Here is a 1,153,433-nt window from a genome sequence, read left to right on the forward strand (position 1 = left end):
GTAATTGTTTTTATCCCCACTATATATATATATATATAACCCTACTCACTATCTTTATACTTATTTATTCATATATATATATATATATATATATATATATATATATATATATATATAAAACTTATTGTATTTATTGTGAATACTTTATCAGTATGGACATTCCTTTACCCATTCACCGTTCATTTGCTGCATCTATATGTATCCATATGGGATATGCACAGATATATATGCCGGCACTCTGGTCTCATTCAGTCACTATAATGGTCCCACTGCTCAAAATCCATAAGTTCCAATCACACACCCAGTATTATTCCATGTGATTCCCCCCAGTGACAGCTACCACGTCGCTAGCTGCATTGTAAGATGCCGGCGCGGTCCGCACTGTTTACATCAGCGGCCCGCCCCGGCACCTCATTGGCTATGCGCGGCCGTGAGTTTTCTGCACATAGCAACGTGTCTGTGGCAACCAGACGCTGTGACAGAGCCGGAAGCTGACGCTTGCTCTCGCTCCCTGACAGGCGAGCACTTCCGTCCCTGCGTCTCACCTGTAATCGCTTGCAAGGTGTCCATGAATCAAATTTCATGAACACCTGATTACTATTGCTCTGATGACTAATTGGGAACTGTGGATCATAAAATTGTAATGTTTTGATCAATATGGAATACTTTTACTTTTGTGATGTCATTAAGCCACGCCCCCTTACCTGTACTTTGGCGGCTTTTTTGTGTATTTATATGTCTGCATGATTTTCTGTAAGCATCCTGATCTGTGGAAGGGAGGGCACCTCCCGAAATTCGTCATCGCCAGTTTTTTATTTTTATTCATTTAATAAAAGTGGTTCCACTGTGAACCTTATACATTATATCTCCTTGTCCATCTTCTTCATTTGAGGGAGCTGCAGCGCCAGCACCAAAGGGTCCTTTTTCTTCAGTCCTCTCTCTCCATTGCATTCAGGCCAACAGCTTGGCTGGATCCTGCAACCCTAAGAGGCAAGCAGCGGCTACATCTTTACAAGTACCCCATTGTCAATGGGGCGACAGGCTTGTTTATTTCATATCGAAAGTGAGCGGCCACCCATATGGTCTCTGGACCAATCCCTTGACCTAACTCTCTCTATACCAAGGGTAATGCACTAGGCGCCGGTATAGGTCTCTCTTTTTTCTCCAAACAGATTGTGTTTTTCAAAGGGCTGGGAAGAGAAGGGGCAGACTTCCCAGCCGGCATTCCCAAGAGGGACAATACTCCCATGCCCCTCCACATACCTACAGATTCTCTACACCAACCAATCCCTTCCAATCCACCCCTTCTTTCCCTCAAGAGGAAGACCTTGGAGGGCTCCTGGACATCTTAGATACACAAGATCCAGACCCAATTCAGGTGAGTCTCCCTCTTCAATTTTCTTCTCATGTTCCACTGGGAGGAAGGATAGCTAATTGTTTTCCCTACTTGGGCTTCAAGTACCTCGGACACATGGATTCAAAATACTGTACTAGGTTTCCAAATCGAATTTGCACAAAATCCAATACAACACAAATCTCCTCATCCAATAAAGTTTACCTCTACAGACCAAAATCTCACAGAACTGGAAAAATCATGGGACACGGAGCTATGTTCCAAAGGCGCTATTATCCAGGTTCCTCCACAATCTTCAGGATATGTGAGCAATCTTTTTCTAGTGAAAAAGAAAGAAGGAGAATTTCTGCCAGTCATAAATCTGAAATATAATTTTGTGATTTACCATCATTTCAAGGAGGACATTCATTGGAGGGCATCCATCTCCTAAGAGATCTTTTGTTGGAAAATGATTGGCTGGCCAAAATAGATTTAAAAGAAGCCTACCTCAAGTTGCCTATGCATCTCAATTCTCAACCACTCCTCCAATTTGCTTGAAAGGACCTCAAATGGCAATTCACATGCCTACCATTCGGCCTCTCTTCGGCCCCATGGTGCTTTACCAAGCTACTCAAGCCAGTAATAGCAATCCTGAGATCTCGGGGTGTTCGTCTTATCATATATCTGGACAACATCCTTATTCTAGCTCAGTCCCTACCTTTGATCTATCTTCACATTCAGTGGACTATTTCCCTACTATCCAACCTGGGATTCTTCATCAACGAAGAAAAATCTATAGTATCCCCTTCAAAGGAAATAGAATTCCTGGGATTTGTGATAGATACTCGTTTAATAATCCTCAATCTTCCTACCAGGAGATAAAAAAGGATATGCAGGGAGATTCACATGGTTTTGAAGAAACGCTTGATATCCCTTTGGACTATTGCTCGGATAGTGGATCTTCTGTCAGCCTCCATTCAGGCAATTTTTCCAGCCCCACTCCATTATAGAGCCTTACAACGTCTCAAGGCTCAACATCTGAGGGAAGGTCTCAGTTATGCGGACAAAATATCATTAATCAAAGACACCAAAGAGAAACTACAATGGTGGTTGACCCATATTCAATCCTGGAATGGAAAGATGTTATTCAATTTGGTTCCAGATCTTATCATAGAATTCAATGCCAGTCGCATCGGTTGGGGAGCAAGATGTGGTTCCTCCTCCATAGGAGGCAAATGGTCCCTGGAGGAAACTTCTGGCAGGATTTGTCACCCTCAAGAGCTTTGTTGCATTCTTTTGAGAATGGACAATATTTCAGCAGATCAATATATAAATCGCTTAGGTGGTACCAAGTCGGAATGTCTATCCAATATTGCTAAAGAATTCTGGCATTTTTGTCTAGACAAAGATGTCATCTTGAAGGCGAAATATCTTCCCGGTCTATCCAATACAATTGCGGATTGGATAGATCACGGATTGGAATTTGGTAATTTCCAACAATATGACTTGTATAGCTTGGATCATCAACTAGATACATTCTCTCGGACATTTGGGCTCCAGGCCCCAGATCTGGTTTCAGATCTGCCTGGAAAATGTGGTCTGATTGCTGCTTGCAACAGGATCTCCTTTTACCACTCTCCTATTCACGCTATGCCTATTGGCAGACACCCTTTAATTTGTAAATTGTTGAAAGGCATAAAATTTAGACGCCCCCCTTTGCCCAAATATCAATCTACTTGGGATGTAAATTTAATCCTTAGTCTTTTTGAATCCTGGGGAGATAACGAATCACTTTTCCTAAAATTTTTATCATTCAAACTCATTGGCTCTCATTTACTATTGCAAACCGACATGTTTTGTCGGGTTGTGAGCCAGATTCTGTCGCATTGCGCCAGAAATTCTGTCTGCTCCAGATTTTGCGCCAGAATAAAAAAAAAAAAAACAGACTAACTCTCCATTTGTTAAGAAAACCCGAAAAAGGGGTGTGACCGCTGGGAAAAGGAGGCATAGTCTCCGAAAAGAGGCGTGTTCCCGATATTTTCACAAAAAAACTATATATTTACTAAGGTTTCCACATAAAATGTGGTGGATTTCAGCTGAGGAAAACCAGACAGATCCGAGCATGTGTAAAGAAAAGCAAAATGTAGGGAAAGTGGAATATGTAGGGAAACCTTAGTAAATACCGTGAAAAAAAAAAATTACCGTGGAAAAAAAATTGTAGGGAATTAAAACCCACAAAGAAAACTACACTCCCCTCTTAGTAAATGAGGGCCATTGCCTTACTTTGTCTTATTTCCATCAAAAGAATATCTGATGTAAGAGCTCCTGATATATCAAGGACACAATATTCTCCTACAGGATTTATTTTTTATGTTCATTGACAAACAAAAACTAACATTCAATCTGTATTCTGTCCAGCTTTTCCCCTTCAAGAGAGTCTATATGTAATTTGTTGCCTTAAGGTTTATAAACATAGGACAGCTTCCTTAAGAAATTCATCTGTGACTCAATTATTACTATCTTACTGTAAACCCCATTGATCCATTTTTTCCTCTACATTAGCCAGATGGGTTAAACAGACTATGTCTCTTGCAGGCATAGATATATTTTTGGTGCCCATTCAACTAGAGGGTCTATATCCACAAAATTGAGTCAAGCAAGAGGTTCTCTTTCAGATATTATGAAAGCTGCAAATTGGTCATCGGAATCTTCACTTAAAACTTTTTTTCCAATTTAAAGTTTTATTGAAATTTTTATACAATACAAGAATATAACATCAGGTATGAATAGCGGAATTGGTCACAACTAATCTGTCATTACACTGTACCAGACAGATGAGTCGGTTTCGTTTCAGTCCAGAAATAGGGCTCGGCAACAGTTCAAGGAGCAACGAAATATCCGACTATCTGATAAACATATCTGTTGTGCAAAACTTGCGTAAGAACAATAAAATCAAAAAGGGTAAAGAGCATCCATCAGTGACCACATGAGTCAGGGAAAAAAGGAAGAGAGAAACAGCAGCAAAGGAAACTATATCAGAAGGGAGAAGAGGAGAGAAGTAAAAGATAAGGACCAAGACAGGAGTAGCGAGCGGGGAGGGGGGGAGGGAGGAGAGGGTGGAGGGGTAGGGGCGAGACACCCAGGGAGAGAGGGAAGAAGTTAGGGAGAGAGAGCAGTTACCTCATAGATCTGATGGTCTCCAGCATCTCTAGGCATTTAAAACTTTTTATTTTCGTCCTCATGTCTCTATGATACTTGTCTAAACCTGTATTTTTATGTACTGTATATTATTGTCATAAATTTAGAATTACATACAGTGATCCCTCAACATACGATGGTAATTTGTTCCAAATGAACGATCATTAGTTGAAACCCTCGTATGTTGAGGGAACCGTACAATTTAAAGTACTATAGGAGGCTATTACTCACCTGTCCCCGCCGCTCACCGCTGCCCTGGATGTCGCCCTCCATCGCTGTCGCCGCGTCCCCAGACGTCTCTGCTGCGTCTCTTCATCTCCGTCATCATGTCGCTGCGCACGCCGCTCCTATTGGATGACGAGACGGCGTGAGGGATGACGTGATGACGACGATGGAGAGCGCCGGCGATGCATAGGATCCCGAAGAGGAAGGTCCGGAGCGCCGGTACAGGTTAGTGACACCCACCGGACCACACGGGGCACCTTAAACGGCTATCCGGCAGAAGCTGGAGCAGTCTGTGCTGCCGGATAGCTGTTTATGCGATGCCCTCAACATAAAAAGCATCATATGTTGATGCTGCCTTCAACATGCGATGGGCTCTGAGAGGCCATCGTATGTTGAAATGATCGTATGTCGGGGCCATCGTAGGTCGAGGGGTCACTGTATATCATTTGTTATTATCTTTGAACTTGCATAATGTGAGCCTCCTCATCTTGTAATACAATTGGGGAGCTTCCTATCCTAGGGGATGGAATGCATAGATTTTATTAAAGACAGGAGGTGAGCATTATGCAATATATTCTTTACTACTTTCAAATAGCAGCACATAAAGAGTTAACAACAGGTAATCAGAAAAAATGTCTACAATATGTAAAACAGGTATCTGCAGCAGCCAATCAGCATACAGCTTAGGTAATATAAGAGCTGCATAGGTGATAAATGTCCTCTTCTTTGATGCAAGTAAATTAAATGTAACAGTCTCTAATAAAGTGTAATATTTCATGAAGAAAACAGGCTTTATCCGACCAGGAATATGAAGAATAATGGAACTATAGGTCATTATCTAGAGATCGTGAACTGAAGAATTCTCCAGGAGCTTGAAGTAAAACTTGATGAAATCCGAAACATTACCTGGAAGGTTTCATAAAGTGGAGGCAAAGAAAAATATATAACAATGTAGGGTAGGGATCACAGGGAGGGATAATGCTTGCCTCCTGGCTTTAAACAAATCTATATTTTCCATCACCTAGGATAGGAAAATACCCAATTATTGACCATTTTAGTCAAAGGGTATCATATCTTAAGGCATTTGTTGAAGATCTTGGCAACTGCACTGAGCATATTAAAAATCACATGGTTAAATATCCTACTGTTTGTAACAATTTCCTTCCCCATTCTTATTCCGTCCCAGAGACATGTCAAAAGTTTTCATCGGTCAGTCAGTGTCTCAGTGCTAGATAGCACACTTTATTCTTTGGATCTCAGCTATTTTTGTCTGCCCCATAGATTGGTTTAGCGATTTGTCATCTGGTCTACCATAACCTTGTCACACCACACCTACGTTTGTAAATTGGTCTTGTGACCAGTTTCAATGGTGACGCTTTTTCTGCTACCCAAGATTAAAGTACGTTCACTCTGGTTTAAATCTCCATTGTGACATGTTTTCTGCAGCTTATCCAGACCTTTCTCTCTGCTCAGCTGAGGATAATGATCACCTTTACTCCTCATGCTTGCATGTTTTTTGTTTACTTTTTACATCCAAACCTCATTCTGGACCTCATTCTGAATATGGGATTAGGTAATCTAGTAACTAGTATTTATAATAAATATTGTTTTAACTTCGTATGCATACTGTATGTATGATATATGTCTTGTAGTGCACTTTATTGGTATTATATATTATTTATACATTTTCTGATGTAATGTGTTTGGACTTCCCATTTGTTTGGCGCCATTTTTACCACAATTGAACTATATATATCCCTTGCAATACTGTCTGTATGTTCTATGCCTATCTGATAAATTGTGACACATCTTGAATTAATTGGATTCCACCTTATATTGAAATAAAGATTATCTGTTTATTGATACAGTACATCTGATAGTCCATACAATTTGTCTGGAAGTTGCAGCACCTTTTTACAGGGTCTTTTTTTACTATCTACTCAGTGTGCACTTCAGGATTCACTTTCTCCCTTTTCCTGCAACCCTGAGACAGACAGCACGTCCCTTATGTGAGTACCCCTCAGGATGCCGGTTGAAATACACAATTGTCTTGCACGCAAAGCTGATAATTCATAAGACATACTGACTGGTCCCTAGTGTGTCTGACTTATTTAGGATAATTTCTGAGACACTGTTCTCTGGTCTTTTTCTCTTTGGTTTTAAAAAAAAAATCTGTCCTCTCCTGGCCATGTCCTTTTTTACACAAGTGTAAAACTTGTTTTAAAAGAGAGCATTGATGTATGTAACAGTAGAATGGCAGCACAACATCGACAATAGTTTATCAGCACACTGTGTTTTTTAAAGCATTTGGGAGCAGCAGTCGTGAGCAACAATGAATACAGTACTGTATGCACCTGTATGCATCACTGCTAAGTTTCTACAGAGCCAGGGAGTCCCTTCTTCTGTATACAGAAGTAGCAGTAGCAGCAGCAGCAAACATGACTGGTGGCATGCTACACTATTTTGTGTCAGACCACAAAATGTACATACAGGATCAGAGTATATGACTTAACTCCCTGCTAATGTACAGTAGATACTGAGGGGCAATTAATTTCCCCTTAAAGGAAAACTGTCATTAATTCATCAATTTAACTTGCACTAACCTGTTGGTATAGGCATGTGCGGGTGACACTGATAATAACTACCTACTTCTAATCTAGGGTCCCATTGGCCCATTATCTTCCAAGCAGCAGCAGTGATGTCAGCATGCTCCTGAAGCTCTTTCTGCACACCAAGCCTGCCACCTAAACAAGGAAGATAATGGGCCAACGGGACTACAGAAGTAAGTATTCTTATCATCAGTCTCACTTCCACTATACACCTGTACCAACAGGTTAGTGCGGGTGAAACAGATGACAGTTTCCCTTTAAAAACACAGCCCATTTAGGCCTTGATGACACAGCCATGTTTTATATTTGCATTTTGTTTTTCTTCTCTCCTTCTAAGAGCCATCACTCTTTTTTATTTTTCCACCCACAGAGCCATATGAGGGCTTGTATTTTGTAGGACCAATTTTAGTTCACAATTATATATTTCATTTTACTGTACAGAACAGAATTTTTTTTTTTTAATTGGGAAAATTTTACAACTTTTGGGGTGTTTTCTTTTTACGCAGTGCACTCTATGGTAAACTTGACATGTGGTTTTTTTCTGTGGGTCAGTTATTCTGCTTGTTCTATAGTATTATAGAACAAGCATATCAGAAAGCAGAATTAAAAATAGGCAAGATTTATTACACACAAACAAACATAAAACATCAAAAAACATAGGCCACATCATGGTAAGTCCGCCATCTTTGTTTTTGTGTCAATTTTTGCACAGTATTTCAAAAATCTTCTTCTCTGGAACAGATACAGCTACAGATATATTATTTGCTGTATGTGGTTACACTATTTTTCCGAGTCAGATTTGATAATTACAAGTCTATTGATCACATGGTGTGGCCGCCATATTGGATTGCACAGTTTGTTAGAATAACTTATAATTTGGCAGACATGTTCATGGTTACATCCTGTACCAAGGTTGTTAAAGGGGTACTCCAGTAAAAACTATTTTTGTTGCCAACTGGTGCCAGAAAGTTAAACAGATTTGTAATTTACTTCTATTTAAAAATCTTAATACTTCGTGTATTTATCAGCTACTGTATACTACAGAGGAAGTTCTTTTCTTTTGAATTTCTTTCCTGTCTGACCACAGTGCTCTCAGAAATTCTCCATAGCAGGATAAGTTTGCTATGAGGATTCGCTTCTGCTCTGGGCAGTTCCTGACATGGACAGAGGTGTCAGCAAAGAGCACTGTGGTCAGATAGATAAGAAATTCAAAAAGAAAATTACTTCCTCTGGAGCATACAGCAGCTGATAAGTACTGGAAGGATTAAGATTTTTAAATAGAAGTAATTAACAAACCTGTTTAACTTTCTGGCACATGTTGAATTAATTTTTTTTTACACCAGAGTACCTCTTTAAAGCTGGTTCATTTGCATATTTAATTCGGCAACTACACGCCAATAACATTTAAATAGCATATCTATTAATATATTACTTTTTTATGTATGTAATATGTAGACTATTAATCTAAAAGTAATTTTTCTTTGCACAATGGTACAGTGCTCACTTTCGGTACCCCAATTGATCAGAGGATTTGGTGACCAAATTGCATTGTGCAATATTCTGCAAACATAGTTTCCTCTTAAGTTACAGGTCATAATAATATTAAAATGAAATGTCCGTAATCACATTCTCCTCCATCAGGGGTCACAGCAATTGTGTGCTATGACCCGGCTGTGCAGCTTGGCCACCTGTATTGCTTCTTGCAGCTGTACTTTATATTGATTTAGGAACATCAAATTCCCAGCAGCAACCATTGAAACATTATCACATACCTTATCTCACATGGGAAAGCCGTAAAAAAAAAAAAAAAATAACTACATGGCTACAAAAGTTGTGGCTTTTTGACTGATGAGATAAAACTCATTGGGGGAGATTTACTAATCTAGTCTATTCTGGGTATGCTTATAGACCAGCGTATGTGGTAGTCTCCTGTCTATTGTGCTCCTAATTTATCAAAGGTCTCACAGCCCTTGATAAATTCTGTGCTCAGACTTCAGGGTCTACAGCTTAAACTGCATTTAGACCTGCTCCAACATGGTCTGACATTTCAGCGTATTTTAGGCTGATGCGACTTGTCGCACAAAAGTCGCACTTGATAAATTCAGCACCAATGCATTTTCCAATGAATTTCCGTCTAAAATAGACTTGCATGCATCATGTCCTAAAAATACTCTACAGCAAAAGTCACAGAAAAGTCGCACATATTTAGACTGCGACTTTCTGTGCGACAAATTTAGACAGGAAAAACGAGTCTAAGTCATTTGATAAATCTCCCCCATTGTGTCCTTAAGGTCCTTACTAGGCCATTTCTAATTATGAATGTTTGGGATACACCGCAATACTAATTACAAGACAATATGAATGGTTCTCATTGTCAGCTGGATGAGTTTTGGTAATTTTTTTTTATAAAACTGTGATTGATTTAATTGATGCCTCAGACATATTTTTTAACCCCTTAAGGACCATGGACGTACACGTACGTCTAAGCTCCCTGGTTGTTAAGGACCAAGGACGTACGCGTATGTCTGTGGGAATTTTGGTCCCCGCCACACGCCAGGCGGGGACCGGACCAGAGTGACTGCTGATATCGATAAACAGTCACCCCGCGCAAATGCCCAGGCGATTTGCGCAGATTCTGGATCATAAGGGTCTATGGTGACCCGGTGACCCGGAAAATAAGGGGGATCGGGGTTGTCCAAGACACCCACTATCCCCCTGAAGGGATAGGTGTGAGGAGGCAGGGGTGCCACCCCTCCTATCCCTGCTATTGGTCGCCTATAAGCGACAACCAATAGCAGATCGAGGGCGGGAGGGTTAATTTTCGGTTTCCCCGTTCTGCCCACACACAATAGGCGGGGCAGAGCAGGGAAACCGAAGGGGCCGGCGCTAAAGTCCACTTACCACGGCGGAGGCGACGATCAGCGATGGGGATTAGTGACAGAAGAGGACGGCGATGCGGCTCCCTGGCTGATGAGTTGCCTAGCAACATCTGGAGGGCTACAGTTTGAGACCAGTATACAGTGGTCTCTAAACGGTAGCCCTCCAGATGTTGCAAAACTACAACTTCCAGCATGCCCAGACAGCTATGTGCTGTGTGGGCATGCTGGGGTTTGCAGTTTTGCAACAGCTGGAGGGCTACAGTTTGGAGATCACTGTGCAGTGATCTCTAAACTGTGGCCCTCTAGATCTTGCAAAACTACAACTCCTAGCATGCACACACAGCAGTTTGCTGTCTGGGCATGCTGGGATTTGTAGTTTTGCAACATCTGGAGGGCCACAGTTTGGAGATCACTGTGCAGTGGTCTCTAAACTGTAGCCCTACAAATGTAGCAAAACTGCAAATCCCAGCATGCCCAAACAGAAAACAGCTGTCTCTGCATGCTGGGAGTTGTAGTTGCGTACCTCCAGCTGTTGCATAACTAGATCTCCCAGCATGCCCTTCGGTGATCAGTACATGCTGGGAGTTGTACTTTTGCAACAGCTGGAGGCACACTGGTTGGAAAATACTGAGTTAGGGAACATAACCTAACTGAAGGTTTTCCAACCAGTGTGCCTCCAGCTGTTGCAAAAGTACATCTCCCAGCATGCATGGTCTGTCAGTACATGTTGGGAGTTGTAGTTTTGCAACAGCTGGAGGTTTGCCACCCCCATGTGAATGTACAGGATACATTCACACGGGCAAGTTTACAGTGAGTTTTCTGCTTCAAGTTTGAGCTGCGGCAAATTTTTCGCCGCAGCGCAAACTCCTAGCGGTAAGCTCACTGTAACCCGCCAGTGCAAATGTACCCTAAAAACACTACACTACAATACCACATAATAAAGGGTAAAACACTACATATACACCCCCTTACACTGCCCCCCCCCCCCCCCCAATAAAAATGAAAAACATATTGTACGGCAGTGTTTCCAAAACGGGGTCTCCAGCTTTTGCAAAACAACTCCCAGCACTTCCGGACAGCCACTGACTGTCCAGGCATGCTGGGAGTTTAGCAACAGCTGGAGGCACCCTGTTTGGGAATCACTGGCGTAGAATACCCTCATGTCCACCCCTATGCAATCCCTAATTTAGTACTCAAATGCGCATGGCGCTCTCTCACTTCGGAGCCCTGTCGTATTTTAAGGAAACAGTTTAGGGACACATATGGGGTATTTCCGTACTTGGGAGCAATTGCACTACAAATTTTGGTGGGCTTTTTCTCCTTTTACCCCTTATGAAAAGGAAAAGTTGGGAGCTACACCAGCCTGTTAGTGTAAAAAAAATAAATAAATACACTAACATGCTGGTGTTGCCCATACTTTTTATTTTCACAAGCGGTAAAAGGAAAAAAAGACCCCCAAAATTTGGAACTCAATTTCTCCTGAGTATGGAAATACCCCATATGTGGGCGTAAAATGCTCTTCAGGTGCACAACAAGGCTCAGGAGTGAGAGCGCACTATGTACATTTGAGGCCTAAATTGGTGATTTGCACAGGGGTTGCTGATTTTACAGCGGTTCTGACATAAACTCAAAAGATAAATACCCACATGTGACCCACATTTTGGAAACTACACCCCTCACAGAACGTAACAAGAGGTATAGTGAGCCTTAACACCCCACATGGGTTTGATAGATTTTCGGTTGGATGGAAAAATGAAAAAAAAAAATTCACTAAAATGCTGGTGTTACCCTAAATTTTTCATTTTCACAAGGTAAAATAGGAAAAAAAGCCCCCCCAAAATTTGTAAACCCATTTCTTCTGAGTAAAAACATACCCCATATGTGGATGTAAAGTGCTCTGCAGGTGCAGTACAATGCTCAGAAGAGAAGGAGCGCCCATTGGGCTTTTGAAGAGAAAATTTGTTCGGAATTGAAAGTCACGTGTGTTTACAAAGCCCCCATAGTGCCAGAACAATGGACCCCCCCCCCACATGTGACCCCATTTTGGGTGCAGTACAATGCTCAGAAGAGAAGGAGCGCCCATCGGGCTTTTGAAGAGAAAATCTGTCTGGAATTGAAAGCCTAGTGTGTTTACAAAGCCCCCATACTGCCAGAACAATGGACCCCCCCACATGTGACCCCATTTTAAAAACTACACCCCTCACGGAATGTAATAAGGGGTACAGTGAGCATTTCCACAGGTGTCTAAGCAAATGGAACAGTAGCAAATGGAACAGTCTGTGAAAATGAAAATTGTAATTTTTTTTATTTGTTCAGCCCACTGTTTAAAAAATCTGTCAAATGCCAGTGGGGTGAAAATACTCACTGCACCCCTTATTAAATTCTGTGAGGGGTGAAGTTTCCAAAATGGGGTCACATGTGGGGGGTCCACTGTTCTGGAACCACAGGGGCTTTGTAAACGCACATGGCCCCTGACTTCCATTCCCCTGACTGGCCATTTCCAAAAGCTCAATGGTGCTCCTCCTCTTCTGAGCATTGTAGTTTTCCAGTAGAGATGTTGCGAATTGTTCGCCGGCGAACAGTTTCTGGCGAATTTAGCATGCTCGCGTTCGCATCGCCAGGCGAACATATGTGAAGTTCGATCCGCCCCCTATACTTTAACATTGCAGTAAACTTTGACCCTGTGAGTCAGAGTCAGCAGACACATTACAGCCAATCAGCAGCAGTCCCTCCCTTCCAGACTCTCCTACCTCTTGCACGGACGCCATTATAGCATCATTCAGCATGCTGCAGGCTTAGGAAGTGGAGGGTCAGAGAAGCTGCTCCTGCTGTATAGGGAAAGCGATAGCTAGGTTGCTGCTAGGTGGTGTATTGAGGGTCCAGTTTACTTCTAAAGCACTAGTGTAACATCTGCTTTAAGGACAGCACCCAAAAAAGCCCTTTTAGGGCTGAAAGATATCAGTCCTGGTTGGGAGGGAACCACTGGTTAAAAGGGGTACTCCAGAATCAAACTTAATTTCCTTCAAGCAACTAACTACTACAGTATTCAAAGGGCTGAAAGATATCATTCCGTGTGTCTTGCAACAGCTGGAGGCACCCTGGTTGGGAGGGAATCGCTGGTTAAAAGGGGTACTCCAGAATCAAACTTAAGTTCCTTCAAGCAACTAACTACTACAGTATTCAAAGGGCTGAAATATATCAGTCCGTGTGTTTTGCAACAGCTGGAGGCACCCTGGTTGGGGACCACTGCATAAAAGGGGAACTCCGCTGGCAAGCTTTTTTTCTTTAAAGCAACTAACTACTACAGTATTCAAAGGGCTGAAATATATCAGTCCGTGTGTTTTACAACAGCCGGAGGCACCCTGATTGGGGACCACTGCTTAAAAGGGGAACTCCGCTGGCAAGCTTTTTTGCTCATTGTCACACTAGTGCAAATCACATTAGGTGTGACAGTTGTGTTAAATAAAATCAGTCGTCACTGTCAGTTCACGTAACAGTTGCTATTTTTTTTGCCTGCAGGGCAAATTGTGTCACCCTAGTGCAAATCACATTAGGTGTGATAGTTGTGCAAATAAAAAAAAAATGCCTTTTTTGACTGTTAAATAAAATCAGTCGTCACTGTCAGTTCACGTCACAGTTGACATTTTTTTTTGCCTGCAGGGCAAATTGTGTCAACCTAGTGCAAATCACATTAGGTTTGACAGTTGTGCAAATAAAAAAATAATACCTTTTTTGGCTGTTAAATAAAATCAGTCGTCACTGTCAGTTCACATCACAGTTGACAGTTTTTTTTGTCTGCAGGGCAAATTGTGTCACCCTAGTGCAAATCACATTAGGTGTGACAGTTGTGCAAATTAAAAAAAAATACCTTTTTGGCTGTTAAATAAAATCAGTCGTCACTGTCAGGTCACGTCACAGTTGCCAGTTTTTTTTGCCTGCAGGGCAAATTGTGTCACCCTAGTGCAAATCACATTAAGTGTGACAGTTGTGCAAATAAAAAAAAATAAAAAATAAAACCTTTTTTGGCTGTTAAATAAAATCAGTCGTCACTGTCAGTTCACGTCACAGTTGACATTTTTTTTTGCCTGCAGGGCAAATTGTGTCAACCTAGTGCAAATCACATTAGGTTTGACAGTTGTGCAAATAAAAAAATAATACCTTTTTTGGCTGTTAAATAAAATCAGTCGTCACTGTCAGTTCACATCACAGTTGACAGTTTTTTTTGTCTGCAGGGCAAATTGTGTCACCCTAGTGCAAATCACATTAGGTGTGACAGTTGTGCAAATTAAAAAAAAAATACCTTTTTGGCTGTTAAATAAAATCAGTCGTCACTGTCAGTTCACGTCACAGTTGCCAGTTTTTTTGCCTGCAGGGCAAATTATGTCACCCTAGTGCAAATCACATTAGGTGTAATAGTTGTGCAAATAAAAAAAAAAAAAAACCTTTTTATGGCTGTTAAATAAAATCAGTCGTCACTGTCAGTTCATGTCACAGTTGTCATTTTTTTTTTGCCTGCAGGGCAAACTGTGTCACCCTAGTGCAAATCCCCTTAGGTGTGACAGTTGTGCAAATTAAAAAAAAAAATTCCTTTTTTGGCTGTTAAATAAAACCAGTCGTCACTGTCAGTTCACGTCACAGTTGCCAATTTTTTTTTGCCTGCAGGTCAAATTGTGTCACCCTAGTGCAAATCACATTTGGTGTGACACTTGTGCAAATTGAACTAAAAAAAGACAGGCAGAGGAAGGCCACCCCGCAGGGGCCGTAGTGGTGCTGGGATTCCCTTTGGCCCTAGAATGGCCAGTGTTCAGAGGCCACGTACCCTGAACCCCCAAAGTTCTGAGGACTTAGTTGACTGGCTATCACAAGACACCCAATCTACTACAGCTTCCGCTCTGAACCCACCGTCCTTCTCCTCCTCTAGCTTAGCTTCGGGCACCTCTCATGCTACCACTTGCCCGCCTGCCGCCACAACCAACACTAGCACCGCAGCAGCTTTACTTGATCCGTCAGAGGAGTTATTTACACATCAGTTTGAAGACATGAGTGATGCACAACCATTATTGCCAGAGGATGTAGTTAACAGGCATATGTCTCAGTCAGGCAGCATTACACACATGGACGTACGGTGAGATGATGATGTTGTACCCGCTGCTGCTTCCTTTCTTGAGTTGTCAGATAGCGGTGAAGGTGTTGGTGATGACGATGTGTCCGTGGATGCCACGTGGGTGCCCGCTAGAAGAGAAGAAGAGGAGGAAAGTTCAGATGGGGAGACAGAGAGGAGGAGAAGACGAGATGGAAGCAGGGGGAGGTCGTCGCAAGGAGCTAGTGGCACAGTCAGACAGCCCGGGGTCAGCCAGACAGGACACCAATCAACGCATGCTGTTGCCACCACCAGAATGCCGTCATCGCAGAACTCAGCAGTGTGGAAATTTTTTGTGTGTGTCTGCCTCTGACAACAGTGAGGCCTTTTGCAACCTGTGCCAGAAGAAACTGAGTTGTGGGAAGTCCAACACCCACCTAGGCACAACTGCTTTGGAAAGGTACATGATGTCCCATCACAAACGCCTATGGGATCAACACCTCAGTACAAGCAGCACACAAACTCAAAGCCGCCATTCTCCTCCTGGTCCAGCATCTTCAGCCAGGTCAACCACTGCTGCCCTCCTTGCCCCCTCTCAACCATCCGCCTCTCTGTGTTTTGTCTTGAGCAGTTCCTGCTCATCTGCCCACAGTCAGGTGTCTGTCAAGGAGATGTTTGAGCGCAAGAAGACAATGTCTCAAAGTCACCCCCTAGCCCAGCGTCTGACAGCTGGCTTGTCAGAACTGCTTGCCCACCAGCTTTTAACATACAAGCTGGTGAAGTCTGAGGCCTTTAAAAAATTTGTAGCCATTGGGACACCGCAGTGGAAGGTACCCGGCCGAAATTTTTTTGCACAAAAGGCAATCCCCAACCTTTACTCCATTGTGCAAAAGGAAATTATGGCATGTCTGGCAAACAGTGTAGGGGCAAGGTTCCATCTGACCACTGATAACTGGTCTGCAAAGCATGGTCAGGGCAGATATATCACCTACACTACACATTGGGTAAACCTGGTGATGGCTGCCAAGCATGAAATGCGTGGCCTTGCAGAGGAGTTGGTGACACCGCCATGACTTGCAGGTAGGCCTGCTGCCACCTCCTCTACTCCTCCTACTCCATCCTCTTCCATAACATCCTCGGCCGAGTCCTCTTCCACTGCTGCATCTTGCTCCACATCACCGGCACCCCCACAGTTCCCCAGGTGCTATTCCACATCCCGGATTCAGCAGTGTCACCCCATCTTGGGGTTTACTTGCCTAAAACGGAAAGTCATACCGCACCAGAGCTCCTGTCGGCCCTGAATGCACAGGTGGACCAGTGGCTCACTCCGTACCAACTGGAGATCAGCAAGGTGGTTTGTGACAACAGAACGCATTTGTTGGTGGCATCGAGGTTGGGCAAGTTGACACATATGCCGTGCATGGCACATGTGTGTAATCTGATTGTACAATGCTTTGTGCTCAAGTACCCAGGCTTACAGGATGTCTTGAAGCAGTCCAGGAAGGTGTGTGGCCATTTCAGGTGTTCCTACACGGCCATGGCGCACTTGCCAGATATCCAGCGGCGAAACAACATGCCAGTGAGGCGCTTGATTTGCGACAGCCCGACACGTTGGAATGCAACACTCCTAATGTTCAACCGCCTGCTCCAACAAGAAAAAGCCATCAACAAATATTTGTATGACCGGGGTGCTAGGACATCATCTGCGGAGCTGGGAATTTTTTTGCCATGTTACTGGAGGCTCATGCGCAATGCCTGTAGGCTCATGTTTCCTTTTGAGGAGGTGAAAAACCTGGTCAGTCGCACCGAAGGCACCATCAGCGACATCATACCATTTGTTTTCTTCCTGGAGCGTGCCCTGCGAAGAGTGCTGGATCAGGCAGTAGATGAGCATGAAGAGGAAGAGTTGTGGACACCATCACCACCAGATGATGATCACCACTGCGGCAATGCTGGAAGAGGAGTGTGAGGAACAGGAGTCAGAGGAGGAATGTGGCTTTGAAGAGGAGGAGGAAGACCAACCACAGCAGGCATCCCAGGGTGCTCCTTGTCACCTATCTGGTTCCCGTGGTGTTGTACGTGGCTGGGGGGAAGAAGATTATACCTTCCCTGACATCACTGAGGACGAGGAATGGGACATGAGTAGCTCGGCATCCGTCCTTGTGCAAATGGGATCTTTCATGCTGTCATGCCTGTTGAGGGACCCTCGTATAAAAAGGATGAAGGAGAATGACCTGTACTGGGTGTCCAAGCTACTAGACCCCCGGTATAAACATAAAGTGCCTGACATGCTTCCGCATTACAGCAAGGCGGAAGGAATTCAGCAGGTCCAAAATAAATTAAGAAGTATGCTGTACACAGCGTATAAGGGTCATGTCACAGCACAACAGGGATCTAACAGGGGAAGAGGTGAAAGTAATCCTCCTCCGACGAACACGCTGGCAAGGACAGGAAGCTGTACAGAGATGCTGTTGATGGAGGACATGCAGAGCTTTTTAAGTCCTACGCATCGCCACTGCCCTTCGGGGTCCACCATCAGAGAATGACTAGACCGACAAGTAGCAGACTACCTGGCCTTAACCGCAGATGTCGACACTCTGAGGAGCGATGAACCCCTTGACTACTGGGTGTGCCGGCTTGACCTGTGGCCTGAGCTATCCCAATTTGCACTCAAACTTTTGGTCTGTCCCGCTTCAAGTGCCCTGTCAGAAAGGACCTTCAGTGCAGCAGGAGGTATTGTCATTGAGAAGAGGAGTCGCCTTGGTCAAAAAAGTCTGGATTACCTCACCTTTCTTAAGATAAATGAGGGATGGATGCCGAAGGGACTGTCAATGGGCGATACATTTGACTGAACAAGGCCTGATCAGATGAGCTGCCTTGGGCTAAAAATGGTCCACACGCTGCTGTATTTGAACTCTGAATGCCGGATGACTTGCGGGACTTATCCGCCACCAACTAGGGTTCAAGCCGAAATGTTTTAGGGCACTTTCTGCCTGGCAAAACAAACAGAAATTTTTCTGCCCGCTGCTACAGCAGCGGCTGCGACAGTACCAAGTTTTCCAGCCAGGTGTACATGCCTATTTTTTCGGGACTCTGCTGCCTCACTTGTTATGGAGCTGCAACTTTTATGGCCTCTGCTACAGCTGTGGCTAAGACAATACCCAATTTTTCATCCATGTGTACATGCTGAATTTTTCTGGCCTCTGCTGCTGCACTTGTTATGGTGCTCCAATTTTTTATGGCCGCTGCTACAGCTGCGACAATACCAAATTTTCCAGCCAGGTGTACATGCCTAATTTTTCTGGCCTCTGCTGCTGCACTTGTTATGGTGCTGCAATTTTTATGGCCGCTGCTACAGCTGCGGCTGCAACAATACCAAATTTTCATCCATGTGTACATGCCTAATTTTTCTGGCCTCTGCTGCTGCACTTGTTATGGTGCTGCAATTTTTCTGGCCGCTGCTACAGAAGCGGCTGCAACAATACCAAATTTTTCAGGCATGTGTACATGTCTAATTTTTCTGGTACTCTCTGCTGACATCTCTGTCCATTTTAGCCGTGGATATTAGATGTATGCTATGGGTAGCATGGTGGCTCAGAGGTTAGCACTGCTGCCTTGCAGCGCTGGGGCCTTGGGTTCAAATCCCACTATGTGACATGCCCCCCAAAATCCATTTCAGCTAAATTTGCTTTCCAAAAGCCAAATGTCACTCCTTCACTTCTGAGCATTGTAGTGCGCCCGCAGAGCATTTTTTGTCCTAACATGGGGTGTTTCCATACTCAGAAGAGATGGGGTTACAAATTTTGGGGGGCATTTTCTCCCATTACCCTTTGTATAAATGGTAAATTTGGGGGAAAAAATGCACTTTAGTGAAAACATTTTTTTTTTCATTTTCACATCCAACTTTAACGAAAAGTCGTCAAACACCTGTGGGGTATTTAGGCTCACTGGACCCCATGTTACGTGCCTTGAGGTGTGTAGTTTCCAAAATTGTATGCCATGTGGGGGTTTTCTGCTGTTCTGGCACCATAGGGGCTTCCTAAATGTGACATGCCCCCCAAAAGCCATTTCAGAAAAACTCACTCTCTAAAATTCCATTGTTGCTCCTTCCCTTCTGAGCCCTCTACTGCGCCCGTTGAACACTTGACATACACATATGAGGTATTTCCTTACTCGAGAGAAATTGGGTTACAAATTTTTAGAGGATTTTTCTCCTTTTACCCCTTGTAAAAAACTGGGTCTCCAAGAACATGCCAGTGTAAAGAATGAAGATTTTTAATTTTCTCCTTCACTTTGCTTCTATTCCTGTGAAACACCTAAAAGGGTTAACATACTTACTGAATGTCATTTGTAATACTTTGAGGGGTGCAGTTTTTATAATGGGGTCTGTTATGGGGAATTTCTAATATGAAGGCCCTTCAAATCCACTTCAAAACTGAACTGATCCCTGAAAAATTCTGATTTTGAAAATTTTGGGAGAAATTGGAAAATTGCTGCTGAACTTTGAAGCCCTCTGATGTCTTCCAAAAGTATAAACATGGCAACTTTATGATGCCAACATAAAGTAGACATATTGTATATGTGAATCAATATATAATTTATTTGGAATTTCTATTTTCCTTATAAGCAGAGAGCTTTAAAGTTAGAAAAATGCTAAATTTTCATTTTATTCATCAAATTTTGGAAGAAATGATGCAAGTATCAACAAAATGTTACCACTACCATAAAGTAGAATATGTCACGAAAAAACAATCTCGGAATCAGAATTAAAGGTAGAAGCATCTAAGAGTTATTAATGCTTAAAGTGACAGTGGTCAGATGTGCATAAAACGCTCTGGTCCTACAGTGAAAATTGGCCTGGTCCTTAAGGGGTTAAATTGTTGGCAACAACTTTGGTTAATGGCTCTTATGCTACAAAATGCTCTTTTCCTTCTAGACAGATTTTGCCTTCAAAAATTGATACACACAAATGTTTTCTATGATAATCAAACACATATGTGTGTGTGCGCAAAATCATAAAATATTGCAGAAACTTGTAATACTTTTTCATTGGACTAAAAGTATTTTGTAGGGACAAGCTTTCGTGAGTCTCCCTTTGAAGTCAAAAGTATTTTTAAGAAATACTTTTGACTTGACAAAGTCCTGAAATCTTGTAAAAATGAGGGTGTGTGTTATAGGCCGGTGCGTGGTATACCCCGATAAGGCACACATGAATAAACATAGATTTAATATTCATGCTAAATTTATGTAGCATAGAGTGTCCCGCCATATTGCTTTGATGCACGATGGGGTGTCTGAAGGTTTGTCCATAACAGGGATCGAAATAATCCCAAAAGAAACCCCCAACAGATTCCAAATATTAATAAATAGGGAATCTTTTTGGATATTTAATCTCAACACATTTTCCCCAGCAGGTCTGAATGATGTCATTGAAAAAACAGATTTTTAGAACATCGCTATATATGCTCACATTTTGTAGTTTTTTTGAGTATCTTATGTGTAATTTTCATATATACAGTGGTCCCTCAACATACGATGATAATTCGTTCCAAACGACCCATCGTTTGTCGAATCCATCGTATGTTGAGGGATCCGTGCAATGTAAAGTATAGGCAGCTGTACTCACCTGTCCCCGCCGCTCCGGACCAGGTCCTCACCGCTCCCGATGCTGTTTCCAGGGGCTCCCGATGCTGTCCCGCTGCTCCGGTGTCTTCTTTGCGATCCTCCGGTGTCTTGCGCATCTTCTGCAGGGTCCGGGTCTCGCTTTCCGGTGACGTTATTACGCTGCTGCGCCGGCGCGGCGTGTGTAGTGACGTAGTAACGACGCCGGAAAGCAAGGCCGGGACCCTGGAGAAGATGCGTAAGACACCGGAGGATCGCAAAGTGGACCCGGAGCAGCGGGGATAGGTAAGTGAACCTGCCAGGGATGCTTAAACTGCTATCCGACAGCAGCTTAAGCATTTTGCGCTGTCGGATAGCAGTTAATGCGATGGCCCCGACATATAAAAGCATCGTATGTCGATGCTGACATCGACATGCGATGGCCTCTGAGAGGCCATCGTATGTCGATTTTATCATATGTCGGGGCCATCGTAGGTCGGGGGGTTACTGTATATATATATATATATATATATCAGCAATAAATACAACAGCACTCACGGGTTCCAGTGAAAAAACACAACGGTGTTTATTTAAACCATGTTCGGATGCAACGTTTCAGTGGTATCCACCACCTCTTTCAAGCATGGTATACAATTGTGCAAAACAAACCTATATATGGTATCATATTAAGCTAATCACAATCTCCAATCAACATGATTAAACATAATCCATACAGTAAAAAACATAATCAATACAAAATTCATAGTGTACAAAAAGTGCAAGTGATAAAAAGTGCCATCAGAAACAGCAACGGTCGCCGTACATACACTAGACCATCGCTGTTATTAAAAATATTAAAGTGCAAATAATTAAGACGCAGCTGCAACTACGTCTTACAGTGATTAAAAACAATATTTTAATATTTTTAGCACTTTAATATTTTTAATAACAGCGATGGTCTAGTGTATGTACGGCGACCATTGCTGTTTCTGATGGCACTTTTTATCTTTTGCACTTTTTGTACACTATGAATTTTGTATTGATTATGTTTTTTACTGTATGGATTATGTTTAATCATGTTGATTGGAGATTGTGATTAGCTTAATATGATACCATATATAGGTTTGTCTTGCACAATTGTATACCATGCTTGAAAAAGGTGGTGGATACCACTGAAACGTTGCATCCGAACATGGTTTAAGTAAACACCGTTGTGTTTTTTCACTCAAACCCGTGAGTGCTTTTGGATTTATTGCTGGAATCTATGGATGCGGTCTGCGACTGGGACCGCGGTTTTTCCTATTGCACCCGGACTACTACTTAGAGACTCACAGTGGTTGTGCTGTCCTCCGCCATTTGTGAATATATATATATATATATATATATATATATATATGGAACATTACCTGAAAAGGTGATGTAATGAGCTGCTTTGCATATTCCACTACCCAGAATACCCGCGGAGTGCTTAATGGCCTTCTGAAGCTCCGTTACACCAGGAGTGGTGGCCTCGCCCTGAGGTAAATACTCACCCCCTTTAGCTGCTCTCAGGCCTCTTACCCCAGCCAAGCCAGATCACCCTGCTCTGTACTGACGAGTGGCAAAAACCACAAAACTGCTGTCTGCAGATGGGTAGAAACTTCCCTTTTGGGGAGTAGTCTGGCTTGGCATAAAATTCCGATAAGCTTTTTATATTCCTTAACAGGAGCTAAGCTGATACCAGGGAACATTACCTTAAAGGTGATGTAATGAGCTGCTTTGCATATTCCTACATATATATATATATATATATATATATATATATATATATATATATATAAATGTAGGAATATGCAAAGCAGCTCATTACATCACCTTTTTAGGTGTTTTTGATCTGATATATAATTGTGTTGCCTTAAGTGAACTTGATAGTGATGTGAAGGTGTCGCCTTAAGTGAAGCTGATACTGATGTGAAGGTGCACTGGTTTAATGTCTAACCACACCTGACGAAAAAGCTGGCGTGGCTTTGAAACACGTTGCATGGATCATTTGTGTGCAATAAATTTACCTTATACATATTTCTTGTGGCAGCGTGATTCATCTCCCTTTCTTGGATCTCCTTTTACCGATATTATGGCCAGTTTGTAAGGCTCCGTCGTATCAATGACACTATAGTATTGTTTGACCAACAGGCTGCAGAACTCATAACACAACTAGAAGAGAGAAATACCAACAAGCGAGGTCACTAAGAGGCAGATTTGAAAACCCCAGTGGTAATTGGTCAGAGAGAAGTACACCCAAGGTTATCTTCAGATGTGGGTCATGTTGGTGTTGCCAGATCATGTGCCCGGGATAAAATGTTTAATTAGGTCAGTACTCCAACCCGTCATTCAATATATTACATGCCGCATGAAGTCTTTGGTGTATGCCATCAGATGTTTGTGCGGCATGTTCTATATATGAAAAAACGATAAGGGCATCAAATGTGCGATTCTCTGAACATGTTAGATCAAGAGACAGGAAAGGGCTCACCACGCTTGATAAGACATATTCACGAGAAACATGGGGGTCATATTTCAGATATGCAGTTTATGTGTCTTATCTGGGTAGATTGTATTCCTGGGGGAGGAGATCGCAATTAGGTACAACTTTAATTCTTAAGACTGAGGCTCTAGGACTAGGTAGTCTGAATGAGCGCAATAATGTTAATGTATTTTTATAATTTGCTAAGATGTGATTTGTAGTTGTAGAATGCTATGATCAGGCTTTTCTACTTCTCAAATAGTTTTTAATCTTTTGGATTGCTCTTATGATGTGTTGGTATTTGTGCACTTACCTTGTAGGGTTTGACATCTAACTATTCCATTGTGAATGTTTATCCCCCCCTGAACACGCCCCCAATTGAAAGTCTGACACAGGAGAGTGTAGTGTTACTCCTACCGAGTGCAGCAAAAAATAAAGTTTGATATATTTAACCCCTTCATGACCCAGCTAGTTTTGGCCTTCATGACCCAGTCTGTTTTTTCAAATCTGATATGTGTCTCTTTAAGTGGTAATGACTTTGACCTGCTTTTACCTAGCAAAGTGATGCAGAGATTGTTTTTGCAAGACATATTGTACTTTATATTAGCGGTAAATTTTTGTTAATGCAAGAAGCGATTTTTCGAAAAACTCTAAAATATTGTGAAAAAATTTGAAAATTTTACTTTTCTCTTTGTTTGAAACTCTCTACTTGTAAGAGAAATAGTCATGCCAAATAAATTTAGTTATTAATTCACATCCACAACATGTCTACTTTATGTTGGCATCATTTGTTAAACATTCTTTTACTTTTTTTGACATTAGAAGGCTTATATTATTATGAGCATTTTTTCAAATTTTCTACAAAAGTTTAAAGGGGTAATCCACTGCCCCAGCATCCAGAACATTTTGTTCCGAATGCTGGGTGCGGGCTGCAGGGGTAGCTACCATCTTACCGGGCGCTGCAGAATTCTGCGAGTAGTGGCCAGTATCTGTACATGTATGTCATGGGTCGGGAAGGGATTAAGGGTGGCACCAGGGCTGATGACTTAAGACCAGTAGAAGCAGCGGAACACTGTGAACCTTATGTTGTCCATTATGTTCCACTCCCTCGCTGTAACAGCCTTATCTCCTGTGGTATGGAATAAAGTTTTAAGCACGATTGTAATATCAGTGAGTGCAGTGATTGATTCCTTCTATATACTTAGTTACACCTAAAAGTACATTGTGTGAACATAGCCTAAAATGACTTGTAAAACCTATGTGATGTGTTTTAGATTTTAGATACTTTTAAGACAGCTTTGCTGCTGACCCAATAAAGGACTCTCTTAGTGGAACTTGGTTGTGGCTTCATTGAAAAGTGGTTTTGTTAAATGTGACACTGTATTGAAAAAATTTGCCAAATTTGGTTGTACATTTCTGGCATAATAGTAAGCTACTAAAAAAGGTGTACACTTTGATTAAACAGTTTTAAAATGCTCATGTTTCATTGTTAGACATCTGGTGCATCTACGCCATCTAATGTCTAATTAGACAGTTTTATTTATCTGCCCCAGTATCTTAGATATTGCAATCTCAATTAAATCCCAGAATAGTGACAGTTTCCCTAAAGTTGACCAGCTTTCAACCCCTAGCTACGTTGCCTATATGAAATATGCTTCAAGATAGTCAGCATTTAAAAAACCTGCCTCTTCAACTCACTTTTTAAAATACTGACAAAAGCATGTTAGAAAAGCAATATAAATCATTTAATATGCATTTATATATTACATTGTTTGATTCTCAAAATATTTTGTAGTTTTTAATAGAAATATCAATCACTGCTAGACAATCTGTATACTAGTACAATGAGGTTCTGCACACTTTCAGCACTAGTTGTCATAGGATATTTTATCCTTCATCTTGAGTTCTTGAAGACACTGATTGTCATATATATATATATATATATATATATATATATATATATATATATATATATATTGTCATTGTGCTTTTGCTTAATGCCCCTCTTGATGTAACAGCAGCTCATATACAAAAACCTGGACAGTTAAGGTAAGCATGCTGGAGTTCACAGGCTGACTACACGACCATGCACAAAATATAGGTTGAAAACAGTAACATCAACATGCTTTTGTATGTAATGTTTTCCCAGGAAGCCAGGATGTTGTATTATAATCTTTTATAGTCATTTAATTTGAAAAAGTTTCTTCTTGTTTGAAAAAGAGCCAAGTGCAAAAATATAGTGGGTCACATTGTGCCCCATTTTGCTGTTTCCAATTAATTTTACAGCATGCATTCTGGTCTTTTCCAAGAAATGACACTCTGTTGGAAATTCTGGATCAGTACTTGAAGGTTCAAAAGTTTATTGTTTCAGTGTTTTCCTTAACCACTGAAAGAGCTCTTCCCTGTAGAGGAGTTGCCATCGTACATTTGCATCTACAGTTTCGAGGGCTCGAGACAGAGGAGCCACTGCTGATCCAACTTTATGAAGTTGTATAAAATGTTTTAGCTGGAAAATAGAGCAAAAGGAATAAATGGATAAATAAGTAAGTAATAGTTTACAGAACATGTCTACATGCTACATTATCTTATCATTTAAGGTAACTGTACTTACAAGCAACACTTATCGATAGAAATAATAAATATATCTCAAAAAGCAGTGCATGACACAGACATTCTCTCTTTGCTGTTAATTAAATTTTTAGATCATGGGTCCCCTAGTGAGCGTGGTGTGCCGACACGCCCCCTCCATGTATCTCTATGGGAGAGCCTTTCGGCTATCTTTATCTTCAGCTCTCCCAAAGAGATATATATGGAAGGTGTGTTTCAGCTGCTGCTTCCTGTGAGGGTCGTGATGCACCATTCCCGGAGAGAGCTGGGGCCCTGTACAGGAGATTTCAGGGTGTCCAAGCAGTCGAATGCCCTGCGATCTAAAACATATCCTCTATCCTTTGCATAGAGGATACGTTTTTCAGCATGAAACTTCTTTACGGAAGATCAACGCATACAATTTTTCAATCTAAAAGGGGACCCAAAAAGTTGAAAAAGAATAAAGAAAAGACTAGTAATTCTCCTCCATTGTATCTGCTATTGTTTTTGCTTCAAAAGAATGTATTTAAAACTGCTAAAATGGCTGTTTGGAATTCAGCTGTTAAATAGTCACTGTCATTTCAAGCAGCTTTTGTCCTTTTGATAGTTGATGGGATTTCTAGCACATTTGTAAATTAATTCAATTTGCAAACATGTCTCCTTATTCCAGAAAAGTAGCCCTATAATCGTGATCATTAGGGTCTTATCTCAGGTCTTAGCTTAACTTGCATACTGCTGTTCAATGCCTGTTGTTAGGGGAATTCCATCTCTATCTGCAAAAAGACCAAGACAGAACACAGAATGTGTGGATGAGGCCTAAATATTGCACACTCTCTACTCAGCATTACACATTGAAAATGTAAACTTACATTTTCACAACAATTAATGTACAATAAAAAAAAACTGACACACTTGAATTTGGGATAAAAAAAAATGTTCAAAAGTGACACAAAACTCTCTATGCACTACTTTTCATTAAAAAAAAAGTGTACATCAGAAACCAAAGATTGGAATGCTTCACTTCCAATAAAACAGATTTTAGACTTAAAGAAAAGATTCAGAACACTCTCTGCAGTGCTATTTTTAACAACAATTATTGTGTTTGTCTGGTCCTATGTGATGTTCTGTGATCACTGTCCCTCATAGAGATCTTCATCTAAAACTTGCTATTTCTAAAATTGCTGCTGAAGCTATGTAAATAGGCTTTTATAGAGGCTCTTATAACCTCCCTATGCTTCCTAATTGGCTGGAGGAGCGATTAGAAAGACGTTATGTGCTATGATCATGTAATAGTTCATCCTCCTTTCTGTTCAATGCTATCTTGCCAGGTTTGGCTGAAACAAACCATCTAATATTTATTGGATCTCAGTTCCATTGAAGTGAATGGAGCCAAGTTGTAATACCACACACAACCTGAAAACAGGTGTGCTGATCAGCATTTTGTGGTTGGACCCTTCAAAGAAGAAGGGATGATAAAAATTTGAAAGCAAATTTAAATAAATCAAACATTTAAAGTACTGTCTATAACAGCTGCAATGAAAATGTTGACTACTTTTTGCCTTTTTACATAATGGAGCTCAAAGTAGTAAAAAAAGAACTCTATGAACACTTACTGTATTCTCTATAGAATTATTAAAAAAACTTTATACATTCTTAATAGTAAACACATTTATGACATATTACATATATGTGTTATGAATGAGCAACTCATAAAATTTTAACTTGAGAAACTGTATGGTAAATATGCTCAGATAATATTTGGTTCATACATGTATAGACATCTGTTTTGAAATGTAATAATTTTTATCATATAGTTCTGAACCATAGATAAAAAGTACACTACATCTAGATAAAAAAAATGACTAACATCTTGAAAGCTGAACATTTATATTAATTTACAGCTATATGTCAGTTTGACAGACAATATTTTAAAGCAATGCTTGTGGAACTGAATTAAATTTAGAAATTTTTTGCTGCTTTAGTAAAAGACAATTTAAAAGGTTGTCTCATTTTTGCTGACATCAGGCTCATTATTAATTGTGGTTTCATTTTCATGGCAACTATTGAAAGAAAATAAAGTGTATAGGCAGTGAGAAGGAACTGTTTTAATAAGATTTTTTTTTTTATTCAGCACAAGATTTTAAAAGTTTGCAATCAATGTCCAATGAGATACTTTACATTTACATAGCTTTTTAAACAGGCAGGTGTTTATACCATAGAGAAATTACTCTTAACCCCTTATGGCCCATTTTTTTGCCTTGTGTAAATGGAAAGAAGAAAAGAAACAGGCGCTCACCTCGTGAGGACCTTCAGATAATATGAAATAAATGTATTGTTAGTTGTACTTCTTACCAAAGGTTGTCATGCTCAGAGTACAACACCTAATTGAGGGTTTTGGTTAGTACCAGAGGGTCAGCAGCCACAAGGTCATCCCGGTCAGTAGGGATGAGCGAATCAAATCTGACGAATCCAAATTTGTTACGAATTTCAGAAAAAAATTGCTATGCAATGAATTTGAATATCTTCACGATTCAATTAAACAAATAGCTTAATTAATCCCCATTTAGTGCAGTCTAGGCTCCAGGGCTAGAGATGTGTGAACTTTTGAAAAATTAGATTCGCCCAATTCATTGAACTTTCCGGAAAAAAAATTTTGGACCATATTTATTTGCGGTGAATCACTTAAGAAGGCTATTTCTGGCCTACCGAGAGCCTCAATAGGGGTGTAGAGCACTTTGCCTTGTCTTAACATGCATAAAGAGTGTGCTGTGTTAGTGAAATAATAATGTTATTCAGTATGACATGCCACAGGGTATAAATGTGCACCCTGGTTCGCTAAGTAGTAAGTACCAGACAGTAAGGGCCTACATTTACTCCCTCCCTTACTGTCCTCTAGAGAAATTATATACAGTGGGGCAAAAAGTATTTAGTCAGCCACCAATTGTGCAAGTTCTCCACTTAAAAAGATGAGAGAGGTCTGTCATTCTCATCATATGTATGTACCTCAGCTATGAGAGACATAATGAGAAAAAAATCCATAAAATCATATTTTCTAATTTTTAAAGGATTTATTTGCAAATTATGGTTAAAAAAATAAGTATTTGGTCACCTACGAAGAAGCAAGATTTCTGTCTCTCACAGACCTATAACTTCTTCTGTAAGAGTCTCCTCTGTCCTCCACTCATTACCTTTATTAATGGCACCTGTTTGAACTTGTTATCAGTATAAAAGACACCTGTCCACAACCTCAAACAGTCACACTTCAAACTCCACTATGGCCAAGACCAAAGACACCAGAAACAAAATTGTAGACCTGCACCAAGGTAGGGAGACTGAATCTGCAGTAGGCAAGCAGCTTGGTGTGATGAAATCAACTGTGGGAGTAAATATTAGAAAATGGAAGACATACAAGACCATTGATAATCTCCCTCGATCTGGGGCTCCATGCAAGATTTCACTCCGTGGTGTCAAAATGATCTCAGGAACAATGAGCAAAAATCTCAGAACCACACAGGGGACCTAGTGAATGACCTGCAGAGAGCTAGACCAAAGTAACAAGGGCTACCATCAGTAACACACTACGCCACCAGGGACTCAAATCATGCAGTGCCAGACATGCCCCCCTTCTTAAGCCAGTACATATCCAGGCCCATCTGAAGTTTGCTAGAGAGCATTTGGATGATCCAGAAGAGGATTCAGAGAATGTCTTATGGTCAGATGAAACCAAAGTAGAACTTTTTGGCAAAAACTCAAATCGTGGTGTTTGGAGGCGAAAGAGAACCATACCTACTGTGAAGCATGAGAGTGGAAACATCATGCTTTGGGGCTGTTTTTCTGCTAAGGAACCAGGATAACTGATCCATGTAAAGGAAAGAATGAATGGGGCCATGTATCGTGAGATTTTGAGTGAAAACGTCCTTCCATCAGCAAGGGCATTGAAGATGAAACGTGGCTGGGTCTTTCAGCATGAAAATGATCCCTAACACACCACCCGGGCAACGAAGGAGTGGCTTTGTAAGAAGCTTTTTAAAGGTCCTGGAGTGGCCTAGCCAGTCTCCAGATCTCAACTCCATAGATAACCTTTGGAGGGAGTTGAAAGTTTGTGTTTTCCACCATCATTTGCAAATAAATTATTTACAAATCAGACAATGTGACTTTATGGATTTTTTTTCTCATTATGTCTCTAAAAGTTGAGGTATACCTATGATTACATGCCTCTAATATATGGGAGAACTTGCACAACTTGCACAATTAGTAGCTGACTAAATACTTTTTTGCCCCACTGTAACATTACAAACCTATTAAAATAATGACATACCTCTAATACCATAGTACTGGGTATACTAGTTAGTTAAGCCATTCAAGCAGGTTACCGTCCACCCTATAAACACTGTTTTAATGTTTCAGATAGGGGGGTTGAAGGGGAAATACTTCAATATTCTGTTTAGTCATATAAATTTCATGAGACCTTCAAATTGGAGTTACAAATTGCATTAAATGTTTCTTTTAAGAGTTTTTTACTGGTTCACAGGGAAATTGTGACACACAATGCACTTTAGGGCACAGTTCTGTGGGTGTATTAGTTTAGTTAAGTGTCCTAGAGTTACTGTATGTTTTCATTTCAATAGGTTTCTCATAATGACAATTATTTTTTTTAAGTAGAAATTAACAAAATCGTGGTTAATGTATTCCTACTGATGCTTTTAATAGGTTCTGTAAGTGTTATGTAAGGTTAAGCATCATGCACATAGTCATATTGCAGCACCAGTAGCAGTTTTTTTTGATAAATGTAACAATTATTGTATATAAGTTACTTCATTAGTTGTCAGAGATAAAAAAAAAATAAAAAAATAAAAAAACTTTGTTACACAGCACTTGGGAATATAAAAGAGTTGAAGAATTATAAACTGAAGGTTACATCTAAATATGTTCTCATAGGTTATAAACCAAAACAATAAAAGTTACAATATAATTGAGAGCATGTGGCGGTAAAGTTAAATTAAATATTATTAATTGAGTTGTCTACGAATGATAAATTCATCAGTTTTTTTGCCATTTGGACATAAAAGTCATCAGAACAATGGATAAAAACATATTGTAAAATTGATAACAAACAATCTGTTATGACTCATAAGGGTGCGTACACAGTGAGTAATTCAAGAGGAATTTACTCGAGTAATTCCTCTTGAATTCTCCACTCCAAATTAATGCTTATCTCCTCTGCCCATTGACTTAAATTTTTTTCTTGCTGTCCTGCACACACTGCGGAAATTCCGCTTGCGGAATTCAGATTCTGAATTCCTTTCCGCTTGAAGAAAGAACATGTTTATTCTTCAAGCAAAATCCGCGAGCATAATCCAATAGTAGTCAATGGTAAAAAAAATTTCCACCCAGCGGAATTCAGAAAAGTAGAATTAAATAGCCTTTTCCTTCATTCCTCTTCATTTCTGCATGGAAATTCCGCCCGAATTCTGCTTGAATTCCACTTGATGGATAAAATAACAAAAGACAACAATTTCCTGACCAAAATTATTCCTCGTGAATTCCTCAGTGTGAACATATCTTAACCTGTTGGGGACGGAGGGCATACGTGTACGCCCTTCGCCCACTCCCTTCCTACGTCATAGCGGGTTGGGCCTGGCCTCTTACAACGGCTGGGACCCATGGCTAATAGTGCGCGGCACTGATCGCGGTGCTTCGCAAAGTTTAAATTGCGGCATCCCGAACAGCTAAAAAGCGATCAAAAAGTCCGATCAATACAAAATGGTACTGCTAAAAACTTCAGATCACGGCGCAAAAAATGAGCCCTCATATGACCCCGTATGTGGAAAAATAAAAAAGTTATAGGTGTCAGAAGATGACAATTTTAAACGTGTACATTTTCCTGCATGTAGTTATGATTTTTTTTCCAGAAGTACGACAAAATCAAACCTATATAAGTAGGGTATAATTTTAATCGTATGGACCTACAGAATAAAGAGAAGGTGTAATGTTTACCTAAAAATGCACTACATAGAAACGGAAGCCCCCAAAAGTAAAAAAAATTGTGTTTTTTCTTCAATTTTGTCGCCACATATGGATTTTTAGGTGGAAAATTTAAAGGGTTATGATTTTTTAAATGTAAGGAGGAAAAAACGAAAGTACAAAAACGGAAAAACCCTCCATCCCCAAGGGGTTAATTCTACAGATGGAATGTTTAAAAAAAAAAAGTTTCTTTGTGTTATTGTTATCACTTTCTGATGGAACAGGTGCAAAATTATTATGAACGGAGCAGTTATTACAATTTTCTTGAACTCAATCCCCTGCTTTATATTCAATGGATTTAGTTAGAAGTTTATTTGTATTTTTACACTATACAAAATTTGTTGTACCTCATTTAGTTCTTCTTCTGTATTGAGAAATTCTGTAACTCCGCTAATAAGTTTTGAATTCATAAATAATGCTTCTCCGTACCTAAGACAAAGAATATTTTATAATACATCAATTGTGAAAAGGAAATATTCACAGACATACAAAAGGGGTTATTGGTCTCCTTTGAACATATTTTGAACATTAGTAGACAGGCAGATTTCCTATAGCAAAAACCATGTTTGCCAGTTGCCTCATAATATCCAATTTCAGATTGAAATGCTGAAATATGGGCCAATATTTCAGCCTTTGTAGTATTGTATGCTCATCTTTTTCCTAACTTTACTTTTTTTTTTTTACAACTGATCTAAACACAACAGAAAACATGATGTATAAAATATAAATTAACACTTTTTTTTCTAATTTTATTCTCAGTCACAAGTTTTTTTCTGGTTTATATGAAATCCAACGAAAACAATATGTAGAGTATAGAAGTGTATAGACTACATATGTCATTGTTCAAGTAGAAGCAAATAATTGTGGGATAATGCAATTTATAAATTAATCGTTCACCATAATTTTTGGCCACCATTATCCAGTTTATCTTCAATTAAAGTGTCTGTCACTTTACAAAAAAAAATAATAATAATAACAATTACATTTCCCAGAAGCATGTCTTAAGTTTTGATCTATCAGGTTCTGAGTGCTCAGACCCCACTGATCGTTAGATATGCTGGGGAAAAGCTGTTCATTCCTTAGCTTGTTATAATGTTTCAAAGTGCAGGGCTCATTTAGAACAAAAATATTTAATAATACTCTAGAAAGACATTTCATACCTTGCATTTAGAATTTTCCATTTATCCCTGAAAAATTTCCAGGCTAAGTCTCTTCCATGTGGATTTCGTGCTACATGAATTATAACATCTATGGCATCTTGATCTAGTACTACTTCAGAATTCAGGGAAAGGTTCAGAAGCCTTTAAGATAAATACGGAAAATGGTGTTAATTTTTCCTTAAGAAAAACACTTATTTTAAAAAATAAAAAAAGAATAACTAAAGTATTTTAGCCAAAGCCACTAGTGTATTAACAAAGAAGCTACATCTTTTGCATTTTCATCCGTAAAGATTCATTCCTGGCTTTGATTGAAAGAATACTGGATAAAACCTTGAAAAGTGGTTTCAGACAAAGTGAACATAAAGTTAAGCATTACCCCATCTGACCTGCAGATTTACTTGGGCAGGTGACCATGACACATCTGGTGCACCTTGACATCAGCTGTAACAATTGATCCAGATCATATGCCCTGTCCAATGTGTTTTAATAAGCTCACATACAAAAGTATAACATAGACTGCAGCTGCCTAAATTACCATGTGATAAGGATAGTTAGTGCATTATAGGGGATTGTCCCAGTATACCACAGGTTTCTTTCTTTTCTTTCCCTGTGGGTATTGGTTGTGTACTTATCCCAGTTATAGGCATTGGTAAATGCTTGTGTCTGCTTAAAGGAGTTATCCAGGAAAAAAAAAAAAATTATTTATCAACTGGCTCCAGAAAGCAAAACAGATTTGTAAATTAGAAAAAATAGGTGTATGTGCAGCTCACAATTATTGATACACACCGAGGTCAAACTAGGGCATGCAACCATACCTTAATTGCTCAAAAAGGAAAACCAAAGATAAAAAATTGCCTGGACTTCTAAGTGAGTGAGTATGATTATAGGTAATTATATGAATAATTCTCTAGATCCTGCTTATATAATAATAATGTAAACAATTTATTAAAATAATATATAAATAAACTATGATTAGTTACTTCTCACAGGGCCCATGTGAGAAGAACATATACAATAAAAGCAACCATTCAATGACAGTTATGCATGAAATTAAAATAGCATAGATTATTACAATATCACTGGCATAAATTTAATTTCTGATGTGCAGCTGGTATTCGTCCGCTAATAAGCAGACACCGACTGCACAAGACAAGCAAACTATAGCTGAAAGTGCTTAAGTGATTGTTTCCCTCTTTGAGTGCTCAGAATAAAATGTATCCTTTTTGTAATATTTAAACAGTCTGCAACAGTTTCAAAGTTATGTTACCGATCCTTGTAGTGGCAACCTGTGTAGGAGGCGTTGTTACCTCAGTGTCTAGATGGTGTCAGTACACTGGGTCCTCTGTGCAACGGTCCCAGATGGTAACGGTGTAATCCAGCAAGATCCAAGTAGGTGCGGTGGCGGTCACTTCTGGCTGATGGCGCTGGCAGGCGCCGATAGTCGCAGAATGCCGGGAGGACGATGGCGCTGGCAAGCGCTGGAGATGGTAAGTCCTCACCGCTGGCTGGAGGGGGACGGGGACCTGCGCTGGATACGAGGGGCTCACCTTGTGTTGCCGGCGTGTGACGTCAGCTGCTGCTGGAGCCGGGTTCACTGCACCAGAGATATTTTGCAATGTCTGGACCGGACAGATACTGGACGGGATACAATGATGGTTTTAGCAGTTCATGAGAGGTAAACCAGCCGTAGTTGATGGGCACAATTCATAAATAGAGTATATGCCAGTGGTCATGCATAAAAGACTAGACGCGTTTCAGGGTTGTATAATATAACCCTTTCCTCAGTAGTCATATGGTTGCCATAAACTATTCCCTTTTTATAGGAGCACAAATCCCGCCCGTTAACACATTCCTGGATAATAGTAAAAACAATGAATGGAATCAACGGATAGGTTCCCTAGAGAGCAATATTAAATGAAACAGAGGTAAGTATAGGGAGTGATGTGTGATTGCTGTTGAAAGATGTGAAGGTGCGTTTTTGCAGAAAAAATGATTTTATGAATGATATTAGGAGGATTAAGAATGAACTCAAATAAAGCAAGAAGTTGACATTCAATGAATAATAAAAAAGACAGATATAAATATTAAATTAAAATTATTAGAAAATTAATGCAATAATAGGGCAAAATAATAATAGTGATTTTAATCTAATATTTATATCTGTCGTTTTTATAATTCATTGAATGTCAACTTCTTGCTTTATTTGATTTCATTCTTAATCCTCCTAATATCATTCATAAAATATTTTTTTCTGCAAAAATGCACCTTCATATCTTTCAACAGCATTCACACATCACTCTCTATACTTACCTCTGTTTCATTTAATATTGCTCTCTAGGGAACCTATCCGTTGATAGGTTCCCTTCATAGTTTTTACTATTATCCAGGAATGTGTGAACGGGCGGGATTTGTGCTCCCATAAAAAGGGAATAGTTTATGGCAACCATATGACTACTGAGGAAAGGGTTATATTATACAACCCTAAAACGCGTCTAGTCTTTTATGCATGACCACTGGCATATACGCTATTTATGAATTGTGCCCATCAACTACGGCTGGTTTACCTATCATGAACTGCTAAAACAATCAGTGCATCCAGTCCGGTATCTGTCCGGTCCAGACATTGCAAAATATCTCTGGTGCAGTGAATTTACCTAATATTTATCCATTGAAATGTTGAAAAATATTTAAAATCCACTGACCTGTTTAGTAGGTTTCTATTATCACTGCAGGTAAGTGCTTCCAGTAAAATCTTCTTTTCAGAAACTGCTGTGGTAGAATGGAACTTCATCCAAATAAACTCCCAAACATCTTCATCCATTAAAGAAACTCCTGTGCAATACACAATGTCCCGGACATTTGGTGGAATTCTAAAGAATAAAATGTACATAGAAATGCTAGATTTATACATTTGTAGATGATTTTCTGCATATCGTTAAATAAAATGTTTTAGTCCAAACTGGTCTGAGTATATTATTGATACATACTGTTCAGCAATAGTCCAACAGTAAAACATCTACTAAAATCATTGTATGTTACATTATTGGGTATTCCAACCTATCAAATATTCACATATAGTACACAGTACAATTAAACTTTCTTGGATAAAAAAAATATATTTGTCATTTTTATTTTATGCACCATAAAGAGTCCTGGACATAAAAAAGATTTACAATAGTAGCACAAAGTTTAATGCCCTAGCATTAAATTGACCAAATCAGAGTGACTTGTTGGTGACCTTACTAGTGCCCAGCACCCAGCACTCATGCCCAAAATTAAGGTTTTATGCTGCATCTATTTAAATAAGATTGTACCTATATCCTTATAATGTATTAATTTGTCGTTATTAATAACTAAATTATTTTTGTATACTTTTTCACTTATTGAAAAACGTACCTAAATCTTTGAAAGGAGTATCATAACATTACAGATTTATAATGTAAGCATTGATGTTATTTAACCTGTTAAGGACCCAGGGCGTACGGGAGTCCGCTCCCGATCTATAACGCGGGGCCATAGTGGGTTGTAGCTAATAGCCACGCGCTGTTAACCCTTTAGACGCTGCATTCAAAGTTGAACGCTGCGTCTAAAATGAAAGTGAAACCATGACGGTTAGCTCAGGGAGCTGTTCGGGATAGCCGCGGTGAAATCGCGGCATCCCAAACAGCTTACAGGACAGCTGGAGGGTCCCTACCTGCCTCCTCACTGTCCGATCGCCGAATGACTGCTCAGTGCCTGAGATACAGGCATGAGCAGTCAAGCGGCAGAATCGTCGATCACTGGTTTCCTATGAGAAACCAGTGATCAATGGGAAAGATCAGTGTGTGCAGTGTTATAGGTCCCTATGGGAGCTATAACACTGCAAAAAAAGTGAAAAAAGTGAATAAAGATCATTTAACCCCTCCCTATTAAAAGTTTGAATCAAACCCCTTTTCCCATAAAAAAAAACTGTGTAAATGAAAATAAGCATATGTTGTATTGCCGCATGCGGAAATGTCCGAATTATAAAAATATATCTTTAATTAAACGATACGGTCAATGGCGTGCGCGCAAAAAATTCCAAAGTCCAAAATAATGCATTTTTGGTCACTTTTCATATCATGAAAAAATTTATCAAAAGCGATCAATAAGTCTTATCAATGCAAAAATGCTAGAAACCGCTAAAAACCTCAGATCACATTAATTTTAAACGTATAAATTTTCCTGCTTGTAGTTTTGATTTTTTCCAGAAGTACGACAAAATCAAATCTACATAAGTAGGGTATAATTTTAACCATATGGACCTACAGAATAAAAAGAAGGTGTCATTTTTACCGAAAAATGTACTGTGCAGAAACGGAAGCCCCCAAAAGTTACAAAATGGCGTTTTTTTTCAATTTTGTCTCACATTGATTTTTTTCCGTTTCACCGTAGATTTTTGGGTAAAATGACTTACGTCATTACAAAGTAGAATTGGTGGCACAAAGCCATCATATGGATTTTTAGGTGAAAGATTGAAAGAGTTATGATTTTTTAAAGGTAAGGAGGAAAAAGCGAAAATGCAAAAACGGAAAACCCCCAGGTCCTTAAGGGGTTAAAAATATCTCCTGTGCTTATTTTGTAACAAATGAACTATGCAGAACTGTGCAGAAAAGTTATTTTTTTAAATGGCATTCATTTTAAAATCACCTAAATGGCTGAATGAGGAGCCATTCTCCTCGCTTCCTGCTGTATATAACAATGTAATGACGAGGTGACGAAGCTTCACACTATGGGGGACATGTATCAATAATGGTGTAGCAATGTGTGATTTTATGTATGTTTTTTGCATCAAATGGAGCATATTTGCGCCAAAATTATCAATTGTCATACACAAGTTTGTAATTTTGGCACAAATGTAGCCCTACAAAAGGCGCAGACCCTAGAATTCCAGGCAGTATATCTGACTTTGGGACGTTCTATTGTTTTAGCTATTTTCTCTGTCACTTTATTCATGGTGTAGATTTGCGCCTAAATGAAGGTATTTGCACCAAAACTTGCGCCAAATTGAAAAGTCGCAATGAATGAATTCCAGACCAAAGAATGATTGTAACTGAAATCACGACTAACAAAGTGAAATCAGTGATTTTGTTCTAAACCATTTGGCGCAATTGTTTGTCGCAAAAAATGACATAAAGGAAAAATTGCGACAAATCACAGACAAAAAAACTATACCACCCTATGTCTCCACAGAGACCCAGCATAATGTGATTCATAATGTGATTCTATGGTTTATATTCTATAAACACAGTGGGTCCCAGTTGTTGGGGGCAACAAGGACCCACAGCTAATGCAGGCACCGCCGATCAGGCCAATGCCAGAATTAACCCTTTAGACTAAAATGTGGGGTTAACGGTTCTGGTAGTTAAGTGGAGCTGATCAGGATATCCGTGGCGACATTGCAGGTCTCGATCAGCTGAGTGGAAAGCGGGAAGGTCCTTACCTGCCTCCTTGCCGTCCGATTTGTCTTTTGCTGCTGCAGTGTGCCGATGCTATGGCATAGCTTTGATCAGTATATGTAATCAGAAGAGTGCATGGTATAGCCCCCTATGGGGGCTTTAAAAAAAAAGTGAATAAAAGTGAATTAACCCCTTCCCTATTAAAAGTTTAAATCACCCCCCTTTTCCCATTTTTTTTATAAAAAAATAAAAATAATAATATGTGGTAACGCAGCATGCATGAATGTCCGAACTATTAAAACATAAGGTTAGCTAAACCACATGGTTGATGGCATACACATAAAAAAAATTGTGCATTTTTGGTCACTTCATATACCATAAAAAATTTATAAATAGTGATCAAAAAGTCCCATTAAAACAAAAATGGTACTAATAAAAACAGTCTACAGACCATGGTGCAAAAAATTAGCCCTCATATAGCCCTGTATGTGGAAAAATAAAAAGTTACAGGGGTCAGAAGACGACAAGTCTAAACATACAAATTTTGGTGCATGTAGTTATAATTTTTTTAAATTTAAATTTTCTAAAACCTACATAAATTGGGTACATAAATATTGCACTGTGTAGAAACAGAAGCCCCCAAAAGTTACAAAATGGCATTTTCTTTTTCAATTTCATCCCACAAATTTTTTGGTTTTGCGGTAGATTTTGTTATTAAACAATTGATGCCATTACAAAGTACAACTGATGGTGCAAAAAAACAAGTCCTTATATAGGTCTGTAGGTGCAAAATTGAAAGCACTATGATTTTTAGAAGGGGGGGGGGGAGGAAAAAACAAAAGTGCAAAAACAAAAACTAGCCTGGTCCTTAAGGTCAAAATGGGCTTCGTCCTTAAGTGGTTAAAAGGGCACTACAATGTCCACAATAGTTACCACTTGAGCACACTCAAGATATAATGGAACATACCTCGGTCAGATGAGAGAGACACGAGTACAAACTGCCTCCCTACATTTAAGGGCATGCCACCTTAGTCACGCGCATGACTAAGGAGCCGTGTCCATTAAACGTAGCGTGGCAGGATTGCACTTGTGTCTCTCTCCATCTGACCGAGGTATGTTCCATTATATCTTGCATGTTGAATTGTCTACACCAGAAGTGTCATGAATCAAGTTTATTGAATAAATAAGAAAAGAAAGGAGTTATCTCTATTCCATTGGTATTAGAAGATTATTCATTATATCCCACCTGTCTGCAGAATGATACTCCTTGATATTGTGAATGAAGTTAAGCGGGCACTGTCAGATTCAAAAACTTTTTATATGTTGTTACTGATGAAAATTAAAACCTTTTGTAATATGGTTGATTAACCCCTTAAGGACTCAGCATTTTTCAGTTTTTGCATTTTCGTTTTTTCCTCCTTACCTTTTAAAAATCATAACCCTATCCATTTTCCCCCTAAAAATCCATATTGTGGCTTATATTTTGTGTCACCAATTCTACTTTGCAATGACATTAGTCATTTTACTAAAAAATCCATGGCAAAACTGAAAAAAAAAATCATTGTGCGACAAAATTGAAGAAAAAACTCAATTTTGTAACTTTTGGGGGCTTCCATTTCTACGCAGTGCATTTTTGGGTAAAAATGACACCTTATCTTTATTCTGTAGGTCCATACAGTTAAAATGATTCCCTACTTAGATAGGTTTGATTTTGTCCTACTTCCGGAAAAATGGCGGAAAATTTGTATGTTTAAAAATGTCCTCTTCTGACCCCTATAACTTTTTTTTATTTTTCTCCGTACAGGGTGGTTTTAGGGCTATTTTTTGTGCTGTGATCTGAAGTTTTTATTGGTAACATTTTTGTTTTGATCAGACTTTTTGATCGCTTTTTATACATTTTTTAATAGTATAAAAAGTGACCAAAATACGCTATTTCGGACTTTGGAATTTTTTTTTTTACGTGTACGCCATTAACCATATGGTTTAATTAATCATATATTTTTATAGTTCGGACATTTATGCATGCAGCGATACCACATATGTTTATTTTTATTTACACAGTTTTATATGGGAAAAGGGGGGTGATTCTAACTTTTATTAGGGAAGGGGTTAAATCACATATATTAACACTTTTTTTCAAATTTTTTTGCAGTGTTATAGCCCTGATCACTGGCATGTATTAACATGCCATTGATCAGTGTTATCAGCGCTTGACTGCTCCTGCCTGGATCTCAGGCACGGAACAGTCATTTGCTGATCGGACACCGAGGAGGCAGATAGGGATACTCCCCGTGTCCTGTAAGCTGTTCGGGATGCAGCGACTTTATCACGGCGGTCCCGAACAGCCCAACTGAGCTGCCAGGATACTTTCAATTTCACTTCAGACACAGCTTTCATTGCCGCGTCTGAAGGGTTTATACAGGGCATCACCACGATTGGTGATGTCATGTATTAGCTGCAGGTCCTGGCCTTTGATGGGCGCTGGGACCGACCCAATATGATGCGGGGTCACCGTGTGACCCCGCGTCATATGGCGGGAGCAGGCTCAGGAAGTAAATATACATCCTGCATCGTTAAGGAGTTAAAAATGTTTGAATATTTCCAGAAAATGTTACCACTAGGTGTCCCCATACCTACTGGGACACTAACCAGTACTGCAGCAGCATCAGGCATGTCCACGAGTCATGGACAAGAGATGACCTCCCATCACCAAAAGGGAGGGACACACCTCTTCCCCTGAGAGGATTTCTAATGCTGTGCTAATAGAAATAGGTATTTTTATAATAAATATTGATGATAAAGGCATAAACATTAGATGCACATCAGGATTATGTACTGAGTAACATATTATTGTTACTTTTTTTTTTTTTGGGGGGGGGGTCTGACAGGTATGCTTTAGAGGGGTATTCCAGTTTTTTTTATTTATTATTTGACTATGCTACAGGGGCTGTAACGTTGGTGTAGTTCATAATATAGTGTCTGTACCTGTGTGTGACATTGGTCTCACAATTCTTCTGTGATTATTGCCCCAATATTTATTTTTAACAGCATACAAAATTACTCATGTCTCGGGATTTCCTAGTCAGGTGATCGGAAGGAGCCTGTCCTGCTTAAATGTTGCAACAGCTGTAAGCCCCCTGATTAGAAAACACTGTGTTTCAATGGGTGGGTGGGTCATGTGTGGGAGGAAGAAAAGTGATCTCAAGCTTTCAAGCCTTGAACTGTGGGAGTTAAGTTTAGAGAACAAAATCCAACAGGAAATACCCAGTTCTGGCAGGTAAGTACAAAAATCACCTTATGGTGGATGACCCCTTTAAGGAAGGACTTTGATTTAGATTCAGCAAATTATTACCCCTACTTCTCATAGCCAATTTGTTATACATTGTTTTGTATTAAACAATCATAAAACAATAATGCTGCCATTGGTAGATTAATTTCAGACTTGTTTGTTCAAACTATAGCTTGTGAGTGTATACCAGGTGCTGCTAAACAGTGATCCCTGATTTTTATTAACACATAAAAATATAAATAGCTTGATACAAGAGCACTTCATAGATACATTGGGCATTAGTGAGAGTTAATGAACTGTAAGGGCTATTAAGTTGTCAATTAGAAAATCATAGTCACAGCCCATTCACAGAAATAATTATATGTATATTAGTGACTGCAAAGTTTAATGCAAATTTTAAATAAACAACAATGTGAAAAGGGTAATGCATATATTACAAATATACTGTAGAATTGATCTATTGTTAATGTTAAACACAAGTGGCGCTTCACACAGTAGCAAAAAGAGGAGTCATTTTATTAAAGTATCATACAGTAGGGTTTTTATTATGACCAATACATACTCTGTTTACTCATCAATCTGCTATCAGTAACAAATAATGGATTCATCTTAACCTGTTGCCATCTAAGGACGAGCCGGCTCGTCCTGAGACAACAACCGTTGAATTGATCTGTATGCGAAATCTTACGATTCCTCCTAAAAGTCCCCTAAGGGGACTAAAAGTGTAAAAAAAAAGTTGAATAAAAAGTTTTAAAAAACACCCACTACCCCCTTTTCCAAAATTCCATATAAAAAATATGTAACCATAATAAACATAAACATATGGGGTATTGCCACATGTGTAAATTTCCAAACTATAAAAATATATCATACATTAAACCGGTCAATGGCATACGTGCCAAAAAATTCTAAAGTCCAAAATAGCGTATTTTTGGTCACTTTTTAATATCATCAAAAAAAGGAATAAAAAGCGATCAAAAAGTCTGATCAATACAAAAATGGTACCACTAAAAATTTCAGACCATGGCACAAAAAAAGCCTTTATACCGCCCCTTATGCAGAAAAATAAAAGTTAAAGGGCTCAGAAGATGACAATTTAAAACATATTAATTTTCGTGCATGTAGTTATGATTTTTTTCCAGAAGTAAGACAAAATCAAACCTATTTAAGTAGGGTATCCTTTTAATTGTATGGATCTACAGAATAAAGAGAAGGTGTAATTTTTACCGAAAAATATACTGCGCAGAAATGAAAGCTCCCAAAATTTACAAAATTGTGTTTTTTCTTCAATTTTGTCACGCAATGATTTTTTTTTCCCCGTAGATTTTTGGGTAAAAAAGACTGATGTCATTGCAAAGTAGAATTGGTGGTGCAAAAAATAAACCATCATATGGATTTTTAGATGCAAAATTGAAAGAGTTATGATTTTTAAAATGTAAGGAGGAAAAAATGAAAGTGCAAAAATGGAAAAACGCTCGGTCCTTAAGGGGTTAAAACAAATTTAATCAAACTATAAATATGATCAATTGTATGTCTTTAATCCAGGCTTTGGGGGTGGGTCCAGCGGCGGGCCTCCTGCGATCAGGCATCTTATCTTGTTGCTCATGTTTTCCTTTAATATCCTGCCATTAATGATCTTTAAACTAAATATATTTGTATTCATTATTGGGCACAAATGATGAATGTAAAAAGCTAAACAAAAATGGTGCTGAACTGTAATGAACTGCATCCTCAAGCTCTAGAGATGATTATCCCTTCCCTAGTATTATCAGCATTAATGCTATGTTTTATTAAGCATTAGCCTCTCAACTAGCTTGCTTGCATTTCATCCCAGTGTTGCATTTTAAGGTAATTATCTGTCTTTATTTTTAAATGTTTGTTGACAGAATTATTTTGTGTAATTGCAGGATGGAGAAGAGAATGATTGTATGTATAACAACTCGCAATCAGGCTATGGATTTCTACACAATACTGCATGAAAGACAGTTAAGTCAATTAAAAGAAAATAGCACTGTAAACTGGTGTACAATATAGGGATTTCAATTAAAGGGGTTAACTAAGGAGGAAAATAATCTTTGCAAACTACAATTTATTTTCCTGCTTTGTACTCTAATATCTCCACATTTTTACGTGGCAATTTATATTCCTAACATTTGTCTCTCTCCCCTCTTTCCTCTTTCTTCCCTCTGTCTTGACTAGCGCAACCAAATGGGCTTTTTGCCTACAAGGAGATTTCCTTTAAAAAAAAACTTAGCTTCCTATATGGAAACTACAATAAAGAACCATATTTGAAGGGGTTCTGCAGATACGGAAAAAAATTAACTTTATATGTTGCTGGGGGACGCTCACCAATTTTGGTTCACTGAGGCTCCCTTTTGACATTTTCTAGTTCCCTACAGCTCTGGCTTATTCATACTGAAGACAAACTCTTTTCAGCAGTGATGGCCTGCTTACTCAATCGCTGACTGGACTGCAGCCATATCTTGCCTCACTCAGTGATTGGCTGAACAGTTTGTCACTGCAGAGAAGAGAGTGTCTCGAAAATAGGGATAGCTGGAACTACAGGGGACTGGATGACATTCCAATGGGTATCCAAGGGGACCGATGTAGGAGACTATGTGTGCTCCCAGCAAAATATAGGGGGAAGCTGAGCAGAAGGAAGTGAAGAAGTTGCCTACAGCAACCAATCAAATGGTTAAAAATGCATTTTTTAAATGTACACTGCTCAAAAAACTAAAGGGAAAACTAAGATAGATATATAACTAGATATAAGATGTAATAATCCAAGAACTGTGTAATGCATCCAAGGCAAAATCTTTAGTACTATGGTGAACTATATAAATGTAGGTATATAATATTGCTTTTATTTGACTACCATTAACAGTAAACAGGAATAATGTCACCCCTCCACATCATGACTTGAGCCCATTAAATAGAAACCAGCAGAAATGTCAGAACAGGGAGGGTCAGGGAATTGGTGAGGTAAGTTGTTGTCTGTTAGTGAAAAAAAAATCACAGGGCTCAAAAAGCATCTTTAATTCTACCTTTCTGTTTACAAATGTGTCATGCAGCGAAAATTAGGACATTGTAATTTTAACTCTGAATTTTTTTTGTGTCACTTACCCTTGTAAAAAGCATTTTAAAATTTCACATCTCAATTGCTTTACATTTTTCTTCATTTTAATAGCTGCTCCATCTACATTTCCAGTATTAGGCAGGCTGAACAGCTGTCTGAGCAACCCTGCAGCAAACCTGTCATCACTCATCTTTCCCGTCCATCTCTTTTCATCTACCATGGCTTATGTAAGCTTCTGTACAATATATCAGATGTGTGGAGACACCGTTTATTTATTAAGCATGCTGTCTGGGCTCTGAAATATTTAGATTTTTTTTTATCTAAGTAATATTGTGTAATATATAACTGTCATTTCATTGATTCATGTTCTCGTAATTGTTTGACTTTAGGGATCATAGACATCAATATACAATTATCAGCTATAACATGAATAACATTGATTATCTTGTAAGAATGGCACCTGTCAGGCAATGGGATATATTAGGTATCAAGTGAACATTTAGTTCTTGACGGTGATGTGAGAAGCAGGAAAAATGTGCAAGCTTTAGGATCTGAGCCATTTTGACAAGTTCCAAATTGTGATGGCTAGACAACTAGATTAGATCATTTGAAAAGCTACTGTACTTGTCTTATGGGGATTTCCCAGTGTGCAGTGGTTAGCAATTTCCAAAAGTGTTCTTAGGAAGGACAAATAGTAAACCAGTGACAGGGTCATGGGTGCACAAGACTCAATGATGCACAAATAGTAACTCATCTAATACCATTGGAGAACTACTAAAGGAAATTTTTTTTAGAACAGAGTAAGAACACACATTATATTAGAGCTTTCTGTGTATGGGGCTACATAGCTGCAGGGGTCAAAGTGTTCTTGTTGACCCCTGAATCCATGTCCACGAAGCCCATACTGGTTTGAGCTGTTTGACATTTTAATTCTTTCTGCTTCCTAGACCACCAAAAATTGAAGGAGTTGTCAAAGAATTGAAAAAGTATCTTCTTGCCTATCTTTGTCTGTCTTGAAGTAAATAAAGCTGAGCTAAAATACCAGACACAGCCCATTGATGGACATATGCATAAGAAAAAAAGGCATTCACAACATCAATACACTGCTCACCTTGTAGCATTGTGATCAGCCACAAGAACTTAAAGCGCAACTAGATAACAGGCTGGTGAGGCACCTTCCGCAAAAGAGGTGACGTCTCAATGGCAGGTGCATTATCAGCATAAGATGTGGGAAAAACAATAATAATAATAATAATAATTATTATTATTATTACTAATAACAAAATATATGAAAGCATGTGCCGTTGTGTCTGAGGAAGGGGCTCATGCCTGAAATGCATCATTTTGTGCAATAAAAGTTTGTTTACTATTTTCCAAACTCAAGGTTTCAGAATAGACGTGGAAGTTTTTGTGGAAAAAATGAATCTTTGATATGATCCTGGACAACTATTCAGCCCTACTCACTGCCCTAGATCATGTATTATTAACTATACCTGTTAGCCATTCTAATAGGTAAAAATGTAAACATCTATGCTTTCATTAGCCTAGATAGCTATGAAAGTTTGAAACCTTTCTTTACAGTAGACCATTAAAGTTGTGTCACCATTACCTCTAACCACCAGGGATTTTTACCATTATAACTCCAACAACTTTAAAGGAAAACATGTCTGAGGCTTGGACCAAACACTTAGGACGGTAAACAGATGTACATCAATAAAAATAAAAAAAAGAATTAAAAAAGGGAAGGTTTCGGTACTTGTCAACACATACATTTAAACATTTAGTTTATTTACACAAGTAAGTGTTAAGAAAAGCTCCATGATTTTGCTGGATTTTGATAAGGAATATATGTTTTATTACAGCATTGGCTTCCTGTCTGCTGGACTCTTCCCACTATGGTTACTTTTTTATATGAACACTAAATAAGTATACATACTTTGTTTGCTTGATTATTTGACTATTTTATGACTAACTATTTTAACTTTATGAAGTGCCCTCAGGAGCTGAGCACGCTTCATATTCGGTAAGTCTCAGTTGCTATCAGCAGCCAGGACCCACGGCTAATGCCAGACATTGCCAAAGTTGAATTCAGTATCTTAAATAAAAAAATAATGTTGACAAAATCTCAGGGGTCCTGATTAGCTGGGAGGGAGGGTAGATGGTCCCTACCTGCCTCCGGCTTGTCCAATTGACGCTTAAATCCTGCTAGCAGCCTCAACAGTCGTCTGGAGTCGTCTGGAGCACCAATAACATTGTTTAAAGCTGTGCAATGGCACAACATTATTCATTGTATGTAATTGAAAGTTTGCAGGTAATGTGGACTAAAGAATTGTGAATAAAATGTAAATAAACGAGTAAAATAAAACAAAACCTATATAACTTGTGTATCATTTTAATCATATGAACCTACATAATAAAGATAATGGGCTTAATTTACTAAGGCTTTTCCATGTACATTTTGTCTGTTTTTTTTTTTTTTTTTTTTGTTTGTTTTGTGTTGTGTGCCAGAATTTCCTGAAAAAAATCCAAAAAACCAAAAGGGGAATGTTTCCAAAAAATCCTACATTTTCCTAAAAAAAACTAAAAATTTATTAATGTGCCCACATAAAATGTGGTGGATTTGAGCTCTGCAAAACCTGATGGCTCAGAGTATGTGTAAACAAGCAAAAATTGCCAAATACAAGATACAATAGTATTTGCCATAAAAAAAATACCTGTCGGGGAAATAAAAAACCACAAAAAAAACTATACTCCACTATTTGTAAATGAGGGCCAATCTGTCATTTTTACTGAAAAGTGTGCTGCGTGGAAATGGAAGCCCCCAAAAGTTGCACAATGGCTTTTATTTTTTTGCCCCACAAATAATTTCTTTTTTGTTTACCTGTAGATTTTGCGGTAAAATTAGTGATGTCATTACCAAGTACAATTGATGGCACAAAAAACAATAATCTTATTGGTCTGTAGGTGTAAAATTGAAGACATTTTGGCTATTAGAAGAGCTGCTGCTCTGTTCTGATGGCCTCTATTCAGAGATATTCTTCCCAGCAGAATTAAAATAATATTCTGGTCTGTAACCTGTGCAAAGGTTACTATGCAGACAGGAAGGGAGGGAGGTACACTGTTTTTATCAAACATTATTAATGTTGTAACTCTGTGTTATGCAATCATTGCTATTAATTTGAGGTGTTTTTTCTCTTTGCAAAGATCACCAAGCATGTAGGTGAAGGGAGGTAAGTAAGCTGTCCATATCACCTATTTTTAATGTTGTGATCCTCTATTATCTAATGAAAACTTTGCAATTGATGTGTTACTTTTCTGTCTGTGATAATGAGATGACTCCTGAGAAATTATTTCTACAGAAAAGAGTGTTAGTCTATTGTGAGGCCCAGTGTCAGTGTGAAAACTGCTTGATGTAACTTAATGTAAGTTTTTGAAAATGTTAGTAGCATTTAAACATACTACTATTAAAAACGATGATGAAGATTAAAACTTTACTTAAAAGGAATGTATCATCAAAAACGTTATTTATTTAATTTTTTGATTAAGGTTTTAAGTTGAAAAAAAATTAAGAATTATTTTGTGATGTTTTTTCTATTTTAATTTTTTTTTTACATTTTAATATCTATACTTTAAAATCCAGAAGACATTCTGTTTGTGATGACAGGTGAAACTTGACAGCAGTAGATGAAGAATATGATAGGAGCTCAGCCTTCCCTACCTTGTAGAATGCCTTTTGCACAGGTCAAAGTGGTCACAGAACATGCTTCTAAACCTGTTCCATGCATAAAAAAGAATCTGAAGATTTTTGTTGTGTCTTTATCATGGGGATTGATGTAAAACATTTCACTAAATGCTGTTAACAGCTTAAGCAAGATGACTGACCCCATAGTAATGTACTAACACAAAAAAATAAATAAATAAAAGAATCAACCATGAACTTAAAGGGGTATTCCAGGCAAAACCTTTTATATATATATATATATATATATATATATATATATATATATATATATATATATATATATATCAACTGTCTCCGGAAAGTTAAACAGATTTGTAAATTACTTCTATTAAACAATCTTAATCCTTCCAATAGTCATTAGCTTCTGAAGTTTTCTGTCTAACTGCTCAATGATGATGTCACATCCCGGGAGCTGTGCATGATGGGAAAATATCCCCATAGGAACTGCACAGCTCCCAGGATGTGAGTCATCAGAGAGCAGTTAGACAGAAAACAACAACTCAACTTCAGAGGCCAATAGCTATTGGAAGGATTATGATTTTTTAATAGAAGTAATTTAAAATCTGTTTAACTTTCCGGAGCCAGTTGATATATAAAAAAAAGTTTTGGCCTGGAATACCCCTTTAAAAGAACAGTAAAAAAAGAATATGTTTCAGTATCTGGCTTTATTTGATAAAAAAATAATAATTTTGTGAATCTGTTAACTTTAAATAGTAGTTATTATTTTTTCACACTTAACTGTAAAAAGGGACATTAACAGGGTAAATATGTGATTCACTTTTATCCTTTTCGAAAAAATTATAAAATTGTTACAATGAGGTTATATTTTAAATTATTCAAAATTATTTGATAAGAAAAAGACATTAAAAGTTACAAGTTGAAAGTAGGTTCTTCACACATAGATGTATCTAAAATGTAAATTAATCTTAATGGTTGAAACTGTAACAGAAATTTACTAATAAAATACTTTAACATCTTTCATTTCTAATTGTCCCTGAAATACATACAATTGAAGGATATCTGTTAGTATGATTATGTTTAGAACAGTTAACATCAATACCTAGGGGCAGCCCTGCAGAAAAGGATTTTTTCTAGCTAAACCAGTGACAATTAACGCAGTAGACTTATTCAGTGTTTTAATAACAGTGTGCTATTAGTGTGAGATCAACACAATGCATTTGGAAAGTCTTCAGAACCTTTCTTTGTTGCTCTTTTTCTGCTCTTACCTTGTGATCAAAAAAAATTTAAGTTTACCCCATAATTTTGCACTCAATAACTACATAGAAGGAGTTTGGAAAAACCAGGAGCTGGTGGTCCCACTTAACTAAGTAATCAGGGACGAATGACCTTGGTAAGGGCTTCATGGTCACTCTGGTTGAGCACCAAAATCTTCTGTGCAGATGGGATAAAAGTCCAGAAAGTCAACAATTAATGCAGCACTCCACCAATCTGGGATTTCTGGTAGAGCTTCCAGAAATAAGCCTTCCCCCAGTAAGAGACACTTAAAGATAAATCTTAATACTTTTACATATGGATTGTGATGCTGGGACTCCAAGGGACTTGTAATGTATGCGGTCACCAGTATTAGTTTCATGGCAGCAGAAATAGGACTCCAGGAACTTTCCCAATCCCCACACCAGTGATAAGAGGAGGGGGGGGGGGGTGCACTAGTAATGAAGGTTTTTGTCCCCAGGGGCAAACCCCGTGTAATGTGCTGCATGGTAAATGTGGTGCCCATGGTGTTTAGAGTCCAATGATGTAGCCAGACACAGGTTTAACAAAACAGTTGCATAAATCCAATCTAAACTTGTATTTTACAGAACTTTTTCCTCCAATAAATTGTGATGAGCGGCATTGCTCATATTCGAATTTACGATATTTCGCGAATATATATACGAATATTCGTCCTATATACGTAAATTTTGCGTATTCCTTATATTCACATATGCGAGTATTCACATATGCAAATATTCACATATTTGCATATTCGAGGAAGAAAACAGTGAGGGGTTGGACAACTTTACTATTGGTTGCTAGGGATGTTGTTGATGTCACGATGCCGGCTGGCAGGAGGTGGATCCTCTGTGCCAGAGAGGGATTGGCGTGGACCGTGCTAGTGGACCGGTTCTAAGTCACTACTGGTGTTCACCAGAGCCCGCCGCAAAGCGGGATGGTCTTGCTGCGGCGGTAGTAACCAGGTCGTATCCACTAGCAACGGCTCAACCTCTCTGACTGCTGAAGATAGGCGCGGTACAAGGGAGTAGACAAAAGCAAGGTCGGACGTAGCAGAAGGTCGGGGCAGGCAGCAAGGATCATAGTCAGGGGCAACGGCAGGAGGTCTGGAACACAGGCTAGGAACACACAAGGAAACGCTTTCACTGGCACGATGGCAACAAGATCCGGCGAGGGAGTGCAGGGGAAGTGAGGTATACATAGGGAGTGCACAGGTGAACACACTAATTAGAACCACTGCGCCAATCAGCGGCGCAGTGGCCCTTTAAATCGCAGAGACCCGGCGCGCGCGCGCCCTAGGGAGCGGGGCCGCGCGCGCCGGGACAGGACCGACGGAGAGCGAGTCAGGTACGGGAGCCGGGGTGCGCATCGCGAGCGGGCGCCACCCGCATCGCAAATCGCATCCCGGCTGGAGGCGGTATCGCAGCGCACCCGGTCAGTGGATCTGACCGGGGCGCTGCAGTAGCGAGAGTGTAGCGAGCGCTCCGGGGAGGAGCGGGGACCCGGAGCGCTCGGCGTAACAGTACCCCCCCCCTTGGGTCTCCCCCTCTTCTTGGAGCCTGAGAACCTGAGGACCAGACTTTTGTCTAGGATATTGTCCTCAGGTTCCCAGGATCTCTCTTCAGGACCACAGCCCTCCCAATCGACCAAAAAAAAGGTTTTCCCTCTGACCTTCTTGGAGGCCAGTATCTCCTTTACGGAGAAGATGTCCGAAGAGACGGAAACAGGAGTGGGAGAAACAAGTTTGGGAGAGAAACGGTTGATGATGAGTGGTTTAAGAAGAGAAACGTGAAAGGCATTAGGAATACGAAGAGAAGGAGGAAGAAGAAGTTTGTAAGAGACAGGATTAATCTGGCACAAAATTTTGAAAGGACCAAGATAGCGTGGTCCCAATTTGTAGCTGGGAACACGGAAGCGGACATATTTAGCGGAGAGCCATACCTTGTCTCCGGGAGAAAAAATGGGGGGAGCTCTTCTTTTCTTATCAGCAAACTTCTTCATGCGTGATGAAGCCTGTAAGAGAGAATTTTGGGTCTCTTTCCATATGGTGGAAAGATCACGAGTTATTTCATCCACAGCGGGCAAACCAGAGGGCAAGGGAGTAGGGAGGGGGGGAAGAGGGTGACGGCCGTACACCACGAAAAATGGGGATTTGGAAGAAGATTCAGAGACTCTGAAGTTGTACGAGAATTCGGCCCATGGTAGAAGATCTGCCCAGTCATCCTGGCGGGAGGAAACAAAATGCCGTAAATAATCACCCAGGACCTGGTTAATTCTTTCTACTTGCCCATTGGATTGAGGATAATAAGCAGAAGAAAAGTTTAATTTAATCTTGAGTTGTTTACAGAGAGCCCTCCAGAATTTTGACACGAATTGGACGCCTCTATCCGAGACGATCTGCGTGGGCAACCCGTGAAGACAAAAAATGTGTACAAAAAATTGTTTAGCCAACTGAGGCGCTGAAGGAAGACCAGGAAGAGGAATAAAATGTGCCATCTTGGAAAATCGATCAACGACCACCCAAACAACAGTGTTGCCACGGGATGGGGGTAAGTCTGTAATAAAGTCCATACCAATCAGAGACCAAGGCTGTTCGGGGACAGGCAGAGGATGAAGAAGACCAGCAGGCTTCTGGCGAGGAGTCTTATCCCGGGCACAGACAGTGCAGGCCCGCACAAAATCAACAACATCCGTCTCCAAAGTCGGCCACCAATAGAAACGAGAGATGAGTTGCACGGATTTCTTGATGCCCGCATGGCCTGCGAGATGGGAGGAGTGACCCCATTTGAGGATTCCGAGGCGTTGGCGTGGAGAGACGAAGGTCTTCCCTGGAGGAGTTTGCCTGATGGAGGCTGGAGAAGTGGAGATCAGGCAGTCAGGAGGAATGATGTGTTGCGGAGAGAGCTCTAGTTCTGAGGCATCCGAGGAACGAGAGAGAGCATCGGCCCTAATGTTCTTATCGGCAGGGCGAAAGTGAATTTCAAAATTAAACCGGGCAAAGAACAGAGACCACCTGGCCTGGCGAGGATTCAGCCGTTGGGCAGACTGGAGATAGGAGAGATTCTTGTGATCGGTGTAAATAATAACTGGAAATTTTGATCCCTCCAGCAGATGCCTCCATTCCTCAAGTGCTAATTTAATGGCCAGTAGCTCTCGATCCCCGATGGAGTAGTTCCTCTCCGCCGGAGAGAAGGTCCTAGAAAAAAAACCACAAGTAACAGCATGCCCGGAAGAATTTTTTTTGTAGAAGAACCGCTCCAGCTCCTACTGAGGAGGCATCAACCTCCAATAGAAAGGGTTTAGATGGGTCAGGTCTGGAGAGCACGGGAGCAGAAGAAAAGGCAGACTTGAGCCGTTTAAAGGCGTCTTCCGCTTGAGGAGGCCATGACTTAGGATTGGCATTCTTCTTGGTTAAAGCCACGATAGGAGCCACAATGGTGGAAAAATGTGGAATAAATTGTCTGTAATAATTGGCGAACCCCAAAAAACGTTGGATAGCACGGAGTCCGGAGGGGCGTGGCCAATTTACGACGGCAGAGAGTTTGTCTGGATCCATTTGTAGTCCCTGGCCAGAGACCAAGTATCCTAGGAAAGGAAGAGATTGACATTCAAACAGACATTTCTCCATTTTGGCATAAAGTTGATTGTCACGAAGTCTCTGAAGAACCATGCGGACATGCTGGCGGTGTTCTTCTAGGTTGGCAGAAAAAATCAGAATATCGTCCAGATACACAACAACACAGGAATATAAGAGATCACGAAAAATTTCATTAACAAAGTCTTGGAAGACGGCAGGGGCGTTGCACAGGCCAAAGGGCATGACCAGATACTCAAAGTGTCCATCTCTAGTGTTAAATGCCGTTTTCCATTCATCCCCCTCCCTGATGCGGATGAGATTATAAGCACCTATTAAGTCCAGTTTGGTAAAGATGTGGGCACCTTGGAGGCGATCGAAGAGTTCAGAGATAAGAGGTAGGGGGTAGCGGTTCTTTACCGTGATTTTATTAAGACCACGGTAGTCAATGCAAGGACGTAGGGAGCCATCTTTTTTGGACACAAAGAAAAATCCAGCTCCGGCAGGAGAGGAGGATTTGCGGATAAAGCCCTTTTTTAAATTTTCCTGGATGTACTCAGACATAGCAAGAGTCTCTGGGGCGGACAGAGGATAAATTCTGCCCCGGGGTGGAGTAGTGCCCGGGAGGAGGTCAATAGGACAGTCATAAGGCCTGTGAGGAGGTAGAGTCTCAGCTTGTTTTTTGCAAAATACGTCAGCAAAGTCCATATAGGCCTTAGGGAGACCGGTTACAGGGGGAACCACAGGGTCACGGCAGGGAGTACTGGGAACCGGTTTAAGGCAGTCCTTGAAACAAGAGGTACCCCAGCTCTTGATCTCCCCTGTGGACCAATCCAGGGTTGGGGAATGGTGTTGAAGCCATGGTAGTCCAAGGAGAATTTCGGAAGTGCAATTGGGGAAGACCAAAAACTCAATTTTTTCGTGATGAGGTCCGATGCACATTAGGAGGGGCTCCGTGCGGTAACGTATGGTACAGTCCAATCTTTCATTGTTAACACAATTGATGTAGAGGGGTCTGGCGAGACTGGTCACCGGGATGTTGAACCTGTTGATGAGAGAGGCCAAAATAAAATTTCCTGCAGATCCGGAATCCAAGAGAAGGAGAAGGTAGAGGCAGATATCCGCACAGGCACAGTAAGACGTGGAGAAGCAGAGTTGACATCAAGGACTGTCTCACCTTTGTGCGGAGTCAGCGTACATCTTTCCAGGCGGGGAGGACGGATAGGACAATCCTTCAGGAAGTGTTCGGTACCAGCACAGTACAGGCAGAGATTCTCCATGCGGCGTCGTGTCCTCTCTTGAGGTGTCAGGCGAGACCGGTCAACTTGCATAGCCTCCACGGCGGGAGGCACAGGAACGGATTGCAGAGGACCAGAGGAGAGAGGAGCCGGGGAGAAAAAACGCCTCGTGCGAACAAAGTCCATATCCTGGCGGAGCTCCTGACGCCTTTCGGAAAAACGCATGTCAATGCGAGTGGCTAGATGAATGAGTTCATGTAGGTTAGCAGGGATTTCTCGTGCGGCCAGAACATCTTTAATGTTGCTGGATAGGCCTTTTTTAAAAGTCGCGCAGAGGGCCTCATTATTCCAGGATAGTTCTGAAGCAAGAGTACGGAATTGTACGGCGTACTCGCCAACGGAAGAATTACCCTGGACCAGGTTCAGCAGGGCAGTCTCAGCAGAAGAGGCTCGGGCAGGTTCCTCAAAGACACTTCGAATTTCCGAGAAGAAGGAGTGTACAGAGGCAGTGACGGGGTCATTGCGGTCCCAGAGCGGTCGGCCCATGACAGAGCTTTTCCAGACAGAAGGCTGACTACGAAAGCCACCTTAGACCTTTCAGTAGGAAACTGGTCCGACATCATCTCCAAGTGCAGGGAACATTGTGAAAGAAAGCCACGGCAGAACTTAGAGTCCCCATCAAATTTATCCGGCAAGGATAGTCGTAGGCCTGAAGCGGCCACTCGCTGCGGAGGAGGTGCAGGAGCTGGCGGAGGAGATGATTGCTGAAGCTGTGGTAGTAGCTGCTGTAGCATCACGGTCAGTTGAGACAGCTGGTGGCCTTGTTGCGCTATCTGTTGTGACTGCTGGGCGACCACCGTGGTGAGGTCGGCGACAACTGGCAGAGGAACTTCAGCGGGATCCATGGCCGGATCTACTGTCACGATGCCGGCTGGCAGGAGGTGGATCCTCTGTGCCAGAGAGGGATTGGCGTGGACCGTGCTAGTGGACCGGTTCTAAGTCACTACTGGTGTTCACCAGAGCCCGCCGCAAAGCGGGATGGTCTTGCTGCGGCGGTAGTAACCAGGTCGTATCCACTAGCAACGGCTCAACCTCTCTGACTGCTGAAGATAGGCACGGTACAAGGGAGTAGACAAAAGCAAGGTCGGACGTAGCAGAAGGTCGGGGCAGGCAGCAAGGATCGTAGCCAGGGGCAACGGCAGGAGGTCTGGAACACAGGCTAGGAACACACAAGGAAACGCTTTCACTGGCACGATGGCAACAAGATCCGGCGAGGGAGTGCAGGGGAAGTGAGGTATACATAGGGAGTGCACAGGTGAACACACTAATTAGAACCACTGCGCCAATCAGCGGCGCAGTGGCCCTTTAAATCGCAGAGACCCGGCGCGCGCGCGCCCTAGGGAGCGGGGCCGCGCGCGCCGGGACAGGACAGACGGAGAGCGAGTCAGGTACGGGAGCCGGGGTGCGCATCGCGAGCGGGCGCCACCCGCATCGCGAATCGCATCCCGGCTGGAGGCGGTATCGCAGCGCACCCGGTCAGTGGATCTGACCGGGGCGCTGCAGTAGCGAGAGTGTAGCGAGCGCTCCGGGGAGGAGCGGGGACCCGGAGCGCTCGGCGTAACAGTTGATAACCTCTGACAAGTGTATTTGCATCATGTTAGTTGGCCCACAAGTGAAAAGAAGGAATATGTGAATATTCACATATGCGGAAAAGTGAATATTCATAATTTCGTGTATAGCGAATATATTCGCAATATTCACGAATCTGCAAATTTGCGATATTCACGATAAAAAATGTAATGCAAATATTCGCGCCCAACACTACCTATGAACTCTTCTTGTGCTCTAGACTAGCATATGGCTGGAAATAACTAGTCTAAACCACAGTCTGCCCTGAAGTCAAGAAGGACTCTAGGCTAGGTGGCTACACCCACACACTACCGAATTAAACATGGGAATATGAAGCTGTGTTTTGTATGGGGTCTTTCTCACATGCACCAACAATAATTTAACACTAAATCTCAGCAATGTATTATCTCAGCAGAGTATTCACAATGCTCTTTTGTACAGAATTTTTGGCATATTTTACATAAAAAAATAACAATGCTTAAAAGCTGCTTCAGGAATTCTGAGATTAATAAATAGGCTGGTTTTACATGTATCATTTATGTTTAGTCAGTAATTTTATGCCTAAACCAGCTACAAATGATGACATCTTTGCACACTATGCCATTAAAGGGGAACTCCAGTACTTAACAACCTATCCCCTATGCACATGAAAGAGGATAAGTGACTGATAGCAGTGGGGTCCAACCATTGGAAACCCACGTGATTTCCTGCCCACACCCGGCTCTCCCCATGCACATGGGCATGGCTCAGTGCATGGAGCTGTGTTGTCCACTGCATGAAGTGGTGGCCGACACATACCCTCCATGCATCTTTATGGGAGAGCCGGAGATACATCACTCATGTATCTCTGGCTCTCCCATAGAGATGAATGCAAGGAGCTTGTCGACCACCAATTTTTGCAGTGGTCGACATAGCTCTGTGCATAGGGAGACCCGGGCGTCAGGCAGGAGGTTTTGTGGATAAGGGATAAGTTGTTAAGTACTAGAGATCCCCTTTAAGAGGAGGGTCAGTATAAAAATACTACAGCATTACATAAGTTAAGATAGTGATACATTAAGAATATTGTACATTCATTAATCTAGCACAGTATTTCTTAACCAGTGTGCCTTCAGCTCTTGCAAAAGTACAACACCGAGCATGCTGTCTGGGCATACTGAGAGTTGTAGTTTTGCTACAGCTGATGGCACCCTGGTTATAAATCACTAGACTAGTGAAAACTGCTTCTCATTATTACGTTACTTGGCATGTTTTCTGCTCAACACTTTAGAAGCCTAAAATACCAAGCCTTCCTGGGATGAATTAGTGAAGCCATATATGACACCTTTTAGTCAAACATAAATCATTGTAATATAGCAATAAAATTGGTCAGTATAAAGTAATGCTTCACAAGAGAAAACATACTGTTGCAAAATTCAAGAAATAATCATTCAGTTTGAGTCACTAGGTCTCTTTCATCTTTTGCTGCTTCACAATTACAATTTTACAGTGATTAAAAGTAACTTAAAGTTACTGTATTACCTATCAACTAAGAACATTTAGGCATACCTACTATACTATTTATATAGACACTATAACTGAAAGATTAAGTGAATTGTCATGAAAACACATAAACAATGTTTTTATTTTTATGTCAAATACGTACTCCTAGATTTGTCTCATATATAATGTTTGTATGTGTGAAAATTCATTAGGGGTACTCCAGTGTTTTTTTTTTTTTTTTTTTTTTTTTTATCAACTGGTGCCAGAAAGTTAAACAGATTTGTAAATTACTTATATTTCAAAATCATAATCCTTCCAGTACTTATCAGCTACTGCATAATACAGAGAAGGTTATTTTCAAATTTATTTTCTGTCTGTCCATGGTGCTCTCTGCTGACACCTCTGTTCATGTCAGGAACTGTCCAGAACAAGGGAGATTTGCTATGAGGAATTGTTCCTGCACTGGACAGTTACTGACATGGACAGAGGTGTCAGCAGAGAGCACTGTGGTCAGACAGAAAATAATTCAAAAAGAAAAGAACTTCCTCTGTAGTAAACAGCAGCTGATAAGTACTGGAAGGATAAATATTTTTTAATAGAAGTAATTTACAAATCTGTTTAACTTTTTGGCACCAGTTGATTAAAAAAAATGTTTTCCACCAGAGTACCCCTTTAAAATGAAAATGCTAGAATACTCAAAGCTATGGTGAAAAAAAGAGTTTTGGTAACAATGATAAAAAACAAACAAAAAAAAAAACAACATGCCCTAAAATGCTTTTTAAAAGGTTGAACAATCCAGGAAATATTTAAGTGTATACGTAAGTACATGAACACATGCAGAATATTTTCAATAAAGCAGAAATATAGCAGGAAAAACTGAAAATTAGTCTGCAAATAAAACTATAAAATCCTCATAATCTGTAAGAAGTTAAGTTGAAATGGGTCAACAAATGGGACAATCTCCGAGAATACCTCATTGGATTCCAATTACATGGTTCAAGAATTGTTCATAGCCTCTAGACTCAATGTCCTTCAGGGAAACAGAAACACTGAGCTTCATTCTTCCTACTGCATGATTTTGTCATGGAAAAAATCACAGCTTTGATGAATAGCTGTGATATAGTGAAAGAGGATTACCTTTAAAGGAAATTTCACATGAAGTAGTTCTTGATGGAAAAAAAGTCTTCTAATTGCCAAATGCTATAATTACAACGTCAGTTATAGGAATAGGCGGTAAGCTGCACACCAAGAGACAAATTATCAATAGAAACAAATAAAATAGAATGTACAGATGTTCTTGCTGTCAACAGCAAAATTCTAAAAATAGAAACATGAATGTTTCAGAACACAAGCATGCTGTAGATGAGAAAAAAAACATAATATTTAACCCTTTAAATGGATACTCCGTGGAAAACATTTTTTTAAATCAACTGCTGCCAGAAAGTCTAACAGATTTATAAATTACTTCTATTGAAAAATCTTAATCCTTGCAGTATTTGTCAGCGGCTGTATGCGCCACAGGAAGTTCTTTTCTTTTTGAATTTCCTTTCTGACTACAGTGCTCTCTGCTGACACCTCTGTCCATATCAGGAACTGTCCAGAGCCGGAGCAAATCCCCATAGTAAAACTCTCCTGCTCTAGACAGTTCCTGACATGGACAGAGGTGTCAGCAGAGAGCACTGTGGTCAGATAGAAAAGAAATTAAGAAAGAAAGCTTTTTTTTTCACACTGTGCTCGTTACAGTAAAAATGACATGTTTTCTTTACTCTGTGGGTCAATACGAATAAAATAATACCCATGCTAAGATACTTTTCTAACATACTACTGCTTTTAAAATGCAACATTTTTACAAAATAAGTATGTTTAAATTTGCCCTATTTTCATCACCTATAACTTTCTCATATTTCTTTATACGGGGAGTTATGAAGGCTCATTTATTGTGCCTTGATCTGTAGTTTTTATTGGAAACACTTTTGTGTATGTGTGTATGAAGTTTGCAACCCATGGCACTGTCAGGAACCGGACTGGAAGCGGGTAGTGGATCCTCTGTATTAGTTAGGCGATGGCGTGGGCCGTACCAGAGGACCGGTTCTAAGAAGTTACTGGTTTTCACCAGAGCCCGCCGCAAGGCGGGAAGGACTTGCTGCGGCGGTAACTCCCAGGTCGTATCCCCCGATATCGACTCAACCTTACTAACAGCTGAGATAGGCGTAGTACACAAGGACAAGGCGAGGGCAAGGTCGGACGTAGCAAGAGGTCAAGGCAGGCGGCAAAGGTTTGTAGTCAGGGGCAACGGCAAGGGTCTGGATACACAGGCTTGGGAACACACAGAACACTTTCTCAGGGCACTAGGGCAACAAGATCTGGCAAGGACAGGAAGGGGAAGCGGGTTTTTATAGAGTAGGGAGTGATTAGAACTGATTGGGCCAGGCACCAATTAATAGTGCACTGGCCCTATTAATCTGAGAGACCCGGCGCGCGCGCGCCCTAGAGAGCGGGGCCGCGCGCCGGGACTGAGCAGGAGGACGGGGCAGGTGAGTGACATGGGATGTGACCCGCAGGCAGGCACGTCCCACCGCGGGAATCGCATCCCCGCCGAGAGACACAGAGCAGCGCTCCCGGTCAGCGAGTCTGACCGGGGCGCTGCAAGCAAGAGCAGAACGCTGTGAGTGCTCCGGGGGAGGAGCGGGATGCGGAGCGCTCAGCATTACAGTACCCCCTTTAGGTCTCCCCCTCTTTTTGGAACCCCAGAATTTACGAATGAGTTCCTTGTCAAGGATGTTGGCCTTGGGTTCCCAAGATCTCTCTTCGGGGCCACAATTCTCCCAATCAATAAGATAACATTTTTTACATCGGACAACCTTGGAGGCGAGAATCTCTTTCACAGAGAAGACATCCGAGGATCCAGTGACAGGAGCAGGAACGGTGACCTCGGGGGAAAAGCGGTTAAGTATGAGAGGTTTGAGAAGGGAGACATGAAAAGAGTTAGGAATGCGGAGAGAAGGAGGAAGATGGAGCTTGTAGGAGACAGAATTGATTAGATTTTTTATTTTAAATGGCCCGAGGTACCGATGACCAAGCTTGTAGCTAGGGACACGGAAAAGGATGTATTTGGCAGAGAGCCAGACTTTGTCACCGGAGGAAAAGTTCGGAGGAATTCTTCTCTTTTTGTCAGCATGTCTCTTCATGCGAGATGAGGCCAGTAGGAGTGACTTTTGGGTCTCTTTCCAGATGGAGGAGAAATCTTGAGTCAATTCGTCCATGGCAGGGACTCCCGAAGAAGTGGGAATGGGGAGGGGGGGAAGAGGATGACGGCCGTACACCACAAAAAATGGAGATTTGGAGGAAGATTCAGAATTTTTGAAGTTGTATGAGAATTCAGCACAGGGCAAAGATCAACCCAATCGTCTTAAAGAGAGGAGACAAAATGTCGAAGGTAGTCACCAAGAATCTGGTTTACTCTTTCCAATTGTCCATTGGATTGCGGATGATAGGAGGAAGAGAAATTTTATTTTATTTTTAATTGACTACAAAGTGCTCTCCAAAATTTAGAAACAAATTGAACGCCTCTATCAAACACAATATGCGTGGGAAGTCTGTGGAGACGAAAAATGTGGAGAAAAAATTGTTTAGCCAATTGAGGGGCAGAGGGAAGACCTGGAAGTGGGACAAAATAAGCCATTTTGGAAAAACGATCCACGACCACCCAAATGACAGTTTTGCCATGAGATACAGGAAGGTCAGTGATAAAGTCCATACCTATATGAGACCATGGTTGTTCAGGCACATGCAGAGGAAGGAGAAGACCAGCCGGCTTCTGGCGTGGAGTTTTGTCACGTGCGCACACAGTACAGACCCATACAAAATCTGTCACATCTTTCTCCAGAGAGGACCACCAATAATGTCTGGCAATTAACTGTATGGACTTTTTGATTCCAGCATGACCAGCCAAGTGGGAGGAATTACCCCATTTGAGAGTTTGGAGGCGAAGATGTGGAGGAACATACGTTTTTCCAGGAGGAATTGGCACTAGAGAAGCAGGAGCAGAGGAGATCAAACATTCTGGAGATATGATGTGTTGAGGAAAGGCTTCAGATTCAGAGACATCGGTGGAATGTGATAGAGCATCTGCCCTGATATTCTTGTCCGCAGGGCGAAAATGAATCTGTAAATTGAAACGGGCAAAAAACAATGACCATCTAGCCTGGCGAGGATTTAAGTGCTGGGCGGATTGGAGATAGGACAAGTTTTTGTGGTCCGTGTAGATGATGATGGGATGAAGGGACCCTTCCAGAAGATGTCTCCACTCTTCAAGTGCCAACTTGATGGCCAATAATTCACGGTCACCTATGGAATAGTTTTTTTCAGGAGGGGAAAAAGATTTGGAGAAAAATCCGCAAGTGACATTTTTTCCTTTAGCGTTTTTTTGTAGAAGAACAGCTCCGGCTCCAACTGAGGAGGCGCCAATCTCAAGGAAGAAAGGTTTGAGAGGATCAGGCCTGGACAAGACTGGTGCAGAGGAACATGCGGCTTTAAGATGATTAAAGGCTTCCTCTGCCTGTGGTGGCCAGGATTTCGGATTAGCATTCTTCTTGGTTAATGCTACAATAGGAGCAACGATGGTGGAAAAGTGGGGAATGAATTGTTGGTAATAATTAGCAAATCCGAGAAATCGTTGGATAGCTCGTAGACGTGTGGGGCGTGGCCAATCCACTACCGCAGATAGCTTGTCAGGGTCCATTTGAAGGCCTTGGCCAGACACTATGTAACCCAGGAAGGGTAGGCTGCTGCGTTCAAAGAGACATTTCTCAATATTGGCATAAAGATGATTTTTGCGTAGGCGCTGAAGCACTTGACGGACATGGAGGAGATGTTCCTCTAGGTTGGGGGGGGGGAAATGAGGATGTCATCTAGATAGAGTATCTCATTGACAAAGTCCTGAAACACTGCAGGGGCGTTGCAAAGTTCAAAGGGCATGACGAGGTACTCGAAGTGACCATCTCTAGTATTGAAGGCGGTTTTCCATTCATCACCTTGTCGAATACGGATGAGGTTATATGCGCCCCTTAGATCCAGTTTGGTGAAAATTTTTGCCCCACGCAGTCGGTCAAAGAGTTTGGAGATCAGAGGCAAAGGATAGCGATTCTTTACTGTGATTTTATTAAGACGGCAGTAGTCTATACAAGGGTGTAGAGATCCGTCTTTTTTGGAAACAAAGAAGAATCCAGCTACGGCTGGAGAGGAAGATTTTCGGATAAAACCTCTTTTTAGGTTTTCCTGAATGTATTCAGACATGGCTTGCGTTTCTGGAGTGGAGAGTGGGTAAATCCTTCCACGGGGCAGAGTAGTACCAGGGAGCAAGTCGATAGGACAGACAAAGGGTCTATGTGGTGGTAAGAACTCTGCTTGCTTTTTACAAAAAACGTCTGAATAGTCCTGATAGGCCTTAGGAAGACCAGGCAATGGAGGAGCGATGGAGACTTGATTAACAGGAACTGACTTGAGACATCGCTTGTGGCAGTAAGGTCCCCAACTCTTAATGTCCCCAGTGGCCAAGTCGAGGATAGGTGCGTGCCGCTGGAGCCAGGGCAAGCCAAGAAGAATTTCTGAAGTACAATTGGGCAATACGAAAAATTCTATATTTTCAAGATGGTGAACTCCAATGTTCATGAGCAGGGGTTCAGTGCGATAATGCACGGTGCAGACCAGTCTCTCTCCATTCACCGAGGCAATGAAGAGAGGTTTGACAAGACGGGTAACAGGAATATTGTACCTGTTGATGAGTAAGGCTTCGATGAAATTTCCTGCTGAACCAGAGTCCAGAAAAGCCTCAGCAGAGAAGGAGGACTTAGTGGGCAAGGAAATCCGTATTGGAATAGTAAGACGTGGAGAGGAAGAATTCACACCTAGTAACACCTCTCCCACGTTCACTAGGTGCGCGCGTTTCCCTGACGCGGAGGACGAAGAGAACAGTCCTTTAAGAAATGCTCAGAGCTCGCAGAGTATAAACACAAGTTCTCGTTCCTACGGCGACTCCTCTCTTGTTGGGTCAGGCGAGACCGATCCACTTGCATGGCCTCCTCGGCAGAAGGCACAGCAACAGGTTGCAATGGATGCTGAAAGAGAGGAGCCAGGCGCGGATTACACCTGGTGCGAACAAGATCTTGTTCCTGGCGAAGCTTCTGGCGTCTTTCAATGTAGCAAAACGCTGTGAGCGCTCCAGGGGAGGAGCGGGACCCGGAGCACTCGGCGTTACAGGCACTGTAGCTAATCTCCCTGGGCGTGGACGGAAGAGAAAAATTAATGAAATGTGTCAACGCAGGATACTCTGGATGGTGGATAAGCAGCCCCAAACAAGTTCCAAAGATATTCAAGCTTTCCTGCAGACTCAGGGAGCATCAGTGCCAGCACGAACTATCCATTGACATTTAAATGAAACGTTATGGCAGGAGACCCAGGAGGACCCCACTGCTGACACAGACACATTAAAAAGCAAGACTGCATTTTGCCAATATAACCTTGAGTAAGCCAAAATCCTTCTGGGAAAACGTCTTGTGGACAGAAGAGACCAAGGTAGAGCTTTTTGGTAAAGCACATCATTCTACCGTTTACTGAAAATGGCATGAGGCCTACAAAGAAAAGAACACAGTACCTACAGTGAAATATGGCAGAGGTTCAATGATGTTTTGGGGTTATTTTACTGCCTCTGACACTGAGTGTCTTGAATGTATGCCAGACATCATGAAATCTGAGGATTGCCAATGGATTTTGGGTCACACTGTACAGCCCAGTGTCAGAAAGCTGGGTTTGCGTCCGAGATCTTGGGTCTTCACGCAGGACAATGACCCCAAGCACATGTCATAAAGCACCCAAAAATGGATGGCTACAAAGCACTGGAGAGTTCTGAAATGGCCAGCAATGATTCCAGACCTAAATCCCATTGAACACGTGTGGAGAAATCATAAAATTGCTGTTGGGAAAAGGCATCCTTCCAATAAGAGAGACCTTGAGCAGTTTGCAAAGGAAGAGTGGTCCAACATTCAGGCTGAGAGGAGTAAGAAGCTTATTGATGGTTATAGGAAGCAACTGATTTCGGTATTGTTTTTACAAAGGGTGTGCAACCAAATATTAAGTTAAGGGTGCCAATAATTTTGTCCAGCCCATTTTTGGAGTTTGGTGTGACATTATTTCCAATTTGCTTTTTTTCCTCCTTTTTTGGTTTAGTTTCAATACACACAAATGGAATAAACTTGTGTATAGCAAAACATGTGTTACTGTAATCCTTTTCTGTGAGAAATTCTTCATTTTTTTGAAAAATTTCAGGGGTGCCAACATTTGCGGTCTTGACTGTATATCTCTACGCAACTGATGCCACAACTGATTACAAGTTGTCATTAGTTGTATGACATCCGGCGTCCATTATTTCTTGATGGGGGACAGGGAAACACAGCAAGCTGCATTCCCTTGTCCGGTGCCCTCCAGCGTGTCCAGCCATCCAGCGTCAAAATTGAGATGCTAGATAACTGTGAACTGTCCCATTCAAATGAATGGAATTAGTTCTAGCATCAGTTTCCCTGCATGCCGGAGGGAAACTGTGCTGGACAACTGATATGATGTGAACCCAGCCTAAAAGTTTAATAAGTTGAGCCTATGTTCACACCATTTTCTGAGCCTCATTTTAAGCTCTTTTCCATTCACATACATATTTTTTTAGCTGTTTATGCTTTTGGTCGACATTTTTAGACATTTATGGATTTGTGGACTGTTTTTTGTGACAACTGTTTCCTAGAATAGGCTAGTGAAGCAGCATTCACAGTGCACTAGGGCTTCAGAAGCCAATTTTAGGCATACCTGTATAGATAAGTTAGGATTCTGTTTACTTAATAATTCCTCCTGGAGTAAGCCAATCCACCAAAGATGTGGGTCCTGGGGTTCACTCTGCTTCAAGGCAAATTGATGCTCTTGGCATCATGCAGTTGATTGACACATAGAGCTTTCCTGCCTGCCACAGACCTGGGTAGTTCAGTCAACTCTGTGATATAAGCAGAAAGAGGTGGTGCGGAACTGTGCCCTGCCTCTCTGACTGTTCAGGCAACTCCAGGAGGAATTACAAAGAATTATTTGTGATTATACAGCAGTCTGATTTATAGATAAACATATGCCTAGAATAGTCTTCTAAAGACCTAGTGCACTGTGTGAGCAGATTCACAAGCCTTTTCTTTGTGACCATTGCACTTTAATTTTTAGCTTAAGTAAGGGGCATGATTGAGACTGGTTAGAAAATCACAGTTTACCCCTAGTCATATCCGATTCACAGTGGTGGAGCAGGCCTGAAAAAGAGTGTCAGAGGAATTTAGCTTGATAGGCTGCTCAGTCATATGCTGTATCTCTTTAGTTGAACAGTGTGTCCATGAAAAGCTCATACAAATCTTACATATTTTGATTAATTAGCATATTTTAATTCCAGCAAAGTTACAAAAAATGATATACATTTGTAAAATAGAAGATATAATTACTTATCTCCTGGGCAAATTATGTTCTAATTTCATAAAATGTAATTGACTGCATTTTATACCATTCTTTAATTAAGTGGAAAATTGGAATTCTACTTAGAACTGCAACTTTTTAAAACAAAAAATCTAATCATTCTCTTACTAGTTGAAAGCTATGTCAGTTCTAAAAATTATGAATAAAAGGTAAAGATAATTTTAAGTGAAAAATTCAGTAATAAATGGAAATTGAAGTGTGAGTATTCTAGCATTGTATCAATTACTGAAGTTCAGAACTCTTGAGTACAAAGTCCTTGCAAACATGTACTTGTTTCATTCCAACAACCGTCATGCTTTAAATAGTCCTTTAAAGGATATCATATATACATAGAATTTAGGATATTTATATATATATATATATATATATATATGGTCAAGTTACATGTACCATGAGTGGAGTGTACCACATGGGTGAATAATTAGGCCTGGGATGTGCCTGGCTGGCCGTGAGGGGTATCCTAAAGAAGAGGGATACCCTGAGAGGGACTAAAGAAAAAAGGGGAAGGGAGAGTGGGGACGTCTTGCACGCTGCCGACAGCACCTGTGTTGATCAGGTGGGTATATAAAGACCAGACTCCTCCTACAAATCAGGTTAACGAAATAAAGTTAACCTTTACTTGTGGTCAAGTTACATGTACTGTGAGTGGAGTGTACCACTTGGGTGAATAATTAGGCCTAGGGAGTGCCTGGCCAGTCGTGAAGGGAATCCTGAAGAAGGTGATGCATGAATTAATAGTTAAGCATAACATACCTCATATGAACCCAAGATAACAGAAAAAATGCTCCAGTTAACAGAGCGATAACAGTGCCCTAACTTACTTAACATATAAGTGATAACTGACAAAAGAGAAACCCCTATCTAAAAGCTGACTCAGCCGTTAGGGAGCCGAAGCCAAGATGGAATTCTGGATGTACCACTTGGCACTACTAATTCCAGAATGGTACTCCCAGGGTGCACATGGAGAAAGAAGGTAACCCAGGTGACCGAGATAGGAAATGTTGGAGAAGTGCTACATATAGATAGAAGGTACAATAATTTGGTTAGATTGAGATGTGGCCAAAACACAGATGTCAGTAGGTAAGAAGAGATAAATAGATGTTGAAAATTAGCAAAGTGTCCCGTGCTACACTTATAAGTGAAAACCTATGAAACCATGCCATACATAAAGTGACAACGGAAAGACCCACATAGACAATACATAAAAGGACATAACATACTTAACCTGAGGTTTCCTGTGTCAGTAAGACTTGCAGGCGTATCACAGAAGGTTTCAAAGACCGAAAAGGGCAAATTTCCCACCAACAGGTACATGCGTGACAAGACATTAGCATACATAACAAGAGACTCAGAAGCTATATCCTCACCAAAGAACTTAACACTAAGACGTGTACAACTAAGACCACAATCACACGCATAGTAACAAATGTAAGAGGAAGATGGAGATGACAACAACCTGAGGCTCGTGGACTGTCAGTGCAATCTGCCTTGGACAGAATCGTATGTAACACAGAACGGAAACAATATGAGACTCATGGATTGTCAAGAAATCTGCTTCTAACAGGGGCATATATGTCGTAAAAAAATTCAAATGATGACAAGAGGCTTGTGAATTGATAATACAATCTGCCCCAAACAAGAATGTTTGTAACATACAAAGGAAAAACCACTTTATGAGGCTCGAGGATTGTCGGACAGCCTCTCTCTCATGGGAGCATGGGACTTACGACAGGCATGTAAAGTGACAACTGAAAGCTTACCTCCAACCGCAAGGTCAAACTGTCTGTAACAAGGTGTGTGTAATGACCAGAAAGGAACCTATAAAGGCGAGGCTTAACGGATTGATGACAGCAATCAACCTCCAACCACACCGAAAGTATAGTGCTAAGCGGTAAACCAACCTGGTCATATAATAATATCTGCTTGGGTATCCTAGGAATGTTGCCAAATGCTGCTATGCTAAAGAGAATGTAGACATGGTGCCAATACAACAGAGATATCCACGTAGAAACAATGCTATAGAAACATATGGAAATGACATGCGGGACTTAACACATGCCCAGAACTGTACTAATGTAATTAAAGCGTAGTAACAATGTCTACAACATCTAAGACAAAGTGTCAATGCTCTGTTAACTAATGTGTAGTGACGATACTAAGTAATATGTGAAGAAGAAAATATAGTAACCAATAGTAAAACTTATAGTAACAAAGCTATAGGGACAGAAGTGTGGTAACAGGTATAGAACAGAAAGATTTACGCAACAATAACAATCTACACATACCAGACCTGCATCCAAGAAAAACATAATGTGACCACTATAAAGACAGTCTAACCTGGTGAACCCAACTATAATGACAGCTTGTCATACCTGACCTGCCTACAAGGACAATGTAAGCAACACTATGCTAACAGCCTAATTAATATCTGACCTAAGCACATGAAAATATCAGTGTAATTTTATGACCACAGCCTAATATACTTGACTAGCGTACATAACGTAAGCCTAATGTGACTTGCTGAAAACAAAAGAACATGAAAATAAAACGTACACTGCACGGAACTGTATGCGAATTACCCTGTAGGGAACCATATGTCTGTCACACCGTAGGGAGCCGTAAGTATGTCACACTGTAGGGAGCCGTACGTATGTCACACTGTAAGGGGCCTTTAAATATGTCACATTGTAGGGAGCCATACGTATGTCACACTGTAAAGAACCATTAACGTTAAAACATTGTATATCACTTTAAGTAACGTAAGCACTGTATAACATCTCTAGTAACATCAAGGCACAGTATATGAGCTTATAGTTAGGATTCGGCTAGCTGGATGTGGATCCTCTGTCTCAGCGAGGGATTGGCGTGGACCGTGTCGGTGGACCGGTTCTAGGGTTGCTACTGGTTTTCACCAGAGCCCACAGCAAAGCGGGATGGTCTTGCTGCGGCGGTAGCAACCAGGTCGTATCCACCGGCAACGGCTCAACCTCGCTGACTGCTGAGAAGGTGTGGGACAGAAGGACTAGGCAGAGGCAAGGTCAGATGTAGCAGAAGGTCGGGGCAGGAGGCAAGGTTCGTAGTCAATGAGGATAGCAGGAGACCTGGAACACAGGCTTTGGACAACACTAAACGCTTTCTCTGGCACAAGGCAACAAGATCCGGCAAGGAAGTGCAGGGGAAGTGAGGTAATATACCCAGGGAGCAGGTGGAAGCTAATTAGACTGATTGAGCCAGGCACCAATCACTGGTGCACTGGCCCTTTAAATCTTAGAGAGCTGGCGCGCGCCCTAGAGAGCGGAGCCGCACGTGCCAGAACATGACAGCCGGGGACGGGTAAGTGGCTTGGGATGCGATTCGCGAGCGGGCAAGTCCCGCTATGCGAATCGCATCCCCATCGCGAATGTCAGTGCAGCGCTCCCGGTCAGTAGGTCTGACCGGGGCGCTGCAGAGAGGAGAACGCCGAGAGCGCTCCGGGGAGGAGCAGGGACCCGGAGCGCTCGGCGTAACACTTATAGTAATGTAATAACATTAATGTTCAGCATAACAGCTAAATTAACCACTAATACACTAATACACAGTATATACACAGTATATATAAGCAGTAACAAAACACAAATTATCAGCAATAGTGACACAGACCCATATGTCAGCTAAAATAACATTAAATGCCCAGTATATCCGTTAGAGTAAAATAAGCCCTGAGTAACATTAATGTACCATATATCAGTTAATTAACACTAATGCATAGCATATAGTTACTAATCATGTAATGCAATAGGAACACTAATGCACCTTATGACAGCTATTGAACGTAAAAACACAGTATCGGCTATATTAACACAAAGCTCAGTATTTCAACTATACCAAAAAGAACACAGTACATCAGCTATAGAACTATAGAATTCACCCGATATACCGGATATAATAACATTAAGCACGGTATAATGATTAACGCATGCCATCGGAACTAATGTAGCATAAATGTCATGTATGCACAATGTGACAGCTCTAGAAAGGTATAAGTAATGTTATGGGTAACGTGCATGCTATAGGAACATTTGCGTAGTGTGAATGTTATGGGTTAAAATGGCTCATGTTCAATGAGAAACATAAGAGTAACAAGACAGCGCTGAACCTGAAAAAAGTGATCATAAGCCATGAAGACAATACTGTAAGGAACATATGCGATCCCATTGAAGGGAGATGGGACAATGCTAGGGAAACATATGTATGTACACCGAGTAGGAACCTGAATAGTACACTGTTTGGAGCCTAAGCATGGAACACTATGTGGAAGGTAAGCGTGGTATACTGTGTGGATCATAAGCATGGAACACTCTGTGGAAGTTCAGCATGGTATACTGTGTGGAACATAAGCATGGAACACTATGTGGAAGGTAAGTGTGGTATACTGTGTGGATCATAAGCATGGAACACTATGTGGAAGGTAAGCGTGGTATACTGTGTGGATCATAAGCATGGAACACTGTGAAAGGTAAGCGTGGTATGCTGTGAGGACATATGCATGGAATACTATGTGGAAGGTCAGCATGGTATACTGTGTGGAACATAAGCATGGAACACTATGTGGAAGGTAAGCGTGGTATACTGTGTGGATCATAAGCATGGAACACTATATGGAAGTCAAGCGTGGTATACTGTGTGGATCATAAGCATGGAACACTATGCAGAAGGTAAGCATGGTATACTGTGTGGGAACATATGGTAGTGCATGGCTTTGCTCGTTATCTGCTATTGCAACTGGAAACGCAAGTGTGGTGCAACTGTGTAGAATGTAGCTGTGAAACAGTAAACTAAGTGATATCAGTACCCTGGATGAAATGAATACGTGTTATCCTGTATGAACCGTATGCGTGATAAATGCAGGGAAACATAGACGTGTATGGCAAGGTAACACAGAATGTGGTAAGGAAACATAAGTGTGACATATTGTGAAACAAAAGTGTTGAATACCATGTGGTAACATCAGCAAGGATTATAATAACATCCTATGACACCTGACCTCCAACATGAACAAATGTAAAAGCAACGCCATGATAACAGCCTAACATACTCTACCTGAGTACCTGAGAACCATGAGTTTAATGCTACAACACCAGCCTGTATACATTAACGAAAGCCTAACGTAACAGAGCTAATAACAAGACAAATGTGAGGATAAAGCTATGAAACATCCACTGACGTAGCAGACGGGCGCACAGTATATGCTATGGTGACATGACCTGTACGTGTATGTAATAATAAAGTATGGTTCATTCTGGGTCCCAGTCCGGGATGCCAGAATGAAGGTGCAGGAAGCGTAAAGTAATAATAATACCTTCTTTATTACATAAAAGTGACAACGCGTTTTACAAGGGGTCCCTTGCTTCATCAGGTCAAGACCTCTCTGCGACATATGCAATTAAACACTCCCGCCAAGACCACAGCTGTCAGGAATAGCTCTGCTATGCCTGTTTAGTCTGGACTGGTTTTCCCTTAAGTTTTCCCTCAGTCAAGATGGTCGATTGTGTCTCAGCTGGGTGCCATCTTACTTCCTGTCTGATATATAAACCCCTCAGGCCTATTGCTCAGTGCTTCAGTATTGTGTCTGTGTTCCTGCCTGTACAGTCCTCTAGCCTTGAACTTGCTCTCTGGTCTGTTCCTCCACTTGCGGTTTACCCTGCTAACCTTGTGTACCTGCTGACGGATTCACACTGAAGGCATCAAAACTATGAATTAGCACATGTGGAATTATAGACATAACAAAAAACATGTGAAACAACTGAAAATATGTCATATTCTAGGTGGAAAGTTTCCCCAAGTGCAGTCACAAAAACCATCAAGAGCTACAAAGAAACTGGCTCACATGCGGACCGCCCCTGGAAAGGAAAACCAAGAGTCACCTCTGCTGTGGAGGATAAGTTCATCCGAGTCACCAGCCTCAGAAATAGCAGGTTAACAGCAGCTCAGATTAGAGACCAGGTCAATGCCACACAGAGTTCAAGCAGCAGACACATCTCTAGAACAACTGTTAAGAGGAGACTGTGTGAATCAGGCCTTCATGGTAGAATATCTGCTAGAAAACCACTGCTAAGGACAGGCAACAAGCAGAATAGACTTGTTTTGGCTAAAGAACACAAGGAATGGACATTAAACCAGTGGAAATCTGTGCTTTGGTCTGATGAGTCCAAATTTGAGATTGTTGGTTCCAACCACTGTGTCTTTGTGTGATGCAGAAAAGGTGAACGGATGGACTCTACATGCCTGGTTCCCACCGTGAAGCATGGAGGAGGAGGTGTGATGTTGTGGGGGTGCTTTGCTGGTGACACTGTTGGGCATTTATTCAAAATTGAAGGCATACTGCACCAGCATGGCTACCACAGCATCTTGCAGCGGCATGCTATGCCATCCGGTTTGCGTTTAGTTGGACCATCATTTATTTTTCAACAGGACAATGACCCCAAACACACCTCCAGGCTGTGTAAGGGCTATTTGACCAAGGAGAGTGATGGGGTGCTGCGCCAGAGGACCTGGCCTCCACTGTCACCAGACCAGAACACAATGAAGGCAAAAGGGCCAACAAGTGCTAAGCATCTCTGAGAACTCCTTCAAGACTGTTGGAAGCCTGTGCTAGCATTTCTCATGTGGTGTTGCTATCAGTATGTGAAGAGTGGGAGAAGAGGGTTGCATTGACAATCCAACACAATGGGCAGCACATTGAACACATTTTTTAAGTGGTCAGAAACTTGTAAATAACTCATGAAATAATAAAGTTACGTTAAAACCAAGCACATCATTGTTTTTCTTGTGAAATTCCCAATAAGTTTAATGTGTCACATGACCCTCTTCCTATTGAAAAAACCAAAGTTGGATTAAAAATGGCCGGCTTCAAAATGACCGCCATGGTCACCACCCATCTTGAAAAGTTTCCCCCATCACATATACTAATGTGCCACAAACAGGAAGGTAATATCACCAACCATTCCAATTTTATTAATGTGTATCCATATAAATGGCCCACCCTGTAGTTTAGTGGCTCTTCTCTGAACTCTCTCTAGAGTATCTATATTCTTTTGGAGATACGGCCTCCAGTACTGTGCACAATATTCCAAATGAGGCCTCACCAGTGTTCTGTACAGCAGCATGAGCACTTCTCTCTTTCTACTGCTTATACCTCTCCCTATACATCCAAGCATTCTGCTAGCATTTCCTGCTGCTCTATCACATTGTCTTCCTACCTTTAAGTCTTCTTAAATAATTACTCCTAAATCCCTTTCCTCAGATACTGAGGTCTGGACTGTGTCAAATATTCTATATTCTGCCCATGGGTTTTTATGCCCCAGGTGCATTAACTTGCACTTATCCACATTAGATTTCAGTTGCCAAAGTTCTGACCATTCTTCCAGTTTGCCTAAATCCTTTTCCATTTGGCGTACCCCTCCAGGAACATCAACCCTGTTACATATCTTTGTGTCATCAGCAAAAAGACATACCTTACCATCGAGATCTTTTGCAATATCACTAATAAAGATATTAAACAAAATTGGTCCCAGTATAGATCCCTGAGGTACCCCACTACTGAAAAGACCTTGCTCTGAATATACTCCATTGACTACAACCCTCTGTTGTCTGTCACTCAGCCACAGTGAGGCCACACCCCCTCCCTTTGAGAGGAATTCAGACTAGTGAGCTAAATTATAAGTGTAATAAAAAAATAAATAAAGGTGCTAGACACATAAAAATTAGATGTACATGGTCAGGATTAGGTACTGAGTGATATATTTAAAAACATGTTTTTTTGTTGGATCTGAGGGTACGCTTTAAGACACATGCATCAAATTATTCATTAGTCTTCCTCCCTAATGAAGGTCCTTTTCCTTCTTTTTCTTCTGTAAAAACTAAACAGATGTTTTCATTAAGGCAGTCGGCGAGCCCTTTATTCTCTTCTACATACCTTCCTTTGTTTTTAATTTAGTTATTCCTTGTTTTAATATCCTTTCTTCAATTATATATCTGAAGAATGTCTCATCCCCTTTTTTCACAGACTGAGCTAGTTTTTCTCCTGCCTGCGCTTTAGAAGTTCTTATAACTTGCTTGGCCTCTTTCTGCCTAGTCTTGTAGATGTCCCTATCTTCATTGCTCTGGGTTGTTTTATTATTACTAAATGCTAGCTTTTTGTTTTTTATGATTTTGGCCACTTCTGCTGAGTACCACAATGGTCTCTTCCATTTTCTGCTTTTACTGACAAGTCTAATGCAATTTTCTGTTGCCTTCAATATTGCGTCTTTTATGTAGTCCCATTTTTCCTGGACCATGTAATCTGTTCCAGTCTGATGGGGACTCATTTATGACTAATCTCATTTTTGAAAAGTCTGTTTTTCTAAAATCAAAATTAGTTTTTGTGTGGTGTGACTCCTTCACTGTTCTTATATTAAACCACACTGACTGGTGATCACTAGATCCCAAGCTTTTGCCTACAATAACATCATATACCAAATCCCCATTTGTGAATACCAAATCCAAAATAGCCTCCCCATGGGTTGGCTCCTCAACCACTTGTTGTAGAGATAATCCCTGTAGGGAATTTAGAATATCTGTACTCCTGGCAGAACTAGCTATACTTGTTTTCCAGTTTATATCCGGAAGATGGAATTCTCCCATAATGATAACTTCTCCTTTCATTGTAATTTTAGCAATTTCTTCATCTAGTAGGTCATCTAATTCTTTAACTTGGCCAGGTGGTCTATATATCACACCTACACCAGTTACTGTCTGATTACCAAACTGCAACGTAAACCTAACTGACTCTATTTGCCTGACCAACTTGCATTATGTTAGATTTTATGCTATCTTTCACATATAGGGCCACTCCTCCTCCTTTCTTGCCTTCTCTGTCTCTTCTGAATAAAGAGTACCATGGTATGGATATGTCCCAGTCATTACTATAATTAAACCATGTCTCGTGGATCAGTTCTAGCATCAGTTTCCCTCCAGTGGACACACTATGCCAGACGCCTGATATATGTGAAAATTGGTTGCGGTGGTTGTGGGTAAAAATGTTGTACTGACACAGCCAACTATATTAAAAAAGATACTCTTTTGGTGTGCCTCTAACATATTTTATTATGGTTTAATGTGGCATATACAGTAGTGCACTTGCAAAATGTACATACAAAAAATGAACATACCTGTTGACCAATAATATTTTAACAAAAGCTAACTCGCTTCAAACAATCCACAAAAGCTACAATATTAAACTGTTTCTTAATATGGTTAAAATAAATATTTATTCGAAAACTCTGATTGAACGGGTTCCCCACAAGTGGCATTGCCTTTATTATAAGCTTCCTATGTAACTAGATAAATAAATGCTTTAAAATTATGTTAATTCTAGAAAAGCAAAGTTCTAACAAGCCTATAGATTTAGTGCAGCAAATTGATTAGGGCACATTGATTTGGCTGCTTTGTGGTCACACATGTAATTTGTCACTAGTAAAGGTCATAACACCTATTTTACACACAATGCCTCAAGGGTTATCTAATAAATTACACCACATCTAAAATTCCCTAATGACAATGATAGATTACTGAAACACTAAATGTAGAACAGCACAGACAGATGGACTTTAGCGTTTGTATTTTAGAACAGCCAATTTTAGATACATGGAAATTAAACAGACATACTTTGAAAAATAATAATAATAAATAAATAAATAAAGCAAAATTATTCTATACATACTGGAAAACAAAAAGAGATTATATACATACTAAAAACATTAATATGAAAATAAAACTAAGTAAATGAACCAAATGCATGCCAACTGTTTTGTTTAATGTAATGCAATAAAATCTCACTGAAACACATGCTGCTGCTTTTAAATGTGACTTAGCAATATAATATAAATGTAAAGCATTATGTCCTACCACACAAATAAATATGTAAAATACAGCATTATAATGTAGAGTTTAAATATAACGCATTAATACAGTGGTAAGATTACATTACATAAGAATAAACTGCAAAAACAGTGTATGCAATGAGGCTAATACATGTATTGGCCAATAGTTTTATTAATAAAATAGCAATGTTTCAAAGTTCCAAAATAAGACCAGATGTCAACATACAGTAACCTGCTAGTTTTACTATATTTTACTAAATGTCATGTAAACCTATACTATATATAGTTCAAAAAGATTCTCAAATATTTAACCCCTTAATGAAAATGGACGTATGTTTACGTCCATTGCCGAATCCAGCTATGTGAAGCGCGCTAAGGAGCTGAGCGTGCTTCCTACATGGTAGGTCCCGATTGCTATCAGCAACCGGCACCCGCGGCAAGTACCGGGCATTGCAGATCGGGCTGATGTCCGGTATTAAGCCTTTAGATGCTGCAATCAAAGTTGATTGTGGCATATAAAGCAGGAGTATGAGTGGTAACGGGGAAAAAGGAATCCGATCCTGGCGCTCACCCGTGCGGCAGCTGAGGAAATGATGTCAGGAGCCGTGATGAGGTAAAAGATGCACTTTATTTTGGATAAAGCTGGGACTACGCGTTGCGAGGGGACAGGCTCCCCTCTTCCTCAGGTCCAATCATAAGGGCTAGGGGGTAGGGCTTGTGTTTTAAAGGGAAAAAAGCCCGCAAATTTGGGTGCTCATAATCACAGAATACACAATAATGCAAAAAATAGCAGACAAATACATAATATATAAGGATCGTGAGCGATACAAACATGTGGGGCACGGAATGTTACAAAGGCCCCATGTGAAAACAAAAGATAGGATATGTTCTATATATAGTATAGTTTCATGCACCAAGTATTGGGCAGTGATACTATACGACATGGTGCACAGGAAGTCCCAGTGGTATGGGGCCATGGACAGACGGTGCACTTAGTCGCTGTTCAGGCATGGCAGGGACAAACCTCTGGATGGGAGACATAGGAACCGACAATCCAAGCCCTTCCATTGAATCCAGATGATTTGAGGTGGGTACATGGTTTAGGCAGAAAATAGGCTGGAAGACCTAAGGGAGGTGGTAATGTCCATAGCTTGATATTAGCAGATGAGCTCAGTTGCCTCATTCAGACCCCTAGGGTGAAGTGTCTGGAGGGAGTAAATCCAGAACATCTCTTATTTGTTCAGTATTGCAGACCTGTTGTCCGCACCAATGAGGATCTACTCAATTGGTGTGATGGTAATTGGGTTAGGGATGTCCTTATGATGAATACTGGTATGTCTGGATAAGCTGTGGAGGAGAAAACCTTTTCTTATATTCGTCCTGTGCTGGTTCAAGCGTATGTGAAGTGGTTGTGTGGTCCGACCAATGTATTGTTTGCCACATATACAGTTTATCAGGTAGACCACGTAAGATGATTGGCAGGTCATGCAGGATTTGAGATGGAACGTGGCACCCATTGCTGTGCTCATAATGGTTGATTGCTTATGGAAGGGCTTGGATTGTCGGTTCCTATGTCTCCCATCCAGAGGTTTGTCCCTGCCATGCCTGAACAGCGACTAAGTGCACCGTCTGTCCATGGCCCCATACCACTGGGACTTCCTGTGCACCATGTCGTATAGTATCACTGCCCAATACTTGGTGCATGAAACTATATAAAATATAGAACATATCCTATCTTTTGTTTTCACATGGGGCCTTTGTAACATTCCGTGCCCCACATGTTTGTATCGCTCACGATCCTTATATATTATGTATTTGTCTGCTATTTTTTGCATTATTGTGTATTCTGTGATTATGAGCACCCAAATTTGCGGGCTTTTTTCCCTTTAAAACACAAGCCCTACCCCCTAGCCCTTATGATTGGACCTGAGGAAGAGGGGAGCCTGTCCCCTTGCAACGCGTAGTCCCTGCTTTATCCAAAATAAAGTGCATCTTTTACCTCATCACGGCTTCTGACATCATTTCCTCAGCTGCCGCATGGGTGAGCGCCAGGATCGGATTCCTTTTTCCCCGATACCACTCATACTCTCAGACTGTCCGGCCGGACGGGTGGATCCGGGCAGCACACCGTGGATTTCCACTTACCCACACCAGTTGGGCCCCTTCAAGCTGCAACAGGTGTTATGCTCTCAGCATAACACCACCAGGTGAGAGCATTCCTTACGCTTCCTCACCTGTCACTTGTAATAAGGATAACGGCACATAGATAGGCGCATTGTCCCTTTTTGTCTTTCATACTTCTCTATATAAAGCAGGAGAAAACACATGCCGGGTTTGCTCAGCGGGCTGTTGGGGACCGCCACTGTGAAATCGTGGTATCCCAAACAGATTAGAGAATGGCGGAAGGGCCCTTACCTGCCTCCTTGCCACACCTTCTCATTCAAAGAGTTTTCTTTATTTTCATGACTATGAAAATTGTAGATTCACACTAAAGGCATCAAAACTATGAATTAACACATGTGGAATTATAGACATAACCAAAAAGTGTGAAACAACTGAAAAAATGTCATATACTAGGTGGAAAGTGTCCCCAAGTGCAGTCACAAAAAGCATCAAGAGCTACAAAGAAACTGGCTCACATGCGGACCGCCCCAGGAAAGGACGACCAAGAGTCACCTCTGCTGCGGAGGAAAAGTTCATCCGAGTCACCAGCCTCAGAAATCACAGGTTAACAGCAGCTCAGATTAGAGACCAGGTCAATGCCTCACAGAGTTCTAGCAGCAGACACATCTCTGGAACAACTGTTAAGAGGAGACTGTGTGAATCAAGCCTTCATGGTAGAATATCTGCTAGCAAACCACTGCTAAGGACAAGCAACAAGCAGAAGAGACTTGTTTGGGCGAAAGAACACAAGGAATGGACATTAGACCAGTGGAAATCTGTGCTTTGGTTTTATGAGTTGTTACATACTGCACTACGGCGGTTAGCACCGGCTGTGAACGCAGTAGCCCGTGTCCCCGGTCACTGGCGGGGCCGGGATTCGCATTACGGGACGTGCCCACATGCGAATCCTGGCCCGTCACTTACCCACGTCCACTCCTCCTGCTGCTGCTTCATCTCAGCCTCGGCACGTGCATCCCCATCCCTTAGGGCGCATGCCGGTGGTTTGAAATTTAAAGGGCCAGTGCGCCCATAATTAGTAAGTGCACCTGAACACTACATCATAAATTCCTGCACCTCCCACACATCTGGATCTTCAGTGCTCTTGCCTAAGAGAAAGCGTTCCCATTGCCTGTTTTGCCTACCCGTGTTACCAGACTTCCTTGCTACGTTTTTTGACTATGAACCTTTGCTGCCTGCCTTGACCTTCTGCTACGTTGACTACGCCTCTGTCCCATCCTGTACCTCGCCTTGCCAGTACCTGTGTGCTCGAGCCGTATCGGGGGTAGCGACCTGGGTGCCTCTGGTGAAGACCAGCGGCACCTTAGACTCCGCTCCTCGATTCGGTCCGAGTCATCAGCCACACGGATACGTGACATCCGCATCCAGGTATGTGACAGCAAGATCTGGCCATGGATCCAACTGGGGTTCCTCTGCCTGACAACTCGAATCTTGCATCTATCGTGGTGCTCCAGTCTCAGCAGTTGGCCGAGCAGGCACAGTAGCTTAACCAGCTATCCACCATGATGCAGCAGTTGTCCGCTCAGCAGCAACAGAGGCCACAGCCTCCTCCTCCTGCTCAGTACAGCCTCCTGCTGCTGCAGCCTCCTCCAGGACCAGACTCTGCTTTTCTCTTCCTGAAAAATATGAGGGGGATCCCTAGTCCTGTCGAGGCTTCGTGACACAGTGCTCCATGCATATTGAGCTCATGGTGGACCAGTTCTCCACGGAACGTGCAAAGATGGCCTTCGTCATCAGTCTCCTGTCTGGAAAGGCCTTGGCCTGGGCAACTCCGCTATGGGATCGCAGTCATGTAATCACTTCAAATCTCCAGGCATTCCTGACGGAATGTCACACTGTCTTCGAGGAACCTGCCTGTGCTTCCTCTGCCGAGTTGGCTCTGCTAAGTCTCTCCCAGGGCAACTCCACTGTTGGCGAGTATGCCATCTGGTTCCGAACATTGGCTTCGGGGTTGTTCTGGAATAGCGAAGCCCTCTGTGCTACTTTTAAGAGAGGTCTATCAAGTCAAATTAAAGATGTCCTCGCTGCCCGGGAATTGCCAGCCTCCCTGAATGAAATGATACAATTGGCATCCCAGATCGATATCTGGTTCTCCGAGCGATGTGAGGAACTGAGACAAGAAAGGAAATCTTCACAACCTCGGCGCTTCCCTCATCTGGCGCCTGTCTTCCACCAACCTCCGCAACCTGCTTCGTTGTCTCCCGCTGTGGAGGCTATGAAAGTGCATTGGTCTCGTCTGACCCTGCAGGAAAGGACACGCAGACGACTGGAAACCTTTGTCTATACTGCGCCAGTGCAGACATCTTCCTTAAAGATTGTCCTCTACGCCCTCAGCCGCAGGGAAACACTCGCACCTATGCCCCGTAGGAGAGGTCTCCCTGGGTGTGACTTCTTTCTCTCCACAGTTAAATGTGACGGTCCAGCTTCTTCTTCCTTCCAAAGAGACCCTCTCAGTTCTGACCTTCTTGGACTCTGGCTCTGCGGGAAACTTTATTGATGTTTCCTTAGTGCATAAGTATCGTCTGCCGGTCTTCCGCCTCCAGAAGCCCCTGTACATCTCTACGGTCAATGGAGAAAAACTGGACTCTACCGTGCTTTACCCCACTGAACCCCTGTTGATGCAGGTCGGATTCCTGCATAAAGAGAATTTGCCTTTCTACGTTCTTCCACACTGTACTTCACCTCTTTTGCTTTATCTACCTTGGTTGCAGAATCCTCGTCTAGTCCTCAACATGGATTACCTCCTTTGCTCCAGGACTTTGCTCCAACACTTATTCACTGTTCAAAAACATATCACACTAGGGGCGCGTGTTCCCCCTTTTTTTCTCTTTTGTCATTGCAAATTTAAGATTTTGAAATTGAGGATTTTTTAATTGACATTTTAACTCCCAAGTTTTAGTGTCCCGGGCCACGGTGTGTGGGTACAAAGGACCAAATCGAACAAGGAGTTACATGTCACATGGCAGCACAATGACAGAGCCTGGAAGGGGTATCAGTATGGGGAGACCATATAGTGGCTGAAGGACTACCTGGAGTTTGTGGCAGCATGAAGAGACCAAATAGTGTCTGAATGGCACAGCCTGGAGTTGGCTGAAGCATGAGGAGACCATATAGTGGCTTTATGGGACACAGCCTGGAGTTGGCAGAAGGAGGAGACAATAGGGCTTCAAAATCTCTAAGAATAAAATATGACTTTTGAAATTTCTATTGAAGATGTTAATTTTGTAAGTAATGTCCTAGGCCCAGCAGCATCATTAAACCATGTAGTTGCTGAATGACACAGACTAGAGCTGGTAGCAGCATTAGTAGGCCCCAGGGCTTCACAATCCCTAAGAATAAAAGATGAATTTTGAAATTGAAATTGAAGATTTATGGTAGTTAGCGCTACAATAATATTTTTTAGGCCCAGGCCTGGCAGCATTAGTTAACCATATATTGGATGAATGACACAGCCAGGAGTTGGCAGAAGCATGAGAAGACCATTGAAATTTAAGATTTTGAAATAGAAATGTAAGATTTTGAAATAGAAATGTAGGATTTTGAAATAGAAATTTTAACTCCCAAGTTATGGTGTCATGGGCCCCAGCGTGTGGGTACAAAGGACCAAATGTAACAAGGAGTCACATGTCACATGGCAGCACAATGACAGAGCCTGGAGGTGGCTGAAGTATGAGGAGAGACCATATAGTGGCTGAGTGGCACGGCCTGGAGTTTGTGGCAGAATGAAGAGACCATATAGTGGCTGAAAGACACAGCGTGGAGGTGCTTGCAGCATGAATAGACCAGATAGTGGCTGAATGGCACAGCCTGGAGTTGGCAGAAGCATGAGGAGACCACTGAAATTTGAGATTTTGAAATAGAAATGTAAGATTTAGAAATTGCAATTTTAGCTAACACTCCCAAGTAAACTTAAAAAAGTTTCTGAGTACAACACCAACCAGTGAGTACTTTTGCCTGGACTTTTACAGTATGTAGGCCCTTTACAGATTAACAGGTACAAAATAATACACTACTTAGATGTACGTATGTCGTATTGCACTTATGAGGGAAGACAAATGTGCTACAGTACGCCTAAAAACTCTGTATTTTTGTAAAACAGCGGCCAGTGATTACTTTTTTCTGTCCTTTCACTATGTAGGCCCTTGACAGATTAACGGGTACAAAATAGTACTACTTAGAGCTATGTATGAGGTATGCACTTATGAGGGCATTAAAATGTGCTACAGTACCCTTAAAAAAACTTATTTTTGTAAAACACCAGCAGTACACAACAGTGCTGCAGAAAAAAAAAAGCTGTGTATTAAACACAAAATTGCACTCTGTCAAAGACAATTAGAAATATACTGCTGGGTATTATACCATCTACAGACTAGTATAACCAGCAGATGCTTTTTGAGGAACTAAGACACTGAATTGCACTGAAAAATTATTCCTGCCTCCTCTGCTAAGGTTTATGAAGTTGATGCAGCTTATTTAAATGTATGAGGCAACACACAGCTATCTGCCCCTCTTTGTTATACTATACCGAAGAAAGTGACTGGGATGTCTGCAGCTGCAGTAAAAATCCTTTTTAGTGAAAAAAACCAATGCTCTCTGTCCACGAGAACGCTGATGTGACTAGGAGGATGTTAAACGCTGCTGGACTGCGCTTTTCTCTGCTGTAACACACACACAGGCTCTGTGTCCTGTGATACTTCTGCAGTGTATTGAAATGAAGTGAAGAGCCATATTTATGGCTGCCGATTATATAGGGCTGTGACATCATAGGGGTGACTCTGATTCAGCAAATTGTGCTTTTTTGTGAGATCAGACGGGCTAGCTTTTATTGATCACGAGCATCAATAAGCCTTGACCAGTTTTGGTGAGTGCTGAAAATGCTTATTAAAAACACCCCAATGTTTTGGAGCTCTTCAGGAACTAGTGTTCACTTGCTCCCTAATATATCTCATACTTTGATAATTTTTACAAGTTAATCCGTTATTCACTTCACCTGTTTTATTGTTATGGCTGATAGGTGTAAACACACTCTTGGATATATGTCATTTTTACAGCTCATGTACCTCAGTTTTGCAGCTCTGACACTTTTCTGACAGGCTTGCACTGTGGCTTAGAACAGCTTTAACCAATTGGAAAATAAAAGCTGTGCAAATATTGATTAGTGTAAAATGAAATAAATGGCTTTTTAAATTTAGAAAGCAAAACTGTATGCTCCGTCTCACACATGCTACTGTTTGCATTACTCATAAATCTACAATCATGTTTAATATAATTTGTATTAAAGCCCATTACTGGTATCATTCTACATGAGAAAAAATTGGATCAATATTTTATTGAATTCTTAAAGAATATGGATACATTACAGTGTGAATAACATGACAAATCAATATGTAGTTTATGTGTTCCAATCCCTCCTATGTTTCCTATGAACCAGAAAAGTATTGAATTTTCAACAACTTTTACACATTTTAGTATTGAAAATTGGATACCGGCTATGTGCAGAAAATCTGCCACAGATTAAGTAAAGAGGATTTATTTAAATCTCATCTACACAAAGCAGAAATTTTCCTCATAGATATTCACCTGCAACTGCAAGGGTAAGGCTGGGTTCACATATATCAAGTGTCCGGCATAGTTGCCCTTGGTTTGAATGGGACAGTTCACAATCATCCAGCGTCTCAGTTGGACACGCCAAAGGGCACAAGACAGGAAAACGCAGCCACTGTCTGCTGTCCAGAAACAATGGACACCGGATGCCATACAACTGATGACAACTTGTCATCAATTGTGGCATCAGTTGCGTAGAGATGTAAACTGAGTTCACTTTTGCCAGATGCAGACATATGTTAAGGCTGGGTTCACATATGTTCGGTGTCCTGCACAGTTTACCTCCGGCATGCACCAGAGGAAAACTGATGCTAGAACTGATCCCATTCATTTCATCCCATTCATTCACACAACCATCCAGCATCTAAATTTTGACGCCGGATGGTTGGACACACCGGAGGGCACCGGACATGGGGTCCGTTGCCCAGAAACAATGGATGCCAGATGCCACACAACTGATAACAAGTTGTCATCATTATGCCGGATGCCGGACCTATGTGAACCCAGCCTAAAAAACACACGGTCAGGTTACATTGCAGTTACATTGCAGTTGGTACGGTTTGGTTCACATATATCAAGTGTCCGGCATAGTTTCCCTCCGGCGTGCACTGGAGGAAAAAAATGATGCTAGAACTGATCCCATTCATTTGAATGGGACAGCTCACAATCATCCAGCATCTCAATTTTGACGCCAGATGGTTGGACACGCCAGGCAGCACCGGAAAGGGGAACGCAGCTTGCTTTCCAGAAACAATGGACGTTGGATGCTACATAACTGATGACAACTGATGCACGTTGTCATCAGTTGCGGCATCGAGTACCATTGAGATTTAGGCTGAGTTCACCTATGACGGATGCTGGAAATATGTGAACCCAGCCTAACATCACACCAGTTTCCAATAGTAAGTAAAGGAAGAATGGGGAAAGTAAAATCTGCACCAAAGTCACAAATTTCCTTAACACATTTGCCACAAAATGTGCATGAATTTTCATGCAGATTTGCTGCAGATTTTTTCCCAAATCAGTCTACTGTCTCTTAAAATTAAATATATTATAAACTTGTACATCACAATGCAATAGTCAACCACTTGTATAAAAATAAAAATTTTGCAAAAATGTCACCATTTTTCCTTTTTTGTTTATCCTACTGTCACAAGGCTCAGTGTGTCATCTCTATTGGGATTTAGACAGTGGAAAATCTTTGTTAAAGGGCCAAGATCTTATTTTGTTTATTTTTTATATATAAAATTGGACAGTGACATGTATATTTATATTGTACATAGTATGTATATTTATATGTCCTGTGATTTTATTGGCTAGTGTTTTTTGTGATGTCATTTTGGTGCCGTTTGAATACAAAAGGATGATAATTATTGCAGTTTGTATACGCCATAGTACAGCTAAGAAAAGAACATTTCACGGCCAGAAGGCATCATGTATGTGTCTTTATATATTTCAATAAATAATATTTTTAGCATATATACATTGCTAATATAATAATTGATTTTACATGGTTTGCACCTGATGAACCCGGGCCTTTCTGCATTGCACTTCTTGGATACAGTTTCTGGGGATCGAGAATCTCCTACCAGCACTCAGAGGCCGCATGTCCACTGCTTTCCCAGTTTTACTCCACTGAGAGTGTGATGAATTATCTCTTATCCCCACAACATGAACAGGTGTGTGGTTACTTGCAAGGGATCGCACATACGCTTTACTATATACGTTGACTAGGAACACACCTCACTATGAGGAGCTCTGCTATGTTTTCTTATGCAGATTTGCATATTGGTGGTGCAGTGGCCCCATCGGATGATGGGTTTACAGAGCAGACCTTAGTTAGGCCTCATTGGCTGTGGGGACTCAGCTATTGCAGGCACCTATGGCAGGCTGTACCAATAGAGCACTGATCTCATAGATCAATGTAATGCACAAGCATTACATTTATCTGTATTAAATATCAAACAATTGCTTAGAATGGACTCTTGGGGTGGGGGCTAAAAAACATTTATATTTGTTATTGCTTCATGCAGAATTGTACAAACAATTAAATGATCCCATTTTTGATGTCACACAGCCAACTGCATGAATGCTAAAAAAAAAAAAAAAAAATTTACTCCAAAATTTCTGATTTTTGGTTTCAGCATATTCCAGAAAAAAATGTAATAAGAAGTTATGCCAATAAATATTAGAGCTCACAATACAAAAATGAGCCATCAAATAGCTCATCAGGTAGAACAATAAAAAGGTTTTATTTTTTTTTATTTTTTTTTTTTGTGCTGTTGGACAGGTGGTATAAAATAACATTAAGGGTACGTTCACATGTACAGGATCTACTGCATATTTTTTGCTGAATAAGTTAATGGGAAGCAATAAAAACTTCTACACAAAATGTGTAGCAAAAATATGCAGCAGATCATGTGAACTTACCCTTTAGAGTTTTTTTATTTTTTATTTCATTGTTATCCCCTATCTATAGCTGAACCTTGTACTGCCAAAACATACTCTCAAATAAACGGAGTAAGCCACCAACTTTCTTAACATTGTCTAAAACAACTTCTGATCACCACTTGGCATCCGGAGAAGACATTTTTTTTATGTGTATTTATTTTAATTTATCTAGGTTTAATTGTCTGTCTGTGCTGTATGATGTTTCTTCTTTTTCATCTTCTCTAGACCAACGAGAGGATAGAGCACTCCCTTATTTAAACTTTATGGGATTACATATTAACTGCATACATTAACAAAAAAAATAATAAACATAAAATATATATGTATATATATATATATATATATATATATATATATATATATATATATATATGTTTGTGTGTGTGCATGCAAATATATATATATATATATATATATATATATATATATATATATATATATATAGTCCATGTAAAGCAGCACATCCAGTTTGGGTGAGGTGGGTGCAGGCACAATTGAACCTTGGTGCTCTGGTTCCTCTTGATAGTTAAAGTATGACGGCAGCACACCAAAGTAGTGAATCAATAAAGTGTTATTTTATTCCAGGGATATAGAGACAACGTTTCAGCGGTCTCTCACCGCCATTTTCAAGTGAATACAAGTGATACACAGGGGTTTAAATACCCTCAATCAGTGACATCATCAGACATTGACATAATTGGTGACATCATATATGTAAACAAAATACAAATAATATATAGTGATAAATCTATTCATAATCAATGTACATCATGTGTGTTCCTGTGAATATTATATTCAAACCGTATGATCAGCAGAGCCGATCGCATGTGTATTATAAATGGTGTAAAATAATAGTGTACATAGTGTCAGTGCACAGGTGCAAAATATAAGAACAATAAAACACATGGTATCAGCAAAACATCTAACCTCGTGGTGAAGTACGCCATTCTCCGCACCTCCGTAAGCCCGGCTAACACTGCCGGCGTTAGCTTCCGGGTATGGGGAGATCATAGCCAATCACAGTGTGGCGTCATCGTTGCTTAGTGACCAATGTATCAACATAGAATCTGCATATCGCGCCGCACAGCAATGCGAGCCGTGACTTAATGCGCATGTCAATTGATGTTATGGAGTCACAGGGCGCCATATTGGACCAGGGCTGCCCTCAATCAAGTCACATAGGATAACCATTAATTAATGAATGATAATAATGTTCAAATATTGTAGACAATATATATAGGACATCTCAGGTATAACCCCACATTTATTCCAATGTCTCACACATATCAATATACAGTCATGGAGTCCACATGCGATCGGCTCTGCTGATCATACGGTTTGAATATAATATTCACAGGAACACACATGATGTACATTGATTATGAATAGATTTATCACTTTATATTATTTGTATTTTGTTTACATATATGATGTTACCAATTATGTCAATGTTTGATGATGTCACTGATTGAGGGTATTTAAACCCCTGTGTATCACTTGTATTCACTTGAAAATGGTGGTGAGAGACCGCTGAAACGTTGTCTCTATATCCCTGGAATAAAATAACACTTTATTGATTCACTACTTTGGTGTGCTGCCGTCATACTTTAACTATATATATATATATATATATATATATATATATATATATATTAGTTTGTACACAGTAATATTTATATTACATACCGGTAGTATTATTTTAATAAAACTAGATTCGCATGTGATGTAATAGAAAGCATTTTTGTTTTGCATATTTTCCGTACTATTTGTAATACAGTATACCAAAAAAGACTAAATGAAATCTAAAGTATAACTATTGTACAAAAACTCAGAATGTTCCAGTGTTTTTAGTTTTTTTTTTCTTTCTTTTTTCTTATTTTGTATCTACAGTTGCAGCTAATAATACACTGTGACTTGTTTCAGTTTATTTCTAGTAAGTCCTAGGACAGGCAATCATTTAAACTGTATAGTATATAAATACAAAGTAGCAGAAAAGAGCAGCTGTAGAATGAACAATTCTGGATCACACGTCTTTTTATAAGTGGCACTTAAAGTTTTATAAGCACCATTAAGCCTAAAAGTTGCTTTCTATAAAAGTGTGTCCCTCTTACATTATGTAGTATTTTGTGTACTTGTATACTTCAAATATTTGTTATGATGCATGCACTTATCAGATATTCTATTACTCAGCAAGATACTTACTTTTCTGGTGGTACTGTTTGGTAGTAACCTTTCATATCTATTCGTAGGTTTCAATGTCTTTATTCAGTGTAAAATATTGGGAATTTTTTTTACTAGCAAATTTTTGGCTGTAATTTGCAAAAATGTGTCCGCAAAAAAAATACTAAAATGTGTGTGTAACATAAAATGCGGCACAAAATTTTACACTGTGTGAACATTGCCTTAAAGTGCATGCAACTTTTTTATCCTTTATCAAAGCATTTAAAATAAATTTGCAACTTTACAATTAAAAATCTCCCACTGATCCCTGCACAAAGGGGAGATTTATCAAAACCAGTGCAAAGGTAAAGTTGTCCATAGTAACCAATCAGAGAGATTCTGTCATTTTACAGAGGCCTTGTTAAAAATGAAAGAAGCGATCTGATTGGTTGCTATGGGCAACTGGGCGACTTTTCCTCTGCACATATTTTGAAAAATCTCCCCAAAAGTTCTTGTGTGATTCTGCAGTTACATCCCTTCCACTTGTCCCATACTTCATACTTATATGCATGCTAAGTCAGCAAGAAGTGACAAGTACTGTTACAGAATTTCTTGACAGACAAAATCTGTCCAGAGATTTTGAGTGTGGCCAGCGCTAACTGATACAGGACAGTGTGGACATTGCCATCCCCATAGACGGCAATATCTGCAGAGCGGATTCTGCCTGAAGAATAAACAAGTTAATTGTACTGGCAGTGGAAATTCATTGGTGAAACGTCCGCCAATGAAGTTCCATAGTGTGTACATTGCCGCGGAATCCCATTGCCAAAAATGGGATTCTGCTGAACTGAAATGTCAAACCAAAATTCCTAAGTGTTATTCTGGACAGAAATTCCATAGTGTGAACCTGACCTTAGATTAGACTACACAGAATGTGTGATAGTAAACTTTACTGTGTGAACCACCAAAAAGGTGTATGTGTGCACAGATTAAGGTAAAAATATATTAAAGGAAATCTGTCATCAGAATCACCCGCACTAAACCTGTTACACAGGTTTAAACGCTCCTGATTAAAACGCTCCTTACCTGGTTAAAAATGGTTCAGCGGTTCTTAAGATATCTTTATTTTTAGTTTTCTGTTATTCCCTGGCTTGGGACTCAGTGGGAGGTGTTATCATCTGGGACTCGGCCACATGTCATTCTAGCTGGGCGGAGCTGCCGCCCGGCTTATGAATATTCATGACCTTATCCTCATAGTCTAACTCCTTTTTCTAGGTCTGGTGGGGAGGGCCGCGAGGATAAGTTCATGAATATTCATGAGCCGGGCGGCAGCTCCGCCCAGCTAGAATGACGTGTGGCCAAGTCCCAGATGATAACACCTCCCACTGAGTCCCAAGCCAGGGAAGAACAGAAAACTAAAAAATAAAGATATCTGAAGAACCGCTGAACCATTTTTAACCAGGTAAGAAGCATTTTAATCACGATCACCCGCACTACAAGCCTGTGTAACAGGTTTAGTGCGGGTGATTCTGATGACAGATTTCCTTTAATGTGTAATCTGTAGTCCACAACTCAAGTAACTCTTGTTCTATTACCCCTTGCTCAGGGACAACAAAGGGAAGCATGTACATCATGGACAGCTAAAGTTGCATCGTTCATTTCAGATATTAAGGGAGTTTCTGGAGAACCGCAAATGCATTAGAAAAGCTGAAGGAAGTGTCAATGCAGAAGCATGTACATCTAAGCTAGTGTGAAAACTCTAAACATGTATTTTCCTTTAAAGGGGTTCTTCGGTGGAAAACTTTTTTTATTTATTTATTTTTTTTCATCAACTGGTACCAGAATGTTAAACAGATTTGTAAATTACTTCTATTAAAAAATCTTAATCCTTCTAGTACTTATTGGTGGCTTATGAAGGAAATGCTTTTCTTTTTGGATTTCTCTTCTGTCACAACCACAGTGTTCTATGCTGACCTCTGCTGTCCATTTTAGGAACTGTCCAGAGCATGAGAAAATCCCCATAGCAAACATATGCTGCTCTGGACAGTTCCTAAAATGGACAGCAGAGGTCAGCAGAGAGCACTGTGGTCATGACAGAAGAAAAATCTAACAAGTAAAGCATTTCCTCTGTAGTATACAGCCTCTAAAAAGTACTGGAAGGATTAAGATTTTTTTAATAGAAGTAATTTACAAATCTGTTTAACTTTCTGGCACCAGTTGATTTAAAAATAATTTTTTTCCACCGGAGTACCCCCTTAAGTAACAGTAAGTAACTAAGAAGTAATTAAATGACAACAGACGAATACCCAAATCTTTGTATATGAAAATTTACAATATTTGGGTGCACAATGATTTTACCCAGATTTATTACACATGATAAAATCTTAAAGGTGCTTTATTTTGGTTTCCATTTTTAAAGGTAAATATTTACTCACCGGTTTCTGTTACTGGAAATCCAGTCGGAGATCATTGTTGCTGCTTCTTGATGGCACTGCTTGTTGCCAAAACTGCAAGCCAACATTATGACTTCCCTTCTGAGCTCCCTAGTAGAAAAAAAAGGGGGAGGGAGTGACATTATTATCTAGATTATATGAAGATGCATAATATATAAACCCTAGTAAATGGTCTCACTAAACTATTATGATCACTGTTTTGATGTATAGACTTGTGGAAAACAATGCAGCAGGTATTGAACTTGCAAATTGCTCTTTTTCCAACAAAACAATTTTAATACCTTCTGTCATTGTTAAAAACATATGTCTGTGTTTTGGTGTGTTTTACATCCCAGGCTTCATTCTTAGTGAATGCTTAGCATTAAACAGCTACAATTTTCATTAATATATGTATCTCCTGCTATTACTTTGCAACGTATGAATCATATAATTTTCATTTATGGCTTGATAAAGCCATAAATCTGATTTTAATTATGTTATTTTATTGTTTAAATGATCTGTTTGCTAGACAACTAAAAAAAAAATTGGAAGATGTTAGTTTAGAGTCACTGTTGTTTCAACAAACTTTACTTAAATCATAAAGTACAAGGGAACCTTTATAGCATATATTGATGTTCTGCCCATAGAAGTATAATCCCTTCCAGTCAATAGTGAGAGAGACACCTAAGTGGTAAGACAAATAGAAAGGATTTCCATTCAGCCCGTGGCCTCCCTATAGGTCTGCCATTTTAGCACATGTGTTAGGCCATGTTGACACGGTGGAATTTTAGAGTGAAATTTATTTGCAGCATAGTCCTATTGGTTTCATTGAGATTCTGCTGTATCGTGCACATGGAAGAATTCTCATTGCAGAAACATCCACCACCGAAACTTCAATTTCGGCATCCTCAAAAACAATGAACATATTCAATGTGTCTGTGGATTCCCCTGAAAAAGGCATTGCCATCTAAGAAGACAGTGCATTACTTAGTGCATCTAGTGCCAGACATACAAATAAGCAGAATGTCTTCACATGTTTTCTGGGTGGACATTCTGCACGTTTTCCACCATGTAAACATAGCTTTAGGGTGCATGCACACCACGTTTTTGCTATACAGTTCCCGTATCAGGTTTCTGATGAAACATGGATTCCTCAAAACCTGACTAAACTGTATCAAAACGTGTGTACAAATTTCAACCTATATACGGTTAAAAAACCTCATACGGTTTGAAAAATAATGTCTGGTTGCATCCAATAAAAAAAAAAAAGTATACATTTTTAACTTTTCATTCCATTTTGAATAAAGTTTCCCTTGTTTGATTGAAATTCCAATAAAAAAAACTGTGCAAAGTCAAAAACCGGATGATGAAAAACGGATGGAACCGTACACACATACGGTTCTGTGCGGTGTCCATTGACTCCCATGTTAAAAAAAAAAAAATGATATATGGTTAAATATGGTTTTTCACCCAGACCACAAAACGTGGTAGACTACAGTTTTGGGTATGGGTACAACCGTATACACAACCGTATAAGATGCAAAACAGACTAAACCGGATGATGCGTTTGACATACGGTTTACAATCTTAAGTCAATGCATACAGTTTTCTATACAGTTCCATACGGCTTTTGACTTGAAACCGTATACGGAAACTGTATAGCAAAAACATGGTGTGAATGCACCCTTAGACTGAAAGGCATATTCGGGTGCATCCATATCTAGAATTTGTGAATTAGGCAGAATTTTGGAGAATTTTGTACCTTATTGGCTTCAATGAGCAGCCCAACATCAGAAAGTGTCTTTGGTTGACTCATTTCCGACTGTATTCAGTTTATAAACAGTACCAAAAAGTGCAGCAGACCACCGTATTCAGTAAAGTTAAAGAAACAGATATGGTCGGACTCCTAGCGGCTCATTGAAGTCAATGGGGTACTGCATGGATCTAACAGTAATACAGTTGGAGGCTTTTTTTTTTTATTCTCCCACGTTATATGGCTGCTGGATCAACAAATCCTAGATGTGAATGCATTGTGTATAATACCAGCTTGGTAATGACCATTAGTGGTACAGAAAAAAGTTTTAAAAAAATTGTGTAATGTGAAAAAAAAAAAAAAAACACATTGGGGGATATTCATCAAAACATGTGTAGAGTAAAAGTGGTGCAGTTGCCCATAACAACTAATCAGATCGCTTCTTTCATTTTTAACAAGGCCTCTGAAAAAAGAAAGAAGCGATCTGATTGGTTGCTATGGGCAACTGGTACCCTTTTCCTCTGCACAGGTTTTGATAAATTTCCCCCAATGTGAATAGCTACATTTTTGATGACCGTATGTATACATTTAAAATTATTTCTAAGTTTCATGTTTAAGGTAGAAATAAATAAATACAAAATAGTGTCAGGATTGCTGTTTGTTGTTCATTCAGCAAAATATAAAACAATACATATTCAAAAATCTGTATGTATCCCAAAATGCCAATGAAAACCATAGCCTGCCTCACACAAAAAACAAGCCCTCACAGCTCCATTGATGGAAAACTAAAGTTAAGTGTATAATAACTCAAAAACAAATGCATTTTTTAATTACTTGTTTTTGTTATTAAAAAAAACTATAAAACTATCTAACTTAAAAAAAACTATATACTGTAAATTTGGAGTCACAATAACGACTCACTCAATAAATTTTACATAATTCATACATTAAGTTTACAAAATAATGTCATTAAAAATACAAATTGTTTCAAAAAGCACAAGCCCTCATACAGCTACGTAAAAAATAAATAAAAATAAGAATGGTTATTGGACACACATACAGGCATAAAAAAAAAAGACCAAAAAAAATCACTGTGTTCTCAAGACAAAAAAAAAAAAAAAGCTGCATCCTGACGGGGTTAATTGTTTCTATTATTATTTACGACATATGTTTAAAGCAACAATGTCTTCAACTGATCAGCTGTCAAAATGGTATGTTAGCCTGCAACTGCAGATGTAACAGGCAATAAATTCTGACATTGCAAGGCAAACGATTTCACATATACCACCGACTTTCCCTTGCAGGCATGTTTAGGACTTTTTGTCATTGTACAGACCTGATATTAATTTAGCGAGCAATAGGGGAGCAATCAGAAAACAAGGGAAATGTGCTACTTCAATTTATTTTAGTGCAACACATTTCTAAGTGAATTTTCCCTACCAGCTCTGAAAATCAAAAGCAGGAAAATGTGTGACAAAAGAACGGTGGATAGAAGACTAAAACTGAAATATAGAAAACATGTACCCCCAAATTAAAATGTTCATAGTAAATATAAGTCTTTAAGTTGTCTTTTAATGACTTGGTTGTTCAGTGTGCAGTCCATTTGTTTCTTTTATCTGTTTATGGAAATGCTACTACAGTGAAATTTCCCTAAGTGGACACCTCCCAATAGGGGACACCTTCCAATAGTGGACAGTTTTTAATTCCCTGGCAGAGTCCCATAAAACTTAATGTATTTGTACCCTCCGAATAGGGGACATTCCCACTTTTGGATGCGGACACATCAAATAGGGGACAATAGGGGACAAAACACTCCCAATAGGGGCAAACACTCCCAATAGGGGACAATCAGGGTTATGTGCCGGCCCTACCTTGTACACAGGGTCGTTAGGGGGTACAGCCAATACCCCAGTAAGGGGCCCAGACTCCCAGTGGGCCCAGGCCCCCACTGCAGCCCCCTGCAGCAGCCCCAGCACAGACATTCACCCCCTCCTTCCCTGATCCCCCCCATGCCACTTTATTCCCCCTGTGTCAAATCATTCCCCCTTTGTTACCCCCTGTGCTACATAATTTCCTCTTGATTCCCCTCTGTGCTATTTCATTACCCGTTATCCCCCTTTGCCACTTCATAAAGTGGGTGGTGAGGAATTTACACAGAGGGTAATAATAATGGGGGAATGAAATGGTATAGGGGGGATAAAGGGAAATTATGTTGCAGAGGGGGTAAGGGGGGATAATTTGGCACAAGGCATAAGGTGGCACAGGATATAAAGGGTGGATGAAATGATTGGGGAGATAAGGGGTGATTTAATGTCACTGGGAGATTGTACTGTAATATTGCTTTTTATCATGTTTTATAGGTAATTACACTCAGGAGTGAGTACAGTACAGTATTCATACATTAAGAAAGATTTAAGAGCCTTTTTTCCCAATAGGGGACATGTCTCAATAGTGGACCCTTGAGCGTCTGCTATTGGGAGATTCTACTGTATATGTAAAAGCCAATATGGCCACCAGTACAGGTTACCCAGTGTTAGACCTCACGCACAGAAAACTAAATCCTTATGGATTCATGATCTAAAGGTGTAGGCATTTCTTATGGTAAATCTATATACTGTAGTGCCGTCATATGTAAATATTCACCAATACAGATCAGAAATCAGAGACTAAGTATGATTTACTGTGCAATTCAGCCTGAGAAGACAACTTTTATTATGGTGTCTGTAATGACAAACACAATTGTTTTCCCCCTGCTTTCTCACAAACATTTACGGTATTTAGGCACAGCTTGTTTGGCAGTCTTACCAAGGAGAAACACTACTCCTGTAGTCTAACATTGTAAGCCTCTCACTTGCCAGCCAGTCTGCACCCTGCTTTATACTGACAAGAGGCCTGAAACTCAAAACAGCCCTCTATAAATGGGTAATTTTTGGTTGGAATTTTGGCTTGGCATATAATTTTTATTCATGTCTGTGGCTCTTTAAGGGTCAAACATTTATTTGAATGGAAGCTACTTCCAGTAAGTGGCACATTTTTTTTTTCTGATAATGACCTACTTTTTTCCCATGGAACATTATATGGCTTGTAAGATTCCATACAAAATATTTTGGTCCCCTAGAAATATTTTCATCAAAGAAGTATAAAAAAAAAAACTTTTGACATATCCTATAGACATTGGTTTGAATGGTCAGGGTCTAATTATTCAATCGATTAGTAGAACTAACGGAAAATGAAGCACCTGGCTGAGCGCTTCTTTTTTTGCTCTCTGTCTATGGTCTATTTATACTCGCATTATGAAACCATCTTGGTTAAAGGAGTACTCCGCTGAAAAAAATTTTTTTTTAATTAACTGGTGGCAGAAAGTTAAACAGATTTGTAACTACTTCTATCTGAAAATCTTAATCCTTCCAGAACTTAACAGCTGCTGTATACTACAGAGGAAGTTGAGTTGTTTTATTCTGTCTGACCACAGTGCTCTCTGCTTAAACCTCTGTCCATTTTAGGAACTGTCCAGAGTAGGAGCAAATCCACATAGCAAACCAATCCTGCTCTGGAAAGTTACTGACATGGACAGAGGTGTCAGCAGAGAGCACTGTGAACAGACAGAAGAGAAATTCAAAAAGAAAAGAACATCCTCTGTATTCAGGGCTGGATCATCATTGGTGCTCATGGAGTGCCTGCTCTGGGCCCGGGCCCGCAGGGGCCCCCCAGGGCCACCATCAGGGCAGTACAGACAGTACTGCCATCAGGGGCCCGGACCAGGTGCACTGTGTACTGGGGGCCCAGCTTCTGCCGACTCTTCCACTCTCCTCCCACACTGCATGTTAGTAAAAAGAATAAGCACCTTGCAAAGCAGTAGGGCTTGTTCTTTTTACGGAGCTGAAATCAAGGGGGACTATCCCCTCCTCCTGCCTGGTCTGTGCAGGGCTCCCAGGCTCAGCAGTACCCCACACATGTGCAAGAAGATGTACGGGCCTCTCTCCTGGGCCCCTCCCCTGCTGCTCAGTATGTTCCCCAGCCTCCTGCTGTACACAGCTCGGTAGTCGGGGAATAGGAGGAGGGGGAGGCAGCAGGCTGCACAGTGCTACAGCTGAGAGCAGAAGTCAGGCTGGGGGCTACACAAAATGTGGACCCCCTGGAGCTGTTCAATCCTGCCTAAAAAGTAAGTGTGTTTTTGTGTACGTGTGGATATGTCCTGTGCCTGATTGAGTTTATGTCCTGTGTCTGATTGTGTATATGTCCTGTGCCTGAATGTGTATATGTCCTGTGCCTGATTGTATATATGTCCTGTGCCTGAATGTGTATATGTCCTGTGCCTGATTGTATATATGTCCTGTGCCTGAATGTGTATATGTCCTGTGCCTGAATGTGTATACGTCCTATGCATGATTGCGCATATATCATGTGCCTGAATGTGTATATCTCCTGTGCCTGAATGTGTATGTGTCCTGTGCCTGAATGTGTATATGTCCTGTGCCTGATTGTGTATATGTCCTGTGCCTGAATGTGTATATGTCCTGTGCCTGAATGTGTATATGTCCTGTGCCCGATTGTGTATATATCTGTTAATATTATGAATGTATATGTGCAATGTGCAGGTATTTTGTATCTGTGCAATGTGTGTGTATCCACAGTGTGGGGCACTATTTGGATATTTGGGGGCTCTCTTCAGGAGACTGGGAAAGCTGGGTGACAGGTAGTGCAAAGTACAGGGCTCACACTACTTCCTGAGCTTTATGCACTCTTTTTGTCAGACACTATGGCTGTATGGGGCCCTGAAATTCCTGATGGCAGCCCTGGGGGCCCCCGTCACATTTGGGACATCCCTGTGTCCCAAAAAATCTTTTTCAGGACACAAGAATGCCCCGGTCCGGGAGGTAGCGCATGCTGGGACATCACTGACGTCCCATGCGTGCGCCCATAGAAGAGCGGGGCGGAGCATCGAGGAGGACACGCGCATGGTAAGTCACCGCTCACCAGCAGCACGTCATTTTCAGTGTTTTGACGACCGCTCCTCTCCAGTCCCGGGACCTACCGCAATGGCCCATAGGCCGTACCAGTAGATCGTGACCCCGGACTGGAGGACCGGTGGTCGGAATACTGAAGTGGGACAGTAAACAGGCATACAGCCTTCAGCCATACACTGTATATGGCTGAAGGCTGTATGTTTGTGGGGGAACTGTACTGCACCTAACGTGGGGAACAGTACTGCACCTTATGTGGGGAAATATACTGCACCTAATGTGGGGAACTATACTGCACCTAATGTGGGGGAACTGTACTGCACCTAATGTGGGGGAATTGTACTGCACCTAATGTGGGGGAACTGTACTGCACCTAATGTGGGGGAACTGTACTGCACCTAATGTGGGGGACTATACTGCACCTAATGTGGGGGGAACTGTACTGCACCTAATGTGGGGGGAACTGTACTGCACCTAATGTGGGGGGAACTGTACTGCACCTAATGTGGGGGAAACTGTACTGCACCTAATGAGGGGAACTGTACTGCACCTAGGGGGGGGAACTGTACTGCACCAAATGGGGGGAATTGTACTGCACCTAATAGGGGGAACTGTCATGCCCCTAAGGCGGGGGAACTGTACTGCACCTAATGGAGGGAACTGTACTGCACCTTAGGGGGGGGAACTGTACTGCACCCCTAATGGGGGGGGACTGCACTGCACCCCTAATGGACTGTACTGCACCCCTGATGTGGGCGAACTGTACTGTACTGCACCCCTGATGTGGGGGAACTGTACTGCACCCCTGATGTGGGGGAACTATACTGCACCCCTGATATGGGGGAACTGTACTGCACCCCTAATGAGCGGGGACTTACACTGCACCTAATGTGGGGAACTATACTGCACCTAATGTGGGGAACTGCAACCTAATGTGGGGGAACTATACTGCACCTAATGTGGGGGAACTGTCGGGGGGGGCGGGGGGGCCGCATCATAATGAAGTGCTCCGTCTTCCAGGCAGCCTTAATCTGGCCCTGTCTGTATTATACAGCAGCTGATAAGTACTGGAAGGTTCAAGATTTTTAAATAGAAGCAATTTACAAATCTGTTTAACTTTCTGGCACCAGTTGATTTAAAAGAAAATGTTTTCAAGCAGAGTAACCCTTTAAGTGGTTTAGAGCTAGGAGAAAATATGCTTAGCACACACTTCTGTTGGATCTATCTAGCTGTTGGCCTGGGTCTGAACGGACTGAACGGACTGATCAAAACCTCTGATATGTCTCTACAACGTAATAATTGATTATTTATAAAATTAAAGTGCTTGTTTATTTTTTTTATTTTTACACCTTAATCATAGAACAAAACAGGAATTTTAATACACTTGCGTAATACATTAAATACAAACTATTTAATCATTATTAAATCCTGTTTTCATAAAAGAAAATAAATGCTGATTCCAATCAAAATGTGTTCATGTGAGCTGAGGACAAGTTAGCACCAATGAGCTTTGAATGTATTGACATGTGACAGGAGAAATGAACAGTTCATTCAACCAAAGCACTGCGTTAAACAAATAAGTATTTTTAAAGCACCAATGTTATGAAAGTGACATACGGTGTATGTGCAAGCATTCTGGTACCCAGCGATAAGCATAAGTTCAAATCTCAACATCACTTTGAGGTCGTAACTCAAGAGATAAGCAGAACATTGTTTGCTTTAAAAATGTCATGCAGGGAAATATAAATCTCAAAGATGCTGGGCCTTAGAGAAATGAAATATCAAACAGGAAAGACAGGAGAAAAGGTGCATCATGCTGCTACAGTCACACCGGGCAACACTAATGGAGCTTTCTTCTTTTGAAGCTGCATTGTATGGTTTTGTGTAAAAGATAAACTCCCTTAGAATTCAGAAGAGTAACTACAACAGAAAACATGTAAGGAGTAGAAAAACAATACAATGACTAATATATAAAAGGTATTTTCTGACCTTGTATATTTGTATGATACAGAATCAGAAAAAGATTACACTGTATTTAAAATTTACCACTGCAAATTTTGTCACAAAGAATAACATATGTCACAGAAAATGTACGGTATTCCGTGTAGGACATAAAGTACCATACTCAACACTGTATTGTAAATATTCCTCCTTAGCTAGTCTTATAATGTCAATAAAAAGTTGATGTCATACTCTGCCTGGTAAAATGTCTGAATTATTGATCCATTGTGTCCATTAACAGGCCAGCCAAGTCGGAAATACATTGTTGCCACTTGCTTTAGTACGTATTCCTGAAAGAGACATACACACCACATTAGTTATATAGAACTTTTTCTATGCAAAATCCTGTATATTCAAAATCTCACATAAATATAAAAACAACAGGGAAAATTATTAAAGAATGACATTTTGCGTGTCAGTCTTAAGGTACATTCACATGTACCATGTTTGTTGTGGATATCCCACCGCAGATTTAATGCTGTGAATTTGATGCTGCAGATTTTGTGCTGTGGATGTTATGATGTAGATCAATGTATGATAAATTACTGAACACAGCACAATATCTGCAGTTTGAAATCTGTAGCATGACATCCGCAGCAAACTATGTATGCGTAATGGAACCCTTAAAGGGCTAGTCCACCCCTAGACATGTTATCCCCTTTCCAAACGATAGCGGATAACATGTCTGATCGCAGGGGCTCGGGCCGCAGGGACCCCCTGTGATCTCCAGGCCGAAGCTGCGGCACTACGTTCATGGAAGCCTGGGGCTTCTGTGATTGTGATGTCATGCCACGCCCCCTCCATTCATGTCTATGTGTTTGATATGTTTGAGCTGGCATAGATTTTGGCTATAATTTATGGCTATTTGTAATGTAAATTATGGTAAATGTGCTGGGCCTTAGAAAGCCCCACTACCTTCCTTTCTAGGCCTTCTTTTAAAAATGTAGCAAGCATGTTAACTCCAGTGAGCTATGCCAAAAATTGCAATCTTAATCATAATAAATTCCCCCATTGTGTAGCAATAAGTTACTGTTTATTAGGAGCTACTCTAAGATTTAACCCCTTAACGACGCAGGACGTATATTTACGTCCTGCGCCGGCTCCCGCGATATGAAGCATCATATCGCGTCGGTCCCGGTGCTCATCAACGGCTGGAACCCGCGGCTAATACCACACATCGCCGATCGCGGCGATGTGCGGTATTAACCCTTTAGAAGCGGCGGTCAAAGCTGACCGCCGCTTCTAAAGTGAAAGTGAAAGTGACCCGGCTGCTCAGTCGGGCTGTTCGGGACTGCCGCGGTGAAATTGCGGCATCCCGAACAGCTGACCAGACACCAGGAGGGCCCTTACCTGCCTCCTCGGTGTCCGATCGGCGAATGACTGCTCCGTGCCTGAGATCCAGGCAGGAGCAGTCAAGCGCCGATAACACTGATCACAGGCGTGTTAATACACGCCTGTGATCAGGATGAGAAATCATTGTGTGTAGTTTTATAGGTCCCTATGGGACCTATAACACTGCAAAAAAAAAGTAAAATAAAAAAAGTGTTAATAAAGGTAATTTAACCCCTTCCCCAATAAAAGTTTGAATCACCCCCCTTTTCCCATAAAAAAAATAAAACAGTGTAAAAAAAAATAAAATAAACATATGTGGTATCGCCGTGTGCGTAAATGTCTGAACTATTAAAATATATAATTAATTAAACCGCACGGTCAATGGCGTACGCGCAAAAGAATTCCAAAGTCCAAAAAAGCGTATTTTGGTCACTTTTTATACCATTAAAAAATGAATAAAAAGTGATCAAAAATTCCGATCAAAACAAAAATCATACCGATAAAAACTTCAGATCACGGCGCAAAAAATGAGTTCTCATACCGTCCTGTACGTGCAAAAATAAAAAAGTTATAGGGGTCAGAAGATGACATTTTTAAACATATAAATTTTCCTGCATGTAGTTATGATTTTTTCCAGAAGTGCGACAAAATCAAACCTGTATAAGTAGGGTATCATTTTAACCGTATGGACCTACAGAATAATGATAATGTGTAATTTTTACCGAAATATGCACTGCGTAGAAACGGAAGCCCCTAAAAATTACAAAATGGCGTTTTTTTCGATTTTGTCGCACAATGATTTTTTTTTCCGTTTCGCCGTGCATTTTTGGGTAAAATGACTAATGTCACTGCAAAGTAGAATTGGCGACGCAAAAAATAAGCCTTAATATGGATTTTTAGGTGGAAAATTTAAAGGGTTATGATTTTTAAAAGGTAAGGAGGAAAAAACGAAAGTGCAAAAACGGAAAAACCCTGAGTCCTTAAGGGGTTAAGAAATGTTTACTATATGTATACAACTTAAGGCTATCCTGACAGTCAATAGCCTTTAGTCAGATATTACTGCCAGTTTCCTTTATTGCAAAATTATTCTAGTTTACAAATATCATTTGGTCCTTGTCATGCCTTCAGCAGTTTGTTGCTTAATATTAATGTATGGGTTATTATGCTTTGTATTTATGGTGTACAATTCTCTATTGACGTAACAATACCATCTAGTGGCTGTTTGCATACACTGTAGATCTTCAGACTAGATAGTTGACTCATTTCAGCTTCTTTAGCCTGGAGCCTATGATCTCTGATGACATCATCAGCTCAGCCCACAGCAGCTATTTCCTAATTTTCTTAGAAGCCTCAATAACATTATGAAATAGATTTCTAACTTTAATAAGAGGGACTAACTCTAGCATTCTTTAAGGCACTGAAAATGTCAATATCATAAAAGTTATTTTCATTTCTTTCCTCAAAAAACAAATACGCCTGGAGGCTTTAGAGTTATGTTTACATTTTACAGGTGAAAACTTTTGTTGATGATTATGTTTCAGATATACTAATAAAACTAATAAACCCGTTTATTGAGCACATTCTCTCCATTTCCTTTACTCTTACTATTTATATTTTTCCTGAAATACATTTATATATTATTCTCTATAAAATATTCTTTAAATTAAATCATGCATGTCTTGGTAAACCAAGGTTTTAGGTTTATAGTAGAAAATAGTTTATCTTTTACACTGAATATACTGTAGTCCTCAGTTCGGTCCAGCAATTTATCTAGAGGATAAAGAGCTCGGCTTGCTGCATGCCAGGGAAGAAAATCCTTTTCTTCAGAAAGGTATCTTATAATCTCCAAAGGGATGTTTTGTGTCAGATATCCAGCCCTGAAAAATTAAAGACAGAGATGTTAAATATAGTATACCATAAGGTTGGCTTGAAGCTATTTTGCACATGATAATAGATTAGTCACAGACTTAAGTGTGAAGTAAAGTATTGAAGCCATTTAGAAATCTCATTTATAAACTTTTCTAGTGATTAATGAGCTATTTGCTGTTCTTTTATACATTCATCATTAAAACAAGAGATGTGTGTCATTCAGCTCCCCCCAGTCTTACTTTCATGTTATCATTCACCTATTCTTTTTATTGACACATTTTTATGTCTGTACATTTACAATGGCTTTTGATCTACATCAAAAAGAACATCAAATAAAATAGTTACCCTGAATATATACAGGCAAATATGTCAAAATGTAAAAGTAATTTTTTTTTATTAATTAATTTATTTATTTTGCCCATTGCCTTAAGTGGTAATAGAGCAAGATATTTAGCATTGGGAGCATATGAAATAAAGCCTACATTTAAGAACTATACAAGCAAACAATTTCATAATACGGCAAAAAAGATATATTTCTAAAAAAACAAAATTAGTTTTTAAACTTATTTACATAATTTCTAAAACCCTACTGTTTTGCCTGTCGCTGTAATAAATAATAAAAGGTACCTAGGGCTTTAAATATTGGTCCCATTAATTATTTTCTCTTAGCTGTTTTAGTAGATGTTGTAAATGTTTAAAAAAGGAGTCAAGTCAGGGGCAAACAAAAGATTTTCAATCAACAGGGTTAATGCCGATGAAGAACATTTGGATAATGTGTTTAGGGGTTAATGATAATAGTCTTGTAAACTAATCTTGTTCTTACAGTAATTTAGCAGTTAATGGTCATCGTACATAGGTTTGACCACACCTTACCTTTCTTTGAATTTACACTTAATAGGTAGAAATGTTGGATTGCCTTAAAATTCATCAAGCAGTTATGTCTTAGGCTGCATTCACACTACGGTTGCAGTGTACGGCTGCCGGATCTGGCTGGGGAGGGGAAAACCATGCGGACCCGCACTGAACTCAACTGACTTTAATGAGGTGACCGGAGTTAAACAGTGACTCCGGTTAGCTCATTTCTGCCCCATATCCGGACCTAAAACTGTCATTTACTTAGGCAGATACAGTATAGACCAAAAGTTTGGACACACCTTCTCACCTTTCTTTATTTTAATGACTGTGAAAATTGTAGATTCACATTAAAGGCATTAGAACTATGAATTAACACTTGTGGAATTATAGACATAACAAAAAAGTGTGAAACAACTGAAAATATGTCATATTCTAGGTTCTTCAAAGTAGCCACCTTTTGCTTTGATTACTGCTTTGCACACTCTTGGCATTCTCTTGATGAGCTTCAAGAGGTAGTCACCTGAAATGGGTTTCACTTCACAGGTGTGCTGGTGTGGAGGAGGAGGTGTGATGGTGTTGATTTATTCAAAATTGAAGGCATACTGAACCAGCATGGCTACCACAGCATCTTGCAGTGGCATGCTATTCCATCTGGTTTGCATTTAGTTGGACCATCATTTATTTTTCAACAGGACAATGACCCCAAACACACCTCCAGGCTGTGTAAGGGCTATTTGACCAAGAAGGAGAGGGATGGGGTGCTGTGCCAAATGACCTGGCCTCCACAGTCACCAGACCTGAACCCAATCGAGATGGTTTGGGGTAAGCTGGACCGCAGAGTGAAGGCAAAAAGGGCCAACAAGTGCTAAGCATCTCTGGGAACTCCTTCAAGACTGTTGGAAGACCATTTCAGGGGACTACCTCTTGAAGTTCATGAAGAGAATGCCATCAAGAGAATGCCAAGAGTGTGCAAAGCAGTAATCAAAGCTAAAGGTGGCTAGAACCTACAATATGACATATTTTGACACTTTTTTGTTATGTATATAATTCCACATGTGTTAATTCATAGTTTTGATGACTTCTGTGTGAATCTACAATTTTCATAGTCATGAAAATAAAGAAAACTCTGAATGAGAAGGTGTGTCCAAACTTTTGGTCTGTACTGTATGTAAATAATTACTGGTCTACTGGGTCTTGCTTCAAGAGGCAAGGAAAGTGCACCCCTCACTGCTTTATAAAAAAGCTCTCACAGGCTACTTTTGGGTAGTGTACCACTTGATGAGGTACAAGATATTTTTCCCATTTGGCAGACTGTGGACTGAGAGAAGCACAATGGTACTTTTGCCAAATTGCTTCCATCTAGACTGTTTCGTGACAAAGCTGTTAGGAGGTGCTGGGAGCAGTAACCCCATTAGAGAGTATTGAGATAATCTACTGACAGAGGCAAACAGTTGCCATAGTTTTATTTTCTACTATGCAGACATAGGTGGCTGCCTGGAATTTTCTCTACATTTTACAGAAGAAATTTAAAGTCATGGCGCCCATTAACTTGTCAGCTCTATCTAATTCTCTGAGCTCAAGTGTCACAAAGGTGATGCTGAGCTGCAACATGCATGCCTTTTTCTTTTCCCACCCTTCTTGCCTTGACTCATTGATGAACAGCAGCAGAGGAAAGAAATGCAGAGATGGCGCAATATAGTGCAGTTAATTCTTATTAAAAGGGGCAGGCAGCTGTCCAAAAACAGAATATTGCTCACCTATTGGTGTTGTGCAGGCAGGCACAACACTGGCGATCGCATGTAGTAAGTAGCTGGAAGCGATGTTCAGTATCGGGAAGTAGACGGCCGTGGGTCCCGCTATGCAAGCGGTGTGGATACAGGAGAAAACAGCTGGTTCTTTGAGCCCCTGGCAAGGTTGCCGCAGACCTCCAGCAGAAAAATCAGATTTTGGCTTGGAGGCGCACACCCATGCATAGTGCAAAAAAGCAGGCTTTATTAATTCATAAAACATGCAGTGTGAACAGGTCCTGTTCACACTGCATGTTTTATGGATTAATAAAGCCTGCTTTTTTGCACTATACTTGGGTGTGCGCGTCCTAGCCAATATCGGATTTTTCTGCCAGAGCTCTGCGGGAATCCTGCCAGGGGCTCACAGAACCAGCTGTTTTCTCATTGATGTACAGGGCTCAGTGCTGAAAGCCAATTTCTGTACATCAATGATACAGGGTAGGAAGAGGTAGGAAGGAGATATGCACGCTGAGTCTTGGCAACACCTCTTTGACACAAGCTCTGAGCATGATATAGAGCTGACACATTCCCTTGATGTATGAACTGTGCACATGTACTTTTATCTGTAGAAGGTTATGTGTATAAAATGTTATGCTTGGGTTACAGTTTTAGCCCAAACTACTTAGGTTTCTAAAGTTTTATTATAAAAGAACATTTTGATGCAAAATTGCATGAAAGTCTAATTTATTTTTTCAAAATGTGCAAATATATTGTATAAATAGATCATGGGAGATATCTCAGTACTGTGCCCTGCTATATTAATACATAGTTATCAGGCCACCTTTAAATGGGCACTGTCAGATACAAAAACTTTTGAAATATTGCAAAGCATGCAAAACCAATTGGTTTTGCAATTGCTTTCATTAGGAAATTTTATACTGAAAAAGCCAGTCAAACAACTTACCCCCCCGCCTGCTTGGACACATACTAGTCCTGCTGTGTCCATGCGTCATCACCTAAGTCATGGACACACTTCCTTGATTGACAGCTGTGAGTGCAAGGCTCAAAGCTAGAGGAAAATCCTCCCACTGTCAGCTTGAGTTCCGTTACTGTCAGTGAGGACATGCTGGGAGTTGTAGTTTTACTATTGCTAGGGGAGATGTGAGCAGACAGCATACTGAGGGAGGGGGCGGAGACATGCACAGTGAGACCACGGCCCCTTCCTTTGAAAGGAATTCAGACTAGTTAGCTAAATTAAAAGTGTAATGAAAAAAATAATGGTGTTAGACACATAAACATTAGATGTACATGATAAGGATTAGGTACTGAGTTATATATAAAAAAAAACATTTTGTTGGATCTGACGGGTACGCTTTAAGCCATCTGTTTTGAGAATTAAATAACCCTATTTTTGATAATCTTTTTGAGTCTTGTAGTCCTCCCATTACATTAGTGTCCCATCTTTGAACCTGCTTTAGATCTTCTTTGTCTTTTTAGTGCACGGATCCCCAAATCTGTTAACACCTTGCCACAAATGGATGTACATTCACGACCATTTGCAGCAGGTGAGCACGCATCATATCCGGTGGGTCCCGAATGCTATAGGCAACTGCTATAACCGATCAGGCTGATGTCCGGCATTAAATATTTAGACGTGGTGATCAAACTTGATTGCCGCGTCTAAAATGAAAGTAAACATTGCCGGTTAGTTCAGTAGTGGTGTTCGGGACTGCCGCAGTGAAATTGCAGGACGCAAGGAGGATCCCTACATGCCTCCTCGTTGTCCGATCGCCGAATGACTGCTCCATGCCTGAGATCCAGGCTGGAGCAGTCAAGCGGCAAAAACACTGATCAATGCTATGCTATGGCATATAGTGTATTGCATCTTATAGCCCCCTATGGGGGCTTTAACATAGCTATAAAAAAAAAGTGTAACAAAAAGTTAATAAATGTGATTTAACCCCTTCCCTAATAAAAATTTAAATCACTTTCCCATTTGAAAAGAAACCCAGTGTAAATAAAAATAAACCTATGTGGTATTGCCGCGTGTGTAAATGTTCAAACTATAAAAATGCATAGTTAATTAAACTGCACGGTCGATGGCGTACACGTAAAAAAAAAATTCCACATTAAAAAGTCCAATCAATACAAAAATTATAGTTCCGATAAAAAGTTCAGATCACGGCGCAAAAGAATTAGCCCTCATACCGCCCCTTATAAGGAAAGATAAAAAAGTTATAGGGGTCAGAATAGGACATTTTTCAACTTATTAATTTTGATGTATGTAGGTATAATTTTTTCTTTGTAGTAAAATAAAATCAAACCTATATAAATTGGGCATCCTTGCGACCGTATGGCCTACTTAATAAATATAAGGTGCAATTTTTTATGAAAACTGCACTGCGTAGAAACAGAAGCCGCTATAAATTACAAAATTGCTTTTTTTTTTTTTTTTTTTTATTCTGCCCCACAAATAATTTTTTTCTGATTTTGCCGTAGATTTTGTGGTGAAATTATTAATGGTATTACAAAGTAAAATTGTTGGCGCAAAGAACAACATATGGATTTTTAAGTGGAAAATTTAAAGTGTTATGATTTTGAAAAGATGAGGAGGAAAAAACTATAGTACAAAAATGAAAAATCGTCAAAGAGGGAAGGGGATAACAATGGTTCAGATTTACCGATTTGCCCAAAGGCAGGAACGGGATGGTTTTCTTTTCACAACTAATCACAGCTCAGCTTTTATTTTACCAGAGCTTGTTAAAATATGAAACATGAGCTGGTTGCTCTAAGAAAAAGCATTTGCTAAAACTTAACATTTATTAGATCCATTAAAAGATAAACAAATCAAGGTGCACAACACAAACCCCCTTGGGGTAAAAATAATCCATAGATGATCACGTACTAACTATGGCACACTAGCTGTGCACGCCACTTGGGCATCTCCCAGAGCCTCAGGAAGATAGGTCCTTCTTATAAGAGAAGTCAAAAGATAAGTAATCTATCAAGTCTCCACAAAAATGAAAATGTACACTTCAACAAGTGCAGGCAAGATAATACAATCAGGTATGCAATTATTGGCCACATACACATAGGGCCTGTGTATAATCAACTTGTAAAATGAATCAATCTAAATCTCAAGGCGTTTCCATCACTAATCATTATGGTTTCATCAGGAGACACAATTGGGAACAAACTAATATGATAACAAAATAATAAGGTAAAGATATTGCGGACAGGACAAAATATATGTATGGTGCCTGCTCAAAAACCAGACAGTTTCTGTCCACAGACATAAAGGTCAAATTCCATTTGCTGTCAGAAAAGTGATTTGTAAAGTGTTAGATCAACGTTCTTGGCATGTACATTGTTGCCCTTTTTATTCAGTTCAGTATTAGCCTTGGCAGCAACTGCCTGACACTGGTTGCTATAGTTAAATTTACTGTCAACTAAAATCCCCAAGTCCTTTTCCATGTCAGTTTAAATCAGTGTTGTTTCCAATTAGTAAGTAATGTACAGTAAGTAATCCTGGCATGTGTTTTCCTTTCCAATGTGCATAACTTTACATTGATCATCTGCCACATCCCGGCCCAAGCTTTCAACTTACCCAGTAACAGTATACTGTACCATGTACAAAAAAGATACTTTAATGTGCATCCCTCTACAACAGTGGTCTCACACAGAGGTAAGCGGACTTACAGTAAATTGGTTCGTAACGAATCTTGCAGCTCGGCTGTTGATTACTTTAGTCTACATAGATTAGTTCAGCTTTCCAAGTGCTCTGGTGGACTGGAAAAGGTGGATACAGTCCTAGGAGACCTAAAACTGTCACCCCAAACTTTTCCAGACCACTGGAGCACTTGGAAAGCTGAACTTTTTATGTAAAATAAAGTAATCAACAGCCGAGCTGCAAGGTTCGTTACAAAGCAATTTACTGTAAGGGCACTCAACTCTAGTCTTAAACTATGGCCCTCTAAATGTTTCAAAACTTCAACTCCCAGCATGCCCAGACAGCCAAAGGCTATCCGTGCATGCTGGGAGTTGAAGTTTTGCAACAACTGGAGGGCCACAGTTTGAGATCATTACTCTACAAGGTGAAAGAGGCATATATAATATCCTCATAGAAGACAGTATAGCTTTTGTTTTTTTGTTTCATTTTTTATCCCCATAATGACCAAGGACGTAAATGTACATCCTGGTGCAGTGGTACTTCGCACACCAGGACGTACATTTACGTCCTGTACATGACCATGAGCATCGGAGTGATGCTCGGGTCATGCACGGCAGGTCCCGGCTGCTGGGAGTTGAAGTTTTGCAACATCTGGAGGGCCACAGTTTGAGACCACTACTCTACAAGGTAAAAGAGGCATATATAATATTCCCATAGAAGACAGTATAGCTTTTGTTTTTTTGTTTTATTTTTTATCCCCTTAAGGACCAAGGACGTAAATGTGCATCCTGGTGCAGCGATACTTCGTACACCAGGACGTACATTTACGTCCTGTACATTTTTGTTGTTGTTAAAGGGGTACTCAGGTCAAAAACGTTTTTTTTTAAATGCACTAGTGCCAGAAAGTTAAACAGATTTGTAAATTACTTCTATTAAAAAAATCTTAATCCTTTTGGTACTTTTTAGCAGCTGTATGCTACAGAGAAAATTCCTTACAATTTTTATTTATTTTTTGTGTTGTCCACAGTGGTACTTCTCGCACCAGGACGTACATTTATGTCCTGTACATGACCGCGAGCATCGGAGAGATGCTCGGGTCATGCCCGCGGTCTCGGCTGCTCATAGCAGCCAGGGACCTGCCGGTAATGGCCGACATCCGCGTTTGCGCGGATGTCCGCCATTAACTCCTCGGATGCCCTGATCAATACAGATCATGGCATCTGCAGCAGTGCGGCTACATTTTAGGATGATCTGATCGCCCGCAGCACTTGGAGATCAGATCAGCTAATATGGTGAACGCAGGTCCCATCACCTGCTTCTGCCGCCATCCCGGCTTCTTCTGCACTGATCTGCCTTCCAGCAGACCAGAGCAGAAGATCGCTGATAATACTGATCAGTGCTATGCCTCATGCAAAAGTTTAAAAAAGTTTTAAAAAAAGTTAAAACAATTGAAAAAGCCCCTCCCACACTAAAAATGTTAATTGTCCCTTTTTCCAATTTTACCCCCCAAAAAAGTGTAAAAAAATGATTAATAATTTATTATTAATTATTTTACATATAATTTACATATTTGATATCACCGCATGTGTAAATGTCCGAACTATTAAAATATAATGTTAATGATCCCATATAGTGAATGGTGTAAATGTAAAAAAAATTACTGCTTTTGTCACATTTTATTTAAAAAAATAATAAAAAATGTAAAGTTTTATATAAACAAATGTGGAATCAATAAAAAGTACAGATCACGGCACAAAAAATGAGCCCTCATTTTTTTAGACTTGTATGTTTCCACTCTATTTACTATATGGACACGTAGGAGGGGAATTAAATAGGCCGGATTTTGAAAACAAGACTCTTTTTGATTCAAGATCTTGTTGAGCTGTAGGTTTATTTTGGAGCATTGCGTCACACCTTCTTGCTCAGACACAATTTGTGACACAAGGTACCAAATTATGGTGCACAACCTGACAAAAGCAGGGCATGTTAAGAATAGTAAATCAAGGTGAATATGCTAACTATGGGTTCATAGGAATTTTTAAAGAATACTATGGGATAGAAATATTTAGGGGAAGGGTGTCTGATCACAGAGGGTCTGACCTCTGAGACCCCATTTGATCTCCCTCTTGGCACCCCGGCTCTCCTCCTGAATGGGGTGTGTTTACTACCGCACAAAGCTGTGGCCAACACGCCCACTCCATGCACCTCTATGGCAATCTCTATAGAGCTGCATGGGGATGGGGTATGACACAGCTCTTTTTGTACAGAGACCTGGGGCGCCATGCGGGAGGTCACGGTAGGTCCCATCGGTCGAACCCCCCGCGATTTGGCACTTATTCTCTAGGTTAGGGGATACATTTTTCTATTCCGGAGTACTGCTTTAAGGTTGACTAATAATATGACTTATTGAAATAGTTGTTTTTATGTGTCAGCCTTATTAATAAATACTAAAAGACAAAATCCAACTTGGTTGATATTGGGATAGATTTTAAGTAACAGTAGGTGGATGTTTTAAAAGTAGAAAAAAACATAACAAGTATGTAACAGTAGTATCTAGAAGCTAGAAACTGGAGCATTTTGAGGCCTATAATCTTCAGTCTTTGTAACATTTAAAAGACCATCTTTACTGTGCTTTTATCAGATTTTATTTCTGTCAAATGTTCAGAGGTTTTCAATAAAAAAATATCTGTAACACTGAATAAAACATCATGTAAGACACAGCAGGGGATTTTTATTTTTTATCACAGATAATGTGAATAACAGGGAGGGAACTGATTTATGAGACAAATACAGTATTTAAAAACTGTTTACATTAACAATCAAAACGCAATTCTTAAACAGCTAAAGCTGCTCCAAAAATATGAGCTTTACCAGAAACATGCAAACATTATGTAACGTGTAATTGCTAAGATCGGCAAAACTTGCAATATCTATCTATCTATCTATATATATATATATATATATATATATATATATATATGCACAGTGGGGGGAAATAAGGATTTGGTCAGCCACCAATTTAGCAAGTTCTCCCATTTAAAAAGATGAGAGAGGCCTTTAATTTTCATCATAGAGTCAGGTCCATAAATATTGGGACATCGATACAATTCTAACATTTTTGGCTCTATACACCACCACAATGGATTTGAAATGAAACTAACAAGATGTTATTTAACTGCAGATTGTCAGCTTTAATGTGACGGCATTTGCATCCAAATCAGGAATTACAACAGTTTGCATATGTGCATCCCACTTGTTAAGGGACCAAAAGTAATGGGACAGAATAATAATCATAAATCAAACTTTCAATTTTTAATACTTGGTTGCAAATCCTTTGCAGTCAATTACAGCCTGAAGTCTGGAACACATAGACATCACCAGACATTGCTGGGTTTCATCCCTGGTGATGCTCTGCCAGGCCTCTACTGCAACTGTCTTCAGTTCCTGCTTGTTCTCAGGGAATTTTCCCTTCAGTTTTGTCTTCAGGAAGTGAAATGCATGCTCAATCGGATTCAGGTCAGGTGATTGAATTGGCCATTGCACTTATTTCCCTTAAAAACTCTTTGGTTGCTTTTGCAGTATGCTTTCGGTCATTGTTCATCTGCACTGTGAAGCGCCGTCCAATGAGTTCTGAAGCATTTTGCTGAATATGAGTAGATAATATTGCCCAAAACACTTCAGAATTCATCCTGCTGCTTTTGCCAGCAGTCACATCATCAATAAATACAAGAGAAGCAGTTCTATTGGCAGCCGTACATGCTCACGCCATGACACTACCACCACCATGCTTCACTGGTGAGGTGGTATGTTTAGGATCATGAGCAGCTCCTTTCCTTCTCCATACTCTTCTCTTCCCATCACTCTGGTACAAGTTGATCTTGGTCTCATCTGTGAAGGCTTTTTTAGATGTCCTTTAGCAAACTCTAATCTGGCCTTCCTGTTTTTGAGGCTCACCAATGGTTTACATCTTGTGGTGAACCCTCTGTATTCCCTCTAGTGAAGTCTTCTCTTGATTATTGACTTTGACACACATGCGCCTACCTGCTGGAGGGTGTTCTTGATCTGGCCAAGTGTTGTGAAGGGGGTTTTCTTCACCAGGGAAAGAATTCTTCGGTCATCCTCCACAGTTGTTTTCTTTGGTCTTCTGGGTCTTTTGGTGTTGCTGAGCTCACCGGTGTGTTCCTTCTTTTTAAGAATATTCCAAACTGTTGTTTTGGCCATGCCTAATGTTTTGGCGATAGGTTTGTTTAGCTTTTTCAGCCTAATATTGACTTGCTTCACTGATAGGGACTGCTCTTTGGATCTGATCTTGAGAATTGACAGCAACATATTCCAAATGCAAATAACACACTTGAAATGAACTCTGGACCTTTTATCTGCTCATTTTAATTGGGATAATGAGGGCATAACACACCCCTGGCCATGGAACTGTTGAGAAGCCAATTGTATCATTACTTTTCGTCCCTTAGCAAGTGGGGGGCACATATGCAAACTATTGTAATTCCTACACTGTTCACCTGATTTTGATGTAAATACCCTCAAATTAAAGCTGACAGTCTGGAGTTAAAGCATATCTTGTTCGTGTCATTTCAAATCAATTGTGGTGGTGTATTGAGCCAAAAATTTTAGAAGTGTGTTGATGTCACAATATTTATGGACCTGACCTCACCTATGAGAGACATAATGAGAAAAATAATTCATAAAATCACATTGTCTGATTTGTAAAGAATTTATTTGCAAATGGAAAATGAGTACTTGGCCACCTACAAACAAGCAAGATTTCTGGCTCTCACAGACCTGTAACTTCCTCTGTCCTCCACTCCTTACCTGTATTAATGGCTCCTGTTTGAACTTGTTATCAGTATAAAAGACACCTGTCCACAACCTCAAACAGTCACACTCCAAGCTCCACTATGGCCAAGACCAAAGAGCTGTCGAAGGACACCAGAAACAAAATTGTAGACCTGCACCAGGCTGGGAAAACTGAAACTGCAATAGGCAAGCAGCTTGGTATGAAGAAATCAACTTTGAGAGCAATTATTAGAAAATGGAAGATTTTACAAGACCACTGATAATCTCCCTCGATCTGGAGCTCCACGCAAGATCTCACCCTGGGGTGTCAAAATGATCACGAGAACAGTGAACAAAAAATCCCAGAACAACACGGGGGACCTAGTAAATGACCTGCAGAGAGCTGGAACCAGAGTAACCTTCGCCAGGGACTCAAATCATACAGTGCCAGACGTGTCCCCCTTCTTAAGCCAGTACATGTCCGGGCCCATCTGAAGTTTGCTAGAGAGCATTTGGATGATCCAGAATAGGATAGGATTGGGAGAATGTCATATGGTCAGATGAAACCAAAGTAGAACTTTTTGGTTAAAACTGAACTTGTCGTGTTTTGAGGAGAAAGAATACCTCCAAAGAGTTGCATCCAAAAAACACAGTACCTACTGTGAAGCATGGGGGTGGAAACATCATGCTTTGGGTCTGTTTTTCTGCAAAGGGACCAGGACTACTGTTCCGTGTAAAGGAAAGAATGAATGGGGCCATGTATCATGAGATTTTGAGTGAAAACCTCCTTCAATTAACAAGGGTATTGTAGAAGAAACGTGGCTGGGTTTTTCAGCATGACAATGATATCAAACACACCACCCAGGCAACAAAGGAGTCGCTTCATAAAAAGCATTTCAAGGTCCTGGAGTGACCTAGCCAGTCTCCAGATGTCAACCCCATAGAAAACCTTTGGAGGGAGTTGAAAGTCTGTGTTGCCCAGTGACAGCCCCAAAACATCACTGCTCTAGAGGAGACCAGCAACAGTGTGTGAAACCTTGTGAAGACTTACAGAAAATGTTTGACCTCTGTCATTGCCAACAAAGCGTATATAACAAAGTATTGAGATTAACTTTTGTTATTGACCAAATACTTATTTGTGTGTATTTTATGGATTTTATTCTCATTATGTCTCTCATAGTTGAGGTATACCTATGATGAAAATTAAAGGCCTCTCTTATCCTTTTAAGTTTTTTCCCCCACTGTATATATGTATATGTATAGAGTCATCAAGATGAACTCAACAACCTACATGTTTGGGACTGTGAAGGAATAATCTCCTATTAGTGCCTTATACTGTACACTCACTGGCCACTTTATTAGGTTGCCTTTGCTTGTACCAAATTGGACCCCTTTTGCTTTCAAAACTGCCTTAAAGGTTTATTCTGGCCATAGACATCTTATCCCCTATCGAAAGGATAGGGCATACGATCTCTGATTGCGGGGGTACCACTGCTGGCCATAGACATGAATAGAGGGAGCATGGCATGATGTCACGAGGGGGCATGGTGTGACGTCACCTCTCCAGTCTCAGAAATTAAAGTGTTTTTGAGAATGGACCCCTGGAAACAGACATCTTATCCCCTATGCTTTGAATAAGGGGATAAGATGTCTATGGCTGGAATACTCCTTTCTTAATAATATACTTTCTACAAGGTGGTGGAAGCATTCCTCAGAGATTTTGGTCCATACGGACATGATGGCATTATGCATTGACTGCAGATTTGTGGGATGTAAATCCATGATTGGATTGAGAATGGTGAATGTGGATGCCATTGGAGAACAGTGAACTCATTGACATGTTCAAGAAACCAGTTTGATATGATGTGAGCTGTGTGATATGGTGCATTTTCCTGCTGAAAGTATCCATCAGAACATGGTTACACTGTGGTCATAAAAGGATGGACATGGTCAGCAACAAAATTCACACATGTTCAGTTGGTACTAAGGGGCCCAAAGTATGCCAAGAAAATAGCTCCCACACAATTACACCGCAACTAGTCTGAATTATTGATACATGGAGGGATTGATCCCTGCATTCATGTTTTTTTACACCAAATTCTGATTCTGCCATCTGCATATCGCAGCATAAGTCGAGACTTATCAGACCAGGCAACATTCTTCCAGTCTTCCATTGTTCAACAGTTTCCTATTCTTAGTTTACAGGAATGGAACCTGTCATGGTGTTCTGATGCTGTGTTGTGTATTCAGAGATGATATTCTGCCTCCCTTTATTGTAATTAGTGGTTGTTTGAGGTAGCGTTGCCTTTCTGTCATCCTGAACCAGGCTGCCCATTCCCCTCTGACCTCTGAAATTAACAAGTAATTTTCATCCACATAACTACTGCTAACTGTATATTTTCTCTTTTTCAGACCATTCTATGCAAACCCTAGATATATGAAAATGCCAATAGATCAGCGTTTTTTTTTTTAAATACTCAGACCAGCCCTTCTAGCACCAATAACCACGCTATGTTCAAAGTCAATAAAAAAAACTTTGTTCTCCATCATAATGCTTGGTTTAGACTTCAGCAAGTTGTCTTGACCATGTCTACAGGCCTAAATGCATTGAGTTGTTGCCATTCGATTGGCTCATTAGCTATTTGTGTTAACAAGCAATTACACAGGTGTACCTAATAAAGTGGCCGGTGAGTGTTTGTACAAAACAGTAGATTGAGGATTGAAGTGCATTGTTATTAGTAAGAATTTAAAAAGATGAATATGAGTTCTCTTTTATTTTCCCAACTGGTGAAAAATTGTTGACATGTCAGAAAATGACATGTTTTAAACTTTCTTGTATATTTCTTAAGTTGTCTATATGCAACATATTTTGATCTAAAAATAATAAAGAGGTGCTTAATAATAAAAATGAGCCTGATGTGCTTATCATTATGTATCTTGTTTAAAGAATAATCAGAATGTGTAATATTATCGGAACACTAACATGAAAAAAGAAGTAGACATAAATAAGACACATCATGGTGAAATGTGGGAAGCCTTATAGACACAAAAAGAATTGAATTCATAAAACATGCAGTATGACTGGAAGCAAACAAAATAAGCATCCTATGAGATATAGGAAATGAAATAATGATCTCAGAGAAGGTGTTATATATCATATTAAGAAACTCTACATCAGGGAACTAAACGCTTTGTCCAAAACAACATCAAAACAGGAAAGAATTAAAGTTTGGTTGGCCAGTTCCATAATTCACTAAAATAAAATTCACTGAAAAAAATATTCCCCTTAGAAAGTTATTTTGAACAGACAAATACTATGATATTAAAAGCTCTGAATGGACATAGCAGCCATTTGGCCAAATAATCTTTTTAAAGATCATTTTTGTATAAATGATGAAAAGTTATAATAATTAGGTCTGTGAAAATACATAACACACTAAGTCAAAGTAAGTGTGCAAAAAAAAAAAAATTCTTATGATACTGGAGAAGCCAAAAAATACAACATTACAAAAAAAGGTACATAAACCACCTAAGGTGTACAAACAACAGATAAACATCCCATTTAAAAAGGCGTCATCAAAACTGCTGACATCCCTATACAAAAGTAGGAAAGGGGAGTGTAATACTACCTGGTGACTCGATTGTGTGACTTGCTCAAAACCATTGTTTAATGTCTTTGCTGCAAACACAATAGGTGCCAAGGTGATAGGCTTTTCTCTTTATCACTGTATTCTTGATGGATCAAGAAATAGTAAAACTGATGTCTCTTTTTAAGTACGTTGGAAATAGAGAGTTCTTTTTAACGCGTTCATGTACACCCTGAAGCCTTAAGTGACTATAAAGCTTGCATAGCATTGAACATTGAATACAATCTAATGATTGCTTATATTTTCCTATGGGATAAGTGTAAAATAAAACATGAAAAAAAAAGGTTTTATAATGATATAAAAGCCCTACCCCTAATAGAAAAATTACATCACACTATTTTCCCATTTTAGAAAAAAAGAAAAAAAACACATACATTTGGTATTGCTGCATGCAAAATTGTCTGAACTATTAAAATATGTTTATGATCCTGAACCGTCAACAGCATAAACATAAATAAATACCAAATGGCCAAATTAGTGATTTTTGGTCACACCAAATATTAGAAAAATCAATAATTTGAAGTGATCAAAAAATCCCTTGCAAACAAAAGTGCTCCTGAGAGAAACTTCAGATCAAAGCCTCATATATGGAAAAACAAAAAAGTTGTAGGGGTCAGAATAGGGTAATTCTAAATATACTGATTTTGTTTAAAAAAAAAAAAAAAAAAAAAAAGCTTGACTTTTTTTTTTACAATAATAGAAAAATTATTTAAATTGGGTATTGTTGTAATTGTACTGACCCACAGAATAATAAAGAGAATATGTCGTTTTTACTAAAAAGTGCACTGTCAAAAAAAAGTTGCAGTTTATTTTCTGGTTAAATGAAAGGTGTCATTACAAAGTACAATTGGACACAGAAAAACTAGTCTTCCTATAGGGCTGTAGATGGAAAAAATTAAGATTTATAGCTCTTCAAAAGCAAGGAGGAAAAACAAAAATGCAAAAACTGAAAATTGGATGTCTCAAGGCCAAAATAGGCTGTGTCCTCTGAGGGTTAAGCAATGTGTACACTGACAGCAACTTTAATATAACACATTATTTTCCCAAAAGTATTGATGACTTATATACTCAATATCAAAACCATAAGTTTGTAAAAACAAGATATAGATCATAGAACATGTAAACATAGCCCATAGAAGAAAGCACAGTCAGGTCCATAATTATTGGGACATTGACACAGTTCTAACATTTTTGGCTCTATACACCCTCACAATGGATGTGAAATGAAAGAAACAAGAGGTGCTTTAACTGCAGACTGTCAGCTTTCATTTGAGGGTATTTACATCACAATCAGGTGAACGGTGTAGGAATTACAACAGTTTGCATATGCGCATCCCACTTGTTAAGGGACCAAAAGTAATGGGACAGGATAATAATCATAAATCAAACTTTCACTTTTCAGTACTTTGTTGCAAATTCTTTGCAGTCAATTACAGCCTGAAGTCTGGAACCTATAGACATCACCAGATGCTGGGTTTCATCCCTGGTGACGCTCTGCCAGGCCTCTACTGCAACTGTGTTCAGTTCCTGCTTGTTCTAAGGGAATTTTCCCTTCAGTTTTGTCTTCAGCAAGTGAAATGCATGCTCAATCAGATTCAGGTCAGGGGATTGACTTGTCCATTGCATTACATTCCACTTATTTCCCTTAATAAACTCTTTGGTTGCTTTTGCAGTGTGCTTTGGGTCATTGTCCATCTGCACTGTGAAGCGTCCTCCAATGAGTTCTGAAGCATTTTGCTGAATATGAGCAGCATATATGCCTGAAACACTTCAGAATTCATCCTGCTGCTTTTGCCAGCAGTAACATCATCAATAAATACAAGAGAAGCAGTTCCATTGGCAGCATTACATGCCCACGCCATGACACTACCACCACCATGCTTTACTGATGAGGTGGTATGCTTAGGATCATGAGCAGTTCCTTTCCTTCTCCATACTCTTCTCTTCCCATCACTCTGGTACAAATTTGATCTTGGTCTCATCTGTCAATAGAATGTTGTTCCAGAACTGTGAAGGCTTTTTTAGATGTCGTTTGGCAAACTCTAATCTGGCCTTCCTGTTTTTGAGGCTCACCAATGGTTTCCATCTTGTGGTGAACCCTCTGTATTCCCTCTAGTGAAGTCTATTCTTGATTTTTGACTTTGACAAACATACGCCTACCTCCTGGAGAGTGTTCTTGATCTGGCCAACTGTTGTGAAGGGGGTTTTCTACACCGGGGAAAGAATTCTTCGGTCATCCTCCACAGTTGTTTTCTTTGGTCTTCTGGGTCTTTTGGTGTTGCTGAGCTCACCAGTGCTTTCCTTCTTTTTAAGAATGTTCCAAACAGTTGTTGTTCCAAACAGAATGTTCCAAACAGTTGTTTTGGCCAGGACAATGTTTTACTATAGGTTTGTTTATTTTTTTCAGCCTAATGATGACTTTCTTCACTGATAGTGACAGCTCTTTGGATCTCTTCTTGAGAGTTGACAGCAACATATTCCAAATGCAAATAGCACACTTGAAATTAACTCTGGACCTTTTATCTGCTCATTGTAATTGGGGTAATGAGGGAATATCACACACCTGACCATGGAACAGCTGAGAAGCCAATGGTCCCATTACTTTTCGTCCCTTAGCAAGTGGGAGGCACATATGCAAACTGTTGTAATTCCTACACCGTTCACTTGATTTTGATGTACATACTCTAAAATTAAAGCTGACAGTCTGGAGTTAAAGCAAATCTTGTTTGTTTCTTTTCAAATACATTTTGGTGGTGTATTGAGCCAAAAATGTTAGAATTGTGTTGTTGACCTGTTAACAAGTAAGGTACTCCTATGTTTATAAGAAAACATGACATGGAGTGTACTTTGATTTTACAGTTTACATATTAAACATGAGCATGCTATGTAGGGTCATACATTATCCTTTAATTGCATGGGATTAGTATTGAGTAGCCATAGATTCAAATTGACATGTCAATTATCAAGGTAATAAAGGGAATTTTACTGAACCGTTAAATGGTTGTAACAATGGCTTAATACTGTCTTACACCGAAGCAAGAGATACAAAACTCAGCATATATAACTGATCCATTAAAAATGATAGCGTAAAAGTAAAATAATAATAATTATGTGTAGTTGACAAAAAAGCTTCATTAACCTACTTTAAGCAGTTGATCACAGACTCAAGCCATAATAAAACCATACTAAACAATTGACATAGGTAGGTATGTGTAAAATAACAATCATTTTGAGGTATCTATTTATTTATATTAAATGTTGCATAGCCAATAAATAAGTGTCTAACCTGCATATTTTTAATCCCTCTATATATGCAACAATCAAGAACTACTTTTTCATGTCATAGTTTCTTTGTGTATAGTTGAACTACTTCTTACATTTTATAGCATACAATACATAGAAACAGAAAAAAGCTGAGTGTAACAGTTGCAACCATTCCTCGCTTTGGAAGCTGAAAATATTGCCCTTTTATCTAACGGGCAATATATTATTATGACGTTTCATGAATTAACTTTTGACTTATAACTAAAAAAAAATACCAGATGAGCAGGTATCATAAAATGCAGCTGTCCCATGATATACAGTTGTTAAACGGGCCACACAGTATATAAGAGGGTAACATGTATTTGCCAGGCATACTTTTCTTACTAAACAGCATGTACAAAAAACTCCTTTAGGGAAGGGGGAACATGTACATGTATTGAAATAGTATAACGTATAGTACTTGCCATATAAAAAATACAGGATGGATAAATAACTGGATAAGCCCCCTAGTACAGTAATAGTATAAGCCAATGTAGACTCTTAACAATAGAATATATACCAAAAGAAAGGACGGAACTACTCAAAGAATATAATAAATGACAATGGGGGATATTTCTCAAAGTATTTAGACTGGTTTTTCCTGTCTAAATTTGTTGCACAGAAAGTCGCAGTCTAAGTATGTGTGACTTTTGCTTTAGAGGATTTTTAGAACATGATGCATTCTAGTCTATTTTAGACAGAAAAATGCATTGGTGCTGAATTTATCAAAAGTGACTTTTCAGCAACAAGTCGCATCGGCAGAAAGTGCGCCAAAATGTCAGACCATGCTGGAGCATAGATCCCGAAGTCTGTGCGCAGAATTTATGAGGAGCCGTGCACCTTTTGATAAATTAGGTGCAAAATAGACCAGCCTGACCCTCAGTAGTTTGGTCTATATTGATGCGGGACATAGACAGATTTGATAAATCTCCACCAATGTCTTTGTAAGATTATAAAATACATATAAAATTCATTAAAAAGGAGGAAAATGGACTTCAGAAAAAGGCAGCCTACCCAGGACTATGATGCACTGTGCAACAAAGAATGATGAAAAGTGCAAAAACAATAATGGGCCTGATGGCTAAAATGCATAAAGATAAATTAAGTACCGTATATACTCGAGTATAAGCCGACCCGAGTATAAGCCGAGACCCCTAATTTCAATCCAAAATCCCAGGAAAAGTTATTGACTCGAGTATAAGCCTAGGGTGGGAAATACATCATCCCCCCTGTCATCATCCAGACCCCCGTCATCATCCAGACCTGTCATTAACATCCTCATCATCATCCCCTTGTCATCATCCCACACATCCCCCCTTCATCATCCCCTTGTCATCATCCCACACATCCCCCCTTCATCATCCCCTTGTCATCATCCCACACATCCCCCTTCATCATCCCCTTGTCATCATCCCACACATCCCCCCTTTATCATCCCCTTGTCATCATCCCACACATCCCGCCTTCATCATCCCCTTGTAATCATCCCACACACACCCCTTCATCATCCCACACACCCCCCTTCATCATCCCACACACCCCCCTTCATCATCCTCTTCTCATCATTCGCCCTCAGTGGTCTTCAACCTGCGGGCCTCCAGAGGTTTCAAAACTACAACTCCCAGCAAGCCCGGGCAGCCATCGGCTGTCCGGGCTTGCTGGGAGTTGTAGTTTTGAAACCTCCGGAGGTCCGCAGGTTGAAGACCACTGCGGCCTTCGACATCATCCAGCTCCCTCTCACCCCCCTTTAGTTCTGAGTACTCACCTCCGCTCGGCGCTGGTCCGGTCCTGCAGGGCTGTCCGGAGAGGAGGTGGTCCGGTGGGATAGTGGTTCCGGGCTGTTATCTTCACCGGGGGCGCCTCTTCTCCGCGCTTCCGGCCCGGAATAGAGGCGTTGCCTTGACAATGACGCAGAAGTACGTTGGCAATGAACGCACCTCTGCGTCGTTGTCAAGGCAACGTGACTATTCTGAGGCCGGGCCCGAAGCGCTTAGAAGAGGCCTCCCCGGTGAAGATAGCAGCCCGGAACCACTATCCCACCGGACCACCTCCTCTCCGGACAGCCCTGCAGGACCGGACCAGCGCCGAGCGGAGGTGAGTACTGTACAGAACTAAAGGGGGTGAGAGGGGGCTGGATGATGTCGAAGGCCGCAGTGGTCTTCAACCTGCGGACCTCCGGAGGTTTCAAAACTACAACTCCCTTGCTGGGAGTTGTAGTTTTGAAACCTCTGGAGGTCCGCAGGTTGAAGACCACTGCGGGTGGGGGAGTTCACTCGAGTATAAGCCGAGGGGCGTGTTTTCAGCACGAAAAATCATGCTGAAAAACTCGGCTTATACTCGAGTATATACGGTAATATGCAGAGTCACTGGTAAGTGTACTGGGCAGTATAAGACGGCATAAAGTGCATGTACAGTAGCCAAATCTATGTATAATGAGCCATATGCAGAGTTACTAATGGTTAACTAGCCAGTATACAGTACAATATTAAAGTACAGAGTGCAGAAAATTCCATATACAGACAATGCATACAACACAGGGTAAATACATAGAGCTGTAACAGCAATACAGACCACAATTGGCAGTAATGAGGAGTAGGGAGTCGTGGGATGCCGCCACCCCACCCCAACGACCTCCGTTTCTTAGTAGACTTTCCTTTAAAATACTTTTTATTTTCTAATGTTCAGGGGTATCAGAGAGATTTGTACCAGGGTCCACTATGCCCTAAGCTGAGTGTTTGATTGTAATAACTAGAGACTGACAGCTTACTTGCTCCCTACCTCTAGTGACAGCTCTGTCTTCTCTGTACCCCATCGGTCCCTAAAGCTATTTTGATGCGCAATGAGCCAGAGATGTTCTGAATCCCTCGCTGAATCGGAGTGCATATGCCGTAATACACATTTATTGCACAAATGTATGGGCAGATGAGCCCTATGTGTCAATCACATGCTAAAGATAGTGTGACGTCAGCGGAGAGAGGTGTGGCTGCCCTTGGAAAAGCCACAGTAGCATGAAACGTGAAACTTTGGGTGTGGGGGTTATGAGTTAAGGTTTTTTTAATGACTCTCCTTGTTCTATTATACTAATAGGGTGAGTGTGGACTGCAGCAACACCACTTGTAGTGGAAACAGTATGAGCACATGTAGAATCCATGTTTGAATAGAAGATTGATCGCTTATGTTACATATCAATGAGACCAGGGTGTTGAGGTTTTTAAACAGTAGTATTTCAAAATATGGGGGAGATTTATCAAAACCTGTCCAGAGGAAAAGTTGCCCAGTTGCCCATAGCAACCAATCAGATTGCTTCTTTAATTTTGCAGAGGCCTTGTTAAAAATGAAATAAGCGAGCTGATTGGTTGCTTGGGTAAACTAGGCAACTTTTTCTCTTGACGGGTTTTGATAAGTCTCCCCCCATATGTTTTCATTTAGCAATTTAGTGGAATGGAAATCTTGTGGCATATGCACTTAAACGTGACCATGTGAATTTGATATGTTGCTGAGATGTGTCAAAAATTTTGATAGTAGGTTTCTGAGTTTTCAGACCCTGACCAATTGTTAAAACGACCGTGGAGGAGAGCACAATTAAAGGGGTACTCCACTGGAAAACATTTTCTTTTAAATCAGCTGGTGCCAGAAAGTTAAACAGATTTGTAAATTATTTCTATAAAAAAATCTTAAAGGGGTATTCCAGGCCCAAACTTTTTTTTATATATCAACTGGCTCCGGAAAGTTAAACAGATTTGTAAATTACTTCTATAAAAAAATCTTAATCCTTCCAATAGTTATTAGCTTCTGAAGTTGAGTGTTTTTTTTCTGTCTAACTGCTCTCTGATGACTCACGTCCCGGGAGCTGTGCAGCTCCTATGGGGATATTCTCCCATCATGCACAGCTCCCGGGACGTGACATTATCATTGAGCAGTTAGACAGAAAACTTCAGAAGCTAATAACTATTGGAAGGATTAAGACTTTTTAAGTAGCTTTTAAATAATTTACAAATCTGTTTTACTTTCCGGAGCCAGATGATATATATAAAAAAAAGGTTTTGCCTGGAATACCCCTTTAATCCTTCCTGTACTTATCAGCTGCTGTATAATACAGAGGAAGTTCTTTTCTTTTTGGATTTCCTTTCTGTCTGACCACAGTGCTCTCTGCTGACACCTCTGTCCATGTCAGGAACTGTCCAGAGCAGTATAGGTTTGCTATGGGGATTTGCTCCTACTCTGGACAGTTCCTAAAATGGACAGAGGTGTCAGCAGAGAGCACTGTGGCCAGGCAGAAAAGAAATTCAAAAAGAAAACAACTTCCTCTGTAGTATACTACAGCAGCTGATAAGTACTGGAAGGATTAAGATTTTTTAATAGAAGTAATTTTCAAATCTGTTAAACATTCTGGCACCAGTTGATTTTAAAAAATAGTTTTCTAGTGGAGTACCCCTTTAAGCATGTCATTCCCCATTTCCATGACTTTTTTGCATGAGACAAGCCCTGTTACAAACCTATAGCACTTATCTGGTGCACCAAGGCTAAAAGGCAGTGGGCTTGGGAGTGAAGAGTTTAACTGCGCAGTTCTCTCGGCTCATTCTAAGAATCAGTGGGGACCTGAACACTCAGACCCCGACTGATCAAAATGTTTGACATGTCAAAAGTTTTTTCTAAAGATACATTAAGGTAGCTATACCCTGTGGGGACAATATCTGGAATCCAAGAGTTTATGAAGTTGACTGAGGAGAAGGCAAATAATTAAATTTCCTTGTAAAGCAGCAGACACAGAACAAACATACAGAGAAGGTAGAAAGTAGTACCAGTCCTCTGCAATTCCTTACCAAGAGCTTTCATGCAAAAATGAACTCAAAAGTGCACTTCTTCAAAAAGAACCTTTTGTAAGCTGGCATTTTACTTGATTCTATAACTAACTCCTTGTATAAAATCACCTTCATGAAAATTTGTAAAAATAGACATTATGATATACAATATATTTTACATAAACTTTGACATAATGAACTGTAGAAATAGTTCCTTTCTTAACTAGCTGCAAGGAATATACATTTGAATTTTACAGTATGTACTGTGTTTGCGTTCAGTAGTTCAAATGTAAATGTAATCCATGGGCATGACCTGCTTACAATTTTTACAAGCTAATACAGCCACTGTTACAGAGGAATATATCCTTAATATTTGCTCTAAATCATATCCCGATCAAAAAGTATCACAGAGATCATTGAAAATATAGGAAATGTAAAGATCATAAACTTAAATCCGACCACATAAAGACACCTAAAGACTAGCATTTATTGTAGAACATAACTAATAGTTCTCATATTCTGAGCTTTGCCAATTTTGCTAGCTACATAGTCTAGATCAGCTTGTAGCTAAATAATAGACTGCAAAGTGTATATTGCAAAAGTCACAAAACAAGGTATTAAACCAGATGAATAAATCTGGCCTTTAAATATGCAATGTAAGTAATACAATCATCATTCATTGCACACAATGATACCTAGCAAAGGAAAAAAATGTTTGAAGAAATAGTGGGATTCTATGGTAACATATCTTTCTTGCATGCCGGCATGTTCACTTAATTATTAATATGAGCACACAGAAGCAATATATTCTTATAATATATTCCCAAAGAGATGAGTACGTAAAAGACACAGTACTCCTTATGTATAAAAGAATGTTATAAATACAATCTCTTCTGAGATGCTTTCTTTGGAAATACTTGACCTCTTACCATTCTATTTTCTAACCGCATGAGCTGCTAATGAGACAGACAGAGACAGAATTAAGCCTCAATATATTCTTCAGCATTTTGACCTTGCTTTGTTCTTTAAAACAAGCCACTGAACTCAGGGATGTATCCTAGTACATTCATTTTCCCTTTGGACAAAGCACCAAATAGTGGTATAATTGTTGAGGGAAAATTATCACTAAGATGCACATTATCTTCACTATATATTCCGAAAATGTGTAATAAACTCAAACATTAGCATGACAGGAGATTTACAAGCTGAATGTCCATATTCTCAAAACTAAACAATAAATGTTAAAATACAAAAGTGACATCCAGGATAGCTTCCTAGGGACTGAGTGCGTTCACATGGGCAGATTTGATTTTAAACTCACAGGGGTCTTGGTTTTAATTTTAAACTAATTTTTCAGATTAAAAAATAAAGGGTAGATTTGTAAATAACTGTGGTATTTGCAACCAATCACAGCTTAATCTTTATTCCTCAAATTGCTTTGGTAGAATGACAGCTGAGCTCGGATTAGTTGATATGAGCAAATACGTTTTTGTCTCAACTGCACCATAGTTGTATGTAGAAAGAGAGCATGCAGGAACTTCTTACTGCCCATGAATTGGACAAGATCAATCTTTTGACAGGATCCCTTTAAAGGGGTACTCCGCTCCTACACATGTTATCCCCTATCCAAAGGATATGAGATAACCTGTCTGATCGCAGGGGGTCCGGCAGTTGGGACCCCCCACAATCTCCAGGCCAGCACTGTGGCGTTCATGAACACGAAAGCCTGGGCATCACGTCATGCCCCCTCCATACATATCTATAGCAGGGGGTGTGATGGCTGTATACTAGCCGTCACACCCCCTCCAATAGACATGAAGGGCTTCCCTGTTCATGAATGCCACAGTGCCGGCCCAGAGATCTGGGATAACATGTCTAGGAGCAGAGTATCCCTTTAATACCAGAAACCAAAATTCAGAAATTAAGAGTAGCTGGTAACACAAAAACTATTTTGACTACAGATGCTCTCTTGTTTGTTATGTTGGAAAATGATAGAAAAAAAGCAGAAATAGGATATAAGTTATAGGTGTTGGAACATCTTGAAATAATTGTACTATATAGGGGGGATTACTAAGATTGGGGTTAGATTCACTGGATTCATTAAGGGGATAAATCAGGCAATCCAGTAGCTGCTCAACTGCCACATATCAAAATCTGCACCAGGTCCATGCTGACATCAGCTATGATTTGCTCTAGTTTATTTGGCATGCATCATAGTGAAATCATGTGGCCATGTCCCCTATATGCAGTGTATTTGGCATACATCATAGTGAATTTGTCTGAATCATATTGCCATGCCTCCCATAAAAAGTGTGAAGCTTAAAGGAGTACTCCGCTGTTCAACATTTGGAAAAAACTGTTCCAAATGCTGGAGCCAGTGCCGGGAGCTAATGACATAATAGCCCCTCATGATGTCACACCCCGCCCCCTCAATGCAAGTCTATCATAGACTTGCATTGAGGGGGTGTGATGTCATGAGGGGGTGGGGCCATGAAGTCACAAACTCCCGACACCAGCTCCAGCATCCGGAACAGTTTGTTCCAAATGCTAAGCAGTGGAGTACCCCTTTAAAGGAGAACTACGGGATTGAAAAATGTATCCCCTATTCTAAGGATAGGGGATACGTTTCAGATAGCGGGGGGTCCGACCGCTGGGGCCCCCCGCGATCTCCCGTACGGGGCCCCGGCTCTCTGGTTAGAGAGGGCGTGTTGACCACCGAACGAAGCAGCGGCCGACACGCCCCCTCCATACACTGCTATGAGAGAGCCGGAAATTGCCGAAGGCATCGCTTCGGCTCTCCCATAGCAGTAAATGGAGGGCGCGTGTCAGCGTGTGGTGGTCGACACGCGCTCTCTATGCAGAGAGCTGGGGCCCCGTACGGGAGATCGTGGGAGGCCCCCGTGGTCGGACTCCCCGCGATCTGAAACTTATCCCTTATCCTTAGGATAGGGGATAAAATTTTCAATCCCGTAGTTCTCCTTTAAGGAAAATGATTTTGTGAGATGTCTCCCGGGTGCTACTGCTAGAAGAGATAGAAGACGTATTCTTAATATTGTTAAGCAGGCAAAGCAGGTAGGGGATGTGGATGTTCTGGCTTGCAATGAAGTTTCAGAGGTGAAGAAATCTTTTAACACACTTGGTAATGACCAAAATGAAAGAGACTGGAGGCACTCAAGTTTGCTGCGGGTTATTTATTCCAAGTCAGGTATACAGGTAATTCTCAGTCTCAGTTTTTTGTAGTAAAAGTTTGGTCAAGTTCACACTATATTCACAATGGATGCGTTTCCAATCGTCCGTGAAGTGAGCGTCTTCTTGGAATTGTGATAGTTCTTTAAACATTCACAATCCCCTAGTTGCTCTATTGCATTGTACATAGGATTGCAATGAATTTACAGTCCAGAACACTTTCACTTTTTTTTCTGCTAGTCCCACAATTTTAAATTCCATGGCTTTAGTGCCTATTACCTGGAGCTCGTCCTTAGAATTACAGACTGAGAAAAAAGTATTTGCATCCTCTCGACCTGACATAATAGTGTTAGGATCCGGGAGTTGTAGCATGGTGTCCTGCGGCAGCAAGCTCGCAGGTGATCCCGCATTAGCTTCCATTGTGTCCATCTTCCCATCTATGGTGTGCTCAAACATATACAGAAGTAAATCCAAACGGAAGACAAAGATCAAAGTTGGCACTGCCACTGGGTGCTCTCTGGAGATACCACTCAATTGCTATGCATATTTGCTACTCACGGATCCTCCGCTTTGTTGGTGCTCTTCCAGGATAAGTACAGAAATTCACCAGAATGAAAGAGACTGGAGGCACTCAAGTTTGCTGCGGGTGACATATTCCAAGTCAGGTATACAGGTAATGCTCAGTCTCAGTTTTTTACAGTAAAAGTTTGGTCAAGTTCACACTATATTCACAATAGATGCGTTTCCATTCGTCCGTGAAGTGAGCGTCTTCTTGGAATTGTGATATCTCTTTAAACATTCCCAATCCCCTAGCTGCTCTACTGCATTGTACATAGGATTGCAATGAATTTACAGCCCCGATTCCCTGAAGGGATAGGAGTGAGGTGGCAGGGCTGCCACCCCTCCTATCCCTGCTATTGTTCGGTCAGAAGCGACCGACCAATAGCAGATTGGGGGCACGGAGGGTTAAAGTTCGGTTCCCCCGACTCTGCCCACCCACGATAGTCCGGACAGAGCGGGGGAACAGGCCTGCAAGCAGCGGCAGTGGAGGTCCCTTACCAGTGGTGACGATCGGCAGCGGGTGGCGATCCTCTCTCTGGTGTGGCGGCAGCGATGACGGGCGGTTCCCTGTTTGGGCATGCTGGGATTTGTAGTTTTTCAAGATTTAGAGGGGTACAGTGTGGAGATCACTGTGCAGTGGTCTCTAAACTATGGTCCTCTAGATCTTGCAAAACTACAACTCCCAGCATGCCAACACAGCAGTTTGCTGTCTGGGCATGCAGCGATTTATAGTGTTGCAACATCTGGAGGGCCACAGTTTGGAGATCATTGTGCAGTGGTCTCTAAACCGTGGTCCTCTAAATCTTGCAAAACTACAACTCCCAGCATGCATGAACAGCAAATGGCTGTCTCAGCATGCTGGGAGTTGTAGTTGCTTGCCTCCAGCTGTTGCATAACTACAACTTCCAGCATGCCCTTCGGTGATAAGTACTTGCTGGGAGTTGTAGTTTTGCAACAGCTGGAGGCACACTGGTTGGTAAATACTTAATTTGGAAACAGAACCTATATCAAGATTTTTCAACCAGTGTGCCTTCAGCTGTTGCAAAACTACAACTCCCAGCATGCATGCTGGGAGTTGGAGTTTTGCAACAGCTGTACAGGATACATTCACACGGGCGGGGGTTTACAGTCAATTTCCTGCTTCAAGTTTGAGCTGCGGCAAATATTCTGCCACAGCTCAAACTCCTAGCGGGAAACTCACTGCAAACACCCGCCAGGGCGTATGTACCCTAAAAACACTACACTAACACAAAATAAAGGGCAAAACACTACATATACACACCCTTAGACTGTCCCCCCTCCCCCCAATAAAAATGAAAAACATCTCATACGGCAGTGTTTCCAAAACGGAGCCTCCAGCTATCACTGAGGTAGAATGTTCTTGGTAGCGGAGGCAATTGTAACGTTTGCATCCAAGTCCACCCCTATGCAAATCCCTCAATGCCCATGGCGCGCTCTCACTTCAGAGCCCTGTAATATTTCAAGGAAACAGTTTAGGGCCACATATGGGGTATTTCCTTACTCAGGAGCAATTGTGTTACAAATATTTGGGGGATTTTCCTCCTTTTACCCCGTATGAAAAGGAAAAGTTGGGGTCTACACCAGCCTGTTAGTGTAAAAAAAAAAATTTTACACTAACATGCTGGTGCAGCCCCATACGTTTCAAAAGAACCCCCAAAAAAGACCCCAAAATGAGTACCGCAATTTCTCCTGAGTATGGAAATACCCCATATGTGGATATAAAATGCTCTGTGGGCGCACAATCGGACTCAAGAGTCAGAGCGCACTATGTACATTTGAGGCCTAAATTGGTGATTTACAGCGGTTCTGACATAAACACAAAAAAATAAATACCCACATGTGACCCCCATTTTGGAAACTATACCCCTCATGGAATGTAACAAGGGGTATAGTGAGGTAACACCTGACAGGTGTTTGATGAATTTCCGTTAAAGTTGGATGTGAAAACGAAAAAAATATGAAATATTTTCACTAAAATGCCGGTGGTACCGTAAATTTTTCATTTTCACAAGGGAGAATAGGAAAAAAGCCCCCCAAAATTTCTTCTGAGTATGGAAATACCCCATATGTGGACATACAGTGCTCTGTGGGTGCACTACAATGCTCAGAAGAGAAGGAGCTCCATTGGGCTTTCAGAGAGAGAATGTGTCTGGAATTGCAGGCCATGTGTGATTACAAAGCCCCCATGGTGCCAGAACAGTGGATACCCCCACATGTGACCCCATTTTGGAAACTACACCCCTCACACATTGTAATAAGGGGTGCAGTAGCATTTACACCCCACAGGTGTCTGACAGATTTTTGGAACAGTAGTCCGTAAAAATGAAAATTTTTATTTTTCATTTGCACAGCCCACTGTTCCAAAGATCTGTCAAATTACAGTGGGGTGTAAATGCCCACTGCCCCCCTCCTTACATTCCGTGGGGAATGTTGTTTCCAAAATGGGTTTCACATGTGGTGGTGGTCCACTGTTCTGGCACCGTGGGGGCTTTGCAAATGCACATGGCCCCCGATCCGATTCCAAACAAATTCTCTCTCCAAAAGCTCAATGGTGCTCCTTCTCTTCTGAGCATTCTAGTTTGCCTATACAGCACTTTACATCCAAATATGGGGTATTTCCATGCTCAGAAGAAATGGTGTTACAAATGTTGGGGGGCATTTTCTTCTATTACCCCATTCACATATGAGGTATTTCCTTACTCGAGAGTAATTGGGTTACAAATTGTGTGTGTGTGTGTGGGGGGGGGGGGGCTTTTTTCTCTTTTACCCCTTTTAAAAATTTTAAAACTGAGTCTACAAGAACATGCGAGTGTAAAAAATTTAGATTTTGAATTCTCTCCTTCACTTTGCTGCTATTCCTGTAAAACACCTAAAGGATTAACAAACTTTCTGAATGTCATTTGAATACCTTGAGGGGTGCAGTTTTTATGATGGGGTCATTTATGCGTTATTTCTAATATGAAAGCTCCTCAAATCCACTTCAAACTGAACTTGTCCCTGAAAAAATTATTATTTTGAAATTTTCGTGAAAAATTTGATAATTGCTGCTGAACGTTGAAGCCCTCTGATGTTTCCCAAAAGTAAAAGCATGTCAACTTTATGATGCCAACATAAAGTAGGTATATTGTATATGTGAATCAATATATAATTTATTTGGGATGTCCATTTTCCTGAAAAGCAGAGAGTTTCAAAGTAAAAAAAAAACTATGCAAAATGTTCAAATTTTTAATAAAATTTTTGAATTTTTAACCAAGAAATGATGCAAGTATCGCCAAAAATTTACCACTAACATAAAGTAGAATATGTCATGAAAAAACTCTCTCGGAATCAAAATGAAAAGTAAACACTGATCAGATTTGCAACAAATGCTCTTGTCCTGAAGGTGAAAATCATCTTGGTCCTTAAAGGGGTACTCCCACCCTAGACATCTTATCCCCTATCCAAATGCAATGTTGCATGCGGCACCCACCTGTTTATTGTCCGGAAGTGCTGGAGGGTCTCGGTCGCAACCACGGGAACGGAAATCCGTGACATCAAGACTCCGCCCCTGTGTGACGTCACGCCCTGTCCCCTCAATGCAATTCCCCGTGGTCAGACATCTTATGCCCTATCCTTTGGATAGGGGATAAGATGTCTAGGGTGGGAGTACCCCTTTAAGGGGGGTTACATTTAAAAAAAATATATTTAATCTTTTCAATTGTGAGGCCCTGTTGGCACATTAAATTAAACTTTTAAAATTTTCATCTATTTAAAATCTTCAATTTAATATTTTAAAAATATCTTTAATCTTTTCGATTGTGGGGCGCTATTGTCTCGTCGGGCTACAAGAGGATGAGAAGCAGGGGCTGGAACAGGTGGTAACTTGCCTTGCAGCGGACCGCCAGCTCAATGCTCACCAGAATGGATCCTCAAAAAAGGATTTTAAAAAATCTAAATAAATATTAATTACGGTAAATTTAATAAAAAATACATTAAAAAAAATCTCTTTAATCTCTTCAATTGTGATGCCATATTGTCTCCCGACCCTGCTGCCACATCCAGGCTCTCTGCGGCAGTGATTCTAATAACGATGCCTGTAATCTGCATGTCATACTGAATAACAGTATTATTTCTCTAACCCAGCACACTCCCTATGCGTGTTACTACAAGGCAAAGTGTTCTACACACCTATTGAGGCTCTCTGTAGCCCAGTAATGGCCATTTTTATTAGCGATTCACTGCAAATAAATTTGGATCAACCAATTTTTTCCGGGAGATTCTGCAAATTGCCCGAATCGAATTTTCCAAAAAATTTGCTCATTTCAAATTATGGTCACATCATGTCACATTGTTGTTTGCAAGATACAGTTGTATCCAAAATGTATAATTTACTGTCTGAGAGCAGCAAAGAGTAAAATGCCTAAAAGCCAGGCATCTATGTGCCATGCTGTCGCCTTTAAGTGGTGGGGCGATGCCATGTGAATTTAGGATGCAGCGACATCTCTCCATTTGAAATAAGAGTCACGTTAATAGAATCAGTTAATGAAGTAGTGTGGCATTAACTGCTACAACACTGCACAATACAATGAGCTTTAAGCTTTTCTTTAAAAATCATTACTGAGCATACCCTAGGGGTAATTGTTGGCTCAGAAACTCGAGAAACACTGTTCTAGGTAACAAAAGTGCCTTTACTTAAAATGAAACTACTTCTTCTATAATGAATCCCACAGTGCATCCCTGACAAACAATTCATTTCTACTTATAGTAGCTCAGTTAGCTTGTGAATATGAGAACAATCATAAACCCTTAATAAGCAAAACAGAAGTACTCTAAACAAAATAAAGACAAATATAGCAAAAGGTTGCCAAGATAAATCAAAACATGATCCCCCAAAAATATTCTACAACCAGAGAAAATGATGCAGAAGTGTGGCTCAAAATGTATTATATGTCAAGAAAAACCATATATAACAAATAAAATCAGATGTAAATAGCTAAATTACCATAATACACTCAGATATAATGCACCCAAAATATGGTAAAGGTCCTTAATAAACAATGGAAGACAGAACAATACTGCTGCAATGCTTATAGTGGTCCACACACAATATGGAGAGATAGATCACACAAAAGAACCATGGCAAAGACTACCTTCCTAACGCAATGTCTGACCATTACCACATGCAGATAACTGTGTACCACATTTCTGTTTCATTAATTTATTGATACATTTGCATAATACTTTAAAATGCAAACATGATGCACAAAGAGGTAGGGTGACTGTCCCCACAAAATGTTCTACAGAGGATCATGCTGTACAGGAAAGAGAAATATCGGCACAAGATTTGTTTGACTCACTTATAGAAGACATATCAAATAAATAAAAGTAAGGAAGGATGTGAGAGGTCCCAAAAATACACTATGGGGAGATTTCTCAGAATCTGTGCATTGAAAAATGGAATAAGAAATTTGATTGGTTGCTATGGGCAACTGGGCAACTTATTCTGAGGCCTTTTCTCAAAAATTAAAGCAGCAATATGATTGGTTACTACGAGCAACTGGTCAACTTCTCTTCTGCACAGATTTTGAAAATTTTCCCCCATATGTTCTTAGTATCAATGAAATAATTCTCAGGATTTCCTATATCATTACAAAAACACGATGCCCAAAAGTAGTTATATTCCTAGGTGTATTCAAAGGCACAAAAATGTCTTCAGAGAATGTTAGCCATAAAAATCAAGCAATTTACTCAATATTCAATGGGGAAGATTTTCAAAAACTGGTTAATTCTGAGAAAGTGTAAACTTATAGGGCTGGTTCACATCATGTTTTCTCCCATACGGGAGTGCATACGGCAGAGGGGAGCTGAAACCTCGCATTCCCGTATGCTTTTGTATGCGCTCCCACATGTAATTCATTTCAATGAGCCGGACGGAGTGAAACATTCGGTCTGGTCAGCTAATTTTTGTGCCGTATGATCTTTTACAACCGGATTTAAAACTGTGGTTGACCACAGTTATAGGTCCGGGGGAAAAGCGCATACAGTGCAAAAATGAGCCAACCGGACCGAACGTTTCACTCCGGCCAGCTCATTGAAATGAATTACATACAGGAGCGCATAGAAATGCATTCGGGAGCGCAAGGTTTTAGCTCCCCCCTGCCGTATGCGCTCCCGTATGGGAGAAAACGTGATGTGAGCCCAGCCTTACACAGGTAAGCCTGAGATTGTGGCAGTTTTTTTTTTTATCAGTGGCTTAGACTACTTGGAAATGTACCATCTCCAAGTGGATTCTGCTGAAAGTATTGACCGCAGAAATTATGCAGTGTCCACGGAGCAGCATAATCCCATTACTTTCAATGGGATTCTACTGCAACTAAATTTCTGAGTGGAATTTTTGTGGGCTTCCACTTGAAAATTTGTTCATGTGAACATGGCCTGTGTCTGCTCTACCTATACGTAAAGGCCAATCACTTTTAATTAAGCCATGACCCTCTAAAAAAAAAAAAAATATATATATATATATATATATATATATATATATATATATATATATATATATACATACCGCAAATGATGTAAACATTAGGGGCAAATGATTTAAAAATGTGGAACAATTGCTACCCAACACTTTTTTTTGAAATCTGTCTTAATTTATTCTTATCTTTAAGAAATTTTGCTTTTTTTTTTGCCAAAGTGTCGTTATCTAAGAGGGATGCCCAGGTGCTTATAGGTGTAGAAATCTATGGGGGTATGTGTAGCTCACTCAGGTAAGCTATCCTGAGGTTAACTGGATTTATCTAAATCCCAGAAAGACCTTGTAACATGGAAAATACATACGTATATAATAGATATGATATGACCAGTCCTCAAAGGATAGTAAAGAGAAGAGGCGAGTTGGAGAGAAATAGAAGAAAAAGAAAAAAGGAAGGAAAAAAGAGAAAAAATATAGAAAAAAAAAATAAGCTTACTCAATATAGTAAATGTTGACAGTAGAATTATAGAAAACCTGAATGAAGGTTAGGAATAATGTGAACAATGTTTAAAAGTATTGCACCAGATCTTAGCATATAAAAATATATGACTACAACAACTACCTAAAAGATAAGTATATAAAGATGGCCTGAAAATTTCCGTATATATAGAAAAAAATTGTGAATGTTCGTATATAAGAAAGTTAAATAATATGATATCATGGTAAATTGCAGTGTGATGAGTTCAGGGAGCGGTAGTTTACAATAAACATGGTATATTTGAAAGTATTCGATAGTACCTGTTAGCCGGGATATAGTTCACTTACTGACAATAAAGGGCCGGTATTTTCGAGAGTGGCAGTCTCAGAGTGAGGGCAGGTATCGGCGTTGGGACGGAGTGGCGACCGGCCTCCGTACAGGTAAGCAGTCTCAGTGAGGGAGGCCAGACGCCACTCCGTGACAGTGCCAATACCTGGCCTCACTCTGAGACTACCACTCTCGATAATACCGGCCGCATATTGTCAGTAAGTGAACTATATCCCGGCTTACAGCTACTATCGAACACTATTGAATATACCAAGTATATTGTAAACTACAGCTCCCTGAACTTATCACACTGCAATTTACCGTGATATAATATCATTGAACTTACCTATATATGGACATTCATAATTTTTTTCTATATATATGGACATTTTCAGGCCATCCTTATATACTTATGTTTTAGGTGGTTGTTGTATTCATATGTTTTTATATGCTAAGATCTGGTGCAAGGGCCCTGCCCAGATGTGAGGTGTGATATTTATTAATACTATTAAACATTGTTCATATTATTCCTAACCTTGATTCAGGTTTTCTATAATTCTACTGTCTACATTTACTATATTGAGTAAGCTTATTATTTTTTCTATCTTTTTCTCTTTTTCCATTCCTTTTTCTTTTTCTTCTATTTCTCTCCATCTCGCCTCTGCTCTTTACTATCCTTTGAGGACTGGTCATATAATATCTCTAATATATACGTATTTTCCATGCTTATAGGTGTATGTTGTCAACTTTGAAGTTAATTTTGACCTCATATGCGTACAGCCCTTGTTATTATGATGTATGCACAGTCCAAAGTTGTGTACTTTGGACAAATTCACTTGTGTAATTGAATTGTCCCTAATATCTGTTTTAAATATATGTGTTAGTTTAAAATTGTCAGCAGCAAAAAGCTGGGCAGGTCCACTGGCCACTCTAAAAAAATTGTTAGAAGTCACCACTATCTGGAATATGCCCTTTTGTATGCTTTGCTGTACAGAGATAATCCCACTAAAATGAAATGTTACTGATTAATAAAGATACATTACTTTGAAAATATTTAATGACGCTAGCTACTGCATGTAAAACACAGAGGTGTTGCTTGGGTACAAGGGTTCAGAAGAGCAAACTTCAGAGAGAAAGTTTAATTTTCTTACATATTCAGAAGTGCCATACCATTTTCTTAACATTACAGTTGTCTAATTAATTGAAAAATAGATACAGAACAGCCCCATAATCATTAGTAAGAAGCGTAATTACTGTTCCCAAATGTCAGCAACACAAATAAAAATAATTAAGACTCAATTATCTCGGATAAAGATTATTTTTACTAGGACATTTATTTTATTAAATATTCTGGTGTGTCCTGTTATTTAGAGTCAAAGTCAATTAAATTGATCAAAGTAGCAGATGTCTTAAAAAATGAAATATGGTCAACAGAACTATATGCAGAAATAATTTGTAATTTATCATTTAAACATTAGTATGATCAAGCTTTTCTGTTTCTCTGAACATTGCATTACAGCAATGCCCACTTTTATATTTTCTTTAGTTTGGATAATATACAAGAGGTTCCCACACTAATTAAAGTGCCGGTTATAGGGATGTGCAAAAAAGCGCTGCCACGGGTAAGGTGCAGAGGTAAGTACAACATTTTGAAAAAAAAAGTGCACATTTATTCTAAACATGTAATGCATTTCAGGGACGGTTTGCCCTTTCATCAGACATGCAGGATACAGACAGAAACATCCAGGATCTTTATTACTATGAGAACAGTGTAGTTTTCTTTGTGGGTTATGACTCCCAACAGGTATTTGTCCATGGTTTTTACTAATGTTTTCCCTAATTTTTTATTTTTTTTTCTTCTTAACAACTGCTCTAGACTGTCTGTTTTTTTAATGCTCAAATCAACCACATTTTCTGTGGAAATATTAGTAAATATGTTGAGATTTTTCAAAACTGTTGGGAACACGCCCCTTTCCCCCAGCTTTTTCGGGTTTTCATTGTAAAATGGTGAGTTTTGGGTTTTTTTTGTCCAAAACTCTGGCGCAACACAATTCGGGCACAAAACCCGAGAAAAAACGAGTTGGGATAACGTTAGCAAATAACCCCCAATGACTTGTCTATTTTTATTCATCTAAGGACAAGTCAGCACTTCTTACTAAGTGAGACATGTGATTTGTTATAGTGAATTTATTTAGTTATTTTTTTTATCTTATACTGAAGTAGAGAAGCTTAGTTTTTTACTCATCTCTCTCAACAGTTGGATCTAGATTTTTTTTAGCACATTCGTACTCTCTTTCACGTTATCTTGCATAATTTACAACTAATGATTCAACCCCTTTATTTTTAATATGGATTTTATATCTTATTTCTAATTATCTTAATTCCATGTATGCAACTTATGAAATTTCAGTTTCTTTAACCCTACCTCAATAAGACTTGTAGAAAATGGTTGTAGTTTTGGTATAAAAGAATTATAGAATTATTCCAGAGAGAGAGGGACAGGGAGCAATGTGTGTTGCACAGAAAAGCATTTTTACAGCAGCAATTCACCTCCCAGTCACATCAGCGTTCTATTGCAGAAATAGATGGAAAGAGAGCAGTGTGTTGAACAGAAAAGGTTTCTTACAGCAGCGATTCACCTCAAGCCTAAATCCAGCCTAGAAGCAATGATAGGGAAGGGAGTGAGATTGAGAGAGAAAGTGCAATACACAGTGACTGTGTGCTGCAGCACATGTGTGTACAACAACTGAAAAGCTAATAGTAGCCAGCCAGTTAGAGAGAGCAGAGCACTAAAAGTGTTTTGTCCTCTAATAAGTATAACCTGAACGTACATCTAAGTGGTGTACTATTTTGTTCCTGTTAAAGTCTTAAAGGCCTAGATTCTGTAAAATGCCAGGAAAAAGTACAAGACTGCTGGTGTTGTAGACAAATACTGTTTTAAGCGTACTGGAGCACATTGTCCTCCGCTCATAAGTGCATACCGCATACGTACTCCTAAGAGGTGTACCATTTTGTTCCTGTTAAAGTCTTAAGGGCCTAGATACTGTGAAAGGTCAGTCAAAAGTACACACCTGCTGGTGTTGTAGACAAATAATGTTTTAAGCGTACTGGAGTGCATTGTCCTCCCTTCATAAGTGCATACCACATACATACATCTAAGTGGTTTACCATTTTGTTCCTGTTAAAGTCTGCAGCCACCACCAGGCTGTCTCATTCTGCAACTATATAATCTTCTCATGCTTCCGCCACCTCCAGGCTGTGCTAAGATGCATGGGGGGAGAGAAAAAGAGATGCAGGGGGCACTCCCTCTAATAGTATATTCACTGATGTGCACCCTCCTTCACACCAATCAGTTATATAACGACCTTAGGAGGGCCGCGATGGAACTTGTGCAGTCCTTACGACGTGGATAATGACCTTTAGTATGAGCTGCAGCTCTCCCGCCGACATTGGACTTCTATGCAGGGAAAGAATGGAAAAAAAGCCGGGCTAATGGAGGCGCTGCTCAGATGTCGAATTGACGGAGAGACTCAGGCGGTACAGGATAACGATTTTTATTAATGATATAAGGACATAACGATATAACAATTTTTATTAATGATATAAGGACATAAGTCCTTATATCATTAATAAAAATCATTATCCTGTACCGTCTGAGTCTCTAAGTCAATTCGACATCTGAGCAGTGCCTCCATTAGCCCGGCTTTTTTCCCATTGTTTCCCTGCACCTCCAGGCTGTGTCATTCAGCCACTATATGGTCTCCTCATGCTGCCGCCAACTCCAGGCTGTTTCATTCAGCCACTATATGGTCTCCTCATGCTGCCGCCAACTCCAGGCTGTGTCATTCAGCCACTATATGGACTGCTCTTGGTGCCGCCAACTCCAGGCTGTGCCATTCAGCCACTATATGGTCTCCTCATGCTGCCGCCAACTACAGGCTGTGTCATTCAGCCACTATATGGTCTCCTCATGCTACCACCACCTCCAGGCTGTGCCACTGTACTGCTATGTGGTCTCCTCATGCTGCTGGCACATTAAATAAAACTTTTCAGGTTCATCTATTTGAAATCTTCAATTAGAATGTTAAAAAAATTTTAGTTTTCAATTATGAGGCCCTGTGGTCTCGGCAGGCTGTTGCCACCTCCAGGCTGGGTCATTCAGCCACTATATGGTCTCCTAATGCTGCCGTCACCTCCACGCTGTGTAATTCAGCCACTATATGGTGTCCTCATCCTGCCGCCACCTCCAAGCTGTGTCCTTCAGGAACTATATGGTCTCCTCATACTGATGCCACCTCCAGGCTCTGTAATTGTGCTGCTTTGCGACAGTGATTCTAAAAGCGACACCTCTAATCTGCATGTCATACTGAATACCAGTATTATGTCACTACTCAAGCACACACTCTATGCATGTGACAGCAAGGCAAAGTGTGCTACACCCCTATTGAAGCTCTCTGTATGCAAGAAATAGGCATTTTTAATACAGATTAGCCACAAATAAATTCAGGCCGAATCAAATTTTTTCGGAAAATGGCCAAATCGAATTCTTCATAAATTTGCTCATCTCTATTTAAAATTAACATGTTATGAAATGCAGAATGTAGCATATTAATATCTAAACCCCTTGTCTGACAAAAGGCAACATTGAACACTTATTTAAAATATTTATGCATTTAGATTAATGTTTTCAAAGTTAACAAAGTACTCATATTATAACAAAGTATTAGCTCATAAATCTAAACGCCCAAACAAAACATAAAAAGATAGTCTGAAAACAATTTATTTTTTTTGATGATCAAAATAATCTGTCTTCAGTAGCTTCATGCTTTGTGGAAACAAAGCAGTAAGTGAGGCATGAAGGTGTTTGCCTTGAAAAATGTAATATGGCATCCTGGTCATTTTTAAATCAGTTCATTAGCTAAAGAAAAAAGTGGTGGATCATTAATCTTCTGCATAAACCTGTGAAGAAATTGATCAAGTCTTTGCAGCTACGGAAATATCCTGAAGCGGCTATTGATCAGCAATGGAGTGAGTACTTCAGATTGTGGAAGGATGACATAGGAAAGAAACAAAAGAAGTGTTATGCATGGAAACCCAGGAGAAAAGTCATGCCTCTTCAAGTGTGAAACCCATCCACATAAATTGAAAGGAAAAGTGGAGCATTCTCCACTGAAGCTTTCAAACAATAGTTGACAAGATTGCTCATTACGTTGAACATCTGCAAGAAAACATACCTCGCCAGATTGAAAGCATCATCGATCAGAGCAGCGCGATTACTGACAGAAATGACCTATGAGAAAAATGGAGCCATTTAGGATTATAATGCTGGGAGGGAGACATAGATCAAAGCAAAGCCCTGTTAAAGGAACTTAACAAGAACTTACAGTACCTCACAGTTCTTTGTTAGTTGGTCAATAAGTAATCTCCAGTTCTTGACATCATAGTTAACTCTAAAATAACCAATCTGATCAATGTTCCCAAGGATCCAATTGCTTTCATCCAACATGGGAATCCGGTGGTATTCTAAAAATAAAATAAAAAAGTAAATTATTTGATGTACTGTATGCTGTTTTCTAAACAACTGGCAAAAAGGTGTTATGAGATTAGTAAACGCTACTTTCTGCTCATTATGGCTTACTAATTGTCTGGGACAACGGTCCAGATTTACCAAACTGTCTGAGAACAGAAACTGTCTGGTTTTCCCATAGCAACCAATCACAGCTCAGCTTTAGTATCTAAATGAGCTCTGGTAAATGAAAGCTGAACTGTGATTGGTTCATTGCCTGCAACCTCGCTCCTATCCTGCAGGATGATCGGGGGTGTCACTGACAACTCCGATCATCCCTATTTTCCGGGTGATCGGGTCACCAGAGACCCGATCAGCCCAGAATAGCAGAAAATCGCATTGACATGTGACACCCCCGATGTGCCGGGATGCCTGCTGAATGACTCCAGCAGGAATCCCGGTCCGGTCCCCAACCGGCTAGCGGCGGGGACCGGAATTCCCACGGGCGTATGCATATGCCCCACGTCCTGAACAGGTTAAACAGATTTGTAAATCACTTCTATTTAAAAATCTTAACCCTTCTCGTACTTATCAGCTGCTGCATACTACAGATATACTACAGAGCAATTTGTGAAGTTCTTTCAAGTCTGACAACATTGCTCTCTGCTGACACCTTTGTCCATGTCAAGAACTGTCCAGAGCAGGAGAAGTTTTCTATGGGGATATTATTCTAATCTGGACAGTTCCTGACACGGACAGAGGTGTCAGCAGAGAGCACTGTGGTCAGACAGAAAAGAAATTCGCAAATGTCTCTGTTTTACACAGCAGCTAATAAGTACTGTAAGGATTAAGATTTTTTAATAGAAGTAATTTACAAATCTTTTTAACTTTTGAGGCACCAATTGATTTGAAAACTTTAGTTTTCTTCTTGTTTCCACCGGAGTTCCCCTTTAACCCCTTAAAGATGCAGGACGTAAATGTACATTCTGGTGAGGTGGTACTTAACGCACCAGGATGTACTTTTATGTCCTATACATAACTGAGAGCATCGGAGCGATCCCCGGATCATGTGCGGCAGGTTCCGGCTGCTGATAGTCTGCCATTAACCCCTCAGATGCCGTGATCAATACAGATCACAGCATCTGCAGCATTGTGGAGACTAAAATGGATGATCAGATCGCCCGCAGCGCTGCCGTGGCGATCCGATCATCCAGAAGGGCAGACAGAGGTCCCCTCACCTGCCTCCGCTGCCTTCGCCGGGTCTTCTGCTCTGGTCTGCAATCGAGAAGACCAGAGCAGAAGATGACCAATAACACTGATCAGTGCTATGCTCTATGCATAGCACTGAACAGTATTAGCAATCTAATGATCACTATAAATAGTCCCCTAAGGGACTATTAAAGTGTTAAAAATAAATGTAAAAAAAAAGTTAAAAATAAGTTATTAAGTTATAAAATGTGAAAAAAAAACCTCCCCCAATAAAAACGTAAATGGTCCCATTTTCCCTATTTCACCCCCCAAAAGTGTAAAAAAAAAAATATATATATATATATATATACATATTTGGTATGTTCGCCGCGTGCAAAAATATCCAAACTATTAAATATATTGTTAATGATACCGTACAGTGAACGGCGTGAATGTAAAAAAAAAATAGTCCAAATTTGCTTCTTTTTTATAACATTTTATTACCAAAAAATTGATAAAAGGTATTGAAAGTTTTATATAAGCAAATATGGTATCAATAAAAAGTACAGATCACGGTGCAAAAAATGAGCCCTCATACTACCGCTTATACGGAAAAATTTTAAAGTTATAGGTCTTCAAAATAGAGGGATTTTAAATGTACTAATTTGGTTAAAAAAGTTTGCGATTTTTTTTTAAGTGCAACAGTAATAGAAAAATAGAACATTTTTACCGTAAATTGTACAGTGTGAAAACGAGACCTTCGTAAATTTGCAAAATTGCGGTTTTCTTTTTAATTTCCCCACACAAATAGTATTTTTTTGGTTGCGCCATACATTTTATGGTAAAGTGAGTTATGGCATTACAACCGACAACTGGTTGCACAAAAAACAAGCCCTCATACTAGTCTCTGGATGGTCCTTAAGGCCCAAATGATTCCTTAAAGGGGTACTCCGGTGCTTAGACATCTTATCCCCTATCCAAAGGATAGGGGATAAGATGCCTGATAGCGGGAGTCCCGCTGCTGGGGACCCCCGTGATCTTGCACGCGGCACCCCGTTTGTAATCAGTCCACGGAGCGTGTTGGCTCCGGGTTGAATTACCGGCGACCACAGAGCCGACGGCGTGTGACGTCACACCTCCGTCCCCGTGTGACATCATGCTCCGCCCCTCAATGCAAGCCTACGGGAGGGGGCATGATAGCTGTCACGCCCTCTCCCGTAGACTTGCATTGAGTGGCTGAGCGTGAGGTCACATGGGGGCGGAGGCGTGATGTCACACGCCACTGGCCCTGTGATCGCCAGTAATCAGGGGGGATAAGATGTCTAAGCACCAGAGAACACCTTTAAGGGGTTAATAAGAACTCCAGAAAGAAATGCAACTTCCTCTGTAGTATACAGCAGCTGATAAGTGCTGGAAGGATTAAGGTTTTTAAATAGAAGTCGTTTACAAATCTGTTTAACTTTCTGGCACCAGTTAATTTGAAAAAAAAAATGTTTTCCACTGGAGTACCCCTTTAAGTTGTTCATTCTTTTTTCTTCAAACTTCATTTATTAAGTTCCAATAATAACAAGAAACAACCAACTGCATAGCACTGAACAGTATTAGCAATCTAATGATCACTATAAATAGTCCCCTAAGGGACTATTAAAGTGTAAAAATAAATGTAAAAAAAATGTTAAAAATAAGTTATTAAGTTATAAAATGTGAAAAAAACCCTCCCCCAATAAAAACGTAAATGGTCCCATTTTCCCTATTTCACCCCCCAAAAGTGTAAAAAAAAATATATATATATATATATATATATATACATATTTGGTATGTTCGCCGCGTGCAAAAATATCCAAACTATTAGATATATTGTTAATGATACCGTACAGTGAACGGCGTGAATGTAAAAAAAAAATAGTCCAAATTTGCTTCTTTTTTATAACATTTTATTACCAAAAAATTGATAAAAGGTATTGAAAGTTTTATATAAGCAAATATGGTATCAATAAAAAGTACAGATCACGGTGCAAAAAATGAGCCCTCATACTACCGCTTATACGGAAAAATTTTAAAGTTATAGGTCTTCAAAATAGAGGGATTTTAAATGTACTAATTTGGTTAAAAAAGTTTGCGATTTTTTTTTAAGTGCAACAGTAATAGAAAAATAGAAAATTTTTACCGTAAATTGTACAGTGTGAAAACGAGACCTTCGTAAATTTGCAAAATTGCGGTTTTCTTTTTAATTTCCCCACACAAATAGTATTTTTTTGGTTGCGCCATACATTTTATGGTAAAGTGAGTTATGGCATTACAACCGACAACTGGTTGCACAAAAAACAAGCCCTCATACTAGTCTCTGGATGGTCCTTAAGGCCCAAATGATTCCTTAAAGGGGTACTCCGGTGCTTAGACATCTTATCCCCTATCCAAAGGATAGGGGATAAGATGCCTGATAGCGGGAGTCCCGCTGCTGGGGACCCCCGTGATCTTGCACGCGGCACCCCGTTTGTAATCAGTCCCCGGAGCGTGTTGGCTGTTGGTTGAATTACCGGCGACCACAGGGCCGACGGCGTGTGACGTCACACCTCCGTCCCCGTGTGACATCATGCTCCGCCCCTCAATGCAAGCCTACGGGAGGGGGCATGATAGCTGTCACGCCCTCTCCCGTAGACTTGCATTGAGTGGCTGAGCGTGAGGTCACATGGGGGCGGAGGCGTGATGTCACACGCCACTGGCCCTGTGATCGCCAGTAATCAGGGGGGATAAGATGTCTAAGCACCAGAGAACACCTTTAAGGGGTTAATAAGAACTCCAGAAAGAAATGCAACTTCCTCTGTAGTATACAGCAGCTGATAAGTGCTGGAAGGATTAAGGTTTTTAAATAGAAGTCGTTTACAAATCTGTTTAACTTTCTGGCACCAGTTAATTTGAAAAAAAAAATGTTTTCCACTGGAGTACCCCTTTAAGTTGTTCATTCTTTTTTCTTCAAACTTCATTTATTAAGTTCCAATAATAACAAGAAACAACCAACTGAGCAGTGTAATTAACACAGCATGACATAGATAAACATGCCCAGATAACCATGGGGCAAGGGAATAAGGTGGGGTGGTAGAGGTACAAACGGGAAGACAGACAAGGGTAAGGGGGAGGGGAGGGGAGAGGGGAAAGTGGATGCACATCCCAAAAATTTGGTACATTTGGTGTGCTTAGACAAGGAAACAAAGCTACCTGATAAATAAAGGAATAAAAAAACATAAAGAAACTGAATAAGAATGAAACGATTCAAACGCTCAGGAGTAGGTTACATGGATGAGTGCGTCAGCCACTTGTTCCAATGCTTGTGGAAGTCCAGGTCTCTACCCCGTCTGCGGGCTAAGAGTTTCTCCATGGCACAAGAGTAGTTGACTTTGGTATATACTTGGAAAAAGCCCGGAGTTCCTTGAGATTTCCAGGAAGAGGCAATGAGGGTTCGTGCCGCTGTGAGTATGTGGAAAGTAATCGCTTTACAGTCGTCAGGGAAGTCCATGAGATGAATAGACAATAAAGCCAAGTCCGGACCTCAGGGGATGTCAATGTTAAGCACATCATGCAACAAGTGAAGCACCCTAGTCCAGCACTGCAGGACCCTCAGATGTGAAGAAAGGTCCCCACTTGTGCGCCACACCTCTAGCAGGTAGGATGCGTTTGTGGAAAGATTTTAGATAGACGTTCTGGGGTGTAGTACCACCTATACATAAGTTTGCGAGTTGATTCTACATGGTTTGTACATTTAGAAAGTTTAAATGGGAGGGAATAGAGCGACAACCATTGATTCTCCGAAATCACCATTCCCAAATCTCTTTCCCACATGGTTTGTAAGGAGTGGGAGTCTGACAAGTGAAGAGTCTGTAAGTGGTGATATGCTTTGGAGACACCCCCCCCCCACACTCCCCACTTTGTTAGTGAAGTACAGAGAGTAGAGTACGTCACCCGAGTCTGACGGCCAGGAGTGAGAGGAGATGAAGTGCCTGTTTTGTAAGAATTTATAGAAGTCCTTGTGTGGTATGATGTGTGAAGAGACAATTGAGGAGGGAAGACTGGGAACTGATGTCCCCCAGGTGTTCGATGCTCCCAGCCAGCCAGTTAGAGAAGTCAATATGAGGAAGAAGAATCGAGAGGATGGAAAGGGGAGTGGAAGCATAAAAGCAGAGTGAGAGGAGATTAGAGGATAAAGCAAAGTGCTAGATGTCCAAACTAGCTGCTATAGTAGGACTGATAGAGGAGGGTGGGGATCGGAGGATGGCACATTTCCAGAGTAAATGGCAAAAAGAGGGAACTCCTGCGGTGGCAGCTTCCATGGGCAGCCAACGAGCATCTGTATCATTCGGCCACCATTGCTTAAGACTAACTAGGTGAGAGGCCCTATAGTAATTGAGGAGATCTGGACAACCCAAACCGCCCAGTTTAGTTGGTAGGAACATAATTCTGGCCGCAACTCTTGCTTTCCCACCCTGCCAAATAAATCGCATAAGTAACGACTGTAGTCGTTTGGTAGCTGCCACCGGGAACTTAGGCAAGTCGCGGAAGAGGTACAAAATACTAGGTAGGAAGAACATTTTGGTCACGGCAATGCGCCCAAACCACGAGAGTTGGACGTGAGAGTAGCAAGCAATATCTTGAGAGAGAGAGAAGAGGTCAAAGAGGATAGGTCAGAAGAGATATGTTTAGATATAGAAGAGGTAAGAAAAATGCCAAGGTAAGTAATTCCCTCACAGGCCCATTGGAGAGGACATGAGGCTTTCAGTGCCAAGATATCAGCCTGAGGGAGAAAATTGGGAAGGACAGTTGATTTGGAGGTGTTAAGTTTATAAAAACTAGCAGCACTGAAATGAGAGCTGATGTCCAGAACAAGGAGCGTACAGGAGACGATAGGGCAATCAGTACGTGTTCTGCAAAGAGCCCAATTTTGTGCTCCTCGCTGCCCACCCCAATCCCAGTACTACGGGCGTCGCTCTGGAGATGCTCAGCGAAGGGCTCCATGACCAGAGTAAAGAGGATAGGAGACAAGGGACACCCCTGTCGTGTTCCGTTTGAGATCATGAAAGGGTAGGAGAGGACACCAGAGGTAAACACCCTGGCTGAGTGTGCAAAGTATAGTGCCATTAAGCTCGTTACAATAAAGGGGGGGAAGCCAAATTTCATAAGAACTGCCCTAAGTTATTCCCAGTGTACCCAGTCGAACGCCTTCTCCACGTCCAGAGAAAGGAGAAGAGAAGGCATCCAACCATGGTGAGGATCAGCAATGATGTTGAGGAAGCGTCTTGTGCCGTCTGAGGACTGACGGCCCTTGAATAACCCAACCTGGTCGGTATGGATAAGCTTCGGCAAAACATTAGATATGCAGTTCGCCCACAATTTAGAGTACAATTTGAGGTCACAATTTAGGAGGTAAATGGGTCTGAAATTGGGGGTAGGGGGGTAGGAGGTTTTCCTGGTTTAGGGAGGGTTACAATCGTCGCTTCCAGCATCTCCAGTGGGATGCGTCCTTTCTGTGCTATTTCATTAAAAAGAGCAGTAAGGTGAGGAACCAGGACCTCCGCATGAATTTTATAGAATTCGTTCACCAATCCATCAGGACCCGGTGATTTAGCTCCTTTCAGTGCCCTGATCACCTCCAACACCTCTGAGGGAGAAAAGGGTAAGGATAAGGAGGAGATAGCTTCCAAGGATAAAAAGGGCAGATTAACAGAAGAAAGGACGGAGAAAATAGAGAGGGAACTGGGAGAAGAGGGTCAGAAGCAGACGAGAGGTTATATAACGGAATTCCAGGGTGTCACACCATTAAAGGTGCGGGCAGAAACAGGATATTTTTGCAGCGCTGTCCACAAGCCAAGGTAAGGGTAAAATTTATTTATTTAATAAATAATGAATACATGTAACGCGTTTCAAGGACGCTCCGTCCTTTTCATCAGACATGCTTTATGTGGATACAATCGAAGAATATATACTTGTCTGGTCATAGGAACCGGAAATGACCTCACTTAATTTACATAAGGGTAAGGTCATATCACATAAGGGTAGGGTCATATAGTAGCGTAAGTTACATATAATTATTTTAAAACAACACAACATTTCAATAAAAACAACATTTAAAAAAATATAACAATATTCACAATTCATTATTGGGTTGTTTTTTCTTATGTAACTTACGTTATATAATAATTATAAATAATTTAAATGTTGTTTTTATTGAAATGTTATGTTGTTTTAAAATAATTATATGTAACTTACGCTACTATATGACCCTACCCCTATGTGATATGACCTTACCCTTATGTAAATTAAGTGAGGTAATTTCCGGTTCCTATGACCAGACAAATATATATTCTCCGATTGTATCCACATAAAGCATGTCTGATGAAAAGCACCCCTGTGAAAGGGATTTCACTTTCTTTTCACACCCCCACAACATCTACACAAGAATTGATTTTGCCCTTGTCAGTCGCCCACTTCTCCACTCAATCTCGAAATCCCACATACACACGATCACGTGGTCAGACCTCGCCCCTATATCCATTACTATAAAGGAGAATTCTCCTACGCGTAGATCAACCCCATGGGGAGCTAGTCCTTATGTCCTCCAGCTTCCCACGTATCAACCTAGCTTGAAATCCAGTATAGCCTCCTATTTTTCCCTCAACAAAGGCTCAGTGGCCTCTGATGCTGTCTTGTGGTATGCATTTAAAGCCACCATCAGGGGGTTCTCATTAGCTATCAGATAAAGGGCGGCCAAAAGACTTTTGCTGCAAATGGATCTTGCCGACCTACACAGACAAAACAAACACTCCAGTACACCTCAACTGCAGGCTCGCATTTCGGCACTCCACTCTTCAGACCTACACAAGTTTGATATAGCGCTCAGACGTATGCAACTCCAATCCTACTTGTCTGCCAATAAACCTGGGAAGGTCCTAGCCAAACAGCTTAAAGTTTGGGCAGCTAGAAGCAGGATTTAATTCATGTCCTTACCTGATGGTACAAAAGTCTTCTACCCCCAGTCCATAGCCAATGCCTTTGCATCTTACTACTCTTCCTTATATAACCTCTCGTGTGAGGGAGAGAGAAAGCAAAGCGCTCCAATGTGCAGAAAAAACAATGAAATGGAGAGCCCCCCACAAAGTGAAGACTCACCAGATGGTGTTGTGCAAAACGTAGAGGCACAACACTCGTAGATGCATTCTCCTTGTGGAGAAGTAGTGATCGTGGACTGCAGCTTAACCTACCCAGGCTGTGCAGCGAGGGAACAAACGGAATTCCAGGGTGTCACACCACTAAAGGTGCGGGCAGAAACAGGATATTTTTGCAGCGCTGGCCACGAGCCAAGGTAAGGGTAACATTTATTTATTTAATAACTAATGAATACATGTAACGCGTTTCAAGGACGCTCCGTCCTTTTCATCAGACATGCTTTATGTGGATACAATCGAAGAATATATACTTGTCTGGTCACAGGAACCAGAAATGACCTCACTTAATTCACATAAGGGTAAGGTCATATCACATAGGGGTAGGGTCATATAGTCGTGTAAGTTACATATAATTATTTTAAAACAACATATTATTTCAATAAAAACAACATTTCAATTATTTATAATTATAATATAACGTAAGTTACATAAGAAAAAACAACCCAATAATGAATTGTGAATATTGTTATATTTTTTTAAATGTTGTTTTTATTGAAATGTTATGTTGTTTTAAAATAATTATATGTAACTTACGCTACTATATGACCCTACCCCTATGTGATATGACCTTACCCTTATGTAAATTAAGTGAGGTCATTTCCGATTCCTATGACCAGACAAGTATATATTCTTCGATTGTATCCACATAAAGCATGTCTGATGAAAAGGACGGAGCGTCCTTGAAACGCGTTACATGTATTCATTAGTTATTAAATAAATAAATTTTCCCCTTACCTTGGCTCGTGGACAGCGCTGCAAAAATATCCTGTTTCTGCCCGCACCTTTAGTGGTGTGACACCCTGGAATTCCGTTTGTTCCCTCGCTGCACAGCCTTGGTAGGTTAAGCTGCAGTCCACGATCACTACTTCTCCACAAGGAGAATGCATCTACGAGTGTTGTGCCTCTACGTTTTGCACAACACCATCTGGTGAGTCTTCACTTTGTGGGGGGCTCTCCATTTCATTGTTTTTTCTGCACATTGGAGCGCTTTGCTTTCTCTCTCCCTCACACGAGAGGTTATATAAGGAAGAGTAGTAAGATGCAAAGGCATTGGCTATGGACTGGGGGTCGAAGACTTTTGTACCATCAGGTAAGGACATAAATTAAATCCTGCTTCTAGCTGCCCGAACTTTAAGCTGTTTGGCTAGGACCTTCCCAGGTTTATTGGCAGACCAGTAGGATTGGAGCTGCATACGTCTGAGCGCTATATCAAACTTGTGTAGGTCTGAAGAGTGGAGTGCCGAAATGCGAGCCTGCAGTTGAGGTGTACTGGAGTGTTTGTTTTGTCTGTGTAGGTCGGCAAGATCCATTTGCAGCAAAAGTCTTTTGGCCGCCCTTTATCTGATGACTAATGAGAACCCCCTGATGGTGGCTTTAAATGCACACCACAAGACAGCATTAGAGGCCACTGAGCCTTTGTTGAGGGAAAAAAAGGAGGCTATGCTGGATTTCAAGCTAGGTTGATACGTGGGAAGCTGGAGGACATAAGGACTAGCTCCCCATGGGGTTGATCTACGCGTAGGAGAATTCTCCTCTATAGTAATGGATATAGGGGCGAGGTCTGACCACGTGATCATGTGTATGTGGGATTTCGAAATTGAGTGGAGAAGTGGGCGACTGACAAGGGCAAAATCAATTCTTGTGTAGATGTTGTGGGGGTGTGAAAAGAAAGTGAAATCCCTTACACAGGGGTGCTGTATCCTCCAGACATGAATTAGGTCATGTTCAGAAATAGTCTGAAAATAGGGGTAGGTTTGGCAAATCTTGAGGAGGATGTAGAATCAACGGAAGGCCAGAGAGTGGCATTATAATCGCCAACCACTATGAGACGAGCAGCAGGGGAGAATCCCGCCCCCAGAGACAGAACGTGTTTGATGAATGGGTGTTGTTTTGTGTTGGGAGCATAAAGTGCCACAATAGAATATTTGACTGAGTTAAGGAGACAATGCACAATTAAATATCTGCCACCGCCATCCGCCTCAACCACCGCATCCGAGACAGCAACAGTGTCCCTGAACGCAATAGCAACTCCTCTCTTCTTCTGGTGCGCATGAGAGAAAAAGAGATGGAGGACATTTTTGTGTCTGAGTCGGACCGAGTCCGTTTCCAATAAGTCAGTTTCCTGCAAGCACAATATGTCTGCCTGCAGGCATCTGGCTTCAGCCCAGACCATGGAAAGCTTGAATGGAGAATTTATTCTTTTAACATTAAGAGAAACTAGTTGCTTCACCATAGCGGGAACAGAGGGGGACAGCTCGGCAGAAATAGAGCTACAACATTACTGTAATAAAATAGCAGTATATACACCAGCACTACTAAATTAGTGAGAGTGGGGGATGTGCAGGAATACAAATAAAGAACAAACAAATAACACATACAAGTCAACCAGATATTAACCAAAAAAAAGAGTGCAGAGAGAATGATGGTCCTGAGAGGAATCCATCTATGGGAAGATACGGAGAAAACCAGATCCATACCTAATATGTGCCAGACCGGCATAACATCAACTAATCCCATACAGATACATTGAGCTAAATTAGATTTGCGCTTTGAATACTGTACCACAGTGCATTCCTCCTGGATCCCAGGTGGAGGGTGGGTGGGGACCTCTGGAAACGAAGTTGTGGTGGTGGAAGTGGATGAGGAAAGGTGCCAGGTGGAGCATAACTCCAGCAAATCTTCAGGTGAAGCTGCAACATGTTTGGAGCCATTATAGGTAGCGATAATTTTAGTAGGAAAGCCCCACTTGTAGGGGATTCCGTTGGAACGTAAGATGCTGGTACCTTTGGCGAATTCCCGTCTTCTAGCCATAATAGCTGCAGAGAGGTCAGCAAAGATGGAGAGGGATGAGAAGCGGGTTGGAAGAGTGGGTGAGCGCCTGGCCGCCATCATAATCTGTTCCTTAATGTGGAAAAAATGCACCCTCATAATAACATCCCTCGGAGAAGCTTGTGGGACTGCTTTCGCCTTGGCAGACGGTGGACCCGGTCCAAGAGGAGGTCATTGGACTATGCAGATGGTAAAAGCCGAGCAAAGTAATCCAGAACAAAACTAGCTAAGTCCTCCGTTTTGACATCTTCAGGGATACCTTGGATGCGGAGGTTGTTCCTCCGGGAACGATCCTCCATGTCAGCCATTTTAGATCTCAAGGCCGCAAGCTCATCTTCCAGGAGGTTAACTTTGTCCACAACAGAGTTATGGGCTGAGGTAAGTTCCCCCATTTTGTTCTCCACGTGAGAGGTTCGGGAGCCAAGGGAGTGAATATCCTGTTGTAAGCTGGAAACCGATGGCCAAATTTATTTCTGTATGGTGGATGTAAGGTCTGCTGCTACTGCAAGAAGCGCAGCTTTGGTGAGCGGGTGGGACGACCCACTGCAGGGCCCTCTTCCCGCCAATGAGGTATGCTGGAGTGGCAGAGAGCAGTCATCTCCTTGTGATGCTGGGGTAGAGTGGAGCGGGGAACCAACCAAAGCTGGGCTGGCAGAACCCTGGGGAGGGGATCTGGGATGAGGACCGAAGGTCAGAGAGGTAGGTGACGCACCTGCAGACCGGGAGAATCCCACACAGCCGGCTGGAAGGCCTTCGGCGCCATCTTGGGAATCAGCCACCGGGAAGAATTGTGTGAGCTTAAGCGGTTTGGGTGAGATGAGCCGGTGTGTGCCGCTATAGACCCGGTGACGAGTGGAGCTCACAGACTATGCGACCTCCGCCATGCGCGTCCAGGCCACGCCCCAAGTTGTTCATTTTTAATTCAACAAGTTCTAATTCAATATTCTAGTTATGGGGTATTGAGTGCAGATTGATGTGGGAAAATTGTTATTATTTTAACAAAATGTGAAAAATTCTGGAAGTGTTCAAAATACATTTCAGATTGCAATGAAAGTTTCTGTAAAACTATTATACTGTACTAATTTTGTGTACTGTAAATAGTTTACTCTTTCTCTTTATAGTGGAATCCTATGCAACAAATTTTAGCTACCAATGTTTCTTTAACAGATCTGTTCTCTTCATTGGGGTTCTTATAGTGGTGAACACATGTATTTCTACAAGTTTGAGAGTGGTCAAAACAACTGCAACAAAATTTGCCACATGGGAATTTACTCTAATATGGATTTCCTTATTATTATTATGCAAGTATTAAGTATATTATTATGCAAGTATTAAGGGACATATAATTCTAAGGTACAGGTAATATTTTGTAATACAAGCAGCAACAACGAAGTAGCAGCTAAGTAATAAAGTGGTAATAAAGTTCTGACAGGCTGATACAAACTAATGTATGCATGTCAGGTGCATTAGCATCAATCGATCAAAAGTTCTAAAATACAAGCATTATAACAGCTTTTCACAGATTAAAAACAATTGTTCTATGCTACTTTTTTAATACATAGTTGCAGCCTTTTGTCACAGTCTATGTTTTTCAGAGCATGACATAAACAGCCTCCCACATAATTATGCTATGGAAACTTTTTTCCTTACAAAGAAGCTGCCAGAGAAACTTATCTAAAAATAATAAATCAAGGTAAGCTTTAAAAAAAAAAAAAAATAAGAATAATAATAAAAAATAATAAAATAATAAATAATAATGATAAGTTTATGTAAAAAAGGAAAAGTAATTTTGTATTGTAATGTATTGTCTTTTAACTTGTAGATCAGATGAACTAGCTCATATCAAGAGAGACTAAGGAATGACATAAGTTGTAGTTTTGAACCAGCTGGAGCGCCACATGTTAGAGACCAGTGTGCTGTGCTTAGTACAGCATGGTTTCCAGCTGTTGTTAAACTACAACTCTCATCATGCCTGGGCAGCCTCCAGATAACTTTGGATAAAGAAACAAAGATGATTTTCTTTCTTTTAACTTAAAGGAGTAGTGCAGTGAAAAATAACTTATCCCCTATCCTTTGGATAAGTCATATACCATTGGAACCCCCTGCGATCTACAGAACGGGGCCCAGCAGTCTGCCGGAATTGGTCATTCCAACCAATGACAAATGTATGAAGCCGCAGCCAACACGCCCCCTCCATGTATCTCTATGGGATTAATTGAGGGTGGAGTCGGCTGCCACTCCAGCAGACTGCTGGGGCCCCGTTCAGGAGATTGCCCATGATCTTATCCACTTTAGATAGGGGATACGTTATCTTTCACTACACTACTCCTTTACACCCTAGCTAACCTACCAGGACAAATAATACTTTATACTAAGGCTCTTCCTGGGGTCACTCAACTTCACTCTGGATGCCAGTCCTCCTGGAACAGACCACATGTCTTTCTCTAACTAGTCAACCGTTCATCTGCTACCGTCCCTGATGTGAGCTCTCTCCCACTGGAGTTGCTTAGGTATGGTCATGGACAAAATAATTGTATGTAGGGAATTATATTTAATGAATTTATGTTCTCAAAACAACAATTTTAAGCAATATTTTTAAATCCAGGTCACAAGGACCTGGTTATTTTCATGTTTTCTGTTGCATATAGTGATTTTAAGTACATAAATGTCAGTGACATTGATTTCTATTGAAATCTAATGTTTTCTCTTTTTCTTACTGATGTTTATTGAACTACCCTTCCTAACACAAATTGGTTTTCAATTTATCAAAAGTCAAACAGATAAGTATATAAATATACAAATCTTTAATTGAGGATGAATGATTTAGTCTAGTCTGTTTGAAAGACATCAAACATTAGATCATACTCACACATAAAATATGTTTGTATTGTAGAAAAATAGCATTACTTTTGCATAGTCAAGTGGTTACCAGATTCCTTACATATTTAATTCCTCAGATTTACAGGGACACACCCTTTTTAGAGTCATTGGGAGAAATTTATCAAAACTTGTGCAGAGGAAAAGTTGTTGAGTTGCCCATAGCAACCAATTAGATTGCTTCTTTCATTTTTTAAAAAGCCTCTGAAAAAGGAAAGAAGCAAACTGATTGGTTGCTATGGGCAACATAGAAACATAGGTTTTTACAGTGTCCATTTTAGGACATTGTCAGTCGTCAGCCATAACTCCCTGCCCCATCAGGCGAAACAGCGTCCCACCTCCTCCCTCAGTCCAATCCCCGTCAGACATCAGCTGCAACTCCCTCCTCCGTCATCCTAAACTCCCTTATCTGAAACTCTGTCATCCCTAAGACGTAAAACCTTCCTGCTGTATAGCAGAGCCGAGTCAGTGTCCGCTCTCTGCTCTACGGGTTCTTCTGTACATGCTATTCAGTGTTGGCTCTGCTATACAGACTCTGTAGAACATGTAGCGTCTGTAGTACACGTGCAAGTTTCACAGTTTCGACTCTGCTATACATGCTGTGCAGCGTCAGCTCTGCTATGCGGCAGGAAGTTGCATCTGAGGGACAATTGTCTGAGGCATGACAGCATTTTGGATGAGGGAGTCAACTGAAAACTGACAATGTCCTAAAACGGATGCCGTAGGTTATGATAAATCTCCCCCATTAAGTCACTTAGGTTACAAACTAACTTAAACATTGCACATTAGATTTAGTACCAGAAAATGTGGCCAGTTACAAATTATTTTTCTCCAATCCACTGATTCTGAGAGGGGTCACTTTGGGGTAACCTTACGTAATACCTAGGACTAGGGATGAGCGAATTTCATCTGACAAACATATTTCAGGAAAAATTTGCTTTGCAACGAATGCGAATATTGCCGTGATTCGAAACATATAACTCCATTTAGTGCAGTCCAGGCTCCAGGGAATCTAAGATGGCGGCTCCACATGTCAGGACATGGGGCAAGGAATGCTGGGAAGGCAGGAACAAGGGTAGGCAGGATGACCCTTAATCACTTGCAGCATGCATCCTATCTGCAGCCAGCCACCCCTGTGATGTCACAGCCCTATATATTCGGCAGCCATCTTGCGGCCACTCACATCAGCATTCTATTGCAGAAAGAGAGGGACAGAGAGCAGTGTGTGTTGCACAGAAAAGCATTTTTACAGCAGCGATTCACCTCAAGCCCAAATCCAGCCTAGAAACACTGATAAGGAAGGGAGAGAGATGGAGAGAGAGAGTGCAATTTTGGGTGTAGTATACAGCGGCTGTGTGCTGCAGCACTGGTGTGTACAGCAACTTAAAAGCTAATAGTAGCCAGCCAGTAAGGGTGAGCAGAGACCTAAAAGCCACAATCACCTGCTATTAGTGCCTAATACTGGTTGAGTAGCGGAGTGTATTGTCCTCTATTAAGTGTAACCTGTGCGTACATAGGTGGTGGACCATTTTGTTACTGTTAATGTCTTAAGGGTTTAGATACTGTGAAAGGCCAGACAAAAGTACACACCTGCTGCTGTTCTAGACAAACACTGTTTTAAGCGTACTGGAGTGCATTGTACTCCCCTCATAAGTGCATACCACATATGTACATCTAAGTGGTGTAACATTCTGTTCCTGTTAAAGCCTTGAGGTCCTAGTTACTGAGAAAGGCCAGGCAAAAGTACACACTTGCTGGTGTTGTAGACAAATACTGTTTTAGGCATACTGGAGCGCATTGCACTCCCCTCATGAGTGCATACCCCGTACGTACATCTAAGTGGTGTACCATTTTGTTCCTGTTAAAGCCTTGAGGTCCTAGTTACTGAGAAAGGCTAGGCAAAAGTACACACTTGCTGGTGTTGATACTCTTTTAGGCATATTGGGGCGCATTGTACTCCCATCATAAGTGCATACCACATACGTACATCTAAGTGGTGTACCATATTGTTCCAGTTAAAGTTCTAATGGCCTAGTTACTATGAAAGTCCCGCCAAAAGTACACACACAGTGGTGTTGTAGACAAATACTGTTTTAAGCGTAGTGGAGCGTAGTGTCCTCCCCTCATATACGCACTAAGTATGTCAGGCAGAGAAGTGCAAGGATGTGCACAGAGGAGTTGCAGAGGCCTAAATTAATCAGCCGCAGGCAGAGGTCACAGCAGACTAGGGGCAAGTGGCAGCAGGAGTCGCAGCGAGAGGCCTGAGCTCCCAGTATCAGGTAGAGGTCATGTCTCGACCAGCAACCCATCTGCCGTCATCGATTGGTTAACACGGTCCTCCATTTCATCACAAGTGACATCAGACACCCCCAGTCAACCGTTGGTGGGTCCCTTAGACACAACCTTAAGTTGGCATGGCTTGGGAGCAGTCCCTGTCTTCCCATTGCCTTGGCCCTGTGCTGTTCCCTCCCCCACAGTAGTATCTTATGCTGTGGGTTCAGCTCCACTATTTAGTGTAAAGTCAGCAACTACTGCCCAGCCAAGAAGCGGAGGAGGCATCCGCCGTTTCCTACACTAGGCGGGCAAGTAGTGATGAGGAGAGTGGCGTGGGAGGTGGCTATTGCGAGCGTTCAGGCTCCTGAAGCAGACACTGTTGAGGAACCTGAGGAGGACATCAGTGACGTGCATAAACAACTCAATGATGATGAAGCCAATCACACTTGGGAGCCGGGTGTAGAAGGTGCTTCATCATCAATAGAAGAGGGTTGCAGGTTGCCCGCTAGGCAGTAGCTGAGCCAGCAATGTGATAACATGGTTGGCAGTAAGCATGGTGGCAGAAGTGGAAAGTCTGGAGCCAAACGTGCCCGGGGTAGACCAGCTGCTTCATGGCAGGTAACCTTCCCGGGAGGTAGTGGAACAGGGGATCCTGGAGTCATCGGCAGTAGCAGTCAATCAGTGCCGACTGCTGGTGGGAAAATCAGCTACTCAGCAGTGTGGCAGCTTTTCATCAAGCATCCGGAGGAGGTTAACATGGCCACATGCAAGATGTGTCGGCAGAAGGTGAAACGGGGCCAAGGTCCCAATGTTGGCACCACGGCCCTGCATCAACACATGCAGCATCACCATAAAGCAGCCCTGGAGAAACAAGCAATCCATCAGTGAAGCCATGTCCAAGAGACAGTATGCACCCACTCAGCTGAAGCTGAATGTGCTCCTGTCCAAGTTGCTGGTGCTGCAGCCCCTCCTTTGTGGTGGACTCTGCACCTTTCAGAGAACTGATGGCTTGTGCCAAGCCGAGTTGGAGAGTCCCAAGCCGTCATTTCTGTGCGGAAATTTTGTGGAACAGAAGGTGGGCCAGTCCTTGAGACTGTCAGTGTGTACCAAAGTGCACAGCAGCGCCGACGTGTGGAGCTGTAACTACGGTCCGGGACAATACATGCCCTTTATGGGCCCCTGGGTTAATGTGGTTCCTGCACAGCCACAACAGCAACTTGGACAGGTCCCGCCGCTTCCGCCTCCACGCTCTTTGGCTGTTGGTCCTGTGACAGTGTGCGATTCCACCTCCTCATCCTCCACCATGTCCTCAGCCTCCACTGAACGGACAAGTCTCAGTGCCCCTCCAGAATACCATGTGTGCAGGGCACAGTGGTGTCACGCTGTTCTTCCCATGGTTTGCCTTGGCGAATGGAGTCACACAGGGGAGGAACTGCAGGAAGCCTAAGCCATGCACCCTGCGGATAGGGGGACTCCCCTGTGTAACTTCAATGTCAACCAATGGCAACTCATACGTGACACATTACTAGTAAGTCGCCAGGATTATGGGTTGAACAACGTCATTCCCCTGCTTAATTTCCTACAAGTGGAAACGATGGCTGTTCAGGGCACTGGAGATGTGGTGCCTATATTTCATGGCCACATGAGCCCTGTGGGGGCCTAACTGGAGGAGGAGGAGGGGGAGGGGCACAGTGGAGCACAGTTTAGGTTTCACGAAATGGGCGTTTTTTCTAGTCATCTGACAGGAGAGGAGGAGCAGGAGCAGCCAAATGCATTACATTTTGCCATTTTGCGTAAACATAACATTTTATGTGCTTATTATTTAAAGAACAAAGAGTATGTGAGTTTTTGTGATTTCATTTTTTTATTTTATGTCATGACCAAAGTAAACTACAGGATATGCTCACATTACTACATATAATCTGATGTATTTTGTATTGATTGAATTCTCACAGCTCCTAACCTTATTGCAAAGTATTTTATGTGATAAACAACATCAGGAAAATGATTGCTAGGATCAAAAGATCAAGGGGTAATACCATAATAAAAATAATAAAAAATCGGATGTTACTTTCCTAGCGATGGTATTCTGCAGAATATTTATTATATATTTTGAAGACTTGTGTTTCTTAAAAAATATGATTTATTTGAAACATTTTTAACAGATGTATGCATGTTACCCTATATAGGTATTTTAAAATAATTGGAACAACTTTTACTAGACTTTAACAACAAATTTATTTATCTTGTAACATAAAATTCCACTTCCACGTGTTTTTGACAAATAAATCTGAATAAAGCCAGTCTTCATCAAGTATAGTAGTGTGAATGTACAGTAAGATTCACTGAACCCAAATGTAATGAATTGGCCATTAAATCATTTAGCCTTGAAAAAGTTGTTCTGTTTTCAAAGTGTTCTTATTCCTTGGAGAAGTATGGAATAGGACTCTCGACTTACTTAATCCAGAAATATAAACACAGAAAGTGGGATGACTTTAGCAAGACTAAATAAATCAACTAGATTAGTTTCTGGTTCGGCAAATCTTACTGCAGATTTTATTTGCGAATATCCCATATTCACAAATTTGAAAATATTCGCGAATATAGCACTATATATTCGCAATTACGAATATTCATTTCTTTTTTTTCGTTTTTTTTTTCACAGTACACATCACAGTGATCATCCCTCTCTGCTTCTAGCTTGTGTGGTGCAAAGAAGGCTCTAATACTACTGTGTGAGACTGGCGTACGAATTTTCGCATATGTGAAAATTGGCATATGCTAATTTTCGCATATGCGAATTTTCACTTATGCGAATTTCCGCATATGCTCATTTTCGCATGTGCGAATTTTCGTTTATGCTAATTTTTTGCATATGCGAAAATAAAACGCAAATATTACGAATATGAGAATTTAGCGAATATATTATGAATATTCGTCCATATATTCGCAAAATATCGCAAATTCGAATATGGCCTATGCCGCTCAACACTAATCCAAAGCAAGTCTGCTAATGTAACTCTAAGGATGAGTAAAATAAGACTCAATTGTCATATGATAAGTACTGCTTTTGCTTGTCAGGAAGCTCACTTAGGAATAAGTATTTTATTTTGAAACCGTACATACTCTTTATACAGTACCAAATGACCAAATGCAGTTATCAGTTATTATGCCTGATCAATTATTTAAAGAAAAACTATTGTGCACAAAATTATAACCCCCATCCATAGGATAGGGAATAAGTTTTAGATCACCAGAGGTCCAAGCGTTCGGAATCCCTCCCCCCAAGCACATCCACCACCACATGAAGCAATGGCAGACACGTCCCCTCCATACATGGGAGAGCTGGAGATAGCTGAGTAGGACCACCCCCCCACCCCCACAATCTAAGATGTATGCACTATCCTTTGGATAGAAGATTCATTTTTTACACAATAGTTCTCATTTAAGCCTATTTCATTAAAACTGACTGTACTGCATATAATAAAAAGACATAAAAAATGATTTTGCAAATAATTACAATGTACTTTGTACAGGCACAAAAAGGGCACATTTATGACTTCTTCTAAACAAAGAAACACTTTGTTGAACATAGCAAACAATCAGATCTCAGGTTTAATTTTAACAGAGCAGTTTAAGAAATAAAAGTGGTGCTCTGATGTTTGTTATTGGTGTTTGTCATAGGCAAAAAAGTTTTTCTTTTAGAAAGATTTGATAAATGAGGGCCGCTGAATTTGTGCACCTAAACCGCAAATGAGTTTCAATGTATTAATGGCAATAAAACTGGAAGAGCTACTAGAGCTACTAGATAGCAGCATGCAATGTCTTTACAAAGCATTAATGTTGCTCTTTTTGGAATTTGCTGTTTATTTCTGGGTACTCATTCACAGAAAATATTCTCTAGAGATAAGAAATAACACTGCAAAGAAAAGAAATAAAACAAATTATAAGCAAACCTTCTGATATTCATTTGGAGGTTTGGTGCACTTGGGTTGTCTCCTAGTCCCCTGGTGCATTTTCAAAAATGTCAAGATTAACAACTTACAATTTTATATCTTAAGGTACATGCCCTTACCTGATTTGTTAGACACCCATAAAATTGTCTGGGGGGAGATATGGCTACTATTTCCTATGGCAATGGTTAATGGAATCTGCCAAAGGTAACTACAAAATAAAGAGACATATGCAAGAAATCATCAGCTTATTCATGCGGAAAGTGAAAGATGAAAAGTATATATGTTCTAGGGACTCTTATGACAATAAATAGTAGTTGCTACCATTGACATGTTCTACATATCTAATAGCATTGCTCAACATGCCAGTTACTGGTCAATGGTGTCAAATAGTTTCCTATACTGTTTTATGTGAAAAGTAAGTTAACTATGAGAATGATATGTTTTTTAAGGTGTGAAATATATGCCAGGGAGTGAAGTTATATAAAGCTAGAAAGTGCCAGATAGATTTGTAATTACTTCTATATCAAATCTTCAGCCTTCCAGTACTTATCAGCTTCTGTATACTACAGAGAAAGTTCTTTTATTTTTTAATTTCTTTCCAGTCTGACCCCAGTGCTCTCTGTTGACACCTCTGTCCACATCAGGAACTGTCCAGAGTAGGAGCAAATCCTCGTATCAAACCTATCCTGTTCTGGACAGTTCCCGACAGAGGTGTCAGCAGAGAGCACTGTGGTCACACAGAAAAGAAATTCAAAAATAATTTGGAGCATACAGCAGCTGATAAGTACTAAAAGGATTAAGATTTTTAAATGGAAGTCCTTTACAAATCTGTATAACTTTCTGGCACCATTAGATTTAAAAAAAAAAATTTTTTCCACTGGAGTACCCCTTTAAATGCTATATTGGATGATACTGTGTGTCTTGACATATAATTTACATAAAACACATTTTCTAAATTAACCATAACTAGCAGTACAGGTCATGCTTTATAACTGTCTGTGTTGTGTACATTTATGCATTTTGGCATTGGTATAAATTTGGACATACCTTTTTTTTATTTTGCTTAAAAAACAGTAAGACAAAAAAGTATATTAATCAACCTGTTTCAGTGACAGTGATTTCCGTCATTTAGACTTTTTTTTTAATGAATTTTATTAATTAAAATTAATCATATTAAACTTGCTAAAGAGGTGAATTGGGTGATATTAACTTTCCCCTGAAGTTCTTGACCTTTAAGCTGATCTAAAGTTATCACCTCTGGGGGTCATTACTTAGGAATTAAAGTTTGCCAGTTGATATCATTTGTCACTTTTCATAACTAACGTAACTGTCAATTAATGATGGCTATGACAAATCTGCAATACATTAGTGAATCATAACTCAATGGCAAGTATGTGACAGAATGATCTTTCTAACCTCCCCTACTTGATATTCCAAGTTGTACAGCCCATGGATTTTGAACAGGTATGAAAAAAAGCTTTATAAGGTATATTTATACATTAACATTGTGAATTATGAAAATCTTACAATCCTAAGAATGTAATGGAGAAGTATAAATGAAAAAGTAAACAATTCAAACTTGTACATAAACATCTATTATTTTAGTGGTTTATATGTGCTATTTAAAAATAGATATTTTACATCAAAATTCAAATCTTTTGATTTGCACTTTGCTTTTTCACTTTGGTCAAATTGCTAAAGGGATTGTCACAACCATCTCATTCGATCTGCTTCTGGTCCCATGCTGCTTGTCTCTTTTACCTGCTTCTTAGATAAGAGCTCGGAGCAGGACCTGCCCATTCAATCAATCACTGGACATCTCAATGTTCCGTCTGAGTAGGCAGGTCATGCTCCAAATTCCTGCCTTGGAAGCAGGCAGAAAAGACGAGTGGCAGGGAACTAAAAGTGGATGAAACACGGACTGCAGTGGGACCTGCAGAGGACTAAAGGTAAATCTATTTTTTTGTCTAGTTATAAGAGTAGAGTCTCGGAAATTTAGACCCCTAATTTCTTAGCCAAAGTGGAGAATGGCTTCAAAGCTTCTTTTTTTCTTTAAAAATAACCTGCTATGGTATGTCCTACCGTTACTGAGCTTTATAGGGTTTTACTATTTGGTTGACTACCTGCACTTTTCATTGAATACTTTTCACGCTTTATAATTGTACCTCCTGACTATGAATCATGCCTTCTTAGCCCCTCTTCCCTGAGATTAGCATTCACACCCCATTCTGCAATAAAGTTTCCACCCATCTGACAATTCATTAAAAGCAAATGGTAGGTATTTAAATTAAACCCATGTGTCTCAGGAACAGGGGGAGCATTGTAGTATTTTTTTTTCTTATTGACCACAGGCCCTTTTTAAATGGTACTCTTGGCAGCTGGTGAAGTCTAAAATTTCAGAGCCTCCTTTGATCCCTTGACTTGCTTGCAGACTATCCAGATTTGTAGAGTAAGTTGCCAGAAGTCCCATAGACTCATCTCCAGATTGGGATAGTCTACTAGTGGGATCAGAAGTGGTCCCAATATTTTTGGACACAACCTGCCACCGTGAGAACCAAAGTAGGTACCTTTTGAGGAACACTCAATAAATTTTATTGAGAACCCTATAATAATTTATTTTCTATTGGTGACTAGTGTTAAGCGTGAATATTTGAAATGCATATTTTTACCGCGAAGATCGGCACTTAATATTTAGAAAATAGTGATATATATTCGTAATGACAAATCTTCGTATTTTTTTCTTCACAGTACACATCACAACAATGTTGTGTACTGTGTAAATAAAAAAAATAAAAAAGTGATCATCTCTCCCTGCTTCCAGCTTGTGGTCCAAAGAAGGCTCCAATATTATCTACTGTGTGAGTCGGTGTGGAGCACAAATATTTCGTATATGTGAATATGCAAATATTCACGAATATCGGCACTTCCAGAGGACACTGATCCCTCCCTTCTTTTAGGTGAAAGAAATAATCGTGCATGCGCACTATGCAAATTTTATTAGGAATTTTCGCATGGAAAAAAAAGGGAATGAATATAGCGAATATGCAAATTTCGTGAACATTGGATGATTATTCATCCATATATTTGCGAAATATTGCGAATTCGAATATGGCCCCTGTTTTTCATCACTATTGGTGAAACCCTGGGGAAAATTGCTACCTGGTCTTCCCATAGAATACAGCCCTCAGATCAGCTAAGATTATTTTATTAAAGACTTTTGTAAGACAACTCCTTGACAATCTGTATACATACTATGATATTTCAGATAATGGTTTCCAGCTTTTACAGAGTGCAGTACAGAGGCTTTGCCTAGTTATACAGTAATAACTCCTCTCTGCATATCACTTTTAGGATCATATGCTAGAAATAGCAATAGTGTGTTAATATATCTCTCTCTGCAGCTACTTCCTTTTACTCCCCCTACCTTCTCCATATACTTATATGGGTAACAGCAATAATCTAATCTCTTATTGAGCTGATTGTGGGAAACAATTAGGCAATGATTCTTCCTCAGATCAAATTATTTATAACATTAAATAATAATATAAAAATCAAGATGTGATGCATATTGTAAATATTTGTAGATAATTAATATATATAAAAACATCACAAACATACCTATTATTCTTTTGCTCAAGGTCTCGGTTATTAACATCTATATTATATAAGAAGTGCTCCTGAGTAACTGTTATACCATCATCCACGGTCTCATTTCTTATTATACTTATGACGGGATACCCCATTTGTAGTGTCCACTGATCCATCACTTCTTGAATGTTGACAGATTTACCTTCATTTTTCAATACCTAAAGATAAGTTCAGTTAGTTTCTTGAGTAAAAGCAATATCTGCATTTACAGCCTCTAATTCTTATGCACCTGATGCAGACTGCAGATGATATATATATACATATATATATATATATATATATATATATATATATATATATATATATATAGTAAATTTGAGTAGCCGTATTAGTCCAGTGATGCAGATGCAAATCATAAAATGTTGCAGTATCTTGTAATACCTTTTTTATTGGACTAACGGCATTTTGTAGAGGCAAGCTTTCGGGATTCCTCCCTTTATCAAGTGCAAACAAATCTAAGCTCACAAGCAGAAGACAAAGGTTACATCTCACAAATATGCAGGGGTTAAGACAATAGATGTGGAGAATTCACACTAAGATGGGCCATAAATTGTCCTGTTATGGGAAGATAGACTGAATAGATAAGGATGAGAAATAGGGGGAGGGAGGGGGGAGCAGGGTAGAGACTGGAGCAGGACATAGTGAGATGCAAAAGAGAACACAGTGCAGGTTATAAGAGAATCCAGTATATAGCACAGGTTATAAGAAATTTTGATAATGAGATAAGAAGCTCAAATCCACATTAAGTCCCCTGTTTTTCGAGTCAAAAAATAGTATCATTTTGGCTTCAAATGTCTTTCTCTCTTGAGTGTTTTTGAAGTTCCCTCTCAGTATCTTGATTGTAAGGTCATGTATGGAGTGGCCTGTTTGGGTAAAATGGTGTCCAACTGGGGTGCAGTAGTCATTTTCTTTATGGCGGTTGATGGAATGTCTGTGTAGATTCATCCTTTCGTTGAATTTCTGGCCGGTTTCACCAATGTAGCATCCCATGTCACACTTGGTGCATTGTATCATGTAGACCACATTTGGGGATGTGCAGGAGTATAGTCCCCTAATGTTATATGTCTTGTTGTTGTGGGCGGCTTCCACCTTTGTCAATCCATCTATCAAACTCAAAATGGACTTCTCTACAGAAAGTGTGAACTTCCTGGACACTACTGTCACAATAAACAGGAACACACTACACACATCTGTATACAGAAAACCCACAGACCGATCCAGCTATCTACATAAATCCAGTTTCCATCCATCACACACTAAGAAAGGCATCATATACAGCCAAGCCACCAGGTACCATCGCATCTGCTCCAACCCTGATGACAGAGACATGCACCTACGAACACTGTCTGAGAAATTCAAACAAAAGGATACAAACCTAGGACAATCAATAGGAAAATACACTCCGCCCTTCAACCACCACAGGAATACCTGCTACAATACAGAGAGATACAACCATCACCACGCGTACCACTGGTAGCCACATACAATCCGGCCCTTGAAGAAATACGAAAAATTATCAAGGACCTACAGACGATATTGGCGGAAGATGAGATGCTAAAAGAAATCTTCCCTGAAACTCCCATCTTGGCCTTCAGACAACTACACAATTTAAAACAAAAGCTGGTCAGCAGAAAATTGCCTACAGAAAGAACAGACACAGACAATGGGACCAAACCCTGCAACAAACCACGCTGCTAACTCTGCCAACATATCCGCACCAAGGTGGAAGCCACCCACAACAACAAGACATATAACATTAGGGGACTATACTCCTGCACATCCCCAAATGTGGTCTACATGATACAATGCACCAAATGTGACATGGGATGCTACATTGCAGAAACCGGCCGGAAACTCAACGAAAGGATGAATCTACACAGACATTCCATCAACCGCCATAAAGAAAATGACTACTGCACCCCAGTTGGACACCATTTTACCCAAACAGGCCACTCCATACATGACCTTACAATCAAGATACTGAGAGGGAACTTCAAAAACACTCAAGAGAGAAAGACATTTGAAGCCAAAATGATACTCTTTTTTGACTCGAAAAAAAGGGGACTTAATGTGGATTTGAGCTTCTTATCTCATTATCAAAATTTCTTATAACCTGTGCTATGTACTGGATTCTCTTATAACCTGCACTGTGTTCTCTTTTGCATCTCACTATGTCCTGCTACAGTCTCTCCCCTGCTCCCCCCTCCTTCCCCCTTTTTCTCATCCTTATCTATTCAGTCTATGTTCCCATAACAGGACAATTTATGGCCCAACTTAGTGTGAATTCTCCACATCTATTGTCTTAACCCCTGCATATTTTTGAGATGTAACCTGTGTCTTCAGCTTGTAAGCTCAGATTTGCTTTGGACTTGATAACGGTAGGAATCCCGAAAGCTTGTCTCTACAAAATGCTATTAGTCCAATAAAAAAGGTATTAAAAGATACTGCAACATTTTATTATTTGCATATATATATATATATATATATATATATATATATATATATATATACATACATTTATGCTATATAATCTATATATACACCCAACAGTCATAACATTTAAACTACCGATATGTGAAAAGAATAGCATTGATTATCTTGTGACAATGGCTCCTGGGGTTGCATATATTAGGCTGCAAGTAAGAATGAAAGCTGATGTAGTGGAAAATGAACATAAGGTCTGAATGACTGAATAGTCATGGCTAGTCAGAGTATCTAAAAATGGCAGGTTATTTGGGGCATTCCAAGTATTCCCTAAAGGCAGTGTCTGCTTCCTGTAGGATAGTGAGCCTTGCTACACTGCAAACATTGGGGGAGATTTATCAAAACCTGTCCAGAGGAAAAGCTGCTGAGTTGCCCAAAGCAACCAATCAGATCACTTCTTTCATTTTCAGAGTTCTTTTCAGAAATGAAATAATCTGATAGGTTACTATGGGCAACTCGGCAACTCTGTCTCTAGACAGGTTTTCATAAATCTCCCCCAGTCTTAAGGAATGGTTTAAAGGGGTTTTACCACAAAGATTAATAGGTCTAAACAGGCATTTCTGAAAATGTCCTATTTAAGGGATAAATACTTACTAGTCACCCCACGTGCCTGCATTGTTTTGACCTGTTGTCCTTGGTATTAACTGTCTTTGGTCATTCATAGAGATGGTCAGGCAGCTCAGTCTTAGGCACAACAGCTGACGTAAAGGATGCTCACTTAAATGAGCTGACCAGATTCAGATACCGGTCATCAAATTTTTGCCCCATATACGGTTTTGTGGCCCGACCTAAAAATATAGTATACCATGGTTTTAGGTCCGGTCACAAAACCAGATACGGGGCAAAAATGAGCCGACCGGAGTCACTATCTGTTTGGCTCATTATAGTGAATGGGTTTTGCTGCCGGTCCACCTAGGATACAGGAGCCCACGGTTTTTAAGTTTCCCAGCTGGACCTGGCAGCCATAGTGCCTAAACATAATGTGAATGCAGCCACATATTGCTTGTTAGCCTCTATTGTGTATGCAAGCAAGAAGGATTGTGGGAAAGTGTGTGCTCTGTTCTCTGACAACAGTTCAGAGAGGAAACCAGGAAGTGATCATATCAATGGGCGGAAGAACAGTACAGCAATGTAGATAATTTGACCTAAAATCAGCACATGTGCTCTCCTTTACATATCTGTATAAGAAACACATCAAATTTTGACAACTTGAGTTTGTGAGAAACCCCCTTCAAGTAACATGACTGGTGTTGATTGTCTTCCAAACATTGCAGATGGAGAGAGAGCTGTTAAACAGTGAGTTGGACCATTCCCTAGACTACTTAGTACATTCTTGACTAAGCAGTAAAGTGGGTGCTCCGACTCAGTTCTCGCTTCATGCATACTACTTATACAGTGTGTACTGATAGCTGTCAATCACGGAACAGGGCCACTCACTTGACTATTAGAACCAGAATGAGCAGAGATTTACATGAATAAATGACAAGCAATCCTGGAACTTTTCCTGCACAACTCTATATCAATCTACTGAGCTCTTCCTAAACCATTGACATAATGCCTGCAGATTGGCCTGTATTTTCTAAGTGACAAAATCCCTATTCCAGGATCTTCTGTAATGTCTCAGTGTCAGATATATTATGATTGATCAGTGTGTGTAAATGTGTATGTGTGTGTGTGTGTGTGTGTATTTGGAAGTGTGGGTGTGTAATTCACCTTTGAGAGAGTGTTCCAAAGATCTTTTCTTGCAGCATTGCCATATTTGTGGATTGTTAAAAAATCCTATAAATGGAAAAATGTATTGAGAATAATATATTATAACTGAAGATTCATCACAAACATGAAAACATTTGAGCGTGAAAATTAAAGAACTTCAACAGCTGCACATACTTTACCTGACTGGTCATGGATACAGTCTTTAATTCATTTTTATTTTATTGCATAGTGAAAACATAAGACAGACTTCCAAGACTTGCTGGTAGTTGCATACCACATAATGGGTTGCAGACTCCTAATACAGGGTACAACTTCTCATTTCAATAAATACATTTGATCAAAATATTGTATATTTTTCTTACATAATTAGAATATAATGTAATGTAATTATTAAAATACAACTTCATTAGGAGTTGAGCATTTCCTGTCATTTGAGACCACATTTTTTCTTGTTGTTCAAATCTTATACTTGGAGGTGTATAAACTTCAAATCTAATGCGCCATAATCACTATTATAGGCAGCATTTAGGTGCACCTGTGAGGCTGGCAACATATCAGCCTACTTGGGTGGGGCTTATAGCCTGCCTCCCTCCTCCCACTGTATGTGTGCTTAGCCACACTGGAGTGAACTGGGAACAGGCTGTGAGTCGGACCTAATACCGCTGTAATTGCCCACTGGCCCCTGGTATTGCCCATACGGCACAGGTAGGTTTAGTGTTAGGTTAGGTAGGTTTAGTGTTAGGTTCCGTGCCACTTGAGAAACTTTGGCATTGGTATGTGGGCTTAGATATGTTCTTTATATAAGGATATACTGGCTAATGTCTCAATTTTAACATCAGTTTGAAGGTTAGCCATATGTTACTGTTTACATCTACAACAGTAGTGCACCAAAACTTATGTGTTACAGTATTTATGCATTATTAGAATATACTATTCTCGTTTGTGTATTTCAATGTTACTGTTGGATTCTGTTTTGGATTTTGACATATGGTGGTTTATAAAATCAATTTCTCTATGCTCTGTTGGAGCATGTTTAGCCAATAAAGTTAGGTTTTATATCTACCATAACCTAGAGTCAAGTACTAAATCAGGCACAGACTTTTAGCCCCACAGTCATTTACTGACAATAACTGATGTGAAATGATTTCCATGCCATCCATCAATGCTTAACAGGGAATTGTACAACCATTTTCCCCTTTGATAAGCTTTACAATTGTTAAGCTGTATTGCTTTTAGGCCATGACCCTACAAGAAAAAGCAGACATTAGAGGGGTACTCCAGTGGAAAACATTTTTTTTTTTAAATCAACTGGTGCCAGAAAGTTAAACAGATTTGTAAATTACTTCTATTTAAAAATCTTAATCCTTCCAGTACTTATCAGCTGCTGTATACTCCCCAGGAAGTTATTTTCTTTTTGAATTTCCTTTCTGTCTGACCACAGTCCTCTCTGCTGACACCTCTGTCCATTTCAGGAACTGTCCAGAGCAAGAGAAAATCCCCATAGCAAACCTATCCTGCTCTGGACAGTTCCTGACAAAGACAGAGGTGTCAGCAGAGAGCATTGTGGTCAGACTGAAAATAAAGTAAAAAAGAAAACAACTTCCGGTTGAGCATACAGCAGCTGATAAGTACTGGAAGGATGAACATTTTTAAATAGAAGTCATTTACAAAACTGTTTAACTTTCTGGCACCGGTTGATTTAAAAAAAATGCTTTTTATTTTTCCACTGGAGTACCCTTTAAAGTATGTTTAGTTTACTGTTGTAACTTAGCATAAACACACAATTTGCTTTGTTACTTGTTCAGAAAACAGCCCAATCGGGACTTGAAGACACAGCCATGTTTAACTTTTGCATTTTCGTTTTAGTTCCTTAGCTCTGTTAACCCCTTAAGGACCCAGCCCATTTTCACCTTCAGGACCCGAGCATTTTTTGCACATCTGACCGCTGTCACTTAAAGCATTAATAACTCTGGGATGCTTTTACTTTTCATTCTGATTCAGAGATTATTTTTTTCTGGCATATTCTTCTTTATGTCAGTGGTAAATTTTAGTCGAAACTTGCATAATTTCTTTGTGAAAAATTCCAAAATTTGTTGAAAAATTAGAAAATTTAGCATTTTTTTTACTTTGAAACTCTTTGCTTATAAGGAAAATAGACATAACAAATACATTATATATATTGATTCACATATACAATATGTCTAATTTATATTTTCATAGTTCAGCAGCAATTTTCCAATTTTTCACACAATTTTCAAAGTCGGAATTTTTAATGGACCCTTTCAGTTTTGAAATGGATTTGAGGGGTCTTAACATTAGAAATTCCCCATAAACGAACCCATTATAAAAACTGCACCCCTTAAAGTATTCAAAATGACATTTAGAAAGTGTGTTAACCCTTTAGGTGTTTCACAGGAATAGCAGCAAAGTGAAGGAGAAAATTCAAAATCTTCATTTTTTACACTGGCATGTTCTTGTAGACCCAGTTTTTGAAATGTTACAAGGGGTAAAAGGAGATAAATCACCCTAAAATTTGTAACCCAATTTCTCTCGAGTAAGGAAATACCTCATATGTTTATGTCAAGTGTTCGGCGGGCACAGTAGATGGCTCAGAAAGGGAAGGAGCGACAATGGGATTTTGGAGAGTGAGTGTTTCTGAAATGGTTTTTGAGGGGCATGTCACATTTAAGAAGCCCCTATGGTGCCAGAACAGCAAAAAAAAAAAAACGGCATACTATTTTGGAAACTACCCCCCTCAAGGAACATGGCAAGGGGTGCAGTGTGCCTTAACACTCCACATGTTTTTGATGACTTTTTGGATGTGTTAATTAATTTTTTGTTTCACTAAACTGCTGGTTTTCCCCCAAAGTTTACATTTTTCAAGAGGTAGTAGGAGAAATTTGTAACCCCATCTCTTCTGAGTATGGAAATACCCCATGTGTGGACGTCAAGTGCACTGCAGGCACACTACAATGCTCAGAAGAGAAGTCCCATTTGGCTTTTTGAAAGCAAATTTAGTTGAAATGTTTTTTGGGGGGGCTTGTCACATTTAGGAAGCCCCTATGGTGCCAGAACAGCAAAAAATAAATAAAAATAAAAAAACACATGAAATACTATTTAGAAAACTACACCCCTCAAGGAACATAACAAGGGACACAGTGAGCCTTAACACCCCACAGGTGTTTGACAAATTTCTGCTAAATTTGGATGTGAAAATGAAAAATTAGATTTTTTTCACTAAAATGCTAGTGTTACCCCAAATTTTTCATTTTCACAAGGCGTAATAGCAGAAAAAGCCTCCCAAAATGTGTAACCCCATTTCTTCTGAGTATGGAAATACCCCATATGTGGATATAAAGTGCTCTGTGGATTAACTACAATGCTCAGAAGAGAAGGAGCACCATTAAGCTTTTGTAGAGAAAAGAATAGAAGTCGAGGGCCATATGCGTTTACAAAGCCCCCCGTGGTGCCAGAACAGTGGACCCCCCACATGTGACCCCATTTTGCAAACTATACCCCTCACAGAATTTTAAAAGGGGTGCAGTGAGCATTTATACCCCACCGGCATATGACAGATCTTTGGAACAGTGGGCTGTGCAAATGAAACATTTTATTTATCATTTTCATGGACCACTGTTCCAAAAATTCTGTCAGACACCTGTGGGGTGTAAATGCTCACTGCACCCCTTATTTAATTCTGTGAGGGGTGTAGTTTCCAAAATGGGGTCACATGTGGGGAGGTCCATTGTTCTGGCACTATGGTGGCTTTGTTAACACACATGGCCTTCAATTTCAAACACATTCTCTCTCCAAAAGCCCAATGGCGCTCCATCTCTTCTGAGCATTGTAGTTCGCCCGCAGAGCACTTTACATCCACATATGGGGTATGTTCTTACTCAAAAGAAATGGGGCTACAAATTTGGGGGGTTCCTATTATCCCTTGTGAAAATGAAAAATGTAGGGTAACACCAGCATTTTAGTGAAAACATTTTTTTTTTCATTTTCACATTCAACTTTAACGAAAATTCTTCAAACACCCGTGGGGTTTTACGGCTCACTATACCCCTTGTTACATTCCATGAGGGGTGTAGTTTCCAAAATGGGGTCACATGTGGGTATTTATTATTTTGCGTTTATGTCATAACCACTGTAAAATCAGCCACCCCTGTGTAAATCACCAATTTAGACCTTAAATTGTACATAGTGCGCTCTCACTTCTGAACCATGTACTCATGAGAAATTGCATTACAAATTTTGGGGGTCTTTTTTTTCCTTTAACCGCTTGTGAAAATTAAAAGTATGGGGCAACACCAGCATGTTAGTGTAAAAAATAAAAAGTTTTTTACACTAACATGCTGGTGTGGACCCCAACTTTACCTTTTCATAAGGGGTAAAAGGAGAAAAAGACCCCCAAAATTTGTAATTCTGCCAAGTACAGAAACACCCCATGGTATTTGGTATTCTGTGCATGCTGGGAGTTGTAGTTATGCAACAGCTGGATGGACACTTTTTCATAGAAAAAATGTGCCTTCAGCTGTTGCATAATTACAACTCCCAGCATGCACAGACTACCAAAGGGCATGCTGGGAGTTGTAGTTGGAACTCCAGCTGTTGCAAAACTACAACTCCCAACATGCTCTTTGGCAACAGCAGGAGGTGAACATGCCTCACCTCCTGCTGTATCCTGCCGCTGGGACCGTCGCCGCTGCTGCCACTGCTCCTGCCGCCAGGACCGCCGCCACTCCTGAGGGGACCCCTGCCGAAACAAGAAGAGGTAAGAGACAGCCGCCAGCCCCGATCACCTCCCCTATCACCGCCCAGCAAGGCAGTGATTGGTCGGTCATTTCGACCAATCAGTCATGTGATCGTGAGGTGGTACCCGTGCAATCTCACTCCTGCTGGGTAAGGGTGAATGGGGCTGTCCCGGACAGCCCCATTCACCCTTTTTTTCTGGGTCACCAGAGACCCGATTGACCCCAAATCGCCTATAATCGCCTGTCTGAATTGATCGGCAAATTGCAGTGATTGCCGTCATGGGGGGGGGGGGGGGGTCTTCTATCCACAGAGTCATAAGGTTTGTTTTTTTGTGTGACCAATTGTTCTTTGTAATGACACCTTTCATTTTACCATAAAATGTACTGAAAAACAAAAAAGAAAAAACTTTTTTTGGGGGTTTGAAATAAAGGCAATTTTGCAGCTTTGGGGGGTTAGGTATTTACACAGTGTAGTTTATGGTAGAACTGACATGTTCTCTTTATTCTGTGGGTCAATACAATTTAAACTTTATCCATCTTATATACATGTTTGTCTGTTACTGTACTACTTTAAGTAAACGTACAACTTTTTGCAAGAAATGAGAATGCTTAAAATTGTCCTGTTCTGACCCCTATAGCTTCCTAACCTTTCCACATACGGGGCTGTATGAGGGCTCATTTTTTTTTGCCCCATGATCTGCAGTTTTATTTGGTACCACATCTGTATTTTTGAGACTTTTTGATCACTTTTTTTTTATTTCAATTGTTTCAGGGTGGACTGTTATCAAATTTTTGGAACATAGGCATTTGTTTATGCCGTTTTTTTTTATTCATATAAAAAAAAAATCTTGACTCCACCATATTTTATATGTAAAACAACACCAATCAATAGAGATTTTATTTTAATATATGTACATAATTGTATATAATGTGTGCCTTTCAGTTTTACAGAGATGGTGTTACTCATCTCTGCCTGCAGAAGCAATATATATATATATATTTTTTTTGTGAATAAAGGGGAGGTACATAACCAGCCTGCTAGGGGCCACATTGTACTGTATCTTCTGTATACATATATATGTCACTAACTCATCAAACTTATTCACAATGGCCATGAATTAAAAAAGCTTGAACAACTCTAAATACAAAGCATATACCAAAATATGAATTGCATGTGAAGAGAAAAGCCCCACTTGCATATTGTACTATATTACATGATGTATCCTATAAATAAAGGACAAATGAGAGAACACAGTGCATTGATTTCTCCTGCAGCAATTGTAATAACATTGACACTGGTGAATTATCTATCTGAGGCTGATTTACAGGAGCTGGTGTCTCCAGAGACTGAAAAAACAATTCAGTCTCTTCAGCAGTCATTTTGTACCTCAGCAAAGGGCAAACTACCTTGCCAACAAGGATAGCTATGTATTGTAGCTATCGTAAAGTTGTTGTATGTGGGCTACCAAACCTCTGTTCTATTATCACACAATTCCCAAAGCCAATTTAGGTCTCTTTGGCACATAGAACACAGATTACTTTTAATTAGGATGACTTTTCACAGCAGGTGACAGCAGCATCAGTCACACATGTCTTCAAAATACATAGCACATTCCCAGACTGCCCAGACTGATCACTGTATTTATCTATTTTCTTTTAACCTAATTTATTTTTATATGCAGTATTTACATATTCAACCCTCCATCCTTCCATCATGTCTATTACTCTCAATGGTGATTTTATATACATATAGCTATACCCAATCTAATTCAGGGGTATATGCCAGGGGTAATTTTACAGTTGTAACTGCCCCTTGAACATCTTTCAACTCTATTACAATAAGGACTCATATTAGTTAAATCTTAAGTCTTGCAGACTACAGAAACTTCAGGTTTGCAGCCTATAAGGCTTGATATAGGCAGTATGATGCAGTAATGGGGCACTGTGCCGTTACAGCACTGGCACAGACCAGAAAGCTGTGTCCAGCCTGCACCATTTATATATAAGGGCACCGAGGCAGCATTTTTAATATATAAGGGCACTAAGTGGGTACTTGTAATATATAAGGGCAAGATATAATATTACATTTTATCTATGTGGCAAGGAGGAGGTCACTTTTACTATATGATGGCACGGAAAGGGCACTTTTACAATGTGTGAGCAGTGGCATCAGCACTTTTACATACTCCATATTGACGTAAAATGCTGGGACATACCTCTTCATCATTAAATTCACATGCTACAATCAGTCGTATTGTCACTGGTGTATAACATCTAGCTTTTACTAATGCAGTCTGCCTTGACAAACAAAATTTTTGAAAGAATGGGCCGTCCTTAAGTGTAACAAGTCAGTTAATAACATTTCTTCCATCCTAGATCTTCCACCATCAACTAGTGGTATTACAAAAAAATAGAAGTATTTGGGAAGAACTGTATCTCAGTCACAAAGTGGCAGACCACCTATAGTTACAGAATAGGGTCACCAAATTCTAAGGGGGGGGGGGGGGGTCTTAAAAGCCATCAAAGCACTGCCAACTAAATATATGTTTCAAACTTCATTTGGCATTATATTGTACATTGGAAGCTTCCTGGCATGAATTACCATGGTCGAGCAGCTGCATGCAAGCCTTACATCACTAAGTACAATGCCAAGCGTTGGAGTGGTGTAAAACATGGAGCCACTTGACTCTGGAACAGGGATGAGATATAGAGTAAAGACATTTTGCAGCATCACTTTCTCTGTGCAATAAGTATTTACTCTTCTAACAAGCCCAACCACATATTCACTTTATTTGAAAATGTTACAGGAGACTCATATTACAGGAGACCCACTTTTACAAAAGTAAAAAATCCTGAAATTCCAAGCCAATAACTTCTCCAAATGACATCTTAATTACTATAATAAGTTAGGTTCTGAAGGACTCACTAACATTATAGGAAAATATATAATCCATCTTTCTTTATTGCACATTCAGTGAAATAAAGCCATATTTATAAAGTATAAAAGGAGCAATGTGACTTTTTCTCTTGAAAAAATTACTGTGTATAACTGAAGTTTATTTATTAACCTCTTAAGGACCAAGCCCAATTTGACCATAAGGACCAGGCCAATTTTATTTAAGCGTTTTCGTTTTTTCCTCCTCGCCTTCTAAAATCCATAACTCTTTTATATTTCCATCTACCGACCCATATAAGGGCTTGTTTTTTGTGTGACCAATTGTACTTTGTAATGAAACCTCTCATTTTACCCAAAAATGTATGGCAAACTCAAAGAAAAAAATTTTTAGGGAGGAAATTTCAATGAAAACCACAATTTTGCACATTTTGGAGGGTTTCATTTTCACACTGTACACTGTGCGGTATAAATGACATGTGTTCTTTATTTTGTGGGTCAATACAATTAAAATGATATCCATGGCTAGATACTTTTTCTATTTTTGTACCACATAAAAAAAATCTCAAACTTTTTGTACAAAATGAGTAATATAAAATCGACCTATTTTGACCACCTATAACTTTAAAATGCTTCTGTATATGGGGTGGTATGAGGGCTCCTCTTTTGTTGATTGTTGATTGCTAATACTGTTCAGTGCTATGCATAGGGCATAGTAATGATCAGTATTATCGTCTATCTTCTGCTCTGGTCTGCTCGATCTCAGACCAGAGCAGAAGACCCAAGGAGATGGCTGGAGGCAGGTGAGGGGACCTCCAACCGCCATTACAGATGATCGGATCTCCGCGGCAGCGCTGCGGGCAATCCGATCATCTATTTTAACATGCACATTGCCACAGATGCCGTGATCTGTATTAATGTTAATGGCAGACATTCACACAATCATGGATGTCGGCCATTAATGGCGGGTCCCCGGCTGCTGATAGCAGCCGGGACCTGCAGTGTATGATGCGAACACCGCTCCAATACAGGTGTTCGCAGATGGTCCAATAGTTATTAGTGGAGATACAAATCTCATCTTGAACCCCTCCTCAAAATAATTTATATTCTATGTTGGGGTAAGGAACATTAATAGAAAACCTAAGGAATTGAGATAAGATCACCCTTAAAATTCAATAAATCCTTCCATCACTGATTTCTCTTTTTACTTCATCCCTTACAGATCCCATCATCAGATCCCATATCCCAATATCAAACAACTTTCTACTGGCCTTAAAAATAGCAAAGATTTATAGTGTGCCTCTCCCACTATTGGACTACTCTAGTTCTTTCCCATTCACCAATTAGGGAATTTACATGGAAACATTACTTGGTGAGACTAGATATATAGAAGGCATGAAAATGCAACTCCGAACAGTCTTTGAAATACATTACATCCTTGAATAAGTAAGCAATACAGTAGTTAAGGAACAAAGAAGACCATTGTTATAGGCTTTTTTTATTTCCTTAGCCTCCAGAGAAAATAAAGAAAAAGAAAAGGAAAGCAGATCATTGCCAAATCAGATCTAAGATAAGATAAGATGTCCCGCCACTGGGGCCCCCACAATCTCCTGCAGCACCTGACATTCTAAAAAATGCCGGGTTCTGGCGGCAGTGGTCATGATATCACAGCCACACCTCCTCATGACACCACACCACGTCCCCTCCATTCATGTCTGTGGGAAGTGGCATGACATCTGACATGCCCCCTCTCATAGACATGAATGAAGGGGGTGTGGCGTGACATCACAAGAGGGCATGACCGTGTAGTTCAGAATACTGGGGCACCGGAGTACCCCTTTAAAGGGATACTCTGCTGTAAAACTTTTTTTTTAAATAACTCCAGGCTATCGGCATATAAAACAAAAACTTACTCTTTTCTGCCACCGCTACCTCGGTGCCCCTGTATTGCTGCTCCTGTACTCTAGAGCGGTCTTTTTCCTGGTTGTTGGTGGTCGATACCCCTCACTGAGTCTCAAATTATTGCAAGCCGCAACAATGTCCTGCCACACTCGGCAATAAACTGGGCTACAGTGTGATGTTACAGGTTTGGGCACCAGCAAGAAGACCAATGCCAAGGCTCAACACATCCTACTGCTGCTGTCTTAACTGGATATAATTTTCTTATTCATATGTGTAAGCCTTATGGATGTGCAGTATTTTTGCACATAAGTGAGCAAGTTGTTGTTAACCATAAATTGACATACACAAGGTTTATGTAATACACAAGGTTTCCCTAAATGTTTTACTTTTCCCCCCAAAAATTTTTCACCTGCTCTGATCTGTTGGGTAAATATGTTGTTTTTTTGTGAAAATGCAGGGACACGCCCCTTTTCAGTGACCACATTCCCTTTTCCAGACTGCCACGCCCCTTTTTCGTGTTTTCTCAATAAAATGGAGAGTAAGTCAGGGTTCTGGCGCAAATTCTGGTGCAGACAGAATTTTTGGTGCAATGCGACAGAATCTGGTACACAACCCGACAAAACATTTCGGGTTTGCAATAGTAAATCAGGGCCAATGTAATGACACTTAGCCATTTTAATTTTATTAAAAAAGTATGATAAAAAAGAAGCATAGCATGTTTATATATTCAATGACATGTTTATAGTCTCCATTAAACAAATCACATTAACCAGGCTAGTTATGCACATTGGGGGAGATTTATCAAAAACTGTGCAGAAAAAGAGTTGCCAATCAGATAGCTTCTTTCATTTTTAAAGAGACCTGTGAAAAATGAAAGAAGCCATCAGATGGGTTGCCATGTGCAACTGCACCACTCTTCCTCTTAACAGGTTTTGATAAATCTCCCCCATTGTATCTTCTAATGTGCTTTGTGCAAATAACATTAAAACGTCATACAAATAAACTGTAGAATAAACATACAATAATAAAGTCAATCAGGGTAAATATAACTAATCCTCTTTGTCTTATTTAGCTCGACTCAGGTCTCAAATGACTATATCTGAAATCACATCCATAATTAGATAACCACAAAACATCCCATGTGCGTGGCTTCTGTGTCATTGTTTTACTTCAAATTTGTTCCAATTAATAAAACCAATGAGTAAATAAACGTATAGGATTCATTTGTTCTGTGAAAGTGATGTATACAGCAAAAGGTTTTCAACAAATAGTTTAACTGCAAGATGGCACTACATCCTATGGAGAATAAAATAAATTACTAAAATTGTTAATTAGCTTTGGCTTCTACGTGTTGATGTTGACTGTAAATGCATAACTGTGTTATAAATATCGTTGAGAAGTATTTATAATCTCAGTGGAAGAAAGGATTCTAATTTCAGTAAGAAATCAAACAACATTAGGATGTGAATCACGCTAGGATTTGAGAGTGAAGAATAATAAATATGCATAAGATGGCAGGAATAGCGTGGCATACAGGAAGGAGACAGGGAAGCTAAGGCTGGGTTAACATATGTGCAGCATCCGGCATAGGGGAACTCAGCCTATATCTCTACGCAACTGATGCTACAACTGCTACAGTTTTAATCAGTTATATTGCATCTGGCAACCATTGTTTGGGGATGCAGCAAGCTTTGTTCCTCTGTCCGGTGCCCTCCAGCGTATCCAACCATCCGGCATCAAAATTTTGATGCTCGATGATTGTGAACTGTCCCATTGAAATGAATGGGATGAGTTCTAGCATCAGTTTCCCTGCCGTGCACGCCGGAGGGAAACTGTGCTGGACAACGGATGTATGTGAACCCAGCCTAGGCAAACTTGCTCCCTCCTCGATTGTGCACTAAAGAGAATTACCATTGTAGTAACTGGGCCATACCTTCACAACACGGGAACCAATTTTAATAAGTAATACCTCATTTTACTCCTGTTCACCCACACTATAACCAAATGTATTGGGTTTAGCGCCAGTGAACAGCCTGCCAGTTTATTTTTAAAGTGTATCTGTCATCCCTTTCATGCTGCCTGAATCACAAGTCATCAGGGTAGTCCCCCACCCTGTCTCCCTACCCTGTTAGCCATAAATGATAGATCTTTACATATCCAAACAGGGAGATATCTATCAATCAAGGCTGGTTGGTGGGAGGAAGCAATCAGGGACCACCCCAATGAATCGTGGTTCAGGCAGCATGAAAGTGATAGGCAGGTTCCCTTTTATATTACATCGTTTTTTACTGTAGTTCTCTTAAAAGTTTATTCTCATCGCACAAAATTATGGTGCGTTGCTATGATATAGCTTTATATTATGATTGGCAGAAGTCTGACTACAGGTATCCCCTTCAAAAATTTGCTAAAAAAATTGAAGGGGATAGAATGATAAAAAAAAGTGCTGTAGCTCCCCCAGCCACAAGATTCTTGAGGGACCCAATTAACATTTTTACTAATCACATATCCTAGCTCCATGCCATCATTTTGTGTGAAGGGAATAACAATTTAATGAAGAACGGTAATGGGAGGTAACATGAAATCAGTTATTTTTATTTAGTTGGGATATTAAACATTATTAAGAAAAATAGCTCTACTCCTGTTTTGGTGAGCTTAAAATATTTTCAGGTTTATTGAACAAAAAATGTCTGCATCTAAAACATTCAGGTAGATCTATATATCAGCCAGTACTATGCCAGCCATGAGCCCTGTTCTCTCACAGCTGTGTCTGGCTATAGCAGTTGTCGGGCAGGGGAGGCATGGACCTTACAGCACATAAGCTTGATGAAAGCGATAGCTACTATAGAGACTATGTATTACATGTCTGTCAAACAGTCCCATAGACAGCAAAAAGTAGGAGTCAGAATACGGTGATTTTAAGCCTACTTATTTTGTTAAAATATATTTGATTTGTTTTAAGTAGTACAATAATACAAAAACTTTGTCTAAATGGGTATTGTTATCATATTGACCCCACAAATAAAAATAACATATTAGTTTTACAATAAAGTAAACTGCATAAGAATACAACCCCCCAAAAGTAACTAAATAGTTTTTTTTCTCAAATATTTTATTTATTTTTCCACTCATTTTTATTTAAAAATAAAAGATGACATTAGAAAGAAAAATCATCCCAAAAAATAACCCCTCATATGGCTATATAGATGGATAAATAAAAGAGTTCTATTTCTTAGAAGGCAAGAAGGAAAAAATAGAATAAAGGGATACTCCATTGCCCCAGCGTTCAGAACATTTTGTTTCGAACGCCCCCTCATGACGCCACACCACACCCCCTCAATGCAAATCTATGTGAGGGGGCATAGCAGCTCCCACGTCCCCTCCCATAGACTTGCATTGAGGGGGCATGGTGTGACATCATGAAGGGTGTGGCTGTGATGCCACTACCCCCGCAGACCGCACCCAGCATTCGGAATAAAATGGAGTTTTACTTAGCAGGTCAATTACAAACTATCACAGGTTTCCCGTACTCATGTAGTGAATCTAGTCTCCATTCATTAATGGGTTCATTAAGTTTAAAAGCATAAACTCTAAACATGTTTGTACATGTACATAAGTTCTTTTTCCTGTTTTAAAAAATGTAAAAAAAATCCTGACTCGGAAAGAAACATGTAATATCCATTTCTACTCACATGTAAAGATATAAATATATTTTTTAATGGGTTATCAAGGAAAAAACTTATATATATATATATATATGCATCAACTGGCTCCAAAAAGTTAAACAAATTTGTAAATTACTTCTATTTAAAAATCTTAATCCTTTCAGTACTTATGAGCTGCCTAATTTGAGTTGTTTTTTTTCTATCTAAGTGCTCTCTGATGACACCTGTCTTGGGAACTGCCCAGAGTAGAAGGAAATCCCCATAGCAAACCTGTTCTACTCTGTGCAGTTCCCAAGACAAGCAGAGATGTCAGCAGAGAGCACTGTTGCCAGACAGAAAAGAACAACTCAACTTCAGCAGTTGATAATTATTGGAAGGATTAAGCTTTTTAAATAGAAATAATTAACAAATATGTTTAACTTCCTGGAGCCAGATGATATAAAATAAAATAAAAAGTTTTTTTTTCCCCATGAATACCCCTTTAATAGTAACACTCTTAGAGCATGATGCTGCCATTATGGATCATATTCACTTTCACCATAGAGCATGACAAAACAAATCATATTTCCATACTTTATTTCAAGCATACATTGTTGTGCCTAATGGCGTCCTCACTAGTTTGAAACCTTTTCCAAGGGACATATAGGATTTCTATATCCAGTCAGACCATACGACATGTAATAAAGAATTACTTGCAGTGCCCCTGGAAGAAGTTGTCATAATGAAACACATGTTGGGTACATTCGTTGGTCTGTACTGTAAAGAATCAATCAAACTACCCAGTGCACAGCAGTATTCATCATGCTGACTGCTATCATCTGAACTTAGACAAAAACCTGGAACAGCTCCCACTGTTAAATGTGAAGAATACATTTGTGAAAACTCTGTTTTTGGAATTCCATGGGAAGAAGCTCACTGTCATTAATAAAAATAACCCACTGTTCTCACAGAATACAGAAGCTGTTGTTCCAGGTGCAAAGCTTTAAAACATATATAATTAATTCCCACTACTCTAGTAGTGTATTACATTTTGAGCATCCTTGTTGCCATAAAAAATGAGAAGGTTACCTTCTAGATGACCCACATGCTGTGAGGAGAATGCCTGATGTCTCTTATCTATTTGTCTGTCTGTCTATCTATCTATCATTATTTTTATTTTTATTTGTTCTATAGTTATAGACATACACGCACACACACACACACACACACACACACACACACACACACACACACATATATATATATATATATATATATATATCATTCATTAAAATAAAATGGACTATACATCTTTACTGTATATATTTTTCTGTTATCCACTGTGATTGTAATAATAATCAACACAGGACTACATCAGATACTTGAAATCTTCCCTTAGGGTACATTCCCACACGGCGTATTTGCTGCGTATTTGCTGCTGCGTATTTTATTTTCTCTGTTGAAGTCAATGGGTAGGAAAATACGCAGCACCAAATACGCAGCAAATATGCAGCAAAATCGGCCGTGTGGGAACGTACCCTTAAAGTATACAAAGATGTAATGCAGTAGAATCTCCCAATGGGGGACACCTCCCAATAGCAGACAGTTTTTTATTCCCCAGCAGAGTCCCATAAGACTTAATGTACTAGGGGACACTCCCAATAGCGGACGCAGACACACCCAATAGGGGACAATAGGGGATAAAATACTCCCATTAGGGGACAAAACGCTCCCAATAGGGGACAATAGAGGACAAAACAATCCCAATAGGGGACAAAACACTTCCAATGGGGGACAACCAGGTTTATGTACCTGCCCTACTGTGTACACAGGGCCACTGTTAGAGGGTTACAGACAATACCCCAGTAAGGGGCCCAGGTTCCCAGGGGGCCCTCTGCACCCCCTGCAGCTGCCCCAGCACAGAAGCAGAAGACTGCTGTTTAACTAGTGGTTTCCTGCTTCTGGACATCCGCCAGCCACATCCCCCGATTCCCCGTCCCACTTTATCCCCCCCCCCCCTTTATTACCCTTTGTGCCACATAATTTCCTCTTGATCCCCCCATGACATTTCACTCCCCTTTTATTACCCTCTGTGCAAATTCATCACCTCCTCTTTACCACCCCATGTGCCATTTCATTTGTCATGTAAAATGCATTTTAGACTTTTAATATTTTTGGGGAGCTGGAGTTTTGCTCAATTTTCTTTATGGATCTGTACACACCAAGAATGCGGCTGGAATTTCCCCGAGGGGTTCTCTGATCTTCAGCAGTGTTGAGCACGAATAATCGCATTTCAAAATTTTTTAGCGACTCTCGCAAATTTGCGAATTCGCGTATAATTCGCATTTTAAAATTATGAATATTCAAATTTTTTCCGCATATGCGCATATTTGCATATACGCATATTCACATACAGTGACCCCCCGACCTACGATGGTGACAACATATGATAATTTCAACATGCGATGGCCTCTCAGAGGCCATCACATGTTGAAGGCAGCATCAAAATACAATGCTTTTGTATGTCGGGGCCATCGCATAAACGGCTATACGTTAAAGCGCAGACTGCTTCATCTGCTGCCGGATAGCCGTTTACAGTGCCCCGTGTGCTCTAGTGATGGTCTCCTACCTGTCCTCGGGGCTCCATCGCCGGCGCTCTCCATCATCGTCATCACGTCGCGCGCACGCCGTCCCGTCATCCAATAGGAGCGGCATGCGTGCGTAGTGACTTGATGACGGTGACGGAGAGCGGAGAGCGAGGATCCCGGGGAAGCAGAGAAGTTCCGGAGCGTCAGGGACATCACGGGGATGCGGCGGCAGCGATGGAGGGCGACATCCAGAGCAGCAGTGACGGGTCCGGAGCGGCGGGGACAGGTGAGTACAGCTTCCTATACTTTACATTGCACAGATCCATCAACATACGATGGTTTCAACAAACGATGGTTCATTTGGAACGGATTACCATCGTATGTTGAGGGACCACTGTATTCGCCAATGCGCATATTCGTATATTCCTTCTTTTAACTTGTGGGCCAATTAGAATGATGCAAATACACTTGTCAGAGGTTATCAACAACATCCCTAGCAACCAATAGTAAAATTGCCCACCCCCTCACAGTTTTCTTCCTCGAATACACGAATATGCGAATATAACGAATACACGAAATTCACGAATATAGGACGAATATTCGTCTATATATTAGCAAAATATCGCAAATTCGAATATGGCCAATGTCGCTCATCACTAATCTTCAGTGATTATATGGCGGTGAGCTGGTCTTTCTTTATACATTACTAGCTGAATACCCGGCGTTGCCCGGTTTTTCCTTCCTCATCCTTGTTGCAGAGGAAAATCAACAAAGGAGGAAGCTTTTGACTTCATATCCCGTTCTCATATATTGTTGTCATATCCCAACCTCATATCCCATCCTCATATCCCGACCTCCTATCCCGACCTCCTATCCCGTCCTCCTATCCCGTCCTCCTATCCTGACCTCCTATCCCGACCTCCTATCCCAACCTCCTATCCTGTCCTCCTAACCTGTCCTCCTATCCCGACCTCATATCCCATCCTCCTATCCCGTGCTCCTTTCTTGTCCTCATATCCTGACCTCCTATCCCGTCCTCCTATCCCATCCTCCTATCCCATCCTCCTATCCTGTCCTCCTTTCTCGACCTCCTATCCTGACCTCCTATCCCGTCCTCCTATCCAGTGTTCCTATCCCGTCCTCCTATCCCGACCTCCTATCCCGACCTCCTATCCCATCCTCCTATCCCGTGCTCCTTTCTCGTCCTCATATCCCGACCTCCTATCCTGTCCTCCTATCCCAACCTCCTATCCCATCCTCCTATCCCGTCCTCCTATCCCGTCCTCCTATCCCGTCCTCCTTTCTCGTCCTCATATCCCGACCTCCTATCCCAACCTCCTATCCTGTCCTCCTATCCCATCCTCATATCCCAACCTCCTATCCCGACCTCCTATCCCGTCCTCCTATCCCATCCTCCTTTCTCGTCCTCATATCCCGAGCTCATATCCCGTCCTCCTATCCCGTCCTCCTTTCCCTTCCTCCTATCCCTTCCTCCTATCCCTTCCTCCTATCCCTTCCTCCTATCCCGTCCTCCTATCCCGTCCTCCTATCCCGTCCTCCTATCCCGTCCTCCTATCCTGACCTCCTATCCCATCCTCTTATCCTGTCCTCCTTTCTCATCCTCCTATCCCGACCTCCTATCCCGACCTCCTATCCTGTCCTCCTATCCTGTCCTCCTATCTCAACCTCCTATCTCGTCCTCCTATCCCTTCCTCCTATCCCTTCCTCATATCCCGTCCTCCTATCTCGACCTCCTATCTCGACCTCCCATCCCGTCCTCATATCCCGACCTGTAATATGTTTACCAGGTATTGAAATATCTCCAGCCGTACGGAATTTATGTGGGAACATACATTTCCCATTGATTTGCATGGGATTTTAAACAAAAACCCTGACCCTCACAAATGGGGGTAGTTAAGGGTTAAATTAACTATCCTATATTTTAAGTGGACATATAAGTAACATGTAACCAAGTATTATCAAAATATCTCCAGCCGTTTGGAAGTTATGCAGTAACATATATTTCTCATAGACTTGTTTGTTGTTGACATATAAGTAACATGTGTGCCAAGTTTCATGTTAATATCTTTAGCCGTTTGGAAGTTTTTGTGGAACATACATACATACACACATACATACACACACACACACACACACATTGAGTTTTATATATATAGATTAATTTTGCATACACTGTCCTAGTACATCAATCTGTCTGGAATGATTTGCCCAAAGCAACTAATCACAGCTTTCATTATATATGAGATTTTAATAAGATAAAACCGTTTTGGAATGGAATTGTTCTGACACATTATAGCTAGTGTTAACAGTGATATACCTAACTAAGGTCCAAGTTACATTTTGAGGGAGGTGGGGGGGAGGGGGGGGGTTAAAGATGAATGCAAGAATAAAAGTTTGAGCCTGACATGTGCACCTTTTCTTTTTACCTAGGGGAAAACACATGTTAAAGACAATGGGGGAGATTCTCAAAAACTACTGTGATTTCTGTTCCAGCAATATTATTCACACCATTTTTTCCATCTTCACATTTGCAAAGGTCTTTTGTGCTGCTTTGAAAATATGAAATATGCGAAAATTCATTTTCGCACCACTTTTGTTTTTTCATTTTGAGCCCCAATTTGTTTTTGTTGCATCCATATTGGATTTTTTTGCGCCAAAATTGCTGTTTTTTGCGCCAAATTTTACATCACAGAAAATTCTGGGGGAAACATCTCACTAAATATTCCATGGTTACTAGTGCCCTGACAAGCGATAACTGTATAAATAAAACATTTCTGAGCTTAAATGGTGCAGTGTCCAAGAAACATTTTTTTTTTATATATCTATCTATCTATCTATCTATCTATCTATCTATATATATATATATATATATATATATATACATATATTTTATATAACAATAATAATTAGGCTGCTTTCACACTATAGAAATTCATCCGTTACAAACGTCCGTTAGAAAAGCCCTGGCAAACGGGCGTTAAAGAATCCCATTAAAGTCTATGGGATTTTTTGATCATCCCTTATGACCCCTTATAGTCCGTCATGAATAACGGCGACGGAAGAAATAACAGCACCAGCACTAATTTTTCTTCCGTCACAAGAAACGGGTACATTAACGGCCGTCATTTTTAACATTGAAGTCTATGACTGACGGATGAGCCTTTATGTCATCCGTTTGTACACAGTTTATTATATCCATTATTACTTCTGTGCATGCTCAAAAGAGGTGACATCAGCAGACTCCTGCAGTGCTGAGGGAGGACTACTACTCCCATCATGGAACAGACTTGTTTCCATGATGGGAGTAGTAATTCCCTGGCTGCGGGAGTCTGTAGACAGCTGGGGAAACTAGATTAGCGTTTGTACTACAACCCCCATTATGGAACAGAGTCTGTTCCATGATGGGGGTTGTAGTACAGGGGCTGAGGGATTGATCGCACCAGGTTTCACTTCTGAGACCCGATGCGATCAAAAGTTATTAAGCAGGGGAGCGGGCGGCATGGTCCGCAACCCTGCGATGTATCAGTGTGTTTTAACTTTCTTTTTTAATCCCCCGCGGGAAGCCCTGAATGGACGATCAGGGCTCTCAGCGAGAGATTGAAAAATGAACTTTGAGAGTATCAGGGGCCAAAGAGCACTGTGGGGGGAAAGATATATAGCGCGGCAGGGGGGGGGGCAGACATATAGCCTATATATCTAGCCCCCCAGCAGCGCATTAGGTATGACCCCCACCTGCCCATTAAATATATACCCGCTGGCGCATTAAATATATCCCCCCGGCGGCGCATTAAATATATACCCCCACAGCGCATGTATATGTGCCCTCGCAGCTCTTCTATATACATATGCCCCTACCGCCGTATGAATGAAAAGTATTTCTGTTAGCAGCGCATATTGCCGGCTCCTAGCACTATGTGCTGCTAATAGAAATACCTTTCATTCATATGGCAGCAGGGGTTTATGTATGTAGAAGCACTGGGGGGGGGGGGGGCAGATAACGCTATATGTCTGCCCCCCACAGCTCTTCTATATACATATACCCCTACCACCGTATGAATGAAAAGTATTTCTATTAGCAGCGCATAGAGCCGGCTCCCAGCACTATGTGCTGCTAATAGAAATACCTTTCATTCATATGGCAGCAGGTGTATATGTATATAAAAGCACTGGAGGGACAAATAACGCTATATGTCTGCTTCTACATACATATACCCCTGCTGCCATATGAATGAAAGGTATTTCTTTTAGCAGCGCATAGTGCCGGGAGCCGGCTCTATGCGCTGCTAATAAAAATACTTTTCATTCATACAGCGGCAGGGGTATATGTATATAGAAGAGCTGTGGGGGGCAGACAAATAGCGTTATCTGCCCCCCACAGCGCTTCTATATACATTTGCCACTACAGCACTGTGTATGAAAAGTATTTCTATCAGCAGCATCGGGCGGCCGATGCTGCTGCTAGAATGCTTTTCACATATAGCGTTGCAGTGGCATAAGTATATAGAATCATAGACATGCGCTGCGGGGGTATATATTTAATGCGCAGGCAGGGGTCCTATCTAATGCGCTGCTGAGGGGCTAGATATATAGGCTATATATCTGCCCCCTCTGCAGCGCTATAAATCTTGTCCCCCACAGAGCTTTCAATCCCTCTGCCCCTGTACTACAACCCCCATCATGGAAAAGAGTCTGTTCCATGATGGGGGTAGTAGTATAAGCACTAATGTAGCCTCCCCAGCTTTCTGCAGACTCCTGAGCCAGGGAATTTCTACTCCCATCATGGAAATAAGTCTGTTCCATGATGGGAGTAGTAGTAGTCCCGGCTGTGGGAGTCTGTAGGCAGAGGTGTTTGGCCATACATGAGGCATAACGGGTCTTAGCACCCTTTATTTCATCCGTTATTAAATGTCTGTTTTTACACAGAAAACGGACATTTAATAACGGAAGAATGCTCATAGTGGGAACGCAGCCTTAGTTCCTTTTTAATAATGACTTAAATAATGCCTTTTCCCAAAAAAACTAAAAAAAAAAAATACCGTATTTATCGGGGTACACCACGCACCGGCCTATAACACGCACCCTCATTTTACCAAGGATATTTGGGTAAAAAAAGTTTTTTACCCAAATATCCATGGTAAAATGAGGGTGCGTGTGTGCGCGTGTATACCCCGATATACCCCCAGGAAAGGCAGGGGGAGATAGGCCGTCGCTGCCCGCTTCTCTCCCCCTGCCTTTCCTGGGGTCTAGAGCGCTGCTGTCGGCCCTTTTCACCCCCTGGTCATCGGCGCCGCTGCCCGTTCTGTCCCCCTGACTATCGGTGCCGGCGCCGATAGCCAGGGGGAAAGAAGCGGCGCCGACAGCCAGGGGGAGAGAAGGGGCAGCGGCACCCATTGCCGGCGCCGCTGCCCCGTTGCTTCCCCCCATCCCCGGTGGCATAATTACCTGAGTCGGTCCTCGCTGCTGCAGGCCTCCGTCGTGCGTCCCCAGCGTCGTTGCTATGCACGGCGCGGCGCACTGACGTCATGCGCCGCGCCGTTCAGCGCATAGCAATGACGCCGGGGGCGCACGACGGAGGCCTGCAGCAGCGCGGACCCGACTCAGGTAATTATGCCACCGGGGATGGGGGGAGGCAACGGGGAAGCGACTCCGGCAATGGGTGCCGCTGCCCCTTCTCTCCCCCTGGCTGTCGGCGCCGCTTCTCTCCCCCTGGCTATCGGCGCCGGCACCGATAGTCAGGGGGACAGAATGGGCAGCGGCGCCGATAACTAGGGGGTGAGAAGGGCCGACAGCAGTGCTCTAGACCCCAGGAAAGGCAGGGGGAGAGAAGCGGGCAGCGACGGCCTCTCTCCCCCTGCCTTTCCTGGGGGTGTATCGGCGTATAACACGCACACAGACTTTAGGCTAAAAATTTTAGCCTAAAAAGTGCGTGTTATACGCCGATAAATACGGTATATATATATATATATATATATATATATATATATATATATATATATATATATATATAAAACTACAACCATATCTCTGATCTCTACACTATTAAAAAGCTGGTGTGAAATTTTTTATGTAAACTGGACTCTCACTCCTTTGAAAATATAATGTAAAGCAGACAATATACGTGGACACGCCCACTTTTATAAAACTGACGTGAACAGTGTAAACCTCGGCACAAAGCTCTTTGAAAATGTGGTCAATACTTTTCACGACAAAATTTTGGTGCAAAATTGTTTTTTTGGGGGGCAAAATTCTTTGAGAATCTCCCCTAGTGGGGCAGATTTGTCCTTCTATTTGAGACAAAAACTGTTTACCTATAGCAACCAATCACGGCTCAGCTTTGTTTTTACCAGAGCAATTTGAAAGATGAGCTGTGGTTTGTTGCTATGGAGAAATAAGACAGTTCAGATAAATCCTCTACATTATATAGCCAAAAGGTACTTGAATAAATAGAAGATAAAAAGTGAACACACCCCGAAAAACAAATGCATAAAAATAAGCAAAATGACTATTTAAACCATAACAAATCTATATATATATATATATATATATATATATATTCAAAAGGTCATTAGCACTCCTGCTGGCTTTCTGGGTAAGAAGTATGCAAAGTAAATCATTACACCACCTTCACAGGTAGAGTGCCCTAAGATCAGCTCTGGCTCCAGTTACAAAGTCTCAGAAGCTGATTGGGATTTATGCCAAGCCAGAATTCTCCCCAGAAGGGAAGAGGACCCATCTGCAGACAGCTGTTTCGGGGTGCTTGCCCCTCGTCTGTACAGAGCAGGCTGTTCTGGCTTAGCTGAAGATGAGAGACCTGTGACTAGTTTAAGGGGTCAAGTATTTTCCTCAGGGAGGGGAACACTGCTTCCGCTGTAAAACCTCATCCTGTGTAATGAGTTACTTTGCATACTTCATGTGTGTGTGTGTGTGTATATATATATATATATATATATATATATATATATACATATATCAACGTGTGTGTATGTGTGTATGTTCCAGCATCGCGCCCGCTAAACCGCTAAAGATATGAATCTTGGCACACATGCTACTTATATGTAAACAACAAACATAGAATAGGTAATTTAACCCTTACTCACCCCCATTTGCCAGGGTCCATAAATACAAGTCTATGGAATTTATATACATAACTTCCAAACAGCTGGAAATATTTTGATAATACTTGGTCACATGTTACTTATATGTCAAATGAAAATATATAATAGTTAACCTCTTAAGGACGCAGCCCTTTTTCACCTTAAGGACTGAGCCCTTTTTCGCAATTCTTACCACCGTCGCTTTACGCATGAATAACTCTAAAACGGTTTTACCGAATATTCTGAGATTGTTTTTTCATAACATATTCTACTTTATTTTGGTGGCAAATTTTCGTTGTTACTTGCATCCCTTTTTGGTGAAAAATCCCAAAATGTCATGAAATGTTTGTAAATTTAGCATTTTTCTAACTTTGGAAGCTCTCTGCATGTAAGGAAAATGGATATTCCAAATAAATTTTATTTTTATTCACAAATACAATATGTCTACTCTATGGGGGACATGTATCATTGCATTTAGACCATTTTTCACGTCTACAAATTTTGCGCAATTGCGCTTTTTTTGCATAGAGCTGTGTTTTTTTTGGTGGACAGTTTTCTAAAGTTGTCACCAGTTTGGTCTACAGTACACCACCTAATCCAGTGGACTGGTATTTATCAATTGCGCAAAAAAAAGTAGATGTTTTTTTTTTGCGCAATTGCGCTTTTTTGCAAGAAAAGTAGTCTAAACCTAAGAGTGCTAGCAAGGACTCGTAGAAAATGGCAGACGGTGGAAGATGCAGGTGGGGGTTGCAGGAGCTGTCTCTCAGCACTGCAGTACTACAACTACTCCCATCATGGGACAGAATCTGTCCCATAATGGGAGTAGTTGTAGTACCGGAGCGCTGAGAGACGCACATCCCCTGTCTGCGGGACTCTATTGTGACTGTTAGGACTACTACTCCAAACATGGACAGACTCTGTCCATGATGGGAGTTATAGTCCAGGGGCTGAGGTGCAGATCGCAGCAGGTCATTCTCCAGAGACCCGCTGCGATCTGCATTTATTAACTTAAAAATCCGGCGGTACATGCGGCTCCACTGCGCTGCCGCCGCCTCCTGTATGCAGATGTCACGATTCATAATCCCCGCCTCCGGGAGAGGGGAGCTCTGATTGGTGGAAAGCTATTCACCACTATTAGCCAATCAGAGCTCCTGTCTTCTGGCAGGGATTATGAATTGTGACAGGTCTATACAGGGGAGCGAGTGGAGCCGCTTCTACAGTATATAATTGTTATGTGTACTGTACCCCCCCCCCAGACTAATACTGACCCCTTCTATAGTGAGCGCTGGGACCGCTGTGTGATTGACAGGTCCCCAGCGCAAGTGTCCGGCCCCACTGACCTTTATATGTTATAAATCTTTATGATACACACTGCCCGTCCTCCTCTTCATTCTTCTGATACCGGAGACGCGCGGCTTCTGCTTTCACTATAGTCAGAGCGCCCCCTACCGTTGTCTGACCCCAGCCCTGTGCAGTGTGGAGGCAGGGAGGGGGCGCTCTGTCTATAGACTATGAAACAGAAGCCGCTCGTCTCCGGCATCAGAAGAATGAAGAGGAGTACGGGCAGTGTGTATCATAAAGATTTATAACATATAAAGGTCAGTGGGGCCGGACACTTGCGCTGGGGACCTGTCAATCACACAGCGGTCCCAGCGCTCACTATAGAAGGGGTCACTATTAGTCTGGGGGGGGGGTACAGTACACATAACAATTATATACTGTAGAAGCGGCTCCACTCGCTCCCCTGTATAGACCTGTCACAATTCATAATCCCCACCAGAAGACAGGAGCTCTGATTGGTGTATAGTGGTGAATAGCTTTCCACCAATCAGAGCTCCCCTCTCCCGGCGGCGGGGATTATGAATCGTGACATCTGTATACAGGAGGAGGGGGGGGAGGGGAGTGCAGTGTTGCCGCTGGCTTTTTAAGTTAATAAATGCAGATCGCAGCGGGTCTCTGGAGAATGACCTGCTGCGATCTGTCCTTCAGCCCGAGGACTACAACTCCTATCATGGACAGAGTCTGTCCATGATGGGAGTAGTAGTCCTAACAGTCACAATACAGTTTCGCAGCTGGGGGATGTGTAAGAGCCATCCCTCAGCACTGCGGTACTACAACTACTCCAGTCATGGGACACAAAATTTCCCATGATGGGAGTAGTAGTCCAAGGGAAGACTGACGGATCTCAGGGGTCTCACTCTTGAGACCCCTTGCAACTTCTCCGCCCCTGCCCCCTAGTGATGACATCATTAGGGGGCAGAGCTTCACAGTCCAGGCCTGAAGCCAGGGTGGTAAGTATGGCTCTGTTCTCATTATGCGTTTTGCATAATGGGAACAGAGCCTTTTTGGCAGTGTGTTCCCAAACAGGGAGACTCCAGCTGTTGTTTACCTACAGCCCCCATGATGGGAGTTGTAGTTTAGCAACAATTGGAGACTCCCTCTTTAGGAACACACTGCATTATGTGCGCTCTCCCCAGGGGAGAGCGCCAAAAATGTACTGACCCATTTTTCGTGTTTCTTGTAATTTCAGATAAGTGAATGCAGAGGACTACCTGAGATTCGGTGGAGTGTGACGATGACTAGCATTTTTTTAATGTCAAGAAAAGGGTTAACGAGGGCTGTGGGGGAGTGTTTTTTTAAATACATTTTTTATTTCATGTGTCGTGTTTTTTATAATTGAAATTTCAGGTTTAGTAGTGGAAGCTGTCTTGTAGACGGAATCTATTACTAAGCTGGGCTTAGCGTTAGCCCCGAAAACAGCTAGCGCTAACCCCCAATTATTACCCCGTACTCACCGCCACAGGGGTGCCGGGAAGAGCCGGTACCAACAGGCCCGGAGCATCAAAAATAGCGCTCCTTGGCCTAGGCGGTAACAGGCTGGGGAGGGCCAGTAACAATGGTCCTCGCCCATCCTGGTAATGTCAGGCTGTTGCTGATTGGTTGGTGTCTGATTGACACTGAAAATATGGGGAAGCCTATGTGCTGTTTTTTTTTTGTAATAAAAAAAAGTGTGTGGTTCCCCATATTTTCAGTGTCAGTCAGATACCAACCAATCAGCAACAGCCTGACGTTACCAGGATGGGCGAGGACCATTGTTACTGGCTCTCCCCAACCTAAATAACCCCAGCCAGGAGCGCTATTTTTGACACTCCAGGCCTGTTGGTACTGGCTCTTCCCGGCAACCCTGTGGCGGTGGGTAACGGGGTAATAATTGGGGGTTAGCGCTAGCTGTTTTTTTGGCTAACGCTAAGCCCGGCATTGAAAAAAAAATGTATTTAAAAAAAATAAATAAAATCCCCACACAACCCTCATTAAACCTTTTATTGACATTAAAAAAAAGCTGGTCATCATCGCAATACACTGAATCTGACGTAGTCCTCCCCATTCACGTATCTTAAATAAGAAAAAAAAAAGGTTAGGACATCATTTGCCATCTCACCTGGGGAGTGAGCCCATACTGCAGTGTGTAACAGGGAGCCTCCAATTGTTCTTGTCTGCCTACTGTATCCTGTATATACAGTCATCTATAGATGGCTGTATATACAGGAGAACGCACAAAGATTTAACTCAGAGCTGCAGTGTGGGTTAACTCTTTCCTTGCTGGGCTCCTGTATAGTATACATGGATACACCATGCCCCCTGTATACTATACAGCGGGCAGAGGTCAGTAGTGATGCTCTGCACCCTGTATATGTATATGCTATACATCACTCCTCACCTCCTTACACTCCGTAGGGCGGGCGCTCTGCATCCGACCCCTGGAGTAGTACCTGCAGTGAAAAAAATGCACACAGGGTACAAAAATGTTTGTTTCCGCACACCAGCAAAAATGCAAGAAAAAACACAAGGGGGAGATTAATCAAAACCTATGTAGAGGAAGAGTGATGCAGTTGCCCATAGCAACCTATCAGATTGCTCCTTTCATTTTTGGAAAGAAGCAATCTGATTGGTTGCCATGGGCAACTGCACTACTCTTCCTCTGTACAGTTTTTGATAAATCTCCCCCAAGAAAAATTACCAAAATGCAGGAAAAGCTGGGACCGTTTTTCAGGCGTTTTTGCTTGTGGACAATAAAAAACCTCAGTGGAATCCTGAAAAACAATAGAAAAAAATCCCAGCGTCCAGGATACACCACTATTCCTGTGAGGTGTAGAACAGGTCTACAAATAGAACTTTGTGGAGATTTAGACCATTGCACAAAATTTATCATGGGGCTTGCACAAGTTTGATAAATTTGGAGAAATTGCTCCAAATTTAGACCAACCAAAATGATCTACAAAAAACGTCTACCAACAACAACATTGATACATCTCCCCCTATGTTGGTATCATAAAATGGACATATTTTAACTTTTTGAAAAAATTTGCGGGCTTCAAAGTAGAGCAGCAATTTCAAAAATGTAATGAAAATTGCAAAATCTGAAGGGACAGATGTTACAGAACTACAACTCCCAGCATGCCTGAGCAGTCTAGGCATGCTGAGAGTTGTAGTTTGGCAACATTTGGAGGGCTACCGTTTGGGCCCCACTGTAACAGTGGTCTCCAAACTGTGAACCTCCAGATGTTGCAAAACTACAACTCCCAGCATGCCCAGACAGCCTTTGGCTGTCTGGGCATGCTGGGAGTTGCAGTTCTTCCTTCCTAGTGGTTTCCTCAGTAAAGATCGCTTTGCTTTCACTTTCACTTTCATATGCATACGCCCGGCATCCTGAAGAGGTTAAATTAACCCCTAACCTGTCCCCATATGTGAAGAATGGGGTTTTTGTTTCAAGTCCCATGAAAGTATATAGGACTTCTGGTACCTTACTCCACAAGCTTTGCTCTGCTTCTCCTGGTGAATGCGTCAGTCCGGCTGGTAAGCCACACCCTCCCTGCATGCTAAGTCCCATCCCACAAAGACACACCCACCTTTTAAGCCACACCCCTTTTATTTTCAGCTTACAATATCTTTACCAAAATGCAGCCCCACCTAAGAACGGGATATGAGGATTAGCTATGGGGACGGGATATGAGGTCGGGATATGAGGATTAGCTATGGGGACGGGATATGAGGACAGGATATGAGGTCGGGATATGAGGATGGGATATGGGGTCGGGATATGGGGACAGGATATGGGGTCGGGATATGGAGTCGGGCTATAGGTACGGGATATAGGGACGGGATATGAGGTCGGGATATGAGGGCGGGATATGAGGACGGGATATGAGGATGGGATATGAGGATGGGATATGAGGAAGGGATATGGGGACAGGATATGGGGAAGGGATATAGGATCAGGATATAGGGATGGGATATGAGGATGGGCTATAAGGATGGGATATGAAGACGGCATATGAGGACAGGATATGGGGACGGGATATGGGGTCGAGATATGAGAACAAAATATGAGGACAGGATATGAGCTAGGAATATGAGGAGGGGATTTGGGGTCGGGATATGAGGAGGGGATATGTGGTCAGGATTTAGGGACGGGATATGAGGACAAAAGCTTCCTCCTTTGTTGCTTTCCCTCCCCTACAAGCATAAGGTAGGAAAAACCAGGCGGCGCCGGGTACTCAGCTAATATATATATATATATATATATATATATATATATATATATATATATATATATATACACACACACACACACACACACACATAAAAAGCCTAGAAGAACATGATGGAAGGTGACAAGTAAAGGTATAAGATCTAGAAAGAAAAATATATTCATGCATTTTATGTGATATGTAGAGTTAGTCTAATGATCTGGCTCTGGAAGAAAACAATATTACACATTTATAAAGTACTATTTATTATTGATTTGTTTTACTGCTGGCCAGAAATAAATAAATAAACATACACAATATATATATATTTTTTTTTTTTTTTACACTGTAAAAAGACCTTAACATAAACATGAAATGTCACGGTGTTGCTGGTAATCATAAACCCATAACTTTGACAGATTATCATAGCTATTACACACAGCTTTATGACTTAACTGCACTACACTGAGAAAGGACTGATTGATCTTATGGGAATGTTAATGGTCCCTAATTTTATTTTGCCTGCTCAGCTAATAGTTCATGCAATTTCTATCTTATACATTTCCTGTACAATTATCAGTCAAAACACTTATGTTTAAACAATATTTATAAGCTGTTCATGCAATTGCCTTAAAGAAGAAACTTTTGAAAGATGCTAAACATTACTGAAACAGGTCTACTGCTTGTGGAATTGTTACAGCTATTTATATTAAAAAAAAAGGTTTTCACCAGCAAGCTTAGTACTATAAAATAACAGAATTGATGATAAAGTAAACAGTATTAACACAGAAATAATTTACTTAAATGGTCCAAAAGTAAATAAGTACAAATTTATCTCTAAACTCAACATACCCAGAAACAAATTATATTAAAGGTTTGTTTCTGCCAGAGCTGTAGCTAGCTCCTTTTGAAAAAATTGCCCCCCCCCCCCCCCCCCCCATCTGACCCCTATAACATATACAGGGTTGTATGAGGTTAATCTTTTGTGATGTGATCCATAGTTTTTTTGGAACCATTTTTGTTTAGATGTAACTTTTTGATCGCTTTAAATATTGATTTTTCTCATATGAAGTGACCAAAAATGAGCAATTCTGGACTATTTTCTACATTTATGCCGTTCACCATACGGTTTAATTAACATCATATGGCACTGTGCAGGGATAGAGGCACAATCACTCCTGCACTCCTCTCAGTGAGGACTCCTCCCTAAAGTGGTAAAGGGGGTGGTGATTAGTACCAGGGCATTTTTGCGTGCGCCCTAGGGGGGTTGGTTGGCGGGCGAGTTTGAAGGGGGCGGGATTCTAAAAAATTAGATAGCACAACTGGCAGCAGTAGAACTGAGACACGGGCCCTTGTGCACTTCTCAAGTGCCCAACATGTCAGTCTGCCCCTGTACAAAACATACATACACACATGCATACACATATCATACATACACCTGCCACTGCCCCTCCACATCATACATTACATACATACAAACATCATACATATACACACATCATATGTTGTGTCAGCGGATTGCAATGCAGGGTAGCTGTTATAACCCTAGGGGCAGATGTTATTAACCCCTTCTTGTCATGACACCAGGGCGTGGTTTAGCCTTAACCACACAAAGGTAATACCGCTGGTCCTGGGCTAGGCACGGGGTCAATGAAGACACCGACGCCAAGTTAGGGACAACGGTAGCTTTAGCACCTCACCATAAATCACTGTGCACTAATACATTTGTCGTAAATAGTAATTGTAAGCACATATGTATGAAAAACTAAAGACAGCTAAATAGCAGGGGGAATAGGTACAGGGGAGACACAGTGGCTAAAAAGCACCTACCAGCCCCATTGTACTATGCTATCCCCTGGATTGAAGTTGGAAATAACAAAAGCTTGTCACTACCAATAGATGGCATACTATTTTGGAAACTAGACCCCTTGAGGAAAGTAACAAGGAATAAAGTGAGCTTTAATACCCCACAGGTGTGTCACGACTTTTGCATATGTAAAAAAATTTTTTAAAAATTTCACTAAAATGTGTGTTCCCCCCAAATTTCACATTTATGCAAGGGTTAATAGCAGAAAATACCCCCCAAAATTTGTAACCCCATCTCTTCTGAGTATGGCGGTACCCCATAAGTTGACCTGAAGTGCACTACGGGCGAACTACAATGCTCAGAAGAAAAGGAGTTATATTTGGCTTTTTGAGAGCAAATTTTGCTCGGGGGCATGTCGCATTTAGGAAGCCCCTATGGTGCCAGGACAGCAAAAAATACCCACATGGCATACCATTTTGGAAACTAGACCCCTTGAGGGACGTAACAAGGAATAAAGTGAGCCTTAATACCCCACAGGGGTTTCACGAGTTTTGCATACGTAAAAAAAAAAAAAAATGTTCACTAAAATGTGTGTTTCCCCCCCAAATTTCAAATTTTTGCAAGGGTTAATAGCAAAAAAAATACCCCCCAAAATGTGTAACCCCATCTCTTCTGGGTATGGAGGTACCCCATAAGTTGACCTGAAGCGCACTACGGGCAAACTACAATGCTCAGAAGAGAAGGAGTCATATTTGGCTTTTTGAGAGCAAATTTTGCTCGGGGGTCATGTCGCATTTAGGAAGCCCCTATGGTGCCAGAAAAGCAAAATAATCCCCACATGGCATACCATTTTGGAAACTAGACCCCTTGAGGAACGTAACCAGGGGTACAGTGAGCATTTACCCCCCACTGGTGTCTGTCAGATCTTTGGAACAGTGGGCTGTACAACATTTTTTATTTGCACAGCCCACTGTTCCAAAGATCTGTCAGACACCAGTTTCCCGCTGCGAGTTTGAGCTGCCGCGCAAAATTAGCTGCATTGCAAACTTGCAGCCTGATACTCACTGTAAGCCCCCTGCCCATGTGAATGTACCCTGTACATTCACAGGGGGGGAACCTCCAGCTGTTGTAAAACTACAACTCCCAGCATGCACAGTCTATCAGTGCATGCTGGTAGTTATAGTTTTGCAACAGCTGGAGGCACACGGGTTGGGAAACACTGAGTTAGGAAACAGACAATGTTTCCCAACAAGTGTGCCTCCAGTTGTTGCAAAACCACAACTCCCAAACATTCTCAGGCATGCTGGGAGTAGTAGTTCGGCAACATCTTTAGAGCCAGATGTTGCCGAACTACAACTCCCAGCATGCTTAGAGTTGTAGTTTTGCAACATCTGGAGGACTACAGTTTGCAGACCACTAATACAGTGGTTCCCAATCTGTGCCCTTCCAGATGTTGCAAAACTACAACTCCCAGTATGCCAAAACTGTCCAGGCATGCTGGGAGTTGTATTTCTGCAACATCTGAAGGGCCAGATGTTACAGAACTGCAACTCCCAGCATGCCTGGACAGTAAGGGCATGCTGAGGATGTGTAGTTTTGCAACATCTGGAAGGGCACAGTGGTCTCCAAACTGTGGACCTCCAGATGTTGCAAAACTACAACTCCCAGCATGCCCAGACGCCTCTATGTGCCTCTAGCTTTTGAAAAACTACAACCCCAAGCATGACTGGGCAGTCAAAGGATGTCTGGGCATGCTGGGAGTTGTAGTTCTGCAAAAGCTGTAGGCACACAGCTGAAGGCAACACTGCTACAATAAAGTTATCCAAACACTGCCCCTTCAACTATTCCAAAACTACAAGTCCCAGCATTTTAGGACTGCCAAAGGATGATACACATGAATGATATAGGAACATAAAATGTATGCATAAAAAAACACTGTACTTTTAACACTTAACCTTTGCACTCATTTAGGAAAATGTAAGTTAAACACTCACCATATTGCCTTTGGTAGAGTATAGGCAATCTCCAGTAATCATTGTGTGTGTCTGTGTGTACAGTATAAATCCAAAGAGGAAAAGGTTACAGAGCAGGGCTGCCAGGCTCCCAAGAGCAGTGAGTCAGCAGAATAAGGGAGGGGGAAGAGTCATCACAGTGCAGGCAAGAGAGGGACACATCCCCTCCCTTTGACAAGATGGAAAAGACATTGAGCAGCTGTAATATGCAATTTTTTTGTGGAATATCGGTGATAAAGACATTATATGTGCATGATCAGGATGAGGGTCATAGGTCATTAAATCATTTTGTGTTTTCCTTGGAATTAACCACTCTACACTATCACTCTAACTATAGTGCACCCAAAAAACTCCTTTAGATTTCTACTTTACCATACGTGATCTTTCACATCGGAACAATCTACAGTTTAATTCTGTAAAGTGATAGGTATTACTAAATTATGGACTGTTTTTGTCAATAATATGCTTTGTTTTTTAAACCCTTTTTTAAACGACAATGGAGGTAAATGCACGTCCTGGTGCCTTTGTACTTAACGTACCAGGACGTACATTTATGTAGTACGGAAGCAGTGCCTGAATCATGCATGGCAGTTCCTGGCTGCTATCAGCAGCCAGAGATCCACCGGTAATGGTGGACATTAGCGATCATGCTGATGTCCGCCATTAACCCTTACGATCTTCAGATCGCTCAGATCATTGGCTGTGTCCTTAAAAGGGTATTCTAGGAAAATACTTTATATATAAACTTTTTTATTTATATCAACTGGCTCCAGGACATTAAACAGATTTGTAAATTAAAATGCAAATGTTAAAAATAAGGTGCAGCTCACAACAGAAGGACCGAGGCAGTTAAAGCTAAAGCCGGACCCCACCGGCAACAATAATGAAAAATAATGGAAACCTTTAGCTTATGCCTCTAGGACCTCACCAATGGTGCATAATGGTGTGGGCAAAGATAGATATAACAGCGTTTGCTCAGAAATAGTTTTTTAATTCAGAATATAAAATATATATAAATAAGTAAAACAGTAACAAAATATCACATTACACTGGCACTATCTGATGAAAATCTCACTGGGCCCTAGTGAGATATCCAAAATATAAAAAAGATATGTGAATAAATGAATATTCTAATAAGTCCATAAGTCTGCAGATAAAAAACAAAAATAAAATAAATCCGCAAAAGGTGTGGATAGATTTTTGGGTTTATGGCAAAATAATTGTAACATAAAGTCCATAAAAAAAAAAAAGAAAAAAAAAAAAAAAAAGTTAATGAATGGATGATACAGACTATCTCTCACCACTGCTTCTGGCTTGAGGAATTGTGATAGATGAGTCGCAGCCTTGTGTTCCTCATGTGCCCCAATAGATGGAGGGGGGCACAAGTTGGTATGTCTCCCTTAGCAGCCCCGTTGGCAGGGGGGCGCAAATAGATGTTGCGTACCGTGAGCTCCGATAGCGGAGGAGCATGCAGCAATTTCAGCGCTGGGGACCTCGTTCGCTGGCTGACTTAGCACAGATGGCACTAGTCTGGCACTCCGGCAGGAGTGTCAGTCGGCTCGGATGCGACAACGGGTCTGGCGATGGTGGTACGCCGGGAGCAATGGAAGATCCGGGATTGGCATCCCACGTGGAAGCAGGAGATGAGGCTATGCAATGCAGTAGATGGTAAAGTTGCAGCCAGGCAGGGCGGAGTAGGACAGATTTAACTCCTCTGTTGCCAAGATGTTTGCAGATGGACACTGGTGGTAACTGTGTGAACAGTGCCAGATTTCTAAACGCGTTTCGGGGTACTGGGAAACAAGGACCTCCGACCCCTTCCTCAGTAGAAATGTGTATATGTCAAAGCTGACCGCCACTTCTAAAGTGAAACTGAAAGTGACCCGGCTGCTCAGTCGGGCTGTTCGGGACCGCCGCGGTGAAATCGCGGCGTCCCGAACAGCTGACCGGACACCGGGAGGGCCCTTACCTGCCTCCCCGGTGTCCGATCTGCGAATGACTGCTCCGTGCCTGAGATCCAGGCAGGAGCAGTCAAGCGCCGATAACACTGATCACAGGCGTGTTAATACACGCCTGTGATCTGTGTAGAAGATCAGTGTGTGCAGTGTTATAGGTCCCTATGGGACCTATAACACTGCAAAAAAAATGTAAAAAAAAAAGTGTTAATAAAGGTAATTTAACCCCTTCCCTAATAAAAGTTTGAATCACCCCCCTTTTCCCATAAAAAAAATAAAACAGTGTAAAAAAAATAAAAAATAAACATATGTGGTATCGCCGCGTGCGTAAATGTCCGAACTATAAAAATATATCATTAATTAAGCCGTACGGTCAATGACGTACGCGCAAAAAAATTCCAAAGTCCAAAAAAGCGTATTTTGGTCACTTTTTATACCATTAAAAAATGAATAAAAAGTGATCAAAAAGTCCGATCAAAACATACCGATAAAAACTTCAGATCACGGCGCAAAAAAATGAGTCCTCATACCGCCCCGTACGTGGAAAAATAAAAAAGTTATAGGGGTCAGAAGATGACATTTTTAAACGTATAAATTTTCCTGCATGTAGTTATGATTTTTTCCAGAAGTGCGACAAAATCAAACCTATATAAGTAGGGTATCATTTTAACCATATGGACCTACAGAATAATGATAAGGTGTAATTTGTACCGAAATATGCACTGCGTAGAAACGGAAGCCCCCAAATTTACAAAATGGTGTGTTTTTTTCGATTCTGTCGCACAATTATTTTTTTTTTCCGTTTCGTCGTGCATTTTTGGGTAAAATGACTAATGTCACTGCAAATAAGAATTGACAACGCAAAAAAAAAAAGCCATAATATGGATTTTTAGGTGGAAAATTGAAAGGGTTATGATTTTTAAAAGGTAAGGAGGAAAAGACGAAAGTGCAAAAACGGAAAAACCCTGAGTCCTTAAGGGGTTAAAGAGAAGACTGGTGAGTTGCCGATCATTTCTATTCCTTCATTGCATCTAAAGATTTGTAAATTACTTCTATTAAAATGTTTTAATCCTTCCAGTACTTATCAGCTGCTGTATGCTTCAAAGGAAGTTATTTTATTTTTGAATTTCTTTTCTGTCTGACACATTGCTCTCTGCTGGCACCTCTGTCTATATCATGAACTGGACAGAGCATTATAGGTTTGCTATGGGGATTTGATCCTGTTCTGGAATATTTAAGATTTTTATATAGAAGTAATTTACAAATCTGTTTGTTTCTGGCACCAGTTGATTTAAAAAAAAAAATGTTTTCCACCAGGTACGCTTTAAGGAACAACTTTGCTTAATTCCATAGGACAATACAAAGTTCACACCTATAACATTGAGATATCTTACTTTCTCATACCTGGACAGTGATATCTGCAAATGTTACACAGCATGCCCCCAGCATATAGGTCATTAAATCATTTTGTGTTTTCCGGGGGAGTAACCACTCTACACTATCCTCTATTTTAAGGGGTTATGGGCACTGTCACATATATTCAGAAATCAGGCTCAGTGACTGGCCACAACTGTCCAAAAAGTACATCGGTCCAGTAATTTAATATTTCTGGAGGCAAGATGGAGGAACACGGCAAGACATGTTTTCCCATCTGGAGTGTCCAGAAACCTGGCATCCAGCACAAAGAGCTAGATAAACCTGAACAGTCCTATGTGATCAGTATTAGAGATGAGTGAAGTTACAATAATTCGATTTGTCATGAACCTTGCGGCTTGGCAGTTGCTGACTTTAGCCTGCATAAATTAGTTCAGCTTTCAGGTCCTCCTAGGACTGTGTCCACCGTTCCAGCCCACACAACCGCCGAGCCACGAGGTTCGTGACAACTCAACAGCAATGAATTGGGAATCTCGAAGGAAAGCATAATTTCTGAGCACTTCTATTTAGCAAATAGATCTCTCCATTGGATATGCAGCAGTGATTTCTTATACTGTGGCGAGTCTTCATTTCAATAATACTGCAAACCAACACAAACAATAATATCACACCTGACTGTTCTACATGTAGTTAAAAGTCCTAAAAATACACTGCATTGTCAAATATGACTGCATCATCTTCTGTAGCTTATTATGTGCTTCCATCTCTTCTCATTATATACTTTCTCCTGATTGCTTCCGATTTGCCTGCCTGCCTAACTAAGTAATAAAATACACAAATCATGCACCTTAGTTTGTTTTGTTTTTTCATTGCTGTTTGGAAAATCTTCAAATTAAGCATGTAAGCCATGTAAAAATATTGAAATAACTCAACAGTCATTTGACACATTATAGTCAATCCACAAAAATGTAAAATACTTTATCTGTTACATATGTGATTTGCAAAGAACATTTGAAGTCATTGATCCATAGATGTTAGGGATGTTAATGTAGTACAATTATTTTCTTAGCATTTTTTTATGCTAAGATATCTTTAATCTACAAAATGCAGTCATAGGTCCTAAGAATTAATATGATTGCATAAGTACATGAACTGGCATTGTAAAACATTCCTTGCGATATACTGGTAACGTGTTCATGAATTATACAGTTGCTATGTGTACAAAGCTTTTTGTGTAGGCCGCAGGCAGGTTCAGGCTGCTGCCTACACTGGGAACACATTATGAGCTCTGCTTCCACATAGGCATGCTATGACTTCCCTCGTCATTGGTGCTTGTACCAAAGAGGAGAAAGGAGGTGACCCAGCTGATACCTTTTTTTTTATTATATTAGAACAATAGGAAAAACTGCATGTCTACTGAAGGAGCTACATGACTAATGAGGGACTACCTGTCTAATAGGGACAACTGCCTATCCATTACACAAAATTGAACATTAGCATACGAGCAGCGAGGAAGATATCTCAAGAATTCCTGAATGTATTGGAACCAGGTAAAAAGTGTTTTGAAGGGAATCACCCACACTAAATAACTGTATATTTAGGTCAGTACAGGTGATCCTACTGTCAGTTTCTCTTTAAGGTATACAGTCCATACATTTTGTTCACAAAATAGCACAAACATGTTTCACTCAGAAAATGTATAACTTTATATACCCAAGCCCAGCCACCCCTAGATGATGCCTTGCCTCCTTTTGGCCTCCCAACTGAAATGACCGGGATCTCCAGGAAGTCACAAGCTTCAACTGCATCTGTGTCTGATAGAGGCAGATGCTCTTGAATGATACAGCTGATACAGCAGTATAAGCTACTTTCAGTCACACAGGCTACACTACAGCTGCAAAATAGAAGTTTCTGGTGCGATAATATGACGTCATCATGTCTGCCCAGGAATTCTGTTTTGTGGCTGCTAGTCTGTAGGCTTAAAGACCGATAAGCTCCATTCCTCCTAAAAACAAAGTATAGGTATTATTTTAAGATAGTCAATTAAGGGGCCATATTACCTACTTAAATAATAAATACAGTGAACCATTGCGGACATTAAAGAGAGCAATATGGGGGACATTAATACTAAGGGGGCATTGTTATAATGGACAATATGGGGGAACATAAATTCTAAGGCGGGCATTATTGCAGTGGATTATGTGGGGGATATTAATACTAAGGCAGCATTATAACAGGTATAGTGTGTGACAGTATTATATTCAGAGCATATCTACTAAACTAGTACATGGATTACAGGATAAAACTTAGACCCCTTTCACGCTGCCGGTATGCTCCTGCAAATTCAGCTGTCAAAATCTTTTTTTTCTTTTGCAGTTTGCCGCCATAATTTTGCCAGAGCATACCAGCAAATAATGGGTCCCGATGGACCTCATTGTATTCAATAGCCACCTTTATTTTCAGAGAGTAAAGCCAAAGAAAAAGACGGTGCAAGCATTATTTTTTCTTCGACTTTTGTCAATCCCAAAATAACAAGCTTTACACTGCTGGAGACATCCGGCAGTGTGAACGTAGCCTTACCAGAAAAGGCTAAAGGAACTTTACATGTATTGCTCTAGCTAAAATATCTATATTCTTCTAGAGATACAGTCTCCAGTATTGTGCACAATACGCCAAGTGAGGCCTCACAATTCTGTGTTCTGACCTCTGTACAGCGGCATGAGCACTTCCCTCTTTCTACTGCTAATACCTCTCCCTATACACCCATGATTTCTTCCTTCTACTGCTATCACCTCTATACACCCAAGCATTCTGCTAGCACTTCCTGCTCCTCTATGACATTGTCTTCCTACCTTTAAGTCTTCTAAAATAATGACCCCTAAATCCATTTGTTTAATTAATAAATGCTTGCTGTTTGTTTTTTATGACTTTGACCACGTCTGTAGAGTACAATAGTGGTCTCTTCCTTGTTTTACTTTTACTGACAAACCTAACACAAATTATCTGTTGCCTTCAATAATGCAATTTTTAAGGAGTCCCATTTCTCCTGGACTTCATTTAAACTGTTCCAGTCCGATAGGGACTCATTTACCACTAATCTCATTTTAGAAAAGTCAGTTTTTCTAAAATCTAAAACTTTTATTTTTGTGTGGAGGAACACATTTACTGTTTGAATATTAACAGGGTACTCAAACATTTTTTTTTTTTTTTTTTTTTAATCAACTGGTGCCAAAAAGTTAAACAGATTTGTAAATTGCTTTTATTCAAAAATCATAATTCTTCCAGTACTTATCAGCTGCTGTATGCTCCACAGGAAGTTGTATAAGTCTTTTCTGTCTGACCACAGTGCTTTCTGCTGACACGTCTGTCCATGTCAGCAAGAGAGGTGGCAGCAGAGAGCACTGCACCATCTTTTGTCTCTTGGGGTGCCAGTACTATGAGGAGGAGAACAAACCAACCACCCTGGATCAATACCAACAATCAGTAAACATTCATGTTGGTACTGAAAAAAACACATGGAACTAGATGACACCATGGGTTATTGAGATTTGACTGAAACCTGCACATAGTTCCATTTTAAACAGTATTTCAATCCATCATTTATGTATTGAAAAGGTTTTGTTACAAGTAACTGAATAACATTCCCAAAGATGACATGTGAAACTACTCAACAGTTACAATTTCCAGGTACAGGTTGATGTCATTGCTGGCGAAAAAACTCACATTAGGAAATGAAGTCAAGTTTCATTCAACTAGGTCATTTAACATTGAATTATTTGGCTCATATAGTAATGTGAAAAGCATGTCACTGTTCATTATATATTTATTTTCCTCTTATGATAGAAAGATTTTACCATAGACCATAAAAGGACAACAAGTAGACCTGCCAACAATCCAGGTGTCCCCAGGCACATGGCCTTGTTAAGATTTAGGGTAGGGTAACATCACATGTAATGGACCAGCAGCATATTTTATGCTGTAGACCCATCTGCGACCCCCTCACTATAGTGTGCCTCCAGCTGCTCCCCCCCTCGTATCCTGCTCACAGCAGCAATCCATCGCTATGAGCAGCCACACAGGGACGAGCAGTTTGCCGCGCACATGCATAGTGTACTCAGACATGGCGGCCGCTCTGCGATGTCTGAATACACTGAGAGTGCATCGTGGGTGAGACTCGCAGGTCCCCGTGTGGCTGCTCGTAGCAGTGGATTGCTGGACACAGTTTCTTATAACTTAACTCCAACAGTTGCCTTTTCCTCTTAAAGGGGTACTCCACCCCTAGACATCTTATGCCCTATCCAAAGGATAGGGGATAAGTTGTCTGATCGTGGGTGGTCTGGCCGCTGAGACCCCTACGATCCCTGGCACCCTGAACATTTATGTGCTGTCTGTGCTAGGGTTTGGGTGGCCGTGGTTATCTCGCCCCTTCTATTAATGTCTATGGGAGATATATGGAGGGGGTTTGATTGCTGTGGTTGCCAGGGGTGGACTGACTGGCTGGTCCAATCGGATGTGGTCTGAGGGCCTGGCCAGGTAAAGGACCCGCCTCTGCTGCCGCTACTAAGGATCCAGGACACTTGTCCTGGATCCCCAGACAGACAGCGCTGCCTTCTCCTGTATGTGCGGTACACGCACACACAGCAGAAGGCGTCCCCTCTGTGTGAGCTGCATCTGCGGCCTACACAGAGAAGACGTGACCTCCACGACCACGCAGCACGCAGTGCAGGTCCCAGTGATGTCACTCATTGGCACCTGCACTGTGGAGGAAGGAAGACGCGGGCCCCTACTGCGCTCGTGAGGAGAAGATCACTGCATGGGATATCAGGTGAGCATAGTTTTTTCAACCTGGGAAGGGGGGAGGGGGAAAACTCTGCTGCCTACACCTACTGTGGGGGATTCTGCTTCCTACACCTACTGTGGGGGGGACCCTGCTGCCTACACATAATGTGGGGGGGCCCTGCTGCCTACTCCAACTGTGGTGGGACCCTGCTGCCTACACCTACTGTAGGGGGGCCCTGCTGCCTACACCTACTGTGGGGGAGAACCTGATGCCTAAACCTACTGTGGGGGGGGACCCTGATGCCTAAACCTACAGTGTGGGGACCCTGCTGCCTACACCTACTGTGGGGGACCCTGCTGCCTACACCTACTGTGGAGGGACCCTGCTGCCCACACCTATTGTGGGGGACCCTGCTGCCTACACCTACTGTAGGGGGACCCTGCTGCCTAATCCTACTGTGGGGGAACTCTGCTGCCTATACCTACTGTGAGGGAACTCAGCTGCCTACACCTACTGTAGAATAACCTGCTGCCTTCACCTACTGTGAGGGAACTCTGCTGCCTACACCCACTGTGGGGGAACGCTGCTGCCTACACCTACTGTGGGGGAACTCTGTTGCCTACACCCACTCTGGGGGAACTTTTCTGCCTACACCCACTATAGGGGAACTCTGCTGCCTACACCTACTATGGGGGAACTCGGCTGCCTACATTTAATGTGAGGGAACTCTGCTACCCACACCTAATGTAAGGGACTATCTACTATGCTCCTGCCTAGCTAATATGGGGACAAACAAGCAAACTAATAGGAGGGCTACCTACTACCTCTGTATCCACCATCGGGTGGAGGGGGTGCTGGCTAACTAATTGGCTAACTACTCCTGTAAGGGGCCCGGAGCTTCAGAGGGACCTGGCCGGCCCTGCCTTTTTTTTTTCCGCTTGTCAGTGAGTGACTGTGTCTGTCTGTCACTCACTGACTGCTGAGGGCCCACCACAGTACACTACTCGCTGACTGATTGACTAACTACATCAGAAGCGTCACTGCCACACATACCTCCGGGGCCGGCGGCCACGGGCTCTTTAAATCTGCAGTTGTGGGCGGGAGGTCAAATCCCTCCCGCCCTATTGCCCCCCCCCCCACTCGCTGGTAAAATAGCTACTCCTGCCCAACTTCCTCCTGCCACAGGCGCCACTCTGAGCTGTATACACGCACGTATACAGTTCTGAGAAGGCCATGACCTCTTCCCTGACATCAATCATCGATGCCTGCCCTGTGGAGAAGATAGGAAGCGACCCGGCTGTTGAAGATCGCTGCGCGGGGCATGGTGTGTATCTTTTTTTTGTTATTTTTTGTACGCTGGGGTGGGGGTGTATGTATAGGAACCACACACATTATGTTGAAAAGCTACAACTCCCAGCATGCCTCTAGCTGTTATAAAACTTCAACTCCCAGCATGCCTTCACAGCCTTTGGGCATGCTGGGAGTTGTAGTTTTGCAACAGCTGGAGGCACACTGATTGGGAAACATTGTTCTAGCCAATTCAGTATTTCAAAAACAAAGAGCAATGTTTCCCAACCAGAGTGTCTCCAGCAGTATCAAAACTACACTCCCAGCATGCCCGAACAGCGTTTGGCTGTCCGGGCATGCTGGGAGTTGTAGTTTTGCAACAGCTGGAGACACCCTGGTTGAGAAACACTGTATTGCCCATGCTACTTTCTGAGAGTTTTATTCCACCACCTGCTGCCTACCTATCTGAGTGTATTCCCACCTACGTATCTACCTAACCGTCCTACTGTCTTCCTACCTAGTTACCTACCTACCGGGCAACTTAGTACACTAACTGGCTACCTACCTACCTGGCAACCTAGCTACCTACCTACATGTCTTCATACCCACCTGGCAATCTATCTATCTACCTGGAAACAAATGCAATGTCACTTGAGAAAGCCAGCATGAGGCTGGAGAAACGTAGTCTCTCTCATATCATGGAATAAATTCACTCTTTTTGGATTCTAATCGTGCCTGTGCTGCCTGCTTTTGTTTTCTGTGGATTGAAGAACCAGTGGGCCGATGTTCAGAACATGCGTGCACCCCAACTTCCTTTTTTAAATTTTTTGGATGTGCTGTTTCTATTGCATTTTTATCTACCTACCTGGCTATACCTACCTTTTTTCATACCTAACTACCTACTTGCTATCTTTCTACCAAACTACCTGCCAACCTAGCAACCTACCTATTTGGCTACCTGGTTATTTCTCTACCTAACTACCTGGCAACCTAACTGCTTGCATCGAAGCCCTGTGGTTTCAAGCTACGTCCCTGGGGAACAATATGCGGGGGGTAATATAGAAAGGGGAGCAATATCAGGGGGTAGCACAGAAAGGTGGAGCATTATGAGCAGCAAAATATACAATGGGGACAAAATGAAAGGGGATAATATACAATGGGGGCAATATGAGGGGATAATATACAATTGGGTGCAATATGAGGGGGATAATATGCAATGTGGGCAAAATGAGGGGCATAATGTACAATGAAGGGCAATGTGAGGGGCATAAAATACTATGGGAGCAATATGAGGGACATAATATACAATGGGGGGCAATGTAAGAAGTGTAAAATACTATGGGGCAATGTTTGGGCCTGCTAGGGTAATGTTTCTGCCATAATACCCTATTGCGGCAAAGTTTGGGCCTATTAATCTATAGGGACAATGTTGGGGCCTAATACTATACAGCTCCACAGAGGTATCTAATACTATATGGGGCTGTGTAATACATATAGGGGGTTTGTTTAGAGTTGAGGATTTTGCTGTAGAGAGGAACCTAAAATGTTTGTCTGCCATATTCGGTGAAAACAAATTGTGATCGTGAGAAATCTTCATGATGACCCAGGACAGATGGAGAAGAAAGAGAAAAGTGAGTGACTCCGATCAGACAAGACGCTGTGAGTATATAACTATAATCACTTATACAGTCTGCAGCACCTGTGTACAGCTGGTATCTATTTCTGTATGGTCACTGTATGGGGATATTGGTATTTGTGTAATGGTTTTTATTCAATAACAATATAGGAGTATTAGTCAGTGGTAATGGTAGTGGTCATGGTGTGGCGGAATTATATGTCCCTTGTATTGGGGTGCTATTAGTGATAATGGCCTGCGTATAGTGTTTTTTATTTCGTCACAGTATTCACTGCAAAATTAATACGGAGTAGCGATTCATCCTACACCTGGGATAAGATCAGATAAAAAAACTGCTAAAAAGAGAAGTTCATTGGATTTTAAAAACAAACGCAAGAGGTCCTTTGGGCTTAAATGATAAAGTTGATATGGCAGCGTGTCTTTAATGCTAGATACCTCCTCCTCTTGGTGTATTTTAATCACATGATAAGGTGTGAACCCATGGGGATTGGCTATTCTTTTCACTTACCTGTATAAATGTACCTGCAATCCATATTGTCCCTCTTCTGTTACGCATATGTGAGTATGAACCAATAAAGACAAGATTGAAGATTAAAGGGGTACTCCGGTGAAAACCTTTTTTCTTTTAAATCAACTGGTGCCAGAAAGTTAAACAGATTTGTAAATTACTTCTATTAAAAAATCTTACTCCTTCCTATACTTATTAGCTGCTGAATACTACAGAGGAAATTATTTTCTTTTTGGAATTTTCTCTGATGACATCACAAGCGCAGTGCTCTTTGCTGACGTCATTATAATAATAATAATAACTCTTTATTTATAGTTGTCCTTAGTGGGATTTGAACCCAATGCCCCAGCACTGCAAGGCAGCAGTGCTAATCACTGAGCCACCATGCTGGCCTTAGCATACATCTGCTATGCACGGTTGCTAAAATGGACAGAGATGTCAGCAGAGAGCACTGTGCTTGTGATGTCATCAGTGTTCCAAAAAGAAAGGAATTTCCTCTGTAGCATTCAGCAGCTAATAAGTACTGGAAGGATTAAGATTTTTTAATAGAAGTAATTTACAAATATGTTTAACTTTCTGACACCAGTTGATTTAAAAGAAAAAAGGTTTTCACCGGAGTACCCCTTTAACACTGGTGAGTCGCCGACTATCTTTTTCTCCATGTGAAATGTAATCACTTATATGTTATACAAATCCTGTGTACAGCTGATATCTACCGCTATATGGTCCTGTATATAATCGCTTATATAGTATACGGATCCTGTATAGCATACTGGTCTTTGTATAGTGGTTTTATTTAGTACAGTATGAGAGTAGTAACCAGTTATTGTGTGGTGGTATATATTTACTCTGTGTATACTTGTATTATTGGTCATGGAAAATTATTTCACCTACCTTAATGTGTTTCTTATATATAAAATGTTGTTTATTTTGTGTGTAGGGCTAGTGGAGGGATTTGAGCAGAATAGGGGCAGAAGTGTAACCAGCAGCAGAGCATCGCAGGGGCTCTTGCTTTTTTTTTGGTCTGGGGGCCCTGAGTGTTGTCAGTCCGCCCCTGGTGGTTGCTCATAATCTGACATGGAGTGGAGTTCGCTCTGTGCTTGCGGATTACTGGGGTGCCAAGCTGGGTGAACCCCTCCCCCCACAATCAGACATATTATCCCCTATCCTTTGAATAGGGGATAAGATGTCTAGGGCCAGAGTACCCCTTTAAGGCATTTCTGCATATAACCATGTACACTAAATGTTGTGATTGTCTGCTAGTGTACATGGAACTGTCTCAGAAACAGTGTGGCTCTGTACAATTCAGGGAATAATTCATTCCTGTTTTGTTGAAGTTGTGCATAAATCTTGACAAAAAAATGCAAAAATAAATAAATAAATAAATAAACAGTGAGCCTCAGTAGAGTGGGAACAAGGATAATTTTTTTTTATAATTTCATTACAAGCTACCAAATATTTGCTGTTATTTATTGTTATATTTATCAACAACCTTCAGAAAGTAAATACATTTTTTGCATGTGCCTGCCATATGTCTTAAATCTAATCAGTTGTTTGGAATCTATATATATGTTTGACTCCACTGAATGAAGCACAGTTTCTTACTGACAGATTTTACAGGTTAATAAAACATACAAATCTCTAGTAATACAGAAAGGATGAAAATAATACACCACTGGGAGATATGTATTTGACATACATCAAGACAAATGTCTGATCACAGATTCCCTTTAGCTGTACGTATTTGCCAACTTGGCCAGCTAATTACAAATAATAAAATGCTCTGACTCTTAATGTGCACAAGGGAGTTTGAGCGGTGTCACTTGAAGACAACTGGAATTTAGAGAGTCCCTCTAGTCAGTAGTATTTGCTGGTGTCAGAGAAGCATCTCTAGTCTCATGTATTTAAATCAATAACAGATGTCAATTCAAAATGAGAGAACAGAAGGAGAGATCAGGTACAGGGGAATTTATTAACTACGATCTGACTATGGTAAATACCATCAAGATGTCACCTTTATCTTAAGTTAGCTTTTTATTTCCATTTTAAAGATTTGGTGCTCTTCTGTTCAACAGAATTTACAAGGGCTATTTACAGCACCAAAATAGCACTCGTAATCTCAGCAAGATCTGGCATAAAATGCATTTGCTATATAGAGAGACCAAAAATAAATGTCGACAAAAATAAAACTCCAGAAATATCAAAGAATATGGTGACTATATGGCATTTCGAAGAGCTGTTCAGCTTAAAAAACTGTTTTTTATAGAGTTAGTAGAGAGTCCTTATTTCAGAATTTTCACTTTTTGGCTAGAGCAGAGAGTACTTAGGCTGGGGTTACATATGGCGTGCACTGGGGTGAAACTGATGATAGAACTGATCCCATTCATTTGAAAGGGACAGTTCACAATCATCCAGCATTTCAATTTTGTTGGACCACACCGGAATGCAGCTTGCTGCCATACAACTGATGACAACTGATGCACTTTTTTCATCAGTTGTGGCATCAGTTGCGTCGAGTTGAGTTCACCTTTGCCGGATGCCAAACATATGTGAATCCAGCCTTAAAAAGAACAATTCCCTCTGGAGGACCTGTCTTGTCCTACATTACACAGACAACTTATCAATTTGAATAGGAATGTGTCATTTTTTTTAAATTTTTTTTTATAATTTCCCTCACTAATAGTAATGTTTTATCTCAATAAAAAAAAAAAAAAACAAGCTCCCACTTGGCCCTGTGGATACAAAAATAAAAGCATTATGGGGGAGATTTATCAAAACCTGAGGAAAAATTGTCCAGTCGCCCATAGCATGATTTTTTCCAGAAGTAAGACAAAATCAAACCTATATAAGTAGGGTATCATTTTAATCATATGGACCTACATAATAAAGAAAAGGTGTTATTTTTTTTACCAAAAAAATGTACTGCATAGAAACGGAAGCCCCCAAAATTTACAAAATGGCATTTTTTTCTTCAATTTTGTCACACAATGATTTATTTTTCATTTTACCGTGGATTTTTTTGTAAAATGACTAATGTCACTGCAAAGTAGAATTGGTGGCACAAAAAATAAGCCCTCATATGGAATTTTAGGTGCCAAACTGAAAAGGTTGTGATTTTTAAAAGGTAAGGAGGAAAAAAAAGTGCAGTCGTCCTGCCTCGGTCGGTGATAGGCTGAAGCTCCGTGTGACGTGCCAGGCTAACAGGAAGTAAGAAGAATACAGCCCGGGGACCGAACACCTGTACCGGAGTGTACCGGAGCTCCGGGGGCTCGTTGGCAGGTAAGAGAAAAGGACGGGATAAAAGGAAAACAGTGCGCGCCAGAGTACTCCTTTAAGGGGTTAAGCGGATGGAAAAAAATAACAACTTTTTTATATTCTGTGTGCACAGACAACTACTTTCCCATAGACTTACATAGAATAGAGAAATTTAGCAAAAACAGACACACATTTTCATCAATTTTACGAATGCTTTTTTCCAAAATAAGCATAAAAATACCCTATGTGCACATATTCTTAGTTGCACATAGGAAAAGTCCTCATGAAAGGTTTTTAAGATACAGGTGGTAATATTTTGGAAGGAACTTATAGTCCGTATTTGTTTATGACAAACCTGTTTGGTAAGCTTGCGCACCAATGCTTTGCCACTGTTGACTGGTTTAACCCAGTTTAGATAACGTCTAAAGAAAGTTAGGCCTCAACCCTCTACCAGGGAACACATGGAGATAACTTCTGGACTCCAGAAAACAATAAAGCCATTTTGGGGAATTTCCTGAGTCCTATCTTAAGGGATACCAAGCATCTACAAGAGAATTTTTCCCTCCATAAAAGGAATGGTATTTATGAAATTGAAGATAAGGTGTACAAAGACCACTTTGCATTCCTTGTAACTGCACACAATTTAGGCCAAGGTCATGGCAGTGTGGCTATCCTCTTTTTTCTAATGACTGGCATCCTACAGTTGGACACTGCTACTCAAACTTTGTGAGTACTTAAATGTCTTTGTATTCCACCAACTGGAACCAACGAATGTAGATGCCTTTAGTTGAATATTTCAGGACTGTTTCCCTTCCATAAATACAAAATTAGAGCAGTAAATATGTTTCCTAAAATCTCCCATGTGTCTCAGTACACTACTGCTAAGAAGGGGTATTCCCTCACATGTGCTAATGTGCTGTTGTGTAAGAGACTGTACTTAAAGGGGTACTCCACCCCTAGACATCTTATCCCTTATCCAAAGGATAGGGGATAAGATGTCAGATCGCTGCGGTCCCGCTGCTGGGGAGCCGCGTTATCGCCGATGCGGCACTGCGCTATCATTGCTGCACAGAGCGAGTTCGCTCTGTGCGTAATGACGGGCGATACAGGGGACGGAGCAGCGTGACGTCATGGCTCCGCACCTCGTGACATCATGGCCGGTCCCCTTAATGCAAGTCTATGGCAGGGGGCGTGACGACCGCCGTGGGGGGCGGGCCGTGATGTCACGAGATGCAGAGCCATGACGTAACGATGCTCCGGCCCCTGTATTGCCCGTCATTATGTGCAGAGCGAACTCGCTCTGCGCAGTAATGATAGCGTGGTGCTGCAGTGGCGATCCCGGGGCTCCACAGCAGCGGGACCACTGTGATCTGACATCTTATCCCCTATCCTTTGGATAGGGGATTAGATGTCTAGGGGAGGAGTTCCCCTTTAAGTTTTCATCAGTAAAGAGCTGTTCTGTTATTCTGTTAACATGTGCCTTATTGCACAATTAATATCACATACACTACTACCAAGTAAAAGTGTCCCACAGAACTCCAGTTCAAGGTGAAAAAAGGAATTAAGTTTATTTCCTCATATGTGGCAAGCAACGTTTCGACTGCACAGTCTTTATCAAGCATGCTTGATAAAGACTGTGCAGACAGTCGAAACGTTGCTTGCCACATATGAGAAAATAAACTTAATTGCTTTTTCACCTTGAACTGGAGTTCTGTGGGACGCTTTTACTTGGTATTGACTACTGCTGCCAGTGACCTGGGCTGTGATTGGGCCACATCACCTCGAAGCTGCTGGTTGTGCTGTTCTGCTTCTGCTTACATACACTACTACCACTATTAGTTCACCGCATTTGCCACTGTGTGCCGAGTAAGAAAAGTGAGTTGAAGCCAGAGAGTTAACTCCTTGCTACTGTTGCTAAGCAACTGGTGACCATCAGCACTAAACTCCCATCTGTCCACTGGTCCCAGAGTAACCATGCACATTCAGGGTAAGGTACCAGTTTGTTCTTTTTTTTTTTTTTTTATAATATTTTAATTATGTTTTTAATAATGACAACACAAACAACAGACAAACTGTGCTAGTATGTCACACAGGATGAAAAAGAAGAAAAAAAATCAATGAACAGTTTTAAGCCTCCAAAACAGTCAGCACAATATATTTCAGCAGAGAACAGCATACTCGGAGCTGTCTAGCTTCAAATAGGTAAATTGTAAATGTCTAAACTTAACAGATAAAGATAACTTACCATTTTGAAGTGGTTAGTGGATATACAGACAGTTACGGGATAGGGCAGCTGTAAAGCACTGTACCTAGAAAAGGCTGAGAGCAGAAAGCTCTCTATGGGCTGTTTTTCGGAAGGCTAGAAGAATCATGTTTACAAGTACATGTGTAATCACATAAGATGGTGTGTGTAATGTCAAGGTTATGAGGTCACTGGAAGTTCCAGAACCTCCTACAAGGCAACCAGACCCTGAGAAACCATGCTCTGGTGTGCAACTCCCAGTGATAGATTTCTTCGAAACGATATACAGTGATCCCTCAACTTACAATGGCTTCAACATACAATATTTTCAACATACAATGGTCTATTCTGGACCATTGTAACATGAAACAAGACTCAACATACAATGCTACAGAAAGTCCAGATCTGAAAAACCTGTCAATGGATGGAATAACCAATCAATCAGAATGGGCAATTCACTGGTAAAACCCCTGTATTACTAAAGTGCATGCACTGACTGGCTGTCTGGTAGCACCCCCTACAGTACAGGGAGGTACTACATGTTCTGTACTACTCTTTACCTGTGCCAGGGATAGCTGCTCCAGATGGAGGCGGCTCGATTTTATTTATTTTTTGTACATTGCCCTGAAGAAGCTCCAGTCCTCTACATAAACAGTGATTTACAGCTCCCAGCAGATCTTTCTTACTTTTATATATAAGGACTCGCTTTATCTGTATTAGTTATCTACTTATTTTTCTTTAATTCACACTTTTTCCTATTTTTGGATGACATTTTGGTGACTTCAGAACCAATTACCAGGTTTCCAAAGAGTTATGGTTTCAACAAACAATGGTTTCACCTAAGTTCCTTAATGCTGACAGAGAGGAGGGCTATGTTTGGTGAGCAGGGAACAGAGGAGTGACAACACTCAGAGGGGTCTTCCTGCTTCTGACTGTGGTTAGGCCTAAACTGGCATTTTTCTATTCAGCCTCTATTGACCATTTAGTCTATTGACATTATAGTGTTTGTCAGAGTTTTGTCAACTTTAACCCCTTAAGGACTCAGCATTTTTCAGTTTTTGCATTTTCGTTTTTTCCTCCTTACCTTTTAAAAATCATAACCCTTTAAATTTTCCACCTAAAAATCCATATTATGGCTTATTTTTTGTGCCACCAATTCTACTTTGCTGGGACATTTGTCATTTTACCCAGAAATCCACGGTGAAACGGAAAAAAAAAAATCATTGTGCAACAAAATTGAAAAAAAAACAACAACACAATTTTGTAACTTTTGGGGTCTTCCGTTTCTACACAGTGCATTTTTCGGTAAAAATTACACCTTATCTTAATTCTTTGAAATTTTTCCGCGTACTGTGCGGTTTGAGGGCTCATATTTTGCTCCGTGATCTGAAGTTTTTATCGGTACCATTTTTGTTTTGATCAGACTTTTTAATGGCTTTTTATTCATTTTTTTATGGTATAAAAAGTGACCAAAAATATCCTATTTTGGACTTTGGATTTTTTTACGTGTACGCCATTGACCATGCTGTTTGATTAACGATTACACTGTTTTTTGTTTTTTGTTTTTTTTATGGGAAAAGGGGTATATATAAAAGGGGTCAGTACTTTCCTCAGGGAGAGGACACCTCTTCAGGTGTAACGGAGATTCAGGTTAGGCCATTTAGCACTCCGCAGGCATTCTGGGTAGGGGAATATGCAAAGCAGCTCATTACACAACCTTTTCAGGTAGTGTTCCCTGGTATCAGCTAAGCTCCTGTTAAGGAATTCCTTAACAGGAGCTTAGCTGATACCAGGGAACACTACCTGAAAAGGTTGTGTAATGAGCTGCTTTGCATATTCCCCTACCCAGAATGCCTGCGGAGTGCTAAATGGCCTAACCTGAATCTCTGTTACACCTGAAGAGGTGTCCTCTCCCTGAGGAAAGTACTGACCCCTTTTAAAGCCTCAGGCCTCTCACCACAGCCAAGCCAGATCACCCTGCTCTGTACTGACGAGGGGCAAAAACCCCGAAACAGCTGTCTGCAGATGGGTCGAAACTTCCCTTTTGGGGAGTAGTCTGGCTTGGCATATATCCCGTTCAGCTTTTTATATTCCTTAACAGGAGCTTAGCTGATACCAGGGAACACTACCTGAAAAGGTTGTGTAATGAGCTGCTTTGCATATTCCCCTATATATATATATATATATATATAGATAGATAAGTTGGCCAGCACATACTGATACCAAAGTATTGCATGGACCCAGCATACAGGTGCACACTGCTAGGCTAAATATATACAATCAGGAGAATACAGCAGCACACTGCTAGCACAAAGATACAGATAAAACATGAAATGCTATATTGCTACAATGAAAAAAAAATTGAGGTGCTATTTGGCCAAATGATGAGCGAAGCACCTAAATTTTTCATTTTTCATTGAAGCAATATAGCATTTCATGTTTTATCTGTATCTTTGTGCTAGCAGTGTTCTGCTGTATCCAGCAACTTACCGAAAAGTCCTAAGTTAGCATAGTGAAGCCGCCGGGATGAAGCGGGAAGCTCAGAGGCTACAGACCGGTAGGTTTCGTGCAGATGCACTTCTTCCGGCCTCTGGAAACCTACAGGTTTGTAGCCTCTGAGCTTCCCGCACCATCCCGGCTATCCATGGCGGCTTCATTATGCTGACTTAGGACTTTGCCGTGAGTTGCTGGATTTCATTTTCTTTCTTATCTGCATTTATGGCAAAATGATGGCTCCTATAAAAATTTTGAATTGATCCCACGCAACACACACACAATATATATATATATATTACAATTGCTTGTTCTGGATGGTTGAATAATAAATTAGTATTTTATTCCATAAGAACATGTTTCGAACCCGACATCGTTAGAAATTTGTTGTTCTTATGGAATAAAATACTATTTTATTATTTAACCCTTAACCCTTAGAGACAGCCCATTTTCAACTTAACCCCTTAAGATCAGGGGTTTTTCCATTTTTGCACTTTTGTTTTTTCCTCCTTACCTTTAAAAAATCATAACCCTTTCAATTTTGCACATAAAAATCCATATTATGGCTTATTAAAATGATACCCTACTTATATCGGTCTGATTTTGTCGTACTTCTGAAAAAAATCATAACTACATGCAGGAAAATGTATACGTTTAAAATTGTCATCTTCTGACCCCTATTACTTTTTTATTTTACCGTGTATGGGTAGGTATGAGCACTCATTTTTTGCGCCGTAATCTGAAGTTTTTGGCGGTACCCTTTATGTATTGATCGGACTTGTTGATCACTTTTTATTCATTTTTTCATGATATAAAAAGTGACCAGAAATACACTATTTGGGACTTTGGAATTGTTTTGCGCGTACGCCATTGACCGTGTGGTTTAATTAATGCTATATTTTTATAATTCGGACATTTCCGCACACGACGATACCACATATGTTTATTTTTATTTTTATTTACACATTTTTTTTTTCAAATGGGAAAAGGGGGGTGATTTAAACTTAAGTTAAATGATCTTTATTCACTTTTTTTTTGCAGTGTTATAGCTCCCATAGGGACCTATAACACTGCACACACTGATCTTTTACATTGATCACTGGTTTCTCATAGGAAACCAGTGATCGATGATTCTGCCGATTGACTGCTCATGCCTGGATCTCAGGCACTGAGCAGTCATTCGGCGATCGGACACCAGGAGGCAAGGTAGGAGACCCTCCTCATGTCTAATCGCGGCATCCCGAACAGCTCCCTGAGCTAACCCGCATAATTTCACTTTCACTAAAGGGTTAATAGCGCGCGGCACCGCGATCACTGCCGCGCGCTATTAGCCACGGGTCCCGGCTCGACCCGCTATGACGCGGGGCCACGTCGTGGCCCCGCGTTATAGATAGGGAAAGGACTCAGGACGTACCAGTACGTCCTTGGTTCTTAAGGGGTTAAGGACCATTTTTTGCAATTCTGATCACTGTCACTTTATGCATTAATAAATCTGAGATGCTTTTACCTTTTATTCTGATTCTGAGATTGTTTTTTGGGACATATTCTACTTAAAATTTTTGTCCTTTCTTGGTAAAAAAAAAATCCCAAACTTTCATAAACATTTTGAAAATATAGCATTTTTCTAACTTTGAAACTTTCTGCTTGTAAGGAAAATGGATATTCCAAATAAATAATATATTGATTCACAAATACACTATGTCTACTTGGCATCATAATGTTAAAATGTTTTAAATTTTTGAAGACATTAGAGGGCTTCAAAACATAGCAGCAATTTTCAAAATTTTCAGGAAAAATTCTAAATCTGAATTTTTCAGGGACCAGTTACCGTATTTATAGGGGTATACCACGCACCGGCCTATAACACGCACCCTTATTTTACCAAGGATATTTGGGTAAAAAAGTTTTTACCCAAATATCATTGGTAAAATGAGGGTGCATGTGTGTGCATGTGTATACCCTGATACACTGTTTTTGACCCCGCAGAAGCCCCAAGGAAAGGCAGGGGGAGAGAGGCCGTTGCTGCCCGCTTCTTTCCCCTGCCTTTCCTGGGGTCTGGAGCCCTGCTGCCGCCGCTTCTCTCCCCCTTGCTATCCACGCCACTGCCCCATTGCCTCCCCCATCCCCGGTTTTATAATTACCTGTTGCCGGGGTCGGTACTGCGCTTCTTCTGGCTCCGGTGTGGCGTCTCTTGTGTCGTTGCTATGCGCTGAGAGGCGCAATTACGAGTGATGTCTTCAACGCGACGTCACTCGTCATTGCGCAGCGCATAGCAACGACGCAGGAGACGCCACACCGGAGCGAGAAGCAGCGTGGACCCGACCCCGGCAACAGGTAATTATAAAACCGGGGATGGGGGAGGCAATGGGGCAGCGGCGCCAGCAATGGGGCAGCGTTGCCAATAGCCAGGGGGGAGAAGCAGCAGCAGCAAGGCTCCAGACCCCAGGAAAGGCAGGGGGAGAGAAGCGGGCAGCGACGGCATCTCTCCCCCTGCCTTTCCTGGGGGCTTCTGCGGGGTCAGAAAAACCGGGAATGGGGGAGGCAAAGGGGCACCGGTGCCAGCAGTCTCTGGACCCCAGGATAGGCAGGGGCAGAGAATCGGGCAGTGACGGCAGGTCTCTGGACCTGCAAAAGCTGCAGCAGTTCATTGATTTAAAGCGCCCGCTTTAAATCATTGAAGTGCAGTGGCTTATCGGCGTATAACACAGAGATAGACTTTAGGCTAAAAAATTTTGCCTAAGAAATGTGTGTTATACGCCTATAAATACGGTAATTTTGAAGTGGATTTAAGGGGCCTTTCTATGAGAAATACCCCATAAATTACCCCATTATAGAAACAGCACCCCTCAAAGTATTCAAAATGACATTCAGAAAGTGTGTTATTACTTTAGGTGTTTCACAGGAATAGCAGCAAAGTGAAGGAGAAAATTCTAAATCTATATTTTTTACACCCGCATATTCTTGTAGAGCCATTTTTGGAATTTTTACAAGAGGTAAAAGGAGAGAAATCCTCCCAAAATTTGTAACCCCAAGTACCTCATATGTGGATGTGAAGTGTTCTGCAGGGGCTGTAGAAGGCTCAGAAGGGAACGACAATGGGATTTTGGAGAGTGAATTTTGCTGAAATGGTTTTTGGGGGCATATCCCATTTAGGAAGCCCCTATGGTGCCAGAACAGCAAAAAAAAAAAAAAAAAACATGGCATACTATTTTGAAAACTTCACCCCTCATGGAACGTAACAAGGGGTACAGTGAGCCTTAACACCCCAGAGATGTTATACGACTTTTCCTTAAAGATTTATAAATGCATTTTTTTTTCACTAAAATGCTGTATTTCCCCAAATGTTCAATTTTTCAAGGGGTAATAGGAAAAAATGCCCCCAAAATGTGTAACCCCATGTATGGACATCAAGTGCTCTGCTGGCACACTACAATGCTCAGAAGAGAAGGATTCACATTTGGCTTTTGTAAAGCAAATTTTGCTGAAATGGATTTGGGAGGCATGTCGCATTTAGAAAGCCCCTATGGTGCCATAACAGCAAAGAAAAAAAAAGAAGAAAAAACACATGATATACTATTTTGGAAACTACACCCCTCAAGGTACATAATAAGGGTTACAGTGAGCCTTAACACCCGACAGGTGTTTGACGACTTTTCCTAGATTCTCCCCAAATTTAACTTTTTTACAAGGGGTAATAGGAGAAAATGCCCAACAAAATTTGTAACACCATTTCTTCTTCTGGAAATACCCCATGTGCAGATGTAAAGTGCACTACGGCTGAACTACAATGCTCAGAAGAGGAGGAGTGCCATTGAGCTTTTGGAGAGAGAATTTGTTTGGAATGGAAGTCAGGGGCCATGTGTGTTTACAAAGCCCCCGTGGTGCCAGAACAGTGGAACCCCCCCCCCACACACACACACATATGACCCCATTTTGGAAACTACACCCCTCACAGAATGTAATAAGGGGTGAAGTGAGCATTTACACCCCGCTGGCATTCGACAGATCTTTGGAACAGTGGGCTGTGCAAATGAAACAAATCTGCCAGACACCCATGGGGCGTAAATGTTCACTATACCCCTTATTACATTACATGAGGGGTATAGTTTCCAAAATATGGTCACATGTGGGGGGAGTTCCATTGTTTTGGTACCATGGGGGCTTTGTAAACACACGTGGCCTTCAATTCCGGACAAAGTTTCTCTCCAAAAGTTAAATGGCGCTCCTTCTCTTCTGAGCATTGTAGTGCGCCCGCAGAGAACTTTACATCCACATATGGGGTACAAATTTTGGGGACTTTTTTTTCCTATTTTCCTTGTTAAAATGAAAATTTAGGGTAACACCAGCATTTTTGTGAAAAAAAATATATATTTTAAAATTTTCCCATCCAAATTTTATGAAAATTCATCAAACACCAGTGGGGTGTTAGGGCTCCCTATACCCCTTGTTACGTTCTGTGAGGGGTGTAATTTCCATAATGTGGTCACATGTGGGTATTGATTTTTTTTGCTTTTATGTCAGAAACACTGTAAAATCAGCCACCCCTGTGCAAATCACCAATTTAGGCCTCAAATGTACATTGTGCGCTCTCACTCTTGAGCCTTGCTGTGCGTCCGCAGAGCATTTTACGTCCACATATGGGGTTTTTCCGTACTCAGTAGAAATTGTGTTACAAATTTTGGGGGTCTTTATTCCTTTTACCTCTTGTGAAAATGAAAAGTATGGGGCAACCATGTTAGTGTAAAATGTATTTTTTTTTATTACACTAAAAAAAGTAGACCACAAAAGTAGACCACAACTTTACCTTTTCATAAGGGGTAAAAGGAGAAAAAGCCCCCAAAAATGTATACCGCGGTTGCTTCCAAGTGTGGAAATACCCCATATGTGGCTCTAAACTGTTTCCTTGAAATACGACAGGGCTCCGAAGTGAAAGAGCGGCAGGCGCATTTGAGGCCTAAATTAGGGATTTACATAGGGGTGGAGTATTACAATTGCCTCCGCTACCAAAAAATTTCTAGCTGTCTGGGCATGGTGCCTCCAGTTATTGCAAAACTACAACTCCCAGAATGTACTGATCGCCAAAGGGCATGCTGAGAGATGTAGTTATGCAACAACTGGAGGCACGCATCTACAACTCCCACCATGCCCAGACAGCCGTTTGCTGTTCATGCATGCTGGCAGCTGTAGTTTTGAAAGATTTAGAGGGCCAAGGTTTAGAGACCACCCCACAGTGATCTCCAAACTGTACCCCTGTAACTCAGTATTTTCCAACCAGTGTGCCTCCAGCTGTTGCAAAACTACAACTCCCAGAATGTACTGATCGCCAAAGGGCATGCTGGGAGATGTGGTCATGCAACAACTGGAGGCACGCATCTACAACTCCCACCATGTCCAGACAGTCGTTTGCTGTTCGTTCATGCTGGGAGCTGTAGTTTTGAAAGATTTATTGGGACATGGTTTAGAGACCACCGCACAGTGATCTCCAAACTGTACCCCTCTAAATCTTGCAGAACTACAAATCCCACCATGCCCAAACAGCAAACGGCTGTCTGGGCATGCTGGGAGTTGTAGTTTTGCAACATATGGAGGACTACAGCTTAGACACTACTGTAAACTATGGCCCTCCAGATGTTGCTAGGCAACAAGTCACCTGGCAGTAGCAGGATCGCCGCCGCACACAGTGGATCGCTGCCCGCCGGGGCACAGAGGAGGATCACCGCCGGTAAGGGACCTTCGGCACCAGTCCCAGCACAGTTCCCCCACTCTGCCCGTGGGTGGGCAGAGGGGGGAACCGAACTTTAACCCCTCTGCCCCCGATCTGCTATTGGTCGGTCGCTTCTGACTGACCAATAGGATTGATAGGAGGGGTAGCACCTCTAGCATCTCACTCCTATGCCTTCAGAGGGATCGGGGGGTCTTGGACAGCCCCGATCCCCCTTATTTTCCGGGTCACCAGGTCACCGGAGACCCGTATCACCCAGAATCACCACAGATCACTGGTCTTGAATCTCAGGACCCCCCCCCCAGGCGTTGGCACGGGATGCCTACTGAATGAATTCCCACGAGTGTACCTGTATGCTCTGGGTCCTTAAGGACTCGGGATGCAGGGCGTACCTGTACGCCATGCGTCTCCAAGTGGTTAAGGACAAGCACCATTATTCTGTCATATTCTTCTATCAGTGTTGGTTACCCCGTAAAATCCTATATAGTGACCGGCCAGCAGCTGCAGACTAAAGGTGGATAGAAAAACAACTGTCCCCTCTCGCAATAATTGAGTCTACATATATATGGAGGTGTTGTACCCTTAGTACAACACCATTTGGCAAGCATAAGTTATCAGTATGACACACCTTGCACCATCTGTGCCACGCTAGGAATGCCTCCAGTTTTTCAGAATTGTTCTTACATGTAGTGGTCATGATTTGTCTGCAGCATTCAAGGCATTAATCTATTTATGTTCCTCTGCTTCTGGTAGTTAAAGAAGGAACCCGGCAGTAATGTTGACAGGTGATCTCCCGCAATTCCTGCACAGGAGACACCCTTAATGCCTGTTGTAAAAAGGCGTATCGTTGGTCATTGGGCCGCACTGCAAGAGGTTAATTGCTTTACACATGTAAGTATCAGAAATGTGCACCTTATTTAACCAATAGGATAATCAGTTCTAGCAAGTTAAAAATGTATAATAAAATTTCAACTTTAACAGTTCTTATATATGTCACTGCCTAAAAAAATGTAATTTTTATTTTTATATTATGCACTTGTATTCCTAATCCGCTTACAAGAAATGGCTTGGCACACAATAGGCCTTTTCTCTTGTTGTTTTCCTTATTGAAATAAGCTTGTGTATAAAATTGGATTTCCATATTGCTTAAAACTGGCTTTATGATCAAACAAGAAGCAAACAACTGCAGTCAGCACTTAGATGTGGTACTTCAACCAAAGACAGAGATACAATTAAACTGACTGGTTTCTATAAATAGGAAAGAGAGCTGCTCCGCAGAATATTATTTAAATCCCAAATTTAAAAAAAGGATAAAAACATGACAACAATATACTAGGTGGCTAGACACACTTTTATGTCTGTTTTCAAGTATCTGTAAGTCCAAGTTATTAACCCCTTAAGGACACAACCCTTTAAATAATGATAAAAATTATGATAAAAAATGAAAAAGGCAGGGGACGCTCCCTTGTAGTGTATATCGACTTGGTGTTAGCCCCCCACCACACCTAAGTGATATACTCGCCAGCACCGCATCTAATATCAGCACCCTAACTCTTTTCTATCTATAAGGAGTGCACTGTTTATTTGGACCTGAGGAAGGCACCTGTGTGCTGAAACGCGTCATCCGCTTTGTCAAAAATAAAATATTTATTGTCCCTTGAGCAGCACCTTTAAGACAGCCTCTTTTTTCTGCTACACATTTTTCATTTTTGCCTCTTCATTTTCCTCGCCTTCTAAGAGACATAACTAAATTTTACTTTGTGGAGAAGAGAAAAAAGTGGTCCTGCACTAGCAGGACTAGGGCATTATCTTCTCTGGTAGCGGAGGGACGTAACACGATGGCCCAATATGCAGTTGGTTCCGGCGGTGTAATGCCTTCTCAGTAGCAATGTAAAGACAGAACACAGGACAGCACTCACCCTCCAAGCATCTCAAAGGTGACAAGCAGATGCGACAGTGGAGGCAGGGGACAGGACCGAAACAGACTGTTTCACGCTATGTAGCCCTTCCTCAAGCCGGTATGCGACTTCCGTTCGTGCCGTGGTATTATAAGAAGGTGCCACGTCAAGAGACGTCATCGCAGTACGTCAATGCAATGTAAACATGTTATCTACTAACAAAACATGTGATACAGTGTCATGGCATGAAAACAAAATTCTAAACAACAAACAAATAATAAACTTACTGACGAAAATACTAAATATTAATGCCAAAAATAGCGATGTCAAAGTAACAGATAGATACTGCCACTGAACTACAGCAGAGAAGTTATAAAAAAGGTACCAGTTCAATACGGTCATTCAGACCTAAAGCTCCAATGGCATCAAGCTTAATAATCCAATGAGCTTCTCTACGTAATAGGAAGGCATGACAATCGCCACCTTGTGGGAACGCCTTGCCGGCAAACTTTAGAATGCTCGGGTCACTTCAGTGAACTTCTTTTATGTGGGCAACCAATTTAGGGGCACCTACTCCTGTCCTAATGGAACGTACATGTTCCCGAAAGAGGACATGGAGGGGCAGAATGGTCTTGCCCACGTAAAAGCATTGCTCATAACTCTCTGCTTCACTTCAACACCTCTCGCCATATCCAAGCCAAGCATAACATTCCCTATTTCCAGTTCTTTTGACTTAGAAAGGTGAATAGTGATGACGCAGCCTTTTTGGTGCAAGCTACTGACTTTAAGAGACGTCTCCTAGTATGAACAACACCATAGCCAGCACAGTCCGCAAGAACTGGTACATCTTGGAGTCTGACGCCGACTTGAAAAAGGTTGCTTTGAATTCTCCCCTTGTAACCTGCAGGAAGAATCGCATCATAGGAGATAAGCTGACAAAGTCAGGCAATTTGAACCAAGGTGTACCGTCAAGCGGCTGCGATTGGCTCACTGACATGAAACCGAATGGTAACTTTTCTTATGGTACATGTTCTTTTTGTCCCCAAAACCAATCCACTAGACAGTTAAAACTGGGTGGCTACAGTCACTGTGTGAACGACTTGATAACTTGCTGCACATCCTACCTTGTGTACGTGATCACATGCCCTTGTGGCTTCTTTTACATGGGAATGACCATTCAGCCTCTCCATGTCCACTTTAGGGAACATGTACGTTCCATTAGGACAGGAGTAGGTGCTCCTAAATTGGTTGACCACGTGAAGGAAGTCCACGCAAGTGACCTGAACATTCTAAAGTTCGCCGGCTTGGAGAGAGTCAAGGAGCTTCCACAAGGTGGCGATCGTCATGCCTTCTTAATATGCAGAGAAACTCATTAGATTATAAAGCTTGATTCCGTTGGAGCTTTAGGTTCTGAATGACCGCATTGAGCTTGTACTTTTTTTTTATAATTTATCTGCTGTAGTTGCAGTATCTATCTGTTACATTGACATCACTATTTTTTTTATTACTAATTAGTATATTTTATGTTTATTATTTGTTCAAGCAAAAACAAATGTCCAGCACTGGGTGTTCAGATACAAATTATTTGCGCTTTATTTAGGATCACAGGATAAAACAGGCACAATGAAACCTCTGACGTGTTTCACACAGTAATGCGCTTAGACATAGAGTGGTTTCTTAGTATACACAACATGTTAAAATACCCATAAAAATTAGCCATGTAACAAAGTTAAAACCAACAGCTGGAAAACATGGTCCGGCTTTGAGTCTGGTATATTGAATGCTTCACAAATATAATAATTTCTCATAATTATACATACGTATTAAACATGTAAAAACAAAATTATGTATAAACATGTTGTGCAGAAAAGACATAGTTTCCCCCAAAAAAATTGTATACAGTAATGAGGTCCAATCTCTGGTTCAAGCCCTGTGGGTGGATCGTTTTGAGGGCAAACATCCAAAACGTTTCCCTATTCAACAGATGTCTTCTCATATCTCCACCCTGGGGTTTTCTATTGATTTTCTCTATACCTTTAACACTCAGTGAATTAGTATTACCTTCATGGACCTCACAAAATGACATGTAAAGGCTGAGACCCCTATTTTGAGACCCTTCATGTCTGAGATGTGTCTCGTAATGCGGGCCTTAAGTTGATTGCTTGTAGATCCGACATACTGCAGCCGGCATTGTGTGCAAGATGCCAAGTAAACTTCATACTCTGTATTACAGTTTATGTTGTTTCTTATAGGGTACGATGTAAATTGATCCAATTTTTCCATAAACATACAAGAAACACATCTTAAATGTCCACATCCTATATTACAAATATATTTAAACCAGTGTTAATTTTCCTGTCTGGTGCCTCTCTTGCTCCTGTACATATGGGGCGAGAGTACCGATCCTAAAGTCGGTCCTTTCTTAGGAACTATGTGCAACACTCACGTTTCAGTAGACGGGAACACCGATGGTATTGGATCCGCTGGACCTGTGTGGCAGATGACACGGACCGTACCAGGGACGCGGAGTCTAAGTTGCTGCTGGTTTTCACCAGAGCCTGCCACAAAGTGGGATGGACTTGCTGCAGCAGGTGGCACCCAGGTCGCTACCCCTGGCACGGCTCGACCACACAGGCGGCTGAGGAAATTCGAGGCACAGGTAGGAAACGGATACTCGTGGTCAGGATAGCAGAAGGTCAGGGCAGACGGCACAGTAGCAAAGTCAGGAACATAGCAGGTGATCAGTAGGCAGGCGGCATAGGAGCAAGGTCAGGTTACAGAACAAAGGCTACGGTACACGGCAAGGCAATACTCAGAGACGCTTTCTCTAAGGCACTAGGGCAACAAAGAACAAGCAGGAAAGTGTGGGAGGTGGAGGAACTTATAAGTGAGCCACAGGTGTTCACTTAATTATTGGGTGTACTGGCCCTTTAAATCTCCAAGCTCCGGCACACATGCCCTTGGGTATGGGGACACGCAAGCCGTAGCAGAGAGGCAGAGGAGGAGGCAGGAGAAGCACTAGGTAAGTGACGGGCTGGGATTCGCATGTGGGCACGTCTCGCAATGCGGATCCCAGCCCCACCGGCATCAGGAGGTGACGGTGTCATGCGCTCACGGCCAGTATGTGCGGCCGGAGCACTGAGCGTAACACTATGTTCACACCTGGTGCGATAACTTCCCTCAATGCCGCATCCACCTCTAATACTGGTAAATACTTAGAAATTATGTGCTTTATGGCTGCAAATTGTGCACTATATGCTGTAATAAATGCCAGTTTTCTGTTGATATTATTTGACTTATTTTTTAGACTCTACTGTCCTCTTATTAGTGTATTCCTGTGTCTCTCACTACCTTTTTGTATGGCACTGTCTAAATTATTTTTGGTATACCCCCTCTTCTCCAGGCTCTTGTTAAGTTGTTCCGCTTGCTGTAAAAAAGTATAATTTTGTGTACAGTTCCTTTTTAACCTGCATAATTCCCCATATGTATATTTTGGGTGATATGTTTAGAGTGAAATGATGATGCTAATAAAATAGAATTAGTGACTGTTTCTTTACGATTGGGACTAAAGATTATTTTATTTTTACTAAGGGATAGTTTAACATTAAAAAATATATATTTTTTTCAGTATCAAAGTGTGAAGTGAATTTAAGATTTAGGTCATTGTTGTTGATGTATTGTACAAATGTGTCGTACTGTTGCCTTGTACCCTTCCACATTAAGAGCAGGTCGTCTATGAAACGATCCATCCATTGATTGCAGTAAAAAAAAAAAGATTATTTGAAGAGAAGATAAATCATATTTCCCAAAATATAATGAAAATATTAGCTAACAAGGGCGAGTACTTAGCCCCCATCCCCTGGTCTGAAGGAAAAATCTCTCATCAAACATGAAAAAGTTATGGTTTAACAAAAACTCTACCATTAACATGAGATGCCAGGGGAGTGAGAACTGTAGTTATTTAAACAGAAAAATAAAGCATCCATCCCTTTTTTCCAGGGAATGGAAGGATACAAGGCAACTACATCACAAGAGACCCACGCATATTTATTGTGCCATTATTCTCCAACATAGCGATGGTATGGCTGGTATCCCTAATACCGTGTTTCTCCGGAAATAAGACCGGGTCTTATATAAATTTTTGTCACAAAAAACACACTAGGGCTTATTTTCAGGGTAGGGCTTATTTATTTACGGTATGTACATTGAAAAACATATCGTACATTGCCCCCCAACGTCCCCCCCCCCGCCGGTTTATCAGCCCAGCACTGCACCCCACATCAGGGGACTAATCGTACCGTATGTCACCCGCGAGCGCTGCTTCTCTCCTCCTCCAAATAATTATCTGCCGTTGCGCTGTACTCTGTATTCCTGTGCCTGGGCTGCAAATATTAAAAAACAAACTTTAACTTACCTTTGTCCTCCATTCCCCTGTTTCTAAGGAACCGGCGTCACTGTTCTCTGCTGTTCTTGATGCTTCCTGGGGATGGGAACGTCACAGAGCCTTCAGCCTATCACTGGCCGCAGCGATGTCCCGCCTCTGCCGATGATAGGCTGAGCCCACTGTCATGTAAGAAGGCTCAGCCTATCATCGGCAGAGGCGGGACATCGCTGCGGCCGGTGATAGGCTGGAGGCGCTGAGACGTCCCAACACCAGGAAGCAGCAAGAGCAGCGGAGAACAGTTCCTTAGCAACAGGGGAATGGAGGACGAAGGTAAGTTAAAATGTGTTTATTAATATTTGCAGCCCGGGCATTGCCTAGGTCTTATTTTCGGGGTAGGACTTATATTGCAGCCCACCCCGATAATCCAGATAGGGCTTATTTTCGGGGTAGGGTGTATTTTTTGTAAGGGGTTGTAGGTAAAAGTCTACCCATTCACCCAATCTCTATCACCCTATCCCCGCCATGATAGGTCTTAATGGTGGGGGGAAGGGTTCCTTGTGGATTTTTGCTAGTGAATGGAAGACCGGCATTAGTGGATTTTCCACTAACAAGTATTTTTCCAATTTTTCATCTAACACTCCCATTGTTACTCCTTCCCTCAGTATCTTTTTTTTACTTTTACTTTCACCCATTCTGTGGGATTCTCTTTCAGATGTTTGTACACCTTTTCATCCTGGAGCATGTTATGATTCAACTTAGAATATAGATCAAAGTCAAGGACAACAATGTTGCTGCCTTTATCAGCGTTCCGCACCACTATGTAAGAATTTTCACTTAATAGTTTTTCAGCTTTGTTCACATTACCTGACACGTTGTCCCGGAAATTGCTCTCATGTAACCTAATTAGATCACGTTCCACCACCTCCTGGTATCTATCCAGGGCCTCCGTGCGGGAGGCCACATGATAGAGACCAGGGTTGGTGGTATGAAACCGTCGTCCTGTGACATTATTATCTGTCCCTGCAGACTTCTTTTCCAAACCCCTCAACATTAGCAGGTTATTTTGACCAATAAAGTTGGTGCATGACAGTATATCAATATCACTCCTGTCACTATCTACACAAACATCTCTTACGTTCTCTTCTGAAAAAAGGTGTTTACGTAATGTTAGATCTCTTGCAAATTTATTGACATCCAAAATCGTTTTAAACAATTGAAACATACACGTAGGGAGACAAAACTTAAAGGGGTATTCCAGGAAAAAACTTTTTTTTTTTTTTTAGATCAACTGGCTCCAGAAAGTTAAACAGATTTGTAAATTACTTCTATTAAAAAATCATAATCCCTCCAATAATTATCAGCTGCTGAAGTTGAGTTGTTCTTTTCTGTCTAAGTGCTCTCTGATTACACGTGTCTCGGGAGCTGTCCAGCGTAGAAGCAAATTCCCATAGCAAACCTATTCTGCTCTGTGCAGTTCCTATGGGAATTTGTTTCTACTCTGGACAGCTCCCAAGACACGTGTCATCAGAGAGCACTTAGACAGAAAAGAACAATTCCACTTCAGCAGCTGATAATTATTGGAAGGATTAAGATTTTTTAATAGAAGTAATTTACAAATCTGTGTGAGATTACAAATGTGAGATTACAAAGTAATTCTCTTCAAGTTAAAGGGGTTATCCACCATAAGGTGATTTGAGTATGTACCTGCCAGACGGTAATGGACATTCTTAGGAAGGATCCGTACTTGTCTTTGGGTTAAATGGCTATGTTGTGAGATTACCATAAAGCTTTGGCAATCTTTTTGTGAACTGGATATTCACTTTTCTCTCTCCCACACATCAGCCACCCCACACATTGAACCACAAATGAGCTGAATTTCATGCAAAAGACCAGGGCTTTCTAACCAGGGTACCTACAGCTGTTGCAAATCCCCTGTGATTGAAGCAGAACAGACTCCCTGTCATCACTTGACTAGTGAGGACGTGTCTTGACTGCACTGCACCCTGGGAAGACCTGAGACAGGAGTCATTTCGTATGCTGTTAAAAATGAACATCCAGAGCAAATATCACCTAAGAATGCGAGACCAACCATCAGAGACAAGTACAGACACTATATTATTAACTACACTAACTTTACAGCTCCTGTAGCATAGTCAAATAAAAAAAAATAAAAAATAAAATACTGGAATTCCCCTTTAAAGTCTTGTATTATATTAAATTATAAAAATGGCAAATGTTTGTGAAGGTCATCTTGGATTAGGATAGACGTAGAAGGTCATAAAAAAATGAATATCAAAATAAAGTTTACATACAAAATATACCATACATTTCATTTCACCATCTGACAGATAGCATTGCAATAGCTTCTTTCATGTATCTTGACTATTCAACAAGTGATCTATGTTTTGTTTTGATTGAGTTACAAGGTAGAAAATGGAAGTTAGTTGGTTCCTCCACACAATGACCATTGTATTACAGAAATAAAAAGTTAGGAGGAGATCTACCTAGACTTTGTGCACTTTCATACACAGACATATTATTAACGTTAGCCGATTTCAGCCAAACAGTGTAAACTTCTTTTGCAAAACATTTTCCTTCTATGAACTCTACATACTTATTTTTTCCTAAGGACATATTTTAGACTTAGGCAAAAGAAGAGTCAAGACTCTAAAAAGTCAATAAAGATATAATGTAACTTAACTGCTCAGAAAAATGTGCTATAGGTCATCTCCTTTATGAAATCCCAAGAGAGGTTGTTAAATCTTTTCCTTCTATAATCCCAAAGTAAGAGACATGCAAAGACTAGGAAAGGGGAGATGCCTTTGTAAAAGTAATAATATAAAAGTAGTAATATAAAAGTTGAATTTTGTATTGTACTTCCCCTATAAAAGAAGTTAAATTAGTACTTTTCTGTCTAGGAAATGTAACTGTTGGCTAGTGAGTAAATTTTAATGAGCAAATTGTAATATTCTCCTTATTATGGTGAATAGATGTCACGATGCCGGCTGGCAGGTAGTGGACTGTCACGATGCCGGCTGGCAGGTAGTGGATCCTCTGTGTCAGAGAGGGATTGGAGAGGACCGCGCTAGTGGACCGGTTCTAAGTCACTACTGGTTTTCACCAGAGCCCGCCGCAAAGCGGGATGGTCTTGCTGCGGCGGTAGTGACCAGGTCGTATCCACTAGCAACGGCTCACCTCTCTGACTGCTGATGACAGGCGCGGTACAAGGGAGTAGGCAGAAGCAAGGTCGGACGTAGCAGAAGGTCGGGGGCAGGCGGCAAGGATCGTAGTCAGGGGCAACGGCAGGAGGTCAGGAACACGGACTAGGAACAGACAAGGGAACGCTTTCACTAGGCACAAGTGCAACAAGATCCGGCAAGGAAGTGCAGGGGAAGTGAGGAGATATAGGGAAGTGCACAGGTGGAAGCAAATTAAGCTAATTGGGAAGATTGGGCCAGGCACCATCATTGGTGCACTGGCCCTTTAAATCGCAGAGACCCGGCGCGCGCGCGCCCTAGGGAGCGGGGCCGCGCGCGCCGGGACAGGACCGAGGGAGAGCGAGTCAGGTACGGGGACCGGGGTGCGCATCGCGAGCGGGCGCTACCCGCATCGCGAATCGCATCCCGGCTGAAGGCGGGACCGCAGCGCACCCGGTCAGTGGATCTGACCGGGGCGCTGCAACAACGAAGATGAGGCGAGCGCTCCGGGGAGGAACGGGGACCCGGAGCGCTCGGCGTAACAATAGATAGGATAGATAGAACAATAGATAGATAGATAGATATAGATAGATATGGATAGAATGATAGATTATAAGTAGATAGATAGAACAATTAGGCATGCATATTGTTCATTAGTCTCTACTGTGTATGCAAGCAAGGGGAGATTGTGGGAAAGTTACATTGTTAAGCTACTTTCACACTATGAGTATTCATCCGTTATTAAACATCCATTTTCTGTTTATAAACGGATGGATACTAACGGATGAAATAACGGGTGCTAACAGCTAAATAACATCCGTCAAAATGACGGGATTATTCATCCATTAAGACACGTTATAAAATCCGTCATGTACGGCCGTTTTAACACCTCTACCTACAGACTCTCACAGCCGGTACTACTACTACTCCCATTATGGAACAGATTTGTTTCCATGATGGAAGTAGTAGTTCCCCAGCTGCGGGAGTCTGCCAGTGGCTGGGGAGGCTACATTAGTGTTTGTACTACTACCCCTATCATGGAACAGACTCTGTTCCATGATGGGGTTGTAGTACAGGGGCTGAGGGATTGATCACACTTGGTCTCACTTCTGAGACCCAATGCAATTAGAAGTTATTAAACAGGGGAGAGGGCAGCATGCTGCGCTACCCTGCAATGTACAATGTATTTACTTTCATTTTTAAATTCCCCACCGGGAGCCGTGAATGGCTGGCATGGATATATGAATGAGGCAGTGCACAGGGGGACAGGTCAGGTACCAGCGGCGGCGGGGAGTGGAACGCTATAACAGCGCATATGGGGGGGACAGATCCCTCCATTCTCCGATGTTCCTCTGTCAGATACGGAGATGACTCCTCCACACATCTGACTTGTTTATCCAGCACATCCCACAGATGCTCAATTGGATTAAGATCTGGGGAGTTTGAATGCCAAGTGAACATGTTAAACTCTATGTCATGATTCTCGGTAAACATTGTTTTATGTGTTGAGGTGGTACAAGTACTCTACAGACTTGAAGAATTTGTTAACTGGTATAATGGTGTGCATAAGTTCATATTTAATTGGGTGCCTTGGACACAATATAAGTCCCATAAGTCCCATTAAGAACCACACATGGCTCTTATTGATCTTGTTAGAATCGGGTCTGACTACTCTATTCCCTTATCCCCTCTCCTGGGTTTCAATTTCCTGGTTTTGTTCGTTATAATCCCTCTTGTATATGCCCCTTTTTAAATTATGATCCTGCTTTAAACAATTATCATAGATTGTAATACTGAACTAATTCGCCTGTTTCAGATGTGACATTGCTTTGTATTAACTTTGATGATTTTTGTTAATAAAAATTTAACACTCATATAAATGCCTCCGCTGGCCTCTTCTGGCGTGCCTTTGCATACCTCATCTTTGTATAATCTCCTCTCTTAATAATAATAAGAATACACACAGTCAGCCATCCACATGCTGTGGCCTAGATATGTTACCATGACCTGTAGCATCTCCAGACGTATGTCCCATAAAACACACGTGGGACATCATTTGCCACCAATTGTAGAGGGAGCTGCCAGCTGCAGATCTTAATGATTTGCTTGCCCGAGTGCATTCAGTGTGGCAGAACACGCCTTTAGAAAACCATTAATAATAACCTCATTAATAGCATGCCAAGGCATTTTTTTAATTCATTTTTTTAATTTACATATCAATAACATGTATATCGATACTATGATATCTAGAATTCCATGAATTTTCCTTTTTGGTGTTGCAATTACAAGTGCTGGGATAATAGATGCACTACGGTATAACATATCTTAGCTGGAGGGGCCCTTACAATTTAAAGGGGTTGTGCGCTGCCCTGCAGTTCGGAGCTCCGCTCACAGCGTCCGGAAGTTCATTACTCCGAATGCTGTGTGCGGGCTTCCGTGTTTGCAGCCGCCGGCCCCTTCGTGACATCTCGCCCGCCCCCTCGTGACGTCTCGCCCGCCCCCTCAACGAAAGTCTATGGGAAGGGGGCGCGACCGCTGTCACGCCCCCTTCCCATAACCTTTGGTAGAGGGGACGGACGTGACGTCACGAGGGGGCGGGCGAGACGTCACGAAGGGAAGCCCGCGCACAGCGTTCGGAGTAATGAACTTCCGGACACTGTTAGCGGAGCTCCGAACTGCAGGGTAGCGCACAACCCCTTTAAATATATATAAGCTTGATATTTAAAATATTAACTCCTTAAGGACTCAGGGTGTACCTGTACGTCCTGAGTCCACTCCCGTTCTATAACGCGGGGCCACAGCATCTAAAGTGAAAGTAAACATTGCCAGTTAGCTCAGAGGACTGTTCGGGATTGCCACAACAAAATTGTGGCATCCTGAACAGCTCTAGTACAGCAGGAGGGTCCCTTACCTTGCCTACTGTTTTTCGATCGCCGAATGACTGCTTAGGCATGAGCAGTCAAGTGGCAGAATCATTGATCAATGGTTTCCTATGAGAACCCATTGATCAATGTAAAAGATCAGTGTGTGCAGTGTTATAGCCCCCTATGGGAGCTATAACATTGCAAAAAAATAAAAAAAAGTGAAAAAAAGTTAATAAAGATCATTTAACCCCTTCCCCAATAAAAGTTTGAATCACCCCCTTTTCCCATTTAAAAAAAACCAGTGTAAATAAAAAGAAAAATATGTGGAAATGTCAGAATTATAGAAATATATAATTAATTAAACCACACGGTCAATGGCGTACGTGCAAAAAAAATTCCAAAGTCCAAAATAGAGTATTTTTGGTCACTTTTTACATCATGAAAAAATGAATAAAAAGCGATCAATAAGTCCGATCAACACAATAATGAAACCGCTAAAAACTTCAGATCACGGCGCAAAAAATTAGCCCTCACACCGCCCCTAAACGGAAAAATAAAAAAGTTATAGGGGTCAGAAGATGACAGTTTTAAACGTATACATTTTCCTGCATGTAGTTATGATTTTTTTCAGAAGTACGACAAAATCAAACCTACATAAGTAGAGTATCATTTTAATTGTATGGACCTACAGAATAAAGAGAAGGAGTCAATTTTACCAAAAAATTTACTATTTAGAAATGGAAGCCCCCAAAAAATACAAAATTACGTTTTTTCTTCAATTTTGTCGCACAATGATTTTTTTTCCGTTTCGCTGTAGATTTTTGGGTAAAATGACTGATGTCATTACAAAGTAGAATTGGTGGTGTAAAAAATAAACCTTCATATGGATTTTTAGGTGCAAAATTGAAAGGGTTATGATTTTTAAAAGGTAAGGAGGAAAAAACTAAAGTGCAAAAACGGAAAAACACTATGTCCTTAAGGGGTTAAAGACACTGATGTTTTTTTTTTTTTTTGTTTTGTTTTTTTTTACTGTCCCAGGCTTACAGCATGATTGACATTTACAATAATGTATTGAGAGAAGCAACCACAGGTAAGTGAATTGTATAATATTGGGGGATTGAATGACTGGTCTTAGGGTCTTTTCACATCATGTTTGGCTTTAATTTATTTATTGATTTATTTATTTATTTACCCAACAGATCTGTAGATTTCCAATGAGTGTTTTGCCATCATTAAAAGTGTCAGCTTGTGTCATTTGACAAATTTCTATGAGGATCTGTTCTTTATTTTTAAGAACAGACAAAATAAGACTTTATTATTCGGTCCTGTTGAAGAAAACAGGATCCTGAAGTATATAACAACAGGAGGCTGTAGGATAAGTTTCCTATTGCACCATCCTGTTTGACATCTGTTCTTTCTTAATAAAATTGCAGTTGAATTTAACACACTCTTAATACACTCCCTATTGTTTCCTGCTGAAAAAGTAACTTTTTAAAAGAGAAAAACAAAATACAGATGTTTTAAAACATATTCTTAATACTTAACCATTTAATGACGCAGCAATTTTTCCTCCTGTTTTTTTGGAATCCTTAACTCTTCCAAATTTTTCATAAATTTTCCATCTATATGGCTTTTTGTTTGCAGGACTTATTGTACTTTGTAATAACATCAGTCATTTTACCCCAAAAAATATTTTTTAGGGCAAAATTCAAAAAAACAAACAAAACGCAATTATGCAAATTTTCGGGGGTTGCGTTTCTACATAGTGCACTTTTTGGTAAAAATTACGCATTTTATATATTCTGTATGTTTATATGATTACAATGATACCCAATTTATATAGGTTTTGTTTTAATTTGCTAGTGGAAATTTTTTTTTTACTTTTAGTAAAAAAAAAAAAAATAAGTAGGCTTAAAATTGTCCCCTTCTGACCCTCTACAACTTTTTAATTTTTCTGTACACGGAGCTGTATGAGGGCTAATTTTTGTGCTGTAATCTTTAGTTTTTAACGGTAATATTTTTGTTTTTAATGGACTTTTTTATCACTTTTTATGATTTTTTTTCTGCTATATAAAGTGACCAAAAATGCGCAATTCTGGACTTAGGTAATTTTTTTACATTTAGGCCGTTTACCGTGCAGATTAATTAACATTATATTTTAATACCGTATATACTCGAGTATAAGCCGACCCGAATATAAGCCGAGGCCCCCTAATTTCACCCCAAAAACACAGGAAAATTTATTGAATAGACTATAAGCCTAGGGTGGGAAATACATCATCCCCCCTGTCGTCATCCAGACCCCCGTCATTAACACCCTCATCATCATCACCCTGTCATCATCCCCCCTTCATCATCACCACCTGTCATCATCTCCCCTTCATCATTACCCTGTCATCATCCCCCCTTGATCATCACCGACTGTCATCATCTCCCTGTCATCATCCCACACCCCCTTCATCATTACCGCCTGTCATCAGCCCACCCCCCCCTTCATCATCACCGTTTGTCAATGTCTGATTTTCAGTGGTCTTCAACCTGCGGACCTCCAGATGTTCCAAAACTACAACTCCCAGCATGCCCGGACAGCCATCGGCTGTCTGGGCATGCTGGGAGTTGTAGTTTTGAAACATCTGGAGGTCCGCAGGTTGAAGACCACTGCGGCCTTCGACATCATCCAGAACCCCCCCCCCTCACCCCCTTTAGTTTTGTGCTCACCTCCTCTCGGCGGGACGTTAGGGTGAGCTGGTCTGGGCCATCTGTGCTGCAGAGACCGTCCGGTGGGGAGGGGTAGTTGTTCCGAGCTGTCCATCTTCACCGGGGGGCCTCTTCTCTGCGTTTCAGGCCCGGAATAGAGACGTTACTTTGACAACGACGCACAGGGACGTTGCTCATGAACGTCCCTGTGTGTCGTCGTCAAGGCAACGTCACTATTCTGGGGCCGGGCCTGGAGCGGAGAAGAGGCCCCCCGGTGAAGACGGACAGCCCGGAACGACTATCCCTCCCCACCGGACGGTCCCTACAGCACAGATGGCCCGGACCAGCTCACCCTAACGTCCCGCCGAGCGGAGGTGAGTACAAAACTAAAGGAGGGGGGGGGGTCTGGATGATGACGAAGGCCGCAGTTGTCTTCAACCTGCGGACCTCCAGATGTTTCAAAACTACAACTCCCAGCATGCTGGGAGTTGTAGTTTTGGAATATCTGGAGGTCCGCAGGTTGAAGACCACTGAGGGCGGAGAGTTCACTCGAGTATAAGCCGAGGGGGGTGTTTTCAGCACGAAAAATTATGCTGAAAAACTCTGCTTATACTCGAGTATATACGGGAAATCAGAAATTTTCGCACACAACAATACCACATATGTTTATTCCTTTTAACATTATTTTATTTATAAAATGGGTAATGGGGGAGATTCAAACTTTTATTGGAGGTTATACATATTTATTACTTTTTTTTTTAGGGGACTATTACATGGAATCTCTTGATTCCTAACACTGATCAATGATGGACTATTAGACAGCTTGGACCAGTGTTTTCTGCGCTCTGTTGCTCTAGCCTGCAAAAGCAGGATAGAGCAACACAAAGAAGATCCAACAGCACAGAGGAAGGTAGGAACCGTCAGTTAAGGTGATCGGGACTGCATGATTGCCTCGCAGTGGTCCCGATCACCCCTGGCTGTTGATTCCGACTGGAGATCTTGCGGTATGGAGCGGCATGATGTCACAATCCTGCTACATAGCTGTCTCCCCCTTCCCAGGATATACCCATAACAGGGTTAAAGGGGTACTCCAGCAGGGACATTTTTTTTTTCAAAATGTCTCTAGAACAGGTCAAAAGTTTTTTTTTTTCTAAAGTGGCAAGTACCCTTTAAAAGGAAGCCTACAAAAGACTAACATTCAAACGTGCTGACACAATACTTTATTATCACAAAAGTACGAAACACAGAGAAGCTCACTCATTAAAATCTCCCACCTATAAAATATACCTAAAATATACACCAACTTCAAAAAACAACAGGTGGGATGCATACATTGGAGTGTCCACAATACATCAACCACAGGCACTATTATATAACAAGTAATAGCCTTCAAAATGCTATGCCACATTTACTAACCAGTCATATTACCTATCTGGGACAAAACAGGTAATATGACAGGAAGGTAAATGTGGCATAGGATTTCACATGTTATTAATAGTTATATAATAACGTCTGTAGTTGATGTATAAATTGTGGGCACTGCATTCGTTCTACCTGTTGCTTTTTGGAGTTTGTACTTGTTTTAAATGGGTACTCCACCCCTAGACATCTTATCCCCTATCCAAACGAAGAAGATAGGGGATAAGATGTCTGATGGTCGACATCCCGCCGCTGGGAACCCCCACGATCTCTCCTGCAGCACCACCTGTCATCTGCTGCATGACGGGCAATACAGGGGCCGAAGTATCATGACATCATGGCCCGCCCGCTCAATGCAAGCCTATGGGAGGGGGCATGGTGGTTGTCACACCCACTCCAATAGACTAGTATCAAGGGGGCGGATCGTGATGGCACGAGGGGGCAGGGCCGTGACATCATGATATTCCGGTCCCTGTATGGCCCATCATCAGGCATGGAGAAAAGTTTGCTTTGTGCAGCAGATGACAGGGGGTTCTGCAGGAGAGATCGCAGGGGTCCCCAGCGGCGGGACCCCAACGATCAGACGTCTTATCTCCTATCCTTTGGATAAGGGATAAGATGTCTAGGGGATGAGTACCCCTTTTAGGGTGAGTGTGGACTTCTCTGTATTTTGTAGTTTTGTGATTCATAAAGTTTTGTGTCTGCACAGTTGAGTGTTAGTCTTTTGTGGGTTTATATGGTTTTTTGGAATGAAGGTTATTGTATTGTATGCTGGATTGTAGATTTTAACCCTTTAAAGGTGTCCTAAATCTGTGTGCTAAGACACTTTTGAGACACTTCTTAGTTTTGACTTTCAGAAAGGGCTTGGTAGAGTGTGGTGGGTTTTGGCATGTTAGGCTCCTTTCACACTTTGAATTTCTCAGTTTACAAACTTCCGTCACATGTTCCGTCACTACAGCTACAAAACCCGGCAGTTACAAAACCCCTGACGGCCGTGACTAAATTGCATTGCAGCCTATGGGGTTTTGTAACTGCCCGTTTGCACCCGTATATGCCCGTTATTCATTGCATGCAGTAATTTTTCCGCCACGATGTCCCGTCACTGTATAACACTCGTAATGAATTACGGGCATATACGGGTGCAAACGGGCAGTTACAAAACCCCATAGGCTGCAATGCAATTTAGTCACGGCCGTCAGGGTTTTTGTAACTGCCGGGTTTTGCAGCTGTAGTGACGGAACATGTGACGGAAGTTTGTAAACGGAGAAATTCATAGTGTGAAAGGAGCCTTAGCCTCACTTGTATGATATATTTATCAATGTCTACAAAGGGGAAAAATGTGTTCTAAAACTCAGGATATGCAAGGCCTTATTCATATGATCTTACTAGGGATCCATATTACACAGATCAGGGATATGACACTCACACAGGAGGAGATTTATGAAAACTTGTCCAGAGTTACCCAATTGCCCATAGCAACCAATCAGCTACTTTCTTTCATTTTTTACAAGGCCTCTGCAAAATGAACGAAGTGATCTGATTGGTTGCTATGGGCAACTGGGCAACTTTTCCTTTGCACAGGTTTTGATAAATCTCCCTCATAGTCTCCTGTTACAGCAGGATGATGTTCATGCAATGACTTTAATATTAACCCCTTAACTGCCCGACAACATTAATGGTGAAAAGCTCAAATCAGTCTATAGAAGCAAGAAGACTAATCAATTATTATCGAGCTATGCTAATGATAATGGCTCATCCCATTATCTGCATTGGTGAAGCCTCCATGGACCACTAACTAACACTAACACAATAGCTGAAGGTTTGTAATTAAAGTAACACTGCTAAATAATGTATTACAGGAAATAACATGCATGTTCATTATATCTGTGCCTTACATTAAACAGTTGGAATAATACAATTAGTAAAAAATATTTTTGTTGAAATTCTTGTGAAATATTATTTTGCTAAAAAAAAGAGAAACAATAGATGTAAAGTATTGCATATTTCTTTTAATACAAATGTAAATAGTTTTTATTTATCCTCTGGTTCTCAGTATGATTTATTTCAGATGGCTACTAGAAATAGCATTGCTAGTATAATTGTAATATGATGTACAATTCTCTAATGGCTTAGGCTGCATCCTAACAACAGAATACTAAGGCTAGCAAAGAAAAAAGTTTATTTTCTTTATTATGCTTTTATAATATATTGCGTCAACTGTAACAATATCAGATCTAGTAGTAAGGCAGGGTATTCATTTATAGTGAGCACTCTTAACAATGTATCTGTCCTGTCCAGAACTGATCAGTATAAGCAGTGCAAGAGATGGGAAAGAAGCTGAATGCTTATCAACCTAAGGCAGGTTAACCTCATTTATCTTCCTATTAAGGAGCCTCAAGACTTGGGCAGTAAACTGGATCCAGAGTATTTAACCCCCTAGACTACCAATGATGTTACAATTTACCACCAAACTGTCCAATATATCAGAAACATAATGCTTTATAAGAACATGATTAAAAACATAGTTCTGGGATTGGCAGGTCTTTGGATTGGACAGATTTGGAGTGTTACTCCTTTAGTCACAGCTGTTTTTAACCATTACTCCCTTCACAACTTTATTCTGTCAAAATGGTCAAAACCATAAGGCTATGTTCAAACTTCGGAATATCTGAATGGAAAGTCTCTGTGTGGACAGTCCAGAGACTGCAGGCGCACAGCATTGCATTCTATACATTCTGTGCAGAGTCCACAGACAGAATGAACAGGTTCATTCTTTCAGCAGACACAGAATTTGGAATTTCTGGCACAGCACAGCAGAATCCTGTTGAATTTAATGGGACTCTGCTGAAGCAGAATCTCCATGCAGAATTCCAATGCCGAATTCCACCAGAAATTCTGAGGTGGGAACATAACCTAACTGTAGCGACCAATATCAGCAGCAACTGCCAAGGCACAAAAAAATCATGTGATACATAAAAAGGGGCAAGGATGCACAGTAAAAGACCATAGTTCTACTACTTTACAAATCTCTAGTTAGATTGCTAATGAGAAGGTTCATAGGGGTACTCCGCTGCTAGACATCTTACTCCCTATCCCAAAAATTAGATTGCATTATTAATCTACAGATTAGGTTACCCTGATCACACATTTTTTGGCAGTTCTTGATATGCCCTTCCATTTCCGAAATATGATGGTTTATAATTGTCTGCCAATTAAAGGATCAGTAACATGGGCAGGAACTTAATTTTAATAATGGAAGTGGGATTATATAGTCAGGGGGTGTGTATTAGACATACACACCCCTCAATGTGCTTGTTTTTAATATCTAGTTTTAAATTTTTATATACAATACATGCATCTCTATTAGAGACATCTGCCTTTCATGATTGGAGCCTCCCTATAATTAAATTGTACACATTACTTTAGAACGTAGCCTAAAAACAAGTGTATAAAGTTCTGCAGATAAGTTTTAATGTGTATCCACACCAGAATGGGGAAACTAAGGGATCTCATACTGTTCCACAGTCATAATGTTCCTCTTATGTAAATGTTTGCTATTAAATTGATCTACAGATGGCTTGTGCAATGTGGTAGGCCTGGAAATGTTTATTTATTGGCGGAAATCAATAGGCTAGAGACTGGAGCATCCTGTCTGTTGTAATAGAGAACTTGGACATGAGCCTGGAGGGGTCTTGTGCTTGGTGATAATGTTGGTGAGATGGCACTTTAGGAAATACTAGTGGAAATCTACATATAAACACACATTGCTGGATACCCTTCATGTTTTGTTTGTGATCATTGTGACTGTGACTGGAAGGGATTGATGTGCCTAGATAACTCAGTCCTGGAACATCAATGAACCAATTGGAGGTAATAGTTGAAGTAGGGCTAGAATAGAGTCAGGGGGTGTAGAGTGTCCTTCCTTCTGAGTTAACTGTTACAGCCTGCAATCTGTGCTCTGTCCAATAATTACAGTCTGCAATTTTTTTTTTTTTTTTTTTTGCAGGAACTTCACCCTATGTTAGATCAGTACACAATTCTGTACTTTACAGTAGCAAACAAAAATATGGAGTTTGTGAATTTTATATTATGCATATACAATAGTGTAAATCATAGTCCTATGTAATAGTACCAGACATAGTGCTCAGTGTGTAATAGTGTCAGTGCCATATATCAGCCATAGTGCTCTATAAATATTGGCAGCCATAAAAAATATGCGGTATTTCCTAACTGTTCCCCACTCTTATACTGCTCTACTCTTTAGCTAAATAAGGTTACATGTGAACAGTCAATTATTGTCACACATTTATAACCTTCTGAATCTATGGATATATCTGTCAATCCCTTCAGCTATTTTGTGTAGTATGTATGCCAGTTATGAGGGTGACATTATATAGATAATGTTATCCCTGACAGGCAATTTTCCTCTACAGATTTGCATTTATTGATGACCTACATTTGGAAAGAGGTGACAATACTTAAAACATGTATGATTTTCTTTATGCTTTTATTATTTGTGAGGCTTTGATGAAATGTGAACTGTCTGTTTAATTATGTAGTAAATTGCAGATGGTACAATGACTGTATGAGAGCAAATAAAGGGAATTCTAACAGACGATTGTACATTTTCTTATACTTTTCTGATTATAGACAAGCAGACTGCTTATAATTATTTAACACTACAGTTATTAAGATTATAGGATTGTAAATATAATTCAATGTAGTTAATTTTTCCTTTAGCATAAATATTTACTACCACACTGATTTGTAATACCACATTTATTAGAAATTCATGGAAAATTATCTGTAAAAGTATCAGAATATGAGTCACAGCAGTTCCACTGCGACTGTTGTGTGAATTCTTTGAATCAGGAGTGAAACTGTACTGCTTAAGGCAAAGTGCTTATGATTGCTATAATGAACACCAGTTATCCCCATTGTGACCATATATTTGCCTGTTATATTTCAGGAACATAAAGGGTAGTGAACAGAGTCCAAGTAAGTGACTGATGGCTACAATGAATATACCATTTTAGCCTCCTCCACAATCAGTGGTGATAATATTTATTACAGGCTCCTTTTCTACTGTGACAGTAAAGAAAAGAGTCCCGAAGAACAACAAATCTTAACCAATCTGCTTTATACAGCAACTATTTTGCTATTGCCCAACTGTTTTCTTATTTTAGTGTGACAAATTATATAAGAAACTTTGGAGAGGTTCTACAGTGCATCTCTTCTGGGATCCCTTTATAACCTAAAAGATTATTTCACCCTTTCAGTTCTTTTTGTAGTGCTAGGAACTACATTTTCTTCTCATGGAACCAATATTGTTCACTGGATTCTCATAAACTTTATAACTCACATGAATATTTTGGCAGATTTAAAGGAGAACTCCAGCCAAAATGAACTTATCCCCTATCCATAGGGAATAAGTAGCTGATCCGACCGCTGGAACCCCCCTCGATCTCCAGAACAGGACCCAGCTCTCAGTGATGAGCACGTGCTGCTGATGGCACAGGCATGATTCATTTCGGCAATGTGGCATCTCCAGCAATCCCATAGAAATGAATGGATTACATGCAGACTACCAGTAGATGACACATGCTTGTCACTTACAACCAGGGTCCTGTTACAGAGATTGCAAAGGGGGCCCAGTGGTCAGACCCCTCGTGATCAGCTACTTATCCCCTATTCTGTTCGTTTTGGCTGGAGTTCTCCTTTAAGAAAACTTAAAAAAACAAAACTGTTTTGTTGCCCACAGCAATCAATCATAGCACAGCTCTATTTTCAAGAAGCAAATGCAAAATGAAAGCTATACAGAGACACATAATATTTTTTTCAACTCATTTTCAACTTATTTTTTCTATATCCATTATTATATCAACATCACATCCAGTTTTTTGTGTTTTTTCTTCTTTGCTGTTGTTTTTTTTAATTTACAGTACATTGTCAGACTGCTAGAGAGAGCTAAGCTAAGCGTGTTTTATACCTGGTGAGTCCTGGTTGCTATCGACAGCCGAGACCCACTGCTAATGGCAAACATTGCCAAACAGGCTGATATCTGGCATTAACCCTTTAGATGCCACAATCAAAGTAATGGGAAAATAACGTTGCTGGTGGCTCATTGGAGCTGCTCTTGACCACTACGACAAAAGTGTGGGGTTCTTATCAGTTGAGAATGTGTTCTACACACTTAAGTTCCATGACATGAAGTTGTGCTAGTTTGTTTTTATTACATACTTAACCCTTAGACAACACAGGACATACATAAACACCCTGGTCACAGTCAAGGTGTATGAAGCGCACTCACAACCTGAGCATGCTTCATACCTGGTAAGTCCTGGCTGCTATCATCAGACAGGACATACTTCTAATGTTGGGCATTGGCAAACCCTTCAGAAATGAATCAGCAGCCAGGACATACCTCTAATATTTCATTCAGAAGTTAACCAAATCATCTAAAGTTATTAAAATCGTGCCATCGGTTATTTGGGCAGCTAATCAGGACCTCCATGGAGTGTTGTGGGCCCCCAATCAGCTTAAATGATGGCTAGGGGGTCCCTACCTGCCTCTGTGCTGTCCCTATGGTGCTCTGCTATTCCAACTTTGTTATGCAGGCTAGAAAAGCAGAGTGGCAATAACACTGATCATTGAAGTGGTATAGCACAGCATTGAACAGTGTACACAATCGAAACATTACATGTAATAGTCCCCTAGGGGAAATAAAAAATTGTGACTATAGTGAGATAGTGGGGGGGAAAAAATCATATTATAATGTTAATCAAATTTGGTATTGCCACATGCGTAAATGTCTACAGTATATTTGTAAAATATAATGTAAAAGCTGCAACATGCATGATATAACCATAAAAAATATCAAAATCCAGAATTTCTGATTTTTAGTTACCTCATAAACCAGAAAAAAAGGAATAAGATAGGCCTTCATTTGACATTCATTAAAGACTTAAAAAAAAAGGAGAAAAAAAAGAATATGCAAAAAAATTTAAACGTGCTGTGTTCCCTAAGGGTTAAACTAAATATTGTGCTGCCATCTTTCTATTTCTTTTTTATTTGATTTAATATGCACTTAGTTGTATTTTTCTATGTGTTTTATTGCAATTTTCATTAAGAAACTGCTGTAGGAAAATCTCCCACTATTCTGTTTAAAAATAGCATACCAGCATAACTATCATTATGTCATAAGAGCATGTATATAGTATACAAATATAAACAACATATGATGCAAATGGCTATTTATCAAATACCTTTAGCCTAATACCTAACAGAACACTATCTCAAATTCACAAGCAGCTGGACTTATAAGTATACACAACCAAATAGCTGTTAAAAAAGGACACATTTTCTCTATTTTTGGATCTTTTTGTCATTCTTTTTGCTAGCAGATACAGTATGAACTGTATACAGGAAAAGAATGAAAAAAAAAAAAAAGTAGTGAGCCCAGTTTTCAATTGTAGTTTTAACCTTTTTTGGCATGGAAGACAAGTATGCTCATTGGGATTTAGTGTAACATTACAATAGAATTGGGCTCTCATGCTGTGTGTCTATAAAAGCTTTAATTAGGCTTAGCTTATCTGAGATTCTTATTGCTACTGCCCCCTTTGGGAAACATCTAATAAGCAGATTTATATATCAATCTGCAGTGTGTTTTAGGAGATTACAAGGAGCAGTTCAAAACAGCCGTAGCAAATCATATTTCAATTATATTTCCAGACCTTTCATTCTAAGCATGTCATCCTGTATATTCATTGTGTTCTTTTGTTCATTTTTGGTGTTTCCACAAGTTTAAGTGTTAAAATAGGGGTGCTAAATTTGACCCGATCCCAAATGTAGTTTATTTAAAATTCCAAACGAAAATCTTACCAAGAACAGATAAGATTGATTGCTCTTTTTTATGTTAGCATAATTGTATTTCAGGTGAACATCAATTTACTTTAAGGGACATTTCTAAGTAGCATACCACATTATAAATAATTCATCATCCACGACAGCCTGTAAAATGATTTCCCCAAAACAGATTTTGCGGAAATAAATGACTTTCATTGTTTTTGTTTATTTTTAATGTTCTTTCTGTTCGCTTTAAATTGGTTAATGTAGATTTGGTTGCTACAAAAACTGTCACATAACGATCAGAAAACCAAATTTCATCTTTGCTGTTAAAGAAATCTTGAAGAACAAGAGAACATTCTTCTGCTTCTTTACATTCATTAAACATGGCAGAAAATGATGGTCATTTGCATTTATTTTATTTTCGAGTGAGATGTAAAAAGTGAACAAAGAATTAAGTATTTTTTTTTTTACCAAATTATAGTTTTTAGAGCAACTTATTTTTCACTGAAAAAGTTTTCCCTGGAACTGTATTAGTGTAATATAACCTATTCAGAGTAAGCTTTGGATCACATGGATGTCAGAATGTTATTAAAGGGGTACTCTGGTGGAAAACTTTTTTTTTTATCAACTGGTGCCAGAAAGCTAAACAGATTTGTAAATTACTTCTATTAAAAAATATGAATCCTTCCAGTACTTATTAGTGGCTGTATACTACAGAGGAAATTCTCTTCTTTTAGAATTTATTTTCTGTCATGTCCACAGTGCTCTCTGCTGACACCTCTGTCCATGTCAGGAACTGTCCAGAGCAGCATATGTTTGCTATGGGGTTTTTCTCCTGTTCTGGACAGTTCCTGATGTGGATAGGGGTGTCAGCAGAGAACACTGTGGTCATGTCAGAAAAGAAATCCAAAAAGAAAAGAATTTCCTTTGTAGTATACAACCGTTGATAAATACTAAAAGGATTAAGATTTTTTAATTGAAGTAATTTACAAATCTATTTAACTTTCTGGCATCAGTTTGAAAAAAAAAGGTTTTTCACCAGAGGACCCCTTTAAACATGAAAAGTTTACACAGTGATCATTATGACATAGATACATTGCATTATTGCTTTCTTAGAGCTTGGTGTCTTGCTTTGCCAAGTTGCTTTATTATTTTACACCATATAACATGGTAAAAATATATGGCATTATGTTGGCATATGTTGGCATTCTGCCTTAAATTAGGTTTTTAGACATTCTTTTAACCCCTTAAGGACTCAGCATTTTTCAGTTTTTGCATTTTCTTTTTTCCTCTTTACCTTTTGAAAATCATAACCCTTTCAATTTTCCCTCTAAACATCCATATAATGGCTTATTTTTTTGCACCACCAATTCTGCTTTACAGTGACATTATTCATTTTACCTAAAAATCCACAGCCAAATGGAAAAAAAAAATAATTGTGCTACAAAATGTAAGAAAAAAACGTCTTTTTGTAACTTTTGGGGGTTTCCGTTTCTACACAGTGAATTTTTTGGTAAATATGAAACCTTATCTTTATTCTGTAGGTCCATACGATTATAATGATATCCTACTTATATAGGTTTGATTTTGTTGTACCTCTGGAAAAAATCATAACTACATGCAGGAAAATTTCTATGTTTAAAAATGTCCTCTTCTGACCTCTATAACTTTTTTATTTTTCTGCGTACGGGGAGGTTTGAGGGCTCATTTTTTGTGCCGTGATCTGAAGTTTTTATCGGTACCATTTTTGTTTTAATCAGACTTTTTGATCACTTTTTATAAATTTTTTAATGGTATAAAAAGATACCAAAAATACACTATTTTGGAATTTTGTTAAGTGTACGCCATTGACCGTGCGGTTTAATTAATGATATCTTTTTATAGTTTGGACATTTACGCACGCGGTGATGTCACATATGTTTACTTTTATTTACACTGGTTTTTTTTATGCGAAATGGGGGGTGATTCAAACTTTTATTAGGGAAGGGGTTAAATCACATTTATATATACTTTTCTTTCACTTTTTTTGCAGTGTTTTAGCCCCCATATATCCCAGCTGCGATCGATGATGTCCTGTATTAGCCGCGGGTCCCGGCTGTTGATGGCCGCCGGGACCGACCCAATATGACGAGGGGCACCGCGGGAGCCGGAGAAAGACGTAAATATACGTCCTGCATCATTAAGGAGTTAAACATGTACTGGGGAGATGTTTTCGCCAAAATGCTTTGATCCATTATCATAATATTTTAGATACTTTTTGCCTTTTTCATGACAGTTTTTAAACTTTAAGAAAAGGGGATTTGGCTAAGAAAAATTGTACAATGCACCAGAATATATATATATATATATATATATATATATATATATATATATATATATATATATATATATATATATATATATATATATATATAAATTCCAATGGCCCAACACTCCAGTAAAAAAGGTGCATTTATTCACACATACCGTACATACTCGAGTATAAGCCGACCCGAGTATAAGCCGAGGCCCCTAATTTCAACCCAAAATCCCAGGAAAAGTTATTGACTCGAGTATAATTCTAGGGTGGGAAATACATCATCCCCCCCTGTCATCATCCAGACCCCCGTCATTAACATCCTCATCATCATCACCGCCTGTCATCATCCAGACCCTCATCATCATCACCTGTCATCATCCCCTTGTCATCATCCCACACCCCCCCTTCATCATCCCCTTGTCATCATCCCCACCCCCCTTCATCATCCCCTTGTAATCATCCCACACCCCCCCTTCATCATCCCCTTGTCATCATCCCACACACCCCCTTCATCATCCCCTTGTCATCATCCCCACCCCCCTTCATCATCCCCTTGTAATCATCCCACACACCCCCCTTCATCATCCCCTTGTAATCATCCCACACCCCCCCTCTTCATCATCCCCTTGTCATCATCCCCACCCCCCTTCATCATCCCCACCCCCCTTCATCATCCTCTTGTCATCATCCTCCCTCAGTGGTTTTCAACCTGCGGACCTCCAGAGGTTTCAAAACTACAACTCCCAGCAAGCCCGGGCAGCCATCGGCTGTCCGGACTTGCTGGGAGTTGTAGTTTTGAAACCTCCGGAGGTCCGCAGGTTGAAGACCACTGCGGCCTTCGACATCAACCAGCCCCCTCTCACCCCCTTTAGTTCTGTACAGTACTCACCTCCGCTCGGCGCTGGTCCGGTGCTGCAGGACTGTCCGTTGAGGAGGTCGTCCGGTGGGATAGTGGTTCCGGGCTGCTATCTTCACTGGGGGCGCCTCTTCTCCGCGCTGCGGGCCCAGAATAGAGGTGTTGCCTGGACGATGACGCAGAAGTATGTTGGTAATGAACGTACCTCTGCGTTGTCGTCAAGGCAACGTGACTATTCTGGGGCCGGGCCCGAAGCGCTTAGAAGAGGCCTCCCCGGTGAAGATAGCAGCCCGGAACCACTATCCCACCGGACGACCTCCTCTCCGGACAGTCCTGCAGCACCGGACCAGCGCCGAGCGGAGGCGAGTACTGTACAGAACTAAAGGGGGTGAGAGGGGGCAGGATGATGTCGAAGGCCACAGTGGTCTTCAACCTGCGGACCTCCGGAGGTTTCAAAACTACAACTCCCAGCAAGCCCGGACAGCCGATGGCTGCCCGGGCTTGCTGGGAGTTGTAGTTTTGAAACCTCTGGAGGTCCGCAGGTTGAAGACCACTGCGGGTGGAGAGTTCACTCAAGTATAAGCCGAGGGGGGTGTTTTCAGCACGAAAAATCGTGCTGAAAAACTCGGCTTATACTCGAGTATATACGGTTTCTCAATACAGCGCAACATTTCAGCTCATATGGAGCCATTATCAAGCCTAGTGATACATACAGCTTCAGGGGTATTTATACCCAAACCAAGTGATAACAATAATCAAAGTGTCACAAGTGCATCAAATTATAATCAATCAACAATTACATAGAAGTTCATAAAAATTCATATAAAAAATATTGTGCAATCTTTGCATTATATACCATAAAGTGCATTGTGAGTACCCACATGTGAAAAAGTGAATCAGCTTGAAAAAAATCATTCCATAGGCAATATACAGACATTTATGATCTTAATACATTCTAATTAATAACAGAACTTCATCTGTGTACAAATTACAATATTAGATAAAGGAGGTGGTAACGCAATCCTACCCTCTCCGTTGACCCATCATGGCGTCAGTAGCGTGGGGTGTATTCCACTGCGCATGTACATGTAAACAATAGTCACATGGCTGATGATGTGAGCGACATCCCGCGATACTCGGTCAGCTGGATGTCGCTCACTTCATGGTTTGGGTATAAATACCCCTGAAGCTGTATGTATCACTAGGCTTGATAATGGCTCCATAGGAGCTAAAACATTGCGCTGTATTGAGATATGTGTGAATAAATGCACCGTTTTTTACTGGAGTGCTGCGCCATTGGAATTTTTTATCTATAAGGGACCCTGATCAGGTTTGGACGCTGGCACCCATCTTGCATTGGAACAGAGCTGTGCTGCAATTATTTCTTAATATATATATATATATATATATATATATATATATATATATATTTGATATTATTATTATTATGGATGTTGCCCTCACTGCAGCTGAATTCTAAATGTGTAAGGTGGACCAGTGTGACCATCAATTCATGATAAAAAGATTACTAGAAAGCAATAGCACTGAAAGTGACTTAAAGGGGTATTCCAGGAAAAAAACTTTTTTATACATATCAACTGGCTCCAGAAAGTTAAACAGATTTGTAAGTTACTTCTATTAAAAAACATTAATCCTTTCAGTACTTATGAGCTGCTGAAGTTGAGTTGTTCATTTCTAAGTGCTCTCTAATACACGGGTCTCGGGAACTGTCCAGAGTAGAAGCAAATCCCCATAGCAAACCTGTTCTACTCTGTGCAGTTCCCGAGACAAGCAGAGATGTCAGCAGAGAGCACTGTTGCCAGACAGAAAAGAACTTCTCAACTTCAGCTGCTGATAATTATTGGAAGGATTAAGATTTTTTCATAGAAGTAATTTACAAATCTATAGAAAAATATAAATGGAAGTGCAGCTCACAAAAAAGTAGTCGAGGTATGAATGGATAGTACTTACACCGCAAAGTACAAGGTGATTAGGTAAAATAAATATATAAGGGTCCCATTCACCTCTAGACTAATACCAGAAAAACTGATAAATTTGTGCAGCATATATTTACCGGCTTATGGCAATAGACGTGCCGAGCTTTGGAGCTGTGGTTCCTGGTGTTCCTATAGAGGCTCATATGCGCTGGCATGCACACCGGCGGCTGGTCCGCTAGTCGCAGACCTAGCAATGCCGCCGGACACGGAGGTAGATGATCAAACTCCGATGGTGAAGACAGACCTCATGGAGGAATTCTCGATGGTGAAGACAGACCTCGTGGAGGTCTGTCTTCACCATCGGAGTTTGATCATCTACCTCCGTGTCCGGTGCGCACGCCAGCGCACATCAGCCTCTATAGGAAGACCAGGAACCACAGCTCCAAAGCTCGGCACGTCTATTGCCATAAGCCGGTAAATATATGCTGGACAAATTTATATAAAAGCGGACTTGGATACATACTTAACTTGCCTAACTGCATCACCTTTATGCTGGATCACTGGATCTAAGACTTATCTGCGGTATCACAATATTTTACATATTTTTTTAAAACCATATATATTTTATTATTGCAATTGTTTCTCTCCACACAAGGGCCCTGTGTAAGGAATGATTGCTTATATTTTACTATGATTGTCATGATCAAGATATTATATTAGTGGTATTTTATATTGATATCTATGAATAAAAACAATTTATTTTCATCATAAATCTGAAGCACAGTTCTAATCTTATTTTATTTTATTTTATTACCGTCATGTATCAGTTTTTCTGGTATAAGTCTAAAGGTGAATGGGACCCTTATATATTTATTTTAATTTACAAATCTGTTTAACTTTCTGAAGCCAGTTGATGTAAATAAAAAAATGTTTTTCCTGGAATACCCCTTTAAAATGCTGTATGGAAATTGAAACACCCGACCTGCATCATTTTGATGTCTACAAAAACAACACCTAAACCAAAAAAAAAAAAAAAACAACGAAAGATAGTACAGTAGAAAGAAGAATAATTGTTATTTAACACATACATGTGCTAGCAGTATTGCACCACTGAGTAATACGTGCCCACTCTTAATAAGTGTGTGGTGATGCAATATATAATGGAGGGATCGTTGTCCAGATAGTAATACCGAATGTGGTCACAGATCTAACATTTGTGATAATATCGCCGAAATAAGTGTTGCAGTTAAGCTGCAGTGCTAAAACCTTCTTCAATATTGACGATCTTGCTGCTCTAAGAGATCCCTGATGAAGGAAAGTGTAATCTCTTCCGAAATGCATTGGAGTTTTTTTTGGCTCTACACATCACCAGTAGTGACGTAATTTACTGTTACGCAAACTTAGTAAAACTTAAGTGGGAGGCACTGGTTAAGACGCTGCAGGCCGGGGTAGTTCTCCCTGCAGCTTTCAGCAAGATCATCAGCGATACTATTATCTCACCAATGGGAACCCTAGAGCTGCAAGACTGTCTGTCCATATCAATGAAGGTGTTAGCCCTGCAGCTTAACTGCGCTACTTCTATTGGCAATATTATCGCAAATGTTGGTTCTGTGACCACAGATTATATCATTTTTTTATTAAATGTATTTTTTATTTTTACAAAAAAATATTGGTTTTAACCCCTTAAAGGGGTACTCCGGTGAAAACCTTTTTTTCTTTTAAATCAACCGGTGGCAGAAAGTTAAACATATTTGTAAATTACTTGTAAAAAATCTTAATCCTTTCTGTACTTATTAGCTGCTAAATACTACAGAGGAAATTCTTTTCTTTTTGGAATGCTCTCTGATGACATCACAAGCACGGTTCTCTCTGCTGACGTTATTATAATAATAATAACGCTTTATTTATTGTTGTCCTTAGTGGGATTTGAACCCAAGTCCCCAGCACTGCAAGGCAGCAGTGCTAACCACTGAGCCACCCTGCTGACCTTAGCATTCATCTGCTATGCATCTGAAAAAAGATTTTCACCGGAGTACCCCTTTAACGACCAAGGACATATATTTACGTCCTTGGCCAGCTCCCGCGATCGGGTCATATCGGTTCGGTCCCGGCATGTATCTGAAGCTGGGACCCAGGGCTAATACATATTAATACACAAAAGCATAGAAAAAGATAAATAATAAACATATTTGGTATCGGCGCATGCGTAAATGTTTGAACTATAAATAGATAATGTTAATGATCTCCTACGGCAAACAGCATAAATGTTAAAAAAAATCTGTTTTTTGTAGCATCAAACTGCAATATTTTTTTTTAATAAAAAGCGATCAAAAAGTCACATATGCTCAAATGTGGTACTAAAACAAACTACAGATCATGGCGCAAAAAATTTGCCCTCACAGATCCCTGAATACGGAAAAATAAGAGAGTTAGAGGTGGTCAAAATAGGGCAATTTTAAACGTACTGATTTTTATGAAAAAAGTTTGAGATTTTTTAAAAGCAGTACAATAATAGAAATGTATGTAACCATGGATATAGTTTTAATCACATTGACCCAGAGAATAAAGAAAACATGTAATTTTTACCGTAAAGTGTACAGTGTGAAAACGAGACGCCCCAAATTTGCACAATTATGATTTTTGTTTAAATTCCCTTTCACAAAAAATATTTTTTGGCTTTACCATTCATTTTATGGTAAAATTAGTGATGTCCTTACAAAGTGCAACTGGTCACGCAAAAAACAAGCCCTTATGGGTCTGTGAATGGAAATATAAAAGAGTTATGGATTTTAACAGGCGAGGAGGAAAAAACAAAAACGCAAAAGTAAAATTGGCTGTGTCCTTATGGTCAAAATGGGCTGAGTCCTTAAGGGGTCAAATATGTGTGAGATTACTTAGATCATGAGAAGCAATAAAGGCACCCAAGCTCCAAGACTAAACATCAGAGCTTTATAAAAATAAATATGCAATTATATTCCTTCAGATTTCCAATAACTGAACTTAAGTCAGTAATAAACTGTAATAATCTCAGAGGGGGGGGATATACAAAACACTAAAACATTTTCAACATTTTGTTGTTAAGGTTTGTTTAAAAATTTTCTGTTTAATGGAAAGTGTCTTTCCATTAAAAATAGATAGCCTTTTCTTGTTGTCTCCCTTTTATCCCTACAATACTTTTGGTAACAAAATACCTCCCTCCATTTTTTTTTACATAGTAATAATAGCACAAATTTTAAAGCTCCCCATAGTTGTCCTCTGTCTTGTTCATAGCCTCATACATTCTTATGAATTCCATTCTTTAAAGTCGTGGCTTATACAAGTACTGTACTTTTAATATAGCATTGAAACCATAAAAATAAATCAGTACAATTAGATACAGTGAGCTACATTGATAAGAAATATTTAACTTACTTGCAGTCCTTTCTGAAATACTTTATGGCCCATAAAATTAGCCAGCATTCGAATTAAAGCTGCTCCCTGTGGATAAAATAGATCAGTTAGTATTTCAGACCCAGTGATGATAATTCAAGTCCATTGTCTAATAAAAATGCAAACAGAACTGGCTGAATTCCAAATAATATATTCAATAGATCACCTTCAATGTTGCACCATGTGGCCATATTTGTGTACAGCACTGCTGTGTGTGGCATACATGTTGTTGGGTTAGTGTTACTTTTTCATCGTATTGCTTATATATATATATATATATATATATATATATATATATATATAATTTAAGTCTAGCTTTATAAAGATATATCTGCTTCTTAAGACTAGTGGAAGTAATGCTCTTACTGAATAAGGTTACCCAAATGACAGGAAACTAAATCAAATACAAAATATTTTTACAGGAGATATTTACATTTTACACATTGAAGGAATGGAGCAACTTTGTTTTTTTTTTTGTTTTTTTTTTGGGGGGGGGGGGAAAGGGTTTCACTATCAATGTCTACCTAAAGACACGTATGAGGATTTTGCACTGATCTGCCAGGAAGGAGACAGGTAAGGACCCTTCGCCTGTCCTCTGACATGAGCATCCCGATAACCTCCACTGAGCTAAATGCACTTGGTTTTCAGCATTTTTGATGCTGCAATCAACTTTGATTGTGACGTCTAAAGAGTTAATGCCAGGCTTCAGTCTGATCAGTGATGTACAGAATTAGCCACATGCTTTAAAGGGGTACTCCGCCCCTAGACATCTAATCCCCTATACAAGGATAAGGGATAAGATGTCTGATTGCGTGGGTCCCACCGCTGGGGACCCCCACAATCTCTCCTGCAGCATGTAGTCATCTGCAGCATGGTACGGAAGTTTGCTCCGTGCTTGATGACTCACAATACAGGGGATTGGCAGTTTGTGATGTCACGGCCTCGTCTCCTCATGACATCATGCCCCACCCCTTAATGCAAGGGAGGAGTTAATGCATGTGATTGAAATAAAGAAAAGAGAATTTAATAAAATAGTTAAAAAAAATGATGGAAGTAGCAAAAAAAAAAAAAAAAAAAAAAAGTGGAGGAAAAATTTGTAATAGATAAAACAGATGAAAATAGAGAAAAAATGGGGGAAAAAAATGAAGAAAAGTTAGAAATCTACCTAAAGGAGAAAAGTAGGAAAACAGCTAACTTTAAAGAGCAACAAAGATTTATGGAAACAGGGAAACCTAACAAAAGATTATTGGCATTAATCAACAATCAACAAGGGAATACAAGGATCCATGCTAGGAAAAATAAGAAAGGGGAAATAAAAAGTAATATCAAGGATATTATTCAGAAATTTTAACGTTATTTTGAATTATTATACAGATCAGAATCCGAATTCAATCAGGAAGAATTGGAAGAGTATTTAGACAGAATTGAACTGCCCACAGTTCCGAAGGAGAAACAAGAGACACTCAACAGTCCATTAACGGTCAGTGAGCTATATGAGGCCCTAAAAAAGATTTGAGAAGATTTGGGGAGATTATTATACCAGCATTGGTGAGAGTTATAAATAGCTCTTTGAGAACTGGGGTATTGCCAAGCTCAATGAGTGGGGCCAATATAATGTTATTGTTAAAAGGGGGCAGAAAAGAGGAGGAAATAGACTCGTATACACTAATATCATTTTTGAATACTGATATTAAAATAATAGCAAAGGCCTTGGCTAATAGAATACAGAAAATAATATCAAGGATTGGTAAATAAGGATCAGTGTGGGTTTATACCCGGAAGAACAACAAAACACAATATCCATGGAGTACTCACGAACATTCAGTTGAGCGAGGGGGGGGGGGAATCCCTCTCCATCCTGTCTTTGGACCCTGTGAAAGCATTTGACAGGGTGGAGTGTTCTTTTCTCAGGGGTGTATTAGGAAAATATTGACTGGGAAGAGATTTGATTAAAACAATTAAGATGATGTACTCAGAAGCTAGGGGGAAGATAGTTCTGGATGACAGGAGTTCGAAAGGATACTGGAGAGGTATTAGACAGGGTTGTCCCCTCTCCCCCCCCCCCCCCCCCCGCTTTTTGCAATGGTCATAGAACCATTGGCGGGTAAGATAAGGCAAGATGCTTTAATAAAGAGATTTGGAGCAGGGGGGAGATTACAATGTATGCAGAAGATATCTTATTATTCTTGGAGGACCATAATAAATTTTTGTCAAGAGTGATGGAAATTATAAATAATTATGGTAGATTTTCTGGACTGGCAATTAATTGGCCAAAATCTATAATCATGCCTCTGGGAGAAGATAGTATAGTGCAGACATTTGGATTAAGGGTAATAAATAAGGGAGACAATTTTAAATATTTAGGACTACATTAATCAAGCAAATAGGGAATTATCATCAGATAAATACATTAAAATTAATTAAGGAAATGGAAAAGAAAGTGAAAATATGGAATGATTTAAACTTATCAAAAGCAAAAAAGATAATATTAATTAAGTCAGTGCTGATGGAGAAGATTTTCTATGTGTTCAGATCAGCACCGATTTGGTGTGAGACAAAACTGTTTAAAAATTGTTCTCAATTTTCAACTCGTTGATATGGGGTAGGAAAAGAACAAGAATTAAATTGGAATTTTTAAGTCAAACGAAGGAGAATTGGGGACTCGATCTTCCGGACATATATAGGTATTTTCTGGTGGGACAAATTTATTTTTTGATAGAATTAAAAAAAAAAAATGTTTTTTGAATTCCTATTATCTAATAATGGTGGGATGCCTATGGACATTTTTCAATTATTGGAATCAGGGAAGCTAGAGGAGGGGAAATGGAGGAACGTTCCGATGGTTAAAAGTTTGATTAAAACATGGAAGTTTCTTAGGAAAGAATTGGAGATAAAAGGGATTATGGATGAGGCATTATTGTTGGATAACTTAAACATTTAAGAAAGTAGTGTATTGGGAAATGTAAGCTCATTTAGAGTTAAGGGAGGTTTGAGGATAAAGGATGTTTGGGAGATGGGCAAGTTTAAGAGCTGGACAGTATAAAAAGAAGAATTTAAATTAAAGGAGGGTGGTTGGTTGGAATATACTAGTATTAAGGGAGCTTTTCTCAAATTCATAAGCAGAGGAGGAGCTATATATTCAACATATTCTGAGATAGTGGTTAAAATAATGAGAGGGAAAATTAAAAAAAAAGACATACTTCATATGTGTATAAAACTTTGGCCATGTGAACTAAAAATAAATGAGATCAGAAAAGCTTCCAACAATGACAGGTAGAAATTGAGCCAATAAGGGAAATAAAGTGGGATAATGTACATAAAAATATGAATATGGTTTCCCCAAATTTTAACTATAGGATCACGCAATTCAATATTGTGTATAGACTTTACTATACGCCTTATTTTTTGGAAAGGATAGATATAAGAAGAAAAAGCAATTGTAATAGATGCAACATAGAGAAGGCAGATCAGTTACATATTTTTTGGAATTGTTCAGAGATTGTTAGTTATTGGAGAGAAGTATATGGTAAAATTAAGGAAATAACGGGTGTATGCATGAAATTTTGCCCTGAGGTGGCAATTTTGGGACATGATTCAAATTTAATAGCCAGCAAAAAAAATAAAAAAATAAAAGAAGTTGCTTAACCCCTTAAGGACTCAGCCCATTTTGGCCCTTAAGGACTCAGACAATTTAATTTTTACGTTTTCATTTTTTCCTCCTCGCCTTCTAAAAATCATAACTCTTTTATGTTTTCATCCACAGACTAGTATGAGGGCTTGTTTTTTGCGCGACCAGTTTTCCTTTGTAATGACATAACTCATTATATCATAAAATGTATGGCGCAACCATAAAACACTATTTTTGTGGGGAAATTAAAACGAAAACCGCAATTTTGCTAATTTTGGAAGGTTTCGTTTTCACGCCGTACAATTTATGGTAAAAATGACATGTGTTCTTTATTCTGAAGGTCAATACGATTAAAATGATACCCATTATTACATACTTTTATATTATTGTTGCGCTTAAAAAAAATCACAAACTTTTTAACCAAATTAGTACGTTTATAATCCCTTTATTTTGATGACCTATAACTTTTTTATTTTTTCGTATAAGTGGCGGTATGGGGGCTCATTTTTTGCTCCATGATCTGTACTTTTTTTTATACCAAATTTGCATATAAAAAACTTTTAATACATTTTTTATAATTTTTTTTTAAATAAAATGTATTAAAAAAGTAGGAATTTTGGACTTTTTTTTTTTTCCGTTCACGCCGTTAACCGTACGGGATCATTAACATTTTATTTTAATAGTTAGGACATTTACGCACGCGGCGATACCAAATATGTCTATAAAAAAAAATGTTTACGCTTTTTGGGGGTAAAATAGGAAAAAACGGACGTTTTACTTTTTTATTGGGGGAGGGGATTTTTCACTTTTTTTTTACTTTTACTTTTACATTTTTTTACATTTTTTTTTACACTTAAATAGTCCCCATAGGGGACTATTCATAGCAATACCATGATTGCTAATACTGATCTGTTCTATGTATAGGACATAGAACAGATAAGTATTATCGTCGATCTTCTGCTCTGGTCTGCTCGATCACAGACCAGAGCAGGAGACGCCGGGAGCCGCACGGAGGAAGGAGAGGGGACCTCCGTGCGGCGTTATGAATGATCGGATCCCCGCAGCAGCGCTGCGGGCGATCCGATCGTTCATTTAAATCGCGCACTGCCGCAGATGCTGGGATCTGTATTGATCCCGGCACCTGAGGGGTTAATGGCGGACGCCCGCGAGATCGCGGGCGTCGGCCATTGCCGGCGGGTCCCTGGCTGCGATCAGCAGCCGGGATCAGCCGCGCATGACACGGGCATCGCTGCGATGCCCGCGGTTATGCTTAGGACGTAAATGTACGTCCTGGTGCGTTAAGTACCACCGCACCAGGACGTACATTTACATCCTGCATCCTTAAGGGGTTAAAGGGGTTATCCACCATAAGGTGATTTTAGTACGTACCTGGCAGGCAGTAATGGACATGCTTAGGAAGGATCTGCGCTTGTCTTGGGGCTAAATGGCTATGTCATGAGATTACCATAACAATGTGGTTAGCTTTTTGTGAACTTGTATTACCAGCTTGACATATGTTTTTTTGACTACAAATCCCACAATGCCGTTTTCCTCCCTTTCACACATCAGCCACCCCACCCATTGAAACAAAAGACCTGTGGTTTTCAATCAGGGTGCCTACAGCTGTTGCATAAGTTGCAGATTGATCCCTCCACCCATTGAAGCAGAGAGGCTCCCTAGTCCCGCTGTCATCAGCTGACTAGTGAGTCAGGTCTTGGCCGCATTGCAAGCTGGGAAAAATCTGAGACAACAGTCATTTTGTATGCTGGTAAAAATAAATAGTGGGGTGAAAATCACAGAAGAATTGTGAGAAAACCGTCACACATAGGTACAGACACTATATTATGAACTACACTAACTTTACAGCCCCTGTAGCATAGTCAAATAAAAAATAAATCCTGGAATACCCCTTTAAGAATGCAGTTTTATGCTAGTTTGATGATTGTCAAGAAATGGATATCCCCTAGAAGTCCTAACTGCATTGAATGGTACAATTCTATGAGGAGGGTAGAAGGTTATTTTGGGGAGGGTGAAGAGAGGGACAGATAAAGAGGACCCCCTTTTTTATGTGAGGGGGCAAGGGGTGTAAGGAACTGCAAAATAAAGGGGTATTTATTAATATTACAAAGTAGGGACAAGAGAAGTGAGGAGGCACTCATGGTTTCAAGAAGCAGCAGGTTTTTAAACTATGAGAATCAGGCAGCGGGAGGGGAAATAAGGACACTGGGGGTAAGGGGGTAGAATAAGGATAAGCACACTGGGGCCAATTAAATATTATAAATATGCATGGGGCATACATTTGGGGGTTAAAGTAGTAGTTTAATAACCCAGCCGGGAGCCCTGAATGGCTCCTTGGAGCCGGCCATGCAAAGCTCCCGGCGGGGGATTTCAAAATGAAAGTATATACATCGCAGGGGAGCGTAGCATGCCGTCAGCTCCCCTGCTTTATAACTGCTGATCGCATCGATTCTCAGAAGTGAGACCTGGTGCGATCAATCCCTTATCCCTTGTGCTACTACTCCCAACATGGAACAGACTCTGTTCCATGATGAGGGTAGTAGTACAATCGCTAATGTAGCCTTCCCAGCCACCGGCAGACTGTCACAGCTGGGACAACTACTACTCCCATCATGGAAATGAGTCTGTTCCATGATGGGAGTAGTAGTAGTCCCTCAGCACTGCAGGAGTCTGCCGATGTCACCTCTTCTGAGCATGCTCAGAAGTAATAACGGATATTATAATTTGCCATTGACTTCAATGTTAAAATTTTAACAGCCGTCATTGCAACGTTATTTTTGAAGAAAGATAAATTTGTGCAGGTGATGTTTTTTTTTCCATCACAAATAACGTTCGTTATTCATGACGGGCTATAATGGGTGATAACGGATATTCAAAAAATCCCATAGACATGAACGAGATTTTGTAACGGCCGTTTAAGGGTTTTCTAGCGGAAGTTTATAGCGGATTTTTTAACGGAGAAAAAGTATAGTGTGAAAGCAGCCATAGAAGCAATTAAAATAGATTACTGCACTTTGCAGTCACATGGGTTAATAGAGTTTATAAGGGGACCAATCCCCCAATGAAACCCTTTGAATGTTCTGTAAAATCTTAGGGAAGGAAACCTCCTTAAAAATACAAGATGCCATGAAGGGAAGGTGGGAGAGGGATATTGGGATGATATCAGTAGGATGTTGGACCCAGCATTTAGGAAATGTAATGGATTACTCCCCGAATATGATGCACTGTATGGTACAATGCAAAATAATTTCTCAGATTATATTATTTACCAAGAGATTGAATCCCTTAAAGACAGAGGGTTTTTCAGTTTTAGCATTTTCGTTTTTTCTTTATCACCTTCTAAAAATATTAACACTTTCAATTTTGCACCTAAAAATCCATATGATGGCTTATTTTTTGCGCCAACAATTCTACTTTGTAATGACATCAGTCATTTTACCCCAAAATTTACAGCGAAATGGAAAAAAAATCATTGTGCGACAAAATGGAAGAAAAAATGCCATTTTGTAAATTTTGGGGGCTTGCGTTTCTACGGAGTACATTCTTCGGTAAAATTGACACACTATCTTTATTCTGTAGGTCCATATGGTTAAAATGATACCCTACTTATATAGGTTTGATTTTGTATTACTTCTGAAAAAAAATCATAACTACATGCAGGAAAGTATACGTTTTAAATTGTCCTATTCTTTTTTATTTCTCCATGTATGAGGTGGTATGAGGACTCATTTTGATCTGAAGTTTTTATCCGTACCATTTTTGTTTTGATCAGACTTTTTGATCGCTTTTTATGAATTTTTTTCATGGTATAAAAAGTGACCAAAAATACGCTATTTTGGACTTTGGAATTTTTTGGCGTGTACGCCACTGACGATGCGGTTTAATTAACGATATACGCACGTGGCGATACCACATATGTTTATTTTTATTTACACAGTTTTGTTTTTTTTTTATTGGGAAAAGGGGGTTGATTCAAACTTTTATTAGGGAAGGGGTTAAATGATCTTTATTAACTTTTTTTTTCACTTTTTTTTGCAATGTCATAGCCCCCTTAGAAGTCCTAGAAGCCGATGGAGCTGATGTCCGGCATTAGCCACGGGTCCTGGTTGCTTATAGCAACCAGGACCCACCGGGTATGATGCGTGCTCACCTGCTGGGCGCACGTCATACATCAGGAGAAGCTTATGGACGTTCATAAACGTCCATATGCCTTAAGGGGTTAACACATATAGGGGAACATTTATCACTGTTGCTTTGGTAAGCAAGTTCTGAAGCCATTGTTGTTGTTTTTTTTTTTCTTTAGTTTTGCTTATATGCTACATATTTATCATACTATCACAGGGAGTTGATTAATTTGGAGCTCATAAGGAAAACACAAAAGTCGCAGTTGAGACTTTTGTGAGACTTTTTTGGGACTTTTTAGATTTGCTCACGATTGGGAGTTTTGTACTTCAGGTCAGACCTGGAGTAGACTTCAGACTATTTTTTGCCTACCTGCGACATACACACTTCAGAAATACCTGACCACTGCAAAGGGAAAGCTGAAAATTGCTTAGGTAAGGCTGTTTGCCACTTTTTGCTTACCCACACAATTCACACAAAAAAATGCTTAGTTGCATGTGTGACTTTTTGTGCATCTGGAATAAGCAAAAAGAAAAAAAAGGCTCTTAATACCTTAATAAATGTCTCCCATAGAGTATAGAGGGAATTTACAGTGTCCAGCAATTGCTATGTTGTCACATGTACTGGCACTGTTGACAATTACTGGTACTAGAAACAGGGAGGGGCCCCATGACTGTTTCTTCTAATCCTTAAAGAAAATCCACAGTCATGTTACTGTAGTTTAGCTATTTTGTTATCAGTATACACTATACATGAACATACTTCATATACTTCACTTGTCAAGGAGGACAGCAGAAAACCTGTTCAAGGACAGACACTTATACAAGTATAAGAACATGTTCATTTATAAAGTCAATGTATATACACATGCATGTATCACATGTCAGTGTATATTCATTGATCAGCTATGACATTAAAACCAGCTGGTCTGCTGCATGTCACCAAAACAGCTCTGACGCATCACGGCATAGATTTCACAAGACCTCTGTGAATGCCCTTGGCTTCATTTCTGACCTGCTTTCTCCTTTTAGAACACATAAGGAATCTCTTATGTTTTTTGTTGACAACAACCAAAGTTGGCTACTAGAGATGAGCGAACTTCTCGGCTCGGCAGTTGATGACTTATCCTGCATACATTAGTTCAGCTTTCAGGTGCTCCGGAGGGCTGGAAAAGGTGGATACAGTCCTAGGAAAGAGTCTCCTAGGACTGTATCCACCTTTTCCAGCCCACGGGAGCACCTGAAAGCTGAACTTATTAATGCAGGATAAGCTATCAACTGCCGAGCCGAGAAGTTTGTGACAAATCAAATTTACTGTAAATTCGCTCATCTCTATTGGCTACCTGAGTTTTCTTCTTTTTTTTTTCAAAACTGTTTTAAAAAAATCATAGATATCCCAAAAATTTTTTAATACTGACAACTTAAAGGAAAACGGTCATCCTGTTCACCCACTCTAAACACAATACACTGGTTTATAGTGTGGGTGACCAGGAGACTGATGCAGGGTCTCTGACTAAGATATATATCTGCAGCCCTGGAGCGGTGTTCCTCTGAAGGTCTGCTGTGAAATTGCTCAAAGGAGGCGGGCCATGAGAAATCTCAATAGGTGCAAGCACTCAAGTGACCAGTGCCTGTGAATATTCAAATTTACCCCACGGGCCCACCTCCAGTGCGCAATTCACTGAAGAAAGAAGCAGACCTTCAGAGGGACACCGCTCCGTGCTGCAGGTACGTATCTTAGTCAGAGACCCTGCATCGATCTCCTGTTCACTCACACTATAACCCAGTGTATTGGGTTTAGTGTGGGTGAATAGGATGACTGTCTTCCTTTAATTGTAATGATAATTATTAATAAATGTTAACATCGAATTGTGATATGGAAATGTTAGCAGCTTACTGTGACTTGCGAAAGGATGGTGCTTACAATCACAATAACCTACTTAACCCCTCCCCCTCAGCTTTAAAAAATTGAAAGACACACAGACAGTTCTTCTGTAACACCCCCCTCCCCTCAAATATTGCAGTCTACTGTAAATCCATTCTTCTCTATGTATACTTATACACAGCTATGTTAGTGTTTCCCACTCAGGTTTCCTCCAGCTAATACAAAACTACAACTCCTTGCATGCCCAGACAGTCAAAGGCTGTCCGGACATGCTAGGAGTTGTAGTTTTAAATAGCTGGAGGAACTCTGGATGGGAAACACTGACAAAGGCTCTGTACCCTGGCGGGAAAACACTCATAATTTTCCATTATTTTTTTGCTTTTTGTTTGTTATTTACTGTCTTCTTTACATATGTCAACTTGGCTTTTTTAAGTCTGTTTTCTGGAAGATTTGCAGCACATTGTTTAACATGTACAGTACCACACCTTATCATATTATATTATAATAATGAGAACAATTACAGCAAAATTACAAGTTTCTTGTACAGTACTGTATACGCTCTGTCAGCTTCTATTATTTAATGAGTCTTCATTCTGTCAAATTATAGTACGTGGTAGACAGTGTTCATATTCTCATCTTTCTCAATTGACTGCAAAGTCATTGCAGCGCAGCCTCTTTAACTAACATTAATCCCTACAGACAATTCTGTTTGGTATAACTAACTTTAGTGTTAACAAAATTCTTTCATTGCAAACACTTTAGCAGGCTGAGCTCTGAACCATACTTAACCCCTTAAGGACATAGTGTTTTTCTGTTTTTGCACTTTCGTTTTTTCCTCCTTACCTTTTAAGAATCATAACCCTTTTAATTTTACACCTTAAAATCCATATGATGGCTTATTTTTTTGCACCACCAATTCTACTTTATAATGACATTAGTCATTTTATCCAAAAATCTACGGTGAAAGGGAAAAAATAATAATTGTGTGACAAAATGGAAGAAAAGACGCCATTTTGTAACATTTGAGGGCTTCCGTTTCTACGCAGTACATTTTTTTCGGTAAAAATTACACCTTATCTTTATTCTGTAGGTCCATATGATTAAGATGATACCCTACTTATATAGGTTTGATTTTGTATTACTTTTGAAAAAATTACAGGCAGGAAAATTTATACGTTTATAATTGTCCTCTTCTGACCCCTATAACTTTTTTAGTTTTCCACATATAGGGCGGTATGAAGGCTAATGTTTTGCGTCATGTTCTAGAGTTTTTATCGATACCATCCTTGTTTTTTGATCGCTTTTTATTCACTTTTTTATTGTATAAAAAGTGACCAAAATATGCTATTTTGGACTTTGAAATTTGTTTGCGCATACGCCATTGACCGCGCGGTTTAATTAATGATATAGTTCAGACATTTAAGCATGCGGCAATACCACATGTTTATTTTTATTTACACAGTTTTTTATGGGAAAAGGGGGGTATTCAAACTTTTATTAGGGAAAGGGTTAAATCATTTTTATTAACTTTTTTTTCACTTTTTTTTTGCAATGTTATAGCCCTCATAGGGGACTATAGCCCCCATAGGGGACTATAGCATGCAGTACATTGATTCAATACACTGATCAATGCCATTTCATTGTAATGCATTGATCAGTGTTATCTGCAGTTCATTGCTCAAGCCTGATTTTAAGGCTTGGAGCAATCAATCGCAGATCGGATGCACAGGAGGCAGGTAAGACACCCTTCTGATGTGTCCTAACTAATCGGGACATCGCAATGTTACCGCGATTGTCCAGATCAGCCAACTGAGCTGCCGGGAAGTTTTCACTTTCACTTTAGATGCAATGATCAACTTTGAGAGTTAATGCTGGACTTTGAGAGTTAATGCTGGACATCTGCCTTAACGGTGATGTCTGGCATTAGCCATGGGTCCTGACTGCTGATAGCAGCCGTGACCCTGCGGGTATGATGCAAGCTCAGCTCCTGAGCTCACTTCATAACCCTCCCGTGCCGCAGCACTGTTTATAAAAGGCGTTTTGTGGCAAGGGGTTAAAGGGGTACTCCGGTAGAAAAAAAATCTTTTTTAAACCAACTGGTGCCAGAAAGTTAAACAGATTTGTAACTTATGCGTAGAAAAATATTGCCCGGACCTTCCAAGGTAGTGTAATCAATTGGATATAGAATATTGATAACTGGGTTGTACTCCAATGATAATTCAAGATATTTTTTTATTTAAAATGTATTCTAATACAGTGCATTACTCCTCACAGGGCCTGTGTGAGAAGAACACATATAATAAATATACAAATTCAGACAATCTTAAAATATACATATAATGAACAAATAATTAAAATATAGCACTGGCATATGAAATAGCTCTATATAGACATATTGATCTTATATCCTTGCAGTATTGGAATGATGCGATATATTTCTTAAGTGTCCTTTTATATATAACAGTTATATATCAAGTTAAATACTGTGTTACCGGTCCTGTGATGGAATGGATGATTTGGCTCTGACAGCTCTCGCTGAGGCAATTAGAATTGTTCCTGTGCCTAGATATAGGAACTGCAGTCGGCGGTCTCAGATGGTGCTGTGGCTTTAGCTCGCAGGGTCCAGATGTATCGCGGTGGTGGTCATCACAGGCTGGTGGCACTGGTAGGCACCGATGGTATATTTGCCGGGAGACCGAGCGCTGGCATGCGCTTGTGATGTCGGTTTCCTCACCGCTGGACTTAGAAGAAGCCGGAGACCGCACGCTGAGTAGATGGAACTCGCCTCGTGTAGATGGCGTGTGACGTCAGCTGAGCCGGAGTTGGACAGGTAAAATCAGGACCGGACACTAGTCTGAATCGACTAATACGTAGAGAGTCCAAAGTAAGTGATCAGCTTACTCCGTGGGTGATGGACACAGTTCATAAAGAGCATATGTGCCAGTGAGAAAGACTAGACGCGTTTCAGGGTTCTCAAATACGACCTTTTCCTCAGTAGTCATGTGCTCTTTATGAACTGTGTCCATCACCCACGGAGTAAGCTGATCACTTACTGTGGACTCTCTACGTATTAGTCGATTCAGACTAGTGTCCGGTCCTGATTTTACCTATCCAACTCCGGCTCAGCTGACGTTACATGTCATCTACACGAGGCGAGTTCCATCTACTCAGCGTGCGGTCTCCGGCTTCTTCTAAGTCCAGCGGTGAGGAAACCGACATCACAAGCGCATGCCAGCGCTCGGTCTCCCGGCAAATATACCTGCCAGCGCCACCAGCCTGTGACGACCACCAACGCGATACATCTGGACCCTGCGAGCTAAAGCCACAGCACCATCTGAGACCGCCGACTGCAGTTCCTATATCTAGGCACAGGAACAACTCCAATTGTCTCAGCAAGAGCTGTCAGAGCCAAATCATCCATTCCATCACAGGACCGGTAACACAGTATTTAACTTGATATATAACTGTTATATATAAAAGGACACTTAAGAAATATATCGCATCATTCCAATACTGCGAGGATATAAGATCAATATGTCTATATAGAGCTATTTCATATGCCAGTGCTATATTTTAATTATTTGTTCATTATATGTATGTTTTAAGATGGTCTGAATTTGTACATTTATTATATGTGTTCTTCTCACACGGGCCCTGTGAGGAGTAATGCACTGTATTAGAATACATTTTAAATAAAAAATTATTTTGAATTATCATTGGAGTACGACCCAGTTATCCATATTCTATATCCAATTGATTACACTACCTTGGAAGGTCCGGGCAATATTTGTCTATGCATATTTTCTAGTATTTGCAACTGTGGTATAGTTGCATGCCCTGTTGACCTCGGTTAGTGATATTTATTAATAGTGAGCTGCATTTACACTTTTTTCTTTTCTTTAGATTTGTAAATTACTTCTATGTAAGAATCTTTATCCTTCCAGTATATACCAGCTACTGTATGCTCCAGAGGAAGTTGTGTAATTCTTTTTTTATTTTTTTCTGACCACAGTGCTCTCTGCTGACACCTCTGTTCAGGTCAGGAACTGTACAGAGCAGGATAACTTTGCTATGGGGACTTGCTCCTACTCTGGACAGTTCCTGACATGGGCAGAGGTGTCAGAGAGAGCACTGTGGTCAGAATGGAAAGAGCTACACAACTTTCTCTGCAGCATACAGCAGTTGATAAGTATTGGAAGGATTAAGATTTTTTAATAGAAGTAATTTACAAATCTGTTTAACTTTGTGGCACCAGTTGATTTGGAAACATTTGTTCCCCACCTGTTTTACACAAGAGTACCCATTTAACCATAACAAGTGATCAAACTACAGCAATACCTCTCTAAAGTGGGTATTTTAGAGCACAATTCTGTTTATTTCCAAGGACATTGTTTAGGGAAGAGAATCATTTTCATTATTTATATCTTGTGTTAGTATACCTGAATTTAAGTATTACTATAGTTTGTGTCTGTATATGTATACAATATGTTCCTTTTAGATCTACGGTTCATTCTTAATCAAGTCCAATTTTATCATATTGTATTAAAAAACTAACTATGCCGTAAAGAGGTAATATGACTTTGAAGGCTTGCAAAAGTGATCACAATATTTTTAGCATTTTAACTGCATTAAGAGCAGCAATTATGAACCAAATTAATCAATTATTCTAAGGATCAATATCACTTTCTGGAGAGAGCATCCTTATGTGTCTGTCTAAGCAATTAGCGTTTTGCCAAGATTGTTTTCTTTACCCAGAAGGGTGACCACAAAGGAGAGAGTATGCCAATATATTGTCACAGTAACTCAAAATAGTTTTTGTGGTATCCAAACTAGCACACTATAAGATGAGTCTATTAAGGATGTAAAATTACATAACTGGGTGGTTTCTGTACACACAATTTTTTTTGTAATTATCTGCACCATCAATATTATACTGAAATTTAGAATAAAACATTATGATTTGGTGCAACAGAATTGATGTGGCTGGTGAAAGATTTACAGAAATAAGATACACAGCACAATTGTTTTCAGGAATAAAAGGAGTTACAATTGTTTAGTCTTGAGAAGAGACGTTTAAGGGGGGATATGATAAACGTATATAAGTATATTAATGGCCCATACAAAAAATATGGAGAAAAACTGTTCCAGGTTAAACCCCCCCAAAGGACGAGGGGGCACTCCCTCTGTCTGGAGAAGAAAAAGTTTAGTCTCAAGGGGCGACACGCCTTCTTTACCATGAGAACTGTGAACTTATGGAACAGTCTACCTCAGGAACTGGTCACAGCAAAAAAAATTAACAGCTTTAAAACAGGATTAGATACATTCCTGGAACAAAATAACATTAATGCTTATGAAAAAATATAAAATCCCATCCCTTCCCCAATATCGCGCCACACCCCTACCCTTCAATTCCCTAGTTGAACTTGATGGACATATGTCTCTTTTCGACCGTACTATGTAACTATGTAACTATGTAATATTCTACATTGACATATTACATCTGCACCTAATTTGCAACATATTATGTAGATATTCTTGCTAGAAGACATGGTTCCAGACATGTCATGACCTTTGTTGGAACACGCCACAACCTTTTCTTATCTATTTATCTATCTATCTATGCAGCACTACTTCACCACAAAAAATGTCCGTTGATGCAAGCATCCCAGATCCAATCAAGATTTACCTTTATCAATGTACAGATAGTGCAGCATAGAATCCAAAGTGTGATTTATTCAATGTCACTGTAGCAATGTTTCCTTTCTTCATTAGAATCATTTTCAAGCTTTGAGCAGGTGAAATAAGTATTTTTCTCACTAAATACATTTCCAAAAGTGCTATTACGATAAAAGGAAATTTTCACAAAATATTGGTAACAACCCAAGTATCCCTTACGTACAAAACCAAAGAAAGAAGCCAAAACAAATAAGCTCAGAAATGAAATTATGTGTAATATTGTAAAATGACACAGGGAAAAAGTATTGAACTCATAAAGAAAGAGAGGTTCAAAAAGGCATGGAAAGTTAAGACAACAATTGAAATCTATCAGTAATTATAAAGCAATTCAGCCCTTTGTCACTACATATTAATATCAGCTGGATCAGTCCCAATCAGCTGGTTCACTCCCAACAGTCCCAACTAATTGCTAAAGTGTCACATAATAACATACTTTCCCTGGTGAGTCTCAGGGCAATATCAATGAATTACCAACCCCTTAGGGGTTTCTCCCTGTGAGGAAAGCCCTCAACTAAAGCCCCCCCCCCCTAAAATGATTTATTAATTATTGTTATTCTTATTATTGTTATTATTTTTAGAAACAAACACAGTTAAAAATCTCAGTGCTGTCTCAGAGCATTGAAAACATTAAGTGGTCTCTCACACCACTTGGTGGAGCTATGACCCACCTATTAGTGCAAACTATAGCACCAACAGTATTTTATTGCACACTGGCTTTCTTATTATGTAACTATTGTCCAAGGCACCACTGTCTAAAACCATGAACAGCCTTCCAGACGTTTCACTATTAACATGGCTTTGACATGGGCTATGAGGCTTATTTTAGTTGAGGGATTTACCTGCAGGGGGAAACCCCCAAAGGGTTGTTAATTCAAAGACACATTTCATGATGATTAAAAGAAAAGAACTGTCTCAAGACCTAACACAAGACCTAACACAAGACCTCCCCAACCCATTTCATAAGATTTTTGTGCTCTCACTGCTGTTCTTGGCCCTCCTTTATGGTGCATAGCTATTTCTCTGGCTCTACATTTAACCCCTTAAGGATCAAGGACGTATGAGTACATCCTTGGTCCCGCTCCCGTGATATAACGCGGGGTCCCACTGGGACCCCGCATCATATCCTGGCGGGCCCAGCGTCATAGTGAAGCCGGGACCCGCCGCTAATAGCGCACGGCACTGATCGCGGTGTCGCACACTATTAACCCTTTAGCCGCGCGCTCAAAGCTGAGCCACGCGGCTAAAAGTGAAAGTAAAAACTGCCGGTTAGCTCAGTGGGCTGTTCGGGATAGCCGCGGCGAAATTACGGCATCCCGAACAGCTTACAGGACAGCCGGAGGGTCCCTACCTGCCTCCTCGCTGTCCGATCGCCGAATGACTGCTCAGCGTCCGAGATCCAGGCATGAGCAGTCAAGAGGCAGAATCATCGATCACTGGTTTCCTATGAGAAACCAGTGATCAATGTGAAAGATCAGTGTGTGCAGTGTTATAGGTCCCTATGGGAGCTATAACACTGCAAAAAAAAAAGTGAAAAAAGTGAATAAAGATCATTTAACTATTAAAAGTTTGAATCACCCCCCATTTACCATTAAAAAAAAACACAGTGTAAATAAAAATAAAAATAAACATATATGGTATCACTGCGTGCGGAAATGTCCGAATTATAAAAATATGTTGTTAATGAAATCACACGGTCAATGGCGTACGCGCAAAAAAATTCCCAAGTCCAAAATAGTGCATTTATGGTCACTTTATATATCATGAAAAAATGAATAAAGTCCTATCAATGCAAAAATGGTACCGTTAAAAACTTCAGATCATGGCGCAAAAATGAGCCCTCATACCGCCCCATACGCAGAAAAATAAAAAAGTTATAGGGGTCAGAAGATGACAATTTTAAACGTATTAATTTTCCTGCATGAAGTTATGATTTTTTCAATAAGGACGACAAAATCAAACCTATATAAGTAGCATATCATTTTAATCGTACGGACGTACAGAAAAAAGATAAGGTGTAATTTTTACCGAAAAATGTACTACGTAGAAACGGACGCCTCCAAAATTTACAAAACAGCGTTTTTTTTTTTCAATTTTGTCGCACAATGATTTTTTTTTCTGTTTCACTGTAGATTTTTGGGCAAAGTGACTGACATCATTACAAAGTAGAATTAGTGGTGCAGAAAATAAGCAATCATATGGATTTTTAGGTGCAAAATTGAAAGAGTTATGATTTTTTAAAGGCAAGAAGCAAAAAACTAATGTGCAAAAATGGAAAAACCCCCGGTCCTTAAGGGGTTAAGAGAGTATGAACAGAACTGTGCAGCCTTCAAATAAATGAAGCACAAAACACTAATTTTTTAATCTTCATGTGAAACTTGAATTTACACCCTGTGCAACATATCCTAAAAAGATTTTGCACAGATCATCTATGTATGAAAAAAAAGATCAAATTGTATAGATTTTCCAATTTTTATCCAGTTTCCCCTATCATTATTATTTGTATATGGGAAAAAAATATATATGTATTTTTTTTTTGGTTATCTTTTTTCTCTTTCCATTTTACTATCTACATTTCAAAATAAGCCTGAAATCTTGCAGTTTTCATTCTAGCCACTTAGCCAAATAAGTTGACACTATCTGTTCTAAAGAGAACAGTAAACTTTTTAGCATTCTCATTACTATAATTAGAGAGGAGCGAATCGAAGTTGACGAACCCAAATTCATTACGAATTTCATGAAAAATTTGATTCGCAACAAATACGAATATCGCCGCGATTCTATCGCACAAATTGCTTCATTAAACTCCATTTTACAGCGTTCCAGGCTATTGGGGACCTAAGACGGCGGATCCACATGTGAGTACATGGGGCAGGGGATTATGGGAGGGCGGGAAACAGCGGCGGGAATGAAGGTAGGCGGGCTGACCCTGAATCACATGTGAGATGCAGCTTATTAGTGTTCACTGACCCCTGTGATGTCACAGCCCCTATATAATCGGCGGCCATCTTGCCTCTCTTCATTTCATCTATGCACTCAGATGGAGAGGACAGGACTGCGTGTGTGTGAATAGCTCATACCACAGCGTTACACTGCAACTGCTAGTGACATCAGCATTAGGGAAAGGCAGGAGTGCAGAGTGCTTTGCTGTTACTCTGAGAAGGATCATTGATAGCTAAACCTCCTATTCACGTTATTGAGCATTGCAGCAGAGAGGGACAGATAGCTGTCAGCTGCCTCATACAGATCTCCAAGCTGCCCAAACCTTCTGAAGCATCTTATCTCCTCATTGTTCAGCCCAATTGAGTTTATTTTTATTTGCTCCACAAATCTTCTGCTGCACAGAATTGTGTGACAGAGTGCAATTCAGGGTTTCACCGGCTGTTTTGTTTTTTTCAAACAGTTTTTTTCTGCGTATAGTTACGCATATATAACTGCCCTCATCAGTGCATACCGCATAGGTACATGCAAATATTGTACCATTTAGTACCTGTTAAGCTGTCAAGGTGCTCCATACCGTCAAAGTCCAAACAATAGTATCCACCGGCTGGTGTATTACAAAAATACAGAGTTTTTTCTGCTAATAGGCCCTCATCAGTGCATACCGCATACGTACATCCAAGTATTTGTACCATTTAGTACCTGTTAAGCTGTCAAGGTGCTCCATACCGTCAAAGTCCAAACAATAGTATCCACCCGCTGGTGTTTTACAAAAATACAGATTTTTTTTTCTGCTAATAGTTAGGCATATTACTGCCCTCATCAGTGCATACCGCATAGGTATATCCAAGTATTGTACCACATAGTAGCTGTCAAGGCGCTCCAAACCGTCAAAGTCCAAACAATAGTATCCACCGGCTGGTGTTTTACAAAAATACAGAGTTTTTTCTGCTAATAGTTAGGCATATTACTGCCCTCATCAGTGCATACCGCATAGGTACATCCAAGTATTGTACCATTTAGTACCTGTTAATCTGTCAAGGTTCTCCAAACCGTCAAAGTTCAAACAATATTATCCACCGGCTGGTGTTTTACAAAAATACAGTTTTTTCTGCTAATAGTTAGGCATATTACTGCCTTCATCAGTGCATACTGCATAGGTACATCCAAGTATTGTACCATTTAGTAGCTGTCAAGGTGCTCCAAACCGTCAAAGTCCAAACAATAGTATCCACCGGCTGGTGTTTTGCAAAAATACAGAGTTTTATCTGCTAATAGTTAGGCATATTACTGCCCTCATCAGTGCATACCGCATATGTACATCCAAGTATTGTACCATCTAATACCTGTTAATCTGTCAAGGGCCTACATACTGTTCAAGGACAGCCGTAAGTAATCACCTGCTGCTGTTCTAGACAAATACTGTTTAAAGAGTAGTGTAGCGTATTGTAATACCCTCATAAATGCACTAAGTATGTCAGGCAGAGAAGTGCCAGGACGTGCACAGAGGAGTGGCAGAGGCCTAAATACTTCAGGCAGAGTTGGCAGCAGACTTGGGGCGAGTGGCAGCAGGGGTCACAGTGAGAGGCCTGAGCTCCCGTTATCAGCCAGGGGTCGTGTCTCCACCAGCAACCCATCAGCCGTCGTCGATTGGTTAACACGCTCATCCACATCATCACAAGTGACATCTGACACCCCCAGTCAACAGTCGGTGGGTTCCTCAGACACAACCCTCAGTTGGCATGGCCCGGGAGCAGTCCGTGTCCTCCCATTGCCTTTGTCCTATGCTGTTCCCTCTCCTAAAGAAGTATCTTATGCTGTGGGTTCAGCTCCACTATTTACTGAGGACGATCCAATAGAGCACAGTCAGCAGCTACTGGACAGCCAAGAAGGGGAGGAAACATGCGCCGCTTGCTCCACTAGGCGGCCAAGTAGTGATGCGGAGAGTGACGTGGGAGGCGGTGTTGCAAGTGTTCAGGGTCCTGAAGCAGACACTGTTGGAGAACCTGAGGAGAACATCAGTGACGTGCACACAACTGTTGATGATGATGAAGCCGATCGCAATTGGGAGCTGGGTGCACAAGGGGCTTCATCATCATCAGGAGAAGAGAGTTGCAGGTTGCCCTTGAGGCAGCAAGGCGATAGCACGGTTGGCAGTCAGCGTGGTGGCAGTAGTGAAGCCAAACGTGCCCGGGGGAGACCACCTGCTTCGCGGCATCCTACCTTTCCGGGAGGTAGTGGAACAGGGGTTCCTGGAGACGGTGCCAGTAGCAGTCAATTAGTGTGGACTGCGGGTGGGAAAATCAGCTACCCACCGGTGTGGAAGTTTTTCATAAGGCATCCGGAGGAGGTTCACGTAGCCACATGCAACATCTGTCGGCAGAAGAAGAAGCATGGCCAGGGTCCCAATGTCGGCACCACGGCCCTGCGTCAACACATGCTTCGCCACAATAAAGCGGCCTGGGAGAACCGTGGCTCCGATGTAGTGGTCCAGCCTGCTGCATCACCCAGTGGCCATCCGCTTCCTCCTTCATCCAGCCAAGGCTCCACCACCTCAGCCGAAGGGAGCTGTGTGTCAAACCCTCCTTCTGTCGCTCCTGCTTCTCCCGCTTTTAGTCAGCCATTCCACCAACAATCCATCGGCGAAGCCATGTCCAAGAGACAACAGTATGCACCCACTCATCCAACGGCGCAGAAGTTGAATGTGCTCCTGTCCAAGTTGCTGGTGTTGCAGTCCCTCCCTTTTCAAGTGGTGGACTCTGCACCTTTCAGAGAATTTATGGCTTGTGCCGAGCCGAGGTGGAGAGTCCCAAGCCGTCATTTCTTTGCGAAGAAGGCAGTACCAGCCCTGCATAAGTTTGTACAAGAGAAGGTTGACCAGTCCTTGATCCTGTCGGTGTGTTCAAAAGTGCACGGCAGGGCCGATGTGTGGAGCTGTAACTACGGGCAGGGACAATACTCTTGGGTAAATGTGGTTCATGCACAGCCACAACAGCAACTTGGACAGGTCACACCGCTTCCTCCTCCACGCTCTCGCTCACAGGCAGTTGGTCCTGTTACAGTGTGCGACGCCGCCTCCTCCTCCACCATGTCCTCGGCCTCAACTGCACGTCCAAATCTCGGTGGCCCTTAATCGTACCATGTGTGTAGGGCACGGCGGCGTCAAGCAGTTCTTCACATGGTTTGCCTTGGCGAACTGAGTCACACAGGGGAGGAACTGCTAAAATTCATTTGTAAAGAAATCCGAGTATGGCTTACTCCACGAAATCTGGAAATGGCAATCATGGTGACCGACAACGGGAAGAACATCGTGTCCGCGCTGCGACAAGGAATTGTGAAACATGTGCATGGCACACGTGTTGAATCTGGTTGTCAAGCACTTCCTCAAGTCTTCACCCCATTTGCAAAACATCCTGGAAATGGCAAGGAATCTGTGCATGCACTTCAGCCACTCGTACACCGCCAAGCACACCTTCCTTGAGCTGCAGCGTCAGAACGGTATCCCACAACATAGTCTTATTTGTGACATTGCCACACGTTGAAATTCCACCCTCCATATGTTGAACAGACTATACGAACAAAGAAAAGCCATCACCGATTTCTTGATGATCGAAGCAGATAGGAGTACTCCCCTGTGTAACTTCAATGTGAACCAGTGGCAGCTCATACGTGACACCTGACGTTTGCTGAGGCCCTTTGAGGAAGCCACATTATTTGTGAGTCACCTGGATTACGCCATGAACGACGTAATTCCACTCCTACATTTCCCACAACAAATGATTGAAACCATGGCTGGTCACGGAAATGGAGACGTTGCGCCTACATCTCCAGGCTACATGGGCCCTGTGGGGGATGAACGGGAGGAGGAGGATGATGAGAGGCAGAGCGGAGCACAGTTTAGGTTGGATGAGATGGCCGGTGTTTCTAGTCTTCGGACAGGAGAGGAAGAGCAGGAGCAGCCAGAGGAGCTGGAGGGTCATGAGGTAGTTGAGACAGAGGACCCAGACACACCGTGACAGTATGCAGTGGAGATGGAGGCAGGTAGTCCCTCCGAGTCACTGGCGCAAATGGCACGATGCATGCTCAGTTACTTGCGTAGTGACCCCCGAATTGTCAAAATTTGTCAGGATGACTTCTGGATCTCCACCTTACTAGACCCTCGCTACCATCCAAAAATGGGGGCCTTTTTTACACCCACTGAGAGGGAAGACAAACTGACATACTACTGAGAGTTTCTACGTAGTCAGTTGGCTGATGCCTATCGGCCACATGGTCCATCCACTCGCAGGTCTGACTTGGGGGGCCTTCTGCGCTCACCTTCCACTGCAATGGCTGCTGGGGAGGGGAGGGGTGGCAGGAGTAGTACCAGCTCAATCAGCAGCAGCCTGAGTCTACAGTCGCTGATGAGTAGCTTTCTTCACTCGCATAGTGAAGCAACTCATAAGCAGCAGGTAGACATGGAGAAGGACCTGAACCAGCAGGTGGTGGCTTACCTTGACATGGCCATACCAACAACCATTGAAGATCCGCTGGACTTCTGGGCAGCCAAACTTGATTTATGGCCACAACTAGCAGAGTTTGCCCTGGAAAAGCTGTCCTACACGGCCAGTAGTGTGCCATCAGAGCGGGTGTTTAGTGCGGCCGGGGCCATAGTCACCCCAAGGTGAACTTGTCTGTCCACTAAAAATGTGGAGAGACTGACGTTTGTCAAGATGAATCAGGGATGGATCAGCCAGGATTTCCAGCCACCAATGCCAGATGGCTCGGAGTAGATTGACCATGCTCCTACAACAAAAATTTCTCAATTATGGTTGGTTATGAAACCCTCTGGGGCAGACCTGGGCATTGTATGGCCTGCTTGCCATATATGGCCCTTTGATTGGCTCTGACCGGCCCGCGCTGACTGGGGGACATCTATGCTGCCTAATTTGTGGGACATCTATGCTGCCTAATCTGGGGGACAACTATGCTCCTAATCTGGGGGACATCTATGCTGCCTAATCTGAGGGACATCTATGCTGCCTAATCTGGGGGACAACTATGCTCCTAATCTGGGGGACAACTATGCTCCTAATCTGGGGGACATCTATGATGCCTAATCTGGGGGACAAGTATGCTCGTAATCTGGGGGACAACTATGCTCCTAATCTGGGGGACATCTATGCTGCCTAATCTGGGGGACAACTATGCTCCTAATATGGGGGAACTGATGCTTCTGGCCTTGGGCCTATAATTTTTTGAAGTTTAGCAGTAGCTAAATACATGCTTAATGCAAATATCAACATTGATCTTTAAATGTAAAGGGTTATGAAACCCTCTTGGGTACTGCGAATTACTGCTCCAGAATAATTCTGTGCCTTTCAGGAACTACTTGCCTCCCTGGCGCCTCAGGCCTTGGGCCTATAATTTTTTGAAGTTTAGCAGTAGCTAAATACATGCTTAATGCAAATGTCAACATTGATCTTTAAATGCAAGGGGTTATGAAACCCTCTTGGGTACTGCGAATGACTGCTCTAGAATCATTCTGTGTCTTTCATGAACTACTTGCCTCCCTGGTGCCTCAGGCCTTGGGCCTATAATTTTTTGAAGTTTAGCAGTAGCTAAATACATGCTTAATGCAAATTTCAACAATGATCGTAAAATTCTCGGCGCTCTGCCAGGGCCTTCTCCTCTTCTCCCACCAGGGCCGATCCGAGGACCTCACTAAACCATCCATTTGTTAGTAGAGACATGCGGTATGTACAAGGGGCAGGGACTTAATGAACCCTAGCTTATGACCCACACTTAGTTGTAATTCTTCTTTCCTGGCAAAAATGATCCCTTTCGCCAACGGGAGCCAGGTGCAGAAGGGACTTAATCATTATCAGAAGAAGAGAGTTGCAGGTTGCCCTTGAGTCAGCAAGGCAGTAGCACGGTTGGCAGTCAGCGTGGTGTGGCAGTAGTGGAAATTCAGGAGACAAACGTGCCTGGGGGAGACCACCTGCCTTGAGGCAGCTTACCTTTCTGAGAGGAAGTGGGTTACCCGCACCTGTCAGTGAAAGATAGAGACATGCTAATCCGATCAGTGGAGCGCTAGTGCGGCCCAGACATCTGAGGCCATAACACACCTGTTATTGCTCGATCTCGCAATTGATTGTGCAATTTAAGGGGTTATTAAAGCCTCTTGGGTACTGCTGAGGTCTATTCCTGACTGTTCCTGGTGCAATGTATGGGGTAATTAAACACTCTTGGGTAGTGTTATTTTTAAATTTACTGATAATTTTATCAGAAATAAAATTTTATGTAGCAGAATGCTAACCGTTACACAACGGAACGCTTGTTGCGTGTGATTTTTTAATGAAAAAAAATATATATAAAAATATGGAGAAGGATTAACTCTGCTTAATCATTTTTGGCGAAAAAATTCCTTTGGTGATCTGATCTTTTGGAGACAGATGCGCTTACACATACATGTCATAATAATTTTTTTTTTCAAACATTGCGTGGTTTATTATTTTTGAGAAGAAAGTCTTTGGGTGGTCCACCGTCCTGCATTATAGAGTCTTCTGAACTGTTGGATATGCGCTTGTTTTTACACAAAGGTATACATATACAAATAAAAAAATTATACAATTTTGTTGATTTTGGGGGGGGATTGTGAAGCCCGGTGTGTACTGGTGCATCAGTCAACTCCGGGCTGTGTCCTTGAGCCAATATATGGGTGACTGATGCCGCTGTTGGGCCTGGGTCTGGGAATTTAAAATTTTCTCATAGGTAGCACCTGCTATCCAAAATCTTTTTCAAAAATTTCTAAAATTGTGGTGTTTTTTGGGGGGATTGTGAAGCCCTGGTGTGTACTCGTGCATCAAGCAACTTCAGGCTGTGTCATTCAGGCAATATATGGGTTACTGATGCTGCTGTTGGGCCTGGGTCTGGGAATTTCAAATTTTCTCATAGGTAGCACCCGCTATCCAAAATCTTTTTCAAAAATTGCTAAAATTGTGGTGTTTTTTGGGGGGGATTGTGAAGCCCTGGTGTGTACTCGTGCATCAAGCAACTCCAGGCTGTGTCATTCAGGCAATATATCGGTTACTGACGCCGCTGTTGGGCCTGGGTCTGGGAATTTCAAATTTTCTCATAGGTAGCACCCGCTATCCAAAATCTTCGGTTTAAATTTCTTAATTCATCTTTTAAACTTAAGGATTGCCTACTCATGCTGCTGGCAACTCCGGGCTGTGCCATTCATCCACTATATGGTGCCCTCATGCTGCCAACACCTCCACGCTGTGTCATTCAGCCACTATATGGTCTCCTCATGCTGCCAACAGCTCCACACTGTGTCATTCAGCCACTATATGGTATCCTCATGCTACCAACACATCCACGCTGTGTCATTCAGCCACTATATGGTGTCCTCATGCTGCCAACACCTCCACACTGTGCCATTCAGCCACTATATGGTCTCCTCATGCTGACAACCTGTCCATGCTGTGTCATTTAGCCACTATATGGTGTCCTCATGCTTCAGCTTCATCCAAGCTGTGTCATTCAGCCACTATATGGTGTCCTCATGCTGCCAACACCTCCACGATGTGTCATTCAGCCACTAAATGGTGTCCTCATGCTGCCAACACCTCCACGCTGTGCCATTCAGCCACTATATGGTGTCCTCATGCTGCCAACACCTCCACGCTGTGCCATTCAGCCACTATATTGTCTCCTCATGCTGACAACCTGTCCATGCTGTGTCATTCAGCCACTAAATGGTGTCCTCATGCTGCCAACACCTCCACGCTGTGCCATTCAGCCACTATATGGTGTCCTCATGCTGCCAACACCTTCACACTGTGTCATTCAGTCACTATATGGTCTCCTGACACTGATGCCACCACCAGGCTCTGTAATTGTGCTGCTGTGAGGCAGTGATTCTAAAAGCGAGGCCGGTAATCTGCATGTTATTCTGAATAACAGTATTATTTCACTAACCCAGCACACTCCATATGCGTTTTAGAACACAGCAAAGTGTTCTATACCCCTCTAGAGGCTGTATGTAGGCTAGAAATAGCCTTTTTTAATATAGATTTGCCGTGAAAAATTCGAAACGAAACAAACTTTTTCGGAAAATTCGGCGAATCGGCCAAATCGAATTTTTGAAAAGTTCGCTCATCTCTAACTATAATCATAGGCAGAATTAGGGTTAAAAAGGACACCAATAGATACAAAAAATGGGATCAGGCCATTCACAATAGATGATGGTCACAGCTCCCCTCCCATGCCTGCACATTCACTTCTGTTCAGGTCACAAAGCATGTCAAGAAAATTCTCCCATGGAAATTAAAATGCATTTTTCATGTAGTATTTTTATCTTTTTTCTCATTTTTTCCATTTTACTATCTACATTTCAAAATAAGCCTGAAATCTTGCAGTTTTCATTCTAGCCACTTAGCCACTTAAGTTGACACTTTCTGTTCCAAAGAGAACAGTAAACTTTTACAGCATGTCTCATGGGTATATGAAATAATAGGTTGCATAAGACCCTATTAAGTGTATCTGTTATGTAAGATAGACTTGTTAAGATGCACACACAGTGCATCTTAACAAGTTAACAAGTCTAATCCAGCCATACCTGTGTTTACTTTGCTGCATTCTGTATCTCCATAAAAATAGCTTCTATATTCTGTACATTTGGAGAGGCAGGGCCATGAGTCTATAGAACAAAGCTTGTTTGGATGCCAGCACTTGTAAATGAAAAAACAGTAAAATGAAAAATGGTATATTGAAAGTCCATAAAAAATCTGTATCACGGACAGCAGACACAGCACACAGACATAAAGTAGTCTTCATGGCAATAACAGCTGCAGCGTTTCAGGTCAAAAGACCTTTAGTCATAGCCATGAGTCTGCTATGCTGCAGGGCCACACCGTCTCTGTCTGCTTAGGCCATGCTGGTGATGTACACACAGTATTTGCCCGTGGCAGCCCTGTGATCTTCTCCTGCACACCTTGTAAATCAAGAGCATGACCTAAGTGGAGAGAAGTGGTGCAGCCTGGGAGCATAGCAGACCCTGGGCCCTGCCTCTCAAACTATACAGATGACTTCTGGCCTGGATACTATATTTTAATGGATATAATGAATGCTACAATGTTAGTAAACGTATGGTTGGATTAGATTTGTTAACCCTAATGTGCAGTGTCAATCCTACATGAAAAATGCATTTTAATTTCCATGGGAGAATTTTCTTGGCATGCTTTGTGACCTGAACCGAAGTCAATGTGCAGGCGTGGGAGGGGAGCTGTGACCATCATCTATTGTGAATGTCCCGATCCCATTCTTTGTATCTATTGTTGTCCTTTTTAACCCTAATTCTGCCTATGATTATAGTAATGAGAATGCTGAAAGCATATCCCTAAATCAGTGGTCTTAGAGGGGTTATCCAGGAATTAAAAAAGAGAGATAATTTCTTTCAAAGACTGCTCCCTGTCTGTCTCCGGGCTTGGTGTGGCTCTGCAGCTCAGTTCCATTCAAGTGAATGGAGCCAAGTTGTCATACCACACCCAAAGTGGAGACAGACAGGGAGCTGTTTTTGAAAGAAAATAGGTCTGTTTTTCGATTCCTGGACAACTCCTTTAAACTGTGGTCCTTCAGATGTTGCAAAACTTCAACTCCCTGCACGGGAGTTAGTTTAGCAACATCTGGAGGGCCGCAGTTTGAGACCACTGCTCTAAAGGCTGTTAAAATAAAGCACAGGCAAGATGGCAGCCACCATAATATTGTGCAAAATAAAAAATAAAAATACAAACAAAAAATAGAAATAGATTAGACAGTGATCAGTCTCTGATCAGTGGCAAACTCTAGGCAATATGCTTGCTTTAAGTATATTATATACACCTTATTTGAGTAGACAAAAAAAAAAGGATAGCAGCATTCTAAAAGCCAACATGTTTTGCTTTGGACACAGAGGTGAATGATGATGCTTGGACATTAAAGGGTTAATGTGGGTATCGACTTCTTCCTTATCTCTGCTTGCCAAATAACCACCTCTCCTGGAGCACTGGCTGTTTTCTCTCTCAGGCTCTGTAGACATCTCTAAATGCATTTCAGAAGCATTAGCAAAGATGTATTTCATCAGCTGAACTCTGAGCAGGTTTGTCACTGCCATGTAGCGCTGTTACTGACCATTTTAATCTGTACGGAGGGATATTGCAAGCTGTTTTTAGACAGCAACAGAAGGAGATATTTAAAATTAATGATGATGCAGAGTGAGGCTGATGTGGTTTCTGGCCAGTTGGCGAGAACACCAACCTCACTGTAACAGTCACCTTGACACCTCTTGAACCTAATCTATTTGTTATGTTGTGTATAAAAGGGTAGGGGACTCATTTGTATAAATGCCAGTTGTAATATAAGCACTTGTCACAAATTGTGTTATAAATACTATCTATTTCAAAGCGCTGACATGTACTGGATTAAATGCACTTAACCCAAGTTACTCTGTTTCCTAAATCCACTGCGCTGTGCTAACGTTTTCCTGCATACGTTTTCCGACGCCTGTAAATAATGGCCTGTAAAGACATCCTTGCACCAACCACACTTGATCTATATTTTTTATGCACTTCTTTTTCTTTGCACTGAGAGAGTTCCAAATTCTTTGTTCAGCTGCTAATCTTTTTATCTTTCGTATTTTGCCTCGTGCATACTAAGGTCCTTCTGATAAATGTGTACATCAGTCCCAAATCAATCCATCTGTTATATCTCTCCCTAATTCATTATGCTATATTACGCAAATAGCCTGACCATCTGCAAGATGTAGGTCACCATGATAATTTGCAGAGCTCTACTGAGTGGCTTTATAAGGCATTTTGAAATTTATTAGACTTATTTGCATGATCTTTAATTTATGTATGACCTTCTTATAGTTTTCTCCCCAGCAATCATGTAGGTAAAAGCCTTAAATATATATGTTATGTTGCTTTTAGTAGTAGTAAATTAATAAAAATCATAGATTTTCAGACCAGAACATATTGATTTTATATAAGTATTTTATGCCAAATGTCAAATACTATATTGTCTGCCTTCCCATAAGGGTTTCACATGTCCAACTATCGGTATACGGTAGTAGGCATCAGGCATGGTTGCGCTGGTTCAAAAAGCATTGCATGCAACTACACAAGAGGACATTTATGTTGGGTTGTCCATAGGTTTAACAATGTGTCCAATGGTGCCCTGGATGAGATGCTAAATAGAACAGATTAGAGGGTTAATCCGCTACCCAGCATCCAGAACATTGAGTTCCTAACGCTGTGTGCGGGCTTTCGTGTTCACGCTCCCGCCCCCTCATGATGTCACGCCCCGTCCTGTGACGTCACATCCCATCCCCTCAATGCAAGTCCATGGGAGGGGGTGTAAAGGCCATAGCACCCCATTCCCATAGACTTTAATTGAGGGGGCAGGCCGTAACGTCACGAGGGGGCGGGCGTGCACACGGAAGCCCGCACACAGTGTTAGGAACTCAATGTTCTAGATTCTGGGAAGTGGAGTAACCCTTTAAGCTGAAATGACATGCTATGGGTTTTAGTAGAATGGTAACTAGATTAAAAACAACCACTGGGGGACTCTGTCTCCTAAACTTTGTCATCAGACAGCAATTATAGATGGGTTTGCTGACAGGGGGTAGGGTTTTTCCCCATTCTCTGCTCACTCACCCTCCTCACTGAACTCAGCTGTGGTAGCTGAACCATGTGGGAGGGAGACAGAGACTTTGGTAGCATTTGCAGAGGAGGGCAGTGATTTCCAGGCACACTGACCTCAATACAAAGTACTATATCAATAAATGGTTTATATGCAGACTTAAATGTTTCTCTACTTACACAAAAATAATAGATTTATTGTGGATTTGCATGCTATACTGTGGACATGGTACTCTCCAGTGCCGGCCAAGTGCTTTTTTTAAACCAACTGGTTCCAGAAAGTTAAACATATTTGTAAATTACTTCTATTAAAAAAACTTGATCCTTCCAGTACTTCTTAGCGGCAGTATACTAAAGAGGAAATTATTTTCTTTTTGGATTTTTCTTTTCTGTCTGTCCACAGTGCTCTCTGCTGACGCCTCATTTCTTTTTCACACATAAAAGAAAATGATAAGACGTGTCTGATAGGATACATTATGTGGGTAAGGCACTTTCCCTGTAATTGGCTGTCTTTATTATGTATACTATATTTCAGAAAAAGCAATCTGCCAGATATCACTTACTTTGGGAAGACACTCAGACATGCTAGACTAGACTATATACAAGTACTAGTGATGAGTGGCATCGCTATATGAATATTTGCATATGTGAATTTGCGCATATGCGAATATTCACATACACGAATATGTGCATATGCGGGAAAAAACGAATATTCACAATTTCGAATATATAGGGCTATATTCGCAATATTTGCAAATTCGCGAATATGCAATATTCTCCATTAAAATTTGAATTGTGAATATTCGTAAGCAACACTATACAGTATATGTAAGGACTAAATTGTAATGCATACATCATAATGATCTTGTTAATAAATAAAGCCTCCCATTGTGTTTTTAACAAAGCATCTAACTATATCTCAAAAATATAATTACAATTTATTCGGTAGTTGTGTACAGTACTACATTGGGTTTCATTTAATTGGTCTATTGATCTATGGTTCATCCCTTACAGTTTCCCTATTTGTTATTATTTACTGTAGTTAATACAAAATGTGATATTTAGTGTTCATCAGTAATTTTCAAGTTTCAGAAGAAGAAAAAATATATAGGTAATAATAATTAAATATTTAAAATTGTGTTTCTCCTTTAGTTGCCCTTTACGTAGCTGTAAGGTTACCACTCTTACCAAGACCTGTGCTTATTAAGATTTATAATTGGGAACTGCTGCAGCTTGAACTTATTGATTGAAAGTAACATTTCCAATACGGATAGCTGATATGAGAAGAGATATATCTGCTACTGTAGGAAAGTGACTCATTATTTGCTGGTTAGCCTGCTGAGAGTAAAAGGTTTCCAACTTCTTGCCATCATATATAATGATTAATATACTGGATGAAATTGAAATCTTAATGCAAAAAAATATGTAGAGCAATCATAGACCAAAAATTGGTTTACAGTTTTTTTCATCAACACGCAGTACCATGAATAAATACAATGTACAGCTTTTCAAAATATGTCAGAATCACCTTGGTCCCATGACAGATATGATGGGCTCATTATCATCCACTTGATCTATCCATCATGATCTGTTATGGCCAGCTAATATATATATATATATATATATATATATATATATATATATATATATACACATTATTTAGTCAATCACTGGTAACAGGAGTCGTCCCGAAAGATTGGAAATTAGCAAATGTCGTGCCCATTCACAAGAAAGGTAGTAGGGAGAAATCAACCAACTATAGGCCAGTAAGTCTGACACCAATAGTGGGGAAATTTATGGAAACCCTACTAAAGGGTAAGATTGTGGAACATCTAAAATCCCATGAATTGCAAGATGACAAACAACATGGGTTTTCCTCAGGGAGATCATGTCAACTGGGTGACTAAAATAATAGATGGCAGAGGGGCAGTAGACATTGCATATCTAGATTTTAGTAATGCTTTTGACACTGTCCCACATAGAAGACTTATCAATAAACTACAGTCATTGAACTTGGACTCCCATATTGTCGAGTGGATTAGGCAGTGGCTGAGTGACAGACAACAGAGGGTTGTAGTCAATGGAGAATATTCAGAGCAAGGTCTTGTTACCAGTGGGGTACATCAAGGATATCATTAGTGATATCGCAAAAGGTCTCGATGGTAAGGTATGTCTTTTTGCTGATGACACAAAGATATGTAACAGGGTTAATGTCCTGGAGGGATATGCCAAATGGAAAAGGATTTAGGCAAACTAGAAGAATAGTCAGAACTCTGGCAACTGAAATTTAATGTGGATAAGTGCAAGATAATGCACCTGGGGCATAAAAACCCTCGGGCAGAATAGAATATTTAACACAGTCCTGACCTCAGTATCTGAGGAAAGGGATTTAGGAGTAATTATTTCAGAAGACTAAAAGGTAGGAAGACAATGTAATAGAGCAACAAGAAACACTAGCAGAATGCTTGGATGTATAGGGAGAGGTATAAGCAGTAGAAAGAGAGAAGTGCTTATGCCGCTGTACAGAACACTGATGAGGCCTCACTTGGAGTATTGTGCACAGTACTGGAGGCCGTATCTATAGAAGGATATAGATACTCTAGAGAGAGTTCAGAGAAGAGCTACTAAACTAGTAAATGGATTGCAGGATAAAACTTACCAGGAAAGGTTAATGGACCTTAACATGTATAGCTTGGAAGAAAGAAGAGACAGAGAGGATATGATAGAAACTTTTAAATACATGAAGAGAATCAACACGGTAAAGGAGAAGAGCATATTTAAAAGAAGAAAAACTACCACAAGAGGACATAGATTTAAATTAGAGGGGCAAAGGTTTAAAAGTGATATCAGGAAGTATTACTTTACTGAGAGAGTAGTGGATGCATGGAATAGCCTTCCTGCAGAAGTGGTCGCTGCAAATACAGTGAAGGAGTTTAAGCATGCATGGGATAGGCATGAGGCTATCCTTCATATAAGATAGGGCCAGGGACTATTGATAGGATTCAGATTATTGGGCAGACTGGATGGGCCAAATGGTTCTTATCTGTTGACACATTCTATGCTTATATATATATATATATATATATATATATATCTGTCAGGTATAAAAATAACTTTTGTTGGTCAGATTGCTTTTACTTTAATGTTAATGTATCAATATATTTACATTTTAGGCTTCTGAGGCTTCAAGGTTTCCAAAGGTTAATGCTACACACTATGCAGAAGATCAAGTTACACCAGTAGACCAACCAGTGAGGGGAAGGTGCTCTTAAAACCTTTAATACATTAGTTAAAATGTATTTAAAAATGTGTATTTGTCTTGTCGCATTAATGGATCAAATTAGGCTATCGCAAATGCTCAAGACTTTGCCTATAGCCAAAATAAAAAAAAAGCACAAAGGTATATACTGTTAAAAAATACTACCAATTGTGTTAGTACAACAAATATTCATATATGTTCAAGCATAATACCCAGAAATCTAGCACATGTGTACATATTTAAGTAAACAGTCATGGCCGTCATGAAGTATTTCTCACAGAAAAGGATTGCAGTATCTCATGCTTTGCTATACACATGTTTATTCCCTTTGTGTGTGTTGGAATTAAACCAAAAAATGAGGGAAAAAAGCAAATTGGACATAATGTGACACCAAACTCCAAAAATGGGCTGGACAAAATTATTGGCACCCTTTCAAAATTGTGGAAAAACAAGATTGTTTAAAGCATGTGATGCTCCTTTAAACTCACTTGGGGCAAGAAAAAGGTGTGGGCAATATAAAAATCACACCTGAAAGCAGATAAAAAGGATGGACATTCACTTAGTCTTTGCATTGTGTGTCTGTATGTGCCACACTAAGCATGGACAACAGAAAGAGGAGAAGAGAACTGGCTGAGGACTTGAGAAGCAAAATCCAGAGATGTCAATTTGCCTTTGTCCACAGTGCGCAACATTATCAAGACGTTTGCAACCCATGGCTCTGTAGCTAATCTCCCTGGGTGTGGACGGAAGAGAAAAATTGATGAAAGGTGTCAACGCAGGATAATCCAGATGGTGGATAAGCAGCCCCAAACAAGTTCAAAGGATATTCAAGCTGTCCCGCAGGCTCAGGGAGCATCAGTCACAGCGCAAACTATCTGTCAACATTTAAATGAAATGAAATACCATGGCAGGAGACCTAGGAGGACCCCACTGCTGACACAGAGACATAAAAAAGCAAGACTACATTTTGCCAAAATTAACTTTAGTAGGCCAAAATCCTTCTGGGAAAACGTCTTGTGGACAGATGAGACAAAATAGAGCTTTGTGGGAAGCATATCATTCTACTGTTTACCGAAAAGGGAATGAGGCCTACAAAAAAGAACACAGTACCTACAGTGAAATATAGTGGAGGTTCAATGATGTTTTGGGGTTGTTTTGCTACCTCTGGCACTGGGTGCCTTGACTACGTGCAAGGCATCATGAAATCTGAGGCTTTCCAACGGATTTTGGGTCGCACTGTACAGCCCAGTGTCAGAAAGTTGGGTTTGCGTCCGAGATCTTGGGTCTTCCAGCAGAACAATGACCCTAAACATATGTCAAAAAGCACCCAGAAATGGATGGCAACAAAGCTCTGGAGAGTTCTGAAGTGGCCAGCAATGAGTCCAGATCTAGATCCCATTGAACACCTGTGGAGAGATCTTAAAATTGCTGTTAGGAAAAGGCGCCCTTCCAATAAGAGAGACCTGGAGCAGTTTGCAAAGGAAGAGTGGTCCAACATTCCGGCTGAGATGTGTAAGAAGCTTATTGATGGTTATAGGAAGGAACTGATTTCAGTTATTTTTTCAAAAGGGTGTGCAACCAAATATTAAGTTAAGGGTGCCAAAAATTTTGTGAGTTTGGTGTGATATTATGTCCAATTTTCTTTTTTTCCTCCCTTTTTTGGCTTAGTTCCAAAACACACAAAGGGAATAAACAAGTGTATAGCAAAACATGTGTTACTGCAATCATTTTCTGTGAGAAATACTTCATTTTCTAGAAAAATTTTAGGGGTGCCAACATTTACGGCCATGACTGTACATGTGACATAACATCTCCCAACGCGTTTCAATCAATAATTATCGTGATGTCATCAGGGGAATGACAAAATAGGGGAATGAAAATCACTCTTATAATGGTAGCCTAGGCCCCACAGCCTGATAAGTCCTGTATACACAGCAGTGGGCCCAAAGTATAGCACACCATACAGCGTATTATCATGCAATTATAGCCACAACAAATATGTAGGATCATGTGTACATCCAGAGTGAGTTAGGGTACCTGCAAAGAAAACCAAACACTATATCACCATTTGCTATGCAGTTGCATGGCCATAATAAAAGAGGATCTGTGGCTCCACATATTTTACCCCCCTCTGTAGGATGCCTGAATGAGAAGCATATTGCTACTAAGTACCCTTACAGCTTATTTTCACACTGTATGAAAAACACGCTCCCGTCCCGGGCTACTCACATACATGCCGCTCCATATATGAGAATGCCGTCAGTGCGGGTCTGTGTGGCAGACCGGTGGGCACAGTATTGCCAGACCCGCTCGACTGTGCAGAAGCTATAAAAATAATTTGAAGAATGTTTTTTCCATTTTCCATGCGTTTGTATGCAGTACAGACAACTTCACTATTCAACTTATGTTTGATACAATTTATTGAAAGTAGAATGCATGGCTATATATATGCAGGGGGTGCAGAGGTGGCAGTCGCACCCAGGTCCTGGTGTGTCAGGAGACCCTAAAGTACCACTGGCAAATAGCAAGTCTCCAGTATTATGAATGGCACATTTGCTTTATTGTGGCTTTCTGAAAAAGCATATACTGAAAAGTTCATTTGGAATTTTAAGAATTAAGAATCACTTTTAGTGACAGTAAGATATTTTATGTGGACTAAATATATAACTGGATTCTTAGTTTTTTTGAGTCCATACTAAAGAGGACCTATAAGCTCTGCTATTGCTTTTTGGAGGTTTTGTTTTTATTGCATTCACCATGCAACATACATTGAAACATATGTATTGCAAAGGTTTGAAGAGCTAGTTGTAGCTGACTTAATGATTCAATTCAATTCCATTTTTGATAAGGAAATGAAATTCTGCCATTATTTTTCAATGCTTACCATGCAAAATCAACGTAACCCATCAGCACCCCTTAATGTCCCCAAGATGATAAAAGGAACATCATCCTTCTGTAACACTATTTACTATCAATTGTGGCATCTAATGCTTGAACAGCAGGGATTAGAGTGGACTGTATCATACAATTGATCTCACTGTGAACTCCTCCTTGTAGTGCTTCCTATCTCTTCCTTCTTGCTGTGGGCAGTTGTGATAGACTTTTGAATTTTATAGTAGGACAGAGTTTCTGTCCTGTTTTGTTACTACTTGAATTGCAATATTACTACCGTTGTGGGTATTTAATCTAGTACTGTACTACATGGCCCTCTCTACACCAATGTTTTCATGGACCATGTATTCCCATGCTATGGGTATATGTCATTAACTTTCTATGCTTAAATTGAAGATTGTACCTTATTTGCTGTTTGGTATGACATACTTTTTTGTGTTATTTTGTATAAACAACTAAAAATACATATTTGCTTGAGGTTTAAGAAAAAAGTAGGATGACAGGGGAGATTAATTTTAAAAGGTGGAGATAAAGCAAATATATTACACATAAATACCAACATTCAGATGGGATACATGTTTATAAAAACTGTTCAACCCTTCCTGACTTTTTACAGTTTTATGGTGGGAACTGACTTAGTCATTTTATGACCACTGAGGAAAATTGCAGGTCTGTTGCACCTGATAGACCATAGAGCAGAGTACATGTCACCAAATTAAACTTTTAATATATTGTTCCTTATGTAATTATAAGACACTGTGCTATTTACTTGCTGTTAATGTTCTCAACTTTTATACGTTTTTAATGTCATTGAAAAAGTGGCCACCAGGTGGCTCTGTTCTGTTTCCTGCACAAGTCAAACAGTTAGTTTGGTCTGCTCCCAGCCTGGCAGGAGACCAAACTCAGGAAGTGCGTGCAGGGCATGATGAGGCCCAGCTCTCACAGGCTTCAGTGACATTGCGCCTGCTGGAAACACCCACTTTCTTGTGCCAGGGGCTCACACAAGTTGAGCAAGGGGAAAGGTATGATACACAGCTTTTTAAAACTCGGAAAATATTTTTAAGGGCAGAAGAGGTGTGAGGATCAGTTAGGGAATATTATCTGAGTTAGTTTAGAAAATATGAGTTGATGACAGGTAGTCGAATTTATACCCAAAATACAAGTTATGAGCTGATCAGTGAGACTTACAATGTGTGCCTTGCTTATCAGCAAATACATGTGAAGGGACTGTTTAGGGCTCAAAAAAAAAAAAAAAATGGATTTTGGCAAATGTAATCATTAATTTCTTTTTCTTTTTTTCTTTTCTTTTCTTTTCTTTTCTACGTCCTGGTGAGGTGGTACTTAACGCACCAAGACGTACATTTACGTCCTAAGCATAACCGCGGGCATCGGAGCGATGCCCGTGTCATGCGCGGCTGATCCCGGCTGCTGATCGCAGCCAGGGACCCGCCGGCAATGGCCGACGCCCGCGATCTCGCGGGCGTCCGCCATTAACCCCTCAGGTGCCGGGATCAATACAGATCCCGGCATCTGCGGCAGTTCGCGATTTAAATGAACGATCGGATCGCCCGCATCGCTGCTGCAGGGATCCGATCATTCATAACGCCACACGGAGGTCCCCTCTCCTTCCTCCGTGCGGCTCCCTGCGTCTCCTGCTCTGGTCTGTGATCGAGCAGACCAGAGCAGAAGATGACCGATAATACTGATCTGTTCTATGTCCTATACATAGAACAGATCAGTATTAGCAATCATGGTATTGCTATGAATAGTCCCCTATGGGGACTATTCAAGTGTAAAAAAAAATGTAAAAAAATGTAAAAGTAAAAGTGAAAAATCCCCTCCCCCAATAAAAAAGTAAAACGTCCGTTTTTTCCTATTTTACCCCCAAAAAGCGTAAAAAACATTTTTTATAGACATATTTGATATCGCCGCGTGCGTAAATGTCCGAACTATTAAAATAAAATGTTAATGATCCCGTACGGTGAACGGCGTGAACGAAAGAAAATAAAAAAAGTCCAAAATTCCTACTTTTTAAATACATTTTATTTAAAAAAAATTATAAAAAATATATTAAAAGTTTTTTATATGCAAATGTGGTATCAAAAAAAAGTACAGATCATGGCGCAAAAAATTAGCCCCCATACCGCCACTTATACGGAAAAATAAAAAAGTTAGAGGTCATCAAAATAAAGGGATTATAAACGTACTAATTTGGTTAAAAAGTTAGATTTTTTTTTAAGCGCAACAATAATATAAAAGTATATAATAATGGGTATCATTTTAATCGTATTGACCCTCAGAATAAAGAACACATGTCATTTTTACCATAAATTGTACGGCGTGAAAACAAAACCTTCCAAAATTAGCAAAATTGCGTTCTTCGTTTTAATTTCCCCACAAAAATAGTGTTTTTTGGTTGCGCCATACATTTTATGATATAATGAGTGATGTCATTACAAAGGACAACTGGTCGCGCAAAAAACAAGCCCTCATACTAGTCTGTGGATGAAAATATAAAAGAGTTATGATTTTTAGAAGGCGAGGAGGAAAAAATTTAAACGTAAAAATTTAATTGTCTGAGTCCTTAAGGCCAAAATGGGCTGAGTCCTTAAGGGGTTAAGCTAGAAAAATTGACTGAAAGGTGACCTTTTTTGAGGAGTAAAAGGAATGTAAGCCTCAAAATAGACTCCTTAAAAATATTTAAGAATTGTCCAAAATACCACTTAGATACCACAAAAAGACTGATTAAAGTGTAAGATAAGGGAATATATTTTTTAAGAGTCCCTCCTGAACAAAAGATGTTATAGATGCTTAAAATTTAAAAATAACAGTAATATATATATGTGTGTGTGTGTGTATATATATGTTATCAGTGCTTTCAACAGGTGTAAATCTGACAAAACAAATTTTAATATTTCAGTCAGAGCCTAATTTTTATTATTGGCTGGCTGTTTACTTGTTTATGCCTTCTATGACCAGCCATACACTGTGTCAATGATGTTTGCCTTTTACCATCGCTACCACTTGAATGAAAGGGAAACGAGAAAGATAAATACCTCTTATTTTTAGCATAAAGTGGTTTTCTAACATGAATAATTAGAAAAAGGCTGCTAGGGGTGTCGAGGTGGGCTGCTGAAGAGGCTTTAAAATGTGCGTGACTGCTGCTGTATACTGCTGAGTGTCGACACAAGAAGTATAAACCAGACAAAAAGTTGTTATAAAACTCTTTCTCAGCAGGAAGATCAGGAGCTGTCCCAAAGAGTTCTGAGAGTTCTTTTTATTACACAGAAGTACATTGGTTTTTACAATTGACAAAAAGGGGAGGTTAGTTATCACGTCAAAATCATCATGTTATATTTTGATTGGTTATTTGAGTATTGCGTATGTATATATTAGCATATTTAAGCATTTATTTCTCTCTTGGCCATAGTTCACTTATGTTGCCTTCTCACTCTTCTACAAGAAAATTCCTGATTTCTCTGTACTTCCACACAGTCTATATCTCTTCAAATATTTTGTCTTCCAACTTTCATCCTCTTCTTATCTTACTTCTTCATCTTAGTTACAGGCAAATAGCAAGCTGATATGTCTTGTAAGGAAAATAATGTTTTTCTACAGAATGTTAGCATATATATCTATTTTTAATATATATGTATTGATCAGTAATCAAATTCATAATGGTCATCCTTATCAATTCCCCCCTAAAAACATTATTTGACATCATATTTCCCTATAATGTATTCCGCCTAAAAAAAAAAAAAAAGAAGGTATGGGATGCTTCACTGGTTTGAGACAAGTGGCTCCTTATGAACCACCCCCTTTGTACCCAGACTGATTCTTCACCTGGGACTCTTTTATTAGCCCTACTCTACTGGAGCTACTAATGAGCGCCAAAACTACTACATGTCAGTGAATGCAATCTACATTTTAACCCAATCGGACAACAATGGTTTAAAAAGCAGCACTTTTAAACTAACAAAAACAGTACCGTATGTTCTACAGGGCCTGCCAAGTAGTTAAAGCAAAATTATGCAAAACAGAAAGGCGGCCACCCTGTGAATGACGCTTTGATAAGCCGACCGAAGAGAAGGGTGAAGCAGGGGAATTCACTGTTGACAGGCCCCTCGGAGGAGAGAGGACACCTTGTGGTCGCGGCAGCCCCAGCGTTAGAGGCGGTCGCAGCGGCCGTGGATGTGGTATTGGCAGGGGAAATGGCTTTGACTCCCGTGGCAAAGGTGAATTTGACAGACACAATGGCAGAGACCGAGCTGGCCCGATACATGAGGACAAGAGGGGAGGACAGCGAATCCCACTTCTGACACCAAATGTTAAGGTTGGCTGCGGTTTAGGCCTTAATATGTGCATGAGTGCCGCTGTATACTGCTGAGTGTCCACAATAAAACTCATTCTCAGCAGAACTCTCAGAACTCTTTTGGAAAGCTTCTGAGCTTCCTGATGAGAAAGAGTTTTATACCAAATTTTTGTCTGGTGTATATTTCTTGTGTCGACACTCAGCAGTATACAGCGGCAGTCACACACATTCTAAGGCCTAAACCACAGCCAACCTTGACAGGGGTACAACATAATCTAGAGTCTAGAATCGCACTCTGGTGCTCCCAGCTGCCTCTGTTTACCAACCCTCAAAACAACATCTCCCTGCTCTACTAATGCAATTCTTAATACATTATGGCAACAGATTCCTAGTGGTTCATTTGAAAATGTCAGCCCTAGAGATCCTAAGTGGAATACCCTTGGTAAGCTGCAGGCAATAGGTATGCCAGGAAGGCAAAGACATATTGAACAGTAATTTGGTTTGCAGCTTTTGATGGTTGAAAGACAAATGTAATATAGACAAAGGGGGAGATTTATCAAAGGATTTAGACTGGTTTTTCCTGTCTAAATTTGTCTCACAGAAAGTCGCAGTCTAAATATTTTGCTGTAGAGGATTTTTAGAACATGATGCATGCAAGTCTATTTTAGACGGAAATGCATTGGAAAATTTGTGCGACAAGTCGCATCTGCCCAAAATACACTGAAATGTCAGACCATGTTGGAGCAGGTCTAAATGCAGTTTAAGCTGTAGACCCTGAAGTCTAAGCACAGAATTTATCAAAGGCAGTGAGACGTTTGATAAATTAGGAGCACAATAGACAGGAGACTACCACATACGCTGGTCTATAAGCATACCCAGAATAGACTAGATTAGTAAATGTCCCCCAAAGAGCCTGTGAGAAAAGGGATATATAGGGACAGGGCCTTAAAAGAGGGGTAGGAACCGGATCGGTAGGATCCAAAGAGGGGGGGGGGGGGAGTTAGCAGAGAATCTAGAATGTCCACTTGAAAGACCCTTAGGGTGTACAGGTTCTGCGATGCCCACCAAGAAAAGTCCATAATGTTTAAGCTAGGAGAAAACCCCTGATGCAAGGAAGTTTAAGTATGAGGGTTGCCATGAGGAAAGAAAGCAGGTAACAGAGGGTACCAATGAGTCCTGCAGAATGTGCATTTTATATTGTAGCTCTAAACCATGATATTTCATCAGTATATTCACTTGTTAATGGTACCTTTCATTTGTGCAAGAGGGCAGAAACTTCATAACCTCATTCTTTGCCGCTAATGCCAGAGGTATGCAAAATTGCTTGAAGTCTTATAGGATTGCATTGCAACTAAATTGCATATACTAGCAGAAAACTGATTTATTGGTTTTTGCACTGGTATCCAACCACCTGGATCAAATGAGAGGTCCCCTTTATACTACCACTGTATTATTTTCAGGGGATAAAAATGTTTTAAAATATTTAATTTCCAAAGGCAATTCAAAGATTAATAATTAATGTATATTTTACAAAATTTATTTGTAAGAGATATTTTAATGTAGCTGAAATATTTGACTTTTGTAGTTTAAATAATTCTGTAATGCAAAGTTATGAAAGGATTTATTTTAGAACAAGTACATTAAAAGTAAATGGTAGTCTGCATTCTACTAATGGGTCTGGTTTTGTAAAAGGTACCAGGAGGAAGTTTTTCTAATTCATTATTACCATCTCTATAAAAATACAAGTCTTATAATTAAAGTATATTAGGGAGTAATATTATATTAGTGAGTAACAGTGTATTACAGTATATTAGAATATTATATACAGAAGTCCCTATAAGTTAAGCTTTTGATCTGAGCTGCACAGCAAACTACTTTTACATTTATTTTATTAGTATTGATCAAGGTGTAAAACTTTTTTCAGGCATCCCTTGTCTGTAAGTCAAAAATCAACCTGCAATCATCTTTAGCCGCCATCCTTGATTGCTGAAGCAAAATATTCTTCCGTGTTGATGACTTAACAATAGACTTACATGCTGAGCATAATTCATTACAGTCATTTGAATTTCACATACAATTCTGGCTTTAAATTGTCATCTATGATACCTGATTACACCTAAGTCAGATGTGATGTAATATCTATCAGTGTGTTAACAAGTCAGCTCAGTTAGCTTTGGTGCTTACAGTACATATATATGATATTAACATAACTTCCTCTATACCTAGAGTAGCATGGAGAGTTGTAAATAGTGTAATAACTCTAATTAGAAACATCACAGTGCTATAAAGTCTTTCCTCATTTCAGACATTAAAGGGGTACTCTGCTGCTTCATCATTGGTAACATTTTGTTCCAAACGCTGGGTGTGGGCAGCAAGGGGTCGTGACGTCACAGCCTTGCCCCTCATGCCACGCCCCCTAAATGCAAGTCTATGGTTGGGGCATGGCAGCCGCCACGCCCCCTCTCATAGACTTGCATTGAGGGGGTGTAGCGCGATGTCACAGGGGGCATGGCTGTGACTTCACGACCCCTTGCTGCCCGCACCCAGTGTTCTAAACGAACGCAGGGTGCTGCACAGAGATTGCGGGGGGTCCCAGCTGCGGGATCCCCACGATCAAACATAAGATGTCTAGAGGCGGATTACTCCTTTAATGCATACCAATAGGATATGTTATTAATTTGCTTTTAGCGGGAGTCCTACCACTCTCACCACTACAGATTACTGGGGTAAAGTGATAAGGTAAGCTCCTGTTGTCAGTTTTAGCTCCTGTTAGCTTTGTTACTATATTTTCCAGGTTGCAAGGTTAGTTATTAAATTTTGATCATGCAGCCTCCCAAAAGGGCTAAGCAGAACCAATAATAGGAAACATGTCATTCAGGTTTTTTTTTAGTATTGCTGTCCTTCTTACACAATGAAAAACATAGCAAAAACACAATATAATGGGGCAGCCCCACAGTATGCAGCAGCACTCACCACCAGACAGCTTCTTTTTTCAACTTTATTCAGCTGCTCTTTTGTGTAAGGCAACGGTGGCACAGTGTATGTGTGTGTCAAGCACACCACACACAACCACCCTTTTCCCACACACAGGGCACCTCTGTTAGGTGAATAAAGCTGTTGTGAGAGGCTGTGTGTATCAGTGGGGTAAGTATCCCATGGCATCCGGCTCTGCTATTTGGATCTCCCAAGTGATGTGATCAGACTTTCTTTATCGTTTCCCAGAAGTCAGGTCTGGCAGACTAGGATAGTAGATAAGGATAGTGTGGATACGGAAGATGCGTAAACTGCTCAAATGGGAGGGGGCACAGAATGTCATAACACACTTAAAAGTGGGCACAGTGTATTATAACTTAATAAGGGGACACTATTATTGAAGGAAACATTATATATTATAGTTCATTGAGGGGAACACAGTATATTTTAAGTAACTGAGGGGGAACAGTCTGTGGCAGTATCATAATCAAAGGGTACAGTGTGCGGAAGTATATGGAAGTTTTATATTCAGAGGATGCAGTAGGTGACAGGCATCTTTCTTAGTATAGATGAAAGGATTTACTATAAAGAAAAAAAATATTAAGATACTATCTCACATGTAATAGAACACTGTGTGAGAAGGTCATGCACAACCCCAAAACAGTAACAACACACACATTTTTTTTTTTATGTAAAATGTTAAGTAGTCTATTTTTTCTTCAAATCATCTGATGCCAGAAAGTTAAACAAATATGTTAATAAATTCTATTTAAAAATCTCAATCCTTCCAGTACTTATCAGCTGCTGTATACTACAGAATAAGTTGTGTGGTTCTTTCTAGTCTGACCACATTGCTCTCTGCTGACACCTCTGTCCATGTCAGGGACTATCCAGAGTACAACAAATCCCCATAGCAAGCCTCTCCTGCTCTGGACAGCTCCTGACATGGACAGGAGTGACAGTAGAAAACACGGTGGTCAGACTGGAAAGAGCTGCACAACTTCCTCTGGAACTTCCTCTGAAAAATACAGTAGCTGATAAGAACTGAAAGGCTTAAGATTTTAATTTCCATATTTGTATAACTTTCTGGTGCCAGCTGATTTAAAAAGTGTTTTTTTTTTTTTTTTGGGGGGGGGGTACCCCTTTAAATCACTTGCTATAGTAATAATATCTCAATGTAAGAAGGTATGTGCTCCAAGAAAGCATAAGAATATGCAAATAACCTTCTACAAAGTGCAAGTAAAATACAAATAGCAAACATGACCAACCCCAAGAAAAAAGGTTACAAGGTGGAGTGTAAAACAGCACATAAGCAAAGTAAACATATTTACAGTCCACCTTTGCACATATCCTGGCACTTGTTTTACAGTTACAAGTAATATTATATTTATGTAAAAACAAAAAGTCTGTGTGTTATGGTTTTGGGATTGAGTAAGGAGCCAAAGATGTGTGGGCAGCTAGTACTGAAGTAAAGCCATGTTGATGCACCATTCCCCCCCCCCCCCCCCATAATCAACAGCAAAAATTGTATTTTATGAAGTACAACCTTTTTTTCTTTACAGTCGGGGGAACATGGCCATAAAGGTATTTACAGTGTGCCATAAGCAACAATGTTTTCACATATTTCTGTGAATCTCTGTAGGCTTTTTATTCAATTTTAAATAAGCATGCTATAATAAAAACTCTTTGCTTAGGTATCTGGCTGTTATCAAACACTGGACCACTTAGCCTTCATTTTGAAGCCCTATATTTTAGCTACTGTGACTGTATCAAAATACAGATTTTACAGTTTTACAGTTTGTAATTTAAATTGTCAAAATATGTGAGAACTAAATAAGAAATGAGTAAAATTACAGTTTTGAGAAAATAGAAAAGTTTAACTTTCAAGAAAAAAAAATATTTTGGAACATAAAGTAAAAACTATGTGAAAAGTTTATAATCATGTTCCTAAAAGTCATAATTAAATTTAGAATTTTTATGTATGCGTTGCTTTGTGTGTTGCTATATGTAAGTGTTGACTTAATTTCTTGAAAAATTGAAAGACCACACTGAGGCAGGGAATAATGTACATTCAGGTGTATTTAGAGTTTTTTTTTTTTCAATGCATCTGTAATATCTTATGTACACAAAACAGATTTCTACCCCTAAAGGTAAGTACTCTCATAAGGCGAGAAACATAAACAAGAAAGTGTGTTTGAGTGTGAAAGAGTGTATCTATGTAGACACTCTCCAGTCAACATTTCAGGTAAATGAATGACTGGGGACCTAACACAGTGGGGAGGGGGACCTTCATTTTAAAGACAATTGTAAACATACAGTATGAGAACACAACACATATAGAAAAGAGTCAAACCCTATTAGAACAATTTTTCTAACACATTTCTGTTGTTGTTTTTATAGGTATCTCTTACCTTCTTATATGCAATCCAATCAAAAACTCGATCAATATCAGTAGCTTTAAGAACTTCTTGTGAAACTGGATGTGAACTGGCCAATCCATCAAGTAACATCACTTCATGCAACACATCCGTCAAAAATCTTTGTTTTTCCTGAAAACAAAAAAATGGTTTTCATTAGTTAATGTAAGTATTTCTATAGCTTTCTTTACGCTTTTTGATCTCTCACACAACACTGTTTTATGGTAATAGTCCACATAACTGCTATCATCAGGTGTCAACTTGTGTGTGACCTATTAAAGTAAACATACAGTTTTCAATACAATTTTGCTACAAAATATAGATTAGTTAGTATAGCAACAGATATAAAGGTAGTGGTTAGAAAATAGTTCATAAAATTATACACTACAAGCGCTACCAAGGGTGGACACGATCAGGGTAAGCTGCCGATTAAAATTGTCACGATGCCGGCTGGCAGGTAGTGGATCCTCTGTGCCAGAGAGGGATTGGCGTGGACCGTGCTAGTGGATCGGTTCTAAGTCACTACTGGTTTTCACCAGAGCCCGCCGCAAAGCGGGATGGTCTTGCTGCGGCGGTAGTGACCAGGTCGTATCCACTAGCAACGGCTCAACCTCTCTGGCTGCTGAAGATAGGCGCGGTACAAGGGAGTAGACAGAAGCAAGGTCGGACGTAGCAGAAGGTCGGGGCAGGCAGCAAGGATCGTAGTCAGGGGCAACGGCAGGAGGTCTGGAACACAGGCTAGGAACATACAAGGAAACGCTTTCACTGGCACGATGGCAACAAGATCCGGCAATGGAGTGCAGGGGAAGTGAGGTGATATAGGGAAGTGCACAGGTGAACATACTAATTGGAACCACTGCGCCAATCAGCGGCGCAGTGGCCCTTTAAATCGCAAAGACCCGGCGCGCGCGCGCCCTAGGGAGCGGGGCCGCGCGCTCCGGGACAGGACCGACGGAGAGCGAGTCAGGTACGGGAGCCGGGGTGCGCATCGCGAGCGGGCGCTACCCGCATCGCGAATCGCATCCCGGCTGGAGGCGGTATCGCAGCGCCCCGGGTCAGTGGATCTGACCGGAGCGCTGCAGTGAGGAGAGTGTAGCGAGCGCTCCGGGGAGGAGCGGGGACCCGGAGCGCTCGGCGTAACAAAAATAATATGGTTCCCTATATACCATATACAAAGGGTTAAAAGTATGAATAAATATGCAATAATCAGCTCTAATAATTAAGGTGCAATAGTCTGCAGTGATTATTAAAGTGCAATAGTTTGCAGTTGCCTGTCTATGATAAATATAGAAGAATTGGTGAACTGTAAATGCTGGATGGTTGATAAGGTGCACTATGCTGTAAATACAAAGGGTATGGTTAAATAGGTGCTGAAAAAGAGTATAAAATTGTATATATATGGATATATATCTATGCACCTTACTTCTCCAGATGTTGCATTTTTCTCCCGAAGGTATGACTTGTTTAGTGGGGGTAAAATGCACTGTGCTAAGAAAGAAGAAATGTTCTATAAGCTGGGCATATAAGTGGCAGATAAGTTTTATACTTTTCTTGGGGGCAATACTCTCCGTCCATAGCAAGAAAAATACCTGTGAATCCTTTATGTATTGTTCCGGTAGGCTTACTGTTGTGTCTGGCATCCACGGTGTCAGCAGCAGATATGCGCCTGTGTGGCTTATGGGACATGGACGGGAGACAGCCCCGACCGCTGACATCTCTACCATTCCGTAATCCTCCACTGTCCAGGTAGTTTGTGGTCTCTGCTAGTGACGTCACTACAGGTAGCAGAAGAGGACAAAAATCCAACGAGTTTCGGAAGTAATACGACTTCCTTCATCTGAGATGCTGTATTCTGTCTCTTCTTGCTTTTATATAGGTTCGGATCTGGATGTTTGCAAAATCTACCTGTGGTGCTCTAGCTGATTCTCCAACTAGTAAAGGTACAGTAACTTTATCTGAATAATTGTAAATCCATAGTGAATTATCCTGATGTATCAATGTTTAATAAAAACCAAATATTTCCATGTCCATATTTAAACCATGTGGAACATGTGTGTTTATTTAAAAAATCCATCGGCTTTCTGCTCACGACATTTGTGCTATGTAATCCCCCCTCCCCCTCTCCAATGAGGTAAGATTTTTTCCAGTCCAGAAAATATGGATCCTTCACTGGTGAATTATGTTTTTCTTTATAATGCTTAGATAGGGGTTGTCCCTCAAAACTCCTATTAATATTATATACATGCTCTCTTATTCTTTTGGAGAGTGTTCTTTTCGTACGGCTGATGTATGTTTTATTGCATGGGCAGCGCAAACCATAGATTATTCCCTGAGGGGAAACCCATGCAGCTTGGCTCCATATCTACTCCAGAAAAGGTTCTGGTATCTCAACGGCCTTTGTTTCTATTGTGGAGAGGATGCTCATGTCATCAGTACCTGTGCCAAGCGTCTGCGTCCAAGGGGTCAGTGTACGCGTCCAAGTGGTCATTGTGGCGGCCACTTGGGCGCACAGGTATTTTCCAATTCCCAAAAATGTAAACCTGCCAATTTGTCTCTGGGGGGGGGGGGGATTGATATGCCTGTTGCATCAACTGATGTATCTTCAGGGAGTTCTAAGAAGCCAGCTAAAATTGCTCATGTTGAACCTGTGTCTGAGGATTGTGATGAGGATAGTATTAAGCTAGATGATACCAATGAATGGTGTGATATTGAGGATGAGGACGCGATAGAGGAGATCGATGGTCTGTCTTTTTCTTAACCCTCTAAGATTTGTAAGGGTCCCGTGGTCCCTAATAAAAGAGGGGGGGGGGGGGTACTGTGATGACTGAATCTGCCAGAACCCGTAGGGTTAATGATTTCTGGCCCTGTTGTTTGTTTTGCTTGCTGGGATGACGGCCTCTGTGCTCCTGGGTGTAGTTAAGCTTGCTAAGCTAATTAGAGTTCTCTTGGTTGCAGCTCAGGCATATATAAGGAGGCCCTCTTCAGTCATTCTCTGCTTGTGATAGTTCTTAGTAACGTACCCAGCTATCTCTGGGCTCATTCTGTTTATTCTGGTTTGGTAACTTTTGGCTTGACTTTTGACTTCCCTATGATACTCTGTTACTGTACTTTGTGTTCTTCAGGTTTAGACTCGGCCCTCTGACTACGTATTTTTGTGTGTTTATTTTTGTTTTCTGTTAGTCATATACCTCCAGCCTTTCCTGACCTTTTGTCAGTTTTGTAGTTTATTGTTTTGACTTTTTGACTGTCCCTCACTTATTTAGGAAGGGACTGTCACCGTGGTTACGGACCTGTCGTTTAGGGCAGGTATGTAAGTAGGCAGGGACAGGGGAGTGGGCGAGAATAGTGTGCACTCCTTCCCTGTCCAGACGTGATGCATAAAATTGATGACAGAGTTCCTTTAAAGAGGTAGTCTCAACTTCCCCACTTATCATTGCAGGTGGGCGCCATGTTTCTTTCCTCTCGCAGACATTTGTGGGTAATTGAAGTTTTAGGCAATTGACTCTCTAGTGACATTTCATGGCTTGCCTGAAGATGCCTGCTACCAATGCTGAACTACAGCTTATGTAGAGCCGCATCTGACACACGAGACCCGAAGCCAAATAACTGTGGTTGTCACAATCTATTCTTCCCCAGTAGCTAAAATAAACAGTATTTATGCACTGTTTATGAACTGTGATCTGCATATTTGCATATATAAATAACAATGCTGGAGGGAGCTCACACGGCAGCTCTGTAGCTATCCTGCTTTGACAGCTCAAGGCTTGCTACTGTGCATGCTCTGGAGCAGTCCCATTGAAATCTATGGTGCTGCAGAGAGATGGCCAGAGCTGGGAATTACTGTGCATGCTCTAGAATAGTCCTATTGATATCTATGGTGCTGCACAGAGTTGGCCAGAGCTCAAATCACTGGGTATGCTCTAACAGGGATGCTCATTTAAAAAGAAGAGAGAGAGAGAGCAGTGTACAAGCTTGGATTGTGGTGGTGGCTGCAACCCCATGATAAACAAACCAGGGGAGGAACATGTGGGAAAAAAATACTGCCACGTCACAAACTATTACATTCCAATGTATTTTATTTGGATACATGTGTCACGATGCCGGCTGGCAGGAGGTGGATCCTCTGTGCCAGAGAGGGATAGCGAGGACCGTGCTAGTGGACCGGTTCTAAGACACTACAGGTTTTCACCAGAGCCCGCCGCAAAGCGGGATGGTCTTGCTGCGGCGGTAGTGACCAGGTCGTATCCACTAGCAACGGCTCACCTCTCTGGCTGCTGAAGATAGGCGAGGTACAAGGGAGTAGGCAGAAGCAAAGTCGGACGTAGCAGAAGGTCGGGGGCAGGCGGCAAGGTTCGTAGTCAGGGGAGATAGCAAAGTTCTGGTACACAGGGTATAAACACACAAAAACGCTTTCACTAGGCTCTAGGGCAACAAGATCCGGCAAGGAAGTGCAAGGGAGTAGACTAGATATAGCCAGGAAACAGATGGGAACCAATTAAGCTAATTGGGCCAGGCACCAATCATTGGTGCACTGGCCCTTTAAGTCTCAGGGAGCTGGCGCGCGCGCGCCCTAGAGAGCGGAGCCGCGCGCGCCAGCACATGACCGCAGGAGACGGGAACGGGTAAGTGACCTGGGATGCGATTCGCGAGCGGGCGCGTCCCGCTGTGCGAATCGCATCCCCAACGGCCATGACAGGGCAGCGCTCCCGGTCAGCGCTGACCGGGGAGCTGCAGGGAGAAAGGCGCCGTGAGCGCTCCGGGGAGGAGCGGGGACCCGGAGCGCTAGGCGTAACAGTACCCCCCCCCTTAGGTCTCCCCTTCTCTTTATCGGGTAACTGCCTCCCCTGGGATGAGGACACCGGGAAAGGAAGGAGGGATTCCTCAACGGCAGGCAGAACCGCAGGAGTAGGAATGGGGAGAGAGGGCAGAGGGCGAGACCTGGCACGGGGCAGTGTGACACCAGGACGAGGGCCATGAGGGGACACAGAAGCTTGCCTGGGAGGGGGGGAGGGGCATTTCCTGTGGCAGGCAGAGTCCTTAAAGACCTTAGGGGGACCGGATACAGGAGGAACCACAGAGTTACGGCAAGGGTTACTGGGAACCGGTTTTAGACAGTTCTTGGCACAAGAGGACCCCCAACTCTTGATCTCCCCAGTGGACCAATCCAGGGTTGGGGAATGAAGTTGAAGCCAGGGAAGTCCAAGGAGAATTTCCGAGGTGCAATTGGGGAGGACCAAAAGTTCAATCCTCTCGTGATGAGATCCGATGCTCATAAGAAGGGGCTCCGTGCGGAAACGTATGGTACAGTCCAACCTGGCTCCGTTGACCGCGGAGATGCGGAGTGGCTTGACAAGACGGGTCACCGGAATATGGAATTTATTCACAAAGGACTCCCGAATAAAATTCCCAGAAGCTCCAGAGTCCAGACAGGCCACGGCTGAGAGGGGAGAGCTGGCTGAAGTGGAAATCCGAACAGGCACCGTGAGACGTGGAGAAGCCGACTTGGCATCAAGAGACGCCACACCCACGAGAGCTGAGTGTGAGCGTGCGTTTCCCAGACGTGGAGGACGGATTGGGCAATCCACCAGAAAATGTTCAGTACTGGCACAGTACAAACAAAGATTCTCTTCCTTACGGCGATTCCTCTCTTCCAGGGTCAGGCGAGACCGATCCACTTGCATGGCCTCCTCGGCGGGAGGCCTAGGCGCAGATTGCAGTGGAGACTGTGGGAGAGGTGGCCAGAGATCTAAGTCTTTTTCCTGGCGGAGCTCTTGATGCCTCTCAGAAAAACGCATGTCAATGCGAGTGGCTAGATGAATGAGTTCATGCAGGCTAGCAGGAGTCTCTCGTGCGGCCAGAACATCTTTAATGTTGCTGGATAGGCCTTTTTTAAAGGTCGCGCAGAGAGCCTCATTATTCCAGGAAAGTTCAGAAGCAAGAGTACGGAATTGTATGGCGTACTCGCCAACGGAGGAATTACCCTGGACCAGGTTCAGCAGGGCAGTCTCAGCAGAAGAGGCTCGGGCAGGTTCCTCAAAGACACTTCGAATTTCCGAGAAGAAGGAGTGTACAGAGGCAGTGACGGGGTCATCACGGTCCCAGAGCGGTGTGGCCCATGACAGGGCTTTTCCAGACAGAAGGCTGACTACGAAAGCCACCTTAGACCTTTCAGTAGGAAACTGATCCGACATCATCTCCAGATGCAGGGAACATTGGGAAAGAAAGCCACGGCAAAACTTAGAGTCCCCATTAAATTTGTCCGGCAAAGACAGGCGGAGGCTAGGAGTGGCCACTCGCTGCGGAAGAGGTGCAGGAGCTGGCGGAGGAGATGGTTGCTGCTGCTGTAGCTGAGACTGAATCTGCTGTAGCTGAGACTGGAGTTGCTGAGTCATGGTGGTCAAGTACGACAGCTGGTGATCTTGTTGGGCAATCTGTCGGGCTTGCTGGGCGACCAGTGTGGGGAGGTCGGCGACAACAGGCAGAGGAACTTCAGCGGGATCCATGGCCGGATCTACTGTCACGATGCCGGCTGGCAGGAGGTGGATCCTCTGTGCCAGAGAGGGATAGCGAGGACCGTGCTAGTGGACCGGTTCTAAGACACTACAGGTTTTCACCAGAGCCCGCCGCAAAGCGGGATGGTCTTGCTGCGGCGGTAGTGACCAGGTCGTATCCACTAGCAACGGCTCACCTCTCTGGCTGCTGAAGATAGGCGAGGTACAAGGGAGTAGGCAGAAGCAAAGTCGGACGTAGCAGAAGGTCGGGGGCAGGCGGCAAGGTTCGTAGTCAGGGGAGATAGCAAAGTTCTGGTACACAGGGTATAAACACACAAAAACGCTTTCACTAGGCTCTAGGGCAACAAGATCCGGCAAGGAAGTGCAAGGGAGTAGACTAGATATAGCCAGGAAACAGATGGGAACCAATTAAGCTAATTGGGCCAGGCACCAATCATTGGTGCACTGGCCCTTTAAGTCTCAGGGAGCTGGCGCGCGCGCGCCCTAGAGAGCGGAGCCGCGCGCGCCAGCACATGACCGCAGGAGACGGGAACGGGTAAGTGACCTGGGATGCGATTCGCGAGCGGGCGCGTCCCGCTGTGCGAATCGCATCCCCAACGGCCATGACAGGGCAGCGCTCCCGGTCAGCGCTGACCGGGGAGCTGCAGGGAGAAAGGCGCCGTGAGCGCTCCGGGGAGGAGCGGGGACCCGGAGCGCTAGGCGTAACAACATGACTTCACAAAAATAGAACTGGCAACCAATACTGGGGGTACTTTGGTGGAGCTGATATTTTGTTTTGTGTTGTCATTACATGTGTGTTCTGTCCAGACCTACTTACACATTGTATAGTCTTCAGACCTGCTTACACATTGTATAATCAGTTACTTTGTCACAATTGAAATATTTTAGCATAATTAGACATTTTATTTAGTACAATTCCAGTTTGGCTATATTTGTTGTTTTTTATTTGTTAACAATGATATAAGAATGGCTGTAAAGCTTTGCACTTTTTCTATAAATTACCTTTTCTCAGAAAATAAAAATAGTTAAAACCTTTCAAACAAATGTATATAAACTATTTGGCTTTTCAGTCTTTCAAGCTTATGTTGGATGCTATTAAGTACATAACAATTTAACACGGCAAGGGTAGATTGCTGTATGAGAAAGGCCTTGCTCACAATGATAAAGCCAGTGCTAATAAATAATGCAAAATGTTAGTTTCTCCAATTATATATTGAAGAATGAGCTTCAGCCCAGTTCAGGAAGAGAAGTCTCTCCATTTATGATTCATATTCTTCAATGTCAAAGGATTTCTGTTTAACTCAGTTGTTCTTGATTCTCATTGAAACTTACGGTAGCTTTTTATCACTATTTAAAGTGGTGCTGTAGAGATATTTCTAAACTGTTTTCATTGTTGAGGATACTTGAATCATTAAGTATACAGATGCTATTGCCGTAAACCTAAGCATGAGTGTGAAAGGAGATAAATGTGTACTCTTGTGTGTTTAACCTATACTTGTGTATGTAACATCCCCATTTGGTAGAAGGCACAATAGGCATGGCATTATTTTATGCCATTCACGGTAAACGTGTTTTTGCACCACAAGTACAAGGTCGATCTAGTACAATTTGCTTCCGGTACTAACTTGATACATTCAAATTCTTATATAGGAAAATGTCTGAATGTCCTAGACTTGTTTAATGATTAGGCAGCTTGCAGTGAAAAGATCTGTGATATGAAATAGTAACATTATGTAACACATAGCTTGTCATGGATAAGTAGATAGATAACTTTTTGTAAATATTGCTATATCTGGCAAAAAATTGCTCATGATATCATTGACAAACAATTTTACCAGCAATCCGGCACCATCCCTGAGGGGAATATATGGAAACACAGGATGTCACAAACTAAATCTTTTGCATTCACCTTCTCATCTGCTGGGGAATAGTTTTAGACCTGTGGACTATCCAGCATATCTGCCATTAGGTATGGATTCACCATGTGAAAAAAATAAATAAAATAAATAACCTTCATGTAGCGTTTTTGGATCTTGCACCTGCAGGCCAGTTGGCTAATATACTAGATGCAAGATGAATGAGGACGAGCCCTGATACAGTTTAGGGGTTTATGTCACTGACTTTACTAGTCTATGGTTGAAGAGGTTACAATTAATCTGATCCTGTCAGTGTGTCATCATCTTCTGACCACTGAAACAAACTGCAATGGGGCATATAATAATCACTTTACACTTAGCTATACACGTGAGGCCGATTTGAGGTAATATATAGACAATATGTAGTCTGTATTATATGTAGTCTGTATAATATGTGGTCTGTATTACAGCCTAAGGTTCTATCTGTATATGTTTCTAACCCCACTTAAACTGACAGTACACAGCTCTGTTATAACAAGTGCTGTGCTGCACATATACACACAATTCTACTATACCAACACACATAAACACTTTGATTTTAATAAATACAAAGTGCAGATTGCATCCACACATTACACAGATCGGTTTCGAGCAGGAGGAGGGAGAGAACTGTGAACCAATGACTTGGTGCACAACTATCTTAGTGATTGGGCAAAGAGCTTTATCAACCTTTTGCCCGATCACTAGGGAAGCAGTCAGGGCAATCTGACCCTGTTGGTTTGCCCTGACTGTGGACAATAAGAAAAATAATTTTTTTTTCATCAAAAAGATTTCTAGAATATTTTGTATATTGGGCGGTGGTGGTCCTGACAGCTGAAATTCTTGCGATTAACTGCTGTCCTCATGCACGGGGCTGCATCATCCAACACACATAGTCGTGATTGACACGCCTTCTCCATGTATTTTTATGGGAGAGCCAGAGATACACGAGCGCTGTATTTCCAACTCTCTTATAGAGATACATGGAGGGGGGGGGGGGGGGGGGAGTCGACCGTGCATGAGGAGAGCAGAGGCGCCTGACAGGAGATCTCGGGAAGTCCCAGCGAAATCCTGCAAATAGGGGATAAGAACTTTAGTGCCAGAGTACCCCTTTAAACCTGGAATTGTTTTTGCTATATCAGAATGGTGGTTATTTAATAAGGAGGACAACCAACAATGATAGCAAAAAATGATAAGCACATACAATTGCACAGTTAAGTTCAGCATATTCTGATAAAAAGCCAAAGATTTATTTACTAAAACATGTTATTTTATCAAGTATAATGGGTGCTGATGCAATAAGAACTTCTAGCATCTGCTGTTGATCAAATACTTTAATATGGATGTGTAAAACTTGCTAAAATAAACTAAGAAATAAAGCTCTATATTAAAGTTAAACTAAATTACATGAGTATACTTCTCTAGGTGACATTCTACAGGAGATCAGAAGTTATCCATTTAAATCTTACTCATAGGAAGAACAATTACATTATAATTCAAGATTTGTTCTCTTGAAAGATGAGCAAGAGTAATATTTAAACTACAGTAAATTAGATAGGTTCACCTGAAATGTGCGCAGATGATGCTTCAGCTAATAATGAATTGTTATGTTTTTTTACTAAAATCTAATTATAAATCATTATTATACATTAAATGGAGAATGTCACAGAAAATGTCACAAATAAATTCTCGCTAAAAGAGAGTGCTGTGACACAAGTTCAGAAGTTCATTTACTCAAGGTTGTTCCACATAATTTATGCTCATACTTTTCCACTGGATTTATTCTCTGAATTATTTCTGTGCAAGATCTAACAGAGTTTGCATAGATTATTAAGTTGTGAAGTATTCCAATGAATCTTGTTTTAAAACATATATTAAAAGTACAGTACATTTTATAGATTCCCCAAAAACTACACAAACTATAGTACACACTCACAATCACACACACACACACACCTTCACCTTCAAACAAAACAATGGTCCTAAGCACACAGCCAAGACAGCACAAGAGGGGCTAAGGCACTAAATGTCCTTGAGTGGTCCAGCCTGAGCTTCGACTTGAAACTGAATGTGTGGTGTCCCAGTACAGGACCTTGTCCTGTCCCTGTCTTAAGTCCCCTCAGTTAGAGTCCCTCCATTCCACAGGGCTCTTCTGCAGGGTTTGCCCTTTTACTCAACTTGCATAATGTATTAAAAATATAATGTATATTGGTCAATATGTATACAGTTATGTACGAAGTTTTATAGTAAAATGTATAGGTCCTTCCGGGGTCATGTGATACTGTCATGTGATGTACCCAGAGTTCTCTGGGTTCAGGAGCTCCAGGCTTGACAACCAATGGGATTAGTCCAGCCCCCTACTATATAAGGGCTGCAGTCAGTAAATGATCTCTCTTGTTCCTGCTCTCTTGTTCCTGCTCTTGTTCCTGCACTCTCTTCTCTCTTGGTTCCTGCTCTTATCTCCTGGATACAAAGCAAGCACAATCAGCATATCTCAATTCATCTCACCTAGGCCAAAGCCTAAAGAACCAGCAGCCACTAAAACCTTGAGTTACCAAGCTCTATCTACAAATTTCTAGTGACTACTATTCAACTCAAATCCTATATTTAGTAGCACAGTGGCCTGCTTAAAGCTCAAGACTATTAGTCCCAGCAAAGCCTGTGAGGAACCTGCATCCCGGTTACCTCTGGAGAAACTGTATATTTGTAAAGTCTGTTTGCTAAAGAAGTTAAGTAAAAGTTCCAGTTATCTAATAAATCCTGCTGTGGACATTCCATTTATTCCCTGCCGTTTTTGGGACGGTTGGTGGCAGGGCCTTCTATACAAAACAAACCTCACCCTGGCATCACAACAAACCAAGGGTTAATACTACCAGACCCTGTAACATCATTGCAACACCCCAGACACCACGTGGCATCATCCCCAAGAAGACTGTAGGCTGTAAAAGCTGCCAAAGGGGCTTCAACAAGGTACTGAGTAAAGGGTCTGAATACTTATGTTAATGTGATCAGCAAAGATTTCTAGTATTAACTTCACATTCTTATTTTGGTCATTAAGTGCAGATTGATGGGGTAACTTGCATTTTGTTTATTTTTTTATTTTAGCACATGGCTGCAACATAGCAAAATGTAAAAAAAAACATATAAAGGATCTTAAAATGTTCTGTATGTACTGTAACAAAAAGTAGTTACAGTAAATTCACAAGGTTTTAGACTCTAACTTTTTCACATTGGGTCATGTTGCAGAATTTTGGTGAAATAAAAATGAATAAAAAAAAATGCAAGTTACCCCATCAATCTGCAATCATTACCCCATAATTACTATGACCCCTTAAGGACCCAGACAATTTTTACCTTAACCCCTTGGGGACTGAGCCCATTTTGACCCTAAGGACCAGAGAATTTTTTGTAATTCTGACCCCTCTCACTTTAAGCATTAATAACTCTGAGATGCTTTTACTTATGAATTTGATTCCGAGATTGTTTTTTTGTGACATATTCTACTTTATGTTAGTGGTAAATTTTCATCGATACTTGCATTATTTCTTGGTGAAAAATTTGAAAACTTCATGAAAAATTTGAAAATATAGAATTTTTCTAACTTTGAAGCTCTCTGTTTTTTAAGGAAAATAGACATCCCAAATGAACTATATATTGATTCACATAAACAATATGTCTACTTTATGTTTGCATCATAAAGTTGACATGTTTTTACTTTTTGAAGATATCAGAGGGCTTCAAAGTATATTTTTTTAAGTAAATTTCAAAATCAGAATTTTTCAGGGACCAGTTTAGTTTTGAAGTAAATTTGAGGGTCTTTATGTTAGAAATACCCAATAATGGACCCCATTATGAAAACTGCACCCCTCAACGTACTCAAAATTACATTCAGAAAGTTTGTTAACCCTTTAGGTGTTTCACAGGAATAGCAGCAAAGTGGAGGCGAAAATTCAAAATCTTCATTTTTTACACTAGCATGTTCTTGTAGAACCATATTTTTTACTTTTACAAGGGCTAAAATGAGAAAATGCCCCTCAAAATATGTAACCCAATTTCTCTTTGGTAAGGAAATACCTCATATGTGGATGTAAACTGCTTTGTGGGAGCACTAGATGGCTCAGAAGAGAAGGAGTGACAATGGGATTTTGGAGGCCGAATTTTGCTGAAATGGTTTTCGGGGGGCATGTTGCATTTAGGAAGCCCCTATGGTGCCAGAACGTCGAAAAACACCCCACATGGTATACTATTTGGGAAACTACACCCCTAAAGGAATGTAACAAGTGGTAGAGTGAGCCTTAACATCCCACTGACAGATCTTTGGAACAGTGGGCTGTGCAAATGAAAAATTACATTCTTCATTTTCAAGGAAAACTGTTTCCAAAATCTGTCAGTCACCTGTGGGGTGTAAATGCTCACTATTCCCCTTGTTGCATTCCGTGAGGGGTGTAGTTTCCAAAATGGGGTCACATGTGGTATTTATTTTCTTACGGTTATGTCAGAAGTTCAGAACCACTGTAACCAGCAGCCACCCCTGTGCAAATCACAAGTTTAGGCCTCAAATGAACATGGCGCTCTCACTCCTGAGCCTTGTTGTGCGACCACAGAGCATTTTACGCCCACATATGGGGTATTTCCGTAATTGTGTTACAAATTTTGGGAGGCTTTATTTCCTTTTTCCTTTAAAATGTAATGTTTTACACTAACATGCTGTGTAGACCCTAACTTTACCTTTTCATAAGGGGTAACAAGAGAGAGAAAAAAAAATTAGCAGCGCCATTTCTCCCGAGTACGGAAATACCCCATATGTGGCCCTAAACTGTTGCCTTGAAATACGACAGGGCTCTGAAGTGAGAGAATGCCATGCGCATTTGAGGTGTAAATTAGGGATTTTTATAGGGGTGTACCTGGATGCAAGTGTTACACTTTGCCTCCTTCACCAAAAATACTGTACGTCAGTTTTCCCCAAACAGGTTGCCTCCAGCTGTTGCAAAAACCCCAACATGCCTGGACAGTCAATGGCTGTAAGGCAATACTGGGAGTTGTTACATTGCAACAGCTGGAGGCTCCGTTTTGGAAAAACTGACGTACAAGACGATTTTTGCATTTTTATAGGGGGGAGGGCGGCAACAGTGTAAGGGTGTAGTATATATGTAGTGTTTTACTCTTTATTTAGGGTTAGTGTAGTGTAGTGTTTTTAGGGCTCATTCACACGGACGGAGATTTACAGTGAGTTTCCTGCTGCAGTGGAAAATTTGCCACATCTCAAACTTGAAGCGGGAAACTTGCTGTAATCCCCAGCCAATGTGAATGTACCCTGTGTGTTCAGTAGGCAGGCGGCAGAGGAGCAAGGTCAAGTCACAAGAGCAAGAGATCTGATACACAGCAAGGCAATACAGAGGAACGCATTCTCAAAGGCACAAGGCAACAAAGATCCAGCAGGAAACTGAGGAGGGAGAGCCCACCGCAAAGTGGGATGGACTTGCTGCGGCAGGCGGCACCCAGGTCGCTTCCCATAGCACGGCTCGACCACACAGGCGGCTGAGGAGATGCGAGGCACTGGAGGGATAAGGCAACTCGTGGTCTGGAATGCAGAAGGTCAGGGCAGGCGGCACAGTAGCGTAGTCAAAGCAAAGCAGGAGTTCAGTAGGCAGGCGGCAGAGGAGCAAGGTCAAGTCATAAGAGCAAGAGATCTGATACACGGCAAGGCAATACAGAGGAACGCTTTCTCAAAGGCATAAGGCAACAAAGATCCGGCAGGAAACTGAGGAGGGTGGAGGAATTTATAAATGAGCCACAGGTGGATTACACTAATGAGCGTACTGGCCCTTTAAATCTTAAAGCTCCGGTGCACGTGTCCTAGGGGATGAGGACACGCGTGCCGGAGCAGAGAGGAAGAGGCAGAGGCAGGAGAAACACCCGGTGAGTGACGGACTGGTGCTCGCATGCGGGCGCATCCCGTGATGCGAGTCCCAGCCCTGTCGGTGGGGGGGGGGGGGAGGGGGTAAAAGTGTGGGGGTATATGTATATGTAGTTTTTTACTCTTTATTTTGTGTAGGTGTAGTGTAGTGCAGTGTTTATGTGGTACATTAAATTAGCTGCATCTTAAACTTGCAGCAAGAATCTCACTGTAAACCCTCGCCCGCATGAATTTACCCTCTATGTTTACATGGTGGGGGGGGCAAACCTTCCGCTGTTGCAAAACTAGAACTCCCAGCATGCTTGCCTGTCCGTGCATGCTGGGGGTTGTAGTTATGCAACAGCTGGAGGCACACTGATTGCAAAACATTCAGGGTTTGTTACTTAACTCAGTGTTTCGCAACCAGTTTGCCTCCAGCTGTTGCAAAACTGCAACTCCCCGCATGTACGGTCTATCAGTGCATGCAGGGAGTTGTAGTTTGCAACAGCTGGAGGCACAGTGGTTGCGAAACACTGAGTTAGGTAACAAACTCTGTCTTTTGCAACCAGTGTGCCTCCACCTGTTGCAAAGTTACAACTCTCAGCATGCACTTACAGCCAAAAGGCATGCTGGGACTTGTAGTCATGCAACATCTGGGGGCACTCTACTGCAACTCCCAGCATGCCCTTTGGTAGTTTGTTGAAGTTATGCAATTGCTGGAGGCACACTTTTTCATAGAAAAAATGTGCCTCCAGCTGTTTCATAACTACAACCCCCAGCATACACAAACTACCAAAGGGCATGCTCGGAGTTGTAGTTGTGTCTTCTTCTTTTGCATAACAACAACTCCCAGCATTCCCTTTTGTGCATGCTGGGAGTTGTTGCTAAGCAAAGCAGGAGGCCAGCCTTACCTCCTGTTGCTGCACACGCCAGATCCTGCCTGCCGCCGCTGTCTCTGCTCCAGGGCCCAGATCCCGATGCCGGGGATTGGAGTTCCCACTTCAGATACATACGCCTGGCACCCGCTCTTGCCCTCTGGAGTAGGGGCGGAGCGGGGGCCATTAGGGACACCTCCACAGCAGGCACCAGTGTCACCTCACTCTTGCTGCTAAAGGGTGATAGGTGCCATGTCGGACCCTTTTTTCCAGGTCACCGGGGACCCCATTGACCCAGAATCGACGAAAATCGACGATCTAAATTGATCGTCGATTTGCGTCCATCGCAGACATGGGAGTCTGCTAATGACATCCTCGAGAAAGCCACGCTTCAGTGGCGAAACATGTAGGATGTAGCAGTACATATTTTAAGTCGCACCACTGTCCTTAGGCACCATATGAGCAGGGTGGAGTATAAACTCGCTCACTGGCAAATGCCATTAGTTAGTGCCATTTAGCACTAATATCCTAAACCCCATGAGGATTGGTTAATAAAGTGTTTAATGCTGGATTCACCAAGATGATTAGTCCAGTATATACACAGTCATAGGTTTTGGATAAGTCAATTAGTGTTTGGACAGTGGATGTGCTTTTAACTCACGTGCACATAATTTTATATGATCTAAATAAAAGTTATGTTTTATGGTGGAGGGATATATGAGGGATTAGTGCCCTTTGGGCACCCTGTTGTAGTGATCGCAGACATGGGGGTCTCAGGACCCCCCCCCCCCCCCCCCCCCGGGGGTTTGCATGGGGTGCCTGTTGAATGATTTCAGCAGGCATCCCGGTACAGGTATGCCTTGGGTCCATAAGTCCCAGGACGTCAGGGTGTACCTGTACCCTGTGTCCTTAAGGGGCCAAGGGTCTGGCATATCAATTTATTATATGCCATAATAACATTAGATGTCGCATCCTTCTAAAGAGTCACTGACCTATCCCCTTTGGATAGGGGATAAAATGTTTTTGCCCGGACTACCCCTTTTTGACAGATCTGAAATGATGCAGGTTGCATCCATGTCACTTGATTTTTGCAGTTTTTTTGCATTGATTGGTTTGTTGTAATTCAACAAACAATAGTGTTGCATGAATTGTTTTGTGCTGATTTCAGAAGAATAAGGATACAACAGATTTTAAAATCTATAGTATGCTGTTCTCATCGGAATTATTTTCTCTATAGAATGTGAACAGAGTTTGCTAAAATCCCATTCACATGCATTGTGCATTGTAGTGCTGAAACAAATTGATGCAGGTTTCTCTATTGAAGTGAGATGAAAAACGTGCTACAATACTGATGCCAAACCAGATGTATAACATCTACATTGATATCAGGTATTCTGATCTGTAAAGATTTCCTAAGCTATAAAACTCTGGAGGCCTAGAATATTTGAAGAAAACTACAACTTCCTTGAAGCCTTTTTTTTTTTTTTTTTTTTTTCATGCACTGTGTGCACATGCCAAACACATGTATTTCACACATGGAATACATATTGCACACACCCCACTTGTACTCTGTAACCTTGTCAAGTCACATATAGGACACATATGCCCAACTTAAAACACTCATACATTGGATACATTCTACACATATGCCACTAACTTATAGGACAAATTTTGACACATGCCATTCACCTGCTATCAAATTATATACCCATCATTCAGACTTAACAGACTTTTTCCTAGTGTTAGTTTCTGTCAGTCTGGGCCAAATGGAGAACATATTGAAAGAGAATGATATCATATAAACCCTTGGATATAGCTGTAGCAACAGGATTGCTGTGTCAAAAGAGTGAAGAAGAAATAGCTTTTGTGAACATTGAAAAGTTGGAAAAATTATCAAAAATCAGCAGACCCTGACTATGTCAATACTGTGCTATATTTAAAAACATAGTAAATTGATACACTACCTGACTGTGCCCCTCTGCGGGAAGACTTTTTTCTCAATGCCGCAGTATTGCTATCCCTGCTCCTGAGCTGATCATACTAGTAGCCAGGATAGAACACTGCTGATGCCAGTGATTGGCTGAGCCAGAAGGTCCTTCACTAAGCGCTCATCTCAGTAGCAGGAAAAACACTGGGGACTGGACAGAGCTGAATTGGAGCTAAGGGAGGTCGAGGCTAGGTAAGTATAGTTTTCTTAAATTTTTTATTCCCAGTCCTAGCAGGTATAGCTTTCTTTCAAATTTCCCCAGCCCCAGCAGGATATGAATTTTTGCAAAACAACAGATAAAACCTTTAATGATAAGGCCCATTTTGGCCCTCAAACATCATATTCTTTTACATTCCGTTATCTCACCTTCTAAGAGCCATAACGGTTTGATTTCTCTGTTGACGTAGGAGCACGAGAGCTTTTTTTCTTTCTTTTTTCTTTTTATTTTTTGCAAGGATACGTTTTTATGGTGCCATATTTGGGTAAACTGCAATTCCACAATTTTGAGGGATTTCATTTTTTTTGTTTTTGTTTTTTGGGTTTCACTTTTGTAACTTTTACTGTGCAGTATAAATGTAACTTTATTCTGTTGGATCATGTAAATACAGTGATACTAAATTGATTTATTTTGCTCAACAGACACTCTAAACAATGTACCGTATATACTCGAGTATAAGCCGAGTTTTTCAGCACGATTTTTTGTGTTAACTAAAAAAAAAGAAATACCAGTGGGGCCTAAAAAAAAAGAAATACCAGTGGGGCCGTCCATCTTCGGCCATCTATGCTGCAGGGACTGTCCGGTGGGGAGGGTTAGTCGTTCTGGGCTGTCCATCTTCACCGGGAGGCCCTCTTCTCCACTCTGGGCCGGCCCCGAACTAGTGACGTTGCATTGACGCCACCGCGCAGGGACGTTCACGTGAAAGGACGTCACGGACATCTGCTGCGCATGGACGTCACTGTGCATTGTCATCATCGCAATGTCACTAGTCCGTGGCCAGCCCGGAGCAGAGAAGAGGTCCTCCAGGTGAAGATGGACAGCCCGGAACGACTAACCCTTCCTACCGGAAGGTCCCTGCAGCATAGATGGCCGAAGATGGACGGCCCAGTGAGTAGAAAAAAAAGGGGGGTCTGGATGATGACGAAGGGATTGACAGGCAGTGATGATGAAGGGGGATGATGACGAGGGGGATGATGACGAGGGGGATCATCACACTCATCATCATCACCCTGTCATTATCACCCTGTCATTATCACCCTGTCATTATGACAGGGTGATAATGACAGGGGGATGATTACAGGGTGATGATGATGATGATGAGGGTGATAATGACAGGGTGATGATGATGAGGGTGATAATGGAGGGGGGTGATGATGACTGGGGTCTGGATGATGACAGGGGGGATGATGACATGGGGGGATGATGTATTTCCCACCCTAGGCTTATAGTCGAGTCAATAACTTTTCCTAGATTTTTGGGGTGAAATTAAGGGCCTCGGCTTATATTCGGAACGGCTAATATTCGAGTATATATGGTAAGTGTTTATGTGCCCATATTCTGATAGCTGTAACTTTTTTTCTGTTGATGTAGCTGCATGAGGGCTTATTTTTATTGCGGGATAAGTAGGTGTTTTCCTGGTTTTTATGATGTTCACACTCCTGGTTAAATAACATGGTGTAAATATAAATCATATTTACCAAGTACAGTATATGCATTTATGTTTTTCTTATTTATTTATTTTTATGGATTTCTGATTTGGAAATCATCTTCTTTCTTTCTTTCTGTTTTCTTTTCTCATTATTTTTGATATTCTATTAGACTTTTTTTATATTTTATTTAGTCCTACTAGGAAATTGGATTTAAGAAAAAAAATATTCTAATATACTTTCTTTTACATTTGTTTAGTTCTACTACATACAGTGTACATATACACTGCAACACTTCTCTATAACAGTATATTATGCCTGGCAAAGCCCAACAGAAATATTAAGATGGTAAAACTGGGGACCTTTATTAGATTCCTGGCTGCCATATCTAACCATAAGTACCATGTTACAGCTTCTCAAAGAGGACTGATGGGGTGACATAGAATAATGTGCATGGTATGTAAGAGGTTAATTGGCTAGCATTAGAGTCATCCTTATTCCACCTGTAAGAACTGGGTGAAGGTTATATAATATGGCCAGCACTGGCATGGGATGGCACCGACACAGTCAAACCAGAGTGAGCAGTCAACCAGCTATGAGATAAATCTATATTCAGAGGTTTTAAAGCGTTAAAAACTAACCAATAAAAGGGAATCATTTTTAAAAAACAGCAGTTCTGATGGAAAGATGAGGTGGTAAGCCTGTTATAACCTGTGTATAGAATACAGAAGCTAAACCAGCAATCCGCATGTCGATCAGTAAAATCATATTGCTCAATAAGCGCCATAATAAGAGAAGTTAAGGGCACTTTGTCTGTGAGTCTTATGGCAATGTTAACTTTGATCAAAATAAATGTGTATTATCTCTTCCCGATTATGTTATTCATGATGTTTCCTCTGGAGAGGAAGAGAAACGTGCAAACAGCTGGTGTTTGTCATTTTAGACTAATGATGCTGAAGACCTGGAAACGTTCTTGTGCCATTAAGGCAAAGAGATCTCCCGTACAAAACTCATCGCGTTTTAATTTTCTCCTGTCATTGTTGAGGTCTTTGCCAGAAAAGGCTGACATTTCTCAGACAGGTAAAACCAATTCATTTTTTAATGAACATGAAAAAGGAACATTTGACTTTTTTATGTGTGATGATGCAGGATATAATGAAACACTTCACTTTATAAGTGAGCAGTTCAGCAACGCATAAAAGTAGAATAATTTGCTGTATTGAAAAGAAAGGGCGACAGATAAGAGATACAGAAAAATATACTGTATAAATATATAATAGCATAAGGAGGCAAGAAAGGCAATGCATCTGTATTTATTTTTTCCTATCATCGAGAACAATTTGCTGTTTTCCATCATAAAAACCTGAAAGTTATAAGGTGTCCTAAAATTGTACTGAATAAGATAAATAATTTATAAACCTGTTTTGTATTGATTTACAAATATCAACTTTCTATTTACTATTTTTACAAAGAAAAGAAAATGAAGTCCGTCCCCTGATGCTGAGGGACTTAGAGCAGTTGAATCACAGACAGCAGCTCACAATACCATTCCTCCCAGGGAGCTTAAATTTAGGGGGGATTTTTAATAAATGAAAACTGAGATGCAGTTACCCAGCACAGTCACTACACTATGAATGGCGCTGAGGCTCCCAACTCTGACGACAGAGTAAAGAATCTAAGGCCATACCGCACAATTAAGGACTCTCTTTGTGTCAGGTGTAGAAGTAGGGTTGCCACCTTTCTGGCAAAAAAATACCGGCCATGCTAATTTGCATAATTAATTGCATATGCATGAAATCACTGGAAGTGATGTAAGAGATATAATACATATGCAGGGCAATTTCACACCTAAATCACGCTTAAATAAGGCAATATGGTACCATTTTTGTGTTTCTTTGTCCTGCCTGTAAAAGAACACATACGGAGGGAGCAGGTAGGCTGCAGGCTGTATATAGTGTATACTAGTCTTTTCCTCTGTTGCAAAGCTACAAATACCAGCATGTTGGGACAGCCTTTCACTAAAAAATTACCTCCACACATCCCCGTATATGGAAAAATTTAAGTTATAGGGGTCAGAAAAGAACTATCTTAACCTGTTAAGGACCCAGGGCGTACCTCTAACAATGGGCGGGTACCCGTGCTGCCGCGTGCTATTAACCCTTTAGATGCGGCGTTCAAAGTTGAATGCCGCATCTAAAATGAAAGTGAAACCATGCCGGTTAGCTCAGGGAACTGTTCGGGATAGCCGCGGTGAAATTGCGGCATCCCGAACAGCTTACAGGACAGCTGGAGGGTCCCTACCTGCCTCCTCGCTGTCCGATCGCCGAATGACTGCTCAGTGCCTGAGATCCAGGCATGAGCAGTCAAGCAGCAGAATCATCGATCACTGGTATCTTATGAGAAACCAATGATCAATGTGAAAGATCAGTGTGTGCAGTGTTATAGGTCCCTATGGGAGCTATAACACTGCAAAAAAAAAAATAAGTGAAAAAAAAGTGAATAAAGATCATTTAACCCCTTCCCTAATAAAAGTTTGAATCACCCCCCTTTTCCCATTAAAAAAAAACTGTGTAAATAAATATAAAAATAAACATATGTGGTATCGCCGCGTGCGATTAATTAAACCGCACGGTCAATGGCAAAATAGTGCATTTTTGGTCACTTTTTATATCAATAAGTCCTATCAATGCAAAAATGGTACCGCTAAAAACTTCAGATCACGGCGCAAAAAATGATCCCTCATACCGCCCCATACGCGGAAAAATAAAAAAGTTATAGGGGTCAGAATTTTAAACGTATACATTTTCCTACATGTATACATTTTCCTGCATGTAGTTTAGATTTTTTCCAGAAGTACGACAAAATCAAACCTACATAAGTAGGGTATCATTTTAACCGTTTGGACCTACAGAATAAAAAGAAGGTGTCATTTTAACCGAAAAATGTACTGTGCAGAAACGGAAGCCCCCAAAAGTTACAAAATGGCATTTATTTTTTTACATTTTGTCTCACATTGATTTTTTTTTCCCATTTCACTGTAGATTTTGGGATAAAATGACTGATGTCATTACAAAGTAGAATTGGTGGCGCAAAAAATAAGCCATCATATGGATTTTTAGGTGAAAGATTGAAAGAGTTATGATTTTTTAAATGTAAGGAGGAAAAAATGAAAATGCAAAAACCGAAAAACCCCGGGTCCTTAAGGGGTTAAGCATACTGATTTTTGTACAAATTTTTTTTTTTCAAGTAGTAAAATTAAATAACACCTATATAAATTGGGCATCACTGTAATTGTATGGACCTACAGAATAAAGATAAGGTGTCATTTTACTGGAAAGTGCAATGTGTAGAAACAGAAGCCCTCAAAATTAGCAAAATGGCTTTTTGTCCCACAAAATTTTTTTTTTTGTTGAACTGTAGATTTTGTGGAGAGATGATTGACGTAATTACAAAGTAAAATTGTTGGTGCAAAAAAACAAGCCCTCATAAAGGTCTGTAGGGGGAAAATTGAAGGAGGAAGAATGAAAGTGCAAAAAAAATACAGATTTCCTTATGGGGTTGATTTATTTATTTATTTATATAGCGCCTACAGATACCGCAGCACTTAATACATATACATATCCCCCTCCTGTGTAGGGTTAAAGGTGGTGGGCAACTTTAATGTCTTTGTCCCTTTTCCCTATCCACTCCTGGGGTGCCCAACAGGGTACTTCATCTATTTCTCACATGTGTGGTGAATATATCAGTGTTTCCCAATCAGGGTGCCTCCAGCTGTTGACTCTCTGGGCTTGCTGGGAGTTGTAGTTTTGCAACTATTGAAAGCACCTTGATTGTAAAAGACACATATATACAAATACACCTCCCTTTCTTCACATGCAGGGCTATGATAAGGTATTAACTGACAGGAGATGGATGTATTCAGTGCCGTCTGCAGTGTTACCCCCAGGTGACCTCCAGGCAGTGTACACAGGAGAGCAGACGTCTGCATAGAAAGTATTTTTTCTTAAAGGGCCATGATTTAAAGAAGGAGCAGCAGAGTTCTATCCATGTCCATAGAGACAGAGAAAGTTAAACTCCTTCTGATCTTGCCTGTCAGTCTGCGCTGAAGTAAAGAAAACTCTCTCTCACTCTGCAGCTGCTCTGCTCCTCTTTGGCAGGGAGCGGTGCAGGACACAACAGCAGCATAAGGGGTAAACTGGTGGCCTCTTTGTTAGACTGGGCACATGGGGCCTGGAGCAGGAGCTTCAGGAGTGCCTATATTAATCTGGCCCATCCCTGTCCTGAGAAATACCAGCCATTGCATGTCCGGTATTTTGAATACAAAGTCAGCGGCAGGATGTTGAAAATACCGGCAGTACCGGTGAAATATTGGCTGGGTGGCAACCCTATGTAAAAGGATTAAGGACATCCAAAATGTTGCCAGGAAGGTAATTGGGATGACCTATCAGGTTGTCCTGCTCCCACAGTAGGGCTTCTCAAGACCAAAATAAGATTATATAAGCCAAATTGGCATAATCTGAAACTCATGGTGGCACTGCTGAAACTGTTCAGTGTGCTTGTACCATCATACCATGGAGGAGCAGAAAAATGAAAGATAGAATCCAAAGCAAAGGGTCCCTGGTGCATGGCCAAAGGAAAGCTTGTTATGCCAGTTTATGGACATCAATGGGAAGAAAGGTAGAAGTCCCCCCTCCCTCTTCCTTTAGTGTTCATGGACTAGTCATTTTGTTACAGTCATTGTATTTTTTGTACTGTATTTTTTGATACAGGCTAGACTGCTGTAAGAAGTCGAAGGAATCCCTTGATTTGTATGCTTTAAAGGGGTATTCCAGGCCAAAACCTTTTTTTTTATATATATCAACTGGCTCCGGAAAGTTAAACAGATTTGTAAATTACTTCTATTAAAAAATCTTAATCCTTCCAATAGTTATTAGCTTCTGAAGTCGAGTTGTTGTTTTCTGTCTAACTGCTCTCTGATGACTCACGTCCCGGGAGCTGTGCAGTTCCTATGGGGATATTCTCCCATCATGTACAGCTCCCGGGACGTGACATCATCATTGAGCAGTTAGACAGAAAACTTCAGAAGCTAATAACTATTGGAAGGATTAAGATTTTTTAATAGAAGTAATTTACAAATCTGTTTAATTTTCCAGAGCCAGCTGATATATATATATATATATATATATATATATATATATATATATATAAGGTTTTGCCTGGAATACCCCTTTAACCTTTGAGAAGGTGGAAATTTGGACTTTGTTGTAAAAGGAATCCAGCAGAAAGAAGGCATAAACGATAAAAGTCATGTCAGGAACCAGCCAGAATAAGGACCAGGAGTGGCATTACTAATACCAAGCATTGTATCCAAAGGTTTAGAGAGAACGTAATGGTCCACATTTATCAATCTGCCTGAAATCAACACTGTCTGATGTTGCCCTTAACAACCAATCATAGCTTAGGTTTTATATCTTAACAAGAAAGCCAGTTGTGATTGGTTGCTATGGGCAAAACCAGACAGGTATGGTTTTAGGCCTTGGGAAGCAGGGGAATATGAAAGATAGAAGAAGCATCTGGCTGCATTCCAACTAGACACAATCACAGGAAGGAGACGAAGACAGGACACCAGAACATGACACTGTAAATGGGTTAGGTGAGGAAAACAATTTTTTTTACTAATTTTTGTGTCTTACCATGTTCCAGCCAGGATAGAGGTAGTCTGTTCCCACAAACTCAAAATAATGAGCCAGGCCTTCCTTTAGCCACACATCTTCCCACCAAACGGGAGTTACTAGATCTCCAAACCACTGTAAGACAAACATAATCATTGTGAGTAGAGTAATGACTCATCTGCAATTACCAATTTTCCTAATTTCTTCAATAACAATAGGTTACTCTGTTGTTAGGCATACAAGTTCATCACAGGTAAATGGTGTGATCGTTCACCATCCATACAATCTTAGTTAGATGTACCTGGATTGCATGCGGCGAGCATGTATATATATGAATGAACATGTATTTACAGTAAATTACTCACTACCATAACGAACAGGTCTTCTGGCAGATTTCTAATTTATTTGCATGATTTCTTTCCGGTCACATAAGATTTTTATTTTCAATCATATTTGAGATTACATGGGGTACGATGGTTTACATCCCAAAAAGGTAAGATGGCAAATACCTCAGGTCCAGCCTGCTGCGCTACGTTGCGGCGAACAACCCATTAATCATGCTCACAGGTGTGGAGCTCGACCTGGGTTAAATATGCTGGTAAATCACATGTGATTAACCCTTTCTGCACTGGTTCCATTTAAAAATTACAGAAATAACACCAACTATTTTATATAACCCCAGCTATTTATAAAAATGCCTTATAACTGCATACTTCATTCATTCCTTTAGGTTCAATCGTTTCTAACTCCATTATCCAATATGCCTCACGCCTCAATAATGCTTTTTTGTTTTCTTCTTTATTTTTAATTTTTTCTACTTCTTCAACTACTTGCCATCTGAGATCTGTTACTGTGTGTCCAAATTGTTTAAAATGACGTGCTAAACTGGTTTCTCCGTAATGCGTTTCTTTCATTCTTTCTTGCTTGCTCCAAGTTTGAATACCTTCTTCTTATCATAGATTTATGCTCACCGAGTCTTACTTTGATTTGTTTGGAAGTTTGGCCCACATAGGCTATGCCGGGAGGGCACTTTAGGAGGTAAATCACATTGGAACTTAGGCACGAATAGAAACCCTTGTTTTTTATTTTAGTACCTTTTGTGGTATGGTAAATACAATCGCTTCTTATGATACTATGGCATTGGGAACATGATAGACACAGACATGTCCCGTTCTTTTTTGTTTAATTTTTTTTAGGTCTTACATCGCTTCTTATCAATTTATCTCCAATTGTTTTACCTTTTTTAAAAGCAAACAGTGGTGGATCTTTAAATAGTTTACCATATTTAGTATCTGCTCTTAAAGGGGTACTACGCTGGGCCAGTGTTTTTTGTGCCCCAAGTGTGTTTCTATATTGTAGCTTACCTTATCCTTCTGTTGTGACCTGGGCTGTACACACTGCTGTGTAGCTTCCCAATTGTGTTATGCTCGTTTGTGCTTTCAGTAGTCTTTGCGGTCGTGGTGTCTTTGTAAAATCTGCCCCTTTGCTTGTTTTCTGCCCTCTGTTTCTCTTTCTCCGTCCCCTATACACCCTTCCTCATTTGTGTAACCTTGCCCCCTTTGCATATTTTAATATCCTTAGCAACGCCTCCCTTTTTTCCCTCTGGCTCTGGCATTCAACAGGTTAATTGCAGTCTAACCTGCTAGCACTGAAGTCTGTGAGGCGTTGGCCAATCAGGGATCGTTAAGGTTGTGTCATACTCCTGCTATTGTGTGCGCACCTACTGGCAGTAATGTACTGCCATGAAGCCGAGGAACATGGTGTGCACATGCGTAAATTAAACCAATCGCATCTGCAGTATCGTGGCGAGAACACTCAGGCCAACCTAAATACACAGGAAGAAAAGACACTGAGATGCAGACGCGCGCCTGCGTCACAGCAACTACCTGATTGGATGAGAAGGTAGTGACGGGCAAAAGAAAGGAGGAGATAAGCGTAATAACAAATGAATATTCAAGAAGGGGCAGAGCAAAATTAATCACATGGTGGGATGGCACAATGCATGTCACAAACCAGGAAAAACACGTCACGAGCGCAACATGGAGGACAAGCCAAAAAAAAAATAAGTGGTCGACAGTAAAGAGGTCTAAACAGAACTACCCTACATCCGGCCAAAAATAAAGGTAGGATTCCCACTAAACCAAAAACATGCAATTCTTCATAATTTGCCATAAAGGCATTAGCCAGACTGGGGGCTACTGACGAGCCCATAGAAACTCCTCCTATATGGAGAAAAAAGTTTTCAAATACTCCTTGCCAAAGGTTTTTGCACACATTGCATGCCCTCACTTTGGGGAATGTTTGTGTACAAGCTTTGCACATCTAATGTGCAAAGAAAAGTAACATTTTCAAACTTACATTCTTCTAATTTATCCAAAAAATGATTAATATCAAGTAAACATCAACCTAATTTTTTGATTTCTGGTTGTAGATAACTATTCACAAGAATCGAGAGAGGCTGATCCTGAATCGAGGGACGCCGATCCTGATCCGAACGGTCGTCCCGATGGTCTCTCTCGATTTTTGTAGATTTTCGGTTAAGGTGTAAAATACCGGTACTCTGGGATTATCATTTATTAATGTTTTTGCAAATTTTTCAGAAATAATACCTTCCGTAACACTTTCCCTAATGAAATGATCAATTTCACATTTAAATGTTCATGTTGGATCTCCTTTAAGCTTCACATATGTTTTAGAATCTGATAATTGCAACAAAGCTTCTTCCAAATAATACTCCCGATTCATCACTACAATGCCATTGCGATTGCAGATCGATTGCAGATCGAATCCCTGATCCCATATCTATTCTATGTCATTTAACACAAATTGAGTAAATGCTTCTAATGAAGCTGTTTTTACTTCTGGATCAATGATTAAGTTTTCTTCAGTACCCTTTGCTCTACAATCCAACAAACCACTGTCAGATAAAGACATTTTCATACTAATATTTCTACAGAACCTATAGAAATCAATTTTAGTATTGAAATTAGAATTCTCATATATCAGTACAAATCCCAGTCCCCTATTCAAGACTCTGAGTTCCACATCCGATAATTCACTGTGGGAAATATTTTCTACTATGTTTTTGTTTTTGCTGGTCTTCCTCTTTCTTCCTTCCTATCTCATCTTCTTTTTCCAACTGTGATTGAGAATTTTCCGTGGATTCTGGTGTTGTTGTCTTTTTTGGTTTTCCTAAAAAATGCTGGCCTACATTTTCCACTCTCTTCGTTCACCGATTATCTCGGTCGTCCACTCTCTCATCTAATGAAGAATCTGTGCCACTTTTATCCATATAAACATTATTTAGCAGTGCTAACCACTGAACCACCATGCTGCCCTTAGCATACATCTGCTATGCACCTGCTGCTATGCATGGTTGCTAAAATGGACAGAGATGTCAGCAGAGAGCACTGTGTTCGTGATGTCATCAGTGTTCCAAAAAGAAAGGAATTTCCTCTGTAGCATTCAGCAGCTAATAAGTACTGGAAGGATTAAGATTTTTTAATAGAAGTAATTTACAAATATGTTTAACTTTCTGCCACCAGTTGATTTAAAAGAAAAAAAGTTTTCACTGGAGTACCCCTTTAACTAGATTGTCTAGTTGTTTAACATAGTCCACCAAATAATTTTCGTTTCAACGAAAAAACGAAAATTATTTTCGTTTTTCTCCAAATAGGAGGAGTTTCTATGGGCTCGTCAGTAGCCCCTGGTCTGGCCAGTGCCTTTATGGAAAATAATGAAGAATTGCATGTTTTTGGTAAGTGTGGCCTGGAGATGTCTTCATGCTATGGGAAGGGGATGAAAAATCTTTATTAACATTTGTGGAATTTTTTTTTATCAATGTCATGAGACTATCCAATTCACTTATAATGCATATAATGCAGAAGTCATACATTTTCTAGATGTTGAAATTCATTAAAAAAGTATAGGTATTACTACCACTCTATACAATAAACCGATGGATGGAAATAGTATGCTAGGACTCCTAAAAGCCAATTCATAAGGGAACGCAGAGAAACTTTGAAAAATACCCTTTGTAGATGGCGCTGAGGCTCCAACCCTTGGTCATCTGCAGATGTTGTGTCTCCTTTTGGTGCACTGCTGCTCCTTTCTTCTGCCTGCTATTGAGACAAGAGGTCAGTGCAGAACCTGCCTGCTCAGGCACCTGGTAGGTTTTAGCTGCAGTCCTGTTTGTGGCTGTTTTCTCCTCTGTCTCTCCAGCAATCAACACTGTGCTGATTGCTGGAGAGACAGAGGAGAAAACAGCCACAAACAGGACTGCAGCTAAAACCTACCAGGTGGCTGAGCAGGCAGGTTCTGCACTGACCTCTTGTCTCAATAGCAGGCAGAAGAAAGAAGCAGCAGTGCACCAAAAGGAGACACAACATCTGCAGATGACCGAGGGTTGGAGCCGTAGTGCCATCTACAAAGGGTATTTTTCAAAGTTTCTCTGCAGTCTTTTCAGGACAGTGCCACTGTTTCCTGTTACCCAGAAGGCCTGGCAGCAACTCCACACCTTTAGTACCCAATTATCACTGGGTTATATGCCTGTTACTTCTTCTCTAAGGTGAGCGGCCATCTTTATGGTTCCTGTAAAAGTTCTGGACCACTCTTAGCTCCTGTTACCAAGGGTAATACACCAGGCGCCCATACCGGTCTCGCCATTTTTTCTCCCTAACAGATTCATAAGGGAAGGACTCTCTAAAAGCCAATTCATAAGAGCAAGAAGAATATCTAGCAACGATGAAGAGTACAATAAAAATAAAAGAAAGTTAATAGAAAAATTCGTAGACAAAGGCTATAGAAAAGAAGTTAAAAAAATAGCAGAAGAAATTGGAAAAACACAGAGAGAAAAATATGAAAAACAGATAGAATAATGTATACAGGAAGATACGACAAACAGTCCAAAATAATACAACATGCTATTGAAAAATATTGGAAAGTCTTTAGAGCAGTTGCTAAATATGGTAAACTATTTAAAGATCCACCAATGTTTTCTTTAAAAAAAAGGTAAAACTATTGGAGATAGATTGGTAAGAAGTAATGTAAAACCTAAAAAAAAATTCAAAACAAGATTTTCTAGTAAAAAAAAAGAATGTTACATATGCGTGTCTATCATGTTCCCAATGCTATAGCATCATAAGAAGTGATTGCATTTACCATCCAACAAAAGGTACTAAAATAAAAAAACAAGGGTTTCTATTCCTGCCTTAGTTCCAATGTCATTTACCTACTAAAGTGCCCTCGCGGCATAGCCTATGTGGGCGAAACTTCCACACAAAGTAAGACTCGGTGAGCATAAATCTATGATAAGAAGGTATTCACACTGCGAGCAAGAAGGAATAAAACGCATTACGGAGAAACCAGTGTAGCACATCAGTAACACAGTAACAGATCTCAGATGGCAAGTAGTTGAAGAAGTGTAAAAAATAAAAGAAGAGAACAAAAAAGCATTATTGAGGCGTGAGGCATATTGGACAATGGAGTTATAAACAATCAAACCTAAAGGAATGAATGAAGTGTCCAGTTATAAGGCATTTTTATAAGAAGCTGTGGTTATATAAAATAGTTGGTGTTACGCCGAACGCTCCGGGTCCCTGCTCCTCCCCGCTCCGGGTCCCTGCTCCTCGCGACGTTCTCCCTTCTGCAGCGCCCCTGTCAGACCCGCTGACCGGGAGCGCTGCACTGACATTCGCGATGGGGATGCGATTCGCATAGCGGGACGCGCCCGCTCGCGAATCGCATCCCAAGCCACTTACCCGTCCCGGTCCCCGGCTGTCATGTTCTGGCGCGCACGGCTCCGCTCTCTAGGGCGCGCGCGCCAGCGCTCTAAGATTTAAAGGGCCAGTGCACCAGTGATTGGTGCCTGACCCAATCAGTCTAATTAGCTTCTACCTGCTCCCTGTGTATATTACCTCACTTCCCCTGCACTTCCTTGCCAGATCTTGTTGCCTTGTGCCAGAGAAAGCGTTTAGTGTTGTCCAAAGCCTGTGTTCCAGATCTCCTGCTATCCTCTTTGACTACGAACCTTACCGCCTGCCCTGACCTTCTGCTACGTCTGATCTTGCCTCTGCCTAGTCCTTCTGTCCCACGCCTTCTCAGCAGTCAGCGAGGTTGAGCCGTTGCCGGTGGATACGACCTGGTTGCTACCACCGCAGCAAGACCATCCCGCTTTGCGGCGGGCTCTGGTGAAAACCAGTAGCAACCCTAGAACCGGTCCACCGACATGGTCCACGCCAATCCCTCGCTGACACAGAGGATCAACATCCAGCTAGCCGAATCCTAACAGTAGATCCGGCCATGGATCCCGCTGAGGTGCCGCTGCCAAGTCTCGCTGACCTATCCACGGTGGTCGCCCAGCAATCGCAGCAAATTGCCCAACAAGAACAGCAGCTGTCGCAGTTGACCGCCACGTTACAGCAACTTCTGCCACTGCTACAGCAGCAACCATCTCCTCCGCCAGCTCCTGCACCTCCTCCACAGCGAGTGGCCGCTCCTAGCCTCCACTTGTCCCTGCCGGACAAATTTGATGGGGACTCTAGACTCTGCCGTGGCTTCTTGTCTCAATGTTCCCTACATATGGAGATGTTGTCGGACCAATTTCCTACAGAACGATCTAAGGTGGCGTTCGTAGTGAGTCTTCTGTCTGGAAAGGCCTTGTCTTGGGCCACACCGCTCTGGGACCGCAATGATCCTGCCACAGCCACAGTCCAGTCCTTCTTCGCTGAAGTCCGTAGTGTCTTTGAGGAACCAGCCCGAGCTTCTTCTGCCGAGACTGCCCTGCTGAACCTGGTCCAGGGTAATTCTTCAGTAGGCGAGTACGCCATCCAATTTCGTACTCTCGCCTCCAAATTATCTTGGAATAACGAGGCTCTCTGCGCGACCTTTAAAAAAGGCCTATCCAGTAACATCAAGGATGTGCTGGCCGCACGAGAGATTCCTGCCAACCTGCAAGAACTTATCCATTTGGCCACCCGCATTGACATGCGTTTTTCTGAAAGACACCAGGAGCTCCACCAGGAAAAAGACCTTGATCTCTGGGCCCCTCTCTCACAGTATCCTTTGCAATCTACCCCTGTGCCTCCTGCCGAGGAGGCTATGCAAGTGGATCGGTCTCACCTGACCTATGAAGAGAGGACTCGCCGTAGGGATAAAAATTTATGTCTGTACTGCGCCAGTACCGAACATTTCTTGGTGGATTGCCCTATTCGTCCTCCACGTCTGGGAAATGCACGCACGCATCCAGCTCACGTGGGTGTGGCGTCTCTTGGTACAAAGTCTGCTTCTCCACGTCTCACTGTGCCCGTGCGGATTTCTCCTTCTGCCAACTCCTCCTTCTCAGCCGTGGCCTGCTTGGACTCTGGTGCTTCTGGAAATTTTATTCTGGCCTCTTTGGTGAATAGGTTCTGCATCCCCGTGACCCGTCTCGTCAAGCCGCTCTATATTTCTTCGGTCAACGGAGTGAAGTTGGACTGCACTGTGCGCTACCGCACAGAGCCCTTGCTTATGAGCATTGGACTGCATCACGAGAAAATTTAATTTTTCGTCCTTCCCAACTGCACCTCTGAAGTCCTCCTCGGTCTGCCATGGTTCCAGCATCATTCTCCCACCCTTGACTGGACCACCGGGGAGATCAAGAATTGGGGTCCTGCTTGCCGCAAGAAATGCCTCACGTCTGCTCCCAGTCCTGTCTGTCGGGCCTCAGTGTCTCCTCCTGTGCCTGGTCTCCCCAAGGCCTATCAGGACTGTGCAGTGCCTCCTCATAGCCCCCGTCCTGGTGACACTCTGCCCCGTGACAAGCTTCACCCTCTGCCCCCCCTCCCCATTCCCACTTCTTCCGGATTACCGGCCGCTGATGTAGCTACCCAGGACTGTTTTTTGTTCCGGAAGGAAACTCAAGAGATGCCCCCTATGTTCTCTTCTCAGTTAAAGGGACAAGGAGACAAAGAGAGGGGGAGACCTAAGGGGGGGGTACTGTTACGCCGAGTGCTCCGGGTCCCTGCTCCTCCCCGGAGCGCTCGCGGTGTTCTCCCTTCTGCAGCGCCCCGGTCAGACCCGCTGACCGGGAGCACTGCACTGACATTCGCGATTGGGATGCGATTCGCATAGTGGGACGTGCCCGCTCGCGAATCGCATCCCAAGCCACTTATCCGTCCCGGTCCCCGGCTGTCATGTTCTGGCGCGCGCGGCTCTGCTCTCTAGGGCGCGCGCGCCAGCGCTCTAAGATTTAAATGGCCAGTGCACCAGTGATTGGTGCCTGGCCCAATCAGTCTAATTAGCTTCCACCTGCTCCCTGTGTATATTACCTCACTTCCCCTGCACTTCCTTGCCGGATCTTGTTGCCTTGTGCCAGAGAAAGCGTTTAGTGTTGTCCAAAGCCTGTGTTCCAGATCTCCTGCTATCCTCTTTGACTACGAACTTTGCCGCCTGCCCCGACCTTCTGCTACGTCTGACCTTGCCTCTGCCTAGTCCTTCTGTCCCACGCCTTCTCAGCAGTCAGCGAGATTGAGCCGTTGCCTGTGGATACGACCTGGTTGCTACCGCCGCAGCAAGACCATCCCGCTTTGCGGCGGGCTCTGGTGAAAACCAGTAGCAACCCTAAGACCGGTCCACCGACACGGTCCACGCCAATCCCTCGCTGACACAGAGGATCCACATCCAGCTAGCCGAATCCTAACAGTTGGTGTTGTTTATGTAATGTTTAAATGGAACCAGCGCAGAAAGGGTTAAACACATGTGATTTACCAGCATATTTAACCCAGGTCGAGCTCCACACCTGTGCGCATGATTAATGAGTTGTTCGCCGCAACGTAGCGCAGCAGGCTGGAGCTTAGGTATTTGCCATCTTACCTGTTTGGGATGTAAACCATCATATCCCATGTAATCTCGAATATGATTGAAAAGAAAAATCTTATGTGACCAGAAAGAAATCATGCAAATAAATAAGAAATCTGTAAGAAGACCTGATCGTTATGGTTGTGAGTAATTTACTGTGAATACATACTCATTCATATATATGCTCGCCGCATGCAATCCAGGTACATCTAACTAAGCCAATTTTCCTAATTTATTTAACAATTGATCTTACAAAATTCAATAAGCTGAGTAATGCACAGTACTCTTTTTAAGATATTTAATGACACAGGGTTAAAGGTAGCTATTTCCTTTCTGTAACTATAACTATATAACTATAACTTGAGACATAGGTTTTGTTACAGTCGAGAACATGTCAACCCATCTTCAAATTAGTTAAACATTCAATAAAATTATATTTGAATGTCAGTGAAACAGTATGGCAGAATAGAAGGTTAATAGACATAATCTATGAATCACAAAATTGGGCAACTGTTGTACAATCCTTTTCAGTGACCTCCTGCACGATTCAATGAATGACATTACAGAAGCATAGTCCCATTAAAATTTTATTTTAGCTTTGGTTTAACTATAAGAAGACATGGTCATTAACTTTTCTCTACCCTTTTTAAAGATTGTTTAAAGTATTCACACCTTTAAAAGCCTCAGAACTTCCAAGAAGAAATGTGCTAATGTATAAAATGATCAGTGCTTTAAAGGGGTACTCTGGTGAAAAACTTTTTTTTTTTTAATCAACTGGTGCCAGAAAGTTAAACAGATTTGTAAATTAATTCTATTAAAAATGCTTAATCCTTCCTGTACTTATTAGCTGCTGAATACTACAGCGGAAATTATTTTCTTTTTGAAACAAAGAGCTCTCTGCTGACATCATGAGCACAGTGCTCTCTGCCGACATCTCTGTCCATTTTAGGAACCGTCCACAACAGCATATGTTTGCTATGGGGATTTCCTTTTACTCTGGCAGTTCCTAAAATGGACAGAGATGACAGCAGAGAGCACTGTGCTCATGATGTTAGCAGACAGCTCTGTGTTTCAAACGGAAAATAATTTCCACTGTAGTATTCAGCAGCTAATAAGTACAGGAAGGATTAAGATTTTTTAATAGAAGTAATTTACAAATCTGTTTAACTTTCTGGCACCAGTTGATTTAAAAAAAAAAAATTTCACCGGAGTACCCCTTTAAGAACAGATACTAGTATTTATTTTACAGGCATTTCGTCAAAATGATATTGACAAAATAATTTATATGTAAAAAAAATTATATATATATATATATATATATATAGAGAGAGAGAGAGAGAGAGAGAGATAGAGAGAGAGAGAGAGAGAGTGAGAGAGAGTGAGAGAGAGAGAGAGAGAGAGAGAGAAAGAGAGAGATAGAGAGAGAGAGTGAGAGAGAGAGAGAGAAAGAGAGAGAGAGAGAGAGAGAGAGAGAGAGAGAGAGAGAGAGAGAGAGAGAGAGAGAGAGAGAGCTATTCCATGAACCATGTGGTAAAAAGAGGTTTTCTATGCAGATTTTCTGATGCTCTGGACAGTTGCTGACACGGACAGAGGTGTCAGCAGAGAGCACTATGGTCAGACTGGAAGGAACTACACAACTTCCTCCAGAACAGCTGATTAGTACTGGAAGGCTTAAGATGTTTAAAGTTATTTCCAAATCCTATAGGTTTCTGGCACCAGTTAATTTAAAAATATGTTTTTCCTCTGGAGTACCCCTTTAAGCTTAAACACATATAAGGCAGGTAAGCAGACATTAGGCACACCCTTATTGCAACAGGTAAAAAACGCAATGTAGGCATAAGTCACCACTCTTGATGGCCATTTCTTCAATTCTTTGTATTGTCAAAACAAGGTTCCTTTATCAATTCCAATCCTTTAAGAGCAAACATACTATTGCATACAAGCTAAAGTCATGCATCCTTTACTCTATATAGCCTTGACAAAATGTTTCAGAAGTGGAACCCCTTAAGTGTGCATGTCCTTAAAGTATTGGGATTTTTAAAGAAGCCATTTCGAAATAAAAAGGATTGAAAAAACCTCCATCAAGAGTTGTGAGTTATGTCCATAAGGCCTATCATTTGTTTACATGTCCAATATGTGTTTAATCTGATTGAATTGATTGAATTTGATTAGGCTCTGAATTGTAGCATGTGTATTTTGAATAGTTGCACATTTCGGGAGCAAAGATAAAAGTGTATTTGATGTGATAGTTAAACTGTCCCGGTGTCAGGATATGAACTTACATTTTGCAGCCTACTCCGATTCCATGATCTGTTGCGAAATCTTGAGACGGGTTTGTTGTAAGTCTCATGGACAGACAAAAGCGACTCCAGATTGCAATAACTTTGTACGGCTGGGTTCACATCTATCAGTTGTCCGGCACAATTTCCCTCCGAAGCACACCGGAAGGAAAATTATGCTAGAACTGATCCCATTAATTTGAATGGGACCGTTCACAATCATCCAGCGCCTCAATTTTGACACCAGATGGTTGGATAAGAGGTATGTTCTAAATCTCAGATTACTCAAGGTCATGAAAGGGGTTATTCCAAGATTAAAAATTATCTGCTATGCATAGATAGCAGCATTTAGCTCTTGACAATGTTCAGAAGTCCCATAGAGAGTGAATGGAACATTTGTTCTTGCAAAGAGTGCTATCAAACAGCTAGTTGTCACTTTCCTGTGGATAGGATATACATTTTCATATCGGAACATCCTATGATGAAACCATAATTGGTAAAAATGAAAGTTGGTAACCTATAAATCAATACTGTTTTAACTAATTGTCCATAACACAGTGGTCCATTGAGTTTGGGCCATAGAGGAGGAACCCACTTTATAGTGTCTATACTTTCTAATAGTATAAACCTTTAAAAATAATAATTCTGGTAATTGGTTATTTGTCTCAGAAATGTGTTTCTCTAGGCTTTTTACCTCATTTCCATTTTGCATTAATGATGACTTAAATGGGCTTTTCAATAGGAGAGGTAAGTGATTCAGCAGTCCTCTAGTAGTTTAAAAAAGAAAGATTGCTTGTACTAAAAAGCTTTTCAGAGTATTATAAAACAAAAAGCAATTTCAACAATTCTTTGAACTCTTATCAGGCAGTCACATGCACATTTCCTTAACCTGTTATAAAGACGCTAATGCAGTTTTAATGACAGGTCCACTTTAAATTGTCTTAAATAGAAATGATTATATAATATGAACCCAGGAGAATAAATACACATTGCCATATTTTGTTAATGACCACACTGTAGCATTTTCACTCAAGAAATATCAACTCACAATAAGCTGAGGATGTTTTATTGGCCATTTAATGGAAAATAAACCCTGCTTATAAACCAGTCTATTTTTTCCTTTAACTATCCTGCTATTAAACTGGTTTGAAAATATTACTCTGTATGATGTTTCAGAGCTAAAGTATGTTCTAAAAGACTATATTGCATGGCTTATATCATTTATCGGATTAAAGGAGCCAATGTGTATTTAGTAAATAAGAAATATAGAATAAGAATTCTATTAAAGAAAATAAATACAACCTTGGGTTGGTTGGCTGCAAATATATGTAAACCACTGTCAGAGGTTTTTAACTATACTTTAATAGTTATTTTATTTTGTATGTAAAAGTGGAATAATCACATGCAATAGTTCCTTTCAAAGAGATCTGTCTACTCTGAAAAAAAGATGGAAGACATGCTGATTACACAGCGGGGTCTCCTTCTTTTCAGGTTTTGAAGTCTATGATTATGGTTGTTACCTACTAAGAAAAGAGAGCTTCCTGTCCCTCCAGCAACCTTCTTAATACTATTAGAGTTTAAATAGATACCGCTAAGTATGCTATGTGAAATGTACAAGACAAAAATGACTATATTAGCACAAAATTAAAAAGTTTAAAGAACTCTTGCATATTTTCTGAAGGGGAACATCCTGTGCCTACACAAGAATGATGCCTATCAATATTTAATAGAGGTTAGAGAGAAAGTAATAGTGTTACATAAATCTGCTCTTGAGTCTTTTAGGGTGCGTTAATGTCAAGCTGTTTTCAGCCAAAACAAAGTTTGACATGTATATGAAACTTGGCCAGAACACTCTGGGCTTGTAATAAATCATATTACTTCTCGGTTGTATCTCAAGCACAAAACTATAAATGAGGAAAAAAAAGAAGCATTGATTAATGTCTAAAGAGATTGGCACATGATAATTCAATCCCATTCTCATCTTAACATAGACAATTTATGTCTCCAAGGAGCTATTAATTTGTTAAAGCATTCGGTTAACATTTATACTTTTAATTTCATGTGTAATTATAATGTGTAATGGTTTACTCAGTTTTATTCTCAGAAGTATATTTAAATCTATCTATCTTTCTATCTGTGTTATCTATCTATTATCTATCTATCATTGTATAATTTTATATATCTTTATCTATTATTTATCTTTTTGTATTTTCATTCCCTCACTGGACTGTCTGTATCAATATACTGTACATATCATAATATGTGTTCATGTTTTAGTCAAGAAGCTGGTCAATTTTTATTAAAATAATCAGGGGAAGACATATCAAAACCTGTGTAGAGGAACAGTAAATCAGTTAACTATAGTAACCAATCAGATTCGTTCTTTCATATTTTATCCCTTAAGGACACCTTCTATTTTTGCATTTTGCTTTTTACCTCATCCCCTTCTAAAATTAATAAATCTTTTATTCTCCCAACTACAGAACCAAATTGTTACATGAGTGCTGTTATGATTCGGCTAGCTGGATGTGAATCCTCTGTGTCAGCGAGGGATTGGCGTGGACCGTGTCGGTGGACCGGCCTCTAGGTTGCTACTGGTTTTCACCAGAGCCCGCCGCAAAGCGGGATGGTCTTGCTGCGGCGGTAGTAACTAGGTCGTATCCACCGGCAACGGCTCAACCTCGCTGACCGCTGAGAAGACGTGGGACAGAAGGACTAGGCAGAGGCAAGGTCAGACGTAGCAGAAGGTCGGGGCAGGCGGCAAGGTTCGTAGTCAATAGCAATAGAAGAAGATCTGGAACACAGGCTTTGGACAACACTAAACGCTTTCTCTGGCACAAGGCAACAAGATCCGGCCAGGAAGTGCAGGGGAAGTGAGGTTAAATAGACAGGGAGCAGGTGAAAGCTAATTAGCCTGATTGGGCCAGGCACCAATCATTGGTGCACTGGCCCTTTAAATTTTAGAGAGCTGGCGCGCGCGCCCTATGGAGCGGAGCCGCGCGCGCCAGAACGTGACAGCCAGGGACCGGGACAGGTGAGTGACTTGGGATGCGATTCGCGAGCGGGCGCGTCCCGCTATGCGAATCGCATCCCCGCCGGCAATGTCAATGCAGCGCTCCCGGTCAGTGGATCTGACCGGGGCGCTGCAGAGAGAGGAACGCCGCGAGCGCTCCGGGGAGGAGCAGGGACCCAGAGCGCTCGGCGTAACAAGTGCCTCGTCCAGCTCCAGCAGTGTCTCTGTCTTCTGTTAGACACACCCAGCAACTTATCCTGTCATCCTGATAATGGCTCTGCACATTGCATCAGGAGGTGGATGTGATGGGCCAATCACATTTCCAGAGAATAAATTGTTTTAGTCAGCTGCTGCACTGGTGCCTTGCCAGTGATAGTGAGTCTTGTCCCTTTCATCTTCCTGTGCCCTATTCCTTATGTATTTCTGACCTTTTGAAACCTGACCTTTTGCCTGCTCGTGGCCATTCTTCTGTCTTGCTACTTTTGCGCTACACCGTTTTATATGTTTGAACAACTGCTTTGCCTTCCTGACATTGCCTCTGCCTTTTGTATTTGTACTGTGCTTCAATCTAGGTTTAAGCCATAGCCTGTCCTGACTCTGCCTTTGTCTTGTGTATCTGTACCTTGTTGCCCGTTTGTTACTTGAAATTGACTGTCTGACTTTTCTCACTACTGTGATGCCCCAGCACATAGTTCAGCATAGGGATTGTCATCAAGTTGGGGGCTGTATTTTAGGGTAGGTCATCCAAGTAGGTAGGTACAGGGGATTTAGGCAAGGGTCAGTCTGCACTCCTCCCTACCATGGACATGATACAAATGATGGCTTGTTTTTTGTGTAAATAATTTTACTTTGTAATGCCACTTTTAATTTTACCATAGAGTATACTGTTAAACAGAAAACATATTGGCCCTGATTTACTATTGTAAACCCAACATGTTTTGTCGGGTTGTGCACCAGATTCTGTCTCATTGTGCCAGAATTCTGTCTCATATTTACAAAGGTTTCCACAGAAAATTTGGTGGATTTCAGCTGAGGAAAACTTGACAGATCAGGACATGTGTAAAAAAAAGCAAAATGTAGTGAAAAGTGCAAAATGTAGGGAAACCTTAGTAAATACTGTGGAAAAAACTATTGTAGATAATTAAAACCCACAGAGAAAACTACACTCCAGTATTAGTAAATCAGGGCCATTATTTGTAATGTTGAATTGAAAAAAATTATAAATGCTAAATAAATGCTAATTTTCCAATTTGGAGAGGAGTTCCTTTTTGGCTGTTCCCTGTGTGGTACAGTTGACATTAGCTGTATACCTGGTTGGTACAATTACAACAATACCCAATTTGTATAGTTTTTCTTATGTTATACCACTTTTTAAAAATTCAAAGCTCCCAAAAAAAATTTAAATGACATTTTATGAACCCTATTTTTATTTTATTTTACTATTGACGTGTAGTTTGTATGCCACCAATTAAGTTGAATGGAGTTGCACAAAGATCTTGAAAATTTTAAAAAATCTGCACAAAACAAATGTGGCTAAAACCCACTAAACTTAAAAGGGTTTTCCACTATTTTATTATATATATATATATATATATATATATATATATATATATATATATACATATATATATATATATATATGTATCAACTGGCTCCAGAAAGTTAAACAGATTAGTAAATGACTTCTATTAAAAAATCTTAATCCGTCCAATAATTATCAGCTGCTGACATTGAGTTTTCCTTTTCTGTCTGGCAACAGTGCTCTCTGCTGACATCTCTGCTTGTCTTGGGAACTGCACAGAGTAGAAGAGGTTTTCTATGGAGATTTGCTTCTACTCTGGACAGTTCCCAAGGCAGGTGTCATCAGAGAGTACTTAGACAGAAAAGAACAACTCAACTTCAGCAGCTCATAAGTACTGAAAGGATTCAGATATTTTAATACAAGTCATTTACAAATCTGTTTAACTTTCTGGAGCCAGTTAATATATAAAAAATATTTTTTTTCCTGAATAACCCCTTTAAACTATTCTCCTTTTATATTAAAGCCACAACTTTTTAGCAGATAATAGTCCCTGTTTTAATAAGCTATTGTTTGACAATGATATGCCTTTAATTTCTTTTGACATTTGTAAAGCTTTCAATGAATATATTTTTAATGGTAGTAAATGTCATTTTTAAAGTAAGTTGTATGAGAATGTATTTTTTATTTATTGCCAGCTAGGAATAAAATAAGTCAAGCTGAGCCTTGATCTTTGGTAGCTGTGGGCCTTATGTCCAAACAATTTAACCTCTTAGTTTAATATACTTTATTAATATCTTATTCTAAATTACCTTCAACCTTCATTCTCATCACTTTGAGATTAGCTTGAGGCTAAAATCTAAAATCAGTTTTAAGCTGTTAAACACACTTTAAAGTGTTAACAGGAAAGAAATTAAAGGGTTTTAAAAAAATATGCACGAGCCCACACTCATAGTAAGTAGACTGCAACCTGCTATTACAGTACTTTTTCATGTTGATGTGTCCCTCCTAGTAATACCTGATGAATGTGATGTCTGTGTGCCCAAGATTCCATTCCATTTGCTAACAGATACTATTGATGAGAAGTGTATGATTACAACACCGTCAATCTCCTCATCTGACATTATAAATAGCCTATGTGATTTTTTCCCCTATAAAATGCCTTCTGTATGCTTTCTTTCTGATCTACTGCTTGTGATCTGCTTACCCTCAAATATGCATGCCCCTCAACTGATCTGCTTCATTGCTTCTCTATATACCACTCAGAGAATGAGGTGAGAGAGCAGAAAGAGTTGCCAAAACCAGGAGCAGTATCTCTCCATTATGCATAGCAGATCAACACTCACCATGTGATTGTGATTTATGTTTTGATTATGGTTTGGTTTTTGGCTAATGGTAGATTTTAGTGGTTTTCTTAGTTTTCATGTGGCTTAAAGGGGTTATCCACCATAAGTTGATTTTAGTACGTACCTGGCAGACAGTAATGGATATGATTAGGAAGGATATGCGCTTGTCTTGGGGCCAAATGGCTATGTTGTGAGATTTCCATAATACTTTGGCTAACTTTTTATGAACTGGTATTTCCTGTTTGACTTTTCTTTTTTGTCTACAAATCCCACAATTCCATTTTCCTCCCTTCCACACATCAGCCACCCCAACCATTGAAACATAAATGAGCTGCATCCATTCAAAAGATATGTGGTTTTCAATCAGGGTGCCTACAGCTGTTGCATTAGTTGCAGATTAATCTCTCTCCCACAAAGCAATCCCTCCACCCATTGAAGCAGACAGGCTCCTTGTCATCAGCTGACTCGTGAGTCTGGTCTTGGCCGCATTGCAACCTGGAAAAAATCTGAGACAACAGTCATTTTGTATGCTGTTAAAAATAAATATTGGAATGAAAATCACAGAAGAATTGTGAGAAAACTGTCACACAGGTACAGACACTATATTATGAACTACAGTGTTCTCCACAACACTGATGTGAACCTAGCCTAAGGCTCTACCTCACCCCAGGCCTAGAAGTTACATCCCTTTATAAAATAATATTCAGGCAAAAGTACTTATTATTATATTTTGATATAAGATCCTCTTTGAGGAACCATTTTCATCTTTGCTCCTTCTGATGATATTTCCTTTGCCATTTAGTGTTTTCTGGATGTTTGGTCAACATTTGTTTTCCTGCCCGTTTGTGGTTTGCATGAATTTGTTTTTGAGTACTACTATCCATATAATTTACAATTATCTCAAGTTCAATCATCTAGCAACTTCCTACGCATGCCTGATAGTGATGTCGCAACATAAACTTTTCGTTTTGCGAACGGCGAACGCGAACTTCCGCAAATGTTCGCGAACCGGTCGAACCGCCATTGACTTCAATGGGCAGGCGAATTTTAAAACCCACAGGGACTCTTTCTGGCCACAATAGTGATTTAAAAGTTGTTTCAAGGGGACTAATACCTGGAACACCTGTGGCGTGCTGGAGGGGGACCCATGGCAAAACTCCCATGGAAAATTACATAGTTGATGCAGAGTCTGGTTTTAATCCATAAAGGGCATCAATCACCTAACATTCCTAAATTCTTTGGAATAATGTGCTTTAGCCCCCTTTAGGCAGCACATAGAGCCCCCCTTTAGGCATCACATAGTTAGATCCCCCCTTTAGGCAGCACATAGATTTCCCCATATTAGGCAGCACATAGTAAGATCCCCCCTTTAGCCATCACATAGTTAGATCCCCCCTATAGGCAGTACATAGATTCCCCCATGTTAGGCAGCACATAGTTAGAGCTCCCCTTTAGGCAGCACATAGTGGGATTTGAACCCAAGGCCCCAGCGCTGCAGGGCAGCAGTGCTAACCTCTGAGCCACCATGCTACCCTTAGCATACATCTAATATGCAGCGGCCAGAAAAATTGCAGCAGCAGAAAAAGTGCAGCACCAGAGGCCAGAAAAATTAGGCATGTACAAATGGCTGAAAAATAAGAACAAGTGCATATCCAAGAGTCCAGAAGACTCTATAATGCAGGACGGAGAAACACACAAAGAAATTATTTTCTAAATAAAATTTTTCATCAAATAAAGAAACAGAGTTCTTCCCTGTCTGTATTTTACTTTTGAAAATTTAAGTTTAAAAATCACACGCAACAAGCGTTCCTTTGTGTAATGGTTAGTACTCTTGAAAATTCAAGTTTAAAGAATCATAAAGTCCAGAAGACTCTATAATGCAGGACGGTGAAAAACACAAAGAAATCCTTTTCAAAATAAAAGGGTCCTTCAACAGGCACGACAGCATGAAAGACCCCATTTGCTCAAGGTTGGATGCCGAGCTACTCATGTTCCGTTCCTTGTTCTCAGTGATGTCAGGGAAGGTATCATCTTCTCTCCAGCCACGTACAACACCACAGGAACCAGATAGGTGACAATGAGCACCCTGGGATGCCTGTTGTGGTTGGTCTTCCTCTTCCTCTTCAAAGCCACATTCTTCCTCTGACTCCTCTTCCTCACAATCCTCTTCCAGCGTTGCCGCAGGTCCAGCAAGCGATGCTGATAAGGCTGTTTCTGGTGGTGATGGTGACCACAACTCTTCCTCTTCACGCTCATCTACTGCCTGATCCAGCTCTTCGCAGGGCACGCTCCAGGAGGAAAACAAATGGTATGATGTCGCTGAATGTGCCTGGTGCGACTGACTAGGTTTGTCACCTCCTCAAAAGGACGCATGAGCCTACAGGCATTGCGCATGAGCGTCCAGTAACGTGGCAAAAAAATTCCCAGCTCCGTAGATTATGTCCTAGCACCCCGGTCATACAAATATTCGTTAACGGCTTTTTTTTGTTGGAGCAGGCGGTTAAACATTAGGAGTGTTGAATTCCAACTTGTTGGGCTGTCGCAAATCAAGCGTCTCACTGGTATGATGGACAGAGATGTCAGCAGAGAGTACCAGAAAAATTGGGCATGTACACATGGCTACAAAATTTGGTATTGTTGCAGCCACTGCTGTAGCAGCGGCCAGAAAAATTGCAGTAGCAGAAAAAGTGCAGCACCAGAGGCCAGAAAAATTAGGCATGTACACATAGCTGAAAAATTTGGTATTGTTGCAGCCATTGCTGTAGCAGCAGCCAGAAAAATTTCTGTTTGTTTCCCAGCCAGAAAGTGCCCTAAAACACTGCGGCTTGAACCATAGTTGGTGGCGGATAAGTCATGCAAGTCATCCTTGGTCGCCACCTTACCCAGACGGAACGTGATTTGTCGGATTCTTCAAAAAAGAGTTGCCGCCGATGCCTCTTGGAATCCTCCAAAGAGGAAATACACGTCTCATCCCTGATTGGTCGCTGCCCGGACCTGCCCAGCAGCGATTGGTCGAATTCTTCAAAAAAAGATTTGCCGCCGATGCCTCTAGGAATCCCCCAAAGAGGAATTATATGTCTTTAACCTGATTGGTCGGCGCCCAGACCTGCCCAGCAGCGATTGGCTGAAAGATTTGAAAGACATCCTGCCGCCACCAGCGGCAAAGACTTGCAACCTGAACTCATACGTCCCCTCTCTGATTGGCTCACTCGACATCCCGAACAGCCAATCAGAGTTAAGCCTACCATCCCCATGCCCATGTTTGGATGACATCCCCTCACCGACTTTTTCCTATGACAGCGTAACTGTACACAGCCATGTACAGCACGTTTCTGATTGGTCGCCCCCATACCATACAGCAGCGAGCGACCAATCAGCTTCAAGGGGCCGTCTTCATTCAAAATCCACCGTGGCAACCCTGCACAGCATCACCAGGTTTACTCAATGTGCAGTGTAGGTGATATACCTGCCATGACCATGCTTTGCAGACCAGGTATCAGTGGTCAGATGGACCCTTGCCCCAACACTGTGCGCCAGACATGCCATTATTTCCTGTTACACAATCGAGTACCGGTTGGGGATTGCCTTTTGTGCAAATAAATTTTGGCTGGGTACCTTCCACTCCGGTGTCCCAGTAGCTAAAAAAAAATGTTTGCTATTTTTTTAAATGTTATTCTATTTTTTTTTTATTAAAAAAAAAAATTATTAATTTTTTAAAAGCTGGCGGGCTATAAGTTCAGAAAAGCCAGCTGTAAGACGCCGGGCTAGGGTTAACCTTGTGACATTGGCATCTTACGCTCAAACATGTCCTTGACAGACGTAGAGTAGACGCTGTAGGCCTGACACACAAGCTTGCAGACAATTAACTGCTATTCAATCTACTACAGTCAAAATTGTATATTTTTTTTGTTACATTTACACAACTGTCACACCACATATGATTTGCACTAGTGTGACAATGAGCCCAGCAGGCCCAAAAACTCCCAAGTGTGAAGTGAACTGACTGATTTTATTTCACAGCAAAAAAAAGGATTTTTTTTTTTCAACTTTACACTACGGTCACACCACATATGATTTGCACTAGTGTGACAATGAGCCCAGCAGGCCCAAAAACTCTCCCAAGTGTGAAGTGAACTGACTGATTTTATTTCACTGCCAAAAAAAGGCTTTTTTTTTCAAATTTACACTACGGTCACACCACATATGATTTGCACTAGTGTGACAATGAGCCTTTATTTCACAGCAAAAGAAAAAAGGATTTTTTTTTTAAATTTACACTACGGTCATGCCACATATGATTTGCACTAGTGTGACAATGAACCCAGCAGGCTCAAAAACTCCCAAGTGTTAAGTGAACTGACTGATTTTATTTCAAAGCCAAAAAAAAGGATTTTTTTTTCAAATTTACACTACGGTCACACCACATATGATTTGCACTAGTGTGACAATGAGCCTTTATTTCACAGCAAAAGAAAAAAGGATTTTTTTTTTAAATTTACACTACGGTCATGCCACATATGATTTGCACTAGTGTGACAATGAACCCAGCAGGCTCAAAAACTCCCAAGTGTGAAGAGAACTGACTGATTTCATTTCACAGCCAAAAAAGAGTTTTTTTTTTTTCAAATTTACACTATGGTCGGTCACCCCAAAGATGATTTGCATTAGTGTGACAATGAGCCCTAAGGGCCAAAAGACTCCCAAGTGTGAAGTGAAGTGACTGATTTTATTTCACAGCCAAAAAAGTTTTTTTCTTTTTTCTCACAAGTGTCATACCAAATGTGATTTGCACTAGGGTGACACAATTTGCCCTGCAGGCAAAAAAAAAACTGGCAACTGTGACGTGAACTGACATTGACTGGTTTTATTTAACAGCCGAAAAAGGTATTTTTTTTTTTTAATTTGCACAACTGTGACACCAAATATGATTTGCACTAGTGTGACAATGAGCAAAAAAGCTTGCCAGCGGAGTTCCCCTTTTAAGCAGTGGTCCCCAACCAGGGTGCCTCCAGCTGTTGCAAAACACACGGACTGATATATTTCAGCACTTTGAATACTGTAGTAGTTAGTTGCTTTAAAGAAAAAAGCTTGCCAGCGGAGTTCCCCTTTGAAGCAGTGGTCCCCAACCAGGGTGCCTCCAGCTGTTGCAAAACACACGGACTGATATATTTCAGCCCTTTGAATACTGTAGTAGTTAGTTGCTTTAAAGAAAAAAAGCTTGCCAGCCGAGTTCCCCTTTTAAGCAGTGGTCCCCTACCAGGGTGCCTCCAGCTGTTGCAAAACACACGGACTGATATATTTTAGCCCTTTAAATACTGTAGTAGTTAGTTGCTTTAAATAAAAAAAGCTTGCCAGCGGAGAATAAACCACCTAGCAGCAACCTAGCTATCCCTTTCCCTATACAGCAGGAGCAGCTTCTCTGACCCTCCACATCCTAAGCCTGCAGCATGCTGAATGAGGGTAAAATGGCGTCCGTGCAAGAGGTAGGAGGGTCTGGAAGGGAGGGACTGCTGCTGATTGGCTGTAATGTGTCTGCTGACTCTGACTCACAGTGTCAAAGTTTACTGCAATGTTAAAGTATAAGGGCGGATCAAACTGCACATATGTTCGCCCGGCGAGGCGAACACGGACATGCTAAATTCGCCCGGTACTGTTCGCCGGCGAACAATTCGCTACATCTCTAATGCCTGATACTGCCACTTTCTGTGAATGTCTGCTGCCATTTTCAGCAGGAACTACTAATCCCATTCTACTACAATCACCTTGGTTAGTAGTCCTGAATTGATACATGGTTATCTGCATTTCCTTGTGCAACTACTAGTGGGTATTTTCTATCTTGTTCTCTTATTAAAGGGGTCCTCCACTGGCCAGCGTTCATAACATTTAGTTCCAAATGCTGTGTACGCGTTCTGGAGGGGACGGCCAAGCCCCTCAATGCAAGTCTATGGGAGGGGGCATGGCGGTCGTCACGCACCCTCCCATAGACTTGTATTGAGGGGGCATGACATCGCAAGGAGGCATGGCCGACACAGTGCACACAGCGTTCGGAACTAACGTACCCCTTTAAGGTGTGGGGAAAGTGAATACTGAGAACCATTATTCGGACCCCAGGAAGGGGACTGCTATAGGTGAACACTAGTCCTACAGCCTAGTCACCCACAAGAATTGTTATACTATGTTAGTGTAGAGCTAATTAAACTATTTAAAGCTTTGTTTATATGGGTTTATGGGGAACAGAAAAAGTAACATGTTTTCTCACCCTGAGCACTCTACTTATGCCTGCCTGGTCTCCTCAGTATTACTTCCAAGATGGGGGGTAAAGCACAGCATTGCAATCATTGCATGCAGTTGAAAATTCACCTGTATATGATGACTAATGGTCACATGATTACCACAATATTACCACAATATATCCTACTCTATAAAATGACATGCACCTAGCTTCAGAGCAACCATGTAGGAGTTACAGGACATTTGGATGTGCCAAGAATTACAGATGGTGGAATACTGTAAAGATGCCTTTGCAGGTTAACTGATGGTAGCAACTGAAATACATAATTTATTATCATGATAGTATCACATAACTACAAGTTTTGCAGCAAATTGGGTCTTACAAAGTTGTTTTTTTAAAGCTCTTTTTAAGATTTCATTATAAGAAATGATGTCTTCAAACTTATTATAAATAAGTTTATAATTATAAACATTATAAATTCATAATCATTTAATAATTCTTACCTGGTGACAGATTTCATGCACAATGACCATGGTGACATCCAATAAGTATGAAATTGATGAAATGCTTTGGTCGAGAAGAATTCTTTGCTCTACAAATACACTTAATCCCCAATTTTCCATTGCAGCATAAGGATGTTTTGGCACAGCTAATAAATCTACAAAAGATAAAAATAAACATGGTTACGCAGGGCCGTCTTCATCATATTGATTTATATGGGCACAGAGCACTAATTCCTAATGACAATGTTTTAAACAGAATTTTTTTTTGTTTTTCTAGCTGTTTCAGAACAAAATAAGTACATTATTAATTTACAGAATTTACTTGTTTAAAATACTATATAGTATCAGTATTATAAAGCAAATATGTCTGAAATACATGCTGTGCAAAACAATAGAACTGACATCTACAGGCACTGGCCTACTGAGACTAATGATACATTGCATTTGAAGGTAGCATTTCTGGATTTCTGTCTTTAGATAGTATATGACGATTACAATAAAATCATTATAAATTGTTTAAATGGTCAATGTTGTTTCAAACAACTTCCCTCGATTTAATAGCGTTTGTGATTTCTAACATATTTGTAAAATCCCTTTATTATGGTTACTAGATGTCCCTTACCTGCAATTTGCTATCCACTGCCTGTTATTAGAGGAAATATGTCTCTGGTAACAGATAGATTATGACATAACATAGGAAGTGGGGGAGGGGAGATAGTGAAGATAATGGGAAAGAGCTTGGGCTGTATTCTTAAAAGATGTGCCTGCTAAAAATAATACAAACTGTGCCTAAAAGGTATATCAAAGCTTCCCTCTTAGCTCAGGGAAGCTGTAACTTGTGTATATATCAGTGTAACTACTGCTGTATGTTAGAGTGCTGTAGTGTATCTCCCCCTCCCCTTTCCTTTGACTTTACCTATTGTTTTTTTTTTCTGCTCACAAAGCACATGACATCTAGTACTATACTCTGCCAAACAACCCTAGCACAGAGCAAGTTTGTTCAGTCGAGTCCACTTTTATCACCACTATGTTGTGGTTTCATGGAAGTATGTGTGGTAATTGGCAAAAAAACAGTAAGAGAAATTAAGTCCAGGTGTGAACACTGCTGGCAAACAACCAACTTTGGTCCAACCTGCTGAGATGGAAAGAAAGAGAAATAGCTGTACGCAATGGTGAAGACTCTTATGGGCTTAATAACAGCAGTATTAGCATTACAATGACTATTTGACCACTCTAAAAGGTGAATGTGACAAATCTATGCAGTTTAAAAAAAAATCTTTTGAAACAACATTTACATATTAAATATATAGAAACAAAGGGGGTGGGACACTTTGCTCAAATACGGTCTCTTATACACTCATAAATGGTAGCATATATGGTGGTTAGTAGTGTGTGCACAGTTGGACACACTACTAACCACCATAAATGCTCCCATTTATGAGCTTATAAGAGACTAGATTTGAGGAAAGTGTCCCCCCCCCCTTGTTTCTATACATTTTCTCTGCAGGTCACACAGGATACGCGACTTTACCTACCTTTTCAACTTACTCTTGTTGTTTGAGCGAACTCTCTCCCATATTTTTCTCTGACATATTAAATATACATTATGCTACAATTAATTAATTGTAACTTTATATATTGAGGCATTCCATATTCTTGAAGCATTTACAATGCACATACAACACAGCAATGCTCATCAGATAACACATGGGTTAACTAATTACTGTATACACTCGAGTATAAGCTGAGTTTTTCAGCACGATTTTTCGCACTGGAAATGCCCCCCTTGGTTTATTCTCGAGTAAACAAAAAAAAAATACTGTCTATCTTCACTACATTGACCGTCCACATTCCGTGGGAAGGGTGAACCTGTCCGGGCCCTCCATCATCACTGGGAGGCCCTCTTCTCCGGGCTGGCTCCGGACTAGTGAAGCTGAATTGAGCCACATGGATGTCCATGCACAGCAGGCGTCTGAGACATCAGGGGTGCCTTGCGCATGGACGTCCCAGTGTGTTGTTATCAATGCAGCATCACTAGGCTCACCCTCCCCACTGGAATGTGGAAGGTCCCTGCAACTACTAGACAACAGGACTGAGAGAACTGGGGAGGTGAGTAGACAATGAGGGGGGGCCTGTATGATGACAGAGGGGGCAGTCTGGATGATGAAGGGGGATATTGACTGGGGGTGAAATTAGGGGCCTTGGCTTATATTCGGATTGGCTTATACACGAGTATATATGTTATATGAAAGTCACATGACAATTAAATTGTACAAATATATAAATGGACAGTACAGAGATCTTTTTAGTGATCTTTTCATACCTAGGCCGGTAAACATGACAAGGGGGGCAACGTCTATGTCTAGAGGAAAGAAGGTTTCACCATCATCACAGACTTTCTTTACTGTAAATGCAATGAGACTATGGAATTCTCTGTCGCATGATTTTGTGATGTCTGACTCAATAAACAAGTTCAAGGTGGGCCTGGATGTTTTTCTAGAGAGTAATAATATTACAGGTTATGGACATATTTATGGGGATAGAACGTTGATCCCGGGGATTTATTCTGAATTCCATATTGGGATCGGGAAGGAATTTTTCCTCTGTCATGGGGCAATTGGCATCCACCTCAATGGAGGGGGTTGCCTTCCTCTTGATCAACACATAAGGGTTTTAGGTTGAACTCGATGGGTTATTGTCTTTTTTCAACTTTACAAACTATGTTACTATTTTTTTTTTTTTTTTTTTTATAATATACTGGTACCCGGCGTTTTCCTTTCTAATCCTTGTTGGGGAGGAAAATGAACAAAGGAGGAAGCTTTTGACTTCATATAATGTCCTTATATATTGTTGTCATATCTCAACCTGATATCCCGTCCTCATATCCCGACCTCATATCCCGTCATCATATCTCGACTTGACACATTCACCAGGAGATGCAGAGCGGAGCTTGTGGAGTAAGGTACTGGAAGTCCCATATACAGTACTTGCATGGGATTTGAAACAAAAAAACATTTTTTATATAAGTGTGTAGGTGAGGGTTTAATTTAACTAGCATGTCTTTTTATTTGACATGTAAGTAATATGTGTACCAGGTATTATTGAAATATCTCCAGCCGTACTGAAGTTATGTGGGAACATACATTTCCCATTAATTTGCATGGGACCCTCACAAATGGGGTAGTTAAGGGTTAAATTAGCTATTCTATATTTTAAGTGGACATATAAGTAACATGTGACCAAGTATTATCAAAATATCTCCAGCCGTTTGTGTTACGCCGAGCGCTCCGGGTCCCCGCTCCTCCCCGGAGCGCTCGCTACACTCTCCTCACTGCAGCGCTCCGGTCAGATCCACTGACCCGGGGCGCTGCGATACCGCCTCCAGCCGGGATGCGATTCGCGATGCGGGTAGCGCCCGCTCGCGATGCGCACCCCGGCTCCCGTACCTGACTCGCTCTCCGTCAGTCCTGTCCCGGCGCGCGCGGCCCCGCTCCCTAGGGCGCGCGCGCGCCGGGTCTTTGCGATTTAAAGGGCCACTGCGCCGCTGATTGGCGCAGTGGTTCCAATTAGTGTTATCACCTGTGCACTTCCCTATATCACCTCACTTCCCCTGCACTCCCTTGCCGGATCTTGTTGCCATCGTGCCAGTGAAAGCGTTTCCTTGTGTGTTCCTAGCCTGTGTTCCAGACCTCCTGCCGTTGCCCCTGACTACGATCCTTGCTGCCTGCCCCGACCTTCTGCTACGTCCGACCTTGCTTCTGTCTACTCCCTTGTACCGCGCCTATCTTCAGCAGCCAGAGAGGTTGAGCCGTTGCTAGTGGATACGACCTGGTCACTACCGCCGCAGCAAGACCATCCCGCTTTGCGGCGGGCTCTGGTGAAAACCAGTAGTGACTTAGAACCGATCCACTAGCACGGTCCACGCCAATCCCACTCTGGCACAGAGGATCCACTACCTGCCAGCCGGCATCGTGACAGTAGATCCGGCCATGGATCCCGCTGAAGTTCCTCTGCCAGTTGTCGCTGACCTCACCACGGTGGTCGCCCAGCAGTCACAACAGATAGCGCAACAAGGCCAACAGCTGTCTCAACTGACCGTTATGCTACAGCAGTTACTACCACAGCTTCAGCAATCATCTCCTCCGCCAGCTCCTGCACCTCCTCCGCAGCGAGTGGCCGCTTCTGGACTACGACTATCCTTGCCGGATAAATTTGATGGGGACTCTAAGTTTTGCCGTGGCTTTCTTTCCCAATGTTCATTGCACTTGGAGATGATGTCGGACCAGTTTCCCACTGAAAGGTCTAAGGTGGCTTTCGTAGTCAGCCTTCTGTCTGGAAAAGCCCTGTCTTGGGCCACACCGCTCTGGGACCGCAATGACCCCGTCACTGCCTCTGTACACTCCTTCTTCTCGGAAATTCGAAGTGTCTTTGAGGAACCTGCCCGAGCCTCTTCTGCTGAGACTGCCCTGTTGAACCTGGTCCAGGGTAATTCTTCCGTTGGCGAGTATGCCGTACAATTCCGTACTCTTGCTTCAGAATTATCCTGGAATAATGAGGCCCTCTGCGCGACCTTTAAAAAAGGCCTATCCAGCAACATTAAAGATGTTCTGGCCGCACGAGAAATCCCTGCTAATCTACATGAACTCATTCACCTAGCCACTCGCATTGACATGCGTTTTTCCGAAAGGCGTCAGGAGCTCCGCCAGGATATGGACTCTGTTCGCACGAGGCGTTTCTTCTCCCCGGCTCCTCTCTCCTCTGGTCCCCTGCAATCTGTTCCTGTGCCTCCCGCCATGGAGGCTATGCAGGTCGACCGGTCTCGCCTGACACCTCAAGAGAGGACACGACGCCGCATGGAGAATCTCTGCCTGTACTGTGCTAGTACCGAACACTTCCTGAAGGATTGTCCTATCCGTCCTCCCCGCCTGGAAAGACGTACGCTGACTCCGCACAAAGGTGAGACAGTCCTTGATGTCTACTCTGCTTCTCCACGTCTTACTGTGCCTGTGCGGATATCTGCCTCTGCCTTCTCCTTCTCTACTGTGGCCTTCTTGGACTCCGGATCTGCAGGAAATTTTATTTTGGCCTCTCTCGTCAACAGGTTCAACATCCCGGTGACCAGTCTCGCCAGACCCCTCTACATCAATTGTGTAAACAATGAAAGATTGGACTGTACCATACGTTTCCGCACGGAGCCCCTTCTAATGTGCATCGGATCTCATCACGAGAGGATTGAACTTTTGGTCCTCCCCTATTGCACTTCTGAAATTCTCCTTGGACTTCCCTGGCTTCAACTTCATTCCCCAACCCTGGATTGGTCCACTGGGGAGATCAAGAGTTGGGGGCCCTCTCGTTCCAAGGACTGCCTAAAACCGGTTTCCAGTAACCCTTGCCGTGACTCTGTGGTTCCTCCTGTAACCGGTCTCCCTAAGGCCTATATGGACTTTGCGGATGTTTTTTGCAAAAAACAAGCTGAGACTCTACCTCCTCACAGGCCTTATGATTGTCCTATCGACCTCCTCCCAGGCACTACTCCACCCCGGGGCAGAATCTATCCTCTGTCCGTCCCAGAGACTCTTGCCATGTCTGAATACGTCCAGGAAAATTTAAAAAAGGGCTTTATCCGTAAATCCTCCTCTCCTGCCGGAGCCGGATTTTTCTTTGTGTCCAAAAAAGATGGCTCTCTACGTCCTTGCATTGACTACCGCGGTCTTAATAAAATCACGGTTAAGAACCGCTACCCCCTACCCCTCATCTCTGAACTCTTTGATCGCCTCCAAGGTGCCCACATTTTTACCAAACTGGACTTAAGAGGCGCTTATAATCTCATCCGCATCAGAGAGGGGGATGAATGGAAAACGGCATTTAACACCAGAGATGGACACTTTGAGTATCTGGTCATGCCCTTTGGCCTGTGCAACGCCCCTGCCGTCTTCCAAGACTTTGTTAATGAAATTTTTCGTGATATCCTATACTCCTGTGTTGTTGTATATCTGGACGATATCCTGATTTTTTCTGCCAATCTAGAAGAACACCGCCAGCATGTCCGTATGGTTCTTCAGAGACTTCGTGACAATCAACTCTATGCCAAAATAGAGAAATGTCTGTTTGAATGCCAATCTCTTCCTTTCCTAGGATACTTGGTCTCTGGCCAGGGACTACAAATGGATCCAGACAAACTCTCTGCTGTCCTAGATTGGCCATGCCCCTCCGGACTCCGTGCCATCCAACGTTTTTTGGGGTTCGCCAATTATTACAGGCAATTTATTCCACATTTTTCTACCGTTGTGGCTCCTATCGTGGCTTTAACCAAAAAAAATGCCGATCCCAAGTCTTGGCCTCCTCAAGCGGAAGACGCCTTTAAACGGCTCAAGTCTGCCTTTTCTTCGGCTCCCGTGCTCTCCAGACCTGACCCATCTAAACCCTTCCTATTGGAGGTTGATGCCTCCTCAGTGGGAGCTGGAGCTGTCCTTCTACAAAAAAATTCTTCCGGGCATGCTGTTACTTGTGGTTTTTTTTCTAGGACCTTCTCTCCAGCGGAGAGGAACTACTCCATCGGGGATCGAGAGCTTCTAGCCATTAAATTAGCACTTGAGGAATGGAGGCATCTGCTGGAGGGATCAAGATTTCCAGTTATTATTTACACCGATCACAAGAACCTCTCCTACCTCCAGTCCGCCCAACGGCTGAATCCTCGCCAGGCCAGGTGGTCTCTGTTCTTTGCCCGATTTAATTTTGAAATTCACTTTCGGCCTGCCGACAAGAACATTAGGGCCGATGCTCTCTCTCGTTCCTCGGATGCCTCGGAAGTAGAGCTCTCTCCGCAACACATCATTCCTCCTGACTGCCTGATTTCCACTTCTCCAGCCTCCATCAGGCAAACTCCTCCAGGAAAGACCTTTGTTTCTCCACGCCAACGCCTCGGAATCCTCAAATGGGGTCACTCCTCCCATCTCGCAGGTCATGCGGGCATCAAGAAATCTGTGCAACTCATCTCTCGCTTCTATTGGTGGCCAACCCTAGAGACAGATGTGGTGGACTTTGTGCGAGCCTGCACTATCTGTGCCCGGGATAAGACTCCTCGCCAGAAGCCCGCTGGTTTTCTTCATCCTCTGCCTGTCCCCGAACAGCCTTGGTCTCTGATTGGTATGGATTTTATTACTGACTTACCCCCATCCCGTGGCAACACTGTTGTTTGGGTGGTCGTTGATCGATTCTCCAAAATGGCACATTTCATCCCTCTTCCTGGTCTTCCTTCAGCGCCTCAGTTGGCTAAACAATTTTTTGTACACATTTTTCGTCTTCACGGGTTGCCTACGCAGATCGTCTCGGATAGAGGCGTCCAATTCGTGTCTAAATTCTGGAGGGCTCTCTGTAAACAACTCAAGATTAAATTAAATTTTTCTTCTGCATATCATCCTCAATCCAATGGACAAGTAGAAAGAATTAACCAGGTCTTGGGTGATTATTTACGACATTTTGTTTCCTCCCGCCAGGATGACTGGGCAGATCTTCTACCTTGGGCCGAATTCTCGTATAATTTCAGAGTCTCTGAATCTTCCTCCAAATCCCCATTTTTCGTGGTGTACGGCCGTCACCCTCTTCCCCCCCTCCCTACCCCCTTGCCCTCTGGTCTGCCCGCTGTGGATGAAATTTCTCGTGATCTCTCCATCATATGGAGAGAGACCCAAAATTCTCTCTTACAGGCTTCATCACGCATGAAGAAATTCGCGGATAAGAAAAGAAGAGCCCCTCCCATTTTTTCCCCTGGAGACAAGGTATGGCTCTCCGCTAAATATGTCCGCTTCCGTGTCCCTAGCTATAAGTTGGGACCACGCTACCTTGGTCCTTTCAAAATTTTATGCCAGATTAATCCTGTCTCTTACAAACTTCTTCTTCCTCCTTCTCTTCGTATTCCTAATGCCTTTCACGTTTCTCTCCTTAAACCACTTGTCATTAACCGTTTCTCTCCCAAATCTGTTCCTCCCACTCCTGTTTCCGGCTCCTCGGACATCTTCTCCGTCAAAGAGATTTTAGCATCCAAAAAGGTCAGAGGGAAAACCTTTTTTTTGGTGGATTGGGAGGGTTGTGGTCCAGAAGAGAGATCCTGGGAACCTGAGGACAACATCCTAGACAAAAGTCTGCTCCTCAGGTTCTCAGGCTCTAAGAAGAGGGGGAGACCCAAGGGGGGGGGTACTGTTACGCCGAGCGCTCCGGGTCCCCGCTCCTCCCCGGAGCGCTCGCTACACTCTCCTCACTGCAGCGCTCCGGTCAGATCCACTGACCCGGGGCGCTGCGATACCGCCTCCAGCCGGGATGCGATTCGCGATGCGGGTAGCGCCCGCTCGCGATGCGCACCCCGGCTCCCGTACCTGACTCGCTCTCCGTCAGTCCTGTCCCGGCGCGCGCGGCCCCGCTCCCTAGGGCGCGCGCGCGCCGGGTCTTTGCGATTTAAAGGGCCACTGCGCCGCTGATTGGCGCAGTGGTTCCAATTAGTGTTATCACCTGTGCACTTCCCTATATCACCTCACTTCCCCTGCACTCCCTTGCCGGATCTTGTTGCCATCGTGCCAGTGAAAGCGTTTCCTTGTGTGTTCCTAGCCTGTGTTCCAGACCTCCTGCCGTTGCCCCTGACTACGATCCTTGCTGCCTGCCCCGACCTTCTGCTACGTCCGACCTTGCTTCTGTCTACTCCCTTGTACCGCGCCTATCTTCAGCAGCCAGAGAGGTTGAGCCGTTGCTTGTGGATACGACCTGGTCACTACCGCCGCAGCAAGACCATCCCGCTTTGCGGCGGGCTCTGGTGAAAACCAGTAGTGACTTAGAACCGATCCACTAGCACGGTCCACGCCAATCCCTCTCTGGCACAGAGGATCCACTACCTGCCAGCCGGCATCGTGACAGTTTGGAAGTTATGCAGTAACATATATTTTCCATAGACTTGTATTGGACTTTAAACAAAAACCCTTACCCTGGCAAATGGGGGTGAGTAAGGGTTAAATCACATATCCTATGTTTTTTGTTGACATATAAGTAACATGTGTGCAAAGTTTCATGTTAATATCTTTAGCCATTTGGACATGATGCTGGAAAATACACACATACACACACACATTGAGTTTTATATATATACTAGCTGAGTACCTGGCATTGCCCGGTTTTTCCTTCCTAATCCTTTTTGGGGAGGAAAATAAACAAAGGAGGAAGCTTTTGACTTCATATGCAGTCCTCATATATTGTTGTCATATCCCAACCCCACATCCCGACCTCCTATCCTGTCCTCCTCTCGATCTCCTGTCCCGACCTCCTGTCCCGACCTCCTATACCGTCCTCCTATGCCGACCTCCTATCCTGACCTCCTATCCCGACCTCCTATCCCGACCTCCTATCCTGACCTCCTATCTCGACCTCCTATCCCGTCCTCCTATCCCGTCCTCCTATCTCAACCTCCTATCCCGTCCTCCTATCCCGACCTCCTATCCCGACCTCCTATCTCAACCTCCTATCCATACCTCCTATCCAGTCCTCCTATCTCGACCTCCTATCCCCTCCTCCAATCTCGAGCTCCTATCCCGACCTCCTATCCTGACCTCCTATCCCGACCTCCTATCCCGACCTCCTATCTCAACCTCCTATCTACACCTCCTATCCCGTCCTCCTATCCCGACCTCCTATCCTGACCTCCTATCCCATCCTCCTTTCCCGTCCCCCTTTCCCGTCCTCATATCTCGACCTCCTATCCCATCCTCCTATCTTGACCTCCTATCCCGACCGCCTATCCCGTCCTCCTATCCTGACCTCCTTTCCTGTCCTCATATCTTGACCTCCTATCTTGACCTCCTATCCCGTCCTCCTATCCCAACCTCCTATCCCGACCTCCTATCTCGACCTCCTATCCCGACCTCCCATCCCAACCTCATATCCTGACCCGGAATATGTGTACCAGGTATTGAAATAACTCCAGCCGTACGGAAATTATATGGGAACATACATTTCCCATTGATTTGCATGGGAATTTAAACAAAAAACCCAGACCCTCACAAATGGGGGTAGTTAAGGGTTAAATTAACTATCCTATATTTTAAGTGGACATATAAGTAACATGTGAACAAGTATTATTGAAATCTCCAGCCGTTTGGAAGTTATGCGGTAACATATATTTCCCATTGACTTGCATGGGACTTTAAACATAAGCCCCGCCCCTGGCAAATGGGGGTGAGTGAGGGTTAAATAACCTATCCTATGTTTGTTGTTGACATATAAGTAACATGTGTGCCATACACACATACATACACACATACATACACACACGTTGAGTTTTATATATATAGATATAGATATTACTAGTGTCGTGCGCTCAAGCTGATAGGACTGTGGGATGCATATCCTGTACTGGGACATCACACTAGTCTATGTTGAGTATTATATTCAATGTTGATTTTCGCCCTGGAGTCCTAAAATCAAAGAGCTCTAACGGTAAGAACTTAATATTGCTGGCTCATTATAAACACATATGTAAGTACTACTACTATATACCAGTGTTTTCCAAACAGGGTATCTCCAGCTGATGCAAAAGTACAACCCCTGACATGCTGGGAGTTGTAGTTTTGCAGCAGCTGGAGACGTGTCGTTTGGAAAACACTGCTGTATACACTTCAATGAAAAGTATCATAGACTATTTATACAATGCTGCCATACACATACTGAGTAAAAAATCTGTCATAACAAAAAGGAAATAATGGAAAAACAAAGAGGACAACGCCTCAAGTAAAATCCGTGGTATTTTGGTGTCCCTGAGAGACCTATTTGCCATGGACTCTGACCTGGTGTGAACCGGTAAATCAATGATCCAAATGGGCATAAAACATTGCTGCAATGAGGCTACCTCTATGGACCTAGTGACGGATATCTGAAAATTTGTCTTTTATTGACAATTATGAAACATAAAAAACAATAAAACATAACAGATATAAAGGAATATAAATACTAATTGCCAACTATGATAGACCAGCTTTCCGAAAAATAGGATTGCAAACAAAACACAATTTAAGAAGAATTTTTAAAGTTAATTATCCAGAGAAAATATCTGTTACGATCTGCTATACTGACATTGATAATTATAGGAATCAATCTGACTACAAACATAAATATAGAAATGAGTCTGATTATAAATATAGAAATGAATCTGATTATAAATATAGAAATCAATCTGATTACAAACAAACAGTCGGATGCAAAAGTTTAGGCAACCCTGACAATTTCCATGATTTTCATTTAAAAATAATTGGGTGTTTGAATCAGCATTTAAAGAATACGTGTCATCAAACCACATTTTCTAAACTAACTCAGATTATATTCCCTAACCTCCTAACAGCCCTTCTGCCCTTAAAAAAAAATCTCTGCATCTTTCCTTTCCCTTTGCTCACATTCTGTGAGCTCCTGGCAGGAGAAAGTGGGCATTCCCCAGCAGGCTCCACATGACTGAAGCCTGCGAGAGCTGTGCCTCGCCATGCCCTGACACTTTTTCTGAGTTTGGTCTCCTGCCAGGCCGGCAGGAGACCAAACTTTTGACTTGCCTCAGGGAACAGAACAGAGCCACCTAGTGGTCATTTTTTCTATCAAGTTAAAAACATATAAAGGTTGAGAATTTTACCAGCAAGTAAATACTAAAGGGTCTTATAATTACATAAAGAATAATATATTAAATGTTTAGTTTGATAAAAGGTACTCTTTAATATCAAATATCTGAAAGACACAGTAATATTTCAGTAGTGAAATTAGGTTTATTGGATGAGCGGAAAATGTGCAATATGCATCATAACAAAAATAGATAGGTGCATACATTTTAGGCATCACAGAAATATCAGCACAGAAATATCACACCAATATTAGTTGATCCCCCTTTAGCAAAAATATCGACCAATAGACACTTCCTATAGCCTGTAATGAGGGTCTGGATTCTGGATGAAGGGATTTTGGACTATTTTCAATGATATGCAGGTCTGGGGAATGGGATGGCCACTCCAGAACATTGGACTTGTGCCTCTCCATAAATGCCAGAATAGATTTTGAGCAGTGTTTTGGGTCATTGTTTTATTGAAATATCCAAACCCCAATAAATTCAACTTTGTTTTGATTCATCTATATTAATCTTAAGTATATGTTGATATTGAGTGGAATCCATTCAACCCTCAACTTTTACAAGACTCCCAGTACAGGCACTGGCTACACAGCCCAACAGCATGATGGAACCTCCACCAAATTTTACTGCAGGTAGGAAGTGTTTGTTGTGGAAAGAACATGTTCTTTTGAAGCCATGAATAACGCCCCTTGTTATGACCAAATAACTCCAACTTTGTTTCATTAGTCCACAGCACCTTCTTCCAAAATGAAGCTGGCTTGTCCAAATGTGCGTGTGCACACCTGCTGATCCAAACACCCAATTATTTCTAAATGAAAATCAAGGAAATTGTCGGGGGTGCCAAAACTTTTGCATACGACTGTAAATAAAGAAATCAATCAGATTTTAAACATAAATATAGAAATCAGATTACAAACAAAAATGATCTTTGTGCATTTAAGCTATACAGTGCAAAATACAGACTATACTTCCTTATTCTACTAAGAAGATGATGAAAATTTCAGTTTATCAGCATTTAGTCACCAAGATTAATTAAGAAACAACATAATGCTTATAAAAATGTAGACTTGAAGTTCCGGAATAGAATTTTCATTTTCTGGCTAGTTGTTATTACATTATTTCCTATCCTGATTGTTTTTTGCCCACTTAATGTACTTCTCTTGAGACCTTTAAAATTCACAAGGCATACAACAGCTGCTGTTTATATCAAAAGCTCCATGAAATCAATCCATTGTTTATGCCTTTTAATGTTAGGTAATACATTTCTGCTGTAATAAGGAACAATAAAAATGCACCAATAGCCTCCTTTGTGTCACTAATATGTCTTCTTGATGTGCAGCTCAAAATTCCACTTGAGATGATGAAGTGTTAGGCTTTGGTTGCATTTGAGCAAATACATATAATTTCTGTGACATTTATTAATGCTGTAGAATATCATATTGCATGTGTTGAATTAAGAATGTTATATACCATGTATAAGGAATGGATTACATGAATGATACGGATAACGCTGTGTGTTTTATCCCCTAGGCCGTATGTAAAGTGATTTATAGCGTTTTAATAGTTATCCTTATAAATGCATAATTCTTGATCCTGCACCAAGTAAAACTGGAAGATGCAAAATAGTATATCAAACTATATGCTACTTTCCTACTAGTTTACTTTAAAGAGCTTATACAGGATTAGAAAAAAAACATGGCTGCTCTCCTCCATGAAGAGTTCCATACATATCTGTACATTTTGTCTTGCTTCAGGTCCACTGAAGTGAATTGTGCTGTAATACCACACACGACCTATAGACAGGTATCAGGGATTGTTTTCTGGATGAAAGCAGCTAATCCTCTAATTCTGTACAACCGCTATTCTGTTTGTTTATAATAAAAAAAAGTTATTTTATGGTTATTATTCTGTATTTATATTGTTTTACTTAAATTTTTTTGCATCAGTTTAGATGATTGCGTAGGTGGTAAACGGTAAGTCAAAGTTTGATGTCGTTCAGAGGCGTGTTCAGTTCAAATTCCCATAATGGTGATTTCTTGAAATAAATAGTATAATTTTTAATCATCTTACTTTTCTTAAAGAGTCTTAAATACCATAATCCTTGTGCCCAGTGATCATCCCTGAAAATCCTATTATATGTCTGTCGTGGAAGTAGACGTCTCTGAATGCAGCAGACTTGAAGGGTTCCCACAATAAAAATGTGTAGCTAATGTATTGTTTTGTAAAACAATATCTTTGACTTAACTCTTTCTCTCACCAGAATAAATAGAGGAGACATGTTTGGAGCCCAAGGGAGTTTAATACTAGAGACTATCCTCTTAGGCTGGGTTCACATATCTCAGGCATCCGGCATAGTTTCCCTCCAATGTGCAACGGAGGGAAACTGATGATAGAACTGATCCCATTCATTTGAATGGGACAGTTCAAAATCATCCAGTGTCTCAATTCTGACGCCGGATGGTTGGACACACCAGAGGGTACCGGACAGAGGAACGCAGCTTTCTGCCTTACCCTGTCCGCCATGTAGAAACAATGGACACTGTATGCCATACAACTGATGGCAACTTGTCATCAGTTGTGGCATCAGTTGCGTAGAGATCTAGACTGAGTTTACCTATGCCAGATGCCAGACATCTGTGAACCCAGCTTTACACATAACTCCAAACTATTTTAGATCTACCAGGAATATTCTAGATTTTGGTTTTTTTTCGCGTTGATCCAGGAACCCAGCAACATGTCCCAGTGATATGAAAGTATTGTATATAATCGTCTCAGATACAATACAGGGGAGCACAAACTAACTAGAAAGTTTTCGGCGTTCTACATGGCTTTTACTTATAGCCAGAATACATCCAAACAGTCTCTGCTTAAGACAAGAAAAGACAGGGGAACACAACTTCATGCACAGGTAAGTATAACTAAAAACGAATTATAGAATGAAACAAGAGAACGAGACAAACAGTAAACTAAATGTTCCATTAAAAATACATATATAAATGTGAGCTGTATAACAAGCCTATAAACATACTGTATATAAAATACACATTTCAATATTATGTCATGGGGCTTGTTATATGAAACTTTTTACAGTTTTTTTTTTCACTTTTATTGAAGAAGAATAAAATATGATGATTTTATTATTAAAAGCCAAGTGCTGAATATCTACTAAAAATTCTTTTAGGGGCAAATTCCATATCCCGTACCTCCCAGCAGGACAATCATGGATTTCCAAAGTTGTCCCACTGTTCTAGAAAGTCTATGCATGTCCTCTGATATCCAGGCTTGATGCTGTGCTATCACAGCAGTCAGTAAGTAGTAAATATGTGGTATCCTGTGGGATTACTTAAGAATGCAGGTGTGGAACTGATGTTGAGTGACCTGCTCGACATGCACGACTACAGAACAAGATACATTCCTCTTGTTGCATCGCATGAGCAAACTGGGAGAGAATGATGGCAACTGTTAGGCTAGGTTTACACAGAGATTTTTTTAGGCATATTCCATTTGTAAAAATGCATTGGCAAAATCGTGGCCAAATTGTGTCCTCTCTATTAACATTAATTAGCTCTATGTAAGTCCATGGAAAAATTGGTTCCATAGACTTATTGGTTCCATAGACATACTCAACCTCATTTAAGAGTGTTGGGTTTTTACTAGTGTGGAATATTGTTTTAGACTTGCAGGATTCCTCTCTATTTATTATGAGGATCACAGATTTACAAGTCAGGAAAATTTTCTGATCAGCTTTTTCTAGGTGGAAATTTCCAGCTATTTATTCACAGGATTTTCGGGGAATGCAATAGTAAATAGGTTAGGTTGTGAAACCATGCTCCTTTTTCTTTGGCCACACACCCTTTGCAACAGACAGCATTCCCGCTTTTTCTGCTTTTCACAATGTAATGTCGGGTTTGTCGGATTTTCCTTGTGCACACTGGCCCTCATTTGCTAAGCTAAAACCTAGTTTTTATCGGGTTTTTCTAAGTTATTCTGGTGCATAGTGTCTGAGACATGTCTGAGATTGTCTGAGACATGTCTCAGACAGCGTGCAATAGTGTGTACTAACCCAAATTGCATTGTGAAAATCCGGAAAAGGGGCTTGGTCTGTTGCAAAAGGGGTGTGGTCATACAAAAAGGGGTGTGGTTTCACAACCCAACCTATTTACTATTGAAGTCACAGAAAATCCTGTAAATAAATGGCTGGAAATTTCCAACTAGAAATAGCTGGTCAGAAACTTTTCCTGACTTGTAAATCTGTGAATCCCCATAGTAAATAGAGAGGAATCCTGCAAGTCTGAAACAATATTTCACACTAGTAAAAACCCAATACTCTTAGTAAATGAGGGCAGGGCCGCCATCACGGGGTACAGCCAGTACTCCAGTAAGGGGCCCGGGCTCCCGAGAGGCCCGGGCCCCCGCTGCACCCCCTGCAGCCACCGCAGCACAAAAGCAGGGAACTGCTGTTTACACAGCAGTCTCCTGCTTCCATGGCTGGTCCAAGACGCATTAAACTATAAGCACGTTTTACAGACGTACCTATAGTTCAATGCGGCACTCGGGCTCGCCTGATTGACAGAGCGAAGAGCCATTACCTTCTCACCCTGTGAATCACTCTTTTGGGCCGCCCACAATATGCAGGCGCCGACACAAGAGAGGTTTGCTATGTGGATTTGCTCCTGCTCTGTACAGTTCCTGACACAGACAGAGGTGTCAGCAGAGAGCACTGTGATCAGACAGAAAAGAACAACGCTCTGTAGTATAGAACAGCTGATAAATACTGGAAGGATAAAGATTTTTTAATACAAATAATTTACAAATCTGTTTACATTTCTGGCACTAGTTGACATGAAAAAATTATTTCCATCAGAGTACCCCCTTAAGCCACATGCTACCATGCTACCATGCTACCAGGTACCACTTGACTACCAATGGTTGCTATTTTGCAGATATAGCAAGCCAGAGGAATTGACAATTCATCATCTCCCTACTGCAACCTTTCAAGATACAAAATGCACAAGTGAGTACAGAGCCTTCTCTGTATATAGAGTTGTCATTTTTCCTTATCTGAGCCTCCAGCAGTATTCATTATGTAGAGCTCCAATAAACTTGACCAACATATAATGATCACTACGGAAATTTTTTGGGTGACAAATGTGAAAACTAGAATACATCAAGGTGTTTTTTTTTTTTGTTAATTTAAACAAAATGGGTATGTCTAATAAAATGGGCCTTAATTATTGTTATCTTTTGTAGATTCAATTATTTTAAAGGGGTATTCCAGGATTATTTTTTATTTGACTATGCTACAGGGGCTGTAAAGTTAGTGTAGTTCATAATGTAGTGTCTTTACCTGTGAGTGACGGTTTTCTCACAATTCTTCTGTAAATTTCACCCCAATATTCAATGGGTGCTTAGTGGGAGAGAGATCAATCTGCAACTAATGCAACAGCTATAGGCACGCTGATCGAAAACCACATGTATTTTGAATGGATGCAGCTCATTTATGTTTCAATGGGTGAGGTGGCTGATGTATGGGAGGGAGGAAAATAGAATTATGGGATCTGTAGGCAAAAGTAGAAAACTCAAACAGGAAATACCAGTTCACAAAAAGCTAGCCACAGTATTATGGTAATCTCACAACAGCCCCAAGACAAGCGCAGATTCTTACTAAGCATGTCCATTACTGTTTGGCAGGTACTTGCTAAAATCCCCTTATGGTGGATAACCCCATTAACCCCTTAAGGACTCAGGGTTTTTCCGTTTTTGCACTTTCGTTTTTTCCTCCTTACCTTTTAAAAATCATAACCCTTTCAATTTTCCACCTAAAAATCCATATTATGGCTTATTTTTTGCGTCGCCAATTCTACCTTGCAGTGACGTTAGTCATTTTACCCAAAAATGCACGGCGAAACGGAAAAAAAATCATTGTGCGACAAAATCGAAGAAAAAACGCCATTTTGTAACTTTTGGGGGCTTCCGTTTCTACGCAGTGCATATTTCGGTAAAAATTACACCTTATCATTATTCTGTATGTCCATATGGTTAAAATGATACCCTACTTATATAGGTTTGATTTTGTCGCACTTCTGGAAAAAATCATAACTACATGCAGGAAAATTTATACGTTTAAAAATGTCATCTTCTGACCCCTATAACTTTTTATTTTTTCACGTACAGGGCGGTATGAGGGCTCATTTTTTGCGCCGTGATCTGAAATTTTTATCGGTATGATTTTTGTTTTGATCGGACTTTTTTTTATCACTTTTTATTTATTTTTTAATGGTATAAAAAGTGACCAAAAATGCGCATTTTTTTACTTTGGAATTTTTTTGCACGTACGCCATTGAACGTACGGTTTAATTAATGATATATTTTTATAGTTCGGACATTTACGCACGTGGCAATACCACATATGTTTATTTCTATTTTTTTTACACTGTTTTATTTTTTTTTATGGGAAAAGGGGGGTGATTCAACAGTGCAAAAAAAATTTGAAAAAAAAGTGTTAATAAAGGTCATTTAACCCCTTCCCTAAGAAAAGATAACACTGCACACACTGATCTTTTACACAGATCACAGGCGTGTATCAACACGCCTGTGATCAGTGTTATCGGCGCTTGACTGCTCCTGCCTGGATCTCAGGCACGGAGCAGTCATTCGCAGATCGGACACCGAGGAGGCAGGTAAGGGCCCTCCCGGGGTCCTGTCAGCTGTTCGGGATGCCACGATTTCACCGCGGCGGTCCCGAACAGCTCGACTGAGCAGCCGGGTCACTTTCACTTTCGCTTTAGAAGCGGCGGTCAGCTTTGACCGGCGCTTCTAAAGGGTTAATTCCGCGCATCGCCGCGATCGCGATGTGTGGTATTAGCCGCGGGTCCCGGCCGTTGATGAGCGCCGAGACCGACGCGATATGATGCGGGATCGCGGCAGGATCCCGCTTCATATCGCGGGAGCCGGCGCAGGACGTAAATATACGTCCTTCGTCGTTAAGGAGTTAAAGGGGTATTCCAGGCAAAAACTTTTTTTTATATATATCAACTGGCTCCGGAAAGTTAAACAGATTTGTAAATTACTTCTATTAAAAAATCTTAATCCTTCCAATAGTTATTAGCTTCTGATGTTGAGTTGTTGTTTTCTGTCTAACTGCTCTCTGATGACTCACGTCCCGGGAGCTGTCCAGCTCCTATGGGGATATTTTCCCATCATGCAAGGGATATTCTCCCATAATGCACAGCTCCCGGGACGTGACATCATCATTGAGCAGTTAGACAGAAAACTTCAGAAGCTAATAACTATTGGAAGGATTAAGATTTTTTTTTATAGAAGTAATTTACAAATCTGTTTAACTTTCTGGAGCCAGTTGATATATAAAAAAAAGTTTTTGCCTGCAATACCCCTTTAAGTATGAAGGCTTGATGAATAAAATGTAGGTATGTCACTAGTTATACATACCTTATGGACAAATAATACCAGCTGACTTATGCATCTGGCAGGTGTAATACCAACATAATAAAAACGACTTCATGATACCTAACTTTCCTCTTTTGAATGATCCATCAAATTCTAATATGTATCCACATTTATATTAATCCCATCAAATTCATTCAAAATTAAATTCCAAAATGTGTCATATTAGCACGCAACAGTGTGGAATTGTAAAATACTCCTTAACAGTCAGGCAGTAATCTTTTTAAATGAGATCACTAAGTCTCTTCATATAGATGGGATAAAAAATTTAGCATAAATTAGAGTAAGTATGTATAATCAGTATTCCTCTATAACACAGCATTTTAATTTTCTGAAAGAATTTTGGAAATGCTCTAAACTTTTAAGTATTCACCTTTGCAATAAATGCTTAATAAATGCATCACAGCATCTCCAAGTTTGAAAGGATTTATTACACTATATGCTTTTATTGTCCTTAGCGCTGTACTCAGAGAGCGGGCATTGAGTTCTGACACATGTTTTACTGGGTATTTATTAAAGACAAGAACATCAAATGTATTGTTCTTAATAGTAAGAATTGTAATTCATGTGTGTACAAATTTAATATTTAATGTATTACATGCCTTAGGTCTTAAAAAGATAATCGCAAAGATAAAACTAAAACAGCTATACTGATGGTTAACAAAAAGGAAACAGATAAACAGGATACCAAAGATATATTTTATATACTGTATGTGCAACTTTCTATATACAGTATACAGGGCCGATTTTAGGCTTAGCGTGGCCCTAGGCAAAATCAAAAGTGCAGTATAGTTACCCACATAAGGTGCAGTATAGTTACCCACATTAGGTGCAGTATAGTTCCACACATTAGGTGCAGTATAGTTCCCAAAATTAGGTCCCCAAAAGTCGTAATAATGCACTAACCATATTTGCACATTTTTGGTCACTTCAAATACCATAAAAATATCTAAAAAGCAATTGAAAAGTCCCATTAAAACAAAAATGGTACCGATAAAAACTACAAATCAAAGCACAAAAAATAACCCTCATACATCCCCATATACAGAAAAATAAAAGTGCTATAGGGATCAGAATAGCACAATTTATATTTTTATATAGTTCCTCCACATTAGGTTGGCAGTATAGTTCCCCCACATTAGGTTGGCAGTACAGTTCCCCCACATTAGGTTGGCAGTATAGTTCCACCACATTAGGTGTGCAGTACAGTTCCCCCACATTAGGTGCAGTTCAGTTCCCCCACATTAGGTTGGCAGTACAGTTCCCCCACATTAGGTTAGCAGTATAGTTCCCCCACATTAGGTTGGCAGTACAGTTTCCCCCACATTAGGTGTGCAGTACAGTTCCCCCCACATTAGGTGTGCAGTACAGTTCCCCCCACATTAGGTGTGCAGTACAGTTCCCCCCACATTAGGTGTGCAGTACAGTTCCCTCCACATTAGGTGTGCAGTACAGTTCCCCCCACATTAGGTGTGCAGTACAGTTTCCCCAACATTAGGTGTGCAGTACAGTTCCCTCCACATTAGGTGTGCAGTACAGTTCCCCCCACATTAGATGTGCAGTACAGTTCCCCCCACATTAGGTGCACTATAGTTCCCCCACATTAGGTGCAGTATACTGTAGTTCCCCTACATTAGGTGCAGTACAGTTCCCTCCACATTAGGTGCAGTACAGTTCCCCACATTAGGTGCAGTATAGTTCCCTCACATTAAGTGCAGTATTGTTACCCACATAAGGTGCAGTATAGTTCCCAAAATTAGGTGCAGTATAGTTCCCCACATTAGGTGCAGTACAGTTCCCTCACATTAGGTGCAGTATAGTTCCCCATATTAGGTGCAGTATAGTTCCCCCACATTAGGTGCAATATAGTTCCCCCACATTAGGTGCAGTATAGTTCTCTCACATTAGGTGCAGTATAGTTCCCTCACTTTAGCTGCAGTATAGTTCCCCATATTAGGTGCAGTATAGTTCCCCCACATTAGGTGCAGTACAGTTCACCACATTAGGTGCAGTATAGTTCCCTCACATTAGGTGCAGTACAGTTCCCCCACATTAGGTGCAGTATAGTTCCCTCACTTTAGCTGCAGTATAGTTCCCCATATTAGGTGCAGTATAGTTCCCCCACATTAGATGCAGTACAGTTCCCCACATTAGGTGCAGTATAGTTCCCTCACATTAGGTGCAGTATAGTTCTCTCACATTAGGTGCAGTATAGTTCCCTCACTTTAGCTGCAGTATAGTTCCCCACATTAGGTGCAGTATAGCTCCCCACATTAGGTGCAGTACAGTTCCCTCACATTAGGTGCAGAACAGCTCTCCCACATTAGGTGCAGTATAGTTCCCCCACATTAGGTGCAGTATAGTTCATACATCCCCATATACAGAAAAATAAAAGAGTTATAGGGATCAGAATAGTACAATTTTATATTTTTATATAGTTCCTCCACATTAGGTTGGCAGTATAGTTCCACCACATTAGGTTGGCAGTACAGTTCCCCCACATTAGGTTGGCAGTATAGTTCCCCCACATTAGGTGTGCAGTACAGTTCCCCCACATTAGGTGCAGTACAGTTCCCCCACATTAGGTTGGCAGTACAGTTCCCCCACATTAGGTTAGCAGTGTAGTTCCCCCACATTAGGTTGGCAATACAGTTCCCCCACATTAGGTTGGCAGTACAGTTTCCCCCACATAAGGTGTTCAGTACAGTTCCCCCCAGATTAGGTGTGCAGTACAGTTCCCCCCACATTAGTGTGCAGTACAATTCCCCCCACATTAGGTGTGCAGTACAGTTCCCTCCACATTAGGTGTGCAGTACAGTTCCCCCCACATTAGATGTGCAGTACAGTTCCCCCCACATTAGGTGCAGTATAGTTCCCTCACATTAGGTGTGCAGTACAGTTCCCCCACATTAGGTGCAGTATACTGTAGTTCCCCTACATTAGGTGCAGTACAGTTCCCTCCACATTAGGTGCAGTACAGTTCCCCACATTACGTGCAGTATAGTTCCCTCACATTAAGTGCAGTATAGTTACCCACATAAGGTGCAGTATAGTTACCCACATTAGGTGCAGTATAGTTCCACACATTAGGTGCAGTATAGTTCCCAAAATTAGGTGCAGTATAGTTCCCCACATTAGGTGCAGTATAGTTACCCACATTAGGTGCAGTATAGTTCCACACATTAGGTGCAGTATAGTTCCCAAAATTAGGTACAGTATAGTTCCCCACATTAGGTGCAGTACAGTTCCCTCACATTAGGTGCAGTATAGTTCCCCAAATTAGGTGCAGTATAGTTCCCCCATATTAGGTGCAATATAGTTCCCCCACATTAGGTGCAGTATAGTTCTCTCACATTAGGTGCAGTATAGTTCCCTCACTTTAGCTGCAGCATAGTTCCCCATATTAGGTGCAGTATAGTTCCCCCACATTAGGTGCAGTATAGTTCCCCCACATTATGCGCAGTACAGTTCCCTCACATTAGGTGCAGTATAGTTCCCCATATTAGGTGCAGTATAGTTCCCCCATATTAGGTGCAATATAGTTCCCCCACATTAGGTGCAGTATAGTTCTCTCACATTAGGTGCAGTATAGTTCCCTCACTTTAGCTGCAGCATAGTTCCCCATATTAGGTGCAGTACAGTTCCCCCACATTAGGTGCAGTATAGTTCCCCACATTACATGCAGTATAGTTCCCTCACATTAGGTGCAGTATAGTTCCCCACATTAGGTGCAGTATAGTTCCCCACATTAGGTGCAGTATAGTTCCCCACATTAGTTGCAGTATAGTTCCCCACATTAGGTGCAGTATAGCTCCCCACATTAGGTGCAGTACAGTTCCCTCACATTAGGTGCAGAACAGCTCCCCCACATTAGGTGCAGTATAGTTCCCCCACATTAGGTGCAGTATAGTTCATACATCCCCATATACAGAAAAATAAAAGAGTTATAGGGATCAGAATAGTACAATTTTATATTTTTATATAGTTCCTCCACATTAGGTTGGCAGTATAGTTCCCCCACATTAGGTTGGCAGTACAGTTCCCCCACATTAGGTTGGCAGTATAGTTCCCCCACATTAGGTGTGCAGTACAGTTCCCCCACATTAGGTGCAGTACAGTTCCCTCACATTAGGTTGGCAGTACAGTTCCCCCACATTAGGTTAGCAGTGTAGTTCCCCCACTTTAGGTTGGCAATACAGTTTCCCCACATTAGGTTGGCAGTACAGTTTCCCTCACATAAGGTGTTCAGTACAGTCCCCCCCACATTAGGTGTGCAGTACAGTTCCCCCCACATTAGTGTGCAGTACAGTTCCCCCCACATTAGGTGTGCAGTACAGTTCCCTCCACATTAGGTGTGCAGTACAGTTCCCCCCACATTAGATGTGCAGTACAGTTCCCCCCACATTAGGTGTGCAGTACAGTTCCCCCCACATTAGTGTGCAGTACAGTTCCCCCCACATTAGGTGTGCAGCACAGTTCCCTCCACATTAGGTGTGCAGTACAGTTCCCCCCACATTAGATGTGCAGTACAGTTCCCCCCACATTAGATGCAGTATAGTTCCCTCACATTAGGTGTGCAGTACAGTTCCCCCACATTAGGTGCAGTATACTGTAGTTCCCCTACATTAGGTGCAGTACAGTTCCCTCCACATTAGGTGCAGTACAGTTCCCCACATTAGGTGCAGTATAGTTTCCTCACATTAAGTGCAGTATAGTTACCCACATAAGGTGCAGTATAGTTACCCACATTAGGTGCAGTATAGTTCCACACATTAGGTGCAGTACAGTTCCCCCACATTAGGTGCAGTATAGTTCCCCATAGTAGGTGCAGTATAGTTCCCCCACATTAGGTGCAATATAGTTCCCCCACATTAGGTGCAGTATAGTTCTCTCACATTAGGTGCAGTATAGTTCCCTCACTTTTGCTGCAGCATAGTTCCCCATATTAGGTGCAGTATAGTTCCCCCACATTAGGTGCAGTATAGTTCCCCCACATTAGGCGCAGTACAGTTCCCCACATTAGGTGCAGTATAGTTCCCCCACATTAGGTGCAGTACAGTTCCCCCACATTAGGTGCAGTATAGTTCCCCACACTACGTGCAGTATAGTTCCCTCACATTAGGTGCAGTATAGTTCCCCACATTAGGTGCAGTATAGTTCCCCACATTAGGTGCAGTATAGTTCCCCACATTAGGTGCAGTATAGCTCCCCACATTAGGTGCAGTACAGTTCCCTCACATTAGGTGCAGAACAGCTCCCCCACATTAGGTGCCATATAGTTCCCCCACATTAGGTGCAGTATAGTTCCCCACATTAGGTGCAGTACTTTTCCCCCACATTAGGTGCAGTATAGCTCCCCCACGTTAGGTGCACTATAGTTCCCTCACATTAGGTGCAGTATAGTTCCCTCACATTAGGTGCAGTATAGCTCCCCACATTAGGTGCAGTACAGTTCCCTCACATTAGGTGCAGAACAGCTCCCCCACATTAGGTGCCATATAGTTCCCCCACATTAGGTGCAGTATAGTTCCCCACATTAGGTGCAGTACTTTTCCCCCACATTAGGTGCAGTATAGCTCCCCCACGTTAGGTGCACTATAGTTCCCTCACATTAGGTGCAGTATAGTTCCCTCACATTAGGTACAGTATAGTTCCCCACATTAGGTGCAGTACAGTTCCCCCACATTAGGTGCAGTATAGTTCCCCACATTAGGTGCAGTATAGGCCATAGCAGTAGGTCCCGGGAATGGAGCAGCGGTGGTCGGAGCACCGAAGAGGACGTGCCGCTGGTGACTTTTCATTTTGGTTGGAGTGCGTCCTCCTCACAGCTCCACTCCTCTCCTTCGTTGCTATGGGTGCACGCACGGGACATCAGTGACGTCACTGCGTGCGTTAGCTCCCGGTGGCCCTGCATTTTTAAAGTTAACGCGGGGGCGTTAACTTTAAAAATTTACTTTGTTTACTGTACATGAATGTTTATTTATTTCATTGTATGTGACTATATCTGCGTCTTAATGTTAGCTGTTTTTTTCTGTTCTTACAGAAAGCTAAATTTAAAAAATGACTGTACTCTAGTTACCTTGTGAGCAGTGCCTTGTGTGAGCAAAGATAACAAGCTTCCAAAGCTAAGCTGTACAAAGTATAGATAAACCACATACAGATAATTCCTTTACTTTAGATTTTTAACATTGACTATGGACTTACTTTGTTGGCCACATCTATGCATGGAGTATGTTTAACCCCTTAAGGACTCAGCCCATTTTGTCTTTAAAGGGATACTCCGGTGGAAATATTTTTTCCTAAAGTTAAACAGATTTGTAAATGACTTCTATTAAAATCTTTACCCTTCCAACACTTTTTAGCAGCTGTATGCTATAGAGGAAATTCTTTTCTTTTTGAATTTCCTTTTTTTATACTTTATCTTTAGCAATCACTTGATTTTTTGCACCACTGTATAATGCAGATAACCTTTGCAATTCCTTTTTTTCCTGATGTCCCAACACCCTACAGCCCATGCTTTGAACAGATGACATGAAGATCAAACCCTATGAATTGTTTGTGCGCAGGTGGCTGCTCCTCTCCCCAGTGATTTAGATTATGATAAACTTATGTCTGTCTATATGATTTCCTTGAAAACTGAGTGCAGTGCAAAAATTACTCAGGGTGACACAATTTTGACCAGTTATTTCAAGATCTGTCTAATGATTTTGATTCTGAATTCTGAACCACAGACCTGTAGACCTTTGAAGAAAGAGAAACTGGCTAAACAAAAGAAGGAAAAAAAGACTTGACTGGGCAAAAAAATTAGAAAACTGGTCAATAGACTTGTAAGTAAAAAAAAAATATTGGTTATTTGATTTACAAACAATTATAAAATATTGTATCTGCATGTTTTTAGTTAGTTATGAAGATTATGCTTGATGTCCAGGACGTTTTGAGTGATAAGAGTATCAGCAGCAAGATTATCCTTGCAAGTTACAAGGTAGGGCCTCTATTGATTGGGCTTATTTTGATTGCACATTCCATATATGTTTGAATGTACTGTATTAAGATTAGTGTTGAGCGTGAATATTCACAATTTGAATATTTGTAGCGAATTTCGCATATTCGCGAATATGGCGAATATAGCACTATATATTAGCAATTATGAACATTTGTTATCTTTTTTTCTCACAGAACACATCACAGTGATCTCATCCCTCCCTCCTTCCAGCTTGTTGTCTAAAGAAGGCTCCTATACTATTTACTGTATTAGACTGGAGAGCGAATTTTTGCAAACATGAGAATATGGGAATGTTGTCACAAAAAATATTAGGAGATAGATAGATAGATGGATAGATGGGTAGATAGATAAATATAGATAGATAGGTAGATAGCTATCCACATGCGCACACGCGCATGCACATATGCACATGCGAAAATAACTGAATATCTCGAATATGTGAATTTAGCTAATATAGGACGAATATTCGTGCATATATTTGCAAAATATTGCTAATTCCAATATGGCATATGCCGCTCATCACTAATTAAGATCTGAAGAGTCATTGCTCAGTTCAGCATAGGGTAGAGCTTATAGACAAAGAGGAAGGTAAAAGGAGAAATTTAAGTTGCTACAGTTGAGCACATGCAAGCAAAAGCTAATTTAATTAAAGTACTTATCCTTATAGGGCATCACCGGGAACGTCACTCAGTCTCTAAAATGACCAGCTCTGTTCAGTGCAGTCATATTACTGACAGCTCTGCTGACCTACCAGGAAGTGATAGGGCCAGGCCAAACAGCTGCAGCGCTGATACACCTTTGGAGGATGGAATATTTAAACAAGCAGCTGCACTGCTGCTGTACCCATGATAAAGGGTTAATTTACTTTACCAGCATATTGTTTTGACCTCCTGTGACCTGACCATTCTCCTGTCTGCTGATTCTGTATAATGCCACTATCTAGGTTTGACCCATTGCTTGTCCTGACTCTGCCTCTGGTTTATAAACCATTGCTTCTCCTGACTCTGCTTCTGGTGCGTTACTGACCTGATTTGTTTGACTAATTTGACTACTCTGTCGTCCCTGCATGTGGTTTAGTGTTGGACCGAGTTCAAGTTTGGGGATGTTGTGTAGAATGTTAAGATCCAAGTTGCGTAGTTTCCTACCTGGATATGAAAGCTATTGATTTCTATCAAAGTTTATGGATGCAGATTTTTCAATAGTGATTGGCTACGTGGACATTAACCCCTTAAGGACCAAGCCCATTTTGGCCTTAAGGACCAGACCAATTTTATTTTTGCATTTCCGTTTTTTCCTCCTCGCCTTCTAAAAAGCATAACTCTCTTATATTTCCATCCGCAGACCCATATGAGGGCTTGTTTTTTTTGCGTCACCAATTGTACTTTGTAATGACATCACTTATTTTACCATAAAATGTATGGCGCAACCAAACAAATATTATTTATGTAGGAAAATTGAAAGAAAACTGCAATTTAGCAAATTTTGGAAGGTTTTGTTTTCACGCTGTACATGTTCCGGTAAAAATGACATGTTTACTTTATTCTGTGGGTCAATACGATTAAAATGATACCCATGAATATATGCTTTTCTATAATTGTACCGCTTAAAAAAAAATCTCAAACCATTTTAACAAAATTAGTATGTTTGAAATTGCCCTATTTTGACCACCTATAACTTTGTCATTTTTCAGTATATGGGGCGATATGAGGGCTAATTTTTTGCGCCATGGTCTGTAGTTTTTATTAGTACCACTTTTGCTTAGGTTTTACTTTTTATTCATTTTTTATAAAAAATGTTTTTAATAATATGTGACAAAAAAGCAGCAATTTTGGACTTTTTAAATTTTTTTACGTTTACGTCGTTCACCGTACGGGATAATTAACAATATATTTTAATAGTTCATACTTTTATGCACACGGTGATACCAAATATGTGTATTAATTTTTTTTACACTTTTTTGGGGGTAAAATGGGGAAAAACTGATGCTTTACTTTTTATTGGGGGAGAGGATTTTTCACATTTTTTTACTTTTTTATTTTACATTTTTTTACTTTTTTTCTACACTTTTTATATCCCCATAGGGGACTATTCATTGCAATCAGTTTATTGCTAATACTGTGCAGTGCTATGTATAGGACACAGCACTGCTCAGTATTTTCGGTGATCTTCTGCTCTGGTCTGCTCGATCTCAGACCAGAGCAGCAGACCCCGGGAGATGGCCGGAGCAAGGTGAGGGGACTTCCAGCCGCCATGCTGGATCGGATCCCCGCGGCAGCGCTGCGGGCGATCCGATCGTCCATTCAAACTACCGCAATGCCGCAGATGCCGTGATCTGTATTGATCAAGGCATCGGAGGGGTTAATGGCGGACATCCACACAATCGCGGATGTCCGCCATTACTGGCGGGTCCCTGGCTGCTGATATCAGCTGGGACCTGCCAGGCATGACGCGAGCACCGCTTCGGTGCTCACGATCATGTCGGCACGTAAATGTACATCATGGTGCGCTAAGTACCATGTCACCATGACTTACATTTACGTCCATTGTCGTTAAGGGGTTAAAGTACAGTATGTGTGTGGAGCAATACATTTGATGTGGATAGAAAGCTGCTCAACTCATTTTTAAACTTTATTTGGACAAAAAAAAGTTCTTAATTCGGTCCATACATCTAACAGTGACAAGCAAGCTTTACATGAAATCAATTGAAACAAAAGTAAAACTGGGTTAATAGCTCAAAAATAATCAGAATGAAAACATGAATAATAGTATGATAAAAGAAGGATGCTATTAAAAATTATAAATGTTCCAACAAAAACCAAGCCATATGTTGATGAAAAACAGAAATAAAAATATTAAAATTGATTGGTCTTTAAGGATTAAAGCAATCCTGCAGGCTTTTCCTATACTAGAGTTCATTTTCTTCATTATTAATGCAGAAATTTCCCATCTTTTTCTCACTGGTGATTTAGCAATCTATACTTTATAATGAGTTAGTCTTTGCTGTTATAGAAAACAGCTTTCTATGTACTGACTATCTGTTAAGCATGTGATGGAATACTATAAACTGTTGTCATGTAGAGAAGGTAGAACATAAGTGACACAATGCAGAGAGTGTGTTACTGACAAACTGTGAATTTCTTATTTAATATTTATAATTTAATATTTTTATGGGACAATTTTTCATGCTATATTTTATTGCCTTCTATGCCTAATTCACACGGTATTCTCATATAACAATTATACTTTTTATCAATTCTGAATTTGTTGCACAGGTATTTATATATGTATAATTATATATATATATATATATATATATATATATATATATATATATATATATATGGTGAGCTTGTGGAGATGTAGGGTAGGTAAGGTGTAGCTGTGCAGTGATGGAAGGGTGTTTTTTAACCCTTAACTGTCTTGACGCCAGGGTGCGGGTTCTTCCTCTATATATATATCCTACCGCCACCTGTCTCAAGAACGATAGGGAGGAATAAAGGATTGTCCACAACCGGAGTTTTGGTAAACTGGAAAATAACTTAGTAACAGTCTATACAGAGGAACGGACTTTAGGTTGCTCACAGTTCGTTGGGACCATGTAGGGAAATAAGCTCTGAGGCTTGCTTTATGCTGTTCCACTGAATTTAGGGTTTGGTTTTAGGTTGAACTCACGGTTTTGTATTTGGCAGAAGTTAGCAGGCTTCAGGCCTAGATTTGTCTTGAAGGTATGCACGGATCTTCTCTCTCTCTCTCTCTCTCTCTCTCTCTGCTAGTCTGGAACCCAAGAGAGATGTTACTGCTTTGTAGTACAGGAACCAAGAGAGTGATCATTGGATACATCACTCTTATATGGCAAGGGGGCAGGCTCAAAGCTTATTGGTTCCCACCAACTGTCAGTCCTTTCACAAAGAATTGTGGTACATCATGTGACCCGCTCATGTGACCTGGAAGGTCCTTAAATGGGCACTGTCATGAAGTACAAAAATTTATATGTTGTAGTACTTAAGTACTACAACATATCTCTAATATACTTTAATTAAAAAAAGTGATTTTAAACAAGTTTAAAATCACTTTTAAATTCAGCCACTAGGGGTCGCCCTCCTAGTGGCCGAATGCATTCAGCAGTGATGTCACCACTGAATTTCAACTCATTTCAGCCTGGCAATGAGTCGAAATTCAGGCACTGCTGTGCTGTTCCCGCCTGTCAATTAAACAGGCAAGAGCTCGCACGCTGATAGCTGGGGCTGCGCGCATTGGCCAGCAACACTGGCCTTGCGCGCGGCCCCGCCCGCCCGCCCCCGTTACCCTGTCCGGAGGCAGCGTGAGCACTCATTGCTGCGCTGATCCTCCGGATGGGTAAGTCTGATCTGAGGTCTTACATTAGCCGGCAGTAATATCGTGCGCGGCAAGCCGGCGTTGCTCCTCTACTACTCCTCCCTGGATAGCAAATGCACAGGTAAACAGGGAGGAGGAGACCCCGGAGCTGCCTGCCGTGCTATTGGCAGATCATCTATGCGCGCTCCCGACAGGAGCGCTGCATAGACGATCTGAGGGCGGAAGCGAGCGCCCAGCAAGGCATCAGTGACGTCGTGCCTGCTGGGAAGCTCTGCTTCCTGCCCTGCTTTATATAGCAGATTTAGAAGCACAAAATCTGCTCTATTAAAGAGATTTAAAATGTTTTTAAAGCCAGGTAGGGGGTTAGGGCTAGATTACTAATAGGTAGGGACATATTAGATTATATATTACTTGGTGGTAGCTACACTTTAAGCTTATATATATATATATATATATATATATATATATATATGCACATTATATACAAATTATACACATCAAACAACATAAAATTAAAGAAGGAAGATGTGACAAGGGGTTATCCCACTAGGAGGATCCTACTGATACACAGGAACTCTGACTTTGGGGACTTAGCACACAAGGTATATATATATATATATATATATATATATATATATATATATATATATATATATATATATATATATATCTCCATATCCTTTTCATCTGTTACAATTAATTTTATCCATTCAATATTTTTATAATTTATCATTTTATTTACTGTTGTTCTCTCTCTCTCTCTCTCTCTCTCTCTCTCTCTCTCTCTCTCTCTCTCTCTCTGTCTATATATATATATATATATATATATATATATATATATATATACATTTTCATTATTTATTACCCCTATGGAGTTCTTCAGTTGCCGCAGTGAAAAACGGGACACTCTGATATCCCAATTATTGTGAATCATTGTTTTTGCTGTCCCGCCTGTTACAAACATAAATACTGATGCCTCGGACATTACAATTATTAATTACCTTTTTCATAAATTGGAAGTCACCAGCAAATCTGAAATATGGAATCCGTTTCTGCTGAAATGATGTTACGAGTATCACAAAAAAGGCAACAACTTGTTGATTCTTAAAAATTTGCGCCATTTGTGATAATTTATTTATATATCGTGACACTACAGAATATAATCGGCTTGACAGAGTTTTCACTAACAAACGTAACAAACTAGAATCCAAACTCATAAATAAAAAAAAGCTGTCAAATTTAACCATGCTAAACAAGATTATGCCACAAATCAAATCAGAAAGTGGCCCAAATACCATATTGCTGAAACCAGTGCCACTTCAGCCCAATCTCACCCGAAAACACATATTAACACCTCTGTCTCATATCCCCACACTTGGATTATGCGTCCCCCAGCGCGATCCGAGAAACAGAAATACAATACAATAATTTACCATCATCCAATAAGGAACGCTGTAGTTTGAATACCACCATTGAAACTAATGCTGGTTTCTAACACTCGGTCCAGGATGAGAACCATTGTTAATTCCAATTGGAAAAAGAAGAATGGAAACCAACCCAGAAGATCTTTTGATTTAACCAATCAGTCATTGTCTGTGGATCGTTCCATCACCGAGTGTGTGGATACTGAGCTCCCTGTGACAGCCATTTTAGCAGAAAGCCATGAAAAAGATAAATAGATAAATGGAAGAAATTATGTGGAAAATGAAAAAAATAAAAGAAATAGAAAAAACAAAACCAATATGGCTGCCACGGAGAATGATGTGGACGATCTCAATATATATATATATATATATATATATATATATATATATATATATATATATATATCTGTTTTGTGCTCCCGGCCTGTACTTGCCAACACCACTGCAATTGCCAAAATAATACATCCCAAACATCAAACAATAACAAAATACTTTCCACCCAAAGACAAAACCAACATAGTAGTTCCTCAAATAATACAGTTTCCGACACCCTCATCCCCAATATAGCGCATTCCGTTATCATCAAAAAATGCAAAAAGGAAAATAGACCACGAGGATGTGTAACGGAGCTGGATGTGGATCCTCTAACCTGTGTGGCTGATGATCGGACCGTATCGGGGAGCGGAGTCTAAGATGCCACTGGTCTCCACCAGAGCCTGCCGCAAAGCAGGATAGGCTTGCTGTGGCAGGCGACACCAGGTCATTACCCCCGACACGGCTCCACCACACAGGTAGCTAGGCAAGGCGAGATACCGAAGGATAAGGCAGTAGCGTAGTCAAATGTAGCAGAAGGTCAAGGCAGGCGGCAAAGATGCGGAGTCTAATAACGTAGCGGAAGGTCTGGAAGGCTATAAGGGTCCCTTAATTTCAGGCTAGGGGCACTGAAGATCTGGCAGGGAAGAGTAGGAGGTGCAGGGACTTATAATGACTTATAATGTGATGTCAGGTGCAAACACTAATTGTGGGCGCACTGGCCCTTTAAATTTCAGAGCTCCGGCATGCAAGCCCTTGGAGAGGGGGGCGCACTCGCGGGAGCTGAGACACAGAGGCAGTAGAATGAAATCTCCCTATTGGTCAAGGGGTTTTCTTTTTGTCATTCATCCCCTCCTGATGCTTTTCAATTATTTTAAGACCTTAATGAATTCACTCGTAAATTAACCCTTGCACATTTTTTTTACTAATTCTGAAAATAAAAAGGGCAACAATTTATGGACAGTGACGGATCCTCCGACATCGCTTCAGCCTCAGTAACCACCTCTACATCCTCTCAGGTGGTTGAACAAGCTTCCATGAAACATGTGGAGGTACATAAGAAATCCTCTTTTTATCCATTGGAACACAGGGGGAAATTTGTGGAGACTTTCCATTCTATGGTCTGTAACGAGTTCCGACAACTTGGAGATTTACCTAAAACATCGGATAATCTCACAATAACCGAGAGAAAGTGTCTTAAATCCCTAAAAAAATAATAAGGACTAATTATCAGACCTGCGGACAAAGGAGGTGGGACAGTTCTCCTCAACAGGTCCAACTATATTTGCGAAGCTATGGCATTTTATCAGATATCGAATACTATGAAATTTTAACACAGGATCCCTCGGTGGAGTATTTTACTTTGATTAATATGCTGCTGACTCTTTCATTTTAAATAAAAAACAATATGATTAAAAAATGTATACATTTTCAACTCCCTACTTTTTATTACTTGTCGAAAGTTCACAAAGATGAAACGAACCCCCCGGGAAAACCTATCATTTCTGGAGTAGGAGCAATTAGTTGTCATCTCTCTCACTTTGTGGACTTATATTTACAACAATATATTATCAAATTACCAAACTTTTTAAAAGATTCCACACAATTAATAAAACTTACAAATTTTGGTGGGTTTCCTTTTCACACTGTACACTTTACAGTAAAAATGGTTTAATTCATTCTGTGGGTCAATACGATTGAAATGATATCCATGGCTCCATACGTTTCTATTGTAAAAAAAAAATCTCAAACCTTTTGTACAAAATCAGTATGTTTAAAATTGCCCTATTTTGACCACCTATAACTTTTTCATTTTTCCAGAAATGGGCGGTATGAGGGCCCACTTTTTGTGCCGTGTTCTGTAATTTTTATCAATACCACATTTTCATATATGAAACTTTTAAATCACTTTTTGATTTTTTTTTTTGGGAATAAAATGTGACAAAAAAGCTGCAAATTTTTTATTTTTTTTGTTTACGCCATCCACTGTACGGGATCTTTAACATTATATTGTGATAGTTCGAACATTTACGCAGGCAGCGATACCAAATATGTTTATAAGCTTTCTTTTACGCTTTTTGGGGTAATATGGGAGAAAGGGACAATTTCCATTTTTCCAAATTTTTTTTTTTTTACTTTTTATTTTTACATTTTTAAACTTTTTTTTTTACACTTTTTAAGTCCCCATAGGAGACTATCTATAGCAATTGCTTGATTGCTAATACTGTTCAGTGCTATGCATAGGGCATAGCACTGATCAGTATTATAGGCGATCTTCTGCTCTGGTCTGCTCAACCTAAGATCAGAGCAGAAAACCCCGAAAGAGGGCCGGAGGTAGGTGAGGCGACCTCTGGCTGTCATTTCAGATGATCAGATCCCCGCAGCAGCGCCTGATGCGAGCACCGCTCCGACGCCCGTGGTCATGTACATGATGTAAATGTACGTCCTGGTGTGTGAAGTACCTCCGCACCAGGATGTATATTTATGTCCGTGGTTGTTAAGGGATTAAAGGATAGAGGAATTAGCAGAAATATCTTGCTGTTCCTATATGTGTTTCTTACGTACTTAGGAACCGTGGAGGAGGAGACCAATTCAATTCAGCACTCAAGCTATGACTCCTATACAATTAACAAAACATGTGAAGTCAACTGCATATATCCTAAGGAACAGCCTTTGTTTAGTTGTTCACCCCTTTTGTTTTACTCTCTGCATTATTTAATGGTTTTTCATGGCTTTAATTGACATTTTATGCTTTCTGTCATGATGATATAACAACACTACTGTAACTTAAAGGGGTATTCCAGGCCAAAACTTTTTTTTATATATCGACTGGCTCCGAAAAGTTAAACAGATTTGTAAATTACTTCTATTAAAAAATCTTAATCCTTCCAATAGTTATTAGCTTCTGAAGTTGAGTTGTTGTTTTCTGTCTAACTGCTCTCTGATGACTCACGTCTCGGGAGCTGTGCAGTTCCTATGGGGATATTCTCCCATCATGCACAGCTCTCAGGATGTGACATCATCATTGAGCAGTTAGACATAAAACTTCAGAAGCTAATAACTATTGGAAGGATTAAGATTTTTTAATAGAAGTAATTTACAAATCTAGTAGAATGAAAATAGAAATATGTCCGCACTCACCATGCCATTTCAAGTAGTTCGCTTTATTGGATTCTTCAAATTTCCATTAAAAAGCAAATAGCAAAAACACCCAAGTGCAGGGAGGAGGAGCTGCTCCAGGCAAGGAGACTAGGAGCGGCTGTCAGGAACAACAGCACCGTTTCGCATTATTCACGCATCTTCCGGTTCCATAGTGCGGACATATTTCTATCTTCATTCTACTGCATATGAAAGACTGTCTCTTAAATTGTACAGCACCATATACCAGCCACACACCCGAACACATTGATTGCTCCACCTGCATAGTGGTTCTCTAGTAGTGCCCACCCATTTTTCTACCTCTTCTTATAATTTACAAATCTGTTTAACTTTCCGGAGCCAGTTGATATATATATTAAAAAAAAGGTTTTGCCTGGAATAATTAATTAATTAAATTTAAAGGGGTATTCCAGGATTTTTTTTTATTTGACTATGCTACAGGGGCTGTAAAGTTAGTGTCTAATAATATAGTGTCTGTACTTGTGTGTGACGGTTTTCTCACAATTCTTCTGTGATTTTCACCCCAATATTTATTTTTAATAGCATACAAAATGACTGTTGCCTCGGATTTTTCCCAGATTGCTATGTGGCCAAGACCTGACTCACTAGTCAGCTGATGACAGGGAGCCTGTCTGCTTCAATGGGTGGAGGGATCACTTGGTGGGAGAGAGATCCATCTACAACTAATGCAACAGCTGTAGGTACCCTGATTGAAAACCACAGGTCTTTTGATGGATGCAGCTCATTTATGTTTGAATGGGTGGGGTGACTGATGTGTGGGAGGGATTAAAATGGCATTGTGGGATTTGTAGTCAAAAAAGAAAAGTCAAACAGGAAATACAAGTTCACAAAAAGCTAGCCACAGTGTTATGGTAATCTCACAACATCGCCATTTAGCCCAAAGACAAGCGCAGATCCTTCCTAAGCATGTCCATTACTGCCTGCCAGGTACGTACTAAAATCACCTTATGGTGGATAACCCATTTAATTTCAACGATAGCCATTGTACGATTCTCTCAAATTCCTGAAATACCATTCAATGTACCTTGTTTAAAATGGCATTTAAAAAAAATGGCATACAATTCCCTATTTTTCTGCTTTCAATACAACAACTAATGCCTAGAATATGTTATTCACCTCACCCATTTGGATGTTATGGCTGATCAGTATATATGGCATAAAATCAGCTTTTCATCAACTTGCTATATGACAGTGAGTAATGGGCAGTGTTTTACATAATGAAAACATAAATAATATATGGAGTGACATTTCGAAACAGAGAGAGATTACAGTCAGGTTTTAAATTTTAATACAAATGGAAACATCTGCCTTCACTTCTTAAGTAGCATTTTTGTAATGCATATGTAATACATTTACAAATGTATTAAAAGCAAATTAAAAAACTGCACATAAAAAGTAAGTTTTTAACAAATGTATGTGCATTTACCATTTTTGACCAGTGATAATGATTAACATTGATCTATCAACACATTTGCATTTTAAATACAATTATATCTGAGGATCTGAGCAACTGTTACGCCGAGCGCTCCGGGTCCCCGCTCCTCCCCGGAGCGCTCGCTTCACTCTCCCCGCGGCAGCGCTCCGGTCACGTCCTCTGACCCGGGGCGCTGCGATTCCGCTGCCAGCCGGGATGCGATTTGCGATGCGGGTAGCGCCCGCTCGCGATGCGCACCCCGGCTCCCCTACCTGACTCGCTCTCCGTCTGTTCTGTCCCGGCGCGCGCGGCCCCGCTCCCTAGGGCGCGCGCGCGCCGGGTCTCTGCGATTTAAAGGGCCACTGCGCCGCTGATTGGCGCAGTGGTTCCAATTAGTGTGTTCACCTGTGCACTTCCCTATATCACCTCACTTCCCCTGCACTCCCTTGCCGGATCTTGTTGCCTTAGTGCCAGTGAAAGCGTTCCTTGTGTGTTCTTTGCCTGTGTTTCCAGACCTTCTGCCGTTGCCCCTGACTACGATCCTTGCTGCCTGCCCCGACCTTCTGCTACGTCCGACCTTGCTTTTGCCTACTCCCTTGTACCGCGCCTATCTTCAGCAGCCAGAGAGGTGAGCCGTTGCTAGTGGATACGACCTGGTCACTACCGCCGCAGCAAGACCATCCCGCTTTGCGGCGGGCTCTGGTGAAAACCAGTAGTGGCTTAGAACCGGTCCACTAGCACGGTCCACGCCAATCCCTCTCTGGCACAGAGGATCCACTACCTGCCAGCCGGCATCGTGACAGTAGATCCGGCCATGGATCCCGCTGAAGTTCCTCTGCCAGTTGTCGCTGACCTCACCACGGTGGTCGCCCAGCAGTCACAACAGATAGCGCAACAAGGCCAACAGCTGTCTCAACTGACCATTATGCTACAACAGTTACTACCACAGCTTCAGCAGTCATCTCCTCCGCCAGCTCCTGCACCTCCTCCGCAGCGAGTGGCCGCTCCTGGGATACGCTTATCCTTGCCGGATAAATTTGATGGGGACTCTAAGTTTTGCCGTGGCTTTCTTTCCCAATGTTCCCTGCATCTGGAGATGATGTCGGACCTGTTTCCCACTGAAAGGTCTAAGGTGGCTTTCGTAGTCAGCCTTCTGTCCGGAAAAGCCCTGTCATGGGCCACACCGCTCTGGGACCGCAATGACCCCGTCACTGCCTCTGTACACTCCTTCTTCTCGGAAATCCGAAGTGTCTTTGAGGAACCTGCCCGAGCCTCTTCTGCTGAGACTGCCCTGTTGAACCTGGTCCAGGGTAATTCTTCCGTTGGCGAGTATGCCGTACAATTCCGTACTCTTGCTTCAGAATTGTCCTGGAATAATGAGGCCCTCTGCGCGACCTTCAAAAAAGGCCTATCCAGCAACATTAAAGATGTTCTGGCCGCACGAGAAATTCCTGCTAATCTACATGAACTTATTCACCTAGCCACTCGCATTGACATGCGTTTTTCCGAAAGGCGTCAGGAACTCCGCCAAGATATGGACTCTGTTCGCACGAGGCGTTTCTTCTCCTCGGCTCCTCTCTCCTCTGGTCCCCTGCAATCTGTTCCTGTGCCTCCCGCCGTGGAGGCTATGCAGGTCGACCGGTCTCGCCTGACACCTCAAGAGAGGACACGACGCCGTATGGAGAACCTCTGCCTGTACTGTGCTAGTACCGAACACTTCCTGAGAGATTGTCCTATCCGTCCTCCCCGCCTGGAAAGACGTACGCTGACTCCGCACAAAGGTGAGACAGTCCTTGATGTCTACTCTGCTTCTCCACGTCTTACTGTGCCTGTGCGGATGTCTGCCTCTGCCTTCTCCTTCTCTACAGTGGCCTTCTTGGACTCTGGATCTGCAGGAAATTTTATTTTGGCCTCTCTCGTCAACAGGTTCAACATCCCGGTGACCAGTCTCGCCAGACCCCTCTACATCAATTGTATAAATAATGAAAGATTGGACTGTACCATACGTTTCCGCACGGAGCCCCTTCTTATGAGCATCGGATCTCATCATGAGAGGATTGAACTTTTGGTCCTCCCCAATTGCACCTCGGAAATTCTCCTTGGACTTCCCTGGCTTCAACTTCATTCCCCTACCCTGGATTGGTCCACAGGGGAGATCAAGAGTTGGGGGTCCTCTTGTTCCAAGAACTGTCTAAAACCGGTTCCCAGTAACCCTTGCCGTAACTCTGTGGTTCCTCCAGTAACCGGTCTCCCTAAGGCCTATATGGACTTCGCGGATGTTTTCTGCAAAAAACAAGCTGAGACTCTACCTCCTCACAGGCCTTATGATTGCCCTATCGATCTCCTCCCGGGCACTACTCCACCCCGGGGCAGAATTTATCCTCTCTCTGCCCCAGAGACTCTTGCCATGTCCGAATACGTCCAGGAGAATCTAAAAAAGGGCTTTATCCGTAAATCCTCCTGTCCTGCCGGAGCCGGATTTTTCTTTGTGTCCAAAAAAGATGGCTCCCTACGTCCTTGCATTGACTACCGCGGTCTTAATAAAATCACGGTTAAGAACCGCTACCCCTTACCCCTCATCTCTGAACTCTTTGATCGCCTCCAAGGTGCCCACATCTTCACTAAATTGGACTTAAGAGGCGCCTATAACCTCATCCGCATCAGAGAGGGGGACGAGTGGACAACGGCATTTAACACCAGAGATGGACACTTTGAGTATCTGGTCATGCCCTTTGGACTGTGCAACGCCCCTGCCGTCTTCCAAGACTTTGTCAATGAAATTTTTCGTGATCTGTTATACTCCTGTGTTGTTGTATATCTGGACGATATCCTAATTTTTTCTGCCAATCTAGAAGAACACCGCCAGCATGTCCGTATGGTTCTTCAGAGACTTCGTGACAACCAACTCTATGCCAAAATTGAGAAATGTCTGTTTGAATGCCAATCTCTTCCTTTTCTAGGATATTTGGTCTCTGGCCAGGGACTACAGATGGATCCAGACAAACTCTCTGCCGTCTTAGATTGGCCACGCCCCTCCGGACTCCGTGCTATCCAACGCTTTTTGGGGTTCGCCAATTATTACAGGCAATTTATTCCACATTTTTCTACCATTGTGGCTCCTATCGTGGCTTTAACCAAAAAAAATGCTGATCCCAAGTCCTGGCCTCCTCAAGCAGAAGACGCCTTTAAACGACTCAAGTCTGCCTTTTCTTCGGCTCCCGTCCTCTCCAGACCTGACCCTTCCAAACCCTTCCTATTGGAGGTTGATGCCTCCTCAGTGGGAGCTGGAGCTGTTCTTCTACAAAAAAATTCTTCCGGGCATGCTGTCACTTGTGGTTTTTTCTCTAGGACCTTCTCTCCAGCGGAGAGGAACTACTCCATCGGGGATCGAGAGCTTCTAGCCATTAAATTAGCACTTGAGGAATGGAGGCATCTGCTGGAGGGATCAAGTTCTCTTGTTATTATCTACACCGACCACAAGAACCTCTCCTACCTCCAGTCTGCCCAACGGCTGAATCCTCGCCAGGCCCGGTGGTCTCTGTTCTTTGCCCGATTTAATTTTGAGATTCACTTTCGTCCTGCCGATAAGAACATTAGGGCCGATGCTCTCTCTCGTTCCTCGGATGCCTCAGAAGTTGAACTCTCTCCGCAACACATCATTCCACCTGACTGCCTGATCTCCACTTCTCCTGCCTCCATCAGGCAGACTCCTCCAGGAAAGACCTTTGTTTCTCCTCGCCAACGCCTCGGAATCCTCAAATGGGGTCACTCCTCCCATCTCGCAGGTCATGCGGGTATCAAGAAATCTGTGCAACTCATCTCCCGCTTCTATTGGTGGCCGACTCTGGAGACGGATGTTGTGGACTTTGTGCGAGCCTGCACTATCTGTGCCCGGGATAAGACTCCTCGCCAGAAGCCCGCTGGTTTTCTTCATCCTCTGCCTGTCCCCGAACAGCCTTGGTCTCTGATTGGTATGGATTTTATTACTGATTTACCCCCTTCCCGTGGCAACACTGTTATTTGGGTGGTCGTTGATCGATTCTCCAAAATGGCACATTTCATCCCTCTTCCTGGTCTTCCTTCTGCGCCTCAGTTGGCTAAACAATTTTTTGTACACATTTTTCGTCTTCACGGGTTGCCTACGCAGATTGTCTCGGATAGAGGCGTCCAATTCGTGTCTAAATTCTGGAGGGCTCTCTGTAAACAACTCAAGATTAAATTAAATTTTTCTTCTGCATATCATCCCCAGTCCAATGGACAAGTAGAAAGGATTAACCAGATCTTGGGTGATTATTTGCGACATTTTGTTTCCTCCCGCCAGGATGACTGGGCAGATCTCCTCCCATGGGCCGAATTCTCGTATAACTTCAGGGTCTCTGAGTCTTCCTCCAAATCCCCATTTTTCGTGGTGTACGGCCGTCACCCTCTTCCCCCCTCCCTACTCCCTTGCCCTCTGGTCTGCCCGCTGTGGATGAAATTTCTCGTGACCTTTCCATCATATGGAGAGAGACCCAAAAATCTCTCTTACAGGCTTCATCACGCATGAAGAAGTTCGCGGATAAGAAAAGAAGAGCTCCCCCCGTTTTTTCCCCTGGAGACAAGGTATGGCTCTCCGCTAAATATGTCCGCTTCCGTGTCCCTAGCTACAAGTTGGGACCACGCTATCTTGGTCCTTTCAAAATTTTGTGTCAAATTAATCCTGTCTCTTATAAACTTCTTCTTCCTCCCTCTCTTCGTATCCCTAATGCCTTTCACGTCTCTCTTCTCAAACCACTCATCCTCAACCGTTTTTCTCCCAAATCTGTTCCTCCCACTCCTGTTTCCGGCTCCTCGGACATCTTCTCGGTCAAAGAAATTTTAGCTGCCAAAAAGGTCAGAGGGAAAAATTTTTTTTTAGTGGACTGGGAGGGTTGTGGTCCTGAAGAGAGATCCTGGGAACCTGAGGACAACATCCTAGACAAAAGTCTGCTCCTCAGGTTCTCAGGCTCTAAGAAGAGGGGGAGACCCAAGGGGGGGGTACTGTTACGCCGAGCGCTCCGGGTCCCCGCTCCTCCCCGGAGCGCTCGCTTCACTCTCCCCGCGGCAGCGCTCCGGTCACGTCCTCTGACCCGGGGCGCTGCGATTCCGCTGCCAGCCGGGATGCGATTCGCGATGCGGGTAGCGCCCGCTCGCGATGCGCACCCCGGCTCCCCTACCTGACTCGCTCTCCGTCTGTTCTGTCCCGGCGCGCGCGGCCCCGCTCCCTAGGGCGCGCGCGCGCCGGGTCTCTGCGATTTAAAGGGCCACTGCGCCGCTGATTGGCGCAGTGGTTCCAATTAGTGTGTTCACCTGTGCACTTCCCTATATCACCTCACTTCCCCTGCACTCCCTTGCCGGATCTTGGTGCCTTAGTGCCAGTGAAAGCGTTCCTTGTGTGTTCTTTGCCTGTGTTTCCAGACCTTCTGCCGTTGCCCCTGACTACGATCCTTGCTGCCTGCCCCGACCTTCTGCTACGTCCGACCTTGCTTTTGCCTACTCCCTTGTACCGCGCCTATCTTCAGCAGCCAGAGAGGTGAGCCGTTGCTAGTGGATACGACCTGGTCACTACCGCCGCAGCAAGACCATCCCGCTTTGCGGCGGGCTCTGGTGAAAACCAGTAGTGGCTTAGAACCGGTCCACTAGCACGGTCCACGCCAATCCCTCTCTGGCACAGAGGATCCACTACCTGCCAGCCGGCATCGTGACAGCAACTTTCACAATGGCAGAATTGTAATGGATAGATGACAGAATCAGAGCAACTCCAAAACAGAATGGGGGTCATATCCAAAAAATATATTTTTTAAATTGTGTTTTGTGCCAAAATTTTGGCGCAAAATGGTTTACATCAGATATTCAAAGTGTTTTACTTGAGAATTCTCCAAAGGTTTACACTAGTCACACCAGTTTTGCCAAAGTGGGCGTGGCTATCTAAATTTCATGTTTTACATGATTTTTCCAAAGGGGTGAGAGTCCATTTTACATAAAAAAAATTCACACCAGCTTTTTGCAAGTGTAGAAATCACAGAAATGATTGTAGTTTTTTGTTTGATTTTTCTTCAGTTTATTAGGAAAAGGTGTTATTTAATAAATTATTAAAAATAAATAATTATTATTTTAAAATGTATATATATTTTATAGTCACAGCACCTGAACTCACATTTAAGCCCTAGAAATGTTTTATTTATACAGTTATCACTTGTCTGTGCAGTTGTAATCATAGAATATTACATCAGATGCTTCCGCCGGAATCTTCTGAGATATAAAATTTGGTGCCAAAATCTGCAATTTTGGCACCAAACTCAGCAATTTTTATGCCCAAAAATCCAATATGGCAACAGCAAAAATGAAAATGTAGTGCAAAATTTGCCAATTTTGGCGTGAAAAGAAAACAAAAGTGACACAAAAATGATCTCTCGCACATTTTCATATTTTCAAAGCAGCACAAGAGACCTTTGAAAATGTGAGGAGGAAAAAAAAATGCAATGAATATCGAAATATAGAAAAAGATAAATACAGCTCACTACGTCTCAATAAAAAAGTATCCGGCGGGCTGTGATCCAGGTGAACGGGCAGTCACTTAGCAGTATGCAGTGAGGGCGTAAGCTGAGAAACAAATGGGAAAATTCCACAAGATAGTCCTGCACTCAGGAGTATAAAAATATCAAACTTCTTTATTGGTAATCCCTAGAGATAAAATCACATAGGCAGTGCAGGTAAATCCAACCGACACGTTTTGTATAACTTTTATCAATAAAGGTTATGACTAAGGCTGTGTACTGATAGCCGAAACGCGTCACTTTCCTGTACCTACATGTTTTGATATGAATAAAGTCCTCTTAATTTAACCGACTATACAACGCTGGACAATCCTGTTCTTTCTAACCTTTATCAAGGCATAACGAAAATGAACCTTAGGTAATGAATAATTACACTTGTCTGTAGTAGCATTGCCTTCCTAATCAAAAATCCAAAGGAAACCACCTGTAGAAAGCAGCCTCCCAGGCACAAGATCGTAGTTGTTAAAGGGGTACTCCACTGGAAGAATTTTTTTTTTTAATCAACTGTTTCCAGAAAGATAAACAGATTTGTAAATTACTTCTATTAAAAAATCTAAATCCTTCCAGTACTTATCAGCTGCTGTTATGATTCACAGGAAGTTCTTTTCTTTTTGAATTTCCTTTCTGCCTGACCACAGTGCTATCTGCTGACACCTCTGTCCATTTTAGGAACTGTCCAGAGTAAGAGCAACTCCCCATAGAAAACGTATTCTGCTCTGGACAGTTCCTAAAAGGGACAGAGGTGTCAGCAGAGAGCACTGTGGTAGGGCAGAAATGAAATTAAAAAAGAAAAGAACTTCATGTGGATCATATCAGCAGCTAATAAGTACTGGAAGGATTAAGATCTTTTAATAGAAGTAATCTACAAATCTGTTTAATTTTCTGGCACCAGTTGATTAAAAAAAAAGTTTTCCAGTGGAGTATCCCTTTAATTCCTTGTATGCTGTCATTATCCATAGGAGTCAAGTGAAAAAAACTTTGTCTGAATACAAGAAGGAAACAAAAACGTGTGCATGAATAGGGGCATACAAAAATAAGAAAAAAAAATAAGAAAAAATTGAAAAAATGCATTACAATGAATGTCAAGTATATAGTTACACATAAAAATGAATACTATTTAGAGAGTGGTAATTGTCAAAATCCGAAAATATGTCTCTCACTATTGAGCTCCCCACCAATAATGGTGGTATTGTTACTGAATATAAAAACTCATGCAAAAGTGGATCCTTATGGCCAAGTTCACATTATACCATCATTAATTATGATTGTGTAACAAAAAAAGGGGGAGGGGGTTTACTAACCTAAATAAACATGAATGAATTATATGTATATACCACAGTGTAAAACAGTTAATAAAAATACATAATATCAGAATGGCAATTCATGCCCCTGGCCATCCTAGTATCCATTTTAAGGATCCAGAGAACCTCCTGGGCATGAAGTTTTTTAATCCAGTTACCCCCTCGAATGGGTCTTGAAACATGTTCTATGGCAATATCATTAATATCATTGAGTGAAGCAACAGATCCTTCATGATGTTCTCTAAAATGTTTTGACGCACCCGAAGATGCCTTTATATTTGTAGTAATGCGGGAATCAGCAATATGTTCAGATATTCTTTTCTTTAAAGGTCTACATGTAGAACCTATATATTGTTTGGCGAATATTGTGCATGTAATACAATATACCACGTGCGTGGTTGTACAGGAGAAAAAATATTGAATGATTGTTTCGTAACTGTAGATGTAACTATAGAAGTTTAATGCATGTATTTGCATATTGTGCATTTGGTACGTCCACAGGGAACATTGCCATGGTGACGTAACCAGTTTTTATTTTTCCTCTGATTACTGTTGTCTGCAGAGGTGAAACCACTGGGTGACAAGATATTTCCTATTGTATTGTTGCACTTGGCAACAAATCTGCAACTATCCTGCAAGATAGACTCCAGGACACTATCTTCACATATAATCGGTAAATATCTATTCACTATGTATTTAACCCCTTAAGTATCAAAGGTTTTTTCCATTTTTTGCGCTTTCATTTTTTCCTCATCACCTTATAAAAATCATAACGCTTTCAATTTTGCACCTACAGACTCATATGAGGGCTTTTTTTTATTGTGCCACCAATTGTACTTTGTAATGACATCAATCATGTCACCACAAAATTTACTGCAAAGCCAGAAAAAAAAAATATTTGTGGGGCAAAATTGGAAAAAAAAGCCATTTTGTAACTTTTGAGGGCTTCAGATTCTACGCAGTGCACTTTTCAGTAAAAGAGTTGAGTTTTTCCAGCAAGATGGTGCACCACCACATTATGGGTGTCAGGTCCGAGCATTCATAGATGAACAGTTTCCTGGAAAGTGGATTGGTCGTCGTGGGCCAATTGAATGGCCCCCAAGGTCTCCGGATCTTACCCCCTTAGACTTTTATCTTTGGGGTCATCTGAAGGCAATTGTCTATGCTGTGAAGATACAAGATGTGTAGCACCTGAAACTACGGATACTGGAAGCCTGTGCTAGCATTTCTCCTGCGGTGTTGCTATCAGTGTGTGAAGAGTGGGAGAAGAGGGTTGCATTGACAATCCAACACAATGGGCAGCACATTGAAAACATTTTATAAGTGGTCAGAAACTTGTAAATAACTCATGAAAGAATAAAGTTACATTAAAACCAAGCACATCATTGTTTTTCTTGTGAAATTCCCTATTAGTTTGATGTGTCACATGACCCTCTTCCCATTGAAAAAACAAAAGTTGGATTCAAAATGGCCAACTTCAAAATGGCCACCATGGTCACCACCCATCTTGAAAAGTTTCCCCCCTCACATATACTAATGTGCCACAAACAGGAAGTTAATATCACCAACCATTCCCATTTTATTAAGGTGTATCCATATAAATGGCCCATGCTGTATATTGATTCACATAAACAATATGTCTACTTTATATTTGCATCATAAAGATGACATGTTTTTACTTTTGGAAGACATCACAGGGCTTAAAAGTTCAGCAGCAATTTTTCAAAAAATTTTAAAAATTAAAATTTTTCAGGGACCAGTTCAGTTTTGAAGTGGATTTGAGGGGTCTTCATATTAGAAATACCCCATAAATGACCCCAATATAAAAACTGCACCTCCAAAGTATTCAAAATGACATTCAGAAAGTTGTTTTACACTCTCAATTTTTTTCAAGGGGTAAAAGGAGAAAAAGCTCCCCCAAAAATTCTCTCGAGCAAGGAAATACCTCATAGGTGGATGTCAAGTGCTCTGTGGGTGACTACAAGGCTCAGAAGGGAAGGAGCGACATTGGGATTTTGGAGAGTAAGTTTTTCTGAAATGGTTTTTGGGGGGGCATGTCACATTTAGGAAGCCCCCATGGTGCCAGAACAGCAGAAAAAAAACCAACATGCCATACTACTTTGGAAACTACACCCCTCAAGGGACATACACAGGAGTTTGACGACTTTGCGTTAAAGTCAGATGTGTAAATGAATTTTCATTTATTTTCAAAAAAATTCAATTTTTCCCCAAAATTTTACATTTTTTCAAGGGGTTATAGGAGAAAATGCCCAAAATTACCCAAAATTTGGAATCCCATCTCTTCTGAGTATGGAAATACCCCATGTGTGGACGTCAAGTGCACTGCTGGTGCACTACAATGCTCACATTTGGCTTTTGGAAAGCACATTTTGCTGAAATGGTTTTTGGAGGGCATGTCGCATTTAGGAAGCCCCTATGGTGCCAGAACAGCAAAAAATAACCCACATGGCATACTATTCTGGAAACTACACCCTTCAAGGAACGTAACAAGGGGTACAATGAGCCTTAAAGGGATACTCCGGTGAAAACCTTTTTTCTTTTAAATCAACTGGTGGCAGAAAGTTAAACATATTTGTAAATTACTTCTATTAAAAAATCTTAATCCTTTCAGTACTTATGCTGAATGCGATGACATAACAAGCACATTGCTCTCTGCTGACATCTCTGTCCATTTTAGCAACCATGCATAGCAGATGCATAGCAGATGCATAGCAGATGTATGCTAAGGGCAGCATGGTGGCTCAGTGGTTAGCACTGCTGCCTTGCAGTGCTGGGGACTTGGGTTCATATCCCACTAAGGATAACAATAACAAAAGTGTTATTATCATTATATTAACATCAGCAGAGAGAACTGTGCTCGTGATGTCATCAGAGAGCATTCCAAAAAGAAAAGAATTTCCTCTATAGTATTCAGCAGCTAATAAGTACAGGAAGGTTTAAGATTTTTTAATAGAAGTAATTTACAAATATGTTTAACTTTCTGCCACCAGTTGATTTAAAAGAAAAAAGGTTTTCACCGGAGTACCCCTTTAAGATCCCACAGGTGTTTGACAAATTTCCACTAAAGTTGGACAGGAAAATTAAAAATTTGATTTTTTTCACTAAAATGCTGATGTTACCCCAAATTTTTCATTTTCACAAGGTGTAATTGGAGAAAAAGCCTCCCAAAATGTGTAACCCCATTTCTTTTGAATATGGAAATTTTCTGTGGGCGAACTACAATGCTCAGAAGAGAAGGAGTGACATTGGGCATTTGGTGAGAGAATTTGGTTGGAATAGAAGTCAGGGGCCATGTGCGTTTACAAAGCCCCCCGTGGTGCCAGAACAGTGGACCCCCCACATGTGACACCATTTTGGAAACTACACCCCTCACAGAATTTAATAAGGGGTGTAGTGAACATTTACACCCCACTAGCGTTTGAGAAATCTTTGGAACAGGGGCTGTGCAAATGAAAAATACAATTTTTTATCTTCACGGACCACTGTTCCAAAAATCTGTCAGACACCTATGGGGTGTAAATTATTACTGTACCCCTTATTACATTTCATGAGGGGTGTAGTTTCCAAAATGGGTTCACATGTGTTCTGGCACTATGGGGGCTTTGTAAACACACATGGCCTTCAATTTCAGACACATTCTCTCTCCAAAATTCCAATGGCATTCCTTCTCTTCTGAGCATAGCACTTTACATCCACATATTGGGTATTTATATACCAAATTTTGGGGTTACAAATTTTGGGGGGCTATTTTCCTTTTCTCCCTTGTGAAAATGAACACCAGCATTTTAGTGGAAAAAATTCTTAGTGAACTTTTTTTTTTTTTTACATTTTCACATCCAACTTTAATGAAAATTTGTCAAACACCTGTGGGGTGTTAAGGCTCACTATACCCCTTGTTACCTTCCGTGAGGGGTGTAGTTTCCAAAATGTGGTCACATCTGGGTATTTATTGTTTTGCGTTTATGTCAGAACTGCTGTAAAAACATAGTGCGCTCTCTCTCCTGAGTCTTGTTGTGCGTCCGCAGAACATTTTACCCACACATATTTCCGTATTCAGGAGAAATTATGGGGGTCTTTTTTTGCCTTTTACTGCTTGTGAAAATTAAAAGTATGGGGCAACACCAGCATGTTAGTGTAAAAAAAGATTTTTTTTTACACTAACACGCTGGTGTAGACCCCAACTTTTCCTTTTCATGAGGGGTTAAAGGAGAAAAAGCCCCGAAAATTACAGTACAGAAATTCCCCATATGTGGCCCTAAACTGTTTCCTTGAAATACGACAGGGCTCCGAAGTGAGAGAGCACCATGCACATTTGAGGCGTATATTGGGGATTTGAATCAGCCACAAAAACACCCCACGGCAGTGTTTCCCAAACAGGGTGTCTCCAGCTGTTGCAAAACTCCCAGCATGCCTGGACAGTCAGTGGTTGTCTGGCAATACTGGGAGTTGTTGTTTTTCAACAGCTGGAGGCTCTGTTTTGGAAACACTGCCGTACAAGACATTTTTTTTTTATTGGGGGGGGGGGACTGTGTAGGGGTATGTGTATGTGTAGTGTTTTAATTTTTATTTTGTGTAGGTGTAGTGTAGTGTAGTGTTTTTAGGATACATTCACACGGTTGGGTTTACAGTGAGTTTAAGCTGGGAGATTGAGCTGTGGTGGAAAATTTGCCGCACATCAAACTTGCAGCAGAAAACTTGCTGTAAACCCACCCGTGTGAATGTACCTGTACATTCACATTGGGGGGGGGGGGGCAAACCGCCATCTGTTGCAAAACTACAACTCTCAGCATGCACTGACAGACCATACATGCTGGGAGTTGAAGTTATGCAACAGCTGGAGGCACATTGGTTGTGAAACATTGAGCGTTTGTTACTTAACTCAGTGTTTTGCTGAGTTAAGTAACAGTGTGCCTCCAGCTGTTGTAAAACTACAACTCCCAGCATGTACAGTCTCTCAGTGCATGCTGGGAGTTGTATTTTTGCAATAGCTGGAGGTACAGTGGTTGTGAAACACTGAGTTAGGTAACAAACTTGGTTTCACAACTAATGTGTCTCCAGCTGTTGCAAAACTGCAACAATCAGCATTCATTGACAGTCGAAGGGCATGCTGAGAGTTGTAGTTTTGCAACAGCTGGAGGCACACTGCTACAACTCCCAGAATGCCCTTTGGTAGTCTGTGCATGCTGGGAGTTGTAGTTATGCAACAGTGAATGCACACTTTTTCATAGAAAAAATGTGCCTCCGGCTGTTGCAAAACTACAACCCCCAGCATGCACAGACTACCAAAGGGCATGCTGGGAGTTGGAGTTGGAATGCCAGCTGTTGCAAAACTACAACTCCCAGCATGTCCTTTGGATTTGCACACGGCTAGTTGTTGCTAAGCAACAGTAAGAGGTGAATAGGACTTACCTCCTGCTGTATCCTGCCGTCACTGTATCCTGCCGCAGGGACCAATCCTGCTGCTCCTATCACCACCACCGATCCTGAGGGGACCCCCGCTGGACCAGGACAAGGTAGGAGACCCCTGCCGGCGCCGATCTCGGCTCTGATCACCGCCCCGATCACTGCCCAGCAGGTCTGTGATTGGTCGGTCATTCCAACTGATCAGTCACGTGTTCATGAGGCGGCACCTGTGCCAACTCACTCCTGCTGGGTATGGGTGAATGGGGCTGTTACGGACAGCCCCATTCACCCTTTTTTTCCGGGTCACCAGAGACCTGACTGACCCGGAATAGCGGAAAATTGAAGGTCTGAATTGCCGCGCGATTTGCTGCGGCCGCCGACATGGGGGGGTCTCAGGACTCCCCTGGGCGATATGCCGGGATGGCTGCTGATAGATATCAGCAGTCACCCCCTTCCAATTTTCGCGTCCAGTGTTCCACGAAAGCTGTGCCGTAAATGTACGGCGCTGTGCGCTAAGTACTTCTTAGCAGCGCCGTACATTTCCGCCGCTCGTCCTTAAGGGGTTAAATGACCATACAACAATGGGAGCCTGCCCTGCACCCTACCTCTTGTAAGGAGTTTATTAGTGCTGCAAGTATGGTATATCACTCCATAGAGGAGTATAGACTCTTTAAAAAAAAGTCCCTGCTACTCTACATAGTTTCTATAATGCTTTACACTTGGGTATCATATCATCTACATGTACATCCTGAGGAGGAGGCATAGATTGGATTAGGGACTCTTGTCCGTGATACTCTACATAGTTTAAGTGATGTGCCATAGGGCGTTATATAAACTACAAGCAGAGCAGGAGTTATGCTACATGCCTCCAATAAAGACTCTCTGAGCCAGGCATAGAGCCCCCCAACTCATAGAATGAGTCAGTGTGTGAGCTGTGATGCTTACAGCATCTCCACATCTGTGGGATGTACACATTTAAAAAATTGTAAAGTGCTGCAGAATATTAAGGTGCTATATATATATATATATATATATATATATATATATATATATATATTATTATTATTATTATTATCATGGGCTACAGCCCATGGAATATGAACTTAGCAGCAGTCATACAATTTAGTGTCTACCTTACTGGTATAGATTTGCCTGGATTTGGATATCTAATCCCTACCTATTAAACTTGTAAGCCGTATTCTGTGGATTTGCCATATTTGTTTAAAGTCAGAAAAGCCATGAAGCTTATGTTATAATATAGGTTTGTCCTGACAAAAGTCCACAAGAAAATGGTTATCATGCTAATCTGTAGTAAAATACATTGGCTACAAAAAAAGTATAGCTAACCCCTTAAGGACCAAGCCTATTTTAACCTTAAGGACCAGGCCAATTTTTGCGTTTTCATTTTTTCCTCCTCGACTTCTAAGATCCATAACTCCTTTATATTTCCATCTACAGACCCATATAAGTGCTTGTTTTTTTTTGTGTGTGACCAATTGTACTTTTTAATGAAACCTCTCATTTTACCATAAAATGTACGGCGAACCGAAAAAAAAAAATTTTTAGGGAGGAAATTTAAATGAAAACCACAACTTTGCGCATTTTGGAGGGTTTTGTTTTCACACTATACAATTTACGGTAAAGATGACATGTGTTCTTTTTTCTGTGGATCAATATGATTAAAGTGATACCCATGGCTAGATACTTTTATGTTTTTGTACCGCTTAAAAAAAATCTAAAACTTTTTGCACAAAATCAGCAATCTAAAATCGCCCTATTTTGACCACCTATAACTTTTTCATTTTTGCATATATAGGGTGGTATGAGGGCTAATTTTTTGGGCCGTCATCTGTACTTTTTATTAATACCACATTTGCATATATAAAACTTTTAGATCATTTTTTATAATTTCTTTTTTTTTAATAAAATGTGACAAAAAAGCTGCATTTTTTGACTTTTTTATTTTTTACATTTACTCCATTCACCGTACTGGATAATTAACATTATATTTTGATATTACAGGCATTTACGCACGGGGCAATACCAAATATGTTTATTTAAAAAAATACGCTTTTTGGGGGTAAAATGGGAAGCACGGTCAATTTTCATTTTTATTGGGGGAGGGGATTTTTTACTTTTTTTTTACTTTTTATTTTTACATTTTTCAAGTTTTATTATACACTTTTTATGTCCCCATTGGGGATTATCTATAGCAATCCTTTGATTGCTAATACTGTTCAGTGCTATGTATAGGACATAGCACTGATCAGTATTGTCGGTGATCTTCTGCTCTGGTCTGCTCGATCCTTTCTTAAGAAGTTAAGAAAGGATAACAATGCATTATTGGAAAACACCTATTGGTGTCAAGATGCTTATTTGACCTACAAATTGCTATAGTCAAACAATCAACAAGTAAAATCCGGTATTTATACTGAAAAAAACATGAGATTAACATCATAAATATTTAACTTTGCTATAATGAAAATGTGCTCTTAATTATGGTCAGGTTAATGGACATTTTCCTCTAAATTTAGCCAAATGGGTTAATTATGTTTTGATTCAATGTCGTTCCAAAGACTGTGGGTTTAGTGTTGAATTATTTATTGAACTCCAGTATTAGTCACAGAAACCAATGAATATAATATTATATAAGCCACTTCTTCAAATGATGTATCAGATTAAAGAAAGAAAAACAGATCTTCAGTTTGTTCCATAATATATCAATGAGAAAAAATGGAAAAATAGAACTGAGAAGAACAAAATAAAAAAATACTTACATGCCATATTTTCATACATATACAGTTAAATTATATTGGCTCTCATTTAATAAGCTAATACTGACTAGTTTTAGTTGGGCTATTCCAAGTTATTTTGGTGCATAGTGTCTGTGACATGTCACCACCAGTGTGCGACAGTGTGTGCCAGGAAAATACGATAAACCCAACATTACATTGTGAAAAGCCGAAAAAGGGGCGTGGTCGGATGGAAAAAGTGTGTGGTTAAACAGAAAAGGGGTATGGTTTTGGAAATTTCCAACAAAATAAATTGCTGGAAATTTCTAGCAAGATAAAAGCAGGTCAGAAAACTTTTCCAACCTGTAAATCTGTGAATCTTAAAGGGGTACTCCAATGGAAAACCTTTTCTTTTTTTTTAAATCAACTGGTGCCAGAAAGTTACATTTTTCTGTCCAGAGCAGCATATGTTTGCTATGGGGACTTTCTCCTGCTCTGGACAGTTCCTAAAATGGACAGCAGAGGTCAGCAGAGAGCACTGTGGTCATGAAATCAGAGAAATCTAAAAAGTAAAGCATTTCCTCTGTAGTATATAGCCCCAAAAAAGTACTGGAAGGATTAAGATTTTTTGATAGAAGTAATTTGCAAATCTGTTTAACTTTCTGGCACCAGTTGATTAAAAAAAAAAAAAAAAACGTTTTCCACGGGAGTACCCCTTTAAATCTGTAGATAGAGTGGAATCGTGCAAGTTGGAAACAATTTCACACTAGTAGAAACCCAACACACATAGTAAATGAGGGCTATTATGTTTTATCTTGGCTCGTAAAATCAAGTATCAAGTAAAAAGAAAAATGCTCTACCACAGATACCAACCTACCTCGTTCATCATACCTCTAGTTCTGATATGGTTACACACATTTCAGACAATGTGCCTACTTACTTCTGGTCACATTAGAAGTGCTAAGGACCCACATCGTCATTAGTTACTGGTTCGTAGGTAGGTGTTCTACCTACGTACGCCTACCATTTTACGTCATTGCTGATTGCCAGCCAAAAGTTTCTTTGTTATTTCATGTCTGTTCATTGTGCTCCCTGTGTGGAGCTTCTGCTCTGTGAATTGTCCTGCCTGTGCAGGATTTGTATTTCTAATACTGGTTCTTGTGTTTACATCATTTACTAAAAATGAATAAAAATATACTTTGGAAAAAAAATGCTCATAAATTTCAAATTTCAAGTTTGGTTTTGCCGGTTTGCGCGATTCTATTGCGCAAATTAAACTCCATTTACTATGTTCCAGGCTCCAGGGCACGGAGTACATGGGGCAAGGAATGCTGGGAAGGCGGGAAGGCAAGGCGGGAAGGGAAGTAATCTGTAGGAGAAAAAAGAGAGGAGATCGGTACCGGCGCCTAGTGCATTACCCTTGCTAACAAAAGCAGTGGAGTTCAAGGAAAGGCCAAAAGAACCATATAGATGGCCGCTCACCATGAGTAAGAAAAATGAAAGCCTATCACCAATGATAATGGGGTACTGAGTGTTGGTGGAGTCGCTGCTTGCCTGCTTGGTTGCAGGGAACAGTAGCACTGCTGTCCTGTTGCAAGTGAGTAAAAGTATAAGTGAAAAGAACCCTTTAGAGATGGGGCTGCGGCTTCCTCGGAAATGAAGAGGATGGACTGGATGTATTTTAAAAGGTTCACAGTGGAACCACTTTTATTAGATCAAAGAAAATAAAAAAATCGGGGATGACGCATTTCGGGAGGTGACCTCCCTTCCTCAGATCAGCAAGGGAAGTAGGCGGGATTACCTGAATCACATGCAGGATGAAGCCTATCAGCAGCCAGTCACCCCTGTGATGTCACAGCCCTATATTTTCAGCACCCATTTTGCGGCTCGCCATAGAATTCATTACACTGCATAGAGATAGGACGGATATCGCTGTGTGTGTGTTACACAGAAAAGCTCATTTCAGCAGCGTTTTACATCCTAGTCACATCAGCCTTCTGGTGGACAGAGAGCAGTATTTTTTTTTCACTGAAAATGATTTTCACTGCAGCCAATAACCTCCCAGTCATTTTCTTCATCATTGTATTACAGAGAGGGGCAGATACCTGTGTGTTGCCTCATACATTTCAACATGCTGCCTCAACTTCATAAACCTTAGCAGAGGAGGCAGGAAGAATTTTTCAGAGCAATTCTGTATCTTTGTTCCACAACAAATCATCTGTTGGTTATAATAGTCTGTAGAAGGTATAGTACCCAGCAGTCAAGGGCCTAGATACTGTGAAAGTTGAGGCAAAAGTAATCACCGTCTGGTGTTTTACTAAAATACTTTTTTTTAAGCGTACTGTACCGTATTTTTCTGCCCTCATAAGTGCATAACTGCATACCACACACATACATCTAAGTAGTGTAATATTTTGTACCTGTTAATCTGTCAAGGGCCTAGATACTGTGAGAGTCCAAGCAAAAGTACTTACTGGCTTGTGTTTGTACTCAGATACTCTTTTAAGTGTACTGTAGCGCATTTTTCTGTCCTCTTAAGTGAATGCCACATACATACATCTAAGTAGTGTACTATTTTGTACCTGTTAATTGCCAAGGGCCTACATACTGGGAAAGGACAGCCAAAAGTAATCATCGGCTGGTGTTTTACTAAAATATATTTTTTTAAGCATACTGTAGCGCATTTTTCTGCCCTCATAAGTGCATAACTGCATACCACATATGTATATCTAAGTAGTGTACTATTTTGTACCTGTTAATCTGTCAAGGGCCTAGATACTGTGAAAGTCAAGGCAAAAGTACTCACCGGCTTGTGTTTTTACTCAGATACTTTTACTCAGATAAGTGTACTGCAGTGCATTTTTTCTGCCCTCATAAATGCATACCAGGTCTAAGTAGTGTACTATTTTGTACCTGTTAATCTGTCAAGGGCCCATATACTGTGAAATAACAGCCAAAAGTAATCACCGGCTGGTGTTTTACTCAAATACGTTTATAAGTAAAATATGTTTTTTTAACCGTACTGTAACACATGTTTCTGCCCTCATAAGTGCAGAACTGCATACCACATAAGTACATCTAAGTAGTGTATTATTTGGTACCTGTTAATCTGTAAAGGGCCTAGATACTGTGAAAGACCAGGCAAAAGTAATCACCGGCTGGTGTTTTACTAAAATACGTTTTTTTAAGCGTACTGTACCACATTTTTCTGCCCTCATAAGTGCATACCACATACCTACATCTAAGTGGTGTACTATTTTGTGCCTGTTAATCTGTCAAGGGCCTACATACTGTGAAAGGACAGCCAAAAGTAACCCCCGGCTGGTGTTTTACTCAAATAATTTTTGAAGCGTACAGTAGCGCATTTTTCTGCCCTCATAAGTGCATACCACATGCCTAAATCTAAGTAGTGTACTATTTTGTACCTATTAATCTGTCAAAGGCCTACATACTGTGAAATAACAGCCAAAATTAATCACCGGCTGGTGTTTTACTCCAATACGTTTATAAGTAAAATATGTTTTTTTAAGCGTGCTGTAACACATTTTTCTGCCCTCATAAGTTCAGAACTGCATACCACATAAGTACATCTAAGTAGTGTATTATTTGGTACCTGTTAATCTGTCAAGGGCCTAGATACTGTGAAAGACCAGGCAAAAGCAATCACCGGCTGGTGTTTTACTAAAATATGTTTTTTTAAGCATACTGTACCGCATTTTTCTGCCCTCATAAGTGCATACCACAAACCTACATCTAAGTGGTGTACTATTTTGTGCCTGTTAATCTGTCAAGGGCCTACATACTGTGAAAGGACAGCCAAAAGTAATCCCCAGCTGGTGTTTTACTCAAATAATTTTTGAAGCGTACAGTAGCGCATTTTTTCTGCCCTCATAAGTGCATACCACATGCCTACACATCTTGACCAGCAACCCATCTGGCAGTGGTTAACACAGTCATCCACTTCATCCCAAGTGACATCTGATACCCCCAGTCAACAGTCGGTGGGTTCCTCAGACACAACCCTCAGTTGGCATGGCCCGGGAGCAGTCCCTGTCCTCCAATTGCCTCTGTCCTATGCTGTTCCCTCCCCTAAAGAAGAATCTTATACTGTGGGTTCAGCCACTATTCAGTGAGGACGATCTAATAGAGGACAGTCAGCAGCTAAGAAGTGGAGGAGGCATCCGCCGCTTCCTCCGCTAGGCGGGCAAGTAGTGATGAGGAGAGTGACATGGGAGGCGGTGTTGCCATGGTTTAGGGTCCTGAAGCAGACACTGTTGAGGAACCTGAGGAGGACATCACTGACGTGTAGATACTTGTTGATGATGCTGAAGCCGATCGCAATTGGGAACCGGGTGCAGAAGGGGCTTCATCATCAGGAGAAGTGAGTTGCGGGTTGCCCATGAGGCAGCAGCTGAACCAGCAAGGTGGAGGTGGTAACATGGTTGGCAGTTAGCCACTTGCTTCGTGGCAACCTACCTTCCGGGGAGGTGGTGGAACAGGAGTTCCTGTAGATGGCGGCAGTAGCAGTCAATTAGTGCGGACTGTTGGTGGGAAAATCAGCTACTCAGCGGTGTTGCGGTTTTTTATCAGGCATCCGGAGAAGATTCACATAGCCACATGCAAGATATGTTGGCAGAAGGTAAAGTGTGGCCTGGGTCCCAATGTTGGCACCACGGCCCTGCGTCAACATATGCTTCACCACCATAAATTGGCCTAGGAGAACTTTGGCTCTGTTGTAGTGGTCCAGCCTGCTGCATCACCCAGTGGCACGCCGCTCCCCGTTTCAGCCAGCCTAGGCTCCACCACCTCAGTCGAAGGGAGCTGTGTGTCATACCCTCCTTCTGTCGCTCCAGATGCTCCTACACCTCCTACTTTTAGTCAGCCATTCCGCAAACAATCCATCCGCAAAGCCATGTCCAAGAGACAACAGTATGCGCCCACTCATCCAATGGCACAGAAGCTGAATGTGCTCCTGTCCAAGTTGCTGGTGCTGCAGTCCCTCCCTTTTCAAGTGGTGGAGTCTGTACCTTTCAGAGAACTGAGGGGTTGCCGAGGTGGAGAGTGCCAAGCAATAATTTCTTTGCAAAGAAGGCGGTACCAGTCCTGCACAATTTTGTGGAAGAGAAGGTGGGCCAATCCTTGAGCCTGTCAGTGTGTACCAAAGTGCACGGCAGCGCTGACGTTTGGAACTGTAACTATGGTCAGGGACAATACATGTCCTTTACGGCTCACTGGGTGAATGTGGTTTCTGCACAGCCACAACACCAACCTTGGACAGGTCACGCCGCTTCCTCCTCCACACTCTCAGGCCATTGGTCCTGTGACAGTGTGCAACTCCGCCTCCTCATCCTCCACCGAGACAAGTCTCAGTGAAGCTTCAGCATACCATGTGGGCAGGGCACGACAGTGTCACGCTGTTCTTTCATGGTTTGCCTTGGTGAACGGTGTCACACAAGGGAGGAACTGCTAAAAGTAATTCGTAAAGAAATCGGAGCATGGCTTACTCCACGAAAACTGGAAATGGGAACTATGGTGACTGACAACGGGAAGAACATCTTGCATGCACTGCGACTGGGAAGGCGGAGCCATGTGCCCTGCATGGCACACAAATTCAATCTGGTTGTGAAGTGTTCCCCTCATTTGCAAGACATCCTAACAGTGGGAAGGAAACTTTGCATGCACTTCAGCCACTCGTAAACCGTAAGGCACACCTTCCTTAAGCTGCGGCGTCAAAACGGTATCCCCCAACATAGTGTGATTTGTGACATTGCCACGCGTTGGAATTCCACCCTCCATATGTTGAACCGACTGTACAATCAGAGAAAAGCCATCACCGATTTCTTGATGATCCAAGTGCATAGGGGTACTCCCCTATGTAGCTTAAATGTGAATCAGTGGCAGCTCATATGTGACACCTGCCATTTGCTCAGGCCCTTTGAGGAAGCCACATTATTAGTAAGTCGCCAGGATTACAGGATGAACAATGTCATTCCACTGCTTCATTTCTTACAACAAGTGCTGGAAACTATGGCTGGTAGGGGCACTGGAGACGTGGTGCCTACATCTCATGGCCACATGAGCCCTGTAGGGGCTGAACTGGAGGAGGAGGAGGGGAGGGGCACAGTGGAGCACATTTTAGGTTTCACCAAATGAGCGGTTTTTCTAGTAATTTTACAGGAGAGGAGGAGCAGCCAGAGGAGCTAGAGGGTTATGAGGAAGGCGAGACAGAGGACCCAGACACACCATGGCAGTATGCAGTGGAGATCGAGGCAGGGAGTCTCTCCGAGTCGCTTGCACAAATGGCACGATGCATGCTCACCTGCTTCCGAAGTGACAGCAGAATTGTCACCATTCAGCAGCGGGATGACTTCCGGATCTCAACCTTATTGGACCCTCGCTACCGCCACAAAATACGGGCTTCTTTACACTCACTGAGAGGGAGAACAAAGTGACCTACTACAGAGGCATCTTATGTAGTCAGTTGGCCGATGCCTATCGGTGCCATTGTCCATCCTCTCGCAGGTCTGAATCAGGGGTCCTGTGCTCACCTTCCACTGCCATGGCTGCTGGGGAGGGGTGGGGTGGCAGGAGCAGTACCAGCTCCATCAGCAGCAGCCTGAATTTACAGTCACTGATGAGTAGCTTTCTTCACCCACATAGTGAAGCAACTCATCAGCAGCAGGTAGACCTACAGCAGGACCTGAACCAGCAGGGACTGACCTTTGCGAAGATGAATCAGGCATTAATCAGCCACGATTTTCCAACCAACAATCCCTGATGCATGAGAGTAGATTGACCATGATGCCGCACCAACACTTCACAAATATGGATAGTGCCAAACAGTTTTAAGGTGCTGCTCCACAGTTACAAACATTCCTCCACATCAGACCTTTTTTCACCCATCTTCATCACTGGGTACTGGCATTGCCACCCACCGCACTACACTGGGTCCCTTTCAGGACTCCTGATGCTGCCCCCCCCTCCAGGCTCTCTCTTTAGGCCACTATATGGTCTCTTCATGCAGCCACAAACTCCAGGCTGTGCAATTCAGCCACTATATGGTCTCCACATGCTTCATTCAGCTCCAGGCTGTGTCATTCAGCCACTATATGGTCTCCTCATATTGATGCCACCTCCATGCTCTGTCATTATGGCGCTCTGCAGCAGTGATTCTAAAAGTGATGCCTGTAATCTGCACGTCATACTGAATAACAGTATTATTTCACTATCCCAGTATACTCCATATGCGTGTTAGAACAAAGCAAAGTGTTATACACCCCTATTGAGGCTCTCTGTAGTCCAGAAATAGATGTTTTTAATATAGATTTGCCGCAAATAATTTCGGATCAAGCCAAATTTTTTCGAAAAATTTGGCGAAACGGACGAATAAAATGTTTCAAAAGTTTGCTCATCTCTAGTTATAGCAACATATATAGCTATGGGTAAACGGATGCCACCTGGGGGTAGCTAACAGGTTGAATAAAAACAAACTGCACTAGCTCATTTTTTTATGCCTGCCAATGTTTACATACACACAGAGATATAGGAAAATGGTGGTTCAAAACTTATCCCTCTTGGGAGTAGCAATAAGTTTTGTGTCTGCACCTACAGACCCATATGAGGCTTATATTTTGCAACACCGATTGTACTATGTATTGACATCAATCATTTCACCACAGAATTTTTGGCAAAACCAGAAAAAGAATATTTGTGGGGCGGCAAAATTGGAAAAGAAATGCTATTTTGTAACTTTTTTGGGCTTCCGATTATAAGCAATGCACTCTTCGGTAAAAATGACACCACATCTTTATTCTGTAGGTCCATATGGATGCTATTTTATTTTACTACTTAAAAAAAATAACTATATGCACCAAAATTAGCATGTGTAAAATTGTCATCTTCTGAGCCCTGTAACTTTTTTTTCCATAAACAGGGATGTATGAGGGCTCATTTTTTTGCCGTTATCTGGTTTTGATCGGTACCATTTTTGTTTTGATGGTACTTTTTAATGCTTTTTATACCTTATTTAAGGTATACAAAGTGACCAAAAATACGCAATTTTATACTTTGGAATTTTTTTACATGTACGCCATTGAACGTGCGGTTTAATTAACATCATATTTGCATAGTTCGGACATTTACACACGCGACGGTACCACATATGTTTATTTTTACTTTTGTTTACATTTTTTCATTTTTTTTGCAATGGGAAAAGTAAAACTTTTATTACTGAAGGGGTTAAATCACATTTATTAAATCACACTTTTTTTGTCCACATAGGGGACTATTACATGCAATTCTTTTATTGCATACACTGAACAATGCTATGCCACAGCATAGCATTGATCAGTGTTATTGGTGCTCTGCTGCACCAGCCTGGATCTCAGGCATGGAGCAACAGAACACCGATCGGACAGCATGGAGCAAGGGAAGGAGCCTCCCGCTGTCCTCTCAGCTCTTCACGATGCCACTATTTCACCACGGCAGTCCCAAACAGCCCACTGAGCTAGCCGGCAACTGTTTTCTCCCGTTTTAGATGCCGCAATCAACTTTGATCTACAGGTTTGGTTTGCTTATCTCTAATTTACACCATGTCGTCAGTGCCATATATTTTCTTTTTCCTTTTAAATAATTTTTAATGTTGCAAAAGTACAAAACTTTTTACAGTATAAAAACCTTAAAGACAAATTTCTTCTTTTATAAACCCCACCCTACATCTTTCTAAAGATTTCTTTATTATTCTTTATAGTTTTTTCATTTTTTTCATAAGATATTGTTCATATATTTTGACTTTATAAATCATATTTTGCCTTTCTTTTAAATATGAAACCCTCTCTAAGAGACAAACTTTATTAACAGTTTTACATAAAAAAAGATTTCATAATGAATACAGTATTCTGACCTTGAAGTTTATCATGTTCTAATATAGCATTTAACCCGTTAGCGCATATTGACGTTTATGAACGTCCATATGCACGTCCCCATATATAATGTGGACTCACGAGGTGAGCGCGCATCATACCCGGTGGGTCCCGGTTGCTATCAGCAACCGGGACCCACGCTAATGCCGGACATCGCCAATCGGGCTGATGTCCGGCATTAACTCTTTGGACTCGGTGATCAAAGTTGATTGCCGCATCTAAAAGTGAAAGTAAAAGCATCCCAGCTGCTCAGTCGGGCTGATCGGGACCATCGCGATAAAATCACAATGTCCCAATCAGCTAGGAGGCAGCAGGAGGTCCCCTCAACTGTCTCTTGCATGTCCGATCGTCGATTGATTGCTCCAAGCCTGAAATCCAGGCTTGAGCAATCAACCGCCGATAACACTGATCCCTGCCTTTGAATGCAATGGCAGTAATCAGTGTATTGACTTAATGTACTGCATGTTGTGGGAGCTATAACATTGCAAAAAGTTTTTTTTTAAAGTTAATAAAGATCATTTAACCCTTTCCCTAATAAAAGTTTGAATCATCCCCCTTTTCCCATAAATAAAACTGTGTAAATAAAAATAAACATATGTGGCATTGCCGCGTGTGTAAATGTCCGAACTATAAAAATATATAGTTAATTAAACTGCAGGGTAAATGGCGTATGCGCAAAAAAATTCCAAATAATAAATAAATAAAAATGAATAAAAAGCGATCAAAAATCAAAACAAAACAAAAATGGTACCGCTAAAAACCTCAGATCACGACGCAAAAAATGAGCCCTCCCACCGTCCCGTACGTGGAAAAATAAAAAAGTTATAGGGGGTCAGAAGAGGACAATTTTAAACATATAAATTTTCCTGCATGAAGTTATGATTTTTTACAAAAGTACGACAAAATCAATCCTATATAAGTAGGGTATTGTTTTAACTGTATGGATAAAGATAAGGTGTAATTTTAACCGAAAATTTTCCTGCATAGAAACGGAAGCCCCCATAAGTAACAAAATGGCGTTTTTTCTTCCATTTTGTCGCACGATGATTTTTTTCCCGTTTCACTGTTGATTTTTGGGTAAAATGACTGATGTCATTACAAAATAGAATTGGTGGCGCAAAAAATAAGCCATCATATGGATTTTTACGTGAAAAATTGAAAGGGTTATGATTTTTAAAAGGTGAGGAAGAAAAACGAAAGTGCAAAAACAGAAAAATGCTCCCTCCTTAAGGGGTTAAATATGCACTGTCATTTGAACAAACTTTGCATAGATCAATATAAAGTGAATAAAAAAAATATATATCTTATTTGAAAAAAAAAATACTTATTTTTTCCTGTTATCAAGCTTCTTCCCTCTCCCCCTTTTTCTGTGAGACTGTATTGCACTCTGAAAATCAGCTCAGCTTTGTCCTGTGTCTGCAAGACAAGCCAATGTAAATCGATTGAGGGTGGAGAAGAGAGCCCACCAGTTCTGGGAGATTTGCAAATTAGAGATGGAGCCTGCAGAGCAGTAATCTGCTGAAAAATACTACAAGTTATATAATGGCAAGAAATAGTGGTGCTTCTCGTGCACACACACACACATGAATGCTTATTCTGAAAAGTCCCCCGAAATGACAGGTACACTTTAGGTTAGAATAAGACAGCTGATATGCTAACCTATCCTTGATTAAAGTATATTTATTTCACCAGTATTCTTGTATTGCTGAGCAGGCCTAAACTACATGACTAAAATCTGCTTCTTTCATGTCACACATGTCCTGAGGTAGACTGTTCCATAAATTCACAGTTCTTATGGCAAAGAAGGCTTGTCGACCCTGGAGACAAACCTTTTTATCTCCAGAAGGAGGCAAGGCCCCCTTGTCCTTTGAGGATGCCAAGGATGAATTGCAGAAGTCTTAAAAAGAATAGACTTGATGCATTTGTCAAAAATGTTTTGAAATGCATATATTTATACTTCAGTATAGCATAGAAAAATCTGACTAAAAGATGTCAAACACTAAAGCAGCAAACAATGTAAAAAACTTTTCCATACTATACTGTGACAGGGACCTGAAATAAATAGTCCTCCTTCCCTAAAAACGCACTAGCTCATCTACCTTACCACACGCACCACCACCAGCTACAGAAGTGCCAACCGCTATCTTCCACCTATAGCTGTGTGGTGTTCCGGTACCGCATCCTATCCAGTACCTGTGTGTATAGGTCCACATAGCCAGAGTCCCTAGGACGTGCGGGTCCTTATTGTCTAGTCCACACCTAGTCACCTCTCATCTAGGTACTAGTTATCTAGTAATTATTTAGGATTTATATATAAAGGATTGTATAAATGTATATTAATAGTTAATTACCTGTACGGAGCGTAGCAGGACCTGCGGGTCACATGATCAGGTAAACTCTATGTTTTTTGCTTGAGGACCTTTGGAGGTCCCTATGACGTATTGCACCCATCGTTCTTTGTGACGGTGAGTGACAGATATTCGGACCAATCAGAACAACCCCGCCCCTGCCCATATAAGGGAGCGGCGGCCGTTGTTAGCTCTCTTTCCTCGTGGGCTGTTAACAGGGAAGGATCTGCGCTGCTGTCATCAGGGAATTTAGGCCCTAGCCTTGCGGCGACGGCTAATCTCTTCTAAACTGTGAGTGTATCAATCCCTAAGCACTCTGCAAGATCACTCTGCGGACCTTATCTATCCCCTAAATCCGGACGGATCTTCAAAATTACCCTAAATTCAGATACTTATAATACAATTCAAGGTCTGCAACAACGGTCAGTCACTGAACTATATAGAGACTGTTTGAATGAGACTGTTATTGTGCATTGGATGTACCGCAAACTTTAAGTAAAGTTATCCAAGTTCAAGTTCAACTACTTTGTGGATCTTCAGTCATTTTATGCATGCACCTATCGTTACTGGGAAGGGCGGCGATAGGCCGGAGAATTACCTCAGCATACTAGCCCACAGCCTGGCGTCACGAACTATAGGTTTAAACTTAACCCCTCATCTACCGAAACAACACCCCAACTACGATACACCCCCCAAGGGCTACCCCAGCTGATATAGAGAAATGTGATCCTGAATGTAGAACCTCTGCTTCCGCATTCAGGCAGTTTCTAGGAAAGCATTAATGACATCACAGGGCTTTCCCTATCAGAGTTGGTTGGAGGCATACAGAAGGGAAGGGATCCTACAAAGTGGCCTACGAAGCCACATGAAATACAATTAAAAAAAAGTGCTGACATCAGAAGTAGTTTTTGAAGCTTTTTTTTTGCGGATGGATTCCTATAAACTTTTTGCAACCATGTGAACATACCTTAACCTTATGTTCATAAAATAAGATTTGTCGAGTAAAACAATAAATACGTAACTACATTTTCTTTGGTAAGCCATGTAATATATGATCTTTTGTGAAACAATGCCGAAAAGAAAGTTTGAACTCTCCTAGTGCTAATACTACAAATATCTTAGAAGCCTTTCTTTTTCAGTTATTGGGTACTGTACACATTAGAGTTTATAAACTTCTCAATGGTTAAAAGTCTAAAGAGCTAAATGTATTATATCTGTATACTTTAGTAAAAGAAAAAAGAAAAAAAGGTCAAGAACATCTAAAAGAAAAGTGTCTGGAAAGTAAAAAAATAAATAAAAAAAAAGCAGTAGAAAGTTAACATCCCACCACACTGGGAATTTTCCAACAGGCGTGTTAGTTATGGATCTTGAAGCATCTGTGTAAACATGCACAAAACAGAACCATTTGCAAAGCCACTGTGGGGTTTTTGTATCTGTATGCAAAAAGTAAGACACAGCGGCAAGGAACTGCATGAGATTGTTGCTTATTCATTAAATGCAGCTGTGTAGCTACGTATGTTAAGGAAATGAAATTAAGTCAAAATAATCAAAGGTGGTTTGTCACAAATCTACTGTTATGTAGGTCATATAGAAATGTCATTTGAGCGTTGACAAATAAATTAGTTTTTTTTTTTTTTTCATAGGGAACATCACACTTCAGATTTCATTTACCTGAATTTTTTGGTCAGCTGAAGTGAACGGGATTTCTTATTTGTAAACAGCAGGACAATGATTATTCTGCTATTCAACTGATCTAGTGTTGGAATAAGAGCAGAATAAGCAATCTCAGGAGACAGATGCAACTCTGCATGACTGAGGCAAGCCACATAGTAAAGTCTAATATAAGTCGCAAACATTTGTTAAATTGCATTTTTTCCCTTCCTACATTTGTAGATTACCTAGGGACCTCACAAAACTTTCCAGACAGTCTTTACAGATAATTCTTTATGTGGTTTTAAACAGTTAAGGGAAATAGAACAGATTCTAACTCAAAATGGTGTGCTTATTGTCCATTTATAAGTAAATGTGGATTTTATAAGGTTAGAAACATACAGTAATAAGGTATTATTAGTAATTATGTGTAATAGGAAGAAACCAATTTATAATATGAAATGTAAAAATTGCTGAGCAGAGATTCGGCTGCTGTAATACGAATCTATCAGGTCTCATAAGCTTGTCTAATTGAGGGCAGCATACGGTGGGAGGCAGGAAACTCTGGGATAGATATCTTTCTTTAATTCTGTATTTTCTCATAAAAAATCTCTTTAGGTCCGTTTTAGATGAATGTTACATGCCTGCATTTCAGTATCCATATTACAGCCAAATCCATTGATATAATCACCTAAAGTGACAGCATCATAGGTCCCTATGATGCTGTCAGTTCAGGTCACTAGATCCACAGTGGGGCTAGGAATTGAAACATAAACATAACGTCTGTGAGTCCTGCTTTCCTCATCCATACAAAGTGATTGACAGTTTTTCATGTATTATTATATATGCAGGGAGAACTGTCAATCACTGAGGCTGCATTTATATAGCTTTTTACATGAAAATACTGAAACTGAAATAACAGAATATATGTCCCTGAATGAAATATATCCATCTCTTTCCTATGCTGCTTAGATAGGGTGATCTGAAAATGGGGTCTGATAGATGTGCTTTAGAGGCTTTTTTTTTGGGACTAATAAATTCATAATTTACCCTAGACCCCCACTGATTAGAACAATGTAAGGGTCATGGTGCTTGAGTGATCCCCTTAAAGGAGATATGTCATATTAAAAAAACTTTCACCCTATCCGCAGCATAGGGAATACGTTTTAGATCGCTGGGGGGGGGGGGGGGGGGGGTCTGACCGCTAGGGGCCCCCGCAATCTCCTGTATGGAGCCCCGACTCTACCGGAGCAGTGCATCACGACCCTCACCCAAAGTGGGGGCCTCCATATATCTCTATGGGAGAGCCCAAAGATAGCAAAATGGCTATCCCATATAGATATGAAAAGGGTGTGTCGGGCCCCGCTATGGGTGGAGGTTATGACACGCTGCTCCCAGGGAGAGCCGAGGCTCTATTAGTTATTTGTATGAAAATTTTCCTTTCAAGAGGTACTCCGGTGAAAAGTCTTTTTATTTTTTTTAAATCAGAAAGTTAAACAAATTTGTAAATTACTTCTATTAAAAAATCTTAATCCTTCCAATATTAGCTGCTGAATACTACAGAGGAAATTATTTTCTTTTTGGAACACAGAGCTCTCTGCTGACATCAGGAGCACAGATCTCTTATGTCTGATACTTGTCTTTGTTTGTACCCCATAATTGTAAGCACTGCGGAATCTGTAGACGCTATATAAATAAATGATTATTATTATTATTATTATCTCTCTGCTGACATCTCTGTCCATTTCAAGAACTTTCCAGAGGAGGAGAAAATCCCCATAGCAAACATATGCTGCTCTGGTCAGTTCCTAAAATGGACAGAGATGTCAGCAGAGAGCACTGTGCTCGTGATGTCAACAGAGAGCACTGTGTTCCAAAAAGAAAGAATTTCCTCTGTAGTACTCAGCAGCTGATAGGTACTGGAAGGATTAAGATTTTTTTGATAGAAGTAATTTACAAATCTGTTTAACTTTCTGCCACCAGTTGATTTAAAAGAATAAAAAAAAAATGAAAAAGGAGACTCCCACACTTCTTATTACCTCGAGTATGTCCCTTCAACCATCCACTATTTAGATTTATTACTTGGTAGGGACTTATGGATTAAAAAATTGAACAAGCCTTAAACTATGATTAAACTGAAAAGAAACCTTCATACAATTATGAAAAACTAAATGTATCAGGCCTAGATTTTGTATAAAATGCTAAAACGCTGTAAACATTTTTCATTTTATTTCATTTGCTGATTTGCCTTTCTTAGGTGATCTGCTGTTAAACCAAATAAAATCACTGACATTTTAAATTCCGTCAAATGATCTATTCATTGTGACTATTACTAATTAATAAGTAGCATTTTACATTTCAGTTGTTAACTAATCTTTGTTGATTTTATAGAAAATTGCAGAACATTGTTCTCTTATTTTATCCAATTGCCTACTATCTGGGCTGCCGGTGTAATTTTATTGTGTAGTCCTTATCCCACAGGAATAAGTTATTTTAGAAAGGTAATAGTAAATAAACAATTTGTGTTTTATCTTCTTGGCAAGACTATAATAATTTCATGATCTTACAGTAAAACATTGATTTAAAACAATATTAAATGAAAGTGTGACAATGTTTCAGAAGCTGCCCTCATCTGTAAATAAAAAAGAGAGATGGGTGAGCAATTGCTTCTGACACCTTTCTAGCCTTCCTGAATCTGTTGGCACAGTTTTATCAAGAAACAATGTCAATATACTGTGGAAAATAAGCACAGTTGACAAACATGACAACTGATAGTAAAATACCCCCCCAAAAAAAATGTTACTGAAAAAAGTATATAATTTTAACCTGTCAATTTAATGTGAATATATTCAATAAGATGGCTAGAGAACTCAAGGTCTTTAAAGCTTCACTTTATTAGTGTATCATAATGAACAGGGCTGGATCAATTTTGGTGGAAACTTCTGGACAAAATGGTGTCTAACAATAGCCCCTCTAGCTTTAATAACAGACGTGTTACAACCTATCACAATGCAAAATAAAATTTGTATGGTAAATATTAGTGCAGAAAAGGGGTTGAGTCAGCCTAGCTCTACGTCTCATGAGGGACATTTATCAAAGCCAGTGTAGGTGCATTCATTTTATACACAATTTTGATGGAAGACACATGTGTAGTTGGAGTGTACATGCACCAAATGTATTACAGGGTGAATGACATGTGATAAATATGGGGCTAGTACACATTTTTGTGAAATTTCATTTCAAAGCACCCCTTTGTATGGCCTTCTTCTCTGTGACTTTTGCGCAACTTTTTGAAACTGCTGTCTACAGTTTTGTAAGCCAGTTCTGGGCTAGTTTATACTTGTGGTGGAATTGAGGGCTATGCGACAAATCTGTGACTTTCTATGAAAAGTCGTATATCATGAAACTTGTTACTACTGCAAAGTGAAAATGCAAAAGCGTGTAACAAAATCATTTTAGTCAAAATCACTTTAGAAAAAAGTTGCACAGTTTTTGAGCAAGTGCGACAAATGTACACAGAAAAGCATAGTACAAGCCTTGATAAATGTCCCCCCATGTGTCCCAGAATCTAGTCAGGATTTCCAATATGTATCTTTTAGACACAGTTTACTCTTTGGAAAGAAAAGAGATAGAAATTCCACAGGCAAAATGCAGGTAGATCTGTTCTTAGGGGGAAGATTTATCCAAACCGGTGCAGAGGAAAAGTCGACCAGTTTCCATTGCAATCAATCAGATGGCCTGTGAAAAATTAAAGAACTGATCTGACTGGTTGCTATGGGCAACTGGTGAAATTTTCCTCTGTACAGGTTTTGATAAATCTCCCCCTATGATCTCATTACAGTGATGTTTGTATTATTTCCTTTCCAGAGCATACAGCTAACATAGAACACTGCTTACATATTGCAGTGAGCTGTTCCACAGTGTTTTACTAAAGTGTTGAGCCAAGGATAAACTCTTAGGGGGGCATATATCATCTCTATGCCTGTCATAACTGAATAAAAGTAAAAAAGCAAAAAGTGTTGTGACATGTTCAATACATCTACACCACGTTCCAGTGTAATTTCAAATGTAGGTGGTATGTTTGCATTTAAAAAATATTATAAATCTATAAATTATTTTGACCTGCAGTGCTTAGTTATCTGGATGACTTTTTAATTCATTTGTGGCTGAGGATCAAGGGAAGTTGCCCCAATTGTCCCCTCTTTAATCTGCCCTGATAAAGGTGGCCTTTGGTTGATCCAGGGATTTATTCTGATTGATATATTTAAAACCAGTAAGTATGTTTTTTCCCCTGGTATGGGGCAATTGGCATCAACCATGTAAGAGTTTTTTTTTTTTTGTCTTCCTCTGGATCAACACAGTATGGAGAGAATAGGGAAATACAGTAGGTTGAACTTGATGGACTTTGTTAAATGGTTGGAGAAAATGTTTGATTAGACTTCCTGATCTAAATTGCAAGATTGTCTAACTCTTGGTCCAACAAAATAAAGACATACACAATATTTCTGAAGAAGATATTTTATTATGATAATTACAACATAATATTGGTTGCTCCTATTATATACAACTTTAAATAGAAATCTCTTCTTTTTATGTGGAGAGAAAAATGCTGTTCTTTGCCATTACATATTCTCACTATCATCTTCCTCTGAACAACTGCAATCAATAACCATGTACATAAATAGTCTTGGTGAGATAAAAAGGTAATAAACACCTTAACAACATAATAGAACAGATAGCCTTTTTTTTCTTGGAGTTAATAAAGAAGTAGAATCTGATTTACAAGAAAATGAGGCGGACATGCACACTAAAGCACAGAAGTATTTTACTAATAATATTAAATACACAATTTTGAGTTTAATACTTTTACAGATACAAATCCATAAAAAAGTACACAAGTAATCTTATGAAAATAGAATAGTTAAACAGAAAACTATGCAAGTTGAACATTATAAAGAGATGTTTTCATGCAGGTTGTGATTTATTCCTACAGTACAACACAGAAAATTTAAGAGCAAACAGCCAATGAAAGACAAAAGCTACATAAAGATTAAGCTCTAAAGTTATTATTAAATAATATAATAAAAGCAGAGAGCAATCATAAAAGTTTAATTAATAGTTTGATGCATAAAGCGTAATGAGATTTCTCCTAAACAAATCAAGCGTTTCTTTTCAGCAATCTGATTTATGCCACAATACTAGGCTTTTCATTTAAACAAAATGGTTCTACTGACTGACAGCAATCAGAGGTCTTGAAAATCATAGGGGAAAGAAACAACACATACATGATATAAAAACTCTTATGGACACAGAAAAAAGTCAGTAAATAAAAAAAAGAACAAATCGAATGTAAAGCTTCAAGTTATACAAGTATTATATGTGCCTGTAGTAAGCCCAAGGCAAAAGGACACTGTACATATGAATATGTATAAGAGCATTGTGTATTCATATGTAAATGACGCGCACTGAAACATTCATTGCTGTGATCTGGAAGTAAGAGGTGAAAATGCCAGTCCCAAACATCAATATATGTTCATTATAGAGTTCAGGGATGCAGAGGATATAATAAAAAAGTAATATTGTAAGGCTTTCAAGTGACACTCTGTACAACTACTTTTCAAAAAAATTTAATTCTGCCATTATTGGGCTAAAAAAGTAAAGTGAAAAAAAATATATGCTTTAGAAAAAGAAATTATGAAATGCACTCCTAATTCATTTTTAATATTGAGCTCTGAATTTACTGGTCCCTGCCTGCTCCCGAAAATGGAAAGACAAAAAAAAAAAAAAAATTATTTTAATGTTGATTTTAAACAGGGATCAATTTATGTGGGTGGGCAGGAACCAAAAATGTAGCCGACAATAATAAAAATTTAGAAAGGGGACATTTAAATGTAAAAATAATATATTTTTTATAATAAATTTTTAACATTTTTTTTTATTAGTAATGTATTTTAACTCCTTAAGGACACATGACGTACCACTACGTCATATGTCCCGGTCCTGCGATATAACGCGGGGTTACACGGTAACCCCACATCATATCGCGGCGGGCCCGGCGTTATAGTAAAGCCGAGACCCGCCGCTAATAGCGCGCGGCACTGATCGCGGTGCCGCACGCTCAAAGCTGAGCTGCACGGCTAAAAACGAAAGTGAAAGTGCCCGGCTAGCTCAGGGAGCTGTTCGGAATCACTGCGGTATAATCGCGGCATCCCGAACAGCTGTACTATAGGAAGAAGTTCTCTTACCTTCCTTCCTGCTGTCCGATCGCTGATTGAATGCTTCAAGCCTGAGATCCAGGCAATCAATCACCGATTTCACTGATTGTTGCCATGCAACGGCAAGGCAGCAGTCTGTGAATGAAATCAGCCATTGCAAGCTGATAGGTCTCTAAAGTTAACCCTTTCAGGTATTCCCTTCTAAATTAAAAGTTTGAATCACCCGGCATTTCCTAGTAACAAAATAAAACAGTGTAAATAAAAATACACATATGTGGTATCACCGCGTGCGGAAATGTCCGAATTATAAAAATATACCACTTTTTAAACCGTTCAATGGCGCACGCACCAAAAAATTCCAAAGTCCAAAATATTGCATTTTTTTATCACTTTTTATACCACAAAAAAAGTGAATAAAAAGTGATCAAAAAGTCTGATCAGAACAAAAATGATACCGCTAAAAACGTCAGATCACGGCACAAAAAATGAGCCCTCAAAGCACCCTAAACACAGAAAAATAAAAAAGTTATAGGGGTCAGAAGATGACAATTTTAAACGTATAAATTTTCCTGCATGTATTCATGATTTTTTTCTGAAGTGACACAAAATCAAACCTATAAATTAGGGTATTATTTTAACCATATGGACCTACAGAATAAAGATAAGGTGTCATTTTTGCCGAAAAATGTACTGTGTAAAAACAGAAGCCCCCAAAACTTACAAAATAGTGTTTTTTCATAAATTTTGTCGCACATTGATTTTTGTTCCCGTTTCACCGTAGATTTTTGGATAAAATGACTAGTATCATTACAAAGTAGAATTAGTGGTGAAAAAAATAAGTCATCATATAGAATTTTAGGTGAAAATTTTAAAGAGTTATGATTTTTAAAGTTAAGGAGGAAAAATTGAAAATGAAAAAACGGAAAAAGCCCGGGTCCTTAAGGGGTTAATATTGTGTTTACCCCTTAAGGAGTGAGGGGTTTTCGGTTTTTGCACTTTCGTTTTTTCCTCCTCACCTTTCAAAAATCATAACCCTTTCAATTTTGCACCTAAAAATCCCTATGATGGCTTATTTTTTGTGCCACCAATTCTACTTTGCAGTGACATCAGTCATTTTACCCAAAAATCTACAGCGAAACGGAAAAATAGATCATTGTGCGACGAAACTGAAGAAAAAACGCCATTTTGTAATTTTTGGGAGCTTCCGTTTCTATGCAGTACATTTTTCAGTAAAAATTACACCTGATCTTTATTCTGTAGGTCCATACGATTAAAATGATACTCTACTTATATCGATTTGATTTTGTCGTACTTCTGGAAAAAATCATAACTACATGCACGGAAATTTATACGTTTAAAATTGTCATCTTCTGACCCCTATAACTTTTTTTATTTTTCTGCGTATGGGGCGTTATGAGGGCTCATTTTTTGCGCCGTGATCTGACGTTTTTAGCGGTACAATTTTTATATTGATCGGACTTTTTGATCGCTTTTTATTCATTTTTTCATGATATAAAAAATACGTTATTTTGGACTTAGGAATTTTTTTGCACGTACGCCATTGACCGTGCGGTTTAATTAATGATATATTTTTATAGCTCGGACATTTATGCACGCGGCAATACCTCATATGTTTATTTTTATTTGCACTTTTTTTTATGGGAAAAGGGGGTGATTTGAAATTTTATTAGGGAAGGGGTTAAATTAGGGAAGGGGTTAAATGACCTTTGTTAACTTTTTTTCCACTTTTTTTTGCAGTGCTATAGCTCCCATAGGGAGCTATAGCACTGCACAGACTGATCTCCTATGCTGATCCCTGCAAAGCCATAGCTCTGCACGGATCAGCGAGATAGGGGCTCGATTGCTCAAGCCTGTAGTTCAGGCTTGGAGCAATCAAACTCCGATCGGACACCGCGGACACAGGTAAGGAGACTTCCGTCTGCGTCCAAGCTGATCGGAACATCGCGATGTCCCGATCAGCCAAACTGAGCTGCCGTGAAGCCTTTACTTTTGTTTTCAGACGCGGCGGTCAACTTTGATCGCCGCGTCTGAAGGGTTAACAGCGCGTTGCACAACGATCGGTGCTGAGCGCTGTCAACCCAGGGTCCCGGCTTTGATTAGCAGCCGGGACCGACCCGGTGTTATGCGGGGTCACGGCGTGACCCCGTTTTTAACACCGGGAGCGGGCTTAGGACGTACTGGTACGTCCTAAGTCCTTAAGGGGTTAATAAAGTGTGTATGTATGTTTTACTGTTTTCTCTATTTTTTTTACACTTTTTAGGTAGTACTACTACTCCCAGCATGGAACAGACTGTTCCATGATGGGAGCTGTAGTACCTGTACCAATAGAGAGATCGCCCCGGGTATCACTCCTGACACCCAATACGATTATCCTATCTTTTGCAGAGATGGAGCAGCTTTCTCCTGTGCTCGCATCTCTGTGCTATACTCCGGCCACCAAGTGATGTAAATAGAATTCCCATCACTTATTCAAATTTCCCACGGAGAGCTTTGATTGGCCAGATGGTTGGAGCCAGTCACAGCTCTCTGCGGGAAATATGAATAATAGGTATATACGGTATATACTCCTACTACAGTGGGTCCATAGAAGAGCGGCCGGTCAACCCCATCTATACATTATACAGGTGACACCCGCTGCGATCTGTCTATGAATGCAGGTACTACAGCTCCCTGCATGGAGCAGAGTGTGCTCCATGTTGGGAGCAGTAGTACCTGCAGTTAAGGACAGATCACAGCAGGTGTCACTCCTGACACCCGATGCAATCTTCCTATATATTGCAGAGATGCGAGTGCAGGAGAAAGCCGCTCGCATCTATACCTTATACAAGATGATCGCAGGGGTGTCGCTAATAAAGAAATTCATTATTTCAAATCAAGTCAAAGTTTGGATTTGGTCCGAATCGAATTTTTCATGAAATTCGTCCAATTCGATTTGCTCATCTCTAATTCCAACTGCATATAAATAATAATGAGAGGAAAAAACTTACTCAAAATAAGTATGAAAACTGGGTTACATCATAAATTAGTTTGCTACAAAAACATGTACCCTTTAAAATACAACCTTTAGTAGATATAATTAAAATCATGAACCCACAATGGTGTAATAAGAATTAATTAACAGCACAGCATAAATGTACTCGTATGGGAAGCTCAAGATATTTGAGGGGTTACAAATAGTCAATATTTACAAATATGTGTCTAACTAGATCAATGACAATATAGGGTAAACTAAAGGTAAAATATTATCCTAGAAAGTGCAGAAATAAATTATCAGACAAATATGACACCCACTAGGAATAATAATAATCAGAAAGATGGACTCACGTTTAAGTAGTAGCTGTATTCCAATCCGGCTGGTACAGGATGCTTATATGAGGTAGACAACAGATGTACCACTAAGTAAACAGCATATACAAAAACCATGGGGTTGACAATAAAGCCCTACCCTAACTATATACTTCTGTGTGGGGACTAACTCTACCTAACAGTGGAGGAGGTGCCCCCAGAGGTGTCACATGCAAAGTGTATACAGTGGTCCCTCAACATACGATGGTAATTCGTTCCAAACGAGCCATCGTTTGTCGAATCCATCGTATGTTGAAGGATTCATGCAATGTAAAGTATAGGAAGCTGTACTCACCTGTCCCCATCGCTCGCGATGGTGTCCCCGCCGCTCCCGATGGTGACCCCGGGCCTCCGTTGGGCTCTCCGCTGTCTTCTCCGGTCCTCCGCTGTCTTCTCCGGTCCTCTGCTGTCTTCCGCAAGGCCTTACTGGGCCTGCGTAGCGACCTCATTACGCCGCTGCGTACGCCATTCCCATTGGATAACGAGCACAGCAGCGTATTGACGGCATCGGAGAGGGTCAAGAAGACACCGGAAGACCAGCGCTGGACCCGGAGGGCACCCAGGAGCATCATGGAGGGGTAAGTAATACTTACCGCACCACACGGGGAACATTAAGCTGCTATCCGGCAGCAGCTTAAGCATTTTGTGCTGCCGGATAGCACTTAATGCGATGGCCCTGACAAAAAAAAGCATTGTATGTCGATGCTGACATCAACATGCGATGGCCTCTGAGAGGCACTCATATGTCGATTTGATCATATGTCGGGGCCATCGTAGGTAGGGGGGTCACTGTACATGCACCTCTCTGTGTGACACCTCGAACCAGTGATTGTATATACTGTAATACTGGATTCCGATACCACACACAGTATTTTTCTGTAAAACCTCCTGAGAAACCCTCTGGGCTATCTAAATACTGGGGGGAAATGCATTAGAGTTTATGTTCTTTGTATATTGAAATTATGGTTTTGTACACATTCTTGATATTAGTTATTTTTGTGTATATTTATCAACAATTGTATGTACCTTGTATCTAAATAATTTATCAAACAATTGTTTGTACCTTGTATCTAAATAAGTGTGTATATCTGATTATAATGGTAGGGTATGATGATGCATCATCATAGGGGTCATATTGTCTGTTTTGGTGTGTCTAGAGACATTTAGAGACATGGAATGGACAGCCATTGGTTGAAGTGGGGGCGCCTCTCCACTGTCAGGTAGGGTTTTATTGTCAACCCCATGGTTTTTGTATATGCTGTTTACTTAGTGGTACATCTGTCATCTACCTCATATTGGCATCCTGTACCAGCCAGATTGGAACACAGCTACTACTTAAACCTGAGTCCATCTTTCCTATTATTATTATTCCTAGTGGGTGTTGTATCTGTCTGATAATATATTTATGCCCTTTCTAGGATAATAGTTTATCTTTGGTTTACCTATATTGTAATTGATCTAGCCAGGAACATATTTGTAAATACTGACTATTTGTAATTGTAACCCCTCGAATATCTTGAGCTTCCCATACCGACTACATTTGTGCAGTGATGTTAATCAATTCTTAATGCACCATTGTGGGGTGATGATTTTAAATTTATCTAATAAAGGTTGTATTTTAAAGTGTACATGTTATTTGTAGTAAACTAATAATGAGAGGAAACAATACATGATATTTTAAGTCAGTCTGCGGTCAGAACCCTCACATCGCAGCTGTGTATTACATATAGAGTAGAAAGCAATTTAAAGTCCTACTTAAAGTGAACCTGTCAGGTACTATGGGGCCTCACATACCAACCCCCAGACCTGCAGGTCAGCAAGACCGTGTTACAATGCTGTTCATTTTAACCCTCTCCCTCGCCATTCATTATGGGCCTCAATAGCAAGGCATTTATTTTTTCTCTTGCTTACTACGATTTCAAAAACACCAAATTCCATTTTTTTATTACATTCTACTGCATTGGCATAAAGAAACATAAAGAAAAAAAAAACTTGGAGTTGCACATTCCAAGACCCCCCATAACTTTTTTTTTATTTTTCACCCGATGGCACTAAGAGCTTGTTTTTTTTTTTTTTTTTTTTTTTTTGGGGAGGGGGGGGGGGGACCTTTTGTTTTTGTAGGTACCATATTGGAATAGATTTGACTTTACTTTTTTTTTTTTTTACTTTTCTGGGGAGGCGTACCACATTTACCATGCAGAATAAGTAGCCATACCAAATATATGCTTGTTTTTTAATTACATTTTTTTTCTTTATGTAACTGTTTATGCTGACTGACACTGATGCTGCTGATGGGTTGAATGGCGTACACTGGTTCTTTCACGCCATCATCTGACCGCAGCATGTGTGGGGTCAGAATGGAGCTTTCTCTGATACTATTACTGCTAAAGCCTGGCTGTCATGCTGACAGCAAAGCCTTGGGATCCCGAATGGGAACCATATGGCACATGGGTAATGGAGGTAGTTATTCATCATATGATGAATAGAGCTTGAATAGAGATGTGTTCAGGATTGCTTATACATACATGTTGCTAGTCAAGTAAAAAATAACTTTCGAGCAAAGTGCTAATAAAATAAAAAATATGTAAGATATCTGAATATGTCCAACATTTTCAAATGTGGTGCAGCTAATGTGAACAATTCTTTGAATACCCGCCTCCTCATTGTGTTTAAATTTATAAAGCTTCCATTGAGATCAATAATACATTTGTATGCAGTAAGCCCCCACTTGTGGTAGCTGCAAGCAGAATAAAATGTTATCATTGCAATATTAATTACAGTTTGAGATTTATAGCTCTGAATAAGTAAACAAAGAGCCTCAACCCCTAAAATATTAACAGCAAAAATATTCTTACTTAAAATTGTTTTTAAGTAAGGAAATAGTATTCCCTACTTCAATGCGGTGCCAACGTAGCACGTTGCTTTAGGCAATTCCCTGCAAATCTTTGTTTACATACAGGCTGCATGATGACGTAACATACTGGCACAAAACCGCTGCAGTCAATCAGTGTGAAATCACGTACTGTACTACTGGCATCAGTGCTCCGAACATTTGCTTGTCCTTCTTCCAAACACTCAGATGTACAGTAGTTAGAGGAATACTGTATTTTAGTAAGTTCATTAACCCCTTAAGGACTCAGCCTATTTGGACCTTAAAGGGGTATTCCGCCCCTAGACATCTTATCCCCTATCCAAAGGATAGGGGATAAGATGTCTGATCGCAGCGGTCCCACTGCTGGGGATCCCCGGGATCCCCGCTGCAGCACTGCGCTATCATTACAGCACAGAGCGAGTTCGCTCTGTGCATAATGACGGGCGATACAAGGGAGGGAGCAGCGTGACATCATGGCTCCGCCCCTCGTGACATCACGGCCCGTCCCCTTAATGCAAGTCTATGGCAGGGGGCGTGACGACCGCCACGCCCCCTCCCATAGACTTGTATCGAAAGGGGATGGACGTGATGTCACGAGGGGTGGAGCCGTGACATAACGATGCTCCGGCCCCTGTATTGCGCGTCAATACGTGCAGAGCGAACTCGCTCTGTGCTGTAATGATAGCGGGGTGCTGCAGCAGGGATCCAGGGGCTTCCCAGCAGCGGCACCGTGGTGATCTGACATCTTATCCCCTATCCTTTAGATAGGGGATAAGATGTCTAGGGGCGGAGTACCCCTTTAAGGACTCAGACAATTTTATTTTTACACTTTCATTTTTTCCTCCTCCCCTTCAAAAAATCATAACTCTTTTATATTTTCATCCACAGACTAGTATGAGGGCTTGTTTTTTGCATGACCAGTTGTCCGTTGTAAGGCCATCACTCACTTTACCATAAACTGTATGGTGCAACCAAAAAAATACTATTTGTGTGGGGAAATTAAAAAGAAAACCGCAATTTTGCAAATTTTGGAAGGTTTTGTTTTCACGCCGTACAATTTATGGTAAAAAAGACATGTGTATTTTATTCTCTGGGTCAATAAGATTAAAATGATACCTATGATTATACACTTTTCTCTTACTGTTACGCTTAAAAAAAATCACAAACTTTTTAACCAAATTAGTACGTTTAAAATCCCCCTATTTTGAAGACCTATAACTTTTTCATTTTTCCGTATAAGTGGTGGTATGAGGGCTCAATTTTTGCGCCATGATCTGTACTTTTTAGTAATACCATATTTGCTTATACAAAACTTTTATTAAATTTTTTATAAATTTTTTTTTGGAATAAAATGTTATAAAAAAGCAGCTATTTTGGACTTTTTTTTTACGTTCACGCCGTTCACCATACGGGATCATTTACATTTTATTTTAATAGTACGGATATTTACGCACACGGCAATACTAAATATGTATATAAAATAATTTTTGACACTTTTTGGGGGTAAAATAGGGAAAATGGGACAATTTACGTTTTTATTGGGGGAGGGGGTTTTTCACATTTTTTTTACATTATTTTTTTACTTTTATTTTTACACTCTTATAGTCCCCATAGGGGACTATTTATAGCAACCATTCGATTGCTAATCCTGTTCAGTGCTATGTATAGGACACCGCACTGATCAGGGTTATCGGTCATCTTCTGCTCTGGTCTGCGGGAAGACAGATCAGAGCAGAAGACTCCCGGAAGACAGTGAAGGCAGCTGAGGGGACCTCCGTCTGCCGCGCATGATGATCGGATCGCCGCGGAAGCGCTGTGGGCGATCCGATCATCCTGTTAAGTTATCGCGATGCTGCAGATGCCGTGATATGTATTGATCATGGCATCTGAGGGGTTAATGGCGGACATCCGCAGGATCCACAGAAGGGACCTGCCGCGCATGATGCCAGCATCGCTTCGATGCTCGCGGTTATGCTCAGGACGTAAATGTACGTCCTGGTGCGTTAAGTACCACATCACCAGGACGCACATTTACGTCCTGCGTTGTTAAGGGGTTAAATACATTTTTATGTCATATCAACTTTGACAGTGATGCATGGGCTGCTTGGCATTAAAACTGTTACATTTTCAAATGAGAAAACAAAATACTGCCATAATATATACTATACACTCTACACATACAAAAGTGGGTATCCTGCTCCCCTATAAATCTACGTCCCATTCTCAGAAGATGTAGGAAGAAGGACAGACAAGTACAAGTTGTTAAAGGGGTACTCCGGTAGAAGACAATTTTTTTCAAATCAACTGCTGCAAGGGTGCAAGAAATGTAAACAGATTTGTAAATTACTTCTATGAAAAAAAATCTTAATCCTTTCGGTATTAGTCGAGTTGTTCTTTTCAGGCTGACCACAGTGCTCTCTGCTGATACCTCTGTCCATGTCAGGAACTGTCCAGAGCAGGAGAGGTTTGCTATGGGGATTTTCTCCTAATCTGGACAGTTCCTGACAAAGACAGAGGTGTCAGCAGAGAGCACTGCGGTGCTCTGGAGCATACAGCAGCTGATAACTACTGAAAAGATTAAGTACTGGAGCTTTCTGAAGTCAGTTAATATGAAAAAAAGAAATGTTTTCCACCGGAGTACCCCTTTAAGCACTGGCCTGAAATATAACATTAGACTTTTGAGTAATATCTCTGTGTGTTTCCAAGTCTCAGTCTGTAGCTAACTTCCCCTCCTCCCTCCCCTCTCCATAATTTTTCAAGGACAGCATGTAGCCTGATCATCTCAGTGGGCTGATCCTTTTTACAACAGATTTTTTGTAGTGTTTATTTTTTGAGTGAACAATGGGTTTTATTTGTTTTTCTCTAATAAAATTAATTTAACCCCTTAAGGACCAGGCCAATTTAATTTTTTCGTTTTCGTTTTTCCTCCTCGCCTTCTAAAATCCATAACTCTTTTATATTTCCATCTACAAACCCATATAAGGGCTTGTTTTTTGCGTGACCAATTGTACTTTGTAATGAAACTCTAATTTTACCATAAAATGTATGGCAAACCACAAATAATATTTTTTAGGGAGGAAATTTAAATGAAAACCACAATTCTGCACATTTTGGAGGGTTTCATTTTCACACTGTACAATTTACAGTAAAAATGACATGTGTTCTTTATTCTGTGAGTCAATAAGATTACAATGATATCCATGGCTAGATACTTTTATATTTTTGTATCGCTTAACAAAAAATCTAAAACTCAGTAATCAGTAATCTATTTTGACCACCTATAACTTTTTAATTTTGCATGCGGCAATACCAAATATGTCTATAAAAAAAAAAATTGGGGGGGTGGATTTTTAACTTTTTTTTTTTTACTTTATTTATTTTTTTTTCATTTTTTTTTTTTTTACACTTTTTATGTCCCCATAGGGGACTAACTATAGCAATCATTTGATTGCTAATACTGTTCAGTGCTATGCATAGGACATTGCACTGATCAGTATTATCGGCTATCTTCTGCTCTGGTCTACTTGATCTCAGACCAGAGAAGGAGACGCCTGGAGACGAATGGAGGCAGGTGAGGAGACCTCCGTCCGCCATCACAGATGATCGTATTACCGCGGCAGTGATCCGATCATCTATTTTAACATGCGCTTTGTCGCAGATGCCATGATCTGTACTGATCACGGCATCTGAGGGGTTAATGGCGGACATCCGCGCGATCGATTTGGGGGCTAATTTTGGGGGCTTCCGTTTCTACGTAGTACATTTTTCGGTAAAAATGACACCTTATCTTTATTCTATAGGTCCATACGATTAAAATTATACCATACTTATATAGGTTTGATTTTGTCGTACTTCTGGAAAAAATCATAACTACATGCAGGAAAATTAATACTAGAGATGAGCGAACTTACAGTAAATTCGATTTGTCACGAACTTCTCAGCTCGGCAGTTGATGACTTATCCTGCGTAAATTAGTTCAGCCTTCAGGTGCTCTGGTGGGCTGGAAAAGGTGGATATATTCCTAAGAAAGAGTCTCCTAGGACTGTATCCACCTTTTCCAGCCCACTGGAGCACCGGAAAGCTGAACTAATTTATGCAGGAAAAGCCATCAACTGCCGAGCTGAGAAGTTCGTGACAAATCAAATTTACTGTAAGTTCGCCCATCTCTAATTAGTATGTTTAAAATTGTCATCTTCTGACCCCTATAACTTTTAAAATTTTCCATGTATGGGGCGGTATGAGGGCTCATTTTTTGCACCGTGATCTGAAGTTTTTAGCGGTACCATTTTTGCATTGATAGGACTTATTGATCGCTTTTTATTCATTCTTTCATGATATATAAAGTGACCAAAAATGAACTATTTTGGACTTTGGAATTTGTTTGCGCGTACGCCATTGACCGCGTGGTTTAATTAACGATATATTTTTATAATTCAGACATTTCCACATGCGGCAATACCATATATACATATATACACCTTTCACACTATGGCTGAGCACCGTTAAAAGGGAGGGGGGGGGATCAATGCATGCCTGGTATTTTTCTTCTGTTAAGTCCCCTAAGATAATAGACACCACAAGGACCCATGCAAAGCCAATGGGATCCATTGGGACCCATTGGTGCCTGTTGTAAACCAGACAGAGCATAACGGTAGTGTGAATATAGCATTATACACATGTTTTTGGTCTATTTGTGAAATCCAGGTTTGGACAACACTATTTCAGACTACTGGCAGAATCAAACATTTATAAAGTTTGCGCTTCTCTAATCCTGTCTGGTGATCATGTCAGAAATCCACCAAAGACCTGTACTGAATTGATTCATAGTAGTGCCATTTCTGTGAGGTTTTAACTCCTTAAAGGGGTACTTGGGTGAAAACCTTTTTTCTTTTAAATCAACTGGTGGCAGAAAGTTAAACATATTTGTAAATTACTTCTATTAAAAAATCTTAATCCTTCCTATACTTATTAGCTGCTGAATACTACAGAGGAAATTATTTTCTTTTTGGAATGCTCTCTGACGACATCACGAGCACAGTTCTCTCTGCTGACGTTATTATAATAATAATAATAATAATAATAACGCTTTATTTCTTGTTGTCCTTAGTGGGATTTGAACCCAAGTCCCCAGCACTGCAAGGCAGCAGTGCTAACCACTGAGCCACCATGCGGCCCTTAGCATACATCTGCTTTGCATGGTTGCTAAAATGGACAGAGATGTCAGCAGAGAGCACTATGCTCGTGATGTCATCAGTGTTCCAAAAAGAAAGGAATTTCCTCTGTAGCATTCAGCAGCTAATAAGTACTGGAAGGATTAAGATTTTTTAATAGAAGTAATATACAAATATGTTTAACTTTCTGCCACCAGTTGATTTAAAAGAATATAGGTTTTCACCGGAGTACTCCTTTAACGATGAAGGACAACGGCCGGGACCCGCGGCTAATACAGGACATCACCGTTTGCGGTGATGCCCTGTATTAACCCTTCAGATGTGGCAATCAAAGCTGACCGCCATATCTGAAGCAAAAGTCAGGCTGTTCGGGACTGCCGCAGTGAAATAGTGGTGTCCCGAACAGCTTACAGGACACCGGGAGGGACCTTACCTGCCTCATCGGTGTCCGATAGGCGAATGGCTGCTCCGTGCCTGAGATCCAGGCAGGAGCAGTCAAGCGCCGATAACACTGATCACAGGCGTGTTAATACACGCCAGTGATCAGCATGAGAGATCAGTGTGTGCAGTGTTGTAGGTCCCTATGGGAGCTATAACATTGCAAAAAAAAGTAAAAAATAATTGTTAATAAAGATCATTTAACCCCTTCCCTAATAAAAGTTTGAATCACCCCCCCTTTTCCCATAAAAAAAAGAAACTGTGTAAATAAAAATAAACATATGTGGTATCGCCACGTGCGTAAACATCCGAACTATAAAAATATATTGTTAATTAAACCGCATGGTGAATGGTGTACACGTAAAAAAAATTCCAAAGTCCAAAAAAGGGTATTTTTGGTCAATTTTTATACCATTAAAAAATGAATAAAAAGTTATCAAAAAGTCAGAGCAAAACAAAAAGGGTACCGATAAAAACTTCAGATCACAGCGCAAAAAAATCAGCCCTCATACCGCCCTGTACAATGAAAAATAAAAAAGTTATAGGGGTCAGAAGAGGACATTTTTAAACGCATAAATTTTCCTGCATGCAGTTATGATTTTTTCCAGAAGTACGACAAAATTAAACCTGTATAAATAGGGTACCATTTTAACCGAATGGACCTACAGAATAATGATAATGTGTCATTTTTACCAAAATATGCACTACGTAGAAACGAAAGCCCTAAAAGTTACAAAATGGTGTTTTTTCTTCGATTTTGTTGCACAATGATTTTTTTCTGTTTCGCCATGGATTTTTGGGTAAAATGACTAATGTCACTGCAAAGTAGAATTGGTGACACAAAAAATAAGCCATAATATGGATTTTCAGGTGAGAAATTGAAAGGATTATGATTTTTAAAAGGTAAGGAGGAAAAAACGAAAATGCAAAAACTGAAAAACCCTGCGTCCTTAAAGGGGTACTCCGCCCCTAGACATCTTATCCCCTATCCAAAGGATAGGGGATAAGATGTCAGATTGCCGGGGTCCCGCTGCTGGGGACCCCGGGGATCGCTTCTGCAGCACCCCGCTATCATTACTGCTCAGAGCGAGATCGCTCTGCACGTAATGACGGGCAATACAGGGGCTGAAGCATCATTATGTCACGGCTCCACCCCTCATGATATCACGGCCCGCCCCTGTCAATACAAGTCTATGGGAGGGGGCGTGGCGGTAGTCATGCCCCCCTGCCATAGACTTGCATTAAGGGGACGGCTGTGATGTCATGAGGGGCGGAGCCATGATGTCACGCTGCTCCGGCCCCTGTATCGCCTGTCATTACGCACAGAGCGAACTCGCTCTGTGCAGTAATGATGGCGGGGTGCCGCAGCGGCGATCCCCAGGGTCCCCAGCAGCGGGACCGCGGCGATCTAACATCTTATCCCCTATCCTTTGGATAGGGGATAAGATGCCAGGGGCGGAGTACCCCTTTAAGGGGTTAAGACCCAAACGAGTATGTTTCCATTCAGAGGTAGAAAGATGACCAAGGACAACTTCTGCATGAAATGTACTTCCCCCCCCCCCCTTGTTTGTATGGATTTTCTCAGGGGCAGATGTGAATGAAGTCAATAGTTACATAGTTACATGGGGGGGGGGATGTATCAAAACCTGTGCAGAGTAAAAGTTGACCAGTTGCCCATAGCAACCAATCAGATTGTTGCTTTCATTTTTCCGGAGGCTCTTTAAAAAAATGAAAGAAGCAATCTGATTGGTTGCTATGGGCAACGGGGTGACTTTTCCTCTGCACTGGATATGATAAATCTCCCCCATAGTTTGTAAGTTTGAAAAAAAGACAAGGGTCTGTCAAGGTCAACTTAAAACCCTACTGTGAAAAAAAAATTATTCTGATGCCAATTGCCAAAATTCCTTCCAAATATGGAACTCAGAATAAGTCATTGGATCAACGTTTGATGCCATGGAATATGTGGCTACTTATTAATGAATTAAAATTAATAGTACGTGAATGCTTAAAATGCATTATTTTTTTTTCCATAAATATCAATTATATTTGGGAATTTCTTTTATTATATGCGCCCGTAGCATTATGTAATCCACTCATGAAACTAATAGTCACCATTAAACCAATACAATAGAAAGCATTCAACTCTGGTACAGAATAGAGACTAGTGTACGAACAAATTAATTTAAGTTAATTACACTTAAATTAAAACAGCTATCAAAGTGGAATAAAGGATCTTAAAGATACAAAAAGCAATGCAGTGGAAAATTATCTAAACAAAAATCCCTGTAATTGCAAAATGAAAACATAATATTTTGCTTCCATTTACACAGGATTGGTATTTGCTCCTTAAATTGCCCACTGGAGGACATACTGCTCAATAACAGAAATATCCCTGCTTCATTAACAGTTTCCAAATTATTTGTATTAAAACAATTAACTGAAAGTTTATGGTCTCATTTATGCATCAAACAGCTTGGACACACAAATATCTTTGTAGAAATAATTACCTTTAATTATCTATTACACCCACTCCTAGCCATGTATTTTGCACTGTAACTGGCCCTTGACTGCTCACATTATACTTGTAAATACAATGCTTTCTACACTAAAGCCAAGAGATTTTTTTTTTAAAGGCAAGAGATTTTTTTTTTGTCTGCCCCAGTGCACAATTAAAAATATCACAGAGAATAATGAAGAACTTATCAATGCCCAACCAGCACAATTAATAAACAGGGAGTTTAATTTCATGCACTAAGATACACAGGCTATCTGGTGAACAGCCCTGGTAGGCCTGCATTATAAAGTGTGAATATAAATATATATGAGAATAGTTGCCGATATTAATGGCAGGAGAATTCTTGCAATGAGTCAAAAAGTTAATTTGATTTGCAAATGTTATATAAAAATTCCATGCTGAGAAATGGGAAAAAAGATTGAAGTTGTTGTAAGGCTCATATCTCTATAACAGTGAAATACATCAAGGTATCTTAGTATTGACACCGAGAAAATAAATAAAATACAGTCTAAACAAAAGCAGTCATGAAATTGAAGTTGGACATACAATAATTGTAACAGAACATGCAGTAGCCTACATTCTTCTAATTATGGACTTTTTTTTTATCATTTCTATTAACATAGTACAATCTCTAAAGTACAAGCCCAGAAATGTGTTCATTACCTGAACTATCAGGTTTCATGCTGCCAATGGGGCAAACATGAGGATGAAAGGGAAAATAATTTGAGAAGAGTGAGCAAGAGGAGACATGACATCCAAGAGCTTAATATTAGTGATGAGAAGGGGCCATATTTGAATTCACGATATTTTGCGAATATTTGGAGGAGTATTCGTCCTATGTTTGTGAAATTCACATATTCGCTATGTTCGTTCACTTTTTTCATGGGAAAATCATAATGAAATTTGTATAGTGCACATGCGCAATTATATATTTCAACTAAAACTATACCCTACACTAGAACCTATCTGCTAAACTAATATACCCTATCAAAAGCTAAAAGAAGGGAGGGACCTGTGTCCTCCGGAAGTGCCGATATTTCCAAATAGTTGCATACTTGCATATAAGAAATATTCTCGCTCCACATTGACTCACATAGTTAATAATATTGGAGCCTTCTTTGGACCACAAGCTGGAAGCAGGGAGGGATGATCACTTTTTTTTGTGAAGGGAAAAAAAACGAATATTCTTCATATTCTTCATTTCGTATATATGTATACGAATATACATATTTGGAAAATCAGCCAGATATTTACAAACCAAGGAAGCTTTCCAATAACAGGGTGAGAGAGGACCATTGTTTTTGGCCTTCCCCAGCCTACATAATGTCAGGTTCTTACCACCCAAGCTTGCCTGTTGGTATTGGCTTTTCCCAATGCCCTGTGGCTGTGAGTACCAGGATAATAATGGGAGGTTAGCAATAGCTTTTTTGGGGGCTATTGCTAAGCCCTGGCTTATTAACAGATGCTGTCTGTCAGATGGCTTCTACCAAAAAAGCCTGCATAGTAAGGTTTAAAAAAAAAAAAATAATAATATTTTTCCAAAGACATGCTACCCTACACAAAGCCTTGTTAGCCATTTTATTATAAAGAATAAAAAAAATGCTGGTCCTCGATGTTGTTCACCAAATCCAATGTAATCCACCACATACACATATGAAAAAGAACTACACAAAAAATGGTTAGCGCATTAAGGAGCCTCTCCCATTTTTTACCATGCCTATTTAATAAATCTCATGTGCAATAGGGAGCATTTGTCCCCACATCATTAGAGGCATAATTTACATTATTGCCAGTATATAGTGTCTATAAACAGCAAGGAGAAAATAAAGTTTCTGCATACTGTAAGGGGTGGGGTTTTAAAAAAATATTGCATATTATTCCACTATTATAAATATCTTAATATTTGATCTGGTACATCACTCTTCTCTTACAATCCTCTACTTAACATGTCAATTATTCCTAACAAATATTCCCAGTATACTGAATATAAAATGCTTATTCCATTTACAATTAAGGAAATTATATTACATTTTCAATGTGCTCATAGCAAAGTCACCAACCTCTCAGCTGTGCAGTGTTCTTTTTATTTTTCCAAAGCCATGGGTTGCCTTAACATCATATTTGCCTGTTGTTCCAGAACAGAACACAAACTGAAATGTACTAATATAGTAAAAAAAATAAAGTGTCAGACTCCCCAATGTTTTTCTTTCACTAAAGATAAAAAGATCCAAGAATCATCAAGTTATATTTATTCTACATATGAAAAAATACTTCTTTAGTTATCAGGAATGAACTAGACATTTTTTACACTAGATTTAAGTCAAAGTAAACAAGATGTTTATAGGATTTTATTCTTGCTGTATAAGGAAAGAAAAACTGTTTGTAACAGTATGTGAACAGTAAAATATGTCCAATTAGAAAATGTAAAAGAACTTTTCCAATGGCACGCGCATTCTGAGAAGCTAAATCTTATAAATTGATAATCTGTAATATTGTCCCGATAAAGGGCTGGAATACCATTTACATGGAATGTGCAAGTGGTGCAGGAGAGGTGTCACCCACCACTGCTCTATAAGATGGGAGGTGAGAGGGATGCAAGGTGCTCCTGCATCTTTCACAACACACCCCAAGCATTATAGAGATCCTTGTCCCCCATCCAACACTCTAGAGATCGGATCATCCATCCATCTCTATACACTTAATACTCCTCCATTTAGCACTGTAGATACCCTTTTTCCAGCAGCACTGTAGCTATTCTCCTCCTTAACCCAGCACTGTAGAGGTCCCCCACCCCTCTTTAGCACTGCAGATAACCTCTCCCTCACAGTAGAGATCTCCCCTCTCTCACCTAACACTATTTAGATTCTCCTTCACCCAGCACTGTAGAGACCCCTTTCCCAGAGAACTGTAGAGATCCCACCTATCCCACCCAGCACTGTAGAGATCCCAGCAATGTAGAGATCCACCTCTATCAACCAGAACTGTAGAGATCCCACCTTTCCCACCCAGAACTATAGAGACCCCCCACTCTTTCATGTAGCACTATAGAGAACCTTTCAGGAACCGGACTGGTATGCGGGTAGTGGATCGGCTGACTCAGTGAGGCGATGACGTGGGCCGTACCAGGGGACTGGTTTTAACCAGAGCCCGCCGCAAGGAGGGATGGACTTGCTGCGGCGGTAACTCCAAGGTCGTATCCCCTGATAGCGACTCAACCTCACTGACAGCTGAGACAGGCGTGGTACACAAGGATAAGGCAAAGGCTAAGTCGGACGTAGCAAAAGGTCAAGGCAGGCGGCAATGGTTCGTAGTCAGGGGCAACGGCAAAGAGTCTGGATACACAGGCTAGGGATACACACAAAACGCTTTCTCAGGGCACTGGGACAACAAGATCCCCCAAGGACAGGAAGGGGAAGTGGGTTTATACGTGAAGGGAGTGATTGGAACTGATTGGACCAGGCACCAATTAATGGTGCACTGGCCCTTTAAATCTGAGAGACCCGGCGCGCGTGCGCCCTAGAGAGCGGGGCCACGCGTGCCGGGACTGAGCAGGAAGACGGGGCAGGTGAATGGAACGGGATGCGACCCGCTGGGAACGCATCCACGCCGGGGGACACAGAGCAGCGCAGCGAGTCTGACCGGGGCGCTGCAAGCAAGATCAGAATGGTGCGAGCGCTCGGGGGGAGGAGCGGGACCCGGAGCGCTCGACGTTACAGAACCCTTACCCATCACTGAAGGCACCCCTTTTCCACAACACTATAAAGTTCCCCTCCCTCAACCAGCACCACAGAGATCCCACCTCTCCTATCGTGCACTATAGACATCTGCCCTTTTCCACACAGCACTATATAGATCCCACATCACCCACCCAGCATTGTGGAGACCCATTTCCCAATGCACTGTAGAGATCCCACCACTCCCACCCCAGCACTATGGAGATCACACAACTTCCTCCCAGCACTATAGAGAACACCCAACCAACACTGTAGAGACACCTTTCTCACAACACTCTAGAGACCCCCTTCTCCTCATTCCGCACTGTTGAGAACCACCTCTCCCACCCAACACAATAGATATCCAACTTCCCTACCTAGTACTATAGAGATTTTGCTCTTCTTTTACCCAACACTATGGAGATCCTCCTCCCCTTACGGCACTGTAGAGAACCCCTTCCCCACTCACACGCACACACACACCACACACAAATCCCACCTGTCACTCCTTGTGTAAGCATCTTGTAAAAATGCTGTGTGTACAGCTGTGTTGTGTTCACCTCAAGCCCAAATACTGTGTTCACCTCAAGCCCAAATCCAGCCGAGAAGCACTGATAGGGAAGGGAATGAGAATGAGAGAGAAAGTGTCATTCTGGGTGTAGTACACAGCGACTGTGTGCTGCAGCACTGGTGTGTAAAACAACTGAAAAGCTAATAGTAGCCAGCCAGTTAGGGTGAGCAGAGCACTAAAAGCGTATTGTCCTCCATTAAGTGTATCCTGTGCGTACATCTAAGTAGTATACCATTTTTTTCCTGGTATAGTCTTAAGGGCCTGGATACTGTGAAAGGCCAGGCAAAAGTACACACTTACTGGTGTTGTAGACAAATCCTCTTTTAAGTGTACTGGAGCGCATTGTCCTCCCCTCATAAGTGCATATCACATACGTACATCTAGGTGGTGTACCATTTTGTTCCTGTTAAAGTCTCAATGGCCTAGACAATGTGAAAGGACAGCCAAAAGTATACACCTGGCAGTGTTGTAGACACATGCTGTTTTAAGCGTACTGGAGTGCATTGTCCTTCCCTCATAAGTGCATACCACATACATACACCTAAGTGTTGTACCAATTTGTTCCTGTTAAAGTCTTAAGGGCCTAGATACTGTGAAAGGCCAGGCAAAAGTAAACACCTGCTGGTGTTGTAGACAAATACTGTTTTAAGCGTAGTGGAGTGTATTGTAGAGGACAGTCAGCAGCTACTGCCCAGCCAAGAAGTGGAGGAGACATGCACCGCTTCCTCCGCTAGGCAGGCAAGTAGTGATGAGGAGAGTGGCGTGGGAGGTGGTGTTGCGAGCCTTCAGGCTCCTGAAGCAGACACTGGTGAGGAACCTGAGGAGGACATCAGTGACATGCAGACACAATCGGTGATAATGAAGCCGATCACACTTGGGAGCCGTGTGCAGAAGTGGCTTCATCATCATCAAATCAGGAGGGTTGCAGGTTGCCCGTGAGGCAGCAGCTGAGCCAACAAGGTGGTAGCATGGTTGGCAGTCGGCATGGTGGCAGAAATGGAAAGTCTGGAGCCAAACGTGCCCAGGGTAGACCACCTGATTTGTGGTAGCCTACTTTCCCAGGAGGTAGTGTAACAGGGTTTCCTGGAGTCGGCGGCAGTAGCAGTCAATCAGTGCAGACTGTTGGTGGGAAAATCAGCTACTCGGCAGTGGGGCAGTTTTTCATCAAGCATCCAGAGGATGTTAACCTGGCCACATTCAAGATGTGTCGGCAGAAGGTGAAGCGTGCCCAGGGTCACAATGTTGGCACCATGGCCCTGCGTCAACATATGCAGCGTCACCATAAAGCGGCCTGGGAGAACCGTGGCTCAGATGTGGTGGTCCAGCCTGCTGCATCACCCAGTGTGTCATACCCATCTTATGTCGCTCCAGATGCTCCTGCTCCTCCTACTTCGAGTAAGTCCTTCAGCCTGCAATCCATCGACGAAGCCATGTCCAAGAGTCACTCCAACAGTGCGGAAGCAGAATATACTCTTGTCCAAGTTGCTGGTGCTGCAGTCCTACCCTTTTCATTTGATGGACTCTGCACCTTTCAGAAAACTGATGGCTTGTGCCGAGCCAAGGTGGAGAGCTGTCATTTCCCAAGCTGTCATTTCTTTGCAAAGAAGGCAGTACCAGCCCTGCACAATTTTGTGGAACAGAAGGTGAGCCAGTCCTTGAGCCTGTCGGTGTGTACCAAAGTGCACAACAGCGCCAACAAGGAAGCCTGAGACATGCGCCCTGCATGCCACATGTGTTCAATCTGGTTGTCAAGCGGTTCCTGAAGTGTTCCCCCTATCTGCAAGACATCCTAACAATGGGAAGGAAACTTTGCATACACTTCAGCCACTCGTACACGGCAAAGCACACCCTTATTGAGCTGCAGCATCAGAACGGTATCCCCCAACATAGTCTGATTTGCGGGGTTTCCACATGGTTGAATTCCACCCTCCATATGTTGGACCTATACAAACAGAGAAAAGCCATTACCAATCAGGGACAATACATGTCCTTTATGGGTAGATGTCCACTGGGTAGATGTGGTTCCTGCACAGCCACAACAGCAACTTGGTCAGGTCATGCTGCTTCCGCCTCCAAGCTCTCAGGCCATTGGTCCTGTGACAGTGTGCAACTCCGCCTCCTCATCCTCCACTGTTTCCTCAGCCTCCACTGCACGGACAAGCCTCAGTGCCCCTCCAGCATACCATGTGTGCAGGGCACGGTTGTGTCATGCTGTTCTTCACATGGTTTGTCTTTGCAAACTGGGTCACACAGGGGAGGAACTGATAAAAGTCATTCATCAAGAAATCGGAGCATGGCTTACTCCATGAAACCTGGAAATGGGAACTATGTGACCGACAATGGGAAGAAGATCTTGTCTGTGCTGCGACAAGGAAGCCTTAGCCATGCGTCCTGCATGGCATATGTGTTCAATCTGGTTGCCAAGCAGTTCCTGAAGTGTTCCCTCCATCTGCAAGACAATGGGAAGGAAATTTTGCATGTACTTCAGCCACTCGTACACCGCAAAGAACACCCTCCTTGAGCTGGAGCGTCAGAATGGTATCCCCCAACAGTCTGATTTGCAACATTTCCACACATTGGAATTACACCCTCCATATGTTGGACCTATATGAGCAGAGAAAAGCCATCACCGATTTCTTGATGATCCAAGCGGAGAGGGGGACTCCCCTGTTTAACTTCAATGTCAACCAGTGGCAGCTCATATGTGACACCTACCATTTGCTCAGGCCCTGAGAGTTGTAGTTTTGCAACAGCTGAAGGCACACTGAGTTAAGTAGCAAACCAGTATGTCTCCAGCTGTTGCATAACTACAATCCCCAGCATCCCCAGCCAATGTAGTATGCCTCCGGCTGTTGCATAACTACAAGACCCAGCATGCCCTTCCGCTGTCCGTACATGCTGGGGGTTGTAGCTTTTGCAACAGCTGAAGGCACACTGGTTGCAAAACACTGAGTTTGTTACCAAACTCGGTGTTTCACAACCTGTGTCTCAAGCTGTTGCAAAACTACAACTCCCAGCATGCACTTATAGACCGTACATGCTGGGAGTTGTAGTTTTGCAACAGCTGGATGTTTCCCCCCCCCCCCCAATGTGAACGTACAGGGTACACTCACATGGGCAGAGGATTACAGTAAGTATCCAGCTGCAAGTTTGAGCTGCGGCAAATTTTCTGCCGCTGCTCAAACTGCCAGCGAGAAACTACTGTGAACCCCCTGCCCGTGCGACTGTACCCTAAAAACACTACGCTACACTAACAAAAAATAAAATAAAAAGTAAAAAACACTACATATACACATTCCCCTACACAGCCCCCCTCCCCAATAAAAATGAAAAAATGTCTGGTACGCCACTGTTTCCAAAACGGAGCCTCCAGCGGTTGCAAAACTACAGCTCCCAGCATGCACTGATAGATCGTACATGCTGGGAGTTGTAGTTTTGCAACAGCTGGATGTTCCCCCCTCTCCCCCCCCCCCCCCCAATGTGAACGTTGCTGGGGGTTGTAGCTTTTGCAACAGCTGAAGGCACACTGGTTGCAAAACACTGAGTTTGTTACCAAACTCGGTGTTTCACAACCTGTGTCTCCAGCTGTTGCAAAACTACAACTCCCAGCATGCACTTATAGACCGTACATGCTGGGAGTTGTAGTTTTGCAACAGCTGGATGTTCCCCCCCCCCCCCCCCCCAATGTGAACGTACAGGGTACACTCACATGGGCGGAGGATTACAGTAAGTATCTGGCTGCAAGTTTGAGCTGCGGCAAATTTTCTGCTACAGCTCAAGCTGCCAGCGAGAAACTACTGTGAACCCCCGCCCGTGCGACTGTACCCTAAAAACACTACACTACACTAACAAAAAATAAAATAAAAAGTAAAAAACACTACATATACACATACCCCTACACAGCCCCCCTCCCCTCCCCAATAAAAATGAAAAACGTCTGGTACGCCACTGTTTCCAGAACGGAGCCTCCAGCTGTTGCAAAACAACTACTCCCAGTATTGCCAGATAGCCACTGACTGTCTGGGCATGCTGGGAGTTTTACAACAGCTGGAGGCACCCTGTTTGGGAATCACTGGCGTAGAATACCCCTATGTCCACCCCTATGCAAGTCCCTAATTTAGGCCTCAAATGCGCATGGCGCTCTCACTTTGGAGCCCTGTCGTATTTCAAGGCAACAGTTTAGGGCCACATATGGGGTAAATCGGGAGAAATTGGGCTTCAAATTTTGGGGGGTATTTTCTGCTATTACCCTTTTTAAAAATGTAAAATTTTTGGGAAAACAAGCATTTTAGGTAAAAATTTTTTTTTTTTTTTACATATACAAAAGTCATGAAACACCTGTGGGGTATAAATGTTCACTTAACCCCTTGTTACATTCCCGGAGGGGTCAACTTTCCAAAATGGTATGCCATGTGTTTTTTTTTTTGCTGTCCTGGCACCATAGGGGCTTCCTAAATGCGGCATGCCACCAGAGCAAAATTTCCTTCAAAAAGCCAAATGTGACTCCTTCTCTTCTGAGACCTGTAGTTCGCCAGCAGAGCACTTTTTACCCCCATATGGGGTGTTTTCTGAATCGGGAGAAATTGCGCTTCAAATTTTGGGGGGTATTTTCTGCTATTACCCTTTTTAAAAATGTAAAAATTTTGGGAAAACAAGCATTTTAGGTAAAAAAAATTTTTTTTTTTACATATACAAAAGTCATGAAACACCTGTGGGGTATAAATGTTCACTTAACCCCTTGTTACATTCCCGGAGGGGTCAACTTTCCAAAATGGTATGCCATGTGTTTTTTTTTGCTGTTCTGGCACCATAGGGGCTTCCTAAATGCGGCATGCCCCCAGAGCAAAATTTGCTTTCAAAAAGCCAAATGTGACTCCTTCTCTTCTGAGACCTGTAGTGCGCCAGCAGAGCAATTTTCACCCCCATATGGGGTGTTTTCTGAATCGGGAGAAATTGGGTTTCAAATTTTGGGGGGTATTTTCTGCTATTACCCTTTTTAAAAATGTAACATTTTTGGGAAACCAAGCATTTTAGGTAAAAATTTTTTTATTTTTTTTACATATGCAAAAATCGTGAAACACCTGTGGGGTATTAAGATTCACTTTACCCCTTGTTACGTTCCCTGAGGGGTCTAGTTTCCAAAATGGTATGCCATGTGTTTTTTTTTTTGCTTCCTGGCACCATAGGGGCTTCCTAAAGGTGACATGCCCCCCAAAAACCATTTGTCGCTCCTTCCCTTCTGAGCCCTCTACTGCGCCCGCCGAACAATTAACATAGACATATGAGGTATGTGCTTACTCGAGAGAAATTGGGTTTCAAATACAAGTAAACATTTTCTCCTTTTTACCCCTTGCAAAAATTCAAAAATTGGGTCTACAAGAACATGCGAGTGTAAAAAATGAAGATTTTGAATTTTCTCCTTCACTTTACTGCTATTCCTGTGAAACACCTAAAGGGTTAATACACTTACTGAATGTCATTTTGAATACTTTGGGGGTGTAGTTTTTATAAAGGGGTCTTTTATGGGGTATTTCTAATATGAAGACCCTTTAAATCCACTTCAAAACTGAACTGGTCCATGAAAAATAGCGAGTTTGAAAATTTTGTGAAAAATTTCAAAATTGCTGCTGAACTTTGAAGCCCTCTGGTGTCTTCCAAAAGTAAAAACTAATACATTTTATGATGCAAACATAAAGTAGACATATTGTATATGTGAACTCAAAAAAATTATTTTGAATATCCATTTTCTTTACAAGCAGAGAGCTTCAAAGTTAGAAAAATGCAAAATTTTCATTTTTTTCATCAAATTTGGGGATTTTTCACCAAGAAAGGATGCAAGTTACCATAAAATTTTACCACTAAGTTAAAGTAGAATATGTCACGAAAAAACAATCTCGGAATCAGAATGATAACTAAAAGCATTCCAGAGTTATTAATGTTTAAAGTGACAGTGGTCAGAATTGCAAAAAACGCTCCGGTCCTTAAGGTGAAAAAGGGCTCGGTCCTTAAGGGGTTAAAATCCCTATATTTTGATGACCTATCATTTTTTTTTATTTTTCTGAATAAGCGGCGGTATGAGGGCTCATTTTTTGTGCCATGATCTGCACCTTTTATTGATACCACATTTGCATATATAAAACTTTGAATACATTTTTTTGAGAAGATGATGTGGCAAAAAAACTGCAAAAAAATGTTCTTACATTTATACCGTTCACTGTAGGGGATAATTAATATTATATTTTGATAGTTCAGACATTGACGCACACGGAGATACCAAATATGTTTAATAATTTTTTTTACGTTTTTTGGGGGTAAAATGGGAAAAATTTACGTTTTACCTTGTCATTGGGGGGAGGGGATTTTTTTTTCTTTTTATATTTTTTTAAACTTTTTTTTTACACTATGTGTGTCCCCATAGGATACTATTTATTGCAATCATTTGATTGCTAATACTGTTCAGTGTTATGCATAGGGCCTAGCACTGATCAGTATTATCGGTCATCTTCTGCTAAGGTCTGCTTGATCTCAGAAAAGAGCAGAAGACTTCAGGATATGGACGGAGGCAGGTGAGGGGACCTCCGACCGCCATTACAGATGATTGGATCCCCGCGGCAGTGCTGCGGGTGATCCGATCATCCATTTTTCTGACCGCACTGCCGCAGATGCCGTGATTTGTATTGGTCACAGCATCTGAGGGGTTAATGGTGGACATCGGCCCGATTGCTGAAGTCCGCCATTACCGGCGGGTCCCCAGCTGTTGATAGCAGCCGGGACCTGCCGCACATGATGCAAGCACCAATGTACGTCATGTTGCGTAAAGTAGCACTACACCATTACGTACATTTATGTCCGATGTCATTAATCGGTTAAATAAGCCCTTAAAGGGTTACTCCACCCATTTTCCTTTGTATAGAGGAGAAGATGTCTATACCTAATGCTTAATGAGAAATTAAAAACAGGTCCCCAGACATCCATACGTCAGCAGGATGAGGTTATCTAACAGGCAGAGTCAATGATAAATGTCTATTTTACTAGTAGATCACCTGACTCAAGCCTGTACAAGATGACACCCATTGTGACATTGAGACATTACATGCCCAATGGGAGAAATTAATAGAAAGTAGAAAAAGGTAAAGCAAAGAATTGAACTACAGTGAAAAAATATGTTTAATAGATGCATACAATTGATAAATGAATAATTATGTTGTATTTAAAAAGAAGGTATCACTGTGATAACATTTTCTTCCAAACTTCAAATCTGCATTTAGAATAAGACCTAGAATCAATAATCCTTCTCCAAACTTGACTAACTACAACCTGCAATTTTATTATATCTGAGAGATCTATCTAGTGTGTGGGGGAGAGGTAAGTTTTTTATGCCTAAAAGTAAGATTGTCTTTGATGCCTACAGCATCCCATCACAACGCAGAATTTAATATATATTCTGAGGTTGGTAAATTAAAGCTGAACTGAGATTAGTTGCTATGGGTGACAAAGGCATTCCAACTTTCGGACAGTTTCATAAAGTCACTTCAGTGTTGTTAGTCCCCCATCATCACTACTATCATGAACATTTTAGGTTGTGAAAATACCAACTGTATGGTCGTGCAGTTGTTATGCTATGGTTTACACCAGAATACCTTTTAAAAAATATAATGAGATATAAAAGTGATATATAAAGTGATAAAAAGGGCCTCTAAAAGTAATGTCAGTTAAAGGAGTACTCCACCCCTAGACTTCTTTCCTCTATCCAAAGGATAGGGGATAAGATGTCTGATCACGGAGGTCCCGCCACTGGGAACCCCAGCAATCTCTCCTGCAGCACCCCCTGTCATCTTGTGCATGGAGTGAACTTCGCTCCATGCCTGATGATGGGCGATCCAGGGGCTGGAGGACTGTGACATCATGTCCCCCCCCCCTCAATGCAAGTCTATGGGAGAGGGCATGATGGCTGCCATGCCCCCTCCCATAGACTTCCATTGAGGGGGAGAGCTGTGACATCATGAGGGGGCGGGGCTGTAGTATCATGATCCTCCAGCCCCTGTATTGCCGTCATCAGGCTTGGAGTGAAGTTTGCTCTAAACACAAGATGAAAGGTGGGACCCCAGCAATCAGATATCTTATTCCCTAATCCTTATTCTCTAAACCTTTAAGGCTAAGAAACTTATTTTAATATTTTTCATGGGAAAAGATCTTATTATCTAACATGCAGGTGTGCACCTGGATAATATATTTGTTTGGTAAGTCAGTGGTTTGCATTTTTTTTTTTTATCCAGTGTTATGCATACTAAATAAGACTGCTACCTTCAAATTGTAAATGAGAACAAGGAAAACATTTTAGTCAATTGCTCTGAGAACCATTAGGGATTCTTCATTAGTAGGTTTTGTTGATGTCTGTTCACCACACTAATGAGAAATGTTGATATAAAGAAGAATACATCAAACGTGACAATACAATGGTTTAATCAAGCCAGTTCCCTACATTAATCTTTTATCTTAGATTTTTTATTCATTATTATTGCATTCATTAACTCATTTTCTGCCAAACAAGAAACACAATGTAATCAGCAATACATTCAGTTTTCATCTAGCTAGGAAAGGGGTCATTTAACAAGGTAGAATGACTTTGCAGGTCTTTTGGGAAATTATTTAACATCATTTTTAAATGCATTTTAAAGTCTAGATTAGTCAAAAAAGGAACCAAAGTAAAAGTTTAAGTTTACAAAGTGTAGTGTTTATCATGTAGAATAGAAGTAAGCTGTGGTATAGCTATAAGAGGTGTAACACGGTAACACTCAGTGCAACCAGAGTTACTATGCCCCTGGGTCTGACACATTCACTGGGCTGTGTGTACTGTTGCCTGCTCAGTGAACTGAACAGCAAAGCATACAGTATATCCCTTGCCGCCCAGTTACTACAGAAGCAGGGACTACTGACTGTGCCTGAAGCCAATTAAAAAACAATTGGATTTGGACTAACTTGATTTTTTGGTCATATTTGGAACAAATTTGAATCCTCTCTAGTTTTAACTGTAAAATTAACCCAATGGAGTCAAAGAAACTAGGTTAGAGTGGAAAGATAATTTTGGCTGTAAATCCTCCTTTCCAATAGGATAATTTTTTGGTTCTATCACCATAAGGTTTGGGCACTTTTGTGGACTTGAGAGCTGGAGTTGACTTCATTAGCTCCTCCCTCCTCAGGGAACTCTGAATTCCTCTGTTGCCCCTCTGGAAACCCCTATAACTCATCTTTGTCATTCAACCATCAATTACTTGCTTTGAAAATGCTATAAGTTATAGTTAAATAATACACCAAAAGCAGAAGTAAAAAAAGATTTCCCCATTGTAAGAATTCATTAGAAAATCCTTAATTAGAAATAGTCCTTTAAGCTCATCTGACACTACTGTATGTATCAGGGTAAACAGAGCACTGACAAAAAATTCACTATTTGCACAAGATATGCAGTATAAATCTACATTCACATGATTGCGTTTAGTCATTTATAATCATCTAAAGCTAATTTACATTAGCACTATGGCTTTGGTTCTTCAAGGATACATGACAACATGTTTCCAGGTAGACCTTAACAAATCCTGACATTTGTAAGTGACTTATAACGGGGTCAATCATGTTTTAACATGTTTCTCATTTCTGTCATTGTGTCAACTGCAGATATGTCAGGCATAAATGTTTCATGTAAAGCATATTATCTCGACATTCTTTTTTATAGAATGTCATTCAATTCTATTTATAAAGGCAATTGTATGATTCTAAGACATGTAGGCGATCAGTAATTTAATGAACTGTAACTTGATGACTACAAAAGGTCATACATTTAGTAAGGTTAAAAAAAATAATAATAATAGTGCCTTTTGATATAAACCTTTTGCATTATTCACTGCTTTACAGATACTGGATACATTTCCATGATAGAATTAGGTGCACCCTTGGTGTTGATATAGTATGCAAAGTAAGCCTTTTCATTGCAGGTTACCTGTCTTGTACATTCTGATACAAAAGCTAAAAATAATTGAAGTAGGCTGATTTACTTATGTACAGAAAAATCTGAAAGACTTACTCAAAAGAGAAAGAAAAATGGCAGGATTAACCGAACAGCTTTGTTATCATGAAAATGTTGTGGATAAGTAATCATCTTTGCTTAAATTTCTTCATAGTATTAAGTCATTGAAAAAGAGCAAACTTCCCGAGAGACATTGCATTGTTAAATGATCATTTTAATGTTCCACAATATTTTACTGCTAAAATTAATATTCTAATCTATGCATTTCATTATTTTAATGTATGTTTTTTTATATACTGTAAAAGCCTAGTAACAAAGGAACAATTCAGGCAATATCTAAGATAATGGTAATTCAGTGATGAAAAAAAAAATATATATACATACATACACAGTGGGGATCAAAAGTTTGGGCACCCCAGGTAAAATGTGTATTAATGTGTATAAAGAAGCCAAGGAAAGTTGGAAAAATCTCCAAAAGGCATCAAATTACATATTAGAGGTTCTTATAATATGTCAACAAAAGTTAGATTTTATTTCCATCATTCACTTTCAAAATAACAGAAAACCAAAAAATGGCATCTGCAAAAGTTTGGGCACCCTGCAGAATTTATAGCATGCACTGCCCCCTTTGCAAAGCTGAGACCTGCCAGTGTCATGGATTGTTCTCAATCATCATCTGGGAAGACCAGATGATGTCAATTTCAAAGGTTTATATATCAGTATATTGAGCTATAGACATATGTACCTTATATTATCCTCATGCATTCCCAGGCTAAAAATATATTATGTGCGCAACCCTGCCATATACTAACCATAATATTATTTATTTGACCTATATAGCTATTATAGACAAGTTGTTAAGTTAATATATTGCAAATAATTTCTGTTTCATGTGTGCTTAGTCAGAGGCGTAGCTAGTTCCCCTTGCTCCCTTGGCGAGGTGCTGTATCGGCGCTTTCACCCCTTTCAGTCTCAGACACCTAAACCCCCTTCATCCTCAGTCACCTCACTCACCCCCCAATCCTCACACACCTCACCCCCCCCCCATCCTAAAACACCTCACAACCCTTTATCCTCAGACACCTCTCCCCCTTTATCTTCAGACACCTCATCCCCTTTATGCTTATCCTCAGACACTTCACCCCCCTTTATCCTAAGACACCTCTCCCCCTTTATCCTCAGACACCTCACCCCCCCCCAGTCTCTTCACAGCAAACACACACACCCATTCCTGAATCCACGGTCTCTTGCTCACATCTTCAGTCCCGTCCCGTCTATTCAGCACCCCCATCTTCAGTCAGTACACTCTCCCTCCAGTGCCACAGTAAGGATAACCTGTCAGGCGAAGGAGGCAGCTTTTCTTCTGTGCACTGCCTGGGAATTCTGGGGCAGATATGCCTGCCTGCACATCCGGTTCCAGTACCCCCTGCTTGTCTGGCCTGGACCAGATTTTTAAAGGGCCCATGCACGGGATAATAGTAGTTGTGCTGACAGTGTAGCGCAATCTGTGTGGCTCCCCGCTGCACTCCTTATAGGGATTCCCTGACACTTGCCATCATCCTAAGCAGGCTGTATATTCATCTAGCAGTGGGGCAGTCTGGCATGTTTGTGGGTTCACCAAACGGTAGGTATGCAACTGTGCTTAGTACAGACAGTGTGTGTGTAGGGGGATTTACTATTCTCCCTGCGTCAAATGTTGTCCCATTTATGAGGTAGTGGTGCCGAAATTGTGACTCTTCTACAAGGTTTACATGTTCTTGTTTTAGTTTTTTAGTTTTTCATGAAAAAGGGCATGGCACAAAGTTGATAAACCTGATTTATTTTCTACTGTGTATGACACATTTTTGGCAGAAATGTTGGTTCAAATTAAACCTCAAGGAAGGTGGTGTAAAGAAATACTCTAAAAAAAAGATATGTCAAAAAGTAAGTGTAGCATCATATAATGCAAACAAAGATTAACACTCATAAGTCGTACAACCACAGATAACAGTAAATACTGCCCAGTGTATGGGCCTCTTGTGCACAGGCTCTACAGAGGCACAAAGAGTTTCTGTGGACCATGTGGAGCTCAGGAGTAGTTTAAAGGCTGAAACCAGGCCCATCAGCCTGTAATGAGATTTGCAGAAATGTTGCATGGTAAGCTTTTGCAAGAGTAGATGCAGCAATCATGCATGCCTGATTAAAAAAATGCATAAAGATTACATACACACAACAATACGATTTAAAGAGTACCTGTCACCAAAACATAAGGGGTTAAACATAAATATGTTTAACCCCTTAAGGACTCAGGGTTTTTCAGTTTCTGCGCTTTCGTTTTTTCCTCCTTACCTTTTAAAAATCATAACCCTTTCAATTTTCCACCTAAAAATTCATATTATGGCTTTTTTTTTGGGTACACACAAAAAAATTCCAAAGTCCAAAAAAGCATATTTTTGGTCACTTTTTACACCATTAAAAAATGAATAAAATGTGATTAAAAAGTCCGATCAAAACAAAAATGGTACCAATAAAAACTTCAGATCACGGCGCCAAAAATTAGTCCTCATAATGCCCTGTATATGGAAAAAAAAAAAAGTTATAGGGGTCAGAAGATGACATTTTTAAACGTATAAATTTTCCTGCATGTAGTTATGATTTTTTCCAGAAGTACGACAAAATCAAACCTATATAAGTAGGGTATCATTTTAACGTATGGACCTACAAAATAATGATAAGGTGTCATTTTTACCGAAAAAATGTACTACGTAGAAACGGAAGCCCCCAAAACTTACAAAATGAAGTTTTTTCTTGGATTTTGTTGCACAGTGATTTTTTTTTCCATTTTGCTGTTAATTTTTGGGTAAAATGTCTAATGTCACTGCAAAGTAAAATTGGTGATGCAAAAAAATAAGCTGTAATATGGATTTTTAGGTGGAAAATTGAAAGGGTTATGAATTTTAAAAGGTAAGGAGGAAAAAAACGAAAGTGCAAAAACTGAAAAACCTGCGACCTTAAGGGGTTAAATGTCAAAGGTTATTTGCAGTATGACAAGTTTTTTTTTACATTTTCTAACAAAAATATTTTCTAGTTTTCAAATGTCATAACAGACAAAAATACGGCTTCCTCTAGTCTTTTTCCATGCATTAAGACATTAGAAACAGGCATATAATATCAAGTCATAACGCAAATGCATTTATATTTCCCTACAAACAGTAATGACAGTGACAAGGACATGAGAAATGATGTTTTCCTGTCAATCTTGAGAGCTTCAGCTGAGAGAAGGCTGCCTGCTGAGATAGATTATTTAGGAATTCTGCTTTTGTCATTCCATTAATGATCAATTCCAATCAGATATGAATGTTCTTATCATATGATACAATACTATAGTTGTAAGGTGTAGTAATAGTTTTAGCTTCAGTCTTTCATACTAAAGCGTGAGGAGCATTGGGAACCAATAATCATTCTGTGAGCCAAATATATTCATCGAGCAGTTGTCTCTCCCTTCCTTCTTATGCAAGGAGAAAGTGATAACCAGTCTACCACTCAAGAGATTGCATCTATTGAGCTTTTGTAATAAGTTTCACCTTTTTACTGATTTTCTTTTTTATATTACTTCTCTTTTTTTCCACCTGGGGCTTTAAGTATTGGTGAACACTTGACCTGTGTGTTTTTCGCATACTTCTACATACAGGGGCTAATAAGTATAGGAACATACCTCAAAGTTCCCAAATTCCTTCCCTGCCTTCTATACCTTAGGATATTCAGGACTTAAAAAATTTGCCTATATGTAACCATATCAACCAGCCTAACTCTGAGGCTTCTGTACATAGAAACAGGGTTCCCAGCTTCAGGGCTGCATCTTTTTTGGTTTTTAACATAAAATAGATTTCACTTCCATGCTGAGATCTAATAGCAATGCGCTGATTTAGTACAATTTGCCACTAAACATAAAAGTGCATTTACTTACGCATAGAGCTCTTATGTCGATATATATATATATATATATATATATATATATATATATATATATAATCTGTTGATATATATATATATATATATATATATATACATATATATATATATATATATATATATATATATACCCTGTATATATGGCAATGTAGCTCAGAGCTCAGTAGACAGGCAAGCCGAATTAAACAGCAATTAGAGAAAGTGATATAGCTGAAAGCAGGGCTTTTCTTGCTCTTTATTTGTAAAAACACAAATACAGCCAAATTTATAAAAGCATAAACATAAAAATAAAACAAATATTGCTTGTCTAAGCACTAGCTAAATATGTTAATTTGCCCTGCCTTTGCCGGCTTCTACCTCACACGATAGCCAATGGTTTATAGATGTTAGAAGACCTCTGTAGTATGGCGTCCACATCAGAGGGTCTGTTCCGTCACAACTTCCCCCAGTGCACATTTGGCAACCTTTTTACTAGCCCTCCAATGAGGCTTAAACCGAAAGGCAAGGACAGGCCACACTACCAAACTGTCTGTCATTACAAAAAATCCAGTACAGTTTATATATATATATATATATATATATATATATATGTATCTACGATTAAGCACCTGAGGGTGCGAAACGCGTCAGATTGTGTCCTGCCTAAGCGTGTGAATAAAGCCATTGACAAGTTTTACCTGCATTTTCTCGAGTGCCGGACGTTTTCTTTTCTGTGAGAGTTCTACTAAGCCGGGAGCGGTACCGGTGTCCGCAGCACGAGATAGCGCAGCAAACGCGAGAGTGGTGAGCAGCCTGACCCTATCTGCATATATATATATATATATATATATATATATATATATAAACATACTCATTGGCAACTTAGGTACACCTGTGTACATTGGTATTAGGTATACTTGTATAATTGGTCCTTAACACAAATAGCTAATTAGCCAATTAAGTGACTTTGAGTATTGCATGGCTGTGTTCCAGAGAGTGCTGATCTACTGGGATTTTCACACACAAATAGCTTTAAAGTTTACAGTGTATGGTCCGAAAAAAAAGAAAAAGTCCAGTGAGGGACAGTTGTATGGACAAAAATGACTTGATGATGTCTGAGGTCAAAGGAGAATGGACAGACTGGTTTGAAATTATAGAAAGACACCAGTAATTCAGAGAAACACTTGTTATAACCAAGGTATGCAAAATACAATTTCTGAACGCATAACACATCCAACTTTGAAGCAGATGGACTACAGCAGCTGAAGATCACACAGGGTGCCATTCCTGTCCCCTAAGCACAGAAAACTGAGGCTACAATTCACACACGCTCACCAAAATTGGACAATGAAAGACTGAAAGAATGTTGCCTTGCCTGATGAGTCCTGATTACAGCTGCAACATTCAGATGGTAGGGTCAGAATTTTGCATAAATCATGCTTTAAATAACCTATCAACCTTAAAGATCGCTCAAAAATGGACCATATATAAAAATAGGTCACCTTTATTATGAAAATGATACAAAAAATTGGTTAAAAGCAAGAGGCATGGGCACAGAAAAAGGTGGGGACTAGGGAAAGGGGGGGAGTGCAGAATCAAAAAGGATAATGGCTATGTAGCACTAATAAGAAGTCATGGCCAGCTATACCAAAGAAAAACAATAATATAGTAGTCCCACATAGATGTATAGGGTGGGTCATTTATATAGATACACCTTAATAAAATGGGATTGGTTGGTGATATTAACTTCCTGTTTATGGCACATTAGTATATTTGAGGGAGGAAACTTTTCAAGATGGGTGGTGACCATGGCGGCCATTTTGAAATCGGCCATTTTGAATCCAACTTTAGTTTTTTCAATAGGAAGAGGGTCATGTGACACATCAAACTTATTGGGAATTTCACAAGAAAAACAATGATGTTCTTGGTTTTAACGTAACTTTATTCTTTCATGGGTTATTTACAAGTTTCTGACCACTTATAAAATGTGTTCAATGTGCTGCCCATTGTGTTGGATTGTCAATGCAACCCTCTTCTCCCACTCTTCACACACTGATAGCAACACCGCAGGAGAAATGCTAGCACAGGCTTCCAGTATCCCTAGTTTCAGGTGCTGCAGAATGGGCAAAACAAAAATTGAAACAGGACCCTCAGTTTACGCAGAAGATTTTGTTCAGTGATGAGGCAAACTTTTATGTGAATGGTGAAGTTAACAAACAAAACCACCACTATTGGTCTAACACTAACCCACATTGGATGGATCCTTCCAAGACTGTTGGAACACAAAAATTGATGGTATGGTGTGGTATATGGGGTACAAAGATAGTGGGCCATTCTTCATCAATGGAAACCTCAAGGCCATTGGATATGCGGAATTGCTACATGATCATGTGTTTCCTTCTTTATGCACTGAAGCTGGCACGTTCCCTGAGTTTTTCCAGCAAGATGGTGCACCACCACATTATGGGTGTCAGGTCCAAGCATTCCTAGATGAACAGTTTCCCGGAAAGTGGATTGGTCGTCGTGGGCCAGTTGAATGGCCCCCAAGATCTCCCGATCTAACCCCCTTAGGCTTTTATCTTTGGGATCATATGAAGGCAATTGTCTATGCTGTGAAGATACGAGATGTGCAGCACCTGAAACTATGGATACTGGAAGCCAGTGCTAGCATTTCTCCTGCGGTGTTGCTATCAGTGTGTGAAGAGTGGGAGAAGAGGGTTGCATTGACAATCCAACACAATGGGCAGCACATTGAACACATTTTATAAGTGGTCAGAAACTTGTAAATAACTCATGAAAGAATAAAGTTACGTTAAAACCAAGCACACCATTGTTTTTCTTGGGAAATTCCCAATAAGTTTGATGAGTCACATGACCCTCTTCCTATTGAAAAAACAAAAGTTGGATTCAAAATGGCCAACTTCAAAATGGCCGCCATGGTCACCACCCATCTTGAAAAGTTTCCTCCCTCACATATACTAATATGCCACAAACAGGAAGTAAATATCACCAACCATTCCCATTTTATTAAGGTGTATCCATATAAATGGCCCACCCTGTATATGGCAGGACTAGGTAGAAATACAGAACAGATATACAGAGACCCCCCCAGTTCCCCAGTCACCCACCACACCTCACCACCTCACACCACCCCAGGGCAAAAGGTTCCGGAGGTGTGGTGGGTGACTGGGGCACCTCAGGACCTTATCCTTTGGTTTACATTGGTTGTATCCCTTCTTTATGTTGGGGGTAACATGCTTTGTATCAATGGTGGTGGTGTAACGGTGTGGAAGACATTTGAGCATTGTTTAAATGATAAAGCCTACCTGAGTATTGTTGATGAATTTGGGCCAGTATTTGGAGAATGTAAACAATGACTGAACCATAGACATACTAGAATATGGTAGTAATATAGTACATAACTGGAAATAAATAAAAAAATGTGATTCCCTTACCTAATTTTGGTAATGAATATGGAACCTTGAAGTAATCCTCATAGAATTCCAATAGCCTTTTTGTTATATTAAGAGCATAGTCTCCAGATCCCCTTCTTATTGCATCCGGTCGGGCATATAATCTCACCTACAATGAGAAAAACAAACATACTACCAGCTTAAAATACTTGTCAATTCATGTATTAAGCATAGCATATGGGAAAAACAAGCATGTTCAGATACTTATATGAATAGAAAATAACACTGCTGGTTTTTGAACCAAAAAGGATTCATCCATACACTATATTGTAATAAAATGTTTTTTTTTCCTTAGCTCCAAAAAAGATTTATGCCATTTTGAAGTCAAGAAAATATTTCAAAGGAATTATTCACATGTGTTTGCAAAAGATATGATGCTACACTGTATTAGGAAAATGGATGTCAATTTTATATGCAGGTAGGGTGTTCTGGAACATTCAAAAAGGAAAATTTATTATTGAGGGTTTTTCTTCTCCTAATGCATAAAAATAATACTTGTCAGAATATAAAACTGCCGCACAGCTCTTCTGATATTTCCTCTGTACATATTATTTATATAGAGCTAAACTGCTGCATGAAATAAACCTTGCTTAAGTTATTTTCCCAACCGACAATTAATACTGCAGATCTATTGCTGCTGTGCTCTGCTAAATATCCTTGTACTTTTTTGCATACTTTTAAACACTCTAATTTTAACTTAAATACTACCATAAAATGCTGAAAAAGTATTGTTATTTAAATTATTATCAATTATTCATACAGAACTCATAAATAATGCTGTCACTGGGGAGAATAATTACAATGAGCTGTTCTATTCACAAGCCAACACGCTAGCTTTATTCTGCAAAATACACATTTACATAAAAGTAGGTTCTTTAATGAATAGTAGCAATAAACAACAGAGCAATATTGTACAGTGTGATGACTTTTTCAACCCCAGAATCTTATTATAATATGATTACCATGACAGTTTTTTTTTTATACCAAATCATTTTTTACACCATATCTTTGTACCCAGCATCCATTAGCTTGGGAAAACAAGCTATACCCTTTATTAGGGAAGGAGTACCCAGATACATGAAGACAAATTGTATTGACATTACAATGGTTGTCCCCTTTGAATTTTTTTTTTTTAAGAAGGTAACTTCTTAAAAAATCACAAGGGCATATATACCATAGAAGCAGACTGTGCTGCTACTATGTGGTCTTGGGAAAACAACTCAGACCAAAACCTGCATGAAAATCTATTCTCTGCGGGTCCTAGAAATAAGGGTGTGTGTGTTAGCTAAACAATGATGCTCAATAGATAGGGACCAAAGGGTGAGGCCACTAGGATGCCACAGCCAATGACTGCATGAGTTTGCCGATGAAGTGTGCACTCAATGACTGTTGCATCTGCTGATGTTGACTCATACTTAAAGCACCAAGACCTCTTGTCCAAAGCAGTTGTGCATGATAGTAATAAAGACAGCCATAAGGAGACACCATTTTAATACTTGGTACGGGGCTTTTTTTTTACTCACACACGTCACAGGTAGATCACATGGTATCCTGCTGCTCAGACCACAAGTAATCAGTTGTAATTTATAAAGGAATCTGGAGGCAAATGCTCTATTTCGCTCCAACCTATGGAAAATGAGCATTACATTTCACTGCTGGCTCTTTGCTAGTGGTCATGGCACTGGTGGACTGTTACAACAAGTTGCTAAAAAAAATCTATACTCCTGCTTTTCACTACAGGGATACTATTCCTGTCTTCTATGCTCATATATTTCTGGGTCCCTTCTCTTCTTCTGGCCATCTATGTCAGGTTTCATTATGTGTCAACACTTCTGAATAATGGTAGGCTTCTTAAGCTTTAGCATTGTTCCTTACTATGCTTTTGCCTTGTCCTTTGGTATTGTCTGCTTTATACCTGTTGTGTTATTTACGATTCTGATAATTTGAAGGCTTATTTCATAGAAATGTGTCTTTTCTGAAATAAACCTTCATGCTTTTTTGTAACATTGCCACATGGGACTTTTATTGTCTGCAGTTCTTGGGTCAGAAATGTGGCTGGGCTTTATCAGCTGAGCTGGATTTACCTATTTGTTTGTTCATAATCAATAGAGCTATTCAAGTTTTAAAAGTGGTATTCCAGGATCATAAAGGATTTGTATTTTCTCTTCTCCCTATTTCTGAAACATGAAGTCAGAGCAGGATCAGCTTAACTAGTCAGTCATTGGTTGCTCTGGTGTCCTCAGCCAGTCATAGGCTAAGCAGGCAGGTCCTCCTCCTGCATTTTACCTTTTATTTTGACAATCCATTTCTCAATAGTAGAAAGGAATATAAATTCTATGTCTATCTGCCTCACAATTTATAAAGGATGCTATTACAGATCAATTTCTAACAATAGTTGTATGTTGCAGTATTAGTTTCCCACAAAAACATGACCTTTCATATCTCTTATCAGTAAAAAAAGAAATATTAGGAATGGTGCACTAGTCCACTGCTGTCCATTCTTTACACACACAACATAATATGTATTTTGATGTTCACATAAAATACTATATAAAAATTTTTTAAGATTTTTCACCTGTTTCTAATCCAATATAATGTAATGTATAAAACCTAAACAACAGTTAAAAATGTTATGCTTAAACTGATGTATAGCTGTTTGAATATAGCTGTTTGAATGGACATTCACAAGAACTGTAACTACCATCTTTAAATCAGTACTCCAGTTTGGTCAACTCCTTATTTTCTTATATCCATTCAGAATGAAATAAGAAGAAATAACACCACCTGGAAAATCGACACCCACTGATGGCCTTTTGTTTGGAGAGGACTTTATAAAGGATATTTCAAAGTATGTAGGTCTTTTCTCGTTCTTAGACAAGGACAAAACCTCAATAAAAAAAAGTTTTTCCTTGTCGGGTTTTTGACAAGGCCGCGCGAGGAAGAGCCCACTTTCCCGGTCAAAAGAATAATTACAGATTACCTCAACGAGGCCCATCACAACCATCTGACACTTACTCTACCTTCCATATCCCATCCACACATCCTACCAGTTTTTTACCCTGCAGGGGTAGAATGTGGAGGCCGAGAGGACTTTGTGGATTTAACGGATCCGGACCATCTACAGATAAGTCGCCCACTTGCACCTTCTTCTCACATACCATTAGGAGAGAGAATTCAATATTTTTTCCAAAATTAGAAAATGCTGACCTCAGATCTTTGGATACTGAATACTGTTCTGAGTTTCCAAATAGATTTCATTACAACACCAACACAACATCATCTCCCTCCTCCAATTCAATTTTCTTTATCAGATCAAAACCTAGTAAACAAAAATTTAAGGAATTGCGTTACAAAAATGCAATAATTTCTATCCCATCTCACGACCAATGCTTTCTAAGCAATTTATTTCTTGTGAAGAAAAAACATGGCAGATACCGTCCAGTAATCAATCGGATACTTCTCAACGATTTTGTCATCTACCGACACTTCAAGATGGAGGACATCCATCTTTTAAAAGATTTACTCTTATAAGAGGATTGGCTGGTGAAAACAGACTTAAAAGATGCCTATCTTTCAATTCCTATTCCCCTTATCTTCAGTTTCGCTGGCAAAATCAACTTTGGCAGTTCACATGACTTCCATTCAGACTTTTTCAGCTCCGTGGTGTTTCTCAAAGCTTCTGAAACCAGTGGAAGCGGCTTTAAGCACCAGAGGTGTTCGGTTAATCATTTACTTGTATGACATCTTAATCATGTCGTCTTCCCTTCATCTTATTCCTCTCCACACTCAATGGACTCTATCACTTCTTCAAGATCTGGGATTTTTAATCAATCAGCAGAAATCTGTCCTATCTCCTTCCAAAGAACTGGAATTTTTAGGTTTCATGGTAAACACACACTCAGCTGTTTTAAGTTTTCCTTAATACGCAAGGAGATTTGTTCAATTCTCAAGAAATAATTGATTTCTCTACCATCCATAGCTCAAATTGTTGGCCTTCTCTCAGCTTCCATACAAGCCATCTTTCTTGCTCCCCTCCACTACAGGGCCCTTCAGAGACTAAAAATCAAACATTTAAGAGAAGGTTTAACCTATTCCGTTGAAATTTGGATTTCAGAGGCCAAGGAGGAACTTCTATAGTGGCTGTATCACATTCAATCCTGGAACGGAAAAACTATTTTCCATCCAAAACCCGACTTCCCAATAGAATCTGATGCAAGTCTTATCAGATGGGGAGCTCGTTGCAGTCACCTTTTCATAGGAGGAAAATGGTCTTTAGAATCCAGTCTACACATAAAGTGCCTGGAACTGTTAGCAGGATTTTTTGCTCTGAAGAGTTTCATGAAACACCATTCTCACTGCTGTGTCCTTCTTTGGATGGACAATATTTCAGCAGTTCAAAACATCAAGCATCTAGGAGGTGCAAAATCAAAAATCCATTGTTCTGAAGGCGGAATACCTTCTGGGTTCATAACACAAGGTCGCGGATTGGAATTCCCATTTTCTCACAGATTACAGCAATTGGAAATTGGATCCTGTTATATTTCAGCAGACAGATTTTCTATGGGGTCCTCTATGTCTAGACTTATTCACTTCTCGACTGAACAGACACATCCATTGTTTCTTCAGTTGGCGTCCAGATCCAGAACTCTTGTTCTCATTACCCCATGGTGGCCAATGCAAGCGTGGTTCCCTCAACTTCTAGGGATGTTAATTGACATTCCGAGGGTCCCTTTGGATAGGGGATAAGATGCCAGGGGTGGAGTACCCCTTTAAATGAAGAATTCATCATGTAATATAGGACTTACTTTTGTCACCAAAGAAAGAGGGATAACCAATAGCAACACCACCATATGTTATCTATAGCCTACTCTGATTGTCTGTTAGACTATGATCTAGCATGCTAGGCTGTGACATGCAAGTTTTTTCTCTGTTATATATCTGTTAATCTGTTAACCATTTGTGTGCTGCTTTCTAGTAAAATAAAGCGTACAATGTAATAATGTGAAGTCTCCTGTCTTTAATAAAATCCATATTTTCCACCATTAAGACTAGGAAAATGAAAAAGTGGTTGGTAACAGCTATAATTCCTACAAAGGAGTTATGGCCATTTCTTTTTTTACAGCGTGTGCACGAACAATTCCTTTTCCATAGACTTTAGTGCACATTTTTACATTAAACACAGGTCCGTTTTTGTAATAATTTTAAGGCCGTTTTTTTTTTTTTTTTATATTTACAATGTGTGAACCCAGCCTCAAGGGGAAATATTTGCTACACCTGACAATTTTTTTTACCCTGTTTGTATAGTATAAAAAACAGTTATCATATGTTTGGCTTTAGTGGACAGTTTTCACTTACACTATTTTAATTTGTTGCCAGTGTTTTCAATATTAATGGCTAATAAAATCACTGCTTTTCCCTATATAAAGAAATGTTGTGCTATCATATTAGGATTTTTGCCATTATCACAAGTCTTCTGCAAATTTTCATGTCATAGAAAATATTCTAGTTCCTCATGAGTAACAGTAATGCCAAGATTTTACAGCGATTCACCAGTAACCCGTATCTCTTTAAACCATTGGCCATATATAGTGGATGCAGCTACTCAAAACCATGTCAGACTAAGCATATATATATATTGCAGGAAAATTCAACTCAATGATCAGATTTTGCAATATTTAGTATTATTTCTGTTTAATCATTCCTATCATACTCGGTGGAAAATTAGTTTTAAGCTTTTACTACTGCCTTTTATTGCACTGCTCTACAGTATGTACTTTATGATTAATAAATTATGTGCAGTAGTATAAAGTACTTACATACATACCTGCTTATTTCCGGGCACCATATTTTGCGAATATGGCAAATAAGTAGAAATTGCACAATTGTTGTTGATAAAAACTGTCAGCAAAATAAGGCAATTTATTAAAGCGTACCCGTCAGATCCACCCAAAATTTTTTTTTTAAATATATCACTCAGTACCTAATCCTGACCATGTACATCAAAGTTTTATGTGTCTAGCACTTTTATTTATTTTTTATTGGTTTTGCATGCTTTACAACATATAAAAAGTTTTTGTATCTGACAGTGCCCATTTAACTCCTTAAAGACGTTGGGCGTACCTGTACGCCCTATGCCCGTCCCGGTGTTTAAAACTGGGTCACGCCATGACCCCGCATCCCACCGGGTCGGTCCCAGCTGCTAAGCATAGTCGGGACCCTGGGCTAACAGCACGCGGCATTGATAGTTGTGCCGCGCACTGTTAACCCTTCAGACGCGGCGATCAAAGTTGACCACTGCCACTGCGTCTGAAAGCGAAAGTAAGCGCTTCCCCGGGAGCTCAGTCAGGCTAATCGGGACATCGCAATAAAATCGCGATGTTCCGATCAGCTGGGACACAGGTGGAGGTCTCCTTACCTGTCTCTGCAGCGTCCGATCGTCGATGGATTGCCCCAAGCCTGAGCTACAGGCTTGAGCAATCAAGCCCTTATCTGACTGATCCGTGCCTTTGCATGGATCAGAATAGGAGATCAGTGTGTGCAGTGCTAAAGCTCTCAGCTATAGCACTGCAAAAAAAAAGTGGAAAAAAAAAGAGTTAACAAAGGTCATTTAACCCCTTTCCTAATAAAAGTATGAATCACCCCCTTTTCCCATAAAAAAAACTGTGTAAATAAAAATAAACATATGTGGTATCGCCGCATGCGAAAATGTCCGAACTATAAAAATATATCGTTAATTAAATTGCACGGTCAATGGCGTGCGCGCAAAAAAATATCCCAAAGTCCAAAATAGTGTATTTTTGGTCACTTTTTATATCATGAAAAAATAAATAAAAAGCGATCAAAAAGTCCAATCAATACAAAAAGGGTACCGATAAAAACATCAGAACACGGCGCAAAAAATGCGTCCTCATACCAGCCAGTACGCTGAAAAATAAAAAAGTTATAGGGGTTAGAAGATGAGAATTATTTACATATAAATTTTCCTGCATGTAGTTATGATTTTTTTCCAAAGTACAACAATATCCAACCTATATAAGTAGGGTATCATTTTAACCGTATGGACCTACAGAATAAAAATAAGGTTATTTTTACCTAAAAATGCACTGTGTAGAAACAGAAGCCCCCAAATTTACAACATTAATTTTTTTCTTCAATTTTGTCGCACAATTAATTTTTTTCCCGATTTGCCGTGGATTTTTGGGTAAAATGACTAATATCACTGCAAAGTAGAATTGGTGGCGCAAAAAATAAGCCATAATATGGAATTTTATGTGAAAAATTGAAAGCGTTATGATTTTTAGAAGGTGATGAGGAAAAAATGAAAATGCAAAAACGGAAAAACCCTGCGTCCTTAAGGGGTTAAATATACCATCCATCAATACATAACTAAAGGGCATAGTTGATTCGTTTAGGACTTATACTATAAAATAGGATGTATTAAATAGAAAAAGGCTTGAGTATATGTAAATGGAATAAGTGAAACTCTTCTCATTTACCTTTCCAACCTCTTGCCAAATTATATTAAAGGGGTTGAGAGAAAAAAAAGGCAGACTAAATATTCTAGTGCCCAATTTTATCTCCTTTTCGCCAGTGGCTACTATAAGGACCTATATCTTTATAAAGTCTATAATAATAATAATCATCAAAAAGATGCCCATACATATAAGATAGATGTGAGGTTAAGTCCTATAGTTTAATGTGGATTTAGGTAACCTGGTAGAAGTCAATTTTTCCTAATCTAGGGGGTACAAATTCTTTCCTTGCTCGAAATCTGCATAAATCATTGGATCAATTCATCCAGGCCCCTTTTGACGTTTTAGTGAGTTTACCAAGGGACCACTTCCAATGCCAGAGAGTTGCTTAGCCTCAATGTTCTTACAATAAGTATGTTGCTATAGAAACCTTCTTTCCCACAGATTTAAAGGCTCCCCTTGAAAAAGATAAAGTTGTTGGTATGAATAGATCATGGAAGATGTCACTGTATTGACATTTGATAAGTTTTCAGTACTGTGCAAAAGTTTAAGGGAGGTATGTAAAAATTCAGCAAAGTAAGAAAGCGTTCAACATAGATTTGTTAATAGTTTATTTTTTTATCAATTAACAAAATGCAAATTGAATGAATAGAAGAGGAATCTAAATCAAATCGGTGTTTGGTGTAACCACTTTTTGTCTCCAAAACAGCATCAATTCTTCTAGGTACACTTGCACACTGTTTTTAATGAACTCAGCTAGGAGGTTGTTCCAAACAATCCCCTGATGGTATAGCATGATGGATAAGTGCCTGTCTGTATTGTTCAACACTGAGTACCCACCATAGATGACACTATTAATAATGACCAAATCCCCAAGACCATTTTCAGAGATTTAGCCCCAAACTTTTTATGCCGCACTACAGCCCTTTGGCAAACAAACTGTATTCTGTTACAGTTGTTCAGAGCTTATGGCACAGTTGGGCATCTTCCAATATGTAAGCATAATGTATCCTTTTATTAACACCTTTTGATGGGTTCTAAGCTAGATGTGTAAATTCTGTACAATATCCAAGTGCAATATTTTTGGTACTAAAGATGACTAGATGATCAGGTAAAGCAAAGTGATCCAATGATTTCCAATGCATCATGGGAAACAAAGTGTATACCACTGTGTTAGTATATGTAAGAGTACTGGGTACTTTTTCAGATAATTAATTCATTATTAAGATTCTACCGACACATATTCCATTGCAGGTTTGTAATGTTTGCCTGAAATACACTAAATATATGAAGCCCAACTTTATCAGACAAATCTGTATCAAATGACAAAAAGTAAAGAGCGGCAGGGGCCATATTCGAATTTGCAATATTTTGCGAATTTATGGACGAATATGCATGTTTGTGAAATTTGCATATTCGCTATGTTCGTTCTCTTCTTTTTCCATGCGTAAATTCGTAATGAAATTTGCATAGTGCACATGTGTGATTATATCTTTCACCTAAGAGTAGGAAAGGATCAGTGTCCTCTCACTGGAAGTGCCGATATTTGTGAATATGTGCATATTTGCAAATATTTGCATATTCGCCTATTTGCATATTCACATATATTTGCAAAAAAATAATATTTGTCATTATGAATATATATCACTATATTCTAAATATAAGCAAAATCTTGAAGTGCCAATTTTTGTGGTAAAAATTAGCATTTGAAATATTCGCGCTCAACACTAATGACGAACTCAGGACTGCTCCATCTGTACTACAGGCAGCAAATATGAACAGTATAAATATCTGATGGAATTGTGATACACTTGACAGGTTTATTTGCTGTTTAGCATGCAGGTTTACTTACAGTAAGGTTTCCCTGTAAGGCAACTTTTTTTTACAAGTAACTGTAGAAGTAAATTATATTGCAGCTTAGCAACACTGAAGTGATTGGGCTGTGATTCCATGCAAAACCTGTTGAAAAATGTGGTGCTATTTTGGAAAGAAAGCAGCTATGTTTTTTTCTAATTCTGCGTAACCCCTTTAATAAGCTATTATCACAGTACCTTTGTTATTCAACATTAAATGACATAACTATCACCCTGAAAATTATAATGCATTCAATCACATGGCACCAAATTAACTATATTTCCCACGTTCAACTAATAAGACTCATATCTGTTAATTCACTTAGAAGTCATTAATGAAAAATGTCTCTTTCACACCTACTATTCCTCTTCCTAAAGTTAAAGTGATTAAAGAAATGTAATGTTGTATGGAAAAAGAGAGAACATCAACGAGAACATCTTAATTTCAGTCTCTGTAGAGGCTACTGACAGGAACACATGTTTAAAGTTTCCTCTGCATGGAACCAATGATCTGGAACACCTATGTTACCACAGAAACAAGGAATATAGCAAATGATCATGTCACGTTACAGCAGTAAGTGGACTTTCGTGGTTTAATTTGATATTCTTTTGGTCTTTTAACATATAGGTGTCATAATCATTTAAACTGTGCACATTATGGGTATATGTAATTCTTTTGCAATATACATGGACATCACGCCTGCCATCAGGGACTATGACAGGATTTTAGGTGTTGAGCTTGCACTGAAGATAGGCCTGTAATAACCAGCAACAAGTGTTAATGATTGAAATCAGTAAATAATCAACAGTGATTCAAAAGGACAAAAGACATCTAAGTGATCACAGGGGGCCAATCAGTTAATATGGCAAGCAGAGGCCTTCTTAAGGCCATACTAGCTCTGCGGATAAAGTCTGTCCATAGCATGCACTCTCTAAGTCATACTATGCTCTTTCCTCCTCACACTGGCATCAAAAGGTTTACCTTATACACTCTACATTTCAGCAACATATCTTTAATTCTGTCGCGAAATGTGTTCAACTCAAGACCACTTCAGCCCTCTGACAATGTGGGTAGCATATAGGGCGTATATATTTATTGGCCTTTCCCCCACCCAGCTTATTTTTTCCTGCCAGGAACAGACTTTGTGATGGAGCTCCAAAACAGAGCTCCGACAGAGATATGAACAGTTTCTGGAAGATTCACACTGGGTCGCGGGTGCTAAACTCAAAGCCCCTTTTTGAGCCCTTGCTTATGTGAAACAACCAATTTTTGTCCTCTTTACTATCTGCGACTCACAACATTCATGACTCATGTATCTGCATCTTTAAAAATATGCATATTTTGCTCTCCCTAAACTGAGATTTTTGGATAAGTTAAGGTAACTTGGCATGTCTCTGGCTGTGGCCGCTGTCTTAATCAGCTGTTTTCTACAAACCTTAAAAGATTTTCATTTATGTAAAGGCTTTCTTCTTGTTAATTGCAAAGCTATTTTGGTTATGTTGATCTTTTTTTTCTATTAGGTTCTAATGTAAAAAGATAATTTACTTTGAAAATACCTTTCTTTATTGGTTTTGCATCGATTTCAGTTATCTTAGGTAATTGAGGCTTAGCAGCATTCCATTGTTTAGTTCTAACTTTGTCATTTGAATCTAATACACTTCTTTTTGGTAACAAGATTACCACAGAATTTACTTTTGAGTCTGAAAAAACTACAAAATATTTTAAAAAGTATAACAGAAATTTTACATTTTACATTTTTTATGTAGAATAGTGGCGCATGATTTTTGAGGGGTTTTTTACACACACATGGAAGACAAAGCCAACAAAACATTTCCAGTCTGTTTGGGGTCGACAAAGATGGTCAGGTGTCGAAAACAGCATAAGCTTGCCTGGACTATTAGAGTTTCATTGAAAAATTAGTGTATTAGTCCCCTAAATCAGTGCTTAAAATATACAGGCCCTACAAGAGTAAATGTTGTTACTTTTTTTTTTCTCACTGAGAGATTCTGTATCAATGCGCCCTCAGTGTGCTCTAAGTTAAAACCTTAGGTTACTGAACATTGGCTAATACTGTAGCTTTTGTAAACAGTGTGCACACTTTTCCATTGACTTTCATTATTCACATTATTAGATAAAAACATACATACTTTATTCTATTTTACAGACATATTTTGCTCTTCACTTTATGATGTGTGAACAAAGCATGAGATATCATTTTCTTATTATAATAAAAAACTATACTAATGTGGTACAGTATGTTATATATTTCAACATAAAGCTGACAGGCCACCCATCCAGTCTTGTTGGAGACATAGTCGAGTATTCGCACATACACAAAATACCATTAGGTCTTAATTAGGCTTTTGGCTGTAATGGAAACCCATCAGTGCCCAGTAATAATGTCGACCAGGCACCAATTACAGATTCCCAGAAATCACTTATATGCTGCAATCAGAATTGGACCATGGCATCTAAGGGTTTATACTACCAGCATCAGAGGCTTCTCTGCTTGTGATCGTTAGAGCAGGAGCCCAACCGTCATGTAACAACCAAGCTCCTGCAATATTTGGCATGAGAAACTAGTGCCAGGCTATCTCTTCCCTGCCAACCAAAGACATATTATAGTGATTAAGGAGTACCGCAATACTGTGTGTTGAGCGGCATAGGCCATATTCGAATTTGCGATATTTCACGAATATATGGACGAATATTCATCATATATTTGCTAAATTTGCATGTTCGCGTTTTATTTTCGCATATGCTAAAATTAGGAAAAGCGAAAATTCGCATATGCGAAAATTAGCATATGCTAATTTTCGCATATGCGAAAATTCGTACCCCATTCTCACACAGTAGTATTAGAGCCTTCTTTACATCACACAAGCTGGAAGCAGAGAGGGATGATCACTGTGATGTGTACTGTGAAAAAAAAATGAATATTCGTAATTGCGAATATATAGTGCTATATTCGCAAATTTGCGAATATGCGAATATGCGATATTCGCGAATAAAATTTGCATTGGGAATATTCGAGAGCAACACTACTCCATACATAGTTTTGCCAGTACCACACTGACTCTGGAACATAATTCCACTTCTCCCATGAGAATTGTAACGCTTGCATGTAACTTGATGTTGAAAATAGTCTATTTAAATAACTTACCTATTCTGATCTTTAAGAAAAAAAAATGTGGCATTGTTTATTGAAACATTTGCCCTAGAGGTGTTTCCCCGAGAATAAAGAAGTAAAAGGAGGGGCTGCATGGGCCTTGTATTTAAATCAATTTAGATATCCCTGCTATATATGGTAACCCAATCACTTCAGTCACCAAAATATGTAGAGAACACAATGTTTTAATTGTGATCTATTTGTAAATAAACCTCTATCTACACAGAATAAATACATACTGGTGCTTTTTTGATATTTTTCTTTTTTCACTAGCTCCTTAGGGAACTTGCAATGTTCTTATGCTTCAGGACATGTTTTTTTTTTTCTGACAGATACGATTAGCGTCTGATGTAAGACGTACTTTCATGCATATTATGATGTAGACAGATTTCATGTCTCTAATATTAAATACCACATATAATTAGAGCTGTAACTTTTCACCTAATAGATTTTGCCAATGAACCACAATTACTAATTAACAGCAGGTATTGTTAATTACTAACTTCCCTATGGAAGATGGTCTTCTCATGAGACAGAGGTCACATGACAGGCTTCCTTCTAATAGGTACTACAATTGGACCAATGTTAATTAGTGATGAGCGGTAGGGGCCATATTAGAATTTGTGATATTTTGCGTATATATGGACAAATATTCTTCCATAAATCTGCATATTCGCTATGTTTGTTCCCTTTTTCTTTCCATGCAGAAAATCGTGACAAAATTTGCATAGTGTGCATGCGCGATTATATCTTTCACCTAAAAGAAGGGAGTGATATACACTGCTCAAAAAAAAAAAAAAAAAAAGGAACACTAAGGTAACTGTTACGCCGAGCGCTCCGGGTCCCCGCTCCTCCCCGGAGCGCTCGCTACACTCCTCTCACTGCAGCGCTCCGGTCGGTTCCACGGACCCGGGGCGCTGCGATACCGCCTCTGGCCGGGATGCGATTCGCGATGCGGGTAGCGCCCGCTCGCGATGCGCACCCCGGCTCCCGTACCTGACTCGCTCTCCGTCAGTTCTGTCCCGGCGCGCGCGGCCCCGCTCCCTAGGGCGCGCGCGCGCCGGGTCTTTGCGATTTAAAGGGCCACTGCGCCGCTGATTGGCGCAGTGGTTCCAATTAGTGTTTACACCTGTGCACTTCCCTATATCACCTCACTTCCCCTTCACTCCCTCGCCGGATCTTGTTGCCTTAGTGCCAGTGAAAGCGTTCCTTGTGTGTTCCTTGCCTGTGATTCCAGACCTTCTGCCGTTGCCCCTGACTACGATCCTTGCTGCCTGCCCCGACCTTCTGCTACGTCCGACCTTGCTTTTGCCTACTCCCTTGTACCGCGCCTATCTTCAGCAGCCAGAGAGGTGAGCCGTTGCTAGTGGATACGACCTGGTCACTACCGCCGCAGCAAGACCATCCCGCTTTGCGGCGGGCTCTGGTGAAAACCAGTAGTGGCTTAGAACCGGTCCACTAGCACGGTCCACGCCAATCCCTCTCTGGCACAGAGGATCCACTACCTGCCAGCCGGCATCGTGACAGTAGATCCGGCCATGGATCCCGCTGAAGTTCCTCTGCCAGTTGTCGCTGACCTCACCACGGTGGTCGCCCAGCAGTCACAACAGATAGCGCAACAAGGCCAACAGCTGTCTCAACTGACCGTTATGCTTCAACAGTTACTACCACAGCTTCAGCAGTCATCTCCTCCGCCAGCTCCTGCACCTCCTCCGCAGCGAGTGGCCGCTCCTGGGATACGCTTATCCTTGCCGGATAAATTTGATGGGGACTCTAAGTTTTGCCGTGGCTTTCTTTCCCAATGTTCCCTGCATCTGGAGATGATGTCGGACCTGTTTCCCACTGAAAGGTCTAAGGTGGCTTTCGTAGTCAGCCTTCTGTCCGGAAAAGCCCTGTCATGGGCCACACCGCTCTGGGACCGCAATGACCCCGTCACTGCCTCTGTACACTCCTTCTTCTCGGAAATCCGAAGTGTCTTTGAGGAACCTGCCCGAGCCTCTTCTGCTGAGACTGCCCTGTTGAACCTGGTCCAGGGTAATTCTTCCGTTGGCGAGTATGCCGTACAATTCCGTACTCTTGCTTCAGAATTGTCCTGGAATAATGAGGCCCTCTGCGCGACCTTCAAAAAAGGCCTATCCAGCAACATTAAAGATGTTCTGGCCGCACGAGAAATTCCTGCTAATCTACATGAACTTATTCACCTAGCCACTCGCATTGACATGCGTTTTTCCGAAAGGCGTCAGGAACTCCGCCAAGATATGGACTCTGTTCGCACGAAGCGTTTCTTCTCCTCGGCTCCTCTCTCCTCTGGTCCCCTGCAATCTGTTCCTGTGCCTCCCGCCGTGGAGGCTATGCAGGTCGACCGGTCTCGCCTGACACCTCAAGAGAGGACACGACGCCGTATGGAGAACCTCTGCCTGTACTGTGCTAGTACCGAACACTTCCTGAGAGATTGTCCTATCCGTCCTCCCCGCCTGGAAAGACGTACGCTGACTCCGCACAAAGGTGAGACAGTCCTTGATGTCTACTCTGCTTCTCCACGTCTTACTGTGCCTGTGCGGATGTCTGCCTCTGCCTTCTCCTTCTCTACAGTGGCCTTCTTGGACTCTGGATCTGCAGGAAATTTTATTTTGGCCTCCCTCGTCAACAGGTTCAACATCCCGGTGACCAGTCTCGCCAGACCCCTCTACATCAATTGTGTAAATAATGAAAGATTGGACTGTACCATACGTTTCCGCACGGAGCCCCTTCTTATGAGCATCGGATCTCATCATGAGAGGATTGAACTTTTGGTCCTCCCCAATTGCACCTCGGAAATTCTCCTTGGACTTCCCTGGCTTCAACTTCATTCCCCTACCCTGGATTGGTCCACTGGGGAGATCAAGAATTGGGGGTCCTCTTGTTCCAAGAACTGTCTAAAACCGGTTCCCAGTAACCCTTGCCGTAACTCTGTGGTTCCTCCAGTAACCGGTCTCCCTAAGGCCTATATGGACTTCGCGGATGTTTTCTGCAAAAAACAAGCTGAGACTCTACCTCCTCACAGGCCTTATGATTGCCCTATCGACCTCCTCCCGGGCACTACTCCACCCCGGGGCAGAATTTATCCTCTCTCTGCCCCAGAGACTCTTGCCATGTCCGAATAAGTCCAGGAGAATCTAAAAAAGGGCTTTATCCGTAAATCCTCCTCTCCTGCCGGAGCCGGATTTTTCTTTGTGTCCAAAAAAGATGGCTCCCTACGTCCTTGCATTGACTACCGCGGTCTTAATAAAATCACGGTTAAGAACCGCTACCCCTTACCCCTCATCTCTGAACTCTTTGATCGCCTCCAAGGTGCCCACATCTTCACTAAATTGGACTTAAGAGGCGCCTATAACCTCATCCGCATCAGAGAGGGGGACGAGTGGAAAACGGCATTTAACACCAGAGATGGACACTTTGAGTATCTGGTCATGCCCTTTGGACTATGCAACGCCCCTGCCGTCTTCCAAGACTTTGTCAATGAAATTTTTCGTGATCTGTTATACTCCTGTGTTGTTGTATATCTGGACGATATCCTAATTTTTTCTGCCAATCTAGAAGAACACCGCCAGCATGTCCGTATGGTTCTTCAGAGACTTCGTGACAACCAACTCTATGCCAAAATTGAGAAATGTCTGTTTGAATGCCAATCTCTTCCTTTTCTAGGATATTTGGTCTCTGGCCAGGGACTACAGATGGATCCAGACAAACTCTCTGCCGTCTTAGATTGGCCACGCCCCTCCGGACTCCGTGCTATCCAACGCTTTTTGGGGTTCGCCAATTATTACAGGCAATTTATTCCACATTTTTCTACCATTGTGGCTCCTATCGTGGCTTTAACCAAAAAAAATGCTGATCCCAAGTCCTGGCCTCCTCAAGCAGAAGACGCCTTTAAACGACTCAAGTCTGCCTTTTCTTCGGCTCCCGTCCTCTCCAGACCTGACCCTTCCAAACCCTTCCTATTGGAGGTTGATGCCTCCTCAGTGGGAGCTGGAGCTGTTCTTCTACAAAAAAACTCTTCCGGGCATGCTGTCACTTGTGGTTTTTTCTCTAGGACCTTCTCTCCAGCGGAGAGGAACTACTCCATCGGGGATCGAGAGCTTCTAGCCATTAAATTAGCACTTGAGGAATGGAGGCATCTGCTGGAGGGATCAAGTTCTCCTGTTATTATCTACACCGACCACAAGAACCTCTCCTACCTCCAGTCTGCCCAACGGCTGAATCCTCGCCAGGCCCGGTGGTCTCTGTTCTTTGCCCGATTTAATTTTGAGATTCACTTTCGTCCTGCCGATAAGAACATTAGGGCCGATGCTCTCTCTCGTTCCTCGGATGCCTCAGAAGTTGAACTCTCTCCGCAACACATCATTCCACCTGACTGCCTGATCTCCACTTCTCCTGCCTCCATCAGGCAGACTCCTCCAGGAAAGACCTTTGTTTCTCCTCGCCAACGCCTCGGAATCCTCAAATGGGGTCACTCCTCCCATCTCGCAGGTCATGCGGGTATCAAGAAATCTGTGCAACTCATCTCCCGCTTCTATTGGTGGCCGACTCTGGAGACGGATGTTGTGGACTTTGTGCGAGCCTGCACTATCTGTGCCCGGGATAAGACTCCTCGCCAGAAGCCCGCTGGTTTTCTTCATCCTCTGCCTGTCCCCGAACAGCCTTGGTCTCTGATTGGTATGGATTTTATTACTGATTTACCCCCTTCCCGTGGCAACACTGTTATTTGGGTGGTCGTTGATCGATTCTCCAAAATGGCACATTTCATCCCTCTTCCTGGTCTTCCTTCTGCGCCTCAGTTGGCTAAACAATTTTTTGTACACATTTTTCGTCTTCACGGGTTGCCTACGCAGATTGTCTCGGATAGAGGCGTCCAATTCGTGTCTAAATTCTGGAGGGCTCTCTGTAAACAACTCAAGATTAAATTAAATTTTTCTTCTGCATATCATTCCCAGTCCAATGGACAAGTAGAAAGGATTAACCAGATCTTGGGTGATTATTTGCGACATTTTGTTTCCTCCCGCCAGGATGACTGGGCAGATCTCCTCCCATGGGCCGAATTCTCGTATAACTTCAGGGTCTCTGAGTCTTCCTCCAAATCCCCATTTTTCGTGGTGTACGGCCGTCACCCTCTTCCCCCCCTCCCTACTCCCTTGCCCTCTGGTCTGCCCGCTGTGGATGAAATTTCTCGTGACCTTTCCATCATATGGAGAGAGACCCAAAATTCTCTCTTACAGGCTTCTTCACGCATGAAGAAGTTCGCGGATAAGAAAAGAAGAGCTCCCCCCGTTTTTTCCCCTGGAGACAAGGTATGGCTCTCCGCTAAATATGTCCGCTTCCGTGTCCCTAGCTACAAGTTGGGACCACGCTATCTTGGTCCTTTCAAAATTTTGTGTCAAATTAATCCTGTCTCTTATAAACTTCTTCTTCCTCTCTCTCTTCGTATCCCTAATGCCTTTCACGTCTCTCTTCTCAAACCACTCATCCTCAACCGTTTTTCTCCCAAATCTGTTCCTCCCACTCCTGTCTCCGGCTCCTCGGACATCTTCTCCGTCAAAGAAATTTTAGCATCTAAAAAGGTCAGAGGGAAAACCTTCTTTTTAGTGGATTGGGAGGGTTGTGGTCCAGAAGAGAGGTCCTGGGAACCTGAGGACAATATCCTGGACAAAAGTCTGGTCCTCAGGTTCTCAGGCTCCAAGAAGAGGGGGAGACCCAAGGGGGGGGGTACTGTTACGCCGAGCGCTCCGGGTCCCCGCTCCTCCCCGGAGCGCTCGCTACACTCCTCTCACTGCAGCGCTCCGGTCGGTTCCACGGACCCGGGGCGCTGCGATACCGCCTCTGGCCGGGATGCGATTCGCGATGCGGGTAGCGCCCGCTCGCGATGCGCACCCCGGCTCCCGTACCTGACTCGCTCTCCGTCAGTTCTGTCCCGGCGCGCGCGGCCCCGCTCCCTAGGGCGCGCGCGCGCCGGGTCTTTGCGATTTAAAGGGCCACTGCGCCGCTGATTGGCGCAGTGGTTCCAATTAGTGTTTACACCTGTGCACTTCCCTATATCACCTCACTTCCCCTTCACTCCCTCGCCGGATCTTGTTGCCTTAGTGCCAGTGAAAGCGTTCCTTGTGTGTTCCTTGCCTGTGATTCCAGACCTTCTGCCGTTGCCCCTGACTACGATCCTTGCTGCCTGCCCCGACCTTCTGCTACGTCCGACCTTGCTTTTGCCTACTCCCTTGTACCGCGCCTATCTTCAGCAGCCAGAGAGGTGAGCCGTTGCTAGTGGATACGACCTGGTCACTACCGCCGCAGCAAGACCATCCCGCTTTGCGGCGGGCTCTGGTGAAAACCAGTAGTGGCTTAGAACCGGTCCACTAGCACGGTCCACGCCAATCCCTCTCTGGCACAGAGGATCCACTACCTGCCAGCCGGCATCGTGACAGTAACACATCCTAGGTCTGAATGAATGAACTAATCATATGAAATACTTCCGTCTTTACATAGTTGAATGTGCTGACAACAAAATCACACAAAAATGATCAATGGAAATCAAATGTATCAACCCATGGAGGTCTGGATATGGAGTCACACTCAAAATCAAAGTGGAAAACCACACTACAGGCTGATCCAACTATGATGTAATGTCTTTAAAACAAGTCAAAATGAGGCTCAGTGGTGTGTGTGGCCTCCACTTGCCAGTATGACCTCCCTACAATGCTTGGGCATGCTTCTGATGGTCTCCTGAGGGATGTCTTCCCAGACCTGGACTAAAGCATCCGACAACTCCTGGATGGTCTGTGGGGCATGGTGGATGGAGTTGTGTGGCATTGGTGGATAGAGCGAGACATGATGTCCCAGATATGCTCAATCGGATTAAGGTCTGGGGAACTGACGGGCCAATCCATAGCATCAATGCCTTCCTCTTGGAGGGACTGCTGACACACTCCAGCCACATGAGGTCTAGCACTGTCTTGCATTAGGAGGAACCCAGGGCCAACCACACCAGCATATGGTCTCACAAGGGGTCTGAGGATCTCATATTGGTACCTAATGGCAGTCAGGCTACCTCTGGCAATCACATGGAGGGCTGTGCAGCCCCCAAGGGAAATGCCACCCCACACCATTACTGACCCACCGCCAAACTGGTCATGCTGGAGGATGTTGCAGGCAGCAGAACATTCTCCACAGTGTCTCTAGACTCTGTCACGTTTGTAACATGTGCTCAGTGTGAACCTGCTTTCATCTGTAAAGAGCACAGGGCGCCAGTGGGAAATTTGCCAACCTTTGTGTTCTCTGGCAAATGCCAAACGTCCTGAAAGTCCTGGGCTTCACCGTTTGAGTGGACAGATGCACATTTGTGGCCTGATGGAGATCCCTTTGCAGGGCTCTGGTAGTGCTTCTCCTGCTCCTCCTTGCACAAAGGTGGAGGTAGTGGTCCTGCTGCTGGGTTGTTGCCCTCCCACAGCCTCTTCCACATCTTCTTACTGGCCTTTCTCCTGGTAGCGCCTTCATGCTCTGGACACTACGCTGACAAACACAGCAAACCTTCTTGCCACAGCTCGCATTGATATGCCATGCTGGATGAGCTGTACTACCTGAGCCACTTGTGTAGATTGTAGACACCATCTCATGCTATCACTAGAGCGAATGCACTGCCAGCATTCAGATGTGAACAAAACATCAGCCAGGAAGCATAGGAACTGAGAAGTGGTCTGTGGTCACCACCTTCAGAACCACTCATTTATTGGGAGTGTCTTGCAAATTGTCTATAATTTCCACCTGTTGTCTGTTCCACTTCTTGCACAACATCATGTGAAATTGATTGTCAATCAGTGTTTTTTCCTGAATGGACAGTGTGAATTCACAGAAGTGTGATTTACTTAGAGTTACATTGTGTTGTTTAAGTGTTCCCTTATTTATTTATTTTTTTTGAGCAGTGTATAATCACTCTGGAAGTATATCTGTAACATACTTACCTGCTATGCTCAAGAAATTATCTTGTCTCTTTCTCATCTGCAACGCCGATGGCATCCCTTGGTAGCTATGGCTCCCAGGTTCACTGTGAGTAAGGCGGGTTAGCCTATTGGGAGGCTAGGACACTGGGCCAGACTTCAGTGTCTGCGTTCCAAGCTTTCTAAGATGCGCTGGTTTAAACAGGTGTCTGCTGGCCACAGTCTCCTGTGATTGGTTTTACCAAGTGTCTCAATTTTCCCTGTTGTTTTACTTACCTTCCCAACTACCAGGTTGGTCCTCTTGCCTTCTGGTTTTCGTTTTGACCTCCCTCCTGACTATCTGACTCCTGACTTGGCTTCCAACCCTTCTCTGATATTTGATTCTGTAACTGATTTTATCTCTTGACTTTAGACTTTGGCTCTGACTTTCACCACACTACTGACTCTGATCCCACCACAGATATTCCTCTTCGTTAGTGTAGTTCCAAAACAGAATACTTTTTGTTCACCTCCCCTTTTATATTATGTTTTTGCTGGTAATCCTCCTGATAAACATATCTGTGTGGCCTACTACCTGTTTTTTTTTTTATCTGCCATGCAGGTTTATTTCAGCATAAAAAGGCATTCCATTTTACAAAAAATATAACTATTTTTTGATCATTAAATAAGCCTATTGGCTTGGTATGCAACTGTATTTCTACTACTACAAATAATGGATTTTGTATTCTATGTCATCATAATATAGATCATTTAGAATAATTGTATATGGTCTTAAATCCTTTACTTTGTGCCATAATTAAGAGTCTACAAATACTAATGTATGTGCTTAACATATTTATATCATCATTTTCAAATTGTGACTCGTGTGTAAAAAACCTATGGATGCAATAAAAACTGCACACTGTCAGTTCTGAAATGGTGTGGATAGTTTAGTATATTCTTTAGTATATACTGTGGATAGGGGATACTATTTAGATTGTAGGGGTCCAACCACTGGAACTGAATCTCTCAAAGATAGCCAAAAGGCTCTTCCATAGAGATATATGGAGGAGTCCTGTTAGCCACCACTTTTCTGGATAGAGCCAGGGCCTTATACAGGAGATCACGGGGGGTCCCAGTGGATAGGAGATACATTTTTGTAAATGATATATCTCCTCTAACTTAACAGTTGTATGTTCACTGGCTAAATATCGGTTTCCTGCACTTTTGATTTCTGTTTGTGGTGAAAGTTATAAATATTTTTACTTAAACACAGCTTTTACTTTTTTGTTCTGCAATTTTTTATGTATGCATATTAATAAACTAGCTCTGTAGTAATTGGGTTAGTTAAAATTGCTGGTCTTAGGCTGTCAAAATCAGCTTTATACTGTAATTAGAGGATATAACATGCTACAGTTTACCCTAGAAAATACACATCATACACATTGAGGGAGATTTATCAAGGGATTTAAGCAGCTTTTTAGCTTACAACATTTTCACAAAAAGTCGCACTTGAGCCTAAGCAATTTTTTTGTGCGACTTTTGTGGGTAAACAAAAAATATAAATCTGCCCTACCTAAGCAATTTTCTGTTTCTACTTTGCAGTGGTCCAGGATTTATCATTGCGAAAGTTGCACGTAAGCAAATAAAAGTCGCAAACCCCCTTCAAAAAGTCGCAAGTGTAAGCAAGTTCAGATCTGGCTTATAAACTTGCCTATGACAACATTTTCAAAAATGTTGCACAAAAAGTCCCACGTGAGACTTTTTGTGCGACTGTTTGCACAGCTCCGCATCCCGGCACCCACTAACATCTATTACCTGCCTGCAAGGTGTTGGGACTACAACTCTCAGCATGTCCTCACTGTAAGGGCATGCTGGGAGTTGTAGTCCTGCAATAGCTAGTGGGTGGTAGATGTGGGCAGGGGGTCGGGAGCAAAGCTGTGCAAAAAGTCTCACAAAAAATCGCAGGTGAGACTTTTTGTGCAACTTTTTTTACTTGCATTTTTCCAGGGACGGTGGGATGAGTGGGTAGGAGATGCACAGGAGGGTGAGAAGCTTGTCACCCACCCGCACATCTCCCACCCACGCAACACTACTACAACTCCCAGCATGTCCTTACTATAAGAACATGCTGGGAATTGTAGTTGTGCGGCACGGGGGTAGTGTGTTAGATGTGCGGGCAGATGACAAGCTTGTCACCCGCTTGCAGATCTCCCACCCAGCCCTGCTGCATGACTACAACTCCCATTATGTCCTTACTAGAAGGGCATGCTGGGAGTTGTAGTCATGCGGTGTGGTGCGGGGGCAGGAAATGTGCAGGTGGGTTACAATAAATGTTCTAACCTATTTTCCTTGTTTTTTTTTTCCTTTTCATTTCAGATCCGTGTATCCTGTGGACTACAACGATGACCAGTGTTTTTTTGTTTTGTTTTGTTTAATGCTAATAAAATGGTTAAGAAGGGCTTGTGAGGGAGTTTTTTTTGGAATAAAAGATGTTTTTGTTCTTATAGACAGAATGCATTACTAAGCCAGGACTTAGGGTTAGCACCAAAAACTGCTAGCGCTAACCCCCAATTATTACCCTGTTACCCAACACCACAAGAGCTGCTACCAACAGGCCAAGAGCATCAAATATGGTGCTTCTGGGCTTAAGCGGTAACAGGCTGGCATTATGTAGGCTGGGAGGGCCAGTAACAATGGTCCTAAGCCACCCTGGTAACTCAGGCTGTTGCTGCTTGGTTAGTATTTGGCTGAGATTGAAAATATGGGGAACCCTATGTGTCTTATTTTCCATAAATAATTAAATAATAAAAGAAAAACGCATAGGGTTCCCTGTATTTTTATTCTCAGCCAGATAGCAACCAAACAGCAACAGCCTAACTCTACCAGGGTTTGGCGGAGGACCATTGTTACTGGCCTTCCCCAGCCTAAATAACACCAGCCTGTTACAGCCTAGGCCCAGGAGTGCCATTTTTGATGCTCTGGGCATGTTGGTACCGGCTCTTCCCGGCACCCCTGTGGCTGTGGGTATCGGGGTAATCGGGGGTTATCGCTACCTGTTTTTGGGGCTAACACTAAGCCCCGGCTTAGTAATGGCTTTCGCTAATAAGCCTGTAAAGTAAATAAAAATAAAAAACACATTTAAAAACTTTTACTACAAAAAACACTCCCCCAAAAAATGCCTGTCATTGTAGTCCACCAAATCTGAAGTAGCCCACAGGATAGACGGATCTGAAATGAAAAGAAGAAAAAAAATGGGTGTGCACATTTACCAAAGCAAACATTGATAAATGTCCAACATTGTGCACCATACAAATTGCCAGGCCTTTAGTAAGGATCTGTTTTTCTGAAGTTTCTAGAACATGGTAAATGTGCTAGGATATAGAAGTTTTTATCCCTAATTCTTTGCACTTTCATATTATTTTGTCTTGGGCATAACTTATTTTCTTTCCTTTATCTTTGACTACTTTTAATTTATTGTCCGGTGTGTAAGGAACGCCAAGGACGTAATATTTATTTACTGATCCTTTGAGACATTCTCAGCCTGGTAGCTTTATCTTATTTTTTTACATGTAACAGTATAACTTATGACAACTCTAAAGGGGTACAAGCCATCTTATTAATCTTCTAGTTATCTACCTTGTTGACTACATATCTGACATATTATTTTCTCTTTATTTAATTCCCTTTCATGTTTCATATTCATGTTCTTAGTTGTATTAGCTTTTCAATTAACAACATAATTCAATAGCCCGTTGCAAATATGAGGTACTTTGATACTAATCATATTTTCACTTGGCAAAAACAAACAATGCAACAAAGAAATACAAGAACATAAGAAAAACACAAAAGAAATATAACAAAACGGATTATTTAACCACTGAATCGGATTCTACAACCTCTGATGAGGGAACACGGGACACCACAACCAACATACCTCAACTTGGATCTCAAGTCCCTTTAGGAGTAAAACCAGATGGGGCGGTAGGAGGAAAAAATCTAACACAAGCATACAAGAGGAAGAAAACAGTAACATGGAGACAATGACAGATGAATCGCTTATAGCCAACCTGACCGATGTAGAATGGAGTGAACCTTGCATTTCTGTCCTGAATAAAGGATTAAATTTTGGACTACATGAAGATTTTCGGTACCATCTGTTTGAGGAGGACTTTCTACGAGGACTGCGTAAAATTAATTTAAAAAAGTTTTTCACATCAGCTACAAAACCAAATAAAAATGAATCATCATGAAGAGAAGGCGAAACGCAGTGTATGATTGGCCCCTTAGGATTTAGGCCCACTAAGGATTGCACTGATGAAGATTATGAGAACATTAATATGTTGATTTCTTTAACAGGGGAGGAGCAAATCATGCCAGATATGAATGAAGACAGGGAGGAATTTGGAGGGGGTAACCCCTCCAGGTTCAACCCCCAGATAGTTCCTGGTAGTAGTCTCAATCTATTCCAAAAAGCTGTATGTAGAGATGTTAAAGCAATTTTTTATCCCAAAGCTAAATCCAATGTCACAACAGAGATGAAAAAAGCCCTTGACTGGTCTCCAAGGCAGATAAGGGCGGTGCAATTGTCATATGGAACCGATCAGACTACGAAAATGAAGCTCTCGCCCAGTTGAATGATATTAGGGTGTATGAAAAGCTTTCATATGATCCAATGACTAAAGTCATGGACAAATTGAGAGTATTTTTGCGTAGATCGACTGAGAAAGGTATTCTAACAACGAAGTTAGCAGAAAAATTACTCCCAACAGATCCAATTAAACCCCATTGGTACATCCTTCCCAAGCTCCACAAGGGGAGAAACCCACCACCAGGACGCCCCATTGTAGCGGGCATAGGGGCACCAACAGAATATCTATCTAGTTATATCGAGTGGTTGGTTTCTCCCCTTCTGAAGTTTATCCCCACATATCTTCGGGATACCGGAGATTTAATTTCAGCACTTAATCAATTCGAGTGGCACAATGATTATAAACTTGCCTCCATTGATGTGGAAAGTTTGTTCACTCGAATTCCTTGGTCTGCTGGAACCCAAGCTATGGGTGAATTTCTATCGAGTACAAACAAATCTAAAGAATTTATAGAATTTGTTACAGAAGCGGTCCACTTAATTCTATCAAATAATGTATTTCAGTATAACGATCAATGGTATAGACAGATTAGCGGAACTGCTATGGGGACACTCATCTCTTGCAGTTTCGCTAATATATTTCTTGCCATATTTGAAAGAAATTACATATTTTCTCCAGACAATTCCTATATTGCACACATCAAAGCAATCTGGAGATTTGTTGACGACGTGTTTGTAATATGGAGCGGTGATGAAAATGAATTCCATTGTTTTGTGACTATCTCAATCAGGCCAATATAGTAAATATGGCTTTTACATTTCAGTTTGGCAACAAAACATTGGAATTCTTAGATGTCCAATTGAATGTTATCGACAATAATATTGTCACATCTGGATATAGGAAATCTATATGTAGGAACTCCCTATTACATTATAAATCATCACATCCTCCACAGACCAGAGATAGCATACCTTATAGTCAAATAATCAGATTAAAACGTATCAATAATGACTATAATGTTTATCAAGACCAGGTAGAGGATTTATGTAAAAGATTAAGAAGAAGGGGGTACCCTCAACACATTCTTGAAGAAGCCAAACAGAGAGCTGAGCTGGTCTCCCGTGTTGACTTGCTCAAACCAAAAGTTAAAATGAAAAACAAAAGACAAAATCACGACCGATTCATTTTTGCGTTTAATAATACCCCCATGAATTCAGCTGTTAGACGAGCTATACACCAAAATTGGTATATACTCCAACATGATAATGAATTAAAAGATTCCAGAAAAAGCAAACCTATAATTACCTACAAAAGGAATAAAACAATTCACGATTATTTAAAGATGAGAAGTAATAAAAAAAGTCAGGTAAAGAAAAACTGGTTATCTGCATCTATTCCAGTAGGCAATTATTCATGCGGCAATTGCCCATTTTGTCCTTTAAATAGTAAAGTAAAAGAAATAAAATTGGGAGGTGAAACAATTAATATTAAACAATTCCTTACGTGCCGATCAAATTTTGTGGTATATACTATATTTTGCGAGTGCGGCCTATTTAATATAGGCAAAACTATTCGCCCCCTATACCACCGCATTCGTGAACATGTTAAATCTATAACTAGTGGTATAGGAGCCACGAGATTAATTGACCATGTAAGGACTGTTCACACTGGTAATCCGAAAACATTGCGTTTTGCAGCCCTTGAACGAGTTAATCAGTCCAGAAGGGGAGGTAATAGACACCGACAGCTTCTCATTAGGGAAGCAAGGTGGATAGCTAAATTAAATGCTACGGGCCCGATTGGGTTAAATGACAGATCTGAAGTTGTTCTGTAACCGTTTAAAAAAAAGCATGTTTTTTACATTTATATTTATTGCTATCATACCTATCCCACTTATATTGGATTCACATGCATGTTTTAGAGTTGTTTTTAATTTACCTTATGCTTTGTTACCTTGTCTTGTCTTTGTTTGGTTTGTGTACACTCTTTGCCATGGTAATGAGCTTCAGGTGTTATATAACACCTACTACACGGAAGCACACTAGTGGCCTGACGAAGCGCGATCTCGCGCGAACACGGTCCGTTTGCCCAACCCCCCACGCCAATCCTCTCTCCTGCACTGTGTTTGTTACCTGCTCCAATATTGAATAAAGCCTGAAGATTTTGCATACTTCTACTGGGTGAGTGCTCCGATTCATTCTTCTCCATACGCAGATATGAGGTACATATTACCATTCCATTTTCATAAAAATGTGTCATACTTTGTAGTAGATATAGTCTAACACATTATATTTGTAAGTCTGTTGGTCACTTCATAGTTTGCTCATAGTAATAATTTAACATTGCAATATTTTGAGAGATGTAGCATTATATTGTATACACAACGCTACCTTTTAATATATATTTGTTTATCTTGCTTCCAACGAACATATTAACCTTTATATATATGTTTGCCCCTCATGACAACCTACATGTTCGTGCCAATTTTCATTCTTGCACTTTCGTATTTTTCTCCTCACCCTATAATAGCCCTAAAGAGTACCTGTAACCAAATAAAACTTTTAATATAGTGTTCCTTGTGTAATTAGCAGACACTTTGCCATTCACTTGCTTTTACAATTCTCAAAATAAATATGTTTAAAATGTAATTAAAAAAAACATTCTGTTACCTGCCACAATTAATACAGTGAGTCTAGTCTCCTTCCGGCCTGGCAGGAGACCAAACTCAGGAAGTGCTTCTGGCTGCACTGAGCTTCATTGAAAGCTGCACAGAGTCTCACTGAAACATGCATAGAGCCTCACTGAAAGCTTCACTGAGCTTGAGGTCTTCTATTCATCACAGCACTGCAGAAAAGCAATGGCAGAAGTCATCCCCCAGCAGACTTCAGTGATCTGCTGGGAAATGCCCACTTTCTCCTGCTAGCAGATTGTACTATGTGAGCAAGAATAAAGGTATGACACAGAGCTTTTTAAAGCTTTGACATTTTTTTGAGGGTGGGAGGGGTGTTAGGAGTAGTTAGGGAACATAGTCTTAGTTAGTTTAGAAAAGTTTATTTGGTGACAGTTACTTTTTAACTGTTTTATTTTTCCATCTATAGACCAATATGAGGGCTTATTGTTTGCGGGACCTTTGTACTTTGTACTGACACCTATTATTTCCATAACATGCTCCGAAACAAAAATATATATATATATATATATATGTATTGGTAAGGTGAAATTGAAATAAAAAGAAAGATAATTTAGCAATTTTGGTGTTTTTCTATTTTTATTTTTTTAATGCCATTTACATTGTGGTCAAGCTATGTTATTTTGATACTTTAGGTTGACTTGATTACAGCAATAACCCCAATTTTTATAGTTTCAATTATGTTTTACAAAACTTTTTAGAATTTTTTTTAAATTTTTCTGACCCTTGTAACTTTTTTATTTTTTCATATACCAGACTGTATGATGGCTCATTTTTTATGCCGTAATCTGTTGTTTGTATCATACCATTGTGGTATTGATCTGACTCTTTAATCACTTTTTACTTAATTTTTTCTGGGATGTTATAAAAAAATTTGAGACAGCTCCCTTAGCCTCCCCAACATGCCCTACCTAGCCTCCCACCCATTTGTTATTATAGGGTTTGAACCACAGCCTGCTTCTTACAGCCCGTTACCTGTTAAGCCATCTCTCTTTTACTCAGAGTGAGTGGCCTTATGCAAAGTTATTAGGCCCTGGCTCTAGCCCTTCCCTCTGGTTGCACATATGTATGGCATGTAGTATATGGAGTATGGCCTCCGGCCCATGTGACTTCTATGTTACCCCCACTAGGTTGAAAGCCAGACTGGCTCTGGCTTTGCTCTTGGCCCTTATGGCAACCCTCTTTAGTCCCTGTGTTTTCATGCCTTTGTGTCAGCTTCTTTGCCTTTCTTCTGTTCTCATCCCTTTCTCACCTTTACTCTCCCTTTTTAGGTCTATGCATCCAAGAGTTTCTTTCCCCCACACGGTAGACTGCTGGATGACCCCTGGGCAACTGGGTAAGTGGTTCATTTTCCCCTATGGACACCATGGCAGTTGACATAAAAGTAGCCTCCCTTAAATGGGTACTCCGCCCCTAGCATCTTATCCCCTATCCAAAGGATAGGGGATAAGATGTCAGATTGCGGGGGTCCCGCCACTGGGGACCCCTGGGATCTCGGCTGCAGCACCCCGCTATCATTACTGCACAGAGCAAACTCGCTCTATGTGCAATACAGGGGCCGGAGCATCATGATATCACGGCTCCACCCCTTGTGACCTCACGGCTCTGCCCCCTGTATGTAATGATAGCGGGGTTCTGCAGCAGAGATCCCGGGGGTACCCAGCGGCGGGACTCCCTTGATCTGACATCTTATCCCCTATCCTTTTGATAGGGGATAAGATGCTAGGGGTGGAGTACCCCTTTAACATAAAGGGTTTCAACACTCCTGAGAAAAGAGCACAAACCCTCTATTACTTCCACAAGCAGAACGTGCCCATTCTTGCCCTGCAAGAAGCACATTTTAAAGAGAGCCACCTCCCTACTCTAAATTCGAGGTACTATTCCATGGTTCCATAGCACCAACGCCGAAGCCAGGAAAAAAGGTGTATATATCACTTTTCACAAATCACTGCCTGTACGATAGCTGGCCAACACTTCACCATAGCATTCATCTATTTGCCCAACCAATCACAAACTCAGTTTTTGCTCCACGCCCTAGAAGCCTTTACTGCCTTTGCGACGGGTACCATAATATTGTTCGGCGACATGAATGTACCGCTCTTCCCCTCCTGTGACACAGGCCATTCTGCAATATCCCATGCCAAATTGAGAGCCCCACGCCAAAAACTGCACAAAATGCAGTTGAGTGACGTGTGGCATGCACTGCATCCCCAAGAGAGGGATTACAGTTTTACTCCCATCCCAGGCAATCATACAGTATATTCTTTCCTCATCTCCTGCCAACTATCTCCTCTGCCTCTATTGGGATTGTAATGCTGTCTGACCATGCTCCAGTTTTCTGCTCATTTACCCTCCCCTCCTTCGCCAAGCCCCATTCTTCATGGAAGCTGAATGATTCACTACTTTTGGATGCTCTGTGCCGCCAGGAACTCAGGAATTCCATTATCCAATTCAGGAGTAATCATGCCTCTGACCCAACACCCCTCACTAGGAAGTGGGATGCCCTAAAATGTGTGCTTAGAGGTGTTTTGAAGAAGCATGGGCCTAGGTTGAAAAAAGAAGTTTCTGCCAAATTCTTGTCACTGACGCAGACAATCCAGGTATTGGAGACCCAACACAAAAGGACACAGCAGGAACAGGTGTATAGAGAATTGATCAGGGTCCCCCCACGAGATGTTAGACCTGATGAATGCTAAACACTGCTACTACAAGCAGATCACAGGAAAGGTTTATTATAAGTGGAGCAACAAGTCTGGCCGCTTACTCGCCTCCGCTCTTAAAGACAAAAGATCCTCCATATTTATACCTGCTATCCGGACAGACTCTGGCTCCACCTCCTACCTTAGTCTATTTGAAGTGATATACACTTATGGATAAGGTGCAGATAATGGGCTAAATCTGCCATATTCCAATTGCAACAGCTGGATGCCCGCGATTCCGGGACCACTGCTGAACGCGCGCTGTTAGAACCTTATTCATACGTGCAATCAGCACCACTTGTTACCTGCATCCTCTCACAGCCCCGGTCGGCAGAGTTACTCCTGGACATCATCCTCCCCAAGGCCGGACGCCTCCCGTGCCAGCCCAGGACACTCGGACCCCCGGAGATTCAGCCATTCACCCAGCATACCACCCAGGCGGGCATTGATATCCAGAGTGCCGGACTCAGCCGTGCCAGCCCGGACCTGAGGACTCCAAAGGAGGGTGAGTGGTGCTGTGCACCGAGACTTGACATCTTCATCGCTGACAGTGTTTGCCACATTGTCTGCATTACCTGTCCATGAATTTCCTATTGTAGCTATTGTCGCTACACTCACTACCATATATACCGTTACTCCGGACACACCCAAACTAATTGTGACTTTTCATTCTGGACATTTCTTGTGGATTTTTCATTGAAATATCCCTATGAATTACATGGACTGAGAACGTTTTCTCCTGATATATGCAGCAGATATTTAATTAATGAATTTTCTTTGGTGCTACTTACCCATCATATTTATTTCATTTTAATCCTACTATATTCAGTATTTTTTATTATATCTATTTTTTACCCAGTATATGCCATTCGCCTTTAGCAAGGGCCCTGCTAGGCGATTGGTCATATATATCCTTTTTATATAATAAAGACCATTTCTTGGATCCCATCTCTACTAGTCTTTTCCTTTTTCTCTCCCCTGTGCTTTTGAGGACTGGTTCACATAAATATTTTATATTTATAATTTCTACATAATTTACAAATCTGTTTAACTTTCCGTGGCCAGTTGATATATATATATATATATAAAAAGATTTTGTCTGGAATACCCCTTTAATGTGTTCAAAATGAATGCGCTCCCACGACAGTTTTATCTTTTCTCTGGTATTCCAGTGTACTTATCCTGCTCTTTCTTTTGGGAGATCTCTGCGTTACAGACTGGCTTCATCTGGGCCCAAAGTCATCCTCGCTTGGCCAGACAGATTTTAATTAGGCAGAAGCGGGAGGGTGGGTTGGCGCTGCCGGACTTTACCTCCTACTATCTGGCCACAATTCTCACAAGGGTACTAGACTGATTCCACAACAGGTCCATGAAACAATGGGTGACATTTGAATGTAGAGCTTCGAGAACTTATGTAAAGTCCCCAGATATACCTCCAGTTGCAGCCTCCTTACTCACGGCATACAAAACCTACCTGAACCGCTTGCCCCTCTTCTCCTTCTCTGGCCCACTTACTCCACTCTTCAGCAGTCCAGCCTTTCCCTTTCAACATTCCTCAACTTTCTTATCCTTCCACCAGGAAGATGTGCCCACCATGTAGCCCCCTCCCATAGACTTGCATTGAGGGGACGGGTGTGATGTCACACGGGGGCGGGGTCCTGACGTCACGGACTTCCGTTCCCGAAGTCGCGACTCAGACCCTCCATCAGTTCCAGTGAGAACACAGGTGGGTGCCGCATGCAATAATGCGGGGGTCCCCAGCGGCGGGACCCCCGCGATCAGACATCTTATCCCCTATCCTTTGGATGGGGGATAAGATGTCTAGGGTGGGAGCACCCCTTTAAGGACTGAGCCCTTTTTTGCAATTCTGACCACCGTCACTTTACGCATTAATAACGCTTTTACCGAATATTCTGATTCTGAGATAGTTTTTTTGTGACATATTCTACTTTATTTTGGTGGTAAATTTTTGTCGTTACTTGCATCTTTTTTTGGTGAAAAATCCCCAAATTTCATGAAAATTTTGAAAATTTTGCATTTTTCAAACTTTGAAGATATCTGCTTGTAAGGAAAATGGATATTCCAAATAAATGTTATTTTTATTCACAAATACAATATGTCTACGTTATGTTGGCATCATAAAATGGACATATTTTTACTTTTTGAAAAAATTAGATGGCTTCAAAGTAGAGCAGCAATTTTCAAAAATGTAATGAAAATTGCAAAACCTGAAGGGACAGATATTACAGAACTACAACTCCCAGCATGCCTGGGCAGTCTAGGCATGCTCAGAGTTGTAGTTTGGCAACATCTGGAGGGCTACCGTTTGGGCACCACTGTAACAGTGGTCTCCAAACTGTGACCCTCCAGATGTTGCAAAACTACAACTCCCAGCATGCCCAGACATCCTTTGACGGTCTGGGCATGCTGGGAGTTGTAGTTTGGCATCCACTAGAAGGGCAGCAGTAAAGATCACTTTACTGCCCCCTTCCCCCCCCCACCGTCGTTTCTCTACCTGTGCCGTGATGTCTGCAGTCTCCAGCTATGATAGGAGGTCCCCACGCATCCTCTCCTCCAGGTACCGGCCTCCATCTTCTCCCCCCGTTCTGCGCGACCTTCCGGGGGGGGGGGGGGGCAGAACGGGGGTTGCCATGGCAACCCACTGTCCTGCGCTGCCATTGGTCAGAATTCAGTTCTGACTAATGGCCGGGGATAGGAGGAGATCGCTCCTATCCCTCAGGATGATCAGGGCTGTTACTGACAGCTCCGATCATCCATATTTTCCGGGTGATCGGGTCACCAGAGATCCGATCAGCCCAGAATAGCAGAAAATTGCATGTCTGAATTGACATGCAATTTTCTGCAATTGCCGACATGGGGGGCGGGGGGGGGGGGGGGTCTAAGGATGTGCCGGGATGCCTGCTGAATGAATTCCAGCAGGCATCCCGATCCGGAACTGGCTAGCGGCGGGGACCGGAATTCCCAAAGGCTTATGCATACACCCTACGTCCTTAAGGACTCGGGATTCAGGGCGTATGCATACTCCCCACGTCCTAAAGAGGTTAAAGGGGTATTCCGGGAAAATACATCTTATCCCCTATCCAGCGGCGGGCCCCATGCAATCTCTGTGCAGCACCCATATTCTATGCAGGGTTGCTTCTCAAGTCCCGCAAACTTTTGTGCTTTAGGGACTGGAGACGTGATGTCACAAAAGTTTCCGAGACTGATGAAGCAGCCCAGCATAGAATGTAGGTGCTGCACGGAGATCGCGGTGGTCCTAGAGGCGGGCCGCCCCCCCGTGATCAGACATCTTATCCCCTAGGGGATAAGATGTATTTTGCCGGAATACCCCTTTAATGTGTGTCTTTTAAACTTTTATTAAACTTTTTTTTTTTTTCTTACACCTTATTAGTCAGATCATTGCAGTTCTATTAAACTCTATTGATCTATCAATGACAGAGACAAAGTCCCTACGGAAGCATAGGTAAGCCCTCTGACAGCTGCAATCTAAAGGGTTAATAATGGCGTCCTCTAATTCTCAAATTAGCTAGGGGCCACCGGGTGTGGAGCGGGCTCAAGGCAAGAGCGCTGCCCTATTTGTCGGGGGCTATCAGGGCCAGCCCTGCTTGCCTGAAGCATTGTGTGATGTCCCAGTATGGGATATAGTCCCGCACAGTACTTAGGCCCTGTCAGGTTGAGTCCCTCTGTGTCCTAGGGGCCCTCCTGCAGTGTCTCCCCCATAATAATATATGTAATGTATAGTGTATTGTGTGTTATGTGTTAAGGACCTTTAAGGACCTTTGAGTTAGTCACATGATAATGCGTTCACATGATGTGTTATATTACCCAGAGAGCACCAGTTAACCGAGTGACCTGCAGCTTGACCCATGGGCTTCTGGCTCAGTCCCCCTTTATTAGAGGGACAGCCATTATCATCTCTCTATTCTACCTCACCTCCTGCTGAGGAAGAGTAAAGACCAGATGTCTCAGAGCTAGTGTTCAGCATATCTGGAGGCCTCAAGCCACCTACAACCACATTCCAGTAAGTCAAGTCTATGTCTGCTGTCACTATCTACAACCCAGTCAAGTCTAAAGTCAAGTCCAAAGTCAGGTCTATTATAATCTGCATGGCTAAACTAAAGTCTATCAAAGTCACCACAAGTCCCAGCAAGCTGTGTTACTGTCCACCTCTCTGGGATTCTGGCCTAGCTGTAAAAACTATTTCCATCTGTCTACCTCAGTAAAGCTACCATTAACCCTTACCTGATCTTGGACAATTATTGCCCTGCATAACATTGGGATAGCGGTACTACCGTTCGGGTGGTTGCTGGGAAAACCATGTCATCACAAACATTTAGGGGTAACACCTTGCCCATGGTCTACAACATCTGCCCCATCCACGACACCAATGCACCTCAAGACACCCTGTGGCAGTTTGCCCCGGGCGTTGGGCGATAGGATATATATATATTTAATTAATTAATTGTGGTCCTCTTCTTTGAACATATTATAATATGCATGTTTAATATGCATGCATAATATAAGTATGATCAATAGCTGAAGCTGTTGGACATGCCTTTAATTGGTAGCAATGATAAAGTATGGAATGGAAAAGTAGAAAAGAAATACTCTTAGATACTGTTTTATGTATGTTTTTTTTTATTGTTCTCAAGAATGCTATGTCCTACTATTAGAATAAACAAGGGAAAATTCAGGCAAGGTTTTACAGTGAACTGGATTTAGAAAAAGACTCTATTTAAAGTAAACTGGGGGTCAGAGGTATATCAAGGACTGATAATTAAGCATTCTGCCAGATACTCCTGCTGATTTTATAATGATGCAGTAAAGTAAGAAAAGACATCTTGTGTATGGGTGTAAAATAATAGTCAGTCAATTAAATAGAAGATAACAGGTCGTTACTCATCTGTAATACCTGCCAACTAAGTAGTATGTTATTTTAATCTAATTTTTATGAACACATTTTTTGTGTTGTTTCTGTACATTCGAGCAGCAAAGTGAAATACTTTGATCAATCTTTGTACTTAGTTCTAGGTTCGAACAAAATTATATGAAGATATGAGTCAGACTGATACATTATATGGCTAATGAACAGACAGTCACATAAGTAAAATTCATTAGTTAAAATTAAAACGATTCACATCCATTAAAATCCATTTTAAAAGCGTTATACTTTTCATCAAGCTATAAACACACTCATAAACACGTCATGTTTTTAAGAATGGTGTATAATGAATTTAGAGCAACAAAGTGATACCTATATAATGTCTAGGACTTTAAAATGGCACCAGATGTTTAGGCTGTGAGAAGAAAAATATGATAGTAAGAACTCTTTATATTTTAAATCGAGATGAAGTCAGCGAACCCGGTCTTGTTCAGAACTTTAAGGTAAATTCAGCTTGCAGAACTGTTGAACTTTACCAGGCTTGGTTTCGATGACCCTGGCAGGCATTGGTGCTATTATTAGCAGAAGGGATTTTTGGCACCTGAATGAATGGAGAATGTGCTAGAAATACATCAGATGATGTCAGGGTAGCCCAGCAAACCTTGCAGCTTGCAACAAGATCACATGATCCCAAGTTATCAAATCATTGCTTGCATTATGTTCAATATCTCCCAACATAAATGTGGGTTTAACCCCTTAACGCCTTAAGGACCAGGCCATTTTACACCTTAGGACCAGAGTGTTTTTTGCACATCTGACCACCGTCACTTTAAGCATTAATAACTCTAAGATGCTTTTACCGAATATTCTGATTCTGAGATTGTTTTTTCGTGACATATTCTACTTTATTTTGGTGGTAAATTTTCGGCGTTACTTGCATGCTTTTTTGTGAAAAATTCCAAAGTTTCATGGAAATTTTGAAAATTCAGCATTTTTCTAACTTTGAAGCTCTCTGCTTGTAAGTAAAATTGATATTCCAAATAAATGTTATTTTTATTCACAAATACAATATGTCCACTTTATGTTGGCATCATAAAATGGGCATATTTTTACTTTTTGAAAAAATTAGAGGGCTTCAAAGTAGAGCAGCAATTATCAAAAATGTCATGAAAATTGCAAAATCTGAAGGGACAGATGTTACAGAACTACAACTCCCAGCATGCCTGGGCAGTCTAGGCATGCTGAGAGTTGTAGTTTGGCAACATCTGGAGGGCTACAGTTTGGGCACCACTGTAACAGTGGTCCCCAAACTGTGACCCTCCAGATGTTGCAAATCTACAACTCCCAGCATGCCCAGACAGCCTTTGGCTGTCTGGGCATGCTGGGAGTTGCAGTTTGGCCTTCCTAGTGGTTGCCACAGTAAAAATCACTTTACTTTCAGTTTCATTTCTCCCCCCACCGTCAATTCCCTACCTGAGACGGGACCTCCGGTGAATATCTGCGATGATTGCCAGGCCCCACGAGTCTTCTCCTCCTGGTACCGGCCTCCATGTTCTCCCCCCGTTCTGCCTGACATCCAGGGGTGGGCAGAACTGGGGGGTTTCCATGGCAACCCACCATCCTGCTCTGCAATTGGTCAGAATCAGTTCTGACCAATGGCAGGGATGAGAGGAGATTGCAGCATTGCGACCTTACTCCTACACTGCAGGATGCTGGGGCCTGTCACTGACAGGGACAGCCCCGATCATCCTGAGGGCTAGGAGTGAGGTTGCAGTGCTGCGATCTCCTCCTATCCCCTGCCATTGGTCAGAACTTATTCTGACCAATGGCAGGGCAGGACAGTGGGTTCCCACCCCTGGATGTCGAGGGGATCGTGGGAAGAAGATGGAGGCCGGTACCTGAAGGAGAAGATGCCTGGGGACCCTGGATTGTTGCTGGAGACTGCTGGATCCTGGCTCAGGTAGGGAAACCACGTTGGGGGGGGGATGAAAGTTAAAGTAAAGTGATCTTTACAGTGGCAACCACTAGGAAGGCCAAACTGCAACTCCCAGCATGCCCAGACAGCCAAAGGCGGTCTGGGCATGCTGGAAGTTGTAGTTTTGCAGCATCTTACAGTGGTGCCGAAATGGTAGCCCTCCAGATGTTGCCAAACTACAACTCTCAGCATGCCTAGACTGCCCAGGCATGCTGGGAGTTGTAGTTCTGTAACATCTGTCCCTTCAGATTTTGCAATTTTCATGAAATTTTTTAAAATTGCTGCTCTACTTTGAAGCCCTCTAATTTTTCAAAAAGCAAAAATATGTCCATTGTATGATGCCAACATAAAGTGGACATATTGTATTTGTGAATAAAAATAAAATGTTTTTGCAATATCCATTTTCCTTACAAGTAGAGAGCTTCAAAGTTAGAAAAATGCTAAATTTTCTAAATTTTCATGACATTTTTGGGATTTTTCACCAAAAAAGGATGCAAGTAATGCCGAAAATTTTGCACCAAAATAAAGTAGAATAAGTCACGAAAAAACCATCTCAGAATCTGAATATTCGGTAAAAGCATTTTCGAGTTATTAATTCGTAAAGCGACGGTGGTCAGAATTGCGAAAAAGGGCTCAGTTCTTAAGGTGAAAAAGGGCTGCGTCCTTAAGGGGTTAAATTACCTTTATTAACTTTTTTTTTACTTTTTTTTTTTTGCAGTGTTAGAGCTCCCATAGGGGGCAATAAAACTGCACACACTGATCTTTTACACTGATCCCTGCAAAGCCATAGCTTTGCATTGATCAGTGTTATAGGCGGTTGATTGCTCGAGCCTGTATCCCAGGCTTGGAGCAATCAATCGCCGATCGGACACGATGGAGACAGGTGAGGGGACCTCCGCTCGCATGCTAGCTGATCGGGACATTGAGATTTTATCGCGATAGTCCCGATCAGCCCAACTGAGCTGCCGAGAAGCTTTCACTTTCATTTTAAATGCGGCGATCAACTTAATAGCATGAGGCACAACGATTGGTGCTGCAAGTTATTAGCCCAGGGTCCCAGCTATCATTAGCCCCCGGGGACCGACCCAGTATGATGCGGGGTCACGGCGTGACCCCGCATTATTTACTGGGACCGAGCCCAGGGCGTACAGGTACGTCCTTCCCTTCTTAAGAGGTTAAGAGGCTGATAAGACTGTATGCACTGCATTGTGGCTGTCATCATGGAGAGAAATCAGATATTGCACAGAGGAACTACTGATCACAAAATAAGCTGTTACAAATTCAATATAAGCAAATTGAGCAGTGGGCTGATCTCAGACAGTGACCTCCTGTCACCTCCCTGAATTACTGTGTCCTTTTGGTGCACTAAAAATACCAAAATGAGCCCATAAAAGCTGACAGTACAATACAAAACAAGTTGGGTATAGTACTGAGCAGTGGGCTGACTTCAGACAGAGGTCTCCTGTTGCTGCCCTGCATTACTGTAACAAGTTGGTATAGTATTTCTAGTAACACTGTTCACCATCAAGGTGAAAGTTTGGTCAACTCTCATTTTGAACATAAACAGGGTACTTTCAAACCAAAACCAAAGAAATATTTAACAAACCACTATCCATCACTCCTGTGTTTCACATCTTGCCCAATGACCACTAAAATTTACAATGCCCCCCCCCAATTGCCCAATGTCCACTAAAATTTACAATGCCACCCCCCCCCCCCCCTACTTTCTCTACTGGCTATATGGCTATATTTATATACAAAATATTTACTACTTTATTCTACACTACTATATCTTTTTTCTTCATACCACAGATTCCTAAATGATCTCTGACAATAAGGACACATTCCCCCAGGCAGCAACTTCGTTACACATCCATACAACGTAAACAGGGCACTGATCCTGGTAGTAAACTTCTTGAAAGCACATCAACACATTCCACTCTACAAAACAATGCTCCATCAAACTCCTGGGGATTATTTTAACAATTTAATCTTAACGATTATAATCAAAAATGATTTACTCCTCAGTGACCAGTTCCATTTACAGGTAAAAGCCACCATTATGGCAACAAATGCTTATACCTTTATGGTATCTTTTGAGAAAACACTGTCTGCACACATACATACTAGAGAAAACATTATGCACAATATGAATTAAATATACATAGACATCACAAAGGGAAAAAATGGAAGAACCAAATAAACATAATGTAGCAACAATTACTGGTTTAAGGGTAGTAGGTCTGAAAACCAGGAAGAGTTGCTAGGAAACGTGTAGTGGGACACTGCAGCAGGAACTGCATGCCCCTGTTCTGTCATAAGTTTCACAGAAAACTCTGTTTTAAATAGACAATATTTATTAATAAATGTATGGCTGGTGGCTGAGGGTCTTAATACAAGGACAATTAACCTCTTAAGGACCGGGGGTTTTTCCGTTTTTGCATTTTCGTTTTTTGCTCCTTGCCTTTAAAAAATCATAACTCTTTCAAATTTGCACCTAAAAATTCATATGATGGCTTATTTTTTGCGCCACCAATTCTACTTTGTAATGACATCAGTCATTTTGCCCAAAAATCTATGCGACAAAATTGAAAAAAAAAACGCTGTTTTGTAACTTTTGGGGGCTTCCGTTTCTACGTAGTAAATTTTTCGGTAAAAATTACACCTGATATGTATTCTGTAGATCCATAAAATTAAAATGATACCCTACTTATATAGGTTTGATTTTGTCGCACTTCTGGAAAAAATCATAACTACATGCAGGAAAATTAATATGTTTAAAATTGTCATCTTCTGACCCCTATAACTTTTTTATTTTTCCGTGTTTGGGGTGGTATTAGGGCTCATTTTTTGCGCCGTGATCTGAAGTTTGTATCGTTACCATTTTTGCATTGATAGGACTTATTGATCATTCATTTTTAAATGATATAAAAAGTGACCAAAAATGCACTATTTTGGACTTTGGAATTTTTTTGCGCGCACGCCATCGACCGAGCGGTTTAATTAATGATATATTTTTATAATTCGGACATTTATACCATATATGATTATTTTTATTTTTATTTACACTGTGTTTTTTTTTTTATTGGAAAAGGGGGGTGATTCAAACTTTTAATAGGGGAGGAGTTAAATGATCTTTATTCACTTTTTTTTTTCACTTTTTTTTTGCAGTGTTATAGGTCCCATAGGGACCTATAACACTGCACACACTGATCTTCTATGTTGATCACTGGTTTCTCATAAGAAACCAGTGATCAACGATTCTGCCGCATGACTGCTCATGCCTGGATCTCAGGCACTGAGCAGTCATTCGGCGATCGGACAGCGAGGAGGCAGGAAGGGGCCCTCCCGCTGTCCTGTCAGCTGTTCGGGATGCTGCGATTAGCCGCGGCTATCCCAAACAGCCCGACTGAGCTAGCCGGGAACTTTCACTTTTAGCCGCGCGGCTCAGCTCTGAGCGCGCGGCGCCGCGAACGGCGCTGCGCGCTATTAGAGGAGGGTCCCGGCTTCACTATGACGCCGGGCCCGCCGTGATATGACGCGGGGTTACTGTGTAACCCCGCGTTATATCAGAAGAGCAGGACCAAGGACGTACCGGTACGTCCTTGGTCCTTAAGGGGTTAAAAGAAGGGGAGGGTGTAAAGAAAGTGACAGTAGAGGAGTGTTGTCACCATGAAGAGGATAGGCACTGTGACTAGAATAATGCTGTCCAAAGACCAGGAAGAAGATAAGTGCCAGCCATTTTGTTGATTCTTACAGTGATGTAGCTAGTGCATTACAGTCATGGCCGTAAATGTTGACACCCCTGAAATTTTTCAAGAAAATCAAGTATTTCTCACAGAAAAGGATTGCAGTAACACATGTTTTGCTATACACATGTTTATTCCCTTTGTGTGTATTGAAACTAAACCAAAAAAGGGAGGAAAAAAAGCCAATTGGACTTTATGTCACACTTAATGCAACAATGGGCTGGACCAAATTATTGGCACCCTTTCAAAATTTTATCGAGCATGTGATGCTCCTTTAAACCCACCTGGGAAAGTAAGAGGTGTGGGCAATATAAAATCACACCTGAAAGCAGATAAAAAGGAGTAAAGTTCACTTAGTCTTTGCATTGTGTGTATGTGTGTGCCACACTAAGTATGGACAGCAGAAAGAGGAGAAGAGAACTGTTTGAGGACTTGAGAGCCAAAATTGTGTAATAATATCAACAATCTCAAGGTTACAAGTCAATCTCCAGAGATCAAGATTTCCCTTTGTCCACAGTGCACAACATTATCAAGAAGTTTGCAACTTATGGCACTGTAGCTAATCTCCCTGGGTGTTGACAGAAGAGAAAAATTGATGAAAGGTGTTAATGCAGAATAGTCCAGATGGTGAATAAGCAGCCCCAAACAAGTTCCAAAGATATTAAAACTGTCCTGCAGGCTCAGGGAGCATCAGTGTCAGCGTGAACTATCCATCGACATTTATGCTATGGCAAGAGACCCAGGAGGACCCCATTGCTGACACAGAGACATAATAAAAAGCAGGACTACATTTTGCCCAAATGAACTTGAGTAAGCCAAAATCCTTCTGGGACAACGTCTTGTGGACAGATGAGATCAAGATAGAGCTTTTTGGTGAAGCACATCATTTTACTGTTTACCAAAAATAGAATGAAGCCTACAAAGAAAAGAACACAGAGCCTACAGTGAAATATGGTGGAGGTTCAATCATGTTTTGGTGTTGATTTGCTGCCTCCGGCACTGGGTGCCTTGAATGTATGCAAGGCATTATGAAATCTGAGGATTACCAATGGATTTTGGGTCGCACTGTACAGCCCAGTGTCAGAAAGCTGGGTTTGTGTTGGAGATCTCGGGTCTTCCAGCAGGACAATGACCACAAACATACATCAAAAAGCACCCAAAAATGGATGGCAAAAAGCGCTGGAGAGTTCAGAAGTGGCCAGCAATGAGTCCAGATGTAAATCCCATTGAACACCTGTGGAGAGATCTTAAAATTGCTGTTGGGAAAAGGTGCCCTTCCAACAAGAGAGACCTGGAGCAGTGTTCAAAAGAAGACTCTGGCAACTGAAATTTAATGTGGATAAGTGTAAGATAATACACCTGGGGCGTAAAAACCCTATATAGTCCTGACCTCAGTATCTGAGGAGAGGGATTTAAGAGTAATCATTTCAGAAGACTGTAGGAAGACAATGTAATAGAGCAGCAGGAAACACTAGTGTTACGCCGAGCGCTCCGGGTCCCCGCTCCTCCCCGGAGCGCTCGCTACACTCTCCCCGCTGCAGCGCTCCGGTCAGATCCACTGACCCGGGGCGCTGCGATTCCGCTTCCAGCCGGGATGCGATTCGCGATGCGGGTAGCGCCCGCTCGCGATGCGCACCCCGGCTCCCGTACCTGACTCGCTCTCCCTCGGTCCTGTCCCGGCGCGCGCGGCCCCGCTCCCTAGGGCGCGCGCGCGCCGGGTCTTTGCGATTTAAAGGGCCACTGCGCCGCTGATTGGCGCAGTGATTCCAATTAGTGTCTTCACCTGTGCACTTCCCTATATCACCTCACTTCCCCTGCACTTCCTTGCCGGATCTTGTTGCCATCGTGCCAGTGAAAGCGTTCCTTGTGTGTTCCTAGCCTGTGTTCCAGACCTCCTGCCGTTGCCCCTGACTACGATCCTTGCTGCCTGCCCCGACCTTCTGCTACGTCCGACCTTGCTTCTGCCTACTCCCTTGTACCGCGCCTATCTTCAGCAGCCAGAGAGGTGAGCCGTTGCTAGTGGATACGACCTGGTCACTACCGCCGCAGCAAGACCATCCCGCTTTGCGGCGGGCTCTGGTGAAAACCAGTAGTGTCTTAGAACCGGTCCACTAGCACGGTCCTCGCCATCCCTCTCTGGCACAGAGGATCCACCTCCTGCCAGCCGGCATCGTGACAGTAGATCCGGCCATGGATCCCGCTGAAGTTCCTCTGCCAGTTGTCGCTGACCTTACCACGGTGGTCGCCCAGCAGTCACAACAGATAGCGCAACAAGGCCAACAGCTGTCTCAACTGACCGTTATGCTACAGCAGTTACTACCACAGCTTCAGCAGTCATCTCCTCCGCCAGCTCCTGCACCTCCTCCGCAGCGAGTGGCCGCTCCTGGTCTACGCCTATCCTTGCCGGATAAATTTGATGGGGACTCTAAGTTTTGCCGTGGCTTTCTTTCCCAATGTTCCCTGCATCTGGAGATGATGTCGGACCTGTTTCCCACTGAAAGGTCTAAGGTGGCTTTCGTAGTCAGCCTTCTGTCTGGAAAAGCCCTGTCATGGGCCACACCGCTCTGGGACCGCAATGACCCCGTCACTGCCTCTGTACACTCCTTCTTCTCGGAAATCCGAAGTGTCTTTGAGGAACCTGCCCGAGCCTCTTCTGCTGAGACTGCCCTGTTGAACCTGGTCCAGGGTAATTCTTCCGTTGGCGAGTATGCCGTACAATTCCGTACTCTTGCTTCAGAATTATCCTGGAATAATGAGGCCCTCTGCGCAACCTTTAAAAAAGGCCTATCCAGCAACATTAAAGATGTTCTGGCCGCACGAGAAATTCCTGCTAATCTACATGAACTTATTCACCTAGCCACTCGCATTGACATGCGTTTTTCCGAAAGGCGTCAGGAGCTCCGCCAAGATATGGACTCTGTTCGCACGAGACGTTTCTTCTCCTCGGCTCCTCTCTCCTCTGGTCCCCTGCAATCTGTTCCTGTGCCTCCCGCCGTGGAGGCTATGCAGGTCGACCGGTCTCGCCTGACACCTCAAGAGAGGACACGACGCCGCATGGAGAACCTCTGCCTGTACTGTGCTAGTACCGAACACTTCCTGAGGGATTGTCCTATCCGTCCTCCCCGCCTGGAAAGACGTACGCTGACTCCGCACAAAGGTGAGACAGTCCTTGATGTCTACTCTGCTTCTCCACGTCTTACTGTGCCTGTGCGGATGTCTGCCTCTGCCTTCTCCTTCTCTACTGTGGCCTTCTTGGACTCTGGATCTGCAAGAAATTTTATTTTGGCCTCTCTCGTCAACAGGTTCAACATCCCAGTGACCAGTCTCGCCAGACCCCTTTACATCAATTGTGTAAACAATGAAAGATTGGACTGTACCATACGTTTCCGCACGGAGCCCCTTCTTATGAGCATCGGATCTCATCATGAGAGGATTGAACTTTTGGTCCTCCCCAATTGCACCTCGGAAATTCTCCTTGGACTTCCCTGGCTTCAACTTCATTCCCCAACCCTGGATTGGTCCACTGGGGAGATCAAGAGTTGGGGGCCCTCTTGTTCCAAGGACTGTCTAAAACCGGTTCCCAGTAACCCTTGCCGTGACTCTGTGGTTCCTCCAGTAACCGGTCTCCCTAAGGCCTATATGGACTTCGCGGATGTTTTCTGCAAAAAACAAGCTGAGACTCTACCTCCTCACAGGCCTTATGATTGTCCTATCGACCTCCTCCCGGGCACTACTCCACCCCGGGGCAGAATTTATCCTCTCTCTGCCCCAGAGACTCTTGCCATGTCTGAATACGTCCAGGAAAATTTAAAAAAGGGCTTTATCCGTAAATCCTCCTCTCCTGCCGGAGCCGGATTTTTCTTTGTGTCCAAAAAAGATGGCTCCCTACGTCCTTGCATTGACTACCGCGGTCTTAATAAAATCACGGTTAAGAACCGCTACCCCCTACCCCTCATCTCTGAACTCTTTGATCGCCTCCAAGGTGCCCACATCTTTACTAAATTGGACTTAAGAGGCGCCTATAACCTCATCCGCATCAGAGAGGGGGATGAGTGGAAAACGGCATTTAATACCAGAGATGGACACTTTGAGTATCTGGTCATGCCCTTTGGCCTGTGCAACGCCCCTGCTGTCTTCCAAGACTTTGTTAATGAAATTTTTCGTGATCTGTTATACTCCTGTGTTGTTGTATATCTGGACGATATCCTAATTTTTTCCGCCAATCTAGAAGAACACCGCCAGCATGTCCGTATGGTTCTTCAGAGACTTCGTGACAATCAACTCTATGCCAAAATTGAGAAATGTCTGTTTGAATGCCAATCTCTTCCTTTTCTAGGATATTTGGTCTCTGGCCAGGGACTACAAATGGATCCAGACAAACTCTCTGCCGTCTTAGATTGGCCACGCCCCTCCGGACTCCGTGCTATCCAACGCTTTTTGGGGTTCGCCAATTATTACAGGCAATTTATTCCACATTTTTCTACCGTTGTGGCTCCTATCGTGGCTTTAACCAAAAAAAATGCCGATCCCAAGTCTTGGCCTCCTCAAGCGGAAGACGCCTTTAAACGACTCAAGTCTGCCTTTTCTTCAGCTCCCGTGCTCTCCAGACCTGACCCTTCCAAACCCTTCCTATTGGAGGTTGATGCCTCCTCAGTGGGAGCTGGAGCTGTTCTTCTACAAAAAAATTCTTCCGGGCATGCTGTCACTTGTGGTTTTTTTTCTAGGACCTTCTCTCCGGCGGAGAGGAACTACTCCATCGGGGATCGAGAGCTTCTAGCCATTAAATTAGCACTTGAGGAATGGAGGCATCTGCTGGAGGGATCAAGATTTCCAGTTATTATTTACACCGACCACAAGAACCTCTCCTACCTCCAGTCTGCCCAACGGCTGAATCCTCGCCAGGCCCGGTGGTCTCTGTTCTTTGCCCGATTTAATTTTGAGATTCACTTTCGTCCTGCCGATAAGAACATTAGGGCCGATGCTCTCTCTCGTTCCTCGGATGCCTCAGAAGTTGAACTTTCTCCGCAACACATCATTCCACCTGACTGCCTGATCTCCACTTCCCCTGCCTCCATCAGGCAAACTCCTCCAGGAAAGACCTTTGTTTCTCCACGCCAACGCCTCGGAATCCTCAAATGGGGTCACTCCTCCCATCTCGCAGGTCATGTGGGCATCAAGAAATCTGTGCAACTCATCTCCCGCTTCTATTGGTGGCCGACTCTGGAGACGGATGTTGTGGACTTTGTGTGAGCCTGCACTATCTGTGCCCGGGATAAGACTCCTCGCCAGAAGCCCGCTGGTTTTCTTCATCCCCTGCCTGTCCCCGAACAGCCTTGGTCTCTGATTGGTATGGATTTTATTACTGATTTACCCCCTTCCCGTGGCAACACTGTTATTTGGGTGGTCGTTGATCGATTCTCCAAAATGGCACATTTCATCCCTCTTCCTGGTCTTCCTTCAGCGCCTCAGTTGGCTAAACAATTTTTTGTACACATTTTTCGTCTTCACGGGTTGCCTACGCAGATCGTCTCGGATAGAGGCGTCCAATTCGTGTCTAAATTCTGGAGGGCTCTCTGTAAACAACTCAAGATTAAATTAAATTTTTCTTCTGCATATCATCCCCAGTCCAATGGACAAGTAGAAAGAATTAACCAGGTCTTGGGTGATTATTTGCGACATTTTGTTTCCTCCCGCCAGGATGACTGGGCAGATCTCCTTCCATGGGCCGAATTCTCGTATAACTTCAGAGTCTCTGAATCTTCCTCCAAATCCCCATTTTTCGTGGTGTACGGCCGTCACCCTCTTCCCCCCCTCCCTACCCCCTTGCCCTCTGGTCTGCCCGCTGTGGATGAAATTTCTCGTGACCTTTCCATCATATGGAGAGAGACCCAAAATTCTCTCTTACAGGCTTCATCACGCATGAAGAAGTTCGCGGATAAGAAAAGAAGAGCTCCTCCCGTTTTTTCCCCTGGAGACAAGGTATGGCTCTCCGCTAAATATGTCCGCTTCCGTGTCCCTAGCTACAAGTTGGGACCACGCTATCTTGGTCCTTTCAAAATTTTGTGTCAAATTAATCCTGTCTCTTACAAACTTCTTCTTCCTCCTTCTCTTCGTATCCCTAATGCCTTTCACGTCTCTCTTCTTAAACCACTCATCCTCAACCGTTTTTCTCCCAAATCTGTTCCTCCCACTCCTGTTTCCGGCTCCTAGGACATCTTCTCTGTCAAAGAAATCTTAGCTTCTAAAAAGGTCAGAGGGAAAACTTTTTTTTTAGTGGACTGGGAAGGTTGTGGTCCTGAAGAGAGATCCTGGGAACCTGAGGACAACATCCTAGACAAAAGTCTGCTCCTCAGGTTCTCAGGCTCTAAGAAGAGGGGGAGACCCAAGGGGGGGGTACTGTTACGCCGAGCGCTCCGGGTCCCCGCTCCTCCCCGGAGCGCTCGCTACACTCTCCCCGCTGCAGCGCTCCGGTCAGATCCACTGACCCGGGGCGCTGCGATTCCGCTTCCAGCCGGGATGCGATTCGCGATGCGGGTAGCGCCCGCTCGCGATGCGCACCCCGGCTCCCGTACCTGACTCGCTCTCCCTCGGTCCTGTCCCGGCGCGCGCGGCCCCGCTCCCTAGGGCGCGCGCGCGCCGGGTCTTTGCGATTTAAAGGGCCACTGCGCCGCTGATTGGCGCAGTGATTCCAATTAGTGTCTTCACCTGTGCACTTCCCTATATCACCTCACTTCCCCTGCACTTCCTTGCCGGATCTTGTTGCCATCGTGCCAGTGAAAGCGTTCCTTGTGTGTTCCTAGCCTGTGTTCCAGACCTCCTGCCGTTGCCCCTGACTACGATCCTTGCTGCCTGCCCCGACCTTCTGCTACGTCCGACCTTGCTTCTGCCTACTCCCTTGTACCGCGCCTATCTTCAGCAGCCAGAGAGGTGAGCCGTTGCTAGTGGATACGACCTGGTCACTACCGCCGCAGCAAGACCATCCCGCTTTGCGGCGGGCTCTGGTGAAAACCAGTAGTGTCTTAGAACCGGTCCACTAGCACGGTCCTCGCCATCCCTCTCTGGCACAGAGGATCCACCTCCTGCCAGCCGGCATCGTGACAACTAGCAGAATGCTTGGATTTATAGGGAGAGGTATAAGCAGTAGAAAGAGAGAAGTGCTCATGCTGCTGTATAGAACAATGGTGAGACCTCACTTGGAGTATTGTGGGCAGTACTGGAGGCCATATCTCCAGAAGGATATAGATACTCTAGAGAGAGTTCAGAGAAGAGCTACTAAACGAGTACATGGATTCCAGGATAAAACTTACCAGGGAAGGTTAAAGGACCTTAACATGTATAGCTTGGAAGAAAGAAGAGACAGAGGGGACATGATAGAGACTTTTAAGTACATAAAGGAAATCAACATGGTAAAGGAGGAGAGCATATTTAAAAGAAGAAAAACTACCACAAAAGGACATAGTTTAAAATTAGAGGGGCAGATTACTGGGCAGACTAGATGGGCCAAATGGTTCTTATCTGCCGACACATTCTATGTTTCTATGTAAGAGTGGTCCAACTCTTATGGTTATAGGAAGCAACTGATGTCAGTTATTTTTTCCAAAGGGTATGCAACCAAATATTAAGTTAAGGGTGCCAATAATTTTGTCCAGTCCATTTTTGGAGTTTGGTGTGACATTGTGTTCAATTTGCCTTTTTCCCTCCCTTTTTTGGTTTAGTTCCAATACACACAAAGGGAATAAGCATGTGTATAGCAAAACATGTGTTACTGCAAACCTTTACTGGTAGAAATACTTAATTTTCTTGAAAAATTTCAGGGGTGCCAACATTTACGGCCTTGACTGTATTACTCTAGAGCACAGAGGAAGATGCCCTTGTTGTTAATGTATGAGATGACTGGAGTCTGGAGTCCGGTATATAGGGTCTGGACAGGTCCAATATCAGAGTGGCATAGACTGTATAAGTGACAGACAGTCCCCTCCCAGAATAAGGCCTTCTGTGGGAGCTGCTGTAGCAGAGCATAAAAGTCAGTCTACCTTCTTTGTCAGACTGACACAGAGGTCCCTGGTAAGAACAGAATGGACATTACAACAAAAGTAACTGTGGTTCCACTGAAGAGTATGGAAGGTGAAGAAGTTCCCTTCTTCAAAACAGCTCAAAGAAAGAGTGCCAACAGTTATGGCTGTAAATGAAATGGCTGCAGCCAGTATTGGTAAAGATTCTAAGTACAGGACAATGGGGCGCCTGGTGCTAAGATGGTCCCAGTAAGCCACTCTTGATTCAGGAGAGAGGGGTCATAGTGCTTAGAGGAAAGGCCTAGATTCTACAGATAGGGGGCAGTGCTTACTGGTGCTTATTGGTGTCCCAGGCCAGTATGTTCAAGGCCATGAGTACGGTACTATTAGTATGTTAAAGGTAAGAACATAATCTCTGTTTGAGGGAGATCCCTCTTGGGACTCAACAGTTAAGACGGCTGACATTCTATACAGGGTGTACTTATGTGGCTGATGGGCATGCTGAAATCTTTTAAACTGCTAGGATAATGTTCAAGTGAGATATAGCTTACTGCAGCTACACATTTGTATAAACTGTAAATGAGAATTGCTGCAGTTTCTGTCTGTCTGCCTTTATGTTGCTGCATAATTCTAAAAGAATGTGCCCTGATCCTTGTCCAACTTCTTATATGCTTTTGTTAAAGGACCTTTCAAACAAGTAGATATTGTCCAAAGTAGAGATCCTACTTTAAGGATGAGAGGAGGAAGAAAATACAATAGCTCAGTCTGCTAGCATGACTATTATATAGAATAATTGGTCTTGTAGTACAGTGTCTTACTGGCAATTAATAATGCCAATTAGAATGGGATTTTATTTTATCACAACTTATTATACTAAAAAAGTACATATTGCCGATCACAGAAGATTTTGTAAAATGTTTTAAAAACAACAGCTGGTATTTTTAGACTGTGGAAAATATTTTATAAAATCTTTCTTATGTTCAGTATAGTTTGATGAGATATCCACCTACAGCACCATCCGTATACACACTTTTTGCTGGCATGTTCATTTCTAGCTTATAACACATAATAGACCATGTCAAGCTGTCAGTCTTTTATTTGAAATCTATCTTTAAGCAAAACATCTGTGGAAATGAGGCTTAGCAACCTGATTTGTAAGAAAGCATCTAAAAATCTTTAAAATGTCCAGATGCTTCAATAAATTATATAGGTTAAAGCTTCTGGAGATCTTTTTTTAATCTTTTATCCAATAAGTCTTCATTGGAAATCAATTTAAGGCCAAGTTTATACACTATAATTAGAGATGAGCAAATTTGTTAAAAATTCAATTTGGCCGATTCGACGAATTTTCACCAAAAATTTGGTTTGGTCCGAATTTATTAGTGGTGAATCACTATTAAAAACAGCTATTTCTGGCCTACAGAGAGCCTCAGTAGGGGTGTAGAACACTTTTGCTTGCTGTAACAAGCATAGTGTGTGTGTGCTGGGTATGACATGCAGATCAGAGGCTTTGCTATTAGAATCCCTGTTGCAGAGCAGCACAATAACAGAGCCTGGAGGGGGCATCAGTATGATGAGACAATATAGTGTCTGAATGACGCAGCGTGGAGACGGCGGCAGCATGAGGAGAACATATAATAGCTGAATGACACATCCTGGAGTTGGCAGCAGCATGAGGAGACCACATATTGGCTGATTGACACAGCCTGGAGTTGGAAGCAGCATTAGGAGAACATATAGTGGCTGAATGTCACAGCCTGGAGGTGGCAGAAACATGAGGAGACCATATAGTGGCTGAATAATACAGCGTGGAGGTGGAAGCAGCATGGAGACCATATAGAAGCTAAATGACACAGCGTGGAGGTGATAACAGCATGAGGAGACAATATAGTGGCTGAATGACACAGCCTGGAGGTGGCGGAAGCATGAGGAGACCACACAGTGGCTAATTGACACAGCCTGGAGTTGGAGGCAGCATACAGTGGCTGAATGACACAGCCTGGAGATGGCAGTAGCATGAAGAGAACATATGGTGGCAGTATGAGACAGCTTGGAGCTGGCATCAGCATGATGAGAACATATGGTGGCAGAATGAGACAGCCTGGAGGTGGCAGCAGCATCAGGAGTTCTGTAAGTTACCTGGTGACAGAGTAGTGCGGTGGTTGGCAATACCAGTACCTGTTGATGAAGGTGGGTGAAAGAGGGAGAACTTTTAGAGGTCTTTGCATCACATCAATACTTGGTGGTGTAGGTGTTTTTTTTTGCACACCTTTCCTTTTGTTAGATTAAAAAAAAAATTTTTGGGTACATAGATTTTATCCTATGAAAAGTTAAGTTTTAGCTAATGCATATCCTCAATACATACTTGTGGTCTGATGCGGAGGAATGTCTGTAACTGGGGAGCAGCACCTTAATTATGTTTGGCACTATCCATATTTGCAAAGTGTTGATGTGGCACCATGGTCAATCTACCCAGATGCATTAGGCATTGGTGGGTGGAAATCCTGGCTGATCCATGCCTGATTCATCTTCACAAATGTCAGTCTCTCCACATTTTTCCTTGGGTCTACTATGGCCCCCGCCGCACTAAACAACTTCTCTGGTGGCACACTACTGGCCGGGCAGGATAGCTTTTCCAGTGCAAACTCTGCTAGTTGTGGCCACAAATGACGTTTGGCTGCCCAGAAGTTCAGCGGATCTTCAAGGTGTGTTGTCTTGGTCATATCAATGTATGCCACCACCTGCTGGTTCAGATCCTGCTCCAGGTCTACCTGCAGCTGATGATCATCAGCAACTGTAGACTCAGGCTGCTGCTGATGGAGCTGGTACTGCTCCTGCCACCCCACCCCTCCCCAGCAGCCATGGGAGTGGAAGGTGAGCGCAGAGGGCCCCCCGAGTCAGACCAGCGAGAGGATGGACGATGGTGCAGATAGGCATTGGCCAACTGACTACATAGGATGTCTTTGTAGTAGGTCAGTTTGTGCTATCTCTCAGTGGGTGTAAAAAAGGCCCCCATTTTGTGCCGGTAGCAAGGGTCCAAAAAGTGGAGAGCCAGAAGTCATCCTGCTGCCGAATGGTGACAATTTAGTGGTTACTACGCAAGCAAGTGAGCATGCATTGTGCCAGGGACTCCCTGCCTCCATCTCCCCTGCATACTGCCACGATGTGTCTGGGTGCTCTGTCTGGCCTTCCTCATAACCCTCTAGCTTCTCTAGCTGCTCCTGCTCCAACTCTCCTGTAAGATGACTAGAAAAACCTCCCATCTCACGAACCCTAAACTGTTCTCCACTGTGCCCCTCCACTCGTCCTCCTCCGCCAGTTCAGCCCCCACAGGGCTCATGTGGCCGTGACATGTAGGCGCCACGTCTCCAGTGCCCTGACCAGCCATTGTTTCCAACACGTGTTGTAGTAGATGAAGCTAAGGAATGACGTTGTTCATCCCATAATTCTGGCGACTGACTAATAGTGTGGCTTCCTCAAAGGGCCTGAGCAAACGGCAGGTTTCACGTATGAGCTGTCACTGGTTGACATTAAAGTGAAACAGGGAAGTCCCCCTATCCGCTAGGATTATCAAGAAATCGGTGATGGCTTTTCTGTTTGTATAGTCGGTCCAACATATGGAGAGTGGAATTCCAACGTGTGGAAATGTTGCAAATCAGACTATTAGGGGGATGCCGTTCTGACGCTGCAGCTTAAGGAGGGTGTGCTTTGAGATGTATGAGTGGCTGAAGTGTAGGCAAAGTTTCCTTCCCATTGTTAGGATGTCTTGCAGATGGGGGGAACACTTCAGGAACCGCTTGTCAACCAGATTGAACACGTGTGCCATGCAGGGTGCATGTCTCAGGCTCCCTTGTCGCAGCGCAGACAAGATGTTCTTCCCGTTGTCACCACACCATGGTTCCAATTTCCAGTTTTCGTGGAGTAAGCCTTGATTCGATTTATTGATGAATTACTTTTAGCACTTCCTCCACTGTGTGACTCGCCAAGGCAAACCATGTTAAGAACAGCGTGACACTGCCGTGCCCTGCACACATGATATGCCGAAGAGGCACTGAGACTTGTCTGTGCAGTGGAGGCTGAGGACACAGTGGAGGATAAGGAGGCGGAGTCACACACTATTGCAAGAACAATGCCTTGGTTGGCTGAAAAAGGAAGTGGCATACCACTGGGTGATGCAGCAGGCTGGACCACCACATCGGAGCCATGGTTCTCCAATGCTGCTTTATGGTGATGCTGCATATGTTGACACAGGGCCACGCTTCACCTTCTGCCGACGCATCTTGCATATGGCCAGGTTAACATCCTCTGGATGCTTGATAAAAAAAACTGCCACACTACCGAGTAGCTGATTTTCCCCCCTACAGACTGCTACTGCTGCCCACTCCAGGAACCCCTGTTCCACTACCTCCCGGGAAGGTAGGCCGCCACGAAGCAAGTGGTCTACCCTAGGCATGTTTGGCTCCAGAATTTCCACTTCTGCCACCATGCTGACTGCCAACCATGCTATCAACTTGCTGGCTCAGCTGCTGTCTCACGGGCAACCTGCAACTCCCTTCTCCTGATTATGATGAAGCCCCTTCTGCACACGGCTCCCAAGTGTGATCGGCTTCATCATCATCATCGAGTTGTGTCTGCACGTCACTGATGTCCTCCTCAGGTTCCTCAACAATGTCTGCTTCAGGAACCTGAACGCTCACAACACCACCTCCCACCCTACGCTCACTTCTTGCCCGCTTAGCGGAGGAAGCGGCGTATGTCTCATCCACTTCTTGGCTGGGCAGTAGCTGCTCACTGTCCCCTAGTAGATCGTCCTAACTAAATAGTGGAGCTGAACCCTCAGCATACGATACTTCTGTGGGGGAGGGAACAGCATAGGACAGAGGCAATGGGAGGACAAGGACTGAGATGTCTCATCGTGTAGGTCCCGCTGCTGGTGACCACCGCAATCTCTCCTTCAGTCTCCCGAATCATCACTTCACAAAGCTAAGTTTGCTCCATGCATGATGACTCACGATACAGGGTCCGGAGTATCGTGAAGTCACACTCCGTCACCTTAATGCAAGCCTATGGGAGTGGGCGTGGTGGCCATCATGCTCCCTCCCATAGACTTCCATTGAGGGGGCGGAGTATGACATCACAAGGGGCCAGAGCCGTGACGTTAAGATACTCCGGCCCCTGTATCGTGAATCATGCATGACTCGGGAGGCTGCAGGAGAGATTGTGGGGGTCCCCAGCAGCGGGACCCCCACAATCAGACATCTTTTCCCATATCCTTTGGATAGGGGACAATATGTCTAGGGCGGAGTACCCCTTTAAGACTTAGTAGTATTGGTGGTGCAAAAAATAAGCCATCATGTGGATTTTTAGGTGTAAAATTGAAAGAATTATGATGAAAGGTAAGGAGGAAAAAACAAATGTGCAAAAACGGAAAACCCCCGGGTCCTTAAGGGGTTAAGCACCATAAGTGTTACTGTCTGCTTTTACCATATACTGGCCCATTATGGATAAGAGAATTTAATAGCAGAAAATATAGGAAGAGAAAATAAAATTAAGGAAAATTATGTAATTAAAGTTATGCTGTATTGGTCGGGAAACATTCCAAACAACCCCTCACATGCAGGGCGCTTAGACAATGATCCTTTTTTAGCCCAACTGTGGGTTAGTTAGAGAAATTAAATATAGGAGATGTTTACAATTCATTGGTAAGTTTAATCCTTAGCTTTAAAATCATAGTTTTAATATCAGTCTAAAACTGGGTAAACAGTCAACTGGGCGGTCCCTGACAGGTGTTTCCGACCCCATTGAACTTGATTGACAGGTATCTTACTATGTGGAAAGGAAAGATGAGTCCAAGACATTATTGTTCTGTAGTCAATTGTTATGTTCTAAAGCCAGGCCTATGAAGTTTAACGCAGAACTCATATCTACTTCTAAAGGGTCATCATATGAGGGTATTATCAGTCTTATTTTTTTATTTTATTAACAGTATAGTGGTATGGTGGTCATCTTGGTGTGACGGTATTATTTGGTAACAATATGGTAATATTATTCACTCACTAATTTTGCTCTAGAGCCCAAAGGACTAGTTATGCCACTGAATTTAGTGCCTCATACCAACTATGCCTTCAAGCATGTATACAGATATCTACAGAAATTAAAGAGTGTTTTTCTACACTGTATTGTTATTTGCAGTAATGAGGTATGCATGGGGTCATTTATTTCTGAGTACATTTCTATAAAAGGATGCCAAGATTTAAGAGTCTAAAGTATTATTTGCTGAATGTTATAGTTCAGGTTTTTCTTGTAATAACCTATGTCTCATATAGTCTATGGGTTCTCTCTGAATAATTAGGTGTTCAAAGCTGAAAAAACATGTGTTACCCACATGCCATCGGCACATATTGATCCTAGCATATCAAGTGATTTACTTTGCAAACCTGTTTCAGCATTTCTTTCGAGAATTTCACATTTTTGCAGTGTAGATACTGGATGATAAATTATATTCCTTCAACTACCATACTGATTTACAATGCTGCTTATATAAATCAACCTTTCTCTTTTTGCTTGATGTTTTTACATTTATGTTATTTAGTTATGATGATACTCATATTATGGTTTGTAAAATGTAATTTGCAAACGTCATTTACAAAAAAAAACTTTACTACTTTATGCCCAAACCTTAGGCATGTGTATTTTAGTTAAGGGTAAGTGATAGACAGAGCTGCATACCAAACAGCATCCCAGAATGTCGAATTCAATTACTTGTCTTTTTTATTGCTGTTTTCACTCATACTTAGCTTTGAAGTTATGAGAACTTTACAAACTTTTTTTTGGTTGACATTGTGTCAACCAAAGAATTTTAAGATTTCTAGCAGTTTCAAACCTACAACTCTAAGCACGCTGCGGCACCATGTGGCAGTTAGGACATGTTTAGAATTTACTTATCTCAACAAGTTTGCAGAATTACCCCCAAAAATGCAATATATCTCCAATTATGGTGTTCTCCTCATGGAGAAACCTTACCCATTTGACCCATGACCTCTTACCAGCCAAGTCAGCACACCCTGCTCTGTACTGATGAGTGGTAATAAACCCAAAACAGTTGTATGCAGATACTCTTTCTGGAGAGATTTCTGGCAAAGCATAATTCCCAGTCAGTTTCTAAAACTCCGGAATTTGACTGAAGCACTGACTTAAGGGAAAGCTACCTGAAAAGGTGGCAGGTTTGAGCTGCTTTGCATATCCGTTCTTCCCAGAATTCCTAGTAGAGTGCTAATGGCCTATAAATCTTCACACATCATTGTGGTGTTCTCCTCCAGGAGAAATATTACTTCTTTGAAACCACTTCTATAAACTATCCCACTACATTAGCCATGAGGAGAACAAGAGATACAGTCAGATGATTTACTGAATTTTGTTGTGTTTGGAATTAGATCAATATTGGCTATTTGATTTAAATTTTGGAGGCTGTTTCAGATTTAGTATTATCTCAATTACTCCAAAAATACATGTATGACATGTTGAGATCTCCTAGTGCAACATCCAAAAATTTTGAGCTCTTTAGTGCCAAGGCAACATTAGTAATTTTAAAGTGACTGCAGCATATATAGCTACTGCTAAATGAATGGTAACATGTGGTAACAAACACTCACCACACTTCTTAAGATTTAAAAATAGTTCAAAATATAATCCTTTTTGTGATTTATCCAGTTATTTATTCACTCATAAGTATCACAGATGGTAATGTGACAGCTTACTCCTGACTCAACAAATACTTTTTGTCACCTCTGCTTTAAAAGGAGTACTGCAGCCTTAAGACATCTCAGGGGATAAGATGTCTGACCCCCGCAATCTCTCAGGCAGCACCCACCTGTGTCTGTTGCACAAAGCGATGATGGCTCCGTATATGAAGGGCCACTTCGTGTCTGAAGGGTGCTACATAAGAGATTGCGGAGGTCACGCAATCCAAAGGGGCTAAGATGTCTTAGGGCCAGAGTACCCCTTTAATTACCATCTGCCTCCTCTGATAAATCCCTGATCCAAATCCCAGGTACTGTCTAACACATAATCACTCTTAGAGATAGTGAACCCCAGTTCCCTCAGAACTTTGCTAAAATTTTGGTCCTCCTGAGTTAGAACTTCAGGGGGTTCAGTTTGGGTGAACCTGCTAAAATAACATCAGCAACATGGCAGAATATGAAGGTAAAAGGATCACATGACCTCAGGGAAACACATTATGCCTTTCATGCAGCTTTCTTAGACAATAAGCAGGCAGTATAAGGGTGATGTCAAACCATAATAAAAGCCTATGCACATAGCTTCAGTGGGCATTTTAGAGATAGCAGATGAAGATCTCTGTGAGGGACACTAAGCAGTAAACAACCCAGATAGAAGTAGGACTACACATATATAATAATTGTAGTAACACAGCACTGCGGAGAACATTCTGCATCTATTCTGTCAGTGCAAAATCTGTTTTAATGGCAAGTGAAAGTGGTTGTTCAACCAAAACTTGCTGTTTTAAAATCTGAACAGGGTGGTTAATAATAATAAAAAAAGAAAAAAGAAAACACTCTCTCCTACCTTTACTCATTTCCGCACCGCAACCTATAAAGCAGAACTCTGCTGCCCTCTGTCTGGCACGTCCAGTTTTGATGACATCATAGGTCTGCTCATCCAGTGGTGTTCCATCTCAGCCACTGATTGAATGAGTTGACATATGACACATGCCAGAACCTGGAAGTGCCACACAGCAGGCAACAGAGCTCTATTACCAGCGGCAACACTGGAATGTGGAAGAAACACTTTCAATGAGATTCTGCTGTACTATGCACATGGCGGATTTTCTGCATCAGATGTTTCCCAATTTTGGCCTCTGCAAAAAGAATTTACATTCTTTCGGCAGAATCCACTCAGAAATGCATTACCGTCTATGAAGACTGCCTGTTCTCTGCAGAATGTCCAGCAGATATAGTGTACAGCCTAATCTGCATCAGGACCGAAATATAACAGTGCTATATAAATGCTTGATGCAAAAAAAATCGATTTTTGGTGGCACTAGCAATTAGATGCAAAATAATGGCCCACATTTACTATATAGAATGTATCAAAGTTCTGGCACATCTTTTGCCAAAAAACTGACTTGCATATTGTGCACTGCATTTATTGTTTTAGATGCTTTCTGCCACAATTAACAAATGAGGGGATGGCTTCAGCAAAAAGAGTGTGGCATTGAGCAAACAGCCTAAAGATATGCCAGATTATCAAGCAGCTTCTGTGATAAATCTGGTTCATCTGGTTAATCTGAGAAACATTCAATTGAAGCTAAATTCTGATGTTGATCTAAAAGACTTGCATGGGAATTTCAACAAATCCGAATCCTGATGGCTTTAGCAACAGGAAAATTCTCAGAATATCTTGTAAAGCTGTAATCTATCACGTAGTACAAATCAAACACGGAACTAGATTTATCCTTAAGTGAAAGGCAAATTTACTGTAAGTGAATGCCAAGTCATCCACACAAAACTTACGCAAAATGGAATATTATGATATCATGTGTAATAGTAAATCATGACTAAAGGGTTAAAAAATCTGTAACATGAAAATGAAGGTCCTTTTGTAATATGGTTGGTTAAATTTTTGAATATTGAATTCAATTTGAACTAAGAACACGGCTCTTGAAAATCCCATCACTAGGGGTCCCTCATACCTACTGCGACACTAATCAGTCCTGCAGCAGCATCAGCTTGTCCATGAGTCATGGACAAGAGATGACTCATGGACAAGGCTGCATGAGCAGATGCACCAATCACCTCCCAACATCACAAGGGAGGGACATGCCCCCTTTCACCACACACCAATTACCTCCAACCATAAGGGAGGGACACGTCCCCTTCCGAGAGGTTTTTTAACACTGTGAGCTAATAAAAAAGAGGTATTTTTTTAATAATAAATATAGGCGATAGAGGCCAAAAAAATTAGATGTACATAGACAGGATTAGGTACTGAGTAACATAGTTATTTATTTAATTAATTATTTAAAATGCAATAAAGCAAAAATAAGAGAAACATTGTGGAAAAGTAAATTAGCTATGTTGGGTATGAAACAAAGTTATATTGTTATCAGCTAAAAGATGTAAGAATATATTTTAAGGCAAAACCAAGTGGTCTTTGAAAGCTAAAGGTTAACACGGATTTCACCTTCTAACATTGTATAATGTTAAAGCACACATCCAAGGCAACCCCGGAATGTCTTCAGAAAAGGACTATCAAAGTCTTTAATGGTCTATACAGACTTGAATGGTCTATTAAGCTCAGACCTTGATCCTGCAGAAAACCTATGAATTGAGCAAAATAGTTCAAAGAACATACGATATTTTGTTAATTTTAGGCTATTGACCTTTTTTTTTATATAGATGAGATTGTTTGTGCGTGCAAGAGCTAGAAAAATCTTCACAAAGCAGTAGACGAGTATGCAAACACATTGAAGCATACAAGTAGATACATACTTAGATACAAGTAGAATGTGAAAGATAGCTACAGCTACAGTATGAGCAAGACGATCAGAGTGCCTCCAGCTGTTGCAAAACTACAACTTCCAGAATGTCCAGAATTTTTTCTGGGATGTGATGTGACCGAAAATCAGCAATTTTGGACTTTGGTACTTTTTTTTTTTTTACGTTTATGCTGTTCACCTTACAGGATCATTAAAATAATATTTTGATAGATCAGACATTTCCGCACCCACCGATACCAAGTATGTTTATTTATTTTTATTTTTTACTGAGCTCAGGAATCTTGCTCGGAAAATCTGGTTCAGCAGCCGCCTATTGTTTTTAATGGGATTCTGATGTACCATTCACTCAACAAAATTTCCACAGCGGATGTTCCGCCACGTAAACTCCAGATTAAAGGCCCCATCGGCAAAAGGAACATGTTCATTGTTTCAGTGTAATCCACGCAGAAATGCATTGCCATATATGAAAACAGCGCATTTCCCAGTGGTCCAAGCGCTGACTAGAGATGGAATCTCCACCCGGTATGTCTCCACTGTGTGCATAGTGCAGCACAATCATATGGAAAATGGTGGGAGGCTGCTGAACTGGAATCTCTTATGTGAAAATGCTGTAGTATGCATAGGCCCATCCAGGCAAAAGATAATGTAATGCAGATTTTTTCTTGATGAAGGAAGGCATTTCTCCTTCCAAAATGTGTTGAAATTGTTTGGCCAGCTCAGGCCCCCGAAGTGGTGTCACTCATGCATACGAACTGGACACACTGGTTGAAGACGCCACCAGCCGGGGCAGTTCCTCCCAGTGGAAGAAATGTAGTAGAGGGAAAACCTTGACCCACGGAAAGAGCATTATTCTATTTCTGGAACAGACAATACAGACATGGGGAAACAGGTATTTTTGAGTTATATGTTAACCCTAACCTTGCTAGCTGAGCACCGTTATTCTCATGATTGGATTATCTATCTTGGGGGCTGTTTTTTTCTTTACCTGAGGATTTATACCTAGTGTTACAACATTACTACCATTAAGGATTTATGATTTACTTTGCACGGCTTATTTTATCACACCATTAAGGTATAGGAAGACCATAAGGAGGACTCTAAGTCCCAGCAAGCGCTTAGGTACACTATTGTTTTTCAAAAGATTGATTTACAGAGGAACAGTAATAACACCAACAATAGACGCACCCTACTTTATGGTCATTATCTTTATGCTCTTGTGTAGGCAGATAATCCATGCCATTTGTAGGGATGAATACAGTCCATTAGTTGACAGCTGACTTGAAGGACAGTGCTTAGTCCATGTTTGTCTTTAGTCTGTCAGTATTGACTGTAAACATATTCTTTAAAATATACATGCATTGGAATAAATTATCTTTTTATTTCACGTTAGGATTAGAATAGACATGGACCTCCTGCTTCTATCTTACTGTATAAGTCTATGGCAACCTTGTGCTATTTATGAAGGGTTGACTAGAAAATTGCTATAAAGGACTTAAAAGCAAAGTCATCTTTCTGCACTACTTATATAAAAAAGGATGACAGCCATGAATTATAGATAGCATGAGTATACAGTGTTGTGCATTCAAATATTTATAGGCATGTTTACCAATGTACAGTACAAGATGTTAAGGTCATTTTCCGCTTTATGAGAATGACTCAAATTTAACACAATGATTTAGATGTGACACTTTCATTTCCTGATGTAAATGTAAAAGATAACTAAGGTCACCATCAATATCATTCATTTCACTGATACAACAACAGCAGACATCTGCTGCGTGCCTGTGTAATAGGCCTTATGTATGCAGGCATATGTTCCGTGGTGTATAGAACATATTTTAAGAATATAGGGGGTTATTTATCAATAATGGTCTTGGTAGATCATTTATTGTTGTTTGTCTAGATGTGTTTTATTTGGCGGTGCTGCTCCAAATTTATCATATTGTCACAGTGACCATGATAAATTTCACGCAGATCTGCACCCAGATCATTTTCTACCGCCCACCACTTTCAGATCATGTCTACCCTGCTTCTGAGGAGCTTGTTTATCTGTGTGTTTGGATTTATTTGTTTTCGTTTAAATTTTAAGGCAAATTAATGTCTAAAAGAAGGTCTGCAAAGAGAGTCTCACATTTGAATAGTGATTTACCTTGCCGCAGGCCAGGAAAAAAAAAAATAGTATTTGAGAGACGGAGGTTTTAGTTGAACGGATATATATATTTTTTTTATCATCACTTTGTCGGATATTTTTTTGCAACTTGGGCACATGAAATAGTTAGATTTTGGCCATTGCTAACGATCTTATTGTTTCTTACATCTTTATAACCATTCCTTTTTTGTGCCTTAAAAAATATATATCTGATTGTTTCAAATGGACAACTGCTTTACTTTTCATTTGCACTTTTTTTAATTTTTCACTTTTTATGTCTTTAAACGTTTTTATTCTCTACCTTATTCTCTCTCTCTCTCACTCTCTCTCTCTCTCTCTCTCTCTCTCTCTCTCTCTCTCTCTCTCTCTCTCTCTCTCTCTTTCACTCTGGCCGATGATTTTTTATTTTTTGCAAACAGACAGTAGTAATCTTTTTAAGACCTGGTTGGGAGGTGGTCTAGATTTGCGGGTTTTTTTGCGCCAGTTTTTTTCTGCCACACAGTCCGTCAGAAAACAATAACCCATTATTTTTAATGAAGCAAGGAAAAATATCAATAGGTCTGTTGAAGATTTTCCTCTATTCCATTAGTCCATTGGTCACTATGTTTATTATTGCATGGTATACACATAACTTAACTATTAGTACTTGCCTGGACATACTTAGCATTTTTTTAGGAAATGGATTCCTATTTTCAAGGGGTACTCCAGGGAACAAATCTTTTTAGACATTTATCCCCTGTCCTGTGGATAGGGGATGAGGGTCTGAATGCTGGGTATAGTACCTCTGGGGGTACTTTCTCCTGTACGAGGTTACTTACACTTACTTGGTGCAATCTGGCCCGAACCTTCCTGCATGAACGCAAGTGACAGCCTGCTTAGCCAATCACTGGCCACAAAAATGTCCCATCTTAGCTGGTTCAGCGGGCCATCATTTGCATCCATCCAAGAAGGTAGGCCAGAGTGCACTGAGGACACACAAGTAGCTGGGGCCCCATGTGGTCAGACCCCACACAATCAGACATGTATCCACTATCCTGTGGACAGGAGTTTGATACATTCTCCACTATCCTGTGGGGAAGTGTTTGATAAATGCAGTTTCCTGGACTATTCCTTTAATGATGTAATGTTGTCATATAGGATTGTGGTGCATAGATGTTAATAAAAATAATGAAAATGGCCTGGATGATGGTACCTGAACTTAACCCCTTAAGGACCTGGGGTTTTTCCGTTTTTGCATTTTCGTTTTTACCTCCTTACCTTTAAAAAATCATAACTCTTTCAATTTTGCACATAAAAATCCATATGAGGGCTTATTTTTTGCGGCACCATTTCTACTTTGTAATGACGTCAGTCATTTTACCCAAAAATCTACGGCAACACGGGAAAAAAAAATCATTGTGAGACAAAATTGAAAAAAACGCCATTTTGTCATTTTGGGGTCTTCCGTTCCTACACAGTATATTTTTCAGTATAAATGACACCTTCTCTTTATTCTGTAGGTCCATACGATTAAAATGATACCCTACTTATGTAGGTTTGATTTTGTCGTACTTCTGGAAAAAATCATAACTACATGCAGGAAAATTTATACGTTTAAAATTGTCATCTTCTGACCCCTATAACTTTTTTATTTTTCCGCGCATGGGGCTGTATGAGGGCTCATTTTTTGCGCTGTGATCTTTCAGCGGTACCAAGTTTGCATTGATAGGACTTATTGATCGCTTTTTATTCATTTTTTCATGATAAAAAAAGTGACCAAAAATGCACGGTTCCAGGGGTCCAACTCACAGCCAATTTAGTTTCTCCAGTGGTATTATCTCATTTCATATGTTAAGGAGGTAAGCTATCCCATTTACCTCTGCAGTATCCTATGATAATAATTTGCAATGTATTGAACTTGTCTCTACGTAATGCATATTATTCATAGTCTATTTACAGTACATAGTTTTCACCTCTAAGCTCACCTCAACAACTATGGAGCAATTCTCTTTAACAGTGAAACCCAAATAGTTTGATGTGTGGGAGTGATAGTTTTAAATTTTCATGTTCTCATGTTCAAGTGCAAAAATCTAAATATAGATTTTTTTATTTATAGAAAAAACACCTATTTTTTTAGTAAGATAGAAAAAAATACTACTACATGCTGCAAAAATAAGTACATTTAAATTGTCTTATACAGTTATTCCTAATCTTATGAAATAAGGTATTCTACAACTTAAAGGGATTATCCAGGAAAACAAAAAAGAGCTAATTTCTTTTTTTTTTAAACTGTCTGTTTCCAAGTTGGGTGGGGTTTTACAACTTGGCTCCATTCAGTTGAATGGAACTGATCTGCAATAGCACACCCAAACTGGAGGCAGACAGGGAGCATTTTTTGACAGAAGTTACTAAAGGTTTTTCGATCTCTGGATAACCACTTTAACCCCTTAAGGGCTCAGGTGTTTTTTTTTTTTTCCATTTTTGTTTTCCACCTCACCTTCTAAAAATGATGACACTTTCAATTTTCCACCTACAGACCTACTGTATATGAGGAGTTATTTTTTGCACAACCAATTTTATTTTGTAATGACATTATCCATTTCACCAAAAAATCTATGGCAAAACCCCCCAAAAATATATATTTGTCGGAAAAAAATTGGGGAAAAAAATGCCATTTTGTAAATTTTGGGGACTTCCAATTCTAGGCAGTGCATTTTTTTGGTAAAAATGACGCCTTATGTCTAAGACCACAGCATCTCTTAGGGCAACAGAAAGAGGGAGCTCCCTCTGTCACTGATATGCGCTCTGCAAAGTGAAAGCAGAGCGCTGATGGTTACCATGGCAACCGGAGGACTGTCAGTGGACTCTGCTGTCATGTCAAGGTAGGGACTGATCTATCCTATTCCTGTCAGTACTGACAGACATAGGCATAATTCAATGGAGTACAGATGTGTACTCCATTGAATTATGTGTATAATAATAAAAAAAAAATAAGTGAGAAGAAAAGTGTGAAAAAAGTGGAAACAATAAAAAAAGTGAAAAAATATGAACAAAAAATATAAAAAACTATAAAATATATTATATATGTGTATAATGCACCCTCAAAAATAGTTCCCCCAAAATCATCAACATGTCCCGCAAAAAAAATCCTCACACAATTGCGTCAGTGAAAAAAAAAGTAAGTTACAGTTCACAGAATGCGGCAACTTATAAACATGATTTTTTTTTTATAAAAAATTGTTTTTATGCCAAAAATGAACTAAAATATAAAAAAGTATATAAATTTGATATCGCCATAATCGTATCAGCCTGCAGTGTAACGTTAACATGTCATTTATACCACATGACGAACGACCTTAAAAATTAAAATAAAAAACAACCACAGAATCAATTTTTTTTTTATGTGTACCACCTCATAAAATTTTTAAAATCAGAATGTCAAAGGAACCCCAGAATGGTACCAATGAAAGCGTCAACTTGTCTCTCAAAAATATTTTTACACCCCAAGGCCTCTGTAGTTTTACATGATGCCAACAAAGTATCCTAAACTAAAAAGATGCCCCAGAATCCACACAGATCGCCTTCATGTCTGATGCTTGTGGGAGAGACACATAGCGCATAAAGGCCACATATGGGATATTTCTAAGTACCTCAGAATTCAGGGAATAAATCTTGAGTTTTATTTCTTTGTCAACATCTACTGTGTTACAGGAAAAAATGCATTAAAATTAAAAATCTTTTTTTTTAATTCTTCCTCCACTTTGCTTTTATTTCTGCGAAAACACCTAAAGGGTTAATAAATGTATTTAATGTTATTCTGACTACTTTAATGGGTGCAGTTTATAAAATGGGGTGACTTATGGGGGTATCTAACATACAGGCCCCTCAATTCCAATTCAGAGCCTAAACTGGTCCCTAAAAAATCTGATTTTGCAATTTTCTAGAAAATCTGGAAAATTGCTATTAAACTTATAAACCCTCTAACATTCTAAAAAAGTAAAATTATGTTTATGAAATGATGGGGACATGAAGTAGATATATTGTAGATGTGAATTAATCATTAATTTGGTGCGGCATGACTATTTATCATACGAGCAGAAAATATCAAATCTAGAAAAATGCTAATTTTTCATTTTTTTCAAAACATTTGGTTTTCTTTTACAAATATATCGATCAAAATTTTACAATAATGTTAAATAATGCACCGGACTCCAGTCGCGTCGGAGGGCCGCGTCACTAGCAAAGAACACGGCGCAGGCGCACTGGACATCGCACCGCTGAGAAGAATGTCCTAAGTAATCATTACATCACTACGTGGATAGCCCACAGTGGCTAAATTGTTTATTTCATATATTGCTATATACAGTGTGTGGACATTTTTATTTACTCATTTGTATGTATCTTTCTTACTCTGCGCCAGATACTCTTGTGTTGGATTTCTATTGCAATACTTCACTTTTTTGCATTTATATGTTTTTTATGTAAAATATTTCAATAAAGATTTATATGCTTATACTTAAGGTGGTGTTATAACTCCAATCTCTCCGTATACAATGGTTCAATTAATGTAAAATTTTGATAGTTATGACATTTACACAAGCGGCGATACCACATAAGTTTATGTTTTAAATGGGAAAGGGGGGGGGGAGTGAGTCAAACTTTTATTAGGGAAGGGGTAAAATTAAATTTATTAACTTTTTTTTTTTTTTTTACACAATTTTTTGTCTCCATAGGGGACTACTACATGCAATCTGTTGATTCCATACAATGAATAATGCTTTGCCATAGCATAGAATTGATCAGTGTTATTGGTGCTTGATTGCTGCAGCCTGCCATTGCTGACTCCTAAAGAGGTTAAACTTATAAAAAAAACTGATGTTTTGTTTCCTGCTACTTGACAAATTCAAGTCTTTATCACAACAAGAGGTGAGCGAATCAATTTGGTATGAATTAGATTTAATTCATATCTCACGAAAGTTGCATTTTTTAGAATTTCAACTTTTCATAAGTAGTTTCATATGACTTTCTCTCACAGGAAGAAGTCTCTCACAGTCTTTGATAGGAGTCCCTGCTTTTGTACACTGGACTAGATACCACCACAAAGTTTTCTGTACAGGAGATTTGCCAAATTCACCCAAAACGTATCTTGGGAGATTTGCTCTTCTCTAATAACGACACACTTTCAAAACCCTCGACTTTTCAGAGCTAGTGGTCTCAGTTTACTTTAACCCCTTAAGGACTCAGGGTTTTTCCGTTTTTGCCCTTTCGTTTTTTCCTCCTTCCCTTTTAAAAATCATAACCCTTTCAATTTTGCACCTAAAATTCCATATTATGGCTTATGTTTTGCGCCACCAATTCTACTTTGCTGTAACGTAAGTCAATTTACTAAAAAATCCACGGCGAAATGGTAAAAAAATTCATTGTGCGACAAAATTATATAAAGGATGCCATTTTGTACATTTTGGGGGTTCCATTTCTACGCAGTGTGTTTTTCAGCAAAAATGACACCTTTTGTTTATTTTGTAGGTCCATACGATTAAAATGATACCCTACTTATATAGGTTTGATTTTGTCTTACTTCTGGAAAAAAATCATAACTACATGCCCAAAAATGAATACACTTAAAATTGTCATATTTTTTATGAGGGTGATTTTTTTGCACTGAGATCTGAAGTTTTTATCGATACAATTTTCGTATTGATCGGACTTTTGATCGCTTTTTATTAATTTTTTCATGATATAAAAAGTGACCAAAATATGCTATTTTTGAATTTTTTGCGCATACATTATTGACTGTGTGGTTTAATTAACAATATATTTTTATAGTTAGGACATTTCAGCACGCGGGGATACTACATATGTTTATTTTTACTTACACAGGGTTTTTTTTATGCAAAAAGGGGGGTTGATTCTTACTTTTATTAGGGAAGGGATTAAATGATCTTTATTAACTTTTTTTCCACACTTGTTTTTACAATGTTATAGCCCCCTCTAGGGGCTATAACACTGCACACACTGATCTTCTACTCAGATCACTGCCATGCATTAACATGGCAATGATCAGTGTTATCGGCGGTCGATTGCTCATGCCTGGATTTCTTGCCGACGCGCCGGAGGAAGGTAACGGACCCTCCGCTCGCGTTCTAGCAGATCGGGACATTGTAATTTCACCGCAATGGTCCTGATCAGCCCGACTGAGCTGCCAGGAGTGAATTTTTGTTATTTTAGACACGGTGATCAACTTTGAACGCTGCTTCTAAAGGGTTAATAGTGCGCGGCCCTGGCTTTCATTAGCCGCCGGAACCGACCTGCTATGATGTGGCGGCGTAATCCCGCGTTATAGACCGGGACCAGCCACAGGGAGTACAGGTACGCCCTGCGTTCTTAAGAGGTTAAAGTAAGAGAAAAGGTAAGAAATGATGCATTAAGAGATGGAGAAGGAGTTAACTCCCAGTTATTCTTACACTCCCTGATATTATGCTGCGCTCAGCACAGCCTTGAAATATGAGGGAAATAGACCGAAAGGTGAAACAAGTTATCCATATGCTGAAGTCTGACTTGATATTTTCATGGTAGAAAGCCAGACACTTTGGCAAATCAGGTTAATTTGCTGGAAACGTCAAACTAGATGAATAGATTCTTATATCTCTAGGAATTGAGAGAGTTTTTAGTTTTAGCAAATATATTGTATATCCTTGTTATATTCCAATTAAATATAATGTGTTGTTAATAGAAATTAAAATCCTTCCTTATCACGTGCAAAAAAAATATCAATATTTTGAGGCTATGTATAGCATATTTTAGCATGCATATTTGCATCTTGGGTGTTAAGCCGCGAAGTGTCATGATTTTAATTGTTACAGAACTACAAAGGTAAATAAGAGATAGGTCATTTTCTTTAATTATGGCAAAAATTATGTGATGAAGTAATTTTCCTCTCCTAAATGTATCTAAACTTTTGATCCTTATTACAATCTTAACTATTTATGGAGGTTTATAACTTGATTGCAGATGGATTCTAGGGTAACTACAGCCATTTGCAAGCTACAGTCTCTGCTCAGCAATATTCCAATGCCTTAGAGCACAGCCTTGAAATATGAGAGAGGCTGTTAAGTGAGAATGGTTATTATTTGTCATTCCTCTGTTGGGAATCTAACATTTTTTGGCAAATCAGGGTCATTTACTGCAAACCTAAAACTAGGGGAATTCATTTATTCTTCCACAGAAATTGCTACAGTTTTCAATGACAACATTTTTTTGTCAAATCATTCAGAAGTTTTGTATAGCCTTGTAGTATTCTAGTAAAAGGAGATATCCAGCCAATAATGTTAAGAATAAAAACTTAAATAAGATATATATATGCTCAAAATGACTACACAAGGCATTCCAGCTAATTTGTTTTAAATATGGACCCCCATAGTCTCCATAAACAGCCTTTGAAAATCCAGCAGAGAGCTGCAAAAGACTATACAACCCATCAGCCCTGCGCATATTTTCTGTATGAGCTGCTGGGAGCAGCTGCCTTAAGGGAGCTGAGCAGGTCACATTGTTAGAGACATAGGGGGACATTTATCAAAGCATTTAGAAGTTTTTTTTTTTTTTGCTTAAAATTGTCGCAAAAATTTGCACGTGCGGCTACTCTCTTTTTTCTGCGACTTTTTGCAAATTCAGTGTCCTAAGCAAAAAATAAAAATCTTGCCTACTAAAGCAAAAAGTGATTTTTGACTTGCAGTGGTCTGAGATTTATCAAGTACGAAAGTTGCAAAAAAGTCGTATTGCATGAAAAAACCTACTAAATTTACTCCAGCTCAGACATGGAGCAGAAAAAGCTACTACCAAAGCAAAAAAAGAAAAAGTGCTTAAGTGAATGAAATTTATCAATAGGCTGAAAGCAGTTGATAAATAAGTCGCACATAAGCAAAAAAAATAGTAAGAAAAAAATAACTAAAAAAAGGAATACATAAGCAAACATTGATAAATGTCCCCCATAGTGAATATAGATGAGGGATTTGTGTGTGCCTCTGCCAATCAGGGACAATCATACACTACGCACTGAAGCACACCTCTCTGAGCTGAGGAAAAGGAAAGTGTGATGTTAAAAAGTGAAGTGTCAGGTACCAGGCACACTGGTGCCCCACATTCATCATGTGTGATAAGAACTACTGGACTTCCTGCCTGGAGGAAAAGCTGAGTGAATGTGCTAACTTGTACATTACAAAGTTATATCACTTTAACTTAAAGAGCTATAAAAATGTAATTTTACCTGGCTAGACTTCTCCTTTAACTCCTTGGGGACGAAGGGTGTATGCATACGCCCTCGCGTCCCGTCACTTAAGGACGGAGGGCGTATCCATACGCCCTAGGCATTTCCGTTCACTGCCGCTCGCCGGGCGGTGATCGGACCGGGATGCCTGCTGATATCTATCAGCAGGCATCCCGTGGCAATGCCTAGGGGGGTCCTGAGACCCCCCATATCGGCGATCGCAGCAAATCGCAGGTCAATTCAGACCTGGGATTTGCCGCGATCCAGGCAAATCGAGTCACTGGTGACCCGATCTCCCGGAAAATAAGACTGATCGGAGCTGTCAGAGACAGCTCCGACCAGCGTAAAGGATAGCCACCCCTCCTATCCCCTGCCATTGGTCGGTCAGGCTGACCACCAATGGCAGGAGGGGGGCAGGGGGTTAGAGTTAATTTCCCCCCACTCTGCTCACCGAACAAAGTCGTTACAGAGCTGGGGGAACACGGGCGGCGCGGGGGGAACACGGGCGGCGAGCGGGGTGACATGGCCCGGCTTACCCGGACCTGCGGCGGCGGAGGCGGCGGCATCCCGGAGCAGCGGCGGCAGGAGGAAGAGCGGCAGCCGGAAAGTGCGGCTGTAGAAGGCTGCAGTGAAGATCGCGATAAGTGTTCTTCACTGTGGCCTTCTAAAACCTGCAAAACTACAACTCCCAGCATGCCCTCACAGCCAAAGGCTGTCTGGGCATGCTGGGAGTTGTAGTTTTGCAACATCTGGAGGGTCACAGTTTGGAGACCACTGTGTAGTGGTCTCTAAACTGTGGTCCTCCAGATGTTGCAAAACTACAACTCCCAGCATGCACTGACTGTCTGGGCATGCTGGGAGTTGTAGTTTTGCAACATCTGAAGTGGCACAGTTTGGAGACCACTATATGGTGGTCTCCAAGCTGTAGCCCTCCAGATGTTGCAAAACTACAACTCCCAGCATGCCCAGACAGTCAGGGATGCTGGGCGTGTAGTTCTGCAATATCTGGCCCTTCAGATGTTGCAGAACTACAACTACCAGCATGCCTGGACAGTCTGGGCATGCTTGGAGTTGTAGTTTTGCAACATCTGGAGGGCTACAGTTTGGAGGCCACTGTTCTTCCCCAGTTGTTGCATAACTACAACTCCTAGCATGCCCAGACTGTCCAGGCATGCTGGAAGTTGTAGTTCTGCAACATCTGAAGGGCCAGATATTGCAGAACTACACGCCCAGCATCCCTGACTGTACGGGCATGCTGGGAATTGTAGTATTGCAACAGCTGTAGGCACACTGGTTGGGAAACACTGAGCTAGAGTCTGTTTCCTAACTCAGTGATTCCAACCCGTGTGCCTCCAGCTGTTGCAAAACTACAACTCCCAGAGTGCACTGACAGACCTTAACATGCTGGAAGTTGTAGTCTTGCAACAGCTGGAGGCACATGGGTTGGAATCGCTGAGCTAGAGTCTGTTTTCTATCTCAGTGGTTCCCCACCAGTGTGCCTACAGCTGTTGTAAAACTACAACTCCCAGCATGTACGGTCTGTCAGTGCATTCTGGGAGTTGTCATTTTGCCACAGCTGAAGGTTTGGGGCGCTCCCCCCCCCCCCCATGTGAATGTACAGGGTACATTCACACGGGCGGGTTTACAGTGGGTTTCCTTCAAGGAAACTTACTGTGAACCCCTGCCTGTGTGAATGTACCCTAAAAACACTACACTACACTAACAAATAATAAAAAGTAAAACACTACACATACACCCCCTTACACTTCGCCCCCCCCCCCCCCCCCCAATAAAAATGAAAAACGTCTCATACGGCAGTGTTTCCTAAATGGCGCCTCCAGCTGTGGCAAAACCACAACTCCCAGTGTTGCCGGACAGCCATAGACTGTCCTGGCAGGCTGGGAGCCTTGCAACAGCTGGAGGAACCCTGTGGGAGACACTGCTGTAGGGTTTTGGTGGAGACAAGCCCCATCCTTGTAACCGGGTCCACCCCTACTTCAAATTCCTTATTCAGGCCTCAAATGCGCATGGCGCTCTCTCACTTCAGAGCCCTGTCGTATTTCAAGGCAACAGTTTAGGGCCACATATGGGGTATCTCCGTACTCGGGAGAAATTCCCTTACAAATTTTGGGGGGATTTTTCTCCCATTACCCTTTGTAGAAATGGTAAATCTGGGGGGAAAACCTGCACTTTAGTGTAAAAATTTTTTTTTCATTTACACATCCGAATTTAACGAAAAGTCATCAAACACCTGTGGGGTGTTAAGGCTCACCGGACCCCTTGTTACGTGCCTTGAGGGGTGTAGTTTCCAAAATAGTATGCCATCTGTTTTTTTTTTTGCTGTTCTGGCGCCATAAGTGCTTCCTAAATGCGACATGCCCCAAAAACCATTTCAGCAAAACTCACTCTCCAAAATCCCATTGTCGCTCCTTCCCTTCTGAGCCCTCTACTGCACCCGCCGAACCCTTGACATACACATATGAGATATTTCTTTACTCAAGAGAAATTGGGTTACAAATTTTGGGGGGCTTTTTCTCCTTTTACCCCTTGTAAAATTTCAAAAAATGGGTCTACAAGAACATGCGAGTGTAAAAAAATTAAGATTTTGAATTTTCTCCTTCACTTTGCTGCTATTCCTGTGAAACACCTAAAGGGTTAACAAACTTACTGAATGTCATTTTGAATACTTTGAGGGGTGCAGTTTTTATAATGGGGTAATTTATGGGGTATTTCTAATATGAAGGCCCTTCAAATCCACTTCAAAACTGAACTGGCCCCTAAAAAATTCCGATTTTGAAAATTTTGTGAAAAATTGGAAAATTGCTTCTGAACTTTTAAGCTCTCTGATGTTTTCCAAAAGTAAAAACACGTCAACTTTATAATGCAAACATAAAGTAGACATATTGTATATGTGAATCAATATATAATTTATTTAGAATGTTTATTTTCCTTACAAGCAGAGAGCTTCAAAGTTAGAAAAATGCAAAATTTTCAATTTCTTCATCAAATTTTGGAATTTTTCACCAAGAAATGATGCAAGTATCGACAAAAATTTACCACTAACATAAAGTAGAATATGTCACGAAAAAACAATCTTGGAATCAGAATGAAAAGTAAAAGCATCCCAGAGTTATTAATGCTTAAAGTGACAGTGGTCAGAATTGCAAAAAATGCTCTCGTCCTTAGGGTTATAATGGACTCCGTCCCCAAGGAGTTAAATAGGATGCTATCGATTGAAATTCTTCTTTGAAGCATAAATAATAAAATAAGGTAGAAAAATGACATTTTTAGGGCTCACCATAGAATTTTCTGCATTCATGTTCACAGGAGCCCAAGTGTCATCATAATTCTACTGAGTAACTGAATTACAAACATAAATACCTGAAAGAGCTACATAACCTAAAAATCACATTTGCCTTAGTTTTACTTTAATTTTCTTGGCTTAGTCATACTGCTTATCTGAACTGCTGATTCCCTTTAACAAGCATTACTATTTAGCTATTAGATTTACCATTCAGTTTTATAAGGAGCACTTGATATTACAGTTTTGATGCCTGTCTCAACTTCAACACTTCATTGCAGTCGACTACTATATAAATGTCTTACTCCTTCAATGTCAGCATTGAACCTTTCATGCAAATGTACATTTTTCAGCTCATATTCAATAACTCTCAACACAGTGAACGCTGAACAATACAACAGTGATGTATCCGGTACACACGCAGAAGGTGAGTCATATATTATACGTATAAAATGAACTTTACAGCTATAACAAAGCAAGATACATAGACGAATCACATACAACGTAATGTTATCTATCAGTACTTGTCAACAATAAAATAGGTCTGGTAATAAGCACTTTTATATGTTATATGGATTCCATAGACAATAGATACATCAGGCTTAAATAGTAGCTGCTCACCAAGGCAATTCAGCGTTATGCAGACGACTTTATATATAGTCAGTTCTTTTTTTGCCTATTTCATTGATGCCTTATAAAATATACATCTGGTTAATCCCATATGCATTTGCTATTTAACATTTATGTAAACATTTAAAGAAAAATGCATTAAATATACATTTAGAGCTTTAATACAAATACACCTGAAATGCAACATGCTCTGACTTACTTAAGTCAGGGTATAAATAAAAGTAGAATAAAAAAAAAGTACAAATGTGAATGGAGACTTCCATTTTATCTCAAATTGTAAAATCAATCCTAACAGTAAAGATAAACTAGAAAAACTACACATGCAAATATAAAGCACCGGCTTTAGGACACAGTGCTGTTAACCATCATTTAAGGAGAACTTTTAAGGTGGGACTTAAAACTTTAGATAGTAATGGTTTTATACAGGATTAACAAAAAAAAAAAAAAAAATAACAGCTTATTTCTTCCAAAAACAGCACCACATCTGTCCTCAGGTTGTGTTTGGTATTGCAACTTAGTTGCATTGAGGTGAATGGGGCAAAATTGAGATGCTGGATGATTGTGAGCTGTCCCATTCAAATGAATGGGATGAGTTATAGCATCAGTTTCCCTCCAGTGCATGCAGGAGGAAAACTATGCCGGACACCTGATATATGTGAACCCAGCCTAACTGAGTTTTGCATTTGTAAATAGTCTTTACCAACTATTTCCTACCATTTAGTTGCTGATCAGGGAATATTTATGTTAGAGATGACAGCAGGGAGAAAGGAGTTTAAGCCCCTTCTTCCCTCCCTGTTTACTCTAAACACTGAGAGAAGGGAGGGGAGAGCCAATAGAGATGACACAGCCAGAAGCAGTGTTATGTCAGATCTATAAAAAAAGTAGCAACATCACTAACTATATAAAGGAGTTATACCAGGGCTCAAGTCCTGCAGGAACTCATTGGAACGGAGTTCCTGCACTTTTTCCACAGCAGTTCCCATTAGCAGGAGTCCTGCAGGACCAGCCCTTAAAGGGGTACTCCACCCCTAGACATCTTAAAGGGGGACTCCTCCTCTAGATAAGATGTCTGATCACAGGGTCCCGCCACTGGGGACCCCCACGATCTCGGCTGCAGCACCCCAGACATCCGGTGCACGGAGTGAACTTCGCTCCATGCTGAATGACTGGTGAAGGGGGGCAGAGGCTCGTGACGGCCGTCATGCCCCCTCCTATAGACTTGCATTGAGGGTCTGTGGCCGTGACATCACAAGCCTCCAGCACTGCACCCTACACTCTAACTGAATGCTGTGTGCAGCAGGGAGAACGCAGGGGTCCCCAGCGACAGGACCCCTGCGATCAGACATCTTATCACCTATTCTTTGGATAGGGGAAAAGATGTCCAGGGGTGGAGTACCCCTTTAAAGGGTTACTCCGCTCCCCAGCGTCCAGAACATTGAGTTCCAAACGATGTGTGTGGGCTTCCGTGTTCACACCTGCCCCCTCGTGATGTCACGGCCTGCCCCCTCAATGAAAATCTAAGGAAATGGGACATTACAACCATCATGCCCCCTCCCGTAAGCTTGCATTGAGGGGGAGGGACGTGATGTCACATGATGGGGTGTGATGTCATGAGGGGGGGCGGGCATGAACACAGAAGCCCTCATACAGCGTTCAGAACTCAATGTTCCGGACGCTGGGGAGCGGGGTAACCCTTTAAGTGGAAATCTGGGGTGCGTTCCTACACTTTTTTTTACTAGGACTTGACCCCTGAGTTACACAGATTCTACAACAAAATGTTAGGAACATTTTAATAAATACTGTTTAATTGTAGGGTGCTAGAGTTAAAAATTAAATAAGCAATTAAACATCAGTGTAAGGGTATGTTCACACTGCGTAATGTGAACAGAATCTCTGCTCACAGAATTCCGTGAGCAGAGATTCCATCTGGCAGCCCTGCAGGACCGCACACAACTGCGGCATCACCATTAACAGCTATGCAGTGCTTGCGGCCTTCCGCACAAAGAAGAAACACGTTCTTCCTTTGCGTGGATCAATTTCAGCAAGGCAATTGTTTGCTGCTAAAATTCTGCAGTGTAAACAGGTCTGCGGAAGACCATTCACACTAATGTTAGGAGTTCACACCGCTGAATTCTGATGCGCAATTCAGCCCATGGAATTCTGCACTAATTACTCAGTGTGAACATTTATTATTGTAAAACAACTTGTCTACATAAATAATTACATAGATTAATAAAGTATTTCATTTATTTTTGTCAATACATTTCTCAGTCTCATTGATTAGACAACATGATACTTAAAAAGACTACCAGACTTCAGAGGCTACAGAAAGTACCCTCGAAGAAAAAGTGGGCATAGGATGGTTTTACATTAGAAAAGTGCAGTATGCTTGAGGTATACATCAGCATACCAGCAGAAATGAATGCCCATAAATGTTATGGAAAACTCCCAGCAGGACTGTTCACTTAAATTTACTGAATGTAGTCTATTAATTGGTTAGTTTCCCAAATGTATTTTTGTTACCAAACTCAAAAATAGTATACTGTACTTTTGAGCAATGCCAAATATGATGCAATATACATTGTAATGTCTTCCTTCAGGAATAAATATGTATAATTATGTATATCATGGACAAACATCATATATATTATAAATATGGATATAGCCTTGAATAAAAGTTTTTTTGAGTTAGTGGCTCTTAGTTTTATTTCACTAATGAGCAACCGATGTTCAGTCAAGATGATATGCACATTAGCTGGTAAGCTAGAGGACTAGTAAAACGTGCCAGGATTTCAGCAGTTAACCCCTTCATGACCCAGCTAGTTTTAGCCTTCATGACCCAGTCCGTTTTTTCAAATCTGACATATGTCTCTTTAAGTGGTAATAACTTTGAACTGCTTTTACCAGGCAAAGTGATTTAGAGATAATTTTTTCGAGACATATTGTACTTTATATTAGTGGTAAATTTTTGTTGATACATGAAGCGATATGTGTTGATACATGAAGCGATTTTTGTGAAAAACGAAAATATTGTGAAAAATGTAAAATTTAATTTCTCATTTGAAACTCTCTACTTGTAAGAGAAATAGTCATGCCAAAAAATTTTTGTTATTAATTCACATCCACAACATGTCTACTTTATGCTGGCATCATTTGTTAAAGGAGTACTCCGAAGCTAAACCTTTAGGGGGCAAAATAAGTATTAAACAAAGTTATATAACATTGCAATATACTTATGCTTATACTTTTCCATATGGTCCTTTTACCATCGTTCTCCGCACTTTTTCCTCCGACCGGAAGCTGATGACACTCGACCGCATCTTCTCCTCGATCCAGCGCCATCTTCGCCCGGTGACTCATCGCTCCCATGAGTCTTTGCGGGCTCTGCCGGCCTCCCTGGTCAAAGTCGGCTACTCCCCCTTTTCTGAGTAAATATGTGCAAACGCCCCTGGCCAATCACAGTCTTCCGTCCGTGCCTGCACACTCACCACAGAGCCGGGACCGACGTGACTTTAGCAGGCCAATTATATCCCTTTAGTAACGCTGCCGTAACTAACAGGGATATTCTTGAAGCCATTTTGTAAATGCAGACCAGTTAGAGCAGTGTTTCCCAGCCAATGCACCTCCAGCTGTTGCCAAACTACAACACCCAGCATGCCCAGACAGCCTTCAGCTGTCTGATCATGCTTGGAGTAGTAGTCTTGCAACAGCTGGAGGCACCGCTGCAACTCCCAGCATGACCTGACAGCACATAGCTTTCTGGGCATGCTGGGAGTTGTAGTGTTACAATAATTGGACAGGGGTGAACCACAAAGGAAGGAGCTGTGGGCGTCACTTTATTATAATTTCCTAGGGGGGAGGGCAGCAGCTTACAGGAAGCAGGGTGCAGGGAGTTATGGGAAATGTAAACTTTTTTTTTTAAAGTACCAGCGCTTCGGAGTACTCCTTTAAACATTCTTTTACATTTTTACGATATTAGAAGGCTTATATTATTAAAGGGGTACTCCGGTGAAAACCTTTTTTCTTTTAAATCAACTGGTGGCAGAAAGATAAACATATTTGTAAATTACTTTGATTAAAAAATCTTAATCCTTCCAGGACTTATTAGCAGATGAATGCTACAGAGGAAATGCCTTTCTTTTTGGAACACTGATGACATCATGAGCACAGTGCTCTCTGCTGACATCTCTGTCCATTTTAGCAACTATGCATAGTAGATGCATAGTAGATGTATGCTAAGGCAGCATGGTGGCTCAGTTGTTAGCCCTGCTGCCTTCCAGTGCTGGGGACTTGGGTTCAAATCCCACTAAGGACAGCAATAAATAAAGTGTTATTATTATTATAATGACATCAGCAGAGAGAACTGTGCTCGTGATGTCATCAGAGAGCATTCCAAAAAGAAAAGAATTTCCTCTGTAGTATTCAGCAGCTAATAAGTACAGGAAGGATTAAGGTTTTTTAATAGAAGTAGTTTACAAATATGTTTAAGTTTCTGCCACCAGTTGATTTAAAAGAAAAAAGGTTTTCACCGGAGTACCCCTTTAAGAGCATTTTTTCAAAATTTCTACAAAAGTTTAAAATCAATTTTTGGGGGGACCAATAACATTTTGAATATATATGTGTGTGTGTGTGTGTGTGTGTATATATATATATATATATATATATATATATATATATATATATATATATGTATATATACATATATATATATATATATATATATATATATATATACATATATGTGTGTGTATATATTCATTTTATAAAAAATTTTTATTCAATTTTTTTTACTTCTCTACAACAGCTCCCCATAGTGTCTAGTGCCCAAAACATGCAGTACTAAGTTTTGGACACTAGGGGGAGCTGTTGTCCAACTTAAAAAAAAGAAAATGAAAGTGAAAGTACAGCATGCCGTCGGGCACAGCGCTGGCTGCTCCGGACAGGTAAGGGACACTGGGGGAAGGGGGAAAGGGGACACTGGGGTCTCCTAGCAGAGCAGTGTGTGTCCTGATCCCCATGATCAGGACACACACACCACGCTGCTTAGGATTTTTATGTGCGAAACGGTGCCATCAGCTAGTCAGATTTGACTAGCTGATAGGAGCAATCGTTGTGAGGGGGGGTGGACAAAACCCCCTAGGTCCCGAGTCAGTGATAGCCACCATCTTACCAGGCGCAGCACTGCACTTTTAGTGGCCGCCAATATAATACATGACGTACATGTACGTCATGGGTCGGGAAAACCTTTCCATGACATACATGTATGTGATAGGTCGGTAAGGGGTTATGATTGAATCATGGATGTAATCAGAATCAAAAAAATAAAAATAACAGTTTGGCTTTGACTTTATTTGCACTTAAACGAAACAGAAATGAAAAACAAATATGATAAGTGCATGCTAAAACCAAAGAACATTTAAATATAAAAGCACAGATGCTCAGATAAAGCATACAGAATATTTATGTGAATAAATTGTGATGTCCCAGTACAGGTACACAGTCCTGTACCACCTGTAGGCCCTGTCAGGTTTAGTCCCTCAGTGACCTGGGAGCTCCCCTGAGGAGTCTCCCTTTTTTTTTCCTGTTGGTTTAATAAATGTGGTGTATATTAATTTAATGCTTAGACAAGATCCCTATGTCTAGATAGTATAAAGGACCTGTGGGAGGTCTCAAGGCATTCAATCATGCAGTTACATGATCTGTTGTCACATGTACTCCCAGAGAGCACCAGTTTAACCTCTGACCCACAGCTTGTCCAATGGGCTTTAGTCTAGCCCCCCACTATATAAAGGGGCAGCTATTGCAATTAGCTCTCTTAGCACTTACCACTAGCTACCTTAATGAGCTCAGCTACCAGAGATCTCAGGACAAGTGTTCAGAATCTGGAAGGCCACACAGCTCAAGTCTATCCAGTAAGTCTACAAGTCTATGTCTGCTGTCACTAAAACTAGTCAAGTCCTGCACATAGTCAAGTCCTGCGCATAGTCAAGTCAAATGTAATTACAAGTCAAAGTCAAATTTATTACAAGTATTGGTCCAGCAAGCTGCAAGGTCCTCTGGGTCCTGGCCACCTCTCTGGAAAATCTTGCCTAAGCTGTGAAGACAATAACTCCTGTCTTCTACTCAGTAAAGCCTTCATTTGACCCAAGCTGGTTGTGGACTCTTTATTCACTACTAGCCCGTGAGATAGCGGAGAATCCGGGCGTGTGGTGTTCCGGAACCCGAAAACCACACTGGCGTCATGAACACATAGTGGTTAATACCCCCGGGGTTAATAACATCAGATCCCACCACTCTCACCGCAACACCCGTGGTCCCGCCATTCACAACAGTGGCTCACCACAAAATGGTGCACTGAGAGATATGTAACTTGTTTCAGTCTCTATACAACATCAACATATCCTTTAGCAAATATGCATATGTTACTCAACATCTCTAGGTTTCTTCTTCTGATTTCCCTATCTTATTTTAAAGCCAATTTCATGCAATGATAATTAAAGCTGCTCACTTTGGATTTTTTCTTCCAAGAGTCTCATAGTGATAAGCTGATCACATGGGGTCCTCTTGTTAGGACCCCCAGCAATCACGTGAAGTGTGTGCGGCAATCTAGCAGCAAGTTTTAAACTACTCTTTCACAGGGACAATGACACATTACACAGTCTCAGTGACCATTGAAACTCTTTCACGGGGATAATGACACATTACACAGCGACCATTGAAATCATCTTGCATTGTGTCGATTGAAATCCAGCACTATAATACTGCAAATGATAAAACCCCTTCCTGTATCAGCAAATCATGCAATGTCTGAGTTTCAGACCAGTGTCTATGTAGTAGAATTTGTTTTGTCATAAAGTAGTTACAGAAGTGTCATGCCTCATTAGAGTGGTATGCATGCAACTGTAAAAACAACTGTATGGGGGCAAAGAATCATGTGAACTGTAGACCCTACCATCTGCAATCCCATCCACACCAACCCTGGCAGAATGCAAACAACTGTGCAAGCCTGCACTGTTATAACTACATCTGAGCATTTGCAGCATCATCTTAAGAGCATTTGGACACATTAAGGTACTTTTCTATATATTGTACTGTATATGGTCAGAAAAGCTATGTATGAACCAAGCTGACTGTCCTGACAGTAATCATATTTCTTTCTTTCTTTCTTTCTTTCTTTCTTTCTGCTCCCATACAGCATTTATGACCCCTTAGTGACATTTTCTAAGCAATAATTCTAGTGTATGGCGGGGCAGGAAACTGATGACTCTTTGTTGTGCCATAGTATTCAATGTAGATATAGAACATAGATGTAGTTGAAAGCAACAGAAGGGTGTGTGTGCAGTATTTACCCTTTAACCCCCTGTGCTGCTGCCCCCTTTACCTACTGCTAACTTTGTCTCAGTAAATTGCCTTGAGATTTGAGGTGTTTGACAGAGTAAATGATGACCTAATGACATCTCAGTAAGGCTGGGTTCACACATGTCCAATGTAAACTCAGCCTAAAACTCAACTCAACTGATACTACAACTGATGACAACGTGCATTACTTGTCATCAGTTGATTAGCATTCGGCGTCCATTATTTCTGAATGCCAGATGGGGGGGGGGGGGGCTGGTAGGTATGGGACACAGCAAGATGTGTTTCCCTGCCGGTGAAGGTCTGGCTGGCATGTTCAACCATCCAGTGTCCAACTAAGTCAACCGACGGTTGGAAACTGTCCCATTCAAATGAAAGGAATCAGGTTTTGCATTGATTTCCCTCTGATGCTTTTGAGCAAACAACTGGGGGAAAGGATGACTGATGTCATACATATATGAATGAGCCATAAATTAGCAAAAGAGGTATTTTTTTCCTATTAAAGTTGTATAATGTTTATTAGATTTCCTTCTACTATTGATTTGTGAAAAGTTTGTTTAAAGTGTAGTTACTATTTGAAAAGAATAAAGCATATTAATTCATACAATATTACATGGGTTTGCATGAACAGAATAAACAACAACTAACTTTGTCTAGTGATATGTAAAGGCAGCTACAAATGGACCAAGGGAATCAAACTAACCTGAGGCAATATTTCACTAAAGAATACATGACTGAGTCTGAATAATGAAAGTAGAATTAAAAAATAAAAGAGGCAGAGGTGCAATTAATCCTGTAAGGTTTCTATGAGCATCATGTAGAACACAAGGGTGTCAAGGAAAGCACTTTATTATTTTCTTATAAATGACTAACATCCCTTTCTTGTTCTTTCAAATATAAACTGATAACAATAGTGATTTTTTTGAATTGATAGAAAGCAATAAAAAGCCCTAATAATCCACAATGACAGCTACAGTATTGGAAATAATTGCCGAGTGGAAATTCCCTTCTTGTTCTCTGATAATTGATCAATGGGGATGCAGTTGATAATGTTCCTGTTAACATTTCTCACGAGTAGCTTTTATGTAAAAACCTCTCTTCCATATATGTTTTTCATTGTTATTATTTGTCATGCTGTGGTTCACATTCATTTAAAATGACACTATTATTTTTTTGCAAGTTCAATTTCATTAACAGTCCAACTGGGAGATTTTGAATAAAAAGCAAGAATGTATAAGTCTTATTCAGATGACTCTCTGAGTTCCATCAAATATTACAAATAAAATGTAATTTTCCATTATGTCTGAAGAACACTGACTTTGTAAGAAACTTCTCAATCTTGGTATGAATAGTGAAAGCTTGGAAATAAAGGAGCTCTGTGGTTGAGAGAATTTACAAATCATACAGTAACATGTACTGACAAGTTGTGGAGAAAAAAGGTCAGTTCACGAAAAAAGTTACATTTTTGGGTTAACCATTTCAGAGGTATTCCTGTGTACTAATCCTAGAGTGATACGATCACTTCTGTATAAGGTACAGAGCTGCAGACACCAGCAGTTAGGGCATTAAGAGATGGAAAGACCTGCAAGATTGACATACAGGACTCCATGTTGGAAGAGGGTCAGGGCAAGTTGAAGGCAGGGCGGAGGCGTGCTGTTGTGACTCTTACTCTTTGGCTGGATTAGAAAACAACGCTGATACAACTTTACAAACTATGGCCCCACTAAATAAAGGTTCCATCTTTCCCATCTTTTATTGCCCTAACTGCTGGTGTCTGCATCTCCGTACCTTGTACAGAGGAGACAGTTGCACCTTAACTCCATTTAAAAGTGATACAAAATAAATCAATATATAGTAAGCAAATATTTTCAGTAGTTTCCCACAATTTTTCACCACTTAGTGACCCACAATGTGATATTTATCGCTGGTTGCCTAGGGTTATTTCCTGTAGTTCAGCTCTAGCTATCTGGCGGAGCATACTCAATTGCAGTACTAGGAGTTATACGAGGATGAGCTGTTTACCTATGAAACAGTATGAGAACAAGGAACTAATGTAATAGGCTTAGCAGTGAGGGAGCAAAATATATCCTGCACTAGAGTATGGCGGCGTGCTGTATAGCAGTCAGGGAAATACAGGTAGAGGAGAACAGCCTGGTGTGGACGTCAGCAATGCCTGATGGGAATTGGCTGCTACCCACAAGAGCTGCTGCTTAAGCCTTGTCTACTCCGGCTGTTCTGAGAAGGAGCATATAGGAAGCAAAACTGTGACAAAAAAGTAAGTATACTTGGGCATCAGTATATCAACATATGCTCATGGGATGGATTACAGTTTATTGAATGTGCACATAGTTTAGTAGGCATAACCAGGGGGCCATGTTTACAGAATTTGCATATTAGTAGTAAATCATGTGAATACAAGGGTGATAAAATGTAATGGGCCACCAACTGGGAATCTTTTACTGTGTATATGTGGAACACCTATTTTGTGGCAAAATAAATTAGAGAAATGACATTACATTTTATGGTGCACCAGTTCAATTTATAAGAAATCGATCAGTTTTTTCTGAATTACATTCAGCAATATCTAAAAAAAAAAAAAAATAATGTAATATGTTGTTCTGTGTTTTCTCAGGTTCCTACTGTCTAAAATTTTCAGAAAAAAAAAAATATATCAAAGTTCATTCAGATGTATTTCCTACTTATTGGCAAAAAGGGTGTTTTCTATCAATCTTAAAAGAAAGTCCTGAGAATGAAATCTTAGAAAAACAGAGGATAATGTGCTTGCTGGTGAAATTGACAGTGTAAAATCATGAAAATCTAGCAGCTGGCTCACTCTAAATTATACTTATTTTCCCTACAGCAGTGCTGCAGGGGAAATGATTCCACTAGACGCTACCCTGCACTGTAAGCGATAACATGAAGCAACTCAGTTTTAGGCACCAGGGGTCTTCCATACAGTATATTTACTGTACATTGAGGTCATATTTAATTAAAGAAAAGATGCCTAAGGAAATTTTAACCTAGAGATATACATTGCTCAAAAAATAAAGGGAACTCTTAAATCGCACAATGTAACTCCAAATCAATCACACTTCTGTGAAATCACACTGTCCACTGACGTTTGGCATTTGCAAGAGAACACCAAGACTGGCAAATACGCCACTGGTGCCTTGTGCTCTTCATAGATGAAAGCAGGTTCACACTGAGCACATGACAGACTTGACAGAGCCTGGAGATGCCGTGGAGAATGTTCTGCTGCCTGCAACATCCTCCAGCATGACCGGTTTGGTGGTGGGTCAGTAATGGTGTGTGGTGGCATTACTTTGGGGGGCCGCACAGCCCTCTACGTGCTTGCCAGTGGTAGCCTGACTGCCATTAGGTAGCGAGATGAGATTCTTAGACTCCTTGTGCTTGTGAGACCATATACTGGTGCGGTTGGCCCTGGGTTCCTCCTAATGCAAGACAATGCTAGACCTCATGTGGCTGGAGTGTGTCAGCAGTTCCGGCAAGAGGAAGACATTGATGCTATGGACTGGCCTGCCCATTCCCCAGACCTGAATCCGATCAAGCACATCTGGGACGACATCATGTCTTGCTCCATCCACCCACACCACGTTGCACCACAGTCGAGGAGTTGGCGGATGCTTTAGTCCAGGTCTGGGAGGACATTCCTCAGGAGACCATCCGCCACCTCATCAGGTGCATGCCCAGGCATTATAGGAAGGTCATACAGGCACGTGGAGGCCACACACATACTGCTGAGCCTCATGTAGACTTGTTTTCATGACATTACATCAAAGTTGGATCAGCCTGTAGTGGGGTTTTCCACATTGATTTTGAGTGTGACTCCATATCCAGACATTCACGGGTTGATAAATTTGATTTCCATTGATAATTTTTGTGTGATTTTGTTGTCAGCACATACAACTATATAAAGATGAAAGTATTTCATAAGATTATTTCATTCATTCAGATCTAGGATGTGTTATCTTAGTGTTCCATTTATTTTTTTTGAGCAGTGTATATATATGAATAAATAGCATAGATAGATAGGTAGATAGATAGATACACTTTTAAAAATCCAATAAAAAATTATAAAAAAAGATTAATAAATAAATAAATAGGTAAGATTGGAAAAAAGCACATGGGGGCTTGGGGGAATAATAATAATAATGAAATAACATATTTTGAACAGCAATCAAATAATGGATAGTAGTTTAATATAGCAGGTCTTTTGCATACTCTAAGAACTTTTTAGAACCCACATAGTAAAGAAAGGTAGCAGATAACTTGTTATTCCTACTCCAGTGTTCAACATTCTTGTAACTGAGGGGCCCTTACTGTCTGGGCCCTGTGGTTGCCCCAGCTATTGTTACTCTTAGAGGAGTGCTGTGGTGTATTAAAGCCAAAGGATAGGGAAAAAGTTTTAGATTACAGGGGGTGCGACTGCTGGGACCCCCTAGATCTCCTGCATGGCAACTGGGCTCTCCCCAAGGATGAAGCGTGTCGACCTGCCGAACAAAGCGGTGGCCAAAACGCCCACTCATGTATCTCTATAGGAGAGGCTGAGCGTTTGGGTGTCTACAGGTCTCCCATGGAGATACTTGGAGGGGACATGTCGGTCACCTCTTTGTGCAAAGGGTGCCATCGGTTGGACCGCGCTCGATCTAAAACTTATTCCCTATCATATGGATAGTGGATACGTTTTAATGTACCAGAGTACTCCTTTAAGACAGACATAGATAGATAAGCATACTTCTAAATCAAATTACACAATTTGATTCAATACCCAAAAAATGTCACCACCCTGATCTCTGAGTCTATTATAATCTGAGCTACATTAAAATAATGTATTAATGTATGTACAATTATTGTGTAGTATTCCTATCAGTAGGAGTAAAGAAAAAACTGAACAAGTAGTAACATATGTATGTATTTGTTGTAAGGTAATTAAATAATTCTAATAATGTTTGATATTTAGATTGTAAAAATGTATGTTTCCAACATGACTCTGTCACCATAGATAGATCACTCTTATCAGATCTGTATAACCATACAGAGTATACAGTATTTTATATCCATATATACTCTACTTCCATAGACATCAAATATTCAGCTACATAATTCAAAGCATTTCTGGCTTATGTGTAGTCTTTTTATTACAACTAAAAATCACCTCGTGACTCTATCATCTTGCATTAAAATCCAATTAAATATATCGTAATTATTATTAAACCATCTAAAAAACAGGCTTCTAAAGATTATTACCGTACCCTTTTGCTAGTTATTCATACAAACAGGTTTTATTTTTCCCAATCCCTCCGTATCAAGAACATTTATTTTATTCTTTACCTAAATTGCTATCTGCCCACAAAATTTTAGAACAGCACTTTACGAGCAATGACATACTAAAGCTCATTATAGAGCTTCTTCTCTGCTTTGAATTAAGCCATCTGTAGCTTAGGAAAACAAAGGATATAAAACACTTTTGGGTATGTGTTAAGGCCATACAGAAATGCATTCTTTTCAGTGGCAGGAATAATAACGCAGCTAAAAGAGGTTTTATTGTAGTTGTTTAGTTGATCTATTGCCATTTTGACATTTGTTCCAAATTTGCTATGACAAACCTTTTGCCTTGCTTACAAAAAGGTGTGATGCTTTCATTCAGCTTACCTTTATATATAGTCCATAACAACAAGAGGTGCAGCACTCCACATAGGTCCCAACTGTATGGAATAAGCTAAGTAGTGATGCAAATTCCTATATATATATATATATATATATATATATATATATATATATATATATACTGCCTATACAAATCAAGGTCAGATCTCATGAGACATTCATAGGATAAATGTATAGTTTCATAAAAGTGGTGTACTGCTTGCCTTTAAAAGCATATACTGATATCAAAGGATGCTATAATAATACCCAGAATAGGCCACACCCTCAAAAAAAGTTGAACAAAAGGTAAAGAAGAAAAACATGTTTAAAGTACCTAACCCTGACCATGTACATCTAATTTTTATGTCTAGCACATTTATTTATTTTTTATTACACTTTTAATTTAGCTCACTAGTCTGAATTCCTCTCAAAGGGAGGGGGAGTGGTCTTACTGTGTAGGTCTCCGCCCCCTCCCTCAGTATGATGCCTGCTGCTCACATCTCCCCTAGCATTAGCAAAACTACAACTCCCAGCTTGCCTCACTGACAGTAGGGGGACACAAGATGACAGTGGGAGGATTTTTCCTCCAGCTGTGAGCCCTGCACTCACAGCTATCAGTCAATTTTTATGAAATACTGAAAATTTTCTAATGGAAGCAATTGCAAAACCTATTGGTTTTGCATGCTTTACAACATATCAAAAGTTTTGGTATCTGACAGTGCCCATTTAAGAAACAAAAATCTAAATATTGACCCCAATTTATCAATCTGCCTAAAACCCAAAAAGTCTGGGGGAAAACCCAGACAGTTTGGGTTTCAGCAGATTGATACATCTGGGCCATTGTTTGTTGATGTATATTTGTATGCATCATGGGTTGGCTGGTGAAGTATAGAGTGAGCTAAGGATCCATACGTGATGAATGTTGGCTGATATCTGCCTCTGACCAACAACAGATGATTCGTCCAATGCTGGCAATTTATCTCAATAGATCCCATGACCAATATCAATCATGTCATCTAATCAGATTTTTTGACAGGCTGCGCTGTGGTTCCATTCAGCACCTCTGTAATGCAATTGCATGGTGACAATCATTTGTCATGGCAGCCAGAGGCCTTCTGACAGTCTCTGTGCCTACCATGAAAGATCTGCCACAAGCAGACTACACTAGCTTATACAAGTACTAGCTTATATAAGTATCCTACAGGAACTATTAAAAAAAAAAAAAAGTAAAACAATGTTTTTAAAATTATAAAAAAAAAACTCATAAAAATTCAGATCACACTATTTTTTTTATTTTTTTTATGGGGAAAAAGTCTTAACTCCCTCGTTGTCATGGGTTTTAGAAGGTGAGGAGGAGAGAAAATTTGCTAGGTAGAAAAGGGGATAAAAACTTGCTACTTCCCTTACAATGACACTGACGGATTTACATTAAAAAAATTGCCTTCATGAAGCCACCATCATGTGGAGCTTTTTGCATATGGATTTACAAAGCTCCCATTGGATTCATGAGTGCTGTATAAAGCTGCATGTAGTGGATTCCCACTGGTGGCAGCTGCATCTGTGTCCTTAGGATGTAGATACAATTGAATGAGAATACACTGGTGGTAATGTAATGATGTCCTTATGTCAACTGCAACATTCACCAGGAGCCAGGCCTAACCTATAGAGGCCAGAACATTATGTGAAGATTGGGCAATCTCATTTTCAGGGGGCATGATATGGAAATGTTGGTTTAAGTGTGTTTCAGTCGGTAACACTGTGGAGTAATGTGTGGTCATGAAGTGGTGGTGTTAGCAGTATAGGGATATGATCCGTCTCTATGTAGTAGTAAAATGTGGTCATAGTTTGGCTGAATTATTGTTTTATGTACCCACCAACATATCTTAGTGCAGGCCACTTCAGGACACCATCAGAAAGTAGGTGAATTCTGTGCCTTGATGGGTCAGAGTGTGTTGGCATCACAAAGGAGGAATACAAGTTTTAATTTTATGGTTATGTCTAGTGTCATTCTCTATCTAGTCCTTAGTGTTGTGTCAAGTATTGGAATTCTTGGAAATTGCTATTCCCAAAAAGTTAGAATTTTTATTACACCTGGAAAAAGCCGTTGTGTCTTGATACCTCTTTGTGCATTTTAACACCGGCTGGCATATGCCAACAAAAATTTATACTTTATGTATCTTAATGTTAAAAGAATACAAAATTCATAGTTTTTTTTAAATTTTTTTTAAACAAGCTGTTACCATGGGTTACCACATGTCATGATAACCTTGAAATTAATGTAGCTCTAAACCCCTTTAAAACTACTTAAAGGGGTACTCCGGTAAAAACCTTTTTTCTTTTAAATCAACTGGAGGCAGAAAGATAAACATATTTGTAAATTACTTTTAATAAAAAATATTAATCCTTCCCGTACTTATTAGCTGCTGAATACTTCAGAGGAAATTATTTTCTTTTTGGAATGCTCTCTGATGACATCACGAGCACGGTTCTCTCTGATGACGTTCTTATAATAATAATAATAACACTTTATTTATTGTTGTCCTTAGTGGGATTTGAACCTAAATCCCCAGCACTGCAAGCCAGCAGTGCTAACCACTGAGCCACCATGCTGCCCTTAGCATACATCTGCTATGCATGGTTGCTAAAATGGATAAAGATGTCAGCAGAGAGCACTGTGCTCGTGATGTCATCAGTGTTCCAAAAAGAAAGGAATTTCCTCTGTAGCATTCAGCAGCTAATAAGTACTGGAAGGATTAAGATTTTTTAATAGAAGTAATTTACAAATATGTTTAACTTTCTGCCACCAGTTGATTTAAAAGAAAAAAGGTTTTCATCAGAGTACCCCTTTAAATACATTCCTTAGAGACCCAAGCAGTGTTATTCATAATTTTAAAGCTCATAGCAAGTGTTATACACATGTTTTGAGGTTTATTGCATTGCTGGTTCATAGAAAAACTGTTCCAAAACTGTTCGCTCAGCTCTAGTCTTAGAAATGTCAAATTTATATTTTCAAAATTAGCACCAAAATATTTTCACTACATATGTTTTCTAAGTTGACAAAATATCAATAATGTCTGAAATGTGATATGTTAAAGGGGTATTCCAGATTTTTTTTTTATTTGACTACGCTACAGGGGCTATAAAGTTAGTGTAGTCCATAATATAGCGTCTGTACCTGTGTGTGACGGTTTTCTCACAATTCTTCTGTGATTTACCCCAATATTTATTTTTAACAGCATACAAAATTACTCAGGTCTCAGGTTATTCCCAGGATGCAAAGTGGCCGAGACGTGGCATCACTAGTCAGCTGATGACAGGGAGCCTGTCTGCTTCAATGGGTGGAACAATTGCTTGGTGGGAAAGAGATCAATCTGCTACTAATTGTATTTTTAACAGCTGTGGGCACCATGATTGGAAAACACATGTCTTTTGAATGGATGCAGCTCATTTATGTTTCAATGGGTGGTGTGGCTGATGTGTGGGAGGGAGGAAAATGGAATTATGGGTTTTTGTAGGCAAAGAAGGAAACTCAAACAGGAAATACCATGTTTTGTATGGGCTGGGAAGAAGTGCACACTAATCTCGCCCTCTCCCCTATCCCTGCCTACTTACAAACCTGCCCTAAATGAAAGGCCCATAACCACAAAGACAGTCCATGTCTGTTTACATCAGGGGCATAATTGTCAAAATAATAAACTACAAGGACACTGACTAGGTCCGGGTACAGTGCGATAACAGACAGACTAACAAAATACGATTGCGACACACAATAGCCAGGAGAAGTCCCATGTCGCTAATACCAGAGATAAGTCGAGATGAAAGCCAAAAGTCAAAGGTCCCGGGTTATACAGGAGAAACAGGAAATACACGCTAGCTACTGGAGCAAAAATACTCTTTCACAGGCGCTGACTGAGAGCCAACTGCTGGGCTAACAGGTGCTCTCATCAAGCGGTCAGCTGACCAGCTAGACAGCTAGGTGTACCCCAGCAACAAAATAAACAAATAACCTGTCAGAACCTTTTAACCCTATAGGTTCTGGCATACCAGTTCACGAAAACATAGCCAGTGTTATGGTAATCTCACAACATAGCCATTACCTTATGGTGGCTAACCCCTTTAAGCTTCTTCAATGAAGCTTCATTAGTGTTAAAAACAATTCAAAATATTTGTTCATTATTAGTGTTGGGCGCGAATATTCACATTTCTAATTTTTATCGGGAATATAGCAATTTTGCGAATTCACGAATATTGTGAATATATTTGGTATATATTCGAAATTGCGAATATTCACTTTTTTATGCATGTGCGCATTTGCGCATATTCGCATATGTGAATATTTGCATTTTCCTTCTTTTCACTTGTGAGACGATTAGAATGATGCAAATACACTTGTCAGAGGTTATCAACAACATCCCTAGCATCCAATAGTACTGGGTGGGCCATTTATATGGATACACTTTAATAAAATGGGAATATTAGTATTTGTGGCACATTAGTATATGTGAGGGGGGAAACTTTTCATGATGGTTGGTGACCATGGTGGCCATTTTGAAGTTGGCCATTTTGAATCCAACTTTTGTTTTTTCAATAGGAAGAGGGTCATGTGACACATTAAACCTTATTGGGAATTTCACAAGAAAAACAATGATGTGCTTGGATTTAACGTAACTTTATTCTTTCATGAGTTATTTACAAGTTTATGACCACTTATAAAATGTGTTCAATGTGCTGCCCATTGTTTTGGATTGTCAATGCAACCCTCTTCTCCCACTCTTCACACACTGATAGTAACACCGTAGGAGAAATGCTAGCACAGGCTTCCAGTATCTGTAGTTTCAGATGCTGCACATCTCGTAACTTCACAGCATAGACAATTGCCTTCAGATGAACCCAAAGATTATGTCTAAGGGGGTCAGATCGGGAAACCTTGGGGGCCATTCAACTGGACCACGATGACCAATCCACTTTCCAGGAAACTGTTCATCTAGAACCTGACACCCATAATGTGGTGGTGCACCATCTTGCTGGAAAAACTCAGGGAAACACATCATCATGTAGCAATTTTGCAAATCCAGTGGCCTTGAGGTTTCCATTGATGAAGAATGGCCCCACTATCTTTGTACCCCATATACCCCACCATACCATCAATTTTTCTGTTCCAACAGTCTTGAAGGGATCTATCCAATGTGGGTTAGTGTCAGACCAATAGCGGTGGTTTGTTAACTTCACCATTCACATAAAAGTTGGCCTCATCACTGAACAAAATCCTCAGCGTAAACTGAGGATCCTGTTCCAATTTTTGTCTTGCCCATTCTGCAGCACCTGAGACTATGGATACCGGAAGCCTGTGCTAGCATTTCTCCTGCGGTGTTGCTATCAGTGGGTGAAGAGTGGGAGAAGAGGGTTGCATTGACAATACAACACAATGCTCAGCACATTGAACACATTTTATAAGTGGTCAGAAACTTGTAAATAACTCATAAAAGAATAAAGTAATGTTAAAACCAAGCACATCATTGTTTTTCTTGTGAAATTCCCAATAAGTTTTATGTGTCACATGACCCTCTTCCTATTGAAAAAACAAAAGTTGGATTCAAAATGGCCTACTTCAAAATGGCCGCCATGGTCACCACCCATCTTGAAAAGTTTCCCCCTTTGCATATACTAATGTGCCACAAACAGGAAGTTAATATCACCAACCATTCCCATTTTATTAAAGTGTATCCATATAAAGGCCTACCATGTATAATTGCTCACCCTCTCACTGTTTTCTTCCTTGAATATGCGAAATTTGCGAATATAGCCTCACGAAGCGAAGATCACTCCATGTCTGATGACTCCCGATACAGGGGCCAGAGTATCGTGATGTCATAGCTCTCCCCCTCGTGGTGTCATGCCCCGCCCCATCAATGCAAGCCTATGGGAGGCAGTGTGACACTTGCCATGCCCCCTCCAATAGACTTGCATTGAGGGGGTGGGGTGTGGTGTCACGAGGGGGCAGAGCCATGACGTCTTGATACTCATGCCTCTGTATCATGAATAATCAGACACGGAGTGATCTTTACTCCCTGAGGCTGATGAAAAGTGGGTGCAGCAGTGAGATCGCGGGGGTCCCCAGTGGCATGATCACGGCAATCACACATCTTATCCTTTGGATAGCGGCTAAGATGTCTAGTGCCGGAGTACCCCTTTAATATAAAAATTTGCTTTTTTTAATTAACCTTTTAAAGGGGTTGTGCGCTGCCCTGCAGTTCGGAGCTCTACTCACAGCGTCCGGAAGTTCAGTACTCCGAACGCTGTGTGCGGGCTTCCATGTTCACTGCCGGCGGGCGGGACGTCACGCCCAGCCCCTTCGTGACGTCTCGCCCGCCCCCTCAACGAAAGTCTATGGGAAGGGGGCGTGACATAGACTTTGGTAGAGGAGGGCGGGCGTGATGTCACGAGGGGGCGGGCGTGACGTCACGCCCGCCGGCCACGAACACGGAAGCCCGCACACAGCATTCGGAGTAATGAACTTCCGGACGCTGTGAGCGGGGCTCCGAACTGCAGGTTAGCACACAACCCCTTTAAGGATGCCGGGCGTATGCATATGCCCTGCATCCCGAGGCCTTAAGGACATGGGGTGTATGCATATGCCCGTGGGAATTCTGGTCCCCGCCGCTAGCCGATTGGGTACCGGACCGGAATGCCTGCTGAAATCATTCAGCAGGCATCTCGGCACATCGCCGAGGGGGGTCCTGAGACCCCCTCATGTCGGCGATCGCAGAAAATCACATGTCAATTCAGACATGCGATTTTCTGCTATTCCGGGCTGATCGGGTCTTTGGTGACCCAATCACCCGGAAAATAGGGATGATCAGAGCTGTAAGGGACAGCCCTAATCATCCTGAGGGATAGGAGCGAGGTCGCAGTACTGTGATCTCCTCCTATCCCCTGCCATTGGTCAGAACTGATTCTGACCAATGGCAGGGAAGGACAGTGGGTTGCCATGGATCGTGGGAAGAAGATGTAGGCCGATACCTGGAGGAGAAGCTGCCTGGGGACCCCGGATCGTCGCTTGAGACTGCTGGATCCTTGCTCAGGTAGGGAAACTACGGTGGGGGGGGAATGAAAGTGAAAGTAAAGTGATCTTTACTGTGGCAACCACTAGGAAGGCCAAACTGCAACTCCCAGCATGCCCAGACAGCCAAAGGCTAGGCATGCTGGGAGTTGTAGTTTTGCAACATCTGGGGGGTCACAGTTTGGAGACCACTGTTACAGTGGTGCCCAAACATTAGCTTTCCAGATGTTTCCAAACTACAACTCTCAGCATGCCTAGACTGCCCAGGCATGCTGGGAGTTGTAGTTCTGTAACATCTGTCCCTTCAGATTTAGCAATTTTCATGACATTTTTGAAAATTGCTGCTCTACTTTGAAGCCCTCAAATTTTTTCAAAAAGCAGAAATATGTACATTTTATGATGCCAACATAAAGGAGACATATTGTATTTGTGAATGAAAAATACAATTTATTTGGAATATTCATTTTCCTTACAAGTAGAGAGCTTCAAAGTTAGAAAAATGCTAAATTTTCAACATTTTCATGAAATTTGGGAATTTTTCACCAAAAAAGGATGCAAGTAACACCGAAAATTTAGCACCAAAATACTCAGAATCAGAATGTTCGGTAAAAGCGTTTTTGAGTTATTAATTCGCAAAGCGACGGTGGTCAGAATTGCGAAAAAGGGCTCAGTCCTTAAGTGTTAAAAGAATTCAACATAAATGTAAAAAGTCTGCAAAATGCACATCAAGATTCAAATAGAAATGTCTATAACAAGTTAAAGATGATTAGCTGCTCAATGATTTCGGATCTGACAATTTACACTGCTGTTTAAAATACATTCCTTTGGTCATTACCCAATGAAGAAAACCTACATAAAATAAGGATAGTAAAGAGAAATATACAGTAAAATGTTTTGTATCACAATACAATGTACAGACATTGTCCTATTTTGTATTCTAATTACAATGTAAACCCCAACATAAATAGGATATTCTGCTGTTATATAAATTATTGATAACTTTTATTTCTGAACTGAACTACCATTAAGGGCAAAAATTCACAGCAGGCATTAAACAGTTCTATTGCTGAGAACACTTTTAGGTGAAGAAAATAGCATTATGGCACTGAGTCACAGTATACGCATGCAAACTATGTTAGCAAATGTTTTTTTTTTTCAACTTTCAAGTGATAATAGGCAAACAGATTGTATGCCTGATAACATTTCTATAAATTAACCTCTTCAGGACACAGGGCGTATGGATACGCCCTGCATTCCGAGTCCTTAACCCCTTAAGGACCAAGGACATACCGGTACGTCCTTGGTCCTGCTCTTCTGATATAACGCGTGGTTACACAGTAACCCCGCGTCATATCATGGCGGGCCTGGCGTCATAGTGAAGCCGGGACCCGCCTCTAATAGCACACAGCGCCGATCGCGGCGCCGCGCGCTATTAACCCTTTAGCCGCGCGCTCAGAGCTGAGCCGCGCGGCTAAAAGTGAAAGTGAAAGTTCCCGGCTAGCTCAGTCGGGCTGTTCGGGATAGCCGCGGCTAATCGCGGCATCCCGAACAGCTGACAGGACAGCGGGAGGGCCCCTTCCTGCCTCCTCTCTGTCCGATCGCCGAATGACTGCTCAGTGCCTGAGATCCAGGCATGAGCAGTCATGCGGCAGGATCGTTGATCACTGGTTTCTTATGAGAAACCAGTGATCAGCATAGAAGATCAGTGTGTGCAGTGTTATAGATCCCTATGGGACCTATAACACTGCAAAAAAAAAGTGAAAAAAAAAGTGAATAAAGATCATTTAACTCCTCCCCTATTAAAAGTTTGAATCACCCCCCTTTTCCAATAAAAAAAAAACACAGTGTAAATAAAAATAAAAATAAACATATATGGTATCACCGCGTGCAGAAATGTCCGAATTATAAAAATATAACATTAATTAAACCGCTCGGTCAATGGCGTGCGCGCAAAAAAATTCCAAATTCCAAAATAGTGCATTTTTGGTCACTTTTTATATCATTTAAAAATGAATAAAAAGCGATCAATAAGTCCTATCAATGCAAAAATGGTACCGTTAAAAACTTCAGATCACGGTGCAAAAAATTAGCCCTCATACCGCCCCATACACTGAAAAATAAAAAAGTTATAGGGGTCAGAAGATGACAATTTTAAACATATAAATTTTCCTGCATGTAGTTATGATTTTTTCCAGAAGTCCGACAAAATCAAACCTATATAAGTAGGGTATCATTTTAATTGTATGGACCTACAGAATAAATATCAGGTGTCATTTTTACCGAAAAATTTACTACATAGAAACAGAAGCCCCCAAAAGTTACAAAACAGCGTTTTTTTTTCAATTTTGTCGCACAATGATTTTTTTTCCCGTTTCACCGTAGATTTTTGGGCAAAATGACTGATGTCATTTCAAAATCGAATTGGTGGCTCAAAAAATAAGCCATCATATGGATTTTTAGGTGCAAAATTGAAAGAGTTATGATTTTTTAAAGGCAAGGAGCAAAAAACGAAAATGCAAAAAAGGAAAAAACCCCGGTCCTTAAGGGGTTAAGGACCGAGGGCGTATCCATATGCCCTTGGGAAATCCAGTCCCCACCGCTAGCCGGTTGGGGCCCGGAGCCGGATGCCTGCTGAAATCATTCAGCAGGCACCCCAGCACATCGCCCATAAGACCCCCCCATGTCGGCGATCGCATGTCAATTCAGACATGTCAATTCAGACATGTGATTTTCTCCAATTCCGTGCTGATCGGGTCTCTGGTGACCCGATCACCCGGAAAATAGGGCTGATCGGAGCTCCGATCAGCCTAAGGGATTGGAGTGAGGTCGCAGAGCAGCGATCTCCTCCTATCCCCTGCCATTAGTCAGAACGCCGTTCTGCCCGCCCCTGGATGTCGAGGGGATCTGGGAAGAAGATGGAGGCCTTACCTGGGATCTTCGCTGGAGCCTGCTGGATCCTTGCTCAGGTAGGGAATCGACGGTGGTGGGGGGGGGGGATTGAAAGTGAAAGTAAAATGATCTTTACTGTGGCAACCAATAGGAAGGCCAAACTGTAACTCCCAGCATGCCCAGACAGCCAAAGGCTAGGCATGCTGGGAGTTGTAGTTTTGCAACATCTTGAGGGTCACAGTTTGGAGACCACTGTTACAGTGGTGCCGAAATGGTAGCCCTCCAGATGTTGCCAAACTACAACTCTCAGCATGCCTCGACTGCCCAGGCATGCTGGAGTTGTAGTTCTGTAACATCTGTCCCTTCAGATTTAGCAATTTTCATGAAATTTTGGAAAATTGCTGCTCTACTTTGAAGCCCTCTAATTTTTCAAAAAGCAAAAATATGTCCATTTTATGATGCCAACATAAAGTGAACATATTGTATTTGTGAAGAAAAATTTAATTTATTGTGAATATCCATTTTCCTTACAAGTAGAGAGCTTCAAAGTTAGAAAAATGCAAAATTTTCAAAATTTTCATGAAATTTTGGGATTTTTCACCAAAAAAGGATGCAATTCATGCCGAAAATTTACCACCAAAATAATGTAGAATATGTTCCGAAAAAACAATCTCATAATCAGATTATTCGGTAAAGCGTTTTTGCGTTATTAATTCGTAAAGTGACGGTGGTCAGAATTGCGAAAAAGGGCTCAGTTCTTAAGGTGAAAAAGGACTGCGTCCTTAAGGGGTTAAAGGTATATCAAATAAATCCAATAACAATACAATATCTTATAAATCAATTCATGTAATAAATAATTAATGTTCTCAGAACCACTTTTGTCCTTAAGGATCTAAACAATATCTTTATATTAATATGATACAAAAACATTTAATAAAGTTTGGGGTACACATTTAGTTATACATAACAAAAACAAATATTCATGTAAGTTTCCACTCAGTTTTTCCTTCACTCCTTAAGGATGACGGGTTTTCTAAGTTTTGCTAAGATCGCGGGGGTCCAAGCAGCGCCCCCCAGCCCCCCCCCCCCCCCCCCCGATCAGACATTTATCCTTCGGATAGGGGATAAGATATTTTTGCCCAGAATTTCCCTTTAACTTTGTAATGACATCAATCATTTCACCATAAAATATATGGAGTGGGGCAAAATTTAAAATTTCGGTGCTACCGATTCTGTGCAGTGCAATTTTTGGTAAAAATTATTATCTTTATTCTGAAGGTAATGTATATAAGTTTTACTCAATTTTACTACTTTAAAAAAATTATAACTTTTTTTATTTTTCTGTATACAGAAAAATGTGCCATGTTCTGAAGTTTTTATTGGTACCATTTTTTTGATGGGACTTTTTTAACACTTTTTATACATTTTTTTAGGGTATACAAACTGACCAATGTGTACGCCATTGACCGTGCAGTTTAATTAACATGATATTTTTATAGTTCGGACATTTACATATGTTTATGTTTATTTTTGTTTACATATTGTTTTTCCCAATGGGAAAAGGAGGGTGATTCAAACTTTTATTAGGGAAGGGGTTAAATCACATTTATTAACTTTTTATCTTTACTTTTTTTTTAAAACAATTTTATAGTCCCTATAGGGCACTATTACATGCAATCTTCTGATTGTATACACTGTTCTGTGCTATGCCATAGCATAGCATTGATCTGCATTATTGATGCTCGGCTGCTAAGACTGCCTGGAGAAACCTAGCAACGAAAGCAAGCAGGCAGATAAGGGCCCTCCCACCGTCCTCTAAGCTGACACTGCTCCGCTGAGCTGTCGGGATACATTTTTTCCTATTTTAGACACCACAAACAACTTTGATTGCGACGTCTAAGGAGTTAATGCCAGACAAAACCGCTATCGGTGATGTCCAGTATTAACCACTGATACTGGCTGCTGATAGCTGTCGGGACCACCCCGCTATGACATGGGGTCAGCCCGTGACCCCGCGTCATATTAGGAGAGCGGGATGAGGGCGTGCAGGTATGCCCTTCGCTTGAAAGGTGTTAAAGTGTACCTGTCATTTTCAAAAACTTTTTACATAACATAGATAATAACATTATATGTATATTTGTAGTATACATTTATTAAAAAATGTTTTATATTTTTGGATAAAAAAAATCCTGGCTTGTCCCTGCAGCTATTGCCTTGTGTGTCTCTGTGCAGAGACAAAATACAGAAAGTGAGGGAGAACAAGCAGGGCTCTGTGCACTGAAGCTCTGTGACATGCCTCTGGCTCACACAGCAGGTTGATTGTCCCACCCACACTTCCTGTATTTTGTCTCCACACAGAGACACACAGGCAATAGGTGAAGGCACAGCATTTTTTCACCCAAAATTATAAAAAAAAAAAAAATGTAAACAATGTATATTACAGATATACACGTTGTTATCTACATTATATAAAAAGTTTTTGCAAACGACAGGTACACTTTAAGTTTCAAAGAGAAAGCTTTAAACCCTTAAGACCAGGGATTTTTCCGTTTTTGCACTTTAGTTTTTTTCCTCCTTACCTTTAAAAAATCCTGACACTAAATTTTGCACCTAAAAATCCATATGATGGCTTATTTTTTGCGCCACCAATTCTACTTTGTAATAACATCAGTCATTTTACCCAGAAAATTTACGGTGAAACGGAAAAAAAATAATTGTGATCCAAGATTGAAAATAAAAAAGCCATTTTGTAACTTTGGGGGGCTTCTGTTTCTACACCGTAAAATTTTCGGTAAAAATGACACCTTCTCTTTATTCTGTACTGTCACGATGCCGGCTGGCAGGAGGTGGATCCTCTGTGCCAGAGAGGGATTGGCGTGGACCGTGCTAGTGGACCGGTTCTAAGTCACTACTGGTTTTCACCAGAGCCCGCCGCAAAGCGGGATGGACTTGCTGCGGCGGTAGTGACCAGGTCGTATCCACTAGCAACGGCTCAACCTCTCTGGCTGCTGAAGATAGGCGCGGTACAAGGGAGTAGACAGAAGCAAGGTCGGACGTAGCAGAAGGTCGGGGGCAGGCGGCAAGGTTCGTAGTCAGGGTGATAGCAGAAGTACTGGTACACAGGCTTTGGACACACAAAACGCTTTCACTGGCACAAGGCAACAAGATCCGGCAAGGGAGTGCATGGGAGGAGGTTAGATATAGTCAGGGACCAGGTGGAAGCCAATTAAGCTGATTGGGCCAGGCACCAATCATTGGTGCACTGGCCCTTTAAGTCTCAGGGAGCTGGCGCGCGCGCGCCCTAGAGAGCGGAGCCGCGCGCGCCAGCACATGACAGCAGGGGACGGGAACGGGTAAGTGACCTGGGATGCGACTCGCGAGCGGGCGCGTCCCGCTGTGCGAATCGCATCCCCAACGGCCATGACAGTGCAGCGCTCCCGGTCAGCGGGACTGACCGGGGAGCTGCAGGGAGAAAGACGCCGTGAGCGCTCCGGGGAGGAGCGGGGACCCGGAGCGCTAGGCGTAACATGTACGTCCATTTGATTATAATGATACTCTTCTTTTATTGGTTTGATTTTGTCGTACTTCTGAAAAAAATAATAACTACATGCAGGAAAATGTATACGTTTAAAATTGTCATCTTCTGACACCTATAACTTTTTATTTTTCCGCATTTGGGGTGGTATGAGGGATCATTTTTTGCGCCGATTTTTATATTTTTATATTTTATATGAATTTTTCATTATATAAAAAGTGACCAAAAATACGCTATTTTGGACTTTGGAATTTTTTTGAGGGTACGCCATTGACCGTGCAGTTTAACCCCTTAAGGACTCAGGGTTTTTCCGTTTTTGCACTTTCGTTTTTTCCTTCTTACCTTTTAAAAATCATAACCCTTTCAATTTTCCACCTAAAAATCCATATTATGGATTATTTTTTGCATCGCAATTCTACTTTGCAGTGACATTAGTCATTTTACCCAAAAATGCACGGCGAAACGGAAAAAAAAATCATTGTGTGACAAAATTGAAAAAAAAAACGCCATTTTGTAACTTTTGGGGGCTTCCTTTTCTACGCAGTGCATATTTCGGTAAAAATGACACCTTATCATTATTCTGTAGGTCCATACAGTTAAAATGATACCCTACTTATATAGGTTTGATTTTGTCGCACTTCTGAAAAAAATCATAACTACATGCAGGAAAATTTATACGTTTAAAAATGTCATCTTCTGACCCCTATAACTTTTTTATTTTTCCATGTACAGGGCGGTATGAGGGCTCATTTTTTGCGCCGTGATCTGAAGTTTTTATCGGTATGATATTTGTTTTGATCGGACTTTTTGATCACTTTTTATTCATTTTTTAATGGCATAAAAAGTGACCAAAATACGCTTTTTTGGACTTTGGAATTTTTTTGCGCGTACGCCATTGACCGTGCGGTTTAATTAATTATATATTTATAGTTTGGACATTTACGCACGCGGCGATACCACATATGTTTTTTTTTTTTTTTTTTTTTTTACACTGTTTTATTTTTTTTATGGGAAAAGGGGGGTGATTCAAACTTTTATTAGGGAAGGGGTTAAATGACTTTTATTAACACTTTTTTTTTTTTACTTTTTTTTTGCAGTGTTATAGGTCCCATAGTATTAACACGCCTGTGATCAGTGTTATCGGCGCTTGACTGCTCCTGCCTGGATCTCAGGCACGGAGCAGTCATTCGCCGATCGGACACCGAGGAGGCAAGTAAGGGCCCTCCCGGAGTCCGGTCAGCTGTTCGGGACGCCGCGATTTCACCGCGGCGGTCCCGAACAGCCCGACTGAGCAGCCGGGTCACTTTCACTTTCACTTCAGAAGCTGCGGTCAGCTTTGACCGCCGCTTTTAAAGGGTTAATACCGCACATCGCCGCGATCGGCGATGTGTGGTATTAGCCGCGGGTCCCGGCCGTTGATGAGCGCCGGGACCGACGCGATATGATGCGGGATCGCATCGCGGGAGCCGGCGCAGGACGTAAATATACGTCCTGCGTTGTTAAGGGGTTAATTAACTATATATTTTTTATAATTCGGACATTTCCGCACATGCCGATACCACATATGTTTATTTTTATTTACACTGTTTTTTACTAAATGAGAAAAGGGGGGTGATTCAAACTTTTATTAGGGAAGGGGTTAAATTATCTTTATTCACTTTTTTTTTGCAGTGTTATAGCTCCCACAGGGGGCTATAACACTGCACACTGATCTTTTACATTGTTCAATGATTTCTCATATGAAACCATTAATCAATGATTCTGCCGCTTGACTGCTCATGCCTGGATCTCAGGCACTGAGCAGTCATTTGGTGATCGGACACCAGGAGGCAAGGTAAGGGAACCTCCTGATGTGTCTCAGCTGTTCGGGATGCCGCAGCGGCGATCCCGAACAGCCCCCTGAGCTAGCCAGCAATGTTTTAGTTTCACTTTAGATGCAGCATTCAACTTTGAATGCCGCGTCTAAAGCGTTAATAGCGCGCGGCACCGTGATCAGTGCCGCACGCTATCAGCCACGGGTCCCAGCCGTTGTTAGAGGCCGGGCCCTACCCACTATAATGCGGGGACAGGCCACGGCCCCGCGTTGTAGAACGGGAGAGGACTCAGGACGTACCGGTACGTCCTTGGTCTTTGAGAGGTTAAAGGGGTACTCTGGTGGAAAAACTTTTTTCAAACCAACTGGTTTCAAAAAGTTAAAAAGATTTGTAATTTATTTCTATATAAAAATCTTAATCCTTACAGTACTTATCAGCTGCTGTACATTACAGAGGAAGGTTAGTTGTTCTTTTCTGTTTGACCAAAGTGCTCTCTGCTGCCACATCTGTCCAAGTCAGGAACTTTCCAGAGCAGGAGAAGTTTGCTATGGGGATTTGCTTCTACTTTGGGCAGTTCTGGACACAGACAGAGGTGTTAGCAGAGATCACTGTGGTCAGACAGAAAATAACTACACAACTTCCTCTGTAGTATGCAGCAGCTGATAACTATAGCAAGGATTAAAGGGGTACTCCATTGGCCAACAAATATTTTTTATGTATTTACTGGTGTCAGAAAGTTAAACAGATTTGTAAATTATATAGAGGAGTTGGAGAGGCTCTTGACCGACTACCCACCAAATAAACCCGGGCTACCTAATTAGACACCTATACCCAAGGTGTCAAATTGTAGTTTGTCTGTAGAAATATATATATTAGGGCTCATGGTTTGAGACAACAGGAAAGGTAGTATTTCAAGTACCGTATATACTCGAGTATAAGCCGACCCGAGTATAAGCCGAGACCCCTAATTTCAGCCCAAAATCCCAGGAAAAGTTATTGACTCGAGTATAAGCCTAGGGTGGGAAATACCTCATCCCCCCCTGTCATCATCCAGACCCGTCATTAACATCCTCATCATCCCCTTGTCATCATCCCACACATCCCCCCTTCATCATCCCCTTGTCATCATCCCACACATCCCCTTATCATCCCACACATCCCCCCTTCATCATCCCCTTGTCATCATCCCACACATCCCCTTATCATCCCACACATCCCCCCTTCATCATCCCCTTGTCATCATTCCACACATCCCCCCTTCATCATCCCCTTGTCATCATCCCACACATCCCCTTATCCCACACATCCCCCCTTCATCATCCCCTTGTCATCATCCCACACATCCCCCCTTCATCATCCCCTTGTCATCATCCCACACATCCCCCCTTCATCATCCCCTTGTCATCATCCCACACATCCCCTTATCATCCCACACATCCCCCCTTCATCATCCCCTTGTAATCATCCCACACCCCCCCCTTCATCATCCCCACACCCCCCCCCCCTTCATCATCCTCTTCTCATCATTCGCCCTCAGTGGTCTTCAACCTGCGGACCTCCAGAGGTTTCAAAACTACAACTCCCAGCAAGCCCGGGCAGCCATCGGCTGTCCGGGCTTGCTGGGAGTTGTAGTTTTGAAACCTCCGGAGGTCCGCAGGTTGAAGACCACTGCGGCCTTCAACCTGCGGACCTCCAGAGGTTTCAAAACTACAACTCCCAGCAAGCCCGGGCAGCCATCGGCTGTCCGGGCTTGCTGGGAGTTGTAGTTTTGAAACCTCCGGAGGTCCGCAGGTTGAAGACCACTGCGGCCTTCAACATCATCCAGCCCCCTCTCACCCCCTTTAGTTCTGAGTACTCACCTCCGCTCGGCGCTGGTCCGGTCCTGCAGGACTGTCCGGTAAGGAGGTGGTCCGGTGAGGAGGTGGTCCGGTGGGATAGTGGTTCCGGGCTGCTATCTTCACCGGGGGCGCCTCTTCTCCGCGCTTCCGGCCCGGAATAGAGCCGTTGCCTTAACAACGACGTATCTGCGTCGTTGTCAAGGCAACGTGACTATTCTGAGGCCGGGCCCGAAGCGCTTAGAAGAGGCCTCCCCGGTGAAGATAGCAGCCCGGACCACCTCCTCACCGGACCACCTCCTCACCGGACAGCCCTGCAGGACCGGACCAGCGCCGAGCGGAGGTGAGTACTCAGAACTAAAGGGGGTGAGAGGGGGCTGGATGATGTTGAAGGCCGCAGTGGTCTTCAACCTGCGGACCTCCGGAGGTTTCAAAACTACAACTCCCAGCAAGCCCGGACAGCCGATGGCTGCCCGGGCTTGCTGGGAGTTGTAGTTTTGAAACCTCTGGAGGTCCGCAGGTTGAAGACCACTGCGGGTGGGGGAGTTCACTCGAGTATAAGCCGAGGGGGGTGTTTTCAGCACGAAAAATCGTGCTGAAAAACTCGGCCTATACTCGAGTATATACGGTAATATTTCAATTTATTAATTATATATAATGTGACAATAGAATATAAGATAAAATGTAAATAGCAGCAACTGCGCCTCACAGGGTCCTTGTGTAGGCGCAGCACCAACTATTAAAAACTATAACATGTGTATAGTACAGTATATAAAATATAAAATAAAAAAACTTATGTAAAATTGTTATAAAAAAAATAGAGACCACCATAAACATATATAGGGAGAGGGATCTGGGTGGGAAAGTCTTAGTCCATCCACAATAGTCAATTATCTCCTCTCTTAAAAAAGTCCTGCTAATATAAACAGATTAAGGTATTTTAGTAACCAATAGCAACCATAAGGTTAGTAATGTTAGTAACCCATAGCAACCATTCAGATGAGTCCGGCTATCGTGGTAGTTTGCAATTCAACACTTTAGTAGAAGATATACTTGCTATTTGCAGACAATATTCAAAGTAAAAAGCTAGTGTGCAGTCACTATTAATATGCATGCATATTTTTACGATACTTTGTATCTCACTGCTCCCGGACACTGATGCGCTGAACTTCACAGGGATGCTGAAATCTCCTCCTGTTGCGCTGTAAAATCCCGCAGTGTGTTAGCACTGAGTAGCTCTCTTGGCATGAGACAGCATCACCGGAGACTCGGCCGTCTCCCACAGTGGTGATGCTGGTAGATGGTGGGTTACGGGTGGTGTTGTCGCAGCGGTTCTGCGGGTAAGAACGTACATATGCCGGTGGCGTCCTCGTAGCAGCAAGGCGCGGATGTCTCCTTCACCGGGTGTCAGGTGATTGACAGTTTCTTTTCCGGTATCAGACTGCTATTTAATGAGCAGGGCAAGTGCACTGGTGGTCTCAATAGGTATTGAGGGGACGCTGGACGCGTTTCAGGACTGTCTCAGTCCTTTCTTCAGCAGCTAATATTCTTAAAATTCCACCTTCTCTTTATTCTGTAAGTCCTTACGGTTAAAATGATCCACTACTTATATAGGTTTCATTTTGTCTTACTTCTGGAAAAAATCATTACTACATGCAGGAAAATGTATATTGTTATGCCGAGCGCTCCGGGTCCCTGCTCCTCCCCGGAGCGCTCGCGGCTTTCTCCTCTCTGCAGCGCCCCGGTCAGACCCGCTGACCGGGAGCGCTGCACTGACATTCACAATGGGGATGCGATTCGCATAGCGGGACGCGCCCGCTCGCGAATCGCATCCCAAGCCACTTACCCGTCCCGGTCCCCAACTGTCATGTTCTGGCGCGCGCGGCTCCGCTCTCTAGGGCGCGCGCGCCAGCTCTCTAAGATTTAAAGGGCCAGTGCACCAGTGATTGGTGTCTGGCCCAATCAGTCTGATTAGCTTCCACCTGCTCCCTGTCCATATAACCTCACTTCCCCTGCACTTCCTTGCCGGATCTTGTTGCCTTGTGCCAGAGAAAGCGTTTAGTGTTGTCCATAGCCTGTGTTCCAGATCTCCTGCTATCGTCATTGACTACGAACCTTGCCGCCTGCCCCGACCTTCTGCTACGTCTGACCTTGCCTCTGCCTAGTCCTTCTGTCCCACGCCTTCTCAGCAGTCAGCGAGGTTGAGCTGTTGCCGGTGGATACGACCTGGTTGTTACCGCCGCAGCAAGATCATCCCGCTTTGCGGCGGGCTCTGGTGAAAACCAGTAGCAACCCTAGAGCCGGTCCACTGACACGGTCCACGCCTATCCCTCGCTGACACAGAGGATCCACATCCAGCTAGCCGAATCATAACTGTAGATCCGTCCATGGATTCCGCTGAGGTCCCGCTGCCAAGTCTCGCTGGCGTTCCCACGGTGGTCGCCCAGCAATCGCAGCAAATTGCCCAACAAGGACAGCAGCTGTCGCAGTTGACCACCATGTTACAGCAACTTCTGCCACTGCTACAGCAGCAACCATCTCCGGCACCTCCTCCACAGCGAGTGGCCGCTCCTAGCCTCCGCTTGTCCCTGCCGGACAAATTTGATGGGGACTCTAGACTCTGCCGTGGCTTCCTGTCTCAATGTTCCCTACATATGGAGATGTTTTCGGACCAATTTCCTACAGAACGGTCTAAGGTGGCGTTCGTAGTGAGTCTTCTGTCTGGAAAGGCCTTGTCTTGGGCCACACCGCTCTGGGACCGCAATGATCCTGCCACAGCCACAGTCCAGTCCTCCTTCGCTGAAGTCCGTAGTGTCTTCGAGGAACCAGCCCGAGCTTCTTCTGCCGAGACTGCCCTGCTGAACCTGGTCCAGGGTAATTCTTCAGTAGGCGAGTACGCCATCCAATTTCGTACTCTCGCCTCCGAATTATCTTGGAATAACGAGGCCCTCTGCGCGACCTTTAAAAAAGGCCTATCCAGTAACATCAAGGATGTGCTGGCCGCACGAGAGATTCGTGCCAACCTGCAAGAACTTATCCATTATGCCACCCGCATTGACATGCATTTTTATGAAAGACACCAGGTGAATAGGTTCTGCATCCCGGTGACCCGTCTCGTCAAGCCGCTCTACATTTCTTCGGTCAACGGAGTGAAGTTGGACTGCACTGTGCGTTACCGCACAGAGCCCTTGCTTATGAGAATTGGACTGCATCACGAGAAAATTGAATTTTTCATCCTGCCCAACTACACCTCTGAAGCCCTCCTCGGTCTGCCATGGCTCCAGCATCATTCTCCCACCCTTGACTGGACCACCGGGGAGATCAAGAATTGGGGTCCTGCTTGCCGCAAGAAATGCCTCACGTCTGCTCCCAGTCCCGTCTGTCGGGCTTCAGTGTCTCCTCCTGTGCCTGGTCTCCCCAAGGCCTATCAGGACTGTGCCGTGCTTCCTCATAGCCCCCGTCCTGGTGACACTCTGCCCTTTGACATGCTTCACCCTCTGCCCCCCATTCCCATTCCTTCTGAATTACCTGCCGCTGGTGTAGCTACCCAGGACTTCTTTTTCCAGAAGGAGACTCAAGAGGCGTCCCCCATGTTCTCGTCTCTTTTGAAGGGACAAGGATACAAAAAGAGGGGGAGACCTAAGGGGGGGGGTCCCTGCTCCTCCCCGGAGCGCTTGTGGCGTTCTCCTCTCTGCAGCGCCCCGGTCAGACCCGCTGACCGGGAGCGCTGCACTGACATTCGCGACGGGGATGCGATAGCGGGACGCGCCCGCTCGCAAATCGCATCCCAAGCCACTTACCCGTCCCGGTCCCCGGCTGTCATGTTCTGGCGTGCGCGGCTCCGCTCTCTTATTGTTGTGCTTAAAAAAAATCACAAACTTTTTAACCAAATTAGTGCGTTTATAATCCCTTTATTTTGATGACCTATAACTTTTTCATTTTTCTGTATAAGCGGCGGTATGAGGGCTCATTTTTTGTGCCATGATCTGTACTTTTTTTATACCACATTTGCAGATTAAAAACTTTAATACATTTTTTATAATTTTTTTAAATAAAATGTATTAAAAAAGTAGCAATTTTGGATTTTTTTTTTACGTTCACGCCGTTCACCATACGGGATCATTAACACTTTATTTTAATAGTTCGGACATTTACGCACGTGGCAATACCAAATATGTCTATAAAATTTATTTTTCACGCTTTTTGGGGGTAAAATAGGAAAAAACTGACATTTTACTTTTTTATATTGGGGGAGGGGATTTTTCACTTTTTTTTTACTTTTAATTTTACATTTTTTTTTTACACTTGAATAGTCCCCATAGGGATATACCATGATTGTTATCGGTTATCTTCTGCTCTAGTCTGCTCGATCTCAGACCAGAGCAGAAGACGCCGGGAGCTGGACAGAGGCAGGTGAGGGGACCTACGTGTGGCGTTCTGAATGATCGGATCCCCGCAGCAGCTCTGCATGCGATCAGATCATTCATTGAAATCGCGTACTGCTGCAGATGACGGGATCTGTATTGATCCCGGCATCTGAGGGGTTAATGGCGGACGCCCACGAGATCGCGGGCGTTGGCCATTGCCGGCGGGTCCCTGGCTGCGATCAGCTGCCGAGATCAGCTGCGCATGACACGGGCATTGCTCCGATGCCCGCGGTTATGTACAGGACGTAAATGTACGTCCTGGTGCTTTAAGTACCACCGCACTAGGACGTACATTTACGTCCTGCGTCCTTAAGGGGTTAAATATCTCCAATCTACATCTCTTTTTTTTTGTTTGTTTTGTTTGTGTACATTATCTACTTTGATATAGAGACTCTATAAAAACTCTGTATCATTTTATGTTGTCCTTTATATCATACTTGACAAACCAAAATATATTCCATGAAAAGACCAACTGTGGAACAGAAGGTTAGCACCTAACAAACATATTTTGTTTTGTTTATTATTTATTAGAAAAAACAATCTTGCAATTAAAATGATAATTTTTATAATTGTATTGTCAAGTAAAAGCAGAGAATGTAAAGGTCACATTTTATTCCCTTCGATACAGATTTATAATAGCTAGTATTGCCATTAAGTGCATCATATGCTTGTAAACCGGATAATGATTATGAATACATTCTATTAAGTTATAATTGTTTAACATTTGAGTTAACTCAGTGTTGGTTAAGGGGCTGTCTGGTTTGGAAACCCAGTTTAAATATTCAATAAGTTAAGTCAGATTAATAGAGCACAATCTACCTGTGGAAAGCAGCTACAAAAACAGATCTCTCCATATAGGGTCTTTTTATTTGTGGGAATTGAATAGTGGTGACACTAAATAAAGCTAATTGTCATGACTCTGGGAATACCTTTCAGTGCTTTTTGTTAATATGTAAATTATGGTTAAAGTGCCCAGGGCAAGAGTCCAGAGTTACAAGACATTCTCCTCTTATGATCCACCTATGTGCGGGCTCTGGTATGTCCTTTATACAAGGATATACTGGCGAATGTCTCAATTTTAGCATCAGTGTTGAGGGATAGCCAATGTCATTGTATACATCTACCACAGTAGTGCACCCATATTCCTGTATTATATTATTCTAATTGTTATACATCCACACCGTCTTTCTGGTGTAGGATTCTATTGTGGCACTTGTAGTCTGCTGCAGGCATCCTCCATTGTATGCATTTTTATGTGGGGATCGCCCCTAGCAACGGACTACAAGGGCAGGATCTGCTCCCCCAGCATAAATGCACAACCACATTTGGGGTTGAGCACCTCCAGCCATTTGAGACCACGTTTTTTGTTGTTTGTTTAAATGTTATACTTGGAGGTGTGTAAACTCCATAGTTAATGTGCCTTGAATATCTTCAAGGCAGCATTAGGGTAGCACCTGTGAGGCCATGCACCTATATTAGCCAACTTAGGTGGGGCTTATAGTCTGCCTCCCTCCTCCCATTGCATGTGTGCTCAGTCACGCTGGAGGGAACCTGGGAGGAGGCTGTGAGTCAACCGAATGCTGCCGTAATTGCCCACTGGCCCCTGTTTTGCTTATCACGCATAGGTAGGATTAGCGTTAGGTCCCGCGCCATTTTGAGAAACCTTGGCATTGGTGTGCAGGCTCTGGTATGTCCTACATACGAGGCTATACTGGCGAATGTCTCAATTTTAACATCAGTGTTGAGGGATAGCCAATGTCATTGCATACATCTACCACAGTAGTGCACCCATATTCCTGTATTGTATTGGCCTATGCAAACAGGCACAGAGGTGTAGAATAAGAGAAGATGGGCTAACTAACTACATGCTCCCGATGTGCTGGGGAACACCTCCCAAGGTACTTGAACCCTTACGTAAAAATATTCAATAATCGTATTTCCAGGTATGATCTAAACATGTTTAAATTAAATATTGAAAAAACGAGGCAAACAGTGAGCCCAGAAACAGCAGGTCTGTGAGTGTAACCATTATTATCCTCAATAGTTCAAATATATCTGAATAACCACTAAGTTGACATGGTCTCAACAGTAGCATCCAAAAGGCTTTTACATAGTATCTCATCGAATGTCCTTTATATGGTATCTGATGTGGTTATTTTTACAAATTAGTCACAGTGGCAGAAAGTTCTTGTCAACGTCTAGACTGTATTTGATGCCGTTTAAGGGTCTATTTACACATACAGTATTCTGCTCAGATTTGATGCGCAGGGTTTGAAGCTGTGTTCAGTCATAGAGTTTACATTAAAATCTGCTGCAGAAAATCCTGTGCATCAAATCTGCGCATCATATCTGCACAGAATACTGTACGTGTGAATAGACCCTAAAAGACATTAGAAGAGGTAATGCTCATCGTACTGACTTATGTTAAGGAGTTTGGTAAATTTGTAGGCTGGTTGACTCTTTCTAGTTTAAAATACAATTTACACCCTTGGGTACAATGAAGAATTTGAAAATGAATACTATGCTACCGTAGATACATTTTAACTAAGTCTCAAAAGGTAACCAAGATTTACAAATGTGGTTTCAATACTATAAAGTCACACAGTTTAAATATCATTTTAATAGGCAATGCTTTTACATAAATCATTAAAAGAAGCCTAAGTGGTATAAAGCCGTTATACATATGAGTAAAATATCATTTGAAAAGTTGCCAGTGTTATAACTACTTTATAAAGACAGTTGTACATTTGCTCAGAAAAATAAGTGCAAGAGTTAAGAAGCCTTAGGGATATCCTAGCTGCTCTATGAACAAGTACTTTTAGCTTTACATATGCATAATCAAGATAATTAAAGTAAATCTAAGTTATACATTTACAAAATGTTTTACCAAAAATATTTGATATCAGTATTAACTATACTATTCTTCATCTTCAAATATCATTACTTTTACCATCACACATAGAGATTAGTAATTGGTGCAACAAATGACTACAGTGATTGAAGATGGCATTGTTTATTTTAAAAGTAATATATAACTCATATTTTATTTCTAAATAAAACCTGATACTCATACACAGGCAAAATGTCAACACTGTAGCGTTAATACAAATAACATTTCATTTTCTCCTGTCTTTTAATTTGTTTAGGGCAGTTGCGAAGTTTAGATTTAGAATTTCTGATTGGTTAGCCTCTCTTTAAATATCCCTGATTTGTGCAGTTTGGTGCCTATTATAGGGAATGCTCTTTGCATTTAACCTCTTAAGGACTTAGGGCGTACCTGTACGCCCTAAGCCCGGTCCCGGTGTGAAAAACGGGGTCACGCTGGGCTAACAGCGCGCGGCATCGATCATTGTGCAACGCGCGTTTAACCCTTCAGACGCGGCGATCAAAGTTGACCGCCGCGTCTGAAAACGAAAGTAAACGGTTCCCGGCAGCTCAGTCCGGGCTGATCGGGACATTGCGATAAAATTGCGATGTTCCGATCAGCTGGGACGCAAGTGGAGGTCTCCTTACCTCTCTCCGCAGCGTCCGATCGGGGATTGATTGCTCCAAGCTAGTGTTGAGCGGCATAGGCCATATTCAAATTCGCAAATATTCGCGAATATATGGACGAATATTCATCATATATTCGCGAATATTCGCGTTTTATTTTCGCATATGCAAATATTCGCGTTTGCGAAAATTAACATATGCGAACATTTGCATATACAAAAACCTGTACAAGCAAAAATTTGCATATGCGAAAATTCGCACACCAGTCTCACACAGTAGTATTAGAGCCTTCTTTACACCACACAAGCTGGAAGCAGAGAGGGGTGATCACTGTGATGTGTACTGTGGGAAAAAAAAAAAACGAATATTCGTAATTACGAATATATAGTGCTATATTCGCGAATATTCGTGAATTCGCGAATATGCGATATTCGCGATTAAAATTCGTATTGCGAATATTCGCGAGCAACACTACTCCAAGCCTGAGCTGCAGGCTTGAGCAATCGAGTCCCTATCTGACTGATCCCTGCAGCATAGGAAATCAGTGTGTGCAGTGCTATAGCTCCCTATGGGAGCTATAACACTGCAAAAAAAAGTGAAAAAAAAAAGTTAACAAAGGTCATTTAACCCTTTCCCTATTAAAAGTTTGAATCATCCCCCTTTTCCCATAAAAAAAATAAACTGTGTAAATAAAAATAAAAATAAACATATGTGGTATCACCACGTGCGAAAATGTCCGAACTATAAAAATATATTGTTAATTAAATTGCACGGTCAATGACGTGCGCGCAAAAAAATTCAAAAGTCCAAAATAGTGTATTTTTGGTCACTTTTTATAAAATGAAAAAATGAATAAAAAGTGATCAAAAAGTCCGATCAATACAAAAATGTTACCGATAAAAACTTCAGAACACAGCGCAAAAAATGTAACCTCATACCGGCCCGTACGCAGAAAAATTAAAAAGTTATAGGGGTTAGAAGATGATCATTTTTAACATATAAATTTTCCTGCAGGTAGTTATGATTTTTTCCAAAGTACGACAATATCCAACCTATATAAGTAGGGTATCATTTTAACTGTATGGACCTAGAGAATAAAGATAAAGTGTTATTTTTACCGAAAAATGCACTGCTTAGAAACAGAAACCCCCAAAATTTACAAAATGAATCTTTTTCTTAAATTTTGTTGCACAATGATTTTTTTTTCCGTTTCGCCGTGGATTTTTGGGTAAAATGACTAATGTCACTGCAACGTACAATTGGTGGCTCAAAGAATAAGCCATCATATGGATTGTTAGGTGCATCTTTAGAAGGTGATGAGGAAAAATTTTTAATGCAAAAACGGAAAAACGCTGAGTCCTTAAGGGGTTAAATAAAGTATTCAATAGTATCCTTTCTTTTAGCCTGGTGTTATTCCCAGTAAGTCCAATTGATTTTTGATTAATTCTTGTGCCACCCTTGGGGTATCTTAGTACCTAAAAGCCACTGTTAGGACCCAGAAAAGGTGCCTGTTGTAGATAAAATCCAGTACTTCTTTTTCATGACCAGTTGTAGGTTGTAGGATGTGGCAAAACCAATCCCGAAGGTGACGGCCAATGGCCACAGGATTTTTCCAGTAGTACTGCAGTTTAACAAACAAACTTTTTGGCCATTGACCATCTTATATATGTGTGTGGTGCCATTCACATACGACAGATGGAGCATTAGTACCCGGTCATATTATTTTTTTCTAATATGCTATTTTCTAATTGTTCATTTTAAATGTTAATTTTCTGTGCATGATTACAGTGCAACCATTACGCTGCTCTATATACATTACATAATGCATCAAATTAAAGGGGTTGGCCACCTTCATCCCGATTTTTTAGAAATCATTGCCCTGATTATTCTGTGTGACTTATACATACAGACAGCTTTCTCTGTGGTCTCATTCTCTTAAGTGATGCAGCTCCATCCCCTGTTGGTTTACTGTCCTTGTATGCTCACTATCCATACATGGCTGCCTATGGAGGAACATGTGATGATGCAAGTCACTGTGCATCCTCACCTGTGCTCTGTTGTTGCATGCAGTGTAATGCTATGGATGAGGTAGAGTAACATATAAGTCATACATTATATTCAAGACAATGATTTCAAAAAATGGGTGAACAAAAGTGGATAAAGGTGGCAAACCCCTTTAAATATGCATACAGCAGCCACATGAACATAGGAAACTGATGTCGAGATGATTCATTGATTTCTATTGGACAGTGTTTCTGCATGTTCTTTGACCTGTACATACAATAGGTCACTAGGCAGGAAGTGAAAGCAGGTAAGCTGTGATCATCACCTTTTGTCATACACGCAAAAGGTCTCATATATAAATGTATTATATATACACACAATTTTGGGTTTCAATCAATTTTTCAGAGTAATATATAGGAAATATTTTTTTAACCACTACTTTATCTATGGAGCTTTGTAAAGGCTTGTTTTTGCATCACAGTTATTATCCGTACGATATTAACATAAGTGTGACTCATTTTTATTAAATTTTTTTCTGATATGTGATGTGACCAAAAATGGGCAATTTTAGAATTTCTTTAATTCCTCTTATTCATCCCTGCTGGATCAACAACATTGTATATTAATAGTTTAGACAAATCAGCATTAAAAATACCAAATTTTCCAAGTTTACATAATTTTTTTTATTTAAAAAAGGAGAAAATGATTATTATATATGGGAGTATTTTTCATATAAATTATAATTTTTTTAAACTTTTTTCTTTAAAACTTTTTAGTCAATTTAGGGAATATTTATTTGCAAACATTTGATTGCTTAACCCCTTAACGACGCAGGACGTATATTTACGTCCTGCGCCGGCTCCCGCGATATGAAGCAGGATCGCGCCGCGATCCCGCATCATATCGCGTGGGTCCCGGCGTTAATCAACGGCCGGGACCCGCGGCTAATACCACACATCGCCGATCGCGGCGATGTGCGGTATTAACCCTTTAGAAGCGGCGGTCAAAGCTGACCGCCGCTTCTAAAGTGAAAGTGAAAGTGACCCGGCTGCTCAGTCGGGCTGTTCGGGACCGCCGCGGTGAAATCGCGGCGTCCCGAACAGCTGATCGGACACCGGGAGGGCTCTTACCTGCCTCCCCGGTGTCCGATCGACGAATGACTGCTCCGTGCCTGAGATCCAGGCAGGAGCAGTCAAGCGCCGATAATGCTGATCACAGGCGTGTTAATGCACGCCAGTGATCAGCATTAGAGATCAGTGTGTGCAGTGTTATAGGTCCCTATGGGACCTATAACACTGCAAAAAAAATGTAAAAAAAAAGTGTTAATAAAGGTCATTTAACCCCTTCCCTAATAAAAGTTTGAATCACCCCCCTTTTCCCATAAAAAAAATAAAACAGTGTAAAAAAAATAAAAAATAAACATATGTGGTATCGCCGCGTGCGTAAATGTCCGAACTATAAAAATATATCATTAATTAAGCCGTACGGTCAATGGCGTACGCGCAAAAAAATTCCAAAGTCCAAAAAAGCGTATTTTGGTCACTTTTTATATCATTAAAAAATGAATAAAAAGTGATCAAAAAGTCCGATCAAAACAAAAATCATACCGATAAAAACTTCAGATCACGGCGCAAAAAATGAGTCCTCATACCACCCCATACATGGAAAAATAAAAAAGTTATAGGGGTCAGAAGATGACATTTTTAAACGTATAAATTTTCCTGCATGTAGTTATGATTTTTTCCAGAAGTCCGACAAAATCAAACCTATATAAGTAGGGTATCATTTTAACCGTATGGACCTACAGAATAATGGTAAGGTGTAATTTTTACCGAAATATGCACTGCGTAGAAACGAAAGCCCCCAAAAGTTACAAAATGGCGTTTTTTTTTCGATTTTGTCGCACAATGATTTTTTTTTCCGTTTCGCCGTGCATTTTTGGGTGAAATGACTAATGTCACTGCAAAGTAGAATTGGCGACGCAAAAAATAAGCCATAATATGGATTTTTAGGTGGAAAATTGAAAGGGTTATGATTTTTAAAAGGTAAGGAGGAAAAAACGAAAGTGCAAAAACGGAAAAACCCTGAGTCCTTAAGGGGTTAAAGGGGTACTCCAAAGGATAGGGGATAAGATGTCAGATCGTGAGGGTCCCGCCGCTGGGGACCCCCGGGATCTCGGCTGCAGCACCCACCTGTTGCGGCTTCCGGAAATGCTACTACTCCGTCCTCGTGTGACTTCACGTCCCGCCCCTCAATGCAAGTCTATGGGAGGGGGCATGACAGCCGTCACGCCCTATCCCATAGACTTGCATTGAGGGGGCGGTGGGTGACGTCACACGGGGGCGGAGTCGTGAAGTCACGATCTCACTTCACCGTAGTCGTGAGGCGTTAGGATGAGAGCCTCCAGCGCTGCTGGAAGCCGCAAAAGGTGGATGCTGCAGCCGAGATAACGGGGGTCCCCAGTGGTGGGATCTCCACGATCTGACATCTTATTCCCCATCCTTTTAATAGGGAATAAGATGTCTAGGGGCGGATTACCCCTTTAAATAGATCAATCCAATATATATATATATTGCATTGTGTATTGCACTGGTCTATAATGCTAGCCTGTGACCAGCTGTAGTAACAGATTTGTCATTGCAGCTGCTGACACCTAGAGAAGGTTTTATGCTGCTATGGCAACCATTTGACACCCCCTAATTGTATAGTGGGGGTGCCAATCAGACCCCTGAACCACCAGTGATGCTGAGTATGACTATATAGTTGCTGCAGTTACTAATGGTCAGAGCATCTGTTCAGTTAAATGGCTGACATCAGACAAATCTCTAATGTCAGGCATTAAAGGAGTTGTTCAGGACTAGTTAAACATTTGTTTTTGCAAAAAAAACAGTGCCCCTCCTGTCCTCAGGTTGAGTGTTGTGTAGTGAAGCTCGGCTCCATTAAAATGAATAGAACTGAGATGCAGTACTACACACAAACTGAGGACAGGAGTGGTGCTGTGTTTTGCAGGAAAGAAGCAGCATTTTTCTAAATCTGGACAGCCCCTTTAAGGGTGGCTGTCAGCTGCAGATAATTATTTCTAAACCAATGACATACATGTGCATCCAACCTACTGTATCATATAACTGTGCAATATAGGTCAGAAATGGGTTAAAAGTAATGTAATCATACTAGCTAGAGGTTCAGGCAATATAAAAAAGTTCTTAACTATATGGAATCCATGAGACTCCTTACCTTACTGTATTGATATTAAATGTTCTCTGCTGTACTCAGAGGTTATAAGTAGAGATGAGCGAACTTACAGTAAATTTGATTTGTCACAAACTTATCAGCTCGGCGGTTGCTGACTTTTCCTACATAAATTAGTTCAGCTTTCCGGTGCTCCGGTGGGCTGGAAAAGGTGGATACAGTCCTAAGAAATAGTCTCCTAGGACTGTATCCACCTTTTCCAGCCCACGGGAGCACCTGAAAGCTTTACTAATTTATGCAGGAAAAGGCAGCAACCGCCGAGCCGAGAAGTTCGTGACGAATCGAATTTACTGTAAGTTCGCTCATCTCTAGTTATAAGTCAACCTTATTCCGCTGTAACATTACCTCCCTATGAATTACGCTATCCTTATCAACACTCTGATTAATCTTATTGATTTGGCACACTTATTATTAAGACTGTCCATTATAAGATACTCGAGTAGACAAACACTTATGTTTAAAAACTCACTCAGGCATACTGTTCTATTCTTCTCCCTTCACAGGGATGATTTCTTATTTATGTTTTATTTGCTTTATAACCTCAACAGGTAATGAGATACATGTTCATTGAGATGATTAGATACTTTTATCCTAATGACAGCTGTGTCTGTCCTTATTTTCATGGTTGACAGCTGTGTCTTTCTCCTGTTTAGTGTTTGTCATCTGCACTTCTCCTTTCTTTGAATATAATAAAAAAAAAACATTGAAAGTAAAAGTAATGTGATCAGACAGTACTTCTCTATTTGCTCTGTATATGGTTGTGAATTCCAAATGGGATGACCACATCTCAAGAAGATATTAGTTCAAAGAAAAAGTAATATGGAACCGCTCTCCAGTATTTCAAATGACTTTGCACAGACTTTATTCAGTGAGCTACATTGAGCAACATTTAGGGTTATAGTAACGCTATAGTAAACCTTTCATCAAGATGATTTTTCCAGTTCCTGGAATAAAGTTAAAATAACCAAAAAATAAAGCAAACTAAAGTTATACCGGTCTATTCCGTATTGCCATATTCTGTGCTGCTTCATACGCATTAGCAGTGTTTAAATGCCAGCCCACGATGATCATGACTGCCACCTGCCCCGTCTACTTCCAAGAAATGCAGAGGACAAAAGTATGCACCATGAGGTGAACAGGTAAGATCTTTTCAGCTCCTTGGACAATGTCTCTAAACATGGGAGAGTAGCATTTTTAAACTTAGAACAGTTCCAAGTCCTAAGCAGCTTTTTAAATCTGTTGTCCCACCATTTTTAAGTAAACACATAAATGGCAGATCTTAACCCCTTAAGGACATAAGGTCCTTTTACCAAAAAAATCCACAGCGAAATGGGAAAAAAAAAATCACTGTGCAACAAAATTTTAGAGGGTTAAATGATCTTTATTAACTTTTTTTCACACTTTTTTTTTGCAATGTTATAGCCCCCTCTAGGGGCTATAACACTGCACACACTGATCTTCTACACAGATCACTGCCATGCACATGGCAATGATCAGTGTTATCGGCAGTCGATTGTTCAAGCCTGGATTTCGATCGGACATGCCAGGGGCAGGTAAAGGACCCTCCGCTCATGTTCTAGCTAATCAGGAAATTGCAATTTCAGGTTTGGTTCAATCAGTCACCAATCGGACGCGCCATGGGAAGGTAACGGACCCTCCGCTCATGTTGTAGCTGATCGGGACATCGCAATTACTTTAGACGTGGCGATCAACTTTGAATGCCAGGACTAAAGGGTTATTAGCATGCGGCACAATGATCGGCGCTGCACGCTATTAACCCAGGGTCCTGGCTTTCCTTTGCCACCCGGACCAATCCACTATGACATGGCATGACCCCGCGTGGACTGGGTCCGAGCACAGGGCGTACAGGTACACCCTGCATCCTTAAGAGGCTAAATACTCTGGCATGAAATCACAATTCAAGTGCAAGTGGTAGCAGATAAAGGTAACCATTAAATAGTAATAGAATGATCTTCATTGGATTTCTGAATATACAAAAAACAAGATGCATCATAATAGCACTTGAAAAAGGTGATAAAGTTCAATGAAAAAGACAGCATGTAGAGTAATTTATATTGGAAAGTAGTAAAAAAAAATACCTTGAATTGTTGCACACTGTCCATTATCAATATAACCATGCAAATCAAAGTAAAGCATTTGACTGCTGTCTGCTGTTCCCATTTTTATTCCTCTGTAATGACACATCTCTACTATATGCCTTCCCTTACTGCTCAGTGGTGGCTGAACTGGCACGACCTTAATAAACTTTCAGAATGAGTCACATTCTTAGTCTTTCTCTGCATTACAACACTCCTAACCACCTGCTGTGCAGCAAAGTACAGATTGGCTGTATTCATTTGAAAGTCTAAAAAGAACTTCAACCCCTTCGCCCTTATGACCAACAGGGTGTTGTAGATTTGACCACCAATGCCTATGATACTTTGGCACATTTGAGTGACATACCATAAAATAACATATTAATCACCCTGTATTTTGTAGGCTAGCAAGCTCAGAATGAACAAACCCACAGACCCCATATTGGGGAGTATAAAAATATACAAAATGGAGAAAAAGATAAAAATGTAAAAAAATTACAAAAAGAAAATTAAGACATGTAACTATACCCTGAAATTACACATTGGCTTTATCAATCTGCCTGAAACCAAAACTGTCTGCCCATAACAACCAATCACAGCTCAGCTTTCATATCTATGAGCTGTGATAGCTTGTTTTTGGGGAAAACTAGACAGTCTGGGTTTCTGGCAGATTAATAATTTTAGGCCACTGTGAGGAATTTTGCATCAATTCTCAAATCTAAAAGTAAATGGTCAGTATAGTTAACATACTGGCATAAATAGGTGGGGTGTATATAAAAGCACTCTCATGTCAGAGAAAGCATGTAGGAGGAGATAGAGACAAAAAATATATATATGCACAGACCCCCAATGTAACCCTCAAAGTAATAAGAGAATAAGACAGCAGTAAAGTACAGGCAAAACACTCCAAACATAGGTAGAAAGCATAGAGAAGCACTATACAGACCAGCTTACAGACCCCTGACATGTGTTTCGCTGACCACTTTATTCAAGGGATGCCATATCCATATTTATGCCAGTACGCTCCCTATACTGGCCATCTCTTACTTTTACCATCCTTTTTTGAATACCTTCTTTGCCACAATTCATGTATCATCCATTTTAATATATTTGTGTTTTAAATATGTTAAATAAAATAATATTTTAAGGATCAAAAAATGTTGGTGTAATATTCTCGGGGCTATATATAAATGTGCTACACCTATGGAATATTTTCCTTACTTGGATAGTATCATAAAAGGTTATCTACTATATATTCTAGAAACATATGAGTATGTCTAACAAATTGTTAAGTGCAAAAAAATACATATGAAAATGTTTCAGAAGTCGTCGTGCTGATTGCTCCATATGCCAAAGAGCAGGAAACAAAGGAATAGACATTTCTTCAACCTATATAAATGGAATCTGTCACTCTGTCAACATGTTACCTAAGGCTATTGAAACACGCATATAAAATATATAAGATTGCCCTAAAGTCACTACACAATTAAATTTAATAAATACAAATATGCTCTGTAATTAAGTGAGCCTCTGCACATTTTAATCTGTTAATCCTTTAAAAATAGAAAGATTTGTCTGGTTTTTATTTAATGTTAGTTTTATGGAGAGGAAATAGTTGGCTGTGTTGTTTTATTATAGCAATATTTCAGTACAAGCATTATAAAAGATAGTTTCATCTGTGCTGACACCTTAAATATTTTTTACCGAATACTTAGTTAACATTGTTAAACTGTTCCAAGCACTGTAAAAGCTACATTTTATTAAAACTCTATAGATGGAATTTCGATATAATTTTAGACAATTTTAAGGATATTTATGGGATAATGTATAGCTGACTATAAATAATTTATCTACATCACATACCTATATGTGATATTACAAAACAGCCTATTAGTTATACATTGGCATACCTTTTTGCAGGTATGCTGACATATACTGTAGAGTAATAAAAGAGAAAGACGTAATAGGTGTGCTCAATCTGATGGATCGTCCGAGAATCCAGTGTGTGCAGACCCCTAAAAGCTACACCAGGTTTATACAAGCAGAGAACTGCATGCACAGAAAGAAAAATTTGCAGGAAAACATACTGTTCTCAAGGACTCATTTGGTGGTGTGGGTGAAGTAGATAATATAAGTTTGTATATGTGAGTAGTAGACTACAAGGATATAGTCTGAAACATGCCCAAAAGTAAATAAATAGCAGAAATTTACAGTTTTAAAATATCTAGTTTAATGAGTAAATAGTTCATAAAACATCAAAGTGGATGCCGGAAATCCACTTCGATACATGCAACATAAAATAGTTAGAATAATACAATAAAATAAATAAACTAGCAGATCACGCCAATGTTCTAGCTTCAAGCAGGGGAGTCTGCTGTTAAACAGACAAGCCCTGTTAGAGAGCGGTGTCTTGGCCAAGTATCCTACACGCCAAGACACCGCTCGCTAAGAGGGCTTCTCTGTTTAACAGCAGACTCCCCTGCTTTAAGCTAGAGCACCTGGCGCGATCTGCTGAGATCCGAAGCTTGAAGATGTCCCGTGCCTGGAACCAAGGGTGGATGAGTGAATCTTGGTTTCATTTCTGCCGACCTCCGAGTCACGCTACTGTGTCTCACCCACCACCAACGTCACAGCAATTGTATAACATTTACATGTTTATGGATTTATCAAATACATGGATTAGACATTCAGGGTATTAGCGCTTATCCAACGCGCAGAACATTAGCACAGCAGGAGTGGGCCAATTCTTAAGGTGCTCCAGTGCTTCATTTACTCCACACAAACTACTACCTTTTTCTATTTCGCCTTTTGGTAGCTGTGACTATTTATTAACACAAATTGGAAGCTATCTGTGGACAGTGTTTACTAGTTTATGTGTTTTATTGTATTATTCTTTTTCATGTTTCATGTATCGAAGTGGATTGCCGGCATCCACTTTGATGTTTTATTAACTATTTACTCATGAAACTAGCTATTTTAAAACTGTAAATTTCTGCTATTTATTTATTTTTGGAAATTTTTCAGGCTATATCTTTTTAGTCTACTACTCACATATAAACACTTATATTATCTACTTCACCCACATCACCAAATGAATCCTTGAGAACCAGTACATTTTCCTTCAAATTTACTGTAGAGTACCTGTACTGCATAATATTGGTGAAATACGTTGCATCTTGGTCCATTAAAATCTCTCTTTGCTGACACCAGTGGATCTCCTGTGAATCACCCTTTGAATCCTGTCAGTTTTATGTGAAGTCTTTCCGGTGTTTTTATCAATATGTTATACATAGGTTCATCAGAAGATTACTATTAAAGAAAGCCAAGTAAAGCAAATGATGAAATGTCTTCAGAGAAAAATGTTTTGCATAAAGGGTTATTAGGATGGAAGCTAACAGGCACAGACAGTTTGACCTCACCTAAAAGCCACATTGGAACTTGGCAAGTGTCCTTCTTGGGCACTTCATAACCTAGGTGTTACTATACAGTACCTAAGAACTCCCTACCTCTTTCCATCAACAATAACAAAATATTATGTAATGTTACACAACCCAAATACAGAACCAGTTACCATAAAAAAACATTCTTTTACAGAACATATTACCTCTTGACAATCAGAACAATACTAAACAGGACCCGTACACTCATCACAGAGGAACCAATATTTTTTTCAAAGATATTAGAATAACTGTTTGTGTTTACAAGTGACTGAAAGCTTGAGACATACACACCTATGTTCTCATTTAAAAGGATTTCCTCATAAGAGCATATTCCAAAACGTAAATGCATAATCACAACAGAAACTGGAGGAGTCAGAAGTGTAAGGCTATTTACATTGCTAGCGCTCCGAGACCAGATGGTAACTTCATTGAAAGGGCAAGGTCTGATGGATGTTTATTAGGCCACAGCATAGAAGACAGCATGAAGTTGGTACAGGATAAGTGTTTCGACATAATATGTTTGTCATTTGTTCTCCAATGTAAGATTACTGAGGACATTCCTAATTTTTTTTTTAAATTACATATAAAAAGAATAGATTAACTACAGAGCCCTAAAAAGAAAAGGGATTTGACTTCCATTTATGCCATGTATTTTAAATACAGGTATACTAGAGGTACCATAACTTATTCACATATTTTTTTGTGCTAGATCCTCTAATCACAAGTTTTATTCCCCTCTGTAAGAAAAAGGTATACTAGCTCATACTGTCTTTTCTGCACAGGAGATTAAGAAGATTACATAGATTGGTAGGACTGATATTGTAGCAATCTAAAAACTGCCAATGAAAGTCATTAAACTCAGTGTGAGCTACATTTCCTTTGAAGTGATCTACAATACTCTATGTTTTTCATTTTCTTTATCAAGTTCAAAAAAGGCAACAGGTGCAACAATGCTACAACAAAGTGCTCTTATTATTTCTATGAAAAATAAATCCTTTCTCATTTTAGTATGTTAACACACTTGTACTGAATAAAATAATAATATTCTACTGAACCAAGAATAACAAAAAAAAAAAATTGAACTAAAACAGCACAAGAGATGTTTATCAACAGTGAAATAAGCTATATGACTACATAGTTAAAAAAACAGTGTTATCAGTGATGGCAATTGGGTCCAGAAGAGTTCAGCTTGACTATGTAAAATAGGGGCATTCTAAAATATATTTATTTACCCAAGTCAGGTCAATTTTGGGAAATGTTGTATTCTTGAATTTTGTATAAGGTATGAATTCTTGAGAGCAAATTCACATATGGACCAGGGCTGCTATATAATCTCAGTCCAGCATTATTAATTATTAAAACATATTCCGTAGACAGTCAATGAAAAAACTTATATGACTGATAAGTCGGCTGAAAATAAAGCCAATTTTAAAGGGATAGTGAGAACATTCTTCTAACAAGTACTGGGGAAGCTGTATACAATTATATAATAGAATAATATTACTGTGGGCTGATGAAAGGTAAATTCATTCTATTTAAAAATAATGTAAAATCAAAACCCTTCAAGCTAATAAAATTGAACAATAAGAGTATTGGCTCACTGTCCCCAAAACGCTAGTTTGTGGCATGGAATAGAATCAAACCAGCCAAAGAAAGAACTAATCTGATCTCTGTGAAGCTGAGCAGTTTCACTGAAACTATAGTTTCTTAAGAAATGTTCTTGACACTTTAAAGCAAGTTATTTCAGTTCGAAATCAAATGGCTTCACTATATAAAATGTTGGTGGTTTCTTAGATTGAAACCTCCTCTCTATTCAATGGATGAAAGCCTAGAGTTTCTTTTCTGCAGGTTACACACTGCTATCCTGCTATCATTTCAAGTGACACCTTTGCTCAATTCTTATTTTTTTATTTAACAAAAGTAATGATAAAGTTTGTGTTTCTGTTATGTTTCACATTGCTTTAGCCTACACTCTAGGTGAAGTGGTATAATTTGGTAAAACTAAGTTCATACTTCTAGTCAGAAACTTGTAGTACATTTGAATGCATAGCAAGGTAGAAAATGTAGACTTCTCTTTATTCCCTCAGTGGTAGTCCTGCTACACAATGCTTGGAAAGAGGCATTCCGGAAATCTTTCTTGTCTTGCAAACAGAGTATAAGACAAATAGATAAAGAGATTGGTGTATTGAGAGAGTCCTTAATCAGCATTCTCCTGACTGATGTAGATGAGATTTTCCCTTTTGGTGATATGGAAACTTGTACAAGTTTTATCCTCACAGCGTGGACAGGAACAGGAAATGGAATGGGGACTTAATTGTAGATACATTTGTTCCTGTGTATAAGACATTTAGCCAAGGTGTAGGTATAAATCACAGGGTAGGGTGTAGCTCACTGTGCTATTCAGATAACTGTGGTTACTGCTGTAATCCTATATCCAAGGAATAAAAAGTAAACTAAAACTGTAGGTGTAGGTATGCCTAGGAGATACAGATGAGTTCCTGGCTAAGACCAGGCCTTAACTACCTAATTGGTTTTAACAAACTGGTTATAACAGGCCCCCCTTCTCCTGGAATAGAGAGGCTGGACTAGATACTTCTCCTGCAATCAAGGGGTGGGACTATCATGTGCCAAATCATCATTCTTCTGTGGACAGAAATGCAAGAATAAAAACGACTCATAAATAGGGTTCTTACCCATGGTGTACTTACCCATACTGTTTTGGACGCACGCTACAATATGTGTTAGAATGTTATTTCTGAGTGATATATTTACAGAGCACTGTGCACTAGGTACATTGTACAATTCTTTGTGGTACAAACGTATTCTCAATGCAAGTAGGGATAGTTGTTTAGTTGAGACTTTAAGGAACACATATATTTAAGATATTTGTCAGCATACAGTTCTTCTCAGGAGTGGTAGGATCATTCAGATTTTACCATGAACATTTCCAATTATTGAGTAGAACAGTATAATCTAACACTGGCCTAAGAGATTGCAACTGCACATTTTTTGTTTAAAATAAGCCAAACTAACAAATGGTGTAAATGGTCTAAATAGCCTGAACAACTATGATGAATCTGGCACATTTTAGACTATCTAATATAAGTTTACAGTGTTTTACAATTAAACACTTTGTACTCACTTGTGTCATATCTGTGATTTGTGTATTTGCTACAAAGTAAAAATACTGGGTGACCATCCTCTGTGGTCACTCTAAAATGTTTGCCAATGGTTATAAACATATAATAGTTATAAAAATAATCTCTAGTCATTCTCATCAGATTAAATTGCAAAATAAAGAATTTCGTAAAAATGTTGTGGCTGATTTAGAAAGGTTGCTAAAAAGCATTTTTCTGAAAAATGAATGTGTTCATATAGTTCGATAGTATACTACAACCCTAATGTGCAGTTTTTAGCAAATCAGATTGGGTTAAATTAAGGACATTTTAAAAGAATAAATAGGTGTGAAAAGGTATCGATTTGGGGCAACCACATATAACTGAATAGAATCTTATAAAGATAATAATTGGAAGAAAGAAAATCGTAATGACACACTGCAGGAACTGAGACAAATAATGAGTTCTTTACAAGAAACTTCCAACTTGGTAAAAAGTAGAAATGTTGCATACTGATGTTATTGTACCTTTCATATTGTATCTATATTTCTCCACAATAATATGCTGTAAAGTCTTGGCCCTTCTTTGTTTACTTACCCCTTAGGCTACAATCAGTGAAGATAATAAAGTAACATAATGTAAACCTAAACCAAGCAATTAAGCTATTTAATTGCAATTAATGCATCATTAAAAGGGAATCAATTAAGTTTTTTATGTTACATATTTTAATATTGTCTGAGAAAACAAATGTTATCTATATATATATATATATATATATATATATATATATATTATACATTTTTAACATGCATGCATGTTTATACAGGCCTAAGGTGTGAGGTAGGGTCACTATACGCTGTCTTTATCCTACCTCTCTCACTTCAGTGATATAAATATTTATACATTTATATGTTTATTGATTCGTTTGTTGTTGTTTTTTTTCTGTTTGAGTTGCAGTAACCTAGCATGGTCACAATGTGCAGAGATTTCTGCTTCAATCTCTTTTTCTTCTGTATGTGGGTGCTCAGACAAACAGGTGATCAACGATGGTGCCTGGTGTTGGCCCCACGATATTTATGGCCTATCCTGACGATAGTCTAAGAGTACTTAATACAGAAACTGTCATTTTGTAATGTTGCTTGTGATTTTTGTTGCTTTTTTGTGGCACAAATAGAGAAATATAGCAGTTTATGTAATGCTTTATTTTTGTAACATATATGTAATGATTGATGTAATGTTTAACCCCAATACCTGGCATGCCTTTGGGGCTTATTGGCTAATTTCAATTAACTCTTTGTTACTGGTTGAATGGGAAAATGCTATATTGTCATTTATTTTTTGCATTTTAAATGTATCCTGTTAACCATATGGTAAAAATAACATCATAGCTTTATTCTGTAGGTAAATATAATTACAGTGATACTAAATGTATTAAGGTTTATTTGTCATAATAGAAACCTTAAATAAAATGATCACATCCCAAGACCCATAACTTTTTTTTTTTTTGCAAACACTGGGTGCTTGAAATGTTGCACATGAGCCTAAGCACTTTTCTTTATGACTTTTTGCAGAAAACCTGCAAACATCAATTTCAGTTTTCACTTTTCAGTGGTAACAGACTTATCAAGTGTGAATTTCGAGCAAAAAGACGGAACCCCCTCCAAAAAAATGCTAATCTACACTAGCCCAGACCTGGCTTACAATATTTCCTCTTGAAAGCACTTTCAAAAAGCCCCACATTTTTGTCACAACTGCAACCTTTTGTGCAAAAAAATACAGAGGAGAGAAGGAATGATGCAAAGTTGTATTCTGAAGTGATTTATAGTTTTTTGCTTATGTGCGCCAAATTCATCAACCTCCCCTGCAACAGTATGGAAAAAATGTCACACGTAAGCAAAATCAAAGCCAAAATAAATGGATTAAAAAACAATATCAAAAGACAACAATTATAAATCCCCCCTAGTTTTTACTGGTACCATTTTGGAATATATATGGCTGTTTTCTTTTCCGTTTTTTCTTTTTTTTTTTTTTTGGTAAAAAAAATGTTGCAATCATTATTATTTTTTATTTTACAATGTTAATTTTGTGGGATTATTGATAAAATAATTGTATTGTTCGGGTGTTTAGGGATGTGGCAATACCAAGAATGTTTTTTTTTTGTTCTGTTATGTTTTATGTATAGAAGGGATATAAATTCAAGATTTTTCTAAGTGATTTCAGAGTATTTTTGTTGTTACCTCATGGTTTCGACTATTTCATTGACCATTACCAGGGTAAACATCTTTTTCGATATCTTGTTTGAGCATTTAATTTGCCTTTTACTCATGGTTTGTGGGTTATTTTGTGTTAAAGCTCACTGTTGCATCTCTTTCAATCTTGGATTTTTGCTTTGGGTTCTGTCTATTTTTCTTTTTTTTTGCTTCGGTGTGTTGTCTAACCTAGAAAGAGTAAGGTTCATGTCTACTGGGCATTGAGTGTCAGAAGATGTAAACCAGCCATTTTCTTTAGTGGAAGGAAAGCCTAGCTATGGCTCTAGTCGACTACAAAATAGAAGTTCTTGTATTTCTTTAAACTTCTATACTTCTAAAGACTACAAAATAGAAGTTCTTGTACTTCTTTAAACTTCTATACTTCTAATAATTTTAAAACAACTCAGAACAACCCCCACTTTCTTAAGTTACTAACCCTATCTATGGCACAGCACTCAGAGGATTATAATATTCTTAGCAAAGCCATTTTTTTTTAAATTTCCTTTATATTGTAGCCTACAGTTATCAGCCATAACCCATAATTGAAACAGCTTGATTGGCAGCACATTTTTCAACATCCTTTTTCAAATACCGCTTGAATATAAAAAGCTACTTGCATGTGTTTACTTGATAGCTAAGAGTTCTCAAGCTGGGAGACAATCAAGAGGACATCCAAGAGATTTATTTTGATTTACTATGTGCAGTCTATTCCCACAGAGTAAATTTAGACAATGTTAATAGTCATTTTATGATTTTACATAACAAAACTTTTAAAAGAAAGGTTTAATGTTAAAGTTTTTATTGCTACAGGTCAGAGGCACAAGGAGGCAAAAGCAAATTATTCTTTTACGACATTCATCCATGAACACAATTATCATAAAAACTAAAGCCAGTAAATCTGCATAGAATTTTGGCAGCAAAATACTGAAAGGATGTCCAGAAATCCAGAACTATACCAAAAATAATATTTTTTATTACACAACTTTAATAAACAAATAAATAATAATTAAATAAATAAAACATTGCAACACAAATATGTATCTCTATATTGTCCCCAGCAAAATAGACCTTTCTCTGGCCAGAGTCAGCCACTTTAACCTTGCAAAGAGGTGAGGATTTTCCAACAAGAAATCCCCAGGTCAATCAATATTCTCAAAGTCATCTCCATTATGAAAGGATGGCTTGAAATACTAATTTGAAGTACCAAGACAGAAGATGGATCTTGTAGTCCAACAAGAAGCTAGGTTGATACCAATAGATAATATGTAGCCAAAAATCTTTGCACGGACCAGGAAATTAAACAACATCATTGTAAGACTCTGTAAGGATCTTGAAACACGAAGGAGGGTCAGTGTGTGGTTTTGTTTTGGTACTAGAGAAGACCATGTGTGGGCCGCATGTAGGAGAACTGCATGAGGTGCTTGAGTTGACTTTTTGATACAGCAAGTGCCAGTGGGCTAGAGACCAAAGTAGGCTTATCTATTGTAGAAGTGTTAGTGGGGTTAAACACAAGTAACCCACACTTTCATCTTATGTAATAATGTATATATGTGTTTTTTTGTGATACCATGCTATATTTGTGCTAAAGCATGTGACCATGTACACCACAAAGTCTTTGCACCTGCATTTGTAAAGGGTTAATCAACTATGTTTTTAGTGGTGCCATCATGCCGTGTAATTTTCACCAGAATAGATATTCCCTGGATCCTATCTAGAGCCCTATTCTAAAGTAGTGTTGGACATTGTGGCGCTAACATGCTATACCACAATATAGGTGTTACGCCGAGCGCTCCGGGTCCCCGCTCCTCCCCGGAGCGCTCGCTTCACTCCCTCCGCTGCAGCGCTTCGGTCACGTCCTCTGACCCGGGGCGCTGCGATCCTGCTGCCAGCCGGGATGCGATTCGCGATGCGGGTAGCGCCCGCTCGCGATGCGCACCCCGGCTCCCCTACCTGACTCGCTCCCCGTCTGTTCTGTCCCGGCGCGCGCGGCCCCGCTCCCTAGGGCGCGCGCGCGCCGGGTCTCTGCGATTTAAAGGGCCACTGCGCCGCTGATTGGCGCAGTGGTTCCAATTAGGGTTTTCACCTGTGCACTTCCCTATATTACCTCACTTCCCTTGCACTCCCTTGCCGGATCTTGTTGCCTTAGTGCCAGTGAAAGCGTTCCTTGTGTGTTCCTTGCCTGTGTTTCCAGACCTTCTGCCGTTGCCCCTGACTACGATCCTTGCTGCCTGCCCCGACCTTCTGCTACGTCCGACCTTGCTTCTGCCTACTCCCTTGTACCGCGCCTATCTTCAGCAGCCAGAGAGGTGAGCCGTTGCTAGTGGATACGACCTGGTCACTACCGCCGCAGCAAGACCATCCCGCTTTGCGGCGGGCTCTGGTGAAAACCAGTAGTGGCTTAGAACCGGTCCACTAGCACGGTCCACGCCAATCCCTCTCTGGCACAGAGGGTCCACTACCTGCCAGCCGGCATCGTGACAATAGGTAGGAGGAGTACAGATATATCTTAAAGAATATGTGTTTGGGGAAGCATATTAATTGCAGAAGTTACTATTGCTAGAAAGCATCTCTGAAAGCACATAGATTTAAACATATTTCCGCACTCTAGACTTAATACATCAAAAAAGTGGTAGAAGGGTAAAGAAGCGCTAGGTATAACAAGTTAAGCTTAACATATATTATAGGATAATGCCTATTTTTAGGAGTTTAACCATCTTGAGTCCACAAAGGGCTTCGTCATATAAACATCAGCTTTATGATGGTATTATTTAAAAATGTTTCAGCAACTTCAATTTGGGTTTGATGTTCCACACTGGTTTTTCAACTGAGACATGCGTCATAAAGGCAAAGCTGAGCTATACCATTAATACTGTGTACTGTACCTCTAAAATTTTTGATCATATTACCAAGTGAGCTGCCTCTCATAACTTGATATTTTTTCTTTTAAACATTAAAGTTTAAAGTTTTCCTGAAGTAGAACAAAGTCAAAGTAAAATACCAAGTTAAACATGTTCTGCTCAGACTGCACACACAAAAAAGTAGATACAAAGGCTTTTTACTCTTTAATATCCAAAGATATAGGGGTATAGGATTGCGTAAGTTTTTTTTAACAACAGTGATAATGCTAAAATAAGAACTAGAATTGGTAGGTAAAATAAATAGAACATGCAGTGAAACATGGTTCAATTTTATCTAGTCAAATGATATAAACAGCTGCACTTTTTTCTTTGTTATTTAGGAACACATACAGTACATTCATACCAGCAATTGTCACCAAATCCATTGACAATGTCCTTAAAGGGGTACTCCGGTAATATACAATTATTTTCAAATCAACTGGTACAGATTTGTAAATGACTTATATTAAAAAATCTTAATAGTACTTATCAGCTGCTGAATGCTTCACAGAGAGTTGTATAGTTATTTTCTGTCTGACCACAGTGCTCTCTGCTGACACCTCTTTCCATGTCAGGAACTGTCAGAGCAGGAGAGGTTTGCTATGGGGATTTTCTCCTGCCCATGACAGTTCCTGGCATGTACAGAGGTGTCAGCAGAGAGCACTGTGGTAAGACAGAAAATAAATAAAAAATAAAAAATGTTTTCCTGTGGAGCATACATATAGAAGTAATTTACAAATCTGTTTAACTTTCTTGCACCAGTTGATTTTTTTTAAATGTTTTCCACTGGAGTACCCCTTTAAGAGAAGAAACAAAATTGTATTTTAAATATTATGGCTGTTTTCTGTCTAGGAACAATAAGAATATGTAACTTTAGAGTTTAAATACACAGATAAAACTGAACATTTCCCAAGATCAATAAAAAGAAACACCAAATCTGTTAGGAGAAATATCTGGAATGTACAGATATTAGACGGGAGGTGTAAAACCTGCTTCAAAGAGTTGCAACATTTTTGCATTCCCACCATAAAATGTAGTTGGAATTACTTTTTGGAATTACTTCTCCAAATGTAGAAAGCCAAGGAAAGGTTTTATTTATTTTCTATGAAATTAAGTATATAGGACCTTATCAGTATCATATCAATGATTAATTCATCTTTACTACAATGTAACTGTATGGTTTGGTGTAGGAAGTTTGTCCAATCTGTGAAATACAGTTATGCCTTGGTATGGGAAGGAGAAAAAAATGGCTTTTTATCCAATTTGACAACCCCTGTCTATTCCCTTATTAGAAAATGAATATCAGTTACAGGATTCCCCATTGGATCCATTCTCTTCCAGCTAGTGCAAACTTTTATATGGAGATAGTAAAATTATGTTTTATTTAGTCTCCATTTATCGTTATGATGGTAAGCATATATAACATAATGGCTAGCTTTATAAAAGACCTTTTCGGAGAGACATTTTGGAGAATACATTTATTCCTGTGTTTGTATTTCCTGTGTTAATATCTCTTAGGGTATGTTCACACTGAGGAATTGGGGCGGAAATCAAGCAGAAATTTTCTGCCTCAAAATATTGTTACTTTTCCACAAGAACTCACAGAGATTTCACGCGGAATTTCGCGCAGAATTGGCAAATTTTTTCATGGAAATTCCTCTCCAATTCCTCAGTGTGAACATACCCTTAGAATCACTAAACAAGCTGCACTTTAACTATAAAAAGAAACATTTGGTCCTATGTTAATTCACATTCTATGATTATCACCTTATGGTACCGGTACGCCCTTGGTCTTTGGTACTTAAGGACCGAGGGTGTACCTGTATGCCCTGGTCCAGTTAGTGGTGTTTAAAGCATGCTCCCGAGCTGAGTACGCTTAAAACCCGGTGGGTCCAACTGCTATCAGCAGCCAGGACCCACAGTTAATGCCGGGCATCATCGTTCAGGCCTATGGCCAGCATTAACCCTTTAGACGCAGCGATCAAAGTCGATTGCAAAGCTAAAATGCAGGGTTAATGATTCTGGCAGCTCAGCGGAGCTGATCGGGACCATCAGCTTAGTGGATGGCGGAAGGGCCCTTACCTGCCTCCTCTCCATCTGATCAGTCCCCTGCTGCTCCAGGAAGCCTCAGCAGGTTGGAGGGGCAAAGCACCGATAACACTGATCAATGGTTAGCCAAAGCTCAGCATTTACAGTAAAATCTCCCTTAGTGGACACCTCTCAATAGAGGACACCTCCCAAAAGTGGGCAGTTTTTAATTCCCCAACATAGTCCCATAAGACTTAAAGGGGTAATAGTGGAAAATGTTTTATTTTTAAATCAACTGGTGCCAGAAAGTTAAACATATTTGTAAATTACTTCTAAATCCTTCCAGTACTTATTAGCTGCTGAATACTAGAGAGGAAATTATTTTCTTTTTGAAACACAGAGCTCTCTGCTGACATCTCTGTCAATTTTAAGAACTGTGCAGAGTAGGAGAAAATCCCCAAAGCAAACATATGCTGCTCTGGACAGTTCCTAAAATGGACAGAGATTTCAGCAGAGAGCATTGTGCTTGTTATGTCAGCAGAGAGCACTGTGTTTCAAAAAGAAAATAATTTCCTCTGTAGTATTCAGCAGCTAATAAGTAACTGGAAGGATTAAGATTTTTTAATAGAAGTCAATACAAATTTGTTTAACTTTCTGGCACCAGTTGATATATATATATATATATATATATATATATATATATATATATATATATATATAAAAGTTTTCCACCGGAGTACCCCTTTAATGTATTTGCACCCTCCGAATAGGGGACACACCCAAAAGGACACAAAACACTCCCAATAGTGCACAAAACACTCCCAATAGAGGAAAACCAGGTTTATGTGCCGGCCCTACCTTGTACACAGGGCCACCATGAAGGGGTAAAGCCAATACCCCAGTAAGGGACCCAGGCCCCCGATGTACCCCACCTGCAGAAGCCCCAGTACAGAAGCAGAAGACCAATGTTTCAACAGTGATCTCCTGCTTCTGTACGTCCGCCAGCCACATAATTCAGCCCTCTTCTTTCCTGATCCGCCCATGCCACGTTATTTCCCCTGTGCCAAATCATCCCCGCCTTTATTACCCCCTGTGCCACATAATTTCCTCTTGATCCCCCCATGCTATTTCATTTTCCCTTTATTACTCTCTGTGCAAATTCATCACCCCCTCTTTACCACCCCTTGTTCCATTTCTCCCCCCCCCCCCTTGTGCCATTTAATTCCCCCTTTATCCCCTATGCCACTTCATAAAGAGGGGGTGATGGATTTACACAGAGGGTAATAAGGGGAAAGTATGTGGCATAGAGGGTAAGGAAAGGATAATTTGGCACAAGGCATGGGGGAATAAGGTGGCACAGGGTATAAAGGGGGTTGAAATAATACAGGGGGAATAAGGGGAGATTAAAGGGGATATTCCTCTTTATCATGTTTTACAGGTAATTACTCTGAATACAGTTCAGTATTTGGTCATTCATAAAGAAATTTGAGCCTTTTTTCCCTATAGGGGACATCTCTCAATAGCGGACAATTTTTTATTCCCCGTGAGTGTCCACTATTGGCAGATTCTACTGTAACAGTGTATGCAATCAAAAGAAAACAATCAATTGCAAATAACAGGTTGATCATCAATGAGTCATGAGTAGATTAGGAGTCAAGTGGAGCTTTCAATTCCATCATCGCTCTCAGGATGCAGATAGAATTGAAAGCTGCAGTGCATCAGAACCATACTCCACTGTGTTGACACTCCCTCATTTATCCTATTACTATACTTCCAACCTGTGCACATCTTAATGCACAGCATGTGTTCTATATATGTCCATCTCCACGTTATAAAGCTAGTGCTCTGTCTATTTGATTTGGTGCTGGTTTGCTTTTGAACTTTTAAAAAAAGTTAATGAGGTGGGTGTTTTCTATCATTTTTTTCTAACCTCCATGTGTGTGTTTTTTATTATTTCTTATTTGTGGCTTAGTAGTGTAAGTCATCTAAAAGACTTCAGAGATTTTAATTACAAAATCTTTATTTAAATAAACATCTTAATAACCCCTTTATTAAGTTAAAAAAATATTTTTTTTCTTTCTTAATTTGCCATAGTCCAGTCTCCTTTCTGTACAAAAATATTTAAAAAAAATATATTCATAAAAGTAAAAAAAGTAAAAACTAACTTATTTCTCCTCTCAATTCTCCATTGTTGTCTATGCTTACTGATACAGGGTTTCCTGGGAAGAAGCAGAAGGTGCACCTGCTTCTTCCTGGGAAACATTGCAACATTTGGAATTTGGCAGCAAGTTATTGCTTTAGTTTGATTTCCAGGGTTAGGTGCCTGGCCCTCGCATTCTACTCACAGTAAGCTAGGGGTGCATAAACAATCCCAAGCTTAATGTCCCTGTTGTAGTTCCCTTGACACCCTATGCTAGCATAGGGCACCATGAAAACTATGAGCAGAAATACGGATATCTCTGAAAAACAATTGCCCCTACTCCTTACATAGTGCACCATGCTAATAGTGAAATGCATTTGAGATGTAGTGCAACTTTAAAGTTAGCATAGGCTACATCCTTAAAGTAACCTAAAGTTGGTTTATTATTTATTTATTTTACTCTTGGCTATACTTTTTTTTTTACAGAATCATGCTTTGTATTTTGTATTTTTTAAATATCTGAATGCAAAAAATAAAAATAAAACAACAATAACATTTTTCTTAATGTGTGCTCATTATGACAAGACTGTCTGAACTAAAAGTGATGCAGTGTCTTTATTTTAGAAGGTAATTACTGTAGATCACAACCAGAGAATTTAAGGTGAGAAAGCCTACCATTAATGACATTGAAGCAATTTAAATGTATATCAAGGGATGTTTCACTTTTAGAGAATATAATTAGTAATGATAATTACTGCACCATGGTTTAAGGAAGTGAAAGGTCATGTTAAAGTACCCTAATTAAACTATCAAGTAAATGTATCAAGAAAGTAGATTGTCACTGTGAAGTGCTGGGCATGGAACAGTTTGAAAAATATATTGATATAGTAGGTAATAAGTAAAGAAATAATGGATAATGTATGTATATATAGCATGGTTGGCCTCTATTATTGTTGGCAGGCTTTATTGCATAATTTTTATTACTTCTAATTGTGAAAATAAATGAAATGTAAAATAAATAAATAAATAAATAGATAAAATCAATGGGGGACATTTACTAAACTAGTCTATTCTGGGTATGCCTATAGACCAGCATATGTGATAGTCTCCTCTCTATTGTGCTCCTAATTTATCAAAGGTCTCACAGCCCTTGATAAATTCTGTGCTCTGACTTCAGGGTCTACAGCTTAAACTGCATTTAGACCTACTCCGACATGGTCTGACATTTCAGCGTATTTTGGGCAGATGCGACTTGTCGCACAAAAGTCGCACTTGATAAATTCAGCATCAATGCATTTTCCAATGCATTTCCGTCTAAAATAGACTTGCATGCATCATGTTCTAAAAATCCTCTACAGCAAAAGTCGCTGAAAAGTCGCACATATTTAGACTGCGACTTTCTGTGAGACAAATTTAGACAGGAAATACCAATCTAAATCCTTTGATAAATCTCCCCCAATATGTTTCTAAACTTAGAGTTTTCGGTCAGTGAAGATAATTATTAATTATTATTAACATCCATAAGCGGCTTCCGAGGTATGACGCGTGCTCATCAGGTGAGCGCGCATCATACCCGGTGGGTCCCGATTGCTATAAGCAACCGGGACCACAAGGCTAATGCCGGACATCGCCGATCGGGCTCATGTTGGGCATTAACTCTTTAGAAACGTCAATCAAAGTTAATCGCCACATATAAAGTGAAAGTAAAAGCTTCATGGAAACTCATTTGGGCTGATCGGGACCATCATGATAAAATCGCAATGTCCTGATCAGCTAGGATACAACAGGAGGGTGCCTTACCTGCCTCCGGCGTGTCCGATCGGCGATTGATTGCTTCAAGCCGGAAATCAAGGCTTGAGCAATCAACCGCCGATAACACTGCAATGGCAGGGATCAGTGTATTGAATCAATGTACTGCATGTTATTGTCCCCTACAGGGGACTATAACATTGCAAAAAAAAAAGTGAAAAAAAAGTTAGTAAAGATTATTTAACGCAAAAAGTGCAAAATTCCTACTGTATCTCAAACATAAAATATACGCCCATGGAGATAAAGGTGGCAAAATGATGTCGGCGCTGTTGAAAAAACAGAGGGAACGATCGTTCATTCACACCATTAAAACGTCAGACAGAGCTCTTCAGGTGTCTACACCAGACATAGCTAAAGCTTTTACAGATTATTACTCCTCCCTATACAACCTGCCCAATACCTCTGCATCTCCATCAGACAGAGTTGATCTGATATCATCCTTCCTTGAGAAACTTGAGCTTCCTTCTGTGTCGCCTGAGGAAGCTGCGAGACTAACTGAACCAGTGACACAGCAGGAGGTTAAAAACATAATCTCTTCCTTCCGTGCGGGTAAAAGTCCCGGCCCAGATGGTTTTACTATTGCCTACTATAGAAAATTCTTGGATATATTGTCCCCTTTTTTAACAAAAACATATAATTCTTTGCTGAGCGGTTGTCATTTTCCCATGCAATCGCTAGAAGCACACATCACAGTTATACCGAAAGAAGGCAAGGACCCTACATCTTGCGCTAGTTATAGGCCAATTTCACTCCTAAACCTCGACATCAAAATTTGGGCAAAACTCCTGGCTATAAGAATGGGTGAATTGCTACCGAAATGAATCAACCCAGATCAAACGGGTTTTGTGAAGGGGAGGGAGGGGAAACACAACGTGTTAAGGGTGCTCCACGCTATCCAGTGTGCTCATGAAAGCGGCAAACTGCTGCTGCTTCTGGGCACAGACGCTGAAAAAGCCTTCGATAGAGTGGCATGGGATTTCATGGAGAGTACCCTATATAAATTTAACTTCCCACCCAAATTAGTATCTGCAATACTTTTCCTTTACGATGAGCCATATGCAAAAATAAAGATTAACGGCCCACTGTCGCCACCCTTTATGATACGCAATGGAACCCGACAGGGCTGCCCCCTCTCGCCCACACTATTTGTCTTGACGGTCGAGACGTTTTTGCAAAGTGTCCGCCAGGACCCTGGGATATTTGGCTTAAAGGTTGGTAAATATACCCACCTTGCTTCAGCATTTGCTGATGACATATTGCTCCTTCTTACGAGACCAAGTCAATCCCTGCCTGGAGTCCTCAGGGCCCTGGCGACATATAGCGAGGTATCTAACTTTAAGGTGAATTACACCAAATCCGAAATCCTAAATATTACAGTCCCCACTAAATTGACCACGTATTTGAAGACATTAGCCCCCTTTTTATGGCCCCAAACTTCTATGAAGTATTTGGGAATACAGTTACCTAAATCTTTCTCCCTACTGTATGAGTGTAACAACGTACCCCTCTTACATAAACTTACTGATACACTTAAATCATATGACTTGCCCTTTATCTCATGGATGGGACGTAAAAATATCCTCCACACTTACGTATTTCCCGTTTACTTATACACATTGACCCTCCTTCCAATCCATTTACCTAAACATTTCTTTCAAAAATTGAAACGCCTGTTTTCCAACTTTTTGTGGAGAAATAATAGACCCAGACTAGCTTATTCCCTTCTGGCCCGTAAGAAACATATGGGGGGACTAGGACTACCGGACCCTGAATCGCAGTATAAAGCTATGCATTTAAAGCGCTGGGTGGAATTGGTTACGGGCACTGGATTGTTACAGGGCCCCCGATATCGAAACTGAGCAGTTGGGAATAAACAAACTGAGCCTTTTATGAGTAACGCTTAAAAAAGATGTGGCCACCTTAGCAAACCCCCTGTTAAGGGGTACTCCACTAGTGAAACAAGAATTTCATACCAAAACACAATCAGCACACCTAATCACTCCCATAGCACCAGCGGCACTTATTCCACAGGTGATGGACATTTCGTCATACTCAGGGAACCCTGTGTGGCCTTTGCTAACTACGGTGGCACTGGAGGACTTCTTACCTAACAATACACCCCTTACCCTGGAGTTACTCCAGTCTCTGGTGCATTCACACCCTTCAGCTGCAATGCATAGTTGTTTTACAAGACAGACATGCATTGCCTTTCTAAAAGAGTTTAAGATTGCCCGATCCACCACATGGCTAGATGACATCTATTCTACCAACAAAAATACTAAGATGAAACTTGCTGTTTTTCACAAGTCCCTATTAACAGATACTAGCGTTGGTGACCCTCTGTACTTGCACTCTTGGGAAACAGAATTAAAAATACAACTCACAGATGAACAGAGGAGGTTTGTCCTTCGCAATTCTCATGGATTCTCTCAGTGTGTCCAACTACAAGAGAACCATTTTAAATTACTCTCTCGATGGTACAAAACACCCGAAGTGCTGTGCAGACTTGGTCTCCTGAACTCTAACTCCTGTTGGAGATGTGGGGGAGGCTTGGGCGATCTAACACACATTTGGTGGAGTTGCCCAATGATCCAACCTTATTGGAAGGCGGTAGAGGATACAATTAATACGGTGTGTAAAAGTTCGATCACACTCTCAATGGCTGTTATAGCCCTTGCCCTACCCATACCTTCCTTTAAACCCTCAAACAAATCCCTGCCTACCCACATGATAGCAGCAGCTAAGGCTCTTATTCCCCAATTATGGCAACAAACCGTACCTCCCACAAAAACACAATGGATGGAGAAGTTAAATCAAATATGCAGAATGGAGGAACTATCCAGCTGGTCATCCCTCACCCATGACAAGTTTGAAATGTTATGGGGACCCTGGCTCTCATATAAGCACCTTTGCATGACACAGTCCCTCTCTACGCCATTGCCCTCTTATTAAACAGATTCAAAGTATCCGGACCTCACAAATAGACCACCGCAGTGTACAACCTCTAGGAGTGCTACGCCACACAGGACTTCCTGGTATATACCTTCCCCCCCTCCCACTACCCCCCCCCCCTTCAAACACTGATATACTTATCTAGCTTTCATCCTCCTAGAGATCATATTTTAGCTGATGAACCCTTAGCTGTCCTAGCTAGCTCACCACTCTATTTCACTCAAGGGTAACAAATTCTTTACCAGCTCGATTCACGTGACTTGTTTTGGTTTGTTGATATTTGTGTTTTAATAATAGGATCTTTCCAGGATTACATATCTGTGCATGTCTCTTTTCTATGTAAAAGGCTATTTATACGGTGCACATGTACCATTCCGATTGCTTATTGCTCTATTCGGCAAAGAGAATACATTGTGTAGATCCTATTAATTGTTATCATTGTATTTTGATTACTGTTATGTAAAATAAAAACAGACTTGTTAAAAAAAAAAGTCAGATCAAAATGGTACCGATAAAAACTTCACAGAGCAAAAAATGAGCTCTTATAGCGCCTCATACATGGAAAAATAAAAAAGTTATAGGGGTCAGAAGATGACAATTTTAAACGTATACATTTTTCTGCATGTAGTTATGATTTTTTTTCCAGAAGTACGACAAAATCAAACCTATATAAGTAGGGTATCATTTTAATCGTATGGACCTACAGAATAAAGATAAGGTGTCATTTTTACCGAAAAATTTACTGCATTTTTTTCTTCCATCTTGTCACACAATGATTTTCTTTTCTTTTTCACCGTAGATTTTTGGGTAAAATGACTGATGTGATTAAAAAATAGAAATGGTGGCACAAAAAATAAGCCATCATATGGATTTTTAGGTGCAAAATTGAAAGGGTTATGATTTTTAGAAGGTAAGGAGGAAAAAACTTAAGTGCAAAAATGAAAAATCGCCAAAGAGGGCAGGGGTTAAAGGCTACAGCAACTGCTCAATAAACCTCATCACCCTGGAACATAAACATTGGAGCCATGGAATCGAAGGATGCTTAAGGTTAGGAACATTTGCAGAGTTTTAAACAAAACCAGTCAGTTCTCTTTTAACAAATACTTATATTCCCAATAAAACAACAATTCTTAAACACCTTCTCTTAGATATATGCATTTACACATTCTTATTTTTTTTTTTTTACTGTTATTCCATTTTAGTTATTTGACAACTGGGTCTTAGATTAGGATCACACTGTGTTTTGAGTTTACATTTAATGTACACATTTTTATACTCATAGGATAGACATGTTTACACTGCACAATATAGGCAAATGGAATGCTTCCAGTAGTCTAGGTTTTACTGCTTTTTTTTTTTTGTATTCATTATTTTATTTTGCATAGAATAGTGAAACAGCGTGCACTATTGTGTCTAACAAAAAAAGAAGAATATGTTACTTTACATTAAAATTGGAAATAGGAGCTGGATTCTTTTCTATGGCATACAGCAGAACCCATTTTCATCATCCATTTTACATGAACATTTGTATCATTTTCAAAAGTATAAAAACATATAGATTAAGAGTAAAAATGGTATGAGCCCTGCCTTACTTTTGAATTGTTAAGGGAAGTTAGCACTATACATTCTAATGCCATCAGGTAATATTAAAGGCCTGGGTAGTGTTATCTTTACATTGGATGGCATTGTTATGTAGGCAGTGTCTGCCTATGCTATGAGCATTTCACCACAAAGTTAAAAAAAAAAAAAAAAAAAAAAAAACATATATTTTTCCTCATAAAAGTGTCAAGTGTGAAAAAAAAAATATATATTACTTCTTTAAAGGGGTACTACCGTGCTGACAACTGATCCCCTATCTAAAGGATAGGGGATAAGTTGCCTGATCGCGTGGGGTCCCACGATCTCGCACACAGCACCCCGCTCTCGTCAGGGCCTGGAGCGAACATCCGCTCCGGGCCTGATGACAGGTGATCGTGACGTCACAGATCCACCCCCGTGGGACATCACGCTCCGCCCCTCAATGCAAGTCTATGGCAGGGGGCGAGACAGCTGTCTCGCCCCCTGCCATAGACTTACATTGAGGGGCGGAGCGTGATGTCACATGGGGCGGAGCCGTGGTATCACGATACTCCGGCCCCGTGATCAGCAGTCATCAGACCGGGAGCGATGTTCGCTCCGGGGCCTGATGAGAGCGGGGTGTTGTGTGCGAGATCTACCCTTTAGATAGGGGATAAGTTGTCAGCACAGTAGTACCCCTTTAAGTGTTTCTGCAGGGAAGCTTCTACTGAAAAAATGTAAATCCTTGTTTGTATTAGCCCCAAATCTGCCAGGCAGATTCTGAGCTAGTATTGGGTTGATATCTTCAGTGTTGTTTTTGCCCTTGTAAACATGTGCTTAGGGCACTGTATGAGATTATTTTTATCCATGAAATTACTCCACTATGCGGAACTTGCAGAGCTATTATTTTGTACACTGCTATAGACCATGACCCCTCTGTGCATGGCATTTGCCCCTTCTGGTCTAAATCTACCTGGAAGAGAGTAAAGTCACTGTATGCACTTCATGCTGTGTTGCTTTAGTAAACTGGATAGTATTTATTTTTATTTTTACAATATGTTGTATTTTTTTTTTGTTCCTCTTTATATTTATGACCAATGTATAGTATTTCAACCTTTACGTGTCTTATCAATGCCATGTAATTGCATTCATTTTCTAAAGGGAAAATTCAATTCAACAGGAATCGTGTTTTATTTCACAGTTGTTCATGTTCACACATAAACCACATATTGCTTCCTGAGATAATTTATGCATGATTAAGTATACAGCATCTTAACATTACCAGAGCATATATATAGAAATGTGCATATCAAATGAAATATGCTGTGCACAAAATCATTTATAGCACCGAATAATAATTAATGTAGATCTACAATTAAATGCTACAAAATTCAAGCAGACATGTCCCTCGTGGGGAAACTTTATGAATTTTTTTTTAAGGAACTTACTTCCTGCTGGATTTTTTAATGGTACTCAACAGGCTGCCATAGATCAAACACCAATGCATTAAATTCAGTGCGAAAACTAACAGGAGGAGCAAGAGGGAGTATAAAAAGAACAGAGATTGCACATTTTTATGAAACTGTAATGTCTGTAACAAAACAATAGCTCAGTAGCTGCTAACAATAACTTATTCTTGATAACTACTTGAAACCCTTATATTGGGTGTATACCTATGGCTTCCAAGTCTTTCATTGATGCACAAATTGAATAAAGACAATCATTAGATAAACATTACCACATACTACTGACTGGGTGACTCCTATAAACACCACTGGATATGGTAACTATTTAATCATAGGGATTCTGTTCAACAGACATAATAAATAACTATCTAAGGATAAAAATCTCTTACATCTATTGGAGTCCTCTGTTTAACCCCTCGGGGACTAAGCCCATGTTGACCTTAAGGTCCAGGCCAATTTTCTTTTTTTTCTATTTTTTTTTTCACTATCGTTTTTTTCCCTCCTCCCCTTCAAAAAATCATAACGCTTTCAATTTTGCACCTACAGACCCATATAAGGGCTTGTTTATTGCATCACCAATTGTACTTTGTAATAAAATCACTTATTTTATACCAAAATCTGTGGCGAAACAAAAAATAACTTATTTGTGGGGGGCAATGAAAAAATTTCATTTTGTAACTTTTAGGGGCTTCTGTTTCTACGCAGTGTTTTTTCGGTTACAAAGACACCTTATCTTTATTCTGTAGGTCCATACGGTTAAAAGGATATCCAATTTCTGTAGGTTTAATTTTTTGTTTTGATGGGACTTTTTGATCACTTTTTATAAAAAATTTTATGGTATATGAATTAACCAAATATACCAAATTTTGGACTTTGGTATTTTTTTTACGTATATTTTTAAGTTATTTTTATTTTTAATTTCATTATTGGATTTAAAAAGAAAAGGGAAAGGGGGGGGCACTTTTACTTTCGGTTTATACACCGTGATCGGCAGTGCCCGGCATTAATCCTGGGTCCTGGCTGCTAAAAGAAGTCGGGATCCAAGGGGTTTAAAGCGTGCTCAGCTCGTGAGCGCACTTCAAACCGTGGTAACGGACCAGGGCATACCTGTACACCCTTGGTCACCAACAAGTTAATTGTAGCACCATGTAAACTATGTATCGAGCTGAATTTTCACAGCATTTCTATTCCACATACCTTTTCCTACTTTGCTTTTATATCGCTTATGGTTGATTTATTAGAAATAATTAGTTATGTTACTGTATAGTATACAGTCCTATGCATAAAATAAATAGAAATAAAAAAACAATCAGGTAGCTTTGTTTTTATAGAAATATATCTATTGCAATGACTCGCTCTTGCAAATAGGTGCAGTTGCAGTATAGAGGCAAGGAAGCAGTATTTTCCAAATCAAAGTTCAGTGTTTTATTCACACTTGTCACACAGCAAAGAGTCGTTAAATGCAGAACAAAGGAAAATGTAACAAAAGTCCACCTGTATTCCTTAGGTGTTTGTTCACACCTCAGATCATGCAATACGGCATCAAGCAAGTCTTTTCCAGGCCTCCAGGCAGGCTGCTCACCAGCTTCCAACCTTGGAGCAAACGTAGGGAAGAACTCCACTCTCAGCTTTCTCTGGCAGTGTGAGCTGCAACTAGCAACTGCAACTGCATGTCATACTGAATAACAGTATTATTTCACTAATGCAGCACACTCCCTATGCGTGTTACGGCAAGACAAAGTGTTCTACACCTCTATTGAGGCTCTCTGTAGCCCAGAAACAGCCGTTTTTAATAGTGATTCGCCACAAATATATTCGGATCGAACCAATTTTTTTCGGAAAATTGGGCAATTCGCTCGAATCGTATTTTTGAAAAATTCGCCCATCTTTAAGGAATACATTTCAGATAAAACTTTGAAAACTCTGTATATCAATTTACAAGGGGTTACTATAGTGTTACTATAATTTTAATACATTTTTCGCATTTCACTCAGAGACGTCAAGAGTTTAGATTACACTGGATCTCATTCCTGAGACCCACTGCAATCATTTGAGTTATAACCTGGTAAAGCACGCAGTAGTGCATCCTTCTCTCTGACCAGCAGTTGGAGCCAACTGATGCTCTTCATAGACTATGATCAAGTTCATCAGTCACATCAGGCAGCTGGCTGGGGGTGGCTGTAACGAACAATCCCAGTGGGTCTAAGGACTGGGACCCAGTGCAATCTAAATTTATGACATGATGTCTAAATAACAGCTAGAAGTTTATAAAAATGACAGTAACATTTTAACATTGTAAAAGAGTCATAATCATCTACAGTATTGGTAAAATAGCTCTTGCTATAGTCCTTAGCATTTCCTATAACACTATACATCTGCTATACACTAGATTCAATAAAGAGATCATTCCTCCATGCCGTCTGCTCTGCATGTAGTTTAGTACTCTTGTCTGGGAAGCCAGGATAAATTTCTCTGTACCTGCGGAAGCGGGAAAGGGCTTGTAATTCAATATCACTGCATCTTTCATCATGGAGGGTCAGTGATAAATCATGAGCAATTTGCTATAAACATTTTGGTGTTTTTATATTAGATAGAATTTTTTATGTTTCCTGCCAGAAGGATTTGTATACTTCTAAAATGTTGTGTGTATGTAAAAACTGCGACTTTTATGCATCTGAGATGAATGGGTACATCATTTGTTTTTGCAAAAGAAGAAAATATTTGAAACACAATGGCCCTGATTTACTATTGCGAAACCGACCAGCTTTTGAGGGGTTGTGCGCCAAAATGTGGCACACATTGTTATGTCTGCACGAAAAATAAAAAAAGTGTACCTTCAAATCCAAAAAAGGGGCATGGCCTGCCAGAAAGGGAATATGGTCAGCAGGGGAAAAGGGCATGTTCTCACAACTCAACATATTTACTTTTGAATTGACACAAAAATCCTGCATACTTTAATAGTGTATAGAGTAGAATCATGCAAGTCTGAAACAACATTCCACATTAATAAAAACCCAACGGTCTTAGTAAATTAGGGCCATTGTGCGATTGGTTGGTTACTTCCCAGGGGTATACAATGCATTTACATAGTTATTTTAAACATGCAATTGTAAATGATGAAAAAAATGTAAAGCTGCTTGTAAAAAATTATAATAATGTCATAATGTAGCTATGATTTCACACATATGTCTTATTTAGTAAAGAGTAGAAACCCAAAACAAATCACCAGATATTCTTTTTGAAGGGAGTCTCTGCTCCTCTACAGTGAGGAGTAACATACTATGTATCGCTGTTTACTGTTCTTACAAGATGGACCCCTGCGATCAGACATCTTATCCCCTATCCTTCTCCTGAGTACGAAAATACTCCATATGTGGTCCTAAAATGCTCTGCGGATGCAGAAAAAGGCTCAGGAGAGAGAGAGCACTATGTATAGGGTGGGCCATTTATATGGATACACCTTAATACAATGGGAATGGTTGGTGATATTAACTTCCTGTTTGTGGCACATTAGTACATGTGAGGGGGGAAACTTTTCAAGATGGGTGGTGACCATGGTGGCCATTTTGAAGTCGGCCATTTTGAATCAAACTTTTGTTTTTTCAATTGGAAGATGGTCATGTGACACATCAAACGTATTGGGAATTTCACAAGAAAAACAATGATGTGCTTAGTTTTAAGGTAACATCATTTCTTCTGAGTAAGAGCATACCCCCATATGTGGATGTAAAGTGCTCTGCTGGCGAACTACAATGCTCAGAAGAGAAGGAGCGCCATTGGGCTTTTGGAGAGAAGATTTGTCTGGAATTGAAGGCCACATGTGTTTACAAAGCCCCCATAGTGCCAGAACATGTGACCCCATTTTGAAAACTACACCCCTCATGTAATGTAATAAGGGGTTCAGTGAGAATTTACGCCCCACAGGTGTCTGACAGATTTTTGGAACAGTGGTCTTTGAAAATGGAAAATATAATTTTATATTTGCGCAGCCTACTGTTCCAAAGATCTGTCAAATGCCACATAGTCGGATGTGTCCCCGACTATTCCAACCAAATTCTCTCTCCAAAAGTTCAATGGCACTCCTTCTCTTCTGAGCATTGTAGTCCGCCAGCAGAGCACTTGATGTCCACACATGGGGTAATTCCATACTCAGAAGAAACACCTGTGGGGTGTTAAGGATCACTGTACCCCTTGTTACATTCCTTGAGGGGTGCAGTTTCCAAAATAGTCTGCCATGTGGAGTTTTTTATTTTATTTTTTTGCTGTTCTGGCACCATAGGGGCTATGTGACATGCCCCCCAAAAACCATTTCCGCAAAATTTGCTTTCCAAAAGCCAAACGTGACTCCTTCTCTTCTGAGCATTGAAGTGTGCCCGCAGTTCACTTGACATCCACACATGGGGTATTTTGGGGGACATTTTCTCCTATTACCCCTTGTAAAAATGTAAAATTTGGGGGGAAAAATGCATTTTAGTGTAAAAAAATGAAAAATTTATTTACACATCAAACTTTAACGAAAAGTCGTCAAAAACCTGTGGGTTTTTATTTATTTTTTGCTGTTCTGGCACCATAGGGGCTTCCTAAATATGACATGCCCCCCAAAAACCTTTAAAAAAAACTTACTCTCCAAAATCCCATTGTCGCTCCTTCCCTTCTGAGCCCTCTAGTGCACCCACAGAGCACTTGACATACACAGATGAGATATTTCCTTACACGAGAGAAATTGTGTTACAAATTTTAGGGTGATTTTGCTCCTTTTACCCCTTGTAAAAATTCAAATACTGGGTCTACAAGAACATGTGAGTGTAAAAAAATGAAGACTTTGAATTTTCTCCTTCACTTTGCATCTATTCCTGTGAAACACCTAAAGGGTTAACACACTTACTGAATGTCATTTTGTATACTTTGAGGGGTGCAGTTTTTAAAATGGGGTCATTTATGGGGTATTTCTAATATGAAGGCCCCTCAAATCCATTTCAAAACTGAACTGGTCCCTGAAAAATTCAGATTTTGACATTTTTGTGAAGAATTGGAAAATTGCTGCTGAACTTTGAAGCCCTCTGATGTCTTCCAAAAGTAAAAACATGTCAACTTTACGACGCAAACATAAAGAAGACATATTGTATATGTGAATCAATATATCATTTATTTGGATGTCCATTTTCCATATAAGCAGAAAGTTTCAAAGTAAAAAAAAAATGCAAAATTTTCTAATTCTTTATAAAATTTTGGAAATTTTCACCAAGAAATGATGCTGACAGATATTTACCACTAACATAAAGTAGAATATGTCATGAAAAAACTATCTCGAAATCAGAATGAAAAGTAAAAGCATCCCAGAGTTATTAATATTAATGCTTAAAGTGACAGTGGTCAGATTTGCAAAAAAAGGCTGCGTCCCAAAAGGGGTACTCCAATGAAAAACTTTTTTTGGTTTTAAATCAATTGGTGCCATAAAGTTAAACAGATTTGTACATGATGTCTATTAAAAAATCTTAATCCTTCTTGTACTTATTAGCTGCTGAATACTAGAAAGGTAATTATTTTCCTTTTGGAACACAGAGCTCTCTGCTGACATCATGACCACAGTGCTCCCTGCGGACATCTCTGTCCATTTTAGGAACTGTCCAGAGCAGCATATGTTTGCTATGGGGATTTTCTTCTACTCTGGACAGTTCTTAAAATGGACAGATATGTCAGCAGAGAGCACTGTGTTCATGATGTCAGCAGAGAGCACTGTGTTCCAAAAAGAAGTAATTTCCTCTGTAGCATTCAGCAGCTACTAAGTACTAGATGGATTAAGATTTTTTAATAGAAGTAATTTGCAAATCAGTTTAACTTTCTGGCACCAGTTTATTTAAAAAAAAAAAAAAAAACGTTTTCCACCGGAATACACCTTTAAGGTGAAAATGAGCTGCATCCTTAAGGGGTTAAATATTTTTGGAAATATATTTAAAATGTTTTACTTGTCACAAAATATGAAAAATTAAATAATAACTTGTCATATTTCCCACTGTTGACCAGCAGAGGAAGCTAACATGAGAAATCCGTTGAAAGCAAAGAACTTATAAAAAGAGTGCTGAAAAACTGGCCTTGCCCGTTTACACATTCCTCTTGTGTCTGTATGCTAAAAGAGAGGGGGGAGTGCATGCACTCTTTCTACCGTTACTACCTTCCGTCACAAAATACCGGCCGTTATTAACAACGGCTATATCGGGTTAAAAAGGATAATGTAAAAATCCCATAGACTATAATGGGATTTTCTAACGTCCATATAGGATTTTGTAACTGCCGTTTAACAGCTGATTTTAAGACGTAGCTTCGAACGGATCTTTAAAATGGAGTAATTTTGTGGTGTGGAAGAAGCCTAAGCAGAGCCATTTTGTTGGTGATTGAAGAGTGGTAAAGTACAGATGTCCAAAAGTCTCTTGCACACTGGCTGTCACTGCCAGAAGTCTCTTACCCAATTTTTTTTAATTGTTATATATAAATAAATAAATAAAAAATAATGAGCAGCACATCCAGGGAAAATCAGTAGATAGTTGGTGGTGCAAGCAACTTGTAAGCGGAAAGGCGGTAGTAGATCCGCTGAGCCTGTGTGATTGATGGCTTGGGCCGTGTCAGGAAGCGGCGTCTAAGGTGCTGCTGGTTTTCACCAGAGCCCGCCATAAAGCGGGATGGACTTTCTGCAACAGGCGGCACTGAGGTTGCTACCCCTGACACGAGTCGTCCACACAGGCTGCTGAGGAGAAAATGTGGTACAGAATGGGTTTGCCAATTCCTAGTCAAAATAGCAGAGGGTCAGGGCAGGTAGCAGGGTTGCGAGAACAGGGATGTAGCAAGAGGTCAGTAGGCAGGCAGCACAGGAGCAAGGTCAGGTCACGGAGCAAGTAGGTAAGGAACACAGTAAGGCAAGACACAATAAACGCTTTCACTAGGGCACTGGGCACACAAAGATCCAGTAAGAGGTAGAGGGAGGTGCAAGAGGTAGAGGGAGGTAGAGAACGGACAGGTGCAAACACTAATTAAGAGCCCACTGGCCCTTTAAATGTCTGAGCTCCGGTGGTGTGATAGCACGGAGGAGACAGAAGAAGGCAAGTGATGGTCTGAGATTCGCATGCGGGTGTGTCCGGCGACGCAAATCCCAGGCCCACCAGAGGACAGAGGGATAGAGCGCTCACAGCCAGTGTGACCGGCTGGAGCACTCGCCGTAACAGTACTCGCCCCTTAGTCGTGGTCCAAAATATTCTCTTCTGGGTCCCAGGACCTTTTCTCAGGACCGAAGCGCTTCCAGTGTACTAAAAAATAATGTCTCCCTCTAGTGGTCTTCATCACCAGAATCTCCTTCACTTCAAAGATATCTCAAGAACCAGAGACAGGAGAGGGAACAATGTTCTTTTGTGAAAAACGTTTTAAAACGACTGGCTTGAGGAGGGAGACAGGAAAAGAATTTGGAATATGAAGAGAGGATGGCAGACGAAGCTTATAAGAAACTGGGTAAATTTTTTGCAAAACCTTGAATGGTCCCAGGAAGCAAGGAACTAATTTGTAGCTGGGAATCCTGAAACAGATGTATTTAGAAGAGAGCCAGACCTTATCACCAGGAGCGAAAATTGGAGGAGACCTTCTCTTCTTTTCTGCTTGAGATTTCATACAATAGGAAGCGTGAAGCAAAGAACGACGGGTCTCCTGCCAGATGATTTTAATGTCCCGTACTTGTTCATCTATGACAGGTACTCCAGGAGAAGCTGGAAGAGAAAGAGGAGGACAAAGATGATGACCATAGACAACAAAGAATGGTGAAGTCCTTGGTGACTCAGAATCCTTGTGATGATAAGAAAATTCTGCCCAAGGTAAAAGGTTGACCCAATTGTCATGCCGAGTTGAGACATAATGACGGAGATAATCTCTCAGGATTTGATTAATTCTCTCCACCTGGCGGTTGGTTTGAGGGTGGTAAGCAGAAGAAAAGTCCAGCTTGATTTTGGGACGCGAGCAGAGAGCTCACCAGAACTTGGAAACAAATTGCACTCCTTGATCAGAGACAATGTGAGATGGGAGGCCATGAAGGCAAAAGATATGCTGAAGAAAGTGTTTCACCAGCTGGGGAGCAGATGGAAGACCAGGCAAAGGAATGAAATGAGCCATTTTGGAAAATCGATCAACTACCACCCAGAGGACCATGGGGTTTCCGGGATAGGCAAAGGCTGTAGAAGACCTGCTGGTTTCTGCTTAGGAGTCTTGTCGCGAGCACAAATAGCACAAGAATTGCTAAGGAGGAACAATATGCCTAGGAGTAGAGTCCAGACCAACCACCTTGGAGGATCTAGAAAGGGCATTGGCTCTGAACTTCTTGTTCGCAGGATAGAAATTAATGAAGAGATTGAACCTTGAAAAGAAAAGGGACCATCTAGCCTGCCGGGGATTCAGGCGTTGAGCAGTTTGAAGGTATATGAGATTTTTATGATCCGTATAGATGTTAACAGGATGAGGAGAACCCTCCAAAAGATGTCGCTATTCCTCTAATGCCAACTTAATAGCCAGAAGTTCCCGATTTCCAATGGAATAATTCCTCTCAGCAGGCGAAAAGGTCTTGGAGAAGAAGCCACAGGTTACAGTCTTGCCCTTGGAGGATTTTTGAGTCAGGATGGCGCCAGCTCCTACAGAGGATGTGTCTACCTCCAGATAGAAGGGTTTCTTAGGATCAGGTCTAGAGAGAACTGGTGCTGAGTATTGTTGAGCGGCATTGGCCATATTCGAATTCGCGATATTTCGTGAATATATGGACGAATATTCGTGATATATTTGCTAAATTTGCATATTCGTAATATTCGCGTTTTATTTTCTCATATGCGAAAATTAGCATATACAAAAATTTGCATAAGCAAAAATTCGCGCGCCAGGCTCACACAGTAGTATTAGAACCTTCTTACACCACTAAAGCTGGAAGCAGAGAGGGGTGATCACTGTGATGTGATCTGTGAAAAAAAAAAAAATATTCGTAATTATGAATATATAGTTCTATATGCGCGAATATTTGCGAATTCGCGAATATGCGATATTCGCAAATAAAATTTGCATTGCGAATATTCGCAAGCAACACTAGTGCTGAGGCGAAGGCAGAGTTTAGTCGAGAGAAGGATTCATCAGCCTCAGGAGTCCAATTCTTAGGATTACAGTTTTTTTGTGAGAGCCACAATTGGGGCGACCCCAGAAGAAAAATGAGGAATGAACTGACGATAGTAACTAGAAAACCCTCAGAAACACTGAATGGGCCATAGGCCAGTAAGTCTTGGCCAGTCCAAAACTGCAGACAACTTGCCAGGATCCATCTGAAGACCTTGACCAGACACAATGAAACCAAGAAAAGGAAGACTTTGATCTCTCAAATAGGCACTTCTCAAGTTTGGCATACAGATGATTATTCCTGAGGCACTGGAGAACCTGCTGGAGATTAGAACGATGATCCTCCAAGTTGGATGAGAAGATCAGTATATCATCAAGATATATCACAACACATGTATAAAGTAAACCACGGAAAATGTCATTAACAAATTCTTGAAAGACAGCTGGGGCGTTACAGAGGCCAAATGGCATTACGAGATGTTTAAAGTGTCCATCACGGTTGTTATAGGCTGTCTTCCATTCGTCTCCTTCACAAATCCGAATGAGATTGTATGCTCCTCAAAGATCCAGTTTGGAGAAAATCTTGGCTCCCCGAAGACAATCAAAAAGTTCAGAAATTAAATGCAGAGGATAGTGATGTTGGATCATAATTTTGTTAAGTCTCCAGTAGTCAATACAAGGATGAAGAGAACCATCCTTCTTCCCGACAAAGAAGAAAACAGTTCCGGCTGGGGAGGAGAATTTACGGATGAAACCCTTTTGGAGGTTCTCTTGGATATCTTTAGCCATGGCTTGCTTCTCTGGAACGGACACAGGATAAATTCTTCCCTGAGGAGCCGAAGTCCCTGGCTGTAAGTCAACAGGACAGCCATAGGGATGATGTGGTGGAAGAATTTCAGCCTGTTTTTCACTGAATACATCAGAGTAGTCGTGATAAGGAAGAGGCAATTATGGCATAGAAGAAGGTGTATTGACAGACAGGCTGGGAAGGCTCAAGACAGTGTTTTTAACAAAAGAGTACACAGGAGGTGACCTCACCAGACCTCCAGTCGAGGAGTAGAGTTTGACGTTGAAAACAAGGAAGACAGAGAAGAAGCTCCGAAGTACAATGTGGAAGCACGTGGAACTCAATTTTTTCCTTATGTAACACGCCCACTTGCATAATGAGAGGTTCAGTGTGGAAAAGCACAGTACAGTTCAGGTTTTCTCCATTGACAGAGGAAACGTATATATGCTTAGCAAGCCGAGTCACTGGACGCCGATGTTTATGGACCATGGAGGCATCAATGAAATCTCCAGCAGAATCAGAGTCCAAAAAGGCAGAAGCGGAGAAAGATGTCTTAGCTGGAGTATAAACTTGAACCTGAATGGTCAAATTAGGAGAGGTAGTATTCACACCTAGGGATGCCTCTCCCACATGTCATAGGTGCAAGTGTTTCCCGGACGCTGAGAACATAAAGAACAGTCTTTGAGAAAATGCTCCGGACTGGCACAATATAGACACAAATTCTCATTGCGTTGACGGGGTCTTTCCTGCAGCGTTAGGCAAGACCGATCCACCTGCATTGACTCTTTGGCAGGAGACATAGTAGAGGGTAGAAGTGGATGCTGGAACACGGGTGCCAGATGAGCAAATCGCCGAGTACGGACAGGTTCTCTTTCCAGACTAAGTTCTTTCCGCCTCATGGAAAAACGTACATCAATTTGAGTGGCCAAATGGATAAGCTCACTCAGGGTAGATGGAGGATCTCATGCTGCAAGAGCATCCTTGATTCTACTAGACAGTGCTTTTTTGAAAGTAGCACACAAGGCCTCTTCGTTCCAAGCCAGTTCAGAAGCAAGAGTGCAAAATTGAACCCCGTAGTCGCCTACTGAGAAGTTCCCTTGACTGAGATTCAAAAGTGCCGTCTTGGCCGAGGAGGCCTGTGCAGGTTCTTCAAAGACATTGCAAAATTCAGAGAGAGAAACCTGCAGGTTAGAAGACACCGGATCATTATGATCCCAGAGAGGAGTAGCCCAGGCCAGGGCTTTACCGGACAATAGACTGACCACAAATGCCAATTTAACTCGCTCTGTAGGAAACTGATCAGCCATGAGCTTCAAATACACAGAGCATTGAGTTACAAAGCCTTTACACAACTTTGGCTCTCCTTCATACTTTGAAGGCAAGGGTAAACAAAGCTTGGATCCGGAAGGAGCTGCAGGCACAGGAGGAGACACAGGAGCAGGTTGTGGCTGCTGTTACTGTTGCTGGGTGGCTAGAAGCTGTTGCATCATGGCAGATAGTTGATTGAGTTGTTGCGCCTGCCAGGCTAACTGCTGCGACTGTTGAGCCACGACGGTGGAGAGATCTGTTACATCAGGCAGAGGTACCCAAGTGGGATCCATGGCCAGATCTTACTGTAAGCGGCAAGGAGGTAGTAGATCCACTGAGCCTATGTGAATAATGGCTTGGGTCGTGTCAGGGAGCAGAGTATAAGGTACCGCTGGTTTTCACCAGAACCTGCCACAAAGTGGGATGGCAGTAACAGTGGAATAAAAGCGGAGGTGGCGCCGGGTGCGGTGTAGGTCTTTAGCCGGTAGATGGAGGTACCCAGGTGGGGGGTATATCGTATCCCTTGCCAGTGATGGTAGCTTGGTATGAAGGCCTGCAGCGTGTGGACGGAGCCCAGGAGGTGGATACGTATGGAAATGCAGAAGAGTACGAAAAAAAGCTGTGGTGGTGCTCCCGAGGAAATAACCCGAAGTCATGGGTATAAAATAAATAATTTATTTTTTACAGCATAAAGAAAATAATAATAATAATAATAATAGTGCAAGACGAGTTTCACAGCTCCCTTTATCAATTGCAGTGGCTGTATGACTGATAAAGGGAGCTGTGACTCCTGAAATGCGTCTTGCCCTATTATTATTATTATTATTATTATTATTATTTTCTTTATGCTGTAAAAAATAAATGATTTATTTTATACCCACAACTTCGGGTTATTTCCTTGGGAGCACCACCGCAGCTTTTTTTCATACTCTTCTGCAAAGTGGGATGGACTTGCGGCAGGTGGCACCCAGGTCGCTACCCCTGACTTGACTCGTCCACACAGGCTGCTGAGGAGAAAACGTGGTACAGGAGGGATTTGGCAACTCATAGTCAGGATAGCAGAAGGTCAGAGCAGGCAGCATAGTAGCGAGAACAGAGATGTAGCAAGAGGATAGTAAGCAGGCGGCACAGGAGCAAGGTCAGGTAACCGAGTAGGTAGATCAGGAACATGGTAAGGCAAGACACAATAAATGCTTTCACAAGGGCACTAGGAACACAAAGATCCGACAAGAGGTAGAGGGAGGTGCACATACTTATAGAGAAGGGACAGGTGCAAGCACTAATTAAGGGTGCGCCGGTGGTGTGAGAACACAGAGGAGAGAGAAGGAGGAGGTGAGTGATGGCAGAAGATTCGCATGCGGGCCGTGACGCAAATCCTGGGCCCACCGGAGGACAGAGCGCTCACGGCCAATGTGACTGGCTGGAGCGCTCTTTGTAACACAGCTAAGCAAAGCCCAGGTCAGAAGCCAATGTTGATCCACTGCTGCACTCAAGTAAAGTGAAAAAATGAGTAGCTTTTATTCCATCCAACAAAAAAAAATCAACATTTTAGCTGCCCATAAGCAGCTAAAACATTGCATGAGTGCTGCAGCATACTCTTTTGTGTGTGTGTGTGTATGTGTATATATATATATATATATATATATATATATATATATATATATATATATAAATAAAATGTTTTGTGTTTTTTTTCTTCTCATTTCAGATCAGTGTGTGCAGAGGACTACTTTGAATTCAGTGGACTACATAGACCCACCTTTCTTTTTTTGTTCAATATTAATAAAATAGTTGATGAGGGCTTATAGGGAAGTGTTGTTTGGAATAAACGTTTTAAAAATGTGTTGTCTTTTTAAAATTTTTGTATTTACTTTACAGGCTTAGTATTGGAAGCTATCTTACAGACTGAGTCCATTACTAAGCCAGGGCTGAGCTTATGCCCCAAAAAGAGCTAGTGCTAACCCCCAATTATTACCCCAGTACCCACCACAGGGGTGCGGGGAAGAGCCGGTACCAACAGGCCCGGAGCATCAAAAATGGCGCTCTTGGGCCTAGGCGGTAACAGGCTGGCATTATAACAATGGTCCTCGCCCACCCTGGTAACATCAGGCTGTTACTGCTTGGTTGGTATCTGGCTTAGAATAACAATATCGGTAACTCCACAAGTTTTTTGCATTAATAATTAAAAATATATTAATAAAAAAAACATTTTTTTTTATTCTCAGCCAGATACCAACCCAGCAGCAGCCTGACTTTACCAGGGTGGGCAAGAACCATTGTTACTGGCCCTCCCCAGCTTAAATAATGCCAGCCTGTTACCACTTCGGCCCAGGAGCGCCCTATTTGACGATCCGGGCCTGTTGGTATCGCCTCTTCCCAACACCCTTGTGGCTGTGGGGACCAGGGTAATAATTGGAGGTTAGCGTTAGTTGTTTTTGAGGCTAACGCTAAGCCCTGGCTTAGTAATAGATTCTGTCTATAAGACGGCAGCATTTAGCTGCCTGTGCATGCTGGGACTTGTAGTTTTGCAACATCCTGGTTGGGAAACAGTGTTTCCCAACCAGGATGTTGCAAAACTACAACTCCCAGCATGCTCAGACAGCCTTTTGCTGTCCAGGCATGCTGGGAGTTGTAGTTTTGTAGCTTCTGCAACAACCCTGGTTTGGAAGCACTGATTCCACCAATAGGCAATGGCAGGCCCTAATAAAAACTTTAAAGATGAATAAAATGTGAAATACATCACACATACATTAAATACACAAATTAACTTAACTAATATTACTTCACAATTTTTACTAATATATATACAAAAAAAAAAAAGTGACACATCCCTTTAAACAGGACGGGAAAAAGGAACCTGCCTATTTTTTTGTGTCCTCTTGCATCCTGTATCATTAGTAAATTTGCTTTCTTAAAACAGTACATTTTAACTGGATGCAAAAAAGAATTGTGGACCTAACCTTACATAGTATTAGTATTTAGCCAAAGGACAACTAGTATTTTTTTTCATTAAGCTTTTTTCCATGCTAATGTAAGTACTGAGGTCTAGTGTTATATTGTAATCACTTAGCTTTATCCCAGAGGGTTAATGTTGTGTGTGAAATCCCTAGAGACCATTTTATCCAGCATAAAAGGTTATAAATTCTATAATTTTCCATGGCTAAGTGCAAGTCACTGGACCATCATTCTGCTTGCCTACCTGCAAAGTGACAAGATAAATGTAGGATAAATTAACTGAGGCTATATACTGAAGTTATGGCAATAACATGCAGATCCCAGTATGGATTTTATGAATGATACACGTTATAATGATCCCTTGGCATCAGAGATTAAACATATGTCAAGAATGAAGCATTGCCATGGATGGCAATAGAATCACATATAATTATTTATTGATTTGGGATAGAAAAACAAAAAAAAAAATATGTGGTTATTATGAAGCAATTCCTTTTTTATTGAGTTTCAATTTTATTAAAGTTTAATCAAAACTTCAAACTTCAATTTGTCAAAGGAATCAAAAAATGAACACAGACTATTCTTTAATCCTATCACACTGTAGAAAAACATGTATAAAATAAAAATATCCATCATGTGACATCGCAACAGATTCCCATAGCACAACCCATCACATTATATATTGACTAAAATTATTTAAAATAGTTATATTTATTTGACGTATCATTTTACTTCTGCTTTGGAAACTCACATGGCCCAATAATTCAAAACCTACTACTGCCAGCTTCCAAACGACTGTCGTCGAAGCTTGTCATACATGTCAAAGATGGCTGCACCCTTCCGTTTCCCATTTTATATTTTTAGGGGTAGCTGGGCAAAATAGCTGTCTGTGCTAAATGGCTCATGGTGCTGATTATGCAGTGTAGAGTTCCAATATAGAATTTCTTAATCACATCATAAAATATTTTGCTCGTATTTTAGTAGTTTTGTACTTGAACATATTTTCAAATATTCACTTATTTATTCTCCGGAGATCGGGCAAAGCAGGTGCTAAAATAATAAAAACTATACTGTCATTTCTTTAAGTTTGTTATTGGAAAGAAACTATTGTGTCATACTGCGGAGCATTGAAGCTACATTACCTTCTTAAGAAGATTTTAAAACCACAGTAAATTTGTTATATAAGCTCGCTATACTGTGAGGCTCCTTATTAAGCTTTCCAGCTTTGAAGAATAAAAAAACATAAAATATGTATATCCACACATGTACATTTCCAATTATTGTTATGATTTTATAAAATTGTTCTATAAAGCAATGTAGCGTAAATTATTCTCATTACCACTGTAGCACATGAAAGTATGCTCCATGTGCACAGATGACTTCTGAATAGTATGTGTTTACTGTATACAGATAAACAGTATATGGCTTATGAACAGAGAACCTCCATTATAATGAACTTGCCTTTTTAGCTCTTAAAATATGGAGCTTTTTTGATATAAGTCATAGAGAACATCAATCAGGTTTATAATGCACTTGCTGACATTACAGAGTTTAGATCTCATTTCAAAAGAATTGTTTCAGAACAGGCAGCTCTATAGCAAAACATGAAGCTGTGAAACACTTAATTGTAGCCTGATGTAGTATGTTTAAATTTAGACAGAGGATAGTTGGTAATCTTCACTTCAATATTTTATCAGATATATATTTTACATTTTAGTGTCAAACTGGACCAAGCTATGTCAGTTTACACTTATTTTCCTATTATCTCTTTGTATATGATTTAACATTGCATTTGGAAAGGCTTCAGACTCTCTGGGTTCACATGAGCGGATTCTCCATCTGGAATTGTGGCCAGAAGTCCTGAAGGGGCCTAGTGCCTACAACAGTCGGCGCTAGGACCGCACGGACGGCATTGCTGTCCCTATAGATTGCAGTGCATTTCTGAGCAGAACTACTAAAGAATGTTCATTCTTTCAACAGATTGACTCAGAAATGAATCGTCTATGGGGACAGCAATGCAGGCTGTGTGATCCTAGTGTTGATTGCTGGCAGCACTAGCTATCCTCGGAATCTCCAACCAAAATTCTGGCCAGGGATTCTTTCCATGTGAACCCAACCTTTCATTGCTTTTCACAATTTGTTGTGGCCTTGTGCTAAAATTGGCATTTTTGCCCATCAATATGTACTCAGTACTCCACAATTAAAATGTGAAAAGGGAATTTTAGATTTTCCTTCAAATGTATTAAAAAGAAAAAAGCTAAAATCTTGCAAGGACATAAGTATTAATACCCTTTACTCAGCTGAAGCACTCATGACAATGACTACAGCCTCCAGTCTTCATCGCTATGATGCCACAAGGTTTAAAACTAGATTTGGGGATTTTCTGCCAAACTTCACTGGAGATTCTCTAAAGCTTTATCAGAATGGATAAGGGCCATCAAGGGACAACTAAGCACAAGTCTATCGAGAAATACTTGACTGAGTCTGGCTGGGACTGGAGTCTGGCTGGGACACTTAAGAACATTTACAGAGTTGTCTCTGATCCACTTATTTTCCAATTTAAGAATTATGGAGGCCCCTGTGCTCTTGGAAAATTTTAGTGCAGTGGAAAATATTTTTGTACCCTTCTCCAGTTCCGTACCCTTAGGGTAACGTCACATGTTCCATGTTTTGCTGTGTATTTGCTGCTGCATATTTTCCTACCCAGTAAAGTCAATGGTCAGCAAAATATGCAGCTGATTTTGCTACTCATTGACCCTGATTTACTATTGTGAACCCGACATGTCTTAAAGGGTTGTGCGCCAGATTCTGGCACATTGCGCCAGAAATTCTGTCTTCACGGGAATTTGAAGCAGAATTGAAAAAAAAATAAAAAACCACCAACTCTCCATTTTACTGAGAAAACCTAAAAAAGGGCGTGGCCGTCTGGGAAAAGGTGGTGTGTCATTTTTGCAAAAACCCAACATATTTACTAAAGTTTCCATGGAAAATGTGGTGGATTTGAACTAAGGAAAACCCCACGGATCAGAGCATGTGAAAAAAAAAGCATAATGTAGGGAAAAGTGCAAAATGCAGGGAAACATTAGTAAATACCATGGGAAAAAAATTGTAGGGAATTAAAACCCGCAAACTATACTCCACTCTTGGTAAATCAGGACTATTGACCTCAATGCATAGGAAAGTACGAAGCAGCAAATACGCAGCAAAATATGGCACATGTAACTCTCCCATTAATATACATTTTCTCCATAGGTAGTTTGTTACCAATGTGGATCATGAGGGTTTGTTGATGATCCCTTTTATTTCCTAGGTAATAAATAAATAATTAGTTCTATGGAAATTAATACCGTATTTTTTGCCGTATAAGACAAACTTTTTCTTCCCCAAAATTGGGGGGAAAAGTTGGTGCGTCTTATATGGCAAATACACATTAAAACCTGTCCTATCGCGGCAGTCCCTGCGGCCATCAATGTCCGGGACCAGCGGCTAATACAGGACATCACCGAACGCGGTGATGCCCTGTATTAACCCTTCAGACGCGGCGATCAAAGCTGAGTGTTCATGTATCCAATGAACTGTGAAAAAGCAATATAAAACAGTAAGTAACCGTCTCTCAAGACACCTCATATTGTTCAAATATTTAACAAAATGTATTCAGAATTAATAAATTCAATGGCCTTTGTTATTTCAGAAATTAGACAACTACATGTCAAATAAATCAATGCATACATATTTATACACACATATTTATTTATTAACAGTAGTGAATAACATAAGATAAGTGGTACTATAAGGTATGTTAGAGGGTTCTTGCAATATACTGTACAAAAAAAGAAGAGACCTTACCAATATGGAGTACTACAAACTGTCAAATGTTTCTATTAAGGCGTTTATAGGTATGTTAAAATATCTGCAGTTAAAGAAGGTTCACAAAGTGCATTATGCATGTAAAGTCTAATGTTAATAAAAATACAAAAATGTAAGAAATTTTAAATGAATGATTGAAAATAAAATCAAAGAAATGTATATTTTAAAAATGTGTATTTATGTGAATAAAGAAGCCAAGGAAAGATGGAAACATCTCCAAAAGGCATCTAATTACAGATTAGACATTTTTATAATATGTCAACAAAAGTTTGATTTTATTTCCATCATTTACACTTTCAAAATAACAGAAAACAAAAAAATGACATCTGCAAAAGTTTGGGCACCCTGCAGAATTTATAGCATGCACTGCCCCCTTTGCAAAGCTGAGACCTGCCAGTGTCATGGATTGTTCTCAATCATCATCTGGGAAGACCAGGTGATGTCAATCTCAAAGGTTTTAAATGCCCAGACTAATCTGACCCTGCCCCAACAATCAGCACCATGGGTTCTTCTAAGCAGTTGTCTAGAAATCTGAAACTGAAAATAGTTGATGCTCACAAAGCTGGAGAAGGCTATAAGAAGATAGCAAAAGGTTTTCAGATGTCAATATCCTCTGTTCGGAATGTAATTAAGAAATGGCAATCATTAGGAGCAGTAGAAGTTAAAGCAAGATCTGGAAGACCAAGAAAAATTTCAGACAGAACAGCTCGCAGGATTGTGAGAAAAACAATTCAAAACCCACGTTTGACTGCACAATCCCTCCAGAAAGATCTGGCAGACACTGGAGTTGTGGTACACTATTCCACTATAAAAAGATACTTGTACAAATATGGTCTTCATGGAAGAGTCATCAGAAGAAAACCTCTTCTACGTCCTCACCACAAAAATCAGCGTTTGAATTTTGCAAATGAAAATATAGACAAGCCTGATGCATTTTGGAAACAAGTTCTGTGGACCGAAGAGGTTAAAATTGAACTTTTTGGCCGGAATGAGCAAAGGTACGTTTGGAGAAGAAGGGGAACAGAATTTAATGAAAATAACCCCTGTCCAACTGTTAAGCATGGGGGTGGATCAATCATGCTTTGGGGTTGTATTACAGCCAGTGGTACGGGGAACATCTCACGAGTAGAAGGAAAAATGGATTCAATAAAATTTCAGCAAATTTTGGATGCTAGCTTAATGCCATCTGTGAAAAAGCTGAAGTTAAAGGGGTTCTCCGGTGCTTACACATGTTATCCCTTATCCAAAGGATAGGGGATAAGATGCCTGATCGCGGGAGTCCCGCTGCTGGGGACGTCCGTGATCATGCACGCGGCAACCCGTTTGTAATCAGTCCCTGGAGCGTGTTCGCTCCGGGTCTGAATACGGGCGACCACCGTAGGCCCCCTCCCGTAGGTTTGCATTGAGGGGCGGCGCGTGATGTCACACGGGGGCGGAGGCGTGATGTCACACGCCAACGGCCCGGTGGTTGCCCGTAATCAGACCCCGAGCGAACACGCTCCGGGGACTGATTACAAACGGGGTGCCGGGTGCATTATCACGGGCGTCCCCAGCGGCGGGGGATAAGATGTGTAAGCATCGGATAGCCCCTTTAAAGAGAGGATTGCTTCTAAAAATGGATAATGATCCTAAACACACCTCGAAATCCACGGGGGATTACATCAAGAGGCGTAAACTGAAGGTTTTGCTATGGCCTTCACAATCTCCTGACCTCAACATAATTGAAAATCTATGGATAGACCTTAAAAGAGCAGTGCGTGACAGACAGCCCAGAAATCTCAAAGAACTGGAAGACTTTTGTAAGGAAGAATGGGCAAAGATGCCTCAAACAAGAATCGAAAGACTCTTGGCTGGCTACAAAAAGCATTTACAAACTGTGATACTTGCCAAAGGGGGCAGTACAAGATATTAACTCTGTAGGGTGCCCAAACTTTTGCAGACACCATTTTTTTTTGTTTTCTGTTATTTTGAAAGTGTAAATGATGGAAATAAAATCTAACTTTTGTTGACATATTATAAGAATGTCTAATCTGTAATTTGATGCATTTTGAAGATTTTTCCATCTTTCTTTGGCTTCTTTATGCACATTAATACAAATGTTGACCTGGGGTGCCCGAACTTTTGATCCCCACTGTACCATCTGTTCTAAAAGCAGTCTCTGGCTATATTTTGGGTCCGGGAAATAAAAACAAATCCATAGAAAACCTGATTAAAAAATTATTGTGATTCAATCCAAGTAGATGCAACAGTTATCCAGTTTAGATTTACTGAATAGAATAAGGAAATAGTCATTTACTTTTTCAACAAACTTTTCAGGATCAGCTGCCATGGATATGTGCATAAGGAGTAATATTATTTCTGACAGTTATATCATTTGGACAAGGGATTGTAAACCAGTTTTTCCCTCTGCATGCTCTATGTCTTATTATCAGAGAATTAAGATTAACCTTTATGATGTCTTGCCCATAGCAACCAATCAGATTGCTTCTTTCATTTTTGAAAGGCTTCTAAGAAGTGAAAGAAGCAATCTGATTGATTGCTATGGGCAACTGGTTAACTTCTCCTCTGCATAGGCTTTGATAAATACCCCCTATATCTCTATAGCATAAACACAAAGGCATCAGCAACATGCAAAACATTATAGAGCAGTACTGGGCATTCAAAGCAGTAAATCAATCACTCGATAAGTTAGAAGACTCTTTACAAATTGCTGCAGAATGATCTGGAGACAACCACATCTTCAATGATGTGATCCGTCTTAAAACAAATGGTTTGCAGTTTTTCGTAAAGAATGATAAGCTTGCGAAGGAAGAGTTACTCTTGATGTATGTAAAGTTTGTTGAAAAGTTAATGACAATGTCAGACAACCAGCTTATAAAAAAAAATACTGTCTTTATTACATAACAAGTAATGCCTATAAGTTCACATTAAATAACAAGTAAAGAAGTACTTACTACAACACCGCTCCGAGTGATAGCTTCGCGGTAGGTGAAGTTGCATACTGCCCATGCAAGATAATATGTTGACATTAATGGAGTCTGTGAGAAATGGTCTGTAACCCATCCACCTTCTTCAAAAACTGAGGTTTCCACTGGCATATTAGACAGTGACATGTAAGATGTTTGATGTCTGATACTTATTTTAAATGTTGCCTTGTAAATAGGCTCATCAAAGCATGGAAAGGCTTTCCTGGCATGAATGGGAGAGAACTGAGTAACTCCAAGTGACCTAGGAGAAAGAAAATGGGAGTTTATTTTTTCCTTAATTGTAATATAATATGAAAAAAGAGTTTAATTAATATAAATGGATTTTTTGTGTGTTTTTTTTTACTCTAAAAATGAATGAATACATGAACAGCCTTTATATGACCATGTTATATGCGATTTTTTTTTAATAGCTAAATATTTAATCTATATAACTTATAGGATGAGATTTATCTTTTTTGGACGAGGACCTGGATTTAAAATCTTTTTTTGTATAACACATCATCTATATAAAATCCAACTTTAGAATTGGACAATTTTTCATGGAGAATCATACAGAATTTCACTAGCATTTTTTATAAATTAAATGGTCAACATATTAAACAACAAAACTACAGTGTAGGTTCTGATTATAGACCAGAATCTTAATTTGCAATAAAGGGGATGTATGATATCTTAGATAAGAGAGTCTTTGTTTTCACAGAGAACACATTTTGGGATCCCTTATCCTCCATGTATTTGAATAGGGCTTAGACAAAACATCAAACACAAAAAACTAGGGGGAAAAAAAACAAACACAAAAGCTACTGTTTTCTAACTTTAGGGCAGTGTTTCTCATTTCTCAAAATTAAGATTTTTTTATAGAAGTTATTTACAAATCTGTTTAACTTTCTGGGACCAATTGATTTAAAAGAAAATGTTTTCCTGTGGAGCACCCCTTTAAGGAATGGTTTTAGCTGGTGAAGCTTACACTGGGGCTCTTTGTCTCGTATTGCTGTTTTATGCTGTGCTGCTGGATTTGGACTGTGGGAATTCACTAGAATTGATCTATTAGTGTTTTCATCTGTACCTGTATTAGTCAGACATATTATCAGGGTTGTCTAAAGCAGTGTATCTCAAGCACGGTCCTCAAGTACCCCCAACAGGTCATGTTTTCAGGATTTCCTTAGTCTTTCACAGGTGATATAACTGTTGTGATGCCTTTTTCACTGACCATAATTATATCACCTGTAAACGACTAAGGAAATCCAGAAAACATGTCCTGTTGTGGGTACTTGAGGACCGTGCTTGAGAAACACTGCTCTAGACAACCATGATAATATGTCTGACTAATACAGGTACAGATGAAAACACTAATATAATTCCAAGTGATCAATTCTAGTGAATTCCCACAGTCCAAATCCTGCAGCACGGCATAAAACAGAAATATGAGACAAATAGCCCCAGTGTAAGCGTCACCAGCTAAAACCATTCCTTAAAGGGGTGCTCCACTGGAAAACATTTTCTTTTAAATCAACTGGTGCCAGAAAGTTAAACAGATTTGTAAATAACTTCTATAAAAAATCTTAATTCTTCCAGTACTTATCAGCTGCTCTTATGATCCACAAGAAGTTCTTTTCTTTTTGAATTTCCTTTCTGCCTAACCACAGTGCTCTCTGCTGACACCTCTGTCCATTTTAGGAACTGTCCAGAGAAAACCTATCCTGCTCTGGACGGTTCATTAAATGGACACATGTATCAGTAGAGACCACTGTGGTCAGGCAGAAAGGAAATTAAAAAAGAAAAGAACTTCCTGTGGATCATAACAGCAGCTAATAAGTACTAAGTACTAGAAGGATTAAGATTTTTTAATAGACATAATTTACAAATCAGTTTAACTTTGTGGCACCAGTTGATTTAAAAGAAAGAGTTTTTCAATGAGATACCCCTTTAAGGAATTCTTTTATGAAAAAGGCAACACTTGTTTCTGCCTTTTTTTTATACAAGACATCTAGTGATTGTCACTTCTGTGAAGTCACATTGTGACTTATCACTTCTCTTTTAGCATCATAAAGGATCTTGCAAAATGAGTTTATGTTCACACACAGCTTTTAGTGCATACAAAGTTCTTTTAGCCTCATTTTGTAGCTAAAAAAAAATAGGGTATGGTCACACACAGCGCATCTGCAGCATATTTTACACTGCAGATGCACTGCTGGCAGTCACAGAGTGACTGCCGAGTGAGCTCCCTGCTTCGGCCAAGTAGCTTTGTGTGTCACCTTGTGACTGCTGGTGGAAAATCCCGCCCTACGAGTGGACACACAGAGCTATAAGGACCAGGGAGCTTGCTCTGCTGTCGCTCTGTGACAGCACATCCACAGCATCAACTTTTCTGTGGTGTCATTCTGTGTGACCCTACCTTAAAAGTAAAAACTATGCTGAACAGAAAAACAAATGTAAATAAGGCCCTGCCCTTTCCCTTTTTTACTTTATTTTTCTTTTCTTTCTCTGCTTCCTATTTCTTTCTATTAAAGGGATATGTTGTACACTAACTATTATAATGGCAATCTTAATTTAAATTTTCCTTGTTTTGTTATGGTAAATAACAAAACAAGGAGATGTTTTAAATAAAATAAAAATAAAAATGTAAATAAAATAATGCTCAAATGGTGTGTGAACAACATAGCCTTTTTTGCTTTAGTGAAATGGATCTATCAGAATTCTTTTATAATTTAAGAAAAATACAAAAACAGAACACATGAGCCAGTTAAATTCAAAGCTAAAAATGATGTTCTACATCAGAGATAAGGAAACATATAGCACAGCAATAAATAAATATCAAGGTCATAAATCTGTATTCATTATTACTCATAGTATGTCACTCTAATTAATCTAAAGCCATGTTCAGCTATCCCAGAAATGTCATGCCATATGTTCACAGAAAGAGTCCTACATTACTTTTATCCTTGATATAACACAATTAAGTATACTGACAGGAAACACTAGTCTACAACATATTGCAGAAATCTGTGTACTATGTAAACTTTACATTTTTTCACGTGTAAAGTACATTTTAACAAAAATATTCTCATGATTTAGTTCAGCAATAAATGGATCAAGAAAATGGCTTAAAGGGGTAGTCCGGAGAAAAACAATGTATCCCCTGTTTGATTGGGACATGTCCGACTGCTGGGTCCACCAAATATAAGAAAAGGCTTTCTTAAATGTTTTAATCTCACAACCTTCTTTAGTCTACTTCTGCAAAATTTACCAGACATTGTGCAAACTTTTAAAAAATGATACTCAACTCCACAAAATGCTGCTTAAATTGCCCACTGGCCCCTGGTTTTGCTTATCATGCACAGGTCGGTTAGTGTTAGGTCCTGTGCCACTTGAGAAACCTTGGCATTGGTGTGCGGGGTCAGGTATGTCCTTCATACAAGGATAGTCTGGCTAATGTCTCAATGTTAACATCAGTTTTGAGGGCTAGCCAATGTCATTGTTTACATCTACCACAGTAGTGCACCTAAATTCTTGTATTGTATTGTGCCAAATGATTATCTGCTTTTATTACACCCTGTGCTACATTATTTCCACTTGTTCCCACTGTACCATTTAATTCCCCTCTTTATTACCCTCTGTACAAATTCCCCTCCCCCTCTTTTCCACCCCCTGTGCCATTTAATCCCCCTTCTATCCCCCCCTGTACCATTTCTTTCCCCCTTTATCCCACCTGTGCCATTTCATCCCCCTTTATCCCCCTTTCACTTTATTCCCCCTGTGACCTGTGCCAAATCATCCCCCTTAACCCTGTGCCACATCACTTTGGGTTTGACGTACTCCTGATGTCCTCTGTACTGCACTTTCTGAGAGCAGCAGAGTTGGCTGTGGGCACTGATGAATGATCTAAGGAGCATTGCTCGTCACTGCTGATGGCCACCACTGCAGTACAAAGGATGTCAGGAGAATGTCAAACCCCCTGAGAGCCCCTGCACCTGAGCCTGCTGGCCAGGTAATAAGAACAACAGGGGAGGAGGGAGGGGGAATAGTAATGTGGCACAAGGGGTGAGGGGGGGGATGATTTGGCACAGGGTGGTAAAAGGGGGAATGAAATGGCACAGGGGGATGACATGGCACGGGGGATAATGGAGGGAATTAAATTATACAGGTGGTGTTAAAGAGGGGGTGATGCATTTGCACTGAGGGTAAAAAAGGGGGATTAAAATGTTACAGATGGTAATAAGGAGTGATTAAATGGTACTGGGAGATTCTACTGTAACATAGCTTTTATCATGTTTTAAAGGTAATTACACTGTGGAATGAGTATTGTACAGTATTCAGTCATTTAGAAAGATCCTTGAGCCTTTTTTCCAAATAAGAGACATCTCTCAATAGCGGACATTTTTTTCCCCTGTGAGTGTCCGCTATTGGGAAATTCTACAGTATAATAAAACAGCAATTATACATGTATAACAAATTAAACTGTTTCTGAGCACACATAATGGATGCGGGCCTGCTGTGTTTTTCTCCTCCTGCCCATCTTTACCGATGCGTGCGTTCCCACCTCCTAGGGCGCGTGCGTGCTGGCTCTTCTAAATTTAAAGGGCCAGTGCACCAATAATTGGTGCTTGTCTCAAACCAACCCTATTTAGTTCCGTCACTTGGTACTGTTCCCTGGCCGATCTTTTTGCCCTTGTTGCCGAAGAGAAAGCATATTCTTGTGTCTTGCCTCATCGTGTATCTGACCCCTTGCTACGTGTCCTCACCTAGCTCCTTTGCCACCTGCCTTCTGACCTCTTGCTACATGACCTGACCTTGCTTCACTGCCACCAGCCCTGACATCCTGCCTGTCCTGACTTTGTCTGTGCCTCAGCCTGTCTGTACCTCATTACACGTCTGCTGCCTGTGGCGACAAGTCATATCAGGGTTAGCGACCTGGGTGCCGCCTGTCGCAGAAAGTCCATCCCGCTTTATGGCAGCCTCTGGTTAAAAACCAGCGGCACCTTAGACTCTGCTCCCTTGTACGGCCCATGCCATCTTACTTACACATTAGTCGATCCACCTACCACAGCCATTACATGTCCCCAGCATTTTTGAAAAATCCAAACATATTTACTAATGTTCCCACATAAAATATGGTAGATTTGAGGTCTAGAAAACCCAACAGCTCAGTGTAGCTGTAAATCAAAGAAAATCGTAGAGAAAAGTGCAAAAAAAGGGGAAAAAAGGGAGAAGACCCATGTAGGACAATTTATCCCCTAAGGATAAGAGATAAGGATCTGTTCATGAAAGTCTGACCACTGGAACCCCCCCTTCCCCCAATCTCCTGTATGGCACTTCAACTCCTGCACAGTGCTCATGTATCTAAGGCTCTCACATAGATATGAATGGAAGGTGCCTGCTGACCTCCGCTCTGTGCACAAGTATGAGCTGGAATACCAAACAGAAGATCATGGGGGATTCCAGCAGTTGAACCTCCCTAATCAGATATATATCCCTCATCCTTTGATAAAGGGATACATTTCCTACATGGGACTTTTCCTTTAAAGCGTACTTGTCAGATAACCCCCCCAAAAAAATAAACTGTTATGTGTTGCTCAGTATCTCATCCTGATCATATACATATCATTGTTATGTGTCTATGACCAAAATTTCTCATAGAAAGAGAGGTGTGTTAATCATTTATCAATAGCCATTATTGTGATGTTTTCTCCTACCCCTGTCCACACTTAGTTGTAGGAGGATCTACCTAGATAGGTAGGGCTCCTAGTGTAGGTCATCACCTGTCACCCCTACCCCATCCCCTTATATGTGGCACTTTATTGTAATACTGTAAGTTCATTTACCCTGCACTTTGTTTTGGTATAAGTAAAATTGTATTGATTTTTATCATAAACCTAATTGGTATGTTCTTTATAGCTACTTTATTATGACTTACCTTAATGTAACATCATTTGGCTGTGCAGGCATGCTGGGAGTTGTAGTTTTGCAACAGCTGGAGGCATTTCATTGTAGTCCCCCTGTATTAGATACACACACACACACACACACACATACAGTGGGGATCAAAAGTTTGGGCACCCCAGGTCAAAATTTGTATTAATGTGCATAAAGAAGCCAAGGATAGATGGAAAAAACTCTAAAAGGCATCAAATTATAGATTAGACATTCTTATAATATGTCAACAAAAGTTAGATTTTATTTCTATCATTTACACTTTCAAAATAACAGAAAACAAAAAAAATGGCGTCTACAAAAGTTTGGGCACCCTGCAGAGTTAATATCTTGTACTGCCCCCTTTGGCAAGTATCAGAGCTTGTAAATGCTTTTTGTAGCCAGCCAAGAGTCTTTAATTTCTTGTTTGAAGTATCTTTGCCCATTCTTCCTTACAAAAGTCTTCCAGTTCTTTGAGATTTCTGGGCTGTCTGTCACGCACTGCTCTTTTAAGGTCTATCCATAGATTTTCAATTATGTTGAGGTTAGGAGATTGTGAAGGCCATAGCAAAACCTTCAGTTTACGCCTCTTGATGTAATCCCCCGTGTATTTCGAGGTGTGTTTAGGATCATTATCCATTTTTAGAAGCAATCCTCTCTTTAACTTCAGCTTTTTCACAGATGGCATTAAGTTAGCATCCAAAATTTGCTGACATTTTATTGAATCCATTTTTCCTTCTACTCGTGAGATGTTCCCTTTGCCACTGTCTGCAATACAACCCCAAAGCATGATTGATCCACGCCCATACTTAACAGTCTGACAGGGGTTCTTTTCATTAAATTCTGTTCCCCTTCTCCAAACGTACCTTTGCTCATTCCGGCCAAAAAGTTCAATTTTAACCTCATCGGTCCACAGAACTTGTTTCCAAAATGCATCAGGCTTGTCTTTATGTTCATTTGCAAAGTTCAAACGCTGATTTTGTGGTGAGGACGTAGAAGAGGTTTTCTTCTGATGACCCTTCCATGAAGACCATATTTGTACAAGTATCTCTTTATAGTGGAATACTGTACCACAACTCCAGTGTCTGCCAGATCTTTCTGGAGGGATTGTGCAGTCAAACGTGGGTTTTGAATTCTTTTTCTCACAATCCTGCAAGCTGTTCTGTCTGATATTTTTCTTGGTCTTCCAGATCTTGCTTTAACTTCCACTGCTCCTGATGACTGCCATTTCTTAATTACATTCCGAACAGAGGATATTGACATCTGAAAACATTTTGCTATCTTCTTATAGCCTTCTCCAGCTTTGTGAGCGTCAACTATTTTCAGTTTCAGATTTCTAGACAACTGCTTAGAAGAACCCATGGTGCTGATTGTTGGGGCAAGGTCAGATGAGTCTGGGCATTTAAAACCTTTGAGATTGACATCACCTGGTCTTCACAGATGATGATTGAGAACAATCCATGACACTGGCAGGTCTCAGCTTTGCAAAGGGGGCAGTGCATGCAATAAATTCTGCAGGGTGTCCAAACTTTTGCATACGCCATTTTTTTGTTTTCTCTTATTTTGAAAGTGTAAATAATGGAAATAAAATCTAACTTTTGTTGACATATTATAATATAAGTAGGTTAGTGGATAGGTCCCGCATCACTTGAGAAACCTTGGCGTGGTGTGCGGGCTCAGGTATGTCCTTCATATAAGGATATACTGGCTAATGTCTCAATTTTACATCAGTTTTGAGGATTAGCTAATATCATTGCATATATTTACCACAGGAGTGAAACCACATTCTGGCCCATAGGTGCGGGTCCCCTACTCCAATGTATGTGTGCACAATTGCACTTGGGGTTGAGCACCTGTTATCACCTCAAGACTACGTTTATTTGTTTAAAGTTAGTCATGTTGTACGCATCCACATACACGTTTATCAAGTGTCAGGATGCGATTGTGGTACTTGTGACCATCTGCAGGCATCCTCCATTGTATGCAATTTTTGCTGGGGATCACCCATAGCAACGGTTGACAAGTGCAGGACCTCCACCCCAGCGAAGGAGCACAATTGCACTTGGGGTTGAGTTTCCTGTTATAGCCATGTCCATGCAAACATAAGCCGGCAAGTGTCTTTTAAGGCTTATACCAATGCACCCTTTTATCTTATCGGGTAGCGTTGGGGTTTCATCTGTGAGGCCTGCTATAAATGAACCAGCAAGGGTGGGGCTTGTAACCTGTCCCCCCCCTCCCATTGTATGTGTGCTTAGTTCACACTGGAGGGGACTGGGGAGCAGTCTGCAAGTTGGACCTAAGGCTGCTGTAATCTGTTTCCTGGTTTTATGTATCTGGCCAGGTAGGTTAGTGGATAGGTCCCGCATCACTTGAGAAACCTTGGCATGGTGTGCGGGCTCAGGTATGTCCTTCATATAAGGATATACTGGCTAATGTCTAAATTTTACATCAGTTTTGATATATTTACCACAGGAGTGAAACCACATTCTGGTCAATAGGTGCGGGTCCTCTACTCCAATGTATGTGTGCACAATTGCACTTGGGGTTGAGCACCTGTTATCACCTCGATACTACGTTTACATATTACAAGAATGTCTAATCTGTAATTGGATGCCTTTTGGAGATTTTTCCATCTTTCCTTGGCTTCTTTATGCACATAAATACAAATTTTTACCTGGGGTTCCCAAACTTTTGATCCCCACTGTATATACATGCAGGGACACTTACTTTTTAAACCAAAAATCCTCCATTTAGTCCCCATCTTCAGTCACCAGCTTCTGTCATCATCTGCTCACAGGTAGCAGTGTACTCCCGCCCCTCCCTCCTTCTCCTCACATGAGGAGACTGTGAAGTAAGCACAGACAGTGAGGGAGCCGATGATGTCTACCCAAAATTTTATCATGGGCATATAGAAAGCCACATCTTGATGACCTGTAAGAAGCCATATGTGGGGACAAAAATGTAACTGTATCCCATCAGAAGCATCGTTTTGTGGCATTAATATCAACAACTAAAATATACCTCTTGTGATATTTTTTTTTTTACTCCAAAGTAGAATTTCTGTTAAATAGATTTCTGTTTATAAAAAAATAATATGTTTTATACTACTATCATCTTATCACATACAGTATTTACCAGTGCACTGCATATCCACATTTACGTGATGTGACTTTTTATTTGTGTGACTTATGTTGTATAGAGGTACGATGTGTTATTAAAAAAAGATTAACTCCATGAAAAATCCACAAATTGACCTACAGGTAAAGTTTTCACAGTAGGATTAGAATGAAGAACTTCTGCATACAGTAAAGTGCTGCAAGCAATTGACTTACCATACATATTAATCACAAGAAAGGAAGCTTTAATATCCCCTGGTAACTTCAAATCTACAAATAAACAGTAAACTTTTCCTTTCTGTGAAGTGAATTGTTATTGCTATACAAGCATTTCACAAAGACTTTTTAACTATAAAAAATTGGTTCTGCCAATGTACAAAATATCATAAATAAGAGCAAAAATGTCAAATCTTTAAAGAAAATCTGCCAGCTGCAGTTCGCGGAGAAATGTTTTTATTTTCTGGTGACAAACATTAAAGAGGTGTTCCCAATCCCCTGACACGCTGTTGGCTGGAAAGCCTCCTTGCTCCCTCTTTCATCCCTTTCTCAGCTTGAAGCCAAGCCTTGTTTCCAAATCTCATCTCTCCACTATGCATGCAAACTATTGAAGGTGTGAGACTTAGAAACAGGACTCGGCTTCCAACTGTCATTTTTATTTATTATTTGACTTATGTTATGGAAGCACAGACAGATATGTGAATGGAACCATGTTTCCCTTTGTGCTAACAGTGTCAGCAGTTTGGAATAGGAATCACTGTTGATAGATTCCCTTTGAACTAGACCTGCCCAACCTTATTTGTCTCAAATACTACATTCAGGTAAACCAGGTGCTGCTCTAGGAACAAGATGAATGATTAATACAACTAATTCACATATAGTAACAATTTGCTAAAATTATTAAGTAGAATTTAAAATAAAAAACATAAAAGGGACAGTGAATACTAATTTGATATTTTCAGCCGGGAACCAAGTGACTTTCTTATGGCTTTTATATTGGCATTCTACTGCTAGCGATATGGTTGTGGCCTTGCTGATAAGTTTTAGTAATGAGGAGACTATCTGGGGCCATTGGCGCACACTGGTAACTATAGCAATCAGTAGCGGGGAAGCCATTTGTGTACAATAACCCTGTACTTTGACATCACTTTGTGCATCAGGGATTGACAAATTATACAGAATAAAGCAAAGCAATATGAGTTTTTCATGTTCTGAATTTGCTGCTGAAGGTGGACAAGTCTATTTTTATTATAAGAATTTTCAGAGCAGTCATGGGCATAAATGATATTTATCTGAAAAATTGACAGGCAGTACCAGGGAGACTAAAAATCTACTATCTAGGTTCTAAAAAGAAAAAGCAAAATAGTACCAACATTACATTTAAATATATGTGTAGTCGCTTGAAGCAGTAAGGGAAAAGTTAGAGGAACGGGACACATTATAAACATAGAAGCTGTCATGGAATAGGGAAAATAGGTACAGTTCTAAACTCCTAAATGTACTATAGAAACATAGAATGTGTCGGCAGATAAGAACCCTTTGTGTCATCTAGGATTCCCAATATCCTAAATACTAATGTGAACTTATATGAAGGATAGCTTTATGGCTATCCCATGCATGCTTAAACTCCTTCACTGTATTTGCAGCTACCACTTCTGCAGGAAGGATATTCCATGCATCCAATACTCTCTCAGTAAGGTAATAGTTCCTGATATTACTGCATAAACCTTTTCCCCTATAATACAAAACTATGTCTTTTGTGGTAGTTTTACTTCTTTTGAATTCTCCTCTTTTACTGTGTTGATTCCCTTTATGTCCATAAAATTTTCTACCATATCCCCTCTGTCTTGTCTATTCTAAGCTATGTTAAGGTCATGTTAAGGTCATTTAACCCACCCTGGCGTCCTGGGAATTAAGGACCCAGGGCGTACCTGAATGGGATGCCTGCTGAAATCATTCCTGAGACCCGTAAATCAATTCAGACCGGCGATCTGCAGCAATTCTGGGTCAATCGGGTCTCCAGTGACCTGGTGACTCGGAAAAAAGGAGGTGGCACAGGAGCCACCTCATGATTGCATGATTGCTCGGCAGGACCAGATCATCATTGGCGCCCACAGGGGGCCCCCGTCACATTCAGGACATCCCTGTGTCCCGAAAAATCTTTTCAGGACACAAGGGTGTCCCGGCGGTTACCTCTTTGCGGTGGCCCTCGCGTCACTTTAAAAACGCAGGGGCCGCTGGGAAGTAGCGCACGCAGGGATGTCACTGACATCCCTGTGTGCGCCCATATGAGAAAAGCAAAGCAGAGCGGAGCACCGAGGAGGATGTACGTGCATGGTAAGTGACCAGCAACACGTCATCTTCAGTGTTCCAACCTCTACTCCTTCGGTCCAGGGATCTACTGCTATGGCCCATAGGCCCATAGTGATGGTCGGAATACTGAAGTGGGACATAACCAGGCATACAGCCTCCAGCCATACACTGTATATGGCTGAATGCTGTATGTCTGTGGGGGAACTGTACTGTACCTAATGTGGGGAGATATACTGCACCTAATGTGGGAAACTATACTGCACCTAATGTGGGGGAACTTCACTGCACCTAATGTGGGGGAACTATACTGCACCTAATGTGGGGGAACTATACTGAACCTAATGTGGGGGATCTATACTGCACCTAATGTGGGGTAACTATACTGCACCTAATGTGGGGGAACTATACTGCACCTAGTGTGGGAGAACTGTACTGCACCTAATGTGGGGAGCTACACTGCACCTAATGTGGGGCAACTATACTGCACTTGCTGTGGGGGACTATACTGCACCTAATGTGGGGGAATTATACTGCACCTAATGTGGAGGAACTATACTGCACCTAATGTGGGGAGCTATACTGCACCTAATGTGGGGCAACTATACAGCACCTAATGTGGGAGAACTATACTGCACCTAATGTGGGGGAACTGTACTGCACCTAATGTGGGGAGCTATACTGCACCCAATGTGGGGCAACTATACTGCACCTACTTTGGGGGACTATACTGCACCTAATGTGGGGAATTATACTGCACCTAATGTGGAGGAACTATACTGCACCTAATGTGGGGAGCTATACTGCACCTAATGTGAGGCAACTATACAGCACCTAATGTGGGGAGCTATGCTGCGCCTAATGTGGGGCAACTATACGGCACCTAATGTGGGGCAACTATACTGCCCCTAATGTGGGCAACTATACTGCCCCTAATGTGGGAGAACTATACTGCACCTAATGTGGGGGAACTGTACTGCACCTAATGTGGAGAGCTATACTACTACACCTAATGTGGGGGAACTGTACTGCACCTAATATGGGGAGCTATACTGCACCTAATGGGGGGAGCTATACTGCACCTAATGTGGGGAACTTTACTGCACCTACTGTGGTGGACTATACTGCACCTAATGTAGGGGAATTATACTGCACCTAATGTGAAGGAACTACACTGCACCTAATGTGGGGCAACTATACTGCACCTAATGTGGGGGAACTATACTGCACCTAATGTGGGGGAACTATACTGCACCTAATGTGGGGGAACTATACTGCACCTAATGTGGGGGAACTATACTGCACCCAATGTGGGGGAACTATACTGCACCTAATGTGGGGGAACTATACTGCACCTAATGTGGGGGTAACTGTACTGCACCTAATGTGGAGGAACTGTACTGCACCTAATGTGGGGGAACTATACTGCACCTAATGTGGGGGAACTATACTGCACCTAATGTGGGGGAACTGTACTGCACCTAATGTGGGGAGCTATACTGCACCTAATGTGGGGCAACTATACTGCACCTACTGTGGGGGACTATACTGCACCTAATGTGGGGGAATTATACTGCACCTAATGTGGAGGAACTATACTGCACCTAATGTGGGGAACTATACTGCACCTAATGTGAGGCAACTATACAGCACCTAATGTGGGGAGCTATGCTGCGCCTAATGTGGGGCAACTATACGGCACCTAATGTGGGGCAACTATACTGCCCCTAATGTGGGCAACTATACTGCCCCTAATGTGGGAGAACTATACTGCACTTAATGTGGGGGAACTGTACTGCACCTAATGTGGGGAGCTATACTACTACACCTAATGTGGGGGAACTGTACTGCACCTAATATGGGGAGCTATACTGCACCTAATGGGGGGAATTATACTGCACCTAATGTGGAGGAACTATACTGCACCTAATGTGGGGAACTATACTGCACCTAATGTGGGGCAACTATACTGCACCTAATGTGGGGCAACTATACTGCACCCAATGTGGGGGAACTATACTGCACTTAATGTGGGGGAACTATACTGCACCCAATGTGGAGGAACTATAGTGCACCTAATGTGGGGGGAACTGTACTTCACCTAATGTGGGGGGAACTACACTGCAACTAATGTGGAGGAACCGTAATGCACCTAATGTGGGGAACTATACTGCACCTAATGTGGGGAACTATACTGCACCTAATGTGGGGCAACTATACTGCACCTAATGTGGGGCAACTATACTGCACCCAATGTGGGAGAACTATACTGCACCTAATGTGGGGGAACTATACTGCACCCAATGTGGGGGAACTATAGTGCACCTAATGTGGGGGGAACTGTACTTCACCTAATGTGGGGGGAACTATACTGCAACTAATGTGGAGGAACCGTACTGCACCTAATGTGGGGAACTATACTGCACCTAATGTGGGGGAACTATACTGCACCTAATGTGGGGGAACTATACTGCACCTAATGTGGGGGAACTATACTGCACCTAATGTGGGGGAACTATACTGCACCTAATGTGGGGGAACTATCCTGCACCTAATGTGGGGGAACTATACTGCACCTAATGTGGGGGTAACTGTACTGCACCTAATGTGGAGGAACTGTACTGCACTTTATGTGGGGAACTATACTGCACCTAATGTGGGGGAACTATACTGCACCTAATGTGGGGGAACTATACTGCACCTAATGTGGAGGAACTATACTGCACCTAATGTGGGGGAACTATACTGCACCTAATGGGGGGGGGGACTGCACTGCACCTAATGAGAGGGGACGTATACTGCCAACCTAATGTGCGGGGACTTATACTGCCAACCTAATGTGGGGGAACTATACAGCCAACCTAATGTGGGGGAACTATACTGCACCTAATGTGGGGGAACTGTCGGGGGGGGCATCATAATGAAGTGCTCCGTCTTCCAGGCAGCCTTAATCTGGCCCTGTTGATCGGTCTGGACGACGGATCAATCACCTAGCCTTCTGTACGGTGATCGGGCAGTGATCGGGGTAGTCGGTGGTGCCTTACTTGTCCACTGGGGTAGGCGGGGGTCCCTGGCATCGTCGGAGGAGGTCCCTGACCGCTGCGGTAACAGTGTCTTCAGTGGCAGCAGATGGATACAGCAGGAGGTGAGGCCTGTTCGCCTCATGCTGTTGCTTAGCAACAACTCTCAGCATTCACAGCCAAAGGGCATGCTGGGAGTTGTAGTTTTGCAAAAGCTGGTGGCAAATTTTTTCTATGAAAAAGTGTGCCTTCAGCTGTTGCATAACTACAAGTCCCAGCATGCATGGACAGCCAAAAGGCATGCTAGGAGTTGTAGTAGTGTGCCTCTAGTTGTTGCATAATTACATCTCCCAGCATGCCCTTCGACTGTCAATGCATGCTGAGAGTTGTAATTTTGCAACAGCTGAAGGCACACTGGTTGCAAAACTCTGAGAGTTTGTTACCTAACTCAGTGTTTCGCAACCAGTGTGCCTCCAGCTGTTGCAAACTACAACTCCCAGCATGCACAGACAGCCAAAGAGTATGCTGGGAGTTCTAGTTTTGCAGCAGCTGGAGGTTTACCCCCCTCACCCCCCCCCATGTGAATGTAGAGGTACATTCATACTAGCATGGGTTTACAGTGAGGCTCCGTCTCTAAGTTTCAGCTGCGGCAAATTTTCGCTTCACCTCAAACTCCTAGCGGGAAACTCGCTGTAAACCCCTGTCCTTGTGAATGTACCCTAAAAACAGCACACTACACTGCACAAAATAAAGAGCAAAACACTACATATACACCCCCTTACATAGTTACACCCCCCCCACCCCCAATAAAAAGGAGAAACGTCTCGTACGGCACTGTTTATAAAATTGAGCCTCTAGCTGTTGCAAAACTGTCCAGGCATGCTGGGAGTTTTGCAACAGCTGGAGGCACCCTGTTTGGGAAACACTGTCATAGACTATTTTTGGTATCGGAGGCAAGTGTAATGCTTGCATCCAAGTCTGTCCCTATGCAAATCTCAAATTTTGGCCTCAAATGCGGATGGAGCTCCCTCACTTCGGAGCCCTGTTGTATTTCAAGGCAACAGTTTTAGTGCCACATATTGGGTATTTCTGTAATCGGGAGAAATTGCCTAACAAATTTTTTGGGGCTTTTTCTCCTATTACTTATGAAACAGAAGAGTTGGGGTCTACACCAGCGTGTTGGTGTAAAATTATTTTTTATTTTTTACACTAATGTGCTGGTGTTGTCCCATACTTTTAATTTTTACAAGAGGTAAAAGGAAAAAAAGACCGCCAAAATTGTAACACAATTTCTCCGGAGTACAGAAATACCACATATGTGGATGTAAAATGCTCTGTAGGTGCACAACAAGGCTCAGGAGTGAGAGCGCACCATGTACATTTGAGGGGATTTGCACAGGGATGGCTTATCGTTACAGCAGTTCCACTGTTCTGGTAGCACGGGGCTTTGTAAACGCACATGGCCCTCGACTTCCATTTCAACCAAATTCTCTCTCAAAAAGCCCAATGGCGCGCCTTCTCTTCTGAGCCCTGTAGTGCGCCCGCAAAGAGCACTTTACATCCACACATGTCTTTTACTCAAAAGAAATGGTATTACAAATTTTTGGGGGCTTTTTCTCCTATTACCCCTTGTGAAAAAAAAAATGGGGTAACCAGCGTTTTAATGAAAAAAATTACATTTTTCATTTTCATGTCCAACTTTAGTCAAACACCTGTGGGGTGTAAAGGCTCACTATGCCCCTTGTAAAATTTCTTGAGGGGTGTTGTTTCCCAAATAGTTGTGCCAAGTGTTTTTTTTGCTGTTCTGGCACTATAGGGGCTTTCGAAATGCGACATGCCCCCCAAAAACCATTTCAGCAAAATTTGCTTTCCAAAAGCCAGATGTGGCTCCTTCTCCTCTGAGCATTGTACACAGAGGGTGTTTTTCCACACATGGGGTTTTTCCATGAGATTACAAAATGAGATTACAAATTTTGGGGGGCATTTTCTCCTATTACCTCTTGTAAAAATTGTACATTTTGGGAAAAAAGATGCATTTTAGTAATTTAAAAAAAATGTCATTTACACATCCAACTTTAACCCCTTAAGGACTCAGCCCATTTTGGCCTTAAGGACTCAGACAATAAATTTTTACTTTTTCATTTTTTCCTCCTCGCCTTCTAAAAATCATAACTCTTTTATATTTTCAACCACAGACTAGAATGAGGGCTTGTTTTTTGCGCGACCAGTTGTCCTTTGTAATGACATAACTCATTATATCATAAAATGTATGGCGCAACCAAAAAACACAATTTTTGTGGGGAAATTAAAACAAAAAACGCAATTTTGCTAATTTTGGAAGGTTTCGTTTTCACGCCGTACAATTTATGGTAAAAATGACGTGTGTTCTTTATTCTGAGGGTCAATACGATTAAAATGATACCCATTATTACTTACTTTTATATTATTGTTGCGCTTAAAAAAAATCACAAACTTTTTAACCAAATTAGTACGTTTATAATCCCTTTATTTTGATGACCCCTAACTTTTTTATTTTTCCGTATAAGCGGCGGTATGGGGGCTCATTTTTTGCGCCATGATCTGTACTTGTTTTTGATACCACATTTGCATATAAAAAAACTTTTAATACATTTTTTATAATTTTTTTTTTTATAAAATGTATTAAAAAAAGTAGGAATTTTCGACTTTTTTTTTTTTTTCGTTCACGCCGTTAACCGTACGGGATCATTAACATTTTATTTTAATAGTTGGGACATTTACGCACGCGGCGATACCAAATATGTTTATAAAAAAAATTACGCTTTTTGGGGGTAAAATAGGAAAAAACGGACGTTTTACTTTATTGGGGGAGGGGATTTTTCACTTTTTTTTTTTACTTTTACTTTTACATTTTTTTTTACACTTGAATAGTCCCCATAGGGGACTATTCATAGCAATACCATGATTGCTAATACTGATCTGTTCTATTTATAGGACATAGAACAGATCAGTGTTATCGGCGATATTCTGCTCTGGTGTGCTCGATCACAGACCAGAGCAGGAGACGCCGGGAGCCACACGGAGGAAGGAGAGGGGACCTCCGTGCGGCGTTATGAATGATCGGATCCCCGCAGCAGCGCTGCGGGCGATCCGATCATTCATTCAAATCGCGCACTGTCGCAGATGCCGGGATCTGTATTGATCCCGGCACCTGAGGGGTTAATGGCGGACGCCCGCGAGATCGCATATATAATTTATTTGGTATGTCTATTTTCCTTACAAGCAGAGAGCTTCAAAGTTAGAAAAATGCTAAATTGTTCTAGAAATTATGCAAGTATCGACAAAAATTTACTACTATGTTAAAGTAGAATATATCACGAAAAACAAATCTCAGAATCAAATCATAAGTAAAAGCATCCCAGAGTTATTAATGCTTAACCCCGGACTCAGGGTTTTTCAGTTTTTGCACTTTCGTTTTTTCCCCCTTACCTTTTAAAAATCATAACCCTTTCAATTTTCCACATAAAAATCCATATTATGGCTTATTTATTACGTCGCCAATTCTACTTTGCAGTGACATTAGTCATTTTACCCCAAAATGCACGGCAAAACGGAAAAAAAATCATTGTGCGACAAAATCGAAGAATAAATGTCATTTTGTAACTTTTGGGGGCTTTAGTTTCTACGCAGTGCATATTTCGGTAAACATTACACCTTATCATTATTCTGTAGGTCCATACAGTTAAAATGATACCCTACTTATATAGGTTTGATTTTGTCGCACTTCTGGAAAAAATCATAACTACATGCAGGAAAATTTATACGTTTAAAAATGTCATCTTCTGACCCCTATAACTTTTTTATTTTTCCACGTATAGGGCTGTATGAGGACTCATTTTTTGCGCCGTGATCTGAAGTTTTTATCGGTATGATTTTTGTTTTGATCGGACTTTTTGATCACTTTTTATTAATTTTTTAATGGTATAAAAAGTGACCAAAAATGCGCTTTTTTTTACTTTGGAATTTTTTTGCGAGTACGCCATTGACCGTATGGTTTAATTAATGATATATTTTTATAGTTCGGACATTTACGCACGCGGTGATACCACATATGTTTATTTATTTATTTTTTTACACTGTTGTATTTTTTTTATGGTAAAAGGGGGGTGATTCAAACTTTTATTAGGGAAGGGGTTAAATGACCTTTATTAACACTTTTTTTAAACATTTTTTTTGCAGTGTTATAGGTCCCATAGGGACCTATAACACTGCACACACTGATCTTTTACACAGATCACAGGCGTGTATTAACACGCCTGTGATCAGTGTTATCAGCGCTTGACTGCTCCTGCCTGGATCTCAGGCACGGAGCAGTCATTCGCCGATCGGACACCGAGGAGGCAGGTAAGGGCCCTCCCGGTGTCCTGCCAGCTGTTCGGGATGCCGCGATTTCACCGCGGCGGTCCCGAACAGCCCGACTGAGCAGCCGGGTCACTTTCACTTTCGCTTTAGAAGCGGCGGTCAGTTTTGACCGCCGCTTCTAAAGGGTTAATACCGCACCTCGCCGCGATCGGCGATGTGTGGTATTAGCCGCGGGTCCCGGCCGTTGATGAGCGCCGGGACCGACGCTTCATATCGCGGGAGCCGGCGCAGGACGTAAATATACGTCCTGCGTCATTAAGGGGTTAAAGTGACAGTGGTCAAATGTGCAAAAAATGCTCTGGTCCTTAAGGTCATAATGGCTTAAGGGTTAACCTTTCTTGGTAAGTTGCCATGTGATAGAGGACTGTTTAATGGTTATTCCCATCTGACAAAGGGATATACTATTACTGTATGACCAGTTGAGGTCTGACCAATGGGTATCCTACTCATTCTGAAAGCAAAGAGACCAGAACACTAGTGCAGAGTTGTGTCCTGGCCGCCTTACTGTAAAGTAAACTGCAGCCAGCCTTACTCACTAGAAAGGGTATACTAGCACAGCAATAATTTCATCACAGATGAAGTGTGCAGCAATGCAATTCACTCCCTGGCTTGATGCTATCTCTGAGCAGCTGTAGGAGACAGGCTCCATTATAAGTTTATTGCAACTAGTTCCACTGGACAAAGTTTGCAGCAATCCTGGGAGGGAAGGTTGGGGGGCACAGCTGTACCCTTTTCCCCGCTCGCTATATTAAACACTCAAACCCAAGACATGTTAACTGTTTTGTTAAAGGAGAGCAGTCATCTGAATAAAAGATCATGTGGACTTTCCCCCACCATCTACTCAACACCGTAACTTGAATACTCAATTGAGAACTCATGTAGTAGTCATGAAGAAAAAGAAAACATCATGAAACTGTCATGTCTGTTCTGATCTGTATTCACACACAGCTATTAGATTGCTTGTGTGTGGACAGTTTTATGTTCCCTGGCCAGGGAATAGTTTCTGCCTCTGTCTTTTTCAGCCAATAGCTCCTAGGGTGTGTCTATTTATAGTCAACTCAGCCTAGCCTCAGGGCTGGTGATACTTCATTACATCCTGATTTGCTAACATGCTGGACATGCTGCTGGGAGTTCTTGGTTAAACACTCTTTATTTGAGCTTTTAATCTACTATCTCTGTATTAGCATGCACTTTGTATTTTCTGATTTTAGCCATGGGTAGGTGACATGCGTATAGTGGATTTTAATCTGTGTTGGTTTAGTCGGTTTTAGGATTTGTATGTTCTTTTTGCTATGTGTCTGTTCACACTGTGTTTTCTCTTGTGTCTGTTTATATGAAGTTCTGTGTTTTATATTTCTGTTTTCCTACTGGGTCAGCTTCTGACCACACTTTGGAGTGTGCCGCTGCCCAGTAGCCTTTTTGGATTTATTAATGGCTACTTCATTGGTGGAGTGGAGTGTCCAGTTTGTGTGTCCAGTGTGTGCCTAGCGTCCTATGTTAGATCCCTGTTTTTGCTCCATGGAGACCCCTTGTCTACTGGAGGTGTTCGGAGGGATTGCTATTCCTGTCTTGTGTTCAGTGTGAATTTTGTTCTCTTATTATATCCTGTGTATTTAGGCATCCCTGTTATCTGTCCATGGAGACTCAGAGGGTATTGTTATTCCTGCATCTACTGGAGGTGTTCTGAAGTGATAGTGATTATTCCTGTCTTGTGTTCAGTGTGAACAGTGTTCTAAAAATATATCCTGTGTATCTAGGCATCCCTGTTACCTGTCCATGGGGACTCCGTGTCTACTGGAGGTTTTATGTGGGATTGCAATAATTTCTGTTTAGCGTTAGATCCCATTTACCTGTCCGTGGGGTGTTATTCTTGTGTCTACCAGAGGTTTTTCTAGTGGATTAAGCTTATTCCTGTTTTGTTCTGGAGTATGTTTAGACTTATCCGTTTTCCTGTCTGGTGTTTTGAACTCTATATGTTATTAGTTCTTTATTCAGATCTTTGGCGTTCTGTTCTTGACCGCTTATCTATAGTGTCCTCTATTCATTACCACTGAGTCCTCTGTTCATGTCCGCTGATATAGTGTCCTCTGTTCTACTCTCTTATCTGTGTCGTCTGAACTTAATCTGTTATGGAGTTCTATGTTCCTGTTATGTTTCTGGTTTGTGACCGACTATTTATTAGTATCATTTTTTATTAGGCCCCTGCACTTCAGGGAGGGACCGGCGCCCTGTTGTTGGCAGGGAGAGTAGTTTTAGGGTCAGCTTAGGGCTCACTCTCTCTGTCCCTTGGTCGGACCCTGACAGAAACGATTTGAACATTTAGATACACAGTAGGGAAAAAGGAAAATCAAAATTATATCTTATGCCTCTATGTCATAGAGAGTTTGCTATAGGCTTGAAAGCTGAGTCCTGCAGGGTCAAACAACCTGTTAGTCCCCCTTCACATATATCTGGCAGTGTTTCCAAATGGCACATGTTGACAAAGCACCAGAGGGAAACTGATAATAAAATAGATCCCATTTATTTGAATAGGACAGTTCAAATACATCCGGCATCTCAATTTGTATGCTAGATTGTCGGACACACTGCACGGGTGCTGGAAAGGGAAAGCATCTTGAAAGACATTTTCATGTCTGGCCTGCACAATTAATAAATACCAGATGCTGGCACTTTTGTCTTCAGTTGTGGCATCAGTTGTGGTCAGTTCACTTAGCCGGACACCGGATATATGTGAATCCAGCCTTAGAAAACAAGACCTTACAATGCCTATTGCTTCCCTGTTAATAACAATTACTTGATGTGCGATATATATGTTAAAAAAATGTTTGTCTAGCCTAGAGTATTCAGAGCTACAATATTCCAAAATTCATAGAGACTCTCAGACAATACCCAAGTCATTTTTGGGATGGATCGCTTTAAATCAATTTGTACATTGTCTACATCTGGGTTATAAGTCGTAGAAAACATGAAATTTCTTTTAATGCAGAATATCTAGCATTAGAAATTTACTATTTGATAAAAACTTGATCACTAAACTTTATTATAAAATGAATAAAACAAGTTTAGCATTAATATTTGAAAGTACAATTTGCAACAAACACTGCACAGCCAGGTAAGCACACACAAGTAGTTTATTACATTCCCAAAGGAATAGAATGACTTCTGGAAAATATATTTAGGTTCTGCAATTGGAATGAGAATTCTCTGTCTATCACTTCGTGCCATGATAAGCTTCAGTTTAATTTGATTAGCATCAAATCCAAACCAAACTGCATTTTGACCTTAAGCTACTCTATTAGTACAAAAATCCATATTTAGCTTCCAACTAGTTGAAGATTCATTGCTTATTCCTGAATCAGCATGTTAGCTCAGAAATAAAAAATCACTTCAGTACATAAAAAGTCAGGATATGCCACAGTTCAACTTCCTGGTTTTATGTATCTTTCTCAAAAGCACAGCTTTGGTATTAAGCAGAATAAAAAATGGTTTATATGCTTTATAGATAATTTCTGAAATAGTACAATAAATAAAGGCTATAAGAACTACTAAAATATTCATGAACTGAATGAAATATTTAGAATATATGTACCAGGAAAATGTCCTTAACTATATTAAACACCATGGTATAAAAAAAAAAGAACAGTTGTATGTAGAACGTCATTTTTCTATAACAAAAGTTACTAAAAAATGGAATACAAATGCCATATTCTAAAAAAAAAAAAAGTTCATAAACAAAAACATAGACAAGAATTAGAAATGCTTACTAAATATTGACATATTCCTGCCAAATATTATACACTGACATTCATTATAATAAAGGATGTAGTAATTTGCAAAACTATTAGATAATAATCCAGCTGGTGCAGAGTATCTTAAATCACATGGTATATGACTACGGAACAAGGAATTGCTGGAACATGATCCTATACTGTAAATTAGGTCACTGTATTCCTAGAGGCAATGGTAGAGCCCCAATGTCAAATCTTTATAAGGGCCCCAGACTCTTGTAAGTAAGCACTTATTGTATATGCTTATGCCTGTGCCACCCCATGGTACCTCAGACAATGCATTTCCCCCTAAATATATCTAAAACATAGCATGCTATATAACATGCCACCTCTTTTTGTCTGGAAATTTCTACGCAAACCAACAAATAAAAAATCTAGAGACACTTACAAATATTAGAGTGAAGCATTCTTTAAGCCCCATTCCATTCACCATGAATATAGTAACATAATATGGTTGAAAAAAGACACATGTCCATAAAATACAACATAGTGTAGAGGCTAGGGAGGGCAGAAGCTGTAGATGCAGGAGAAGGGTATAGGTAACTTTAGTACAAGGATTCTATACTTTAAAGGGGTAAGATGTCTGATCGCAAGGAGTCCAGCCGCTGGGACCCCGTGATCTCCAAGATATCCTTTGGATAGGGGATAAGATGAATATCGGTGGAGTACCCCTTTAACAGAAGGGGTAACATGAGACCTCATTAACCTATGTGTCAGAGGCTCTGGTTGGTGCTCCTGTCATCGATTCCGTTCAACCCTAAAAAACAGAGCTGGAACGGACACATATTACAACAGATCTCATTCACTTTCATGACTGTTAGCATTTATTTTTATTTTTTTTTGGCCGCTCAGATCCCTATGTTTAAATGGATTCTGCAGAGGAGCTCCCGAAACAGAGTTCTAATACAGATTTCTAAAAATTATTTTGAGCATTTATTTTTTTAAACCCTTAACTGTTTCTGCTATGACTAGCTCCTAAGGGGGCTTCACAGATTCACAGTTCTTTTGGGAAAGAAGTCTTGTTGTCAATGGACATGAAACCCATCATCAACCCAATATATTAAATTAAATAAAAAAATGAAGTATTTAAGGTATCTAGGTAGTTAAGCAACTGCCTCAGAAACATTTCCTTTAAAGGGGTACTCCAGTAAATTAACTGGTGCCAGAAAGTTAAACAGATTTGTAAATTACTTTTATTAAAAAATCTTTACCCTTCCAGTACTTTTTAGCAGCTGTATGCTACAGAGGAAATTATTTTCTTTTTGAATTTCTTTTTTGTCTTGTCCACAGTGCTCTCCATTGACACCTCTGTCTGTGTCAGGAACTGTCCAGAGCAGCATAGGTTTGCAATGGGGATTTTCTCCTGTTCTTGATAGTTCCTGATACAGGCATCAGGTGTCAGCAGAGAGCACTTTGGACAAAACAAAAAAATAAATAAAAAAATAAAAGAATTTCCTCTGTAGCACACAGCTGCTAAAAAATACTGTAAGGGTAAAGATTTTTTTAATAGAAGTCATTTACAAATCTCTTTAAAGGGGTATTCTAGGCAAAACCTTTATATATATATATATATATATATATATATATATATATATATATATATATATATATATATATATCTCAACTGGCTCCGGAAAGTTAAACAGATTTGTAAATTAAAGAAAAAAAGGGTGTATGTGCAGCTCACAATAATAGTACACACCGAGGTCAAGCTAGGGCATGCAACTATACCCTAATTGCACAAAAAAGGAAAGCCAATAGTGAGAAGTTGCCCGGACCTTCTAAGTGAGTAAATAATGGTATCGATATTGAATGAGAAAATTCAAGTAAATGATTGTCTGGATCGTGCTTCAATGATAATAATATAAACAATTTATTAAAATAGGATAAATAGACTGTAGTTAGTTACTTCTCACAGGGCCCATGTGAGAAGAACATATACAATAAAAACAACCTTTAGGTAATAATGTACATAAAATTGTGAAATGACAAAAATACCAAAAATTAAGACAATATTAATGGCATAATGATAATATCACTGGCATATAGTGAATTTCTAATGTGCAGCTGGTGTTTTACCGCTGGTATCTAGGCACCAACTGCACAATAAGTGAAATGTAGCTGAGGGTGCCTGTATAATCGTTTCCCTCTTTTCCTTCTTTAGAATATAATGTATCCTTATAATAGTTCAACAATTTACAACAGTTTCAAATGTGTGTTACCGATCCTTTTGGTGGCAACCTGGATAAGAGGCGCTGTTTCCACAGTGTGTAGATGGTAACGGTACACTGGGTCCTCTGTGCAACGTTCCAGATGGTAATGGTAGAGTCCAGCAAGGTCCTGGTGGAAGCGGTGGCGATTGGCGCTGGCAGGCGCCGATGATCGCAGATCGCCGGGAGGACGTTGGCGCTGGCAGGCGCTAGAGATGGTAAGTCCTCACCGCTGGCTAGATGGAAGCGAGGACCATACACTGGATACGAGGAGCTCACCTCGTGTTGCCGGCGTGTGACGTCAGCTGCTGCTGGAGCCGGGTTCGTTGCACTGGAGGTAGTTGGCAATATTGGACCGGACTGATGTCGGACTGGATGTCCTGATGGTCTTAGCAGTTTGAAGGCGATAAACCAGCGTTGGTGGATAGGCACAATTAATAAAAATATATATGCCAGTGATCATGCCCAAGTGGACTAGACGCGTTTCAGGGTTATTTAATGTAACCCTTTCCTCAGTAGTCATGCTATGATTACTGAGGAAAGGGTTACATTAAATAACCCTGAAACGCGTCTAGTCCACTTGGGCATGATCACTGGCATATATATTTTTATTAATTGTGCCTATCCACCAAGGCTGGTTTATCGCCTTCAAACTGCTAAGACCATCAGGACATCCAGTCCGACATCAGTCCGGTCCAATATTGCCAACTACCTCCAGTGCAACGAACCCGGCTCCAGCAGCAGCTGACGTCACACGCCGGCAACACGAGGTGAGCTCCTCGTATCCAGTGTATGGTCCTCGCTTCCATCTAGCCAGCGGTGAGGACTTACCATCTCTAGCGCCTGCCAGCGCCAACGTCCTCCCGGCGATCTGCGATCATCGGCGCCTGCCAGCGCCAATCGCCACCGCTTCCACCAGGACCTTGCTGGACTCTACCATTACCATCTGGAACGTTGCACAGAGGACCCAGTGTACCGGTACCATCTACACACTGTGGAAACAGCGCCTCTTACCCAGGTTGCCACCAAAAGGATCGGTAACACACATTTGAAACTGTTGTAAATTGTTGAACTATTATAAGGATACATTATATTCTAAAGAAGGAAAAGAGGGAAACGATTATACAGGAACCCTCAGCTACATTTCACTTATTGTGCAGTTGGTGCCTAGATACCAGCGGTAAAACACCAGCTGCACATTAGAAATTCACTATATGCCAGTGATATTATCATTATGCCATTAATATTGTCTTAATTTTTGGTATTTTTGTCATTTCACAATTTTATGTACATTATTACCTAAAGGTTGTTTTTATTGTATATGTTCTTCTCACATGGGCCCTGTGAGAAGTAACTAACTACAGTCTATTTATCCTATTTTAATAAATTGTTTATATTATTATCATTGAAGCACGATCCAGACAATCATTTACTTGAATTTTCTCATTCAATATCCATACCATTATTTACTCACTTAGAAGGTCCGGGCAACTTCTCACTATTAGATTTGTAAATTACTTCTATTAAAAAATCTTAATCCTTCCAATAGTTATTAGCTTCTGAAGTTTTCTGTCTAACTGATCAATGATGATGTCACGTCCCGGGAGCTGTGCATGCTGGGAGAATATCCCCATAGGAACTGCACAGCTCCCGGGACGTGAGTTATCAGAGAGCAGTTAGACAGAAAACAACAACTCAACTTCAGAAGCTAATAACTGTTGGAAGGATTAAGATTTTTTAATAGAAGTAATTTACAAATCTATTTAACTTTCCGGAGCCAGTTGATATATAAAAAAAAGTTTTGGCCTGGAATACCCCTTTATATTTCTGGATCCAGTTGATTTTAAAAAAAATGTTTTCCACCGGAGTACCCCTTCAAGGCATTTTGTACATCAGTGTTCCAACACCTTATTATTCAATGCCGCAATAATCTTACAGAAGAAAAATAAGTCAAATGGAAGCTATGAGCAACCAGAAACATTTTACTACACCCAGTAATTCAGTGATTAAAAATGAATAGTTAATGTCAGCTGGAGCCATATATAACAAACTTGTTAATTGAGTTTCTTAAATTTGACACCCAGGTTCAAGCTATTAAGCTTGGTATTGCTCTAGTCTTGCTAAGATTAATTGAAACAAGAACAGGGGGACTGGGCGCCATGTGGCAACATAAATAGTGTTTTACTTTTGGTTGAATAAGTAATGCACTTGTAAGGAAAAATAATGAAACATGCTTATAGCAAAAGGCCTCGCGGTCACAAAATGTCAATAAATGGCTTGCAGAGTCAGGAAATGCACAGGTCAATTCCGAAAAAAAAACTGTCAATATGTATAGTTGCTACTTGTAATTTCTTTTGATAGAATATTCAATCTTTTTTTTAGTCTAAATCTTTTGAATGAAGTTAATAGTAAATAAAAGTTAATAACATATGTACCAAAATAATATAAGAAAAATAATAATTATATCTAAAACATGTGCACAAATATTTGTAAGGTTGCTTGAAAAGTGCACAATGTTCAGTATAGAGTAAGGCTGGGTTCACACTACGTTTTCTCCCATACGGGAGCGCATACGGCAGGAGGGAGCTAAAACCTCGCGCTCCCGTATGTGACCGTATGCGCTCCCGTATGTCATTCACTTCAATGAGCCGACCGGAGTGAAACGTTCGGTCCGGTCGGCTCATTTTTGCGCCGTATGCGCTTTTACAACCGGACCTAAAACCGTGGTCAACCACGGTTTTAGGTCCGGTTGTAAAAGCGCATACGGCGCAAAAATGAGCCGACCGGACCGAACGTTTCACTCCGGTCGGCTCATTGAAGTGAATGACATACGGGAGCGCATACGGTCACATACGGGAGCGCGAGGTTTTAGCTCCCTCCTGCCGTATGCGCTCCCGTATGGGACAAAACGTAGTGTGGACCCAGCCTTACAAAGGTTTATGAGAGCATGTCGAATCGCTAAGCAAGGGTCCAAAAACTTAGGAGAAATTTGGGCATGCCCACCTTCCTTCTCTAAAAAATGTACCTGTAATGGAATAGAGTAGGTTTTGACAATGGCACAATGTTGATAATCCTGTTACTTAAACCTGACAACCCAGAATATTGTTGGTTTTCCCCCATATGTTTAAACACAATGTTGACTTAAAAAGAATTACTTTTATTTGGAAAAACTTTCAAAATGTTGTCCAGACAGACATGTCAAAACATTCGATTGCATTGATCTCAATTCCTGAAACCTGTTGAGACCTCAAGTTATAGCCAAGTAAGGTGCATGGCAGCGTGCACCTTATTTCCTAGCTGTCATTTTTACCCTACTAATCTCTCTTTATTTTCATTTTACTCTTTTTTAGCCCAAAAACTAGAAAAAAATAATTATGAAATGCACTCCTCATTCATTTTTAATATAGAGTGCAAGGGGGCAAGCTACCAACAGAAGCAACTTACCTTTGTGGGTCGTACCAACAGAGGATAAACTACACTCAGGGGAACAAGTAACCTACCAATGGGGGGATCTTGTGATCTTGGAATAACCCCATACACTATATTGGTATATATTTTATATACATAAAGTACAGTGCCTAACAAGTAGAATTAAACACGTTATTTAAAAAAAAAAAAAAAAAAAAAGATGTTCTACATTTAAACTACAACTTTGTGTTTGCTTTATATTTTCAATGCACAACAATAGGGTTTATGGGGAACATGAAGTGAACTATCAGACAATTGCTTTGTTCTCATCTCTATAGCATTTTAGGTTCTGTAAACAGAAATTCTGTATCAAGCTGAACTAATCATTGTGCTTCAGTTCTATGCATTCTTGCCGGGTACCAACAGCAAATTACTCTGTATAATTCAAGACCATTAGTAAAATATTACTACTCTTTTTCTTTTTTATGTTTACTTAAAATTATTAAAAACGCTTCTGTGTAGCAAATAAAAACCAAATCATACTGTTTCACACTTGAGGCATAGAAAAATAATTGAAAAATGTTCTGCCTTACTGGTTTGTTTAAAGAAAATCTACTTTTTTTGTATGACAGCTCATAAATACAGAGGAAAGATTCTGAAATATACATAATAGGTTCTGCTCTCATCTCCAGTATAAGTGTTATAGATAAGTGGAACTTGAAAAGGAATTAAATAATATCATACAGCAACATGTCTAGCATTAAGGGAAAAGGAAGTGTTCTATCAGGAAACAAAGTACATTGAAATTCTAATACAGAAAAAACTAAAAAAAAATGTTTGTTGTCAATGTACTGTACGTAAGTAAGAATGAAACCATGCAATACTCTGTATAAGTCTCATGGTTTTTTTCATACACTTTTCAATATAGAAAATAGTAGATGTTGCTAAGAAATATATGGTTATATACAACACAGCTGTATTCTCAGCTCATAGTTGCAATATAAACATAAGCAAATGTTTAGAAAAGCGATTAATGCCATTATTTAATTAGTAACATTGCTCCATAACATTAGCCTTTCTATAATAACTATTTCCTCCAATTAACAGGTGAATTCCTTTAGGTGACATAAAAAAATACAAAGAATAATATAAAAACAATAAATAACCCCCTCCATCCATGCATAAGCCCTTTCCCCCGACACAGTGACTAATTAAAAAAATAGTAAAAACATTAAATATAGTATTTTTTTAAATGACAATATTGCTTAAAACATGTTTGCTATTTGGTGAAAATATTCGGTGTATTACCTTATTTGTCTTGGAAAAAGACACAAAAACTTGAAATGGTTCCCCTAGGTATGCCATAGAAAATCTCCATATAAATTCAATATTACTAATCTATTTGTATATTATGTGGTATCAGTATATCGATGGTTAATGCTTGGTAATGTGTTTTGTTTTACAGTTCTGCTGGTGAGCATATAGAAGTTCAATGGATGAGCAGAGAAATGCCCGAATGGCTCATTCTCCTAAGTCACCATATGGACTAGGGTTTTACAATATCACGGAAGCCGGTTTGTCCTGCAACATGTACACAATTTATCCTACACAAATGTAAAGTGTACGCAAATCCATCCTAATAGTTGGTCATTTGGTTAAAGAAAAACTATCAGCCTGTTCACACACACTAAACCCATATAACTGGGTTATTGTTTGGATGAACAGGATTCCAAGGAGGGGTCACTTACTTAAATATGTCCAGTAGGTCCTGATATATGTTCCCCAGAAGATCCTCTGCTGAATTCAGGGAATCAACAGCAGGAGGCGGAGCTTCACCAGCCAAATTTACATATTCAGCGGCTGTGACTTAACATAGTGAAGTGGAGTCACAGACAATGGATATGTAAACTAAGCCGACAAAGCCCCACCCCCTGCTCGCAATCAGAGAATCTTCTGGGAGACATATCTCAGGAACTACTGGAAATATGAAAGTAAGTGACCCCTTATTGGACTCCTATTCATCAACACTATAAAATAGACTACATGTTTTGTTGGGTTGTGTGCCAGATTCTGTCGCATTGCGCCAGATTTTGCGCCAGAAAAGGAAAAAACCCAGACTAACATCTCCATTAAGAAAAACCAAAAAAGGGGCGTGTTTGTCAGGAAAAGGGGGCGTGGTCTCCGAAAAGTGGTGTGTTCCTGACATTTTCACAAAAACCCAGCATATTTACTAAGGTTTCCACAGAAAATGTGGTGGATTTGAGCTGAGCAAAACCAGACAGATCAGAACAAATCAAAAGAAAAAAAGCAAAGTGTAGGGAAAGTGGAAAATGTAGGGAAACCTAAGTAAATACCATGGAAAATAAATTGTAGGGAAGAAACCTACACTCCACTCTTAGTAAATCAGGGCCATTGAGGGGAATTTATCAGCCAATTTAGATCGCTTTTTTTGCAGGAAAAGTCGCAGGCTGGTTCCTTTTTATTTAGACGATTTATTTTTATGACCACAAAGTGATCTGACTTAGATCACTTTCTGCAGTGGTCACTGGTCACTAATTTATCATGCGAAAAGTCGCAACAAAGTTGCAAGGACCAGATATAGAAGAAATCACAGGGCATTTCAACCCTGCCCTATATCACTCTTTGCGACAACTGTATAAAGGCCTATGCAAATTTTAATCCAGTTGTCGCACTGCCCGCCACTGGTCTGTGAAATCTAGCCAGAGCAGTTCTGCGGGCATTCATTCATGCGCCATTTGATAAATTTGGCTCTAAAGTGTTTCTCAATGAAGTGATTGTCTTAGGATGACAAATATTGGGAGGGATCCACTGCTTAGCACCTTTCTTACTAAAAGCACACTCAGAGCATGCATACATTACATAATTGGTCATCCATGCCATGTCATGCTGCATTTCTCTAAATAAGGTTTTCCTCACTGATAACCCCTAATAACAGAGGTGAAGGAAACCATATGCATACATTTCAAAAATGTCTTGTCTTAGTAAAACAATGCTTTAAAATGAGGACCAGTTGCCACATCTACATTTCTGTTGCTACCATGAAGAACTGTAATATAAAAGTATGTAATGTGCATATGCTATTATATGGGCAGTTGGATTACAATTCTTTTGCTCTCTTTTCATTATATCCGGACAAGGTTTTAATAAGACCTGAGATCCATTACAGGAAATTAAAAACCGTGTGTATCTTTCACATCTTGATCAATGATTTGACTGCACTGTTATAACTGACTATATGCACACTGGTTTCTTCATTTTTGTTTTTTAATAACAGATTATAACAATAATTAACTTTTTAGTTATTTAATTATCAAAGGTGCTTAAAAACTGTTGCACTCGATGTTTAGCTGTTTCCCTTGCACTACAAAGCCAAGCCAATACTGCTGTATGCCGCTTCAACCAACCCGTGTCTTTGTAGCTGTTGAAAAACTACAACTTTCATCATGTCTGGCAAGCCACAGGTTGGGGAACAGTTCTGTACACGATATAGCATGGTTACCCAGCAGCTGAAAAACTACATTTTTCCTCAATCTTATGACTGTCTGTGCATGTGACAGCTGTGCTATTGATGCCATCGGTCTGCCATATGATCAGCACACAGTCACGTGACAGGCCAATGATGTCATCAGCACTGATGTTGCTTGCGACATGTGATCCGCTCAATGCATGATTGATGCACAATCATGTGTCTGGAAGATGACACCATCGGCACCTATTAAATGGTACATGTACATGGGTATCATTAGCCCAACTTGTGATGGTGCACAGATCACACGTTGGACCAATGACGTCATCACTGTCGATGTTGCATAGCCATTATGCCTGAAGAGTCATCATAATTATGGAAGCTGTGGTTTTACAACCACGAGGGAACAGTACTGTATAGTGTACATCACTGTTTCCCAACCAGTGGCTCCAGCTGTTTCAAAACAGTGATTTCCATTATGCGTGAGGGTTTTTTCTTGTCTCAATGTTTTTTGTATAACAGCAGAAGACCCAGACTACTTAGGTTAAAGATTTACTTTTTTTCTTTTTGAAAGGGTAACTGAGGGAATACTGAGGGATGTGAGGCATTTTAATAAAGTTTTTTTTATTTTTTTTTATAAATCTGGTGTGTGTGTGTGTCTGTTTTCATACTTTTTCTTGTCTTAGTAATTAAATCCATCTAAATGATGGGATGTGTTAGCTTGTAAAATTATTAACACTATATCCGCCATTAATACCCCAGTACCCACCAGCTCAGGGTACCGTTAGGTCTGGGACATGGCTGTAGCAGGATGCTGGCAATGGCCAAAATAAAAGGCCCTTGCCCTCCTGAGTATGCCAGGCTGCTGCTGTTTGGTTTTTTACCTGGCTGGTTATGGAAAATGTGAAGACCCAATATATTTTTCATAAATAGATAAATATGGGCCCTCCCTATTTTCTATAACCAGCCGGGTACAAGACTTAACAGTAGCAGCCTGGCATTGCCTGCCTAATAATACTAGCCTGACCTTTTTATCATTTTTTATTTTCCTGGCCTGCCGGTACCAATTCTTCCCATTACCCCTTGTGCCGGAGGCTACTGGGATAATAATGTGGGGGTAGCATTAGTCATCTTATGAGATAACACTAAGCCCTGGCTTAGTAATAAAGAAGTTTTCTGACGGGAATCCCTGTGGCAGTCAGCAGTTGTAATTTTTGAAGCCTGTGAGTCGTATGAGTAGTATGAGTAAATTTAAAGGGGAATTGACATCCACACAAACCTTAATATACCGATGGTAAGTGCAATGATGTATTCCTTACACGATCATTTCAGCTATTCCTAAGGTATAGCACAATTCAGGATAGTGTGGTTGACATAAGCAGCACCAGCAACGTTATAGTAAACTCAGAACACAACAATTTAGCTCCAAGACAAGCACAAATCCTTCCTAAGCATGTCCATTACTATCTGGCAGGTAAGTACTAAAATCATCTTAAAGTGGATAAGACCTTTAAATATTCCTAAAAATATTTACATTTATTTTCATTAAATGCAGTTTTATATCCTTTATGCTTCCTGATTATTTGTCTAAGCATATTTAAAATGACAGGAAATAAAAATAAAATAAAAAAGAAAACTTAAATGAAATGTATCTTTAAACACCAAATCATATGTTAAAATTAGAATTCAGAATTGTATAACTCACACAGGCCATATTTAGGTCTTACAATTTGTTAAGCAAGAGATACAATTTTCCGTGCTCAAGGATTATTAAAGCCAAAATGTTAACAAAAACTGACATTGAAATTCAAGCTCCGAAATGAAAATTCTTTGAATGTACATATGCTAAAAATCACTGCAATAAATCTGAAAGGACCTAGAATGCTTGTTACTCGTGTCACTCAATATTAACTCAATAAGAAGTATATTGGGTGAGGAAAGCGCTACATAAATTAAATACAACCTCTGGCTGAATTTCAAACATGATTTGGCTTCAAATCTTTTGTAGTCATGGCAACATGGACACATTTTTAAATGAGCAGTGCTGATTGAGTTTGATATTGATGTTTTTATAAAGTGTACTAATTAAGGACAGATATGTTAAAGGCTTACTACTTTATTATTATGTGCATCTGTTTTAGAACATATTTTAATACTAAATGCAGCCTAAACACTGGGTTTTCTGTTCTAGAAATGTGTTATAAATAAGGTTTCAAAAATCATTAATAGGTCTGTTGTAAGAAATGGCTTCTAGAACGCAGTTGCAGCAGTGATTAGCTGATTTCCGCCGTTCTGGGGGCTGAAGTCTCAATTGATCAGCTGGAGTGGAATTCTACAAATGAGTAACTTGGTAACACCTGGCAGCACAAAGTTCTCTACAAGAGTTACTCCTTGTAGGGGCCCTGAACTATGGCTAATAAAGAACAGAAGGAGACCCTCTCTCTAATATTACTAGTGTTGCACATAGGTAGAGGTTGTCAAATTACCATACAATATTTATGTATATTTAACAGCTTGTAATTTTTCTGCTTATATTTCTGTTTCAGTAAACCTCATTTACCTGGAGAATAGATGTTTTAATCACTTATTTTCAATTCTACTCATTTCATAAGAAGACAAAAGCCATAATTCAACACATATAAACATATAAGAGTGACATCTGGTTTAAATGCTCAACTCAAGAACCTCTTGGACCCCTTAAAGGAGTACTCCAGTATATAGAAATGTATCCTGTATAATAAGGATGGGGGATACGTTTTAAGATCACGGGGGGTCCAACTGCTGCTACCCTCCATGATCTCCCGTACGGGGCCCCGACTCTCCAGCCAAATAGCACATGTTGATCACTGCATGAAGCAGCGTCCGACAAGCCCCCTCAATCCAGCACTATGGCAGAGCCATACTCTTCCATAGAGTTGTATTGAGGGGGCGTTTTAGCCCCCGCTTCATGTGGTGGTCGACATGCCCCCTTCCTGTGGTCTGCCAGAGCCCCCATACGGAAGATCATAGGGGTTCCCAGCGGACGGACCTCCCCTCCCTTGTGATCTGAAACTTATTCCCTATACTGTAAGGACACAGTGGGCTTGGGCTTTATGGACAAAGCCAGTTTTCACTTTTGCTTTTTTTTCCCCCCTCCTCACCTTGACGTAACGCTTATTTTTCCATCTATAGAGCCATATAAGGGTTCTTTTTTTTGTATGACCAATTTTACTCGATATTAACAACATTTACTTCATTTTGTCTTTTTTTAAAACAATGTATGGCGAACAATGTATAAACTGAAAATGTTTTTTTTTTTTTGGACGGGGGTTGGGGGACAGTGCATGTGGCATGTTATCTGTTTTTCTGTTTTTACACATTCCAAACTGGCATTTTATCTTTTTTTCTGTGGGTCAATATGATATACTTTATTTTTTTTTTAAAAGGGAGAAGAAGGACATTGTTTATTTTATTAGGAAAGGGATATTTTTTATATTAAGTTTTTTAAAATATTTTTTCAAAATTATTTTAGTTTTATGAACAAACCTTCAGATGCTTTTAATGTTCAATGCTACCCATAGCATAGCATTGAAGGGTGACATCAGCACTGTGTGTCCGGCCTGCCTGGGGCAGACTGTACCAGAAGAGGGCCAATAAGCCGCATGGTGGGAAACAAGACCTCAGGCCATCATCTTACCTCATTAAACCCCTGTGATTGTGCTGCTGGGGTAAGATGAGAGCCCCAAACACACTGACAGCAGTATTAACCCCTTAAGGACCAAGCCCATTTTAACCTTAAGGACCAGGCAAATTTTATTTTTGCGTTTTTTCCTTCTCGCCTTCTAATATCCATAACTCTTTTACATTTCCATTTACAGACCCATATAAGGCTTGTTTTTTGCGTGATCAATTTTAATTTGTAATGAAACCTCTTATTTTAGCATAAAATGTACGGCAAACCCCCCCAAAAAAATTTTTAGGGAGGAAATTTAAATGAAAACCACAATTTTGCACATTTTGGAGGGTTTCGTTTCCACACTGTACACTTTACGGTACAAATGACATGTGTTCTTTATTCTGGGGGTCAATACGATTAAAATGATACCTATGGCTAGATACTTTTATATTTTTGTACCGCTTTAAAAAAATCTAAACCTTTTTGTACAAAATCAAGTCATCTAAAATCGCCCTATTTTGACCACCTATAACTTTTTAATTTATCCATATATAGGGCGGTATGAGGGCTCATTTTTTGCTCTGTCATCTTTACTTTTTATCGATATTACATTTGCATATATATAAAACTTTTAGATCATTTTTTATTAATTTTTTGGGGAATAAAATATGACTAAAAAGCCGCATTTTTGGACTTTTTTTTTTTTACGTTAATGCCGTTTACCGTATACGGGATCATTAATATTATATTTTGATAGTTTGGACATTTACACATGTGGCAATACCAAATATGTTTATTAAAAAAAATTACGCTTTTGGGGGGTAAAATGGGAGAAACTGACAATTTTCATTTTTTTACTTTTAATTTTTACATTTTTCAACTTTTTTTTTACCCTTTTAATGTCCCCATAGAGGACTATCTATAGCAATAATTTGATTTCTTATACTGCTCAGTGCTATGCATGGTCTGGTCTGCTCTGGTCTGCTCGATCTCAGACCAGAGCAGATGATGCCGGGAGACGGATGAAGGCAGGTGAGGGACCTCCGTCCACCATTACAGATGTTCGGATCCCCGCGGCAGAGCTTCGGGCTATCCAATAATCTATATTAACATGCGCACTGCCGCAGATGTCGTGATCTGTACTGATCGCGGCATCTGAGGGGTTAATGGCGGACATCCACGGGATCGCGGATGTCGGCCATTATCGGGGGGTCCCCGGCTGCTGCTAGCAGCTGGAACCTGCCATGTATGATGCGAGCATCGCTCCGATGCTTGCGGTCATACACAGGACCGAAATGTACATCCCGGTGCACTAAGTACCGCCGCACCAGGACATAAATTTATCTTCGTGGTCGTTAAGGGGTTAAATGTGGTCATTTGCATTGTTCATAGCCCTCTCACATTGATGTAATGTATATTTACAGCCAATTTTTAGGTTTACACTTTATTTTTTTTATTTTACTTTTCATCTTATGATTCATAACTCTGAGTCATAACGTTTCCATTGACAAAGCCATTCAAGTGTATGTTTTTTGCAAGACAAGCTTTGATTTTTATGAAAACCCTTCATTTTACTATAGAATATACTGCAAAACCAAACCTTAATAATCATGGAGTGAAAATGAAAAATACGTCCCTTCAATTCATTCATTTTTACACAGTTCCCTATTCAGTAAAATTTGTCTGCTAACATTAATCTGTCAGCATGATACCCTGTTTATAAAGTTTTTTTGTTTATATGTTACTCGTTTTCATTTCTAGAAAACCTACAACATATATGTAGAGCACAGCACTATGCATTTATATCACAGCATGTTTACTGTCTACGAAGCAAACACAGAGCGCACATTTTTATTTTACACCAATAGAGTTGTATGACAGCTTGTTTTTTGTGGGATGAGTTAACGTTTTAACTGTACCATTTTTAGCTATATGTGACATGTTGATTTTGTTTTGCTTTTATAGAGGCAGGATTGACAGTATAGAGTAATTTTGCTGAGCATTTCATTTCATTTATTTGTGGGTTAAATAATGTTAACATTTTATAGTCTATGTCACTATAGGTGCAGTGATACCAGATCTGTACTACAGTATGCCTGGCATACAAGTTACCATACAAATATTTAAACCCTTTACCTTATGTCACCACTAGTGACGTTTATCATCATCTATTAACCACTCCCTTTGATCCATTTTACATACATTATATCTACTTATAGATGTATATATTTCTGTTCCTTATACTTACTTTTGTTCACTGCATCTTTATCTTATTTTATCATATATCCACTTTTTTCCCTTTTTTCTCTTTTTTAATTTTTTGTTTTTTAAATCATTTTATCCCTTTTCACCTATTCTACTATTATTTACATTTTCTCATTTTTTTTTTACTCTTTTTATTTTTCCTCCATTCCATTTGTCTCTATGTTCCATTTCTGCTCTTGAAGTTTAGTAATGCCCAAGTCCTGGACTTCTGACCTGGTTTTAGTTATGAACTACGAAGTGTATAAAAACCCTAACATCTTTTTCTCATTAAAACTACTGAGGAAGGACTGAGAATGTCTGAAACGCATCTGGTCTATAGCAAAGCACTAGCTGTGCTGCCAGTCACTGAATTATAGCACCACCATACTACTGAAGCCACTGAACAGCATCATCATAGTGCGGATATCACCATGAGGACGCACCGACTAACAGACACAGAAACTTGGATACAGCATCCACTCGCTGCCTGGACTGGTCTGCAGTTTAGAAACCCCCCTGTCCGCAGCTAGAGCCAGCACCCCACAAACATTGTGATTGCAGTGAACGAAGGATGTGAGGTACATAGTACCACTAACTTTCTTTTCTCCCCCGTCTGTAGCAGTGCCTGGGATCACCATTCAGACATGGCCATAGAGCCTTGAACTTCATTATAACTTTTGAGGAAGCGCTTAGCACTGTTACTTTGCTTTCTTTCCAGGATCACTTGCCCAGGGCCGCATAGCGCTAAGACTGTTTATTGTCACAAGATGGGACTGTACAGACCTAGTTCCATTATCATTTTCTAAATTGGGTACTACAAAAGTACTCTGGTCTCCAATATTGTATGCATCTTGACATCTTGGGTTTTTGGCTTTTCAGCGACTTATAGTGAATTAGTGATACCACACACATTGAGGCTTTATTGTTTATTTTAATACTGTATTTTATATGCTATTTGTATCCTGTGCACACTAACGGGAGGTTTAAGTGCTAGGGCCCAGCGTTCTCCCCTCGTAGGGCATATGTTAAATAAATCATACCTATTATACTTATAAGAGCATTGTATATCTGTTTCCTTCTATTCACATGCGAGCTCCTTTGCTTTTTCATGCTCTTGTTTCTTTTTCTCTTTCTCTATTTTCTTGCTCCTGATTTATTTTTTCCTTCTTTTTTTTTTCTTTCTCTACATATCGAGCTATTTATTGCCAACATATGTTCTCTATATTTAGTATATATGTAGGAATCAATGTTTTCTCCTTAAAACATACCACACTTTGATCCTCATCTGAAATTACTATATAATCATCAAATCACACACAGACCACTTAAACACTATAACACACTGAACGACCTAGAGAACCAGTCATTCCTCCATTATTTACTTATATTATTATTAGCCGGGTGTATTGGAGATCACACCCTGACTGAAGTTCTTGATCATAGCAAACAGATAGAGCATGTCTTATAACTTTTATATTTTTGTTACCTTCAATTACCATGACTACCATCGGCACCCCATGGTTGGTTTTTGGGATTCCTAGGGGAAACAGAGAAAGCCTCTTACTTCTATCACCCTGCTAAAAGGTTAATTATCAGGGTCGGAGTGCAGCTCTGCCCCTGACTATTTTGGCAGAAGCCCAGCAACTTGTTGCAGGTGGCTCCTGCCACAAATGATACCAGCATAGGCGATGGTATCAGTTCAACAGAATGATGAACATATATGTACCAAGCAAGGCCTTTTATTTTAAAGGGGAACTCTGGTAGAAAGAAAATGTTTTCAAATCAACTGGTGCTGGGAAGTTAAACAGATTTGTAAATTACTTCTATTTAAAAATCTTAACCTTTCCAGTACTTAAGAGTACCCCTTTAAGGACCGGGGGGGGGGGGGGGGTTGCATTTTCATTTTTTGCTCCTTGCCTTTAAAAAATCATAACTCTTTCAATTTTGTACCTAAAAATCCATATGGTGGCTTATTTTTTGCACCACCAATTCTTCTTTGTAATGACATCAGTCATTTTGCCAAAAAATCTACAGCGAAATGGAAAAAAAATCATTGTGAAACAAAATTGAAAAAAAAAATGCCATTTTGTAAATTTTGGGGGCTTCCGTTTCTACACAGTACATTTTTCGGTAAAAATGACACCTTCTCTTTATTCTGTAGGTCCATACGATTAAAATGATACCCTACTTATATAGGTTTGATTTTGTCGTACTTCTGGAAAAAATCATAACTACATTTTGGAAAATTAATAAGTTTAAAATTGTCATCTTCTGACCCCTATAACTTTTTTATTTTTCCACATATGGGGCAGTATGAGGGCTCATTTTTTGGCGCCGGGATCTGAAGTTTTTAACGGTACCATTTTTACATTGATAGGACTTATTCATGATATAAAAAGTGACCAAAAATGCACTATTTTGGACTTTGGAATTTTTTTGCGCGTACGCCATTGACCGAGCGGTTTAATTAACAATATATTTTTATAATTCGGACATTTCCGCATGCGGCAATACCACATATGTTTATTTTTATTTACACTGTGTTTTTTTTTATGGGAAAAGGGGGGTGATTCAAACTTTTCATAGGTGAGGTGTTAAATGATCTTTATTCACTTTTTTTCACTTTTTTTTTTTGCAGTGTTATAGCTCCCATAGGGGGCTATAACACTGCACACACTGATCTTTTACATTGATCACTGGTTTCTCATAGGAAACCAGTGATCGATGATTCTGCCGCTTGACTGCTCATGCCTGGATCTCAGGCACTGAGCAGTCATTCGGCGATCGGACAGCATGGAGGCAGGTAGGGACCCTCCGGCTGTTTTGTAAGCTGTTCAGGAATGCCATGATTTTGCCGCGGCTATCCCGAACAGCTCCCTGAGCTAACCGGCATGCTTTCACTTTCACTTTAGATGCGGTGTTCAACTTTGAACGTAGTGTCTAAAGGGTTAATAGCGTGCGGCACCGCGAACAATGCCGCACACTATTAGCCTCGGGTCCCGGCCGTGGCCCCGCGTTATAGATCGGGAGCGGACTCATGACGTAACGTTACGTCATGGGTCCTTAACAGGTTAATCACAATAGGACTCTTGTGGTTGATCCTGCCAGCATAGATTTGCCATGATGTGCATTGTGCTTTACTACTAGGCATTGCATGACGTACTTGCATGCCATCATGCACCAAGGGGTTAATTAGCTCTATGATAATTTTGTAAACTTCCTGTTGCTTCATATAACTGCTATTAAATGACCAATCCTAGAGGCAGAATATACAACAAGATAGCATTTGAAATGGAAAAAGCATTTAATACTCCTGAATAAAGTAAATTTGGAATATTCCTAAAGGCTAATCTAACTGTTTACCTTGGATGTTATGCTCAGAGGAGTTGCTTAATGTTTTTTTCTTTTTACCATCAAACACTAAATAATAAACAACATTCCAAACTGACAGGGAGATTGAGAAAATGAAGCTTTGCATCATTCAGGGCAAATATATACAAAGCATACAATTACATAGTAAATAGGTCAGACACCATGAGCTAAATGAAGTAAATGGAGAAATGGTGACCACATATGATAAATACTTGAGAACGTATGCATAAAACATACAGCATATATATTTAATCAATATACACAGCTATGTACCCAATGCTTAAGAAAAGAATCATGCTTTATTTATATGAACATAATTCAATTTGTAATAAACATACACCCATTTTGTAGGTAGTTTATTTTATATTCTTGACGCACTCACTGTATTTTCAAGAAAGTTTATCCAGAGCTTAAGGTGTACCTGTAATTTCAGGTAACTTTTCAGAATAAACTATATCTAAATATAATATAACCTAAATATTTCATGAGATTTCTGTCCTGCAGGATTCCTCTAATTATCAGCTGTCCCTCATTTAGTGGGTGGTTTCTAGCCCCTATGATGGTTCCCATGCACTGCATACATACACAAGAGGGGATCCTGCTCTTCTATGTCTCTATACACACTCTAGCAACAGCACAATGGAGGACTTTCAGCCCCTATTTGTTTCTGGTTCCCCTCAAATACTTCCTTTCTATGTCTCTTATTGACCCGCCCCTCTCCATAGACTTATATGGGTAGCACATAACTTTATTCTTCAATGAGCTGCAAGTCTATGGTATAATAGAACACTGAATTGATCTGTTTTTAAGCGTGAAAAAGTTTTAGAATACTGGTTAAGAAAGAAGTCTAATAAGAGGAGAAGCATTTTTCTTTGATGAGATAAATTATAAAGTTTCTTAAATTGGCTCCCCTACCTTATCACTTACTATTGTAGGGCCGCTGGCAGCTTTAAAGGGGTTATCCAGGAAAAAACTTTTTTTTATATATCAACTGGCTTTTTATATATCAACTGGCTCCAGAAAGTTAGACAGATTTGTAAATTACTTCCATTAAAAAAATCTTAATACTTTAAGTACTTATGAGCTGCTGAAGCTGAGTTGTTTTTTTCTGTCTAAGTGCTCTCTGATAACACCTGTCTCTGGAACTGTTCAGAGTAGAAGCAAATCCCCATAGCAAACCTCTTCTACTCTGTATAGTTCCCAAGAAAAGCAGAGATGTCCGCAGAGAGCACTGTTCCAGACAGAAAAGATCAACTCAACTTTAGCAGCTGATAATTATTGGAAGGATTAATATTTTTATTAGACGTAATTTACAAATCTGTTTAACTTTCTGGAGCCAGTTGATATCTAAAAAAAAGTTTTTTCCTGGAATACCCCTTTAAGCCTACTGCCTAGAATTTCAGTACTTTGGACTAGGGCTACCTACTTACCCACTGCTCATCCCCTCAACCCAGTTACCTAACCACACAGATGGCATTATTTGTGTTAGGGGCCCTATGTGTGGCAAAGGTGCTAAACAAGTAAGAACCCTAAAATGTTTATGCTATAAATTTTAATGTCTGGAAAATTAGTTGTTGTCATATGCACTTATTGTTGTGATATAAACATAATATATCATGATAAATTGGATGGGCACTGTCACTTGGACAAACGTGTCCTAGGGACATGCCAAAAGTTTTGATCAGTAGGGGGTTAAGTGTTCAGTGTGTTGAGGGTTCAGGAGAACCAGTCAGAAGTCTGTGCTTAGCACATTTTCTCTCAGCTTTGGATCATGTGATCAAGACACACTAATAATGGAAGTCTATGTCTTGATCCCATGACACAAAACAGGGAAAGGAGGCCATGTGGTCTTCTCCCATCTCTTTCTCTTTATTGGTGGAGGTCTGAATACTCAAACCCCAACCAATCAAACTTTTGACATGTCTCTAGGACATGTCAATCAATGTTTTATTTGAAAGGTACACTTACTAAACTAAATTCAAGATAAGGTAACTGTGGACACATTTGTTTAATCAGTAAGGTCAAATACATTAATTGTATTCTTATTAACCAATCAGAAGTTAACCCAAAGAGCAATAGTACATATTTTTACATTCTGTAGAACAATAGTGGCACATATTGGAGTAAGGATATATTTTAGTATTGAAATGTTGTTTTAAAAAAAAATGCTAGAATTTTCCAAGATAAAAATTCTAATGAATTGTCCTATTTACACTAATGTACATTCAGAATTAGTATGAATCAAAATATAACACATTTATATAGATTGGTGTTTTAAAGTTTAAGAGGAAATGCTTAATATTATTTTATCTTTTCATTTTCCATAGTATAATCCTAATGTGCTTTATAACTGGTATTATTTATTGAATTTTGCAATTTTGCACATCATTAAACTAACTTGATCCCTTAAACATTACTTTAAAGCTCTATAAACATTAAAAAAAAACAAAAGTATTACTAAATCAAAATGTTCTCCTTAGTTTCATGGCCACTTGGTACTTTCATGGTCATGAAATGAGTGTCATTTGTGATCATGTATCACACTACTTTATAATACTGTTATGCCTTTACCAGAAGGACTAAACATGGTATGCTAGAAGTATATTATTTCACTTTTTTATAAGAAAAGAAAAAAATTATTTCCCAAAGGAAGTCCAACCCCATTAATTTTGAAGAAACATGCATTTTAGATATGCTTTGCTATATTGTGTCCAACAAAATTAATGTATTGTAAGCCCCTTTAGGATCATATGATGTTTTATGGTGTATATAAAGAATTACTCACATTTGGTCAAAACAGTGTGATATTTTCAAATACGAGGACAGAAAACAGATATGAGTTATTTCCTAGAGAGAAAAATCTAAAATAATAACCTAATTATTTAAAGATAGAAATAACAAACTCCTGTCATTTTTTCCATGGGTGAAAGTATCAGTTGGTGGGGATAGGCTGTATTTATGTGCTAACCATACTACATGGCGGTCAACAGGCGCTTTTAAAATAATTTATCATATTCTATAATATGGTCACGAGAATACATTTCAGGGGCCTGTGAAATAGATGTATACATCTAAAAAATATAGATAGATCCCAGAGCATAGATTGTAGATCTTGATAATTCTAAAGACTGTTCCCCTGATTTTTTTAATTCTTTTATATAAATAAATAAATAAATAAATAAATAAATAATAAAATAATAATAATATCAACTATAATATATGTATATATATATATATATATATATATATATATATATATATATATATATGTTATTTTCCTCTTCTCCCCTGGCCAACTACTTGTCACATGAGAGAGAAAAAAAAAATTAAACCAACTCTCTCAAATGTGCTTTCCTGTACCCTCTTTTTTCAGTCCAAAAGGGATTTAAAAAACAAAAAAAACACCTCTAATCAGGTTTTCTAAATTTATCCAAAACGTTGCTGTTTATGGAGTTGTTCATCTAAACCTGACAAAGTATTTTAGACAAAGATTGCTAATAGGAATGGAATCATTGCGTAACAATATTTGAGCAGTTAAAACTTTGAGAAATGTATTTTCACCACCTCCACATAAAATTAGTAGAGCAGTAGTAATCTGAGAAAATCTCATGGTCACTCCCTGTATTTGTCCTAACAACCAAGATTGTTGGTTCTTGATTTTTACCTTCCCATGCTAACCATTTACCTGGCTTCCCAACTTACATAAAACATTTTGATCTGGAAAAATCAATTTTATGTTGAAATGTATCTAATGATAGCAGTTGTGTTTTATACTCACTCACTCATGAATTTTTTATGGCCTATAAGCCTCATCACGACTAGAATATTGTTCTAAATATACCAATACAAAACGGAGGGGCAACAAGGTCATTAACCCCTTAAGGACTTAGCCCCTTAAGGAATAAAGTGAGCCTTAATACCCCACAGGTGTTTCACGACTTTTGCATACGTAAAAAAAATAAATAAAAAAATTTCACAAAAATGTGTTTCCCCCCAAATTTCACATTTTTACAAGGGTTAATAGCAGAAAATACCCCCCAAAATTTGTAACCCCATCTCTTCTGAGTATGGAGGTACCCCATAAGTTGGCCTGAAGTGCACTACAGGCGAACTACAATGCTCAGAAGAGAAGGAGTCATATTTGGCTTTTTGAGTCCAAATTTTCCTCGGGGGGCATGTCACATTTAGGAAGCCCCTATGGTGCCAGGACAGCAAAAAAAAAAAAAAAAAAACACATGGCATACCATTTTGGAAACAAGACCCCTCGGTGAACGTAACAAGGTGTTAAGAGAACCTTTATACCCCACAGGTGTTTCAAGACTTTTGCATATGTAAAAAAAAAATATTTTTTTTTGCCTAAAATGTGTGTTTTCCCAAAAATGTAACATTTTTAAAAAGGGTAAAAGCAGAAAATACCCCCCCAAATTTGTAACACAATTTCTCCCGAGTACGGCGATACCACATATGTGACCCTAAACTGTTGCCTTGAAATACGACAGGGCTCCAAAGTGAGAGCGCCATGCGCATTTGAGGCCTAAATTAGGGATTGCATAGGGGTGGACATAGGGGTATTCTACGCCCGTGATTCCCAAACAGGGTGCCTCCAGCTGTTGTAAAACTCCCAGCATGCTTGGACAGTCAACGGCTGGAGGCTCCATTTTGGAAACCAGACGTTTGTCATTTTTATTGGGGAGGGGAGGGGGGCTGTGTAGGGGTATGTGTATATGTAGTGTTTTTTACTTTTTATTTTATTTTGTGTTAGTGTAGTGCAGTGTTTTTAGGGTACAGTCGCACGGGCGGGGGTTCACAGTAGTTTCTCGCTGGCAGTTTGAGCTGCGGCAGAAAATTTGCCTCAGCTTAAATTTGCAGCCGGATACTTACTGTAAACCTCTATCCATGTGAGTGTACCCTGTACATTCACATTGAGGGGGGGGACATCCAGCTGTTGCAAAACTACAACTCCCAGCATGCGCTGACAGACTGTACATGCTGAGAGTTTTAGTTTTGCAACAGCTGTAGGCACACTGGTTATGTATCACTGAGTTTGTGACCTTACTCAGTGTTTCACAACTAGTGTGCCTCCAGCTGTTGCAAAACTACGGTGCATGCTGGGAGTTGTAGTTTGCAACAGCTGGAGGCACACCGGTCGTGAAACACTGAGTTAGGTAAAAAAAATCTCTGAGTTTCACAACCAGTGTGCCTTCAGCTGTTGCAAAACTACAACTCTCAGCAGTCACCGACAGCCAATGGGCATGCTGGGAGTTGTAGTTATGCAACCAGCAGATGCACTACTACAACTCCCAGCATGCACTTTAGCTGTTTGTGCAACTGGGAGTTGTAGTTATACAACAGCTGAAGGTACACTTTTCCATAGAAAAAATGTTCCTCCAGCTGTTGCAAAACTATAAGTCCCAGCATGCCCATAAGGGAATGCTGGGAGTTGTGGTGGTCTGCCTCCTGCTGTTGCATAACTACAGCTCCCAGCATGCCCTTTTTGCATGCTGGGAGCTGTTGCTAAGCAACAGCAGGAGGCTGTCACTCACCTCCTGCTGCTGCTCCGCTGCAGGTCAGTCCCTCGCCGTAGCCGTCGCTCCTGGGGCCCCGATCCCAACAGGATTTTGGGGATCAGGGTCCCCAGCACCCGGGGTCTTCTTCCCGCACCCGTTCAGTCCTCCGGAAGAGGGGCGGAGCGGGTTGCGGGAGTGACACCCGCAGCAGATGCCCTGATTGGTCGGCCGACGAATCAGGGCGATCTTGAGGTGGCACCAGTGCCACCTCACCCCTGCAGGCTCTGGCTGTTCGGGGCCGTCAGAGACATCGATCAGCCAGTAATTCCGGGTCACCGGGTCACTGGAGACCCGATTGACCCGGAACCGCCGCAGATTGCTGGACTGAATTGTCCAGCGATCTGCAGCCATCGCCGACATGGGGGGGGCATAATGACCCCCCTGGGCGATATGCCGGGATGCCTGCTGAACGATTTCAGCAGGCATCCGGCTCCGGTCCCCAACCGGCTAGCGGCGGGGACCGGAATTCCCACGGGCGTAAGGACTCAGAATGCAGGGCGTATCCATATGCCCTGCGTCCTGAAGAGGTTAAAAATACAGGTAGGTGTGTTCTTTTTTAACTTCTCTGTAAACTTAATATAGTCTCATACAAGCTATTGACAATAGCATGAATTTGTGACACTCTGTCACTGTGTATATGCTTTTGAGTGTTCTAATAAAATGTCATGATATTGTGTTGACTTGGCTTCATGAGAAATTGGAGTCCTCAGCTAAACTAAAGGAAAGGTAAGGATTGACAAAGATTTATCAAAACCTGTGCAGAGGAAAAATGTAGTTGCCCATTACTACCAATCGGATTGCTTCTTTAATTTTTTAGAGGTCTCTTTAAAAATAAAAGAAGCAAGTTGATTGGTTTCTATGGGCAACTGGGCAATTTTTCCTCTCCACAGGTTTTGATAAATCTCCCCTATATTCTTTGTTTTGCATTTGTTTTGTTTTTTAAAGGTAAAAGGGTTATGACAGTTCAAGAATGTTATTTATTCTATAGTTATGTGGAAGGAGTTTTTCATAATATAATGGCTAAATAAACCCATTACTCTTCAACTTTTATAACTTTTATCAAGGTATAAATAGATTGCTGTCAGATTGTTGAAAGCTCTTTGAAAGACCAACTAACATAAGTGAACTCAGCATCCCTTTGCATTCTTATACTGAATATTTCAAATTGTAACTTCCATTAAAAGAAAAATATCAGAAACTGAATTTTCTCAAGCACAAAATAACAAGCAAGTATTGTTAGAAATTGCTATAATCATGAAAATGTGGACCTTCTTTCTTTATTTTGAAATAGCTGTTATCAATTTTCATTCTGTACAAAATTATGACATGAAATGTGTTCCTACTCTTTGAATAAAACATTGAACTAGCCATAAAACAAGAACCAAAATATAAATATATCCACATATGAAATCTTGTTCCATGAAATATGCTCTTATTTCAGAATGTTTTATCTAAATGCCATGACTAAATGTATAGGTCATTTGGGTATAAGATTCAAACAGCACCTGAAACATCTGAGAAGGAACACCATTCACAAATAAAGCTGTGTTAAAACCTCATATGGGTATGTGTCTCCCTATTGATCTGGCTATGATGTGTGGTTCTTTAATGGAGTCGGGGTCAATTTTGAGGCTCCAACAATGTGTTAGGTTGATTATGGCAGTAGCTTCATTGCTATTTAACACTGTGTCAGTAAGAGTGCTACTTTCTGGACCTGATACAAGACAAAAACACAATGCACAACAATGAAAACTTTTCAAAGGGAAACTGTCAAAGGTGTCAGCCGCACAATCAGTTGGTACAGGCTTGCAGTGTGGGTGACACTAATTAAAATGATACTTACTCCCACCATATCCTGTCACGTCTGGGCAGGGAATAAGTGCACACTATTCTCACCCACTCCCCAATCCCTGCCTACTCACGTACCAGCCCAAGGTGACAGATCTGTTACCACGGTGACAGTCCCTCTCTAGACAAGTGAGGAGAGTCAACTGTCAAAATAATAAAATACAATAATACAGACACAGGTCAAGGTACAGTAGGGAGCAGACAGACTAACAGAAGCAAAACTAACACACACACACACACAATAAGTCAAAAGTCCACTATCCGGGTCAAAAACCAGGAGTGGTCAAAGTACAAAAATACTAATACAAGAAGAAGAGTCAGAGAGCAGGGACAAAGGGTCAAAATGTCAGATATAACAGAAACAGTATAAAGCTAGCTAGGAGTACAAACTGAGTGCTTTAGCAGTCAAAGACTGGGAGTAGACTGCCAACTTATATGGAGCCAGAAAAGGTGTTCCAATCAAGGTCAGCTGATTCATTTGCAGGCTTGGGGCATGACCGGAGCTTCAGGAGCATTGTGAAATCATGGCTGCTACTGCTTTTTCACCCCTTCAGTGCTGAGAGCAAAGGGAGGTGTGTTCGGCCTCAGCCAATCAGGGAGGATCTGCGAGCTTCTGGGCAGCGCGGATGCAGGATTCATCAAGGAGTAAGAATCTTCAGAGCACCAGCAAAGTGAGCAAGCAGCAGCAGCTGTGACATCATTGTGCTTCTGAAGCTCCAAGCCGGCAACCACTTAAGAAGCATAATGCCTGAACAGAGCAACATATCTGGCAGGGGGTGAGTATCATTTAAATCAGTGTCACTAGCACTAGAACACTGTACCAACAGCTTGTGCAAATGTTATTTCTTGATGGAAATTCCCAGTCATTTATCCACAGGATTTTCTGGGAATTCAATAGTAAATAAGTCGGGTTGTGAAACCACACCCCTTTTCCAGGGGAAACATGCCCCTTTTTTGATAGGCCACACCCCCTTTTCAGGTTTACCGGGTTTGTAGGTTTATTTTGGCACATTGCACTACAAATTCTGGCACAGACATAATTTGTGGCACAGTGTATCACATTTCTCGCACAACATGACAAAACAGGTCGGGTTTACAATAGTAAACCAAACCAGCAACTAAATGATGCCCCAAGAGGAGGGGAAGGTGCAATTACACTAAACAATGAATGTGCCCATAAGGCACCAGAATCCTCCTATTCCTTACTTTTGTAAAACGTAACTTTTAATATTCATTAATTATAACTTAACCAAGGGAGGAATATTAAACCCACAACTAATTCCACTGTATCACTATCCTTCCCAGTATCCACTATCCTTCCCAGTATTGTACACCACTGTTCTATTCAGAACTAGTTAGGGAGAGGATATTCAGTACTGGCGTTACGAGGGCTCATTTTTTGCACCGTGATCTGAAGTTTTTAGCGGTAACATTTTTGTATTGATCGGACTTGTTGATCGCTTTTTATTCATTTTTTTCATGATATAAAAAGTGACCAAAAATACACTATTTTGGACTTTGGAATTTTTTTGCGCGTACGCCATTGATTGTGCGGTTTAATTAATGATATATTTTTATAATTAGGACATTTCCGCACACAGCGATACCCCATATGTTTATTTTTATTTACACAGTTTTTTTTAAATGGGAAAAGCGGGGTGATTCGAACTTTTATTAAGGGAGGGGTTAAATGATCTTTATTCACTTTTTTTTGCAATGTTATAGCTCCCATAGGGGGCTATAACACTGCACACACTGATCTTTTACATTGATCACTGGTTTCTTATAGGAAACCAGTGATCAATGATTCTGCCGCTTGACTGCTCATGCCTTGATCTCTGCACTGAGCAGTCATTCGGCGATCGGACACCAGGAGGTAAGGTAGGAGACCCTCCTCGTGTCCCAGAGCTGTTTGGGATGCCGCGATTTCGCCGCAGAAGTCCTGAACAGCCCCCTGAGCTAACCAGCAGTGATTATCTTTCACTCTAGAGGGTTAATAGTGTGCGGCACCGCGATCATTGCCGCGCTATTAGCCATGGGTCCCGGCCGTTGTTAGAGGCCGGGCCCGATCCGATATGACGCGGGCCACGTCGTGGCCCCGCGTTATAGAAAGGGTAAGGACTCAGGACGTACCAATACGTCCTTGGTCCTTAAGAGGTTAAAGGGGTACTCCGCTGCCCTGCTTCCAGAGCTCCGCTCCCCAGTGTCCGGAAGTTTATTGTTCCGAACGCTGCGTGCGGTCTTCAATGTTCAGGGCCTCCCCTCATGACGTCACGCCCACCCCCTGGTGACATCACACCCACCCCCTCAACAAAAGTCTATGGGAAGGGGGCGTGACAGCCGTCATGCCCCCTTCCCATAGATTTTTGTTGAGGAGGCGGGCGTGACGTCATGAGGGGTGGCCCTTAACACGGAAGCACACACGCAGCTTTCGGAAGAATAAACTTCCAGACACTGGTGAGTGGAGCTCAGGAAGCAGGGCAGCGGAGTACCCCTTTAAATGCCTGTGGTCTTTTCCCCCCCTACATATGTCTATTAAAAGATCTCTTTTGTATTTATTTCAGATCTGCTTATAGCTACACACGATATATGAAGAAAATCTAAAATACAGCTGTGTATAAATGTCACATATGTACTGTTTGTCTTTATCCCTTCATTCATTGGGCAGCTTATGGATGGAGTCAGGGCCACGTGTGAGCACTCCATAATACAGCAGGTTGACTGTCACTACTCTACACTGCTTTTAATTTAAATACTTTGTAACAATCCCCTCATAATGCTACAACTGCATGTGTGGGGTGTTGTCACTGAAAGAGAAAATAGGGATTAACTGAAATAATGTGAAGAATATACAATATTATATATATATATATATATATATATATATATATATATATATTCTGTATACTGTACACATTTCAAGTTATTCTTCAGGTTTTGTCCTCTAATACTCGTAGTACCCTTGCTAGTGAATTGACTGAGCTAAAGATGATCACGTTATTAAATAATTATGGATGAATCACTATATTCATTAACAACAAACTGAGAAAATTAGCTTTCATGACTGGAGGCTAAACTCATTCAGTATATTCTCAATCACATCTATTAACCATTGTATGTTCACTAAACTGTATAGGCAGGTTACACATGGCATCTTGCATGTGGTTATTAAGTAACAGTACGCAGATCGCAATAATGTCACTATTCATTAATTTTACAGTCAACATCTTAAGCGGACATGCATGTTCTCTTATTAAAACAAAATAATTGTACTTTGTGAAGTCCTGCCCAGCCATAAGTATTTAAAGGGGTATTCCTGCCTTAGATATCTTATCCCAAGATGTGATGTCAAACCACGCCCCCCCAGACATGTCTATGGGAGGGGGTGTGATGGCCACCACTCCCCCTCCCATAGACATGTCTGGAGGGAGCATGGCGTGACATCATGTCTCGGGAGCAGCACCTGGCACTGAATTCCAGGGGCTGCACGGAGATCCCAGCAGATACGGGATAAGATGTCTAAGGCCGGAATACCCCTTTAACCCCTTGCCGGAAATGGACATTCATTAATGTCCATCTGCAGCTCCTGAGGTATGAAGTGTGCATAGCAGGTGAGCGCGCATCATACCCGGTGGGTCCCGGTTGCTATAAGCAATTGGGCTGATGTCCGGCATTAACTCTTTAGACGCAGCGATCAAAGTTGATTGCCGCATCTAAAGTGAAAGCTTCCCGGCAGCTCAGTCCGGCTGATCGGGACCATCCCGGTGAAACCGTGATGTCCTGATCAGCTAGGACGCAGCAGAAGGGTGCCTTACATGCCTCCTTTGTGTCCGATTGGTAATTGATTGCTCAAAGGCTGAAATCCAGGCTTGAGCAATCGACCACCGATAACACTGATTAATGCATTGCAATGCAATGGCATTGATCAGTGTATTGAATTAATGCACTGCCCATTATAGTCCCCTATAGGGGTTATAACATTGCAAAAAAGTAAATAAAGATAATTTGACCCCTCCCCTAATAAAAGTTTGAATCACCCCCCTTTTCCCATAAAAAAAAAACTGTGTAAATAAAAATAAACATATGTGGTATCGCCGCGTATGTAAATTTCCAAACTATAAAATATAAAATTGTATAAATTAAACCACACGGTCAATGGCGTACACGCAAAAAATTTCCAAAGTCCAATATAGCATATTTTTGGTCACTTTTTATATAATGAAAAAATGAATAAAAAGCAATCAAAATGTCCGCTCAATAAAAAAATGGGTACCAATAAAAACTTCAGATCGCGACGCAAAAATGAGCCCTCATACTGCCCATACATGGAAAAATAAAAACATTATAGGTTTCAGAAAATGAAAATTTTATATACATAACATATACATTTTCATGCATGTAGTTATGATTATTTCCAGAAGTACAACAAAATGAAGCCTATATAAGTAGGGAATCATTTTAATCCTATGGTCCTACAGAATAAGGATAAGGTATAATTTTTACTAAAAATGTACTGTGTAGAAACGGAAGCCCCCAAAATTTACAAAATGGCGTTTTTTCTTCAATTTTGTTGCACAATGATTATTTTTTTTTGTTTCGCTGTAGATTTTTGGGTAAAATGACTAATGTCATTACAAAGTAGAATTGGTGGCACAAAAAAATAAGCCATCATATGGATTTTTAGGTGCAAAATTTAAAGGGTTATGATTTTTAAAAGGTAAGGAGGAAAAAATGAAAGTGCAAAAACGGTAAAACCCCCGGTCCTTAAGGGGTTAAGGTTGATGGCGCTATCTTTTATTCTCAAACATCAAAACAAAAGACAAAAGTGTCAAATATATTATATTTCTCAATGAGTAACTAGCATTAAACAACAAACAGTACACTTTTAGGTCTTCAGAGTTCCTTTGTCAAGTAGACTGTTTACATATTAGAACAAATTGGGTTGTCTTGAAATATATTGAGCCAAAGATTGATAGGTCATCCCCTGTCAGGGTCAAATGTTAATTTAAAGCCAATACTTCTTGACTTCCGTACAATCCTTTTTGCAAGATGTACATGGAGATTTGCACTCATTATTTGAAGCTGGTTTATAATTTCCCATACATTTTCACATGAAAAATTACAGTATCTTCATAGAAAACTATGATAATCCATTTTATACATACAATTAACTTTGTTTTCTTTATTGCTTTTCTGTGCCATTCGTCTCTATTTACCTTAATAGGAATTATAGACAGAAAGCATACATACCGAAAAACCTTTCACACATATTAACACGTTGCCTACATAGATTTTCCTAGAGCTGTTCTTCCTGCAAAAATGTTATACATGTACTATATGGGGGGTATTTATCAAAGGATTTATGTGTTTTTTTCCCCTTAACTTTGGCGCAACACTTTGGCGCAGTGTCTTTTTGCGCCAATGTTTTGCGCATCTTCTCCACTGTCATTTTTACAACTTTCTCAAAATCCCATGGTCCTGTGTGTGATTTTGCATTAGTCAGTAATTAATCATTTGAGCCAATCGATTTTTTGCGCCTTTAGGCAATTTTGCGCCTTTAGGGTTTTTTTCGGTGCAATTTTTGGTTGGTTAACCCCTTAAGGACCGTTTTTTTTCGTTTTTTGCATTTTCGTTTTTTTGCTCCTTGCCTTCAAAAAATCGTAACTCTTTCAATTTTGCACCTAAAAATCCATATGAGGGCTTATTTTTTGCGCCACCAATTCTACTTTGTAATGACTTCAGTCATTTTGCCCAAAAATCTACAGTGAAATGGAAAAAAAATCATTGTGCGACAAAATTGAAAAGAAAAACGTTGTTTTGTAACTTTTGGGGGCTTCCGTTTCTACGTAGTACATTTTTCAGTAAAAATGACACCTTATCTTTATTCTGTAGGTCCATACGATTAAAATGATACCCTACTTATATAGGTTTGATTTTGTCGGACTTCTGGAAAAAATCATAACTACATGCAGGAAAATTAATACGTCTAAAAGTGTCATCTTCTGACTCCTATAACTTTTTTATTTTTCCATGTATGGGGCAGTATGAGGGCTCATTTTTTGCGCCGTGATCTTAAGTTTTTAACGGTACCATTTTTGCATTGAGAGGACTTATTGATATAAAAAGTGACCAAAAATGCACTATTTTGGACTTTGGAATTTTTTTTCGCACACGCCATTGACCGAGCGGTTTAATTAATTATATATTTTTATAATTCGGACATTTCCGCATGCGGTGATACCATATATGTTTACTTTTATTTACACTGTGTTTTTTTTTTATTGGAAAAGGGGGGGGTGATTCAAACTTTTAATAGGGGAGGAGTTAAATGATCTTTATTCACTTTTTTTTTTCACTTTTTTTTTGCAGTGTTATAGGTCCCATAGGGACCTATAACACTGCACACACTGATCTTCATCATTGATCACTGGTTTCTCATAAGAAACCAGTGATCAACGATTCTGCCGCATGACTGCTCAGACCTGGATCTCAGGCACTGAGCAGTCATTCGGCGATCGGACAGCGAGGAGGCAGGTAGGGGCCCTCCCGCTGTCCTGTCAGCTGTTCGGGATGCCGCGATTAGCCACGGCTATCCCGAACAGCCCGACTGAGCTAGCCGGCAACTTTCACTTTTAGCCGCGCGGCTCAGCTCTGAGCGCGTGGCTAAAGGGTTAATAGCGTGCGGCGCTGCGATCGGCGCTGCGCGCTATTAGAGGCGGGTCCCGGCTTCACTATGACGCTGGGCTCGCCGTGATATGACGCGGGGTTACTGTCTAACCCCGCATTATATCAGGAGAGCAGGACCAAGGACGTACCTGTATGTCCTTGGTCCTTAAAGGATTAAAATCCTAAATATTAGCTTGATCCATCACCTGAGACACACTGTTTAAAGGGAATGTGGTGGCCCAGTACAGGAGTTGTTACCCTGTACCCTTGCTGCCTGCAAGTGTCCCCTGGGCCCCTCCTGCATCTGTTCTATTCTAATTGTATATTATCCCCTATGTTATGTATATAAGAATGTTGTATCTTTAAGAAAGGTTAACATGTGATCACCAGTTGTCATGTGATTGTTACCAAGGAGGTATCAGTGACCAGGTGACTAAATGGTGATCATTAAAGCCCTGGGTGGAGCCTCTGCTCTCTCTCTCTCTCTCTTGCTTCTTGCTGAGGTCCAATCAAGTTGTGCCTAAGTGTGTGTCCAGAGTCATAGGAGGCCTCAAGTCCAGTCTGCAGACATAAGCTACAAACCTGCAAGTAAGCCACAGCCACAGTCTTGTCAGTCATCAGTCACAAGTCAAGTCAGTCACAGTCATCATGTGTCAAGTCAACGTGGCCTGCATTAAATTGACCCCATCTATTACAAGTCCCAGCAAGCCCTTAACTTAAGGTCTTTGAGTCACTGGTCACCTCCGTGGGTCTGGCTGAACTGTATAGACTTTTCCATCTGTCTAACCTCAGTAAAGCTACCATTTTTCGTAACTTGGCGTTGGAGTCATTATTTCCCCCGTGCCTAGCCCAGTATCCAGCAGTATACCTTCAGGTGGTATTGAGGATAAACCACACCCTGGTGTCACAAATACAAGGGGTTAATGCCATCTGCCCCTAGGGTAATTCCATCTGCCCTACATCTCACATCCCATACCACAGGAACCTGTCATCAGTTTCATGCTGTCCATACCACAAGTCTTTGGAGTGGTCCCTGGTGGCTTCTCCCCACCCCACCAGCCTCGATTGATAGATCTCTCCTTGTTTGGGTATAGAAAGAGATCTATCAATCAAGGCCAGCGGGGCAGGCAACATGAAAGTGAAGAAAAGTTTTCTTTAAGTACATTTATTTCAATGTTCTGAAATATGTTTCAAATATATGGTACTAAATCTTGATATGTTTGCTTCTTATCCAAAATGAGCCTAAAATGAGCAGAGATTATTGCACATAAATGATAAGTAACACTGGAAGTTTTAACACAAAGCTAAATACCTCTATAACATGCTGCTTGCCGATAGCAGGCGAAGAGAAGCGGCGGCAGCAGGGCTCTAGACCCCAGGAAAAGCAGGGGGAGAGAAGCAGGCAGCGATGGCCTCTCTTCCCCTGCCTTTCCTGGGGGCTTCTGTGGGGTCAGAAACAGTGTATCGGGTATACACATGCACACACATGCAGCCTCATTTTACCAAGGATATTTGGATAAAAAAAAATTTTTGCCCAAATATCCTTGGTAAAATGAGGGTGCGTGTTATAAGCCAATGCGTGGTATACCCCCATAAATACGGTATATTAACCCCTTAAGGACACTTTTAATTTTCTTTTTTTCCTCCTCGGTTTCTCAGAGCCATAACCCTTTTATTTTGCCATCCACAGACACATACGAGGGCTTTTCTTTTTTTTACTACCAATTTTACTATGTAATGACACATAAAATGTATTCTGCAACTTTTGTGGGATTTTCTTTTATGGAGTCCACTTTATGATAAAGTGACACATATACTTTATTCTGTGGGTTGATAGGATTAAAATAATACAAAGGTTTAAATGCTTTTCAATTACTGCACTGCTTTTTACAAAAAAATCTAACTTTTTATTTTAAACAGACATGTTTAAAATTACCGTATTCTAAACCCATATAACTTTATTATTTTTCTGTATATGTGGTTGCATTAGGGCTCAGTTTTTGTTCGGTGACCTGTAGCTTTTATCGGTAGCACTTTTGCATATACTTTTGCATTATCTAAATATGTTTATTTTTTACACTTTGTAAAATGGGAAAACGGGGCAATTTATTTATTTTTTACATTTTTTTACATTTCCCAAGTCCCATTTGGCACTGATCAGTGTAATCTGCGATCTACCTGTATAGTCTGTGGGGCAGACTACACAAAAAGGTACAAAAGGTGGGGAGACCTGCGGTTACATTGTGCTACAGGTGGTCCTATGAGTAAATGTAATCATTGCCTCATATGCCCTAATTAGTATTGATCTGGGCATTTAAAGGGTTAAAGGGGTACTGCGGTGGAACACATGTTTTTTTAAATCAACTGCTGCCAAAACATTAAACAGATTTGTAAATTACTTAAATTTAAACATTTTAATTCTTCCAGTACATGGCCGCTGCTATATACTACAGAGGAAGTTGTGTTGTTCTTTTCTGTATGATCACAGTGCTCTCTTCTGACACCTCTGTCAATGACAAAAACTGTCCAGAGTAGGACGAAATGCCTATAGAAAACCATTCATGCTCTGGACAGTTCCTGACACAGACAGAGATGTCAGCAGAGAGCACTGTGGTCAAATTGAAACGAACTATACAACTATCTCTGTAGCATACAGTATCTGATAAGTACTGGAAGGATTAAGATTTTTAAATAGAAGTCATTTACACATCTGTTTAACTTTCTGCCACCAGTTGATTAGAAAAAATGTTTTCCACCGGAGTACCCCTTTTATGGCAGGCATTGATGTGATTGCTGATGTCTGCCATTAGTGGTGAGGTGTATGAAGCAAGCATAGCTACTGCACTCACTTCATGGTCAGAATGCCCATTAGGGTGTAAATATACTGTATGTCCAAGTTCGTTAAGTATCAGGCTACAAGGAAGTGCATCTATGTCCAATACAATTTAAAGGATAAATAACAATCTGTGTACAACAATGTAAATATTGTTTTGCTGTTTCAAGTATCAATAAGCAACAAGCTAATAAGCTACCTGCTAGCTATACTCTATTTTTTAATTGTTTCCAATAATGTTCCTCTATTTAATAGCCTTTGTGATTTTTAATCCATTTGTAAATCATCTCATGTACCAAAAATCACTCCTTACTCCAAAAAAAAAGTTTGAAAATCTTGGCCACTTAGTGTTTCACTGTCCTGCAAACTATGATCTACTGCCTGTTGTTAGTGAAATTCCATCTCTAGTAGCAGAGGGACCAGGTGAAACGGTGGGGGCGGGCACAGCTTGTGCAGGGTGCAGGAGAAAGCCTGGATTGTGTGTTTGCTAGAATAAAGGTAGTAAAATAAAGGTTTTCATAAATATCACTGACCATCTAAGTTCTAGACAACTGTCCTTTGTGCAAATATTTGTGTTACAACACAAAGTTACCTCCTAAATGTATTTTCCATATCCCCCCCCCCTTAACCTTGTTATTCTGATCATCCACAGAAGTAGTTTCTGCCTGAACCAGAGCTGCTTTTGTGATGCATCCCCTTCTTTGCTATAATCCTCTTGCTGTGATCCTTTCTGCTCACATAGTACTTTGCATACGTAATGTACTGTTCATCACCCAACAATATAGTGCCAACCTGTTTTTTTCAGTGTACTCATTTCTCCAGTACTATGTCACTTGCAAAATTAAAGGGGAACTCCTGTTCTAATTGCGGGGGTGTAAAGCTGTCTGACCGCTGGGACCCCAGTGATTTCCTGCCTGGGACACGTTTCTCCCAATGCACAGATTACTGTTGACCATGGCCAGGGCTTCCATCAGAAATTTCAGGGCCCCTTACACAGCTCAAGGACAGGGCCCCCCGTAAGTGTCGTGCCCCCATAGGTAGTTATAGTCCCCCTTGCTGCCCTCACAGGTAGTTATAGGCCCCCTTTGTGCCACCATAGGTAGTTATAGGCCCCCTGCGCCCCCATTTGTAATTGTAGGCCTGATGTGCCCCACAGACATACTGCCTCCAGCCACACACAGAATATGGATGGAGGCAGTATGTCTGTGCCCCCACCACTGCTCCTCTGGTCCAGGGCCTATGGGTCAGAGCAGTTACCCCCGGACCGAGGAGCAGTGATTGAAGCATTGAAGGCAGCCTACTGCAGTTACCTTCCCGGCCAGCCAGTTATTCACGTGTCTTCCTGGCTGCTCCTCTGCTCCGGCTCTTCTTAACTTCTTGCCACTCAATGACTGACAAGAAGAAAAAAAAAGTATCAGGCCCGGCCCCTTACTGGGGTACTGGCTGTACCCCCCTGATGGCGGCCCTAACCACGGCAGAAAATGGTGGCTGACACACTACTCCATGTATCTCTATGGGAGAGCCGGAGATATATGAATGCTGTATCTTAGGCAATCCCATAAAGATACATGGAGGGGCATGTCCTGTGGAAAGGGGATAAAATGTTTTGTACCAGAGTTCCCCTTTAAGTAAAGGTTTTAAGTCCTGCTCTATGATATGCTTCTGGCTCACACATCAGGATGATTGAAAATCCAAGAGGCTGCAAAGAACTCTGCTTGTCCAGCCCTCACTTCCTGTATTTGGTCCTCTCAAAGAGACACACAGGCAATAGCTGCATGGACAAAAATAAAGACATTTTTAACTAATGCATATTACACATATAATGGTATTATCTACATTATATAAAATGTTTTTTTGCTAACGAAAGGTACACTTTAAGTATAAAATATCTGAGTCTTCAGGTGAACAGCATTTTCTTTGACCTATAGGAAGAAAGGGCTTAAAACATTTGACAGTCTTCCCATACCTGGTAGACTAGCCTCCAAGAAAAAGATCAGGATGGAAGGTTAAGACAAGCTGTCCCATCTTTGCAGCTTACTTGTAAATCCAGTTAGGTTTTAACTGAAGCAGCATATTAAGAAAATAATAGAATATTGTAATTAAAATGTCTGTAATTATCTGCTCTGGAGAATGTCTTTTTGCTAGAATTATCCCCTGATGATAAGCTTATTGCATTGTGCTGCAGGGATCCACAGTGATCAGCTGTAATCTATGGAGGGATCCAGAGTAAGTGTTCACCTCCCATGGATTACCACTGCAGGGGAAATCAGATCAATATGCTGAGTATTTTTTGTATGAATGTTCAAGTCCTCCAGAGTCACTGTCTCTCTTTGCAACTGAAATTGCAATGTTCAATGGCTATAGTTAACATTTTCTATAGAACAACTGCAAAAGTGGAAACATACATTTCGAAGCTATAAATATATGTAATGTGTACATTGTAGGATTTTAAAAGATAAGTATCATGAAGAAAAATGTATCCCCTGTCTGAAGGATAGGGGATACCTTTTAGATCGCGGGGGTCCGGGCGCTGGTGCCCCCCGTAATCTCCTGTTTAGAGCCCCGGTTCTCCAGCACAAGAGCGTGTCATGACCCCCTCCCGAAGCAAGAGCCGCCACACCCCCTCCATAAAGCTCTATGGGAAAGCCATTGGGCAATCTTCGGCTCTCCTATAGAGCTATATGGAGGGGGTGTAACAGCCTTCGCTTTGGGTAGGGGTCATGACGCGCTCCTGTGCTGGAGAACCCAGGGCTCTAAACAGGAGATTGCGAGGGGCCTCCAGCGCTCGGACCCCCCCCCCCCCCCCCGAGATCTAAAACTTATCCCCTATCCTTTGGATATGGGATACATTTTTCTTCATGATACTTATCCTATAAACAAACCTCTATGAGGGAGATTTATCAAAACCTGCCCAGAGGAAAAGTTGCCCAGTTGCCCATAGCAACCAATCAGATTGCTTCTTTCATTTTTAACAAGGCCTCTGCAAAATGAAAGAAGCGATATGATTGGTTGCTATGGGCACAGGTTTTGATAAATCTCCCCCTTTGTTACTAATATTATAAGGTGCGATCAGTGATTACATCATCTGGTGTAAAGAATATAGCCTGGAAAGGTCGAAAGAAAAGTTATCTTCTTTGCCAATAACACAGAATGTGTATTGATCAGACATGCTGAACTTTTATTCCATGGGATTACTGAATATCATTCAGCCTGTGGATCACTTTAGTAATGGTAGTCATGTCATTGACCCGTGTGAGTATTATATCCAATGCATACTTGTTATTTCATTGAGCCAGCTAGAGACTAAGTGATTTTTAGAACTTTCTTTGTTCCTGAAATGAGATGTTGAGGTCTTTATATCATCCATTACAATTATATATTTCAGCCTTAATTCACAGCAGACACAGCTTTTCTTGGCTTCTACGTCTCCATGTGGATGAACATGCTCTATTTTATGTGACCGTCATTTGCGATAATGAGTTGTTCTCTGAACTTTAAACATTCTCATTTTCTCACTTTATCAGGTTATAATGAAACAGAGAAACTCAACAATGACAAAACAAATAGAACAAAAAGTGTACATCCTAAACTGTATAAAGCAAGAAAACATTATTAAAGAGCATTTTTTACTTTAAAAAAAGGGTTATTTTACATCCAATGGGAATCCGTCAGTAAAACATAGTTTTATTAACACAGACTATGTGTAGGACAGCATGATCTGGCTCATGTCAATACAGTGGAATTAGTCTGCCATTACCTCTCATTACGGAAAAGCATATGTTGGGTAATCATTTTTTCATATAATTATATCGAAAAGCATTGTCTACTGGTTAAATATATATGTATTGGTTTTAAAGAGCTGGGGTACTTAAAAAAACAACAAAAAAGGCATCTCTCTCTACTTGCCCCCATCCGCAGCAGCTGCTGTTTTGATGGTGCCTGGTCCCTGCTGCTCTCTGCTGCCTCCTACTTCCTCTAACATGTTAACCCTGCAGGAATGCTAGACACAAGAGTGGCCCATTCTAAATAGTGATTGGCTAAAAAGGTCAATACATCAAAGGAAGCAGGAAGTCATGGATTGTACATAGGGTTTTCCAGACAAGTCCTATAGAAAAAAAAACTATGGGGAAAACGACAATAAAATATCATACTTAGAGCATACAGCACTGATCCAGAGAAACCCTCAAAAAGTCCATAAACCCCCAAAAAAAATTAATGGGAAAGAAATATTAAGACTGTTGTTTCTTATGCTAGCCTTAGAGGTGTTGTACCATAAATAACTTATAGCACTACTGCACAGTATAGGTGGTCCCTTGCTCTGGTCTTTTCATGAGGTCCCAGTGGTCAGACCACTAGCAATAGGTTATAAATGTTTATGGCACAACCCCTTTAATGCAGAGATATTCCGAAATAAGACATGTCAAGGCATTTTAATAAAACTTGCCTAATTTTCTGCAAAAATTTATGCAAATTTTCAGGTGGTAAACCACAGGACTGCAGAAAGCCACATCTCCTCCCACTAAGCCCTACCTACTTTAATCTTCACTTTTGAAAGTTAGGAGAAAAATGCACATTTGTGACTTGAGTTACTTTCTGTGATATTTGTACACCAGAAAGCTAGCCTAGTAAAACATTTTGATTGGTCAGGGTCTGAGCGTTAAACCTCCAACCAATCACTAGAACGAACAGGGAGATTAGTGCTTCTCTACCTGGTCTCTATGCACGTGATCAAAATGATGTTATATAGAATTAAACTGGGAGACTGTCTCGGTCGTGTAGAACAGAGCTGGGAAAGAACGTGCCTAGTGCACACTACTCACAGCTCATTCAGTGTTCTCCACCATCCTATTTTTTTTTTCTAGCCTGTTTCCCCCCCCCCCCCCCCGCTACGGCACTAGCCCGTTCCCTCCCTCCCCCCGCCCCGCATACCCCGTTCCCTCATCACACTTGCAGTTACTGCAGAGTCCGGCAGCGGGCGTGCAGGGACAGCAGCGGCAACGAGGCGGCGGCGATGTGCGAGAGGAGTGGCCTCCCAGCCAGTGGCCGGGGAGCCAATGCGCTCGCTCCCGCCTGTCTGATTGACAGGCAGGGAGCGAGTGCAGCCTAACAGAAAAAGGACTGATTGCCACTCCAAAATCAGTCCTTTTTCAGTGGCCGTTTTTTAAATGTAAATTAAACCTTTTTAATGAAAAAAATAAAAAAAAAATAAAAGTATATTAGAGATATGTTGTAGTACATAAGTACTACAACATATCAAAAAATAAAGTTGGTGACAGTGCCCATTTAATCCACTGGTTATACTGTGTTTTATATCTCACTATAAACTCAGACATCTGGAAGCAATCGTAGATATAAATAAAAATAGTTCATTTGCAATTTTGCTACTTACGCTACTACAACTGATACTTTCCTTGTAAGTAATAGAGTTGCCCATTGTTTTAGTAATAACTTTTTTTTAGTACTTTGATTTAGCAATGATCCACTATAAGAAACGTTCTACAGCATCAAGGTTTTGAAATTGTTTTGTTCTTTTTGTGCTTACAAAAACCACACTTTCCAAATGCCCATTATAAAGGGGTGTTTCTGGCTCCCCCACAAAAGATCTAATGTAAAAAGTTACTTACAAACAGCTGGACATTCTGATTTATTCTGGAAAGAGGATTCCGGTGAAAAAAATAGTATATATATATATATATATATATATATATATATATATATACACATATATACTGCCTCCAGAAAGGTAAACATATGTGTAAACTACTTCTATTTAACAATCTTAATCCTTCCACTACTTATCAGCTGCTGAAGTTGAGTTGTTCTTTTCAGTCTGACAACAGTGCTGACACCTCTGTCTGCCTCAGGGACTGTCCATAATAGGAGCAAATCCCCATAGCAAATCTCTACTGCTTTGGACAGTTCCTGAGACAGACAGAGGTGTCAGCAGAGAACACTTTTGTCAGACAGAAAAGAACAACTCAACTTCAGTAGCTGATAAGTACTGGGGGGATTAAGAATTTTTTATAGAAGTAATTTACAAATTTGTTTAAATTTCTGGGGCCAGTTGATATGAAAAAACTTTTTTTCACCAGAATGCCCCTTTAAGGCACAAAATACAAGCCCTTAAGTAGATTTGCAAGTTGTTAAAATTCTTTTGAGCAATTTAGTTATATCAAGTGTTGGCTGTCTTATACAGCACCAACAGGTATTTACCTACAGTCCATAAGTAAAATGTGTTACCTACATATTGTTACATTACTTTCACCTATACCACACATAGAATGCTGTGTACAGTACTGGGCACCGGTGTACAGGAAAGATATAGTGGAGCTGGAGAGGGTTCAAAGACGGACTGTACAGAGATCTATCCCATGATCTATTTATACGCAGGACTGTATCTATAACAAGGGAGCATCCTCTACGTCTAGAGGAAAGAAGGTTTCTACACCACCACAGACGGGGGTTCTTTACTGTAAGAGCAGTGAGAATGTGGAATTCTCTCCTGGAGGAGGTGGTCATGTTCAACTCGGTAAAATAATTTAAAAGGGGTCTGGATGCATTTCTGGACAGTAATAACATCGCTGGTTATGGCTACGAGATTTATAGGGACAGAACGTTGATCCAGGGATTTATTCTGATGCCATATTTGGAGTCGGGAAGGAATTTTTACCTCTAGTACGAGGGTTTTTTCCTTCCTCTGGATCAATTCAGTAGGGACTGATTAGGTATATAGGTTGAACTTAATGGACTCTGGTCTTTTTTCAACCTTATGAACTATGTTACTATGTTTCTATTATTCTTAACTAGTAGTTTATCTCTAATTAGGCAGACAGGCTGCTCTAGTCCCTTGGAAAGCTAAGTATTATCCTCTCTGGATGTCATTGTCCCCAGACCCTATTGATAGCTTTCCCAGAAATAGTTTCAGCTTTCCCAGAAATAATGGTTCACACAACAAGACAACTGCCAAAGCCTTAATTGAAATCAGGGACATGTTTGTATTAGGGAAATGTTCTTTAAAATGTTGTTTTTATCTACAGCATCCACATTGATCACCTTACATATTCTCATAGGTGCACAAGCTACTTACAAGGAAGTATCAAAGAGGGTGCATTGCTAAGAAGCACCTGATGCTCCCCGCAGACGGATTTTTACACACACGCGCATGTTTTTAATAATTTAATAAGGAATGGCTTTACTCGCAAAACTAGGGCAAGGTGGTGCGAATTGTGCTTACGTTTGTCAGATGCAATTTACAGTGGCTGTCATTTTTACACACTGTGGCACGCTCTGTGTGACACTTTGCTGGAGGCTTTTCAATTATATGCAAATTATACAAATTAGGAGTAGTTTATGCAGATTTGGAGAGTCTACCCCAGTGCAGTAATTAAAAGGAAGGCATAGCAAATAAAATGCATGCTAATGAGATTCTGCAGGACAAACTTTTCCTGTTCTTTACAGTACTGTCTGTTGGGAGCTGGAAGGAAAAGGAAGAAGTGACAGTTCTCTTTTATCCCCAAACACTTGACAAATCAAATGTTGGTGAAAGAAGCCAATAAACATGTATTTTATTATTAGCGAAACCATGATAAACAAGTTAATTAACTGCATGTGGATGTGTCCCCTCGCTGCTTTCCACGTGATCTATCACACTTGCAGATCAATATGGAGATCTTAATTGCTACAACAAGGGAGGAAAAGTAAAGTATAGCTACTTCAAGGCTGCCAACAGCTTCCCACAGGGTGTGCTGGATCAACTCCTTCTTTTACATATTAACATAACTGAGTTGAAAAGGAAACCCCAGAGTTTAGGTGTGTGTCAATAGAATGAGGCAGTGCTTAAAACAGTTTTCTAACACTGGGTGTGTGTTCTTCAGAATGTCATACCTGCTCTACCCTATAGGTAAGAAGAACACATAGCAGTGCTGTTGCACATTGGAATAATAATATAAACAGTAACCTTGTTGCTGCCTTTTAAACTTTTTTTTTCATTGAATGTCATGTGATCCACTCACAACTGTCTCCCATGTGTAAAGTAAAAGTGTCTACTGCACATAATGGAGTCAAGGACTCCACATACACACAGTACTGCTTAATACAGTGTTTCCCGATGAGGGTGCCTCCAGCTGTGGCCGAACTACAACTCCCAGCATTCCCGGACAGCCCCTCCAGCTGTGGCCAAACTACAACTCCCAGCATTCCCAGAAAGCCCCTCTAGCTGTGGCCAAACTACAACTCCCAGCATTCCTGGACAGCCCCTCCAGCTGTGGCCAAACTACAACTCCCAGCATTCCTGGACAGCCCCTCCAGCTGTGGCCAAACTACAACTCCCAGCATTCCCAGACAGCCCCTCCAGCTGTGGCCAAACTACAACTCCCAGCATTCCTGGACAGCCCCTCCAGCTGTGGCCAAACTACAACTCCCAGCATTCCCAGACAGCCCCTCCAGCTGTGGACAAACTACAACTCCCAGCATCCCCGGCCAGCCCCTCTAGCTGTGGTCAAACTACAACTCCCAGCATTCCCGGCCAGCCCCTCTAGCTGTGGTCAAACTACAATTCCCAGCTATCCCGGACAGCCCCTCTAGCTGTGGCCTAACTACAATTCCCAGCATTCCTGGACAGCCCCTCTAGCTGTGGCCAAACTACAACTCCCAGCATTCCCAGACAGCCCCTCCAGCTGTGGCCAAACTACAACTCCCAGCATTCCCGGCCAGCCCCTCTAGCTGTGGTCAAACTACAACTCCCAGCATTCCCGGCCAGCCCCTCTAGCTGTGGTCAAACTACAATTCCCAGCTATCCCAGACAGCCCCTCTAGCTGTGGCCTAACTACAATTCCCAGCATTCCTGGACAGCCCCTCTAGCTGTGGCCAAACTACAACTCCCAGCATGCCCAGACAGCCTTCGGCTGTCCGGGCATGCTGGGAGTTATAGTTTGGCCACAGCTGGAGGCACCGTGGTTGGGAAACACTGGCTTAATACATGCACACATATGATGGGAAGATGAATTACAATGGAAATGTCATGTTTTACATTTTGACACATGAAAAGGCTTCAGGTATTGTTGCTGATATTGTTGGAGCAGTAAGGATCCTGCAGTTTCTATAGCTGCATATCCTTGTTATTTGCAGACATAGGCACATGGATTGGATATGGGGGGTGGAGAGAGTGGGAACAGATTAATACAAAACAAATGGGAGAGTGAGGGTGAAGCACAGACGGAAACCTTTCAGTCACTGTAGTAAAGGAGTGATATTATTAAGACATGGAGATGGTGGGGGGATCTGCTCACTACCGCTGGGTGGGTGTTTTTATTTCATGTCATTATACAGTAACCTTAAAGGGATACTCCGGTGGCAAACATTGTTATTATTATTATTTTTTTTTAAATCAACTGGTGTAGGAAAGTTAAACAGATTTGTAAATGATTTCTACTAAAAAAAAATCTTTACCCTTCCAGTACTTTTTAGCAGCTGTATGTTACAGAGGAAATGCTTTTCTTTTTGAATTTTTTTGTCTTGTCCACAGTGCTCTCTGCTGACACCTCTGTCCATATCAGGAACTGTCCAGAGCAGCATAGGTTTGCTATTAGGATTTTCTCCTTCTCTGGACAGTTCCTGATAGGGGCATCAGGTGTCAGCAGAGAGAACTGTGGACAAGGCAAAAAAAGAAATTCAAAAAGAAAAGAATTTCCTCTGTAGCATACAGCTGGACGGGTAAAGATTTTTTTTTTTTAATAGAAGTCATTTACAAATCTGCTTAAAAAATTATTGGTATCTTCCACTGGAGTGCCCCTTTAAGCTTAGCTAAGGGAGCACACAATGGGAGACCTCTGACAATCAGTTCTATAGAGCTTTCTATATGACATGCTGCACATTAGTGTACATTAGTAGTGTGGATATAGTTACCTTCTTTCTCCATGAATCACATAAGAACTCCTGAAGAAGCCAAGTAATTCGTTTTCTATAATAGCATTATAAATGATCTTCAGGTTATAACTTTTCTGTGCCTCCAGGCTTCTGTTTAGAACAACCACTAAAACCTGGTTGGGTGGATAAGCAAAGAAGTTGGAAACTTTGACATCCCCTGCCACCCTGTCCTCTGCTACTTGGACTCTCTCCACGTTTATCCTGTGAGCATGGACCACAATGTATCTGCTGGAGTTTAGACATTCAATCTCCACATTGAGTTCTCCAGAAAAAGTAAAGTTCTCCATGAATGCAGTGATGATCAGGTTATAGTGCAGTGGTCTCAGGTGTGTGGGTAATCTCAGGTAAGTCCAAGGTTTCCAGTCTTCTTCCTGGTCCTTTTCCTGCAGATGATTGGTCCCATCCCCAGCATCCTTACCTACCTCCAGATTTTGGTTAAACCTGGCTGCCTCCTGGCTGCTGTTAAGTGTCCTGGTGGATCCATCTGGGCATTCCTCAAACCGAACACTGAGGAACACTGCAATGGTAGTCACCACAATGAGAGCTAGAATAGACAGAGCAAAGCCCAGGACTAGCTTCCTGTGAACAGTGATTTGTCTCTCAGTGGTCCTTGGTCTGACAGTCACCGTGTCTGCCCACTGGTCCTGCAGACCCCTGCCGTTCCTCATTCCGGGGTCTTGCATCACCATGGAGCTGTGAAGTAAACTGTTCTTCTGTCCTTTATTGACCAAATCCATAGCAGTTCATCCTGATGCTCCAGAGAAATGGAGGTAGCAGACGATCACTCTGCATTGTAGATGTCCCACGCCAGGACTTGGAGCATCACCGACCACTTCATATTCTAGAAGGAAAAGGATTTAGCATTTAACCCTAATGGCTGCATTGTCTTTACTGGAATCCTTCGGGGTCTACTTGATGGGACTGAGCAGGAGCTGCAGGAACTTGGGAAGGAATGGCTCAGGTTCTGGACAAGCCACTTTGTTTATAGTGGGAAATTCAAGGCAACTCTGTGCTTATGAGGGGGAGGAGAAGTGACAGGACTGCATGACATTTCCCAGAACTCCAATCGTAGGCAAGGAAAGCACACACACTTCTGATTGGGCTGCTGTCCCCTTCTCAGGAGCAGAACACACATCCAAGCTAGAAATCCATCCCGGAGAAGTTGCTGTGCTTCCAGCAGGCTCATGTCCTAGAGCATTCCCATCTGGCCAGCACAGCTTTCCTGAGCACTCCCTACACCGTGGATGCGGATTCCTCTTGCAGCATCTGCTCTCCTCTGTGTCAGCCAATGCCAGGGACAGTGGACCAGGACTGCTCAGTCACCATGATCCAGGCACAATGCTAGCAGGCAGCAGAAGGCAAGGCAAGTGGAACAGTGTGTGGACTTGGATTTCCTAGTGATGGGAGGTTAGGAGAATGATACACGAAACACCCAGCTCGCTGGAGTGAGTGTATGCAATGAGCAGGGAAGATGCCCCCACCATCTGCATGTCTCATTAATACCCCTCCTATACTCCACTGGCTGCAGGGTTCTCCTCTGTACCTCTCCTTCATCCTCATCCCCCTCTTCTATTTATTTGTCTTAATCAGACTGTTTCCTATTCTTTCCCTCCCCCATATCCAGTTCACCAGCATATGTCTGGCAAGAACACAATATGCAGCTAGGGAGAAGGTAGGTTCTTTGCTGATACAACCTTCCTGATGTGTCAGATCATAAGACATTGTATTTCTCTTGTGCTCTTTTATCTGCCTTTTAGATGTGATGTCTGTAAAAATATTATTTTATGTATGTAATCAGGCATCAAGTATGTGTGGGGTTTCAGGATGAACTGCATTCATTCACTAGACCAGTGTTTCCCAACTAGGGTGCCTCCAGTTGTTGCAAAACTACAACTCCCAGCATGCCCGGACAGCCTTCGGCTGTCCGGGCATGCTGGGAGTTGTAGTTTTGCAACAGCTGGAGGCATCCTGGTTGGGAAACACTGCACTAGATGTAGTTACTTCACACAGTTTCCTAGCTGTTGCCATTGTGTGTATAGGATGTGACATTATGGTTTAGACTGTGACACCACAAAAAAAAAATATAATAATAATAGAATTTGAACATATCTGATTTTTGTTTACATCCATAATAAAGCAGACAAAGTACCAGCTTCAATTCAGATGAGCAACAGTAGTGATATGTGCAATGTCTTTCTTATTTTCTGAAATTCAAACTGTTTCTGGGAAAGCTGGGTGCCAACCAATGTAACCACCATTTCTGTGCAAACAGGCTTTTTACCCAACTTTCACATCACTCAGAAATGGCATATTGTTCAGTGTCACTACACCCTCTTCTGTATCGCATAACTAAACAGATTAGTATTGGTGGCCATATTGGTTATTATCAAGATTCCCCACTTCCCAGAATACATGCAATGATGAAATGGATTGGGCATAAAATAAATAAATAATATTTATAAAGGAAAAAAAAATAATAACTTATCAGCAGAAAATCTCTCCTTCTCTGGTTCATCTATCTATACATATATATATATATATATATATATATATACATATATATATATATATGTGTATATATATATATATATACATATATACATATTATATATATGTATATATATATATATATGCATATATAATATGTATATGTACATAATATGTATATATATATATATATATATATATATATATATACATATGTTGTATATATATATATATATATATATATATATATATATATATATAAGTGTTATATTAGCTATAGCCTAAATCTTTAATGATCACTTATGCTTGTTTTTACTATTTTTATTTAGTGGCGCCATTCTCCGCAAATAGTGTTTGCATAGAAGATCTTGCAGCCACAGGTCAGGTCCCAAGCGGTCAGAAGCACCCAGTGTAGAAGGCAGAAATATTTAATCTATGTATACAAATCTCTCAATAAGAGCTGTGCTTAGAATAGAAGAAGCAGCTGCTACCTCTATTGGGGGACAAATGAAATCAGTAAAAATATATATTTATATCTCTAATTATATCACATCCAAAGGCCTGATCCTAAGTCAATGCTACGAGCCAGGTCCTGTTATACAGGTCCACATTATCGGATACAAATATTGATTCTATACATTGGGAAAGATTTCGCAAATCCTGTGTAGAGAAAAAGTTGACCAGCATCCCATAGCAACCAATCAGATCGCTTCTTTCATTTTTGAGAGGCCCTTTTAGAAAATAAAAAAAGAAATCTGATTGGTTGGTATGGGCAACTGGTCACTTTTTCCCTTGCACAGGTTTTGATAAATCTCACCAGTTGTGTGATTAAAAAGAAGCAAAAAAAAAAGCAAAAAAAAAGCAAAAATAAACAAACAAACAAAAAAAAACAGCTTATAATTGAAAAATTGGGCCAAAATGACTCATTTCCACATTCAGAAGCTATTGGGGAGATTTATTAAAATCTGTGCAGTGAAAAGTTGACCAGATCACTTCTTTTATTTTATTTTTCAGTTTTTTAGGCTTTTTTATTTTTATTTAATAAAGAAGAATCTGATTGGTTGTTATGGGTAACTGGTCACTTTTTCCTCTGCACAGGTTCCCACACAGTATTTTGCACCATTTTTTGGACCATTACATAAAAGGTGCTAGATTTATCATAGTGGTTCATACTGTTTATGTGGCATACATGGGTTCTCTGCCATCCATTTGCTCTCTGACATTTCCTCTTTGAGAGGGCGGAGTATCATCCTTCTTTTCATGCTCTATATCAGTAAATTAGAACACATTAGATTAGAGAGAGAGAGAGAGAGAGAGAGAGAGAGAGAGAGAGTGAGAGAGAGAGAGAGAGAGTCAGTCTGAAACCTGCCAGGAGGAATCTGGTGTGACTCTATAATTTACATAGGAGTCATCCAAACAGGAGAGACTAGTATCCTGTCTACCCATCAGAGCCCATAATTTACTGTTTTTCAGACTAGGAATCATGTGACTCAGCTACAATAATAAAATGTGTGGATGCAGTTGAGCAGGAATGAAACTAATTATACTGCAGGAATACTGGGGGTGATTTAGCATCATATGGGCAAAAAACACCCAAAATTTTTAAGAAAAAAGATAAATTAGATTCCACAGCTGTCATCATGGGCTCATTGCTGCTTAAATTTTCCCTACACTCTAGCACCCAACATAGAGATCACACACAATGTCTGCATTGCCACCAAGTGTAGCCTACAGTCACGTGGCTCAGTGCCCCCACACCTGACCCAGGGAATGTTAAGTGAGTGACAATGTATTCAGTACTATATGAAATACTGTTCGGTGCACACGAGCAGGGAGTCTAACCTTTGTTACTGTGAGTACACACTGTAATGCACTATGCAATAGTGGAGCACACCATAGATAAAGAGTAGTGTGCCACCAATCATGTTGGTGGCCATTCAGGGCTTAAGCCCTGCAGGAACACATAGGATTGGCATTCCTAAACTTTTTCTAGAGCAGGAACGTTGTTCCTTTATGAGTTGGAGTGGAGGTCACATGTTTCCCATACTTTAACGCAGTAGTGGCTGCTGGGAGCACATGTGCCATGTGCAGGCACATCTGCTAGAAGACATTGGGCAGTAACATCAGCCAATGGTGACGTCCCACTCCCTGCAAGCCAAAGAGGAGCAGAACAGCCGCCACTGTGGTAACTAACTTTGGTCAAGAGCATTCTGCTATATGGGGGCTATACAGGAGTGGCTGATAATCCATATGTGGGGGGGGGGGGTATTATTACAAAGTGCAGAGCCTAATATGTTTCTCTGGTAGGTTCTGTGGAGACGAGTTGTGACCGTCATGACGGTCTGGGCTGGATGGAGAAGAAATAGGAAAGTGAACGACTCCAATTGGAGATTGTATTAGAAATCTTGGATGAGGTCTTACCCTTTTTTCCCAAAGACTTTACTCCTGTGGCCATTACATTTTTACATGCTTAGCCAGCACAAGAAGAAAATAGCTAAAATGGTTTAGTCAATAAGGCACAAACCACTTGTAATATTGAGGGGCTAAACAAATTTGTATATTTCTCATTTTAATACAGATTAAGTGACAGGGTGCTTAAAAGAGCAGCAAATACCTATAGGGCTCCAACATATGTTATTACTTACTTTTTGTTGAATTTATTCATTTTTACTTTGAGAAAACCAGAAGACAAACCCTGTAAAAGTAGTAGTGGCAGCGCAATGTGTTGTCACATAGAACTTCCAGGCACAGATGGTTCTACAGCACAGCTGAAAAGATTGTTTTACTAGCTGAGGAAGAATCATAACTCATACATTTACTAGTGCTTGTGACTGAAGAATACAAAATGTTGCACATTTACACAATACGGCAAACTATATATTTTTTATAGATGTGGGGGGAGGGGGTAAATGGGCAAACATTGATTCTGAAACATAAATTAGAAAGTGAGAGTAAAACTGAGGCACTAAAGGAAATCTTGCAGCCGGTGTAGTATGGGAGGTATATTGCAGATGGGGGCATCTGCTCCACATATTCAACTTTAAGGAGCTGGCTATTTTGTATGTCATACTTACTTTACTTGGCTATCTAAGGAATACTAGTAAGGACACAATTACTCTTGCTCTGTTGACTTACTCCTTAAACCTGTGTTTTTCAAAGAGTGTGTCTCCAGCTGTTGCAAAATGACAACTCCCAGCATGCTGGGAGTTGTCATTTTGCAATAGCTGGAGGCACACTCTTAGAAAAATGCTGCCTTAAAGGGTTACTCCGATTATTATTTTTTTTTTAAATCAACTGGTTTCAGAAAGGTAAACAGATTTGTAAATTACTTCTATTAAAGTATCTTAATATTTCCCGTACTTATCAGCTGCTGTATACTACAGAGGAAGTTATTTTCTTTTTTAATTTATTTCCTGTCTGTCGACAGTGCTCTCTGCTGACACCTCTGTCCATGCCAGGAACTGTCCAGATCAGGAGAGGTTTGCTATGGGATTTGCTCCTACTCTGGACAGTTCCTGACATGGACAGAGGTGCCAGCAGAGAGCACTGTGGTCAGACTGAAAAGAAATTCAAAAATAATAGAACTTCCTCTGGAGCATACAGCAGTTGATTAGTACTGGAAGGATTAAGATGTTTAAATATAAGTAATTTACAAATCTGTTTAACTTTCTGGCACCAGTTGATTTAAAAAAAAAAAAAAAATTCCACTGGCGTACCCTTTTAAACCATAGTGGCTGAGCAGTCCTGGACACAGAGGAGAGCAGATACTGGTAGAGGAATCCACAACATGGTCACGTGAAGCTGTACCTCTTTTCTAAATCAAGCCATTTCCCATCCTTCCTATCACCTTTATCTAACTGATACCTTCAGGTATGGCAAAAACTGGATATGCAACTAAGTATGGGTATGTTCACACAGCTGATTTTTGTGGAATGTCCGCATGGAATATTCTGCACGCACATTCCCATTATTTCCAGAGTCCCATTGATGTCAAAGGGATTCCGCTGCACTGTGCAAACAGTGGCATTTCCATGGCAGATATTTCTGCCACGGAAATCTCGATTCTGGTGACTGCAGAAAGAATAGACTTGTCTGCCCTTTCTTCAGGTTATGCTTGGAAATGCGTTTCCGTCTATGAGATGGCACATTTTCAAGCGGTCCTAGTGCCCATTGAATCATTTTCAGCTGAGTGAACCCGGCCTAACTCTACTTGGCTAGCTAGAAAATATTATTAAAGGGGTACTCTGCTGCTAGACATCTTATTTCCTATCCAAAGGATAGGGGATAAGATATCTGATTGCGGGGGTCCTGCTGCTGGGGTCCCCTGCGATCTCCCACAGCACCTGGCATTCTAAACAAACAATGGGTTCCTGAGGCAGTGGTTGTGACGTCACGACCACGCTCCCTTGGGATATCACACCACGCCCCCTCCATTCATGTCTGAGCGACATGAATGGAGGGAGCGTGGTGTGATGTCATGATGGGGCGTAGCCATGACATCACAAACATGGCCTCTAGTTCCAAGCGTTCTAAACAAAATGTTCAACATTGGAGTACCCCTTAAAGTACACAATTACTCTTGCCTTGTTCATTTACTCCTTAAACCAGTGTTTTACAAAGCATGCCATTGCTGTAGCTCTTTGTGTCTGTTTGTAGCTGTGGATTTCCCGCTGTGCATCTGGTACAGGCAGGCACTGTGTCTATAGCAGGAAATCAACCAACTATGAGCATACACTCAGAGCTACCCAGCTGCAGCAGGGAGCTCGCTCTTGCTACTGCCATCTGCACATTCGGAGCATGAAAATATGCTGCATTTGCGCTAAGTGTGACCGTACCTTTAATGTGTATTGGTGTCACCTAAAAATTCTTTGTTTATCCACTGTACATCTTGATGTGTAATAGACGATGTGCGGCTGATGAATGATGGCTATAAAGGGCCACATGATCAGTCATACAGCCCTTACGATGGTCCAGGTTTTTTAAAGGCTTTGTTTTTGAGGGCTGAACTGCAAGATTGGCTGTCATCTACATCAACATTTACCCCAGGGCCAAAACCTGGGGAACTAAAACCTTAATCCGAATGACCCACCCCTAAAGCATAACTTTTATTTACATCAACTAATAAAATGTTTAAAATTACATTTTGAAATGTAAATGTAATATATATACTCCTGTATATACTCCTGTATGTTTGTCTATAGCATAGGTATCATATTATGGAAATATTCCCATTAAAGTGCTTTTATATATATTGTGTAAATAAAGTATCAGCACTCACCAAGAATATTCAGGAACAAGTAGCTTTATTGTATATCCTTCAAATCAAAGAGGATGCATTTTTGCAGAAGAAGGCTACCGCTGAAAGGCTCCGTGTTTTATTTGAAGGACATGCAAATAAGCTCATTGTTCCTAATAATACTTGGTGAGTGCTTGGGCTTTATTTACACTGTGTCTGGGCCTGATCCACTACAAGCACCACCCCCAATGGAAGTGCCGAAACAACTTATATACTAAGTGTTTATTGCTGGTGCTTCAATTACTGGGACAGAAAGTAGTTGCTCTTGTCAACCATTTTAGCACATATGTAACAAATTTTTGTGTTACCTGGTCAACCAGAAAGACCTTCCACATACCTTCCTTACAGGCATATGCTTGATTGAATCCATGTTTGTACAGCATTGTTTTCCAAACCATGGGGACATGTTCAAAAACCACTATAATGTCTGTCCCTTTTGCTGGTTTAAATAAATAAATATATAAACATATATCTAAATCTATATTATTTATATATATATATATATATATATATATATATATATATATATATATGCAAGTTCATTTTTTGCACCACTTTTGTTTTTTTCACGCCATTTTTGTTTTCTTGTAAATTTGTATATTTGTAATATACAGTGACCCCTCGACTTATGATGGCCTCGACATATGATCATTTCAACATATGATGGCCTCTCAGAGCCCATCGTATGTTGAAGGCAGCCTCGACATATGATGCTGCTGTGTGTCAGGGCCATCGTACAAACAGCTATCTGACAGCGCTGACAACTTCAGCAACTGACAGATAGTTGTTTAATGTGCCCCGTTCTGCCTCCTGTTACTCACATGCTGTCCTGCTAACTCATATAGGCTTCCACTGTGAGCTCCGTGTAAGCCCCACCCCCCAGTGCAGCCATAGCCAATAGCCTGCAGCATCCAATGAGCTGCTGGCTGCCCTCCCCTTCCTTTCCTATAGAGCTGTAGTCGGCAGGATCGTAATGAAGGACATTCTGTCCCCCCTGAAGGTATTTAAAGAACTGTACAGTACTGTATGCAATGTCACACATCACATACAATACATAGACACACTATACACACCATACATCAATGTTTCCCTATCAGTGTGCCTCCAGCTGTTGCAAAACTATAACTCCCAGCATGCCCAGACAGTCAATGGCTGTACATGCATGCTGGGAGTTGTAGTTGTGCAACAGCTGGAGGCACCCTGGTTTGTTAAACACTCCCCATACACTCCACATACAATGGTCATCCCAGAACCAATTAGCAGTTTCCCATAGAGATATGTATTCAACATACAATGGTTCCAAGGCCCCAGAACCAATTACCATTTTTACATAGACATATGTACTCGACATATGATGGTTTCAACATATGATGGTTGTCCTGGAACCAATTAATATCATATGTTGAGGGACCACTGTACATTGGTTAAAAAATGGGTATAATTTTGTCCCTGCAGCTATTGCCCATGTGTTTTTTGATACAAGACCAAATACAGGAAGTGTGGGTGGACAAGCAGGGCTCTGTGCAGTAAGGACAAGCAGGGCTCTGTGTAGTGAGGACAAGCAGGGCTCTGTGCAGTGAGGACAAGCAAGGCTCTGTGCAGTGAGGACAAGCAGGGCTCTGTGCAGTGAGGACAAGCAAGGGCTCTGTGCAGTGAGGACAAGCAGGGCTCTGTGGAGGGAGGACAAGCGGGTCTCTGTGCAGTAAGGACAAGCAAGGCTCTGTGCAGTGAGGACAAGCAGGGCTCTGTGCAGTTAGGACAAACGGGCCTCTGTGCTGTGAAGCTCTGTGACACTCCCCTGGCTTACACAGCAGGATGATTGACAAGCCAGGAGCCTACACAGAGTCCTGCTTGTTCGGCCTTCACTTCCTGTATTTGGTCTCCTCACAGAGAAACACATTCTATCGCTGCAGGAACAGCCTTTTTCACCCAAATGTATACACATTTTTTAATTAATGTATATTACAAACATACATATAATGGCATTATCTACATTATATAAAAGGTTTTTGTTAATGACAGGTACACTTTAAATAAATACATAAATAAATAAACAAAAAAAACAAAAAAACATTTGTGATTTCTACACTAGCAAAGAGCTGGTGTAAATTTTTTTATGTAAAATGGACTCTGACCCCTTTGAAAAGTAAGACAGTAGTGAATGAGACACATAATCTAAACAGCGTTTGTTCAATTGTCTGAAATACACATTAAACGTTTTTAACCGTTGTATGACAGCTACATGTAACAGGTTGAAGAATTAAGAGATGTAATGGCAAGGGTCAGTAATATCTTTTTTGTTACCACATACATCACTGTTATAAGGCTTACATCTATAATTCATGTAAAAGCTTGGGGGAAAATTAAGAGAGACTGCCTGATATTACATCTGCCATCTAAAGGTTGCAGACTTGCATCTGCTCATCATTGGCGTACACAGAGCACCGCAAAAGAAACAAGTCATTCCGGGAGAAGTCGGCTTACACACAATTGGAAATTATTCCTAGTTCAGGCTAAACTCAAACAATGAATTTGTTGAAAGTGAATCTGTCAGTATAGGTTAGGGGGTCTGAAAAGAATGAATAGGTATATTTTTACAAAGTGTCTGATAAGTCATAGGAGGATTATTATAGCAATTCAGATAGCAGCAATGTGTCACTCTGGCTTATTTTCCCCAAGTGAGCTACAAATTCAGCCTGATTTGATGTGTATATATTTATGCACTTAGCATTGCCGCTCGTGGGTAATGCCAAAAAGCAGATTGTTGGGATATTATCCAAAAATCAATAATGTCAGTTTATATTTGTTATTATATTTTGCAGGTGAAAAGCGAGTTCACGGGAATAGTTACACAATCTGGAGTGCTTTTGGGAATATGGTGTAAGTTCACACGTACGGGTTTGTCCTACTGTTTTGCCTCATCTCCCCCCATGCGAGATAACTTGGCAAGTGTGAGACTGTGAACTAATGTGTCTATAACATCATTTGTTTTGTATTTTAGAAAATAGGAGCCAAATCAAATGTTTTTCATTCTAATGTTATGAGTAAAATCATGGATTAAAAAATATAAAATAAAAAATTATTCAAAGTACATTGGGACCCATGGTACTTGTCATTGGTAATAACAATGAATATGTTATAGATAAGCCTATTAGAATTACTTTTCTAATACATTTCTTGATAAAATGTTATAACTTTATGTGCTGAATTAAGCCCTAAAAGTTTGGCCACCATGGGTCCTCCTTCTGATCTTGTCTGCAGTCCTCCTTGCAGATTGTCTCCTGTAGAAGCCTGGTAAAGACATAAGTCAGGAAATGCAGGTGGAAGGGCTCAGCCAATCACAGCCCATCTCACACTGAACTGTTCTCGGATGTATGTAGCAGAGAGAGGGAGTTTTCCCCAGCAGGGCTTTGGATGATGTCACATCTGCTAGGGGATGCCCCTTTCCAGTCTGTAGAGCTGACTAAGAGTGAGCATAAGATACAGAACAATATCAGGATAGAAAACTAAAAAATGATAAAAAATAAAGGCAGGGGTAGTTTATCATAATGGGGAAGGATTAAAAAATGTACACTGACCACCCGACCTACGATGGCCCCGACATACGATCATTTCAACATACGATGGCCTCTCAGAGGCTTTTTTATGTCGGGGCCATCGCATTAACCGATATCGGGCAGCGCAGACTGCTTCAGCTGCCGCCAGATAGCCGTTTAAGGTGCCCCATGTGGTCCGGTGGGTGTCACTCACCTGAACCGGCTCACCGGACCATCCTCTTTGGATCCCCTGCATCGCCACCGGCGCTCTCCATCGTTGTCATCACGTCTTCTCGCACGCCGTCACGTCATCCAATAGGAGCGGCGTGATGACGGCGATGAAGAGACGCAGCAGAGACGGTCTGGGGATGCGGCTACATCGATGGAGGGCGACATCCAGGGCAGCGGTGAGCGGCAGGCAGCGGTGAGTGGTGGGGACAGGTGAGTATTACCTCCTATACCAGTGGTCTTCAACCTGCGGACCTCCAGATGTTGCAAAACTACAACTCCCAGCATGCCCGGACAGCCATTGGTTGTCCAGGCATGCTGGGAGTTGTAGTTTTGCAACATCTGGAGGTCCGCGGGTTGGAGACCACTGTCCTATACTTTACATTGCACGGATCCCTCAACATACGATGGTTTCAATTAACGATCGTTCATTTGGAACGAATTACCATCGTATGTGTATGTACCACTGTATTAAGCTCATGACAGGTACTCTTAAATATCCACGTACATTACTATATTAGGGTCTATTTACATGTACAGAATATAGTGTCTATTTGACTATTTGATGCGCAGGATTTAACCCCTTAACGACCATAGATTTGTATACATGTCCAATGGCCATTGACGGGGTATGACGCGGGCTCCCGACTCGAGCCCGCGTCATACCGGCCAGCCCCCAGCTGATTCTTGTAGCTGGGGGCTGGTATTAATAGCTGACATGCGGCTATCGCCTCGGCCGGCTATTAACTCTTTAGATTGCCGCTGTCAAAGCTGACAGAGGCGTCTAAAGGTGCCTGTATCCCATCCCTGGTGGTCCAGTGGTGTGGATGCCCCCCCCCCCCACTCCACTGCTGAGGTAGCCAGAGGGCTTACTTCTCCTGCTGCGGCGGCTCCAGCGCTCAGAATGATAGCACAGAGCACACTGATCAATGTGGTTTTATACAACCACATTGATCTGTATGAGGAATCAAATGATTCCTCCTAAAAGTTCCCTAAGGGGACTAAAAGAGTAAAAAAAAAAAAGTAAAAAAAAGTTTAAAAACACACACATTAACCCCTTCATTAAAAGTTTTAATCACCCCCCTTTTCCCAAATACCATATAAATAATATATAAACATAATAAAAATAAACATATGTTGTATTGCGCGTGCATAAATGTCCAAACTATAAAAATATATTGTTAATTAAACTGCATGGTCAATGGCGTACACACAAAGAAATTCCAAAGTCTAAAATAGCATATTTTCTGTCACTTTTTATGCCATAAAAAAAGGTATAAAAAGCGATCAAAAAGTCTGATCAAAACAAAAATGCTACTGATTAAAACTTCAGATTGCGACACAAAAAATGAGCCTCATACCACCCTGTACATGGAAAAATAAAAAAGTTAAAGGGGTCAGAAGATGACAATTTTAAATGTATTAATTTTTGTGCATGTAGTTATGATTTTTTCCAAAAGTCCGACAAAATCAAACCTATATAAGTAGGGTATCATTTTATTCATATAGACCTAAAGAATAAAGATAAAGTGTCATTTCTACCAAAAAATTTACTGTGTAAAAATGGAAGACCCCAAAATTTCCAAAATGGTGTTTTTTCTTCAATTTTGTCGCACAATGATTTTTATTCCTGTTTTCTCATAGATTTTTGGGTAAAATGACTGATGTCATTACAAAGTAGAATTGGTGACGCAAAAAATAAGCCATCATATGGATTTTTAGGTGCAAAATTAAAAGGGTTATGATTTTTAAAAGGTAAGGAGGAAAAAATGAAAGTGCAAAAACAGAAAAATGCTTGGTCCCTAAGGGGTTAAAGCTGAAGATTTTATGAATTACATATGTTAAATAAATTAAGTGACTGAACACAGCTTCAAATCCTTTGCATTAAATATGAGCAGGACACTGTAAATGTGAATAGACCCATTAATTGGAATTCCATTAATTATGTTTGTTACATTACTTGACATGAGTAATAAGGGCACTGATATATTACCTTTACCTTGGAAGGATTATTTAGTTTGTTGATGTGGATTTCATTAGGTCATCTGTCAAGGAGTCATCTTTAGGAGACAGCACCTTCAAGAGGTTGCAAGCCATTGACATATTTTCTCCCTGCATCATATTCACAAGTCATACACTGTAATTCTATACAATAATCATACTACAATCAATTAAGCTACAGAACCCTATAATAGAGCTCTATAGGTCACTGATAAGTTCAAGGAGATATACTGTTGTCAGTTTAGTTGGTTAGCATATACAGTATATAAAATAGAGAATTACAGAGTACCTTAAAGCAGTTCTCTGCCCCCAGACATCTTATTCCCTATCTAAAGGATAGGGGATAAGATGTCTGATCGCAGGGGTCCTGCCACTGGGGACCCCGCGATCTCTTCAGCAGCATCCCCATTCATTAGTATCATGACATCACGGCTCTGCCCCCTCTTGACGCCACGCCCCACCCCCTCAATTCAACTCTATGGGAGGGGGCGTGGCTACTTTCATGCCCCCTCCCATGGACTTGTATTGAGGGGGGCGGGGGAGGGGGTGACGTCATGAGGGGCGGAGCTGGGATGTCATGATACTCCAGCCCCTGTATCGCCTGTCATCAGCCACGAAGCGATCTTCGCTCTGTGCAGCTCATAAATGGGGATGCTGCAGGAGAGATTGCAGGGGTCCCCAGCGATCAGACATCTTATCCCCTATCATTTAGATGGGGCATAACAGGGCAGCCATGACTTACCTTTCAGGGCCAAATTAGACCTTCTGGAGCATAGGCTGACAGGATAAGGATGCATGTGCATAGTTGAGGCCAAGCCCACTCACTCTTCCATCTTGGTCTCTCTGCTGTTAGAAAGTTGTGTACAGCAGTTTACAGGGAAGAACGAGCCTTAGTGGTCCAATCTTTTTTTCTGGGGTAAGGTTCATTTTGGAAAATGAAATGGAGGGAAGTTTGAATTGAGAGTGATTAATTGAAAAAAAAATGTGTGTATATATCTACATATTTTGTATTTAGTTGGGGTGTAAAAGTCCTGTTTCCTAATTTATATGAAACTTTCTGCTATTTTTCATAGCACAGTCATTACCAAACAGGCCCTAAAGTCTTGTTATTCGAATATATCTAAATAAATAAATGAATGCAAGATGCAGCGGTCAATAAATGCTAATAACTCTCACAAAGAATTATACAGCTGCGGACAAGATGCAAAGTTTCTTCCTTAAAAAGCATATAAGATAGATTGGTTTGTTTTCATTTTCTTATTTATGTACATTACAGAGCTTTATGCATCCTCTATGATATTAATGGATTGCAAAATGTTTCTATGCACAGACTGTTTCCGATATACATTGTAATTAAGGAAGCAGATCATTTGGATAAAGATCAATACCATGCAATTTATTCAGGACCTTGGGAAACAAGGGGTCATTAATTTTTATTCTTTCCTGTAAAAAGAATAATTCCGACTAGAGTAAAACAGAATGATTTCATCACAGGAGCCACTAATGTTTAACTTTGCATACTGTCATTTTTCAGCAAAGCATTGTTCTGCATTTCCACGTGATACATCATGCAAAAGAGATATCTGCATTATAGAAAATATGTTTGAAACACATTATTGTGCTGCATGAAAGCTCTGTGAATGCTAAGCGCATTGTGTATACTTTGCAGGGATATTCTTTAATTGTATTTGTTTGCAATAAAACAAGAATTTGTATTCTGTGTATGTGTGTGTGTGTGTGTTTTTTGTTAACTTTATAAACATCCTCTCTAGCACCACCTTGTGGGATACAGAATAATACAAGCCACTTGTACTGCTATAAATACAAATCAGAGTCTTAGGGTGTAGTCACATATACAGTATCCTGCGTAGATTTAATGTGCAGAATTTTTGGATGCAGAATGACTAAACACAGCTTCAAATCCTGTGGATCAAATCCTGAGCAGCAAATATGTTCAGGATACTGTGCGTGTAAATACACCCTTAAAGTTCATTGCAGTTGTGTTGCAGTTTCCAATACTGCAATGAAATTCTTCCATTATTTTCTATTGGAAGCTGATGTGATGCAGTTACAAACCGCTTAAGGGAAAACCACACAATTAGGATGCATTGTGGTGACATTGTGCTGCGGTTGCTCTGCGGTTGGAAGTATATGGTATTTGCTTCTGAAATCCTATTGTTATTGTTAACCTGCATTTTAATTGCCAGTGTTGCTAATTAGAAATCAGGATGTAATTAAACCCTTAGGCAAGCTTATTTTGTAAAGCAATTGTTAAAATACCTAGAATATATGGACTTTGAATTTGGTGTCTAACATACTCACTTAAGTTGAGCAAGCTGAGCTCCCCAAAGTTTAGGGGGTTTGCAACTCATCGGATTTTAGAATATTGGCAGGTTTGGCTCACAAGAACCTGGCATTGTTGAGGCTGAGCTGTGCTCGCAGTTGACAGCCGCAAGTAAAGCTCAGTCCAGCAAGGAAGAGGTTAACTAGCACTTCTGAGTGCTAGTTAACTTCTTAGGGGTGTATACATTATACAGGCATCTATATGTATACAGTCAAGAGAGTGATACTTACCATCTTGTCTCTGGTCCGGGCATCTTCTTGTGCAGCTGCACCTCTTTGTGACTTCATCGATAGAGACAAGGCGGGACAAGAAGAGGCTTGGACCAGCAACAAGATGGTAAGTATCACTCCCTTCCCTGTATGTATTATACAGCCATATAGATGGCTATTTAATGTATACCCCCCTCAAAGGAGTTAACGAGCACTGTCAGTAGCACTAATTAAAGGGGTATTCTGTATTTTTTATTTCATTTGACTATGTAGTTCATAATATAGTGTCTGTACCTGTGTTTCATGGTGGTCTCACAATTCTGTGATTTTTGCCCAAAGATTTATTGTTAACAGCATACAAAATGAAGGTCATCTCAGGTTTTCCCAAGTTGCAGTGCAGCTTGAGACATTACATCACTAGTCAGGTGATCAGAGAGAGCCTTTCTTTGCGTCAATGGATGGAGCGACTGTTGGTTGGGGGGAAGATCATTCTGTTTTTGCAACAGCTGGAGGCACACTGGTTAGTAAACAGTAGTCTATAGCATTGAAGAAATCACAGGTGTGTTTCAATGAGGGGTGTGACTGATGTGTGGGAAGGAGAAAACCTCACATTTAAAAACAAGGAAAGGTGGGATTTTGTAGTTTAGGGGAACAAACTCCAACAGCCAGTTCACAAAAAGATAGCCACAGTGTGATGGTAATTTCCCAGCATAGCCATCTAGCCCCAATAAAAGCATGGATTCTTCCTAAGCATGTCCATTACTGTCTGGTAGGTATATACTAAAATCACATTATGATGGAAAACCCCTTTAACTCCTTCCTTGCTGGGTTGGCTCATAGCATTCACCCCAGGAAGGTGTTACATCACTGTGCAGCAACTTAATCATAAATATGCAGTGTGAGTTGTTTTTATCAATTTTACAGAAATAAAACACCCATTAAATTTGGAGAGTGTTAGATATTTTTGGTTAACAATATGTACATGGTAAGAAACCAGTGTCACATGTGGCTTGTAAAGGTCAGCTATGTTGCTTTCCATAGGAGCCCTAAGTTATGAATATATACTGTATACCAGAGATAGACAGACAGCAGAGACTCCCTGGATAAGAACAGACTTGGGCCCTTTGATCTCACATAACTTAGCATAGACTTTCCCCCTTTGGTGTCTCTAACATTTTACCAGTAATCGAGAGCTATGAAATGAATTAACTCAGTCTCCACAAGCAAAGTTATAGACAGCAGGAATACTGTATGGTATGTCTGCCCCTGATATATGCTGCAATAATGGGCTGTTTCCTCAAAGACCTAACATGAACAGTGCTGCTAGACAAATATAGTACACATAAAATATTTATACTCAGTATATGAATGCACATATATGTACAGTATACTATACTATAGTGTTGCTGTAGAAGTACTAGACCTTGTCTGTACAGTAACCATACAGTGCATGCCCCAATGTTTTATATTAGACTGTGCTGTCCTAGTAAAAGTAAGAGAAATGACTACAGTTATGTTTCTTAGACACTGATGAGATTTTACGATTAAAAACACAAACACTGCCTTACTCTCAACATGTTTCACCACTAAATGTGTTTAATGGGGAGTTTTTTTTTAAATATATATATATATCTATATCTCTATATAACTATATATATATATATATATATATATATATATATATATATATATATATACAGCAGCAAATAGGCAGAAGCAACTCCATAAAGTGCAAAAAGTGGATTTTATTCACACAACGTGAGGCGACGTTTCAGTTTGCTCACCAAACCATTGTCGCCTCATGTTGTGTGAATAAAATCCACTTTTTGCACTTTATGGAGTTGCTGCTGCCTATTTGCTGCTATTCTATGGACCCCTGAACCTGGGCTCTATGCTGACGGCACCCGTGCACTTTACATTGGGGATGTGCTGCTCTCCTTCTGCTTTGGTATTTATATATATATATATATATATATATATATATATATATATATATGTTTTGTACAAATTTGTAAACAGTTCTTACCAATTTTACTTGCTGATGATGATCTGAATAAATTTTTTAATCCATAACCAAATATTACATGCAGTTGTGGCCCTTATTTAAATGGTCACTCGCATAAAAAAATTTTTTTTGCTATTGCACTCCTTATGGTAAATAAAAAAATATTTGTAATTTTCTTTGTTTTAAAAAAAATTTAAGTTTTCTATGTTTTGTTTGTGCTTAAAAAATCTCAAGAGCACATTTTCCCCCATCTCATACACAGACTTTTGACCGAATCCCAAACACAGGAAGTGCAGCCTGGAGTGCTGAGGGGGGGGGGGGGTGTCCAGCCTCATCCAATCATAGCTCTTCTCACACTTAAAGGGGTTCATAAAATCGACAGAGATGTCAGCAAAGAGCACTGTGCTCGTGATGTCGGCAGACAGTTCTGTGTTTCAAAAAGAAAATAATTTCCGCTGTAGTATTCAGCAGCTAATAAGTACAGGAAGGATTAAGATTTTTTAATAGAAGTAATTTACAAATCTGCTTAAATTTCTGGCACCAGTTGATTTAAAAAAAGTTTTTCACTGGAGTACCCCTTTAACTGCCATATGCTGTTGGTTGGACATACTCCCCTCAGCACTCCAGGCTGAACTTCCTGTGCTTGGGCTTCAGTCCAAAGTCTGTGCATGAGATGGGGGAAAATGTGCTCTTGAGCTTTTTTACACACAAATAAAACATAGAAAATGTAATTTTTTTTAAACAAAGTCTATTAGAAATATGTTTTATTTGCCATAAGCAAAAATTATTTTTTATGAGAGTGACCATTTAAGGGACCATCTCGTACATAGTCCCTTTTCAGATGAAAAAAGGGAGTCCTGCCTGGTGAACCCCATACAGAGAGCTTGCCCATGTGGACAATGAAACTACTGTAGCTACTGACAAAGGAGAAAACCATTTGTAAATACAGATTTTATCTTAGATTTTGTGAATTGTCAAAGCAAGGGCAAAGTATATAGAAGTATGGGCACATGCTCAAAACTTTATATGTGCAAAACTAAACTAGTAGTTTTGTGAACAGTAGATCTTACGTCATTCAAATATAAAATGTATAAAGTAAGGAGCTCAGTGATTATCAGTCTTCTCCTACGGTCTTGTCCTATGTGCAAGTCTTTGTTCCCTTTCTTCTTCAGATTCTTCAGCTTGTCTTCTGCAGATGTTTAACTATTTTTTCATGGAATCTCTTTTTTCCTTTGTGTGTTGCACTTGTTTTGCACAGGGGACTTTTAGGCTCGGTTCACTATATGAAATTTTGGAGTAGAATTTCAAAGTGCAATTTCACTTGAAAATTCCAGTGCAGCAGAATCCCATTACTGGCAATGAGATTCTGCTTCCCAGCGCACATTACAGGATGTCAGCGGTAAATATTTATCTGCTGAAATCACCGGCAAAATAATAAGCTTGCTCATTCTTTCGATGGATTCCACCCCGTAGACATTGGCATCTATTGAAACGGCAATGACCACATGGTCCTAGCGCCGACTCATTCAGTTAGCACTGGCTGCAGTTGGAATCTCTGTGCAGAGTGTAAACCTAGCCTTACTCAATATCCTCTCTTGTGGGGACTTCTCCATAAAGGAAATGGCAGCCACTTGTTACAGTTCACACTAATGTCTTAGATGTTGGACAATATCTGTTTGAAGGTTTTTTATTTTTTATGTTTAAAAAAATAAGGACAATAAATGATAACACAGCAACATAGTTGAAAAAAGACACTTAAATCTGGTTGCATTTCATGAAGTGATTGCCAATTGACCTATATTAGGTAGGACAAAATCTTTCTCAACATCAAAATGGACCAATTTCCAGCAATCTAGTATACAATACTAGATATATAATGGGTCATAAGCTGAATCTATCAGGAGATACATGCTGTCCAAACCACAGCGTGAATTCCCAGCAGACGCCCTCCTTACAAACTGCTGTGTTCTATTCTAAAATGCTGTGGAGTATCAAAGAAAACTGTTTAAAAATGAGATGAGAACAGGGAGAAAAGGCAAAAGGCCAGCGCCCCGTGCCACTTGGCTTGATTGACAGGTATTTTCCTATTTAAAGGGGTATTCCAGGAAAATACTTTTTTTTTATATGTCAACTGGCTCCAGAAAGTTAAACAGATTTGTAAATTACTTCTATTAAAAAATCTTACTCCTTCCAATAATTATCAGCTGCTGAAGTTGAGTTCTTTTCTGTCTGACAACAGTGCTCTCTGCTGACATCTCTGCTTGTCTCAGGAACTGCACAGAGTAGAAGAGGTTTGCTATGGGGATTTGCTTCTACTCGGCACAGATCCCAAGACACGTGTCATCAGAGAGACAGAAAAGAGCAACTCAAATTCAGCAGATCATAAGTACTGAAAGGATTAAGATTTTTTAATAGAAGTAATTTACAAATCTGTTTAACTCTCTGGAGCCAGTTGATTTATAAAAAAAAGTTTTTTTCCAGGATAACCCCTTTAAGTTTACCAAGAGATCTGTCAATCAAGCTGAACCAAGCAGGCAGATGCTGACAGGAAGCTACCCCTGGTTCTCTTCACCCCAATAAAGAAACCAGTTGGGATTTCATGCTTACTATGATTCGAGTAGCATGAATCTCCATGCAATGCAAATAAAAACGGCACAACCAAAATCCAGGGTAAAAAAGAAGAAATTCGGGGTGCCCGCATATCTGGAACCTGGGTCCTTCCGGTTCCTTAATCCAGATAAGTAAATACGATGCAGCACTCCACAAGTAGCAAAGAAGGTGATTTTATTCCATCATGTGCATAGACAACGTTTCACCAGTCTCACACTGGCTTTTTCATGAATCTCCATGCAGCTATTATTTAACGATAGGCATTTGGACTCAGGATTCCTTGGAGAAGCATGCCGAACAAATGTCATGAAACAATAAACATTTCCTTCTCAACCAAACATTATCTTTCATTTAGAGAATTGTATACACATTTTTAAAGATTATTTATCAAATTTTGAACACATAGGATGTCTACATTTTATAACACACACATTTGGGCAGATAACATTGACATGGGAGTAAAAAAATTAACTATTCAATAAAAAAAGTACAGCAACAAAACTGCCACAGAATAACCCAAAGAAACAATGAATGACTGTGCATGTTAGCTGTATACAGTATTTATTAGTAATTTTAGCAACACCGATATCCTACTAATGTTGTATAAAAATAAATTGTATTAAAACCAACACACAAGGACACTATAACATATCAATATTTAGCATTTTTCTGTTAATTCTCGACAATATTTTATCCATTTTACATGAATAATTGCCCTGCAGGCTCAATTATGTTTTTCATCTGTTCTTTGTGTCTAGTAGTAAAATACAGTTTCCACCAAAAAACCTGTCTAAAGTAAAAAAAATAAATAAAAAATGCTCCTACAGCCCCAGGGTTTGAATGAAAAATATCAATACTCCATTGTGATTTAAAGCATTTGTGATGTATAGATGTTAGTTGAGCTGTGAAAAGCAAACACTGCATCGGTGTAAAATACATACAGTACAATACTTAGAAAAGTCATCTCAGCATGGTCATGACCAATGTTTTTACCACAAGTAACAACATGCACAAAAAGCTTTGAAAACTCAATAATTCTCATACTGTTGTGCAAACAATATGGGAATTTGTTAACTCAAGATATTCTGAAATAAAATGCCCAAATGCACCAAGTGATTCAGTCTCTTATTTATTGTGTGTACACCTAAACAAAGTATTGTTATTTAGATACTCTGAGATAGACAGTCAGGCCCCCTCTAAAAACAGTGCTGACTATGGTCAGAGGCACAACATCCAAGAAGCAAGATAAGCATCTTGCCTCAGGGGTGTCAATTTTTAGGAGAGTCAACAGGAAGAGGTGGCTCTTACTGACAGAAAAGCACAACCCATAATTATGTAAAGTTGGTGTTCTCCTGCCAAATGATTAATATCAACCTCCTATCTACCCTAAACTAACATGGATATGTGGGATATGCCCCATTAACACCTTGTCTATTCTAGACCACAAAGCATATACCTTATTAACCCCTTCATTGCCCTAGAGCACTGTGGATGTGCTGCCTCACCACCTTACTTGCCCTAGAGCACCAAGGATGTGATCATAATTTTTTTTCCATGCCATAGACCATAAAGAATATCAGAAAACCCCTTAAGGACCAAGCCCATTTTCACCTTAAAGGAGAACTCCAGAATATAAAAATTGTCCCCCATACTGCCGGCAGTAAAGAAATTAAGATGTACATACCTTCCACCGCTCCTCCGGGGCCTCCGGTAACCGGCTCCGGTCTCTACCGTGATCCTCCTCCTGGTTGCTGGTGGTCGGCGAGTCATACTGCACTCAGCCAATCACCGCTGCAGTGAAGTCCCCGCTTGACTGGCAATAGGCTGAGCGGCAGTGTGACGTTTTCGGCCCTGGCAGCAGGTGCCAGTGTAGTGAAGAATTTTGTGTCCTGAAGCGTTCTCACACCGCCGCTGAGCCTATCGCCGGCCGAGTCGGGACTTCACTGCGGCCGGTGATTGGCTGAGCGCAGTATAACTCGCCAACCTCCAGCAACCAGGAAGAGGATCGCGGCGGAGACCGGAGCCGGTTAACTGAGGCCCCGGGGAGCGAAGGAAGGTATGTACATCTTCATATTTTTTACTGCTGGCAGTATGGGGGACAATTTTTATATTCTGGAGTTCTCCTTTAAGGACCAGAGCATTTTTTTTGCACATTTGTCCACTGTCACTTTAATCCTTAATAACTCTGGGATGCTTTTACTTATGAATTTGATTCCGAGATTGTTTTTTTGTGACATATTCTATTTTAACATAGTGGTAAATTTTCGTCAATACTTTAGTGAAAAATTTGAACATTTTGCATTTTTTTTTAACTTTGAAGCTCTCTACTTGTCAGGAAAATAAACATACCAAATAAATTATATATTCATTCACATATACAATATGTCTAATTTATGTTGGCATCTTAAGTTGACATTTTTTTAATTTTGGAAGACATCAGAGGGCTTAAAATTGAGCAGCAATTTTCTAATCTTTCACAAAATTTTCTAAATCGGAGTTCAGTTCCAGTTCAGTTTTGAAGTGGATTTGAAGGGCCTTCATATTAGAAATAACTCCATTATAAAAACTGCACCCTTCAAAGTATTCAAAATGACATTCAGAAAGTGTGTTTACCCTTTAGGTGTTTCACAGGAATAGCAGCAAAGTGAAGAAGAAAATTCAAAATCTTCATTTTTTACACTTGCATGTTCTTGTAGACCAAGTTTTTGAATTTTTACAAGGGGTAAAAGGAGAGAAATCCCCTCAAAGCTCTCAAGGAATGTAACAAGGGGTACAGTGAGCTTTAATACCCCATGGTGCCAGAACAGCAAAAAAACGAAAACAAAAAAAACACATGGCATACTATTTTGGAAACTACACCCCTCAAGGAACATAACAAGGGGTACAGTGAGCCTTAACATCCCACAGGTGTTTGATGATTTTTCATTAAAGTCGGATGTGTAAATTATTATTTTTTTTCACAAAAATGCACTTTTTCCCCCATATTTAAAATTTTAACGAGGGGTAATAGGAGAAAATGACCCCCCAAAATTTGTAACCCCATCTATTCTGAGTATGGAAATACCCCATGTGTGGATGTCAAGTGCACTGCTGGTGCACTACAATGCTCAGAAGAGTAGGAGTCACATTTGGCTTTTGGAAAGCAAATTTTGCTGAAAAGGTTTTTGGTGGGCATGTCACATTAAGGAATCCCCTATGGTGATTTTTGTGCCGTGATCTAAAGTTTTTAACAGTACCATTTTTGCATTGATAGGACTTATTGATCGCTTTTTATTCATTTTAAAATGATATAAAAAGTGACCAAAAATGCACTATTTTGGACTTTGGAATTTTTTTGCGCGCACGCCATTGACCGAGCGGTTTAATTAATTATATATTTTTATAATTCGGACATTTACGCATGCGGTGATACCATATATGTTTATTTTTATTTACACTGTGTTTTTTTTTATTGGAAAAGGGGGTGATTCAAACTTTTAATAGGGGAGTAGTTAAATGATCTTTATTCACTTTTTTTCACTTTTTTTTGCAGTGTTATAGGTCCCATAGGGAGCTATAACACTGCACACACTGATCTTCATCATTGATCACTGGTTTCTCATAAGAAACCAGTGATCAACGATTCTGCCGCATGACTGCTCATGCCTGGATCTCATGCCTGGACTGCTATGACGCCAGGCCCACCGTGATATGACGCGGGGTTACTGTGTAACCCCGCGTTATATCAGGAGAGCAGGACCAAGGACGTACCGGTACGTCCTTGGTCCTTAAGGGGTTGAAAGGGTTGTGCGCTGCCCTGCAGTTCGGAGCTCCGCTCATAGTGTCCGGAAGTTCATTACTCCGAACGCTGTGTGTGGGCTTCTGGGTTCGCGGCCGGCAGGCGTGACGTCAACGAAAGTCTATGGGAAGGGGGCACGACCGCTGTCACGCCCCCCTCACATAGACTTTGGTAGAGGGGGCGGGCGTGACATCACGAGGGGGCGGGCGAGACGTCACGAAGGGGCCGGGCGTAACGTCATGCCCGCCGGCCGCGAACACGGAAGCCCGCACACAGCGTTCGGAATAATGAACTTCCAGACGCTGTGAGCGGAGCTCCAAACTGCAGGGCAGCGCACAACCCCTTTAACACCTCACAAGTGTTTGATAAATGTTCATTAAAGTGGGATGTGAAAAGGAAAAAAATATTTTTACACTAAAATGCTGGGGTTCCCCAAATTTTTCATTTTTACAAGTGATAATAGGCGAAAATGTCACCTTAAATTTGTAAATACATTTCTTCGGAGTAAGGACATATCTCATATTTGACGTAAACTGCTCTGCGGATGAACACCAGGCCTCAGAAGAGCAGGAGCGCCATTCAGCTTTTGGAGAATTTTGTAAGGGGCCTTGAGCATTTACATAGCTACCATGGAGCCAGAACAGCGGGACTACCCCTCAAGTGCCATCATTTTGGAAACTACACCCCTCAAGCAACATAACAAGGGGTACAGTGAGTATTTACATCTTACAGGTGTTTGAAACATTGGGCCGTAAAGTTACAAAATATTTTTTTCACAAAAAAAGCTGGTGTTACTCCAAATTTTTCATTTGCACAATGGGTAATAGGAGAAAATTCCCCCCAAATTTTGTAACCCCATTGCTTCTGAGTATGGAAATACCCCATATGTGGACATAGCATGCTGTGCGGCATAATACAGGGATCAAGTGTCATAGAGCTATGTTTGCATTTGAGGCATATCAGTAGCTGCATTCAGCGGAAAATAAAAGAAAGGAACACCCACATGTGACCCCATTCCACACAGTAAACCCCCTGGGGAAGGTGTATAGGGGGAACTGGACATTTGGAACGGATGGGTGCTCCCTAAATTTATTTTTCAAGAATGGATTAAGTGTACTATGCCAATTATGTTCCCAGAATGATGACCCAGAGCATAGCCAAAAGTAAAAAATATGCCCACCCCAAACCCTATGCTCTGAATCAGCATTCTGGAAATGTGATGTGTGTGGCCATCCCTAACCTGTTGCCTCAAATGCGCACACCGCTCAGGTGAAAAGAGAGTGCTGCGCATTTGAGGCAACATAAAAAAAGAACCCGATGCTAATGACTCAGTGACCCATGACCCATTTTTGGAAAAAATACCCCCAGAGGTCTTATCAGGTTTTTTATTTTATTAAATAGCAATTTACCATGCCCATTTTAAGGGAATATACTAGCGGAAGATGAGTCTCCCCTTAAAACTGATAAGAGACTCATCTACAGAGAGCTCCTTGAGGGGCACATAGGCCTCCCAAAATTTGGCGGGGACGTGCCGCATTATCAGCGTAATGCAGGCATTTCTGTATGGTCTGAAGCCGCCTCCGAGCCATGACCATACTGTAGAGTGGGGTCTGATAGAGGACATCCCGATTCCAGTACTGCCTGACACTGGGTTTTGATGGGGTGTGTGCAGTGGGGGGGGGGGGGAGTGTGTATGTATGCGTGCTTGGTGCAAACGTTATATAACGGTGTGTGATTAAATATCACACACCGTTATAACAAAAAAAAACACTGCGGCCCCCAAAAATTAAATGAAAAGGTAGCCAAATGCAAGGCACACACTGCAAAATGTGCAGCGGACCCTTGAGGACCTATTAGGGGGTCGGGGATGTCAGCAGAGAGCACTATGCTTGTGATTAGAGATGAGCGAACTTTTCAAAAATTCGATTCGGCCGATTTGCCAAATTTTCCCAAAAAGTTTGTTTCAATCCGAATTTTTTTCCCGGTGAATCTATATTAAAAAAGGCTATTTCTAGCCTACATACAGCCTCTATAGGGGTATAGAACACTTTGCTGTGTTCTAAAATGCATATGGAGTGTGCTGGGGTAGTGAAATAATACTGTTATTCAGAATAACATGCAGATTACCGGCATCGCATTTAGAATCACTGCCGCACAGCAGCACAGTGACAGAGCCTGGTGGTGGCATCAGTGTCAGGAGACCATATAGTGACTGAATAACATAGTGTGGAGGTGTTGGCAGCATGAGGAGACCATTTAGTGGCTGAATGGCACAGCGTGAAGGTGTTGGCAGCATGAGGACACCATATAGTGGCTGAATGACACAGCTTGGATGAAGCTGAAGCATGAGGACACCATATAGTGGCTGAATGACACAGCATGGAGGTGTTGGCAGCATGAGAATACCATATAGTGGCTGAATGGCACAGTGTGGAGGTGTTGGCAGCATGAGGACACCATACAGTGGCTGAATGATACAGCATGGACATGTGGTCAGCATGAGGAGACCATATAGTGGCTGAATGACACAGCTTGGATGAAGCTGAAGCATGAGGACACCATATAGTGGCTGAATGACACAGCGTGGAGGTGTTGGCAGCATGAGGAGACCATATAGTGGCTGAATGGCACAGCGTGGAGGTGTTGGCAGCATGAGGAGACCATATAGTGGCTGAATGACACAGCTTGGTTGAGGCTGAAGCATGAGGACACCATATAGTGTCTAAATGACACAGAATGGAGGTGTTGGCAGCATGAGGACACCATATAGTGGCTGAATGACACAGTGTGGAGGTGTTGGCAGCATGGGGACACCATATACTGGCTGAATGGCACAGTGTGGAGGTGTTAGCAGCATGAGGACACCATATAGTGACTGAATGACACAACGTGGATGAAGCTGAAGCATGAGGACACCATATAGGGGCTGAATGACACAGCATGGAGGTGTTGGCAGCATGAAAATACCATATAGTGGCTGAATGGCACAGTGTGGAGGTGTTGGCAGCATGAGGACACCATATAGTGGCTGAATGACACAGCTTGGATGAGGCTGAAGCATGAAGACACCACATAGTGGCTGAATAACACAGAATGGAGGTGTTGGCAGCATGAGGACACCATATAGTGGCTGAAAGGCACAGTGTGGAGGTGTTGGCTGCATGAGGACACCATATAGTGGCTGAATGACATAGCATGGACATGTTGTCAGCATGAGGAGACCATATAGTGGCTGAATGACACAGCATGGAGGTGTTGGCAGCATGAGGAGACCATATAGTGGCTGAATGGCACAGCCCGGAGTTGCCAGCAGCATGAGTAGGCACTAGGCCTTCACAATCCCTAAGATTAAAAGATGAATTAAGAAATTTAAACTGAAGATTTTGGATAGCGGGTGCTACCTATGAGAAAATTTGAAATTACCAGACCCAGGCCCAACAGCGGCATCAGTAACCCATATATTGCCTGAATGACACAGCCTGGAGTTGGCTGATTCACGAGTACACAGCAGGGCTTCACAATTCCCCCTCAAAAACACCACAATTTTAGAAATTTTGGAAAAAGATTTTGGATAGCGGGTGCTACCTATGAGAAAATTTGAAATTACCAGACCCAGGCCCCACAGCGGCATCAGTAACCCATATATTGCCTGAATGACAAAGCCTGGAGTTGGCTGATGCACGAGTACACACCAGGGCTTCACAATCCCCCCCCATAAAACACCACAATTTTTGAAATTTTTGAAAAAGATTTTGGATAGCGGGTGCTACCTATGAGAAAATGTGAAATTACCCGACCCCGGCCCCACAACAGCATCAATAACCCATATATTGCCTGAATGACACAGCATGGAGTCGGCTGATGCACGAGTACACACCAGGGCTTCACAATCCCTCCCAAAAAAACACAATTTTGGATAGCGGGTGCTACCTGTAACGTACCAGCAGGACTGGTAGTGGATCCTCTGGACCAGAGAGGCGATGACGCGGGTTGTACTAGAGGACCGGTTCTAAGTGGTTACAGGTTTTCACCAGAGCCCGCCGCAAAGCGGGAGGGACTTGCTGCGGCGGTAACCACCAGGTCGTATCCTCCAGTAGCAACTCAACCTCACTGATAGCTGATATGGCGTGGTACACAGGGAGCAGGCAGGAGCGTAGTCGAATGTAGCAGAGGTCAGGGCAGGCGGCAAGGGTTCAAAGGCGAGTAGACGGTAGCAAGGGTACGGCAACAGGCAGGGCAGTATACACAGTATGGAACACTTTCTCAAAGGCACTAGGGCACAAAGATCCGGCAAGGGTAGGAAGGGGCAGGAGACTTTTATTAGGGAAGGAGGCAGGGATAATTAGCCAGTACATCAATCAATGGTGCGCTGGCACTTTAAATTCACAGAAGGTGGCACGCCGGGAACGAGGAGCCAGGTAAGTCAGACAGGGACGTGGAGCATGAGCGGGGACCAGCAGCCACGGCAGCCGCATCTCCGACACAAGGGATCCCGTGCTCCCGGTCAGTGTGACTGAAGGGGGAGCGGGGAAGCGAGCGCTGGCTGTGACAGTAACCCCCCCCCCCCTTTGGTCTCCCCCTCTTTTTGGTACCCAGAAAACTACGGATGAGGTTGCGGTCCAGGATATTCTCTTCAGGCTCCCAGGATCTCTCCTCAGGACCGCAACCCTCCCAGTCAACCAGAAAAAATCTTTTCCCCCGCGAGACCTTGGTAGCTAGGATTTCTTTAACCGAAAAAATATTTGAAGTATTTCGAGGAAAGCCACACCTTGTCACCAGGATTGAATTCCGGAGGAGCTCTACGACTTTTATCGGCCTGGAATTTCATACGGGTCGAGGCCTTGAGGAGGGTTGAGTAGGTCTCTCGCCAAATGGAAGAGAATTCTTGAAGAAGGTCCTCTACAGCTGGTACAGAAGAGGGAGCGGAGGTCCGAGGTAGTGGTGGCAGAGGTTGATGACCATAAACCACAAAAAATGGAGACTTATGGTGGGGGAAGATTGTTTGAAATTATAAGAGAACTCTGCCCAAGGGAGTAAGTCTGACCAATCATCTTGGCAGGAGGACACAAAATGGCATAGATAATCTCCCAGAATCTGGACCACCCGTTCTACTTGGCCATTAGACTGAGGTTGATAGGAGGAAGAAAAGTACAGCTTGACCCCGAGCTGTCCACAAAGAGCCCTCCAAAATCTGGAAACGAACTGCACCCCACGGTCAGAGACGATGTGTCTGGGAAGACCGTGGAGGCGGAAGATGTGTAGGAAAAACTGTTTGGCCAACTGAGGCGCGGACGGGAGACCAGGCAGAGCCACAAAGTTAGCCATCTTAGAGAATCGGTCCACCATGACCCCAAATAACCATCATACCATCAGAGGTAGGGAGATAAGTTATGAAGTCCATGGCAATGTGCGACCAAGGGGTCTCCGGAACTGGAAGGGGCAGAAGAAGACCCGTCGGTTTTAGACGAGGAGTCTTGTCACGGGCACAGATCACACAGGACTGGACGAAATCAGTGACGTCTTTCTCCAGCGAGGACCACCAATATCTTTGGGAGATTAACTGAAGAGACTTCTTAATCCCAGGATGACTGGCAAAGAGGGAAGGGTGACCCCACTTGAGAACCTGTAACCGCTGACGAGGAGGAACATAGGTTTTACCTGGGGGAAGAAGTCGCAAGTCCACAGGTGCAACTGAGATGAGACGTTCAGGTGGAATAATGTGTTGAGGAGTAGGTACGTCACCCACCACATCTGAAGAGCGAGAAAGGGCATCTGCTCTGACGTTCTTGGCAGCAGGATGGAAATGAATTTGGAAATTGAAGAAGATGGACCAACGGGCTTGGCGGGGATTGAGTCTCTGAGCTGACTGGAGGAAGGCTAGGTTCTTATGGTCAGAGAAAATGGTCACAGGGTGAGGAGCACCCTCGTGAAGATGTCTCCACTCCTCCAAAGCCAATTTAATTGCCAACAGTTCTCTGTCCCCAATAGTGTAATTCTTCTCGGCGGGAGAAAAGTTTTTAGAAAAGAAGCCACAAGTTATGGTCTTGCCTCTGGAAGACTTCTGAGTAAGCACGGCTCCTTCTCCCACTGCATCCACTTCAAGATAGAATGGCTTGGAAGGATCAGGCTGGGAAAGAACAGATGCGGAAGCAAAGGAGGCTTTCAGGGACTGGAAGGCTTCTTCAGCTTGAGGAAGCCAGGTTTTGGGATTAGCACCCTTCTTAGTCAAAGCCACAAGGGAGGCCACCAGGGTGGAGTAATGAGGAATAAATTGTCTGTAATAGTTGGCAAAACCCAGGAACCTCTGCATGGCTTGGAGACCAGAGGGGCGTGGCCAGTCCAGGACCGCAGAGAGCTTGGCAAGATCCATTTGGAGTCCTTGGGCTGAGATGATATACCCCAGGAAGGGCAAAGAGGAACGCATCGAACAGGCATTTCTCAATCTTGGCATAGAGACGGTTCTTTCTGAGAACTTGTCGGACATGAACTCGATGTTGATCCAAATTAGAGGAAAAAATTAGAATATCATTAAGGTATACTACTACACAAGTGTAAAGAAGGTCCCGGAAGATGTCATTAACAAATTCTTGGATGACTGCAGGTGCATTACAAAGTCCAAAAGGCATCACTAAGTATTCAAAGTGACTGTCTCTGGTGTTAAACGCGGATACGGATCAAATTATAGGCCCCTGGAAGATCCAATTTGGTGAAGATCTTTGCCCCTCGGAGACGATCAAATAACTCAGAGATTAGGGGCAGAGGGTAACGGTTCTTGATGGTGATTTTATTGAGTCCTCTGTAGTCAATACAGGGGCGAAGGGAACCGCCCTTCTTGGTCACGAAGAAGAAGAAGCCAGCCCCAGCAGGAGAAGAAGACTTCCTTATGAATCCTCTCTGGAGGTTTTCACGAATATATTCGGACATGGCAAGCGTCTTTGGAGGTGAGAGAGGATAAATTCTTCCCAGAGCTGGAGTGGAACCAGGCATTAGGTCAATAGGACAATCATAGGATCTGTGAGGAGGAAGGACCTCGGCTTGTTTTTTGCAACAGACATCTGCAAAACTGTGGTATGGTTTTGGCAGATCGGGAGGCGGAGAAATTTGCGGAAGTTGCTTGACTGGAGCAGGCTTGAGACACCGGTCTGAACAGGAGGTACCCCAATGCAGGATCTCACCGGAGGACCAGTTCAGGACTGGACTATGACGTTGTAGCCACGGCAGGCCCAGGAGGAGTTCGGAGGAGCAGAAGGGAAGGACAAGGAACTCTAAAGTCTCTGTATGAAAAATTCCAATGTCCATCTGCAGTGGCAGGGTACGGAACTGCACAGTGGCAGAGAGTCTCTCACCGTTAACCATAGAAATGATGAGGGGCTTGGTTAGACGGACAACCAGAATGCGGTACTTGTCGACCAAGGAGGCGTGAATAAAGTTGCCAGCTGAACCGGAATCCAATAAGGCTGCGGCGGTGAAGAAGGACTTGGAAGGTAGGAACAACTGCATGGATATGATGAGACATGGAGAGGAGGAATCCACACCTAGCAACGCCTCTACCGCGTTTACTAGGTGCGAGCGTTTCCCGAACGCGGTGGACGGAGAGGACAATCACGTAGGAAGTGCTCAGTACTGGCGCAGTACAGAAACAGGTTCTCGTCTCTGCAACAGCTTTGTTCTTGCGGAGTCAGGCGTGACTGGTCCACCTGCATGGCTTTCACAGCGGGAGGCCCAGAAAGGGGTTGAGGTGGACGCTGAGAAACGGGAGCCAGACGAGGGTAGCGTCTAGATTGAGCCTTTCCCTTTTCTAGAAGGAGTTCCTCTTGTCTCTCGGCGAAACGCTTGTCGATTCTGGTGGCCAGCAAGATGAGGTCACTAAGGGAGAAAGGAAGTTCTCGTGCAGCCAGAACGTCCTTTACTTTACTGTTTAGTCCCTTCTTGAATGTGGCATAGAGAGCTTCATTATTCCAGTTCAGCTCAGAGGCTAGGGTGCGAAAATGAACAGCATAGTCACCCACGGTAGAGGCTCCTTGGTTCAAGTTCAGTAAGGCAGTCTCTGCAGAGGTAACCCGGGCAGGTTCCTCGAAAACATTCCGGAATCCTTGGCAGAAGTTTTGGACGGAGGAGGTGGCAGGATCAGAGCGGTCCCACAGCGGTGTAGCTCAGGCCAGGGCCTTCCCGGAGAGTAAACTGAGAATAAAGGCTACCTTGGCTCGCTCAGAAGGAAATTGGTCAGACAGTAGCTCGAGGTAAAGAGAGCACTGCGGCAGGAACCCTCGGCACTGCTTAGGATCATACTTGTCAGGCAGGGACAGACAGATTCTGGAACCGGAGGCAACTGCAGGAGGAGGAGATGCAGCAGATGCAGGCAGAGGAGCTGGCTGTTGCTGAGACGGCAGGAACTGCTGCAACATGGCGGTTAACTGGGCCAGCTGCTGAACTTGCTGGGCCACAATGGTGGTGAGGTTCGCTAGGCTTGGCAAAGGAACTTCAGCGGGATCCATGGCCGGATCTTACTGTAACGTACCGGTAGGACTGGTAGTGGATCCTCTGGACCAGAGAGGCGATGACTCGGGTTGTACTAGAGGACCGGTTCTAAGTGGTTACGGGTTTTCACCAGAGCCCGCCGCACAGCAGGATGGTAACCACCAGGTCGTATCCTCCAGTAGCAACTCGACCTCACTGGTAGCTGATATGGCGTGGTACACAGGGAGCAGGCAGGAGCGTAGTCGAACGTAGCAGAGGTCTGGGCAGGCGGCAAGGGTTCAGAGGCGAGTAGACGGTAGCAAGGGTACGGCAACAGGCAGGGCAGTATACACAGTATGGAACGCTTTCTCAAAGGCACTAGGGCACAAAGATCCGGCAAGGGTTGGAAGGGGCAGGAGACTTTTATTAGGGAAGGAGGCAGGGATAATTAGCCAGCACACCAATCAATGGTGCGCTGGCTCTTTAAATTTACAGAAGGTGGCACGTGCGCACCCTAGAGAGCGGGGCCGCGTGCGCCGGAAGGCAGAGCCAGTCTGCGCCGGGAACGAGGAGCCAGGTAAGTCAGACCGGGACGCGGCGCGTGAGCGGGGTCCAGCCGCCACAGCAGCCGCGTCCCCGACACAAGGGATCCCGTGCTCCCGGTCAGTGTGACTGTGCGGGAGGCACCGGGATCCCGGGAAGGGGGAGCGCCCCAATCCGGAGGCGGGGACCGGAGCGCTGGCTGTGACACTACCTATGAGAAAATTTGAAATTTCCAGACCCAGGCCCAGCAGCGCCATAATTTTTTTCTTTGAAAACTAAAACAAACTTTTAGTGTCGCGGACCCCATCGTGTGGGTACGAAGGACCAAATCCAACAAGCCCCCACAGCAACACCAGTAAAGCATATATTTCCTGAATGACACAGCCTGGAGTTGGCTGATTCATGAGTACACAGCAGGGCTTCACAATTCCCCCCCCCCCCCCAAAAAAAAAAAAAAACACCACAATTTTAGAAATTTTTGAAAAAGATTTTTGATAGCAGGTGCTACCTATGAGAAAATTTGAAATTACCAGACCCAGGCCCCACAGCCTTTGAAAACTAAAACAAACTTTTAGTGTCGCGGACCCCATCGTGTGGGTACGAAGGACCAAATCCAACAAGCCCCCACAGCAACACCAGTAACCCATATATTGCCTGAATGACACAGCCTAGAGTTGACTGATGCACGAGTTCACACCAGGGCTTCACAATCCCCCCCAAAAAACACAACAATTTTAGAAATTTTTGAAAAAGATTTTGGATAGCGGGTGCTACCCATGAGAAAATTTGAAATTAACAGACCCAGGCCCCACAGCGGCATCAGTAACCCATATATTGCCTGAATGACACAGCCTGGAGTTGGCTGTTGCACGAGTTCACACCAGGGCTTCACAATCCCCCCCAAAAAACACCACAATTTTAGAAATTTTTGAAAAAGATTTTGGATAGCGGGTGCTACCCATGAGAAAATTTGAAATTAACAGACCCAGGCCCCACATCGACTTCAGTAACCCATATATTGCCTGAATGACACAGCCTGGAGTTGGCTGATGCACGAGTTCACACCAGGGCTTCACAATCCCCCCCAAAAAACACGAAAATTTTTGAAATTTTTGAAAAAGATTTTGGATAGCGGGTGCTACCCATGAGAAAATTTGAAATTAACAGACCCAGGCCCCACAGCGGCATCAGTAACCTATATATTGCCTGAATGACACAGCCTGGAGTTGGCTGATGCACGAGTTCACACCAGGGCTTCACAATCCCCCCCAAAAAACACCACAATTTTAGAAATTTTTTAAAAAGATTTTGGATAGCAGGTGGTACCCATGAGAAAATTTGAAATTACCAGACCCAGGCCCCACAGCGGCATCAGTAACCCATATATTGCCTGAATGACACAGCCTAGAGTTGACTGATGCACGAGTTCACACCAGGGCTTCACAATACCCCCAAAAAAACACAACAATTTTAGAAATTTTTGAAAAAGATTTTGGATAGCGGGTGCTACCTATGAGAAAATTTGAAATTAACAGACCCAAGCCCCACAGCGACATCAGTAACCCATATATTGCCTGAATGACACAGCCTGGAGTTGGCTGATGCACGAGTTCACACCAGGGCTTCACAATCCCCCCAAAAAAACACCACAATTTTTGAAATTTTTGAAAATGATTTTGGATAGCGGGTGCTACCCATGAGAAAATTTGAAATTAACAGACCCAGGCCCCACATCGGCATCAGTAACCCATATATTGCCTGAATGACACAGCCTGGAGTTGGCTGATGCACGAGTTCACACCAGGGCTTCACAATCCCCCCAAAAAAACACAACAATTTTTGAAATTTTTGAAAAAGATTTTGGATAGCGGGTGCTACCCATGAGAAAATTTGAAATTAACAGACCCAGGCCCCACAGCGGCATCAGTAACCTATATATTGCCTGAATGACACAGCCTGGAGTTGGCTGATGCACGAGTTCACACCAGGGCTTCACAATCCCCCCCAAAAAACACCACAATTTTAGACATTTTTTAAAAAGATTTTGGATAGCAGGTGGTACCCATGAGAAAATTTGAAATTACCAGACTTAGGCCCCACAGCGGCATCAGTAACCCATATATTGCCTGAATGACACAGCCTAGAATTGACTGATGCACGAGTTCACACCAGGGCTTCACAATACCCCCCAAAAAACACAACAATTTTAGAAATTTTTGAAAAAGATTTTGGATAGCGGGTGCTACCTATGAGAAAATTTGAAATTAACAGACCCAAGTCCCACAGCGACATCAGTAACCCATATATTGCCTGAATGACACAGCCTGGAGTTGGCTGATGCACGAGTTCACACCAGGGCTTCACAATCCCCCCCAAAAACACCACAATTTTTGAAATTTTTGGAAAAAGATTTTGGATAGCGGGTGCTACCCATGAGAAAATTTGAAATTAACAGACCCAGGCCCCACAGCGGCATCAGTAACCTATATATTGCCTGAATGACACAGCCTGGAGTTGGCTGATGCACGAGTTCACACCAGGGCTTCACAATCCCCCCCAAAAAACACCACAATTTTAGAAATTTTTGAAAAAGATTTTGGATAGCAGGTGGTACCCATGAGAAAATTTGAAATTACCAGACCCAGGCCCCACAGCAGCATCAGTAACCCATATATTGCCTGAATGACACAGCCTAGAGTTGACTGATGCACGAGTTCACACCAGGGCTTCACAATACCCCCCAAAAAACACAACAATTTTAGAAATTTTTGAAAAAGATTTTGGATAGCGGGTGCTACCTATGAGAAAATTTGAAATTAACAGACCCAAGCCCCACAGCGACATCAGTAACCCATATATTGCCTGAATGACACAGCCTGGAGTTGGCTGATGCACGAGTTCACACCAGGGCTTCACAATCCCCCCCAAAAAACACCACAATTTTTGAAATTTTTGGAAAAAGATTTTGGATAGCGGGTGCTACCCATGAGAAAATTTGAAATTAACAGACCCAGGCCCCACAGCGGAATCAGTAACCTATATATTGCCTGAATGACACAGCCTGGAGTTGGCTGATGCACGAGTGCACACCAGGGCTTCACAATCCCCCCTAAAAAACACGACAATTTTCGAAATTTTTGAAAAAGATTTTGGATAGCGGGTGCTACCCATGAGAAAATTTGAAATTAACAGACCCAGGCCCCACATCGGCATCAGTAACCCATATATTGCCTGAATGACACAGCCTGGAGTTGGCTGATGCACGAGTTCACACCAGGGCTTAAAAATCCCCCCCCCCCAAAAAAAAAAAAAACACCACAATTTTTTAAATTTAAAAAAAAGATTTTGGATAGTGGGTGCTACCCATGAGAAAATGTTACATTTCCAGACCCAGGCCCAGCAGCACCATCATTTTTTTATTTGAAATTTAAAACAACCTTTGCGTGTCCCGGACCCCAGCCTGTGGGTACAAAGGACCAAATCCAACAAGCCCCCACAGGGCTCATGTGGGCGTGAGATTTAGGCGAAATGTATGCATTGCCCTGACCGGCCATTGTTTCCAAGACTTCTCGCCAAGGCAAACCATGTGAAGAACAGCGTGACACCGCCATGACCTGCACACATGGTAGGCTGAAGGACCACTGAGAATCCCAGGGCTTCAGAATCCCAAAGAAAAAACAACAATTTTTAAAATAATTTTAAGAATATTTAGGACAGCGGGTGCTACCTATAAGTTGCATGAATGACACACCTTGGAGTTGGCTGATGCATGAGTACACACTAGGGCTTCACAATCCCTCCAAAAAATACAACAATTGTAGAAATTTATGAAGAAGACTTATGGATAGCGGGTGCTACCTATGAGACCCAGGCCCAGCAGCGCCATCAGTAAACCATATATTGCCTGAATGACACAGGCTGGAATTGGCTGATGCATGAGTATGCACCAAAGCTTCACAATCCCTAATAAAAATGACAAACATTTTTGACGAAAAATTTTAACGAAAATTTAGGACAGCGAGTGCGCTCTATATATTACCAGAATGACGCAGCCTGCAATTGGCTGCAGCATGAGGAGACCATTGAAATGTGTGATTTTTAATTTGAAATTTAAATCAAAATTTGTGTCCTGGACCCCGCCGTGTGGGTACAAAGGACCTAATCTCACAAGCACCCACAGGGCTCATGTGGCCATAAGATGTAGGCGCAACGTCTCCATAGCCCTGACCCGCAATTTTTGTTTTTTATAACTTTGTTTAAGAACAAGCGCATATCTTAGAGTCCAGAAGACTCTATAATGCAGGACATTGGACCACCAAAAGACATTATTCTATAAAATATTTTTTTATGAAATAAAGAAGAGTTCATCCCTCTGCGTATTTTTTTGTGTGAAAATTTTACTTAAAAAACCACACGCAACAATCGTTCAGTGGTGTAATGGTTATTATTGTGGAAAATTCAAGTTTATTACTGTGATATATATCAGAAAAAAAAAAAAAAAAACACTACCCAAGAGTGTTTAATAACCCCATACATTGCACCATAAATGTTGAAATTTAAATTAAGCATGTATGTATGTATTTCAAAAATCCTAAAATTAAAGGCACAAGCCCAGAAGCATCATGAAGTCAAGTAATTCCTGAAAGACACAGGAGCAGTCAGGAGTAGGCATCAGCAGTACCCAAGAGGCTTTAATAACCCCTTAGATTGCACGATCACTCGCGAGATCGAGCAATAACAGGTGTGATATGCCCTCAGATGTCCGGGGCTGCACGTGCGCTACACTGAACGGACCAGCGTGTGTCTATCTTTCACAGGTGCGGGTAACCCCCGCTGAACCCCCTTCGCGATAGGGATCAGGGATTGCAATTATTTGCCAGGAAAGAAGAATCACAACTAAGCGCGGGTCATAAGCTCGGGTTCATTAAGTCCCTGCCCTTTGTACACACCGCATGTCTCTACTACCGATTGGATGGTTTATTGAGGTCCTCGGATCGGCCCCGGCAGGGTAGGAGAAGGCCCTAGCAGAGCGCGTTGAAATTAGCATTAAGCATGTATTAGCTACTGCTAAACTTCCAAAAATTTAAGGCCCAAGGTCTGAGGCATCAGGGAGGCAACTATTTCCTGAAAGACACAGAATGAGTCAGGAGCAGTCATTCGCAGTACCCAAGAGGGTTTCATAGCCAACCCCTTACATTTAAAGATCAATGTTGAAATTTGCATTAAACATGTATTTAGCTACTGCTAAACATCCAAAAATTGAAGGCCCAAGGCCTGAGGACATGGAGGCAATTAGTTCCTGAAAGACACATAATGAGTATGGAGCAGGCATTCGCAGTATCCAAGAGGGTTTTATAACCCCTTACATTTAAAGATCAATGTTGACATTTGCATTAAGCATATATTTAGCTACTGCTAAACATCCAAAAATTAAAGGCCCAAGGCCAGCAGCATCAGTGAGGCAAGTAGTTCCTGAAAGACACAGGATGAGCCAGGAGCAGGCAATCGAAGTACCCAAGAGGGTTTCATAAACAACCGCTTACATTTAAAGATGAATGTTGAAATTTGCATTAAGCATGTATTTAGCTACTGCTAAACATCCAAAAATTTAAGGCCCAAGGCCTGAGGGCAGGGAGGCAAGTAGTTCCCGAAAGACACAGAATAAGTATGGAGCAGGCATTCACAGTATCCAAGAGGGTTTTATAACCCCTTACATTTAAAGATCAATGTTGACATTGCATTAAGCATAGAATTAGCTACTGCTAAACATCAAAAAAATAAAGGACCAAGGCCAGAAGCATCAGTGAGGCAAGTAGTTCCTGAAAGACACAGGATGAGCCAGGAGCAGGCAATCGCAGTACCCAAGAGGGTTTCATAACCAACCCCTTACTTTTAAAGATGAATGTTGAAATTTGCATAAAACATGTATTTAGCTACTGCTAAACATCCAAGAATTGAAGGCCCAAAGCCTGAGGGCAGGGAGGCAAGTAGTTCCTGAAAGACACATAATGAGTATGGACCAGACATTCGCAGTATCCAAGAGGGATTCATAACCCCTTACATTTAAAGATCAATGTTGACATTTGCATTAAGCATATATTTAGCTACTGCTAAACATCCAAAAATTAAAGGCCCAAGGCCAGAAGCATCAGTGAGGCAAGTAGTTCCCGAAAGACACAGGATGAGCCAGGAGCAGGCAATCGAAGTACCCAAGAGGGTTTCATAAACAACCGCTTACATTTAAAGATGAATGTTGAAATTTGCATTAAGCATGTATTTAGCTACTGCTAAACATCCAAAAATTTAAGGCCCAAGGCCTGAGGGCAGGTAGGCAAGTAGTTCCTGAAAGACACAGAATGAGTATGGAGCATGCATTCGCAGTACCCAAGAGGGTTTCAGAAACCCCTTACATTTAAAGATCAATGTTGACATTTGCATTAAGCATATATTTAGCTACTGCTAAACATCCAAAAATTAAAGGCCCAAGGCCAGAAGCATCAGTGAGGCAAGTAGTTCCTGAAAGACACAGGATGAGCCAGGAGCAGGCAATCGCAGTACCCAAGAGGGTTTCATAACCAACCATAATTGGGAAATGTTGGTGTAGCAGCATGGTCAATCTACTCTGAAGCATCTAGCATTGGTGGCTGGAAATCCTGGCTGATCCATCCCTGATTCATCTTGACAAACGTCAGTCTCTCCACATTTTTGGTGGACAGACGAGTTTGCCTTGGGGTGACTATGGCCCCGGCCGCACTAAACACCCGCTCTGATGGCACACTAATTGCCGGGCAGGACAGCTTGTCCAGTGCAAACTCTGCTAGGTGTGGCCATAAATCAAGTTTGGCTGCCCAGAAGTCCAGCGGATCTTCAATGGTTGTTGGCATGGCCATGTCAAGGTATGCCACCACCTGCTGGTTCAGGTCCTGCTCCATGTCCACCTGCTGCTGATGAGTTGCTTCACTATGCGGGTGAAGAAAGCTACTCATCAGCAACTGTAGACTCAGGCTGCTGCTGACCTAGCTGGTACTGCTCCTCCCACCCCTCCCCTCCCCAGCAGCCATGGCAGTGGAAGGTGAGCGCAGAGGGCCCCCCGAGTCAGACCTGCGAGTGGATGGACCATGTGGCCGATAGGCATCAGCCAACTGACTATGTAGAATCTCTCTGTAGTAGGTCAGTTTGTCCTCCCACTCAGTGGGTGTAAAAAAGGCCCCCATTTTGGGACGGTAGCGAGGGTCTAATAAGGTGGAGATCCAGAAGTCATCCCGCTGCCACTGGTTCACATTGAAGTTACACAGGGGAATACTCCTATCTGCTTGGATCATCAAGAAATCGGTGATGGCTTTTCTTTGTTCGTATAGTCTGTCCAACATATGGAGGGTGGAATTCCAACGTGTGGCAATGTCACAAATAAGACTATGTTGTGGGATACCGTTCTGACGCTGCAGCTCAAGGAAGGTGTGCTTGGAGTGCTTGGCGGTGTACGAGTGGCTGAAGTGCATGCACAGTTTCCTTGCCATTTTCAGGATGTTTTGCAAATGGGGTGAAGACTTGAGGAAGTGCTTGACAACCAGATTCAACACATGTGCCATGCAGGGCGCATGTTTCACACTTTCTTGTAGCAGCGCGGACACGATGTTCTTCCCGTTGTCGGTCACCATGGTTCCCATTTCCAGATTTCGTGGCCACACTTGGATTTCTTTACGAATGAACTTTAGCAGTTCCTCCCCTGTGTGACTCCGTTCGCCAAGGCAAACCATGTGAAGAACAGCTTGACACCGCCGTGCCCTACACACATGGTACGATGAAGGGCCACCGAGATTTGGACGTGCAGTGGAGGCCGAGGACACGGTGGAGGATGAGGAGGTGGCGTCGCACACTGTAACAGGACCAACTGCCTGGGAGCGAGAGCGTGGAAGAGGAAGCGGTGTGACCTGTCCAAGTTGCTGTTGTGGCTGTACAGGAACCACATTTACCCAGTGAGCCGTAAAAGACAAGTATTGTCCCTGCTCGTTCTTACAGCTCCACACGTCGGCACTGCTGTACACTTTTGAACACACTGACAGGCTCAAGGACTGGGACCACCTTCTCTTGTACAAACTTATGCAGGGCTGGTACTGCCTTCTTCGCAAAGAAATGACGGCTTGGGACTCTCCACCTCGGCTCGGCACAAGCCATCAATTCTCTAAAAGGTGCAGAGTCCACCACTTGAAAAGGGAGGAACTGCAACACCAGCAACTTGGACAGGAGCACATTCAACTTCTGTGCCGTTGGATGAGTGGGTGCATACTGTTGTCTCTTGGACATGGCTTTGCCAATGAATTGTTGGCGGAAAGGCTGACTAAAAGCGGGAGAAGCAGGAGCGACAGAAGGAGGGTTTGACACACAGCTCCCTTCGGCTGAGGTGGTGGAGCCTTGGCTGGATGAAGGAGGGAGCGGATGGCCACTGGGTGATGCAGCAGGCTGGACCACTACATTGGAGCCACGGTTCTCCCAGGCCGCTTTATGGTGGCGAAGCATGTGTTGACGCAGGGCCGTGGTGCCGACATTGGGACCCTGGCCACGCTTCACCTTCTGCCGACAGATCTTGCATGTGGCTACGTGAACCTCCTCCGGATGCCTTATGAAAAACTTCCATACCACCGAGTAGCTGATTTTCCCACCCGCAGTCTGCACTATTTGACTGCTACTGACGCCGTCTCCAGGAACCCCTGTTGCACTACCTCCCGGAAAGGTAGGCTGCCGCAAAGCAGGTGGTCTCCCCCGGGAACGTTTGGCTCCTGAATTTCCACTACTGCCACCACGCTGACTGCCAACCGTGCTACCGCCTTGCTGCCTCAAGGGCAACCTGCAACTCTCTTCTCCTGATGATGACGAAGCCCCTTCTGTACCCGGCTCCCAATTACGATCGGCTTCATCATCATCAACAGTTGTGTGCACGTCACTGATGTCCTCCTTTAGGTTCCCCAACAGTGTCTGCTTCAGGACCCTGAACACTTGCAACACCGCTTCCCACGTCACTCTCCGCATCACTACTTGGCCACCTAGCGGAGCAAGCGGCGCATGTCTCCTCCCCTTCTTGGCTGTCCGGTAGCTGCTGACTTTCCTCTATCATAGGACAAAGGCAATGGGAGGACACAGACTGCTCCCGGGACATGCCAACTGAGGGTTGTGTCTGAGGAACCCACCGACTGTTGACTGGGGGTGTCAGATGTCACTTGTGATTATGTGGATGAGCATGTTAACCAATCCACGATGGCAGATGGGTTGCTGGTGGAGACACGGCCGCTGGCTGATAACGGGAGCTCAGGCCTCTCACTGCGACTCCTGCTGCCACTCACCCCAAGTCTGCTGCCAACTCTGCCTGAAGTATTTAGGCCTCTGCCACTCCTCTGTGCACGTCCTGGCACTTCTCTGCCTGACATACTTAGTGCGTTTATGAGGGTATTACAATACGCTACACTACTCTTTAAACAGTATTTGTCTAGAACAGCAGCAGGTGATTACTTACGGCTGTCCTTGAACAGTATGTAGGCCCTTGACAGATTGACAGGTACTAGATGGTACAATACTTGGATGTACCTATGCGGTATGGACTGATGAGGGCAGTAATATGCCTAACTATTAGCAGAAAAAAATCTGTATTTTTGTAAAACACCAGCCGGTGGATACTATTGTTTGGACTTTGACGGTATGGAGCACCTTGACAGCTTAACAGGTACTAAATGGTACAATACTTGGATGTACCTATGCGGTGTGCACTGATGAGGGCAGTAATATGCCTAACTATTAGCAGAAAAAACTCAGTATTTTTTGTAAAACACCAGCCGGTGGATACTATTGTTTGGACTTTAACAGTATGGAGCACCTTGACAGCTTAACAGGTACTAAATGGTACAATACTTGGATGTACCTATGCGGTATGTACTGATGAGGGCAGTAATATGCCTAACTATTAGCAGAAAAAAAATCTGTATTTTTGTAATACACCAGCCGGTGGATACTATTGTTTGGACTTGCACAGTATGTAGCCAGCCCCTTGACAGTTTAACAGGTACAAAATGTTACAAATGCACTACAGTCCACTGAACAATCATGTATTTCTGAACATCAGCAGGACCCAACAGTGCAGCACCACAAAAAGAAATCCAGGGATTAAACCCTAAATTGCACTCTGTCACACAATTCTGAGCAGCAGAAGATTTGTGGAGCAAATACAAATAAACTCAATTGGGCTGAAAAATGAGGAGATAAGATGCTTCAGAAAGTTCAGGCAGCTTGGAGATCTGTATGAGGCAGCTGATAGCTATCTGCCCCTCTCTGCTGCAATGCTCAATAACGTGAATAGGAGGTTTAGCTATCAATGATCCTTCTCAGTGTTACAGCAAAGCACTCTGCACTCCTGTCTTTCCCTAATGCTGATGTGACTAGCAGTTGCAGTGTAACGCTGTGGTATGAGCTATTCACACACACGCAGTCCCGTCCTCTCCATTTGAGTGCATAGATGAAATGAAGAGAGGCAAGATGGCCGCCGATTATATAGGGGCTGTGACATCACAGGGGTCAGTGAACACTGATAGGCTGCATCTCACATCTGATTCTGGGTCAGCCCGCCTACCTTCATTCCCGCCGCTGTTTCCCACCCTTCCATAATCTCCTGCCCCATGTACTCACATGTGCATCCGCCATCTTAGGTCTCCAATAGCCTGGAACGCTGTAAAATGGAGTTGAATGAAGTGATTTGCATGATAGAATCGCAACGATATTCGTATTCGTTGCAAATCAAATTTTTCATGAAATTCGTAACGAATTCAGGTTCGTCAACTTCGATTCGCTCATCTCTACTTGTGATGTCAGCAGAGAGCTCTTTGTTCCGAAAAGAAAATAATTGCATCTGTAGTATTCAGCAGCTAATAAGTACTGGAAGGATTAAGATTTTTTAAGAAAAGTAATTTACAATTCTGTTTAACTTTCTGGCACCAGTTGATTTAAAAAAAAAAATGATAAAAAAAAAAAAAAAAAGATTATTTTCCACCAGAGTACCCCTTTAACTGCAACATGAGAAACATCATATATGTTGCCATCTGTAATATATCTGAGAAAAACAGTACAAGAATTTAAATGGAGGTTTTCACAACATTTTAGTACAATACATATAAAAAGTGACACTCCTCTTTCACGTCATATGCAACTTGCCTATAATGGACAATTTAACAATTAAAAATTTTGGGTTCTGTGCCATTTACGATTGGGATCTAGGCGAGGAGTTATAGATAATATGTTGCTAAAAGAGGAAGCCAGATGGATCCAACTTTTAAAAAGTATAGCTCCATTAGGTCTCAATGAGGGTTTTTCTTTTGCTGTTTTTCTTTAGAATTATAAGATATTATGAAGACGAGAAATTAATGTGTGACGATTAGATAATTTTTTTTATGGTGGTTTCTTTCTGTGTAATGGGGAATATCTTCATTCTTGTATTTATGTTGAATGCCAATATTCTATTGCTAATAGTGGATGTTTTCATCTGAATAGGGATCCAATGATGGATTTTGAAGGCTTGATATAAAAATTATATATTTCTTGGGAGTGATCATCTTGGTGGGGAGTAAAATATGGGTAAATATAATGTTATAACTTTTGTTAAATAATTACTTGTGATTAGTATTCAGTATATGTTTTTGAGATCTTAGTATTTTGTATTTATTCTTACCCACATCCGTCTATGGGGACATTATATCCCCTTAAGGACTCAGCGTTTTTCCGTTTTAGCATTTTTCATTTTTTCCTCATCACCTTCTAAAAATCATAACGCTTTCAATTTTGCACATAAAATTTCCATATGATGGCTCATTTTTTGCGCCACCAATTCTACTTTGCAGTGACATTAGTCATTTTACCCAAAAATCCACGGAAAAACGGAAAAAAAATTCATTGTGCGACAAAATTGAAGAAAAAATGTCATTTTGTTAATTTGGGGGCTTCCGTTTCTACGCAGTGTATTTTTCGGTAAAAATAAACACATTATCTTTATTCTGTAAGTCCATACGGTTAAAATGATGCCTATTTATATAGGTTTGATTTTGTCGTACTTCGGAAAAAAATCATAACTACGTGCAGGAAAATTTATATAAGGACTAATTTTTTGCGCCGTGTTCTGAAGTTTTTATCAGTACCATTTTTGTATTGATCGGACTTTTTGATCGCTTTTCATTCATTTTTTAATGATACAAAAAGTGACCAAAAATACACTATTTTGGACTTTGGAATTTTTTTGCGCCTGCGCCATTGACCGTGCAATTTAATTAACGCTATATTTTATAGTTCGGACATTTCCGCACGAGGCAATACCACATGTTTATTTTTATTTACACAAATTTTTTTTTATGGGAAAAGGGGGGTGATTCAAACTTTTATTAGGGAAGGGGTTAAATGACCTTTGTTAACTTTTTTTTCACTTTTTTTTTTTGCAGTGCTATAGCTCCCATAACTTTGCATGGATCAGCGAGATAGGGGCTCGATAGGGGACCTCCGCTTGCGTCCTAACTGATCGGAACATCGCGATTTTATCGCGATGTCCCGATCAGCCCGACTGAGCTGCCGGGAAGAGTTTACTTTCACTTTCAGACGCGGTGGTCAACTTTTATCGCCGCATCTGAAGGGTTAATAGCGCGCGGCACAACGATCGGTGCCGCAAGCTATTAGCCCAGGGTCCCGGCTATGACTAGCAGCCCGGACCGACCCAGTGCGTGACCCCGTTTTAAACACCGGGACCTGGCTAAGGGCGTACAGGTATGCCCTGAGTCCTTAAGAGGTTAAACTAATATTGGCTAGCCTTATGATTAGAAAATTATGTATTTGGATCCTATTCAAATTGTGTATAGTGGTGACATGCGCATCACACACATGAGCATCTGCTAGCATCTAAGTCAGTGTTATAATTTATTTTAAGGGGACTTGCATGTATTATAATTCATTTTAAAAGAAATCATGTGTATTATAATTTATTTCAGGAACATGGTGAATATTATAACTAACATCAGGTGATATGGTGTGTAGAGTAGATTATTATTCATTTAACTCCTCTAGGACCAAGGGCATACATGTACGCCCTCATCCTGCTCCCCTTCTATTATGCGGGGTCATGGGCTGGCCCCACGTCATGGCGGGGTGGTCCCAACAGCTATCAACAGCTGGGGCCTGTGGCTAATACCCTACATCCCCAATCGCGGAATGTCCGGCATTGACCCCTAAAATTTTACAAAATGTATCTCGGCAACTCTGCGGAGCTGATCGGGACCACCATGATAAATCCACGGTGTCCCGATCAGCTTAGAGGATGGCGGGAGGGCCCTTACCTGGCTCCTTGCCGTCCGATAATTGCTAGGATGCATGTAATAGTCCCCTAAGGGGACAATACAATAGTGTAAAAAAAAGTAAAAAACAAGTAAAAGAAAAAAAGTAAAAAAAAAAGTTAATAAATGTGAATTAACCTCTTGGGGACACAGGCTGTACCTGTACGCCATGCGCCCGCTCCCGCGATATAACACGCGGTCACGAGGTTACTCCGCATCATATTGGGTTCGTCCCGGCAGCTAACAGTAGCTGGGACCTGGGGCTAATACTGGACATCACCGATCGGGGTGATGTCCGGTATTAACCCTTTAGATGCGGTGATCAAAGTTAATCGCCACATCTAAAATGTAAAAAAAGCATTCCCGACAGCTCAGTCAGGCTTATCGGGACCACCACAGTGAAGCCTCGGTGTCCTGATCAGCTAGGACGCATAAGGAGGGTCCCTTACCTGAATACTCCATGTCCGATCGGTGATTGTTCCATGGCTTGAGTAATCGACTGCTGATAACACTGATCAAAGCAATGCTATGACATAGCATTGATCAGTGCCTGCAATCAATGTAATGCATGTTATAGTCCCCTATGGGGGCTATAACATTGCAAAAAAAAATGGATTTACTAAATAAAGATAGGCTGTAATTTTTAGCGAAAAATGCACTGCATAGAAACGGAAGCCACCAAAAGTTACAAAATAGCGTTTTTATTTTTACAATTTTGTCGCACAATGATTTTTTTCAGGTTTTGCCGTAGATTTTTGGGTAAAATGACTGATGCCATTCCAAAGTAGAATTGGTGGTGCAAAAAAAATAAAAATAAAAAGCCATCATATTGGTCTGTAGGTGCAAAATTGGAAAGGTTATGATTTTTAAAAGGTAAGGAGGAAAAAACTAAAGTGCAAAAATGGAAAAACCCTGAGTCCCCAAGGGGTTAACTTCTTCCCTAATAAAAGTTTGAATCACCACCCTTTTCCCATTTAAAAAAAAGTATGTAAACAATGTATATAAACATATGTGGTACCTCCACGTGCGTAAATGTCCGAACTATAAAAATATAGTGTTATTTAAACCGCACCGTCAATGGCGTACAGGTAAAGAAATTGCGTATTTTTGGCCACTTTGTATACCCTAAAACATTTTATAAAAAGCAATCAAAAAGTCCCATCAGAACAAAAATGGTAACAATAAAAACTTCAGAATAAGCCCTCATACATCCCTGTATGTGGAAAAATAAAAATGTTATAGGGGTCAGAAGATGACAATTTTAAAAATACTATTTTTAAAGTAGTAAAATAAAATAAAACATATAAATGTTAGGTAATCTTGTGACGTATGAACCTACAAAATAAACATAAGGTGTCATTTTTACCAAAAAGTGAACAGCCTCAATTTTGCCCCACAAATATTTTTTTATGGTTTCACAGTAGATTTTGTGATGAAATGAATGATGGTATAACAAAGCAAACTTGGTGGCGCAAAAAAACAACCGCTCATATGGGTCTGTAGGTGGAAAATTGAAAGGGCTATGATTTTTAGGTGAGGAGGAAAAAACAAAAGTGCAAAAATTTGTAAACCTGTGTTCTTTAATGGATTAAAGGAGCACAGACAGCAATGTGTTGTTGTTAGAGGACTTAGCTTTTGGCATCTATTTAACATTTATATGGCTGATGAAGAGAGCACTTACTTACCTTGCTCACTTGCATAGAGGACCAGTAGTTGGATCCCCATGTCCTACAAATGGTTTACAGAGGGAAGGGGCTAAAATGTATCTCAAAATAGCACTAATACAAAACATAGCTAGACTCACAATTAATGAGACACACAGCTCTTTGAATGCAACAATACTTTTTGTTTTGTTTTTGTTTTTACAAAGATTTCTTTTTTCATTGAGCAAAAAGATAAATATTAAAAATACTATATAAACCCACAGTAAAAACTTAACATTTTTACCACACAGTAAATGTAAAATACTAAAAACAAAAAAATACTTTATACTTTATCCGGTTTAGGTTGTGTGTGTCGTCCTGAAGCCTGTGTCCCGTTGGTGCTGGTGCTGTCCTCTGCCTGACAATGGTGGTGGTCATGCTGTTACCGGATAATTATTTGGGTTATACCTTTGTCACATAGGTAATATTTTAGGGTTAGAATGGGACACATGCAAACACTAGGAGAGGTTGCATTTAAAAAGCTTTGAGTCTACATTAGTTTCCTTCAGAGCCTGATAAGTGAAAAAGAACAGAAGTCTGGTACTACTTCACTATTCTGCTAGGTCAGTAAGTGGAAAAGGAATTAAAAAAAAAAAAATATATATATATATATATATATATATATATATATATATAGAAAAAGAGGTTCCACAGCACTCCAAGTTTGTTCAAAAAGGTGGCTTATTATCCAATAGCAAAAGTGTGAGACCGGTGAAACGTTGTATCACTTTTGCTATGGGATAATACGGTAAAACACCATTTTTGAACAAACTTGGAGTGTTGCGGAACCTCTTTTTCTGCATCAAACAAGACAGACTGTGACCGGAACTGTTCTGACGGCACCCACCACACTTTTACACCTTTGGGTTGTGCTGCTTATCACTACCTTGGAGTATATATATATATATATATATATATATATATATATGGAGATAGATAAAATAAAATAAAAATTTTATAAAAGATACACATGGGTATACATGCATAGGAGTAGGAAATGTGATTAGTCAAAGGAAATGTAAATGTGTTCAATGTTATATCTAGATTGGTAACAAGATCAGAAATATAAACAAGAGGAAATATGAAAATATTAGACAATGAACTTGAGTGGAATCGACCACAGGATCCGTCATCACATCGGTAAACGACCTGCCAGTGACGGATCGTGGGGAAGAGCCCAACTACAAGTATAATTAAAGAAAACCAAACAGCTCTAATTCAGCCTTCAGCCATCTAGGTATTAGCATATCAAATCCGAAGACATTTTTTCAGCTTTTGACATTCGTGAAAAGTAGTCTCTTCCTCTCCAACACTTCCTAACGCTCTAAATAGCCACAAGAAAAGGTCAGATGGATTTTGGTTATGGTGTCCTGTGAAATGGAGAGATAAGGGGTGCGTTTTATATTCCTTTTTGATATTATAAATATATGTTATGTTATGCATATTGTTAATTGTCTTTTGGTGCAGCCTATATACTGTTTGCCGCTTTTACATTGGATTAGATAAATTACTCTGTAACGCCGAGCGCTCCGGGCCCCGCTTCCCCTCCGGAGCGCTCGCGGCATTACTCCTCTGCTTGCAGCGCTCCAGTCTGCGAGTCTGACCGGGAGCGCTGCTCTATGTCCCTCGGCAGGGATGCGATCCCTGCAGCGGGACGTGCCCGCCCGCGGGTTGCATCCCGTGTATCTTACCGGCCCCGTCCTTCTGCTCAGTCCCGGCGCGCACGGCCCCGCTCTCTAGGGCGCGCAATTTAATTAACGCTATATTTTATAGTTCGGACATTTCCGCACGAGGCAATACCACATGTTTATTTTTATTTACACAAATTTTTTTTTATGGGAAAAGGGGGGTGATTCAAACTTTTATTAGGGAAGGGGTTAAATGACCTTTGTTAACTTTTTTTTCACTTTTTTTTTTTTGCAGTGCTATAGCTCCCATAACTTTGCATGGATCAGCGAGATAGGGGCTCGATAGGGGACCTCCGCTTGCGTCCTAACTGATCGGAACATCGCGATTTTATCGCGATGTCCCGATCAGCCCGACTGAGCTGCCGGGAAGAGTTTACTTTCACTTTCAGACACGGTGGTCAACTTTTATCGCCGCATCTGAAGGGTTAATAGCGCGCGGCACAACGATCGGTGCCGCAAGCTATTAGCCCAGGGTCCCGGCTATGACTAGCAGCCCGGACCGACCCAGTGCGTGACCCCGTTTTAAACACCGGGACCTGGCTAAGGGCGTACAGGTATGCCCTGAGTCCTTAAGAGGTTAAACTAATATTGGCTAGCCTTATGATTAGAAAATTATGTATTTGGATCCTATTCAAATTGTGTATAGTGGTGACATGCGCATCACACACATGAGCATCTGCTAGCATCTAAGTCAGTGTTATAATTTATTTTAAGGGGACTTGCATGTATTATAATTCATTTTAAAAGAAATCATGTGTATTATAATTTATTTCAGGAACATGGTGAATATTATAACTAACATCAGGTGATATGGTGTGTAGAGTAGATTATTATTCATTTAACTCCTCTAGGACCAAGGGCATACATGTACGCCCTCATCCTGCTCCCCTTCTATTATGCGGGGTCATGGGCTGACCCCACGTCATGGCGGGGTGGTCCCAACAGCTATCAACAGCTGGGGCCTGTGGCTAATACCCTACATCCCCAATCGCGGAATGTCCGGCATTGACCCCTAAAATTTTACAAAATGTATCTCGGCAACTCTGCGGAGCTGATCGGGACCACCATGATAAATCCACGGTGTCCCGATCAGCTTAGAGGATGGCGGGAGGGCCCTTACCTGGCTCCTTGCCGTCCGATAATTGCTAGGATGCATGTAATAGTCCCCTAAGGGGACAATACAATAGTGTAAAAAAAAGTAAAAAACAAGTAAAAGAAAAAAAGTAAAAAAAAAAGTTAATAAATGTGAATTAACCTCTTGGGGACACAGGCTGTACCTGTACGCCATGCGCCCGCTCCCGCGATATAACACGCGGTCACGAGGTTACTCCGCATCATATTGGGTTCGTCCCGGCAGCTAACAGTAGCTGGGACCTGGGGCTAATACTGGACATCACCGATCGGGGTGATGTCCGGTATTAACCCTTTAGATGCGGTGATCAAAGTTAATCGCCACATCTAAAATGTAAAAAAAGCATTCCCGACAGCTCAGTCAGGCTTATCGGGACCACCACAGTGAAGCCTCGGTGTCCTGATCAGCTAGGACGCATAAGGAGGGTCCCTTACCTGAATACTCCATGTCCGATCGGTGATTGTTCCATGGCTTGAGTAATCGACTGCTGATAACACTGATCAAAGCAATGCTATGACATAGCATTGATCAGTGCCTGCAATCAATGTAATGCATGTTATAGTCCCCTATGGGGGCTATAACATTGCAAAAAAAAATGGATTTACTAAATAAAGATAGGCTGTAATTTTTAGCGAAAAATGCACTGCATAGAAACGGAAGCCACCAAAAGTTACAAAATAGCGTTTTTATTTTTACAATTTTGTCGCACAATGATTTTTTTCAGGTTTTGCCGTAGATTTTTGGGTAAAATGACTGATGCCATTCCAAAGTAGAATTGGTGGTGCAAAAAAAATAAAAATAAAAAGCCATCATATTGGTCTGTAGGTGCAAAATTGGAAAGGTTATGATTTTTAAAAGGTAAGGAGGAAAAAACTAAAGTGCAAAAATGGAAAAACCCTGAGTCCCCAAGGGGTTAACTTCTTCCCTAATAAAAGTTTGAATCACCACCCTTTTCCCATTTAAAAAAAAGTATGTAAACAATGTATATAAACATATGTGGTACCTCCACGTGCGTAAATGTCCGAACTATAAAAATATAGTGTTATTTAAACCGCACGGTCAATGGCGTACAGGTAAAGAAATTGCGTATTTTTGGCCACTTTGTATACCCTAAAACATTTTATAAAAAGCAATCAAAAAGTCCCATCAGAACAAAAATGGTAACAATAAAAACTTCAGAATAAGCCCTCATACATCCCTGTATGTGGAAAAATAAAAATGTTATAGGGGTCAGAAGATGACAATTTTAAAAATACTATTTTTAAAGTAGTAAAATAAAATAAAACATATAAATGTTAGGTAATCTTGTGACGTATGAACCTACAAAATAAACATAAGGTGTCATTTTTACCAAAAAGTGAACAGCCTCAATTTTGCCCCACAAATATTTTTTTATGGTTTCACAGTAGATTTTGTGATGAAATGAATGATGGTATAACAAAGCAAACTTGGTGGCGCAAAAAAACAACCGCTCATATGGGTCTGTAGGTGGAAAATTGAAAGGGCTATGATTTTTAGGTGAGGAGGAAAAAACAAAAGTGCAAAAATTTGTAAACCTGTGTTCTTTAATGGATTAAAGGAGCACAGACAGCAATGTGTTGTTGTTAGAGGACTTAGCTTTTGGCATCTATTTAACATTTATATGGCTGATGAAGAGAGCACTTACTTACCTTGCTCACTTCCATAGAGGACCAGTAGTTGGATCCCCATGTCCTACAAATGGTTTACAGAGGGAAGGGGCTAAAATGTATCTCAAAATAGCACTAATACAAAACATAGCTAGACTCACAATTAATGAGACACACAGCTCTTTGAATGCAACAATACTTTTTGTTTTGTTTTTGTTTTTACAAAGATTTCTTTTTTCATTGAGCAAAAAGATAAATATTAAAAATACTATATAAACCCACAGTAAAAACTTAACATTTTTACCACACAGTAAATGTAAAATACTAAAAACAAAAAAATACTTTATACTTTATCCGGTTTAGGTTGTGTGTGTCGTCCTGAAGCCTGTGTCCCGTTGGTGCTGGTGCTGTCCTCTGCCTGACAATGGTGGTGGTCATGCTGTTACCGGATAATTATTTGGGTTATACCTTTGTCACATAGGTAATATTTTAGGGTTAGAATGGGACACATGCAAACACTAGGAGAGGTTGCATTTAAAAAGCTTTGAGTCTACATTAGTTTCCTTCAGAGCCTGATAAGTGAAAAAGAACAGAAGTCTGGTACTACTTCACTATTCTGCTAGGTCAGTAAGTGGAAAAGGAATTAAAAAAAAAAAATATATATATATATATATATATATATATATATATATATATATATAGAAAAAGAGGTTCCACAGCACTCCAAGTTTGTTCAAAAAGGTGGCTTATTATCCAATAGCAAAAGTGTGAGACCGGTGAAACGTTGTATCACTTTTGCTATGGGATAATACGGTAAAACACCATTTTTGAACAAACTTGGAGTGTTGCGGAACCTCTTTTTCTGCATCAAACAAGACAGACTGTGACCGGAACTGTTCTGACGGCACCCACCACACTTTTACACCTTTGGGTTGTGCTGCTTATCACTACCTTGGAGTATATATATATATATATATATATATATATATATATATATATATATATATATATGGAGATAGATAAAATAAAATAAAAATTTAATAAAAGATACACATGGGTATACATGCATAGGAGTAGGAAATGTGATTAGTCAAAGGAAATGTAAATGTGTTCAATGTTATATCTAGATTGGTAACAAGATCAGAAATATAAACAAGAGGAAATATGAAAATATTAGACAATGAACTTGAGTGGAATCGACCACAGGATCCGTCATCACATCGGTAAACGACCTGCCAGTGACGGATCGTGGGGAAGAGCCCAACTACAAGTATAATTAAAGAAAACCAAACAGCTCTAATTCAGCCTTCAGCCATCTAGGTATTAGCATATCAAATCCGAAGACATTTTTTCAGCTTTTGACATTCGTGAAAAGTAGTCTCTTCCTCTCCAACACTTCCTAACGCTCTAAATAGCCACAAGAAAAGGTCAGATGGATTTTGGTTATGGTGTCCTGTGAAATGGAGAGATAAGGGGTGCGTTTTATATTCCTTTTTGATATTATAAATATATGTTATGTTATGCATATTGTTAATTGTCTTTTGGTGCAGCCTATATACTGTTTGCCGCTTTTACATTGGATTAGATAAATTACTCTGTAACGCCGAGCGCTCCGGGCCCCGCTTCCCCTCCGGAGCGCTCGCGGCATTACTCCTCTGCTTGCAGCGCTCCAGTCTGCGAGTCTGACCGGGAGCGCTGCTCTATGTCCCTCGGCAGGGATGCGATCCCTGCAGCGGGACGTGCCCGCCCGCGGGTTGCATCCCGTGTATCTTACCGGCCCCGTCCTTCTGCTCAGTCCCGGCGCGCACGGCCCCGCTCTCTAGGGCGCGCGAGCCACGGGTTTCTCAGATTTAAAGGGCCAGTGCACCGTTAATTGGTGCCTGGCTCAATTAGTTCCTAAGCACTTCCCCCTCCATAAAAACCCACGTCCCCTTCCTGTCCCTGCCGGATCTTGTTGCCTTGTGCCCTGAGAAAGCATTTCTGTGTGTTCCATTATCTGTGTATCCAGACCCTTGCCGTTGCCCCTGACTACGAACCATTGCTGCCTGCCCAGACCTTCTGCTACGTCCGACCTTGCTCTTGCCTTGCCCTTGTGTACCGCGCCTGTCTCAGCTGTCAGTGAGGATGAGTCGCTATCGGGTGGAACGACCTGGGGGTTACCTGCCGCTGCAAGTCCATCCCGCTTTGTGGCGGGCTCTGGTGAAAACCAGTAACCCCTTAGATTCCGTTACCCTGATACGGCCCACGCCATCTCCTCACTGACACAGAGGATCCACCACCCGTGTCTTCTCCGCATACCAGTCCGGATCCTGACAGTAGATTCAGCCATGGATCCCGCTGAGGTCCCACTGCCTAGTGTCGCTGACCTAACCTCCGTGGTCGCCCAGCAATCACAGCAGATCGCGCAACAAGGACAACAGCTGACTCAGCTGACCACTATGCTGCAACAGCTTCTGCCGCAACAACAGCAACCATCTCCTCCGCCAGCTCCTGCATCTCCTCTGCAGCGAGTGGCTGCTCCCAGGTTCCGCTTGTGTCTTCCAGACAAGTTTAATGGGGACTCTAAACTGTGCCGTGGATTCCTGTCCCAGTGTTCCCTACACCTGGAGATGATGTTGGACCAATTTCCTACTGAACGGTCTAAGGTGGCGTTCGTGCTCAGCCTCCTGTCTGGAAAGGCCTTGTCATGGGCCACACCGCTTTGGGACCGCAATGATCCTGCCACTGCTACAATCCAGTCCTTCTTCTCAGAAGTACGTAGTGTTTTTGAGGAGCCAGCCCAGGCTTCCTCAGCCGAGACTGCTTTGCTGAATCTTGTCCAAGGGAGTTCTTCTGTGGGCGAATACGCCATCCTGTTCCGCACCCTCGCCTCTGAGCTTTCCTGGAATAATGAGGCCCTCTGCGCGACCTTCAAGAAAGGCTTATCCAGTCACATCAAAGATGTCCTGGCCGCACAAGAAATTCCTGCTAACCTGTCTGAACTCATCCATTTGGCCACCCGCTTCGACATGCTTTTCTCGGAAGGACGCCAGGAGCTTCGTCAGGAAAAGGATCTTGTTCACACCAGGCGGTTTTCCTCCTAGGCTCCTCTCCTCCAGCGTCCTTTGCAATCTGTTACTGTGCCTCCTGCTGAGGAGGCTATGCAAGTGGATCGGTCTCACCTGACCCAACAAGAGAGGACTCGCCGTAGGAATGAAAACCTGTGTCTATACTGTGCACGCAGCGAACATTTCCTAAAAGACTGTCCTATTCGTCCTCCGCGTCTGAGAAACGCACCCACTCACCTAGTCAGCGTAGGAGAGTCGTTGCTAGGTGTGAAGTCTACCTCTCCACGATTGACTTTACCTGTGCGGATTGCTCTACCCGCTAATGCTACTTCCTTCTCCACTGTGGCCTTCTTGGACTCGGGTTCAGAAGGAAGTTTCATTGAAGCCTCCCTAGTAAACAGATTCAACATTCCAGTCACCCGTCTTGTCAAACCTCTCTTCATTTCATCCGTCAATGGAGAGAGACTGGTCTGCACCATGCGTTACCGCACTCAACCGCTACTCATGACTGTTGGAGTTCACCATCATGAACATATTGATTTTTTTGTGCTACCCAACTGCACTTCTGAAATTCTTCTGGGCTTGCCCTGGCTCCAACATCATTCGCCTTGCCTCGACTGGGTCACCGGGGACATTAAGAGCTGGGATCTTCTTGCCACAAGCGATGTCTTCACCCAGTTTCTTCATGCCAAGTCTCCATGGCTACTTCTTTGCCAGGTCTTCCTAAGGCCTATCAGGACTTTTCAGACATCTTTTGTAAAAAGCAGGCAGAGGTCTTACCACCACATAGACCCTATGACTGTCCTATCAACCTGCTCCCTGGTACCACACCGCCCCGTGGTAGGATTTACCCACTTTCTGCCTCGGAAATCCAAGCTATGTCTGAGTACATACAGGAAAACCTCAAAAGAGGTTTTATCCGGAAATCTTCTTCCCCGGATGGAGCTGGGTTTTTCTTTGTCGCTAAAAAAGATGGATCTCTCCGCCCTTGTATTGATTACTGCGGTCTCAATAAAATTACTGTAAAAAATCGCTACCCTCTGCCACTCATCTCCGAACTCTGCGACCGTCTGCGAGGTGCTAAGATTTTCACCAAACTAGATCTAAGGGGCGCATATAACCTCATCCGTATTCGAGCAGGCGATGAATGGAAGACCGCCTTCAATATCAGAGATGGTCACTTTGAATACCTAGTTATGCCATTTGGTCTATGCAACGCCCCTGCAGTCTTTCAGGACTTTGTTAATGAAATTTTTCGGGATATGCTGTACTCTTGTGGGGTAGTCTATCTTGACGACATCCTCATTTTTTCCTCCAACCTGGAGGAACATCGCCTTCATGTTCGTCAAGTGCTCCAGCGACTATGCCAAAATCAACTTTACGCCAAAATCGAGAAGTGTCTATTCGAACGCAGCAGTCTTCCCTTCTTGGGTTACATTGTGTCCGGACAAGGTCTTCAAATGGACCCTGATAAACTTTCTGCCGTAATGGATTGGCCTCGTCCCACTCGCCTGCGAGCAATCCAAAGATTTATCGGATTTGCAAATTACTACCGTCAATTCATTCCCCACTTCTCCACCATCGTTGCTCCTTGTTACGCCTAGCGCTCCGGGTCCCCGCTCCTCCCCGGAGCGCTCACGGCGTCTTTCTCCCTGCAGCTCCCCGGTCAGTCCCGCTGACCGGGAGCGCTGCTCTGTCATGGCCGTTGGGGATGCGATTCGCACAGCGGGACGCGCCCGCTTGCGAATCGCATCCCAGGTCACTTACCCGTTCCCGTCCCCTGCTGTCATGTGCTGGCGCGCGCGGCTCCGCTCTCTAGGGCGCGCGCGCGCCAGCTCCCTGAGACTTAAAGGGCCAGTGCACCAATGATTGGTGCCTGGCCCAATTAGCTTAATTGGCTTCCACCTGGTCCCTGACTATATCTATCCTCCTCCCATGCACTTCCTTGCCGGATCTTGTTGCCCTTGTGCCTAGTGAAAGCGTTTTGTGTGTTTAAAGCCTGTGTACCAGAACTTCTGCTATCTCCCCTGACTACGAACCTTGCCGCCTGCCCCCGACCTTCTGCTACGTCCGACCTTGCTTCTGTCTACTCCCTTGTACCGCGCCTATCTTCAGCAGCCAGAGAGGTGAGCCGTTGCTAGTGGATACGACCTGGTCACTACCGCCGCAGCAAGACCATCCCGCTTTGCGGCGGGCTCTGGTGAAAACCAGTAGTGTCTTAGAACCGGTCCACTAGCACGGTCCTCGCTATCCCTCTCTGGCACAGAGGATCCACCTCCTGCCAGCCGGCATCGTGACAGTAGATCCGGCCATGGATCCCGCTGAAGTTCCTCTGCCAGTTGTCGCTGACCTCCCTACGCTGGTCGCCCAGCAAGCTCGTCAGATCGCCCAACAAGATCACCAGCTGTCGTACTTGACCACCATGACACAGCAACTCCAGTCACAACTACAGCAAGTACAGTCACAGCTACAGCAGCAACAACCATCTCCTCCGCCAGCTCCTGCACCCCTTCCGCAGCGAGTGGCCACTCCTAGCCTCCGCCTGTCCTTGCCGGACAAATTTAATGGGGACTCTAAGTTTTGCCGTGGCTTTCTTTCGCAATGTTCCCTGCACATGGAGATGATGTCGGACCAGTTTCCTACTGAAAGGTCTAAGGTGGCTTTCGTAGTCAGCCTTCTGTCTGGAAAAGCTCTGTCATGGGCCACACCGCTCTGGGACCGCAATGACCCCGTCACTGCCTCTGTACACTCCTTCTTCTCGGAAATTCGAAGTGTCTTTGAGGAACCTGCCCGAGCCTCTTCTGCTGAGACTGCCCTGCTGAACCTGGTCCAGGGTAATTCCTCCGTTGGCGAGTACGCCATACAATTCCGTACTCTTGCCTCTGAACTATCCTGGAATAATGAGGCTCTCTGCGCGACCTTTAAAAAAGGCCTATCCAGCAACATTAAAGATGTTCTGGCCGCACGAGAGACTCCTGCTAACCTGCATGAACTCATTCATCTAGCCACTCGCATTGACATGCGTTTTTCTGAGAGGCATCAAGAGCTCCGCCAGGAAAAAGACTTAGATCTCTGGGCACCTCTCCCACAGTCTCCACTGCAATCTGCGCCTAGGCCTCCCGCCGAGGAGGCCATGCAAGTGGATCGGTCTCGCCTGACCCTGGAAGAGAGGAATCGCCGTAAGGAAGAGAATCTTTGTCTGTACTGTGCCAGTACTGAACATTTTTTGGTGGATTGCCCTATCCGTCCTCCACGTCTGGGAAACGCACGCTCGCACCCAGCTCTCGTGGGTGTGGCGTCTCTTGATGCTAAGTCGGCTTCTCCACGTCTCACGGTGCCTGTTCGGATTTCTACTTCAGCCAGCTCTCCCCTCTCAGCCGTGGCCTGCCTGGACTCTGGAGCTTCTGGGAATTTTATTCGGGAGTCCTTAGTGAATAAATTCCGCATTCCGGTGACCCGTCTTGTCAAGCCACTCCACGTTTCCGCGGTCAACGGAGCCAAGTTGGATTGCACCGTGCGTTTCCGCACGGAGCCCCTCCTAATGTGCATCGGACCTCATCACGAGGAAATTGTATTTTTGGTCCTTCCTAATTGCACTTCTGAAGTTCTCCTTGGACTACCCTGGCTTCAACACCATTCCCCAACCCTGGATTGGTCCACTGGGGAGATCAAGAGTTGGGGCCCCTCTTGTTCCAAGGACTGCCTTCAACCGGTTCCCAGTACTCCCTGCCGTGACCCTGTGGTTCCTCCTGTATCCGGTCCCCCTAAGGTCATTAAGGACTCTGCCTGCCACAGGAAATGCCTCTCCCCCCCTCCCAGTCCCATCAGGCAAGCCCCTGTGTCCCCGCATGGCCCTCATCCTGGTGTCACACTGCCCCGTGCCAGGTCTCGCCCTCTGCCCTCTCTCCCCATTCCTACTCCTGCTGTTCTGCCTGCCGTTGAGGAATCCCTCCATCCTTTCCCGGTGTCCTCATCCCAGGGGAGGCAGTTACCGGATAAAGAGAAGGGGAGACCTAAGGGGGGGGGGGTACTGTTACGCCTAGCGCTCCGGGTCCCCGCTCCTCCCCGGAGCGCTCACGGCGTCTTTCTCCCTGCAGCTCCCCGGTCAGTCCCGCTGACCGGGAGCGCTGCTCTGTCATGGCCGTTGGGGATGCGATTTGCACAGCGGGACGCGCCCGCTCGCGAATCGCATCCCAGGTCACTTACCCGTTCCCGTCCCCTGCTGTCATGTGCTGGCGCGCGCGGCTCCGCTCTCTAGGGCGCGCGCGCGCCAGCTCCCTGAGACTTAAAGGGCCAGTGCACCAATGATTGGTGCCTGGCCCAATTAGCTTAATTGGCTTCCACCTGGTCCCTGACTATATCTATCCTCCTCCCATGCACTTCCTTGCCGGATCTTGTTGCCCTTGTGCCTAGTGAAAGCGTTTTGTGTGTTTAAAGCCTGTGTACCAGAACTTCTGCTATCTCCCCTGACTACGAACCTTGCCGCCTGCCCCCGACCTTCTGCTACGTCCGACCTTGCTTCTGTCTACTCCCTTGTACCGCGCCTATCTTCAGCAGCCAGAGAGGTGAGCCGTTGCTAGTGGATACGACCTGGTCACTACCGCCGCAGCAAGACCATCCCGCTTTGCGGCGGGCTCTGGTGAAAACCAGTAGTGTCTTAGAACCGGTCCACTAGCACGGTCCTCGCTATCCCTCTCTGGCACAGAGGATCCACCTCCTGCCAGCCGGCATCGTGACACTCCTATTGTAGCACTGACTAAGAAAAATGCTAATCCGAAATCCTGGCCGCCTCAGGCGGAGGAAGCCTTTAACCACCTCAAAGCCGCCTTCTCCTCTGCTTCAGTCTTGTCCAGACCTGATCCTCAGAAGCCCTTCTTCCTCGAGGTTGACGCCTCCTCCGTTGGAGCCGGGGCTGTTCTTCCACAAAAATCCGCTAAAGGAAAAAATGTCACTTGTGGATTTTTCTCCAAAACCTTTTCAACTCCAGAAAAAATTTATTCCATCGAAGACCGTGAACTGTTGGCGATTAAGTTGGCCCTTGAGGAGTGGAGACATCTTTTGGAAGGATCCCTTCACCCCATCACCATTTATACAGATCACAAAAATTTGTCTTATCTCCAATCCGCCCAGTGGCTAAATCCTCGCCAGGCAAGGTGGTCGTTGTTTTTTGCCTGTTTCAACTTTCAGATCAATTTTCGTTCCGCAGAAAGAATGTCAGAGCTGAAGCTCTATCTCGTACCACCGATGCCTCTGAAGCTGAGACCCTTCCTCAGCACATCATTCCCCCTGAGTGCCTGATCTCTTCTGCTCCTGCTTCTCTGGTACCTGTCCCTCCAGGAAAGACTTATGTTCCTCCCCGTCTTCGCCTCCGGATCCTCAAATGGGGCCATTCCTCCCTTCTGGCTGGTCACGCTGGAATAAAAAAGACTTTACAGTTGATTGCCAGACACTATTGGTGGTCCTCCTTGGAAAAGGATGTAACTGATTTCGTACGAGCCTGTACAGTATGTGCACGTGACAAGACCCCTTGTCAGAAACCTTCAGGTCTCCTCCATCCGCTGCCGGTTCCTGGACAGCCTTGGTCCCACATAGCCATGGACTTCGTCACTGATCTTCCCGTATTCCATGGCAACACGGTCATCTGGGTGGTCGTTGATCGTTTTTCCAAAATGGCTCACTTTACTCCGCTTCCAGGCCTTCCTTCTGCGCCACAGTTGGCGAAGCAATTTGTTTTGCAGATCTTTCATCTTCACGGGCTTCCCACGCATATCGTCTCGGATAGAGGCGTTAAATTTGTGTCTAAATTTTGGAGAGCTCTCTGCAATCAATTAAAGATCAAATTAAATTTCTCATCCTCCTACCACCCGCAGTCCAATGGACAAGTGGAGAGAGTGAACCAGATCTTTGGTGACTACCTGCGACATTTTGTTTCCTCCCATCAAGATGATTGGGTCGACCTGCTACCCTGGGCAGAATTCTCGTACAATTTCAAAAACTCTGCTACCCTGGGCAGAATTCTCGTACAATTTCAAAAACTCTGAGTCATACGCCAAGTCTCCGTTCTTTGTGGTGTACGGCCGTCACCCTCTTCCCCCCCTCCCCATCCCCACTTCATCTGGAGTTCCTGCCGTAGATGATTTGACCCTGGACTTCTCTTCTATCTGGAAGGAAACTCAAAAGTCGCTCTCACTGGCCTCTTCTCACATGAAGAAACTCCTCCTGTCTTAGCCCCTGGTGACAAAGTGTGGCTCTCTGCCAAATATATTCGGTTTTGTGTCCCTAACTACAAGTTGGGTCCTCGTTACCTCGGACCATATAGAGTCAAAAGTCAAAAGTCAAATCAACTCCGTCTCCTACAAGCTCCATCTTCCTCCTTCTCTTCGTATTCCTAACTCCTTTCATGTATCCCTTCTCAAACCTCTCATTCTTAACCGCTTTTTCCCCAAGGTCACCCTTCCTGCTACTGTCACTGGGTCCTCTGACGTCTTCTCGGTAAAAGAAATCCTCGCCTTCAAGTTAGTCAGAGGTATAAAAAATTTTTTTAGCGTTGATTGGAAGAATTGTGGCCCCGAAGAAAGATCTTGGGAGCCCGAGGACAATATCCTTGACAAGGAACTCATCCATAGGTTCCTGGGCTCCAAAAAGAGGGGGAGACCAAAGGGGGGGGGTTACTGTAACGCCAAGCGCTCCGGGCCCCGCTTCCCCTCCGGAGCACTCGCAGCGTTACACCTCTGCTTGCAGCGCTCTGGTCTGTGAGTCTGACCAGGAGCACTGCTCTATGTCCCTCGGCGGGGATGCGATCCCTGTGGCGGTACGTGCCCGCCCGTGGGTTGCATCCCGTGTCTCTTACTGGCCCCGGCCTTCTGCTCAGTCTCGGCACGCGCGGCCCCGCTCTCTAGGGCGCGCGAGCCCCGGGTCTCTCAGATTTAAAGGGCCAGTGCACCATTAATTGGTGCCTGGCCCAATTAGTTCCTAAGCACTTCCCACTCCATAAACACCCACTTCCCCTTCCTGTCCCTGCCGGATCTTGTTGCCTTGCACCCTGAGAAAGCGTTTCTGTGTGTTCCATTACCTGTGTATCCAGACCCTTGTCGTTGCCCCTGACTACGAACAATTGCTGCCTGCCAAGACCTTCTGCTACGTCCGACCTTGCTCTCGCCTTGCCCTTGTGTACCACGCCTGTCTCAGCTGTCAGTGAGGTTGAGTCGCTATCGGGTGGAACAACCTGGGGGTTACCTGCCGCTGCAAGTCCATCCTGCTTTGCGGCGGGCTCTGGTGAAAACCAGTAACCCCTTAGATTCCATTCCTCTGGTACGGCCCACGCCATCTCCTCACTGACACAGAGGATCCACCACCCGTGTCCTCTCCGCATACCAGTCCGGATCCTGACATATTCCTTTGGTATGACAGATAAGGCATTCCGATATTCTGTATATAAAGCTGTTTGAAATAGATGAGATTTCTTTTATCCTTCTGGGGAAATTTGTAACTTTACAGCCGGTACAAGAGCCACATCTGTCAAACCCCTTTGTTTGTAGCCATGTAGAAGGTCAGTTAGAGGAGGATGGATGTTTTATTGTAGGAGCAACTTTAATTCCTAAATGAGGTACTTTTGTGTGGACAATCGGTGGATTGATAGGGATGTCTTGTCCAATCAATGTATCATTCTTCAAAAAGTGCCAGTGCTTTTTACTAATAGTTTATATTTGATTAAAAGGTAAAATTATTTTTGGATCCTGATTCTGTGTTGTTGGCTTTACAGAATCAGGAACAAAGAAAGATGATCTATTTCATTTTCATACTTTATCAATTGATTGGTCTAAAACATTCTGAGGATAATGTTTATCAGGAATTTTTTGTAAGTGCATGTGCTTCTTGTTGGAATTGAGGATTAAATATGCAATTTCTCTTGAGCCTACTATATTGGCCCATGGGGACATTTAAAAGCCGTCTAGGTAGGTGGCAGCTGTTAAAAAGTATAAAACTATTTTTTGAAACTGGTTTGTAGTATTTACTACAAATCAGTTTTGGAGGTTTTACAGTGATTAAAATGTCTAAAAATTCTATAGTAGGTTAAGTGTGTTAATATTTAGTTCCTGGATAAAAACTTTCAATTGTTCTCTGGATCCTCTCCAAATTAAAATAGAATCATCTACATATTGACGCCAGAGCATGAGATCCGTGCCAATCCTGGCAGTGATGGTAGAGTCCACCCAGGGTGCCATAAATAGATTTGCATAGCTTGGCACAAATTGTGTGCCTATTGCGGTACTGGTTTGCTGTAGATAAAAAATCTTTTTTAAATAAAAATAAATGTGGTAAGATAAAATTAATGGACTTTAAAATAAATTCAATATGTTCCGGTAAAATATTTCCTTTTGTTAAAAAATATATGACTGCTTTAAGACCTGCTTCATGTTGAATAATGGTATATAGGGAACTTACATCTAGAGTTGCTAGTATATAGTTGGATTCCCATTTAATATTTTCCAAAATTTTGATAACTTGTGTGGTATCTTTTAAATAGCATGTGGTTTTTAGGACGAATGGTTGGAGAATACGATCTATCAGTTGGGATAAATTGGAAGAATGAATCTATCCTAGAGACTATGGTGAGATTGGTGGAATCTTTGTGGATCTTGGGGGCACAGTAAAAGACCAGGAGTCTTTCCTGTGCTCCCAAAATTAATTCCTGTTCCTGAAGAAATTACAATGGAGATATTACTGCAGGGGGCAGGCACTGTGGGTGGTACTTGTGTAACAAATTAATTAATTAATGAATTAAGGCTGAGGCAGTTCCAATCCTCACGTAAGATAAGAGCTTTACACTGTTAACTGTTGGGCCTGGTTTAAATAGATCCTACATTGCAAAAATCCTCTGTCTTTTTCTGGCCTATCTAGGACCTGCTTTTCCTGTATTTTCCTGCTTTAAGCCTACTTTTCCTGTATTTTGCTGGAATTGTGTACCTAAGAGGCAGACTGTCTGGATGGGAATCTATGGTAGTGCATTATCCTCCCTTATCACCCTTGAGTTGGTGTAGGGTAAGAAACTCAACCACTAATGCCCACTGAGCAACAACACCTTTTTAAAGCTACAAAATCCTTTATTAAATGTTTATTATTTGAACTAAATAAATTATAAGACCTTAATATTATATATCAATGTTACCCAATAGAACCCAACATAATTGATAGAAAATTGATATGCTGAATCGTATAAATGATATTTAATTATTGTCAGGATCCGGACTGGTATGCGGAGAGGACACGGGTGGTGGATCCTCTGTGTCAGTGAGGAGATGGCGTGGGCTGTACCAGGGGAATGGAATCTAAGGGGTTACTGGTTTTCACCAGAGCCTGCTGCAAAGCGGGATGGACTTGCAGTGGCAGGTAACCCCCAGGTCGTTCCACCCAATAGCGACTCAACCTCACTGACAGCTGAGACAGGCGTGGTACACAAGGCAAGGCAAGAGCAAGGTCGGACGTAGCAGAAGGTCTTGGCAGGCAGCAATGGTTCGTAGTCAGGGGCAACGACAAGGGTCTGGATACACAGATAATGGAACACACAGAAACGCTTTCTCAGGGCACAAGGCAACAAGATCCGGCAGGGACAGGAAGGGGAAGTGGGTTTTTATGGAGTGGGAAGTGCTAAGGAACTAATTGGGCCAGACACCAATTAATGGTGCACTGGCCCTTTAAATCTGAGAGAACCGGCGCGCGCGCACCCTAGAGAGCGGGGCCACACGCGCCGGGACTGAGCAGAAGGACGGGGCCGGTAAGAGACACGGGATGTGACCCGCCTGCGGGCACGTCCCGCCGCGGGGATCGCATCCCTGCAGAGGGACATAGAGCAGCGCTCCCAGTCAGACTCGCAGACTGGAGCGATGCAAGCAGAGGAGTAACGCCTCGAGCGCTCCGGAGGGGAAGCGGGGCCCTAAGCGCTCGGCGTTACAGAGTAATTTATCTAATCCAATGTAAAAGCGGCAAACAGTATATGGGCTGCACTAAGAGACAATTAACAATACGCATAACATAACATATATTTATAATATCAAAAAGGAATATAAAATGCACCCCTTATCTCTCCATTTCACAGGACACCATAACCAAAATCCATCTGACCTTTTCTTGTGGCTATTTAGAGCGTTAGGAAGTGTTGGAGAGGAAGAGACTACTTTTCACGAATGTCAAAAGCTGAAAAAATTTCTTCAAATTTGATATGCTAATACCTAGATGGCTGAATGCTGAATTAGAGCTGTTTGGTTTTCTTTAATTATACTTGGAATCGCATCCCCGCCGAGGGACATAGAGCAGCGCTCCCGGTCAGACTCGCAGACCGGAGCGCTGCAAGCAGAGGAGTAATGCCGCGAGCGCTCCGGAGGGGAAGCGGGGCCCGGAGCGCTCGGCATTACAATTATAAAACAATATGCTTAAAATAAAAATGTACCATTTTATTCTTATAATAATAGTTTACCCGAAAGAATTATGCTATTGTACTTCTGTAAGAAATGTAATGTTTTTTGGTGCTACTTTATTTAATCATTAAATTTGTTACTCTAAAATTGAGTTCTACTTGAAGTGAGACATTAAAATGGCCACATGGAAACATTTTGGTAGTTATGCCGATTTTTAAAACATTTGGGACACAAAGAAATGTCTACAATGTTTCCATTGAAGTAAAAAGAAAATCAAGTAATATCTAGAACAATGTACTTACAGATGTAGAACCATCTTGATCCCTATACTTTTTAATAGCACTAATGCACTGTACTCTCCAGGAGTTGCCTAAAAACTGTACTTACCATACCACACAGTAGACTGCCCATGGTGACAGATTGTCAACAATGACCAAAAGCGTTTGTATACATGTACTGTATATAGATGGATATACCGTATTTATTGGGGTAAACCACGCACCGGCCTATAACACGCACCCTCATTTTACCAAGGATATTTGGGTAAAAAAAGTTTTTTACCCAAATATCCATGATAAAATGAGGGTGCGTGTGTGCGCGTGTATACCCCGATACACTCCCAGGAAAGGCAGGGGGAGAGAGGCCGTCGCTGCCCGCTTCTCTCCCCCTGTCTTTCCTGGGGTCTAGAGCGCTGCTGTCGGCCCTTTTCACCCCCTGGTTATCGGCGCCGATAGCCAGGGAGAGAGAAGCGGCGCCGACAGCCAGGGGGAGAGAAGGGGCAGCGGCACCCATTGCCGGCGCCGCTGCCCCGTTGCCTCCCCCCATCCCCGGTGGCATAATTACCTGAGTCGGGTCCGCGCTGCTCCAGGCCTCCGTCGTGCGTCCCCAGCGTCGTTGCTATGCACGGCGCGGCGCTCTGACGTCATGCGCCGCGCCGTTCAGCGCATAGCAATGACGCCGGGGACGCACGACGGAGGCCTGGAGCAGCGCGGACCCGACTCAGGTAATTATGCCACCGGGGATGGGGGGAGGCAACGGGGCAGCGGCGCCGGCAATGGGTGCCGCTGCCCCTTCTCTCCCCTAGCTGTCGGCGCCGCTTCTATCTCCCTGGCTATCGGCGCCGGCACCGATAGTCAGGGGGACAGAACGGGCAGCGGCGCCAATAACCAGGGGGTGAAAAGGGCTGACAGCAGCGCTCTAGACCCCAGTAAAGGCAGGGGGAGAGAAGCGGGCAGCGACGGCCTCTCTCCCCCTGCCTTTCCTGGGGGTGTATCGGCGTATAATACGCACACAGACTTTAGGCTAAAAATTTTAGCCTAAAAAGTGCGTGTTATACGCCGATAAATACGGTATATATGGATAGATAGATAATTAAATTGAGTGAAAGAGGAAGAGAGAGAAAGAGATAGAGAGAAAAGGAAGAGAATATTTTATTTTATATGTGTGTTTACCTTGAAGATGTACAAATATGCTACACTTTGATGTGCTGTCAATGTGCAATAAATAGTTAGCTAGTCATGCTGCATAAAAATTACCCATCTCCGACTGAAGATCCCCTGGGGTGATGCCTGGCCATATAAGTGTCATAAAAAATCAATATATGTAACAGGCCTTGACAAACATTTATCACTTTCGTTTTTAGTACAGTAAAATATTGCTTTGGCTTTAACAGGACTTACAATTATTAGAATAAAAAATCCACATAGTGTGTATTATAAGGTATTTTAAAATGCTATTTTAAGCAGAAACCCTACGTTCAACTAATGTTTTTAGTGCTTTTTTTTCCCATGCGGTAAGCTCTCCTCATTTATAGTTTTTCCTCATCAGACCTACATGTCAATTTAATGACACTGGCTTGACACTGAGAAGGTGACAAGGAGATCATCAGTGATCAAATAAAACTTCCTTGTTTTTAATTCTTAAATGAACAAACATTGAAAGGTCAGTAGAAAACCTGATTCTGGGAGAATGGAACTCCATACACTTTCTACACATGTAGATTTTGGATAGACAGTAGGTCAGTAATATACTTTAAATATGGCATATGTATATTTATGGCATATGATGGCTGAGGTAGGTCAGTGACTGGTACAGCTATCACAGGGGTTCTCATGACCTGTCATTACTACAGCCAAGTAAGCAAAGTCTGGGGAGGATCATCAGAGCAGCACTGCTGGATCAGTCAAGTGGGTAATGGTTCTTATGTATTTTATCTCATTTCTCCACATTGGTACATTTTTATGATTTAAAAAAAAAAAAAAAAAAAACTTTAATCATAGGTGTAGCTGCTTTATATTTTCTCATACATATATTTTTCTTTACTCTTGGAAGTGTCACAATTGTCCAGTGATTGCCCATGCAAAGTATTACAGGAGCAGAGACACCGGTCAAAGACAGGAATCTCTGTAGAGTACACCGAGTGACTGGGTATAAAGTGAATGTAATAAGTGGAAACGGCGATTCATACATCATTCATACATCAAGCTGATCACTGTTTAGGAGGAAATGATCCAGAAAAGTTTTGATTCCAACAAATCCTAATATTTTTATTTTATTTTGACCTTACCCAATTTGTGCTGAACCAATTTTCTCCCCTCTATTGTCCACTAATCAATTTGTGACATCCACTCCCCAACAATCTTGTCATCTTTTACTTTTATGCCAATAATATATGGAAAAAAAAGTAATCCTCTGGAATACACAATATCAGATTGTGTAAGTTGATTACATTACAAGTTAGACAAAAGGGAAATGGCTTCATGGTTTCTATGTTGACATCGGCAAAAATTTACTTTACTGGAGGCACCAAGTCAGATGTAAGAGGTAAGTCAAGTTAGATTTTTTAAATGCCAACATTCTAAACAGGTTTAGCAAAAAAAAAAGTTTCATCCCAGAGAACTCCTTTAACCCCTTAAAGGAGAACTCCAGAATGTAAAAATTGTCCCCCATACTGCCGGCAGTAAAAAAATAAAGATGTACATACCCTCCTTCGCTCCCCAGGGGGCCTCCGGTAACCGACTCCGGTCTCCTCCGCGATCCTCTTCCTGGTTGCCAGTGGTCGGTGAGTCATATTGCGCTCAGCTAATCACCGGCCGAAGTGAAGTCCCGACTTGGCCGGCGATAGGCTGAGCAGCAGTGTGACGTTTTCGGCCCCGGGAGCAGGTGCCGATGTAGTGAAGAATTTTGTCTTGAAGCGTTCTCACACTGCTGCTCAGCATATCGCCGGCCGAGTCGGGACTTCACTGCGGCCGGTGATTGGCTGAGCGCAGTATGACTCGACGACCACCAGCAACAAGGAAGAAGATTGTGGCAAAGACCGGAGCCAGTTATCAGAGGCCCCAGGGGAGCGAAGGAAGGTAAGTACATCTTTATTTTTTTACTGCTGGCAGTATGGGAGACAATTTTTATATTCTGGAGTTCTCCTTTAAAGGAGTACTCCGGCTCTTAGACATTTTATCCCTTATCCAGACCCCCGTGATCTTGCACACCGCACCCCGTTAGAATCAGTCCCCGGAGCATGTTCCGGAGAGTTGATCACAAGGAAGAAGCATTGTGACGTCACGGCTCCACCCTGTGTGACATCACACTCCGCCCCACATTCCGCGTGACGTCACAATGCTCTGTCCCCGTGATCGACAGTAATCAGACCCGGAGTTCCGGGGACTGATTGTAACGGGGTGCGGCGTGCAAGATCACGGGGGTCCCTGCCGGAGTACCCATTTTTCCGCCGGAGTACCCTTTTTCACCTTAAGGACTTATGCATTAATAACTCTGGGATGCTTTTACATTTTATTTTGATTCTGAGGTTGTTTTTTCATGACATATTCTACTTTAACATAGTGGTAAATTTTTGTCATTACCTGTATCCTTTCTTGGTTAAAAATCCCCAAATTTCATGAACATTTAGAAAATTTAGTATTTTTCTAACTTTGAAACTCTCTGCTTGTAAGGAAAATAGATATTCCAAATAAATGATATATTGATTCACAAATACAAGATGTCTACTTTATATTGGCTTCAGAAAGTTGACATGTTTTTATCTTTTGAAGACATTAGAGGGCTTCAAAGTGTAGCAGCAATTTTCTAAATGTTCCCGAAAATTTCAAAATCTGAATTTTTCAGGGACCAGTTATGTTTGAAGTGGATTTGAGGGGCTTTTCTGTGAGAAATACCCAATAAATGACCCCATTATAGAAACTACACCCCTCAAAGTATTCAAAATATAATTCAGAAAGTTTGTTAAGGTGTTTAAATCTAAATCTGCATTTTTTTTACACTAACATGTTCTTGTAGCCCCATTTTTTTTTTCATTTTTAAAAGTGGTATAAGGAGAAAAAGCCCCCCAAAATGTGTAGCCCCATTTTCTCTCGAGTATGGAAATACCTCGTATGTTGACATAAAGTGCTCTGCGGGCTCACAACATGGCTCAAGAGGGAAAGAGCAACTGTAGGGTTTTTTAAAACAAATTTAGCTGTCATAGTTTTGGGGGACATTGTGGCATCTAGGAGGCCCTCATGGTGCCTGCCAGGACAGCAAAAAAAAAAACATATGGCATACTATTTTGGAAACTACACCCCTCAAGGAACTTAACAAGGGGTATAGTGAGCCTTAACACATCACAGGTGTTTGACGGCCTTGCGTTGAAATTGAACGTGGAAATGGAAAATTAGATTTTTAACACTAAAATGATGGTGTCACCGAACATTTATTTTCCACAAGGGGTAATAAGAGAAAATGGACCCCAAAATTGTAAGCCTAATTTCTCCCGATTAAGAAAATGCCCAATATGTGGACATTAAATGCTCTGGTGGCGCACTACAATGGTCAGAAGAGAAGGAGCAAAATTTGGATTTTTGAAAGAGAATTTTGATGAAATGGTTTTTGGGGGGCATGTTGCATTTAGCAAGTCCCCAGGTTGCCAGAACAGCAAAATAAATAAATAAATAAATAAATAACCCCACATGGCACACTATTTGGGAAACTACACCCCTTACGGAACGTAACAAGGGGTATAGAAGCCTTAACACCTCACAGCTGTTTGACGACTTTGCATTGAAGTTGGACATGAAAATGGAAAATTTTATTTTTAAAACTAAAATGATGGTGTTACCCCAAATTTTTCTTTTTCACGAGTAATAGGTGAAAATGGAGCCCAAAAATTAGCAGCCCAATTTCTTCCGTTTAAGAAAACAACCCATATGTGGATCTTCTGGCTCAGTACAGGTCTCCGAACACAAGGAGTGCCATTGGACTTTTGGAGAGAGAATTTTGCTGGAACTGATGTCGGGACCATGTGCGTTTATAAACCTCCCATGGAGCCAGAACAGCAGAAACCCCCCACATGTGACACCATTTTGGAAACTACACACCTCCAGGAACGTAATATGCGTTACAGTGAGTACTTACAACTCACAGGTTTTTTGCACTGTGGGCCATAAAAGTTAAAAATGTGATTTTTCGCACTATATTGATAGTGTTACCCCAAATGTTTCATTTTTACATGGGGTAATAGGGGAAAAGGCTCACAAAATTTGTACAATTTCGCCTGAGAAAGAAAATACCCCATATGTGGATGTAAAGTGTTCTGCGGGCGCACTGCAAATGCTCAGAATAGAAGGAGCGCCATTGGGCTTTTGGAGTGAAAAGTTTGTTGGAATTGAAGTCGGGGCCATATGCGTTTACAAAGCCCCCATTGTGCAAGAACAACAGAAATCCCACACATGTTACACCATTTTGGAAAATAAACCACTCAAGGAACGTAACAAGGGTTATAGTGAGTACTCACAGTGCACAGCACAACCCAGGGGACATTGCTAAGGGGCTCCGGGCAACCTGAGACTGCCACCATGGCGCTGATGCGACTCCAGCAGCAGCACATAAGCAGCGCTTCAGGGGCTAGCTTCTATCATCTCAGATGCTCCAGGAGGGAAATTTATTTCTATAATGCTCCAGGCATGGCATTAGGGCCCCAGCCAGCCTTCCTCACTCCCCTATCTGCAATCCCACTGGGGGTACCAGCAAGCCTACTAACCCACACTCTGGAGTGCACTGCCTTGCTGTATCACTATTAAAGGGGTACTCCGGTGGAAAACTTTTTTTTTTTTTTTTTTTTTTATGAACTGGTGCCAGAAAGTTAAACAAATTTGGAAATCACTTCTATTAAAAAATCTTAATCTTTTTAGTACTTTTTGCAGCTGTATGCTACAGAGGAAATTCTTTACTTTTGGAATATCTTTTTTGTGTTTTCCACAGTGCTCTCGGCTGACACCTCTATCCGTGTCAGGAACTGTCCAGAGCAGCATAGGTTTGCTATGGGGATTTTCTCCTGCTCTGTTTACCTGTTTACCTTTCTGGCACCAGTAAATAAAAAAAAAAATCAGGGTGTTGTACTACTGTTGCTGATACCTCTGACCAGCTGCCAAACAAATTATTGTCTGCACTTCTATGGACCACTTTGTGAATAAGGGAAAGCAGTAGCATATCACTTCTGGTCGCTTGTTGCTGGCTGCCTCAGCTCCAGTGACTCGTACAATCCTAACTACAGCTCCAGCACCTCAATCCCCACCAGGAATCATGGAAGTGGCGAGTAGCCAGTTATTTTTTTCTCAACCAGACGTTGCCCATCGATCCGATGTACCTTCTACCTCCCCCCTCCTTTGCATCAGCAGTGGCGGAGGAGGCTATCCGGGCCACCTCTAGGGATCTACAGTCCTTAGCAGCAGCTCTGGTCATGTTAATTACCCCTACCATTCAACAGATACTGGAAAATATTATACGTGCCACGCTGACACAGATACAGAATGACCTGAAGGCTCAAGATGGCCGCTTGGGAGAGGCGGAATGACGTATTATTGCATTGGAAGATGACAACAGTAGCCTGGCTACTAGATTGCGGCAAACCAAAACAGATCTGTGTTATGTTAGCGAGAAACTCAAGGACTTATAGAACCGATCCAGATGCAATAACCTCCGTCTGGTTGGGGTCAGTGAATCCCTCCCTCAGTCTGACCTTCAGGATTTTTGTAAAGCCCTAGGTCTCCAGCACAATTGCCATGTAGAAAGGGCACACAGCCTAGGACAACTATCCTCCTCTTGCTCACAGCCTCAAACTGAAGCTAGTGCTCGCCCCCATCAGGTGATCCTGACAAACATGACTTTATTTTATCAGGTTGGGGAGCAGTATGTAAACATGTCATCAACGAACGTTGGTGGGAGACTTATTTTAAATGTTCGCATGCCGCTTTGTATGGCTTCAATATTCTCCCTTTGCCCGCTTTCCCCGACAGGATTACTAGTTGCCCTAAATGTTGCTCTCCACTCACCAATTTATACCATGGAGTATGGGAATGTTCTCATTCGGCTGACTACTGGTGATTGGTATTCACTTTTATACATGATCATTGGCATATTTCTCTTCCCTTTATACCTCAATCCCTTCTATTCCATCAATTTCACCCACCGGAGGGGGAGGGGGAGCAGAAGCTTCCTAGTATCTTTCATTTAGTTCTTCTGGTAGCTCTCAGGTGTCTATTTTTTAAATGGTTGGAGGCACAGACTCCAGAATTACGGTTACTGGTGGCCAAATTAAAGGTCTTCCTTGGTGTGAACAGATTGGATGCTGAACGCCACCGCAATACGGGTACTAAAAAGTTCTTCACAAAATGGAAATCTTTCATTGTCACCCACTTCGACTCTTCGGGGATTGACGACATTGTATGGCCTTTTAGATACACAGTATGGTACAATATTGAATCCCTGAAGGACACTCAGGGAGCCCTGCGATTACCAGATAACTGTCAACCGCCACTACTGGCTTCCCTGGTCGAGTCTGGGTTCCCCCAAGAGTCTAGGTGGCCATTAGGGTTTGTCCTATAGTTATGCCTTATCTTTTTTCCACGTAATATTGGATAAATCGACGAGAGGGGACAGGAAGGGTTATTGTTGCTGTTATATCTTTTCAGAGACTCTACTCAATGCTGATCTTGTACTGAAGGGACTACACCGTTATCATTTTCAGTATAGCTTCACAGTACTTGGTGGGGTTTTCTTTTGTTTAGATGTTTCAGCTCATGCTGTAAATGACTATTTTGTATTTTCTTATTTTCTGTTTAAAAATTGTTAATAAACATATATTTAAAAAAATTATGCAGTTTTGTTGGTTGTGGGGGCTATACTTCTAATGCGAGAATCCTTCAGGTCTCTAGCATCAATAATGGTGCGTGGTAACAGAGCCCTGGCTGGTGGCATGACTTCTAATAGAGATTTTTTCATTAGAATAATGTATTGCTTTCATTTTCAAATTGACCTTTGTTCCTGCAGAGTTGTAAATGTTTCTTTCCTCTGTTTCTCTATTCTACTTTTTAATAGTTAGTTTCTTTGATTTTGAGTTTACTTTAGTCACACTTCACATAAATAACTGTAAACAGTTCACAGAGATAAGTCTAATATTTTAAGAAAAGCTCCACCTAAATGTGTTGCTTGGTACAAACCGCCATGTGATGTCATGTAGCATCCATGAGAGTTTTCAACCAACTCTTTTAGAATTCTGAAAGGAAAATTTGCAAAGATAGGGCTCGTTCCCACTGGCGGACCCACAGCGTATTTTATGCTTTGGATTCCCGACGATGGACCTCTACAGTGTGTCTCCGATGTGCCTGCTCAGAGCGGCTATCCGCTGCTACAAGCAGACACACTGCTGCTCCCCCTGCTCCCTGAGTTAGGCCGAGAGCAGTGCGATGTGTGCATGTGTGCAGTGACTCACACATTGCAGTGTGTCTACTCGTAGCGGCAGATTGAAGCTCCAAGAAGGCACATTTGAGACACACTGTTGGGGTCCATCGTTGGTGGATCTGCAGTGTAAAATGTGCTGTGGATCTGCTTGTGTGAACGAGCCCTTACAGTTTTATAGATGTTTTCGAAGATCTGCTCTTCAGAGCTCTCAGAAAGCTAGGTGATAACCCTGGACCTATGTGCACAAACAAAATTTAAAGACTAATATTGACATTTAAAAAAACTGTTTTTATAGACATACCAATCTCAAACTTTTAGACTTCTTTTCTGGCCTTTGCCATTTTTATTCATTCTTTAAGCTACAGCAAATGCCAATATGCAATTTGCATACCAGCTGTTTTTGTGGGATTTAAAGTCTGTTAAAATTGTAGAAGTAAATTAGACCTCATGTGGTTTTGGAGACGTTTCCCCATTGAGCTCATTGCAATTTAATGGAAAAAAAATATATAGAATAACGGTCTGCAAGGGCCCCTTGTGAATAAAGTGATAGTGTACTTGCGTGACTGAAGATTTACTCTCTGTCTGTAGGAGTGACAGTGATATCTAAAATCTATCTACATCAATCCCAAAACAATGAATAGAGCAGCTGCCACAAGAGGCACTTGGGGACTTCTGTTCTTGAGATCACTGTCGAATTGGGAACCAATTTTTAAGCTGGCTTCACAATGTAATTTTTACGCTGTTATCTTAACCAAAAGACCACAGCATATTTGTGCATTACATTAACAGTATAGTGATGTAAATGAGAAGACTACATAAGGAAGTGTCTGCTTAAAATTAAAAGCTACATTGTGAATTACTGAGAACTTTGTGGTAACACAAGCTAATATTGCTGTTTTTAACATATATTCACTACAAGGGCATAGGTAAAAGGCCAAATTCATATGAGCATAACATATGCATTTATGTGACTGTATGATGGTCAAAAGTGCCATCCAGAGTGCAAAGCACATGACCCAAACTGAAAGCTTCATAGTAATACAATCATTAGACCCGTGGTCAGGCAGGGGTCAGGAGCAATATCATCAAAATTACAAACCTACTACGTCTAGCAACCAGACAATTATGTGTCAGCCCAAAACTGACACTTAGTAAATGTGAAAAAAAAAATATTTTGAAAATCACCATACAGAAAACCCTACCTATAACAAAACCCACCCTTAAAAACCAACAACCCCAGAAAATGCTCCACGGCAGTGGGGTGCAGCACTCCACATATCAGCATGTCCCATTCAGGTAACTTACCTCTTCTGTAATTCATGCGTGAGATTTTAGCTTGTAATGTGCTACATTTACATGCTGCTGGGGCTATAGTAGTGCTGTATGTAGAGTGGTATTCCCCATTTTCTGGGGTTGTTGGTTTTTAAAAGCAGATATTTTTATGGGTAGGCTTTTCTGTATAGTCATTTTCAATAAACTTTTTTGTGCATATGGTAGATAACAGAAAAGATTACAATAGGCCATTATGAATGTTCTACAAAAACATTAGTGGACAGTAAATCGATCAGTGCCAGTCAGCTGCAGCCAAGGCAAATAAAGCAATGGGATACATTTAAAGAGGCATAGATGCTCAAGACAGTGCAATCATTTTTTTTCTCTATACAAATCACTAGAGAGACCATCCATGTAATATTACTTACAGAAAGAGCCATTAGAATGTATAACCTATAAGTATCCACGTGCCTTTAAGCTAATTCTTAAAGGAGAAAATTTACCCCCTTGCTTTAAAGATGTACTCCGGTGGAAAACATTTTTTTTTTTTAAATCAACTGGTGTAAAAAAGTTAAACAGATTTGTAATTTACTTCTATTAATAAATCTTAATCCTTCCAGTACTTAGCGGCTGCTGTATAATACAGAGGAATTTCTTTTCTGTCTGACCACAGTGCTCTCTGCTGACACCTCTGTCCCTGTCAGGAACTGTCCGGAGCAGGAGAGGTTTTCTATGGGAATTTGTTCCTTCTCTGGACAGTTCCTGACATGGACAGAGGTGTTAGCAAAGAGCACTGTGGTTAGACAGAAAGGAACAACTCGACTTATTCTGTAGTATACTCTATTTCACTTTTGGAGCCAAGTGATATGAAAAAAAAATTGCTTTCCACCTGAGTACTCCTTTAACAAACATGGACTCACTGCTTGCCAGCTAGATACCTGTTCTGTACTGAGTAAGGGAGAAGCCACCCTGTCTACAGGTGGGCAATTTTCCTCTTTGCGAGACAGAGACATGGAGGGAGATTTATCAAAAGCTGTCCAGAGGAAAAATTGCTGAGTTGCCCATAGCAACAAATCAGATCACTTTTTTTATTTTTGAAAAAGGCCTCTGAAAAATGAAAGAAGCGATCTGATACGTTGCTATGGACAACTCAGCAACTTTTTCTCTGGACAGGTTTAGATGAATCTCCCCCATTGTGTCTTGGATATTAGATCCTCAGTCATGTTTTAAGGCTTTTAAAGGAACAAAACCTATTTTCAAGGGGCTTATATTGTCAGTTGGTGTTTTGCAATTTACATGCCATTTCCCTTAAAGGGGTACAATGGTGAAATTTTTTTTTTTTTTTTTTTTAAATCAACTGGTGCCAGAACATTAAACAGATTTGTAAATTACTTTTATTTAAAAATCAGTAATTAAAATATTAAAAAGCAGTACTTATCAGCTGCTGTATGCTACAGAGGAAGTTCTTTTCTTTTTAATTTATTTTTCTGTCTGACCACAGTGCTTTCTGCTGACACCTCTGTCTGTCTCAGGAACTGTTAAGAGCAGGATAGGTTTTCTATGGGGATTTGCTTCTGCTCTTGACAGGTCCTTGTTTTTGTTTTTGCATTTAAAACAAAAACAAGCTAAATTAGAGACAAAAATTGCATGACTGTGCATAAATTACTGCAGACACTGCATCTGTCATTACTAAATAGCTCATAGCCTTATAATCAGTTGATATAGGGTCAACTATATGGTCTTTCCTAACATTTTGTTACCTTAGTGTATTGAGCAGTGTCTAGTCTCCTGTACTGATTGGATACATTCTTTGATCATGTGACTGTTATGATTAAGAGTGTCCTGTGCGCTTGGATTGCATAGGTTATGCTATGTTACACTGTAGAATTGCAACAGGTTTTAAAGCATAAAGATGTTATTTACATAGACGCCAAAGGATACAATAAGGAGTATTACTCTGCCAACACTGCAGCTATGTATCAATAAATGGAACCTGTAAACCATTTAATTCATGCAATAATTCAAGCTAGATAAGGCAACAGTGCTATGTTGGGCTTAATGTTAACACATTCCTTATACATGAGAGTGCATAGATACTAGTGAAAAAAAGAGGTATTTACAGTCAGATAGAACTCAATAAAAATATATATGTTCAAGACTCCACATAACAGTCTCACCATGATTCTGCAGAATCAATCTTATATACAGCAATAACCATGAGGAGTATCGCTGTTACAATTCACCTCTATAGCAGGATTGTATCTACAGATTTTATTTTATTTTACCTGCTTCCGATGTCTGGTATATAAATCCTTCTTAAATATTTACTCTACTGTTTCTGGCAGAACTTGATCAACAGAGTCCGAACTGCTGGGAGACTTCCCTGGCCGGCGGCGTCTCGACCATACACATCCCACTGGAATATTTTGCTTTATTCGCAACTGTGAGTCACGTCACTGCAGGTTGAGATGTTGACCAAAACACCCCCAAGCGTTTTGAAAGAGGCCGTTTTACTTTGTCAGGAACCTTGAATGTTTTAAAGCAAGCTAGAAAGTAATGTGTGTATTGGACAACCAACCTTTTTTAATTGTGGATGCTACCATGTGCATACCGAGGCAATGTCCAAGGATCCTAAGTAACCACCAGTGCTGGTTTACTTTTTCCTTTACGTACAGTTTTAAATAAAGACGTCTTAGAGGTGATCTGATAACAATGTACAAATATGTGAATGGACAGTACAGAGATCTTTCTAGTAATCTTTTGATACCTAGTCCGGTATCAATGACAAGGGTGCATCCTCTACTTCTAGAAGAAAGAAGGTTTCACCATCATAATAGGCAAATATTCTTTACTGTAAGAGCAGTGAGACTACGAAACTCATTGCCACATCATGTAATCATGTCTAACTCAATAAGCAAGTTCAATGGGGGCCTAGATGCCTTTCTTGAGAAAACATATTTTCTGTGACTATGTAAAATATTTGAGCAATACACAGTGGGGGACATGTATCAAAGAATTTACACCGTTTTTGTGTGTAAATTATTGCGCAAAATTTTGCGCAAGAAGTTTTTTGTGTCTTTTTTTGCGTACATTCTGATAGAGCATTTCCTCCTGATGGGGTACGGGGTACCTTGGAGTGACATCTATAGTATGCATGGATTTATTATCTGCGTACTTTTCCTTTACACCCCAAAATCTTCTGCAAGTACCTTTTTTTGAACGCAAATATAAGCCATCTTGGACTGCACTTAACGAGATGCTCTAAATCATTGATTCCATTTTTCAGAGTGGATTGTGAGATTACTCTGCTTCTGCCGCTAGTCAGATTATCTCTGTGATACTTAAAATATTTCCATGTATGTGTGTATGTAGCAGAGGTGAGTGTGTTATGTGTGTATGTAGCAGAGCTGAGTGTGTAAGTGTGTGTATGTAGCAAAGTTGAGTGTGTTGTGTGCATGTAGCAGAGCTGAGTGTGTAAGTGGGTGTATATAGCAGAGCTGAGTATGAGTGTGTATGTAGCAGAGTTGAGTGTGTGTGTGGTCATGCTTACATATAATCACACATTCAGCTCTGCTGCATACCCATGTCGCACACTAATTTCTGCTACCAGGGTGCCTCCAGCTTTTGCAAAACTACAACTCCCAGCATGCAAGTTTTGCAACACTTGGAGGCATTCTGGTTGGTAAACACAGATATAGAGGTAAGGGGACAGATTGTTCAGCAAAATTACATATTTTTTAAACCCAGACATTCTGGGGGAGATTCACAAAAACTACTGTAATTTCAGTTCCAGCGATATTATTCACACCTTTTTTTTTCTCCTCACATTTTCAAAGGTCTGTTTTGCTGCTTAGAAAATATGTGAAAATTCATTTTTGCACCACAAATTTTTTTTTGTGCCAAAATTGACGATTTTTGCGCCCACTTTTACATCCAAGAAAATTCTGGTGGAAACATCTCATGAAATATTCCTTGGTTACAAGTACCCAGACAAGCGATAACTGTATAAATAAAACATTTCTGAGCTTAAATGTGAGTGCAGGTGCAGTGACCAAGAAAAAAATTAATAAAAATAAAAGTATATATATATATATATATATATATATATATATATATTTTTTTTTTTTTTTTTTTTTTTTTTAAATAAAAGTTTTCAATAATAATTCTTTTTTATAATTACTTACATAACACCTTTTATCCTAAAAAAAAACACAGGAAAAAAACCAAAACAATAAAACTACAGCCATTTCTGTAATTTCTACACTATCAAAAAGCTGGTGTGAAATTTTTCATGTAAACTGGACTCTCTCACCCCACGTATCAATATCATGTAAAGCAGAAAATATACGTGGACACACCCACTTTTACAAAACTGACGTGAACAGTGTAAACCGTGGCACAAAGCTCTTTGAAAATGTGGTTGATACTTTTTGTGCAAAAATTTATTTTTTATTTTATTTTTTGGCGCAAAATTCTTTGAGAATCTCCCCCCCCCCCCTGTGTACTTTATACAGATTTATGATTTTACTATTGTGCAGAGTTTTGTTCGGTGCACACTGCTGCTCCAGCACTTCTAGCTGTGAGCAGTGTACCGTGTGAGGTAGAGAAGGAGTGCACGGTAGAGCGAGGGGGGGGCATTTCTATATTTTCACAAAATGTATCAAAGGACGTGCACAACTTGAGTAAATCTTGAGCAAGAGTTTAAATTAGACAAGCAGTGTAAAGGGGTAGATCTGTGTCTACAATAGACACATAATGATACATGTCCCCCAGTGTGTATATTTATGTTGCATAACAGCTTGCCGTAAATTCTAGTTATGCAAGAATTAAGAAATAGATAAAATGAGCATTAAGATCCAAGAATCTTTCAGGTCTCCCTCAGTTCTCTTCCTCTAGTTAAAAACAGTCCAAAGTCACTTAATGGTCACCTAATGGAGTTGCAGGTATAGACAGCTAATCAGTGTATTTCATGTAGGGAGGGAAGCATGCTATTAAAATGCTGCATCTGCAAAATTTTGCAATATTAGCTCAGTGAGCGAAATGGAGGATTTTTTGCCCCAAAAAAAGTATGACAGAGATCCATAAATATTGGTAACACTTGAAATTCTAGTTAGGTTGTTCTTAAAACAGCAGAATTAACTAGTGATAAATGTACCTATTGTTATTTGTGAAAAATTAGGATAAGTATTTCTGGATATAATGATACTTAAATGTAAATATCATATGCACTTCAAAGTAAAAAAAAAAAAAAAAAATTTCAGTTTGGATATCAAGGTGGCCCTTTGGACCCAGGTCTTTTTTGCACCCACTTGCATCTACATTGGTGTGCTGCTTCTGTTCTCTACTTCAAAGATTCTCTAAGATATTTTTTAAGGCAAAATAACCCCTTAAGGATACAGCCTTCTTTGTCCTTAAATGGGCACTCTCATTAAAACTAGTTGTTGCTATTGCACTCTTTCTTATGGACTTTGTTGGAAAAAAAAAGTTTTCTGTTTTATTTGTGTTTAACCCCTTAAGGACTCAGCCCATTTTGGCCTTAAGGACTCAGACTATAAAATTTTTACGTTTTCATTTTTTCCTCCTCGCCTTCTAAAAATCATAACTCTTTTATATTTTCATCGCCAGACTAGTATGAGGGCTTGTTTTTTGCGTGACCAGTTGTCCTTTGTAATTACATAACTCATTATATCATAAAATGTATGGCGCAACCAAAAAACACAATTTTTGTGGGGAAATTAAAACAAAAAACGCAATTTTTGCTAATTTTGGAAGGTTTCGTTTTCACGCCGTACAATTTATGGTAAAAATGACATGTGTTCTTTATTCTGAGGGTCAATATGATTAAAATGATACCCATTATTACATACTTTTATATTATTGTTGCGCTTAAAAAAAAATCACAAACTTTTAACAAAATTAGTACGTTTATAATCCCTTTATTTTGATGACCTCTAACTTTTTTATTTTTCCGTATAAGCGGCGGTATGGGGGCTCATTTTTTGCGCCATGATCTGTACTTTTTTTTGATACCATATTTGCATATTAAAAACTTTTAATACATTTTTTATAATTTTTTTTAAAATAAAATGTATTAAAAAAGTAGGAATTTTGGACTTTTTTTTTTTCGTTCACGCCGTTCACCGTACGGGATCATTAACATTTTATTTTAATAGTTCGGACATTTACGCACGCGGCGATACCAAATATGTCTATAAAAAAAATTACGCTTTTTGGGGGTAAAATAGGAAAAAACGGACGTTTTACTTTTTTATTGGGGGAGGGGATTTTTCACTTTTTTTTTACTTTGACTTTTACATTTTTTTTTACACTTGAATAGTCCCCATAGTGGACTATTCATAGCAATACCATGATTGCTAATACTGATCTGTTCTATGTATAGGACATAGAACAGATCAGTGTTATCAGCGATCTTCTGCTCTGGTCTGCTCGATCACAGACCAGAGCAGGAGATGTCGGGAGCCGGACGGAGGAAGGAGAGGGGACCTCCGTGCGGCGTTATGAATGATCGGATCCCCGCAGCAGCGTTGCGGGCGATCCGATCATTCATTCAAATCGCGCACTGCCGCAGATGCCGGGATCTGTATTGATCCCGGCACCTGAGGGGTTAATGGCGGACGCCCGCGACATCGCGGGCGTCGGACATTGCCGGCAGGTCCCTGGCTGCGATCAGCAGCCGGGATCAGCCGCGCATGACACGGGCATCGCTCCGATGCCCGCGGTTATGCACAGGACGTAAATGTACGTCCTGGTGCGTTAAGTACCACCTCACCAGGACGTACATTTACGTCCTGCGTCCATAAGGGGTTAACAAAGCTGCCACTAGGTGTCTCCCTACTTTTCCAGAGCACATTTTCCCCTGACTTTTGCACAGACTTTGGACTCCTGCTGGCCTGGCAGAAGTCCAAACGTAGGAAATGCTGAGGGGTGTGTGTGCAGCCTCATCCAATCATATCTCATCTCACACACTGAACTGCTCTGGGCTATGTGTAGCAGAGTGAGGGAGGACGTTCTCCCCTGTATGGCTTCAGATGATGTCACGCCTGCTGGGGAACGCCCCTTCCCAGTCTGTGATTCTGACTGAGATTGAGCAGAAAATACAGAGCAATATCAAGGTAGAAAACTAACAAATAATAAAAATAAAGCAGGGGGTGGTTTAGCATGATGGGGGCAGTGAATTGGGTGGATTATAAAATTTAACAAGACTTCCAGTCCCGACACGGCATGTGAAGAGCCAGAGGACGGAGCTCCTGTGCCCCGGGCCCCATACCTGCACCAAAAACTGTCTGCCACTGGCCCGACTCACCTGTAATGCCCGGCAGGGGGGGTCCTGGATCCGAGGCTCCCAGCTTCTGACACCGCTCCGTGCGCCTATAGCATCCGATGGAGATATAACTGCTGCTCTGGCAGCTTTGCACGGGCAGCAGACTCCGACCCACGGGGACACCGCACCTGGGGACACACGGTGAGTCCCTTAGCCTTCTTTTGGGACAGCACTACAAGGTGACCCCAGTTCTTCATACAGTGGGGATCAAAAGTTTGGGCACCCAGGTAAAAATTTGTATTAATGTGCATAAAGAAGCCAAGGAAAGATGGAAAAATCTCCAAAAGACATCAAATTACAGATTAGACATTCTTATAATATGTCAACAAAAGTTAGATTTTATTTCCATCATTTACACTTTCAAAACAACAGAAAACTAAAAATCGTGTCTGCAAAAGTTTGGGCACCCTGCAGAATTTATAGCATGTACTGCCCCCATTGCAAAGCTGAGACCTGCCGATGTCATGGATTGTTCTCAATTATCATCTGGGAAGACCAGGTGATGTCAATCTCAAAGGTTTTAAATGCCCAGACTCATCTGACCTTGCCCCAACAATCAGCACCATGGGTTCTTCTAAGAAGTTGTCTAGAAATCTGAAACTGAAAATAGTTGACGCTCATAAAGCTGGAGAAGGCTATAAGAAGATAGCAAAACATTTTCAGATGTTAATATCCTCTGTTCGGAATGTAATTAAGAAATGGCAATCATCAGGAACAGTGGAAGTTAAAGCAAGATCTGGAAGACCAAGAAAAATATCAGATAGAACAGCTCGCAGGATGGTGATAAAAACTATTGAAACCCCCCCGTTTGACTGCACAATCCCTCCAGAAAGATCTGGCAGACACTGGAGTTGTGGTACACTATTCCACTATAAAGAGATACTTGTACAAATATGGTCTTCATAGAAGAGTCATCAGAAGAAAACCTCTTCTACGTCCTCACCACAAAAATCAGCGTTTGAACTTTGCAAATGAACATATAGACAAGCCTGATGCATTTTGGAAACAAGTTCTGTGGACCGATGAGGTTAAAATTGAACTTTTTGTCCGGAATGAGCAAAGGTACGTTTGGAGAAGAAGGGGAACAGAATTTAATGGAAAGAACCTCTGTCCAACTGTTAAGCATGGGGGTAGATCATCATGCTTTGGGGTTGTATTGCAGCCAGTGGTACAGGGATCATCTCACGAGTAGAAGGAAAAACGGATTCAATAAAATTTTAGCAAATTTTGGATGCTAACTTGATGCCATCTCTGAAAAAGCTGAAGTTAAAGTGAGGATGGCTTCTACAAATGGATAATGATCCTAAACACACCTCGAAATCCACGGGGGGATTACATCAAGAGGCGTAAACTGTAGGTTTTGCCATGGCCTTCACAATCTCATAACCTCAACATAATTGAAAATCTATGGATAGACCTTAAAAGAGCAGTGTGTGACAGACAGCCCAGAAATCTCAAAGAACTGGAAGACTTTTGTAAGGAAGAATGGGCAAAGATGCCTCAAACAAGAATTGAAAGACTCTTGGCTGGCTACAAAAAGCGTTTACAAGCTGTGATACTTGGCAAAGGGGGCAGTACAAGATATTAACTCTGCAAGGTGCCCAAACTTTTGCAGACACCATTTTTTTGTTTTCTGTTATTTTGAAAGTGTAAATGATGGAAATAAAATCTAACTTTTGTTGACATATTATAAGAATGTCTAATCTGTAATTTGATGCCTTTTGGAGATTTTTCCATCTTTCCTTGGCTTCTTTATGCACATTAATACAAATTTTTACCTGGGGTGCCCAAACTTTTGATCCCCACTGTAAGGGGTCACCGCCATTGTCCCGCTCCAGCTATGCTACAGCTGGGGGTTCTTTCTGGAGGTGGTAACATCATGCTTCCCGCATACACCTAAGCTAGAACAGCTACACTTGCACATATAGGAACATTGCCATCACTACCTCCTCCCTGGCGAAGTAAGGGTCACAGCACTATTATAGCCCAGTACTACAAGACTGTACCAGCCCTTCTACCCCACAGCTACCCTGCAGATCCCCAGGCTGGAGCTATTACTCTGAGCCTCATCTCATGGATAGCTCCATGGCACCCCCACCCCTACATCAGTTCAAGACCCTAGTTCTGCAAATGCCACTCATGCAGCAACCCAAATAATGGATGGGACTGCCAGCCAGCCGCTATTCACTAGCTGCGCCCCCCCCCCCCCCAGTTGCCTACTATGGGGGCACCCCAGAGGTTGCCTTCTCCTCTTCAATGGATCTCCAGATGCTGGCAGCAGCCCTGGTCAAGTTGATCACCCCTACTATACAGCAGACCCTTGAAAACACTCAGATGGATTTAAGTGCCCAATCGGGTTGTCTAGATGAGGCACAGCAGCGCATTATCACCTTGGAGGATGAAAATAGTGGCCTTGCTACCAGACTTTGTCAAACTGAAACTGATCTCTGTTATGTCAGCCAGAAGCTGGAGGATCTAGAAAACCCTTACCGCAGGAACAATTTCCATATAGTGGGGGTTTGTGAATCTCTTCTCCCATATAATCTACAGGACTTTTGTGAAAGTGACTTGCCCAAAGCCTTAGGCCTTCAACACAAGTGCAGAGTAGAGAGGGCTCATCACTTGGGTCGACTACCTACTGTCAACTCTGATTCTTCTTGGGCTAATGCCTTTCGCCCAAGACAAGTCATTTTTAAGTTGCTGGACTATAATGATAAAGTTGAACTTCTGAGGGCCTACGCTCATCTCCACTTACTTTCCATAACAGAATAATTTAGATTTTTGAAGATTTCTCCGCTGAAATTGCCAAGCGACGTAGAGCTTATGGTATAGTCTGCACTGAGCTGTTTAAAGAAAAGAAGAGATTTCAACTTAAGTAGTATCCGGCCACTTTGAAAGTGTTCCGTCCAGATGGCTCCTTTTCTACATACCAGACACCTCCTCGTCGCTCTCAATCCCCACGGGCCGGGGTGATCCTTCCTCTCATTCTTCACGTCGCAGAATTAGTCGTACAAGGTCTCCAGGTGACTCCAAGAAATGTTGAAAGTCGTCGGGGAGACGTAGCAGGAGTAGAATCAGCCGATCATCTTCTCCGTACTGAATATCACTTTGTTTATCTGCTGTGATTTATGGTTTCTGTTCTTGGGGGAACTCTGGGGCTAAGGGGTAGTTCTGGTTTATTCTAGACCTGTACTGTTATAATGTAAGGTGATTGTCTCATGAGGTAACCTGTCTATGTGCTTTATGGGGTCCCTACTCTTTAGTGAGATGTACCTGGAGCCCTTAACTGTCCCTTTATTTACTGGGGTTATTCTTTTTCTTACCTTCTCCACAGTACCCCCCTCTTCTTCTTTTGGGTTACAGAGAGGGCCCATCGGATTATTACATCACTTGGCCAGAATGTTGTCCCTTTTACTTTAACTGGTTTAGTTTATTCCTCACGTCCCCAATGCTCCTGAAAGGCGGGCTGTGATCTTCCCTCCTCCTTATTCAAGCCAGGGGTCCGGGGTGGGGGGCCCTGCCTTCCCATATGTCTGAAAAAAGTGGAGGGATCAGCATGCGCGAAAATTTGCATGTGCGAATATTCACATATGAAAATTTCCGGGAGCCTGCCAGTCTGACACAGTAACTAGTATTGGAGCCTTGTTTACACCACAAGTTGGAAGCAGGGAGGGATGATCACTGTGATGTGTACTGTAAAAAAAAATGTGAATATTTGTAATTGCGAATATGTAGCGCTATATTCGCAATATTCACGAATTTGCCTGCTCATGTACTAGCATCGCGTGATCAGATGGGTCAAGTGACGCATGAACCATACTCTACTAATGCTGCCTTGAGTTCCTATTAAGCTGCTCTTTATTCCTCTCCCCCCCCCCCCCCCCCCGCCTCAACTGATGAAGGTGTGCGGTTTTTGGAAGGTTTACATCTACGGACTCTGTCGGATGAGCAGCGCCAGGAACTTAATGCAGATGTGACGATGGAGGAGGTGACGGCGAATATCCGTGCCCTAGCCAATGGAAAGGTGCCGGGACCAGATGGATGTCCCCGTCAAATTTTACAAGCCCTTAGTGGACCAAATTGTTTCCCTTCTCACAGCATACTTTAATGAAGTTCTACACAGCGGCGTGCTCTCTCTGGCAGCAAAACTAGCTTACATTAAAGTACTCCCTAAGCCAGACAAGGACCCCCTGGATCCTGTCTTTTACTGTACCCCCCCCCCCCATCTCTCTGATCAACCAGGACATGAAACTTCTTTCTAAAATCTTGGCGGATCGCTTAGCGAGGTTCTTGCCTTCCCTTGTGGGTGATCACCAGGTGGGGCTTGTAAAAACTCACTCAGTAGTTACCAACATTAGGAAGGTACTAGTTGTTATGGATAGCACTTGGAGTCAGTCCCAGGCTAAATTTGGGCTTATGGGCAGGTTTGGCTCATTTATAGCAAGACTCTATGACAGCCTCACGGCTAGGGTACATACTCCAGGTATCTTTTCTGCTCCTCTCTCGCTAACAAAAGGCCCTTGCCAGGGTGCCCCTTATTGCTCTTATTGTGCGATCTGGCGATTGAGCCCCTTGCTCACTTCCTGGTTTCCTCTGATATTTATCAGGGCATACAGGTGGGCACCCAGGAAATCAAATTGTCTATGTTCGCAGACGATATTTTGATTTATCTCAGGAATCCAGGTGAGGCTGTCCCCAAAATCCTTGACTTTCTATCCTATGCTGGAAGCTTTATGGGCTACAAGATTAATGCTACCAAAAGTATGCTGTTGCCCCTGGGTGCTGCCTCTCCTGGATGGCTTCCTGAAGCCACTGCTCTGGGGTGGTGGTGGCCCCTTCCTTTATTACTTATCTGTGCATTCGCATTGGGAAGATGCCTGGCACACTATATTCCCTCAACTATGCCCCGTTGTTCCAACGTATACTGGCTGAACTGAGGCGCTGTGAGTCTGTACCATTGTTTTTTTTAGGTAGATGCCATCTAGTCAAAATGATCAGCTTCCCTCGCCTCTTATATTCCCTGCAGACGCTCCCACTCCTACTAGAGCATACTGATGTTAACCGTCTCAATTCTGCCTTTCAGCATTTTCTGTGGCAGGGTAAGCGTCTGTGTAGTGCCCTTCATAAACTTATGCTTTGTAGGGCGGAGTAAATTTCACAAATATCAGAGGATATAATTTAGTTTGCTTGTTCCTAGGTTGTGCTAGATTGGATTCATGACTCTACTTATTTTTCTAAATTGACAGTGGAAACTGCGATTGCTGCTCCCTGGTTCTTATCGGCACTGCTACATACCTCTTATGCTTAGCTCCCGACTGGGATAAAGGGATCAGTGCTACTGTAGGAAAGGATAATAGCCTGGAAGGAGGAACGGTAGGTTTTTGGCCTCCCGTTCCTTCTGTCCAAATGGATGCCCTTGCTTGACCACTAAGAATTCCCGCAGGGTAGACCCTCTTCTTGGTTACGTTTGTGGATTGCCAAAGAGGTGGTGACGGTGGGGCAACTGGTGCATGGCGAAGACCGTAGGGGGCTTTTGCCAGGGGAAATGCTTCACAAGTTTGAACTTCTCCTCTCCCATACTCTTTATGCACACCAGGTCCACATCTTTTGCTCCTCCAGACTCAGAGATCTATCCAGGGAAGCCCCATCCCACACCCTAAATGCCACTATAGGTAGTGACCCCTGGAGAGTATTGATTTCTGATTTATATTTAGCTTTTTGTATCCATTTTCTAAAGCTTTATCCCGAGAAGTTGTTTCACACATGGGAAAGGTGGACCGGAGATGCTGGCATCACTGAGGTTATTTTAGGGGGCTGAAGGGCAGTGCATAAGAATGTTGTTACGCCGAGCGCTCCGGGTCCCCGCTCCTCCCCGGAGCGCTCGCTTCACTCTCCCCGCTGCAGCGCTCCGGTCACATCCTCTGAGCCGGGGCGCTGCGATTCCGCTGCCAGCCGGGATGCGATTCGCGATGCGGGTAGCGCCCGCTCGCGATGCGCACCCCGGCTCCCGTACCTGACTCGCTCTCCGTCTGTCCTGTCCCGGCGCGCGCGGCCCCGCTCCCTAGGGCGCGCGCGCGCCGGGTCTCTGCGATTTAAAGGGCCACTGCGCCGCTGATTGGCGCAGTGGTTCCAATTAGTGTGTTCACCTGTGCACTTCCCTATATCACCTCACTTCCCCTGCACTCCCTTGCCGGATCTTGTTGCCATTGTGCCAGTGAAAGCGTTCCTTGTGTGTTCCTAGCCTGTGTTCCAGACCTTCTGCCGTTGCCCCTGACTACGATCCTTGCTGCCTGCCCCGACCTTCTGCTACGTCCGACCTTGCTTCTGCCTACTCCCTTGTACCGCGCCTATCTTCAGCAGCCAGAGAGGTGAGCCGTTGCTAGTGGATACGACCTGGTCACTACCGCCGCAGCAAGACCATCCCGCTTTGCGGCGGGCTCTGGTGAAAACCAGTAGTGGCTTAGAACCGGTCCACTAGCACGGTCCACGCCAATCCCTCTCTGGCACAGTGGATCCACCACCCGCCAGCCGGCATCGTGACAGTAGATCCGGCCATGGATCCCGCTGAAGTTCCTCTGCCAGTTGTCGCTGACCTCACCACGGTGGTCGCCCAGCAGTCACAACAGATAGCGCAACAAGGCCAACAGCTGTCTCAACTGACCGTTATGCTACAACAGTTACTACCACAGCTTCAGCAGTCATCTCCTCCGCCAGCTCCTGCACCTCCTCCGCAGCGAGTGGCCGCTCCTGGGCTACGCCTATCCTTGCCGGATAAATTTGATGGGGACTCTAAGTTTTGCCGTGGCTTTCTTTCCCAATGTTCCCTGCATCTGGAGATGATGTCGGACCTGTTTCCCACTGAAAGGTCTAAGGTGGCTTTCGTAGTCAGCCTTCTGTCCGGAAAAGCCCTGTCATGGGCCACACCGCTCTGGGACCGCAATGACCCCGTCACTGCCTCTGTACACTCCTTCTTCTCGGAAATCCGAAGTGTCTTTGAGGAACCTGCCCGAGCCTCTTCTGCTGAGACTGCCCTGTTGAACCTGGTCCAGGGTAATTCTTCCGTTGGCGAGTATGCCGTACAATTCCGTACTCTTGCTTCAGAATTGTCCTGGAATAATGAGGCCCTCTGCGCGACCTTCAAAAAAGGCCTATCCAGCAACATTAAAGATGTTCTGGCCGCACGAGAAATTCCTGCTAATCTACATGAACTTATTCACCTAGCCACTCGCATTGACATGCGTTTTTCCGAAAGGCGTCAGGAACTCCGCCAAGATATGGACTCTGTTCGCACGAGGCGTTTCTTCTCCTCGGCTCCTCTCTCCTCTGGTCCCCTGCAATCTGTTCCTGTGCCTCCCGCCGTGGAGGCTATGCAGGTCGACCGGTCTCGCCTGACACCTCAAGAGAGGACACGACGCCGTATGGAGAACCTCTGCCTGTACTGTGCTAGTACCGAACACTTCCTGAGGGATTGTCCTATCCGTTCTCCCCGCCTGGAAAGACGTACGCTGACTCCGCACAAAGGTGAGACAGTCCTTGATGTCTACTCTGCTTCTCCACGTCTTACTGTGCCTGTGCGGATGTCTGCCTCGGCCTTCTCCTTCTCTACTGTGGCCTTCTTGGACTCTGGATCTGCAGGAAATTTTATTTTGGCCTCTCTCGTCAACAGGTTCAACATCCCGGTGACCAGTCTCGCCAGACCCCTCTACATCAATTGTGTAAATAATGAAAGATTGGACTGTACCATACGTTTCCGCACGGAGCCCCTTCTTATGAGCATCGGATCTCATCACGAGAGGATTGAACTTTTGGTCCTCCCCAATTGCACCTCGGAAATTCTCCTTGGACTTCCCTGGCTTCAACTTCATTCCCCAACCCTGGATTGGTCCACTGGGGAGATCAAGAGTTGGGGGTCCTCTTGTTCCAAGAACTGTCTAAAACCGGTTCCCAGTAACCCTTGCCGTAACTCTGTGGTTCCTCCAGTAACCGGTCTCCCTAAGGCCTATATGGACTTCGCGGATGTTTTCTGCAAAAAACAAGCTGAGACTCTACCTCCTCACAGGCCTTATGATTGTCCTATCGACCTCCTCCCGGGCACTACTCCACCCCGGGGCAGAATTTATCCTCTCTCTGCCCCAGAGACTCTTGCCATGTCTGAATACGTCCAGGAGAATCTAAAAAAGGGCTTTATCCGTAAATCCTCCTCTCCTGCCGGAGCCGGATTTTTCTTTGTGTCCAAAAAAGATGGCTCCCTACGTCCTTGCATTGACTACCGCGGTCTTAATAAAATCACGGTTAAGAACCGCTACCCCTTACCCCTCATCTCTGAACTCTTTGATCGCCTCCAAGGTGCCCACATCTTTACTAAATTGGACTTAAGAGGCGCCTATAACCTCATCCGCATCAGAGAGGGGGATGAGTGGAAAACGGCATTTAACACCAGAGATGGACACTTTGAGTATCTGGTCATGCCCTTTGGCCTGTGCAACGCCCCTGCCGTCTTCCAAGACTTTGTCAATGAAATTTTTCGTGATCTGTTATACTCCTGTGTTGTTGTATATCTGGACGATATCCTAATTTTTTCTGCCAATCTAGAAGAACACCGCCAGCATGTCCGTATGGTTCTTCAGAGACTTCGTGACAATCAACTCTATGCCAAAATTGAGAAATGTCTGTTTGAATGCCAATCTCTTCCTTTTCTAGGATATTTGGTCTCTGGCCAGGGACTACAGATGGATCCAGACAAACTCTCTGCCGTCTTAGATTGGCCACGCCCCTCCGGACTCCGTGCTATCCAACGCTTTTTGGGGTTCGCCAATTATTACAGGCAATTTATTCCACATTTTTCTACCATTGTGGCTCCTATCGTGGCTTTAACCAAAAAAAATGCTGATCCCAAGTCCTGGCCTCCTCAAGCAGAAGACGCCTTTAAACGACTCAAGTCTGCCTTTTCTTCGGCTCCCGTCCTCTCCAGACCTGACCCTTCCAAACCCTTCCTATTGGAGGTTGATGCCTCCTCAGTGGGAGCTGGAGCTGTTCTTCTACAAAAAAATTCTTCCGGGCATGCTGTCACTTGTGGTTTTTTCTCTAGGACCTTCTCTCCAGCGGAGAGGAACTACTCCATCGGGGATCGAGAGCTTCTAGCCATTAAATTAGCACTTGAGGAATGGAGGCATCTGCTGGAGGGATCAAGTTCTCCTGTTATTATCTACACCGACCACAAGAACCTCTCCTACCTCCAGTCTGCCCAACGGCTGAATCCTCGCCAGGCCCGGTGGTCTCTGTTCTTTGCCCGATTTAATTTTGAGATTCACTTTCGTCCTGCCGATAAGAACATTAGGGCCGATGCTCTCTCTCGTTCCTCGGATGCCTCAGAAGTTGAACTCTCTCCGCAACACATCATTCCACCTGACTGCCTGATCTCCACTTCTCCTGCCTCCATCAGGCAGACTCCTCCAGGAAAGACCTTTGTTTCTCCTCGCCAACGCCTCGGAATCCTCAAATGGGGTCACTCCTCCCATCTCGCAGGTCATGCGGGCATCAAGAAATCTGTGCAACTCATCTCCCGCTTCTATTGGTGGCCGACTCTGGAGACGGATGTTGTGGACTTTGTGCGAGCCTGCACTATCTGTGCCCGGGATAAGACTCCTCGCCAGAAGCCCGCTGGTTTTCTTCATCCTCTGCCTGTCCCCGAACAGCCTTGGTCTCTGATTGGTATGGATTTTATTACTGATTTACCCCCTTCCCGTGGCAACACTGTTATTTGGGTGGTCGTTGATCGATTCTCCAAAATGGCACATTTCATCCCTCTTCCTGGTCTTCCTTCTGCGCCTCAGTTGGCTAAACAATTTTTTGTACACATTTTTCGTCTTCACGGGTTGCCTACGCAGATTGTCTCGGATAGAGGCGTCCAATTCGTGTCTAAATTCTGGAGGGCTCTCTGTAAACAACTCAAGATTAAATTAAATTTTTCTTCTGCATATCATCCCCAGTCCAATGGACAAGTAGAAAGAATTAACCAGATCTTGGGTGATTATTTGCGACATTTTGTTTCCTCCCGCCAGGATGACTGGGCAGATCTCCTCCCATGGGCCGAATTCTCGTATAACTTCAGGGTCTCTGAATCTTCCTCCAAATCCCCATTTTTCGTGGTGTACGGCCGTCACCCTCTTCCCCCCCTCCCTACTCCCTTGCCCTCTGGTCTGCCCGCTGTGGATGAAATTTCTCGTGACCTTTCCATCATATGGAGAGAGACCCAAAATTCTCTCTTACAGGCTTCATCACGCATGAAGAAGTTCGCGGATAAGAAAAGAAGAGCTCCTCCCGTTTTTTCCCCTGGAGACAAGGTATGGCTCTCCGCTAAATATGTCCGCTTCCGTGTCCCTAGCTACAAGTTGGGACCACGCTATCTTGGTCCTTTCAAAATTTTGTGTCAAATTAATCCTGTCTCTTATAAACTTCTTCTTCCTCCTTCTCTTCGTATCCCTAATGCCTTTCACGTCTCTCTTCTCAAACCACTCATCCTCAACCGTTTTTCTCCCAAATCTGTTCCTCCCACTCCTGTTTCCGGCTCCTCGGACATCTTCTCTGTCAAAGAAATCTTAGCTTCCAAAAAGGTCAGAGGGAAAACTTTTTTTTTAGTGGACTGGGAGGGTTGTGGTCCTGAAGAGAGATCCTGGGAACCTGAGGACAACATCCTAGACAAAAGTCTGCTCCTCAGGTTCTCAGGCTCTAAGAAGAGGGGGAGACCCAAGGGGGGGGGTACTGTTACGCCGAGCGCTCCGGGTCCCCGCTCCTCCCCGGAGCGCTCGCTTCACTCTCCCCGCTGCAGCGCTCCGGTCACATCCTCTGAGCCGGGGCGCTGCGATTCCGCTGCCAGCCGGGATGCGATTCGCGATGCGGGTAGCGCCCGCTCGCGATGCGCACCCCGGCTCCCGTACCTGACTCGCTCTCCGTCTGTCCTGTCCCGGCGCGCGCGGCCCCGCTCCCTAGGGCGCGCGCGCGCCGGGTCTCTGCGATTTAAAGGGCCACTGCGCCGCTGATTGGCGCAGTGGTTCCAATTAGTGTGTTCACCTGTGCACTTCCCTATATCACCTCACTTCCCCTGCACTCCCTTGCCGGATCTTGTTGCCATTGTGCCAGTGAAAGCGTTCCTTGTGTGTTCCTAGCCTGTGTTCCAGACCTTCTGCCGTTGCCCCTGACTACGATCCTTGCTGCCTGCCCCGACCTTCTGCTACGTCCGACCTTGCTTCTGCCTACTCCCTTGTACCGCGCCTATCTTCAGCAGCCAGAGAGGTGAGCCGTTGCTAGTGGATACGACCTGGTCACTACCGCCGCAGCAAGACCATCCCGCTTTGCGGCGGGCTCTGGTGAAAACCAGTAGTGGCTTAGAACCGGTCCACTAGCACGGTCCACGCCAATCCCTCTCTGGCACAGTGGATCCACCACCCGCCAGCCGGCATCGTGACAAATGTTATCAATGAAAGGTGGAGGGAGACATATTTTAAGGTGGCCCATGCAGCTTTATATGGGTTTAACATCTTGCCTTCCCTATCCTTCCCGGATAAAATTGTCAACTGCCCCAAGTGTAAGGCCCCACTTACTAACCTATATCATGGGGTTTGGGAGTGCCCTCACACAACAGAGTATTGACAACTTATACAGACCTACATTTGGGATCATTGGCAGGTGCGCATCCCGTTTACGCTCCAGTCCTTCTTGTTCCATCAACTGCGCCCACCTGAGGTGGAGGGTGTGATATTCCCACTGTTCCTTCATGTGGTCCTTCTAGTATCCCTTTGGTATCTTTTTGTTACATGTTTAGGACCTGCTACTCCAGATTTGCCTATGTTGATTGCACAGTTGAAAACAGAGAGGTTAGATGCTGAACGACATTCTGATTCTGGCACTAAATGATTTTTCCAAAAAGAGAAATCTTTTATTGTTACCCATTTTGACTCACGGGAGATCGCTGATATAGTGTGTTTATTTTAATATACCTCTTGGTACAGTGTGGAGTCTCTGAGAGGCTCTCTGGGAGCTCTGTGTTTGCCAGATGCTTACGCTGGTTGTTCTATTCTCTAATAATGCCCTCTTATCTGATTTAGATCCCCTGTGATTCAAAGGGGGTTCAGAAGAGTTAAAGTGCAGCCCTCTATATAGGGGACTGTGCTCTTCGAGCCCAGTTACCTTCCTTTCTCCGGACTTATGGTTCATTGGAGACTGGGACCGCACATGTACAGACATCATGGGTTATTGTCAGACGCGACCTGTATGCCTAAGCCTTCGGGGGGTGGGGGCGCAGGACAGTGTATTATATGCTGTTTCTGCTATTCCATACCTGATGGCTTGGTTTTTGTTTTCTTATGCTTTGAATGTTCTAATATGTATTTTCTAATATGTGTTTTGTTTTGTTTCTTACAAAAGTTTAATAAAAATATAATATAAATATAAATATATATAAATATTGTATCTCAGTAGTCTCCTGGGAGTTGTAGTTCACCAACACCTATATTGTATCTCAGTAGTCTCCTGGGAGTTGTAGTTCACAAACACCTATATTGTATCTTAGTAGTTTCCTGGGAGTTGTAGTTCACCAACACCTCTATTGTATCTTACTAGTCTCCTGGGGGTTGTAGTTCACCAACACCTATATTGTATCTTAGTAGTTTCCTGGGAGTTGTAGTTCACCAACACCTCTATTGTATCTTACTAGTCTCCTGGGGGTTGTAGTTCACCAACACCTATATTGTATCTCAGTAGTCTCCTGGGAGTTGTAGTTCATCAACACCTCTATTGTATCTCGGTAGTCTCCTGGGAGTTGTAGTTCACCAACACCTATATTTTATCTCAGTAGTCTCCTGGGAGTTGTAGTTCACCAACACCTATATTGTATCTTAGTAGTCTCCTGGGAGTTGTAGTTCACCAACACCTATATTGTATCTCTGTAGTCTCCTGGGAGTTGTAGTTCACCAACACCTCTATTGTATCTTAGTAGTATCCTGGGAGTTGTAGTTCACCAACACCTCTATTGTATCTTACTAGTCTCCTGGGGGTTGTAGTTCACCAACACCTATATTGTATCTCAGTAGTCTCCTGGGAGTTGTAGTTCATCAACACCTCTATTGTATCTCGGTAGTCTCCTGGGAGTTGTAGTTCACCAACACCTATATTTTATCTCAGTAGTATCCTGGGAGTTGTAGTTCACCAACACCTATATTGTATCTTAGTAGTCTCCTGGGAGTTGTAGTTCACCAACACCTATATTGTATCTCAGTAGTCTCCTGGGGGTTGTAGTCCATACACCAGTGTTTCCCTGGCATACACACACATAACAGGGACTACAACTCCCAGCATGTGTCATTCAGGAGTCCCCCCCCCCTCACACATAAAAATCATCCCCAGTATGATATTTATTCCCCTGCAGTCTGTCCTCCTCACACACAGAAATCATCAGCCCCGTGCAGTGCAGTCTGTCCTCCTCACACATCATTATGGAGGTGAAGGAGCTCTGCACGGATGTCCTCTCTCCCCTCCCCCGCTCTGTGTTTTCCCCGTGCAAACTTGCAGCCTCCCCATGGTAGATGAGGTCCTGGAGAGACAGAGCACGGGGAGGGGATGGAGCTATGTACGGGGTATGGAGCTATGTACCGAGCTGTGTGCGGGGGATGGAGCTGTGTATGGAGCTGTGTACAGAGCTGTATATGTCCCCGCTCTCCCCCTGCTTCTTGTGTAATGTAAGAGCGGGGGGTGTGAAGTGAGATTTCCGAACCCAAGGGGCGTGGCTTATGTCCTGCAGGTGTGCAATCTCAGCCTCTGCCCTTGCTCCTCCCCGCTCTAGCTTCAGAAAACTTTGCAGGGGGAGTGAAGCAATCCCCCGGCGCATTATGGGCATTTGTGACGTAGCGTCGACCAAGATGGCGGCTCCATAGAGAATAATAGGTCGACGCTACGTGCGTTAGGGGACCGAGAGATGACTTCCGGTGGCGGCATAGCAGAGAAACGGGACCAGCCAGGTAATGGATCCCATTTAGAAACTTATATAACTTGTGTTATTATTACATTTGGGCCCTAATTTGCTAGCGCTGCCGTTGTCCTTTAAAGGGGTAGTCCAGTGGTGAAAAACGTATCCCCTATCCTAAGGATAGGGGATAAGTTTGAGATCGCGGGGGGTCCGACCGCTGGGGCCCCCCGCGATCTCTCTGTACGGTGCCCCGGCTCTCCGCCGAGATAGCGGGTGTCGACCCCCGCACGAGGCGGCGGCCGAAACGCCCCCTCAATACATCTCAATGGCAGAGCCGGAGATTGCCGAAGGCAGCGCTTCGGCTCTGCCATAGAGTTGTATTGAGGGGGCGTGTCGGCCGCCGCTTCGTGCGGAGGTCGACACGCCCCCTTCCCACGGGCTGTCGGGCTCCGTACAGGAGATCGCGGGGGGCCCCAGGGGTCGGACCCCCCGCGATCTGCAAGTTATCCCCTATCCTTAAGATAGGGGATAAGTAGTAAACTACTGAGTCACCACTGGACTACTCCTTTAAGGACCAGAGCATTTTTGGAAAACATCTGACCACTGTCACTTTAAGCATTAATAACCCTAGGATGCTATTACTTGATTACTTGAATTTGATTCGGAGATTGTTTTTTCTTGACATATTCTGCTTTAACAAAGAGGTAAATTTTGTCGATACTTGCATCATTTCTTGGTGAAAAATGCAAAAATGTTATGAAAAATGTTGCTTTTTTTATTTTTACTTTGAAGCTCTCTGCTTGTAAGGAAAATAGATACACCAAATAAATTATATATTGATTCCCATATACAATTTGTCTAATTTATGTTTGTATCATAAAGTTGACATTTGGAAGACATCAGAGGGCTTCAAAGTTCAGCAGCAATTTTCCAATTTTTCATAAAATTTTCAAAATCTGAATTTTTCAGGGACCTGTTCAGTTTTGAAGTGGATTTGAATACCCATAAATGACCCCTTTATAAAAATTGCACCCCTCAAAGTATTAAAAATGACATATATATATATACATATATATTTATACTCGCATATTCTTGTAGACCCAGTTTTTGAATTTTTACAGGGAGTAAAAGGAGAGAAATCCCCCCAAAATGTGTAACCCATTTTCCCTTTAGTAAGGAAATACCTCATATGTGTATGTAAAGTGTTCTGCAGGCGCAGTAGAGGGCTCAGAAGGGAAGGAGCGATAATGGGATTTTGGAGAGTGAGTTTTTCTGAAACGGTTTTTGGGGGGGGGCATGTCACAGGCTTCCTATTTTAGAAACTACTACCCCCAAGGAACGTAACAAGGGGTACAGTGGGCCTTAAGACTCCACAGGTTTTTGACAACTTCGTTAAAGTTGGATGTGGAAATACATTTTTTTTTCAGTAAAATGCTGTATTTTCCCCAAATTTTAAAATTTTACAAGTGGTAATAGGAGAGAATGCCCCCCAAAATTTGTAACCAATTCTCTTCTGAGTATGGAAATATCCAATGTGTGGACGTCAAGTGCACTGTGGGTGCACTACAATGCTCAGAAGAGAAGGAGTCACATTTGGCTTTTGGAAAGCAAATTTAGCTGAAATAGTTTTTAGGGGAGTTGTCCCATTTAGAAAAAAAAAGAAGACCCACATGGAATACTATTTTGGAAACTACACCCCTCAAGGAACGTAACTTGGGATACAGAGAGCCTTAACACCCCACAAGTGTTTTTGACGACTTTTCATTAAGGTTGGATGTGTAAATGAATTTTTTCACTAAAATGCTAGTTTATCCCGAAATTTTACATTTTTACAAGGAGTAATAGGAGAAAATGCCCCCCAAAATTTGTATCCCCATCTCTTCTGAGTAAGGAAATACCTCATGTTTGGACATCAAGCACACTGGGGGCGCACTACAATGCTCAGAAGAGGAGTCACATTTAGCTTTTGGAAAGCAAATTTTGCTGAAATGGTTTTTTGGGAGCATGTCACATTTAGGAAGCCCCTATGGTGCCAGAACAGCAAAAAATACCCACATGGCATACTATTTTGGAAACTACACCCCTCAAGGAACGTAACAATAGGTACAGTGAGCCTTAACACCTGTCTTGGGAAACGCCCAGTTTAGAAGCAAATCCCCATAGCAAACTTCTTCTAAACTGTGCGTTTCCCGAGACAGGTGTCATCAGAGAGGACTTAGACAGAAAAGAACAACCTTAACTTCAGAAGCTCATAAGTAATGAAAGGATTAAGATTTTTTAATAGAAGTAATTTACAAATCTGTTTAACTTTCTGGAGTCAGTTGAAATATATTAAAAAGTTTTTGCCTGGAATACCCCTTTAAAAGGAAAAGGGGACATTTAGAACTCCATGGAAGTGTGATACACCCTGAAGCAGTTTTTGATGCAGAGGCCCGGATGATCGGGGCAAGTGTCACACTGAGTGTTGGTGTCCTTTCATATCCCCTTCTTGTGACACACTCTGCATTTTTTCTGGGATCGGCCCTTTTTTCCAGTGTGGGGGACCTCACCTGGAAAGTGCTGGCTGGGACGATCCTGACACCTATAACTCTGCTCTGCTCTTTCCCGGTCGCCAAAGATCAGGGCCCTTAGGACTTCTTCTTGGAACTGGAGGTATGTCCCTGTGTTGCCAGCATACTGGGACAGTACAAAAGAGTTGTACATGGCAACCTGTACCAAGCAGACCCCAACTTTTTTGTACCATGCCCATGTTTTCCACATGGCGTTGTATGGCTTGCGGACTTGATCAGAGAGATCAACTTCCCCCATATACTAATTGTAGCCCAGAATACAATCAGGCTTGAGGACCATTGTTGTGGCACCTCGCACAAGGACAGGTGAGCTGCCATTACCATGAATTTTGGACAGTATAAGGACATCCCTCTTATCCTTATACCTGACCAGCAACATGTTTTCATGAGTAAGTTCACAGGACTCTTGGACATAGGGGTCTGAACAAAATTTAGAGGGAGGCCTCTCTGGTTCTTCTGCACGGTCCCACAAGCGGACCTGGATCTGGTGGCAAGGGATATGAACAGAGGGATGCTGGTATAAAAGTTATCCATTTAAAGGTGGTAAGCCTTATCCAGCAGTGGGTGCACAAGGTCCCAAATGATTTTCACGCTATAAACCAGAGTGGGGGGACATTCTGGGGGTTCAATATGGGAATCTCGTCCCTCATATACTCTAAACTTGCAAGTGTACTCTGAGGTACTCTCGCAAAGTTTGTAGAGTTTCACACCATACCTCGCCCGCTTCGAAGGAATGTGCTGGTGGAAGATGAGAAAAGAGACTCATCTACAGAGAGCTCCCTGAGGGGTATGTAGGCCTCCCAAAATTTGGCCCCAAAGTGATCTATGACTGGCCTCACTTTGTAAAGCCAGTCATAGGCAGCTCACTTCTTGGTGGACATGCCGCATCATCAGTATAATGCAGGCATTTTCATATGGCCTTAAATCGTCTCTGTGTCATCATCATATTGTAGAGTGGGCGCTGGTAGAGGACGTCCCCACTCCAGTACTGCCTGACACTGAGTTTTTTGATTAGGCCCATATGCAGCACGAGGCCCCAAAATGTCCTCATTTTGGCTGCATTGATGGCGTACCATTCATTGGGCCTAGCCAAAGAGAATCTGGGTGGTGGGCAATGAACTGTTGGGCGTACAAATTAGTTTGGTCCACCATTAAATTCACAAAGTCATCAATGAAATAATAACTAAAAAAGTCTATTTCAGTGTACCCGACTATGTCAATCTGGATTCCTGAGTCGCCGACAAACTCAGGAATCCATGGATGATATGCCTTTGGGGGTCTCCAGAGAGGTCACTGGAATGGGGCTCTGATACACTTGTCTGGGGGGACAGACTCCTATTGGGTCACTATCATGGGGGGGTGCCTGGCCTCACCTGGCGGCATCTCTGTGCAGGGGGCTCATCATCAAAACCAGATGATGAGGAGGACAAGGCAGAACACAGAAAAGTAGGATCTTCCTCGTCCTCACTGGTAGATTCAGTGTCGGAGGCAAGTAAGGCATATGCCTCCTCCACCGATGTCTGGGGGGGAGGGGATGCGTGCTGGGGGGGGTGGGGAAGTGTATATGTATGTGTGTTTGGTGCAAACTTTATATAACGTTGTGTGATAACATATCACACACCGTTATAACAAAAAAACAAAAACGCTGCAGCCAAAAAAAAAAAAGGTGGCCAAATGCAGTACCCTGAAGCCCCGATAGGGCCTGGGTCACACTGCAAAATGTGCGGTGAACCCTTGAGGACCCATTAGGGGGTCGGGGGGAGGGGAATCTTTTTTAACTATTTTTTTCAAACTCCTATCTGTCCCTTCACACAAAGCTCACCCTGACTACAGGTGACTGGAGGCCACTTCTTCTGCCCTGAGGGGCACAGATCTGGTCAGATGGGGGGTCCCTGGCTCCTTCTCTCTGCTCTGCCCGCTGACTGAACTCGGTGGGCTAGCAGAACTGAGAGAAGGGGACATTAACCCTTCCTCTGCCAGCTGCTATTGGTCGGATGATTGTCCGACCAATAGCAGCTCATCTGGGGGGGGGGGGGGTGACATATTGCCACCCCCCCCCCCCCAGCAACAGGAGGTGATATGCAGTGTATAATAGACCGCTGATCACCTTCTAATTCTGGGTCACCGGGTCACCTGTATGACCAGAGTTGCCTCAGATTGCTGGTGTGAATCTGAGGACCCCCCCAGGCGTTGTCATGGGAGGGGTCCTGATAAATGATTTCAGCAGGCATCCCGGTCCGGTCACCGCCATATGATGTCACCAAAATCAGCTATTCTGCAATTTTTTACACACACACACACACACACACACACACATATATATATATATATAGCAATCCAAGGAAAGCAGCACCCCAAAAAAAATGTAAGGGTGCGCGCAGGGCCGGACCCCGGTCAATGGTCCTTTTGTAACTTTAAATTAGTAGAAGTCCGCAGCACACAATCCAAATAGGTGAAAAAAATGTGACATTATTCCATAATCAGGTGAAAGTTGCAGCGACATTTCAACCAGCTCTTCTGCTTGAGAAAGACCAGGAGAGCTGGTTGAAACATCGCTGAAACTTTCAACTGATTATGGAATAAATTTCAAGTTTTTTTCACCTATTTGGATTGTGTGCTGCGGACTTCTACTAATTTATATCTATATATATATATATATATATATATATATATATATATATATATGAATAACATTAGAAAATATAGGATAATTCTGCATAATGTAATACCAAATATGTTTATGAATTTCCTGTTTAGATTTTTTTATTTGAAAAATATAAAAAGGTGGACTTTTATAAAAAAAAAATGTAAAACATTATTTTTTCTTACTCTTTTTAGAGTTCTCTAGGAGACTTGTATAAGCAACTAGCTGAGTACCCGGCGTTGCCCATTTTATCCTTCCTAATCCTTGTTGGGAAGGAAAATCAACAAAGCAGGAAGCTTTTGACTTCATATCCCATCCCCATATATTGTTGTCATATCCCAACTCCATATCCCGTCCCCATATCCAGTCGTCATATCTCAACCTCATATCCTAACCTCCTATCTCGACCTCCTATCTTGACCTCCTACCCCGACCTCCTATCTCGAGCTACTATCCCGACCTCCTATCCCAACCTCCTATCCCGACCTCCTATCCCGTCCTCATATCCCATCCTCCTATCTTGACCTCCTATTCCCACCTCCTATCCCGACCTCCTATCCCGACATCTAATATGTGTACCAGGTATTGAAATATCTCCAGCCATACGGAAGTTATGTGGGAATTTACATTTCCCATAGATTTGCATGGGACTTTAACCTCTTAAGGACTCAGGGTGTGCCTGTACGCCCTGAGCCCGGTCTCGGTGTGAAAAACGGGGTCACGCCGTGACCCTGCATCACACCGGGTCGGTCCCGGCTGCTAACGATAGCCGGCACCGATCATTGTGCCGCGCGCTGTTAACCCTTCTGACACGGCGATCAAAGTTGACCGCGTCTGAAAATGAAAGTAAACGCTTCCCGGCAGCTCAGTCAGGCTGATCGGGACATCGTGATAAAAATCTCTCCTTAACTGTCTCTGCGGCGTCCGATCGTCGATTGATTGCTCCAAGCCTGAGCTACAGGCTTGAGCAATCAAGCCCCTATCTCACTGATCCGTGCAAAGCTATGGCTTTGCAGGGATCAGCATAGGAGATTAGTGTGTGCAGTGTTATAGCTCCCTATGGGAGCTATAGCACTGCAAAAAGAAAGTGAGAAAAACTGTCAACAAAGGTCATTTAACCCCTTCCTTAATAAAAGTTTGAATCACCCCCTTTTCCCATAAAAAAAAAGAACTGTGTAAATAAAAATAAAAATTAACATATGTGGTATTGCCGCGTTTGTAAATGTCAGAAATATAAAATTATATAATTAACGGTCAATGGCGTACACACAAAAAAATTCCAAAGTCCAAAATAGCGTATTTTTGGTCACTTTTTATATCATAAAAAAAATAATAAAAAGCGATCAAAAAGTCCGATCAACACAAAAATGGTACCGATAAAAACTTCAGAACACGACAATGTCAGAAGATGACAATTTTAAACGTATACATTTTCCTGCATGTAGTTATGATTTTTTTCAGAAGTGCGACAAAATCAAACCTATATAAGTAGGGTATCATTTTAACCGTATGGACCTACAGAATAAAGATAAGGTGTAATTTTGACCAAAAAATGCACCACGTAGAAACGGAAGCCCCCAAAATTTACAAAATGAAATTTTTTCTTCAATTTTGTCGCACAATTATTATTTTTTCTGTTTCACCGTAGATTTTTGGGTAAAATGACTAAAGTTACTGCAAAGTAGAATTGGTGGCGCAAAAAATAAGCCATCATATGGATTTTTAGGTGCAAAATTGAAAGCGTTATGATTTTTAGAAGGTGATGAGGAAAAAATGAAGATGCAAAAACGGAAAAACGCTGAGTCCTTAAGGGGTTAAAAAAAACCCGACCCTCACAAATGGGGGTAGTTAAGAGTTAAGTTAACTATCCTATATTTTAAGTGGACATATAAGTAACATGTGATCAAGTATTATCGAAATATCTCCAGTTGTTTGGAAATTATGCAGTAACACATATTTCCCATAGACTTGTATGGGACTTTAACCTCTTCAGGACATAGGGCGTATGGATACGCCCTGAATCCCGAGTCCTTAAGGACCGAGGGCGTATCCATACGCCCGTGGGAATTCCGGCCCCCACCGCTAGCCGGTTGGGGACCGGAGCCGGATGCCTGCTGAAATCGTTCAGCAGGCATCCCGGCATATCGCCCAGGGGGGTCATTATGCCCCCCCATGTCGGCGATCGCCGCAGATCGCTGAACAATTCAGTCCAGCGATCTGCGGCGATTCCGGGTCAATCGGGTCTCCGGTGACCCGGTGACCCGGAATTACTGGCTGTTCGGGGCCGTCTCTGACGGCCCCGAACAGCCAGAGCCTGCAGGGGTGAGGTGGCACTGGTGCCACCTCACGATCGCCCTGATTCGTCGGCCGGATTACCGGCCGACCAATCAGGGCGCCTGCTGCGGGTGTCACTCCCGCACCCGCTCCGCCCCTCTTCTGGAGGACGTGAGCGGGTGCGGGAAGACGACCCCCGGTGCTGGGGACCTCGATCCCCGGCGCCCCTGTTGGGATCGGGGCCCCAGGAGCAGCTGCGGCGGCGGGACTGACCTGCAGCGTCTGGATCGTTGGAGGTGAGTGACAGCCTCCTGCTGTTGCTTAGCAACAGCTCCCAGCATGCAAAAAGGGCATGCTGGGAGCTGTAGTTATGCAACAGCAGGAGGCAGACCACCACAACTCCCAGCATTCCCTTATGGGCATGCTGGGACTTATGGTTTTGCAACAGCTGGAGGCACATTCTTTCTATGGAAAAGTGTACCTTCAGCTGTTGTATAACTACAACTCCCAGCTTGCACAAACAGCTAAAGTGCATGCTGGGAGTTGTAGTGGTGCATCTGCTGGTTGCATAACTACAACTCCCAGCATGCCCGTTGGCTGTCGGTGACTGCTGAGAGTTGTAGTTTTGCAACAGCTGAAGGCACACTGGTTGTGAAACTCAGTTTTTTTTTACCTAACTCAGTGTGTCACGACCGGTGTGCCTCCAGCTGTTGCAAACTACAACTCTCAGCAGTCACCGTACACCATGCACCATACATGCTGGGAGTTGTAGTTTTACAACAGCTGGAGGCACACTGGTTGTGAAACACTGAGTTAGGTCACAAACTCAGTGATACATAACCAGTGTGCCTACAGTTGTTGCAAAACTGCAACTCTCAGCAGTCACCGACAGCCAACGGGCATGCTGGGAGTTGTAGTTATGCAACAGCTGGATGTCCCCCCCCCAATGTGAACGTACAGGGTACACTCACATGGGCGGAGGATTACAGTAAGTATCTGGCTGCAAATTTGAGCTGCCGCAAACTTTCTGCTGCAGCTCAAATTGCCAGCGAGAAACTACTGTGAACCCCCGCCCGTGCGACTGTACCCTAAAAACACTACACTACACTAACACAAAAAATAAAATAAAAAGTAAAAAACACTACATAAACACATACCCCTATACAGCCCCCCTCCCCTCCCCAATAAAAATGAAAAACGTCTGGTACACCACTGTTTCCAGAACGGAGCCTCCAGCTGTTGCAAAACAACTCCCAGTATTGTCGGACAGCCGTTGACTGTCCAGGCATGCTGGGAGTTTTGCAACAGCTGGAGGCACCCTGTTTGGGAATCACTGGCGTAGAATACCCCTATGTCCACCCCTATGCAATCCCTAATTTAGGCCTCAAATGCGCATGGCGCTCTCACTTTGGAGCCCTGTCGTATTTCAAGGCAACAGTTTAGGGTCACATATGGGGTATCGCCGTACTCGGGAGAAATTGTGTTACAAATTTTGGGGGGTATTTTCTGCTTTTACCCTTTTTAAAAATGTAAAATTTTTGGGAAAACAAGCATTTTAGGTAAAAAAAAAATAATTTTTTACATATGCAAAAGTCGTGAAACACCTGTGGGGTATAAAGGTTCACTTAACCCCTTGTTACGTTCCCCGAGGGGTCTAGTTTCCAAAATGGTATGCCATGTGGTTTTTTTTTGCTATCCTGGCACCATAGGGGCTTCCTAAATGCGGCATGCCCCCAGAGCAAAATTTGCGTTCAAAAAGCCAAATGTGACTCCTTCTCTTCTGAGACCTGTAGTGCGCCAGCAGAGCACTTTTCACCCCCATATGGGGTGTTTTCTGAATCGGGAGAAATTGGGCTTCAAATTTTTAGGGGTATTTTCTGCTATTACCCTTTTTAAAAATAAAATTTTTGGGGGAAAACAAGCATTTTAGGTAAAATTTTTTTTTTTTTTTTTACATTTGCAAAAGTCGTGAAACACCTGTGGGGTATTAAGGTTCACTTTATCCCATGTTACATTCCCCGAGGGGTCTAGTTTCCAAAATGGTATGCCATGTGTTTTTTTTTTGCTGTTCTGGCACCATAAGGGCTTCCTAAAGGTAACATGCCCCCCAAAAACCATTTCAGAAAAACGTACTCTCCAAAATCCCCTTGTCGCTCCTTCCCTTCTGAGCCCTCTACCGCGCCCGCCGAACACTTTACATAGACATATGAGGTATGTGCTTACTCGAGAGAAATTGGGCTACAAATACAAGTAAAAATTTTGTCCTTTTACCCCTTGTAAAAATTCAAAAATTGGGTCTACAAGAACATGTGAGTGTAAAAAATGAAGATTGTGAATTTTCTCCTTCACTTTGCTGCTATTCGTGTGAAACACCTAAAGGGTTAAAACGCTGACTGAATGTCATTTTGAATACTTTGGGGGGTGTAGTTTTTATAATGGGGTCATTTATGGGGTATTTCTAATATGAAGACCCTTCAAATCCACTTCAAACCTGAACTGGTCCCTGAAAAATACTGAGTTTGAAAATTTTGTGAAAAATCGGAAAATTGCTGCTGACCGTTGAAGCCCTCTGGTGTCTTCCAAAAGTAAAAACTCATCAATTTTATGATGCAAATATAAAGTAGACATATTGTATATGTGAACCAAAAAAAAATTTATTCGTAATATCCATTTTCCTTACAAGCAGAAAGCTTCAAAGTTAGAAAAATGCAAAATTTTCAAATTTTTCATCAAATTTACGGATTTTTCATCAAGAAAGGATGCAAGTATCGACAAAAATTTACCACTATGTTAACGTAGAATATGTCACGAAAAAACAATCTCGGAATCAGAATGATAACTAAAAGCATTCCAGAGTTATTAATGTTTAAAGTGACAGTGGTCAGATGTGCAAAAAACGGTCCGGTCCTTAAGGCCAAAATGGGCTCCGTCCTGAAGGGGTTAAACAAAAACCCTGACCCTTGAAAATGGGTAAGGGTTAAATTACCTACACTATGTTTGTTGTTGACATATGTTAACATGGGGTGTTGGTGCTCCTGGCCTTTGGGTATATGACAGGTAGTCTTCTTTAGGTATTTCCTATTCATGTCTGTTGTATTGCATTGCTGCTCCCTATGTTACCTCAATGTATGTTAGATATTATATCTATTGTTACGATACTATAAGTATGCAGCTACACTAGCCTTATATTATGTATGCTCTTGACTGAATACCTACATTACCCATACCAGGTCCACTGGCACCTGTTGTCTCCTGCGTAAGGTCATCCTCTGCCTTTTACTAATTTTTTAAAACTGTTTTTTATTGTCTAATAAAGATTGTTATACTTTTTGAAATAATATTAGTATTGTGGGTCTCTTTGTTTTTGGCTATATATTTGTTGACATATAAGTAACATGTGTGCCAAGTTTCATGTTAATATATTTTTAACCGTTTGGACGTGAACATACACACACACACACATGCATACATTGAATTTTATATATATAGATAATTTGATCTGTTAGATTGATGCCCTGCTTGAACAGCCTGCCTGAGAAAGGCTCTTTTAGCAGAAATCACCATGGCAAGGATGGAAACCTTTAGAATGTAACTGATCACATGATATGGGTACTGATTGGATGCCCGGCAAGCTCTGCCTCTGTCATTTTACCTTCTGAAAGCTGCAATCCCTATGGATCATGGCATTTAAGGGTTCATCATGCCCAACATCAGTGTGATCACTAATGTTATAAATCTCCATGTCTGGTGTCAGATTGGGCAGAAGCAATGTAATAAGACAGACAAAGTATGCACACTAACAGTTCCAAAATATAATTCAGTTGTCAATCATCACAGTTGTTCTAAGCCCAGTGGGTAATGTGGACTAGTCCTATTCTAAATATTGAGATCTGTGCAAGATATTTGGGCTTTGAAGTTGTCTCCGTATTTGCAATGCACACTGTGTATTTGTCTCTCCATGCCATGTCAGATCAGGCGGGAGAGTATACCTGCTCCTATATCAATATCAGCCTATAATATATCACTCTTGAAAATAAAATAATAATATCCAGGCTTGGTTTATCAATAAAATATGCCATGAATATATGATCAATGGAGGTCAAAAGACAGACTATCCAACAATCACATACTGACAGCCTGTCTTAAAGGGATAATGCGCTGGAAAATATATTTTTTTCTAATCAATTGATGCCAGAAAGTTAAACAGATTTGTAAATTACTTCTAATTACAAATCTTAATCTTTTCAGTACTTATCAGCTGCTGTATGCTCCACAGGAAGTTCTTTTCTTTTTGAATTTCTTTTCTGTCTAACCACAGTGCTCTCTGCTGAAACCTCTGTCCATGTCAGGAACTGTCCAGAGAAGGAGAGGTTTGCTATGGGGATTTGCTCCTACTCTGGACAGTTCCTGACATGGACAGAGGTTTCAGCAGAGAGCACTGTGGTCAGACTGAAAGGAAATTCAAAAAGAAAATAACTTACTTTGAAGCATACAGCAGCTGATAAGTACTGGAAGGATTAAGATTTTTAATTAGAAGTAATTTACAAATCTGTTTAACTTTCTGGCACCAGTTGATTAAAAAAATGTTTTCCAGTGGAGTACCCCTTTAAGCACAAAAAAGGGGTTACATGCAACCCCTTCCCCCACAGTACCCACCACTGTTTTATGCCTGCATGGCTATCTCTACTACTGAAGCTCAGTTTATTGAAGTGAGTTGTGATTTACTTGCTGGGCAAAGTATAGCTACACAGATAACAGAAGTTACTAGGCCAGTTTCAAAACATAGCTTACATATCATGGTGGCAAAACTATCGTAATGCAATATGTGAATAGGTATTTATTAATTTCCAAATGACTACATTCAACATCCAACCATTTTGGTAAATTATCTTAACCCCTTAACGACAATGGACGTAAATGTACGTTGTGGTGATGTGGTACTTAATGCACCAGGACGTACATTTACGTCCTAAGCATAACCGCGGGCATCGGAGAGATGCCCGGATCATGCGCGGCAGGTCCTGGCTGTCAATCGCAGCCAGGGACCCGCCGGTAATGGCGGACACCAGCGATTCCGCGGATGTCCGCCATTAACCCCTCAGATGCCATGATCAATACAGATCACGGCATCTGCAGCATCGCGGTCACTTAAATGGATGATCGCAGCGCTGCCGTGGCGATCCGATCATCCAGCACGGCAGGCAGAGCTCCCCACACCTGCCTCCGCTGCCTTCCAGGAGTCTTCTGCTCTGATCTGCCTTCCCGCAGACCAGAGCAGAAGATGACTGATAACCCTGATCAGTGCTGTGTCCTATACATAGCACTGAGCAGGATTAGCAATCGAATGATTGCTATAAATGGTCCCCTATGGGGACTATTAACCCCTTCCCGCTATTGGACGTATGCATACGTCCAGGCGAATTACACATTCGAGCAAATGGACGTATGAATACGTCCAAGTGATCTCCTGCTCTGCCGCGGGCAGCCCAGGAGATCGCGGGTGGGACTCAGCTGTCAATCACAGCCGGAGTCCCACCGCAGCTGCCGGGGCCGCGATCGCGCCGGTCCCGGCAGCATTAACCCCATAGATGCCGTGATCAGTTCTGATCACGGCATCTACGGTGTTTGCAGGGGGAGCGCTCACCCCCTGCCCATCAACGGCGGCGCCGCGATAAAATAAGGGGGATCGGGGGTGTCCAAGACACCCTCGATCCCCCTTGAAGAGATAGGAGTGAGGTGGCAGGGTTGCCACCCCTCCTATCCCTGCTATTGATCGGCGGAGCGGCCGACCAATAGCAGACTGGGGGCGGGGGGGTTAAAGTTCGGTTCCCCCCGCTATGCCCACCCATCGGTGTCCGGACACAGCGGGGGGAACCGTGTAATAGCGGCGGCGGCAGCGGCGGTCACTTACCCGGCGGAGGCTGTGATCATGGCGGCGGTGGAGGTGAGTATGACGCCGCGTGTCTAGGAGTCTGTTGCCTAGCAACATCTGCAGGGCGACAGTTTAGAGAGTGGTCTCTAAACTGTCGCCCTCCAGATGTTGCAAAACTACAACTCCCACTATGCCTTGACACCTGTTTGCTGTGTTGGCATGCTGGGAGTTGTAGTTTTGCAAGATTTAGAGGGGTTCAGGCTGGAGATCACTGACAGTGGTCTCTAAACTGTAGCCCTCCAGATATTGCAAAACTACAACTCCCAGCATGCCCAGACAGCAGTTTGCTGTCTTAGCTTGCTGAGATTTGTAGTTTTGCAACATCTGGAGGGCCACAGTTTAGAGACCACTGTCAGTGATCTCCAGCCTGAACCCCTCTAAATCTTGCAAAACTACAACTCCCAGCATTCAGGAACAGCAAATGGCTGTCTCGGCATGCTGGGAGTTGTACTTGTGTGCCTCCAGCTGTTGCATAACTACATCTCCCAGCATTCCCTTTGGCAATCAGTACATGCTGAGAGTTGTAGTTCTGCAACAGCTGGAGGCACACTGGTTGGGAAATACCGAGTTAGGTAATAGGTTCTATTACCTAACTCAGTATTTTCCAACCAGTGTGCCTCCAGCTGTTGCAAAACTACAACTCCCATCATGCACGTTCTGTCAGTGCATGCTGGGAGTTGTAGTTTTGCCCCCCCCCCCCCCTCCCATGTGAATGTACAGGTTACATTCGATTACGGATTACAGCGAGTTCCCTGCTTCAAGTTTGAGCTGCAGCCGCGGGAGACTCAAACTCCTAACGGGAGACTCAGTGTAATCCGCCGTCAGTGTGAATGTAACCTAAAAACACTACACTACACTAACATAAAATAAAGAGTGAAACACTATATATACACACGTACACTGCCCCCCTACCACCCCCCTTCCCCCCCCCCAATAAAAATGAAAAACGTATCCTACAGCAGTGTTTCCAAAACGGAGCCTCCAGCTGTTGCAAAACAAAAACTCCCAGCATTTCCGGACAGCCATTGACTGTCCAAGCATGCTGGGAGTTTAGCAACAGCTGGAGGCACCCTGTTTGAGAATCACTGGTGTAGAATACCCCTATGTCCACCCCTATGCAAATCCCTAATTTAGGCCTCAAATGCGCATGGCGCTCTCACTTTGGAGCCCTGTCGTATTTCAAGGCAACAGTTTAGGGCCACATATGGGGTATCGCCGTACTCGGGAGAAATTGCCTAACAAAGTTTGGGGGGCTTTTTCTCCTTTTACCCCTTATGAAAAGGTAAAGTTGGGGTCTACACCAGCATGTTAGTGTAAAAAAAAAACATTTTTGTACACTAACATACTGGTGTTGCCCCATACTTTAAAATTTCACAAGCGGTAAAAGAAAAAAAGCCTCCAAAATTTGTAACGCAATTTCTCCTGAGGACGGAGATACCCCAAGTGTTCTGGGGACGCACAACAAGGCTCAGAAGGGAGAGTGCACCATGTAAATTTGAGGTCTAAATTGGTGATTTGCACAGGGGTGGCTGATTTTACAGCGGTTCTGACATAAGTGCAAAACAATAAATACCCACATGTGACCCCATTTTGGAAACTACACCCCTCACGGAATGTAACAAGGGGTACAGTGAGCATTTACACCCCACAGGTGTCTGACAGATCTTTGAAACAGGGGTCTGTGAAAATGAAAAATAACATTTTTAATTTGCACAGCCCACTGTTCCAAAGATCGGTCAAATGCCAGTGGGGTGTAAATTCTCCCTGCACCCCTTATTACCTTCCGGGAGGGGTGTAGTTTTAAAAATGGGGTCACATGTGGGGGGGGGGTCCACTGTTCTGGCACCACGGGGGGGCTTTGGAAATGCACATGGCCAAATTCTCTCTCCAAAAGCTCAATGATGCTCCTTCTCTTCTGAGCATTGTAGTTCGCCCCCAGTGCACTTCACGTCCACTTATTGGGTATTTCCATACTCAGAAGAGATGGTGTTACAAATTTTTGGGGGTATTTTCTGCTATTATCCCTTGTAAAAATGTAAAATTTTGGGGAAAACAAGCATTTTAGTGTAAAAAAAATATTTTTTTTTTACATATGCAAAAGTCGTGAAACACCTGTGGGGTATTAAGGTTCACTTTACCCCTTGTTACGTTCCCCAAGGGGTCTAGTTTCCAAAATGGTATGCCATGTGTTTTTTTTTTCTGTCTTGGCATCATAGGTGCTTCCTAAATGCGGCATGCCCCCAGAGCAAAATTTGCTTCCAAAAAGCCAAATGTGACTCCTTCTCTTCTGAGACCTGTAATGCGCCAGCAGAGCACTTTTCATCCCCATATTGGGTGTTTTCTGAATCGGGAGAAATTGGGCTTCAAATTTTTGGGGGTATTTTCTGCTATTACCTTTTTTAAAAATGTAAAATGTTTGCTAAACCAAGCATTTTTGGTAAAAAAAAAAAAAATTTTTTACATATACAAAAGTCGTGAAACACCTGTGGGGTATTAAGGTTCACTTTATCCCTTGTTACGTTCCTCAAGGAGTCTAGTTTCCAAAATGGTATTCCATGTCATTTTTTTTGCTGTCCTGGCACCATAGGGGCTTCCTAAATGCGACATGCCCCCCGAGCAAAATTTGCTCTCAAAAAGCCAAATATGACTCCTTCTCTTCTGAGCATTGTAGTTCGCCCGTAATGCACTTCAGGTCAACTTATGGGGTACCTCCATACTCAGAAGAGATGGGGTTACAAATTTTTGGGGGTATTTTCTGCTATTAACCCTTGCAAAAATGTGAAATTTGGGGGGAAACACACATTTTAGTGAAAATATATATATTTTTTTTTTACATATGCAAAAGTCATGAAGCACCTGTGGGGTATTAAGGCTCACTTAATTCCTTGTTACGTTCCTCAAGGGGTCTAGTTTCCAAAATGGTATTCCATGTTTATTTTTTTTGCTGTTTTGGCACCATAGGGGCTTCCTAAATGCAACATGCCCCCAAAAAAACATTTCTGAAAACGTACTCTCCAAAATCCCCTTGTCGCTCCTTCGCTTCTGAGCCCTCTACTGCGCCCGCCGAACAATTTACATAGACATATGAGGTATGTGCTTACTCGAGAGAAATTGGGCTACAAATTCAAGTATAAATTTTATCCTTTTACCGCTTGTAAAAATTCAAAAATTGGGTCTACAAGAACATGCAAGTGTAAAAAATGAAGATTTTTAATTTTCTCCTTCACTTTGCTGCTTTTCCTGTGAAACACCTAAAGGGTTAAAACACTTACTGAATGGCAGTTTTTGTAATGGGGTCATTTATGGGGTATTTCTAATATGAAGACCCTTCAAATCCACTTCAAACCTGAACTGGTCCATGAAAAATAGCGAGTTTGAAAATTTTGTGAAAAATTGTAAAATTGCTGCTGAACTTTGAAGCCCTCTGGTGTCTTCCAAAAGTAAAAACTCATAAATTTCATGATGAAAATATAAAGTAGACATATTGTATATGTGAATCCAAAAAAAAAATATTTGGAATATCCATTTTCCTTACAAACAGAGAGCTTCAAAGTTACAAAAATGCAAAATTTTCAATTTTTTCATCAAATTTGGGGATTTTTCACCAAGAAAGGATGCAAGTTACCACAAAAATTTACCACTATGTTAAAGTAGAATATGTCACGAAAAAACAATCTCGGAATCAGATTGATAAGTAAAAGCATTCCAGAGTTATTAATGTTTAAAGTGACAGTGGTCAGATGTGCAAAAAAGGGCTGCGTCCTAGAGGTGAAAATGGGCTGTGTCCTTAAGGGGTTAAAGTGTAAAAATAAAAGTAAAAAAAGTAAAAAATAAAGTTAAAAAAATGTGAAAATCCCCTCCCCCAATAAAAACGTAAATTGTCCTATTTTACATATTTCACCCCCAAAATGTGTTAAAAAATATTTTATATACATATTTGGTATCGCCACGTGCGTACATATATGATCTATTAAAATAAAATGTTAAGGATACCGGACGGTGAACGTCGTGAACATTAAAAAAAAAAAAAGTCCAAAATAGCTGCTTTTTTATAACATTTTATTCCCCAAAAAATTTATAAAAAATGTATTAAAAGTTTTATATAAGCAAATATGGTATCAATAAAAAGTACAGATCACCACGCAAAAAATGAGCCCCCATAATGCCGCTTATGAAAAAGCTATGGGTCTTCAAAATAGGGGGATTTTAAACGTACTAATTTGGTTAAAAAGTTTGTGATTTTTTTTAAGCGCAACAGTAATAGAAAAGTATGTTATCATGGGTATCATTTTAATCGTATTGACCCAAAGAATAAAGCACACGTCCTTTTTACCATACATTGTACGACGTGAAAACGAAACATTCCAAAATTAGCAAAATTGCGGTTTTCTTTTTAATTTCCCCACACAAATAGTATTTTTTTGGTTGTGCCATACATTTTATGGTAAAGTGAGTGATGGCATTACAACGGACAACTGGTCGTGCAAAAAACAAGCCCTCATACTAGTCTGTGGATGAAAATATAAAAGATAGAATTATGATTTTTTTGAAGGCGAGGAGGAAAAATCTAAAATGTAAAAATAAAATTGTCTGCGTCCTCAAGGCCCAAATGGGCTGCGTCCTTAAGGGGTTAAAGATCAAGCCCCTGTGAAGATTCTCCACTTTTCTAAAGCTTAGGTCATTGGGCAGTTTTGGAGCCTGTTGCATATAGACTTATAAATGAAGGACCAAGCACATTCTGAATAAAAGTAGATTTTCAGATTTCTTGTTTAAATACTGTGTTCGCTCTGATGCCAGTTTTCCGTTTGCATAGTAAGAATTCTAGGCAATTACTGCAGATACTGTGCATCTCTCCTGCCTCTCCAACTCACTTTAATATTTCATATTTGATAGAGCATTTTAGTGTAACCAAGTACTATAATGTGCTGTCAAACAGTGCTTTAAAATGTACGGTATTGGGAAGGAAGTGGAGCTACACGAATGCATGTGTCTGCAGATTACTCAAACTCCTTCTTTCCAGGAAACTGAGTAATGTATAGTGTCTACACAGCATTTAATAGACAGTTCACCCTCCTTATTAGGAATACCTAGAAACAAGGACACATATTTTTTTTTTTACCAATGAGCTTATCTAATAAGCAGACAGTATACTGTTTGTTTATTCTAGACCAGAGTTGGGCGACCTTGGAGACAAATCTATTGGAATAATTGAACTTGCTAGGTCCAACCAATTTATTTAACTCTTTTTTTTTCAACTGTAATTTTTTTTATTGAAGATGTTCATATAAGGAACAAAGGAATTAACAACAAATAACAAAAAAAAAAGGGAAAAAAATGGGGAGGGGGGGGGGGGGGAATAAACAGCAAACAGAATCATAAGAGGTTGTGAGACTCCATACCAGTCAGCATAACATAAGTAAAGCAACTGTACATCAATTTAGGAACATCACTTCTAGCAAGATTACCCTTTCAAAATTGTGGATAAATAAGATTGTTTCAAGCATTCGATGCTCCTTTAAACTCACCTGGGACAAGTAATAGGTGTGGGCAATATAAAAACCACACCTGAGAGCAGATAAAAAGGAGAGAAGTTCACTTAGTCTTTGCATTGTGTGTCTGTGTATGCCACACTAAGCATGGACAAAAGAAAAAGGAGGAGAGAACTGTCTGAGGACTTAGAACCAAAATTGTAGAAAAATATCAACAATCTAAAGGTTGCAAGTCCATCTCCAGAGATCTAGATTTACCTTTGTCCACAGTGTGCAACATTATCAAGAAGTTTGCAGCCCATGGCACTGTTGTCCACCGGATGGTGGATAAGCAGCGCCAAACAAGTTCCAAACATATTCAAGCTTTCCTGCAGGCTCAGGGAGCACCAGTGTCAGCGAGAACTATCTGTCAAAATTTAAATGAAATGAAATGCAATGGCAGGAGACCCAGGAGGACCCCACTGCTGACACAGAGACATAAAAAAGCAAGACTATATTTTGCCAAAATGAACTTGAGTAAGCCAAAATCCTTGTGGGAAAACGTCTTGTAGACAGATGAGACCAAGATACAGCTTTTTGGTAAAGCACATCATTCTACTGTTTACCAAAAATGGAATGAGGCCTACAAAGAAAAGAACATAGTACCTACAGTGAAATATGGTAGAGGTGTAATGATGTTTTTGGGTTGTTTTGCTGCCTCTGGCACTGGTGCCTTGAATGTGTGCAAGGCATCATGAAATCTGAGGATTACCAACGGATTTTGGGTTGCACTGTACAGCCCAGTGTCAGAAAGCTGGGTTTGCATCTGAGATCTTGGGTCTTCCAGCAGGACAATGACCCCAAACATACGTAAAAAAAAAGAAGAGATCTTAAAATTGTTGTTGGGAAAAGGCCCTCCTCCAATTAGAGAGACCTGGAGCAGTTTGCAAAGGAAGAGTGGTCAACATTCCGGCTTAGAGGTGTAAGAAGCTTACTGATGGTTATAGGAAGCGACTGATTTCAGTTATTTCTTCCATAGGTTGTTCAACCAAATATTAAGTAAAGGGTGCCAATAATTTTGTCCAGCCCATTTTTGGAGTTTGGTGTGACATTATGTCCAATTTGCTTTTTCCCTCCCTTTTTTGGTTTAGTGCCAATACACACAAAAGGGATAAACATGTGTATAACAAAACATGTGTTACTGCAATCCTTTTTTGTGGGACATGCTTCATTTTCTTGAAAAATTTCAGGGATGCCAACATTTATGGCCATGACTGTATGATCATATACTATAGACAAAGGGAGACGGCGCTCCTAGTGTGATACCGTAAATAAATAGGGTACAATTTAAGCAATATTGCTCACAGATGTAGGTTGTACTGCGACCAAGTACAACAATGGTGTAGGCATAAACCCTATGCGGGCGAAACTCGGCAGCCGCTCCTGGCAACACAAAGTGAAGCAAAGACAGATTCCTCCAGGACAGCACAGGATAGAGCTGGCGCACAAGACTTCAAGGTAAAAACAGATTTATTTTACCCGGCATGCAAAGCGTTTCGCTGGATAACCAGCTTCATCAGGCATGTTGGGAAAAGGGGAGGACTGGGGATATTTATACAAAAACATTAACCCATACATTGCTGGTATAAAACACAATAACAGGAAAAACATATACAGATTATATATAAAAAATGAATATTTAACAAGTAAAACATATAAAAGATGGAGAACAGTTCATGTTAGTTCGCGTTCTCGATCATCTCATTTAATCCCTCTGGAAATAGGGAACATAAAGAAAAAATCCAATAGGACTCTCTATTAATTAATTTCTGGAAGCGGTTTTGAACGACAGATGGTATAGCCTCAATAACTTTCAATTTTAAACAAATTTCCCTGCATGTGTCTGACAAATATGGCGAGAGACACTATGTAGCATGAACTGTTTCCCTACATTAGACTGATGTTTATTCATGCGGGACCGCACCATCTGAATGGTGTCATTAAAACTAAAAATATTATGTTCTAATATAAAAAAATTGAATCAATAATAAAAAAAAAGTGCCTGAATGGGTGAAAAATTACTATCTGACAAATAAACCAATTATATTTTTTATATTAGAACATAATATTTTTAGTTTTAATGACACCATTTACAGGCAATGCAGGGGCTGTGCGATGGGGACTCGATTCGCCCCCAGTTATGCCAATTTGTTCATGGGGCGTTTCGAGTCCCTTTACATCACGCAGTCCCCTGTTTTTAGTCAATATGTCGCCTTTTATAGGCGATATATTGACGATCTGTTCATCATTTGAACAGGTTCTGCTTCACAAGCCCAGGAGTTCGTGGACACACTTAACATGGACACCAGGGGTCTTAAATTCACGTTACATTGCTCTTCTTCCTCTATTGATTTTTTTGATCTACAACTCAGTAAGGATTCTGATGGCAGTATAAAAACTAAAACGTTTTTTAAACCTGTCGATATTGTTGGGCTTCAACAGTTCTCATTACCCAAAGTGGATCCGCAATGTGCCCTATGGGCAATATTTGCGAATCCGTAAAAATTGTACTTCTAATTTTGATTTTAATGAGCAGTCTCGCATCTTACAAAATCGTTTTAAAGAAAAACACTATCCTAAGTCCTTACTTAATAAGGCTTTCAATCGAGTGAAATCGTACCAACAGGGGATTTATTAATACCTAAAAAAGAGACCAAAAATAACCCTAATAATAACCGTTATAGCCATAACTTTATTACCAACTTTAATTGTGCGGCACCAAAAATAAAAACAATAATGAATAAATATTGGAATATTCTAAAAGGAGACCCAATTTTGAGGGATGTTCTGGCGGTCAAAGAACCTGCGGAATTTGATTGCACATAGTGATGGTCTAAGAAGCAATCCCTCTCATGCTTATAAATTCGCAGAACAGAATAATGGTATTATCGCATGTGGGAAAGTCAGGTGTAAATGCTGCACTATGATTGATAAAGGCAATAATTTTGTCTCTAATGTTTCAAAAAAGTCCTTTTTTATTAATGGGTTAAATGACTGCGAGAGCAGTTATGTTATTTATCTTCTCTCCTGTACATGCGGTTTACAATATGTGGGCCGCACCATTCAGACGATGCGGTCTAATGTAGGGAAACAGTTCATGCTACATAGTGTCTCTCGCCATATTTGTCAGACACATGCAGGGAATTTTGCTTGTTTAAAATTGAAAGTTATTGAGGCTATACCATCTGCCGTTCAAAACCGCTTCCAGAAATTAATTAATAGAGAGTCCTATTGGATTTTTTCTTTATGTTCCCTCTTTCCAGAGGGATTAAATGAGATGATCGAGAACGCGAGCTAGCATGAACTGTTCTCCATCTTTTATATGTTTTACTTGTTATATATTCATTTTTTTTTATATATAATCTGTATATGTTTTTCCTGTTATTGTGTTTTATACCAGCAATGTATGGGTTAATGTTTTTGTATAAATATCCCCAGTCCTCCCCTTTTCCCAACATGCCTGATGAAGCTGGTTATCCAGCGAAACGCGTTGCATGCCGGGTAAAATAAATCTGTTTTTACCTTGAAGTCTTGTGCATCAGCTCTATCCTGTGCTGTCCTGGAGGGATCTGTCTTTGTATGATCATATGGCCAAAAAGCACAAACAGAAACAAAGACAGCAGCCACAGACACCGGGGATGGGGAGGGGGGAGAGGGGACCAAAATAACACTACAAGACCAACACAGAAGACAATTCACAAGACACAGAGGGGAGAAAAGAAGGGAACGAAAAAGAAGAAGGAGATAGACAAAGGGAAGAGCAAAGGAAATACATGGGGGTTGACGATCAGAAAAGTGGTCCCAAGGTTCCCACACAGAGAGAAGCAAAGGCGTAGAATTATTCAAAGAAGCCGTGAGGGATTCCAAAAAGCGGATCTCACGTATTTGGGACAGTAAGTCTAGCTCAGAATGAGGAAGGGTCCGTTCCCAGCATTTGGCTATGAGGGTTTTAGCAGCAAGTGGAAGGAATAGTAGGATTCAGCTTATTTAGAAGCTCCGGAGTATGATACTACCCCATAAGCATTTTGTATTGCATCTCCTTATAGGCCGTACAAATAGAGGCCTTAGATGCCCGCTCCCAAATAATCCTCCATTGTGAGATAGAGATGGATGTATTCAAAACCTCCTCGCACCAACTCATGTAACGATGTAGAGGAGGATCACTATCTAAAGGACGAAGAAGGAGGGAGTAAATGTAGGAGAGAAGTCCCCCTGCCTTAGGTCCATTACGGCATAAACGTACAAAGCTGGTGGGCTGAGAGACAACCTCAGAATTCAACGAAGAAGTTATATAATGTCTAAGCTGCAACTAATGGAATTGCTCAGAAAGGGGGAGATCCCTACGGGAGACCAATAAATCAAAGTGCAGGAGAGAATGAGAGAGGTGATCTACCACATCAGCCCAGCAAAAAAGACCACATGAGCCCCAGTTCCTAACCCTACCTGAAGTAAAATCAGAGGGAAAACCAGGGTGGTATAGGAATGACCGCATAGGTGAGAAAGGAGACAACAATCTAAATTTCTTACAACAATATCCCCACACATGCTTAGAGAAGGACATGGGACCCATCAAAGGAGTCGAGGGCAGTTCAGGGGGCGGGACACATCATAAAAAGTATTTGGATGTATGGGGGCCAATCACATCCTCTCCAATTCCATCCAGCAGCTGTAAACATGGTAGGTGGACCACGTCTCCAGGTGATGCAGGTGGGCTGCCCAATAATATTTAGTCACATCAGGGACCACCAGACCACTCATCAGCCAACTGGCTATCACAGCCAACATCGGGAGACAATGTCGCTTCTCATCCCATATAAAACGAAAAATAGCTGATTGGAAGGAGCGAAAGGCAGAGAGCGGGACACATACCGGTAGAGTTTCAAAATAATAAAGCAATTTAGGGAGGATCATCATTTTTACCACTGCTATACTACAAAAAAAAGAAATGTACTGCAACCTCCATTTCTTCACAAGGGCCCGGAGCTCACAAAACAAAGGGAGGAAGTTGGTAGAGTAGAGTAAGGAGTAAGAGAAACACCCAGATACTTAAAAGCAGAGGTAGACCACTAAAAAGAATAATCAGCACACAAGAGAGTAGAAAGCGGCAAGGGAAGATTCAGGGGGAGTGTTTCAGTTTTAGACAGGTTGACCTTGTATCCAGAGACCAGAGGTGTGTGCACAGAAGCTGGCACAACTACACGGCTCCCCGTCACAGCGGGTTTGCGCATATGCGAGCGTGGACGCAACAGCCTTAATAGGTCTACACACTGGACTATGAGGCGATAATTGCTCCCTACATTCTATTGTGCTGTAACAGACTTTGAGCACATGATTCTTGAGTCAGAGTAGTTACTGTATCGGCTACTCTGGTTTTTGTTAAGCAATGATATGCAAGAGTGTATGTTTCTTTTAGGTCACTGTCTCCTTCCATGCCCCTGAGGATGACACCCTACTAATGTCAGAAATGCGTCAGGCAGTGTTTGGGATAGTGACTATTAGTGTTGCTCGCGAATATTCACAATGCAAATTTTATTCGCGAATATCGCATATTCCCGAATTCGCGAATATTCAGGAATATAGCACTATATATTCGTAATGACGAATTTTCGTTTTTTTTTTTTTTTTTTTTTTTAACAGTACACATCACAGTGATCACCCCTCTCTGCTTCCAGCTTGTGTTGTGTAAAGAAGGCTCTAATACTACTGTGTGAGACTGGCGTACGAATTTTCGCATATGCGAAAATTTGCATATGCTAATTTTTGGATATGAGAACTTTCGCTTATGCTAAATTTGTATATGCTAATTTTCGCATATGCTAATTTTTGCATACGCGAATTTTTGCATATGCGAAAATAAAACGTGAATATTACCAATATGCAAATTTAGCAAATATATGACGAATATTCGTCCATATATTCGTGAAATATCGCGAAATTCGAATATGGCCTATGCCTATGGCCTCAACACTAGTGACTATCTTTGTATTGAATTTCTATATTTTTGCATTGAATAGCTATGAGAAACTAACTGGTTCAACAGTTGTCTATTCTGTGTCAATTTGATGGTAAAACATTACCGATATAACACTCACTAACTTTTTGTGTGTTTTATCTGCATTATTAGTAAAAGTTACATTTTATTTCACTCCCCTATACATATTGTTTGCATTAAGACTGGGAGCACTGCCTACTATAGGTGACTAGATACCTGAATTCTCTATTTTTCTAATATCCAGAGACCACACCATAGTAGTGAAGTACCCGGTACAGATTAGGAAGGGACAGTAAGGGTTGATGGGAGCATTCAATATTTCATGATCAGCCTCCGACAAGGATGGTAGACCACATCGAGAGAGATAGGATTCAAGTGCCGCAACAGTTTCCTATGGGTCAGACGGAAACTGAGAAGGGAAGGAGTAAAGGTCAGAGGAGTAACGAACAAAAAGACGGGAAATATCGGCAGGATTGTAGTGAAGAACACCCGAAGAATCCTTTAAAGCCGAGGGGGATTAAGTGGCTGCACGGTCTCTAAGGCACCTGGCTAGCATAGTATGGGCCTTGTTGCCCTTCTCATAAAACCGCTGATTAGCATATAACAACTGTCGCTCAACTTTATGAAGAGCAAGCTCACCCGATTGGGCCCGAGCAGCCACCAACTGCCATAGGACCGAAAGAGAAGCAGAGGACTGTGCGCTCAAAGCTCCCGAGAGCGAGACAGGGTGTCCTTTTTTATACAAGAACTCAGAGCTATACAGTGTCCATGGACAACCGATTTATGTGCTTCCCAAAGGACTGCTTGAGAGTTAACTGAGCCAGAGTCTGAATCGACTCTCGGGAGGGTAGAGACGTGAGCAAAGAGTCATTAAGATGCTAGTGACAGCATCGAAGAAAAGAGGACGAAGGGGAAAAGGTAAGAAGAACAGGACAGTGGTCAGACCAGGAGATGGGTTCTAGGGAAGCAGAGGAAAAAATATGGGCCATCGGGAGATTTCTAAAAAAAAAAAATCAATATGCCTATGGGGGTGGAGTAAAAAGTAAAGGAACAGTCTGTCGGGTGATTGATCCACCAGAGATCATACAGCGATGAAGCTCAAATAAGACGTTGAAAAAGCAAGGCTAAGCGCAATTGTTTAGGAGGGGGAGGGGCAGAAATGAAGGAGTGGCGATCTAAAGACGGTGAAAAAAACAAGGTTAAAATCCTCCCCAACAAGCCATTCAGAAGGAGGATATTTATGCAGCCTAGCTAGGACTTTACACAAGAACAGAATCTGTGAGGAGTTAGGAGCATAAACATTACAAAACAAAAGCGCCCCCCCAGAGTACCTTCCACAATCACAAAGTGGCCCAGGAGATCAAGATAGGAAGAGGAGACCTGCAGCGGGCAAAATCTAGAAATAAGGACAGCAACCCCAGCCACCTTCCTATTAGAAGTGGCATAAAATAGCCGTGGATAGAGATGACAGAGAAATTGGAAAGAGCCAGAGCGGTCAAAGTGTGTCTCCTGAAGAAAACCAATATCGGCATGCAGTGCAACCAACTCCTGCTGCAAAAGGCGCTGCTTAGGGAGGAGGGGGGGGGGGTAAGGCCCTTAACATTCAAGGAGACACACTTAACCATCCTGCAAAGAAAAGATGAAACAAAGCAAATAAAGACTCACCCAGGAGACCAAGAGACTAGAAACATCACTCAGAATCCCCATGAGGGAACATCGCCAACCAGACTGCATCCAGAGAAGAACAAGGTGGAGGAACCTAGGGAGATGGAGGGGAGACAAAAAGGAAAAAAACAATAGGGGAACAAAAAAACTGAGGGATCACAGGACAAAACAACAGGACAACAAAGAACACAACACAGAAATAAGGAATAACAAAATGCACCATTGACCCGAAGGCCTACGCAAAGGCCAAGACCATAAAAATATAGCTGGAAACCCAAGGGTCCCAAAGGGATCCAGATCGCTGTCACAGCTTCAAAAGGGGAAAAATGGGAGAATGCCAACAGGAGACAGCCACCAAAAGAGTGGACCTCCCATCCCGAGGCCATGCTAATGGAACAATAACGTAACAAGTACAAGTGACCAAAAATGCAATAAACAGAATAAGCATACAAAGTACACATGAACATAATAAAGTATAATGAGGCAGTTGGAGGCATGGGAGAACCAGAATCCTGAAGTATTTCCAAAGCCGGAACGTAGAACGAAAAATAAGTAAATCACAAAAACAGAGTACACATAGCAATTTAGGGGAAAGTCAAAACCCCATAGCAACTCTGGTGTAAAAAGCCTAAGCAAGCAATTAAGGGGGCAGCTACGGAGGGCTCCTGGGAGTTCAGGGGGGCATTTTTTTGGGACTGTCCAGACCTATGGGGGCCGACCAGTTGCAACACCGGAGGGGGGGGGGGGAGGGGAGGTCCCAGTCTGTCCTCTGAACATGCTGCTCCAATGTGGAACAGAAGGGCTGCAGGTCAGGAAAGGAGTGTAGAAAAGCAGAAAATCCATCCCTAAGGGCATGGAGGGCAAATGGGAAGTTCCACCGGTAGGGTACTTGACGAGATCGCAGGACCGCCAGGAGTGGCTTAAGCATTCTTCTTTTCCAGAGGATGAGCTAAGAGAGGTCCTGGAATAATTGAATAGGAGCCCCATCAAAGTCAAGCCTTGGCCATGATCGCCTCCTTGAGCTGAAAATTGTGGACGCAACAAATGACGTCTCTGGGTGACCATTAGCAGACTTGTGGCGTAGAGCTCTATGGGCCCAATCCAATTTGATTTTGTGGGAGGAGGGCTCATGCAAGATGAGATTAAAGATTACTTCCAAAGTCATATGGAGATCTTCCTCCCGGGTCACTAAGGAAGTTCCCGCACCCGAATATTATTACGCCTTCCTCGGTTATCCAAATCCTCCACAAGACCATGCAGATTGCTGAGGAATTCTGTTTGCGAAGCAATAGAAGATTGAAGTTGAGCTATATAGGCCCTGGTGGAGTCTTGAGCATCTTCCAATCCTTTCACTCTATCAGAAACATGCTGGAGATCCTGGCGGAGGGTGGAGATTTCTGCCCTACAGGTATCTTTAACTTCAGCAATTAAGGAACCAAAGTTCCCTTTAGTGGGAATTTGGGATAAAAGCTGACTCCTGTTGGGGGGGGAGATGGTGAGGGGGCAGGGAGACCTGAACACTCCAAGTCTGCATCTGAGAGAGCATCGCAGGGCAATTTGTCACCCAAGGATTCCTGGGGCTCGAGTGTTTCACAGTGGCCCCTCTGGGCAGATGTACTCGGGGCCCCAGCACTCATTCCTTTGACTAAATGCCTCTCTGTGGCTTTGGGGAGGCAGGCAGGTGAGTACGAAAAGGAGGGGGCACAGCAGTGTGACACAAGAGGGGACTAGGTGGCAGTGTCCAGTCCTCTAAGTGAGGAGCCTGCCAGCTGCACTGGTGTAGGAGAGTCAGGGTTAAAAGTCCAGCAGGGGGCACCTGGGAGCAGGGAGGAGATGGCAGGGAGCCCTGTACAACAAAGGCCCAAGATGGCGCCTCGCAACTCAGGGACACGGAGGAGACCAGGGATCCTCTAGGAGAGGGCAAAAGAGCACTGCCGTGGAGATCGCTCACCTCACTAAGCAGCTGGGGGCTAAACACTCTCATCGCTGCAGGCAGTTAGTCAGTTGGAGCATTCAGCTGCAGGACAGGAGGAGCGGACACTGCCGGGAGGTGAGTCCGCACTGGAATCGGTAGGAGAGGGCCGGGCAGCAGCAGGGGCTGCGGCCATAAGCACAGGAGAGGAGACAGGCAGTGCCCATGGTAGCGGGCCGGTCCCCTTGACGGCATCTGCAGAGTGGCGGACAGGTCCGGAGCTGAGGAGCTAGAGCAGAGGCTTGGTGCAGGGCCCACAATGGCGGCCGGGGCAGACTAGGAAGGCGGCAGCAGGAACCTAGTGATTAGAGATGAGCGAACTTACAGTAAATTCGATTCGTCACAAACTTCTCGGCTCTGCAGTTGATGACTTATCCTGCGTAAATTAGTTCTGCCTTCAGGTGCTCAGGTGGGCTGGAAAAGGTGGATACATTTCTAGAAGAGAGTCTCCTAGGACTGTATCCACCTTTTCCAGCCCATCGGAGCACCTGAAAGCTGAACTAATTTATGCAGAAAAAGTCATCAACTGCCGAGCCGAGAAGTTCGTGACAAATCGAATTTACTGTAAGTTCGCTCATGTCTACTAGTGATGGTCCCAGGGGAAAGAAGAATGTCAGAGGTTAGGTGAGGGCTTTAGTCACCGGCGGGAGGTTCTCTCCATCTAGGTAAGCAGGGTCACTGTATTTTAGAGCTGATATGCATTCTCAGGGAGCAGGAGCCAGCTCAATGCACGGCCATCTTCTTCAGCGCCATGCCCCTCTATTTAACTCTTTCTTTACTAATGCTACCAGAGTCCTCAGTTGTGCTTTAACAATGGCCCACACTAATGTGCCATCATAGGGAACCTCTGATAACACAGTTATATCACAAATCTATTAGGGCATCCCCTTGATTTGAGATAATTCCTTGTCTTTACTGTCTTTACTATATGTAGCTAAGTTAAGAAATGTATCAAAAGATGTCATGTTGCAAAAGGAAGTTACACAGAATTAACAATAAACAGTGCAACAACATTAAATATGTGGGCTGATTATTGATATATTGAAATATTAGCAAAAAGATGTCACTGTAAGTAACAGAGCAATCCCACTTAAAAAAAAGACCATAAAGAAGAACAATATACCAGGGCAATAGCTTAGGAAAGACCACAAGGGAAGACACATAGCCATTTGTTTCCCCAGACAGCCAATACCTGGATTAACAGGTTGAAAATGTCGTCCTACAAATGTGGCCATTGTTAGACCTGTGACCATATGTGCAAGACCCAAAAAGTCAGTTTGGGGGACTCTGGTAGGACATACAATATGAGAGAGTTTATTTATTTATTTATTTATTTTAACTGCAGCAATAGGGCAGTTATCTACATGGCAACATGTTCATGCATGTTGAGAATACTTGGATGACATACGGAGCAAGTGAGATACCCTTCTAGAAAGACACATTTATGAACACCATAATGGGGATGCCAAGAATATTATGCTCTTTGGTGTTGAGAAAAAAACTAAAAAAAAACTGGTGGATTTTTAATCTTCAGATGACCACCAGGTTAATGTCTCTTGTTTTATTTAGTGTCCCCCACTAACCTTTGTTAGTGTATGACCAGGAAAACCATGGGTTTGCTGTCAGGTAGCTAGTGGGGGCCTTATTTTGTCACAGAGTTAGTGCCACCCCTAGCTTAGGGAGTTTTGGGAAGTCTAGTCTAGGTTTTAGCATGGGACCGCCTTTTTTAGGGTGGCAACCCCACTTAGGCATAGAGAACTATCTGAGTAGATCCATTACGCCCATACATTTATCCCTCCACTTTTTGGCTAGTATCTCTCCTACCCCTGGTTGTACATCACCTTTTTGACTCCTGATGTATCCTTCCTCTGGATCTTTATGTTTATTCTATTCATGATTATGGCATATCCTCCTCTTGTTCATTGCTCTTGTTCACATATTGCTCCTGTTCACATATTTTAATCAATATGGCTCCGCAAATGACTCATGCACGCTCTGGTCATCTATGAGTGTGCATATTTACAGTATATCCATTAGTAGGGTGTCTGACCACAGTGTTCACTGCTGACACCTCTGTTTGTGTCAGGAACTGTCCAAGGCAGAAGCAAATCCTTTCCTACCCCAGGCAGTTCTTGACACAGACAGAGGTGGCAGCAGAGAGCAAAGTGGTCAAACTGGAGAGAACCACACAACTTTATCTATACTATGCAGCAGTTGATAAGTACTAGAAGGCTTTTTAATTATAAGTAATTTACAAATTTATGTAACTTTCTGGCATCAGTTGTTTTGAAAATATTTTTATTCCTTCATAGTACCACTTTAATAGATTGGCTTTTATAGCTCCTAGCAATAACCTATTTAGCTGCCAAGAAAATAAAATACACTAATTTCCTTGTACTCCTGGGTGCTCCAGAAGATGTAGGATTCAAATGCACCTGTTCTAGTTTCTTTTGAAGATTATTACCTTTAACAGATATGAGATGATAGATTCTGATCCTGAATCTGCAAAAGTGTGGACATCCCCACCACACATTAAGCACAGTTTTACTATTATTACCTTTTTTAAAGCAAAACTGTAAGACAGACAGAAAAATCTTAGGGAACCAGATACCATTTGAGGGACACTTTCCACCTACCTCCGATAGGGAAATGTTAATAGAAATCATGTAGTTGTAAGTGTCCTCTAAGACAATTTGGGGATCTCAAAGGTTTTACCCCTATATGTCTCCCAATTGGACATATGCAGAAGCTTCCAAGAGGAGCCATTATTTATGAAGAAGCCTCTACTACCTAGAAAATGCACCCATAATGATTTAAAGCACAATCTACAAGTAATGGAATTATTGTCCTGCTTGAGGTGATCAAAGAAGTTCTGTAGTGAAATATATCTTATCCCCTCTCCTAAATCCTAAACCTAAAAAAAACACTGGCTTTTTCACCACTGAGTCGGATACATCAGATGAACCTGGTCCCAGTACTACTAGAACTGCCATTCCTGCTATCCCTTTAGGCGAAATAAAACGAAGAGGGAGAAAAAGAAAATCACAGCATTTGAATTCATCCGAAAAAATGAAAGAGTGTGATGTGGCGTCAATAGCTGTTCCTAACAATGTATTGAACTTGACTGACATAATACTGCCTGAGACATGTTTGAGAGCCGTTGGAAGGGGTTTAAACTTTGGGCTTAATGAATCGTTCAGGGAGGAACATTTCGAGATTGATCTTTTCAAATCCTTGCGGAAGGTTGGTCTTGAGAGGTTTTGCCATATTGCACAAAATAAAAATGAAAATGCAAATAAAGATTGCACTGGTGTAGCAGGTAAAATGAATGAAGGTGAAATTCCTTGTAGGCTTAGTGAATTAGGATTTCCCATTGTAAAGGAGTTTGATGATGAGGAGAACGAGTGTTTAGTTATGTTGGCAGATCCTATGTCTGGAAAAGTGTCCTTTAAAGTTTGCTCCCTTTAAGGGAGGTAATAGATCAAATGTTATCCCTCCTGTTCCCTCTGGCAGCAGTATAGATCTGTTTCATCAAGCTGTAAAAAAATACCTTACTGCGTCATGTTATCCGGATGTAATATCCAACATTCCTAAGAAGAAAAAAGAGAGTTAATATGGATGGCCTCTAGAGATGACCTTGTGATCACTAAGGCTGACAAGGGTGGCACTGTGGTGGTTTGGCACAAGGTCGACCACGACAGAGAAGCCCTTAGACAACTCAATAATGAAAAACAAATTGGATTGTAATCCTACAAAAAAAATTGGATAAACTTTGGATTTCTTTACTGAAAAATGCAGAACATACTCACAGAAAACACAGCAGTTAACTTCTTCCAGTCACTCCCAAGCCTGCCAAGTGGTACATACTTCCCAAAGTACATAAATCGCTGATCCAAACCCCTGGTCACCCGATTGTGGCAGGGATCGGATCAGCGACTGAGGCTTTATCCAGTTACCTGAAATGGTTACTAGCTCCCCTTCTCCCAGGAATTCCCTATTTTGTTAGGGACTCCGGTACTTTGCTATGTTTTTTGGATAGTTTTTTGTGGCAGGATTCATATAATCTTGTCTTCCTGGACGTCAAGAGCTTTTACACCCTCATCCCTTGGGGTGCGGGTGTACAGGCTATGTTCCCATTTTTATGGCGTCTTCAGGCAAGTTGTCAGACTTTGGGAATTTTTTTTACCGAGGCTCTTAGCTTCATACTTGGTAACAATCCTTTTTGCTACGAGAACCAATGGTATAGGCAGGTGCATGGTGTGGCCATGCGGTCTCCAGTATCATGCACCTTTGCCAATATCTATCTAGCAGTTTTTGAATACACGTACGTCCACACTCTCAGGAACCCCTTCACCCAGTGTGCGAAGCAGTTCCTGAGATATGTGGACGAGGTGCTGATTGTGTAGGATGGCACACGGGAGGAGTTCATCGACTTTGTGGAGTATCTTATCACTAACAGCATGAACATGTTATTTAGTTTTCAGTTTGGTGGTGAGATACTGGATTTCCTAGATGTCAGGTTGTACCTTGATTGGCACACCTTACATAAATCGGGATTCAGAAAAGATGCAGCAAGAAATTGTCTATTGCATTATCAGAGTTTCCACCCCTTCTATATAAAAAAATTACACACAATATTCCCAAATTATTAAGATTAACAGTAGTAGTTCCTCTTATTATGTAAAAGCTCAAGAATGAAAAAATCAGCCTAAATAAATAAATTACCTCGATTCTGTTATTGAGAAAACATTTCAAAGAACAGAATGTAAAAACAGAAACAAATTATTGATCCCCAACAGAGTGAAAAAAAATAAGAGAAAAATAACAAAAGATATGTTTTTTCATTCGATAACAGTCCTATGAACAACGTAATTAGGAATGCAGTGTTGTCCAATTGGTTAATTTTGGAACAGGATCCATTGCTAGTGGATACAGACAAAAATAGACCAATTGTTACTTTCAGAAAAAATAGCACCATGCATGACTTTATTAAAGGATAGAAAAAAGGCAGGATTACATCCAATTCAGATTGGCAAAAAGAAGAATTCCTCAAGGTAATTATCCATGCAGAAACTGCTGTGATATCAATTTAAAGAAAACAACTTTCTTATTAGGTGGTTATCAGGTACAGGTTGTTCAATTCATTTCTTGTAAATCCCGGTTTGTAGTTTATTGCCTGATATGCACATGCGGACGGTTCTATGATGGGCAAAACAAAGCAGAATTTACATATTAGATTTCAGGAACACTGTCAGGATCCGGACTGGTATGCGGGGAGGATACGGGTAGTGGATCCTCTGTGTCAGTGAGGTGATGATTTGGGCCGTACCAGGGGACCGGTTCTAAGGAGTTACTGGTTTTCACCAGAGCCCGCCGCAAGGCGGGATGGACTTGCTGCGGTGGTAACTCCCAGGTCGGATCCCCTGACAGCTGAGACTGGCACGGTACACAAGGACAAGGCTAAGGCAAGGTCAGACGTAGCAAAAGGTCAAGGGCAACAGCAAAAAGTCTGGATTCACAGGCTAGGGATACACACAAAAACACTTTCTCAGGGCACTAGGGCAACAAGATCCGGCGAGGACAGGAAGGGGAAGTGGGTTTATATGTGTTTGGGAGTGATTGGAACGGATTGGGCCAGGCCCTAGAGAGCGGGACTGCGTGCGCTGGGACTGAGCAGACGGAGGACAGGGCAGGTGAACAGAACGGGATGCCACTCGCAGGCAGGCACGTCCTGCCGTGCAGATCGCATCCCCGCCATAGAAATCAGAGCAGCGCTCCCGGTCAGCGAGTCTGACCGGGCGCTGCAAACAGGAGATGAACGCCGCGAGCCTCCTCCGGGGGAGGAGAGGGACCTGGAGTGCTCAGCGTTACAAACACCTTTATTCGTTACGCACCAAGGTTGGTGCCACCCCTTTATTGCCCACATGGACAAGTGTCAGGGAGGCGATTTTAAAGATTTGCGTTTTGCCGGGTTACCACAGATACCCTCACAACCGCAAGGTACAGATAGACGTGAAATTATTGCAGTGTGAAGCTACTTGGATAATAAGACTTAAAGCATTAGGCCCTCTATGGTAAAATGAGAGAAACAACTTGCGTTTGCTTTATTAGATTTATCTCTGTTTTTATTGGATGCTATACATCTTTTTGTATTTTTTGTGTTACAACTTTCATATGTATGTTGTTTTTTGGTGACAGTACCTATTTATATCCTGCTGATAACATCAAGAGATTGGGAACCGGAAGATGCGTCTGTGACATGAAATGGTTCTGTTGTTCCAGTGATTCACCCCTGCTCTGAGGCGTGAAGCCGCTCACCCTCCCTGCACCGGGTGAAGTTTATTTGTTGTACATAAACGTGTTGCAATAAAGTCCGACTTTTTTTTACAGCAGATTGGAGAGTGCAGACACATTCTTTCTTATGCACTGTATTTGTTGACTTATTGCTGTATTCTGCTAGTGTCTGGCACCCCTTTCTTAGTTACACCTGGACTTCCTAAGCTTAGTGTCTCTTTGGCTGCAATTGAGTTTGCCGCAGTGCCCATCCCCCATCTCTTGGTTTACTTTGTATAAGTTATATTTCACTTCACTACTCATTTAATAAAGTGAGCTACGTGTTGTATAGAAGCTTTCATACTTGTACTAATAAAGTACTAAAGTGGGTGGGGAACTTGAACCCCTGTCTATCTATAAAGTTGTCAATGCACAAGAAACCCTTATTTGTCCACAGTGAAACGCAGATGGTGTTTAACCATAATGAAAACATGATTTCAAAGAAAAGGGGGCTACAGGCTCTTGCTGAAATTGTAGAGAGAAACAAGCTCTGAGGCTATTCCATAGGTACATAGTTAGTGCGGTCGAAAAAAGACATATGTCCATCAAGTTCAACCAGGGAATTAAGGGGTAGGGGTGTGAATTAAGGGTTAGGGGTATTCCATAAGGCTAAAGAATATGAAAAGTAAGGAGTAAGAATAGAATGTCTCAGACTTTGAACAGATTTATGGGTCCGGGTCAATGGAACAGGTGAAAAGGACCTTAGCTTCAATGTACACACACTGAAGAGCCTGCAAGCCAATACAAGGAAAATTGTATTCTGATGTTGACAATTTGTATACTAGATATATAGATATGAGATAGATAGGAGATAGATAGATAGATAGATATGAGAGATAGATAGATAGATATGAGATATATAGATATGAGATAGACAGATATGAGATAGATAGATATGATATAGATAGATAGATAGGTAGGTAGATATGAGATAGATAGATAGATATGAGATAGATAGATAGATAGATAGATAGATATGAGATAGATATGAGATAGATAGATGTGAGATAGATAGATAGATATGAGATAGATAGATATGAGATAGATAGATAGATAGATAGATAGATAGATATGAGATAGATAGATACAAAGCAACAGAAGAATGCAGCAGCACACTGCCAGCACAAAGATATAGATGAAACATGAATATGCAGTTAAAACATGGAGAGCTAGAGTGCACCTGTAGGCCAGGTCCATATGATAGTTTGGTATCAACTAAAGTGCTGGCTGACTTATTCTTTGTCTATATTGCACATACAGGGGAGTGGCTACCTCCATGTTGGCCTTGCACCCCACCCACCTCTATCAGGTGTGTATATAAGGTGTCTTGGATGTTACAGACCCTGCCATGCTTACTGAACTGTTCACACAGAGGCATATTCACAGTGTAGGGTCCGTCCCAATGAGGCCACCTTATTGCGGTGGGACGGTCCAAGCTATTTGACCACCGGCGGGGACAAATTTGCGAGCTAAGTGCCTCACTATTTCATAGTTTCACATTTCATCTATTACACCATAGCTGTATAGCTCTCCATGTTTTAACTGCATATTCATGTTTCATCTATATCTTTGTGCTGGCAGTGTGCTGCTGCATTCTTCTGTTGCTGTATATCTAGCCTAGTAGCGTGCACCTGTAGGCCAGGTCCATATAATAGTTTTGTATCAACTAAAGTGCTGGCTGACTTATTCTTTGTCTAGATAGATACAAAGATAGATATGAGATAGATAGATACATAGATATGAGATAGATAGATAGATATGAGATAGATAGATAGATAGATAGATATGAGAGAGAGATAGATACATAGATATGAGTTAGATAGATATGAGATAGATAGATATGAGATAGATAGATATGAGATAGATAGATAGATAGATAGATATGAGAAATATATGAGATAGATAGATAGATAAATAGATAGATAGATATAAGATAGATGGATAGATTGATAGATTGAAATATAGAGATAAGTTTGTGCTACATAATTAATAGAAAAACAATAAATATGCATTTACTTTTAGGCCATTGATACATAATATGTGTTTTTTTTACATTCTGACTCAACATTCTCTTGATAATAAGCATAAAATCAACACTATTGCATTATGATAATTTGGAAACAAAAACCATAAATAGTCTTAAGCATTCGAGTAATGTATATCTATAGCCTTCTGCTTTAGTTACAACTGTCCAATCTACAGTGGTAGAGGAATAATCACATTAGGTGGCAAAGAGAAAACTATAAATGTCACAAGTGGTCATTAGTGCCATTAAAGTAAAAGGTTCTGAATAATATTTATTCCTTTTTATAGGATCTAAGCACTAGGGAAATCATTACATATATAAAGAGCTTATTGATGAGAGTGCTGACTGATTTGAGTTTTATAGTACTTGCATTGACATTGATCATTTTACAGTTTCTCATGCACAATGCTCCTTTCTATTGCGAGTGAATAGGGAGCCAGTCCTAAGTTTAACAGTGTATGAGAACTGTGAATGTATTACTTAAATATAATAATCTTGGATTTTAGATATTTAAGTAATACATTCACAGTTCTTAAATACGTAAATGGATGTACATACACTGTCTACACAATCACCATGCACCTAAAATGCTACCAGTAAACCAAAATAATATTTCATATTGAGATAAGAATCTTAAATGGTCACTGCTGTTTCAATCAACTTCCCTTAATGTGATAGCCTAGGTGATTTCTAACATATTTATAAACCACCAAAATTTACACTAAATTCTATAGATGATTCATGTTGTCCCTGAAAGTTAAATCAAGGCTTCCCTTTCACCTCAGTAGCAGTTCAATGCTAAACGTAACCCCTTTCTTGTTTTCGTCCCCCATCACTGTGCCAGACTATTTAGTCCAGTGCACTTTCACTAGCACTAATGACATGTGAGAGTAAGGAGTTTAAGCATGCATGGGAAGCATGCATGGGATAGGCATAAGGCTATCCTTCATAGAAGATAGAACCAGGGACAATTCATAGTATACAGGATATTGGGCCAAATGGTTCTCATCTGATGACACATTCTATGGTCCTGCACACTGAAATGGAAAAAATTAGAAATAGCTGTGCACGCACCATGGTAAGTTTTTTTTTAGGGGCTTAATAACAGTTAGTATATAAGATTACAAAGTAAAGGTACCTTGTGTTACATCTCATAATGCCCTACCTATTGGCGTCCATACCTTAATACCTTTTATGGAGGTGACAGTTGCCCATTAAGGGTAGGGTCACACGTAACAGATCCACTGCATATTTAACACTGTGGATCAGCTGCTGACCAGACCAATTTTGTCCCTCCAGCTGTTGGCACTCCCTCTTCCCCACCTCGTCCTGCCCCTGGCCTGCTCGACTCGACTACTACGAGCAGCCACACAGGGGGCCTGCGAGTCACCGAGTCCACTCTGACATCACGGAGCAGCTGTGATGTCTGAGTGCACTGCGCATGGGCAGTGTACTCAGACATCGCGACTGCTCCGCAATGTGAGAGTGCACTCGGCAACTCGCAGGTCCCCTGTGTGGCTGCTCGTAGGGGCGGTTTGCCGCTGCAAGCAGGCCAGGGGCAGGACGAGGTGGGGGAAGAAAGGGGTGGCAACAGCTAGAGGCACAAAATGGGTCGGGTCACTGGCGAATCTGCAGCTTAAAATACGCTGTGGATCAGTTACATGTGACCCTACCCTTAAGCTAACTTTTAACCAACTCTTGACTTTAAAAGAGGACCAATTTAATCTCCAGCTGTTACATAGCCTGTTTTATAAATAGTTTAAAGTGAACACTGCATCAGTCAGAAATGACATTTTCACCAACAGACTGTTGGCAGAAAACATTATTTTCTGTATTTTACTATTTTATATATAATATGAGTGTTTTTTTTTTTTTTGCCCCTGTAAAAGAGACTTAACACCCTGGCCTCCTACAGTTTAGCACTGGAGTTATGGTGCTTAAACATAAATAAACATAAACATAATTACGAAATGTATATTTTTTTTAGAACAACATTTTTATTAATTTTTAAACATGGATCAATTTATGTGGGCGGGCAGGGAACTAAAAATTCAGCTGATGATAATAAAAACCTAGAAAGGGGCCATTTAAATGTAAAAATAGTATATTTTTTTCAATTAATTTTGTTAAAATGTTTATTAGTAATGTATTTTAATAATGTGTTTCATAAAGTGTGTGTGTGTGTGTGTTTTTAACTTTTTAAACTTTTTTTTCTTTATTTTTTAATTTTTTAGGTTGTACTACTACTCCCACCATAGAACAGACTGTTCTATGATAGGAGAAGTAGTACCTGTACAAATAGACAGATCACCTTGGATGTCACTCCTGACAACCGATAAGATTGTCCTTTCTATTGCAGAGATGCGGAGCGGCTTTTTCCTGCGCTCACATCTTTGCTCTGTACTCCGGGCCGGCCAGTGATGTGAATAGAATGCACATCACTGATTCATATTTTCTGCCCAGAGTGGTGATAGGTTGGATGGTGGCAGCCAATCACCTCTCTCAACGGAAAATATGAATCAGTGATGTGAATTCTATTCACATCACTGGCCAGCCGGAGTATAGTGCAGAGATGCGAGGGCAGGAGAAAGACGCTCCACATCTCAGGGATGAAGGATGATCGCAGAGGGTGTCAGGCAGGACACCCGCTGTGATCTGTCCTTAACTGCAGGTACTATTGCTCCCAACATGGAACACACTCTGCTCTATGCTGGAAGCTGTAGTACCTGCATTAATAGACAGATTGCAACAGTTGTCAGAAGTGACACCCGCTGTGATTTGTCTATTAATGCAGGTACTACAGCTCCCAGCATGGAGCAGAGTGTGTTCCATGTTGGGAGCAGTAGTACCTGCAGTTAAGGTCAGATCACAGCGAGTGTCACTCCTGACAGAGCGGCTTTCTCCTGCGCTCGCATCTCTGCACTATACTCAGGCCTGCCAGTGATGGAAATAGAATTCACATCACTGATTCATATTTCCAGCTGAGATCAGTGATTGGCTGACACCATCTGGCCAATCACCACTCTGAGCGAAAAATGAAGCAGTGATGTGAATTCTATTAACATCACTGGCCTGCAAAGTGAATAGAGAAGATATGCGAGTGCAGGAGAAAGCGGTTCTGCATCTGTGTAATAGAAAGGACGATCGCATTAGGTGTCAGGAGTGAAACCCGGGGCAATCTGTCTATTAGTACAGGTACTACTATTTCCATCATAGAATAGTCTGTTCCATGCTGGGAGTAGTAGTACATAGTTACATAGTTACATAGTTAGTACGGTCGAAAAAAGACATATGTCCATCAAGTTCAACCAGGGAATTAAGGGGTAGGGGTGTGGCGCGATATTGGGGAAGGCATGGGATTTTATATTTCTTCATAAGCATTAATGTTATTTTGTTCCAGGAATGTATCTAATCCTGTTTTAAAGCTGTTAATTGTTCCTGCTGTGACCAGTTCCTGAGGTAGACCGTTCCATAAATTCACAGTTCTCATGGTAAAGAAGGCGTGTCGCCCCTTGAGACTAAACTTTTTCTTCTCCAGACGGAGGGAGTGCCCCCTCGTCCTTTGGGGGGGTTTAACCTGGAACAGTTTTTCTCCATATTTTTTGTATGGGCCATTAATATACTTATATACGTTTATCATATCCCCCCCTTAAACGTCTCTTCTCAAGACTAAACAATTGTAACTCCTTTAATCGCTCCTCATAGCTAAGATGTTCCATGCCCCATATTAGTTTAGTCGCGCGTCTCTGCACCCTTTCCAACTCCGCAGTGTCCCTTTTATGGACAGGTGCCCAAAACTGAACAGCATATTCCAGGTGAGGCCGTACCAATGCTTTATAAAGGGGGAGTATTATATCCCTGTCCCTTGAGTCCATGCCTCTTTTGATACATGACAATATCCTGCCGGCTTTGGAAGCAGCAGCCTGACATTGCATGCTATTCTGTAGTCTGTGATCTACAAGTACACCCAGATCCTTCTCTACCAGTGACTCTCTGCCAGTTTAATCCCCCCTAAGACATACGATGCATGCAGGTTATTAGTACCCAGATGCATAACTTTACATTTATCCACATTGAACCTCATTTGCCAAGTGGATGCCCAGACACTTAGTCTATCCAAGTCATCTTGTAACCTATACACATCCTCTATAGACTGTACTGTGCTAGAAAGCTTGGTGTCATCTGCAAAGATAGAAACAGAGCTGTTAATACCATCCTCTATATCATTGATAAACAAATTAAACAACAGCGGGCCCAGTACTGAACCTTGGGGTACACCACTAATTACCGGGGACCAATCAGAGTACGAATCATTGACCACCACTCTCTGGGTACGATCCATGAGCCAGTGTTCAATCCAGTTACAAACTAAAATTTCCAAACCCAAAGACCTTAACTTACCTGTCAGACGTCTATGAGGGACAGCATCAAATGCTTTAGCAAAATCCAGAAACACTATATCCACAGCCATTCCTCTGTCAAGGCTTCTACTCACCTCTTCATAAAAGCAAATTAGATTGGTTTGACAACTTCTATCCTTAGTAAACCCATGCTGGTTATCACTTATAATACAATTATCCCCTATGTATTCCTGTATGTAATCCCTTATAAGTCCTTCAAACAATTTACCCACAATGCACGTTAAACTTACCGGTCTATAGTTTCCTGGGGAAGACAAAAAGAAATAAAGAGATAAAGATAAATAAAGAGATAAAGAAAAAAAAATTTACAAAAGTTAAAAACACACTCACATACTTTTTTGAACACATTATCAAAATACATTACTAATAAAAAAATTTACAAAATTTATTATAAAAAAATATATTATTTTTACATTTAAATGGCCCCTTTCTACATTTTTATTATTGTCGGCTACATTTTTAGGTCCCTGCCCGCCCACATAAATTGGTCCCTGTTTAAAATTAGATTAAAATTTCATTATAAAGAATAAAAATTTGATTAAATACATTTTTTGCCATCCCTACTGCATCTTTTTTTTTTTTTCGGTACCTAACACATTTTTAAAAAAAACAACAAAGGGGCCAAAAATGCAATTTATACTCAAATCGCTAGAAAAAAAACGCAGTTTTTCTGGCGTTTTTCGTTAAAAAAAAAGAAACGCCAGAAAAAAAACTTAGTGGAAACCTAGCCTAAGTATGTTTCTGTTTCTGCATGCACACATGTGTGCACACCCATGCACGCATGCAAATATACAAAGTTTAAACAATCTTTGTACCATTCACATGCATAAAAAGCATGATAAATTACCAAATAAAACATGAGAAGCATAAAAAAAAAGTTAACCACACATCAGAAATCATTCACTTCACCTCTAAAAGCCTGTTCTTTATCCAATCAGTTTTACACAAAAAAATTGGGAATACACATTCACACATTATTTTTTAATAGCGGGAATACCAATTATTTTAAGGATTACAGCTGGAGATGAGCACATTTTGGGAAAATTCCATTCGGCTGATTTGTCGAATTTCCCAAATAAATTTGGTTTGATCCAAATTTATTTCCGTTGAATCGCTATTAAAACGGCTATTTCTGGCCTACAGAGAGCCTCAATAGGGGTGCAGAACACTTTGCCTTGTCGTAAAACACATAGGGAGTTTGCTGTGTTAGTTAAATAATTCTGTTATTCAGTATGACATGCAGATTACAGGCATCACTATTAGAATCACTGCCACAGAGCGTCTGGATTAGGCAGCAGGGTCGGGAGACCATATGGCGTCACAATTGAAGAGATTAAAGAGATTTTTTTATTTATTTTTTATTAAATTAAATTTTAATTTATTTTAATTTTTTAAAATCCTTTTTTGAGGACACATTCTGGTCAGCATCGAGCTAGCGGTCTGACGCGATGACAACAGCCTGCCGAAACGATAGGGCCTCACAATTGAAAAGACTAAAGATATTTTTTTACATTTAAATTGAATATTTCAAACAGATGAACCTAAAAAGTTTCATCTAAAGTGCCAGCAGGATGAGGAGACCACATTGAGCAAAATGACACAGCCTGGGGCCTCAAAAAATGACACAGCCTGGAATTGGTGGCAGCAAGAAGAGAAATATAGTGGCAGAATGACCAAGCCTGGACGTGGCAACAGCCTGACGAAACCATAGGGCCTCACAATTGAAAAGACTAAAGATATTTTTTTACATTTAAATTGAATATTTCAAACAGATGAACCTAAAAAGTTTCATTTAATGTGCCAGCAGGAGGAGGAGACCACATGGCGACAAAATGACACAGCCTGGGGGTGGCAGCAACATGAGGAGCCCATATAGCGACACAAAGAGAGAGCCTGGAGGTGGCAGCATCAGTATGAGGAGACCATATGGTGGCACAATGATAGAGCCTGGACATGGCTGCAGCAGCATGAGGGCCATGCAAAGTGAGGGTTGAGTCTGAGTAACCCACCGACTGTTGGTATCACTTGGGATGAAGTGGATGACCGAGTAAACCAATAAATCACGGCTGCTGGGTTGCTGGTCGAGACATGACTTCAAGCTGACACCAGGAGCTCAGACCTCCCTCTGTGACTCCTGCTGCCACATGCCTCTACTCTGCTGCGACCTCTGCCTGTGCCTGATGAATTTATGCCTCTGCCACTCCTTGTGCATGTCCTGGCACTTCTCAGCCTGATATACTTATACATCAGCTGAGTGCGTATATGTTACACTTTTGAGAGAAGGACAATATGCTCCACTATGCTTAAAACTATATTTGGCTACAAAAGCAGGTGTGTAGTTTTGGCTGGCCTTTCAGAGAAACTAGGTCCTTAAGACTTTAATAGGAACAACATTGTACACCAAGTAGGTGTACATACAGTTTTCACTTATGAGAGGAGGACTATGCGCTCCACTACGCTTAAAACTGTTTTAGGCTACAGAAACAAGTGTGTAGCTTTGGCTGGCCTTTCACAGTAACTAGGCCCAAATTATTTTAACAGGAAAAATATAAAGGGCACCACGAAGGTGTACGTACAGTTTACACTTATGAGAGGAGGACTAAAAGCTCTGTTACAAGCTTTATAAGGCTACAAAAACAAGTGTGTAGCTTTGGCTGGCTTTTCACAGTAACTAGGCCCACATTATTTTTACAGGAAAAATATAAAGGACACCACATAGGTGTACGTACAGTTTACACTTATGAGAGGAGGAATATACGCTATGTATAAGGCTACAAAAACAAGTGTATACCTTTGGCTAGCCTTTCACAGTAAGTAGGCCCAAATTAGTTTGACAGGAAAAAAAAACACCACCTATGTACTCACAGGTTACAGTTATGAGAGGACAACCTGTATTAGGCACTGAAATCAGGTGACTATGGCTTTTTGTGCTCACCCTAACTGGCTCCTGTTAGCTTTAGAGTTGTAGTACACACTAGTGCTGCAGCACAGAGTCGCTGTGTAATACAGCCCAGTACAGTATTATTATGCACTTATAGCAGGTGAAAATGACTTTTAGTGCTCACTGTCACGGCCCGCTCCGTGTCCCGGTGCCCTGCGCGGGGCCGTCTGCGCCTCCTCTCCCGCTCCTGTGTGCCCGTGCCCCGGCATTCTCCTCCCCGCCACTTACCTTCCTCCTCTGTCACTCCCGCTGGGCAGCATCCTCGTCCCGCTCGTACGGGAGCCACATCCTTGGGCTTCTCTCGGCGCGTCTCCCGTGCATCCTCCTGCAGTGCTGGTGCGCGCGCGTCTCTCCCCCAGGGCGCGTGCGCACCACTCTGTGAGATTTAAAGGGACAGTACCCTTTCTATTTGTCACTTAGTTGGTCCCACCTTATTTAAGCATTTCACTTCCCTTGTTCCCTGCCGGATCTTTGTGCTATTGCCCTAGAGAAAGCGTACCACTACTGTTGACTACCTGTGCTACCTGACCTTTAAGCTACGTCCCCGACTTTGTACCTTAGCCGCCAGCCCTTGACCTTCTGCTACGTCCCTGACTACGCACCCAGTCTCCAGCCTCTGACCTTAGCTTTACCCAGCCCACGACCTACCATCAGCCCGACAGCTTGCCCGCTCCCTACCTCCCGGTGACTCCTCTCTGTGCCAAGTACCACCTCGGCCGCCCGCGTGGTCGAGTCGTACCAGCGGAATCGACCTGGACGTCGCCTGCCGCAGCAAGTCCATCCTGCTTCGCGGCGGGCTCTGGTGAAGACCAGCGGCGTCTTAGATTCCGCTCCCTGGTGCGGCTCTCTACATCTGCCACGCGGTGCTCAGCGGATCCACCTCCAGTCTTCTCCGGTGAGTGTCACATCAAGATCCGGCCATGGATCCCGCCAAGGTGCCTCTTCCCAGCATCGCGGATCTCTCTACTGTGGTGGCTCAGCAGTCCCAGCAGTTGGCACAACAGGCTCAACAACTGAACCAATTATCTGCCATGATGGAGCAGCTCCTCACCATGCAGCAGCAGCAGCTTCAGCAGCCGCAGCCAGCTCCTGGACCAGAGCCTCCAGCCTCTGCTCTCGGTCCAAAGTTGCGACTCTCCCTGCCCAACAAGTTTGAGGGTGACTCCAAGGCGTGCAGGGGTTTTGTGTCCCAATGCTCCATGCATATAGAATTAATGGCAGACCAGTTCCGATCGGAACGGACCAAGGTGGCCTTTGTCCTCAGTCTCCTTTCTGGAAGAGCCTTGGCCTGGGCCACCCCTCTTTGGGACAAAGGGGACCCTATTACATCGGACCTGCAAACCTTTTTTACCAAGTTCCGGAGCGCCTTCGAGGAACCTGACCGAGCCTGTCAAGTAGAGTCAAGGATGCCCTGGCCACTCGTGACCCCCCCTCTTCTCTTCAGGATTTAATCCATTTGGCTACCCGCATCGATGAACCTACAGAGGGGATTCATCCGAAAATCTTCCTCCCCTGCGGGAGCCGGCTTCTTCTTTGTGGAAAAGAAGGATGGTTCGCTACGCCCCTGTATTGATTATCGAGGGTTGAATAAGATCACTATCAAAAATCGGTATCCTCTTCCACTCATTTCCGAGCTCTTTGATCGCTTACGCGGAGCTAAGATCTTCTCTAAGTTGGATCTTCGAGGTGCCTATAACTTGATTAAGATCAGAAAGGGGGACGAATGGAAGACTGCATTTAATACCCGAGATGGACACTATGAATATCTTGTAATGCCTTTCGGCCTGTGTAACGCACCAGCAGTTTTTCAGGAATTCGTCAACGGCATTTTCCGGGATCTCCTGTACTCCTGTGTTGTCGTCTATCTCGATGACATTCTCATCTTCTCCCCCAGTTTAGAGGTTCACCGGACCCAAGTACGCCAAGTTCTTCGTCGCCTGAGAAGCAACCATCTTTATGCCAAACTCGAAAAGTGCTTCTTTGAGCAGACCAGCCTCCCATTTCTTGGTTATGTCATCTCTAGCCAAGGGCTTCGCATGGACCCAAATAAACTGTCCGCTGTTCTGAACTGGCCTCAGCCTTCGGGATTAAAAGCTATTCAGCGCTTTTTTGGCTTTGCCAACTATTATCGGCAGTTCATTTCACATTACTCTATGCTAGTAGCACCCCTTGTGGCTTTGACTAAAAAGGGAGCGGACCCCAAGTCTTGGCCTCCCCCTGCCGTAGAAGCCTTCTCCCAACTCAAGTCTGCCTTTGCTTCTGCTCCGGTCTTGACACGCCCCGACCCAGACAAGTCTTTTTTCCTGGAGGTGGACACCTCCTCCGTGGGAGCTGGAGCAGTCTTAATGCAGCAATCCACCAAGGGCAAAATGTCCACCTGCGGTTTCTTCTCAAAGACCTTTTCTCCAGCAGAGAGAAATTATACCATCGGGGACAAGGAGCTCTTGGCTATTAAATTAGCTCTGGAGGAGTGGCGTCATTGGTTGGAGGGGACAGTCCTCCCAATTTCCATTTTTACGGATCACAAGAATCTCCTTTACCTGCAAACCGTGCAACGGCTGAACCCCCGACAGGCCAGGTGGTCTTTGTTCTTCTCTCGTTTTAACTTCCAGATCCGCTTCCGTCCAGCTCATAAGAATATCAGAGCTGATGCTCTCTCCAGAGCCTCTGATGTAACGGGACTAAACTCGCAGCCTCAGCACATCATTCCTCCTGACCGCCTCATTCCTGCAGCACCGGCTTCCCTTCTTCAGGTACCTCCTGGGAAGACCTTTGTACCTCCTCACCTGAGAACCAAGATCTTGAACTGGGGCCACTCTTCCTTCCTAGCAGGACATTCGGGGGTCCAGAACTCCATCTCCCTCATTTCCCGTCACTATTGGTGGCCCAGCCTACCCCGCGATGTCTCTGATTTTGTTCGTGCTTGTGTCATCTGTGCCCGGAATAAAACTTCTCGCCAGAGGCCTGCTGGCTTACTGCAACCGCTTCCCATTCCGGAATCTCCTTGGGACCATATAGCCATGGATTTTTATCACGGACTTGCCACTATCCTCCAATTGCACTGTAATCTGGGTTGTAGTGGACAGATTCTCTAAAATGGCCCACTTTATCCCGCTCCCCAGTCTACCATCCGCAACCCAGCTAGCAAGTTTGTTTTTCCGTCACATCTTCCGGCTCCATGGTCTCCCTCTCCATATTGTGTCTGACAGGGGGGTGCAATTTATCTCAAAGTTCTGGCGTGCTCTGTGTAATCACCTCAAAGTCAAGTTGGATTTCTCCTCTGCGTACCACCCTCAAACCAATGGTCAAGCGGAAAGAGTGAACCAGACCCTTGGTACCTATCTTCGTCACTTCGTCTCTGCACGACAAGATGATTGGTCCTCTCTTCTACCCTGGGACGAATTTTCTTATAATCACCATGACTCTGGTTCTTCCAGCAACTCCCCGTTCTTCATTGTCTATGGACACCATCCCCGCCCTCCTCTCCCACTGCCCATCTCCTCCGAGGTCCCTGCGGTTGATTCCCTGGTTCGAGATTTCCAGGCCATTTGGAAAGACACCCAACGTTCATTAACCCATGCTTCCTCCCGTATGAAACTCCAGGCTGACAAGAAGAGAAGGCCTCCACCAATTTTCCATCCCGGTGACAAGGTGTGGCTTTCTGCCAAGCATGTTCGCCTTAAACAGCCCAGTTATAAACTAGGACCCCGTTTTCTGGGCCCATTCAAGGTTCTACGTCAAATTAACCCGGTGGCCTACAAGCTGCTCCTGCCTCGTTCTTTTCGTATCCCTAACACCTTCCATGTCTCCCTCCTCAAACCGTTGGTCTTGAATCGATTTTCCACCAAGTCTTGTACTCCATCTCCAATCTCTGGTGTCTCCGACATTTTTGAAGTGCAACAAATTCTTGCCTCCAAACTCTCCAGAGGAAGACGGTTCTTTTTGGTTGACTGGAAGGGATTTGGTCCTGAGGAGAGGTCGTGGGAACCCGAAGAGAACATCCTGGACAAGAACTTAATCCAGAAGTTTCTGCAACTCAAAAGGAAGAGAGGGCCAAAGGGGGGGGGGTACTGTCACAGCCCGCTCCGTGTCCCGGTGCCCTGCGCGGGGCCGTCTGCGCCTCCTCTCCCGCTCCTGTGTGCCCGTGCCCCGGCATTCTCCTCCCCGCCACTTACCTTCCTCCTCTGTCACTCCCGCTGGGCAGCATCCTCGTCCCGCTCGCACGGGAGCCGCGTCCTTGGGCTTCTCTCGGCGCGTCTCCCGTGCATCCTCCTGCAGTGCTGGTGCGCGCGCGTCTCTCCCCCAGGGCGCGCGCGCGCCACTCTGTGAGATTTAAAGGGACAGTACCCTTTCTATTTGTCACTTAGTTGGTCCCACCTTATTTAAGCATTTCACTTCCCTTGTTCCCTGCCGGATCTTTGTGCTATTGCCCTAGAGAAAGCGTACCACTACTGTTGACTACCTGTGCTACCTGACCTTTAAGCTATGTCCCCGACTTTGTACCTTAGCCGCCAGCCCTTGACCTTCTGCTACGTCCCTGACTACGCACCCAGTCTCCAGCCTCTGACCTTAGCTTTACCCAGCCCACGACCTACCATCAGCCCGACAGCTTGCCCGCTCCCTACCTCCCGGTGACTCCTCTCTGTGCCAAGTACCACCTCGGCCGCCCGCGTGGTCGAGTCGTACCAGCGGAAGCGACCTGGACGTCGCCTGCCGCAGCAAGTCCGTCCTGCTTCGCGGCGGGCTCTGGTGAAGACCAGCGGCGTCTTAGATTCCGCTCCCTGGTGCGGCTCTCTACATCTGCCATGCGGTGCTCAGCGGATCCACCTCCAGTCTTCTCCGGTGAGTGTCACACTCACCTTAACTGGCCCCTATAAGCTTTAAAGTTGCTGTGCACCACACTTCAGCAGTACAGAGTCACTGTGTAGTACACCCAAGAGTGTACTTTCTCTCTCTCCCTTCCCTGTCAGTGCTTTTCTGCAGTGATTTGGGCTTGTGGTGAATTGCTGCGGTGAAGCTGTATTTCTGTGCAACACACACACTGCTCTATCTCTGTCTGCAATAAAATGCTCTCACTGAAATACATTGCTGGAATGGCAGGCCGCAAGATAGCTGATGATTATATAGGGCTGTGACATCACAGGACTGGCTTGCTGCTAATGGGCTGCATGCTGCATGTGATTCAGGGTCATCCTGTCCCCTTGCCCCATGTCCTCACATATGGATCCGCCATTTTAGATGCCCTGGAGCCTTGACCGCACTAAAGGGAGTTTAATGAGGCAATTAATTTCATCGACAAGCGGCGATATTCAGTTCCATTGTGAAGCAAATTTTTCATGAAATGCATCTTTCTTTTCTAAAAAGGCCTCTTAAAAATGAAAGATGCAATCTGATTGGTAGCTATGGGCAACTCAGCAACCCTTTGGACAATGAAATTGCAACGGTGAAAATCTGCTATATTTTTTATATTTTCTCCATACAAGTTCGGCACATCTAGAGAACCACTGAAAATTAATTTGAGTAGCGTGCCAAGGTTGGCACTATCTGTGCCATGAGCTTCTGAGTGCACTAAGCATGTAATCTGTGATGCTTGTGGACCACTTGTACCAGCCATTTGCTTTTGGCCACCCACAAGGGCATTGTTTCAGTAGCCTCCTGATTTTCTCAGTTTAACCCACTATTATGAGGACCTGATCTTCATTCCAGGCAGCTGCAAAGTTGCTACCACTAAAAGTGATCATAATGTGAGTGGTGGCTAACCTTGAAGGCCAAGTCCACCAGTACAATACACTAAGAGACAGGCAGAGACAAGTCCAGGTACTGCCTGATGTTGTCATCTGGTGGTGTACTTTAGTGCTCAGAGATGGATAAACAGGTCAAGACAGGCACCCCAGTTTCATAGTCAATCAGGCCAAAACATACACAGGAGAGGTAACACAGTCCAAAGGAACAGACATAAATGGAGTCAAGAAGGCAGGTTATGGCCAGACACTGTAATGATACAACATACAGGGAACACCTTTGGTGAGAGTCAAGCTGCTTATATACGTGGTGCCACATTGTGACTGATGAAACTCAACAAGGTGTGCGTATACTAGCCCTTTAAAATAAGGATATGACACACACTTGTGCAATGCTATTGGACTGGCTCGGAACGGCAGCAGGCAGACCAAGGTGGAAAGAAGAAGTGTAGCAACAAGGATTAAAGCTCCTTGATTGAAGCCAAGTCTGCTAGAATAGGCAAAAATGCAAAAGAAAAAAATGGCCACTAGGTGGCTCTGTTCTGTTCCTTGCCACAATTAATACGGTGAGTGTGGTCTCCTCCTGGCCTGGCAGGAGACCAAACTCAGGAAGTGCTTCTGGCTGCACTGAGCTTGATTGACAGCTGCACAAAGAGTGAAAATTTTACAGATTCTCACAGAAAGCTGCAGAGACTGAAACATGCACAGAGCCTGAAGTCTTCTATTCATCACAATGCTGCAACCATGTGGGGGCAGAAGTGGTCCCCCAGCAGGCTTCAGTGATGTCATATCTGCTGGGAAACACCCAGTTTCTACTGCTGGGAGATTGCACTATGTGAGCAAGAAGAATGATAAGATACACAGCCTTTTAAAGCTCTGAATTTTTTAAGGGTGGGAGGGGTGTTAGGAGTAGTTAGGAGTAGTTAGTCAGTTTATTTGTTGACAGGTACTTTTTAAATGTCAACTAAAAATACAGGATCATTAAATGAACCCTAACCAACCCTCATTTGCTAGGGTTTAGATTTTTTGTCTTAAGTCCCATGCAAGCCTATGGGACGTCTGCTGGCTTACTTCACAACACAATTTTTGCCTGATACACCTACATCATATATCCTTTAACCCCTTAAGGACCAAGCCCATTTTAACCTTAAAGGAGTACTCTGGTGCAGAGTACCCCTGCTCCGTCCGGCCTGGGCTGCAAAAAAAATGAAAATAAACCATCACTCACATTTCTGGGTTCCCGCAGAGCGCCACTACAGCTGATCGGTCCTCTGGTCCATCATCTTCATACTTCCGTGTGAACAAGCGTCATACGGAAGTATGAAGAAGATGGACCAGAGGACCGATCAGCTGTAGTGGTGCTCCGCGGGAACCCAGGAAGGTGAGTTATGGTTTATTTTCATTTTTTTTGCAGCCCGGGCAGGACGGAGCAGGAGTACTCAGCACCAGAGTACTCCTTTAAGGACCAGGCCAATTTCATTTTTGCGTTTTCGTTTTTTCCTCCTCGCCTTCAAAAATCCATAACTCCTTTATATTTCCATCTACAGACCAATATAATATATTTTTTTAGGGAACATTTAAATGAAAACCAAAATGTTCATATTTTGGAGGGTTTTGTTTTCACGCTATACACTTTACGGTAAAAATGACATGTGTTATTTATTCTGTGGGTCAATACGATTAAAATGATACCCATGGCTAGATACTTTTATATTTTTGTATCGCTTAAAAAAATCTAAAACTTTTTGTACAAAATCAGTAATGTAAAATTGCCCTATTTTGAAAACCTATAACTATTTCATTTTTCCATATAAAGGGCTAATTTTTTCCACCACCATCTGTACTTTTTATCGATACCACATTTGCATATATTAAACTTTTAGATAATTTTTAATTAATTTTTTAAAATAAAATGTGACAAAAAAGCTACCTTTTTTAATTTTTATTTTAATTTTTTATGTTTACGCCATTCACCGTACGGAATAATTAACATTATATTTTGATAGTACGGACATTTACACACGTGGCAATACCAAATATGTTTATTTTTTTTAAAATACGCTTTTTGGGGGTAAAATGGGAAAAACTGACAATTTTCATTTTTTTGGGGGGAGGGGATTTTTCACTTTTTTTTAAATATTTTTTTTCAACTTTTATTTTACACTTTTTATGTCCCAATAGGGGACTATCTATAGCAGTCCTTTGATTGCTAATACTGTTCAGTGCTATGTATAAGACATAGCACTGCTCAGTATTATCGGTGATCTTCTGCTCTGGTCTGCTCGATATCAAACCAGAGCAGAAGACCCCGGGAGACAGCCGGAGCCAGGTGAGGGGACCTCCGGCCGCCATGCTGGACGATAGGATTGCCGCGGCAGCGCTGCGGGCGATCCGATCATGCATTCAAAGTGCCGCACTGCCGCAGATGCCGTGATCTGTATTGATCACGGCATCTGAGGGGTTAATGGCGGACATCCGCGCGATCGCGGAAGTCGGCCATTACCAGTGGGTCCCCAGCTGCTGCTAGCAGCCAGAACCTGCCGTGTATGACGCGAGCACCGTTCCGATGCTCTCGGTCATACACAGGACGTAAATGTATGTCCTGGTGTGGGAAGTCCCGCCAAACCAGGACGTACATTTATGTCCGTGGTCATTAAGGGGTTAATAACAATCATTACAGCTCAGCCCCACCTTACTCCACAAACTCCACAAGTCGCACCCCCTTCTATTTTTGCCCTACAAACTCTTTATCACAGCTTAGCCCACCTGAGGACAAGATATAAGGTCAGGATATGAGGACAGGATATAAGGACGGGATATGAGGTCAGTATTTGAGGAGGAGATATAAGGTTAGGATATGAGGCCAGTATATGAGAATGGGATATGAGGGCAGGATATGAGGACAAGTGCTTAATTGTTGCTTATCCTCTCCCACAAGGTTTAGGCAGGAAGACTGAACTTATATAGTCAGGGGGTGTGTATACTGTGTAGGTATACTTGCCTCTCAATGGAAAACATACAACTGTATATTCCTGCCCTTCACTTATATTCTTGGGTTTTGCTCAAATTATTAAAACAAATTTGAATTTGTCCCTACCCCCTCCCATAGGCTTGCATTGAGGGGGTGGGGCGTGACCTCACACGGGGGTGGAGCTGTGATGTCACAATGCTCCGTCCCCATGATCACAGGGGGATAAGATGTCTTAGCGCCGGAGTACCCCTTTAAGTCTTCTCTAATGATAGTCAATCTGTGGTTCAGTTTAAATGGCTTACAATAGTACAACACTAAGATAACACATCCTAGATCTGAATGAATGAACTAATCGTATGAAATACTTTTGTCTTTACATAGTTGAATATGTTGACAGCAAAATCACACAAAAATTATCAATGGAAATCAAATTTATCAACCCATGGGGGTCTGGATATGGAGCCACACTCAAAATCAAAGTGGAAAACCACATTACAGGCTGATCCAACTTTGATGTAATGTCCTTAAAACAAGTCAAAATGAGGCTCAGTAGTGTGTGTGTGGCCTCCACAAGTCCGTATGACCTCCCTACAAGGCCAACTCCTGGACAGTCTGTGGTGCAATGGGGGCATTGGTGGATAGAGCGAGACATGATGTCCCAGATGTGCCCAATCAGATTCAGGTCTGGGGAACGAGCAGGCCAGTCCATAGCATCAATGCCTTCCTCTTGCAGGAACTGCTGACACACTCCAGCCACATGAGGTCTAGCATTGTCTTGCATTAGGAAGAACCCAGGGCCAACGGCACCAGCATATGGTCTCAACAAGGGGTCTGAGGATCTCATCTCAGTAAATAATGGCAGTCAAGCTACCTCTGACAAGCACATGGAGGGCTGTGCGGCCCCCCAAAGAAATGCCACCCCACACCATTACTGACCCACCTCCAAACCGGTCATGCTGGAGGATGCTGCAGGCAGCAGAACGCTCTCCACAGTGTCTCCAGACTCTGTCACGTCTGTCACTTGTGCTCAGTGTGAACCTGCTTTCATCTTTGAGGAGCACAGGGCACCAGTGTCGAATTTGCCAATCTTGGTGTTCTCTAGCAAATGCCAAACGTTCTAAATGGTGTCGGGCTGTAAGCACAACCCCCACCTGTGGACGTTGGGCCTGCATACCACCCTCTTGGAGTCTTTTTCTGACCGTTTGAGTGGACACATGCACATTTGAGGCCTGCTGGAGGTCTTTTTGCAGGACTCTGGCAGTACTCCTCCTGCTCCTCCTTGCACATAGGCGGAGGTAGCGGTCCTGCTGCTGGGTTGTTGACCTCCTCCACATCTCCTGATGTACTGACCTGTCTCCTGGTAGTGCTTCCATACTCTGGACACTACGCTGACTGACACAGCAAACCTTCTTGCCACAGCTCGCATTGATGTGCCATCCTGGATGAGCTGCACTACCTGAGCCACTTGTGTGGGTTGTAGACACCGTCTCATGCTATCACTAGAGTGAAAGCACCGCCAGCATTCAAAAGTGACCAACACATCAACCAGGAAGAATAGCAACTGAGAAGTGGTCTGTGGTCACCACCTGCAGAATCATTCCTTTATTGTGGTGTCTTGCTAATTGTCTTGCTAATTGCCTACAAATTGCCTACAATTTCCTCCTGTTGTATGTTCCACTTAGGTGTTTCTTCCTGAGTGGACAGTGTGATTTCACAGAAGTGTGATTGACTTGGAGTTACATTGTGTTGTTTAACCCCTTAAGGACGCAGGACGTAAATGTACGTCCTGGTGAGGTGGTACTTAACGCACCAGGACGTACATTTACGTCCTAAGCATAACCGCGGGCATCGGAGCGATGCCCATGTCATGCGTGGCTGATCCCGGCTGCTGATCGCAGCCAGGGACCCGCCGGCAATGACCGACGCCCGCGATCTCGCGGGCGTCCGCCATTAACCCCTCAGGTGCCGGGATCAATACAGATCCCGGCATCTGCGGCAGTTCGCGATTAAAATGAACGATCGGATCGCCCGCAGCGCTGCTGCGGGGATCAGATCATTCATAACGCCGCACGGAGGTCCCCTCTCCTTCCTCCGTGCGGCTCCCGGCGTCTTCTGCTCTGGTCTGTGATCGAGCAGACCAGAGCAGGAGATAACCGATAATACTTGTTACGCCTAGCGCTCCGGGTCCCCGCTCCTCCCCGGAGCGCTCACGGCGTCCTTCTCCCTGCAGCTCCCCGGTCAGCGCTGACCGGGAGCGCTGCTCTGCCATGGCCGTTGGGGATGCGATTCGCACAGCGGGACGCGCCCGCTTGCGAGTCGCATCCCAGGTCACTTACCCGTTCCCGTCTCCTGCGATCATGTGCTGGCGCGCGCGGCTCCGCTCTCTAGGGCGCGCGCGCGCCAGCTCCCTGAGACTTAAAGGGCCAGTGCACCAATGATTGGTGCCTGGCCCAATTAGCTTAATTGGTTCCCACCTGTCCCCTGGCTATATCTAGTCTCCTCCCTTGCACTCCCTTGCCGGATCTTGTTGCCTTAGTGCCAGTGAAAGCGTTTTGTATGTTTATACCCTGTGTACCAGAACTACTGCTATCTCCCCTGACTACGAACCTTGCCGCCTGCCCCCGACCTTCTGCTACGTCCGACTTTGCTTCTGCCTACTCCCTTGTACCTCGCCTATCTTCAGCAGCCAGAGAGGTGCCGTTGCTAGTGGACACGACCTGGTCACTACCGCCGCAGCAAGACCATCCCGCTTTGCGGCGGGCTCTGGTGAAAACCAGTAGTGTCTTAGAACCGGTCCACTAGCACGGTCCTCGCCATCCCTCTCTGGCACAGAGGATCCACCTCCTGCCAGCCGGCATCGTGACAGTAGATCCGGCCATGGATCCCGCTGAGGTTCCCCTGCCAGCTGTCTCTGATATCGCCCGACAGGTCGCCCTTCTAACCCACCAGCTGTCGGAAGTGTCCACCATTGTGCGCCAACTTCAGTCGCAATCTTCTCCTCCGCCAGCTCCTGCACCTCCTCCGCAGCGAGTGGCCACTCCTAGCCTCCGCCTGTCCTTGCCGGACAAATTTAATGGGGACTCTAAGTTTTGCCGTGGCTTTCTTTCGCAATGTTCATTGCACTTGGAGATGATGTCGGACCTGTTTCCCACTGAAAGGTCTAAGGTGGCTTTCGTAGTCAGCCTTCTGTCTGGAAAAGCTCTGTCATGGGCCACACCGCTCTGGGACCGCAATGACCCCGTCACCGCCTCGGTACACTCCTTCTTCTCGGAAATTCGAAGTGTCTTTGAGGAACCTGCCCGAGCCTCTTCTGCTGAGACTGCCCTGCTGAACCTGGTCCAGGGTAATTCCTCCGTTGGCGAGTACGCCATACAATTCCGTACTCTTGCTTCTGAACTATCCTGGAATAATGAGGCTCTCTGCGCGACCTTTAAAAAAGGCCTATCCAGCAACATTAAAGATGTTCTGGCCGCACGAGAGACTCCTGCTAACCTGCATGAACTCATTCATCTAGCCACTCGCATTGACATGCGTTTTTCTGAGAGGCATCAAGAGCTCCGCCAGGAAAGAGACTTGGATCTCTGGACACCTCTCCCACAGTCTCCACTGCAATCTGCGCCTAGGCCTCCCGCCGAGGAGGCCATGCAAGTGGATCGGTCTCGCCTGACCCTGGAAGAGAGGAATCGCCGTAAGGAAGAGAATCTTTGTCTATACTGTGCCAGTACTGAACATTTTTTGGTGGATTGCCCAATCCGTCCTCCACGTCTGGGAAACGCACGCTCGCACCCAGCTCTCGTGGGTGTGGCGTCTCTTGATGCCAAGTCGGCTTCTCCACGTCTCACGGTACCTGTTCGGATTTCCACTTCAGCCAGCTCTCCCCTCTCAGCCGTGGCCTGCCTGGACTCTGGAGCTTCTGGGAATTTTATTCGGGAATCCTTAGTGAATAAATTCCGCATTCCGGTGACCCGTCTTGTGAAGCCACTCCACGTTTCCGCGGTCAACGGAGCCAGGTTGGATTGTACCATACGCTTCCGCACGGAGCCCCTTCTAATGAGCATCGGATCTCATCACGAGAGGATTGAACTTTTGGTCCTCCCCAATTGCACCTCGGAAATTCTCCTTGGACTTCCCTGGCTTCAACTTCATTCCCCAACCCTGGATTGGTCCACTGGGGAGATCAAGAGTTGGGGGCCCTCTTGTTCCAAGGACTGTCTAAGACCGGTTCCCAGTAACCCTTGCCGTGACTCTGTGGTTCCTCCTGTATCCGCTCCCCCTAAGGTCATTAAGGACTCTGCCTGCCTCAGGAAATGCCTCTCCCCCCCTCCCAGTCCCATCAGGCAAACCTCTGTGTCCCCTCATGGCCCTCGTCCTGGTGTCACACTGCCCCGTGCCAGGTCTCGCCCTCTGCCCTCTCTCCCCATTCCTACTCCTGCGGTTCTGCCTGCCGTTGAGGAGTCCCTCCATCCTTTCCCGGTGTCCTCATCCCAGGGGAGGCAGTTACCCGATAAAGAGAAGGGGAGACCTAAGGGGGGGGGTACTGTTACGCCTAGCGCTCCGGGTCCCCGCTCCTCCCCGGAGCGCTCACGGCGTCCTTCTCCCTGCAGCTCCCCGGTCAGCGCTGACCGGGAGCGCTGCTCTGCCATGGCCGTTGGGGATGCGATTCGCACAGCGGGACGCGCCCGCTTGCGAGTCGCATCCCAGGTCACTTACCCGTTCCCGTCTCCTGCGATCATGTGCTGGCGCGCGCGGCTCCGCTCTCTAGGGCGCGCGCGCGCCAGCTCCCTGAGACTTAAAGGGCCAGTGCACCAATGATTGGTGCCTGGCCCAATTAGCTTAATTGGTTCCCACCTGTCCCCTGGCTATATCTAGTCTCCTCCCTTGCACTCCCTTGCCGGATCTTGTTGCCTTAGTGCCAGTGAAAGCGTTTTGTATGTTTATACCCTGTGTACCAGAACTACTGCTATCTCCCCTGACTACGAACCTTGCCGCCTGCCCCCGACCTTCTGCTACGTCCGACTTTGCTTCTGCCTACTCCCTTGTACCTCGCCTATCTTCAGCAGCCAGAGAGGTGCCGTTGCTAGTGGACACGACCTGGTCACTACCGCCGCAGCAAGACCATCCCGCTTTGCGGCGGGCTCTGGTGAAAACCAGTAGTGTCTTAGAACCGGTCCACTAGCACGGTCCTCGCCATCCCTCTCTGGCACAGAGGATCCACCTCCTGCCAGCCGGCATCGTGACAATACTGATCTGTTCTATGTCCTATACATAGAACAGATCAGTATTAGCAATCATGGTATTGCTATGAATAGTCCCCTATGGGGACTATTCAAGTGTAAAAAAAAATGTAAAAAAATGTAAAAGTAAAAGTAAAAAAAAAGTGAAAAATCCCCTCCCCCAATAAAAAAGTAAAACGTCCGTTTTTTCCTATTTTACCCCCAAAAAGCGTAAAAAACATTTTTTATAGACATATTTGGTATCGCCGCGTGCGGAAATGTCCGAACTATTAAAATAAAATGTTAATGATCCCGTACGGTGAACGGCGTGAACGAAAAAAAATTTTAAAAGTCCAAAATTCCTACTTTTTTAATACATTTTATTAAAAAAAAATTATAAAAAATGTATTAAAAGTTTTTTATATGCAAATGTGGTATCAAAAAAAAGTACAGATCATGGCGCAAAAAATGAGCCCCCATACCGCCGCTTATACGGAAAAATAAAAAAGTTATAGGTCATCAAAATAAAGGGATTATAAACGTACTAATTTGGTTAAAAAGTTTGTGATTTTTTTTAAGCGCAACAATAATATAAAAGTATATAATAATGGGTATCATTTTAATCGTATTGACCCTCAGAATAAAGAACACACGTCATTTTTACCATAAATTGTACGGCGTGAAAACGAAACCTTCCAAAATTAGCAAAATTGCGTTTTTCATTTTAATTTCCCCACAAAAATAGTGTTTTTTGGTTGCGCCATACATTTTATGACATAATGAGTGATGTCATTACAAAGGACAACTGGTCGCGCAAAAAACAAGCCTTCATACTAGTCTGTGGATGAAAATATAAAAGAGTTATGATTTTTAGAAGGCGAGGAGGAAAAAATGAAAACGTAAAAATTAAATTGTCTGAGTCCTTAAGGCCAAAATGGGCTGAGTCCTTAAGGGGTTAAGTGTTCCCTATATTTTTTTGAGCAGTTTAGTTTCCTCCAGTTCCCTGGTTCATTCTGGTATAATTCTGAGTTAGAGAATCTGCACTTAAATCAACAGGGTCAAAAATGACCATTTATCTAACATAAACTGTATACAGTTTAGTTAAATAACTACAAACCATAAGAGGTGGAGGTATATGTAAACAAAAGGGGTAGAGAGAACAAAGAAAATGAGATAAAAAGAGACATAATTAATGTAAACAATTTGGCTCTTTGTACACCAGGGAGAAAGGAAGCAGATAGGGACATTGCTGTTATCATTTAAAGAAGAATATAGACATAGCATTATGAAAAGACAGAAAAAGTGATAATAGATCAATGCTGCAATGTATGTTAGTGACTTTTATGAGGAGGAAATGCAACAATGTTCTCAAGTAATAGCTTGCTCAATTATTATGCAACGAGATTACGTATAATTTTTTCTCCCCTTAGAATAAACAAGTAGATTATATTAGAGATATAAAATATTTAATTATAAATATCAAATATTATTCCTGACATTTCATAACACTCAAATTGCATTGTAGTTACTTGGCAATAACTTTCAAGTGTCCCATGCATAATACTTGTTTATTACTGTGGTGATAACCAAAAGCAATCACACTATTCTCCGAAATATATTGTCCCCCCCTTCTGAAGTCCATACAAATATTTAGATCAGACAAGGAATTGGTATTTGTGTGTATAGGGAATAGATTGATATGCAAATATGGTTTCCTTGAATGTTACTGCCTTCCTGTTTTTCTTTTTTTTTTAGAAAGTATATCTATAAGGATGCTGCCTGTTTTTATGTAAATGACCAAGCCCATTTTTTCAAACTTGCATGTGTCTCTTTAAGTTGTCATTACTTTGAAATGCTTTTACTGAGCAAAGCGATTCTGAGATTGATTTTTCATGACATATTGTACTTTATATTAGTGGTTAATCTTTGTTGATACATGTAGCATTTTTTTAATGAAAAACTCCAAGATATTGTAAAAAAATTGACTGTGCGGTAAAAATTATGTTATCTTTATTCTGTGGGCCGGTATGATTATGGTGATACACAATTTTTATAGCTTTTTAAATCCTTTTTCCTTCTCACAGTAAAATCCATATTTTTTTTCCTTTTTTGTGTTGCCATGTTCCTACTTAACCTTTTTATTTTTTTGTCCAACCCAATGTGTGAGGGTTTATTTTTTTGCGGATGTGCTGTACGTTTTATTGGTACCATCTTTGCGATACATGCTAAGGATCTTTTTTATTCCATTTTTGGACTAAATTTTGAAATTCTTGAGCTTTTCGGTTGTTTTTTTGTTTTAGTTTTTTTTTTTTGCGGAATTCACCGCGTGGGATAAATAACATTATTATTTTTATTGTACAAGTCATTATGAACATGACAATACCTATTATGTATATATATAGTGACAAGTTATTCCGCACGCATATGAATGCTTTGTGGTGAGGATGTTGTACCCTCATGTTCCCTCCTATAATCTAGTGATTAAGTTTATTTTCTTATGTTTCATTATTTCAATTTTATACATTTTTTTTATTTTTTCATTCATTTTCATTTTTTATATATTTTTTTCTATATCTTTTTTCTATCAATTTTTTCTATTTATTTCATTTGTTGTTTTTACATGTTTTTTAAGAGGCCTGCTGTTTTGAACTTGCCCCTTAGGTTCGTGGACAGGGACACGATCATGTGCAGATTTGTTCGTTTAACTTGACATCTTACACTTATTGGTTAAAACATATAGCAGTGCATGGGCAGGGTAGTGGATGGCTGTATAACATATTATGTGTGCTGCCGTCCTCTACCTCTGCGCAAGCACGAGTATGACGTGATGCGCCCTTAAGTAAGATGGCGCTGATGACCTTCCTATTCACATGCGCATCCGCGCAACTTTATTTGTATTCAGCTTAATGCACATAACACGTGATCTGTTCCTCTACTCTAGATTGGCTACATGACGTACTAGGGGCATATCTATTGTGGACTGAGCTTCCGGAACGCCAAGACGCCCGCACTGGATGCCACACATGGTTCATTATACTGTATGTTTATAATTTCTCATTATTGGCTCCTTTGGTTGAAATTTGTTTTTAAATTATGTTTTTATGATTGCACATCACATTGGGTTAACAATAGGCTTTATGGCTATACTAATGTGCACTTTATGTGAAGTCTGTTTATGTAGTCACTTTTGATCATACATTATTTACATACTGTACCTTAATGCACTTTGACCCTTTAATTGCACTATTTGATTGATTGATTAATATGTATATGCTGTGTATAAATTGCACCTGTTGATCTGTTGTGAGTTAGCTTGAGAAAGATCCTGGAGAGGATTGAAAGTCGCTGCTGTTTTCACTATCTTGATGAAATAAACTTCACCTTTTTGAATCGATGGACTTGGTTCTTGCCAGTGACTTGCACCCTGCACTTTACCTTTTTGCATCAAGCTGAGTGCTGCTATATTTTTCCTTTTTTTTTATATATATATATATATATATATATATATATATATATATATATATATTTTTTTTTTTTTTTTATAACAAGGCTTCTTTACTTGGAAAGAAGCATTTATTAAATATTTTTATACTTTTAAATTTGTATATCTGTACTGCAGCACAGCATATCTTTCAGGATTATCTGACAGCCTGTGCGATCCAGCCTATGGACCTCACAGGCTGCCGAACTAGGAAACAGCTGGCCTCCTGCTGCCATGGCAACCCACAGGACCCAACAATTGCATTGTGGGGGGTCACCATTGGGGAACATGAGGAGCCCCCTACCGTTGTCAGTACTATAGATGCTGTGATCAGTACTGATCAAGGCATCTATGAGGTTAATGCTGCCGAGACTGGCGTGATCTTGGTTTCAGCAGCTGCTAAGGGATCCCAGCTGTAATTTACAGCAAGGTCCCGCCACCGATGTCCTGCAGCGCATCACTCTGTGCAGGATATCACTAGGACGTATGCATATGTCCAGTTGTACTAACATATCAGCAGCTGGGACATATGCATATGTCCGGAGGCAGGGAGGTTAAAACTTGATTTTTATGTGTTCCAAATGCTGTCACAGTTATTTTACCTATCCCACAACCTTTTGTCTGTCTCTGAGAGCAATAAACCGATTTCCACATCATATCAGTGGTAGTTTGACTGCTGTGTACCCGTTAAAAAAATGGTTGAAGGGGCATTGTTTACAGCTTCTTACATTTTGTAGTGGCTGTGCCTGGTTTTGAACTTCTTATTCCCATTAAAGTGGACTGAAATACTTTAATGGATATAGTTGAATGCAATAACTTTTACTAAAGTTGCACCAACAGGCTCAAGAATAACAAATGCAACGTCCTGCAGACTCATCCTAGCTTGTCCCTTTAGACTGTTCATTTGAGATTCTCCACACAATAAGACAATTCCTCTCATGCTGTAAGAACCCAAAACACAGGTAACTACTCCTCTTTTGGCTTCTTAAAGTGGCCCGTACTGTAGGTAACCACTGTTGCTATCTATGGGTTATAAGTCTGTTAAATCAATATCAAATAAATAATAATTGACATCAGTCACTCAGAATCTTGTTGAATTGTTATAGGAAAGAGATTTATGAAAACCTGTGTAGAGTAAGGCTGGGTTCACACTACGTTTTGTCCCATACGGGAGCGCATACAGCAGGGGGGAGCTAAAAGCTCGCGCTCCCGTATGTCACCGTATGCGCTCCCGTATGTCATTCATTTCAATGACCCGACCGGAGTGAAACGTTCGGTCCGGTCGGCTCATTTTTGCGCCGTATGCGCTTTTACAACCGGACCTAAAACCGTGGTTGACCACAGTTTTAGGTCCGGTTGTAAAAGCGCATACGGCGCAAAAATGAGCCGACCGGACCGAACGTTTCACTCCGGTCGGCTCATTGAAATTAATGACATACAGGAGCGCATACGGTCACATACGGGAGCGCGAGCTTTTAGCTCCCCCCTGCCGTATGCGCTCCCGTATGGGACAAAACGTAGTGTGAACCCAGCCTAAGAATGGTGCAGTTGCCAAAAGATACCTGTCAGATTTCTTCTTTTATTTTTCAGAGGCATTTTTGAAAATGAAAGAAATAATCTGATTGGTTTCTATGGGCCTCTGCATCAATCTTCTCCTACACAGATTTTGATAAACCCCCACATAATAAAGTCCACATACTGACCTACCTTGTAACAATACAAAAAAAAAATGTTTCAAGAAACATGAGAATGCTGGTCACAGACAGGTACCTCACAGGTATGGAGAACCACTTTCTGACACTGTTTTCATCTGCTCTATGGGGGATATTTATCAAAACCTGTCCAGAGGAAAAGTTGCTGATTTGCATAGCAACCAATCAGAGAGCTTCTTTCATTTTTCACAGGCCTTTTAAAAAATGAAAGAAGCAATCTGATTGGTTGCTATGGGCAACTTAGCAATTTTTCCTCTGAACAGGTTTTGATAAATCTCCCCATATGTGACTCAGCATAGAACTAAGAATTAACTTTGAGTTGCACATGCCATATCTCGTATCTAATCATGGGGGAGGGCATGGTGGCTCTGTGTCCTTCTCTCACCCAGACTAGTTACATTGACAACCTAAGTACAGAGGGGAACCTCAGCTGTCTATCAACCCTCACTGGCAGGAGGAGGGTACAACCAGCTTGACTGCCGCTACTGCATCCAATGATGCCTTACTTGATACCAGCCACAATTTGTGCCACTCAAAGTCACCCTTTTGTTATGTTATGTTATGTTTGTTATGCCCATTGCATAGAGCAGAGGGGATCAGTATCAGAATGTTGGTCTCTTTGACTGTCAGGTTCTGGGGTCCATATGGGAGGAACCTGGTATGTGGCAGGTTCTCTATGAAGAAATACAGTTGGTATAGAATGAGAGCAACTATTTTTGATGAGTATAAAAGTATGAGTATTAAAAAGACTATAACAAACTCGGAGAAGGAATAGCCAGCACATGCAAGATTAAGCGTTAAGCAAAGCACAGGGAAGCACACAAAACTGACTTACGTAGATGCCTTTAGCGGAGGTGCTCAGCACAGCGAAAGCACGGAGATCCAGCAAAGCAAAGAAAGACAGTCAGGCGGCACTCACCATGCAGGTGCGTTTATTCAGATCTCATGGATAGGTTACAGGTGGCAGGCTAACCGGCTAGAGGAAGTGCGCAAGCCGCACAAAACAACTTGTTCCAGTTAGACCCGTCCTCCACCGCAGCTCCCCCGCCTGCCACCTATAGCCTATCCATGAGATCTGAATAAACGCACCTGCATGGTGAGTGCCGCCTGACTGTCTTTCTTTGCTTTGCAAAAAAAGACTATGTTAACAGTCTCGGGGATAGTTTTCCTTAGGTAACAGTATGGCATATGTGACTACATTGTACACACTTCATTGTTTACACATTGTAAATATTGGTGTGGGAGATCATTATGTTTACCATATAACCATATTGTTCTTTATGAAGTATATATATATATATATATATATATATATATATATATCAATTTTTTTTCTCAAATGAAGTATTGTATCTAAGTTATATAATAATTAAATAGAATTATTAAATAGCTAACATAGCCCATATGCTGTATTACTCTTTTCATTGTAAACCAACAAATAAACAAGAATATTCACTCGCTGACTGTAATTGTGTGACCACTTGGACCACAAGGACTGAGAAGGAAAAAGATTAAATAGATCTATCATGCATGAATGAAATACTAGCGGAGGAAAGCATACAACCTGCATTTAGCCTGGAGCTATCAGGGTGGGTTACAGTTGGTAATGAAGACAGGGATAAAATACATTCATTTGATGTATATAATACTGCAAGACTAAAAGAAAGATATTGTAAATAGTAATAGATAATAAATTGAGAGAGAGAGAGAGAGATGGATAGATAAAAAAAAATAGCATGACAAGCCATGCAATGAAGTATGTATGAAAAATTCTAAATAATTAGTTTTAGAAAATATTTTTTAAAGAAGCAGAATGTGCTACTGCATAGCATGCCACTGCAGCAGACTTGGAAAAGGTTCTTTAATAAAATTTCCAAATTGATATGAATAGACTGTAGTGAAGTCCACTTTTCAGCCATATAATGGTCTTTCTTAAATTGATAACCCACAATCAGGAAAATAAATATACACCAAGGACATGTACCCAAAGGAAATTGACAAGAAACATTTTTATTATTTTTCTTATACAGAATTGTGCAACAAAATTGCATAAATCTGTATCAGAAAAATAAAAAAACACAAATAAAACATTGTTTAGAACATAAAATCACAAATATTTAACAAAGAAAAAAAGTATTGTATAGAATGATACAGATACACATCTGTAAGTGTAAAAGGGCATATAAAGGGTTCCAACCAATTATCTATCGCAATTTGAGTCAATAAATCAATTACTAATGTAAAGAGAGGGGCAAACTAACCAGGCACTCCTCTAATGCATAATATGGTATATATTATGGTATATGCTTAGTTTGCTTATTGTGCATCAAACATATTTCCTATGCTTAAGGGGTCCACTGGATAGGCCATTAAATAATTTCTTTGTTAAAGCGCAACTGTCACCAAATTAAACTTTTAATATATTGTTCCTTATGTAATTATAAGACACTTTGTTTTTTTGCTTGCTGTTAAGATTCTCAACCTTTATATGTTTTTAATGTGATTGAAAACACGGCCACTAGGTGGCTCTATACTGTTCCCTGAACAAGTAAAACAGTTAGTTTGATCTCCTCCCAGCCTGGCCGGAGTGCGTGTGTGGCATGGTGAGACACAGCTCTCGCAGGCTTCAGTGACGTTGCGCCTACTGGAGAATGCCCACTTTCTCCTGCTGGGAGCTCACACAATGTGAGAAAGGTATGATACAGAGCTTTTTAAAGCAAGGAGAAAAAAAAAGTTAAGGGCAGGAGGGGTGTTAGGAGTAGTTAGGGAATATTACTTGAGTTAGTTTAGAAAATATGGTTTGATGACAGGCACTCTTTAAACTGCTTTAAAAGGGTTCTGGCATCACCCCTGTTCATCTATCTCTGCTACTGCTGTCCCATCTACACTTTCATGATTGTTGATGGAAGGCTGGGGTAGCAGGTCACTTGTTTTTGAGAATTTTTAACATAATGGATTATGCCTTTAGCTGTCAGACATAATGAATAGGGAGATATAAGTAGAGAGGCTGATGTGTGCTCAGGAAATCTGGCCACTCTGCAACAGGGTGTTGGTCTGGTACCTAGGCAGTGAGCAAACAATAAGGGGAAGAGAACTAAAGCACAATGGGAGATCTGTGATGTATGTTGCTAATGCCATTACCAGTTGGTCCCTGGCATATAATAGCAGCCAGGACCTGTCTTGCATGAAGTGAGCGAAGCTCCTGTTCTTGCTTCATGTACAGGATGTAAATGTACATCTTGGTGTGTTAAGTACCAGCGCACCAGGATGTACATTTATGTCCATTGTCTTTAAGAGGTTAAAAAGTTCTGCATTACTCAAGTGGGGTCCACCTCATTACAATCTCATAGTACCCCGCTTGCCTTTCTATGCCTCGGTATAGCCTCCAGCTCACAGCTTTGCCAAAATTAAACAAAAAAGAGAAAAATCACAATCCTGACCACATACATGAAACTAACATTGAATCAGTTACACCAAAATGCAAAAGCAAAAAAAAAAAAAAATGTCCAGCAAAGACAGGTTTTTAAGAAATAGCATGATGTGCCTTTTCATCCTATGTAAAAAAAATTCCTTGCTGTCCACAATAAATTGGTGAAAATGGATTCCAACATACATTTTAACAACAGTTGAATCAAAAAGAAATGATCAGGTGAATCAAAAAGAAATGGCCCTTTTGGTCAAAATACATTTTGGAAGAAAAAGCCTTTTAAAGAAACAATAGCTTGAGCATTTTTCTCTGTAATGCCTTAGAGATCCTATATTCTATGACTCTATACATGTTTATTTTAATGTAACTGCTTAATTTTCCTTAAAATTTAATAAAACCCTTACAGCTTGGCTACATGTGTCTTGATTAAACTTTATTTTGTTGCCGGTGTTCGCGAATAACATAATTCCTCATGCTCTTTTTTTTAGTACTTTTTCATTTTGTTCTTGCTGAGTGTTCCGTACATGCATCTTGCGGGATTAACATAGCAGTACAATTAAGCCTACTCTTTCAGTTTTTTTGTTGTTTTTGTTTAGTTTTTTCACCACAATGTCATAGTTACCTATAATCATACATAATACAATAATCCGTACATTTATTAGACAAACTATGGGCCTGTTTTGTTTAGTATAGGGCCGGAATTGTAAAACATATCAGAATGTTGCCAAGAGGACTAACATAAAAGATTGCTGTGTTTTCTGTTTCTTTATCACCAGGGGATTTTTATCTCTTGTTTAACAGCGAACAAGAGCGTTGTAATTTGCACAGATCTGTTGGAGCACTAAAATCTCCCACTGCGCTTCAGTTATTTATTATGAATTTTCAGAGGTCAAGTGAAGAAATTGCAAAATTGGCATGGATCACCACAGATTTGTTAAGTAGAACAGGTGTTCTTCAGCCCATAATGGTTTTTGCAATAAAATACTAAGAGTTGTGCACTGTTTCTGAGAACACAATGATAATGGAGGAATTGACTATTTCATGGCTATGTCTCTCATGCTGTGTTTTCAAAAGGATCATGGTACTTTCAATGCATACTTAACAAAGCTTGATAAAAAACAAGACGGAAGAATGTATTGCTATGGATAGGATATACATAAATTGATAGAATTTGTATTCATTATACAGTTACATGGTTTATATAAAAAAATAAAAATTGCTTGTACACTGTACATATATATGTTTTAAGACTAAAGTCCCACAATGCACATTTAACTATCATTTCTGCATTATACATTTATTATGTATTATTTATTTGCATTGTAAAAGTAAGTTATTAACAAAAATATCAATACAAAATCATCTATATCCATATCCCCTGTTGTGCAAGTAATAGTCCCATTATTTTATATAGACACTTCATAATTCATTAACATATAAATTGAATCAACCTGCCATTATTTTGCATTTCTGTATTCAAAGGTGATTTCTTTTCTATATGTATTCTTCATACTGGATTCCTTTCACACATTGCGTTGACAAAACATTTTGATTAGGTTGTATTCTTCTAACAACATGCATAAAAAAATATATTAAAATAGAAGAGAGCGAGCATGTTTGTGATACTTCAATGACAAATCTTCATTATTGGGACAGATTTTAAACCACCGTTGTTTTGTTGGATGTCAATTACGAATTCTGATTCTGCATCCAATATCTTATCATATCAAAGGGTTCCTCCTGCTCATAGACTTTTAATGTAGGAAGGCTGATATGCTTGTTGCACTTTTGCATGATTGCTTTCAATAGTACAGTTGTGCTTTTTTTAATTGTGTTTTAGTTTTTTTTTTAAGGGTTTTTTCATTAGCTTTTCACAATTTTAACCCATGTTGTCAGTTTTTTAAGGTCCTTTTAAGGAGCATTTGGTTCAAATGGCAGAAATACAAAAAAAAAAAAACAGAACACTCTGGGGGGAATTCATCAACCTGTGCTAACGTACATGACTTACATACACTGTTGTCCATGGTGTAAGTGTTTCTTACATGTGACACATTTATTATACTATCATAAAACCTTTTTTTAGCATACATACCAAGAAATTACTTCAGAACACCACTTTGTAACACCACCTCTTCTCTGTGACTTTTCTTCTCTGAAGCTGCATTTGTGATAACAATGTGTGATATATATGTATTTATTTCATTTTTGAACACTTTTTTTTTTTTTACCCTAAATGTACTAACCTATTTTTTGTATATATTTTTTCTTCTCATTTCAGTTCCGTGTATGCAAAGGACTACTTCGGACTATGGTGACCCGCATTTTATTTTTTTTTGCTTAATATTGATAAAATAGTTAATGAGGGCTTGTGTTGGAGTGTTTTTTGGAATAAAATTATATTAATAAAAATGTGTGTTTTTTTTGTATTTTTTTAGTTTTCTTAACAGGATTAATAGTGGAAGCTGTCTAATAGACAGAATCCATTACTTAGCTGGGCTTAGCGTTAGCCACAAATCAGCTAGCGCTAACCCCCAATTATTACCCTGGTATCACCGTCACAGGGGTGCCAGAAAGACCCGGTACCAACAGGCCCAGATCGTCAAAAATGGCGCTCCAGGGCCTAGGTGGTAACAGGCTGGCGTTATTTAAGCTGGGGAGGGCCAGTAACAATGGTCCTAACCCACACTAGTAACGTCAGGCTGTTGCTGCTTGGTTGGTATCGTGGTATCAGTTAGAGTCATTTGGGGAAATTTATTCAAAACCTGTGCAGAGAAAAAGTTGCCCAGTTGCCAATAACAACCAATCAGATTGCATCTTTTATTTTTTTTTTAAAGGCCTTTGATAAATAAAGGCAATCTGATTGGCTGCTATGGACAACTGGTCAACTTTTTCTCTGGATTTAATAAATCTTCCCTATAGTGCTTTAACTAGATATGTTTATTTAAATATTTTAATCCTTCCAGTACATATCAGCTGCTGTATGCTCCAGAGAAAGTTGTGTAGTTATTTCCATTCTGACTTCAGTACTCTCTGCTGCCACCTCTGTCCTAGTCAGGAACTGCCTGGTCTAAGAGAGATTCTTCACAGGGATTTGCAGTCTGACCTCTAGACAGTGCCAGAGGTCAGACTAGAAAGAACTACACAACTTGCTCTGGAGCATACAGCAGCTGATAAGTATTGGAAGGCTTAGGTGTTTTAATTTTACAAATATGTTTAACTTTTTGCCACCCGTTGACTTTATTGTTTTTTTTTTTATCTCTTTAACTCTGCTATATCCATAATCATATGGAACTAAAAAGTGGCCTAGTTGCTCATTATAACCATTTACATTGCAGATGTCCTTTTGAAAATAAAGAATCAATCTGGTTACCATAAGCAGTGTTTTAATTAATTATACATTTCCCCGATAGTTAATTTATTATTTATTTGTCAAAACATAAAGCAGCAAGAATCAGTTTTGGTATAACTTGTAGAAGTAAAGAAAATACTTCTACAAGTATTTTTATTTATTTTAACAAAATAGAATATCTGTAGATTTAATTAGGTCTTTTTGCCACTGCTCAAAGTGAAAATAAATTCCTACAGTATGGTACATTTTCACACCAACTACTAAAAAGTAAATGCATAATACCAGTGAATGCGTAATAATTCATCCCTGTTACCATGACACATCTACATTTTCATTACAGGAACAGCTCATTGATGTTAAAAGTCACACGGAGATCATCTGTGTGCAGTCAAGGTGTTTGGAGCCATTGTAGTCTGCTTCCTGACAAAAACGACATGAACAAAAGGACACGCTGTATAAATCTGCACCAAGGTTATCTAAAATAAAATAAAAAATAAACCTGCAATGCTACCTTACTTGAATTAAACAATATGAACACTGAATCACATGAATATATCTCTTTAATATATACAATAAAGACAAGGACAAACCCTAACCCTTAAAAAACATGTATCCCCAAATAAACATGAGGATCCCCCACATACAATGCATAGATGGAAGTATAAACACTGAGAATTTTAATATGTGTACCCAATATACAATCTCCAAGAAAGAACAATCACATTACAAAAATAGTCCCCTTAGTGTCTTAACAATAGTCCTACCACAATATATTCCATTATAAAAAAAAATGCATAGCTCTAACATAAATTAACTGTAATAGACATCCTCCATGCAATGTGGGGGCACCTGGACGTACGTTTCATGAAAGACCACTTCGTCAGGAGGTCATTAAGAAGACTCTATATATGAAGGATACCGCCAATGATTAATTTTATATACTATGCAAATAAGAATACATTATCAGCTTTTTATCATACAAAAATAAAAAACAAAATTACATTGGAGCTCTGTGAAAAAAATAAAAAAAATAAACCAATCAATATTTATCTTTTCTAACATGTTACCAATCGTCTAGATTTTTCCACCTTGTCATTGTCCATTGTCATCCATTGCATTTTTGTGGCAGTTTTTTATTCTCTATTTTTTTCAGCCAAAGCCAGAAGTGGACCCAGCAGGTAAACGTCCTTCCTTTATAGTTGCCATTCCTTTTAAATCATACTTCTTTCTGGCTTTGGTTCAAAAAAATGAATAACAAATTTTAAAGTTTAAGTGGCTTTTTTCCTCACACTCACAATAGAGGTGGTTTTTTGGGTCCATGGCAGTTTTTCCGAAACAACTATTGAATTTTTTTTTACCCAGTTTGTTGTGTTTTCTCCCATAGAATGAAGAGAAGTCCAGCATCCCAATGTTTCAATTAAATGTCTTACTTTTATTGATCTATTAAAATGACAACTTCTTTTTTATTCGAATGGAGCCAACGCACTTGTGGATTATTATTTTTTTATGGGTTAATGTGTTTTTCATGCCTTTTTTGTGTGTAATCTTTTCCCATTCTTCATTATACATAGTGTTCATAAGGTTGAAAAAAGACCAGAGTCCATCAAGTTCAACCTATAACCCTAATGAGTCCCTAATGAGTCCCTACTGAGTTGTTCCAGAGGAAGGCAAAAAACCCTCATACTAGAGGTAAAATTTCCTTCCCGACTCCAAATATGGCATCAGAATAAATCGCTGGATCAACGTTCTATCCCTATAAATCTAGGATACATAACCAGCGATGTTATTATTCTCCAAAAAGTCAGCCAGCCCCTTTTTGAACTCTTTTACAGAGTTCACTATGACCACCTCCTCAGGCAGAGAGTTTCACAGTCTCACTGCTCTTACAGTAAAGAACCCCCGTGGTGTAGAAACCTTCTTTCCTCTAAACGTAGAGGATGCCCCCTTGTTATAGATACAGTCCTGGGTATAAATAGATCATGGGAGAGATCTCTGTTCTGCCCCCTGATATATTTATACATAGTTATTAGGTCTCCCCTAAGCCTTCTTTTTTCTAAACTAAATAACCCCAATTCTGATAATCTTTCTGGGTACTGTAGTCCTCCCATTCCCTGTATTACCCTGGTTGCCCGTCTCTCCAGCTCCACTATATCTTTCTTGTATATTGGTGCCCAGTACTGTACACAGTATTCAATGTGTGGTCTGACTAGTGATTTGTACAGCGGTAGAATTATTTCCTTGACGTGGGCATCTATGCCCCTATTGATGCACCCCATGATTTTATTTGCCTTGGCAGCAGCTGCCGACACTGGTCACTACAACTAAATTTATTGTTAACTAAGACTCCTAAGTCCTTTTCCATGTCAGTCTTCCCAAGTTTGCTCCCATTTAATACATAATATAGGATCACATAAACAAAGAATTACATGAATATAATGAGAAAAAGCAACAGAAAAAATGCATAAAAATGCACACATAATAAATAATTGGGCTTACTTTACAGCTGAAGAGATCTCCACATTTCTAAAACAGTTCTGAAATTTTAGGAAATACAATAAGAATAAGCAACAAATCATCCATATAACCAAAGAAATACACACAATAGGGGAGTGGGAAAGCTAAAGGTGTGTTTCTGGATTTTGGGGATTAAATAAGCATATTTATCATTCATCAAGTAGTCATGATTTTCAGCTATGAGGACATAGTGGGTCTTTAGTCAGGGACTTTACTTCAGTGGAAAAGAGGGGGCATTTTGATTCCTTCATGGATGTAAGCGACAGGCGAGATTCTCTATCTGATATATATTATAGGCTTTAAGGGGTTATCCAACAAATGGAATGGAAAAGAAAAACAAACTCAGATCAGCATAGGACATTAAACTTGCATCTATTATTCTAATGTGACCTTTTTATCTCCTGTACGTGGCTCTAATATACCTTTCTGTTCTCCTGCTTGTTAAACTACAGGTCCAAACATTCTTTGCTGCCGCTCTGTGCTCACTTTCTCCTAACTGCCATCTTCTGCCCCAGTCACCTGACCAGCCCCAATACTTGAAATGTTACTAAGCAACCATTCCCATCCTGCTTTCATCTGCTGTACTATATAGAATTGATTCACAAAACAGGTGCCTCTATCTGTTGCAAAACTACAACTCCCAGCATTCCCAAAAAGTCAAAGTTCATCTGTGCATGCGTGGAGTTGAAGTTTTAACATTTTTTAACCACGTTGGGACTCAGCCCATTTTCACTTTAAGGACTCTTTTTTTGCAATTCTGACCATTGTCACTTTAAGCATTAATAACTCTGAGATGCTTTTATCTTTTATACTGATTACGAGATTTATTTGTGACATATTCTTATACTGATTACAGAATGTTTATTTGTGACATATTCTACTTTAAAGGGGTACTCCCATGGAAAACTTTTTTTTTTTTTTTTAACCTCTTCAGGACATAGGGTGTATGGATACACCCTGCATCCCGAGTCCTTAAGGACCGAGGGCGTATCCATACTCCCGTGGGAATTCCGGCCACCACCGCTAGCCGGTTGGGGACCGGAGCCGGATGCCTGCTGAAATCGTTCAGCAGGCATCGGGGCATATCGCCCAGGGGGGTCATTATGCCACCCCATGTCGGCGATCGCCGCAGATCGCTGGACAATTCAGTCCAGCGATCTGCGGCGATTCCGGGTCAATCGGGTCTCCAGTGACCCGATGACCTGGAATTACTGGCTGTTCGGGGCCGTCTCTGACGGCCCTGAACAGCCAGAGCCTGCAGGGGTGAGGTGGCACTGGTGCCACCTCACGATCGCCCTGATTCGTCGTCCGGATTCCCGGCCAACCAATCAGGGCGCCTGCTGCGGGTGTCACTCCCGCACCCGCTCCGCCCCTCTTCTGGAGGACGTGAGCGGGTGCGGGACGTGCACCCCGGGTGCTGGGGACCCCGATCCCCGGCGCCCCTGTTGGGATCGGGGCCCCAGGAGCAGCTGCGGCGGCGGGACTGACCTGCAGCGTCTGGATCGTTGGAGGTGAGTGACAGCCTCCTGCTGTTGCTTAGCAACAGCTCCCAGCATGCAAAAAGGGCATGCTGGGAGCTGTAGTTATGCAACAGCAGGAGGCAGACCACCACAACTCCCAGCATTCCCTTATGGGCATGCTGGGACTTATGGTTTTGCAACAGCTGGAGGCACATTCTTTCTATGGAAAAGTGTACCTTCAGCTGTTGTATAACTACAACTCCCAGCTTGCACAAACAGCTAAAGTGCATGCTGGGAGTTGTAGTGGTGCATCTGCTGGTTGCATAACTACAACTCCCAGCATGCCCGTTGGCTGTCGGTGACTGCTGAGAGTTGTAGTTTTGCAACAGCTGAAGGCACACTGGTTGTGAAACTCAGAGTTTTTTTTTACCTAACTCAGTGTTTCACGACCGGTGTGCCTCCAGCTGTTGCAAACTACAACTCTCAGCAGTCACCGTACACCATGCACCGTACATGCTGGGAGTTGTAGTTTTGCAACAGCTGGAGGCACACTGGTTGTGAAACACTGAGTTAGGTCACAAACTCAGTGATACATAACCAGTGTGCCTACAGTTGTTGCAAAACTGCAACTCTCAGCAGTCACCGACAGCCAACGGGCATGCTGGGAGTTGTAGTTATGCAACAGCTGGATGTCCCCCCCAATGTGAACGTACAGGGTACACTCACATGGGCGGAGGATTACAGTAAGTATCTGGCTGCAAATTTGAGCTGCCGCAAACTTTCTGCTGCAGCTCAAATTGCCAGCGAGAAACTACTGTGAACCCCCCGCCCGTGCGACTGTACCCTAAAAACACTACACTACACTAACAAAAAAAAAAAAAAGTAAAAAACACTACATATACACATACCCCTACACAACCCCCCTCCCCTCCCCAATAAAAATGAAAAACGTCTGGTACGCCACTGTTTCCAGAACGGAGCCTCCAGCTGTTGCAAAACAACTCCCAGTATTGTCGGACAGCCGTTGACTGTCCAGGCATGCTGGGAGTTTTGCAACAGCTGGAGGCACCCTGTTTGGGAATCACTGGCGTAGAATACCCCTATGTCCACCCCTATGCAATCCCTAATTTAGGCCTGAAATGCGCATGGCGCTCTCACTTTGGAGCCCTGTCGTATTTCAAGGCAACAGTTTAGGGTCACATATGGGGTATCGCCATACTCGGGAGAAATTGGGCTTCAAATTTTGGGGGGTATTTTCTGCTTTTACCCTTTTTAAAAATGTAAAATTTTTGGGAAAACAAGCATTTTAGGTAAAAAAAAAAATTTTTTTTTTACATATGCAAAAGTCGTGAAACACCTGTGGGCTATAAAGGTTCACTTAACCCCTTGTTACGTTCCCCGAGGGGTCTAGTTTCCAAAATGGTATGCCATGTGGTTTTTTTTTTGCTGTCCTGGCACCATAGGGGCTTCCTAAATGCGTCATGCCCCCAGAGAAAAATTTGCGTTCAAAAAGCCAAATGTGACTCCTTCTCTTCCGAGACCTGTAGTGCGCCAGCAGAGCACTTTTCACCCCCATATGGGGTGTTTTCTGAATCGGGAGAAATTGGGCTTCAAATTTTTAGGGGTATTTTCTGCTATTACCCTTTTTAAAAATATTTTTTTTTTTGGGAAAACAAGCATTTTAGGTAAAATTTATTTTTTTTTTTTTACATTTGCAAAAGTCGTGAAACACCTGTGGGGTATTAAGGTTCACTTTATCCCATGTTACATTCCCCGAGGGGTCTAGTTTCCAAAATGGTATGCCATGTGTTTTTTTTTGCTGTTCTGGCACCATAAGGGCTTCCTAAAGGTAACATGCCCCCCAAAAACCATTTCAGAAAAACGTACTCTCCAAAATCCCCTTGTCGCTCCTTCCCTTCTGAGCCCTCTACTGCGCCCGCCGAACACTTTACATAGACATATGAGGTATGTGCTTACTCGAGAGAAATTGGGCTACAAATACAAGTAAAAATTTTGTCCTTTTACCCCTTGTAAAAATTCAAAAATTGGGTCTACAAGAACATGTGAGTGTAAAAAATGAAGATTGTGAATTTTCTCCTTCACTTTGCTGCTATTCGTGTGAAACACCTAAAGGGTTAAAATGCTGACTGAATGTCATTTTGAATACTTTGGGGGGTGTAGTTTTTATAATGGGGTCATTTATGGGGTATTTCTAATATGAAGACCCTTCAAATCCACTTCAAACCTGAACTGGTCCCTGAAAAATACTGAGTTTGAAAATTTTGTGAAAAATCGGAAAATTGCTGCTGACCGTTGAAGCCCTCTGGTGTCTTCCAAAAGTAAAAACACGTCAATTTTATGATGCAAACATAAAGTAGACATATTGTATATGTGAACCAAAAAAAAATGTATTCAAAGAGCTTCAAAGTTAGAAAAATGCAAAATTTTCAAATTTTTCATCAAATTTACGGATTTTTCACCAAGAAAGGATGCAAGTATGGACAAAAATTTACCACTATGTTAAAGTAGAATATGTCACGAAAAAACATTCTCGGAATCAGAATGATAACTAAAAGCATCCCAGAGTTATTAATGTTTAAAGTGACAGTGGTCAGATGTGCAAAAAACGCTCCGGTCCTTAAGGCCAAAATGGGCTCCGTCCTGAAGGGGTTAAATCAACTGGTGCCAGAAAGTTAAACAGATTTGTAAATTACTTCTATTAACATTTTTTAATCCTTCCAAAACATTTTCCTTCTACTACATAGGAAATGCTTTTCTTTTTGGATTTCTCTGATGTCATGACCACAGTGCTCTCTGCTGACCTCTGCTGTCTATTTTAGGAACTGTCCAGAGCAGCATATGTTTGCTATGGGGAGTTTCTCCTGCTTTGGGCAGTTCCAAAAATGGACAGCAGAGGTCAGCAGAGAACACTGTGGTCATGACATCAAAGAAATCCAAAAAGAAAAGCATTTCTTCTGTAGTATATAGCCGATAAAAAGTACTGGAAGGATTAAGATTTTTTAATAGAAGTAATTTACAAATCTGTTCAACTTTTTGGCACCAGTTGATTTAAAAAATAGTGGTAAATTTTCATCATTACTTGCATCCTTTCTTGGTGAAAAATCCCCGAATTTCATGAAAATGTTGCATTTTTCTATCTTTGAAACACTCTGCTTGTAAGGAAAATGGACATTCCAAATAACATATATTGATTCATAAATACAATATGTCTACTTTAGGTTGGCATCATGAAGTTGACATCTTTTAACTTTTTGAAGACATTAGAGGGCTTCAAAGTATAGCAGCAATTTTCAAAATTTTCACAAAAATGTCAAAATCTGAATTTTTCAAGGACCAATTAAGTTTTAAATGGATTTGCGGGGCCTTTCTGTGAGAAAAATCCCATAAATGAATCAATTATAGAAACTGCACCCTTCAAAGTATTCAAAATGACATTCAGAAAGTTTTTTAACCCTTTAGGTGTTTCACAAGAATAGCAGCAAAGTGGAGGAGAGGAATCAAAATCTGCATTTTTTTACACTAGCATGTTCTTGTAGCCCCATTTTTTTTCATTTTTAAAAGTGGTATAAGGAGAAAAAGCCCCCCAAAATGTGTAGCTCAATTTCTCTTGAGTATGGAAATACCTCACATGTTGACATAAAGTGCTCTGCGGGCTCACAACATGGCTAAAGAGGGAAAGAGCAACTGTGGGATTTTGGAGAGCGAATTTTCCTGTCATGGTTTTTGGGGACCATGTTGCATTTAGGAAGCCCCCATGGTGCCAGAACAAACAAAAAATAACACATGGCACACTATTTGGGAAACCACACCCTTCAAGGAACAAGGAGTATAGTGAGACCTAACACCTCAGATTTTGCGTTGAAGTTGGACGTGAAAATGGAAAATTTGATTTTTAACACTAAAATGCTGGTGTTACCCTAAATTGTTCTTTTTCGCAAGGTGTAATAGGAGAGAATGGACCCCAGAATTTTAAGCCCAAATTCTTCCGATTAAGAAAACATCCCATATGTGGATGTAATGTGCTCTGCTGGCGCACTACAGGTCTCAGAACAGAAGGAGCACCATTGGACTTTTGAAGAGAAAATTTTGCTGGAATAGAGGTCGGGCCATGTGCATTTACAACCATCCCATGGAGCCAGAACAGCAGAGACCCCCACATATGACACCATTTTGGAAACTACACCCCTCAAGGAACATAACAAGGGTTACAGTGAGTATTTACACCTCACAGGTTTTTTGAACAGTGGGCTGTAAAAGTGAAAAATTTGATTTTTAACAATAAAATGGTGGTGTTATTCCAAATGTTTCATTTTCACATGGTGTAATAGGAAAAAATGGACACCAAAATTTGAAGCCCAATTTTTCTTGATTAAGTAAATGCCCCATATGTGGACGTTAAGTGCTCTGCTGGCACACTACAGGTGTGGACTTTTAGATAGAACATTTTGCTGGAATTGAAGTCGGGGGCCATGTGCATTTACAAACCTTCCATGGTGCCAGAACAGCAGAAACCCCCCACATGTGACACCATTTTGGAAACTACACCCCTTCAGGAACGTAACAAGGGTTACAGTGAGTATTTGCACCTGACAGGTTTTGCATTTTGCATTTTCACATGGGGTAATAGGGGAAAAGGCCCCCAATATTTCTAGTGAAAGTTCGCCTGAGAAAGAAAATACCCAATATGTGGATACAAAGTGCTCTGCAGGCGAACTGCAATGCTTAGAATAGAAGGAGTGCCATTGGGATTTTGGAGTGAAAAGTTTGTTGGATTTGAAGTCGGGGGCCATGTGCGTTTACAAAGCCCCCATTGTGCAAGAACAGAAGAAACCCCACCCCTCAAGGAAGGTAACAAGGGGTACAGTGAGTACTTACACCTCACAGGTTTTTTGAACAGTGTGCCATACATGATGCCTACCCCAAACCCAATACTCTGAATCATCATTCTGGGAATGGGAGGTGTGTGGCCGTCCCTATTCTGTAACCACAAATGCACACCCCGCTCAGGTGGGGAGAGAGCACTGCACATTTGAGGCAATGCAACCCCCAATGCTGTTGACTATGTGTCCCATGACCCATAATTTTTTGGGAAAAAGACCAGCAACAGGTTTTCATGGGAAAAGGCACGGGATTCACCTTGGGGGATAGGAGTCTGCAGGGGATAGGAAGGAAGGCCTCTTTGATGCTTTCACACTGTCCCACAAGTAAGCGTGGATCTGACGAGGGATGTTAAGAGAGGGATACTAGTGTAAAAGTTATCCATGCAAAGGTGGTAACCCTTATCTAGCAATGGGTGCAAAAGGCCCAAAACGATTTTCCCGGTAACACCCAGAGTGGGGGGACATTCTGGGGGTTCAATACGGAATCTCTTCCCTCATACACCATAGACTTGCAAGTGTACAGGCCGGTGGGGCAGGCCGCACACAGAGGTATGGTCCGTCCACACAGCACTGGCCTGCTACTGGTAGCACGAACCGCCTATAGGTGCATAAAATAAAATAAGAAAGCCGCTTATAATTAGTGTTGCTCACGAATATTCGCGAATATAGCACTATATATTCGCAATTACGAATATTGTTTTTTTTTTTTTTCACAGTACACATCACAGTGATTATCCCTCTCTGCTTCCAACTTGTGTGGTGTAAAGAAGACTCTAATACTACTGTGTGAGACTGGTGTGCGAATTTTCGCATATGCGGAAATTTGCATATGCTAATTATCGCATATGCAAATTTTAGTATATGCTAATTTTCGTATATGCACATTTACTCATAAGCGAATTTTCGCATATGCGAAAATAAAACGTGAATATTACGAATATGCAAATTTAGCGAATATATGACGAATATTCGTCCATACATTCGCGAAATATCGCGAATTCGAATTTGGCCTACGCCGCTCAACACTGCTTATAATCCGCAAAAAAGCACCTGCACCACAAAAAAAATGCTGATCAGTACTACAGGACTATTCAGCGGTGGGTGGACGATTGGCTAACGGTGGCCAGCCACTCTTTTACATGGAAGAGGGTTGGCTACACAGTTAGCAAAAGGTCTGTGCCCCCCCCCAAAAAATGCTGGGGGCAGACTGCAGCGACCCTGTAGGGCCTGGGTCAGGCAGCTAAAGGTGCTAAGGACCCATGGGCACCCACAGATGGTGTGCCGCAGAAAAAAAAATATATATATATATTTTTTTTAACCTTCTAAACCTGTCCCTGCCTAATCTAAAGCTTTCCCTTACTTTTAATGTCCCAGGGGGAACTTTTTTGGCTGTGAGGGCAGTGATGCAGCAGGGGGCTCCGTCCGGCTCAGCACCAGACATAAAATGGTGCTGATCAGAATGAAGCAACATGCTCCTGCTCTCCTCCCCCCCCCTCCCCATATGCTGTGATTGGTGCGGTCACTACGACCACCCAATCACAGCTGTCCTGGGGGGTGACAACACTACCACCTCCCAGGACAGTACTTTTCTGGGTCATCAGGTCACATGTGACCCCAATGACCCAGAATCGCCACAGATCACCGGTCTGAATTGATTTTCCAGGAATCGATGAAGGGTAGCTTTTGAAAATTGCAATTTTCAACCTATGCTCTGCTTCATCTTTCTGGGAACAACTAACATGTGACTATGAATTGTCGCCTGGAAATACGACAGAGCTCATGAGTGATAACTCTTCGCATTTGAGGCCGATGTTTCTTACGGACCTAACAGTTATATATATTCATAGGAAAATACAAGAAAGGAACACCCACATGTGAGCTTATTACAAACAGTACACCCCCTAGGGAAGGTGTATAGGGGTGAAGTGGACATTTGGAACAGACAAGTGTTCCCTAAATTATTTTTTTCAGGAATGGATGAAGTGTAGTTTGGGGAAAATTGCAATTTTACTACTGATATGCCAAATATTTTTTCAGAATGATGACTCAGAGTATAGCCAAAAGTAATAATGATGCCCGCCCCAAACCCTATGCTCTGAATCATCATTCTAGGAATGTGATGTGTATGGCCGTCCCTATTCTGTTACCTCAAATGCGCACCCCGCTCAGGTGGGGAGAGAGCGCCGCGCATTTGAGGCAACTGCAAACCCCCCAATGCTGTTCGACTCTGTGTCCCATGACCCATTTTTTTTTTGGGGGGGGGGGGGGGCGGGGAGATATTATCAGAGGTATTGGGAAATAGGTTTTTGATTTTTGTTTTTTGTGGGGGGGGGGGTGTTTGGTCTTAAAATTTGGAAGGCAATGTGCTCTGGACTGGTACATTGGAGTCAAATTCTGGTGAATTAAAATTAGGGAAAAGGATTAAAAGTTTAGTGCTCCATGGAAGTGTGATACTCCCTGAAGCAATTTTTAATGCAGAGGCCATGATGATTGAGGTAAGTGTCACACTTAGTGGTGGTATCCTTCCGAATCCCCCTCCTGTGACACACTCTGCATTTTTTCTGGGATTGTCCCTTCTTTCCAATGTGAGGGACCTCACCTGGAAAGTGTTGGCCGGGGATGATGCGGGGAACCGAAGTTCCAGAGGTGCTCTGACCCGCTCTTTGGAGGTCACCAAAGAATAAGGCCTTTAGAACTTCTTCTTGGAACTGCAGGAATGTCCCTGTGTTGCCAGCATACTGGGACAGTACAAAAGAGTTGTACATGGCAACCTGTACCATGTAGACTGCAACTTTTTTGTACCATGCCCGTGTTTTCGACATGGCATTATATGGCTTGAGGACTTGCACAGGGATAGGGGTGCTGCCGTTCCCATGAATTGTGGTGAGCATAAGGATATCCCTCTTGTCCTTATACCTAACCAGCAACAGGTTTTCATGGTAAAAGGCACGGGACTTACCCCAGGGGATAGCCGTCTGCAGGAGATAGGAAGAAAGGCCTCTTTGATTCTTCTGGACTGTCCCACAAGCGAGCGTGGATCTGGCGGCGAGGGATGTGAAGAGAGGGATACTAGTATAAAAGTTATCCATGTAAAGGTGGTAACCCTTAACTAACAATGGGTGCAAAAGGCCCCAAATGATTTTCCTGCTAACACCCAAAGTGGGGGGACATTCTGGGGGTTCAATACGGGAATCTCGGCCCTCATATACCATAAACTTGCAAGTGTACCCCGAGGTACTCTCGCAAAGTTTATACATCTTCACACCATACCGTGCCCACTTGGTTGGGATGTATTGCCGGAAGCAGAGTCTCCCCTTAAAGCTGATGAGAGACTCATCAAAAGTGACCTCCCTTCCAGGGACATAGGCCTCCCAAAATTTGGCCCCGAAGTGACTGATGACCGGCCTGATTTTATACAGGCAGTCATATGCGGGATCAGTTCAGGGGGGGGGACATGTCCCCAATCACAGCTGTCCTGGGGGGTTGGCCACCTCCAAGGACAGTACGGAGGATGATTGGTGGTGTATATTACAGCACCGATCATCACACTATTCGGGGTCGTTGGGTGACATGTGACCGCAATGACCCGGAAGCGCTGCGATTCGATCGCCGATATGGGCGATGTGCTGGGATGCCTGCTGAATGATTTCAGAAGGTATCCCGGTCCAGTCCCCATCTGGCGAGCGGTGGGTCCCCAAGAGGATAACACCTGAAGGCACCCTTTTTCGGGAAACACTGTTACATAGAATAAATTAATATATATATATATATATATATATATATATATATATATATAATTTTATATGCTATATAAAAATATACCATATTTTAGTATTGCTATAGTGCATATATATATATATATATATATATATATATATATCCACAGCGATGACACAGCACTCAGAAAATCCAAAGAATAGCTTGAAAATTGCTCCACAGGAATGGAAACGTTGCTTGTTTGATGTGACAGAAATAAATTTACTTATTCTTTGAATTTTCTGAGTGCTGCGTCATCGCTGTGGTTCTAAATCTAAAAGGACTTATATCAAGGAGTTCAGGATGCTGGCACCAACTAAAACTATACCCAGGCTGAGTAGTGCTGCAATATTTTGGCTAAACATATATATATATATATATATATATATATATATATATATATATATATGGAACAAAAAGAGGTTTTGAGGTATACTCAATCTGTTGAGGTGACCGATAGTATTGAGCACGAATATTCGTAATGCAAATTTTTATGTGGATTTTTTATGCAAATTTTTCCTGCAAATTGTCGCATGAAACAAAAAGTAAACGAACATAGAGAATAATTTCGGGAACATAGGATGAATAATAGTCAATATATTCACGAAATATTGCGGATTCGAATATGGCCCCTGCTGCTCATCACTAGTGAAAGAGAACTCTAGTCAGGGTGTGATCCCAGTTACACCCAGGAAAATAGTATTATGACGATAAAAATGAGTTTGACAAATTCTCAAGGTCAATATGTATAGGTGCAGTGATGTTGGTTAAAACTGCAAATGTTGAAAAATTGTATACACTGAGTTTCACAGATGTGTGGTGTGACAGGATTACAGTCATACCACACATCTGTGAAATTCAGTATATACCATTTTTCAGCATTTACAATTTTAACCAACATCACTGCACCTATACATATTGACCTTGAGAATTTGTCAAACTCCTTTTTATCTATATATATATATATATATATATATATATATATATATATATATATAACCAAAGGATAAATTGGCCAGCACTATTGATCCAAACTATTGTAAAAACCTGGCTTGCAGGTGCAGGCTGCTGGGCTAAATATACAGCAACAGGAGAATACAGCAGCACACTGCTAGCACAAAGATATAGATGAAACATGAGTATATAGATAAAACATGAGTATATAGATAGAACATGAAAAGCTATACAGCTGTAATGCAATAAATGAAGATATGAAACTATGAAAATATGAGGTACTTAGCTTGCAAATTTGGCGCCAAATAGCGTGGACCGTCCCTTTGCAATGTACTGTTCACACAGAGGCATATTCACAGTGTAGGGTCCGTTCCAGAATGAGGTCACCTTACCGTGGTGGGACGGTCCACGCTATTTGGCGCCAAATTTGCAAGCTAAGTACCTCATATTTTCATAGTTTCATATCTTTATTTATTGCATTACAGCTGTATAGCTTTTCATGTTCTATCTATATACTCATGTTTTATCTATATACTCATGTTTCATCTATATCTTTGTGCTGGCAGTGTGCTGCGGTATTCTCCTGTTGCTGTATATTTAGCCCAGCAGCCTGCACCTGCAAGCCAGGTTTTTACAATAGTTTGGATCAATAGTGCTGGCCAATTTATCCTTTGGTTGTATTACACATACGGGGGAGTGGCTACCTCCATGTTGGCTCCTGCACCCCACCCACCTCTATTAGGTGTATATAAGGTGCCTTCGATGTTTCAGACCTTGCATGCCTGCTGTACTGTTCACACAGAGGCATATTCACAGTGTAGGGTCCGTCCCAGAATGAGGTCATCTTACCGTGGTGGGGCGGTCCACGCTATTTGGTGCCAAATTTGCAAGCTAAGTACCTCATATTTTCATAGTTTCATATCTTCATTTATTGCATTACATATATATGTATATATATATATATATATATATATATATATATATAGACAAAGAAGAGGTGGAAGACAGCACTCCAAGATGGTTTTCAAACACAAAGTGGTTTATTCAACCATGTGGTACAAAGATGCGAGATTTAGACCTTCACAGACATTTCGACCTTTCTCAAGGTCCTCTGTGAAGGTCAAAACGTCACATCCTTGTACCACATGGGTGAATAAACCACTTTGTGTTTAAAAACCATCTTGGAGTGCTGTTTTCCACCTCTTCTTGGTCTGGAAATTCTACCTTGGTTGGGTTATCTGGAGACTGAGCACCCACGGACTTTGGAAAGTCTAGTCAATGTGCAACATCCATCCCTTTGCAATATTATATATATAAATATGTATAGATATCATACGTATATAGTGAGCATTTATATAGATAAACAAAGAAATTTCTCCCCAATAAATCTCTAATATAGATTGTATATATACATTATATATACACACATATGTATTTTTTTCATATAGTAATTGTGCGTATTAGATAATATCTATATATATGTGTGTATATACATATATATATATATATATATATATATATATATATATATATATATATATATATAAAATCAGTGTTTCCCAATCAGTGTGCCTCCAGCTGTTGCAAAACTAAAACTTCCAGCATGCCCAGGCAACCAGAGGCTGTCATGGCATGCTAGGAGTTGTAATTTTGCAACAGCTAGAGGCACCCTGGTTGGTAGCCACATCGAAACGGAGGCCTGGCCTACCAGAGAAATGCTGCAGTAAACCAGGCCCCAGAGCAAGTGGCAGGCTCCGAGGTCCCAGCCTCAGAGATAGTAAGGCCCAGGTCTCGGAGGTAATGTAGATGACTACAGCTCTGCTTCATAAGAGACACAAACACATAGCTCTGCTTTATAAGAGAGACCCACATACACTGCTCTGCTTCATATGACACACACACACACACACATAGCTCTGGTTTATAAAAGACACACACACACACACATCTCTGCTTCATGAGATACCCACACACACAGAGTTTTGCTTCATAAGAGAAAACACACACACAGCTCTGCTTCATAAGAGACACAAACACATAGCTCTGCTTTATAAGAGAGAGACACACACACTGCTCTGCTTCACATAACACACACACATATCTCTGCTTCATGAGATGCCCACACACAGAGCTTTGCTTCATAAGAGAAAACACACACACAGCTCTGCTTCATAAGAGACACAAACACATAGCTCTACTTTATAAGAGAGAGGCACACACACTGCTCTGCTTCATATAACACACACACACACACACACACACACACATATCTCTGCTTCATGAGATGCCCACACACAGAGCTTTGCTTCATAAGACACACACACACACACACAGCTCTGCTTTATAAGAGACACACACACACACACACAGCTCTGCTTTATAAGAGACACACACACATCTCTGCTTCATAAAAGACACAAACACCAGCACACACACATCTCTGCTTTATAAGATAGACACACACAAATATCTGCTTCATAAGAGAGACAGTTTGTCTCATTACACATCAAGATCTCTCCTGCTTCCCCTACATTTGACACTTCCTCCAAACACAACGTCCTCTTCTGTCTCTCCTCTGTTCAGCTAAAGATTTCTGCAGCCAAGTCCCGGCCTCTAAACTCCCTCACTCCCTCAGAGTTGTCAGATCTTTCTTCTGTGCCGATGCTTCTAGGGGGTGTGGCTTACATGGACTCAGAGACAGAACTGCAAGCCAGGCCTCATAGTCAGCATAAAAGTCACATGGCTCATTTTGCAGCATTTCACCTGATTGGTGCATTATAAAGCTCTGAAATGGTGCATTACTTATAAATACTTGCTTGGGAAGATATATTTATCATTATATGAGGGAATTAAATACATTACATTTTATCTAACTGGACTACCCCTTTAAGTCTTACTATTTACATTGAAGGTGAGGGAACTGTTTTCCCTCTTAATGATAACAAAATTCCTGACAGCCCTATTGGTTGATGAGGACATGTATTGCAGTCCCTTTGATCAACACTATGATATCTAATCACCATGATATCAATGTATTTTCCCTGTACTTTCTGACAATAAAAAATTATTGATAAAAAAAAAAACATAAAAAAAAATTACAAATATTTTCATAAAACAAAGAGAGAAACAACTACTGGTCCCAAGAAGCCTTCACAAATCCATGGGCTGACCTTAAACCTGCAGTGATGTGTCCAGTTGGTGTACTAAAAATTCAAGGCAGCAGTGAACAAGCCTATAAAAGCTATCACTTTACAATATCTAGCAAGCTGAGTACAGCAGTGGGCTGAACTCTTTTTAAATATAAATGCGCATTAAAAGTAGTGAATGTGGACTTTCAGACCGGGCCCCCTAAATCGCCTGTTTAGTAACCCACAGTTTACTGCTGACTCTGGAACTTGCTCCCTGCTGGTATTCCCTGTGGGTGCTAAACCATGTCTTTTTCAGGCCCTCTCTGGAGAAAACCTGATCCCCCTCTGGTCCAATCCCCCTCAGCCCCTGTTAATTGTCTCTCATATGGTAGGCTTTGTCATTCCTATTCATCTCTCATGCCAAGATCTCAAATTCATAGACAGCTTACTTCCTTTGAGCGGCTGTGCACACTTCTTTCATTTTTTTTTCTCCATACTCTTTCATAAAAATAGATTAGCCATAAAAGAGTTGTGAATGAGGAATACACATTTAGGGCCAAGTTATATGTTTATATGTTATATGTTCATTTTTCTGGCTTTAATCAAACATATAGTATTTCTGCCTTGGTTTGTCATAACTATGCATTAAATCATTAAGGATGAATGTGGCATAATGAGACATAATTTCTTAGTTTAATCAAACATACAGTATTTTTAACTGGCTTTACATAACTATGCATTTAAAAGTGGATGTGGAATAGCCAAATAAGGACAAGTTACGTGTATTGTCTGGATTTAATCGAACATATAGTATTTCTTTCTGGGCTTCACATAATTAGAGAGTGAACACAACATAGCCTTCTAAGGACAAGTCATGTGTATTTCATGGGTTTAATCAAACATTCAGCATTTCTACCTGAGTTTAATATACCGTATTTATCGGCATATAACACACATTTTTTTAAACTAAAATGTTAAGATAAACTCTATCTGGCCCCACAGAAGCCGCTGCAGTTCAATGATTTAAAGTGGCTACTTCAAATCATGTAACTGCAGCATCTTCTGCGACGCCAGAGTCCCGCCACCGACCAATTCCCATGTCCCTCAACATCCCCAGCTTTCATATTTACCTGTCCTGAGGCGTGCTCCTGCAGGCCCCTGCAGCGCCCTACGCTGTTGTGTGCTGACGAGTGACGTTATCAACGCGACGTCACTCGTCAGTGTGCAGTGCACAGCACCATAGCCTAATTTGCATATGAAAAAATGTTTTAAACACTGATATCTTAATGGAGGGATCAATTAACTAAAAGTATGTATGGATTCAGGGTGAATTGAGAGGTATATACAGATTTAGGGTCCTATATAGCCAAACCCTTACTTTATATTACACAAATCCGCTGACAAATCTACTTTAAACTCTCTGATGCACTAGGTTTTATGTTCACTGTAGCAATGATACTGTATGTGCTGTAAAAGCAGTTAAATTATATCAGAACATCTTACAAATTTTAAATATTAAGCACAGCAAATATTTTAAGGATGAACAGCATGAATAAATGCAAGTTTTATGCATCTATATTCTGTATCATGATTGTGTTAGCCGAAAATATTTTTGTGTCTTAAACAAAATGTTGAAAGTTATGTTGTAAGTAATGTTAGGATGGTAACAACTAGAAGATGCTGCAGTTTTGGTCCATTTCTACACCATCTGTTGCTTGGCATAACACAGGGCATTAGAGTTGGCCAATGTAGCTAACACATGAGTTTTGCTAAATAGATATTTTTATTTTCAGGAAATGACCCCAGAACTGTGTATTTGATGTATTTCCAATATTGTTTTATGTGTTTTCTAAAAAAAAATTATAAAATCTTTTCCAAAGAATGATTTGGTTTACTGTAGCTAGAGCATGATTACTTTTTGTTGACAGAATGTATGAACATGTATGAATATTTCTGCAAAAAGTGATTTTAATGCAATACTATGAGGGAATATATATTTCTGTTTTAAAACATCTCCCATTGCTTTATTTTAAATGAGATTTTTATGTCAGTAAAAAGGTTAATGAAATAACATGTTAAAATTATAATTCAAATAATACCTCTACTACCTCTATTGAGAAACAAAGTTTATAAATGGCATTTGTAAAATATAGACAGAACTAAGTCTGTGCCTTTATACCTAGAAAAGGGGAATAGAGTGAGCTACCCCTACTTACCTACCAATATATCTTACTATCTATCTATTTATCTATCTAGATATCCAATAAGAACAGCACCTCCAGAAATGTATAGAAAAATATGTAGAAAAAAAGAAATCGGGGTGCCCGCATATTCTGAACATCGGTCCACTGGTTCCTCAATGCATACAAAAATATAGAAGCAGCACACCACAGGTAGATTTCAAAGGAACGGTGAGTTTATTCCATGATGTGTACACATCATGGAATAAACTCACCGTTCCTTTGAAATCTACCTGTGGTGTGCTGCTTCTATATTTTTGTATCTATCTATCTATCTATCTATCTATCTAGCCATCTGTCTGTCTATCTATCTACCTATCTATCTATGTTTCTATCTTCCATTTTTTTTGAGGATCTCCCAAATACAAGATGAAACTGAAAAAATATGCTTGAAGTGCTTAAAATATAATTTTTATTTTGAGTTGCAATAAGAGCCACCAAACAAAAAAGTGTGTGATACCAACACTTTTAGAATAGCTCATAAAAAGACGTATGTACAGTGGATCAAATTATAGTCAAATCCACAAAAAACCCTCAATTACAAGTGTCCATAGCTCCTGCACATGTCATTACATCTGTGGATTAACATGGTACCTCTTGAATGGGGTACAATAATAGAATATATCTCAGTTACTCATATGCAATAATTCCCTCCCAACACGTTTTTGTCAATGCTATAGGTAATGTATTAGCAAGATGTCATCAGGGGATAAAAAACATTCGGGGGGAGCATGAGTATAAAATATTGTAATTGTAGAAACTCACTTTTAGTCAAGAGTAAAGTAACAAAACCAGAAACTCAATGTTGTGTAGACCTGCTAATAGCAAGACTGTTGTGCAAATAGTATAATAGCAGAGTTCATGTAATACACAGTGGTGGTACCAGTGATGCCTGAACCAGTTACAGTAGTGATAGATAATGCTGAATAACAGTTACTGTAGATCACAGGCAATGGCATTTAGGAATACCCAGCAGCAGTGGTGGCACTCATGGTTAGGTGTAACGGGTAGGAGCTGTTCGGTGCGTCCACAGTGGCAGAACGCTGGATAAGTCGGCCATGCTGTTTGAGTACTCGTGCCGAGCGGCATCTGACGTCATCTGAAAGTGTCCCATGCCCTATTGTGATGTGCATGGTCATCTGATCGCTGTACCGATGCCATGATCTCTCCACCTATCGCCAGCGGAGAGAGTCTGCGTCCTCAGTTTCTAGGAAACACGGACTAACATCAGTGAATAGATTATAACAAAGAGGTTTGTATGGCTGATAAAATCCAACAATGTAAATAAACTCTGTGAGCTGCAGAAATATTGTAAGGCGAGCAAGACCATAAGGAATGTTCGATACAGTACAAATAAAGTAAAAATACACAAACATGCCAATTGTTCTACAATAGATAGAGGTATAGTGGGAGAAAAACAACAGAGTGGTATGGGTATGTGCCTGCGTATGAATGACTGTAGGAGTGGGGGAGGGGCAGAGAGGGATGGGTCTAATCCTAATGATTCCCTAGAATACCCTATTGATAGGCCCTAATCCTAGGTGGGGTGGCCATCCTAAATAGGACGGTCTCACTCGGGAACCTAGCTGTAATCTCCCTTTACGAACTCGCGGCAACCAGGGATCTAGCTGCACTATTAGAATTAGGAGAAAGAGATAGTGGGGAGGGTTCATTCACGGACTGCAACCTTAAAATTACGAGATTACCACCAACAACAGAGGTATCCTGTATAGGAGTTTTCTTGAAGTTTGTCACAAAAGAACTCAAATCTATTGACCGACATTCACCACACTCTCCACAGAACCTGACTAAAAATGAGTGGAGGGCTCTTAAAACCCTACAAGACAATGATGATATTGTTTTGAAACAATCAGATAAAGGTAGGAGTACAGTGTTTCTAGATAAAATACAATACATTGACATGTGTAATAGACTGGTTGGGTACACCAATACATAGGAAATCCTTCCATCCTGTTACGCCGAGCGCTCCGGGTCCCCGCTCCTCCCCGGAGCGCTCGCGGCATCCTCGCTGCTGCAGCGCCCCGGTCAGATCTACTGACCGGGTGCGCTGCGATACCGCCCCCAGCCGGGATGCGATTCGCGATGCGGGTGGCGCCCGCTCGCGGTGCGCACCCCGGCTCCCGTACCTGACTCGCTCTCCGTCGGTCCTGTCCCGGCGCGCGCGGTCCCGCTCCCTAGGGCGCGCGCGCGCCGGGTCTCTGCGATTTAAAGGGCCACTGCGCCGCTGATTGGCGCAGTGGGTCTAATCAGTGTGTTCACCTGTGCACTCCCTATGTATACCTCACTTCCCCTGCACTCCCTGGCCGGATCTTGTTGCCCTTGTGCCTAGTGAAAGCGTTCCCTTGTGTGTTCCTAGCCTGTGTTCTCGACCTCCTGCCGTTGCCCCTGACTACGATCCTTGCTGCCTGCCCCGACCTTCTGCTACGTCCGACCTTGCTTCTGTCTACTCCCTTGTACCGCGCCTATCTTCAGCAGTCAGAGAGGTTGAGCCGTTGCTAGTGGATACGACCTGGTCACTACCGCCGCAGCAAGACCATCCCGCTTTGCGGCGGGCTCTGGTGAATACCAGTAGTGACTTAGAACCGGTCCACTAGCACGGTCCACGCCAATCCCTCTCTGGCACAGAGGATCCACCTCCTGCCAGCCGGCATCGTGACAGTAGATCCGGCCATGGATCCCGCTGAAGTACCTCTGCCAGTTGTCGCTGACCTCACCACGGTGGTCGCCCAGCAGTCACAACAGATAGCGCAACAAGGCCACCAGCTGTCTCAACTGACCGTGATGCTACAGCAGCTACTACCACAGCTTCAGCAATCATCTCCTCCGCCAGCTCCTGCACCTCCTCCGCAGCGAGTGGCCGCTTCAGGCCTACGACTATCCTTGCCGGATAAATTTGATGGGGACTCTAAGTTTTGCCGTGGCTTTCTTTCACAATGTTCCCTGCACTTGGAGATGATGTCGGACCAGTTTCCTACTGAAAGGTCTAAGGTGGCTTTCGTAGTCAGCCTTCTGTCTGGAAAAGCTCTGTCATGGGCCACACCGCTCTGGGACCGCAATGACCCCGTCACTGCCTCTGTACACTCCTTCTTCTCGGAAATTCGTAGTGTCTTTGAGGAACCTGCCCGAGCCTCCTCTGCTGAGACTGCCCTGCTGAACCTGGTCCAGGGTAATTCTTCCGTTGGCGAGTACGCCATACAATTCCGTACTCTTGCTTCTGAACTATCCTGGAATAATGAGGCCCTCTGCGCGACCTTTAAAAAAGGCCTATCCAGCAACATTAAAGATGTTCTGGCCGCACGAGAAATTCCTGCTAATCTACATGAACTCATTCATCTTGCCACTCGCATTGACATGCGTTTTTCCAAAAGGCGTCAGGAGCTCCGCCAGTATATGGACTTTGTTCGCACGAGGCGTTTTTTCTCCCCGGCTCCTCTCTCCTCTGGTCCTCTGCAATCCGTTCCTGTGCCTCCCGCCGTGGAGGCTATGCAAGTTAACCAGTCTCGCCAGGCCCCTCTACATCAATTGTGTTAACAATGAAAGATTGGACTGTACCATACGTTACCGCACGGAGCCCCTTCTAATGTGCATCGGACCTCATCAAGAAAAAATTGAGTTCTTGGTCCTCCCCAATTGCACTTCCGAAATTCTCCTTGGACTACCGTGGCTCCAACGCCATTCCCCAACCCTGGATTGGTCCACAGGGGAGATCAAGAGCTGGGGTATCTCTTGTTTCAAGGACTGCCTTAAACCGGTTCCCAGTACTCCCTGCCGTGACCCTGTGGTTCCCCCTGTAACCGGTCTCCCTAAGGCCTATATGGACTTTGCTGATGTGTTTTGCAAAAAACAAGCTGAGACTCTACCTCCTCACAGGCCTTATGACTGTCCTATTGACCTCCTCCCGGGCACTACTCCACCCCGGGGCAGAATTTATCCTCTGTCCGCCCCAGAGACTCTTGCTATGTCTGAGTACATCCAGGAAAATTTAAAAAAGGGGTTTATCCGCAAATCCTCATCTCCTGCCGGAGCTGGATTTTTCTTTGTGTCCAAAAAAGATGGCTCCCTACGTCCTTGCATTGACTACCGCGGTCTTAATAAAATCACGGTAAAGAACCGCTACCCTCTACCTCTTATCTCTGAACTCTTTGATCGCCTCCAAGGTGCCCACATCTTTACCAAACTGGACTTAAGAGGTGCTTATAATCTCATCCGCATCAGGGAGGGGGATGAATGGAAAACGGCATTTAACACTAGAGATGGACACTTTGAGTATCTGGTCATGCCCTTTGGCCTGTGCAACGCCCCTGCCGTCTTCCAAGACTTTGTTAATGAAATTTTTCGTGATCTCTTATATTCCTGTGTTGTTGTGTATCTGGACGATATTCTGATTTTTTCTGCCAACCTAGAAGAACACCGCCAGCATGTCCGCATGGTTCTTCAGAGACTTCGTGACAATCAACTTTATGCCAAAATGGAGAAATGTCTGTTTGAATGTCAATTTCTTCCTTTCCTAGGATACTTGGTCTCTGGCCAGGGACTACAAATGGATCCAGACAAACTCTCTGCCGTCTTAGATTGGCCACGCCCCTCCGGACTCCGTGCTATCCAACGTTTTTTGGGGTTCGCCAATTATTACAGACAATTTATTCCACATTTTTCCACCATTGTGGCTCCTATCGTGGCTTTAACCAAGAAGAATGCCAATCCTAAGTCCTGGCCTCCTCAAGCCGAAGACGCCTTTAAACGGCTCAAGTCGGCCTTTTCTTCTGCTCCCGTGCTCTCCAGACCTGACCCATCTAAACCCTTCCTATTGGAGGTTGATGCCTCCTCAGTAGGAGCTGGAGCGGTTCTTCTACAAAAAAATTCTTCCGGGCATGCTGTTACCTGTGGTTTTTTTTCTAGGACCTTCTCTCCGGCGGAGAGGAACTACTCCATCGGGGATCGAGAGCTACTGGCCATTAAATTAGCACTTGAGGAATGGAGGCATCTGCTGGAGGGATCTAAATTTCCAGTTATTATTTACACCGATCACAAGAATCTCTCCTATCTCCAGTCTGCCCAACAGCTGAATCCTCGCCAGGCCAGGTGGTCTCTGTTCTTTGCCCGGTTTAATTTTGAAATTCACTTTCGCCCTGCCGATAAGAACATCAGGGCCGATGCTCTCTCTCGTTCCTCGGATGCCTCGGAAGTAGAGCTCTCTCCGCAACACATCATTCCTCCTGACTGCCTGATCTCCACTTCTCCAGCCTCCATCAGGCAAACTCCTCCAGGGAAGACCTTCGTCTCTCCACGCCAACGCCTCGGAATCCTCAAATGGGGTCACTCCTCCCATCTCGCAGGCCATGCGGGCATCAAGAAATCCGTGCAACTCATCTCTCGTTTCTATTGGTGGCCGACTCTGGAGACGGATGTTGTTGATTTTGTGCGGGCCTGCACTGTCTGTGCCCGGGACAAGACTCCTCGCCAGAAGCCTGCTGGTCTCCTTCACCCTCTGCCTGTCCCCGAACAGCCTTGGTCTCTGATTGGTATGGACTTTATTACAGACTTACCCCCATCCCGTGGCAACACTGTTGTTTGGGTGGTCGTTGATCGATTTTCCAAGATGGCACATTTTATTCCTCTTCCTGGTCTTCCTTCAGCGCCTCAGTTGGCAAAACAATTTTTTGTACACATTTTTCGTTTCACGGGTTGCCCACGCAGATCGTCTCGGATAGAGGCGTCCAATTCGTGTCAAAATTCTGGAGGGCCCTCTGTAAACAACTCAAGATTAAATTAAACTTTTCTTCTGCTTATCATCCTCAATCCAATGGGCAAGTAGAAAGAATTAACCAGGTCCTGGGTGATTATTTACGGCATTTTGTTTCCTCCCGCCAGGATGACTGGGCAGATCTTCTACCATGGGCCGAATTCTCGTATAACTTCAGAGTCTCTGAATCTTCTGCTAAATCCCCATTTTTCGTGGTGTACGGCCGTCACCCTCTTCCCCCCCTCCCTATTCCCTTGTCCTCTGGTTTGCCCGCTGTAGATGAAGTGACTCGTGATCTTTCCACCATATGGAAAGAGACCCAAAATTCTCTTTTACAGGCTTCATCTCGCATGAAAAAGTTTGCCGATAAGAAAAGAAGAGCTCCCCCCATTTTTGCTCCCGGAGACAAGGTATGGCTCTCCGCTAAATATGTCCGCTTTCGTGTCCCCAGTTACAAACTGGGACCACGCTATCTTGGTCCTTTCAAAGTCTTGTGCCAAATTAATCCTGTCTCTTACAAACTTCTTCTTCCTCCTTCTCTTCGTATTCCTAATGCCTTTCATGTCTCTCTTCTTAAACCACTCATCATCAACCGTTTCTCTCCCAAGCTTGTTTCTCCCACTCCTGTTTCCGGTTCTTCTGACGTCTTCTCTGTGAAGGAGATACTGGCCTTCAAGACGGTCAGAGGTAAAATGGTTCTTTTTGGTTGATTGGGAGGGCTGTGGACCTGAAGAGAGATCCTGGGAACCTGAGGACAACATCCTAGACAAAAGTCTGCTCCTCAGGTTCCCAGGCTCCAAGAAGAGGGGGAGACCCAAGGGGGGGGTACTGTTACGCCGAGCGCTCCGGGTCCCCGCTCCTCCCCGGAGCGCTCGCGGCATCCTCGCTGCTGCAGCGCCCCGGTCAGATCTACTGACCGGGTGCGCTGCGATACCGCCCCCAGCCGGGATGCGATTCGCGATGCGGGTGGCGCCCGCTCGCGGTGCGCACCCCGGCTCCCGTACCTGACTCGCTCTCCGTCGGTCCTGTCCCGGCGCGCGCGGTCCCGCTCCCTAGGGCGCGCGCGCGCCGGGTCTCTGCGATTTAAAGGGCCACTGCGCCGCTGATTGGCGCAGTGGGTCTAATCAGTGTGTTCACCTGTGCACTCCCTATGTATACCTCACTTCCCCTGCACTCCCTGGCCGGATCTTGTTGCCCTTGTGCCTAGTGAAAGCATTCCCTTGTGTGTTCCTAGCCTGTGTTCTCGACCTCCTGCCGTTGCCCCTGACTACGATCCTTGCTGCCTGCCCCGACCTTCTGCTACGTCCGACCTTGCTTCTGTCTACTCCCTTGTACCGCGCCTATCTTCAGCAGTCAGAGAGGTTGAGCCGTTGCTAGTGGATACGACCTGGTCACTACCGCCGCAGCAAGACCATCCCGCTTTGCGGCGGGCTCTGGTGAATACCAGTAGTGACTTAGAACCGGTCCACTAGCACGGTCCACGCCAATCCCTCTCTGGCACAGAGGATCCACCTCCTGCCAGCCGGCATCGTGACACATCCAATCCCTCTGAAAAATATAGGACGAAATTGATGGACATACTCAGAGCAAGGGATGACTAAGTTTTGAGTAAGGAGGAACATTAATTTCTTACACCAAGAGCCCCAGTCTTGCCAACCTTCTATGCCCTTCCTAAGATCCACAAGGGTATACAGCCCTTGAAAGGATGACCCATTGTGTCAAGCATAGTATGATTGGCTCACAATGTAGGCACATACATTGATCAGGTGCTTAGGCGGTTCGTGCTCCTGAGCAAAATTGATGGCCTTAACATTGAACCTCACATTCTGCTGGCTAGCATGAACGTTGAGGCTCTTTATTCCTCTATCTCCGGCCATGTAGGATTTAATGCAGTTAAGCATTTTTTATTCACCAGAGGTACTCACTTCCACAGACTTAACATATTTATACTACAACTTCTTGAATTTGTGTTAACTAGGAATTATTTCCTATTCAACGGCCATTACTTCCACCAACTCAGGAACTCAGGGGCACCGCCATGGGGCACCCTTGTGCTCCCACATATGCAAACATGACCCTGGGTCAGTGGGAGGTGACGCAAGTGTTCAGTGATGAGAGACAACATTTCACTGACCACACATTGTTGTGGTGTCATTTTATAGACAACATCGGTATTGTGGGGAGGCTCAGAACTCGAGTTCTCCACCTTTGTTGCCTCCCTTAACAATAATGACTTGGTATTACACTTTACTTTTGAGTACAGTACTTTTTGCCTACCATTTCTTGACATTCTCATTAAAAAGGATGAAACAGGCAACTTGCACACCACCATCTAGCATAAAAAAAAACAGCCACAAACAGCAATTTAGGCGACATGTTAACACAAGCCACATCAAGCCTCATCAAAGCACATTGATTACATGGTTAGGTAATGCTTGTCCCAAGGGCACTTTTGCATGTGGCCATTGCAAAGCATGTGGATTTATTGCAAAAAACTAACACCTTCAAGAACCCACATACAAGTAAAAGTTTTCCGATCTGGGATTTTATAAATTGTAGTAGTAGGCGAGTGATCTACCTGGTGAACTGCTCATGTGTATTACAATACGTGGGCTAGTCCATAAAGGAGCTCAGAAAAAGAGTCCTCGAACACTTAGGCGATATAAGGAATAATCGAGACAGGCCCTTAGCTAAACATGTCAACTCCTGCTATGATATCAGCATTAGGGGCGTTACTTTTTGTGGGATTGAGAGAATCCACCCATCCCCCAGAGGGGGCATTATAGACAGACTACTTTTACAGAGGGAATGCCGCTGGATTTTCAGCTTGGATAGTGTGGCTCCGAGGGGGTTAAATAAACAAATTAATTATACCTGTTTTATTTAACTCATCTTTCATTCATATTTCATGTTACCGATCCTGTAGGTATGTCCAGGTGCAGGAAAAAATACCTTTTTGTCCTGGCGCTGCCCGTTCGGTCATCAGAATAGGAGAAAGAAGGCTAATTGTCGGCCTCAAATAAAATTAAAACTTTATTGTTTAAATATAAAAATAATAAAAATGTGGATGACGCGTTTCGAGGGGGGCTCCCCTCTTCCTCAGATCTTCCTTGATCTGAGGAAGAGGGGAGCCCCCCTCGAAACGCGTCATCCACATTTTTATTATTTTAACAATAAAGTTTTCATTTTATTTGAGGTCGACTATTATCCTTCTTTCTCCTATTCTGATGACCGAATGGGCAGCGCCAGGACAACAAAGGTCTTTTTTCCAGCACCTGGACATACTATTCTGGACAAGCACCTGCTTGTTTCCTGGGACCTCCCGGCATAGCAGCTCCGTGGACATCAGTGAGTGCCCCAAATATGGAATGATATGCGCTTATATTAATACTATCTGGTGAGCACCCACCTTTATGACCTGTGGGTTCCCCCACAATATTTATCTCTCCATATATAAAGGGTTATACACAAGGTGCCGCTTTTGGCTTTTTTTTTTCTTTCTTTCCTTTCTCAGATCCTGTAGGCAGTTAGGGAAGATCCTAGTGTGGTCTGCACAAGATAGTACATGGTCGGCTATACATCAGGGTATACTAGGGCAGGACAGTAAGATTCCCGAGTGGGACTGTCCTTTTTATGACGGCCACCCCACCTAGGATTAGGGCCTATCAATAGGGTATTCTAGGGAATCATTAGGATTAGACCAATCCCTGTCTGCCTCCTCCCCCACTCCTACAGTATTCATACGCAGGCACATACCCATACCCCTATGTTGTTTTTCTTCCTATCAGCCCACTATACCTGTATCTAATGTAGAACAATTGGCATATTTGTGTATTTTTACTTTATTTGCATTATATCTAACATTCTTTATGGTTTTCCTCGCCTTACAATATTTCTGCAGCTCACAGAGTTTATTTTCATTGTTGGACCTTATCAGTCATACAAACCCCTTCTATTCACTGACGTTTGATCCGTGTTTCCTTGCAACTGAGGACGCGGACTCTCTCTCCTGGCGGTAGGCGTAGAGATCATGCCATCGGCACAGCGACCAGGTGACCATGCACATCACACAAGGGCACCGGACGCTTTCAGATGACGTTAGATGCCGCTCGGCAAGAGTGATTAAACAGCATGGCTGACTCAGTATCCAGCATTCTGCCACTTCAGACGTACGGAACAGCTCCTACCCGTTACACCTCACTATGAGTGCCACCACTGCGGCTGGGTATTCCTAGATGCCATTGCCTGTGATCTACAGTAACTGTTATTCAGCATTATCTATCACTACTGTAGCTGGTTCAGGCATCACTGGTACCACCACTGTGTATTACATGGACTCTGCTATTATACTATTTGCACAACAACAGTCTTGTTATTAGCAGGTCTACACAACATTGAGTTTCTGGTTTTGTTACTATACTCCTGACTAATAGGCAGTTTCTACAATTACAATATTTTATACTCATGCTCCCCCTGTATGTTTTCTATAACCTGATGACATCTTGCTAATAGTGTTGCTCGCAAATATTCACAATTCGAATTTTAATTGCAAATATCGCATATTCACGAATTCACGAATATTGCAAATATAGCACTATATATTCAGAATTACGAATATTCACTTTTTTTGCGCATATGCGAAAATGTATGCGCATATTCGCGAATATTGAGCCCTCCCTTCTTTAATGGTATAGGGAACTATGACTAGTGCATTAACTCTGTGATTTTTTACCTATGGAAAACAATAGACCCATTGCGGTCTATGGGGATCTCACTGCATGTAAAACAGTAATATAAGCAGGACTGTCTTGGCAGCACAGTGGAATGGGAGACCACCACTGGTTTGAGTCCTGGGGGTGGCACAGAGTGTTACAGTGCTGTGGTTAAACTTTACTTTCCTGGAAAAGTTTCTAAGTTGCGCATAGGAACCAATCAGATTGCTTCCTTCATTTTTCAGAGGCCTTTTCAAAAATGAAAGAGGCAATCTGATTGGTTGCTATGGGCAACTGCACAACTCTTCCTCTACACTGGTTTTGATTAATCTCCCCCATAGAGGGAGATTTATCAAAAACTGTCCAGAGGAAAAGTTTCTGAGTTGCCCATAGCAACCAATCAGATCGCTTCTTTCATTTTTCAGAGGCTTTTTCAAAAATGAAAGAAGCAATCGGATTTGATTTCCAGGGATTTTTTTTAAATAGGTTTTGATTTTTTTTAAATAAACAAAAAATATATGCTTACCTTTCCTGCTCCCCCGCTACTGTTGCTATCATAGAGCATAGAGCCTGATCGCGATACACAGCACTTTCCATGTTCGGGGTTGGCAAGCATAGTTTTTTCTTCATCCAGTTAGTGGCTTATGATGGATGCTGCAGCAACTTATTAGCAGAGTGGGCATATACACATGCTTACCTTAACAATAGGACCAGGCATCTAAACAGCGATGGTCAGGAACAGGGAAGGTAAGTATAGTATATATTTACCACCTTCCTAAGCTAATTTATAAAAAAAAATGTAAAATGTAAATGTAAAACAAATGTAAAATGCATGATTGATTCCTTATTAATAACGTGTAGCCTTATTTTGCTAAATGAATGGCAAATAAACATGTACCTCTCTTAAATAAAATCATCCTCATGGAATGAATAATGTTTGATCTGGGTTAAACAAAAGTATGCTATTAGTAAATTATCTAGTGTTCTGAGGGAACTATCAATATTGTAAAGAACAAAATAGTCTGCATTGCATTGCATTTATTAATTGCAAATGTAAGAGGATCCTTATAAAGTATGAAAGTGTATTATTAGGTAAATTAATCCATACTATTATGGACGAAAATCAATTGTGCTATGAGCCGTCTGCTTTATTCCCAGCTCATTTGTGTGCCTTTGTTTTGATATATTACATTCATTCATTGATACCTTGTTCAATTTTATCTTCCATTCTGAAACTATACCTAGACTACTGTTGAAGCCACCACTTCTCCTCCCATTGCAGCTGTTACAGATAATCGTAGCGGTCTTTTTATATGGTAATTCATTTTATACTGTCACAATGGCAAGTTGTTCTGCATTTCTACAGATCCATGTATCGTGAAGAAGTCAGTTGGGTAATATAAAACAAATGCAAACTATATGGACACAGACTGAGACTTCTGCTCTAAGGGAAAAACTAAGAGGATTAAATGATCAAGCAAACTAATGGTAACTGTGTGTTCAAAAGCCAACTGGCTTGTGATTCTTCTCTAAATATAAGCGGTTCTGCATGAGAAACAACAAACCAATGGGTTAGAACTGCAAGAATCGAAATAAGCACTTGAAAACAATACTATTCACACAAAATGCTTTATTCCACAATTTGTTCCAGAACTGTACCTGTGTTTCATGAAGCTTATGTCATCTCTGAAAGAATGTCATTTACATATTGTAATTGATAAGGGGACTGTAAATGGTATGGCATAAGACAAGATGTAATGCAATGTGCCCTGGAGCAAACCAATAAACAAAAAGTATCTAGGTTAAGAAATAGCAGCTTCCCTTTCGTCCTAACCAGCAGCACAAGTGGGGTATTCTGCCCCTGTGAAGCTGGCAGGATGGTAGAATTTTTAATTCCACCCAAGTTACTAACTTCTAATTGCCCCCCCTATAAAGGGCCTCCTCCCGCAGGTCACATTGGGTTTTTTTTTTTGTCTTGTGCGGACAGCAGGACGGTGCAGGCTCTGTATTTTTTTTTTCAGAGCCTGCATGGATACATTTTTTCCTATTCTAAGGAGTTTTTACTTATATTTATTTTTTCTTACTTTTTCTGCAGTGGGCGTTCTCTGTGAGGCTCTAAGGGTGCCGCTTTGTTATTTATTCTGCTATCGGGCAATTCCGCCCTTACCTGTCAGGGGGCCGTGCGCTTTGGTGACAGCGTCTGTCTGTAGTGTTTCCGGCCTTCGCTCTGTGTTGCGGAGCCGCGGACCAAAAGTACGTCATCTGACGATTTCCGGTCCGGCATTTTTTCTTTTCTTTTTTTTCTTGAGCTAATATTTGGTTATATTTAGCAGGATTTACCTCTTCCAGCACATAGGAAGAGGCACATAAAAGGTAATATATATTTTGTTCAGTTTGGACACGGCTAGGTCACTTCCAGGCGGTGGGGCCTATTTAAAAATTGTCGCCCTTTCCCCTTCACAACTTCAGCGTCTGTTAGGCCTCTTGCTGCCTATCTAGCCAGTCTTCACTCTTTGTGGTACCTGCTATTGTGTTTATTTATTTTTTTTTTTTTTGCAAAGAGCTTTATCTATTTCATAGGTAGGCTTTCTTCTGTTGTGTTGCAACAAAGCAGGTTTTGGGTTCTTTCTAACCTATTGTTTTAATTCCAGAACAATGTCTTCTCCTCCGTCGAGTGATCCATATTCTGGAGGACGCAAGTCCGCCTCTAAAAGATGCCATCTGATTTGCGCTGATTGTGGTACTCCGCTACCTGATGCCTATGAATTCAATAGGTGCCCTGGATGTCGTCTACCTGCTGTCCGACTGAGCTTACGGTCCATGACATGTTTATCTGGAAGTAGGAGTTTATGGGGAACTCTATTAACAAGATCAAGAATTCCCTTTCCACTAAGAGGCCTAGAACCTCGTCTAGTCCTCCTTCTATTGTGGAAGATGCCGCCATGTCCGTAGGAGATCAGTCGGAGCAATCAGTGGAAGAAGTAATCTCTCAGCCTCTTTTTTTCTGTTGAAAAGATGCAGATCAGGCGATCGGGATGTTGATCAGGAGGAAGCCTCAACATCCACTTCTAGGGGACCCTGGGTTTTCAAAATGGATGACACACTTAACCTCTTAAGGACGCAGGGCGTACCTGTACGCCATGTGCCCGGTCCCGGTATATAACGCGGGATCCCGCCATTACCCCGCGTCATACCAGGTCGATCCCAGTGGCTAATGATAACCAGGACCCTGGGCTAATAGCGTGCGGCACCGATCGTTGTGCCGCGTGCTATCAACCCTTTAGACCCGGTGATCAAAGTTGATCGCCGCGTCTAAAAGGAAAGTAAAAGTTTCCCGGCAGCTCAGTCGAGCTGATCGGGTCGATCGCGATAAAATGGCGATGTCCCGATCAGCTGGCATGCAAGTGGAGGTCCCCTTACCTTGCTCCGTCGTGTCCAATCGGTGATTGATTGCTCCAAGCCTGAGATTCAGGCTTGAGCAATCAACCGCCTATAACACTGATCAATGCAAAGCCATGGCTTTGCAGTGAACAGTGTAAAAGATCAGTGTGTGCAGTGTTATAGCCCCCTATGGGAGCTATAACACTGCAAAAAAAAAGTGAAAAAAAGTTAACAAAGGTCATTTAACCCCTTCCCTAATAAAAGTTTGAATCACCCCCCCCCCCCCGTTTCCCATAAAAAAAAAAACAGTGTAAATAAAAATAAAATAAACATATGTGTTATCGCCGTGTGTGGAAATGTCTGAATTATAAAAATATATCATTAATAAAACTGTACGGTCAATGGTGTACGCACAAAAAAATTCCAAAATAGCGTATTTTTGGTCACGTTTTACATCATGAAAAAATTAATAAAAGCGATCAAAAAGTCCGATCAATACAAAAATGGTACCAATAAAAACTTCTGATCACAGCGCAAAAATTAGCCCTCATATCGGCCCGTACACAGAAAAATAAAAAATTATAGGGGGTCAGAAGATGAGAATTTTTTACGTATAAATTTTCCTGCATGTATTTATGATTCTTTTCTGAAGTACGACAAAATCAAACCTATATAAGTAGGTATAATTTTAACCGATTGGATCTACAGAATAAATATAAGGTGTCATTTCTACAGAAAAATGCACTGCATAGAAACGGAAGCCCCCAAAATTTACAAATGGCATTTTTTTCTTCAATTTTGTCGCACAATTAATTTTTTTTCCGTTTTGCCGTGGATTTTTTTGTAAAATGACTAATGTCACTGCAAAGTAGAATTGGTAGCACAAAATATAAGCCATCATATGGAATTATATGTGCAGAATTGAAAGTGTTATGATTTTTAGAAGGTGATGAGGAAAAAATAAAAATGCAAAAACGGGAAAAAGCTGAGTCCTTAAGGGGTTATAAAACGAATGAAGGCCGAGTGGAAGCATCTGGACAAGCCTTCTGTTCTCACCTGGAGGTTCAAGTTGATGTACCTGCTGTCTGAGTTGGATTCTTGGGTTCCGCCACCAAAAGTGGATATGGCTGTCAACAAGTTGTCTAAGAGAGTCCCTGCGGATGATGGCAGCAACCTCCAGGACCCCATCGATAGGAAAGTGGACTCCCTGTTAAGGCGCAAATATTTTGTGGCCTCAGCATCTGCCACGGTAGCTGTTGCTTCAAGTGAGGTTGCAAGTTTCGTTAAGGAGCATGGTCTCCGGATCCAATCCGAAATTGAAAACAATGTCGCTAGAGCGGATATCCTAGACAGCTTCAAGACTCTTCTCCTCGGGGTGAACTTCTTGTGTGAGCCAGCCCAACAGCAAATTAAACTTGCTGCCAAGTTTATGGGTCTCTCTTCTGCAAGCAGGCGCCCCTTATGGTTACACCCCTTGGTGGCAGATAACACATCAAATTTTAACTTGTGTGAGATGCCCTAATTGGCTTTTGGATCTGAGTTAGATCGCATTATGGAGGGTTTTGCTGACAAGAAGGGTAAATGTCTACCTGTACAGACCGTTCATGGCAAAGATAGAGCTAGAGGGAAGTACCAGGGCCCTTCCAGATCCCAAAGACGCCAGTCTAATCAGAAGCGTGGTGGAGGACGCAGTCGTGGCAAAGACTGCAAGGCCGAGCTATGACTCTCCTCTAAGGTCCACCAACGTTTCACCTCTCACTTTCCTTCATGAAAGTCAGGTAGAGAAGTTATCTATCAATCCCCCTCCGGTCGGAGGTTGTTTAAGTATATTTCTGTCAACCTGGATGGAAGCAATCCAGGATCCTTGGGTTCTAGACATTATTCAGTCGGGGTACAAAATAGATTTAATTTCCCCTCCTCCAAGGAAATTTTTTAGCAAAGCTACTTCCTCAACAAAAGCAGGCTATTCTAGAGGACTCTGTCCTCCAGTACATACAAAAGCACATGCTGGAGGAAGTTCCCCTGATCAAAGAGGATCAAGGGTGTATTCTCTAATCTTTCTAGTGCCGAAACCATCGTGCGACTGGCGCATGATCATAGATCTTCGCTTTCTAAACTGTTTCAAGAAAAGGTGGTTCGGAATGGAAACCATTCGCTCAGTCATCAGCATCCTGGACCCTCAAGATCTTATGGGGGAGATTTATCAAAACCTGTGCAGAGGAAAAGTTGCCCAGTTGCCCATGGCAACCTATCAGATTTCTTCTTTGATTTTTAACCAAGCTTCTGCAACATGAAAGAAGCAATCTGATTGGTTGCTAAGGGTAACTGAGCAACTTTTTTGATAAATCTCCCCCATGGTTACCATCGACTTGAAGGATGCTTACCTTCATGTCCCTATATTTACTGCTCACAGGAAGTTCTTGAGGGTTGCTGTCACCATAAAAGATATGGTAAAACACCTCCAGTTTGCTGTTCTGCCCTACGGCATTACTTCCGCTCCCCACACCTTTACAAAGGTGGTGGCTCCGGTGGTCTCTGCTCTCAGACTAAAAGGTCTAGAGATCATTCCTTGCCTAGATGACTGGCTTCTAAAACCCTGCTACTCTAGACGTCTTACAGTCTCATCTTCATCTGGCTCTAGATTTTCTCTAGCACTTGGGCTAGATTATAAACTGGGAAAAGTCCAAAATCATCCCTTCCACCTCAAGGAAGTTTCTGGGCTTTGTACTCAACTCCTCTCAGATGACTTTGTCTCTAACTTCGGAGAGAAGAGATTGGGTCATAAGAGCCGCCGAGTTTTTGATGGTTTCTCGCAAAGTCTCCATCAGAACTCTGATGAAGATGTTGGGTCATATGTTAGTGTCTCCAGAGGCAGTCCCTTGGGCACCATGGCATCTCCGACGGCTTCAAGATCAAGTCTTGGCGGTCTGGAATCGCAACCCCAAGGGGATGGACAAAAAGTGCACCCTGTCATCCGAAGTCCGTGCATCTCTCAGATGGTGGATGAATCTAACAGATGGGAAGTCCTTGATTCAACCTCATTGGATCACTTTGACCATGGACACCTCCCTTCTAGGCCTGGGAGCCCATCTGGACAAGAATCCTGTACAAGGTCCTTGGACCCCTCAGGAGAGACTTCTCTCGTCCAACATGAGAGAGCTGAGAGCAGTTCGTCTAGCTCTCCACCACTTTGCACCACTTATTCAAGGAAAAGCGATGAGTTCGGTCAGACAACACGACTGTAGTGTCTTACATCAACAGATAGGGTGGCACCAAGTCTCAAGTTCTCCTCAAGCAGACCGGAATAATTCTCTCTTGGGTAGAGACCAACCTAACCCACTTTTCAGCAGTCCATATCAAAGGAGATCTCAAAATAGTCACAGATCGCCTAAGTCGCGCCCTTCCTGTCCAAGGTGAATTGTCCCTGAACGGAGATATCTTCAAGAAGATAACTCTATGGTGGGGTATGCCAGAGATAGATCTCATGGCATCTCATCTGAACGCCAAGGTGAGCAGGTTGTGCTCTCTTTACAAAGAGGAAAATCCTGTGGTGATAGATGCTCTGTCCATTCCATGGAGGTTCAGGCTGGCCTATATATTCCCTTCACTTTCCATGATACTGAAGGTATTGATGAAAGTTAGGCAAAACCAGACCTCAGTGATTGCCATCATACCATTCTGGCCCAAGAGGTCCTGGTTCACCCAGCTCATGAGGATGAGTCAAGGGTGTTATCGGAGGCTTCCCCCAGTGCAGAACCTTGTGTCTCACAACACAAGCTCCTGCCTAGATCTGAGGAGACTCAATCTGACAGCCTGGAGATTGACAGGACCCTACTAGGTAGTGGGCTTTCTTTGGAGGTCTTGAGAACCTAGTGCAGAGTCAACAAACAAAGCTTCTTCCAGGATAAATCTGATTTTCCTTCAATGGTGTGCTACGAAAGAGGTAGTAGCCTCAGATCCTCCTCTTTCTGCTCTACTGCATATCCTTCAGGATGGCCTTGACAAGGGTCTTAGTCCATCCACTTTAAAGGTGCAAGTTTCAGCACTCTCTGCCTCTTTAGGCAGATCTTTATTGCAAGAACCCCTAATCAGAAGATTCCTCAGGGCGGCTGAAAGACTTAAGCCTAGTATTCTCAGACCTATTCCCAAATGGGATTTGTCTACTGTTCTTAAGGGGTTATGCTTCCCCCCTTTGAACCTCTGGAAGAAGTCGACTTTAGGTATTTATCCCTTAAAGTCACCTTCTTATTGGCCATAACCTCAGCCAAAAGGATTGGCAAGCTCCAGACCCTTTCAGCTTTTTAGCCTTATACGCTTTTTCTCCAGGACAGAGTCCTGTTGGAGTAGCTGCCTACCTTTGTTCCTAAAGTCCCTACTTTCTCCAACATCAATCAGGCTATATCCCTACCAGTTCTGTGTCCTAATCCATCCTCTCCTGAGGAAGTTGCACATCATACCCTGGACATTTCAAGAATCCTCAGAATTTACATCTCAACTGGAGAATTTAGAAGATCTAAAACACCTTCTTGTTTCCTTTTCAGGGAAGAACAAAGGCCTTAAAGCCTCTAAACCCTCTCTGAGAAGATGGATTAAAGAGGCAATCCGGGAGGCTTTTGTAGCCCAGGATTTAACTCCTCCTGCCTTTGTCACTGCCCATTCCACCCGGGCAGTTTCTACTTCTTGTCCCCTGGAACAAATCTGTGCTGCGGCCACCTGGGGCAAGCATAATACATTTATTAGTCATTATAGGGTTAATGCCAAACATTCGGAAGAGTTGGCCACTCTTCCATAGCTCCTCCCTATTTGTGTTGTTACTTGCTAAGTCCCCACTTGTGCTGCTGGTTAGGATAAAAGTGAAGCGTTAATTTTTTAACGTAAATTTGTTTTCCCTTAGTCCCAACAGCAGCACACAAATATCCCGCCCTTAGTTTTTATTTTTTTCTTGTTATTAAGCAATGTGGCCTGTGGGAGGATGCCCTTTATAGGGGGGGCAATTAAAAGTTAGTTACTTGGGCAGAATTAAAAATTACACCATCTTGTCAGCTTCAAAAAGGCAGAACACCCCACTTTTGCTGCTGTTAGGACTAAGCGGAAAAAAATTTCCTAAAAAATTCATGCTTGATGGCATTTAGCTGGGGATTAACCTCTTAATGACTGCCAATGCACTTTTATGACAGTAGCTAAAGTGCTTTATTCCACTGAATATGCCTATTTGCACCACTGAGGATCAAGCCCAGTATTGGTGTCCCTTGCAGGGTAAAGCAGGTAGCTGCCTGTCTATTGACTGCAGATCGCCTCTTCTAAATGAAAAATAAAAAAAATTACCAAGCAGTAAAACCTAGAAAAAAGTATAAAATGTAATATCCCCATAACTGTAACAACAAGTCATCCTGCAGAGTAATGTTATCATGGCCTTTATACTGGACAGTGAATGTCAGTAAAAAGAAAGTCTGAAAAAACAATGGTGAAATCCCATAATATATTTAGCAAACAGCTAGGTGATTAAAGGGAATCTGTCATTAGTGTTATGCTGCATAAAACAGCACTCTCTGAATGACAATGAGAAGCTAGTGAGTAATGATGTCGCCAGGACCCGAGTAACTGGTCCTCGAGGTGATTTCTGGTGGCTGCTCTCCACCAAGCTTTCTTCAGTGATGAGTCTCTCCAAATACACTGCTAGACAGAGATCTGTCACTCAAGCCACCCAGATGGGGAGCAGCCAACAGGATCCACCCTGAGTATTAGTTACCCGGGTCCTAGAGGCATTTTTAAACTATGATTACTCAGAAACACCCGAGTGTCTCATAGTAATTAATAGTGTGCTGGGATCCAGATGCCTGCACCAGTTTTATACTACTGCCCACAGTTTTACCAAAAATAGGCTGCTCACTAGAGGTTAAAAAAACAGTTACCCTTTTTCTGATGACGTATGACACAGACATCTTTACTGCATTGTACAGCTAAAACCCAATGGGGGAGATTTATCAAAACTTGTGCAAAGAAAAAGTTGCCAAGTTGCCCATAGCAACCAATCAGATTGCTTCCTTCATTTTGCAGAGGCCTTGTTAAAAATTAAAGAAGCAATCTGATTGGTTGTTATGGGCAACTGTGCAAATTTTCCTCTGCACAGGTTTTGATAAATCTCCCTCCATATGTCTACTTATGGACTGTGGCTTTTTTTGTTTGTTACTGCTACCAGCTGCAGCCTGCTATAAATCCCTGGGTGAACAGTGCCGTGTTGCATAAAATTACCATTACCCTAATAATAAGTCAATAAGGTTAAAACATGTGACTGTATTGTGTGGGACAAAAATCTACAGCTCTTAGTATGGCTTAAACATTTTTTTAGGACAAGCTGACAGCTTTGGCTTCAAAAATTACAAAGCCAACAGTCAGAATCTCACTGCAGATCCTACATGGACTATAGTTCTGATCAGATGAAGTCAATGGCAAAATAAGCATTTACATCCAGAATTTTACATGTGATGTCTTCTCTGATCAGTGTCTTTCTTTTTGATTTCCTGTTCCCTTTTGCCAAGACCACCATGAAGACTTCTTCTAGCTATGTCTTAACTGCTACCACATGCTATGCTCCTTAAATATATTACTTCCATATGCTGTGCTCCCCACAAATAATAATGCCACACATGGTGCAGCCTAAATAGAATATGTGTCCATAATGTGTCCTGAAAACAATACTGCTACACATGGTGTTCCCTAAATATAGTACTGCCACACACTGTGCCCCTGGATACAATGCTATCACATTCTCTACTCTGAACTACATAATAATTCTACTGTGCGCGCATAAACAATAAATTATAACACTGTGCATCTCCTCGAACATATAATAATGCCACTGTATGTCCCCTAATTAATTGCCCCGCATCTGTATCACTGCCCTCAGTAAACTGTGCCACTGTCCCCTAATTGTGTCACTGCCACCCAAACTGTGAATCTGCCCATATTTGTACCACTGCCCCAACGGACTGTGCCTCTGTTCACTTTATGAAAGGTGACACTGTCCCCTAATGAACTATGTCATTGCACCCTTTATAAACTGTGCCAGTCCCCCTAATTGAGCTTCTCTCCCCTAAATGTACCGCTGCCCCCCTAATTGTGCCACTGCAATGATCTTGCCATCTGCATTATAGAGGAAGCACTGGCGAGGAGGAAGCCTAAGGGTCCTTGTTTCTGCCATGGCTCAGTGTTTCAGTTGTATTAGTGTCTTAAATTAAATTCAGGGACTGCAAAAAACCTTGTGCTGGTCCCCTGAACTAGCTGGGTTGGTGAAGATTTCTGCTAGTCCCATGTCTTGTGTAGCAGTTTACATAAACAAAGATTGAACTAATAGTAAGTGTTCAGGTGAAAGACAGTGTATATTAAAGGAGAACCACAGCGCAAAACATTTAACTTCCCCTGTGCCCGGGCTTCAAAAACTTTAAAAAATCGGCAATATCGGCGTCCCGTTCCTCCTGCGCTGCTCAGCTCCCTGTTTCTTAGGCTCGGAACATCACACTGCAGTCAGTGTATCACCAGCCGCAGTGTTGATAGGCTTTGTGCACTGTGATGTAAGGAGCCCAGCGTAGGAGGGAAAAGGTGGGGCCCAAGCTCCCTACATTATAGTGCACTTAGCCTATCACAAGCTGAGGCAGGACATAGCTGTGGCAAGCAATACACTGACTGCAGTGTGACGTTCCAAGCATAAGAAGCAGGGAGCCGAGCAGTGCCGGAGGAACGGGGTGCCCATATCAGTGCAATGTAGGAAGATGAGTTAAAGTTTGTTTTTCTTAGTTTTTTTCAGCCCAGGCACAGCAGAAGTTAAACATTTTGCGCCGCAGTTCTCCTTTAATATCCCTGTGAACAGGTGTGATTGGTAACTTGCAGTATAGTAACAAGACATTAAAAGAGTACTCCACTGGCCAGCCTTCCAGCTGTGTTCGGAACATTTAGTTCTGTACGCTGTGCTCGCGCTGTGGGGGTCGACCATGCCCCCTTTGGATGTCAGGCCATTCCCCCTCAATGTTAGTCTAGTAGGGGTTTACCTACTGTGGCAGGTCCTGGTGCTGCCTACTGTTGTGGGGGGGACCTATTATGGAGGACCCTGCTGCTACTGCCTACTGTGTTGAAGGGGGACCTATTATGGGGGTCCCTGCTGCTGCTTCCTACTGTGGGATGGGGGACCAATTAAGGGGGACCCTGCTGCTACTACCTACTCTGGGGTGACCTATTATGGGGTTCCCTGCTGCTACTGTTTACTGTGGGGGGACCAATTATGGGGGACCCTGCTGCTGCCTACTGTGGGGGAAACCTATTATGGGGGACCCTGTTGCCTACTGTGGGAGGGACCTATTATGGGGGACCCAGCTGCTACTGCCTACTGTGGGGGGACCTATTATGGGGGACCCTGCTGCCGCTGCTGCCTACTGTGGGAGGAACCTATTATGGGGGACCCTGCTGTCTACTGTGGGAGGGACCTAATATGGGGACCCTGCTGCTACTGCCTACTGTGGGGGAGACCTATTATGGGGGACACTGCTGCTACTGCCTACTGTGGGGGCACATATTATGGGGGACCCTGCTGCCTACTGTGGGAGGGACCTATTATGTAGGACCCTTCTGCTACTGCCTACTGTGGGGAGGACCTATTATGGGGTTCCCTGCTGCTACTACCTACTGTGGAGGTGGGGGCTATTAATGGGGACTTTGCTGATGCTGCCTACTGTGGGGGGGACCTATTATGGGGGGACCCTGCTGCTGCCTACTGTGGGGGGAACCTATTATGTGGGACCTTGCTGCTACTGTATACTGTGGGGGGGACCTATTATGGGGGACCCTGCTGCTACTGCCTACTGTGGGGGGACCTATTATGGGGAGCTCTGCTGCCTACTGTGGGGGGACCTATTATGGGGGACCCTGGTGCTACTGCCTACTGTGGAGGGGGACCTATTATGGGGGACCCTGCTGCTACTGCCTACTGTGGAGGTTTGGGCTGATTATGGGGGACCCTGTTGCTGCTGCCTACTGTGAGGGGACCAATTATGGGGGACCCTGCTGCTGCCTACTGTCGGAGGGACCTGTTATGGGGGATCCTGCTGTCCACTGTGGGGGGACCTATTATGGAGGACATTTCTTCTACTGCCTACTGTGGGGGGGACCTATTATGGGGGACCCTGCTGCTACTGCTGCCTACTGTGGGGGGATCTATTATGGGGGGGACCCTGCTGCTGCCTACTGTGGGGGGAACCTATTATGTGGGACCTTGCTGCTACTGTATACTGTGGGGGGACCTATTATGGGGGACCCTGCTGCTAATGCCTACTGTGGGGGGGGCCTATCATGGGGAACTCTGCTTCCTACTGTGGGGGGACCTATTATGGGGGATCCTGCTGCTGCCTACTGTGGGGGTGACCAATTATGGGGGACCCTGCTGCTGCCTACTGTCAGAGGGATCTAATATGGGGGACCCTGCTGTCCACTGTGGGGGGGGGACCTAATATAGAGGACCTTGCTGCTACTGCCTACTGTGGGGGGACCTATTATGAGGGACCCTGCCGCTGCTGCTGCCTACTGTCGGGGGGACCTATTATGTGGGACCCTGTTGCTGCCTACTGTGGGGGACCTATTATGGGGGACCTAGCTGCTGCCTGCTGGAGGGTGGCTATTATGGGGGACCTTGCTGCTGCCTACTGTGGGGGGGGGGACCTATCATGTAGGACCCTTCTGCTACTGCCTACTGTGAGGGAGACCTATTATGGGGTTCCCTGCTGCTACTGCCTACTGTGGAGGTGGGGGCTATTATTGGGGACCTTGCTGATGCTGCCTACTGTGGGGGAGACCTATTATGGGGGGACCCTGCTGCTGCCTACTGTGGGGGGGGGCTATTATGGGGGACCCTGCTGCTACTGCCTACTGTGGGGGGACCTATTATGGGGGACCCTGCTGCTACTGCCTACTGTGGGGGGACCTATTATAGCGGACATGGCTGCTGCCTACTGGGGGGGGGGCTATTATGGGGGACCTTGCTGCTGCCTACTGTGGGGGGGACCTGAAATGGGGGACCCTACTGCTGCCTACTTTTGGGGGGACCTACCATGGGGGAGCCTGCTGCTGCCTACTGTGGGGGGGGGCTCTATGGGGGACCCTGCTGCCATCTACTGGGGGGACCTACTATGGGGGACCCTGCTGCTGCCTACTGTGGGAGGAGACTGCTTTCTCCTATGGGGAAACTCTGCTGCTACCAATTATGGGGGAAACTCTGCTTCCGCCTACAATGGGGGAAACTCTCCAGCTGCCTATTATGGGGGAAAACACTGCTGCTGCCTACTGTGGGAGGAGACTGCTTTCTCCTATGGGAAAACTCTGCTGCTACCAATTATGGGGGAAACTCTGCTTCCGCCTACAATGGGGGAAACTCTCCTGCTGCCTATTATGGGGGAAAACACTGCTGCTGCCTACTGGGGGGCTGCTGCTACTATGAGGGAACTCTGCTTCTGCTTATTATGGGGGAAGCTCTGCTGCTACCTATTATGGGGGAAGCTCTGGTGCTGCCTACTAGGGGGGGAAATTCTGCTGCTGTCTACTATGGGGGGAACTGCTGCTACTATGGGGAGACTGCTGCTACTATTTAGCAAGCTGCTGCCTTCTATAGGAGACCTCTGCCTATTATAAGGGAAACTGTTGCCTAGTATGGGGGAATTTGCTGCATACCTAATGTTGGGGCCTATCTACTACGTTCCTGCCTAGCAAATTTGGGAGGCTACTATCTATAAGCTATTATGGAGACAAACTACCAAGCTAATAGGAGGGGCTACCTACTACCTTCATATGAGAGTTTTCATACAGGGGACAGCTATCTGTAAAGTAAAAATACATATGTACACTCCAGGGTAAGAAAAGCAGCTATAATCTCCAAACGCCAAAATCAATATCTAAAGTGCGCAAGTCAATGGGTAATGATAATAAAGTGAAAAAAGTGCTAAAGTGCTATAATAACTGACACTGTGCAACAATAGAAAAGATAGAAGAAAAAAACAGGGATATGCGCCCCTAGTGAAGGATGTTTATAGGTGAGATGAAAACAGGTTAAGTTGTAATACTCACCTATTTTCGTTGTGCTGAGAGCACAACATCTGTGATAGCCTTAGGTGATATCTCAGGTCTGCAGCCACGGTCCTCTGGAGCAAAGGTGATGTCCCAGCAGTGTAAGTAACAAGAAAAAAGCAAAGTTGGGCCGTTGGTGGCGCTGGTCCTGATGTAAAGAAAGCTCTGTAGACCCTTCTCAGTGTCTAAACGTGGTTTTATTAGCACAGAAAGCAACGCGTTTCTGGTCCGAACTGGACCCTTCGTCTGGCAGTGTGCATACAACATAGTGAACAGATGCGGTTAAAATACATTCCTTACGCATTCCTCATTGCCAAATGAACGTAACCTTTAAGGTTGCGTAAGGAATGTATTTTAACCGCATCTGTTCACTATGTTGTATGCACACTGACAGACGAAGGGTCCAGTTCGGACCAGAAACGCGTTGCTTTCTGTGCTAATAAAACCCCGTTTAGACACTGAGAAGGGTCTACAGAGCTTTCTTTACATCAGGACCAGCGCCACCAACGGCCCAACTTTGCTTTTTTCTTGTTACTGTGCAACAATAGGCTTAGTCTGGGTTACCATGTGTTGACATTACCATAAGCATAAATAGACATACAACAATAACAATTACAATAAACAGATATATATATATATATATATATATATATAGGCGTAATAACTAGCATACAACCTGGTGTGTACTGCCCGGCCAGCCACCGGACCCAACGTTTCGCAAACAAGCTTCGACAGGGGTGTGGCCAATGAAACCATCTAGCTCTTATTTATGTAACACTTGAGCCAATCATCAACAGCTCTAAGGGTCAGATGGTATGTGTGTAAGCGTCATTAGTATGCGCCAGATTAGCGCTTTGGCAAACCTAAACACCTGCCGAATGCCTCATTTACCTGTGGTGACATCGTAATGGCGCAGCCGAGATCAACCGGGTCACATGGCCTCGGTGGGAGCGGCATAAATGGCTGGCCTGAATGGTGCACCAGGAAGTGCCTGCGATCATGTGATCAATACGGCCAGATAGCGGGGCGGCTGCATCAGGACATCACTGCGGTCACCTGATCGATTACGGTCACGTGATCGCAAGATAGGGCGGACGGTTGGAGAAAAAGGACATTTTAAATCAAAATACCTGAGGCGTAATGATAGATCGCATAGCAGGGCGGCTGCATCAGGACGTCACTCGGTCACGTGATCGATTACGGTCACGTGATCACAAGATAGGGCGGACGGTAAGAAAGAAAGGACATTTCAAATCAAAATATCTAAGACCTAATGATAGATATTAACCCCCAATGCTCCGAAATAAAATACCAGTTAGGGAAACTCCTGAACAAGATGTGTGAATGAAAAGGATGTGTGAATAAGAAATATGTGAGAGATGATACTAAATAATTAATGTTTGATGTGATTCAGAAAAATAGTGAATCTGGAGAGTGGTATGTGAAAATGACCCTAATAAGGTATGTGAGAGTGATGAATGAATGTGAAGAAAAATTTGAGTGTGGATGTGTGATAGTGACATATGAACGAAAGTGATGGTGGTGTGAATGTGCCTAAGGATAATGACACGGTATAGAAAAATGATTGAATACAAGAAAATTGATGATCACACAAGTGTGCACGGCGTCACTTCAAAGCCGTGCCTCATTGGTGGACATCATTTCACCCCAGTGATAATACAAGTAGGGGTACCCCAAAACATAAATCAGGAAAAGGGGGTGCCGAGGTGAAACACAAGATCAAAACAAACAAAAAGAAACATGCAGCACCAAAGGCGAAAAAGAAGTGCCCAAAAGTGATGATAAAGTGATAAAATAAATGTTTAATACAGAATACTTCCAGCATAATGAGTATACCATGATGACACAAAACTGGATGTGCGCAGAAAATGAAAAAGAAAAGCTACAATAGGCTGAAGACAAAGAGTTATTTGATCATCATAAAAGGTACATATTTCAAACAAACCATATTATCAAAGGATAATGTGTCAACATCCACAATACCATGGTAACCCAATGTTGCCCTAAATTATAGAGACCAGGACGACATCTTAAATAGTACATTGTAATAACCAACAATAAAATAGGAGTCCCAGCTGGGAGATATATTGAGGTACTAGGGAACACCTGAAAACGGATCCACAAAATAAATTATAAATACATCATGTCCGATAATTAGAACTGCCGGATAAAGGATACCGATTGAAGAAGGTAAGTGAAGAACACCGCCAGCTGAAAATAAGAGAAGAAAGAAAGACAGAAAATTATATTAAAAACAATTAAAATAAGTAAAAAATAATAATTTTGATAATCTGAGTCAAAAAGATCAACAGAAGTCGAAAGGACATGTATTCATGTGCACAAGAATTTGTGCACAGGGAGTAATTTATATTTTATAGATTATAAGAAGGGAGCATAACTATTCACCTCATTAAGGCCTTGTGGGGTCATGGTTTCCAACCGAGCAATCCATCGAGTCTCTCGTTGTGCCAATTTTTGTGGCCAGTTTCCTCTCCGTGGGCCAACTGCAACGTGGTCGATCCCCCTAAACCGAAGTAGGGAACCATCAGAATTGTGATATTGCTTAAAATGTCGTGGAATCATTTTCAATAATACATCCTCCTGTCTGTCTTTCGCTGCCTGTATGTCTAGGATGTGCTCTCTGATTCTGCGGCGAAACTCTCGGGTCGTCATACCCACATATTTGAGATTACAGGGGCATATAGCCATATAAATCACCCCTTTAGTGGTACATGTTATACGGTGTTTTATGTCATAAGACATCGATCACGTGACCGCAGTGACGTCCTGATGCAGCCACCCTGCTATGCGATCATGTGGCCATATTGATCACATGATCGCAGGCACTTCCTGGTGCGTCAGTTCGCACCATTCAGGCTGGCCATTTATGCCGCTCCCACCGAGGCCATGTGACCCGAGCCAGCTCAGCTGACCGGGCTGGTCACGTGACTTAAGCCGGCCCGGCTGATCTCGGCTGCACCATTACGACATCACCACAGGTAAATGAGGCATTCGGCAGGTGTTTAGGTTTGCCGAGGCGCTAATCTGGCGCATACTAATGACGCTTACACACATACCAGCTGACACTTAGAGCTGTTGATGATTGGCTCAAGTGTTACATAAATAAGAGCTAGATGGTTTCATTGGCCACACCCCCGTCGAAGCTTGTTTGCGAAACTTTGGGTCCTGTGGCTAGCCGGGCAGTACACACCAGGTTGTATGCTAGTTATTACGCCTATATATATATATATATATATATATATATATATATATATATATATATATATATATCTGTTTATTGTAATTGTTATTGTTGTATGTCTATTTATGCTTATGGTAATGCCAACACATGGTAACCCAGACTAAGCCTATTGTTGCAAAGTGTCAGTTATTATAGCACTTTAGCACTTTTTTCACTTTATTATCCTTACCCATTGACTTGTGAACTTTAGATATTGATTTTGGCGTTTGCACATTATAGCTGCTTTTCTTACCCTGGAGTGTACATATGTATTTTTACTTTTGAAATCAATTTTTTGATTCTTATATTCTTATATAAATATACTTATATCCTATTATATGTAGCCTTGCCACCCACCTTCTTTTTTCTGGTCCACTGGACTAGCATTTTGGAAATTTGTACAAGACCATATGTATGTTTTTAATTGTTCTTATCATGTTTTATGTCTTTGAATCATGTGTTAATAAATACATTTTTCATAATAATGTAGAAATTCTTGATCTATAAAAACGCATTTACTCTTGTTTATTGCTGAATGAGCGTTGGGTCTTTTGTATTGTGTCTGTAGGTGTATATCTGTAGTGTGTGTCTGTAAGTGTATCTGTTCCTAATGTGTGTCTTTAAGTGTATGTTTGTAGTGTGTGTCTGTAAGTGCATGTCTGTAGTGTATGTCTGTAAGTGTATGTTTGTAGTGTGTGTCTGTAAGTGTATCTTTCTGTAGTGTGTGTCTGTAGGTGTATATCTGTAGTGTGTGTCTGTAAGTGTATCTTTCTGTAGTCTGTGTCTGTAAACATATGTCTGTTAGTGTCGGTCAGACAAGGGGGGGGGGGGGAACGACAAAAAAATGGCTTGCCCAGGGTCCAATCAAAATTAAAGACGGCCCTGCTTATATGCAGAGAAATATAAACATCTCTCGGCCAGGCAGTGAGCACAGCGCAGTGCCACCCAATTTCCTAGCTAATAACTCACAATCGCAGTGGGTCACAGGAGTGAAAATCATCCTGCATTGTTACAAGTTACAACCTATAAAATGATCTATGGATGATTTTCAAAGGTCAGTAAACTTAATTGAGAAAAATAAGAAATAATTTTCTTCTAACAAGGTTTGCTCTTTCTTCATTGTAGTTGTTTTGCAAAAATTGTCACCAACTGAAAAAAAACGATATTTTTACATAATACTACAATTGTTACAGGTATCTTGATGTAATTATGCTAAATCATACTTAGCAATTAAAACTATTATTCTTGAAATAAGTCCATAGGTCTTTGGAGACAACTATACAGGTCCATAACTTCTTATAATTAAAAATCGAAAGAGTAACTACGCCTGGCAGAGTTGCTTTCTTCACTAATACATTTTTAAAAGTTTGCATGTTTTATTTTATTTTGCTGCTAGGAAAAAAATGGAATGTTTATTTGGCATGATCATCATTACAGTATTTGATGTTATGCAGTGTAAGAGTATCCTTTAGGATATAAAATTGTGTAAAGAAGTATTCATTAGGCCAGTTAATAATGAATGGAAAGACATATTTGAGAATGCTAATGGAGTAGATAATTATATTCTTTGGTGAATAAGAATTGAAAATTTAATAGAGACATATTTTTTCTTAAAGCAACATATGAATCATTAATGGTAAAACTTCACTAAATATTTGGACATAAAATATTGGATAATACAAATAAGGAAATTAGAAAATAGACATAGCCATTTTATAATGAAATCTGGGACATTAATTAAATGTTCTAGTGAATTAGAGAAAAAGAACCTGCTAAAATCATATAAATAGATAACCAGGGGTTATATTCACATTGTTTTATACAATACATTAACAAGAATATTGGGAATATTAGAAAACTTGAATGGAAAGCCAGTGAATAGCAGCGTCTGCATTTTCACTGGTAATACAATGAGTGTGCAAGCTGGCTTGCATTTTGAAGTGTGCCTTAAACTCAGTTACCTATAGATACAGGTGTAAATAGATCTAAGTGACTTTTCCAAAGTCCCAGAATTTAAAGGAAAACTGTTGTCAGTGTCACCTCCACTAACCTGTTTCTACAGACAGGTAGTGCAGGGGACACTGATGACAAGGATACTTACATGGTCCTGTACCGTGCTGGGGTTCTCCCACAATCTTCCGCCGTATCTTCCATTCGGGGGCAAACTTGGAGAATGGGCGGAGCTTAGTTACATAACCTCTGCTGTTCACTAGCAACGGGACCCAGCTAGCAAACAGCAGTAGTGATGTCACTAAGCTCCGCCCATGCTCCAAGCCCCCACAGAACGGAATATACGGTGGAAGATTGCGAGAGAACCACAGCATGGAGCAGTACAGGTTAGTGCAGGTGACACTAATGACAGCTTTCCTTTAAATTCTGGGAGCATAGAGAAGTTACTAAGAATTATTTACACATGTCTCTAGGTTCTGTGGTATCCCCATACAATGTCCTCCTTTAACTACCTTGATATAGACTGGAAAACTAAACTCTGCAGGTCGAGCAAAGAAAAGTGATTTTTTTGGGAAGTAATAAAGGACAATTATCTTTTCGACCTATAGTGTAGGACCTAACACGAAAGGTGACACCTTATTCTGGACCCTATACTAACCAACAGGCCAGACAAAGTAGCTGAAGTAGAAATAGGGTGGTCATCTTGGTAATAGGGACCACAACATAATAAGCTTTCATTTATCCTATAAGAAGATGTCTTCTAGGGGGGCTACAAAAACATTAGACTTCTGGAAGGCCAACTTTCACCAACTAAGAGAGGACCTTAGTGACATAGATTGGGACTATACCCTATGGTAATAAATGCGTTCGAAATAGGGGAAGCTTAATGTGGTTCAGACTGCTGCAGCAAGAAGGTAGTAGAGAGGCATTAAAAACTGTGAGAAGAGTAAATTAGCAAATAATTGCAGCAGAAAGAAAGATTGCCATAGGAAGTCAAAAGAACCCAAAACTATTCTCACCTACATGAATAACAAGAGATTTCAAACTAAAAATGTTGACCCCCCCCCCCCCCCCCCCAAATAAATAATCTAGGTGTAATGATGGAAAAGGAGAATGAAAAAAATGATCTATTTACAAAATTTTTGTTGATATTAATAGTAATAATAGAATTATTTGTTTATATAGCACCCTTCGGTTAACAGATAAGTGATAACAGACATAACACAAATGCAGGAGCAAGGAATGTGACACAGATTTAATTGCAGACTGATATAGAGAGGGCTCTGCCCCCAAGGGCTTACAATTCCAAATGTCACAAAAGGGATAATGTAAATTCTGCAGCAAATCTCACCTGTTTAATCCAAAATGAAGTGTGGCGTCACCTTATTGACAATTTTTGTGCATCCCTGGTGAGTGGCCATGCATATGCTGTACATTCCCATTCTCTTACACTTTCAGGCCTTGTTGGGTGCGGGAAGCACACAATGCTTTGCTTTGCCCTGCATGCTGCCGACCCACACTATGCTTTCACATCTCATAGTTGCATGAACTCACCGATTATAGGATCCTGGGGCTGGTAGCAGCAGGATCCTATAATGGTGAGTTCATACTCTGTGACTACGTTACAATCTTGTGAATAAAATGTAACTTTTATTTGGTGGTTGTACAGATAATGTAAGACAAAGTGGCAGTGTCTATTCAGATGTAACACCTATGTATGGGTCTCCCTGATGCACTATGAGGAACCTAAACGCTGTGTAGGAGATCAGGTTCTATGGTTGCACATTGATGAATTTTGCACATCTATTTATTCTTTGTTGCACTGTATCCCATGAACATTGCACTTTATTAGAGTGCCCTGGCTGTACATCTGTAATAGGGAGTGTTTAGTATAGTTAACAGGTTCCTGTGGCATGGGGGTCACCCTTATTAGGGCGAGTGCCCCAGTTACATGCTACACAGCTAGGGTGAGGGGTGTTTAGGGATTGGGTAGGCGTCACATGATAGGGCAGTGTAGGTAGTCTAGGGATAGTGCTCACTAGCCGTCCCCTACGAAAGACCTATCAAGTATATTCTTCTGGATAAATAGAGATACAAAATTATATGTGTACATTTTTGATGGCTGCAGCACTGTGTCTGGGGACTGGCGTGGCCTAGAGCAAGGAGGCTAGGTCTGGTGGTAGTGGTGCTGCTATACCACTGGGTTGTTTCTTTTATGGGCATCAGTGTGGCAGTGATAGTGGTCCTCACCCAGCACAGCACAATTTAAGATAGGGAGCCACTTAAATCAAGTGGCCATGAAGTAGCATGTGAAGTAGCAATATATATGCTAACTACCTCATGTTAGTCTCAAATTATGCTAAGAAGCAATGGATCAACATACAGCATATTGTTGGCCGGCCATGTATTTATTTTCTTTGTGGTAAAGTCACAATATTTGATACATGTTGTTATACACCGCAGTTAAGTATTTGCAGTGTTCACTTGTGACTAGTGTTGGGCACGAATATTCGCATTTCAAATTTTTATTGCGAATATCGCAAATTCGCGAATAGTGTGAATATATTCGCTATATATTAGAAATTTTTAATATTCGCTTTTTTCCGCAGATGAGCTTATTCGCATATGTGAATATTCACATATTCCTTCTTTTCACCTGTGGGCCAATTAGAATGATGCAAATACACTTGTCAGAGGTTATCAACAACATCTCTAGCAACCAATAGTAAAGTTGCCCACCCCCTCACTGTTTTCTTCCTCCAATACGTGAATATTCGCATATGCGAATATGCAAATATAACGAATATGCGATATTCGCAAATATAGGATGAATATTTGTCTATATATTCACGAAATATCGCAAATTCTAACATGGGCAATGCCGCTCATCACTACTTGTGACTAATTTTAATACTATTAAAAATGTTTCATAGTGATGTGTTCCACAATGAAAATCAAGAATAACTAAGGAGCTAAGATATAATTTTCTTCTTATCTGCTGGTTTCTAGCCCGTAACCAAAATATAAACATAAATATACATTCAAAAAAAACCTTGATACAATTAAGGAATAAGGATTTGTTAGAAATATTTACACTTCGGTACATTGCCACAAGCTCATTGTAAGGATTCTCACATAGTACATGAATATGAGACATTTAAAGGGGTACTCAGGTGACAACCTTTTTTCTTTTAAATCAACTGGTGGCAGAAAGTTAAACATATTTGTAAATTACTTCTATTACAAAATCTTAATCCTTCCTGTACTTATTAGCTGCTGAATACTACAGAGGAAATTTTTTTCTTTTTGGAATGCTCTCTGATGACATCATGAGCACAGTTCTCTCTGCTGACGTTATTATAATAATAATAATGCTTTATTTATTGTTGTCCTTAGTGGGATTTGAACCCAAGTGCCCAGCACTGCATGGCAGCAGTGCTAACCACTGAGCCACCATGCTGCTCTTAGCATACATCTGCTATGCATGGTTGCTAAAATGGACAGAGATGTCAGCAGAGAGCACTGTGCTCGTAATGTCATCAGTGTTCCAAAAAGAAAGGAATTTCCTCTGTGGCATTCAGCAGCTAATAAGTACTGGAAGGATTAAGATTTTTTAATAGAAGTAATTCACAAATATGTTTAACTTTCTGCCACCAGTTGATTTAAAAGAAAAAAGGTTTTCACCGGAGTACCCCTTTAACTATTCTCTACATACAGCAGTACACCTACTTGGTAACCAGTGTCAGACAGTGACCAAACCCCTTAACTTTTAACTCAGTTTTAAAATTCTACCCTAGAGGAAAGCAATGATCATACAAATAAAATATAGTGTTAACTTCTGACATTTAAACTTCAAATATTAGATTCATCTATCTTTCAGAAGGGCTTAGAGGCACTCTTCCAAATAACGTTTCAGTTACAAACAGCTAACTCAGCAACAAACTAAAGTAGCATAACAGATTTGATAGAATATATAAACAATTGGACACAGTCCTGCATTCTAAGTCTTGTAGCTGTCAAGAGAGGAGAAAAGTGGGATATTAAGTAACAAAAACATGTAATTAAAGTAAATGTACCATGCTAATAATATTAGTTTAATCACATATTGAATTAGGGTATGATGAATTTAGTGCTGATTAGGTTAGTATGGCACAAGCTGTAGAATGACTATTGCTTGCACAGTGCACAGAAATGCTGACATTGGAGCAAAGAGTTTACTAGACACAAATTAAACTTTGTTTTAACAAGTGTTTTAAATGTTTAAGAATGTGTAAATGTGCATGGTTACTTTTGTGGCTTAGAAACACCTCTACATTTATGCAAAACCACTACAAAGACAAATGTGGTAACAGTACAAGTATTTGTCTTTTTAGTATTTCATGCTTATAATAATTCAATTTTGTTACTCATAACCTACTCCAAGGCCAAGGTTCGTAACAGCCTCTTTCAAAGATAACTGTTGTCATAAGCATGGCATGGCATAGAGGAAGAAAACAATAAATAAATAAAATTGTCCCAGCTTTCCTATATTAAAGGGTTATTCCCAACTGCCTATTTATTCTCTCTATCCTGTGGTGGGCAGCTTCCTGGTTTGGCCCTAAGATGCGTGGGTGGTCCCACAGATTTCAGGACATAGGTATACAGTCACATACACACATATACACACACAATTACATACATACACACACTAACTCACAGGCAGATACACTCACTTCACTTGAATAATTTACTAGTTCTTATCTAGCTCATACCACTACTCTGACTGCACATGATCACAAGCTCTTGTTGTGAGAATAAGACTGAGGATGAAGGCTTAGATATATACAGGGCTGAAACAGCTGTCACTACTAATTTTAACATATCATACAGGTGACCAAACAGGACAATATAAGGGCCTGCAGGTACTTTCCTACTGTATGCGGAGAAAGTGAATGATGTCTTCACCAGCGTGGCTGCTGCTTCTAAAGCACTAAGGTGGTCTGTAACCTAGACAATGAGCTGTCAACAGTGGGAGCCCACATTTGTGAAAGGATGCAAGAAAGGTTATTATAACTGTTTGCAAAAATGTGTATTTTGACATACACTACAAGGTTTAATGGGATCTTTGAGATGGGAATAACCATTTGAGCTTTGGTGAAAACAAAAGCTAAAAAAAATGAAATGCTGGGCAGCCCACCTGTATGGGTGTCACTAATAGGTTGTAAGTCAGCATGGTGCACTACACATTATCATGTTACTGGCACCATGTATATTGCCTTATTTGTGTGCAACTATAATACTAAGCTGCTACCCCCTCATGAATAGGCATGTGAGTGGTTGTTCATCAGTATTTTGCACCTGTGCTACCTCCCCTTATCTAGCATTGTGACTGATCTGCATCATAATGGGAATAGGTGCCCTTGTATCAGTAAACAGTAAGTGGCCTTTTTTCTGTGAACTTGTATAGTACCTCTATTTCTAATTGCCAACATACACAATTAAAAGAAAACTGTCATTGAATTAATGTTTTGTCTGCATTGTTTTCAAAAGAACGAATATAAGTGAAACTCTAATATGTAAAAAAAAAAATACTCAACAAAATAGTACCTTAATCATTTTTGAACCAGAACAAAAGGTGTCAAAAATTTCTTCTTGAGGCTACCAGAGGCGTCTTTCTTGGGGGTTAACAACTAACTAAAAGTAGCACCCTTTGGCATTAGACCCAATTTTACATCAATGTCTTTAATGAGATTTATGTCAGATGCTGTCTTGTAAAGGAAACTATTCATTTAAGTCACAATCTGTATCTACTGTGTGTCCACAGATATAAACATATATTTGTCACTATTCCAAATGGAATGTACTATTGATATTGGTGTAAAAATCTTACTTAGATCTACACTTGCACTTGTATGGGAACACTGAAGCTAGTGAATGGTTGTATCATACCATACTCAGTTCGAAGGACTGCAGCACTATACCAGAAGGGGTGGAGGGATTTATTTTGTGTTTGTTTTGTTTGTTTTTGTTTTTTCACCTTCCATACCCTGATCTCTTTGAATAGAAAACTCCTTCTGGTAGTATCTAGTTGCCATGGCAATCAGTCACTACTGTACACTATATCTATAGATATGAAAAGGCTCCTGTCAAACTAGTCACCAATAAAGACCCGTGCTACCCAACTGACACCTATACCCACGGTGTCTGAAAAATGGGTAAAATGCAATAGAAAACATGGGGCTCAAGGTCACGGATATTTAATCAATAAATTATTTATTATAAAAAACAGATTATAATCTACATACATTTATAATAAAATACACTGTGACCTGCGACTCACAGGGCCCTTGTGGGTCATCAGGGTCACCACTTCAATAGTAAATATAGTAGATTGGTAAGAATGTATACAATAAAAGGATATAGCAATAAAAATAGTATAAAAGTGTGACCACACACCTAATGAGACCAGTCCATCATAGCATAGATAATATGTAAAAATGTCAATTAGTATTCTTAAGCAAGGTAATAACTAGTATACATATACTAGCAATACTAGCATTATTGAAGATCAGTTTAGTCCTTAGATATGGTATTAGCTGGTAAGACTGTAATGCATGCAGTAAGCTCAGTTTATCAATAGGTGAAATGCTCACCGATTCGGCAGTAGATGCCTCTACTGTTAGTATGCCGTGTTAACTGTTAACAAATTCCAGTATAATGTAGTTTTACCTCCCTGTAAGCGCTGGTCTTTACCCTCTGTGTTGGCTCTCTTGGCTGGAGAGAGTGCTTGAAGATAGTGGGCTCCTACTCGATGGACTGCAGTGCTTCTCTGGCATAGACGGTTGATGCTCCAGGCGGCATCCTCTTGTGCGCTGCACACGTTGTCAGGTACTTTGGGTTACATATCATTGTCTTTGGCAAACAGAGTTCATAGATGGATTATGGTCACAATATAAGGGTTAGTGTTGGTCATAAAACTTAATAGAACATAGGCTGGAAGCGTTTCAGGGCCCCCCTAGGTCCTTTCTTCAGCAGCTTAATATGGATATATAGTAGCAGGTCACAGGTCAATATATGTATATTAACATCTGTTTTATATAATAAATAATTTATTGGTTAAATATCCGTGACCTTGAGCCTCATATTTTGAGGAACTGTACAGAACAATAACACATTGAAACATTTTTTGGATCTGGGAAAGATCTTAAGTCCATGACTGGCTTTGTACTTTAACATAGATCTATATTATTCTTATCTATGGATCATTTAATCTATTGTAGATAACTTGCTATCTGGTTATCTTCAATGGGGGGATTGAAAGTGATTTGTCCCTACATGAAAACCTTACATCTGATAAATATTTATGTTTGTAGCTCAACTGCATTTTTTTCCAATGTCAGTAGTATTCTTCCAGAAACTATTTTCTTCCTAGGAGTGACTTGCAGCATACAAAGATGCTTATTGAACTGCTGGGAAATACATTTTCTTGGATTTACCCCATCTGTCTTAACAAAATGCAGTGACCTGAGTACTTATGAATACATCACTCTGTTTTACTAAACTTTTGACTCCAAGCAATCCTATTTCATCAGCTGGATTGTGAATACATGTCCCCTGAATAATAGCTGCAGAGCTGAACTATTGCTTGCGGTGTTAGGCTGATACTGATCTGTCTGCAAGCATAGTAAATTTCCTTGTGTTTTACTGGATTGCTGGCACCAGTTGCCTCTGTAAGTCTATGTCCGTCTGAAATATACTTTCTCAAAGTGCTATACTCTTTCTGATCAGTCAGACTATAAATATATCTGGGTGTATTTAACTTGAGAGTACAGTTCATGTAGATAGTGGTACTGTGTTGATCTGTTTGCAAATAAAACGGCAAAATCTCCCTATCCGTCTTAACTACAGCCATTCAGTTCTGTGGTGATTCTACAGTGACTAGAAATAAATCTCCTTAAATTTGTGCACAGAGATGTAACCACCATTTGCTGGAATATAAAATTATTCATGGGCATTTATAAAATCTGTTTTACAGCGACAAGGACCATGCAACGCAGCAGTCAACTTCAGACAAAGGGAGAAGGAAATTGAAGCATCTCTCATGCAAACTATACTGGAAGGAAAAGTGACAATGATACCAAGCATCCATGTAATAGCATTCACTAAATGAGCACAAAGGTCATCATAGTCTGGCAGCCAGAATTGGTTAGCAGAGTGATGGATGATGAGAAAGAGGATAAGACAAATGTAGCAGATTGGTATATACTGCGACGCACAGTTCCTCTATTCATTGGGTTCTCACTATGGGTGAAATGTGATGGTAATGTGGGTAAATGGCAGCACTTATCACATTTAACTTTCACATTCTCAGCCAAACTTTATTTTTCATTTTTTTTAAAGGAATAGAAGGTTCCTTACTGTACACTTATTTATTGTAAACAAATGCATATAATGGCCTCAGGTTGCAATATTTTTAACATATCATGGTCTTTTCTGGATCAATGTAACTTGAAACCATGCTCAACATACAATATTACAGACATTTTTGGTCTATGGCATTTGTAAATGGCTGAAAGATCTAACCAATTTGAATGTATATTTTATTGGTAAAAGTGGAGTCACCGATTGGCTGCACCTCTCTACAGTACAGGGCGGACTACATGTCTGTATTTATCATTACCTATGCCAAGATGAGAAGCTTCTTAAACACCAGGGGAGGGCATCTGCATGTTATTTTTCTGGTACACTATCTGTACTTTACAGGACTATGGAGAAGCTCCTGTCCTTTACAAAAAAATATGATTAATAGCCTTTAAGACTTTTATATGTATATAGCACTTTTATCTGTATTAGTTAAATGCCTAACTGATAGACTATTCCGGAACCCAACCCAAGGATTAAGGGTAAGATAAACTGTGTAAACAAGTGTGCAACTCTTGTTCTTTCCTACCCCAAAGAAAGAAGGAAAGACTCTAATTATACCATATGTGTCCAGATATTGCTATAGATTGTTTTTCTATTTCTGTTTACACCATGGCAGTGATAAATCAAAACTGTCTGAAAGTAATACAAAATAGAAAGACAATCTATAGCAATACTGTATCTGGACAAATACGATATCATTTGAGTCTATCCTTCTTTCTTTGGGGTAGGAAAGAATAAGAGTTGCACACTTGTTTACACAGACAGTTTATCTTATCCTTAATCCTTGGGTTAGGTTCCAGAATAGACTATCAATTTCTTATCAAAAGCCTTTCTTTTTTTATTTTTTATTTTTTATATTGTGCTGGTACTAGTACCACCATGTACCATGTGTACACCTTCAAAACTGTCTTAGAGTAATACTGGCATTGATGCCTATAGCAGCCATCCAGAAATAAGATTTCACTTCTTAAGCTACTACAAAGAAATAAAAACGGTACTGTTTTACATGTAGACAGTTTTAATAAATATTTTCTTTCTATATGGCCTCTATAGTGTCTACCAAATAGGCCATGTAGTCATGCTCAGGATTGGCTACATCAATCATATCTATAGGTCAGGAAAAATGCCTTAGTTTATTATCAATAGTGCTGAGTGCGAATATTCAAATACTATTTTTTACCGTGAATATCATCACTTTGTGATTTTGCAAATATTTAGAATATAGATATATATTCGTAATGACGAATATACATTTTTTAAATGCAAATTTATGTGAATATTTATGCGAATATCGGCACTTCCAGACTGGAAACTGATCCCCCCCTTCTTTAGGTGAAAGATATAATTGTGCATGCGCACTATGCAAATTTAATTACAAATTTTTGCATGGCAAAAAAAAAGAACGAACAAGTGAATGTGCAAATTTCGCAAACAAGACGAATATTCGTCCATAAATTCACGAAAAATCGCAATTTCGAATATGCCGCCCATCATTAATTATCAATAAAATAAATGCAATATAGGCAAACAACAGTCCCTGTGTGGTCTGGAGTCATGCTTAAAGGGGTACGCCACTGGCCAGCAATCGGAACATTTCGTTCCGAACGCTATGTTCGCACTTTGGGGATCGGCCATGCCCCTTCGTGATGTCAGCCATGCCCCCTCAATGCAAGTCAATGGGGGGGGCGTGATGGCCATCTCGCCCCTACCATAGACTTGCATTGAGGGGGCGGGGCCTGACATCATGAGGGGGTGTGGTTGACCCCCCGCAGCGCGAACATAGCTTTTGGAACTAAATGTTCTGAATGCTGGCCAGTGGAATACCCCTTTATATGTGAGTAGGAGTAGTAAGCTTCAGCATTACTCCCTGACATGTCTAGAGGCTACAGACACTGCCTGCCTGTCCTGTGAAACCGTTGTATGGTTCTGCTAATTGTGCTGCAGCTCAGTTTCAGGGTCTTGGCAATCTTCTTACAACCTAGGCCATCTTAATGTAGAGCAACAGTTCTTTTTTTTTTTTTTTTTTTTACTTTAGAGAGTTTTATTTTGCCATGAGATGCAATGTTGAACATTCAAGGGAGTGTGAGAGCAATAACAACAAATGTAAGACATCTGCTCCCCATTAACTATGTAACACTAGTGAGTCACATGACACTAGGGAGGGCAAATGGCTAATTAGGCCCATTTTGGATATTTTAACTTAGGGGGTACTCCGTTTTGTTACCAAGGTTTAGACATTAATGTCTGTGTGTTGAGTTATTTTGAGGGGGCACAACATTAAACACTGTTGTACAGGATGTGCACTCACTACATAGTAGCAGAGTGTAATTTCTTTAGTGTTACGGTGTATAATAAACTATTTATAAAAAGGTGTACTTAATTATGTGAGATACTGTGCTTCATAATTAATAGAATGTCCTTGTTCTCTAAATGGATTTATAGGCTTGTGTGTTCTCGTCTAAGTTAACCTTTTAAATTCTAGTAAATTGAAAGGAAGAATATTACCTGTCTGACTGCTGGAAAGCACTATTTTTCATGGATTTAAGGGATTGAACATCAAAATAGATGGTAAATATATGATTGCTGGGGGTCTGACCTCTGTGACCCCCAATGATCATGTGTTGTGCAGTGCTTGATCATGTGTACAGCTGCTCCTTCAAAGTCTATGGGCCTTGGCCTTGGCTCTCTCAGTCAATGAAATATAGTTTACAAGAGTGGCACATACTTGACTTCTGCCCTATTCACACAGGGGGTGCCATTTTTCCGATTGGTTGTGTGGGTAATTCTCACCTTCCTTCTGTAATAATACATTTACACAATGTTTTTGGTCCAACATCTGTAACCTTTCAGAGAGACACCAATCTCATGTGCTGTGAAAAAAAACACATGACCACTCTATACAAGTCTAATTTCAAAGAAAAGGTTATTTTTTTATGTTAGAATTGAATACCATTGATACATATTTAGCTCTTAGAAATAAAACAAAAAGTATGAACCTAAAAATAAACTATTCAACTGTATACATTGGTCCTAATTTTTTTTTTAATAATAATTTACAACTTACCAGAACCACATGCTGGCTCACAGCCTACAGGCTTACGGGCATTATAAATTAGGAAACATTTCTGCATTATTTTCGGAGGAGAAACAGAGCAATGGGAAAAAAATCCAAAACCCATCAAATTGATACTACAATTCCTACTTACTGCCCAAAGTGTATACAAGTATTCTTCTGAATGTGATTTTATACTGTAGAATTGTGCCCAGTATGGACTTCTTATTTATTATACTTTGCCACAGAAAATGATGCACTTACATCTCCCTCAGCGTAATAGGTCTGTAGTTACTGCAGTTAGTTATTCTTTATGCTCATTAATCTATTTATCCAGGATATTGCAACTCGATATATAAAGATCATTTTCCGCTTAGCTAAAAATGTTCACAGTTGTTATGTTTGTTATAAACATTCAATACTCCTTTCAGCTGTTAACCTGGTTTAGCTCAGTGGCTGGACAAGCATTTTTGGCGCCCAAACAGGGTATTTATACTATGCCCCTACCTCAGTTTTTGAGTTTTAGTATGACAAATGTCAGACAATAACTTTAATAAATAAGTTAACTTGGCCCCTGGCACACTGAAAGGAAGCACCCATCAACCCCTTCGCCTACAGCATTATCAATATAGTGTTATAGCTTCCAATTGGTCATATGAAGAATAGTGTCGAGTGTGAATATTCGATATTTCGATATTTTACCGCAAATATCGGCACTTTGCGATTTCATAAATATATAGAATATAGCGCTATATATTCATAATGATGAATATTCTTTTTTAATTTTTTTTCCTTCACAGTACACATCACAACAATGATGTGTACTGTGTAAAAAAAAAAAAAAAAGATAATGATCATCCCTCCCTGCTTCCAGCTTGTGATCCAAAGAAGGCTCCAATAATATTCACTGTGTGAGTCGGTGTGGAGCGCGAATATTTCGTGTTTGCGAATATACAAATATTCGCGAATATCGGCACTTCCAGAGGAAATTAATCCCTCCCTTTTTTTAGCTTTAGATAGGGTATATTAGTTCAGCAGATAGGTGTAGGGTATAGTTTTAGTTAGTTGAAAGATATAATTGCGCATGGGCACTATACAAATTTTATTAAAATTTTTGCATTTTTTTTTAAAGTGAGCACAAATAGCAAATATGCAAATTTCGTGAACACACAATTTGTTCATACATTCGCAAAATATTGCAAATTCAAATATGGCCCTTGCCGCTCATCACTAATGAAGAAATAGGGAGAACATTTTTTTCACCCATAAATTGTTGCCCACCATCTCATTGGTGTTTCATCCTGGCCCTGGCTTGGCACAAACTAACCTAAATGGCATACAAATCAATTATTTTGCTCTATTAGGGTACACTCACATAAGCAGAAGTAGAAAATGCACTAAATTCTGCATCAATTGTGCAAACCTCTATATGTCCCTTATTTTCCATGCAATTCAGCAATGAACCTTCTGCGGAAGTCGATGGAAACGTAAGGGCTTTCTCCAGTGCTGCCCATGACTGCATACAGCTCTTCACGCAGGAGCTTCTTTTGCCCATGAGAACCTACACTTATATTTTCATATTTCCCTCTCTTTTCTTACTTCTGTTTATCTACATCATGACCGGGTGGGGAGATTTCTGCCACCATACATTCAGATGCAATCAATTGTATATGACAATATATTCCACTGCAAGTATCAAAATCATAGTTGCGTCTTTTTAATGTCTTGTTACACTCTTTGTTTGTAAATTATATTTACAAGTATAAACCAGTCCTAGGACTGAAAAAACACGGGTAAAATATCTTGCCAATGTGCAGCTTTGTGTCCCAGGTTTTCTCAAAGCTAAAGTCGCAAGTCTGTGTCCTGTCATGAATAACAATGAGAGCTTCATGGTGACACTGCACAAAAAAGTGACCTGTCATTGAATGGTTTGGGAATTATCTATGAATTAAGCAAAGGATGTTTGAATTTTGACAAAGGGTAAGTGGAGAAAATGTCCCTCAAAATTTGTGACCCAATTTCTCTCGAATAAGGAAATACCTCATATGTGGATATAAAGTGCTCTGCGGGTGCAGTAGAGGGCTAAGAAGGGAAGAAGCGACAATGGATTTTGGAGAGTGAATTTAGCTGAAATGGTTTTTTGGGGGGCATGTCGCATTTAGGAAGCCCCTTTGGTGCCAGAACAGCTAAAAATAACAACATGGCATACTATTTTAGAAACGAAACCCCTTAAGGCATGTAGCAAGAGGTAAAGTGAACCTTAACACCCCACAGGTGTTTGACAACTTTGTTAAAGTTGGATGCGTAAATATTTTTTTTTTATCACAAATATGCTGTTTTTTCCCAAATTTCTTATTTTTACAAGAGTTAATAGGAGAAAATCCTGCCAAAATTTGTAACCCCATTTCTTCTGAATATGAAAATACCCCATGTGTGGAGGTAAAGTGCTCTGCAGCCACACTACCATGTTCAGAAGAGAAGGAGACACATTTGGCTTTTGGAAAGCAAATTTTGCTGAAACGGTTGTTTTGGATGATGATGTCACATTTAGGAAGCCCTTATGGTGCCAGATCAGCAAAAAAAAAAAAAAAAAAAAAAAACATGGCACACTATTTGGGAAACAACACCCCTCAAGGAACGTAACAAGGGGTACAGTGAGCCTTTACAAATTTTAGCTGAAGTTGGACGTGAAAATAAATTTTGTTTTTTCACTAAAATGCTGGTGTTACTCCAATTTTTTTTCACAAGGAGTAATAGGAAAAATAATAATAGGGAAATAATAGGAAATACCCCATATGTGGCACTAAACTGTTGCCTTGAAATACGACAGGGCTCCAAAGTGAGGGAGCTCCATGCGCATTTGAGACCTAAATTAGAGATATGCATAGGACGGACTCGGATGCAAGCATTACACTTGCCTCCGATACCAAAAATGCCCTGCAAAATTACCAGCATGCCTGGACAGTCAATGGCTGTCCGGCAATACTGGGAGTTGTTGTTTTGCAACAAGTGAAGGCTCTGTTTTGGAAACAGTGCCACATGAGACATTTTTCATTTTTATTGGGTGGGGTGGGGGGTGTAACTGTGTAAGGGTCTGAATATGTAGTGTTTTACTTTTTATTTTGTGTAGTGTAGTGTAGTGTGCTTAGGGTATACTCACATGGGCGGGGGGTTACAGCGAGTTTCCCGCTGAGAGTTTGCAGCGGGAAACTTACTGTAAACCTCCGCCCGTGTGAATGTACCCTGTACATTCACATGGGGGGGCAAACCTCCAGCTGTTGCAAAACTACAACTCCCAGCATGCTCTTTGGCTGTCCGTGCATGCTGGGAGTCATGGTTATGCAACAGCTGGAAGCACATTGGTTGCAAAACTACAACTCCCAGCATGTACGGTCGGTCAGTGCATGTGGAAGTTGTAGTTTGCAAAAGCTGGAGGCACACTGGTTGCGAAACACTGAGTTAGGTAACAAACACTCAGTGTTTCACAACCAGTGTGCCTTCAGCTGTTGCAAAATTACAACTCTAAGCATGCACTGACAGCCGAAGGGCATGCTGGGAGTTGTAGTTATGTAACAGCTTGAGACACACAACTACAACTCCAAGAATGCCCTTTGGCTGTCCTTGTATGCTGCGAGTTGTAGTTATGCAACAGCTGGAATCACACTTTTTCAATAAAAAAATGTGCCTCCAGCTGTTGCATAACTACAAGTCCCAGCATGCACAAACAGACAAAGGGCATGCTGGGAGTTGTAGTTTGGCCACCAGCTGTTGCAAAACTACAACTCCCAACAACTCACCTCCTGCTGTCCATCCGCAGCCACTGATAAGGCTGCTGCCGCTGCCTCCGGGGGCCTCCGCTGACGATGCCAGGGACCCCTGATGTTGATGCCAAGGACCCCCCTGCCCCGATGGACAGGTAAGGGACCCCCGACTGCCCTGATCGCTGCCCGATCACCGCCCAGCGGGCTAAGTGATTGATCGGTCATCCGGACCAAACAATCATACGATCGTGAGGTCGGTCCTGTGCCACCTAACTCCTGCTTGGTAAAGGGTGATTGGGGCTGGTCCCCAGAGACCCGATTGACCCAGAATCACTGCATATTGCCCAGGGGTTTTTGCCCAGGGGAGAGATTTCAGCAGGCATCCCGGTTCCTTTACCACCCAGTTAACAGCGGTGAACGGAAACGTTCAGAGCGTACAGGTATGCCATGGGTCCTTGAGTCCCAGGATGCCAGGGCGTACCTGTATCTTGTGTCCTGGACGGGTTAAGATGAAATATTCATGAGCAGCCATTTTGATTTATATGCACATTTCAGAGGATCATAGTATAAGTTATAAAAAAAAAAAAACTAATGCTGGTACCGTATATACTCGAGTATAAGCCGACCCGAATATAAGCCGAGGCCCCTAATTTCACCCCAAAATCCCAGGAAAAGTTATTGACTCGAGTATAAGCCTAGGGTGGGAAATACATCATCCCCCCGTCATCATGTCATCATCCAGACCCCCGTCATTAACACCCTCATCATCATAACCCTGTCATCATCCCCCTTCATCATCACCGCCTGTCATCATCCCCCTTCATCATCACCGCCTATCATCATCCCCTTGTCATCATCCCACACCCCCCTTCATCATCCCCTTGTCATCATCCCCTTATCATCCCCCTGTCATCATCCCACCCCCCCTTCATCATCCCCCGTCATCAACCCATACCCCCCCTTCATCATCCCCTTGTCATCATCCCACACCCCCCTTCATCATCCCCTTGTCATCATCCCACCCCCCTTCATCATCCCGTCATCATCCCACCCCCCCCCCCTTCATCATCCCCCTGTCATCTTCCCACATCCCCCCTTCATCATCTCCCTGTCATCATCCCACCCCCCCTTCATCATCCCCCTGTCATCATCCCACCCCCCCCTTCATCATCCCCCTGTCATCATCCCACACACCCCCTTCATCCTCCTCTTGTCATCATCCCACACCCCCCTTCATCATCCGCCTGTCATCATCCCACACCCCCCCTTCATCATCCTCTTCTCATCATCCCACACCCCCTTCATCATCCCCCTGTCATCATCCCACACCCCCCCTTCATCATCCTCTTGTCATCATCCCACACCCCCCCTTCATCATCTCCCTGTCATCATCCCACCCCCCCTTCATCATCCCCCTGTCATCATCCCACCCCCCCCTTCATCATCCCCCTGTCATCATCCCACACACCCCCTTCATCCTCCTCTTGTCATCATCCCACACCCCCCTTCATCATCCGCCTGTCATCATCCCACACCCCCCCTTCATCATCCTCTTCTCATCATCCCACACCCCCTTCATCATCCCCCTGTTATCATCCCACACCCCCCCTTCATCATCCCCCTGTCATCATCCCACACCTTCCCTTCATCATCCCCCTGTCATCATCCCCCCTTCATCATCCCCCTGTCATCATCCCACACCCCTCCTTCATCATCCCCCTGTCATCATCCCACACCCCCTTCATCATCCCCTTGTCATCATCCCACCCCCCCCTTCATCATCCCTTTGTCATCATCACCACATGACATCAGCCCCCCCCCCTTAATCATAACCGCTTGTCAATGTCTGATACAGTGGTCTTCAACCTGCGGACCTCCAGATGTTTACAGCCATCAGCTGTCCGGGCTTGCTGGGAGTTGTAGTTTTAAAACATCTGGAGGTCCGCAGGTTGAAGACCACTGCGGCCTTCGACATCATCCAGACCCCCCACCCCCTTCAGTTTTGTACTCACCTCCGCTCGGCGGGACGTTAGGGTGCGCTGGTCCGGTGCTGCAGGATTGTCCGGTGGGGAGGTCGTTCGGTGGGATAGTCGTTCCGGGCTGTCCATCTTCACCTCTTCTCCACGCTTCGGGCCCAGAATAGAGGCGTTGCCTTGACGACGACGCAGAGGGACGTTGCTAATGAACGTCCCTGTGCGTCGTCGTCAAGGCAACGTGACTATTCCGGGGCCGGGCCCGAAGCGCGCAGAAGAGGCCCCCCGGTGAAGATGGACAGCCCGGAATGACTATCCCACCGGACGACCTCCCCACCGGACAGTCCTGCAGCACCGGACCAGCGCACCCTAACGTCACGCCGAGCGGAGGTGAGTACAAAACTAAAGGGGGAGGGGGGGCTGGATGATGTCGAAGGCCGCAGTGGTCTTCAACCTGCGGACCTCCAGAGGTTTCAAAACTACAACTCCCAGCAACCCTGGACAGCCATTGGCTGCCCGGGCTTGCTGGGAGTTGTAGTTTTGAAACATCTGGAGGTCCGCAGGTTGAAGACCACTGAGGGCGGAGAGTTTACTCGAGTATAAGCCGAGGGGGGGTGTTTTCAGCACGAAAAATCTTGCTGAAAAACTCGGCTTATACTCGAGTATATCTGGTATATACAAAATATATTTCCTTTATCAGTTTATGAAACATTTTGGTGCTGGGAGCTCTTTAAGAATTTTATTTGAATTTAATAAGATTTTAAAAGAAAAGATTTAAACTGATCAATTATAAGGTAAAAACTATATTTATTAAAATAATTTTTACATTACACAATAACAATGAGCAGAAAGTGAACAATCTGCTCTTGAAATTGATATGTTTGAGGCTGGAATAATTGGCAAATGTAAGGCTCTGAACAACTTTGACATGGGGAAATTCTGATGGATAGGCAACTTAGTCGGAGCATCTTCAAAATATGTAGTCATGTAAGGTGATCCTGGCATACAGTCATCAGTACCTACTAAAAGTGGTCTATAGAAAGACAATCATTGATCCAGCAACAGGTTCATGGGAGCCCAAAGCTTTGTGATGTTCATAGAGAATTAAATTTAGCACATTTCATGGAATCTTATAGTAGGGTTACTGTAAGAATAAAAGTACATCAAAACTTACTGCCAGTTACTTGCAGCTTCTGGGCCTTAATGCTAATTCTGCAACAAGGCCCAATGTGCCATTTATATTACTGGCCTCTTATGGGATAGATGTGCCCTGGGACCCCGTTAGGCACTAGAGCTTTGGTGCAGCTGGAACCTCTGGACCCACTAGAGTTACATCCTGTCAACTAACATCAGAAATCCAGAATTGGTGGCCTGGGCTTATGAATTAAGTTTTCTTTTCCATGACGCAAACAGCCAGAGGTGTAGTTTATCAAGATGGACTATGGGAAGAGGCAAACTGGAAAGGTAGTGTGATGCTCTGAGCAAGAGTGTTTTCCTTGGGCTCCAAATTCCCCATGTCTCAAACTGATGAAGCATCTGTGAGGGGCTAAGGTTTATCCAGTAATATCAGGAAGTATTACTATACTGAGAGAGTAGTGGATGCATGGAATAGCCTTCCTGCAGAATTGGTCGCTGCAAATACAGTGAAGGAGATTAAGCATAAATGGGATAAGCATAATGCTATCCTTCATATAAGATAGGGCCAGGGACTATTCATAGTATTCAGGATATTGAATGGGCCAGATGGGCAAAATGGTTCTTATCTGCCAACACATTTTATGTTTCTATGAGATGTGAGAAAAAAAGCTTGATACATTGAGACCCACCTTATTTAGGACTTAAGCGATGCTGTGCTAAAATCTTGGTGGCAAATACCACAGATCACTGTTAGTTGTCTCACAGAGTCCATGACTTTAAAGGCATGTGATTTTAATGTTAAGGCTGATCCATTTGCTTGTGTTTCTTTATATTATTTAATTATGTGATCATAGTCTGCATGATTTTATGCTTTAGAATGTCCATCTGTGGTAGCATTCCAGAAAATTGTTATATGTTTTTAAGATAAAGAGACATAATTGTTTATCATACTGGGAATATGAACATGGCATGCCCTTATGATGCCTGAAGGGTTAGATCCACATTGAATAATGTCAAGAAATGTAATATCTTATGACTATTAACTTTGGTACCCAATTTCCATCATAAATAAATAAATAATTGATGTCTGATATGAACCACTTGCCAATGAATTATTAAAGCCACGTAATGTAGTAAAGTTCTGCAGTTGTTAAAAAGAAAATAAACATTGTCCACTTTGACTGACAATCGTAATCCTCATTAATGCAAGAATATTAATATATAAATTATTAATGGCTAAAACATTCATTCCGACAAGTGCCAGCGAACTGACCTCGCAAGATTAGAATTTGCACTGTGTAAGACACTGAAGCCTTGACCAACGAGTCCAAATTACAAACATGTTGCTTCTCATTATTGCTGTGTATATAATTCATACAGCAAGAGAATCAAACTGACTTCCCCAGCGCCAGTTTGAAAGGTATTGATCCAGTTTGCTTTTCAGTAACTCCAGAGGTTTATATGGCAGACAAATCCATCGGGGAGTTAATAAATGAGCGCGCAGCAGCTGGAGCCTAGCACAGGTGCAGAGTGGTGCTGGAGCTGATTAAGCGCACACAGTGGTCTAGAGAGCAGAAAGGAGAACACAACTTCTACATAATGGTAACAAGCTGGCTTGTTTATTTGTACAAAACCTACATGTGTCCAGCAATTTCCTCTCTATATTGAAGTGTCTGAAATGCAAAGAATAAGAAGTTCTTTTAAAAATATAGGATAACATTCATAATATGTAGAATGGTTTCATTGAATCTCTTTCTTGTATTTTTGTTTAACCACTTAGTTATCTCCTAGCAGAACAGCCACAGTAAGTAACACACAGTAAGCTTGGGCTTATGTGATCGTAGTCCATCTTATGGCAACAAGTTCTGGCCCGATTCCAATATAATTTGTATTCCAGATATTTTTTACCTCTAGTATGAGGGTTTTTTGCCTTCCTCTGGATCAACACAGTAGGGACTCATTAGGCATATAGGTTGAAATGTATGGACTCTGGTCTTTTCTCAACCTTATAAACTTGTAAGTATGTCTGTGCAGAAAAGTAAGAATTGTATTTACGCTATTCAAAGGACAGGGGGGGGGGGGGGTGAGATAACATGGCAGTTGGATATAGTTGAAAGTGAGCCCCCCTTAGTTATCTGTTGGTTACTGCAACTTATTGTTTTCAGAGTTACCATAAGTCTTCTTTAAAAAGAATAGTGTTTCACTAAAGATTGAGTCCATCGGCTAAGCTATTGGCAAGGAGACTGGCAACAGTGGTAGGTAAACTGATCAAGCTTGCTTTGTTCCAGGAAGATTGATTAAGAATAATGGGGGAGATTTATCAAAACCTGTCCAGAGGAAAAGTTGCCCAGTCGCCCATAGCAACCAATCAGCTCGCTTCTTTCATTTCTAACAAGGCCTCAGCAAAATGAAAGAAGCGATCTGATTGGTTGCTATGGGCAACTGGGCAACTTTTCCTCTGGACAGTTTTTGATAAATCTCCCCCAATGTTGCCAGGCTCTTTACAAATATTTAGGTGGGCAGTCTGGGTCTGTACTCCATCCTTTCTCTACTGTAGATGCAATGAAGGCCTTCGACAGGGTGGAGGTTTTTATGGAAGATGATGGAGTCCTTTGATCTGGGAACAGATTTTATCAATTGGACAAAATTACTATACAACAAACCAATTGTCTGTATTTTAATTAGTGGTAGATTATTTAGGCAATTCTTGTAAGAGAGAAACACCAATAATGAGTTTTATACATTGAGCTGTTAGTCCAAGCTGTATGGAAGCCTAAAAAATTTGTAGGGTTAGATTTTAGGGGAGATGAGGAGAAAATGATACTGTTCACTGATAATACCTTGCAGAACTTGGGAAATTTGTGAAAAGCCATCTCTTCTTCCCCTCATAAGGGAGAATGATATACAAATTGAAAAGATTTTGATATTGGAGAATTACGAAAAAATTAGATTATTTGGGAATAGCAATCACCCCAGACCCCTGATAATTTCCACCTCAATTTGAAAAATAATAATAATAATGATGATAAATTACAAGATAAAAAAGAAATGAAAGGTTTTGTCTTTGTTACCACTTTCCATTTCTGACCGTGCAGCGCTAATAAAAGGGTTTTATTGCAGGCATTTTTTAAGATAAAAATGCCTTACCAATCTGGATCTCGAATAAATGGCTAGGAATCCTAGAGGTATTGATGTACAAATTATTGTGGGGGAGGAAAAGAGCCAAAAATGTAATTCAAACCTTGGATGGTACCTCTTGTATTCCTGGGTCATAAATTTACAGAGCATTATGTGCTCGCACAACTCCATATTGACTGTATAAAAACAATATATATATATTGGATAGTATTTTTTTCTAAATACTGAAATCAGGTAGTTTAAGTGCATGGGAAAATGATAAATTCACATTTACAGTTCTCACTCTTATTTTCACTCCATTATGGCAGAATCACCATTCGAAAGGAATCAATAAGAATAGGAGTTCCAAATTTTGGGAAGTAAGGGGGTAAACAATATTGGGGAGATTTATCAAAACCTGATAGAGTAGTGCAGTTGCCCAGAGAAACCAATCAGATTGCTTTTTCATTTTTAAAGATTCCTGTGAAAAATAAAAAGCAAGCTGATTGGTTGCCATGGGCAACTGCACAACTCTTCCTCTACACAGGTTTTGATAAATCTCCCCCATGTAGGTAATTATTTTACACAAGGGAGGTTTATCGAATTTAACCCCTTAAGGACCAAGGACGTACCGGTACGTCCTTGGTCCTGGTCTTCTGATATAACGCGGGGTTACACAGTAACCCCGCGTCATAGTGAAGCCGGGACCCGCCTCTAATAACACGCTAATGGATAGCAAATAAAGTCTCACTCCATCCACAAGTTTGAGTCCTCAGCTGCTTGGTGCTGTATCCACTTTGGACTTTTATATTCTACTTTATGTTAGTGGTACTTGCATCATTTCTTGGTGAAAAACTCAAAATTTGATGAAAAATTTTTAAATGTTGCATTTTTTTTTCTTTGAAACTCTCTGCTTATAAGGAAAATGGACATCCCAAATAAATGATATATTGATTCACGTATACAATATGTCTACTTTATGTTTGCATCATATAGTTGACATGTTTTTACTTTTGGAAGACATCAGAGGGCTTCAAAGTTCAGCATACATTTTCCAATTTTTCATGAAATTTTCAAAATTGGAATTTTTCAGGGACCAGTTCTGTTTTGAAGTGGATTTGAAGGGCCTTCATATTAGAAATGTCCCATAAATGACCCCAATATATAAACTGTACCCCTAAAAGTATTCAAAATGACATTCAGTAAGTGTGTTAACCCTTTTGGTGTTTCACAGGAATAGCAGCAAAGTGAAGGAGAAAATTCAAAATCTTCATTTTTTACACTTGCATGTTCTTGTAGACCCAGTTTTTGGGATAAAGAGGTAAAAGGAGAGAAATTCTTCCAAAATTTGTAACCCAATTTCTCTTAAGTAAGGACCTATCTCATATGTGTTTGTAAAGTGTTCTGCGGACGCAGTAGAGGGTTCAGGAGGGAAGGAGCGACAGTGGAATTTTGGAGAGTGAATTTTCTGAAATGGTTTGTGGGGGCATCTCACATTTAGGAATCCCCTATGGTGCCAGAACAGCAAAAAAATAAAATAAAAATAAAAACATGGCATACTATTTTGGAAACTGAACAAAGAACGTAACAAGGGGTACAGTGAGCCTTAACACCCCACAGGTGTTTGACGACTTTTCGTTAAAGTCGGATGTGTAAATGATTAGTTTTTTCCACTAAAATGCAGTTTTTCCCCCAAATTTTACATTTTTACAAGGGGTAATAGGAGAAAATGCCCCCCAAAATGTGTAACCCCATCTCTTGTATGGAAATACCCCATGTGTGGAAGTCAAGTGCACTGCGGGCACACTACAGTGCTCAGAAGAGAAGTTGTCACATTTGGCTTTTGGAAAGCAAGTGGTTTTCTGGGGGGCATGTTGCATTTAAGGAGCCCCTATGGTGCCAGAACAGCAAAAAAAAAAAAACTATTTTGGAAACTACACCCCTCAAGGAACGTAACAAGGGGTACAGTGAGCCTTAACGCCCACAGGTGTTGGATGACTTCGGATGTGTAAATGAATACATTTTTTCCATTAAAATGCAATTTTTCCCCAAATTTTAAATTTTTACAAGGGGCAATAGGAGAAAATGCCCCCCAAAATTTGTAACCCCATCTCTTCTGAGTATGGAAATACCCCATGTTTAGATGTCAAATTCACTGTGGGCACACTACAATGCTCAGAAGAGAAGGAGTCACATTTGCAAAGTTTGCTGAAATGGGGGGGGGTGGCTTGTCGCATTTAGGAAGCCCCTATGGTGCCAGAACAGCGAAAAAAAAACACATGGAATACTAACTTGGAAACTACACCCCTCAAGGAACTTAAGAAGCAGTACAGTGAGCCTAAACACCCCACAGGTGTTTGATAAATGTTCATTAAATTGGTATGTGAAAAGGAGAAATTTGATTTTTAACACTAAAATGTCGGGGTTACCCCAAATTTTTCATTTGACATAGATCACTGTATAGCTCACCATTCAGATATGTGGGAAGATTGAATGAAAACCCTTGACTAACATTTTCCCCTAACAGATAACTAATAAACAACTAAATAGAGAATAAAAATTCTACACACACATAGGACCATTTGGTAACCTCCATTATGTAGATTTTATTTAGGGATGTGTGTTTTTTTTTTTTTTTTTGCATATTGCATGAAGAGGGACTTGTTTTGAGTGTCAGGGGATTTGACAAGTGTTTAGGCATGAAATAGGCGCCTAAATCCTCATCAGATCCTCATATATGAATATGGCAAAAAGAGCAAGAAGCCAGAAGTGAAATCCCAGCTTTCATTGGTGTTTATTCATGTACTTCCTCCCTTAATCTCCAATTGACAGTTTTGCACAAATCCGTGTTACTTGGTTGTTTATTCTCCTGTTAGCACAACTACCAGCCAATGTTCTATTGATTTTTAGTGCTTTGCTAAAAAATAACACATTTTTCTTCAGAACTGTAAATCCCAAAGCATACATATTTTGTCATATCTAGTGACTATAACACATTTTCTTGCGTTGAATTACTGCCTTTAGTAATCAGACCTGCTGATATGTTTTCTCTCTGTGTTTTCCTTTTTTCCAACAGGGACCAGCATACTGATCTGTTGCAGATTTATACTATGCAGCTAAACATTACATATTTCTTTTCACCATAATAGAAAATACTTTACGTCCAGCTCATATTCCAATATTTCCTTTACAACCCATTGGAAGCCACATTTCAACTTATACAAATACAATTGTACTTTAACAATGAAAGACAAGCTCACCCTAAGAACTACTTTGCTGATGTAACAGAAACTGCCAGGGGCATTACTGGGCCACAGGGCTAATGTTGGACCTTGTGAATACAGTGGCAGTGAGGGACTCACAGGTGCAGTCTTCTTAGAGTTGCAGAACCGGAAAAACATCTTAGGTTCTATACTTTTCCAGCACCCTCCGCAGCTAGGTCTCTTTGTGGCACCTTACACAGTAGATAGCCCCTTTGAGCCACCACACAGTAGACAGCCCCTTTTGTGTATCCATCAATGAGCAGACTTAAGACACTCAAAGTGTTTCACAAAGACTCTGGTATCTACGGGAATAGCTGCTGCTAAGCGCACAATTTGAGACTGTTGTGGACTGGTTAACAATCGGTGCCCACTTCTGGTTGATATATTTGTTGGACTGGTTAAAACATTTATTACAGATTTGTTTGACTGGCAAAAGTGTGTTGTTGCTGAGAGTTTTTGCAATTTATTTTTGTCTTAGATGTGCCAAAAGGATACATTTTTAAAGGGACTCTTTACATTTCCATATAATGGCATTTAATGCAAGCAGTGCAGATTAACAGAAGCCCCAGTGTGCAACAAGTTGCTGATTACTGGTGACAAAACCAACATAAAAACGTAAAAACTTCCAACACATTTTACTGCATATGTAGCATCTTCAAATGAGTGGGACATGCTAAAAAAAATTAGAGGGGGAGATTTATCAAAATCTGTCCAGAGGAAAAGTTGCTGAGTTGCCCATAGCAACCAATCAGCTCGCTTCTTTTTTTTCACAGGACTTTTCAAAAGTAAAAAATAATCTGATTGGTTGCTATGGGCAACTCAGCAACTTTTCCTCCGGACAGGTTTTGATAAATCTCCCCCCAAGAGTGTTTTATATTCTCTGACTGAGCTGAACACTTCCTCTTCCTGCCATCTACTTATGCTTTTGGCTACTAAAAAAAACAAACTACCAAAAGGAGGATTCTGCACCAAAAATCTACATTATTTTCTCACACCCTAAAATGAAACAAACTAAAAAAATAAAAATAAAAATAAAATATAAAGAGCAGTAATCTAATGTGCTCTATGAAAGTCTATGAAAAAGTGGCCATCGGTGCACTCATTGGGGGGGGGGTATGTATCAATAATAATGTTGCAATGTGTGATTTTATATATTTTTTTGGCGTCAAATGGAGCGTAGTTGTGCCAAAATTATCAATTGTCCCAAGCAAGTTTGTAATTTTGGTACAAATGCAGCCCTACAAAAGACGCAGACTCCTTCCCCAGAATTCCAGGCAGAACTTTCTGACTGTGGCAGTTAAATCTGACCTTGGGACTTTGGCTAGTTTACAGAGGTAAAGCTCGCGCAGCCAGGGCCTTTTTGCTGTTTTTAATTTGTGCATTAGGGGGGGGATATTCATCCAGACCTCTGCCTTGGAAAAGTGTTGCATTTTTCCCTAGCAACCAATCAGGTTGCTTCTTTTATTGTTCAGGGTCCTTTTTCCACTTTCTGGTTGGGCACTGTTTAAATGTTCTACATTCTATTGTTGAAGCTATTTTCACTGTCATTTAAATTTTGGTGTGGATTTGCGCCTTAATGAAGGTATTTGCACCAACATTTGCACCAAATTAAAAAGTTGCAAATAACAAATTCCAAACCAATGCATGGTTTTAACTGAAATTGCGACTAACACCGTCAAATCAGTGATAATGTTCTAAACCATTTGGTGTAACTATTTGTCGCAAAAAGTAACACATAAAGGAAATAGTGACAAAACACAGTAAAAAAAAAACTGTGTAAAAGCTTTCTTATATATACCCCTCGATGTTTTGATTTGGCTGTCATTCTGACAGGCCAGAGATTTGGTTGTCATTCTGATGGGCCAGAAGAAACACCTTAAAGCGTGAATCTAGCCCCCGCCTCACCTGTTCCATTCGAGCTCCCTGTGTACCTGTCCTGTCTACTGATGCTATTGCATCCTGTTGGAATAAAGCTTGAACTTTTGCATTGTAATCGAAAGTTCAAGTGCATTATTTTCGTCTCTTATTCATTGCCATTCTATGTTCATGTTTGAATCACTGCAGTTTTTTTTCATACAATGTGTGCAATGACTTATTGTCCATAGACTTTGTTGGAACACCTTATCAGGTAAAAAAAAATACTGCCACTATTTATACCCGTTTTACTGCAGTTTTTTGGTTTTCATTCTTCACAATGAGTGAAGTAAGAGTCATTTAACTTATTTGTGACAATTTTCTTCTTGAATGACAATCAAACAAATTAATTTGCTACACACCAACAGCAAATTTGCAGCACGTCTGTAAAGCTAGCTTTCCACACTGGCTTTTGTCTGTCATTTTGTGGAAAACCGCCACTCAGACTTAGAGAGGTTGACTTTATAGCCCGAAACCAAACCCTATTCATGCAGGAGTTCATATAGTGCGGGCAAGGACAAGAGGGGGTTAGTGAGGGTGAGTAAAACGTCATCCGCAAAAAGGCAAATCTTAAAGGTCTTCCCATGGAGGGAGACCCCAGAGACATCCGGAGTCCCCTCGGATCAGAGCCGCCAGCGGCTCTATGCAAAGGGCTAAAATCAGGGGGGGCAGCGGACATCCCTGTCTAGTACCGTTATAAAGGGTAAAGGGGGGGATGAGTCAGTCAGAGAGGCAGTGGGGGAGGAGTAGAGACCCCGCAGCGCCATGAGGAAGTCACCTGTAATCCCAAATTTCTGAAGAGTAGCAAACATAAATGGCCAACGCAATCTATCAAAAGCCTTTTCGGCATCCAAGCTTAAAATTAAAGCCTGCTCAGATCGTTTGTTAAGGAGATCTATAAGATTGACAACCCTTCTAGTATTATCACCTCCCTGACGACAAGGGATGAAACTAACTTGATCCATATGAATAAGGGCGGGGAGAAAACAACAGAGACGAGCAGCCAAAACCTTAGAGAACAACTTCAGATCTGAGTTCAACAGGGCTATGGGCCTATAGCTGGAACAATCATGTGGGTCTTTGTTAGGTTTAGGAATCAGGGTAATCAATGAATGTAGAAAGGACTGCGGAATCCCCTCCCCCCTTAGAAAAGAATTGAATAAGGGGACTAGTCGAGGGAGAAGGACAGACGAATAAGTTTTATAGTACAGATAGGTAAAACCGCCAGGTCCCGGAGAGCGCCCAGATGGGAGAGACTTAAGAACTTCTGTGAGTTCTTCCAGTGTAATGGGAGCGTTCAGGGACTCTCTGTTGGCTGCAGAGAGAGTAGGAAGGCTGCACCTAGATAGAAATGTCTCTAAGGTAGCGGCACACCCTCCCGGGTCTGAGGGGAGTAGTGAGGGTAGAGAGTATAACTTGGAGTAATAGTCATACAGGAGGCGGGAGGTAGAGTCAGGATGATATTGGAGAGTACCCGTAACATCCCTCAGAGCAAAAGGAGCCTGAGCTGTAGCAAGATTCCTCAAGCAGAAAAGATTAAGATTTTTTAATGGAAGTAATTTACACATCTCTTTAACTTTCTGGCACCAGTTGATATGAAAAAGATTGTTTTCCACCGGAGTACCCCTTTAACCCCTTAAAGAAGATATCCCATGCAGCAAAGAAAAAAAAATACCTAGCCATTCCATAGTATATTCACCTACCCCCTCTATGACATGTTTGTGATTTTTTTCCGCCCCCCATTCACCGGCTATTCAGCTCATAAATTCCAGTTACTTCCTGGTTATGGTGGCTATGCCTGTGATCTCAAAGACTACATTTCCCTGCATGCACTGCTCACATTTCCTGCTCTCAGCTGCCTGAGCAGAGAGCTTGTTACCACCCCTAACTTATGTTAGTCACTCCCACAGCTCTGTTAGCTCACTCCCACATAACACTGAGCTCCAATCATAGCCCCCTATACAGCAGGGTGGTCACATAACACTGAGCTCCAATCATAGCCCTATACAGCAGGGTGGCCACGAGGAAACTAAATGTAATCTCAGTGCTCAGAGAGAGGGACCCTGGAGTTGAAGCTGCAGTTTTACACTGTAAAATCACTCCCTCCCCCTCCTGCTTTACAGTGACACAATCATCTCCCCCCCTTCTCTGCCCTGCACTCCTCTCTCCCCAGTGCTCAGTGTGACAGGTCTACACTGGCAGCTCCCTCCCCTCCCCCCTCTCCTCCATTCTCAGCGTAAAAACATTAGCAAGGAGAGGGGAGAGAATCAGCCTGTTTGCTGACTCTGCTATGATCTGAATCAGCCGGCATATAGGCAGTGCTGCTCAGCCAATCACTGCAGAACAGAGGGAGGACAGTGTGAATATTCATAAGATGGGAGGGGCTAAGGCCGAGCACAGGGAGCTCTCTGCAGCACAGGGGTTTTCTGGGTAATTGTCACGACACGGCCCCTGGATGCTGCTGATAACAGCCTGAATAGGGGGTCGAAAGTCATGAAAACCTGGAACAGCTGAATTTCCTGTCAGACAGAAGAATGCAGAAAAAGCTTTTTTCTAAGCAGCATTGGTAATGGAAGTGATTTACAAACCTATATAACTTTACCTTCTGCACTAAAAGCTGAACAATTTTTTACTGTGAGACTTGTCCTTTAAGGACCCGGGCTTTTTCCGTTTTTTCATTTTCAATTTTTCCTCCTTAACTTTAAAAAATCATAACTCTTTAAAATGTTCACCTAAAGTTCTATATGATGGCTTATTTTTTGCGTCACTAATTCTACTTTGTAATGATATTAGTCATTTTACCCAAAAATCTACGGTGAAACGGGAAAAAATATCAATGTGCGACAAAATTGATGAAAAAACACTATTTTGTACGTTTTGGTGGCTTCCGTTTTTACGCAGTACATTTTTTGGCAAAAATGATACCTTCTCTTTATTCTGTAGTTCCATACGGTTAAAATGATACCCTACTTGTATAGGTTTGATTTTGTAAAAAAAAAAAAAAAAAATCATGAATACATGCAGGAAAATTTATACGTTTAAAATGGTCATCTTCTGACCCCTATAACTTTTTTATTTTTCTGTGTTCAGGGAGCTATGAGGGCTCATTTTTTGCACCATGATCTGAAGTTTTTAGCGGTACCATTTTTGATCACTTTTTATTCACTTTTTTTGTGGTATAAAAAGTGATCAAAAATGCGCTATTTTGGACTTTGGAATTTTTTTGCGCGTACGCCATTGAACGTGTGGTTTAAAAAGCGGTATATTTTTATAATTCGGACATTTCTGCACGCGGCGATACCACATATGTTTATTTTTATTTACACTGTGTTTTTTTTATTCTTGGAAATGCCGGGTGATTCAAACTTTTATTAGGGGAAGGAATAATTGAAAGGGTTAATGATTTTTTTACACTTTTTTATGCAAAATTATAGCTCCTATAGGGGGCTATAACATTGCATTAACTGATCTTTACACTGATTGATCCATCTCCATAGGAATGGATCAATCAGTGTTTTCGGCGATTGAATGCTCAAGCCTGGATCTCAGGCTTGAAGCATTAAATCGGTGATCGGACTGCAGGAAGGAAGGTAAGAGGTGCTACAGCTGTTCGGGATGCCGTGGTTTCCCAAACAGCTCCCTGAGCTAACCGGCAACTTTCACTTTAGTTTTTAGCCGCGCGGCTCAGCTTTGAGCTCGCGACTAAAGGGTTAATAGCGCGTGACACCGCGATCAGTGCCACGCACTATTAGAGGCGGGTCCCGGCTTTACTATGACGCCAAACCTGCCGCGATATGATGCGGGGTCACCGTGTGACCCCGCAGTATATCGCAGGACCGGGACACAGGACGTACCCATACGTCCTTGGTCCTTAAGGGGTTAAACTCTAGACTTACCACAGCTCAGTGCTATAGATTGCAGACAACCAATCTAACAGATGTGGGCTCATATATTGTGTGGGATTTTTTTGTTATTGTTTTTTTTTTTTCTTCATTTTTTTGACAAATTTATGAAAGGGTTATGGGTGGGTTGTTAAATGTGTTACAAATGAGCACACCCTTTCCGGAAACTGGAGTGTATAACATACAATTTATTAATATATTTTTCTGTATAACACACCCTTCCTGAAATACTGTTCCACAAAAAAGGTTGTAACAAAAATGTACAAACAGAAATGCCACAAAAAATTGGATCCACAACTAAAAAAAAGCTAAACTAGATGCAAAACAAGTGAAACGTGCAAACACTTGATAAATGAAAAAAATAGTGCAAAAGCTTGATATATGAGGCATCAATATAATCTTTAGGGTTGTTCCATTGCAAAAGGCAAATATTCCAACTCTTAGTTTGCAAGCTGGTAAAGAATAGTATGTTTAACTATTTTGTTTTTGTGAAAGGAGATCATGTATTTTGGAATTGTTCATAATGTAATTCCTGCCTGTAATTCCAAGCTTCAAGCCTGAAATCTGGAATGCATTTAAGATCCCACATGATTAGAGCAATGCTTCCTAACCTGTTCTATCTCCTTATTTTCAGGTGGCTGTGAGTCGCACTGAATGTTATTTTGGAAAAGTAGTTGTAGTAGTACACTGGTTTCTGGCATAAGAGTGGTAGAACTGTGAGGTAAATGACATAGGAGACCAGTGAGATGGCACTATAGTCAGTAGCTAACGGCAGGAGATACAGTGGTACACAATAAATAGCACACAATACCTTTAGTCGCGCTCAGCTCTACTATATTTACTGTACCTCTCAGCTCTGCTTTCCCAGAGATCGCTGGCGCTGCTTTGCAGCAACATGATGATACCCATGGCCCCTGACCCATGACCTCCGACCTGACGTGTGAAGAAAGCCTGAAATGGGAAGCAAATGTGGATATAGTGTTTTGAGGCTTTGCTAAAGCATTAAACATTCAGCATTTAATATTTAACCTATCAGATGTCTATGAGGAACATTTAATGGGTTATTAAAGGGTAATTAAAGGGGTTATCCAGCAGAAGGGAGCTTTGGCCATTGCACTAGTTATAAAAATCAACCTTAACTCACATCCAGTATTCCAGCGGTGCCTATGGTGTCCCACTTCCGTCCCCAGCTGCCATTCTCTTCAGGAAATCATGACACTTAGGCCCGAAGTGACATCGCGGCCCAGAGTGTCACACCGCCGCTCAGCAAATCATTGGCTTCAGTCACTTCCTTTTCACATCTTCCCTTTAGCCACTTTCTCCCCGTCTTGGTTCAACTTGATGGACATGTGTCTTATTCAAAAGTCAAAAGTACTATATAACTCTATTGTATATTGAAGATGAAGTTGTTCTGTGTAAGTTTACAGTTAATGGAAACCAATCATCAGATGTTACCCTATATAACGCTTGGCAAAGCATTATATAGGGTAAAATCTTTATACTTATCATTAGGGATGAGTGAATCGATTCTGAAAAATCCGAATTCATAACGAATTTCAGGAAAAATTCACTTTGCAATCCAAATATCACTGCGATTGGATCGCACATATCGCCTCAATAAACTCCATTTAATGCACTCCAGGCTCCAGGGCATCTAAGATGGTGGCTCCCCATGTCAGGACATGGGGCAAGGAACGCTGGGAATGCGGGAACACAGGTATGCGGGATGACACTGAATCACATGCCGCATGTAGCCTATCAGCAGCCAGCCACCCCTGTGATGTCACAGCCCTATATAATCGACAGCCATCTTGCGGCCATTCACATCAGCTATCTATTGCAGAGAGAGAGAGAGAGGGACAGAGAGCAGTGTGTGTTGCATAGAAAATCATTTTTAAACAGCAGCGATTCACCTTGAGCCCAAATCCAGCCTAGAAGCACTGATAGAGAAGGGAGAGAGATTGAGAGAGAAAGTGCAATTTTGGGTGTAATACACAGCAACTGTGTGCTAATAATCTAATAGTAGCTAGTCAGTTAGGGTGAGCAGAGCACTAAAAGCCATAATAACCTGCTATTAGTGCCTGCCTAATACAGGTTGCATAGCGGAGTGTATTGTCCTCTATTAAGTGTAACCTGTGCATACATAGCTGGTGTACCATTTTGTTCCTGTTAAAGTCTTAAAGGCCTAGTTAATGTGAAAGGCCAGCCAAAGGTATACACCTGCTGCTGTTCTAGACAAATACTGTTTAAGCATAGTGGTGTGTATTGTACTTCCCTCATAAGTGCATACCACGTATGTACATCTATGTGGTGTACCATATTTTTTCCTGTTAAAGACCTAGTTACTGTGAAAGGCCAGCCAAAAGTACACACCTGCTGCTGTTTTAGACAAATACTGTTTTAAGAGTAGTGGAGTGTATTGTACTCCCCTCATAAGTGCATACCACGTACGTACATCTATGTGGTGTGTACCATTTTGTTCCTATTATAGTCCTAAGGGCCTAGTTACTGTGAAAGGTCAGCCAAAAGTACACACCTGCTGCTGTTGTAGAGAAATACTGTTTTAAGAGTAGTGGAGCGTATTGTCCTCCCCTCATATACGCACTAAGTATGTCAAGCAGGGAAGTGCCAGGACGTGCACAAAGGAGTGGCAGAGGCCTAAATTCATCAGGTCGCAGCAGACTAGGAGTGGCAGCAGGAGTCGCAGCAAGAGGCCGGAGCTCCTGGTATCAGCTAGCTGTCGTGTCTCGACCAGCAACCCATCTGCTGTCATTGACTGGTTAACTCCATCATCCACTTCATAACAAGTGACATCTCACACCCCAATTAACAGTCGGTGAGTTCCTCAGACACAACCCTCAGTTCCTCAGATTCAACCCTCAGCCCGGGAGCAGTCCCTGTCCTCCAATTACCTTCATCCTATGCTGTTCCCTCCCCCATAGAAGTATCCTATGCTGTGGGTTCAGCTCCACTTTTTAGTGAGGACGATCTACTAGAGGACAGTCAGCAGCTACTGCCCAGCCAAGAAGTGGAGGAGACATTCTCTGCTTCCTTCGCTAGGCCGGCAAGTAGTGATGAGGAGAGTAGCATGGGAGGTGGTGTTGGGAGCGTTCAGGCTCCTGAAGCACACAGTGTTGAGGAACCTGAGGAGGACATCAGTGACGTGCAGACACAACTCGATGATGATTAAGCCGATCGCATTTGGGAGCTGGGTGCAGAAGGGGCTTCATCATAATCAGGAGAAGAGGGTGGCAGCTTGCCTGTGAGGCAGCAGTTGAGCCAGCAAGGTGGTAGCATAGTTGGGAGTCAGCATGGTGGCAGGAGTGGGAAATCTGGAGCCAAACATGCCTGGGGAAGACCACCTTATTCACGGCAGCTCACCTGCCTGGGAGGTAGTGGAACAAGGGTCCCTGGAGTCGGCAGCAGTAGTAGTCAGTCAGTGCGGACTGTTGGGGGGGAAATCAGCTACTCTGCTGTGTGGCAGTTTTTCAAGTATCCAGAGGATGTTAACATGGTCACAGGCAATTTTTAAAAACATCTTTAATATTTTCAATTGTGAGGCCCTATGGTCTCATTAGGCTGCTGCCACCTCCTGTGTCATTCTGTCACCGTATGGTCTCCTCTTGCTGCTGCAACCTCCAGGCTTGGTCATTCTGCCACATTTTGGTCTCCTCATGCTAGTGCCACCTCCAGGCTGTGTCATTCTGCCACTATATGGTCTTCTCATTCTTCCACCTCCTTCAGGCTGTGTCTTTCATCAAGAAATCAAATCATGGCTTACTCCACAAAAACTGGAAATGGGAACCATGGTGACCGACAACAGGAAGAACATCTTGTCTGTGCTGCTTCAAGGCAGCCTGAGACATGTGCCCTGCATGGCACACATGTTTATCCTAACAAAGGGAAGAAAACTTTGCATGCACTTCAGTCATTTGTACACCGAAAAGCACAGAACGGTAGAGTCAGAACGGCATCCCCCAACATAGTCTGATTTGTGACGTTTCCACACGTTGGAATTCCACCCTCCATATGTTGGACCGACTATCACTGATTTCTTGATGATCCAAGTAGATAGGGGGACTCCCCGGTGTAACTTCAATGTGAACCAGTGGCAGCTCATACATGAGACCTGGCGTTTTCTCAGGCCCTTTGAGGAAGCCACGGGATTAGGGGATGAACAACATCATTCCACTGCTTCATATCTTACAACACGTGTTGGAAACGATAGCTGGTCAGGGCACTGGAGACGTGGCGCCTACATCTCGAGGCCACATGAGTCCTGTGGGGACTGAACTGGAGGAGGAGGGGGAGGGGGACAGTGGAGCACAGGCAAGGTTTTGTGAAATGGATGTTTTTTATAGTCATCTGACAGGAGGAGGAGCAGTAGCAGGCTGTGGAGCTACAGGGTGATGAGGAAGACGAGGCAGAGGACCCAGACACGCCGTGGCCATGTGGTCACCTCATGCTGCTGGCACATTAAATTAAACCTTATCTTAATCTATTTTAAATCTTCAATTAAAATTTTCCAAAAATTCTTTAATCTTTTCAATTGTGAGACCCTATTGTCTCGTCAGGCTGTTGCCACCTCCAGGCTGGGCCATTCTGCCACATTATGGTCTCATGCTGCTGGCACATTAAATTAAACATTATCTAAATCTATTTTAAATCTTCCATTAAAATTTTTCAATATATCTTTAATCTTTTCAATTGTGAGGCCCTATGGTCTTGTCAGGCTGTTACCACCTCCAGGCTGGGTCATACTGCCACTATATGGTCTCCTTTTGTACCACCAATTCCAGGTTGTGTCATTCTGCCACAGTATGGTCTTCTTATGCTGCCATATCTTAAATATTTTCTGTTGGGAGGCCCTATGGTCTCGTCGGGCTGCTGCCACCTCTAGGCTCTGTCATTGTGCTGCCATGTGACTCCTTGTTATATTGGGTTATACAGTTGTGGTTATACAGTATTAGTTCAAAGTAAACTCTTTGAGCAGCTGGCACATTAAACTTGTGAATCTATTCAAAATCTGAGAGGCAGGGGTTGGAACAGATAGTAGCTTGCCTCATGGCGGACCGCCAGCTCGATGCTCAGCATAATCGGTCCTCAAAAAAGGATTTTAAAAAATGTAAATAAATTAAAATTTTATTAAATTAAAATTACATTTAAAAATCTCTTTAATCTCTTCAATTGTGACACTTATGGTCTCCTGACCCTGCTGCCACATCCAGACGCTCTGTTGCAGTTATTCTAATAGCAATGCCTGTAATCTGCATGTCATACTGAATAACAGTATTATTTCACTAACACGGCACACTTCCTATGCATGTTACGGCAAGGCAAAGTGTTCCACACCCCTATTGAGGCTCTCTGTAGCCCTGAAATAGCCAATTTTATTAGCGATTCGCCGCAAATAAAATCGGACCGAACTTAATTTTTTCGGAAAATGTGGCAAATCGGCCGAATCAACTTTTTCTAAAAATTTGCTCATCTCTTCTTACCATCCCACGTTCTGGCCTGCGGGGATGGTGATGATATGAACTTATAAACTGCTCCCCGCAGTCCGTAGGTAGTCCCTTGGCCGGGGAGCTCCCCGCACGTAGTCCCGTGTCTTCGGCTGCCAGCGATGCCTTCTCTGTTTGATTGACAGGCTGCGTCATCGCTCTGCTTACTGAGCAGACGAGGCAGAGCGATGACGCGGCCCGTCAATCAAGCCGAGGGGTTGTTGCTGTCGGCCGATGACACGGTACTAAGTGAGAGGAGCTCGCCGCCCAAAGGACTACTTGCAGGGCCGGCGGGGAGCATCTTATAAGTTCATATCCTCACCATCCCCAGAGGCAGGAACGTCCACCGTGGATGGTGAGGATAAAGATTTTACCCTATTTAACGCTTTACCAAACGTTATATAGGGTAAAATCTGATGCTTGGTTCCCTTTAAGCTTTTTCTGCCCTATTGCTGCTGGTCCCAGATAAAGTTTGAGTGGATCTGGAATACAGATGTAGCAGTACCCAGCAACATTGATAGCATGTTATGCTGTTTCTTTGGCTTGTTATGCTATTGGCATAGACCCCAGTCCATCCAGTGACTAGGGTACTGTACCTGTATTTATTGTACTGTACAGATAGATGCAGATTGGGTGCAAGCACTGCATTAACATGATGTAGCACTGTTCAAGAACTTGAAGTGAGAGTGTGTGTACCACTTGGTAGTTTCAAATGATGCACCTGTTGTATAGAGTGTTAGGTAAGGACATGTTGGCCACACCTAGGAAGCCATGGGTGGCTGGAAAATCTGCAAAAGGTAGCAGCCTAGTGATCGCAAGGTCCTAGAGGCTCACAGAAAAAATGGGTAAAAGTTTAAAGTGTCTTTGGTTAAACCTGTTGGAGCATTTTAACCCCTACAGGACCCATGACGTAACGTTACGTCCCGACACCCTGGGTCTTAAGGACCAAGGACGTACAGTTACGTCATGGGCAGTTCTGGTCCCCGCCATGCGCCGGGCAGGGATTGGACCGGGATGCCTGCTGAAATTATTCAGCAGGCATCCCGTGCAAATGCCCAGAGGGGTCATCAGACCCCCCCCATGTCGGCGATCGCGGCAAATCGCAAGTGAATTCACAATTGCGATTTGCACGATTCTGGGTCATAACGGGTCTATGGTGACCCGATGACCCTGAATAGAAGGGGGATCGTGGTTGTCTAAGACACCCACGATCCCCCTGAAGGCATAGGAGTGAGGTGACAGGGGTGCCACCCCTCCTATCCCTGCTATTGGTGGTCTAGACGCGACCACCAATAGCAGATCGGGGCGGGGGGGTTAACTTTCATTTTTCCCGTCCTTCCCACCCACAATAGGCGGGGCAGGACGGGGAAACGACGGGGACCGGCGCCGAAGATCCACTTACCGATCCGGGCGGGCGACGGAGGCTGCGGGCGACGGAGATCGTCGGGCGGCGATGACGTGCCGCTGGATCCGACGGAAGCCGGTGAGTTGCCTAGCAACATCTACAGGGTACAGTTTGAGACCATTATACAGTGGTCTCTAACTGTAGCCCTCCAGATGTTGCAAAACTACAGCCCCCAGCATGCCCAGACAGCTATTTGGGCATGCTGGAATATGTAGTTTTGCAACAGCTGCAGGGCTACAGTTTGAGACCACTATATAGTGGTCCCTAAACTGTAGCCCTACAGATCTTGCAAAACTACAACTCCTAACATGCCCAAACAACTGTTTGCTGTCTGGGCATGCTGGGAATTTTAGTTTTGCAACAGCTGGAGGACCACAGTTTGGAGATCACTTTGCAGTGTTCTCTAAAACTGTAGCCCTCCAGATGATGCAAAACTGCAAATCCCAGCATGTCCAAACAGCAATCAGCTGTCTTGGCATGCTGGGAGTTGTAGTTGTGTACCTCCAGCTATTGAATAACTACATCTCCCAGCATGCCCTTGGTGATCAGTACATGCTGGGAGTTGTAGTTTTGCAACAGCTGGAGGCAGACTGGTTGGAAAATACTGAGTTAGGTAACAGAACCTAACTGAAGGTTTTCCAACCAGTGTGCCTCCAGCTGTTACAAAAGTACAACTCCCAGCATGCACGGTCTGTCAGTACATGCTGGGAGTTGAAGTTTTGAAACAGCTGGAGGCTTTCCCCCCCCCCCCCCATGTGAACGTACAGGGTACATTCACATAGGCAGGTGTACAGTAAGTTTCCCGCTTCAAGTTTGGGCAACGGCAAATGTTTTGCCGCAGCTCAAACTCCTAGCGGGAAACTCATCGTAACACGTGAATGTACCCTAAAAACACTACACTACACTACACTAACACAAAATAAAGGGTAAAACACTACATAAACATCCCCTTACACTGCCCCTCCCCCCCAATAAAAATGAAAAACGTATTGTATGGCAGTGTTTCCAAAACAGAGCCTCCAGCTGTTGCAAAATAACAACTCCCAGCATTTCCGGACAGCCACTGACTGTCCAGGCATGCTGGGGATTTAGCAACAGCTGGAGAAACCCGGTTTGGAATCACTGGTGTAGAATTCCCCTATGTCCACCCTATGCGATCCCTAATTTAGTCCTCAAATGCACATGGAGCTCTCTCACTTCGGAGCCTGTCGTATTTCAAGGAAACAGTTTAGGGCCACATATGGGGTATTTCCGTACTCGGGAGAAATTGCACTACAAATTTTGGGGGGCTTTTTCTCCTTTTACCCCTTATGAAAAGGAAAAGTTGGGGCTACACCAGCTTGTTAGTGTAAAAAAAAAAAAAAAAATTACACTAACATTCTGGTGTTGCCCTTTACTTTTTATTTTCACAAGCGTTAAAAGGAAAAAAAGACCCCCAAAATTTGTAGCGCAATTTCTCCTGAGTACAGAATTACCCCATATGTAGGCGTAAAATGCTCTGCGGGCGCACAACAAGGCTCAGGAGTGAGAGCACACCATGTGCATTTGAGGCCTAAATTGGTGATTTGCAGAGGGGTGGCCGATTTTACAGCGGTTCTGACATAAACGCAAAAAAATAAATACCCACATGTGACCCAATTTTGTAAACTACACCCCTCACATAATGTAATAAGGTGTCTGACAGATTTTTGAAACAGTGGTCCGTGAAAATTTTTAATTTGCACAGCCCACTGTTCCAAAGATCTGTCAAACGCCAGTGGGGTATAAATACTCACTGCACCCCTTATTAAATTCTGTAAGGGGTGTAGTTTCCAAAATAGGATCACATGTGGGGGGGGGTCCACTGTTCTGGCACCACAGGGGCTTTTTAAACGCACATGGCCCCCGACTTCCATTTCAAATTTTTTTCCCCATGAGCTCAATGGCGCTCCTTCTCTTCTGAGCATTGTAGTGCACCAGCAGAGCACTTGACGTCCACACATGGGGTATTTCCATACTCAGAAGAGATGGGGTTACAAATTTTGTGGGGTCTTTTCTGCTATTAACCCTTGCAAAAATGTGAAATTTGGGGGGAAACACACATTTTAGTGAAAAAAATATATTTTTTTTTACATATGCAAAAGTCGTTAAACACCTGTGGGGTATTAAGGCTAACTTTATTCCTTGTTACGTTCCTCAAGGGGTCTAGTTTCCAAAATAGTATGGCATGTGTTTTTTTTTTTTGCTGTTCTGGCACCATAGGGGGTTCCTAAATGCAACATGCCCCCCAAAAACCATTTCAGAAAAACGTACTCTCCAAAATCCCCTTGTCGCTCCTTCGCTTCTGAGCCCTCTAGTGCACCCACCGAACAATTTACATAGACATATGAGGTATGTGCTTACTTGAGAGAAATTGGGCTACAAACATAAGTATATATTTTCTCCTTTTACCCCTTGTAAAAATTCAAAAATTGGGTCTAAATGAACATGCGAGTGTAAAAAATGAAGATTGTGAATTTTCTCCTTCACTTTGCTGCTATTCCTGTGAAACACCTAAAGGGTTAAAACACTGACTGAATGTCATTTTGAATACTTGGGGGGTGCAGTTTTCATAATGGGGTCATTTGTGGGGAATTTCTAAGATGAAGATCCTTCAAATCCACTTCAAACCTGAACTGGTCCCTGAAAAATAGTGAGTTTGAAAATTTTGTGAAAAATTGGAAAATTGCTGCTGAACTTTGAAGCCCTCTGGTGTCTTCCAAAAGTAAAAACATGTCAATTTTATTATGCAAACATAAAGTAGACATATTTTATATGTGAATAAAAAAAATGTATTTGGAATATCCATTTTCCTTACAAGCAGAGAGCTTCAAAGTTAGAAAAATGCAAAATTTTCAAATTTTTCATCAAATTTTGGGATTTTTCACCAAGAAAGGATGCAAGTTACGACAAAATTTTACCACTATGTTAAAGTAGAATATGTCATGAAAAAATAGTCTCGGAATCAGAATGACAACTAAAAGCATTCCAGAGTTATTAATGTTTAAAGTGACAGTGGTCAGATGTGCAAAAAACGCTCTGGTCCTAAGGTGTAAAATGGCCTGGTCCTTAAGGCGTTAAAGGGGTTATCCAGGGAAAAACTTTTTTTTAAAATCAACTGGCTCCAGAAAGTTAAACAGATTTGTAAATTACTTCTATTAAAAAATCTTAATCCTTTCAGTACTTATGAGCTTCTGAAGTTTAGGTTGTTCTTTTCTGTCTAAGTAATCTCTGATGACACGTGTCTCGGGAAACGCCCAGTTTAGGAGAGGTTTGCTATGGGAATTTGCTTCTAAACTGGACACGTGTCATCAGAGATTACTTAGACAGAAAAGAACAACCTAAACTTCAGAAGCTCATAAGTACTGAAAGGATTAAGATTTTTTTTAATAGAAGTAATTTACAAATCTGTTTAACTTTCTGGAGCCAGTTGATTTATATAAAAAAGTTTTTTCCTGGAATACCCCTTTAAAGTCCCCAACCTTGCTAATAGGATCACATAGAATCATTAGTGCTACCAGTTTCTGCCAATATGTTATTTTGCAACCACCAAATACAATGTGTCACTAACCTTGCTTTGCAATCACAAAGTGTATAGTGCCACCAATTGTGTTCTGCAGCCATCAAGTGTATCATGCCAATATTATGGGGAAAATAGTTATTTGTTCAACAACAATGTTCTCCATAAGTATATAAAGAAGTTACGGAAAGTATTGAGAGTTAGAGGTCACTAGTGGGTGGTCCAAGCTAATTCTACCCTCTTTATAATACAGACTTGTGCATCTGTATTTGCAGATGTACTATTTCTGTAACAAAAGAAAGTACAGTAATGTAGAAATGACCTACAGTTAAAAATAACAATTACATACACTTAATGGTAAGTATTTCTAGCATATAATACATCTCTTCAATACTGCTTTTTATTGCCCAGCGAAGAGGTACAAACCTTGAGACTGATTCATTTACAGTTCAGATAAAGATCATTATACATGATACCCCTGAATGTGGCATTGATTTATTCTGTTCATGTATTACACAGCAAATTGTCAGACTTGTATGCACATATTCTTGCATATTACGACATATGTATTTTATTTATCTATCTAATCTTTCTTTGAGTGGAAACCGTATATATACTTGAATTAATCATAAATAAGATAAGTCATAAAACTTTCTACCTACAGCCAGCAATTGTGAACACTGTAAAGTATAGTAGTAGTAGTAGTAGTAGTAGTAGTAGTAGTAGTTACTATAGTAGTAGTTATCAAATTAGTAATTTTACACAAAATGCCAATGAAATTCCAACATATCAGACACATTCATAATGACCTTTTCTTGCATTTACAGTGTAACGTGTATGTTTTGTATTGTATATAGTCAATCTGAAAAATGTCATGAATATGCCTTACAACATCCTATATCTCTATGAAGACAAAGCACAGATTTGCTAATTAAAGGGAACCTGACAATTAGTTTATGTTGGCTAAACCATGGGCATATAACAAACAAGGGGGTAGGGCAGGGCTTGACTAGGAATGAAATTTAGCAGTGGCATTTGAAATCACAAAGGCCCACTTGAATGGGAAATGTGTTTGTGCAGCCAATCCAATTACTAAAGAGCAATAATGACTCTGAGAACATATCCTTTCCATTCTCTAGAGAAATGTAATAGCATTGGTCTTGGGATGTTCAGAAAGTGTAAGCCCCCTCTCTGCCCACAAAATTGTGCTAATGCATTTCGAACAAGTGACATTAACCATGCTATGAGTAAAAGCTGTTACAAGCTGGACACCTGTTAGAACCATTTTGAGGCCCACATCTATGTACTATTTACCTCCTTTTAAATGGAATAACAAGTAAAATTCATGGCGTTAACCAAAGTGTAAAGACTGTGAGGTAGATTTAGGAAAAACTGGGAAAAGTTGCCCAGTGGCCCATAGCAACTAATCAAATAGCTTCTTTCATTTTTAACAAGGCCTCGGAATAAATGAAAGAAGCGATCTGATGGGTTGCCATGGGCAACTGATCAACTTTTCCTCTACACAGGTTTTGATAACTCTTCCCCAATGTATTTTGGTGCCCCAGCCAGACAAATGGCGCTCAAACAGCCTTCAGCCTCCATGACAAGCTGCTCTAGCTTTTTAGATTATCTGACTGCTAAGCAAAATCAGATGTGTATCCTGTCAGAAAATTCAGCTGGGGAAGTGAGCACCTCACTGACATCTGATCTGTGTCCACTTCAAATAGGCCATGATTATGTCGCCATATAGAAAAATAAAATAAATGCAATGCTACATTGTTAGATATCATAGCCTAAGGAGTATAGGAAACCATAAATGCAGTATAGAGTTATGCTATGTTATTGTTGCATAATGTATATGTTTTTAATTATTGCGGTCTGGGCACACTGTAAATGTAGGTAACTGCTGCTGTCAGTTCCCCTAAGGGATCCTCCCAACATCCTCTACTGAGAAAAGAAATTGCCCCCTACACAATAAGGATACCCAGCAGCAAGGCAATGTGGCTCCTCCTCCACACTATTTTAGGGAGAAGGGCCTGCTGCCTACCTGATTCCTTAGGCCGGCATCACTGTGAGTGGAGGTGAGGTCATGACTGCAGATTACAGTACTATGAACAGTGCAAAATTACAAGCTGTTACGCTGAGCGCTCCGGGTCCCTGCTCCTACCCGGAGCGCTCGCAGCGTTCTCCTCTCTGCAGCTCCCCGGTCAGACCCGCTGACCGGGAGTGCTGCACTGTCACTGCCGGCGGGATGCGATCCGCGTAGCGGGACGTGACAGTTGGGGAACGGGACAGGTGAGTGGATTGGGATGCGACCCGCGGGCGGACGCGTCCGCTACGCGGATCGCATCCCCTCCGGCAGTGACAGTGCAGCACTCCCGGTCAGCGGGTAACAGCTTGTAGTTGCTATCGGCCACTGGGCAACTTTTCCCAGTTTTTCCTAAATCTACCTCACAGTCTTTACACTTTGGTTAACATCGTGAATTTTACTTGTTATTCCATTTAAAAGGAGGTAAATAGTACATAGATGTGGGCCTCAAAATGGTTCTAACAGGTGTCCAGCTTGTAACAGCTTTTACTTGCGCGCGGCCTTGCTCTCTAGGGCACGCGCGCACCGGCTCTCTGAGATTTAAAGGGCCAGTGCACCACTAATTGGTGCCTGGCCCAATCAGTGTCTATTAGCTTCCTCTGCTCCATGTGAATAAAAACCCACTTCCCCTTCCTGTCCTGGCCGGATCTTGTTGCCTAGTGCCTTGTGAAAGCGTTTAGTGTGTGCCATAACCTGTGTATCCAGACCTACTGCTGTTGCCCCTGACTCGTACCATTGCCGCCCGCCCTGACCTTCTGCTACGTCTGACCTCGCCTCTGTCTAGTCCTCCTGTACCAAGCCAGTCTCAGCAGTCAGTGAGGTTGAGCCGCTACCGGTGGACACGACCTGGTTGCTACCGCCGCAGCAAGACCATCCCGCTTTGCGGTGGCCTCTGGTAAAAACCAGTAGCAACTTAGAACCGGTCCTCCGGTATGGTCCACGCCAATCCCTCACTGACACAGAGGATCCACCACCAGCCTGCCGAATCCTGACACAAGCTTTAAGCTTTAACCTAAGGACAAAGTCCTTAGGTTAATATTTTCAAATACAATGGTCATTCCTGGACCATACTCAACATACAATGCCAGAAACAGTCTGAATCCATGCCTCATGTGAATGACTGGAAGATCCAATCAATCAGAGAGGGCATTCCACCAGTAAAGCCTCTATATTATTGAAGTGCATGCACTGATTTGCTGTCTATGAGCACCTCCTTACAGCATAGTGTAGTACTATAGTGCTCTTTACCTGTGCCAGGACTAGTTGTTCCATTGGACACGAGGTTAGAGTGGCTTCATGTATCTCAAGTACTGTACTGGACCCTAAAGAAGCTCCTGTCATTTATGTATAAAAGGATTTTTAGCTTCTAGCAGCTACTTCTGACTTTTACATATAGGGACTTTCTTTTTCTGTATTAATTATCCTGTCATTTTTCTTTGATCCTTATATTTTCTTATTTAGGGTGACATTTTGAAGACCTTAGAACTTATTACTAGTTTTCTATAGATTTATTGTCTCAAGATACCACGGATTCAACTTACAATATTGCTTCTTTATATCTGGCTAAAGTTGCATGATCTTTTTTATCCTGTCCCTTAACTCACCTCTATTATAAGTCCAACTGAACCATCAGTGTACAGCCTTCTGTTAGAATGAGGACAACACTCAGGTGAGAGGTGAGTGACCACTGGATCCCAGATATGCAACATTCATCATTCTACTGTATTCCACCAAGTTTTTTTCACCAGTTTTCCTTCACTGCCCTAGACCATCAGAATTATTATAATCAAACCATTTACTGCTCTAGACAATCAGAGGTTCTGACATTAAAAACCTTCATTGCCCTAGACCATCAAAAATGACATTAACCCTTTTCCAACCGAGATCAATTGGGATACTTACATACACATTTTCATTGCCCTAGATTACCATGAATCCTGAGATGAGCAATTTGACTTTTCTGAATAATAAATACTATCATGAATACCCTAGATCACAAGGTAAACAGACATTTCTCTTCAATGCCCTAGATCACGCATGAAGATGAGAATCTTCACTGCATTAGGCCTCACTGCTGTTTAATACAACTTACCTACATTTTGTGTGGTCCTGTATATCTGATTGCTTTATTGTAAATTATTAAAGCATCATTTGTTATATTTTTATTCCGCTTTCTAATTTACAGTTTGGAAAGAACAAAGCCTTAATGCCCCACTCACTAGCTGGAAAGGCTTAGAGGGAGCATTGCTTTTAAAGGGGTACTCTGGTGGAAAACTTTTTTTTTTTTCAATTGTTGCCAGAAAGTTAAACAGATGTGTAAATTACTTCTATTAAAAAATCTTAATCCTTCCAGTTCTTCTTATCTGCTGAATACTACAGAGGAAATTCAAATCTTTTTGGAACACAGAGCTCTCTGCTGACATCATGACCACAGTGCTCTCTGCTGACACCTCTGTCCATTTTAAGAACTGTCCAGAGTTGGAGAAAATCCCCATAGCAAACACATGCTGCTCTGGTGAGTTCCTAAAATGGACAGAGATGCCAGCAGAGAGCACTTTGGTCATGATGTCAGCAGAGAGCACTGTGTTCCAAAAAAAAAAAATTTCCTCTGTAGTATTCAGCAGCTAATAAGTACTGGAAGGATTAAGATGTTTTTTAATAGAAGTAATTTGTTTAACTTTCTGGCACCAGTTGATTTAATAAAAAAGTTTTCCACCGGAGTACTCCTTTAAGGTTTCAATGAATGTACACTTTTTTCGGTTTTACCTCTGTAAATTGCAAATTAAACATCCAATCATAAATGATTAGACAACTCACATGACACAGCCCCTCTATAAACTGCAAATCACTGCATTGTCCAGGAGCCTGAAGAGAGAATCATGGTTCAGAAATACAGTGTCATAGTAAGAAACTGTACTGAAAATAGTTGATGGAGTATTGGTGAACATCTGCCACATGGGCAGTGCTGAAAAATAAATAATCTATAATGTAATAAACAGACATGGCCATTAATCTCTGCTTTTGTCTGCAACACTTGATATTAATACCAATAGACTTTGGCTGGGAATATTCACCTGAATAAGGTTATCTAGATTGACCTAAGAAACCTAAAAGAAGGCGGTGGTTCATGTCATCTATCAACAGAAATATAGACTGGTGAATTTGAGGTGTGGAGCTCACATTCCTGGGAAACAGCAGCACTTTTGTTTAGTCACTGAATTTTGATCCATATATCCAATAAGCATGCCAGCTGCAAGTGTAATAACACTATTAAGGTTTAATCTCCGAGACAAGAATAACTTGCTGACCACAGCTCCAGGAACACAAATAGACAAAAGCGCACCAAAATCCATATGCATTATTTGTTCCTGCCCAGTCTAATAAACATTTCAAATCTCACCAGATGGTCTGATTTGCTGAAGCACAGGCAATGTTAAATTCCAACATTTTGCTCACCTCAAGTGCATAATATTATGTTAGAAATGGAAAATGCTTTAAGATAAAATAATAGAAACAAATGTGTTATACTTACATTTGAAATACCGTAGGTCAGTAGTTGTGTTTTATCTTCAACTTTTAGAGAATGGTTCATCATAAAATAACTTATTGTTTAAATCAAGTTTTAATGATTGAAGAATGATCTCTGGGCAGGTCCCAAAGCATGCCCAGAAAATGTTCCCATTCTAGTAAATGTCTGAACAAGTTGTTACGCCGAGCGCTCCGGGTCCCCGCTCCTCCCCGGAGCGCTCGCTTCACTCTCGCTACCGCAGCGCTCCGGTCAGCTCCACTGACCCGGTGCGCTGCGATACCGTCCCCAGCCGGGATGCGATTCGCGATGCGGGTGGCGCCCGCTCGCGATGCGCATCCCGGCTCCCGTACCTGACTCGCTCTCCGTCTGTCCTGTCCCGGCGCGTGCGGCCCCGCTCCCTAGGGCGCGCGCGCGCCGGGTCTCTGCGATTTAAAGGGCCACTGCGCCGCTGATTGGCGCAGTGGTTCCAATTAGTGTGTTCACCTGTGCACTCCCTATTTATACCTCACTTCCCCTGCACTCCCTCGCCGGATCTTGTTGCCATTGTGCCAGTGAAAGCGTTTCCTTGTGTGTTCCTAGCCTGTGTTCCAGACCTCCTGCCGTTGCCCCTGACTACGATCCTTGCTGCCTGCCCCGACCTTCTGCTACGTCCGACCTTGCTTCTGTCTACTCCCTTGTACCGCGCCTATCTTCAGCAGCCAGAGAGGTTGAGCCGTTGCTAGTGGATACGACCTGGTCACTACCGCCGCAGCAAGACCATCCCGCTTTGCGGCGGGCTCTGGTGAAAACCAGTAGTGACTTAGAACCGGTCCACTAGCACGGTCCACGCCAATCCCTCTCTGGCACAGAGGATCCACCTCCTGCCAGCCGGCATCGTGACAGTAGATCCGGCCATGGATCCCGCTGAAGTACCTCTGCCAGATGTCGCTGACCTCACTACGGTGGTCGCCCAGCACTCACAACAGATAGCGCAACAAGGCCACGAGCTGTCTCAACTGACCGTGATGCTACAGCAGCTACTACCACAGCTTCAGCAATCATCTCCTCCGCCAGCTCCTGCACCTCCTCCGCAGCGAGTGGCCTCCTCAGGCCTACGTCTATCCTTGCCGGATAAATTTGATGGGGACTCTAAGTTTTGCCGTGGCTTTCTTTCACAATGTTCCCTGCACTTGGAGATGATGTCGGACCAGTTTCCTACTGAAAGGTCTAAGGTGGCTTTCGTAGTCAGCCTTCTGTCTGGAAAAGCTCTGTCATGGGCCACACCGCTCTGGGACCGCAATGACCCTGTCACTGCCTCTGTACACTCCTTCTTCTCGGAATTTCGTAGTGTCTTTGAGGAACCTGCCCGAGCCTCTTCTGCTGAGACTGCCCTGTTGAACCTGGTCCAGGGTAATTCTTCCGTTGGCGAGTACGCCGTACAATTCCGTACTCTTGCTTCAGAACTATCCTGGAATAATGAGGCCCTCTGCGCGACCTTTAAAAAAGGCCTATCCAGCAACATTAAAGATGTTCTGGCCGCACGAGAAATCCCTGCTAATCTACATGAACTCATTCATCTTGCCACTCGCATTGACATGCGTTTTTCCGAAAGGCGTCAGGAGCTCCGCCAGGATATGGACTTTGTTCGCACGAGGCGTTTTTTCTCCCCGGCTCCTCTCTCCTCTGGTCCTCTGCAATCCGTTCCTGGGCCTTCCGCCGTGGAGGCTATGCAAGTTGACCGGTCTCGCCTGACACCTCAAGAGAGGACACGACGCCGCATGGAGAATCTGTGCCTGTACTGTGCCAGTACCGAACACTTCCTGAAGGATTGTCCTATCCGTCCTCCCCGCCTGGAAAGACGTACACTGACTCCGCACAAAGGTGAAACAGTCCTTGAAGTCAACTCCGCTTCTCCACGTCTTACTGTGCCTGTGCGGATATCTGCCTCTACCTTCTCCTTCTCCACTAAGGCCTTCTTGGACTCCGGATCTGCAGGAAACTTTATTTTGGCCTCTCTCATCAACAGGTTCAACATCCCAGTGACCAGTCTCGCCAGACCTCTCTACATCAATTGCGTTAACAATGAAAGATTGGACTGTGCCGTGCGTTACCGCACGGAACCCCTCCTAATGTGCATTGGACCTCACCACGAAAAAATTTAGTTTTTGGTCCTCTCCAATTGCACTTCCGAAATTCTCCTTGGACTACCCTGGCTTCAACACCATTCCCCAACCCTGGATTGGTCCACTGGGGAGATCAAGAGTTGGGGCCCCTCTTGTTCCAAGGACTGCCTTAAACCGGTTCCCAGTACTCCTTGCCGTGACCCTGTGGTTCCCCCTGTAACCGGTCTCCCTAAGGCCTATATGGACTTTGCGGATGTTTTTTGCAAAAAACAAGCTGAGACTTTACCTCCTCACAGGCCTTATGACTGTCCTATTGACCTCCTCCCGGGCACTACTCCACCCCGGGGCAGAATTTATCCTCTCTCTGTCCCAGAGACTCTTGCTATGTCTGAGTATATCCATGAAAATTTAAAGAAGGGCTTTATCCGCAAATCCTCCTCTCCTGCAGGAGCCGGATTTTTCTTTGTGTCCAAAAAAGATGGCTCCCTACGTCCTTGCATTGACTACCGCGGTCTTAATAAAATCACTGTAAAAAACCGCTACCCCCTACCTCTCATCTCTGAACTCTTTGATCGCCTCCAAGGTGCCCACATCTTTACCAAACTGGACTTAAGAGGTGCCTATAATCTCATCCGCATCAGAGAGGGGGATGAATGGAAAACGGCATTTAACACTAGAGATGGACACTTTGAGTATCTGGTCATGCCCTTTGGCCTGTGCAACGCCCCTGCCGTCTTCCAAGACTTTGTTAATGAAATTTTTCGTGATCTCTTATATTCCTGTGTTGTTGTATATCTGGACGATATCCTGATTTTTTCTGCCAACTTAGAAGAACACCGCCAGCATGTCCGCATGGTTCTTCAGAGACTTCGTGACAATCAACTTTATGCCAAAATGGAGAAATGTCTGTTTGAATGTCAATCTCTTCCTTTCCTAGGATACTTGGTCTCTGGTCAGGGACTACAAATGGATCCAGACAAACTCTCTGCCGTCTTAGATTGGCCACGCCCCTCCGGACTCCGTGCTATCCAACGTTTTTTGGGGTTCGCCAATTATTACAGACAATTTATTCCACATTTTTCCACCATTGTGGCTCCTATTGTGGCTTTAACCAAAAAGAATGCCAATCCTAAGTCATGGCCTCCTCAAGCGGAAGACGCCTTTAAACAGCTCATGTCTGCCTTTTCTTCGGCTCCCGTGCTCTCCAGACCTGACCCATCTAAACCCTTCCTATTGGAGGTTGATGCCTCCTCTGTAGGAGCTGGAGCGGTCCTTCTACAAAAAAATTCTTCCGGGCATGCTGTTACTTGTGGTTTTTTTTCTAGGACCTTCTCTCCGGCTGAGAGGAACTACTCCATCGGGGACCGAGAGCTTCTAGCCATTAAATTAGCACTTGAGGAATGGAGGCATCTGTTGGAGGGATCAAGATTTCCCGTTATTATTTACACCGATCACAAGAACCTCTCCTATCTCCAGTCTGCCCAACGGCTGAATCCTCGCCAGGCCAGGTGGTCTCTGTTCTTTGCCCGATTTAATTTTGAAATTCACTTTCGGCCTGCCGATAAGAACATTAGGGCCGATGCTCTCTCTCGTTCCTCGGATGCCTCGGAAGTAGAGCTCTCTCCGCAACACATCATTCCCCCTGACTGCCTGATCTCCACTTCTCCAGCCTCCATCAGGCAAACTCCTCCAGGGAAGACCTTCGTTTCTCCACGCCAACGCCTCGAAATCCTCAAATGGGGTCACTCCTCCCATCTCGCAGGTCATGTGGGTATCAAGAAATCCGTGCAACTCATCTCTCGTTTCTATTGGTGGCCGACTCTGGAGACGGATGTTGTGGATTTTGTGCGAGCCTGCACTGTCTGTGCCCGGGATAAGACTCCTCGCCTGAAGCCCGCTGGCCTTCTTCATCCTCTGCCTGTCCCCGAACAGCCTTGGTCTCTGATTGGTATGGACTTTATTACAGACTTACCTCCATCCCGTGGCAACACTGTTGTTTGGGTGGTCGTTGTTCGATTCTCCAAGATGGCACATTTCATTCCTCTTCCTGGTCTTCCTTCAGCGCCTCAGTTGGCAAAACAATTTTTTGTACACATTTTTCGTCTTCACGGCTTGCCCACGCAGATCGTCTCGGATAGAGGCGTCCAATTCGTGTCAAAATTCTGGAGGGCTCTCTGTAAACAACTCAAGATTAAATTAAACTTTTCCTCTGCATATCACCCTCAATCCAATGGGCAAGTGGAAAGAATTAACCAGGTCCTGGGTGATTATTTACGGCATTTTGTTTCCTCCCGCCAGGATGACTGGGCAGATCTTCTACCATGGGCCAAATTCTCGTATAACTTCAGAGTCTCTGAATCTTCCTCCAAATCCCCATTTTTCGTGGTGTACGGCCGTCACCCTCTTCCCCCCCTCCCTACTCCCTTGCCCTCTGGTTTGCCCGCTGTAGATGAAGTGACTCGTGATCTTTCCACCATATGGAAAGAGACCCAAAATTCTCTTTTACAGGCTTCATCTCGCATGAAAAAGTTTGCCGATAAGAAAAGAAGAGCTCCCCCCATTTTTGCTCCCGGAGACAAGGTATGGCTCTCCGCTAAATATGTCCGCTTTCGTGTCCCCAGTTACAAACTGGGACCACGCTATCTTGGTCCTTTCAAAGTCTTGTGCCAAATTAATCCTGTCTCTTACAAACTTCTTCTTCCTCCTTCTCTTCGTATTCCTAATGCCTTTCACGTTTCTCTTCTTAAACCACTTATCATCAACCGTTTCTCTCCCAAACTTGTTTCTCCCACTCCTGTTTCCGGCTCCTCGGACATCTTCTCCGTAAAAGAGATACTGGCCTCCAAGAAGGTCAGAGGGAAAACCTTTTTTCTGGTCGATTGGGAGGGTTGTGGTCCTGAAGAGAGATCCTGGGAACCTGAGGACACTATCCTAGACAAAAGTCTGCTCCTCAGGTTCTCAGGCTCTAAGAAGAGGGGGAGACCCAAGGGGGGGGTACTGTTACGCCGAGCGCTCCGGGTCCCCGCTCCTCCCCGGAGCGCTCGCTTCACTCTCGCTACCGCAGCGCTCCGGTCAGCTCCACTGACCCGGTGCGCTGCGATACCGTCCCCAGCCGGGATGCGATTCGCGATGCGGGTGGCGCCCGCTCGCGATGCGCATCCCGGCTCCCGTACCTGACTCGCTCTTCGTCTGTCCTGTCCCGGCGCGCGCGGCCCCGCTCCCTAGGGCGCGCGCGCGCCGGGTCTCTGCGATTTAAAGGGCCACTGTGCCGCTGATTGGCGCAGTGGTTCCAATTAGTGTGTTCACCTGTGCACTCCCTATTTATACCTCACTTCCCCTGCACTCCCTCGCCGGATCTTGTTGCCATTGTGCCAGTGAAAGCGTTTCCTTGTGTGTTCCTAGCCTGTGTTCCAGACCTCCTGCCGTTGCCCCTGACTACGATCCTTGCTGCCTGCCCCGACCTTCTGCTACGTCCGACCTTGCTTCTGTCTACTCCCTTGTACCGCGCCTATCTTCAGCAGCCAGAGAGGTTGAGCCGTTGCTAGTGGATACGACCTGGTCACTACCGCCGCAGCAAGACCATCCCGCTTTGCGGCGGGCTCTGGTGAAAACCAGTAGTGACTTAGAACCGGTCCACTAGCACGGTCCACGCCAATCCCTCTCTGGCACAGAGGATCCACCTCCTGCCAGCCGGCATCGTGACACAAGTCTATTGTATCTATGTCCATGGCACATGCTGTAAGGCTATTAAAAACACTGAAGACAAAATGTCGGCCTCTATAAAAATGTACTAAAATTGAAATAAAAATAAACAGATTTGGAAAAAAAATGTACATGTTTCATTACCTGATTATTATTACAAAAAAAATCTACTTTCATTTACTTTAAAGCAAATGTGTCTACTGCAATTCACAGACACTTAGAGAGAGATAAATCAAAATCTGTGTAGGGAAAGCATAGTCCAGTTGTCATTGCAACCAATCACATTGTTTCTTTCAATTTTGACGATCCCTTTAAAAAAAATAAAAAAAGGATCAGATTGGTTTCTGTCGGTAACTGCTTCCCCTTTCCTCTGTATTTTGATAAATCTCCACCTTGGTCTCTTTCATAAATCTGTCTGTGCTTCCATAACATAGAAAAATGTTTTTATTCTCCTGAGCTTTGGAAATATTCCCAAGTAACTTGAAGTGTTGAGTAAAATGTCTCCTCACTTCTCCCCTACGTCCTTATCCCTGCTTGATTGGCAGTCAGAATGTTTCTTCCAGTGCTGAGCCCTGTTTCCAAATTTCGTTCCTGGGCTGCGTATACAAATTGTGCAAGTTTGAGATTTAAAGATAGTGCTTGGCCTCCAGATGTCCACCAAGCAGAGATAGAGATGTGGGGTAAGGAGTGAGGAGGTTTCCCAGTTGACAGCAATTAGAGAATAAAAAAATAAAAAAATACTACATTATGGTAGTACAAACAAATATGTGAAAGGTTTCATACTATCTATAAGTCCTAGCATTAATAAGGATGTTACATACATACATATCAGATAGCTAAGACTCCCAAAAATCTGGCCTCTTTAAGGCTACATTCACATAATGTTTGCTCACTACGGCTGCCGAATCTCATTCACTTTAATGAGCCGACTGGAGTCAGACAGTGGCTCCGGTCAGATTATTTTTGCCTCGTATCCGGTTTTGTGACCGAACCTAAAACTGCAGTATACCACGGTTTTAAGTCCAGTCACATAACCAGATATGGAACAAAAATTAGCCAACCGGAGTCACTGTCTGACTCCAGTCGGCTCATTAAAGTGAAAGGGTTTTGGCATCAGTCTGGCTGGGATACAGGAGTTTTGAAATTTCCCAACCGGATCTGGCAGCCGTAGAAACCAAATGTAATGTAAATGCACCCTAAGCAAGATAATGTGGCCTGCAACAGAGAAAAAAATATATTCAGGGATGGTTTGAACAAGATGACAAAGAATTCAAGGTGTTCACTTGGCCTCCAAAATGTCATGATCTCAGGGATGGTGGACCGGGCATGAGTGAAGCCTAGTGATGAAAGAGAATGGGGCCGCACAGAAGCCTTTGCAGTATATAAGTTATCCACTATACTCAAAGTAGTGTTATATTACAAAATGTGTTAAAGGTGGCCAATTGCTTTAATATAAACCTGATCCAGTGTGTTATTAACCTCAGACTGACTGGGCAGAAGGTTCACCTTCACACAAAACAATGACCCTATGCACACAGTCAAGACAACACGGGTATGGCTTAGGAACAACTCTGAGAATGACCTTGAGTCGCCCAGCCAGAGGCCTGACTTGAACTTAATAGAACATCTCTGTAGAGACCTGAAAATGGTGATCCCTATGTAACCTGACAAAGGATCTGCAAAGCAGAATGGCAGAAAATCCCCAGATCATCAGAAGACTGGAGGCTGTAATCGCTTCAACTAAGTACTGAGCAAAGGGTCTGAATACCTGTGTCAATATTTTAGTTTACAATTTTTTTAATTAACTAGCTAAGATTTCTAACATTCTCTTTTCACCTTTTCATTATTGGGTATTGGGTGTAGAATGATGGGGAAAACTTACATTAAAAAAAACCTCATAAATAAATAAGTTAGTAAAAGTCGCCAACATAACAAAATGTGGAAAAAGTAAATGGGCCTGAACACTTTCTGAAAGCATTAAATATGATTGTACAACTATGCAAATCTGCTCTAAAGATCTAATTAGATTTTACAAATAGGACAGCACAAGGACCTGCAGTATATGAGCTGAAACATTGCATTTCAAGCACTATTGTGGCCCAGACCATGACACTCCTACCACCATTCTTGACTCTAGGCAAGATACACTTGTCTTTGTACTTCTCACCTTGTTGCCGCCACACACGTTTGATACTGTCAGTAACAATGTTACAGTAATCCATGTCCTTAGTCTGCTTGTCTTTAGCAAACTGTTTGTGGGCTTTCCTGTGCAACATCTTTAGAAGAGACTTTCCTCTGTTGCCAGCCATGCTGACCAATTTGATGCAGTGTATGGTCTGAGCACTGGCAGGCTAACCCCCCCCCCCCCTCCTCCCACAAGCAGCACTCATATGTCTATTTCTCATGTCAACCTATTTGGTCGATGATGGCGAGGCCTGTTCTGAGTGCAACCTGTCCTGTGAAACTGCTGTATAGTCTCTCACTGTGCTGCAGCTCAGTTTCAGCGTCTTGGTAATTTTCTTATAGCCCACTTAGGGGTGTACTCACATTTTGTTGCCTAGGTTTAGATAATAATGTATTTCACACTCTGGTGAAAGCCTTTTTTCTTTTTTTTTTTATCAACTGGTGCCAGGAAGTTAAACAGATTTGTAAATTACTTTGATTAAAAAATCTTAATCCTTCCAAAACTTATTAGCTGCTGAATACTATAGAGAAAATTATTTTATTTTTGGGAAAACAGTGCTCTCTGCTGACATCATGACCACAGTGCTCTCTGCTGACATCTCTGTCCATTTTAAGAACTGTCCAGAGTAGGAGAAAATCCCCATAGCAAACATATGCTGCTCTGGTCAGTTCCTAAAATGGACAGAGATGTCAGCAGAGAGAACTGGGGTCATGATGTCAGCAGAGAGCACTGTGTTCCAAAAAGAAAAGAATATTCTGTAATATTCAGCAGCTAATAAGTACTGGAAGGATTAAGATTTTTTTAATAGAAGTAATGTACAAATTTTATAATCAAGACGTTCGGCACTGCTTACTTCTGTACCTTTGAGCTGACGGACACTAAGTCACTATTGCGCCAATGGATTAGGTGGTGCTCTGACACATAAAAGCCGTAACCTCAGTAAACTTGATAGAAGAGTAAAAAGTCGGCACTCACCGGTTCTTCCAGTTCAGCAGTTTTTATTGCACATACTCACAGCCTTAGTAAATATTCAAGGGAGGACAGTAGATGGTAATAGGGGGTGGGGTACCACAGAGAGGCGACATCGATATTTCGCACTAGTTAGTGCTTCAACGGGCTCGTCGAAGCACTAACTAGTGCGAAACATCGGTGTTGCCTCTCTGTGGTACCCCCCCCCCCTCCTTTTACCATCTACTGTCCTCCCTCGAATATGTACTAAGGCTGTGAGTATGTACAATAAAAACTGCTGAACTGGAAGAACCAGTGAGTGCCGATTTTTTACTCTTCTATCAAGTTTACTAATTTACAAATCTGTTTAACTTTCTGGCACCAGTTGATTAAAAAAAATAAAAAATAAATATGTTTTCCACCGGAGTACCCCTTTCAGGTATTTTGAGGGGACACAACATTAAACACTGTTATACAGGCTGTGCACTCACTACATTACATTGAGTGTCATTTCTTCAGTGTTGTCACCTGAAAAGATATAATAAAATATTTAAAAAAATGTGAGGGGTGTACTTACTTATGTAAGATACTGTAGCTATAAATAAATGAATAAAAAAATGATATATATATATATATATATATATATATATATACATTTCTTGCAGTCAGAAGTTGAGTTTAACTGAAGTAATTCAAATTTAAAAACTTTACTACCCTATGATTAGTTCTAACAGTGTTGTTTCATAAGTCTCCATTATAGAAAGTCATCAGTCATGATGAAAGTTAACAATGCACATACATAAACTGGAGCAGGCTAAACATTACCACGGTTATTTTTTTGGGCAGATGTTATACATTGTATTATTATGGAATGTTGTGCTGAATATGAACAAGAATATAAAAATGTATTAGTGTTTTCCGTTGCATGACATACTCTTACTGCAATGCAGAGAATATGATTATTGGATTAACAACAACAGTTTGTCTATTGAGGGCTATAAGACAGAGAGCTGAAGAAACACGAAGAAAATATAACTCTGTATATATTTAGATTTACAAAACTAGTCATTGGTAAGAGTAAGTGCAAACATAAAATTCATAAGTCACTTCAGATAAACTTCCCTCTTGCTAGAATATGGCTTTTGGGTTTGAGGAGATTTGTTCTTTTCCTAAAATGAATTAGAGACAGTAACAAGTGCGCAGATCTAAAACTGCTGTTTTGTGCAATTGAGCATCCCTATTGGATTACAGTAGTAAAGGATTTAAACCAGCAGTACCTGTCTTCCATGTTCATTATATAGCCTCAGAGATCCCTTAAGCAGAGTTGTATTTCACAATCTGATTTCATAATAAGAACCTGTGATCTCTATCATGCTGTTTTGTATCTCAATGCCAAGATGACAGGAGATACACAAGATGCATACAAATAACACAAAGTGGCATTGTTTTTAAAGCATACTGTATATACTACTGTATAGTGGGTGTAAAACAGCTGAATTATCATAGAAAATTAATGCACTCTCATATTTTAATAATGCACTGACTTACAACTGACAGGGGCAGTGACAAATATATCCATTTTCTCATACACAGTACACAAGTACTAAATCAGAAGAGCCCAGCTGAGAATTTGCCCTAAGGCAGCACACTTCCATGACTGCAGGATGGCAGCATTTGTGTAGATAAGCCTATGTCCTACATTGTTAAAACCTCTTCTGACATGTCTATTTTACTAAAGCACAATACAAAAAAACAAAGTTGGGCTCTGTATACACTGCACTTGTGACTTCCATTAGAGGTTTATGCTCACAATGTATCGACTACTGAGACCTGAGACAGATGTCATACAGTGGCACAATTCCCTTATATGTATCTTCTGTAAACAATGTATGTCATACAATTAACTGTCACGATGCCGGCTGGCAGGTAGTGGATCCTCTGTGCCAGAGAGGGATTGGCGTGGACCGTGCTAGTGGATCGGTTCTAAGTCACTACTGGTTTTCACCAGAGCCCGCCGCAAAGCGGGATGGTCTTGCTGCGGCGGTAGTGACCAGGTCGTATCCACTAGCAACGGCTCACCTCTCTGGCTGCTGAAGATAGGCGCGGTACAAGGGAGTAGACAGAAGCAAGGTCGGACGTAGCAGAAGGTCGGGGCAGGCAGCAAGGATCGTAGTCAGGGGCAACGGCAGGAGGTCTGGAACACAGGCTAGGAACACACAAGGGAACGCTTTCACTGGCACGATGGCAACAAGATCCGGCAAGGGAGTGCAGGGGAAGTGAGGTGATATAGGGAAGTGCACAGGTGAACACACTAATTGGAATCACTGCGCCAATCAGCGGCGCAGTGGCCCTTTAAATCGCAAAGACCCGGCGCGCGCGCGCCCTAGGGAGCGGGGCCGCGCGCGCCGGGACAGGACCGAGGGAGAGCGAGTCAGGTACGGGAGCCGGGGTGCGCATCGCGAGCGGGCGCTACCCGCATCGCGAATCGCATCCCGGCTGGAAGCGGAATCGCAGCGCCCCGGGTCAGTGGATCTGACCGGAGCGCTGCAGCGGGGAGAGTGTAGCGAGCGCTCCGGGGAGGAGCGGGGACCCGGAGCGCTCGGCGTAACAGTACCCCCCCCCCTTGGGTCTCCCCCTCTTCTTAGAGCCTGAGAACCTGAGGAGCAGACTTTTGTCTAGGAAGTTGTCCTCAGGTTCCCAGGATCTCTCTTCAGGACCACAACCCTCCCAATCCACTAAAAAAAAAGTTTTCCCTCTGACCTTTTTAGAAGCTAAGATCTCTTTGACAGAGAAGATGTCCGAGGAGCCGGAAACAGGAGTGGGAGGAACAGATTTGGGAGAAAAACGGTTGAGGATGAGTGGTTTAAGAAGAGAAACGTGAAAGGCATTAGGGATACGAAGAGAAGGAGGAAGAAGAAGTTTGTAAGAGACAGGATTAATCTGACACAAAATTTTGAAAGGACCAAGATAGCGTGGTCCCAACTTGTAGCTAGGGACACGGAAGCGGACAAGCCATACCTTGTCTCCAGGGGAAAAAATGGGAGGGGCTCTTCTTTTCTTATCCGCGAAGTTCTTCATGCGTGATGAAGCCTGTAAGAGAGAATTTTGGGTCTCTCTCCATATGATGGAAAGGTCACGAGAAATTTCATCCACAGCGGGCAGCCCAGAGGGCAAGGGGGTAGGGAGGGGGGGAAGAGGGTGACGGCCGTACACCACGAAAAATGGGGATTTGGAGGAAGATTCAGAGACTCTGAAGTTATACGAGAATTCGGCCCATGGAAGGAGATCTGCCCAGTCATCCTGGCGGGAGGAAACAAAATGTCGCAAATAATCACCCAAGACCTGGTTAATTCTTTCTATTTGTCCATTGGACTGGGGATGATATGCAGAAGAAAAATTTAATTTAATCTTGAGTTGTTTACAGAGAGCCCTCCAGAATTTAGACACGAATTGGACGCCTCTATCCGAGACGATCTGCGTAGGCAACCCGTGAAGACGAAAAATGTGTACAAAAAATTGTTTAGCCAACTGAGGCGCTGAAGGAAGACCAGGAAGAGGGATGAAATGTGCCATTTTGGAGAATCGATCAACGACCACCCAAATAACAGTGTTGCCACGGGAAGGGGGTAAATCAGTAATAAAATCCATACCAATCAGAGACCAAGGCTGTTCGGGGACAGGCAGGGGATGAAGAAGACCAGCGGGCTTCTGGCGAGGAGTCTTATCCCGGGCACAGATAGTGCAGGCTCGCACAAAGTCCACAACATCCGTCTCCAGAGTCGGCCACCAATAGAAGCGGGAGATGAGTTGCACAGATTTCTTGATGCCCACATGACCTGCGAGATGGGAGGAGTGACCCCATTTGAGGATTCCGAGGCGTTGGCGTGGAGAAACAAAGGTCTTTCCTGGAGGAGTTTGCCTGATGGAGGCTGGAGAAGTGGAGATCAGGCAGTCAGGTGGAATGATGTGTTGCGGAGAGAGTTCAACTTCTGAGGCATCCGAGGAACGAGAGAGAGCATCGGCCCTAATGTTCTTATCGGCAGGCCGAAAGTGAATCTCAAAATTAAATCGGGCAAAGAACAGAGACCACCGGGCCTGGCGAGGATTCAGCCGTTGGGCAGACTGGAGGTAGGAGAGGTTCTTGTGGTCGGTGTAAATAATAACTGGAAATCTTGATCCCTCCAGCAGATGCCTCCATTCCTCAAGTGCTAATTTGATGGCTAGAAGCTCTCGATCCCCGATGGAGTAGTTCCTCTCCGCCGGAGAGAAGGTCCTAGAAAAAAAACCACAAGTGACAGCATGCCCGGAAGAATTTTTTTGTAGAAGAACAGCTCCAGCTCCCACTGAGGAGGCATCAACCTCCAATAGGAAGGGTTTGGAAGGGTCAGGTCTGGAGAGCACGGGAGCCGAAGAAAAGGCAGACTTGAGTCGTTTAAAGGCGTCTTCCGCTTGAGGAGGCCAAGACTTGGGATCGGCATTTTTTTTGGTTAAAGCCACGATAGGAGCCACAACGGTAGAAAAATGTGGAATAAATTGCCTGTAATAATTGGCGAACCCCAAAAAGCGTTGGATAGCACGGAGTCCGGAGGGGCGTGGCCAATCTAAGACGGCAGAGAGTTTGTCTGGATCCATTTGTAGTCCCTGGCCAGAGACCAAATATCCTAGAAAAGGAAGAGATTGGCATTCAAACAGACATTTCTCAATTTTGGCATAGAGTTGATTGTCACGAAGTCTCTGAAGAACCATACGGACATGCTGGCGGTGTTCTTCTAGATTGGCAGAAAAAATTAGGATATCGTCCAGATATACAACAACACAGGAGTATAACAGATCACGAAAAATTTCATTAACAAAGTCTTGGAAGACAGCAGGGGCGTTGCACAGGCCAAAGGGCATGACCAGATACTCAAAGTGTCCATCTCTGGTGTTAAATGCCGTTTTCCACTCATCCCCCTCTCTGATGCGGATGAGGTTATAGGCACCTCTTAAGTCCAGTTTAGTAAAGATGTGGGCACCTTGGAGGCGATCAAAGAGTTCAGAGATGAGGGGTAGGGGGTAGCGGTTCTTAACCGTGATTTTATTAAGACCGCGGTAGTCAATGCAAGGACGTAGGGAGCCATCTTTTTTGGACACAAAGAAAAATCCGGCTCCGGCAGGAGAGGAGGATTTACGGATAAAGCCCTTTTTTAAATTTTCCTGGACGTATTCAGACATGGCAAGAGTCTCTGGGGCAGAGAGAGGATAAATTTTGCCCCGGGGTGGAGTAGTGCCCGGGAGGAGGTCGATAGGACAATCATAAGGCCTGTGAGGAGGTAGAGTCTCAGCTTGTTTTTTGCAGAAAACATCCGCGAAGTCCATATAGGCCTTAGGGAGACCGGTTACTGGAGGAACCACAGAGTCACGGCAAGGGTTACTGGGAACCGGTTTTAGACAGTCCTTGGAACAAGAGGGCCCCCAACTCTTGATCTCCCCAGTGGACCAATCCAGGGTTGGGGAATGAAGTTGAAGCCAGGGAAGTCCAAGGAGAATTTCCGAGGTGCAATTGGGGAGGACCAAAAGTTCAATCCTCTCGTGATGAGATCCGATGCTCATTAGAAGGGGCTCCGTGCGGAAACGTATGGTACAGTCCAATCTTTCATTGTTTACACAATTGATGTAAAGGGGTCTGGCGAGACTGGTCACTGGGATGTTGAACCTGTTGACGAGAGAGGCCAAAATAAAATTTCCTGCAGATCCAGAGTCCAAGAAGGCCACAGTAGAGAAGGAGAAGGCAGAGGCAGACATCCGCACAGGCACAGTAAGACGTGGAGAAGCAGAGTAGACATCAAGGACTGTCTCAGCTTTGTGCGGAGTCAGCGTACGTCTTTCCAGGCGGGGAGGACGGATAGGACAATCCCTCAGGAAGTGTTCGGTACTAGCACAGTACAGGCAGAGGTTCTCCATGCGGCGTCGTGTCCTCTCTTGAGGTGTCAGGCGAGACCGGTCGACCTGCATAGCCTCCACGGCGGGAGGCACAGGAACGGATTGCAGGGGACCAGAGGAGAGAGGAGCCGAGGAGAAGAAACGCCTCGTGCGAACAGAGTCCATATCTTGGCGGAGCTCCTGACGCCTTTCGGAAAAACGCATGTCAATGCGAGTGGCTAGGTGAATGAGTTCATGTAGATTAGCAGGAATTTCTCGTGCGGCCAGAACATCTTTAATGTTGCTGGATAGGCTTTTTTTAAAGGTCGCGCAGAGGGCCTCATTATTCCAGGATAATTCTGAAGCAAGAGTACGGAATTGTACGGCATACTCGCCAACGGAAGAATTACCCTGGACCAGGTTCAACAGGGCAGTCTCAGCAGAAGAGGCTCGGGCAGGTTCCTCAAAGACACTTCGGATTTCCGAGAAGAAGGAGTGTACAGAGGCAGTGACGGGGTCATTGCGGTCCCAGAGCGGTGTGGCCCAAGACAGGGCTTTTCCAGACAGAAGGCTGACTACGAAAGCCACCTTAGACCTTTCAGTGGGAAACTGGTCCGACATCATCTCCAGATGCAGGGAACATTGGGAAAGAAAGCCACGGCAAAACTTAGAGTCCCCATCAAATTTATCCGGCAAGGATAGGCGTAGACCAGGAGCGGCCACTCGCTGCGGAGGAGGTGCAGGAGCTGGCGGAGGAGATGACTGCTGAAGCTGTGGTAGTAACTGCTGTAGCATAACGGTCAGTTGAGACAGCTGTTGGCCTTGTTGCGCTATCTGTTGTGACTGCTGGGCGACCACCGTGGTAAGGTCAGCGACAACTGGCAGAGGAACTTCAGCGGGATCCATGGCCGGATCTACTGTCACGATGCCGGCTGGCAGGTAGTGGATCCTCTGTGCCAGAGAGGGATTGGCGTGGACCGTGCTAGTGGATCGGTTCTAAGTCACTACTGGTTTTCACCAGAGCCCGCCGCAAAGCGGGATGGTCTTGCTGCGGCGGTAGTGACCAGGTCGTATCCACTAGCAACGGCTCACCTCTCTGGCTGCTGAAGATAGGCGCGGTACAAGGGAGTAGACAGAAGCAAGGTCGGACGTAGCAGAAGGTCGGGGCAGGCAGCAAGGATCGTAGTCAGGGGCAACGGCAGGAGGTCTGGAACACAGGCTAGGAACACACAAGGGAACGCTTTCACTGGCACGATGGCAACAAGATCCGGCAAGGGAGTGCAGGGGAAGTGAGGTGATATAGGGAAGTGCACAGGTGAACACACTAATTGGAATCACTGCGCCAATCAGCGGCGCAGTGGCCCTTTAAATCGCAAAGACCCGGCGCGCGCGCGCCCTAGGGAGCGGGGCCGCGCGCGCCGGGACAGGACCGAGGGAGAGCGAGTCAGGTACGGGAGCCGGGGTGCGCATCGCGAGCGGGCGCTACCCGCATCGCGAATCGCATCCCGGCTGGAAGCGGAATCGCAGCGCCCCGGGTCAGTGGATCTGACCGGAGCGCTGCAGCGGGGAGAGTGTAGCGAGCGCTCCGGGGAGGAGCGGGGACCCGGAGCGCTCGGCGTAACATTAACATTTTATACAACAGCACCCTCTCTATTAGAAATCGATGTTGCACTATATAGTTGAAAGATCAGTATGCATGTGCAGCATGATCTAACAGAGGTCTCCTGAATCTGTCATTTGTTTATCTCTACTTACTTGAATTCCTTTGCTATAACACCCAACCCTATTTTATCACCATGCTAAGTAGTCCTCTCTATAAATCCCCATGCCCTATTCTCCGGCTTACAGCATTTTTAAGTGTTAATATTTCTCTATCTAACCACTGACTTGGTGGAAAACAAATCATTTTCCACTTCTTGTTTAGAGAGGCATTTTAAAGCTTATAGACAGCTTTGCACCATTTAATTTTATTTGTTACCTGTTTCATGAATGCAAAATTAAACACCTTTCTAAATAGTCTTCAGAAAATTTTCTATTTAGCTGCTACTCAGATAGATAAGAAACATTTATAAGATGGACTCCATGCTCTCTCTGTGTTAGGAATAGCTGCAGGGGGAGGCAGGAGGTTACATATCAGATAAGATTGTAGACAGGGGGGATAGAATGCTTGGAGGACAGCTCATAGAGGGGGTAGAAAGAGAGGAGAGCAGATACAAGTCAGTTTGCTGAGATACAAGTCAGTCTGCTGAGGAAAATCATATAGGCTAAGTATAAAGAGAAAATAAAGATCACACGGAAAACTGTGAAAGTAAGCAAAATGATTAATTAGGACTTATGGAAAAAGTCTGTTTCATTAAAAATCCAACACATGATGAAAAATGTGCTTTTCAAAGATGTCCATAACCTTGAAATGTTTTTTTTATTTGTTTCCTGCTCTATAAAGTAAAAATTATGATTCTCATCCCTTTACAGTTCTATAGCTTTCCCCATGCCTCAGTAACCAGCAGTGTCGGTGCTGCCTTAGTAAAATGACAAGGGATTCTCAAGAACTAACAATCTCATTGACTATTTATACACAGTCACGTATTGCAATCACATAAGACCCAGGGTGGATGTATCATTCATTGCCATCTCAACTTGTGTGTCATACCATGTGAACTTGAGTTGGTCAGAGCATGAACAGTCGATACCTTAAAAAAGGATTAGAAAACTTCTTAGAGCAAAATAATATAAATGTAAATAAATTTAACTGTAAAAATGTGGAAATCTTGTTTGAATATTGACCAAGTCTATCCACCACTTGAGATTTGGATGGGATTTTTTAAAGGCAAATTAATCATATTTTACATGCTTTTGTACCTTCCTTTTCATCAGTAACAAAAAGCAAAACTTTTACATTTACCACTTCACTTTAACTACATCCTCCACCTGCCTCTAGTTAAACTTGATGGACATACAATCAGGCCTTACATTTAAAGAGAAACAGTACTATGCAAAAGTTTTTTTGGCGTGTGTGGAAAAAATGAAGCACAGTAAGAATGTTTAAAAAAATACAGTTTCAATGTTTATCATATTTTTATCAATCAGCAAAATTATCAATTAGCAAAAATAGTGAACAGAACAAAAAGAAAAATCTGAATCAAATCAATATTTGGTTTATCCACCCTTAGTCTTCAAAACAGCATCAGTACAGGTAAAGGTTGTTCTAGACATCTTGGAGAACTAACCACATATCTTATGTGCATTTAGGCTTGTTTATATCCCTTTGTCTCTTAAAGGGGTACTCCACCTGTATATATCTTATCCCCTATCCAAAGGATAGAATATAAGATGCCTGATCGCAGAGGGTCCCAGCAGCCGGACCTCCCGTGATCAGACATCTCATCTCCGGCACCTGATCTCCAACCTGGCCCTTCCCCCGGTGTTCTGAACATTTATGTGAATTTTAGGTTTCAGGCAGCCATGGCCATGATGTCATGTCCCTTCCATTCATGTCTATGGGAGGGTGCGTGGTGGCTGTGGTCACCATAGGGGATAAAATGTTTAGGGGTGGAGTACCCCTTTAATGCAATTCCAAACAGACTCCATGATGTTGTGAAGGTCTCTGTGGGGGCCATATAATCACTTTCAGGACTCCTTGTTGTTAGAGGCACTGAAGAAGTGGATGATGACGTGGGCCGTACCAGGGAGCGGAGTCTTAGGTGCAGCTGGTATTAACTAGAGCCCGCCAAAAACTTGCTGCGGCAGGCGGCACCCAGGTTGCTACGCCTTGCATGACTTGTCCACACAGGTTGCCAAGGTGACACATGGCACTGGAAGGATGAAGCAAACTCGTATGCAGGAAAAGCAGAAGGTCAGGGCAGGTGGTACAGGAGCATAGTTAGGAACGAAGCAAAGAGGTCAGAACACAGCATGGCAATACAAAACAGGAACGCTTTATCTTGGTTAATGAGCACAAAGCTCCAGCAAGGGGAAACAGGGAGTGCTGACACTGTGTCAGCGAGCAGCAGTACCAAATTAATGGTGCACTGGCCCTTTAAATCGCAGAGAGCCGGTGCACGCGCCCTAGAGGGCAGATACACACATGCCGGTGACCTGGGATAGCGGAGGAAGCAGGAGGTGAGTAACAGTCCGGAGTTCGCATGCGGGCGCGTCCCACGATGCAAACCACGGCACCACTGGCAGAGGAGGACAGGAGAGCACTCGCGGCCAGTGTGTCAGGCAGGAGCGCTAGTTGTAACACTTGTTCTGCTTTATGCTAAATATAGTTCTTATTGGCAATGGCTGTATGTTTGGGATGTTGTCCTGCAGCAGAAAAAAAAAATTGGCTTTGTATAATAGATAAGTATCTGCCTGTATTTCTTAGCATTGAGGACACCATTAATACCCCAACTCCAATATCTGACATGCAGCCCTTAGCTTGCAAGAAATCTCTGCAATGCTTCTCTATTGCCTACAGAAACTCAATATTGTACCGATCTTCACCACTTCATAGTCAGGAAGGAATTTTTACCTCTAAGATGAGGGATTTTTGCCTTCCTCTGGATCAATTCAGTAGGGACTCATTAGGGTTATAGGTTGAACTTGATGGACTCTGGTCTTTTTTCAACCTTCCCAATCTGGATTTTCTCTTGAAGTCATAATCTCTAAACCACTGTGGCTTTATGTTATACCGTATACATTGGTGGTAAAACTAGCTTGTGTTATGCTTATCATTTTTTTTCTTATGTTTTGCTCAATTAGGCATTTTTATACCCTACTAGCTTAATACCCGACGTTGCCCGTTTTTTCCTTTCTAATCCTTGTTGGGGAGGAAAATAAACAAAGGAGGAAGCTTTTGACTTCATATCCCGTCCTCATATATTATTGTCATATTCCAACCCCATATCCTGTCCTTATATTCCGACCTCCTATCCCAACCTCCTATCCCGTCATCATATCTCAACCTCATATCCCGTCCTCATATTATGACCTCCTATCCTGTCCTCCCATCCCATCCTCCTATCCTGACCTCCTATCTCAACCTCCTATCTCAACCTCCTATCCTGACCTCCTACCCCAACCTCCTATCCTGTCCTCCTATCCCGACCTCCTATCCCGACCTCCTATCCTGACCTCCTATCCCGATCTCCTATCCCGCCCTCCTATCCCGACCTCCTATCCCGACCTCATATCCCAACCTCCTATCCCATCCTCCTATCTCGACCTCCTATCCCGACCTCCTATCCTGACCTCCTATCCCGACCCATAATATGTATACCAGGTATTGAAATATCTCCAGCCGTACAGAAGTAATATGAGAACATACATTTCCCATTGATTTGCATGGGACTTTAAGCAAAAACCCTGACACTCAAAAATGGGGGTAGTTAATGGTTAAATTAACTATCCTATATTTTAAGTGGACATATAAGTAACATGGGACCAAGTATTATCGAAATATTTCCAGCCGTTTGGAAGTTATGCAGTAACATATATTTCCCATTGACTTGTATGGGACTTTGAACATAAACCCCACCCCTGGCAAATGGGGGTGGGTAAGGGTTAAATCACCTATCCTATGTTTGTTGTTGACATATAAGTAACATGTGTGCCAAGTTTCATGTTAATATCTGTAGCCGTTTGGACGATTTTGTGGAACATACATACACACACACACACGTACATACATACACACATACATACATACACACATACATACACACACACACACATTGAGTTTTATATATAGATTATGCATTTCTTAGTTAAAATGCATTTACATTAGAGATGAACACACAGCCTTGACTAGTTTGAGATTAACTGTGGACTTGACAAACCAAATAATATAGAATCCATACAAGTAAATTAACTCAAAAACATAGATAGATCAAAATGTGTACAACAGGGGATACCAGGGAAAGAGGAAACTAGGGCATGCTCTTTACCGAGCCAAACACTGTCCTGGAAGAATATTTTGCCATTATAATCTTAAAGACTTAAAGAGTCAGTGGTACTTAGTGGCTGGTTTGGATGGTCCCCTAAGGTTACAGTGAGGCTCATAGCAACAGAAAGCTTTGATGCACATTTGACCCATTTTTTTAAACACAAAAAACACCAGCACATGTTCCTTTGGATAGGGGATAAGATGTCTAGTGGTGCAGTACCTCCTTACTGGTTGTCTGAGAAAATTATCAAGATCTGCAGCTGGCAGCTCCCTTTGCTATTACTGACCAATGCAGTCCCACTATGTTGTCCATGGGAGACAAGTCTGAAGACGCTGCAGCCCACGGTAGCATGTTTATGCCAGAAAAGGCTGCTCAAAGGCTGGTGTTGTGTTAAAATAAAAATGGCTCAAATGTGCATCAAAGTTTTCTGTTGCTATGAGCCTCACTGTAACCTTAGGGGACCATCCAAACCAGCCACTAGGTACCTCTGACTCTTTAAGATTATAAAGGCAAAATATTCACTTCAACATAAGTGTTCAACAGGGAAACAATATCCTCACTAATAATGTCTCTTCTGTAATTCCATTCAGAAGTAATGTCCCGATAGTACCCCACTCTTAGCCCCTTAAAGATCAGCCAATTTGGGGTTTTTGTTTTCTCCTATTCGCCTTTTAAAAGACATGGTTTAGAAATATTTGTGGGTCAATCTGTTCAACATATTGTCAGATTGATATTATCAAGGTTCTTAAGGTCAGTATGATTATAATGATGTTGTTAACTCATTGGGTGCCCAAACACATTGAAAAGAAAATCACAATTTAGGGGGAGGGGGGGGACTATATAGTACACTATATATTCTATTGGTTCTGTTGGTCAATACGATTAAAACAATATTCATATTTACATGGCTTTCTATTATTGTGCTGCTTTTAATGAAAGTCAAACTTGTTTTGTTGAAAAGTATGTTTAAAATTGTCCTCTTCTAATCTCCTATAAGGTTCTCTTTTTCCATATAGGCAGCTTATTTGAGGGCTTATTTTTTTTCTCTATGATCCGTAGTTTTTGTCATCTCTTTTGCTTATAAGTGACTTTTTGGTCCCTTTTTATTGCATTTTTCTGAGAAAAGGTTTTGGGTATTTTTTTTTACATCTACACTGCTCACCATACGAGATCATTATTTCATATTTTAATAGTTCAGACATTTCCACACGCGACAAAGCGTTGTTTAAATTATTTTATTCGTAAAATAAGAAATATATATGATTTCTTATTTTTATTTGGGGAAAGATCTTATACACTTTTTTTTTAAACTTTTTATAACTTTTTTTTTTACATTAATTAAGTTCCCACAGGGAACTACCCATAGCTATCTATTAAGTGGTATGACTGTACAGTGCAATGCATAGGCATAACACTGATTAGTTATGTCGGCAATCTATTGGATGATCTGCAGAAGCTAGACCATAAACGAAGATTGCTGGGGCCTGCCGTAGAACAGTTGAGGGGAGCTCTGGCTGGCATCTTGACTTATTGGACCCCTGCAGTTATGCTGCAGGTTGTCCATAGAGTCCCCCTGTGCCCTGAACATACTTTAAATGCTGTGATAAGTATTAATCAGGGCATCTGAAGAGTTTATGTTGGGAATCAGGGATTGATGACGTCCGCCATTATCTATGAAGTCCTGGCTGTTGATAACAGCATCCATCTTTTTCCACTCACCATTTTTGGAAACACAGTAATCTTGAAACCTTGTGACATACATGTACATCTCTCTGGGCTAAGTACCAGGTCACATAGATGTACGTATATATTGTGTTTCCTCTAAGTTAACCTTTTACCTTTTTGTCTATTTAAAATTGACATTAAAATAACTGCACACAAAACTAACATAAATAAATAAATTAAACAGTAAAAGCACAGACCGAATGATACACCCACAGGTACTAACTGTCAAAATATTTTTGTGCTGGCCTCATAAAAATGTTTATTACATCTCAATGGCAAAATACCTTAATTGTATTGTTGAGTCTTAAAAAATAATGGCAGTCATTAACCTTTTCTATTGTAATGCTTAGCATGCATGCATACATTATAGTACAATCCCCTAAAGTTCAACTGGAAATGACTTACCAAAATATCCACAGCAAGTAGGATGTTGTTTAAATACATCTGTAGAAAAACATTATGCTGCAGGTTGTATTTCACCTGGTAATATATGTTGTTTTCTATACAGCAACTGAAATATGAGGGTACGGGCTCATGCTCTATCGAACTGGAAACTGCATATTCCTTTTAAGCAGATAAATAGAATTCAGTAGCAATAATTCTTAAACTTTAGTTTCTGCACAGATTTGTATTACATAAATCTTAGTCAATATTTGCTGTTGTCTTCAATTCTCTTGATATAATGCAGAAGGTCAGGTCAGACATGAACACATACCTCTTGAAAGTCACAGCTACCAAGAATGGTTTATGGTGTCTTACGCTGTTTGGCCAGCAAGCTGAATCGTATAACCATATCTTTTATGGCAGGCCTAAGATCAAACTATATATGTTATATAGCTGCGTGCTTTAATAACAAAAATCAACTTACGCACATTAACCCCTTAGGGCCACACAGCCTACTTTTTTTTCCCAAATCTACAATGTGTTGCTTTCTGTGGTAATGCCTTTGGATATGTGGTAGTGCTTTTACTTATCCAAGTTTTTTATGCAGGTCTTTCTGATGATGCTTTACTGGTCACATCCCTATAGTTTCAGTTTACCTCATGTCCATTATTTTCTATCTTGTATTTATTTATATAATTTACAGTATGTGTAATTATTCTATATAATAAATGTGATGAGTGTTTAATAAAGATGCACATGTTTTCACAAACTGATGATTACCTATCAATTTGACTATTGGGGAGCTAAAACTATTTGTAGTTGATATAGTTAATTGTTTTCAGCTGTCCACACTACAATTTTCCTTCACTTTTTTTGTAGTCACACTGAAAGACTTAGGCATACGTTCACACTGCCGGTTGTCTCCGGCAATGTGAAGCCCGTTATTTTAGGATCGAAAAAAATAGTGCTTGCACCATCAAAATAGTGCTTTCTCCGGCAAAATTACGGTGGTCAAACTGAACAAAAAAAAGGGCGTTTGATGGCCAAATTTGCCGGCACATCCCGGCAGTGGGAAAGGGGCCTTATAAAGGCAAGTGTGCAGCATGGAGCAGATGGTTTGACAGAGGAAATCACCTCCTTCTATGTAAACACTCAGCATTCAGCATTGTATCTAAGGGCTAAAATGGCTAGCATTGGAGTTACTTCTTATTCCGGTCATAAGAGCGGGTTGACATTAGTATAATGCAGCAAGCACTCACAAGTCACTATGCCATACATCCAAATCCCTTTGTTTGAACTTTATAGTTCCCATGACCAAATTGTACTTAACAGAGCCGAGAGGGGTTAAATAATAGGTCAACTTTGCAGGCAATCTCTTAAAGGGGTACTCCGGTGGAAAACTTTTTTTTATATGAACTGGTGCCAGAAAGTTAAACAGATTTGTAAATTACTTCTATTAAAAAAATCTTAATCCTTCCAGTACGTATTAGCTGCTGAACTATATGCCTATTAGGCTGTGCTTAAAGAGAAAATGATTTTCTTTTTGGAACACAGTGCTCTCTGCTGAATCATAAGCACAGTGCTCTCTGCGGACATCTCTGTCCATTTTAGGAACTGACCAGAGCAGCATATGTTTGCTATGGGGATTTTCTCCTACTCTGGTAAGTTTTTAAAATGGACAGAGATTTCAGCAGAGAGCACTGTGATCATGATGTCAGCATAGAGCTCTGTGTTACAACAAGAGAAGAATTTCCTCTGTAGTATTCAGCAGCTAATAAGTACTGAAAGGATTAAGATTTTTTGATAGAAGTAATTTACAAATCTGTTTAACTTTATGACACCAGTTGATTAAAAAAAAAAAAAAAGGTTTCTGCCAGAGTACCTCTTTAAGCCTTGCCTTTGGCACAGCCTAATAGGCACATAGTTATGGCAGCCCTCGAGATCTTTGATAAGCCCCCGACTACTGTGACAACTCATAATTGCCCTTAAATCATATCAATGGGTGCTGAATGGGTTGCAGGGAACTCTCTCTATTTCTATCCTCCTAGCATTATTGCCATTGATCATGGCATGTTAGGGGTTAAACAGCTGTTGAAATGACATGCTATTACAGCTAACATTGGCTACTGATGACGGGGACACACTTCCTGTGCCATGTCATCTGCCGGACCAAACTTTACTTTGATTTCCGGAATCCCCCATCAAAATAAACATACCGCTATCTCCAGTGGCTCCATAGACATTGGTTAAAGTAGTAGCAATCATGTCATTACTTCTTTCTAAACAAATGAGTAAGGGCACCATTCTGGAGGTAGCAAGGGGGCCAGCAATCAGACCCCTGCAATCTCTCATTCATACCTTATTCTGTGGATTAAAGGTAAGATCATTTAAGTTAGAGTATCCATTAAAATAGAGCAGGTAAAACTCTTATGGGTAAATATATTGCATAATTTATAAATGTATGTGACGCTGCACACAACACATAAATTAGAATTTCATAATGACAACACATATGATTTACATACAATCACCATAGAATGGACAGCTGATGTAATACACCTCAGAGTGGCTCCCTTGTGTATGGCTAGAGGCTCTATACACCCCAGCCATGTAGACCAATTCACATACAGAAAAATTACACTTTCCCAGGGATTGCATTATATATCCCCTTTTATCCAATGACTTTTAACTTCATACAAAAGTATAGTAAACAGGACATGGAAACATATATTCACCGATGAAAGATAGATTGACTGGTTCTCAAGGTCTTAGGAGGAAAAGATGGTGTACGTGTGTGAATGTAGTTATGAGTGTGTTAGGTAATTAGTGAAGTATTGTTGGTGGTGTAATATAGATGGATTTGAACTGATGAATTATTGGTGGTGTAGTGTAAATGGGTTATTATCAGTTTGAAGGAGTGGTTACTGTAATTAAATGGTGTATAGATGTAGTGAGATGAGAAAAGAGAAAAGAAAAAGAGAAGGAAGAAAAAAGGGGGGAGACAAAAGAAAAGAATGTAGTGTAAATAAGTTATCAGGTTGAAGGAGTGGTTATTGTAAATACTGGAAAGTACAAGTGCTAGGGCCCAGCACTTTTCCCTTTTATACATTATAATAAATTGTACCAATTTTTTATCTATCCAAGTTTTCTTAATTTTTCTCCTCTTGGTCTCCCCCTTCTTCTTTCTTCTCTTTCTTCTTTTCTCTTCTCTCATTACACTACATCTATACACCATTTAATTACAAAAACCACTCCTTCAAACTGATAACTTGTTTACACTACATTCTTTTCTTTTGTCTCCCCTCTTTTTTCTTCCTTTTTTTTCTTCCTTCTCTTTTTCTTTTCTCTTCTCTCATCTCACTACATCTATACACTATTTAATTACAGTAACCACTCCTTCAAACTGATAATAACCCATTTACACTACACCACCAATAATTCATCAGTTCAAATCCATCTATATTACACCACCAACAATACTTCACTAATTACCTAACACACTCATAACTACATTCACACACGTACACCATCTTTTCCTCCTAAGACCTTGAGAACCGGTCAATCTATCTTTCATATTTTATACATTATTTCATTGGGGTAGAAAGGAGATTATACCCTGACTAGTAGTTCTCGGTCGTCCACCAGATTGAGTACATCCCAAGCATTGTACCTTTTCTCTATATTTTCACCGGTGTTAAAGTCTCTAGGATTCCATCACTGGTACAGCATCTTTAGAACAAATTCATCCCCTCCTGGGACACTTTGTTCCTGGCCGTCCTGGATCACCTCCCTCTGGGCAAAGATGAAGCGCTCGCTATCACACGAGCAGCAGTCAAACGGGATGTTTCTGGAGTTGCCTCCCTTTCTCAACCTCAGAAAGGGAGAGAAAGGGAGGCAACCCCTGAAATGTCCCAATCGACTGCTGCTCGCATGCTAGCGAGCACTTCATCTTTGCCCAGAGGGAGGCGATCCAGGACGGCCAGGAAGAAAGTGTCCCAGGAGGGGATGAATTTGTTCTAAAAACGCTGTACCAGTGATGGAATCCTAGAGACTTTAACACCGTGTGAATATGTGTTTCCATGTCCTGTTTACTATACTTTTGTGTGAAGTGAAAAGTCATTGGATAAATGTGGACATATAACACAATCCCTGTGGAAGTGTTGTTTTCCTGTATTTGAACATATCTGATTTTCCAGCCATGCATTAAAAATTTCCATACTCTAGATGAGTAGTTTGAATTAGGGATAACAATCTAGATAGTGGCAATACAATACAATTTCTACAAGTATATGTTGTATGATGAAAAGATGTACAGTTTGGTCTTATTTGCAGGCAAGCAAACACCCAACCTGCAATACAAATAAAAATGGTTCATTTCCTGACGTGGGGAAGGTCATGTAATGAAATAAGTACAGCTCTTCTATGAGATTTCATGATGTTGTCAAGAATCCAGGACAGTTTTGATGGATCTAAGCATTAAAGGCAGTTGTTTCAAGAGAGAGTTATGGTAGGATGGATGGAGGGACTTCACTTTAAGGTCGGTCAAGAACAGAGGAGACTTTAGATCCATTTAACAGGCTTCATTTCATGGTCTAAAAAAAGAAAATCATTATTGGTTGGGAAAGACAGAGTTAAGTTTAAGGTTTTGTAAAAATGGTTCACTGTACAATCTGACACTCTTTGTACTGTTACATTTTTATAAATAGGCATCAATAAATATTTAAAAGCTAAAAAAGCAAAGAAAACTTACTGCATTGGTCGAGGTGCTCAAGGTTTCACAAAAGAAGCCAAACAAAGATGAACAGACTTGTCTCCTACTGTATTGTTTTCTGTTATTACTATAATTGTATGAACACTAAAACCCGCTTTGAAGATGTACCAGCTCTGTCAGGTAGTAAAAAGAACAACAAATAGTCAAAGCTTACATTTGTCTCAATTATTTAGTCCACTCTTGGACTCATGGAATATTGCCCAGAAGTCCAGGTGGCAGCTTAAAATGGAAGATATTTTAAAGAAATGAAAATCTGCTTTCTCTACATGATTTATATTAAATAATAGAATTTAATAGAATTTAAATTAAATAATATAATAAATAATTATCCTCATACTGTAATAATATAATTTAGTATAATTTATATTGAATAATATAAAAAATAATTCTCATTATACTGTACATTATATCATGCCTTACACAGAGTCTAGGAGTGCAATGTATAAATATTTCCAAGAGTGTAAGCTTAAATATATATATTTGCCCTGATTTACTATTGTAAACCTGACCTGTTCTGTGCGCCCAAATGTGGCACCAGAATTTGTGGTGCACTGAGCCAAAATAAGCCTACAAACACGACAAACACAAAAAAAAAGGGTGTAACCTGATGGAAAAGGAATGATGTGGAATGGAAATGGGGCGTGGTTTCACAACCCATACTATTTACTATTGAAAATCATGTAAATAAATGGCTGGGAGTTTTTACCAAAAAATAAAAGATGGTCAGAAAATGTTCCTGACTTGTAAATCTGTAAGGATACACAGCATATTTTACACTGCAGATCTTAAACTGAAGGACCGCTACATGGTGCCTTTACATGTGCCTGCTTGTAGTGGTGTATTGCCGCACCGAGCAGGCACATGTAAAGGCACACTGAAGCAATGTGCGAGTCGCCGTGCATGTGTGGTGCACTCGCACACATCGTGGCCGTTCCGCCTGCTTCATGAGCTAGGCCGAGAGCTGCCGCGATGTGCGTGTATACTGCGCATGTGCGCGGCAACTCGCACATCACAGTGTTTCTGCTCGTAGCGGAGTATTGAAACTCCGAGCAGGCACATCTAAAGGCACCATATAGTGGTCCTTCAGCGACGGATTCGCAGCGGAAAATATGCTGTGGATCTGATCATCTGAGCGTTCCCTAAATCCGCATAGTAAATAATCCTGCAAGTTGGCAACAACATTTTACACAAGTAAAAACCAAACATTCTTAGTAAATCAAAGCCAATGTTCTATGTAGACATGTGCAATTCAGTTCGGCACGAATGTCTAAATTAACGAATTTTACCGTTTTCGTGCATTCGGACCGATCCGAATGCACGAAAACATATTTTGAACATTTCCGAATAGCCACGATAATACGAATATCAAAGTAACGAATACATTTGTTATTTCCCGACCATAATGCTGTAAATAACGAATGCATTCGTTATCTGTAAACGAACGGGAAGAATTCATTCTGATAACAAATATAATAAAAAGGATATAGATAGTTTGATTTTTCGGATACATTCGGTATTCGGGTACATTCGGTAAATCTTTTTATTCTTTTTTTGGACTTTAGCGATCCTAAAAAATTATGGAGATACCTTTTTTATAAAAATTTCGTAGGGTATCATAAAAAAATCATAATAAAAAAGATACAGTGGTGATGGAAAAAATTGTATCTAATGAAATGTATCATTTTTATTATGAAATGTTTATTCATTTTTAAACAGGGATCAATTTATGTGAGCGGGTAAAGCACTAAAAATGTAGCCGACAATAATAAAAATGTAGTGTGTGCGTGTTTTTCACTTTTTTTAAAAACATTTTTTAGGTAGTACTACTACTCCCAGCATGGAACACACTCTTCCATGATGGGAGTAGTAGTTACCTGTACTAATTGACAGATTGCAGGGGTCCCTTGCGATCATCTTGTATAATGTATAGATGCGCCGGCTGCTCTTCTATGGTCCCCTGCACTCACGTATATGTACACATATTCATATTTCCCGCAGAGCTGTGATTGGCCAGATGGTTCCAGCCAATCACAGCTCTCTTTGAGAAATAGGAATATGTGTATATATACGGCCTGGGATATATAAAGGGACCATAGAAGAGCGGCCGCCGCATTCATACATTATACTGGAGGATCGCAGCGGGTGTCAGGAGTGATACCCGCAGTGATCTTCCCTTTACTACAAGTACTACCACTCCCAACATGGAGCACACTCTGCTCCATGCTGGGAACTGTAGTACCTGTATTAATAGACAGATCGCAGCGGTTACACTCGCTGCCATATGTCTATTAATGCAGGTACTACAGCTCCCAGCATGGAGCAGAGTGTGCTCCATGTTGGGAGTATTAGTACCTGCAGTAAGGGACAGATCCCAGGGATGTCACTCCTCCTGACACCGCTGCGATTGTCCTGATGTGAATGTCGGGATCAGCTGTTCTCAGGGCTTCAGAGCCAGGAGAACAGCTGACGCTGAGCCGTAGGTATACATCGTATATCTACTGCCCAGCAAGAACTTACAGTGAGCTTGCAATGTGTATACAGTATACACATTGCTGGCTCACTTAACCCCTTGCTGAGCTGTGCGCTATGCGCAAGCCCAGCAAGGGAAGAGTTAACTTACACTGCTGGACAGTGTAGGTTAACCCTTTGGGCGGTATACACTATATACAGCTATCTATAGCATAGGGTTCCCCGTATTTTCATTCTCAGCACAATACCAACCAAACAGCAACAGCCTGACGTTACCAGGGTGGGCGAGGACCATTGTTACTGGCCCTCCCCAGCCTAAATAACGCCAGCCTGTTACCGCCTAGGTCCAGGAGCGCCATTTTTGACGCTCCCGGCCTGTTGGTACCGGCTCTTCCCGGCACCCCTGTGACGGTGGGCACCGGGGTAATAATTGGGGGTTAGCGCTAGCTGTTTTTGGGGCTAGCACTAAGCCCTGGCCTAGTAATGGATTCCGTCAATAAGACAGCTTCCGCTACTAACCCTGAAAATTCAATAAAAAAAAAAAAAAAAACACAACACATTGGAAAAATTATTTTATTTAAAAAAACACTCCCCCACAGCCCTCGTTAACCATTTTATTAAAGGGAAAAAAAATAATCCGCCGTAATCCATCGAATCTGCAGTAATCCTCTGCATACACGGATCTGAAACGAGAAGAAAAAAAAACACAAAAAATTGGTTATGACATTTTTGGCGCTGTCCGCTGGGGAGAGCACCCATGATGCAATGTCTACCCAAACAGGGAGCCACCAATTGGTGCAAAACTACAACTCCCAGCATGCCCAGACAGCCTTTGGCTGTCTGGGCATGCTGGGAGTTGTAGTTTAGCAACAGCTGGAGTCTCCCTGTCTGGGTAGACACTGCCAGAAGGGTCTGTTCACATTATACAAAACGTACAATGTGAACAGAGCTTCAGATAAACTAGCCTTGTTCCCTTCTGTAGCTCCGCCCCCTAATGACGTCACCACTAGGGGGCGGAGCTACACGAACCCGGCCCGGGACTCGAGGGAAGTAAGCTGGACTTTGTCTTCTGTATACACTGTATACAGCTATCTATAGATAGCTGTATAAAGTGTATACCGCCCAAAGGGTTAACCTACACTGTCCAGCAGTGTAAGTTAACTCTTCCCTTGCTGGGCTTGCGCATAGCGCACAACTCAGCAAGGGGTTAAGTGAGCCAGCAATGTGTATACTGTATACACATTGCAAGCTCACTGTAAGTTCTTGCTGGGCAGTAGATATACGATGTATACCTACAGCTCAGCGTCAGCTGTTCTCCCGGCTCTGTAGCCCTGAGAACAGCTGATCCCGACATTCACATAAGGAAGATCGCAGTGGGTGTCAGGAGGAGTGACATCCCTGGGATCTGTCCCTTACTGCAGGTACTAATACTCCCAACATGGAGCACACTCTGCTCCATGCTGGGAGCTGTAGTACCTGCATTAATAGACATATGGCAGCGAGTGTAACTTCTGACACCCGCTGCGATCTGTCTATTAATGCAGGTACTACAGCTCCCAGCATGGAGCAGAGTGTACTCCATGTTGGGAGTGGTAGTACTTGTAGTAAAGGGAAGATCACTGCGGGTATCACTCCTGACACCCGCTGCGATCCTCCAGTATAATGTATGAATGCGGCGGCCGCTCTCCTATGGTCCCCTGCACGGCCGTATATATACACATATTCCTATTTCTCACAGAGAGCTGTGATTGGCTGGAACCATCTGGCCAATCACAGCTCTGCGGGAAATATGAATATGTGTACATATACGTGAGTGCAGGGGACCATAGAAGAGCAGCCGGCGCATCTATACATTATACAAGATGATCGCAAGGGACCCCTGCAATCTGTCAATTAGTACAGGTAACTACTACTCCCATCATGGAAGAGTGTGTTCCATGCTGGGAGTAGTAGTACTACCTAAAAAATGTTTTAAAAAAAAGTGAAAAACAAGCACACACTACATTTTCATTATTGTCGGCTACATTTTTAGTGCTTTACCCGCTCACATAAATTGATCCCTGTTTAAAAATGAATAAACATTTCATAATAAAAAAGATACATTTCGTTAGATACAATTTTTTCCATCACCACTGTATCTTTTTTATTATGATTTTTTTATGATACCCTGCGAAATTTTAATAAAAAAGGTATCTCCATTATTTATTAGGATCGCTAAAGTCCAAAAAAAGACTAAAAAGATTTACCAAATGTACCCGAATACCGAATGTATCCGAAAAAAAAACAACACGAATACCGAATACCGAATGTATCCGAAAAATCTAAACCGAAAATATTGCCGAACCGAAATTTTTTTCCAAAACGAAAAAACGAAACGAAATTAAACGAAAATTTTTCTAGTGCACAAGTCTAGTTCTATGTGCATTTTTACACTTATTTCATATCTCAGATGTATATTTATTTAGGCAAAAACATGTCAAATGTGCCAAATACGAAACTTTGAGATGCTTTGTTTAGTTTGTTTTAGCTTAATAATGATCAAACTTGGCTTTTAGGTGACTTTAAACCCATATAGTTTCCCTAACCTTAAAATTAATTTAACCTGCCTTGTTTCCTTGTGATAGATAGATAGATCTGGAGATAGAAAGATTGATAGATAGACAGATATGAGATAGATAGATAGATAGATAGATATATTATAGTATCCTCAGTAGTTACGCCCTTGTATTCCTGTTTCATGATCAGTAATTAACTATTGGAGACCACTTTAAACTATAGAAGGTCAAGCTTCCTCATTAGGCTTGCTAGGGTTCTAAGAATAAGATTCAATAGATTCCAGTTGTCACTCCTGACCCTAACTTCTGTCAGTTCTTTTGCAATGTGTAAGAACAATTGCATAGTTACTAATTCATTCTTTTGATATTAATTAATAAAACTAATCAGAAAGCTGACAAATAGAAACAGAGAAGTTTTTGTCTCACCCACCTGTATATACGTAATTCTATTTACTCAAAAAAGACAGTCAGTTTTCTAGTGGTCGATTTTTACAAACTGCTCATCTACTGTATAATAAAGCCAATTGTAAATAGACAGTAATGGGCCATTATGAGGTTCTACTACTCTACCTCTATCATTTACAACATTTATTGAAGCAATCATTTATGTTATAGCTGCTTTCCTTAAAATAGGTCACTAAAAAGCTTCAGAAACTTCACAATATAAGCTCCACCAAGGTATTTAACCCCTTAAGGGTTACCATAAAGGGGTACTCAGCTGGAAAGCATTTTTCTTTAAATCAACTGGTGCCAGAAAGCTAAACAGATTTGTAAATGACTTCTATTTAAAAAAAATCTTAATCCTTCCAGTACTTAACAGCTGCTACTTGCTTCACAGAAAGTTATTTTCTTTTTGGATTTCCTTTCTGTCTGACTACAGTGCTCTCTGCTGACACTTCTGTCCATTTTAGGAACTGTCCAGAGTAGGAGAAAATCCCCATAGCAAACCTCTCCTGCTCTGGACAGTTCCTGACATGGACAGAGTTGTCAGCAGAGAGCACTGTGGTCAGACAGAAAGGAAATCCAAAAAGAAAGGAGCTTCCTGTGGAGCAAATAGCAGCTCAAAAGTATTGGAAGGATTAAGATTTTTAAATAGAAGTAATTTACACATCTGTTTAACCTTCGGGCACCAGTTGATTTAAAGAAAAATGTTTTCCAGCAGAGTACCCCTTTAACTTGTAGAAATGTATTTAAATATAAAGCTACAAATGAGAAAAACAGGAATGAATTACATTTATTTTTATTGCATTTTTACATATTGTTGGAAAATGGCTTTTCCTGGTCCCTACAAATATTAAACTTGGGGATGAATCAGTTAGAGTCATCAGTGCGTATGAAGAATCCTGTGAAATAAAATGAGGAATATTTAAGTGTTATGGCTTATTGCTTTTAAATTTATTTCTTATATGCTGTTGAATGTAATAAATAATATTAAAGTGTATCCTATTGTTTTAAAAGAGTTTTAAAAACCTGCATGGTTTTGTTAGATGAACCCTTTAGAGTGATGACAATGTGTTTTTAATGCTCTCATGGCAGCTTGCATGCAAAAAAAAAAAAAAGCTTTGAAAACACGTAAAAAAAATTTAATCCCAAAATTTCCCATTTTACTTCATTCAGAATGATAAAAAATAAATAAATAAAAAAACACATCCTTCCATTAAAGGAATCCGAATAAGAAACACTGTACATACTTAAAGGGGTACTCCAGTACTTAAACATCTTATCCCCTATCCAAAGGATAGGGGATAAGATGCCTGATCGCAGGAGTCCCGCCGCTGGGGACCCCCGTGATCTTGCACGTGGCACCCCGTTTGTAATCAGTCCCCGGAGCATGTTCGCTCTGGGTCTGATTAGCGGTTACCACCTCCGCCACACCTCCGCCCCCGTGTGACGTCACGCTCTGCCCCTCAATGCAAGCCTATGGGAGGGGGCGTGATAGCTGTCATGCCCTCTCCCATAGACTTGCATTGATGGGCGGAGCGTGAGGTCACACGCCGCCGGCCCTGTTATCGACAGTAATCAGACCCGGAGCGAACGCGCTCCAGGGACTGATTACAAACTGGGTGCCGTGTGCAAGATCACAGGGGTCCCCAGCGGTGGGACTCCTGCGATCAGGCATCTTATCCCCTATCCTTTGGATTGGGGATAAGATGTTTAAGCACCGGAGTACCCCTTTAACTCCCTCCTGGAGATATTCCGCACACTGGAGAGATATTCTCTCCAGTACTCTTTTATAAAGTAAACACCCCTAAAACTACATAGACACTAAACTTATAGTTCCAACCTTGCACCTTTACTCCCTATTAGGGAGCGCAAATATTTGAAATGCTAATTTTAACCGCGAATATCGTCACTTGGGGATTTTGTGAATATTTGCAATATAATGAGTGATATATATTCATAATGACGAATATTTTTTTTTGTTTGCGAATATATGCGAATATGCAAATATGCAATCGCGATTATCGGCACTTCCAGTCAGAGAACACTGATCCCTCCCATCTTTTAGGTGAAAGATATAATTGTGCATGCGCACTCTGCAAATTTTATTGCGAATGTTCGGATGGGGAAAAAAAGAGAAAAAGATAATAGAGAGTATGCGAATTTTGCGAACATTGGATGAATATTCGTCCATATATTTGTGAAATATTGTGAATTCGAATATGGCCCCTGCCACTCATCACTACTCCCTAAACTTTCCCCCATTTTCAGAAGCCATCCAAGCAGATGCTACTCGTCTGGCCCAGTTTACAGCCTCTTTGTTCAGATACATAGCCCCCCCCCCCCCCAACTACTCTACCATCATTTGGTGGGAAAAATGACCTTTGATCGCCAACTGCACGCTGCGCCACAACAGACAGGTAGAAGGTCTAGAAGTCCCTGATGTCAAGAATTACTACGGATCAGCTCTTCCATGTCACTTGCATGTCTGATTGGATATGGCAACATTTGCAACTTTCATCTTCAGATAAGGTCCCCTACAAAACCCCCACACCAACTCCCCCCCCCCCCCCCCACACACACACTTAATTCCTCTAGACGTAGTTACTAGGAGATTTGGTAGCAGACTTGGACCTTTCATCCTGGCTAACGTCCATACAAGACCTGTATGATGACCTGTATGAGTTTGTCCAAGCAGGTCAGGAACTGCTTTGACAAAAACAGCCCTTCACAAATGACCATATCTGTGAGGGTTCTTGCCTTATTTTTAAGGCCCCATCCCAAGCAGAGGGGGATCTCATTTTTTGGGGGAACAATAGAAGGGTATTGTCCGATGCAACTCAACTCAAACCATGGTCATCTGAACTTCCTGCTGCTGTTTCTCCTCACCAGTGGCTGAGATATTTCTCTTATCCTTAGAAACTATTTAAAAGTGTGAACCACCAGGAATAGACTTGAGCAAACTTTTGAAAAGTTTGGTTTGCTGGACTCGTTGAACTTTTCTCAAATCGTGAGTTTGATTTGGCTGGGTTCAAACTGGCAATGAAATAAGCCTCTAAACATTTTTATAACACAGCCTAACACCTCTAAACCTCTGTCTAACACTGTTAGGAGTCTTAGGAGTCTGTCTGGAAATAGGGTGATGGTGGATAGGTGTTACCCGTAGTATCCAGCGTACAGCAGGTGGTAGCTGACTGATGTTGCTAGCATCAATAGCATCAATAGTGTCAATAGCGTCAATAGTGTCAATAGCGTAAAATAAAAATGTAATTATATGGTTCCTGGACTGGTGATGCTGACATGCATGGGTTGTGTATGCGAAGACCTGGCTGAAACTACCAGCAGAACATGTCATAGTGGGTTACTGAAGGAATTGTAGTAGTCTGTGTAAAGCAGCAGGTTAAGACACCTTTAACCCCTTAAGGACTGAGCCCTTTTTCACCTTAAGGACTCGGCCATTTTTTGCAAATCTGACCACTGTCACTTTAAACATTAATAACTCTGGAATGCTTTTAGTTATCATTCTGATTCCGAGATTGTTTTTTCGTGACATATTCTACTTTAACGTAGTGGTAACATTTTTTGGTAACTTGCATCCTTTCTTGGTGAAAAATCCCAAAATTTGATGAAAAATTTGAAAATTTTGCATTTTTCTAACTTTGAAGCTCTCTGCTTGTAAGGAAAATGGATATTTGAAATAATTTTTTTTTATTCACATATACAATATGTCTACTTTATATTTGCATCATAAAATTGATGAGTTTTTACTTTTGGAAGACACCAGAGGGCTTCAAAGTTCCGCAGCAATTTTCCAATTTTTCCCAAAATTTTGAAACTCGCTTTTTTTCAGGGACCAGTTCAGGTTTGAAGTGGATTTGAAGGGTCTTCATATTAGAAATACCCCATAAATGACCCCATTATAAAAACTGCACCCCCGAAAGTATTCAAAATGACATTCAGTAAGCATTTTAACCCTTAACGGGTTTCACAGGAATAGCAGCAAAGTGAAGGAGAAAATTCACAATCTTCATTTTTTACACTCACATGTTCTTGTAGACCCAATTTTTGAATTTTTGCAAGGGGTAAAAAGGAGAAAACTTGTATTTAAAACCCAATTTCTCTCGAGTAAGCACATACCTCATATGTCTATGTAAAGTGTTCGGCGGGCGCAGTAGAGGGCTCAGAAGGGAAGGAGCGTCAAATGGTTTTTGGGGGGCATGTCACCTTTAGGAAGCCCCTATGGTGCCAGAACAGCAAAAAAAACCACATGGCATACCATTTTGGAAACTAGACCCCTCGGGGAACGTAACAAGGGGTAATGTGAACCTTAATACCCCACAGGTGATTCACGATTTTTGCATATGTAAAAAAATATATATATTTTTTACCTAAAATGCTTGGTTTCCCTAAAGTTTTACATTTTTAAAAAGGGTAATAGCAGAAAATAACCCCCAAAATTTGAAGCCCAATTTCTCCCGATTCAGAAAACACCCCATATGGGGGTGAAAAGTGCTCTGCTGGCGCACTACAGGTCTCAGAAGAGAAGGAGTCACATTTGGCTTTTTTGAAGGAAATTTTGCTCTGGGGGCATGCCGCATTTAGGAAGCCCCTATGGTGCCAGGACAGCAAAAAAAAAACACATGGCATACCATTTTGGAAACTAGAGCCCTTGGGAAACGTAACAAGGGGTAAAGTGAACCTTAATACCCTACAGGTGTTTCACGACTTTTGCATATGTAAAAAAAAATAAAAAAATTTACCTAAAATGTTTGGTTTCCCAAAAAATTTACATTTATACAAAGGGTTAAAGCAGAAAATACCCCCCAAAATTTGAAGCCCAATTTCTCCCGATTCAGAAAACACCCCATATGGGGGTGAAAAGTGCTCTGTTGGCGCACTACAGGTCTCAGAAGAGAAGGAGTCACATTTGGCTTTTTGAAAGCAAATTTTGCTCTGGGGGCATGCCGCATTTAGGAAGCACCTATGGTGCCAGGACCGCAAAAAAAAAACACATGGCATACCATTTTGGAAACTAGAGCCCTCGGGGAATGTAACAAGGGGTTAAGTGAACCTTAGTACCCCACAGGCGTTTCACGACTATTGCATATGTAAAAAAAAGAAAAATTTTTTTACCTAAAATGCTTCTTTTTCCAAAAACTTTACATTTTTAGAAAGGGTAAAAGCAGAAAATACCCCCCAAAATTTGAAGCCCAATTTCTCCCGAGTACGGCGATACCCCATATGTGACCCTTAACTGTTGCCTTGAAATACGACAGGGCTCCAAAGTGAGAGCGCCATGCGCATTTGAGGCCTAAATTAGGGATTGCATAGGGGTGGACATAGGGGTATTTTACGCCAGTGATTCCCAAACAGGGTGCCTCCAGCTGTTGCAAAACTCCCAGCATGCCTGGACAGTCAACGGCTGTCCGACAATACTGGGAGTTGTTGTTTTGCAACAGCTGGAGGCTCCGTTTTGGAAACCGTGGCGTACCAGACGTTTTTCATTTTTATTGGGGAGGGGAGGGGGGCTGTGTAGGGGTATGTGTATATGTAGTGATTTTTTACTTTTTATTTTATTTTTTGTTAGTGTAGTGTAGTGTTTTTAGGGTACAGTCGCACGGGTGGGGGGTTCACAGTAGTTTCTCGCTGGCAGTTTGAGCTGTTGCAGAAAATTTGCTGCAGCTCAAACTTGCAGCCCGATACTTACTGTAATCCTCCGCCCATGTGAGTGTACCCTGTACATTCACATGGGGGGGGGGGGACGGACATCCAGTTGTTGTAAAACTACAACTCCCAGCATGCGCTGACAGACTGTACATGTTGAGAGTTTTAGTTTTGCAACAGCTGTAGGCACACTGCTTATGTATCACAGAGTTTGTGACCTTACTCAGTGTTTCAAAACCAGTGTGCCTCCAGCTGTTGCAAAACTACAACTCCTAGCATGTACGGTGCATGGTGTAAGGTGACTGCTGGGAGTTGTAGTTTGCAACAGCTGGAGGCACACCGGTCGTGAAACACTGAGTTAGGTAAAAAAAAAAACTCTAAGTTTCACAACCAGTGTGCCTTCAGCTGTTGCAAAACTACAACTCTCAGCAGTCACCGACAGCCAACGGGCATGCTGGGAGTTGTAGTTATGCAACCAGCAGATGCACCACTACAACTCTCAGCATGCACTTTAGCTGTTTGTGCAAGCTGGGAGTTGTAGTTATACAACAGCTGAAGGTACACTTTTCCATAGAAAAAATGTGCCTCCAGCTGTTGCAAAACCATAAGTCCCAGCATGCCCATAAGGGAATGCTGGGAGTTGTGGTGGTCTGCCTCCTGCTGTTGCATAACTACAGCTCCCAGCATGCCCTTTTTGCATGCTGGGAGCTGTTGCTAAGCAACAGCAGGAGGCTGTAACTCACCTCCTGCTGCTGCTCCATCGCAGACTGTCCCTCGCCGCCGTCGCTCCCGGGGCCCCGATCCCAACATGGACACCGGGGATCGGGGTCCCCAGCACCCGGGGTCGTCTTCCCGCACCCGCTCACGTCCTCCGGAAGAGAGGCGGAGCGGGTGCGGGAGTGACACCCGCAGCAGGCGCCCTGATTGGTCGGCCGGTAATCCGGCCGACGAATCAGGGCGATCGTAAGGTGGCACCAGTGGCACCGGGTCACTGGAGACCCGATTGACCCGGAATCGCCGCAGATCGCTGGACTGAATTATCCGATCGCCGACATGGGGGGGCATAATGACCCCCCTGGGCGATATGCCGGGATGCCTGCTGAACGATTTCAGCAGGCATCCGTCTCCGGTCCCCAACCGGCTAGCGGTGGGGACCGGAACTCCCACGGGCGTATGGATACGCCCTGCGTCCTTAAGGACTCGGAATGCAGGGCGTATCCATACGCTCTGCGTCCTTAAGAGGTTAAAATGTATTTGAATTCAGCCAGACAGGTGACCCAAGCCAGGCTGGCTGCAGGGAGGTTGTAACAGCATCCTTCAGCATGTCAGAGTGGTTTACTGGAGCAAATTGTAGAAGTCTGTGTACAGCAGGTTGAGAAACCATTAAAATCAATTTAAATTTGGCCAGCTAGGTGACCCAGGCCTGGCTGGCTAGAGGAAGGGAGAGAGGTAGCAATAGCATCCTTCAGCATGTAACAGTGGTTTACTGGAGAAAGTAGTAGTAACCTGCGTGCAGCAGCAGGTTAAAAAAAACAAAACTTTAAAATCAAATAGAATGTTTTCCCCAGCCAGGCAGCCCTCCCAGGCCTGGCTGGAAGTAGCAGGTTTCCAAAAAAATCTATTTGAATTTTTCTCAAGCCAGGCAACTTAGGCCTGGCTGGGGAATCACACTGAGACCAAAGCAAGAGAGCAAAACTATTTTTTGGCCATGTATGCCCAAGCCAGACGTCCCAGGCCTGGCTGGAGAATAACACTGAGACCAGAGCAAGAGAGCAAAACTATTGTTTGCCGATGTATTGCCCCTGGCTGTAGCTACTACTACACGTATCATCCATGGTATGCACTGTTCTGCACACAGACAGGTTCATGGAGTGGCCCACCCTCTCCGCCACATGATTGTACAAAGCGGGGGCGGCTTTCTTTGCAAACTAATGGCGACTAGGTATGCGCCACCTAGGCTGGGCACCTCCCATTAGTTGCCTGACGGCCGTGGAGTCAACTAGATGGTCTGGGACGGCCTGTGCCACCAACAACTTGGCCAGGTTAGAATGGAGGCGCACTACAACAGGGTGACTGGGAGAATACTGCTGTCTGGAGGACATGGTTTCCCCAATGGATAACTGACGGGACCAGGGAGGAGGAGGGCACAACACTGATGAGAAAAATCACAAAAATGTTCTGTCTGTGAAAGAAGCCTTGCTGTTGGGACAGTTGGGAGGGATCTGAAGTATCATCAGTGGCAGCATTGTTTTCCTTGACTGTCCCACGCGGCCTTGTGGTGATCCTACACATGCCTACGTAGAGATGTAGTTCCTACACTCGGAGCCTGGCCATGGCTTACTTTTTGTTTGCAGAGACGACATGTTGCTGTGTTCGCTGCATCAGAATAGGTAGAAAAGAAGTTCAGAATATCGAACAGAGACTGCACCACCTGAACATGTAGCAGGGTCTCCGACACCTGAGCTCATCAGACCAGCAGCCCTATGCCTGTTATGTTTCACAGGTTTTCCCCCTACCTAGGCTACGTTCTTCTTCGCTGACACTGCTACTACCCTCCTGCTCTGAACGAGGTAGTTCCCACATCTTATCCAACACCACATCATTGTCAACATCAAACTCCTCATCATTCTTGCCACTTCTCTCTGCAGGGACTTCTTGGGCTCCTTGCTCCCCCTCAGCCTAGCCACCTTGATGCCTTACAGTATCCCAACCACGCATGGGGGGTCCCGGAGGTCGGACCTTGGATTTGTGGTAGCAAAAGATGAGCCCTTCAGAGGTCATAATTAGGATGTTCCCTTATATGCTGTTTTGGTGTATAGGAGCCCCTATAGGATTCTTGCATGGGGATTTAATTCTGTTCACACACACACACAAGGTCTCTATTTCTAATCTGTAGCTCTCTATCTTTCTAATCACTAACTGCCCCTATTTCTGTCTCTCTCTCCTCTATCCGTCTCTCTCTGTCCAGCTTTTCCAACACTCTAAATGTAGTGGGTGACATCACTGCCCTCTTATCTGTGTAAAAATGCCCTTGCTGTGTCCTATTGGCCTTTGTGCTGCTTGACACAGTAAGCTGCAAATCACATGATAGACCTTGGTTACCATGTGATATACTGATGTCCTGACATCATCTCACCTGGCCGCCCTGCTTCTTCCGTCCACCAAAAAAACATGTTTCCAAGTTTTTCTCTCTACTTACTGTCTTGCGCGAGCCGAACCAGTATTGTGAGGGTTCGCCAAGCCGGAAAAATCTTAAAATTTGGGTCAAATCCAGACTCGCTCATCTCTAACCAGGAAGCAGTAGCCAAAATCTATTTTAGGTGATAATACACTCCATCCAGGCATTGCAAAATGTACTCATTCTGCTCCAAGGCTTGAGGGGTTGGGGCCTCGAGGGCACCCTCTGGGACTGTCCTAGTCTACAGCCCCTGTGGCGGAAGGTTGGTTTACTCCTCAATTGGTATCCCTCCTAATAAACCTACACAAGCTCCCTAAAGCCCAGACAACAGTATAAGCTTTCATTATTGCTTGCAATTCAGTTAGTTATATTGAGGTATTGTATACAACCCATGGCCCCTCCAATAGCAGAAATCATAGTACATGTCAATTTGTCCTGCTTGGTTGAGAACTTGTTAGCCCTTCAATACCAAACCAACATACATTTAACAAGATCTGGGAACTATGCACACTAATAAGAGTGACAGTCCCCAATTTTATCTCTTCCTTGCTCTTACACTAGACGGTAGATTATACAATTACACAGATATTCATACCCTTCTTGTCTTGTTATGTTATGTTTCTAATATGTTTTTAGGATGGTCTTTATTATGGCCATTCTGGTTAAGAAACCAGCACTGAGAAAAGAAGCGACAAGTTACTTTTTCAGACCAATTTTCAGGGGTATAATAACTAGGGGGAAGGGCACTTTTCTCCAGGAAATGACGTGAGGGGATCATTAATAGCAGAATCCCCCTAGTTGTGCCCGCAGTCTTAACTTAGATTGAATTTAAGATTAGTGTTTTGAGCGCAGCCTTCACTTACACAGGGAAGGAGGAGTTAGCACTACCAGGCATCAGACTCTAGAGGCTCCCTAGTGCCCGGTCATTAGCTGCACGACTCCTCCTTCCCTGTGTATATACATGGTCCTTAATTGCGACTCCCCTATGCCTGTTATTCTGCCTTAATGGGAGGCAGAAAAGTCTGGAGCACAGGGATCTGGAGAACAGGGGTCTGGGAGACTGGGGGACAGCAATCTGTGGAAAGAGTGGGACAGGTCTGGTGGACAGCGGTCTGGAGGACGGGGTCTGTGGGACAGCAATCTGGGGGACAATGTAATGAGGGACAGCAGTCCAGGATACAAGGGTCTTGGGGGACAGGGATCTGGGTGATATGGATCTGGAGTAAAGGGGTGTGGGGAATTTGCGCCCACAACTAGCACCCACAAAAATGTGCTTACACAAATAAGATATAATTTATATAATTTTAGTGTCCCCACAAATATTGCCAGTTGGAGTGCGTGTACATATGGTGGAGACCATTATATCCCCACAACTAGTGCAAGCAGGAGTGTGGCCATGAATACTCCCAGCAAGAGTGTGCTCCCACAAGTAGTACCAGCAAGACTGTGTTCTCACAAAAAGTACCAGCAAGAGTGTGCTCCCACATATAGTGCCAGCTGGATCGTGCTCCCAGCACTAGTGCCGGGTAAAGTGTGTTTCCACAAAGAGTGCCAGCTGGAATATGCTCCCACAAATAGTGTCATCATGGGTGTGCTCCAAAAAATATTGCCAACATGAATGTGGCTTCTGGCCAACAGTGCAAAACCAAGTGCTGTTTATAATTGGTGTGTTCCTTTAGGCCCTTTACACTTCAGTCTCTAGTATTACTTCTATGTACGGTATGTTACCTGCCCCCTGGACATTAAAAAACTATTATTTTATGCTTGGAAATCCAAAATTGCAAGCATACAAATAGTTCATTTTTTCCAAACCTTTTATTATTGTTGCTTAAAAGTCTCTTCAAGGGGATTGAAGTGAAATATGCAGAAAATTATAAATTAGCAGCAAAGAAAATATTACTATTAATTACTTTTCCTCTGCCAATTGATTGTTTTACCACCAGAGTGGCAGCCAGACCCTGATGTCTCCCTGCATAAACAGAAATGGGAAAAGATATCAAAAGCCTAGCAATCACACCCCCTCGCTTTTTGTGGCTTTGCCCTTACATGTGCACTTAAAATGTTATCCTCATACCCCTAATTTTTGTGGAGGTTACAACAACCCTGGTGATTCAGCTTTAAAGCTTTCTTTGAAATCAGTGGGAGCTTGAAAAAAATAAACACAAGAAAATGTACCGTATATACTCGAGTATAAGCCGAGTTTTTCAGCACGATTTTTCGTGCTGAAAACACCCCCCTCGGCTTATACTCGAGTGAACTCCCCCACCCGCAGTGGTCTTCAACCTGCGGACCTCCAGAGGTTTCAAAACTACAACTCCCAGCAAGCCCGGGCAGCCATCGGCTGTCCGGGCTTGCTGGGAGTTGTAGTTTTGAAACCTCCGGAGGTCCGCAGGTTGAAGACCACTGCGGCCTTCAACATCATCCAGCCCCCTCTCACCCCCTTTAGTTCTGAGTACTCACCTCCGCTCGGCGCTGGTCCGGTCCTGCAGGACTGTCCGGTGAGGAGGTGGTCCGGTGGGATAGTGGTTCCGGGCTGCTATCTTCACCGGGGAGGCCTCTTCTAAGCGCTTCGGGCCCGGCCTCAGAATAGTCACGTTGCCGTGACAACGACGCAGAGGTGCGTTCATTGCCAACGTACTTCTGCGTCATTGTCAAGGCAACGCCTCTATTCCGGGCCGGAAGCGCGGAGAAGAGGCGCCACCGGTGAAGATAGCAGCCCGGACCACCTCCTCACCGGACCACCTCCTCACCGGACAGCCCTGCAGGACCGGACCAGCGCCGAGCGGAGGTGAGTACTCAGAACTAAAGGGGGTGAGAGGGGGGCTGGATGATGTTGAAGGCCGCAGTGGTCTTCAACCTGTGGACCTCCGGAGGTTTCAAAACTACAACTCCCAGCAAGCCCGGACAGCCGATGGCTGCCCGGGCTTGCTGGGAGTTGTAGTTTTGAAACCTCTGGAGGTCCGCAGGTTGAAGACCACTGAGGGCGAATGATGAGAAGAGGATGATGAAGGGGGGGGTGTGGGGATGATGAAGGGGGGTGGGGATGATGAAGGGGGGGGGGGTGTGTGATGATTACAAGGGGATGATGAAGGGGGGATGTGTGGGATGATAAGGGGATGATGAAGGGGGGATGTGTGGGATGATAAGGGGATGATGAAGGGGGGATGTGTGGGATGATAAGGGGATGATGAAGGGGATGATGAAGGGGGGATGTGTGGGATGATAAGGGGATGATGAAGGGGGGATGTGTGGGATGATAAGGGGATGATGAAGGGGATGATGAAGGGGGGATGTGCGGGATGATAAGGGGATGATGAAGGGGGGATGTGTGGGATGATAAGGGGATGATGAAGGGGGGATGTGTGGGATGATAAGGGGATGATGAAGGGGATGATGAAGGGGGGATGTGCGGGATGATAAGGGGATGATGAAGGGGGGATGTGTGGGATGATAAGGGGATGATGAAGGGGGGATGTGTGGGATGACAAGGGGATGATGAAGGGGATGATGAAGGGGGGATGTGCGGGATGATAAGGGGATGATGAAGGGGGGATGTGTGGGATGATGACAAGGGGATGATGAAGGGGGGATGTGTGGGATGATAAGGGGATGATGAAGGGGGGATGTGTGGGATGATGACAAGGGGATGATGATGAGGATGTTAATGACGGGTCTGGATGATGACAGGGGGGGATGAGGTATTTCCCACCCTAGGCTTATACTCGAGTCAATAACTTTTCCTGGGATTTTGGGTTGAAATTAGGGGTCTCGGCTTATACTCGGGTCGGCTTATACTCGAGTATATACAGTACATAAAAAAACTTCATCAAAAGAACTGTTAAAATCAGAGGTGGTTTTTGAAGTAGTTTTTTGCAGGTGGATTTTAAGAGGCCTTTTTTTTAACCATGTGAACATACTGTAGGTTCCTGAAAGTCCCCTCCATACAGGCGATGGTACCAAGCCTGGGCTGTTTGTTAGTAGTACACACATACAGGCACTTACTTTTTCTCAGTTGTCTGGCCACGGAAAACACAATCCCAACTCCTTACTGCTATGCCATGATATTGAAAATGCACTGAAATAAACTGATTGATAATGTGTGGAAGATGATTAACAGTATACTACAATAGATGGCATGTGAAGGGAAAGGAGGTTACTGGGTTGCTACATATGAGCAGAAATTAAACGGAAAGAATCATATCAAAGAAGAATTAACATTTAACACTAATCTACTGCTTACAATGATTTGAAAATCTTGCAGACTAAAAGGAGATGGGGTGGGGTTACACTTTAAGGAGAAGGCACTGTGTACATTCAGTAGTATAAATGTAAGAGATAGCTACCTGGAATGTAATGGGTGGTCAAAGTGATAGGGAAGCCTTGATTTACCTTTCATAGTGGGGATCCTCTGAAGAAAGCAGACAGCCTCATAGCTTGCAGGTACACAGCCCAGACTTGTGTTTGTTCACTTTTCTCTTTTTCTCCTGCACATAGCAGTAGTAAAGACCGGCTTCTACTTACATAGTTACAAAGTATGTTGAAAAAAGACACATGTCCATCAACTTCAACCAAGGAGGAGAAGAGAAGAGGTATGAGTGGATAAAGGTAAATTAATATTATTCTATATTTCTAGATACACATTATTGCTATTTTATTCTAATATATTTAAGCCTGTTTTGAAGTCCTCAACTTTTTTTGCTTTGACCAGTTTCTGAGGTGGATTGTTCCCTAAATTCATAGATTTTACAAAGAAGGCTTATCACCCATAAAGATAAACCTTTTTATTTCATCAGGCGGAGGGAGTGATCCCTTATCTTTAGAGGGGGGTTTACCTGGAATTTAGCTTATGATTACCTCAAAATGGCCATTTGTTAGTAAATCAACCAGATTTGAAGACCTGAATTGAGATGGTACCCATGAGTATGAATGAACTAGTAACCAAGTTATTAAAGTAAAAGGGCACATTTTAACTGAATGGATTCTACCTAACCATGACTGCGATATAGTATACCTCTTGTCAAGTCTGTAGAGCTAAAAAAAAGTGTTTGCCCCACTGATAATTTCTGCCTTTTCTTTATATTCTTATGGATGATGTAAATATATATTTTTTGGGGGCAAAGAGAGGGAAACCTTTGTGTTTTTTGTTAGTAGTAGTTTGCGCCTTGCAAGTTTCTTATGGATACAATTATGGCCCACTGTTTCTTCTTGTGGAATCTTTTACATTAATAAAAAATTTTTATACTTGCCTATAGTAACTGACTAGATTCCAATCCTACATTTTTTTTAGAGAGCTAAAAGATGTTTCCTGTCTTGTTGCTATGAGCATGTGTCCCACTTTGCATTGCATGTGTTTTGATAAGTCTACCCACATTTTACTTTACTTATGGACATACTAGTGTCCATAAGACATAATGTTTTGATTCAGTTAAAAACAGGAAGCCATAAAACTTGTCTCTTTCAATTAAATTCTGAAATTTATCAACAGTCATTTTGTCAGCATGCTCTATCAATAACAAAGTCCTGGTGTATGGCGTATGTTGGCATGAAGGATAAAGAAAGGTCGTCATGAATTGCTGATAATTCCTCTTTGTATGCCAATGGGTGTTACATCACTTGTCAAAAAAAAAAAAATCAGCAGTTTGGTATATATGGCAATTTTCCTAAGGTCTATTGATAAAGTAAATTGTGTGGAACTTTATGAACTCTCTTTTTTAGAGTAGTTTATGTTAAAATCCTAATCTCAATTTAATAGTTATCAGAATTACATTTAGAAAGATGAGCGAGCTAAGAAGAGAATTATGAAATTATGACCATTAAGGTAAACGTCTGACCAGTCATGGATACATGTTTCACATCAATGCGGAAACAGGAATCAAGTGAAACTAAAAGCAGGAAATTAGTTTTGATATTCAAATCTTGTGGGCTAATAGATAGCTCATTTGCTGTGTACTATGTTAACCCCTTTACAACCATTTAAATTTTGGCCTAAAATATATTTTTTCTTTTTCACTTAAAGGGGTATTCCGGGCAAAAACATCTTATCCCCTATCGAAAGGATAGGGGAAAAGATGTCTGATCACCCTCGATCTCTCTGCAGTGGCCTGCATTCCATGCGTAGCTGCTTCTGCAGTTTCAGAAACCGCTGGGCTTCTGAGACGGGGACGTGATGTCACGCCACGCCCCCTCCATTCATTTCTATGGTAGGGGGCATAACAGCTGCAACGCTCACTCCCATAGACATGAATGGAGGGGGCGTGGCATGACGTCATGTCCCCGTTTCTGAAGCCCGTCGGTTTCCGAAACTGCAGACGCAGCTACGCATAAAATGCGGGCTGCTGCAGGGAGATCGCGATCAGACATCTTATCCCCTATCCTTTTGATAGGGGATAAGATGTTTTTGCCTGGAATACCCCTTTAAATTCATACATCCTTACATACTTTCTGTTTAAGGCCATGTAGTGATTTGAGGCATTATTTTATATCTGTTATATTGAAATTGATTTAAAGAAAACAGGCAGAAAAAAAATAAGTGGTATAAAACAGGGCAGCATGAAAGAGGATTGTACAAAGTGTGTCAGTAACAGTGGGCACTAACCATAAACTAAGATGCAAAGATGTAATACAATATTTCCAGTTTAAACATGTTATAATACATAGGACAAAACATGTTTGAGCAATGGTTTGTTCTAACCAAACATGAGTGAAAAACTTGATGGTAGGGATAATATTTGGGGGTTTTAGGTGTAGCAGTGCCATCCATGGATCCCTTAAGATTGATACGCTCAAGAGAGTGAGAATGAAATTAAAGGGCCCACGATCTCTGGCCCGGCACCCCAGCATTTTAAACATTTATGTTTAGAATGCCGGTTTAGAATGGCCCCTCTTACAGACATGAATTGAGGGGATGTGACATCACAACCATGGCAGCCCAAAACTGGTATTCTGAACATAGTGTTCAGAACGCCAGGGTGCCGGGATTGAGATCGCAGGGTTCCAGCGGCCAGACCCCCACGATCAGACATTTTATCCCCTATCCTTTGGATAGGGGATAAGATGTCTAAGGGATGAGTACCCCTATAAACACAAGCGCAAAAAAATTGACCTTTCAGACATGTCCACCATTGTAGCTGGACCAATCTTGTGCAGGTTCAATGGTGGTCACATTCAGAATAAATGCTCAATGATGGTCAAATTCAGAATCCATTGAGCTATAGTATCTAAAAAAAAAAAAGGAATCAGAAATAAATAATAAGAGGGAAGTCAGAGAAAGATAATGGATTATGGATTTGCAAAAACCTATGCTTTCAACCACTTGTAAGTGGATAGGCAGTCATTCCAAAGGCCCATAAGGGGGAGAGAAGGATAGGGTAGTCCTCTAAAATCTATCTTCGGGTTTCAGTGGGAGAACAAGGAAGATTAAAAGGATTAAGGAGTGGAATCCTCTATTGAGGTGGTACTGAAAAATATGAATGCACCAGTAAAAGCATTACCAAGAACACATGGGTTGTGGGTGGGTCTTTTATGTTATGAAATCTGGTAAACTGGGTGATAGGAGCTGCTTGGTAGTATTTAAAAGTCTTTGCAACCTCAGGACCCCCCACACATGAACCTGGTGACCTGATTACATGTGTGAGTGCAGATAAACAAAGCAATCAAAGAAGATTGTGAAAACGTCAAGTTATTAAAGTGAAAGGGGAAATTATGACTGACCATGGCGATATAGTTTAACATTTGTCAAGCAAGCAGTGCTAAGAAAAAGTGTTTGTTCCTCTCCCCAGTTTTGCTATTTTTGCTAATATTCTTAGTGGTCATAAAAATATTTTTTACCAAATGTGAGAGAAATGTTTGTATTTTTGATAAGCAGTGGTTTGCACCCTGCAACCTTTCTATGGATGCCATTTTTACCCACCGTTTTTTATTATAAAATTATGTACGTTGACCTAAAAGAGGACCTGTATCCAGCACAAATATTTAATAGTGGCACCATGACAATGCTTAGGGTGCTCAGATTTCATAAGTTGTGCTAATTGTAAACCAAAATGAACCAGAGAGAACTGTCTCCACTTTGATTCTATTGGCAGTTTAATGTGCTCATTGGATTTCTCCCCATTGTGCTCTACACTGAGAAGAGAGAAAGGAATATGCCTTTTATTACCTTAATATTAATGATTGGTGATAAGAAGGAGGGGGTTGAGCAGAATGTGCTCTCTCTGAATAGAAGTGCATTGTTACAAACTTACCATGGAATCTCTGAGGTGGTAAAAGAATAAATGGTTATTGGCTTCTGATACCTTAGACAAGTCCATTATTATTAATTGTTATTATAATTATTATTGTGGTTTGTATGATCATTATATCATAACTTATTTATTATCATACAATTGTTGCATATAACATTATATTGTGATATTGTTTTCTTCTCATTATGTGTGTTACACAGTTGTTGCATCTTTAAGGCATAGGTGAATAGTAAAATTCTAAGTATTAACTTTAAAAGCTATATCCTTATGAGTGATTTCACAAGATGCAAATAGCTTAGTCTATGTTTAAAGTGTACCTGTTGTTTGCAAAATCTTTTGACATATTATAGATAATAAAATGATATGCATATTTGTAATATACATTGGTTAAAATGTGTATATTTTTGTCCCTGCAGCTACTGCCTTTGTGTCTCTGTGAGGAGTCCAAATACAGGAAGTGTGGGTGGACAAGCAGGGGCTCTGTGACCTGCCCACAACTTACACAGCAGGATGAGTGACAAGCAAGGAGTCGGCACAGAGCCCTGCTTGTCCTGCCCTCACTTCCTGTGTTTAGAGTCCTCACAGAGACACACAGGCAATAGTTGCAGGGACATTTTTTTTTATCCAAAAATATACACGTTTTTTAACAAATGGATATTACAAATATATACAATGTTATTATCTACATTATATAAAAGATTTTAGTTAATGACAGGTACACTTTAACCATTTTCCATCCAATTGATATTAACCAGGACACAGCCCATTTTGACCTTATGGACGCAGCAGTTTTTTGCAAATCTGACTTCTGTCACTTTAAGCATTAATAACTCTTGGATGGTTTAACTTGTGAATTTGATTCCAAGATTGTTTTTCGTGACATATTCTACTTTATGTTAGTGGTAAATTTTCGGCGATACTTGCATAATTTCTTGGTGAAAAATTCCAAAATTTCGTGAAAAATTTGAAAATGTTGCACTTTTTTAACTTTAAAACTCTCTGCTTGTAAGGAAAATGGACATACCAAATACATAATATATTGATTCACACACACACAATTGGGGAGATTTATCAATCAGCCTGAAACCCTACTCGTCTGGTTTTTCTCACAGCAACCAATCACAGCTCAACTTTCATATCTTAACAAGCTCTGGTAAAGTGAAAGTTGAGCTGTGATTGGTTGCTATGGGAAAAAAAAACAGACAATTAGGGTTTCAGGCTGATTGATAAATCAGGGCCAATATGTCTACTTTATGTTGGTATCATAAAGTTGACATTTTTTTTTACTTTTTGAAGACATTAAAGGGCTTCAAAGTCTAGCAGTAATTTTCCAGTTTTTCATGAAAATTTTAAAATCAGAATTTTTCAGCGACCAGTTCAATTTGAAGTGCATTTGAGAGACCTTTCTGTGAGAAATACCCCATAAATTACCTAATTATATAAACCACACCCCGCAAAGTATTCAAAATGATATTCAGAAAGTTTGTTAACCATTTAAGTCTTTCACAGGAATAGCAGCAAAGTGAAGGAGAAAATTCTAAATTTTCTAATTTTTACACTAACATGTTCTTGTAGACCCATTTAATGAATTTTTACAAGGGATAAAAAAAGGAGAAAATGCACTCCAAAATTTGTAACCCAATTTCTCTTGAGTAAGGAAATACCTCATATGTGTATGTAAATTGCTCTGTGGGTGCACTAGAGGGCTCAGAAAGGAAGGAGCGACAATGGGATTGTGGAGAGCAAATTTTGCTGAAATGTTTTTTTGGCCCCCATGGTGCCAAGAACAGTGGACACCCCACCACCACCACCACCACATGTGACACCATTTTGGAAACTACAACCCTCATGGAATGTAATAAGTAATCACTGAACAAAATCTTCTGCATAAACTGGTCCTGTTCCAATTTTTGTTTTGCCCATTCTGCAGCACCTGAAACTACAGATACTAGAAGCCTGTGCTAGCATTTCTCCTGCGGTGTTGCTATCAGTGTGTGAAGAGTGGGAGAAGAGGGTTGCATTGACAATCCAACACAATGGGCAGCACATTGAACACATTTTATAAGTGGTCATAAACTTGTAGATAACTCATGAAAGAATAAAGTTACGTTAAAACCAAGCACAGTATTGTTTTTCTTGTGAAATCCACAATAAGTTTGATGTGTCACATGACCCTCCTCATATTGAAAAAACAAAAGTTGGATTCAAAATGGCCGACTTCAAAATGGCCACCATGGTCACCACCCATCTTGAAAAGTTCCCCCCCTCACATATACTAATGTGGCACAAACAGGGAGTTAATATCACCTACCATTCCCATTTTATTAAGGTGTATCCATATTAATGGCCCACCCTGTACATGCACACGGGCGGGGGTTTACAGTGAGTTTCCCACTGGGAGTTTGAGTTGCGGTGGAAAATTCGCTGCAGCTTAAACTTGCATTAGGAAACTCACTTTAAAGCTCCCCCTGTGTGAATGTACCCTGTACATTTACATTGGGGGGTCTTTACCAGCGCAAAACTACAACTGTTGCAAAACTACAACTCTAAACATGAACTAACAGACTGTGCATGCTGGAAGTTGTAGTTTTGCTACAGCTGGAGGCACACTGGTGGGAAAACACTGAATAAGGTAACAAACTAACTCAGGGTTAACCTACCAGTGTGCCTCCAGCTGTTGAAAAACTACAGCTCCCAGCATATATTGACAGCAGTTTGTTGCCGGGCATGCTAGTAGTTTTGCAAGATCTGGAAAGCCAGAGTTTAGAGACCACCGCACAGTGATTTCTAAACTGTGGTCCTCCAGCTCTTGCAAAGCTACAAAGCACAGCATGCCCAGACAGCAAATGGCTGTCTAAGCATGCTTGTAGTTGTAGTTTTGCAACAGCTTGAGGCACACATCTACAACTCCCAGCATGCCCTGACTGCCGTTTGCAGCCGGGCATGCTGGGAGTTGTAGTTTTGCAAAATCTAAAGGACTACAGTTCGGAGACCACTGTGTAGTGGTTTCTAAACTGTAATCCTCAGGATCTTGCAAAACTACAACTCCCGGCATGCCCAGACAAGCATTGGCTGTCTGGACATGCTGGGAGTTGTAGTTTTGCAACATCTCGAGGACCACAGTTTGCAGACCAATACACAGTGGTCTCCAAACTGTGGTCCTCCAGATGTTGCAAAATTACAACTCCCAACATGCCCAGACAGGCATTAGCTGTCTGGGCATGCTCTGAGTTTTAGTTTTGCAACATCTGGAGGACCACAGTTTAGAAACCACTAAACAGTGGTCTCCAAACTGTAGTCCTCCAGATGTTGCAAAACTACAACTCCCAGCATGCCCAGACAGCATTGGCTGTCTGGGCATGTTGGGAGTTGTAGTTTTGCAAATTGTAAGGAGGAGGGCACTTACCCCCGTCATCATGGACGCCGCCTGACCTCCGGATCTCCGCGCACCTGCCGAACCAGCTGGTCCCGCCATGAACCCGCCACACATCCACCGCCCCTGCAAACCTGATCGCTGATCAGGTTAATCAAATGGGGTCCCGGGGTGTCGGGTGGGAGTGGTCTCCCACCGGACACCCCGGGACTTTAGCTAATTAACCCAATAAGCACTGCATGAGCGCGAATTTAATGAATGTCACCTATATATATGGCGGAATGGGTGAAAGTATCAAGTCATCCGCCATAAAAAGGCGATGTTTTGCGTGAAGGGGTTAATGATATTCTCATAAGGAAAATTATTTTAAGTTTATCTCCGAATTTAGAGTACCAAAGATTACATATCTAGTTGCACTGTACCTGCCAGAGTTACGTGCATATTAGTTAGGTGTCGGTGGAGTGTTTAAATATCACTTCCATTTTATATAAGTAGAATTTAGGTTTTGCCCATTCTTGATATCATTTGATATGATGTACTCTCTTCCAAAGTAATATACCTATTATATGTGATGTCTAAACTAACCTTGTAACTGATATGATATTTTGACAGTTATATTGTTACTAACTTCTTTGACTTGCAGTTCTACTATATGTAGGTACTAAATAAGCTTATAATGGTCTGTCAATATTCTTTATCTTTACATCTAATATGAACATTCATATGTCATTGTGTTGTATTCTACTGATTTATGTTTATTAATAATAACCAATAAATATGCATATTTTTATAGTATCTGCAAATTATTTTATTACATTGCAATTTACCTTCCAACCATTACTAACATCAAAACGAACTTAATATATATCTGAGAAATATTCTGTTCAGATAAAAATTTGTTTGTTTATAGTTCCCAGTAATTCATAAAGGTCATCCTTTTTATAATTTTCAGTGACCATATTTCATAGAAAGTTATGCCCTGTTGAAATGACCAACATATACCTTTTTACAGAATGTTGATCGCCCAACCTGTTTCCTGAAATATAAGCTTTTACAGTTTGTCTGGGGATTCCCTGAGCAGTCCGATGGATGGGAACTCCATTATAATATTAGGTGAGGTAGGATTTAGTGGATGTCACTGTTGTTAGGGAGGGCATGTCCATCTTATAGTGAGGGGGCATGTAAATAGCAGAAAGGCAGTCCTTAGTCGGCAGGATCTTGTTTATCTCAAGAGATATTATGTTAACTTCATTTCCTGTGATTGATATGCCAGAGCTAACAGAGGAACACAAGCACCAAGTGAAGGGATAACATAAATACGCAATCTACGGAGGACTAATCTTTGAGATTGTTTAGATACCAGAAAGTGCCAGGATTCATGGCCATGGCAGGCACGATGAGGTGAAGGCTTTAGGAGGCTTGCCTGCTGTCAAGGCCAGACAGATTTCTGCAGGAAGTACAGGGATTTGACTGCAAAGGACTTAAATGTATCTTTTCTGATTACGCCACCTTTAGACTGTCCAGGACATCCAGAAGAATGATTGATTCCCTGAAAAAATAAACACTGTCATGAATAAATAATGGTAGCATCCTTCATATCGCCCCCCAACTATTATTGAGCAATTTCATAATGAAAAATGTTTTTTTTTTTAGCTTGATGGAGTACCAGGTCACAAGTCATAAGTGATAACTAAGTTGCTAAATAAAAAAAATATTGAAATATATATGTCCCTAGCATTATTTTGTAAGTAAGCATATTGTACTAGATCTTCTTAGTTTATGTGTGCTACAGCAGAAGGATTTATGTTGTCATTACCATTAACACATGAATCTTGACTTGATGATATCTTGCACACCTACCTTGCTAATTCCTTTTTATTTCATGGTGTCTATACAATCCCAATGTAATCTTCTTGAAAGATAAAATTAATCGATACATAGAATTTAGTGCCTTAGGGAAAACAGTGCTCCTCAGATAAGAAAACTCAGAAAACTAGCATTAATGTTGCTGCCGTTTATCACATATAGATATGACCAATCTATATAATCTTAGTTTCTAGCAACAATGCCAAAGGATTCCATTCTTGCACACAGCAAGAAAATGTATGTTTATCCTTCAATAATAGACTTTGTTCTGAGCCTCCCGAAGCTAAGGTGGGTTTAGTGTGGATCAATCATAAGCTTAAAACAGCACATAATTACCGCATTTAACATTGGAGTTAAACTATTCAGGCAAGCATTATTTTATGTTACACAAAATGTATATATATATATATATATATATATATATATATATATATATACAGTTCACTGTTTAGCACTTTTTTGGAACTCAAAGAACATGAACTATATAATTACCGTATATACTCGAGTATAGGCCGAGTTTTTCAGCACGATTTTTCGTGCTGAAAACACCCCCCTCGGCTTATACTCGAGTGAACTCCCCCACCCGCAGTGGTCTTCAACCTGCGGACCTCCAGAGGTTTCAAAACTACAACTCCCAGCAAGCCCGGGCAGCCATCGGCTGTCCGGGCTTGCTGGGAGTTGTAGTTTTGAAACCTCCGGAGGTCCGCAGGTTGAAGACCACTGCGGCCTTCAACATCATCCAGCCCCCTCTCACCCCCTTTAGTTCTGAGTACTCACCTCCGCTCGGCGCTGGTCCGGTCCTGCAGGACTGTCCGGTGAGGAGGTGGTCCGGTGGGATACTGGTTCCGGGCTGCTATCTTCACCGGGGAGGCCTCTTCTAAGCGCTTCGGGCCCGGCCTCAGAATAGTCACGTTGCCGTGACAACGACGCATAGGTGCGTTCATTGCCAACGTACTCCTGCGTCATTGTCAAGGCAACGCCTCTATTCCGGGCCGGAAGCGCGGAGAAGAGGCGCCCCCGGTGAAGATAGCAGCCCGGACCACCTCCCCACCGGACCACCTCCTCACCGGACAGCCCTGCAGGACCGGACCAGCGCCGAGCGGAGGTGAGTACTCAGAACTAAAGGGGGGTGAGAGGGGGTTGGATGATGTTGAAGGCCGCAGTGGTCTTCAACCTGCGGACCTCCGGAGGTTTCAAAACTACAACTCCCAGCAAGCCCGGACAGCCGATGGCTGCCCGGGCTTGCTGGGAGTTGTAGTTTTGAAACCTCTGGAGGTCCGCAGGTTGAAGACCACTGAGGGCGAATGATGAGAAGAGGATGATGAAGGGGGGGTGTGGGGATGATGAAGGGGGGTAGGGATGATGAAGGGGGGATGTGTGGGATGATAAGGGGATGATGAAGGGGGGATGTGCGGGATGATAAGGGGATGATGAAGGGGGGATGTGCGGGATGATAAGGGGATGATGAAGGGGGGATGTGTGGGATGATGACAAGGGGATGATGAAGGGGGGATGTGTGGGATGATAAGGGGATGATGAAGGGGGGATGTGTGGGATAAGAGGATGATGAAGGGGGGATGTGTGGGATGATGACAAGGGGATGATGATGAGGATGTTAATGACGGGTCTGGATGATGACAGGGGGGGATGAGGTATTTCCCACCCTAGGCTTATACTCGAGTCAATAACTTTTCCTGGGATTTTGGGTTGAAATTAGGGGTCTCGGCTTATACTCGGGTCGGCTTATACTCGAGTATATACGGTACATTATATATATACATATATATATATATATATATATATATATATATATATGTGTGTGTGTGTATGTGTGTGTGTGTGTGCGTTTGTGTGCATGTGTGTATATATATATATATATATATATATATATATATATATATATACAGTACAGACCAAAAGTTTGGACACACCTTCTCATTCAAAGAGTTTTCTTTATTTTCATGACTATAAAAATTGTAGATTCACACTGAAGGTATCAAAACTATGAATTAACACATGTGGAATTATAGACATAACAAAAAAGTGTGAAACAACTGAAAATATGTCATATTCTAGGTGGAAAGTGTCCCCAAGTGCAGTCACAAAAACAATCAAGAGCTACAAAGAAACTGGCTCATATGCGGACCGCCCCTGGAAAGGAAGACCAAGAGTCATCCGACTCACCAGCCTCAGAAATCGCAGGTTAACAGCAGCTAAGATTAAAGACCAGGTCAATGCCACACAGAGTTCAAGCAGCAGACACATCTCTAGAACAACTGTCAAGAGGAGACTGTGTGAATCAGGCCTTCATGGTAGAATATCTGCTAGGAAACCACTGCTAAGGACAGGCAACAAGCAGAAGAGACTTGTTTGGGCTAAAGAACACAAGGAATAGACATTAGACCAGTGGAAATCTGTGCTTTGGTCTGATGAGTCCAAATTTGAGTTTTTTGGTTCCAACCACCGTGTCTTTGTGTGACGCAGAAAAGGTGAACGGATGGACTCTACATGCCTGGTTCCCACTGTAAAGCATCGAGGAGGAGGTGTGATAGGTGTGTGGGTGCTTCGCTGGTGACACTGTTGGGGATTTATTCAAAATTGAACCAGAATGGCTACCACAGCATCTTGAAGCGGCATGCTATTCCATGCGGTTTGCATTTAGTTGGACCATCATTTATTTTTCAACAGGACAATGACCCCAAACACATCTCCAGGCTGTGTAAGGGCTATTTGACCAAGAAGGAGAGTGATGGGGTGCTGCGCCAGATGACCTGGCCTCCGCAGTCACCAGACCTGAACCCAATGAAGGCAAAAGGGCCAAGAAGTGCTAAGCATCTCTGGGAACTCCTTCAAGACTGTTAAAAGACCATTTCAGGTGACTACCTCTTGAAACTCATCAAGAGAATGCCAATTTGGCGACAGGTACAACATGTCACAGAGACAGGTCAACATTCCTAATGTTTAGACCTCCCACAAATCTATAGTCAGGAGAAGTTTTTTTATTTTCACTTTTTGGGGAGAGGGGGGGATATCATGAGGGGAAAAGGAAAGGCGAGTAAGTTTTATCTTTCTGTTCATTTTTTCTTCCTTATTTGTAACTTTTTTTTTTATATAAAATAAGGAATTCTTTTAAACAAAAAAAATGTTTTAATGGAGTACATCTCCATGAATCTTGATTGAGATCACAGAAAAACGGGTAATTAGCTGCACTACTGTGCACTTCAATAGGTTAGATCTAGAGGTCGGTAGGTTTGAACATTCAGATCTCGACCGATCAAAACTTTTAACATGTCCCTTCAACGTCTGAAGAGCTTTCTTATAATGTCAGGGACACTTAAAACATAAAATTTTATAATGAAACAAATATCCTGTTAGAAATGTCGACCCAATGCATTACCCAGCAACAAAGTTTAAATAAAAATTCTAGTGCAAAGTTTACACTACCTTTGTAATGCTGTAAAAAAAATTGTAATTTTATTTTTTATTCTTCCAATGCATTTTTAAACTTGACATTGCAACATACTATTATAATTAATGTCAAATTATATTTATTTATTTTTAAATGGGATCAGAATATATAATCTGGTGTGGCTCTAGTGTTGAGCGGCATAGGCTATATTGGAATTTGCGATATTTTGCGAATATATGGTCGAATATTCATCATATATTAGGAAAATTTGCATATTCGTAATATGCGAAAATTTGCATATGCAAAAATTGGCATCTGAAAAAATAGCATAAGCGAAAATTTGCATATGCGAAAATTTGCATATGCTAATTTTCGCATATGTGAAAATTCGCACGCCAGTCTCACACAGTAGTATTAGAACCTTCTTTACACCACACAAGCTGGAAGCAGAGATGGATGATCACTGTGATGTGTTCTGTGAAAAAAAAAAAATGAATATTCATAATTGTGAACATATAGTGCTATATTCACGAATTTGCGAATATGCGATATTTGCGAATAAAATTTGCATTACGAATATTTGTGAGCAACACTAATGATAACGTGCATCAGTTGTATGGCATCTGGTGTCCATTGTTTCTGGATGCCAGATAGGGGAATGCAGCAAGCTGCGCTCCCCTGTCTGGTGCCGTCTCACGTGTCCAACCATCCAGAGTCAAATTGAGATGCTGGATGATTGTTAACTGTCCCATTCAAATAATTGGGATCAGTTCTAGCATCAGTTTCCCTCTGGTGCATGCCGGAGGGAAACTTTGCCGGAAGGCGGAAATATGGGAACCCAGCCTTATTGTTTTGCCATTTCTAAATTGCACTATACAATTTAACCTTACTGTTGTGAATGGTTGCTATAGGCACCTTGTGACTGTTTTCTGTGCTTTTGTCTATAATTAGAGATGAGCGAACTTTAAAAAAAAATTATGAATTTTCCGAAAAAGTTTGTTTCGATCCGAATTTTTTCGTGGCGAATCTATATTAAAAAAAGGCTATTTCTAGCCTACATACAGCCTCTATAGGGGTATAGAACACTTTGATGTGTTCTAAAACGCATATGGAGTGTTCTGGGGTAGTGAAATAATACTGTTATTCAGAATAACATGCAGATTACCGGCATCGCTTTTAGAATCACTGCCGCACAGCAGCACAATGACAGAACCTGGTGGTGGCATCAGTGTCAGGAGACCATATAGTGACTGAATAACATAGCATGGAGGTGGTGGCAGCATGAGGAGAACATTTAGTGGCTGAATGACACAGAATGGAGGTGTTGGCAGCATGAGGACACCATATAGTGGCTGAATGGCACAGTGTGGAGGTGTTGGCAGCATGAGGACACCATATAGTGGCTGAATGACACAGAATGGAGGTGTTGGCAGCTTGAGGACACCATATAGTGGCTGAATGGCACAGTGTGGAGGTGTTGGCAGCATGAGGACACCATATAGTGGCTGAATGACACAGCTTTGATGAAGCTGAAGCATGAGGACACCATATAGTGGCTGAATGACATGGCGTGGAGGTGTTGGCAGCATGAGGAGACCATATAGTGGTTGAATGGCACAGCTTGGATGAGGCTGAAGCATAAGGACACCATATAGTGGCTGAATGGCACAGTGTGGAGGCGTTGGCAGCATGAGTGCACCATATAGTGGCTGAATGACAAAGCATGGACATGTTGTCAGCATGAGGAGACAATATAGTGGCTGAATGACACAGCATGGAGGTTTTGGAAGCATGAGGAGACCATATAGTGGATGAATGGCACAGCCCGGAGTTGCCAGCAGCATGAGTAGGCACTAGGCCTTCACAATCCCTAAGATTAAAAGATGAATTAAGAAATTTAAACTGAAGATTTTGGATAGCGGGTGCTACCACGAGTACACACCAGGGCTTCACAATTCCCCCCCCCCCCCCCCCAAAACACCACAATTTTAGAAATTTTTGGAAAAGATTTTGGATAGCAGGCGCTACCTATGAGAAAATTTTTAATTACCAGACCCAGGCCCCACAGCGGCATCAATAACCCATATATTGCTGAATGACACAGCCTGGAGTTGGCTGATGCACAAGTTCACACCAGGGCTTCACAATCCCTAAGAAAAAAACACCACCATTTTAGAAATTTTTGAAAAAGATTTTGGATAGCGGGTGCTACCTATGAGAAAATTTGAAATTACCAGACCCAGGTCCCACAGCGGCATCAGTAACCCATATATTGCCTGAATGACACAGTCTGGAGTTGGCTGATGCACGAGTACACACCAGGGCTTCACAATCCTCCCCCCCCCCAAAAAAAAAAACACCACAATTTTAGAAATTTATGAAAAAGATTTTGGATAGCGGGTGCTACCTATGAGAAAATTTGAAATTACCAGACCCAGGTCCCACAGCGGCATCAGTAACCCATATATTGCCTGAATGACACAGCCTGGAGTTGGCTGATGCACGAGTACACATCAGGGCTTCACAATCCCCCCAAAAAACACCACAATTTTAGAAATTTTTGGAAAAGATTTTGGATAGCAGGCGCTACCTATGAGAAAATTTTTAATTACCAGACCCAGGCCCCACAGCGGCATCAATAACCCATATATTGCTGAATGACACAGCCTGGAGTTGGCTGATGCACAAGTTCACACCAGGGCTTCACAATCCCTAAGAAAAAAACACCACCATTTTAGAAATTTTTGAAAAAGATTTTGGATAGCGGGTGCTACCTATGAGAAAATTTGAAATTACCAGACCCAGGTCCCACAGCGGCATCAGTAACCCATATATTGCCTGAATGACACAGTCTGGAGTTGGCTGATGCACGAGTACACACCAGGGCTTCACAATCCTCCCCCCCCCCAAAAAAAAAAACACCACAATTTTAGAAATTTATGAAAAAGATTTTGGATAGCGGGTGCTACCTATGAGAAAATTTGAAATTACCAGACCCAGGTCCCACAGCGGCATCAGTAACCCATATATTGCCTGAATGACACAGCCTGGAGTTGGCTGATGCACGAGTACACATCAGGGCTTCACAATCCCCCCAAAAAACACCACAATTTTAGAAATTTTTGGAAAAGATTTTGGATAGCGAGTGCTACCTATGAGAAAATTTGAAATGACCAGACCCAGGCCCCACAGCGGCATCAGTAACCCATATATTGCCTGAATGACACAGCCTGGAGTTGGCTGATGCATGAATACACACCAGGGCTTCACAATCACCCCAAAAAACACCACAATTTTAGAAATGTTTGAAAAAGATTTTGGATAGCGGGTGCTACCCATGAGAAAATTTGAAATTCCCAGACCCAGGCCCCACAGTGGCATCAGTAACCCATATATTGCCTGAATGACACAGCCTGGAGTTGGCTGATGCACGAGTACACACCAGGGCTTCACAATGCCTCCCAAAAACACCACAATTTTAGAAATTTTTGAAAAAGATTCTGGATAGCGGGTGCTACCTATGAGAAAATGTGAAATTACCAGACCCAGGCCCCACAGCGGCATCAATAACCCATATATTGCTGAATGACACAGCCCGGAGTTGGCTGATGCACGAGTACACACCAGGGCTTCACAATTCCCCCCCCCCCCCCCGCAAAACACCACAATTTTAGAAATTTTGGGAAAAGATTTTGGATAGCGAGTGCTACCTATGATAAAATTTTTAATTACCAGACCCAGGCCCCACAGCGGCATCAATAACCCATATATTGCTGAATGACACAGCCTGGAGTTGGCTGATGCACGAGTTCACACCAGGGCTTCACAATCCCTAAGAAAAAAACACCACCATTTTAGAAATTTTTGAAAAAGATTTTGGATAGCGGGTGCTACCTATGAGAAAATTTGAAATTACCAGACCCAGGCCCCACAGCGGCATCAGTAACCCATATATTGCCTGAATGACACAGCCTGGAGTTGGCTGATGCACGAGTACACATCAGGGCTTCACAATCCCCCCCAAAAAACACCACAATTTTTGAAAAAGATTTTGCATAGCGGGCGCTACCTATGAGAACATTTTTAATTACCAGACCCAGGACCCACAGCGGCATCAGTAACCCATATATTGCCTGAATGACACAGTCTGGAGTTGGCTGATGCACGAGTACACGCCAGGGCTTCACGATCCCCCCCCAAAAAAAACACCACAATTTTAGAAATTTATGAAAAAGATTTTGGATAGCGGGTGCTACCTATGAGAAAATTTGAAATTACCAGACCCAGGCCCCACAGCGGCATCAGTAACCCATATATTGCCTTAATGACACAGCCTGGAGTTGGCTGATGCACGAGTACACACCAGGGCTTCACAATCACCCCAAAAAACACCACAATTTTAGAAATTTTTGAAAAAGATTTTGGATAGCGGGTGCTACCCATGAGAAAATTTGAAATTCCCAGACCCAGGCCCCACAGTGGCATCAGTAACCCATATATTGCCTGAATGACACAGCCTGGAGTTGGCTGATGCACGAGTACACACCAGGGCTTCACAATCCCTCCCAAAAACACCACAATTTTAGAAATTTTTGAAAAAGATTTTGGATAGCGGGTGCTACCTATGAGAAAATTTGAAATTACCAGACCCAGGCCCCACAGCGGCATCAGTAACCCATATATTGCCTGAATGACACAGCCTGGAGTTGGCTGATGAACAAGTTCACACCAGGGCTTCACAATCCCCCCCAAACAACACCACAATTTTAGAAATTTTTGAAAAAGATTTTGGATAGCGGGTGCTACCCATGAGAAAATTTGAAATTCCCAGACCCAGGCCCAGCAGCGCCATCATTTTTTATTTGAAATTTAAAACAACCTTTGCGTGTTCCGGACCCCAGCGTGTGGGTACAAAGGACTAAATCCAACAAGCCCCCACAGGGCTCATGTGGCCGTGAGATTTAGGCGAAAGGTCTCCATTGCTCTGACTAGCCATTGTTTCCAAGACTTCTCGCCAAGGCAAACCATGTGAAGAACAGTGTGACACCGCCGTGACCTGCACACATGGTATGCTGAAAGGCGTTTGAGACTTGTCCGGGCAGTGGAGGCTTAAAGGGGTACTCCGCCCCTAGACATCTTATCCCCTATCCAAAGGATAGGGATAAGATGTCAGATCGCCGGGGTACCGCTGCTGGGGACCCCGGGGATCGATGCTGCAGCACCCCGCTATCATTACTACGCAGAGCGAGATCGCTCTGCACGTAATGACGGGCAATACAGGGGTCGGAGCATCGTAAGGTCACGGCCCGCCCCCGTCAATACAAGTCTATGGGAGGGGGCGTGGCGGTCGTCACGACCCCTGCCATAGACTTGCATTAAGGGGACGGGCCGTGATGTAATGAGGGGCGGAGACATGACATCACGTGGCTCCGGCCCCTGTATCTCCCGTCATTACGCACAGAGCGAACTCGCTCTGTGCAGTAATGATAGCGGGGTGCCGCAGTGGCAATCCCCGGGGTCCCCAGCAGCGGGACCACGGCGATCTAACAATTTATCCCCTATCCTTTGGATAGGGGATAAGATGCCAGGGGCGGAGTACCCCTTTAAGACACAGTGGAGGATGTGGAGGCGGAGTAGCACACTGTCGCAGGACCAACGGGCTGACAGAGTGTAGCAGGAAGCAGCATTGAGTACACACCAGGGCTTCTGAATCCCAAAGAAAAAACAACCATTTTTTAAATAATTTGAAGAATATTTAGGACAGCGGGTGCTACATATATGTTGCATGAATGACACACCCTGGAGTTGGCTGATGCATGAGTACACACTAGGGCTTCACAATCCCTCCAAAAAAACACAACAATTGTAGAAATTTATGAAGAAGACTTATGGATAGCGGGTGCTACCTATGAGAAAATTTGAAATTCTCAGACCCAGGCCCAGCAGCACCATCAGTAAACCATAAATTGCCTGAATGACACAGGCTGGAGTTGGCTTATGCATGAGTACGCACCAAAGCTTCACAATCCCTAATAAAAAAGACAATCATTTTTTACGAAAAATTTTAACGGAAATTTAGGACAGCGAGTGCTCTCTATATATTACCAGAATGAAGCAGCCTGGAGTTGGCTGCAGCATGAGAAGACCATTGAAATGTGTGATTTTTTTATTTGAAATTTAAATCAAAATTTGTGTCCCGGACCCCGCCGTGTGGGTACAAAGGACCTAATCTCACAAGCACCCACAGGGCTCATGTGGCCATAAGATGTAAGCGCAACGTCTCCAAAGACCTGACCGACCATTTTTGGTTTTTGTACCTTTGTTTAAGAACAAGCGCATATCCAAGAGTCCAGAAGACTCTACAATGCAGGATGGTGGACCACCAAAAGACATTCTTCTATAAAATAATTATTTATGAAATAAAGAAGCAGAGTTCATTCCTCTACGTATTTTTGTTTTTGAAAATTGTACTTAAAAAATCACGCAACAATCGTTCAATGGTGTAATGGTTATTATTGTGGAAAATTCAAGTTTATTACTGTGATAATTATCAGAAAATTTGAAAAAAACACTACCCAAAAGTGTTTAATAACCCCATACATTGCACCATTAATGTTGAAATTTAAATTAAGCATGTATGTATGTATTTCAAAAATCCTAAAATTAAAGGCCCAAGCCCAGAAGCATCATGAAGTCTAGTAGTTTCTGAAACACACAGGAGCAGTCAGGAGTAGGCATCAGCAGTACCCAAGAGGCTTTAATAACCCCTTACATTGCACGATCACTCACGAGATCGAGCAATAACAGGTGTGTTATGCCCTCAGATGACCGGGGCTGCACGCGCGCTACACTGAACGGACCAGCGTGTTTCTATCTTCCACCGACAGGTACGGTTAACCCGCTGAACCCCCTTCGTGAAAGGGATAAGGGATTGCAAATATTTGCCAGGAAAGAAGAATCACAACTAAGCGCCGGTCATAAGCTCGGGTTCATTAAGTCCCTGCCCTTTGTACACACCGCATGTATCTACTACCGATTGGATGGTTTAGTGAGGTCCTCGGATCGGCCCCGGCAGAGTAGGAGAAGGCCCAAGCAGAGCGCCGAGAATTTAAAGATCATTGTTGAAATTAGCAATAAGCATGTATTAGCTACTGCTAAACTTCCAAAAATGTAAGGTCCAAGGCCTGAGGCATCAGGGAGGCAATTATTTCCTGAAAGACACAGAATGAGACAGGAGCAGTCATTCCCAGTACCCAAAAGGGTTTCATAACCAACCCCTTACATTTAAAGATCAATGTTGAAATTTGCATTAAGCATGTATTTAGCTACTGCAAAACATCCAAAAATTGAAGGCCCAAGGCCTGAGGCATCAGGGAGGCAAGTAGTTCCCAAAAGACACTGAATGAGTCAGGAGCAGTCATTCGCAGTACCCAAGAGGGTTTCATAACCATCCCCTTACATTTAAAGATCAATGTTGAAATTTGCATTAAGCATGTATTTAGCTACTGCTAAACATTCAAAAATTTAAGGCCCAAGGCCTGAGGGCAGGGAGGCAAGTAGTTCCTGAAAGACACAGAATTAGTATGGAGCAGGAATTCGCAGTACCCAAGAGAGTTTCATAACCCCTTACATTTAAAGACCAATGTTGACATTTGCATTAAGCATATATTTAGCTACTGCTAAACATTCAAAAATTAAAGGCCCAAGGCCAGAAGCATCAGTGAGGCAAGTAGTTCCTGAAAGACACAGGATGAGCCAGGAGCAGGCAATCGCAGTACCAAAGAGGGTTTCATAACTCTAATTGATAACCCAAGAGGGTTTCATAACCAACCATAATTGGGAAATGTTGGTGTAGCAGCATGGTCAATCTACTCTGAGGCATTTGGCATTGGTGGCTGGAAATCCTGGCTGATCCATCCCTGATTCATCTTGACAAACGTCAGTGTCTCCACATTTTTGGTGGACAGACGATAGGCATCAGCCAACTGACTAAGTAGAATCTCTCTGTAGTAGGTCAGTTTGTCCTCCCTCTCAGTGGGTGTAAAAAAGGCCCCCATTTTGGGACAGTAGCGAGGGTCTAATAAGGTGGAGATCCAGAAGTCATCCCGCTGACGAATTTTGACAATTTGGGGGTCACTACGCAAGCAACTGAGCATGCATCGTGCCATTTGTGCCAGTGACTCGGAGGGACTACCTGCCTCCATCTCCACTGCATACTGCCACGGTGTGTCTGGGTCCTCTGTCTCAATTTCCTCATAACCCTCCAGGTCCTCTGGCTGCTCCTGCTCCTCCTCTCCTGTCCGAAGACTAGAAACACCGGCCATTTCGTCCAACCTAAACTGTGCTCCGCTCTGCCCCTCATCATCCTCCTCCTCCAGTTCAGCCCCCACAGGGCTCATGTAGCCTTGAGATGTAGGCGCAACGTCTCCATTGCCGTGACCAGCCATGGTTTCAATCATTTGTTGTAGGAAATGTAGGAGTGGAATTACGTCGTTCATGGCGTAATCCGGGCGACTCACAAATAATGTGGCTTCCTCAAAGGGCCTCAGCAAACGGCAGGTGTCACGTATGAGCTGCCACTGGTTCACATTGAAGTTACACAGGGGAGTACTCCTATCTGCTTGGATCATCAAGAAATCGGTGATGGCTTTTCTGTGTTCCTATAGTCTGTCCAACATATGGAGGGTGGAATTCCAACGTGTGGCAACGTCACAAATAAGACTATGTTGTGGGATACCGTTCTGACTCTGCAGCTCAAGGAAGGTGTGCTTGGCGGTGTACGAGTGGCTGAAGTGCATGCACAGTTTCCTTGCCATTTTCAGGATGTTTTGCAAATGGGGTGAAGACTTCCTTGTGGCAGCGCAGACACAATGTTCTTCCCGTTGTCGGTCACCATGGTTCCCATTTACAGATGGGAAGCCATACTCGGATTTCTTTACGAATGAACTTTAGCAGTTCCTCCCCTGTGTGACTTCGTTCGCCAAGGCAAACCATGTGAAGAACAGCTTGACACCGTCGTGCCCTACACACATGGTACGATGAAGGGCCACCGAGATTTGGACGTGCAGTGGAGGCCGAGGACACGGTGGAGGATGAGGAGGCGTCGTCGCACACTGAACCAGGACCAACTGCCTGGTAGCGAGAGTGTGGAGGAGGAAGCGGTGTGACCTGTCCAAGTTGCTGTGCAGGAACCACATTTAGACAAGTAAAAGACAAGTATTGTCCCTGCCCGTAGTTACAGCTCCACACGTCAGTGCTGCCGTGCACTTTTGAACACACCGACAGGCTCAAGGACTGGCCCACCTTCTCTTGTACAAACGTATGCAGGGCTGGTACTGCCTTCTTCGCAAATAAATAACGGCTTGGGACTCTCCACCTCGGCTCGGCACAAGCCATCAATTCTCTGAACGGTGCAGAGTCCTCCACTTGAAAAGGGAGGGACTGCAAAACCAGCAACTTGGACAGGAGCACATTCAACTTCTGCGCCGTGCATACTGTTGTCTCTTGGACATGGCTTTGCCAATGGATTGTTGGCGGAATAGCTGACTAAAAGCGGGAGAAGCAGGAGCGACAGAAGGAGGGTTTGACACACAGCTCCCTTCGGCTGAGGTGGTGGAGCCTTGGCTGGATGAAGGAGGGAGCGGAGTGCCACTGGGTGATGCAGCAGTCTGGACCACTACATCAGAGCCACGGTTCTCCCAGGCCGCTTTATGGTGGCGAAGCATGTGTTGATGCAGGGCCGTGGTGCCGACATTGGGACCCTGGCCACGCTTCACCTTCTGCCGACGGATCTTGCATGTGGCTACGTGAACCTCCTCCGGATGCCTTATAAAAAACTTCCACACCACCGAGTAGCTGATTTTCCCACCCGCAGTCCACACTAAATGACTGCTACTGGCGCCGTCTCCAGGAACCCCTATTCCACTACCTCCCGGAAAGGTAGGCTGCCGCAAAGCAGGTGGTCTCCCCCGGGCACGTTTGGCTCCTGAATTTCCACTACTGCCACCACGCTGACTGCCAACCGTGCTACCGCCTTGCTGCTTCAAGGGCAACCTGAAACTCTCTTCTCCTGATGATGATTAAGCCCCTTCTGCACCCGGCTCCCAATTGCGATCGGCTTCATCATCATCAACAGTTGTGTGAACGTCACTGGTGTCCTCCTCAGGTTCCCCAACAGTGTCTGCTTCAGGACCCTGAACATTTGCAACACCGCCTCCCACTTCACTCTCCGCATAACTACTTATGCGCCTAGCAGAGCAAGCGGCGCATGTCTCCTCCCCTTCTTGGCTGTCCAGTACATGCTGACTGTCCTCTATTAGATCGTCCTCAGTAAATAGTGGAGCTGAACCCACAGCATAAGATACTTCTTTAGGAGAGGGAATAGCATAGGACAAAGGCAATGGGAGGACACGGACTGCTCCCGGGCCATGCCAACTGAGGGTTGTGTCTGAGGAACCCACCGACTGTTGACTGGGGGTGTCAGATGTCACTTGTGATGATGTGGATGAGCGTGTTAACCAATCCACGACGGCAGATGGGTTGCTGGTGGAGACATGACCGCTGTCTGCTGCCACTCGCCCCAAGTCTGCTGCCAACTCTGCCTGAAGTATTTAGGCCTCTGCCACTCCTCTGTGCACATCCTGGCACTTCTCTGCCTGACATACTTAGTGCGTTTATGAGGGTATTACAATATGCTACACTACTCTTTAAACAGTATTTGTGGAGAACAGCAGCAGGTGATTACTTACGGCTGTCCTTGAACAGTATATAGGCCCTTGACAGATTATCAGGTACTAGATGGTACAATACTTGGATGTACCTATGCGGTATGCACTGAGGAGGGCAGTAATATGCCTAACTATTAGCAGAAAAAACTCTGTATTTTTGTAAAACACCAGCCGGTGGATACTATTGTTTGGACTTTGACAGTATGGAGCACCTTGACAGATTAACAGGTACTAAATGGAACAATACTTGGATGTACCTATGCGGTATGCACTGATGAGGGCAGTAATATGCCTAACTATTAGCAGAAAAAATTCTGTATTTTCGTAAAACACCAGCCGGTGGATAATATTGTTTGGACTTTGACGGTATGGAGCACCTTGACAGCTTAACAGGTACTAAATGGTACAATATTTGGATGTACATATGCGGAATGCACTGATGAGGGCAGTAATATGCCTAACTTTTAGCAGAAAAAAATCAGTATTTTTGTAAAACACCAGCCGGTGGATACTATTGTTTGGACTTTGATGGTTTTGAGCACCTTGACAGATTTACAGGTACTAAATGGTAAAATACTTGGATGCACGTATGCGGTATGCACTGATGAGGGCAGTAATATGCCTATTAGCAGAAAAAACTCTGTATTTTTGTAAAACACCAGCCGGTGGATACTATTGTTTGGACTTTGACGGTTTTGAGCACCTTGACAGATTAACAGGTACTAAATGATAAAATACTTGGATGTACGTATGCGGTATGCACTGATGAGGGCAGTAATATGCCTAACTATTAGCAGAAAAAACTCTGTATTTTTGTAAAACACCAGCGGGTGGATACTATTGTTTGGACTTTGACAGTATGGAGCCCCTTGACAGCTTAACAGGTACTAAATGGTACAATACTTGGATGTACCTATGCGGTATGCACTGATGAGGGCAGTGATATGCCTAACTTTTAGCAGAAAAAACTCTGAATTTTTTGTAAAACACCAGTCGGTGGATACTATTGTTTGGACTTTGACGGTATGGAGCACCTTGACAGCTTAACAGGTACTAAATGGTACAATACTTGGATGTACCTATGCAGTATGCACTGATGAGGGCAGTAATATGCTTAACTATTAGCAGAAAAAAATCTGTATTTTTGTAATACACCAGACGGTGGATACTATTGTTTGGACTTTGAAGGTATGGAGCACCTTGACAGCTTAACAGGTACTAAATGGTACAATAATTGCATGTACCTATGCGGTATGCACTGATGAGGGCAGTAACATTGCCTAACTATTAGGGATTAAACCCTAAATTGCACTCTGTCACACAATTCTGAGCAGCAGAAGATTTGTGGAGCAAATAAAAATAAACTCAATTGGGCTGAAAAATGAGGAGATAAGATGCTTCAGAAAGTTCAGGCAGCTTGGAGATCTGTATGAGGCAGCTGACAGCTATCTGCCCATCTCTGCTGCAATGCTCAATAACGTGAATAGGAGGTTTAGCTATCAATGATCCTTCTCAGTGTAACAGCAAAGCACCCTGCACTCCTGTCTTTCCCTAATGCTGATGTGACTAGCAGTTGCAGTGTAACGCTGTGGTATGAGCTATTCACACACATGCAGTACCGTCCTCTCCATCTGAGTGCAGCAACAGAAGAATGCAGCAGCACACTGCCAGCACAAGGATATAGGTGAAACATGAACATGCAGATAAATCATGGAAAGCTATACAGCTATGGTGTAATAGATGCAAATGTGAAACTATGAGATAGTGAGGCACTTAGCTCGCAAATTTGTCTCCGCTGGCGGTCAAATAGCTTGGACTGTCCCACCACGATAAGGTGGCCTCATTGGGACGGACCCTACACTGTGAATATGCCTCTGTGTGAACAGTTCAGTAAGCATGGCAGGATCTGGAACATCCAAGACACCTTATATACACACCTGATAGAGGTGGGTGGGGTGCAAGGTCAACATGGAGGTAGCCCCTCCCCTTATGTGTAATACAGACAAAGAATAAGTCAGCCAGCACTTTAGTTGATACCAAACTATTATATGGACCTGGCCTGCAGGTGCACGCTACTAGGCTAAATATACAGCAACAGAAGAATGCAGCAGCACACTGCCAGCACAAGGATATAGGTGAAACATTAACATGCAGATAAAACATGGAGAGCTATACAGCTATGGTGTAATAGATGCAAATGTGAAACTATGAGATAGTGAAGCACTTAGCTCGCAAATTTGTCTCCGCCGGCGGTCAAATAGCTTGGACCGTCTCACCGCGATAAGGTGGCCTCATTGGGACGGACCCTACACTGTGAATATGCCTCTGTGTGAACAGTTCAGTATAGAGAGGGTCTGTGTGAACAGTTCAGTATAGAGTGCAAAGATGAAATGAAGAGATGCAAGATGGCCGCCGATTATATAGGGCCTGTGACATCACAGTGGTCAGTGAACACTGATAGGCTGCATCTCACATGTGATTCAGGGTCAGCCCGCCTACCTTCATTCCCGCCACTGTTTCCCGCCCTCCCGTAATCCCCTGCCCCATGTACTCACATGTGGATCCGCCATCTTAGGTCTCCAATTGCCTGGAACGCTGTAAAATGGAGTTTAATGAAGCAATTTGCGCAATAGAATCGCGGCGATATTCATATTCATTGGGAATCAAATTTTTCATGAAATTTGTAACGAATTTGGGTTTGTCAACTTCGATTCGCTCATCTCTATTTATAATATATATATATATATATATATATATATATATATATATATATATATATTACATAGTATATAATCTATTATTACATTTTTTGCAAAAACATGGCTATGTGCGAATATGTAAAACTATTCTACTTACTGCTGACAAGTACTACAAGGAGCAGGTGTTAACTAATGTCACAGAGCTTGAATCCTGATTACAGATCTGTAGGAATAGAGTCTAAAGACCAGTGAATGAGCCAAGACACTGACAGAAGACGGCTAGGTGCAGGAAATACCTGATGTTATAGCTAGCTTAAACACCAAGGCAGGAAGAGTAGTATCATAGTCTTGTCAAAACTGGAAGAAATAATCGAAAACTGCTCCAGGGAAGCTGCAATGGTAATGAATTCTCTCAAGGATTCTATTGCTCTGTCTGGCAGGTTGTGCAATGGCACTTTTCATCACCATGTCGACAGTGATTTGGATGCACAACTTTTGTCTACAAGGCAATGTATAGTAGGTCTTTCAGGCAGAACGAAAAATAGATAGACATGACAAATAAAAAATGGAGAACGATCATTCTACTTAATTGGGTATGTACAAATAATAGAAAATACTATACTGCTTAAAGTTGGTTGCACAGAAAACAGATAAGTATGGTTGGGTAATTTCCTGGTGTATTGATCAGGCCTTTTTTTTAAACTTCGAGGAAGGTGTAATGTAAATCAGCAGAGAATAATTTAGAAGAAATTGAGAATTTTTTTTGCACTTTGTTTATGACGTTATCATGGGTGAAATTGAGCAAACCTCTTCGGGAACACACCGGGGATGATTTATGGAGCTTTAAAGACTGCCTAATAAATACCAGTTTTGCTTCAATAAGCCTTTAACGGTGATATCAAAATTAACACTAAACAGGCAATTTAAAAACATATACTAGTTTATTTTTCTAAAACATGTTGTAAATATTATTATAGTCAAAACTTATTAATTGTCAAACTATCATCTAAATGGCTCTATTTAGTCAGCAGATACATTGAAAAGAGATCGCTTAGTGAAAGTTCCATCTGATGCAGACAGAAGCAGAACTGTGCATGCATGGCGAGCAATTATGGCCACTTTTAGTGATGTTCCCTATTAGCAACCTATTTTTACACATTAGAATCATTCCAAGTAAACATTAGAAAAGTTTATTTACAGAATAGATTGTAATAAAGAGGGTTGCTTTCCCTTATTGGACTATTTGCTTATACTCTTCATGGCTAAGATTGGTTGCTAACCAATCATCTACTTTTTCTCCTTGTGTGAAGCTCTACCACTTCGGCTCTACCAGTTAAGGTTTCTGCTTGAATTATACAGCAAGTTATGTGGCAAGCAGAGCCGGAGGATGACATCAGGTCCATTGGCTTATTTACATTACCATTCATTGCCTGGCTGTTATGGACGGACCATACCTTTCCTGGTCCCTGCATGTCCCTTTTGACTACTGCTTGTTACTTATCCTACATCTGCCTTTGCCTGTTCATGACATACAGAGAAATACAGAAAGTAGAGCAGGCTTGCTCTTTCTACTTTTCTCTATGTGTTCATATTCTGGAAACCCAAAGCTCTTTGAATATTCAGGAGGAGTGAAGCTGGCAACAGATGGTGGAGAAAAGGCTCTGTATATTTTTTGAGTGATAGATGTGCTACTCATTACTAATTGCAAGTGAAGTGTATTTGTTTATTTTTTTTGTTTATTGGTTTGTTTATTTTCAAAGTACTTTTTTGATTTATCTATGATACTGTTCCCATAATTTTTTATTTTTTTTTGCATATAATTTTCTTGTTCATGACCTTGGCACTGCTGACACCTTTTTCTGCTTATTACCAGTTATTCAACTCCTGATTCTGGCCCTTAACTATATTCTTGACTAAACTCATGTAATGTTACCTAAACAATTGCAATCTGACTAGTTTGCTCGTGACTGCTGGCTACATTCCTGAATATGTTTCTACTACTGTCTTATGCTAATGTCCACAATATGAGACTTTCCCAGAGAACCATGACCTGTCCTAACTCCCTTGAGGTGGTTAAAAGGGTTATCCCAGCAGATAAAAGATGATGACATTCCCCTCCTCCCACAGAAGTATAACTTTCTCCCCATTTGAAGGAGTTGGGCTGTTCACCAGTGCTAATGCCACATTGTCAGCACCATATGCAGGCAAAAACTAGCCTGTATATTCTGCTTAATGGCAGCACACTGTTGGCCAACACTAGAGATGAGCGAACTTTAGAAAAATTCAATTTGGCCGATGCGCCAAATTTTCCGAAAAAATTAGGTTCGGTCCGAATATATTCGTGGCAAATCTGTATTAAAAACGGCTATTTCTGGCCTACAGAGAGCCTCAATAGGGGTGCAGAACACTTTGTTTTGTTCTAACATGCATTGGGAGTGTGCTTGCTGTGTTAGTGAAATTATACTGTTGTTCAGTATGACATGCAGATTACAGGCATCGCTATTAGAATCACCGCCTCAGAGCGTCTGGATGTGGCAGATTTTTAATGTAATTGTTAATTAATTTAATTTGCCTTTGTTTTAATTTTTTGATTAACCATTCTGGTGAGCATCTAGCTGGTGGTCCGCCATGAGGTGAGCTACCACTTTATTCAGCCCCTGCCTCTCAGCGCACCCCTATACTCTGAGTGTCCACTTGAAAAGGGAGGGACTGCAGTACCACCAACTTGAACAGGAGCACATTCAGCTTCTGTGCCATTGGATGAGTGGGCGCATAAAGCTAGTAGTGGCTGCAGTGAAAAAGCTTGTACTTGTACTCTGCCAGGCGAGATACCACCTGTTCCAGCCCCTGCCTCTCAACGCCCCCCTGACTGTGAAAGTGCTAATGTTTCATTTAATCAGTTATGGTTCATTGTTGTCGCTCCAAGCTGTTTCGTTGGATTCTTGTGATAATTCCACAGGTAATATGACGGCGATGACCATAGGGACTTGAAAAGATTACATTGATTTTTTTAAATTTAAGATTTATATTAGATTCCCAAGTTTAATGTCCCAATATTTACTTTGAACTATTACTGTATGACCACAAACCCAAACTAACAAGGAGTCACATGGCAGCACAATGACTGAGCCTAGACTTGGCAACAGCCTGAGGAGACCATAGTGCCTCACAATCTCTAAGATTAAAAGATGAATTTTAAAATTTAAGTTGAAGATTTATGGTAGCTAGTGCTACCATGAAAATTTGTAGGTAATGTCCAAGGCCCAGCACAGCCTGCAGGTTTCGGCAGCATAAGGAGATCAGAGGGCCTCACAATCCCTAAGATTAAAAGATGAATTTTAAAATTTAAATTAAAGATTTCTGGTAGCTAGTGCTACCATAAATAATTTGTAGGTAATGTCCAAGGCCCAGCAGCATCATTAAACCATGTAGTGGCTGAATGGCACAGCCTGGAGGTGACTGAAGCATGAGGAGACCATATAGTGGCTGAATGGCACAGCCTGGAGGTGGCTGAAGCACAAGGAGACCATTTAGTGGCTGAATGGAACAGCCTGGAGTTGGCTGAAGCATGAGGAGACCATATAGTGGCTGAATGGCACAGCCTGGAGGTGGCTGAAGCAGGAGGAGACCATATAGTGGCTGAATGGCACATCCTGGAGTTGGCAGAAGCATGAGGAGATGATATTGTTGCTGAATGAGACAGCTTGGAGGTGGCAGCAGCAGCATCAGGAGTCCTGAAAGTGACCTGGTGAGTGGTGCGGTGGGTGGCAATACAAGTACCCGGTGACAAAGGTGGGTGAAAAAAAGTCTGTTGCGGAGCAGCGCCTTAAATCTGTTTGGCACTGTCCATATTTGTGAAATGTTGGTGTGGCACCATGGTCAATCTACTCTGATGCATCAGTCATTGGTGGGTGGAAAACCTGGCTGTTCCATGCCTGATTCATCTTCACAAAGGTCAGTCTCTCAACATTTTTTGTGGACAGACGAGTCCTCCTTGGGGTGACTATGGCCCCCACCGCACTAAACACCCGCTCCGATGGCACACTACTGGCTGGGCAGGACAGCTTTTCCAGGGCAAACTCTGCTAGTTGTGGCCACAAATCAAGTTTGGCTGCCCAGAAGTCCAGCGGATCTTCAAGGTGTGTTGGCATGGGCATGTCAAGGTATGCCACCACCTGCTGGTTCAGGTCCTGCTCCAGGTCTACCTGCTGCTGATGAGTTGCTTCACTATGCGGTTGAAGAAAGGTACTCATCAGCGAATGTAGACTCAGGCTGATCTGATGGAGCTGGTACTGCTCCTGCCACCCCACCCCTCCACAGCAGCCATGGCAGTGGAAGGTGAGACCTGTGAGAGGATGGACGATGGAACAGATAGGCATCAGCCAATTGACTACGTAGAATGTCTCTGTAGTAGGTCACTTTGTCCTCCCTCTCAGTGGGTGTAAAAAAGGTCCCCATTTTGCGGCGGTATCGAGGGTCCAATAAGGTGGAGAGCCAGAAGTCATCCCACTGCCAAATGGTGTCAATTCGGCGGTCACTACGCAAGCAAGTGAGCATGCATCGTACCATTTGTGCAAGTGACTCGGAGGGACTCCCTGCCTCCATCTCTCTGGCATACTTTCATGGTGTGTCTGGGTCCTCTGTCTCACCTTCCTTATAACCCTCTAGCTCCTCTGGCTTCTCCTACTCATCCTCTTCTGTCAGATGACTAGAAAAACGCCCATTTGACAAAACCTAAACAGTGCTCCACTGTGCCCCTCCTCCTCCTCCAGTTCAGCCCCCACATGGCTCATGTGGCCTTGAGATGTAGGCGCCACGTCTCCATTGCCCTGACCAGACACCGTTTCCAACACGTGTTGTAGGAAGTGAAGCAGTGGAATGATTAATAATGTGGCTTCCTCAAAGGGCCTGAGCAAATGGCAGGTGTCACATATGAGCTGCCACTGGTTGACATTAAAGTTACACAGCTACCCTTATCTGCTTGGATCATCAAGAAATTGGTGATGGCTTTTCTCTGTTCGTATAGTCGATCCAACATATGAATGATGGAATTCCAACGTGTGGCAATGTCACAAATCAGACTATGTTGGGGAATACCGTTCTGATGATGCAGCTCAAGGAGGGTGTGCTTTGCCGTGTACAAGTGGCTGAAGTGCAGGCAAAGTGTCCTTCCCATTGTTAGGATGTCTTGCAAATGGGGGAACACTTCAGGAACCACTTGACAACCAGATTGAACACGTGTGCCATGCAGGGCGCATGGCTCAGCCTTCCCTGTCGCAGCACAGACAAGATGTTCTTCCCTTTGTCAGTCACCATGGTTCCCATTTCCAGATTTCGGGGAGCAAGCCATGTTCCGATTTCTTTATGAATGACTTTTAGCAGTTCCTCCCCTGTGTGGCTCCGATCGCCAAGGCAAACCATGTGAAGAACAGCGTGACTCCGCCATGCCCTGCACACATGGTATGCTGAAGGGGCGCTGATACTTGTTTGGGCAGTAGAGGCTGAGGAAACAGTGGAGGATGAGGAGCCGGAGTCCCACACTGTCATAGGACCCACGGCCTGAGACCGTGGAGGAGGAAGCGGAGTGACCTGTCCAAGTTGATGTTGTGGCTGTGCAGGAACCAAATTCACCCAGTGAGCCATAAAGGACATGAATTGTCCCTGTCCATAGTTACAGCTCCACACGTCGGTGCTGCCGTGCACTTTGGTACACACCGACAGGCTAAAGGACTGGCCCACCTTCTCTGTGCAGGGCTTTGCAGGTCTGGTACTACCTTCTTCGCAAAGAAATGACGGCTTGGCACTCTCCACCTCGGCTCAGCACAAGCCATCAGTTCTCTGAAAGGTGCAGAGTCCACCACTTGAAAAGGGAGGAACTGCAGCCCCAGTAACTTAGACAGGAGCACATTCAGCTTCTGGGCTGTTGGATGAGTGGGCGCATACTTTTGTCTCTTGGACATGGATTGTTGGCGGAATGACTGACTAAAAGTAGGAGGAGCAGGAGCATCTGGAGTGACAGAAGGAGGAGCAGGAGCATCTGGAGTGACAGAAGGAGGGTATGACACACAGCTCCCTTTGGCTGAGGTGGTGGAGCCTTGGCTGGCTGAAAGAGGGAGCGGCGTGCCACTGGGTGATGCAGTAGGCTGGACCACTACATCCGGGCCACGGTTCTCCCAGGCCGCTTTATGGTGGCGCAGCATATGTTGAAGCAGGGCTGTGGTGCCAACATTGGGACCCTGGCTACACTTCACCTTCTGCCGACACATAGTGCATGTGGCCAGGTTAACATCCACCGGATGCTTGATGAAAAACTGCCACACTACCAAGTAGCTGATTTTCCCACCAACAGTCCGCACTAATTGACTGCTACTGCTGCCGTCTCCAGGAACCCCTGTTCCACTACCTCCCGGGAAGGTAGGCTGCCGTGAAGCGGGTGGTCTACCCCGGGCAAGTTTGGCTCCAGAATTTCCTCTTCTGCCACCATGCTGAGTGCCAACCATGCTACCACCTTGCTGGCTCAGCTGCTGCCTCACGGGCAGCATGCAATCCTCTTCTTCTGATGATGATGAAGCCCCTTCTGCACCCGGCTTCCAATTGCGATCGGCTTCATCATCATCAACAAATGTCTGAACGTCACTGATGTCCTCCTCAGGTTCCTCAACAGTGTCTGCTTCAGAACCCTGAATGCTGGCAACACCTCCTCCCACATCACTCTCCTCATCACTACTTGCCCACCTAGCGTAGGAAGCGGCGGATGTCTCCTTCACTTCTTGGCTGGGCAGTAGCTGCTGACTGTCCTCTATTAGATTAGTGTTGAGCGGCATAGGCCATATTCGAATTCGCGAATATTCGCAAATATATGGACGAATATTCGTCATATATTCGCTAAATTCGCATATTCGTAATATTCGTGTTTATTTTCGCATATACAAAAATTTGCGTATGCGAAAATTAGCATAGATAAAAATTAGCATATCAGAAATTCGCATATGCGAACATTAACATATGAAAATTTTCGCATATGTGAAAATTCGCACACCAGTCTCACACAGTAGTATTAGAGCCTTCATTACTTCACACAAGCTGGAAGCAGAGAGGGGTGATCACTGTGATGTGTACTGTGATAAAAAAATAAAAATAAAATTTAAAAAATGTAAAAAAATTTTTAAAAACGAATATTCGTCATTACGAATATATAGTGCTATATGCGCGAATATTCGCGAATTCGCGAACATGCGATATTCGCGAATAAAATTCGCATTGCGAATATTCACGAGCAACACTATATTAGATTGTCCTCACTGAATAGTGCAGCAGAACCCACACCATAAGATACTTCTTTAGGGGAGGAAACAGCATAGGACTGAGGCATTTGGAGGACAGGGACTGCTCCAGGGCCATGCCAACTGAGGGTTTTGTCTGAGGTCCTAACGACTGTTGACTGTGAGTATCAAATGTCATGTGTGATTAAGTGGATGACCGTGTTAACCAATCGGTGACGGCAGATTGGTTGATTGTCGAGACACAATAGCTAGCTGATACCGGGAGATCAGGCCTATTGCTGCGCCTCCTGCTTCCACTCGCCCCTAGTCTGCTGCGACCTCTGCCTGCGCCTGATAAATTTAGGCCTCAGCCACTCCTCTCCTGGCACTTCTCTGCCTGACATACTTAGTGCGTATATGAGGGGAGTACAATATGCTTCACTAAGCTTAAAACAGTATTTGTCTAGAACAGCAGCAGGTGTGTACTTTTGCCTGGCATTTGACAGTATGTAGGCCCTTGACAGATTTGCAGGTACAAAATAGTACACTGATTAGATGTAGTCATGTGGAATGCACTAATGAGGGTAGAAAAATGTGCTACAGTATACTTAAAAAAGATGTATTAAAGTAAAACACCAGCCGGTGATTACTTTTGTCTGGACTTTCACAGTATCTAGGCCCTTGACAGAATAACAGATACAAAATAGTACACCTTTTAGATGTAGGTATGTGGTATGCACTTATGAGGGCAGAAAAATGCACAACAGTTCGCTTAAAAAAACATAATGGAGTACAACACCAGCCGGTGAGTACTTTTGCCTGCATTTTCACAGTATCTAGGCCCTTGACAGATTAGCAGGTACAAAATAGTACGCTACTTAGATGTACGTATGTGGTATGTACTTATGAGGGCAGAAAAATGAGCTACAGTACACTTGAAAAAATGTATTGGAGTACAACACCAGCCGGTGAATACTTTTGCCTGCCTTTTCACAGTATCTAGGCCCTTGACAGTTAACAGGTACAAAATAGTACACTACTTAGATGTACGTATGTGGTGTGCGCTTATGAAGGCAGAAAAATTAGCTACAGTACGCTTGAAAAAAGGAACAACCTACAAAGCCAAGAAGCCCCCCTTAAATATATGAAAAAATGTATTGGTACACCGTAATATGCAAAATTGTAAACTTTATTATCAATACACAATTTTAAATAGTACAGAACAGCCCATTAGTTCCCATCCCATAAAAACATATACCACATGACAAGACAGGTTAAAAACAGATGGTGGCGGAACACCAATGAGTGTCTAAAGACAATAGTCTATTCTTGATGTCTAAATTGACAAATAACTTCACTTACAGAGTATACAAATATGTACAGACTTGTTAGCTATAGGAACCAATGGCTACAATCATAACTCAATATACAGAGTGATGTGCTCCCTTCTCAGGGGGTAGCGCTATGTCAGGCTACACATGTACCACAACTATATTGCTTGATGTCCAATCATAATAACACTGAATGCAAATGCAAAAAATACCGACCAGTAATGTTGGCAATATCCACTCCGGTGTTCCCCCACCTCACACTCCAACGCGTTTCGCTCCGCTTCATCCCGGAGTGATGAAAAAATGTATTGGAGTACAACACCAGCCAGTCAGTACTTTTGCCTGGCCTTTCACAGTATGTAGGTCCTTGACAGATTAACAGGTACAAAATAGTACACTACTTAGATGTACGTATGTGGTGTGCACTTATGAGGGCAGAAAAATGCGGTACAGTTAGCTTAAAAAAACATTTTTTTTTTATAAATCTATGTACTAAACACAAAATTGCACTCTATTAGGATTGGACTTCTGGGTATTATACCTTCTACAGACTATTATACCCAGCAGATGATTTGTTGTGGAACACACACACCCTTTGTGGTCACCACGCCCCATTTCTCAACAGCCACACCCCTTTTTCAGGTTTTCTAAGTAAAATAGTAAAATGGAGAGTTGGTCGGGTTCTTTTGAATTTTGTCACAAATTCTGCAATGCAACACATTTTGGTGCACAACTCAACAAAACAGGTTGGATTTACAAAAGTAAATCAGAGCCATTGAGTTATATATATATATATATATATATATATATATATATATATATTTGTGGTCGGAGCTCACTGATGTAGAGAGCGTACTCTAGTACCTTAACAACAACCCGTACCTAACTAAAATCTATGCAGTCTGAAATGTGCCCATACTGCAGCATATAGAGTAGGCCTGAATAAAGAGGGCATACCCTTTAGTAAATATGTGTTAAACGGAGGTTGGGTGGGAGTGAAGAACCCACAGCGTGCAGAAGAGGTAAGCCGTGGGTTCTTATGTACCTCCCGCTCCTCCCACAAATGCGGCTAATTAGCCTTAATACTTGTGGTCGGAGCTCACCGATGTCGAGAGCGTACTCTGGTACCTTAACAACAACCCCTACCTAACTAAAATCTATGCAGTCTGAAATGTGTCCATTCTGCAGCGTATAGAGTAGGCCTGAAACTCTGAGGGCAAAACTCAGAAATGTAAATCATAACACTTTATTAATATAACATCACATAGCAAGAAACTGAAAAGCAGAAGCCATCTCCTTGCGAGGATTAGGTATTTATCTCATGTAACTAGTAGATTTCCAGCGACCTAATTGTTTAATAACGTGAGCCGGAACTTCGTTTCGAGACGCAGCGGTGGCTACCCCTATATGAAAGGAATGGCCTGATAGAGAGGCCGGATTACCTCCCATAGACCTGACCAAAACACGTCAATACTTAATAAACACAGAAGTTGTTAAAGAATAATTATTAAACAGTAACAGAGGAGTGTCAGGCATACTAAATTGACGTTGATGCAACAGCGTGTCGAGAACTTTCACTGGGCACCACTTGTGAGTAGTGGGGAAAAACCGGACCTCTACCACTTGTCCTGGATGAGATGTCTTAGTCATAGTCAAGGACAGTACATAATGTTCTGCCTCACGTACTAGCTGACTAACCTTGAGACAGGAACTATCAGAATTACAACTGGTAAATTCACCAGGTCTTAAAAACCCATAATACCCCAGATACATGGCCGCTTTCAAAGAAAGACTATTAATTAAACCAAATGGGGCATTATCTAATAAATCAGAAAGATTCCTGAAAATATCACTAGAAATAGGCTGCCTAACAGGAGCCCTAGGAACTTTCCCTTTAATTATCCCCTTCAAAGCTGCCCTGACTAATCTAGAAGAAAACAATGATGCCCTGTCTGGGTCGGTCAGGGACAGATGATGTTGGATACCCGTCAGATATAATTTTATAGTACTATGGGTTAAATGTAAATCAGTGTGGCAAAACCCAATAAATGCTAAGACAAAGGACACTGATCTGACATCCCCCTCTGGAAAGTCATTATGAAATTTGGAGAATGCTCTCCAAGTTGTGTCATACACTCTACGAGTATTAGCTGACAATGAATTAACAATCAGTTGTTTGGCTACTTGCCAGTGCCCCTCTAATCGTACATCAGTGTATGTAGCGGTGGGATGAGCGCCCCTGTTAGCTCTGCCTCTGGCATCACATGAAAGAAAATTGAGAGATTTCTTCTAGAGAGAGCATCAGCAGCCACATTCTGTATACCACTAATGTGAGCGCAAGTAAAATTTAAACCATGCTGTAATGACAACCATACTAACCTTCTAGCGAAAGACATTATCAGGGGACATTTTGACCTGCCCTTCAAAAGTACCTCTACTATGGCTGCATTATCAGACACGAACAATACCGTGGTCTTTTCCCAGTATTGACCCCAAACTTGTGCTGCCGCCACTATAGGTTACAACTCAAAGAGTGCTGAATTGCGCTGAAAGCCTGGTAGCATGCTAACTTCTGGAGGCCAATAGCTTGCCAACCATTTTTTGCCGTAGATAGCAGAAAAACTTGAAATTGCGGAAGCATCTGAAAAAACTATGGGAGATTGATCACTAATTTTTGGAAAGAAAAACAATACGCCATTCCAGTCACGTAAGAACAACTCCCACATATTTAAATCAGATATCGCATGCCGGTCAAGATGAATAATACTGTGCTGTTCTGGAACTGTAGGTAAAAGTTCTAAGAGTCGGGAAATGAAAGTGTGGCCTTGCGGAATGATTCGCATAGCGAAATTTAACATTCCCAAGACAGATTTAAGCTCTACTTTTGACATGCGAGGATTGTCCTTTAACCTAGAAATTACTGCTCTTACTCTCTGCAATTTCTCCTGAGGTAACCTAGCTTCCATCTGTTGCGAATCTAGTACAATTCCCAGAAATGTGATAACCTTCAAAGGGCCCTCAACCTTCTTAGGGGAAACTGGCACTGCCAATTGTTCAAAGACTGCTAACAATATGTATAGATCTCGTGGAGGCTTATGCGCAGGATCAATAAGCAAAAAATCGTCTAAATAATGTATAACATGACCACACGAGAACCTATTTTCCAGAATCCAATGAAGTGCTTCCGCAAATCTATTAAATAACCACGGGCTACTATTAGCCCCGAAAGTGAGCTTGACTGCAAAATAATATTTAGACATCCATTTAATGCCATGCCACTTCCCCAACTGAGGCAAAATGGGCAGGATCTTGAATGCATCAGAAATGTCCGCCTTTGCAAGCCAAGCTCCCTGCCCCATGCTGAGGATGATGGCAATCAACAGAGGCATATTTTAACAAAAACTCTTCGGCAGGTATGAGGGAATTGAGACTAGGAGTGGACTTAGAATATGGCATGGACAAATCATAAATCAACCTTTTTTTATTGGAAAATTTACCCGTAACCAAACCAATAGGATTCACCCTCCACATATCAAAGTCAGGCTGGGAAAAGGGGCCTATGATGAAGCCTTTGTCCAACTCTACCTGTATGAGAAGGGAAACAGTGTCTGGATCCGCCAAGGCAGATAACAGATTATCACACTCATAGGTTACCTGGGGAAGTGTCACCAACCCTACATGGAATCCAGCCTGAAACCCATTGAGCAAGAATTGGACAAAGCACTGGTCAGGGTGATCTTCTAAGAATAAACCTAGGAACTCCGTGTCTACCACGCCTAGTCATGACTTCTCAGTTTTCTGGGAGCAAGAGGTCTTGGGGTGAGCACGAAAACAGATAGTACAAATATGCAATAACCTACATTGACCAAAACTACATGATGAGTAGTTAAAGTTATTGCATATTTGTGACTTAACCAAAAAAAGGATAGGCCATCCCAGCTTATCTGTCAAACCTGACACTCTATTACTCTTAGTACTGGGCTTACTTTCTGTAGTGTCAGAGTTCGCCAGATGGCACCATTCTGAGGAATGGGTGGTAGATTGGCATCTGGCGCATGCCGGGGCTTTAAGACCCTCAAAGTGATTGCAATAGATCTCAGTATCTACCACCGCCCAATTGACTTCATAGTTAAACTCACTCAACGCAGCTGCCGCTTTGGCAGAAAATGATTTATGATAATCATAAAAAGGTGTGGCCCCCGTACTTATTATAGAATTCAATAATCTTGTACAGATACTGATCTATCTCCTCCCTCCTACCCGGCTTGACTGTACAGATAATGTCTCTGTAAATACTGAAAGACATTATGAACTCAGACAACGTTAACTTCCTGTTGAGCCTCACATCTTTAGATTTCAAAATCACCGACACCTCACCACAGGCTATAGTTTTGTTTTCATACAGATCATGTGTGGCTATCAACAGGGAAGCTAGGTTCACATCTTTGCCCTCTATAATATCTTTCTTGATATGCGCCGGTATGAAATGGGCTGGAGCTATATTAGGGATGACAGCCACTGTACCTGGACGGTTAACTTGCTGCGCTGGCAACTGAGTAATAGGAGGAGCTGTAGGATTCGATACATTCCTGCTCTCTAATGCCTCCACCCTAGTTTGCATATCAGACATGTTGTTGGACATATTGTTAATGAGAGTATGGAGCTGTGTTAACGAAGTATGTAGCGTGTTCATGGAAACCTCCTCGTTAGAGGGGCCAGCGGTATCAGCCATCATGAGTCTGTAAAGTTCTGCTTTCCTTGCAGTCGCTGGGAAGGGGATCCCCCTCTTAGCAAATTTGGCCGTGATCTTCGGAATAGTCCAATTCCGCAGAGATGACACGCTAGCCTGCTCTGAAGATCTAGCCACATTTTCCATGACCGATGCCGACTCCTCTATGTCTGAAGCATGCAACATACTGAAAAATAACCCCCAAAAGCATAAGGCAAATCTACTCCTAACTAACTGTAGGAACTAATGACCATCACCAAAGTACAACCCTAAAACACTCACCTTCTGATTCACCTAAAGCAAAACAATAACCAACAAAGACTAAAACACGTAAACCAGTGAAGTGACTTAGTGCCGCAGGTGACCATGCATGCTCGTAAATTACCTCAAGCCATCCTTAATATCAGAAAATCGTGTAATGACTGTAACCATGACTAAAGTGCACCGAATCAACGAGGTAATCGTAACCCAAAGGTGTGTTGGGTTCATGAGGCGATTACCAAGAAATAAACTAGAAATCTTACCTGAGGATAGACAGAGCTGAACCTCCCGGAACTAAACAACAACATAACTTGATATTAAAATATAACTCAAACAACATCACCTATGCCTGAATTTTACTCAAAACAAAGATTATACGGAGAAACGAACACATAAACAAGACCAATTGACCAGAACATACCTAGCTAAAGGCAAGTCGACTGAAAGGAAGTGATGACCACACAAACTTCAGGTGTAACAGACACTTTACTGTCTTGACCGATCTGAAAAACAAACCAAGAACCCATGACTGAAGTGAAAGCCGAAACCCCTGAGGTAACCGCAATCTGAAGGCGTGTCAGATTCATGAGGCGATTACAAGGGACTGACCTGCACGCCTAACAGCAAAACGAGTTGACTGTAAGAATGGAATGAGAGTAGATGGTTGCACAGATACCGACTGACCAACCGTTAAACCTGAGGATAACAAAACAACATTTAACATGACGTTGGACTAATAACATAATAAGTTCCAGCCTAGCTACCTAACAAAGGATTACAGATGCCAGCTGATAATATGACAAACTGAAATAGCAAACTGCCGAAATACTGAATTTCTAAAACAAACAAAGGCACTGGCTATGCATACTATCGATAATGCAAAAATAATCACTAAGACTACCTACCATGTACCCACCAGTAAGTAACTGATAACACTAAATCAGAATACTCCAATTTACACGGACCAAGAAGGCAACCTATGATAAAATTTGAAAGGATGGGAAAGTACCTACAACAGGAGTAAACATGAGAGACATGAGAACGTGCATGAATTTCTGCTGAACTACATAATACTGCATGTGATCAAGCTGTACGTACCGGCAACTGAACGATAAGTGTGTGCTGGACGGCAACTGGAACAGGTCTATCTGCGCCAGGTGATATGCACAACAAGCAACACCTATAGAAACACCCATCAATAACTAATGCTAAACATCTAACTTAACTATATAGATCAATAAACGTACCAAAAGTTATGAGGACATCCCAAACGAAGACAACAATGATAAGCTTGATCCTGTAGAAACATGAGTAAATTAACTCTTACTTTTCACACCCTCCCTCATATTTATTATTTATCTATATATACATATATATACATATATACATACATATACATGTGCACGCAAAGACATGCACACATACATATATATATATATATATATATATATACATACATACACATATGCCCACCCGTATACATACGTATGTATGCACATACAAAACAAACTACCCACATACTGACTCAATAGGAATGAGGGCTTGTGAGAGTGGGGGAGGGGACAACAAACCAGCTGCCTGGGATAGTAACACAGAAGCGTGGCTGGAGTGAATCACCTGAAGCTGGCAACCCCTCTCCCCTCACCCCACCCCATGACACAGAATGTAGCATGCCCTAAGAAACAAGAACAGCCCTGATAACGTATCTACAACCCCCCCCTCGTGTGCATTGAGCTGGCCTGCCATTCGGCCACAATGACCCCCTCTGTGACGTGCACCGAGATGACTGACAGACACAAGGAAACCCCCCCCCATCATGTAGCGTGAGCCGAGCGGCCTGCCAGAAGCATGACGAGACCTAAGCACTACAGAGACCCCCATGTAGCGAGCGTTACCGGTGCACAACATACAAGTAAGCATAATAGACCAGGGCTGGACTGAACGGGGGACCCCTCTAGCTCCTAGCTTACCTCCTGGAGCCAGGGAAAGTAATACACACCACCCCGCTCAGCCCAGCCACTTACCTGCTCGCACGCCGCCTGCAACTTTCGGAAGCTCTCAGCTGACCCGACAAGTCAGCTGATCGGAAGTCAGTGAAGAACCCACGGCGTGCAGAAGAGGTAAGCCGTGGGTTATTGTGTACCTCCCGCTCCTACCACAAATGCGGCTAATTAGCCTTAATACATATATATATTGTGACGATCCGTCTTGGGGCTTAGCTCTGGGATCGTCCTTGGCCACGCCACAGGATGCGTTTCTTCTCAATAAACCAGCAAACAAATGCTTATAATGCAAATCTGGCACCTTGCCAGTTTTATTAGACAGATTGCAGGGAAAGAAATAAACAAAAAGCAGGAACAAAACAAAATCCTAGACCGTCTGGTCACTGACTAAACAGATCAGCTTGTCCTGACTAACAACCACTGAGCTTTCCTCAGCCGGTTAAACTTATGTCCCCTGCAACCTTCTACTCACAATTCATGGCAGTCTCTTTGAGCCTCTCATAGCTCGGGCTGTGTACTCCTCAGCAGGCTCTGTCTCTTCCCTACAGCCCACATGCTGTCTCCTAGGAAGAGCCCCCATTACACTGAGTCTCCATCTCATATACACCTCCCTTCCCTCCTGCCTCATTACTTAAGAAGCAGGTGAGAGCTTCTGCAGGGTGAGCCAAGGAAATGCACCCTTTCCTTGCCACACTGCCACAATATATATATATATATATATATATATATATATATATATATAATTATTATTATAATAAGGATGAGGCTGACGAAGATGATGATGATGATGATGAACCATTTTGGAAATAATTTCTGCCCAGAACATAAAATTGGTCATGCATTAGCAAATAAAAAAGTTAGCGCGATTGTAAAAGTTTGATAATTATTTCACATTTTGTTGTACAGTGTCCTTTAGGGTCATATAGCTGTGACCGATGCTTCTTACCGCCATCTATCATGGATAGACCCTTATGTTGAAAAAAAATTATGTACCACATTTTTTTGTTTAACAGGTTCTATGAAATATGACGCTGCGGTGGCGGAGACCGCAGCGTCTATTAGGGTAACAGAGGGAGGGAGCTCCCTGTCACTGATAAGCACTCTGCAAAGTGAAAGCAGAGTGCTGATGGTTGCCATGGCAACTGACCTCCGTTGTTATGGTAACATGAGTGATCAGTCCCTACCTAAGGTAGGGACTGTTCTATTCTATGGCTGTCAGTACTGACGGACATAGGCATAATTCAATGGAGTACAGATGTGTACTCCATTGAATTGTGTACAATAGTTTACATGATGGGGTTCCATGAATGAGTTCATGAAATATGCCAGAATATTTTTTGACACTTATAACAAACGTGCAAAAATATCCTTACAGACATACCTTATTTTTTTCATTTTATTTGTGTAGAAACATGAAATTTTGCCATTTCGATAATCAAGGATGGATAATTGGATTTTGAACAAATTATGATAAAAGTAACACTTTGCGGTTAAAGGGGTTTTCACATCTCGAATATTTATGGCCGTACATGACGGGACTCCTGTCTGGTTATGGTAGCTGGAAGTGGCCAGGATTCTAAAAAACAGCTTCTGGGAAATACACAAGTTATGTATACAGCATTTCTTCCATTACAATGCTGTTTACAGAACCAACATTAACTTCTATGGGACTTACATGTCATACTTGTGAATCAAGTTGTGAATGTCCTGTGACCATTCTACAGAGATTACTGTAGCAGAAGGAGAAAGTGGGGAGAGTACTACATGCTAATCTGTATACACCTATACCAATCCATAGAATGGATTGCAAGACTGAATGCTGACCACAAATCAATAATGTCTGCGGGGTGTTCCGCTAATCACAAAAGACATACACAACACGTTAATCCAAAAAAGTAGGTAATGCAGGCAGACATACCGCATGCGGCAATCTAACATGATGATCAGGAGGGGAGGGGAGGTGGGAAGAAGCATGTGACATCGTACAAAACCACCAGTTGCCTCTGAGTGCTCTGAAAGCTGGAAGAAGCATGTAACATTGTGCGAAACCACCGGTTGCCTCTGAGTGCTCTGGAGGCCGGAAGAAGCATGCGACATTGTGTGAAACCGCCGGTTGCCTCCGAGCGCTCCGTATCGCGTCCTGACGCCTCCCCATCCCTCCTGATCATCATGTTAGATGCTGGATATGGTGGGGGACATTTAATAATCTAGTCTATTCTGGGTATGCTTATAAACCAGCGTATGTGGTAGTCTCCTGTCTATTGTGCTCCTAATTTATCAAAGGTCTCACAGCCCTTGATAAATTCTGTGCTCAGACTTCAGGGTCTTCAGCTTAAACTGCATTTAGACCTGCTCCAACATGGTCTGACATTTCAGCGTATTTTGGGCAGATGCGACTTGTCGCACAAAAGTCGCACTTGATAAATTCAGCACCAATGCATTTTCCAATGCATTTCCGTCTAAAATAGACTTGCATGCATCATGTTCTAAAAATCCTCTACAGCAAAAGTTGCAGAAAAGTGGCACATATTTAGACTGCGACTTTCTCTGCGACAAATTTAGACAGGAAAAACCAGTCTAAATCCTTTGATAAATCTCCCCCGGTGTGTCTGCCTGTTTAACCTACTTTTTTGGATTACAGAGTTTACTATTTTATAGTTTTCCAGATTTATTTAGAAGTTTTGGTTGTATGGTATGTACAGTACATTGCAGCCCCGTGCAGAATTTTATGTATAAAATCAGAAAATGAACACAATGAAGTTTGAATAAATTGAATATGAGAAGTCCTGGAAATCTGAGAAAAATGTAATGTGCAATCAGCTGATTGTGAGCCTCCTAAATAGGCTGCTTGATGCATTGTGATGATGATTAAAACTCCGCCATCAAGAAACATCACACTAACATTTCTCGCTTATCCCCTTCTTTGTTCATTTCTATTATTTTAAGTAACTCAAATATGTGTTTTATGTTTCATAATAATATGGTCGAAGTCTGCTTTCCAATTACTCTCCTTGAAGGCTCTTTCTTGTTTTAATTACAATGTAAAGCCAGGAGAATGTAATGCTGCTAAGATTCAAAGGCGGACTAAAGAAATAATGCAGTTAATATCACCTGCATACTGTAAAAAGGAGCGATGAAATAATTGTTGTTTTCTTTCTATTTTGAATGGAATGTAAAAAAAAATGTGCATATTTTTTTCTCTCTTAAATCCACATAATATGAACGAATGGATTAAAGCCGTGAAAGAAAGCAAATTAAATGATTCCTTTAAATGGGCACTGTCATTTAAATATTTTTTTTTGCATATGATACAGCAGGTAAAATGAATAAGATTAATAATTTGTTCCCTGTAAAAAAATTATATAAAATTATTTTTATGTCACTTTCATGGCCTTATAAATCTGGCCACTAGCACAGACTTTGGTCTCCTGCTGGACTGGAATATCATGAAATAGCACTCGCTCTCTGCCTGTGTATGAAACAGGGAGAGTGAGTGCTATTCACTGCCTATGGCCAAACAGCGCTTCCAAACATGGCCAAACAGCGAGTCCAGCAGGAGGCCAATCCAGCAGAAGACCAAAGTCTGTGCTTTTGAGCAGATGGAATGCAGTCTGGACCAGAAGGGAGACCTCTAATGGCCAGATTTATAAGGCCATGAAAGTGACATAAAAAGGCATTTTTTACAGGGAGTAAATTAAAAACCTTATTTATTTTAACTGCTGTTTCATATGCAAAAAATGTTAAATAAATAATATGACAGTGCCCATTTAAATTAAATGTGAATTTTTCATATAAAAAATACATATAATTGATTTATTCTAAATGTAAGCACATTGCTTATTGCTATAAGCAGGTGACACCTCCTAGCATTATAAATATGTTATAAATCACTGCCACTAACTCATAACATAAAAAAAAAAAGATAATTCTCTCCCTATGTCTTGCCACAAGAAGGAGTAAAAGTGCTTTCCATGTTGCCCTTGGTTAGAGAACTGCTAGATGTGCCTTAACGAAGGCATTTTGCCCAATTTTTAAAAAAACGAGAGGGGTGCATCATTGAAATGAGAGAAGTTAGATGGCTATTTTGAAGAATTGTCCCTCACTTAAGCAGTTCTTAAGCTGTTAGGAGGCTTTGGGAGTAGAGTTTATGTGAGGGCATCCACATGGCCCAAGTAGAGAGGATTGTTTGTTTAATCTCCTGTTATGGAAAAGGAGCTTCTATAGTTTCCTTGTGCACAATCCAGACACAGGTGGTAACCTTAATACACACCTCTGTTTTTGCCCTACCCATTTCAAGCTGCTTAGTAAACAGAAATTACTATTGCATAGCATTGATCACTTAGATCGGTGGTCTGCTTAGTGCACAGGCATAGAGGTCTTTGGAAGGCCTCCAGCTTCCCTGAAAATTGTCACCCTTCGATTATATTGGGAGAGGGATGCCAATCAGACACCCCACAGGCGTGGCACTTGTCATTTACCCTCTTCAATGCCATGATTACTATTGATCATGTCATTTAAGGGACCATATGAACAACATCAGTGTAAGTGTTGGCTGCTAATAGCAGCTGGTACCCACTGTCTATGAAGCTCCTGAGCCAACTTCATAATTTTCTAGCTCCTGCATGACGTACAGTGGCAGGAAGAGCCAAGGCACAGACAGCTGTCCTAAAACTGTATGTCATATGTGCTGAAGGAATTAATTGTTAACTTTATTATACGTTGTTAAAAGCATTTACACTTCGATCTGCTGAACACTTGTATAATTCTTATAATACTTAGGATACCAAAGCATTATTGCCTGTTAGTAGTAAAATGATAACAACATATCCCCATCCAATTTCTGGTCTGTAATTTTCATCCATTTTTTCTTCTTTTAACCCCTTAAGGACAATGAATGTAAATGTAAATCCTGATGCGCTGGTTCTTAACCCCTTATGGACTCAGGGTTTTTCCATTTTTGCACTTTCATTTTTTTCTCCTTACCTTTAGTAAAACATAATTCTTTCAATTTTGCACCTAAAAATCCATATGATGGCTTATTTTTTGTGCCACCAATTCTACTTTGTAATGACATCAGTAATTGTACCCAAACATTTTGTAAATTTTTGGGGGCTTCCATTTCTACGCAGTAAATTTTTCGGTAAAAATTACACCTTTTTTTTATTCTGTAGGTCCATATGATTAAAATGATACCCAACTTGATTTTGTCGTACTTCTGGAAAAAATCATAACTACATGCATGAAAATGATTACTTTTAAAATTGTCATCTTCTGACCCCTATAACTTTTTTATTATGAGGGCATATTTTATTATGATCTGAAGTTTTTAGTGGTAGCATTTTTGTATTGATCTGACTTTTTGATTGCTTATTATTCATTTTTCCATGATATAAAAAGGGACCAAAAAAACGCTATTTTGGACTTTGGAATTTTTTTACGCGTACGCCATTGACCTTACGGTTTAATTAACAATATATTTATATATTTCGGACATTTCCGCACTCGGAAATACATCATATGTTTATTTTTATTTATACAGTTTTTTTTTTTAAATGGGAAAAGGGGGGTGATTCAAACTTTTATTTGGGAAGGGGTTAAATGATCTTTATTAACTTTTTTTTCACTTTTTTTTGCAATGTTATCTTTTACACTGTATCTTTTACATTGATCAATGTTATCCCATAGGATAACATTGATCAATGATTCTTCTGCTTGATTGCCCATGCCTGGATCTCAGGCACTGAGCAGTCATTCGCGATCAGACACGCAGGAGGCAGGTAGGGGCCCTCCTTGTGTGCTCCAGCTGTTTGGGACAGCACAGCTGGGATTAGTTTAGTTTCACTTTAGACTCGGCAATAGTTTTTTTTTTAAAGCAGTACAATAATAGAAAAGCATGTGACCATGGGTAGCATTTTCATCATATTGACCCACAGAATAAATAAAACATGTAATGTTTACCATAAAGTGTACAGCGCGAAAACAAAACCCTCCAAAATTGTGTTTTTATTTGAAATTTCCCCACAAAAAATTATATTGTGCAAATGGTTACACAGAAAAACAAAACCTCATATGGGTCTGTGGATAGATGTAAAAGAGTTATGGTTCTTAGAAGCCAAGGAGGAAAAAACAAAAATGTAAAAGACAAAATGGGCTGTGTCCTTAACCTGTTGGGGATGAAGGGCGTACAGGTACGCCCTTGCTCCCTGGCACTTAAGGACCAAGGGTGTACCTGTACAGATACCTGGAGGATTGGCACAGGAATCTGGAGGACTGGTGGCAGCCTGCATCGTCGGCATCAGCGACAGCAGTGTAGATTGTAAGTAATCTTCACTGCTGCCTTTTTGGAGTTTCACAACTACAACTCCCAGCATGCCCAAACAGCCTTTGGCTGTCTGTGTATGCTGGGAGTTGTAGTTTTGCAACATCTGGAGGGCCACAGTTTGGAGTCCACTGTGCAGCGGTCTCCAAACTGTGCCCTTCTGATGTTGCAGAACTACAATTCAAAGCATGCCCAGACTGTCTAGGCATGCAGGGAGTTGTAGATCGGCAACATCTGTCCCTACTCCCAGCATGCCTCGGCAGTCTAGGCATGCTTGGAGTTTAAATTTTTGCAACATCTGGAGGGCTAGAGTTTTGAGACCACTACACAGTGGTCTCCAAACTGTTCTCCTCCAATTGTTGCATAACTACAACTCCCAGCATGCATTTCGGTTGCCTGGGAATGCTGGGAGTTGTAGTTTTGCAACAACTGGAGGCCCACAGGTTGGGAAACATTGTCTGTTTCCTTACTCAGTGTTTTCCAACCTGTGTGCCTCGAGCTGTTGCAAAACTATAACTCCCAGCATGCACTGACTGACCATGCATGCTGGGAGTTGTAGTTTTGCAACTCCTCGAGACACACAGGTTGGGAAACACTGAGTTAGGAAACAAACAGTGGTGCGGAAACACTGCGGTAGTCTGTTACCTAACTCAGTGTTTCCCAACCCGTGTGCCTCTAGCTGTTGCATAACTACAACTCCCAGCATGCATGGTCTGTCAGTGCATGCTGGGAGTTGTAGTTTTGCAACAGCTGAAGGCTCCCCCCCCCAAGTGAATGTACAGGGTACATTCACACGGGTGGGGGTTTACAGCGGGTTTCAAGTTTAAGCTGCAGCAAATTTTCTGCTGATGCTCAAAATCCCAGTGGGAAACTCAATGTAAACCCCCGCCAGTGCGAATGTACCTTAACCCCTTAAGGACTCAGCCCATTTTGGCCTTAAGGACTCAGACAATTAAATTTTTACGTTTTAATTTTTTCCTCCTCGCCTTCTAAAAATCATAACTCTTTTATATTTTCATCCACAGACTAGTATGAGGGCTTGTTTTTTGCGAGACAAGTTGTCCTTTGTAATGACATAACTCATTATATCATAAAATGTATGGCGCAACCAAAAAACACTATTTTTGTGGGGAAATTAAAACGAAAAACGCAATTTTGCTAATTTTGGAAGGTTTCGTTTTCACGCCGTACAATTTATGGTAAAAGTGACGTGTGTTCTTTATTCTGAGGGTCAATACGATTAAAATTATACCCATTATTACATACTTTTCTATTATTGTTGCGCTTAAAAAAAATCACAAACTTTTTAACCAAATTAGTACGTTTATAATCCCTTTATTTTGATGACCTCTAACTTTTTTATTTTTCCGTATAAGCGGCGGTATGGGGGCTCATTTTTTGCATCATGATCTGTATTTTTTTTGATACCACATTTGCATATAAAAAACTTTTAATACATTTTTTATAATTTTTTTTAATAAAATGTATTAAAAAGTAGTAATTTTGGACTTTTTTTTTTCGTTCACGCCGTTCACCGTACGGGATCATTAACATTTTATTTTAATAGTTCGGGCATTTACGCATGCGGCGATACCAAATATGTCTATAAAAAAATGTTTACGCTTTTTGGGGGTAAAATAGGAAAAAACGGACGTTTTACTTTTTTATTGGGGGAGGGGATTTTTCACTTTTTTTTTACTTCTACTTTTACATTTTTTTACATTTTTTTTTACACTTGAATACTCCCCATAGGGGACTATTCATAGCAATACCATGATTGCTAATACTGATCTGTTCTATGTATAGGACATAGAACAGATCAGTGTTATCGGTCATCTTCTGCTCTGGTCTGCTCGATCACAGACCAGAGCAGGAGACGCCGGGAGCCGGACGGAGGAAGGAGAGGGGACCTCCGTGCGGCGTTCTGAATGATCAGATCCCCGCAGCAGAGCTGCGGGCGATCCGATCATTCATTCAAATCACGCACTGCCGCAGATGCCGAGATCTGTATTGATCCCGGCACCTGAGGGGTTAATGGTGGACGCACGCGAGATCGCGGGCGTCGGCCATTGCTGGCGGGTCCCTGGCTGCGATCAGCAGCCGGGATCAGCTGCGCATGACACGGGCATCGCTCCGATGCCCGCGGTTATGCACAGGACGTAAATGTACGTCCTGGTGCGTTAAGTACCACTGCACCAGGACGTACATTTACGTCCTGCGTCCATAAGGGGTTAAAAAACGCTACACTACACAAAATAAAGAGTAAAACATTACCTATATATACACACCCTTACACTGTCGCGCCCCCCCCCCCCCCCCAAATAAAAAATGTAAGCGTCTCGTACAGCACTGTTTCCAAAATGGAGTCTCCAGCTGTGGCAAAATAACAACTCCCAGTATTGACGGACCATTGACTCTCCAGGCATGTTGGGAGTTTTGTAAAAGCTGGAGGCACCCTGTTTGGGAAACATTGCCTTAGAGTATTTTTTGGTGGAAGAGGCAAGCGCCATGGTTTCTTCTGGGTACACCCTTATGAAAATCCCTAATTTAGGCCTCAAATGGGCATGGCACTCTCTCACTTCGGAGCCCTGTCATATTTCAAGGCAACAGTTTAGGGCCAAACATGGGGTATTTCCGTACTCAGGAGAAATTGCTTTACAAATTTTGGGGGACTTTTTCTCCTTTTACCCATCATGAAAAGGTAAAGTTGGGGGTCTACACCATCATGTTAGTGTAAAAAAATAATAATTTTTTACACTAACATGCTGGTGTTGCCCCCTACTTTTCATTTTCATAAGAGGTAAAAGGAAAAACAGACCTCCAAAATTTGTAACGCAATTTCTCCCAAGTATGGAAATACCCCATATGTGGGCGTAAAGTGCTCTGCGGACACACAACAGGGCTCAGGAGTCAGAGTGCACCATGTACATTTGAGGCTTAAACTGGTGATTTGCACAGGGGTTGCAGCTGGTTACAGCGGTTCTGACATAAACGCAAAAAAAATAAACACCCACATTTGACCCCATTTTGGAAACTTCACCCCTCACGGAACATAACAAGGGGTGCAGTGAACATTTACACCCCACAGGTGTCTGATAGATTTTTGGAACAGTGGTCTGTGAAAAGGAAAAATAAAATGTTTCATTTGCACAGCCCATTGTTCCAAAGATCTGTCAAACGCCAGTGGGTTGTAAAAGCTCACTGCACCCCTTGTTACGTATGGTGATGGGGGGAAGTTTGCAAAATGGGAATCACATGTGGGGGGGGGGGCACCATGGGGGCTTTGTAAACATACATTGCCCCCAACTTCTATTCCAACCAAATACTCTCTCCAAAAGCCCAATGGTGCTCCTTCTCTTCTGAGCCCTCTAGTGCACCCACAGAAAACCCATTACAAAACCCCTGATGGCCGCGACTAAATCGCATTGCAGCCTATGGGGTTTTGTAACTGCCCGTTTGCACCCGTATATGCCCGTAATTCCTTACGGACGTTATATAGTGATGGGACATCGTGGCGGAAAAATTACTACATGCAGTAATTTTTCCTCCACGATGTCCCGTCACTGTATAACGTCCGTAATGAATTACGGGCATATGCGGGTGCAAACAGGCAGTTACAAAACCCCATAGGCTTCAATGCGATTTAGTCGCGGCTGTCAGTGGTTTTGTAATGGCCGGTTTTCCCCGATATAGTGACGGAACTTCTGACGGAAGTTCCTAAACGGAACAATAATATAGTGTGAAAGGAGCCTTAGAGTTATTAATGCTTAAAGTGACAGTGGTCAGATTAGCAAAAAATGCTCTGGTCCTTAAGGTCATAATGAGCTTTGTCCCCAAGAGGTTAAGAGACTTAACAGGTTTTTAAGACTTACAAATACAACTTTATGTAATTTTAGATGCATTTTGGGCTCCGCTGAATGCAATGGCCCCAAAAAAAAACTACAATTGATTCTTATACCTACTGTCAGACTTCTCAGCAAAGGGCCCACAGCCGAGCTTAGACTAAAAAGCTTAGAATAAAATCAAAATGTTGACTTTCATGTTTACTGTCCATATTTTTTTAATTGTGCATATTAAAGACAATTGTGTGAGGGAAAAAAATGTGTGCTTTATTTTCTGTACAACTTGTTCCAATAACAAGGACAGCATATTGTGGTTACTGAAAATAAAATTATAGTTCTTATTATTTTTAAAAGTTTTATTGATGTGAGATTTCTTTGTATAGAGTTTCTTTTATTTTTCTAGGAGTCAACTGTCTGCCTTCCTATCATTATATCTCCATAGATAGAAACTATCTATTGACATGTTTTGTTCAATTCAGTCAATGGGTTGTTGTCAGACAATAATACAGAGAATTACATTGACAGCTAGTTGCACAGAAGCTTTTTTGCACTAAAAATCTAAAGTGTTAAAAAGAAATGAAAATGTTTCAGTGCCATGTTTACACATTGAGGCACATTAAAAATTTTTAGATAAATAGTAATATTACAAAAAAGTTAAAATATAAAAAAACACATAAACCCGTATATGTTATAAAAATAACAATGACAATATTTCTGTTTTTGCTTGTCCAGTGAAATAAAAAGCGATCAAAATTTCTATCTACCCCAAGATGACATCAAGGAAAATAACTGCTCATCACTCAGAAAACACCCTCATATATTTCCATTCATACACACAAAATAAAATATAATAATGACTTTAAAGGGAAACTGACAGCTGGTTCGATTGCACTAAACCCAGTACACAGGGATATAGTATGGGTGATTAAAATGATGCATAACTTACCTGGATGGGCACTGCCATTTCTGGAGATACAGTATGTAAATGGCCAATGGAGGTAGGACCTGGCAGACCCATCATCCCTGCCTCTGTCCTCATCTGCTTCAATATGAGGGTGAACCAGCTGTCAGTTTCCCTTTTTTTAACCCATAGAGGACACAGGGTTCTCAGGAACGCCCTGGGCGCTTGGAAGTTAGTGCACCAGAAAGTATATGTATCTCCGGCCTCCCACTGCGTCTATGAAGTGAGTGCAGGAGCTGCACTCGCATTATAGACCACAGGTCCCGGCTGGTATCAGCAACCAGGGACCAGCCGGTAATGGCGGACATCAGAGATCGTGCTGATGTCTGCCATTAACCCCTCAGATGCTCTGATCAATATTGTGGCAAAGAGGTGGTTCCAGTGGCTGATTTGATCGCCTGGGGCATGGCTGAGGGGAAAATATCAGCTGACATGGGGGACAGAGGTCTCCTAATCTGCCTTCTGAAATCATCATAAGGTCTTCTTCATCATAGGGTCTTCATAGATGTTAGATAACACTGATTAGTGCTATGCCTATGCATAGCACTTATCAGCATTTGCAATCTAATGATTACCATAAATTTTCCCCTGTGGAGACTAAAGAAATGTAAAAGGAAAAAATAACTTTTAATAAAAGTGAGTAAGCCGCTACCCCAATAAAAAATAAAATTCCCATCTTTTCCCATTGTGACAAAAAAAGAGTAAAAAATAATCAACATTGGTATCACTGCATGCGGGAATGTCTGATATATTAAAATATTATGTTAATGATTTCATACATTGAAACATTAAAGATTACCAAAGTCCAAAAATACAGATTTTTATCACATTATATATATATCAGAAAAAATTGAATAAAAAAGCTGTCTAAAAGAACCATCAAAAAGTGCAAAAAGAGAGCCCTCAGACATCCCTGTAAACAGAAAAATAAATTAAAAGTTATAGGAGTCAGAAGAGGACAATTTATTAAACACTGATTTTGTTCATTAAATTTAGACTTTTTATTAAAGTAGTATAACAATAGTAAAATTATATAAACTGTGTATTGTTCTAATCGCATTGAGTTACAGAATAAAGAGAACATACAATTTTTACCATAAAGTGCATGTTGTAAAAACCTAATCCCAAAAAATTGCAAACATTTTAAATTCCTATGTCCTAAAGGCCAAAATGAGCTGGGTTAATGGCTTACAAAATCTAGTGAGACTAAAACAAAGACATTTTTAAAGGAGTATTCTCAACTCCAATGGTTAAAACAAGATAAAAACAAGCAGACACACACAGTGTGCTCAATTCATTCAGACAATTCCTTGCAATTAATAGGGGTTCCAGTAGTTGCATCTCCACAGATCAGATCAGATTGTTATTTCCTATAACATCATTTTGTTAGAGAGAACATATTTTACAATTCGGAATATCATGATATCTTCTCGCCTATATCTATATCTATACAGAGTTAGCCCTAAGCAGAGAGTGCTAACAATCTGATGCAATCGACTTGCATGGATCTTAAAAACTTTTTATTTTCAAATTTCAATTTACATAAAACTTTATACATTGTTACAATTAGCTAGGTTAGACATTGCAAGAGGAAAATAGAGAAAAGGAGAGGGAGAGAGAAAAGAGAAAAAGAAGGAAAGAAAGAAAGGGAAGAGGGAAAAAATAAATAAATAAATAAAGGAGGGGAAAACTAGAAAGACTAGAGTAAGAGAATTAAAGGGCTGGTTAAAGTATATATGTCTTGGTATAGATAAGCCATTTATTCCACAAATTGAAGAATCTTGGGTACTGATTGGTTATGAAGGCTATATGACGTTCCATATTACAATTGAATTATATCTTGTTTATTGAATTTCAGGTATTTCTTTAGAGTTCCATCTAGCTGCTATAGAGGATTTGGCTGCTGTTAGTATGTGTATGGCTATGGTGATGTCTGCAGGTGCGGACTCAGTAAAACCTAAGTGTAGAAGTGCAACCTCTGGGCCCCAAGGGAGATAGTAGCCCAACATTTGATTTAATAATGTATATACTTTGTTCCAAAAAATTTTTATGGGGTTGCACTCCCACCATATACGGAGCATAGTACCTATACTGCTATTGCATCTCCAGCATCTGTTAGAGCATGTGGGGTCAATATCGTACAATTTTGAAGGGGTCATATACCATCTGTATAGAATTTTCCTGGATGTCTCCAAGTGTAAGATGTTATGGGACACTTTAGAAGGGATCCCAAATGCAAAAGTCCAGTCTGATTCCTCAAATACCCTTCCCAGCTCTTGTTCCCATTTCGTGCACCAGGTTGGGGTATCCTGTTCTGGAAGGAGTGTCTTATATGCCCTAGATAGGCCCCCCCTAGTTAAGGTTGTATTTGCAAAAAAGCAGACATAGGGGGACTTTAACCGAGTGTATAAAATATGTGTAGAATTTAACAGGTGCCTTAGCTGTAAATATTTGTAAAAATCTAGATTAGGGATTGAAAATTTATGCCTTATGGTTTGAAAAGGTAATATACCGTCAACATTCGAAATATTCGAATATAAATGGATACTTCTATTCTTCCATGATTTATAGTTAGTATCTTTAATCACTATTTGTGCAGCCTCCAAAGGTAAATCTTTAAGAGCAAGTGGCAGAATAGAATTCCTTACTAAAGGAAGTAGCCAAGTGGAAAAAGCAGCTTTCATAGTGGGAGATATATTGGGTAATATTCTACCGGTTAACCGGGAAGCCCACATCTCCAAGAAAAGTGAACCTGAAGGTGTGAGTGAGCTTTCTATTTCTACCCAGGATTTTGAAAGATCTCCGGTCCACCAGGCCTTCAACTGGTCAAGCAGAGCGGCGTAGTAATACCTCTTTAAATCGGGGCACCCTAAACCTCCCCTCTCTACAGGTAGACATAGATACCTTTGAGCCACTCTGGCTTTTTGATTTTTCCAAACAAACTTCATTAAAATGCGTTGTAAGGCTTGAATTTTATAGTTCGGGATCAGAACAGGTAAGTTTCGGAAGTAGTACAAAATCTTAGGCAGCAGAAACATTTTACCTGCCGCGATTCTACCCACCCATGGTGGGGAATCTTGAGTAATCTGAGACATCTTTAGTAACGGTTGTCATCAGGGTCGCATAGTTAGTCTGCATCAAGTTACTTAAAGGTGAGGTTAAGTTTATACCCAAATAGGGCACTTGACCATCGCTCCATTTATACGGGTAGAGGTCTTTCAGGGAGTTTTTAAGGCCAGAAGGGATTCCCATATCCAAAATTAAAGATTTAGAAGCGTTTTCTTTGTAAAATCTTATGTCACTAAACTCTTTCAAAATTTGGGATATTCCTAAAAGGGACTTTTCTGGTTTAGTTATACTGAGAATTATATCATCAGCATATAGACCGATTCGGTGTTCTTTCTCTCCTATTTTAACTCCTGATATCTCCTGCGAATTTCTTATGTATTGGGTCAGTGGTTCCATACTCAAAATAAAAATCAATGGTGACAGCGGGCACCCCTGGCGTGTCCCGTTTGTAATGAAAAATTCATTGGATAAAGCTCCTCCGGTGTATATCCTCGCCGACGGGGTGGAATATAGTGCCAGTATGGCTTTACCAATTTCTCCCACCAACCCAAATTTGGTTAGGACCTGGGACAAATAATCCCAGTTTACCCGGTCGAACGCCTTCTCTGCATCCAAATGAGGAGCAGAGAAGGCGTTCGACGTTTCTCCAGAATATGAATGATGTCCAGGAACCTCCTGGTCCCATCTATCGTCTGGCGTCCTTTGACAAACCCCACCTGATCATTGGGCACCAGGCCTGGTAATATATTTTCCAATCTATGAGCTAGTATGGATGCATATATTTGTGTTAAGTAGGGCAATAGGTCTTAAATTTGAAGGTTCATTAGTGGGTTTGCCTGCTTTAGGAATGGTTATTATAGTTGCTTTCAACATTTCCATCGGGAAAGCAGCCTTACCCACAGCTTCATTAAAACACCTTGCTAAATAGGGAGCCAGGTTATCCTGGTGTGTTTTATAATAAGCATTCGATAACCCATCTGGGCCCGGGGATTTGTTATTTTTTTATGTTTTGATAGCTGATTTAACTTCAGCAATAGAGATGGGACTTGACAAGACCTCCTGTTGTTTTGTTGTTACCTGTGGGAGGTCCACTTTACTTAAGAATTGGCCTATATTGCTTAGGTTTGGTTGTGTAATGTCTCTGTTGTCCTTTAAGTTATGCAGTGTTCTATAATAGTCTGCCAAAATGTTAACTATACTTTTGGGGTCACTATACTTTCGGGGTCCACCATGGATCTTGAGCAGGGAGTAATACTAGTCCAGCTATTTCATCTATTTTCTTCATCCAGAGGTTAATTGTGTTGATGTCCATTGGAATTGCATTAACACATGTGCAGCACTAGGAAGGGATTCTACTAAAATTAGACCTTTTTTAGGAGTACTTGCTGGAATTAGGGATAGGTACACCATTTTATAACAAAGTAGTTGAAATCTTTTGGTATATTTCATTGGAGATTCTAGGTTAGATGTCAAGCCAGAAATTATCTGAGCAGAGTTTCTTATGTTGTGAAACAAAACAAAAAAATTACTGAAAAATTGAAAGTAGAAGAGTCTAGAGGTAATCTTGGTGGCGGTAAAGACATTAAGTTTATTTATTTATTTATTTTTTTGTTTTGTTTTTTAAATAAGCAGTATGGAGGCAAGAAATACTTAACAATTAGCTAAGAATTATCATAGAGATTGCAAGGGAATGTTTCCACCTAAGAACTCGATTGTGTCTGTTGGCCATGAAAATAAGAAATAATTTTTTAACAATTCAAACATTGAAGATGGTAAGAGAGTTGATTATCCGATTTTGTGGTCTGGTTACAAAACCAGATAAGGGGCAAAAATGAGCCAACTAGAGTCACTATCTGACTCCAGTCGGCTCATACAAATGAATGAGATGCGGGACGGGTCTGGCTGGGGTAGGGGAGTGCCCTGTTTTCCCATCCCCCAGCCGGATCCGGTGACCGTATGGACAAAACGTGGTGTGAACCCAGCCTTAGTGACTTAAAAACTGTTTATCGGTCATAACTGTCTTTAATGCCCAGAGAAACCAGTGAGAACTCTTATTTTTACATAGCAGTTTCAGAAACAAAATCTGATTTGTTGCAATGGGCAACAAAAGACAGTTAAGCTTTTAGAAAGTTTTAAAAAAGTCTGCCCCATAGTGTGTAAAAAGATTTCCTCTTCCTTTTCTTTTCACCTCACTTATATCTCTGTTAGTATGAGGCCCCTCACATTGTTATTGCTCTTTTTTTTTTTTAGCCATATATAGCTTGCATACGAACAGAGACATCATCAAGACCCTATGTAGAAATTGCTAGGAATTATACAGTTATGTAAAATGTGATTAGGAGTAAGGTCCTGGCAGGGCAATAGCTAGATATCACCTTTTTTTTATTTTTTATTTTTTTTCCAATGACTGCAAAAATATGCTAAGCATGAACACAAAATGTTTTTTTTTTTTATTCAACCTGTAACTCAGATCTAGATTTTATTATTTTAGAAATGCTTTAACCCCTTGGGGACGGAGGGTTTTCCAGTTTTTGCACTTTCGTTTTTTTCCTCCTTACCTTTTAAAAATCATAACTCTTTGAATTTTGCAGCTAAAAATCCATATGATGGCTTATTTTTTGCACCACCAATTCTACTTTGTAATGACATCAGTCATTTTACCCAAAAATCTATGGCGAAATGGAAAAAAAAAACATTGTGCGACAAAATTGAAGAAAAAATGCTATTTTGTAACTTTTGGGGTCTTCCGTTTCTACATTTATTTATTACATTACATTTATTTATTTATTTATTAAATTCTTTATTCTGTAGGTCCATATGATTAAAATGATACCCTACTTATATAGGTTTAATTTTGTCCTACTTCTGGAAAAAATCATAACTACATGCAGGAAAATTTAAGAGTTCAAAATTGTCATCTTCTGACCCCTATAATTTTTTTATTTTTCTGCGTAAGGGGTGGTATGATGGCTAATTTTTTGAGCCATGATCTTATGTTTTTAGTGGTACCATTTATGTATTGATCACACTATTTGATCACTTTTTATTCATTTTTTAAGATATAAAAAGTGACCAAAAATGCACTATTTTGGACTTTTGAACTTTTTTGTGCGTACGCCATTGACGGTGCAGTTTAATTAATTATATATTTTTTATAATTCAGACATTTCCACACATGGTGATACCACATATGTTTATTTTTATTTATATTTACACATTTTTTTTTTTTATTGGGAAAAGGGTGGTGATTCAAACTTTTATTAGGGAAGGGGTTAAATGACCTTTATTCACTTTTTTTTCACTTTTCTTTTGCAATGTTATAGCTCCCATAGATCTTTTACATTGATCATTGGTTTCTCATAAGAAACCATTGATCAATGATTCTGCCACTTGACTGCTCATGCCTGGATCTCAGGCGCTGAGCAGTCATTCGGCAATTGGACAGCATGGAGGAAGGTAGGGACCCTCCTGCTGTCTTTACAGCTGTTTGGGATGCCGCCATTTCACTGCGGCGATCCCGAACAGCACCCTGAGCTAACCGGCACTGTTTTACTTTCACTTTAGAAGCGGTGTTCAACTAAACGGTTAATAGCTATTAGCCATGGATCCCGGACGTTGTTAGAGGCTGGGCCCAACCCTCTATGATGCGTTATAGACAGGGAGCGGGCTGAGGGCGTATAGGTACGCCCTCCGTCCCCAAGGAGTTAAGGACATGCGCTGTAAATGCCAGCGGGTTACGGTGGATGTCAGCTGCCACGGACCCGCCGGTTATGGCGGACATCATCGATCGTGCTGATGTCTGCCATTAACCCCTCAGATGCCTTGATCAATACAGTTCACGGCATCTGCGGAAGTGCGGCACTTATAATGGCTGATCTGATTGCCCGTGGCACTGCCGCAGGGATAAGATCAGCCAAGATGGCAGATGGAGGTCCCCTCACCTGCCTCTGTCCATCTCCCAGGGTCTTCTGCACTGATCTGCCTTTCAGCACACCAGAGCAGAAGATCGCCGATAATACTGATCAGTGCTATGCCCTATGCTTAGCACTGAACAGTATTAGCAATCTAATGATTGCTATAAATAGTCCCCTATGGGGACTAAAAAAGTTTAAAATAAATGTAAAAAAAGTTTTAAAAATCACCCCTTTATCCCATATTAATGCAAACTAGCATAAAAAACTATAAACATTAAACATATTTGGTATCGCCGCGTGCATAAATGTCCGAACTATAAATATATAATGTTAATGATTCCGTACAGCGAACGGTGTAAATGTAAAAAAAAAAGTTAAACATTTCAGCTTTTTTGTCACATGATACTGCAAATTTTTTTTCATAAAAAGCAATTAAAAAGACACATATATGTAAATGGTACCAACACAAACTACAGATCATGGCGCAAAAAATGAGCCCTCACACATCCCTGAATACAAAAAAATAAGAAAGTGAGAGGTGGTAAAAATTCGGCAATTTTAAACATGTTGATTTTGTAAAAAAAGTTAGAGATTTTTTAACAGCAGTGCAATAATAGAAAAGTATGTAACCATGGGTATCATTTTAATCGTATTGACCCAGAGAATAAAGGAAAAATTTAACTTTTACCTTAAAGTATACAGCGCGAAAACGAAACCCCCCCAAATTTGTTAAATTATGATTTTTGTTTAAATTTCCTTACACAAAAGATAATTTTTTGAGTTTACCATACATTTAGGGTAAAACGAGAGATGTCATTACGAAGTACATCTGGTCACACAGAAAACAAGCCTTCATATGGGTCTGGGAATGGAAATATAAAAGAGTTATGAATTTTAGAAGGTGAGGAGGAGAAGAACGGAAATGCAAAAATAAAATTGGCTGTTTCCTTAAAGGGGTACTCCGGGGAAAACTTTTTTTTAATCAACTGATGCCAGAAAGTTAAACATATTTTTAAATTACTTCTATTAAAAAATCTTAATCTTTCCCGTACTTATTAGCTCCTGAATACTACAGAGGATATTATTTTCTTTTTGGAAAACAGAGGAGAAAATCCCCATAGAAAACATATACTCTGGACAGTTCCTAAAACGGACCGAGATGTCAGCAGAGAGCACTGTGGTCATGATGTCAGCAGAGAGCTCTGTGTTCTAAAAAGAAAATCATTTCCTTGGTAGTATTCAGCAGCTAATAAGTACTGGAAGGAGTAAGATTTTTTAATGGAAGTAATTTACAAATCTGTTTAACTTTCTGGCACCAGTTGATTAAGGTCAAAATGGGCTGTGTCCTTAACCCCTTAAGGACCAGGCCATTTTACACCTTAGGACCAGAGCGTTTTTTGAACATCTGACCACTGTCACTTTAAACATTAATAACTCTGGGATGCTTTTACCTATCATTCTGATTCTGAGATTTTTTTTCATGACATATTCTACTTTATGTTATTGTTAAAATTTTGTCGATACTTGCATTGTTTCTTAGTGAAAAATTCCAAAATTTGATGAAAAATATAAAATTTTTCATTTTTCTAACTTTGAAGCTCTCTGCTTGTAAGGAAAATGGATATTCCAAATAAAAAAAATTTTATTCACAAATACAATATGTCTACTTTATGTTTGCATCATAAAATTGACGTGATTTTACTTTTGGAAGACACCAGAGGGCTTCAAAGTTCAGCAGCAATTTTCCAATTTTTCACAAAATTTTCAAACTCACTATTTTTCAGGGACCAGTTCAGGTTTGAAGTGGATTTGAAGGGTCTTCATATTAGAAATACCCCACAAATGACGCCATTATAAAAACTGCAGTTAAAAACTGCAAAGTATTCAAAATGACATTCAGTCAGCATTTTAACCCTTTAGGTGTTTCACAGGAATAGCAGCAAAGTGAAGGAGAAAATTCCCAATCTTCATTTTTTACACTCACATGTTATTGTAGACCCAATTTTTTTATTTTTACAAGGGGTAGAAGGAGAAAATTTATACTTATATTTGTAGCCCAATTTCTCTCGAGTATGCACATACCTCATATGTCCATGTAAAGTGTTCGGCGGGCGCAGTAGAGGGCTCAGAAGGGAAGGAGCGACAAGGGGATTTTGGAGAGTACGTTTTTCTGAAATGGTTTTTGGGGGGCATGTTGCATTTAGGAAGCCCCTATGGTACCAGAACAGCAAAAAATCCCCACATGGCATACCATTTTAGAAACTAGACCCCTTGGGGAACGTAACAAGTGGTAAAGTGAACCTTAATACCCCACAGGTGTTTCACGACTTTTGCATATGTAAAAAAATATATATTTTTTTTCACTAAAATGTGTGTTTCCCCCCAAATTTCACATTTTTGCAAGGGTTAATAGCAGAAAATACCCCCCAAAATTTGTAACCCCATCTCTTCTGAGTATGAAGGTACCCCATAAGTGGACCTGAAGTGCACTACGGGCGAACTACAATGTTCAGAAGAGAAGGAGTCATATTTGGCTTTTGGAGAGCAAATTTTGCTCGGGGGGGCATGTTGCATTTAGGAAGCCCCTATGGTGCCAGGACAGCAAAATAACCCCAACATGGCATACCATTTTGGAAACTAGACCCCTTGAGGAATGTAACAAGGGGTACAGTGAGCATTTACCCCCCACTGGTGTCTGTCAGAGCTTTGGAACAGTGGGCTGTACAAAATGTTTAATTTGCACAGCCCACTGTTCCAAAGATCTGTCAGACACCATTGGGGCGTAAATTCTCACTGCACCCCTCATTACATTCCGTGAGGGGTCTAGTTTCCAAAATGGGGTCACATGTGTTTTTTTTTTTTTTTTTTGCGTTTGTCAAAACCGCTGTAACAATCAGCCACCCCTGTGCAAATCACCTCAAATGTACATGGTGCACTCTCCCTTCTGGGCCTTGTGGTGCGCCCCCAGAGCACTTTGCGCCCACTTATGGGGTATCTCCGTAGTCGGGAGAAATTGCATTACAAATTTTGGGGGGCTTTTTTCCCTTTTACCTCTTGTCAAAATGAACAGTATAGGGCAACACCATTTTTTTACACTAACATGCTGTTGTAGACCCCAACTTCACCTTTTCATAAGGGGTTAAAGGAGAAAAAGCCCCCCAAAATTTGTAACACAATTTCTCCCGAGTACGGCGATACCCCATATGTGACCCTAAACTGTAGCCTTGAAATACGACAGGGCTCCAAAGTGAGAGCGCCATGCGCATTTGAAGCCTGAATTAGGGATTTGCATAGGGGTGGACATAGGGGTATTCTACGTCAGTGATTCCCAAACAGGGAGCCTCCAGCTGTTGCAAAACTCCCAGCATGCTTGGACAGTCAACACCTGTCCTGCAATACTGGGAGTTGTTGTTTTGCAACAGCTGGAGGCTCCATTTTGGAAACAGTGGCGTACCAGACATTTTTCATTTTTATTGGGGAGGGGAGGGGGGCTGTGTAGGGGTATGTGTATATGTAGTGTTTTTTACTTTTTATTTTATTTTGTGTTAGTGTAGTGTAGTGTTTTTAGGGTTCAGTCACATGGGCGGGGGATTACAGCGAGTTTCCCGCTGCGAGTTTGAGCTGCCGCACAAAATTTGCTGCATTGCCAACTTGCAGCCTGATACTCACTGTAAGCCCTCTGCCCATGTGAATGTACCCTCCAGCTGTTGCAAAACTACAACTCCCAGCATGCACAGTTTATCACACGGGTTGGAAAACACTAAGTTAGGAAACAGACAATGTTTCCCAACCAGTGTGCCTCCAGTTGTTGCAAAACCACAACTCTCAGCATTCTCAGGCATGCTGGGAGTAGTAGTTCGGCAACATCTTTAGAGCTTTAGAGTCTCCGTCGCCGGGATCCGGGTCTTCAGGGACAAGGTAAGTACCGGAGCCGGGCCCCAGCACTCCCCCGTCCCCCGCCGCGTCCTCCGGTCTTCCTCCCGTCCTCTCCGGACTTCAAGGGGCCGGGCAGGGCGGGAGGAAGTAACCCCCCCCCTGCGATTGGTCGGTTAGTTAACCGAAGAATCGCAGGGGATCGGAGGAGGTGGCAGGCTTGCCACCTCGCTCCTAGTCTTCAGCATGGTCCTGGCTGTCTATGACACCCGGGATCATGCGAAATTACCGGGCGGTCGGGTCCCAGAGACCCGATCAGCCAGGTATCGCCGCAGATCGCAAGGGCGATTTCCATTGCGATTTGCGGCGATCGCCGACATGGGGGGCCTACATGGCCCCCCTCTGCGTTTGCCCTGGATGCCTGCTGAAGGATTTCAGCAGGCATCCGGTTCCGATCTCTGCTCGGCGAGCGGCAGAGACCGGAAATACAACAGGACGTTCTCTAACGTCCTTGGGCATTAAAGCCCAGGTAGTGGAGACGTTAGAGAACGTCCTATGTCCTTAAGTGGTTAAAGGGGTACTCCGGTGAAAACCTTTTTTCTTTTAAATCAACTGGTGGCAGAAAGTTTAACATTTTTGTAAATTACTTCTATTAAAAAATCTTAATCCTTCTTGTACTTATTAGCTGCTGAATACTACAGAGGAAATTCTTTTCTTTTTGGAATGCTCTCTGATAACATCACAAGCACAGTTCTCTCTGATGTTATTATAATAATCTGCTATGTGCTATGCATCTGCTATGCATCTGCTATGCATAGTTGCTAAAATGGACAGAGATGTCAGCAGAGAGCACTGTGCTTGTGATGTCATCAGTGTTCCAAAAAGAAAGGAATTTCCTCTGTAGCATTCAGCAGCTAATAAGTACTGGAAGGATTAAGATTTTTTAATAGAAGTAATTTACAAATATGTTTAACTTTCTGCCACCAGTTGATTTAAAAAAAAACAGGTTTTCACCGGAGTACCCCTTTAAGGGGTTAAAGCAAATGCCTCTTTGAAAACAGCACATGATGTTATTTTTCATGTTATATAGTAAATTTATGCAAAATGAAAACAAGTATGTTGAAGAAGAATACAATGGGGGAGAATTATTAAACCTTGTGTAGAGGTAGAGCGGTGCAGTTGCCCATAGCAGCCAATCAGTTCACTTTTTTCATTTTTAAAGAGGTCTGTGAAAAATTAAAGAAGCAATCTGATTGGTTGCTATGGGCAACTGTTCCACTCTACCTGTACACAGGTTTTGATAAATTTCCTCTTATGTCTTCATAGCAGCTTTACAAAAATTAATAGAATATATATATTTCCCTATTTTCACTATAACTACCGTAATTATTTGGTTTTGTTAATAAATCAGTTTTACTTCAAACGTCTTGGAGCATGCAGTGTTTTATTTGAGATAAATATATTTATGTGATTAAGCTTGTTTCTTTGAAGAGCGATTCTTGAATACGTGTGAACATTTAATAATTTGAAAACATAGTTTAACTATTGAAAAATAACACAGGCAAGTATAATATTTTATGGAAACTAAAAATATCCACAGTAAACTTTAATAAACTTTATAAAAAAATATGATATCACCAATAATATCCCAAAGCATTTTCTGTATTTTTTTTATTAGTAATATAAGCAAATCCATTTGGCTTGGTTTCAGCTTTTCATTTTGATTTAGCTCTGGATTCTGGCATTTTTAGTAATTTATTAGTGAAATTTTTCAATTTTTCATATTGATTTTAATTGTGAAAAATAGACTGCAGCATGTAGAGTTCTAAATCTTTGAGCATTAAATAATTAAAATGTATGTTGCTTAGAACAGGGGCTCTCAACTGGTGGTACGCGTACCCCTAGGGGTACGCCACCGGTTGTGCGGGGGTACGCATGCATTGGCCAGTCAGTGGAGAGCAGGGAATGGACGCGGCAGCTCTCTTTAAAGTACCGTGGCAACAGCTCCGGCTGCGGCTACTTTACAGGAGCTGTGTCGTTGCCAGTCAGACATGTGACGCCCCCTGACGTTGCACAGAGGTGCCGCACAGCGCAGGAGGACATCACCCTTGTGTGTGTCCCCGCCGAACGGGGGTCTGGGAACGGGACTCTGGGAGTGGCGTATACCCAAACAGGCCGGGTGATGTTAAAAAAATAAAAATAAAATAAGTGTATGGGAGGGAGGGATGTTATTGAATGCAGATATATATATATATATATATATATATATATATATATATATATTAGCCCAGGGGATCAGAGGGGGGGAATGGGGGGGGAGAAATAACGGCACAAGGGCATTAAGATGGAGGGGAGATAACGGCAAAAGGGGATCAGAGGGAGGGGAGAATTATGGCATGGGGTAATTAAGATGGAGGGGGGTACTGATTATCCACCCCTCCATCTTAATCCCCTGTGCCATTATTCCCCCCTCCATTTTTATCCCCTTGTGCCATTATTCCCCCTCCCTCTGATCCACTTTTGCCATATCGAATAATACTGGCACAAGGGAATTAAGATGGAGGGGGAGAATAATGGCAAAAGGGGATCAGAGGAAGGGGGAATAATAGCACAAGGGGATTAAAGGGGTTATACACCATAAAGTGATTTTAGTACGCACATGGCAGGCAGTTATGGACATGCTTAGGAGGGATCTGCACTTATCTTGGAGATAAATGGCTATGTTGTGAGATTACCATAATACTGTGGCTAGCTTTTTGTGAACTGGTATTTCCTGTTTGAGTTTTCTTTTTTTGACTACAAATCACATAATTTCATTTTCCTTCTTCCCACACACCAGCCTCCCCCCCCTCCCATTGAAACATAAATGAGCTTCAGCCATTCAAAAGACCAGTGGTTTTCAATCAGGGTGCCTACAGCTGTTGCATTAGTTGCAGATTGCTCTTTCTCCCACCAAGCGATCCCTCCACCCATTGAAGCAGACAGGCTCCCTGTTATCAGCTGACTAGTAAGTCAGGTCTTGGCCGCATTGCAACCTGGGAAAAATCTGAGAGAACAGTCATTTTGTATGCTGTTAAAAATAAATATTGTGGGGAAAATTACAGAAGAATTGTGAGAAAACCATCATACACAGGTATAGACACTATATTATGAACTACATTAACTTTACAGCCCCTGTAGCACAGCCAAATAAAGAAAATTCCTGTAATACCCCTTTAAGTATTGCATTATTATAAAGGTAAGCACATGCTATTATGAAAATAAGTAATTTTATGACTTATTTTGTCCACGGGTACCTTTCACCCTTCGGGAGTACAGTCACGAAAAAGGTTGATAACTGCTGGCTTAGAATAGTGCTGTAGAAATCAGTGGGTCTTGGAACACAAATCCCAAAGACATTTACTGACAGATTTTAATTATGTTTTAATCCTTCACTTAAAGAAGTATTAAAAGAACAGAAGATTACTGAAAGACTATGGGGGACATTTATCATTGTTTGCTTTGCTAAGCAAGTTCTGAAGTTTTTTTTTTTTTTGCTTTAGTTTTGCTTATGTGCTACATATTTATCATACTATCACAGGGGGTTAATACATTTTGAGCACATAAGCAAAACAAAAAAGTCGCAGCTGAGACTTTTTTGCGACTTATTAAATTTGCTTATGTACAGAAGTTTTGTACTACAGGTCAGACCTGTAGCAGACTTGCGACTTTTTGAAGGGGGTTTGTCACTTTTGCTTAGGCTCATGTGCGACTTTTTGTGAGACTATTGTAGAAAAAAAAATGGGTCTAAATACCTTGATAAATGTCCCCCTATGTCATTATATTGCTGTGCTGCAACTCTTAACCAATATGGCAATGTAGAACCTCAAAAATTCCACTATATTCTATGGGGGACATTTATCAGGGCATTAAGAGTTTTATTTTTTATTTTTTTGCTTACAAAAGTTGCACAAAATGTATCACACGCGCCTAAGCACTTTTTGTGTGACCTTTATGAGTAAGCAACAGTTTTACCTAAGCAAATTTCAGTTTTCACATTGCAGTGGTCAGAAATTTATGATGTGTGAAAGTCGCAAGTAGGCAAAAACAATGCAAACCCCTTAGAAAAAATAACCTGAAGTACAAAACCCCTGTACATGAGCAAATTTAAAAAGTCTGAAAAAAGTCTCACAAGTCTCACAAGTCTCAGCTGCTACTTTTTGGTTTTGCTTATATGCTCCAAATATATCAACCCCCTGTGATAGTATGATAAATATGTAGCACATAAGCAAAACCAAAGCAAAAAAAATAAAATAAAAATGACTTCAGAACTTACCATAAATGTCCCCCTATATCATCACATAAATTTGCCCAAATGTAAAGTGCATACATTGCAAGACATTACCTAGGCAATGCCTTGTATTGCCCAAATAAATAGTGTATGTTGTGCCCATTTACTGTAGTATATCAACCCAGATAACCCTGCTTCTAAATCTAAACATACAGCTTGTCTTAAGAATGATGTCACCTAAGTGGTGAAAAATAACTTCCTCTCTTTAGCTCTGGAGCCTCCTATTTCTATTGTCCATCTCTGAGATGTTTTTGCACCTTAATTGGGGTCACCTGTGATAAATTCAGGTGATTGGACAGGATTTGGAAAGACACAGCCCTGTCTATTTAAGGTCTCACAGCCGACAAAGCATAGTAGAGCAAAAACCAAGCCATGAGACGGAAAGAACTGCCTGCAGAGTTCAGAGGCAGGATTGTGTGGAGCCACAAATCTGGAGAAAGACACAATAAACTTTCTGCTGCTCTGAAAGTGCCCAAGAGCACAGTGGACTTTTATAGTAAGAAACAATATTCTTTTGTCTGTATAAACAAAGACTGAAGTTTGTGGCTTCATTGTAAGCATCATGTCTGAAGGAAACCAGGCAGTGCTCATCACCTACTTAAAAGGGTACTCCGGTGGAAAACTTTTTTTTTTTTTTTAAATAAACTGGTGCCAGAAAGTTAAACAGATTTGTAAATTATTTCTATTAAAAAAATCTTAATCCTTTCAGTACTTTTTAGCAGCTGTTTGCTACAGAGGAAAATCTTTATTTTTTTTTTTATTTCTTTCTTTTTTTTAATTTTTTTTGTGTTGTCTGCTGACACCTGATGCCGATATCAGGAACTGTCCAGAGCAGGATAAAATCCCCATAGCAAACCTATGCTGCTCTGGAGAGTTACTGACACGGACAGAGGTGTCAGCAGAGAGCACTGTGGACAACACAAAAAAGAAATTCAAAAAGTAAAGAATTTTCTCTGTAGCATACAGCTGCTAAAAATTACCAAAAGAATTTAGATTGTTTAATAGAACTAATTTACAAATCTGTTTAACTTTCTGGCACCAGTTCATTAAAAAAAAAAAAAAAAAAAGTTTTCCACCGGAGTACCTCTTTAATATATCCCTGCAGTGAAGCATAGTGGTAAAAGCATCTTACCATGGGGGGGGGGGGGGGTTTTTTTTTTTTTAGCAGCTGTCTAAAGATTCACTTTCCAGCATTACAATGACCCTAAGCACACAGCTAAAATTACACAGAAATGGTCCTGACTTCTCTGGAGAGACCTGAAAATGGCTTCTACTGATGGTCTCCATCCAAAATGACAGAGCTTGAGAGAATATGCAGAAAAGAATGGAAGAAAATCCCCAAATCCAGGTGTGCAAACCTTATGACATCATACCTATGTAAACTGAAGGCTGTTTTCACTGCTAAAGGTGCTTCAACTAAGTACTGAGGAAAGGTTTTGAATGCTTATGTCAATACAATATTTTAGTTTATTTATGTTATGTTTACATTTATGCATGTATGCACTTTCTTTTGAACCTGGGCTTTATTTGAATTATCCCCATACCATCAAAATGCTACTTATCTGTTGCTCCATTTTACTATGCACTCCATGTTGGAAAATGATATAATTTTATAGAAACAGTTTTTGTGGATCTAAATTTCATGCAGAAATATTAAAAGTTTTGTTTGGTCAGGGTCTCCGTCCTGACACCCCCATTGGTCCCTAGATATAGCTTAGTGAAGCTTGTTGTAGAATGCTTCATTCCCTCAAATCAACTAGTGCCAGAAAGTTAAACAGATTTGTAAATTACTTCTATTAAAAAAAATGTAATCCTTCCTATACATTTTATGGGCTGTATACTACAGAGGAAATGCTTTTCTTTTTGGATTTCTCTGATGTCACGACCACAGTGCTCTCTGCTGACCTCTGCTGTCCATTTTAGGAACTGTCCAGAGCAGCATATGTTTGCTATGGGGATTTTCTCCTGCTCAGGACAGTTCCAAAAACGGACCGCAGAGGTCAGCAGAGAGCAGTGTGGTTGGGACATCAGAGAAATCGAAAAAGAAAAGCATTTCCTCTGTAGTATACAGCCCCTAAAAAGTACTGGAAGGATTAAGATTTTTTTTTTTATAGAAGTAATTTACGAATCTGTTTAACTTTCTGGCACCAGTTGATTAAAAAAAAAAGTTTTCCACAGGAGTACCCCTTTAATATAACATGCAGCACTCCACCCACACAGAAATACACACAGACCACAGAAAGAGGGAATGCAAAATAATAGGGTGGGCATGTATCTTTCTGGCAAATGCAAATGTGTGATCCATCATTAAATATCACTTTCATTCAATCATTCACACTACATGATTTCAACCTTCGTAGCTCATTCTCATGATTTTTGTATGAAGTCATTTCATATGTTGTGCATTTCCTATATTTAAGGCAATATTGCTTTGACACCATCCTGAGTTTACCCATATGTTTTCTTTTACCCTCCTGTTTTGTTTAATATGTGTACTAAAGCTTATACAAAGCTAACTGGGAACAACCAATATCTTTTGTCAAACTCTGTGTATAACTTCCATTTTGTAATGTTTTTTTCTTTTATCCTTTCCATTGTTTCAAACATAAGCTGTCTAATTGGAACCATGTGCTCCCTTAATTAGTCCAACAGCTTGGTGAGATCTTTAAGCATTTAATTTTATCTACACACTAATTGAAGTCCAAGTTTCAAGGGTAATCTATCATAACCACATTGCTAATTTCTTTTTTATTGATCAGGAAAAATGTATGTAATTAGTTTTATTTCACTTTATTTTCTTAATGTAAGTGTAAAGACAGAATAGTCAGCTACTACACAAACATAACTTCTCACCGAATCATTTGCATGGATTCATGGACATTTAGGAATCATTTGTATAAAAAAAATCCAGCATCCAGTAAAATATTCATGCCAATTTTAATGGAAGCTTGACTACCATGTTTGTTCTAACAAACATTTGTTTTGTGTCATTTCAGTGATTTGTGTTAAAGGGGTATTCCAGGCAAAAACTTTTTTTTATATATCAACTGGCTTCGGAAAGTTAAACAGATTTGTAAATTAATTCTATTAAAAAATCTTAATCCTTCCAATTGTTATTAGCTTCTGAAGTTGAGTTGCTGTTTTCTGTCTAACTGTTTTCTTATGACTCACGTCCCGGGAGCTGTCCAGCTCCTATGGGGATATTTTCCCATCATGCACAGCTCCCGGGATGTGACATCATCATTGAGCAGTTAGACAGAAAACTTCAGAAGCTAATAACTATTGGAAGGATTAAGATTTTCTAATTGAAGTAATTTACAAATCTAAAAAAATTGGGGTATGTGCAGCTCAAAATATAAATTAATCGAGGCTAAATGGAAAGTATTTACACCAAAAAAATACTAGTACAAAATAATATATAAGGAATATATAAGGAAAAAAAGGGGGGGTACCAAATGCCTCTAGACTAATACCATAAAATGGTACATGATGATAGAATTACAGAATAAATAAATCGGACTGTGCTTCACTTTAAATGATGTACAAATTTAATATAAAAAATGTTACAAATGAGACATAAAATAAATAATGCAAATCTAATACATAAATGCCTCCTACCACAGGGCCCTTGTGGGGAGGTATGATATTTGAATACAAAGCATATATTAAAAATTTTAAAATATAGCATGTGAATTACGTTCTACCGCTATCCCAATATATTGCAAACCGACATAGTGTACTTTAGTGCGGTACACTCCGTTCTCATGTGATTTAGAACAGTTCACAAAGTGATATAGTTACCAACTCCTAAGGGTAGTTTTGGCTGGACGTCCGAGAGATGGATATGTGAGGGCTGTGTCCAGCGCTAGCGTGCGCATACGGTGACGGGCCCGGATGCCACAGGCCAAGAGAGGTCACCGGTCACGGAGTAATTGCAGGCTCGATGGCAGATGTAGTGGAGGCTGTGTCCAGCGCTGGCATGGGCTTGCGGTGACGGGCCCGGTTGCCGCAGGCCGAAGAGAAGTCACCGGTCACGGAGTGGCTCCGGAGGTGGAGATGTACTCGGAGATAGATGGATCTTGCTCCGGAAACAAGGAAAGGAAAGCCTCGTGGGAGATCTCTCGGCGTCTGGTGGAATGGCGGATGGATTACAGCCAGATGTAAAATCAGCAGATGATGGAGTTGTGTCGGAGGTAAGTGATGGCGATTCATGGATTGCGGTGTTCATGCGGTAAATATTTCTTTCTCTAGACGCGTTTCAGGGTACTTTATATATGACCCTTTCCTCAGTAGAGATATCTTTAACAGTGAAGCTCAAAGTCCTTTTATACATGTTACCTGTCTAATTGTTACAGGTGTGTTTCTGTTTAGATCTTCCGCAAATAGCGGAATGGAACGGGAAACATGGGGTTGTTTCATCTTGATAAAGCAGTGTTCACATTTAGAATCAGTATGTATGCGTTCTTATTATTGTAAACATTGGAATGGTACATATAGCACACAGTAAGATGTACAGATAGAGTATATAATACTGAGATAAAGATATTGACAAAAATAAAAATAAATAAAAATAATAATAATAAATAAAAAATGAATAAATAAATAAAAATATATATAGAAGAAAAATAATAAATGTAAAAATAAGGATGATAATAATATAAAAAATAAAATATAGAAGTAGAAATAAATGAAAATGAAAATAAGATTAGAAATAAAATAGAAAAATGCAAAAAATAAAAAAGGGGGGATAAATAAAAGGATGTAAAATAAATAGGTGCATAAGTAAAATAAAATGCTATAGATTTACATGAAAATAATTAGTGTACAGGAAGGTTGAAGGATGGCTAGTCACGCAGAACAAAGATAGAGTGGGTCCGACCCCTCCATGGGGGCCCCCAAGTAGAAAAGGGGGCCTCCATGGGGAGAGCGGGACACACCCTACAGAAATCCAAAAAGTTCAAAATTCGAGTTCAGGCCATTCGGCTCTAGAGAATCAAATTCATAAATCTTCTGACTTTCAGCCTTAGACATTTTAACAATGAAGCTACCTCCTCTCCAATCTTTCTTAATAGTTTGTAAGCCTGTGTAGAAGAAGGTAGTCATTTCTTTATTATGAAATTTTGCAAAATGGGCTGATAAAGGGTGTTTTAGGTTTCCATTTTTTATGTTTGTTAAGTGTTCAGCAATTCTAGTCTTTAATGGTCTTTTTGTTCTCCCAATGTATTGTTTCATACATCCACACTGTATCAAATATAGTACTCCACTTGTGTGGCACGAAATGTGTTCTTTAATGATCCATTTAAAGTCAGTAGTACATGATGAAATTTCTGTCGTTTTTTTAGGGCCCTTCACTTTCATACAGTTGGGGCATATTCCACATCTAAAAAAGCCTTTTGTGTTTAGCCACGTCTCAGACATATTATGAATTTTTATGGGTGGTTTTATACTTGGTGCAATCGTTATCCCCAAATTGGGGGCCTTTTTATATACAATGGGGGCTCGGTCTGGCAGCAATCCTCCTATATCCTTATCTTGTTTAACCATATACCAGTGTTTATTGATGATTTGTTCAATTTTTTTATATTCATAATTATAAGGTAAAATTAATTTAATTGAATGTTCAGTGGATATAGTGTCATTATCTTTTGGTGTAAAAAATGTGGTTCTATCTAGAAGTTTAACATGATTAAGGGACTGGGTTAAAAGTGTGTCCGGATAATTTTTGTCTTTGAAAAGAGAAGTCATATCTTCTGCTTCTTCCAAAAAAGTATTGTTCGATGTACAGTTACGTTTTAAACGGCGAAACTGTCCTTTAGGGATATTTGTAAGCCAACTAGACAGGTGGCAACTTGTATAGTCGATATAACTGTTTTTTGTAGTAGGTTTCTTATAAGTATTGCAATTTAATCTAGTTTTATCCGGACTCACTTTAATCTCTAAGTCAAGAAAGGTGATAGATTGTGTGCTAATGTGTGAGGTAAAGTTGAGAAAGTGACTATTAGTGTTTAAATTATTAATAAATAATTCTAAATCTGTGATGGACCCATCCCAAATTAAAATAATATCATCGATATAACGTCTCCAGAGCACCAGACTTGCGCCAAGGTGGGGGGTGATGGTATCCTCTTCCCAAGATGCCATAAACAAATTAGCATAACTTGGCGCAAATCTGGTGCCCATCGCGGTACCGATTAACTGTAAAAAATAATCACCATTAAAGTAGAAATAATTGTGAGTAAGAATGAAATTAATAACTGTGAGGATAAATTCAATCTGTGGGGGTTTGTGATTGTGTTTGAGTAAAAATTTCTGAGTTGCTGCCAGACCTAAATTGTGACGTATATTTGTATAGAGAGATGATACATCCAGAGTGGCTAAAATATGATTATCAGACCAGTTAAATGATTCAATAATTTTGACAATTTGGGTGGTATCTTTAATATAAGATTTGGTACTTTGTACTATATCTTGTAAAAATTTGTCTACATATTGGGACAGGTTTGAAGTCATAGACCCAATCCCAGATATGATAGGTCTACCCGGAGGGCTAATTAAGCTCTTATGTGTCTTGGGTAGACAGTAAAAAACAGGAAGTCTCTCATGAGTGCTCAAGATGAATTTATATTCGTTATCATTGAGGATATCTTCCTCTAAAGCTTTTTTACAGATATTTAATAATTGGGCACTGTATTCTGCAGTGGGATCCTTTGTTAATTTTTTATATGTCGCACCATCATTCAACTGTCTTTGACATTCGTTTATATAGTCTTTTGTATTTAAAATCACAATACCTCCCCCCTTGTCGGCGGGACGTATTGTGATTTCATTATTGGCCTGTAATTCTTGAATTGCTTTCTTTTCTGCAAAATTGATATTAGATTTTTGTTTGTGGCTATATTTTAGTTGTCTAATATCTTTTTCTACTAGATTTTTAAAAGTCACAATATCTGGACCCATCATATTTTTTGGATAGAACCAAGATTGTGGTTTAAGATTCGTGTGTACAAATTCCGTAGGTTTGGATTCATATTGAAAAGGGTGTTTAATGAAGTATTTTTTTAAACAAATAGTTCTAATAAATTTTTCAAGACCGACATATGTGTCGAATTTTTTTAAAGGATAAGATGGAGCAAATTTTAAGCCCTTATTCAACAATTTAGTCTGGGCAGGAGTTAGAGTATGATTGCTTAAATTAATAATAACATTGTCTATTGGTGTGGATGTGTCTTTCCTATTTTCTGAGGTGGTTGTGATAGATTTTCTAGTTCTAAATTTTCTTTGTGTCCTCTTTTTTTGGGGGGGTTCGGTGTTGCAATTGGTTCTATATGGTTTTTCCCAGGTATGGGATGCATCTCCACTGTTACTGTCTGTGTTCTCTGTGTTGGTCCTGTTGGTTGTGGTCGGTGTGTTTGGTACTGATTGTGTCTGTATGGAGATTGTGGGTATTTTCTCCACTTGGGGGAGTAATGTTGTGTTTGATAAGTGTAGTGAGATTGGTGATGGTTGGTATAGGGAGGATATTTCTTTCTGGTGTATGGAGAAGGGTTTTGTGTGTAATTGAGATTGGTCTGAGGGTGTTCTTCCCCAAAAAAATGTTTTTTATCTGTCAAAGGGGCATATCTGTTCTGAGTATTGATATTGTAAGTGGTTACTTTCTCTGATGTGACTGATCTAGAAGGTTTAATCGTGGTTTGCCATAAGAGTTTTTTTGTTTTTCTACTGATAATTTCTTCTTCTAATCTATCCAATTTTTTACATAAATATTCTTGTTGTTTAAGATATTCCGGGGATTAATCATATTGATCTAGTAGTATTTTGATTTGATTGATTTCATTATCTTGGGTGACTATAAGTTCTTTTCTTCTTTCTATGACCAATCTGACAAGTCCGCTATTTGCGGAAGATCTAAACAGAAACACACCTGTAACAATTAGACAGGTAACATGTATAAAAGGACTTTGAGCTTCACTGTTAAAGATATCTCTACTGAGGAAAGGGTCATATATAAAGTACCCTGAAATGCGTCTAGAGAAAGAAATATTTACCGCATGAACACCGCAATCCATAAATCGCCATCACTTACCTCCGACACAACTCCATCATCTGCTGATTTTACATCTGGCTGTAATTCATCCGCCATTCCACCAGACGCCGAGAGATCTCCCACGAGGCTTTCCTTTCCTTGTTTCCGGAGCAAGATCCATCTATCTCCGAGTACATCTCCACCTCCGGAGCCACTCCGTGACCGGTGACTTCTCTTCGGCCTGCGGCAACCGGGCCCGTCACCGCAAGCGCATGCCAGCGCTGGACACAGCCTCCACTACATCTGCCATCGAGCCTGCAATTACTCCGTGACCGGTGACCTCTCTTGGCCTGTGGCATCCGGGCCGTCACCGTATGCGCACGCTAGCGCTGGACACAGCCCTCACATATCCATCTCTCGGACGTCCAGCCAAAACTACCCTTAGGAGTTGGTAACTATATCACTTTGTGAACTGTTCTAAATCACATGAGAACGGAGTGTACCGCACTAAAGTACACTATGTCGGTTTGCAATATATTGGGATAGCGGTAGAACGTAATTCACATGCTATATTTTAAAATTTTTAATATATGCTTTGTATTCAAATATCATACCTCCCCACAAGGGCCCTGTGGTAGGAGGCATTTATGTATTAGATTTGCATTATTTATTTTATGTCTCATTTGTAACATTTTTTATATTAAATTTGTACATCATTTAAAGTGAAGCACAGTCCGATTTATTTATTCTGTAATTCTATCATCATGTACCATTTTATGGTATTAGTCTAGAGGCATTTGGTACCCCCCCTTTTTTTCCTTATATATTATTTTGTACTAGTATTTTTTTGGTGTAAATACTTTCCATTTAGCCTCGATTAATTTATATTGTGAGCTGCACATACCCCAATTTTTTTCGATTTAATCTATTACACCTTTGTGAACGTGCTCCACTATTTCATGATGAACATTTGGTCACATTTAGAGAATAAGAAAAAATCAATAGATAATTTTACATTTTCAAACATTGACAAAAATTCTATAAAACCAGATGAAGGTATAGATTTACAGACAATTCCAAATTTCAAAAGGTTGGAGAATGTCTTGTCGCGCAGATTAAGAAATCAGTGGGAAATCAAAAGTTTGTCCCACCTACTAGAGATAGACCATATCCCAAAAGGTCTATATCTAAACAAAACCCCTGCGGGGGACTTAGAAAGTGAACAGTTTAATTCCAAATGGGATAAAACTCTCAAAGAATATTCTAAGGGACTGGTCAGATTGGTCATAGAAAGAAGAAAAGAACTTATAGTCACCCAAGATAATGAAATCAATCAAATCAAAATACTACTAGATCAATATGACCAATCCCCGGAATATCTTAAACAACAAGAATATTTATGTAAAAAATTGGATAGATTAGAAGAAGAAATTATCAGTAGAAAAACAAAAAAACTCTTATGGCAAACCACGATTAAACCTTCTAGATCAGTCACATCAGAGAAAGTAACCACTTACAATATCAATACTCAGAACAGATATGCCCCTTTGACAGATAAAAAACATTTTTTTGGGGAAGAACACCCTCAGACCAATCTCAATTACACACAAAACCCTTCTCCATACACCAGAAAGAAATATCCTCCCTATACCAACCATCACCAATCTCACTACACTTATCAAACACAACATTACTCCCCCAAGTGGAGAAAATACCCACAATCTCCATACAGACACAATCAGTACCAAACACACCGACCACAACCAACAGGACCAACACAGAGAACACAGACAGTAACAGTGGAGATGCATCCCATACCTGGGAAAAACCATATAGAACCAATTGCAACACCGAACCCCCCCAAAAAAAGAGGACACAAAGAAAATTTAGAACTAGAAAATCTATCACAACCACCTCAGAAAATAGGAAAGACACATCCACACCAATAGACAATGTTATTATTAATTTAAGCAATCATACTCTAACTCCTGCCCAGACTAAATTGTTGAATAAGGGCTTAAAATTTGCTCCATCTTATCCTTTAAAAAATTCGACACATATGTCGGTCTTGAAAAATTTATTAGAACTATTTGTTTAAAAAAATACTTCATTAAACACCCTTTTCAATATGAATCCAAACCTACGGAATTTGTACACACGAATCTTAAACCACAATCTTGGTTCTATCCAAAAAATATGAAGAGTCCAGATATTGTGACTTTTAAAAATCTAGTAGAAAAAGATATTAGACAACTAAAATATAGCCACAAACAAAAATCTAATATCAATTTTGCAGAAAAGAAAGCAATTCAAGAATTACAGGCCAATAATGAAATCACAATACGTCCCGCCGACAAGGGGGGAGGTATTGTGATTTTAAATACAAAAGACTATATAAACGAATGTCAAAGACAGTTGAATGATGGTGCGACATATAAAAAATTAACAAAGGATCCCACTGCAGAATACAGTGCCCAATTATTAAATATCTGTAAAAAAGCTTTAGAGGAAGATATCCTCAATGATAACGAATATAAATTCATCTTGAGCACTCATGAGAGACTTCCTGTTTTTTACTGTCTACCCAAGACACATAAGAGCTTAATTAGCCCTCCGGGTAGACCTATAATATCTGGGATTGGGTCTATGACTTCAAACCTGTCCCAATATGTAGACAAATTTTTACAAGATATAGTACAAAGTACCAAATCTTATATTAAAGATACCACCCAAATTGTCAAAATTATTGAATCATTTAACTGGTCTGATAATCATATTTTAGCCACTCTGGATGTATCATCTCTCTATACAAATATACGTCACAATTTAGGTCTGGCAGCAACTCAGAAATTTTTACTCAAACACAATCACAAACCCCCACAGATTGAATTTATCCTCACAGCTATTAATTTCATTCTTACTCACAATTATTTCTACTTTAATGGTGATTATTTTTTACAGTTAATCGGTACCGCGATGGGCACCAGATTTGCGCCAAGTTATGCTAATTTGTTTATGGCATCTTGGGAAGAGGATACCATCACCCCCCACCTTGGCGCAAGTCTGGTGCTCTGGAGACGTTATATCGATGATATTATTTTAATTTGGGATGGGTCCATCACAGATTTAGAATTATTTATTAATAATTTAAACACTAATAGTCACTTTCTCAACTTTACCTCACACATTAGCACACAATCTATCACCTTTCTTGACTTAGAGATTAAAGTGAGTCCGGATAAAACTAGATTAAATTGCAATACTTATAAGAAACCTACTACAAAAAACAGTTATATCGACTATACAAGTTGCCACCTGTCTAGTTGGCTTACAAATATCCCTAAAGGACAGTTTCGCCGTTTAAAACGTAACTGTACATCGAACAATACTTTTTTGGAAGAAGCAGAAGATATGACTTCTCTTTTCAAAGACAAAAATTATCCGGACACACTTTTAACCCAGTCCCTTAATCATGTTAAACTTCTAGATAGAACCACATTTTTTTACACCAAAAGATAATGACAGTATATCCACTGAACATTCAATTAAATTAATTTTACCTTATAATTATGAATATAAAAAAATTGAACAAATGATCAATAAACACTGGTATATGGTTAAACAAGATAAGGATATAGGAGGATTGCTGCCAGACCGAGCCCCCATTGTATATAAAAAGGCCCCCAATTTGGGGATAACGATTGCACCAAGTATAAAACCACCCATAAAAATTCATAATATGTCTGAGACGTGGCTAAACACAAAAGGCTTTTTTAGATGTGGAATATGCCCCAACTGTATGAAAGTGAAGGGCCCTAAAAAAACGACAGAAATTTCATCATGTACTACTGACTTTAAATGGATCATTAAAGAACACATTTCGTGCCACACAAGTGGAGTACTATATTTGATACAGTGTGGATGTATGAAACAATACATTGGGAGAACAAAAAGACCATTAAAGACTAGAATTGCTGAACACTTAACAAACATAAAAAATGGAAACCTAAAACACCCTTTATCAGCCCATTTTGCAAAATTTCATAATAAAGAAATGACTACCTTCTTCTACACAGGCTTACAAACTATTAAGAAAGATTGGAGAGGAGGTAGCTTCATTGTTAAAATGTCTAAGGCTGAAAGTCAGAAGATTTATGAATTTAATTCTCTAGAGCCGAATGGCCTGAACTCGAATTTTGAACTTTTTGGATTTCTGTAGGGTGTGTCCCGCTCTCCCCATGGAGGCCCCCTTTTCTACTTGGGGGCCCCCATGGAGGGGTCGGACCCACTCTATCTTTGTTCTGCGTGACTAGCCATCCTTCAACCTTCCTGTACACTAATTATTTTCATGTAAATCTATAGCATTTTATTTTACTTATGCACCTATTTATTTTACATCCTTTTATTTATCCCCCCTTTTTTATTTTTTGCATTTTTCTATTTTATTTCTAATCTTATTTTCATTTTCATTTATTTCTACTTCTATATTTTATTTTTTATATTATTATCATCCTTATTTTTACATTTATTATTTTTCTTCTATATATATTTTTATTTATTTATTCATTTTTTATTTATTATTATTATTTTTATTTATTTTTATTTTTGTCAATATCTTTATCTCAGTATTATATACTCTATCTGTACATCTTACTGTGTGCTATATGTACCATTCCAATGTTTACAATATATATAATACTATATTTAAATAATAAGAACGCATACATACTGATTCTAAATGTGAACACTGCTTTATCAAGATGAAACAACCCCATGTTTCCCGTTCCATTCCGCTATTTGCGGAAGATCTAAACAGAAACACACCTGTAACAATTAGACAGGTAACATGTATAAAAGGACTTTGAGCTTCACTGTTAAAGATATCTCTACTGAGGAAAGGGTCATATTTAAAGTACCCTGAAACGCGTCTAGAGAAAGAAATATTTACCGCATGAACACCGCAATCCATAAATCGCCATCACTTACCTCTGACACAACTCCATCATCTGCTGATTTTACATCTGGCTGTAATTCATCCGCCATTCCACCAGACGCCGAGAGATCTCCCACGAGGCTTTCCTTTCCTTGTTTCCGGAGCAAGATCCATCTATCTCCGAGTACATCTCCACCTCAGGAGCCACTCCGTGACCGGTGACTTCTCTTCGGCCTGCGGCAACCGGGCCCGTCACCGCAAGCGCATGCCAGCGCTGGACACAGCCTTCACTACATCTGCCATCGAGCCTGCAATTACTCCGTGACCGGTGACCTCTCTTGGCCAGTGGCATCCGGGCCCGTCACCGTATGCGCACGCTAGCGCTGGACACAGCCCTCACATATCCATCTCTCGGACGTCCAGCCAAAACTACCCTTAGGAGTTGGTAACTATATCACTTTGTGAACTGTTCTAAATCACATGAGAACGGAGTGTACCGCACTAAAGTACACTATGTCGGTTTGCAATATATTGGGATAGCGGTAGAACGTAATTCACATGCTATATTTTAAAATTTTTAATATATGCTTTGTATTCAAATATCATACCTCCCCACAAGGGCCCTGCGGTAGGAGGCATTTATGTATTAGATTTGCATTATTTATTTTATGTCTCATTTGTAACATTTTTTATATTAAATTTGTACATCATTTAAAGTGAAGCACAGTCCGATTTATTTATTCTGTAATTCTATCATCATGTACCATTTTATGGTATTAGTCTAGAGGCATTTGGTACCCCCCCTTTTTTTCCTTAATTTACAAATCTGTTAACTTTCCGGAGCCAGTTGATATATTAAAAAAAGTTTTTGCCTGGAATACCCCTTTAAGCAATATGGAAGGGTGCTCATCACTGAAAATGGTCTGCTATGGCATATTTCTACAAGGGGTTTGTGTATGAAAACTATATATACTGGGTGAAAGAGTGGTCAAGGATAAGATAGTTAAAGTTGTTATTGCAAGGACCTACAGTAAAAGTGTACCAGGTTGATCAGAAGGATAGGTACTTGTCATGATTGGTGTTATCTCTTTAAGATGTGAATTTGTATCTACACAGGATTTATGTCTCAAAGGAAGGTAGATCTACATTAATCCATTAACCCCTTAACAACCACGAACGTAAATGTACGTCCTGGTTTGGCGGTTCTTTGCGCACCAGGACGTACATTTACGTCCTGTGTATGACCGCGAGCATTGGAGTGGTGCTCGCGTCATACACGGCAGGTAGCGGCTGCTATCAGCAGCCGGGGACCCACCGGTAATGGCCGACATCAGCAATCGCGCGGATGTCTGCCATTAACCCCTCAGATCACGACATCTGCGGCAATGCGCATGATAAAATAGATGATCGGATCGCCCACAGCGCTGCCGCGGTGATCCGATCATCTGTAATGGCGGACAGAGGTCCCCTCACCTGCCTCCGTCCATCTCCCGGCGTCTCCTCCTCTGGTCTCAGATTGATCAGACCAGAGCAGGAGATAGCTGATAATACTGATCAATGCTATGTCCTATGCATAGCACTGGACAATATTAGCAATCAAATGATACCGTACGGTGAACGGCGTAAACATAAAAAATAAAAAACAAAGTCCAAAAATGCAGCTTTTTTGTCACATTATTCAAAAAAATAATAATAAAAAATTATATAAAAGTTATACATATGCAAATGTGGTATCGATAAAAAGTACAGATGACGGCGCAAAAAATGAGCCCTCATACCGCCCTATATACGGAAAAATGAAAAAGTTATAGGTGGTCAAAATAGGGCGATTTTAGATTACTGATTTTGTACAAAAAGTTTTAGATTTTTTTTTAAGCGGTACAAAAATATAAAAGTATCTAGCCATGGGTATCATTTTAATCATATTGACCCACAGAACAAAGAACACATCATTTTTACTATAAATTTCCTCCCAAAAAAAAATATTTTTTTGGGTTTGTTGTACATTTTATGGTAAAATGAGAGGTTTCATTACAAAGTACAATTGGTCATGCAAAAAACAAGCCCTTATATGGGTCTGTAGATAGAAATATAAGAGTTATGGATTTTAGAAGGCAAGTAGAAAAAATGAAAATGCTAAAATAAAATTGGCCTGGTTCTTCAGGTGAAAATGGGCTTGGTCCTTAAGGGGTTAAGAGGTACTGTGCAGTCAGTTTATCAACAGTTAGTGAGTGGATTGTGAGGTTGCTTTTTCTAGGAAAATTAGGATCCATAAAAAAGGAGTGGGATTCCATGAAAAGATAAAAGTTGGTATAAGTTAGAGGGAAGTTTTACGTATTATATTTAAAAAGCCGTTGATCTTTTTTTCCATGTGTCTTTTTTTTTCTTTCCCTTTCCTTTATTATTTCATTTAGCATTTTAAGTCAGGAAGTCAGGAGGTCCGGTGACAGCCAAGTAACATTCAGTTCCCCCCTTCCCATATAAATCCCACCTGCGTAATTAGCTGTCTCATTGTTTCTTATCTTCCCTTTTCCATGTTTCTTGATCGTATTGCAGGACCACCAGTTATAAGATTATGTTCCATTTTCCTTGTGCCTGCACCATCTGGTATTCTATACTGGAAAATGCTGGTGTTCTACACCACCTTGAAAAATGTTAAGGTGATCTCTCCTGAGTTCTAATCCATTTTGAGAAACCATGGGAGTGTAAATAATACAGCAAAACAATAATTTAGTCTCCTATGGAGGAAAGACTATCTGTAATTCTGTAATTCTGACTCACATGTTAGGGGGTTCCTAAGTTTTTGAAATGACCGTAGGGTTTGAAGCCATTTGAGCTTCCTGTGTGTGGGTATTTGATGAGAAGCAAAGTACAAAGTCAAATGTATAGAAAATATATATTTATCACAATGAGAATTAGTTGGTCATATGCAAATCATGGTTTCCTCACATTCCCTAAGTAGGTAAAGAATAGATTTTTTTTATTTGAGTTAAATTTTAGGTGCGTATACTAATTGGGATGGTGTGTAAGAGATAATGGGGGAGATTTATTAAAGCCTGTGCAGAGGAAAAGTTGTCCAGTTGCCTATAGCAATCAATCAGATTGCTTCTTTAATTTTTCACAGGCCTTTACAAAAATTAAAGAAGCAAGCTGATTGGTTGCTATGGACAACTCAGCACCTTTTCCTCTGGACAAGTTTTGATTAATATCCCCCAATATGTACAGGGCTCCGAAGTGAGAGAGCCCCATGCGCATTTGAGGACTAGATTAGGGATTGCATAGGGGTGAACTATGTATTCTATGAACGGGTGAACGGGTATTCTACGCCAGTGATTCCCAAACAGGGTGCCTCCAGATGTTGCTAAACTCCCAGCATGCCTGGACAGTGGCTGTCTGGAAATGCTGGGAGTCGTTGTTTTGCTACAGCTGGAGGCTCCATTTTGGAACCAATGCAGTACGATACGTTTTTCATTTTTATTGGGGAGGGGGAGAGTGTGAGGGGGTGTATGTATAGTGTTTTACCCTTCATTATGTGTTAGTGTAGTGTAGTGTTTTTGGGGTACATTCGCACTGGTGGGTTATGGTGAGTTTGCGCTGTTTCAAAACTACAAATCCCAGCACGTACTGACAGACCGTGCATCCTGGGAGTTGTAGTTTTGCAACAGCTGGTGAGACACTGGTTGGCAAACCTTCAGTTAGGTTCTGTTACCTAACTCAGTATTTTCCAACCAGTGTGCCTATAGCTGTACTGATCGCTGAAGGGTATGCTGGGAGATGTAGTTATGCAACAGCTGGAGGTACACATCTACAACTTACAGCATGCCGAGACAGCTGTTTGCTGTTTGGGCATGCTGGGATTTGCAGTTTTGCAACATCTGGAGGGCTACAGTTTAGAGACCACTGCACAGTGATCTTCAAACTTGAGCCCTCCAGCTGTTTCAAAACTACAACTTCCAGTATGTACTGACAGACCGTGCATGCCTGGAGTTGTACTTTTGCAACAGCTGGATGCACACTGGTAGGAAAACCTTCAGTTAGGTTCTTCTACCTAACTCAGTATTTTCCAACCAGTGTGCCTCCAGCTGTTGCAAATCTACAACTCCCAGCATGTACTGATCGCCAAAGGGCCTGCTGGGAGATGTAGTTATGCAACAGCTGAAGGTATGCAACTACAACTCCCAGCATGCCGAGACAGCTGTTTGCCTTTTGGGCATGCTGGGATTTGCAGTTTTGCATCATCTGGAGGGCTACAGTTTAGAGACCACTGCACAGTGATCTCCAAACTGTGGCCCTCCAGATGTTGCAAAACTACAAATCCCAGCATGTCCTGAAAGCAAACTGCTGTGTGGGCATGCTAGGAATTGTAGTTTTGAAAGATCTAAAGTCTAAAGGGCTACCATTTACAGATCACTGCACAATGATCTCCAAACTGTGACCCTCCAGCTCTTGCAAAACTACAAATTCCAGCATGCCCAAACAGCTGTCTGGGTATGCTGGTAGTTGTAGTTTTGCAACATCTTGAGGGCTACAGTTTAGAGACCACTGTATAGGGGTCTCAAACTGTACCCCTCCAGATGTTGATAGGCAACTTACCGGCTTCCGTAGGATCCAGGGAGCCGCATCGCCATCCTCCTCCTTTCCCACCACACCACCGCCGATCGCCAACCCGCTGCCCCCGCCAATGGATAAGTGGGCTTCGGCAGCGGTCCCCGCCGGTTTCCCCATTCTGCCCCGCCTATTGTGGGTGGGCAGAACGGGGAAACCGAAAGTTATCCCCCTTGCCCCGATCTGCTATTGGTCGTCGCTTCTAGGAGGATTGTGGGTGTCTTGGACAGGATTGTGGGTGTCTTGGACAACCCCAATTCCCCTTATTTTCCGGGTCACGGGGTCACTGGAGATCCGTATGACCTGGAATAGCCACAAATCACCGGTGTGAATTCACTGGTGATTTGCGGTGATCGCCGACATGGGGGGTCTCAGGACCCCCCTGGGCATTTGCACGGGGTGCTTGCTGATAGATATCAGCAGACACCTAGGTCCGGTCCGCGTCCGGTGCACGGCGGGGACAGAAATTCACACGGGTGCACAGGTACGCCCTTGGCCCTTCAGTACCAGTAAGCAAGGGCATGCCTGTAAGCCCTTTGTCCCCAAGAAGTTAATTAATTGATTTATTTAAAAAAAAAATTTGTGTAGTTCCCCGTATTTCAATCAGACATGTCAAAAGTTGTTGATCAAAGCGGGTTGAGTTCCTGAGACCCACTGTAATCCTGAATGACAGGCCAGAGAAATGGGTGGCATTGCTCAGCTCAGAGAGATCTGCCGGCTGCGGAGCTGGGTGCAAGTCCACTCGCTTCCCCTGTCTGTCATTCAGGATTGCAGCAGGTCTCAGGATTGACCCCCACTGCGATCAACAACTTTTGACTTGTCTGACATGGCCGAGATGAACCTGGCAATGTTCGAAGGTTCTACGAGGCCTAAATCCCCTGAAGTTTGGATCAAATCTGGGTACAGGGAGCTCAGCTCTGAGAAAAATTATTGTCCCACAAGTTGTTTTTTTTCTTACATTTAATTTAATTTTGCTTCGTAATACATTATATGATAAAATAAAGTGTGCCAATGAAGAGTACAACTTGTCCTGCAAAAACATAAGTCCTGATACAACTTTGTCAGTGGAAAAATAGACAAATTATAGGTCTAAGAAGGTGAGGAGGAAAAAAACAAAGTCAGAAATCTAAATTTGAAGGGACATAAAGTGGTTTAACCCTAAAGTGACAAGTGTTGCAATTCTTTAATATTCACACTACTGCCCTTATGCTGATTCTCATAAACTAATGCATGCATTTTATGATAATTTTCAGCTGTATAATGATCTTCCATGTACAAGCTGCTGTATCATCAGATAGGTATGAAATAAGTGACAGTAGGTGGCCAAAGGATTTACGGAATTGTGCTGCAGCTGGATCAATACTATCATACAGCGTCATTTCTGAAACTGCTAATTTTTGGCAAAAAGAATACTAGGGCACTTCAATGAAGCCAATTTCTTAATTCCTAGTAAATAGGAAAATTCCCAGAAAAGGACTTGTGTTTACAAAATAAGACAAATATGCCTAACATGTGTGTTCTGACATTCTGGTATCAACATTTTTAGGGACATGAGTTTACATGTATTTACAAATCATACTGACAATATTATGAAAATTCATGCATTTATTCATAACAGATAACCCAAAGTGTAAATACAATTTGAGTGTTTAGTGATTCCCAAAGCTACTTAGCATTTAAAAGAGGGCTACATATGAAGCTCAATAACTGACATATCTTTGATTCAATGTTATATGCATATAAAAGCAACACATGGTACATTATTTCCAAGTTCTACTGTATATGAAAATGCTATCTGCTTGATGGTTGGATCACACGTAGCCTAAACGCTGTGAATTTGGTACACGTGCGTATTTGACCCACCTGCATATTTCTGTGTTACCAAAGTCTTTGGGAGTAATAATAAATACCCATATACTTTGCTAGCACTGAAATACGCAGATGCGCCAGATACGCAGCATGTGACCCTACCCTAAATGGCCAGTGCATGCTGTAATATACTATTCTCACCAGCATGAACTGAAGTATACAGCTATTTTTGCTATCCATTGAGAGAAAGGTGTCTTTCCATTGCAAAGCAGGGAGGGCTATATGAATGGTCCAGCAAACATTTGTGTCGCCCTCCCCAGCCAGTGCTGCAATCGCCCATTGGCTGCATATGCACTATTACACAGGGAGACATGTGGGCAATGACAAATAATGTGATGGGTCAAAATGACCCTATCAGCCTATCAATGAGTGTTTGCTCATTCATTGGCAGATTGCTAGCCCTATTTGACAAGGTGATATTGACCTGTTTGACTAATAATCGCCCTGTCTGATAGGGCCCTTGGAATGCTCACTGTGCACAAGCCTGTAACAAATTATAATAACAAATGTAAAAGTGCAGTACCTACTCCAAAAATGATTTCTGCTGATAAATGACTTTCAGATCTAGCTTCAATTCAAGACAATGAGGTCATCATATACCTAATTACATTAATCCTTTGCATACAAGGGACATACTTCATCCAATAGTATATGACTCTAGAGATGTAAACCATGCAAGAGCCTACAATTATTTTTGATATTAACATGTGAAAATATACAATGCCACTATAAGAGAAAATATGTTGGTAATAGATTAGTATACGATTTTGTTGTAAATTTAGACCCTGTTGTTGTCGTGTGCCTAATTTGAAAATCTAGATGCTTTCCCTATTTAATTATTTTTGTGGTCGGGGCTCCATACGTGTACTAGTGACAGGAAAGATTGCCTACATACCTATACAAGATCTTACCCTAGCATAGCGGTCTGAGTTGTGCCATAACCACGCAATGAGGGCACGCCTATAGAGGGCATGCACTATAGTAAAGGAATAAGATAAGGGAGGGTTGGGAGGGTTCCACAAACGACACATGCTCCGCCCCTGTAGGCGAGGGGGAAGTTATATACACACGCCCCCACCTGTTCCCAATAAGCCCCACCTGGAAGTGCAGGGAGCGATAATTACTTCCGCCCCTCGCACAAATACAGCCCATCAGGCTTTATACATTTCAGTGGTTGCTTCTTTTAGTTGGTTGGGATGCGATCTCAATGCTTGTTACTGTTAAAAATAATATGTCACAATCATGAACATCGCAAAAACATTAAAAACACTATTCCTGACATTAGACAAGTATCTACTGATTCTAACTGTGTGCAACAGCAAAAAAACACATACAATGTGTTGCAGTTAATGAAATTATTTATAGAAAAACTTGCTTTGGTAGAACAAGAAGAAAAAGATTTTATAAAATACATGTGCTTATATAAGTCTTATACATTTCTAATAACCTAAGCTAGATATCTAATGACATTATCATTTATCATGTTGTCCTATTTGTTTACACTGTGGTTCTCATTGCTCAGATAAGAGGGACTCAGAGCTTATGCAAAACAAAATGACACATAGAAAAGGGGTGGTTTGCTCCTTGGACAAAATGTATTCAAAAGCAAGGGGTGCAGGCTTGTTTAAATAAACTTTTAAAAGTGCAAACTAAAAGATATTTCCAAAACAAATAAGTACAGAGGCATCATTCAGCCAATAGAAACCATTATGCAGAGGAAACTACAAGTCTCAACATACAGGAAATAACACATATAGAATAACAAAAAATAGCGTCACAAAAAAAACACACACAACTCACCTAACTCATGTGGAATGGCAATAAAGGTCAATTAATAGGAATTTGCACAGGTTCTCAACAGTAGCCAGTTGGGTCTGGGATTTATTTTTGAAATCCTGCTCCAGAAGTTAGCATTTCTAGTTGTTTCAGATTTAGAAGAACAATTTGACTCTAGATTAGTGTTGCGCGCGAATATTTGCATTTTGAATTTTTATCGCGAATTCGCGAATATATTCCCTATATATTCAAAAAAATTCTGCATATGCGCATATGCACATATTTGCATATGCGCATATGCACATATTTGCATATGCCTATATTCGTATACGTGAATATTCGCATGTGCGCATATTCAAATATGTGAACATTCGCATATTCCTTCTTTTCACTTGTGGGCCAATTAGAATGATGCAAATACACTTGTCAGAGGTTATCAACAACATCCCTAGCAAGTTGCCCACCCCCCACTGTTTTCTTCCTCAAATATGCAAATATGCGAATATTCGCATATGCGAATATAACGAATGCACAACATTCGCAAATATAGGACGAATATTTGTCTATATATTCGCTAAAATATCACAAATTCAAATATGGGCAATGCCGCTCATCACTACTCTAGATGCCACTGTAATCTAGAAGCTCTTATCCACTGATGCATTATATCATGGAGGAGTCATCAACCTAGAGCCCTTAGAGCAGTCATCCCTAAGGAACTTGTGGAGTGGTGCAAAGATTGCAAAAAAAACTGGTCTGCAGTGGCGCTGCCTTGTAGAGAACGGAATGAAGTTTCAGTCTTATAATTTAAAATCTCATTTATTGAAACATAAACTGAGATGTGGAAATGCATTTCCACATCTCAGTTTATGTTTCAATAAATGAGATTTTAAATTATAAGACTGAAACTTCATTCCGTTCTCTACAAGGCAGCGCCACTGCAGACCAATTTTTTTTGCAATCTTTGCACCACTCCACAAGTTTATTGCCGATCTCTCATCGAGGACCCGGCTGGACCCTGCAGGCTGCAGCCAGAGACCATCTGACCCCATACGGAGGGGAGATATGCACATATCAAGCCATACCCCAGGTGAGTACCACTAATACTTGAATTGCAGACCGGGATTATCCCACTGAATTACGCGAGGCGCTATCCTCTCCCTGTCTCTTTTATCTCTTTTCCACATCCCTAAGGAACGGTATGAGGAAAAGCTGCTCTTTATGAAAGAGTTCCAAAACCAAGTGGCAGACATCCATACTATTTCCAGCAAGGGAAACCTGACTTACTCCAAAGAAGGGCCTTCCAAGAAGTCTCTGCTAGTAACACGACTGCATTTTTAATATCTATACCCCCAAAAAAGAGTACAAATATCAAATGTATCATAGTCTCCTTTGATGGGGCTACACAACAAGTAAGACTGATTATTGGGAGAAAACCTCGGTCTGAGAAATCCAACATCGCAGATCACTTTCAGACATGGCTGCAGCCTACATGATTGATTAGTAAAGAATGACTTCACTAGGCCTCCCACTGCAGGAACATGGCTGAATAGAGAGATCACTGGAAGTTTTCATTGCACTGAATGCAAGTATTTGCATTGTGACAAGTCATTTATCAGTAATGTCACCTAAAATCTTACACCATCTGTGACTTTATCAGCTACTGTTTAAAGATGGGGGTCATATTCAAAACACTTCACATGAAAAATGTTGTGTTTAGCGCCAAAGTTTTGGAACGAAGAAGTTTACATCAGATATTCAAAGTGTTTTACATGAGAATTATCCAAGGTTTACACTAGTCACACCAGTTTTGCAAAAGTGGGCGTGGCTATGTAAATACAATTTTTTACATGATATTTTCAAAGGGGTGAAAGTCCATTTTACATCAAAAATTTCACACCAGCTTTTTGCTAGTGTAGAAATCACAGAAATGTAATTGTAGGTTTGTTTTTTTTTTAGGTAAAAGTTGTTATTTAACCCCTTAAGGACCAAGGACGTACCGGTACGTCCTTGGTCCTGCTCTTCTGATATAACGCGGGGTTACACAGTAACCCCGCGTCATATCATGGCGGGCCCGGCGTCATAGTGAAGCCGGGACCCGCCTCTAATAGCGCGCAGCGCCGATTGCGGCGCCGCGCGCTATTAACCCTTTAGCCGCGCGCTCAAAGCTGAGCCGCGCGGCTAAAAGTGAAAGTGAAAGTTCCCGGCTAGCTCAGTCGGGCTGTTCGGGATAGCCGCGGCTAATCGCGGCATCCCGAACAGCTGACAGGACAGCGGGAGGGCCCCTTCCTGCCTCCTCGCTGTCCGATCGCCGAATGACTGCTCAGTGCCTGAGATCCAGGCATGAGCAGTCATCCGGCAGAATCGTTGATCACTGGTTTCTTATGAGAAACCAGTGATCAACATAGAAGATCAGTGTGTGCAGTGTTATAGGTCCCTATGGGACCTATAACACTGCAAAAAAAAAGTGAAAAAAAAAAGTGAATAAAGGTCATTTAACTCCTCCCCTATTAAAAGTTTGAATCACCCCCCTTTTCCAATAAAAAAAAAAACACAGTGTAAATAAAAATAAAAATAAACATATGTGGTATCACCGCGTGCGGAAATGTCCGAATTATAAAAATATATAATTAATTAAACCGCTCGGTCAATGGTGTGCGCGCAAAAAAATTCCAAAGTCCAAAATAGTGCATTTTTGGTCACTTTTTATATCATTTAAAAATGAATAAAAAGTGATCAATAAGTCCTATCAATGCAAAAATGGTACCGTTAAAAACTTCAGATCACGGCGCAAAAAATGAGCCCTCATACCGCCCCATACACGGAAAAATTAAAAAGTTATAGGGGTCAGAAGATGACAATTTTAAACGTATTAATTTTCCTGCATGTAGTTGTGATTTTTTCCAGAAGTCCGACAAAATCAAACCTATATAAGTAGGGTATCATTTTAATCGTATGGACCTACAGAATACATATCAGGTGTCATTTTTACCGAAAAATGTACTACGTAGAAACGGAAGCCCCCAAAAGTTACAAAACAGCGTTTTTTTTTCAATTTTGTCGCACAATGATTTTTTTTCCCGCTTCACCATAGATTTTTGGGCAAAATGACTGACGTCATTACAAAGTAGAATTGGTGTCGCAAAAAATAAGCCATCATATGGATTTTTAGGTGTAAATTTGAAAGAGTTATGATTTTTTAAAGGCAAGGAGCAAAAAACGAAAATGCAAAAACGGAAAAACCTCCGGTCCTTAAGGGGTTAATCAATTATTGAACAATAAATAATTATTGTTGGAAAATGTTATAAAAAAAAATGTTTTTCTTTTTTTTTCATGGTCACCTGAATTCACATTTCAGAAATATTCTAGAAATGTTTTATTAATACAGATATTGCTTTTCTGGGCACTAGTAATCAGGGAATATTACATGAGTGTTACAAGTGGCTCTGAGGCAAGACATGTTGGCCACGGGTGCACTTCTACCCCGCCGCCCAGTGCTGTCTCCGGCACAGGTGGCACTGCTGTCTCCTTAACGGGTTCTGCATGCAGTCTTCCGGCCAGTGGACACACTCCCCGCTGCGTTCCTGGCTCCATTGTGCTCTCTCACTGCCGGCGCGTGTCCCTGCTTCCTAGGGCGCGCGCCAGCTCTCTGAGATTTAAAGGGCCAGCCCACCAATAATTGGGTGCTGACCCTGTAAGTAATTCTCACTTCCCCTTGACCCCTGCTGGATCTTTGTTGCCTAGTTGCCTAAGATACATATACACGTAGAACATTATAGGGGGATCTACGCGGTGCCCCTAGTGTCAGTTGTTCCATCCAGCATAAATAATATGAAAAATAGGACTATCAGTGTCCAGGATGTGCTCTATAAAACTTAACTTTTAATGTCAAATTAAAGATATTAACAAGTGTCCAGTGTTATGACAAAGGTATGAATAACTCGGTCTAATTAAAGACATTAACAAGGTGTATTCGGGACTCTGCAGGGCCCAGCCAGTCCCGAGTCACCTCTCACTAGGGGGTGCAGTTTAGTTGCACACCTATAGAGTATAGTAATCAAATAACCCAACGCGTTTCTGCTCGCTTGTATATAGCGGGCGTCCTCAGGGGGTATAAACAAAAGAATAAATCAATGACCGAGAGGATATGATATGTATATTCAGTCATCCATATCCATCAACTGTTAAGAGAAAAGTACATCTCTATAAATGCAAAATAGAGGAGTCAATTAAGTATACAATGACATCCATAGCATAAAATAAAAATAGATGCAGTGACCCAGGAGCCTGAAAAAAAATATTCTATCCCTAATAAAACCTGCAAGATATAGTGTATGCAAGGTGTTTATTCCTGTGGGGAAGAAGAAAGCTGTCCCTAGGGTCACTTATGCACACAGAGATATGATGCAGTCGGCATAAACCAGGTCCACGGTTAGCCGAACTGTAAACTGTATGCAGGCGCAGTCCCGCTGTCAGCGGGAGCCGGAGTTGTCCGGCCGCTCTCTCCTCGTGTGGGGAGCGCCTTCGCTGACAGCGGGACTGCGCCTGCATACAGTTTACAGTTCGGCTAACCGTGGACCTGGTTTATGCCGACTGCATCATATCTCTGTGTGCATAAGTGACCCTAGGGACAGCTTTCTTCTTCCCCACAGGAATAAACACCTTGCATACACTATATCTTGCAGGTTTTATTAGGGATAGAATATTTTTTTTCAGGCTCCTGGGTCACTGCATCTATTTATATTTTATGCTATGGATGTCATTGTATACTTAATTGACTCCTCTATTTTGCATTTATAGAGATGTACTTTTCTCTTAACAGTTGATGGATATGGATGACTGAATATACATATCATATCCTCTCGGTCATTGATTTATTCTTTTGTTTATACCCCCTGAGGACGCCCGCTATATACAAGCGAGCAGAAACGCGTTGGGTTATTTGATTACTATACTCTATAGGTGTGCAACTAAACTGCACCCCCTAGTGAGAGGTGACTCGGGACTGGCTGGGCCCTGCAGAGTCCCGAATACACCTTGTTAATGTCTTTAATTAGACCGAGTTATTCATACCTTTGTCATAACACTGGACACTTGTTAATATCTTTAATTTGACATTAAAAGTTAAGTTTTATAGAGCACATCCTGGACACTGATAGTCCTATTTTTCATCTAGTTGCCTAAGAGAAAGAGTTGTCCTGTGTCTTGCCTCACCATGTATCTGACCTTGCTTCTGTGCCGCCTGTCTTCTGACCTTCTTGCTATGTGACCGAGATGTAAAATCTGGTGCCAATTTTGGCGTAAGAAAAACAATATTGCGACAACCAAATTTGGTGCCATATTTGCCAATTTTTGGCGAGAAAAAACTAAAGTGGCATGAAAATGAACTCTCACATATTTTCATATTTTCAAAGCAGCCCAAGAGACCTTTGAAGATGTGAGGAGAAATGTAATTAATATCGCTGGAACAGAAATTACTGTAGTTTTTGAATACCTCCCCCAACGTCTATAAGACATCATGTGAATGTAATACAGTATGTTGGGAAGACCAAACGTGAGTTAAGGTGGAGGGTGGGTGAGATATTACCTATAATAATTATATACCAGTGGGGATACATATCAACAAGCAATCCCTCTGTCACGTGAAAACAATGTCCTCCCTAGACCTGAATGAACAGCTTAAGTTTTGCTTCTTTTGTTCTTCTCTTGCGTTGTATGGGTCCTTTGTATACAGTCCCTCCCATATACCTCTTTTGAACCTGTCAGACCTTTGTTCATTTTATAATTCATCTGATTTACTATCCTCACCGGGTCAGAAGTGACTAAACTAAATCGAACATTGTCACTAAACTAGAAGTGCACCTGGTGGTGGCCTAGGCGACTGTCATTCTTGTCCAGGACATACATAAATATCCCCATCTTAGTCTATATCTTGATAGGGGATAGTTCTTTGACTTCTAAACTATACTTCCACTGCAGGAAACTACAAACAAAAACCACTGCACTTTTACCCTTGCACTGTGCCATACGTGTAATGACCAAGGATTATTATTATAAATAAGTCTTTTTTAAAGATGCACAGGTGGTGGTCCTCCTGAATAAATGCGAAGAGTGGAAAATGAGGACCTTTACCTTAACAGACAAAAAAAAATCCAAGAGAACATCTGGTTTTGACCCACATGAAGCTGATTAAAAAATAATAGCCGTTTCTGAGAAGCTTTGTCAAAAACAAGTATCTGAACAAGTTCTGACTGCTGTTGCTTCATGTGTATCATTATGTATATCATCTAGATTCTATGTCAACAAGCCTAACATGCTAAAAAGCATATGTCACAGTGGCACCTTCTCAATGTCCTATTTTCAATTTTAAATGGGTACTCTGCTGCTCAGCGTTTGGAACAAACTGTACCGAACGCTGGACTCGGCGCTGGGAGCTCGTGACGTCATAGCCCCACCCCCTCAATATACAGCTTTCATGCCACCTCCCATAGACTTGCATTGAGGGGGAGGGGCGTGACATCACAAGCTCCCGGGAACGGCTCCAGCATTCAGAACAGTTTGTTCCAAACGGAGTACCCCATTAACTCTAAGTTTAACCAATAGAGGTAAATGGGGGGATAACCTTAAAAATTATCTAAAAACATCATGGAGAAATCACTTAAAAATGATTAGGCTACCAGAGAGATCCAAACGTCATAGATTGGTCAATTTATTGAAAAATGTATTAAATGCTTCTTTAACTCCTTAAGGACTCAGCGTTTTTCCGTTTTTGCATTTTCATTTTTTACTCATCACCTTCCAAAAATTATAACTCTTTCAATTTTGCACCTAAAAATCCATATTATGGCGCCACCATTTCTACTTTGCAGTGACATCGGTCATTTTATCCAAAAATCCACGGCGAAAAAAAAAATCATTGTGCGACAAAATTTAAGAAAAAATGTCATTTTGTAACTTTTGGGGGCTTCTGTTTCCACGCAGTGCATTTTTCGGTAAAAATAATACCTTATCTTTATTCTGTAGGTCCATACGGTTAAAATGATACCCTACTTATATAGGTTGGATATTGTCGTACTTTGGAAAAAAATCCTAACTACACGCAGGAAAATTTATATGTTAAAAATTCTCAGTTTCTAACCCCTATAACTTTTTTTTTCTGCGTACGGGCCGGTATGAGAACTCATTTTTTGCGCCGTGTTCTGAAGTTTTTATCGGTACCATTTTTGTATTGATCGGACTTTTTGATCAGTTTTTATTCATTTTTTCATGATATAAAAAGTGACCAAAAATACACTATTTTGGACTTTGGAATTTTTTTGCACACATGCCATTGACCGTGCATTTTAATTAACGATATATTTTTATAGTTCGGACATTTTTGCATTCGGTGATACCAAATATGTTTATTTTTATTTTTATTTACACAGTTTTTTTTAATGGGAAAAGGGGGTGATTCAAACTTTTAATAGGGAAGGGGTTAAATGACCTTTGTTAACTTTTTTTTGTCACTTTTTTTTGCAGTGTTATAGCTCCCATAGGGACCTATAACACTGCATACACTGATCTCCTATGCTGATCCCTGCAAAGCCATAGCTTTGATCGCGGCGTCTGAAGGGTTAATAGCGTGCCGCACTGCGATCATTGCCGCGCGCTATTAGCCACGGGTCCCGGCTGTTGTTAGAGGCCGGGCCTACCTGCTATGACGCTGGGCCACGCCGTGGCCCCACGTTATAGATTGGGAGCGGACTCATGACGTAGCAGTACGTCGTGAGTCCTTAATGGGTTAATCTTTGATTTTATCTTTTTACCTGCAATCAGAGTGGAGAGAGTGCACCTAGTCCCCTCCTGACATCCCCCCAACCCCCCCCCCCCCCCCATGCACCACCAAAGCCACTACTAGCAAAATTTCTGTTGGATCCAAGATCCTGAAATATGCTTTATGGAAAAAATAAAATAAAATGTATTTATAGTTTCCTTTAGATAATGAACATGGCATTCCATATTCCATACTATACGCAGTATAACATCATCATTGTCAACTTCTCTACTGAATTACATGAATTAACTGAGACTCTAGCATCACTCTCCAAGACATGGAAACAATAAAAATATCAATTAGGGTGTATGACATGAAACTCTTCTTGATAACGTGATGTGATGTGTGTATGTTAATGTATTTAGCTCCACCTGATGCTGATCTTGGCTTATATTAAGTCTTTTTCAGAGTTGTCTTGTGAACAGACCGAAAAGCATCATCCATTGATATAAATCCAGTTGGAGGCTGTTGGAGTTAAATGGAACGTTTAATGATACCACTCTCCTTTACTCCCTTTTTATAGAATAATCTTTCCTAATGAAAGGCCTCAACTAGCTACTTATCTGTATCTTATAAGACACAGTCTGTTTTATGCGATAGCACTTTACAAGTGCAATTTGATCTTAATGGGATAAACCCTCACAGGAGAATCTTAGCTTTTTCTATTTTTCAACTTTTGCATAGTCATTCCTATATTACTGGCCCGGACATATGGTGCATTATGGTTGGGCATTTTAACGTTTGTAAATCATGTTAAGTGGTTATGAGAAGAGTTCTTCTTACAAGTTCTTTTGTGCAAGTGTCGCCACATTATGGTATAATAACGTACTACTTTGTTCTTTAATCCTTTTGCCTATTTAAATACATATTATAGATGTAAAAGCTATCCCCATTGTATACTGTTTATATGTCATGCCCTTTTTTTTATAAGAAAGGAGTTAAAGAGACAGAAACAAACTCACTCTGGAAACTGCTAGCCGAGCATTGATGGATCTAAATCTATTCGCATGGAATGTAAGAGACATTAGTTTCCCCTCATTAAGCAATTAATTATATTTTCTTATATTTTATCCTTCTCAAAGAGATAAAAATAACTTGACACAAAATTATCGGTATAATGGGCACTCTATATGTGCCCTACATCCTATCACCAGGGAGTTTCTTTCCATCCATAAATCCCTATTAATGGGATCTCAAAGATCATACCAAGGATATAGATGGAAAATATGTTTTTGAGCATGTATTGATGATAAATCTTACAGCATTTTAGGCATCAATGTTCCTTCACCAGCATCAACAAGTTGACGTAGATGGTCAATGAAAAATAAAACATGTTACACAGTTAAGGTGATTTACCATGTCACCCTTGTGATGTTCCACACTGCTCCCACCCAGCCAACTTCTAAGTTCCACACAGCTCCCGCCCATTGTCCAGCAAGTCAGCATGTATAATTCATGATCTGGCCAATCAGTGAAGTCAGTATCCAGTCCACAGAATGAGCATACCCAATGATGTTTTTCATATGGACTGTGAATGCGTCCAGAGCGCTTAATTATTGGCTGAGGGCAATCATCAGTACTTACGCACACTGAAGGAAAGACACATGCGTCCAGGTCTCAGTGTAGTTGGTGCACTCAGAAGTGATAGGTAAAGGGGTGTGAGGCATGCTCTAGGAATCACGACAGAGCACAGATAAAATAGCTAAAATATTCATAAAATGGTATGGCAAGACTTTGACCATGAGAGGAGGTTATACTCAGGGCTGACGTATTGACCACAAAATGGTGGTGGAACAACACATCAACAGTGGTCGACAGTAACGGAGAAGCAACAAAACAAAGAACTTCTGGTGCATCTAAAATGTAGGTAATACATATTTAAGCTTTGAGAATTTAGTATACAAATATATTACAGTATGCCCTAACTTCTAAGAATGCTACTAAAGAAATGCACTTTTATTACACCAGAGTACACCTTTAAGACACCCAGCAGTTCTCCATTAATTCCAAACTATCCACTAAATTCACACTTCACAGAGGGAAAAAAAAACAAGGATATGTTTTGTGCTTGCCCTTAAAATTTAGGAATAGGCTACTTAAGAAAACATGATGTATGAGGGAATATGTGTCGCTCCCAGAGAGAACTGAATGGGTTTATATGCCAACAACATGGTGCTATTTCTATCATAGTCATCTATTTTTCTACCCCATGCAGTTAACATCATCAGTAAATTTGGGAAACTTTCTGGACTTATTGTGAACTAGGATAAGTCAGTATACAAAGTATTTGAGATTTTAATTTTTTTTCCACATTTTGTTATGTTGCGGTCTTGTGCTAATAAAATAAAAGATCAAATTTTCCATCATTCTGCACTCAATACCCTATAATGAGAATGTTAAAATATAATTTTAGGCATTTAAAGGGGTATTCCAGGAAAAAACTTTATATATATATATATATATATATATATATATATATATATATATATATATCAACTGGCTACAGAAAGTTAAACAGATTTGTAAAACTTCTACTAAAAAATCTTAATCCTTTCAGTAGTTATGAGCTTCTGAAGTTAAGGCTGTTCTTTTCTCTCTAAGTCTTCTCTGATGACACCTGTCTCGGGAAACGCCCAGTTTAGAAGAGGTTTGCTATGGAGATTTGCTTCTAAACTGGGTGTTTCCTGAGACAGGTGTCATCAGAGAGGACTTAGACAGAAAAGAACAACCTTAACTTCAGAAGCTCATAAGCACTGAAAGGATTAAGATTTTTTAATAGAAGTGATTTACAAATCTGTTTAACTTTCTGGAGCCAGTTGATATATAAAAAAAAGTTTTTTCCTGGAATACCCCTTTAAGCAAAATGAAAAACTAAAGTATCACGTGGAAATATGTTTTCAGATCTTTGCACTTGAAAGTTAGCACTGGTCTCCCATTTCTCTGGATCATCTCTGAGATGTTCCTACACCTTGATTGGAGTCACCTGATTTGGGAAGACACACCCCTGTCTTTTTAAGGTCTCAATGCTGACAATGCATATCAGAGCAAATACCAATGCTGGCATTGAGGCGGAAAGCACTGGCTGCAGAGCTCAGAAACAGTATTGCATGAAAGTACGGATCTGGAGAAAGGGACAGAACATTTTTCCTGCACCGAAAGTTCCCAAGAGCACAGTTGCCTCTATCATTTTTCAATGGAATACGTTTGGAAAAACCAGGACTCTTCCTAGAGTTGACCACTAAAATAAACAAAATAATTAGGGGAGAATAGAAGTGACCAAGAACCAATGGTCACTTTCACTGAGCTCCAAAGATCCAATGTGCAGATGGGAGAAACTTCCAGAAGGTCAATAATAACTGCAGAACTCCCCCAATCTGAGCTTTATAGCAGAGTGACTAAAAAGAAGCCTCTCCTTAGTAAAATGCACAGGAAAGTAAACCTAGAGGTTATAAAAAAGCATCTAAAGGACCATAAGATTGTGAGCAATGAGATTTTCGGATGAAATAAAGATTGAAGCTGTTAACTTTAATTCTAAACGCAATGCCTAGAGAAAACCAGGTACTGCACATTATCTATCCACCCCCAATAAAGCATAGTGGTTGAGGAAAAGCAGAATAGCGTAAAGTACAGAAATATTCTTTATGAAAACCTGATACAGAGCACTCTGACCCTTAGACTGGGCTGAAGAATTACCTTCCAACATAACAATGGGGGAGATTTATCAAAACTTGTGCAACGGAAAAGTTGACCAGTTGCAACAAATCCATTGCTTCCTTTTTGTGCTAACTATTAGAGCTATTAGTGACGGACAGAGTATAGAATGGGCCTGAGTACCAAGCCCTCTCTGTAGCAACCATATGTAAGTAATTGGAAAGGGTTAAAGGGTTATTTGTTTATTTTTTTACTTTCTAAGTTTGTTAGATATTTAATGTGAATAAATAAAAAATGCAATAAACATGAGCATATTGAGTTAAAGACCAATACAGGAGAAAAGAAGACCCTGCCCACGAGGTAGCTGCTAAAGTGGTGTAGTTAAGTCAGTGTATTGCAGAGTGTAAGGTTCTATTTCTACCGGTTAACATTATTTTTTCTATCAGGGACTATTTTAGTAGGAGATCTATGATACATAAACTTTCACCTAGAAATAAAAAGACCACAATAAAGGAAAGGCAACCTAGCCTCTTTTCCGAGGTTTAGAAACTCTGTATAGCTTACTTTTAGCTTTAACTATTTCATTTACAGTATGTTTTTAAAATCTATGAGAGAAAATAGCAGTCATTACAGTTTCTATAAAAGATGCTACCTATTTTTCCAGACTGGTTATTGCTGTATTACTTTGTAAAGGTTGCTGTCCAGAAGTTGAGGAAAAATAATGTTCCCTATTTGATTTAAGTATTTACTGTGTACTGAGATTTTATTAAGGTCTTAGTAATCAATACCGAGTCTACTATCTTTATTGACAAACTCTACATCAGCAGACAGTGTACTAAAGAATGACAGACAAAACCTCTCCTGAGACTTGCATGGATGTTTCCTGACTTGCCTTAGTTCTCAGAGAAGTGTAATGCTAATGCTAATGTCTAGGGGAAGAAGGTGTTTGGTAATAAACCAAAATTACAGTAGTAGTAGTAGTTATTATGCTGGTGTTAATAATTAATAAACTTTTTGGTGGACTGATCAGGGACACTAATGTTTAATTTAATAATGAAAAAGATTACTAATATAGGAATTTGCTGGGTTCTTTTTAAACCCAAGAGCTACAGTAACAGATTAATAAATACGAAATAATAAAATTATAATTTTAAAGTGTTAGAGAAGTCTGCTAAAGATTGGAGAAGATAAATGGTTACATGAAGGGGAATGTCTATCATATGTGTGTGTTTTTTTTTTCTTCTTCAAAAAATCTATATATTTTTAAAACAAAGTAGAAAACATCTTTTTTCTTATATTGATAAACTTGCCCAATAACTGTTTAACATAAAAATGTAATCTATCAGCAAAATGTTATTTATAATTTAAAGTAAAGCTTTATATTAAATGGTACCTGTTATTTTAAAAATCTGCCTATAACACTAGGTACTCACAGTCAATAACCAACATTGTAGATCATGCTGATGTTGGTCATTAATATGGTTGAGCGAGCAGAGCCCCCTTAAAGCGTACCTGTCATAGTTCCCCGCCAAAAAAGTGATGTTACTCAGTACCTAATCCTGATTGTGTACATATATGTTTTATGTCTCTAGGATCTTTATATCCAGAGATAAAAGCATTTATCTGCTGCTCAGTTACTTTTCCATCTTGCAGGCTGGTGGGGCGTGTCAGTCTGTCTCCCTCACAGTGATAACTCTGAGACTAGAAGCGAGCCTGGGCAGTTAGCCAATCACTCCTCTCTACTCTGCAACTCTTTCCTCTCTGGTTTCATGCTGTACGTGATACACAGAGGAAGATACTTGGAGCTTGCCTGCAGTATTCCTAAGACATAATGGCGAGTTCATAACAGGATAAAATGTATTAATATAAGAATAGTTCTTTATAAAATTAGTGCAAGGATTTTATAGATAAAAGTACAGCATTTTTATGAATACATTTTCTATCGGTTTTATTTTTTCCTAGTAAAGTTGGATGCCAATCAACATAGCTGTCACTGGCTGGCACCAGAGTTCCCCCACAATTGGTACAGGCAGTGTAGTTTCCCCACAGCAGCTACAGGCATCAGAGTTCCCCCACAGCAGCTACAGGCATCAGAGTTCTCCCACAGTAGGTACAGACTTCAGAGTTTCCCCACAATAGCTACAGGCATCAGAGTTCCCCCACAATAGCTACAGGCATCGGAATTCCCACACAGTATGCGCAGGCACCCTAGTTCCCCACAGTAGCTACAGGCATCAGAGTTTCCCCACAATATTTACAGGCATCAGAGTTCCCCCACAATAGCTACAGGCTTCGGAGTTCCCAACAGTAAGCACATGCATCTGAGTTCCCCCACAGCAGCTACTGCATCGGAGTTCCCCCACAGTATGCGCAGGCACCTGAGTTCCCCCACAGCAGCTACAGGCATCAGAGTTCCCCCACAGTAGGTACAAGCATAGGAGTTCCCCCAAAGTAGTTACAGGCACCCGAGTTCCCCCACAGTAGCTACAGGCATCAGAGTTCCCCCACAGTAGCTACAGGTATCAGAGCTCCCCACAGTAAGCACAGGCATCCCCCACAGTAGGTACAGGCACCAGAGTTACCTTACAGTAGCTACAGGCACCTGAGTTCCCCCACAGTAGCTACAGACATCAGAGTTCCCCCACAGTAGTACAGTTTTCCCACATTAGGTAGCAGTTCCCCCACATTAGGTAGCAGTTCCCTCACATTATGTAGCGTTTCCCCCACATAGCATAGTTTCCCCCACATTAGCAGTTCCCCCACATTAGGTTGCAGTTCCCCCATATTAGGTAGCAGTTCCCCCACATTAGCATAGTTTCCCCCACATTAGCATAGTTTTCCCCACAATAGCATAGCTTTCCCTACATTAGCATAGTCCCCCACATTAGCATAATTTCACCCACATTAGCATAGTTTCCCCCACATTAGCAGTTCCCCCACATTAGGTAGCAGTTCCCCCACATTAGGTAGCAGTTCCCCCACATTAGTATAGTTTCCCAACATTAGCATAGTTACCCTACATTAGGTAGCAGTTCTCACATATTAGGTAGCAGTTCCTCCCACATTAGGTAGCAGTTCCCCCCACATAAGCATAGTTTCCCCCACATTAGCAGTTCCCCCTCCTTAGCAGTTCCCCCAAATAAGATAGCAGTTCCCCCACATTAGAAGTTCCCCCACATTAGGTAGCAGTCCCCCCCCAAATTAGCAGTTCTTCACATTAGGTAGCAGTTCCCCCACATCAGCAGTTCCCCCACATTAAGTAGCAGTTCCCCCACATTAGCAGTTCCCCTACATTGGGTAGTAGTTCCCCCACATTAGCAGTTCCCCCGCATTAGGTAGCAGTTCCACCACATTAGCAGTTCCCCCACATGGACAGGCATGCACAGAGACATACACAGAGACACAGACACACAGACAAAGACAGACATACAGACACACACTCACCTGTCCTGCACAGCGCTTCTGTCACTGACATCCTCTTGTACGGGCCAGCCACCAGCGCTGCTGAAGACCGGACTTGGCGGAGGAGGTAATGGGGTGCTATCAGATGGGGGAGGAGGGTTCTCCAGGAGAGAATCAGGTGCAGCTAAAGACGGGGGGCATGATGCTACACTGGACAGAATTGGGTGAAGCTGAAGATGGGGGGTGAAGCTACACTGGAAAGGGTCGGGTGCAGCTGAAGACGGGGGGTGGGGGGTTCGGTGGGCTCCCGGAGGCAGCTGGAAGGGTTGTTTGCGGGCGAGGGGGGTTCTGTAAGTGGTTTGCTGGCTCCCCTTCTTTGTTTACACTGCGGGATTACTCTGCATTGCCTGTGTGTGCGTGCTCCCTGCGCTCGTTCACAGGCAGTGCGTGCCCGCGCATAAGCTGTATGGCATACAGCAGAAATCTCCTATACTGGATACCGGCATGCTTTATGGCCATTATCTGGTATGCTGCAAAATCAAGACTAGTATGTATGGCTAAAGACAGATGACCCCTAGTGGTGGCTATTTTTAGATTTAATTTCTGGGGGGAATTGAAATTTTTTTAAATAAATTTATATTGCAAAAAGCCATCATATGATCAGTTCTATAACATATAAAAAGTTTTCAACAATGACAGTGCCTCTTTAACCCGGATTCGATTCAAACTTCAGGGGGATCGTGGCTCGTCAAACTTTCAAGCATTGCCAGGCTTGACTCCCATGAACCTGGCTGGAGGATTCCTGTTGCTAAACTACAACTCTCAACATTCCCAGACAGCCTTTGACCTAAATATTTGATAGCATAGATCACCCTTGCTTGGAATGCCTTTGCTCATCCAGCAAGATAAGAAATGGTGACCAAGTGTTGGTGAACAAAAAAAAAGGGGGCTAACCATATTCTTAAAGGTCTATTCGGTATACATTCAGAACCAAGCTCCTTGACAATAAAAGTAGATTACTAGACACGTTTGAAAACACACATAATTGTGTCTATGTACAAAAGTGAGTTATACATATGTTTTTCTTTATTTAGAGAGATTGGTTAAATGTGTTGACATGCAGTAAGCAGTGTAATACATAGAAGCCCACATTTATCAAGTTCAGCATTATGTTCACAAACTTTAAAGGGGTATTCCAGGAAAAAAACAATTTTTTTTATATCAACTGGCTCCAAAAAGTTAAACAGAATTGTAAATTACTTTGATAAAAAAATCTTAATCCTTCCAATAATTATCAGCTGCTGAAGTTGAGTTGTTCTTTTCTGTCTGGCAACAGTGCTCTCTGCTGACATCTCTGCTTGTCTTGGGAACTGCACAGAGTAGAAGAGGTTTGCTATGGGGATTTGCTTATACTCTGGACAGTTCCCGAGACAGGTGTCATCAGAGAGCACTTAGACAGAAAAGAACAACTCAACTTCAGCAGATCATAAGTACTAAAAGGATTAAGATTGTTTACAGTAAGTAATTTACAAATCTGTTTACCTTTCTGGAGCCAGTTGATATAAAAAAAAGTTTTTTCCTGGACAACCCCTTTAAATAGAAGTTCTTTTTAGCCAAATGCAACAAATCTATGAAGAGTCACAAGTTTTTTATTAAGATTTAAATAAAACATTGCCAAATGGCTCTCCCATAGGGCTATATGGAGGGGGTGTGGCAGCCCCCACTTTGGGCGGGGGGTCGTGATGCACCACTGTATAGGAGAGCCGGAGCTCTAAACAGGAGATTGCATTGGGCCCCAGCGCACAAACCACCACCCCCCCCCTCTCGCGTGCGATCCTTCGGATAGGGGATACATTTTTTTACATGATACTTGTCCTTTAGGAAACCATTTGTAAATTTAGGATGCACCTAGATGTGCCCCAAAGTAAGAACACACCACTAGGGTTCTGTGGAAGAAGTGGAATAAGACTTGAAAACTATCCATTTGTAACAGGTAGAACCACATCTTTATATATTTGGATAATTTTGATCTATCCACAATAAAGAATCCACAATAAAGATTGTTCTTCTTCTCCAGTGCTTACAAGTTTTTTGCTTTTTATTTTATTCCAGACTCAATAACATGTTTGTTTCTTTAAATGATAAATAAAACACTAAGTGGTAGTAGAAAAGCAGTTTAGATTTATTGAGCTCCGGAGACACAAATAGATAACAGTTAAATGCTGCAGAGTTTTGTTTGTGATAAGCAACAGCTGCACTTGAAAGATCTGAAGTGGAAAGTAGCGACTTTCTGAAATGAAACAGGATAATCAATCAACAATAGAAGTTTTGGCACAGAATTCCTTCTATGTGAGATCAGATTGTTTCTAACTTTACGGGATGTATTAAATTAACTTTATAATCCAGTGCTTATTTCCATATGACATACAACCATAGCATGTGGAAAGAATAATAATAATGATGTGTGCCAACTAGGTAATTAAATTGATCATTTTCTTACAACTATTATTGATGCACTGCACTGTGGCACATAGATAGGGTTAGAGTAGACCTACACAATACTAGAGAATCCTTATCTACAATAAGGGACCTCAATAGTCCAGTAGAAAAGTAAAAAAAGGTACTCCGCCCAAAGGATAGGCGATTAGATGTCTGATCGTGGGGTGTCTGGCTGCTGGAACCCCCACGATCTTCACGTTCTAAAGAATATTCAGAATTATGTTCAGAATGCCAGGTTTGGGCGGCCGTGGTCAGCAGCCAGATACCCTGAGATTGGACATCTTATCTCGTATCCTTTGGATAGGTGATACGAAGTCTAGGGGCTGTGTAAAGGCTGTGTTCACACATTGTAGCTAATTAGTGGTATCACAACTAATTACCTCATGGTGGAGTACCTCCAAAGGATAGGGTATAAGATGTCTGATAAGATGTCCCGCCTCTGGAACCCCTAGCGATATCTGTCAAGCCATGTCCTCCTTGTGATGTCACGCCATGCCCCCTCTATTCATGTCTATAGGAGAGGGCATGAGGGCTGTCACGCCCGCTCCCATGCTGAGACTGCGGCATTTTCTGGACAAAATCTTTGCCATCTTCCATAAGACTATAAGAGCAAAAAAACTATAAGGAAAAAAAAAACACCATGGGGGTTGCGCATCTGCATTTCCCCCCCATAAGTTCAAAAGAAATCCTTGACTTGTCATGATAAAAATGCTAGGTAAAAATTTCAAAGGAAAATAATGCCAAGATTAAAACCCACTATTTTTTAAAACAATACCACAAAGTCTGCATCTTGGGAGTGTAAAAGGACAGGGCAGTTTTTGTGGCATTTTTACTTGTTTATTTTGGTCAGGTCAAATAAGACTTCAAGTGAAAAAACAAGAAAACAAGTGGAAACTCAGCCTGACAGTTGCTAGGCAATAGCCTTAGTGTGATATTGGGAGGTGGAGGGAGGCTTTGCATTTGTTAGCCTTTATAAGAATTGAGGATCTATAAGTCAAATGCGGACTATGGGGGACATTTTTCATTGTGTGTTTGAAATTAATTTATTTTCACTTTGGTTTGGCTTACGTGTGACATATTTATCATACTATCGCAGAAGGATTGATTAATTTGGCGAACGTAAGCAAATAAAAAACAATAAATCACATCAGAACACCGTTTTGTATGATTCCTCCTCTAGTCTGCAACTTTTCTGCATAAAAAGTCAGTGGTGCAAACAATGTCTGACTTTCTTAAAGTACTCTCCAAAGGCAGTTTTGTACGCCAGGTCTGGGCTGGTGTACATTTTGTAATATTTTGGAGGGGTTTGCAACTTTTTGTGGGACATTGGCACTTGTTGAATCTGTCATCACTGCAAGTTCAAAATTGAAAATGACTTTTGCTAGAATGTTTGTAGATTTTTTGCTTACAGTGAAAACTCTCAAAAAAGAGTGCTCTGGCACAAATGCAACATTTGATGCGCCGATTATAAGCAAAAAAATAAGCTCTAAATACAATGATAAATGTTCCCTTATAGAGTTATGTTTGCCTAGGCCTATTTAAATCTGATTGTCTCATATTTTGTATTCCTTATCTTGATTGCCCTGTTTGTTCTGGTATTTGGAAGTTATTGATTCACATCTGTGGATGCTTGTTTTTGCATTTCTTGAGTTTTTAGGGTATTAGTGCCTTTTTTCATTGCATAATTCAGTCCAGGGTTATTTCAGGAAGACTATATAAACAGCTTAGTTTTCTTGTGAGGTGAGGTAGAACATGAGGGATAGAAAGTGAAAATAGTCAGCATTTCCTTTGAGGGGCATACAGTCTTGTCTAGGAAGGTGACTAGTGGAAAACTGTATATCATACAGAATAAAGACATTTTGATTACCTTGTATTGCCTTTTGGGCTTTTGCAAAATCTCAGTCATAATTTTGTCAATTATAAACAGTGCAAAAAAGAATTCATAAGCACTCACCCATAGTAAAACTTAGAATTTTTTTTACCAGAAAAATAGCCCACCGGCTGGTTGAAGTAGAAACCGCCTCAGCCGAGGACTGGATAGGCGACAGCCTGTTTCATCTGGCCCTACGGGTGACTGCTTATGAATTATTTTTGCGCTGTTTATGTTGGAAGTACCTTCTAAGTCTTTTTACATAATCCACCCTCTGTCACTTATGAGTTCCAAGCAGATGTTTTTTTCATTTTTGTACTTAAGTGTAGTACTTATGATAATACATGTTTTCTTAACAAAATTCTTCTTCTCTTATCATTTCATATCACCCTAGTTTGCCCAAGAAGCATTTGATGACCTGGATAACTCTTTGCCATTCACTGTTGAGGTATATGCTTATAAACTATCTGTGTGACCCATTCTTTTACTGGGAGTGGAACAGATGGCCATACCATTCTTCTTGAAAAAAACATTTTGCAATTGAAAAAAATGATGGCAAGAACTTTTGACTATCAAAGATTGGTGACCTTTATTTGAAGGCATAAAATTGAAGAGTACCTCCTTATGAGTCATTTCTTATTCAGCAGAACTGGCTGAGCTCATGTGAATTGCACTTGTGTTTGCTCTTCTGTTGCTCATTTTGAAATAAATAGAAAGCAGAACAAAATAGGGGTGATTTATACAGCAAGTTTGAGAACCTTTGTCAGTATCCCTATAGCAATTTGTCACTATATAGAAAGAGATAAACTGGCTAAAAGTGCATTTTAAAATGAAAAATATCTGCTCGTCTGTGTAAAGAATAATAATGATAAAAATGGTCTTAATAGAAATACTGTAGCTGCTGTCACCACTTCTCTGTCAACTACTATTACTACTACAATACTGTTATTTAGTTTTACTACTACTATTACTATTAATAATAATGATAATTAACATTTAATGATTTAAGAAAAATGTAGTATGTTTTATATTAAAGACATGATAGACTTCCTTTATTCAGAAAACAAGTATATTATTGAAGACAACATGCGTGCCATGTGTGAAAGAGCCATCTGCCAATTTATATTTAAAGCCGCTTGATGGCAAGATGGTTAATATATCATTGTTGTATAAAATCATGAGGAAAAAATATCAACAGATGTTTGTAACCCAATTCCCATGAATAGAGAAGACTAATGTTTATATGGCTGTTTTCAATCCTGCATCCAATTGAAGCATTTGTTAACACTACATAAAGGGCATCTATTAATTTGATCTGTGGTAGTCATAAATTAGATACATAATTATATTTCATGCTGAGCCAGAGTGTCCCTGGGCAAAATGAAAAGTAGGTGCCCAAATGCTAATATGCCAACAACATAGTCACATTCTATATATTATTGTCACTGTCACTGTACAAAGACCAATGTTACTAATAATACTATTGTATAAGGTGCAAAAACTTCAGTCACGCCGGGATCATTGCTAGTAACAGTCAATAGTGGTTAACGCCAGTTCAACACAGGCACTCTGCACAGTGTGTAAGTGAATACAGTACAGTAAATTCCAATGATTCATAGGTAAAGGCTTCTTTTATTAGAATCCTTACCATTTTTTGCCTTTTCCATCTGTCGTAGACTGCCATTAAAACATCTTCCAGCCACAATCTGTGTCAGCAAAGTTTGCTGCCAAGACATCTTACTTTTCCACCACACACGCAACCTATGCAAATTCCTACAAATATCCCTAATTCTAAGCCTATTATCCCATCTACCTCTTTCACTGCAAATGTACTGCCATAAGTTTCAACTGTATTGAAAATGTCTCTCCACAATGGACCTTGGACACCAAAGGTGCAGTGCCTTGGATCCCCAAATGGGGTTTTAAGGAATAAGGAGCATGGGCAACTGCCCAGGTTGTCCCTACATGTGAGTCATGACTTCCTGCAAATGTAGGTCATGTGATGTAGATCATGTTGATATTTATGGGATTATATTGATTTATTGTGAAGATGATCTCTTTGAGGCAGTAAATGGAAATTCACAACCAATGTCACTAGATATTGGGACAAGTGCAACTTCCAATAAATTCCAAGAGGAAGTTGTACTAAGCCAGCTGGCTTGATATCCCAACTTATTGCTGCATAGACAAAGTAATGCAAATGTTTTATCTAAATTAAATGTTCAATAATAATTCCTAGAAGTAGAAACCATCCAAATGATGAGAGGGAATAAAAGAGAGAGGGGACGAGAGTTGATAGTTGTTCCATAGCATTAAAGAAAGTACATTTTTTAAGTATCAAGTTATTCTAACAACTCACATCAATAACATCCATATTACCTCCGCATAGCCAATTAGTGTCAAATATTTAATCAAACCAGAATGTTTGTCACTTTTTCAACAATTCACTGTTATTATAGGATTAAATAAATATTGTCTTTCATTTTTTTTTATTAACTATGAGTTATGGCTTGCAGAAGGCATGTAGGAAAAAATTATAAAGCAAAAATTAAAACTGGCTGTGTCTTTAAAGGGGTACTATGTTGGAAAACTTTTTTTCCTATGAACTGTCTCCTGAAAGTTAAAACGATTTGTAAATTACTTCTATTAAAAAATCTTAATCCTTCCAGCATTTATCAGCTGTTGCATACTGCAAAGGAAGTAGAGTTGTTATTTTTGTCTGACCACATTGCTCTCTGCTGATGCCTCTGTCTGTGTCAGGAACTGTCCAGAGTAGGAGCAAATCCCCATAACAAACATCTCCTGCTCTGGACAGTTCCTGACATGGACAGAGGTGTCAGGAGAGAACACTGTGGTCAGACTGAAAAGAACTATACAACTTCCTCTGGAGCATATGGTAGCTAAGTACTGGAATGATTAAGATTTTTAAATAGAAGTAATTTACAAATCTGTTTAATTTTCCGGTGCCAGTTAATCTGAAAAAAATTGTTTCCGACCAGAGTACTTAAATTCTATTCTATTTTTTTAAGTGCATTAGCTATACATAGTTTATTGACAAATTCATTTTATTGATACATTCATTAGTCTGCACTCATAATGCCACATAATGAGAATATGAAAACAGACTTTTAGGATTTTATTTTTATTTTTTTTTAAAACATTTTATTGTTTTCAAATAAAAAGGAAACAAGTAACAATACATCACTTATGTTACGCCTAGCGCTCCGGGTCCCCGCTCCTCCCCGGAGCGCTCACGAGGAGGCCATGCAAGTGGATCGGTCTCGCCTGACCCAGGAAGAGAGGAATCGCCGTAGGGAAGAAAATCTCTGTCTTTACTGTGCCAGTACCGAGCATTTCTTGGTGGATTGCCCTATCCGTCCTCCACGTCTGGGAAACGCACGCACGCACCCAGCTCACGTGGGTGTGGAGTCTCTTGGTTCTAAGTCTGCTTCTCCACGTCTCACGGTGCCCGTGCGGATTTCTCCTTCAGCCAACTCCTCCCTCTCAGCCCTGGCCTGCTTGGACTCTGGTGCCTCCGGGAATTTTATTTTGGAGTCTTTTGTGAATAAATTCCGCATCCCGGTGACCCGTCTCGTCAAGCCGCTCTACATTTCCGCGGTCAATGGAGCCAGACTGGATTGCACTGTGCGTTACCGCACAGAACCCCTCCTGATGTGTATCGGACCCCATCGCGAAGTGATTGAGCTCTTCGTCCTACCCAACTGTACCTCTGAGGTCCTCCTCGGTCTGCCATGGCTCCGGCTTCATTCCCCCACCCTTGATTGGACCACCGGGGAGATCAAGAACTGGGACTCTGCCTGCCATAGGAAGTGCCTCTCCCCCCCTCCCAGTCCCGTCAGGCAAGCCTCTGTGCCTCCTCATGGCTCCCGTCCTTGTGTCACCCTGCCCCGTGCCAAGCTTCACCCTCTGCCCTCCCTCCCCATTCCAACTCCTGCTGTACTGCCTTCCGTTGAGGAAACCCTCCATTCTTTCCCGGTGTCCTCATCCCAGGGGAGGCAGTTACCGGACAAAAAAAAGGGGAGACCTAAGGGGGGGGTACTGTTACGCCTAGCGCTCCGGGTCCCCGCTCCTCCCCGGAGCGCTCACGGCGTCTCTCTCCCTGCAGCGCCCCGGTCAGTCCCGCTGACCGGGAGCGCTGCACTGTCATGGCCGTCGGGGATGCGATTCGCACAGCGGGACGCGCCCGCTCGCGAATCGCATCCCAGGTCACTTACCCGTCCCGGTCCCCTGCTGTCTTGTGCTGGCGCGCGCGGCTCCGCTCTCTAGGGCGCGCGCGCGCCAGCTCTCTGAGACTTAAAGGGCCAGTGCACCAATGATTGGTGCCTGGCCCAATTAGCTTAATTGGCTTCCATCTGCTCCCTGGCTATATCTGATCTCCTCCCTTGCACTCCCTTGCCGGATCTTGTTGCCTTGTGCCAGTGAAAGCGTTTAGTGTTGTCCAAGCCTGTGTTACCTGAACCCTTGCTATCCATCTTGACTACGAACCTTGCCGCCTGCCCCCGACCTTCTGCTACGTCTGACCTTGCCTCTGCCTAGTCCTTCTGTCCCACGCCTTCTCAGCAGTCAGCGAGGTTGAGCCGTTGCTAGTGGATACGACCTGGTTGCTACTGCCGCAGCAAGACCATCCTGCTTTGCGGCGGGCTCTGGTGAACACCAGTAGCCTCTTAGAACCGGTCCACCAGCACGGTCCACGCCAATCCCTCGCTGACACAGAGGATCCACTACCTGTAAGCCGAATCGTGACAGTAGATCCGGCCATGGATCCCGCTGAGGTGCCGCTGCCAAGTCTCGCTGACCTTACCACGGTGGTCGCTCAGCAATCGCAGCAAATTGCCCAACAAGGACAGCAGCTGTCGCAGTTGACCGCCACGTTACAGCAACTTCTGCCTCTGCTACAGCAGCAACCATCTCCTCCGCCAGCTCCTGCACCTCCTCCGCAGCGAGTGGCCGCTCCTAGCCTCCGCTTGTCCCTGTCGGACAAATTTGATGGGGACTCTAAACTCTGCCGTGGATTTTTGTCTCAGTGTTCCCTGCATATGGAGATGTTGTCGGACTTGTTTCCTACAGAACGGTCTAAGGTGGCGTTCGTAGTAAGCCTTCTTTCAGGAAAGGCCTTGTCTTGGGCCACACCGCTCTGGGACCGCAATGATCCTGCCACAGCCACAGTCCAGTCCTTCTTCGCTGAAGTCCGGAGTGTCTTCGAGGAGCCAGCCCGAGCTTCTTCTGCCGAGACTGCCCTGTTGAACCTGGTCCAGGGTAATTCTTCAGTGGGCGAGTACGCCATCCAATTTCGTACTCTTGCTTCCGAGTTATCATGGAATAACGAGGCTCTCTGCGCGACCTTTAAAAAAGGCCTATCCAGTCGCATCAAGGATGTGCTGGCCGCACGAGAGATTCCTGCCAACCTGCAAGAACTCATCCATTTGGCTACCCGCATTGACATGCGTTTTTCTGAGCGACACCAAGAGCTCCGCCAGGAAAAAGACTTAGATCTCTGGGCACCTCTCCCACAGTATCCGTTGCAATCTACGCCTGGGCCTCCCGCCGAGGAGGCCATGCAAGTGGATCGGTCTCGCCTGACCCAGGAAGAGAGGAATCGCCGTAGGGAAGAAAATCTCTGTCTTTACTGTGCCAGTACCGAGCATTTCTTGGTGGATTGCCCTATCCGTCCTCCACGTCTGGGAAACGCACGCACGCACCCAGCTCACGTGGGTGTGGAGTCTCTTGGTTCTAAGTCTGCTTCTCCACGTCTCACGGTGCCCGTGCGGATTTCTCCTTCAGCCAACTCCTCCCTCTCAGCCCTGGCCTGCTTGGACTCTGGTGCCTCCGGGAATTTTATTTTGGAGTCTTTTGTGAATAAATTCCGCATCCCGGTGACCCGTCTCGTCAAGCCGCTCTACATTTCCGCGGTCAATGGAGCCAGACTGGATTGCACTGTGCGTTACCGCACAGAACCCCTCCTGATGTGTATCGGACCCCATCGCGAAGTGATTGAGCTCTTCGTCCTACCCAACTGTACCTCTGAGGTCCTCCTCGGTCTGCCATGGCTCCGGCTTCATTCCCCCACCCTTGATTGGACCACCGGGGAGATCAAGAACTGGGACTCTGCCTGCCATAGGAAGTGCCTCTCCCCCCCTCCCAGTCCCGTCAGGCAAGCCTCTGTGCCTCCTCGTGGCTCCCGTCCTTGTGTCACCCTGCCCCGTGCCAAGCTTCACCCTCTGCCCTCCCTCCCCATTCCAACTCCTGCTGTACTGCCTTCCGTTGAGGAAACCCTCCATTCTTTCCCGGTGTCCTCATCCCAGGGGAGGCAGTTACCGGACAAAAAAAAGGGGAGACCTAAGGGGGGGGGTACTGTTACGCCTAGCGCTCCGGGTCCCCGCTCCTCCCCGGAGCGCTCACGGCGTCTCTCTCCCTGCAGCGCCCCGGTCAGTCCCGCTGACCGGGAGCGCTGCACTGTCATGGCCGTCGGGGATGCGATTCGCACAGCGGGACGCGCCCGCTCGCGAATCGCATCCCAGGTCACTTACCCGTCCCGGTCCCCTGCTGTCTTGTGCTGGCGCGCGCGGCTCCGCTCTCTAGGGCGCGCGCGCGCCAGCTCTCTGAGACTTAAAGGGCCAGTGCACCAATGATTGGTGCCTGGCCCAATTAGCTTAATTGGCTTCCATCTGCTCCCTGGCTATATCTGATCTCCTCCCTTGCACTCCCTTGCCGGATCTTGTTGCCTTGTGCCAGTGAAAGCGTTTAGTGTTGTCCAAGCCTGTGTTACCTGAACCCTTGCTATCCATCTTGACTACGAACCTTGCCGCCTGCCCCCGACCTTCTGCTACATCTGACCTTGCCTCTGCCTAGTCCTTCTGTCCCACGCCTTCTCAGCAGTCAGCGAGGTTGAGCCGTTGCTAGTGGATACGACCTGGTTGCTACTGCCGCAGCAAGACCATCCCGCTTTGCGGCGGGCTCTGGTGAACACCAGTAGCCTCTTAGAACCGGTCCACCAGCACGGTCCACGCCAATCCCTCGCTGACACAGAGGATCCACTACCTGTAAGCCGAATCGTGACAACTTATAGTGGAAGAAAAGAACAGAAATAATTCCATATTCCAAATGTCCCGAATAGGAAAACAATATCAGCAAATTGAATCCATATTAGAGTAGTTTTGAGATCCAATAAGGAGCAGTCTGTAGGAAGTCATAAGATGAATACAAACGCTTCCATGCGTCTGCCGTGTATCCGTAGTTGTATACATGACTTTTAGATATTTTAGCAAATTTATTAAAATGGAATAAATTAAATTTAGCAAGGACTTAAATATTCAGACCCTTTGCTATGACACATAACATGTAGCTCTAAAACCTCCAATTTATTCTGGTCATCTCTGAGATGTTTCTACACCTTGATTGGGGTCACCTATGGTAGATTCAGGTGATTGGAGAATATTAGGAAAGACGCAGTCCTGTCTATATAAGGTCTTACAGCTCATAATATATATTAGAGCAAAAACCAAGTCATGAGATGGAAAGATAACCCCCAGGTGGTGTTTGTAGGTAGTGCCAACAGACAATTAGAGCCGTATTAGATGGCATGGGCTACGTTGTAAATGAACACCTCTCCTTGATCAGCATTCATTAACAGGCTCAGTAACCATGCAAGGAGGGCTGCTCAAACAATTTTTGGATCATTGGTGAAGCCCTCTGCTATAATCAGCCATTGGCTGATTTTTTAAATGTCAAAACAACCCAGTGATCCCTGACCATTTCACACATAGCGATGTTGGCCTGTTTGAATGATGTATGCCCATGTAATAAGGTCCATAATTTCTCATTATGCTTCCTGACTGAATCTCCATTAGCTTTGCATTTTGCTAGTGTCCTTATCACCACTGGTAGTATTTGGAGGGACCTAAACCCTATTTGCACATGTAGAACAGTGTCTCCAGGATAGCACATCCATACAAGCTGTCTCAAAAAGGAATTTCTTTGTCTTTCAGCACAGTCTCAAGAGCATGGTGCAGATACTGGGACACAGGCCTTTACATGAACAGAGCTGGACCGTTATCTGCTTCTTTGTGCAAAAAGGAACAAGAGTAAAAAAGCCACAGCCTTACATTACCTTCAGGGATCACTGGTGTGCATGTTTCTGCCCAAATTGTCTGAACCAAACTCTGTGAGGATGGCATGAAGACTCAGAGTCTCCTAGTGGGATCTGTATTACAAAATGGACCAGTAAATGGAGGGTTAATGTAATTATCTATGTACTATTGATCGCTGAGCGATCATTGGAATCCCATTTACCACACATAAAATTTTACTTTTAATGAGCCTGACAAGTTAGGAACAGCACCACACTAGTTGCAACACCATGAAACTGGATTAGCATGCAACTGTCTGCTAGTGAAAACAAGAAGGGGTGCTATGGATGCAGTCTGTAGCTACCCTATAGTAGCACTAGTGTGTGATAATTTAACTTTTAAAACTTTTAAATGTCACCCACTAGTGCTACTATAGGGTATCTATAGACAGCAGCCATAGCACCCTTTCTTGTTTTCACTAGCAGACAGTTGCATGCTAATCCAATTTCATGGTGTTGCAACTAGTGTGGTGCTGTTTCCCTAGAGGGATCTGTGCCTAAAACCCAACACCAGAATTAACACTGAACTAATAATTGAAATTGGAACTCCTTTCTCTTCATAGATGCCCTGTCAAGATTTGGAGAAGATTTTGGTTTCCATTGATACCCTTAATGTGTCTTTTTGTTCTGAAAAAAAAAATGACATTGATATTAGTAAAGGTTTTTAACTTGAGTAACAGAAAAATCACTAACCATCCTAAAGAGATTAGTCAAGCTCAATGTTTAAAAAAGAAAAAGAAAAAATGGTGTATTTCTTAAATGTTGAATCTTTCTTTTACCACTTTATGAAAGCGTGTTGCAGTACCGTGCTAAATTACTGTAACAATAATGGATAGATTCAGATAATGTTTTTGATATTCCAGCTCCTACTTAAATATGTTTCTAGTATCCTAGATACTAAAAGAACAAAGGTAATAAAACTAAATATACCAAAACCTTTGACATCACTGATTTCCAGACAACAATGAATAAAGTAAATCTGGAAATGACATTGCTGGGTGCAGAATAAACTTAAAAGTACTTTGGATACAATAATTGCTTCATTCACTGCTAAGTACAAATTCTAGTTACAATGGTAGAGAAAGTTCTTATTAGAGCTGCCATATTATACCTGTCAATCAATGAAGACCTCACCTATCCTTTGGTTTTTATTGTACTTCACTGATAGACACATATTGTATCACATTAGGAAATAAAGCATATTACTAGCATGCAGTTACCGTATATACTTGAGTATAAGCCGACCCAAATATAAGCCGAAGCCCCTAATTTCACCCCAAAAACCCAGGAACAGTTATTGACTCAACTATAAGCCTAGGGTGGGAAATACATCCTCCCCCCCCATGTCATCATTCCCCCCTGTCATCATCCAGACCCCCATCATTAACACCCTTGTCATCATCACCCTGTCATCACCCCCCCTTCATCAACCCCCCTTCATCATCACCGCCTGTCATCATCCCCCCTTCATCATTACCCTGTCATCATCCCCCCCTGTCATCATCACCGCCTGTCATCATCACCGCCTGTCATCATCCCCCCTTCATCATCACCGCCTGTCATCATCCCCCTGTCATCATCCCACACCCCCCTTCATCATCACCGCCTGTCATGATCCCCTGTCATAATCCCACACCCCCCCTTCATCATCACTGCCTGTCATCATCCCCGTCATCATCCCACCCCCACCCCCCTTCATCATCACCACCTGTCATCATCCCCCTGTCATCATCCCACCCCCCTCATCATCATCGCCTGTCATCATCCCCCAGTCATCATCCCACCCCCACCCCCCTTCATCATCACCACCTGTCATCATCCCCCTGTCATCATCCCACCCCCCCTTCATCATCACCGCCTGTCAATCCAGTGGTCTTCAACCTGCGGACCTCCAGATGTTGCAAAGCTACAACTCCCAGCATGCCCGGACAGCCATTGGCTGTCCGGGCATGCTGGGAGTTGTAGTTTTAAAACATCTGGAGGTCAGCAGGTTGAAGACCACTGCGGCCTTCGTCATCATCCAGACCCCCCCCCTTTAGTTTTCAACTCACCTCCCCTTGGTGGGAAGGAACGGTGAGCTGGTCTGGCCCATCTATGCTGCAGGGTGGGGGGGGGATAGTCATTCCGGGCTGTCCATCTTCACCGGGGGGCCCTCTTCTCCGCTCTGGGCCCGGCCCCGGACTAGTGATGTTGCCTTGACGACGACGCACAGGGACGTTCATGCGTCGTCGTCGTCAAGGCAACGTCACTAGTCCGGGGCTGGGCCCGGAGCGGAGAAGAGGGCCCCCCGGTGAAGATGGACAGCCCGGAACGACTACTCCTCCCCAAAGGACGGTCCCTGCAGGGCCCGGATCAGCTCACCCTTCCTTCCCACCAAGGGGAGGTGAGTAGAAAACTAAAGGGGGGGTCTGGATGATGAGGAAGGCCGCAGTGGCTTTCCGGGCATGCTGGGAGTTGTAGTATTGCAACATCTGGAGGTCCGCAGGTTGAAGACCACCGAACAGGCGCAGATTTTGCTCGAGTATAAGCCGAGGGGCGTGTTTTCAGCACGAAAAATTGTGCTGAAAAACTCGGCTTATACTCGAGTATATACGGTATAGATACCACATTAGCATTATCATAAGAAATTGATCTGCTTTTTATCACTCATATGTCATCTACCTTTACGTCAACATCACAGCTCATGGTACACAATGAGAGATGAACGAACTTTTGAAAAATGAAATTCAGCCGATTCACCGAATTTTCCGAAAAAATTTGGCTTGATACAAATTTATTTGCGGCAAATCTATATTAAAAATAGCTATTTCTGGCCTACAGAGAGCCTCAATAGGGGTGTAGAACACTTTGCTTTGTTCTAACACGCATATGGAGTGTGCTGGGGTAGTGAAATAATACTGTTATTCAGTATGACATGTAGATTACAGGCATCGCTTTTAGAATTACTGCCGCAGAGCAGCACAATGACAGAGCCTGGAGGTGGCATCAGTATGAGGAGACCATATAGTGGCTAAATGACACAGTGTGGAGGTGTTTGCAGCATGAGGAGACCATATAGTGGTTGAATGACACAGCTTGGATGTGGCTGAAGCATGAAGAGACCATATAGTGGCTGAATGACACAGTGTAAAGGTGTTGTCAGCATGAGGAGACCATATAGTGGCTGAATGACACAGTGTGGAGCTGGCAGCAGCATAAGTAGAAACTAGGGCTTCACAATCCCTAAGATTAAAAGATGAATTTTGAAATTTTTATTGAAAATATATGGTAGCTAGTGCTACCAGAATTTTTTTTAGGCCCAGGCCCAGCAGCATCAGTAAACCATATATTGGCTAAATGACACAGCCTGGAGGTGGCTGAAGAAGGAGGAGACCATATAGAGGCTGAATAACACAGCCTGGAGTTGGTAGAAGCATGAGGAGACCATTGAAATTTAAAAGATTTTTAAATAGAAAGATTTTAAAGAGAAGATTTAGAAATTAAAATTGAGGATTTTAAATATTAAAATTTTAACTCCCAAGTTTTAGTTTCCCGGGCCCCGGCATGTGGGTACAAATGACCAAATATAACAAGGAATCACATGTCACATGACAGCACAATGACAGAGCCTGGAGGTGGCATCAGTATGAGGAGAATATATAGTGGCTGAATGACTGCCTGGAGTTTGTGGCAGTATAGGGAGAATGGCACAGCCTGGAGTAGACTGTAGCATGAGGAAACCAAATAGTGTCTGAATGGCACAGCTAGGAGGTGGCTGAAGCATGAGGAGACCATATAGTGTTTGATTGGCACAGCCTGGTGGTGGATGAAGCATGATGAGACCATATAGTAGCTAACTGACACAGCGTGGAGGTGTTGGCAGCATGATGAGACCATATAGTTGCTAAATGACACAGCCTGGAGCTGGCAGCAGCATGTGTAGACAGTAGGGCTTCACAAGATTAAAAGATGAATTTTGAAATTTATGGTAGCTAGTGCTACCATAAAAAATTTTAGGCCCAGAACCAGGCCCAGCAGCATCAGTAAACCATATATTGGCTGAATGACACAGCCTGTAATTGGTTGAATCATGAGGAGACCCTGTAGTGGCTGGATGGCACAGCCTAGAGGTGGCTGAAGCATGAGTAGACTATGCAGGGCAGAAGGCACAGCCTGGAGATGGCTGAAGCATGAGGATACAATATAGTGTCTGAATGGCACAGCTTGGAGTTGGCAGAAGCATGAGGAGACCATTAAAATTAAGATTTTGAAATTGAAATTTAAGATTTTGGAATTGAAATTGAGGATTTTGAAATTTTTATTTTAACTCCCAAGTTTTAGTGCCACGGGCACTGGTGTGTGGGCACAAAGGACCAAATCAAACAAGGAGCCACATGTCACATAGTGGCACAATGACAGAGCCTAGAGATGGCATCAGTTTGAGGAGACCATATAGTGGCTTAATGACTGCATGGAGTTTGTGGCAGCATGAGGAGACCATATAGTGGCTGTCTGGAGGTGGATGAATCATAAGACCATATAGTGGCTGAATTGCACTGCCTGGAGGTGGCTAAAGCATGAGGAGACCATTGAAATTTAAGATTTTTAAATTTAAGATTTTTAAATTGAAATTGAGGATTTTGAAATAGAAATTTTAACTCCCAAGTTTTAGTGTTCCGAGCCCCGGCGTGTGTGTACAAAGGACCAAATTTAACAAGGAGTCACATGTCACATGGCAGAACAATGAGAGAGCCTTGAGGTGGCAGCAGCAGCATGAGGGCCATGCCAACTGAGGTTTGAGTCTAAGGAACCCATCGATTGTTGACTGGGGGTGTCAGATGTCACTTGGGATCAAGTGGATGACCGAGTGAACCGATCAATCACGGCTGCTGGGTTACTGGTCGATACCAGGAGCTCAGACCTCTCGCTGCAACTCCGGCTGCCACATGCCCCTACTCTGCTGCGACCTCTGCCTGCGCCTGATGAATTTAGGCCTCTGCCACTCCACTGTGCATGTCCTTGCACTACTCTGCCTGACATACTTATTGCGTATATGAGGGGAGTACAATACTCTTCACAAACAGTATTTGTCTAGAACAGCTGCAGGTGTGTACTATTGGCTGTCTTTTCATATATAGGCCCTTGACAGATTAACAGGTACAAAACAGTACACTACTTAGATGTAGGTATGTCATATGCACTCATGAGTACAGGAAAATGCGCTACAGTATGCTTAAAAAAGTATTTGAGTACAACACTAGCCGGTGAGTACTTTTGCCTGGACTTTTACAGCATCTAGGTCCTTGACAGATTAACAGGTACAAAATAGTACACTACTTAGATGTAGGTATGTGGTATGAACTTATGAGGGCAGAAAAATGTGCTACAGTACACTTAATAAAGTATCTGAATAAAGACACCAGCTGGTGAGTACTTTTCCTGGACTTTCACAGTATCCAGGCCCTGGAAAGATTAACAGGTACAAAATAGTACACTACTTAGATGTAGATATGTGGTATGCTCTTATGAGGGCAGAAAAATGCGCTACAGTACGCTTAATAAACGTATTGGAGTAAAACACCAGCCAGTGATTACTTTTGGCTGTCTTTTCACATTATGTAGGCCCTTGACAGATTAACAGGTACAAATTAGTACACCACTTAGATTAAGGTATGTGGTATGCACTTGTGACGGCAGAAAAATGGGCTACAGTACCCAAAAAATAAAAAACAATGCTGGAGCACACAATCACTGTGTGCTATATCCCAAATTGCAAAAAGACTCTTCCAAATTTTAATAGGAATGGACTGCTGGGTATTATACCATCTACAGACTAGTATAACCAGCAGACCAGTTGTTGTGGACCAAAGACACAGATTTTCCCTAAAAAATTATTTCTCCCTCCTGTGAAAACGTTTCTGCAGCTAAGGCAACACACAGCTCACCTGCCCCTCTCTGTAATACAATGCTGTTAACAGGAGTTAATCGCTGCAGTAAGAATAATTTTCGGTGCAAAAATGCTGTGCTCTGTGTCATACAGAACGCTTAGGTGACTAAGATGTGAAACGCTATAAAAAGCTTTTCTGTGTAACACACACAGCGTTGACCCTCCTATCTCTATGCAGTGTAATGAATGAAATGACGAGCCGCAAAATGTCTGCCGAATATAAAGGGCTGTGACATCACAGGGGTGACTGGCTGCTGATAGGCTGCATCCTGCATGTGATTCAGGGTCATCCCGCCTACTTCCCTTCCCGCCTTCCCAGAGTTCCTTGCCCCATGTACTGACATGTGGATCCGCAATTTTAGATGCCCTGGAGCCTGGACGGCAATAAATGGAGTTTCATGAAGCGATTCACACGATAGAATTGCAGCGATATTCGCATTCTTTGCGAATCGACTATTTCATGACATTTTTAACGAATTTGGGGTTTTCAGCTTCACTTCGCTCATCTCTATAGACATTACCGAAGTTTAGTTGCCAACTTCTTTGCACACACTCTGTAGTCTTATAAGTAGACATGTAGACAGAAGCTGTTCATTATTTTAACTGTTATTTTAACTGACAACAAAAGACAAACATCATATATACATATATAGATAAAGAGAGAGAGAGAGAGAGAGAGAGAGAGAGAGAGAGAGAGAGAGAGCGCTGTCATCTGGTCTTTTATGACCAGCAACACATGCAATTTGTTTTAAAGGAGTAGTCCAATGGTGAAAAATTCTATACAGTTAGCAACAGTTTAAAAAGTTATATAACTTTGTAATATAGTCACATAACCCATCTGGAACGGAAAGTACCTTTATCAGTGATTTCTCTCTAGACAGGAAGCGCTGCATAATCCAGCATCTCGACCTACACTTCTTCTACAGCCTGTGGTCAGCTCGTCATTCCTTTCCTCATAGTTCTCAATATGTGAGTGCTCACCAATCACAGCACTCACACATTGAACCAATCACAGCACTCACACATTGAACCAATCACAGCACTCACACATTGAACCAATCACAGCAGTCCTGCTTGAGCCTGGTCACGTGGGTGACGTGCTGTAAGCCAGGAGAAGTGTGAGGGGGAGAATGAGGACTGACACAGCTCCTCCCCTCCCAGCTCTTTTTACACAGGACCTAACTTATCGTGGGGGAGGTTTCAAGTTTGCATGGGGGGAGGGGAGGGAGAACGTGTGTGACGGAGACATAATAACGGGCTGGGAATGTATAGACTGCAGGGGAATAAATATCATACTGGGGATGATTTATATGTGTGAGGGGGGGATCTCCTGAATGACATGCTGGGAGTTGTAGTCCCTGTTATGTGTGTGTATGCTAGTGTTTCCAAACCAGTGTGCCTCCAACTGTTGCAAAACTACAACTCCCAGCATGCCCTGACATACTTTGGGCATGCTGGGAGTTGTAGATTTGCAACAGCTGGAGGCACACGGGTTGGGAAACACTGTTCTAGCCTATTCAGCATACACATCATGTTACACCAGTGTTTCCCACTGGCATACACACACATAACAGGGACTACAACTCCCAGCATGTCATTCAGGAGTCCCCCCTCACACATAGAAACCATCCCCAGTATGATATTTATTCCCTGTAGTCTATACACCACCAGCCCCTGCAGTGCAGTATGTCTCCTCACATATAGAAATCATCCCCAGCCCGTGCAGTGTAATATGTCTCCTCACATATAGAAATCATCCCAGCCCCTGCAGTGTAATATGTCCCCTCACATATAGATATCATCCCCAGCCCCTGCAGTGTAATATGTCTCCTCACATATAGAAATCATCCCCAGCCTGTGCAGTGTAATATGTCTCCTCACATATAGAAATCATCCCCAGCCCCTGCAGTGTAATATGTCTCCTCACATATAGAAATCATCCCCAGCCCCTGCAGTGTAATATGTCTCCTCATATATAGAAATCATCCCCAGCCCCTGCAGTGCAATATGTCTCCTCACATATAGAAATCATCCCCAGCCCCTGCAGTGTAATATGTCACCTCACATATAGAAATCATCCCCAGCCCCTGCAGTGTAATATGTCTCCTCACATATAGAAATCATCCCCAGCCCCTGCAGTGTAATATGTCTCCTCACATATAGAAATCATTCCCAGCCCGTGCAGTGCAGTATGTCTCCTCACATATAGAGATCATCCCCAGTCCCTGCAGTGCAGTGTAATATGTCTCCTCACATATAGAAATCATCCCCAGCCCGTGCAGTGTAATATGTCTCCTCACATATAGAAATCATCCCCAGCCCCTGCAGTGTAATATGTCTCCTCACATATAGAAATCATCCCCAGCCCGTGCAGTGCAGTATGTCTCCTCACATATAGAGATCATCCCCAGCCCCTGCAGTGCAGTGTAATATGTCTCCTCACATCTAGAAATCATCCCCAGCCCCTGCAGTGCAGTATGTCTCCTCACATATAGAAATCATCCCCAGCCCCTGCAGTGCAGTGTAATATGTCTCCTCACATCTAGAAATCATCCCCAGCCCGTGCAGTGCAATATGTCTCCTCACATATAGAAATCATCCCCAGCCCGTGCAGTGTAATATGTCTCCTCACATATAGAAATCATCCCCAGCCCGTGCAGTGCAGTATGTCTCCTCACATATAGAGATCATCCCCAGCCCCTGCAGTGCAGTGTAATATGTCTCCTCACATCTAGAAATCATCCCCAGCCCCTGCAGTGCAGTATGTCTCCTCACATATAGAAATCATCCCCAGCCCCTGCAGTGCAGTGTAATATGTCTCCTCACATCTAGAAATCATCCCCAGCCCGTGCAGTGCAATATGTCTCCTCACATATAGAAATCATCCCCAGCCCGTGCAGTGCAGTATGTCTCCTCACATATAGAAATCATCCCCAGCCCCTGCAGTGTAATATGTCTCCTCACATATAGAAATCATCCCCAGCCCGTGCAGTGTAATATGTCTCCTCACATATAGAAATCATCCCCAGCCCCTGCAGTGTAATATGTCTCCTCACATATAGAAATCATCCCCAGCCCGTGCAGTGTAATATGTCTCCTCACATATAGAAATCATCCCCAGCCCCTGCAGTGTAATATGTCTCCTCACATATAGAAATCATCCCCAGCCCCTGCAGTGCAGTATGTCTCCTCACATATAGAAATCATCCCCAGCCCCTGCAGTGCAGTATGTCTCCTCACATATAGAAATCATCACCAGCCCCTGCAGTGCAGCATGTCTCCTCACATATAGAAATCATCCTCAGCCCCTGCAGTGTAATATGTCTCCTCACATATAGAAATCATCCCCAGCCCCTGCAGTGTAATATGTCTCCTCTCATATAGAAATCATCCCCAGCCCGTGCAGTGTAATATGTCTCCTCACATATAGAAATCATCCCCAGCCCCTGCAGTGTAATATGTCTCCTCACATATAGAAATCATTCCCAGCCCGTGCAGTGCAGTATGTCTCCTCACATAGAGATCATCCCCAGCCCCTGCAGTGCAGTGTAATATGTCTCCTCACATATAGAAATCATCCCCAGCCCGTGCAGTGTAATATGTCTCCTCACATATAGAAATCATCCCCAGCCCGTGCAGTGCAGTATGTCTCCTCACATATAGAGATCATCCCCAGCCCCTGCAGTGCAGTGTAATATGTCTCCTCACATCTAGAAATCATCCCCAGCCCCTGCAGTGCAGTATGTCTCCTCACATATAGAAATCATCCCCAGCCCCTGCAGTGCAGTGTAATATGTCTCCTCACATCTAGAAATCATCCCCAGCCCGTGCAGTGCAATATGTCTCCTCACATATAGAAATCATCCCCAGCCCGTGCAGTGTAATATGTCTCCTCACATATAGAAATCATCCCCAGCCCGTGCAGTGCAGTATGTCTCCTCACATATAGAAATCATCCCCAGCCCGTGCAGTGCAGTATGTCTCCTCACATATAGAAATCATCCCCAGCCCGTGCAGTGCAGTATGTCTCCTCACATATAGAGATCATCCCCAGCCCCTGCAGTGCAGTGTAATATGTCTCCTCACATCTAGAAATCATCCCCAGCCCCTGCAGTGCAGTATGTCTCCTCACATATAGAAATCATCCCCAGCCCCTGCAGTGCAGCGTAATATGTCTCCTCACATCTAGAAATCATCCCCAGCCCGTGCAGTGCAATATGTCTCCTCACATATAGAAATCATCCCCAGCCCGTGCAGTGCAGTATGTCTCCTCACATATAGAAATCATCCCCAGCCCCTGCAGTGTAATATGTCTCCTCACATATAGAAATCATCCCCAGCCCGTGCAGTGTAATATGTCTCCTCACATATAGAAATCATCCCCAGCCCCTGCAGTGTAATATGTCTCCTCACATATAGAAATCATCCCCAGCCCGTGCAGTGTAATATGTCTCCTCACATATAGAAATCATCCCCAGCCCCTGCAGTGTAATATGTCTCCTCACATATAGAAATCATCCCCAGCCCCTGCAGTGCAGTATGTCTCCTCACATATAGAAATCATCCCCAGCCCCTGCAGTGCAGTATGTCTCCTCACATATAGAAATCATCCCCAGCCCCTGCAGTGTAATATGTCTCCTCACATAGAAATCATCCCCAGCCCCTGCAGTGTAATATGTCTCCTCACATATAGAAATCATCCCCAGCCCGTGCAGTGCAGTATGTCTCCTCACATATAGAAATCATCCCCAGCCCGTGCAGTGTAATATGTCTCCTCACATATAGAAAGCATCCCCAGCCCCTGCAGTGTAATATGTCTCCTCACATATAGAAATCATCCCCAGCCTCTGCAGTGCAGTATGTCTCCTCACATATAGAAATCATCCCCAGCCCCTGCAGTGTAATATGTCTCCTCACATATAGAAATCATCCCCAGCCCCTGCAGTGCAATATGTCTCCTCACATATAGAAATCATCCCCAGCCCCTGCAGTGCAGTATGTCTCCTGACATATAGAAATCATCCCCAGCCCCTGCAGTGTAATATGTCTCCTCACATATAGAAATCATCCCCAGCCCCTGCAGTGTAATATGTCTCCTCACATATAGAAATCATCCCCAGCCCCTGCAGTGTAATATGTCTCCTCACATATAGAAATCATCCCCAGCCTGTGCAGTGTAATATGTCTCCTCACATATAGAAATCATCCCCAGCCCCTGCAGTGTAATATGTCTCCTCACATATAGAAATCATCCCCAGCCCCTGCAGTGTAATATGTCTCCTCACATATAGAAATCATCCCCAGCCCCTTCAGTGCAATATGTCTCCTCACATATAGAAATCATCCCCAGCCCCTGCAGTGCAGTATGTCTCCTCACATATAGAAATCATCCCCAGCCCCTGCAGTGTAATATGTCTCCTCACATATAGAAATCATCCCCAGCCCCTGCAGTGTAATATGTCTCCTCACATATAGAAATCATCCCCAGCCCCTGCAGTGCAATATGTCTCCTCACATATAGAAATCATCCCCAGCCCCTGCAGTGCAGTATGTCTCCTCACATATAGAAATCATCCCCAGCCCCTGCAGTGTAATATGTCTCCTCACATATAGAAATCATCCCCAGCCCGTGCAGTGTAATATGTCTCCTCACATATAGAAATCATCCCCAGCCCCTGCAGTGTAATATGTCTCCTCACATATAGAAATCATCCCCAGCCCCTGCAGTGTAATATGTCTCCTCACATATAGAAATCATCCCCAGCCCCTGCAGTGTAATATGTCTCCTCACATATAGAAATCATCCCCAGCCCCTGCAGTGTAATATGTCTCCTCACATATAGAAATCATCCCCAGCCCGTGCAGTGCAGTATGTCTCCTCACATATAGAAATCATCCCCAGCCCCTGCAGTGCAATATGTCTCCTCACATATATAAATCATCCCCAGCCCCTGCAGTGTAATATGTCTTCTCACATATAGAAATCATCCCCAGCCCCTGCAGTGTAATATGTCTCCTCACATATAGAAATCATCCCCAGCCCCTGCAGTGGAGTATGTCTCCTCACATATAGAAATCATCCCCAGCCCCTGCAGTGTAATATGTCTCCTCACATATAGAAATCATCCCCAGCCCCTGAAGTGTAATATGTCTCCTCACATATAGAAATCATCTCCAGCCCCTGGAGTGTAATATGTCTCCTCACATATAGAAATCATCCCCAGCCCCTGCAGTGCAGTATGTCTCCTCACATATAGAAATCATCCCCAGCCCCTGCAGTGTAATATGTCTCCTCACATATAGAAATCATCCCCAGCCCCTGCAGTGCAATTATGTCTCCTCACATATAGAAATCATCCCCAGCCCGTGCAGTGTAATATGTCTCCTCACATATAGAAATCATCCCAGCCCCTGCAGTGCAGTATGTCTCCTCACATATAGAAATCATCCCCAGCCCCTGCAGTGCAGTATGTCTCCTCACATATAGAAATCATCCCCAGCCCCTGCAGTGCAGTATGTCTCCTCACATATAGAAATCATCCCCTGCCCATGCAGTGTAATATGTCTCCTCACATATAGAGATCATCCCCAGCCCCTGCAGTGCAGTATGTCTCCTCGCATATAGAAATCATCCCCAGCCTGTGCAGTGCAGTATGTCTCCTCACATATAGAAATCATCCCCAGCCCCTGCAGTGCAGTATGTGTCCTCACATATAGAAATCATCCCCAGCCCCTACAGTGTAATATGTCTCCTCACATATAGAAATCATCCCCAGCCCGTGCAGTGTAATATGTCTCCTCACATATAGAAATCATCCCCAGCCCCTGCAAAGCAGTATGTCTCCTCACATATAGAAATCATCCCCAGCCCCTGCAGTGTAATATGTCTCCTCACATATAGAAATCATCCCCAGCCCCTGCAGTATAATATGTCTCCTCACATATAGAAATCATCCCCAGCCCGTGCAGTGTAATATGTCTCCTCACATATAGAAATCATCCCCAGCCCGTGCATAGTAATATGTCTCCTCACATATAGAAATCATCCCCAGCCCCTGCAGTGCAATATGTCTCCTCACATATAGAAATCATCCCCAGCCCCTGCAGTGTAATATGTCTCCTCACATATAGAAATCATCCCCAGCCCCTGCAGTGTAATATGTCTCCTCACATATAGAAATCATCCCCAGCCCCTGCAGTGCAGTATGTCTCCTCACATATAGAAATCATCCCCAGCCCCTGCAGTGTAATATGTCTCCTCACGTATAGAAATCATCCCCAGCCCCTGCAGTGTAATATGTCTCCTCACATATAGAAATCATCCCCGGCCCCTGCAGTGCAGTATGTCTCCTCACATATAGAAATCATCCCCAGCCCCTGCAGTGCAATATGTCTCCTCACATATAGAAATCATCCCCAGCCCCTGCAGTGCAGTATGTCTCCTCACATATAGAAATCATCCCCAGCCCCTGCAGTGTAATATGTCTCCTCACATATAGAAATCATCCCCAGCCCCTGCAGTGCATTATGTCTCCTCACATATAGAAATCATCCCCAGCCCCTGCAGTGCAGTATGTCTCCTCACATATAGAAATCATCCCCAGCCCCTGTAGTGCAGAGTAATATGTCTCCTCACATATAGAAATCATCCCCAGCCCCTGCAGTGCAGTATGTCTCCTCACATATAGAAATCATCCCCAGCCCCTGCAGTGTAATATGTCTCCTCACATATAGAAATCATCCCCAGCCCCTGCAGTGCAATATGTCTCCTCACATATAGAAATCATCCCCAGCCCCTGCAGTGCAGTATGTCTCCTCACATATAGAAATCATCCCCAGCCCCTGTAGTGCAGTGTAATATGTCTCCTCACATATAGAAATCATCCCCAGCCTGTGCAGTGTAATATGTCTCCTCACATATAGAAATCATCCCCAGCCCCTGCAGTGTAACATGTCTCCTCACATATAGAAATCATCCCCAGCCCCTGCAGTGCAGTATGTCTCCTCACATATAGAAATCATCCCCAGCCCCTGCAGTGCAGTATGTCTCCTCACATATAGAAATCATCCCCAGCCCCTGCAGTGTAATATGTCTCCTCACATATAGAAATCATCCCAGCCCCTGCAGTGTAATATGTCTCCTCACATATAGAAGTCATCCCCAGCCCCTGCAGTGCAATATGTCTCCTCACATATAGAAATCATCCCCAGCCCCTGCAGTGCAATATGTCTCCTCACATATAGAAGTCATCCCCAGCCCCTGCAGTGCAATATGTCTCCTCACATATAGAAGTCATCCCCAGCCCCTGCAGTGTAATATGTCTCCTCACATATAGAAATCATCCCCAGCCCGTGCAGTGTAATATGTCTCCTCACATATAGAAATCATCCCCAGCCCGTGCAGTGCAGTATGTCTCCTCACTAGTGTTGAGCGGCATAGGCCATATTCGAATTCGCGAATATTCGCGAATATATGGACGAATATTCGTCATATATTTGCGAATATTCGCATATTCGTAATATTCTCGTTTTATTTTCGCAAATGCGAAGAATTCGCGTATGCGAAAACTTACATATGCGAAAATTAGCATATACTAAAATTAACATAAGTGAAAATTCGCATATGTGAAAAGTAGCATATGCAAATGTTCGCATATGCGAAAATTCGCACGCCAGTCTCACACAGTAGTATTAGAGCCTTCTTTACACCACACAAGCTGGAAGCAGAGAGGGATGATCATTGTGATGTGTACTGTGGAAAAAAAAAAAAAACTAATATTCGTAATTACGAATATATAGCGCTATATTCACGAAATTCGCGAATTCACGAATATGCGATATTCGCGAATAATATTCGAATTGCGAATATTCGCAAGCAACACTTCTCCTCACATATAGAAATCATCCCCAGCCCCTGCAGTGCAGTATGTCTCCTCACATATAGAAATCATCCCCAGCCTGTGCAGTGCAGTATGTCTCCTCACATATAGAAATCATCCCCAGCCCCTGCAGTGTAATATGTCTCCTCACATATAGAAATCATCCCCAGCCCCTGTAGTGCAATATGTCTCCTCACATATAGAAATCATCCCCAGCCCCTGCAGTGTAATATGTCTCCTCACATATAGAAATCATCCCCGGTCTGTGCAGTGTAATATGTCTCCTCACATATAGAAATCATCCCCAGCCCCTGCAGTGTAAATGTCTCCTCACATATAGAAATCATCCCCAGCCCCTGCAGTGTAATATGTCTCTTCACATATAGAAATCATCCCCAGCCCGTGCAGTGTAATATGTCTCCTCACATATAGAAATTATCCCCAGCCCGTGCAGTGTAATATGTCTCCTCACATATAGAAATCATCCCCAGCCCCTGCAGTGTAATATGTCTCCTCACATATAGAAATCATCCCCAGCCCCTGCAGTGCAATATGTCTCCTCACATATAGAAATCATCCCCAGCCCCTGCAGTGTAATATGTCTCCTCACATATAGAAATCATCCCCAGCCCCTGCAGTGTAATATGTCTCCTCACATATAGAAATCATCCCCAGCCCCTGCAGTGTAGTATGTCTCCTCACATATAGAAATCATCCCCAGCCCCTGCAGTGCAGTGTAATATGTCTCCTCACATATAGAAATCATCCCCAGCCCGTGCAGTGTAATATGTCTCCTCACATATAGAAATCATCCCCAGCCTGTGCAGTGCACTATGTCTCCTCACATATAGAAATCATCCCCAGCCCCTGCAGTGTAATATGTCTCCTCACATATAGAAATCATCCCCAGCCCGTGCAGTGTAATATGTCTCCTCACATATAGAAATCATCCCCAGCCCGTGCAGTGCAGTATGTCTCCTCACTAGTGTTGAGCGGAATAGGCCATATTCGAATTCACGAATATTCGCGAATATATGGACGAATATTCGTCATATATTTGCGAATATTCGCATTTTCGTAATATTCTCGTTTTATTTTCGCAATTGCAAAGAATTCGCGTATGCGAAAATTTACATATGCGAAAATTAGCATATACTAAAATTAACATAAGCGAAAATTCGCATATGCGAAAAGTAGCATATGCAAATGTTCGCATATGTGAAAATGCGCACGCCAGTCTCACACAGTAGTATTAGAGCCTTCTTTACACCACACAAGCTGGAAGCAGAGAGGGATGATCACTGTGATGTGTACTGTGGAAAAAAAAAAAAAAAACGAATATTCGTAATTACGAATATATAGCGCTATATTCACGAAATTCGCGAATTCGCGAATATGCGATATTTGCGAATAATATTCGAATTGCGAATATTCGCGAGCAACACTACTCCTCACATATAGAAATCATCCCCAGCCCCTGCAGTGCAGTATGTCTCCTCACATATAGAAATCATCCCCAGCCTGTGCAGTGCAGTATGTCTCCTCACATATAGAAATCATCCCCAGCCCCTGCAGTGCAGTATGTCTCCTCACATATAGAAATCATCCCCAGCCCCTGCAGTGTAATATGTCTCCTCACATATAGAAATCATCCCCAGCCCATGCAGTGCAGTATGTCTCCTCACATATAGAAATCATCCCCAGCCCCTGCAGTGTAATATGTCTCCTCACATATAGAGATCATCCCCAGCCCCTGCAGTGTAATATGTCTCCTCACATATAGAAATCATCCCCAGCCCCTGCAGTGTAATATGTCTCCTCACATAGAAATCATCCCCAGCCCGTGCAGTGTAATATGTCTCCTCACATATAGAAATCATCCCCAGCCCCTGCAGTGTAATATGTCTCCTCACATATAGAAATCATCCCCAGCCCCTGCAGTGTAATATGTCTCCTCACATATAGAAATCATCCCCAGCCCCTGCAGTGTAATATGTCTCCTCACATATAGAAATCATCCCCCCCCTCTCAGTGCTTTCCCCGTACAAACTTGAAACCTCCCCATGATAAATTAGGTCCTGTGTAAACAGAGCGGGGGAGGGGAGAAGCTGTGTACGTCCTCATTCAGGCTCAAGCAGGAGTGCTGTGATTGGTTCAATATGTGAGTGCTGTGATTGGTTCAATATGTGAGTGCTGTGATTGGTTCAATATGTGAGTGCTGTGATTGGTTCAATATGTGAGTGCTGTGATTGGTGAGCAATAAGAAGGGCAGAGATTTAGCACAGTAGGGCGTGGTATGGGCAGGCTTTGGGGGTGTACATTATGTTACAGACTTGAGAGGAAGTAATTTTTTTCAGCGTGAAGAGGATGATGGGAGCTCAGGCTCCGTAACCACGAAGTGCTGCTATTTTCACAGTGGCATAGCATACAAACGGGATGGGGCAGACATATAATGAAAAGTGCGGTGGCATCATGGAGTCAAGGTCTAACCTGAAACCTTATTTTCAGATTTTTCACTATTGGATATCTCCTTTAATGCAAATTAATGCAAGGTATTACAAACATCATTAGTACGTATAAAACATAGCATGAGCTGGATGACACCCAACCACTGGACCACAAGGATCTCACAGGGACAATGTATGTATATATTTTAACTCCTTAAGGACTCAGGGTTTTTCAGTTTTTGCACTTTCGTTTTTTCCTCCTTACCTTTTAAAAATCATAACCCTTTCAATTTTCCACCTAAAAATCCATATTATGGCTTATTTTTTGCGTCGCCAATTCTACTTTGCAGTGACATTAGTCATTTTACCCAAAAATGCACGTCGAAACGGGAAAAAATAATCATTGTGCGACAAAATCGAAGAAAAAACGCCATTTTGTAATTTTGGGGGCTTTTGTTTCTATGCAGTGCATATTTTGGTAAAAATGACACCTTATCATTATTCTGTAGGTCCATACAATTAAAATGATATCCTACTTGTATAGGTTTGATTTTGTCGTACTTCTGGAAAAAATCATAACTACATGCAGGAAAATGTATACGTTTAAAAATGTCATCTTCTGACCCCTATAACTTTTTTATTTTTCCACGTACAGGGCAATATGAGGACTCATTTTTTGCCCCTTGATCTGAAGTTTTTATCAGTATGATTTTTGTTTTGATCGGACTTTTTGATCACTTTTTATTCATTTTTTTAATGGTATAAAAAGTGACCAAAATACGCTTTTTTGGACTTTGGAATTTTTTTGCCCGTACGCCATTGACCATGCGGTTTAATTAACAATATATTTTTATAGTTTGGACATTTACGCGATACCACATATGTTTATTTTTATTTTTATTTACACTGTTTTATTTTTTTTATGGGAAAAGCGGGTTGATTCAAACTTTTATTAGGGAAGGGGTTAAATGACCTTTATTAACACTTTTTTTAAACTTTTTTTTGCAGTGTTATAGGTCCCATAGGGACCTATAACACTGCACACACTGATCTCTTACACAGATCACTGGCGTGTATTAACACGCCTGTGATCAGTGTTATCAACGCTTGACTGCTCCTGCCTGGATCTCAGGCACAGAGCAGTCATTCATCTATCGCACACCAAGGAGGCAGGTAAGGGCCCTCCCGGTGTGCTTTAAGCTGTTCGGGACGCCGCGATTTCACCGTGGCGGTCCCGAACAGCCCGACTGACAAGCCGGGATAGTTTCACTTTCACTAAAGGGTTAATACCGCACATTGCCGCGATCGGCGATGTGTGGTATTAGCCGCGGGTCCCGGCCGTTGATGAGCGCCGGGACCGACGCGATGTGATGAGGGGTCGCAGCTTCATATCGCGGTTAAAGCCACTAGGATTTGTTAACTAATAGTAGAGTGTAGTTTTCTTTGTGGGTTTTAATTCCCGACAGGTATTTTCCCAAGGTATTTACTAATGTTTCTCTACATTTTGCACTTTTCCCTAGGTTTTGCTTTTTTTTTTTACAACTGTTCAGGTTTTTCCCAGCTTAAATCCACTACATTTTCTGTGGAAATCTTAGTAAATATGTTGAGATTTTTTAAAAACCGGGTGAAGACATGCCCCTTTTGTTGGGACCATGCCCCCTTTCTCATGTGTACATGGCCCTTTTCGGGTTTTCTCTTGTAAAATGGAGGGTTTTGCTTTTTTTGGTCGCAAATTGTGTCGCATGGAACGTGCGACACAATTTGGGTGCAAAACCTGAGAAAAAAGAGTCGGGATCGCGTTAGTGAATAAACCCCACTGTGTCTGTGTGTGTGTATATATACACCTTCTCATTCAAAGTTTTCTTTATTTTCATGACTATGAAAATTGTAGTTTCACCTGAGCTTCAAGAGGTAGTCACCTGAAATGATTTTCACTTCACAGGTATGCTGGTGTGGAGGAGGAGGTATGATGGTGTGGGGGTGCTTTGCTGGTGACACTGTTGGGGATTTATTCAAAATTGAAGGCATACTGAACCAGCATGGCTACCACAGCATCTTGCAGCGGCATGCTATTCCATCCGGTTTTCGTTTAGTTGGACCATCATTTCTTTTTCAACAGGACAATGACCCCAAACACACCTCCAGGCTGTGTAAGGGCTATTTGACCAAGAAGGAGAGTGATGGGGTGCTGCACCAGATGACCTGGCCTCCACAGTCACCGGACCTGAACCCAATCGAGATGGTTTGGGGTGAGCTGGACCGCAGAGTGAAGGCAAAAGGGACAACAAGTGCTAAGCATCTCTGGGTGACTCCTTCAAGACTTTAGGAAGACCATTTCAGGTGACTACCTCTTGAAGCTCATCAAGAGAATGAGTGTGCAAAGCAGTAATCAAAGCAAAAGGTGGCTACATTGAAGAACCTAGAATATGACATATTTTCAGTTGTTTCACACTTTTTTGTTATGTATATAATTCCACATGTGTTGATTAATAGTTTTGATGCCTTCAGTGTGAATCTACAATTTTCATAGTCTTGAAAATAAAGAAAACTTTGAATGAGAAGGTGTCTGTACTGTGTATATATATATATATATATATATATATATATATATATATATAGTTATACAGGCTATAAAATTCTACACACCCTTTTTGTAATGTTAAAGAATGAGACAAAAATAAATCAGAACTTTTTTCGCCATTAATGTGAACTATAACGAAAACAATTCAATTGCAAAACAAATTGAAATCTTTGAGAGGGAAATAATAAAAAAAAAAAAAAAAAAAAAACAGGCTATAATTTGGTTGCATAAATGCACACACCCTTAACCTGTTGGGGATGGAGGGCATACAGGTCCCCAACAGGTTAAGGGTGGAGGGCGTACCTGTATGCCCTCCGTATTCCCGATCACCACCGCTTGCCGGGCAGTGATCAGACCGGGATGCTTGCTGATAGATAGACATGGCAATGAGACCCCCCATGTCGGCGATCGGACCGGCCATTTTTGCAGCGAATCCGGGCCAAATATGAGTGATCGGAGCGGCGACCGATGGTCACCATCCTAAAGGGCCCCACCTCCTCCTATCCCCTGCCATTGGTCGATCAGGACTGGGTGGGGGGGTTAAAGTTCATTTTCCCTGCTCTGCCCACTGATTGAAGTCCGGGCAGAGCGGGGGGAGAGGGGGGAAACACGGCGAAAAAGCCATTTGCTGTTCGTGCATGCTGGGAGTTTTGGTTTTGCAAGATTTAGAGGGTCACGGTTAGAAACCACCGCACAGTGATCTCCAAACTGTGGCCCTATGCCATAGCATAGCATTGATCAGTGTTATCGGCGCTCTGCTGCTCCAGCCTGATGAGCAGGCATGGAGCAGCAGATCCCTGATCGGGCGGCGAGTAGGTAGTTAGGGACTCTCCCCCATCCTCTCAGCTGTTTGGGGCGCCGCAATTTCACCGCAGCTCAACTGAGCTGCCGGTAACAGTTTTACTTTCACTTTATACATGGCAATCAACTTCGCCACGTCTAAGGGGTTAATGCCAGGCATCACCTCAATTGGTGATGTCCGGCATTAGACACTGGTCCTGGTGGCTGATAGCCGCCGGGACCACCCGACTATGACGCAGGGTCAGCTCGAGAGCCCATGTGCTAGCAGGGGAGTGGGCGCAGGGTGTACAGTGTCCTGCGTCCTCAAGAGGTTAATTTTGAACACAGCCACATCCTCAGTTATAAAAGAGTTTGCACATGTATGCAACCAGGATATATATGTTCACAAAGAAGAAATCAGACAAGGGAAAAACTCAAGAAAGTATTTAAAGAATGCTGCATCCATAGCTGCAGAGGGGCATGGAAGTGAGATGTGCCCCTGTGAAATGTGCCTGGGGAAATCGGAGGCTATGGAAAGGAAAGGCATCAACTGTGAGGACACTGAACTACATTGTAAAACTATTCACACTGGGTAAAAATTATGGACATGGGGGGACATTAATCATTGTTGTCTTTGGAAACTAAGTTTTGAAATCATTTATTTTTTGCTTTGGTTTTACTTATGTGTGACACATTTGTCATACTATCACAGGTGGTTGATAAATTTGGTTCACATAAGCAAAAAGCAATAAATCACTTCTAAACACCATTTTGTATGATTATTCCTCTCATCTGAGACTTTTTAAAAGTGCTCTCCAAAGGCTGTGACCATTGCAAAGTGAAAACTGAAAGTTGCTTGGGCCCCATTGTTTAGTTGTTTCTGTGTACCCACAAAAGTCGCAAAAAAAGTGCTTAGGTGCATGTGCGACATTTTGTGCGCCTGGGGTAAGCAAAAAAACAAAAAAAGCTCTAAATGCAATGATAAATCTCCCCCATAGTCTTTCACATGCGTTTATTCAATTGTTTTTCTAGCCGTAATCTGCAAAAAAAAGACTGATTTTTCAATTCCGAGAAAAAAAACTGTCAAAAAAACATGCATAAAAAAGTTTGCAGTGTGAACATAGCCTTATAATGTTTTCTTTAGTATGTGATATTTATGTGTGTTGCACTCTACTGTATTATGCCCTTAACTTTTTGTGCACCTCTGTTGTTATTAATAATAATAACAGCAACTATTATTTTTATTATTTAAAATAAAGCACTATTCATTTCAGGACACTCATTTCAGGACATCAGCTCACCCCACCGGGGCAGATCAAGCACGGATCCCGGTGCTGGGCAACAACGAAGCACATAGAAAACGAAGAGTAGAATCCAGCTCTTAGTGCAAATAAAATCCACTTTATTTGATAAGGACAGACACTAGAACACAGGAACTTACGCGTTTCAAGCGCAGAGTGCATAGGTATGACTAAGAGTGCTCTGCACATGAAATGCATAACTTCCTGTGTTCCTGTGTCTGTCCTTATTGAATAAAGTGGATTTTATTTGCACCAAGAGCTGGATTCTATCGTCTTCACTTTATCTTATGAATATGAAAAATAGAGTAAATACCTAGCATATGTACAATTACAATTACAATTACAAAAATGGGAAAATTGATAGACTAGTACAGAGGGAGAGCAAATTCTGTTCATGAGGATTTATGTGAAAAATCTGTTATTAGCCCGTGTAATTGTCATTGACTTCTCCCCTGAGATAGTTTTGGTGAAGTGGAGGCCAGTGTGACTTGCTCATTGCAAGAATGGTGGTGAATTGGGTGCTAACGTGAGTGCCAATGATCCTGTGGAAATGCTGGGTCATTTAAAATGTTTTAACAGACCCATAGGCAAAAAGTTCTATCATTGTATCACCTAGCAAGAAAATGAAGGGAAGTCCAGCTCCCCTGCTTTGGATCGTGAATGGATCCTCACTTATGCACTGCGTGTTCAACAATGAAGAAAAGGACAAAACGATCCAGCACTGAAGAAATTCCCAGCTTTATTAGATCCTCTTTAAAACCAGCATGGTAAAACACATTTCACATGGTCTAAGCAACTTGACGCGTTTTGAGCGCATGTGAAGTGTGTTTTACCATGCTGGTTTTAAAGAGGATCTAATAAAGCTGGGGATTTCTTCAGTGCTGGATTGTTTTGTCCTTTTCTTCATTATCACCTAGCAAGGCCTGGGGAGTAAACAAAAGCTTGAGATGAGGAAAACTAAAAGCTAGAAGAGGCTATAGTTCAGTCATATGTATTAACTGAGTTAATGGGAAGTGCAGGAGTACCAGAGCTTTGTTAGAACAGAGGCTTCACGGAAAAAGGAAGGTAAGTATACATTTTTTTTGCCACCAACCTAAGCACAATTATATATAATATAACTTGGAAGTTCACACATCTTAAAATTTAGGAACCTTTTTATTTTATGTGTGCATGTGCAAAAAAGTAAGCATTTTTTATTTTTAGATTATGACAGAGAACAGAACAGCACCACCAAATAAAATATGTGCAGCAGGTGTAGTCAGCCAGTTCACCTCCATGTCCGGCCAATGCAAGGAAAGGTGTAGACGCACCCAGCAAACTGTAAACAATAATTTCCAGCACAGCAGCTTCTCTTATGAACTTCCAGCTTTATTGCAATATAAATAATCCAACACACAGGACAGGAGAATGGTGATGTGTTTCCGTCTAATCAGCAGACCTTAGTCATGACTTAGGTCTGGGGTTCAGACCAAAACATGTCACCTTTCTCCTGTTCTGTGAGTTGGATTATTTATACTGCAATAAAAAATTGAAAAATTGCAGGTTCTCAAGGACTGCTTGTATAGAAAGTCTTGAGTGGGAATGAAATGTGTAATAAGTTAATATTGTGGGACTATAAGTGCCAGTCAGTGGTATGTGTGAATGGATATGTAATAGTGTGAAATAGGAAAAATGATTGAATTAGCTGAGAGGAGATAGTGAGAGATATGTATGCACTTGGAGCATATGTCAGGTTTTTCAAGGAAGTATGTGAGTGTTAGGTGATTGAAATATAAGAAATAAGATACTGATTGTTTGGATGGTTGAATGAGAACTATAGATAAATAATGAAAGAGAGATAGTCATGTAAGTGAAAAATTGAAAAAATGCATCAATGAATGAAACGAGATGAAAAAATGCTATACCGTATGTCCATGGTACAAACTTAGTTTATTCTAAATGGTCAGTCAAATACAATAAAATAATACATAACCAGAGAGGATGCAGGATCCTTGCACACCTCCCTGTTTGGTGTATTAGAACAAAAATGAATAAAATGGACAAAACAGTTTCTATACCACTAGGTAACCACCGCCTAATGATATAAGCCACCTTGGGGTAGAGATAATGGAGCGCAAGCGCTGCAGTCCCCCAATTTTTGTCCCACTGTGCCGGTACAATAGTTTGTATCTTAGAGTCTCAGATATTAAGCTCTGCTTGCTGGGTGGCTGTTACAGCAGCGCAGCCTGGGACCACAGTGGTGGATTAAAAGTTCCAAGCTTAAATGTTCGCTACAGTATTCAAACTTCCACTGCTCAGCGGCCGCAATGGACTGTATTAAAGTGCTGGTACTGTGTACCGCTTACCGGTCCTGGCGAAGGTCTTGGGTGAATGTCTCGCAATGTTCGCATGTTCTAAAAAATAAATGGGAGCTCAACATAAAACATGAATTACCAAGCCGAGGATACTGTGTTGCACAAAAACACAATGTGCCAAAAGGATAACCAACAATAAATATAGGAAAACAGTCCTACTAGGCTGGGGATGAAGGTAAAAATATAAGAATGTAAAAGAATAAGAGGAATAAAAGAGAGTAAGAATGAAGTAAAGAGATGGTGTCCAATGATAAAATAATATTTAATATTTAATAGGTACATGCACAGTCTTCAGCAGGGCCCTTGCCTCAGACTGTCAATACATAAAAATGCTATAAAATAAGCTAAAGGATTAATGCAAAAATATTTATTCAGTATTTCTCATATAAGAATGTTCATGCAATACTAGGTGCTACCCCTTGGGACAGGTCAGGGAAAATAGGACATTCTAAATATGCCAAATTGCCTAAATTGCCGAATGTCCTATTTTCCCTGACCTGTCCCAAGGGGTAGCACCTAGTATTGCATGAACATTCTTATATGAGAAATACTGTATAAATATTTTTGCATTAATCCTTTAGCTTATTTTATAGCATTTTTATTTATTGACAGTCTGAGGCAAAAAATGAGCCCTCACACCGCCCCATATGCGCAAAAATAAAAAAGTTATAGGGGTCAGAAGATGACAATTTTAAACTTATTAATTTTCCTTCATGTAGTCATGATTTTTTCCAGAAGTATGACAAAATCAAACCTATATAAGTAGGATATCATTTTAATCATATGGACCTACAGAATAAAGAGAAGGTGTAATTTTTACCGAAAAATGTACTGTGTAGAAACGGAAGCCCCCAAAAGTGAAAAAAATTTTTTTTTCAATTTTGTCTCACAATGATTTTTTTTCCCGTTTTGCCGTAGATTTTTGGGCAAAATGACTGAAGTCATTACAAAGTAGAATTGGTGGCGCAAAAAATAAGCCATCATATGGATTTTTAGGTGCAAAATTGAAAGAGTTATGATTTTTTAAAGCCAAGGAGGAAAAAACAAAAATGCAAAAACGGAAAAACCCTCGGTCCTTAAGGGGTTAATTATTGCCTCTGTAATTGCTCCCTCCACCCCTGGTTCTCAGCATTGACTTTTTAGTGCAGAGAGACACAGGAGAGAGAGACAGAGGCTGCCGTCCCTCCCCTGTACTTTGTATGCACACTGCAGAGCAGTTTTTCCCAACCAGGGTGCCTCCAGCTGTTGCTGTTTGGTTGCCACCACACCAATCTTTCTTCACTGTTTGTATGGCCGCAAAAGTCATACAAGTGGGATCTTAATTGTGACATTCTTTAAAATGTGATGATACGGAATGGTTTGTGTAACCAGTTTTAATATTATATATATGTTCACTAATTCTTGTTTTTAAACTTCTTTTAGTGTGGCCAATGTACTATTTTTCACAGGGACATGTTATTACATAAATAACTGAAGTACTGTCGCAGGTAAGTAGTAGTGTTGGGCGCGAATATTCACATTTTGAATTTTTATAGCGAATATCGCAAATTCGCAAATTCACGAATATTGCGAATATATTCGCTATATATTCGAAATTATGAATATTCACTTTTTTCCGCATATGTGAATATTCACATATGCGCATATTCGCAATACGTGAATATTCACATATTCCTTCTTTTCACTTGTGGGCCAATTAGAATGATGAAAATTCACTTGTCAGAGTTTATCAACAACATCCCTAGCAACCAATAGCAAAGTTGCCCACCCCCTCACTGTTTTCTTCCTCGAATACGCGAATATGCGAATATTCACATATGCGAATATAATATAATGAATACGCGAATATAGGATGAATATTCATCTATATATTCGCGAAATAAAAGGGCCAGTGTTTGTTTATAATGTGTTCCATTCTCTTGAACTGGTTATTGTATGGCAGAATTATCTTTATCGTTTTTTCATTTTCATTTCTCTCTTCCATTTTACATTCTTCAAAATATGATTTTCTATCTTGTTGTCTTATTTTCTCAAGTGCTCTCGTTTATATGTTTTCTGGATAGTTTTTTGTATAAAGTCCTTAGTTAATTATTTTGCTTCTTCTTCAAATGTTTCTTCGTTTGTACAATTTCTTTTTAATCTCTTAAATGGTCTTTGGGGGACATTTAGGAGCCATCTAGGCAAATGGCAACTTTCAAATAGAATGTATGAATTCCTTGCCATTGTTTTTTTTAAAGTCTGGAATTCCAACTTTTCATCTGTTACCGTTACTTTTAGATCAAAAAATTTGACATATGAGCTAATTGTCAGAGGGGTAGATTTCAGATTAAAATCATTAATGGTTATAAAGGATAAAAACTGTAGTAAATTTTCGTTTGTCCCTCACCATACCAGTAAAATGTCATCGATGTATCTCCGCCATAGGACCAGATCTGTGCCTAGTAATTGGGTCACAAACATGTTTTCCCAATAACCCATAAAAAGATTTGCGTAGCTTGACGCAAATCTGGTATTATATATGTATTATTTTATTGTATTTGACTGACCATTTAGAATAAACTTTAAATGTAAAGTTTGTACCTTGGACATATAGCATTCTTTCATTTCTTCATCTCGTTTCATTCATTGATCCATTTTTTCAATTTTTCACTTACATGGCTACCTCTCTTTCATTATTTATCTATAGTTCTCATTCAACCATCCAAACAATCAGTATCTTATTTCCCATATTTCAATCACCTAACACTCACATACTTCCTTGAAAAACCTGACATTTGCTCCAAGTGCATACATATCTCTTCACTATCTCCTCTCAGCTAATTCAATCATTTTTCCTATTTCACACTATTACATATCCATTCACACATACCACTGACTGGCACCTATAGTCCCACAATATTAACTTATTACACATTCCATTCCCACTCACGACGTTCTATACAAGCAGTCCTTGAGAACCTGCCATTTGTCAATTTTGTCTTCAAATGTTAGTGTTGGGTGGTAGGAGGATACCATCAGAGCAGAGTTCTTGGACAATGCATAGATAGAGTACCTCCCCTCTCTGCTTTTTTTTCTATTTATATTGCAAGAAAGCTGGAAGTTCATAAGAGAGGCTGCCGGGCTGGAAATTCTTGTTTACACCAAATAAAATATGTCAAGATTTTACAATGTGTGAATTTACCCTTTGACTGATGTTAAAATGAAAGACTGATAGTGAAATAATATTCAGTTATTTATTGTTAAATAACTGTAAATGTAGATTTTTCTGTTGACTACGACCCAAAAAAGTCTCACTGAATATTTTACCTTACACAATGTTCAGCCTAAACAAGTCCAGGCATAGAGAGGTGGGTACTTTTAAAGGCACTTTACAAAGCTTTGGTTATATTATTTGATATAATAATGTTTTGTGTTAAATTACTGTGGATCTAAACTAATGGATTTAACATTATAACTTTGCAGGCTGAAACATTCTGGGACTGTAAAATATTTGCGAAATAAATTAATAACTTACATATGTTCCTATTGAAGGAAAAATATGCAAAACTGGTATTATATCTAAAAAACTGAATTTCTAACAAGCTAAAAGATGGTTATCTGACCCAATTTACTGAGGTGGCAACTTGAAAATGAATACTCTACACATTATATAAATTGAAAGTGAAGCCAATAATAAAGTAAATGAAAATGTATGTAGTTGAGAGACTAATTCAGTTTAATGGTTAACCTTTGAATGCCCACAGTGTCAGGCACATTAAAAAGCCCAAGAAATATTCTAGAAGTTCTTCAAAATCTAATAATGATAACTGACTAAGTGAATCTTTAATTATAAAACTGATATTATAATGTCTAACTTCTATAAAGAAATAGCATTTAGGAATATGCCTTGATCTTGCTATGGTTGGTATCTGGATATATTCACACATGTCAGACTTGTTGTACTAAATTTTGACTGAAAATAAGTTATATTAATAGAGTTATGATTGTGGGAAGGAATAGATATGAGGGAGCCTAATCAGGCAAACCCCAGATTCGATCCGAACGTTAGGATTTTTCCGTCTCAGCAAACACTCAAGCTTTTACCGGTTCAGCATGTGTGAGCCGATAAATAGCGAGAAAACCCTAAAAGCATGGTGTTTTGGCCAACAGAAAAAGCTGGACGGGCAGGGGGCCAAGAGATGACGTAGGGACATTAGCAGATCTATATGACACAGGTCTATCATGTGATTTGCTGCTTAATGTGTCAGTCAGCACAAATGCCAATAGGAAACAGCAAGGGACACAGATAAAAGGATAGTGACATCACCCACAGTGTTCAGAGTGCTGGGAACTTCTGCAAAGAGGAGATGGAGAAAGAGAGATAGGGAGAGAACCAGACATAGGGACAGTTAGGGTTAGAAAGAAAGAGACTGAGATACAGATTACAAAGAGAGAAGAAATAGGGACAGTTATTAGAAAGAGAGAGATAAAGATTAGAACGAGAGACTTCTGCCATGCAAAAAGCGCATTGAAGTTGCACGTTTCTTGCCTAAAGTGTTATATGGTTTCGGTGAATTTAATAATGTTCACCAAACACCTTCAGTACTCATTGTGCTGTCATCCCTGCCACGCAAAAGGTGTGTTGAAGTTACACGTATTTAGCCTGTAGTGTTATACGGTCCTGGTGCATTTAAAGGGGTTCTCCTGTGCTTAGACATCTTATCCCCTATCCAAAGGATAGGAGATAAGATGCCTGATCGCTGGAGTCCCGCCGCTGGGGACCCCTGTGATCTTGCACGCGGCACCCCGTTTATAATCAGTCCCCGGAGCGAGTTCGCTCTGGGTCTGATTACCGGCGACCACATGGCCGACGGCGTGTGACGTCATGCCTCCGCCCCCGTGTGACGTCTCGCTCCACCCCTCAATGCAAGCCTATGGGAGGGGGCATGACAGCTGTCACGCCCCCTCCCATAGGCTTGCATACCTTCAGTACTCATTGTGCTCTCATCCCTGTCACGCAAAAAGCCTGTTGAAGTTACACATATCTAGCCTATAGTTTTATACGGTTCCAGTGCACTTAATATTGTTCTGCAAACACCTTCGGTACTCATTGAGCTGTAAACTCTACCACGCAAAGGGGTTAAAAGCGTTGAAACTTTTTACAAGATTTTACAAGTAGGCAGGTGAAAATTAACCCAGAAAGGATTTTTAAAAAAACATGTCTGGAATCAATCAGTGGTCAAGCCCAGCACAAGTGGGACTGGTTGTGGCAAGCGTGGTGAGGATACTCTAAGGCATCGAGGTGGCTATACTGAAGGGGAGCAAGGAGCCCAAGAAGTCCATGCACAGAGGAGTGGTATGGACGATGAGGATTTTGATATTGACAATGATGTGGTGTTGGACAGGATGTTGGAACCACCTGGGCCTGAGCTGACGTGTTCAGAGCAGGAGGGTAGTGGCAGTGTCAACGAAGAAGAGCGTAGCCGAGATAGGGGAAAAACCTGTGAAACGTAACAGGCATAGGGCTGCTGGTCTGATGAGCTCAGGTGATGGCGATGCTGCTGCATGTTCAGGTTTCATTAAAAAAAAACTCCAGAGGAGGTGCACAGTCAGGTGGTGCAGTCTCTGTCTTATATTCTGATGTGTGGAACTTCTTTTATACCTTACCTGATGCAGAGAATGGGGCAATATGTAGTCTCTGCAAACAAAAAGTAATTCATGGCCAGGGTCCGAGTTTAGGAACTACATCTCTACGTAGGCATATGGAGTGTTACCACAACTTGAGGAAAACGCTGATGATGATGATCCTCCAGATCCCTCCCAACTCTCTAACAGCCAGGCCTCTTCCACTGGCAGAATATTTTCTGGATTTTCCTCATCAGTGTTGTGCCCTCCTCCTTCCCGATTCAGTCAGTTATCCATTGGGGGATCCATGTCCTCCAGACGACAGTATTCTCCCAGTCACACTGTTGTAATGCACCTCAATTTGTACCTGGCCAAGTTATTAGTGGGGCAGGCCCTCCCATACCATCTTGTTGACTCCACGGCCTTCAGCCAACTAATGGGGTGTGGCCAGCCCAGGTGGCATGTACTTAGTCACCATTTTTCAGAAAAGAAAGTCTGGATGGCTGGGGCAAAATTTTAATTGATTTTAACCTGATAACCACCATGGACGAGTATAGACGTCCAGTTTGGCGGCCGTTCCCGCAAATGGACGTCTATACTCGTTCATTATTCTTGTGGGTGCTGCCCAGTGCACCCACGAGATCGCGGCAGGGACTCCGCTGTATCACACAGCCGGGACCCTGCTGCACTGCCGGGAGCGAAGTAAACTTCATCGTGGGGTGCTGTGTGTAATACGCGGCTGGCCGAGGCCGAGTTCACTTCACTCCCGACAGCTTAACCCTTACAGCCGCTGTCAGAAGTGACCGCGCGCTGTAAGGAGTTCTGACAGAGGGAGGGGGCTCCCTCTGTCTCTCCTGCAACACTCCGGAGCATTGCGGGGTGCTGCTGCATACCTGGGCAGCCGGGGGTCCTACAAAGACCCCCAGGTCTGCCCTGGGTATTGCCTGTAGGACGTGCCAGAGGCACGTCCTGATATGCTGCCTGCTAGGGAAAACTGGCAGGCAGCATATAACTGCAATGCTTTGGAATACTAAGTATTCCAAAGCATTAAAAAGTGTAAAAATAGATAAATAAATAAAATAAGTGTAAAAATAAATATAAATGTAATAAAAGTGTAAAAAAAAAGGGTAAAAAAAAACATTTATTAAATGAATCTAATAAAAAAAAATGCATAATGTGTAGGATCGCATTGGCGGACATCCGCAGCATTTAATATTCTGTGGATGTCCACCATGTGATTCTATACATTATGCCGCAGTCACGGAAACGAGCTCCCTGCTGCGGCTGGGTAGCTTTGTGTGTCCACTCATAGTGGCGGATTTCCCGCCGGCAGTCATGAGCGGACACACTGAGCTACCCAGCCGCAGCAGTGATGGATATATTCGCCATGAGCAGGTGCTTATTTCCACAACATGGCGGATATATCCATCAGGAGCCTTAACTGTCACAGACAGACGCGTTATACTGCTAGCCGACCAAGGACCAATCAGAGAGGTCCAGCCAATAACTTGTAGAGGTGCGATATATATGGGGTCACTTGTGGGGGTGGGGGTACTGTTCTGCCCTGAAAGCCAAATGGCGCTCTCCTTCTGAGTCCTACCACGCGGCCAAGGAACCATATATGGCTTAAGCGGGGGTATTTCCGAACATGGGACAAGCAGCTAAATAAAATATAGGGGGCATTTCTTACAATATCAGAAGTGATGTACAAAAAATATGTCCCACAAAAAATGCATTTGTGAAAAAAAGCTAGTTTCGATTTTTTAACACTGACTTTGCAATAATTCCTGCGTAAAAACTATTAAAATACTCACTGTACCCCCTAGTGAATACCTTGTGGGGTCCAGTTTTTAAAATGGTGTCATTTGGGGGGGGGGGTTCCCATGTTCTACTACTTCTCAGTTGCGGCAAACCATGCTTAGCACGTAAAAATAAGATGTTATTTTTCAAATTTTCAAAATGTCAAGTAAATTTGTTAGGCCTCTAATACATGTAAAATGTGAATAATAATAAAAAAAAAAGTTGAGAAAATAAAGTAGACATATGAAATAATAATTTTTGATTAAAAAAATAAACATTAAAATCGTCTTTTTTTTTTATTTCACTTTTTCTTGCATTGTAAATAAAAAAATACAAATGATATCGATTAACTTTTACTATTTTCATGTAGTACAACTTGTGACAAAAAAACAATGTCAGAATTGTTTTCATTGGCAAAACATTACCAGAGTTATTCTCAAATAAAGACATACATCCCAGATTTGGAAAAACAGGCCTGGTCTTTGAGGTGCGTAAAGGCTTAATTAGCTTGTTCCTTAAGGGGTTAAAGGTTTTTCAACCAGCTGCTGTACGCGGGATACTACAACTTTCTCCAGTAACCCACTGTGACATGCTGAAGATTGCTATTGCAACATCCCTCCCTCCAGCCAGCCAGGCC

General features: G+C 41.6%; 1 protein-coding gene across 1 annotated transcript; it reads right to left on the bottom strand.

The window, feature by feature from the left end:
- Nucleotides 1–25,176: 25,176 nt before the first annotated feature.
- TRHDE (thyrotropin releasing hormone degrading enzyme) lies at nucleotides 25,177–696,118 on the bottom strand. Its single transcript, XM_056574110.1, has 19 exons — nucleotides 694,693–696,118; nucleotides 626,925–627,198; nucleotides 462,940–463,066; nucleotides 354,949–355,103; nucleotides 331,243–331,356; nucleotides 306,735–306,872; nucleotides 260,879–260,944; nucleotides 170,577–170,642; nucleotides 166,350–166,537; nucleotides 162,851–162,939; nucleotides 142,277–142,410; nucleotides 142,122–142,177; nucleotides 102,929–103,076; nucleotides 100,060–100,157; nucleotides 91,153–91,260; nucleotides 35,901–36,068; nucleotides 33,199–33,339; nucleotides 32,386–32,467; nucleotides 25,177–25,934 (listed from the first exon to the last, which is right to left on the bottom strand). Exons 1-19 carry the CDS (start codon nucleotides 695,448–695,450, stop codon nucleotides 25,788–25,790), a joined length of 3,057 nt encoding a protein of 1,018 aa, XP_056430085.1. The 5' UTR covers nucleotides 695,451–696,118; the 3' UTR covers nucleotides 25,177–25,787.
- Between the last annotated feature and the right edge of the window lie 457,315 nt (nucleotides 696,119–1,153,433).

The sequence above is a fragment of the Hyla sarda genome, chromosome 4 (assembly GCF_029499605.1).
Source record: "Hyla sarda isolate aHylSar1 chromosome 4, aHylSar1.hap1, whole genome shotgun sequence".
NCBI lineage: Eukaryota > Metazoa > Chordata > Amphibia > Anura > Hylidae > Hyla > Hyla sarda.

Bases quoted from the DNA above. Each gene is read 5' to 3' on its own strand.
- TRHDE (XM_056574110.1), bottom strand. From the start codon at position 695,450: ATGGATTTGGTCAATAAAGGACAGAAGAACAGTTTACTTCACAGCTCC. The intron at 627,199-694,692 runs GTAACTATATCC...TCTTTCTCCTAG, and splicing joins GTGATTCATGGAGAAAGAAG to GTCACTTGGAGTTACTCAGT. The intron at 103,077-142,121 runs GTATGTTTTCTT...TTAATTTTTCAG, and splicing joins GATGCTTTCAATCTGGCGAG to GGCTGGATATCTGACACAAA.